We start from the raw sequence: 1153433 nt of genomic DNA on the forward strand, positions 1-1153433 counted from the left end.
AATAGTTTGTATGGTAGGTAAGAGCCCAAATATAAAGAATCTCCCAGACCTAGGGAGACTCTTAAAAAAGTCATTTAAACTTCGGTGAGAATGAAAGACTATTACTTTTTTGGAGATAAGCTCAGAGTGAACATGAAAGCCCTAGAAAAGCATTATTATGTGTCTTAGTTAGGGTTTCTAATGCTGTAAAAAGTCGCCATGACCACAGCAACTTTATACAAGAAAACATGGGCTGGCTTACAGTTTCAGAGGTTTAGTCCATTATTATTATGGCAGCGTGCAGGCAGACATGGTGCTGGACAAGGACCTGATAGTTCTACAAAGGCAGGTAAACAGAAGAGACAGTGACACACTGAGCCTATCTTGAGCATCTGAGACCTCAAGCCCCCCCCCCGTTCCCCCCCTGCCCCCTGTGACATGCTTCTCCAACAAGTGCACACCTATTCCAACAAGGCCACATTTCCTAATAGTGCCATTCCCTATAAGTCTATGGAGCCACTTTCTTTCAAACATACTATGTTTCCAACAGGTCTTGGTTGGCTTTGTTGCATAGACAGAGTTGCAAATTGGGTCTGCACTGTCCATATAAAACCCACTCGAAACTATCACGAGAAAATCAAGGCCGAGAAGTCTCTGTGCCTTAGCCGACCTCAGAGAACAGTTTACCAGAAAGATAAATACCTTCTTCCTTCTAAAATTAAGAAAACAAAGACTGGGAACCCAGTTCATCAACAGCAAAGATCTGAAGTCAGGCACACTTGCCTATTAAATTCTCACTCTGTTTTGTTTGAGGCAAGCTGGCTTCAGACTCCTGATTTTTTTGTCTGAACCTCCCATGTAATGGGAAATGTTCCACCATGGCTGACACGTTTCACTCTTTTCTGTGTACTTCCTAAATTGTGATTGACCCCCCCCCATGCCCTGCATGATGGGCAATATAATGATAGAACTGATGGGAAACAGACAGTTCAGAGTCTAAACTAAAATCAAACTAAAACTGATTTGAGTTTTCCAAGATGTAGACCACAATATATAAACAGACCTCTTAAACTAGCAATGCATGTGCTGTGCATGCTCTTTTAGTCTTATGGACACTGAAGTGAGATATGTGAGTTAGCCACATAGACACAATCAAAGCAGAAAAATTTTTAGCAGTATTGTCTTGGACACGTGGAGAAATTGCCTCCACATCCTCAGGTTCCTCACTCTAGTCCTGTTACCTTTAAGCACCTTCTGTGTCAGACTGTGGACCATTTCTATGAAATGATTCTGGCTTCTAAACTGTCTTGGAAGTATTTGTGGGATGCTAAAATGGCCTTCAAGCAATCATCACAGAAGGGCAGGGGGAAATGTTTCCATAATAGTGGCCGTGTATTTATGTCTCCTGAAGAAATAGCCTAGATGTATGTTGATGACATAGATTAGTCATCCTGCTTCAAAAGCAAGTGAGAGTTAAGAGAACCAAGACATTTAATGGGAAAGAATGTCCCAGCCACAGACTGTGATCCATTCTGACTTCTTTTACTAATATCTCTGCTAAGCCTTCCTCTGTCTTCTCCCAGCTACTCATGACCAGCACTTGACCTCTCTGACACCAACATTATCATTCCCTGATTCCATCCAGCTTCACACTGGCCAGAATAAGAGCTTTTTTGTGCCTTTGATTATGAATCCTGTCTAGCAACTAATTGAGATCTTCCTTGGTTATTGTGCTCACTTGGAGCAAGTGTTCTGCTTGCTCTCCCTTCCCTTATACACTCCCCAATTTCAGATTTCCAAATACTGTGTAACCTCTTCTGTAAAGACTAATCCATGGAATAAAACTGGCTTACTTCTGGTTTTCCACTGACTGGTATAGGGGTGTTTTGAGATCCATGAGAGGAAAAGTGTTTTCAGCTCATGCCAGGCAGACCCTCCTTAGCTTGAGTAGCTTTTGAGAGATGATGTCACTGAGAGTAAGAGGAAAAGCACATGCCTCCTGGGTTCAATTAAATAAAGTTTCTGGCATTGTTGGTAGAACTACTGGTTCAAATGAATTGCTTCCTAGCAGAAAAGATAGAGCTCTGAGGCCAGATAATGCTGAATTGGAAAGGTCAGAGCCATAGGGCACCCTCTGCAGAACAGGGCAGGCAGAGCTGGGAGGCTCCCAGGTGACTAGAGATGAAACTGGATGGAATCAGGTGAAACTCAGAGGGGTAGTGAAGGAATGTGTACATGTCAATTCCTGGAGTTACCTAAGTGTTACTAATACATCAGGATAGCTCAATTGAGAAACTGAATTTCGGAGATTAACTCTAGGATGAACTTTTGCTAAAATCTTTTTTAAAAATCAGAGAATGATAAATGTGTGTTATTTGGCACCATATGTAAATCTACATATACGTACATATGTGTCTATGTACTTTAATAGATAATAGATTAATAATTACATAAAGTCCAAGTAAGCTTTTAAAGTATACAACTTGGGAAAGTAAGTAAAAATGGAAACATTTGCAAATAAAGCTCAAAGTTTCAAGATTACTGGGAGCCAAGCACTCCAAGAATGAATTCCAGTTACCTAAAGTCATTGACTCTTTAAAGAGCCCAAAGAGAATTGAACCACAAAGGTAAAACAAAATCTAAAAATCCATTCATGTTAGTGTAATACTTGAAACTGGAACTGTAGATTCCAGGAACCAAACATTCTCCCCAAGAATTTCTGGAAAGAAAAGTGAAAAACAAAAATCATTTGGATTCTTAACTAAAGTAAGTTGCTCCCAAGAAGCACAAACATGACGAATGGCGTGCATTCATGACTGTCTGGAGCCGTTCAGCTGAGGTGTGTCGGAGGACTGGCTCTGGGCTCGCGCTGTTTGTTGCCTGTTGGGTGTGAGGCAGCAGCGTTCTGTCAGGAGAGCAGAAGGGAAAAGGTCTGGTTCTCAAGCTGTCTGGACAGATTTCTTAAGCCTCCCTGAGTCTTGTACTTGAGCATACCCATGTTACCACGTGCTCTGTGAGGAGGAAGCTGTCTCTACTGTGCATTGAGAGGGCCAGAGTTCAGGCTCTTGATCTATCTGCAAGTAGGAGGGGTGTTAAAGAGCCAGCTGTGGTAATCCTGCTATTGCTGTCAATGACAAAAATATATGAATGAATGAATGAATGAATGAATGAATGAATGAATAATGTAGAGATAAATAAAAACCATGGTTTAGCAGAAAGAAAATATAATGGCCAAAAGAAGAAAAGATGCACTCTCAGCGTTTTTTATAGGGGAGAAAACTAGTAAGTTTCTGTGAATGCCTCAGTGGGAAATGTGAGTAGAGCAACCAGTGAGACACTCCCCCTGTGCATCCATAGCCGCATACAACAGCAGAAGTGCCATCTTGAGTCTTCTTCCTCCCAAGGCTGACTACTTTGGAGCCTTCACTCTGGGTAGCCTTCGCCATACATACATTCATGGCATCAGAAGTCACTGACTTAAAGCGATTTAAAGTGCTAATGTTCCAGACAGTGTTGGCAACTGGCCAAGAGCAAAACCAAACAAAACCCATGCTTTTTAGTTCAAAGTGCAAGCCAAATCCACTTTGTGAGCCAGTTCTGATGTGAAGTACTATACAGCCAGTAGGGTAGGCAACTTGGAAGTGAGGAGGAAAAGATGAAAGAGGGGATAAAGCAAGCCACAATGGGCTGAGGGGCAGACTCAGAAAGAAGTCACAGTAAAGTTCAAGATCCAGGAGGCTAGAGAAAGCAAGATTAGGAAAGGAAATACCAGCAGAATGTTCTTCAGTCATGTTCATATTGGACAGTAAACTGCATGTCACAGAAGAAATAGAAAGGTCTGAAAATGGAGGTCCCATTTTTGACATGGTTAGCTATATGAAGAAAAGACACTTAGATTGTGGTGGGTGAGGGTGTACATAATTATTTTCTCATTTGTAGGATGAGGATAATAATAATAGTTAATGCTTCAGATAACTGTGAGTACTTAATTGAAAATGAACATAAAAGGTTTTACAAATTGATCTTCTTAAATTATGGAAACAAAATACAGACATGAGTACAAATTGATACCTTTTATCAGTGGTTCTCAACGTTCCTAATGCTGAGACCATTTAATATACTTCCTCATGTTGTGATGACCCCCAACCACAAAATTACCTCATTGTTACTTCCTAACTGTAATTTTGCTACTATTATGAATCATAATATAAATATTTTTGGAGATAGAGATTTGCCAAAGAAGTCACAACCCACAGATTGATAATCACTGACTTATATAGAAAATGTTATTTTCTTTTTATTTTTGATTTGTTCACTTACCTGCTTATTTTGTGGTACTAGGGATTGAACCTATGGCCTCATGTATGCAAGTGTCTCACACTGAGCTATATCCTCAGCCCCAGAAAACTTTAGTTGTTAGAATAATAACCACCATGTGATGAACCCCTAAAGCATGTCAGAATCATCAACAGAAGTTTTGAAATTTTGAACATTCTCACTCTTTAGGTTTTTGAAACATGGGTATCATCATCTCAATATATAACAGAGGTTCAAACAGGTTAAGTCAGTTGCCTCCAGTCTTTCCTTAGAAAGGACCTTGTCATTCTGATGAACTATGCAAACAGTCGTACATTGTCTGTACATAGTTTCCTTTGACTCCCAGGAATCACTGGAATAGAAATGAACAGTATATTTGATTTTCACAAATTAAAACCATTTTTTGAGGCCTTAGAAAAAACATGACTCTGGTATGTAAATTAAAACAACCTTGATTAGAATTAAAGGGAAATGAATAGGCTATGGTCTGTCCCACTGTTCCAGTACTATATCTTTAGAAATACCTCTAGAAAAAAAGGTTGAGGTAGACTCTCAAGAACTGTTTAGTAAATAAACCAACTTAATTTATTGCTTTTTTTTGCTGTACACCTTGAACCTCAGCATTTGGGAGTCGGAAGTAGGTGGATCTCTATGAATTCCAGGTGAGCCTACTATCCATACTGAGTTCCAAGCCAGCCAGGATTACATAGTGAGACACTGTCTCCAAAATAAATAAATAAATAAAATATATAAAAATAAGAAATACTTGCTTGCTTATCCAAAGGAGCTGTGTCAGCTCTTTGAAAGAAAAAGTGATATCACATGGCAAAATGTGACCTGGGTCCCTTAATCCTGCCTCTTTTGATCTCAAAAGGTGGTAACATTCAGTTCGGAGCTCACTCATCTGTAAATTGCATCACATTATCTCCGAGTTATTTAAGAAGCAAGCTCTGTTTGGTTTCAGACATTTTAACCTGCTAACGGCAAGAAGAAGTGTTCACCACATAGTTTCAAAGGTCTTCCTACCTGCCACTGTCACCAGGGAAAGCAAAATGATCGAAGCCATAGGGAATCAGTACATAGTGGCCAGACCAGTGTATTCCACAAACACTTTTGGAGAGGAGTTCAAGAAGACGCACAGACACCACAAGACATTCCTGGATCATCTCAAAGGGTGCTGTAGGTAAGAGACTCTTCAGGTACTGGAATGAGGAAGAAACAAGCAATTTATCCTACATTTTCTAGCTTTCATGCTTTTTTTCCCCCCTGGCTCTAGTCCATAGCTTTGGAAATCTGTCTCTCTTGGCTTTCTAAACTCCCTGCCTGAGGTGAAAAGGCAAAAGGAACACACCATCTCAGTTAGCGGCACAAACACAGTCCTTCCAAGTCAGAGGGAAACAGGCAAATTCTCAATTGAAATGCTGCACAGTTCAACTCAGGATGACACATAAATTCTGTTACAGCCAAAGAAAAGCTGGCATTTTCCTTTTTAAAAAGTTTCTTTGATAGTGACCAAAACTTTTGGCAGGGGCAAAGAGGAGATTGTTAGCGGGAGTGAATTCACCAGTTTCATCTTTAAAATGATGTCATCTTTGCTAATTTTCTACCTACTCTTAGGAACCAAACCTAAAATTTGATATTAATTCACTGATCTGTGGCCCTTAATGTTTTCAGCTGCTCCTCACAAAAGGCCAAGAAAATTGCCCTGTCTTTGTTCCCCGTAGCATCTTGGTTGCCAGCGTACAAGATCAAGGAATGGCTTCTGAGTGACATCGTTTCTGGCATCAGCACCGGGCTAGTGGCTGTACTACAAGGTAATTTTTTCCTTTTTTTTTTTCTCTTTTACCTTTTCTTTTATATTAAGGATGTAATTGACACAGCATAAAATTTACCCTTGTAATTCTTTTGCATGTGTACATATGTGTGTGTAGACCAAGGCTTCACAAATGCTAGGTTTGCATTCTACCAACATGTTACATGCCCAGCCACCATTTTGTTATGTATAATTCTATGGCTTTTAGTACATTCATCAGGTTGTGCACCTAACATCACTAATTCTAGCCTATTTTCACCACCCCCTCTTCTCCCTATCCCTTCACACACACACACCAAGTCCTTTATCCTTTGATAGACACTTCATACTCCTTCCTCCACTCAACCCCTTAACACTTTCCATGTCTATTGATTTTCCTGTTCTGAATATTTTGTGCAGATGGAATTGCATGTGGCACTTTGTGTCTGATTCTTATCTCTTAGTATGCTTTTCAGTTTATTCATGTTGTAACAAGAACAATATTCTGCTTTACAATTGTACTATATTTCATCGAACATTTGAGTGATTTCTATTCAGAGGTGATGATGAAGACAGCTTTTATGAGCATCTGTTTACGACTCTTTGTGTAAAAACACATTTAAATTGCCTGGATCTATCCCTAGGAGTCTAAGTGCTGGGCTGTGGTAGCTCAGTGTTTCCTCACTTGTAGAGATGCACAGCTGCATCATTTCCATCCCTCCTAGGAGTGCATGTGGCTTCAGATGCCTCCACACCTTACTGTTATCTGTTTTACCTTTGCCATTGTAGTGGGTGAGAACTGGCATCTCACTGTGGCTTTGATTTGTATTTCCCTAATAGCTAATGATGTTTGTTAAGTGTCTACTCTTTTCTTGTGCTTATTACCCATTTGTATGTCTTTGGAAAATTACGTTTTCAAATCCTTCACCTTTTGTTTTGTTTTGTTTGTTTGGGTGATGCTGGAGAGATCAAGCCCAGGGCCTGACACATACAAAGCAATAATATTATGACTTAACTAGACCCCTAGTTCTCCTTGCTGTTTTAAAAATGTGAGTTGCCAGGGCTGGAGATGTAGCTCAGTTGGTAGAGTGATTGCTCTTTTTGACCAAAGCCCTGGGTTCCATTGCCAGAACAGTATGAATCAGGTGTCATATGTGCTATCCCAGCACCCAGGAGGTGGAGGTAGGAGGGTCTATAAACTATATAGCATGTTTGAGGCCACAATGGGCTATGAGACCTGTCTTTTATTCTAGAGGTGCAAAGGTTACTTGTGTATTTCTGACACTAAACCTTTATCTATCTGATATATGTTTGCCAACAGCTGTTTTTCATTCTCTGTATTGTCAGCTCTCTTTTGGTTTTTAAAACTGGAGAGAGGAAGTGAAGTTGAGACAGGGTCTCATATAGCCTAGGCTGGCTTCAAACTCCTATTTATTCTCCACCTCCCAAATGCTAAGATTACAAGCATGTGCCACCATGCCCAGCCTAAAAGATGACCCATTATGGCCATTTCCTGTGTCTTTAATGTGATTAAAGGAGAGTAGATTAAGCCCAGGGCAAATATACTACCACTGAGCTACAGCCCAGTTCCCTAAACATTCCTATTTTGCAGTACTGGGGAGTCAAACTAAGGCATCCTGCATGCTACGCAAGTGCTCTATTTGATTAAAGCTCACTTTGCTGATAACATCTTTTGAGTATGCTTTTGCTTTTCCAGTGCTGTGATTAAGCCCAGGAGCATGTCACATGTTAGGCAGGTACTCTTTCACTGATCCATGTTCCCACTAAGGCATTTTTATTTTCAATTCTTTGATTGCTTGTACAATATAGATTGTTGCCTGACTCAAGATTGTAAAGATTCATACTCATGTGTTCTTCTAACAATGTTAGTTTTAGTTCTTGTATTTATATCTTCAACATATTTTGGATTAATGTGGTGACTTACTTTAAATGCTCAATCTAAACTACTAGGAGAACCTGTTGAAAATTAAAGACCTGGCTATTGTCTCTCTAGGTTTAGCATTTGCTCTGCTGGTCAACATCCCTCCAGCCTATGGGTTGTATGCTGCCTTTTTCCCAGTTCTAACCTACTTTTTCTTGGGCACGTCTAGACACATATCTGTGGGTAAGTCAATTACTGGACAGATTCATGCGGGTTTTTATTCACTAAAGAGTGAATTTATAAAGATAAATTCTATTAGAAACTCACTGTAAATTCCAAATTGTACATAATTCAGAAGACTCACGGTTTCCTGAAAGAATCAGGGATAAGGCTGGCACAGCAGCTTGTAATATGCAATTTTATGGCTGAACAGCCGGCCACTCAGGTATAGGGAGGCACATATTGACCATAATTTACCTTTGGTTAATTAGGTCCGTTTCCAGTTCTGAGTATGATGGTGGGAGTTGTAGTTACAAGAGTGGCCTCAGGAGGCAACACTGCTTCAGAACTGTCCTCAAGCTCAATGGAAAATGATTCAGTGGTAGAGGAGAGGATAATGGTGGCTGCATCAGTGACTGTTCTTTCTGGAATCATTCAGGTAAGTCTGATTCTAGTGTGATTTGTCTGCCAAAATGTTTATCTTGACTGGTCCCTGTCTTTCCACATCTTCTTTCCTGTGACTCCTCCTCATCTTTTGGTTTGCATGCCCCATTGGGTAGACCATAGAAAGTATTTTTAAATAACATTCGTATTTATTCTCTGGGAACTGTATATAATGTATCTTGATTTTATTCTTTCTCCTCTCCTAACTCATCTCAGATCCTCCCAGACTCCCCAAGTATTTATGAAGAGTCATTTACCACAACCAAAGGGTAAACATGGTCTAGACACAAACAGACAAACACAATCTAGATAGAAGTAAAAGTAGCAGGATGAAGGCTTACGTGGTAAGGAATGAAATGCTTAATTCAATAAAAAATATATTGGAATCAGTGTCATCATCAAACATAACTATATAATGACACTAGTAACTTTGGAAGTTTTTCTGTCTAATGCCTCAGTTACTTTAATTTAGTTGGGAGGGAATTGGTGCTCTGCTTTTTAAACTATCTATATAAAAAACTTGGGAAATAACATGAAAAAGATTATAGTGAGACCGCACTTTCCTTCCCAATCTCCAGGGCCAGTACCATCATGAAGAGCAAAACTGCCATGGGCTTCTCAAGATGTTACTTAAGATTACAGTGATATCTTTGCTTAAAACCATTTCTAAAAGAAAGGAAAAGTCAATTGTATAAGGACACAAGTGTGTATCCCATCGACAAGCCTTGTGGTCATTTGTTTCTCACACACTTCTGAATGTGAAAAAGTAGAACCCAATTGAATTTTGTGTACCTGAAGTTCTATCTGTATTTTGAAGACATGAGTGTAGAAGACAGTCAAGGGTCTGAGGGAAGCAGAGTCCACTTAATACACTCACTGTAAGCAATGATGCTTTGGAGATAGTAAACACCTTTGCTCCCTGGCTAAAACCTCATACTCCTAACAAGCAGTATGCAGTGATGTATTTATTTTCTACATTTATGTATTTATGTGGGGGCTAGGTTCATAGGACAACTTTTGGGAGTTGGTTATCTCCTTTCACCATGAGGGCCCCAGAGATTGAACCCAGGTCATCTGGCTTGGCAGCAAGAACTTTAACCCTCTGAACCATCTCACCAGCCCTAGTCACATGTTTCCTAAGCAAGTTGAGTAACTTGCTGCACTCACCATACATGCCTCAACAACAAATTTATGAGGACTAATGGGGGTAAGATTTTGCTATACAGGGCTTATGGTGTGTCTTCTAAAGATACTGCACTTAAAAATGAGGAGGCAAGAAAGGAGGTCCTTCATGGGTCTGATACTTCTGGAGGCATGGGACTTATGTACTATCTGAACATCACATAATGTTCAACCTGAGGGATGGAAGAGAAGGCCCAGAACAATCCTGAATGGTAGATGTGCCAAGGGGCAGGGGCATTGGCTTTTCAAGGAATGTTTCCATGGGCTGAACTTCATGTTTTGAAGCACTTTGGGGTGAGTCTTTGGTTAGCTAATATACACTCCTAACCTATACTAACAAATACTTTTGTCCTTCTCTTTCCAGTTGGTTTTGGGGGTTCTGCAGATAGGGTTTGTGGTGATATACCTATCTGAGTCCCTAATCAGTGGCTTCACCACAGCTGCTGCCATTCATGTTTTGGTTTCTCAACTGAAATTCATGCTGCAGCTGACCGTCCCAGCACACAGCGACCCATTCTCTATTTTCAAAGTAAGTATTCCTGTCATTTAAACAATACCAAGGTAGCTAGGCATCATGGTCTTTAATTTCAGCACTTGAGAGACAGAGGCAGGTAGATACCTGTAAGTTCAAGGCCAGTTGGCTCTCTTTCTCTCTCTGTCTCGGTCTCTGTCTCTGTCTCTGTCTCTCTCTCTCACACACACACACAGAGAGAGAGAGAGAGAGAGAGAGAGAGAGAGAGAGAGAGAGAGAGAGAGGAAATTTGTGTCTGCAATCCAGTACAGTTAAGCATCAAGTTAAGTTACTGTGTATGGAAAAAAAGTTTAAAATATATATGGAAACAGCTTTTGGAATACTTAATTTTCTCCCTTTTAATCAACTTTTTAATTTTGAGACATTAACCAGAACTTTGGACACTGACACCTCTCTGTTATCCTCAAAAATGGTCCTATTTAGTCACAACCCCCATTGAGAAATAGCTGAACAGTGAGCTTGATACAGTGGGGATCAAATACAAAAAATCCTGATAGTTCATGGCAAGACATTTCCAGCTACTCTCTCTTCCCAAACTCTACCCCACTATGGATTAAAGCAGAAACAAACAACTACCCAAATATGTTAGACTGGGTGCCCCTTTTGTTGAGATGAAAAACTATTGTGTTTGGAATCAATCTGCTCCCTTAAAATGTCAGCTTGGTTGTGGTGATATTTTATTTGTACTGAAATGTTCTGCCATAGCAGAAGCTGAGCAGTGGTGGTTGCATGCCTTTAATCCCAGCACTTGGGAGGCAGAGCTAGGCAAGATCTCTGTGTGTTCAAGGATACAGCCAGCATAGTGACACACGCCTTTAATCTCAATACCAACCATAGAAGACCTGGAGGTCTGTACAGATAGGCAGTGACAAGGAGGTCATGTGGCTGGGTTTACAACTAATGAGAAGGCAGAACAGAAAGTCTATATAAAAGACAGGACATAGGAAGTAGGTCTCTTGCGGAGAGGAAAGACAGAGCAGCAGTGAAGGGTAAGGTTTTCAGCTCTCAGCTATTGCTCTGACCTCTTGGCTTTTAATTCTGCAATTGGCTCTGTGTTTCTTATTTAACAAGATGGTTACATCTACACTTGGTTGTGTAGCAGTTAGCATGAATGACTCCATTTTGTTTTGGTCTAGTCTGTTTGGGCCTAGTGATGCAATGCAGTACAGAACAGTGGCATCATATCAGTTGATCAGCAGGTAATATCTTCAGTCCTTCTTGAAGGATAGTATTTGGGATTCTGAGACAGCACCTGCTCCGAACACTCTCACTCCCACATAGAAGTATTCCAGAATTGGGGTGTGCATGAAATCCAGTTTGGGTCTACTTGAGCTGTCTTGAGCCTGTGGATGTACAACCCAACTTCCTTTAAGAAGTATACTCTGCATAGTACAGGCATTTTCCATGTGACCCAGAGAAGGTCTGTATTGTGAAAGAATGTACTTAAAAAAACAAACAAAAATGCCTAGAAACTAGAAATGACTCCTTGGACAGAACAGTAGAAAATTCTATGGAATAAAAAGCACTGCTCTTGCCTGGTGTGGTGAGACCTTAAATGTGGATTCAACCTCCAGCACTGCAAACAGAAAAACCAACAAAAAGCCACTGAGACCTGGGGGGGAGGAGATCCACTGTAAAACTATGAAAAATATCCACCCAGTTTGATACTAGCTAAAGATCTTTTTAGACACATCCCCAAAGCAATGTTTTCTGCTGTGCTAACTTGCCCTCAGTGTATCTTCATGACAGCCCCCGCCATTTGAGGGCTTATGGTTGACAGCAACTGGACACAGGAAGGTTACAGATATGTGCTAATCTTTTGTCTTAATATCTGTTTTAATGTTTGGAGAGAAATGTATTCGAATTATGAATTCATACAGGACTTTGGTTCATCTGTGTTTCTTATGGTAGGTCCTGGAGTCAGTCTTCACACAGATTCAGAAGACTAACATTGCAGACCTCGTGACATCTGTGATTATTCTAGTGGTTGTATTTGTCGTTAAAGAAATCAATCAACGCTACAGAAGCAAGCTTCCAGTGCCTATCCCTATCGAACTCATCATGGTATTGACTGTCATTGGGAGAATTTCATTTATAATCTAGTTTTAAGGAAAGAAAGCCATCTGTATACCACGTTGCCACAAGGCAGGCACTGTCTCCCATTTCTGGGTTTAACATTTAGTATGGATTTCTATTCATCAGAATTTACCAGTTCCTTCCTGTTATCTGGCTTTATTCTGTCCAAGGTGGAAACAGCAAGACCTCCATAACCAGGCTATAAAAAGATCCTTCAAACATGAGCTGTAATGCCCATGCAAACTAGAATTGCCTTGAGGCCCCCTTAAAAGGTATCTAGGCTGGGTTGGGGATTTAGCTCAGTGGTAGAGAGCTTGCCTAGCAAGCACAAGGCCCTGGATTCAATCCTCAGCTCAAAAAAAAAAAAAAGTGTATCTAGGCCTAGGCAAGAGATTATTATTATTATTATTACCTTTTTCACATTTATTATTTATTTAGTGTCAGGCATATGAGGAGGTCAGAGACAAACTTGCAGGAGTTCTACTGAGTGGATCTCAGGGATAGTCAGGCTTGGCAGCAAGCAGGTTTGGATTTGGGGCAATGGTGGTGTTTTCAAAGTATGGCTTTTAGTTGAACCTCATATTCTAATTTGGACAATTTGGAACTTTTCAGACTGTGATTGCAACAGGTGTATCCTATGGCTGTAACTTTGAACAGAAGTTTGGCGTGGCTGTGGTTGGGAATATGAGTTTAGGGTAAGTGTATCTTCAATGCTGGCATTTTCTAGCACTCAGTGAAGAAAGCAATAGTAGTCACAAGAATCATACAACCCCCTTGAGAAGTCCTGGCACCCTCTCTCTTGAGCAAGCAGTCAAAAAATAAAAAACCCACCAGGGTTCACAACACTTAGAAGGGTCTCCTTGTAGAAAAAACTCACAAACCAGGCAGTCAAGGACTCAAAACAGTGAAAACTGGGGCTAGAGCAATGGCTCAGCAGTTAAGATCACTTACTGCTCTTTCAGAGAATCTGAGTTCAGTTCCCAGGACCCACATGGCAGCCCAAAACCACCTATTATGATTCTACTTCCAGGGAATGTGACTTCCTCTAATATATCCAGATATCTCCCTCTCTCTCTCTCTCTCTCTCTCTCTCTCTCTCTCTCTCTCTCTCTCTCTCACACACACACACACACACACACACACACACATTTATAAAATAAAAATGAAAATTAGGAAAAGTTCAAAAAATAAATCTCTTCTCCTTATAAAGAGGCATCAACTGAAACCAGGTTTCCTGATTTATAATGACTGTAAACAACATGCACTGCTTTGTTTGAGGTCAAGGAACTTGAGCCAAGTTCCAAACTTCCAAGAGACACACAAAAGTTCCAGCAGCTGAGTAATCCAGGCAGCACACTCTGCCCTTCTTTGATATCACACTCAGAGCAAAACCAGAGGGATAGCTCAGCAAGAGGAGGGGAAGCTGGGAGTACAAGGATCTGAGAGTCCAGATATATCTTCATATGTTCCACTAAATTAAAAAAAATCTTTATTTTTATTTTTATTTTAGTTTTAGTTTTTTAGTTTTAAGAAGTTGTGAGAATGAGGCTGGGAACATTTGTCTCTGGATTTCTTCCCACTCTGCAATTTTCAAGTGATTGCACTTCACTTAAATTTCTTAGAGATATAAACCGCATCAGAAAATAAACAAATGCAATAATCAAAGGGGAGCTTGTCAGAAGTAGAATGTTTTGAAAATAAATGGTAAACAAGATCATTGAGTGATAATCCTTATTTAGTAAATATATTAAATATACATGCACTTATCCCACCAGGTGTGTGGGGCAGGGAGGCACATAGCTTATGTTTATTAACCATGAATTCTCCAGGGAGGCTGTGTGACCAAGTATATATGCTCAGTGCTCCAGCTCCAGATCACCTGAAGTTAACTTCAGATATACCTCCTGTCCTTGGGCAAATTCACTAAACTGTTACCTTTATGCACTTGGTTATGAAAGGGTGCTAAAAATAGTAAAGATTCTAGAAGTGTTAAATGGGTTTATGCATGTGGCATGTTAAGTGCACAAGTTCTATTTCAAGTTCAAACATTGCTTCTTATTGGTTTAGCACCTAAATGAAATACAAGATCCAATTATTTTTCTAAATGACCAAGTGAGCATTTTAAATTTCTGTTGACTGCAAGTAGACTATTACTGAATATAATGATTATTAATTCTTACTAGCTTGCTACTAATAGATAGGCTACTTTATAAATTATTTTTGTGGAGTCACATATGCACATTAAATGTGTGCAAATAACATAATCCAAGGGAAGTGGCTTAAAAGGTTAAAGGAACAACACAGGGACTGTGTTAGATTCCAAAGGCATCTTACAGACATGGTCAGCAGTCATGTTGTATTTCATGATGTGCAGTGCTCACAATTACTATTTATCAGGCCTTCCCTGATAACTATGAAGATAAAAGAGCAATATTATTGTCTCATTTGACAAATGAAGATCCAGGCTCAGGGAAAGTAGAGGCAAGGAATGGAGTCTTTGGCCAGTAAACTCCATCATACCACACTTAATGCTCAGAAGTCAAAACAAAAGCAAACTTATAATGATAGGTTCTTAGTTATTTTCATATAAAATGAAATCTTTAATTGTATCTCTGCTATCAGGTTTGTTTTAAAAAACTGAATTCCAATCCACTTTTCTTTTTTTTTATTATATTTGTGTTTTAATTTTATACATTAGCCATGGGTTCCCCTGTCCTCCCCCTCCCCCCCTTCCCCCCACCTTCCTCCCACCTTCTCCCCTCTATTCCCATCTCCTCCAGGGCCAAGATTCCCCTGGGGATTCATTTAAACCTGGTGGATTCAGTACAGGCAGGTCCAGTCCCCTCCTTCCAGGCTGGGCAAAGTGTCCCTGTGTAAGCCCAAGGTTCCAAACAGCCAGCTCATGCACTAAGGACAGGTCCAGGTCCCACAGCCTGGATGCCTCCCAAACAGTTCAAGCTATTCAATTGTCTCACTTATCCAGAGGGCCTGATCTAGCTGGGGGCTCCTCAGCCTTTGGTTCATAATTCATGTGCTTCCATTTGTTTGGCTATTTGTCCCTGTGCTTTTTCCAATCTTGGGCTCAACAATTCACACTTTTACAGTCCCTCCTCTTTCTCAACAATTGGATTCCTGGAGCTCCACCTGGGGCCTGGCTGAGGATCTCTGCTTCCACTTCCATCAGTTATTGGATGAGAGTTCCAGCTCGACTGGTAGGGTGTTTGGCCATCTGATCACCAGACTAGGTCAGATCAGGCTTTCTCTCGACCATTGCCAGCAGTCTACAGAGGATGTATCATTGTGGATTTAAGGGGACCCCTCCAGCACTCTGCCTATTCCTGTTCTCATGTGGTCTTCATTTATCATGGTCTGTTATTCCTTGTTCTCCCTTTCTGTTCTTGATCCAGCTGGGATCTCCTGCTCCCCTAAGCTTTCTTTCCCTTGAACCTTGCCCTTCATTACTCCCACTGTCGTCCAGGTTGTTCATGTAGATCTCATCCATTTCTCTGTCATTGGGTGATCTGTGGGTCTTTCCTAGGGTCCCGTTTTCTAGGTAGCCTCCCTGGAGTTGTGTAGCAGTCTAGTCATCTTTGTTTTACATCTAGTATCCTCCTATGAGTGAGTACATACCAGGTTTGTCCTTCTGAGTCTGAGTTACCTCACTCAGGATGATTTTTTCTAGATACATCCATTTGCCTGCAAACCTCATGATGTCATTGCTTTTCTCTGCTGAGTAGTACTCCATTGTGTACATGTACCATATTTTCTTTATCCATTCTTCAGTTGAAGGGCATCTAGGTTGTTTCCAGGTTCTGGCTATTACAAACAATGCTGATACGAACATAGCTGAGCAAATGCCCTTGTGGTATGATTGAGCATTCCTTGGGTATATGCCCAAGAGTGGTATAGCTGGGTCTTGGGGGAGATGGATTCCCAATTTTCTAAGGAAGCACCATATTGATTTCCAAAGTGGCTGCACAAGCTTGCATTCCCACCAGCAGTGGAGGAGAGTTCCCCTTGCTCCACATCCTCTCCAGCATAAGCTGTCTTCTGTGTTTTTTATCTTAGCCACTCTGACAGGTGTAAGGTGGTATTTCAGAGTCGTTTTGATTTGCATTTCCTGGATAATTAGGGATGTTGAGCAATTCCTTAAATGTCTTTCAGCCATTTGAACTTCCTCTGTTGAGAATTCTCTGTTTAGTTCTATAGCCTATTTCTTAATTGGACTGTTGGGCATTTTGATGTCTAATTTCTTGAGTTCTTTATATATTCTGGATATGAGCCCTCTGTCAGATGTGGGGTTGGTGAAGACCTTTTCCCATTCTGTAGGCTGTCGCTTTGTCTTGTTGACCGTGTCCTATGTTCTACAAAAGCTTCTCAGTTTCAACAGGTCCCATTGATTGATTGTTTCTCTCAGTGTCTGTGCTACTGGTGTTATATTTAGAAAGTGATCTCTGGTGCCAATGCATTCAAGAGTACTTCCTACTTTCTCTTCTGTCAGGTTCAGAGTAATTGGATTTATGTTGAGGTCTTTGATCCACTTGGACTTAAGTTTTGTGCGCGGTGACAGATATGCCAATCCACTTTTCTATCTTGCATGGAATAGTAACGCTTTATCAAGACTACCACTCAGTATTTATTATCAAAGACATAAAATATGGAACAATAATTCAGACACAGTTGGCTGGATCCAGTTCTGCACTTCCAACAAGCCTCAGGTCTGAAGTAGATGCTGATGGGAGCTGAGCATTTTAGTACCTTGATGTTGTTTGAGACACACAGCTTTTGTAATACAACTTCTCGAGTTTGTGAGCACAAACATAGACATGTCCCCTGTGAGGCACACTTGTCTCTGAAACACTTACCACCTTGAGCTGAAACTTGCTCTCCTCCAGGTATGGTGGACCCTGTGTTCTCCAGAGCACAGGGCAAAGCCCAAGGCCCACCTCTCAGGGTTTTCTATGAAAAACTACTGTTACTAAAATGGGAAGAAGACTTTTATTTTCCTTGTCCCAGAATTGTATTTCTTCAAAGAGCCTTCAGCCATGCATAACTATTGAGGGCACTGAGATTAATGCTCTGAAACCCATAATGGCAATAGGTGGAATCTAAGACATTTGCCTGAAGGGGAATATGAGTACACATGATATTTTAAGTGCACTGGCAAGATTATATACATCTTATGATTATTGTCAGGCTATATTTATAACTTTTATCAATCCAAGCATCACTACTTCACAGTAACAAAAGGGAAATTCCAAAATTTTCAATGGGACCAAGTTCTTTAGACCATATTTCTAAGAAAGACACAATTCATCACAGATTGCTTCATCCATTCATTTGCCCAATAATCTTTTGAGTTTCTGAACAAGTCAGTTGCATATAGTTTTGCTTGTTTTCAATTTCAGATTTCAGCCCCCTATTACACCCAGTGTACAAGTTTTTCAAGATACCATAGGAGACAGCTTTGGAATTGCGATTGTTGGCTTTGCAGTGGCCTTTTCCGTTGCCAGTGTCTATTCTCTCAAATATGATTATCCAATTGATGGCAATCAGGTAAGCCTAACTGGGTCTAATTAGGTACATAATATTTTATGCACCTAATATTCTTCTGAAAGAGGACATTTTAGGAAAAGCTTCTTCCCTTGCCTTCTGCAGGAGTTGATTGCCTTGGGAATAAGCAACATATTCACTGGAGCATTCAAAGGATTTGCAGGGAGCACAGCCCTTTCCAGATCAGGGGTTCAGGAGAGCACAGGAGGCAAAACACAGGTATCTTAGCATCCCTACTGCAAGGCCAGCATAGCGCTGAGGACTGGGAAACCCAAGCCTGGTGGAAAGCAGCAGCTGTCGTGAGAACTATTCCATCTTCACAGGTCGCAGGACTCCTCTCGGCTGTCATTGTGCTGATTGTTATTGTTGCCATTGGATTTCTCCTGCAGCCACTACAAAAGGTAATTCTCTTCTCTTTTGGGGTTGTAACATCTCTCTCCTTGAGGCATTATATCTAACTCTCAAATTCCAAAAACACAAACTATGCTAGGGAAAATGAGTTCATGACAAACTCTCAGATATTCTCCTTATTCTACACTGTATGGACCAACCTTTCCTTTCTCCTGGCAGCCTTTTATGAATGTCAGGAATGCAGATGCCCAAAGTGCTTTATCTACTCTACTCTCTGCGGGTGCATAGAGCAGAACATAATTAATGTTTAAGCAGGGAGACACTCTGCCATTGCAGTTTCAACTAGACTGACTGAAGTTAAGACTTTCTTAAAGGGTTAGGTCATCAAGCCCTCTATCTAATGTAGAGAGTGGTGCTACCAGATCCACAACTGTTCTTGGGAACATGCCCTGCAGCTTCAAGGAGTTTGGTTTGACTCCAAAACCAACATGGTCAGCTTGTAAGATGGGAGTAAACAGCCAGACACAGAACTCACCTCTTGCCCTTGAGCTCCCTGTCTGTAACTGTTTGGGTTTTATTTAATACTCATAAATAGCCCCAGTGTCCTGGAAACCACAGAGCCTCTACAAAGATAGATTATGGTAAATACTAGTGCATTGTTCTCTGGGGTATCAATAGGATTTCAAAGGAGTACATAAGTGGATCAGTCCTGTGACCATCTTCTAATCTTAGCTCTGCCACTTACTAACTGTGTGATTTGAGGTCAATACCTTAACCTCTCTGAATCTCAAGAGCTCCACATGTAAAATAGGGATGAAATAGTACCTGCTATACAGAGTAGCTGTGACAATAATGATGTAACACACGTGGAATAGTTAATCCAGGTCACGGAGACCATTAACAAAAGTCATTAATATTATTATCCAAACATTCCATTATACTTCTGACTGCAAAGGAAATATGAGATTAAAAAAAGAGAGATATTATTTAGCCCACCAATATCTATTGTTTGCTATCTGGGTCTTTCTTCCATGTTGACTCATAGCTGGAATGTATATTCACCTCCATCTGTAAAAACTGTATTGGCTGAATCTGTCTCCAAGCAGTATAGAGCACTATTTGCCAAAACCATGTCTTCCACACACTAAAATCCTTAGCTTCAAAACAAATGTCATGAAAGAGGTCAAGACATTACCAGTAAAGAAATTTTTTTAAAATGTGTAGCTCCAGGAACCTGCATGGGACCGGACTAGGCCCACTGAATGTGGGTGACAGTTGTGTGGCTTGATCTGTTTGTGGGGTCCCTGGCAGTAGGACCAGGACTTATCCCAGGTGCATGAACTGGCTTTTTGCAGCCCATTCCCTGCAGTGGGATACCTTGCTCAGCCTTGACACAATGGGGAGGGGCTAGGCTCTCCTTCAACTTGGTATGCCAGACTTTGTTGACTACCATGGGAGGCCTTACCCACTCTGAGGAGTGGATGGGGATAGAGCGGGAGGGAGGTGAGGAGGCAGGAAAAGGGGAAGAAGGGGGAATTGGGGTTGGTATGTAAAATGGAAAAAAAATAAATATATTTTTAAAATTTTAGAAATGTATAGCTCAATAAAGACAATTCACACCCTCTCCTCTGTATAGAGAAGAGGCCCCATGGGCTTCTTCCATGTCTAAATGTGGGTTCTACTTGCCCACATTGAGGTGGAGACACTGAAGAAACAATCACTATTTAAAACCCTCTCTTTTAAATAACACATACTCAAGGACCTTGTCTAGAATGTTAATCAAAGCAACCTCTATAGAGAACCCAGGGTAAACTCTGTACAATTGTGTCTGGAGCAACTTCATGTTTCTTGAGTCATGACTCTGCTTCTTTTCATACTTCAAAGTCAGAACAGCCAATAGCAATAACTATGCTAAATATGTATTGAAAACTTCACGCTCCATCTTGCCTATGGTTTCTCTGTACTCTGAGTGTATTCCTGACAAAGTGTTTCATATGTGTTTCACTGTAAATTATTTCAATTGTTTTTCCAAAAAACAATACTGGAAAAAATTCCTAATGAAAAGTACAGTGCCTCTAGCCAGATATTTGAGTATTTTCTAAACTGCTACAAAACAAGGAAGCCTTCTGTACAGTTCACCAGCCACCTTGGAGATGACAACTCATATCTGTAGTACAATAAGAAAACCAGGACACTGACACTAGAAAAATACTGTTAAGTATATTACCAATTTTATTCTACTTTCTTATTTTTTAGATGGTGTTCATTTGTACATACTTTCTTTAAAAAAACAAAACAAAACTTTTATCTCCATTTTATGTGGATGGGTAGTTTTGCCTGCATGTATGTATGTGTATTACATGCATGAAACACCTGTGGAGGCCAGAAGAGGGCATCGGATCTCCCTGAAACTGGAACAGCTCCCACAAGACTAATTACAATATGTGAAACACCAGAAATGATGAGTAGTATGTGGCAGGCTGAGTTAACACCCAAGACCCTCTTAGTGAATCCACCACTCAACTATGTCAGTGTTGGGACTTTTTAAGAGGCTGTGTCACTCATAGATTGGGAAATATAAATTCATTGGCTCATCCACTCACTCAGTGACTAATTATTAAACTCTTCCTATTTACCATAGTATGCTCTGGGAACAGGGCAGCTATGTCTGGGTGGTCTCAGAGCCTGCCTCAGGCCTTTGTTAACCATTCTTTGATCATTAGCTTCCTTTTATAAAACAGCTTGACAGTTGTCATCACCAAAGGCAACCCCTATGTCTTTGTTTAAATGGACATATTCAACCAGCTTATCTTGGGAACAACTAATTCAAGGGTTCACATGTAGGTCTTAAGATCTACCTCTCTCTACCACAGGATATAGACTACTATAAGTGCCAGCAGCTCATCTATGGCACAGTCACAAAGATCTGCTCAGTCTTGTCACTGGGGTGGGACAACCTCACGTAGGGAAACAAGTCAGAGTCCCAACCCTGGTCCATTGGGCACCACACACCAGAAAAGGGTGTGTCCTTTGATATACTTTGAGGCCTGCTAAGGCACTTATCTGTGGCCTTCACCTTTGCCTCTATATGGTTTGTTTGATTAACTTAAAAGTGCATCTGTTGCTTATGTCTTTCACAGTCTGTCCTGGCAGCTTTAGCTCTTGGAAACTTAAAGGGAATGCTGATGCAGTTTGCTGAAATAGGCAGATTGTGGAAAAAGGATAAATATGATTGTGTAAGTAGATACAATGATATTTGAGAAAATGAAAAATCAAAATGGTAGTTTAATGCTGATGCAAAATGTATATATTATAAATGCTGTAAAATTTTGCTTCAACTTATCTGTTTGCAATAACCTTAGTTTATTTCCTACCTTGAAAGTGAATGCTCTTCTAATCATTATCTGGGACTTTTAACTTAAAATGATGACTGAGGCAGGAACAGCATAAATTTAAGGCCAGCCTGAGCTTAATAATAAGCTTCTATTTCAAAAATAGTAAGTAAACTGAAGAAATGAATGGCTCAGTGGTTAAGAACAATGAGTTTTGAGTTCTGAATATAGTTCTCAGCACCCATGTTGGGTGACTCACAACCACCTGTAACTTAGTTTTAGGGAATTAGGCTCTTCTGGTATACATGGGCAGTCAGACAGACAGGCACACATGAATGTGCACACACATGTGCGTATGCACATACACCCCAAAAAATCTAAAAATAAATGAAAAATAAATGGATGGGTTCTTGAAAGTATAAAGTGCTTCCCAAAACACTAGTGAAAGGCTTTCTTTTGATATGTCATTAAAGTTATTATAGGATATGCTGAACACTACAGAAGTGCTCTGAATTGTAGGGTACATGTTGTTTCTGTTCTTTGTTAAATGATGTGTTAGTTTCCAGAGAACCAGCAGAGGATGTAAATTCTGCACATTCCTTCTGGAAACACCCATTCTTCTGGGGAAGCTCCTACTTGCTCTCAACTTGCCTGAAAAGCAGACTTTATAATTTAATCAGGGTCAAAGTCTGAGTATAAAAAATCTTGTTGACATACCCTATGGTACTACAAGAGCATAAAGTAATAAGCTGCATTCAGTTAGCTCATGTTCCTAATTGATCATTGTGTGTGACTTTAACCCACTTTTAGCATGCTCAAGTTTTTGTAAAGATAATAGCAATTAATTAAATTAATAGGACAAGCCTAAGATTAGTATAGGCTGTCCCAGTCAGTCTGCTGGGTTTGCTTGTTTGTTTTCCTTGCAGTGCTGGGGATCGAACCAAAGGCCTAACACATGCTAGGCTGGTTTTCTACCATTGATGTATTCCAACCCTAATCTGCTGAGTTATAAGAGTGAACTGCATAGAATTTTTGCCATGGCAACTCACTCCCCTTTATTCAGTCTGTTCTGGGATGGGATAGAAATAGGCACACTATCTGTAAAGCTATGAGCCAGCAGAAATGAAATGACCTCTTGAGACGTGTCTTCCTAGGCACTTTGTTCTCTGGACCAAGATAACAACCTCCAACCACTTCCTTCGGCCCTAGACATTCACGCCTTCTCTAGCTCTGGACCTACAACACTGTACTTCCTTAAACTCCAGTGCATGTATTGTCCTCTCTTCTTACAGTTAATTTGGATCATGACCTTCATCTTTGCCATTGTCCTGGGACTCGGATTAGGCCTGGCAGCAAGTGTGGCATTTCAGCTCCTAACTATTGTGTTCAGGACCCAATTGTAAGTGTTCCCTGAGCTCTGCACAGTCTCACAGGCTTTGACCTGCCCTGTTAGAAAAGCAAAAACAATTGTCAGTGGCTAAGAGAAAAGTAGTGTGTTTGATAGGCATGTATACCTATCAAGACTGACCATGGGCTAGAGGGATGGCTCAGTGGTTAAGAACACTTGTTTGATTCCTGGCACCACAACAAGTGTAGTTCCAGAGGAACCAATGCTACCTTCTGACCTCCTTGAAGGGCAGGCATGCATGTAGTACATAAACATTCATGCAAGTGAAACATTCATACACATACATAAAAATAAGTAAATCTAAAAAATTATTTTCATAAGACTGGCCAATATAACCTCTCTCAAGTCACCCACCTGAAGGCTTAAAGGACAGTAGAATGGTCCAGAACTAAACTCCATTCAAAGGAGGACTGCTGGCCTTCTTTCTGCTTTGATACAGGTTCAAAGGACCTCTTTCTGTGTTGCTCACCTGTGAACAGGACGAAATTCTGTCCCAAGCAGGTTTAGTGTTTTTGTCTTAGACTTGTTAAGCAGGAAAACTAGTCACCTAGAAGACTGAGTTCCTAGATAGTTGGGGGAGAGGAGCTCCCTCTTTCTCTTCAGCTGAGAGTGCTGGAGGTGTGAACTTCTCAAAGATCCTCAGGCCCAAAATTCTACAAAACTTTGTAATTCTTGATCTTTAAAGCCATCCAGCTCAAGTGTCTTTGTGGTTTTTAAGTCTTTGTCAGGTAATTTCACCACCATGTATCACCCAGCCACATTTGGAATACATGGTATAATTGCAAGAGAAATGGTGATTGAGGGGTTCTAAAATAGAAGGTGTTACTAAAATTATTCCTTGAGCAGTGGAACATACGAGCATGGAAACTCAGCTTGTTGTTCTCTCCCTCTTTCATACCTTGTATTCTTATCAAATTGGATTTCATATCTGAGCTCCATCAACTATAGAGACAAACTGAATGGTCACATGGGCAAGTCATTGTTTTTTGTCCATATTTGTACAGTTGACTACATAGGACTCTACCTCACCAAACAACATTAACATACTTAACATTAAACTCCTGTGGTTTTATGGGGTTGCTTGTACATTGTGATGTAGTAGAGAGTCACTGTTTACAAAGCCCTGGGACACAAAGATAAGGGGTTTGCACTCCAGGGTCTCTAATAAGATGAAGACTGCCCCACCTTTCAACTCTGAAAAATAAGCCTGTATTAATAAGCTAGAAAAAACATTGATGTTGGGCTTTAACATAGGCAAGAATGATTTACTGGGGGATTTTTTTTTCTTACAGTCCGAAATGCAGCACACTGGCTAATGTTGGAAGGAGCAACATTTACAAGAATAAAAAAAAATATGCTGATGTAAGAAAGACCCATTGTTGTCTTTGATGTGCTAAAATATTGTCAAATGAGGCAGTGAGACTCACCTAACCATCTTACTTCTCTGTCTTGTAGGTGTATGAGCCAGAAGGAGTGAAAATTTTCAGATGTCCATCTCCAATCTACTTTGCAAACATTGGTTTCTTTAAGCAGAAACTTATTGATGCTGTAAGGTTCAAAAAACTCTTACTATGTGGGAGTGAAATGTTTCCTTTTAAGCAAGAAGGTCATTGACTTCCTGTATGTTGAAGCTGAGGTGTGTCAATGTTTAGTCTGCATGTCCCAGAGTAGGTAAAACTATCTTAAAGTGATCCATTAATATGTTGGGAAACAAGCCTCTTCCTATGAGGCTCAAGGTAGAGTCCTTGTTTTTAGATTTGCTGTGAAGTAAAAACATCACTCATGGCACTAGGGAGCAGGTACCCATTGTCTTTGGGTACCAATCCAGAAACAACAGTGAAACATTTAACATTTGACTGCATCACCAAGGAGATTCAGGATAGTGGCTGTACATGGATGATTGTACATGGATAATCAGTACTTAGCATTCTGGTAAAGAAGCCAAGGATCAGTCTTTTAAGATCAAGTGACAAAAGCTTGCCTTTAGGGCTGGAGAGATGGCTCAGAGGTTAAGAGCACTGACTGCTCTTCCAGAGGTCCTAAGTTCAATTCCCAGCAACCACATGGTGGCTCACAACCATTTATAATGAGATCTGGTGCCTCTGGTGCCCTCTTCTGGCCTGCAGTCATACATGCTGTATACATAATAAATAAATAACTTTAAAAAAAATAATAATTTTTTTAAAAGCTTGCCTTTAATCCCAGCACTCAGGCAGATTTCAGTGAGTTTGAAACTAGCCTGGTTAACAAAGTGAATTCCAGAATAGACAGGGTCACATAATGAGACTGTGTCTCAAAAGACAAAACAAACCAACCAAACAAACAAATGTTTGGTATTCATTCTTAAAACATACCTTCTGATCTACTTTGTGGCTAATTATACTGATTGATTTAAGTAGGCCCAAATTGAATATTAGAACTATAAAATTGTACTGGAATACATCTTTAAAAATATAATTACACAAGCTACATTTATGAATCATTTGTGGGTAAATTCTGGACTGTAGGAACGTTTTGGAAATTTGATAGTTGCATGCAGACTAAGTAAACCATAGCCCCAATTCAATATTGTTGCTAGCATTGTTTTTAAAACTGTTATCTCAATTTTATTTTAAAACATTTTATCTCAATTACTCCAATGTCCTGAGCCCTCAGCACCTCCTAGCTAGTCACCATCATCCTGTTCTGTAAGTAGCAGAATGCTCAGCTCCCCTGTAACTGGATTTTCAGGTTGGCTTTAACCCACTTCGAATTCTACGCAAGCGCAATAAAGCTTTGAAGAAAATCCGAAAACTGCAGAAACAAGGTCTGATACAAGTGACACCTGTAAGTTTTTGACCACATTTCCATGTATTTCAGGTAAAATGCTTTTAGTAGAGCATGATTCAAAGTCTTGGTTCCATTACTTTAAATGAAATGCTAGATAAACACATTCTGTGTGTTAATTCGTGTGATATTTATTATATTGATGTGTGTGTGTGTGTGTGTGTGTGTGTGTGTGTGTGTGTGTGTGTGTATACATACATGTGGAAGTCAAAGTACAACTTTTGGGAGTTGGTTCTCTCCTTCCTTGCACCATGTGAGCCCCAGAGATTGAATTCAATTCCCAGGCCTTGTGGCGAGCTCACTTACCTCTCAGCCTCTTGCTAGCCTAATGTCACTTTTTTGATAGCATCTTTGAGGATCTCCTTAAAAAATGTTTTGTTTGTTTTGTTTTTTTGTCCTGCAAAGAGTATCAAAAGCAAAAGGTAGGCTGGAGAGATGGCTCAGAGGTTAGAGCAGTCAGTCCTGAGTTCAATGCCCAGCACCCACATGATGGCTCACAACCATCTGAAATGAGATCTGGCGCCCTCTTCTGTGAACATAATAAATAAATCTAAAAAAAAAAAAAAAAAAAAAAGCAAAAGGTACAGAGCATCTATGCATCCTGTTGCTAACCCAAGTTGAATTCACGCTCCAGGCACTCCTGCTTATCCATGACATACACACATTTTCAGTCAGAGTCACTCCATCTGTTACCACCCCTCTCCTGCAGAAAGGGTTCATCTGCACCTCTGATGGCTTCAAAGACTCTGATGAAGAGTTGGACAACAACCAGATAGAAGAGCTGGATCAGCCGATCAACACCACAGACCTGCCCTTTGAGATTGACTGGAATGCCCGTCTCCCCCTCAATATTACCGTCCCTGCAGTCAGCCTCCACAGCCTCATCCTCGACTTTTCAGCTGTGTCTTTCCTTGATGTCTCCTCAATGAGGGGTCTCAAAACGGTAATTTGTGTTTTCTTGATGGCAAAAATCATCTGTATGAAAAAAACAACTTTACACACACATCACACAAATGAATGCACATATATGCACACACACACATACCATAGACGGGCCTATGAGCTCTGCAGAGACACCCATCTCTGTGTCACACACATCCCCAAACACACATCTGTCTGCCCCAGGACTAGAACTAGAGACCCATGCCACCACCCAGCATGACTTTTTGTGTGGGTTCTGGGGGTCCTGGCAAGCACTTTACCAACTGAGCTGTCTCCCCAGCCTAGGTAATACACACTTTTTTTAGAATTTTAGCCTTAGTTAAGCTTCTGAGAAGCAGACAGCAGTGGGGAGTATTGGATGGAACCACACATAATTTTGAAGGTAGCCAAATCCATACTTAAAATGTTTGCAGAAGCTTCAGGTAGGCAACTACACTCACATTTTTTTCAAACCTGGGCATCATGGGTGTTCTCAGACCCTTATGGGCATTGTATTTATATTATTCTTAAAACACAGGGGACTCAGAAAAGTCTAGGATAGGGTAGAACAGTGGGTATATTTGTTTTTATCCTGGTCTTTTCCCAACAGATGAAATTTAACTTGGCAATTTTAAAGTGTGTGTCATATTAAGTTATACTAAGTAGCCATATGAAAGAATAAAAATCACATGATTTAAAAATAGGTATAAAACAAGTAGTGTGGCTTGCTTCCTTTGCATTTTATTCTCAGCATTTCTACAATTAATACCCAACAGAACTGAAAGAACACCCAGGGAATAAATAAATTCTACACTGCTTTCTACTTCTCTTAGGTTTTCACAGGTGTCTGTTGAAGTGAGCTGGGCTGAGTTCCATTGAGTATGAATGAACTGAAGACAAAATTAAAAAACAAAACCAATTTAGTTTTCTAACTTAATTTTTTCCTTTTGTTGTTTTTGTCATTTAGTTTTGTTTGTTTTTTGAGATAGGGTCTCGTGAAGACAAGGTGTCCTGAATTTATATAGCCTAAGCTGGCCTTGAACTCATGATCTTCCTGCCTCTGCTTTCTAAGTGCTGAGATCACAGATGTGTTTCTCTGTGTAATCCTGGCTGTCCTGGAACTTACTCTGTAGATCAGACTGGTGTTAAATTTACAGAGATCTGCCTGCCTCTGCCTCCTGAGTGCTGAGATTAAAGGTGTGAGACAGGCTTCACTATTTTTTTTTCTAATAATAGCAGTACAACACAAACAGCAAAGAGTCTGGATAGTGTTTTTAATCCCCAGTTCTCAGATGTTGCCTGGAGAAGTTCTTAGAAGTGTTTTTGTTGTTGTTGCTGTTGTTTTGATAATGGTGATAGTATTCATGCCCTAACCTGATCAAGAATAAAAGCTACTTGTCCTCTCCCATCACCACTGGCATCTGTTTTTTGCCAGGACACCAGGACCCTGATCTTTGTTCCTTGGTACTAGACACATCCAGCTGCTATGCACAGGAACAACGAACAACACATGGACTAATTTGTGTGCTGTTTTTACATGAGTAGAAAGTTCCAGCCTGTCTGGGTTGGGCATGCCTTTAGTACCAACAGTCAGAAGGCAGAGGAAGGAGGATCTCTGTGAGTTCAAGGCCAGCGTAGTCTACCAAGTGAGTTCCAGCACAGGGCTACACAGAGAAACCCTGTCTTGAAAAGCCAAAGTGGGGGAGAAGAAAATGAGCAAGTTCTAGTCATTTCCACAAAACATCCTATGTTGAAATTGAATCAAAGACAATCTTGTGAGTTTGAGACAGAATATTTTTCTTATCTTTTTCTAAAAATGTTTAATGTCTTACTGAGGAGGGCTTTTCCCTTCAGGATTTTGTTTACTTTTATCGTGTAGCCTTGTTTTTAACTTTACTGTGTCCTTATTGTCTATTTCCCAAACATAAATGGTTCTGAAAATAATCACTAGTAGGGTACTATAATAGTTTGTGTTTGTGAAAAGTGGAAACTCTTCCCTAAAATAGATATACCTTCTGTTTTAACAGATTTTGCAAGAATTTATTAGGATCAAGGTAGATGTATATATTGTGGGAACAGATGGTAAGTTCATTTACTTATTTATTTGTTTGATTGTTTATTATTATTAGTTTTCAGAGCTTTATTAGGAGGGAAAAGGGGCGAGGGGAAAGAGGAGGGCCAGACCTGGAGAGAGAGAAAGATTGCGGGGGGGGGGGGGGGGCAGAGAGAGAGCAGAGAGCTTGTTTATTATTTTAAGACAATATCTTGCTATGTATTTCAGGTAGGCCTCAGTCTCCCAAGTTCTGGTATTACAGCATGTACCATTGTGCCTGGTTAAAGGTGTAGCAATATTTTCTTTTCTGTCAGTGCTGGAGATGGAACAAGAGCCTTATATGATAGCCCCAGCCCAGAGTCTTCTAACTGTATATAATGTTCAGAGAGTCACATCAGGCTCTCAGCTAATCTAGACAGGCCATCTAAAGAACAGTTATGTCATGTGATCACAAGGAAACTGAATTTCCAGTTGAGCCAATAAAAATCCCCATGGAAATCACAGCTTATATTTGCTGTTAATGTGTGATTAAATGAATTTTATGATTTGGGTCACAATTTCATAGGTATAACAAATAAGCGAGTGTGTGAACTACTTTTCACTCTGAACTTACTGGAAATATTGCTGTCTCCTCTCTCCCTTACATTCTTCAGCCTTAACAACCTGGCTTTGGATTGCCTTTGCTGGTAAGGCCATTCTTGCCAAAGGTATCCAATTTATCAAGACTAAAGACCTGTTCTGAGGCCTACTTGAGTAGGTGGCCTTAAAACTCTCCCTACTTGGCTTCTGAGCCTATTCTTTTAATGTCTCCCTCCCTTCTCATAGCAACACAGTTTCCTGTACAGCTACTATCCCAGGCCTCACATTCGGCTTTCCCCATGATACAATCTTAAAACCAAATGTATTCATGTGTTAATGGATCCCCAAACTGTATCTCCAGCCCAAATCATAGCTGAGACCCATGTACAGATTGGCTGGATGTCCCCCAACCACCTGATACACGTGTTTAGTATATATGACCTCTCTCTCTTCCTGCCCTTTCCAATCTTGATAGTAGGAAATGGCATTTAATCCGATGAAGACTCACTGAGTACCTACTACATGTCATGCACTGTTTTGGGTGAGGACATGGAGCTCAGTTTCATGGGAAATCCATATCATAATCAAATAAACCCAGGAATGTGACATATGAGTGAAGTGTGGGAGTTGATCTTGATAGCACCTCAGCAAATAGCATTTTAGGGAGAGGTGAAAAACAGTTCACAGAAACTGACACCTTCCTGGCTCCCACCTCCATAAACTACAGACATAATCTAATTTCAAGAGTTGGTTATAATTGAAAATACTCTATCGATCATAACCTGTGGGTTTACTGGAGGACTTTATCCCCTCTCTACCATTGTTTGTGGCCTGACATTCTTTTCAGTCTGACATCACCTCCCTCCTGTTCTCCCTGCTCTTTCTGGGTCCCTGTCTGTTGAAAGCTTCCTATGAACTTCCACACCATCATTCATCCATTTTCTTTCTGTTTCTCCACCTCTGTCTAAATCCTAAGCCCTGTGACATGCTGTGGCTTTGTACAGTTTTCCATGATGCTCACCTGGAGGAAACAGCTTTCACCTGCTGTCAGAAATTTCATAGTACACATCCCATACTTTCATTAATTTACCAAAACAATGTGAGGATCTACTGTGCACTGCTTGTTGTATTTAAAACTAAGAAAATAAAAAGGGGAGAAACTTAACTATTCCTTGCCCTACTGTTTCACTTTTCCTGTCAGTGGTGCAGTTACGTATAAATGTTCTTTGTGGGTGAGGATCAAGTCTAATTTACCTTTTTAGTGCTTAGATAGAGCTTTACACATAATAGATATAAGTTCATATTTGCTTGAGTGATCTGTGCAAAGAAATGTGGGCTAGTTCCTACCAGTGTGGGATTTCTCAGAGAAAATGGGGAAAGTAATGCAAGAAGTAAGGAAGATGTTTCATAAAGCCCAGCAACCTGAGAAAATGGGCTACAGTTCAGTCACTGGTGGATAATAAATCTGACAGTCAAAACCTCAGCACATCACAAACAGATTTTCTAATTAGAAAGAACCCAGTTTTTAAATAATAGTCACACTTATTGCAATTATTAAGTAAGAAAACTAACTCAGTAAGCCCCTGCCTAAATAAGAGTACAATCATTTCTTCCAGAAACCCCTTGAGGTTTTCTCGGTGAACCATTTCCTCGTCCCTTCCACACAATGGCATTGAACATGTGAAAGACACACAAGTTACACTGCTGTATCCCAGTCAACTCTGGGTCAATGAAATGCACACTTTTAAATGGAATTTTAAATTAGCAGTTTCATGGGGAAACAAGTCTCTTTCTAAGCAATATGGTGTCTTCTTTTCCTTCAGATGATTTCATTGACAAACTTGCTCGATGTGAATTTTTTGATGACGAAGTCACAGACTCAATATTTTTCTTAACAATCCATGATGCTGTTTTGCATATTTTGATGAAGAAGGAATACAGCACTTCAAAGTTTAATTCCAGCCAGGTACAGGTGATTTGATGACATTCACAGTTGTAGCCAATCACCTATACTCAAGTGTTTCCTCTAAATTCCAACATTGATCCATGACCCCTATTTCCACTCTTTTTCTCAGGAAAAAGAAATGAAATTTGACTTTACCATAAATACAAATGGAGGATTACGTAATCGAGAATGTCAGGTATGATTCTTCAACAGATTTATCTTCATCCAAACTTCACAGCAGATACATCAACACATATGCACACATATATACAGATGTATGTATATATGTTTATATGGGCCTATGAAAAAGCTCATCAGGTAAAGGTGCTTGGCCAAACCTAAAAGCTCCTATTGATGGAAGGAAAGAACCAACTTTCATTGACCAGACCTCACATGCACACAATGTTTTGCACGCGTGCGCGCGCGCACACACACACACACACACACACACACACACACTTTTAAGTATTAGGGTTTCTCCATCATCTGTAGAAAATCCAGTACCCACTCGAGCCTCTGTACCTCATTCTTGGAAACTGAAGCAATGCTGCCTAATTTCATGTGGAAGTCTGATGAAACATACACTCAAATGAGAAGAAAGAAAGGGAGGGAGGGAGGGGGAGGGAGGGAGGGAGGGAGAGATGGAGAGAGGGAGGGAGGAAAAGAAAAAAATGGAAGGAAGGAAGAGGGAAATGACAAGTTATTGTTACCTTGAGCACATCTCTTTCAGTTTCCAAAGCTGAAATAGAATTCTTAGACCTGGTCTTATTCTAACCTTCTGATAACCTGTAAGACAGGAGAGCCATTGCTCTTTCTGTCCACCAGACCTTGGAAACAGTAGACACCCTCAGACATACAGGTATATGGAAGTCCCTAGAACAGTGGTTAGCCAACATGTAAGCTCAGTTCCTTTCCTTTCTTACTAGAATGAGTTGCCAATTATTTAACTGAATAGTTCCAATTCATTCCAGAACATTCATTTCTAATATATTCAGTCCTTTAAGGCAATGTCTGTAGTAAAGAGAAAGTGATTTCTATTGTATGCCCAAGACAAGGTTATTACATTATTTTATCTTTAGGACAACATACAAAGAAGTTATCTTCCATTTCAAATGAGGGTGTTAGTAAACCGACTCAAAGAATTTTGTTTGTGTGAAGTTACACATTGAACGGCAGTAACAAAACTTAACCTGAGAGCTGATGACCAGCAAGCGCTGCGTTCAGCCTCGCTGTAGTAACTGATGACCAGCAAGCGCTGTGTTCAGCCTTACTGTAGTACACCACTTCTGTACTTCAGATGAAGACTGACTGAGGTCTCTAAAGAAGAATCTAATGGTGCTCATCAAGTACAGAAGGTGGCTAATGGTATTTCCTAAGAACAGCAAACAAGAATGCAGATTAGACACAAATCAAGGTGTAGGGTCAGATAACCTGGACCAAGGAGCGATAGAGCAAATAGCAAAGGTGAAGTGGAAGGGCGTTAGTTAGACCTGAAAGAGCAGAGCAAGCATGACCCTGCCTCCTAGCATGGATTCAGGGACACACCCAGTTTGGCTTCAGAACTGTCACCAAGTACTAAGGGACAAAGTCTAAGAATCGTACTTAAATCAGAATGGAGCCAGCACCATGATATATTCCTTGGCTCCCCATACTGGAAAAAAATAAAAGTTTAACACCAGCTCTTGGATTTGCTTAGAAGAGAATAAAACAACAGTTCTGGATAGTCCACCAGCTGTGGAGTAAATCAGAATGTGAGGCAGAGAGAGAGCTCAGTGTGTAAGGGCACTTGCTGTCAAGCCTGCTGACCTAAGTTCAATTCCCAGAACCCACAGGATGACTCTTTTAACTTGTCCTTTGACCTCCACAAGCACACTATGGCATGCACAATGCACAGAAACATACTAATCCAGCAGAAACGGAAGGCCATTAAAAATTCTTTTTTTGTTTGTTTGTTTGTTTAAGCTGAAGAGATGACTCAGTAAGAGCACTGGCAGCTCTTCTAGAGGAACGGGGTTCAATTCCCAACACTGACATGGCAGCTCACAACCATCTATAACTCAGGTCCCAGAGGATCTAATGTTCTCTTCTGGCTTCTGCAGGCATCAGGCATGCACATAATTCATATACATATGTTCAGGCAAAACACACATATACAAAAAATAAACAAACTATTTAAAAAGATTTAAAAAAAATACTGGTAACTGTTAAATTCCAAATCCTAAGAAAGAATTGCTGAAAAGGGAACTTAACAAATCATTTAAAACAAAAACTTTGTTTTCTTCCAGGTACCAGTTGAAACGAAATTCTAATCAAGATACAATTTGGAAGGATTCTCAGCTGTCATATTAACAACTTTATACCTAGAAAGTTATTGCTAAATTCATACATTGTATGAATGATATTTTTATTTGACAGAATTATGTTTCAAACTTTGGAACGAGATTGTTCTAGCATGGTATATTTTTCACATATCCACTATGAAATTATGTACATATTCCTAATTTTCTGCCTTGTAGACTTATCAAAGGTAGAAAATTACTTTGTTTATATGTTATTTTTGTAGCATTGACAGATTCCTATCCAAGTCATGCACAATGTTTTATGGTGTATTCACACCACTGCTTTGACGCTGATTTATTCAGGTCACGCTAATATATCTCTATTTAAACAATGAAGCTGTGCAGGTGTGTGCTCTTTTACTAAGTTGGTTGGCTTTCTGAAGCGTGCTTGCTGTGGGTCCTTCTTGAGTGCTGTGGCAACACTGCTAGGAGAATCTTTCAGCAGAACTTTGTCATAGGACTGTTTTGACCAGATTTTTATTATTACTCCAGTTTTTAAGGCTCTAACCTATCTAGATACAGACACAGCCCTCCTAATACTATATATAAAAGTATTATATAAGGGCTTTAAAGGCAATTCCTTACTTCCCTTCCTGGTATGAAATCCATAGAAGATAATGGGAGCTATAAAATGACAAAGCAAGAAGGGAAGAATAAAGAGATATGGGCAGATAGTCATTCTTCCTTGTTTCACTGGGAGAGAAGCCATTCGGATAAAGGCATGTTTTATTTGTAACTCACAGTGCAGGAGGAGTTGTTGAGCTTTTTGCTGGAAAGTGAGATTCAGTACCCTTGAGTTGCTCACTGGCCTTGTTCTTGTGGCAAATGTGTACGTACTCATGTGATACTTGGAAATTAGAACAGCAGCACCACCACACAACTAAGTAACCTCAATTAAAAACCAAACTACTCTGTGAACGGGGAAGCTGGTTCTACTGTTTTAGACTGACTTCTAAACACTTATTGTCAAAGTATGCTTTCATCCTTACCTGAGACTGCCCAGAAAAGCTTGATTATTAGAGTTTAATCAAAGTTCAGAAAGGCAGAATAAAGTTACTTAAATAGTGACCTTACCTAAAAACAAGAGAAATAACACTTTTCAGTGTCCTTTCAGCTTTTTGAGTCATGATCACCTAATAGAACTTGTGCAGTTTTAGAATAGACACACACACACACACACACACACACACACACACACACACACACACACACCTCTGTGACTCTCAGGATAAGAGCTTTTCCTTCCCAAGAAAAGTGGAGTTGGGGAAAAAAGATTCAAATTCATATTGTGGTTGTTTTATCCCAGGCAATGGCACTCCCTACATTCTTGCTAAGGAAATCACAGAGAGCAGACTCAACTCTCCAAGTCCATGGCTAACCTTAACATCTTAACAGGCTCACTAAATTCAATCTCAATTGTTTCTTTTCTCTTCCATGGCAGCGATGTTTTTGAGGAATGGAAATTTGTGGACCTCTGCCTCAACTTGTCTGCTTCATAGCCAATACTGAAACTAGTACAGAAATCCAACCCATGATCAGAGAGAGAGAGGATTAGATATTGTGTTGGTAGAGATAAAAGTAAAACTTTGAGAAAGCAGAGCAACATTGATAAGGAAACTAAAAAGCCAGCGACAGATACATCACTCAAAATAAGAAATTAGCTGGAGATAATACCTGCCAAAGTGACCTTATCATTTAGCCTTGGTAAGCCTTATCTAAGGAGTTGCACAGCACTTAGAAATGTTTCGAAGGGGAGCCTGACTCTACAAATTCCCGGGTTTTTTGTTGTTGTTTCTTTAGCATCTCAGTGTATTTCATTGTGTTGAAACTGCCCTGAAGATCCAATTTTTCATTTTTTCTCCTCTGTGAATAATGACTCTATTCTTCAAGCTCCAAAGAAAAAAACAAAACAAAATCTGTCAGGAATCCTGACTAGAACCTATACAACACACAATCTTTAATTCTCAAAGCAGCCCTTACATAGTAAAGATTCTTGAAGGGCTGAGTTCAGAGCCTTACACACACTGCTGCTGCGATACACGTCCAGTTTTTTGAGACGAGAACTCTTGCATCCTAGGCTAGCCTGGAACTATGTGGCTGAGGATGACCTCCATTTCCTGATTCTCTTAAATCTCCAAGTGCTGGGACTACAGGAATGAGTGTGCTACCTTCCCTCACCCCAGCTCAGCTTCACATTTTAGAAAGCAAACTAAAACAAGATTCAAAGAGGACAGGTGATATAGTTGTCAGACTGTTCTGTGCAGTCTACACTGTACAGTTTTTAGGAAATATTAACTCCCAAAAGAAATTAAAATGTCTAAAAACTGATTACAGGCAGGTCTTAACTCAGAAATAGTACATGCTATTTATTCCAGTTACTAATTTAACATTATACAATTAAACACAAACTACAAAGCTATTATGAATTCTATAATTTTTTTAATTTTGTTATTTATGATTTTTGTGTTTATAATCTAGTAATTCATTTTTTAAAATATTTTTTATGTATGGGTGTTTGGGCTGCATGTACATCTGAAGGCATCAGATCCTTTGGGACTGGAGATATGGATTCAAACCTGAGTCCTCTGCAACAGTAGCCAGTAATCTTTAACTGAGCAATCTCTCCAGCCCTGGTAATTCATTTTTGCAGGTGAAATTCTTTTTCTGACCACTATACCTTGAAAATAAAAACTTACAAAATCTTTTGAATTAAAATGTAAGCTGCTAAATAGCAGTGACCATATCTCTTTGTAAATTCTTTATGTATCAACATCTAACACTATAGGTGTTTGCTTTTTTGTGCATACACACACATAAAAAGTCCTCAGTTAATACCTGCAAAGCTACCACCATCATCCCTAGAATAATTAAAACATTGACTGGTTTCTACTTCCATCTTTGCCTCACTAGTCTTTCCTTAACATACAGCCAGAATAATCAATTCTTTTACTAAGAGCCAGGTCATCCTACTCCTTTTTTGGGATGTCATGAAGGCTTTTCTTGTCATCAGAATAAGATCCTTATTGCCATTAACTTTGTCTTGAATTCCTTTGTCAAGTCTTGGGGGCCAAACCTATGGGTTGGTGAATGCTAGCCAAGAGTTCTTTCTACCTGAGCCAATTCTGCCTTTAACCTCACCTTTCTAGTCATCTATTACTATTTAACTGCAGTTTGTAAAGCTCTGCTTCTATTCAACATGACTTTCACCTTAGCTCAAATGCTATCTTTTCAATGCCATTCCCACTAAAGCTACAAACTACCCAATTACACTAACTGGTTTCCCCACAGGATTCTGACAAACCTGCTAACATGGTAAATAATTTATACTTATGATTGGCAGTCTCTGAAGACTCTGCATCCCAAGTGCTTAATACTGTACATTGAGCAAATATTTCAATAAATGAACCTATATATCCCACAATAGCTCAGTATAAAATTAGTGAATACAGCTTATGAAGTACATTTATCAGGGCTTAAAATGTTTACTAGGTCATGGAGCCTACTAAGTTGTCAGATTTGTAACTAAAACTAGATGCAGGTCCAAGTTAACTACTTATAAGGGGAGCTGACCACCGTGTGTGGGGGTGGCAGGACCTTGACCTTACTTCTCCAAAAGGTTCTGCCCATATGTGAGAACTCAACCGTGACATGTTTGTTGCAATCCTGTCATTTTGGTGCCTGAAAATGAGACAGTGAAACTTGAGAATTACTATGTACGTTTAGCATTCTCCATCAAGGGCTCTCTTCAATGATGGAAAACTGAAGTAGTTTTAAAAACCAAGTCAGTTTTTATTAGGGGTGCTTCAGAATAGTCACCTAGCTTATGTAGCACTCCTCCCTAAGCTTACTATAGCCAGCATTGCTTTATTATATTGTACAACTGTTCTAATAAGCAAATTCTGCTTGGTTCCTAGGTCAGACTTTAACATCATAAACCAATGAATAAAAATAAATTCATTTCAATCAGAATAGAGTACATTTGAGGATCACTGTGTTAAACTTCTTTAATATCAGTCTGATAATTTGATGGCCAATCTGAGAAACGTTTCTGTTTTAGGTACTTATAATTATCACATAATTTGATGTTAAATTATATGAAACAGAAATGTAGGTCTTTTTCTAAAACCTGTATGACACTCTTTAAGCAGTTCTGTGTGCCACTACTTAAAAATTATAAAGACACTCCAATCTTTTCCATTTATATTTCTATTATATCTGACTAGTATTTACACAATTTTGAACAAGTAGCTCTTATAGGGAAAAAAAAGGAGAACAGCTCTTTACAGTCTCAGAAATAGATCTTTCTCCAAATATTGAAAGTACTCACAAACTCTGAACAAATATGCCGAAGAAATATACCAGCCAACTTTGGTTATAAGCATTTAAAAAAATGAATCTAATTTTACTGTGGAGCTGTGGAAAGTTCTGCAATCTCCCAAACATGTCATCATTAGGTTAAAAACTCACCTCAGCAAAACAGTATTTATGATTCCATTTTATTGTTTTTAAGAATTAAACTGCCACCTCAGTAGTCTTAAGAGCAATTAATGAAACATACATACATTTAGACTTATGTCCGTCATAGACAGCTTCAAAGGCTTCCCTGAAATGCGCTGGGATTCACAACTTTTTCCTTAAGAACAAAAACACTTAACAGTAATCCTGTAAACTGTCTACCCACCCACCCTCATTCAATCAGCTGATGAATTCAAGTCTAACATTTAAAATTCTGTCTATTACAAGACACTCATCTGACCTGACTCCCAGTATAACACTTACTAACATAACTAAAATTGTCATTTAAACCTACAAGAATTCTCATAATGTGGGATTTTTGTCATGATACTGATTTTTTGGTCCAAAATACAGGCTAGGTGGTTTCTTACCACATCCAATCCCAGTAAATCTCAATACAAGAGCTTCTCATAAACAGTTAAGAAGCTCTTACATGAATCTGGCCATTTTCTAATTACATGAAACAAAGAGTTATTTGGATTGTAACAGTTAATATTTAAATAGCTCCTAAACAGGGATATGAAAAGGAATCAAGTTTGCACCAATCCAAGTACCTACAGTAATATGGCAGAAACACTCACCACCATGTCACACTACTTCACTCCCATGCTTCTAATAACAACAATTTCTCACTAGAAATAGTGCATGAGCAAACCAGACTCTCATTGCTATACGTGGGGGGAAATCACTTGCTCAAGAAAAGCTGTATTACTTATTTTTGGCCAGCCAAGGCTGAAATGGCCATTTATATTACTTCTTACTCCTGTGCTAAGTTCAGAAATGATTTTGCATCTGATCGTCCAACATGAGAATGTTCCTGTACTTGACAGAATAAAATGGTGAATTACCAATCAGTACTTTGTCAAAAATCAATGTTCTAAATTTATATACTACACACTATCTAATAAATGGTATTTGCATACTACACACCATGTTTATATTATGCACCATTGTAAGGAGGGAAGAAAAGCTTCATAAGGGTTTAGTCAATTCAAAGGATATATAATAATATCCTAAGAATGCTGACTTATACATAGGAAAGCTGTATAAACTGAGTGGTTATCTTCAGTGGACTCTAACAAGCCCCTATAATGCAAACACTGACTCCAAAGGCACCTTACATGGCACTGAAATTCACAATCTAATTATTACTTTTCTTTTGTCCAATTCAAAATTATCTGGTTGTCCTCACTATTGATTCTGTGCTACAATTTTAGAATGCTTTACAAAAGAAGGAGGAAGAATAAGAAATAAGAAATAAAATTTCAACTTAGAGGAAAAACTCACCACAGCAATAAAACCTGAGTAAATGCTAAGTTGTGATTTTATAAGAAACACCCTTTGCTAATACATCAGTCAAATTCCTCCACAGCACTCAAGTTGCAGTTAATAACCCCATAAACAAGAACACATTAAAACACAGAATCAAACTATGAAGAAATGCAGATTTAAATAAAGCCTAGTCAGCCCTAAGTATGTAGGTTAAGACAGTGAACATAGAACACAGTTCATCCAAATAACACATTTCTAACAATCCTATAAAGTGATATAATTTAAGAGTAAGTGTGACGGATCATGTGATTCTAACCACTCAGGAAAAAAGCATCAATGAGGACAGTATCTTATCCACAGCTTAGAGCCTGTATAAAGCCAGTCATTTTCCAGATGATTAGATTACACCGTTACAGGAATTCTGATGTATTCTGGCACTCCTGAGGCAGTCCAAAGACAAAAAGGAATCCAAGTACATAATTACTACCCCTTGAAATTTCAGTGCCTGAAACGTGAACTAATTCCCTATCATGTAACAGTCTGCCTGGTAACAATCCTAGTAGATTTTTACTTTTAGGACTTTAACTTTGGAAAATTAGTGGTAAAACATATGGTTTTTCAAAAAAAATTATGTGGTTGTACTTAAATTCACATAAAAACAGCATTTTTACAACCATTTTGAAATTTAATCCTTTTATATAGGTTAACAAAATGCATCACAAGAAAAACTAACATTGGATTTAATAAAAGCATTATTTTTTAAAATGAAACAGTGAAAAATTTTTAAATTTTATACAAATGGTCATTTCTGGGTCAATTTACCACACCAAAGTAACAGCTGCTAAGATACATGGTGCTCAACCGAGCCACTTATCTGCACTACAGTATTTGAAAGCAATCCCAAGGTCAAGATTTAAAACCATACAAGATTGTTTTATAGCCACTTCAAAAGAGGTATTTTTCCTTCCCCCAACAGTCAAAGCTAAATTAAAAGATTGACTAATTTAATCTTTTTCCTTGTTGTATCTTCAGTTCAAAACACTATTATCACTGGTAATATGGTCTGTATCTTGTCTGATCTGGATGATGTGGTCCAGGTAGTGGGGTTTGAGAAGGCGGGCCCTGCATTCGTGGAGGTGGTGGCGGCCCTCTTGGTGCAGGCCATATACCAGGACTCATTCCTCCTGGTTGTGTAAATGGAGGGCTCAGAGTTCCTTGATCTTCAGTAAACTGGGGTAAAGAGTTAGGATTGTAATGGTGAGGAGGGGGTGCAGTTACAGGTGGACCACCATGCTGAGGTGGGGGGGGTCCTGGAGGAGGATGATTCATATAAGGTGGCATCTGGGCAATAATATGTCCAGGGGGAGGGGTTATTGGTGGTGGAGCAGAGGTCATTGGTGGAGGTGGAGCTTGGCTATACACCAAGTGAGGAGTGCCTGCAGCCTGGGGAGGATGTGGCATTGGATGGCTTATTGGTGGTGGAGGAGGTGGGGGTGGTGCATAATGTTGCTGTGGAGGCATAATATGATGAGGGTGCGATACCACTGGTTGGCCCTGATATTCAGGATGATGGTGAGCAGGTGCTGGGGCAGGTGGTGGTTCTCTAGCACCTGAACTTGAGTCATCCTGAATAGGGACAGTTATTAAATTGCTGTGTTTTCTTGTTGAAATACGAAAGGTTTCCTGACTGACTGAACGAGGTGGAGGTGGAGCCATAGACAATTCTGCTGGAGGAGCACGAATATCCTCATGTGACTGATTATAGTGCTCATGTGGCACATGCTGCAAAGGAGGTGGTGGCATCATGATGTGCTGCTTTGGAGGAATATGGCTCAGATGATGCTTGTCTGGTGGCATTATGAAACGATCGGGGATTTCAGTTGGTGGCGGGGCAATAGGAGGATGAACATTCTCAAGTGAAGCACGGGTAACTGGCTTTCCAGCTCTCATATGGCGATGGTTGATATGAGCTTGTAAGTCTCTCTGAGACAGATATGTTCTCTTGCAACCTTGAACAATGCTACACATGAAGAGAGAGCCTCGTGTACACTGCTCAATCCGCTGCACAGGATCACTACAGCTGAACAGGAAGGGAAAAAGTTGATTAACTAAAAACAGATACAAAAGAGCACATTTATTTTAAACATTTTGCTTACTTTAAAAATGTTACACATTTGCAAAAATTAAAAAAATATTTAATTACTGTTAGTGAACCTTTAATCTTCCCTATTTGTCTCAAACATTAATCATTAGCATTTCTAACAGCCTGAGAATATTTTTTACTTCAAAACTCTGAATTGTACCACCAAAGAGAATGACTTAAGAGATTTATTTCCTCAAACTTAGAACTTATTAATTTTCTCTAACTATATTATGATCTGTCATTCACAACTATGGAATTCAAAGTTCAGTTGTCCCTTTGCCCACCCTCACTGTAGGGCTAGTGCTTTTGATGCTATTGTGCTTCTCATTTGTGGCCATTTTGTGTATTCCTAGCTTTTCTGCTATCTAATTTACTATACACTCAGAAACATCTCCATGTTAAACAGGTTGAAGTCTTCTTGCCTTTTGGATGATGCTTAAAAGCAGTAGTATATACTTTTTATACTAATTCTGGTTGCTAACTTTACTTCCTGAACTGGGTCTGAACAGGTTTCTCTCTAAACAGCTAAGGATTACATAGGTGAGGTGCATACTAGAACACATTTAGTTCTTAAAAACTAAATTTTGCTTTTAAATATTAATATTAGAACATCTATGTAAAAGAGACTATCTCTTAATGTTCACTACATGTGATGTTTCATCACATTTTTAAGCATATTTGCTATGTAATTTTAAAATGAATGTACACTGGGTTGGGAAGTAGGCATTAGAGAAAACAACCAACAAAGGCTATATATACATACTTCCAATTAGAATTAGAATTCTATAGAACCATTCCTTTTAACACAGCATATATTTTATAACCTGTAACTTTAAAAATCCAATGAAATATACCAAGAAAATTAGTTGTCATTGGGTCATAACAAATCAACCCTTTATTTCCTAGTAATATCCATTTCCTACACCATAATGGGGAAATCTTTCCTTATAGCTGTTCATACCTTCATTAGCAGTTACTACTACTGCTTGAGGTACTTTCAAGCATGGGTTTAGAGAAAAACCTGCTGCAAGTTAACCCAAGGAAGTTTAACTCCATTTTTCTCAAGGTTTCCTTATCAGAGGTTCTAAATTAATACAAATTCCATTTAATTCTAGAGCCATTCCCAAATAGACATTGTGCTGCATAACTTCAAGTCTATCATAATGTCATATCACTCAAGACATATTTGTTTTGTATATAGTAAGAACTTATATAGGCATAGTGTTTATTATATGCCAGATTCTACTGTTCCATCTATCCATTCACCCTCTTTTAATCTTAAAAATAATCCACCCAGGGAGCTTATAGACATAAAACCCAGCTTACATCACATAGCTAATAAATAGCAACACAGGGACTTGAACTAAAGCCTTCTAATCCTGGGGCCAGTGTGACAGCTCAGCAGGTAACGTGCTTTCTAAGCAAGCCTGCTAATCCAAGTTCTATCCCCAGAACATATGTAAAGTTGGAAGCAGAGAACTGACTCCACAAAATTGCCTTCTGACCCTTACACATGCTTATACCTCCACACATTATTCACATACAATTAGTAATTTTAAAAAGTGTTAATTCTAATTTTGGAAAGAGACTGTTCTCAATCACCAACCATACTATATTTGCTTCTGTGTCCCATTCAAACAAACAAAAACAATGGTTCTAGTTTCCAACACCATCCCTATGGTGCAAAAGAGATTTCATCATTTTAGCTACTCTGAATGGACCTACTCTGATGGAGCTACTCTCCATCTTGCAGAGAAGGCTAAAACCAACTCAGCCCGCATATCTGCATCCTTGCCTATTTCCATCCCTCCATAACCTTTAAACCGCCACTATTAGATAATTTAAAGACAACCATATCTTACCCTGGGCACATCTTATCTCCTTTTTTTTCATGTAAAATAGCACAGTCATAGCAAAAGACATGCTTGCATGGAATCTGTAGACAAAAATACCATAGTTAGGCATCCTAGAACAACTTAGAATATTTCAATAATAGTACCATCATCTACAGACAGAATGCACCCAGGAAATATTTAAATGAGGACTTATGATTATATACCAGTAGCAGTTAACAATTACTTTATTTGATTTTGTTTGTTTGTTTGTTTGGGGTTTTTTTTGAGACACAGTTTCTCTGTGTAGCCATGGCTGTCCTGGAACTCACTCTGTAGACGAGGCTAACCTCAAACTCAAGATATCTGCCTGCCTTTGCCTCCTGAGTGCTAGGATTAAAGATGTACACCAATGTCTGGCTTAATCAGAAGTTTTTTGAAAATGTTTAAAAAACTTTGGCTCTTTTCCCAATAAGTAAATATGTGCACATCTGCTAATGCTTTAGTCTGTATTTTTGGAGACAGGATTTCACATGTACCTCAGGTTGGCCTTAAACTATGGTGTATCTGAGGCAACGCCTTGATCTGATGATCCTTCTGCCTCAACCTTCAGAGTGCTAGGATTACAGGATTAGTCCACCTTGCCTGGCACCTGCTTCTATTTTCCGATAGATATGTGAACCTATCGATGTTGACTAGAGTCCCTGAAAGTTAAAAGCTCCTGAGAAAGAACACTAAATGTGTTTTATCTTACAGTGTTTTTCCTGAAACTACCCAAAAAAAGTAAAGAATAACTACATTAAATTCATTGTGTTATAAAACAGAAGTTTTGTACATATGTTTTAAAATTAGTTAGAAAAAATAGTAAGCTATACTTTATTTGTACTTACCATTCTTCCATAGACTTTAATAGGCAATCCACATTTGTCACAGAAATGAACTGGTGTATCATCCTTTTCACCTAAGATGTTTATCTGTTGAAATAATTAAAATTTCCTCTTAAAGCAATTTTGAAAATTGTACTCATCAATTCACACAGTGAAATGGTTAGAATTTTTTAACAGTTGTTACTACAAACAGAAATAAAAGCTGCTTTGTGTAACTCTGCTTGTTTTCCTTCTTAAATAGTGGCTGCTGATTTTACTTGGTTTACTGAAAATTACCTTAAATTATTTTTGGAGATGTAGAAACAAGCAAGTTTCTACATGGACTTATGTGTGCTAAAAGTTACAGACACACTAAAAATTCATACTAGTACTTAATGCTTAATTTCTCATTTTTAGTTATACCTTAAAATCCCAAAACAGGTGTCCTGGAAATCTTCGCTGATTTCCAAAGAGTTCGCCTCCTTTACAGTCATACCGCTGTTCTTCATTGTAATCAAATCCTTCTGAAAGAAAAAAAATTATGTTACATTTTTCCAAATTCAAATTTCATTTTTAAAGTATATTTACATGACAAAATAGACCTATTTACTGAAAAATGTTTCTGATGATCTAAGAACATGAAAATCAAAACTAGTTTAAAATGCCAGCTGATCCTGGTGATCATCTAGTCCATGTCTAGTATTTTACAGAGGACAATATACACTGGATATGGAAACCACCATATAAGCTTAGTGGCAGGGCCAAGAACAGACTTGTAAGAGTCTCTTATTCAATGCTCTTATCAACTCCCTACACTGTCTCTATTATAACCTCACCAATTACCACCATCATGTTCACTGCACAAATTTTAAAGATACTATTCTAAACCACCTACAAAAGTGTTATCAGGCTACAAGAGACTGATTTGATTGCCAAAGGACATAATGAATTCTACAGTCTTTTTATGACTTCCCCCTCAAAGTAAGAATGGTTTCAGAAATAAAAGATGAATACACTTGATCCTTTTAGCTAAAGCCTCTCCCTAGTCAACAACCCAAACCAGTATCTGTTCCTTTGGAGCATATATATCATGTAACAGGACACTTGGAATATCAAATGGTCTGAATATCTCTAGTCTAATTAAAAAGTTGATGGCAAGCCTCTCAAGCAAAACAACATAAACCAACAAACAGTCTAATGGGAATTCCAGTAGCATCCAATTATCTAAGTAAAGCTAAGAAGACAAAAATACCACCGGGAGGTGGTGGCACACAGCTTTAATCCTAGCACTTTGGAGGCAGAGGCAGGTACATCTCTGAGTTCGAGGCTGGCCTAGTCTACAGAGCAAGTTCCAGGCCAGCCACAGTTACACAGAGAAATCCTGTCTCATATAACCAAAATAAATAAATAAATAAATAAATAAAAATATCACTCTAAGGCGCCAAGGTTCTCGAGACTCTAGAACTGGTAAACAGAGTGGCCAAAGCACACACATTTTGTGCATAGCTACTCGTGTGTACACATAGATCCACACAAAGTCAAGCCAGTTTTTAAAGCTGACATAGCACTATTTTTACTTCCAAGACAGGATTTCTCTGTGTAGCCCTGGCTGTCCTGGAACTCACAGAAATCCACCTGCCTCTGCCTCCTGAGTGCTGGGATTAAAGGCATGTACCACCATCACCCAGGTGCACTACACTTTTTAATTAATCCCAACAAAACTATATAGTTCAAAGTCATGAAGTTCTTATAAGTGACAACTGAGTGCCCCTAAGCTCTCATATGACACATTTAAACTTCATAAAAACTGGGGTCATTAAAATTCAAGCTAAAGAAAATCAACATGTCTAACCCAGAAATTATTGAGGTCAGTGGTCTAGGGAAACCAAACTACTTTTCAGAGTAGCACAAGCTGTTCTCTTATCATTAAGCATGTATTTACAGTTATCATACCTGTATCTGAAACTCCATTTTGATCAATTTTAGAAAAAGAGTATTTTTTAAATTCAAAATTCAAAAATATCTTTTCAGTTTGCTCTTTTATGAGAGCAATAGTAGTTCCCTATAAAAGGGGCTATCTGGCTTTGGGATGTGGGTGAAATGCCTAGAGGAAAATGCTGTGGGACAGCAGTAAATATGTATTGCTCTCATTGTTAATAAAAAGCTACTGGCTCATAGCTAGGCAGGATCTGGGAGCAGAGAGAATGATGAGAAGGGCAGAGTCAGAAGAGTTGCCAGCCAGGCAGAAAGGAAGCAGGACATGCAGGAGGTAAAAGCCATGAGCCTCAGAACAACACACAGATTAATAGAAATGGGTTAATTTAAGTTGTAAGAGTTAGTTAGTAATAAGCCTGAGCTATCGGCCAAGCTTTTATAATTAATAAGTCTCTGAGAGGTTATTTGGGAGCCAACAGTCCCAACGAAAATCTCCGCCTCCAGGAAGTAAGTGTAGAAAGGGGAATTTGGCTTTTTTTTTTTTTTTTTTTGCACTTTGATTATAAAAAAGTATATTATATGTAGTTAAAAAATAATTTACAAAAGGTCAACATGGGTGGGGAAGCCTAGATTACACTAGTACAGTAGCCACATCAACTGCTGTACTCGGCCTTTGCTCAGCTGAACATATCCCAACTCACTACTGTAATTTATAACATTTTAACTTCAACTCTACTACTTTAGTATACAGTAAAGATATGTTATAAAGGACAACGAAAGCAGTTTGGTTTTGAAAAGAACAGAATTTAGGAGTAAGACAGGTCCTCCTAGAACTTGAATGCATGCTAACAGCAAGATTTCCATTCTGGAAGGAAAAACAGATTACCCAATATTTGGGGAGCTAGTAAACTGTTTTGGATAAAAATTAAAAAAGCAAGACCTCATTTTAAAAAAATGTATTATCTATAAATGTTTTAAAACATGGGCCAATAAACTGTTGCTACAAATGGTTACATAGTACAAATTTTAGGCTTTTTAGGTCATATCAATCTACTCCATTTTGCCATGATAGTGGGAAAGCAGCCATAGGCAATACTCAACTGAATAGTAATTTACTTTTTTAAAAAAGGAATCAAATTTGACTCATAGGCCAGTTTGCTGACTTCTAATAAATGAGAAGACAGAAAAGTGAAAGAGCAAACTCTAGTCAACTGACTACTTAAAGTGTTCAAGTTCTTTACAGTAATATTTTATACATAAAATTCAAAAGATAAATGAACTACAGACATTTAACATTGCCACTTTTACAAAGAACTCAAAAGCTAAGAGAAAGGCACCAATCAAAACCATATGACGTGGGGTTGGGGATTTAGCTCAGTGGTAGAGTGCTTGCCTAGCAAGTGCAAGGCCTGGGGTTCAATCCTCAGCTCCACAAAAACAAACAAACAAACAAACAAACAAAAACAACAACAAAAAAAAAACCCATATGACGTAACTCAGACAAGAAATGGCTAATACTGCAAAAAGACATTCATACACTTATGGGTCTGTCATGGGCACAGTGGCTCTTGCCTGTGATAACAGCATTCAGAAGGCTGAAGCAGCAAAACTGCTCAAGTTCAAGGACAAAGGCCCTGCCTCAAAAAATGTTTATTAATAATCAGAAATATTGATGTGTGTGAGTATAAACCAACAAACCCTTTCTGAAGACTAATTTAGCAGGATCTGATAAATTCTAAAATGTTTAAGTCAAGTCTTTAATTTTTTTTTTTTTTTAATTTGTTGTGGACATGATATGGGGGCATAGGTTTGCAGTGTGCCAGGGAAGGTCAGAACTTCTGGGTGTCAGTTCTCACCTTCCTCTTTTATATTAGTTCTAGGGATGGACAGAAGTCACCAGGCTTATGTGGCAATTGTCCTCACTCACTAATCTTGCCATCCTCCAAATCAAATTTTTAATGTTCATATTACAATAGTTACAGTCAAACAAATAACTAGAAAAAAGTTGAAACACCTGAGACTATTCATTTGTTTGAGACAGGGTCTGGCATCAAACTACAATCCTCTTGCCTCAGCTTCCTACATGCTGGGATTGCTAGCATGAGTCACCACACCTGACTAAACTATGCACACACACACCCCCAAACCTTTTTGTTTATTCTAGACAAAGATTCTGTGTAGCCCTGGCTTTCCTGGAACTCACTATGTACCTCAAACTCAGAGATCTGCCTCCCTCTGCTTCCCAAGTGCTGGGATAGAGGCATGGGCCATCACCGATCTTACTTTAAAAAATCTTAACAGACATTAGCTTTGGAGAGGACTGTACAAACAAATTTTACTTTTAATGTAATGCTCTCTGCAATATTGATTAGATTCTTTGGAAAGGTCATAAGGGGGCTTATAAAGGGAGAAAAAAAGATTAGAAAATAAAGTGTGTAAGGTTAAAATTTTAAAATAGGTTTAAGTAAATAAAACCAAATAGATTAATTGGTGTACTCAGATAAAACAACACAACTGTTAAATGTCTTGTTTAAACAAGTTACCTTCATCACCTGGTGGGGCCTTTGCAGGCATCCTGCTAATATTCCTTTGAGTTCGAGGTGCAGGTTTAACTTTGTTGGCTTGTTTGGAGATAAGTTTTATGGGAATTCTTCTGCGAACATCAAGACCACCCAAGGATCCAGAACTATTAGTGCCTTGTAACTCATTGTCTATATGAATGGAAAAAAAGAAGTTGTAATTTCTTTTACTTTTCTTCTTGAAAAGTGTTCTACAAGTATAAAGATAAAATCAATATCAAACAATAAATTAAAGATCTTGGTTATGATTTTAAATACCAGACTGACCTAAGTGTAACTCTGCTAATGTTCTTTATTTGGGGTAAACCTTTAAAGCTATGATTTTGGTTACCCTTTTTTGAGACATGGAACCCTTTCAAAAGTTGATAAAAGTTAAAGAATCTTTATCACTTCCTAGAACTTTGAACAATAAAAATTCCCATATAATTCCATAGTAGTTTACAGAAACAAAATATGCATGAAGGAGCTGGAGATGGTTCAGCGGTTAAGAGCACTAGCTGTTCTTCTAGAGGACCCAGATTCAATTCCTAGCACCCACATAGCAGCTCATAACTGCCTGAAACTCCAGTTTCAGAGAAGCTGACACACTCATACATGTACATACAATAAATAAAATAAAAATGCAAGGAAAGAAACCTCTGACACAAATTTTAATAGATTTTTTTAATTATAAAGAAAAAACAAAACTGTCTCTATATATGTGTCTAATAATTAAACATGCAAAGTGTCCACTCAGTAAACTTAGTAATAAAGACAAATAATAAAATTAGAAATCCAATATTCAATCTGATATGTATTTGAAAATTGTTTTAATTTTGGTGTGTGCGCATGTGGGCACATGCCTGTGAGTGCAGTTGGAGCCACAGTGGATATGTGCAGGTCAGAAGACAACTGTGGGAGTTGGTTCTCCCTTCCTACCATGAGGCCCAGATGTTGAATTCCAGTCCTCCTAAGGTCTTTCTTTACCTGCTAAGTCATCTTGCTGGCCTATGCGTTGGTTTTAAACAGGTAATTTTTCCTTTAAGCGTTAACATTTTTTTTTTCTAAAAAGTATTCAAGGGATCTACAAAATTATACCATTTAATAGAACACATAGTGTGCATTACTTGTGTTATAACATTTCTAGAGACGGGTAACTGATATCTTTAGTGTCAACACTGCAATGGAAAACTGTATTTAGATTTAGGTCTCAACAATTGAAACTTTCTAATCTTTAAAAATCTTATCATCTATGGAATAAAAAAGAATTCTTGTCCATGATAATAGGTACATTATTTCACAGGATTGACTCATATAAAACTTTACTTTTTCAAGTACATAAAGATATGTAACACAAAAATATTTAATTTTACCTTAAGACAAAAAGGGAAATGCTTAAAAATAGGAAATGCAAATGTAACTTTTAAACTGTAATGTTTTAAACACAAATAAATTAACAGAATTCCTGCAAGAATTACAATTAAAACTTATAGCCAAACTGTCCACATTAAATTTGGTAAAGCCAAATGTAATTCAAAATGGGTTTCAATGATTAAACATCTGTCGACTTTCTACTCTTGTAACAGGGAACTCCTCTTAAAATTTTTCATGGAAAGAGGATTACATGAATAGCTACAATCTTGAATAAAATAAACCCAGTTTGATCAACCTTTAAGACTGCACTAAAATGGAATGTCTGTTCATGTATTTCAGCAGTCTTCACTGCACTTGCTCATTCATATAGAAGTACCTTCCAGCTGTAGAGATATGCCCTTTTTCCCTTGCATGAAAACTAAGTTGTTGCCCTTAGGATATCTTAGTGATGTTACCTTAGTGAATGAAAACAGAACACTTTATCTGCATCTTTCAACTACCTCACACAACTGAATCTCCATTATTTGAACAGCCAGCCTAGCCCTTTCAAGAGCCTGCTATTTGTGTGTGTGTGTGTATGTGTGTGTGTGTGTGTGTGTGTGTATGTGTGTGTGTATTTTTATTTCATGTGCATTTGTGTTTTGCCTGCATGTATGTCTGTGTGAAGGTGTCTGCTCCCCCTGAAACTAGAGGCAGTTATGAGCTGCTATGTGGGTGCTGGGAACTGAACCTGGGTCTTGTGGAAGAGCAGCCAGTGCTCTTAACTGCTGAGCCATCTCTCTAGCCCAGAGTCTGCTCTTTTTTTTTTGTTTGTTCTTTTGTTTTTTGAGACAAGGTTTTTCTGTGTAGTCCTGGCTGTCCTGAAACTCTGCTGTTTCTTTGTAAAGCTACTGTTTGCTTCACAGATTTCAAGTGACAACATTCTGGGGTTTGTTGGGGGCTTTTAAAAATTAAGAATAAAAATGTAACATACAAGTTGTTGCATATATATAGCATCAAAACAACAACACACAAAAAGAAATGTCTGGACATTACATAAGTGATAAAAAGAATAATTGGCCACTAAATGTGAATCTACCTTTAAATGTGGTAACACTTTATTATATAGTTTCAAAAACAATACACTGGCTGCTCTTCCAGAGGACTAGGTTCGATTCCCAGCATTCAGCATGGCAGCTTACAACTGTCTGTAACTCTAATTCCAGGGAATCTGATACTCTCACAAAGACATCCGTACAGGCAAAACACCAATGTACATAAGAAAAAAGAAAAATAAGGAAAAAGATTTTTAAAAAAGAGCCAAGGTATTGGTAGAAACTATCTGAGGTACTGAAGATCCTGGGTTCAGGTCGCCAGCATCCACCTCTCAAAAAAGAATGAAACAGCATTTTACAAAATTTGTGTTACTTTTACCTAAGTGCTAACTAACTCTTATAACAACCAAAGAATGAATCAAGTGTAGGTAGGGTCTTATTGACCTGAGCACTTCTGTGACCTGGAAGCATGTGGACAGGGCTACCCTAGCAGGAGTTCCAAGGGCATCACCTTTCTCTGCTTCCCTCCACCTCAGAGGGCCCTTGGGTTTGCCTGGCTTCCTCTGTGCTCTCAGCCCAGTGCTGACACTTCTGCAATCCAGAGAAACACTAAATAAAGCAATACTTGTTTGCAAAGAAAGAGAGAAAGAGGGAAGGAGGGAAGGAGATTGATTTCTGGAGTTGTTTTGGGTTTTTTTCCTGGCAAAATTTCAATACTTCTTTACAAGCCCTCTTGATCCTTTGACATTAAAAATATTATTCTGGGCTGGAGAGATGGCTCAGCAGTTAATTGGCCATTTAATGTGAATCTACCTTTAAATGTGGTAATAGTTTCAAAACAATACACTGGCTACTCTTCCAGAAGACCTGGGTTCGATTCCCAGCACCTACATGGCAGCTCACACGGGTCTGTAACTCAAGTTCCTCACAAAGACATGGGTCAAACACCAATGCATATACAAATTTTTAAAAATTTAAAAATTAGGGCTGGAGAGATGGCTTAGTGGTTAAGAGCATTGAATGCTCTTCCAGAGGTCCTGAGTTCAAGTCCCAGCAACCACATGGTGGCTCACAACCACCTGTAATGAGATCTGGTGTCCTCTTCTGACATGCAGGGACACATGCAGGCATAACACTATATATACAATAAATAAATAAATTTAAAAAAATTAAAAATTATTATTCTGAGAAGCCTATTCAGTCAGGAAATCATCAATTAAATAGCTAACTGGCATATCTAGATTTGCCAAGGGCTCTGTGATTCAAACAGTTTTCAAATTTGTATTTATGAGTCTTGTAAAAGTTTGAGTCTTTTGCTTAGTTTGAATTTTTCCCTCAAAATGTGCAGCAATCAACACTAGAACATTAAGATAACTGTCTCATAAGTAATTTAAAACTGCCGATTTAAGTAGAAATTTAAGTAGAAATCTAGCTAGCTTATTATTAGTGATTATTTTGTTAGAATGATTTCTATCTCCCCAGGCACCCTTATTAATAACTTAGAACTGGGGTATTTTATGCACGCAGTGCCAAGATGCTCTAGTGAGAAACGCCGTTTTTCTCAATTCTCTCACACACTTCCACAGACCAATCCATGAGCAGCTCTTAAGATTCTCCACCGAAATATTTGAAATTGCCCATTGTCTGTGCTCTGCCCCAAGTTTCCCCCATAGCCTTGCTGGGGATTGAACTCAGGACCTGTGTCAGCTAGGTAAGTGTTCTATCATTGAGCTACCCTTTCACTATACTGAGCCTTCCTCTGGGCCACTGCAACTATCGCCTAAATTATTTATTTACTCCTATTCTTCCTCTCTTACACCATTCTCCATAGAAGAGCTGGGATTATTTTTAAAATATTATGCTCCTAGTTTTATTCAACTGCTTCATAACCACTTAAAATTCAACCCTTTACCATGATTCTCAAATTCACAAACAAGGTAACTTGTGTTTTCCTTCCCTTCTCAACTGAGGGCTCTCCCTCTTGCTAACTAGACCACAGACATTTGGCATTCTCTATATCTTCTTACCATTCCAAAAACACCTTTCCCTGGCATTCTCTGAAATTTCTACTCCATAAGCACCTATTTTCTTAAAGTACTCACCACAATCTGTAAGCGGTTTTTAAAAAAGAAACCAATCTGCCTGCCCCTTTTGATAGAATGTAAACTGGAAGGCAAGGACGCAGCCGTATTGTTTACGTATTCCAAGCCTACGACTATCTGCAGGCAATTATATAATTAAGCAGTTATTTGAGGGCTGAGGACTTCTCTGTCAACTCTTAAAAGAAAAAGCCTTTTCCCCCTGCTTGTCGGAAGCACTCAAAGCCAAGTGCACTCATTCAATAACTAAGAACAAGAAAACGAAGCCCGCAGAAACAAACTTTGAAGCCACTACTACTTGAAATATGCGATGGAAATGTCTTGATCTTAAATTTTTTTGTATTTCCCCAAAATTTGCGAAAGGGCACGGCCGAAGGGCTTTGGGTTTAGAAAAGATGCTCCACCTAAAACTTCGAAAACTATATCCGACTCTTTTCTCTAGCCTCTAGTCCATGAAAACCCAAAGAGACCAATAACCACAGAGGGTGACCACTGCAGCCAGCTACCCGAAGCTGGGAGGCAGTAGGAAGTCTCCAACCTACTCTCTCCCAGCGTCCGGACGCTTCTCCAATTCCGAAAGTGGGGTCCACCCGCTTATTTCCCCAGCACAAAGTGCAGAGCAACCGGAATGAGCAGAGGGTGGGGTGGAGAAACGAACTGGCACCCTCCCGTTCCCAACAAGCCTGCGCGGAGCAGTGTCCGCAGAGCGAGGTCAGCAGCACCGCAGAAGCAGTGCTGCCGGTCTCGAGGATGGAGGTACCGCTCCGAAAGGTAGGCCGGGGAGCAGGAGGCCCAGCCCGGGACCGGGTCTGTAAGCTTGCTTCCTCTCCGCCACGTCCCGGCGCAATGGGGCAAGAGTAGCCCCTTGTGCCCGCTGGGAGACCAGTCCCACACGAACCAAGGGGGCACGAAACCAGGACCCCCGCTGCCTCCGCCTCCTTACCAGTGTGATCCATGATTCGGCTCGCAGGGCACAGTGGGAGCGGAAGTGAGTCGCTCCAGAGTCGCATAGAACGCGTGCGCTCTACCTTCCGGAGCCCAAAGGCGGAAGTGCGCTCGGATCGCTTGCATGGGGTTCCCTCCCTCGTCGCCGCTGCCGCCTGACTCCGGTGAGGGAGTCAGCCTTAGCCAGAACTGAGGCAGAAAGAGCGGGGACGCGAGGACTTCGGTGTCAAGACTGCTAATGCGCCCTGGAGGCGGCAGCCTTCAGCAGTATGAAGGACACCTATTACTGTTGGAAAGCAACAGGAACCAGAGGGAAGCGCGGCGGGCAGGTAAGCCGCTGCCCGCCCCCGAGGCGCGAGGCCTTCTGGGATTTGTAGTTCGCCGATGCCGGCCGGCCAGCCGGCCGGCCCAGAGCGCAGACTCAGCGGTTGGGCTGGTCCCACCCCAGCAGGCGCAGTAACGGTTTAGAATGCCCCGGAATCCGCCGCTGGGTGTAAGAAAGTGTTAACACGCGCGCTTCGTAGGTGCCCGAGGGAAGCTGGGACAGCGGCGGTTCTCCGCCCGGGAGGGAGGCAAGGTTCTCATTGTCTAATCATGCTTTGTCCTGACGATTCCCAACACCCACCCGGCAGGCGGGTTTTCCCTGACCCTTACCGAAGTTTCTCAGCTGAAACGCGTGTACGGTGCTGACTACCACGGGCGCCGCGAACCCCTGCTAAAACTAAAGGGAGTACCAGGAGGTCCCTGTCTGTCGGGGACGTGGAACAATGGTGTGCAGATGGGGTGAAGGAATGAAGATGGGACTGGAGAGTGGGGAGCGTTAAGGCTTGGCGGGAAGGGAGAAGTGAGAAAGGACAGGCCTGGACCGAGGAAGAGAGAGTTACCACAACAGTCAGTACCTAGTTCCAGTTCTTGGTCCCTGGGGTCTGTGGTTGCTGTTTTCATCTTGCTCAGCCAAAACAAAAGAAAATGTCAAAGGCAGTTGCTGTGGATCTTCAGAGCACCCACCTCGCAGATTTGGCTCATATAGATCTGCCTTCTCCAGCCCTTTACACTTGAAGCTCTCAGATGAATAGAAAGGAGCACAATTAGTGCACAACATCAGCCCAGGAGTCAAGGGATTTGGGCTCTATGGTCGTCCCTTGGTGACGACATCGATACCTTGGGTTGTTCACGCTTTCAGTGCCAGAGTTCCAAGTTCAATAAAATATTATATTGGCCTCTTCTTAAAATGTTTTCACGGTACTCGATTCCGAATAAAGTATGTGTAGCAATGTATCCTGTGTGTTGCACAGTAACGGCTATGACTAACTGTGGAGATCATAGTGTAAGTGGACCGTGTTATTTAGTGATTGTCTTAAATGTGGTCTTTTTAAAGACACCAACTCATTGCGGCTTTACACACAAAGTTGTAGATACACTCAAAATTAAGGACATTTCTGAAACAATGTCTATTTTTCATTAGACTACTGGGTGGTCTTCAGAATGCTTTTAGTTGCTGGTATTATTGGGGAGTGAAGAAATGTTAGGTACATGAAGCTTAACCTTTCTCTGATGTTTTTCTGTATTATTCAGGTCAGTCATCAGCTTGGCTGTGCAGCAGCAGGAAAGTCAACTTCTGATAAACTGACTGCCTCCTGGCTTCACAAAATCCTCTTTATTGTTACACAAAAGGCACCTTTAGCAAATCAGTTTCCCAATACCAAAACTTTTTATCTGGAATTGTTTGAAGAAATCATTTCCTAAGCAATTCTCAACCACATAAAACTTGCTGGTTTGCCAGGTAGTCAGGAGAGTTAAGTTATGCAAAAGGCTCTGAAATTCCTTTTATAGAGCAACTCAGATAACGGTCACTATTTACAAAAGGTTACTTTAGAGCCCAGGTGCTATATTACTCCAGAATTCTTGGCAGAAACAATGGGTCTGTCAATCATTCACTACACTCTGATAGTTCTCTAAATACAGTGCTGATGTGTTTTGTTTGTTTGTTTTTTAACAACTGTCTGGTCCAAAAGAAACTTGAGACCAATGGCTAATTGTAGTGCCTATTAGCATACCAACACTTGCTGGCCTTCAGACTTCCTCAATTTCACAACTACCTGTGCCTCTTCTCACCTCACTCCCTAAACTTCTTCAACTCATGGACCGCCCTGCCCTCCTCTGCCGTCCCCCACCCCACCCCAGCTTCTCTTTCCTATATAACCCAGCTATTTCAGCCTTGCCCCTTTCTCCTCTCCTGGCTAGGTCCAACCTGCTGGCTATATTTAGTCTACTATTTTCTCTCTATTCTCTGGACTCCTTCCGATGCCTCTGGCTGTACTCTCATATCTGAAAACAACAAACAAAAAACCTTCCCCTCAACTTTGGAGGGGGGTCTCTGGTGCCTAAACCCTCACTTTGTACAAGAACTTTTAGAGTTGCCTGAGAGATAAGTTTTTACCAAGGAAATGTTTTTACCTACCCCCAAAACTTCAGATTAATGAAAATATATAATAATAATAATGTCTAGTGCTGCTAGAGGATTAGATAGAATTAAACAGGGATTTGAAATTATATTAAGACTTTGATAGTTTTGTCAGTATTTTATGGTGTATCATTAGGAAAATTTATTGGGGTGTCCAAGCATGGTGGAGCATGCTTGTAATCCTAGACCTTGGGAGGCTGAGACAGGAGGATTTCAAGAAAAGGAGAAAATTTGCTAAAGGCTCCCTTTAGTAAAATCTGGACTGTTACTTGATTTGGCCTGTTACTCCCATGCACTGCTTCAGCGTCTGTACTTACTGTAGTTGCTATACCTTATGAATGCAGTAGCAGTGTGACAAAATGGTCTCTTAATTTGTGATTTCTTTTTCCAGTTCCCCCTTCCACCTCTGCAATAGTTCCTCTTTTATTTCCATGTCCCCCACATTCCTCATATGAGAGGAACTATGATACTTACCTTTATGAGACTGGTTTTCATTTAATATGATTTCCAGTTTCATCCATTTTCCTGTAAATTGCATAACTTTGTTTATAATTGAATAGTATTCCATGTGTAATTGTACTACATTTCTTTAATCACCCATTTGTTGTTGGACACCTAGGCTGTGTTGGACACCAGTGAATAGTGCCACAAGGAAAATGAATGTGTAAATATCTGTGTAGTAAGATGACTGATTCTTCTAGGCATTGTCCCAGAAGTGATATAGCTAGGTCATGTGGGAATTCTGTTTGTTTTTTTGAGGAACCTCCATACTGTTTATCATAGTGGCTCTATTTTACATTCCCCACATTTGTTGCTTCTTGTTTTTTTTGATACCCATTCTGACTGGGAAAATTTTCTCTTCTCTAGTAGCTAAAGATTTTCTACATTTTCCATATATATTTTGAACATTTTTTTTATATTTATGTGCATGAGTGTATTGCTTGCACCATGTACATGCAGTATCCATGGAGGCCAGAAGAGGGCATCAGATCTTCTGAGACTGGAGTTACAGACAATTATGAGCTACCACATGAATACTAGTAATCAAACCAAGGTCCTCTGTAAAAGGACTTAATGCTCTTACCTGCTGAACCAGCTCTTTAGCTCCCTATGCGTTTATTAACCATTTGAAAAGTTTGTGTTTAGTTCATTTGCCTACTTACTGTTTGTTGTTTTAATGTGTGTTTGTTTCACTTTATGTGTTCTGGATAACAGCCCCCTTGTCAGATTACTTACAGAGATTGGAGTCTTTTGACTCAGATGATTGTTTCCTTTGCTATGCAGCAGCTTTTTACTTTAAGCAATCCAATTTGTCTATTCTCACTATCATTTCATGATCTATTGGAATCCTATTCAGAAAGTTGTTGCCTGCTTCTGTATTTTCCTATAATCGTTTCAAGGATTCTGGTCTTAAGATTTAAGGCTTGTGGTTGATTATGAGCCGATTTTTATTTTTCTCCACATGTGTACCATGGCACACAGGCACAGATAAACATAAAAGAAAAAACTTAAAAAGAGTCAACATTTATATTTATATAGAACAGTGCTGACCCAAAGTTTATAAATGTGAGAAGTCATTTTAATGGACAACCTAAAGCAACTAGTGCATGTGCTTTGTTTGAGTGTGTGTACATACACACCCATACGTAATAGTTTTGATGTTTTGATTTGATTTGCTCTTTTGAGACAGTCTTTCCCTGTAGCCCACACTAGAAACAAACTTGACAATTACCCTGCCTTCTATCTCAAATGCTGAGATATAGTCATGTCCCAGTGGGCTTATCGTAAAGTGTGTATTTTCTTGTTACTGCTAGACCACTAGCCTCTGAATCATAAGCTAATGATTGTCAAGATACTTTGGTAGCTGTAAGTGGAGTTACCTGCATTCAGGGATGCTACTGAGGATTGAGGCAGAGAGTTGTTAAACTTTGTAGAGTGACTTAAGCTAAATCAGGTAAAATGTGTGGCTTACGTAACAGACAGTGATCAGCTTGACTTGTACTGGTGATCCATATTTGAGAGCTAAAAAATATAAATATAGGGAACCTTGAAAAAAGTTGTAAAATTAAATTTTTAGACTAACAAAAAAGACCTATAACAAATATAAATGACACAATCTAGCAAGATACATTAAAAAAAAATAACCATTCTTACATTGGGAAAAATGTTGTGCCTGATAGGACAGTGGACAAAGAGTCCAGAGATCCTGGTGATGGTCCCAGTCAAGGCAAGTATGAATTAACTGTAAGGAAAGAATTGATCTTAACCAGACCTGGAGCTACTTAGGAGGCTGAGGCAGAAGGGGACACAAATTCAATCTAATGAGACCTCAAAATAAGAAAATAAAGGTCTGATGATATAGCTCATATATATATACAAATGCTTGTTTAACACATACAAAGCTCTAGATTTGGTTCCCAGTATTAAAAAGGAAAACAATGCTCTTTTTTGTGGCACTTCCTAGGTGGTTGGCTGTGTCAAGATGAAGCTGAATATCTCCTTCCCAGTCACTGGTTGTCAGAAATTTGTTGAAGTGGATGAAGAACAAAAGATTAGTATGTTCTGTGAGAAGCACCTAGCCACAGAAGTAGCTGCTGATTCTCTGGGTAAAGAGTGGAAGGGTTATGTGGTCCGAATCAATGGTAGGAATGAAACAAGGTTTTCCCATAAAGGAAGATTTCCTGATCCACGGCAGAGCGCACCTGCTGTTAAATAAGAGCAAATTATAGACCAAAGAGAACTGGAGAGCAGTAAAATCTGTTTGCAGATATATCGTGGATGCCAATGGTTATTGTAAGAGAGAGAGAGAGAGAGAGAGAGAGAGAGAGAGAGAGAGAGAGAGAGAGAAAGATGTTCCTGGGTTGACAGATATACTGTGCCTTGTCAATTTACCCCTAAAAGGGCCAGCAGAATCTGAAAGCTTTCAGTCTCACTAAAGAAGCTGATGTCTGCCAATATGTTGTCAGAAAGCCCTTAAAGAAGCTAAAAGATTGTATTAGGGTTCTCTATAGTAACAGAATTTGCAGAATTAATCTTGGGGGATTTACTAGAATGACTTATAGGCTGTGGTCCAGCTAATCCAACAATGGCTGTCTGTAAATAAAAAGTTCATGTTCAGTCCATGAGCCTGGACATCTCAGCTGGTTGTCAGTATATGCTGCAATCCCAAAGAAGTAGACTTAAATGCCAGTCAAAGAATGCTTGTGAGGCAAGAGCAAACAGGCAAAGAACAAAAGCTTCCCTCTCCCATGTCCTTATATAGGCTTCCAGCAGAAGATGTGGCCCAAGTTAAGAGGTGGGTTTTCGCAGCCCTAAAGATCTAGACTAAAGGTATGTCTTTCTACCTCAAGGATCTGGATTAGAAGTGGATCTTCCCACTTCAAAGTAAGCAAAAATCTCTCACAGATATGCCATTCTATTTTTGGGCTTTAATAAATTCCAGATGTAGTCAAGTTGATAGTCAAGAATAGCCATCAAAGAAGCCCAGAACCAAAGCACCCACATGCCCTCCAATACAAACACCGAAACATTACTCTGAAGAGGGATTGTGGGCGGGTGGAATTTACTGTCTAAATATATGTCTTATCAGATCATGGTAGCCAATCACAGGAAAATTATAAAGGGGAAAAACAGCATGTATTAATTTTTCACTAATGATCTAATATTTCAAGTTGGAAGTAGTTTAAAATATAATGCTTGTAGAACAAACACTAGTCATATAAAGAAAAAATGTACTGAATATCATTTTATTGTAATAATTTGAATAAATTGATATTAGAAAAATTTTCATTGTCATTCTTATTTACATATATTCTTACACATTTATATGCATAACAATTACAGCCCGTTCTCACTCCCAACCTCACACATCTTTCTACCATTCCTGTCCATTCCCCTGCTCTCTACAAATCTCTAACATTCATGTCCATGTATTTTGTTTATAACCCATTGGGTTTAACCAGGGTCATCTTTGTGACCATGAACTTGGAGCTGTGGGCCTGATGGGTTCAGCAGTACACACACAACTGAAGACAATTAATTCCTCCTTTCCCAGAATCTATCTCTCTCCAGCAATTCAGTAGTAAAAGGTAAGACTTCATGAGTCCTTCCTCACTCCATGACTGTAGACAGGACTAGTCTTGTCTGAGCCCAGTGTAAGTAACCACTATAGTTATATCATCTAGAGAATTGTATTTCACAGCCCTCACCCCGTCTTCCAGCTCTTACATAATTCTCACCCCTTCTACAATTTTGCTGAGACTTAGAATGGGTGGTGTAAACATCTTGCTTAGGCCTAAGTCCACAACCATGACTTATTCTCAGCATTTTGGGTAGCCATGGGTCTCTGCATTCATTGTCATTCATTGTGAGGAGAGGGTTCTCTGATTAAGGCTGAGAGTAGCTTTTATCTATAGGTATAAACACATATTTAGAACGTAATTTAATGCTATATCAGTTTCCTTAAGTGACAATACTAAGTTCCTCCTCTGAGCCTGTGACCTCTACAGACCTGAGTCATTAGTGGGTTTTATAGTGCCAGGCATGGGTTGCTCCCTTCCCTTGTGAAGCAGGCCTCAAATACAATCAGAAGGCAGTTGGTTACCTAAACAACAGTCATTCCACCATTTCACAGGCAAGTAAAAGCCCTGCAGGTTGATTTTTTAGTTCATATAGTTCCCTGTGGTCCTCTCTCCACCCTGACCCCCCAGAGGCAAGCCCAGCTCTCACCTAGCACTTTGAAAGCTAGCTAGCAGGGAGGAGGTTTTCAATTCAGTTCCATATTGTGTTTTTCATATCTTGCAATCAAGATGTGTGATGTCTTCTGCAATATGATCTTGTGGGCAACCAAGAGGACTAACAGGAGCCTGTATTGTAACTCTCTTCAATATCTCTTTTGTGTTTTTTATTTGGGTTACAAGGTAGTGGTATTCCATATGGTTTCTTTATATTACCTTTGTCCCAGGTAATCCTTCCCACATCATCTCTGCAATCTGCTTCTCACCACCCTACCTGCTTAAACCTTAAACCACAATGTCCTCCTTTACTTTCCTTTTACCTTAGTTCAGATGCCTCTCTCCAGGTTTCCCTCCCAGCCAGAAGCCACTCAGCTCTTTATTTTAAGGAACAAGAGTAAAGAAACACAGGAAACCGAAGACAGCACAGCTGCCATAAAGAATTTTACTCTTAGCTTTTCTCTTCAGTCCTTCCAGTCTCCCACTGATCTCCAGCTGTGTAGCCTGTTTTAGTGGTCAGCTGACAGGAGCCAGGAGAGTGCAGCAGGGAGAGCCAGGCTCCTTGTATTGCTAGAATAGAGGTAGGGCAGAGACTGCTGTGGTTATAGTGCATCCTCTGCCATAGAAATGTTGCTGCTTATCTACCCAGGTGGTACTAATGATAATTATCTTATCCATTTGGTGTTGTCACAAAATACTATAGACTGGTTGGATTATAAACTTACATTTATTTCTTGAAGTTCTAAAGGCTAGAAATTTCAAGATTCAGTGTCTGGTTAGAGCATAGATTCATAGATGGGATCTGCTAATTGTCTTTACCATTGTAGAAGGGGGAAAGGCATCTTTTTGGGGTCACTGTAATATTGTCATAACTTAATATTGTCATAACCATATCCTGACCTCCTAATACTGGCATAGTGGCAATTAGGTTTTGACATAAGAATTTAGGAGAGACACGAGCATTCAGACCACAGCAAATGTTGTTTCTGGATAAAATGAGTTAAGGTACTTAACATATTTTGTTTTGGAGATAGGATCTCACATAGTCAGGCTGTCCTCCATCAAACTTGCTTTGTGGCCAAGGTTAACTTTGACCATCTGCCTCAACCTCTGGGTGCTGAGATTATAGGCATGCAACACCACACCCACCCACCACACTGGGATTCTTAGAATACTGTCCTTGTATTATTGTGCACTACTTGAACGTTGTAGGTTTTTCTTTAAGTTGGATTGTTTGTTTTTTGACTTGGAGTTTCTCTGTGTCATCCTGGCTGTCCTGAAACTCACTCTGTAGACCAGACTGGCCTTGAACTCAAGAGATCGGCCTGCCTCAGCTTCCCAAATTCTGGGATTAAAGGTGTGAACAGCTGGCTGTTAAATTGGGTTTTTAACCTTTTCATTCATATATTTTGGTGAGATGAACTCATCACACGGACTTAGGTAAATTTAAATTACACCTGAAAATAAGTAGTCCTGCCTTGTACTTTTGTCACATCCTTTCCTCTGTTTTTTTGGTAAATACTTCACTGTGGATCTCTAAAGGATAATCTAGTTGCAGTGCCATTATCATGATCACATCTTAGTTTTTCAAAAATCTGGTTTTATGGAGGAAAAGGGCTAGGAGACTTTTCTGGGTTAATGAAACTAAGAGATTTATAACTAAATGCAACACTTAAACTTGGTCTTCAGATGCAGAAGGAAATGGGCATGAATATATTGGAGAAGTTTTTAACACATATATGCTAAAAAAATAGCAGAGGCATTTTTCTGAGTAATAATGGTGCTTGAGTTAGGAGATGCATACTGATGTAGTTAGGATAGAATATAACAATGCAGCAGCTACCTTCAGATGTGTAGATATAGAGACAAGCACATAGGTAAGGCAGATATAACCTTTTGTTGGTGATTGTACTAGTGTACTATTTCAAGTTTTCTGGCATCTAAAATACTGTATAATAAAACATTGGAAAAAATTTTAGATTTATTTGAAATAAATACAAGTGCAAACAAAAAATTAAAACTCTTGTGTTAAAGACTGAATTTTTATGGTTTCTCCAATTCTATATGTTAATATCTTTGCCCCCAGCTTAAAAAATTATTCATTATTATATGTGTGTATGAAATCTACAGGTCATGTATGGAAGCCAGAGAACAACTTGTGGAGTAAATTGGTTCTCTTTGGACCTTAATGTGACTTGTAGGGATCAAACTCAGGTCTCCAGGGTTGAAGGGCAAATAAGAACCTTTACCCACTAAGCCATCTTGCCAGCCCCAATCTCCACTTTTTATGGTATTAGGAGCTGGCGCCTTCGGTAGTAATTAGAATTAGATGAGGGCATGTAAGTGGGGGTTAAATAATGTTCCAGGGGATAATCAAACTGCTTCCATGGAAAGCTGTTGGCATTTAAGTTGTATTATCTCCAGGGTACTAAGGCACACCGTCATCTTCTCACCTCTCAGTATACAAACGCATAACACTGATTTCTTTAATTATGCAGGGGACTTCATGTTTTAGAACGATAGTTACAGGGTAGGGCACTGAAAGTTTGGCACTGCAATTTTCTCTCTGACTGTCCTTGGAAACTTCCCAAACCTCTCCTTGTCTTAGTATCCTTTGTCTGTCAAATAGGGATGCTTGTCTCAGCCTGTAGTAGTAGTCTTTAGGAGATGAAATTGGCCAGTGAAATTAACTAGCCTCAAAGCTTGTAAAAACTTGTAACAACCATCCTCATTTCCTTTCTCAGGTAAATAAAAATCCTAGATTCAAACCTGTTTAAGGAAATGATGTCCACTAGGTGGCACCAGCCACATTAAATAAAATACCTTGGTGTCCTTGGGCAAAAAATTGGAAGTTATGAAGAAACAAAACTGCTGTAGTAATAATGTACAGCCAGGCGGTTGTGGCGCACACCTTTAATCCCAGCACTCGGGAGGCAGAGCCAGGCGGATCTCTGTGAGTTCAAGGCCAGCCTGGGGTACAGAGTGAGTTCCAGGAAAGGCGCAAAGCTACACAGAGAAACCCTGTCTCAGAAAACAAAACAACAATAATCAATGTACATATCTCAATGTAAGCATACCATGACCCCCAAACTAAGTGTGTAACACAAAGTACATAAAACATTGGACAGTCAAATGTGTTCCAAATTGTGATTCCAAGACTTTTTTTCTTATTGTTAATAGGATGTGATTTGGAGAAGTACCCTCTTGAAAACCAGTGGTTTTGTACAACCATTGTCTTCATAGACTATTGCTTTACACAGCCTGTCAATCACTCAATAACTATTGAGTATTTGCTGTGTGTTTGACACTGTTGTGGACACTGTGATAGAACTCTCGATAGATAAGGAGCTGCTCCAGATGAATAGACAGGTTGTAACCACAGAGTTGCCCAGCCTAGGACCAGGACTGGAGTGTGTGTGTCACAAAAGCACCCCCTATGCTGTTAACTAATATGTCAGCTAAGCTGTTTGTGTTTCAGTCTGAACTTTGCTAGCTCACTCAAATGTTATTTATTTATTTGTTTGTTTGTTTGTTTGTTTGTTTATTTGGGGGGGGGGGTTGAGACACATAATTAAAGAAATCAGTATTATATTTTTCTCTGTGTAAGCCCTGGCTGTCATGGAACTCACTCTGTAGACCAGGTTGGCCTCAAACCCAGAGATCTGCCTGCCTCTGAGATTAAAGGTGTGCACCACTGCTGCCATAGCTTCAAATGTTATTTTTATCATGGTGTCCACAACCCTTCTACCAACATACCATCTCAGAATTTCTGAAATGGTAACTCCACCCTGGGAGGAAGAGGACCACTCCTTATGCTCCCAACTTTCATCTTCTACCTACAATTAAGCTTTATAAGCTTCTTGGTACTGGCTTCCATTTTGGTTTGTTTTTGAGATAGTATCTCATCATGTAGCCCCCAGGCTAACCTTAAACTCATGATTCTCATGCCTTCACCTGCCTCATTTTGGGATTAAAGGTGTGTATCACACCCAGTTTGTAACTTGCTTTCTGGTGTGGTAAAATTGACAGAATACACACAACAATTAAACAATAACTTCAGATGGTTGCAAATTCTCTAAAGTGTTTAGAGCAAGGCATGTGCTTTAAAGCACCAGTGGGACAGGATGGAGAGAGCATCTATATGCTCTGGGCAAAGAATACCTTGTTGGGAAAATAAGACCTTGGAAATAAAGCCATGGTCTTTGCTAAACAGTTGGGAAAATTAGGTAAGAAAGAGTTAAATGCACAAGTGCTGAAGACTGTGGAATGGTGGAAGAACCAGTGATACCTGTATGCCCCAAATTTCATGACATGCTCATGGTTAGTTGGGAAAATGCCAGCCTTGTTTTAAAAGAGAAGAGATACTTCAGTACTAACAGGATTAATTCAGTTGAGACAGGAAAGGAGGACGACTTCTTACACAAATAGAGGGGTTTCTTTTGAGGGAGCTGAAACACATACCTTACAGTTCTTTCTCTTAGTTTCAATAGTTTTCTCTTGATTCCTTCAATCCATCTGAGTGTTTCTTCCATCTCCTTTCCAGACCACCCTTTAGGCTTGTCTGTGGGGCTTTGTCCATACTACCCTTCTAATCACCCACTGAATGTTTTCTCCTAACAATATTATTCCACATAGACCACTAGACTATACCCTCCTCTCCAACTCCAGATATTTTTTAATCTTTCAAATTCATATCTCTATTAGCATTTTTCTTTAGCTGCTTACTTGACACTTTGTATAAACACACCTTGAATAACACATCCAAAATTGTGACTTGGGGTTTTGAGCCTCCTGCCCCTTTATAACACAAAAACTGAAGCATGGGCCTCTATTGGGGTTAATCATAATCTCTACCTTGTTATTTGATACATAAAATATCATGGTTAACATTATTTATGCTCATTAAGATTCCTAGTTTCTCTTTTCCAGAACATTTGAACGAGTGCATTTATACATCCTTCACTTTAGCTCCATGTTGCACCTACCCCTTCATTCCCTCAATCAACTTCCCTTATTTCATACCAAAATGATCATGTGTTGAAATGTGGATATCTAAGATTAAAATAGCCTGGAATGCTGACGCATGACATGGAGGAAACTTGCCTCAACAGTCATTTGGACCTGTTTCAGCAAGGACAAAACACACACACACACACACACACACACACACACACACACACACACACACACACACCCGCCATGTGTGTGTGTGTTTACTGCTGTAACCTAAGCAAATCCATCCAGACTAATATAAATGCTATGTGATTTTATATATTTAGGAAAAATCTCTCTCAGCCCTTATTTCTGACTGTCTGGCCATCCATGTCTCCCTAAACAGAAATTCTGGAACTGCAGTGTCCCATGCCAACCATCTTCAATTTCAGTAATTATCATTGTGCTCAGTCAGAATCCCAAAACAAGGAGCAATTTATCTTAATTCCTCTTCTCCCTCAACATTAAGCCTGATCAGTAAGTTTTTCTAAATGTATCTCTCATACATCCTGAACCTCTGTAATAGCCTTCTTCCTTTTCCAACTTCCAGACTTGAGATAAATATGCCTTCCCATTCTACACAGTCAGAAGGTGATGAAGGATCTACCACAAGAATTCTATCCCCTGCTCTTACCCCTTGCCATCTTGTTTGTTCGTGTGAGAACTAAAATGATAAACCCTTTTGTAGCCTTTGAGGAAAATGCCTTGTACACAAAAATCTACATTTCTTAGAAGAACCTTGTAAAAATGTAAATCTGGGGTTGGGGATTTAGCTCAGTGGTAGAGTGCTTTCCTAGCAAGCATAAGGCCCTGGATTCGGTCCTCAGCTGGGGGGGGGGGGGTAGATTAAAAAAAAATGTAAATCTGGCTGGATGTGATCGCTCCAGCACTCCAGAGGCAGAGGCAATCAGATTGCTGAGTTCAAGGCCAGCCTGGTCTATAGAGTGAATTCCAGGACAGCCAAAGCTGCACAGAGAAACCCTGTCTCAGGGAAAACAACAACAAAAACCCTTGTATCTGTATTCAATCCATGTATATTTGTCAGTATTCCTTAAAATTGCAGTGTAACTAATCTCACAATATATACACTTTATTGGTTCCTGTAACTAATACAGAGATGATTTGAAGTGTATAGTACATCCATGTATAGTGGTGCACACCTGTAATTCCTGCGACCAGTCCTCTGTGATCTGCTTTTCTTGGTATGTTTGCCTCTCTCTCTTAGTCATTTCCCACATTAAACTGTTAATTTAATTAGAACAGAGAGTGTATCTGTTTTGTTTGCCATTCGCTGGATGCCTAGTCCCTAGTCTTGTGCCAATTATAAAATGAGTAGACAGTAAAGGTTTGATGAATAAGTGAATGAGGATCTGATGAAAAGTCTAGTGCCTGGGCTAAAGGCAGAAAAAGCTGATGAAACAAGAAGAAGGTAGCCTGGACTTCTTGAGCAAAATTGATCTCACATTTCTCCTTGGCCCAAGTTTCTTCACACCATGTGACTAGCTGTGTGGATACACCAGCCACCCAGTGTGCAGGAGAGCAGACATACCACACTCCCAGTGCTTTAATTCCTTGGGAGGAAGCAGAAACATAGAGCCCTCATTTACTAAAGCTTGTTATTTTGCCACAGACATTTAATAACTGGTTTAAACAAAAATATTAAGCAATCTCTTCTTTGTTTTAGAGACTAAATGTTCCCTTTTTATGAGCAAGTAAAACCACAAAAAGTCAGTAAAATGCAAGCTCTCACACATTAAAAGGAAAATGTAACTCTACAATCTCAAGTCAGTATCTATTCTCCCCTCCATGTTTTAAAATAGTACATTTTTCTTTTCTTGATGATAAAAATAAGACTTCATATTTTATATAATTTAATACTAAAATCTTGCAAGGATAAACTATGGAAACAATCCCATCAATAGAACTGGCTTTTATTTCTAAATCACAAAAGCTACTATGTCTCCTTTTATCTCTTACTCTCTTCTTGGGAACAGAAAAAAAAAAGGAAAACAAAAGCCTCATTCATCCCCACTTTAATTTCCTCTGAATCTATTTCTAGGTACCTAGGTCAGCTGATTGGATTAGCCAGGTAATATAACCCACCATTCTGCCTTTATCTCTTACCAGATGAGATTAAAATCTAAGCTCCTTAATTCAGTATGTGAATCCTTTCATTATCGGGTTCCTGTCCTGCTTCCAGCCTTTCTCACTGCTTCCTTCCCTGACTCAGTTGGGAGCTTACAGATAAAGGCCATGGACTCACAAATCTTGAATGGACAGACCTTTCCTACTCTAACAGAAACTTTGGAGTGCCACATGTTACCAGGGTGTTGAGATCCTCTCTCAGGTTTCCTAGTCTTGCTAGTAAAAGAATGTAAAAATTGACTAAGAAGAATGCTTGAGTATAATTTTATCAGTGTTTAAAATCCTCTGTAGATGGATTTTTCTTTGGATAACCAGCTTTAAAAAAAAAAAAAAGGCATGGAGACTTATTAATTATGAAAGCTTGGCCTATAGCTTAGGCTTGTTTCTAACTAGCTCTTATAACTTAAATAAACCTAGTTTTGTTAATCTACATTCTACCACATACATGGCTTTTTACCTTTCTTTCATTCTGTATGTCCAACCTCCTCCATGTCTTGTTGGCATCTCTTTTGTGCCTCAATTATTTCCTCCTACTTCCTCTGTCTAACCTAAAATCCTGTCTATACCTCCTGCCTAGCTATTGGCCATTCCGCTTTTTATTTTACCAATCACAGCAATATACCTTCACACGGTGTACAAATATCCCACAACAACCCATGGCCAGCAAGCTTAAATCTTAGCCTCTGTTCTGAGGAGGAAGATGAAGAAGAGTAAGAGAGAAAATCATGCAGTTTGAATTAAGCATATGTGTTCAGTAATGGAAGCCAAGCCATATGTTGGATGAGAAGCCACCTAATAAAAGAGTTTGGAGAGCTTCAGAGAAAGAGTAAGGAAGCCCACAGTATTAGAGAAAGCATGCTTAGGAAGAGGAAAAAGGAAAGGAAAAGTTACACTTTTCTGAGTAAGTACTTAGAAAAGCAGATATGCTTAACAGGGTTATATCTCCATAAGTGATTATACCAGGAAAAGTACATTATCTCAAAAAAAAAGTTCATTATGTAATTTAAAGGGTAATTATTCCTCCCAGGCTTTAGGTGAATCAATCTTTTCAAGGACTGGTCCCTTAATTCAGTGGTTGACTGGTCCAATTGGATTAACCTTTATGTTTGGGTTATCTTGGACTGTAGGAGCACTCTCCAACCCCCACACACAACTTCAGTTGACCTTTTGTGGTTTATATACACTAGCCTCAGAGCCATTTGCAATTAAGTGTGGCATTACATGCAAATAGCAGAGAGAGGGACAGGAGTAAGTGAACAAGACCTCAGATGATGATCCACCTCCTTCTATGTGGCAGCACCAACAATCAACACACCCAAATTTGGGGGTTGTTTCCAAGTGGTTAAGCTGTTCTGATGAGTATGAACAAAGGGAAAAGCTGAAGGCAGGGTAGAGGGAAGAAAACAGAAAGCAGAAAAGAATGCTGGCATAAAGTGATACCAGGAAAAGAAAACTCAAACTAGAAAACTGATCTCTCAGTCTACACACCATAGCATCTCCTGAGTTCTTAGCCTCCTTCCTTGGCCCTGTGTCTTCTTCCTGTAAGAGTCATATACCCTTTATTTTCTCCTTTTGCCTCTTTCCCATGCTAGAACATACGCCCCAGTACAGCAGGTTCTTTATTTTGTTCCTGTACAAATTTCAAGCACCAAGAAGAATGAGTGCCGACACACATTAGATTTTTCAGTAAGTATTTCTAGATGTCTGAGTTAAGTGACAATTAATGACATTTCCTAAGACTAACATGGATAGAGAATGGCAGTCTCCCAAGACAGCCAGTGTTTCCTGAACTTACAGGACTACAGTTAAGCTCTACTACAACTCAACTTCTTGCTTGCCTGGTTCTGCTTATTGGTTCTCCATCATTTCTCTGCATCAAGGCCATTTTCTCCATTTTGGTTATGTCAATTTTTTTTAACTATCTCTTTTGTTCCTCTGACTTTCTCCCCTAACTATATCTATTTCTGTTTCTTCCTTTCTTTCTAGACACATTGTCCATGTGGCTTGCTTGTGGGTAGAGTTTATATAATTAAACTACAAGGGCCCAGGGATTTCAATGTTTAAATGTTATTTGCATGATAAGTATGTCCTGTTCTTCCTGAAACCAGACACTTCATGTAGCTTGCTTGACACAGATGCAGAATAACTTTAATTTTATTGACTGTCATCTTGGAGACCTAAGTCTCCAATAGAGTACCTCAATATTTCTGAAACATGGACAAATACCTCACAGGAATGCCCATAACATAGCACTATTAGTAAAAACCAAAAATACAAACTGTACAAATAATCAAAACCAGTTGAATGGCTAAATACTTGAACAGTAGAACATTACATAACAGGAGAACCAGTAAATGGCTGCTGATGCAGAGACAGACGAATCCTCATAATTCTAACAATGAGGTAAGACAAATATGCAAATAAAGAAAAAAATGAAATAATAGTTATATTTATTGCAGTTCAAATAAAACAGGTTGTAGCAGGTATGGTGATACATATCCATAATCCTAGCACTCAAGAGAGTGAGATGGGAGAATTACAAGTTCAAGGACAGCCATGGCTACATAACCCAGGTCTCAAAACAACTACAAAACAGGTTTTAGAAATTAAGACAGCTGTCATTCTAGAGGCAATGGCTAAGAGTGAAAGTTTTCGGGGAGTGGGGTATGCATGTGTATTAATATAGATATGACTAACAGGAATGTGAAAATTCTCCAAGTAGTATTATAATTTATACAGTGTATCTGTGTATCTGTATATGTGTGTGTACACACACATACGGTACTAGGTTGAAAATTTTGCTTAGAATGATGAACGCTATTATACAAAATAATCTGGAAGTATTTGGGTGAGAAGAGGGAGAACTTACGGGACATTGTTTACCACACTGATGTTTACCACACCGACTACCACATGAAATCACATGCTTAAACATAGAAGTGGGATAAAGAGAACATCAAAATAACGATGGGAAGTGGCAAACCTGGAATGTTGGATTTAAAATATGTTTAATACCTCTTCTCAGAGAGGAAATAACTAAGTAGTATAAAAGGTAACATGGGGCCAGATTTGGTAACACACACCTGTTAAGCTCAGCACTGAGGAAGCTGAGGTTGGAATGTCACAAGCTTGAGACTGGCCAGGATAAAGCAAGACCCTGTCTTGGGGATGAAAACACCAAATCCAAAACAAAAGATAACTTTACATTTATTAAATAATACATTTCCAGATTTATATGTATTGGTTTTGTTTTTCATTTGCTATTGAATCTCATATATACTAGTGGAATCATCCTATAGGTTAGGAATATAACAGGACAACTTTAATTTCAAATTAAACACACTATACAGTATGCTTGTTATTCATAAAATGCATGAAAGAAAACAGTATTCCCAGAGTGTGCCGTGACATAATCTTTTATAGTCACCATGGACCCAAGTTTTTATAACACTAGCTTTATTATAACATGAACTTTGGTAGTTCCTTTAAAGAAAAAAAAAGCAGTATTTTACTCTTTTAAACAGAAGTATTCATCTATTTTCTGTAAGACTATTAATACATAGTCTTTAGAGATACTATTGTTCCCTTATAGGCAAGTGTCACAATGAGGATGAGATAGCAATATGATTCTGGTATGCCCTGGTTAGCTACAACCAGAATGCATGGTCAGCTGCCTTCATGGGGCAGCTATCATCTTCCTTCAGAAGTCGACACATGGCTTCTAACTGTATTTAAGAAGAAACCAGGAATAGAATAGAACATTATGCCTTTAGAATACCAAGGATATTTAGGAATTGCATACATCTGAGCCAGAGCACCCTATGGTTCTCAAGCAGAGCATCTCAGCTGAAGCTACATACTTATTTTTCTCTAGAAATGAAGTGCAGTTTTATTCCAGTATGAACTATGTAGTTAGTGCAGGAGACCAAAGACTATATATTACATGGATACCTAGAAATTGTTGGTACTTAGAAAACATCAAGTAAAAAAATTTAAAGAGTAAAAAATATTAGCGGGGCAGTGGTGGTGCACACCTGTAATCCCAGCACTCGGGAGGCAGAGGCAGGTGGATCTCTGTGAGTTTGAGGCTAGCCTAGTCTACAGAGCTAGTCCAGGACAGGCTTCAAAGCTACAGAGAAACCCTGTCTCGAAAAACAAACTATATATATATATATATATATATATATATATATATATATATATATATATTCTGGCTTAAAATGTGTATTTTTAATGCACATTTCCAATGTGTATATTCAAAACTATTTATTTTTATTTTTGTATTGACTCCATTTAGAATACTTTGTATTTAAAAGCTCAGTTTAAACATAGACTACTATAGATAATTTACTTTCTAGTTTTTTGGGGTTTGTTTGTTTTGTTTTGTTTTGTTTTTTGTTTTTTGTTTTTTGTTTTTTCAAGACAGGGTTCCTCTGTGTATCTTTGGAGCCTGTCCTGGAATTTGCTCTGTAGACCAGGCTGGCCTCAAGCTTAGAGATCTGCCTGCCAAGTGTTAGGACTAAAGGTGTGTGCCACCATCACTCTGCCTTAGATTGTTTATAAAGTAGTTAGAATTCAATTTATGACTGTTTTCTCTGAGTACTATTGAATAGTCAGATAAAAGCTTGTTCTCATCACTGCGGTCTTCTATTTAAAAAAAAAAAAAAAAAAAAGGTTTGGTCAAAATTGTCTTCCAGTTAAATTTTTTTAAAATGTGGTCTCACTATGCAGTGCAATAGACCATGAGCTCTTGCTCCTCTTGCCCCAGCCTCTCAAGGCCTAGGATTGTAGATTTGCACCATCATGCCTGGCTCTCATATCAGACCTTAAGTAGAAGAGAGCTTATCTGCCTTTATACAAGGAGCACTTATACACAAAAGATAAGCTAAAGCTGCATTTTAAAAATAGAGATTATAGGGAATAGAGAGATGGCTCAGTGGTTAAGAGCATTTGTTGCTCTTGGAGAGAACCTGGATTCAGTTCCCAGCACCTATATAGCAGCTCATAACCATCTATAACTCCACACCCAGGCTATCTGATACTCTTTTCTAACCTCTTGGGTACCAGGCACATACATGGTACACAGACACATGTATGAACAAGACACTCATACACAAAATAAATCTAAACAAAATTATGTCTCAGAGATTGGTTTTATTTTTTTAAGCTCATTAATGAGTGCGTTAGTAATTCTGTTTTACCTTTCTCATTATGATCAACACAACAAATGGATTTCAAGTTCAATCAGGGAATCATCTTTCTTTTTGATCAGTCCTTCCTGACTCACTTGCCCAGAAAGGCTGTGTTGGGTCAACACTTACTGCAACTTAACAGGGATAGAGCCTACCCTGTGGGCACAGACAGCAAACCTGTCTTGGTGTTAGCAGCACTGAGCACAGTCACCAGTTCCTGGACATTGCTGATTTTCAGGGATGATTCTCATGGTTTTGGATATTTTAAAGCTAAGCTGCTTATTTTCTACATTAAGACAGAAATGGCAAGTGTTTCTTGTGTAATACCTAAGAAGTTTAAAAATGTAAATTTTCTTTTTTTTTTTTTCCATCCAAGACAGGTTTTCTCTGTGTTAACAGTCCTGGCTGTCCTGGAACTCACTTTGTAGACCAGGCTGGCCTTGAACTCACTGAGATCCACCTGCTTCTGCCTCCCAAGTGCTGGGATTAAAGGTGTGCACCACCACGGCCCGGCTAAAAATGTAAATATTTCTAACATAGCAAAAATGTGAATATTTCTAACATAGCAGTAAAAGGATGGCTGTTTAAGTACAAAGAAATAATCAGTGCAGAGAATACTTGCAGAGAATGACCTAATGGCCAAGTCTGTCTAGGAGTCCTTGCTGACAGTGACCCCTGAACCCACTCTCAGGAAGCAAGTCTACGCATGGCCTGTGAAAGAAAAGGGGAAACAAAATATTGACCAACTTAGTTCTCTTTAGAGCTACGTTACCTTTTTTAAAAAATATGTTTTTCTAGCTTGCTTAATTTTTCCCAGATATGTATCATAAAAAAAAGAAGAGAAGACAATTTCAATTCTCATCATACTTGTAATTAGGTTTATGTAAAGCAGTGATTACTGTTCATTGGACACTAAGTACAAAACCCTACTCTTCATATGCCGCCTTCAATTTTCACCACTCCGTGTATTAACATGCAGATACTGAAATGAAAGAGGGTTGTGTTGGCTGAACAGCCAGTAAGAACCAGATTCAGGAGTCACTCAACAGGTCTGTCTGGTTTCAAATCCCAACTGCTACAATGCTTCATAACCTTAGAAGCCATGGCTGAACAATCATTTTATGTGGAAATTAGTAACAATCTATTCCACAGTGTGGTACTCACTCAAGTTCCTTTATTTATTTCTTTATTCATTCATTCATTTATTTCTTGGGGATAAGATTTCTACCGCAGGTCGGCATCAAGCCCCAGAGGTAGCTTCAGATACACTTCAACTTCTGATCTTCCTTGCCCTACCCCCAAAGTGTTGGGATTACAGGTGTCCATTTATTTTGTGCTGGGAATCAAACCCAGGACCTCAAAGAGTCATAAATTACCAAATCTGGAAAACTCTTGGTTTAATAATGACTTTCATAGGCTTATTAAGCTGGGGGGCCAAGACATTAGGCTTGTGATTTTCATTCTAACATTACTTTCTTCCATGAAATTCTCTGCCTAATTTTATTACAGGGGCTTGAATGTTACCTAGTGCTTTTCATCAGGACCTGGAAAGTCATCATAGTTTGCTTAGCATACTTGAAGTAAGTATGTGAGAATACAGTCAAAACCAAAACTGTTAATAAATTGGATCCAAAATGTAATCTAACAGAACTGAATGTGATCTTGCATTTGAGACAGAAACCAATTGCCTAAGTATGAATGGAGAACCCAGGTCTATCATAGTTTGTGTGAAAATGCACCTGTCTTTATTTGACTCCTGTTAAATAGAGCCCAAGATTGTAATGTAGCTATAATAAAAACAGACATATGTTCTTTAAATATCTTGATGAGCTCAAAATGGTTGTGGTTGCATGGTTCCCATGGCACCCTAACTACTTGTGGGCCCCCTTGTTGGCCAGCAAAATATTGATAGATGCTTATCTGTGATGACTGATGGAAGGAATTGGAAAAAGCTGCCCAGGAGGCTGGTGGAAACAGAGGTGCTATCAATGAGTGATGGCCTGGCCCAAGAGAAGGCCTGTGTTGCTAGGGAAAGCATTGCTGGTAGTTATTACAGAAAGGCCAAGCTCACTTTCATAGGCACAATTAACAGGGATTTCTATCCATGGAAACTTCCCTTGAGAAGTCACTGATTACCAGTGTCTGGAAATTTTCACAGAGAATCTAAATTAAGTGAATCAGCTTGGTGTAGGCAGGATTTCTGCATGGGTTTCTAAGAAAACTTTCAATTTAAAATTCTTTTAATTCTCAGCCTTTTGGCTAAGATCAAGTGTAAAGTTATCTTATTTTTATTTATATCCTTTGGTAATTTCATGATAAAAAATATTTGATCTTCCTTTGTTGCTCTTATTTTGCTTAGAAGTAAAACCCTAAAGTTTACTTGGATTCTTCAAGTTCAGTCAACTGTCCTAGAAATAGTCAAAGGAAATGTGTAAGCCATCATTAGTCAGGTGAAAACTGACTGTGGCTCTAAGTTAGAAATCCTTCGTCCCCTTTCCCTACCCCATAGCCTTAGGTCTCTAGGAAGAAGTGTGCTTTGAGTTCAATATAAAATCAGAACTCGCCTCTGGCGACTAGTTACTGGTCATCTCTCTGTGCCTGAAATTCAAGTTCCCCAAGTCTTTGTCATCCTTGAGGGAATTTCCTCTTTCCATTTCTCCTCCTATAAAGCTATACCTTTCAGGATGTTTTTGGATTTTCCCTGGATGGCTCTTAAATGATTCACTGCTTGTTCACTCCATTTATTCAATATTAAATCCAATTATTTTCTACATAAAATAATGACCATACCTCATCCTGAACATCAAGTTCTTCCTCATTCTTCTCTGCTTCCATCAGTTCAAGAGGATCTTTACAGTCTTGAATGAGGGTGATCTTGACAAAGAACATACACATAACATCAAATATAGCACATACCAATGAAATGATTTGAAGTTTCGCTGATACTGTCATCTGTAATATATGGATTTCAGAATCTTCTAATTTTGTGCTCCTTCATATTTCTCATCTTAGGAGTTTCCCTCTACCATTTTTTTTAAACATTCAAACTGGTCCAGTTTTCTCCTGTGTAAACTCCTTTAACAGCTTTCTTCTCTACCTCTTAACAAGACACCCCCAACCAGCAGTCAATAGTGTTTGTCTTTTGACAGCTAAGCTAAGAACACTTAATACAGCTTTGAGCACAGTTTGATTGTACCACAGTGGGCTGGTGACTCAGGACAATATAGGATCCCAACCTGAATTTAGTGGAATTTAATTTTATTGGAGGAGGAGTTGACTGTTTGGGACATTTCTGCTTTTCAGGGATAATGTATAATTTAATCCTTTCCATGGAGGATATCATGTAGCCAGAAGGTTTCTCCAGTTCCTTCCAGCCCTGAGGTCCTGAAGCCGCTTATAAAATAATCACTCAGATGTTTAATATTATTTACAAACTGTATGGTCTATTGGCTCAGGCTTCTCACTAGCTAGCTCTTATAACTGAACTCAACCCATAACTATTAATCTATGAACCACCATGTGTTCCGTGGCTTTACCTGTGTCCCATTACATGTTGCTCCTTGGGCAGCTGACTTGTGTTTCCTCTGCCTCTGCCTTTCTTCTTCCTGTTTCTCTCTTGGATTTCCTGCCTAGCTATAACCTGACTTGCTATAGGTCAGAGCAGCTTATTTATTAACCAGTGGAAACAACATATATTTACAGTTTACAGAAAGACATCCCCCAACACAATACAACTTGCATTTTTCTTGTTCATTGAAAAGGAAATTTCTCAAGTAATACCAAGTGTATACCAAAGCTAAAATGTCATCCTATAGTACTAGTTTTCTACTTTTTATCTCACAAATAGCCCAGTGCTCTTTATTGATGTGAACGTCAGTTAGAAGGCCAAGTTCCTGTACAAACGATCTTAATATGATGGAATGGTAGCTGCAGATTGTGGCTGTGCTAGGATAAATCTTGTAATAAATCTCTGCATCTAAATATCTGAGCAAGTGACTTTCTGAAGGAAAGGAAACCACTGGGTGAGGATGGATCAAGTTTCACGCTGGACCCTGTGGAGACAGGCAAGTTTCCCAATCTCACTGGAGCCAGAAATGCTCTGCCCACTTTGCAAGCAATCATTTATACTCTAGCTAACATAGACTGAAAGTGAAAATCTAGGCCAGCCACTCACAGCACCTCACTGACTGAATCAGTCTAGTCTGATATAGTGAGTGCACTCATTCAACTTTATCACATTTGTGGCCTAAGATTTTACATCAGAATGGGTGCTAACAAATCGCAGAACTACTTTCCTGTTGAGAAGGAACTTGGTGCCATGGTTTTGTTTTACTTTTGATGTGTGATCTCAAAAAACTATATGAGCCAGCTTTGTTTTTAATCTAGGGTTAGATTTTAAAAAAAAAAAAAAAAAAAAGATTTATTTATTGGTGTTCTGTTTGCTTATATCCCTGCAGGCCAGAAGAGGGCACCAGATCTCATAACAGATGGTTGTGAGCCACCATGTGGTTGCTGGGAATGGAACTCAGGACCTCTGGAAGAGTAGCTAGTGCTCCCAACCTCTGAACTACTCTGCAGTCTGGGTTATAAATTTTTAAGTTGGATAGGAACCAAAGGTGTTGCATTTTAGATTAGCATCTCACATGTAGCTTTCCTTTTTTAAGGAAAAAAGTTTTATTTATTTTATGTATATGAGTGTTTTGTCTACATGTACGTATGTGTGCCAAGTGTGTGCCTGGTACCCACAAAGGCCAGAAGAGGGTATCAGATCCCCTTTGACTGGAGTTACAGAGGGTTGTAAGCCACGATGGAGGTGCTAGAAACTGAATCTGGATCCTCTGGAGGAGTATCCAGTGCTCGCGCTCTCTCTCTCTCTCTCTCTCTCTCTCTCTCTCTCTCTCTCTCTCTTTAGGCCACAAATGTGATAAAGTTGAATGAGTGCACTAACTATATATATATCAGACTAGACTGATTCAGTCAGTGAGGTGCTGTGAGTGGCTGGCCTAGTTTTTCACTTTCAGTCTATGTTAGCTAGAGTATAAATAGTTGCTTGCAAAGGGTTTCTCTGTGTAGCTTTGCACTGGCATGTGCCACCACCGCCCGGCAAAGATTCATTTATCTATCTATCTATCTATCTATCTATCTATTTATTTATTTATTATGTCCACAGCATGTATGAATGCAAGCCATAACCTCTGAGCTATCTCTCCAGCCCTCTGTATCCAGTGCTCTTAACCACCGAGCCATCTCTCCAGCCCCTAGCTTTTCTTTTTAGTAGGTATGGACACCTGTGTCTTTGACATGGACACTTTCAATAGCTTGGGCTGCTCTTTTCACCAGGAACATTGGCAGAACATCCTCTGTACTGACAGCTTAAAAGAATAATGTAATAGTTTCTGAGTTAGTTTTACTCCAAACACCAACTTCTAATCTGTAATAAAAGATCTGCTTATCTTAGCCTTAGGAAACATTGTAAGTAATACAATATGATTATGTTAAAAGGATAATTGTTTTTCATGTGTTAATGGTAATTTTTTGACTGCATTGTTTGATCTCTTGGTATTTAGCTTTTTAGTTCTTTGTACATTCTGCATATTAATCCTCTGCCATGTGTATAGCTGGCAAAGATTTTTCTCCCTCTCCTTTGGGTGCCTCTTTACTCAGTTAACTCTTTGTTGTATAAAACCTTTTCAATTAAATGACTTTTAAAAAAAAAGATTTATTTATTTATTGTGTATACAGTATACAGTGTCCTGTCTGCACGTATCCCTGCAGGCCAGAAGAGGGCACCAGATCTCATTACAGATGGTTTTGAGCAACCATGTGGTTGCTGGGAATTGAACTCAGGACCTTTGAAGAGCAGCCAGTGTCCTTAACCTCTCAGCCATCGCTCCAGCCCTGTGTTAATGGTAATTTAAATGGAAGATTTCCCCATAGGCTCATGTATTTGGACATTTAGTCCCTAGTAGGAAGCACTGTTTGGGGAGGTTATGGAACATTTAGGTGGTGGAGTCTTGCTAGAGAAAGAATGTCACTTGGGGCAGGCTTTGGTATTTCATAGCCTTGCCCCACTTCCTGCCCTTTCTGTGTGTGGATAAAATGTGACCAGCCAGCTTCCAGCTCCTGCCTCTGTATCATGCCTTCCCTGCCATTGTGGGCCCTCTGGAACCATGAACTAAAGTAAACTCTTAATTGTGGTGTTTTTATCACAGCAACAGAAAAGAACTTGCTACAGTATCTAAAATTCACTGTGAAAGGGTCATAAGAAATGAAGTTCTCATTCACACCTACAGTAGACCCAGGCAAGAAGTCCAAGCAGGTTTGCCTCTTCTCACTTGAAAGGAGAATTGACAAAATAAGACTTCTAGGAAATGATAATGTTTCCCATTTTGTGAGAGAAAATTAACCTGGATTTGTTTATGGCTTTAATTTTTTGTGGTGGGGGGCTGTACTTGCCCATGAGGATACATGTGTAAGTCAGATGTTACTATCAGTGTATTTTCCTTTGTTGCTCTCTGTCTCATTTTTTTTTTTTTTTTTTTGAGATAAACTTGGAGCCATCATGGCTATATTGGCTGGCAGAGAGCCCTGGAATTCACCTATTTCCACACCCAAACAGTGGGGTCACAGGCACATATCACTGATGTTTGCTTTGTTTTTGTCTTATCTATGTGGGTGCTGTGGAGCTGTCTCAGATCCTTACAGTTGCACAGTGATCAAGCCTTCAGTCTTCCAAACTCATTTTTTTGTTCTTTGTTTGTTTTCCAAAGATCACTTATGAATTGAATCTTAACTTCATAAATTAAGGATTCCACATTAGTATAATATATACTACATTTATGCACATGCATCACAGAAAATCCAAGATTCAGTGCTGTCTTCTAAAAAAGCATTACAGCGAATGCCACATTTGTCAGTGAATGTGCACACTGCAGAACTCTTAAGTCTTGGGCACCAACCTTCCTAGAAACTACTTTAGTCTTCCATTCTTTCCAGCAGTAAGTGGTTTTATCCCTACTTCACCGAGGAGAAACTGGCTCTTAGAAGTTCAACAGATGGCCTAAAAGCCAGAGGTTAGCCTGGCTTTCAGACTAGAGTTGGGTGAAATGTTTACCGTCTCTAGAAGAGAATCCTGGCCCTCCCTGGATTTAACCTGGTTCTTCAGATAGAGTATAGCATCATGAACCGTCAGAAAGAATCTGTCCTTTCCAATGTTGTCATCAAAGAACCCACACTGCTCCATCTTTACTAGCACATCGTCTGCAAAGGAAAAAGAATGTTTAGTTGCTATAAAAAGGATTTTTGTAACATCAAATGATATCAGTGGTTTTTTTTTTTTAATTTGGTAGCACCTTTTCATTATTTCCTCATTTCTAAACTGTGACCCTGCTCTAACACAGCTGTCTTTCTTTACCAGCAGCACACAGCATGTGCAGCCCCAGTTGCTTGCAGTCTGTCTTGGTGACCCTTTTGCCAAGCCAACGTTCCCATCCCCCAGTTGCTGTGAACCTGGCTGCTGGTTCACAACTGTGCCCTTTTCAGATAATTTCTCTGGCCACTGGGGAGCTCTCACACACACACCTGGCCTGCATCCACTGCCTGACAGATGAAGGTATAAAGTGGGGCCTGCACAACCCCTGACTACAGCCACTGTGTAGTCAGACTTCTGACATCAGGGCTTGACCAGCCTCATCTCCTGCCCTGCCCCTCTTCCCTCATGCCCTCAACCAATTGCGCGTAAATCCCCATCTCAGGCTCCCTCAGAGAACTCATCCCAATTACCAATACCCTCCTCTACTTATAGACAAGTCACAGAGACTTATACCCTTGGCATTTCTCCTGATCCAAGAGATCTTCATTGTCTCACTTCTGCTCTCCCTAGAAACAATGTCCCCATAGTCACTAACACCACTGTCAGGAAACAAGATTCAATACTTTGCTGGCTCTATGGCACAAATGGGAAGAAATCTCTTTCAAAGCTCAAAAATGCACTAAGCTACTGTAATAGGTACAAAGTTATTTGTGGTGATGAAAAGTTTTGGAAATAACACATGATTATTTAATATTGTGGTTAACTGCATATTTAAAGGTTACCACGATGATATTTTCTTAGACATTCTGTACTACAATACAAAATTGTTTTCTTTAATTTTGTTTGATTTTTTTAGAAGGCCTTCAGACATCATATATTCACATTCCAAGGGAGATGTGTGGCAAGTTTGATATATGTGCACATAGGCATTTACCTTGAAGCAAAGCAAAGTACACATTCACATCAATTCTCTGAAATTCTTTGACAATCTAAAAATAGAAAAGAATTCAATCATATTTAAACATTTAATCAGGAGGAATGTCAACATTTTTATGGTTAATCAAGACTTTCAGGAGAGTTTATTACTGGAAAACCGTAGATATTTTCAGCCTGACATAATGCTGTAGATAAAGATGTATGTGATGGGCTGGGCGGTGGTGGCGCACGTGTTTAATCCCATCACTTCAATCCCAGCCAGGTGGAACTGTGTGAGTTTGAGACCAGCCTGGTCTACAGAGTGAGGTCCAGGACAGGCACCAAAACTATACAGAGAAACCCTGTCTCAAAAAAAAAACCAGAAAAAAAAATTAAGATCTTAAAATACAGCACACCAAGTAAGGTAGCTTGTGCTAGTAATGCTATCACTCAAAAGGCTGAAGCAAGGGGCTTTTAATTCAAGGGTTACATAGCAAGACCTGTTTTTAAGTGTGTGATAGCCAGCAATTCATAACACAGAAGTACTCAATAAATATTTGTAGAAGGAAAGAAACAATAAAGTAGTTAGGCTCCCAAATAGTTCTTGCTCATTGTAACAAAAAGTATAAGACTTACCAAAAAGTAAAATCTCACTAAACATCCTGGTCTTTGTTTTAAATGTACCAATGTCAATTATCTTGATTTCACTTTTGTACTATAGTTTTTTGTTTTTGTTTTTGTTTTTTTTTAGACCATATAACTATTGGGAGAAATTAGGAAGGATGCACATAGAATTTCTCTAATATCACTCAAAACTAAATGTGAATTTACAATGACCATTAAAAGTTTGATTTTTTTAAAAAAATCGAGACCCTAGGCCTGTGAGCAGTAGTAATTGTCACTAGCTATTCAATTGTGGAACATATTCTGGCATTAGGACTCTATAAAACCATTAAACCAAGGGGCCAGTATAATCTATACACCAGAGATATTACCACACAGAGAGAAATAAACAACAAAGAGCCAGCATGTATTCTCAGATGAGCTACAGACCTGCTGAGAGAACAGAGCCTCACAGCATTTTCTCATGGTCTTTCGCCAAGTTACTCACTTACCTAGCTAGCACCCAGACCCTGGCATTAGTTTCTGCTCCTGCAGTGGTAGCCCTCAGCTAAGCTAAAACTAGACAGAAGCCCGTTTCCTATAATTATATCTCTTATTGGTGCCTTACCCTGCTGACCTCTCTGTCTGACCCTCTTGATACCTACCTGAAGCTTCATCTAAATTTAACACTTGGGATAACACCTATTTAAAATACATTGAAGCACCTTCTGCAATTGTTTGTACAATGATTGAATGTTTACCTCCCTCTTTAGTAGAGAAACTGTGCCTGCCTCGTCACACCAGTCTTCTGCTAGGTGGAGCAACTAGCACACATAGAAGCATCGAATGAATGAGCTTGAGATTCTGCTGTTGCTCTTGGTTCTGTGAGTGCTTCTGTCTGGCATGTTGCTTACTCTTGCCCTGACTTCCTGGGTATGACCCAAAGCCTGCCCTTGCTTCTTAACAATGCCTGCCTCTTCTGGTTCAGTCCTATTGCTGTTCCATAACAAGTAGAATATAATACTTAACACAAGCTGTGCCACTTTTCCTTGTTTTCATGGTCCATTTACATTCTCAGGAAAATAAAACATACTAAGTATTAACATCTTCTAAGAGATGTCTGTGTGACAGATACTCTTCTGTATTACTTAAATGTGTTGCTCACTTGATCTTCATGATACCTGTGTAGTAAATACCATCATTCTGGTTATATTACAAAAGAAGAAGCCAAGACAAAGGCAGATTAAGAAACTTGTTGGGTTGGGGATTTAGCTCAGTGGTAGAGCGCTTGCCTAGCAAGGCCCTGGGTTCAATCCTCAGCTCCAAAAAAGAAAAAAAAAAAAAAAGAAAAGAAAGAAAGAAACTTGTTCTTGGTAGTGGAGGCAGGATTTGCTTCACAGAGCCCGACTCCAGAGCTTATGCTCTATTGCCAAAAAGGAGGAGGGAGAGGAGGAAGAAGAAGAGAGAAGAAAATTCACTTAGACAAATCACAGAGCCCCTTCACACAGCCGAGTGACCCATTCCTTCACTTTATCATTGCCAATGCCCCAGGTCTACAGTACAAAAACCAGAACCTCACCATTCGCAATGACCTCACTCCTACCACATCCAGAAAGGACACAGCTCCACAATCCAGCACCAGGCTGTGGATTGGCACTTTGGGGACATTCACTTTAACTGGGAGTTCAGAGTTCCAGTCCACTTGAATCTCGATTTCTTTGGTTGGAATATCTAGTTCCTCTAGCTCTTCAACATCTTCATCAGGTTCAAAAGCATTATTTGATGAACCAACGTCACTTATGATCCCATTCTAACAAACAAAACACCACCAACTTTATTGTCAATAATACAAAATACCTTTTATCAGTTTACCCCAAACTGTTCAAATGTCTTGCATGGACCACTTAGAAAACCAATATAGCAAGGGAATGCAGTCTTGAAGAATGAATTTTACTACCATCTATACTTTGATACTTTGAAAATGGAAGAACAAGGAGCCAAGAAATTGGATTTTGGGATGATTGTGGAACTTTTTCAAGAGATACAGAAAAGTCACAGCAAAAACTGTGAAAGTTCATGAAATTCTGGCACTGAATTTGTACCTTGTTCTTTTCAGTAAAAATAATGTTTAAAAATAGTACAGATGCTTAATGGGGGCTGCCTCTGTTTTGAGGGAGCTCTACTGGTTTCATTTACCCCCTACCCTTCCCCTGGAGCCTACAACAGATCGGTTGTTCTGTGATACACATTTGTCATCTGCTCTTATGCATCTGGATACCAAATGGGGTGGTTTTAATTTTAGACCATCTAACTGCTTTCATCAGAGAAAGGACCTAGAATGGGAGAAAGATGTTGTCTCACCTTTGTTGCCCTTAGTTTTCCTTTTTTGATGAGTTTCTGTATTCTCCTCAGTGCTTTCAGCCTTTTATTATATACTTTAATGGCATCAAATCCAACCTTTGGAAATAAATGTGAGTTACTTAAAATGTCTGGTTCTTAATGTTGATTAATGTTGATTAATGATTCACGTGGGAGGACACAGCCACCACAGGCCAGGAGGTCCTCAGTTGTCTAAGAAAAGCTGAGAAGGCCAGGAGGGGCAAGCTAGTAAGCAGCCATCCTCCATGGCTTCTGCATTAGCTTCTGCCCTGACTTCCCTCAGTGATGAAAGTGACCTGAGAGTTCTGAGTCAACCCTTCCCTCCCCAAGTTGCTTTTGGCCATGGTGTTTTATCCCAGCAACAGCACCTGAGAAACCCAGTGTCTGAAACTAAAACTTCTTCTATTGGCTTCTTTTTTAAATATTGTATTTATGTGTGTGTGGATGTGTACATGTGTGCAGGTGCCCACAGGGGCCAGAAGGGAAGCCAGATTCCTTCGAGCTGTATTTATGAGCCACTTGATGTGGGGTAGGATCCAAATGCCTTTCCTCTGCTAGGTTAGGAAATATTCTTAACAGCTGAGCTGTCTTTCAGCCCCTCTTCTATTTTTTAAACATTTAAAACTATTTCTTAAAGTAATAAACTTACTACATGTCAGCAAAAATGTATATTTTATGAATAAAACTTTTTAAAATAAAAGTCTTCAAGGCATAGTATTGTTTTGAATAGCTGTATCTATTTATGAAAGGTAGCTGGATTCTCTTACCTGTCTCTGCTGGAGCAACCAGTTCACACAGCCTCTGGAACTCAGCAAATCCCAGCCTCTGACTCTGTGCTTCCTACCTGCATGCCTCAGACCCAACTCCAAATCCCTGTCTGTCTCCCTCTCCTCTCCTCTCCTCTCCTCTCCTCTCCTCTCCTCTCCTCTCCTCTCCTCTCCCTCACCCTCCTCTCCCCTCCCCTTCCCTCCCATATTGTAGGTTATATGGAGAATAGATGTTATAATATAATTGTTTGTTCATTATGTATTTTGCTTTTGTGAGACTAGGTCTAAGTCTGTAGCCTGGGCTAGCCTACATAAATCAAGCTGGTCTCAAACTTACAGCAATCCTCCTGCCTCAGTCTCTTAAATTACAGGTGTGTATTACCACACCATGCCACAACATAGTTTTTAATGCCACACAGAGAGCCAAGCCTAAGGCCTTATTTCTAGTTGGTCCCAATAAATAAGGCAAATCAGAAAACAAGTTTAAAAAGTCAAACTTCTAGAAATAAAATACTTACTGTGGACTTGACACATTTTTTAAAGCCATCGACATTGCCATAAAAAATAGGACTAGAAAATCTCAGAATCTTCACTCCTTCAGGCTCTTCAAGCTGGTATTTTAAAAAAGGAGAGAGGGAGAAAGGAGAGAGAGAGAGAGAGAGAGAGAGAGAGAGAGAGAGAGAGAGAGAGAGAAGAGAGTTAAATAAATCTGCACCTCAGACCTCACCTGAAGTTCTGCCTGTTGTGATGACATGTTACTCACAGGGGCTGGATAGCAGTACTGCTGGCTCCTCTGAGATGGAGAGTTATGAGATAAGATGCCCAGAATCAGAGGCCATAGAACCAGTCAGAACCAGAATCAGGATCTCATAGGCTACTGCTACCCATGTGAATAAAGTGCCTCTAAGGGCAATGTGACTGGTCTCCAGCCTCCACAGTTTTAATTTTGCTGAACTTCTTTGGCATGGGGTGAGGTGGGGGTGACAAAAGGGATCTGGAGGTTGTGTTTCAGAAACTTTGCCCTACCGTGTTTTTTGTTTGTTTATACCCTAACACAGAGTGGCCGCTCCAAGAGTAAATCCCACACAACCAGAGTCTTCTAGTCTTACGCAGTCACAACCATATCAGTCTATCCCTTGCATATGAGAACACCTTGGCCCTGGGGTTGAGTGACTTGGGAAAAGTCTTTTCAAGACAGAGCTTAGAATCTGGAGCTCCCAAACTAGGAGCTAGGTTTCCCTATTAAGCAGCAAAGCTCAACAGTGGCACTGCGTGGTGCAGTTGCACCTCTTTACAGTCTGGTTTACAAACTAGATTCTTGCGTGTGCTTCTGAGGGCACACTGCTCTGCTACTGTGCCTCCTCATCGCCAATACCTGAACTAACTTTTCAGCTCTAGATGATAATTGGGTCAAAATTACAGAAAGGTTATGGAAATAAACTAAGTAACAGCTACTAGAATTCCAGGTTGAATATACAGTAATCTTTTTTTGTTTTGTTTTCTGGAGACAGGGTCTCTTTATGTAGTCCTAGCTATGCTGGAGCTCACTGTGTAGACTGTGCTGGCCCTGACTCAGAGATCCATCTGCCTCTGCTTCCAGAGTGCTGGGATTAAAGGCGTGCACCACACCCCCTTGTCCTTATAGCAATGTTTTTTAATATTAAGGCAAAAATCAGACTATGACTTCCTAGAGTACACATTAAATATATATATTATATCACATATATCCATTTTATTCTTTCTTTCTTTCTTTCTTTCTTTCTTTCTTTCTTCTGGGTTTTTTATTTGAGATAGGGTTTTTCTGTGTAGCCTTGGTTGCCCTGGAATTTGCTCTGTAGCTCTATATACCAGGCTGGCCTCTAACTCTGGGATTAAAGGTATGCACCACCACCACCTCCACCACCACCTCCACCACCACCACCTCCACCTCTACCTCCACCTCTATCACCACCACCACTACCACCACTACCACTTCCTCCACCACCACCACCACCTCCACCTCTTCCTCCTCCACCACCACCTCCACCTCTTCCTCCTCCACCACCACCTCCACCTCCATCACCACCACTACCACCACTTCCTCCTCCTCCTCCTCCTCCTCCTCCTCCTCCTCCTCCTCCTCCTCCACCACCACCACCACCACCACCACCACCACCAGCACCAGCACCATTTTATTCACTTTTTTAAAAGGTAAACTTGTGTTTTCTTAACTCCCTCTGCTTTTGCCTCTTTTTTTCTCCTAGTAGCCACTAACAGTTTTGTTTGTGAGCAGCATCTGACCATCATTGTGATGCATAGTTTCTTTCTTTTTCATTTCCTGGTTGATATATTATTTCTTCCAATTCCAAGAATTGATGATTAAAAAAAAATCAAATAAAGCTTTGATAATTGAGAGCTGTAAAGATCCCTTGTTAAAGCTGAATAAAGAAATCTTACAGAGACTTCAGGCCATTTCATAAAGGCTATGGATTACAGACAGAAATATGACTTTTATTAAATGCCTGTTATATTTAATCCCTCATGATTATCCCTCATTTTACACCAAAATAACATTCAACTAGTATGGTCAAAATTCCAGTAATCAATTTATAACAAAAGGCACACTGAATCTAAAGTTCTTCAGACACTCCCAGTGTGCTGATGAACTTTCCCAACAGACCCCTTCATGGCTTGCATGGACTTAGCAGGCTAAAAGAGGAATTTGTTGACTCCTTGAATTCCAGCAAGTGGCCTGTGACAAGTGTCTCACAAAAGGCACTTACATTTTTATAATGTGTGATACTTTTATAGATGTCTGTGCTGGGGACACTTCCAAGGCCGGTCCATGATGGGCTGCAAGAAGGAAAATGAACACCAGTTTTTTTTTGTTTTTTTGCAACAGTCACTTTTTCAACTTAAAAAAGTTAAAAAGAAATAATAGATAATAATAAATAATAATATAATATATAATATATAATATAATATAATAATATAATAAATAATAAATAATCATTCTGGTGTCTGGTGTTTTGGACTTTGTCTTTATTTTAGATGACATTTTCCTGTATTTAATTCTGAAATAAGCAGCTGGTGTTTGTATGGAACTGAAGAAAGAGGAAGCAACTGTGAGCCTCTTCTGACAGCTTTGACGTAATGAGCACTTGCGCCTGCAGAATGATTATACGGGAATCGGCAAGCTTTCTTACATGTAAATCGTCTGGAAGCCTGACCATAACTCTGAATGGCCAGTACCATTATCCTTATTTTTATTAGTTGGTAAAATGATGTTCAGAGGAGTTAGAGAAGCCACTGAGTATAGGGCACACAGCCTTCATCGTTAACATATGGGTCTGTGGCTCCTTCCGCTTCTTTATGACTGACAGCAACCTCTTGATTGAGTACGGTGTCTGCAAGAGATCAGATTAGTCTCTTGTTTTAGAAACAGCAGCCTGAGTGAAAGGAGTCCTGCTCACTAAGCAGACCACTGAGTTCCTGTTCCTGGTGTGATCAGATAAACTCCATGTTCCTAGAACTATGACTGGCAACATAAGCTAAATGCAGCCCCTGGAGGAGGACTATCTGTCTGAGCATGTGCTCTCTAGATCCACATTATAATTACTGAAAATTAAATAATGTGAAGGGTACTGCTTTTCGTTGGGTAGGATCCTGGTTATCAAACCAGCAACTAAATCGTACCACCAAGTTTTCCCTTGGCTCACAATACTGGGCTCATTTTTAAGTTAAACCTCATAAGTTAGTCTTTATCTCTTAAAAAACAAACAAATGTTGGGCGGTGGTGGCCCACACCTGTATTCCCAGCACTCGGGAGGCAGAGGCAGGTGGATCTCTGTGAGTCTACACAGCTAGTCCAGGACAGGCTCCAAAGCTACAGAGAAACCCTGTCTCGAAAAACCAACAAACAAACAACCAAACAACAACAAAACTAACTTCCTTCTCAAGCAGACTCAAAAAAACAAACAACAACAACAAAAACAAAAACACACACAAAAAACAAAAACAAAAACAAAAGGACACTGAGCACACTCAGCACAGAAGTCAATGTTGTCTACACTTTCTTCACTGTTCCCTAGTAGCAAACTGGGCCCTCTGGAAGCTAATGAACCTTTTCAGGATCCTGTGCTCCTAGGGTGCTGAGGGAATAGCCACAGGCCTTTCAGGAAGGAACCACCATACCAGAGGAGGGATGGAAGGCAGAGAGTTGGTGGGTGGGTTAGGAGAGGTGAGCTCATGCTAAACTGAAGATACCCATGTTGGTGTCTTCCCAGGTGTCTTCTTCTATCATTGCCCAAGCACAGGCAGAGAAGAAGCCAGATGTCTGGAAAGGCAAGGAAAAACTAAATGGGTGGGGGCTGTGCTCCCCCAAGTCCAGATGGACACATAACTAAAATCAAAGTCAGAACAAAACCGTCACCACCACAGATAATCTGCCTTCAGCTTGCCTCACCTGCCCTCATAGGCTGTTGCACCATATAATTCATAGCTCTGCTGCTCCCACTGAGCGTATGAACTAATCTTATTTACTTCACATAATTGGGTACGTGCCTCATTTGTCAGATTTGAATGAATCCTGGCTGTAATAACTATTTTAAAGCTCCCAGTTGCATAATGAGTTACTAGCTTCAAATAAGTAAAATGGGTGAGCTAATGGCCAAGCAGTTTAAATAATATAAATGTCTATGTATTTATTTTATGAGTGGGCTGTCTAACAGGGCTTGGCTGGGGCTGGAGAGAAGGTCTCCAACTACAGTATATTGAGGAGTTGACTTGTTCTATGCCTGGTGTCCAGTTCTGTGCCTGGTGCCCAGTTCTGTGCCTGGTGCTCAGTTCTCTGCTGGTGCTCAGTTCTCTACTGGTGCCCTGTTTTGTGCTGGTGTCCAGTTCTGTGCCTGGTGCCCAGTTCTGTGCCTGGTGCTCAGTTCTCTGCTGGTGCTCAGTTCTCTACTGGTGCCCTGTTTTGTGCTGGTGTCCAGTTCTGTGCCTGGTGCCCATTTCTGTGCCTGGTGCTGTTCTCTGCTGGTGCCCTGTTTTGTGCTGGTGCCCAGTTCTGTGCCTGGTTCCCAGTGCCTCTAATACTCACCTGATTTAAAAATGATTCAAACAAAGCAAGTTCAGTCTTTGGCTGAGCTGTCTATCCTTCACTTTAGCACAGCCAAAGGAGAGCAGAGTGGCACATGTGAGTAAGGGCATAGATTCAGGAGTGAGCTGCATTGGGATTTAAGTCTGCCAGTTAGTAACTGTAAGCATTAAGAAAGGTCTTTAAATTTTCTGAGCTTAAACTTTCTCACCTGTAGAGTAAGACTAATCAGAGCTATTCGACATTGTAAAGTGTTGTGTATATAAATAATACACTCATTCAATATATAATTTTATAAAAAGAAGTAATGTCTGTATGCTTATGAAAAAACCTAGGAAAATTCAGACTGTGCTGTACTTACAACTGAACTCTCAGGACCACAGTCAGTAGTCCAAATAAAAGGCCAGCTAGCAAACCCAGGTCCAGCCCCAGAATGATGGACATTATGCATGTAAACACCCAGATAACCTAGAGGGAAATGGAAATGAAAAGAATTACATTAGTTCACCAGATATCAATCAAGTGATTGGAAACAAATCGTCCCAGAGATCTAGGACTGTCACACAGAAGACATCAAGGCTCTGGCTTCCCGACACTACTCTAATTCTGCTCTGGAGTTCCAAAAGTTCAGGCTAGCCTTTGGAAACAGGGCATAATGATGTGACAGGAGCAGCCAGGACTGAGCTCTTTTAAAGACAAACGTGTGGTGGGTCACTTACGGCATCGGTCTTATTCTGCTTCCACAGACAAGGAACATCACACACCTGCATGAACATCCCTTTCAGATTGGCAATGACGACAGCTGCCAGGACTGACTGTACAGAGAGAGTGGAGGTAGAGGTTTCATGTGCTGGTCTCTAACTTTCCACTCTTTCCCTAATAACAGTCTAGTAAAGAGAAATTGGTGCACAGAAAAGCAGGGTTTTACCTTCTGCAAGGGTTCCAGAAGCTTCCCTAGGGCAACAATGGCGATCATTACAATCCCAGCTGAGATGATGCCAGCAACCTGAAAGACACTTTCCATGAGGTGGGCTCACCCTCTCCCCACAGGTGTGCTTAGGAACCTGTGCACAGACACATTTAGTATCCTCATCCCTCCCTTTCTGCTCAGTATTTAGAAATATGAGCATTATATGCTAAGCCCATGCAAAACTTAAAAAAAAAAAACAAAACAGAGCAATATACACCCACAATTGCTGAGAAATTAAAGAAAATATGAAAACTAACCCTGATAAAGTAAGGCTAGTTTGTCTTGAATTTCATTTGAGTGGCTGATGCCTATGAGTGATTTAGGAGGGCAACCTTCTGGTTATTTGCCATGCCACAAGACACAGACCCTCACTTTCTTGGGAATGAATCCTTAGGCATTTATTAGATTCTTCTGCATTGTGGAAGCAGCAGCCATAATGGTTACTCACATTGTACCTGTAGCTTATAATTGCCATGTACAACCCAGAGAAAATAAATTAAGCCATCTTGTTACAAATTCACAGTGTCACATTGGCACACCACAGCTCCTGTCTCCTCTAACAGTTGTAGCACAGGTTCCAAACATTGGCTGAGGCAGTGGAGCAATCACAGGGTAAAGGAAGCTCATAATCTTTACCTTCGCTGACAAAAAAAGCTCTGCTAAGATCCATGAATAGTTAGAGAGAAGCTGGGGGTAGACCCTATTCCTGGTTTGATCAGTTGGCTTGGCCAATGAATTCTCTGCTGAGACATCATGGGGCATAGCTGAGAAGACTATAGACTCTGAAACAGAGGAGAAAGAACAGGGAACCAGAAGCAGACAGAGAGAGTAAGGGAAGAGACAACTGAGCGCAAGCACTCTCCATGCACGGTGTCGTAGCTAAAGAAAGCAGGCACTGCACATGTAAGAGGAAAGCATTCATTCCATCCAGAGTACTGGTCATTTATGTTTATATATGGGTCAGCCCAGGCAATATCATGACTATATAGGTATAAAAATCTCACTTTGCAGAAGTCTAACTTATTTTTCTGTCATCTTCTGACTCCATAGTCCAGGATCTCAGCACCATGGTGAACAATTTCCTCTTTTGTCTAAGGAGCTAGCCTCCTCCTCCCTCCCTTCCTTCCCTCCACTCCTCCCTCCTCCCTTCATGTCCTCCTTCTGTTATTTGATCCATATTATTGAGCCACTTACATATAGGTCCTAGGGATTGGTAAAAGGTATATTTGGAGACAGGGATAACTATCTGCACAACTCTGAGTGGGAGATTGGCCACCATTCACCAAGGATAGTAAGTCTCTATAGAGCCAAGGCTAAGTTTGATCATAATATTAAAACCTATAAAGGATTAATTATTTGAATTTACTGTATAAGGCTGGTTTGTGGAAAAACAAAGATTTTCTATCTTTGAGAAGATTCAATTCTTGGCAAGTTAATTTTGTTAAGGGAAAAGGTAATTAGAGCTATGAAGTAATTTGTGTTAATTATTTTTCTATGAGCCAGCAGAGGTCAGGGTAAGGAGGGGTAAGAGAAAGGACAGGAAAGAATGTTTAGCTCTCTAGTCTGCAGATGCATAGAACACAGTTCCAAGTCCACCAACACGCATTCTTCTATTTGTTCTTCAACACAACTGTATGCTTGGTACTCCTAAGGTGCCAGGCCCAGCATATGTGTCACAGATGCTAAGAGGCCCTTCCTCCCTCAAGGTGTAGACTAATCAGCATTTTGTAATCAGTCTGTGCTAAGACTTTCCATTGTGGTACTTAATCCTCACAGCATCCCTTATACCCTTCGAGGTAGATATAATTAGTAGTCCCATTCATGATGAAGTTGAGGCTCTGGCATAAAGTATGAGAAACCACACAAGAGGGCTTGATCATTTGTTTAGTCACAGGTCCCTGGATTTCAGTCCACGATCTTAGACTTTTAACCCTAGAACTTAATATGCTTTTCAGTAATTAAATATCAAGCCATTTTTGCTTGTTTCCTTCTTCAATGCTGAACTCCTGGCACCCTTCCCTCCTAAATATAATACAGGCCAGTGTGTGGCAGAGTATATTAACTTACAAGAACACTATTATCCCCAAGCCCTTTGCCAAGGAGGTCACTTTACACATTATTACTGGGGCAGGCAGCCCATACCTTGTCTGGTCCTGGAGATAACCGCAGAAGAATGCCCTGAGTAGCTTGGATCCAGCTGCACCCACTTGGGACCATGTGTCCTGGGGAGCTTTTCAGTGCCCACACTACAGCAAGCAGCAGGGGTTCCAGCTGCTGACAGTTTCAGCTGCAACAGGCACAGCTTTTGAATTGAGCTCTGACACACTTCCCCTTGACAACAGAAACCTGCTTTTGCTTTTTAATGCATACTAGGTTCCTTTACCTGTTACCTCCAAGCTAGAAATAATTGCTTAAAATAAAAGCTTAAAAAAAACCCTCTAAGAATTAAAATTAAATTTTGCTTTAATGTAGCCAAAAAATTGGGAAAGGCCATTTTAATAGGAGAGGAACATCACATATATGTGGTGACATCGTCTGTATTGTGATGACATCATCATGTTGTGGGACATTAAATGTGCTGTGAGAACATTCACAGTTCTCCCTGGGCAAGTCATTGCTTTCTTGGCATTTGCTTTCATTCTTACGTCTCTGCCTTAACAAAGCCCTTGAAGACTTGTATTCTACAGCAGTTTGGGCTGACTCTCTTTTACAGTCTTGGAGTTTTCTTTCTTTCTTTTTCTTTTTCCCCTTAAACAATGTTCTTTCCTATGTCAGGAAGCTTAAGTCTGAGCCTCCACAGAAGTGCATTCCTGGTCTAAGGCTTTGGCTTTGCTCTGTGTGGAGCTGAGTCTATCTTCAAGCAAACTCTGAGAGTGTTTCCTGGGTTTTCTCACCAGACTTAGGAGGAATAGCTGGTTTTATGGTTACCTTGTGAAAGCAACAACCAAAAGCCATATTTAAGATGCAAAATTAAAGCCATATTCAGAACTTCAAGAACAGAAATATTACTCAGGAAGAAGTGCCAAAATGTTACAGTAAAAAAATTCTTGTCTAATAAATTGTTACTCTAAAAGCCTCTAGAGGAAGTTCCTGACTATTGAAATGGAAATATGAATAGAAAGTACAATAACTCGGGCTAGAGAGAGCTCAGTGGTTAAGAACTCTGGCTGCTCTTCCCAAGAACCTAGGTCCACTCTCAGCCCCGACAAGGTGGCTCACAGCCATCTGTAACTCCAGTCCTGGGGCATAAACCCCTCTTCCACTGCATATATGTGGTGCTCATATATATGTGCAGGTAAAACACCTACATACATAAATTTAAAAGAAAATATTATAGCTTGCAAAGCTGCAAAGAGCTTCATTTTTCCCACTGTGGTACTGGGGGTGAGACTCAGGACCTCAGACATGTAGAGCAAGCATTCAGATAACACTGAACTGTATCCTCAACCTTCTTCTCCTTTTTCCTTTTGAGACAAGGTTTCCACATCATTGTCCCAGCTGGCCTCAAATTCATTCTGTAACCCAAACAGAGATTTCTTGTACTTGGGATCAATTCTGCCTCAGACTTCCAAGTAGCTGGACTTACTGGCCTGTGCCATCAGGCTAAGCTTTGGGAAATGTTATTTTTAGCAGGCTCTTGCTCTCCCTAGATAACAAACTAATAAATAGCATCATTCTTCTTTACTTATGAGTGTGACTGTCCCTGGTTAAACAGGTGAGTGTAGTTATCAGCCAGGTGAACATTGACACATTAGGATTTGGCAATCACAGTTTCAGGAGACTATATATGTTGCTTTTAAAGAAGTTTTTGATAAGGGTTGGGCAAGTCAAAGAGATGAGGCCCAAATTGTACCAGATGAGGAGGCACAAGCCCCTCCTCTCTCTTATAGGCTAATTGTCCTGTTCAGTTCTTGTGGAAGCCTCTCTTGCCAACCGCTTTCTGTTCCCTGCTCCCAGTGTTACTCCGCTGTCACTGCATACCTGTGTCTTTCCCCCGGTGCTCTCCTGGACAGCCGTTCGAGACAGAGCAGTGGTAGCCACAAAACAGGAGAAGAATCCAGAGAAGACATTGCTGATCCCAAAGGCAATGAATTCCTAAGGGAGAGACTAGGTTACAGTGCTATTGCAAAGAGAATGCTTGCTGGACCCTCATCAAGTGCTCATCAGGTGGCTTAGTGGATACAGGTACCTGCCATGCAAACCTGGTGACATGAGATCAAGTTCCAGAACCATGCAAAGGTAAAGAGAGAGAGACCTGACTCCACAAAGTTGTCCTCTGACCTCCACACATGGTCTGTGGCACACATGTACACACACATCATGTGTAATCACATAGTAATCATTTAAAAGGGAAATACATTTCCAAGAGTTATTTGGCCACATGAAAAGCTCTTTGTCTAACGCAATAGTTAAGTTTTATATTGCCTTTGACCTGACTGAATTAGCATTTTTAAATTAGTGCTTGTGCTGGTTAGTTTTATGTCAACTTGACACAAGCTAGAGTCATTTTGGAAGAAGGAACCTCATTTGAGAAAATACCTACACCAGAGTGGCCTGTGGCCAAACATGTAAGGCATTTATTTTTTCTTCCTTTTTTCCTTCCTTCCTTCCTTCCTCCCTCCTTTCCTTCCTCCCTCCCTCCCTCCCTCCCTCCCTCCCTCCCTTCCTTCCTTCCTTTCTCTCTTTCTCTCTTTCTTCTAGACAAGGTTTCTCTGTGTAGCCTTTGCTGTCCTGGAACTAGCTCTGTAGACAGACAAGGGTGGCCTCAAACTCACAGATCTGCTTGCCTCTGCCTCCCAAGAGTTGTGATTAAAGGTGTATATCACTACTGCCCAGCTTGTAGGGCATTTTCTTGATTAATGATTAATTGGAGGGCTCAGCTTACTGTAACGGTAACATCCTTGGGCTGGTGGTCCTGGGTGCTATAAGAAAGGTGACTGAGCAAGTCATGGGGAGCAAACCAGTAAACCATACTCCTCTATGACCTCTGCATCAGTCTCCAGCTTCCTGCCTTTAGTTCCTGCCCTGACGTCCCTGGATGGTAGAATGCAAGCTGCAAACTGAAATAAAACCCTTTCCTCCTCAGGTTGCTTTTTGGTCATAATGTTTTATCAAAGCAATAGAAATCCTGACCAAAACAATGTCACTTTAGCTTATTTCTTAAGAAGCAGGATGACTTAGCTTGCATATGTGGTGATATATTGTGTACCCTAATAAACTTATCTGGAGATCAGAGGACAGAGCCAGCCACTAGATTAGACATAGAGGCCAGACAGTGGTGGCACACACCCTTAATTCTATCACTTGGGAGGCAGAGATCTGTCTGGATCTCTGTGAGTTCAAGGCCACACTAGAAACAGAGCCAGGCAGTGGTGGCACACACCTTTTATGCCAGTACTGGGAAGCAGACACGCCTTTAAACCCAGGAAGTGATATCAGGGCAGAGAAAGGTATATAAGGCGTAAGGAAACAGGAACTCACACCCTCTTTCAGCGGAGGATTTCAAAGGAGTAAGAACTAGTGGCTTGCTCTCTGCCTCTCTGATCTTTCAGTTTTACCCCAATATCTGGCTCTGGGTTTTTTATTAACAAGATCATTTAGCAATTCATGTTACATGTATATTTCAAAAAATTTAATTAGCAAGTACAGGAGAGAAATCAACTCAATAAAGGCCAGTGAAGGAAAACATCAATTTCCTTATGTGATACCAAAATCTCCCCCAGTTGTGTTTTCTTTAATTGTTTTTAGCCTTATAAACTCAGCTTAACAAATAGGTGACCATACCTGGTTCCCATCGATGAGATAATCATGCTTGGTAGCATAGACTTTTCCTACAGACACGGCAATAGCATAAGCCACCACAGCAATGGAAAAGGATGCAGCCAGCATGTCAGAAAACAGGCCCACGGACAGAAGTGCAGGAGGCAAGAACCTAGTAAGTGAAGAAATCTTGTGAAGATTTGACAGCTTTTTCCTAGCTTTACCAAATGCTGTGTCTACTCAGTCACGTGGTGCACACGCAAGGACATGGCCCAAGCAAACAAAAGCACATGGGATGCATAAACAAGAACATCTGCTTTCCTAGTTTTTAACCAGAAGTTAGTGTTAGCTCACTGGCTGTTGGAGAGGATTTTTTGTTTTGTTTTTATACTCTGACATGAATAAATCTGTCACTATGGATTCTTTAATACAACTCCATCCATGCCACTTCACATGTAACATTTTTCCTCACATAATTTCATCTTCAAGGTTCTTTGGCAATAAAAGAGATTCTAGGTATGTTGTAAAATTTAGTCTGTGTGAAAAGATGTCAGTTCTGTTGAAGAAACAAAGACTATATGACACTGAAAGAACTCAGCAGAAAATTCTAAAGAACCATGACATTTAAATCTTAATTTTAAGATGGAAAAAACCCTCATCCCACATTAAATGTATATAATTATAATCATCCCCCACAGTCAGTAAAATAACACAGATTGTGTTTTCACAGACTATTTAACAAAACCAAAGTTTTTCTATAAACTATTCAAAAATGAAACATAAACATGATTATGAAATTTGTCCCCAAATGTAAAAGATTGGAGGAAGAGCTTCATTTACCTATAGAATATCCATATTGTGCAATCCCCAAAGTCCCCAGTCATTAAAACAAATCCCTCCACCTGTGTATCTTGTAATTAAACAAAGTTGAAATGGAAGTTTTAGAGACAAACTGTAGAGAAGTTTTAAGCTTGTGAGCTCTCCAAAGTGCTGTTGAACCTGTCTCTCTCATTTTGATATGTGAACTGCAACCTGGAAGATAGAAATGAGTGGCTTGAAGATTTAGTGGGTCCATGTTGGAGATTGGATAATTGGGTAGTAAGACCTGCCAGGGCTCTGCTGTTGTGAGGCCTTTCCCCCAGCAGGGTTAATTTTAAGACTTCTCCCTCATCCCTTCTCCTGTCCTATGTGTAGACTCCAGAATGGACTCCAGCTATAGAGAGTCAACATGTTAGAAACAACCCACACTTGAGTGACTCAGTATCACACCACCTGCTAGTCTAGATCTGACCTTAAATCTCACTTAATAGGATGCTTCCAAGACCCAGTCAAGTCTTTTTAGTTTTGATTGTAGCATGATGCTCACTGCCTCCATGACTGTAGTGTTCCCCAAATATTACCCAATCCTTAATTACTAAGGTTAAAAATTGTGAGGTATAAAGTCAAAGGACTTCAGTTATTGAGTGACTTTATGACTTTGGGCATATTGTTTAAACCTACTAAATTGTTTCATTGGCTGTCGTAGGATGACTAGGCCTTCTTCTCATAAAATTTAATGAGATATTATTGTGTAACTAGTTAACTCCTTTTTACTAGTGGTACTCAGCCTAGGCTGGAAGAAGCTAAACCTGCCACATTCTCATCACTGCTTCTACTTTCTTGCTGGACTTCAAGGGTGTCAATAATTTGTCCAAAGTAAATTAGGGGAGGCTCTTCCTGCCCATCTTCTAACGACCCAATTAAGAATACATTCTATTACCTGGCTTAACACTTCTTAAACTACTTGATCACCCCATGGGCTTGTTAGCTGTAGCCAACCCAGTCTGGCCCAGTCATGAAGAGAAAGGAGCATATGAACATATCCTTATCCTGAAGACATGAGTATGGGGAATGATGCTCCCCAAAGGGCCAAATAATACACAGGGGGTGGGGGAGTCACATGTGGTAAACATGCTAATTGGATGTTTCACTTCAGGTTGGTTGTACATGTTTGGCAAATGTTCCCCAACCCAGCTAAACAAGGGCAGGAATCCATAGGAAACAGCCGCCTCCATCCTATCATGTGGTCTTTCCTGGGCCACACTTCCAAGTTCACTGCAAATGACACTAAGTGAAAACAGTGGCAATTAATATGACAAAGAGCACATCAGGTACTGACTGGTAAGAGAGGAACCAGTCACTGAGGGCAGAGACAAACTAGGGTAGTAAAGAGAATGGCATTCAAAGCACAAGTTCTCTCTCTCTCTCTCTCTCTCTCTCTCTCTCTCTCTCTCTCTCTCTCTCTCATACACACACACACACACACAATGGAGACAGGTAGGCTGGAAGAGAAGCACATGTTGAAATGAATGAAAAACTGGACACACCAAGAACTGCAGGATGAGGATCAGTAGCATCAGGAGAGAGGCAGGCTGTGACTGGTGGGACAGAGAAGGCTCCAGGTGTGAGTGAATCCCTGGAGACACTAAGAAACTGACTAGACAAAGATAGGTTGTGTTTTTTAACCAACAAGGAGTAGAGAGGTAGACAGAGCCACCCTGCTGAACACCAGTCCTCTCAACCTCACGCCCATCTGTTGATAAGGTTTGTTCACTCTCCTTCCTTCTCACCTCTCCAACCTCTACGCTCCATTCCATCACTGGGCCACTCTCCTTACCTCTTATATTACTGGAATGGATTCCTCATCTGGTCGCTTAGCTGCTTTAATTCACTGCCTACAGTGCTAACAAAAGTGGCCACTCTCATGCTTTCAAACCCTCCAACAGTTGCCTTTCATGGTGGTTTCTGTGCTGATGCTCACCTCTCACCTCCTCTATCTTATTTGATGCTCCAGTTGCAATGAACTCCTTGCTATACCTCCAAAGTGCCACTTTCTTTGTTACAGCTGCATGTTTTATTCAAGCATCCTCATGACCTTTACCCTTACTGCCCTGCCTTACTGTTTCCTATGTTATTTGGCTGATTAATATCATCCTTAAAATATCAAGAAGTTATCCTTCTTCTAATGCATAGCAAGCTCCACCACTGCACTTATTCCTGGAGGATGACTGTGTCCTCACTAGCCTGGGAACTACCCACTGAACATCCAGAACACTGCCTACCACTTGGTAGGTGCTTCCACACAGATAAGTGAGGAGTATAAATATCTGAGGTATTATTTTGTGTACAAATGAGAAATGTCAGGTAAATAATATAACAGGTTACTTTAGTCATCTGATGGGTATCTAGGTTTCAAAAAGATAAGCACAACTGTCCCTTAAATCACAAACCAAGACATTCAGAAGAGCTGTTGAACCACAAAGCAAACAGAAATATTTGAAATATTTTGATGGAAATGTACTGAAGCAAAACATTCTTAAGATTGTCTTTGAGTATCAGAGTACAGAAAGTAAGGAAAAGCTCTAAAAATCTAAACAAAACAAATAGGCTTCCATAGTGGAATACATACAGTGGGACATAGGAGCTAATCCAAAGAGTCTTACATGGCACTGAATAGACAACAAAAAAGTAGCATTAAAGTATACCTCAGAGTATGACATGACTACTCATGAGATCACACTGACATAATAGATAAATGGGGAGATGAAACAAGCTTAAGTAGAGAAGACAGTCACTGTTTAGGGCTATGCAATGGGAGGTTGTTCTTGTTCTTGGGACTGAATATCACCCCAACCTTCAGAGAGACAAAAGGAAGCTGCCAGTAGCAATCTGACTGGAGATGCAGGAAGGAGGTTCCTTTTCGTTCTCTGGTGATGTACTCAGCCACCAGAGCATTCTTATTCCCACTCTGGTTTCTTATCTTTCCATGTCACCCTTTCCTTTGCAGATGTGTTAATATCTTTAGAATTGTTTCTGGGCCACCAAATTAGACAGCCAGAACCTTTCTTGTGGCTTATTTGTACTGACATGGCTTAGGGGGTTTACTCCCTCAGTCAATGTTTCCAGAGAGCCCATTGAAAGGTAGATGTTGTACTAGGGAGACAGAGCTGAATGCCACAAATGGGGACACTACCATGAAGTGTCCCCTAAAGCTAAGTTAGCAATCAGAGGGCTAAGCATGACTAAACCAGCGGTCAGGAAGCTAAAGATCCTGCAAAGGGGAGCAGCTAGGAATTTCAGTGTGAGGAAAAGTGAGTCCCACTGCAAGCACTGGAGCAGGGATTCACAGGCCTGGGCTGCAGTCCATCCCTGGTCTGTGCATACGGGAAGTTAGGAAAGAGATCTGCATTTACACATTTCTACATAAGCATTTGTGACTACAAAACCACTTGGTCTTGGGGGGCAATTCCACAGCTCCAGCTTCATTGCAATTTCATCACTGTGTTTCCTCCAGTCTGTCACAACCTTTACAACCTAAATGTTGGCCGTCTAGTGTGAAATTTCCCAAATTTACCTGATCAGAAGAATCACTTGAGACACTTTTGAAAAAGAATTGTTTCCAGGCCTCCTCCAGACAGCCTGAATCCACAGGTTTGAGGTGGGAAGGAGGAAAGCAACACACAATTTAGGTGTTACCAAAGGGTACATTTGTAACACTGGAACGGGCAATATGTAATACAAATTTCATGTACCAGTTGTTTTTCAGATATCTTTAAATTGTTATTAGAAAAATTGTAAGATATTTACTCAAATGAGATCATTTGCTGTGGAAGCACTGAGGAGTTTATATTACAATCATAGATATGCTAGGACAATGGGGCCACCCACATTAAAAGGAAGAGAAACTATTGCTTATTGATTGACCCCAAGTCTACTTACAAATGCTGTAGTCAATATTATAGGTGTGGCAAACATGTGGGCTTCCTCTTAACTGTAGTGTGAGCTGCTTCATCTGCTCTGCATTTTTATGAGACCTATCAGTGACATTTCACAAGCTTGAGTTGAAGCTTCTGCTGTGTAATTAATTACCCTTGTCTTACAGAACTTTCCCGGGGCTATACAAGTTGACAGTGACATAGAGTGATTAAGGACCTTGGCCTTTTACTCAATGTCTAAATATATATATATATGTACATATATATATATATAATTTATATGAAAATAATGCAACTTATTTATAGGTGTGAAAGTTAGCATTTTTTCTGTGGTTGATTACATTGTAGAGAATTTAAGCTGGACATCTGAGATTCCTTAAACAAATTGTTCATAATGTAATCAATGCTAATTGTGATATGCTCATATTACACTGTAATTATACATACATGTTTTAATCAGGAGTCTGACTGAATGTACATGTCCTGCCACACTTTAAGAAAATGGAACATGTAAGGTCGCTTTTAACAACTGGCCTGAACTTGATCTCCACATGCACTGTTCATTTGATGTTTTGTGCACATGACATTTCTTCAAGATCACATGAAAGTAAGACTATCAATGGTGAAGTGAAACCAACAATAAAAAGTTTCATTTAACAAAGTACTGCCTTAGTTTATTAGTGCTATCTGAGAGGAACACCACACTCACCCACTTGGGATGGATTTAACAATGCCAGCATTGTAATTTTTTTCCAAGTTGGCCCCGTAGGAAATGGCAGTGGCAATTATTGTCTGAAACAAAAGAAAAGAAAAAAAATGGAAAAAAACCAACTCCATTGGCCTTAGCAATTCCTTGCTTGTCAACCTAATTAGTACTGAATTTTCTGACCATTTATTCTACTTACCACAATCACTTCTATAGGAATAGGGACTGGGATTTTGTGCTTAAATCGATCATTTAATCCCTTAACAGCCATACAGATGATGATGGTGAATAACCCAGCAATGAAATCTGCAATGTTAGTGTCACTGATATTTTGAAAAATCTCAATTAGTGTCTGTAAAAAGAAAATGGGTGTATATGACATATGCTATATAGACATATACATAAGAGCAATTCTCCCACATGAACAGCCATATCACATCAAACAGCACATGTGAGTCTTAAAAATGGGACTGGCAAAAAATCTTAAAAATGGGACTGGCAAGATGGCTCAGTGAGTTAAGGTGATCACTGACAAGACTGATGGTATGAGTTCCATTCTCACAATCCATATGATGGAGAAAACTGACTCCTGAAAATTGTTCTCTGACCCCCATACCTTTGCTGTAGCACACATGAAAGAAAACACACACACACACACACACACACACACACACACACGTACACATACACAAATAAATGAAGTTATTATTTAAAAGAGTATTGGCTAATACAAGGACCATTAAGCACATAAAATTTCTAAAATATACATATGCATAAATAAATAATATAAAGCAATTGTTAAAATTGTAAAAATGTATCAACTAATACTAGGAGCATTAATAACATGCAATTTATAACATATACACACATATACAAAGTTACTTTGGAGAGGTGATTTTTACATTCTTGTGTTTATTTATCTGTATTTTTTTAGGATAAAATGGAGAATTTTTCAAGGAAAATGATAGAATGCTATCTTTAACTTATAGAAAAATAAATCAAATGTTTGTTTTAAGGAGGCTGTGTCATGCTATTGGGGGTTCTTTGTGGGCAGGAGGGCAACTGGGCTGTCACCTGACAGGGCAATTTTCTTCGGTCTCAGCCGGCATCCTAAGTAATGTTCTTCTCCCAACCTGAATGATGTGGAAAATAACAACAAAAAAACCCCAAAAAGTGTTCCATATGGAAATCCAAGTGGTACTGATCAATTCTTTATGGTAAATTAAAACCACTGAATGGATACATAGGCCAAGTAAGTATATATTGTTTAGAAATTAGCTTAACACTAAAATCTACTTTCTCCAAGTGGGCAGAAGAGCCAGCTCAAGGAAACTCATTTTGTTTTGTAAACACAAGGTCCCTGGAAACCAGAGTCTCTTTCAAGGGAGTCAACAGGGAGACTCCCAGGCAGAACACTGGCATCTTTGTTCTATTGCATCTCTTAGGTAAGTTATGTCTCAAAGCGGCGTCTCCCAATTCTGAGACAAGTCATGCTAGTGGCTACTTTCCTTTGAATAATCTGTTTATAGCTAGGTTTTAGTTTGAAATGAAGGGATAATGCATCTTAGGAGTTAAAACATGTATCTTGGTTTGTTTTCACAGATAAGTGAAATACTGTAAATAATTATCATTATAATCTGGTGTCAGGCATATAAGGAATATCAATTTATTTTGCCAGCAGCCTTACCTGTCTGGAGTGCTTCAGGAATAAGGGGATGGAGGGTCTTTTACAAGCAAAACATATCTCAGCAAGTGTTTGGGCTAGGATTTAGGCATTTAAATTGGAGGAAGCCTTTTCCACTTTTACATTAAACCCAATATATCATGTTAACTCTGCTTTCCAAAGACACTTAAAATGGGTAGAGATGGATCCATTAGGCAACAAGATGAAACAGGGGGCTATAGAATGAAAGAAAAACTGGTAGAAATACCACAAAGTCCCAGGATATCTCACACAGGAGGCAGCAACCTGCCACCTACTCCAGAGGCTTGTGTCATTGTGGCCAGTTAGCTCTTTATAATGAATTTGCTTTTTTAAAAGTATCAATTATTTGAGAAATTCATACAATGCCTTTTGATCATACTCACCTTCCCCAATTCCTCCCAGATCCACTCCCATCTCACTACCACCCAATTTTGTATTCTTTCCCCCGTCCCAATTCTGTTGTACAAACACTCTTGGGTGCGGGGCCTGCCCTTATATAATCAAGTTTCTAATGAGAACTCCTATCAATTCATGAGCTAGGTATGTTTTGGCAGTTTATACAATGAAGGTTAATTTGGAAATCATTTGTCTGACTACTATTCTAGCACTCAGGAGGCAGAGGCAGGAGAATCTTGAGTTCAAAGCCTGCCTGGACTGACTCTTTACAATAGAGTACAACAGAGTTCAAGAGCAGCCTGTCTCAAATCTCTCTCTCTCTCTCTCTCTCTCTCTCTCTCTCTCTCTCTCTCTCTCTCTCAATCTCTCTCTCCCCTCCCCTCCCTCCCCCTCCTTTCCTCCCTCCCTCCCCTTCCCTCCACTTCTCTTTTTCCATTTGTACCAACTATTCTGATCACAAAAATATTTCACTTTACAAAAATAACTGGAGAGATAGCTTAGCAGTTAAGAGCACTGGCTGCTCTTCCAGAGGTCCTGAGTTCAATTCCTAGCAACTACACAGTGGTTCACAACCATCTATAATGAGATCTGGCATCCTCTTCTGGCATGCAGGCATACATGTAGACAGACACTGTCTACATAATAAATAAATAAATAAATAAATAAATAAATAAATAAATAAATAAATTTTTAAAAATCACTACAATGGCTGGGGAAATGGCTCAGTCAGTGAAGAGTCAGACACTCAAATATAAACACCTGAGTTCAGACACTCAGCACCCAGATAAAAACAGTGCTGTCTGCTCGTAACCCAGCACTAGGGAAGCTGAGCTAGGTGGATACCTATAGTGGATAAAACCAATAGATACCTGGAGCTCAAAGACCAGCCAGCCTAGACAAATCAATGAATTCAGCAAGAAACCCCATCTCAAAAAACAATGTGGACAGTGATCCAGGAAGACATCTGATGTCAGCCTTGGCCTCTACACATGTGCAAACGCGTATTTGTACACACACTCACATAAATATGTATACACACACACACACACACACACACACACACACACACACACATTTTTAAAAACACTCCATGATTCTTACTTAATTTTGGAAGCTGTCCTAGTTTGGTTTCTGCTACTGTGATAAAATATTCTGGGCAAAAGATACTTGGGAAGGAAAACGCTTATTTGGCTTACAGGTCCACCACTGGGGGAAGCCAAGGAAGGGACTGATGTAGAAACCACTGAGGAACACTACTTCCTGGCTTGCTCAGCTTGATTTCATATACAATCAGGACCACACACCAGCCCAGGAATGGTACCACCTATGGTGGGTTGTGCCCTCCCCATATTAATCATTAAGCAAGAAAATGGCCCACACATATGCTCACAGGCTAATTTGATGAAGGAAATTCCTCAGTTGAGGTTCCTTCTTCCTGGGTGACTCTAGTTTGTGCCAAATTGGCAAAAACCAGCACAGAATTAGTTAAATCTTTGAATAAGAAGAACGTCTGGGGGCTAGAAAGATGTCTCAGAGGTTAAAAGCACTGGCTGCTATAACAGAGACTTGGGTTTGATTTCCAGCACCCACATGGTGACTTAAAACCATCTGTAACCCAGTCCCAGAGGATCCAGTGCTGTCACTGGCCTCCATAGACATTGCCTCGACTTGGTGTACTGCCCACACATGTGGGCAAAACACTCATTCATAGATATAAATTAAATATAAAATAAAAGTGAAAATATTTTGAATAATCCCTTTTGTATTTTAAATGCTACAAAAAGCAAAATCACACACCTGCACTGAGCGAAGCATTTGACTTGTGTTGTCTGCATTGTGAGTTCAGCATTTCCTGTAGAAAGCTCGACAATAGAAAGTTTAATCTGTGTAGGAATAAATCTTGGCTATATAAATGAAAATGGTCTTATAGTTGTCAATAGAGACAATTTTCAAAAATGCACTGAACAGTAATTATAATTTAATTTTTTTGTCAGAGTTCTAAAATTATAGATAAATCTAACTCTGTAGTTTAGTCTAGTATTCTAAATACAGGTAAATGAAGATATCAGCTATGGATAATACTTTATTTATTATGATGTTTGAAGAATCTTAAGACCACTTTATGTGGATAATAGTTCTCACCAAGCAGGAAGCCATAAGGGGAAACATATGCTTAGAATGTATCTGGGAGAATGCACAGGGTAACTTTAGAGCTGACTTTTTTTCTAGTTCTTCTCAACCGTTTACAGTCACCTTCTCCATCCATCCAGCCTTCCCTGCTTCAGACACTTTGTGTATAAATAGATTGTCCCTCTCAGCATTACTTTCTTTATTATAATGGTGTAAATTTTGCACACAGAAATGAGTTAAAACTAACAATTTTATCATGCTAAGCTTTACTCTCAAAACTCACTTTTGCAGTAGATAGCTCCGAAAGAACAACACCTTAGGTTGTCTGCCCTTACATACACAATTAAAATCTCAACTTTGGGCAGAACTTTTTTCAGGGCAGTCTTACTTTTAGAGGAGGCAGTGGTATAGGTACCATCAATTAACAACCAAGCCAAAACAAAAACATACAAACAACAACAACAACAACCCACCCTTGTGGTGGTTTCAATAGGCATGGTCCCCATAGACTCATGTGTTTGAATGCCTAGCCCATGGGGAGTGTCACTATTAGGAAGAAGGCTTTAAGATCTCAGATACTCAAGCCAATCCCCCCCCCTCTCTCTTTCTCCTTTCTTCCTGCTGCCTACTGATGCAAATGTAGAACTCTTGGCTCCTCTATCATGATGTCTGCCTGCACACTGCTTTGCTTTCCCACCATGATGATAATGGACTAAACCTCTGAACTATAAGCCAGTGCCAATTAAATGTTTTTCTTTATAAAAGTTTATACAACTGGGTGGTGGTGGTGCACGCCTTTAATCCCAGCACACGGGAGGCAGAGCCAGGTGGATCTCTGTGAGTGCGAGGCCAGCCTGGGCTACCAAGTGAGTTTCAGGAAAAGGTGAAAAGCTACACAGAGAAACCCTGTCTCGAAAAACAAAAACAAACAAACATACAGAAAAGAGTTTCCACAGTCATGGTATCTCTTCACAACAATAGAAACCCTAACTAAGACACTTGTGTACAAAAACAACTTGTCATGGTTAGTTTCTGTCACCTTGACACAAACTTGGACATACCTGGGGAGAGGTAATCTCAGTTTGGGAATTGCCTCCATCAAATTGATCTGTGGGACATTTTGTTGATTGCTGACTGATGTGGGAAAGCACAGCCCACTGTGGGCTGTACCATTCTTCAGATGGTGGGCCTGCACTGTATAAGAGAACACGCCAAACAAGCCATGGAGAACAAGCTAGGAAGCAGCATTCCTCATGATCTCTACTTCAGTTACTGCCTTGGTGTCAGTATTTATTGAATAGGTGAAGTGAATGAATAAAAATGAAGGAATAAATCAAGAGTTGATAAAGTATAAAAACAAGATGTGTCAGGGATACAAAAAGTAACAGAATCAGTGTCAAAAATGGCAAGTCTGGCAGTATTGAGAAGAATTCCTGAGTGCCAGGAAGAAGTGCTGTGGGAAGTCTTTCTGTATACTGTGAATATGTGTGGTGCCCATTGGATAATAAATAAAGCTGCCTTGGCCTATGGTAGGGCAGGATGGAGCCATGCCAGAAAGTCTAAGAGAGACAGTGAGAGGAGAAAGGAGAGTGGGAGGAGATGCCAGGCCATCATTCAAGGAGCTACAAGATGCCAGCAGAGTGGTAATGTCATGGCCACATGGCAACATATAGATTAATAGAAATGAGTTGAGTTAAGTTATAAGAGCAAGAAGTCTGAGCCATAGGCCATACAGTTTGTAAATAATAAAAGCCTCTGTGTGTTTACTTAGGACTAAGTGGCTGCAGGATGGGAGAGATTCATCCTGACTGTGAGGCCAGGTGAGACCAGAGAAACTTCCAACTACAAAGAAGGCTCAGCAGGGAAAGATGCTAGCCATGCAAGCCTGTAAACCTGGGTCTGATCCCAAGAACTCATGTAAAAGTCTGGTTGTGTAGCCCATATCTGTAATCCCAGAGCTGTTACCCTGAGAAGAGAGACACAGACAGAACACTCACCCAAAAGCTCAGGAGCCAGCTAGCCTGGGGTGTGCAACTCATCCACAGAATCATCAAAAGAAACCCTGCCACAACAAGGTGGAAGATGAGAGCCAGTTTCTAAAAGTTGTTTTTTGAGGTCCCTGTGCACCCAGTGTCATGCATGCATACAAAGTAAATAGATAAGAACTGATGATCAGGGGGGAAAGCAAAAATAATCATAAATCATGCTGAATCGAAAACTAGCCTGTGTTAGGCCCCAAAGATAAGCCTATTGCTATCACTCTTCTAAGTGGACAGAATAGCAAACTGCCCTCAGGGTCATCTCTGAGGCACACCTCATCAGAGAAACTTCTGTGTGCAGCATACAGTGGTTAACTCAGAAATTCACCAGGGACCCAAGAGCAGAGAGTATCAGAGGAGCGCTCAACTGCAAATGGGATGTCTGCATCACCTCCTACAAGGCTCAGTGACTGTTACAGAAAAGGGGCAGAAATCAGGCAGTGAAACAGTGTCTTCTGTAAGTGACCAGACCATTTCACTCCTGAACTCACAGCAATTGTGGTTGCTTCAGTAAGACCTATACATTTAAGTCAGTCAAAATTCAGGCATGAAGTGAGGAGCTTAGGAGTCCTCACTCTTGACTGAAAGACTGCTGGCAGCAGAGGGATGCTGGAAGAGAGTTGATTTTCTTTAAGGGTATGGCCCCTGATAGGTCAGCCTTGCTCCAGCAGAGGCCTGTGCACCCAAGAGTGCATGGGCAGCACAAAGTGGACTCAGTCAGTTATGTAAAAGTAAAACAAACAAACAAACAAACAAACAAACAAACAAAAAACCACACACACACACACACACACACACACACACAAACTGGGCATGGTAGTTCACACTTTTCACTCCAGCACTTTGGCAAAGACCCATAGATCTCTGTGAGTTCAAAGTCAGCCTAATCTACATAGCAAGTTCCAGGCCAGACCAGGCTACATAGTGAGACCCTATCTCAAAAAGTTAAAAAGAGTAAATGAAGTTCACAGTGGTGAGGCTGTGAGGATGGATCTGGGAGGAGTTAGGTGGAAGAATGGAAGCTGAATATATGTAAGATACATTGCATGAAATTCTCAAAGAATTAATAAAAATACTATATCTAAAAAAGAAGAAAAATGTCCTGTGCTGACGTCTCTGATGGGCTGGGCCTCATCAAAGCAGACAGTAAGTTCAGTAAGGTCCATTCTATGACAATGAAACAACACTAATAAATTGAGCTCTGTGTAGCCAGATATTGTGCTTATTGCTTTTTATGGCTGGAGAGATGGTTCAGCAGTTAGGAGCACTGACTGCTCTTCCAGAGGAGCTGGGTTCAGTTCCCAGAACCCACACAGGGGCTCAGAACCATCTGTAATTCCAGTTCCAGGGGATCCAACACCTTCTAGCCTTAGCATCAAACACGCACATGGTACACAGATATATATACAGACAAAACACATAAGATTAACAAAATATGTTTAAAGTTTTCAAGACAGGGTCTCACTATTTAATAAACCTGGATAGCCTCAAATTTGAGATCCTCCTGCCTTAGCTTCCCATGTTCTGGGCATACAAGTATGTATCATGTGCCTGATATAAATTTTCTTAACATTGCTACTCTAAGAAGTGGCCATTAAACACTCTGTCGTGCTAGAACTCTCATCCAATGACTGAGGGAAGCAGATGCAAAGATCCATGGCCAGGCCCCAGGTGGAGCTCCAGGAGTCCAATTGGTGAGAAAGAGGAGGGATTGTATGAGCAAGAATTGTTGAGACCATGATTGGAAAAAGCACAGGGACAAATAGCCAAACTAGTGAAACACATGAACTATGAACCAATAGCTGAGGAGCCCCCAACTGGATCAGGCCCTCTGGATAAGTGAGACAGTTAAATAGCTTGAACTGTTTGGGAGACACCCAGGCAGTGGGACCAGGACCTGTCCTTAGCACATGAGCTGGCTGTTTGGAACCTGGGGCCTATGCAGGGACACTTTGCTCAGCCTGGGAGGAGGGGACTGGACCTGCCTGGACTGAATTCACCAGGTTTAAATGAATCCCCAGGTGGAAGGCATGGGGGGGGGGGCAGGGGGAGGACAGGGAATCCATGGCTGATATGTAAAATTAAATAAATTAATTAAATTTAAAAAAAGAAGTGGCCATTTTCATTACCCTGATTTTAAAACTTAGGACCTAGGGTATTAGTGAATTAATTTTTTAAAAGATTCATTAAGTTTATTCCATTTTTTATGTGTAAGTGTTTTGCCTGCATGTATGTTTGTGTATGCTTGGTACCTGTAGAGGTCAGAAGATGGTATCAGATGGTAGTTACAAATGGTTGGGAACCACCATGTCAGGGCTGGGATGTGAAACCAGATCTTCTGCAAGAACAAGTACTCATAAATGCTGATCCATTTCTCTAGCCCAAGGGCCATACAATATTTAACATATTCAAGGCCACAAAAGTAGACTCTAAATCCAGTATGTTGATGTTCACATGTTATGACCATTAGCTATGGTATTAGTCTTCCTCCATCTATTCTAACTGCTAGCCTAGTCTAGCACACAGTCTGCAGTGAGCACTTGGCAACATTTGCTAAAGAATGAAGTATACACTGAGTAATGAGGGATTATGGTACTGAAACTGAGAACCTTCTTGACAACCTTGCTCTTTTAAATGTGTGTATGGCCCACACCCATTTGCCCGAGACCCCAGCCACTTCCTGAGACTCAGAGACCAGCCCCCAGCTCCCATCCACCCCAGAACTCCCATCTGGACCAGAGGTGAGTGCCTGGGGTTATAATCAGAGAGGGAACCGCCCCTGGGTCCCACCCCTGGGCACCATCCTGGGAGGACCTGCCCAACTTGGCCCCAGTTTCTGGCCAATCGGCGGGCCCTGTGGGAAGGCTCCCCGTTTCCAAGACCACAGGCAGACCCTGCAGTCTCCACACCCTGCCCCCACACCCATTTGCCTGAGACCCCAGACACTTCCTGAGACTCAGAGACCAGCCCCCAGCTCCCATCTGCCCTGGTTCTCCCATCTGGACCAGAGACCAGAGAGACCATCCAGTGGACACTACAACCTCAACACCTTGCCCCCACACCCATCTGCTGGAGACCCCAGCCACTTCTGGAGACTTAGAGACCAGTGTCCAGCATTCCATCCTGCCCCGGAACTCACATCTGGACCAGAGAGCTCCCAGCTCCCATCTGCCCTGGAACTCCTATCTGGACAAAAGGAGCTCCCATCTGGAGGAGATAAGGAGATCCCAGGGACTTCCTGAGACTCAGAGTCCAGCCCCCCAGCTCCTATCTGGCCAGCACTCTTATCTGGACCAGAGCTCCCATCTGGCCAAGAGCTTCCATCTGGACCAGAGAGAGGCTCCCTAAATCTGTCAGCTCTGTCTGGACCAAGTACACTGATAAGACCAAGAACGAACCCACAAGGAGATGGGCAGATGCCAAGGCACAAGTACATACAACAAAATAAAGAGCAATACAGCATCACCAGAACCTAGCCCTTCTCCAACTGAACATCACAGAATGGAAGAAGAAGAAGAAGAAGAAGAAGAAGAAGAAGAAGAAGAAGAAGAAGAAGAAGAAGAAAACAACCTTATAAGTAACATCATGAAGAGGCTAGAGCCTTATATAGGAGAAATAAAAAATAAAGTGGAGGAACAGACAAACAAAAAATGGGAAGAATGTTATAAAAAAAAAAACTGGAGGAAAGGACAATTAAAGCAGAAGAAAACAATAAGTCCCTGAAAGAAAATCAGGAAAAAACAAGGGAAACAGTCCAAGACCTGAAGAGGGAAACAGAAAAAAATGAAGAAGACACTAGCAGAAGGAATGCTGGAAATAGAAAATCTGAGTAAACAAACAGGAACTTCAGATGCAAGTATAACCAACAGAATGCAAGAGATGGAAGAGAGGATCTCTGGTGTTGAAGATACGGTAGAAGAAATAGATTCATCAGTCAAAGAAAACAGTAAAACCAACAAAGTCATGACCCAAAATGTCCAAGAAATTTGGGACACCATGAAAAGACCAAACCTATGAATAACAGGGATAGAGGAAGGAGAAGAATACCAACTCAAAGGCACAGAAAATATGTTTAACAAGATCATAGAAGGAAACTTTCCCAACTTAAAGAAGGAAATGCCTATGAAGATACAAGAAGCCTATAGAACACCAAACAGACTAGACCCCCAGAAAAAGTCCCCTTGCCACATAATAATTAAACAACTAAATGTACAGAATAAAGAAAGAATATTAAGGGCAGCAAAAGAAAAAGACCAAGTGACTTACAAAGGCAAACCCATCAGAATAACACCCAACTTCTCAATGGAGACTTTGAAAGCCAGAAGGACCTGGACAGATATAATGCAGACGCTAAGAGACCATGGATGCCAGCCTAGACTAATATACCCAGCAAAACTCTTAATCATCATAGATGCAATGAACAAGACCTTCCAAGACAAAACCAGATTTAAACAATACTTATGCACAAACCCACCCTACAGAAAGCACTAGAAGGAAAATTCCAACCTAAGGAAGGCAGATACACCCATGAAAACACAGGCAATAGATAACACCACAGCAGTAAACCCCAAAGAAGAGAAGTACACACACACTACCACCAAATAATAAAAATAATAAGAGGAACAAACAATCACTGGTCATTAATATCCCTTAATATCAATGGGCTTAATTCACCTCTAAAAAGACACGGACTAACAGAATGGATATGAAAACAGGATCCATCTTTCTGCTGCATACAAGAAACACACCTCAAGTTCAAAGACAGACACCTCCTAAGAATAAAAGGCTGGGAAAAGACTTTCCAATCAAATGGAAATAAGAAATAAGCTGGTGTAGCCATCTTAATATCCAGCAAAACAGACTTCAAACTAAAATCAATCAAAAGAGATGATGAAGGACATTACATACTCATCTCAGGAAAGATCCACCAAGATGAAGTCTCAATTCTGAACATTTATGCCCCAAACACAAGGGTACCCACATATGTAAAAGAAACGTTACTAAAGCTTAAATCACATATAAAACCCCACATATTAATAGTGGGAGACTTCAACACCCCACTTTCACCTCTGGACAGATCGGCAAATTGAAACTTAACAAAGACATAATGGTCTTAACTGATGTTATGGCTCAAATGGATATCTACAGAACATTCCACCTAAACAAAAAAGAATATACCTTCTTTTCAGCACCCCATGGAACCTTCTCTAAAATCGACCACATACTTGGCCACAAAACAAATCTCAACAGATACAAAACAATTAGAATAACCTCCTGTGTTCTGTTGGACCACCATGGTTTAAAGTTAGATTTCAACAACAGAAAAAACTACAGAAATCCTACAATCTCATGGAAACTGAATAATGCTCAACTGAATCACCAATGGGTTAAGGAAGAAATAAAGAAAGAAATTAAAGACTTCCTAGAGATCAATGAAAATGAATACACCACATACCCAAACTTATGGGACACTATGAAAGCAGTGCTAAGAGGGAAATTCATAGCACTAAATGCCCACAAAAAGAAGCTGGAGAAATCTCACGCTAGTGACTTGACAGCACACCTGAAAGCCCTTGAACAGGAAGAAGCAAAGTCTCCCAGGAGGAACAGATGCCAGGAAATTATCAAATTGAGAGGTGAAATCAACAAAATAGAAATAAAGAGAACAATACAAAGGATTAATGAAAGAAAGAGTTGGTTCTTTCAGAAGATCAACAAGATAGACAAGCCCTTATCCAAACTAACCAAAAGACAGAGAGAGAGCATCCAAATTAACAAAATTAGAAATGAAAAGGAGGACATAAAAGCAGACAATGAGGAAATCCAGAGAATCATCAGGTCATACCTCAAAAACCTCTACTCCACAAAACTGGAAAATCTAAAAGAAATGGACAATTTTCTGGATAGGTATCACATACCTAAGTTAAATCAAGACCAGATAAACCATTTAAATAGTCCAATAACCCCTAAGGAAATAGAATCAGTCATTAAAAGCCTCCCAACCAAAAAAAGCCCAGGACCAGATGGTTTCACTGCAGAATTCTACCAGATCTTCAAAGAAGACTTAATACCAATACTCTTTAAATTGGTCCACACAATAGAAGCAGAAGGAATATTACCAAATTCCTTGTATGAGGCTACAATTACCCTGATTCCTAAACCAAAGATGCAACTAAGAAAGAGAACTACAGACCGATCTCCCTCATGAACATTGATGCAAAAATACTCAATAAAATACTGGCAAACAGACTCCAAAAACACATCAAAACAATTATCCACCATGATCAAGTAGGCTTCATCCCAGGATGCAAGGGTGGTTCAACATACAAAAGTCTGTCAATGTAATACACCATATAATCAAACTCAAAGAAAAAAACCACATGATCATCTCACTAGATGCAGAAAAGGCACTTGACAAAATCCAACACCCCTTCAAGATAAAGGTCTTGGAGCGATCAGGAATACAGGGAACATACCTAAACATAAGAAAGGCAATCTACAGCAAGCTAATAGCCAACATCAAATTAAATGGAGAGAAACTCAAAGCAATACCACTAAAATCAGGAACAAGGCAAGGCTGTACCCTCTCCCCATACTTACTCAATATAGTACTTGAAGTTCTAGCCAGAGATATAAGACAACATAAGGAGATTAAGGGGATACAAATTGGAAAGGAAGAAGTCAAGCTTTCCCTATTTGCAGATGACATGGTAGTATACATGAGTGACCCCAAAAATTCAACCAAGGAATTGATACAGCTCCTAAAAACCTTCAGCAACATTGCAGGACACAAGATCAACTCAAAAAAATCAGTAGCCCTCCTGTATACAATAGACAAACAGGATGAGAAGGAAATCAGAGATACATCACCCTTTACAATAGCGACAAATGATATAAAATACCTTGGGGTTACTCTAACTAAGCATGTGAAGGACCTATATGACAAGAACTTTAAGTCCCCAAAAAAAGAAATTGAAGAAGATGTCAGAAAATGGAAAGATCTCCCATGCTCATGGATAGGCAGGATTAACATAGTAAAAATGACGATCTTACCAAAAGCAATCTACAGATTCAATGCAATCCCCATCAAATTACCAACACAATTCTTCACAGATCTGGAAAGAACAATACTCAACTTCATATGGAAAAGCAAAAACCCAGGATAGCCAAAAGAATCCTGTACAATAAAACAACCTCTGGAGGCATCACGATCCCTGACCTCAAGCTCTACTATACAGCTACAGTAATAAAAACAGCTTGGTACTGGCATAAAAATCAACATGTGAACCAATGGAATCGAATTGAAGACCCTGACATTAACCCGCACCCCTATGAACATAAAATTTTTGACAAAGAAGCCAAAAATGTACAATGGAAAAAAGAAAGCATCTTCAACAAATGGTGCTGGCATAACTGGATGTCAATGTGTAGAAGGCTGCAAATAGATCCATATCTGTCACCGTGCACAAAACTTAAGTCCAAGTGGATCAAAGACCTCAACATAAATCCAGTTACTCTGAACCTGATAGAAGAGAAAGTAGGAAGTACTCTTGAACGCATTGGTACTGGAGATCACTTTCTAAACATAACACCAGTAGCACAGACACTGAGAGAAACAATCAATCAATGGGACCTGTTGAAACTGAGAAGCTTTTGTAGAACATAGGACACGGTCAACAAGACAAAGCGACAGCCTACAGAATGGGAAAAGGTCTTCACCAACCAACCCCACATCTGACAGAGGGCTGATATCCAGAATATATAAAGAACTCAAGAAATTAGACATTAAAATGCCCAAAAGTCCAATTAAGAAATGGGCTATAGAACTAAACAGAGAATTCTTAACAGAGGTAGTTCAAATGGCTGAAAGACATTTAAGGAATTGCTCAACATCCCTAATTATTCAGGAAATGCAAATCAAAACGACTCTGAGATACCACCTTATACCTGTCAGAATGGCTAAGATCAAAAGCACAGAAGACAGCTTATGCTGGAGAGGATGTGGAGCAAGGGGAACTCTCTTCCACTGCTGGTGGAAATACAAGCTTGTGCAGCCACTTTGGAAATCAATATGGCACTTCCTTAGAAAATTGGGAATCCATCTCCCCCAAGACCCAGATGTAGCACTCTTGGGCATATACCCAAGGAATGCTCAATCATACCACAAGGGCATTTGCTCAGCTATGTTCATATCAGCATTGTTTGTAATACCCAGAACCTGGAAACAACCTAGATGCCCTTCAACTGAAGAATGGATAAAGAAAATATGGTACATATACACAATGGAGTACTACTCAGCAGAGAAAAGCAATGACATCATGAGGTTTGCAGGCAAATGGATGGATCTAGAAAAAATCATCCTGAGTGAGGTAACCCAGACTCAGAAGGACAAACCTGGTATGTACTCACTCATAGGAGGATACTAGATGTAAAACAAAGATGACTAGACTGCTACACAACTCCAGGGAGGCTACCTAGAAAACAGGACCCTAGGAAAGACACAGGGATCACCCAATGACAGGGAAATGGATGAGGTCTACATGAACAACCTGGACGAGAGTGGGAGAAATGAAGGGCAAGGTTTGAGGGAAGGGAGGCTTGGGGGAGCAGGAGATCCCAGCTGGATCAGGAACAGAAAGGGAGAACAAGGAATGGTAGACATGATGGATGAGGACCACATGAGAACAGGAGTGGGCAGAGTGTTGGAGAGGTCCCCTGAGGTCCACAGTGATGCATCCTCTGTAGACTGCTGGCAGTGGTCGAGAGAAAGCCTGATCTGACCTAGTCTGGTGATCAGATGGCCAAACACTCTGACAGTCAGGCTGATGGAAGTGGATGCAGAGATCCTCAGCCAGGCCCCAGGTGGAGCTCCATGTGTCCAGTTGTCGAGAAGGAGGAGGGACTGTGGGAGCGTGAATTGTTGAGCTCAGGATTGGAAAAAGCACGGGGACAAAAGGCCAGATGAACGGAAGCACATGAATTGTGAACCAAAGGCTGTGGATCCCCCAGCTGGATCAGGCCCTCTGGATAAGTGAGACAGTTGTGTGGCTTGGACTGTTTTGGAGGCATCCAGGCTGTGGGACCTGGACCTGTCCTTAGTGCATGGGCTGGCTGTTTGGAACCTGGAGCTTACACAGGGACACTTTGCTCAGCCTGGAAGGAGGGGACTGAACCTGCCTGTACTGAATCCACCAAGTTTAAATGAATCCCCAGGGGAGTCTCGGCCCTGGAGGAGATGGGAATGGAGGGGAGGGGATGATGTGGGAAGGTGGGGGTGGGGGTGGGAGCGGGGAGGACAGGGGAACCCATGGCTGATATGTAAAATTAAAACACAAATATAATTTTAAAAGGGGGGAAAATGTGTGTATGGTCATATATTGTTTTCAGATGCTAATTTTTATCTTTTAGCTCAGGCTGGCTTCAAACCACTGTGTCTGTGAAGATAACTCAGCACTTTTGATCTTCCTGCCTTCAACACCCAAGTGTTAGAATTATAGACATGAATCCAGTGATGGGAATTGAACCTAGGGTCTCATGTATGCTTGGCAAGCAATCTACCAACTGAGCTACATCCCCAGTTCCTGTTTGTTTTTTAAATGCACTTTTGCTTGGCTTCATTTTCCCAAGCCAGAGTGACATCATGTTACTATTATCACCATTTCCCAAGCATCTGTAACATACTTTATATAGAACATATACTTAGATCTAAGAACTTCAAATCTACTTTGTATGATCTAGATTTTTCTTTTGCCTATCTTTTGCATGTTGAATCAGCTTTGAATCTAATGTTCCATTTTCATTTATAATTGCTGAAACATTTACATTATGCATTATGGATGTTCATAATTAGAAAGGGCTTGAGAGACATCTCCAATCATTTCATTTTAAAAACAAGAAAGAAAAAGAAAGGCTTGAAATAATAGCTCCATAATGACAACTTTTCTGGAACTTGCTATATGCCATTCTCTGAACCAATTATCCAACAACTCTCCTCTAACAATCCAGTAAGGTAGCTGCCATTCACAACTCCATTCTGCAATTTCTGCAGAAACTGAAGCAGGGTGGTTTGTTCATAAGACTAGTAATTAGTAAAGTCAAAGTTTGAATCCAGACCCACCCAGCTACAAACCTGAACTTTCAGCCACTACCCTATATGATCTGTCTAGGGGGTCACTTAGTTTATCAGAGGCAATGCCGGACCAGAATGAAAGTCTATAGTATCTCAGCCCTGTCATCTTTATTGCTACGCTACCTCAGATTCCTTGATGTTTCTGAGGGCCATAACATCGGGGAAAGATTTGGAGCAGTTGAAAAATGATGGTTTGCTGATTTCAAAAAGTATGTTTTCATGGTTCCAAGTGTACCCAGAAAATGAATTCTCCAGGTTCAATCTGGAGAGAGGGAACAGGATATCTCTGCAGTGATAATGCAGCACTTACATAGATAATGGAGAGGATGCCATTGTAGTTTTTGGTTGAAACATTGAGCATGATCTTTAGCTGTGAGACCAGCACTTGGAAGGCAGCAGCTGTTGTGAATCCACCAACCAAAGGGTCTGCCAAATACCTCACTATGAATCCAATCTGCAGACCTCCAAATATCAGCTAGGGTAAGAAGAAAGGAGAAAGTTAGATGTTTACCTGAGAGATGGAACAATTCTTTGGACTAAAGAAATAAACATTGTATCAGTGAAAACACTTGCTCCACTGCCCCAGTGCTCACCCTGGGTTGAATCACTTGCATTCTGTTTGCTTTCTTTTCTCAGACTTTGGTAACAAATGATTCTGGTTTTTATTTGTTTGTTTGGTTGGTTTTTGTTTTCAAAGTCATTTTAGTATCTGACAAAAACAGTGTTATTTAGAAAATAACATTAGAACTAAAAATAATTTTTAGTTCAAGGAGTTTGTCTTGCAGTTAGATACATCTTTAAATCTGCTCATCTTAAAATTAATTATTTCAAATAAGACTTACATTCATCTGTGTTTACATGTAAGCCTATTTATTACCTGTATGATTCCTACTAGAAGAGTGAGGGTGCTTGCAATTAGCACTCTGGCCGCATCTCTGGTTCCGGTATCTAACGTGGTCATGTTTGATGCACTTCCGTTACCACTGGGCACAAGAAAGTGGTCATCTGGAGCCATGCTCAGAACAACAGATCCCACCATTAAACTGACCACAGGGAAAGGTCCTGGGGAAAAAGGCTTTGTCAATTAGCCTATAATGAATCACAGACATTTAGATTCAACATGTCTATGTACAATTAGAAAGGTGTGTGATAGTTAGCTAAAACAACTAATCAATAATGAATCACAGACATTTAGAATCAACATGTCTATGTACTATTAGAAAGGTGTGTTGTAGTTGGCTGCAACTAAGAATTACTGTTCACAGAAGCTGAGAATCTCAAGGCATTCCTGACTCAGAGAAAACAAGATGTAGGTAGATGGTAATAAAGCAATGTTGAGCATACTTTGTGAGTGTATAGGAAGGATACCAGGCCCTCCTGTGTGGGATCCTCATGTCACAGGGTATGGGAGTTATCAGGAAAGATTTCCTGGCAGAGACACAAATAAACTGAATCTTTACTTATTCAATTTAATATTTTCCCCTATGATCTCATCTTTTAGAGTGTCCAAAATCCTGATCTCCAGACACAAGTACCTCTGTCAATATCAATGTCAAGTGTCCAAATTGACAAAGGATTGGAATATGATTTCTTTTTTACCATATGCAGTTAATAACGTCCTATTTTAAAAGTTTTCTCTATTGATTTCTTCTATTTACTACTTATATTTTTTCCATGTTTATGATGATCCTATCCTTTGATTATAAAAGGTGTTATGCTTGAGAGGCCTCAATACCCAAACTTGGTAACCAGGAAAATCTACATGTAGTGAATGCCAGAGGCAAATCCCCTTGTCTCTTATTGACTGGTTCTCCAAAGAAGTTGTTTCAATCAGTAGGCATCTCCTGACCTGCTTCTGCAGACAGATCAGAGGCTAGAGTCTGTGAGAGACACCGTCATGCACAAGGACATAGGATGCAGTTGAGGATAGGACTACATTTGTCTCAAGAGGGTCATCCAGAAAATATACCTGCACATGGATGTAGCAGCAAAATTATCTTCATTGCTGATGTCAAAGTCACATAAAATTATATCAAAACATTTATTTGCTAGAATATTCCAGAAAAAACTACCGTAAATGTTAGGAATGAAAGTAAAACCCATTGTGAGTCATGTCAAGAAGTAATACAAAGCTTCTTCTAAATTGTGTCGGCAGGATTTTGCCAGCCTTCCAATATTCCTTACTGAAATAAATATGTTCCTTAATAAAATAACAAATGTGTATTTGGTGACCATAATTCAGTAAATACAAATTTAACCTAGTGATGTAAGTGGATTTAGATCCTGTAAAGATTTTTTTCCTCTGTCATATGTTGCAAGAGTCACTTTTAAATATAGAGTCAATTTCATTACATTTAAAAATTTTAAGTTGTGATAAAGCTCAAAAGTAAGCTTTAATTTTCAGTCTTTCAATTGCATTTTTTAAAAGCACAGTTATGTATAAAGCTAAACATTTAATAAAGAAAGTGGCAAGGCCCTGAAGTTTGATTCCTCTAAAACTCATTGACAAAGGTCTGGAGGCATTGTATATGTAGCATAGCAGAAACATTTTACAGATGAACAAATATAGCTGTAAAATATGCTTGTAATTACCAACTGAGATGTGTCTTGATGTCCCAAAGACAAAGTATGTCAGGATCGGAAAAAAGGCAGAGTAGAGGCCATATTCAACAGGAACTGCAGCTAGCAGGGCATAAGCCATCCCTAAGGGACAACCAGCACAGTAAGAGTCACAAACAAAAATTACAGCATGTTTTCACCACACAAAGAAATGCTTTTCCATAGACATACTCAGTTTATGGATTCAAAACATCAGCTGGTCCTGTGTGGTTTTCTTGTTTTGCATACAGACTTTAGCTATGCTAAGATGTGGAATATGACTTGGCTGGGATAATGAGAGTTTCTACACCCATCCCCTGCTCACATGAACTGACTCCATTGCTCAGTAATTCAGTCACTGGCTGATGATATCAGTTGGAAAATAATTAAATCAGTTTCGGTATAATTTAGTTAATCCAGTCCCAAAACCCAGACCAGCTTATGTGAATAGTTCTCTATGAACTCATATTTCTCTATGTTCTGAAGGATGCAGGCATCATTGCACTTTATCTTTTTTTTGCTAAAGAGTAGAAGTTAGATTTAAAAAAAAAAAAAAAACACAACTATACCCTGATGAGGGAGGCCGACCCACCAGTGGACTGTGTCAGGCAACCTCTGGGCTATGAATCTCAGGCTATGGAGAAACCAACATATCAGTGGACATGGGAGTTGGAAAAGGATAATGACGTATTCTTTCCTAGTTAAATATTTCAGTAGTCAGCATGCCTTAACACATGGTATATCTCCATAATTCACACTTTAGGAGTGAAAATTCAACCCTTTGACTCCTGAGTCATTAATAGAGGACTGTTTATAATGATTTTTAAAACTTACTAACAACCTAAATAACCCAACACACTTGCACTTATATTTATCTACTGAATGAATATCTCCCAATAAGGAAACAGTTAGCTAAATTATACTTAAACATGATGATTCTATGTTGTAGAGGGTTTTTGGAGGGGAGTGGAATAGAATTGATGTAATATAAAGAAATATGTTTCCCTAATAGTAAAACTTTAAAAAGTTACATTTTAATTTATTTTGTGTATGTGTTGTGAAGGCAGTAAGGAGTAGATGTGTGCAGCACAGCATGTGTGTGAAGAAGAGAGCAGAGCTTCTGAGAGTTGGTTCTCGCTACAGTTTGTGTCCTGGGGGTCAAACCAGGTCCTCATACAAATGCATTGATTTTTTGAAAATTTTGTATGTGTGTGTGTGATTTGCACACACGTGTGTGTTCAGGAACTAGAGGCTAAGGAAGGCATCAGATGCTTGCTCTGCAGCTCTCACTGAACCTGGAACTATCCTAGGCTGTCAGCAAGCTGCAGCAGTCTTCCAGTCTCTGCCCCTTCATAGTGCTGGTGTTTAAGCACCCTGATTTTTACACAGGTTCTGGGGACTTACACACAGAGCTCTTCACTGCTGAGCTATCCTCCGACACCTGGGTGCACTTTTTTAATAGTCCAGTTACTGCTAGGAAGTGCAACAATCAGCTCTCCCAGGAACTCTCCCAGGAACAGAAGGAGCAGATTCGCCAAGACACAACAGGAAAAGGAACAGAGCATGAAGGCACAGCCTGCCTGTTTCCTTTGGACAGTTTTCAAGTCCTCAAACTGGGCGTTCCCTGAACAAGGGCTGGATCTCTTCATTTCCCTTCTCTGCACTTCTGCCTACACATCTTTTTTGTTTGTTTGTTTGTTTGTTTGTTTGTTTGTTTGGTTGGTTGGTTTTTGGAGACAGGGTTTCTCTGTGTAGCTTTGCGCCTTTCCTGGAACTCACTTGGTAGCCCAGGCTGGCCTCAAACTCACAGAAATCCGCCTGGCTCTGCCTCCAGAGTGCTGGGATTAAAGGCCTGCGCCACCACCGCAGCTCAACATTTTTGATATAATATGGTTTGTAAAGAAACCTAAACTGTGATTGACAGTGTGAACTCTGCTGATGCACAGACTGGGGAGGATGGTAGCACGTAAGCTAAAATGAAGCCATCTGAAAGGAAAAGCCTTCCACCATGTGAGGATACCACCCCAACAGGCGATGACTTTAGACTACTTAGATTTAAAAACTGAGAAATAAATACCTATTATGTATTAAGTAAATCAATTAATGTCCAAGATAAAAACCAGACAGGAAACTCCCTATAGCTAAGAGTAAAGATTCCAATAAAAGGGCTTGTAGGTCTTTTGTTGCTTAGTAGGAATTTACTTTTTAATATTAAGAATCAAAAGACCCCATACCCTGAGCAAACCCAGACTCTTCTCCCAGCACTTCAAGGGGCCAGCTAGCAAGCAAGTCATAGACTCTGTTACCACTGGAGTCCCTGCTTGAGCCTAGCTCTCGTTAACTGTGGCCTGGAGCCCTCCAGCCTACACACTCTGGAATCTTTACTGGGGCATCCATCACTTTATCATCATAAGACTTCTTCTCTGAACCAACCACTCTGTCCACACCACTGTGCAATCTTGCCCTCACTTCCATCCTGGATCAGCTCAGCCCATGGAATTTCACAAATGTTCCCTTGCCTTCCTTTCACCTGGAACCCCACCTCCAGACATTCATGTGCACCAGAGTAGATTTTAAGCAAGTACATAATCTAGATGGAAGCATTGCACCAAGACTAACCAGTGCTCAAAACATTCCTGATCCCAAGCCCCAGCAAGAACTGAGCTTGGCCTGGTGAGCCAGTTGCATTTCCTTGCAAGTGTGCCTTTCCACTGCCTGGCTGAGCTGCCCAATTTTTGGCTGCACTTATGAGAACATAATGATGGCTGCTGCAGAATGTATTTTATATCTTGCAGCACTCTCTAAGTCCTGTCTGATCCAGCTCAAGGTGGCAAACCTACCCTCAGGGCTGGGTTTAGGACGAAGCAATGAGCTGCCTTGGGGACATTATTTAATTAGGCCCCTGAGAGTATTTTCTTGCTTCACCCAAACCCTGGCCTTGTCCAGTCCTATCTCAGATCACATCAACAGTGACCCTCCCCAACACACTCATCACATCAGATTTCTCCTTTTCCTCCCTGTTTGTTCTCAGGTCCTTTGCATCTTTATGTGGCAGTCTTAGTTCAGCTATCACATGGGTGGCTCCCAGACATCCTGGCTCTGTCTAAATCTCTTCTCTTCAGTTAAGCCTTCCTTACCCACAGTCTATAAAATAGCCCTTCCTTCCCAAATGAGCACCTATCATGCCACATTCCTACCTCTACCATTGGCCTTGATCCACAAGGTCTGTGTCTGTTAGTGATGGCTGAATTCCTGAGGTACAGAATTAGCCACAGAAGTTTATTATGTGCATGAGTGATAAGCAAGTGTGTGTGAGCCATATTTACCTTCCAGAAACTTACCTAGCAAATATAAGTTTATAGCATTATTTCTGGAAAACAAGCTCTCTGTAAAATGAGGAACTACAGTGTACAAGTTAAGAATGTAGAGTCAGATGGGATTCAAGTCCCAGCACTAGCACTCACCCACGCCAAGGTCTAGGCAAGAATTAATAGATTTCTCATTGTTAAAGAGGCTATTCTAATAGTACCCCTCTCTCAGAGTTCATGTAAGAATGAAAGAAAATGTATCTGATACATATTAAGCAAAATTTATCTCCCCCCCACACTGGGGGTTAAATCTAAGACCCCATGCATCCCAGCCAAGCACTCTGCCACTGAACTCCATCTCCCAGTGGTAAAATTTATCTTCATAATACACTTGTCTATGACAACTGAGAATACCTGGGCCCTTTAAAAAACCCACATTTTTTCATGTATACAAATGGTTTATTGCCAGGAATGAAGTTCAGTCCTGTTCACTAAATATTGATTGAGCCACCTACTATAGCTGATCTCTGTGGTAGACAGAGCCTCAACAGCCATGGGATGGAGAAGCTCCTGTTCCCCAGGAGCCCTGGACGCTGCCACTTTATGGTATTTATTTAGTGGTTTTTTGAGAGAGGATTTCTCTGTGTAGACCAGGCTGACTTCAAACTTCAAGATCTACCTGCTTTTGCCTCCCAAGTGCTAGGATTGAAGGCATGCACCATCACAGCCAACTCACTTTACAGACTTTAGAGCCAAAGTATAGAACATGCCCCACCCCTCACTTTTGGGATATAGAGCACACTGGGTCCAACTGAGGCTCCACAGTGGGGCTGCAGATCCTTTTCTTTCTCTGTGGGTATGTCCCTGTGCCTGCTCTGAGTAAACCTGAGTAATCCTTAGCTTATCAAGTATTAGCAGCCTTTGTGCCATAAAAAAAGCACCAAATAAAGAATTCTGCAGCTGGGCAGTAGTGATGCACACTTTTTTATTTTTTGTTCTATTTTTTTTTTTTTGAGACAGGGGTCTCTCTGTGTTGCCCTGACTGTCCTGAAACTCTCTTTGTACACCAGTCTGGTGTGGAACTCAGAGATCTACCTGCCTCTGCCCTCTAAGTGCTGGGATTAAAAACATGTGTCACCACTGCCTGGCCACAGCCATATTTTAATGTACAACATTGCCTAACATTTATTACAAGCTTCTAAAATAGTCTATTTTCAAGCTGTTTCTCCACATGCCCACCCCCTACGCTACTTCCAATTTCTTGGAAGACTCATTTGTCACCTTCAGGAGAACTCTTTGATCACCCTTCTTCCAGGAGGCTATCCCCAATCCTCTAAAAGGGGGTAAAATGCACCTCACTGCCATTGTTCTAGTGGAGGACATCTCTGTTGCCACATCATGCCACAGTTCTTAGCACACTGAACTAGGAGCACTCACTTTTCCATGGGCTATGAGCTCCTTCATGCATCTGAGTCTTGATAATTTACCCAGTTCTGCAACCCACTAGGTAGTCTGTAAATTATACCAAATAAATGAGTTCTGTTGTCATGATGTGGAAGCTTTGGGGAACTGGGAGTACAACCCAAGCTAAGATACTTCTCTCTTTCCTTTAGAGTGCTTTCACACTGCAGGTCAAGATCTGTGCAGGGAATAGAAGTAAAGTAATTCAATGAGCTTAAAGAATTAGCTTTTAAAAACCATCAGAACATAATAGAGAATATCAGAACATATTATTTGTATTACTTTACAAAACTTTCACTATGTGAGTACATACCATGATGCAATGCACATTTCTTTCTGTGTACTGTGGTCAGTATCTTTGGGGATCTCTGGCTTGGGACATCTCTGTAACCTGGAGCCACACAACTAGAGAAACAACAATGTTTCCTAGGAAAATATCTTTATGAAAGAGGAGAATACAGGTGACTCTTTCTACTAAGCACATTAGAGAAAGGGTGAAGGCCTTGGGAGGAGAGTGAGCACTCGGTCCATGGTGGGAGGAGTGGGGAGAAGACAGTAGCTAGCCATAACTTGAGACCTACCCAATAGCATCTTACCTTGCAGGGTGCCCACTAGTCCAGTGCTAACTCCAGAGATGATGTCATTTAGCAACCATTCCTTGACTCTGTATTTGGGGAGCCAGTCCAATATGGGCAGGAGAGTCTTCAGTATACCAAAGGCTCTCTTTCTTGAGCAACTGTCAAAAAGCAGGAAAATAGGATGCCTGATCCAGTTTTGACCATAACCAGTTGCAAATCACAAAGTAATGAAGCAAATTCTGCAGATTTTTAAAAAATAACTAATCAGAAAAATAATTAGTGCCATGAGGAAAATACTGACACTGAAGTGCTTGCAATGGTTTTGCCAAGAACTGTATCTATCCATCCTTTCAAATGCACTATTCTAAGAAACAGAGGATTAAATGTTTCCCACTTCATCCACATTTTTAATCCTCTGAGAAAATATCCCTACACAAGAACCCATTTTCTGACCCAGCCAGAGAATGATCAGTGTGGAGTCTCTGTGTGAGATTAATTTTTATGCTCCTAACATGGGCATTGCCTTCTTTAAAGAAAAATAAACACAGAGCTATTTTGGCAATACAAGCTTAGAGCCACTTTTAACAAAACTTGTAGTGTGATGAATTTATACTTTGTACCATGTGTCACTTAGCAATTGTAATTTAACAACCTGTAGATAAGAAGAAAAATGCCAATAGATAAGACTTCCACTTTTTAAAGGTATTTTTAAATTATATTTATGAAATAATTGCAAAGTTTAATAGGCCATCCAAGTTTGATATTAAGGGATTATTTTAGGTGGATAATAAGACATAATTACATATTTTTAAATCCTTGGAGGTACACAGTAAAAAATGTATGGTGGTCCCTCCTTATCTGACACATGGTTTTGTGAGTTCAACCTATTACAAATAAAAGTAAGAAAAATGTGCTGAACATACGAAGGAGTTTCCCTTTATTTCCTAAACTTTACAGTGTGACAGTGGTTAACAGTGCAGTTACATGGTTTAGATATTATAAATAGTCTAGAGATAATTGAAACTACTGGAGGGTGTATGGATTATATGCAAACATTAAGCTATTATATATATGGAACTTGAAATTTAGGTGGTCTGCTATGGGGGTCCTAAAAACCAATCCCTTATAGATACCAAGGGAGAACGGTAACAGAACAAAAATCCAATACATGGGTTTTTTTAAAAATCATGCTGGAGCCCATGCCTTTAATCCCAGCACTTGGGAGGCAGAGGCAGGCCCGGATCTCTGAGTTCGAGGCCAGCCTGGTCTACAGAGTGAATTCCAGTACAGCCAGGACTGAACAGAGAAATCCTCTCTCACAAAACAAACCTCAAAGAATTAACAAAAATAGTATATTAAAATAATGCTAGAGGAAGCAAGTGAGTGGCGGAAAGTGAGATAAGATGAACTAATCTCATAATGATCATTACTGAAGGGAATGATAGTAAAATCATATATTCTCGGTCTATTTTGCATATACTTTATATATTAGGTAATTAAAGTGTTTTTTAAGAAGAAAATCCGGAGATTATTTGAGTGTCTGCCAAGTTTTTTAAGTTTATGGTGTCTGGTTCTGGGGCTCATTGGGGTTTAGGGACCCACTGCTTCCTGAAGCACTTGGAACTCGTGTCTCCTAGCTTTAATTCCAGGTCTCTGAAAGCGACCCTGACCCTGGTGTGGCCAGGCTTGTCACTTGTTGCTATGAGCTCCTTTCCTACCGCTTTCCCCTAGCCTGGCCTTCACAAGAAGGAAGCACGCAGTCACTGGACCCCAAGGTGCCTTTCAGATTTCATTGAAAAGGGAAAAAGAGAAAAAGTGAAACTGGAGTGGTGTCGTGACCGGACACCCCCTTCTCCAATGGGGTGTTTCTCCAGACAAAGTTGGAGTAATTCCACCTCTATCTTCGGACTGTGCGAGAAAAGCGAGGGCCGCAGGTACGCCGCACCCCACCGCTGGGCACGCGCTTCTTTCCCCTGAGGGTCGCCCCGCACCTGCCGGCTGCCCCTGTACCTGCAGCTCCGCGCCAGGCTGTCCCGCAGCGTCCTGCGCTCCTGCAGGCGCCGCTCGCGCTGATGCTGGAAGGCGAGCTCGCTGTACACTGGCCGCGACACCACGTAGCTGCAGCTGTACTCGGCGAGCTGCGGCGGCTCCGACCTGCTGCTCGGCGCTGCCATGGCCTGCGAATCCAAGGACCACGGGTCGGGAGGGGAGGCGATGAGAAAAGCACCGGGCAAGCAGTCGGAAGCTGACACCTGTGGTAGCCGCGATAGAGAGCTGGCCGACCCTTCAGTTCTTGGCGCTGGCGACAAACCGCCCCAAGGCCACCTGAAGGACAGAAACTGAGGACTCCAGTGTCTCCCGCACTAGATACCCGGGAATGTTCAGGGAGTGAGCCTCACTTTGAGGACTTGGGCTGTTGGACTGAGTGCTCTCCCTCGGCAGTCAGGGCGCTGTCCGAGTTCTGAAATTTCCCCTGGACGGGACCCGGGCGCTTGAGACAGGGAAAGGGTCCCGCATTTCCTGCACTCAGTAGGAGAGGCAGCTCCACGCTCACCCCGGGCTGCAGCAGTGCAGTCCCGCTTGCGGAAAGGTATGGCGACTTTCCCGGTCCTGTGCCTAGTTTCCTTTTGTTCCGCCTTTTCTCATGCCTCTCCTGCCTTGCCCGCCGTCGCCTGACCAGTCCCATCCCTAGAGAGTTACAACCGGGCGAGGTGTAGCTGACTTCATCTTCTGAGATGAACTCACCTGTTTGGGCTCCTGTGCTCTCTGCCTGCCCGGAATGCCCTGGGAACAGTCTTCCTGCTGCCTTTATAGTGCTCACCAAAGCAGTAGGACGCTTTATTTATGGAGCAACAGACACCTTGGTCGAACAGAAGGACCCAGAGAAAGCAATCTTTCCCCATAAATCTTAACCAGGAAAAAAAAATCCTACCTCTCCTGAGTTCTCTCCCTTTCCCAAACCCAGCGGGCTGTGACTCTTGGCCACCAGATCTTCATTCATACCACGACTACTAGGGGGCTGTGAAGCCAGGTACAGGCCAGAGCTTCCATATTGAGGGACCCTGGTTCCTAGGCTGTTAGAATCCACAGCCTGGTCCAGGCTCACTTACACCAAGTAAAGAAGTCAGTGGGTGTACTGAAGAGGCTATAATCTACTCACTGATTTTAGACGCAAATTCTTTTCACTTTTGTGCATGTGTCTAATTCACAAACTTGGATGTGTAGGCGGTCCGATTCTCACCTGACCCTTTGACTCTTTGATTTGTTCTTCTCCAACTAGATAATCAGGAGGTGATCCACTGGGACGAGCAAGAATCAAGACAAGGAAGAGTGGGGGATTTTGATCTATCCTGTTTTGTATTCTATTGGGAATCTGGCTGAAACTAATGAAAGGTTAAAATAAGGTCAGAAGGGTTTGGAACTTCAGATCATTTGTGCCTGGTTAGTATTCTGAAGCAAATGCAGAAGAGGCTCAAAAGCATGGACCCTCTGGACACCAAGTTCAGCCACTCACTTGGGAATCACAGACCATGACAATTTTATAAATTCCCAGAAATAAAATTTCTCTTAGGAGAACTCTGGTGTAAATACCCTAGTCAATATGTTGCAAGCATGTGTGGTTTCCCACCCCCCTCCAATGAGGGATGAATGAATCACCAGCTTTCAACAGATTTTCAAAGGATTACTTGACCCAAAGAGGTCAAGAACCAGGCAGGCATGGTGGCATGCACCTATAGTCTCAGGAGACTTGGGAGGCAAAGATGGGAGGGTCACTTGAGTCCATGAGTTTGAGACCAGGTTGTGCAACAGAGAGGGAGGAGAGAGAGAGAGAGAGAGAGAGAGAGAGAGAGAGAGAGAGAGAGAGAGAGAGAGAGAGAGAGAGAGAGATTTAAAAACTATTAAAAATGGAAGAAAACTTGTCCCACTTCCCATCTGCTCTCTACGGCCTGTACACAGTCAAAATGTGACTATCCATTCTTACCTAGTGTCATACCTTACCACTATTATGGACTTTGACCCTCTGGAACCATCAGCCAAAAATAAGTTTCCTCTCTAAATTGCTTTTGGTCATAGAAACAGAGAAGTAGCAGACACACTATAAGAATTTGGTTCAGTGATAATAATGATATGTGTGAAGATGTATTGATGAAATGTGATATTTTATATACTATTGTAGAAAATTAATAATACTGACAAAGAATTTGGGGAGTTGTGAGATGGTTCAGTAAATAAGGAACTTGCCACCAAGACTGTCTGCCGACCTGAGTTCAATTCTCAGGAGAGAACCTACTCCTATGAGTTATTCTGTGACTCCTACAGCATTCTGTGTTACTTCCATACTCACAAAAAAAGTAAATAAAATGTAATAAAACTTTTTTTAGAATTTGGTTTAATCATCTCTGTGTATTATGCCCTGTATCTGAACACCAATACTGCTTTCCCCATCCTATTAAAAGTATTTTCTATAGCAAAACTAAACATCCATGAACAGAATAGCATCTGCATTATAGGATTTGATAAGACCATAGATAGCTGAAAGACTTTATCTTTTAAATAGCTAAGTGGATCAGCTAGATGGTTCACTGGGTAAAAGGCACTTGCTGCCAAGCCTGATGACCTGAGTTTGGTCCTTGGGACCTACAAGAAAAAAAGAACTGCCTCCTACGAATTGTCATCTGACCTCCATATGCTGCCCCACAAAAATAAGTAAGTAAATTAAAAATAAATGAATACATAAAACATAAAATCAGGGGAGAGTGTGAGGTAAATACACGCCATCTCACTAGTTATATTAACCTCCTCAGATTACTCACATTGGCTTTATAAATCAAGTCTCGCCTGTTTCACATAGAAGTAGGTGGCTCTTATTTGCCAGAATTTAATCACATCCAAAGTTTTTTTCCAAAGAAGTGAGTGTGTCACTTCAAAATAGAGATCTGAGGGCAATATTGCTACCTTCTGATACATCTCAGTTATTGCTGATTTAAAGGCCGGATGAGGTAGCACACTGCTGTCACCCAGCACTCAGGAGGCAGAAGCAGGAACAGAGCCAGAATTTCAGGGTCAGCATGGTCTACATAGAAAGTTCCAGACCTGGAATGGAGAAATGGCTCAGAGGTTCAGAGCACTGGCTCCTCTTCCAGAGGACCTGGGTTCAATTCCCAACACCCACACAGCAGCTCACAACTGTCTGTAACCCTAATTTCAGGAGATCTTGCACCTTCACACAGACATACATGTAGGCAAACCATTAATGCACATAAAATAAAATAAAGAAGTTCCAGACCAACTAGGGCTATATGAGTTCCTGAATCCTGCTGTGGATATCGTTCTGTATAAATAAAATACTGATTGGCCAGTAGCTAGGCAAAAAGTATAGGTGGGACAAGCAAAAAAGAAATTTCTGGGAAGTGGAAGGTTGAGGCAGAGAGACACTGCCAGCCACCGCCATGAGAAGATGTTAAGATACTGGTAAGCCACAAGCCATGTGGCAACTTGTAGATTAATAAAAATGGGTTGATTTAAGGTATAAGAACAGTTAGCAAGAAGCCTGACATAGCCATACAGTTTATAAGTAATATAAGTCTCCATGTGTTTACTTGGTTGGATCTGAGTGGCTGTGGGACTGGCAGGTGAGAGAGCTTTGTCCTGACCTTGGGTCAGGCAGGACTGGAGAACTCTCCAGCTACAGAACCCTGTCTCAAAAACAAATAAACAACAACAATACTAAAAAACAAACAGCAAAAAAAAAAAAAAAGCATTGTCTCTCAGGCTTTTGGAGTTTAAGACCACCCTACTATTAGATCTATATATAATTTATTCAAGAGCTTATTAAGAATTCACCACCACCCCTACATAAACACACACACCACACACACACACACACACACACACAAAAAAAAAAAAAAAAAAAAAAAAAACAAAACTAGGTCTGTTGTTGCCCACTGCCTGAGATTTTTAAGCTGCAAGTCCACTTGAACTTTTGCAATTGGAGACAGGAGTAATGGCATCAAAATGGAGAGCTACTGTATCTCACAGAGTATGTGCAAGATACTGGTGACATTATCATCATGCAGTGGTTTGGATTCAAAATCACCAGAATGCCTACAGAAAGTTTAGGGATTCCTATTTCACCTTCCCATGGTTCTCCCCTTATAGAGTTCTTCCCTGGAGCTTTTTTGCTTATGAGGCGAGGCATCCTTGGAGCTGGGAAGAGCAGCACATGGCCTGGCAGCTTCTGCATGACAGCAGAACCCAGGCATCCACAAAAGAAAGTGAGCACTGCATGAAGAGAAAGATCTAGAGCTAGATTTAGATGACAAAGTAGAATGTGAGCTGAGAAGTATGGAAATTATCAAGGAGCTCTGCCAGTACTCAGTAGAAACTGAGGCACAGAGGAGGAAGGGCTACAGTGACAGCAGCAGCTGGATGCTGATGGCCTGGATGACTATGTGAATGCTGACCATGGCCTGTCCTACAACCACCTCTGGTCTGTGGAGCCCACATCTGAGAAGCCTGGAGAGCGATATGAAATGCTTGTATAGGGGCAATATTCACAAGGTCCTGGCTGCTATGCAGCTGAGGTTTGACAAGTACTATGACAAAAACAGCCTGAGTACTGACCTGTCATTCCCCTGAAGTTCTGAGTCCTGGGCACAGGAACCCTAGAGGATGCCTCCCGAACACAGTTCCTGGCCTTTCCCTCTTAATTTTGGGTATGTTCTCTTCATCTCTCCTGGACATTTTTCAGTGAAAGAGGCCTGTATAACAACATGGTTGATAAAATCTATCAGCCACCTAGAATTCTGTCAGCAGGAGGTATACTGTTGCCAACACAAGAAATGTTCCCTTGGCATAAGTGATACTTGTGTGTACTGCACTGGCTCTTGACTTTCTCTGTAACAGAGTCAGGTTCACTGAAATTATTGCCTAGAGATACTGCCTAGTGTTTTGCATTTTTAATTTCCTTCTTTACATCTTAAATGTCACAAAAGCCTTGAGGCACATGTCATTCATTCATTCATTCATTCACTCACTCACTCATTCATTCATTCATTCATTCATTCATTCTTTTATTTGACACCAGTTCTTATATAGCCCAAGCTAGCCTCAAACTATTAAATACTCCTGCTTCCACTTCCCAAATACTAGCTTACAGGTGTGCACCCCACACTGGGCTCTAATCCACATATTGTCTCCAACTATAACCCTTTGAATCCCTCTGAAAATTATGTAAATGTACAGTAGGGCAAATACCAATTGGCAGAATTTTTTGTTTGTATTTTGTTTTTCAAGACAGGGTTTCTCTGTATAGTTTTGGTGCCTTTCCTGGAACTCACTCTGTAGACCAGGCTGGCCTTGAACTCACAGAGATCCTCCTGCCTTTGCCTCCCAAGTGCTGGGATTAAAGGCGTGTGCCACCACCACCTGGCTGGCAGCATTTTCTGTATTAGTGATTCATAAAACAGTTGTTTTAGAATTGATGGCATCTTAGAATTAAAATGACACATGATATTTATGTAAATTCATAATTATATCTATGCTTTTAAGTGACTGTACAATAAGAAATCATTTGAGGGACTGAAGTGATGGCTCAATGGTTAAGAGCATTTGCTCCTCTTGGAGAAGAACTTGTTCAGTTCCTATAACCTATGTGGTAGCTCATAACCATCTGTAACTAGAGTTCTAGAGGATCCAATACCCTCTTCTAACTTCTGTGGGCATGGCACAAATGTGATGTACAGATATACATAAAGGCAAAACACTCACACACAAAATAAAATAAATACATCTTTAAAAGATGCTAGTCCTTTGATAACTTAGCAATCAATCTGGCTGCATTTTCTTTTTGTCTAAAAAGAAGCACTGTAGTGTGAATTATTTTATTTTATGCTTAAAATTTAAATCATTATCTAATTAATCAGAATAATTAAAAAATATAAATGCTAATGATTTCACAACCTCTGCCTAAGACAAGCTTCCTCTGTGTAGCCCTGGCTGCCCTGGAACTCATTTGTAGACCAGACTGGCCTCAAACTCAGAAATATTCCTGCCTCTGCCTCCCAAGTGCTGGGATGAAAGGCATGTACCACCATGTCCGCTAAGAATCCTGTTTTTAAAAGAAACCTTGATTCTGATTTTTATAACTGTTCATGTTTGAAGTGTATCATAGCTTATTTATTACTTTAAGATGGACTTCAGTTAAATCATTTCTGTCAAGTGACCACATTTGGAAATCATGGTGATTCCCACTGTCAGCCCTGCTCACACTTCAGACTGGCTCTGATGATCAACAGATACCCTGAAGAAACAATGACCAGGGAGTTCAACTATAATTCTAAATTTTTGTTTTTTAATTCCTGTTAATTTTCTCAATGGATGTTAAATTCTGCCATTTTTATACAAGAAGAGAACTTAAACTTCCAATGTTTCTGATCACCTTCTATGAGTAACTTCTTGCATTTATTTTGTAGCCAGACAGTTTCAGATTTGTTTCAGTCTCCTGTCCATTACTTTTTTCTCTTTCTGCTTACAAGCTATGTTCCTTAATGAAATATGTCTCTTGTAATATTAAAATGGGGACATGGTTAAGCTGGGAAGATGGCTCAGTTTGTAAGGTGCCTCTAAAGTGGAAAGAGGGTCCCCTGGGCTCAGTGGCCAGTCAGCCCACTTTGTGAGTTCCAGGCTAGTGAAAGATCTTGACTCAAAAATTAAAAAATAGCACCTAAAAGTGGCCTCTGGACTACACACACACACACACACACACACACACACACACACACACACACACACATTCACGCACAAATATGAGGGAGAGACAGATGCAGAAAGAGATACAGGAAGAAAATCAGAGACAGAGAGAGAATTTTTTAAATTCTTGGTAAATTTTATATAGTAGCCCATCAACTTAAAACATTTTTTAATGTCGATAACAATACAATTCACTACATTTCTCAGACCACATGTTTGGTAAGTGTTTGAATTAATTTGTATTTGTCTCTTGCTATCATGAAATAATGGCATAGTTTACCTAAGCAACAATTTGAGAACCCTTCCAAGTTTATTTTAATTGTATTTAATTTTCATAATTATTCCTGCCAATCTTATCCCATAAATCCTATAGCAAGTCGTGGAGGGAGACAAGGGAATGTTGCTTAAATACTGCACAGTGCTGATTGAATATTGAAGAATTCTGCTCATTAACTTAATTCTGTCCATTCATCCATCCACTCCATGAGTATTTATTGAGCCCCCCACTTATATGAGACACATTTATAAGTATTGGATATACAGCAATGAACAAGTCTGACAAAGTTGATGCCCTCAGAGGACTTGTAGTCTAATAGGCAGTGCTGTCAGTCATCAAAAAACAAAAAACAAATTCAGAACTGGGCATGGTGGTGCACATTTTTAGGCCCAACACTCGGGAGACAGAAGAAGGCAGATCTCTGAGATCAAGGACAGCCTGGCCTAAAAAAGAAAATTCCAGGATAGCCAGAGCAACAGAGAGAAACCCTGTCTTGACAAACAAAACAGAACAGGTGTCTGTGAACTTCCCAACATGGGTTCTAGGCTTCAAATCCAGGTTGTGCGGAAGAGCAGTGAGTGATTTTAACCACTGAGCATCTCCCCAGTCCCACATAGAATTCTTATTGAAGCAAGTATGTAATATGCAGAGAAGAAGGGCTGCTTTAGAATGAGTGGTCAGGGAAGACCTTTTCTTTTTGTGGAGGTGACATTTGAAGAAATATTGGAAGGACAAAGAGACAGTCCTCTTGGAAAAAGGAACAGAAAGGCTAAAAAACATTGAGTCAGGAAAGAGAAATAAACTGGGTGGCAGAGTGAGTGAAATTTACATATCTGAGACCTAGAGATGGCAGCCAGATGTCCTTTGAATGTATGTGGCCATGAGAACCAGGCATTTAAAGAAAGAGAGTAGAGAGGTAAGCATCCACTAAGTTCTCGAGTAGTCCAACACCTTCCAAAGCCTTATGTGTTAGGTTTGGTCTTTGGTAATGCTATTAGGAAATGCTTGACCGGGTAGGGCCCAGTAGTTTGTCTTCAGAAAGAAATTGGAGGTATATCCTTGAGGGGAGTTACACATGGTACACAAACATAAATGCAGGAAATCACTGATATACATAAAATTAAAACATAAATATTAAACTGTCTTTTAAAGCAAAAAAATCCACGGGAGTCTGCTTAAGGAGCATTAGGGAGTTTATTAGGATATAAATTGAGGAAATACACTTATGAATACAGAACCGAGTAAACAGCTGAAGTCATCCTCTGTTCTGACCAGGAGCAAATCCACTTGGCAGTCTGATCATACCAGGAAGCAAGAAGCAGGTCTCCTAACCCCTCTTCCCTTTCTTTTTAAGAAGCACTACCTCCTTTGGACTGTATAGCCTAAGGTCACAGGCGGAGCAAATAATACTACATTTCTCATTTTTGTCTAAATAATAAGGTTCTAAACCTAATGTAAACTATATACAATAATAATGATTATCAAGTATTATCCAGGAGAAACAAAGGGTAATAACATAAACAAAAATGGAATTACAACCAACAAGAACAACATCAAACAAGAAAGACATGCTTAATGTTCAGAAATGTCCAGATCATAGGTAAATGGCAAATTACCAAGATTGCTCCAATAGCTGTCCTATCCTGAAGAATCTGACTCTAGTACATAATATGTTCTTAGCTAAGATACAAGAAGATTGTAATTGTAACTATCTAGTCTTCAACTCCATCAAAGACCTGAAAAGGAAAATAATTTTGGGGGTTTGTTTGTTTGTTTGTTTGTTTGTTTGTTTTCAAGACAGGGTTTCTCTGTGTAGCTTTGCACCTTTCCCAGATCTTGCTATGTAGACCATGCTGGCCTCAAACTCACAAAGATTCGCCTGCCTTTGCCTCCCAAATTCTGGGATTAAAGGCGTATGCTGCCACCGCTGCCACCACCACCTGGCAAGGAAAATAATATTACCTGAGAAAACAGGAAGTACAAGCAAGCAGCTTCTAAAAAGTTGCAAGAATTGGCAGAGACAGCTGGCAGAAGTCACCTAATGTTTCTCAGCACTGTTGGGGCATTAGTTTTTAGCTAAATGCCTAGAATATCTGATAGACCATTTTCAGAAGCAGGAATCTTGAAAGCCTGTCTTACTCTGTCTTGGAAAGATTCAGCAGTCACTTTTCCTTGTGTCCTGCTCATCCAGAAAGTACAACATGCATACTGTTAGCAGTTGAGGCAAGGGCAGTTCTTTGCCCAGCAGGCTATTTTTTTGCCAAGAAGAAGACAAACTTCCAAATGGAATGTCTTTGAAGCCCAACATTCTCTCAGGAGTAGATCAGTGATGCCAGGAGCAATCATGTCTCACGTCAACAGAATTCTAAGTTATCAAAACACTTAAATGCCATATTCTTTAGGTCTCTGAAGTGTTTGAAGATTACCTATCCATCCATGTTTCTGTAAATTTGGAAAACCTAATTAACATAACTATAGATATGACAAGCATGAGTGACAATTAGTCTGTAAGTCTTATCTACCTAAATAACCTTCGGACTAAGGCTTCACATTAACAAGGTAAACAATCTGTAAACAGATGTACAGTATAAGGTCAATGACCTCAAAATTGTGAAGATATACAAAATATCTTAAATGGAGGTAGAAATGTATAGTGCAGTATGACAACAATATCCTTAATATGTATCAATATACAAAACATTCTAAACAGAGGTAGAACATACAGACAGTATGACAAATACAATTTTACGTTTGTATCAATATACAAAATATTTCAAAAGGAGTAGGAACTTGTGTACAATATGACAATTATAGATTTGAATTTGTATTAATATACAAATTATCTTAAATAAGAATAGAAAAATAGTTCACATTTGTATCACTATACAAGAATCCAAATCAGTGTGAATTATGAAAGGATGAGATTTTGCAAAATTAGTTTACTAATAGATATAATAATCTACCTTAATATCCTATACCTTAATATTATATTCTATCTATTCCCCCTTTTTTCTTTTCCAAAAGAGAATCCTGGGTCTAAATTTTTTTGTTCCACTCCCAACCCTATTACAACTTATCCATAACACTAAGAAAAATAACCTTTTGGGAGAGGGGTGCCATTTTCTTAAAACTGCTTCGTGCTGCCTAGGGAGTGATGGTATCTCTGTGGGATCCTGTAAGAAAGCTAAATGGTTAAGTCTCAAAAGGTTTAGCTGTAACGTTTGTAGCCAGTCTCAGAGTAAAGTTGTCTGAAGTTCTGGCTAGCTGTGTAATATGATGAACCAATCACATCTTGGAACTATCCTGAAGAGTTTGCAGTCCAAAGCTGATCATTAAGTGGTGATTTTTGGTTCAATGTCATCATTATGGACTGGGTACAGTTGTTGTTGTAAGGCTTTATCTTCCTTCTGGAGACTTCAGGGATTGGAAAGTTTTATTTTTCACTATGGAAGACTTGAACATTATTGCTATCAAAACATAAAGTTTGAATTTTAGGATGACATGACATGTAAGGAAGAGTTCCCAGGAATCAAGAATAAGTATGGAGAGAAATAGAATCTTGACAACAATGGTCCCTAGATTATTGGTTTTCTTCTGTCCCACACCAATTGGCTCTTCTAATATGAGACAGAATCTCCTAATACTTCTTTTGGCAATATGCTTGGGTTAGAGAAGAAGAGAGCCACATCCCAACTCCAAAGCCAGCTTGATTTATAATTGAATTGGGACCACAAGTATTCCAGAGTTAAAGAGATATTGATGTTAGGCAGTGAGGGATAACCCGGTAGGGTATATTGGTACCAATAGGTTCTTCCCTTCTGCTGTATATGTCTGGTTGTCCAAGACCTTTTGATTTCCTGAAGATGGGTGTCCCTATTATCCTGTAAAAACAAAAAAACAGAACCCTACCCTGATCCTTGTTTATTTTTTTCTCATAACTTGTAGAATTGTCACATGAACAATCACTTGTCCTCATCAAGGGGTTTCTCCTGTTCATCTTACTAATAAACAGTCTTATAATAAAAAAAACACAGAGCCAGATAATGGGGTAAAAATTGAGAGATCAGAGGAATAGGACAAGCCACAGCCAACCTCACCTTACCAAACCCTCAGCTTCCAAAGAGACCTACTTCCTGTATACCCATGCCTAAATGGTCTTACTAATAAAAGAAAAAACCCAGAGGCAGATATTGGAGTAAAAACTGAGTGATCAGAGGAATAGGACAAGCTACAGCCAAATTCATCTTACTGACTCCTCAGCTTCCACAGAGACCTACTTCTTGTGTACCCATGCCTACATGCCTTTTCTGTTCTGCCTCTCTCTGCCCCACTATACCACTTTGTGTCCGTCAGTACAAATCTCTAGGCCTCTATGGTTAGTGCTGGGGTTAAAGGCATGTGCCACCATGCCTGGCTCTGTTCCCAGTGTGGCCTTGAACTCACAGAGATCAGAATGGATCTCTGACCCTCAAAGGCTGGGATTAAAGGTATGTGCCACCATTGCTTGACTTCTATGTTTAATATAGTGGCTGGCTTTTTCTTCTGATCCTCAGATAAGCTTGATTAGGGTATACAATATATTTGGGGACACAATATATCACCACACATATATCTTTAACTTCATGCTCAGTTTACATGGTAGAAATATCCATTCCAAAATAATATCTTCCCTCTGCATCTAAATCCCTGTAGGAGAATGTCTGGAGGGGAGTATGACCAGAATGCAGATAAGCTCTGGATTCCCATGATCCACATGTGCTTCTTGTATTTTCTTTTCTACTAGGGCCAATTCCTTCTCAGCTTCAGCTGATAATTATCTTGGACTATTTAAGTCTTTGTCCCCTTTTAGGGTGTTGGCCAAATTTACTAGTCCATCTTTAGGTATTCCAATGATGGTCTGCAAGTTGGAAATGCTTCCTAACAATTTTTGAAAATCATTAAAAGTTTACAATCAATCTATCCTGAGTTGTACCTATTGGGGTTTAATTTTTTTGTAGATTTATCTTATATACTAAGTAATTAATAGAATCTCCTCTCTGTATTTTTGGGAGCAATTTGTAATCCCCAGCAAGGCAAAACATTACTTGTTCAAACATGCTTTCTAAAGTATCTAACTTCAGATCAGCTAGTAAGATATCATCCATATAATGGTAAATTATAGATTGTGGAAACTGTGCACAAATTATTTTTAACAAATTTTGCACAAAATATTGGCACAGGGTGGGGCTATTTAACATTCCCCATGGAGGACCTTCCATTGGTATCTCTTGACTGGCTGAGAATTATTAATAAGTAGGTACTATGAAGGCAAATTTTTCTCTATCCTTTTTTTGTAGAAGTCTGATTAAAAAAACAAGTGTTTTAAGTCCATAACTATAATAGACCATTCCTTAGGTAACAGAGAGGGCAAGGGCATCCCATTCTGTAGGGAACCCATAGGCTGAATTACTTTATTAAAGGCTCTCAGATCTGTCAGCATCCTCTATTTACCAGATTTCTTTTTAATATCAAAAGAATTCCAAGGGCTGGTAGATTCTTCAATACATTGAGTGTTTAACTGCTCCTGAACCAGTTGTTCTAAGGCTTGTAGTTTCTCTTGTGTCATAGGCCAACCAAGACAGGTTTAACAGCCATTTTTAAGGTAGGGCCGTTGTGCTCTCTTTATGTACAGCCTGAATGGTTGGTGGCTGTTTATAGTGTCATATAATATTATTCCCAGAAACATAAATTGATCTATGGTCTGCTTCTGAGATCGGAGGAATATTAATCTGGGTAATCCATTGCCGTAACAGATCATGGCCCCATAGATTCACTGCTATATTAGCCACATATAGCTTCAGCCTTCCTCTCTGTCCTTCTGGCCCTATGCGTTCAATCCATCTTGTATTTTGTTTTACCTGAGATAGGGTTCTGATCCCTAGAAACTGGATATCTACCTCTTGAAGAGGCCAATGTAGATGCCATGATTTTGACATAATTATAATCACTTCTGCACCTGTGTCCATTAAGTCTTCAAGTATAAGGTTATTAATTCATATCATAAGATTTGGTCTTTGCTCATTATGGAAATCTGGCAAAATATTCATTTTATGGGGTTTTGGGAATTTTTGATATGTCTACCAAAGCTGTTCTATCATCCAGTGTAGTATGGTTTTTTGTTGTTGTTGTTGTTGTTTTGTTTTGTTTTGTTTTGTTTTGTTTTGTTTTGTTTTTATGTTAGGCACTGGAATATTCAATTGTCCTGGGGAGTAGTTTCCTCCAGAGTGCCTGGAAATGACTGGACCACATTTGATTTGGGGGCCTGCAAGAGGCCCCCCAAGGCATTTCCTGATGGTAAAGCGTTGCCTCATATGTCTCTTGTTGATCTGCATTCATTGGTCCGTTGTTGGTCTTTGGTGAATCTTCTGCATAATTCAGAAGGTTGGGGTCTCCTGTTTGGATCATTTCTAGAAGAAGCATTGCTTTTAGGAGCACCTTGTGTAAAATTTCTTCTTATATGACCTGGCGTACCACAGTTGAAACATTTGGCACTTTGATGCCTCTTTATACCTTTGGAAATCACCTCTCCTATCCAAACATCATCACCATAGTTAAGAGACTCAACATTAATTGTGTGTTGAATCCATTCTTCTGTGGGTGCTGATCTGATCTTTAAAAGTGCAAGTATCTTTTTGCATTCTATATTAGTATTTTCAAAAGGTAATGATTTAATTAGTACTGCATAACTCCTTGATCTGATATTGCCTTGTATACAGCTTTGGTCAATCTTTGTTTAAAAAAAAAAAATCAGTAAATGGTTCTTTTGAGCCCTATATAGCCTTGGTACATAGCTCAGTTAGTTTCTCTGGTTCTGAAATCTTTTCCAAAGCATTTAAGGCTGTTGTATGGCATATGGATAACATATATTCATCAAAGATAGATTGTGCATCTATGTCGGCAAAGTAGCCCTCACTGAGATTTTGATCTTGGAGATCTGAAAACCTCTAATCTTACCTTGCTGCTCAAGGGCCTTAGTTTCTTTTTACAACCAGCTTTTCTGTTGTAATTGTTGGCTATATTCTAATACAGCTGATATTAACTGATTCTAGTCATTTGGTATGATCCTGTTTCTAGAAGACCATACATTTAACATCTGTTTCACATATGTTGAACGTACACCATAGGTAACAACAGCTTCCTTGATGCTCTTTAAATCTCTCATATGTATAAACTCCCATTTATATTATACATATCCTTCAGGATATTTATCAGTTGCTGGCTTGTCATAAACAGTAACAGAATATATAGCATGGCTTGTGACTTTTGGTAAATCATCTCTAACTCTGTAAGGCACTGGCTATGTTATAACCTCTCTAACCTCTTCCTTCTGCATGTTAACACTTTTATTATCAATTCTAACAGAGTCCTGTAAAGCTTGAAATTGATTAACCACAGCCGTTTTCTAAATTCTGTACCTCCTGTACCATAAATGATTCCAGTGACTTCATAGAATAAAAAAAATTTTATATTCATCATAAATATATGATTCTGCCTGGCAGTGGTGGTGCATACTTTTAATCCCAGCACTCGGGAAGCAGAGTTAGATGGATTTCTGTGAGTTCAAGGCCAGCCTGGACTACAGAGTGAGTTCCAGGAAAGGCACAAAGCTACACAGAGAAACCTTGTCTCAAAAAACCAATAAATAAACAAATAAGTAAATGATTCAAAAGATTTCATTCTATCAATTAATAATGACCATTCCTCCTTAGAAATTATCTGTATGGCATTAAGATTGCCTTGCAGACTTAATGTTTTACCCAATAATTTTTCACATTTATTTTCAATAGAGTTAAATCTTGTTTTCCATGTATTATTAGTGGACTGAAGTTCATGTGATAATTTAGCAGATCCCAAAGAATGACTTCTTTGATTTAAGTTCTCATTACCACTTTGCAAAGTCTGTATCAGTCCTATTAATGTCTCATTTTTGGTGCTATTATTAAACCAGTTTTTTAATGATATAATATGAATTACTATGCTAATCATCATTATGGCAAAAATTGTATACATCCCAGGAAGGTCATATATGTCTTGCAAAATTTCATCCATAGTATAAACAAAGAAGTTTTTAAAATCCTGAATGGTTATATTATCCACCATGGTGTAAAAAATACTTAAATTTTGTGAAGGAAAGAAAAAATATTATTTATTAATCAGTTTAAGGTGTAAAATTATCAAATAATTTACCTCAGATAAGATCCTTGAGAGATTGTTCTAAGAGTCCTACATGTTCCAGATGTCCCAGGCTCTTAATTAACCAGATAGAGTGAATGGCTGGTTTGTGCAATGATTTTTGTGTATAGTAGAGATGTTTGGTCAGCAGGTGTTGTAGGTGTGGTGCCAAGGCAAGTCCTGAAGCACTGTAATGCCCTCTGGCACAAGCTCTGAAGTTGTTTGACCTTTGAGTTTAAGCAACTACATTGGACAGGTTTAAAAGAAGGGAGGAGCCTGCTGGCATTCCCACATGCAGTGTGGTCACTGGCAGGCAAGCGGAATGTACCAGCAATTCCCACAGTGGTCTCTTGGCAGCCACTGGTACTCACTCCGAGCCAGGCAGGGCCAGTGGAAGGAACACTGTCTATGTGCTCAGACTGCAGAGCAGGCATGCTTTGCTGAAGTATCAGTGCCACTGGTATCAGGCTGAAGGCTGTAATCTGATCCAGCCACTACAGCCATAGAACTAGAAAGGAACCTATCATGGGCACCTTTCTCTCTGACACAGTGCTCTGTCCACTGCTGAATGTATATGCTTCTGGCAGTGGTTACAAGAACCACTGCAGCGTGAGCCGCCTTGCCTGGGAGTGCCTGGTTCACACGCTGCATGAGCAGACTGGCCCGCGGACTCCCCACATGGCTGCTGTATGCAGGAGTCATCTGAGCAGGGATAAGGCAGCTCCTGGGGGGGGTTGGGCTGCATGGGAGCTCTGCAGTGTGCAGACCACCCATAGGGTTAGAGTTTGGTCACTGAGTAACCCCAGTAGGGGTATGTGGGGCTCAGATCCACATGATTGGGTGCCAGATAAAGCAAGAACTCCATAGGAGTCTGCTTAAGGAGTATTAGGGAATTTATCAGAATATAAATTGAGGAAATACACTCATGAATACAGAACTGAGTAAACAGCTAAAGTCGTCCTCTGTTCTGACTGAGAGTGAATCCACCTGGCAGTCTGATTATGCCAGAAAGCAAGAAGCAAGCCTCATAACCCCTCTCCCTTTCTTTTTAAGATGTCACGTACAACAGCAAGAAGCATCACCTCCTTCGGACTGTATAGCCCAAGGTCATGGGTGGAGCAAATACCACTACATTATTTAATTATTTCTAATTATCTCATAGATGATTAATAGATTTCAGGGTAGAATAGCATCTTACACCAATTAGGTCTTCTCCAATGTTAAGTAAGGTAAGTCACATGCCACATTGTCCTGTATAGTTGGACTTGAAAGGTGACTTGGAAATTAAGACTCTAGTAAGCATAAATATTGCATTGAGATAGGTGTTATAATTCTCAATTTACATTTGAGGAAATGTGTAGAAATGCTAAGTAATAATTTGTCTATGGTTTGGGCAAGCTGGAACGTGAAGCCAAGCAGTTTGACTCCATAGCCAACTTAACTACTATGAAACCAGGGTATTATAGCATCAGCTCACCTCACCATTATCTCATCACTTCATCTGAGAATTAATGGTCCCTCATCTATTGTGGAATATTATTTTAAGATGTGTTACATTTGTTTATGCTGTAGAACATTTGTTTAATGATGCAAAGATGTGTTGCATTCCTTTTGTTGCATTTGTTTAACTCTGTGAAGCTGTGTTACTTTGCCTGTCTAAATGGGACACCTGATTGGTCTAATAAAGAGCTGAATGAGGAGCCCCCATGATACTAGACCAGTCCCTCTCGATACGCAAGACAGTTGTTTATCTTGAATTGTTTAGGGGGGCCCAGGCAGTGGGATTGGGACCTGTCCCTAGTGCATGAGCCAGCTTTTTGGAGCCCAGTGTCTATGGTGGGATATTTTGTGCAGCCTTGGTGCAGGTAGGAGGGTCTTAGACCTGCCTCAATTGAATGTACCAGGCTTTGTTAAAAATTAAGTATTTTTATTTGCTGGAAATGATAAAAGGCCATTTATTATTATTGTTATAGGATAACAGGATTAAAGGAGGCTTTAAAATAAAATTTAAAAAAAAGAGCTGAATGGCTAATAACAAGGTAGCAGAAAGGATAGGCAGGGCTGGTTGGTAGAGAGAATAAATTTGAGAAATCTTGGGGAAGGGATAAAGGAGTGAGAAAAGAAGGGACCAGCCACAAAGCCACACAGCCAGACACGGCATAAGAAGGAAAGAAAACATATACAGAAATAAAGAAAGGTAAAGGCCCAGAGGCAAAAGATAGATGGGCTAACTTAAGGTAAGAAAAGCTGGCAAGAAATAAGTCAAACTAAGGCTGGGCATTCATAAAAAAGAATAAGCCTCTGTGTGACTTACTTGGGAGCTGGGTGGTAGGCCCCAAAGAGCAAAGAGCCAAAGAGAAAAAAAACCAAAAAACAAAAAAACAACACAACAACTACATTTTTGGCATTCCAATGTGGGGTTAGAGTAAAAAAATAAACAGACAACACTCACCTGCTTTCATCTTTCCATTCACATTTTTATGCAAAGTTTATAAGTATATTATACACAGAAATGGGACACTCATAAGGTAACCTGTATATATAGACAGAAAGAAACTCAAACTGTGCTGAGATGGAATAAAAGAAGCCAGAAAAGTGTATAGTATATTAATGTTTATGTAGATGGAGGGATATATACTTGTATATTTCATAAAAGAGTTTAAAAAAAGATGGCACATTCAGATGGAGTTAATCAATGGCTTGCTTACAAAAGTCTAGGCAAGGTAAAGAAATATGAAGACAGGGCAAAGTCCTTCAGGAGTAACTTCAGGGAGCTGTCAACCCCTAAATTTCCCATTCTGAGAGGGCAGGAGGAGGGAGCTATTATCAGGACTCATGTTACTGCAGAAGATTGTTCATCAGATCACTCACTTTGGTAAAGAAGCAGAGCTATTAATAATTTCACATACAACAAGGAAGGAGTCTGGGGCACACTGAAAATTCTCTCCCTCCCTCTCCTTCATCTCCTGTTGCAGTTCCTCTTCCCTGAACTGCTCTCGTCCTCCTGGAAGGGGCCTATTGATATTGTCTGTAAGGTCAGCTTCCTGGGCAAGAGTTAAGTAGAGAAACTGGGCAGAAGGGAAGGAGGAATCCAGACATAGAAGCACAGAGTATTTTTCTGGGAATGTTCTCATAAAACTAGTTTTGGATGGACATAAGACTTTTAAAAATACACTTTATTTATTTTGGAACAGTGTTAGATTCATAGAGCAATCAAGAAAATTGCACTCAGGAAGCAGAGACAAGCTGATCTCTATCATTTTGAGGCCAGTTTGGTCTACATAGCCAGTTCCAGACCTGCCCCCCCCAAAAAAAACAAAAACAAAAACAAACAAACAAACAAACAAAAAAACAAAAAAAAAACCCACATAGCCTTTTTATGATATACTTTACACTGACATCCTAAATCCTTTACACTGCTACATTTGCCCCAACTCAGAAACAGTATGTATACATGGTTGTTTAGACTTCTTTAGCTCTTACCTAACATAATGTCCCAGCTCTATGAACCTACTCAAGATACCACATTACATTTGGTCCGTGAGATTTCTTAGGCTCCTCTAGACTGTAAGTTTCTCAGAATGTCACTATTTTCAGTGACATTAACAAATCTGAGAACTCACCAAGTATCTTGTAGGCTGCTAGTCTGTTGGGAGCTATCTGACACTTCATGTGGATAGATGGGGGTTCTGTTCTCTTGGATGAAAAATATCACAAAGGTAAGGTGCCATTTTCATCACAAAGCACAGGGATACAGTCAACAGGCTTATCATTGTTGAAACTGACCTTTGGGCCTTGTTTTTGGCAAGGTTTAGGAGAGTTCTCTACTGTAAAGTGGTTTTCCCTTCCCCACCCTGCTTTCCATTCTGCCATCTTTGAAGAAGTCATCATATGTAGCTCATGCTTAAGGAGCAGGGGGTTAAACTGCACATCCTTGAGGGCAGAAATTTTTGGAATTTTTCTCCATGGAAAATTTGTTTCTTCTTTCTCATTTCTTGATTTATTCAATCATTTACATCACTAGGGAATCATGAGCATTTTGTTTCATATTTTAAATGATGACTTAGTATAACTGAAAAACAAAACTGAACTCATATTGTTATATCTTTGCTCATTAGGAGCTTCTTGGCAGCTCCTTTGGGTACCACACCAGTGCAGGAAGTATTATGTTTGTTTCTGAGTCTGGGGGAGGGGGACACTTCCTTATGTTCTGGCACTATATGATATTCCAGACTTACCCTGCATATTTCTTGTACTAGTCCAAGAGTGAGCCCTTTCTCCACAAGCACTGACTGCTGGATACACTCATTACTACTCAAGAGTTGTTGCTTTAAGCCCTTTCCAATGATTAATCCAAAAATTGTGTGTGTGTGTGTGTGTGTGTGTGTGTGTGTGTGTTGGCCAATATTTATATATATATATTTATGGCTGTATTTTCTATATATGATCATGACTATTTGATTTTAAATTTTATTATAATTATATATGTATGTGCATCATGGTGATGATGATGATGCTTTGTATATATGCATGCATGCATGCTATGACATGCACATGGAAGTCAGAGAAACTGGTGCTCTCCTTATCCCTTTATATAGGTTCCAGGGAATCAAACTCAAACTTTCCCATTGAGTATCTTTTTCCACTGAGCCATCTTGCCACCCCAACTATCTATTAAACTAAATATAAACTTTTACTAATGAAAAGAGATCCTATTATACAGTATTTTATATTGTTTATCTGTACTTTCTCTGTATGTTATACTATAATTGAAAAAGAATGACCATGATGCTGTGGGATGTTCTGTATGTTAAATGTGTTGCTCTGATTGGTTAATAAATAAAACATTGATTGGCCAGTAGCCAGGCAGGAAGTATAGGTGGGACAAGGAGAGAGGAGAATTCTGGGAAGTGGAAGGCTGGGGCAGAGAGACACTGCCAGCTGCTGCCATGACAAGCGAGATGTAAGGTACAGGTAAGCCACGAGCCACTTAGCAACTTATAGACTAATAGAAATGGGTTAATTTAATACATAAGAACTAGATAACAAGAAGCCTGCTGTGGCCATACAGTTTGTAAGCAATATAAGTCTCTGTGTGTTTACTTGGTTGGGTCTGAGCAGCTATGGGACTGGCAGGTGAGAGAGATTTGTCCTGACCGTGGGCTAGGCAGGGCCAGGAAAACTCGAGCTACATCATGATGCTTTAAATGGCATACTTACATGAAAAATTGTATATATGTCTATCTTGATAGTAGTAGATTGCTAGATGCAATAGTAATAATGCTCTATTGAAAAGGTGCATACATTAGGACTGGAGAGATGGCTCTGCAGTCAAGTCCACTTTGTTCTTATAGTGTTGGGGATGAACTCAGGGTCATATGGGAATACTCGCTCTGTAAGTGCTCTACACTAACCCACTATCCCAATTGCAACCCCATCCCCAGTGCTTCCATCCCATCGACACTGCCAGGTTCAAGCAAGGACCACATGAAAGCTCTGCTCACCATTTATGCTCTGAAGTAGCTCCCAGAAGTTTTAGAATACAAATGCCTACAGTGTCAGTACTCAGAAGTCTGAGGCAGAAGGGCTGCTGAAGTCTGGGAGGAAGATCCTATCTCAAAAACAATAACAAACAAAAGAAATTGAGTGTCTTCCATTCTCTCTTTAGCTTTTCAATCTTTCAAAATGGCTCTCTATTTTCACTGGCACTATCTTTATCTGGACTTATGGGACTGCTTCTTTTGTTTGGAGAACTGATGACCCCATCTTATCTATCCCTACCCTTCCTGACTTGCTTTAAGTATTCCAGTGATAGTGGCTTCCCTTATAGTCAAACAGGGTAAATGTTCCTCCTACAGATGTATTCAACACTTGCCACACTGAAAGTTACTTTTCTGTATCCAGTATTAGACTAGAAAATGCTTAAAGATAAAGACTTTATTGAAGTGGTGTGGAATTAAAAAGGTAAAAATAGAACTACCGTTTGTCCTAGCTATACCATTACTCAAAGGACTTTATATCTATCTTAGTTTGGGTTTCTATGACTGTGATAAAACACCACGACCAAAAACAACTTAGAGAGTATGTTGGCTAATTTTATGTCACAGGCTAGAGTCATCTGAAAGGAGGGAATCCCAGTTGAAAAAATGCTTCCATGAGACTGGGCTGTAGGCAAGTCTGTAGGGCATTTCTTAATTAGTTATTGATGTGGGAGGACCCAACCCATTAAAGGTGGTGAAATCCCTGGGCTAGTGGTCCTGGGTTCTATAAAAAAGCAGGCTGAGCAAGTCATGCGTGGGAAGCAAGCCAGTAAGCTGTACTCCTTTACACTCTCTGCATCAGTTCCTGCCTCCAGGTGCCTCCCCTATTTGAGTGTCTGTCCTGACTTCCTTCAATGATGAACAGTGATATGGAAATATAAGCCCAAAAAATCCCTTTCCTCCCCAAGTTGCTTTGCATGGTATTTCATCACAGCAATAGTAACCCTAACTAAGACAGAGAAGAAAGGGTCTATTTCACCTTACACTTACAGGTAACAGTCTGTCACTAAAGGAAGTTAGGGCAGGAATTGAAGGCAAGTACCTGGAGTCAAAGCTGAATCAGAGGTCATGGAGGAATGCTGCTTCCTGGCTTGCTCCACATGGCTAGCTCTTCCTACTTTCCTATATAACTCAGGGCACTAGAAAGATAGCTCATACTTTGCTGTCATTCCTAGATATTGGTATCTCAAATAAGCTAGGTTATTCACCTCAGCTAGGCTGTACCTTTAACAGCAACTACTCTTTGATTCTCTTCAGGGACTCTGATCCTGCTACATGGTGCAAAACCTTAACTTCTCACTATGACTCCTTCAGTCCTGGGGCTTTTACTGCAATTTAGGTTGTATTGTTGTTGGTGGTATTTTTTTTACCCTTTTTTCTTTGATCTTTGGGGGGGGGGAATCTACCACCCAGCTGCCAAATAAATCACACACTAAGGCTTGTTTTTACTTATGAATGCCTGGCTTTAGCTTGGCTTGTTTCTTGACAGTTTTTCTTAACCAAAATTAGCCCATTTATCTCTTGCCTCTGGGATTTTACCATTTTCTATTTCTGTAATCTTTTTTTCTTTCTTACTCCATTGCTGGCTGTGTAGCTGGGTGGCTGGCCCCTTGCATCCTCCTCCTCCTCTCTCTCTCTCCTTGATCTATCTTGCTCTTTCTTCTTTCTTCTTTTCCTCCCAGATTTTTCCTTCTAGTAATTCTTTCTGCCTGCCAGACCTGCCTATACTTTCTCCTGCCTCACTATTGGCCATTCAGCTCTTTATTAGACCAATGGGTGTTTAAAATAAGCAAAGTTACACAGTTTCACAGAGTTAAATAATTGCAACAAAAAGAATGCAACGCATATTTAAACAAGTGTTCCACAGCATAAACAAATGTAACACATCTTAAAACAATATTCTACAATACTGTACCTTCACCAATGGCATCTCCTGGCTTCTTATAGTACCAAGCCTCAGCTGCTCTCCATAATCCCTTCATGCTTTCAAAACCAATGTCATAAGGGGAACTCATATATTACCAAATTCAACTGCTAGGTATAGCCTTTGGACCACAACTTCTGTGTGCTGACCCTGAGGAAATACTTCCTAGATATTTGGCCTCAGTGATTCTGATCATTTCTTAATCATAGCTAAGTCTTCATCCCCAGTTAATCAGTATTGATTGTCCCAGCAAAGCAAAGGTTTGACTTTAATGGTTCTAGTCTCTTCTTAATCATAGCTGATTCTTCTGTCCCAGCTGACCACAGAGTCTTAATTCAAAAATGTGAATGGTCCTGATAGAGTCTTTATGGGATTCTCAAATTTCCCCATGAAACTTCACAAGGCAGGCCTCCATCTTTGGCACTGCCCTCAGCATTATCTTTTAAGTTCCCACAATCACTCATTAAACTCTGAATACTCAATGGCTTTTCTAGTTCAAAGTTCTAAAGCCCAAAAAATGATCACATCAGTCACAGAAATATCACATGAACCTAGTAGCAACTTCTGCCTTAGTCAGGGTTTCTATTTCTGTGATAAAATTCCATGACCAAATACAACTTGGGAAGGATAGTCCATAATGGAAGGAAGTCAAGGCAGGAACTTGGAGGCAGGAACTGAAATAGAGACCATGGAGGAATGCTGTTTATGTGCTTATTCCCAATTGCTTGCTCAGCTTGATTTTTTTATACAACTAAGAACCACCTGCAGAGAGTGGCACCACCCAGAGTGAGCTGCCCCTGCCCCCATCAAAGAAATGCCCACACAGGATTGCCCACGGTCCAGTCTGGTGCAAGCAATTTTTCAATTGAGTTTCCTTCTTCCCAAATGACTCTAGTTTGTGTCAAGTTGACAAAAAGGTAACTAACACACTATCCTATTATAAAGATACTTGCAAATCCATGTTCATTGCACTCTGTTCACAATAGTTAGGAAATGGAATGCCCATCACATGATGCATAATGACGATGTGGTATATATACACGATGAAATTTAGTGTAAAGACAAATGAAATTATAAAATTTAGAAGAAAATAGATGAAACTGGCAGACATTACACTGAGTGAAGTAACCCAGACCATAAAAGACAGATGCCAGAAATTATCTCTCATATGTGGACATGAGCTTCAAATTTTTAGATTTGTTTGTTTGACTTGGGGTGCCTGTGAAGGGCAAGAAATGGAGTGGGCCACTGGGGTTAGGGAGAGTCCTTAGGAGGAAGTGGGATAGCAGAACATATGTGATGTAAGAATTTTAGGGCAGTATCCTGCATAAGTGGATGGCGATAATCCTAGAAGCTACAGGTTATTAAACAAAATCCCACTGCTAGGTATGATCCATACTTATGAGTTGTTGGACAGGGAGTTCAGCAGTTCCCAAAGCAATGTAGGGATTTGCTGTTATTTCTGACTGTCTCTCAGTACTTAGATAGATCTATTGCTCAGAACATCACATACTTTGGCTGCAGAGCATAGAGAATTGAGCAGGAACTGACCTGGAAACTTCCTGTCTGTTGGCTAGCTTTCACAGTGACTGAAGGTACTATTTGGGGAAAGTCATTGTGGTGGTTTGCTGACAATGGCCCTCATAGGCTCATATATTTAAATACTTGGTCCCTAGTTGATAGAATTGTTTGGGAGGGATTAGGAGGTGTGTCACTGGAGGTGGGATTTATGGTTTCAAAAGTTCACTCCATACCCAGTTAGCTAGTTATCTCTGTTTCATGTTTATAGATCAGAGGTAGGCTCTAGTCTACTGCTTCAGTGCCATGCCCTACTGCCTGCTCCCCATGGTGGACATGGACTCCAACTCTTTGAAACTGTGAGCTACAAAATTAAGTGCTTTATCATTTGCCTTGATCCTGGTATAGTTATCAATAATCTTACCTAGTCCTGCAAGCTATAATACTAGCCTTTCAGGCAACATGTGCTTGGTGGTGTCATAGTGGCATCACTGTTATTAGCACAACTAACTACTTTCTGATTAGATTTGATGTCTGTTCATGCCTGATACTGCAAAGCCTGTCAAAAATCCATGACTGGGTCATATTCCCTAATGGGGAGCCTACTACTATTGTTTTATTAAAATGGACATGATAGCCAGGAGTGGTGGTGCACACCTTTAATCCTAGCACTCAGGAGGCAGAGACAGGCAGATCTTTGTGAGTTTGAGGCAAGCTTGATCTACGTATTGAGACCTTGTCTTTAAAAAATGAGCATGGTGTCAAACTGCCTTCTAAATGCTTATATTTATATATGTAGATTATTACTGCTGTCAGCATTGGTCAGAAAAGTTTCTGTTTACAGTGGGTGACAATTAATGCACAGATGCATAACTGTTCAAAACACTGAGAATAAGCGACTGTTGGGAGCTTAGTCCTAAACAGAGCATCTGTATCCTCCCTCCTAAAGTTCAGGAAACATTATGAAAGAGGGGACAGAAAGAATGTAAGAGCTAAAAAAATGCCAATAGTTCTGAGAAAGACTGTCCTCTGGATATAGCTGTTGCACACATAAAACTGCCAGCAGCAGTGGTGATCCACCCAATAGCCTGGGTAAGACTAGGCCCATTAACATCCCATCATGGATGGGGAGGGGCCTCATAAGTAGTTCTCTGAGTAGTGATAGCTAGTTAATGGCTATTGGAGAAGTCATATTCCTCAGTGGTGTGGCCACTGGTAAATCACCCTTGCTCAAATACACATCTTTTATACACACACACACACACACACACACACACACACACAGAGAGAGAGAGAGAGAGAGAGAGAGAGACAGAGAGACAGAGAGACAGAGAGACAGAGAGAGACAGAGACAGAGAGACAGAAACAGACAGAGGAAGATGAATGTAGGAGGGAGAGAGAGAGAGAGAAAAGAAAGCAAGGGGGATTTGTTGGGCGGAACAGGGACTCGGGGGAGAGGGAGAGGATAAGATGATAATGGGGGAATATGACCAAACAACAACAGATACATGGATGTAAGTGTGATGAATAAAAGCTTCTAAACAGAAAAAGGAGAGAGAATGTGTTTCAGAGTCAGACTGACTGAGTTTGAGTCATGACTCTGTTATTTCCATATCTGTAACCTCAGAGAAGTTATTTAGCTTCCTTTGGCCTTAATTTCATCATCTTTAAAATAAGATTATGTCTCATAATGCTGGTATGAGAATTAAATGAAATGCCTGGCACATAGTGAGTGCTTGATAAATGTTAGCTACTAAAGTTGTGTTCTAGAGCCCCATGAGTTGTATAAGTTAGGTGTTGGTGTATTTTGAGCTTCATTCCAGAAAAAGGTACATAAGTGTATGTATATATGTTATTTGATATTGCCAGGAATAGCTGCTTTTATCTGTCAAAAATTTCTTTCCAGCACGCTCTTTTGAGTCACTGATTTGGCTTTTAAGTAAGCTAAAGGTTGATAATTGGGAGAACAGCCAAGAAAACTTACCACAGCTTCTGAGTCACATATTGAACAAATCTGGCAGCATAAACTTCAAGCTGCCTTCTGTTTCTAATCACTTTTCTTCCTAATTTAGTCTCTCCCACCCAAAAGGATTATAATTTATATTCTTTGCAGAAACCAAGAAGATGTCACAGGATGAAAATGACTTTCAAGTGGATGGAGCCCATGCCTGCTGGACTTCAGCCCATGGATGGAGCCCATGCTCTAACCAGTACAGACTCTTTTCCTTGGACTGCGATATGTCACTGATCTAAAGCTTCTGGCAAAGTTTCAAACAAGCTTCTTTTCTCAGAGATACCCCTGAAATTTTAAAAATTAAAGAAAAGAGCATGAAGCAGCATCTAGTGTTTTAAAGAAACCTTTTGTTTGGTTGATTTTAAAAGGTATTTATTTCATATTTAATTATGTATATGTGTCTGTGTGTGATATGTGCACATAAGTGCAGGTGCCGAGGAGGCCATAGGCATTTTATATCCATGAAGCTGAAGTTACAGGAGGTTATGAGCCACTTGATGACAGGACCAGAGTCAGTACAGGATACACGGAGACCAAGTTCTCAGCACAGAGGAGATTCATTTGCCCTGGAGGGACAAAGACAGGAGATAGGAAACAAGGGAAAAGGGAGAAAAAGAACAAGGGAGAGGAGGAAGAGATATTTGCCCTGGATGGACAAAGGCATGGCCCACAGACTAATGGCAGTTTATAAAGGGAAAAAGGGAAACCCCTTGTTAGGATGATTTGGTTTGTCTTGATTGGACATGTTAATTAGGGCTGTCAAAAGGGGACTTTTGATTGCTGGACTTCAGTACTTTCATAGCTGGACCTTGGTGGTCAGCCTCAGGAGAAGGAAGTGGCTAAATAAGAGAAAAAAACCTTGGTGGCTAGCCTTAGAATGTGATATAACCATTTAGCAAGGCAGAGAGAACAGGGAAGGGCAAGACCTGCCAGAGCCATGTTTGCCATGCTCAGGCCTGTTACAGCCTTTCATCTGACACGTGCTGGGAACAGAACTCAGATCTGTGAGAGCAGTACATGCTCTTAACCACTGAGCAATCTTGCTTGACACTTGAAAGGATCTTTCAGAGGTTACCAGGCTGATGACCTGCAGTGCCATGAAAACTCAGACAATGTTGAGTCAATTCTCTTCTGCTACCTTGAGAGATTCAAGGACTTAACACAGGTCACTGACCCTATAAGCAAGTGCCTCTACCCACTAAGAAATCTCTTTTTTTTTTCTTCCTTCCTTTCCTTTTTTTTTTCCCTTTCTTCCTCCTTTGTAGGAGACCAGCTCTAACTTGTCGAAGGATTCTTGGGGGGAGGAATGAGAAATGAGGAAGTATTAGATAGAAATATAGTCAAAGATGACAAGAAAAACAGAAACACAGGATAGCTTTGGGAGGGCCCTGGTGAGTTTATTCCTAATGGGATTTTTATACACTAGCAAAGGGAGAGGCAAAAGACTTCTCCGTTTCAAGATCAAAGCACAATGTACAACCAAATGTGGACCCTTTAAAATTCTTGGATTGGAAAAACTTTTAAAAAATAAAGAGTATCTCACAGCCAAGCTCATGAAGCTGTAGGACAAAGGATGGATGAGTGCCATGAAAGCAGTACTCATCCTTCCTGGAGATGAAGACTTCATAGTGAAGATCCTGTGAGCCATTAGGGACCATGTTTATCACAGCTTGACTTTCCCACCAGTATCAGACTTGAAGGCAACAGAGAAAAAACAGGATGTACTGAAAGAGCCAGGACTGTGAGAGGTAATGTTCCATACCCAGTTTACTGGCCCGACAGGTCTGTGTTCACAGGGGAGCTGAGAAGAAAATGAAAGAACTCAGCAGGGGCCTCAGACTAGTTTGAAGTCTCAGTAGTTTTCCTGAGCTCTATGGTAGTTCATAATCTTTGTAAGACCGGAGAAGCTAATGTAGAACTGAATTACTTAAACCAGTATGTAAATTATATTTACAAAATGCTAAAGCAATCAACAGGAGATAAGGAGCAACAAACAAATAAACAACAACAGCAAAACCCACAAAAAAAACCAAAAAACAAAAAAACCACAAGAGTCCTGTTCAGGTCACTCAAATGTAAATGTGGCAAAATTTGTGTTGAACTGGAGTTCCTATGGGAAAAAATTATAACCTGCCAAGTTCAGTGAACATGAACCTTGGTAATCCTTTAAACACAGTGGTTCTCAACCTTCCTAATGCTGTGGCCCGTTAATACAGTTCCTCACATTGTGTTTACCCCAACTGTAAAATTATTCATTGCTACTTTATAACTGTAATTTTGCTATTGTTATGAATCATAATATAAATATCTGAAATGTGACCCCTAAGGGGGTCATGATCTACAGGTTGAAAACCACTGCTTTAAAGCACAAACAGTGATTCATAGTATAGTTGAAAAAGAGTATGTTTGTCCCACAGGTAAACATTTATCTCTCAAGGGTATGCTGTATACATCTCTCCTTCAAGAAAGCAGACTGGTGGTAGAGCAGCCAAATGTGGTCAGTGCAGAAGCTGCAGCCACAGCACAGGCACAGAGCTTGTTGGACCCAATCAATCACCTCCATAGGGGGTACAGCAGGCCACAGCATGCACACTTTCTTCTGGCCTGAGTTCAGCCAACCAGTACAATCTAACTTCACTGCTCTCCATGGAGACAGGGAAACATGTAGCATTGCCCAAGAATGAGGAGGCAGAAAGACTGAACAGAGAATAACTGTGGTTTACAATGAGCCCAGTAAAATAGCTCTGCTGCTGTACCCAACTTTGCTCATTTGAGAGAACAAATAACCTAAGTCCCCCAGCCCCAGCATTCCCTTAGCTACTGAATCCCAAAAACAATTGGCATTTGCTTGTAACAAATGATGGTAAGCCTTCAAAGATCCTACACACCTTCTGTAAAACAGATTTCATTACATAATGCCAACCTATGTTTCACAGAGTTAGAAAAACATTTGTAATAGGTACAAGCACATCTAAAGGAACAAGGATGGAGAATCAGTCTATGAAGGGTGCAGGAGCCAGGCACAAGTGTGAAACTCTTGGGGAAATTATGGTTTGTAAGGTACATATGATAGCTGATAATGTAACTAAAAAAATAAAATAAAAATCCTACAACAGCCTGTCTTTGTAACTGTAAAAATATGTTAGAAATACAAATTCAGAAGGTACTCTGCATGGGTGGGGAAAAGGCACATTCACAAAGACAGGTTGTTCATACCACGGATGATTTACTTCTCTATGAGGTATTAGATAAGAAGGCGATGAAACAAGACCATTCATGCCAGGGCATTTTACCTCCCTATAAGTTATTGGTTAAGGAGGCCACACCCAACAAGGCCCCCTACCATAACACAAGTCACGGCCACTGCTGTTGGCAAAACTCTATTGTAGATGATACCACACACTTTGTAGGACAGGGAAATCAGGCTGGGACTGATCTAGTGCTCCCATTTTGCATAGATTCTATGAAGGTTGCCAAAGAATTATTGCTAATGATCTTTCTCGGCTGTGGACGTTGTGTGTTAATCAGGTAAAATGTACCCACTTGTATAATAGCAGACAAAGGTTGTGGGCACAATCAATTATTTTCCAACTGGGTTTAAAGCCTGTTCTGCAGGTGAGAATGTAGGTCTGGTACCACAAGCCAAAGCAAAGGCCTATGGCTGGGGAAATCAAAGGCCCCAGAAGGAGGCTAACTGCTATTGTTTTATTAAATAGATGTGATATGCCTGTCAAAGTGCCTTCTAAATATGTGTATTTACACTCATAGATTACTGCTCCTGTCAACATTAATGGAAAGAAACTTCTTTTACAGTGGGGGGTAGTTACTGTGGTGACTCACAATTAGTCAAACTATTGAGAATTAGTGTTGCTGTGGGTTGTAATATTGTTTGGCATGACAGCCTGATGCTCAGAGATAATCATGTGTCAATATCATCCCTATAAAAGCTCAAGGAACATGGAAAAAGGTGGGGAAGAAATACAGGAACTGGGGGGATGGGGTATCATGGAGCTACCCCCTGGGCACTCCTGGCCATTATTGTTCTGAAATTTGAGAAATTGCCATTGTCTGTAGGAGACAAAAAAAATCATATTCCTTCCTGAAAGGAGGAAGGGCTCCTAAGGCTCCTCAGACCCAGAGGGCCCTCCGTCTACAAAGATGTGTAACATTTCTGGGAGAAGGATCAGAAAATTTCCTGGTGGTGTAAGTTTTGATCATACTCTGGTAAATAGCTCCTCATCCCAGGAAGCTAGATATAGATGGAGTTACTTCTTTGGTCTGTTCTATCAGAAGAGACTAGAAAAATAATTTCCTGGAAAAGTAGCTCAACACAACTATATTTGTAATGGTTTTCTACATGTAAGCATTTGTTCTTGCTTTGAAATTCCTATAAAAAGGGGTGAATCTGGAATGCTTTTTATCAGCTCTAAAACCTATATCTTATAAAACTCTTAACAAAAAGAAGGAAAGTGCTGTTTACCTAAATTCTATGCATTGGGCCTAAGATCAGGAACCTTCTCTCCCAGTGGATCCCACAGCAATACATCCTTTGGACTGAACACTTTTCCTTGGAGATCTTTCTGTGTTTTATGCCTATTGCAGACTTCACATCATTGATTACTTCTCTGTCAGTTTCCAATACAAATATGTTTCTTGGGCTGGAGAAATAGTTGAGTGATTGAAAGCACCTACTACTCTTCCAGAGAACCTGAGGTCAGTTCCCAGGATCCACAACAGGTGGCTTATTGCCACTTGTAACTACAGCTCCATGGAATCCAACAACCTTTTTCTTCTAAGGTATGTAGGGATCAGGGATCAGTTGTTTGTTAATTTGACTCCAAATTCTAGAGTGTGATTCTTCAGCCACTGCTTCCCTCTGGCCAGCTGTGCCCTCCACATGGGTACCTATGTGCTTCTCTGGCTCCTGCAGCCTGCTGTACCATTGACCTACTGTACCCACTTGGACATTGCCCTTCTCTCCTAGCTTTCTCTTGCCTCCCCGATAGGTACTGCAGTTCTGTCAGCAGCAGCCTTGAACTCTTTATTTTTTTCCTTTCTTCCTCCCTCTCAGAACTACCTGCTCTCTCTCTTTGTGCCTCCGGGGCCTGTACTTCCAATTTCCTTGCCTTTCTCTCTGAGCTGCCAGCTGTGTTTCTCAGTTCCTGATTGTTTGTTCTTGTCCCTTAACCCTTCCTCTTCTTGAACAATGCCATCAGTGTCTCTCTGGCTCCTGGAGCCAGCTTCTACCCACTTGGGACTCCCACCACATGGACAATTTTCTTTCTTGGCTCTGGCCTTCTGTGTGCTTATGGGTCTCTCTACTAAAGACAGTTCCTGCTCCCTTTGCCCTGCAGTCTCTTGCTATTCTGGCTCCAGCCTGTAGTTTGACAGTTTTAGCTCCCTTTTGAAGCTTGTAGAGCACACCCACATGGTGTTCCATTTTGCAACCCTCTCCCTTTTCCTCCACAGACTCAGATTTTTATTACAACATCTTGGCCTCAGTACAGATCAATGGTCAAAAAACTGACAGACCTGACCTCCAAACCTCCAAATTCATAGTAACTGCTATTGCACAGACAAATGATCCCCAGATAACTTACATCTAAACTTTCTCTAATTTCCACTATTAAAAATCTTTCATATTTATGATTTCTCTGTGCCCTGCTCTCAAAAAAAAAAATCTCTTAAGATTATGCTGTAAATGCTTATCTTAGGATTTGTAAATTGCTAATTGGGTATAGTTTAAATATCTGTGAAATCTATAACAAAATTTGGCTTTAAACTTATAACTAAAAGGTTTATAATCAAAAATCTACACATGGGTATATATGTGATTTGACTTTTGTTTAGAGTGTGTGTGTGTGTGTGTGTGTGTGTGTGTGTGTGTGTGTGTGCAACTTGGCTGATAACCTCATCAGGATTTAAGCAGCCACATGGCTGGCAGCCATCTTTACTAAGGTTAAATAATACATACCTTGTGACTTCACCATCTTAAGACAACCACATGGCACAAAACAACAATTAATTAAAACTTAATCCTAATGAGCTCTCTGTTTATCATTGTATCTCCTTTTTAGACTTAAGGAAGCTACAATAAATCTTAAATATTTTGGGTTGGTATGGATTTTTGTATGATGATAGAAATTTAAACTTATACATTCTACAACATATTATATATATGATTCAACTGTGGTTTAGAATATACTCTGTATGATCCAGGTGGTGGTGGTGCACACCTTTAATCCCAGCACTCGGGAGGCAGAGGCAGGTTTGAGTTTGAGTTTGAGGCCAGCTTGATCTACAGAGTGAGTTCCAGGACAGCCAGGACTACTTCACAGAGAAACAAAACAAAACAAAAGAATATATTCTATATGGTAATAAAATTTTAAGGTTATAAAGGTCTATTCAGATTAACAAAAGCTGATTTAAGATGTTTGTCTAACTACTTATATCTTCACTAACTGTTTAACACCAAGCTTCTAAAAACTGTAGATAAGTAACAATATATGTTTGATAAACAAGGTATATTTCTGGCCAGGCGGTGGTGGCGCACACCTTTAATCCCAGCACACGGGAGGCAGGGGCAGATGAATCTCTGTGAGTTTGAGGCCAGCCAGGTCTACAGAGTAAGTTCCAGGATGGGCTCAAAAAGCTACACAGAGAAACCCTGTCTCAAAAAACAAACAAAACAAAAGAGAAAAAAGATTTATAAATTCCTAAGGTTTACTCAGGTTCACAGTAATATTTGTCTAGCTTTCTTAGTCTTTGCTTGCTTTACACTTTAGCCATTTATATAAACCAAGCCACACAAACCCTGCAGTGCTCTATTAAAAAAAAAAAAAAAGAGAGAGAGAGATACACACAAAACAGGTTCTAGCGTAACTTTTAAAAAAAAAGTATTTATTTATTTATTTATTATGTTCACAGAAGAGGGTGCCAGATCTCATTACAGATGGTTGTGAGCCACCATGTGGGTGCTGGGAATTGAACTCAGGACCTTTGGAAGAGCAGTCGGTACTCTTAACCTCTGAGCCATCCCTCCAGCCCCTCCCCCCCAGTGTAACTTTTACTATTCCTTTATTTAAAGGAACTCGCTCTTAGTAATCAACCATCTGTGTCTCAGTGAATGATTGGATAGAAAAAAGGTATAAAGGTTATGTAAGTTTTGAGGATAAGAATGCCGAAGTTATGAGAACTTGAGAAAATGTTATAAGGTGTGTAAACGTAAGTTCTAAGGACAAGAAAACTTAAGTTGTGATAAGAAAGTGACTTAAGGTATATGAAAAAACGTTTCAGAGTTATTTCCCTCTCTATGCTATTGTTAAATTAAGGCTTCAAAAATTCAGAAATTTAACAATCAATGGAGTTTTGATAAGTGTAAGATAAATTGCCAAACAGTCTTATTAATAAGAAACCCAGAGCCAAATATTGGGGTGAAAGCCAAGAGGTAAGAGGAACAGAACAAACCACAGCCACAAGTTCCTACCTTAGGAAATCCTCAGCCAAGAGAGAGCTATTTCCTGTATACCCACACCTATATGCCTTTTTGTCCCTGCCCTCTTACTTCCTCTCTCTGCCCAGCTACATCACTTCCCTCCTTCCACCCAGCTCTATCACATCCTGTCTGTACAGACCTCCAAACCTCTATGATTAACTTTTGTTGAGATTAAAGGCATGTGCCACCACACGTGCCACCACACATGCCACCACACCTAGCTCTGTTCCCAGTGTGGCTTTCAACTCACAGAGATCCAGATGGATCTCTGCCTCCCAAATGCTAGAATAAAAGGCAGGTGCTACCACTGCCTGATATCTATGTTTAATATAGTGGCTGGCATTTTCTTTTGATCCTTAGATAAGCTTTATTGAGATGCACAAATAAAATATCACCACAGATAAGCTCTTAATCTAGCTCTGGTAATTACTGACTACTATTATCATAGTCACAAGATCAAAAATTTAAATTTCCTTTGGTTGTCTTCTAAGTATAGACTTAAAAGTGTTTCTCATTGTGCTAAAAGCATCTGTTTAATCTGTATACACCCAATCTTCTGGATAGAGGAATGAATGTTCATGCTTTTAATGCAAAATCATTTTGGGTCTCCAAGCTTCTACTATGATTCAAAGGCAAGAGTCTACTGCCTTTTCTACAATGTGTATTTCAGTACAGATTACAAACAGTGGTAATGCTAACATTTAAAACCTATTTCTTTTTGTAACTTAAATTCCTGTAAGCATCAGGTCGACTTGAATCCACCTTTTATGGGTCAAATGGGCTCCAGATAACTACTGTCAATCAACAGCCTATTTCCCCACCTGCCTATTTCACTTATTCCTGAGGGTGGATCTCCACACCATTCCCTGACCTTGGAACTCCCCTCCCCCAACTACCAGGACCATGGGCCTAAAGGTATCAAATGTACTCCTAAGAAAAAAAATTTCCCCTACATTTCTTAACTTTATCTTCTGCCCTAATATGAACCCACCAGGTCCAGGTGTTTTCTCAAAATCTGCATCCTGGAGAGCTTTAAAGTGGCTAGCCCCAGGTGGTCCAGCCTCACAACCTGCTCCAGCTGCTGCCTGCATGTCCCTAGCCACAGAGAACGGACAATGAATGGTGAAAACAGCTTGCTGTTCCAGTACTTGGCCAGCATCCCAACTTTCTTAGGTCACTAAAGATGTCAAAGCCCCCAAACCACAGAAAGTAGTCTAAAGAGCACTGCTCCCCTATTCCTGCCTCACCACCATTCCTTCCTATTCTGTTTTAAGCTCTGCCTCAGCTCCCTTCCTCCCTCTCCAAACCCCACCTCACAGAAAGCCACCAAGTGACAGCTGCTCCTCTGGAGCTGCTCTCTGGAGTGTACCTACAGGGTATTTAAGCTCCGGTCCATAGACCTGCCATGTGATTTCTCCTCCTTCTTCTCCCCCCGCCCCCATCACCCAGGAATGCTTTGCTCAGATTAAACCTGGTCTTATTAATTCAGCTTGATTTTGCTTATCACATTGGCAGAGAAGCCCATTATTGAGGATTCAAAATACCCATCATCTGGTGCTGAGCCTGGATAGAGTTGGGTCTCTCCCCTGCTGGCTGGCAGCCATGTAGGCACATTCCCCACCATCTCCCACCCTCAACCCCCCCCACCCCCCGCAACATGGGAAGCCACTCTCCCTTCCACCCTGCATCTGCTACACTCGACCAACTTAACTTCCAAACCAAAAGCCACACCCGACCAACTTACTTCCAAACCAAAAACCTATAAGGGATCCAGGATACCTTCTGAGTCTTTTGACCCTCCTGAGTCAAAGGCTTTCTAGATACCCTGCCAGGATGCAGCTGCACCAGGGGCAAGCCGGGATTATTATCAGAACAAAGTCTGTCTTTGTTCTGTTTTGTTAGGAGATGCTCTACCCCCCACCACTTGATCCCAGGCTATCCTGAGGGACACCCAGCTCTAGTCTTCATCTCTGGCACAGCACGGAGTCTAACCCTGATCCCCAGTCACCGCACAATTTATCCATATTGGAACTGGCTTACATCATAGGCCCTTACCCAGGATTTTTGGGCTCTGCACTTCTGCCACATCCACTCCCCTATTCTTTTTATCTGCTTTTCCACCCTTCTGCCCCTCCCCGACTCTGCTTCTGCCTGCTCTCCCATATACCATGCTGGAATTCTACCGCCTGCTCCCACAAATCCGTTCTCCTTGAATAAACTCTGCTACACCTTCCTTTCTCCCAAAAACCTTTTTCCAAATCCTCCACTTGCTGTTCCAGCTCACTCATCTGGGCTTTCTTTCACTTTTGGATGCATGCACTGCTACTCTGTTTTTCACCTCCCTTGGAAGCTCCTTCTCCACCAGGTTCACGTGGGTGAGGCAGTGCCTTTTGTGAGCCTGCACCCCCCACCCACCTACCTCAGACCCTGCTACCTGTGAGCCAGGCACCATGAGTAGCAGCACCTGGCTGCCCATGCCAGGCTTCCCTGACCCAATAGGAGCTGGGTTATGGCTAGGAAGCGTCTTTAATGCCTATGCTTTCTTACATGCTACTCTACACTGTAAACTCAACTGACATGGTTTCCTGTGGAAAGTTTTGTTCCTCTTTCTGTTAAAAAAAAAAAAAAAAAGCGCCCCATCTATTTTGTATGTATGGATAGAAATGTGGCCACTGCATGCTTGTTTCTGACTGGTCTTGGTTGCCTGAGTGTACATATTCTGTGTGTCAGCCAAAAATTAAAGCCTGTCTTCCTTTTTTTTTTTTTTTTTTTTTTGAGCTGAGGATCGAACCCAGGGCATTGCGCTTGCTAGGCAAGCGCTCTACCACTGAGCTAAATCCCTAATGGCGCGCACCTTTAATCCCAGTGCTTGGGAGGCAGAGCCAGGTAGATCTCTGTGAGTTCGAGGCCACCCTGGGCTACCAAGTGAGTTCCAGGAAAAGGCACAAAGCTACACAGAGAAACCCTGTCTCAAAAAACCAAACCAAAACAAAACAAAACAAAACAAAACAACAAAAAAAAACCCTGTAATTTGGCCAGGTGGCGGTGATGCATCTTTAATCCCAGCATTTGGGAGGCAGAGCCAGGTGGATCTCTGAGTTCGAGGCCAGCCTGTTCTACAGAGTAAGATCCAGGACAGGCACCAAAACTACACAGAGAAACCCTGTTTCAAAAAAAACAAAGAACAAAACAACAACAACAACAAAAACCCAAAAAACTTGTAACTCCAAATTAAAACTGCTCTGGGAAACAATATGTGGTCTACCACATTCCTAATTAAAAGTACAATATGTGGGCAGCCACCATTTTGACTATGAATAGAGAAGAGGGAGGTCATATGACTTCATTGCCATCTTAAAGGTAACCACATGGAGTGGGTCCACCAAGAGACAACAGATCTCTAAGATATTTTAGATTAGGATAGATTTCTGTATGATAATTCCTGTCCTGTCCTAAAAACAAGATTTATGAAAGATAGGATTTAAAACAATGCTGGTTTACTGAAATATCAAAGCTGCATCTCCATACATCCATGTACAAAGATGTATCTTGCTAGCAGCCAGATTTTGTAATGTAAGAGTAATCCCCTCGACATTGATTTTAAATTGTTTACACTGTAAAAACTGGGTTTTGTCTTCTAGAGATACTAAACTGCTTATATCTAGCAGATAAAGATCCCTGATCCTCAAATGCTTCAGAAATCTGAAAATACAGCATTTTTTTTTTAAAGGCTTCTCATGATAGAGACATGCCAACTCCTGGCAGCACCCTATATCTCCTCCAAGGAAGATGGATGATGGCAGAAAAACTTCCACCTGGAGCTTGTTTTAAATGCAGTAAAGCCAGCCATGGAGTGTTAAACTGCTTTGCACCTTAACTTCTGCTTACCCCTGTCCAGACTGTGAACAAGTAGGACACTGGAGAATTGATTCCCCACTTTACCAAGACAAGGTAGGCTGGTCTCCCCTACTCCATAGAAAAGTCTGTCAAATCTTCTGGATCTGATAGCTGAAAACTGTTATTGCCTTGGGACTACTGTTCCCAATGACCACATTGAATCTTGGGATAGCTGCATAGGTAGCTGGAAAACTGTCTCACTTCGGCTTATTCAGGTGAAATCTCTCCTTCTCGGATCTGATGGTGTTTGATGACTAGGGTACTGACAGATTTACCAGTTTAACAGCTCTTCCCCCAACCCCTCAAAGTTACAACCACCTTAGTAGCTCATTAGTTAAGTTTCTTGTTAAAAATACAGACAGGTTTGAAATGCCAACTCCTCCCCCTCTGAAACAAGTTAGCATTAACGAGGTTATGGAAGACTGGAGGTGTGTTCAACATTGTTCTTCTTCCCTAACTCCTCAGCCTCCCTCCCTCTTCTTCCTTCACTCATTCAACCTCTTTCATTCAGTACATTTCCTCTGGTTTTCTTCTAAGTATAGACTCAAAGGTATGTTTCATCAGCTAAAACCAGGTCCTAGGAAAAATATTCATGGCCATTGCCTTTGCTATGACACCAAGGTATAGATCTGTTGCAGCTGTTTTACAGACACCTACATGTTCCTAGTGGAAACTAGTCTCAGTCTCTAGAGCCTGCTTTAACCCCATCCATATGTGAGCCCATATTTTACAGGTCCACTCCTGCCAGACATGTGCCAAGGCCAACCTGCAGGGGACCCTCCAGATAAGCCAGTCCCTATACCAGTTCCAAGGATACTAAATGGGCAGATTGACTTCACCCACATGCCCACTCATAAAAAGCTCCATTATCTCTTAACTCTTATTATTACAGAATGGATGGAGGCACTTCCTATCTCCAGAGAAACAGCAGACATGAGGGCTCAGGCACTCCTGGAACACATCATCCCTCAATTTGACGTGCCACCCCCCTCTCCAAGCTCCTAGGGCATCAGTACTGGCACCACCTCCCAGGCTCAAGTAGGCACCTATCCAAGACAGATGGTCTTTTCAGCAACCGGGACCTCTACCCTCCAGTTTTCCAAATTGTCCCAATGAAGGGCCCATCTGCTCTTCTGCCTTGCTCATTCATTTTTGTCAGTACAACCAGGGCACATCTTCTTTCCATCCTCACTAGCAATCTCCACTTTCCTCATGGTTAGTCTCATTCAAAGGGCTGGTGAAAACAACCTGTTTTTTCTCCTAGCAACTTGCCTTCTCTACTTCCTCAAGAAACAGATCCCTGAGGCCTCCAGGATAGCAGTTAACCAAATGCTTCTTCACCCCTACCTCCAGCTGACCATGGGCCCACTGATTCCAGGCTCCTCCCCACATTGTCCCATGCCAACAGGAAGTAGATTCAAAATACCCATCACCTATTTCCTCACCTTTTATAATAAACAAAATGGAGGAGTGTTAATAACTAGGTGCTCCCCCAGCCTGACTTCAGTGACTCAGCACCAGCAACCAGGTTATCACAAGCTGCTAAATGCAACACTCATTCCCTTTAAAAGGTCCCTGAAATCACTGACCTCTCTCCCTCTTTCTTGTCTCTGCTTTGAGAGAGTCTTTCAACCTCCACCCCCACCCCAGCCAATAAATCTCTCATATAAAGCCTGTTGCATGATGTTACTTTGTGTCATTCCTTGGCCCCAATCCACCAAGGAACCTTTTCTTCTGCAAAAACCTAACAAGTATACTGTGCCATCATATGAGAGTGGGCCTCAACCTTTTTCTGATCTCATGTTCCAAGTGGTTATGATATAGTTTCATTGCGAACATTGGTGCCAGGATCAGTAATTCTGGAAAATTCCTACCCATCACATGATGTTCATTTCAGCTATGAAAGATAAGCTATAAACTTTTGTAGACTATTTATTGATATAGAAAAGAGTCACAACACCAGCAACCACCAGAGTCATAAGCCCATTGTGCACCAATTGGGAACATATAAGGCCCCATCTCCAGACTAGACAAACCAGGTCTCTAACCCCTAAGCCCCAGGGGTACATTCCATGCCTCTCCCCCAAGTCATTGGAGCCCCCAGGGACTGGTCAGCTCCCTCTTTCCCCATTCCCTCACCAAAAAAACAAAACAAAACAAAAACAAAAACAAAACAAAACAGCCCCCTGTGACACCAGTGAAAACTGGAGTCATAAGCCCACCCTGCACTGATTGGGAACAGGTAAAGGTCCCATCTCTGGACTGGGCTGACCAGGTCTGTAGCCCCTAAGCCCCAGGGGCACATTCTGTGCCCCTCCCCCAAGTCATTGGAGCCCCAGGGACTGGACAGTTGCCTCTCCCCCACCCCTTCACCAAGAAAACCATCACCTGTGACACCAGTGACCACTGGAGTCATAAGCCCACCCTGCACCAATTGGGAATAGATGCTCCCTGAGATAGAGCCCACAAGTACCCTTTGGACTAAAAGCTGATCCCTGAGACACAGAATCCATCAGCACCAATTGAATAGACCAAGAGCTCCCATTAGACCAAGAATATTAATCAGACCAAGAGAGGCTCTCTCAGACACAGACACCATTTACATGGAGTGAAGGAAGAGATGGATAGATGCCAGTGCAAAAATACAGTCAACAACATAAAGACCAATATGGCACCATCAGAATGTAGTGGTTCTACATCAGCAAGACCTGCACATCACAACACAGAAGAAGCAGAAGAAATCAACCTTAAAAATGACTTTAAGTAGATGATAGAGGCCTTTAAAGAGGAAATGAAAATTACCCTTAAAGAAATATAAGAAAAGACAAACAAAAAATTAGAAGAAATCAATAAAGAAATTGAGGAAAAGCAAATAAAAAAATTGGAAGAAATCAATAAATCCCTTAAAGAAAGCCAAGAAAAAGCAATTAAACAGATGAATGAAACAGTCCAAGATTTGAAAACTGGGGGCCTGGAGAGATGGCTCAGAGGTTAAGAGCACCAACTGCATTTCCAGAGGTCTTGAGTTCAATTCCCAGCACCCACATGGTGGCTTACAACCATCTATAATGAGATCTGGCACCCTCTTCTGTATACATAATAAATAAATAAATCTAAAAAAAAATAGAAACTGCCTTTTAAAAAATTTTTTGAAAACTGAACTAGAGGCAATAAAGGAGACACAAATTGAGGGAATGCTGGAAATGGAAAATCTGAGTAAACAAGCAGGAGCTACAGATACAAGCATAACCAATAGAATGCAAGAGATGGAAGAGAGAATCTCTGGCATTGAAAATACGATAAAGGAAATAGATTCATCGGTCAAAGAAAAAACTAAAGCCAAAAAAGTCATAACACAAAACATCCAGGAAATTTGGGAGACCATTAAAAAACCAAACCTAAAAATAGTAGGGATAGAAGAAGGAGAATACCACCAACTCAAAGGCACAGAAAATATATTCAACAAGATCATAGAAGAAAACTTTCCCAACCTAAAGAAGGAAATGCCTATGAGGATACAAGAAGCTTACAGAACACTAAATAGACTGGATCAAAAAAAAAAAAAAAGTCCCCTTACCACATAATAATCAAACCACTAAACATGCAGAATAAAGAAAAAATACTAAGACCTGCAAAGGAAAAAGGCCAAGTAACATATAAAGGCAGGACCATCAGAATGACACCTGACTTCTCAATGGAGACACTGAAAGCCAGAAGGACCTGCACAGACATTATATAGACACTAGGAGACCATGGATGCCAACACAGACTATTATATCCAGCAAAACTTTCAATCACCATAGACAGAGTAAACAAAATGTGCCATGATAAAACCAGATTTAAACAATACCGATCCACAAATCCAGCCCTACAGAAATCACTAGAAGGAAAAATCCAACCTAAGAAAGTTAAATACACCCATGAAAACACAGGCAATAGATAACCCCACACCAACAAATACCAAAGAAGAGAAACACATAACAATACCACCAAAAAAAACAAAACAAAACAACAACAACAACAACACAAAAACCCAGGCATTAACAATCACTGTTCATTAATATCCATTAACATCAATGATCTAAATTGGCCTATAAAAAGACACAGGCTAGCAGAATGGATATGAAAACAGGATTCATCCTTCTACTGCATACAAGAAACACACCTCAACTTCAAAGACAGACACTACCTCAGAGTAAAAGGCTGGGGAAAGACTTTCCAATCAACTGGACTTAAAAAGCAAGCTGGTATAGATTTTATAATATCTAATAAAATAGGCTTCAAACTAAAAATCAATCAAAAGAAATAGGGAAGGACATTACATATTTATCACAGAGAAAATCCACCAAGATGAAGTCTCAATTCTGAACATTTAAGCCCCAATTACAAGGGCTCTCACATTTGTAAAAGAAACATTACTAAAGCCTAAATTGCACATCAAACCCCACATACTACTAGTGGGAGGTTTCAACATCCCTCTCTCACCAATGGACAGATCTGCCAGACTGAAACTTAAAAGAGAAATAAGGGACCAAACAGAAGTTATGACTCAAATGGACTTAATACATATCTACAGAACACACCACCCTAACAAAAAAGAATATACCTTTGTCTCAGCACCCCATGGAACCTTCTCTAAATTTGACCACATTTCAGTCACAAAGCAAATCTTAACAGATACAAGAAAATTGGAATAACCTCCTGTATTTTATTGAACTACTATGGCTTAAAGTTAGATTTTAACAACAAAAATTACAGAAAGCCTACAGTCTCATGAAAAGTGAATAATACCCAAATGAATCACCAATGGGTCAAGAAAGAAATAAAGAAAGAAATAAAAGATTTCCTAGAATTCAATGAAAATGAAAGTACAACATACCCAGACTTATGGGACACTATGAAAGGAGTGCTAAGAGGAAAATTCATAGCACTAAACGCCCACATAAAGAAGATGGGGAAATCTCACACTAGTGACTTAACAGCACACATGAAAATTCTAGAACAAAAAGACACAAACTCACCCAGGAGGAATAGACACCAGGATATAATCAAATTGAGGGCTGAAATCAATGAAATAGAAACAAAGGGAACAATACAAAAAAAATCAATGAAACAAAGAGTTGGTTCTTTGAAAAAAATCAACAAGATAGACAAGCCCTTATCCAAATTAACCAAAAGGCAGAGAGAGAGCATCCAAATTAACAAAATCAGAAATGAAAAGGGAGACATAAGAACAGACAATGAGGAAATCCAGAGAATCATCATACTTCAAAAACCTGTACTTCACAAAATTGGAAAATCTGAAACAAATGGACAATTTTCTGGATAGGTACCCCATACCAAAGTTAAATCAAAACCATATAAACTATTTAAATAGACCAATAACCCCTCAGAAAATAGAAAGTCATTGAAAGTCTCCCAACCAAAAAAGCCCAGGACCAGATGGTTTCATCACAGAATTCCACCAGATTTTCAAAGAAGAGCTAATTCCAATGCTATGCAAATTGTTCCACAAAATAGAAACAGAAGGAACATTACCAAACTTTATGAGGCTACAGTTACCCTGATACCCAAACCACACAAACATGCAACAAAGAAAGAGAATTACAGACTAATCTCCCTTATGAACATTCATGCAAAAATACTAAATAAAGTATTGGCAAACAAAATCCAAGAACACATCAAAAAAATTATCTGCCATGACCAAGTAGGCTTCATCCCTGGGATGCAAGGATGATTCAACATATGAAAATTTGTCAATGTAATATAGCATATAAACAAACTGAAGAAAACCCCACATGATCATCTCATTAGATGCCGAAAAAGCCTTTGGAAAAAATACAGCACCCTTCATAATAAAGGTCTTAGAGAGATCAGGAATACAAGGAACATACTTAATCATAATAAAGATAATTTACAGCAAGCCGACAGCCAACATCAAATTAAATGGAGGAAAATTCAAAGCGATTCCACTAAAATCAGGAACAAGACAAAGCTGTCCACTCTCACCATATTTATTCAATATAGTACTTAAAGTTCTAGCTAGAGCAATAAGACAACAAAACGAGATCAAGGAAAAAGAAATTGGAAAGGAAGAAGTTAAATTTTCACTATTTGCAGACAATATGATAGTGTGCCTAAGGGACCCCAAAAATTCTACCTAAAGCTGATAAACTTCTTCAGTAATGTGGCATGATACAAGATTAACTAAAAGAAAAAACAAAAACAAAAAAACAACCAGTAGCCCTCCTATATACAAATGATAAAAGGGCCGAGAAAGAAATCAGAGAAATATCACCCCTTTACAATAGCCACAAATAATAAAAAATACCTTGGGGTAACTCTAAGCAAGTGAAGGACCTGTATGATAAGAACCTTAAGTCTCTGAAGAAAGAAATTGAAGACGATATCAGAAAATGGAGAGATGTGGTGATATATTGTGTCTCCCAATATATTGTGCATCCTAATAAACTTAAGTGGGGTCAGAGGACAGTACAGCCACTATATAGACATAGAGACCAGAAAATGGTGGCACTCACGCCTTTAATCCTAGCCTTCTGGAGCGAGTTTAAAGCCACACTGGAAACAGCCAGGCATGGTGACTCACGACTTTAATCTTAGTAAGTGATGGCAGAAAGCAGAAAGGTATATAAGGCGTGACAACCAAGAACTAGAGCTGGTTAAGCTTTTAGGCTTTTGAGCAGCAGTTCAGCTGAGATTCATCTGGATGAAGACTCAGAGGCTTCCAGTCTGAGGAAACAGGATCAGCTGAGGAATTGGCAAGGTGAGGTGGCTGTGGCTTGTTCTGCTTCTCTGATCTTCCAGCATTCACCCCAATATCCAGCTCCAGGTTTGATTTTATTAATAAGACCTTTTAAGATTCGTGCTACAAGAGATCTCCCATGCTCATGGATAGGTAGATTAACAGTAAAAATGGCGATCTTACCAAAAGCAATCTACAGATTCAATGCATTCCCCATCAAAATCCCAACACAATTTTTTACAGACTTGGAAAGAACAATACTCAACTTCATATGGAAAAAAAAAACCAGGATAGCTAAATAAAGCAACCTCTGGATGCATCACAATTCCTGACTTCAAGCTCTACTATAGAGCTACAGTAATAAAAACAGCTTGGTACTGGCATAAAACCCAACATGGGGACAAATGGAATCAAATTGAAAATCCTGACATTAATCTGCACACATATGAACACTTAATTTTTGACAAAGAAGCCAAAACTGTACCATGGAAAAAAAGAAAGCATCTTCAACAAATGGTGCTGACATAACTGGATGTTAACATGTAGAAGATTGCAAATAGATCCATTTCTGTTGCCATGCACAAAACTCAAGTCCAAGTGGATCAAAGACCTCAACATAAATCCAGTTACACTGAACCTAATAGAAGAAAAAGTAAGAAGTAGTCTTGAACACATTGGCACAGAAGACCACTTCCTAAATATAACACCAGTAGCACAGACACTGAGAGAAACAATCAATCAATGGGACCTCTTGAAACTGAGAAGCATTTTTATGGTCAACAAGACAAAGCAACAGCCTACAGAATGGGAAAAGATCTTCACCAACCCCATATCTGACAGAGGGCTGATCTCCAAAATATATAAAGAACCCAAGAAACTAGATATCAAAATACCTAACAATCCAATTAAAAATGGTCTACAGAGCTAAACAGAGAATTCTCAACAGAAGAATCTCAAATGGCTGAAAGACATTTAAGGAATTGCTCAACATCCTTAGTCATCAGGGAAATGCAAATCAAAACAACTCTGAGATACCATCTTATACCTGTCAGAATGACTAAGTTTAAAAACACTGAAGACAGCTTATGTTGGAGAGGATGTGGAGCAAAAGGAACACTTCTCCACTGTTAGTGAGAGTGCAAACTTGTACAGCCACTTTGGAATCAGTATGGTGGTTTCTCAGAAAATTGGGAATCAATCTACCTCAAGACCCAGCTATACCATTCTTGAGTATATACCCAAGGAATGCTCAATCATACCACAAGGACACATGTTTAACTATGTTCATAGCAGCATTATTCATAATAGCCAGAATCTGGAAACAACCTAGATGCCCCTCAACTAAAGAATGGATTAAGAAAATGTGGTACATATACACAATGGAGTACTACTCAGCAGAGAAAAACAATGACAGCATGTAATTTGCAGGCAAATGGATGGAACTAGAAAATATCATCCTGAGTGAGATAACCCACATTCAGAAGGACAAATATGGTATGTACTCACTCATAAGTGGATACTAAATGTAAAGCAAAGGATAACCAGACTGCGAACCACAGCTCCAGGGAGGCTAGCTAGCAAGGAGGACCCTAGGAAGGATGCATGGATTGCCCAGCGAAGGAGAAATAGATGAGATCTACATGAGCAAATTGGGGGTGGGGGAGTAATGGAAGTCAAGGGATGGGGAATGAGAACACAGGGGAATGGGAGGTTTGAGCTGGAACAGGGACACAGTGGGAAAGCAAGGAAAGAGATATCATGATAAATGAAGACATCATGGGAATAAGGAGAAACAGATTGTTAGGGAAGATCCCAGGAATCCAGAATTATGACCCTACCTTAGACTACTGGCAATAGTTGAGAGGGTACCTGAAGTGGCCTACTCTAATAATCAGATGGCTGAATACCCTAACTGTCATCATAGAGCCCTCATCTAGTGACTGATGGAAGCAGATGCAGAGATCCATGCCAGATGACAGGCCAACCTCCAGGAGTCCAATTGATGAGAGAGAGGAGAGATTCTATGAGCAAAGGACATTGAGATCATGATGGGGAAATGTACAGAGGCTACCAGCCAAAGTAGTGGAAATGCATAAACTGTGGACCAATAGCTGAGGAGCCCCCATGGTACTAAATTAGGCCCTCTAGATAGGTGAGACAGTTGTTTAGCTTAAACTGTTTGGACAGCCCCCAGGTGGTGAGATGGGGACCCATCCTTGGTGCATGAGCCAGCTCTTTGGAGCCTAGTACCTATGGTGGGATACTTTGCACAGCCTTGGTGCAGGGAGGTAGGGCCTGGACCTGTTTCAACTGAATGTTCCAGGTTCTGTTGACTCCCCATGGGAGACCTTGCCTTGGAGGAGGTGGGGAATGTGGAGTGGGTTGAGTGGGGGGGAGGCTGAGGGGAGGCGGGAGGAGGGAGGAGAGGAGAATCTGTGGTTGGTATGTAAAATAAATAGAAAATCTCTTAATAATAAAAAATTTTAAAGGAAAGAGTCACAGACAATATAAAAAACAAGCATGATCTCATTTTTGTAAGTATTTATATATTTATGTATGTGAATTAACTAAACTGATACCTTTTCCCTGAAATGTCTGTATTTTCTTTATTCTGCTTTTGTTTCAAGAGGAAAAAATAATTTGAAAGAAGTTGTCCATTTTTCATCAAGTAGGCATCTGTGGAAGATTATCTCAGGAACCTGGTAGCTAAGAAGTGGTGCTCTAAGTGTCTTTCTGCTCTGGAAAGTTGGCAGCCCTTGGAAGAGCCAAATCCTTTGCCATAGGTGGTGCTTCAGGGAGAATGAAGCACCAAAGGAGCATTAGACTCTTAGAAAAACCTGGCTAAATCATACAAATACCTGGGTTGCCGGCAAAGTCTAAGCTTTCAACACATTCTTTGTTCAAATTCAGGAGGAATGCTGACCACCAAACATTACACCCCTGGTCTGTGGTATTTGCAGTGCCATTTTCCTTGAGGAGCACATGGCACTAGATACAACGGACAGACCATAACTTCGTTCCCTGTACACACACATGGTATAAAGCACAGATACTGGGTTGGACACACTGCATAATGCTACTGGACTAGTAATAAAGTAAAATAAAAAACATAGAAAATCAGAGACTTGAGGGTATATAATTTTCAACTGAGAGCCTCAAATAAAAGGCAAGATATAAAAGCTGATGGCTTGGTGTATAATACATACATACAGACAGACTACATACAGATAGATTGCTGATATGAGGATATTAGAGAAGATAAAGATATCTACTTTCATTCATTTATTCAACAACTCACTGAACAGACATTCAGGATAAGTGTGACACTGTTAGTGGATACAATTTCTTCAGTCTTGTTCCTCCATTCTGAATGAACTCAATGTCATAATCTAAGGTAGCAGTGTTTTAGGAAGCAAGACAGAGGAAGAAAGAAGAGTTTGCCAACATGTGACATTCTAACTTTTGCCTATATTCAAGGAAATGGATATTTTGACCTTGGTGGTATGGACATTTGGGGTTTGAAACTGCTATTATTGGCTGCCCTGTGCAAAGTTAAGTGGCTTACCAGCATTTCTGGCCTCTGTCCACCAGTAACACCAGTTTTGACAACCAAGAATATTTCTAGGTATTGCCAAATATTTGACAGCATTCTCCCTACTCCTCTTTAAGCATCACTCAGTTACTGTGTTCAGGAACTGTGTTAGTCACTGGGAAAGAGGCAAAACCATTAGACAGATCATCTCAGAGAGTATTATCACATTAAAAATAAGAGTAAGGATCTAGCCAGATAAGGCTGGAGTACAACATTTTGTACAGCAAGAGCTGCACTTGGCCTGCTTCAAGTAGCTGCAAGCAGCTGGACTCCTTGTGGGTTTACAGAGCCCCTAGCTCAGGCCCAGTATGGCTTAGGCCTGAGCACATGGCCAGACTTCCTTTAGCTTTTAGGTTTTTTTCTTTTCTTCTCCTGGTAGGAGGTAGTAGGTGCTTTCTCTCTCTCTCTCTCTCTCTCTCTCTCTCTCTCTGGATTCCCATCTCAGACTGCCACCACACTAGGTAGCTGCATTGCTTTGAAATTCTCTTGGACACAGACTTGGTAAGTCAACTAAGATATCTTAAGGGAGAAATTAGTTAAAAGAGAATTTTTTTCCACATTAAAAATGGGAAATATTTTTACAATGGAAGGCAATTGGTCTTTGTTTGATAACACATTAGGCAGTCTGAAAATGAACAAATTAAATGAGAGGATAATGAATGTTGATGGGACGTACATAACACCAATTATGAATATTATTTATTAATTATCCTTATTTTAGTATTAAAAGGGTTGGTCAATGTAAGTGCCAGGATAAAAGCTTTAGAAAATCCTGCTTAAGTGAATTATAGAGAAATTCAGACCCAGACAGAAGAATTTAAAGGTAAAATTATTTCAGAATTAAATGATACAGAGAGGCAGCCTGTTTTCAAACAATCAAATTTAATTTATCCAGTAGTCTTATAGGAACTACCTGCTCAAGGGCATATACAAGCTATTTGGACTCCAGTGGAAATGTTAGATTTAAGGAAGCTACACTATCATATGGCATGCATTCGTCATTTGTAAAGCAAATGTTAAACTCATGGTCAACTTGTAATAGGATTATTCCTCAGGACTAGAAAGACTTGGTAACAGCTGTCCTAGAATCCAGAGCACAATTATAGTGGTAAACATGGTTTTAAGGAGGAGCTAAGACAATAGAAAACCAATGCAGAACTAGAAGTGTAGAAATTTCCCAGGATCAGCTTCTTGGAGAAGGTGAATACTCTGATATATGATATACAAAGACAACATTTATATGATAACCAAACATTAATTCTATGCTGCATGGCAGCCATGAATGTATGGGACAGAATTAAGGAAGTAGGGGAAAAAATTGAATGGTTCATAAAAGTTATACAGGGCCCCAAAGAATCCTTCATGGATTTCTTACAAAGGCTGTCTTCAGCAGTAAATAGAATGATACCAAATTCAGAAGCTAGACAAATAATAATTAAATCTTTGGCTTTTGAGAACTCGAATGCAGCATGCAAAAGAATAATCAGGTCATAAAAGGCAAGATTGGCACCCTTGGAGGACTGGATCAAGGACACAATATTGAGTCTCATGACCATGATGATATGTGGATAGGAGAGGTTATATTAAAAGCTTTGAGGAAAAGTGTCAGACATTTGGGGTGTAGTAAACCAGGTCATTTGAAAAGGGAGTGTAAACAGGGAGCACCTAAAAAGAATGTTTATTCAAGGAACAACAGCATCATCTCCCAAATTCTGGAGGTTAAGACAAAAAGAAGCAGACACACCTAAGAGGAGTGGCAACAGGGAATAATCAAACCGAGGGCTGAAATCAATAAAACAGAAACAAAGAGAACAATACAAAGAATCAATGAAGCAAAGCAATGCCACTAAAATCAGGACCAAGACAATGTTGTTCATTCTATCCACACCTATTCAATATAGTTCTTGAAGTTCTAGCTAGAGCAATAAGACAACTTGAGATCAGTTGATACAAATTCAAAAGGAAGAAGTCAAAGTATCATTATTCACAGATGATATGATATTATACATAAGCAACCCCAAAAACTCTACTGAGAAATCCCTCTAGCTGATGAACTCCTTTAGGCAAATGGCTGGGTACAAGATTAACTCAAAAATATTGGTGGCCCTCTTATATACAAATAATAAACCAGAGAGTCAACACCCTTTACAATAGCCTCAAATAATATAAAATATTTTGAGGTAACTCTAGCCAAGCCAGTGAAAGACATGTATGATAAAAACTTCAAATCTTTGAAGAAAGAAATTGAAGAAGATATCAGACAATGGAAATATCTCCCATGCTCATCTATTGGTAGAATTAAGATAGTAAAATGCCAATCTTACCAAAAGCAATCTACAGACTCATTGCAATCCCCATTAAAATCCCTTCACAATTCTTTATAGAACTTGAAAGAACAATATCAATTTCATATGAAACAAACAAAACTCAGTATAGCTAAAAACAATCCTGTCAAATAAAAGAACCTCTGGAGGTATCACCATCCCTGACCTCAAGATCTACTATGGAGCTATAATAATACAAAACCCTGTGGTATTGATATAAAATCAGCCATGTGGATTAATGGAATCAAATAGACCCTGACGTAAATCCACATATCTATGGGCACTAATTTTCAACAAAGAAGCCAAAATTATAAAATGGAAAAAAGAAAAGATCTCAGGAAATGGTGCTGGCCCAACTGGATTGGCACACAGAAGAATACAAATAGATCCATATCTATTGCCATGCACAGAATTCAAGTCAAAGTGGATCAAAGACAAAACTAGCTACACTGAACCTGACAGAAGAGAAAGTGGTAAACAATCTTGAACACACTAGCAAGGAGACCACTTCCTGAACAGAACACCAATAGCATAGGCAGTAAGATCAACAATTAATAAATGGGGCCTCATGAAACTAAAAAGTTTCTGTAAGGCAAAGGACATGGTGGATAGAACAAAACAGCAGCCTACAGAATGGGAAAAGATCTTCACCAATCCCACTTCTGACAGAAGGGGTTGATTTCCAAAATATACAAGTAACTCAAGAAACTAGCTATCAACGAACCAAATAATGCAATTAAAAATGAGATACAGACCTAAAAAGGGAATTCTCAACAGAAGAATCTCACATGTTTGAGAGACACTTGAGGAGATGTTCAACACCCTTAGCCATTGGGGAAATGCAAATCAAGAGGACTCTGAGATTCCATCTTACACCTGTCAGAATGGCCAGATCAAAAACACAAGTGACAGCTCATGCTGAAGAGGATGTGGCACAAGGAGAACACTCTTCCATTGGTGGTGGGAGTGCAAACTTGTACTGCCACTTTGGAAGTAAGTGTGGCAGTTTCTCAGAAAACTTGGAATCCATCCACCACTATACCCAGGTATATCACTCTTGGGCATATACCCAAAGGATGCTCAATCATACCACAAGGACACTTGCTTGATTGTGTTCATAGCAGCTTTATTTGTAATAGCTAAAACATGGAAACAGCTTGTAAGACAAATTGCTAAACAGTCTTATTAACAAAAAAAAAAAAAAAAAAAAAAAGCCAGATATTGGGGTGAAAACAGAAAAGCAGAAAGAAGCCAGCCACATTCTCACCACTAGGAAATCTTCAGTCAGAGAGAGAGCTACTTCCTGCTTACTCATGCCTATATACCTTTGTGTACCCTGCCATCTTCCTCTCTCTGCCCAGCTACATTACTTTCCTCCTTCCACCCAGCTCTATCACATCCTGACTGTACAGACCTCCATACCTCTATGGTTAACTAGCACTGGGATTAAAGGCATGTGCCACCATGCCAGGCTCTGTCGCCAGTGTGGCCTTGAACTCATGGAGATCTGGATGCATCTCTGCCTCCTGAATGCTAGGATTAAGGGCATGTGCTACCACTGCCTGAACTCTGTTTAATATAGTGGCTGACTTTTTCCTCTGATCCTCAGATAAGCTTTACTGGGGTGCATCAATAAAATATCACGTTTCCTTTTTTTGTCTAAAATAAAAAGTTATAACTAATGTAAGAAAAACTATATACAATAAGTACAATAACAGGATATATGCAATAAATACATCAACAATGTCTAGTCCATTTGCATTTGACAAATTCAGAGAAAATATTTCATTATCTATCCTATCTTATGAATCCAAAGGATTCTATCTAATTTACCCCAATCCTAATTTGCAATACCAAAACTATATTTTGATGTCTTTCAAACTTATACACTTTACACCTCTTTAGTGAGTTTGTTTTTTGAAATAGTTAATAAAAAAAACTATAACTATCTAATTTCAATTCCCTCAGAGACCTGAGAGGAAATAATATTACTTAATTAAGTAGGAAGTACAAATAAGCAACTTCTAATAAAATGTGAGTTATGACAGAAACAGCTAGCTTCCTGGACAGTGACCTGAGATTCCTCTGCAATGTTGGGGCATCATCTTCAGCCCACAGGCTTAGTATATCTGATAGACTCATTTGTGAAGCAGAATTTTCTAAAGAGCCTTCCTATCTTGTCTTGGCAAGAATTGTCAGCCCTTTCTTTTATGTCCTGCTTGTCCATTTTAGACAGCATACTATTAGCAGTCAATGCAAGGGCATTTTCTTGCCCAGTGGCTGGCTAACTTTTGCCACAATGAAAGTAAACTCCATATGCAGTTTCTTCAATGCGCATTATCTTCTCTGAAGTAGATTGGTGCTGCTGGGAGCAGATATGTCTCATAGTCAGAAAAAAAAGAAAAAATTATATTATTAAAACATCTTGGGTTGGGGATTTAGCTCAGTGGTAGAGTGCTTGCTTAGCAAGCGCAAGGCCCTGGGTTCGATCCTCAGTTAAAAAAAAAAACATCTTTTTTAAAAAAGATTTATTTATTTATTTATCATGTATACAGTGTTTTGCCTGCATGTATACCTTCACACCAGAAGAGGGCACCAGATCTCATTACAGATGGTTGTGAGCCACAATGTGGGTGCTGGGAATTGAACTCAGGACCTCTTAAATGCCATAGTCTGCAGATCTCTGAAGTGTTTGAAGGTGTCCTGTCTATCTAAAATATATTTCTGCTTGACCTTGAAAATATACCTAATATGACTACAAGTTTGATTGTAATGACTACTAACTTATATTTCTTTATATTGTAATTAGTGGGTAATAATAACATTCAAGGACTAGAAAATTGCATTACATTGTTTAATGAACTGTATAGGTACAATACCTTCAACAAGATTAGAAATATATATAAAGTATTTTTTAACAAAATCAATTTCAAATTTGTATCAATATACATAATTTGTATACAATATACAAAAATCCAATCCAGTGTAAAATATTTAAAACTAGTAGCTGTGATCAGAGGGGACCTGGGAAGGAGCGTGAGGAGGGGTGAACTGCAGCCAAGATATAAAATACATAAATAAATAAATAAATAATATTTTTTTAAAAAAAGAGAAAAGATAGCATTCCTCGGGAACTTGTAAGGCTGGGTTCTCCTCTATCAAAGGAGCCAGTTCCCTTTATAAGGACTATGTCCTTAATTACATCATCAGCCTGCAACAGCGGCCTAGCCTAAAAAGTGGGCGTGCTCTCTGTGCATCCTTTTTCCCTTTTCTGCTCTCTCTCCTCCGTCTGTCCTCTCTCCTTTCTGCTCTATCTCCCCCTCCCTCTTTCCCAATAAAGCTCTAAAAGGTAACTATGGCTCGTGACTCCAGCACTCTCCTCCGTTGTCATGCCACCGAGCACCGCCACTTAACCAACATTTGGTGTGGTGCAGACTCGGATACACCAACCCAGGACCTGCTAACTGCTCCCTGGTGGTCTAGTGGTTAGGATTCAGCGCTCTCACCCAACGCCTTAACCAACACCCTTATCATAGGCAGAAGGCACAAATAGCTATCTGCAATGCCTGTTAGCATACAAAGCACAAGCTAGCCTCCAGGTTTCTTCAGTATCACAAATATTTAGCTCTTCTCACCCCCTCCCCTACCATAAACCTCCAGCTCAGGAGCTTCTCTCCCCCAACTACTCATTTCTCCTTATAACTTTGCTATTTTGGCTATACCATCTCTTCATCCTCTCTTGCTCTCTCTTGGTCCTCTGGTGTGAACTGCATGGTGACCATTGATGCTTGACAAAATTCCAGTATTTTGACATTGCAGACCACACTCCTCCAGCACCTTTTTACTTTCATTTTTTAATGATTCTTATTATTAATGCTATTCCCTTTGGGAAATTTTGTGTGGGCCTTGATAAAGGACGAAAATGTGTACAATGGTAGCTTCTCTAAACAAAAATAATTCTTTGGAAAAAAATCCCCAACACCTCTCAACCAGGAATTCCATTGTGCTCTTCTAATTACACTAAGATCAGGAAAGTTAGAGATTTACTAGACACACCTGATCCCAAGGATGAACTGCCTAGAATTCAGATACAGAACCTGAGGCCATTAAGGGCAATAGTTTAGTTAGTAAGTATAGAGAATAGTACAGGGAAAGAGTAAGACATCAGGGCCTTCCCTTTTGGGAGTATTATGAGGGGAATAGGCTCATATAGTAAGACTAAGACATTGTAGTATAGTGTCTGATCCCCAGAAGAAGTCCTTTTCCCAAGGTCAGGCATTGATTAAAGGTCTCCATTGGTGGTGGGGAGGGCTTGAGAAAGTTACTGTTTGCAAAAGCAGTTATCTTATCTCTGGCAAGAGGAACTTGTCGCCCTTCATTAACATATGATTGGTGCCTCTTGTCAAGGTCAATGCTAGATTTCTTAACCGCTGATCTTAAGTCACACCCCAGCTCAAACATTTCCCCTTTCTCCAGTTTAACCCAATATGCAATAAAAAGTGTAGTCTTTTTTCAATAAATGGGCTGGCAACCATTCTGATTCAACCTCAGATCATGTCCATCTCCCACCTCCTCACATCCTCTTTGGGACTTGAACCCCCACCGAAGGAGGTCTCTTGTGAGAGGATGTCAGGGTTGCAGCCATCTTAGAGAAGGGTCAGACAGGGGGCAGCAGGCCCTTGTACAAATTGTTCTTTAAAAAAAACAAAAAACAAAAAAACCCACCAGAGAATGCGCTGCCCTTAGACCCAGACAATTAGGAGCTATACAAAAACAAGTTCCAGGCATTTCCTGCCATAACCTAAAGGATATAATAGAACATAACTGGCATAATAAACAAAGCACCAGATGTGTCCTGTGCGATGTTTTCTGCTGTTGTAGATTGTGTACCATAGCTGTCAGAAGGAATGAGTTTCCTGCAGATAAAAATGGGAAGTCTGACTGTCAGAGGAAACAGGTCTCCTGGCACTATAGATACAATAACATAAATTGCTAGAGGATGTGACAATTTCCTTGCAACTGCAACCCTATGATTAGTTTAATCCAAGTGTCTCTAACCTGAAGCACCAGTCCTGAGTTTGTAACTGTTGGTTAAATCAGCACTGCTGATGGCTGGCTGCCACAGCAGCAGCCATGCTGAAGGAGGGGTGTGCTGGTTGGTGGAAGAATCACAAGCCATGGTTACCTTTCTAGAGCTTTATTGGGAGAGAAAGGGGGAGAGAAGGGGAGAGGGGGAGAGAGAAAGAGAGAGAAAGGGAGAGAAACAGAGAGACAGAGAGACCGCATGGAGGGAAGAGAACAGAAAGAGAAAAGGGACACGCAGAGGGCCCGCCCGCTTTTTAAGCTGGGACACTGTCGCAGGCTGATGACTCAATTAAGGACAGAACTCTTACACACCAGACTTTCACTTATTATAAAAAAAAGCAGGTAGATGGGAATAGGGGTGTCATTCCTCTCAAAAACTGCTTCCAGCTGAGTTTTGGACATTGGTTGGCTCTTGGGGGAATGGAGAAGCGGAGTCTTCTGAGGTAGACAGGCATTGTGGGATGTTGTCTGCCATCCGTATGCTCTGGAAACATGTATCCCTCTTGGCTGTGGCTGGGAACCTCTGTCTGACAAGATGCTGGTAACATAGAAAAAAGCTTAGAGAGAAAACAATCATTATTTTATGTTGGTAGATCTGGTCTGTCCAGATGAATTTTGAAACATGTTAAGCTTTATCAGAGACAGATTATTTTAAAGTAACTCTTATTTGACCATTTGATGTCAAAAGTTCCTGCAATGCTGTTATGCGGCTAGGTTTATACTGTTATGTGGCCAGGTTTACCAGTACCTGCCCCTATCCACTAATGTAGGTGGTAAATGTATCTGCCCCTTTGTCCCATAGCTGTAGCTGAGAGAAAAATAAAAAATTAAAATAACAAACCAGGATCAGACTCCAATCTCAGGCATCCCCAAAGAATGGAGAGAGATCTAAGAATCAGCTCAGGTTCGCCATCCTCTTTGTCAAGGGATGGGAAGGGCTGCCACTGTGCTGCAGTGGTCTACCCGGTAGACACGAGACGACATTTTTCTCCTCATCAGGAGCAAAAGTGTGCCTGCTGTTGCCAGCACAGCCCGAGGACAACCCCCGGGGTGTCCGTAGCAAAGAATACAGCTCAGGCTACAGCCGCAAGAATGGCAGACTCACTGTGAAGAATCATGGCGGTAGCTGTATAGGGGTCCAGCAGAGGCGAGGGATGCACACACATGCTCAGGGTCTCGTGGTCTCACTGGACAGGGGAGGAGGTGGGAAGCGGCAGCAGGTCCTCAGTTGGTGTATCTGAGTCTGAACGGCACCAAATGTTGGTTAAAGCGGCGCTGCTGGTGGTGGCTGGCCACGGCCCACGGCGGCCAGTCCGAGGTGGCCAGCCCTAGAAGCATGCTGGTGGAAGAATCACAAGCTGTGGTTACCTTTCTAGAGCTTTATTGGGAGAGAGGGGGAGAGAGGGAGAGAGACAGAGAGATAAAGAGACAGAGAGAGAGAGAGAGAGAGAGAGAGAGAGAGAGAGAGAGAGAAAGGGAGAGAAACAGAGAGACGGAGAGACTGTGTGGAGGGAAGAGAGCAGAAAGAGAAAAGGAACAGAGGGCCCGCCCGCTTTTTAAGCTGGGACACTGTCGCAGGCTGATGATGCAATTAAGGACGGAACTCTTATAGTAACTCCCCTAGAATTGGAATTCCCCTAAGTCTGTAACTCATGGCCTGTACCAGTAACTCATGGCCTGTACCTAAAAGGAGAAATCTTAGGCCTTAGTTTTAGGGTGAAAGCATTTTGGTCTTATTTTGGTTTCACATGCTCTCCTCTCTCTCTTCTCCTGGCCAGGAGCTGACCGTGTTCAGTTTACTACTTTCTCTCCCTACTCTGGACTCTTCCAGATGCCTCTGGCTGTTCTCTCCCTCATATCTACAATAAAAACTTTTCCATTTAACCAAACCTTAGAGCAATTATGTCATCAGTTTATACATATATAACATTGTTTAAGGTTTAGCAAATTAAACTAGTCTGTGAATTAAGATGACTAAAATCCAGGGAACTAGGATACCTGCATTTTCTATTCCTAAAGATTCACTCTTTTCCTTTTTTTCCTTAGGAAAATTTCTCAGATTTTTTGAGGTCTCCAATCACAGATCTGTAAAGCTGAGAGATGAGGTCTAAGATTCCCTAATTATAAACTTTAAAGTGCTTTTTTTTGGGGGGGGGGTGAAACTTTAAAATCCACAAATTTTTCTATGCTATACTATCAGATAACTTTGAGAAGCAGCATATTAGTTTATATAGTGACCCTTATCTAAATTTTAATAGTCTCAGTTTGGAAATTAGGTAAAAGAGACCTAAAATTTTAAATACTTTGTTCAAATCACATGACTAAACAACGGTGAAGCTGAGATTAACTCCTGGTTCTGCCAGTTCTAAAGCTGTGCACTTTCCTTTTAATTTGTTATTCTGACATTAGAGTTGATTTCTGTAGAGTAGTTCAATTTCTCAAACATTCAGTACCTATATTTACCATGTATTTCTTTCTATGTCTAAAGTTTAGGATGTCATGTGCTCAGTTCTATTTTAATTCAGCATCCCCTGACCTTGTTATTTATGGTGGTGTCATCCCAGATGGCACAATTCCCATATCTTGCCCCTGTTAAATATCTTCTTCATGTCTGTTTTCTAGCACTAACTAGGCATGCTCCTATGACTGCGCATGTGCTGGCGAGACAATCATTTCCACTTAGTCATTTCTGGGGCTGTACGTCCTACATCCTACGTAATCTGTGCTCTGTATGGTCACGTAATTTGTGCACAGCACGATCACATAATTTATGTGTGCATGCATGGTATAGCCATGTGGGCCTGTAGGCCCATGTGTGTGGGAGTCCATAAAAGGCAAATCCCATGTACCCTCCCTGATTTTCTGCACATGTCTCTCAAACAGGCCTGAGTACACCCTTTCCTGTCCATCCTTTCTCCTAATAAACTCTTATAGTGGGTTTTGTTGTACCTTGTGACTTTTCCTTGCTGGGTAAACAGTACCACATAAAATTAACATTGGTGCCAAGACCAAGCAGGCCCTCCTGGCACTCTGTGCACAGGAACCTGTACCGAGGTTTTGCTCCATCTATGACAGCCCACTTTCTACTTGCCTGGCTGCCAGACCTCTTCGCACAGCACTGGCTGCTTCATTGGTGAGTTCTCCCTTTCCAACCAGAGTAAACAGTCCCCTGGACCCGTGTGAATGGCTGTAGACCCTCCAGAACCCCTCTGGTGTCCCTGGGGCTGGTGGTATCCCCATTCATGGACATCACTGGCTACAGTCGGACCCCCTAGCAAGCTAAAATTTCTAACCATTTCCCACGTCTGAAGTTTAAGATATAATTCTTGCCGCTGCGTCCTCAGGCTGCATACAGCTGACTCAATTCTCTCGCTTGACAAAACATTGAATGCTGTTAGACTCCCACAGGGTCCCCCGTATGATACTCCTTGGCCCTCACCCTCCCCTTGACAAAGTGTTGAGGTGACTTGCGCTGATTCCCAGATCCTTGCTTGATCTCAGGGACACCTGGGATTTTGGTCTTGGATCACATTTGTTTTAATTTGTTTGTTTGTTTTTCAAGACAGGATTTCTCTGTGTAGCTTTGCGCCTTTCCTGGATCTCACTCTGTAGACCAGGCTGGACTCGAACTCACAAAGATCCACCTGCCTCTGCCTCCTGAGTGCTGGGATTAAAGGTGTGTGCCACCACCACCTGGCTACACTTTTTTTTTTCTCTCTCTGCTACAGATACGGAAAATAAGGCCTCCAATCCCTTCAGTCCTACCTCTGGGATGCCTTCTGGAAACTCTAAAACCTCTCAGCTTAATGCCTTACTTAAAGATCTCTAAACTTGTCTACCTCTGTACTAAGAAATGGCCCAAATATCCCTTAGATAACAATAAAAAAAATGGCTGCCTAACAACTCTTTAGACCTTGATATTTTACAGGAATTATCTAACTCAATTCCTTCTCTCCTGCCCATGAACCTATGCACCCTGAACCTGATGAATATCTGACTACTGCTCTGCACCCTGCAAATGAACCTCTGCCTTTCTGACCTTGCACTCCCACTCCCAGGGTGCCTGCTGCCCCTTCATCTCCCCCTCTAGCTTCATCCTTCATTTGGGTTGCTCCAAAATGCCTGACTCTGGCTCTAATCTTCATACCTCCCACCATCAGCTTTCAGACTGCTAAGGGATCTGACCTAGCATTGCCAACCCACCAACCACTCTCCCTTTGCAAGAGGTAGCTGGGGTGGATGGACTAGTTAAGGTTCATGTTCCATTCTCTCTCGCAGAATTCTCTCAGAAAAGAAACTGGGTTCCTATACCTCTAATTCTGCTTCCTTTATTAAACAATTTCAATTTATTACCCAATCTTATAGTCTCACCTTTCATAATGTATATATGATACTTACTAATAACCTACTTCCTGAGGAATGCAGGTGAGTCTGGGAACAGGCAAGAATACATGCAGATATGGTTCATCAAACCAACCCCACCCATCCATGTGTGGGGGCAGAGGCAGTTCCTGATCAGGGCCTACATTGGGATTGTAACACTCAGGGTGACTCTCTAGCAAGGGATAGGTTTATCATCTGGATCCAGGTGGGCTTTTGTAAGGCTGCCCTCAAAACAGTAAACTATGAAAAGCTAAAAATCATAATTCAAGATAAGGATGAAAATTTGTCTCATTTCTTAGAACAGCTTACAAAAGCTCTCCTTCAATATACTTAGCTTAGATCCCTAGAACCCAGAGGGTAGGCAGCCCCTTATGACCCACTTCGTCTCACGGAACTTTCCTAACATCAGGACTAAATTTAAGCCCCTAGAAAGGGGGCCCCTAATCACACAGACAGGAGTGTTAGTGGTAGCATTTAAGGTGTACCATGGGAGAGATGAGAAAGCCTGTAAACAGAACTGCCAAATGCTTGGTACACACTATCCGACTGGCTTCTTCTAGAAATCCTCTGGGTCCCTGTTTTAAATGTGATAGAGGTTACTGGGCTCAGGCATGCCCTGCCACATGTGGGCCACCAAATGGGTCTTTTCTGAAGTGCCACCAACAGGGACACTGGTCAGCTGACTGCCCTCGTGTACCCCGTGGCATGGGGACATCAAATCAAGACCACCCTCCGGCCAACCCCCTGGGCTTGGCCTTGAGCAATGACTGAAGCTGCCTGGTTCCCAGCCTGACCATACTCATCTCACACAGGGAGCCCAGGGTAATCATAATTATATTGGGAAGACCCATTTCCTTCCTTTTGGACACTGGAGCCACTTACTCAGTCCAGAGGGAATTTGGGGGTCCTACCCAAAGTCTGGGATACCCAGAAACCTACTATCACTAGGCACCATCCCCCTATTATCCAGTTGCAGGATCCTACCATTTATATTACCCAGGCTCAGTACCCTTTCTCACTCCAGAGCCTAAGAGGACTTAAACCTATCATTTCTGACGTTCTCAGGAAAAGGCTGCTCTGCCCAACCTCTTTGCCTTTTAACACCCCTGTAACTGCAGTTAAAAAAAAAAAGTCTAATGGAACCTACCGCCTGGTTCAAGACCTCCAACTCATTAATTCTGCAGTGGTCTCTTTTCATCCGGTAGTGCCTAACCCTTATATTCTCCTGTCCACTGTCCCTTCAGGAATCTCTCATTTCTCAGTTCTAGACCTCAAGGATACCTTCTTTTCTAGTCCTCTCAGTCCTCAGTCTCAAAATATCTTTGCTTTCACCTGGACTGACCCTGACACTCACCTCTCCACACAGCTGACCTGGACTAACTATCCTGCCTCAGGGATTCAAGGATAGTCCACATCTATTTGGTCAGGCTCTGGCCTCTGACCTGCTTTCTCTGTCTCTCCCTGGCTCTAAACTAATACAGTATGTAAATGATATTCTACTCTGCAGCGCATCCTTACAGGTTAGCCAAACTAACACCTCTGCTCTCTTAAATTTCTTATCCAGACAGGTATCCCCCTCCAAAGTTCAGCTGTCCACTCCCCAGGTCACCTATTTGGGTCTAACCATTACTCCAACCCACAAGGTTACTTATTACTGTAGACAGGAAGCATCTAATCTAGTCTCTTCTACTAAACAGGAGATTCTGTCCTTCCTAGGAATAGCTGGCTTCCTACAGTCTTGGGTTCCATCTTTTTCTCTCCTTGCTTGCTCCTTATACGAGGCAGCTCAGGGCTCTCCACATGAGCCCTTCCTGCATCCTGTCACTAAACATTTCTAGAAGCTCCAAAAGGCTTTTCTCCAGGCCCCAGTACTTCACCTCCCAGACCTAACCTGTCCCTTCTCCCTCTATGTAACAGAAAAAGAGGAATACATGCCCTTGGAACCCTAGGGCACCAGCTGGGACCCTCCTTTGCACCTGTAGCCTACCTGCCAAAGAAACAAGACCTTACCACTCAGGGACAGGCACCTTGCATCTTGCTCCTTATTTGGGAATTAAAGAAGTTAACCTTTGGGTCACCCACCACTGTCTTCTCTCACCATTACTGTCCCATCTCTTAACTTATAAAGGCTTACAAACTTTACCTCCCTCCTGGGTTCCAGGTGGCATTACTGGAAGCTGCCACACTTACTTTCCAGACTTGCCCACCCCTTAACATTTTAAGCCTCCTCCCTCAACCTAATGCTGACTGTTCTTTCTCTCATTCCTGCACTGAAACCTTGGAGGAACTGTTACCTCACCTTCACACATACAGGAGGGCGCATTGCCTCAGGCTACTTATACCTGGTATACAGATGGCAGCTCCTTTTTACATGAGGGGACCTGTAAAGCGGGCTATGCCATAGTGTCAGATACTGGGGTAGATGAAGCACAGGCATTACCTACACACACCACTAACCAACAGGCTGAGCTGATAGCCCTCACCTGTGCCTTCCATTTGCCACAGAGGCAATCCCTAAATGTTTACACAGACTCCAAATATGCTTTCCATATCCTCCTGTCCCGCTGCTATTTGAGGGAACGTGGGCTCCTCGCAGCAAAGGGAGGATTTATGTCTAACTCAGGCCAAATAATGGCCACGTTAAAGCTTCCCACCTCCCCACGGCTATAGGAGTTATCCACTGCTGCTCTCATCAGACTGACAGCTCCATCATCTCTTAGGGAACAAACCGGGCTAACCAGGCAGCTAGGACAGCAGCCGTCCAGGGCCCAGACTCACCCCACCCACCTCGGGGAATTCATACAGTGCAGCCCACACCCTCACAGGCAGCTCCTGACACTAGGCCAATTCTGTCCTATCTATACCAGCTCTTTCACCCTAATAGTCTTGCTCTGTCTCAATTCATAAAAGCCCACCTGCAGCCCACCTCTGAGGATTTACAGTTCTTCAGAACTATTACTGCTTCTTGTGAAATTCGCCAAAAGACAAATCCCAACACTAGATACAGGAGTCAGCCTTTTCCCACCCACCAGGCTAGAGGTTCCCTTCCAGGGACTGACTGGCAGCTCGATTTTACTCATATGCCCACTGTCAGGAGAATTAAATATCTCATGATGGTGGACTCATTTTCAAACTGGGTAGAGGTGTATCTGGTTTCTAATAAGCGGGCTCAGACAGTTCCAGATTTCCTTCTCTAGGAAATTATTCCTCGGTTTGGGGTTCCTGCCTCTCTTCAGTATGATAATGGTCTGGGAGTTCACCTCCCAGGTTTCCCAGACACTAGCTAAGGCTCTTAACATTCCTTGGCATTTTCATATCCCATACTTTTCTCAGTCCTCAGGAAAAGGTGGAGCATACCAACCGGTCCTTAAAATCCATTCTTATTAAGATGTCACAGGAACTTCACCTCTACTGGGTAAAATTATTGCCTCTAGCTCTTTTGAAGCTCTAGGCCTTTCTCAAGAGGCCTCTTTCAATTTCTCCATTTGAACTGATGTATGGGAGACCAGCCCTAACACTGGGCCTCATATCCAAACCTTCACCCCTCCCAGACAATCTGTTGACTCTCCTACTCTGTCGTCTCCTGTCTATCCTGTGGAATTTTGCAGACCATTCCTTACCTCAGCCATGTGGTAATTCATGCCCACCCTCAATCCACATTGGGATCAGGTTCTTCTTTCTCCTCCAGGCCAGCAACCCTCATCCCTTTCCCTTAAATGACAGGGACCCTTCAAGGTAACTCTTGTGACCCCCACAGCTGCTAAGCTCAAGGGCTTTCCTCACTGGATTTATCTGTCCCACCTGAAGCCTTTCATTTCAACCTCACCCCAGAAAATTTTCTCCTCACACAAAGTGACACAGACAGGGCCCTGTTCTCTCAAGTTCCAGAGGACACCAGGATCCACTGCCTTGTCACCAATTCCAGAAGAACGAGGTCTCACCCCACAAGCTCTTCCTTTCTCCTAATTAACTACTCCCTCTCCTAATTAACTACTCAGCTAATCATTACAGGATCACCATAGAGCTGGAGGCCAAGGAGCATCAAATATATCCAGGTGGGAAGGAACAGTAGCAGTCCAGGGGTATTTACACCACCAGACCCAAAATGATGTGGACTATGCAAAAAACAGACTTTAATATAACAATCCATTACTATTAAATGCTCTCAGCAATTGATCATCTGTGTCTCCTGGATGCTAAACTATTAAAGGAAATAGGTGCCTTAAAATCTGTCTCAGATAAGACTTATCTCAGGTAAAAATTAAAAGCATATTCCATATCTCTTTCCTTCACTCTTGCTAACACTGACCAATACAATTTTGATAACAGAGTACTAAATATTATAGTATCATGGCTACCAGGTCAAGATTTTGAATTCCCTGTGGCTGCTTCTTAATGTTTAAAAATTCTTCTGAGCTCCAGAACCAGTTTGAATCCACCTGGACGGGTTAGATCTACTTCAGATAAGTATAACCCAAACTTTCTGGGTCCTGGGACCTGCTCCCTCACCCTGGGAGCCCCCCAAGGTAAAATTGTTTTTCAAAGCTTCCTCTGTCTCACCAGTACCCTCTCAGACCCAAACAGCCACAGAGTCCCAAGCTGAGAAAGATGATGGACGACTTCAAAGCAGCAGACAACAATCCACTACCCCAGGACGTCTGGCTACCTCAGAAGTCCCCTTCCCTACTCCCCAAGAGTTAACCGGCACCCACCAAGTCAGCTGGAAGCAGTTTTGAAAAACACAATGCCCCTATCCCCACGCATCCACTATCTTTTTATAAGAACAGAGTCCCGATGGTAAGAATTCTAGCCATACCCCTGTGACCACATATGCGCTGGCCAGACAGCCAGTCATTTCTGGGGCTGTATGTCCTACATAATCTGTGTGCTGTGTGGTAGTGTAATTTGTGCCCAGCATGATCACATCATCTATGTTCATGAGTAGTGTAGTCACATGCGCATGTGCGGAGGGTGGGGGGTGGGTGGGGGGTGGTGGAGGGGATGGGGGTAGGGGGAAGCTCATAAAAGGCGGATCCCATGTATCCTTCCCTCTCTTCCACATGTCCCTCAAACAGGCCTGAGCACACCCTTTCCTGTCCGTTCCTTTTCCTAATAAACTCTTTTTTTGTTTGTTTGCTTTTTCGAGACAGGGTTTCTCTGTGTAGTTTTGGTACCTGTCCTGGAACTCACTCTGTAGACCAGGCTGGCCTTGAACTCACAGAGATCCTCCTGGCTCTGACTCTCAAGTGTTGGGATTAAAGGTGTGCGCCACCAACACCTGGCCTAATAAACTCTTATAGTGGATTTTGTTGTGCCTCGTGATTTTTCCTAGCAGGTAAACAGCACTGCGTAGAACTAACACTAACTCGTTACCTTTATCTGATATAGAATTAGGTATGAAATTGACATTAAAATTATAATGAACAACAAAAGATAAAACAAAAACTAGAGAAATAAAAACTCTAATTATTATTTTATTTTTTATATTTAAGTCATTTTAAGACAAGTGGCTTTTCACAGTTAAACACTGAAATAATCCAAATCACATTACTATAATTACTACCTCTACATGAATATTTGCAAGAAAACCAGCATTTAACTTTGAAAACATAGAACATTGTAGAGAGATCTGTATGATAGCAGTGCATGTATACTGAGGTAATACCTGTATAATCAATAACTATCACAAGTTCATTTCATAAAATACACAGCTTTTTGGATATTATAAATGAGCTTTGTAAGTGGAGAATTCCACAACGTAACGTAAGTTCAGTTCAATGTTATGACAGTTACACAAATGGACATAAATTCTATTAGTAGATGAACTTAAAAAGGTAGAATATTGATTATATGACTAAACATGTATCAATAAAAACAGTCTAATAGGTACAGAAGCACAGTGACAAAAACACAGCTCACAATAGTGCTGTCGTATGTACAGTAAATCATAGACTCACCAGGCTTAAGAAACCCTAAGGCCATTGTTTCCATTGTTCTGATTCTCTTCTATGAACACTGTGGCTATGTGGTTATTTATCCTTATTTCTCTGTGAACAAATTTCTGACTGAGTACGACTTTCAAACATCATTTTTACCACCACCACTAATTATTACTGACAAACCCATCAAGCTTTCAAGGCTAATAATGGTTTCATGCAACTTCAGATGTATTTTGGGAAATAAATGGCTAATGAATGTTTCTTTTTATGGGTAAAGAGCCACCATATACCAATGCTATTAGCAATATGTAAATATGGCATTTAACATGCTTATATTTTTTCAAAAGATTGGTAACATCAGTACCTATATAGTCTATGTGCACCTGTGGCTGCTAGCAGAGTTTTTTTTTTTTTTTTTTGGCTGAATTTTGAAAGTTTTATTGACTACCATGATAACAAATTTATTTTCTTGACAAGGTGTATCACAATCTTCTTTTATGAAGTTAATTCACAGGCCTTTCTTATTGTCTTTTTCTAAACGATTCTGTAACAACAACAACAAAAAGATTGATTAATAAACAAGTTCATAGACACAAGGACTTATAAAAATTTGTCTTTTGTCTATTTTTTAGAGAATTAAAAATTTAAAATATGGATTGAGTACGAAAAAATTAAAACACTATAAAATCTGAGTTTTGTTTGAAAAATATTCAGAGGTGGAGAAAGTAAAGTCTCCTGATAAGTTCATTTTTTTCATATATTAATCTGTTTTGCTCTCATTTCACAGTTACCCCAGGAAAACAAAATTTTTCAAATTTCCCTATGGCAGACCCAATTAAGATTTTTGGCAAGAAAAAGATGAAGGAAAGTAAAACAAAAAACAATGAGATATGAAATAGGAATTAACCCTAAAAATAGAGTTGGATTAAGAAAGTAAATGTTAGGGTTGGGGATTTAGCTCAGTGGTAGAGTGCTCGCCTAGCAAGCACAAGGCCCTGGGTTTGATCCTCAGCTCAAAAAAAAAAAAAAAAATTGAAAAAGAAAGTAAATGTTTATATCAAGGAAGAAACCTCAGAAAATGGAACTGTAGAATGTTACTGCTTTTACACAGAAAGCCCACTAGTTGTTAAGACTGAGTATTAATGCTTTTATAAGAACATTAAGCAATTAAATAGACAGTATGAGAGAAGGTATTTTGAGTGACATGTTACTTCTACACTTTTATACACACATGACCACTTTAGATATAAATCAAAGTTTTAATAAAAATGCTATTACACTTAGAGCAAATCTCCCATGTGAAGGGTGATTTTCCAAAATTAATTTAAAAATTAGTAAGTGTTGATGGTTTGTGCTGCATATAATACCTAGTCTTTTTTTTTTTCCCCTTTTCTAGAAGACAGCCAGGCCAAAGAAGAATAAACAAAGACTATGTATGTTTTGAAGGGACCATTTTCTAATATTCATTTAATGCTTTTAACTAGGAGGGGCCCCAGCTGTATTTAAAAGCTGCAAAAATGAGATTTGATTACGGAAAAGAAACCAATTTTTCTACCATTTTAATGTCTAAACAACTGTTCATACTTGTTTCATTCACACTATAACAATTTTATAAAATTGAGAAAAACTTAAGTTTTCCCAAGGAAGCTTAGGATACAATTAAATTACTAAGACTGATGTGACAATAGAAGTGAACTTCATGAGGACAAGCTGAATTCAGCATTTTTTTCCCCCCGAGACAGGGTTTCTCTGTGTAGCTTTGTGCCTTTCCTGGAACTCGCTTTGGAGACCAGGCTGGCCTCAAACTCACAGAGATCCGCCTGGCTCTGCCTCCCGAGTGCTGGGATTAAAGGCATGCGCCACCACTGCCCAGCGAATTCGTCTTTATACTACAGAATGGTTTTCCATTCTCTTTTGCTTGTTCAGACTATGAATATTAAAGAGCCACTTGCAAGAATATGGGTCCATGGAATGACATCTAAATTTCAGCATATTTCTTAGGTTTTCATAGTGGACAATGGGAACTAGGTGGGTGGATAGGGGAAAAAATGTACTAAATCAACGAAGCATCTTATAGCTATGGCTATACAGAGACTTTCCTATTTAAAAATATTTAAAAGTTCTGTTTTGAAACAGGATCTGGTTTGGTGCTCATTAAGGTACCCTATCTCTCATGTAAGTGATGGAAGTAGTCAAGGTACCTGGATGTCAAATGACTCAGAGGGTTACAACAACAGGAACAATGTAACCCTTTAAACAGATCCTTCAGGAAGTTAGAATTACAGGTGATAAGACAGCAGGCACACAAAACAGTGGAAAGGTTTAGCCCAAGCATTAGCAACAGCACAAAACCACAACCACTCTCGGTTGGAGAGTGTGAGTGGATGATGGGGAAAGGTCAGCAAATGGAAGCTGCCCATTGGAAATGTGACCAGGGAGAGAAGGGCTGGAGGTCAGAAAGGAAATGTCACCTACAGCAGAAAATAGAAATCAGTGGCTTTCTCTGTTTTCAGTGTTCTATTAATGCCTCACACTAGCTAAATTTGCTCAGGAGTCAGAAAGCAAGGTTCTGGAAATGTGCATTTCCACATAGGATAGGGCAGGGGCAGAAAGAGGATGGGTCCAAGAATACACAGACTGATGACCAGCACATGCTGAAGAACCCAGTTCATGATGGAGGCTATGGAGAAAGATTTCCTGACTCTGATGCCTAGCTTTAAATGTTCTTTCTAGTTCAGTAACTTGGGAGCTAATCACATAAAAAAAAAAAAAAAAAAAAAAATTTTTTTGAGTTTGACGGTGGTGGTGCAGCCTGTAATCCCAGCACTCGGGAGGCAGAGGCAGGTGGATGTCTGTGAGTTCGAGGCCAGCCTGGTCTGCAGAGTGAGATCCAGGACAGCCTCCAAAGCTACAGAGGAACCCTGTCTCGAAACCCCCCCCCAAAAAAAAAATTGTAATGCTTGACATCTTTGCCCACTAAACAGAGATACTAAAATATTTCAGCTTACTGAGTTGCCAAGGGAGTAAATCTGACACATATATAAGCCAGGTGCTTTGTCCAGAGCACACTGAATAAATGTCAGTATTCTATAAACAGAAAACAGACAGGTATTAAGGATTACATGCACTCCAATAAGGCTCCAATCTGCACTACATGGCACTTAGTCTATCTAGGATGGGATTCTTTCCCAAAGCAGGCACAATAACTATTTTTGCACATATTGCAGCGTATTTTCTTAGGCAGAGTATACCTACAAAAGCTTTCTATATCTTTTGCTAAGAACAAAGAATCTTCAAGCTTAAAGTGGTTTTTCTGGGGATAGTCAGGAGACTGGAGTAAATCTTAACTGTTAAATATTCTTCAGGGTTAAGGAGTTACCCTTATTGAACTGTTACCATTAACTGCCACCATAATGGAGACATTAAGCTATGGACACTGACCTGAAAGATTGAGGGTATATTCTTTGTTTTCCTTTTTCCATTTAAGGGTCTAAACAATTCTGGTATCTTGCAAACTCTTTCCTCTCGAAATGTGTGGAAAAAGATGATGGCTGAGAAGACCCTGGTCTCACAAATAGGAAGGAGTAAAGTCTACTCAGACAGACAAGAGGTCTTCCCATTATGAATGCTGAGTATGTCATGGAGTAGTTCTTGTCATGCCCTGAGGAGGTCAACAATTTCAGGATCTCTACCAATGGAAATAAACATCTACTCTAGACTACATAATTTAGCCTGTAGTGTCCCAAGACTAGATTACATATTGGGAACAAGATTATTTATGTTTTAGATTGCTTCTTGAAGACTGAATGACTGAAGGCTAAAGCAGCTATTTGAGACATCGTCAGTCTTTCAGTAAAACTACCAAGGAAGTAATACTGATGACAACAATTCTTATTTGTTCATTCATTCCTTCTTTCCTCTCCCCCTCTTTTTTTTTTTGAGACAGATCTAAATGCTGGAGTTAAAGGTGTGTGCCACCATGCTTAGCTAGCAGCTATCTATGTTTCTTAAGTATTTACATCAGCCAGGAACAGTACCAAGCACCCTGCATTTTACTTAGCTCTCTCAACACTCCAGTGAGCAAGGCATTATTATTGTTCCAGTGTTATAGTGAAGACAGTGAATTTCATTCAGATGGATGACATTATCTCTTAGGATCATAAAGCTACTATGAAGACTGATACGGGTATTTTAAGACTGATGCCAGAGTACATGGGGATGATGCCTACTTGTCACATGCCAAGGCTGGTTCTTCCTACACTTTACCCAAAAATGTACTGGGGTTTAAGCACAGGGCTACAACACTTGCCTATCATTCACTAGGCCTTGGATTTGATCTCTGGCACCCCTCAAAAAAGAGTGGCTGGGAAATAAGTTCAGGTTCGTGGTTGACAACTGAAGAGAAAAGAGACAAATCTATCTAATATGGATAAATGTTCAGAACTTACTCTTGCTAAATTAGAGACAGAGAAAGAGAACCCATGGCTTAGATTGGAGAGCTGCTTTAACCAAGATTTCTCCCCATCTTTAAATCAACTTTTGTAGTGCAATCTAACCAATTAGAATTTGTGATACAACTTTGGAAGTATAAATCAGGTATATGAATGCCATAGTTCTTTGCTCTAAGATACTGAGAACGAAGACTGGAGTAATGTGATATGAAACTTCAAAACTTGGCCTCACTTTGGGACAAATATGGCAAACATTCCAGATGGTGAAACACATTTTTCTCCAGAACCAGTTTTTTAACACTGTTATTTTATAGCTCAATTCTTTTCTTTAAAATTTTACCATATGTGGAATATTTTTAAATTAGCATGTTAGCAATTCTTTATATTATAGCTATTTTGCATTTGGCTATAATGGCCTAATCTTTACCCTTTAAATAAATCTGGCTTCTCTGGTTATTTAATAACGCCAGGATTAAGTACACTATTTGAGTTTGTGAAGGGCATGCAATCCAAATAGTTTATTTAAGGAATTATTATTTCAAAAATCTTTAAATCTATAAATACATGTCACCAACCTGAAGTTCTGAGTGTTCTTTCAGGAGTCGATCATATTCTTTTGAAAGTCTCTCTGACTGTATCTTCATAGTCATCACATCGTTTTGTGCCTTAAAAAGGGCTAAAAATATCAATTAGAAAAGCTGTAAGACTCAAGTAGAGAACTCCTATAGAGTATACACTTCAACCCCCAACTGTTAATGTCATGCTACATATTGTTACACTTTCTACACACACATTTGATAGTTTCAAAAACATGTCTCTTATTTCTTTGTTTCTTTCTATGTGCTTGTTGTTTTGACTGTATGTGAGGACATCAAATCCCCTGAAACTAGAGTTACAGACAGTTGTGAGCTGCCATGTAGGTGTTGGGAAGTGACCCTGAGTCCTCAGGAAGAGCAGCTAGTGATCTTACCCACTGAGCCATCTCTCCAGCCCTTCTCTTTATATCTTCATAATGTATTTTCTAACAAGAGAGCATTCTCTAACACTACCACAGTGTAATTACTAAATTTGAGAAATTTAATATTAATACATTTAATGTAGTCTACCACTCATATTTTAATAGTGACAACAGTCATTATTATGTTCTTTTATATGTTGTTCTTCATGTCTACTTTAAGATATAGTAGTGGATCACCCTTTCATTTTCATGCTTCTTTAGTTTTCTTTAGTCTAGACTAGTTCTTTTATCTTACTCTGATCTTCTCTTTTGTGACCTGACATTTTAAAGAATACAGGCCACTTTAAAATAGGATGATCTTCATTTGGGTTTGTCTAGTGTTTCCTTATGACAGAATTCAGGTCATCTATTCCACACACATATATATGAACATGACACAAATGACATTTATGATTTACCATTGCATGCATAGAACCACCACTTCCAAAGAATTTCCACCTTTTACTCATTCCATTTCTGTTATTGTTTGCCCCTGTAACCAGAGCAGTGATATGTGGAAAGATAAATTAGGCTATGAAAAAAATCCTGCTCTATCAAAATGCCAGCCTGTCTACCTCTATTGAGCATCTGCTTATATATGATTCTTGCCTAAAACAATCACTGTGATAGTTGCAAACTAGTAATTTTTACCACTTTATCATTTTATCTGTGTTAAAACTGTACTGGCTTTCTTTCCCATCCACCTATTGGCACATCTGTCATCTATGAATCAATATAAATCATAAATTCCTATTTTTTTCTTATTCTTTGTTTTGTTGTTGATTTTGGAGACAGAATCCCTCTGTGCAGCCCTCGCTGTCTTGGAATTCATTCTTTAGACCAGGTTGGCCTTAAACTCAGATCTGCCTGCTTCTGCCTCCCAAGTGATGGGAATAAAGGCATGTGCCACCACTACCTGGCTCCTATTTTTTCAATAACTTGTTTAATCGAGGTTCCAATTTCCCCACATTTGGTCAGTCAGAACTTCAGGCTGGCTCCTACTTCTAATGACTATGCTCCCATCTTCTTTTTCATTCTTTTTAAATAAAAGGCATTGTTTTACTTTCTGGCACATGTTCCAAGCTCACCCTACACTTCCCTAGCACAGGGTAGTGCTCAGGCATTATAACACAGTCATCAGAAAGTCTACTTCCAGAAACCTGGAGAGTTGGTAAAGTGTTTGCTGTAAAGGACCTCCAATACCCATATTAAAAGCTGGGTACAACTTTATATATAATTTCCTTTCATTGGATCCATCATTCTAAATTAGATATTAAAGACTGTTTTTGACAAATTTAATATGCTACTACTTGGTAAATGTATGAAAGAGATGATTATTATTATTTTTGGTAGTAGTTAGATTTCATTGGGATTACAATCACAAATAAAGATTAGTTTTAAACTTGAGCGCAACCAAAAAGACATTGAATATATGAAGCATGGTTAGTGTTATCTTCAGATCTTACTAAAAATGTTTAGGAACCTGTATTTATGTATATAAAAATCAAAACAGATTCTACAGACTAATAATATCTGACTAGCTTACAATGGTAGCTAAAAAAAAAAAAAAAAAAAAAAAAAGATACTACGGTCTGGATGATTTTTACTCCCTAAAATTTACATACTGAAACTTAATCACCAAAGTGGTAGCATAGAAGGTGAAGCTGGGAAATAAATCATGAAGGCAAAACCCTCATACATGAGATTGTGTCCTAACAAAAGAGATCCCTTCCTCTCCATCCTGTGAGGGCAGTGAGAAAGCATATCCATGAGCAAGGAAAGAGGCCACTGAATGACACTGAATCTCCTGGCACCTTCATTTCAGATTTCCCAACCTACAAAACTGTGAAAAATAAATTGATGTTGCTTATAAGCTAATGGATTTACAGTACCTTGTTGTGCCAGCCAAAATGGACTGGGATAGTTGGCCAGGAGTGTGTACTACACAGGGCTAGTTTTAATGTAAAAATGATTTATACTTAATGATTTGAATAGATTATTTAGAATATATACTACATCTGAGAGATCAACTCATCAGTTCCTTACCATTTTTAAAATTTTAATTAACTTTACCACAAAAAACCTTGGAAATAAAACATTAGACAATGAAATTAACCAGACTCAAACTCTATAGACTCAGTGAATTTCTGTACAGTTAGAATAGTTATTCTGAAGCTGTCTCACTCTGCGTTCTTCATTAAGACACCAGGTAACCACTCACACAGCCAATCCAGGAGTTTCTTCTGCTTATTACTGACATGAACTTCTATCAAAACAACAGCAGGAAAAGTTTTCACTACTACTGATAAGGCCAATGTGAACATGTTTCTTACTATGTTTTGTATCTCAGTGGACATCAATAGCCCTGATAATTACTTTTTTTTTTTTTTTAATGTGGAGCCGAGGATCGAACCCAGGGCCTTGTGCTTGCTAAGCAAGCACTCTACCACTGAGCTAAATCCCCAACCGAATAATTACTTTATAAAAATCAAATTCACTCTAATTGGGGATAGCTATTACTGTCTTGAGGCCTCTTAGATTGTTTCCAATTTTTTATCTTGTTTTATAAAAATAACAATACTGTGTTTCGGATGCTTTCCTCCTTCTTCTAGAATGTTCTTTAAACAAGGGATTATATAAACTGGCATGTGAATGTGCTTGTTTTAAGCTGTATCAGTTTTGAAATAGAATATATATGAAAGACATATGTATTATCAGCCACTGAGGTTTGAGGTAATATATCTAAGTTGCTGTTTCAATTTTCTTATCTACAAAATGGGCTATCATTTGTAACTTTAAAGAAATGCTGAGATATTTCCCAAGAATGGCCAGATTCAATTAGAAGCTGGAGTATATTCTAGTCACTAAAACCCCTTAAAGTACATTTACTTTTAACAGAGAAAGTAACTAGTGTTATAGTGACATTAATAAGTCAACATGTTTGTATAAACTGACATAAGAAAGCCAAAACATTTGTGATCTTTCCAAGTATTGAACTTACAGCTATTTGCACACTGGCAGGAGCGTAAGACTAATGAACTGTGCAAATGTATATCACTATGATTTCTACCAGAGATAACAGATACCACCAGCTAAACACTGCCAGGAAATGGGAAAAAATATTTTTGGAGGCACTGGCAAAACAGATAAAGTTGGGCTGTTGTACAATAATTATAAGATCTGAGCCAGAGGAGAACATATTTTATTTGGAAAAAAATTCTATATATTTAGTGCTGGTTTCTTTAGTTCTATTTTTGAGAACTTGAGCATATGATATCCTGGAGCTATTCACTATTTGACATTCACATGTACTACTTTTATCAACAAACAATTGCTGGATTTAATGCAGGTGGGTTTTTTTTTTTTGCAGTTATTTTTTAATGTAACTTATCTGTCAGGTCTGTATAGGTGAGGTCTGTTTTAGTCACTGTTTCACTGAACACCAGTCCTCTCAACCTCACGCCCATCTGTTGATAAGGTTTGTTCACTCTCCTTCCTTCTCACCTCTCCAACCTCTACGCTCCATTTCATCACTGGGCCACTCTCCTTACCTCTTATATTACTGGAATGGATTCCTCATCTGGTCGCTTAGCTGCTTTAATTCACTGCCTACAGTGCTAACAAAAGTGGCCACTCTCATACTTTCAAACCCTCCAACAGTTGCCTTTCATGGTGGTTTCTGTGCTGATGCTCACCTCTCACCTCCTCTATCTTATTTGATGCTCCAGTTGCAATGAACTCCTTGCTATACCTCCAAAGTGCCACTTTCTTTGTTACAGCTGCATGTTTTATTCAAGCATCCTCATGACCTTTACCCTTACTGCCCTGCCTTACTGTTTCCTATGTTATTTGGCTGATTAATATCATCCTTAAAATATCAAGAAGTTATCCTTCTTCTAATGCATAGCAAGCTCCACCACTGCACTTATTCCTGGAGGATGACTGTGTCCTCACTAGCCTGGGAACTACCCACTGAACATCCAGAACACTGCCTACCACTTGGTAGGTGCTTCCACACAGATAAGTGAGGAGTATAAATATCTGAGGTATTATTTTGTGTACAAATGAGAAATGTCAGGTAAATAATATAACAGGTTACTTTAGTCATCTGATGGGTATCTAGGTTTCAAAAAGATAAGCACAACTGTCCCTTAAATCACAAACCAAGACATTCAGAAGAGCTGTTGAACCACAAAGCAAACAGAAATATTTGAAATATTTTGATGGAAATGTACTGAAGCAAAACATTCTTAAGATTGTCTTTGAGTATCAGAGTACAGAAAGTAAGGAAAAGCTCTAAAAATCTAAACAAAACAAATAGGCTTCCATAGTGGAATACATACAGTGGGACATAGGAGCTAATCCAAAGAGTCTTACATGGCACTGAATAGACAACAAAAAAGTAGCATTAAAGTATACCTCAGAGTATGACATGACTACTCTCAAGATCACACTGACATAATAGATAAATGGGAGAGAAGAGACAGACCCTATAGAAGTAATTAAGACTAGACTATGTGGATTCTCTCAAGATGATACAATACTTACAATCCCTCAAATTTAAATGTGGTCTGTTAATGGTGGTTTCCTTTTGAAGATTACTCTATGGTGAGAGAACAGAAGTAGTACATTTAAAGCAGACAGACCCAAGACACTTTCTCAGCCAGGTGACCCAGTTTAGCATTATAAGTGATAAAACATTATAGCATATACTATTGAAATAATGTGATAAGGGCCAGCAAGATGGTTCATTGGGTAAAGCTGCTCTCTGTCGAGTTTCATGCCCGAGCGGAAGGAAAGAATTCTCTTTTCAAAATTGTCCTCTGATCTTCCCACATGTTGCATAGTATACAAAAGCACACATACACACGGAGAATAAACATATTAAAAAATTTAATTTATTTACTTTGTTTATGTGTGTAATGGGAGAAGGGGTCCTATGTGCCACTACTCACAACATGTGGAAGTCAGAAGATAATTTGTAGGAGTGTGTTCTCTCCTTCTACCATGTGGATCTTGGGGATTGAACTCAGATCATCAGGCTTGGCAGCAAGGGTCTTCATCCAATACATCATATATACAGGACTGTCTAGACGTCAGTAGGCTATAAGTACTAAGTAACTAAGAATTTATCTTTATTTTATTTGTTTTGTTTTTCTTTCTTTTTTTTTTTTAAACTGAGGATCGAACCCAGGGCCTTGAGCTTGCTAGGCAAGCACTCTACCACTGAGCTAAATCCCCAATCTTTTATTTGGTTTTTTGAGAGAAGGTCTATCTGTGTATTCCTGGCTATCCTGGAACTTGCTCTGTAGACCAGGATGAATTCAGAGATCTACCTCCCTAGTGCTGTGATTAAAGGCATATGCCCTCACCAGGGGCTAATAAAATGTATCAAAATGACCTGAATTTCTTTGTTAAAAAAAGAATTTTTAAATAAAATGTTGCATCAAGTTTTCTATAGTTTTGAATGATATTACAAATGAAAAAGAGAGTATTTTATTAGTTCAAGGCATAGACTATTCAAACAGTGGATCCCTAAGAAATACCCCTAGTAATGTCCTTAGAGAAAAAGGCTGAATAAAACCCTGGGTAGGAGGTGGGGTGGGCAGCCAGAGGAGGAACTTGCAGCTACAGACTGAACTTGTCTTCAGGAGAAACATTTATAATTTGCCAACTGCCTGGAAGATACGTTAGTATACAATTCAATCTTCAGTTGAGACACCTGGGATGGAGTGATAAAACACTTCCTCGGTGGATCAACTGGACTACCAGCTCATGCCCCATTCCTCAAGTCAGAAAGTCCTTACTGACTCCTGGACAACAACCCTCAGTGGCACACCTCTTTTGGGACTCACTCTTCCTATCCATGGGTTCTACTTGTTTCCAACCTCTTAAGCTCTTACTCCTAAGCCTATAATAAACTCTTTTATTAAAAAGTGAAGTAAAGGACTGAAGAGATGGGTTAGTGATTAAGAGCACTGCCTGCTCTTCCAGAGGACCTGGGTTCAATTTCTAGCACCCAAATTGCAGCTTACAACAATCTGTTACTCTAGGTTCCAGGGATCTGATACCCTCTCCTGGCTTCTGAGGCCACCAGGCATGCACGTGGTGCACAGACATACATGAAGACAAAATAGCTATACACATAAAATAAGTAAATAAATAAAATAAAATCAGTAATTTCTCCAGAGTGCACTATTGGTAACTGTGCAGGAATGGATGGCATGGAAGGAAGGCAGTCTACTGTACTTAAAGGGAGAGACTTCAGGGGACATTTCCTAGAAATGGCAACTTTGGGACAGAATGATGAGCATCAATTAATTTATGCTTGTGCTTAAGAGTTCTAGACAGGTAGATCTGCAAAACGGAGCAAAAATTAAAAACTAATGAGATGCAACTGTTCTAACTACAAGCTAAGATAACAATGAAGGAATGTAAAATTTAAATGATAAGACTGGAGATGTGCTGGTGGTCAGATCGCTGCACACCACATTGTACAACCTGAATTGCTGCATGGGTGACAAGGAGCCCACAGAGCGTGAAACAGTGCAGAGGCAAAACCATGGTTAAACAAACAAAACCACCTCTACCAGCAACAACAAAACGCCTGTTTTGTTTTGTTTTGTTTTTAGCCCAACTAATGGTAGAGAGATTAAAGTGGACATACTTTAGCAGACTGCTTCCTTGGCAAGAAGAGCCAGACATTACAAGAGACAAAGCTACACAAAAAAATTACACTACAGAGCAAACATTAATAAATAAAACAAAAAATATTTTTTTCTTATAAAGACTAAATTTACAAAGAACAAAATTTGTTTCTTTGCATGACTCTCAGTGTCCTTAAATTCTGGGGGGTGAAGTGGGGGTATGAGAAACACAGTGCTTTGGAATTTTGGAGACAATTATCCATGTGGACAAAATTATTGGTACTCTGGGCCAGGGAACTGATAAACAGGCTTTCAAATGGAGTAAATAAGCTTCACTGCAAGCTCCATATATGAAAGAAACATCAGTAAATAAGCTTAAGTTGCTAAGTAATAAAAGTAATTTTAGGCCAGGTGGTGGTGGCACGTACCTGTAATCCCAGCATTCAGGAGGCAGAAGAAGCAGGTGGATCTCTGAGTTTGAGGCCAGCCTGTTCTATAGAGTGAGTTCCAAGACAGTCAGTGCTACCCAGAAAAATCCTGTCTCTAAAAACCAATAATAATAATAATAATAATAATAATAATAATAGTGTTACTTTTGGCTCAGTTACTAAGCAAATAGTATCTATACTTTTCTTGCCATCCTCATATCCCTACTCAGATATAAACTATAAGCTTGGTCACAAGGGCTTTCAACTTTACTTCATGAAAGGTTTGGAAAGCAGGGGAAGCTATTCCTAGGCTATTTCTGCTTATCCGATCCTTCCCATCCTGATAACTCAGGTAAAATGGTAACTCTTTCCTTTAAATTTTCCCACAGTGGTGTCAATAAGAGTCAACTATACTCTCTATTGTGCTTCACTTGTCTTACTTTTCTATTGCTTTGGTGAAACACTAGGAGCAACATTTATGGTGATATTTTATTTGTACTGAAATGTGATTTTATTTGTATGTTAATAAATAAAGTTGCCTGGGGGTTAGAGCTAATAGCAAGCCACAGCAGAAGCCGGGTGGTGGTGGTGGCACACACCTTTAATCCCGATCACTTGACAGGCAGGATCTCTGTGTTCAAGGATACAGCCAGCATGGACACACACCTTTAAACCTCAATACCAACCATAGAAGACCTGGAGGTCTGTGCAGACAGGCAGTGACAAGGAGGTCATGTGTTGGGTTTACAACCAATGAGAAGGCAGAACAGAAAGTCAATAAAAGGACAGACACACAGGAAGTTGGTCTCTTTCTGAGGGGAAGGACAGCAGCAACAGGAAGGGTAAGAAAGGGTTTTAGTCTCAGCTCTTAGCTACTGTTCTGACCTCTTGGGCTTTTAACTCTGCATTTGTCTCTGTGTTTCTTATTTAGTAAGACTGTTACATACAATGGTTAGTTACAAAAGAAAGTATTTAAGTGATCTTAGTTTCTGAGGGTTAGAATCCATGATGGCAAAGCAAAGGTATAGTGGCAGGAATAGCTGAGCACTCACATTTCAATCCAAAAAGGAGAGCATAGTGAGGCCAGAGAAAGGCCATGCCTCCTAATCCTTCCCAAACAGTTCCACCAACTGGGGACCAAGTATTCAAACAGATGAGCCTATGGGGCCATTCTCATTCAACCACCACACATGACCTGACACTATACCTTTATTTTGGCTTAATAACTATTTCCTTACTTTTTAATTTTATTATTTGAGTTTGTTTGGCTTTCTCAAAGTACTCATCTTGGTACCCTTCACAGCATCCAGGGAACTGTCTTGTATGTGCACCAGTAAAAGCTTAACCAAGACCACATGTTGTTGATTGCTTTTGTTTTTTTCACTATGTAGTCTTCCAAGAGGCAGCCCTTTCATCTTCAACATCTCAAGAACTGTTTCTAGATATAAACTGTGGAGGAAATTATAGGGCACTCTACCAAGCATAAGAAGATGCTACTGATCTTTATACAGGGCAGCTGGGTCAATCTTTCCAAAGAAAATGATTTTATGAGAAGACTTAATAAAATTTAAATACAAGTCTTCAAATAAATTTTACCCTTGACAATAATCTCATCAATAATAAAGAGTATGAAACAAGATGGGAAAGGGGAAAGTGAAAGGAAACCACTGTCAACCTTGTTCTGAAGAAAATACCACATTGTGGAAGTAGTACAAGGTGGGGCAGTTGAGCAGTAATGTTTACTTCATAGGTTGTAGTTTCTTCATATACCTAACCTACTCCAGCTCCTATTGATCTTTTTTCATGAATGCTGTTCCTGTCAGCCATTTCAAAATGTCTTCTAAAAAGTAAGATCTCAAGTAAATTTTATTTTTATATTTACATATTATGTTCTGTCTTTAAGAATCTTCTAGAGCAACAGTAACACTTAATATTATTTATACATTCTGAACATAGTTATCTCTTGCAATTTAGGGGTCTCAAGCATTAAATAACCCCAAGTAGAACAGTCACTATGTAAAATCTCTCCTCTGTCTTCTCAAGTGTAGTCTTCAATTTATGTGTCAGAGTTCTACATTCAGACTTCTTCTGACCCAAAGCAATCTTGGCATTCCTATCAATTGCCCAATTTAGCTATTAGCTGTAAGGATGCATGATGGTCTAGATTCTAATATGAGATGGCCTTTCTTCTGAGCCTCAAACTCGTATTTTCAACCCTTTTGGAAACTTTCACTACAGTATGCAGATGGTCCTTCAATCCTTCAAACTCAGCATATTTATTACCAAACACATTATTTCTTCTCCCCTGCTTGGAAAAATAAAGGACTCTACTAATCCTGTGATCCTTAGCTTGGTTAAAAATAATCTTGGTCAATAAACTAAAAACCCAGTGTTGGTGATACAGTGTGTACCCTAATAAACTTTCCTGAGGATCAGAGAACAGAGCCAGCAACTAGATTAGACAGTGGTGGCACACACCTTTAATCCCAGCACTTGAAATCTCATGCCTTTGTCTGGGAAGCATACATGCCTTTAATCCCAGAAAGTGATGTCTGGGCAGAGAAATTTGATAAGGATTAGGTTTGGAAATTCCCCAAGGTTAGGGTTGGGGAAGGGGTTTGTTTATGTCTTTTCCGGAAAAGAAAAACAACCACCTTGAAGAATTTAAAGACCTTTGGACAAGCAAGCATCCAAAGAAGAAGAGAACTACCCAGAAAAAAATTACCAAGAACAGTAATAATCTGACCCAATGTGATCTTTGAAGTCTCCAAAGAGATGATAGGATCCCACAAGAATGATTTCATCAGGAAAATGAAAATGCCACTAAGATGACAAACACCACCCAAAGATTGGCTTTGTACTACAAACTGCTCAGGACATCTCGAGGTGGCTAGCTGAGATGATCCAGCCTCACAGACTACTCAAGCAAGGACTTGAGACAAGTCCTGTATTTTCCGACTATGCAGAGACTGGACAACAAATGATACAGCTACCTCTCCCAGGACTTGACAATTAACCCAAATTTTCTTTTTTTCAGTATTCCCTAAAGATGCCTTTGCCCCCAGACAGCAGGAAGTAATTTTAAGAACATAACATCCACATTCCCAAGAGGTGGGATGGGTGGTTTTTGGTCATTCAATGGGTTATGGATGATTGTCATTGGTTACAAGTTATTGTTAGTGGTCAGGAAAAAGTCTAAACAAAGGAGATTAGATTTAGAGTTCTTGTTTGAAAAAAAAAGAAAAAGAAAAAAGAGGATATAGATATAAGATAAAAGGTAGATTATTGAATCTACTCTGAAAAGAAAAAAAAGAGGATATAGAGATGATAAGATAAAAAGGTAATTATTGATCTACTTTTAGAAAGCAACTACTAGTTTTAAATATTTTTCATTGGATTGGATTTTTGTATGTTGTATACAAATTATGTATATTTATACAAATTTGAGATTGATTTTGTTAGAAAATACTGTAAATATACTTCTAATCTTGTTCAAGGTATTATACCTATGCAACTCATTTAACAATATAATGTAATTTTCTAGTCTTTGAAAGTTATTATTATCAACTTATTAGGATATAAAGAAATGCAAGTTATTAGTTAGTAATTATAGGGCTGGAGAGATGGCTCAGAGGTTAAGAGCACTGGCTGCTCTTCCAGAGGTCCTGAGTTAAATTCCCAGCAACCACATGGTGGCTCACAACCATCTATAATGAGATCCGGTGTCCTCTTCTGGCATGCAGGCAGAACACTGTGAACATAATAAATAAATCTTAAAAAAATAAAATAAAACAAGTCATTACAATAGAACTTGTAGTTTTTTAAATGTATGTTTTCAATGTCAAACAGAAATATATTTTAGTTAGAAGTCATCTTCAAACACTTCAGAGATCTACAGAATATGGCATTTAAGATGTCTTAATAACAGATTCTTATTTTTTTTTTTCCAACTATGAGACATGTCTGCTCCTGGCAGCATCAATCTACTTCAGAGAACATGATGGGCATTGAAGAAACTCCATATGGAATTTACTTTCTTTCTGGCAAAAATTAGCCAATGGACAAGAATGTACCCTTGCCTTGACTGCTGACAGTATGCTGTCCAAAATGAACAAGGAGGACACAAAAGAAAGGACTGATGAACCTTGCCAAGATGAGGTAGGAAGGCCCTTTAGAAAATCCTGCTTCACAGATGAGTGTGTCAGATATGCTAGGTCTGTAGGCTGAAGATGGATGCCCCAATGCTGGAGAGAAATCTTTGGTGACTGTCTAGGCAGCCAGCTGTTTATGTCATTTCTCACATTTTTTGCAAGTTGCTTGTTTGTACTTCATGCTTAATTAGGTAATATTATTTCCTTCTTAGGTCTCTGAGGGAGTTGACGATTAGATAGTTTTCTTTGTTAACAAATTCAGAAAAGAAACTCACGAAAGATGTATATAAAGTGTGTAAGTTTGACAGACATCAAAAGATAGTTTTTGGTTGGTAATAAAAGTTAGGATAGAAAGTGAATTAGGTACAATGTTGTTGACTCACCAAAATAGGATAAATAATGAGTATTTTCTCTGAATTTGTCAAATGTTAATGGACTGGATATTGTTAATGTAATTCTTGACTGTATATATTGTATGTAATTATTGTACATATTTTATATAGTTTTTCTTATATTAGTTATAACCTTCTTTTTTATTTTAGACAAAAAAGAGGAAATGTGGTGATATGTTGTGTACCCTAATAAACTTTCCCGAGGATCAGAGGACAGAGCTAGCCATTAGATTAGACACAGAGGTCAGTCAGTGGTTGCACAGACCCTTAATCCCAGCACTTGAGATCTCATGCCCTTGCTTGGGAAGCATACACGCCTTTAATCCCAGGAAGTAATATGGCAGGGCAGAGGAAGGTATATAAGGTGTGAGGAAACAGAAACTCACTCTCTTTAGGCTGAGGATTTTGTAGAGGTAAGAACTAATGGCTGGGTATTCTGCTTCTCTGATCTTTCAGCTTTCACCTTGATATCTGGCTTTGGGTTTTTTATTTAAAGACCACTTAAGATTTGAACAATAACCAGAGTCTTCCTAACCCTTTGCTCTTCCTTATACCCCAACTCTTGTTGATTCTGCCTCCTCTAGATCTCTCCAGATGGAATTCTGTATCTTTGGAGATATTGAAAAGATTTCACAAGTCTCCCAAAGGCAAAACAAAACAAGGTTTAGGATGTCGCTCAGTGGTAAGAGCAAGTGTCTAGTTGACTGCCAGCATCACAGAAAAAAACAAAACAGCTAAAGTTCTCACAAAACAAAAAGTCCAGGGAGTGGATGAAATCTAGCTATAATCAATAGAAACAATGGCTATCAGAACTAGAGACACAACCCCTTCAAAATTCTAAGATCAAACAGTTTATAACCAAAGGTGAGAGGCTAAATCAATATTTCATTCAATTTGACTCATTCATTAAATTATTTACCCCTTAACTATTTTTTTTCTTCAGAGAGCTTTTAGATGATATACTCCACCAAAAAGAAGGTAAACAAAAATAGAAAACATGGAATCTAAAAACGAGCTTAGGAGATTGCTCAGAATGATGATGAATAGTTATTAGTTATAATAATGCAATATAGTACAAATTATAAATTTTTTCATGAAAGTAGAAGTCAGAAACAGAGTTTTTTGAAATGAAAGACATAAGTCAGGCAGTGGCGGTGCATACCTTTAATCCTAGTGCTCAGGAAGCAGAGGCAGCTGCATCTCTTGAGTTCAAGGCCAGCCTGGTCTAGAGAGAGTTCCAGGATAGCCAGAGCAACACAGTAAAACCCCATTTCAAAAAACAAAGAAAGACATTTTTCTTTGTTTCATCTTTCATACGAAAGCAGAAAAAGATGATATTCTACATGGAAAGATAAAAAATAACCACCATAATCATTTAAGAACATGAAGCAAGTATCACAAGAAAGGGACCAATGAACAGAAAGGACTTGCTCCTTCTGTTTTTTTTTTTTTTTTTATGGTAATCTTCTAATTACCATTTAAATTGATGTACATGCAAAGCTTGGATAAATTAAAGTTAGAAAGAAAGGTTAAAAACAGGTATGCTAGGTGAATATTATTTTATATAGTACTAGAAATATGTAGATATGCTAGACAATATGTTCAGATACAGGTTTTATTTTTTTTTTTGTAAAAGCAAACACTCTTAAAAGCTGGAAATGGCTGAATAGATCTAGTCTCAATTTTATTTTCCTAATAGAATAATAATGAAAAGAACATGCTGATTATTTTTTCAAATCAATTCTCCTCTCATGAACTTGTATCATTCCAAGTCAGTGGGTTCAGCAGATGTTCTGCATAGGCAACCATACAGTAATAAGAAGTCATTTTGTTTTCTGGCACACATCCTCTTCCTTCTAACACTCCACCCAAGAGAGTTCAACATTGAAGATTTAATAGCTAACAGATGGATCAAACATGCCAGGTCCTGCCCTAATGACTGCTTGAAACATCTTTCTGAAGTCATAAATATTTAATTAACCACCTGCTGGATTTATGTTTTGGAGAAAGGGAAAGCTTTCTTTCATGAAAAAAAAAACAAAAAACAAAAAACTTAAAGGTCAAAAGAATACCAATGAAGATATTTCCCATATTCACTCTTATTTAATTACATTATTTGGACCCACATAACAGACATTTCAGATTAGTCTATTACCTAATTTTACAGAGGAAAATATTGTTCCCTAAAGAGATTTAACAACGTGACCAAGATTACCCTGTCCTTCCTCACACTTTTCTAAAGTTAAATAACTTCTAATAGTAAAGATCGACTTTCTAGGTGAAGTTAGGAATGGAGTCAATTGGTCAAATACTTCAAGCAAAGAATGGTTATCTTAGCAGGGTCTTTGAAAAAGAATTAAAACAAACAAGAAACAAAAAGCAAACAACAAAAAACCCACCCACAAAGCTTTCAACATTTCACTGCATAAATAAAAGTACTATAGAGAATAATTTAAACTAAAAGTCATTCATTGTCCATATATTTGCAATAAAAATAAGTCTTTTATAAGGTGATATATTCATGAAGATCATGAAGGTCTTTAGTAAACATGTATACCTAGGTAGGAAATACAACAAAACAAACACTAAGTTATTAAATCATTCTTTGTTTCTTAGGGGACTCAACATTTTCTCACCATCACTTACTGCTTCCTAGGATGATATATCAACTAACAAACCCATCAGTCATATGCTTTGCCCCACTCAAAACAGTAATACGATTTCATCCATTTTCTGCCAATTTAAGTTTATCAGCACACTTAGAGAACTGTGTTCATTGATTATATCCTTATCCCTTAGAACATTTCTTTATTTGGTATGCATTTAGCTCTCTTTACTCAAGCATTTTGGTGGTGGGGGGTGTAGACTAAGTCATGTATTGTTCAGAAGAAGTGAAACTATTGTTATATAGTTATATTGCTTAATGTTCTCTTGAGGAACCAGTCTACAACCTCATCAACAGTTAAGTCTTTTATAATACAACACAAGACTTTCAAGGTCCCCAGCAAAGCCATGAATGTCAGCTTCATTTGGAACCCAAAAGGGGTGTGAATAGAGGAGGTGGGGTCAGATAAGGCCTGGAATAAATTGGAAAAGGAATTTATGTGCTCAAAAGATATTCTTATAAAGTGGTTAGGTGAAACATTGCAAGTCTATCATAAATGTGTTCAAACTACAATCTTACAGGTAGTTAGGTAAAGAAGTCTCTAAATCACTAAAATAAAAATGCCTCTAATTTCCTATGCTGCCATTTTCTGACAGGGTAGGGGAGGAGTACTTGATAGCCAGTCAATTTGCATCACAGCTTGAAACAACTGGTATGAACCCTTTTGTTCTAAGAAGCTGCTCTAGGGCAGTGAGAGAAGGGAGATATGAGCTTGATTTGCACAAGAAGCAAAGCTGTACACCTAGGAGACAGGAGCTTGGTCTAGGAGACAGGCTGTGTCTCTGTAAGGGTGTTTACTTTAATTCAGGGGGTCAGGCACCTAGTGGGTGGTCTGACCAGCTGTTCCATCTGTTGCTTGTCCTAGTCTGGAGCTGGCCCTATCTTTGGATGCTTGCTAAAGGGGATATTTGAAGAAGGCAGATATCCAGTTCAAATGCTAAAAAGGGAGCTGGAAGCCTGCAGGCTGAAAGCCTTGTCTATGTGACCTTATCCAATTACTTTAAATGCATATGCCCAAGAAATGATCCATCCACACTGATAAAAGTTCTTGGGCAAATTATGAGTGATATGAAGTCACAACATGCCCCCACGGTTGGGCATGCCTGGCGGACCCAGTCACTTCCGCCTAGTTATTTCCGGTTCAAAATAGCCATTTCTGGGTCAAAACATCTCACGTGACTAGGACTCTGTGGCTTTGCATGGTTGCATAAAGCGCGCACAAGCAGCCATGTGATCTATGCGCATGCGTGGAGTAGCCACATAAGTTCCTGTACGCATGCCCACCCTTTATAAGCTGGCGCCACTTTTGCACCGGTCTCTCTCACCCTTTCTCTGGACCACGTGTGTTTCCCACAGGCCTGTTCACATCTGTCTCTTTCTCTCCTATCTTAATAAAAACTCTTCTGTGGATTTGTCGTGGATTTGTAACTAACATTGGTGCTGTGAGGGAACGGGTGCTTCCAGGCGCTCTGGGCCTGGAAACCCGAGAACCTGGACGGAAACTCTGCGCTACACAATCCGGGAACTCTGCTCCATTCACGACAGATCACTCTTCATTTGCCTGGTCGCACAAATCCGCATGCAACACCGCTACTGATTGGTGAGTTATCCCCTTTTTGGCTAGTGTGAACTGTTTCATGACTCCATGAGAATGACCGTTCAGCGTCTGGCGCCTCACTGGTTATTCTTGAAACCGGGGGAACCTCTGGCCACGGTCTCCACTGGCTATGGTTGGCCCCCATCGCAGGCCCAAATTTCCAGCCACCTCCCACGTCTGCAGCTTGAGATATTTTTCGTGATAGGACCACCACCGTCAGGTGCGTCCTGGGGCTGTGTGAAACCGGCACTTTCTTCGTGCCGACGACGGGGCAGCTGGGCGTTAAGGGCTCCTGGGGAGTCCATGTTTCACAACCCCCCCCCCCCCCCCCTGCTTATCAGCTGATGAGCTGATAAGGCAGCTTGTGCCCGAGATCCCTCAGGCCTCTGTGAGGTCTTAGCTCCGGATCACTTCTATTTTTTAAAATTTTTATTTTTCTGCCTCTCAGCTGCAGACATGGGAAATATGGCTTCCAACTCCATCAGTCCTAGCTCTCCCTTAGGCTGTCTTCTTGCTTAAAGATTCCTAAGCTTATCCGTCTCTGTAATGAGAGATGGCCCAAGTATGCTTTAAAAATAACAAAAAATCCCAATCTTTTACGGGAGTTATCTAATTCTGGCCAGCGAACAGGCAAGTGGAAAGAGTTGCTCTTTATCTGAGCTTTCTCTCTCTCAATAAAGCTCTAGAAAGGTAACCATGGCTTGTGATTCTTCCGCCAATCAGCACGCACCTCCAGCTGGCCGCCGCAGGTGGTGTGGCCAGCCATGAGAAGCACAGCTTTCCACTATTGATACAGCCATGATTTTTCACAGTGAGTCTGCTGTTCTAATGGCTGAAATCTGAGCTATAGGTTTGCTACGGACAATCCCAGGGGTTGTCCTCAGGTTGTGCTGGCAATGGCAGGCACATTTTTGCTCCCAACGAGAAGGAGCAAAAATGTCCTCTGGGGTCTACCAGGTGGACCAACAGCAGCGCAGTCGCAGCTCTTCCCATCCCTTGACAAGGGGTGGGGGGGACTTGAGCTGATCTTAGATCTTACTTCATTCTCGGGACGCCTGAGTTGAAGTCTGATCCTGGTTTGTTTTATTTCATTTTTTATTTTTCACTCAGCTACAGCCAAGGGACAAAGGGCAGATACCACCCACTTACATTGGCGGATGGGGCGGGTACCGGTAAACCTGACCGCATAACAGTGTGGCAGGTACTTCAGCCAGCGAACGGGAAAATAAGAGTTGCTTCATCTCCAAGCTTTCTGCTAAAGCTCTAAACCCTTTCTTTACTTTCCCACTAAGGCTTCTGCCACGTGTAACCTTATCTGTCTGACTTCCAAGCTGTTGGTGGGCGGGCTCAAATATGCAGGCTTGGGCGGTTTCTAAGACTCGCCCTAACTCACCTTAACTCCACCCACTCATTCTCAAACTGCCTTGGGAAGTACAGACGGGTCTAAAAGCAGCTGAGATCTAAACAATTAAGTTTACAATAATCAGGATGGCTCCTAAGCCAAAAAAAAAAAATCAGCTTATAGCCTCAGGCAAGTCTTCCAAAGGATCGGTTTACAGCCTGCCTACTGGCAGATCTTCCAAAAGCTGTCTTAAGTCACCAATTGTCAGGAAAAATTCAGGACATAGAGTAAAATCTGTCTCTTGTTCTTGGCTAAAAGTTAAGTATCTGGAGAACAAGGCTCCTGACCCCATGGGCAAAAGAGTCATCTGTGGTGTTTAAGGTGTGCCAGGGAAGAGATAGAAGCCTGAAAACAAAATTGCCAAATGCTGGCACTCCCTGACTCCCAAAAGCTGTTGGGTCCCTGTTTTAAGTGAAAAAGGCCACAGGCTAGCGAATACGCTGCCCATCAACAGTCTTGTCCTTGTGCTGCTAGAAAGACAACCAGTCAGCTGACTGCCCCCAGGCACCAAGATGCATGGGTACATCAAGCTAAGACCTCCAGTAAACCTAGGCTTGGCTACAAACACAGCAGGGAACCCAGAACTCAGCAGGGAAGCGATCAGTTTCTTTCCTTCTGGACACCAGAGCCATTGACTCAGTCCTGGGAGTTTTAGGATGTCACTCCTCCTTTCTATTGTCGGGAACAGAGGACAGCCTTACTTACCTCACCAGATTTAATTGTACTTTCAGAGTTACTTAATGAGAAAGATTTCCAACTAAGAGCTCATTGTCTCACTTTAAAGTTGCTGCCTGTGTTTTTCATGTGCATACAGACAGGGCCCTGATCTTTGCCTTGTCCCTAATTCCAAAAAGTAAGTTCTCTTCCACTCTCAAGCTCCAGAGGACACCAGGATCCACTGCCTGTCACCAATTCCAGAGGAATAAGGTATCACCCCTTTCCCAACTAGGGCCACACAGGGACGGAGGCAAAAGGGACCATCAAAATATCCAGGCGGTAAGGTTATAACAGTCTATCACTATTCAATACTCAGCAACTGATCACCTGTGTAAATGCTAAATTAACAAAACAAACAGGTGCCTTAAATAAACTACCTTAAATAATGCTTGTCTCAGGTAAAAATCAAGCAGAGTACTAAAACATCACAGCCACCTTTTTAATATGTGTCCATCCAGACAGGCCAGATCTACCTCAGATAAATGTCAACTCCAAAAATAAAATGAGTCTTTTCTCTAAGCTTTTTATGTCACCAGTGTCCTGTCAGACAGAAGGTTCCCAGCCACACCATGAAGGATGGACAGCTGCAGAAGAAGGCATGACAGAACTTCATCCCAGGACCAGCCACACCATGAAGGATGGACACAGCTGCAGGACTTCATCCCAGGACCTCAGGAGCCAGCCTCCCCATTTCCTTTCAAGGACCAATCGACGTCCACCATTCAGCCTGAAGCTGTCTTTGAGAGAAACAGTGCCCCATACCCATCCATCTACATTTTTTTTCTTTTTTTTTAAGAACAAATGAGTTGGGAATGATAGAAAATTACAACATTCCACACGGTTGGGCTTGCCCGGTGGACTGCGTAATTATTTCCGGTTCAAAATAGCCATTTCCAGGTCAGAACATCTCGCGTGTCTAGGACTCCGTGGCTTTACAGGGTTGCGTAAAGCCGGCGGCTATGTAATCTATACGCATGCGTCGAGTAGCCACATGCGGTCCTGTTCGCATGCGCGGCTCACTCTTTAAAAAGCCGGCGCCATTTTGCACAGGTCTCTCTCCTCTTCTTCTCTTCTCTCCTCTCCTCACTCACGTGTGTGCTTCACACAGGCCTGTCACCTCTATCCTCTATTAATAAACAGCTCTTCTGTGGATTTTCGTGTTTGGAACGTGTTCCTCGCGGGGTAAGAGCGCCGCTAAATAACTAACAACGTTTCCTTGCAGGGTATGAGCGCCAAATAACTAACAAAGAGAGTGCACAAGAAATTCATGACAGGAAACAGCTGATATATTAAAAGCCAAATAACTCTAAATACTTCTTGAGATTTGGCTTTTTCCTCGGTAAGAATTCCTTGATCCTTCTAGGTATAGTTTTACCATATACAGCTGAATCTTTATTTCATATTCCTGCAGCCTGTAGCATATTTCCTTGGTATAGATAATTTTACTTGCTAGTAGTGTCAATCACACAAATACACAAATACACACACACACACACACACACACACACACACACACACACATATATATATATATATATATATATATAAACATTCTTTTTAAGTTACTATCTTCTCCATAGTTACTTCTAGTAATCTGGAGACACTTAAAACAGTTATAGATGTTGGGAACAGGTAAAGAGTTCACAGAAAAGGAAAATGTAGTTGAGTTGGAATGTAAAATGGAAACAAACAGAATAAAAATGTTCTCATTATATATTTGTCCTAAGAATGTAATCTTATAGAAAGCAAGACTCATTTCGTAGTTTAACAATAACATCAACCATATGTGGAGATAATAATATAGAGATGAATTAATAAATGCATTGCTTACCTAACTAAAAGGATTTCAGTTATAGGGTATCACACTTTAAAAACTATTAATAAGGTAATATAGAGATGAATTAATAAATGCATTGCTTACCTAACTAAAAGGATTAGTTATAGGTTATCATCACTTTAAAAAACTATTATTAGGGCTGGAGAGATAGCACAGTGGAGTTGAGAATGCTTGCCTAGAATACATGAAACTCTGTGTTTGATTCCAAGCACCAAAAATGTGGGGTTGGTGGTACACATCTATAATACCAATACTGGGGAGGTAGAAGCAGAAGGTCAGAGGTTCAAGATCATGCTATATAGAGCCTGAGGCCTTAAAAAAGTTAATATACTATGAATTATATATTGTTTATTGCTATATTCAAATAAATGACTATATTTATAAACTACATATATTTTGATATTTATGTGTATACGTGTTAATATACAAATTAACAAAGATTCTCACACATACTAGGCAGAGGCTCTACCATTATACTGTTCTGAGTAGGAACTTCTTCCAGCTCATAAAAGAGTATGTCAAAGAAGCAAAAACTTCCAGACATGTGAATTTTTAGGAAAAAGGCACATCTTTCCTTATTCAGATAATAAAATCTCATTGAAAGGTAATAAAGAAAGACTAAAGCCAGTACCAACACACTGTTTACAACACTGACAATTTAAAAACAAGATGGTGGCTTTGGTACAAATGTAGGTGAAAGACTAAGTCTGTAAGGCATAGTGGCTCATAGCTGCATCCCCAGGACTTGGGAGGGTTGGGGCATGAGGATCAGGAATTATAGACCAGCTTTCGCTACATAGATGCTGTCTTAAAAAAAATTATCATAAGGCAGGGCAGTGCTGGCCCACACCTTTAATCTCAGTGCTTGGGAGGCAGAGGCAGGCGTGTCTCTGTGAGTTTGAGGACATCTGGGTCTATAGAGCGAGTTCCAGGATAGGCTCCAAAGCTATACAAATAAACCCTGTCTCAAAAAAACCAAAAGGAAAAAAAAGTTTGGCATTGGGGATTTAGCTCAGTGGTAGAGAGCTTGCCTAGCAAGTGCATAGCCCTGGGTAGATGTTAGAAAAGGGCACTGGGTCCCTTGGAACTGGAATTACACATAATTGTGAGCCACCATGTGGATGCTAGGAATCAAACTCTGGTCCTCTGTAAGAACAAGTGCTCTTAACTGCTGAGCCATATCTCCAGCCTCTGGCAGAGTGTTCTAAATAACTGCCTAAAGAATGCTTTTCAAATTTGGTGCTAATATTCACTTAAGCAAACCTTTGTCTGTAATACTTTATTTTCACTAATAAAATATGGAGAAAATCCTTAGGGTGGATCACAGAAGCACAAAATTAAAAAAAATTCCTTTGGAAAACATACTATAAAATAAAAATGACATTGCTTTTATTTGGGTTTCAAACCTAGAAGATCATTCTGAAAAGCTCTCAAGCAATGCCATCCTAATATCTTGAATTTCTAGAAATAAACGAGCATTTGATGAATTTGTATGTCAAACACTGTATTGTTAAAATCACAAAACTTTTTCTATCAACTGACACAATTTCTTAGTCTTGTCTGCATGATTTGTCTGGTATAAGTGAAGAAAAAAGCCAAAGAAACATCTCTGGAAACAGAACTTTTGAGTTTCTCAAGGTCATTAAGACTGTCACCTAAAAAGGACTTCAGGTTAATGGAATGTGTTCATAAAATATTACACCTCTTGAAGGAGCCAAACAGGACACACTCAGACAGGTAAAGTCCTCTCTGACTTCACCCCTGACCCCTCTATAAGTAGCCAGTCTAACATTTCAAACACAAGCAGGACTGCATATCAGATTATAAACACAATATCTATATTATTAGAGTTCATTTTCTCCAAACACCCAAGTTTTCTATTAAATTCTGAAGTAATGTTAAGCTTTGATTTATGTCATGATTAAGTAAAAGTTCAAAATATCTCTGAAATATAAATTTTAAAAGGCAAAGAAGAAGGAACTAAATTGACTGGAGAGGAATAAGAATACTCTCAATTCTCACCTTTGAAAAATATTATATTCATTTATTTTTATTTAATGTGGGAGAGGGAGAAGGGAAGGAGGGAAGGAGGGAAGGAGGGGGAGAGAGACAGAGAAAAAGAGAGTGGGAGAGAGAGAGAAGAGCACACACATAAGCATAGATGTGGAAGTCACAGGACAACCTGATGGAACTGGTCCTCATCTTTTACTCTGGGTCTTGGGGATCCATCTTAGTGGCAGCAGCAAATATTTTCACTGCTGAGCCATCTTGCCAGATCTCCTTGTCTTTTTTACATTTATTTACGTACTTACTTACTTACCTGTATGTGCATCAGTAGGTGTGTGCACATGGAAGCCAAGCGGTCAACACTAGGTATTTTCTCTTCACTGAACCTGGTGCTCACTGATGACTCTAGACTCGCTACCCAGCAGGCCCCGAGACCCTCCAGTCTTTGCTTTCCTAGAGCCGTGACAACTGATTGTTGCCTTGTGCCTTGCACATGGCTGCTGGGTACTGACTCAGGCCTCATCCTTTGTTTGTTTGTTTTCAAGATGTAATCTCACATGTAGCTCTGTTTATCCGGGAACTGTAGACCTTGTTGGCCTCAAACTCAGAGATCTGCCTGCCTTTGCCTCCCAAGTGCTGGGATTTAAGGCATGCAACACCACGCCCAGCTTCAAATTCTCTTCCTTGCTTGACAAGCATTTTACTGACTGAAATCCTTTAAAAAAATTTTTTTGAGACAGTTTTATGCTGTAAACACTGGTCTGAAACCTATTCTGTAGGTTAAGATGACCTTGAACTTCTGATCCCTTTTACATCAATGTCTTGTTATGGGTGAACCACGGCTGGTTTACAAAGTGTTAGTGAATGAATACAGGTTACTGTACATGTTACGCAAACACTATATGAACTGAGTTACATTCTCTGCTTTCATTTCTTTAAATTTTATATTATATACTCACAAAAGAGATCCTTGTCAGATATTAAAAAAAGATTTTGTAACTGTATTTTTACTAATTAAATACACTTTTGAAATCCTTACATTCTCTAAAAGGATTAACACCAACATTGTATAAATTAAACAAACAAAAAAGATAGAACCACCACTGCAGAGAATAGGTGACTACTAAATTAATTTCTATGTAAAATTTCTTGACAATGTTTAAATCTTTTGGAATTACAGTAAATGTAACAATACTAAATTATAACAAGACATTTGAGTTTGTGGCTATACCAAATAACCTTCTTTAGAGGGGTACTTTAAATTTTTAATTCACTAATTCTAAACTACCTTTGTCTGCTGTTTTTATTTTACCATTTAAATTTAAATAAGAAATTGTCGAGGTTAATGAGATGTCTATGTTTAAGAACACTGGCTGCTTTTCCAGAGGACTTGGGTTCAGTTCATAGTACCTACATGGCAGCTCACAATTGTCTGTAACTCCATTTCCAGGGGATCTGATGCCCTGAGTTCTGGCCTCTGAGGACACCAGGCACACATACATGGGCACAGACATATATGCAGGCAAGACACCCACACACATAAAAAAAGTAAGTAAAAGAAATACTAAAGTGACTAAAGAATTTTTATCACATGAAATGTCCTAATCTGAGTTTTTATTTATAGAATTAGCTTTTATCTTTGGAATTTCAATTTAAAATCCAAATATACTTTCATAAAATAAATCCTATCCAAATAATGTAAATAGATATTTAAAATAACAAGTTATATTTCAGAGAACTTCTAATATGCTGAGAGCAACTTAAACCTAAACGCAATGATTTCAAGTTGGTCTTTAGTCAATGAATCCATTTTACCTTCATGTAAAGTATTTGAAGATATCTAAAATTGGAGAAGACCTATGCACTGATCATCACCTTAATTTTAACCATGAATACTTAATAAATTTCCTTGTGTCTGGCCAACATCAAGCATTAACTGTCTCCTCATGCAACACATTGCCAGGGTCAAGCTACACATATTCAAAGAGGTTTTTAGAACGACCGTGGATCTGGGGTATATACTTTATTATATATGTAGCAAGTATGACTAAGAAGAATCAGAACTTTTTAAGTGCAGAAACAGTTCATGGACTTAGATTTAGGATGCACTTGGAACTTACAATGCAATGTACTTTGGCACAAAGCCTCAATTTCTCAGTTGATATTCCAGATTGATACTTACTTTCAGCCTGTTTCAAAAAATTCTTAAAAATTTAAATTTAGTGTGTTGGAAATACAAGGGCTTAAGATAAGATATGTATTACCAGACCCAAGGCTGTCTCTTTGTGATTATTTCTATAAAGAAATACATGATGACAAAAAAACATGACTCATTTTATAAAAATATGCTTACAAGAAAGTTTTCAAGCTCACAGCTCTTTCGCTGAGGTAAGGACATTTGTATTTACAACACAGATCTGAAACACCTACCTGTTTTTCTGCATAACAGAACATGTTTCTCTTGGCACAATGTTTTAATCTCATATTAGAACAGAAATTTATAAATAGGTCATTATTAGTGCTTGGCCTGAAGGCATTAGCCATTAGTTTTGTTTAAGGTAAAACAGTGAGGCATATGTGACAGCATACAATATCTGCTAGTCCTTCCCCTTTTCACATGCACACAAACTCACCATCTGAAGCCTTCTTCAGTTCAGTTTTCAATTTTTCCTGGTCTTCTACTAGTTTTTTATTTTCAGTTTCCAAAATGTTTTCTTCATCTTTGCCATGGTTTTTTAGTACCTGTCATAAAAGAGTTATAGGAAGAAATAAGCTTATATTGCAACAGTTAGATTTTTTTGGAATAAATTAAAATGATTGGTTTTTATTAATTTGACTTCTTAAGTATTTAATAATTTTTTTATAAAGTGCTTTTGCTAATAGAAACCTGATATAGCAAGCAAACACACATTGATATTGTGGAGCTGGAGAGACAGCTCAGCTGTTAAGAAGATATACTGCTTTTCCAGAGGACCTGAGTTTGGTTCAACCCCCTATAAATCTAGCTCCAATGCTTCTGACTTCTGTGGGCAACTACCCTCATATGCATAAAACCACACACACACACACACAAACACATAATTTAAAAATATTCTTAAAATGATTTGTTATTATTATGGATGATGTTTCTGAAATCAAAGTAAGAATTTCTGATTGGGCTAAAATTATAATTATGCTTTCAAAATTAAGTCAATGTGACTGCTTTCCTCAGTTAAAGATGTGATATACATTTAATGTTTGATATTAGTTGTACAAATCATCATGCTATAATTGCACTGTCTTGTCTACTCAAGACTACTTTTACACATAGAAATATATAAGAGTATAATGTTGCCAGGATGAAGATGGTTAAATGGAAAATGGCAAGGTGCTCTGTAAGGTAGGAAAATTCTGGTTTTCATTAAGCAGTAACAAATTAATCTTTAATATCATTGATCATTTAAATTGCTCTTTATATTTCAAAATCAATTCTGGATATAACAATGATTGTAGCTTGTCTTTTCTAGGTAAAACAATAAAAATCTAAACAGTAAAATAACTGACAGTAAACATAGAATAAAAATTTCCTAACTTGCATGCATACATAGAAATCATCACTGTTACTAGAAACTAGAAGTAAATTAAAAGAAACATAAAAACATAAAATATTTAAGTTACAAAGAAAGATAAATTATATTTTAAAAATAAAAATGAGCCAGGCGGTGGTGGCCCCAGGACTCGGGAGGCAGAGCCAGAAGGATCTCTTTGAGTTTGAGGCCAGCCTGGTCTACAGAGCGAGATCCAGGACAGTCACCAAATCTACACAGAGAAACCCTGTATTGAAAAAACAAAAAGTAAATAAATGAATAAATATATACATACATACAAAATAAAAATGAAATAGCTCAGTTAATAAAGTAGTTATCACACTGACTCTGATCCCCAGAATCCACAAAAAGAAACCAGGTAGGCCTGGTGAAGCCTGCCTACTACAATCCGAACACTGGGGAGACAGAGACAGGAGAAATCCTGAGGCTTCTTGGCCAATCAGCCTAGCTGAATCCAAGAGCTTAAGGGCCAACCAGAGATCTCATCTCAAAAAACAAAGTGAACAGTACCTGAAGAATGACACCTGAGGTTGACCTCTATGCTCATGTGTACACACATGCACATGGACTAGTATCCCTCTTCTCAACACACACAAGATAAATAGAAAATAAATTTATGTATTTGTACACATGGGCCAGTAGACTAAACATAGTGGCAGCAGCTTAATTCTGGTGGCTTCCATGGTAAGGAAAACATGATAGTTTAAGAATTTCTACATTAGAGGGATACATTTAACTGACAAAACTCAGAAAATCTAGTGAGCAATGAGTGGATGCCAACATTTTAGCATGAAAGATACTGTAAGAGATAAAATGTAAGAGAACCATGGTCTATACTCTTTCTTTGGTAACTTTCACTTGGTAGAAAGGAAAAGCAGGAGCACAAAGCTGGAATAAGCACAAACATGGCACCACCATGTTGGAGTAGGACAGGAGTAGGCAGCTCCAAGGAGGGATTAAAGCTCCAGTGAACATACTATCTCTCTTAAATAGCTTTTAAGAGAGCAGAGCCTCGGAGCATACTCTGAATCGGAGAGAGCATCAGACCTTTTAGAATCAAAAATCTTGTCTGAAAAAGCAGGATGAGAATTCCTTAAGCCTCTTTCAATTTGTTGCTTACTTCAAGTTCAAAACAATTTTACCCTAGAAAAGAAGAGCTACATTTGTAAAGTCAGAGCAGATTTAAAAACTTAAGCTCACTGAAGAGGATTACTGCACTGGGGTGATTATCAAAATTAGAAAAGAACCACTGAGCTGCAGGAATGTTTACAGTGACTGCTTGAATTATTTATGCCACCGACTTGGAAAAGCTGATTTGTGGCAGTCTTGTAAATAAGCTTTCATTACTGCACCTGTAAAACTGCTCAAATTTATTATCCCTAATTTCATGTTGGAGAAAGACCAAGAGCTCTGGAGTCTGCAACTCGACAGCTCCCAGCCACAGGAGGAACACATGTCTTTACTAGCCCCCAACTCTCATCCACCTCAGAAGCTGGTGGAAGTAAAGGTCAGTGAGAAGTAGAGCTCCATGCTGCTATTTTAAAGCAGTTCAGTTAAAATTAACTGATAGCAAGGCATGAAAGCACACATCTGAATTACCAGTATTTGGATAACAAGCTGAGGCAGGAGAATTTTGATTTCTTTATTTCTCTTTTTAAAGTTGTATTTATTTTTATGTGTATCTGTGTATCATCTGTGCCTGGTGCCCATGGAGGTCAGTAGTGGTCATCAGATGCCCTGGAACTAGAGTTACAGATAGCTGTAAGCCACTGTGTAGGTGCTGGGAACTAAATCCAGGGTACTGTGGAAAATCCAGTAGCAAGTGCTCTTAACCTCTGAGTCATCTCTCCAACCTGAATATTGTGATTTCAAGACCAGCTCTAGCTACTTAAAGAGAATCTGCCTTGAAACAAAAACAAAAGTTAACTTTGACTGAATTATCAGAAGAGAAATGGACCTTGGGCACCAAAGAGGCACCATTTTTATAGAACATTATAGTAGTTGAGGGGACATAATATGTGGTTGTAAATGTGGGTACTACAGTAAGACTGCATGCTTCAAACTTCCTGTAGCTATATCATTTATTTTTACTATTACCCTTTCTTTCCCAGTTTTCTCAGCTATAAAACGCAGACAATACAAACCTCATGGGATTGTTCAAGAATTAAGAGTTAATATCTTACTGTGAAGCACCTGAAGTAATATTTGGCATAGCATTAACTATTATTTAAAGCCACAGAACCTTGAAATTCAGAACCTATGAGGAGAGTTGCCCTAGGTCACACTGCCAGTTACTGAAGTGCTGAAATTAGCACCCAGTTGAAAGTTTCTGAATCTCAAGATTGTATGTTTTCTGCTAGATAATATTCTTCGTATACAGAATAAAGAAGTATTTTTAGCAATTTTTTCATTCTTTCACTAATATTTTAAAGCCCACATAAAAGCATTTTTTATATTTTCACCAATGGCTTTTATTGATCACTTTATCAGTCTATTAGTTATACTCTGAGTATTGACAGGATTTATCCAGTTCACAAATTTCCTTCTCACTACATACTAGCTTTGGTATAGCATATCTGATGATCTAGGACCGCTGACTGGGTTGGAGCTATACAGCAAGCAGAAAACCAGAAAAAAAGATGAAACTGTGGGAGGCCCAGGAACCAGCAAGCAGGTAATAAATTTCCTACCATGAGTGACTGGCTTTGAAATTAATTCCAAAAGAAGAGTTCCAAAGTTCTCTTGAGGAAGTGATGCTCTGACGGACAAGACTAAATTAATTCCACTGGTTATGTTGCATATGTGAAGAGTTATGTTTATCAAAAACTCTGTAAAAATACTGTCTGCACTAAAAGGGTGTGTGTGTGCCTCAACAATAGTTATAACTACTCTAAGATGATGTGCACAATTTCAAAGCAATAGAGATAGATGAAAGTCTTCTCATAGATACAAAGCTGGGCTTTTGAATTTAATCAACATATATAAGGTTTTGATTTTACCATTGTGAAATGAGATCAAAAGGTAGACAATCAAGCAAACATTAAAGTACAAAATGAAATTGTCCTACTGAAACAAACATCTCTCCTGTAAAAAAAGCAAAAAGTACTTACTACTAGCTTTTTGATATAGATCATACCTACATCTTGATTTCTAGAGAATATTACTTTAAGAGGAAGTATAGAAGACATCAATGGATCAATGCTTTTTCAAAACAGAACAAAGGTTGGTGAGATGGCTCAGTGGGTAAAAGCATTTGGCTGTGTGAGTCTGGTGACCTGTGTTCAACCCCTGTAACTCATGTGAAGATAGACAGGGAGAACCAATTCCCAAGCGTTGTACTGTGGCACACATACCCTCTCCACACATCATGCATACATGATAATAAATTTTTAAAAACAAGGACAAAAAAAAAGTAAACTGTTTTTAACATGCTGTTTCCATAAAAGATGCTAATAACCTATTCATAAAGATGCATTTTTAAAATTATCTTTCTATGAAAAGAGGTCTTTACCTTTTTTGTTACAATGTAAGTGAGGCAAATACCATAAAAAGCAAAACAGAAGTTTTGAGTAGGTGATAATGAGTTTTGCCTAATTTTGCCTAATTTACGAGGTCACAGAACTCTTCCTATTGTCCATATGATAGCTGCCTGGCTGGCTTACAACCATGGAAAGTAGGACTTGCAGTCCTTTTTTTTTTTTTTTTTTTTTAATAAAGGCTGAGCTTCAAGACTGAGCTCAGAATTTTCTCTTTCTACTGCTGAACATGACATTAACTTGGTATAATGTGAAGACTATATTTGAATCTTTTTGTTGTTGTTGTTGTTTTCAAGATGGAGTTACTCTATGTAGTTCTGGCTGTCTTGGAATTCACTCTGTTGACCAGGCTGGCCTCGAACTCACAGACATCCTCCTGCCTGTTTCCTGAGTGCTGGGAATAAAGGTGTGCACACCACACCTGGCTTTGAGAAATAATCTTAATGTATGATTCTAAAAACACTTTCCTCAAGAAAATGTGTTTCATTTATTAAAAGTTCCAGTGAATCTTTTTTCTAAGAATTGGATACACTAAAACTCAGGGAATTTGTATGAACTGAAAACACTGAATCTATGAGATCATCAGATTTTAAAAATCAAATTAATTTCGTGTTTCATTTTTCTATTTTTTGTCAATAGGGCAAACCTCAATATTTGACAGACATATATATTCCCTGGATATCAGAAGACATAAGCAGCATAAGATTTGTAAAAAGACTTTAAAAATTATGAGAAATCATCAATGTTGTCTCAATAATCTCTCACTACTTCATACACAACAAATCATACTTTAACTGAAAGAGAAATGTAAGCAGAGAATTATAAAGCTTTAATTCAAGTTATGAAATAAAATTAATGGTAATAGAGGACTTCAAATTTGTATTCTAAGAATGGCCATATTCTGGGTATGATACAGCCACTGTAATCTTAAACTCACAGCAGCTGTGGTTACTTTCATTGGGCCCTTATCAACAGTCAGTCATGGATGGTCATGGGGCCCATCCATCCCTGCTGAACTACTGACTACTGAGAGATTCTGGAAGAGAGGGAGTCACTAGCTGTATATGCACTGGGGAGCCCACCAAGCTACAATGGCTAGTTCTAAAACCATGGTCACAAAAGGCTTTAGTTAAACCCAGGGCACTACAAAGCAAAACAAAAGATAGGAATGTGGAAAGAGGACTTGGGGGGGCGGCTGTAGGGAGAGGAGAGTTGATAAGGGTGGAAAGGGATAAGGGGACAGGGAAGGAGAGTAAATAGAATGCACTACAGACATGTATGAATTTGTTAAAGAAAAAATTTAATTACCAAAAACTATTAAAAAATGTGTGCTCCAATAATGTTTCCTCCTGGAATCACAGAAACGGGGCCACTGGTATTAGTTTATATTGAGGGAAAGTGTGGGAGCAAGCAACCCTAAAGAATAGTAATCATCTGGGCAGTGGTGGCACACACTTTTAATCCCAGCACTCAGGGGACAGAGTCAGGCAGATCTCCCAGTTCAAGCCCAGCCTCATCTACAAAGTGTTTCTCAGAAATTCTAAGTAAGTAAGTAAGTAAGTAAGTAAGTAAATAAATAAATAAATGTAATCACAGAACAATGCTATGGTTTGTGCCACTTTCTGCTGATAAATTATGAAAATGCTACTTTTGATGCTAAAAATAGTACAATACTCCTTGTGAACATTAACAGCATTTAAATAATTTTCTATAAAGAAAAATACCAATTTTAGTTTTTCATTCTCTTCCATGAATTTCTTGGCAGCCTTATTGGTATTTTCTGCTTGAGTTTTAAGCACTCCTTTGTTTGATATTTCTTTTGCCAGCTGAGTAATAAGTGTGACCAGACGTCTCAACACTCTGAGGAAAAAACAGAGTAAAGTTCAGAGTAATGCATAAGTAGATGACTCATTGGGAACTCTGACTTTAACACAAATAGCCATTGTCCAATGACTCCTGCTATGTCTAGAGAAATGGTGGTGGAGAGGATGTTTAAACAGAACATTTCCAAGCCTGGCAGTACAAACACACTGTGCTTCCCTCCTTCACATCCTCTGCTGGACAACAAGCATTGCAACACACAGATGTGGCAGCACCCCAGGGCCTCACACACAGTGGTATTCACTTTTCCTCAACAGGCCTTTAGCCTAAAGGAATAAAATAGAATTTTAGATGGTACTGTAAGACTAGCAGGAAAATCAATCTCTCCCTCCTCTCTTTTGGTCTAGTTTGAAATTTACACTTTAAAGATCATTTTGTAAGGGTGGTTAAGTCTGAAAAATGAACACTGTCATGTTTATAGGTAACCCCCATTGATAGATATTATAATTAATCTCTTCAGTTATCTTTTTCAGCAGCTATTTACTAAGGCACTGGGGCCACAGCTGAAAATGAACTTAGTTCTTGCCTTCAAGTTTAAGTTCTAATGGAGATATTTTATGTAATTTTTTTTTTTTTTCCCCGAGACAGGGTTTCTCTATATAACAGCTCTAGCTGTCCTGGACCTTGCTCTGTAGACCAGGCTGGCCAGGAACTCCAAGAAATCTGTCTGCCTCTGCCATATGAATGCTGGGATTAAAGGTGTGTAACACTACCCTGGGCCTCTAGTTGGAGATATAAACAATATTTAATTATAATTGTGAAAGGCACCTGAAGTTGAAGTCTAGACAAAGTATAAGAACTTTAACAGAAGACCCATCTACTTTGGAGGAAATGACAGTCACAGAGCTTCTTGGAGAAAGGGGCTAAAGGATAAGTAAAAGTTAAAGAAAGAAGGCCAGGTATGGTCAGGTTAGCCTTTAATTCTGGCACTTGATAGGCAGAGGTGGGCAGATCTCTGAGTTCAAGGCCAACCTGCTTTACATAGCAAGCTCCAGGCCAGTCATGGTTACAAAGTGAGACTCTGTCTCAAAAAGAAACAAACAGGGCTTCAGCTTCCCAAGCCCCTCCCCGCCCCCTTGCTGTTTGGAGGGCCTTTATCTCTGTGTGCCTGCTATATTTATGTGTTTCTTCACCCCTAATAATAGCAGTTCTTCAACCACCAGAAAAACAAACAAAAAAAGGTGCAGGGAGGGAAGAGTAGTCCAGGAGAAGAACAGCTTATATGATGACTCAAAGGAGGGAGGAGAAAGATATCTGATAAACTCAGTAACTGTTTTTTAAAAGAACTACTAGTGAAGAAGAGTGGGAGTGGAACACACTCTGTGTATTGCAGAACAGTGTGAGAAGGTTCCAGAAAGTTGGCAACCAAATCATTCAAGGTAGATCTACGAGTTGTAACTTTTGTCCTTTTTATTTATAACATTTCTCCTTTCCCTTTTCTCTCTCCAAATCCTTCCATATACTTATTCTCCTTCAAATTTATGGCTTCTCTTTTTTTTCTTTTTTCTAATTGTTATTGCATGTATATACATATATATTCCTAAATATAACCTGTTCAGTCCGTATAATGCTACCTGTATGTATGTTTTCAGGGCTGAACGTTTGGCACTGGATAACCAATTGGTGTGCTCTTCCCTGGGTAAGGCCATGTCTTCCATTCCCAGCCTTCCTCAGTGCAACAATTATTTATTATTTGAGTATATCATCTGCATTCTTTCATGAAGATGTCAACAAAAAACTAAGGTGTAAGTGGGAAAAAAAAGCAGAAAGAGAATTGTTTGAGTGTTAAAGCTGTGCTTGTACAGATTTTTACTTACAGCCAAAAAAATAATGAGAATCCAGAAATATAAAGATTTCTTTGGGACCTAAAGAGCTTCATCTGTGTGTGCTCATAGGCACCAGGCCTGCTGGCTGAGTTCTTCTCAATGACTTGAGTGGAGGAGTACTTTCTTACTTCTCTCACAGCATCTATTACAGGAGAGAGAACGTTACTTTCGGTTTTCAAGTAAAAATATTTTAAACAACAAGTAGTTGTAGAATAACTTACCAACCTTTATAATAATCGACTTCAGATATGGCTTTCTTTCTGTATGTCCCTCTTTAGTACCTGAGAGGGTACTGTGCACAAAGATGGATAGTGGTGGCAATTTATGGATCACTACTACAGTATTTTAAAATCATTCCTCTACGGCTTACTTATCATCTCACTGCCAAATCTCGATTTAATGTTTTTAACAATTTTATACCCCTTCACAATAGATGCTCTCAATTTATAAAGAAGATCAACTTTATTTCAAAGGATGGTGTCTGGAACATAAAACATTTTTGCATAAAACGTCAAACACAGTGGTAAAGATTCCAAGTTGCTGCCAATGAACCCACTTAATCCATAAGGAGGGTTGTGAGGCGGTTCCTAGGGAAAATGTATTTTGCAATGTGTATTAAAAGCTAAAGTGACAAAGAGTGACTCTTCCAAATATAATCATGAAACTCATTCACATTTTATACATAGTTTATAGATGTGAACTTGGAGTTAATTTCAGATGTCTTTTACTGTTCTTGGGTTTGGCCTGTAATCTATCACACAGAGCAAGGGGCTAGCATGCTGGTACTAAAATGTTTTGGATTCTTTGAATTCAAATTTTTAGATTTAGAATTTTCAGTTAGGGATGTTCAATCTATGCAGTACACATCTTTACTTCCACCATATGGATTTAAACTGTGAAATTTGTCATATTTGCTCTATGTTTTTCAATCAAAAGTCTCAGTGATACTTTCCCCTAAATATTTCAGTATACATCTTCTCAGATTAAGGACGAATTCCTACATAAAAACTGTTAATAACTTTTTTTAAACAAAGGGGTAGATGTTTTAGACAAAGGGAAAGGCAATGGATGTTTTTAGGGCTTACCAGCTGCAATACTAGACTCTGGAGATGTCTGTGGAAGGAGGCAGAGAGCATATGCAGAAGCAAGAATGGTGATAACTTCAGTAAAACCATCCTTACAACAACAGGCCTCTGAGCCACAGACTTTAAGATGCTCTATAACATGCCATCAGGAGAGCAAAATCCCAACACTACCTAATAACCACTTAGTATTAAAAAAAAAATTTGCAGCAGCCCCCAAAGCTGTTTTTCAATCAGGGTTCAGTGAAAACTCATACTTTCCTAAGTATCTTGGAATTCCATTCCTTTGTTGCATACAGGCCAAGACCCTGGGTGCCCAGGGCACTACTATAACAAAGACTGCAACTGAAAAGAAGGCCACTCATTGCATTTATACTTTAGAGTGACTAAACTAAAAGAGGTGAAGAATCACTGCACCTGAAATTTGTGTATATAAAATAGTACCAAATACGTACCAAAATAACCTTAATATCAATATATAAAATGATTTGTCTTTCAATATATCAATATCATCAACTTAAACAATCAAAATCCAAATAATTTATTAAACTGGATTCAAAGGAAAAATCTAGTACTTACCTAAAAATAGGACAATTAATAGGATTATAATAGTAAGGAAAGCTTTGTTCCAAAAACTTGCAATTTTACCCCAGACACTAAATGAAAAAATCTTCTGCCATCTGTAAAGCAATACAATTAGATTAGGTAAAAAACAAACAAATAAACAAACAAAAAGTAACAACAGAAACAACAATCAAACCAAGAGCAGGATTTGAAATGTTTCGTAAATACTGAAATAATATTTTGCTAGTGTGGCAAAAATTAGAGAAATTTAATTTTAAAAGTTATTAGTCCTCTGACATGACATGAAATAGAAATAATTATTTTTAATTAAAGACATTTGATTATCTTTTGTATGATGGTTTATATATTCTAAAATGAAAATAACTTTTTTTTTTTTTTTTTTTGAGACACGGTTTCTCTGTAAAACATTCCTGGCTGTCTTGGAATTTGCTTTGTAGACCAGGCTGGCCTCAAACTCACTGAGATCCACCTGTCTCTGCCTCCCAAATGCTAGGATTAAAGGCGTATACCACCACCACATGGCGAAAATAACTTTTGAAGTAAATATACATGAGCAAAATCTCAAAAAGAAATGTGAGCATGGGTTTGTGTGCCCGGGTCATGCCTGTAGAGTAGGGTCAATCTGAGATGTTCCTAGCTTCCTTAAGACAGTCTCACCCTGGGATTCACTGGTTAGGAGAGGCTGACTGCACAATCTGCCTGCTTTTGCCTCTGGCACTGGGATTATAAACCTATGCAACCATCCCTGGCTTTTGCATAGGCTCCAGGATCAGACTCAGATGCTCAAGCTTGTATGCCAAGCACTTTATCAACTGAACTATCTCAACAGCTCAAAAAGAAATTCTTAAACTAAAATGTCATATTTTAAATGTACGCTATTTCTTTTTCCCTAGTTACAGCAATGTCTCAGAAAAGGCGTCTTTTGATTTAATTCTCTGCTTATTGAAACAGTCTCACTATGTAGCCCATGGTCGCATGGAAATCGCCACCCCTGCGTCAGACTGCAAAGTGCGCCAATTACAAGCAATTACTACTGTATTTGGCTTCTGCAGGTCTATTTTTATATGGTATGCTTCTATTGTCTACTCTAAGTAAAACAATATCTTTAACCAAGGGAATACAAAACAAAAAACAAAAAACTGAGATATGACATATATGTAAAGTGAGGGAAAATCCTTTTAAGTATATATATATATATATATATATATATATATATATATATATATATATATATATATATATATATATATATATATATATAGGTAAACTTTTACACATGTAAACTAGGTTTTATATATTTAACTGGCTCTCAAACTTTTCTTTTTCTTTCTTTATTTCACCTTCCTCCCGCCCCCCACATGATGTGTTGAGGTCAGACCACAACTTTGTAGAGTTGACTCCCTTTCCACCACGTGGTTTCCGGGTATCAAACTGAAATTCTCTTACTTGGCTGCAAGCGCCTTGGCCCACTGAGCCACCCTGCAGGCACTCTCAAAACTTCCTAACCCTACAAAAAGCGCCACTCGCAGTAGCCTGAAGAAGCCACTCCAACATTTGGTACTGCTAAAGATTTGAAGGTTTCCTACCTCTGAGGAGGAATAAAGGGCAGACAGAAGATTAAAATGAGTCCTATTTCAGCATAGAGAAAGCTGGCAACCGCCGCCCATTGGATTGTCATGGTTTTTTCTTCACACCTAAACAGAGAGACCCGGTTTTCACACAAGCCCGGGTGAACGGCCCCACGAGGCGCGGGGCCTGCTGGGAGTTCGCCCGTCCCCACGTGACGCGGCCGCGCAGGGGCGGGCCCCGCGGTCCTCCGGCCCTGAGCGCCCGCCGGGGCAGCCTGACGCCCCGGCCCAGCCGCCCGCAGCGCTCCACCGGGAGGCCCCCCGCCCCGTCCGGCTTACCGGCCGCCGACCGCCCCGCGCGCGCACGTCACACGCCGCAGGGAGCGCGCCGGCCCGGCTGAGGTCACACTGACGCGACCGCGTTTCCTGGTACGCGGCGTGCAGGACGCGAGGTGACGCAGGCTTCTCCACGAGGCCTGACGCCGGGTGGTGGGAGCCGTGGCCAGGGCTGGGTTCAAATTCAGCCAGCCGCCCCAAGGCGCAAACCCGCCTCCCGGCCCCTAGTTTAATTAAATTTAAGTGAAGGCCCAGGCCTGGGGGTTTGTGCAGCATCGTCAGGACTCGTTTTGCATCCTGTTTTCCTGCTCTTGTCCAGTGGTGGAACCAGGCAACTTCAAGGAGCTGCTTGGGGATTGCTAGGAAGATGGGCGTGGGCGTTACCTAACCATATTCTGTTAGCTAGCTAAATAGGTCCTGGAAAACAACGAGGGCGGACTACCTCATGGTTAACACTGCATTCTACCTCCTGTTTCCCTGGTGACGTAAAAAAGGAAAAGCTAACAACTACCGCCCTCCCCCCACCCCGCCAATACCACCTGGCCAAAACGTAATAACGCTGCTCTAGCTGGAGACTTGGCATTCTGATCTGCTCCAAAGATTATAACATTACATACTATTATCTTCTCCCTTAAGCTGGCCAAGAGTCCACTTCCAGAAATCTGATTTATTTGGAGACGTGTTAAAGAGGTGGGAGAGAAAATTATCCCTTTAATAAAATACTGTATTTACTGTACTTCCCAAGATGAGCTCCTTTAGAGCTTCCTTCTGTCCTGTAGCAGTGCTAAGTTTACTTGCTTTTCTGTGTTTTAATTAAGAAAAATATAACACCTGCCTTTTGTTTGTTTTGTTTTTCTTTAGTGGATAGCCAAAAGCCTAAGCATGCTTTCCCTGCCATTGTCCTGTCCTGCAACTGCTGGTGGGCTTCCATTTCTGAACAAGGCAGTTAACTTTTGAACCCTAACTCAAAAGGCATAACTTTGTTTCTTCCTCTTCCCTATTTCCTTGCCTACCCTGTTAGTTTTTTAATTCAAACTAATAAAATTGTCCTTGAAAAAAAGCTTTGTCATCCTTTTATTAACAAGTCTAAGAATTTAATAGGAAACTCTGAATATTTCCATGTTTTCAGCATATGTGAATACACTTAAAATACATATTTTTTTCGCCAGATAGTGGTGGCGCACGCCATTATTCCCAGCACTCGGGAGGCAGAGGCAGGCAGATCTTTGTGAGTTGGAGGCCAGCCTGGACTACAGAGTGAGATCCGGGAAAGGCACAAAACTACACAGAGAAACCCTGTCTTGAAAAACCAATAAGCAAGCAAGCAAGCAAACAAATAAATAAATAATACATATTTTCTCAGTATTTGTAACATCTCAGGAATGTAACACAAACTGGGGCAAGATACAAATAAAAAAAAATAATATGACCTAGGAAGGCAAAGGAGCCTCTTTGGAGTCTGGTAGAAGTCTCATATCACTGACAAGAATTCCAGCAAAGTTAACAAAATTTGCTGTGAGTAACAAAATTAATTAGAAAAATTTAAATGATTATGAAATGGCAGTGTACCACACTTGAAGCCTGACTATATCTGACCACGTATGGTCTTTTCCCTTTTCTAGCTGTAAACCTGCAATTTTCTGGAAGTCTCAGAAAGAATCCTCCCAATTTTGTAGTAAAAGACCTCACCTAAACTGTAAAACCTTTGTTTTCCTTGTACCTTATCACCCAATGAACTTTAGAATCACTCTGAGCTCATTTACCAAAAATAGCAATTTCAGAAGGCATCAAAGTCATCTATAAGGTTGTTAAGACAACTACTTGTCACTTTATTTGAGCAGCCCCATGCCTACAATTGGGTTTGCACTGCCCTTTTGTTAAGTGTCTATTATAAATGTCTGTGCTTAAATCTATGTTAAAAATTTTAAGACATTTCTTTGCATATATGAGAGGTGGATGTCAAATGTCTTCTATACTTGCCCACTTTTTCTTCCTTCCTTCCTTCCTTTCTTTTCCTTCCTTCCTTTCTTTCTTCCTTCCTTCCTTTCTTTCTTTCTTTCCTTCCTTCCTTCTTTCTTTCTTTTTTGAGAGGGTTTCTTACTGAATGCAGCCTTAACTAATTATCTAGACTGGTTGGCCATGGAGACCCTAAGATCCTCCTGACTCAATTTCCCTGGCATTGGGACTCCAAGGGCATACTACCACATTAGATTTTACATGGGTGCTGGGGATCTGAACTCTGGTCTTAAGGATTGCACCTCTAATACTTAAACAACAACAACAAAACCCAAAACCAAACCAAACCCAAATCTCTTCTTGATAAACTCTAGCTTTGGCTACTATGTGGTTCAGTTGGTAGAGTGTTCACCCTGGCTTTGATCTCCAGCGCCTCCATCTCTCTAAGTATGGCACATAGCTGTAATCCTATCACTCAGGAAGTGAAAACAGAAGGACAGAAGTTCAAGGCCATACACAACTCTATAGAGAGTCTGAAGCTTGCCTGTGACTACATGAGACCCCACGCAAAAATAACAAACTCTAAACTGCTTCCTACTAAGTCCCTGAGATGCTTTTTTTTTTTTTTTTTTTTTTTTGCACAGCCAAGAATATCCTGGTTTCAACCAAGTTGAGGTCCCTGAAAATAATTCTCATATATATATATGGTGTGTGTATTCACATGCCTTGTGTTGTGTATGCCAGAGGTCAACCTTGGGTGCTAATATTTAGGAGCTGTCCAGATTTTGTTTTGAGAGGAAGTCTATCATTGGCTGCAGATTAAGCTAGGCTGACTAGACAATGAGCTCCAAAGACCTGTCTCTGCCTCCCCAGCACTGGGATCACAAGTATGCCAAGGCAACTGGATTTTTTTTTTAAAGATTTATGTTTATATGTGAGTGCTTACATGAATGTATGCGTACCACATGCATGCCTGATGCCCACAGAGAAGAGGGTGTCAGGTCTTCTAGAACTGAAGTTACAGATGGCTGTAAGCCATGTGGGTGCTGAGAACTGAACCTAAGTCCTTTGTAAGAGCAAGTGCTCTTAACTACCGAGTCATCTCTCCAGCCCCCCACACCTGCATTTTTACACGGATGCTGGAGATCACATTAGGACCTCATCAACCTCTTGATTGTGCTATAAGCTCTTTACCAACATAGCTATCTCCTGAGCCCTTCTTGCCCTCTGTTGGTATCAACCAATGGTTGGATGGGTTGAACTAATAAGCGGCAGCTGTGGAGACAGTACAGTTGCAGAAGTGGTGCCTAGGAGCCACTGGTGGCTTGACATACTCAGGAAACACAGGCTACAAGGCCAGCAACAGAAGCACAGCATCAAAAGGAGTTGCTGTCCCAGTGGTGGTAGTCACAGCAACAAGAAATGGTTGACCAGATGGGCACATGGACTAGGGTCGTTACAAGAACCGTGGAAACATAACAGATGGTAGAGTCTTTGCGGCTGGACAGAAGCCTGTAAGATTCTGAAACTGCAGGCTCTGGCTGCTGGTAGAGTTCTAGAGAGTTGTCAAATGGCCATTAGTCAAGGATAGGAAAATCCTAACATCCTAGGCTTGAGAATCATGGTACTCAAAAGCTGTAATAGCTGTTGTCACAGGTTGGAGAACCCATGCTTCCTAGACTTACACTAACCATAGTTCTAACACTGGATTAAATTCAGTTATATACAACTTAAATACTTTGAGGTATATTTTCAATTAGAAATATACTAGTTGAGCCGGGTAGTGGTGGTACACGCTTTTAATCCCAGCACTTGGGAGGCAGAGCAAGGTGAATTGGTGCAAGTTTGAGGCCAACCTGGGCTACCAACTGAGTTCCAGGAAAGGCACAAAGCTACACAGAGAAACCCTGTCTTGGAAAAAAAAAAAAAAAAAAAAAAGAAATATACTAGCTGATTTTCTGATTTAAAATTTTAATATACAATCTGAATATAATTCTACCCAGAGTTCCTTGTTTTTTTATTTTATGTAGACATTTGTGATATGAATTCACAACATGTCCCCATGGTTGGGCATGCCTGGTGGACCTAGACACTTCTGCCCAGCTATTTCTGGTTCAAAATAGTCATTTCTGGGTCAAAGCGTCTTGTGTGACCAGGACCCTATGGCTTTGCATGGTTGTGTAAAGCACACAGTGCAACCATGTGATCTACGAGCATTCGTGGAGTAGCCACATGGGTCCGTCTATGCAGGCGCAGTCCAGCCTTTAGAAGCCGGCACCATATTTTCCGGCTCCACTTCCTCCCTTGACCACATGTGTTTCCCACAGGCCTGTTCACATCTGTCTCTTTCTTTCCTATCTTAACAAAACTCTTGTTAGTGGATTTTGTCATGTTTTGTGACATTTCCTCGCATGGTAGGAGCGTTGCCAAATAACTAACAATTTGTTCTACTTTGGTAACTTTCAAAAAATTAAAAACATACTTGTTAACTTACAGAAGAGTCATACTTCTTGATATTAAAAGTTTTCTTTAAAAATGTTAAAAACAGAATATCTTTAGGAAAACTTTCACACGCATGCACATGCATGCATGCATGCATGCGCGGCGTGCATGTGCGCGCACACACACAACACACACACACACACACAATTCATAAAGATTCAGAGCAAGGTTTTTCAGTATTTGATTTGAGACTGTGGGATGTTTGAACCTCCTGGATTCTTTAAAACTAAACTTCTGGGTCCATTCAAAATTTACTCAACTGGAATGCACGAGGAAAGGTATAGGAACTGATTTTTTCTTTTTTTAATTTTAGTGTAAAAGTTATGTGCTTTGGCTGAATGTTGTCTGTGCACCATAAGCTTGGCTGGTGCCTGAGGAGGCCTGAAGAAGGTTTTGGATCCATTGGAACTGGAGTTACAGACAGTAGTGAGCAGACACTTGAAAGCTGGGAATCTAATCTAGGTACTCTGAAAGAGCAACCAGTGCTTTTAACTGTGAGCAATCTCTCCAGCCCCCGGTCTGAATTTTTAAAATTCTGGGAAAATTTCCATTTGTTCTTTGAGACAAAAACTTGCTGGTGTAGAATTCCCAATCTTTTACCTTTAGCTTTCTGACTGCTTGGATTAGAGACATGTGCCACCATGTCTGGCACAGTGACCACTGTTGTACTAAAGTTGAAATCCATAGACTTAAAAGAAATACCAGGATGTGACCTCATATGGTTCCATGTAGGTATAACGTATATACTAAAATGATTTAGAAAGTTGAGTCAAACACTATAATTGTCTGTAAGGTAATCCAGGACTGCTGATGTGCTTGACAGAGCGTTAAATACTCTTTTTTCCTGCCTTGATGTTATCTTTTCCATCATGTACATTAAATGTTGATGGAAACACATAAAAGGAGTTCCAAGTTCAAGAGCGATGTCAACCCAGTCCCAGATACATTTTAGTGGGGTTTCTTCATATCCAGCAAACATAGCTGGGTTTGACAAAAGTCCCCTTGCAATCATCACACCTGCAAATTAAAGCACAACATATCTGTCCATAAACTAAGACTCCATGGTTATCAGTTCAAACAATGTAAGTATTTATCAAAAAGTATTATTTTGAGGTTTCAGAATACCCTTACTACAAACTAATGAAGTTCAACAAGAAATAAGTTGATTCTGGTGCCACTGATAAAACAATTGCATTTATACAACTAATTATAAAAAGACATCTATATTAATTGACTGCTTCTTTAGGAGACATCCGTGTTGTCATAAATTGGGCTGCTTAAAGTTGAATCTATTTGCTTTCATCTAGCAACAGTTACCATAGCACTGCTTGTTAATTATGTGAGGGGTAATGAAACTACATGGCAGTTCTGAGGCTTCTGTGGCCAACCACATTCATTAATTCTCAACTGTAGTCTGATATTCTAGATGCTTTTTAAAGATAAATGAAACAAAACAAAACAAAAAAATAAATAGGCCATCTTTGATGACTTTACTGGTCACTAGATATGATGGTGGCAGCAAAATGCTGCCATTGCCTCTTCTAAAATGATCTACTGTTTCTAAGGAAAAGAGCTGACAGCATTATAAAAAGATACTTAGCTTAAATTAGTACAATAGGAAAATATGGCTCAGTTTGAAACACAAAATCAAATTAACATCATTCCCCGATCCTCACTTTTCCATCCTTATTAAATGATTAAAAAAACCTCAGTATTTGTTTCTTACCATCTGTCCCAGTCATCTGCCATACATTTTCTGCTTCTTTCAAGTTTCTTATGTCTCCATTAGCAACTACAGGTATAGACACACTTTCCTTTATCATTTTAATGGCATCATAGTGGACTGGTTGGTGTCTTTCTTCAATGGTTCTTCCATGAACTGTAATCCAGGACACCCCTGTTGCTGCAGCCTTCTGGCAAAGATCTATGGTTCTTGTAAGGTCATCATGGATCCTATAATTTCAAAATTGCAGCTGTTCAGAGCACACAGATTTTAATGCTAAAATAACTAAGATACTTCATCTGCTACATTACTTAGTTTCACCATATTGTATTATCACTTCATGCCACTATCAATAAGGTTTTGTTGAGAGATGGTTCCCATTGAAGACCTTCGCTTTAGTTCTTTGACTACAGAAACAAAATGGTGACAAATGTCTTTCTCTTCCCCACTGCTTTTCCTTACTGGCTCCGAGAAATTAAGAGCCATCAGCACACTGCCACAGAGGAACACAAAGAGGTTATCCTAATACAGGATGGGCATGCTTCTCAATTGGAATCTTGGTTTCTTTTCTTTTAATTGTTAAATTTTAGTGAAAATATCTTTCCTATTTTCTAGCTGTTGCCAGGGATGTTTCTTAACATTAGCTAAACAGTATCTGGAGAAAGTTGAGAGATTGGCAAGGTCATTTAATTAAGAATATATTACTTTTTGTTAAGAAACAAGATTTTAGGATTATAATAAGGATTATAATTTAAGAATAGGGTTTATGAGTGGGGCAGTGGTGGCACACGCCTTTAATCCCAGCACTTGGGAGGCAGAGTCAGGCAGATCTCTGTGAGTTCGAGGCCAGCCTGGTCTACAGAGCAAGATCCAGGACAGGCACCAAAACTACACAGAAAAACCATCCTGTCTTGAAAAACAAAAACAAACAAACAAATAAAAAGAATGGGGTTTATGTTTACTTGCTAGACAAACATCTTTCAATATTTCCACATATCAGCTTCTAATTTATTTAGGATAGACACTACCACATCAATAGACAAAAGGAATATTTTAAAAATTTCCAAGTAATATATTAACTTGTCAGCAAATTGAAATATTGTGTTTACCTTATTTTAATTGAAACTGAAAATCTAGGATTTTCCACTTGATTTCTTACTTGTTTCACCATATCTTGAATGAGCTCTGGCTTGTTTATTAAGCAAGCTCCATAACCTTCTGCCACTGCCCACCTTGATAAAGCAAGCACAACAGACAGATTGTAAACAACTGGAAGGGAAGATAAAACCGTGTCAATCTTCCCTCTATCCAATGATCTGATCTGGAATGAAGCACACACTTACAGTTCATGGATCTACAGTATGCCAGTTAGCTTAGTTGGCTAGACTGTGGTCCTAAATAAAATTCATAGATCAACATTTCTAAATGGTTTCATGAGATCAGGAAAACACTTGCCTAGACCAAAAAGTACAAGGAAATGGTTTTTTCACTAGCTAAGTGAGAGTATTAAATTAGAATTCATTCAACCAAAACAGATTAGGTGTTCATATTAACTGCAATTACTTCAAATTTTTAAAATTCCAAATTTGATGTTTATTGTGCATAACAAGAGATTTTTTATCAGTCTCAATAATAGAAAGATATTTTTGGCTCTCAGCATTCCAAAACTACTTAAATAGTGTATCTAATTCTCCTAATGAGTGTACAAATGTCTAATCTGATTTGGCATATGCTACATTTATAACTGTGACTTACTCTTTGGGCACATTCTGACTACTAGCAGATAACTGCCAGGACAGTAGTTTATTAAGTACATCCCATTCAAACTCACTTACTTAAGCCCAATCAAGTAGCTGTGATACAGAAAGGAAAAGGTGACTACAGTAAGGTAATTAATTAGGAGAAAGTCAATGTTATGTTTTACATCACACAATCAGCTTTCAGAAAGTATTCCTGACATGGCATTAAAAACACATTTCTGGGATTGCTTGTTTGTTCTGAGTGTGCTTGTTCATCTCATCAGCTTGATAAACCAGTCATCTGGGAACACAGACCCTCCCTTGAGGAATTGTCTCCATCAGATTGATCTGTGGACATCTCTGTGGGGAATTTTCTTGTTTAATGATTGATGTGCAAAGGCCCATCCTACTGTGGGCTGTTACCCCTTGGAAGGTAGGTACCCTGGGTTGTATAAGAAAACATGTTGAATGTGATGGTTTGAATGAGAATGGCCCCCCCAAAAGCTCACATATTTGGATGCTTGGTCCCCAATCAGTGAAACTGTTTGGGAAGGATTAGGAGGTGTGGCCTTTCCGAAGGAGACACGTCATTGGAGGTGGGCTTTGAGGTTTCAAAAGCTTACTCCATTTCCAGTTACCCATTTCCGTTTTACGCTGCTGGATCAGATGACAGCTCTCAGCTACTGCTCTAGCACCACACCTTTCTGCCTGCTGCCATGCTCCCTGCCATGGTGGTCATTACTCACCCGCTGAAACTGTAAGACCCCCAACAAACTCTTATATGTTGCCTTGTCATGGTGTTTTGTCACAGAAACAGAAAAGTAACTAAAACAGGTGAAAGGCCTGATCATGCTGTTTTTTGGAGGAATGTGGAAGACTTTGGGACTTTGGCCTAGGAAAAGTGGTAGAATGCCAAAAGAGAAGCTTAACAGACCATCCTAGTAGTAGCTTGGAATACAATGAGAGCAAGTGGATTATAGAGTCCAAGAGGTTTCAGAGGGGTCTATTAGCAACTGGGCTAGAGACCATTCTTGTGATATTTAGGTAAAGAATGTGGCTGCTTTTCACCTTTGTCCTAGAATCTGCCTGAGGCTAAACTAAAGAGTCTTTGATTAATGTTGGCAGAGGAGATTTCAAGACAGTCAATACTGACACTCTTGCTTTAGTCATTAGTAATTTAATCAGTAGGAATAACTCTTATGCAGATCTACAGAGAAAAGAACAAGCAGGGCAAGAAGAAGTACAAAATTCACACTTTGAGGAGAAAAGGAGTGCCTGGAAATTTAATGTTGGGGCCAAGGCCTGTGCTGAAAAAGATGAGGAGGGCAGAGGTATTAAATGGAATAAAGGGAACAGTGTCCTTAGTGGGGGACTCCACCCAGCTAATCCTGTAATTTGTGAAAGGAAAAGGCCTAAGAAAGTTTTTGTACCCCCTAAAACAACTGAAGCTCAACAATTATGCAAATGTACTTCAAGAAGAGGGGCAGATTCCATACCAAGGTGGCCACTGGACTGGGCAGCTTTAGCCATGTAGCTCTGGCTTCAGCATCATGAAAAATATCAGAGAAAAGGCATCATGGAAACTCGATCTGTAGTTAAGGAGAGCCTCTGAGGCCAGGTGTGTGGCAGAGGAGTCCCCACATGGAGGCCCTGAAAGGCCATTCTGTGGAGTTTTGAAAATGAAGTCTGGATTGGGATGGAGACGCCAGAGCCAGAGGATGTCTGCCAGAGAGGTGCAGACATGGAGTGAAACCAGCCCAAAGGAGAGAAGAGCATTGCAGTCAGCAAATCGGAAAGGGGAGCCATTTAAGTCCTTTGATATTGGACATGGAGCTATAGAATTTGGAGTTTGCCCTGCTGGGTTTTGGTCTGCTTTGGTCCAGTATTTCCTCACTATGCTCCCTTTCCTCCCTTTTGAAATGATAATGTATATTCTGAGCCAATGTGTGTTGGAAGCATGTAATCTGCTTTAACTTTATAGGAGGTTGCAATTAGAAGTTGCCTTGTGTCTCAGAAGAGAATTTTAACTTTGCAATAGTTTTGAGACGGTGAAAGACTACAAGGTGTAGTAGAATATTACCTTTAAAGTGTGTTACTTTTGTTTCTATTGTATTTATTTAGCTTTGTGAAGCTGTGTTATTGTGCCTGTGTAAAGCACCTGATGATTAATAAAGAACTGGCCAATAGCAAGGCAGGAGAAAGGATAGGTAGGGCTGGCAGGCAGAGAGGATATATAGGAGAAAACTAGGAGGAGAGATCTAAGATCTATCAGCCAGGGGAAAGCCACCCAGCTACACAGCAAGCCATGGAGTAAGAGTAAAATTTACAGAAGTAAGAGACCAGGAAAAGTCGAGAGACAAAAGGTAGCTGGGATAAGTTAAGGAAAGCTGGCTAGAAACTAAGCCAAGCTAAAGCTGGGTGTTCAAAAGTAATAATAAGCTTCTATGTGTGAATTTATTTGGGAGCTGGGTGGTGGGCCTCCCAAAAAGAGTAAGAAACAACCACTAACAACAGTTTTGAAGTGCCACTAAATGCATTTTTGCATTCTGCTATGGATACAAGCCTATGGGTAGCAGGCAATGGAGTGTGGCGGATTGAATGAGAATGGTCCCCATAGGTTCATACATTTGAATGCTTGGTCCCCAATTGGTGGAAATATTTAGGAAGGACTAGGAGGTGCAGCTTTGTTTAAGGAGGTATGTCAAAAACTAGTCGCTGGGCGGTGGTGGCATACACCTGTAATCCCAGCACTCAGGAGGCAGAGGTAGGTAGATCACTGTGAGTTCGAGGCCAGCCTGGTCTACAGAGTGAGTTCCAGGACAGCCTCCAAAGCTACACAGAAACCCTGACTCAAAAAACAAAACAAAACAAAAAACAAACAAAACAAAACAAAACAAAACTAGTCAAGAGTCTATAAGTCATTTCAGCCATTGTAAAAGACCTTTGAAGTTATGTTTCTAAATAACTTTTTCTTTTTCAAAATTCTTGTTTAGAACCATAATCCTTTAATTTGATAGCCTTCCTCTTAAAATTTCATTAATTAATTAATTAATTATTATTAGTGGGGGGGTATAGTGTGCATGTGGGGTAGGAGGACAACTCTGTGGAGTCAGTTCTCTCCGTCCATCATATGGGCTCCAGGGAAGGAACTCAGGTTGTCCTTCTTAACTTTTGGAAAACTAGAAAGATATTTTACCATGTTCCCATAGTTTTTTTTTTGTTTTTTGTTTTTTTTCCCTAATTTCTTTGAAAACTCTTCTAATTTCTTTGACCATTACCTCTGAGGACAACCACAGTTAATATCTATTCCATTTGCATAGGGACAGACTATTTGAGCAGCATCAGATAAAAGTCTTGCATCATTAGCAGCAAATTGAACAATCAACGGCCAATCACCTGTTTAAAAAAAAAGGAAGTACAATATTAAACTTCATAGAAGAAACATTCATACACAAAAAAGGCAGTCCAACATTAAACTTCATAGAAGAAACATTCACACAGCCAAAAATCAAATGAAAAAGTGCAAAACTTATAAGGTGAAAACTCTTCCAAAATGATAGTATATACGTACCTGTTCCATGGAAGTGAATGTGAACATTCTATACACACTGCTATGCCTTCTGCTCTTCTTTATGTATCTGGGAAAAGCACTCAGATGTATTTTCTTCTATTTAGTGGCATATTCTCCTATATGGATGGCCTATATATTGTTGTCTAAACTGCATTCATGCTTTTATAAGTCTATTCCTAGATAATTACCTAGAAGTATAACTGTTGAATAAGCATGTAACACTGCCTAGGTATTTAATATAGATACTATTAAATTATCTTCTAAGAGTTTATAGATGTACATGCATATTAATATGAAAGGTCTTTATTTCCATTCAACTCATCCATCCATCAACATACACTCTTTTTGTATTTTCACATTTTATTATTTTTGTTTATTAATTTATTATTGTGTATTTTTCACATTTTTCTATTTTTGTTACTTGCTCCTTTTATTATTTATTCATTTGAGACAGGATCTCATTCTGTTGTCCTGGCTGGCCTGGAATTCAGTATGTAGACCAGGCTATCTTCAAACTCCAGAGTTTGAGATCTCCCTGGCTCTGTGTTCCAAGTGCTGAGATTAAAGGCATTTTCTACCATACGTAGCTGTTTGTGATTTGATAATTTTTTTTTTTTTGAAAAAGAAATTAGACTTGTCTCTCACATGTGCCACATATATATTTAGTTCTGTTTATCTTAAAGTACATTTCTACATTTACATGGAAGAGTTTAAAATTTAGGATAGTGAAATGTATCAGCTTTCCTAGGCCTTAACATATTTTTCACATCTTTGGATGGTGTTATAATTCTGAAAAGATGTATTTTAACATTTCAAAGGCTTTTATGAGGATTTCCTATGAAATTCACAGGATGTTTGTTATAAAAGGCACATTTCACGATATTACCTCCTTTACATTGATTACAGATTTCTATAGCAATTCATTGGTTTGGGAATTGATGAGAAAGAACATTCTTTTATTATTCAGTGGCATGTAGGGTGCATTCCTCAGTTGGGACCTTAGTTACAGAATTCTACTTTAACAACCATGTATTGCTCTCATATATTTTCAACACTGTTAGCAGTTGAACATACAAATCAAGCTATTTCTATAGTTTATGCCTTCTAGGAACCTATAATTTAGTGGGAGAAAGGAGCATGTAAGAAGAAAACAAAACGATAGGATTAAGTACAATAAAAGAGCCTGTGCTTATGAGCAAGGATATGGATGCACAATGATCAAGAAAGGTTCCTTGGTTACAAGCCCTGAATGATGGATTTGGAACCATTGTTGATATTCAGGCCTGCACCTTGGGGACTTGCCCAGCATCCTGATATCATCAACTTCCTTTAAAAGGAAAAATCGAGTTGGGGATTTGGACTCAGTGTTAGAGCGCTTGCCTGGCAAGCACAAGGCCCTGGGTTCGATCCTCAGCTCAAAAAAAAAAAAAAAAAAAAGGAAACCTCCCCCCCTTCTTCCTTTCTCTCTGTAGCCATGAGGTAGAGCACACCTCCCCTTTCCCTTTTTCCCACACTTTCTCTCCCCTCCCCCTTTAATAATAAATCTTTCCATGTAGATGCCATGTCTGTATAGTGTGAGTAACCTTCCACTACACCACTAGGCACCTGCTGTATCTGCATGGCGTATCTCTCTCACTCTCTCCCAACCTGCCAAGGCCTCTTGTGTACAAAATTGATGCTGTGAAAACTAGGCAGGTTCTCCTGGCCGTTCCTCAAACTGAGGAACGCTGGGACCCTGGACTAGACTGTCTACCGGCACCACTCTCCCCTTCCAGCTCACCAATTGCTCAACACCAGTGACAAACTTGTAAGTTTCAACTTTGTGGGTGCTGCCCACAATCCCACAGCTCCTTTAGGCCCTTCTGGCTTTTGGGACATGATTCTTGACCTTTTCTTATGAATAAAATCCCTCTCGGAACTCAGTTTTTGTTCTTGCCTCCTGGCCTCTTTGAAAAGCCCAATACTAGGTGCTGAGACTCCTCTGGCTTAGTTAGGCTATGCCTCACCTCCGTTGAGCGTGGCGACAGCCCTCTTTAATGGTTTGGTCCTCCTTAATCCTCCCTTTAGTCCTGGGGACACCCAGGACTACAGGCTGTAGTAACTCCTTTCCCCCATCTCATCCATGGGAACCATGCTATATTTTTCAGGACATCTGTAGTTAAGGTGAGAGATGAGAGCCTGCCCATCCCAAGCCCCCACTCTGATACGGTCTTTCACTCTTGCTTTCCGCCTCCCTCAATCCTCTTCCACTAACTCTGCTGTGTGTGGCATGTTTGATTGGCGGCATACCTTGGCAGGGACTGCCAAAGGTACCCACTTACTTGCCTCCACCCACTGCAGATCAGCTCCCTCCTACCTATAACAAGTCTGCTTTCCTGTTCACTGGTGGCTTTGCCTTCCATTCAATACCACCACTCTGGCAGAGCTACTTACCTCTGACTATCCCCCTGGATGGGAGACTGGCCTCAATATTTCTTGGGCCAGATACTAGGGGAACTGAGAAAAAATTCTGCACCTTCTTTCTTCATATTTACTCAACTCCTGTTTAATATATCTACGTGCATATGTATATGACTTGGATTTGCTTATTAAAAAAAAAACATGTTTTGAGCAGCAACTACATGGCTCTCCTCCATCTTGACTGGTGACCTCCTCATGATGAAGATGGCCACATGGCTGACAGCTATCTTTTACTAAAGTTTACTAAGGTTAAAAAACACATTTAGCCAGGTGGTAGTGGCACATGCCTTTAATCCCAGCACTTGGGAGGCAGAGCCAGGTGGATCTCTGTGAGTTCGAGGACAGCCCGGACTACAGAGTGAGTTCCAGCAAAGGTTTAAAGTCACACAGAGAAACCCTGTCTCGAAAAACCAAAAAAAAAAAAAAAAAAAAGAAAAAAAAAAAAAAGAAAAAAGAAAAAAATTTAGCCCCGATGACCTCTCTAGTCATTTTATCTCCTTCTACAGTAAGGAAGCAACAAGCCTCAAATACTTGGGATTGGTATGGAGTTTTTGTATGATGATAGAGATGTAAAGCGATTCAATACTGGTTTATAGTACACCCTATATAATAATAGAAATTTAAATTTATAAAGATCTATTCAGATTAACAAAAGCTAACTTAGAGATTTACACCTATATCTTTGTCAAATGTTCAACACCAAGCTTCTAGAGAATTTAAATAAATAATGTCATATGTTTGATAAATGGGATAAATAAGACATATATTCTATGATGGCGTTTCCCCCGAGATGATCCTTTTTTCAGAGTTGGGCCATACCCTGACTCACAAGACCCATTTCTCTTGTTCCCATTTGGCCCTAGGATCTTCCCCCTGTAACTCTTCTTTGCCTTCTCAGGAGACAGAAAGCTGCTAACATACTGGAGACTGTTAGAGAACATAAGCTGATAGTCAGCCATTCATACCTAATGGACAGACAGTCCTCAAATGCTCAGAGATCTGCAGAATATGGTATTTAAAATGTTTGATTAAAAAGCTTTTTGCCAGGTGTTGGTGGCGCACGCCTTTAATCCCAGCACTTGGGAGGCAGAGGCAGGTGGATCTCTGTGAGTTCGAAGCCAGCCTGGTCTCCAAAGCGAGCTCCAGGAAAGGCGCAAAGCTACACAGAGAAACCCTGTCTCGAAAAACCAATAAAAGAAAGAGCTTTTCATGATAGAGAGACATGCTGGCTCCTGGCAGCACCTTTATTTCCTCTAAAGAAGATGGCAGGGCACTGAACAGCCTCCACCCCGGACTTGCTCCAGAGTGGCAGCACCAGCCACTGAGATGGGCACAGAAGAACCTCACCTACTGCCAGGGCCTTCTTCAAGACCATGGACAAGAGGACTCTGGAAATCCACTGCCTCACTTTTGCCTAGACAAGGTAGACTGGTCTTCCCCACAAGTTCCTACCCCACAACTGTCTGATCTTCTGAGACCTGGCAGCTGAAGACTGCTCTTATTGCCTTGAGACCTCTGCCCTCAACAGAGGACCCTGGGGTGGCTGTCTAGGTAGCCAGCAGGTAAGTCTCTGTCACTTTCAATCTCTAACTCAGGTAAAATTTATCCTTCTCAGATCTCTGATGTGATCTGACAACCAGGCTTTGTCAGCTCAATAGCAGCAACCAAGGCTTCAGCTGCCTTTTCAATTCAGACTTCGTAGTACAGGATAAACCAGTTTCAGATGTAACGTGAGAGGTTCAACATTTTAACACCGATAAATGTAGTTTTGATAAACTGAGAGAACACTGACTACAGTCAGTCTTGGGAGTCCTTAAATTTCTGTGGACTCTACTGGTCTTAGCTTTTAGAGGCAGAATAGCATTAGAGAGGGTATGGAAGCCTCCCTCCTCCTCCTTCACTCACTCAACCACTTCCATTCAGTAAATTTCCTCTGGTTATAGATTTAAAGATATGTTTCATTGGGTTGAAACCAGGATCTAGAAAATGTTCACATCTTTTAACCCAAAGCCATAGCTTTTGCTATGACACCAAGAATTAGGTCTGTTCCAGTTGTTTTATAGACACAGGTTCCTGCACAGACCTCCTGCCTCGTGCCAAGGCCAGACCCTCAAAGGCCCTTCAGATATACCAGCAGCTCCTAGAACATCACTGCTACAACCTGCCTTCTCAGCTCCCTCAAGGGATGTCCAGAATGACAGCTAACTGAATGCTTCTTCACTCACACCTCCTGCTGTGCACGACTCCCAACTTCCCCCTCCCCACTTTGCTCCCAAATCAGCAAGAAGCAGCCTCAAGAATTTGGTGCCATCATTCCTGCCCCCTCTTGCTATCCATACCTCACCTTTTTATAAAAATAAAAAGAGAAATGTTGGCATTCAGGCCCGCCCCTTAGGAGCCTGCCCAGTGTCCTGACGCCATCTTCCATAAATCCCCCATTAAGAAGAAAAAACGCCTCCCTCTTCTTTCCTCTTTCTCACCATGAGGTAGTGCATACCTCTGCTTTCCCCTCTTTTTCTTTTTCTCTTTCTCCCTCTCCCTCTAATAATAAAACTCCATGTGGATGCCATGTCTACATGGTGTGTATAACTTTCTACTGTCCCATCCATGCATGGCATGTCTCTCTCACCTGCCAACCCACCAACTTGCCAAGGCCTCTCTTAAGCTGTTTTACAAAACCTATGAACTGTAGTTTGCCAGGTGTGTGTGTGTGTGTGTGTGTGTGTGTGTGTGTGTGTGTGAGTGAGAGAGAGAGAGAGAGAGAGAGAAAGATAGAGAGAGAGAGAGACAGAGACAGAGACAGAGAGACAGAGAGACAGAGAGAGACAGAGACAGACTGCATGACTGGGAAAGATATTCTAGGTAAGGAAGTTCAAGAACAAGGCCTGTTCAAACTCTAGCAATTTATGGAAAGAGAGGCTATAGCTGTATTCAGTGGTTGGGTCATGAAGGACTTTGCTCATTTGCCTCAGATGTTGGATTCTAGCCCCTAGACTGGCAATTCTCAACTGTTAGCAAGAGGAGAGTACTTGTATGGCTTTTCAAAACATAAGAGTTTCTAATTCAGAAGGCTTAAAGTGGAGCCTGGGAACATTCATTTCCAACAAGTTTCCTTTGATTAAGTCACCTCTAGCCTGGGAATCATATTGAAGCCATTATTTTTGGGAATGGGAGTTATAAGAAGGACTGAGAGCATGGAAGGAACATGATCAAGTTTGTAGCTTAGAGAAGTCATTTTGGGCTATTAGAGGATAGTCTGAATGAGAAAAGACCACAAACAACCATATAGGGACTTACTCTAATAAATGAGGACAGAAAGGCTGGTGGTCTTAAAAGCTGCTGACTTTACATTTTAATAGATTATTGACAGTGTAAGAAACAGTCCATATTGTGATTTATAAAATACTAAAGGCACTTAAAACACATTCCCCTCTCCCCCGTAAAGTCAGAAAACTACAAGTTTTACATACCTTGGTTTGTGGTAAATTCACTATCTCTGGCTTTTACAGATCTGACAAAATCAGCGGCAACTATCATTGGTGTATAGCACAGATCACAAGAGTATTTTCTTACTAGTGTTCTAAAAGCCAACCTGTGAAACATAAAACTTTAATCATGAATTTAGAAAATCCTTGATGGACATGTAATTGCAAGTTCAATTTAGTTAATAAATATTTATTAGAGAAACTTTTTCTTGGATTAAAGAGATGTACTTTTACCTAGTCTACCTGCTAAGTATGACCCAAATCCCCAGTACTTGTGCTTTTGAGACTGAGTCTCACTACATAGCTCAGGCCAGCCTGGAACTCACAGAGATCTTGACTCTGCCTCCTGGGGAATAAGGGTGTGCACAAAGCTAAAATTTCAAAACTATTTATAAAATAATTATAGAAAAATCATAAAAGAGAGATGAAGGAAAGCCAGGCTAGTGACCTTGCATGTCCCATGAATTTTCTTTTTGCTTTATGTACACAAGATTTGGGGCTGAAGTAGCTGGCCACCTGGAATCAGCAGTGATTAAAGAAAAAAAAGGCCCAACCTAAGTCTTCTACCATATAAAGTATCAGGAGAAGAGAATCTTTGAAAGACTGAAAACTTACAAAGTAACAACACAATACAAAAACAATAGGGACTTATCTCTGTTAGGAAATATTGGGTGGGAAGCCTAGATTTTCACTCTCCTAAGGTGCCCTAACATCTCATGGTGATAGTGTTCAATCAGGCCTGGTAGGTACATGAAGCCTTCATTCCTATTGGCTACCAAGACTACCGTTTCCACTGCTATCAGTAGAGATCACATGTGGAGCATACATTCCATGTGTATAGTACTTCATAGTAACAAGGTACCCGTTCCTCTCTTGCTGGATGTTGTGAAAGGAGACCTTGTGGAGAGCCAGCACTGCAATACTACCTAGTAGCTTATGAGGCAGAACTCTCACTTCTGTCCACATGACCAAGGGACTCATCTCCCAGATGTACACAGAAAGCAAGCTGAGAATCAAGATATAATGCTCATAGTAATGAGGTGATGTCTCTCCCTTCTCTCTGATGAAGCAGTGTCAGGATAACTGACTGTTTCAGAAGTATAATCCATTATATACTAAAGAACATACTGATGAATGTAAAAATGATGACTGCATCAACTGATATGAAAATAACATTAGACAAAATAATCCTTAACAATATTAAAAGGTCTCAAAAACATAACTGTAAGCCGCTTCCTTCATTTGATGAAGACCATTCATAAGATATCATATGAACATATCATATGAACATCTTCTCCAAGACAGGAGCAAGGGAAGGATGTCTGTCTGCACCCCTTGCTAACACAATGGGCACTTCTAGCCAGCGCAGAAAAGCATGAAAAAGAATCTTTTAAAAACTTTTAATTAAGTGATAGATATAAAATTAAAAATATAATACTAGGGGCTAGTGGGATAGCTCAGTGGGTAAAAGTGCTTGCTACAGCCAGGCGGTGGTGGTGTACGCCTTTAATCCCAGCACTCAGGAGGCAGAGGCAGGCGGATCTTTGTGAGTTCGAGTCCAGCCTGGTCTACAGAGCGAGATCAAGGAAAAGCAAAAAGCTACACAGAGAAACCCTGTCTCGAAAAACCAAAACCAAACCAAAACAAAACAAAAAAGTACTTGCTACAGAAGCCTGACAACTCAGATCCAATCCCCAGAACTGACATATAAGTTGACCTCTGATCTCATGAGAGAAAGTAGCACATATGCCACCCATGATCCTACCCTTTTCTTTTCTTTCTTTTTTTTTTCTCCTTGTTTTTTGAGATTAGGTTTCTCTATGTAGTTCTGGCTGTTCTGGAACTCACTCTGTAGACCAGGCTGGCCTTGAACTCACAGAGATCTGCTTGCCTCTGCCTTCCTAAGTGCTGGGATTAAAGGTGTGTGCCACCACTGGCAGGCTCCCACCCCTCTTTTATACACACTCTACAACAATTTTTTTAAGCTTTACATCCAAAACACTATTTACACAAATATAAATAATAAGGTGGGCTTCAAAAAATATCATTAAGATCAAAAGATGAGCTGGGAGGTGGTGGTGCATGCACTTGGGAGGAAGAGGCGGCAGATCTTTGTGAGTTCGAGGCCAGCCTAGTCTACAGAGCTAATTCTAGGACAGCCAAGGCCATACAAAGAAACCATGTGTGCTGAAAAACAAAAAACTAAACCAAAACAAAACAAAAGATGTAAAGACAAGTTACATACTGGGAGGAAACATTTGCAAACCACATAGGAGTAGCTTCTGGGATAATGTAAAGACAATAGTCCATCGAAAAAAATGAGACACCTCAAAACCTATTCAGAAAGGGCTGAGCATTTGAATATTTCTATAATGAAAACAACAACAACAAAAAATAGTCAAGAAGCAAAAAGATGTTCAATACCACTAGTCATTAGGGGATGCAAACCCAACCTCAAGGGGTTCTTCTTTACACCAAGTAGAATGGATATAATGATTAAAAAACAGAATAAAATGTCAAGTATTGTCAAAGGTGGGAGGAACTGGAACCCTCCTTATATGTTGCTGGGAAGTAGGCAAAGGTGCTTCATTGATGGAAACAGTGTATTTCCTCTGAAAAGCCAACGAAGGATTAACGTGTGACCCATTTGACTCTATAGCCCCAAAGAGCTGAAATGCTAAGAGATATTTAAACACCCATATTCATAGCAGCATTATCTGAAATTGCCCAAAAGTGGAAACAAATGTCTGTCTACCAACTGATGAAAAGAGAAATAAATGTAGTATGTATACCTAACAGACTACCTATTTAACCTTAACCAAGGAAGGAAAGGCTGGCATTTGGTATTTATATGAACGAATCTTGAAATAAGTATTCTTAAAATGCTAAGTGAACTAAACTTCTTAAAAAGACAAGTCTCAGCTATACGAGGCATCTAGAATAGGCAAATTCATAGAGAAAGGAAGCAAAATAATGGTTACTAGGATTTGGGGGTGTTAGGAATGAAGAATTATTGCTTAATAGGTCCAGAGATGTAAAGGTCAGGCACTCAACACTTAACTGTACATAGTCCTGTACAGTCAAGAATCACAACTAGGGAAATTTCACCTTTATTTATTGGTTTTTGTCTTTCTTTTTGAGATAAGGACTCAGTATGTAGCCCAGGATGGCCCTGAAACTCAACAGTTCTCCTGTCTTAGCTTCTTTGAGTGCTGTTCAGAAGTGGGTGTCATTGTGCCTATTATGTATATTTTACAACCATAAGAAACCTGTGAAAAACTCTCAATAGTTAAACAGCAATAATTAGAACATGGGCAAAGATATGAAGAAACATTTCTTAAAAAATATGTGGATGACAAACAGACAGATAACGATATTTAACATCTGTAGTAACACAGGAAATAAAAATTAAAACCATAATGACACAACTCTACTGATCTATAAAATGGTAAAAATAAAAAGTATCATTATTAAAAGTTGGTGAGGGTGAGACATTAGACTACTTATATGGTAAGCAAGTATTTTGTCAAAGTCTAAAAGTGTAATCTTCATTCTAGAAAAGTGTAGTAGTTAGAAACAAAACAAACTCACTCATGAAATCACCTCAGGTCTGGCAATTCTACTACTGTGCTTTGGTCCCAAGATGCATGTTCACAAAAACCCTGCAGATGTAATATTTATATCCATTTAATATCTATTGCATTCCACAGACGTGTGTGTGTGTGTGTGTGTGTGTGTGTGTGTGTGTGTATGTGTATGTGAATGTGTGTTTTGAGACAGGATTTCTCCATGTAGTTTTGGTGCCTGTCCTAGATCTCACTCTGTAGACCAGGCTGGCCTCGAACTCACAGAGATCTGCTTGGCTCTGCCTCATGAGTGTTGGGATTAAAGGCGTGTACCACCACCGCCCAGCTGCATTCCTAACACATTATCATTTTTATAGATATTAGGCTGAGGATGTACCTTGGTTGGTACAGTGCTTGCTTAGCATTCATGAGGCCCTGGGTTTGTCTCCAGCATTATTTAAGCTAGTCACAGTGGCATAGACCTGTAATCCCAGTATTTGGGATATGAAGGCAGAAGGATCAGGCCTTCAGCCACTACCAAGTTTTAGGTGGCCAGCAATACATGAGTCCCTGGAAAAAAAGCTTGGAGAAATTATCTACTTTGGGTCAGAAACATACCAGTTGAGTGTTTGCACCAGGACTCAATTCTAAATCATGATTCCAAAGTTTGAAGGCCTTTGCAGTTGAGTGACTATTACTTGGGGGAAAAAAAAATTCAAAAATACTAGTACATGTAAGGAAAATTAAATATTGGCTCATTAATGGTTTATCAATACTTACTTTGAATATCGAACCATTGGGGCACAGATTTTTACCAGCTGTCCAGAATGAAACATTTCTATTGGGTCTTTTTTTCTTTCTTGACATATTGTGATTGGTATGGAGTCACTTCTCATGTATACAAATTAGTTTGAAATCTGAAAAAGACGTTTGCAAAGAGAATATGTATTTCACTACATGAAATCCTGTCATTGGGCGGTCACATAGCTCTATTGTATGGTTGGGTGTTTGTTTAGCATGTGGCAGACTCTGGGTTTTATTCTCAGTATTAGAAAAACAAAAAGCTATTATTCTAGCAATTTCATTCACCAATATTTTTCATGGGGCTTGCAGAGTCAGAGAATCTCACCAAATTCTGCCTCTACTTATAGGATCAATAAATGCAAATGCTGAACACAGTAGTTTTGGAGAAATATGGAAGACCTCTATATTTTCCCTCCAATGTATTGTTATGATTTTGCTTATTATGTTTTTGCCTGCTGTTTGAGACAGGGTTTTGCTATGTAGCTAGGTTAGCTTTGAACTGGTAATTCTCTTGCCACAGACTCTGGGGTATTTGCAATTACACTGGTGTGCCTCCATGTCCAACCTCATATTACTTTTCATTTTACCCATTTTATTTTCTTGATAAACCAAAGAATCTGACTTGAATTACTTCCCATACAATACTGTGTATACGGATAATCTGAAATATTTCAGTCAGGAAAGTTAGGTGGCATTAACAGAAAATCTGTATTGCAAAATAAATTCTGGTATTTTGGCACACGTAGTATTCTCACGAAGGACCTGAGTTCAGTTCCTAGCACCCAGGTTGGGAGGACCACAGCCACTCATATTTCCAGCTTCTGGGATCAAACACCTCTGGCCTTTTTTTTTTTTTTTTTTTTTGCCAGAGCTGAGGACCGAACCCAGGGCCTTGAGCTTGCTAGGCAAGCGCTCTACTACTGGGCTAAATCCCCAACCCCCACCTCTGGCCTCTGAGGGCACTTGTACTCACATGCATATACACAACCTACAGATACACACAGACACACACTTAAAAAAAATAAAACTTGATACTTTTATTTCTAATTTTTGTTGAATCAGAAGGCAGACAAAATTTTATTATTTTAAAAATTTAAACGTTATTACCAGTGAAGTTTTGTTATCATCAAATAAATAACTTTCAAACCTAAAGTACAAGTGATAAAATTGTTTATATTCCATGTTGGTACTTAAAATTCTGATTTCATAGTGCTTGTTACTTTTTATATTTTTGCCTCTATAGCCAGATAAAAGCTATCCCTATAAAATGCTAATTATTCAACATTCAGTCTTTAACCTTTGGCAATAAGCTAAAGAAAACACGGCCAATAGTTAAGGATGTTGTAGCTGCAAGAAATCTTGGGAAGCATCAACATTCAAGTAACAGAGGAAAAGGAGTGAGTGTAAATAAGCTTCATCAGAGATGGTCTGTAGTGCTGAGAGAAATAAACTCTAAGAGAAGTTCATGACAAAGGAGAAAGGAGTCTTAAACATTACAAAATGATAAACACCCTGAGGTGTTGAGTGGCAAGAACTGACTTTCTCAATCATGATTTTGCTTTTGCTCATTCTTGTGGTCAGGCTAAATAGAAAAAAAAAAAAAAAAAGTCTTTCTCAACCTAGTTCAGAGAACATCAGTAGTTTTGATAAAATATATATCACAAAAGACAAGTAATTAAGGCAATATAAAATATTCAACCATCAGGGGAAACAGTATTTAAAACTTTATTTTGATCAATTAAATGGCTCTCTGGGCTTATGAAATGAAGGTATTAATATTTTACTTTAAAGTTCTCCAAAGCTTGCAGCCATGCTTCAAAGTACCAGAATAATTCTGCTTAAACGGAATAGCACCAGGCACAATATTGTGCTTAATATGCTTTTACACCTAGAATTTCTTTTAGCTGTGTTTGTAAATTCCTGTGTGTAAATTCATACTGGTATGTACAGTGGAGGTTTAAAACTTTATTGCATATTAATATGCAGTGACTAAAATCCTTTAGTGTAAATAAAAAATTACTGTAATTCAGATAATGCTGTTCGTCGTTTATGCTTATAAACAAACTAGTTTTTGTATAATATGAATACTGAAATCTAATGTTAACCTGGGCAAGCTGCCTCTGGGAACCGATATTTGTATCACAATTGAGGTCAAACACATAAGGGAAAATCTGAGACGCTGTTAAAGGAATGCAAAATGCAGTGTAGTTTGAGACCCGTTCACCTAAGTAACGAATAATTAAACGTTTGGACGTCTAAGGTACTTAGGGCAGCGTTTAGCAACTATTCTTCCTTCCCCAGCATATCCCGCCTGCTAACCGGGCTCGGCACAGGTAAGGCTGGGCAGCTTCTAGCTCCCACGTGCTGAGCGAGGAGGGCCGTGAAGCACCCAGGAGCCTGCCTTCTTCCCTACGCCGGAGGCCCGCGTTCTCAGGCCAATACTTGCGTTGAAGGTACGCGCGGTGGCCACGTCTCAAGCGGAATGGGAGAAAGCCAGTGCTGCAGTAGTTTTTTCCTCGCGTGCCGAACCTGCAGCTCAGGGTGCCCACAAACTCGCCCCTGGATGGCCAGGCGGGCGGCGCCTTGATTCTGCGTCATTAGGAGGGTGGGGCCATCGCAGACGTCATCAATCCGGCACTTGCCAACATGGAAGGTGGAGATACTGCTGTTTCCGTGGCAGGCCGTGGGGCTCCGGGTTCCGCAGCAGTGGTCGTGACCGTGCGGGAGCTCCTTCAGGACGGTAAGGTGTCGGGCGCGGGCCGGGCCCAGGTCGTTGTGCCCTGCGCGGAGGCTGAGGACTCCATCGGTCGCTTTGCACGAAGTTTTCCGGTCTGGACGTGGCCACTCCCCTCTGCCCGGCCCCCTGGTCCACTCTCTTCACCGGGGATGTGCTCCTCTCTTCAGTGGGTGTCTGCGGGACATCTGGTTTCTAATTGCTCGCGCTTGAACTCTGTTCTGACGCGTTCAGGGTTTCTCTTTAAGTTCCGGGATCCTGTACGCCATGGTCAGCCCCTGCCCAGTTCTTGACCAGAGTGTAGTGTCTTCATCCGGAAGTGTAAACTCACACTAGGTGACAAACTCAAGCTTAGGAAAGGGGTGGGGGGCATGAAAAGGGGAGTTGAAAACACCTGCGTTAATTTTTTGGGTTGTGCAAGTGCTCTTACAGTGTATCTTATCCATGTGTGTCTAAGTTAGATTTATTGGTGGTTTGGAGAGGAATTGTCCCAAGTAAGTTAGCTATATAACTTTATATGACTACTGTTGTAGTCTTGAAGAATTCAGTTGTATTAATGCTCAATGTGAAAGGTGGAACAAAATTCAGATCGCAAAAGGTATTAAGCCCCTTTCACCCCCTTCCCCCTCCCCTTTCTTTCATGTATTAAAAGCATTTGCATTAATCACTTAAATTGATATCGAGGTGTTGGAATACCCCACCATCACCTTTTTTTTTTTTTTCCCCCTGAGACTGGGTCTCTCTACCTAGCCCGGCTGTTCTGGAACTCACTTTGTAGATCAGTTTGGTCTTGAACTCACAGAGATATGCCTGCCTCTGCCTTCCTAGTGCAAGGGATCAAAGGTGTAGGCTTCCACAAAAACCAGCCAAAAAAACCCAAAAAACAAACAAACAAACAAACAAACAAACAAAAAACCAACCTCTTTTTATAGTCCACAGAGCTGCATACAATAGTTTTGGAATATTTTTATTTTAACTTGAACACCACTTTAAGTGTGGCTTACAAAGGATCAAACTAATAAAGTTTTAAATTACTGTGTTTTCCCTGATTGTTGAATATTTTATAGTGCCTTAATTATTTGTCTTTTTTTTTTAGATCTTTATTGACAGATAATTCACATAGTATACAATTTTCCTGTTTGCACAATTTGATAGACTTTAGTCCAGCATCCTCATAGGCCCATGACACCATCACCACTTCCTGTTTTAGAACATTGCTGTCTTCAATTTCTTTCTTTCCTTTTTTTTTTTTTTTTGTATGCTGAATACCGTTTATTGAAGGAGGGAGGAGGTCTTAAATACAGGCCTACAGCACAATGGGAGAACCCTCGGAGAGAAGTTCGCTTCCGATGTTTTACAATCGTTCATCTAAGCTGTTAATGCCCAATATGTAGGATACACAGACAGGGAACTTCCCTTAAGCATTCAGGAGGTTGGAATCTCACAGGGAATTAGCATAGGGAGGATATCAAGGTCAAGGTCAGCAAGCAAGGCAACAGTTACCAAAACGGGGAACAGGGCCCTGCCGGTCCCCCCTCCCCCCCCTTTTACTAAAAAATGAGCTTCTGACTTAGGTTGTGTGGGACGTCAGCAGGTCACCTTACCTGTCATGGAGACACCTGTCCAGGCCACACAGGCATTCTGTCTTAGGTTGGTGAGTGCCCCCCAGGAATTACCTGTCTCTGAATATTCATTATCATACAGGCTCAATCTTGTGAGAGCTGCATAGTTAACTGTTGCCAAAGATCTCTAAGTGGCGCTGGGCTTGCAATCTGTGTGTTCAACACAGAAAAGACCAACAGAAGTCTTAACCTGCCCATAGCTGGTAGGCTAAAGGCACTGAGCCATTCCCTTCCTTAACGAGCCTTACTGCAAATTGGAGTCCTTGTAGGTTGGTATCCCAAGAGCAAATGGAACTTGAGTTTGTAAATTTATAACTTTCAAAGCCAATCGAAATGTATATAACTATTTATTTAAATTTGTCATGCCCAATAGAATGAAAGATTAACTAACTGTGGTAGCTACTTTTGCTGCCAGGGTCTCCACTGTGCTAGCTGTGAATTATGAAATGGCAATCCCAGAAACAGTAGTAGCGGTGGTTGTCATTGTTATAGCAGCAACAATGGCATCAGTGATGTCAAATTCTCTTCTGGAGCATGTGGGCATTCACTGGCATGGACACAACTCCAGGGAACACTAACCGCCGAGGCCCATTATTCTTGATCCCAGCACAACTTAAGCTGGCAGCTCTGCAAAAGAACAACTAAGAACCATAAAAAACAAAAAAACAAAAAACAAACAAACAAACAAACAAAAACCAGGCAGCTCTCAAGGAGCAGAACTAATGGTCTCATAATGGCTACATTCAGGCTCACAAATTTTAAGGTACCTTCAGAGGGGGCTAAAGGAGTTTCAGGAGGCCAAAAAATGTTGCACAGAGCCACTCGTGAGAAGTAGGTACTACTCCAGCTTGAATAAGATTGTGAAAATGAAAATGCTTAGCTGGCTTGCTACTGTCGTTAATAAATGGAGGTCAGTGATCTTCAGTGTTATCCTTAATCTCCAAGGTGTCTGGGTGACACGTTCTCAAACATACTTGAAAAAGCAGTTACATTACCTTCTGGAGAATCCAACCGCATGGCTGCAGTTCCTAGGCTTATGTTAATGCTTGCCAAAGCCTGCCCTATTGGGCTTTCAATCTCCATTGGCATCAGGGGAGAGTTTTTCATGAAGGCCCAATAGGTTTCTGCCATGTTGGGCTTCAGCTGCAGCCACAGGATGCACACAGCGCTCAGAAACCCTATGAGGAATTTCATTGTCCTGAAGAAAGACATAAGCAGAACCCCGGCCCACACCAAAACCAGATCAGGTCCCCTCCAAGTGTCAGTAGAAAGATCCTTCCATCGCTCTAGAGGGTGGTTTGCGACAGGAGCCTCTCCGGTGTTTATCTGCAGTGGATACTCCAGCAGAATCCACTGATGAAAAATTTAAAATAAACTATTTGTCTTTTTGTGGTGTATATTTTGTCAAAACTAGTGATGTTTTCTGAACTAGGTTGGGGTGGATCCTTTAGAGTTTCTGCCTGTTTCACCTTTGTGTCTTAATTGAAATTCAAATTTAACAAAATTTCAAACTCCTGAAATATATATAGTTTCCACTCTCAAATACCTTACCATGTAGAGCTATAAAGGTAGCTCCTGTAATAGTGTTGGAAGAATATAGTACGATTGTGTGTACACAGCCAAACAGCAATACAGAGGATGATAGCAAGGGGTTAGAATTTGGTTAGGGAGTGTAAATAATGCTTCTAGGTGCTGTCAGTTTTGAAGTGGAACTAAGACTGCCCCAGTTTAATATCCCTTGATATCACATTCTAAACAATGAACATATATTTCATAGGATACATTCCAATAATTATAATTAGGTTTTGGGTAGTAAATAGTTAATGTACATCCTATATTTTCCTACTTACAAAAATTCTCTTTGTCATCCTCCACAGTGATTATTTAAATCTACATTTACTCTTTAAAAAAGCTTTTCTTTCAACCCCCTGAAATTTGTCAGATGTGAACTTTATTTTTTTTATTTTATTTTATGTTTTTACTTTTTTTTGGTTTTTGTTTTTGTTTTTTGTTTTTTTTGAGACAGGGTTTCTCTGTGTAGCTTTGCGCCTTTCCTGGGACTCACTTGGTAGCCCAGGCTGGCCTCGAACTCACAGAGATCCACCTGGCTCTGCCTCCCAAGTGCTGGGATTAAAGGCGTGCACCACCACCGCCTGGCGAACTTTAGTTTTTAATTGCTGTCCAGTCCTTGAGCTTATCCTAAACTTAAAATCATGCTTGCTTGCTTTTGCCCCCTTTTTCAGTTTCAAATATAACAACTTAATGGCTCTGTTTTCTCTTATGGACAGCCCCTCCTTTTTTGTGCTCTGGAGTCTATCCTTGTCTAGAACCCAAACACTCCCACTCTTTAACCTTAAAATCATGTTGCTAAGGTCCTTGGTGGTTCATGGGAGAGAAATCAGAACTTTTGGTTCTTATCTCATTTAAGTTTGTAAAGGGTTTGGCTCCTGTCTTCACATAACTCTCCTAATATGGTATAGGGCTGTTATTCTTTTTCCTAAATCTATAAGTACTCTTCTCCAGTTTTCCTAGATGTACCTGAAAAGTTGAGCATTTTGCTCAGTAACTGATTGACTGTGTTCACTGTGTTGATGATTTGCCTGAGGATAGGATAGATAAACTTGGTGAACACACAGAGGCATAGTTGGAAAATTTGTGCACAGTTTATTTGCCTCTGGTAAGAGGAAGATCATAAAAGAGAAAAATTATGTGATTTATTCCAGTATAGTAGTCATCAAATAGTCTAACAATCATGTTCATCTTTTGAAGATCATAGTTACAGTTGACTACTTCCTTTCAATTGTTATTTCTTTCGATTTAGTCATTCTTTCTGTCCCCCACACTCCCAGCAGTCTTCAGTATTTTCTTTATACAGTTTCCTAGGTCTTGTTGTCTTCCTGGGTTCTGAACCCTATATTATATATTTCTATTTATTTTTATTCTAAAATTTGTTTCTAAGTCATCTAGAGTAAGCTGGGAAGTGAGAACCTCAGTCGAGGAATTGCCTTCCATTTGATTGGCTTATGGACATATCTACCTGTGGGGCATTTTTTTTTCTCTCTCTCTCCCTAACATAATTTCTTTATTGATTCTTAGGGAATTTCACATTATGCACACCTCCTAGTCCCCCATATCCTCCCCTCACCCCTGTAGTGCCCCCCCCCCCCCACGCCAGGAAAATTAAAAAAAAAATCAAACCAAGGGTTGGGGATTTAGTTCAGTGGTAGAGCACTTGCCTAGCAAGCGTAAGGCCCTGGGTTCGATCCTCAGCTCCCCCCCCCAAAAAAAAAATCAAACCAAAGTAAAACAAAGCAAGCAAACAAATCAAATCAAATCAAAACAAAACCTCTTCACTTCTCCATCTTTCCTACCTTTCCAACACCTCTTCATTCATCCTGGTAGCATTGGGAGCTTGTGTGTCACACAGTATACCCTTTTGCCCTATCACCTTTACTAGCAAATGTTCATTGCAATAAATCATTGGTCTGATTCAAGGCCTTTGGTTTCTGGTACATCATTAGTGGATCCTCAACAAAATCCCTTTGGGATATTGGAGGCTGCCTTCAGTCATGGAAATCCTGTGAGTATTGTTCCACAGTACCAGTCCTTTCATGAGCTCTAGAAGGTCCTAAGTGGGTAGATGTTAGGGTGGGTCAACCCGAGGCCCAGCCGTGGACCTGGGTGATAGCAGAGCTGGTCAGTCTGGGCCACTGGGGTCACTCACCTCAGGCGAGAGGGTGGAGTCAGCTCCCTTATGCCTATACCATCTGCGTCAGTTCTCTCTTGCCTGTGGCAAGGTGTGGGGCCAGCTCTTCCAAGTGTGTGTGGGAGGGTGCAGGGGAAAGGGGCAGCTTCTTTCTGCAATGTCCAGGAAGAGGCAGGGCCAGCTTTTCCAGGGCCAGTAAAGGGTAGGGCCAGCTCATGGTCCTCTGATTTCATCATGCATGGTTCCTATGGCCCCTTGAGGTGACATGGGCCATAGACATCAACACAGGCTCTATCTGCAGCATGACCATGGACCCAGACATGATCCTTGGCAGCAGCCAGATCTGGATGTCATTGTTGCCCCAGGTGGCAGTGCAGGCTACTCAACTGGGCATGTGTCCAGTAGCAGCATGGCCCTTGGTCACTAACATGGCCCCAGACCTTTGCATGGCCTTTGATGGCAACAGGAGCCTCGGACATCTACATAGACCCTGGCCACAGTAGGACAGTGGACCCAGACATGGCCCTCAGCTGAAGTTCTGGCCTGGATGTCATCATCACATTGGATAGCAGTGCAGGCTACTCAGATATGTATGGCCCTTACTGCAGCATTGCCCTTGGATACCATCATGGACTCAAGTGGCTAACCTGACCCTGGGCATCTACATGGCTCTTGGTGGCAGCAGAAGCCATGGAGTCCATCCAGATCAACAAAAGAAACAGAGAGGTTCAGACCTCTGGATTCTGCATCTATACTTTCTGCATTGGAATCCCAGATAGTAACAATGGACAAGTTGCATGACTTATCTGCACCTGTGTGAAGTGGGGCAAATGATGTTTTCCCACATATCAGGACTGTGGGGATTGAAGGAGTCAGTACTTGGATTTAGAGCACCACCTAGTACATATTCTCTCATGAGTATTATCTTTTCTGTCTGCTGCTGCCTGCTTCAATTCCTCCACATTGTTCTAGGTAGCTTCTACAACAGTTCCTAGTACATAGTAGGTCTCAAAACATGCTAAGTATGATATGATTATAATTGATCTATTGTTTGATAACTGATATAATGCAGAGTTGATAAGTTTTCTGTTTCCCCCCCCCTAGACTGTTATAATGACTTTTTAAATGAAGACTTTGATGTAAAAGCTTATACTTCACAATCTATTCATCAAGCTGTAATTGCTGAGCAACTAGCAAAACTTGCCCAAGGGATCAGTCAGTTGGATAAAGAACTACACCTACAGGTAACATCAGTCTTCTGGGTCAGCAGAAAGTGACAGTTTATCCCTTTGTCATCTCATCATTGTTAAAACCAAATGTGTATTTCCATAAACAAATGCTTAACTTACCAGCATCACTTAATTACATTTTTGTAATGTCTTCTGTAAACTACTTTTTATTAGTTGAAAACATATTGACTTACCTTTCTGGAATAATTTGCTTTCTGTTTATTAACTGAATTATTTATTATTATTATTATTATTATTATTATTAGTTTACAGTGAATGTTTTGGGGAAAAAAGACACCTTTGATAATGATAACAGAAAATGGAATGGAATTTTGGAAGTAGAATAATTTGAATAAGTAATATTGGAATGTCGCACAGGAAGTGTTTCTACCTTGTTAAGTACAAAGTATAATATTTGCTGAAATTATAGAAACTCAATAAATGTTGTGATAAGTAGAGCACATATAAGCATTAGGAGATAAGTCCCCAAGCTTAGGTGTGCTGTTACAATTGACTTTCTTACAACTTCATTTCTTTGAGTCTTTAAAAAAAAATATATGTCCTTTAGTGACTAAGAATATACTGCTGTAGATAAACTTAAAGGTTCCTTCTATAATTGTTAACTTTTGTAGGCTTGTTCTATGATCTACTTCTTTGTTGGTTGGTTTGTTTTGTAGCACTGGAAATTGACACAGGGACTTACACATGCCAGGCAAGCACCTACCAGCTGAGCTATATCCTCAGGTCTCCAAATACTCACATTGCTTTTCATTTGAGTAGTTATTGAAGAAATACTTAGATGAGTAATAAGTGTGTAAATGGATGAACTGTTTACCTGGAAACCCACATCTATCATATCATGAGACATATTCATTGAACTTTTTGTATCTAAGTTTCTTTATCAATGAAAAGAACATCTTAGAAGGATTGAGATGACTTATAAGGTCATTTCAACTTTAAAATTCTGATTACATGTTTAAAATACAAATATTTAGAAGATACTTAATGTCAGTCTTTGTGTTAGGCTGTGGAGTAGAGAAATGCGAACATATGCCTTGATTCTCCAAGGATTCCAAGGATTAGTGACATACAGACAGAAATAACTGTCAAGTGAAGCATGTTTTACATAGAATGGTACAAGGTGTTTTTACAGGAGCAGAGGAGAATGTCTTTAAACTCTGCAGATTTTCAGGGGGATACATTTTTGCAAGAGACATGAAATTTTGTCTCACTTGTATACTTGGTGTATTTCTCCTTTCATACAGTACTTCTTTGGTAGGAATTGATGAGAATTTTAAATTAACACTCCTTAGGAGGACAAGTTATTTTTAAAGTTATTTTATGTGCACTGGTGTGAAGGTGTTGGATCCCCTGGAACTGAAGTTACAGACAGTTGTGAACTGCCATGTGGGTGCTGGGAATTTAACTCAGGACCTCTGGAAGAGCAGCCAGTGCTCTTAACTGCTGAGCCATCTCTTCAGCCCGTGGGCGAGTTATATCTATATCTATAGCTATAGCTATAGATATGTGAGGTCAAAGTTTCTGAGTTCTAGTATGAGGCTGAACCTACTACAATTTTTTTCAGAAGCAAAATTTAGATAATGTTAGCCAAATAAAAGAATGCAATTAAAATAATTGAAGCATCAGTGACATGATTAAAGTCCTAAGAGTTATTATCTGTTGTAGCCTAACACATGAGCAGATAGTTGTTTAGGAGTGGTTGGTGACCAGAAGGGGTTGAACTGAAGGAAGTGTAGTTGCAGGACAGAGTGTTGTCTGCTGGGTTACCATTACCATTTTGATTGTGACTGAATACTGGAATAGTCAATATGGTTTTCTCAGGTGTTTGTGAATCTTCAGGTTACTGTTTACTAGCTGAAACCACCAGGAAGGTAGCTTTCTGTGTTAAAGCTCTGAAGGGAAAGGTAGCCTGGCAGTTGGAAGCTGAGGAATAAGTACAGTTCTGAAGGGAAAGGTATTCTAATATAAGTATTATAGCTCTGTTCCAGCGAGGAAGGGTTTCTAAAATGCTACAGTCTTTGCTCCAGGAAAGGTTTCCCTAATCAAAGTGTGACCACTCTGCTCCAGCAGGGAGGGTTTCCTTAGCGAGGCTGTCACAGCTCTGTTGCGTTCTGCTCAGGAGAAGTATTACAGCTCTGCTCAGTTTCCCCAGAGTAACAACTCTGCTTCTCCTGCAAGGGAAAGTATCCCCAGCCAAAGTGTTACAATTCTTCTTTGCTAAGGAAAAGTTTCCCCACAGATGTCTAGCAGTTTTGTTCCACTCCAATGAAAGCCCTTATGGCTCTGCTCTGCTCCAGTGAAAGTTATTATAGCTCTGTCTGCTCTGTTGCACTACAGCAAATGGAAAGTCATTACAATAAACCTTACTTAAGAGAGTTATTGGGAGGGAGGAATCCAGGAGAATGACTGCCTCTCCCAGGGTGTGGAAAAAGGCAGCTCCAAACTGAACAGCCCCAAACTGATTTATATAGAGTTTCTTAGGGTTGGAGCTTTCTAGGGTGAAGATTTTCCAGGGTAGGAATTGGTAGGATCTCAAGTCCTGACCTTGGGAGAAGCTCATAGATTGGTTGGATTTTGTGTTCAGGGATTGGTTGGTTTTCACGCTCAGGGATTGGTTAGATTTCAAGTCCTGAATTAGTTAGTGGCAGTGTATATTTCCTTGGCTATGGTCTCAGGGCCAGGGTGTTCTTTCACTGGCCTTTTTGGCCCTACAGGGTTTGTATAGGATTTCTTTGTGGAGAAGGCACAGAGTTTTCCAGGGTGGAGATTTCCATGGGTGGTAGTTAAGTCCTGAACTTGGGCTTTTTACTTTGTAGGACAAAGGCTGGGTCTGTGCATTAGGACAGTTAGTGTTCTGTGTTTGGGAACTGATAGTTGGATGTCCTCAGGGAAGGGGCCTGGCCACTCAGCACCCAAGGGACTTACACTTTCACCTTTCTTTCGTCTTCTACATCTTTCAGAAAGTGATCTGATTAGCAGCAAGGAGTGTGTGAAAGAGTAATTTTTAGTTTTTCAGCCTTTTCAAAGTGTCATGAGAGATAAAGGAGAATAGAAAATTATTCTTTAAGACAGAGACATTGATGATCATATCAATAATCTGGAGAAAATGCAGTCTTCTGGTGGCAACACATCTTAGTTACTTTTCTATTGCCATGACAAAACACCATGACCAAGGCAATAGGGCATGGCATTGGAGCAGTAGCTGAGTGCTTACATCTGCTTCACAAGCATGAGGCAGAAAGCTAACTGGGAATTGTGTGGGCTTTTGAAACCTCAAAGCCCACCCCTAGTGACACACCTCCTCCAACAAGGCTATATCCCCTAATCCTTCCCAAACAGGTCCACTAATTAGGAACTATAGTTGGAAGGTTTCTTCATCTCCCTCCCCTCCCCCGACCCCACCACCGTGGTCCAGACAAATCTCTCACCTGTGGTCCTGCAACCACTCAGACCCAAATAAACACATTAACACACAGAGGCTTATATTATTTACAAAATATATGGCCTAATGGCTCAGGCTTCTTCACTAGCCAGCGCTTATATCTTAAATTAACTCATTTCTATTAACCTATGTTTTGCCACATTTTCTGTGGCTTACCGGTCTGCTGGCATGCTGTTCCTTGGGCAGCAGGCTGGTGTCTCTCCCTCCCCTCCTTTCTTCTTCCTGTCTCTCTGCTTGTATTTCCTGTCTGCCTCTAAGCTGCCTTGCCATAGGTCAAAACAGCTTTATTTATCAACCAATCAGAGCAACACATATTCACAGCATATAGAAAGACATCCCATAGCAGGAACTAAGCATTCAAATATCTGAACCTATAGGGGCCATTCTCATTCAAACTGTCATGCAACTTTAGTGATAAAAGGCAGAATAAATGTAATACTTATATGAGGTGGCGTGATAGGAAAAGACTTGATAGAACAAATTTTATATTTGAAATAGTACAAAATGAAGGATAAAGAAGGTGATAGAATGACAGCGATTTCTAGAAGAGGCCAAAGTGAAGGCACCCATGAATGATTCTTTGCTGATGAGGAACTTTAGTATGTAGGCTAGATGGAGAGCTTTCTTACACTGAGAAAGGATGCAAAATCATAAGGATTTCCACAGAATTGTTATTATTTGCATGATTTCTTTTTATTTTATTTACCTTTATTTTATGTGTATGCTTTTGCCTGCATATATTTATGTGCACCATGTGTGTGCCTGGTATCTGTGGAGGCCAGAAGGTGGTCTTAGCTTCCCTGGAACTGGAGTTACACACAGTTGTTAGCCTCTGTATGGGTGCTAGGAATTGAACACAGGTCTTCTATAAGAGCAACCAATGCTCTTATCCACTGAGCCATTTCTTCAAACCCATTGCATGATTTTTAATGTACCAAGGAATTTCTTACATGGGCTCTTTAACTCATACTCCCTGCCTCCTTTGCCCTAATTTCCACAAAAATATCTATGTTTCATGGGGAAAAGGATTTTCTGCAATACCGTGTGTAAGTATTACAACTTCAAGGGAAAAGATATCCCCAGTGTAAGTGTTACAGCTCTGAGGAGAAAGATATCCTGGTAGTTGTCAGCCAAGGAACACCACAAAGTCATACTGCACAACAAACCTCACAGAAGAGATTTATTGGGAAAACCACAGGAGAATGGCTACCTCTGCTCAGGTGAGAAGAGCAGGGAACTGAGTAGGAGACAGGCTTATAGGGTTTCTTGGGGTGGAGTTTTTGAGGGCAGGGGTTGATGGGTTGTAACATGAATCTTAAAAAGTCTTATTAATAAAAACAAACCCGGAGCCAGATATTGGAGTGAATGCTGAAAGATCAGAGAAACAGAACAAGCCACAGCTAACCTCACCTCCATAACTTCTCAGTTGATCCTGTTTTCATGAACCTTCAGACTGAAAGCTTCTGAGTCCTCATCCGAATGCTGCTAAAAGCTAAAAGCTTAAAAAGAGCTCTGGAGCTCTAGTTCTTGGTCCTCACGCCTTATATGCCTTCTTGCTTCCTGCCATCACTTCCCGGGATCAAAGGCATGTGTTACAACACCTGGCTGTTTCCAGTGTGGCTTTGAAATCACAGAGGTCTGGATGGATCTCTGCTCTGGAATGCTGGGATTAAAGGCATGTGCTACCAATGTCTAACCTCTATGTTTAATATTGTGGCTGTTCTGTTCTCTGACCCCCAGATAAGTTTATTAGGGTGCATAATATATCAACCACAGTGGGTTTTTAAGTCCTGAGTTTGGGCTTATTACTCTGTAAGGCAGATAGATCTTGGCTACTTGTGTCTCAAGAGGCTGAGTTAGGCTGTTATGACCTTTAGAGTGTTCTGTGGGCAGAGCCTGGCAGATCCTTAAGGAGGGGTTTGGACACTCGGGATTTACACAGGGGACTTGACACATGGAGCTGTTCAGGGTTAGATAAGTACTAAGTGGTTTAGTTTTCAGGATGTGCCCTTGATGGTGCTGAATTAAGTCTAAGAATAAAGAAAAACTTGATTTTGAAAGAATTCAAGTTAAAGGTAAAGCACAAGAAATCAACAGAGAGTATATCATTGTTTATACAATTCTATTTACATAGTTAGGAAAGTGGAGAGTTTGCCATGACCCAAGTTTTCATTTCCCCAAGATTCATATATTGGATTTTATTAACTGTTGGGAATTGAACCCAAGGCTTCATGCATAATAGACACACATTTTTCCTAATAAGCTGCAACTGCATGTGTATATTCATGTAAGCATTGCAGCTGCGATGCAAAGGTATCCTGGCAGTCGGGAGCAAGGAATACCACAAAGCCACTATAAGCATAACAACTTACACCCTGCTCCAGGGAAGGGATTCTATAGTAAAAGTGTACCAACTCTTTTCCTGCAAGGGAAGGAGGTTTTTCCCCAGAGACGTTGTTACTACTGCTCCTGAGAAGTGTTATGCTCTGCTCTACTAAGGGAAGTTTCCCCAGTGAAAGTGTTATGGCTCTGCTCCACTCCAGTGAAAGTTGTTACAGCTGGGCTCTGCTCTGGTGAAAATGTTACACCACACAACAAACCTCACTCAAGTGATTTATTGGGAAGGAAGAATCCAGGAGGGTGGCTGCCTTGGGTGGGAAACAGCAGCAAACTGAGAGGGTACAGACCTTATATAGGATTTCTTGGGGGCACTTTCTAGGGTGGCTTGGGATTGGTGGATTTTTGTAGCCTGACTCTGGGGACAAGCTCAGGGATTGGTGGGATTTTAAGCGCTGGTCCTGGAGTCAATTCAGGGTCAGGGTGTTTTTCCTTGGCCCTGGTCTCAGGTCTAGTCAGAGGCAGGGTGTTTGTTCCCTTGGCCCTTTTCACTCTGCAGTTCATATATTGAAACAATCGCCAATGTGGTAATTTGTAGAGGTGGGTTTTGGGGAGGTGGTTAGTACCTTGCCAGACTTCCAGAGCTCCACAGGAAGTTGTTCATCTTTCCTCCATGTCAGGACAAAGAAGGCACCACTGATGATGAATAGATACTGGTTGCTTATACTTGATCTTGGACTTCAGCCTTCAGAACTATGATGGTGAATCTCTTGTGTGTTATCTAGGCTATGATATAGTACCCCAAATAGACTAAGACAGAGTTAGCACTATTTCCTTTTGCTCTATATTGAACTATAAATGATTTATGTGTTTGTTACAACCCATCTTAAGCACATCTCATAACTTGCATGTGTATATGCATATGTGTGTGTATGTATAGTATCTGTTTCCTTTATATGTGAAGTGAGACCTTGAATTGTACCCTGTGGTGATAAAGATAGTTAATCAGAGCAAATGCTAATTTTTCATTCTTGATTTTTCAGGTTGTTGCCAGACATGAAGATTTACTGGCACAAGCAACTGGGATTGAGTCTTTGGAAGGTATATTTTCATTATCTACTACTGTTAGATGGAGCTAGGTTAGAGACCCACAAGGTTTTTTGAGCTTGAGGGCTGGCTAGAAGGTACTTTTAAATTTTGTTGTCCATACAGACTCTGTAGCTACTGAGCTTTACCAGAAAGTCTAAAGCAACCAACAGATAATGTGATAATAGACAAGGTGGCTGTGTACTAGGAAAACTTAAAACTTCACTAACTGATCCTTGAGTTAAACCATCTGGGTTCAGATCACTTCTTGAGCAACTTAACTTTGCTCCACTGTAGTTATTTGTAACAGATATACTAATGTATACCTAAATATTATCTCAAGGATTAAATGATTGAGGAAAATGCTCAAAACGGGCTTGCATATATGAATATTCCTAAAAATTTTACTTAATTAAAACAATAAAAAATTAGTATTGTTAGAATAGGTAGTAGTGGAAATAGGGATGAAATTTTATGTTTTTTTTTTTCCCTTTCTTTGACATTCTTATCAGTGAAAGTATAGTAGAATAATAACAGATTAGAATTTTATTTGTGTGATTCATGTTTGACTAATTCTGGTCTTTCCTCTCCCCCCCCACCCCCAGCTGAGGACCGAACCCAGGGCCTTGCCCTTGCTAGGCAAGTGCTGTACCACTAAGCTAAATTCCCAACCCCTTGACTAATTCTTTTATGAATTTTTTATTTTTTCTTGATTATATTTCATTAGTATGAAATGTTACTGTTATTTTTTTTGTTATTACTTGCTGTCTCAGAGTTTCTAGTGCTGTGATAAATGACCATGACCAAAAGTACTTTGGGGAGGAAGGGTTCATTTCACTTATAACTTCCATTTTACAGTCTGTCCCTAAGGACAGTCAGGACAGGAACTCGAGGCAGGTTCTGAAGCAGAGGTCATGGAGGAGTGCTGTTCAATTCTTAAAGTATTTCAGTTGTTCAGCTTGTTCTTCATGGCTCACTCAGTGTGCTTTCCTCAGGACCACCTGCCCCAGCATGGAACCACCCACTGTGGGCTGAGCTCTCCTACATGATGTCTTAATTAAGAAGATGCCCTTCAGAGTTTCTGTAGGTAATCTGGATGGAGGCATTTTTTCACCTGAGGTTATTCTTCCCAGATAACTCTAGCTTATGTCAAATTATGACCCTTGTGTTTTGATTACTGTTATTAACTACATCCACAGAAAGTTAAATGATTTTATTTTCTATGTTGATCAAATTCTTTTTGGTTTTGTTTTCTGTGAAGCAATATTTTTGGTTTTGTCTAACTATTTCTCATGGTGTCAAAGGAATGAGCTTTTACCTCAAAATCCCTGTTTCTGAAACACCCTGGGAAAGAGCTTAGAATTCTGGGAAATGATATTTTGATTGTTAACTTGAAAATCTGAAGAAGTTAGGATTCTCTAAGTATTGATAGCCCTAATTATTTTATAATCTCTTAACTTTTTTTAAATGAGTCTCTAAGAACAGTAATATTTTAATGATAACTTTGAAAGTAAATAATATAATTTTCACCATGAAGTGATGTACACTGATTAGGTGTAGTTAGATTTTCCTGCCTGGCCCAGTCAGGACAAATCTCTCTTACCCGCCAGTCCCACAGTCGCTCAGACCCAACCAAGAAAGCACACAGAGACTTACATTGTTTAGAAACTGTATGGCCGTGGCAGGCTGCTTGTTATCTACTTCTTCTCTCTTAAATTAACCCATTTCTGTTAATCTATACTTTGCCACATGGCGTGTGGCTTACCAGTGTCTTTACATGTTGCTTTTCATGGCGGCGGCTGGCGGTGTCTCTCCAGCCTTCTACTTCCCAGAATTCTCTTCTCTCTTGTCCCGCCTATACTTCCTGCCTGGCCACTGGCCAATCAGAACTTTATTTACACAGAGCGATATCCACAGCAATTAGGTGACTTATCATTATAGTAGAAATACTTCTCATTATGTCTTCATTCATTTATAAAACTTTCATCTCTTATTTATTTGTTTGTTATTTATTGATTTTGGTTTTCTGAGACAGGTTTCCCTGTGTATCCCTGGCTGTCCTGGAACTCACTCTGTACCATGCTGGCTTCTAACTCCGAGATTCCCCTGCTTCTGCCTACCAAGTGCTGGGATTAAAGGTATACATCATATGCCCAGCTCTTCTTAATATTTTTTTGAGATGGTTTCACAGTTAGCCCTGGCCTGAAACTAACTGTGCAGACCCTGGTTCACCTCAGACTCCCAGAAATCCACCTGCCTCTTCCTCCAGAGTGCTGGGATTAAAGGAGTGGGTTACCACACTCAGCCTCATTATGTTTTTTTCCTATCTGCATATTCTTACAATGTGCTTGTTTTTCCCAGGGTACTTTTTGTCCTTCCAGTTGTGAGTCTTAGCCTTTAAAGGCTGAGCCCTCTCTCCAGTCCCTTTCCCAGAATACTGTTTAAGGGTTATAACGTTTAAAATGCCAACCTCAGGACCACCTGCCCCAGCATGGTACTACCCATTATGGTGGTACCATGCTGGGGCAGGTGGTCCTGAGTTTGTAAGTCAGTGTTAAACAGCTTGCTTAACATGTATGAGGCCCTGGGTTTAATTCCTGACATTATGAAGCCCTTATATCCATATCTATATATTCATATATCTACATATATATGTATGTATTTGTATATTATCATAGGGTGTTTTTCAAAACACTTAATAGCATGTTGTATTGAGATGCCAAAAAGTGTACTATACTTAGAAAATTTAATTCTTAATCCTAGCTTTTTCATCTTTCCCCCTTGTATTTGAAAAAATCTTGTAAGTAGTTTGGAGGTATTTTCATTCAGCCTGAGACAGGGTTTCTCTGTGTAGTTTTGGTGCCTGTCCTGGATCTCTCTCTGTAGACCAGGCTGGCCTCGAATTCATAGAGATCTGCCTGCCTCTGCCTCCCAAGTGCTGGGATTAAATGTATGCTCACTACCACCCAGGCATTCAGCCTATTTTTAAAGAGAATTTATTCCCTTTTTTTCACTGTTCATTTAGTCAGTTAAAGAGCAGTTGAGAGCTTGTTTGATAACCAGGTATTTGAGGAATAGACAAAACCACTGTTTTCCTTATAAAACAATCTTTCTTTCAGATGGTAAAGTCAATTAAAAAATGTACATGTAGCTGGGTGGTGATGGCACATGCCTTTAATCCCAGCATTGGAAGGCAGAGGCAGGCAGATCTTTGTGAGTTCAAGGTCAGCCTGGTCTACAGAGTGAGTTCCAGGACAGTCAAGGCTACACAGAGAAACTTTGTCTGGAAAAACAAACCAAAAAAAAGGAACATTTTAAAATTTATTTTTAATTAATTAATTAATTTTCTATTATCAGCTTGATAAAGTATAAATTCTTATCCTAATAGTGAAATGTTTCATTGAGGCTTGCCCAGTAATTGAGTAAAACCAAAACTTATTATAAGCCTATCATCTTAGGGTCCTCCTGCTATATAGCTTCCCTGGTTCTGTGGGTTGCAGTCTGATTGTTCTTTGCTTTATATCTAGAATCCACTTATGAGAGAGTACATACCATGTTTGTCCTTCTGGGTTTGGGTTACCTCACTCAGGAAGAAATGGTTCCATTCATTTGCCTGCAAACCTTATGCTGTCATTGTTTTTCTCTGCTGAGTAGTACTCCATTGTGTATATGAACCACATTTTCTTAATCCATTCTTCAGTTGATGGGCATCTAGGTTGCCAGCTATGAACATAGTTAAGCATGTATCTTTGTGGTATAATTGAGCATCCTTGCCCAAGAGTGGTATAGCTGGGTCTTGAGGTAGATCAATTCTTAGTTCTCTGAGAAACCGCCATACTGATTTCCACAGTGGTTGTACAAGTTTGCATTCCCACCAACAGTGGAGGAGTGTTCCCTTTGCTCTGCATCCTCTCCAACATTGACTGTCATTAGTGGTTTTTTTTTTGGGGGGGGGTGTTTTGAGACAGGGTTTCTCTGTGTAGCTTTGTGCCTTTCCTGGAACTCGCTTTGTAGATCAGGCTGGCCTTGAACTCACAGAGATCCGCCTGCCTCTGCCTCCCAAGTGCTGGGATTAAAGGTGTGCGCCACCACTGCCCCGGCTAGTGTTTTTGATCATAGTAATTCTGATAGGTGTAAGGTTTTTTTTTTGATTTGCATTCCTCTGATGATTAAGGATGTTGAGCATTTCTTTAAATGTCTTTCAGCCATTTGTGATTCTTCTGTTTTGAATTCTCTGTTTAGCTCTTTAGCCCATTTTTTAATTGGATTGTTCAGTATTTTGATGTCTAGTTTCTTGAGTTCTTTTATATACTTTGGAGATAAGTCCTCTGTCAGATGTGGGGTTGGTGAGGTCTTTTCCCATTCTGTAGGCTGTCTTTTTGTCTTATTGACTGTGTCTTTTGCCCTGCAAAAGCTTCTCAGTTTCAACAGGTCCCATTTATTAATTGTTGTGCTCAGTGTCTGGTGTTATATTTAGGAAGTGATTGCCGGTGCCAATGCATTCAAGAGTACTTACTACTTTCTCTTCTATTAAGTTTAGTGTAACTGGATTTATGTTGAGGTCTTTGATACACTTGGATTGAGTTTTGTGCCTGGTGACAGATATGGATCTATTTGTAATCTTTTACATGTCGACATCCAGTTATGCCAGCCCCATTTGTTGAAGATACTTTCTTTTTTCCACTGTATACTTTTGGCTTCTTTGTCAAAAATCAGGTGTTCATATGTGCGTGGATTAATGTCAGGGTCTTCAGTTTGATACCATTGGTCCGTATATTGGTTTTTATGCCAGTACCAAGCTGTTATTACTATAGCTCTATAATAGAATTTGAGGTCAGGGATGGTGATGCCTCCAGAGGCTGCTTTATTATACAGGATTCTTTTAGCTATCCTGGGTCTTTTGTTTTTCCATATGAAGTTGAGTATTTTTCTTTCCAAATCTGTAAAGAATTGTGTTGGAATTTTGATGGGGATTGCATTGAATCTGTAGATTGCTTTTGATAAGATTGCCATTTTTACTATGTTCATCCTACCCATCCATGAGTATGGGATATCCTTCCATTTTCTGATATCTTCTTCAATTTCTTCCTTTAGAGATTTAAAGTTCTTATATAAAAGGCCCTTCACTTGTTTAGTTAGTGTTATCCCAACATATATTATTTGTGGCCATTGTAGAGGGTGATGTTTCTCTGACTTCTTTCTCAGCCCTTTTATCATTTGTGTATAGGAGGGCTGCTGATTTTTTTGAGTTGATCTTGTATCCTGTTCCTTTACTGAAGGAGTTACCTGGTAGAATTTTGGGGTCACTTATGTACACTATCATATCATCTGCAGATAGTAAAAGTTTGACTTCTTCCTTTCCGATTTGTATCCCTTTGATCTCCTTTTGTTGTCTTATAGCTCTAGCTAGAACTTCAAATACTATATTGAATAAATATGGGGAGAGTGGACAGCCTTGTCTTGTTCCTGATTTTAGTGGAATCGCTTTGAGTTTCTCTCTGTTGAATTTGATGTTGGCTGTGGCTTTCTGTAAATTGCCTTTATTATGTTTAGGTATGTTCCTTGTATTCCTGATCTCTCTAAGACCTTTATCATGAAGGGGTGTTAGATTTTTTCAAAGGCTTTTTCAGCATCTAATGAGATGATCATGTGGGTTTTTTCTTTCAGATTGTTTATATGGTGTTTACATTGACAGATTTTCGTATGTTGAACCATCCTTGCATCCCTGGGATGAAACCTACTTGGTCATGGTGGATAATTTTTTTGATGTGTTCTTGGAAAATCAGACATTTTTAAGTCCTACAAAGAAAACCCATTAAGTAGAGGAAGGGGAGACCCTCCTATTTTTGATAGCCAAAGAAGGCCTTTCTGAAAAGTTAACATTTTGAGCTGACATCTGAAGGAGAAGAAGGAACTGTCCTGTGGAGATCTGGAGAGGAATTGTTGAAAGCTTAGGGAATAGTCAGTGGGAGCAGGAGTTAACTTGATGCGTGCTTCAGGGTAAAAAGGAAGGCCAGAATCACTTTTGTGAATGAGTATGTGAACAGGGGAGAGAATCACAGATGAATTTGCTGGAAGGGAATTTTGATTTAATTCTGAATGCAGGTGTTAACCATTAGAGAGTTTGATAATTAGTGTTGTAAGACAAGGAGTGTATTGTAAGTAATTTTTCCTGCTGTCTCTACAGGGTGACAACATTGGTTGAGTAGTTGAGGTTGGTGGGGCTTTGGATTAGTGTGGTAAATCGAGAGCAGTTGATGGGAGTCAAATTGAAACAGAACTGAAAGAATTCCTTGAGGGGCTTGAAAATGGTGGAGAAGTCACCAGTGATTCCGTAGATTTGTGGTCTGCTCGGCTAGATGAGACTTATGGAAGTGGGATAAATCGTAGGATTATGGCTTGCAGAAGTCACCTTCGACATATTAAATTTGACAGGCTAGAATTTAGGGATGGAGTTGAAGATGTCTGTATACAGGAAGATATAAAGAGGATATTATTCACCCCTTTCTATATACATGTGTATAAGTACATTCCGTTTTTGGGTAAAAGGTAGCATTTAAACGTTGGATGTAGGTGAAAAGAAGGTGAGTGAAGCTGAAGTCTTAAGAGAGACTTGAGCTCAGGAGCAACTAGAAACCAGTGGAAAGCCTAGGGAGTGTGCTGACTCTGGCTTCAAGGCACTTTGGACTTTAGCTTTACTACAGGAGTGGAGATGACACCAGAGAAGGATACTAAATAGAGAATTCAGCTGGAACTTTAAATACCACTCAAAGGTTTAAAAAATAATTATAGCGGGCTAGAGAGATGGCTCAGAGGTTAAGAGTACTGACTGGTCCTGAGTTCAATGCCCAGCCACCACATGGTGGCTCACAACCGTCTATAATGAGATCTGGTGCCCTCTTCTGGCCTACAGGCATATATGCAGGCAGAACACTATACATGCTAAATAAATAAAAAAATCTTTAAAAAAAAAAAGGTGGGGGGAGGGGTTGGGGATTTAGCTCAGTGGTAGAGTGCTTGCCTAGCAAGTGCAAGGCCCTGGGTTCGATCCTCAGCTCCCCCCCCCAAAGAAAACAAAACAAAACAAATTATAGCAAATATGTACAATTTTACCATTACAGTTTAAATTTTAAACAAGTTTCAAGTGTCTGATTGAGTAGTGCCGTGTATGTTTTCCATGTTACACAGCCCTCAGCACTGTATAGTTTTAAAATTTCTACGCTATGCCAGGTGGAAACCTGTTAGCAGTAAGTAGCCATACCTAGTTTCCTGTTAGGCTTCTGTCATGGACCAGGTATTGGAGGGGGAGGCTAGTTGCAGGCTTTTATAGGTTGCCTGCATTAGGATGATGGCAGAAAAGCATTAAGATTGTATTTATGTATATTTTTGTGTTTGATTATTTTGGTCAAGTGTGAGTCTTATAAATTTATAAAGCCTACATTAGTTGCTATCTTTTCTAGGTGTTCTTCAGATGATGCAGACAAGAATCGGAGCTTTACAAGGAGCTGTTGATAGGTACTGTTGTTCACTTTATAAATATATGAGATGGAACTATTTCTAGCCATTAATATGTGTACACATGTAACTGTTTTTGGATTTACTTATTTGTGTATGCTTGTGTTTGAATGTGATGCATGTGTGTATGTGGCATATGGCATATATGTGTTTATGTGTGTGTGCATAGAGGTCAAAGGTAGATGTTGGGTATCTCCTATCACTCTCTACCTATGAGAGAGAGAGAGAGAGACAGACAGACAGACAGACAGACAGACACTCTCATTGAACTTGGAGTGAGGCTGGTGACCTAGCCATGCCTACCTTTTTACATAGGTGCTGGGGTCTGAACTCAGATTGTTGGGCTTGTGCAGCAAGCATTCTTACCCACTGAGCCATCTCTCTAGTCTCCGTTGGATACTTTGAAATGATTTTCACTCTTTCCCCCCTTTTTTTTGGCCTTAGGATGAAATCAAAAATTGTTGAGCCATATAATAAAATAGTAGCCCGTACTGCACAACTAGCAAGACTTCAGGTAGGTAATCACATCTGGTTCTTTATCTTTATTTTTCACACTGTTTTATAAGTGGGGAAAATTTGTTGTACCTATGGTATGTATGGATGGCTATACTTGTGCATGAAGGAGTAGACCAGAGTTTGGTGCTAAGTGTCTCTCTATGGAAGTTATTCTTTGATGATTTAACACATGTATACAATGTGTCTTGATTATTTCATTCCCACTTTCTCTTCTCTTCCTTAGACTTGCCTAACAGATACCCTTTACCCTCCTTTGTAAAATAACTCACTGAGTCCAATTTATACAGCCTACATGCAGAGGAGGCTGGAGCCATCCATTGGACTCTTTGTGTTTTCAGGGACATGCTGAAGTTCTGTGCCAGAGTTATTGAGGAAAGCAGCTAGATGATACTGTGCTATTGTTCCATAGAAACATGCCTCTGTTCTTCCTTCAGGGTGATAGAGATACCTAGTATATTAAGGAGATCTCCACCAGCAGGGGTACTGGAAGGAATGGGTAATGGTGGTTGAACCTGTGTCACAACGTAGGGGAAAAGTGAGTCTTTTTCCCTAGGCTTGCCCATCTGTTTCTGGTATTGGGCAGTTGGCATTGGACAAATGGCCAACAAGTTGGGTCAGGATAGATAAAGCAGCTTCTGTATCTAGTAAGTATTCTTTCCTCCTGCTTACTGATCACCTGTTACTGAGGCTTCACTAATATGATACTGTACTTACAGTGGAGCCAGAGAGTGTTTGTGTCTTTACAGTTCAAACGTGAATTGTCCTTCTTGAAAGACAGTGTCCAGAATCTTGCTCTAAGTGAATCATTTCTAGTTGGTCCTTTCTGGGCCACTCAGAACAGTTCCTTTTCAATGTCCTACCTTTCAGCTATGTATATGTATACATTGGTTGTGGTTCAGGTGGCATAATTCTCACTAGGTATATTCTCTGGAGTTTTGTGGGTTACCGTGAGATGTTGCTTGAATTAAAGCAGTCCATAGTTGCTTTTTCTTCTCTAATCACCCCCTCTTCTTTTTGCCTCCCCTACTGTTATTTTCTCAGCTGGTGTAACCTCAAGCCTCCTGTACTGTACTATATTTCAAAATGGCATTAGATGCCTTAGTTTAGTTTTGTAACATTCTCTAAATATCTGGGACAGTTTGTTTCATAAAATTTATAGCTATTAAGGATTATGTTTCCATTGATTCTGATTTGGTATTATTTGGTATTTTCAGAAGAACTTAATAGGTGGTTGGAGAAATTCAAAATATTCTTTTTCTTTTCTTTGACCTTGTCAGAGCTGACAGCTTTAAGTAGGCATTTCTTTTTGTATTTCGAGGCAAGTTAAGAGGTTTCTGTACTACCTGTGAATAAGGTTCTCAGGGTTCCAACTGGGGTCTGTGTGTGGGCCATTTTTCCCCAGGTGTTTGGATGTCATGGATTAGGATGTTGGCTGCTAGCCTACCAGCTACTTCAGTAACCTGAAGAATCCACTCCTTTCACAGAAGTGTCAATAAATCAATACTGAGATAACCTTCTGTTAAGACAGGAACAGACATGAAGCTCATATGAAGGAATTCATCCTGGAATTCATTATGGTTTTATGAGAAGTCACCAAAACTGTCCTTAAACTGGACCATGCCTGTTACTATAAAGGGGGCATTCTGATATTGTCTCTATGTCCATTGAATGTGTCCTGTGATGAGAACAGATTTCCTTGATTGGGTTTGGCTGACTGTTTCCTAACCTCATTCTCTTGGACTGAGGATGGTCTTATGAGATTGGCTAGATGGTTGGTCTGGAGGGCAGAGAGGAAAAGATGTTTTCCTCATGTGAGAATGGTCAGGAGAGAGGAGAGGAGGGAAAGAGTTTTAAGAGGGCAACTGAGAGTTGTCTGTTGGTCAGAAGACAGTGGATGGCCTCCTTGGGTTCCCCGTTTTTGTAGTAGGAAGAGGTATAGAAAAATTGCTGATAATATTAATTGGAGATGGGAATCATTCAGTATATCTGAATCCAGTTCTATAGGTCTAGACTGGGCCATACATACTATAGCCATACAGACCTAGAAACAGCTTCTTAGTTTGAAATCTAGATATAAAAGCCTGGACATTGATGATTTTCCACTACTGTCCCTCCATTTAGAGAACAGATTGAGCTGGAGAATTAACAGTTTAAAGACCCATTCTTCAGTGTCTTAATTTATATTGAGGCTGGGCAATAGTACAAAACAAAGTCAACTTTCTTCTTAAAGCTCTGTAACTGAAATTGTCCCCAGTTATCAATTGGGCACCCAAGTAGAAGGTCTTTTGTAAAGCTGCGAGTATTTCCCTTAAATGAGAAATAGTAAAGGAAGTATCTGATGGGCCAGAAAGAGGAGAAGAGACAGATACACTTCAGAGGGTGGACACGCACACAGAGACAATACTGGGATGCTCAGTGAAATGAATGATAAATGGTGCTGGCGGTGGCGGTGCTGGTTACTGGCAGAAAGGTCACGGTCATGACAGAACCTGGTTACTTAGCAGCAGAGAGCTTTATTAGGAGGAAGGGGGCAGGAACAAAAAGATTAGGCCTGGGAAAGAGCACATGCAGAGGGCAGAGAGAAAGATGGGGGGGGGGGGGGGAGCAGAGAGAGAGTGGGATCTGCATCCAGTTTTTTAAGGGGCTCCCAGTATGGAGCTACACCACGCATGTGCTGATTGTATGACCATGACGCATGCATGTAGTCACTAGCACACACTGATGATGTAAGATGCAAGACCCTGAACTGCTCATGTGTAGCTGAAGTAAGGGCAGAATACTAACATCTAGGAGAGAGTGATGATAGACACTGATACAGATAACTTTCAGACCATTATGAATAAGGAAAGAAAGTACTTATAGATGCTTGAAAAGCTTGACATCAGGGCTAGAGAGAGATGGCTCAGAGGTTAAGAGCAATGACTGCTCTTCCAGAGGTCCTGAGTTCAATTCCCAGCAATCACAAGATGGCTCATGAAATCTGGTGCCCTCTTCTGGCATGCAGGCATATATGCAGACAGAACACTATATACATAATAAATAAATCTTTTTTTTTTTTTTGGTTACCAAAACTAACTAACTAACTAACTAACTAACTAACTAACTTCCTTCCTTCCTTCCTTCCTTCCTCCCTTCCTTTCTTTCTTTTTTCTATTATCAGCTTGATATTGTATAAATTCTTATCCTAATAGTGAAATATTTCATTGAGGCTTGCCCAGTAATTGAGTAAAAACCAAAACTTATAGGCCACAGTCATCCTAGGGTCCCCCCTGCTGTATAGCCTCCCTGGTTCTGTGGGTTGCAGTCTGATTGTTCTTTGCTTTATATCTAGAATCCAGTTATGAGTGAGTACATACAATGTTTGTCCTTCTGGGTTTGGGTTACCTCACTCAGGATGATCTTTTCTAGTTCCATCCATTTGCCTGCAAACCTCATGCTGTCATTATTTTTCTCTGATAAGTAGTACTCTTGTGTATATGAACCACATTTTCTTAATCCATTCTTCAGTTGACGGGCATCTAGGTTGTTTCCAGGTTCTGGCTATTACAAATAGTGCTGCTATGAACATAGTTAAGCATGTATCTTTGTGGTATGATTGAGCATTCCTTAGGTATATGCCCAAGAGTGGTATGGCTGGGTCTTGAGGTAGATCGATTCCCAGTTTTCTGAGAAACTGCCATACTGATTTCCACAGTGGTTGTACAAGTTTGCATTAAAAAAAAAAAAAAAAAAAAAAAAAAAAAGCTTCACATCAAACCAAGCCTCAGTGACCAGTTCCATAATGCCTATGCTAAGTCTTGTCTTAGAAATGTGTTGCCATTTAAATTGCTCTGTGTTCTTGGGTGCTCTTCATGAGCTTACTTAGGTTTGTTTGTTTGTGTTTTTGTGGGTTTTTTTTGAGCTGAGGATCGAACCCAGAGCCTTGTGCTTGCTAGGCAAGCGCTCTACCGCTGAGCTAAATCCCCAACCTCTCTTACTTAGGTTTTTAATCATTATTATTCTGTTTACTTTCTTTACATTTTAAACATTGGGAAAACTTATGTTCCTATTAACCTGTTCTTCATTGAGCTCCAAGGTAGTTTAAGTGTATGTGGGATAGGAAAATACGGTGGTTTGAAAGAAAACGGCCCCTATGGACCCATATGGAGGGGCACTACTAGGAAGAGTAGTCTTGTTAGATGGAATAGGTATGGTCTTGTTGGAGGAACTGGTCACTGAGGATGGGCTTTGAGGTCACAGATGCTCAAGCCATGCCCTGTGTGGCAGTCACTTTCTGTTGCCCATGGACTCAGATGTGGAACTCTCAGCTCCTTCTCTAGCACCATGCCTCCATGCTTCCAGTCATGATAATAATGGATAAACATCTGAAATGTAAGCCAGCCTCAATTAAATATTTTCCTTTAAAAGAGTTGCAGTGGTCATGGTGTCTCTTCACAGCAATAAAATCCTAACTAAGGCAGAAATTGGTACCAGGGACTGGGCATTGTGATAGGCCCAACCATGCGTTTCTTTGGAGGAATGTGAACTTTGGGACTTGGGATTAGAAAAGCAGTTGAATACTTTAAGTGGGGCTTACTGGGCCATCCTAGTAGGAGCATGGAAGACTGGTGCTAGGGTGATTTGAGCTGAGGGAGCCTATCTCAAGAGGTTTCAGAGAAGAAGAATTTTAGTATGTGGCCTAGAGATGGTTCTTGTGATACTTTGGCAAATAATGTGACTGGTTTTGCCCTTGTTTTAAAAGTCTGCTTGAGGCTAAATTGAAGAGTTGGATTAATTGGGTTGGCAGAGGAAATCTCAAAACAACCTAATATTGACTCTGTTGTGTGGTATTAGATTTATAATGAAAAAAAGCAAACTGAGCAAGAAAAAATACAAATTGTACAATTTGAGAAAAAAGGGACACCAAGAAGTAAAATGGAGCTAAATGCTGTGTTCAAGGAGATAAACAGATTAAAGGAAATTCTGATGTTAAATAGAACAAAGGGAGTGGTGACCTCAGGACAAGATATTACCCATATAAGCTCCCAACTTGTGAAAAGGAACTAAAGAGAAGCTTAGAGCTGGGTGTGGTGGTGCATACCTTTAAACCTCTAAGTTTAAGGCCAGCCTGTTCTACAGAGTGAGTTCCAGGACAGCCAAGCTTAGTCAATGAAGGAAACTGAAACTATTGAAAACAGGAAGCTGGTAAAGACATAATTGAGTGAAGGGCCATGTTCCAGCCCTAGCAAGCAGCAGAACCTGGCAGCTTTGGCCATGTAGTTCTGGCTTTAAAGTCAAGGGTAGAAGGAAGGGGTTATAGAATCTCCTCCATGACTAAGGAGAGCTGCTGAGGCCAGGCATATGTCAGGGTGTCCATGGATGGAGGCCCAGAGGGGCCCTTGTATGAAGTTGTAAAGGTGAAGCCTAGATTGCCTTGGGTACTCCACTATATGGGAGAAAACAGAGCCATGGATACCTGTGGAGGAAAGCTCCTAATGGAGTGGAACCAGCCCAAGAGAAAGAAGTTGCAGTCAACAAAACTGAATGGAGTTGGAGAGCTGACATGGATATGCAGAGTTTGGAATTTGCTCAGCTGGTTTTTGGTCTTGCTTTGGTTGAGTATTTCCTTACTGTGCTCCCCTTTGGAATGGTAATATATATCCTGTGTTGTATCAGATCTTTTCTTTTGGGCTACCAGCCAGCTCCAAAATCACGACACAGAGACTTCTTATTCGTTTTGAATGTTCAGCTTAGCTCTTTACACTTAAATTTACCTGTTTCTCCTTATCTACCTTTTGCCTCAGGGCTTATCACCTTTCTTACTTCTGTAGATCTTACTTTCACTGCTTCTCTATGTCTGTCTATCTGGCATCTGCCTGGCTTCTTGCCCCAGGAGTGTCCCTCATTCTTTCCTCCTCCTTCTCTGGTGTTTCTTTTCTCTCCTTCTGAGCCTAGATTTCTCCTCCTAGGTATTCTCTCTGCCTGGTAGCCCTGCCAATCCTTTCTCTGCCTAGGCCACTCAGCTCTTTATTAGACCAATCAGGTGCCTTAGGCAGACAAGGTGAAACAAATGCAACCCATCTTTACATAATTATACATACATCCTTATATCGTTTAACAAATGCAGCATAAATGAATGTAATATACCTTTACAGAGTTAAAATAATGTTCTGCAGCATAAACAAATGTAACACATCTTTGCCTAGTGAAAATAATCCACAACACTGTGTGTGTTGGAAGTATGTGATCTGCTTTTTTATTTTGATTTTATAGGGAATTATAGTTAAGAGACTGCATGGGTCTCAGAAGAGACTTTGAACTTTGGACTTTTAAACAGTGCTGAGACTGTTAATGACTGGGGACTTTTAAAGTTGGATTTAATGCATTTCTGCATTATGGTATGGCTACAGGCCTCTCGGGGCCAGGGAGTGAAATGTGGTGGTTTGAATGAAATAGCCTCCATAAGCCCATAGACAGTAGCACTCATAGGAAGTGTGGCCTTGTTGCAGTAGGTGTGGCCTTGTTGGAGGAAGTGGTCACTGGGGGTGGGCTTTGAGGTCTCATATGCTCAAACCATGCCCAGTGTGGCAGTCACTTTTGGCAGCCTGTGGATCTAGATGTAGAACTCTCAGTTCCTTCTCTAGTACCATGTCTGACTGCATGCTACCATGTTTCCCACCGTGATAATGATGGACTGGATCTCTGAACTGTAAGCCAGCCCCAATGAATGTTTTCCTTTAAAAGAGTTGCCATGATCATACTGTGTCTTCACAGCAATAGAAATCCTAACTAAAACAGAAAGTAAGAAGGAAATAGCTATGAAGGATGCTTTTTGCTTTAAACATAAAATTCTATGATTATGTCTTCAATTAGAAGAAAAGTACATTTTATATCTTTCTCTGTAGCATGAATCTTAAAATGTCTTATTAATAAAATCAAACCTGAGTCAGGTATTGAGGTGAATGCTGGAAGATCAGAGAAGCAGAACAAGCCACAGCCACTTCACCTTGCCAGTTCTTCAGCTGATCCTGTTTTCTCAGACTGGAAGCCTCTGAGTCCTCATCCAAATGGATCTCAGCTGAACTGTGCTGCTTGAAAACCTAAAAGCTTAACCAGCCAAATGCTTCTAGTTTCTGGTCTTCACGCCTTATATATCTTTCTGTTTTTGCCATCACTCCCTGGGATTAAAGGCTTACTTCTTGGTATTAAAGGCATGTGTCACCATGCCTGGCTGTTTCCTTGAACAGATGATGGATTTCTGCCTCTGGAATGCTAGGATTAAAGGCATGTGCTACCACTGCCTATCCTCTATGTTTAATATTGTGGCTGTCCTGTTCTCTGACCCCAGATAAGTTTATTATTGTGCACAATATTTCGGGGAACACAATACCACCACAGTTTCTCCCCTGCCCCTACTTCCATTTCAGTCTTTTCCCAGAAAACTTTTTCTTTCCTAAAGTAGAAGTTTCTGGCTTCATTATATACATTAATACATCGGTTGAATTTAATTATCACCCCAAAGACTATATCTTAATTCATTTTAGTAATATTGTTTGCTTATGAATTGCTTCAGTTTTTTCAGAAAAGGTTTGAAGAGCTTATAATCTTTTACATAGAACATTTAAATTTTAAAGTTAGTGGAAATTTAAGTTTTATAACTTTCAACACTTAAACATTTTAAAAACTATGCTTTAAAATGTAATAGGGTTTACTGAGATAATTCATAAATTCTTCATAAATTTTAAAAATAATTTTGAGCTATTTATCATTTCAGTTTTAAACTTAAAATCATAAATTTTAGCTTTTAAGTCTATTTTTTAATGTTAAAAGTATATAAGAAAAATTGAAAAAGTCTTTTGACGTCTAGTTTCTTGAGTTCTTTATATATTCTGGATATCAGCCCTCTGTCAGATGTGGGGTTGGTGAAGACCTTTTCCCATTCTGTAGGCTATCGCTTTGTCTTGTTGACTGTGTCCTATGCTCTACAAAAGCTTCTCAGTTTCAGGAGGTCCCATTTATTAATTGTTGCTGTCAGTGTCTGTGCCACTGGTGTTATATTTAGGAAGTGATCTCCAGTGCCAATGCGTTCAAGACTATTTTCCACTTTCTCTTCTATCATGTTTAGAGTAACTGGATTTATGTTGAGGTCTTTGATCCACTTGGACTTAACATTTGTGCACGGTGACAGATATGGATCTATTTGCAGCCTTCTATATGTCGACATCCAGTTATGCCAGCACCATATGTTGAAGATGCTTTCTTTTTTTCCGTTGTACAATTTTGGCTTCTTTGTCAAAAATTAGGTGTTCATATATGTGCTGATTAATGTCAGGGTCTTCAATTCTATTCCATTGGTCCACATGTCAGTTTTTAGGCCAGTAAGCTTTTTTTTTTTTTTTTTTAACTGTAGCTCTATAGTAGATCTTGAAGTCAGGGATAGTGATGCCTGCAGAGGTTGCTTTATGTACAAGATTCTTTTAGCTATCCTGTTTTTTTTTTTTTTTTTTTTTCCATATGAAGTTGAGTATTGTTCTTTCCAGTTCTGTGAAGAATTGTGTTGGTATTTTGATGGGGATTGCATTGAATCTGTTGATTGCTTTTGGTAAGATTGGCATTTTTACTATGTTAATCCTATCTATCCATGAGCATGGGAGATCTTTCCATTTTCTGATGTCTTCTTCATTTTCTTTCTTCAGAGATTTAAAGTTCTTATCAAAAAGGTCCTTCACTTGCTTAGTTAAAGTTACCCCAAGGTATCTTATATTATTTGTGGCCATTGTAAAGGGTGATGTTTCTCTGATTTCTTTCTCAGCCCATTTGTCATTTGTACATAGGAGGGCTACTGATTTTTTGAGTTAATCTTGTATTCTGCCACATTACTGAAGGAGTTTGTCAGCTGTAGGATGTAAATGTAACTGTCTTGTTAAATAAGAAACACAGAGCCAATTGCAGAGTTAAAAGCCAAGAGGTCAGAGCAGTAGCTGAGGGCTGACAACGCCCTTTACTGCTGCTCTGTCTTTCCTCTCCGCAAGAGACCTACTTCCTGTGTCCTGTCTTTTATATAGACTTTCTGTTCTGCCTTCTCATTGGTTGTAAACCCAGCCACATGACCTCCTCGTCACTGCCTGTCTGTATATACCTCCAGGTCTTCAATGGTTGGTATTGAGATTAAAGGCGTGTGTCTGCCATGCTGGCTGTGTCCTTGAACATACAGAGATCTGCCTAGCTCTGCATCCCAAGTGCTGGGATTAAAGGCGTGCACCACCACTGCCCAGCTTCTGCTATGGCTTGCTCTGACCCCAAGGCAATTTTATTAATATACAAATAAAATCACATTTCAGTACAAATAAAATATCACTAGAGTAGGAGTTTTGGGTCACTTAGTGTATATCATATTGTTTGCAAATAGTGAAAGTTTTACTTTTTCCTTTCCAATTTCTATCCCTTTGTTCTCTTTTTGTTGTCTTAATGCTCTAGCTAGAACTTCAAGTACTATATTGAATAAATATGGGGAGAGTGGACAGCCTTGTCTTGTTCCTGATTTTAGTGGAATCGCTTTGAGTTTCTCTCCGTTGAATTTGATGTTGGCTGTTGGCTTGCTGTAAATTGCCTTTATTTGTTTAGGTGTGTTCCTTGTATTCGTGATCTCTCTAAGACCTTTATCAGGAAAGGGTGTTGGATTTTTTCAAAGGCTTTTTCAGCATCTAATGAGATGATTGTGTGTTTAATTTTTTCTTTCAGTTTGTTTATATGGTGTATTACATTGACAGATTTTCATATGTTGAACCATCCTTGCATCTCTGGGATGAAAAAGTCTAGAACAAAGATGGATATCATCCCTGAAACCATTTGTTTTTATCAAAATGCTTTGTATATATTTTTTGTATCAATACTTAACTGAATTCTTTTTCCTCTTAGTTGATATTACAAAATTATTTTATTTACCTTTTTTTTTTTGACTGAGAATGACCTTGAACTCCTCCAGTTTGCACTTACCATTTTGTGCCATTCATGTTGGGGATTAAACCCTGGGTCTTGTGTATCCTAGGCAAGTGATTTACCAATGGCATTATTTCATGAGCCTAATTCTATCTTCATGTTCTATAGAGTATATATCTACTTTCCTGGCTTTATAATTAGTCTCTGAGCAAGGAAATATATCAAGAAGGAAATGAAGTAATAGCATAGAAATGCCAAGCTCTGTAAACATTCTAATAAATTATAGAGCGATTAGTGTAGGAAAACCATGAAAAACCGATGCTGATGTAAGAGATTTGGTGCTAGTTTGATGCTTACTTTTTATTGTTGTTTTTTTATTTTTGAGATTATAATTTAAGTATATTTCTACTTTCCCTTTCTTCCCTCCATACCTTCCATATACCCCTCACTGCTCTCCTTCAAATTGATGGCCTCTTTTTTCATTAATTGTTATTGCATGCATATATGTATTTTCATATAACTACATATTCCTAAATATAACCTGTTGCACCCATATAATGTTACTTATATGTATGATTTGAGGGCTGACCATTTGGCACTGGACAACCAATTATGCTCTTCTCCAAGGAAGACCACATCTCCTGTTCCAGCCTTTCTTAATTGCCTGTAGTTCTTTGTGTAGTGTTGAAGCCTTGTGCACTTTTCCATGTACAGTTTGGCACGTTCATTTATGTTTCACTCTTATTTAGCTCATGTTTGGACAGTCATGTTGGTAAGACTTTATGGGCATAGCTTCTCATGCTACAAGACACAATCCCACAGCAAATTCTCTGACCCACTGGCTCTTGCAGTCTTTTTACCCCCTCTTCTGCAATGTTCTCTGAGCCTTAGATACCATAGTGTTTTGTAAATGTGTCCATTTGGGACTGGGTTTACTTTGCATTTTTATTGGTTGTCATTTTCTGTAGTAATTTCCATCTGTTGAAAGGAGACTTTTCCTTGACGATGGGTGAAAATTACACTTATGTGTGTTTATAAGGTGTGATAGCTTGAATGTCATTGTCCCCCAGAGGCTCATAAGAAATGCCACTATTAGGAGGTGTGGCTTTGTTGAAGTAGGTATGGCCTTGTTGGAGGAAATGTGTCACTGTGGGAGAAGGCTTTGAGGTTTCCTATACATGCCCAGTATTTCAGTCGACTTCTGTTGCCTGCAAGATGTAGGATTCTCAGCTGTCTCCAGCACCATGTCTGCCTGCATGCAGCCATGTCCCACCATGATAATAGACTGCACCTCTGAACTCTTAAGTCAGCCACCACAATTAAATGTTGTCCTTTATAATAGTTGTGTAATCATGATGTCTCTTCATACAAATAGAAACCCTAAGACATAAGGATAATTGTTTATAGATTATTGTTAGGGATTATGCAGGTTTAATAAGTGGGTAGTTGTAGATTCTTTAATAATCATGATTTCATTAGCACTGAATAGTTAGCTAGGTTTCCAATACCAGGCATGGATATCCCTCTTGTTTAGTGGGTCTTAAGTACAATTAGAGAGCTGTTGGTTACCACCAAGATTTGTGTGGCACTGCTGCACCTGTAGGTGTATTGTGCCATGGTGTTTGTTGTTTTGCTCCAAATATATCATTGCTGGATAGGATCACTTGGTTGTCTTTTTCATCTGGAAGCTTGCAGACACACCTTCTGGTACTAGGAAAGTTAATTTGAGGCTTACATTTTTAGGGAGCATAGCAGCTTTGATTTCTACTCTACAAAAGCTATACCTGTCATGCTCCAAGGAAGCTCAAATTAGCTGTAAAAGCAGGGAAGCATTGTTGCACCTGATGTATCAGTGATGCTTTCTTCTGCTGTTGAGACCAGCCTAGTTGTTGGTTACCTCAGTACAGCAGAGTGAGTGGTGGTCCCACATGACACATTGTTAATTCTTCCTTAATTCTCAAACCACAGAGTGTGAAATAATTTTCAGCCACTTAGTTTTGTGCTGGTTTCTTAAAGACTAATAGATAATTGATATATCAATTGAACCGTTTTTCAAGTAGGGACTCACATCAGCATAAAAGAAAGCAGAGATTATTGTTCTCATGACATTTCCTTATGAATCTTAGTAGACAAACTACTTCAGTCAACCAAAATGATTAGAGAAATACTAATGTAAAGACTTGTAATGAGCATAGAATTTAGTTTAAACAAGGGCTGTAAAGTATAGGATATAACAATTCTATGGTTTGGCCAAAAAAAAAAAAAAAAAAATAGAATGTAACTGTGAAAAATGTGATGAAATCATATGCAGTATTTAGGCACGTTCAGTAGTTCAGTATTGCTTTTGTTAACTAGATACTACTTTTTTAAAAAAAAAAAACCATATATTTATTTATTATATATACAATGTTTTGCCTGCATGTGTCCCTCCATGCCAGAAGATGGCACCAGATCTCATTACAGATGGTTGTGAGCCACATGTAGTTGCTGGGAATTGAACTCAGGACCTCTGAAAGAACAGTCAGTATTCTTAACCATTGAGCCATCTCTCCAGCCCTAGATACTACTTTTTGTGTGTTGTGCAATCAAACAAGTGAATTATCTTATTTTACTCTAATTGTATTATCTGATGTGTCCTTTATAGCCACAATTCTTAATATCTAAGATATAAGATGGAAAATAGAGTTTAAACACCCTGTACTTTTGATCCTGAATTAGAAGTATCAGTATGAAGTTGAGATGTTTTAATTTTAAAATATTATAAGCCTCATAAATGTACATTTTTATATGTATGTGTATGCATAATTTTAATCAGAATGCTTTATTTCTAGTCTCAAATAAGTCAAGTGAGTATTTATACCATATTTTAGTTCTGACATTTGCTACCCATGTCTATGGAGAAAATTCAGCAATGAGCAAGCCTAGTTTCCAAAATGATCTTGAAATACTGTTTCCTCTTCAAAGAAACTAAGGCTTCTTTGAGAAATCTTTGATTCAGGTTGGAGAAAGAAAATATATAAAGTGATCTTGAAATATTTTATACCAGACACCATAACTACCAGGTCCGTGACAAAGGAGCTTCGGGGCCAATTCAGAAATGTTTTTTGGTGACCAATTATTTCATTCTAGTGCCAAAGTTATAGATTATGAAAGTGATAAATCTCTTAGTTTTAGGCAGAATGATATAGTTGCTTGCTCTTAGGTGTTTCAACTAGGTCAAATTGTTCCATTTGGGCATCAGTAAGGATTAACGTTATAGTGAATTGACAACCTCTCTTGATGCTTAATACCTATTTTCATAATGGAAAAAATAACTTCACAAAATTAACAACTCTCACCCCGCATCTCGCACTGGCTGTCATTAGTGGATGTTAATCCTGCCTTTGGATTGGAAGAAGAGAATGTACTGCTTTTCCAGAGGAGCTGAGTTAGCTGTCCCTACACTACACATACACTCTAGCTCCAGCTCCAGGTTGATCCAGTGACTCTGGCCTCTTCAGGCCCCTGTACTTATGTGTACATACTTACAGGCAGGCACACACTCACTAAAAATAATAAAATCTTAAAAAAGAAACACTGCCTTTTGAAACTGATAACCCAGAGCAAGATGAAATATTCTTATTTCTAGGCACCTGACCCTAACAAATAATAGAGGAGATAGAAATTTTATGTGCCAACAAATAAAGACAAAACAGTAGAATTGGAGGATTTTGTAATCTCTTAGATTTTAATGGATTTTGATACTTAATATCAGAAAGAGAAAATCATACCTGCTATATGAATATACTACCACCTAATGATCTTGCCTAAGTACTTTAAAGAGATTTATTTGTGCATGTGCGTGCGCATGTATGTGCACACACATGGAGGTCAGAGGAGAACATCAGATGTCGCCCTGTTAATTTCTGCCTTGTTATGTGGGTGCTGGAATCTGAACACTGTCCTCATGATTGTGCAGCAGGTGCTCTTAACTGCTAAGCCATCTTCAGACCTTTGCCAACAATACAGAATCTGGATCTGATGAAGTCGCCTACATCCACCTTTTTTATAGGAAAAATAGAAGACAGAAGAACTTGTTAAAGTGCACTATGATGATGTTGTCATCACACTGCAGTTGTGGGATGCTTTGTTGATAGTTTATCCAATGTGTTTCACAGATTTTCAGAGACCAGCTGAGGAAATCTGTAGACTAAAAAGGGCATAAAATCTGTAACTTGCATATGTATATGTGTAAGTACACACACACACACACACACACACACACACACACACACACAGAGAGAGAGAGAGAGAGAGAGAGAGAGAGAGAGAGAGAGAGAAAATATTTGTTATTTCTGTAACAAATCCATAGATAAAGGTAGGGACATTATTACCATAAAAGAGAATTGTGGTAGCAGGTGTGGTGGTGCACCCCTTTAATCCCAGCACTCAGGAGGCAGAGGCAGGTGGATCTCTGTGAGTCTGAGGACAGCCTGTCTACAGAGTGGGTTCCTACAGGGTTGCTACACAAAGAAAGCCTGTTTCAAAAAACAAGCAAGAACAACCAAGAGTAGTGGTTTCTTTCAGATGGAGCAAGAGATGAATGTGGCAGTGTGTGTGATGGCTGACGTTCTTTCTTCTGTGTGGTGGTTCTAAGTACAGTTAGTTATAAATCTGTGGATGTGGCTTAAAACGCTTTATGAGTAGTGAAATAAAAGGAAAGGAAATTGATTATAGGAGAGAGCTGTGTGTTGAGAAATGGTGAGAATTGATGACTTTTAGATTAGCTAAGACTTGTTGAATGAGGATTTTATTAAAGCTATTCTTAGAAAATTTAACTAGTCTTTAAGTGGAGAGGCACCAAAGTTTATTTAAAAAGGGGGCTTGAGTGTTGAAAACTATAAGAAGATAAATCTCTGAAGGTGGATTTCATTGAGAGACCATTGTGTGAAACTGGAACTGATGAGGATTGACTTGTGGCAATGCTTTCAGGAATGGAGTTAAGATTGTTTTGTAGCAGCTTGTTATGTAGTAGGCAGTGAATAAGATAGTTAAGAGTAAATAAAGCACTAGAAATGAACTTGAAATTATTGTTTGAAGGCATACCTTATATTGGGTAAGACTGAATAATTTTGGATGGTCAGGTTTAGATGATCAAGAGTAAGGCCTAATAATTCTCCCCATGATGTATGTAGAGTCTCAGAATGGTTTCAAAAGATTCTAAATTCCACATTGTTCATGGAAACCAACAGCTCTGCCAGGCTTGGTGCTGCAGTCCTAGGTGGTAGGAATTACTTCCTGGAATCCTAGCTCTTGAAAGGTAGAGAGAGGCAGGGCTGGAAGAGTTGCATCCAATCTGTTGTATGTAGTGAGTTCCAGGCCAGATGGGCACTGCCACTGTCTCCAAAAATAATAAACAAGTTCAAACAAACAATAACAAAAACCACTTCTGTTCATCAAGAAACTAGTAATACTGGTTTTAATTCAGAGCATAGTTTGGAGCATAGAGATATGAGGATGATTTTTCAGCATTGCTTCTTTATGTTTTGAATTTTAAATTGTGCTTATGTTATATACTTACAAAATAACAATTAAAAGGTGGAGAATTTAGCTGGCCGTCATGATGCATCCCTTAATCCCAGCACTCAGAAAGCAGAGATTTGAGTTTGAAGCCAACCTGGTCAGCCAGAGCTACAAAGTGAGATCCTGTCTCCAATAAAATAAACAAATAAATATGCTTATAATTTGTTTTTTTGATGGAAATTCTTATTTCTTATTCATCGTATGGTTACTATGAAAACCAGTTAAACAAACACGTTTTCTACTTAAGTGTCTGGCTATGTATGTTTGTAAACAGTGTCTATTTGTGTGTATGTGCTATAAGAGTGTTTGAGTGTGACTGGGATGCTGTAGTATGTACCATGTTTGCCTATAAATGTTTATACCTGGTCATTTAGTGATGTTTTTCTTGGATGTGTATATGTATGTATGTGAACATGAGGCCAGAGGTGTCTGGTGTTTTCCTTGATCCCTGCCCCCTTATTTTTTTTGAGACAGGGTCTTACTGAACCTGGAGTTCACTCCTTTAGCAGGAGCCAGCAATTCCTAGGAATTCTGTCTCCACTTGCACAGTGCAAGGGGTGGTGGTAGTGGTGGTTACAGATGTATGCTGAACCTGGGTTTTTATGAGTTGATGGTGATAGGGAATCCAAATTCAGGCCTTCAGGCTTGTGTAGCAAGCACCTAACTACTGTGTAATCTTTCCTATCCTTTGGAGTTTTTAATTAAAAAAAATTTTTTTTTTGTGTATTTCACATCATCTGTCTCGATCTAACTCATCTCCCGTCCCTTCTCACCCACCCTCTGCCCTTGCAACCTCCCCCACAAGATAAAACAAAATAAAATTTAAAAGAAAAGGAAAAGAAAAGAAAAATCTGCATGCACATTCTTTGGGCTGGCTCACTTGGATCCTTGTCAACAGGGTGCCCAGGTGAGTGCAGGGCCTGCTCTCCCTAGTGCTGCAGTTGATGAGGGACGGGGTCAGCTCTCCCTCCTGCTGCAGGTGGTGGGGGGGGGGGGCAGAAGCAGTTCTCCCATTCTCATGACCAGCTTGCCTACACCCCCACCAACAGGGTCAGCTCTGTTGTGCTGCCCAGGCGAGGTGCAGGACTCCCTCTCTTGAATGCTGCAGCTGGTCAGGGGCAAGGCCAATTTTCCCTCTTCTTGCAGCCAGTGAGGGGGTGGGGCCAACTCTGTGCAGCCCTATCCTCTTGGTTTTAGGTAGTAGTAACAGGAGCCACAGACATGAACACAGACCATGGGTGTGGCCGGGTCATGGGCATACATGGCCCTTGCAGCAGATCAGGCCTGGACATCACCGTGGCCCTTGGTAGTAAGCAGACCACCACCTCAGTCCGCTCCTCACCACCTTCACCTCTTCAGATCTGCCTCTCTCTACAAGGACATGAGCCATCTGTCTTTCTCTTCCATACCCCTATTTGCTTGTCATAACAGAGCCTGAGTGAGTGGACTTGTGAATCTTTGTCTCCTGTTCAGTCTTCATGGCACTGGGCAGGCTCCTGTTGTCTCCTCCTGACCTGGGGCAGAGAGCCCCTGGCTGGTATTGAGTTTTTAATTGTTACTGCTACCTTTTAGGGTTTTCCTCAGTAAAAAGTTCTTGCTTTTCAAGTTGCCTGGGCCTATTCAATAGTAGTGATGAGCAGCATACCTCACCTGGGTTTGGTAGTCTCTGTGGAGGCTGGGAATGAGATGAGCTCAGTCTGCTCTTTCACCTCACCCTAAAGGCAGTGGTTCTGCACCCAGTTTCTGCCTCAGAGCATGCACACCTGTGAATCTTTTCTTTTGAACCTCGGGTTGCATTTGGGAAAGAAAAAGAGCTAGGAAGTGACATAAAAGTAAGTAATAGTTTTTTGAGTTTTGTTTAACTAATTTTCTCTTCTGAAATTTGTTAATAAGATCTGTTAGGAAATTCAAGCAAATAAGCATAATTTATCCTTTCAGGACTAGTGAAGTTGAGAGCTTTAAAACTGTCCCCAGACACTGAGAAAAGAGAACTAGAGTGGAGGCCACAGTGGGCAGCCAAGCACAGCAGTTGACTGGCTGCACATTCCCATTACCTGGGCATTTCAGCAAGCAGAACTGATGTGCAATCATCACTCCTACAGATTCCGATTTAATTGCATAGAAATACAGTTTTAGCATTGGAGCTTTTTGAACCTTTCCATTTGAATTAAAGTCACAAAGTAATCAGCCTTGAACAGGGTGGAAAAGAATCTTTGACTCTCTAGTATCTCAATTTCAAATTTACTCTATTTGGGATTAGTTGAAGTTTTTTGTAAACGTTAAATATGGGATTGTGGATGTTCTTGTTAAAGATATGTGGTTATTTAGGGTATCCACTGGGAAACAAAAAGGATAAACAATTTTTTTTCACATCTGAAGAATTGGAAAGCTTCACAGATGAACTGACTGTAATCACAATGAAACTTCATGGAGCTACTGTACTTTCTTAATACTGTGTCACTTTAACAGGTTGCCTGTGATTTGCTTCGGAGAATAATTCGCATCTTATATCTCAGTAAGAGACTCCAGGGACAACTGCAAGGAGGAAGTAGAGAGATAACCAAAGCTGCTCAGAGTCTCAATGAACTTGGTAAGTCCTTTCATGATTAAAAATTGGTAGAAGTTTGACAGTTTTAACTCAGTTGATTTGTTGACATTTGTTATCACTATTAACAAATATTACTAAAAATTTTTTAAATGGCTGTTTATAGCAGTGTTTCTCTCCAGAAAGGGTGAATAAAATTAGATTTCTTGAAAATGTTGTTTACTTTAAAAATGATCATATAATAAAACTGGCTTTTTTTCATGATCTGCTGAGTAATTGCAATCACAGTCATGATACAAAGCACTTTTATCACTCTTGAAAATATGCCCATCATTGTTTGATGATCAGAACTATCCTTGTCCTCTAACCTGACAGCCATCGTAATTTTTCTATCATTATAGTTTTTGTCTATTAATAATGGCACATAAATGGAATAATAAGTCCATACCTTTTTGAGGCTGGCTTCTCGTACCTAGCTTTTAATATCTTTGAGATTTATTCAAATTGGTGTGAATACTAGCAGTTTGTTAGAATATGTTCTGTGCTGTCATGGGGCTTGTCCTTTGAGTCACTAGTTGAAGGAGAATTTGAGTTTTTTCTAGCTTTTGGTTATTATGAATAGAGTAGGTGTAAAGACTTGTGTGTAGGTTTTGTTGTAGTTTCTATGGAGTAAATATCCGGGAGAAATGCTGTTTATTTAGGTGATAAATCCCGTGTTGATGTGGTGTCTAGATGTCTTTATTCATTCTTTTCTTAGATACTTGAAATAGGCCCTTGACATTCAAGGTTTAGAGTTGATGGTTTAGTTGGCTAAAAAGCTTCAAGTTCCGTAATTTTTCAGGAGAATGTTTGAATAACATGTGAGTACATATAGAAAATGCCAACACCTGGGTTTTGATGAGACTTTGTGGGTTTCTTGTTTTCATTGGGTACCCAGTAATTTTTTTAGAAGTGAAAATATTTGGTGATATCTATTCTTTTATAGATTCAGAAAGCCTTTGATTATATGTCTTTGTTTTTTGTTTTGTTTTTGAGACAGGATTTCTCTGTGAAACAGTCTTGGCTGTCCTGGAACTTCCTTGGCTGGCCTCAAACTCATAGAGATATACCTGCCTCTGCCTCCTAAGTGCTGGGATTAAAGGTGTACAACAGCACCACCTGGCTGATTATATATGTCTTCAACATTGCTGGTTTGCTTACTCTTGAAGGCATGATTATGCCAGAGTAACACTAGAAAAATGTATTTGACATATTCTTTTGAGTTTTTCTATTTTTGATATTTCCGTTGTAAAGTCTTGCTCTGTTGCAGTAGTTCTCAGCTTGTGGGTCATGAGCCTGGTGGGGTCACATGTCAGATATGCTGCGTATTAGATGTTTACATTACAATTCGTAACTGAAAAATTACAGTTATTAAGTAACAACGAAATAATTTTATGGTTAAGGGTTACCACAACATGAAGTATTACATAGCATTAGGAAGGCTGAGAACCACTGCTCTGGTTTTATATTTTTACTAGTCAAAGAAATACAGTAATTTTCACAAATCATGCTTCAACATTTCAATTGTGTGAGGCTTAAGTATAGACATTGGTTACGCTTATCTTGGCAATATTCTATTTAGTATGCTGGAATATATTAAAAGTTATTAAGCAGTGAGTAATATTTGAGTGTTTCTTTTTTAAAGGTATATATTTTTTATTTTAAAATTTATTCTCATGTATGTTACTCTCTTGATATTTTTATTTGGAAGGTTATAATATACATCTGTGCATATACATATACATATACCTGTGTGTAACTAATAATCAAAGAACTAAGTGGCTGTCAACTTCAGAGTGGGGGAAGCATGACAGGAGTTGGAGGGAGGGCATGTGGCGGGTATGGGGGGAGGAAAGAAAGGGAAAGTGATGCAATTCTATTTTAATTAAAAATTTTAAAATAGTACATTGTATATATGTGTAATGCTTTTAAATTTGTTAATTTATCATTTGTGCTGTTTTTCTTTTAATTTTTTCAACTTTTGATTATATTCTTTACCCTCGTTCTTAGTCCTTCCCACTTTCCTACTCACCCAAGTTCATATTCTTTCTCTCAAAGAGTGAAAATTAAAACAACAACAACAAAATCCAGTAAGAAAAAAAAAGACCAAAATGAAATAAGGAGAACAAAAAATAAGCATGGAGTCTTTTGTGTTTACCAGCTACTCCTGGGCATGGGGTCTACCCTGTAGTGTGGTTGATATACCAAGTGACAGGCCATTGGCAAAACTACTTTTTCTTTTTCCAGTAGTTATCAATTGCAAGTCTCTTTTTGTTTAGGGGGAGAACTTTATGTTCTCTTCTATGTCTCAGTTCTGGGATTTTGTCTGGTTTGGACATGTATAGGTCTTATTACATTCTCTATGAGTTCTGTGTGTATCAATCCTTTCCTTGGAATCTTCTACCACCTCTGGCTTTCACTAAAGAAATGACACAATAAGTATATATTATGTCAGATAATGCTGTATGGTGTAGCAGGGTAAGAGGCTAGAGACTACAGTGGGATTAGTGATGATTTAGACAAATGTCAGGGGACAGAGCAGATCTCAGGCACTGTGCAGACCTAACCGCAGAGTAGAAGCTTCGTGTGATGTAACAAGGCTTCCTTCAAGAGCCCAGCTATGAGACCATGGTGGCACTATATCAACAGCTTTCACACTATGCTTTTAAATTATTCAGTGGAAGTTACTCTTTCCTGGGAAACACTGGTTTTTAATTTGTTTTTGTTTACTCATGTTTTCCTTTTCCCAAATTATTATTACTTGCTTTTTTCCTTTTATTGAAAATAGATTTTTTTTCTCATATAATATGTCTTTATTATGTAAGATTTCTCATTCCTTTGCTCCCCTTAGTTCCTTACCACCTCCCATCTTATCTGGATACCTCCCTCCACCTTGCTTCTGTCTCTCATTAGAAAATAAAGAGGATTTTAAGGGATAATGATAAAATAAAATGAGATAAAAATAAACTAACATCAGAATAGGACAAAACAAACAGAGGGAAAGGAATCCTATAAAAAGACTAAACTGTAAGCTATAATGTCTACACAAAGGACCTGTGCTTAGTTAGGGTTTCCATTGCTGTGAAGAGATACCATGACTTCAGCAACTCTTTTCTCTCTCATTCTTTCTTTCTTTCTTTCTTTTTTTAAAGATTTATTTATTTATTATGTATACAGCATGTATGACTGCAGGCCAGAAGAGGGCACCAGGTGTCATTATAAATGGTTGTGAGCCACCATGTGGTTGCTGGGAATTGAACTCAGGACCTCTGGAAGAGAAGTCAGTGCTCTTAACCTCTGAGCCATCTCTCCAGCACCAACCTTAGCAACTCTTATAAAGGAAAATATTTAATTGGGCTGGCTGACAGTTACAGAGGTATAGTCCATTATCATCATAGTGAAAAGCATGGTGGCATGTAGACAGACATGGTGCTGGAGTTCTATATCTTGATCCATAGACAGTAGGAAGTGGATAGTCTCACTGGGTGTGGATTGAGTTTATCTGAGACATCAAAGCCAACCTCCACAGTGAGACACTTCCTCCAACAAGGCCACACCTACTCCAGCAAGGCCATACATACCTCCTAATACTGCTACTCCCTATGGGCCAAGCATTCAAACACATGAATCTGTGGGGGCCATAACTATTCAAACCACTACAGGACCTATAAGGTAAAAAGAGAGAGAAAAATATATAAATTAAATAAAAAAGATAAAAATTAACAATAATAATAAAGCTGACAAGACATTATAAGACAAGGAACTTCCAAAGATGCCACTAAGTTCATTTTCTTTTTTCTTTTCTTTCTTTTTTTTTAAGATTTATTTATTTATTATGTATACAGTGTAATGTCTGCATGTATCCTGCAGGCCAGAAGAGGGCACCAGATCTCATTACAGATGGTTGTGAGCTACCATGTGGTTGCTGGGTATTGAACTCAGGACCTCTGGAAGAATAGCCAGCGCTCTTAACTGCTGAGCCATCTCTCCAGCCCTTGTGTTCATTTTCTATTAGCCATATACTGCTAGGCATGCAGCCTACCCTTAAGAGTAGTTTGTTTCCCCTTGGAGAAAACTAAATTTTCATTTTCCTTTTTCCCCACTTTTCCCCCAGGATACTCTTGAGGAGAGAGGAATAAGAGATATTAGGTAGAAAGATAGAGGGGAGAGAAACAGATAGAAACACAGGATAGCCTGGGGAGGGCCTGGATCAATATCCGGTGGCTCCTTCTGTCTCTTCTAAAGGGCTATTTATAGAAATGCCAAGGGGTGGAGCAAAAGACCTCCCCCTAGCTCAGCCAAGTGTAGACCTTTCCAATCACCTAGGTAACCATGCACATGGTCAAGCAATCTTCTAAATGCAGCCCTGCTGGGTAAAGCAAGCTCATATCTCACTAGAAAACCTTTGTAGGCCTCCACAAAATGGTTATCAATTGGACACAGCTTCTGGGTGAGGGATGGGGGCATGTGTCTTTTCCTCCTTTCAGCTCTAGGACTCCATCTGGTGCAGAACTGTGCAGGTCTTGTACGTACTGCTTCAATTTCTGTGAGTTCATAGGTGCTTTCATCCTTGTTTTCTTGGTGTCCTCCTTCCCTTTTGTTTCTTACACCCTTTCCTCTTCTGCACGGTTTTTTGAGCCCCAAGGGGAGGTATTTGATGGAAATATTATGTCTAGGACTATGATCCAGTGCCTGTCACTCTCTTCATTATGTCTGCCTGTGGGTCTCTGTGTTTATTCCCAATGTGTAGCAGAAGGAAGTGTCTCTGGTAATGGCTGAGGAAGGCACTGAGTATTGTTTTCATAGTGTATTCTTACACTATATAAAACATAGTGTTAAAGTTCTAGTATCAGCTATGAGCTTCATTTAATAATTCTCATTCTTTAAGCAGCAAAATTTATCTGTAGTCATAATCACAGATAAAAATTATTTCAAGGCTTAGTGTATGCATTTATCCTCAGTGACAGTTCATTATATGTAAAAATAGCAAATATTTTATTATGATTATTATGTTCTAGAACCAATAGATGTAGTAATACACATAGAGTTGTGTTCTTCCTTCCTTCCTTCCTTTCTTTTCTTTTCTTTCTTTCTTTTTTTTTTTTTTGTTTTGTTTTTGTTTTTTCAAGACAGGGTTTCTCTGTGTAGTTTTGGTACCTGTCCTGGATCTCGCTCTGTAGACCAGGCTGGCCTCGAACTCACAGAGACCCGCCTGCCTCTGCCTTCCGAGTGCTGGGATTAAAAAGGCGTGCGCCACCACTGCCTGGCTTAATTTTATTTTTATTTACTCTATTGTTGAGTTTTCCTACAAGTAGAATTTAAAGGAAGAAAATTTTTCCATTAAATAAAGTCAGACAATACTTTCATGCTTACTCTGGTCTGTTTATGAAAATCATGATTTAGAATTCATATACTTATCAAATTATTATTTCAGCATAAATTATCTTGTTAGGAACCCAATATAAATTTAGTGAATATATACAGGTTTTGTGTTTGAGAAGTTCAAGTCTGTCACTGTCTCTGTATTGGAATCATAAATGTGATGCTAACAATGCTGCTGATGTGGTTTCCAGGAGACAAACTTTTCTCCTGCTTTTCAAAACTTTTGGACTCATCTTTACTTTCCATGAAGCAGTAAGAAAAAACTTGCCATTTTATTTTTACAAAACTTAGGCAAATTTAGTAATCCCTTCTATAAATATTTATTGAATGCCTGCCTACTGCCCATGCCTTGTGCTATTTTAGACATTAACGATATGTCCCAAAACAAAACACAAAGTCCCCTTTCTTTTTATAGCTATATTCTAATGGGTTCTGAAGTTGCACATACAGTGTTCCTAGAAAATTCTGACACCAAAGTCTGTGCTCTTAAGCCACCAGTGATTTCCTTAAAGTCTTTGGCAGCATTTATTGATTTGCCAAAAAGATTGCTGTCATTGTTAGGTCTCTAAATGTCTCCTTTTTTTAAAACCATGAAAAAATTTTCACAATTTTATCCCACATTCTAAGATTACCTTGAATATAAACTAAATCTAAATGAAGACCTATTAGGTGAAAATGAGAGAATGGCATTTGATTGAAATATGATTACTTCATATTTCAAATCAGGTATAAAATATTAATATGCATTATTTATGATATACAGCAAATGCATTTTGTGATTGTGGCAGTTAATGACTTAATAGTATATATTAAAGCTTTGGTGAGTTATTTTAAGATCATTTTAAAAAGTATAATTAGCTGGGCATGGTGGTGCACACCTTTAATCTCAGCACTTGGGAGGCAGCCAGAGGGTCTCTGTGAGTTCAACACCAGCCTGGTCTAGTTAGTTCCAGGCCAGGACTACATAGAACCTGTCTCAAAAATATATTTCTATAAACAAATACGCACACATATATAAAATTAGCAGTAAATTCTAAGGAAGCAGTTAGGTAAGTGGAACTCCATGAATTTGTAACATTGACTATCTGTTTTCCAAGTTTGGCATTTTCATTCCCGTCTATTGTGTCCTAATCCCATATATGATGAGGGAATGTTCTTTAAGCCAAAAATGTTTTTGTAAGCCGTTTGTTACATATTTATTTTGGAAGAAGGGATAATTATAACAGTTTCATCTAATAATGTTCTTGTTATATCTGTGATACTTTCTTAAGGTGTTAAAAATACTTTTATGATCAAGTGAAACACTCATGCACAGATGAAAACATGCTTTTTATAATTTTTTTTTTATATGATGGTCAGTCAGTGAGCACTAACTAATGAGTGGTACTTTTTTAATGTCTGTAAGATTTAGTTGCTGCAAATTTAGTAAGTTTTATTTCAAGCTCACTGCAGTTATATATTGAAGCAAAGGAGGTAGATACACAGTGAGACTGTTTATAGTATTACCTTTATTGGTCTGAGGTGGTACATTTTTTAAAATGTCACAAAAACTTCGGTATGGGTAAGTCATTCTGCAGTTTTACATTGGTGTTTTGACATAGATAAATTTAACAAAGGACAAATATGCTTGATTTAGATTTCTGTTTCTAAATTGCTTTTGGAACTAGGGTTCAGCTACCATCAAGTGGAGGTGATGCTATTCTCAAATCCAAATGATCTGAAAGTCTTACTATGGGTTTTCTGTGGTGTAGGCAGCATAGTAAAGTAGCGCACACTCAAATAAAACTCTTATTTAAGTAACACCACTTAAAATCCTATTGAATTTGTTTTATCTTTTATTGTGGTGTCAGAATTCAGAATGCCATACAGAAAATAACAAGCAGCTCACTTACTGTGCACATTAGTGTACTGTTTTCCTTCCATTTCACATTTACCACAGCCCTTTTATGTTTTATTAATATGACTGATTAATAATGCTATGGAAGCTGTATACTTTTACCTATTATCATCCCTTGCTGGAACACTTATAGTTGAAAGGAAGTTATTTAGTAAATGGTTCTTCAAAGTAATTAGGGAAGGTTTTCATTTCTTGCTTTTTTGTGTGCATGTTTTCTTGTTTAGATGCTGAAGCCACTACTCATTTCCATTGTAGCATGTATAATTCATAATGTTAAACAAATATTGTTATTAAAAACTTGTTAAGCTATGCCTTGAGTGTGTAGAAGCACATTATGGGTTATTTGCTGTTTATTCCTTTTATTTATTTATTTATTTATTTATTTATTTATTTATTTATTTAAGATTTATTTACTTTATTATGTATACAGCATGTATGACCAGAAGAGGGCACCAGATCTCATTACAGATGGTTGTGAGCCACCATGTGGTTGCTGGGAATTGAACTCAGGACCTTTGGAAGAGCAGTCAGTGCTCTTAACCTCTGAGCCATCTCTCCAGCCCTGTTTATTCCTTTTAAATGACATCAGCTTGTTAATGAAATGCAGCCTTGAGTCTATAATATTGTACAGGTGTGTAGGTGCAGCCTTGAGTCTATAATATTGTGCAGGTGTGTAGGTGCAGCCTTGAGTCTATAATATTGTGCAGGTGTGTAGGTGCAGCCTTGAGTCTATAATATTGTACAGGTGTGTAGGTGCAGCCTTGAGTCTATAATATTGTACAGGTGAGTAGGTGCACCCTTGAGTCTATAATATTGTACAGGTGAGTAGGTGCAGCCTTGAGTCTATAATATTGTACAGGTGAGTAGGTGCAGCCTTGAGTCTATAATATTGTACAGGTGAGTAGGTGCAGCCTTGAGTCTATAATATTGTACAGGTGAGTAGGTGCAGCCTTGAGTCTATAATATTGTACAGGTGTGTAGGTGCAGCCTTGAGTCTATAATATTGTACAGGTGAGTAGGTGCAGCCTTGAGTCTATAATATTGTACAGGTGAGTAGGTGCAGCCTTGAGTCTATAATATTGTACAGGTGAGTAGGTGCAGCCTTGAGTCTATAATATTGTACAGGTGAGTAGGTGCAGCCTTGAGTCTATAATATTGTACAGGTGAGTAGGTGCTCTGCTTCTCATCACTCTTATGCTTCATTACTTTGTGAGTCGAACATACAGTATGAAATAGTTTTTTTTTTTTTAAATCACTCTTGGGGTTTATTGAAATGAAAATAGCTTAGGATTAAGTTAGAAGGCTTTAATATCAATTTATGATTATCATTATAGATACAGAAATTGGCAAGTTAGTGTGTCATGTGAACAATAAATATGACTTTCTGTGAGAGATGTTTAGTAAAATAGGATCTGGATTTATTCATTTGTTTAAATTTGTGTGATAGGAACTTCAAATCCTTTTTGATGAATGAAAGGTGTTATTTGTGTGGGTTTTTTTTTTTTTTTTTTTTTTTTTTTTTAATGATCACAGCTAGCATCCTATTCAGAGTTCAGGAGTGGCAATCCAGATTTTTTTCTATATTGATTATGGTAAAATAAATACAAGTTCTCTTTGGAAAATAAGTCCTGAAAATTGTGCGTGGCAAAACCAGTCACTGGAACCTCTTTTTTAAAGGATTGAACTAAAAAAAGAAAAGGAAAAAAAACAAAACAAAACAAAAAATAAAACAAAAAAACCTCATTAGTTATCCACAGATACATTTTTTCCTTTTTTAAAAATTTATTATATTTGTGTTTTAATTTTACACATCAGCCATGGGTTCCCCTGTCCTCCCCCTCCCACCCCACCCCCACCTTTCTCCCAGGCCCTCCCCTCCATTCATTTCTCCTCAAGGGCCAAGACTCCACTGGGGATTCATTTAAACCTGGTGGATTCAGTACAGGCAGGTCCAGTCCCCTCCTTCCAGGCTGAGCAAAGTGTCCCTGTGTAAACCCAAGATTCCAATCAGCCAGTTTATGAACTAAGGACAGGTCCGGGTCCCATAGCCTGGGTGTCTCCCAAACAGTTCAAGCTATTCAATTGTCTCACTTATCCAGAGGGCCTGATCCAGCTGGGGGCTCCACAGCCTTTGGTTCATAATTCATGTGCTTCCATTTGTTTGGCTATTTGTCCCTGTGCTTTTCCAATCTTGGGCTCAACAATTCACACTTTTACAGTCCCTCCTCTTTCTCGACAATTGGACTCCTGGAGCTCCACCTGGGGCCTGGCCTAGGATCTCTGCATCCACTTCCATCAGTTATTGGATGAGAGTTCCAGCAAGACCGTTAGGGTGTTTGGCCATCTGATCACCAGACTAGGTCAGATCAGGCTTCCCTCGACCATTGCCAGTAGTCTACAGAGGATGTATCATTGTGGATTTAAGGGGACCTCTACAGCACTCTGCCTATTCCTGTTCTCATGTGGTCATCATTTATCATGGTCTGTTATTCCTTGTTCTCCCTTTCTGTTCTTGATCCAGCTGGGATCTCCTGCTCCCCTAAGCTTTCTTTCCCTCAAATCTTGCCCTTCATCACTCCCACTGTCGTCCAGGTTGTTCATATAGATCTCATCCATTTCTCTGTGTCTTTCCTAGGGTCCTGTTTTCTAGGTAGCCTCCCTGGAGTTGTGTAGCAGTCTAGTCATCTTTGTTTTACATCTAGTATCCTACTATGAGTGAGTACATACCATGTTTGTCCTTCTGAGTCTGGGTTACCTCACTCAGGATGATTTTTTCCAGATCCATCCATTTGCCTGCAAACCTCATGATGTCATTGTTTTTCTCTGCTGAGTAGTACTCCATTGTGTATATGTACCATATTTTCTTTATCCATTCTTCAGTTGAAGGGCATCTAAGTTGTTTCCAGGTTCTGGCTATTACAAACAATGCTGATATGAACATAGCTGAGCAAATGCCCTTGTGGTATGATTGAGCATTCCTTGGGTATATGCCCAAGAGTGGTATAGCTGGGTCTTGGGGGAGATGGATTCCCAATTTTCTAAGGAAGTGCCATATTGATTTCCAAAGTGGCTGTACAAGCTTGCATTCCCACCAGCAGTGAAGGAGAGTTCCCCTTGCTCCATATCCTCTCCAGCATAAGCTGTCTTCTGTGTTTTTGATCTTAGCCATTCTGACAGGTGTAAGGTGGTATCTCAGAGTCATTTTGATTTGCATTTCCCGGATAATTAGGGATGTTGAGCAATTCCTTAAATGTCTTCCAGCCATTTGAACTTCCTCTGTTAAGAATTCTCTGTTTAGTTCTATAGCCCATTTCTTAATTGGACTGTTGGGCATTTTGATGTCTAATTTCTTGAGTTCTTTATATATTCTGGATATCAGCCTTCTGTCAGATGTGGGGTTGGTAAAGACCTTTTCCCATTCTGTAGGCTGTTGCTTTGTCTTGTTGACCGTGTCCTATGCTCTACAAAAGCTTCTCAGTTTCAACAGGTCCCATTGATTGATTGTTTCTCTCAGTGTCTGTGCTACTGGTGTTATATTTAGAAAGTGATCTCTGGTACCATTGCGTTCAAGAGTACTTCTTACTTTCTCTTCTATCAGGTTCAGAGTAACTGGATTTATGTTGAGGTCTTTGATCCACTTGGACTTAAGTTTTGTGCACGGTGACAGATATGGATCTATTTGCAGCCTTCTACACATTGACATCCAGTTATGCCAGCACCATTTGTTGAAGATGTTTTCTTTTTTCCATTGTACATTTTTGGCTTCTTTGCCAAAAATTTTATGTTCATAGGTGTGCGGGTTAATGTCAGGGTCTTCAATTCGATTCCATTGGTTCACATGTTGATTTTTATGGCAGTACCAAGCTGTTTTTATTACTGTAGCTGTATAGTAGAGCTTGAGGTCAGGGATCGTGATGCCTCCAGAGGTTGTTTTATTGTACAGGATTCTTTTGGCTATCCTGGGTTTTTGCTTTTCCATATGAAGTTGAGTATTATCCTTTCCAGGTCTGTGAAGAATTGTGTTGGTAAGTTGATGGGGATTGTGTTGAATCTGTAGATTGCTTTTGGTCAGATCGTCATTTTTACTATGTTAATCCTGCCTATCCATGAGCATGGGAGATCTTTCCATTTTCTGACATCTTCTTCAATTTCTTTTTTCAGGGACTTAAAGTTCTTGTCATATAGGTCTTTCACATGCTTAGTTAGAGTAACCCCAAGGTATTTTATATCATTTGTGGCTATTGTAAAGGGTGATGTATCTCTGATTTCCTTCTCAGCCTGTTTATCTATTGTATATAGGAAGGCTACTGACTTTTTTGAGTTGATCTTGTATCCTGCTATTTTGCTGAAGGTTTTTATAAGCTGTATCAGTTCTGTGGTTGAATTTTTGGGGTCACTCATATATACTATCATGTCATCTGCAAATAGGGAAAGCTTGACTTCTTCCTTTCCAATTTGTATCCCCTTAATCTCCTTATGTTGTTTTATAGCTCTGGCTAGAACTTCAAGTACTATATTGAATAAGTAGGGGGAGAGGGGACAACCTTGCCTTGTTCCTGATTTTAGTGGTATTGCTTTGAGTTTCTCTCCATTTAATTTGATGTTGGCTGTTGGCTTGCTGTAGATTGCCTTTCTTATGTTTAGGTATGTTTCCTGTATTCCTGATCGCTCCAAGACCTTTATCATGAAGGGGTGTTGGATTTTGTCAAATGCCTTTTCTGCGTCTAGTGAGATGATCATGTGATTTCTTTTCTTTGAGTTTGTTTATATGTTGTATTACATTGACAGACTTTCATATGTTGAACCTCCTTTGCATCCCTGGGATGAAGCCTACTTGATCATGGTGGATAATTGTTTTGATGTGTTCTTCGAGTCTGTTTGCCAGTATTTTATTGAGTTTTTTTGCATCAATGTTCATGAGGAAGATTGGTCTGTAGTTCTCTTTCTTTGTTGCATCTTTGTTTGGTTTAGGAATCAGGGTAATTGTAGCCTCATAGAAGGAGTTTGGTAATATGCCTTCTGCTTCTATTGTGTGGACCAATTTAAAGAGTATTGGTATTAAGTCTTCTTTGAAGATCTGGTAGAATTCTGCAGTGAAACCATCTGGTCCTGGGCTTTTTTTGTTTGTGAGACTTTTAATGACTGATTCTATTTCCTTAGGGGTTATTGGACTATTTAAATGGTTTATCTGGTCTTGATTTAACTTAGGTATGTGATACCTATCCAGAAAATTATCCATTTCTTTCAGATTTTCCAGTTTTGTGGAGTAGAGGTTTTTGAAGTATGACCTGATGATTCTCTGGATTTCGTCATTGTCTGTTGTTATGTCCCCCTTTTCATTTCTGATTTTGTTAATTTGGATGCTCTCTCTCTGTCTTTTGGTTAGTTTGGATAAGGGCTTGTCTATCTTGTTGATCTTCTCAAAGAACCAACTCTTTGTTTCATTAATACTTTGTATTGTTTTCTTTATTTCTATTTTATTGATTTCAGTTCTCAATTTGATAATTTCCTGGCATCTGTTCCTCCTGCGAGATTTTGCTTCTTTCTGTTTAAGGGCTTTCAGGTGTGCTGTCAAGTCACTAGCATGAGATTTCTCCAGCTTCTTTTTGTGGGCATTTAGTGCTATGAATGTCCCTCTTAGCACTGCTTTCATAGTGTCCCATAAGTTTGGGTATGTGGTGTATTCATTTTCATTGATCTCTAGGAAGCCTTTAATTTCTTTCTTTATTTCTTCCTTAACCCATTGGTGATTCAGTTGAGCATTATTTTGTTTCTATGAGATTGTAGGATTTCTGTAGTTTTTTCTGTTGTTGAAATCTAACTTTAAACCATGGTGGTCCAACAGAACACAGGAAGTTATTCTAATTGTTTTGTGTCTGTTGAGATTTGCTTTGTGGCCAAGTATGTGGTCGATTTTAGAGAAGGTTCCATGGAGTGCTGAGAAGAAGGTATATTCTTTTTTGTTCGGGTGGAATGTTCTGTAGTCATCAATTAAGTCCATTTGAGCCATAACATCAGTTAAGACCATTATGTCTTTGTTAAGTTTCAATTTGCCTATCTGTCCAGAGGTGAAAGTGGGGTGTTGGAGTCTCCCACTATTAATATGTGGGGTTTTATATGTGATTTAAGCTTTAGTAACGTTTCTTTTACATATGTGGGTACCTTTGTGTTTGGCGCATAAATGTTCAGAATTGAGACTTCATCTTGGTGGATCTTTCCTGCGATGTGTATGTAATGTCCTTCATCATCTCTTTTGATTGATTTTAGTTTGAAGTCTGTTTTGCTGGATATTAAGATGGCTACATCGGCTTGTTTCTTAAGACCATTTGATTGGAAAGTCTTTTCCCAGCCTTTTATTCTTAGTGGGTGTCTGTCTTTGAATTTGAGGTGTGTTTCTTGTATGCAGCAGAAAGATGGATCCTGTTTTTGTATCCATTCTGTTAGTCTGTGTCTTTTTATAGGTGAATTAAGTCCATTGATATTAAGGGATATTAATGACCAGTGATTGTTTGTTCCTCTTATTATTTTTATTATTTGGTGGTAGTGTGTGTGTACTTCTCTTCTTTGTGGTTTACTGCTGTGGTGTTATCTATTGCCTGTGTTTTCATGGGAGTATCTGCCTTCCTTAGGTTGGAATTTTCCTTCTAGTGCTTTCTGTAGGGCTGGGTTTGTGGATAAGTATTGTTTAAATCTGGTTTTGTCTTGGAAGGTCTTGTTCACTGCATCTATAATGATTGAGAGTTTTGCTGGGTATATTAGTCTAGGCTGGCATCCATGGTCTCTTAGTGTCTGCATTATATCTGTCCAGGTCCTTCTGGCTTTCAAAGTCTCCATTGAGAAGTTGGGTGTTATTCTGATGGGTTTGCCTTTATAAGTCACTTGGCCTTTTTTTGTTGCTGCCCTTAATATTCTTTCTTTATTCTGTACATTTAGTTGTTTAATTATTATGTGGCAAGGGGACTTTTTTGGGAGGTCCTGTCTGTTTGGTGTTCTATAGGCTTCTTGTATCTTCATAGGCATTTCATTCTTTAAGTTAGGAAAGTTTTCTTCTATGATCTTGTTAAATATATTTTCTGTGCGTCTGAGTTGGTATTCTTCTCCTTCCTCTATCCCTATTATTCGTAGGTTTGGTTTTTTCGTGGTGTCCCAAATTTCTTGGACATTTTGTGTCATGACTTTGTTGGTTTTAGTGTTTTCTTTGACTGATGAATCTATTTCTTCTACCGTATCTTCAACACCAGAGATCCTCTCTTCCATCTCTTGCATTCTGTTGGTTTTCTTGCATCTGAAGTTCCTGTTCATTTACTCAGATTTTCTATTTCCAGCATTCCTTCTGCTAGTGTCTTCTTCATTTTTTCTATTTCCCTCTTCAAGTCTTGGACTGTTTCCCTTGTCTGTTTTGTTGCTTTTTCATGATTTTCTTTCAGGGACTTATTGTTTTCTTCTGCTTTATTTGTCCTTTCCTCTAGTTTTTTTTATAGCATTCTTCCCATTTTTTGTTTGTGTGTTCCTCCACTTTATTTTTGATTTCTCCTATATAAGGCTCTAGCCTCTTCATGATGTTACTTATAAGGTTATTTTCTTTTGCTTCTTCCATTCTGTGATGTTCAGGTCTGGCTGTTGGAGAAGGGCTAGGTTCTGGTGATGCTGTATTGCTCTTTATTTTGTTGTATGTACTTCTGCTTTGCCATCTGCCCATCTCCTTGTGGATTCGTTGTTGGTCTTATCAGTGCACTTGGTCCAGAGAGAGCTGACAGATTTAGGGAGCCTCTCTCTGGTCCAGATGGAAGCTCTGGGCCGGATGGGTGCTCTGGTCCAGATGAGAATGCTGGCCAGATGGGAGCTGGGGGCTGGACTCTGAGTCTCAGGAAGTCCCTGGGGTTCCTTACCTTGTCCAGATGGGAGCTCCTCTTGTCCAGATGGGAGTTCCGGGACAGGATGGAAGCTCTGGTCCAGATGGGAGTTTCAGGGCGGATGGGAGCTGGGGGCTGGTCTCTGAGTCTCAGGAAGTGGCTGGGTCTATGGCAGATGGGTTTGGCGGCTGGGTGTGGAGATTGCAGTGTGTGTCTGCAGTCTTGGAAAAGGGGAGCCTTCCCGTAGGGCCTGTGGAATGGCTGGAAACTGGGGCCAAGTTGGTCAGGTCTTCTGGGGATGGCTGTTGCCCAGGGCTGGGACCTAGAGACAGGTCCCTCTCTGACTTTATAACCCCAGGCACTCACCATTGGTCCAGATGGGAGTTCAGGGTCAGGATGGAAGATGGGGGCTGGTTTCTAAGTGTCCGGAAGTGGTTAGGTCTCGGGCAGATGGGTGTGGTGGCAGGGCGTAGAGGTTGTAGGGTTCACTGGAGGGTCTTGGAGAGCGGGAACCTTCCTGGTGGGGATGGGGAGCCCTGCCCTATGGCCAGAACCTGGGCCCCAGTTTAGCAAGTCTTCCCCAGAATGGCTGGTGCCCAGGGGTGTGCCTAGAGGCAGGTGCTTCTCTGTCTATAACCCGAGGAACTCACCTCTAGTCCAGATGGGAGTTCCAGGACAGGATGGAAGCTGGAGGCTGGTTTCTGAGTCTCTGGAAGTGGCTAGGGTCTCTGGCAGATGGTGTGGGGGCAGTGTAGGGTTCACTGGAGGGTCTTGGAGAGGGGGAACCTTCCCGGTGGGGATGGGGGGTCCTGCCCCATGGCCAGAACCTGGGGCCCAGTTGGGCAGGTCTTCCCGGAGTGGCTGGTGCCCAGTGCTGGGACCTAGGTGTGGGCCTCTCTGCGTGTGACCCCAGGCCCACAGATATGTCTTATGGCTAATTCATTTTAGGAAATGCATCAAGAAGGTATGATGCTCAGAATGAAATGGTCCAGAGTTCTGTCACTTACTTTACACCAGTTAAGTTATTCTAAAAGGTAATTGTTCCAGGTTATTTTATTTAGGCCACCAAATCATGACACAGAGACTTTGTAATTAGTTATGAATGCTCCACCTAGCTTAGGCTTGTTTCTTTCTAGCTCTTTTAACTTAAACTAACTAGTTTCTCCTAATCTACTTTCTGCCTTGGGGCTTTTTACTGTATCTTATTTTATAGATCTTACTTTCACTGCTTGCCATGTTTGGCAGGCTGGCCTAGCTTCTGGCCCTGGGTATGTCCCTTGTTCTCTCTTTTCTTATTCCTCTGTGATCCTAGATTTCTCCCATTTATTCTTTCTATCTGCCAGCACTGCCTATCCTTTCTCTGCCTAGCTATTGGCTTTTTATTAGACCAATCAGGTGCCTTAGGCAGGCAAGGTGAAAGAAATGCAACACACTGTTACATATTTAAGCACACATACTTATATTGTTAAACAAATGCAGTATAAACAAAAGTAACAGACCTTACACAGTTAAAGTAATATTCTGCAGTATAAACAAATGCAACACATCTTTGCCCAGTTAAAATAATATTTTGCAATAGGTAATAATTGAAAATCTGTGTCTAAATTTTATATACCCAAAGGCCTTGCCTACCAACATGTTGCATTGGGAATTAATGTAATTTCATGTTATGGCAGTTGTCATACTATGTAGTTTGATTTCTGACTTCAGATGAGCAAAGTTCAATAATAATAGTACCCTAGGTATCATAATGACCATCTCAAAGATGTCCATGCCCAAATTCATGGAAATACGTTACTTTGAATGGCAAAAAGGACTTTGCAGTTACAGGTATGGGCTTTGAGACAAGGTTACTATAGGTTATTCTTGTGGTTTCACTGTCAGTCACTAACTTCTTTAAAAATATGGAAGAGAAAAGCAAAAGACTGTATTAAATGCTGGATGCTGAATGAAGGCAGGAAATTGTAGCATGAAGAATATGTGATCTGCTGCTGGTGGTGTGGAAGGTAAAAGAAAGGGACTGAGAATCAAGTCAGGTAGATGTGATTAGAAGCTGGCAACTGCTCTCGACGGATAGCCAGGAAGGAGATGGGACTTGCTAGTTGTCTCATAACCACAAGGAACTAAACTCTGTCACTATCTAAATGAGCAAGAAAATGGTTCTACTCTAGAACCTTTTAAAAGTAAACTTCAGTTTGTTAACTTTTAGGTTATAGCTCATTTTGTTTGCTAGGGATTAAGCCAGCGCCTAATGGAAATAAGAATATATTTAGTCAAGATTTCTTTGCAGCAAGAAGTAAATTTTCCATTGAGTTTCCTGTCGAGGCTAGTAGTTCAACAATTGTATTTGTTTAGTACATACTCTGAAGAAATCTTGTGATTTGGATGAAGAAATCTTGTGATTTGGATGAAGAAAATGTTAGCTGTCTAACTCTGGTCTTCTTAATTTGCATAATTGAAATTAGTTTGTTTTGCCTTGTTTATAAATTGAGGATTTGTTTGAGAAACTATTCTAATTTTTATGCATTTTGCTTTTTGGAGACAGGGTTTCTCTGTATAGTTTTGGTGCCTGTCCTGGATCTCGCTCTGTATACTAGACTGGCCTCGAACTTATGTGTATAGGTGTTTTGTATATATGTCTATGTACCACCTGTGTACAGTGCTCATGGAGGTCAGAAGAGGGTGTTGGACCTCCTGAAACTGTAGTTGCATATGGCTGTTATCATTTGTGTGCTGGGAATTGAACCTACATCTTCTGGAAGAGCAGCCAGTGCTTTTAACCACTGAGCCATCTTTCCAGCTCCTCCTTCCCCATTCTATTGTAAAAGAAGTTTGAAGATATGTAAGTCTTGAGGGTTGGGGAGAAGGCCCAGTCAGTAAAGTGTTTGTCACATAAATGTGAGTGTCTGAGTTTAGATCTCCAGCTCCCATGTCAAAAAGTGTGCATGGCAGCATGTGCCTCTGATCCCAGTGCTGTGGGGGCAGAGATAGGAGCATCCCTGGAGCATTGCTGGTCAGCTAGTCTAGTAATTAGTAAGTTCCAGGTTCATCAAGAGGTCTTGCCACAAAAACTAAGGTGAATGGAGAGTGCTTGTGGAATGTACTCACTGTTCATTTCCAACTTCCACTGGCTCATGTATATGCTCCTGCACACATAGAAAAAGAGATGGGATTGGATATTGTTTCTTAGTAGGTATATTAACTCATTGAGGTAGTCATAGGCTCTAAAGCTTTATTTGGGAAGAGATTTGTAAAACCAGTTTGAATTGAGTAGGAGAGTTAGTGTTTATTTGGGATTCTCCATATGGTAACCTAGATTCTCCAGCTTGATCAGGGCTGAAAGTATACCCAGGGTGACCTCTTCTTTGAAAAGTAAAACAAGAAACATCCCAGTCTTTCATGTATATACTATATGTGGTAATTATGGGGTAGGGCATAGATAAAAGTCACTTTGCTGACATACTGTCTACTGACAAAGTTTGAGAATCATTAAGAATAGCCACTTAATTGATGTACCAAAATTACTGCTTAACGCTAAGTAGTAAAATTAAAGTGAGTTAAACTGTAGTAATGAAAAATAAAAGCCAAAAAGGATTGGTTAGGGAGATTTTCACTGAGAGTAATTAAGTGAATAAATCTTGTTGAATGTGTACTTGTAACCTAGTTATTTTAACATAATGGTCAGAACAACAGAGTGTTCAGAAATTCTTTTTTCATCAAAGTGCTACATTGCTAATACTTTAGAGACTTGAGACTATCATAAAATTATACCAAAAATGATTACAAACATTTCTGCTGTGAAATTTAGATTGAGATAGGAAGAGATTAGCTTTGGAACCATTTAGATTATAGTTTAAATTCCATTTTCTTCTGTCTTGATGGCTGGATTTGAAGAACTTCTTTCCCATTTCTAAAGAGTGTTGAGATATACTGAGACAGTTTATAGACAGCTTTTGCCTTTGTCTGGTATGTAAAAGGGCCCCCAAAGATTGCTTTTTCTCTCATCCTTTTTTCTCTAGGACTGAAATAAAAAAAAAAAATTTGTTACATTTTAACAGTCACTTTAGGCACATGTCATACTCTGTGGTGGTGTTCTACCTCTCTGCATTCAAATGTGCATTTACCCAGTCACCTAGAGGTTTATTCCAAAGGGCATTTTATACAATGCCAATGGGTGAGACAAAAGACGTCTCCCTTTCAAGATCAAAGCACAATGTACAGTCAAGTGTAGATCCTTCAAAATACCTGGTAACCACACCTATGGCCAAATCATCCTATTATGCATCCCTGCTGGGTAAAGCAAGCTCAGATTCTCTGACCTTGAGTAAGGTCTTACTAGGGAGCCCCAGTGGGCCCCCACAAGTCTTACTCCACAGATTTTCTAGTTAGAGATGGGTACCAAAGGATAATAACAAATACTTAAGAGGGTTGGGGAAATGACTCAGTGGTTGACAGCACTGGCTTTAACAGCACTGCCTGGTCTTCCAGAGGACCTAGGTTCAATTCCCAGCAACAACATGGCAGCTCACAACTGTCTGTAACTCCAAGATCTGAAGCCCTCACACAGACATACATGCAGGCAAAACACTAATGCACACAAAATTAAAAACAACAACAACAACAACAAGCTTAAGAAAATCGAAAACCAAGTTCCCAATGTACCTATTGAGGGAAGAAGTCACAGAGAATTCCTTTTTATAATTTATTCCTTTGAAAAATGACTATGTCACATAATTGTATTGAAATGTCATTGTTAACTGTTTTTAAACAAATTCCACAATAATATAAGTGTTGTATTGATCCCAGGTGCCAAGTCCTGAGCCTTACATCATGAGCTAGTTCTCATGAAACATTCCGGCAGCCTTTTGAAGTAGTGTCACTTAAGAGATGGACAGAGTCTCTTGAGATGAGGCAGCAGTCTCATGATCACACAACTAGAACAGGAGAGGTTGGATTCTGAGGGCTGTGGAGATCGCTGAGTCAGTAAGTGCTTGCCACACAAGTGTGAAGACCTGACATAGATTTCCCCACAAAAGCCAGAACTGATGGCTTGCGCATGTAATTCCAGTGCTAGAGAGGCTGAGACAGGATGGTCCCTAGGCTTGCTGTTAATAGGTGTGTTCCAGGTCCCAGCAAGAGGCTTTATCTCAAAGAACATAGTAGATGTTTTCTGAGGGACAGTACCCACGTTTGACCTCTGGTCTTCATTCCATAAAACTTGCTCCCCAACCTGAAATATGTCTGGTAACTTATGTGTCATGTTGCAAATTTACTATAGAATCCACAGGCTTTTAAGTTATGTGTATGACTGAAATACTCTTTTCCTTTATGTTCATTCTTCTTCTAAAATAAATAATCGAAAGCATAGAATTGAAGTCTATAGTTATTCTCAAATATATATTTAAGGTGACAGTTTGAGCACCTGTATTCATTAAATATAGATGTTCTCCCCTTTACCAAAACTAAAACTGTTTTCCTAGAGTTTTACAACTTGTGCTGAGACCAAAAAGTATATGAATTTGTGAATTTTATAAATTTAAGTGCAGTAGGTTTTCCAGTGAAAATTATGTTCTTTACCACTTAAAAATCTTTAATGTTAAGATTGATTACCCTTTTTCGTGGATGTTATCTGCATTTTCTTCTTTATTTTTTCCCTATAGAGCATTGCACTTTAAAAGGTATTTATTTGTGTGTGTGTGTGTGTGTGCGCGCGCGCGCGTGCGTGCACGATATGCTGGTGGCATGGTACAGATATGGAGTTCAGAGGACAATTTGTGGAAGTCCTGGGTAATCAAACTCAGATTGAGAGGTTTGGTGGCAAATGTCTTTACCTAGTGATTCATCTTGCTAGCCCTACTGATATTTCATAAAACCCTTAAAAGTATCAAATAATGATATGCTGTGAAAACTAGCAAATTGAGATATACGTTGATTTCTAAATGGATTCGTTATTGGTATTTTGGAGAGTTGTAGCCTCCTGTCTGTCTGCATGCAGACTGTGGTGTTTGTCATACACACCATCTCGGGCTTTGCATTGTGGACACACTTCCATGTTAGTTCACGAGTGTGTGTCCTCATTTTAACTGCTAGTGCAGTGACTTAAACTTGGTTTCTCTTTCCCAATTCAGATTGAAATTTGATTGCTTTTGTGGCAGTGCTGGGCATCAGGACTTTTAAGAGGATTATCTACTTTAGAAGAATTAATGCATGGGCACACTCACTTACTTCGAACATGGTTTTTCACATAGGGGATAACTCCTTTCCTTGTACTTTTTATCATGTTGTGATGAAGTGTGAGACCGTTTGCTGTTGGACTCCCAGGCTCTATCTATAGTCACGAGAAACCAAGTTCTTTCCTTTATAAATTACCCAGTATTAAATATTCTGTTATAGCAACAGACTATGGACTAACTTAGCTAAGTGATATTTACTTGTAAACTATCCAGTAATTTTATAAATAGTCTACTATTGTTACCTATTTTGATTATTTATATTTTCTGTTATTACCTTTATTTTGATGACCATCCTTGAAGACCTGTTACATTGTTTCCTTAGGGTAAATTTTAGAAGATAAATTTCCTGGTTAGAGGTCATGTTTAAGGTTTGTTTTAACATTTTAAAACGACATATGTTACTAATAGCAATTTGAAGAAGCATACATATATATATATATATATATATATATATATATATATATATATAACTTTGTCAAAATTAATCGTCATTGGCATTTAAAATTATTTTCTAGGCTGGTGGATAACTCCGTGGATAGCAGCTGTTGTCCAGCCTGACAACCTGAGTTTGATTTCTCCAATGTGAATAGGATGGGATTGATTTCTGAAAGTTGTAGTCTGCTTTCCACCAAACATGCACACCCTACCCTTGCCCTTGCCCCTGTCTTCCTTCCTCTCTCTCATATGGAAATAAAATGCATCTTAAAAGTTTCTTTTTAAATAACATGAAATACACACACACACACACACACACACACACACACACACACACCCCTTTAATTCTGATTTGAATGTGTTCTTAATGTCTGTGGTTGCATACCTTTGTATTTGTCATTGTTTTGTTCTGGTAAGTTAACTGTGTTCTTTTCCATGTTGATTGTAAATACTCTTGCTAATAGAGGTTTATTTGCTATATTATATAGAGTAGACATTTATTCATTTTGTTATTTTTTAAATGTCTTATTTAACTTTTTTCTAATTAACATGGTAATCTTTTACCTACTGTGTTACTTTTGCTTCTTATTATAGTATTTAAAATTTATTCTTGGCCAGGCAGTTGGTGGCACATGACTTTAAGGGGAGGCAGAGGCAGGCAGATCTCTGAGTTTGTGGCCAACTTGTTCTACAAAGTGAGTTCTAGGACAGCCAGGGCTACACAGAGAAATCCTGCCTTGAAAAACTTAAAATAAATTTCTTCTTGGTATTCTTCTAATATTTTTATGGCTTCTTTTTATCCATCTGTAAGTTATTTGGGCCTAGCTTGCTCACATAGCAACCACAGTGCACTCCAAGCAGTACCATTTACTGTCGCCTGGAAAATAATGAGGTTTTGCTTCCTGGAGCTGTGAACTTACTGACTCTGGGAACTAATAAGCCTTCGCTTCAGTGTTTCACACCTTAGTTATTTTAGCATATCCCTTCCTTCTAGGTTTGAAATGCCCTGTATTTGATAACACTTTTCTTAATGGCTGGAGTTTTGAATATGGCTTCTCTTGCTTTAGCTGTCTTTTTCTTTTTCAAATCTTAGGACTGAATTTGTTATTTCATTTTTGTAATTTTTTTTTTTTTTACTTACAACTATTTGTTAGTTAGATTTCTGAGTGTTTTATATTTTTTATGTTGAAAAACAATTATATATAAATATTTTTTCTATAGATGTATTTTTGAAATGTTATGTAACTTGTAAAATATCTCTGATTCTACATTAGAAAAATGCAAAGCCTTTGCTGAAACATTTCTATTATCGCCTTTTACTTCTTTGTTTTCTTTTTTGCTTGTTTGTTTTGTTTTTGAGACAGATGTCTTATAAATTTGACTGGCTTTGGACTCCTTATTTTATCTCTACCTCTCTAGTTGTGGGACTATAGACGTGTACCATGATATATGGCAGTCTATGATTTTCTGTTGAATATTACTTTGATTTTAGGTTTCAGTAAAATGTAGCTATAAGGAGTATAACTAGGGGATGAAAATAAGTGGAATTGTACTTTAAGAGGAGAAAAATGAAATTTATGAGAGATTGCTAACTTCTAATTTGGTTTCTTACATCAAAGTGATCTAGTTACTGAGGGCCTAAACTTGGTAATAGAAATAGAATGAAAATACTTTTTTTTTTTTTTTAGGTGCCCTCACATGTGTTTAAACTTAGAAAGATATTTACTGGGCTTAGGGATTGATTTGGTCTTAAAGGATTTAAAAAGAAAAGAAGTACACAAAGCTAGATGGATAGGGAAGTGGAGATGGATCTGAGAAGAGTTAGGGGTATGTGAATATGATCAAAACAGATTGTATGAAACTTAAAACTCTCACAGAACTAAAACAAAAATAAAAGAATTTTATTTATACCATGAATAAAACTTTACTACCTGGATCTGTTTTCTGCACATATTACATTTACTATAAATCTATTAAGAATGAAGAAAAACAAAGTGCATTAAACTCCCAATGTTAAGGATGCTATTAAAACACTCTTATTGCTACTAATTCTTTAGTAACTAAAGTAAATATTTCATGATGATTCAAATAATGCTTCAATAACTTGGGTTGGCAGCTGGGGAGAGACACTAGGAAAGAAATAGCTGAACAATATCCTGAGTAGCAGATGTGACTGGATCAGAAAAATCACCACCAGGTGGAGAAACTCATGATTAAAACCAAAATGCCGTCATTAGAAATGTTTATGAAGTTGGACAGTGGTGGTGCACACCTTTAATCCTAGCTCTGGGGAGGCAGCAGCAGGCTGATCTTTGAGTTTGAGGCCAATGGTTTACAGAGTGAGTTCGAGGACACCCAGGAATACACAGAGAAACTCTGTTGTGGGGAAAAGAAAAAGAAATGTTTATGAAAAATAATTGTATGCATCAATACCTGAAGGTTGAAAATACAAAGACAGTAAAATGTTTAAGAAAATTAAAAAATTAATTTTCTTTTTTTTGTGTGTGATAAAATGAGATTATTATGTAGTTTCCTCAATTCTCTCTGTCTTTATATTTAGTTTAGGTGTCACTCAGATTTCTGAGCTAAAAGCTTTGCTTCCTGCTTCATGTACTTGTTGATATTGTTGCCTTGTGTAATCCTTGTCATCTTAAAGTTCCAATGCCAGTTCTTTGTACAGCTTCTTTGGAACATGTGATCCTTTTCCTTTAAGCCCCATTGCTCTGTTTTTTGTTTTTTTGTTTTGTTTTGTTTTGTTTTGTTTTGTTTTTGTTGTTGTTGTTTTTCTTTTTCTTTTTTAAACTTGTATTTTGCCTTGTGATACTGCGGTTGACATATTTGTTTTATCTCTGCCTCCTTTGTAAGCACATAGGAGTCAAATGTTTTATATAATGTTCAAATTTGGTTTGAAGGCTGAATGCTATCATAATGGATTATTTAAAAGAATTTCCAATTTTTGGTGCTTGTGAGATAATAGATTTGTATATGCTGCTATCTAGGATCTATGATTTATGGAATGATTTTATGAGCACTTACAAGCTAGCAGACCTGGATACAGCAGTAACTAGGATTGATGGTTGCTGCTATTTGACACTGTTTGGTGGTTGTGATTCTACCTGCTGGATCTAGTGGCATATGTTAGCATTAAGCTCTTAGAATCATTTATACAGCTTGATAAATTATATTGTGAAACCAATAAACGTTTTTGTTAATATAAATGGTTACTGATAGGTCATTATATTTAAAAGAAACAGTATTTCAGAGGCTACAAAATTATTTCTATGATATATTACCAGGTAGATGAGAACAGTTTTTTCTGTCTTTGCTCTGATTGCATGTACTCCATCATTCAATCTCAGGGTAAGATAAATGAGAATCTTAAGTTTTAGGCACTTAGATTTTTCAAGTTAGTTAATAATGACAGTTGAATTCTTTTGCTTGTCATTTCACAATTTCTTCTTCTTCTTCTTTTTTTTTTTTTTTAGCTGAGGACTGAACCCGGGGCCTTGTGCTTGCTAGACAAGCGCTCTACCACTAAGCTAAATCCCCTACCCCTATTTCACAGTTTCCTTGCAGCCAACTCTGTGTGAGGGTAGAGTGGCATTCTAGAATGTTAGTTCTCTAAACTTAGGTGTTTTTGCACAACTTGATTCATATTTAACAGTATCTTTGCCAGTAAACTGCTTCTGAATTTTGAGAGGTAAGATGTCTGGGTAATATTTGTTAAGGCCAGTCAGTCCATGTATTCCTCATAAATAATAAATATTTGAAGGTTGAGAGGTAAGGGAAGAAGTGGTAGGATATGGCTTTGGGACCCCTTTCATTCTTAGAACATATCTCTTTATTCAGTTGAAAGTATCATTCTCCTTACCTGAGTGACCCTTACGTGTTATAAGTCAGTCAAGATCTTCTGTTGTAATACTTTACAATTTATTCTTGAATTAAGCTAGTTTTACCCATGATTTTAAGAACAGGAGACTGCTTTTTGTTTTGTTGTTGCTTTTGAGTAATTCTTTTTTTAAACTCTATCTCTATGTTGTGTATTGCTGTTTGTACAACATATGTATTTGCATCTAGTAGCCATAGAGGCCAGAAGAGGGTGTTGGATTTTCTGAACTGGAGTTATAGATGCTTGCGAGCTGCCATGTGGGTGCTGGGAACCAAACCTGCATCCACTGCAACAGCAGCCAGTGCTCTTTCTGAAGAGCCGTCACTCCAGCCCCCCACAACCCCGAATCTCCCTTTTTGCAGAGATAATTATTTTATTTTCCAGAGGTAATTCTTATTCTCGATGTTTAATATATTTTAATTATTTTGTTGAAAAGATTAAAGATATTCAAGAATAGCATTTTATTGTCAGAATAACATAATTTAATGACAAACAGTGGTCATGAGATTTTTATAATTAACTATTTTGTCTGAATGGTATATATTACTGAATAGCATAGTGGCTTATGTCATGTTTTATAGTGGTACCATTTTATATTCTCAATACACATGTGCACACACTCCCACTCCCACACAGCCACACACTGTTTGATAGGCAACAACTGAGCCACATCACCCAGCCCTTGTATTTATTTTGAGACAGGATTTCACTAACCAGTCCAAGCTTTGAATGCCTTGACTTGTGATCTTTCTTCGGCTCAGCCTTCCAACTGGGATGACAGACCTGTGCTACTATGTCTAATGAGTATTTGGTTTTTAATGGAAATGTTTTATCAGTGGCTTATTTATAAAAACAAAATTTATGTCCCTAGGAAGCTAATGTGTTGGTGGATTGATACAGTATGTATAGTTAAGTATTGAAGGTCAATAAGTTTATTTTTTTTCTTCAAGAAGGTAGTTGGATATCAATTCAATTCAGTGTCAGCTGCATCTGTAACTTTTAATTTATTAGAAACCTGAATACCCAGAACCTTTAGTCTTCTGATAATCAAATTAGTGGTTCTCTTCTCCTTTTTCTGAGAAGGCTTTTTGTTGTGTTGCTTAGGGTGACACTGCAGCCCTGAGTCAGTGATCATTCTGCCCAGCCTCTGCAGTGCCCAGACTTTCACTGTGAGCTGCTGTGGGTGATTGTAAGTCTGCTGATCTGAAACTTGAGAGTTATTATTTAAAATGGGCCTTTCAGGCTAAAACCCTAGAGGCTTTGATTGAGAAAATCAGAAGGACCCCAAAGTTGGCATTTTATTTACTTATTTGTGTGTGTGTGTGTGTGTGTGTGTGTGTGTGTGTGTGTGTATTTATGCATGTGTCATGCACACCTGTAGAAAGGTCAGAGGACAACTTGGGAAGGTTGGTCTTTTCCTTCTATTATGTGGGTCCTGAGTATTGAACTTGGTCTTCAGGCTTGGTGTCAAGTACCCTTACCCACAGAGCCACCTTGCTGGCCAGGAGGAAAAGACATTTTAAACCAGCATTGTAGAGGATTCTTATATAGGCTGGCTGCATTTTGAGTAACACTGTTTGAATTAGGATACAGGAGTAAGATCAGAAACTAAAAACTTGTTTACTTTCAATTCCTCTACTATTTTCTGATGAGTTAGTGTGTGTCAAACACTTTTTTGGGGGAGACATTATTAAAGTTTTCGTTTTTACAATTGACTTATTGTAGTATATATAGTTTTGGTAGCTTTATACAGTAAGGTAGCTATAGTTATGGGAAGAAAACCTTTAGAGTAAGTAATGGGTAAATTTAATTTTGTTTGTTTGTTTGGTTTTGGTTTTGGCTTTTGGAGACAGGGTTTCTTTGTGTAGCCTTGGCTGTTCTGGAGTTCACTCTGTAACCAGGCTGGCCTTGAACTCACAGATCTCTGCCTCCTGAGTGCTGGGATTAAAAGTATGTGCCACCAGTGCCTGGCTTCTTTCTTTCTTTTTTTGGAGTCATGATCTCGCTATATAATATTGGCTGATGTGGAACTATGTGTAGACCAGGATGGCCTAAACTCAAAGTAATCTGCCTGCCTCTGTTGTCTGACTACTTAGATTGAAGATGTGTGCCATCATGCTTAGCTAATTTTTCCATTTTAGCTGGCCCTATGGGATGAATAGTATAATAACCTTCTCTATCCAGTCAACATATACTATTGTATACCAATAAAAATAGCCCATATATAGGATATGGCATGGAATCATGAGTAATATATGGGCTGATGTATTTGTCTTTTTCTCTGTATTTCCAGTCTATTTTTTTGTGTGCCCAGAGTCCTTATTTTGTTAGCACTAACATGAAAATTTTTATATTAAATTAAAAATTTCCACCTACTTTGGGTATTAGATGTCTTTAATTCTCTAAAGGGAAAGTAATTTCTTTATGATGTTATTATTCTATCTTATGCCACTTTTCGTTTCATCTTGAAAACATGATAGATGTTTTATAGTCTGCCTTGCTAACATCTTTCAGGAAAATATGAAACAATGCTTTCATGGAAGCAGGGTGAGGAAAATGACCTTGCTCCCAGCAGACTCAGCTTTTATCTTGGTGATGCTGTAGGGTTTGATAGTGGAAGAGTTGAGATTGGTGGCAGTGACGTGAATGACAGCTCCTTTCACCACCTGCTGGTGGAAGCACAAAGCTGTCATGCTTATTAGGGCCTGTGACAAGAGTGGTAGAGACACTCAGGATTATCTTCACTTTTTTTTTTTTTTATGAGAAAGGGAAGAAATATTTTCATTGAATTTCCTCAGCTTTCCTCAGGTATAAAAATGAATTTTTCTTAAGAGATGATAACTTTTGTATTAGTAATGAGCCCACTGCTTCATTTCTAATCATGATACCACTCTTTCCAAATATGTGCAAATTATTTTAATATTCTAATAGTTATTGTACTTTAATAGTACAATGTCTAATTATATTTCAAATATATCCAACCCATCAGCTGGTGTATCTTTCATTGTTTGAATGGTTTCTAGAGAAAGGTCAGTTTTCAAATTAGTTTTCTTTTGTTAAATCTAACCCACAATTCTATTTGTATTTCCCTAGAAGCTGAGTATCCTTTAGTATTTTAAGTCTTTAAAAAAAATTGATTTTTATTACGTGTGTGTGTGTGTGTGTGTGTGTGTGAATGCCACATGTATACAAGAGCTTGCACACGCCAGAAGAATGTATTGGATTCCTTGGAACTGGAGTTACAGAAGGTTATGAGTCTCTGGATGTGGGTGCTTGGAATGGAACTTAAATCCTCTGCATGAGCAGCAAGTCCTATTAACCACTTAGCTGCCTGCCTGCAGCCCCTTAATTTAGGTCTTTGACTAGCCGTATCTCCTTATTTTCCTCTCTTATGATAGTACCTAGATGCCATTTTTTCCATGTAACAATTATTACAAGTTAACTCACATAGATGGTTTCAGTTCAAATGCAGGCACATTAAAAATATGGCATAAAATTTCCTTAGGTTATGTGTATATGAAATAGACGAAACTCTTAATAAGAGTTGGATCTATCTATGAGTTGTGTCATTAAGTATATACAGGTATTCCAAAATACCTACAGCGATCTGAAACACTCAATTCCAAGCATTTCTAATAAGCAGTGCTTGATTTATACCTTGATTATGGGGTTTCACACTCCTGTGGGTCATGACCCTTTTTCTATAATTCAGCATGTCTGCCATAATACTTGTGTATTGTAAGAACTCCCAGTCCAATTGAATTACAAAACTTAATTATGTAACCACAAAACATAATAAAATTAAAAATATTGTTGACCTTGAAATTTAGCCTCAAAATTACTGCATGTAATAAAATCCTCGTAACTTCTTAAATTTTAGATTATTTTACTCTTGAGTCTGATTTAAAAAGTATATTTTGAGTGTGTGTATACACATGCTCAAGGACCAAGCTGTATGTTTAGAGGTCAAAAGACAGCTTTGTGGAATCTCCTCCTACATTTATGTGGGTTCCAGGGATCAAACTAGGCTTGCCAGATTTGTGTAGCAAGTGATTTTTCATGGAAGCACCTGACTGGCTGGAAAAGTCAGAGTTTAAACCTGGAGAACTAATGTTTTCTGTTTTTTGTTTTGTTTGTTTTGTTTTGTTTTGTTTTTTTTTTTGAGCTGAGGATCGAACCCAGGGCCTTGCGCTTGCTAAGCAAGCACTCTACCACTGAGCTAAATCCCCAACTGTTTTGCTGTTTTTGAGATAAAAATTTGATTGCTTATATGAATATGGCTGCCATTGTTGTATAGAATAGTCTTTTAAAAAGAATATTTGTAAAGAATTCAATCGTCATTATAAGTTTGAATATCTCTTTGATAGAGTACTAAATTTCCTAAATTTAAATTGACTAAATTGTCAAGCAAAACAAGAAAGATAATACAAATTTCTGAACTTTATGGACTTTATGCTTGGAATAGTTGACTCAAAAAAGCACATGGATATAATAGTCAAATTATAAGAAGTTGTCCATACCAAATTCACTCCTGTCTCTATTGCATTTGCAAAACAAGTTTTCATTATAAAAGGGAAAGTTAGCAAAAATGCTTTTTTGGGGTAAAATTACTAGTGAAAAGGTAAAAGAAAAATTGCACACTGAAGCAAAAAGACATTCTGAGGAAAACAATGTTTTTGTTTGTCCATAGAGTGAATGAAAGTCAAGGAAAACTTGTCTAAGCTCTCATTTACCAAGGGATCAACAGTTACAGATGCTTGTGCTTTGTTTTTAACACAGTTTTTCAGACACTATGTATTTAACACATTAAAAGCTACTTTAGGTTTCTGGTGAGGTATGGGAAGTGTACATTTTGTTTGTGGTAAATCATTAGATAGACTTTTATATCCTGAAAGAATTCGTTACTGTAGGGCAGAATGCTTAATTGTTTACTCTGATGTCCAATGCACAAATAGCAGCTTATAGGGCAAAGTTATAATGTTTACTATTTATTTTTTTCCTAGTACAGAAGATCAGAATGCATGAAAACTATTAGGCCAATGTGGTAGAAACTTACTTTTTATACTAAATTCATTGGAGTGCTTATTAAACCTCATGATGAAAGTAGTGAAAACACAGTGGAGGTATTTCTTAACATGAACTGTAATAAAAGTAGTCTAGTTTTTCAAATTAAGATTATAAATCTAAGTGCTAATATTTTAACTTATGCTTAGATGTCCAAGTACAAAATGCATTAAAAGTTTTAGTTAAGGTATTAGGAGATATTGTAGGCCAAATGCATTTATTGAGTGAAAATTTTTTTAACACCATTAAGTCTTAATTTTAGGGTTTTAAAAAATTAATTTTACTTGATTATGCTATATTTTTTTAAACTGAAGCATTTCTTTAATTTCATAAAGCAGGAGGAAAGTGGGCCTTTGCTAAGTTTTGACACACTAGCATTATTATCAGATATTATAAATCAGTTTAGTTTGCCAGAAACCTTAGTGACTTCAAGCTCCTGTATCAAGCTGGTTTCCCCAGGGATTAGGCTAGTCAGTAAAGTTGATTAAATGAATCTCATTTATTTATATAAAAGTGATAGATACTGAATTGTTTAACATGAGATTTTAAATTTAAAAATACTTCTTTTATTGAATATAGTATTTAAAATATGGAATAATTATTCTTAAGCTAACCAGTTGTAATATATATACATAGCAGGTACTTACCTATTTTAAATAAGTTGTTACTAAGTTTTTGTTTTTACTACACAGTGCCAGATTATTATAGCAAGTGAGAAATTCTTGTTTGCTATGCAAGTATTCATAATCCTTACAATCTGTAATTACAATTTTCTAACATGAATTGAGGATTTGAGAGAAAAATGCTTAAGTTACATGGTGGTGGAATAGAAATGTGACACAATTTATTGTTGCTTTAACCACTTGGAGAGTGGAAACAGAGCTGCTGTATTTTGAAGGCTGGGTAGGAACATTGTGTAAATTCTAGCACATGTAAGTTGCTATGGATCTAAAAGTAGAAACAGCTGCCTTTGTTAGGCTTTTCTTTTCTTTTCTTTTCTTTTTTTTAAACTGAGGATCGAACCCAGGGCCTTGAGCTTGCTAGGCAAGAGCTCTACTACTGAGCTAAATCCCCAACCCTAGGCCTTTCTACAAGGACAGAAGAGATCCCCTTTCTTCTGCCCAGCCTTCTGATTTATGTGGTTAACTTCTCTTATATGAAATGGTAGAGTTGTTATTAAATTAAAAATTAAACATTATTTTATTGCAGTTTTTTTAAAACCAGTATTTTCTTTGAACCTAGAATATTTGGCATAGACTCAGGCAACATGAGGGAGAAGGAACAGGGCTGGTGTTATGTGGCTTTCTTCCCTCCCTTTATTGCTGGTTCATTTGTATTTCAGGCATGTTATCCTTGTAATAGAGTTCAATCTTTTTATATAATAAGCTTGAATTTGAAGTTTCCCTAATTTTGTGTCTATGTACAGAGTTTATTTATTCTTGGTTCATGGCTTTAAAATACTAATATAGTCTGTGGTTTCCCACATAAGGGCTATATATAACAAAGAATAAGGTTTCTATATAGTTCATTATTTTGTTGTTAAAATATTGTAACAAGTTCATCACCAGAAATATAGCATAGTGGTACAGAAAATCTTGCTATGATTGTTTTGAGACTATAATTTTTCTGTTAAATATTATGCAATTTCTCATATAAATATATCTAGTTCGTGGTTTAGAAATAATAGGCTTCATACATTGTCTTAAAAAACATAGATACCTGTGTCAGTTACATTTTAAAGTTATACACTGTTTTAAGGCTATGTATTTATTCTTTAGAAAATATGACGACTTACATGAGTGTCTTTTGATGGACATAATATTGACAGAATATACACATGGATTACTTTTAACAAACTGCCATGCAACAAATACATTAATAATGAGGAAATTGAGTATATATGACCTAATCTAATTGACATTCATATTAAAAATTTACAACATAACCAATACTGAGAATGTTTTTCTCTTACATTTGGCAGTAATCAGTTTTTACAATTTAAATTTAAAACTCTTCTGAATGTAGATTTGGTGAAACTTAGACTTCTCCCTAGTCTGTAACAACCTGAGGTACTAAACATTTCTCTCTTATTTCACTGTCTTCATAGGTAACCTTTTTGTTTCTTTTAGGATCTATCCATGAGTTGTGTATTACAGCATTATTAGGCATGGGATCAGCTTCAACTATGGAAACAACTCGTTTTTTCATTTTGCTTTTTAAGACCTTTTGAAATTTTTGTCTGGTGAATGCATACAAGAGAGGGTGGAATATAGTTGTTCCATAAGCCATGACTAGAAAACACAATCTTAATTTTACTAAAAGGTCACTTGGGCCTAAACACAAAATGGTGGTATTTAAAACAGAAATTGGTGTCCAACAGAGAAGAAATGTAGAAATAATCAATAACGACATTCTGAAGACTCTTTTCTGCCTTTCTCGTCGTTCCCGGTGGCGTTTCACAGCACGCCGGAGGGCTATTATTACAGAAACTGAAGTTCTCACACCAAAGACGACGTTTCTCCCTCCACTGCTGTGTGGCATATCTCTAGTCTCATGTGTGGTTAGAGAGATTGTCTTTTTCTTCCGAGCTTTCTTCTTCTGCCCTGTTGTGAATCTGGTGCCTATCCGGATGTTAAGAGCCTGAAGTATCTTGGTGTATGTGATCAACATCACTATGACTGTGAAGAAGAAAATGGGGATCTGAACTAGAAGGTGGTAATACATCCCCAGTTCAGTGTAGTACTCACTTGTACTGACACACAACAATGTCTTGTTTTCCCATGGATTTCCACTTTGAAGACTGAAGAAATTTACTTCAATGAAGGGAATCAGGAATGAGAAGAAAGAAAAAATCCAAATGGATGTCATTAGCATTACAGCTCTGCCCATTGTCAGAATTCTGTTTGCAGGTTTCACAGAGATGTCGTATCTGTCCAGAGTGATAGCAAAAACGTTGATTGCTGTTGAAACACTTGCAAAGGAAACACAAGCTTCATGGAAACAGCAGATGAGTGCAGTGTTACTCTCCAGTGAGAGCAGAAGGATCACTATAGTTAGAGGAATACATCCCACGCAAATTATTACATCAAGTACATGGAGATTCATTGTGATAATGTTACTGACCGAGTTGATTAAGTTGGATTTCATGCAGTAAAGTACCAATACAGTAAGGTTGCTGCCAAGTCCCAACACAATTTCTAACATGAGAAATCCAGTGAGAGATACTTGAAAGCTTAATGGGTATGATAGTGGTTGGTACATATTGGTGTCGATGTCATCCATGTCATCTCGAACTGTAATGTTTGATTCAGACTGCATGTTGATTTCCAGAACAGGAGAAAAACACATTCTTTTGGAGCAGTTTGTGTTTCCCCTAGAAAATGAAATAGAATATTTGATATTTGGCAATTTAAGTGACATATAAGACATGGTATTCTTTGTAAACAACAAAATATCTTTTTATCATGTCCTTAGTTTAATTTTTTATTTTGTAAACTATTGATTCAAAATATAGAATTGGGAAATAATCAAGGTTGCATTGTTTTTGGTGTAAAGAGAAATTGTTTTCCCTTTTTGAAGAAATAACCATATGAGGATTGTTCCTCTGTAATGCAGAATTACTATCTATACTACAAGGGTTTACTTCATTGGAAATAACTGAGGTGTTTATTTTTAGAGAAAGTATGCTTCTGAAAAAGAAGACTACTTAGTGTGTAAAACTAATTTGGTCTAGTGGTTTAAGATTTCATTTAAACAGTATTGTGAGTGGATGAAAGGTAAATGCTATTTTAATATGCTCTAGCATGATTAGTGTAGTCATAATTATTCCTGTGAGATTTCAAATGAAGGGGACAAGTGTTCATTTGAAAGGTAACAGCACACAGTGCTAATTCATCTCTATCACTCCACTACCATACCAACTCTAGTTGAGTTTCTGAGAAGTCAACAATGTGGACAATGAGGTTATTTCCCAAAGAAAGAGACAAATGATGGGAATTTTGTATATCATGTAAATATGCCCACTACATTTTTACAATAGACTTACAAAAATTTGGAGAAAAAAAGACAGTATGCAAAAGTAAAAAAACCACAAGCATAATAAAAAGTATTCCTAAGACTGATATATTTTGTAACCACATCCTCTTGTGCTGTAGAAAGAGGAAATTGAAATTTGATATGTATTAAGAAGTAGATGTTTTTGAAATGATTTTATTAATGTATCCAGTTACTTTGATTAATTTGTGAGGTAAAAATGAAATTCAAAAGAATATTCTCACATCCATTTTTGAGGAAACTTTTAACTTTCACTTTACCTGCAAGATGTTTTGTTCACAATCAGCCAGTGAATAATTTTGAAGAAAAAGTCTGAAATGAACATTTTGGCTAATTCATGTGAATAAATATTTTAAGAGTTTAGAGTCATTTATAAAAATTATAATCTGATTTTTCTGGCCTAGAATGTCTACAGTGAGCAGCTTAAAATTAAAATTCAGCTTAAAAGATGAATTTATATATCCAAGTATATTTCACATTTCAGGTATTGCATTTGAACTTCAAAATATTCCAACCTGAAGTATAAAAAGTAATAACTTTAAAATTCTTAATGACATTTCAATTCACGTTACCTTTGACAACTTTATGCATGTTATTTTAGGGTACTATTTTGGAAACATATGACAACATTATTTGAGTCAGGATGGGTATTACTAGACACATATTTACTCATATAAAATGGCTTAGCTTACTGAAATCCTATAAAAATAGCAAATTTTAGGAGTGCCAAATTTTCTGAACTGAACATCAGGTCTTTGTTTTGGCACATCACATTTATAATTAGTAAAGCAGACATGTCAAGTAAGGCAGCAAAGAAAGAAAACCCATTTATTTTCTCCCATGGGGGTGCATGCATCTTCTGGCCTACCTGTTTGCGGTGGCCTTATGGGCCTTTTGGCTCACCATGGTAGTTTTCCACAAATTGATACATGATGTCATTGACAGTTTTGACACGATTTTTTTTCCTGACAACAGTGCAGTAGTTGTGTTTTATTTCATGTCTTGTAGGAATTTATTCTTTTGCTATTTGAGTACGTTAGCTGTACAAATTGTGGGATTTAGTTGGCTGATGGGTTTCTGAAGAACAGCACATAATTTTCATGGTTTTTTTTTTTTCTTCTTCTTTCAGAAAGACATGGGCAAATGAAACTTCATCAGATGATAGAAATTGCACTTCCTTTTTGAAGGAATGTAAGATTGTGTCTCTTTGTTTTCCAGAATATGTGAAAACAGAAAAAAAGAAACATGTCTCTAGCTTCTAAGATGCATTTAGATATCCATTTGTTTGCAGTCTGTTTCTGCAGCAGTTCTCATTATTTTGAAATGATTTCTTGATCACATAATTTGCTTTATATTGTAAATCCAGTACATGCTCTTTTGATAAAAACCATCTGCTATTTAATTTGGTTATTTCTCATTAGAAGAGGATACATAATTGGTTATAAAGCTCAGATGGAAAACTTAGTCATATCAATTGATCTGAATAGTACAGAAAATGTCTGCTAATGCTTCATTTTGCTTGCTGGTCTATCATGCCATTTTCCTTTTTGAAGTTTTTGCTTCACTGTTTCTTATAGAATCAATGGTGTCCTTAACTCTGCTGTGTTAAAGTGTTAGATCTTCCTTTAAAAACACTCACCCGATGATCTGCAGGCTTTTTACAGCTCTATTTTTTCTTTTTGTGGTTATTCTATGTAGCATCTTCTTGGGATGCTGTCAGCTTGTTACATTCCAGCAGAGCTAATCAGAGGCTTTAACTCCTTAGTTTCTTAAAGTCATGCATTGCAAGAATATCTAGCAGTTTGTGATTCAGAGAGCTAGGGAGCTTCTCAGGCAGTTGCGTTCTTCATATCATCAGTTGTCTATACTGAGTTAGTTGTAGGCCCTTGTGAAAAAGGTGAAAATAATTAAAGAATAGGATTCCTAATAATTTTGAACTAATAACATAATACTTTAGTTAAAGAATTAAAACCATGTAGCATTTGCTCTAAAAATAAGCAAAGTGTATTGCTATAGGCATAGCTATAGTCATAAAATGAAGTTTCTTCATATTAATCCCTTTTCATAAAATGGCATATATCACCTTATTTAGCAGCAGAGTTAGCATTGAAATATAACCATGAGAAAGACTGAAATTTTAAACTAATTTCGTTTCTCTTTTAGAAGCTAACTTGAATGTTTAGAGATTATGAACAGTTATTATTTACTAAACATATTGCCATTACCCCTGGTAATAAATTTAACATTGCCTGCGTGCTGGGAAATATTGTACCTTGATTAATTATTAACACATGGCTTGAACTTTAACTCACTAAAACAGATTCTGTGATAAGACACTATCAATTTCTTTTGATGATATGCTCATGTGGGTGAAATGTAAACGGTAGTAAAAAAGTCTTAAGTGCAAATTAATAATTTTCAGTGAGCATGCCTGGTCACAATCTTAACATAAAACAGCTAAATAGTAAACTGGTTTTTTATAAGAAATATAAACATTTTTTTAGCACTTGAAAAATGTTTATACTAGTAACATTAAAAATATTTGGTATACCAGAAATGACTTAAGAGCTGATGTCTTTGGAGTAAATTATAGAGACCAGAGTAGTTTTTGATTTAACAGTGCACTCAGAAAATTACATTTGAAATAGAAGTAAAATTTAAAAAGAAGTAAATTCAAAAATTCCATATTTACCAATAAGTAGAGGAAAACAAGCAAACTTAAAATATTAGGCTAAAAATTCCAAAGTAATTTCACCCCACTCTGCTGTTTCAAAAGCAGCTGTCTACTACAATAAGGAACACATCTTACCTCTGTTAAAGATTTGACCAGTTCTTGATGTAGCTGAAGCATTTCCAATTTTGATTGTTTCGTTTTGTTCGTTTGTTAGTAGAGGGCTCAGGGAAGAGGGTCATAAAAATCTCTTCAGAATGACCTTAATGAAAATGTGTCTGTATTGTGCCATTGTTTGAGCAGTCCTGCTAATGTATGGACCGTGCGCAGCCTCTCACTCTTCCTACAGTGGAGTCAATAAGCATTTGAAAATACGTAATGAAAGTAATTTAGCATACTGAAGGCTTCTTGTCTCCAGAGGCAGCGGGTTAGATCCAGTCTTTCTGAAAAGGAACGGCTCTGCCTTTTCAGAGGGAAGCCTGCTCTGAGCAGCTTTTGCAGAGTGACAGCCTACCTTGTCGCCTCTCTCCACTGCAGAGGGATGCAGTGTATTCACTAATTTTGATTGGCCAGTTGTATTGGCTGAAACTGCTTCATATGTATGGACGCCCCCCCCCCCCCCACTGCTTTATATAAGGATGCTGTTTTAAAAGGCTAAGTTTTTAAGTGGTTGTTTGTTGCTCTTAAGTGGAATATGAGTAAATTAGTCTTTTAAAGATGTGTATTTTGTTCTGGCTCATTGATTCCCCAATGCTAAACACTAAGAAAATTGTGTGTGTGTGTGTGTGTGTGTGTGTGTGTGTGTGTGCGCGCGCACACACACACGCGCGTGCGGGGAGGGGGAGGGTTTACATAGTAAAAGTAATACATTTTTAAGTCTGGATAACTGGATTTGACTATTTCAATAGCTGTGTGTGCTTTGGGTTGAGGTTCTTTGTTCTACAGATAGAAAGCCCAGGTTTGATTTCAGTTAATTTATTTGTATTCAAATAATCTTTGTATTCCAAATTATGGCCATCTCATGGTATTAAATGTCATCTTATCTTAAATATTCATTCACTCAGATATTCCTTAATTTTATTCATTTGTTCATATTATTAGCCACATTGACATAAGGTGTTTATACCATAAAACATTTGTAAATATTCCATTGCTTGCATGGTGGTAGAGCATAAATATGAGTAATTTTGTTTTAGTTTTGGGAATAGTTAATCTCAGTCCTCACCTGTGCTGATATTTTTATGTGTACTGACTATTTGCTGTTAATATTTGATCTCACTGGGCTATTTCTATTTTTGAAATGGGCATCTTTCTTAAATATTGTATATGGTGAATGCTAATACTGCTGGTAAATATATGCGGTAAAGGAAAAGGTGTGTGCTCTCATAGGCTATAAAGCTAAACTATTTAAAGATGTAAAAACAAACAAAAGAATGTATAAAAACAAAATACATTAACTTAAAATTAAATTTCTATGATTTGTGGGTACTTTTAAATACATTACTATTCATGTTAATGAGGATACTTACCTTTTTAGGTTGAAATATATCTAGTGATTAGATTCTTTTTAAAATTATATGTGTGTGTGTGGGTGTGTGTGTGTTTTTTTTTTTTTTTTTTTTTTTTTGTGTGTGTGTGTGTGTGTGTGTGTGTACATGTTCCATGGTGCACATGTCATGGTCAGAGGACACCTCTCAGGAATTGGTTCTTTCCTTCCATCACATGGGTTCTGGGGATGGAACTCAGGTTGTCAGGCTTGGCAGTGAGTGACATTACCCACTGATCCAAAGAGGAATACATTGCTGATGGCTGCACTATTAGAATATTAATCATAACCTATTTTCAATATTTTAGAAATAGTCTTGAGTTTTCAAAATTTTGTGTCCTAATTTTTTTTAAAAAATTTGTTGTTAAAGTCTTTAGCTGGGTATGGTGGCACTCAGGGAGGCAGAGACTGCAGATCTCTGTGAGTTCAAGGCCAACTGGTCTTCAAAGAGAATTCCAGGGCAGATATATGGAGAAACCCTGTCTTGAAAAACAAAAAACAAAACAAAAAAAAAAGAGTGGGGGTGGGGGCGGGGGTGGGTTTGGGATTTAGCTCAGTGGTAGAGTGTTTAAGGTCTGTCCTCAGCTCTAAGGGGTGAGAATAGGGGTGAAAAATTTGTCGTATTTATATTTGTCTTTTACAATTTTGAAAAGGAAAATGCATTTTTATGATCTTTTATGGGCAGTGTTCAAGTTTTATTGGGGAGTAGCTGAAAAGTACATAAGGTTTGAATGGCATTTCTTTAGAAATTGAAAGTAACATGTACGTTTTATTGTGAATTTTGAAAAATTTCTGCATAGCTTTGTGTCGAAGGTTTTGGTGATGCTAAAAATGAAAATGTTGTGCTATTTATTATTCATGCATTTTCAAAGTTATGGAAAAGATCTTGCTAGAGTGCCAGATATGTTAAAGACAGATGATAAAAAAAAATGTTATTTTAAACTAAAAACTGAAGTCAGAGGGAACATGTTAGCATCAGCTGAGAATTACGATTGGAATATGAAAATTATTAACATAATAAAAAATCTATATAGTGTTTTCCTGTCAGAGAGTTAATTGTTTGCTTAGGTTTATTATCAAAATGTCCTGATTAAGTAGAAGAAACAAAGGGGAAGAGAAAGTGTGGACTTGCCAATGTGTGGCTGGCTATGTTGTTCCAGTCAGATAGGGAGCCTTGTGAGCCTGCTGCTCAAGCTATGGGCCTGACTCGTTGGAATTAGAAAAGTATGTCCACTTAACACTGGCTGACCTAAGTTCACTCTCCAGTTCAAATGACAGTATAGCTTTGGTTTTTGTTGTTGTTGAAGGATATTTCTGTGATTCTCTACTCTCTTAATGCTAAAACTTTTCTAAATTATAGTCAGATTATTTTGAGAAACAAAATCTGAATTTTCTGTAAGTAGTAATGGTAGCAAAAAAAAAAAAAAAAAAAAGCTCAACCTTGGACATTTCAGTACCTTCCTTGTACAACTGAATTTTGATTAAAGATACATGAGAATCCACAAATAACAGTTTTTAAAATATAATACTTAATCTAATTTTTTTTTGCATTATTAAAGCCACAAATTGACTTGGTACTTGAATGTTACTAAAATTTTTCACAAGGTAATTTAAAATCCTCTAGTTTTAACAAAGAAACTAATAATAGTAATAATACACATTAGATTAAGAATCGGATTAAAAGGCTGGATGTGATGGAATATACCTTTAATCCCAGAACTCAGAGGCAAAGGCAGGTTGGGTATCGGAGTTTGAGGCCAGCCTGGTCTACAGAGTGAGTTCCAGGGCAGCCAGGAATACACAGAGAAACCCTGTCTGAAGAAATAAAAATTCAGATTATTTTTATGAAAAGTTGCATATCAAATTACATATTTTAGAATTTGTGAAGATTCTTGTTTCCATGGGAACAGGCTTTTTTTCCCCTCACACTTGTGCACTTAATACAAGTATTCATATAAGATACTAATTTTGAAAAATGCTACAGCTGGTGATTTGTTGTTGTTTTTTAATAGGTAAAAGTTTCTTTTTCCTTTTTTTTAAAAAAAAAAAAATCTTTTATTGTTTCTTTGTGTGGTTTTCACATGATGCCACCTGCCCTCTGGAATCCTCCCCCCCACCCCCCCTCCCCGCCAAGACAAAACCAAATTTAAAAGAAAACCCCAAAACCAAACAAAACAAAGAAGCAAAACAAAACAACAAAAAGAATCTTGCCATGGAAGCTGCAGTGTGGCCCATTGAATCACACAGTTTACCCTTTAGTCCATTCATCTTTACTGGCAACTGTTCATTGCCACATGGCATTCTTTGGTCTGGCTGGAGGCCTCTGGCCACTGCTACACCAGGGATAATGGGCTCTCACTGGGGCACCTCTTGGACATCCTGTTGCTGTCCTGTGTCATGGAAATCCTGCTGTTTTGAATGTGAAGGTTCATCCCCTTCACATGCTCCAACAGTTCATAGATTCAGTGAGTGTTGCTGTGGGCTAACTCTTAGCCCTGGTTCTAGGTTGTAGCTGAGTTGGTCAGCCCTCCAGCTTTCCCTCATTATTACTATCTGGGCCAGCTCCCCTGCACTGCCTCAGCTAGCTCACCCAGTGCAACCTGCAACAGCTGGTAATTTAAATAAAATTTTATGTTATCAAGTAATTTCACAGTTTATTTTTTTTAACCTTATAAACTGGGAATACAATTTGGCTGTCCTAATAATTGAGCAGCATATGTGAATCTAACCTCCAAATACAGCTCAAAATTGTCTTTCAGAAGTTATATTTTTCCCTTTTAGTTATAAATATTTTTATTGTATAGCTCTTAATTCCTAAAAGTTTGTCGTTAGCCCTGATACTATACTTCTGATGAGTCTGTAAGTAAAAAAATTAGTGAAATATTTTAATTAGCCATATCTGAAAGTATTTGGGAAAAATATCTGTATATATGTATTTTCTAACCACAGAAAATCACTCCTGAAGCTGTATTGTTTCAGAAAGAGTGCTTTTTCACAGAATACTTAACATTGTTAATTCTGTTTCTGATACTGGAGCTCAGGGAAGAGTGGAGTTTTCTATGTAAAGCCAGTTTGGCTTGTCAGCTTTAATTCCTACACAACAAATACTTTGTCAACAAAATAGAAACAGACCATTCTCTGAGACCTCAATCTAGGAAGAAATAGCCAGGGCAGTAAGAATATTATGATTTATTATCTGTAAGAATAATTAAAAACTACCATACATACCTCTTTGTATCTTTTAAATATGGGGTTTAGGTCCTGCATGCCAGTAATTCCTGACCTGGGAGGTAGCTAGCTCCCGGATAATCAAGACTAGCCTCCATTACTTAGTGACGTGATAAATTTGAGACCAGCCTGGGCTACATCAGAACCCATCTACATAGGTTTTGTTGGCGACTATTATATTTTTAAAAATTTATTAGTTTCTGTGTGTATGGAAGTTTTGTCTGCCTGTGTTTCTATATGCAATATGTGTGCAGCCCACAGAAGCCAGAGGATGTTGAATTTCCTGGGACAGGAGTTATAGACAGTTGTTAGCTGCCATGGAGATGGCCAGGAATGAGCCTGGGTTCTCTGTACAGCAACACCTATGCTTAATGCTGTGCCATCTCTCCAGCCCTACTGATGATTTTAACCAGTTATACAGACAGGTGCTTGTTGTTCCCCATTGGTTTTTCTTTTCTGTTGCTTTCTTTTCTTTGCATAATTTGTCTACTTTAAGATACAGTATCAAATTCATTCCTATCTTGAGGCTAAGTCAGTTTGATCAGCTGGATTATATATTTAACAAAACTATGTCAGCTTTTGTTTTCTGTGCTGTTTGAATTCTTACGTTCTGTTGAGTGACAAAGCTGAATGGTTGCTTATGATCCAGATGTTATATGATTGAGGCTGTCAGAAAGCTCCTATTCTTTGTGTCTAAAGTTGGAGGGTGGGAAATTCTCTTGTAGGCTATCATTCTGCTCCAGGTTCAGGAACATGCATTGTCCTCCTTGGGTCATTGAATAAAGGGATTCATTATAAACATTTCCCAGTAACCTTGTGTTAGTTGCATTTATGGATATATGTCCAGTTGATGCTGTTTTCTTGTATCTGATTAGGGATATTACCTTAATAAAGTCACTAGTATTTGGATTTTTGCTACAGAGAATTTGTTTTTTAAACTTAGAAAAAATTGAATTGATAGGAGTATTGAATCATTAATGTTATGAGTATAGTGTCTGTGTTTTTTTTTTTATGTGTTCATTTGTGGTTTATTTTTTATCATTTTCTAAGTTCTTATATATCCTGTACATATTTTGTTAGATTTGTACATTATTATAATATTTTTAATGTTATCAAAGCAATACTTAGTTTAAAAAGTTCCCATTTCTTGTTGCTAGGGTATATGATAGCAGTCATTTTTTGTTTATTGATCTTTGTGGTGGTGTGAATGAAAATGGCCCCTTATAGGTTCATAAGGAGAGACACTATTAGGAGGTGTGGCCTTGTTGGAGGAAGTGTGTCACTGGGAGAGGTTTCAAATGATCAAGCCAGGCCCAGTATCTCTCTGTGTGTTCCTGTTGCTTGCCAATCCAGATGTAGGCACTTTCTCCAGCACCATGTCTGCCTGCTGCCGCCGCCATACTTCCCACCATGATGATAATGGTCTGAACCTCTGAACTCCAAGCCAGCCCCAAGTAAATGTTTTCCTTTTATAAGAGTTGCCATGGTCATGGTGTCTCTTCATAGCAATAGAAACCCTAACTAAGACAATCTTGTATCCTACAACTTTACTAAATTCATATGTTAATCTTAGAGCTTTTGAAATAAATTACATAGACTTTTCTCTATATAGACAATAATGTCTATACACAGAGATATTAAGTTTGCTTCTCCCAGAAACCTACATGTCATATTTATTTATTTTCTCAGCATCTCTGATTTTAGATTGGATAGGAGTATATTTGGCAGCAGTCTGTCATGATTCCCAAGCATCCCTGAAATCTTATTGCTGAATTTGACAAGAATGCAGGCTCTGACTGTTCTTTATCTGGTCTCTTTCCCAGGGTTGTTCTCCCTTGAGGGATGAAGTAATGACTCCCTAGACAAAGAACAGATGGATAGATTTGCTCTGCTTGTTCTGAAAATGATCCATTTCCAATTGGTGTTTTGCTGTGATAGACTCCTACATGACATAGAGCATCACCTCAGAGCCCTCTGATAGAGGGCCATGTAGGACAAGGTGAATTGTCAGCAACATGGTGCTTGAACTAGTTTTTGTATCATATACCTTCTGTTTGTATCTATGAAACAGTAGCAGACTAGCATCGTGGCTTATAAGCAGAATGAATAATATCCCAGACCTTAACAATTTTTGATATATTTGGTTCAAGGACATGAATATTGACAAAGGTAAAGCACAAAGCTTTACCTTTACAAGAAAGGACAGGGCTTTTTTGGATTCCTTTAGTGGCCTAAATTTCATGAGGTACAGAGCAAATCTAACTGTTTAAGGTAGGGGGGGTTGAAGAGAATAAGTCTTCAAAGCTACTGCCCTACTTGCTAACAAATTGTTTTTCAGCAGTGAAAGATGAACAAAGCTGCCAGAATGGTGCTTTGGTTGTTGCTCATTCTCTAGTCTGGAAAGGAAAGGAAAATGTTAGTTCCTGAGTGAGACAGCAAGCTGCGGGGACAAAGGGCAGTGTGGTGTAACCAGTGAATCAAGAGCTACAGTAAAAGGGGCATCAGTGAAGATACAGAGCTGAGTAGACTTGGATATTTTACATTCATTTGTTGAGCAGTCACCATGGAATTTGGATGTAGATAGAAAAGTTTTGTACTGGTACAGCTGTTCTTTGCGCCTTCACTCTGAGGTTCCCTTCTCTCCTTTTACTCCGTGCTCAGCTGCCTACGTAAAATCCAGGTGAGAGGAGCCTCCTGAAGAGCAAAGAATGAACTCTTGTAGCTGAGAACAGAGATGGCTGTTGAGTCCTACAGGTTTTATGGGGGAAAGCTCAGTAGGTAGCAAAGAAGAGGCACTGAGGTAGGCTAGAGATGTAGGTGGAGGCACAGGGGCAAAGCAGAGACATTTGACTCTTGTAGGAGGTTGGGGTAGAGGAGGGGGTATGTACCACATGGTGTGAGGAGCCATAAGGAAAGAAAAACCTTCCCACATCACAGCTTTCCCTGAAAGTCTCCCACTCCTCAGACCCCTGGCCAGAGAATAATGTAGCTTCCTAGAGGCTCTGGCTATAGTTACTCTGTTTGTCTGTTCAATTTTTTGTTCTATGATTTGCAGGCAGGGAGCAACTGCTCACATTCTAAGAAGCTGAAGTGAGGGTGGGGCCTCTGGACCTACCCATTGCTGTTATTCTGATATTCTGATAGCTATGCTAGATGAAAATTTAATGCTGTGGTTTTGGTGGTCTTCTATAGTATGGATACTTTCGGATTTTAAAGGTGACTCTCACAGTCGTGGTTTGCTACTTGTCAAGAGGAATTTACAAAAACCCAATAAAAAGACAAGAAATCACAGCTAGTTAAAAGCTGTCATTGCTGGAGAACTCAGTCTATTTCCCAGTGCAGCAGTGCCATCTGCCTGACCCAGCTACCAAGTGCACCTCCCCCACTCTCCTTCCTCCTCCCCTTCCCTTCTCCTCTCACATTTTTAATGCTGTACTAGGGATTGAACATCGAATCTCACACATACTAAGCAAGTATCATTGAGCTATGAATTGTAAAGCTCTCTCCCTTTATTTGAGATAACTTCATTATGCTGGTCACACTGGCTTGTAACTCTTAGCACTAAAGCACTAAACTTGAACTATTTTCCAATAGTTCTGTTTGTTCCAGTGCTAAAAATGGAAGTAGGCTTTCCCGCCACAATAGGCAGGTGCTCTGCCATTGAATAACACCCCTTCAAGTGCATGGCTTTTGAAATGTGCCAGTTGCCTACTGATAGATAGCTTTTGTTAAGATGAACTACCTGACCCACAGATATACCTTATGGCTCTATGGCATGATGCCCCTGTTTGGCAGTAGGCTGACTTGGGCTTCATGATTCTCAGGTAGAAGTGACCAGTTGGACCTCATACATAAATGAAAATAATTTGTCCACTGACGTAGCTGATCTGGCCTAAATGTCAGTTCTGGTTTTATATGAAGGGCAGGTGGAACAAAAGCATTTCTCAGTTTACCACCTAAAACAGCCCCTGGCTCATGTGAAGGAACCCTCTATTCATGTAAGTTCCCATGAACAGCTGGGCTTGATTGACCTCTTTCTTGGCTAAGCTGAAGCTGATGTCATTGTTTAGTGTCATTGTGTCTCCCAACTGTGAAGTGGATATTATCGTCCAGCTTTCATGACTCCAACCAATACTTGCTTAGACTAGCCTTTTTAGGGTTTAAAATGTCTGGATTTTTTTTTTTTTTTTCTTTAAATCCTGGCCTCTTGCCAGCCTAATCTTCAGGCCTGCCCTTTAAAAGGCTGGCAGATTAAATCATTTCCTTGGACTTTAAGCCATGAAAACGAGTTGCAGCTGCCAATAAGACAGTTTGGCATATAAAGCCTGCAGTTTGCAAATTTCTAGTTCTACCTGGGTCAATGATTACACTTGATACAGCAACAAAACCACATGGTAGACTGGCAGTTGCTATGTGGTGATTTTTGGAAATGGGAGTTTTCAGTATTCCTACTAGCTTTCACTTGTGAACATGGATTCTGTTTTTCAGCCTTCAGACTCTAGGATCATCCCTCATCTTACACACCCGCCTCCCCCCATCTCCTGTTCCTTTTCTTAGATCTATGAGTTTTTCAGTTCTGTTCAGAGAGTGGCAGAGTTGTTACCCTTTTCAAGTGGTTTAAACATCCCTACACTCACTTCAAAGTTGCTGGAAGGGTTCAAGATGTGCTTCATATTGTACCCTCAGTGCCTGATGTTTTCCTTCCCTAAGCTTAGACATTGGTGTTTCCTGTGCTATTTGCGACCATGTAGTGAAGTCTGTGAAGAAGGACCTGCAGATGGGTTTGATTGCTTTTGCATATGTGTTCTCCACAGATTCTTATCTTCCTGTTAGCACACACTCACTTAGCCTTTAGTAAATCAATAAAAATGTTACCTAGGGCTGGAGAGATGGCTCAGATGTTAAGAACACGGGCTGTTCTTCCAGAAGTCCTGAGTTCAATTCCCAGCACCCATATGGTGGCTCACAACCATCTGTAATGAGATCTGGCGCCCTCTTCTGGCTTGCAGGGATGCATGCAAACAGAACACTGTATATATAATAAATAAATAAATCTTTTTTAAAAATTTACCTAAATAGTCTTCCTGGGGTTTGCTTTTGATTTTTCTGGGTACTCAGTTGTTCCTGTCCAATGTGTCCCACAAGCCAGCTGACTTTTCTGAGAGTCTGGGCTGACAGGTACTCTAGCCTTTGCTGTCTGACAATTCTGAGAAAGGTTGTATCTGTAGAGAGCTTTTCTTTCTGTTTTAAATGTGAGCTGTGTTTTTTCTAGTTCTTTTCATCTGTCTGGAAGCTGGAATAAAACCTGCTGGGATTTCATTTGGGTTTGTATGGAATCCATAGATCCTTATGCGGAGTCTTCTGACCTACCAACACTTTGTCTCTAACTTTACAAAGATTGTCTTTAATCTTTCACAGCATGTATTTTACAGTCTCATGGATGTCAGGTTGGATCATTCTGAATTTCTGTTTTTTTGATATTACTCTAAAGAGTATTTGGCTTGTATCAGAAATGTATATTACATGTTTTGAATGACCTTTTCCATTTGTTGAAAACTCTGACTTTCCTCATTTAATCTATAAACATGGAAAACTTGACAAATTGAGTTTTATTTATTATTATTATTATTATTATTATTATCATTATTATTAGTTTTAATTTTATACATCAGCCATGGGTTCCCCTGTCCTCCCCCCTCCCGCCCCCACCTTCCCCCCCAGCCCCTCCCCTCCATTCCCATGTCCTCTAGGAACAAGACACCCCTGGGGATTCATTTAAACCTGGTGGATTCAGTACAGGCAGGTCCAGTCCTCTCCTTCCAGGCTGAGCATGTGTCCCTGTGTAAGCCCAAGGTTTCAAACAGCCAGCTTATACACTAAGGTCGGGTCCTGGTCCCACAGACTGGGTGCCTCCCAAACAGATCAAGCTATTCAATTGTCTCACTTATCCAGAGGGCCTGATCTAGCTGGGGGCTCCACAGCTGTTGGTTCATAATTCATGTGCTTCCATTTGTTTGGCTATTTGTCCCTGTGCTTTGTGCAATCTTGGATTCAGCAATTCACGCTCTTCCAGTCCCTCCTCTTTCACGACAGTTGGACACCTGGAGCTACACCTGGGGCCTGGCCTAGGATCTCTGCATCCACTTCCATCAGTTATTGGACGAGAGTTCCAAGACGACTGTTAGGGTGTTTGGCTATCTGATCACCAGACTAGGTCAGATCAGGCTTTCTCTCAACCATTGCCAGCAGTCTACAGAGGATATATCATTGTGGATTTCTGGGGACCTCTCAAGCACTCTGCCTATTCCTGTTATCATGTGGTCTTCATTTATCTTCCTCGTTCTCCCTTTCTGTTCTTGATCCAGCTGGGATCTCCTGCTCTCCTGAGCTTTCTTTCCTTCAAATCTTGCCCTTCATTACTCCCACTGTTGTCTAGGTTATTTATGTAGATCTTATCCATTTCTCTGTCATTGGGCAATCCAGTGATCTCTGGTACCATTGCGTTCAAGAGTACTTCTTACTTTCTCTTCTATCAGGTTCAGAGTAACTGGGTTTATGTTGAGGTCTTTGATCCACTTGTACTTAAGTTTTGTGCATAGTGACAGATATAGATCTATTTGCAGCCTTCTACACATTGACATCCAGTTATGCCAGCACCATTTGTTGAAGATGCTTTCTTTTTTCCATTGTACATTTTTGGCTTCTTTGTCAAAAATTTTATGTTCATAGGTGTGCGGGTTAATGTCAGGGTCTTCAATTCGATTCCATTGGTTCACATGTTGATTTTTATGCCAGTACCAAGCTGTTTTTATTACAGTAGCTCTATAGTAGAGCTTGAGGTCAGGGATCGTGATGCCTTCAGAGGTTGTTTTATTGTACAGGATTCTTTTGGCTATCCTGGGTTTTTGCTTTTCCATATGAAGTTGAGTATTATTCTTTCCAGGTCTGTGAAGAATTGTGTTGGTAATTTGATGAGAATTGCGTTGAATCTGTAGATTGCTTTTGGTCAGATCGCCATTTTTACTATGTTAATCCTGCCTATCCATGAGCATGGGAGTTCTTTCCATTTTCTGACATCTTCAATTTCTTTTTTCAGGGACTTAAAGTTCTTGTCATATAGGTTTTTCACATGCTTAGTTAGAGTAACCCCAAGGTATTTTATATCATTTGTGGCTATTGTAAAGGGTGATGTATCTCTGATTTCCTTCTCAGCCTGTTTGTCTATTGTATATAGGAGGGCTACTGACTTTTTTGAGTTGATCTTGTATCCTGCTATGTTGCTGAAGGTGTTTATAAGCTGTATTAGTTCCTTGGTTGAATTTTTGGGGTCACTCATATATACTACCATGTCATCTGCAAATAGGGAGAGCTTGACTTCTTCCTTTCCAATAATTCAGTCATGTTATTTGAGTTGCTAATATTATCAATATCCCTTTTAAGTATTTCCTCATTATATTTTAATGTTTTTAATATCTGTACTGCTATTAATACTTTCATTCTGAATATGGGCAGTTTATATTTTATTAATTTCTGCACCATTCATGTTTCCTCTGTTAGTGAAAACTTCTTTCATTACCTTAATTCTTTTTCCCTTAGTATGTGCTTAATACTACATTAGCTCTTTCTCACAAATTAGTCTGTTTTATTTTATATCACTTATTTCAGTGTGTTTTCTCATAGAACTCACTCTATAGACCAGGCTGACCTTGAACTCATAAAAAATCCACCTGCCTCTGCCTACTGAATGCTGGGATTAAAGACATGACCACCACTTCTGGCAAATATATGTTTGTGTTTGAAAATGGGTATTGCCCAAAATATTCTCTTTGATTATAATGGAATTAAATTAGAAAACAATAATAAAATTGAAAAATCATCTATTACTTGGAAATTGAAAAACATCTTCAAAATAGCCAACACTAGACAATGATAGCAAAGAAATCAGAAAACAAACTGAAACAGGTGATATAAAAAACAACAACAAAACATCCGGGCTGGAGAGATGGCTCAGAGATTAAGAGCACCTACTGCTCTTCCAGAGGTCCTGAGTTCAATTCCTAGCAACCACATGGTGGCTCACAACCATCTGTAATGAGATCTGGTGCCCTCCTCTGTATACATAATAAAGAAATAAATCTTTAAAAAAAAATCCAAATTTGTGAGAAGTAGGCAATGTAGCATTAAGCACATATTAAGGGAAAAAAGAATTAAAGCTAATGAAGAAGCTAGAGTGCTGGGATTAAACACATGCTCCATCATGCTCTGCTGTGATTAATTTTAAGCATAGTGTGTTTTCTGTATTGGCCTGTAGATGAAATTCTAAATGGTCTTAATAAATAAGAAACACAGAGCCAAATGCAGAGTTAAAAGCCCAAAAGATCAGAGCACTAGCGAAGCCTTTAGCTTTCTAATTGCTGCTGTCCTTCCCCTGAGAGAGACTTTCTCCTGTGTGTCTGTCTTTTTATTTGCCTTTCTGTTCTACCTTCTCATTGGCTTTAAACTCAACCACATGATTTCCTCATCACTGCCTGTCTATACAGACATCCAGGTCTCTGTGGTTCATACTGAGATTAAAGGTTTGGGTCACCACTTGTCTGTGTCCTTGACCACACAGAGACTCTGCCTGCCATGTGGTCGGATTAAGGGCATGTGCTACCACCCCCAGACTTCTGCTAAATGGCTTGCTTTTAGCTCTGACCCCCAGGCAACTTTATTAACTTACAAATAAAATCACATTTCAGCACAAATAAAATATCACCATATTGGCCTGTAAAAGGCCAGTTGATGACAGTGCCTTAAGGTCTAGCTATACTGAGTCTCTGTTTATACTTCTGAAGTATAAACTGTGTACCTTTAAGGTATTTTTTCCTACACATGAATGGCTTTTTCCTTTTTAAAATATGTTCAGATTTTGGAATGAATTAGAATGTAAAGCAGTTACATTTAATGTAATTTTTACATGATTAGACTAGTATTCTTTTTATTCTGTTAACAACACTATGTATCTTTATTTTTTTCCACTTTCCTTCCATTTTTGGGGAGTAAGTAATTCTTTCAGCTTTTCATTTTATATTCTCTATTAGCACTAACTATATCCTTTAGTTTTCTTTGGTAATTGTTTCAAAATTTAATGATATAGATGTTTAACTTATCATCATCTAATTGCACTGTATCATATATAATATTAGACCCTTACTGCAATATAGTATCTATTGACTCATACCATCTTTTATGCAGGTTATTTTACTTTTGTTTTATGAACTTCAAAATGTTGCTATTTTTGCTCAACCAGTCATCTTTTAAACAAATATTAACTTTTTGTTTGTTTGGTTGTTTGGTTGGTTTGTCAAGGCAGAGTTTCTCTGTGTAACCCTAGCTGTCCTATAGAACTCACTCTGTACACCATGCTGTCCTCAAACTCATATATCTTCCTGTCTTTGCCCCCCAAGTGCTAGAATTAAAGTTGTCTGCCACCACTGTCTGGCTTAACTTTTAAAATAATTAAATAGATATTTATAATTTCTGGCTCTTTTCATGTCTTTTTTTTTATAGCAGACACTACTTTGGGTATTACTTTCATTCTAAAAGATTTACTGTAACTCTTTTATAGCAAAGGATTGTTGGCAATAAATTCTACTTTATCTGAAATGTATTCCTTGGGTTTTCATTATCTTTTGCTTGATATAAAGGTCTATACTGACTCTTTTACTTTAATGTTGTTTAGTTTCCAATATTTGTGGTATCATTGTTCTTTGTTCCTTTTTATTGCACTTTGTCTTTTCCTTCTAGATCCGTCCAAGTGCTCGTTTTGCTTCATTGTTTTTTAGTTTGGTATGATGTGTTTTGCTGTTTATCATCATTACTGGCTTTGGATCATTGATATTCTTAGATATTTGCTTTTGATGTGGTTATTATTGCTGATGTTAGATTTTGTTTTTGTTTTTGTTTTTGTTTTTGTTTTTTCGAGACAGGGTTTCCCTGTGTAGCTTTGTGCCTTTCCTAGAACTGACTTGGTAGCCCAGGCTGTCCTCAAACTCAGAGATACACCTGCCTCTGCCTCCCGACTGCTGGGATTAAAGACATGCGCCACCACCGTTCTGCTGATGTTAGATTTTTTAAAAAATAAAATTAAAAATATTTTGTGTCTTCAAATACTTTTCAAACCCTTGGTATTGTCTTGCATAGCACAGATCCTTTCTTTTCCGAGGAAGGGAAGATTAGTTTAGGTGCTTTTACTTCTGGGTCTGGACTTACGAATTTTCTGTGTTACAGAGTTTAATGTATGCTAAAAGTCTTGTATTAATTACTCAGTTCAAATATTTACTTTTCAGCCCAAGAAATTTATCCACTCTCTCTCTCCCTCTCCCTCCCCCCCCCCTCTCTCTCTTTCTGTGTGTGTGTGTGTGTGTGTGTGTGTGTGTAATTCTTCAGTCTCCTCTGCCTTTTCAAGATTTTTTTTATGTCTATACATGTTTTGCCTGCTTGTATATATGTGTACTGTATGTGTAGTACCCATAGAGGCCAGACAAGGACATCAGCTCTCCTAGAATGAGTTGCAGGCAGTTGTGAGTTGCCAAGGGAGTGCTGGGAACTGAACCTGAGTCCTCAGCAAAAACAGCAAGTGCTCTTCACTTTTGAGCGTCTCTCCAGCCCCTCTCTCTACCTAACTTTTTGAGGGAGGATCTCCTTGAACCTAGAACTCACTGATTTGGCTAGGCTGGATGGCCACTGAGCTCCAGGGATCCAACTGTCTCTGCCTCCCTAGTGCTGGAATTACAGATAATTGCCACCATGCCTGGTTTTTATGTGAGTCTGGGATTCCAAACTTGGTTCCTCATGCTTTAATGGAAAGCACTTTACTCACTGAGCCTTTTCCTTAATCCTTGATAAGGATTTTATAGTTCATGTATAGTTTTCTTTATGAACTAATTGTAATATATGATTTAATTTCTTTCTCCTAATTATTTCATCTTTTTGCATGTTGGTATTTCTGATAATGTTTAGATTAATATTGTTTTTTGTATTTGAATACTATGAGTAGAATTTTGTCTTCTTGTATTGAATGTTATACTTTTTTTTTGGAATGTTATACTTTGTCAGTCCTAATATTGTGGACCAAGCTCGCTCTTTTCATGATTGTGTTTAAGTAACATGAGAGTCAGCTCTAGAGGGACCTTTACCAAAATTAGTTTTGCTTTACTATTTTTTATTTTTATTATTATTTCCTTATTTATTTTAACCTTATTATTAAAGTGTAGTTCTCCCCGCCTCCTCCCCAGAGAGGTTTCTCTGTGTAGCTTTGCGCCTTTCCTGGATCTCGCTCTGTAGACCAGGCTGGCCTCGAACTCACAAAGATCCACCTGCCTCTGCCTCAGGAGTTCTGGGATTAGAGGCGTGCACCGCCACCGCCACCACCACCACCACCACCACCACCACCACCACCACCTGACTTCTTTCCCTGTATTTTTAATTTTCCTTCATTGAACATCTCCTGGTCTTCCCTCCACATCCCCAAACTTCATGCTATTTTTACAAAATAACCCATGTTTTAGAGTTCCTATTGCTGTGATGAAATACCATGACCAAAGCAACTTGGGGAGGAAGTGTTTAGTTGGTTTACAATTCCATATCCCTGTTCATCACTGAAGGAAATCAGGACAGGAACTCAAACAGGGCAGAAACCTGGAGGTTTCTCTTACTTACCTCCAAAGTGCTTGCATCCCCGGTATGCACCACGACACCCGACAATGAACTGAGCTTTATGACATAATTATCCAGCTTGCTGCCAAACATACAGAGGCCATGGAGGAGGTCTGCTTGCTGGCTTGTTCATCGTGGTTTTCTCAACCTGCTTTCTCATAGAACCCAGGACCACTAGCCAAGGGATGATGTCACCCACAATGGGCTGGGCCCTTCCCCATCAATCACTTTGGAAATAGCCTCTCGCCAGGTCTTATGGAGGCATTTTCTCAATTGAGTCTCCCTCCTTTCAGATGACTCTAGCCTGTGTCAGTCAAGTTGGCATAAAACTAGTCAGCACACCACCAAGTCCAAATTGGTGCTTCCTATATGCAAATGGATATGGGACCACGCACTGGAGCATGGTCAACCTACCAGGGTTCACATCTCTAAAGAGAACTGTTTCTTCCCTAGCAGCCATCAACTGTTAATAGTTCCTTAGTTAGAGGTTTGTGTTTGTGTTGTGTGATAGACATTTCCTGGGGAGATAAAACATATCTGTGTCTACTCACCCCAGAAAGGGAGCCTATGACAGACCACAATATGGAGGCCACCGAAGTCCAACTTGGTGAACCAATGAATTTTATTGGAGTTTCTTATAGGACTGGGGTTACATACAGAAGTGAAATAATTCAAAAATAGCTGCATCATGAAAGCCCACCCCAATATGAGTGACAGTTCACAAAAGCTGGAAATCTGGAGCATACTTCACAGCCAGGTGTCTCAATTGATGTGAGCTTCTTCTAGGAGCTCAGCTAATCTTTGTTTCTTCTAGGCAGCTGGGCTTGTCTGAGTCTTTACATCTTGGCTCATCTGAGATCATCTAAGCAGTCTTCATTGCTTATACACTCTTTGGGAAGGAAGGTTTTAGTGAATCTGTTTCAGGAACTTCCTGAAGCAATTTTGCGTTGTTTGCTTCCTGTCCTAATGGAGTTTCCTGCAGCATGAAATTTTGCCTCCCCCTAGAAGAGTGGTTCACACCTTGTGGGTCACGTATTAGGTATCCTGCATTTCAAATATTTACCTTACAATTCATAACAGTAGCAAAATTACAGTTATGAAGTAGCAATGAAATAATTTCATTGTTAGGGGTCTTCACAACATGGAGAACTGTATTAAAGGGTCACAGTGTTAGGAGGGTTGAGAACTACTGCCCTATGACATTCTGTTGTTTTACCTCCTTATAAACATTCTTTCCTAAAATAACCTCTTTTTTCCACTTTCTGTTTACAACCTGGCTTAAGTTTCCGTCCAAGGTGGAAAGTTTTATCCTGGGCAGAAACTGCTGTATAACTGCTTGTGTGTCTCTCCTTCACCCATGCTGGAAGGTTGACTGGCTCAATTTTGTGCAGGTAACCACAGCTGCTATGAGTTCCTGAGCAATTTTTGACTATGAATATTCTTATTCCTCTACTACCCCATTGTTAGAAGAAAAGATCTCCTGACTGGAGAAAAGGTAGCACACACATATCTGTGTAGGTCCATGTCTTTTCAAGTTTGTTCCTTTTAACTGGAGTAATTTATTCTTCCTAATAGGTAATGTATTACGTACATGAGCTTAGCAAACTTCTTCTCTAAAAGGCCAATATAAATCATTTTGATCTGGGTGGTGGTGGTGCACACCTTTAATCCCAGTATTCCAGAGGCAGAGGCAGGCCAATCTTTGTGAGTTTGAGGCCAGCCTGGTCTACAAAGCAAGTTCCAGTACAGCCAGGGTGGTTACACAGAGAAATCCTGTCTCAAAGAAAACAAAACAAACAGACATAACCCCCCAAATTGTTTTGATTTAGTGGGTCCTATATAGATGTATCATATTGTCTTTTTTTGAGGTCATTTAAAAATAAAAGAATACAGAGTAGTAGTATTTGCTGGACACAACAGGGCCATTGCACAGCATTTGCGACTACATCTACAGAACTGTGTAAGATCAGATCAGTTAGAGTCCCTGTGTGGGAGGGAAGAGGCTCATGAAGTCCCACTCTTAACTGAGGAGCTGTTGGCCGCTGTCTGGGGAGGGACAGTTTCTTCAGGGAAGCAGCATCATGCTCTGTTAAATGATCCTACACACACGCATCTATAGAGTGCATTAAGTGGTCTCGGTGGACTTAAAAACAAAGCACATTAAATTAGGAGGGGAAAGTGGTAGGGGGATAGGGAAGGAATTAGAGGAGCCCTCATGGGTGGTACATTGGATCAAATACATTACAAATAGCTAGGTAAATGTTAACAACAAAAACATTCTTAGATCTAAGAGTTTAGCTTTGCTCACAGGCTTTAATGTGGTGACCCTTAGTATAGATCAGCACCATATTGTTTTTTTAATGGAATAAATTCTGCATCCCAAATTCTTAGGCATTTTTATTGTTGTTTATTTGTTCTGTTTTGACACACCAGGTAGCTCTGGCTGTCTTATAATGTAGATCAAGCTGGCTTTGAACCTGTGCCAGTACTTCGCGAGTGCTGTGAGTACAAACAAGTATATGCCAGCGTATTGGTACTTTCTATATCTTTACCTAGCAACATATGTATTTCCTCAGTCATTTATCCATCCTTTACTTCTGTGTTAATCAAAGATAAATGCTTTTTTTTTTTTTTTTATTTAAGCCAGCCTTGCTCTGGATTCCCACCTGCTTTTGTTCTCTGCAACTTCATTTGTACTTTTTTGATTGTACTCTTGCATGCATTATCTTTACCACATACTATTGTACTCTGTCAAAGGTATACAGAGATCTCACTTCCTGGTGATTCAAATTCTGTGCTTATGCTATTCAAAATTGGTGATTATCATAAAAAAATGCAAAACCACAACTCTTTGTCTAAAATGCTTTTTAATTGGGTTTAATTGCAAAGCTTTAAACTGTAATAAAGACCATGGTTGTCAAGTGTTTCTATGATGAATACTCATTTTTATGTGTACTTTGGCTGTTTTTCCTCTTCATAATGTTTTCCTCACTAACAATGTATAAAAACTAATGAATTAGAACATTTTAAATATAAATAGTCTATATTAGGGAGGTATTGGTGAAATTATTAAGGCCACTCTATGTAGTTAAAAGGGAGGTTTATTTTGTGGGGTAACTTACAAATGAAGGGATAGGTTGCAGGGTCTGGCAAAGGTACGTCGCAGTCTGGCGGTGTTCTCTGGAGAACTCTGCTCGGTCTACCTCCAGCATCCAGGGTCCTGGAACCAAGAGAAGCCTCTCCTCTCGATCCTGGGTCTTCAGCTTCCTCCCTCCGCCACACCTTGTAGGCGTGACCATTACCGAAGCCTCAATGGGGGTTGGAACTTCTAGGCCAAGGCTGGGATGGCTATCCACTACAGGGAGGAAGACTGCTTTCTAAAAGGCAAAATGTCAAGTATTTTCTATATTTTTAACTTTGGAATCCGGTAAGGTTTAGGCACAGTGGTGCAGCCTCACCTCACATCTGCCGATGTGAGGCTCTTCAAGTACAGTGCAGCGATCGCCCCGACCAAGCTCTCCCTTCTCTCCTTGGTGTTGTATCGATGATTTGGTTTGTCTTGGCGAATAAAAGAAAAAAACTGAAAGACTTTTATTATTTTCTTGTTATTATAGAATTTAAAAAAGCTATCAATTGAACTAAGTAGCAGTGGCTTCTTAAGGACAATTTTTATACTAAGAACAATGAAAGACAATAGGTCTTTTAAATATAGACAAACTATTTACATATTAATACATATAAAAATCTTAAAAAATAAGATTACTTATGAAGACTAAAGATACTTGAGAAAAACTACATGTTCTTACAACAGTCTGTTCCATTCTTTTTTCCTGTAGCACAGTTACTTCTCCCCCGCTCCCCACACAACAGATTTGTACTGTAAGAATAGCATCATGGTGCAGGCTGTAACTCCAAGAGGTAAAACACACAGTACTAAATTTCCATCTGTAGATTTTAGTTTTCATATTTCATGTCATTTTCTGAGTTAAAGTCAAATTCAAAATGATTTTAAGCTTTCAAGGACTGAATCTCTGTTGGCTTATTTTCTTAAGTAGTTCCATAGTATACTCGTTAGTTACTCTGTAGTTAGGTTAGTTATTTTGTTACATACAATTAATCCTTGATCATTTCTATTTAACTATATACACTATAACTTGGGAGTTACTTTGTGCCTTAAATTTAAATTGCTTACTTTTATCTTATTTGATTAGCTTTAAAATGATTGCTTACTCTTTTTTTGGAGACAAGATCTTACTGTGTATGCATTCCTGGCAAGCCTGGAACTTCTTTGTAGATCTCAAAGTCCTGCCTCCGCCTCTAGAGTGCTGGGATTATGTGATGCCACTACCGTCATGGACGTTCACACTGCTAATACTTTCATCAATGTCAGTATTTTCATTGCTGTAATGAAATGTATGAGGCTGGACCATTTATAAAGAATATCTATAAAGTTTATTTGGGTCCAGTTCTGGAGGCTAGCAAGTCCAAGAATAAGGCACTGACATCTGCTGGGTATCATATGAGGGCCCTCTTACTGCATCATGGTATAGCAAGGCTTGTACTAACTCACTTCTCCCTCCTCCTCCTCCTCCTCCTCCTCCTCCTCCTCCTCCTCCTCCTCCTCATGCACCTCCTTTGACTTGGGTCAGAGGCTCATGTTAAACTGTTTTCAAACTTACTGTGTAGCCTAAGTTTGACTTGAATTCATGATCTTCCTGCCTCCATGTCCCAACTGCTAAGATTACAGGTGTGTGTCCTTACACCTGACAGATCCCTTCCTCTTCTTATTAAGCTACAGCACCACCATGTGACTTTATTCTCTAGATATCATCTAATCCTTATTACCTCCCAAAGGCCCCGCCTCCAAATTCACTGACATGATTTGAGGATTAAAGCCCTGATCAACTTAGGGAGGGGTTGCATATCTAAGACATAGATGTCACAAACTAAGACAAGTAGGTGTCACCACCATCACTTCTGCAAAGACAAAGTGTCATTAAAATCATTTGTATTTACAACATCTCTACCATCCTCTCCTTAACTCCACCATCCCAGCACTGTTATTTTGCTACCCTAGATGTGGCCACCATTTAAACACTAGCTCACCATTGCATTTACTCTTGAGCTTCCTTCTTTCTTTTTTTGACAAACTTAAAATTGTATTGTTAGTGAATACTACATCTGTTTGAGTAAAGTCTTAAAATTAGGTTAGAATTGGCAGATTGAGATCTATGTATAATTCAGAACATTCACAGTTTAATAATGGTGTTATGCATAACCTTGAAGAATTAGTAGGTTAATACTTTGAAATACTTTCTTGATATTGCAAGTGAATTTAAGAATTGTTAACTTCATTCAACCAATAAATTTTATTGGTATATAATAACAGTGTCAATTACTTTAGCCCGTTGAGTCAAAAAACTCATTCTATTAGAATAATTTTTTGATATATTGTAATCTTTTTGAACATGTGATATAGCAGGGATATTTCAGATAAACTTATAAAATATAATTGATGCACTAACTTTAGCCAACCAAACAGAGCAGTGTTACCTGAGGAAATTACTCCTTGAAAACATTAGGTAACTTAATGTTGGAAGTTTTGACTAATTTTCACTTGACTTAGAAGATCCTTAATTTGTAGTGATTTATTTGCTATGACAAGAACATGGAACACATTTTGGTGTTACTAATGTTTAGGAAGGGAGTCATTTAGGTAATGGGTTACTATAACCCTGCCTCTTAGTCTCTTTTAAGTTTCTCTAGTCCTCAGGTTCTTGCTATTGATACTATATGTAACTCTCAAGACTCATATAAAAGTTGGAGTATTCTTACACTTCCTGTCATTTTAGTTTTTATGAATAGTATATCACTATAAGCTTTAATTTTTACTTCCACGTTGTGAGACTGTGATGTTGTCCCAGACATTATTTTAAGTGATAGAAAAATTACTCTAGGGATGTCTGTCTGTGTGGCTAGACCTTTAACCATTATTTAGTACATTCTTTGTCTCCTTTTTTTATAAAGTACTAGGGAAACAAGGAAAATAATGAGTTTGTAGTTTAGTTAGACAAACTTGCCATAATAGCTGTAGTGTGGACGCCCAAATTACTCAAGGTCAGAGAATCTGAGCTTGCTTTACCCAGCAGGGCTGCATAAGGGGATGATTCGACCACGGCCATGGTTACCAGGTATTTGGGAGGGTTTACACTTGGCTGTGTCTAGCAAAGGGGAGGTCTTTTGCCTCACCCCATAGCATTGTTATAAAAAGCCCTATTGAATAAAGTTCTGGGCCATTGGATATTGACCCAGGTTCCCCCAAAGCTATCCTGTGTTTTTTGTCTCTCTCCTCTCCACTATCTTTCTATCTACAAATTTCTTATCCCTCTCTCCTCAAGAATACCCTAGGAAAAGTGGGGGCTCATCCCCCACACTGTAGCAGTCTTTCTTTGGGCCACCAACCAGCTCCCAAATCAAGACACAGAGACATCATTAATTATGACTGTTCAGCTTTATCTTATGCTTGTCCCACTGGGTCTTATACTTACTTTAACTTGTTTCTATTCGTCTATGTTATGCCTCAGCTTTTTACCTTTTTTTCTTTCTACATGTTCTACTCAATGTCTCTATGACTAGTGACTGCCTGCCTGACTGGCCCCAGGCATCTCTCTCTCTCTCTTTCTCCCTTGTTCTCCTCATTCTCTTCTCTCTCTCCTGTTGACACATTTTTCTTTGGGCCACCAAATCACAAAAAAATGTTCTCTAGACTGCTTCCTGTTGTCTGGGGGCGCTGGCATCTTTGGGAGATCCTGAGAAAATTAGGATAATGGTGAAGTCCTGGCTAAAATAGTCTGTGAGGATGGATCATCTCAGCCAGCAACCAGCAACTGTTCTGGATGCAGAACTCAGGAAACTGAGAGGCTGGGTCACTTGGGTCACCCGTTTTCATTAGTATCTGGTTTCCTTGCTCTGAAAACACACAAACTTTTAAAGGTAACATGCTTATGCATTAACACAAGTATGGACTGTACGTTGTACACATGCCAGCCAAAGATGATTTTTTGTTTCATATTTGACAGGTAAAATATACGTTTCTTGTCTTGTAGTTCTTTTTAGTTTTATTTCTTTATGTCTATAGCCAGGATTTTCAGGGGGTCTTCTTTGATCAAATCAACCTTGAATGAATGAACAAATCAACCTTGAATGAATCCACAGCCTTTTGCTTTCTGTGGAAATGAAAGCACAACCTCTTCCCCAATACAATAAAAATATTTGACTTCCATTATGAAGTTAAGACATTTTTAAAAATATATAGGTTGGTTTAATTTATCAGTTTCCATCATCCAGTATCTCTCAGCAGCTATCAAAAAATTTGAAGTCAGTACAACACCCTGTGTATTTTCCATCTCTACATAGCTTATCCTTTATTTTACTTTCTCTCTAAAGACTTTATCTGTTTATTTATAAACTATTCTATGACTGTCTATATCCATTTTTTTCTTTTATTTTTTAAGCCTACACACATTTTTAAACACAGTATAACCTGTTTAGAGGTTTATTTCATCTGGATCTGTCTTTATTGAGCATCTATGGTGTTCTCTGATTGCATAAATGGACCTTAAAATGTTATGTTAGTCTTGGGCATGGCTCAGCTTAGCACATGGCACTGGTACATGGTGCTGGCAGATGGCTCCAGCCCACAGATGGTCTCTGTTGCTGAGCCTGAGAGACCAGGGTCACCACGAAGCCGCATTTGACTCCTGTGTGCTAAACTTTTTTTAAAAGCTTTCTCAGCCCTTATGTGGATGTATATACCACATGTTGGGTGCCATATGCAGATGGATTGTCCTTTGGGTCGCCAGTTCACAAAATGTGACTTAGAGACTTAATTATGAAAACTAAGCTGATAGTTTAGGCTCGTTTCTAACTAGTCCTTATAACTTAATTTGACCCATTTTTATTAATCTAAGTATTACCATGTGACTCGTGCTTAAGTTCTCGTGCACGTCTGTTCCCTCTTGGTCTGTGCATCTCCACCCTTCTTTCCAGCAGAAGCAGTTGGGTTTTCTGAGAAAAGTATGGCTTACTTGGCAGAACAAGTGGTTTACCACTGATCTCTGAGTTCTAGCTCTTAAGAGAAGTGGTTTTGTGAAGGATGATTGAGTGTCCCTTGGTACATAATGGATTTCAGGTGCGTATTGGACACTTAAGCTCTAGTAATGACCCATGTCTGAGGATTTGGAGTCCAGTAAAAAGAAGAGGAGAGACAGATTTTAAAGCTGTCTCATGGATGGGGATTGAATATGCATCAGTGTGACATTCATCCCTCTAAGGAGGTAAAAATGGTCATCTTTTTGAGAAGCTGTAGTTCTCAGTGGATGAATACAGAGAGAGACTGTAGAGACCTACTGAAGGTAACAGCTAGGAAGGTTGGAAAGTCATGATGTGATAGAAGCCACGAAAAAATGGTTAGTCTTGCCATAGATTATGAGATACCAAAGAAAATAAGAATTTTAAAGTGGACTTAGGATTTAGTCAATGAGTTTTTTCTTTTTTGCATCTCAGCAAAACAGCACCAGAAATAATCACACGACTACCTCTTTATATATGACCCTTTCAATGAGGAAATGATTCCAGTTTCTGAACTTTGAAATATTACCTTTATGTGTAGGAGTGGGGTAGGGACTAAGAGGAGGCAATGTAATTATTAAAGTTAATTGAAGGGCAGTTAGTTTTGACTGTGAAATTATTCTCAAATGTGATAACTGCAAATTTAGATTATAAGATAAAAGGAAGTAGGTGCTATATAGTGTGAATGTGAAATAACTGAGATTCAGTGCAAGCTCTTACCAGTGTCTGGAGGGTTCATCTTGTGGGTAATAACAGATTGTGACTGAGATACTACTTAAATATACTTATTAGCATTTTGTCTTGTATGTGTGTTAAATGTGTAAATCTCCAATGTTTTGTATACCTTGTATATAACTGCATATACTAGAAATGATTTTAGCAGTTTCACCCTATGTGTGTACGTTATTTATTGTATAACAAATTAAAAGTTTAAAACAAACATTTATTCAATTACACTGATCTTTTTTGTTAAGAAATTTTTTATTTATTTTACATACCAATCACAGATCCCCCTCTTTTCCCTCCTCCCGCCCCCCTCAGCCTCTCCCCCCTCTCCCAACCCACTCTCCATTCCCTCCTCCAAAAAAGTAAGGCCTCCCATGAGGAGTCAGCAGAGCCTGGTGCATTCAGTTGAGGAAGGTCCAACTCCCTCCCTCGGCATCAGGGCTGTGCAAGGTGTCCCACCATAGGTAATGGGCTCCAAAAAGCCAGCTCATGCACCAGGGATGGATCCTGATCCTACTGCCAGGCGGCCCCTTAAGCAGATCAAGCTACACAACTGTCTCACTTATGCAGAGGGCCCAATCCAGTCCCATGGCAACTCCACAGCTGTTGGTCTAAACTTCATGAGTTCCCACTAGCTTGATTGTCATCTCTGTAGGTTTTCCCATCATGATCTTGATGCTCCTTGCTCATAGAATCCCTCTTCCCTCTCTTTGACTGGACTCCTGGAGCTTGGCCTGGTGCTTGGCTGTGGATCTCTGCGTCTGCTTCCATCAGTTACTGGATGAAGGCTCTGTGATGACAATTAGGGTATTCACCAATCTGATTACTGGGGTAAGCCAGTTCAGGCACCCTCTCCACTATTGCTAGTAGTCTAATTTGGGGTCATCCTTGTGGATTCCTGGGAACTTCCCTACCACCCAGTTTCTCCCTATCCCTATGATGTCTCCCTCTATCAAGGTATCTCTTTCATTGCTCTTCCACTCCATCCCTGTTCAGCTCGGCCATCCCATTCCCTTATGTTCTCATCCCCCATCCAATACTCGCTATTGTCCCCCTTCATCCCCAGTTTACTAATAGAGATCTCATCTATTTCTCCTTCCTAGGGTGATCCATGCTACTTTGTTGTTGTTTTTTAAACTAGTACTCTGAGAGTTTCATGCAAGGTGTTTTGGTCATTTGTACCCTTCCTCTTCCAGTTCATTCCTGGTTCATATCCCCTTCCCTATCCACCCAACTTTAAAAAATTCTTTAGACGAGTTTATGCTATTCACGTATCCTTGGATGTGTGGTCTTACAATGGAGAGTGGTTGATTTACCAGGGGTTACACTTTTTGAGAAAATGATCTCTTTCTCTCCCAGCAGCTACTAGTTGCCACTAGTTTCTCAGTTGTGGGTAGGAATGTGTGCTTACCTTCCCTCTTCATGCTGGAATTTGGTCTGGCTCGGCCTTCCACAGGTCTTGTGTACACTGTCACAACAGTTGTGAGTTTCTGTGCACAGCTGTTCTTCTGTGGCCCCAGGAACCTGTTCCCTTCTTTTTGCCAGTGTAGTAGGGATAATACTGGTCCCAAGAGCATCCTTGCCTTATTTCCTAAAACCTGTGAGCATGATATGTTGAAAGTAAGATTACAAATACAGATAAGGGCTGTCTATGTGGCTTACCCTAATATAGGAGCTCATAAAAATGGGAATCATTTTCAGCAGAAATCAGAATAAATGAGTCAGAGAGATGAGGCAGAAGAATGTTTAGAGGGATTCAAAGTGTGAGATAGAGTAGGGGCTATGAGCCAAGGAATGTGGGTGGCCTTCAGAAACTGATGATCATAGCTCAGGATTAGGGAAGGCAGACCTACAGCTTAATTCTGTCAGAAACCTGAAGGCACATATTCTAGGAGGAACTTTAGTAAGTAATGGATATAGCCAATACCTTTCCTGTCTTTGATGCCTAGCACAAATAAAGAGGTTGAGTCCACTGGGCTATGACCTATGAAGTTGTAAGATGGTAAGTTGTATTTTATGTATTTATTTTGTTATATTTAGTACTGATAGTTAATAATATACAGGTAGGAAACTCAGAAATGATATTTCAATGGGTCTAGCGCAGGGTCTCATGATGTCACGGTGAAGCTGTCAGTCAGAATCTTGTCCAGGGCTGGAGAAAATACTGCTTCATCGGTGTTGTGGTTAGGCCTCAGATTTTTACCCTGAGTTCTCTATAAGGCTGCTTAATAGCATGGCAGCTTTCCTGGGATGAGTTAACTAGGGTCAAGGGAGAAGAGAACATGTTGATATACAAAGTAGAATCCAGTGTTTTTATATCTCAACTATGATTTATCATCATGTATAACTTACACAGAATGTTACCAGAAGGCAGAGTTCATTGGGAGGACATGATAGATGATAGGGATGTGTGTGCTTCAGATGTCAACTACCAGCTTATACATGATCTCATTAGATATAGCTGGTCTCAGCCTGCAGTGCCATTTTAAGCTAATTATTGAGTCTCTTTATACTGAGGTTACTCATTCAAAACTGAAGTTCTACATTTTCTTACTTGAAATCAACTTTAGCTAGTTTAAGGAAATAAAGGATTTCTTTCTTTTTTTTTGTTTTTGTTCCCATAGTAGACATAGATCCAGGGTCTTGTGCACACTCCATAAGTACTCACCTACCTAGGTACATCCCAGACCAATGAAGGGTTTTTAAAATATATATATATTATAGCCAGCACTTGACACTTTTGATTACAATTTTAAGATATTTTAAGGACAGTTTTAAGGAGTACTTGAAAATAGACTATCACTGCCATATCTTCACATAGATGATCATTCTTAAAGCTGTCAGGTCTGGTCCTATCTTATGGATATGTCTTCTCAATTTGCAATTATATAAATTTAGGGGAGGGGTCTCCTGAAGGCTGCTCAGTTGTGCTGCTGGAAAGGATACCCTTCTCATAGTCTATTTGAATCACAATGCATTGGGCAGCCTGTAATTGTTCACAGAAGTGCTGTTCTATGCACTCATGACAGTTTGAAAATTTGTACCCATGCAGTGTGTGTAGTGGGTAGCTGTTCCAGCTTTGATCTGTAAGTTCTACCCCTAGTGAGGCTTCTGGTATATGCCACGCCTAGCTATGACCCACCCCTGGGGCAGGAACAAGACAGGAGCCCTTAAGACCTGAGATCTGGATGCGCCGGCCCTCTTAGTTCCTCGTGATCCTGGATACTGGATGGTAGACCGAGTAGAGTTGTCCAGAGAACGCTGCTGGACTGCACTTCACCTCTCCCAGATCCTGTAACCAACCCCTTTACTGGGTGTAAATTACTGCAAAATAAACCTCCTTTTTAACTATGTGGAGTTGCCTTGTTAATCCCCACAATAAGTGTGTTTCTTCATTGCTGTGTCTAACACATGGTTGCTCACCAGATACTGTTAAGTGAGTAGCTGACATAGCTGTGTTACCACTGGTTCCACTTAAAAATATTTTTCCACACACACTAGTCAGTCATCATAACTAATAGTTTGAACTACAAGCTGTATTACAAAACCAAAGTTTCTGTTTGCTCTAAAACTTTGTTAGAGAATAAGAGAATATTATTTACAACCACACATCTGGTGAAGGATTGTCTTGTGGAATGAAATTGAATTCAACTCAGCAAAAATTCAAACAATATGATTAATAAATGTACAATAGATTCACATAGAAATTTTTTAAAATAAGATATAAGTAGTCAGCAGGTGTATGGGACAATGCTCTCCAAGTTACTAATTATCAGACAGACAGTTACTGCCTTTCTCCACTTAGAATACCTGAAAAAGACCAAGGACAGCAAGTGCTCACTGACATGCAGAGGAGGAACTTTGTGGACACTGCTGGTGGGAATGTGAATTAGTATAGACATTGTGGGCGACGGTCTGGAAGTTCCCAGAAAACTAAAAATAGAACTGCCTTATGATCCAGCAATACCATGATTACAAAGAAAATAAAGTCAATATGTTGAGACATCTGCACTCCCATGCTTTTTGCAGCACTATTTTCGGAAGCTAAGAAATGTAACCAGCCCATGTCTATCAGGTCATGAATGGATTTTTAAAAATGTGTTACATATATGTAATGGGATATTCTTTCTTTGTTTTGAGACAGAGTTTCTCTGTGTAGTCCTGGCTGTCCTGGAACCTGAAAGGTTATCTGTATCTGTCGCTATATCTATCTAGTTATGTGTGTTGGAGATTGAATCCAGGGCCTTACACACATGAAGTATATGTTCTCAACTGAACTACAGCTGTAGCCCCACAAACCTTATTGTTATCACAGATCCAAAATTTTAGGAATTTGTATTTATTGTTTTTATTGTTGCTGTGATCAAATACCTGCCAAGAAGCAAATTAAGTTAAGAGGATTTGACTTTGAGTTTTAGGACACAGCCCAATTGTTGTGGTAATGCTGAGGAAGCTAAGCTACTCTGGAGCAGAAACATAGCCCCATCTGCAGGGCCCCTGTTCATGACTTCTTTCCTCACTGTCATGGACCTCTGAAGACCTGTGTGTTGTAGACCTCATCCACAGCAGATGGATCCAGTCACAGAGAATGGAGTGAACCTTGGGGGCTTCACCTTCAGCAGTGGACTAATTTATTGGTGGTTTTCTAATTTGATGGCATTACTGGGAAAAGAATGGAAATTCTTGAAAGCTGGGCCTAGTTGTAGGAAGTAGGTCACTGGAGAGATGTTCCTTTTAAAGGGATCTTGTCCCTTCCCTAGCTCTCTTTGCCTCTTTGTGATCATGAGAGGAACAGCTTTCTTTTACTACGCACTTCCTTTGTTTCTGCCTTGTCTTGGTCCCGAAAGTAATGGCTATCACTGACAGTGTTCTGAAACCAGGAGCCAGAACAAACCTCTCCTCCCTTACATTGTTTGCTCTCACATTATTTGTCAAGTCTGTTTTCACTATTCAGGGTCTCATGAGCTGAATTTCAGGATGGCTTTCCCAATGTTTACAAAAATTCTGTTATTTGGTAGGGTGGTTGAATTAAACATCAACTCTGTAGACCACTTTGAGTAGCATGGCATACAGCAATAGTCTTTAAATCTGAACAGTGAATCTCTTTCTGTTTATAAACATCATCTTTAATTTATTTAAGCCATGTTTTATAGCATTTAGACTATAAGTCTTTCCCCTCATTGGTTAAGTTTATTCCTAAGTGTATGATTACTAATACTAGCACTTGTATTTTGGTGTCTTTGAGAAAGGGGCTTGTTATGTGGGCAAGGCTGGTTCAAACCCACAACCCTCCTACTGGGATTAGAGGCGTGTGCCACTATATGGGATTCTTACTATTTTTATTGCTGTTATTTTTAGAATTCTTTCCTTAATTTAATTTTTGTACAATTCATTGCTAGTTTATAGGATTATAAAAAACTTTTTGTGTTTTACAATTTATTCATTACTTTTTTTTTTTTTTTACAGTTTTCATGTGTGTAGAATCCATAAATGTTTTATATATTTATATAAGATCATAGATAGTTTTACGTCTTTTCAAGTTGGGTGCTTTTTTTTCTTAAGATTTATTTATTTATTATGTATACAGTGTTCTGCCTACATGCATGCTTGCAGGCCAGAAGAGGGCACCAGATCTCATTAGGGATGGTTGTGAGCCACCATGTGGTTGCTGGGAATTGAAATCAGGACCTCTGGAAGAACAGCCAGTGTTCTTAATTACTGAGCCATCTCTCCAGCCCTCAAGTTGGATGCTTTTTATTTGTTGTTTTTGCCTGATACTTGGAGCTAGGTTTGTAGGTTTAGCCCAAATTAAAAAATATAGTTAAAAATACTTTTACTGCAAAAAATATTTTATATGTGTGTATGTGTACACACACACACACACACACACACACACACACACAATTTGTTTTCAGTGCTGGGGATCAAACCTGGGACATTGCATAGTCTAGGTATCTGCTCTACCACTGAACCACATCATTAATCACTAGTGAGTTTGAAAGTAGCCTGGGTAACATAGTGAAAGCCTGTTCTAAACACAGATTAAATGTACCATTTTAATTTATCAATGCTTTGACTAGCCTGTGTTTAACTTTTCAACTTAAATAACTAGAAGGCAGTTTTTTGTAGCACATTGTGAATTATTTCACTGAATATGTTTTATTACCTTGTTATATTTAAGATTTAGGGGGTTGGGTGGTAACTCAGATGGTTACATGCTTGTTTTACAACTATGAGGCTTGAGTTCCATTCTCCCGAACCTATATTAAAACAAGACAAAACAAAAAGCTGTGTGTGTTAGTATGTGCTTGTAACACTAGCATTAGGGAAGGAGAGAGAGGCAGACCTCATGGGCTCCATGGCCAGAAATCCTAGACTACTTGGCCATTTCCATGCCAGTGAGAGAACCCCAAAACCAAAGTAATTAGTACATGTGGAATGACAGCTCAGATTATACCTTTGCTTCTTCATGCATGCGCACATGGGTCTTCTACACATAGACTTACACATACTGATACTTGCATGCACATGAACACATAAACACACAGACACTAGATTTAATGAGGGTGCCGAAGTATATATGAGAAAAATAACCTTATGTCTGAGGTTTGATTTAATGCTCCAGTAGAGCCAGGAAATGAGACTGGGTATACATTTTTTAAAAACTGGAAAAACAATATAATTGTTAAAATTCAGTGGTAGGTACAATAGATTACCATTTCACTTTTTTATGACCCTTTTATAATAAAATAGTTCTTTATTTTCTTTATATGAGCATATATTGCAAATGATAAGATTTTTATAGTAAAAACATATTGATGGTAAGATGATCAAATTCATTCAAGTTCCAAGTAAAAAATTATAATCCAGGATGCCTTTCAAAAGCTATAATTTAATCAGATCTGTATGACTTTTAACTTTATTATAATAACTCAGAAATTCTGATGGTTAAGATACTGAGGTTCTATATTCTGCCTACCACAGATGGCAACATACCCCAATTTGATATACAAATTTAATGCAGTCCCTTTCAGAATCCAAACAAGTATAGGGTATAGAATTGGTAAGGTGATCCTAAAATTCATATACTGCAATAAAAGCAAGGTAATTATATTTAGTCATTTTACCTAGGACAGAACTATTATAATTAAGACTGGTATTGGCATAAGGATAGATGTATGTAGATCAGTGGACTAGAATTGACAATCTAGAAATAAGTCCTCATATTTACATCCCACATCTGCCTCCCAAGTGCTAGGATTAAAGTCGAGTGTAGGTGCACTCCTCACTCAGGGAAAGGATGGCCACTAAGCACAGGACCCTGGGAAGACTGCACAGGAACTGGAAGTGAGGGAGCGGTGCCCACGCAGTTAGAACTCAGGAATCTGTGCTGAGCTGGTATGCAGCCTATGAGTGGGATTGGTGGAAGCTATCTGGGTGGGTACAAGGCTGAGGATGGCCTACCCACGCTTCCATGTGGGGACACCAGATAATGTGAGAAATCTACAGAGTCTAGTTAATGAGCAAAGAACTTACTACCATGGGAGACTTATCATAGGGTCCAGGAAAGGTGAGCTATATCCCAATCTGACTTGCCTGGTCCAAGGTCTCAGCATCCAATACCACAAGGAGGCAAAGAGAGAACCACAAACTTGTCTCCCAGGGCCTAAGGGTCCCAGTGGCCATGCCTCAGGGGCATATACTTCAAGGTCATAGGCAGGTGTAACAGTTACCTGTTAACCTCACTAGGGGCAGTGCTTCAAGGTCATAGATAAAACAGCTATCCACTACGGTGAGCTACTATGCCTGCCATGACAGTTTACTGAGTCGTTAATAGTATTTTTATTTTGAGTTTTTGAGACAGAGTCTCTTATACCCCAGGCTGGCCTGGAACTCAACAGTGTTGCTGAGGATGACCTTGAACTTCTGATCTTGTCTCTACTTTCCAAGTGGGATTATAGGTATACACCACCATGCCAAGTTTTTGTGGTACTAGGATTGAATCCAGGTTTTTATGCATGCAGGGCAAGCACTCTATCAACTGAGTGGCATCTTCAACCAGGAAATTTAGACTTTTGAACAAATGGTGCTAGGACAAATAATGCCTACAAATAAAAGAAGTGTGTATCACACAATCACAGCATAAAAAAAAAAAAAGATTCTGTACTAAGTGTAATGCCTAATTCTGTGCTCACAAAAGAAAACATAAAAGCAGATTTTTGTAGTCTAGTTCTTAAATAACACCAAAAGAATAGATTCCAAAAGGAAAGAATAACATGTACTTCATCACAGCTAAATAAACTGTACATCATAGGACCTCATTGGCAACCCACCAAATAGAAGAAGATTTGCTCTAGTCTTACGGCAGTCACAAGGTACTTACAATAATCCAACTGACATGGAAAGAATTTGAATAGACACCCTTTCAAAGAGAGAAAAAGGTAGCCAATAATTTCATGGAAAATTGTCAGCCTTATTAGTCACTAGGGAAATGCAAATTAATCCAGTGACAGTGTACCAATTTATATCCAGAAGAGCTGAAATAAAAAGGCCCTACAATAACATTCTACTTACTCTTTGCTAATATGTGATATCAAAGAGCTTTTTGCAAGGTCACAGTTTATTTAATTCCTTTGAAAGATTAAAATATTCCATAAAGCTCTTCTATAGTAAGGGACAGCCAGGGTTTTTAAGGTAAAAATTTGAATGACACTCTTAGTAATGTTCTACTTTAGTATCATTTATTGTGCAGTTGGTCTGTCATGCATGAACTTTTGAATTTTTTTAGAAACAAGGAGAGGGTGTAAGAGAAATACTAATGTTTGAGTTGACATATTGACCTCTATTTTATTTAGCAAATTATCTGATGCCTGAATTTCAAGTCCAAATAGTTCTTTTTTTGTTGTTGTTCCATTTCCCTGACTCCTCTTTACAAACATTCATTAGTTGCAAAAGTCCTATTCAGTAGCTCAAGAACTATTCAGCTAAGAGAATCTGGGAATATGCCAGGGAGCATTCATTGTGTAAAAAATTAAATGGATTCTGCTGTGGCTGCTGTGTATGTGGAACTTCCATGGGCTTTAATTCTCATTTGTCTCCTTTGGTCAATAGCTTTAGGCTTACATAGGAGATTGACTGAAGATGGAAAGTAGTGAACATAGTAGAGAGAAGATGTTTTAGTTTTTTACAAACTGAGTTCCCTAAAGCAAGATATTGTTTCACAGAGCTGATATTTTCCAAAAATGTGCTGGCTAGGGATGCAGCTACTCTTGGAGACTTCTTCCTTCCTTCCTGGTCTCTTTTAGCTTTGTATGACTCTGACAACCTTTGGTGTTCCTTGACTTATGGATGGATCATTCCATTTCTGTCTCTTGTCTTTACATGGAATTTTCTCTGTTTGTGTCCACATGTCTCTTATTCTATGATTCTCTTCATCAGATTAAACTACCTATTAATAGAATCTCGTTTTACCTGAGTTCTATCTGAAAGACCTTAAGATCACATTATACAAGCTAAGAGTTAAGATTTCAACACATCATTTTTGGGAGGTGTAAGTAAATTTGTTGCAACTCTGGGGAAAGGATACCTGGCCATTTGGGAGTCAGATGACAGCTGAAGCACCAATCTATGAGTATAGCAGAATGTTATTAGGAATCATTTTATTGACCTTTTTTTTCTCTTTGCCTGTCCTGTTTGGTTCTATCCTAGGTCTCTGGACTATCCACCCTTTGGGTCCTGGCCCTCCAGGCAGTGTCAAGGGTGGGCTCCCTCGTGGAGTAGATCTCAAGCCAGACCAGTCATTGGTTGGCCACTCTCACAATTTCTATGTCATCTATACCCCAGCACATCTTGTAGGCCTGGAAAATTGTAGGTTGAAGATTATGGTGTCCCAATTTCTCCACTGGAAGTTTTGGCTGGTTACAGGAGATGGCCAGTTCAGGGTCTGTATCCCAAATTGGTCGGAGTCTTAAGTAGGATCACTTTTGTAGATTCCTGGGAATTTCCCTTGCACTAGGTTCTAGCTCATCCCTGAGATGCTCCCCAATCCCATTACTCTCTCCATCTATCCTCCCCCCAACCTGATTCTTCTTGTTTCTGCCACCCCCCTCTACCCACATTGTCTATTCTATTTCCCATTCCCAGGGAGATTCATATTTCCCCACCCCCAAGTTCTTGTTACTTCGCTTCTCTGGGTCTGTGGTGTAGGCAGATATTACGTCTTTCTGTATACTATGAATATGTGTTGCTCTGATTGGTTGATAAATAAAGCTGTTTGTCTAATGACAAGGCAGAATAAGGTTAGGTGGGACATTTGAACTGAAGAGATGGGAGAAGAAAGGAGAGTGAGAGAAGACACCAGCCTGCTTCCAAACAAGCAACAAGATGCTAGCACACCAGTAACACCACAGCCACGTGGCAATATATAGATTATAGAAATGGGTTAATTTAAGATTAAAGAATTAGCTAGCCAGAAGCTGAAGCCATAGGCAATACGGTTCATAATCAATATAAGCCTCAGAGTGATTATTTTATAAGTGTCTGCAGGACTGCAGGGCCAGGCAGTACTGAGAAACATTCCAGGTACACTGTAGATTGTAGCATGGTTATCCTTTTTATCTAATATCCACTTTTTAGTGAGTACATACTATGTTTGTCTTTCTGGGTCTGGGTTGCCTCACTCAGGATATTTTTGTAGTTTCATCCATTTGCCTGCAAATTTCATGGTGCCCTTTTTTTTTAAATAACTGAGTAATATTTAAGTTCAAACTGTGTAAATGTACCACAATTTCTTTATCCATTCTTAGGTTGAGGGACATCTTGATTGTTTCCAGTTTCTGGCTTTATGAAGGCAGAGAGAGAATATCCATATTAACAAAATCAGAAATGAAAAGAGGGACATAACAACAGACAAGAAATTCCAAAAAATCTTTAGGTTATACTTTGAAAAGTTGTACTCCACAAAATTGGAAAATCTAAAAGAAATGGTCAAATTTCTTGATAGATACCAATTACCAAAGTTAAATTTAAATCAGATAAATAATTTAAATAGACTTATAGTACCTATGGAAATAGAAGCAGCCATTAAAAGTCTCCCAACCAATAAAAGCCCAGTGTCAAGTGGTTTTAGTGTAGAATTCTACCAGACCTTCAAAGAAGTGCTAATACCATTACTCCTCAAATTATTTTACAAAATAGAAACAGAAGAAACATTGTCAAATTCATTTTATGAGGTCACAGTCACCCTGATACCCAAACCTTACAAAGACTCAGAAAGAAAATTGCGGAACAATTTCCCTCATAAACATTGATATAAAAAGAATCAATAAAATACTTGCAAACTGAATCTAAGAACACATCAAAAAGATCATCCACCATGATCAAGTAGGCTTAATCCTACTTGATTCAGGAATGGTTCAACATATGAAAAAATCAGTCAGTGTAATCCACCATATAAGCAAACTGAAAGAAAAAAAAAACACATCATGATCATCTCATTAGATGCTTGAAAAAGCTTTTGACAAAAATCCAACATCCCTTCATGGTAACAGTCTTGGAGAGATCAGGGACAAAAAGGGACATACTAAACATAATAAAGGCATTATACAGCAAGCTGATAGCCATTCTGAGAGGTGTAAGATGGAATTGCAGAATCATTTTGCTTTGCATTTCTCATACAGTTAAGGATGTTGAATGCTTCTTGAAGTGTTTCTCAACCATTTGAGATTCCACTGTTGAGAGTTTTCTGTTTAGATCTGTACCCCATTTTTAATTGGATTATTTGGTTTGTTGATAATTAGTTTCTTGAGTTACTCACATATTTTCGATATCAGTCCTATGTCAGATGTGGGATTGGTGAAGACCTTTTCCTATTCTGTAGGCTGCCATTTTGTCCTATTGATGGTGTCCTTTGCCTTACAGAAACTTTTCAGTTTCATGCGGTGTCATTTGTAGTCAAAAATACAAGTGACAGCTCATGCTGGAGAGGATGTAGAGCAAGGGGAACATTCTTCCATTGCTGGTGGGAGTGCAAACTTTTATAGTCAATTTCAAAAGCAATGTGACAGTTTATTGAAAAATTGGGAATTGATGTACCTCAAGACCCAGCAATACCATTCCTGTACACCTACCCTAGGATGCTCCATCCTACCAGAAGGACACTTGTTGAACTATGTTCATAGCAACTTTATTTGTAATAGCCATTGTCAGTTTGGCGTATGGTCTCAGGTCACTGCTCTTGAAAACCACAATTGTTTGACATCCCCCATAATTTTCTTTACATCACACTGCCATGTCTTAACTGTTTCTGTAGTATGGTTTATGCATACAACTGCCTTTGGAAAGAGGACATACATGTTTATAGTCAGGAGATGAATGACCTTTAATTTCTGAGAAATTATGTCCTTAAAGTTTATTAATGTATTTTAATTGTATGAAACGATGAGTTTCATAATAATATTTTCATTTAAGTATATCATGTACTTTGACCCTATTCATTCCTCATTATATGAGAGAAGATGTGGCTTTTGTGTCTCTGATTCTTGATTACTTTTCTTTATCTGATCATCTCCAGTTCCATTCATTTTCCTGGAAACTGGACATAATTTTGTACTTTTTATAGATGAGTAAAACTTATTGTATATGTTGTGTTTTCTTTACCTACCCATGTTTTTAGTACCTCCACTAATTCCATGCTGTACATGTTGTGAACAGTGCTGCAGTAAACATGGAAGTGCTAGATGCAGGCAAATCTGCAGTATGCTAAGATTTCCTGAAAATGGTATAGCTAGGTCATGTGGCAGTTCTAGCTTTAGGGTGTTGTTACTGTTTTGGAACAGGGTTTCTCTTTGTAGCACTGGCTGATCTGGAACTTGTTCTGTAGATCAGACTGGCCTCAAACTCAGAGATCACCTGCCTCCTGAGTGCTGGGATTAAAGGCATGTGCCACCACTATTTTTTGATTCTTGGTGTTGTTATTTTCAGGACTGTGGGAGCACTTTTCAAAAAATCCTTGTTTAGTCTGTACCTGAAGTGTTTTCCTTCAGCAGTTTCAGAGTCTTATGTGAGGTTTGTTGGTCCACTTTGAGTTTCTGTACATTGTAAGAAATGAGACTCTTAGTTTCAGTTTTCTATTTATGGATATCCAGTTTTCCCAGCACCATTGTTGGAGAGGCCATCTTTTTTGGAGTCTTGGTAAAACAATAACAAACAACAACAAAAACCATGTGGCTGTAGTTGGACGGTTTTATTTCTGTGTCTCATTCTTTTCCATTGGTGTACATGTCTGTTTTGTGGGTATGTCCTCACACCAGCACCTTGCTTTTGTTTGTTGCTATGGTGCTATAGTACAGAAATATGATACTGTTGGTGTTGTTCTTTTTCCTCAGGATTGCTTTGACTGTCCGGGAGAATTTTTGTTTTTTGTTTTCTATTTTTGTGAAAGATGGCAGTGAAATTTTGATGGGTATTACATTAAGATTGTTTGTCTCTTTTGGTAATACAGCCATTTTCACGATATGAATTCTTCCTACCCATGAGGAGGGAAGTTTTCCATTTTCAGTGTTGTCTTCAGTTTCTTCCTTCAGTGCTTTAAATTTTCAATATAGTGGTCTTTCTCCTCTTTGGTTAAATTTATTACTAGGTTTAAAAAGTTTCATTTATTCATTTGATGATATTGGAGATGCATTTTTTTTCTGTTTTCTTCCTCAGCATGTTCATTATTGATTAATAGAAAAACTACTGACTTTTGTACATTGATTTTGTTGTGTCCTTTGTGTTCATCAGATCTGAGAGTCAGAGGAATTAATTTTTGTGGACAGCAATGTCAGACTGTCTCCTTATTACCACAGAACAGAACTGAAAATACATGTAGCAAGTAGAAGTTAGACACATCTTAGGCAATCTTCTGTGACTGTAGTTACTTTCTGTAGGTATTGACTTTTCCTTAAGCCACCATTTCATGTGTAACCAATTTCCTTATTTGTCAGCCAGGGCTCCTACTTCAGACCAAGTGAATTTGACATAGCTGCTTTCAGTAGAGAAAATTCACTAAAATATTTGAAAAGACTGTGATGAGAATGAAGTTTTAGATGGCCAGAATCAGTGCTAGAATTGGTGCTAGGAATGACCTAGATTTTCCAAACAGAGAGTTATAGCAGGGCCGTTCTAGTAGCTGCAATGGAGTCAGCATTTGTGTTGCTTCTGACTCAGATCTATGGGTTGAAATCACAATTTCCAATGTGATTTTAAGAAGTGAGGCTTTTGGCAAGTAATCTCATAAATGACATTAGTGTTCTTTAATAGGAATTTGGGATAGCTTTCTTATCCTCTAGTAATGGTACAAGTCTGAAAACACACAGAAGGGACCTTATCAAAGCCCAGCCGTATTGGTAATCTGGTCTGGAGTCCAGCCTGCCTCCAGAGCTAGGAGAAATCTTTGATGTTTTTGTTTGTTTTTAATATATCCGGGTTACATTCTTTTATGATAGCAACCTGGAATAACACAAATAGTATTTCTTGACTTTACCACTTAATAATGGGAAATTGTTTTCTCACTCACTTTTATCTGTAAAGTAGAATGAGTAGATAAAACTAACTCTTTGTAGTCAATCTATTATATAGAAAACACAGAGGTTCTTATAATGCTTTCGTTATATGTCAGTTTGCTAGAATTGCTGTAATAAATTATACTGATGGTGTGAAAAAGAGAAATTAAGTTTTCCTCCACCCTGAATATGACAGAGAAAAAAAGAACAAGCTTTTGATACTAAGTTTCCCCAAAGCTTTGAAGAATAGGATGATCAAACTTGCCCGGAGTAGTATTTTAGACTTGGAATATAATGATTCAGATAGGGTTTACTTATCTGACTTGGGCTATTCTGTGTATAGTTTATGTGGTCATATTAATTAAGAATTAACTGGAAGGGCTGGAAGATGGCTCAGTGGTCCAGAGGACCTGGGTTCAATTCCTAGCACCCACACAGCAGCTCATAACTGCCTGTAACTCCAGTTTTAGAGGAGCTGACACCCACACAGGCATACATGTAGACAAAACTCCAATGCACATAAAATAAATAAAGATTTTAAAAAAGAAAATCTTTAAGGGGTTCAAGAGCTGGCTCAGTGGTTAAGAGCACTCACTGCTCTTCCAGAAGACCTGGGTTCAATTCCCAGCACCCACATGGCAGCTCACAGTAACTCCAGTTCCAGGGGATCTGACACCTTCACACCAATGCACATTAAATAAAGTTAAATAAATTATTAAAAAATAATTGACTGGAAAAGTACAAAATTTAGCCTATATTTATCTCCAGGATCCCATTTCTTGTAAATTTTGTCAGAAGAGTTAGCAACTAATACCCTGTTTTGAAAATAATAGTTCATTTGGGTGTATTTTTAAATCTTTGTTTGTGTATGATGTATATATGGAAGGTCACAGATGACCTTGGTTTTTGGCCCTTGCTTTCTACCTTGTTGGAAGCAGGATCTCTTGTTTTTGTTTACTTCCTTTACCAGGCTAGTTAGCCTCTGAGCTGGGGACTCTGCTGTCTCCATTTCCTATTTCCCTGTCTTAGAGTGTTGGGATTACAGATGTGTGCTACTGCCTAAGCTTTATTTATATGGGTCTTAGGGATTTGAGTTCAGGCCATCATCCTTGCGCAGGTACGTTACCACTAAGTCAGCCCCCTAGCAGTGCTGTATTTTCATAGTTAGGAAACGCATTTCCTTCATCTCTTCAGTAGTTGTATAACCATCTTGTGAAAATAGGTATTTTATTCTTCATTTTTAGAGCCTCAGAAAACGCAGTCATTTTACTACAGTCATACAATCAAATAGCATTAAAGCCCAGATGTTGTAATTCCTAGTTTAGCATTCCTTTATTCATATTCTAGCTCTTAAAGGATGTACATGTTTTTTGTAGAAGTAAGAATTAACTCCTAGTTAAAGTTATCTTAGTTTAGTGACTGCCATGATTGTAGCTCAATGATAGTTTAAGTAGCATGTATAAGGCTCTGGGTTTTGTTCTAAGTACCAGAAAGAATTTAAAGGGGTTTTGAAGATTTCAAATGTTTTAGTGGATATTTACTATTTCATTTTACATAAAGGTCAATTTCAAAATAATATTTCAATATGTTTTCATGCACTGGCTTGTCAATGTCCTCTTAATAAACTTATTTAATCTTTTGCTATTTACCTATTAGATCCTACAACTTATTTATGTTTTGATGATAATACCCTCTTTTGAAAACCCGTGGACAGCTGCATACTTGTACATAATGTCTTCTATCTCTGTTGCCCTTGTGATCTTCCTTCCATTTCCGTTTAACCCCTTCTCCTAAAAACATCCTGCTCCCATTTTCATGTCTTTTTTGTTGGTGTGGTTTTTTTTTTTTTTTTTTTTGTGATCCCTGGTTTAATTAAGGTTGCTTGCATGAGCATGAGCCAGAGAGATTTTTTTACTGGAACATGGAAACTTACTGGTGGCTGTGCTGTTGACGAAAATGAGGCCCCCTTTACACAGTAACTATTCTCTGTCAGTAGCTACTCAGGACAGTGGACTTTCTGAGCCTACCCCCTTCTCTGCCGGAATGTGAAAGGACAGAATCTTTTGTAGGTCATGTTCAGAAAACCTTAGATAGAGTGATGGTAATACTATAATCTTCCATTGATTACAATATTCTCTTTATGCTTTCTTCTAATGTGAAATTTGCCATTTTTGATTGGTAACAATTAGAAATTTAGCTATGATGTATTTCCTATGCACTTTGAAGGGTATGAAATTATCTTTCTTTAATAGTTTGAATACATATTCTGTATTAAAGATTTTTTCTGATTTGTTTTTATTGAAAGAACTTATTTATAATTATTTCTATTTATCTAGTTATACATAGGTTCTCATGTATTAAAATCTTATTTACTTTAGTGCTATATGTTCTGTGTTCTCTTTGTCATTATTTATTTGTGCAAATACCTCACAACCTTAAAAACATTAGCTCTATAATTTTATTATACTTTCAGTAATATTATATGTTACTAGAAATTTCCTGTAATTACATATAATATTAAAATATTTTCTTCTGTAGACAGTCTATTATTATATTCAAGAAAACTATTTAAGATTAAAAATATACTGAACATAAAAGTAAAAATCTGTTTATACCTAGAATAAGGAAATTAAAATAAAAATGTGTATTTAATTAACTTTGATGGAGTTTTGGGTGACATAATTTTTCTTTAGGTTTTGGTTTTCTCAAGATTTCTGTAGTGAGATAACATTTTTCTTTTTAAAGAAATTTCTATATTTTGAGATTATAATATAAATATATCATTTCCCCCTTCTTTTTCCTTCCTCTAAGCCCTCCCATATAGTCCTTTTTGCTCTTTTTCAAATTCATGGCCTCTGTTTCCATTAATTGTTGTTACACACACACACACACACACACACACACACACACACACCCTGCTCAGTCTGTATAATATTACTTGAATGTATATGTTTTCAGGGGTGATCATTTGGTTTTGGATAAGGTATACCCTTCTTTGGGAAGGACTGTTTCTTCTTCTCTCGGCATCCTTTGTCTGTAGTTCTTTGTGTAGGGTTGAGCACTCATGGGCTTTGTCCCTGTCTACTTTAGCACGTCTGTTGTTGCCCCTGCTCACTCATGTTTAGGCAGTCATGTTGGTGAGACTTTAGGAGTTTAGCTTCTGACATTACTAGGAGACGGCACACTCCCTGTTCCTGTGGCTGTTTACCATCTTTTTGCCTCCTCTTCCACAGCGATCCCTGAGCCCCCCCCCAAAAAAAAGAACCATGACATTTAGACATTCATCCATTTCTATTCTTTCTTTGTCTTTCTGTCTGTCTTTAAAACAATTTTAAATTTTAAATAGTTGAAGTACTTCATTTAGGCATATAGGGAAGGTAAGGGCTTTTTGAGTATAATTCTAGTAGCACAGGAAATAAGGTCAAAATCGACAAATGCCAGTAAGTACAAACTTCTGTATAGTGAAGGGAACTCTCACATGAGTCAAGAGGCAGCCTCAGAGTAGGGACAATCTTTTCAGTTGTAGATCTAATAGAGTATTAGTTTCTAGGATATGCAATGGATAACAACAAAAATAAACATCAAGAAAAAACACCCTACCCAATTAAAAATGGGCTATGAACTGAATACAGAGTTCTCAAAAGAAGAAACAAAATGACCAGTAAACTCTTGAAAAATGTTCAGCAACTTGAGCCATGAGGGAAATGCAGATTAAAACTAAGATTCCATCTCACCCCACTCAGAGTGGCCATTATTAAGAATGCAAATGATTAAATACAATGTGTGGGAAGGGGAAACTTCATACACTGGTGGTAGGAATACAGCCAGTTTGGAAATCAGGTTTCTAAAAACACTAAAAAATGAATGACCATATAACTGAGCTATACTATTCCTTGATGTATACCCAAGAGATGTAGTTGCACATCTGTGTTTGCTGATGCTCCAGTCTTAGTAGTTAGGAAATGGAATCAGTCTAGGTGTCCATCGATTGATGATCATATAATAGAAATGTGGTACAAAGACACAGTGGAATTGTATTTAGCTGTAAAAAAAAAAAAACCCAAAAAACCTGAAATGAAATTTGTAGAAAATAGAATTGAAGAATATTGGATGAAAGTCAAGTGCCCCATGTTCTCTCATATGTGTGGATCCTAGTTTGGAATTTTTAGATATGTTTAATTTGGAATGTCTGTAGAGACCTGAAGTGACAAGGGGGCCATGTTGGAAGGTAGAGAGTGGGATGGTAGGCATAACTGTGCTTTGGGAAACAAAGTTCAAGCAGATACTGGGTTGGGGAATAGGAGGGAATTTGGGATAAAGAGAGAGGCTGGTTCACCAAAACCCAGTTATGAAGAAGTCACAGGGAAATATACTATTTTAGATGCTAATTAAAATATAATTTAAGGGGCTGGAGAGATACCTCCATGGTTAAGAGCACTGACTGCTCTTCCAGAGGACCCAGGTTCAATTCCTAGCACCCACATGGCAGCTCACAACTGTCTCTAATTCCAGTTCCAGGGGATCCGACACCCATAACAAAAACACCAATGCACATAAAATAAAAAAAATTAAATTAAAAAAAAATATGTAATTTAAAAAGACTTTGAGAACTATATATATATTGATATGTGCCTTTAATCATAGTACTTGGGAAGCTAAAACAGGCAGATCTCTGTGAGTTTGAGGCCAGCCTAATTTCACTGTGAGTTGCCAGGTCAGTCAGGGCTCCATAATGAGACCCTGTCCCAAACAAAAAGGACTTTGAAAAGAGACACCATGCATGAATGGATAATGCCAAAGCTGTAGGTTTTAAGTGGAAACCTTAGTGCCCGATTTTGAACACTTCCCTAGGAGCTATTGGCCAGAAAAGCCCCAGAGATCCCCTAGACCATACAAGTTTATGGCCATTGCTTTTAGTTCCTACCAGAACTGGATTTTAAGAACTTATTGTTGAAGGCATCATATGCCTTTGTAGCAGAATATAGACAAAGCATGTTATAACTGAGCTTGAAGCTTCTGCTCTGCTCTAGTCTTCATTTTGGAAGTTGCTATGCAGTATGCTAGGGGAAAAGTCACCCGTGTTCCCTCCCAGCTTTGGTTGGACCTTTCATGCTACAACACAAACTCCAGAAAAGCAGGTCTTACTGGTGCAGTAGTGTCACAACTGTTAAGTGGTAACCAACTGATTTCTGATCGGCTCTGAGGCCTTCTCCAGAAGTTCTACAGCCCTGGTCAGAGACCCATGACTAAGGAGCTCATAGGCATTAAGGATGAACCTACTACTTCTGTTTTGTTAAAATGGATACCTTATAAAATTGCCTCCTAAATATTTGTGAGTAGATCCATAGATTAGTGCTGACTTTGGCCTTTATCAAAGAAGCTTCTCTTTGTAGTAAATGATTATTAATAGGAAGCCTCATGGCAAGTCACGTTGCTGAGAACAAGTGATTCTTCAGTGCTCATTCATAAATAGGTCACCTTTATCACCTCCTGCAAGGCTCAGAGAACATTATACAAGAAGGAGATGGGAAGAATATAAAAACAGCATGAGGAGGAGGGCATCACATGGCCATGGAATTTATCATCTCAGAAGTAGAGTGGAAAGAGTATAAGAGGCAGAGGGGTTGGAAGACACCAGAATAATAAGGGCCTCTAAATGAACTAAGGAAAACTCATATGAACTCAGAGAATGAAGCAGCATGTACAGGGCCTGGACCACACCAAGTCCTCTTTCAGTTTAGTGTTTTTATGGGACTCCTGAGTGTGTGAACAAGTGGGTCTCTGATTCTTATGCTTCTCCTAAGCTCTTTTCCTTCTATTGGTTTGCCTCAACCAACTTTAATATAATGATTTTTGTTTTATCTTATTATATCTTATTTTATTGTTGTTATTGTTATCTCTTAGAAGCCTGTTTTTTTCTAATGAGAGATAGTCTGGATGGGAAGGGAGGTGGGAAGGAACTGGGAGGAGTACAGGGAGAGGAAACTGTAGTCAGGATATACTGTAGGAGAAAAAATATCTGTTTTCAATAAAAGGGAGAAAAGAGAAGGAAAAAAGTTGGCTCTCTCTTTCTGTCCTATCTAGGAGTAAATAAATACTGCAATAGGAAGAGAGTGCCTGAGCACTGTACTGGGGGTGTCAGTTGTGGCAGTTTTGGGGTACCCTCCAGAGGGCTATCAGACTAGGGAGTAAAGGAAGTACTTGGGTAGTGTCTGGAAAGAGATGTGAGGGAAAAGTAAATGCAAATGTTAACATTACCAGTCATAAGGAGAGAACTAGGAGAAGGAAGAACAAGGATGTTTTAAGATGTCCAAATGAAATTTTCTTACAGTCTTTTTCTGGGCTCACAGGATCTATTGGGCTCTTCCTTGTTTTTCTCTAGCCTCTAAAGCTGATCTCCAGAGTGATGTAATCTGCTTTCCTGATTTTTAATAGCTGTTGGATTGGCTAAAAGTTAGCATGATGACCTTTCCATGTTCCTTTTAGATAGAGAAAGAAGAGAAAACTAACCATACTTTAACTGGCAGGTTTAAATAACAGTGGGCCTGCCTCTTTTGGCTGTAGGTACTGCAGTGAGCCAAGGTCTGTAGTGTTATATCTGGGTGATATTTATCAAGAAGAAAATATATAGTTGTCTAATATATATATATATATAAAATAAAGTGTATAGTTGTCTAATGTTTGTGAAATGTGATGATTCCTTGGACCATTCCTTGGACAAAACATACCAGTCACCTTAGTCTTTGTTAAACTTTATTGTTGGGTGTTTAAGACTATGCAGGTGGCAAAATTTAACTGTTTTCTGACTGTCAAGGCCAGTTGAGGATCTTATCCTCAGGTGTCACATGGTCTAACGAGAAATCTTTGGTTCCTCTAATTGTGTATAGTGGCACACATCTTTATTCTCAGCATTTGGGAGGCAGAGGCAGGCAGATCTCTGTGAGTTTGAGGCCAACCTGGTCTACACAGTGAGTTTCAGAACAGTAAGAGATACATAGAGAGACCCTTTCTCAAAAGGCAGGGGGGAAAAAAAGACATCCTGAAAGAAGAGCATGGTAGTACATACCTGTAATCTCAGCACACAAGAGACAGAGGCAGGAGGATTGGTCCAGTATTAAAACCAGCTGAAACAATATAGCAAGACTTCATCTTTGGAAAAAAAAAAAAAAGAAGACACAGAGAAACCCTGTCTTGATACCTTAGCTTTAATTAGTCTCTTGATTTGGCTTAAATCATATCAACTCGATACTATATTGTAGTTATATCAGTCTCATAATCTGATATCTATGATGTTTGGTATTGTTTTGTGGTTATTGGTTGTTTTGTTATTTGAAAATTCTCAAATAACTTGTTTATGCAATAACTCAGGTAGTAGTATCTTCTCTCTCTAGATTATTATCAATCTTCAAGATAATCTTGTATAAATCAGTTTTATATGTTACCTATTTTTGTACAAAATAAGCTTTAGGCTGAATTCCTTTTAAATTACATTTTTTTTTATTTTTATGGGTATTTGTGGGAGCATGTGTATGCCAAGGTATGTTTGTAGAGTTTAGAGAACAATTTATGAGACTCAGTTCTCTTCTCTCTTTATGAGGGTCCTGGGGATTGAACTTCAAGTCATCAGGTAGCAAGCACTTTTTCCTGCTGAGACATCATACTGACCAAAGCCTGAGTTTCTTTCTTTCTTTTTAATTTTAAGACTTAGTTTATTATTTTGTGTGTATGAGTGTTTTGGTTGCATGTATGTCTGTGAACCACATACCTGCCTGGTGCCTGAGAAGTTCAGAAAAGTGAGCTGCATCCCCTTGGACTAGAGCTATGTATAGTTGTGAGCTGCCATGTAGGTATAGGGAATTGAACTTGGGTCCTCTGCAAGAGCAACAACTGCTGAGCCAACTCTCTAGCCCCCCATGACTGAGCTTCTTAATCAGGTGTTTAAAGAATCTAATGTAGAACTACTTAGATAATTTTACCATTATGTTCCTAGAATGGGTTTAGGAAATAATATAGAAGGTATAACTAAATTAAAAAATAGATTGGAAAATAATCAATGCAAATGTAATAATCAGTTATAATTGAGACAAAGTGATATAAGCAAAGGAAATAAAATTTATGTGCTATACTCAAGACAAAATGTAATTAATAATATCTAGCTCATCACTTAAAGTTTGTATCATATTAGTATAAACATATTTCCTTAGACCAGCATATGCAATTTTTTTTTTCAAGACAGGGTTTCTCTGTGTAGCTATGGAGCCTGTCCTGTAACTGTCTCTGAGGACCAGACTGGCCTTGAACTCACAGAGATTCACCTGCCTCTGCTTCCTGAGTGCTGGGATTAAAGGCGTATACCACCACCTCCCAGCTATCATATGTGATTTTTAAACACTGGTAATTTTGTATTGTGTGTGGTTAGATGTGACACGTCTATTAGAATGAACAAAAATATAATCTGATAGCTGCTTTGAAGGCTACTTATGTAACTTGTAAAAATGTAAGTAGTTTGATAATTTATATAAAACTTAAAAATACTTCTTTGACTGGGTATTGCTTTGATTCTTCCTTTGTGAAACAAGCATTTCCCTCTTTGTAACTTTCTCACAGAAATAATTCTAGATTACATTTTATGCTTGAAAATGTTTAGAGTAATTACTTATGATAGCCAATATTCTATCTTATGCAGAAGGCTAAGTAAGTTTTTGTTTCATTCACTTGATAAAATATTGGTATTTGTATGAACAGTAGTTGTGTGGCTAAGTGCTTATATACTGAAGTATAAAGGTCCTGTTGTTCTGGAGTTAGTTCAGTGGAGTGCACATACATGTATAGGTTCCATCTCCAGCACCAATACCACTGTCAAAAGTAATTATGTGTAACTTCAACTAAAACAAGAACAATATAATGCACAGGTAGGTTAAAAAAGAGGCTAAACTTTAGAAGAGAATGCTCAGTCTATATCTTATGTATTTTGGAGCACATGAAGTTTATGTGTGCATTTTCTGAGGCATGCATTTGAATGGTGCTCTTTGAAAAGTAAATGTGTAGGAGGAAGTAACTTTTGTTGATTGGTGACTATAGCCAGCTGCCCAGTCACTATGTCAGTTTTTGATTCCTCTGCTTCTTCTCACATAAACATCTAGGGGGAGGCTCTGTGCTATTTTGGTGCTGGTTGAGAATATTGGGATTCAATCATACCCATGCAAATCCACTTATCTGCTCCACTGTGGTTGCCTCTGTATTATGGTATTATGTAATTTGTTTTTATTCTTTTTTTATATAGTTCTATGACTTTAGAAAATTTCTTGATGAGCATGGTATTCCTAAAGGTTTTATCTACTTGGCAGTTAATGTCTTTGCATTGAGCCTTCCCTTGTAAGGTGATAATTTCCCTCTTAACAATGAGAGAATCTGCTGATGCCAGCCAGACCTTGTCCCAGACCTCTGGGTGTGCTGCTCCTGTCTCTCTTATCTAGGACTTGGCCTAATGGATTCAGCCTTTGGCTTTTGAACAAATGAAATACAGTTCTAATAACTTGAATGTACTTATCCAATAATGCTATAATACTTAAAGAAATAATGCCAGAACACTTTTTAAATATGTAAGTAACAAATACTGCCTACCAAATTTGTGGACTTATTACTAAAAACACATTATGTCACCCATCTTGTATGTCAGATAATATATTATTAACTCTTACTTTTGTTAAAACACCCTAAATCAATCCTTGACGTATTTATTCTTCAAAATCTTTATCATTATGTTGAACCATTGATACTGATAAGCATATGCCTGTTATTTGCTTATTTTTAAGCTGCTATAAGGTATGTTTTAGCTCAGTGGTGGTGCACACCTTTCATCCCAGCACTCGGGAGGCAAGTGGATCTCTGTGAGTTTGAGGCCAGCCTGGTCTACAGAGCAAGATCCAGGACAGCCAGTGTTGCTACACAGAGAAACCCTGTCTCGAAAAGCCAAACCAAACCAACAATAAAAAACCCCAAAACCACACAAATAAAATTTTATTTATTTATTTTATTTTAATATTTATTTATTTATTTATTTATTTATTTGGTTTTTTGAGGCAGGGTTTCTCTGTGTAGCTTTGCGCCTTTCCTGGAACTCACTTGGTAGCCTAGGTTGGCATTGAACTCACAGAGATCCTCCTGGCTCTGCCTCCCAAGTGCTGGGATTAAAGGCGTGTGCCACCACCACCCGGCTACAAATAAAATTAGAAAAAATATATATTTTATTTTTAAGCGAATACTTCATCTATAGTACTATTTTAAATTATGCTTTTATTTATTGGGTTGATGGTGTCAGTTTTCAGTTTTGTTCTCAATAATGCTTCACACACACACACACACACATGCACAAGCATATGTGACTCCAAATGGAATATTTTGGTCATAGAGATACTTATTTGGAACATTATTATGATAATCTCAAATTTTTTTTAAAAGTATTTTTTGCTGATTTTTATTGTTCACATATATTGCAAATATGCATGCACATTCACCAGCATATGTGTACATATGCATATAGACATACATATGTGTGTAAATTTTATAATTAGCACTGTGATACTTTATGCACAAAGGTATTCATTCACCTTTTTCTTTTTAATATTTTTTTTATCAATAGTTGCAGAATAACATTTAAAATACAGATTTTTTTTTTTTTTTTAAATCTAGTTACTTTTAATAGGTTTTGTGCCAGGAATCTCCCTTAATTCCTGGCCTCAAAGGTCAAGTACCTCCTGCAAGGGCATTATGTCAGTCAACTGCTTGTATCATTCTCAAAGACCCAACCCTGATGTCATATAAAATCTGCTTGATTTTCAACCATTTTAAACCCCTATCCCCAGATTGCCTTGGCTATTTGACCCCCAAAACATGACTTCTTCTACTCCTGGAGTAGTCCAGTTTTATGGTTTCACTGCACCCTTACTTACAATTACAAAATTTGGCATTTCATATGTTTTTAGTAGTTACTTTTCTTATTAAATTTATAATATTAGTATTTAGTACTACCATTATCCCAACTTGGCTAAATTCAGTTCCATGCTTATATTTTCAGTCAGAAAATTTCAGGTGTAATATTATCTGTCTTTTGAATCTAAAGCTATCCTTCAAAATCTTCTTCAAAATTTTAAATGAAAACTTTTAGGACTATGGATAGATGCTTATGTAAGTAAGTGAAAAACCCTGCATTACATATTTCGTGTGCTACTAATGAGTGAATAAAGAATAGATTCTGGTTTTATTTGTTAAGTATCAAAATTTATATTGTATTTATTGAATAGAATTGTATATATCATTGTTTGACATTCATTAATATGTATGGACTCTCACAGTAATCTACAGAGTATTTAGGGCGTGTGTTTTGTGTTGTTACCTTTTTGCATCTAAAACTCCCTGAAGCTCACTTGTCTGTAATTACCTAGTAAATTCTAGGCAAAATTAAGCTCAAATGATTTGAAGGTATTTCTAGTAATCTTTTATTGTGGTAAGCCTAATTATGACCTTTTGGATCTACACATTGCAAAGGAACACACTGTGGTCGAAGTATAATGAGCAATAGCACATTATAACTGTGCTATATATTTCTTGTGGGCTTTTCCCCCCCTGGTGTGAACCTAGATATATAGTGTTTGATGATCAGATTGTATTGGTTTGCATGCTTTAATGTAGTTTGACCTGGTTGGTTTATTATAACCTAACTGAAGTACTCTGTGATTGTATTTAATGCTGGGATATGTTTTAATAAGACTGAAGCTAAAATTTTAATTAAGTGAAAATGTACTTGATATTCTGTTAACTGGCAAAATGAAGTCATTTATCTAATTAGATATAACATTTTAGAAATAATTTGCCTTGAGGAACTAGGTATGGTGGCACACATCTTTATTTAATCAGCACTTGGGAAGCAGAGGCAGGTGGATTTCTGTGAGTTCAAGGCTATTCTGGACTATATGTTGCAACACTCTCAAACAAAAGGGGCAGGGAGAAATAATTTGCCTTGATAAAATATTAAAGGTATGAATTGTAGAGTTGGATCTTAACTGATTAAACATCAGTCTTCATCCATAAGCATTTTTATTACTTTAGAAATAAAGGAAAATGAACAGAATAACAGTTTTTTAAATTATCCAAATTCTGAACACATAGACGCAACTATATAACCATGTCTACCACCACTACCTCCCCTTCCCCTAGCTTGCTTGTTTGGTTATTTGAGACAGGCTCTTGTTCTGTAGCCTAAGCTATCCTGGAAAATGCAATGTCCTTACCTCAGCCTTCTGAGTATGGAGTTAACAGTCTTGCACCATACTCATCCTACCAAAATCTTTCCATGTATTAGCATGCATTCCTGTCTAAGGTACACACATATATTTGAGTGTGCAGGTCAACCTTATATGTCATTTATTAGGAGCCATGCTCCTTGACTTTGAAGATGAGATCTCACTGAGACCTGGGACTTGGGCTTTCTGCTAGTCTTTTCTAGGTAGGGAAGGAGCTCCAGGATCTTCCTGCCTTGCCTCTGCACTGAGATTGCATGTGCCGCCATACCCAGTTTTATATGTGAATGCAGGGATGTGACAGTAAGCACGCTACTGACCAAGCTCTCTTACCTGCCTCGGAATCTTACAACAATTCTTACTGTGAACATTTGGTAAAATAATGTTCTTCAAGTCAGTACAATCACATAAATGGCAAAATGCTAAGGTTTACTTGTGCATTATTAACCTTTGTTCTAAAAACATTTGTTTCTAATGCTTTGTTATTACAGAATAATTTTTGAAGCTGTAGGTAGAGCTTGAGAAATTTCTGTGACTATTAGTATATTTATCTAAATTAAAATAGAATCTGGGCCTGTTGCCCAGACATGCAATCCCAGCATTTGGGAGGCAGAGGAAGGAGGCTTGTGAGTTTCAGGCCCACCTGGGCTACATAGTGAGTTCTAAGAAATACTGATCTGCACAGCAAACGACTTTTTTGTGGAAAAAGACACTCTTTAATATGTTGACATTGCTTTGAACTTATAGTATTATTTTGTTGTTGTTTTTCAATTCAGGGTTTCTCTGTTGCCCTGGCTGTCCTGAACTCTGTAGCTCAGACTGGCTCCAAACTCAGAGATCTGCTTGCCTCTGCTTTCAGAGGGCTGGGATTAAAGATGTGGGCCACCATTACCTGGCTGAACTTACATTTTTGTCATTTCCTTATTTTACTTGGGACATTCAACTCCCGAGGTACATTATTAAATAGGAGATATTTGGAAGTTGTTATGTTTTAGAATATAGGTTTGAAGAAGGAACTATGTTCTTCAACAAATCCATAGTAGTTTTGAAGAAGTTATACATGTTGTTTTGATTCTGTCATTTTTAATTGATAATGACTATTGTATTTTTTAATAGATTATCTTTCGCAAGGAATAGATCTTTCTGGAATAGAAGTAATAGAAAATGATCTACTCTTTATTGCAAGAGCACGACTTGAAGTGGAAAATCAAGCTAAGCGTCTGCTGGAGCAAGGTGTGGAGACCCAGGTAAGAAATGTGAAGAATATGTTGGGATATAAATGCACATTTGATTTTGAATTAAAGAAGTAATGATCTAAATTTTATTATGGAAGAACTGTGTTATAGAGTTCGCATGTTTAAGCACAGGGAAGGTTAACCATATCTTTATGTATTTAATTCTGAAGTACACTTGAGGTTTCTACTATATGACATGTATAAAATACATTTTTATGTGCTGCTCTTCCAGAGGACCTGAGTTTGACTCTTAGCACACACATGGTTTCTCAGAACCATCTGTTATTCCAGTTCTAGAGGATCTGATGCTTTCTTCTGACTTCTGTTGGTACCAGTCACTTGTGTGGGGCACAGACTTACATATGCAGACAAAGCACCCAAACATGTAAAATAAAAGTAAAATTTAAAAGGAAAATCTATTAATATCAGTTCTATTACTTTGAGTTTCTTCTACACAATATGGGCATATCTACATTCACAAATGCATACATGCATATACATATCTAAATTTAATCAGATTCTGTATATGAGAGAAAACCTGGTTATTTGGTTTTTGTGTCTGATTTATTTCACTACATATTATGATCTCCAGTTCCATTCATTTTTCTGCAAATGTCATATTTTATTTCTTCAGATAAATAAAATTGAATTGTGTATATGTATCATATTTTCTTTATCTCTTTACCTGTTGATTGACATCTTGACTGATTCTAAATTATGACAATTGTTAGCAGCAAATGTAATATACATGGATGTGCAAGTATCTCTGTGGTACACCAAATTAGTATTCTCCAGGTATGTAGTAATCACAGTGACATAGATTAATCAGATTGTAGTTATGTTTTTGTTTTTTTGTGGACCTCCACACTGATTTCCACAGTGGCTGTGCTATTTTACTTTCTGATCTACAGAAAATGGATACTTTTGAAATCTGAGTCGTCCCAAGAAAACTGCTATGAGCAGTTCAGAAGTTCACCATCATCAGCCTTCTGTTTTGTAGCTCAGTGCTTCTTGGCACCTAGTGTTTCAAAATTCTATTGACTCCATTAAGTCATCTCTCTCTTTCTCTCTCTCTCTCTCTCTCCCTCTCTCTCTCTCTCTCTCCCTCTCTCTCCCTCTCTCTCTCTCTCTCTCTCTCTCTCTCTCTCTCTCACACACACACACACACACACACACACACACACACACACACGACAGAGGGAAAGAGACAGAGACAAACAGGGAAGAGTGCTAAGTTTCTTATCTGTAGGTTCTATGGTTGCAGATTCAAATAACTGTTGATGAAACATTGAGAAAAAAATTGAGGAAGTTTCAAAATTCAAAATTTAACTTTGTCACATCTTGGCCACTATGCTATATCCATGTGTTTTAGTTTGGGTTTTTATTGCTGTGAAGAGACACTATGACCTTTTATAAAGAAAACATTTAATTGAGGGTGGCTCATTTACAGTTTTAGAGGTTCAGTCCATTATGATCATAAAGGCAGCATGGCAATGTGCAGACAGCTAAGAGTGCTACATCTTGCAGGCAACAGGAAGGCAACTGGGTGTCACACTGAGGGAAACTTGAGAAAAGAGACCTCAAAACCTGTCCCCATACTTCCTCCAACAAAGCGACACCTCCTAATAGTGTCACTCCCTTTGGGGGCCATTTTCTTTTAAACCACCATATTATGCAAATGAAGTAATACATTGACATTTACTATTGTAGCCTTATACCATTTCATAGACCCTTAACCTTGCCAGCACTCAGTGTTTCAGCATGGTTTGCTTTTGTCTTTTCTGAGTGATATAAAGCCATGAATGTGATGGTTGTATCTGTATTTCAGCATATATAGATCCTCCCATGATTGTTTGCACAGTGTAATATATCACCTATTTACTTTGTATTAGGCATAATAAGTTATATGAAGATAATGAGTATAGTGGAGGTTTGTGCATGTTAGCAAGTCCTACCTCACTTTATATACAAGGCATGGGCATCTTTGAATTTTTGTTGGGAACTTGTAGAGAAGGAAGAAGTATCCAGTGGATGCTGAGATATATCTGTATGTCTGTGTATGTAATGAGTCTTTCTCTGTCCCTCCAGCCAGCTCCCAAATAATGACACGGAGACTTATATTAATTGTGAAAGCTTGGCCTTTAGCTTAGGCTTATCTCAACTAGCTCTTATAACTTAACCCATTTATATTAATCTACTTTCTGCCACTTGGTTTTACCTCTCTCTGATTCTGTGTGTCCCACTCATTCTGCATCTCCTTGGTGTCCTCTGAATCTTGGTTCATCTCCTACTTCCTCACTTTCTGCTCGTAAGTCCTGCCTATAACTCCTGTTTAGCTATTGGGCATTTAGCTCTTTTTTAAACCAAACAGAAGGCACTTGGCAAAGATATATCTTCACAGTGTACAAAAAGATTATCCCACATGTGTATATCTGTAGTTTTTGTAGCTCTTAATATTTTACTATAGAAGAATTGAGAGATAAACTAAATAATTTTAGAATAATAATAAATGTCAAGGATTGTAAAATTGAAGTACTATTTTCAGTAGGCATAGATGTTTTAACATTTTGTAAAGGAATGTTTATTTAAGAAATTCTATGCTTAACAGTATTTTTCTAGGGTAATAAACTATTTTTATATTGCTCAAATGTATATATATATATACATTTTAATAGTTATATAATTTTATTTTGCTTCAGTTTTTGTTAATTAATTAATTTATTTTCTTTAAGACAGGGCTTCTCTGTGTATACTTGGCTGTCCTGGAACTTTGTAGACCAGGCTGGCTTCAGACATTAAAGATGTGTACCACCACTGCCCAGCCCGCTTCAGTTTTTGAATTCATATAAAATTAAAGGGGAACTAACAACATTAAGAAACTTCTCTTCTTTAAATATTGATAGTTTTTATTATGTCCATAATGTGTAAAGTTAATCGAAAGAGCTTGAACTAGATAGTTCTTGTTTTGCAGCCAAAGCCTGTGTTTAGTCAATGAAATTTAGTTTAAAAAAAGCTAGAGAAAAAATGTGCATAGAGCTCAGTGGTGATTGCTTGGCTAACATATTTGATTCCTAGGTTTGATCCTCAGCAACACACATACTCATTCAAATGTGGACACCTGTGTGTGTTCATGTGAAATTATCTGCACGAATCTCAGGAATTCAGAAGTCAGGGAACTTTGGTTTTGTTCAGCGTGGTTCCACAGAGGGTGGGCACTGCTCACTGCAGTGCTGTCTCTGCAGGACTATGTGGATCATGGTGTCACAGTTGATTAACATTGGCTAGTCATATCGAATTTACTTGTATTGTGTAGATTTATATTAAGTATCTTTCTGACTATAACTTGGTTGCTGTCTCTGTGTTTGAGCTGTGATAAGAAAACTATAAACTGCATGACTTGCAAGCCACATAATTTCAGGAGGTTGAGAAATAGAAAATGGGAATGCTAGCAACTAGATGTTTGATAAGGTCCAACTACCTGTTCTTTGGATAGTGTCTTCTGTATGTGGTGGAAGGAGCAAATGTGTGCCTAGGATTCTGTATGAAGGACCTGGGTGTCCTGTACTGAGTGTTCCAACTTTGCCACTTCTCAGATACTCTGTTCCTAATACTGTCACCTCAAATGCCAGGATTTCAACGTGGATTTGGAGAGACATAATATTTAGACCAACTCAGCTTTCTAGATAATTTTTCTATAGAGATAGCTAATGTTGGCATTCTGCTTCAGTTCACAGAATTTACCGTAAACTGATGCTTGTGTTTATAAAATCGTGTATTTCTGGATTTAGTTACATGTCTGTCCTCCTCAGACCTGGCTCTCTGTGTTAATCTCACAAAGTCTGCTTTCAGGCTTGGCAGAATGGATGGAATTAAGGCCTTGATCAATAAGGTCATTGTTAGGAAGTAGGGTGTCTTAGTGCAGCTACTTCCTATTGTTGGAGAGAAGCAGACAGAGTTGTCATCCACTGTACGGTATATGGTTTAGGAGTTAGAAATGAAACTAACCCTTATTGGATGGGATGGCTCTGCTAGGCTCTGTTTTAGTCATCTCAGTCACAGTAATAAAGCTGTGAGGAGATGATGTATAGTGCAGGAGACGGACATGGTAAAGTGAGCAAACTAAGGTTCCCACAGCTAGTAAGGCACAGCAAAGTTGCTGTCTGGAGCTTACTTCATGTTTCTTTAGTAAGATCACCATGTTCATTCTGATTTTGTTATGTAAGCATACTAAAATTGACTTTTTACTTTGCTGACTAGTTCCTATGGGAAAGGAAACTTATATAGCACAAATATTTCTTTAGGAAGTCCCCAGTCTGTGACTAACTCCTAATGTAACCCTAATTCCCTCAGTATTTCTTCAAAAATTTTACTCACTGACCAACTTAGTTTTCCAAGTTCTGAATTACTACTTCAAATTTTCCATTCTCACTAACTTTTCCCTCTGTCTCAGTTACTGTTCTATTGCTGTGAAGAGACACCATAACACAGCAACTCTTATCAGAGAAAACATTTAGTTTAGGGCTTGCTTATAGTTTCAGAGGTTAATCTATTCTCATCATGGCAGGAAACATGACATCAGTCAGACTGTAACACTTGAACAGTAGCTGAGAACTACATCCTGATCTGTAGACAGGTAGGGAAAGAGGCCCAGTCCCCCTCCTCCCAGCTCCCTGCCTCTCTCTTCTTATTTCATTCTTTCCACTCTTGTGCCATCGTTGCCTCTTTTACTAAATCCTCCTCCTCAGCACTCAGACATGCATCCTTTGTGCCACTCTCCCATTTTCTCTGCTTTTCAGTCTTTCTTCTAGTTTTCCATGCCCTATCTTCTTCTCTTCACCAAGGCCTTTATACTGTCTCTCTGCCTGGGTGCTCTCTCCCTTTTTTATTAGAACACAATATGCAGTTTTCATCTATTGCATCCTCAAATCACCAAAATAGTTACCTGTATAACTAAGATTTGTTTTCAATATTGACTAAAAGAGTAGTAGTACTTCAGTACTGAAGTGCTGCTGCATTCATAAATTAGTGTATTAGGACTTTAGAGATTTAAAACCTGAATAGATATTCAGTAAACAAGTAACTTTTGAAAACTTGTAATACATTTTAGCTTCTTTTCTCTTGCTATGCCAAATACCTGGCAAAAAGCAAATGAAGGATACAAGGCTCATTCTGCTTCATGCTTTGTATATGTGGTTCCTCGTGGCAATGGGAGCATGAGGGGCTGGCATCCAGTCACAGAGAGATCAGATAATGCAGGAGTGACCCTAGATCATTGCATAATGCTGTCCACATTCAGGGTATCTCTTTGCTCCCCATTTACAACTCTTTGTATGTCCTGTAATTACACCTCTACTGTCCTCACAGATGGTCTTAGGCAATTCTAAATCTAATAAAGTTTTCTGAAAATTAACTGTCACATTTACCATTAGTTGTATTTGGTAGTCAATTGAAATTACTTTCAAGAAAGTGCTTACCTTTTTATTTAATATGTAGTTGAGAACCACAATTTCAGTATCAGTGCAGTCTTTATCAGTTGTGACCTCTGTCATAGTTTAAGATTACCAGAAAATTTCTACCTTTGTTGTTTGCAAGGATTTAGATTATTTAGCTATGGAGAGATAAGTCAAATCATATTCTCTCTCTCTCTCTCTCTTTCTGTGTATGTGTGTCTGTTATTGCATAATACAATCAACTTAAACAGTTACTGTATCACCACTTCGTTGTATCCAACCTTAAATAATACTAGTCACCTTGACTCAGCTATAACATTCAGATATGTTGTGGTCATTTTGTTTTTTTTTTTTGGAATGGTTGTTATGCTATAGAGGAGGTGAGACCTTGAGGAAATAGTTAAGTGTTGTGGCTAGAGTCCTTATCAATGGGATTAGTGCTCCCCTGTCCCTTATCCCATCCCTCACTTCATGGAGAATGCTTTTGCATCCTCTCTAACTTCATGAAGAGCAATCTGTTATCATATCTCCCCCAACATACACTTCCTGGAGAACTCTCTCTTACCTTGCCCTTTACTGCACAGAGATTGCTCTCTTATCTCAGCCCTGACTTCTTGGAGAGCAGTTTCTTATTTCAACCTTCACTGCATGGAGAGTGCTCTCTTTCTTACCTGTTCTGACCTCATGGAGAGTTTGCGCTTATGCCTTTTGTCACATAGGATTACAGTAAAAAGACATACTTGTATGAATAGAAGGTGTGCCCTCACCACATGTCCTATCTGCAGCTCCTTCATTTAGATCAGCAGTTCTCAACCTATGGATTCTCAACCCCTTTGGGAGTTGAATGCTCCTTTCACAGGGGTCACCCAAGAGCATCAGAAAATACAGATATTTATATTATGATTCATAACAGAAAAATTACAGTTATGGAGTAGCAACAAAAATAATTTTATGTTTGAAGGATGGTCACCATAACATGAGGAACTATATTAAAAGGTCAAAGCATTAGGAAGGTTGAAAACCACTGATTTAGACCTTCCAGCCAATAGAACTGTTGTCCATAAGCTGCCCAGTTTCTCTCTCCCTTCCTTTATCTATCTGTGTATCAAAACATCCATCCATCTGTCTGTCTGTCTATCTAATAGCAATAGGAAGAAACTAAGACAATAACCATTCCTTTATTTTCTGAAATAACTGTTTAACAAAAAGTAAATATAGGTGACCAATTTGATCTTTTTGTCTTTCCTAGTCAGTTGTTCATGTGTAGGTTAGTATAGTTTGGTAGCATTACTACATCCCTACTACTGTATTACACCATTTCTATTTTCAAAGTCATAAATCATGTAGGTACAAATAAATATGTTATTTCTCTCTAAATAAAAACAGAAACATATATAAATAAGCTTATAATGTCAACTGTTTTATTTAATATGAATAAGCTTTATTCTAAGTAAAGGCTTGTCATTTCTATGTATAAGCAATTTATAGTGCTTTCATTGACACTTGACAAATTTTTTGGAAGGACTGGCCCATTTTCTGGGGATGTATAATAGATCCCAATATTAGGGCAAAACTATATATGTCTCTGTTTCAAAAGTCATGGAGCAAGATCTGCCAGCCATTTTTAGTAATTTACTCTTTGCTGTTGACCCTCAAAATCTTTCAGTGATGGGGGATAGGGAGAGAAAATAGCATTTCAGCAGGCTCCATTACTTCAAGCTTTAACTAGCTTTCAAAAATAGGTGATGGAGATTTTGATTTGGATGAGTTCCTGCATCACCATAGATACCAGGCCCCCACAGGAAAATGATGACATTTTAATTAGCAAGAAGGGTTTAACTTGTGAATTCTACACTTTTCCAGTAAACAAGCACAGAGCTTATGGAGACTCTGGGCAGAGGAAGCAGATGTTCTTGTCTTCAGAGGTCATCAGGAAGGACTCATCATCTGCATTCAGTTCTTTCAGAAATTAGTACCTGGCCATGATCCCTAGTGACCACCCCGAACAGCTACATACTTGCCTTATCTCCAAGGCAGGCACCTCCTTGGTTAAGTCTGGGGTCCTGGTGTTCATCAGTTGCCAAACAGAAGTGCTCCGAGAATGTCTTCCAGACAGGTTTCTGAAAACGACAGTGTAGGACTGCAGGCCATCAGAAACTGCACAGTGTGTAGTTAGTCGGTTTACTCTTGTGACTGAAAATTTTGATTTTTGAGTTGAATGGAGTCTATGTTAACCACTTTCTTTAGCTTTTAAAATAAATTCCTGGAAATGTTAAACATAGTAATGATATACCTCATTAAGCAATTTTTGTTGTTGTTGTTAATTTTTTTCTTCTCTCAAATGGGGCCTAATAAACATCAATAGTAGCCACTATCAGTTGCTTGTCAAGATCAATGGCATTTCAGAGAAGCTTTCCTGTATTTCCTGACTAGAATTCATTCTGTTTGGGCTCGCCCTATAAAAAGCCGCAGAACAGACCTCACCATTTGAGTCTATAGAAATGCGCTTTGCATATTTGATGCAGTGTTGCTTTTGGCACTTAACCAAGTTCTGGTGTCTTTTCCTTTTCTTCCCATCTTTAAAGAGACATCGGTTCCAAATGTTTGTGGGCTACATAGTTAGATCATGACAGTACACATTTAGATCTCTTTTAAATAATCTTTCAAGACAGGGACTCACTAAGTAACTTTGGCTGACTTGATATTTGCTGTATAGATCAGGCTGGTCTGGAACTTGGAGATCTGGCTGCCTCAGCATCCCAAGGACTAAAATAATCATTCTTAATATGTGCTGAGAATTTCTTACTCTTCTAGTAATTTTTGAAGTCAGAGTGTTTTAACTAATAGTTTCCCTACTATACTATGAATATTCTTTGTGTTTCTTCATGTTCCTTTATTCTTTGCTACCATCTTCCTCTTCCCATTCCTAGTCTTGGTGACCAGTATTCTATTCTGTTCTGAGAGTTGACTTTTCAGTTTATGCAAATGAATGAGCCCATGTACGTAGAAACTGGTTTTCTCTGTTTGGCTTGTTGAACATTACGACTTGCATTTTGAGTCACATTGCTGCCAATGGCATTCCATTCTTTTTTAGTGCTAAGTAGTATTTTACACTGTAATATTTGCCATGTTTTATTCATTCATTACTGATTGGCACCTAAATTGTTTTCAACATTTTTGATATTGTAAATAGTATTGCAATAAATGGAATTGCACATACTCTTTTGTGTAGTGATTTTATTGTCTCTCTCTGTCTCTGTCTCTCTCTCGTGTGTGTGTGTGTGTGTGTGTGTGTGTGTGTGTGTGTATTTACATGTCCTACATAATTTCTTTCGTCACTGTTTTATTGTGGTAATGCAATATTATGAAAATATCTCTTACATTTTAAGAGACTGCAACTTTTTGCTGTACCTCATAGTTAGAGTTAATAATGATCATGAATTCACTTAAGAATCACTATTTCTAGTCTGCTGTATACCCATCCTGTTTATTTAACCTGCGTTTGAGAGAACTATGTAACAACTTGCAACAAATCTACTTGCATTAGATTTTCCATGTAGTCAACCTAAGGTAACGCATAGCTGCAAGCTTAAGTCATATAGTCTTCCATGCCTCTGAATCAGAACTATGCTGGCATATCATTTGTTGGAAATAGTGAATACAGAAATTTAAAGTAATTTCTCAAAATCTACCATTAAGATTGAAAGCATATTGGTTGATAAGCAATGATATTTGTTATCTGGGTCAGTTAGGATCAATTGGTGTCAGTGACTCAATCTCTGTTAAAGGCTTTGTCAAGTACCCTATTCCTTCCCCATGTGATGCTTTTTGTGCTGCTCAATAAATAATGAAGCCCTTGGTTAGGGGCAGACATACACAGCTACTCCCTCTCTCTCTCTCTCTATCCTTCCCTCCCTCCCTTCATCCCTGTCTCCCTCTCTCTCTGTTTCTCTCTCTGATGATTCATACACAGGGACAGATACTGCCATTACACAGACACAGATTCAGACTCATGTGACACAGACAGGAGACAGAAGACAAAAGGAGCCTGGGGTAGAAAATGTATGTCTGTTCTCTCTCTTGGTTAAATGACCCCAAATGGAAGTACTTTTATTTCTTTCCTTAATGCAACACTGATTCATTATTGTTGACTTGGGCTTAATCACTAATGCATATAAAATGTACAATTTATAATATCTACTGTGAGATTTTTCATTTCTGTGGTTAAATTATCCCCAGATAATTTCATTTTGGTAGTTTTTATGAGATTATTTTCTTATTTCATTCCAAGTTCCTTATTAATGCATAAAAATTTTGTATCAGAGTTTTATTTTTTGCACACTTAATGATTGACTTACTAGTTATAACATTGCTGGATTCATAAGATGTATTTGGCAGAATTCATCCCATTTCCATTCTTTAATGGGATGTTTATGGTTTTTAGGAATTTTCAAAAACATGCTATTTGTCAACAGAAAATTTAGTTTCCCATTACCTATTTGGATACCCTTTATTTCTTTCTCTTGACTAGTTTTGGCCAGTTATGTCAAATGAGAATGATGAAAGTTGTTACCTTTCTCCTTCTGACTTCAGAGGGAATGTTTTTAGTCTCTCAAGTTAGCATAATTCTGGCTGGTATTTATGTATACAGCCCTTAGAATTTCAAGATATCATCCTTCTATGTTTAACTTCGTGAGAGTTTGCATGCTTAAGGGATGTTCAAACTTATCACCTCTTTTTGTTCTTTTTGTTGACTGAGATGATCATGTGCCTTTTATTCTTCATCTTATGAAGATGTTTTATCTTATTTTCATATGTTGGACTATGAAGTAAATTGGTACTGACAGGAGCAGACGTGTATCACTGTCATGAACAGCCTTATGCTATATAGATCCTGGACATTCACCAAAACCTACACAGAGAAACCTTGTCTCGAAAAAAAAAAAAATTCTAAATGTCATATCTGTAGGGCTTTGAAATGTTTGAAGATCATCTATCTATTTAAAATATATCTTTATATGACTTTGAAAACATGTAATATGAATATAAGTTTGATATCTATAAATGACTACTAACCAGTATTTATTATCCTAAATAGCCTCCAAAAACTAAAACTTTTCATAACCTTTTTAAATGAGCTGCATAGATACAATACCTTAAACAAGAATAGAAACATATATAGTATAACAAAACCTTAAATTTGTATCAATTTATAAAAATGTAAAGTATTTGAGACTAATGGTTGTTCAAAAGTAGACTTAACAGTCCACTCTTTTATTCCATCATTTCTATACTATATTCCCCCTTTTTCCTTTCAAAAAGAGATCCCTGACCATGACCAGTAACAGTTTGTAACCAACCCTCCTAAATGATGACAAACATCCATAACCTATTGAACAGTCAAAAACCATCCATCCCACCTCTTGGGAATGTAGGTGTCATGTTCTCTAGAGTGCTTCCTCCTCTCTGGGGGCATTGGCATCTTTGCGGGGTCCTGAGAAAATTAGGATAAAGGTCAAGTCCTGGGAGAGTTAGCTGTATTATTTGTTGTCAGTCTCTGTGCAATGGCAAAGTGCAAGGCTTATTGACATCCTGGCTAGAGTATTGTCTGTGAGGCTAGACTATCTCAGCCAGCAGCCTTGAAGCTGTTCTGGATGCCGAATTCTTAGGAAACTGTAACAGAGGCACTCTGAGAGGTTGGATCACCTGGGCTACCTGTTTTCACTGGTGTCTGGTTCCCTTCGTCTGAAAACACATAAACTTTCAAAGGTAACATACATATCTGTATTAACACAAGCATGAAATGTGCTTTTAAAACGTGTGTGTGTGTGTGTGTGTGTGTGTGTGTGTGTGTGTGTGTGTAAGTAAAAGGCATCTGTCAACTTTATAAGTCCATTTGGACTGTATAATCAAACTGTAATATGTTTCTATCCATGCCATATGGAAAGATGGCATGTAATAAGTCATGAGGACTCTGTAGCCAACAGGACTCATCATGGCTCATCCAGTCTCAGAGCTGTTCTTATGTCAAGTGTTTAGCCTACATGTCACCTGTCCTATAATCTTTTTTTGTTTCCTCCCCCATGTCTGTAGACAAGATACTCAGGAGTCTCTGCTGGTCAAATCTGATCTCTGTTAACCTAGAAGGAATCCACAGCCTTTCATTTCCTATGGAAACAGAAGCATAACCTCTCCCCCAACACAACATGTTGTCTGACTTCCATTTTGAAGTTAAGACATTTTAAAAATATACAGGTTGGTTTAATCTAGCAGGTTCTGTAATCCAATGTCTCCCGGCAGCTGTTGTTTTTGTATATTGGCATTTAACAAATTCAAAGTTAATAAGACACCATATAGGATTCAGACTTCCTGTGTATTTTCCATCCTTATGTGGCTTATTTTTCCTTCCTTTACTCTCTAAAGATTTTATTATTTTTAAGCTATTTATTTTTTTTTCTGTGACTGTCTATACCTTTTTTTCTTAAGCCTATACACCTTGTTAAACACACTGTAACCTGTTTACAGGGTTTTCTCCATCTGAACCTGCTTTACTGCATATCTGTAACCTTTTCTTTTTGCACAAACAAAACTTGCCATTTAGCTTATTAGCTCATGGCACACAGGCAGCTGCTGGGAGACATGTCTCTGTACCACAGCCCACATAAGAGACAGGAGGCTAGGAATCTGTGTTTGGCTCCACTTTTGTGTTTTAGAAATTTTTCTTAAAGCTTTCTCAGGTCTCACATGTATATGCTTGGCCTCACGTTGGGCACCTTTTGTAAGTGGATTATTCTGTCCTCCCAGCCAGCTCCCAAATCATGAAATGAAGACTTATTAATTATGGAAGCTTGGCCCATAGCATAGGCTAGTTTCTAACTAGCTCTAATAACTTAAATTAACCCATTTCTATTAATTTAGTTTCTGCCTCCTGACTTTATTACCTCATCTCCATAGTGCCCTTACTGCTCTATCTGCTGCTGGCTAGCGACTCCCCCTTCTTCCCAGCATCCTGTGTGCCTGCCTAGCTATTGGCCATTAAGCTTCATATTAAACCAATCGGAGTGAGACATCTTCATAGTGTACACAAAGATTATTCAACAAGTGTGTGGGTATGCTCACCTGTGTAGTTATTCATGGCAGCCCGAAGGTAACTTCATGATATCTTTACTTCTCTGCGTTTTTTTTTTTTTAAAGATTAATGTTTTTAGTTTATTTAAATTTTGAAATACAGCAAAAATTTTCCCATTACTCATCTAACTGAAAAAAGAAATTGCAGTTACTAGAATCAGTAAGCACGTTTTCTGTGTAAACTGTAGTGAGCAGTATTCACTTAAGTAATTTAAGCTTAAAATTTCCATTTCTTCAGTTCATTGGGATACTTAATTATCCAGTGTCAAGAGTCTAGAAAGAGAAACATTAGACCAGGTTTTACAGTCTCTACCTTATTTTTTGAAACAGGTTCAGTCAGTAACCTGGAACTCACTGTTTTGCCTAGAGTGATTAGCCAGTGAATCCCAAGGAATTTGCCTGTCTTCCCCCTAGTGCTAGAATTGTAAACCATGGCCATGTCTGGGTTTCTGGTGGTCAGACACTTTTCCCACTGAGCTATCTGCCCTTCCTGTTTCTGGTTTTCTTATTCCTTGAAATGCATAATTAACACTGCTTACTTGAGTCCTGTCTCTGTGTTACAACAGATTCCTTCTCTTATATATACCTTTGGTATAATTTTTTTGGTTTTCCTGCATAGTTTTTTTTCTTTGCACACAGTAAACAACTAGTTATAGTTCTTCAAGTTAAACATAGCTAAGGATTTCAAAATAAATTTTGCAAACCTTAAACTGGTAAGTCTTCCATTGTTCTCAAACAACTTTCTTTAGATTACGTACAGACTTTGCATATGGTGTACTTCCTTTCTGTTAAACTGTTTGACATGTGGAAATAATAGTTTTAAGAGTAATTCTTGGCCAGGTGGTAGTGGCGCATGCCTTTAATCCCAGCACTCGGGAGGCAGAGGCAGGCAGATCTCTGTGAGTTTGAGGCCAGCCTGGGCTACCCAGTGAGTTCCAGGAAAGGCGCAAAGCTACACAGAGAAACCCTGTCTCGAAAAACTAAAAAAAAGAGTAATTCTTCCACAGTTTTTAAAGAGTTGTTAGATTTATTGCTGCTAATAACATATTTGAAATTTGTATTTATTTAGCACTTCATAATTTTAAATTAATTAATTTAAATTTCTTAAAGCTTAACCTTAACTACTTTTATACCTTTACTGTCTTATCCTTAAATTTGGTGGAAAATTAAATTTGACCTCTTATCATTCATAATTACAAGCTGGAAGATTATGGCTTGGCTGCCTTTGAGTTTTATTTTACTGGTTAGCTGCCACTTTGTTTTATATGTACAGTTAAATATCTATTTAAATGATAAAATATAAAAATTGTATAGATGTATTGGATTACACATGATGTTTTGTTACATTGAGTAGTAAGTTAGAGTAGACATACAGATCTCCTCAAACATTTACCATTTCTTTAATGGTTTGAGCTCTTAATCCTTTCTATAACTTTTTGAGATGTATTGTATCTGTACGACTATTCACCCTTCCATGAAACATCATGCTAGAAAGTCTTGCTTCTGTGTTTTGCAATTAAGTGTTCATTAATTACTGCCCCTTCCAACCTTCATTCTGCTAGCTACCATTCTAGACTCACTTTTGAATGACTGCAGGGGAAAAAACAAAACAAAAAACAAGGACATGAAACAGAGACCATGTAGAGCATGAAAACTGAAAATATTTATTATCTTGCTGTTTAAAGCATGTTGGTCCCTGCTTTAAATCCTTCTGTCTGTTCATTCTTCAGATTCTTCCTCTTACTCCATTCTTTCTCTCTGCTCCTTTCTCTTTTATAGTAGTACTTCAATTATCTAATGATACATACCTTTGCTGTTGTTTTATACCAAATGTGCAGTACCCTGTTATTCCAAGTGTTACATTATACACACATATGTTTTTCTTAGTTTTGGTAAAATTCTCTTTCATGAATAATCCAAGAAGTGTTCATCATTCTTATTTTATTGCCATCTTGAAGTATGCATTCCTATGTAACTAGCTACTATTAGCCCCAAGCTCTTCTAACATTATTGCTTTTCATAGTTTTCCAGTTCAGTGAGTAATACTTCATTTACACCTGGCTCTTTGAAATTTTTAATGACTTAGTAATTTTATTTAATTTAAATGTAGAATTTTCTCGCTTCCCTTTTATTAAAATTTGATTCTTACTCTTCAATCTGTGTATATTTCTTTTATGTTTCTTAAAAATTTGTTTGTATGTGGATAACTGTATATTATTTTATTTAATTTATGCACTATTAGACTTTTATAAGAGTAGGAAAATACCAATATTTTTTATTTTGTGATTCAAAAACAGTGTCATAGAATCAGGCAAATATTTAGAATCATTGTTTTGTGTTTTCCATAGGTTTGTAGAATGGGAGTTATACAGTATATTCTTTTATATGCTTGGCTTCATCAATTCTGCATGGTTGAAATCAATCTATGTTGTATGTTTTGGTAGTTTGTTCCTCTTTTGTTTCTTTCATTTTATAAAAATAACATTTACCCATTCATGTGTTGCTATAAGTTATGTTAGGCCTATGTTAAGTAAAGCTTACAATTTCACAGCTTCACATCTGTGGACCTTTCTGCCTTTGTAAGGTGAATGTGTATGGCAAAAGTTGTTAGGTTTTAAAAATATATTAATTATAGCTATCCATGCCCCTAGTGTTCTAAAGTGAACCTAAGATCTCACAGATGCTGATCAAACACAGCCCTGACGTGATTGCTTTTTGAAGAGGATATCCATTTACTCAAGTGGTTCTGTCACTTTCTGTACCACATCAGTAGTTTAGAATGGCTCCTCCAAATGGACAGTCTTTTTGAATGTAAACATTTTAGTGGGTGTTTGTAAGATTCTTTTAGGTATAATTTCCTTTTTAGAATTACTATTGTAACTAACTTTTCAAATGATAAAAGTGAAGTTGTTTTTGTTTTTTGTTTTTTTACAGTTTTAAAGAACTTACTGTTTGCTCAAGTTGGAATAATTCTTAATATATTCTAGTACAGATCTTTTGTCATATATATGTATGTGCTATATATAAGTGTTTTCTCCCATTGTATGGCTTTCTTCATTTCCCCATTAGATGTAACTTACATAAATCATAACATTCATGTACTTTTAGTTAGTTTATATAGTTTTTGTTTGTGTTGGTTTGTATAATATTTAAGGGTTCAGCCCTAATAGTGTACAATTCCAGGGGCTCCTGAGAGGAGCTGCTCTTGGTGTGGGAAAGAGTCCAGCTGCTCAGAGCTCTTCGGTTCAATTTGTTTGTCAGTCACCATCATTCAGGCACCAGTTCAACTCTGTCACATCTCTTCATTTCCTTGGTTCCTTTCATTCTAACCCCCTTCTCCCAGGACGGGCCTATATCCTATTTCGAGCAGCAACACCTCATATTCTGTATACAGCACAAAATTGTAGGGGTCCCTGCTAGAGGTTTCCTGGCAATTTTATTTGCAACTCTAAAGGGGAGAGATAAGAGTGGAGTCAGTTAGCCGTTGAAATAAATCAGAAAAGGAATTTATGTGCTAGAAATGTATCCTTACTGTGGTTAGGTGAAAGCATTTTGAGTCTATCATAAATGTGTTCAACAATAAACTTATGGTGATAGGGTAGAGAAGGACTGTAGGTCACTAAAAGTTGAAACTGTCACTTTTTTCCTCTGCTGCCAGTTTTCTGACAGAACGGGGGAAGAATACTGATAGCTAGTCAATCTGCATCACAGCTTTAACATCTGCTGAGAGGAAATCCTTTTTTTTTTTTTTTTTGTTTTGTTTTGTTTTGTTTTGTTTTTGGAGACAATGTTTCTCTGTGTAGTTTTGCTCCTTTCTGGAACTTACTCTGTAGCCCAGGCTGGCCTCAAACTCACAGAGATCTGCCTGCCTCTGCCTCCCAAGTGCTGGGATTAAAGGTGTGTGCCACCACTGCCAGCCAAGAAACCCTTTTGATCTAAGAGGTTACCTTAGTTCAGGGCAGGGGGTGGGGTGGGGGTGGGCGGTGGCGGTGTGGGAGGTGGAGTGGGTGAGGGTGGAGGGATGGAGGGTGTTCAGGTGTCTAACAGAAGGCCTGATAGCTATCTGTTCCTTGCTTGTCTTTTAAGGCTTTTTTGGGGTTGACTATATCTTAGGAAGTAGCTTAAGGAGAGTATTTGCAAAAGGCAGATACCTAAAACAAATTCTAAAGAGGGGACCTGCAGCTCAGAGACAGAAGGTTCTGTCTGTCTGTCCAGGTGCTTTGAACTGGTGCTTTACACACACATACACATTTTAGGAGAATTATGAGCACAAGGAATATAAATCAAGGCCCAACTGAATATTAAGCTGCATAACACCAATAGACCCTGCTGATTGGCTTCCCACTCTCTGACCCTTGGTCTGGTCAAGGTATAGCTTATTATATACAGTTGGACTTCTATTTCATATTCCTGTGGCTCGCCACATTTTGGGTGTTTGTTTGTTTGGTTGGTTATTTTTCAGATTTTAGTTTTTTCCCAGATGGGGTTTCTCTGTGTAGTCCTGACTGTCCTGGAGCTCACCCTGTAGAACAGGTTGGCCTTGCACTAAGTGAACCATCTGCTTCTGCCTTCTGCTCGGATTGAAGGTGTATGCTACCAGCACCCCAGCAGAGTGTATGTAGTTTTACAACCTAGTTTTAGAATATTACACAAACCACAGGAAATCTGCTCATGCCTGTTTATAGTCAGTACCTCCTTTGTCACCAGCACAGGCAATAAAAATATCAGTAGACTTGCATTTTACTAAAAATTTATCATAATAAAATAAAGGGAAAGGTAATATTGTGTATCTCAATACTTTCACAGTGTGTTGTGTCATTGGGTTTCATACTACTTTAGGAATGAACCTATTTTTTGAATAGCCATAGTCTGTGGATTATTAATCGTGTGTGCTGATAGGTTGATGGACGTGGGCTTATGGTTCTTTGCCTGTTAATAGTAGTGTTATCTACCACCATGCCTTGTCATTGTTTTTTTGAAAAGTAAACTTCAGTTTTGATAAAGTCCAGATTCTCCGTGTTTTCTTTTATATGAGAAAAGAACATTCTCTGTATCCCAAGATTAAAGACTTAAATTTTTTCAGACTCTTTATAATTTTTATTGTTGTGTTTTCTTAAGTTATATAATTTTATCTTGCTGTCTTCCTCTTTTTTGGTGAAGTACAAAATTCATTATTTTTCTATAAAGAGATATAAGTGTTCAGATACCTTTTTATTAAAAAAGATTGTTTTTCCACTGAATCACATCATTGTTACCTTTTTTATATTTTTGTCATCTTGAGAATATTTAATTTCTTGTCAGTCCTTCTGCTAATTGTTTGAACACCTACTACTGATTTTTGCCTAAAACCATCTTCCCTGCCTTCCTCAATTCTATCCTCGATTAAATAGCTGGAGCTGTAATAGTGAGCTAGCTTAGTAGGGGTTTAAAAACGTTGTGTGTGTGGGGGTGGGTGGGTGCTGGCATTGCTTCATCTCTCCGACAGTTTTTCTCACTGTTTCATTATCTGTATTGTCCTTTTGCTAGTGTCTCATTGTGATTACAGGATAACTGTTACCTCTAGGCTGTAAGTCTGTGTTGAGGATGTCAGAGTGGGACATTGCTAGCTGCCAGTCAAGATGACAGTGCTACAAAAGCCTTTTCCCAGAACTGTTTTAGCAGACATGTTCTTATATCTCTCTGACCATGTTTCTGCTAAATGGTAACTCCAGCTGTCAGGAGGATGACAAGGAAGATTTGAACAATACAAACAGATACTTCTAGAGCTTTTTATTAGTGAGACTGGAGAAACAGAAGGAAGGAGGGATAAATGCATCTAGGACCATAGCTAATGACATTTGTAATAGATATCTTCAGAAAAGCAGAGTAGCTAGAATTGTGATTTCATATAGTCATTTGTTGGTGTTCTTCAAGGACTGTTAGAGGACTTAGGGAAAATACTGAAACTCCGAGTACTTGGCTCCTTAAAGACAATGCAACAGCACTGACATTTAACTTTCTCCTCTATGCTTTAACAAGTCTGGATTACTGATGTATGACTCAATATCAATGCTGTGTAAATAATTGTACTTTATGTTGTTTAGAGAATAATGACATGAAAAACATCTGTCCATGTTCATTTATAGACACACATCTTTTTATAGTATTATCAATGTGTAGTTGATTGAATCTGAGTATGTTAAACGCACAAATTAGAGGTCTAACTGTATTACTTTATTTCTAAAGTAACCTCTGCTTATGTATTTAACTTAAAAGTTTATAAGACAGTAAAAGCCATGTGTGGATTTGCTACCTTAATTTGTCATGATTATTTTTCTCTATGAAATTCATTTTATTGGGCTGGAGAGATGGCTCAGGGGTTAAGAGTGCTGACTCTTCTTCCAGAGGACCCGAGTTCAGTTCTAGCATCCACATGGCAGCTCACACTTGTCAGAAACTCCAGTTTCAGGGGACCCTGACACCCATGGCAAAACCACAAATGCACATAAAAATTATATATATATATACATATATACATATATATAAGAAATTAATTTTATTATTGACTAAAAAATATTGTTATTGAAAATATGAAAATTAGATAAAAAATTCTCATCTGATAATGGTCTAATATCAAAAATATACATATTGAACACAAGAAATCAGATTAATAAAAAAAAATTCTCACCTGATACAGGTATAATACAAAAAAAACCAGAATAATATTTCAAATTATCCTAAAAACTTATTTGAACTGGGTGTACACACTCTTAGCTCTTGAGAAGCTATGCAGGATAATTTTTAGTTCAAGGCCAGCCTGGGCTACATAGCAAGACCCTGACTCAAAACAAACCAAAATCTTTTATTTAATGACTGATTATAGATTCTTATAGATATATTCTTCAGACTTACTAGGTAAAAAATATAGAAGTTAAAATGGCCATTTTTTTCTGTTCTATCTTCTCTTTCTCATTTTCTTAGACTGCCTGGGTGTTATTGCATCTCTTCCTGTAGAATTTTCTTTTTTAAATTCATGTTCATCTTTGGTTTTTCCATCTTTCTCTTGTTTTCTTTATTTGTTTTATATATTCTCCACCCATTTTTTTTCCTCTCTTTAAAATAAATGCTGAAATAAGGTTGATTTCTGGTAGATAGATCATTAAATGTCTTTCTTAGTATCTCAGTGATATTTGGGCTATACTCTGCTGACTGCTGGCTGTTGACAGGCTGTGAGGTAGCCCTGTTAGGTTGGCTGAGAAATATGTGTCAAGGGTTAATGGGCTGCATGCTCCTGAGTCAGAAAAATCTACTATGAACTCTGAATCACAACCAAAGTAGCTAATGTGATTCTTGGTTTTAAACTTCTTTATTTAATGAGACTCCCTTTCCTTCAGTGCTTATAATCTTGCAAGATGCTCCATTAAGTTTTCAGTGTTGTGCAGATTAGCAGTGCCAGAGAAAGTGTCAGGTGTATATGTCCTTTTAGAGCATATGCACACAGATACTATAAGCTTCCCTAAATATTTTGACTTAATATGCACTTAGGTATAGTGTGCTGTAAATTTATTAGCTGTTTTTCATACATAGAATATGGAATTTTGATTCCTTAAATATTATGTATGAATAAATTGCTTTATTTATTAGCTTTACTTGAATATCAGCCTAAATTTATTAAATAGTCTTCCCTCAGGAGTGGTTGAAACTTTACCTGTAATCTTTTAGATGTACATCCTTTTGGAGGTGGGGGGTAGGGAAGGGTTCTCTGTATATCCTTGGCTGTCCTGGAACTCACTCTGTAGACCAGGCTGGCCTCAAACTCACAGAGATCCAACTACCTCTGCCTGTCGAGTGCTGGGATCAAAGGCGTGCGCCACCACCACCCCCCCGGCTAAAAGAATAGAACAGAAAAAAAAAAAAAAAAGAAAACTTGGAAACATCATGAATTCTTTTTTTATAAACCAGAACAGTTAAGTACTGCAGGGTTTTTTGTTTGTTTGTTTGTTTGTTTTTGTTTATGTTTTCCAGCAGTAAGGCTGTCTTATGTGAAAGGAGGCCACTGTCAAGCTTAGCTTGAGTTAACACAGCATTTTTCTGACTATAATCTCTATGTGAGGGGGAACTCAGGGAACTGAGGCCATGTTAACCATCTGTCTGTTTCCCACTCCTCATCACCTCCCTGTCTTGTCTTCCTGCCTTATCTTCCTCCCTCCTCTGCTCTTTACAGAGTTTCCAGTTCCTGACTTTTGTCTCATGTGAAATGCAGTGTTAAACTTTAAGGAAATGCTTTAGTTCTGCAGCTTTCCTCCTAATAAATTACTTTGCAAGTATAATTTCTTAATCTCTGCCTGCTTTTCTACTTAAAATCAGTTGAGATCAGCTGCAGTGTCTGAATTTCCTGAACCAAGTCACGTGGTAGAGTGGTCTTTCAAACAGTAATCTGGATTCCTCCTCATCTTCCCTTCAGTGCCACTCTTGTCCTACATGTAAAGTACTAGAAAGAACACAACTTCTAAAGAATTACTATTAAAGGAAAATCTAAGATGTGTTTGATATGCTCTAATAGTATAAAGATTACTTAATACATAAATAAAACTTCAACAGTTTTTAAATTATTTATCTGTGTGTGTACACGTGTACATGTACATGCATACCACATGGATGTCTGGTGGGTGTCAAAGAGGACTTCAGATCCCTTGGAACTGAAATCACAGTTGGTTTTGAGCCACCATGTGGGTGCTGGGAGCTGCACCCAGGTCCTCTGCAAGAGCAGCAAGTGTCCTTAACTACTGAGCCGTCTCTCCAGTCTTCATGTTTTAGAGATTTAATGTAAATAAGGATATCATCCATCATGTACTTCTAGACTTGTACGGTTATGGTATTTTTGTTTTAATTCCAATGAAATCAAATTCTTTAATTATTTTCAGTTCTAAATTCTATTATAGAAAGCTTTTGAAGCCCTGCCAACCTTGATTCAGGGCTGTTTATGTGTAGAACAGTCTTCCATATCACTCTATAGCTTGGTAAACAGTGGAATGTTGCTCCTGTGTCATGGGACAGCCTTTGCTGTGTTTTGCTGTCTCTGTTGCATTACTGTGCTCCCTGTCACATTAATTATAGTGTTTCTGATTTGGTAAGTTTTGTAGAGATCTTAAACAAGGGTTCTTCTGTGTTTTTCTGAGACTTTGTTTTTCTCCCATGTCAACTGTGGAGAGGTTGAAAAAGAAGAAATTGCATCATAGTTATTTCCAGAGTAAGAGAAATAGTTTCAGCTTAATAAAGAAAATGATTGACCACATTTGGAAATGTTTCTGAGGAGATTATAGTCCAGTTTTCATATTTATATATTCTCTTTTCTAGTTTATTACATGGTCTTTTATTCATCTTGACATACTATTTTATAAAGTTGGGAAATTTCCTATAAGATCACTTGATTCATTGAAAGTCACAGTGACAATTATAGAAAAATTCAGAATATTATATATCTCATTTAAAGAGACTTGTCTAGAAGATATTGTTACTTTTAGGTAGGAATTTATTTCCTTTGAGCATAGCATTTTTTTAAACTGTCAATACCCTCTGCTAGAGGTATAGGTACTACAATATAGTATTTTAAAGTAGTTTATGTCTGTTTTGAGAGTTCTTACACTTGCCACAATCTGTTTATCCCCTGCAGAATTGTCGCCTGTGGAGCTGCTGAGTCAATTGGTGAATCTAGTGTGTAGAAAGGGAATGGCCTAAGAGTCTGACCTGCCTCCTTGTAATACCTACTTTCCCTGTTGGTGATGACAAAATCAGTGGATGGGAAAGCTCCTTTAAAGACCATGAACGCTATTCAGACTGAAGAGACTGTGTGCTATTGAAGTCTACTGTTCGCATAGGTCAGGTTGACTTACTGCAGTGAGGACAGCCCACCTGCCTTGGTAAAGAGAGTGCGGGAGTTGGGAAGGGCTGTGAGGTAACAAAGAAATCTTAACTGTTCTTAGACCGCCAGAAAATGGATACACAAAACAGGCGGTTCAAAAGGAGCAGCAATGTAAGGGTTTTGTCAATTCCCATCCAATTATAAATAAGAACATGGTAGTGACCTTTTATCAATAATTGTGACATTTAAGGAACATCTCTAATCCTGAGGATTTCTCCCCTAATTTAGTATTTATCTCTTTAGTTCTTTGTTTATTTTGTTTTAGTTCTTTGTTAAAATAATAGGAAGTCCTGATAACATGGCGATTTGACTTATAGTCTTTAGAACTATGCAAGAACATGTCCTGTTGTTTTATGTCACCCAATTTATGATACTTTATAGCAACAACCATAAAATGACACTACATAGGGAAAGATCAGGAGGAACAATTAATTTGTATGTTTGTATCTCAAGCATCCACTGGTGGATAACCTGATCAATAAAATGATACTGTTTAGCCATAGAAATACTAAAAATTCTATTGTTGATGAACCTTGAGAATTATATAAATATCATAAAGTTTGATGAATGATGGAATAGTTTGTTCAAAGACACATAGTTTATCTGCTGCAGAGCTATGATTCTATCTCAAGGCCATCTAACTTTAAAAGCCCACACTCTATCCAACATAGCATGTTGCTACTAGATCAAAGTAAAGGTAAATGATGTTATTTCAGGTGTTCTGCTAGCATATACATGTAATCCCAGCTACTCGAGGGGTGGGGGTAGGGTTGACTGAGTTCAAGAGCTGAGATTAGCCCTGGCAGCACAAGGATACTGCCTCTACCTCTGTCTCTCCTCTTCTTCCCCCTCTTCGTGTGTGTGTGTGTGTGTGTGTGTGTGTGTGTGTGTGTGTGTGTGTGTTTAGCCTCTTTTAGCAATCTCATAAGGAGTATAATAACAAACCAAATTGTATATAATTTGCCCATTAACTTGGTATTGTTATTTCTGCATTATGCAGACAAAGAAACTCTTAAAAAGGTCATGTAATTTGTCTTTGGTTTCGGCTATTTAATGTCAGAGCTTGACTTATGATGTCTGCCTTACTCCAGAGCCTGCGAAACAGAATTAGAGAAAGCTAATAATAGAATCAACAAAGTGTACAATTAGTTATTTGATAAGATTAATCATTATATTGATAAACATCCCAAGAGCTGTTGAGGGACAGAGAAAGATGCAAGAACCATTGGCCTGACAGCACATCCAACAATCTAAAAAGATATTGAAAAACATTAGGTTTAACTTTTTCACCAATAGATTTAAAAATTTAGATAAAGTTGTCAAGTTCTAGGAAGGCAACCTACAAAAATAAGGCCAGGAAGGTTGGGTCTAAGTGCTTGTTCTTCTGTTACCAAGACTGGATACATCAGAACCTTCCGGCTGAGAAAACTACAAGGGCGGATAACTTCAGTGTCAAGACTTCCAGAATCTATGGAGCAGATAGCCAGCATTGTATAAACCCTGTCCAGGAGCTGAGGAGTATGGAGTGTAAAACGAATTGCTAAATAGTCTTACAAGCAAAAAAAAAAACCCAGAGCCAGATACTGGAATAAAAACCAAGAGATCAGAGGAATAGGACAAGCTACAGCCAACATCACCAACTCCTCAGCTTCCAAAGAGACCTATTTCCTGTATGTATACCCACACCTATATGCCTTTCTGTCCCTGCCCTCTTACTTCCTCTCTCTGCCCAGCTACATCAATTCCTGTCTATCTGTACATACATCCAGACCCCTGGGATTAAAGGCATGTGCCACCATGCCTGGCTCTGTTCCCAGTGTAGCCTTGAACTCACAGAGACCTGGATGGATCTCTACCTCCCAAATGCTAGGATAAAAGGTATGTGCTACCACTGCCTGACCTCTGTGTTTAATATAGTGGCTGACTTTTTCCCCGGGCCTCAGATAAGCTTTATTGGGGTGTACAAATAAAGTATCACCGCAATGGATTAAGACTACTTCTTTCACAAGGCAGGATAATGCAGATAACAAAGTCAGGACAGGACGTTACAAGGAAGAAAAGCTACTAGCTATGTCTCTCTTCATCATTGCTGTACAACACCCAAGCCTCACAGTGCTAGCAAATGTGAACAAGGAGATCAGAAACTGACAGTTGACACTGACTAAGATGTCTTTCCTCCAAAGGTGCAGTGTGGTCTCTTAAATAAAAGGAAGACTATAATCTTAGTGAGCTCAAAATAAAATTAGTCTGTGATCTAGAATACTACCAGTGGACCAGAAATAATAATTCTTTCTGATCAGTGCTATCGCCAAAAACTCTGTGATAAAAAATGTTTTTCACCTAAGATTAAGAATGACAGAAAGATTCTGCTGTAATATATTTTACTTATAATCAACTGAAGATCTGTATTAAGAAAAACCAGTAAAACAAAGGAAGATTAAGAAATAAAATTATTCAGAGATATCATGACTGTGCATATAGAAAAACTAAAACAGTAACAGATAAGCTGCTAAAATTAATTACAGAGTTCAAGGCCAGCTCTATAGAGTGAGATCCAGAACAGCCAGGGCTACATGGAGAAACCCTGTCTCAAAAAACAAAAGAACAAAACAAACAAACAAAATTAATTGGAGAAAACTTGTTAGGTTGCAATTTTAATATATAAAAATCACTTTTAATATGCTAACAGCACGCAAAAAATGTAAAGTTACAATGTTAAAACCATTTAATTCTTAGTTTTATAATGAGAAAACATATATGTGTTCTTCATAGAAAACTTCCAAACATTATTGAAAGAACTTAATGAAGACCTAAATAAATAAATAGAAATACTATCTTCATGAGTTGGAGAGTCCATCATGACACAGATGTCAATTCTAATTTCACTGATGTAATCCCAGGCTTTTTAAAAACAGAAATTGCTAGGCCAATTCTGAGATGTATATAAATATCATGAACAAGGTTTAACTTATAACAAATTAAAGAGTTGAACAGTAAAAGCATTTTGAAGCTAGGCTAATAATTCAGATTGCTAAATTTTATGGAGAGAATTGAGGATCCAGAACAAATCACACACGGACACTTGGCTTAACTGCATAGGTGGCTTTTAAGAGGGAGGAGGTGGGGTAGTGTTCACATGCTGTGTGCTTTTGTGAGTAAATACTATTGGAACAATTAATATTCATGTAGAAATATGCTGAAATAGACTATCTCACATTGTATAGAAATTAATTTCATGATATTTTCTATCTAATCATGAAAAAACAGTCGAATTTCTGTTAGATAATCTATGAATGACACAAATGTATGTGCTGAAAACCTTTACTTATAAACCAAATATATACTTTATTAACTTTTCTTTATTTGTCTGAAGTTCACTGTGGTGAGTTGAATAGGTGTGTCCCTGTAGACTCATGTGTTTGAATGTTTGGCCAAAGAGAATGACACTCTTAGGAAGTGTGGCCTTATTGTAATAGGTATGACCTTGTTGTGTGTCTTTGTGGTGGTAGGCTTGAGGTCTTATAAGCTCCAGTTTTGCCTGTATGGCACAGAGACTCCTTCTGCTGCCTGTGGATCAAGATGTAGAACTCTCAGCTCCTTCTCTCCACCATGTCTGCCTGTATCCCGTCCGTCATGATGATAATGACCTCTGAAACTATACTATAAGCCAGCCTCAATTAAATGTTTTCCTTTATAAGAGTTTCCTTGGTCAATGGTGTCTCTTCACAGCAATAGAAACCCTAAATAAGACATTCACAATAATTTTATTCTAAATCAACATATCCAGCCCCCTCTCCTTTGATTTCCCCCCAGAAAAATTTGACTCCCACAAACCAAAATGTACACTAAATTTTTAATTGCAGTAAATAAATATAATAAAAGCTATCAGTTTAGTTGTTTTTAGGTTTATAATTCATTATTACTAGTACAATTCATACTTTCTACACTGTCCCACTCTTCCAAGTAGTTTTACAATGCCCTTTGTTGAGACTTTCTTATCATTTCTGTTAATTTAATGCTATCAGAGGAGCTATTAGCACTTGATTCGATGATGTGGCTGCTTGTAGGATGCTCATGCCCTGGACAGATGGCCACATACCCATGTGCATGTTGGTAGTACTATGTGGACTCAGAGTTATTAATAACAAAAAGGTAAAAAGAGGACATGGGGGGTTGGGGATTTAGTTCAGTGGTAAGGCCCTGGGTTCGGTCCTCAGCTCTGGCAAAAAAAAAAAAAAAAAAAAAAGGACATGGAGCTGGGAGGGACAGAAGATGGGGAGCACTGGAGGGAGCTGGAGGAAGGCAGCAGTGGGTGACTAATCAGTATAAATGTATGGAACTTTTTAAATTTATTTGGTTTTTTGAGACAGGGTTTCTCTGTGTAGCTTTGCGCCTTTCCTGGAACTTGCTTTGGAGACTAGGCTGGCCTCGAACTCATAGTAATCCACCTGTCTCTGCCTCCCGAATGCTGAGATTAAAGGCATGTGCCACTACCACCGCCCGGCTAAATGTATGGAAATGCATTCAGATTAGGATTTTCTTTTCATTTAATTTAAGAGTTCTTCAGACTAAGAATTTATTGTCCTTAAAAGATTTCATAAGAGAGAATATTTCACAATAGAAACAATTATCAGAGTGATTATACCTAAAATATACAGTGTGTACAAATATATAAGTGAAAATAAACAACCAGTTAAACAGTGGGCAATAAGGAATATATATTTTATATGCTCACCAAGAAAAAAAAACAAAAACAAAAACAAATGCCTTCCATGCATGGCAAAAGCAGCTTCCCTAGCTATTACAGAACAGACAATGACAACCATAGTGCTTACAGAAAGCAGTAACTACATTAGCGGCATGGCTATGTGGTTGTGGATAAGCTGATGGGGTATTTGCAGCTTCTGCAGTGTCTTTGGGAAGTATACCTTGTCTCTTAACACAAACCTTGCAGTGCCTTGTGACTCTACTCTGCTTTCACATAGCAGAAACACCTCTATGTATTTATTAACCAAGTGTTGAGTGTCCAAATGTTTATCCTAGTATTAATTATAATGCCTGCAATTGAAACAATTCAGATGATGTCCACAATAAAATAGGCAGACATTGCTAAACAGCAATAAACATCAATCAACTTCTGTTACATGAAACAACACAAAAGTATTACACACATAAGACAGTGAGCAAAGAGAGCCAGATTAAAAAATCATGTGATGTCAAGGTGACAAACAGAATTAATCTTGTGTCAGAAGTTATGATTGTGATAATATTTGGAGGGGTACAATTTGGGTAACCATAGACAGTTCAGAGGTGCTAACAATATTTAGGGTTAGGATGTATGCTTCATGTGACTGTGTGTACACACATGTATTGAGGGTGTACCTGTGTATGGATATACTAGTATGTAGTGATGTGTATGATGTAGGAGCCCAAAGGCTGATGTCAGGACATTATTATTCATGTTCTTTCACCTTATTCATTCAGGCTGGTCACACTTAGTAAGTTCTTAGTCACACTCAGAACTTACTGCTATATCTAGTCTTGCTGTCTCTCTACGCTTGCTCTAGGGATCCCCCATTTCCTTCCTGGGAAGCTGAAATTACAGGCGAGCTGCCATGCTCACTCAGATATCTGGGAATCTAGACTCCAGTCATTACATACAGGCAGTTGATACTTTAAATGTTGTGCCATATCATCTTGATAGAACACTTAATTTGAAATAATATTCATTTGCTTCTTTTTCTTGTACAATGAAAAAAATAAATCTCAAACATATTTCTTGTTTTTTTAAAGGCTTACTGTGATTTACTTCTGCTTCTACACCACCCCATCCTGTGTGTGTGTGAGCTCAGGAGCTATAATGCTTCATCAATTACTTTATCATTCAACATGAGTCAGTATCTATAAATTAAATTATCTCAGTTTTTATTCCAAACTAAGTTAAATAATTTCAGAAATTACTTCTGAAATCTACTGGCATTACTATAAAATAATACTACACCCTGCATGAGTATACACACACACATACACACACAGACACACACAGACACACAGACACACAGACACAGACACACAGACACACACACACACACACACACGTGTGTGTGTGTGTGTGTGTGTGTGTGTGTGTGTGTGTGTCTGTGTGTGTGTGTGCAAGATGGGGTTGGGGTAGACAAAGAGGTAAATCACAGTAAGCCTTAAAAAATAACAGGAAATGGTGTTTAAGATTTGTTTTCATTGAGTAACAAGAAAAGCAAATGAATATCATTTCAGACTAAATGTTCTATCAAGAAGTTATGACACAACAGTATATGTATATAAATAAAACTTGCCCCAAACTGCCTTTACCCTTACTTTGTTAACCTGGAAATACAGTAGTAACTGCTAAAGTGCCAGTTAAAGTTTTTGATTTTTTTTTTCCTTAAGATTTATATTGGTTTTTCTTATTTCCTATTCATATCTGTTTTCACCCCCATTTCAACTGTGTTTCAGAATCCAACTCAGGTTGGAACAGCTCTTCAGGTTTTCCATAATCTGGGGACTTTGAAGGACACTGTTACCAATGTTGTGGATGGTTATTGCGCTGCTTTGGAAGACAGTATCAACAATGCATTGGATGTCAAAGTTTTGACTCAGCCTTCCCAGTCAGCTGTGAGAGGTATGGGAATGGTTTATATTTAGCTCCTTTATTTATTTATAACTGAGAAGTTCTTTGAATAGTATGTCAGGCACTCATGTTTCAAAGCAATCTAATGACTCATTTTTTAGTAGACAAAAAAATAAGAGGAGAAATTATGTTTCAGAACTTATTTATAAGTTTTGTGTATAATCAGTGAATTGAACTGGCCACTTGGTATATTCAGAACCTCTAGATAAAGATGTCTAAGATGTGGCATCATTTAGTTGGAAGGAAACAGATATAAAAAAGAACAGATCATATTTTTCTTCCTAAAATCCCTATCCTGACATGTGCTTTTTATTGGGAAGGAAAACATCTTTAAGGAATGCCTTTTCTATGTTAGCTTTCTGGACTTTACCTTATAATTTTCCTACAGAAAAACAACAGTGGTTGAAGTAGTCAAAGTGGAGAAAACCCTTGGGAGCATGACAGCAATGACAGGGTGTAAAGAAAACAGCTGTGGAAGGTAGACTTTAGGAGGTCCACGGCCCTAACTTAATACTCTGACCTTCTTCCTGCTGCGATGTGTAGTGTCACTCATAGGTACAGCACACTTCTTCATAGAAGGTCAAAGAGCACTCATTGTATGTGTTTTTTCCTTCCTGTACTTCCGTCTTCCACTTCTTACCATGTAGTCTAGAAGAAAAGAGTGCTCAGCTTGTCGTTAAATTTCCACACTTCTCGATTTTGCTCAGTTCTAACTGCCTGTCAATTTTTCCTTCTCTGACTTTCATTTTCGTCGCACACTTGTCCTATTGTGTCATCTTTAGTAGACAGTCAAATATATCTTGACATTCCTTTTTTTTTAATTAAGGAAATTCCCCTCTCTTCCCTCGCCCCACCCTTCCAGCCTCCCTTCCTCAACCCACCCCACCAATCCCTCCTCCAAAAAGGTAAGGGAGTCAGCAGAGCCTGGTACATTCAGTAAGTACAAGTCAAAGCCCCTTCCCATGCATCAGGGCTGTGCAAGGTGTCCCACCATACATAATGGGCTCCAGAAAGCCAGCTCATGGGCCAGGGATAGATCCTGATCCTACTACTGTCTCACTTATGCAAAGGGCCTAGTCCAGTCCTATGGAGGCTCCACAGCTGGTAGTCTAAAGTTCATGAGTTCCCACTAGCTTGATTGTCATCTCTGTAGGTTTCCCCATCATGATCTCTATGCTCCTTGCTCATAGAATCCCTCTTCCCTCTCTTTGACTGGACTCCTGGAGCTCTGCCTGGTGCTTGGCTGTGGATCTCTGCATCTGCTTCCATCAGTTACTGGATGAAGGCTCTGTGATGACAATTAGGGTATTCACCAATCTGATTACTGGGGTAAGCCAGTTCAGGCACCCTCTCCACTATTGCTAGTAGTCTAATCTGGGGTCATCCTTGTGGGTTCCTGGGAACTTCCCTAGCACGTTGTTCCTCCCTATCTCCATGATGGATTCCTCTATAATGATATCTCTCATTGCTCTCTCACTCCATCCCTGTTTCAGCTCAACTATCCCATTTCCTTATGTTCTCATCCCCCATCCCCTACCCTCCATTGCCACCCCTCATCACCAGTTTACTCATTGGGATCTCATCTTTTTCTCCTTCCCAGGGTGATCTATGTGTACCTCTTAGGGTCCTGCTTGTTACCTAGCTTCTCTGGAGCTGTGGGTTGTAGTCTGGTTATCCTTTGTTTTACATCTGTTATACACTTATGAGTGAGTACATACCATGTTTGTCCTTCTGAGTCTGAGTTACCTCATTCAGGATGATATTTTCAAGTTTCATCCATTTGCCTGCAAATTTCATGCTGTCATTGTTTTTCTCTGCTGAGTATTACTCCATTGTGTATATGTACCACATTTTCTTTGTCCATTCTTTGGTTGAGGGGCATCTAGGTTATTTTCAGGTTCTGGCTTTTATAAATAATGCTGCTATGAACATACTTGAGAATGAGTCCTTGTGATATGATTGAGCATTCCTTGGGTATACGCCCAAGAGTAGTATAGCTGGATCTTGAGGAAGATTGATTCCCAATTTTCTGAGAAACCACCATACTGATTTCCTAAGTGGCTGTACAAATTCGCACTCTCACCAAGAGTGGAGGAATGTTCCCCTTGCTCTGCATCCTCTCCAACATAAGCTGTCTTCAGTGTTTTTTATCTTAGCCATTCTGACAGGTATAAGATGGTATCTCAGAGTCATTTTGATTTCCCTGATAGCTAAGGATTTTAAGCAATTATTTAAATGTCTTTCAGCCATTTGAGATTCTTCTGTTAAGAATTCTGTTTAGTCTGTAGCCAATTTTTTACTTGGATTGTTTGGTATTTTGATGTTTAGTTTCTTGAATTCTTTATATATTTTGGAGATCAGCCTTCTGTCAGATGTGGTGAAGATCTTTTCCCATTCTGTAGGCTTTCATTTTGTCTTGTTGACAGTGTCCTTAGCCTTCCAGAAGCTTTTCAGTTTCAGGAGGTCCCATTTATTAATTGTGGCTCTCAGTGTCTGTGCTGCTGGTGTTATATTTAAGAAGTGGACTCCATTCCCAATGTGTTCAAGGTGTGAATTAATGTCAGGGTCTTTAGTTATATTCCATTAGTCCACATGTCGGTTATTATGCCAGTACCAACCTGTTTTTATTACTCTATAGTAGAGCTTGAGGTCAGAGATGTTAATGCCTCTAGAGGTTGCTTTATTGTACAGTGTTGTTTCAGCTATCCTGGGTTTTTGTTTTTCCATATGAAGTTAAGTATTGTTCTTTCCAAGTCTGTGAAGAATTGTATTGGGATTGCACTGAGTCTGTAGATTGCTTTTGATAAGATTGCCATTTTTACTATGTTAATCCTACCTGTCCATGATCATGGGAGATCTTTCCATTTTCTGATATCTTCTTCAATTTCTTTCTTCAGAGACTTGAAGTTCTTGTCATATACATCCTCCACATGCTTAGATAGAGTTACCCCCAAGGTATTTTATGTTATTTGTGGCTATTGTGAAGGGTGTTGTTTCTCTGATTTCTTTTTTTTTTTTATTATGTGTTTTAATTTTATACATCAGCCATGGGTTCCCCTGTCCTCCCCCCTCCTGCCCCCACCCCCACCTTCTCCCAGGCCCTCCCCTCCATTCCCATGTCCTCTAGGACCAAGACACCCCTGGGGACTCATTTAAACCTGGTGGATTCAGTACAGGCAGGTCCAGTCCCCTCCTTCCAGGCTGAGCATGTGTCCCTGTGTAAGCCCAAGGTTCCAAACAGCCAGCTCATGCACCAAGGACAGGTCCCAGTCCCACAGCCTGGGAGCCTCCAAAGCAGATCAAGCTATTCAATTGTCTCACTTATCCAGAGGGCCTGATCCAGCTGGGGGCTCCACAGCTGTTGGTTCATAATTCATGTGCTTCCATTTGATTGGCTATTTGTCCTTGTGCTTTTTGCAATCTTGGATTCAACAATTCACACTCTTGCAGTCCCTCCTCTTTCTTGACAGTTGGACACCTGGAGCTCCACCTGGGGCCTGGCTGAGGATCTCTGCATCCACTTCCATCAGTTATTGGATGAGAGTTCCAAGACAACTGCTAGGGTGTTTAGTCATCTGATCACCAGACTAGGTCAGATCAGGCCCTCCCTCGACCATTGCCAGCAGTCTACAGAGGATATATCATTGTGGATTTCTGGGGACCTCTAGAATACTCTGCCTATTCCTGTTCTCATGTGGTCTTCATTTATCATGATCTGTTATTCCTTGTTCTCCCTTTCTGTTCTTGATCCAGCTGGGATCTCCTGCTCCCCTAAGCTTTCTTTCCTTCAAATCTTGCCCTTCATTACTCCCACTGTTGTCTAGGTTATTTATGTAGATCTTATCCATTTCTCTGTCATTGGGCAATCCCTGGGTCTTTCCTAGGGTCCCGTTTTCTAGGTAGCCTCGCTGGAGTTGTGTAGCAGTCTAGTCATCTTTGTTTTACATCTGGTATCCTCCTATGAGTGAATACATACCATGTTTGTCCTTCTGAGTCTGGGTTACCTCACTCAGGATGATTTTTTCCAGATCCATCCATTTGCCTGCAAACCTCATGATGTCATTGTTTTTCTCTGCTGAGTAGTACTCCATTGTGTATATGTACCATATTTTCTTTATCCATTCTTCAGTTGAAGGCTATCTAGGTTGTTTCAGGTTCTGGCTATTACAAACAATGCTGATATGAACATAGCTGAGCAAATGCCCTTGTGGTATGATTGAGCATTCTTTGGGTATATGCCCAAGAGTGGTATAGCTGGGTCTTGGGGGAGATGGATTCCCAATTTCCTAAGGAAGTGCCATATTGATTTCCAAAGTGGCTGTACAAGCTTGCATTCCCACCAGCAGTGGAGGAGAGTTCCCCTTGCTCCACATCCTCTCCAACATAAGCTGTCTTCAGTGTTTTTGATCGTAGCCACTCTGACAGGTATAAGGTGGTATCTCAGAGTCGTTTTGATTTGCATTTCCCGGATAATTAGGGATGTTGAGCAGTTCCTTAAATGTCTTTCAGCCATTTGAACTTCCTCTGTGGAGAATTCTCTGTTTAGTTTTATAGCTCATTTCTTAATTGGACTGTTGGGCATTTTGATGTCTAATTTCTTGAGTTCTTTATATATTCTGGATATCAGCCCTTTGTCAGATGTGGGGTTTGTGAAGACCTTTTCCCATTCTGTAGGCTGTCGCGTTGTCTTGTTGACTTTGTCCTTTGCTCTACAAAAGCTTCTCAGTTTCAACAGGTCCCATTGATTGATTGTTTCTCTCAGTGTCTGTGCTACTTCTGTTATATTTAGAAAGTGATCTCCGGTGCCAATGCGTTCAAGAGTACTTCCTACTTTCTCTTCTATCAGGTTCAGAGTAACTGGATTTATGTTGAGGTCTTTGATCCACTTGGACTTAAGTTTTGTGCACGGTGACAGATATAGATCTATTTGCAGCCTTCTACACATTGACATCCAGTTATACCAGCAACATTTGTTGAAGATGCTTTCTTTTTTCCATTGTACATTTTTGGCTTCTTTGTAAAAAATTTTATGTTCATAGGTGTGCGGGTTAATGTCAAGGTCTTCAATTCGATTCCATTAGTCCACATGTCAGTGTTTATGCCAGTACCAAGCTGTTTTTATTACAGTAGCTCTATAGTAGAGCTTGAGGTCAGGGATTGTGATGTTTCCAGAGGGTGTTTTATTGTACAGGATTCTTTTGGCTATCCTGGGTTTTTGCTTTTCCATATGAAGTTGAGTATTATCCTTTCCAGATCTGTGAAGAATTGTGTTGGTAATTTGATGGTGATTGTGTTAAATCTGTAGATTGCTTTTGGTCAGATCGCCATTTTTACTATGTTAATCCTGCCTATCCATGAGCATGGGAGATCTTTCCATTTTCTGACATCTTCTTCAATTTCTTTTTTCGGAGACTTAAAGTTCTTGTCATATAGGCCCTTCACATGCTTAGTTAGAGTAACCCCAAGGTATTTTATATCATTTGTGGCTATTGTAAAGGGTGATGTATCTCTGATTTCCTTCTCAGCCTGTTTGTCTATTGTACATAGGAGGGCTGCCGATTTTTTTGAGTTGATCTTGTATCCTGCAATGTTGCTGAAGGTTTTTATTACCTGTATCAGTTCCTTGATTGAATTTTTGGGGTCACTCATGTATACTATCATGTCATCTGCAAATAGGGAGAGCTTGACTTCTTCCTTTCCAATTTGTATCCCCTTAATCTCCTTATGTTGTCTTACAGCCCTGGCTAGAACTTCAAGTACTATATTGAATAAGTAGGGGGAGAGGGGACAACCTTGCCTTGTTCCTGATTTTAGTGGTATTGCTTTGAGTTTCTCTCCATTTATTTTGATATTGGCTGTTGGCTTGCTGTAGATTGCCTTTATTATGTTTAGATATGTTCCCTGTATTCCTGATCACTCCAAGACCTTTATCATGAAGGGGTGTTGGATTTTGTCAAATGCCTTTTCTGCATCTAGTGAGATGATCATGTGGTTTTTTTCTTTGAGTTTGTTTATGTGGTGTATTACATTGACGGACTTTCGTATGTTGAACCACCCTTGCATCCCTGGGATGAAGCCTACTTGATCATGGTGGATAATTGTTTTGACGTGTTCTTGGAGTCTGTTCACCAGAATTTTATTGAGTATTTTTGCAACAATGTTCATGAGGGAGATCGGTCTGTAGTTCTCTTTCTTTGTTACATCTTTGTTTGGTTTAGGAATCCGGGTAATTGTAGCCTCATAGAAGGAGTTTGGTAATATGCCTTCTGCTTCTATTGTGTGGACCAATTTAAAGAGTATTGGTATTAAGTCTTCTTTGAAGATCTGGTAGAATTCTGCAGTCAAACCATCTGGTCCAGGGCTTTTTTTGGTTGGGAGACTTTTAATGACTGATTCTATTTCCTTAGGGATTATTGGACTATTTAAATGGTTTATCTGGTCTTGATTTAACTTAGGTATGTGATACCTATCCAGAAAATTATCCATTTCTTTTAGATTTTCCATTTTTGTGGAGTAGAGGTTTTTGAAGTATGACCTGATAATTCTCTGGATTTCGTCATTGTCTGTTGTTATGTCCCCCTTTTCATTTCTGATTTTGTTAATTTGAATAGTATTGGTATTACCTCATCCTTGAAATTCTGGTAGATTTCTGCACTGAAACCATCTGATTCTGGGATTTTTTTTGTTGGGAGACTTTTAATGACTGTTTCTATTTCCTTGGTGGTTATTGGTCTATTTAAATAGTTTATTTGGTATTGATTTAACTTTGGTATGGGGTACCTATCCAGAAAATTGTCCTTTTATGTGATCTCAATTTAATTTGGATATGTTGTACCTGTCTAGAAAATTGTCCATTTTTTTTAGATTTTCCAGTTTTGTGGAGTACGTTTTTGAAGTATGACCTTATGTTTGGATTTCTCATTATTTGTTGTTATGTCTCCCTTTTCCCTTTTGATTCTGTTAATTTGTATGTTTTCTCTCTGCCTTTGGGTTAGTTTGGATAGGGGTTTGTCTATATTTTTTTATTTTCTCAAAGAACCAACTCTTTGTTTCATTGATTCTTTGTATTGTTCTCTTTGTTTCTATTTTATTCATTCTAGCTCTCAATCTGATCATTTCCTGGCATCTATTCCCTGGGTAAGTTTGCTTTTTTTTTTTTTTTTTTCCTAAAACTTTTAAGGTATGGTGTTAACTCACTATTGTGAGATTTCTCTAACTTCTTTATGTGGGCATTTAGTGCTATGAATTTTTCCCTTAACTCTGCTTTCACAGTGTCCCTTAAGTTTGGCTATGTTGTACCTTCATTTTCATTGAATTCTAGGAAATCTTTATTCTCTTTCTTTATTTCTTCCTTGACCCATTGGTGATTCAGTTGAGCATTGGTCAGTTTCCATGAGTTTTTAGGCTTTCTGTAATTTTTGTTGTTGTTGAAATCTAACTTTAAGCCATGGTGATTTGATAAAATACAGGAGGTTATTCCAATTTTTTTGAATCTGTTGAGATTTGCTTTGTGACCGAAGATATGGTCAGTTTTAGAGAAGGTTCCATGAGATGTTGAGAAGATATTATTATCTTGTGTATGGGTAGAATGTTCTACAGAACTTGTCTGTTAAGTCTATTTGAGTCATTTGAGTAATAACATCTGTTAGATCCCTTATTTCTCTGTTAAGTTTCATTCTGGCAGATCTGTCCATTGGTCAGAATGGGGTGTTGAAGTCTCCTACTACTAGTATGTGGTGTTTGATGTGTGGTTTAAGCTTTAGTAATGTTTCTTTTACATACATGGTTGTCCTTGTATTTGGGGCTTAAATTTTCAGAATTTAGACTTCATCTTGATGGATTTTTCCTGTGATGAATATGTAATGCCCTTCCTGCTCTCTTTTGATTGTTTTTAATTTGAAATCTATTTTGTTAGGTATTAGGGTAGCTACACCAGCTTTTTTCTTGATTGGAAAGTCCTTTCCCATCCTTTTTTTCTGAGGTAGTGTCTGTCTTTGAAGTTGAAGCATGTTTCTTTTATGCAGCAGAAGTATGGATCCTGTTTTCATACCCATTCTGTTAACCTGTTTCTTTTTATAGGCGAATTGAGTCCATTGATATTAAGGGATATTAATGGCCAGTGTTTGTTGATTTCTGTTATCTTTTAGTGGTAGTGTGTGTGTATTTCCCTTCTTTGGGATTTACTGCTGTGGTGTTATCTATTGCCTATGTTTTCATGAGTGCATCTAACTTCCTTAGCTTCGAGTTTTCCTTCTAGTGCTTTCTGTAGGGCTGAATTTGTAGATAGGTATTGTTTAAATCTGGTTTTCTCTTGGAATGTCTTGTTCACTCCATCTATGGTGACTGAAAGTTTTGCTGGGTATAGTAGTCTAGGCTGGCATTTGTGGTCCCTTGGTGTCTACATCATGTCTATACAGGACCTCCTGGCTTTCAGAGTTGCATGTTATTCTGATGGATCTGCCTTTATAAATCACTTGGCCTTTTTCCTTTGCTGCTCTTCATATTCTTTCTTTATTCTGTATGCTTAGTGGTTTAATTATTATGTGGACTTTGGGGTGGGGGGCGTCTAGTCTATTTGGTGTTCTATAAGCTCCTTGCATCTTTATGGGTATTTCCTCCTTTAAATTGGGAAACTTTTCTTGTATGATTTTGTTGAATATATTTTCTGTGCCTTTGAGTTGGTATTCTTCTCTTTATTCTATTCCTATCATTGTTAGGTTTGGTTTTTTCATGGTGTCCCAGATTTCCTGGATGTTTTGTGTTATAACTTTTTGCCTTTAGTGTATTTTTTGACTGACAAATCTATTTCCTCTATTGTAGCCTCCATGCCAGAGATTCTCTCTTCCATCTCTTTTATTCTGTTGGTTATGCTTGCATATGTGCTTCCTGTTTGTTTACTTAGATTTTCTATTTCCAGCATTCCCTTGATTTGTGTTATCTTCATTTCTTCTGTTTCAAATTTTAAGGTATTGAATTGTTGTCTTCACCTTTTTTATTGCTTTTTCTTGATTTTATTGGCTTTCTTTAAATTATTTATTGCTTTCTTCCCATTTTTTGTTTGTCTTTTCCTCAATTTCATTAAGGGAATTTTTCATTTCCTTTAATGGCCTCTATAATCTTCATAAAGTTATTTTTAAGGTCACTTTCTTTTGCTTCTTCTATGTTGTGATGTTTAGGTCTTACAACTGTAAACTGCTAGGTTCTGGTGATGCCATATTGCTCTTTATACTGTTGTATGTATTTTTACACTGGAGTCTAACCCATCTCTTCCTTCAATAGGTGGAAGAGGTGCCTGTGTCTGAGCAAGCTGCTCTTGGTCCAATCTGTGCTTGCTGTATCTGTATCTCAGGTTGCCTCTCTTGGTCCAGTCTTAGCTGTTGGTCTAATTGGTGCTGGCAGATTCTGTGTCTCAGGGAACTGCTCTTCGTCCAAATCAGAGCTGGTGGATTCTATGTTTCAGGAAGCCGCTGAGGTCACAGGGGGATGGGTGAATTTGGGGTGGGGCATGGGTATTGTAGATTGCAGGGTCCAATGGGGGCTCTTGGTGGGGAAGCCAACCCACAAAAGTCTTCCCTGCTGGACAGCCACTGGGACAGTGATGATTGAGGGTTCCCGGGCACAGGTTGTATCCCACGGCCTAGGTCCTACCTAGAGGCAGGAGTTGGGTGGGAGAAGAGTTAATCACCTCTTTGACTTCTCTTTCTTTGACTCTGCTATCTCATTTTACTACTCTACCAAAAAATTCCCACATTATTATCTGTAGTAACTGCATCATTTTCCTCCATGTTTTTATTGAAGGCACTCTAACAATTTCAGAGTAGTCCTGAACTTAAACAAAAATGACCATGTAGATTAATGATACTTCTACTGCATAAATAATATAAAAGGATTTCATCTTTGCTGGGCGGTGGTGAAGCACACCTTAGCTACACCTTAGCTACAGAATGAGTCCCTGGACAGCCAGAGCTACACAGAGAAACGTACTTGAGAAACACACACATACACACACACACAAAATCCACTTTTGTACATGACCTTAAGCAAAACTGAATTCATAGCTCCTGAATGAATCACACCAAGAAAAAAGGAACTCAAGAATCTTAAATCTAAACTTGATTTTTAAAGGTATGCTTCAGCCTCTGAATAGGTCCATATTCATACAGTTACCAAAGGAGTTGGTTGAAAAGAAATCACCAAAGGAGATTTTCATCTCAAGTTTTGCTAGCAATTATTTTCAGAAAGTTTGATATAATGTTTAAATTTCCAAGAGCTGTTTAACCTCATTCCCTCTTTTGTTGTTAAGAACAGGGGAAAAAAATGAAAGCAATTATTCATATATTGTCAATCATAATGTAAGCCTGTTTTATAGAAAGAATAAAGGGTTTTAAAGCTGCCTTTTTATCATCAATTGAGAAGTGGATATCATGACATAATGTAAAAACTTTAAGCACTTGTTCTTCATCTTCTTAAAGAATAAGTATCTTTATTTTTAATATGAAATGGTTTTCTTGTTAATATTCTCTTATGTTTAGGTTACATAGAGTTATTTTAAATACTTATTAAAGTCATCGAGTATGGTGGAGCATTACAGCTCTTGTACATAGTTTAGGGCAAAGATTTTTATAGTATAAATTTTCTATAGATTTAATATCAAATAATATTTTTTGAAATATTACTTTGAATATATAAATAACACAGAAATGCATAAAGGTAGAATAGTGTTGGATGCATTTAGATCTAGGATCCATGAGTGTAAACAGAGGCTTTTTTCTATCCTGCCCTGTCCCAAGGCCACTTCTAAAAAAATCACTCAGAGGCTTGATATTAGTTATAAATGCTTGGCCTATTGTTCAGGCTTATTACAAACTAACTCTTACAACTTACATTAGCCCATTTCTATTAATCTATGTATTGCCACGTGGCTGTGGCGTTACCGGTCTGCTGGTATCTTGCTCCTTGGGCAGCTGCATGGCGTCTGCCTTGACTGCACCCTTCTTTTTCATGCATTCAGTTTGGTTTTCCCATCTAGCTATATTCTGCCTTGCCATAGACCAAAGCAGCTTTATTCATCATCCAATCAAAGCAACATATATTCACAGCACACAGAAGGACATCCCACATCATTTTCACTTTTCTGTCTAATTAAAAAGGAAGGTTTTAACTTTAACATTATAAAATTATATATAACAAACAAGTATCAAGCAAGAATAATAATAGTCTATTTGTATTTGGCAAAATTAAAGAAAATATTCTATCATCTATTCTATCATCGTCTAAAGTTTCATCTCTAGTTAACCTTTTATCATAACGAAGGAAAACTATAATAATAACTATGTAGTCTTCAACTCCATCAAAGACCTCAGAAGGATATAATATTGCCAGAGTAAACAGGAAGTGCATTGTAGCCAGCTTCAAAAATCTAGAAATGATAGAGACATTTGGCTGCCTGCACAGGCACCCAAAATTCTTCTGTAACATTGAGGCATCTGTCTTCAGCCTACAGACCTAGAATGTCTGGCAGGTTTCTGAGTGAAGCAGGGAATTTGAAGAACTGCCCCACATATTTTGGCAAAATTCATCAGTCGCTTTCTTCTGTGTCCTGCAAAATATCTGGCAGTTTCTTCTGTGAAGCAGGAATCCGAAGGACTGTCCCACCTTGTTTTGCCAATGTTCAGGAGTCACTTTCCTGTGGGTCAGGCATGTCCCATTTATATAGCATATTGTCAAGCAGTCCAGGCAAGACCAGTTTCTTGCCCAAATGGCTAGGCTTGCCACATTGAAAGCAAACTCCATAAGGAGCTTCTTTGATACCCATCATTCTCTTGAAGTAATTGATGCTGTCAGGAGCAGACGTGTCTCACAGTCAAGAAAAGTTTTAAGTTCTTAAAACATTTTTAAATGCCATATTCTGTAGGTCTTTGAAGTGTTTGAAGATTATCTATCCATCTGAAATATATCTCTGCATGTCTGGAAAACCTAACTAACATGTATTTCTTAACTATACTTTACATATTTAATTGATCTGCATAAACATAATACCTTAAACAAGAGTAGAAATATACAGAGTATAACAAAATTGACCTTAAATTTGTATCAATAAACCAAAATCTATATCAATGTAAAGTATTTCGAGATTAATAGTTGTTTTTGGATTAAAGTCGATTCAATAATCTACCTCTTTTTTATTATCATAATAATCTACCCCTTCCCCCATCATTTGTATATCATATCCCTGTAGCTAGAGTTTTCCTGCCTGGCCCAGTCAGGACAAATCTCTCTCACCCACCAGTCCCACAGTCTCTCAGACCCAACCAAGAAAGCACACAGAAACTTACATTGTTTAGAAACTATGGCCGTGGCAGGCTTCTTGCTATCTGCTTCTTCTATTTTAAATTAACCCATTTCTGTTAGTCTATACTTTGTCACATGGCTTGTGGCTTACCGGTGTCTTTACATGTTGCTTTTCATGGCGGCGGCTGGCAGTGTCTCTCTCCAGTCTTCTACTTCCCAGAATTCTCTTCTCTCTTGTCCCACCTATACTTCCTGCCTGGCCACTGGCCAATCAGAACTTTATTTACACAGAGCAATATCCACAGCATATTCCCCTTTCTTCTTTAGAAAGAGATCCACTAAGACCATTAACCACTTATAACTAGCCCCCTTTAAATGAAAACAAACATTCATAAACAGTATTTTGAGATCTTGGGTGTAGTTTTCTATACTACTTCCTGCTGACTGGGTGATCCTAATAAAATTTAGAATTATAGTCAAGTCCTGACTGTGGTATTTTGTGTGGTTTGTCATCTCAGCCAGAATCCTTGAAGCTGCTGTGGATGTTGGATCACCTGGGCCATCGTTTCCTTTGGAGACCTTTCAGGAGGTCTTGCTCAATCAAACCTGATTTTCTGTAGCTTGGAATGAAACCATAGCCTCTCATTTCCTGTGTAAACAAAAGCAAAACCTCCTTTCCAAAGTAACCTATCTTTGACTTAAACCTTGGAATCAAGATATGCAGGTTGATTTAATCTAGCAGCCTCTGCAATCAAATGTCTTATAGCAGTTAAAAAAAAAAAACCTCAAAGACAACATAATAATATACATAATCCAGACTTTCTGTGCATTTTCTATCCTCACTTGGCTCATTTTCTTTATACTTGTATATGTATTTTCTCTTTTTTCTGTCAAGCCTAAGCACATCTCTCTTTTTTTTTTTTTTTTTTTTTTTTTTGAGCTGAGGATCGAACCCAGGGCCTTGCTCTTGCTAGGCGAGCGCTCTACCACTGAGCTAAATCCCCAACCCTAAGCACACTGTGACCCATGCTGAATCTGTTTTTACTTTGTTTCTTAACACTTTGTCTATATGAGCATAAACCTTAACCCGCCCCACAGCAGCTGCCAGAGCTTGTGCTGATAGCTTAAGCCTGCAGGGATCAGCCAGGAGAAACCTCTCTGTACTGCGGAAGCCTGCTGTGTGGCTTGGCTCATGGTGGATCCTATTTCATGGGAACCACAGCTGGCATGAGAGACTAGGAAGCCTAGTGTGGCTCCATTTCTGTGTAATAGAACCTTTTTAAAGCTTTCTTAGGTTTTATGTGGCATGTTGGGCACCATTTGTAAATGGAGGCTTTTTTCTGTCCTGGCCTCTCCTGAGGCCACTTGTAAATAATCACTCAGATGCTTGAATAATAGTTATAAATGCTTGGCCTATTGCTTAGGCTTATTACTAACTAACTCTTACAACTTAAATTAACCCATTTCTATTAATCTATGTATTGCTATATGGCTGTGCCATTACTGGCTGGCTGGCATTTTGCTCTTTGGGCAGCTGGTCACATCTTTCTCAATTCCACCCTTCTTTCTCCATATATTCAGTTTGGTTTTCCCGCCTAGCTATATTCTGCCCTGCTGTAGGCCAAAGCAGCTTTATTTATCAATTAATAAAAGCAACATATATTTGCAGAATACAGAAGAACATCTCAAATCATATGAGGCTGAGGCAGGAAGATAGTTCATGTTTGAGACTTCCTAGGCTACATGGTGAGATCCTGTCTCAGAAAAATACAAAACTACAACAAAACTCAAGTTTGCTTGCAAACTTGGAAGATAGCTATGTAGCTATGAATAAGACACATTATAGGACCACATATTCAGTAAACATATGAAAGACATTCAACATCTTTTTAGGGGATAAACTAGTGACTAGAAACATGCAAATTAAGCAAGATACTATTTTCTCTTATTTAGTTAGCCAAAGTCTAAGAAATAGCTATTAGAGGAGAGCAAAAACCCAGTATTCATACTGTGGATAAGTACAATGGTTCTGTCTCCCAACCTTAGCAGTTTGATTTCTTAGGTTAAAATTGTGTGTTCCTTATTTTCCTAACTCCTCTATAAGGATATGTCCTAGAGGAATCTGCTACATATGTATAAGTTTAAAAATAAGATTGTTTTGTGTAAGTGTATGATGTGTGAGGTGTTAGTGCACGTGTCTGGTAGCATGTGGAAATCAGGAAGACTCATGAAGTACTCTCCTTCCTCCTTTATCTCTGTGCTGGGGATTGAAATCAGGGCATCAGGTTTGTGTAGCAACGCTTTTACCCACCTGCCCACTTCACTGGTCCAAGAATTTCTGTTGCATTACTGTGTGTAGCAGTGAAAATAATCTGTGTTCAAATGGAAAAGTGGGTAAGCTTTTAAAGAATATAGCACTGTAAATAAGTCTCAAAAACAGATCCCAAGAAAGGAAGTTGCAGAAAGGTACATGTCTAAAGCCCCAGAATGTGACAGTTTATGCTATGTGTTGTTTTGGATATGTACATGTACACTAAAAACTTAAAATTGTGGTATGATAATTCTAAATTAATGAGTTCTTTTGCTCTGGAGAAAGAGTAAAGGAAACAGGACTAGGGAAGAACAAATGGAATATTATTTTATTTTCAGTTGTGTTTCTTAAACTTGTGGCTAGTATTCACGGGATTTTTCTCTGTGTGCTATTTTTTTACATCTGTTTATTTTGTGTATGTGTATGTACATGGGCACACACATACTGCAGTATGTGTTGATGTCAGAAAAAAACTTATAGAAGTAGATTGGCTCTCTCCTTCTACCAAGTGGGACCTAGGGATCAAACTCGGCTCATCAGGCTTGGTGACAAGTGCATTAACCCACTGAGCCATCTTGTCAGTCCTCATATGATTTTTCATATGTTGAAGTATTTTATTATTCTTGAATCTGGTTTTTACATTTTTTTTCACTGTATTTTAAATGGTTTGATTCTCATCTACAGTCTTTTAAACATGAATTCTCTATTTCTACATTCATCTCTTCCTTCTGTGGATTTCACCATATAATTGATTTTTTAAAAAATGCTTTATAGACACTGTTTTTGGAGTTATCACATGGTTGGTAGTAGTTTTTGTCCTTGTATTTAAATAGTTTGAGCAGATATAAATTTTCACTTATACTTTCTTTCCCTTAGAAGTTTGCAACTTTTTGTGGCTCAATTTGTAATGTTTGTCTTCCTTACTGAACTAAGAAAATAATTGAAGTAGAAATTTAGGAGATAAACCTGATCTAAGGAAATAACATCACTGTAATCACCTCAGAATGACTTTGTGGTCAATGTTAGCCTGCCCTGCTTCACTGACACTGATAGTGTGAGTCAGAATTCACCCTTGTGCACACAAGGGTTTAAAAGCAGATAAGAAGAGGCTTGGTTTTTTGCTCTGAGTCACTCCTCTTCACATGTGAAGGTCAAGTGATTGGTAGGGAAAGAAGCAAAATATGTTGTGTCTGTTTCTTCCCCAGGTAAGAGATGAGGCCTTGGAAATAGAGTCCCCCTACATAGACAATTTGTGTGTGTGTGTGTGTGTGTGTGTGTGTATGCACATATGTGGGTGGGTATGCTCTAGTGCATGTATGTGTAAAGGCCAGAGGTTGATGTTGAAAAGTCTTTTTGTAACTTCTCCACCTTACTGTTTGTGACAGTGCTCCCTACTGAACCTGAAACTCCCGGTGCTAGAGTTATTGGCACATGGTGCCATGCCTGGCTTTTAAGTAGGTTCTGGGGAACTAAGTCTAGTGCTCATGCTGGTTGTGACCATGTTCCCCTCTGTGTCATCTCAGTAGCCTGGTAATATGTTTCCTGTGCATGTCCTGATGGCTTTTCCTTATTCTTAAGTTGAGTAACTTTTAGGCCTTACTTTGGAGTTGGATGCTGTGTGCCAATTGTTTTTTGTTAGTTTTCAGTTAGATTTCAGTTTTGGTTATTTTTGTGCTCTAGAACTTTATACATATCTGGTACATCATATGTTTGTTTTCTATGCTTAGTATCTTTTCTATAGTTATTTTAATATTATTGTATTTTACTTCATCTTGTATGATTTCTTCTTGCCTATTTCTTAGGTTTGTGTTCTTACCTCTGTTCTTTAGGATTTTGGGTTGTTTTTACTGTCATCTTTATTTCTGGTGTTTATGAGAGGATGTTTTCTGTAAGTGCTCTGAGATATCAGACAGCTCTCTACTACTGTGACAAAATATCTGAGTAAAGCAACTGAAAGGAGAAAGGGCTTATTTTGGGCCAGTTTCAGAAGTTCAGGGCATGGTCATTTGGCTCTGTTGTTTCTGGACCATGGTAAGGTTAAGGGCATCGTAGTGGGGAGCGTTAACTCAGCCAATAGAGTGATCTTTATGACCCAGTCATTTCCTCAGAATAATGCTGCATTGGGGACCAAGCCATTGGAAGAGACATTTCAGATTCAAATTGCAGAATTGAGTGATCCTTCTTGTTTCTTTTGAAATTATGTTTATTTGCTATGTTTATCATTGTCTTACTCTCCTCTCCCTCTAGTATCTATGTTCAGTTGAGGGTTGCCTTTGTTTCTGATTATCTTTGAAGCATATCTTCCCATTTGGGTCCATTTGAGAACGTTGTGTCACCCCAGTAAAGCTGCTGAGGTCTTTTTTTCTGTTTTTGAAATTTAGTATTCTCAACTTCCCCCAACACTTTCTTCTCAAGAACTTCACTCCCAGTATCTCCCACGATTGAGGGTCAGTTCTTGTGTAAGTATCACTTTATTGTGGTTTATGTTTTACTTTTCTTCTGTATCATGCTGCAATGTTGAACAATTCTTCTTTCTTGACCCATCCATGCCTGTAGATTTTAGCTCTAACAAAAAGTCAGTAGGCAGTTTATATAGATTCTTATTGGTGATTTGTTTTCAGGAGACTATTAGCCGTAAGCCTATTTATTTTACTGTAATAGGAGATAACTAATAAATGAAAGTTATAGTTAACTCATATTTGCCATTATGAGCCTGTAGCCACCCCTTTTCTCTCTTGCACAAACCCATGTTTTGTTTGAGCTCCTTTATTCACTACACATAGGTCCTTATATTCAATTCTGTCATCTGTAAAATAGAATTAAATTCAGTTGCAAACCATGTGAACATCAGGCAGGTGAATTAGGTCAGTGGCTAAAGTGTGTGTCTTGCAAGCCTGATGGTCTAATTTTTCTCTGGAACCTTTGTGAAGGTGGAACCACAAAGATTTCCTTTTACTTTATATGCATACCATAACATGCGTGTAATTTTTCTTACACATCATAGACACAATAAAAACTGTAAAAAAATTAAACAATACTTTGAAATTTGAGAAAATGCCTTTGTTGGTTGTTGATTAGGTTTCTGTTGACTTGAAACAGAGTCACCTGGGAAGAGGGAATCTCAGTTGAGGAATTGCCTCCATCAGACTGGCCTGTGGGCATGTCTGTAGTACATTTTCTTACCTAGTCAATGATTGATGTAGGAGAGTTCAGCTCATTAAGGGTGGTGCCACACCTGGCAAATAGTCCTGGGTTGTATAAGAAAGCAGGCTGAGCAAGCTATGGGGAGCAAACCAGTAAGCAGCACTCCTCCATGGTCTTCTCTTCCATTCTTTTCTTGAGTTTCCCTCCAGGATGGTCTATAACTTGTGAGCTAAAATAAACCATTTCTTCTCCAAGTTGTTTTTGGTCATGGTTTTATCACATCAATAGAGGGGCAGACTAGGACAGTCAGCCAGAATAATGGCTTAGAGATTCACTTTACTCTGCTTCTAGACTTTGCCAAAGTTCACATATTCCTGGCATCTTTCCCATGAATTCCTAGTGTCAATAACGAGCACCATCATCCCATGACCTAACTATTTTCATAGAAAGTCTGTCTCAAGTTCTGTTTCACTAAGGAAATGTGGATTATGTAACTTCATACAGACTTCCTAAGTCAAAATTCAGACAAGAGTCCAGCATTCTATAATTTACCTTCTATGTTAGAGTTTTGTCACTTGAATAATGTCTGAGAAAGAGAGAGAGAGACAGAGACACACAGAGAGAGAGACAGAGACAGAGACAGAGATTGATTTTAAAAGCTCTTATGTTGAGTCATATTTTCAGAGGTTTCATTCCATGCTCATTGCTTCACCTTAGGTGAGGCTGAACATCATAGTAGCGAGTGTGTGGTAGAGGAAAGCACCTCAACTCCTGACTGCCAGGAAGTAGGGAAGAATAACAAGAAGGAGCCAGAGTCAAGGTAACCCATTCAAACTCATGCTCCCAGTGACCCACTTCCTCTGGCTCCCAGTTGTATGCTTAGAGTTTTTAAACCATTAATGGATAAGATCATTGAATAGGTTAGATTCCCTCATGAGCTAATCATCTCTAGAAGCACCATTACAGGTATGTTCAGAGATGTGCTTTACTAATCTCTGCCTATTTTCTAATTAAGTTGACAGTAGAGGCTACTCCTCAAAACTGCCTTTCAGATCATTTTGGGGATCCTAAGTTTGAGGATCATTGTCCTTCTTAGATCATTCTATCTTTCCATCATCTCTCCCTTATCTCTAAAATTTTCCACTTCCTTTGCACCTCCCATTAACTCACCTCTTCCAGTATCCCTTATGTGTTTTCTGTAGTCATTGGAAATACTCTGATTTGGAACCAAATCCTAACAGTCATTAAAAGAGGAAGCACACCTCTCAGGTGATTAAGTAACTATGTGCACTCTCAAGATTCACTAAGTAGGAAATCTCTTGTCCATTTCATAGTTGTGCTTACAAATGATTTTTAAAGCAGTTTCCCACTAAAGGCTCATTTGTCAGTTATCTGGTCTCTTCTTCCTTTTAATTTATCAATGGCATTTGGCTTGAGTGCTTCACAATGAAGTTGAAGGGTTTATCTGATTCTTTATTTCTTCTAAGTAAATTATTTTCCTACTTTTTGTTTGTTCTGAATCTTGCTAGCTTTCAAAAGAAGAGAATATCATTAACTAGAAATCATCCATAAGTGGTTTTTTTTTTTATTTCAGGAACTCTTAGCTTCTTTTATTACTTTAATAAACCCAAATTTATGACATAGCTTATTGTGTGTCTTGAGTCTGTTGAATCTTACCAATGAAGGCGTACATTTATTTCAAATATTCTTTTCCTTCCTTTAGGTTGGCATTCTCTTTACTCAGTTGGTTATTTCAATCATGATTATATTATCATCAATGCAACATACGTATCTTGTGACCATAAAAATCTTTATGTGCTGGTTTCCTCAACAATGTATCATGAGAAAAATAATTGAAAAAGAAGAAGAAATATTAGTTTTGTCTCAATAAGAGAGCAGCAGACTCAGAGCAAGCATTCAGTTCAGGAGAGCCTGCTTACTATCTGGGGTTTCCTTTTGTAGGTCCAGCAGAAAGACTAGTCATTTGCTAAGGGTGGGTATAGGTGCTATTTGATTAATAGACTTGGGTTACATACTACTTTATTTATTGTGCATGCACTTTCCCAGGATGTATCTGGTTTTAATCGTATGTATGTCCAATCATGAATATGTATAAATAGGAGATGGTAAATAGAAGATTTTTGCTAAAAGTTCACTCAGAGGAAACAGTTTGCCTTATTGTGTATGTGCCCAAAACCAGTCCAGGCTGCACCAACCCATTGCTCCGAGTTTCCAGATATTCCAGAATGTGATTGACCACAGAAGGGGAGCCACTAAGAGGTTCCTAGGAAGAAGCCACTTATTCCATTGTTTGTAGCAGGGTGTCCATACAGCTCAATGAAGGTCACAGGTTGGGAAGAAAAGAGGTGTGTACATAGCTCAAGCTAGGCAGAGTCACTGGATACTAAGCTTCCTCTGTCCTTGCCTACCTCAATTATGCAAAAAATGTCATGGTAGCAGGAGTTTGTGGTAGAAAAGGTTATTCCCCTCATGGCAACCAGAAATCAAAAGGAGAGAGAACAGGGAGCCAGGGATAAAATATGTCCTGCAAAGGCATGTCCCACAGTGATGTTCTTTTAATCAGGCCTACCTTTTTAAGTTTCTGCTGATTCCCAGAGTGCTGGGGGCTTAAACTTTGAGGACATGACCCTTTAAGGGGCAATCTAATTATTACATCCCATCTCTGGCTCCAGAATGGGCCACACCCATTCCACATAGCAAAGTGCTCAGTCTTGTCTATGTGTTCTCATAGTTGTAACAGTTCAGTGTTGCTTTTGAGTCTAATTCCAAAGTCTCTACTGAGACTCAAGACAAACTCTTACCTGTGAATGTCAGAAAAGGTTAAAGTTTCCAACATGTAATAGTGCAGAATAAAGCAAGAAATGGGGTTAATATATTAGCTGCTGTATTACTTACTACAGGAGAGATGAGATTACCCCAAGACTAGAATCCAGCAGGACAACCAACAGCTGGAGCACGTATTCCTAGGATGTACTCCACCCGTGGTCTTAGGGCTGCAGCCTGCATGGCTTCTCTCTGTCTTGCGGTGGCTCAGTTTGTTGCTTACAGCATTCCTCTGCAGATGTCCCATGTTCCTAGAATCTCTAGCTTCCTAAGGTTACAGCTTTGGCTCTACTCTCATAACATAATGCAGTATGTTCTTGGGGACTATCCATAGGCATTTTGACCTGGCCATACACTGACTTCCCAAGTGTTCTTTTGAAATCTAAGTCAAGTCTGTGTACAAACTCAGCATTAAATGGTCAATACTGAGGTCTACCTCCTACTCAAACAGTAACCAGGACCATGGCTGCCGTGGACTCTTGAGTTCTTTGGTGGACATGATCAGTAACACCAATCCTGGGGAAATTAGCTTCACAAAGCAGAGTCATCTGGCCTTTGTCTGGCCAATTCTTGAGACACCTTCAAGGCATCTTTCCAGTTGTCTTATTTTTGGTGGTTCTAATATTTTCAGCAAACTTACCTTTCATTCCCTTAAATTTAAATGTGTGATTTGTTTGTTTTCTGCCAAGACTCATGAGTCTATTGTGATTTTTCACTCTGGCTTTTGTCCCTATTTTCACTTTAAACTGGGTATGACATAGCAGCAGTGATCAACCTATAGTCTGAATACTTGACATTTCTAAGATAATTTGTCTTTTACCTTTAAATTCAGCATTTCCTCGATGCCTTAAAGCATGGACAAATTTTTTGATAGCCTGTAACACAAATAGCCTCTAGTCCACTTCCCAGGAAAAATACCCATTTCCTTCTGTGACCTTGTAAACCCTGTCTTGACTGTGAATTCTTGCCAGGATTTTGGTGTTCCAAACTCTCACTGAATTGCTTCAAAAGCAGATTCTATACTTTTGGTTTTATTTATTTTATTTTTAATATTTTATTATATTTTAATTTATTTCTGTTTGTATGCATGTATGCCATGGCACATGTATGGAGGTTATAAACAGCTTATTGGAATATTTCTCTTCTTCCAATATGTGAAGCCTGGGAATTAAGCTCAGTCTACCATGCTGGGCAGCAAGCTCCTTGACCTGCTGAGTCATTTTGTCAGCCCCTTTATCCTTTTAAAGTGCTTATTTCTCTCTATTTATTCATGACATTTTATTTTATTTTATTTTATTCTTTTTTTTTACCAGTCTCTTGTTACCAGTATCCTTTCAGATGGCCTGATTTATCCCAACTTGTTTTGAGGAAACTGTTACAACAAAGAAATGGAGAATGACTGGTTTGAGAAAGGAGGGGGGCAAAGACCACTGCCCTTCAGAAATGAGCCTCAAGACTGAATGAAAAGAAATAAAAGGAGAAAGCAGGCAGAGGGGAAGAGTCCAGGCTGAACATGGCCTGCTGACTGAAGCACTCTCTGAGACAAGAGAAGGGGAGGGAGGGCAAGAGAGGAGATGCTGAGAGGTGGCTCTGGCTGGGAGGCTAAGAGACCAGTGTAGCTAAAATGGCCAAGTTATAAAGGGATCAGGCTAGGGATAGGAAGCAGAAGGCCAGCCCCTGGAAGGAAGAGGTTGAGGATGGGGGCGTGGTGAGAAGTGCTGGGAGGAGCCAGAGGTCCTGAGCAAAGGTCGGAGAGCTGGCTAGAGTCCACTTTGATATGTTAATAGTCACCTCAGCCATTTGTCTGGGCTTCTGAGACCTAACAAGGACCATGTGAGCTGGAATCAAATCTTGAAGTGGGAGAGCAATTAGGAACATTATGAGAACACTAAGAAAGTTAGCTTAAAGCAAAAAGAGTAGGAGAGATAGTTGTCCTGGACAGCATGGCAGGGGACCAGGCTTCAGAGGAATCCTCTGAACAAAGTAGGCTATTCTGACTTTGTGCTGTTTCAGAGAGGTGTAGGAAGTGCCACACTACATTAGTCTGTGTGGTGTATATGACAAGAGCCAGGTACTGGGTAGGACCATAAACTCTTTCAGCTTCAAGTAGGAGGAGCTCCAAAAGCACAGCTCACCATAGCTTTTTGTCTGACCCAGAGAGCAGGAGAGCTGCCGAAGTGTGTAGCCTGACGCCTGCAGTCTGCCAGGATCTTTCAGAGTGACCAACATCTTCAAGTGGCAAGCCTGTGATCTAATAGCTGTCCCTTCCAGTCAAGTTCATAGTTTTTTTATTGTTGTTTTGATAAATGTCCATTTTCTCTGAACCTTTTGTACAATTGATAATTGGTTTTGCATTGTATTTTCATATTCTAGTAGTGAAACCTGTTTTTTTTTTATCAAGGAGCTCTGGTTTGATTGGTAGGGTTGGGGAAGGATGGTTGTAGAAATAAAAACTTAGATGTTAGATATGCTTATCATTTTTGAGGGGTCATTATCACTCTGCTCTTCCGGTAGACAGGTTTGGGGATATACCATTACTTTGTAATGAGAACATTGGTTGCAGCTTTTGAAAATACACCTGAATTAGCAGGTCTGTTACATCCAAGCTGCACACTCAGCAAACCTGTTACATTCGTAATTTCCTTGAAGTTATTTTTGCCCATAGCATATATCCTACTAAAGTAAGTGTTCTTTGATTTTAAATTATTTGAATTAACTGGTTCCCCCATGGTTGTGTTGCTAATTTGATACATAGATAATCCCATTGATTCTATATTTACTTGAATTCAGTTTGGGGGCTTGTCTTTGTCATTCTTGTAAACTTAATTTGAGTATGTAAAACATTTCACTTTGTTCCATGACTCTTCACCCTCTTTCTTTTTTGTGGTTTTTGGAGACAGGGTTTCTCTGTGTAACAGACCTGGCTGTCCTGGAACTCACTCTGTAGACCAGGCTGGCCTTGAACTCACAGAGATCTGCCTGGCTCTGCCTCCAGAATGCTTGGATTAAAGGTGTGCACCACCACCGCCCAGCCCTCTTTCCCTTTTAAGAAAACTTTTATTTTGTTTTTATAGCTACACTCATGTGATTGTGTGATATTTGCTTTTCTTACTACACACAAAGATTCTTTTTACATTGTGCATAAGAAGCTATTTGTGAGAGAGGAGACCTCTTGGTTTTTGTCTTCTCTGTACTTTTGTTGTATCTGAGAACTTTCATTTTCCCCATTTCTCTGTTACTCTTAACCAGGAGGCCCTGGGCGAGCTACCATGCCAACTCCAGGAAACACAGCTGCTTTTCGTGCTTCCCTCTGGACTAACATGGAAAAACTTATGGATTATATCTGTGCTGCTTGTGGACAGGTAAATATTTCAAAAGATCGGAAGAGCTTTATAATCAACTCCTGTGACTTTATGTCTTGTCATCCCTGATACTCCAGCACCTCTGCTGACTGACTGTAGTGTGAGCAAAGGCTAAAACATGTGGCACTTTCCTCTCCTTGTCTGCTTGTCTCCTGTGCTAGTAGTAATGCTAGTCTTAAGGAGTTTTTGAGATATACCTTGATTTTTCCAGTTCATAAGTGTTGCATTGGTTTCCCTGGGTTATACCCAGATAAATATACTTTCCTCTCTCTCCTTCCCCACTTTTAGGTACAGCATCTACAAAAAGTATTAACCAAGAAGAGAGATCCTGTTTCTCACATTTGTTTTATTGAAGAAATAGTTAAGGTATGTCTAAAGAGGAATATTTTGTATCTTGCTCATGCAGAAAGTAGGAAGATACCAGCAAGCACTATCTGGGTCACTGCCATACAGGGTAACTGTATATCAAAGGCAATGTATTTATTGACAACTGTTAATTTCTCCTGCAAGGTAAGTGTCAGCAGGGGTTTGGTCCAATTTCTGATGTTCTGTCATGTAAGTGATGGCTTGTAACATTTTCAAACTTTCCATTAGAAAGTAATGTGAAATATTTTGGTGTATAAAAAAATTTAATCAATAGTTATGATAACATAATCACTTAAGGCCACAGAACCCATTCTATTATTAGTTTGTCCATAATTCTCTATGCTGTGTTCACTTTTCATGTTGTAAAATCTCCCTTTTGTCCTTTACTAACCTGCCAGCTTCATGGGCCATTAGGACTCCTTCCCAGGCAGGGAATATCTGATTCTATGTCTTAGTCATTAATTGTGAAGTGCTTTTATAAATGTTAATAGAAAAAAGGAATTATAATCCTATTTATTATTAAAGCCTAACCCTGAATGTGCTAAAGAAAAAGATTAATGTGTTTTCATTATCATGGCTTAAGTAGTTTTACTTGTAACTTCATACATTATAGTATTTATATACTATGATGAGCACCTCCAAGATTGCCTTCATTTGGGTGATTGAATTAGAGTCTCAGGACCCACCCTGTAGTTCGACTGATGCCAGTGTTGTACTACACTCATATGAAGCAAAGTCAGTAAAAGGATTTGGTATGGGGACATCAATTGCTGTCTCCAACAAAGCCCTCTATGATGCTGCTGGTCCAGGGTTTTTATTTATTGATAAAGGGTCAGTGTATTAAAAGTCTAGGACTTCAGAGCACCAAATGAGAGCTCTGTAAATAACAACATTGTATAGTTTAGCTAAAGGAACAACTTTTATCAGCTAAAGAATCATAATTTTCCTTTCAAGATCCAAGTCTCCAGACTCCATCCATGGATCAACCTTCCAAGGATCTTTGTCTGATCTGCTAGTGCTTTTTCATCCAGCATTAAGAGGCGTACCGGCCTCTGACGTTACCCTGCTTTCTACTTGCTTTCACATGTGGAAGATGCAGCTTTGTCAGTTTGCGCACCACTAGTTATTTTTTGCATTTACTAGGCTATGAGGTCAAAGTATTGGACTTTACATTTTACAAGCAACTTTACATACAGTATGCTCATTTACTCAGGTCTTTCCATTCACGTTGATTTACCTCATCTTTATGAGAAGTGGCCTGTTATGTTTTTACTCTCTGATACCCTATGTTTAAAATTCTGTTTTGTATTTTAATATTATGTATGCAACGTTAGTTAAAGTGAAGCAATTCTGGTGTTTTTAAAAAATATTTTAAGTGTATCGGTTTGTGTTCATGCAGAGGTCAGAAGAAAGCATCAGATCCTCTGCAGTTACAGCAATTCTAAGTTGCCATGTGGTGTGGGGAGTTGGACCTGGGTCCTCTGGGTGTCTTAGCTGGGGTCATCCTTGTGGATTCCTGGGAGTTTCCCTGGCACCAGGTTTCTCCTTAACCCCAAAATGGGCCCCCAATCAATATATCTCTTTCATTGCTCTCCCCTAACCTGATCCCTCATGTTCCCATCTCTCCCCTCCCTCTCCTCTCACCTAGTTTACCCAGGAGATCTCATCTATTTCCCCTTCCCAGGGAAATCCATGTGTCCCTCTTTGGGTCCTCCTTGTTACCACAGGCAAGCACTGGGCCAAGCTCAGGGAGTCCAATTGAAAAGAGGGAGGAGGGACTATACAAGCCAGAGAGGTCAAGATCATTACAGGGGAACCCACAGAGACAGCCTACCTGAGCTAGTGGGACCTCACTGCCTCTGGACCAACAGCTAGGGAGCCTACATGGGACCAGTCTAGGCTCTTTGCATGGGTGTGACAGTTGTGTAGATTGACCTATTTGTGGGGCAATTAATAGTGGGACCAGGACCTGTCCCTGGCTCATGATCTGGCTTTTGGGAACCCATTCCCCATGCTGGGATGCCTCTCCAAGCCTTGATGCAGGGGAGGAGTTTGGTCCTGCCTCCACTTGATATGCCATGCTTTGTTGACCACCCTTAGGAGCCCTGCCCCTTTCCAAAAGGAGGAGTATATTTGGAGTGGGTATAGATAGGAGGAGGGGACAGGAGGAGAGGAGGGAGGTGAAACTGGTTAGTATGTAAAATAAATGAAGAAATTTAATTAAAAAAATTAAAAATAGTCCTATTAAAGAGATATGTGTTTGTAATTGAATTACATTTAGGAAAACTTTTACATAAAAATAAATCATTCTTATCAGCAATAAATTGTAGTAAATGAACCCTGGCAGTCTGTACAGGCCATATTTTTAATGTTTTTATGTCATTAACTGTGAAAAGATTCCCTTTTATATGCTTTAAAATATGCTTCATTTTACTCTTGCATTTTATTTATATTCAGACTTTTTTTTTTTTGCTTTTTTAAAATGTTTTGTTGTTGTTATTGTTGTTTTGTTTTGTTTTTTTGCCAAGACAGAGTTTCTTTGTGTAGCCCTGGCTGTCCTGCAATTCACTTTGTAGACCAGGCTGGACTTGAACTACAGAGATCCCCCTGGCTCTGCCTCCCAAGTGCTGTGCTTAAAGGCATGTGCCACCACTGCCTCCCAAAATAAAAATCTTAAATGCAAAATATTCACCATTTGTATAAAAGACAGCACCCATGTTTCCCTATATTTAATGTAGTTTTTAAAAATGTCTTCTTTGAGGTATATCTGTGTTATAATTGTGAACACATATTTTCTGCTGGATGCAGTGGTTAGTTCTAGCTACTCAGGGGGCTGTAATAGAAGGATTGAGACCAACATGCTTCCATTCCATCTTAAAACATAAACAAAATAGTAATCACACATCTACTTAGGAAGAGCATTGATTTTGTAGTTAAGAGGGGACAGAAGAACCTTTGTAAAAAACTCGGGCTTCTTAGGATGATTTGGAGGCCTATATAATAATCTTTGCATGCTCTGGCAAATTAAATCTTTTTCTGGTGTCTTTCATGTGTTGTTTTACCAGTAGTTTTGTGGTTTTTAAGGTGAAATGAATGATAAACAGCACTGGTGGCAGCACTGGTTACTGGCGGAAAGGTCATGGTCACGACAGAACCCGGTTGCTTTAGTAGTGGAGAGCTTTATTAGGAGGAAGTGGGGAGGGACAAAAGGACCAGGCCTGGGAGGAAAGAGAGAGAAAGATGGTGGGGTGGGGACAGAGCAGAGCAGAGTAGAGGGAGAGGGTGGGGTCTGCATCTTGCTTTTAAGGGCTCCTGGTACAGAGCTACACCATGCATGCTCTGATTGTGTGACCACGCCTCAGGCACATAGTCGCCAGTGCACACTGATGACGTAAAACGCAAGACCTTTTGCTTAACTCCTGAACTGCACATGTGTGGTCATGCAGCTGGAATGAGGGCAGAATTCTAACATAAGGTTTTTGAAGAAGGGCTTATACCAAATATGTAGAAAAATTTTAAGTACATAAATTTATAAAACGTTTAGCTATGTCTAGAATAATGTCTGTCTTCCTAATTTAAAAGTTCAGCCTTTTGTGTTTGATTCTCTGTGTGAGTGTGCATGTATATGTGTGTGAGTGGTATATGCACATGTGTTTATTCGGGCACATGCAGACCAGAGGAAGACATCAGGTGTCCTCCTCTATCACTCTCTACCTTATTTCTTTGAGGCAGTCTCTCTCATTGAACCTGGAGCTAGGCTGGTGGCCTCCTCTCTTTACCGCAGTGCTGGGGTTACCCACAATGATGCCACGCCCACTCTCTTACCGGAGTACAGGGGACTTGAACTCAGGTCCTCATGCTTCTCTAGCAAGCATCTTTCTTACCCATTGAGCCATCTCTCTAGCTCCTGGTTTGTGTGTGTGTGTGTGTGTGTGTGTGTGTGTGTGTGTGTGTGTGTGTGAGAGAGAGAGAGAAGGGTTTTTTTTGTTTGTTTTTTTGTTTTCCCAAGACACAGTTTCTCTGTGTAGTTCTGATGCCTGTCCTGGATCTCGCTTTGTAGACCAGGCTGGCCTCAAACTCTCAGTGATCCATCTGGCTCTGCCTCCCAAGTGCTGGGATTAAAGGTATGCACCACCGCTGCCAGGCAGGAAAGTATATTTTAAAAATAAAAGTATATAATGTAAATAATTCTTAGTGAACAATGCTTCTTAAATCACAGGGTTTTTATGATAGCTATTTAGCATAATTAAGCCTTTTTTTCCCCCTAAGGGGATCAATAGTAATAAACATTTTTCTTTTTACCTTAGAATCAAATAGAATTTAAAAGTTTCATATTTATTATTTTTATAAAGAGTCTATCTATATCAGAAACTCAGTAAAAGATCAATTAAATGATACCTGAGGTTGTTTTTGCCTATGGTATGACTAGCACCACAGGAATAATGGCTTATGAATAGGAAACTGAGAATCTCTTCCAGATTTCCTGGTTTGGAACCAAGTAGTTCCAGTACTTTTGCAATTCACTGGAGACTAAAATGAAATTTCTGTGTTTGATAGTTTTTTTTTGACAGCTCCTTTCCCTTTTCAAAAACGTTTCATTATTTCCTATGTCAAATAATTGTTATAATTATTGTCTTTTTGTTACTGTTTAATTTTTAAATATTGATACTTGAATTTTAAAATTTTATCTTAAAATATTTATGATATTTAATTTTTAGAGCAGCTTTAGGTTATAACAATGTTAAATAGAAAAAGTGAATTATGAGAGCCCAGGGAACTGAGAAATGATAAGGCCAGAATTAAATCCCTATGTACACTGTGACTTCAATAATATACTGATATGTTTTTTACTACATTAATAATCTATCCATACTTGTTCATTAGTTGTGACATATACTTATATCCATAGATTCCATTAGAGTACCATACAGATTAGTCATACTTGTTTTCTATTCCTAAAACCCCCTACTTTATACTTAACATTTTCATAATAGTATTAGCTTTTTAGGTTTTGGAAAGCTGTATTGTTAAGGTCTGCTTTTTTTGTTTTGTTTTCTTTTCTTTTGTTTTGTTTTGTTTTAAGGCAGGGTTTCTCTGTGTAGCACTGGCAATCCTGGAACTCACTTTGTAGACAGGCTGGCCTCAAACTCACAGAGATCCACCTGCCTCTGCCTCCTGAGTACTAAGATTAAAGACATGTGTCACCACCTCCTAGCATAAGGTCTGTTTTCTTAATACCAATTCAAACAATGTCAAAAGAAGGCTAATTTTAATTTATTTGTTGTCTTAAGTCTTGGCATCCCAGCACTAAACTCTTGTCTAAACCGATCCTATGCTTTTCAGAGCCTTAGCTATCAAATGGAAACAGTTATCCTGCCACTGAAATGAGAAGTAAAATGTAGATTTGATTCAGGTAGGGCAGGTTGTTGTACCAGGCTCAACAATGATAAGGCAATGGACTTAATAAGACTCAATGGTATGATATGATGATTGCTGTTTCAGTCTTTTAAAATCTTAAAGTGCACTGTTTTTAAGGCTCATAAGCTTATCAAAAGCTAGGTAATAAAGAACCCTGACCCATGAGGAAGTCAGTTTTATTTAATACTTACAATAAAACAATATGTGTTAGTATTAATTCATGCATAATATCAGGAGTTTAAAGAATTAATTATACTTCCTTAAATAAGGTATTATTACAGTATTCTGAATGTGTCAAGATTGTATATCTTATTTCAATAAAGTAATCCTATATGTGGTAACTTTATAGCTATAAAAATAGTCAACCATAGTTTTTGTATTTTTTTCTTGCAAATCTTATGAGACTTAGAATTCATTTTAAATAATTCATTTGTACTCTTTTACCAGGCAAAAAGAAACAGTAGAGTTTACTTCAAAACTTTTAGTTTTTGCCAGGCAGTGGTGGCGCACACCTTTAATCCCAGCACTCCTGAGTCAGAGGCAGGTGGATCTCTGTGAGTTCAAGGCCAGCCTAATCTTCAGAGTGAGTTCCTAAACAGTCAGGGCTACACACAGAGAAACCATGTTTTGAAAAACCAAAGTAAAATTAGCAAATAAATAATTAAATAAATAAACTTTTAGTTTTCAACTTGGTACTTACTAAGATAAGATACTTGATTCTGGGTGCTGAAAAGGACAGTGTGTATCAATATCCATAGTCTAATAGTTAGAGTGTCCTGAAGAGGTAGTTTCTGTTATGCTTTCTTACTTGGGAGGTTGTTTAGCAGACAGCCATCCTGCTGTCAAGAACACTTGTGTATGAAGCAGCAAGTTGGGTTGAGTATAAAGTGACCCTAGACCATTTATATCTAATGTATCCAATAAAGCCTGTGGATATTTTAGTAGGAATTTTGAGCCATTTCAAAGCTCTTACTTAACAGAAGTGGCTAATCCTGCTTTTGGTAATTTCATAAATGCCCCATAAAATTATCTTGTATTGCCTTGGTATGATCATTTGAAAAAAAATGCATTCACACTTATCAATTCATATTGCCGTATAATTCTGGATATTTTTCTTTTTCTGTAGTGTGTTTTCTATAGCTTCCATGAATAAATCAATAATTTATTTATAAATGAAAATTCGAGGTTAATTATTAGAAATTAGATTTTCAAGTTTAGGGGTGGAAGAACGGCTCAGTAGTAAGAGCACTGACTCTTAACCACTTTTTGAGAGGACCCAGGTTCGAGTATCACCCCCTGGCATCTCACAGTTTTCTGTAACTTCCAGGGGATCTGACACCCGCTTCTGGACACCCTCTTCTGAGCACCAGGCACACATATGATGCACAGACATACATGAAGGCAAAACATTCATTACCCATAAAATAAAATAATCTAAAATTGAAAAAGAAAAAAAAAAGCTTAAGAAACAAAACAGAAGTTCAGTCAGCTTTGTTATTTTTTAGCCACTCGAGAGTTGTAGTGTCCCTGTAGAATCATCACTACTATGTAATATCACTGGCTGTCAAGTGAGTCAGCAAATTATTGACAGAGTGTTTAGGAACCACATAGTGAAAAACAGGCTGTAGATTTTCATGGACAGAATTAAGCCAGTTTAGCTGTGTGGGGGTGTAGCTATACTTTCATTTTCTAAGCCAGCAATTTTTATCTTCAGAGTTTTGTAATCATGTGTGTAGGATGCATTAAGCTAAATTTGGAAGATGTTCAGAATTTTAAGCGGCTATAGTACTAATGAGAATTTTAACTATGCCAAAAATGTGTTTTCTTTTGCCCTTTTAAACATAGCATATGATTCAATAATAGCATTGGAGACTCGAATTAGAAAAGTTTAAGGCAACCAAATTTGAAATCTTAACATTGTAGGTAAAATATTCAACCTGACTGTGACTTCTTAATGTTTTGAAACAACTCAATCAGGATAAGCCAGTTAGACAAGCAATCTAATATTATTGGTAAGTGCTCTATCTGTACAGGTTGGATGATTTCTATTACTGCTAGTCTTGAGATGAGATATTCTTAAGGACCTTATCACTTCAGTACAAGCAAACAAGCAGCAGAGAATCCTTGCATTAGGCTGATAGCTATGCCACAGTAGCAAACAAAGTCATCTGATGCTAACAATACCTTTTTCCCTACCAGAAACAGCTATAGGCCCTTGGTAGAGGAAGACATTCTTAGCTGTAGTCGCCAGACTACTCCATGTATTATAGTCCCAGGCAATATCAGTTCACAGTGAAAAATGTCCACTCCTCTGTGCTTTTACTTCCTCTCTAACAGAGGAAAAGAATGAAGATGATAAAGTCACTGTGGCTGATTTGAGCAAACAAATAGTGAATGGATGTTTTTCTTATTTTAGTATATTATCTCCAAATTTAAATTTTATCAAAATTAAAGACTATAAAAATATATGAGTATACTATGAAGAACTCATTTCAAGATGCAAGTAGAAGTGGACACATTTCTAGATAGATACAACCTTTCAAGAGTCCACTTAGAATTAGAAAGCATGATCCATGTTCCTGTAGTTTTTAAGGAAATTGATAAAACTCATATTATCAAGAAAACAGTCAGCCCAGGTACTTCTTTACGTGTATTTTACGAAGAATTTAAGGAAGAGATTATTCTAATATCCTTAAAAAGAAGAATATTCCCCACCCACCCAGCCCATTTAGTGAGTCTATTACACCTTAATACTAAGCACAGACAAAGATGATAAGGAAAATTATAATCTAGTCCTACTGAGAAGTATACATCAAAAAAATTTTATGAAATTAATTGCCACAACAGAGCTTAGCAGTGTCACTATCTAGACATAGAAGATGCATTTGACAGTTGGTTATATGGATATCTAACACAAAAGCATTAAAGATGAGAGATTAGAACTTTTCAGTTAGGTATCTGGAATGCCAGCTCCTCATTTGATTCTTTTTTTGGTGGGAGGTTCGAGACAGAGTTTCACTGTAGCCCTGGCTGTGTTGGAACTCACTCTGTAGGCCAGGCTGGCCTGGAACTCACATAGATCCTCCTGCCTCTGATTTCTGAGTGCCGGGATTAAAGGTATGTGCTACCATGCCTGGCTCCTCATTTGATTCTTGGTTAGCAAATATTTTCTTGCACTGTACCTGCCCTTTTGCTTTATTAACTATTGTCTGTATGTGTGTATATGCGTATTACATATATGTGTGTGTATATTTGTGTTTTGCATATGTGTTGACATGTGTATGTGTGTACCTGTGAATGGAGCTGCCCAAATTACTGTCTTAAGCTTCATCTTGTCTGATATGGAGTGCTGACTAGGACCAGCAATATTTTAGGAGCCTGAGTAGGAGGATGACAAAAGACAGAATTTGAGTTTGGAGAAATCTCTTTATTTTATTATTTTATTTAATTTTAATTTAATTTTATTTTATTTTATTTTTGGAGACAATGAAACTTTATTTAGAAACCAGACTACTTGGAAAATATATCACAGGCTTGACAGCAAACAGACAAGTATATCACTGTTTCAAGTAATTAATTGGTATAAATACAACATAGTACTTATCCAAAAGATAAGGTGCCATGTTGGGGCAGCAACACTGCACTGCAGAGCCCCAGACAAAAATGGCATTTCTTAAGGTGTGTGCCTGTCTTGCTCTATATCAGTCCTAGCTTTCCTTGGCCCAGATTGCTTACTTTTAGGCCTTCTTGTTGCTAGGGATTACCTCTATAAGGCTCTGTGAATTCAGGGGCTGAGTGAGTAATAATCGGTTGGGACATTTATTCTGTGAAATCTAGGTTTTCCCCAAACTAGTACTTCTCAGCAGTTCCTATTTCACTGTTTACATTCAGCTACTGGTCTGTGAATGAGGTCAAACCCCTTTGCTCTTCATGGGCATATGTCACCTTGCTGCAGAAGTTAGTGAAGGAAGCTGTTTCCCATGCACAGTGTGACACTGCTCTGCTTCTTCAGGAGCTTCCAGAATAACAGAATTTGAAGAAAATGAATTCCCATCTTGATGGCCAGAAAATACTAGGAACCTTTAGAAACTATTCAAATTTCTTTTCCTCCTGTGTCTTAAATCCACTTTGTGCCCTTGCATGTAAGACAAAACCAAACAGAAAAGATCTGGAAAGGAAACCTTTTCCTCCATCTAAATTACTAGGGTGTTGTTTCAGAGCATATGCTGGTTGTATGGTGATTCTGTGGTAAGCAGAAGCTTGGCAACAGACACCCCTCTCCTCAAAATAACCAGCAGGTTGAAGAAACCTGCCAGCTTGGATGTGGTAAGAATTTGAACCCTTGGTACAAAGGCAATCTCTACTGCCAGAATAAGCACTTGCATGAGAAATTCGAGGATCTAGAATTCAACCCTCTACTATCTACAGATTTTAGCACCAGTTTCTTTCCACTTCACCTTCTAAGATCCAGATGCAAAAGAACTGGTGTCCAGAGGTGAGTGACATTTGTCTCCATTGAGTCTTTGGTTTTGTCATTGCAATGCATGGTGCATCAGGCCAGGCAGTCCGGAACCTTTCCAGCTGACTGGTCACCAAGACCTGGGCTTGAGCCAGAGGCACATGGCGGTGCTTGATGAGGCCCTGCATCTTCTGATATTCTCTCTCCTCCAAACTTCCCCCACAGTGTCCACAGCCTCCTGTACCATAGTGACCCTGTGCTGCATCATGCCAGCACCCTGTTTATTTATTTTTTAACACTGCTTTTGTCAGAGGAGATGATGCTTAACCCCTGAAGGTTATTTTTCAGCACAGAGAACTTTTTTCTTTGTCTTACATTTGCAAAGCCAGGATTTCTCTGCTTTGAATTCAGAAGATGATTACGAACTAATTTAAAATTCATATCCATTTGGTGTCTTTGATCAAGTCTGCAGGGCTCCTCATTCCCAACACATTCTCTCCACAGAGATCTCTGGCAGACTTTTTCCCTAAGTCATTTGCATTCTCATTTCTTTTGATCTTAGCCTAGCTCCACTGCTTCTCTCTCACCTTTTCTCAGTCAGCTCTTTGTCAAAGTCAAAAAAATGGTGGCCTTTATCATCCTTACTTCATACCTTTGTCTGGAAGACAGAAGGAGGTTGCATTATGCACCCCCACACCCTGGTTCCTCCTCTGTTTGCTCTGTTGACAGAAGTTTCTCTCCCTCCAGCAGCTTCCAAATAAACACACCAAGGCTTGTATTAATTACAAATGCTCAGCCAATAGCTCAGGCTTGTTACTAGATAACTCTTATATTTTCAATTTCTTATCTAGGCTTTGCCGTGTGACTTGGTACTTTTTCTCAGTATGGCATTCCCATCTCGCTTCTCTCTGCATCTGCTCACTACTCCCTAGCTCTGCCCTTTTTGCTTCCAGCATTCTCAGTTTGGCTCTTCCTAACCTTATCCTGTTCAGCTATTGGCCAGTCGGCTTCTTTTTTTTTTTAAATTTCTTTTAAATATTTTTATTTTATTTTATTTATTTTTTATAGTAGATCTTATTTCTTTTTAAATTATATTTCTGTTTTAATTTTACAAATCAGCCATGGGTTCCCCTGTCCTCCCCCTCCCACCCCCTCCTTCCCCTTAGTCCCTCCCCTACATTCCCATCTCCTCCAGATCTTATTTCTTTTTATTTTTCTTTATTACTATGTGTTTTAAATTTTATACATCAGCCATGGGTTCCCCTGTCCTCCCCCCTCCCACCCCCATCCCTACCTTCCCCCAGCCCCTCCCCTCCATTCCCCTGTCCTCCAGGATCAAGGCACCCCTGGGGATTCATTTAAACCTGGTGGATTCAGTACAGGCAGGTCCTGTTACCTTCTTCCAGACTGAGTAAAGTGTCCCTGTGTAAGCCCAAGGTTTCAAACAGCCAGCTTATGCACTGGTCCCACAGACTGGGTGCCTCCTAAGCAGATCAAGCTATTCAATTGTCTCACTTATCCAGAGGACCTGATCCAGCTGGGGGCTCCACAGCCTTTGGTTCATAATTCATGTGCTTCCATTCGTTTGGCTATTTGTCCCTGTGCTTTTTGCAATCTTGGATTCAACAATTCACACTCTTGCAGACACTCCTCTTTCTCGACAGTTGGACACCTGGAGCTCCACCTGGGGCCTGGCTAAGGATCTCTGCATCCACTTCCATCAGTTATTGGATGAGAGTTCCAGCACGACAGTTAGGGTATTTAGCCATCTGATCACCAGACTAGGTCAGATCAGGCTTTCTCTCGACCATTGCCAGCAGTCTACAGAGGATATATCATTGTGGATTTTTGGGGACCTCTCCAGCACTCTGCCTATTCCTGTTTTCATGTGGTCTTCATTTATCATGGTCTGTTATTCCTCGTTCTCCCTTTCTGTTCTTGATCCAGCTGGGATCTCCTGCTCTCCTGAGCTTTCTTTCCCTCAAATCTTGCCTTTCATCACTCCCACTGTCGTCCAAGTTGTTCATGTAGATCTCATCCATTTCTCAGTCATTGGGTGATCCTTGGGTCTTTCCTAGGGTCCTGTTTTCTAGTTAGCCTCCCTGGAGTTGTGTAGCAGTCTAGTCATCTTTGTTTTACATCTGGTATCCTCCTATGAGTGAGTACATACCATGTTTGTCCTTCTGAGTCTGGGTTACTTCACTCAGGATGATTTTTTCTAGATCCATCCATTTGCCTGCAAACCTCATGATGTCATTGTTTTTCTCTGCTGAGTAGTACTCCATTGTGTATATGTACCATATTTTCTTTATCCATTCTTCAGTTAAAGGGCATCTAAGTTGTTTCCAGGTTCTGGCTATTACAAACAATGCTGATATGAACATAGCTGAGCAAATGCCCTTGTGGTATGGTTGAGCATTCCTTGGGTATATGCCCAAGAGTGGTATAGCTGGGTCTTGGGGGAGATGGATTCCCAATTTTCTAAGGAAGTGCCATATTGATTTCCAAAGTGGCTGTACAAGCTTGCATTCCCACCAGCAGTGGAGGAGAGTTCCCCTTGCTCCACATCCTCTCCAGCATGAGCTGTCTTCTGTGCTTTTGGTCTTAGCCATTCTGACAGGTGTAAGGTGGTATCTCAGAGTCATTTTGATTTGCATTTCCCGGATAATGAGGGATGTTGAGCAATTCCTTAAATGTCTTCCAGCCATTTGAACTTCCTCTGTGGAGAATTCTCTGTTTAATTCTATAGCCCATTTCTTAATTGGACTGTTGGGCATTTTGATGTCTAATTTCTGGAGTTCTTATTACCAAACTCCTTCTATGAGGCTACAATTACCCTGATTCCTAAACCAAACAAAGATGCAACAAAGAAATAGAACTACAGACCGATCTCCCTCATGAACATTGATGCAAAAATACTCAATAAAATTCTGGTGAACAGACTCCAAGAACACGTCAAAACAATTATCCACCATGATCAAGTAGGCTTCATCCCAGGGATGCAAGGGTGGTTCAACATACGAAAGTCCGTCAATGTAATACACCATATAAACAAACTCAAAGAAAAAAAACCACATGATCATCTCACTAGATGCAGAAAAGGCATTTAACAAAATCCAACACCCCTTCATGATAAAGGTCTTGGAGTGATCAGGTATACAGGGAACATACCTAAACATAATAAAGGCAATCTACAGCAAGCCAACAGCCAACATCAAATTAAATGGAGAGAAACTCAAAGCAATACCACTAAAATCAGGAACAAGGCAAGGTTGTACCCTCTCCCCCTACTTATTCAATATAGTACTTGAAGTTCTAGCCAGGGCTGTAAGACAACATAAGGAGATTAAGGGGATACAAATTGGAAAGGAAGAAGTCAAGCTCTCCCTATTTGCAGATGACATGATAGTATACATGAGTGACCCCAAAAATTCAACCAAGGAACTGATACAGGTAATAGAAACCTTCAGCAACATTGCAGGATACAAGATCAACTCAAAAAATCAGTAGCCTTCCTATATACAGTGGACAAACAGGCTGAGAAGGAAATCAGAGATACATCACCCTTTACAATAGCCACAAATGATATAAAATACCTTGGGGTTACGCTAACTAAGCATGTGAAGGACCTATATGACAAGAACTTTAAGTCCCCGAAAAAAGAAATTGAAGATGTCAGAAAATGGAAAGATCTCCCATGCTCATGGATAGGCAGGATTAACATAGTAAAAATGGCGATCTTACCAAAAGCAATCTACAGATTCAACGCAATCCCCATCAAATTACCAACACAATTCTTCACAGACCTGGAAAGAATAATACTCAACTTTATATGGAAAAACAAAAAACCCAGGATAGCCAAAAGAATCCTGTACAATAAAACAACCTCTGGAGGCATCACAATCCCCGACCTCAAGCTCTACTATAGAGCTACTATAATAAAAACAGCTTGGTACTGGCGTAAAAACCAACATGTGAACCAATGGAATCGAATTGAAGACCCTAACATTAACCTGCACACCTATGAAAATATTTTTATTTTATAATTAACTTAATTTCACATATCAGCCATGGGTTCCCCCATTCCCCTTCCCCCCCGCCCCCCCAATCCATCCCCCATTCCCACCTCTTCCAAGGCAAGGTCTCCCCTGGGGAGTCAGCCCAGCCTGGTAGATTCAGCTGAGGCAGATCCAGTCCCCTCCTCCCTACAACAAGGCTGAGCAGAGTGTCCCAGCATAGGCCCCAGGCTCCAAAAACCATCCCATGCACTAAGGACAGGTCCTGGCTGTAGCTAGAGTTTTCCTGCCTGGCCCAGAGTCAGGACAAATCTCTCTCACCCACCAGGCCCATAGATGCTCAGACACAACCAAGTAAACACACAGAAACTTACATTGTTTACAAACTGTATGGCCGTGGCAGGCTTCTTGTTATCTACTTTTTCTATCTTAAATTAACCCATTTCTATTAATCTATACTTTGCCACATGACTTGTGGATTACTGGTGTCTTTACATGTTGCTTGTCATGGCGGCGGCTGGCAGTGTCTTTCTCCACCCAGCCTTCCACCTCCCAGCATTCTCTTCTCTCTTGTCCTGCCTATACTTCCTGCCTGGCCACTGTCCAATGAGAACTTTATTTATACAGAGCGATATCCACAGCACCTGGCTCCACTGCCTGGGGGCCTTCCATATAGTTCAAGCTAATCAACTGTCTCAATTATCCAGAGGCCCAGTTCCATGGGGGCTCCTCAGCTATTGGTTCACAGTTCATGCATTTCCACTAGTTTGGCTATTTGTCCCTGTGCTTTTTCCAATCATGGTCTCAATATCTCTCACTGATACAATCCCTCCTCTCTCTTGCCGATTGGACTTCTGTAGCTCCACCTGGGGGCTCTGGGAGTCAGCTTCTTTTTTAAGCCAATCACAGCAACATATTCACATAGCGTAAAGGAACATTCCACAATTCTGATAGGCACTTACTTTCTCTTCATTCTCTTCTAATAATAGCTTTTCCTTCCCCCACTGTAGTTAGAGATTTTCTGCCTGGCCCATGTCAGAAGATGGCTCTTTCTTCTGGTATGATACAGGGAGTTTGCATTTTCCTTTTAACAACATGCTTGAGTTTAAAGGAGGAGAGAGCCATTCTCCAACTCCAAAATCAGCTTGAAGCTTTAATTGAACTGGGACTACAAGAAGACCAAGTGTATTATTTTTTTAAAGAGCAGAAACAAACATTTAGAAAGATTTATGAAATTTTGTAGATGACATACCTATAGGCCATTTTACTCTTTTTCCTGGGACAGATGATTTGTCCTTTTTCTTCAGTTGTCTCATTTGTCCAGTGTTCTTCAGATTTCTTAGCCTTCATTCTCCTAAAAGACAAAAACAAAAACCCTTCCCCAAGACTAATTTTGGGGAGGTTCCCTTTTGGCAAGTTACATCTGATTAAATGAAAAGGCATGTATTAATGGTATAAGTGAGTTTAAACTGGATGGTCATGTTGGTTGATGAACTATCACCTCTTCTAAGTAAGAGGTCTCTCTTGTTCAAATCGAACCTTTATCACTTTTGATGGTACCCACAGCTTATCTTCTCCTGCAGAAACAAAAGCAAAACCTCGTCCCCAACGTAACACATACCCTGGTTTCCATTCTGAGGTCAGCACATCCTTGAAGTATATAGGCTGATTTAATTCTGTAGTTTTTTTTCTATTAACCAATGTCTCTCTGCAGCTGTTGTTCCTTTCTCATTAGCATTGAGAAAATTCAAAGTTAATAGAGCATTGTGCAGTCTACTGCTGGGGGTTTTTGTTACCCCTTTCTGTTTATTTGTCATGTCCTTTAGAGTTCTGTTGGATCTTTCTATAACTGCTTGGCCTGTAGGATTATGTGGTATACCTATAATGTGGTTTATATCATAATAAGCAAAAAACTGTTTTATTTTAATAGAGACATATGCTGGAGCATTGTCAGTTTTAATTTGTGCAGGTATACCCATGATGGCCATAACTTCTAGCAAATGAGTGATTACAGAATCAGCTTTTTCAGAACTCAAAGCAGTTGCCCATTGAAATCCTGAATAAGTATCGATAGTATGGTGTACATATTTCAATTTTCCAAATTCTGCAAAGTGAAACACATCCATCTGCCAGATTTCATTCCTCTGAGTACCCTTTGGGTTACATCCTGCTGGTAATGGTGTCTGATTGTAGAAGGAACAAGTAGGACATTTCTTTACAATTTCCTTGGCTTGTTGCCAGGTTATGGAAAAATCCTTTTTTAAACCTTTACTATTGACATGATGTTTCTTATGAAATTCTGAGGCCTCCAGCACATTTCCTATCAATAATTTATCAATCTCATCATTACCTTGTGCTAGAGGGCCTGGCAGACCAGTATGGGATCGGATGTGAGTTATATATAAAGGATGACTCCTTTCCCTGATTGTATCTTGTAATTGAATAAATAGTGAAGCTAATTCTGAAGCATCAGGGAATAAATTCTGCAGTCTCAGTATGTAATACCACTCTTTCAGCATACTGAGAGTCAGTAACTATGTTGAGAGGTTCTGAAAAATCCATTAATACCAACAGAATAGCATACAATTCTGATTTTTGAACTAAATTATAAGGACTTTGAACCACTTTACTTAAATTTTCTGATTTGTAACCTGCCTTTCCTTGTTTGTTGGCATCTGTATAAAATGTCCGAACTCCAGATATGGGTTTTTCGCGTACAATTTGAGGCAAGATCCAATCAGCTCTCTTTATAAGATCAATTCTATTGCTTTTAGGATATTTGCTGTTAATTTCTCCCAAAAAATTACTGCAAGCTCTTTGCCAAGGTTCACTTTCTGTCTATAATTTTTCAATGTCCTCTTTAGTTAAAGGTACAACAATTTCTGCTGGGTCTATTCCTGCTAATTGACGAAGTCTCAATTTTCCTTTCAAAATTAAGTCAGAGATTTTTTCCACATAAGTTTTTAATTTTTTATTTGGTTTATTTGGTAAAAATATCCATTCCAATATAATATCTTCTCTCTGCATTAATATTCCTGTAGAAGAATGCCTAGAAGGTAAAATAACCAAAATGCAACCCAGCTTTGGATTGATACGAGGCCAATTCTACCAAGGCCAATTCATTCTCAGTTTCAGGTGATAATTCTCTTGGACTATTTAAGTCCTTGTCACCTTCTAAGGTTTTGAACAAATTATTCAGTTCATCATTTTTTACCCCAACAATAGTTCGTAGATGAGAAATGTCTCCAAATTATCTTTGAAAGTCATTAAGAGTCTGTAGTTGATCTCTCCTAATTTGCACCTTTTGAGGTCTAATTTTTTGTAGCTCTATTTTATATCCTAAATAATTAATAGAATCTCCTCTTTGTATCTTTTCAGGAGCAATTTGTAATCCCCAGCAAGGCAATATTTTCTTTACTTCTTCAAACATTCTTTCTAAAGTATCTGCATTTGAGTCAGCTAGTAAAATATCATCCATATAATGATAAATTATAGATTTAGGTAATTTTTTACATATCACTTCCAAGGGCTGTTGTACAAAATATTGGCACAGGGTTGGACTATTCAACATTCCCTGTGGGAGGACTCTCCATTGAAATCTTTTAACCGGTTGAGAATTATTGTTAAGTAGGCACCATGAAAGCAAATCTTTCTCTGTTTATTTACTTACTATGTATACAATATTCCTCCTGCATGTTGCCTGCAGGCCAGAGGAAGGCACCAGATCTCATTATTGATGGTTGCGAGCCACCATGTGGTTGCTGGAAATTGAACCTCTGGAATAGCAGCCACCGCTCTTAACCTCTGAGCCACCTCACCAGCCCCAGGCCAGAATTCTTCCTAGCATGATATAACGATCTTATATGCAACCACAAATGGATTATTTATTTTAGAATAGGTGTCAATGTCCCTTGAGGATGCTTGGTCTTTTAATGTCTCCTAATTTAAATATGATAACCACAATCAATGGTTTATGATAAAGGAAACATATCTGCTTAATATATGTTTATATATACACAAACACATTCTTAACATAATAGGGCAAAAGTATTCTTGTCACATACAGTCCTTATTTCTGCAACTGGCCTTAACTGGTATTTTTAACTGTCTTCCTCTACTACCTGTTCTATATTTCTTCTACCTTCAACTAACACCTTAGCGGGCCTTGGTTGTTTGTCTGAAGGAGTGACCCATATTTTTATTCCTGAAGGGTCTGTGCCCTTTGTCATTCTGTTTGGATTGGTTTATAGTAGTTTCCAATTGATTTTAATCACACCCTAAAAGTTCTCCTGCACCGTGCTGAAGCAATCCAAATTCTCCCTGGCAGTCTCAATCAATCTTCCTAACACTGTTAATCCTTTCTTTGCCTGTTGGATTAAGGGCATCAGAAGGCTAAAGTTGCAAGTCTCAAGCTTCCAGTTCAATGGAATGTTTGTTTTGCCTGTGGCAGGAGTGCTCCACTGCCCAAACTCCTAGGCCAGTAGAACTTAAAGTTGTAGGTACAGGGAGCAAAAACTGTCCTAGTTTGTCACTATGGATGACAGTGAGTGAAAGAAACCATTTTTTTCCCCTCTTTGATTCATGAGCTGGTGAATCACAGCTGTTGAGAGAAAGTGTTCTTTATATTAGATGCTGTTTCAAAGCATATACCACCTTCTGGAACACCCTGCCCCAGCCCTTTAGGCTACTGACATGTAATTAGTGCTATTATTGTGTCTTCAAAAGGCCATTCCGCCTGGTGGCAGTGGCACACTTTTAATCCCAGCACTTGGGAGGCAGAGCCAGATGGATCTCTGTGAGTTTGAGGCCAGCCTGGTCTACAGAGTGAGATCCAGGATAGGCACCAAAATTACACAGAGAAACCCTGTCTCAAAAAACCAAACCAAACCAAACTAACAAACAAAAAAGCAAAAGGCCATTCCATCATTCTATCAGGCCAGCTTCTTCAGGATTGGGGGGAGCACGGTAAGATCAGTAGAGTCAATGAGTATGAGCCCACAGTTGTACTTCTCTGTCTATGAAGTGAGCTCCTTGGTCAGAATCAATGCTGTGTGGCATACAGTGATAGTGGATAAGTCCATCAGTGATAGTTGGAGCTGAAAAGTTTTGTGCAGGATAGGCAAATCTACTTCTGTCTTAGTTCTTCTGAACCTATCTGTTGTAGTTCCTATATCAAATGTTCCCTGAGTATCTCTTTTCTCACGCCACATTTGGTATATGGGGAATACCTCATATATGCTAACAGTTCTGCCGTTTCCACATGGAAGTATCATACAAATGAGTTTAATTGGATCTTGCTCTTAAGCAAAAGGCTTTTATTTATTTATATAAGTCAATATCTATTATCTGTTGATGTAGATGATCTTCACTTGAGTTTCCCCCCAGGTTCTAGAAACATTTTCTCCATGAGCTTATCTTTCTCTGCCTACCAGCTGCTCTTTCTGGAGTTCCATTTTGTTTGCACAGGCTCCATCTTTCTGGTTATTCTCAAGTATATCTTGCCTCAATGTGTCATAAATACATTACCTTTTCATACAGTCATGCCATACTTACATATGTTCTTGCTACTCTACTACTATTGTAGGGAGTCACCATTCTAAGATGGCACCGACTTCCTGACAGCTTTGCTGTAAACAACTCCATATTTGGCTATGCTTGCTGGGCTGTGAGCCTCGAGGTTTGCGCATGTGCGTATATGGTAATTTGGCCTTATGTCCTCAGCCTATCCCGTGGCTCCCCGTGCTTGCATTCTGGTGGGATCCAATCACAGACTGACCCGTTCGCTTGGTTCCCTATATAAGCAGCTGCCTTTTGGTTCTTGGGGCCCCTCACCTCCCGCTCTCCCTCAATCAAGAGGCGCTCCAATAAAGTGTGATCTGAGAAGAATACTCGAATGGTGGTCGTTCTTCCTCGCTGGTCGAGGAGCTCGCCGCATACTATGGCCTTAGAAAACTCTTCTTGTACCTGGAGTTTGGTTGTTTGTTTTTTTTATTCACTTCCTAATTTATGTTCTCATCTGTAGGCTCTACACACCCATATTATTTGAACTTCCATATTATTGTCAAGCTATTTTTCCTAAACTAAAATCTAAATCATGATGATATTTTCTTGTGAAGCCTCTGGAGTGGCTGACGTCCTTTCCTTCCTCTCCCAAATATATTCACTGGTGTTTTTTATCTGTCTCTCTCTAATGTTGTTTACTCTTCTTTTCCATATCAATGTGTTTGATTCAATCTTGTCTTTAGGTCAAAACCAAGAGATTCTGACTTTATAAGAAAAGGAACCCATTATTATACCTCTAGCTCACATGTGGAACACAAATGTCAAAATGATGAACCCATGCACTCAAAATGGAGCAACTTTTCCTTACTCTATAGTCAAGGTTTTCTCACTTAAGAGTCTATAATTCAGTATACTGTATGGAAGAATTCTTCATTCTATTAAGACACAAATGGATGGTGGTTGCTTGAGATGACCTAAAAGCTTTCCCTGCATTAGCACTTTGAGGAAATAACTATAGTGTGCTAAAATCTTTATGTTGATTTTTATTTAATTTATCAATTCCTGAAGTTTAGAATTATAAATTGGTTGATGTATCTACATTTTTGCTTCAGAAAAGTGAGATTATGAGATCATATAAGATTAAAACTCTTTTGTGGGAAACAAAAGCCCAAATGGAGTCTTTGGTGGACTTTAGATCTGTAGTGCTCAATGCATGAAGGAGATGAAAGCAGACAAAAAGATCCCATGTAACAATTGCAGCAAACAAGGTCATGGAAGGAAGCATAAAAGGCCATGATGAATGTCATAACCGCCTGCTGCCCCCACACACTCCTGCAATGGTTTCTTAGCAAAAGACAAAGCTTTAAAAATAGAATTTCAGTATTGTATTTTAAGATCACATCTAGCCGGGTAGTGGTGGCACAAGCCTTTAATCCCAGCACTCAGGAGTCAGAGCCAGGCGTATCTCTGTGAGTTCAAGGTCAGCCTGGTCTACAAATTGAGTTCCAGGAAAGGTGCAAAACTACACAGAGAAACCCTGTCTCGAAAAACAAACAAACAAAAAAGATCACACTAAAAGCAAACAATGTAGAAGTGAAATTAAATAATCTGTGGAAGAGAGACTATTTCAAAAATCTGAGATGTAAAATGAAATGGACTTTTCCCAGTAAATATAATTAACTTATTAGTTAAAATACTAATTTTACTTACATGTTTCAGTTACCAAATGTTGAATATTTTATTATTCACTTTAACATGTAAAATTTCTTCAGATTATCTACAGAGAGAAAATTTCTCAGTCTGTGAAAAGTTTCCCCTCAAAATATGTTTTGAACTATTTCTGTTTTTCACCTAACAAGAAAAGTAGCTCTCATTGGGAAACATGTATCTGTACTTTGAAAATAGACATCTGTATCCAGCCATACACACACACACACACACACACACACACACACACACACACACACACACATATATATCTCAAAAAGGCAAAGTTGGATTAGTCTTAAGAATGTAAATATAAATTTTCAGCTTTCAAAGCAAGTTGATTTTTATAGTATGTTCAGACCTGACCTGGTGACCTGTTGACACATGCCTGCAATGACAGCACTCTGGAGCCTGAGGTAGATGAGCTGTGGTGAACTCAAGGACAGTATAGTTTGCATCATGAATCCCTATCTCAAAAGAACCAAAAAGAGAAAATGTATTCTAGCCTTTCTTGATTGGTCAGAAATTTGAAACCTCTGTATTTGGGCTGAAGTCATGGTGTACACAGGGGCCATACTATCCTCTGAGGTTCAATAACATGTGAAAATAGCAATATATATTTTATTCTAGAATAGGCAGTAGGATCCTGTTATCAATGTGAGGACCATTTACTATTCAGAAACCTATTAATGCTTCAATGTCTTCAAAAAGGGAATATACTTATATCTACGTTTGACTTACTGAATAAAAAAGAAACAAAGCTCAATATATAGGGTTATTATTTTAAAATTTATAGAAACACATCATAAAATATTTTCTTGTTTTTATTTGTTTGGTTTGTATTTTGATCTTACTTTGTAGCCCAGACTGGCTTCAAATACATGATCCTCTTGCCTCACCCTCCTGGGTACTGGAGTTGCAGGCATGCACCACCATTCCCTGTAAATACTTGATGTGTGTACATGTGTGCTTGCAGATGTGGAGGCCAGAGGTCAATCTCGGGTGTTTATTTATCACTTCCCACCTTTTTTGGGAGACAGTCTTTCACTGAACTCAGAGGTAGGTATTTTGGCCAGACTTGCTTGCCTCCAATACCCAGGATCTGAGTTTCTCTGCCTCCTGTGCTGAGGCTACACATGCATGCCACTGGGCCCAGAATCCACACCCAGGTCCTCATGCTTGTAAGTAAGTACATGTCCATTGATACTGCCATTATTCCAGTCTTGTTTACATAAATACATGAAATCTTAGGAATTTGAAAAGATTTGTCATTGTATAGTGTATGAGAAATCAACTCTGATTTTCCTTTTTCTTATGTGTAATTTTAGTATGCATAAATGCAAAGCCATTAGTATTAAAGCAAGAAGCAAATAATAACAAAAATGCAAATGTGCATAAGTATGAAACTACAAATGAGAATTTTTCATTGGTCATTTTTTTCAACTCATAGCATTTAAATTAGGATTTAATTTTTATGGCACTGATAGTATTCCATTGTTTATGGAGCCATTTCTAGGGGAGACTGTCTCACAGCAGACTTCCCGGTATTCTAACTCTTAAAGTCTTTGAAGATAAGATGGTCCTTGATCTATAGATACAGGAGTTGTGATATAGTTGTATCTGTTGGAGGTAGATTCTCCATGATCTGTTGGTCTCTGCATTGTTGTTTCATTGTGGTTTTCTATGATGGTCTCCATTTTCTATGGAGAGGCTTGTTTGTTTGTTTGTTTGTTCATTTGTTTTTTGAAACAAGGTTTCTCTGTGTAGCACTAGTTGTTCTGGAACTCACTCTGTAAACCAGGCTGGCCCCAAACTCATGGGGATTTGCCTGCCTCTGTCTCCCAAGTGCAAGTGCTGGGATTAAAGGCATACGCCATCACCTACAACAAAGAGAGAGATTTTTTGATGAGGGTTGGCACTACACCTACCTGTGGGTATAAAGGTAAGATGTAGAGCATATTAAGGAATTATGCTGGTCTAGAAATGTGGTGGAGGTAGATTCTTTTCTAAGGTCCATGATCTCATTAGCTCTGGGAAGCTGGCTAGGTTTCTAGTACCAGGTAGATTTTCCTATTTTTGAGTGGACCTTAAGTCTAGTAAGATCACTGTTGGCTGTCACTGACGGGAATACCCACTTACCACACCTTTATGTATATCTTACCACGCTGGTGATTACTGTGGTTCATAGGTGCTGCAGCTGTGTAGTGCTGTTTGATTGCTTACCTCCATTGGCAGCTTACACAGTATTTTCTGGAACCATGGAAGCTAGACTACAAGAAGGAGGCTTTCAGGTCATATTCAGCCTGTATAATCTGAATCCTGTGTCCTAAGTGTCAATGTTTTCAGTGATAGGGGGCTCATCCTCAACTTCTGAGAGACAACTGAGGGCTACATTGATAATCTATATCATTTGGGATTTACTTGGTTACTCTGACCAACTATTTGAAGGGATATTTCTTGTGCCTGGTACTGGAATTTTGTGATTCTTGTGGGGAACATTGTCAGTCCAAGTGACTTAACTTCCTTTAAAGTGTGCGTGTATGTACACTTATGTGTATTTTATATAATTTTAGGTGAATAAGGCTTTATCAAACAACATTGGTATGACTTGTCTTTCAGCCCTCCCCATCCTTCTGCACTGAGCACTTATCCCCTTATGATCGGGATTTTGTAGGTTGCTTTCACTGGGCTTCTGTGAGTAATGGTGTAGTTAGTCCTGTTGGTATGTAAAATCTCTTTCATAGAAGTAGTCAGAAGGAGGATTAGTAAGTCATGTGGCAATTCTATTTTAACGTCTTGGTGGGAGTGGGGCAAGAACATAACACAAGGATCTGGGAATTCTACCCACACCTGCCTCCCTTTTTACCATAAGAAGCACTGCATTACCAGTGTGCACTGCCACACCCTGCTTTTATGTGGTTTTTGCAATCTCAGGTCCTCATGTTTATGTGAAAAGAACTTTACCCACAGAGCCATCTCCACAGCACTCTTAACTTGAGAAGGTCTAATGTTATATGTAATGTCTACATTTTACTTTCCTTTCAACAGTGCACATGAGCTCTATTTTCTGAAAATCCTTGTTAAAACTTGTTATATTTGGCTTTGCTGTTTTTGCTTTTGATTTCTGTTTGTCACATGTAGCCATGTGGGCCTAGAACATCCAAGGTGTGTGAGGATGACTCCTGAACTCCCGATCATCCTGGCTCCAAGAAGGTGTTGAAATTACAGACTTCTGTACCTTGTTTGGATAGTGGCCATACTAATTAATGAGTGTAAGGTGTCTCTGTGACTTTGATTTACATTTCCCTGTTCCTGATGTTAACCCTGTGTTTATTTTCTTTGGAGAAATGTTATTTAATCCATTACTGTATCTTTTTTGGTTTTGGTTTTTTGAGACAGAGTTTCTCTGTATAACAATCCTGGCTGTCCTAGAACTCGCTTTGTAGACCAGGCTGGCTTCAAACTCACAGAGATCTGCCTGCCTCTGCCTCCCAGGTGCTGGGATTAAATGTGTGTGCCACCACCGCCCTTTCTCTATTTTTATTGGCAATGGAGGCTGTAGCTGCTGCAGCTGCTGCTTCTTTGTCTTCCACTGTCGTTGTTATAGAACAGTGTGTTCCATGCAGGAACCCTCATGGTGTCTGTGGTTGACAAATGTTCTCCCCACCCAGTTGATTTCATTCTGCACTAACATTTTCCAGTTTGATGCCAGAACTATGTCCAGTAACTAGTGTGACATATATTGTCTTGGGGCTGCTTCATGTTTTCCTTGAAGGATTTTGCTGTTTTAAGTCTTGTTAAAGTCTTCATTTTGAGTTAATTTTTATTATAGGTAAGCTATAGATTCTGTTTCATTATTTAGCACAGCTATATCTAGTTTTCTCAGCACATTTTTTACTAAGACTATATTTTCCTTGTGTAGCCATGGTGCCTTCTGGGTCATATAACCCTATTCTGTAAAGCTTTGGTTCTGGGCTATGTATGTTGTTCTGCTGCTGGCTTTGTATCTACTATGCCAGTAGTTTTGATGACTGTAGGTTTATATTATGTTCTGAAGTCAGGAAGTGTGAAACTTCAAAAAAGATACTTAGATATTTGGCATCTGTGAGATTCCATATTATTTTCAGGATTTTTTTTTTTTCTTCTGCTTCTGGAAAAAGAAAAAGGCACTGGGATTGTCTTAAATCTGTAAATCACTTTCAATACTGTGGGCATTTAAATAATGTTTGAGCTTCCAGTCTACTGACAGAGGATGTCTTTCTATTTACTCTTTCATTTTTTTCACCAATGTTCTTTGACTTTCATTAGTCAAGTTCTGCCTTTTTGGCCAAGTTTATTTTTTTAAGTATTTTTTGTTTGACATCGTTTTGTTCATTTTCCTTTCAGGTTGTTTGCTGTCTGTGTAAATACAGCAGATATGTGTTGACACTTTATCCTACAGATTAAATAATTATACAGTTTACACTAGAATGATAGAAATTCATTTATTCTAACCAGATTTTTATGGACTATTTAGAGGTTTTGCATCCTAGATAAGTAGAAGACTTTTACAAATGGAGGTCTTCTATTTCTTTTCTTGCCTGATTATTCCATCAGAACTTGTAGTATTGCTGTGATTGATGTGAGGTGGAACATTGCATGTTATATACCACTGAGCATCATTTGTTGTGTTCATATATGGGCTATATTATGTTGATGTAATTTCCTTCCATTCCTAGAGTTTTACATTTCTTTAAATTATGAAAAAATATTGAGTTCTGTTGAATACTTTCTGTGCACCAAGGGTAAAGATCCTGCAACTTTTGTCTTTTTACTCTTAATTAGTAAATCATGCTTCTTTAGTATAGAAAAACATCTTTAAGATACATAAGAGCTGAGCATGGTGAGTCACTCTTGTAATCACAGCTCCAGGGGCTGGAGGCAGAAGGATCTCCAAATTTGATGCTACCCTGATCTGCACAGTGAGTTACAGATTAGGTTTATCTATGAAGAGAACCTGCTTCAAAAAAAGAAAATACATGATATGTGAGTCAGCAGAATATGTAAATATATGAATCTTAGGAGTTTGAATAGATTTGTCATTGTCTATTATATACGAAATCAACTCTGATTTTCCTTTTTCTTATATATAATTTTTCATATGCATATATGCAAAGCCATTAGTATTAAAGCAAGAAGCAAATAATAACAAAAATGCAAGTGTGCATAAGTATGAATCTACAAATGAATTTTTCCACTGATCATTTTTTTTCATCTTAGCATTTAAATTAGCATTTAATTTTTATTTCACTGATAGTAGTTCATTGTTAGAACATATTTTCTATATTTACTTTGAACCATATGAATTTAGTATTTGTGGACTTCGAAACTGGTCAAATACTAATAATTTGATATATGACAGACATACATAGGTACATACATACTTTAACATAGTTGTTAAATTTTTGTAGAATGTAACTTTATTCTAAAATTAAAATATTTTTCTTTTTTAATTGAAGTTATTTTCTGATTTTTTTAAATTCATGTGAATGGATATTTTGCTTGCGTATTCTGTGTGCACCATGTGCATGCCGTGTCTGTTGAGGCCAGAAGAAGGTGTTGAATACCAACCATGCGAGTGTAAGGTCCTCTGGAAGAGCAGTCAGTGGTCTTAACTGCTGAACCATCTTTCCAGCCCCTCCTTTTTCTTTTTTGACAAATTCTATGTATATCAATACTTTCCCTTCCTTTCCAGTGTCTATTTATAAAACATCCTCAAAGTTGAATACAAGTACCCTGATGATTTTAATTAGTAGTAATGCTGTCATTTTTGTTTTCCTTTTAATAAATATGAAAACTTTGAACATTGCCTTTTATAATGCTAGCTATCCTTGATCTGAGTGTGTGTGCTTTGTAATGCTTTGTCTTGTTATAGCCCCCAAAATTGCTTGTGTATATCAAAGGATGAAGGTGATAATAGCCAACATTCATTGAGGGTTTATTATATGTTGCACTGGCCCAAGCCTTTTATTAACTTCTGTAATCCTCATAATAGTGCTGCAGTGATGGTTCTGCTACCAGCCCTTCTTACACATGAGGAGATGAGGGCCGAGAATGTCCATACTCCATGCCCAAGGACATGGGGCTAATGAGTAGCAGAGCAGGATAAGATAGCAACTAATTTCTTGAATGTAAAACAAAACTTGAATCTTCTCTCTCTATTTGGTTACTTTATTATTATATACGTGTGTGACTAAGTGTCAATGAGTGAATGTCATATGTGTGTGGGTACAGAGCAGGAGTTACCTGTAGTTGTGAACCACCTGATATGAGTGTTGGGAACATCATGGGTCCTCTCAAAGAGCAGCCAGTGCTCTTAACTTTGAGTATCTCTCCTGCCTTTGTTATACATCTTAAAGTTAACTAATGCTCTCCTGTTCTGTGTTTGGCTCATAGGATGGACAGCCTGAAATTTTGTACATGTTTTGGAGTGCAGTTACCCAGGCACTTTCTTCTCACTTTCATGCAGCAACAAACTGTAAGTTTACCATCCATTTGGATTCATTTCAAATGTTTAGTTGCTTCATATCAAAAGTTTTGCTGTATTGTTTTATAAAACGATTTTATTATTATTATTATAAAACTCCTGGCTGGGTGGTGGTGCTTGTCTTTAATCTCAGCATGCAGAAGGCAGAGGCAGGTGGATCTCTATGAGTTATAGGCCAGCTTGATCTACAAAGCGCATTCCATGACAGCACACAGAGAACTACACAGAGGAACTATTTCGAAAAACCATCCAACCAACCAACCAAGCAAACAAACAAATAAACAAAAAACTCTCCTGTTGTTTCTCTTTGACTTCTTTGATTTTTCTGAGACAGGATTTTACTATGTTGTGTAACCCTGGGACATGCAGAGATCCACCTGTGTCTGCCTCCAGTTCTGGGATTAAAGGCATGTGCCATGTAGCAGGAATCTTAAAGGTACTTGTTAATAAAAACAAGTTATTGGGGTGAATGCTGGAAGATCAGAGAAGCAGAACAAGCCATGGCTATCTCACCTTGCTAGTTCCTCAGGTGATCCTGTTTCCTCAGACTGGAAGCTTCTGAGTCCTCCTCCACATGAATCTCAGCTGAACTGTGTTGCTCCAAAGCCTGAACGCTTAACCAACCAAATACTTAACTAACTACATGCTTTACTCCTTTAGTTCCTGGTCCTCACGCCTTATATACCTTTCTCTTTCTGCCCCCACTCCCTGGGATTAAAGGTTGGGTTTCTGGGATTAAAGGTGTGGGTCACCATGCTAAACTGTTTCTAACGTGGCCTTGAACTCAGAGATCTGGCTAGCTCTGCCTCCCAAGTGCTGGGATTAAAGGTGTGCACCACCACCGCCCAACTTCTGTTATGGCTTACTCTTCCCATTTTCTAGCCACCATTTTTGACTTTGTTCTAGTGGCTGTCTGTTCTCTGACCCCAGATATGTTTATTTCGGGGAACACACAATATTTCAGAGAACACAATACCAACCACAGTGCCACTACCACCCAGTTTAGAATAATGTTCTTAATTGAGTTGATTATTTCCTGTGTGGATAATATAAAGCAATTGATGATAAAAATTTAGTTAATTCTTTATTAGAGTGAATTATTTTTTAAATGAAGCTATAAAAATGAAGATTTGATATAAATAAAAAGATCTGAATTGTGAGCTACAAGTTGATCATTAGAATCTGATTCATTCAGGCCTGTCAGATGGCTCAGCAGGTAAAGGCACTTGCCACTCTAGTATGGTCACCTAAGTTTTATTACAGGATCCATATAAAGGTAGAGAAGTCTTACATGATTTTGTGTGAAGTGCTGTTTTTGATTTGCTGAGCTAAATAAAGTGAATTGCTTAAAGAAAAAACAGGTAACAAGACCTGACTCCATAGAGTTGTCCTCTGACATCTACATGCACATTGTGGTATACACGCCCCAGCCCCACTATATGTACATACAATAATAAATTTAAAGAAAAAAATAGGATTCACAAAACATCTCTTGTTGTTTTTATTTCTTTGAGACAGGACCTCAATGTAGAGCTCAGGATGGTTTTGAACTGTGGTAGAGTAGCTAGAAGGAATGAAATATGTGAATTAACTAAGTATGTGCTTAATTACCAAATTCCAGAACAATAAATGTAAGTTGTTGTAAGGGCTTTAAGAGTGTGTGTGTAATCCAGGAGGTGTAATCCAGTACCTGGGAGGCAGAGGCAGACAGATCTCTGTGAGTTCAAGGCCAGCCTGGTCTACAAAAGTGAGTTCCAGGACAGCTAGGACTGTTACACTTTTCCTGAAATGGCCAATGGCCTACTATGTAGTGAACACTGTTGAGTCACCAGAAGCTGCAGTCTGTTGAATTGCTTCCTGCCTCCTCTTCAGTCTCTCATAAATTATGCTGCACAGTTAAACAGCCACTTCATTGAGGACTGTGTAACTGCTGTTAAATCACTCCAATCAAGTTGTGAGAGTCCTGTTTGTCTCTCTACCTTTGTTTTTTCATTTTGGTGAGCTTTGTTGAACTGTAATTTGTATAGAGTAGAAGATCCCAATTTTAACATAAATTCTATGTATGTTGGGAAATGTAGTGGTACATTTTTCATGTCCTGCCCGGTCCCACCCGGCCCCGTGGTACTGCAGCCACTTATAAAATAAATCACTCAGAGGCTTAATATTATTTACAAACTGTATGACCTATGGCAGGCTTCTTGCTAGCTAGCTCTTTCATCTTAACTTAATCCATTTCTATTAATCTACATTTTGCTATGTGGCCATGGCATTACTGGTATGCTGTCATCTTGCTGTTCTTTGGGCAGCAGTTAGGTATCTCTCCCTACTCTCCTTTCTTCTCTCCATATCTCTGCTTGCATTTCCCGCTTGCCTCTAAACTTCCTTGACATAGGCCATAACAGCTTTAATTATTAGCCAATGGGAGCAACACATATTTACAGCATACAGAAAGACATCCCACAACACTTCCCCTTTTCTATCTAATCAAAAAGGAAGGTTTTAACTTTAACATAGTAAAATTACATCTAATAGAACAGTCAAGCAAGAATTATAATTACAATATCTAGTCTATTTGTATTTGGAAAAAATAAAGAAAATATTCTATCTTATATTTGTGAGTCTAAGGTTTCACATCTAATTTATCTTTTTCCTTAACCAAGGAAAATTATAACTATTTAGTCTTCAACTACATCAAAGATCCCAGAAGGAGCATTGTAAGCAACTTCCAAAAATCTAGACTAACAGAGACAGTTGGTTACCTGGACAGTCATTCAAAGTTACTCTGCAAAGTTGGGGCATCCATCTTCAGCCTATAGACCCAGAGTTTTTCAGTCATTTCTCCCTGATGTCTGGCAGTGTCTTCTACAAAGCAGGAAACTGAAGGACCATTTCACCTTGTTTGGCAAAATTTAGTAGTCACTTTCTCAGAGGTCCTGCATGTCCAGTTTTTACAACATACTGTCAAGCAGTCCAGGCAAGAGCAGTTTCTTGCCCAAATGGACAGTTCTGCAAAGAAGAAGATAAACTCCATATGGAGTGTCTTCAATGCCCATCTTCCTCTTTGAAGTAAATCAGTGCTGCCAGGAGCAGACGTGTCTCACTGTCCAGAAAGTGTGAGCTTTTAAATATTTTAAATTGAAGTAGTTGAAGATCACCTACCTGTTGGAGCCTGCCAACTAGTCAACTGGGTAGCTGGGTAGAGGCGTACAGATTTGTGGAGACAGTGAAGAAGACAGAAAAGAGTCAAGAGGACTGCCAGTCAGTGCTGGACAGCCCTGAGTTGATTTCACAGCCAGCTTATATGCAGTTTTGAAGGACAGATGCAGAACAATGCACAGCTCAGGCATTCAACCACTGTCTATCCTGTCCTTGCATCAAGCAGCAGGCAGTTTCATTTTCTATCTCAGTGTACCTCTGACTGGCATCAGCAGCCTTTGTCTAGCTAGATAGTATGTTGCTTCCAGTGGGCTAATCAGCACTTTCTCACAGCGCTGGAGCAAGCAAGCCTGAACTCTATTGACTCAGAATAGACTTCAGATTCAAACTGAGAAACTGAGTCAGTTGTGGGCTCCCACACCTACCTAATTGAAATATACCTTTATATACCTAAAAAACTTAACTAACATGACTATAAGCTTGATTATCCTAGATGAATACTAATCTATATTTCTTAATTATATATTACAGTTTTAAATAAGCTGCATAAACATAATACCTTACAAGAGTAGAAATATACATACAGTATAACAAAATTAACTTTAAATTTGTAATCAACTAAAATCTATAGCAGTATAAAACATTTTAAACAAGTTGTTCTTTAAAAGTAGATTCATTAATCTACCCTTTCATCCTATCGTTATCTATACTATCTCCTTTTCTTCTTTAGAAAGAGATTACATTTATAATCAATCCCCTTTAAATAAAAATAAGCAATTGTAAACAATATTTTGGGAATTTGGGCATAGCTTCTCCTATTTCCTGCTGATTGCGAGCACTGGTAATCTTATGGGGATCCTGAGAAAATAAAGAATTATAGTTAAATTTTATAATTAAATATTGGCTGTAGTAGTTTGTGAGGATGGATCGTCTCAAGCAGTTGCTTTGAAGCTGATTTGGGATGTTGGATCATCTGGGCCATAGTGTTATCAGAGACCTTTCAGGGGATCTTGGCTGATCAAACCATATCAGCCTGGAAACAATCCATAGGTTCTCATCTTACGTGGAAACAAAAGCAGAACATCTTTTCCAAAGCAACATATCCTTAGACACAAATTTTGAGGTAAATACCATACATATGTAACTTAGCAGCCTTTACAATCAAATGTCTTTCTGCAGTTAAAAATCCCAAAAACAACACAATCCAGATTCTCTGTGTGATTTCCATCTTTACATGGCTTATTATATTACTTTTACTGTCTCTTTAAAAACTTTATTTTTTTAAACTATCTACTTCCTTATATAACTGTCTATCCTCCTTTTCCTCTCTCTTCCAAGCCTATGCACATTTTTATACACAATGTAAACCATTTAGGGGTTTATTCCATCTGAATCTCTCTTTTGTGTATCTGTAATCCTTTTCTGATCATTGCAAACTGCAGCCTGGCTAAAATTGAAGTGGCAGCCCTGGCTGCTGACTCCGCCCACTTCAGCTTCCCAACATGGTGGAGGTAACACAGGAGAGTCATGCTTATCCCAACAACTTGGTAGCATGCAGCTGGCTCATAAACCCTTTATGTCTATATGATTAAAAGCTAAATCCACCATGCATTGTGCTGTGCAGCTTGGGGACAACCCTGTGTAGTGATGTGGGAATCCCCCATGCTGTGCTCAAGCTTGAATGCTGTGGCATCTCTGTTCCGTGGCCTCCATGAGAGACACAAGTAGGAAGCTGTTTTGGGCTCCATTAATGTGTGTTTAGAAGCCCTTTTTAAACTCTGTTAGGCCTTATGGAAATTTGAGAGCCCCATATTGGGATGCCAAATTTTTCTCCCATCCCGCCAGCCCTATGATCTTGGCATTCAACATGGGTTTGTATGCTCTGAGTATGTGTTGCTCCCATTGCCTGATAAATAAAGCTGTTTTGGCCTATGGCGGGGCAGCTTAGAGGTAGGTGCTTCATATCCAAGCAGAGATATGAAGAGAAGAACAGAGTGTAGGGAGAGACACCTAGCCACCATCTAAGAAACAACAAAATACTAGCAGAATGGTAATGCCACAGCCATGTGGCAAAATGTAGATTAATAGAAATGGGTTAATATAAGGTGAAAGAGCTAGCTAGCAAGAAGCCTGCCATAGGCCATACAGTTTGTAAATATTAAGGCCCTGAGTGATTTATTTTATAAGTGACTACAGGACCTTGGGGGCAGGTGGGACCAGAGAAACGTACCACTACAGGGGAATGCTTACATTCATGTTCTCATCATTACTGTTAAGATGTAGAAAATTTCCGTCACTCCCCAAATTTTCCTTATTCACTGTTCCAGTTAATGTACTACTTTGATAAAACAAAACAAAAACATTATTCTCTTTCCTACCAACTCCAGTGAAAGGGGACTGACAGTTGTCCCAGTTCTTCATGGTTGTTTTAATGGCCTTGGCATAAAAGACATCAAAAAGTTAGACTGTGTTTTGGAAACCTTTTTGAAAACACAGATTAAAAAGCTCAATTGTTGATATTAGTCTATGTCTTAGTTAAGTTTTGTCTTAGTTAGGGTTTTTTGTTTTTTTGATTTTGTTTTTTTTTTTTTTTAATTGCTGTGAAGAGACACCATGACCATGGCAACTCTTACAAAGAAAACATTTAATTGAGGTGGTGGTTTACAGTCCAGAGGTTCAGTCCATTATCCTCATGATGGAGAACTTGGCAGCATGCAGGTAGATGTGGTGCTGGCTACATCTTGACCAGAAGGCAGCAGGTAGTTGACTGACTGTCACACTGTGTGAAGCTTGAGAAAAAGACCTCAGAGCTCACCCACATAGTGACATACTTGCTCAAACAAAACCACACCTACTGCAACAAAGCCACATCTCCTAATAGTGCCACTCCCTCTGGGGGTCATTTTCTTTCAAACTACCACATTCCACTCCCTGGCCCCCAAAGGCTTATAGCCATATTGCAATTTAAGATGTATTTATTTCAACCTCAAAAGCCCCTCAGGCAGGCCCCCACAGTGAATCCAGTTCAGACCTTTCCTATAGTCGTAGAGGAAACCCCTGCTCAGAGCAGTTAAATAACCAAATGCCTATTGGAATAAACCAGGCTGCTCGGGATGATGAAACAGAGAGAACAGAAAATTCAGGAGAAAACATAAAGAAAAAATTTTGGCAAACTTCTATAAATGAACGAAAACCAAAATTAACAATAAGAATAAATGGTGTTTTGTTGTCTGGTATGATAGACACAGGTGCTGATGTGACTATAATTGCACCAGAATTTTGGCATCCAACTTGCCCTCTTCAGGAGGTAAATGTTCAAGTGTTAGGAATTGGAACATTATCTCAAATGAAACAGAGTGCAAGATGGCTCGAATGTATAGGTCCAGAAGGACAGAGAGGAAAATTAAAACCATATGTGGCTAACATAGCTATATCAAATTCTCAACAATGTTTCAAAGTCCAAAGTTCAAAGCTCTTCTGAGATTTATGCATTCTCTTAACTATAATCCCCATAAAATAAAAATCATAACACAGATCATATATTTCCAACACATAATGGCACAGCATATACATTACCATTCCAAAATATAGGGAAGGGGGCATAGTGAGGAAATACTGGACCAACCTAAGACTGAAAACCAGTTGGGCAAACTCCAAACTTTGCATCTTCATGTCTGATGTCAAAATGCTCTCCACATCTCCAACTCTGTTCAGCTTTGTTGACTGCAACATACTTCTTTCTCTTGGCCTGGTTCCACTCCCTGATAGCAGCTCTCCTCTGCAGGTATCCTACAACTCTAGCATCTCTAACATCTTGGGTTCTCCAAGGCAATTCACAGCTTCATGCAATAGCTTCTCTAGTCTGCCTCCATTCAAGGACAACCCTGACACCTGCCTAGCCTGACACAGTGGTTTTCCTTAGACTTTCAGGTAAATGCCATAACCTGTTTCTTCTGTCCTTAACTCTAAAGCCAGAACCACGTGGCTGAAGCTGCCAAATTCTGCTGCATGCTGGGGCTAGACCATGGTCCCCTTGTTCAATTACTTCTTCACCAGCTTCCTCTCTTTTACTGCCTAAGCTTGGCTGTCCTGAAACTCGCTCTGTAGACAAGGCTGGCCTCAAATTCAGAGAACTGCCAGCCTCTGCCTTCCCAGTGCTGGGATTAAAGGTGTGCCCCACCATACCAAGTTCTAAACTTTTCTTCAGATTCTTTTCACAAAGTAAAGACTTAGCTGGATAGGATCTTGCCCCAAGGTCACCACTCCCAATAATCCATTTCTGTTTCTTTTTTAATTTATTTAATTTTATTAATTTTAGTCTTATATGCATTAGTGTAAGGGTGTCAGATCCCCTGGAACTGGAGTTACAGACAGTTGTGAACTGTCATATGGGTGCTAGGAATTGAATCTGGGTCCTCTGAAAGAGCAGCCAGTGCTCTTAACCACTGAACCATCTCTCCATTTCTTAATCTATTTCTCTCATTGGACAGAGGATTTAGCTCTCTTCTACTTCCTGGTGCTCTTTTTCTCCTCAAACTTTGCTTTTTGCAATTTACCCTGCTCAGCTTGCTCCTTTTCATTATATAGCTTCATTAGAGTTACTACAAATATCCACATGACAGAGTCTATGTTAGGCTGTTTTGAGATTTCTTCTGTGGACGGAATAAGTTCAAAACTCTTCACTTTAGCTTCAGGCAGACTCTTCTGACAAGAGCAAAAGGCAGCCACTTCCTTCACCAAAATATCACAAGAATGATTTTTTTTTTTTAAGATTTATTTATTTACTGTGTATACAGTGTTCTGCCTGCATATATGGCTGCAGGCCAGAAGAGGGCACCAGATCTCATTACAGATGGTTGTGAGGCACCATGTGGTTGCTGGGTATTGAACTCAGGACCTTTGGAAGAGCAGTCAGTGTTCTTAACCACTGAGCTATCTCTCCAGCCCCACAAGAATGATTTCTAGATAACATAATAATATTCTTCTCTGAAACCTCTTAAGCCAGCTCCTAACCTTTCAAGTCATTATCAGCACCACTGTCTTCTGTGCTCCTACTAGTAAGCCTCATTGAGCAGTGCTTAAAGCATTCCACTGTTTTCCTAACCCAAAGTACCAAAGTCCAAACAAAGCATGGTCAGGCCTATCACAGCAATACTCCACTCCTGGTACCACCTTCTGTATTAGTGGTTTTTTTCTTGCTGTTGAAAGACACCATCACCATGGCAACTCTTACGAAGAAAACATTTAATTGAGGTGGTGGCTTATAGTTTCAGAGGTTCAGTCCATTATCAACATGCAGGCAGATATGGTTCTTGCTACATCTTGACCAAAAGTTGACTGATTATCACTCTGAGTGAAGCTTGAGAAAAGACCTCAAAGCCTGCCCTCACAGTGACATACTTCCTCAAACAAAACCACATTTACTCCAGTAAGGCAACACCTAATAGTGCCACTCCTTCAGGGGGCCATTTTCTTTAAACCACCAGAGATTTCTACTGCTGTGATAAAAGACCATGACCAAAAGCAACTTGAGGAGGAAAGGTTTATTTCATCTTACACTTATGTCCAGGTAAGGAACTTGTTGAAGGCAGGAACTCAAGCAGAAGCCATGGAGTAATGCTGTTTAGTGGCCTGTTCACTCATGCTTGTTCAACCTGCTTTCTTAAATTATCTAGACCATCTGCCCAGGGGTGACACCACCTACAATGACCTGGACCTTCCCACATTATTCACCAGTCAAGAAAATGCCCTGTAGACTTACCCACAGGCCAGCCCTGTGGATGAATTTTCTCAGTCAGAATTCTTCCCCATTGACTCTAGTTTGTGGCAACTTAACATAAAACAGTCTGGCCTTTTGTCACATATTTTTAAATAGTGTACTCAGTCCAGGGTAACTTTATTTAAATTAATAACTCTCTTGAACTGTTTTCAACACAAATTTTCCTGGAAAAATCAATTTTGAATGTGAGTAATGCCTCGCTCTCACCTGTGCTGTCTGTCCACTGTGCTGTCCCTGCTTAGCTCTCCCTGTCTACCTCAGACCTGTCCTCAGCAGGACAAATCCTGCAACACCCATGAGCTTTGTCTCCTCCACTGGCTGATACTTTGTGAAACTGGTGGAAAAGTCCAACTTCCATTACACATAACATACTAAGGAGCAGGTGTGTTAACTCAGAGTCACATACAACTGGAAAACAAGGACATGTTGACACAGACTGACTCTCATCAATCACAGCAACTGCTACAACACAGTTGTCTCCAACTTTTAACTGAAATACCGAATGAAGTGTGTGAGAGCATTTCCAGACCCTGGACATTGTTCAGTGATCCATGAAGACAGGAAAGATCTGCACTCTGAAGTCATTCAGCTTTCTATCTCAGTATGCCCAAACAGCTGTACAAAACACAAGAATCAAGGATTTGCTGCTTGTATTAGTCAGGGTTCTCTTGAGTACCAGAACTTAAAGAGTGTGTGTGTGTGTGTGTGTGTGTGTGTGTGTGTGTGTGTGTGTGTATACATACACACACATATACAGAGACAGAGAGAGAGATTTGTTGGAATGATTTATAGGTTGCTGTCTAGCTAATCCAACTTTGGCTGGCTGTAAACAGCAAGTCCAATAATTCAATAGTTACTTAGTCCAGGAGACTGAATGTCTCTAATGCCAGTGAAGGAATGGGTGCGATAGGAATGTGAGGGCAAGCAGGTAAGGAGCAAAAGCTTCTTTCTTCTGTGTCCTTATACAGACTTCCATCAGAAGGAATGGCCCAGAATAAAGGGGTGTCTTCCACCTCAAGATCTGGATCAAAGGCATGTGTCTTCTCACCTCAAAGGTCCAGACTAGAAGTGAATTCACCTACTTCAAACCAAGCAAAAAAAAAACTTCTCATAGGTGTACCCTCTGTTTCTGGATTATAGTTCATTCTAGGTATACTCAAGTTGACAACCAAGAAGAGCCATCACATTACTTTTGCTCAGTTGAGTCTAAAACTAAGCAAGTACAATAAAATATATCATTCAGCAATACAACAGTCACATAGCCCACATGTAATTACAGTGTGTACACCTGGAAGAAAGGGACACGTAGCAAGGAAGAGCGGAGACATTAAAGAATGAATGGAATGATCAAGCCAGAATTTAAAGCCTGTCTACAAGCATTTCAGTATGTAAGGGGCAAGTAGGTAAACCGGCAATATAAAGAAAAATACAATGTCTGAAGTTATTTCAATAAGTGCGAAAAATGGCAGATTTTGCCTTAAAGGAGGGGGGTGTTTAAGGATGTTTAAAGACATAAACATCAATATTATCCCAAATAAAGATCCAAGGAAATAAAACAAAAAATGCTTTGACTCTTGGCACTCATAGGACTTCTACATCTAACATACATGCAATTCAAGTCTTAAAGCTGAGAGAGAAAAGGAACAAAGAATTGCTATGGGATGTCTTTCTGTACTCTGTGAATGTATGTGTTGCTCCCATTGGCTAATAATAAAGCAGCTTAGAGGCAGGCTGGTAATTCAAGCAGAGATACAGAGAGAAGGGCAGAGTCGAGGGAGATGTCAGCCTGACATCCAAGGAGCAACATTTTAATGGGTCATAGGTAAAGCCATGGAACACGTGGCAATGCATAGATTAATAAAAGTGGGTTGAGTTAAGTTGTAAGAGCTAGCAAGAAGCTTGAGCTATAGGCCATACAGTTTGTAATTAATATTAAGCCTCTGAGTGATTATAAGTGGCTATGGGACTGCAGGGCTGGCTGGGACTAGGGAAAATTTCCCCTACAAAGAATTGTTGAAAATATCTGTGTTATGCTCTAAAATGTTTGCATGTGTGTCCCTACCCACACATAATTAATACATTGAAACCCAAATCCCCGAAGTGACTCTTAGGTCAAAGAGCTTGTTATTTGACTTTTTCTGGGGACATGTGAAGAAATAAATACCTTTTCACTGTAGATACAACACAGACAGCAATGAGAATTTCATTCAAGTCCAGCTTGGTGGACCCGCAAATTTATTAAGGCTATACTTATGCAACATGAACGACTCACAGCTACACAACCCAGCAGTCCCTGTGAGAACTCTTGGCAGCTGCACCATCAAAAATCTCATGCCATCCGGGTGGTGGTGGTACATGCCTTTAATTCCAGCACTCGTGAGGCAGAGCCAGGCGGATCTCTGTGAGTTTGAGGTCAGCCTGGGCTACCGAGTGACTTCCAGTAAAGGTGCAAAGCTACACAGAGAAACCCTGTCTCAAAGAAATTAAAAATAAATAAAAAATAAAAATAAATTTTAAATAGTTGAAAAAAAAAAAAAAGAATCTCTTGCCAGTCAGTTTTACTGTTATAGGGGTGATTGGATTCTCCATGAGGAAAGGGAGCTGAGAAATTTCTAATATTCATCCTTTCCCCCTACCCCCCACCCCCATCACACATACAAGTGGAAGTTAAGGAGGTAAAAGTCCTCACAACTCCTCCATTGTTGAGGAAAGGGATGTTCTGGAAGAAACTAAGTTAAATGAAATCATAAGGTGGGGGCCTTGATCTCATGGAATTTATATCCTCATAAAAAGAGATGTGTAGGAGGGAGTGAGAAACATACCCAGCCACATAACCTTTGACCTACAGTCGATCCTGCCAATGTCCAATTATCATCAGAGAGGCTTCATCCGGCAACTGGTAGAAACAAATGCAGACCCACAGCCAAACATTAGGCTGAGCTCAGGGAGACCTGCAGAAAAGGGGGAGAAAGGATTATAAGTGCCAGAGGGATCAAAGACAGCACAAGAAAACTCATAGAATCAACTACCCTTGGCTCATTAGGGCTCATGGAGACTGAACCAACAACCAGGGAGCCTGCATAGGATTGACCTAGGCACTCTTCATATATATTACAGTTGTGTAGCTTGGTCCTCTTGTGGGGCTTCTAACAGTGAGAATAGGGGCTGTTTCTGACTCTTTTACTGTCTTTTGTAACCCTACTTCGCATAATGGCTCTCCTTGCTCAGCCTTAGTACATGGGGAGGTGCTTATTCTTACTGCAGCTTGATATGCCAAATGCTCTTGGCATCCATAGGAGACTTGTCCTTTCCTGAACAGAAATAGGAGAGTAGATTGGGTGGTTGGAATAGAGATGGGGAGCGGGGGCTAGAAGGAGAGGAAACTGCAGCTGGGATGTAAAATTAATTAATAAAAAAGTGAGTTTGTAAGAATTTGCCACCTCTGAGGCTCCTTAGCAAGGTGGTAGCCATCATCATCATGCCAGGAAGAGAAAATGAACAGTCTGTATTTTTATCTTGACTGAATTTTTATCTTGACTGCTGTAATCTGTCATTGTCAAATATTAAAAATGTACTCTGTTACTTTTTACAAATTCTTTAAAATACAGGATTGTTAGACATGGTTCTTTTCCTTCTTTGATCAGTCTCTTTAATTTTTTTAACTTTTTATTTTATATGCATAAACATTCTAATATAAGCATTGCATGGCACACATCTGGAACTCCAAGAACAACTTTTGGAGTTTGATTTTCTCCATCTTCTATGTGGGTTCCTGAGATTAAATATGGGTTATCAGTCTTGTGGGGCAAGCACTTTTACTCATGGAGCCTTCACCCGGCCATCATTTATCTTTTAATATTTTTTTCAGTATGATAATATTTACTCCCAAGAACTTTTAGCCCACAGAAAAATCTTAAACTTTTTAAATACAATATTTTTGTTCTTTGAAAAACGTCTTAAACTTACACATTGTAGACTTGTTTATTATTGATTGGCTGAGCACATTTTTCTCATGGGAACTGTATAACAGTTCTGTCAGGTAAACTTACCTCAGCCCTCCCATCATAAGCCATCGGTGCTCTAGGTGGCAGAGCTGGCAGGGCCCTGCTTGGCACTGCAGTGTTGTGTTTACTCCCAGTCTTTGGCCAGAGTCTCTTCTCTTTGTGATTAGTTTTCCTGAGTGGACTTCTCGTGTGTATCAGACACTGCATCCCACCTTGCTTGGTTCTGGTTCTCTTTCTGTCTGTAAACACTCCTGTCATCTGTTACAGCTACTCAGATACAGAATGAACCTTTACGTCTTGTTTCAAGATTTTTTTTTTTTTTTAGCAAAATTGGAGCAGTGATTAATCTAAGACTGATTGTTTCCTGCTGCTGAGGCAGAATTTCTAGCTCCTTTCTACACACCTAATGTTCACTATGAGACTCCCAGCCAGGATTTCTACAACAGGAGTTATTTATTCCCAACTTTGTGTGACTGACAGATATTCCCTCTCTGTTGTTTGCGGTGGCTATTTATCCCTCTGGGGGGTTTCATAACACGATGCTGGTAACAGTTTTGCCCCATACTCTCGGTGAACCCTTTGTGGCTCCCTTGAGTTTCTGTAGCTCTCCTCTCTGGTACATCCTTCCATGATCTTATGTGCCAGTCTGTTACTCCTTCCCTGTGCTGTGGCCTGGAAATTCCTTCCCAAAAAATAGTCAGGGAGCCTATGTTTCCTGTCTCCCAGAAATCATGCCATTTTTTTCTGTGATATGAAAGATTTTGGAAACCATTGTTTCTTCATAGGTTGCATCCATTTGTATATTTCATATAATATGATCAATCTGGCCCTTTTGTACCATCTTGACTAATCAGAAGCACAAGTCCCTAATCTAGTTTTATTACTACCACTACTATTATTATTAATTGTTATTACATTTGTGTGTGTGTGTGTGTGTGTGTGTGTGTGTGTGTGTGTGTGTGTGTACATGCCAGCGTACATATGTGAAGGTCAAAGTATGCCTTGTGGGAGCTAGTTCTCTCCTACCATGTCTTGGGCACCAAGCTTAGATCTCCAAGCTTGGCGACAAGTACCTTTTCCTGTTGAACCATCTCATAGGACTCCTAATCTTGTTTCAAAATGAATGATAATGATGCTGTTGGTGTGCGGTGTGTGTGCGCGCGCGCGTGAGGTGGGGGGAGACAGACAGACAGTGGAGTGTGAGTGATTTGTCCGCCTATCTTACTTTCTTTAGCCCTTGCAGATCTTGGTACTTGCCATCTATCCCACTCTCCCTCATTGTGTTCACTGAGTCATCAGTCCTCTGGAGACAAGGCAGTTCTCATTAAGAAACTCAGCTTCAGCGTTGGGGATTTAGCTCAGTGGTAGAGCACTTGCCTAGCAAGCGCAAGGCCCTGGGTTCGATCCTCAGCTCAAAAAAAAAAAAGAAACAAAGAAACTCAGCTTCTGAGTACCTTTTTTTCAGACTAGAGCCCTGATTCCTCTCCTCATCTTCATCTACATGGAGTTTCCCCCTCTTCTACCTGTACATTTATTCTTGCTCAGTTTAGTTTTGAGAAAGCTCTTATCAACATATTGGTACTTTCCTTTCTGCCTTGGAAATCTCTCGATTTCTTCTCCTTGGATGCAAACTTACATTTTCTAATCTAATCAAAATTAAAGTATGAGTACTCATTGGTTACTGTTTGTTCTCCTTTTGCCTCTTACCTGTATTTCTCATGAGAGTGGTACCTTCTTTTGTCTTCATTTCATTTGGTTGATTTCTCAGCTAGGTGAAACTAATAGGTCTGACTATTTGCACCAGTCTATGAAATTGTTCTCATTAAGTTAACCAGTGACCGACCTCTTAATTGCCAAATTCAGTGTATGTTTTTTAGTACTTACCTCTTGGGGCCATCTGTTTGTGAGTCAAAGAAGCTACTGAGAGGAAATATAATTATTTTAGGCAGAGATTCTTGTTAATATTTCACATTTCGTAGTCTGTATCTTCTGATATCATTATTACTTTAATAACTTCCTTGGGGAGAACTCCAAAGTACGTTGGTTGTGAAGCATCTTCCATTTTTATAGCATGCGCAGTCCCTGTAGTGTGTCGTGGTGCTGCTTCAAATTCCAGGCAGGCAGTGTTAAGGAACACAACCATCTGCAGAGTTGAAGATTACAGACAAAGTAACAGATTGTCCTAGTAATATTTTGGCAGAATGTATCTAAGGGGAAGTTTTCCTAGTTAGGAACATGTTCTTTCTGATTATGCATGTTCATGCTTAACAAAAATATTCTACTAGGAAGTTTAATTCATGGATTAGACAGATAATAAATTTAAATTTACTTTATTCAAAAAGTAAAAGGCTAAACCTATAACCATTAAGATAAAGTTAATTTATATAGTAAGTCCTGTTAATTATATGTGGGTCATGAATATTTTCAAAATATGGTTTCTAAGCCTTTTGTCTATTCTTTTCTCTTGTAGTTTCCAGATAATATTGATTCAGCAACCCATTGGGTTATGATCCATATTTTTAAGTTTCAACAGAAACAAGCAAAGTGAACACTATCATTATTAACTATTTGAAAGGAAAACAGAATTTCTCTTTCTCATTTGAGACTTCTCCCAGAATATCTCATCATAAATAAATATGCTTCAGTACCCTCCATAGTCCATATTAATAATTTACCTGCCATATCTAACTCCCATCGCCACCTAAATGTAAGCCTCATAGACAAGGAGTGTCCTTCATGGAGGTGGCATCCTCAGTGGCCCACAGCAGGGATTCAGTAAGTACCAACAGACAGAAAGAAGAGGGAGGGAATGGGGAAAGATGCTGTGTGCTGTGCTCTTTCACGAAAACTTAGTATTTACAAATGGGTGAGGGGATGGTGGTTAGAGAGATTGCTAGGTAGTTAACAGCATTGGCTACTCTTCCAAGATTTGACTCTTAATCATCATTATTGCCAGGCGTAATAATGTACACCTTTAATCCTAGCACTCAGGAGGCAGAGGCAGGTGGATTTCTGTGAGGCAAGCCTGGTCTACACAGTGAGTTCCAGTCTAGCCAGGACCACATAGTGAGACCCTGTTTAAAAAAAAAAAAATCAAATCTTACAAGAAATAAAACAAATAAAGTATATATTTATGAGTGCTTTTTTAACTTTGCTTTGGTTGGGAGGAGTCAGTAAGATGATGAGGAGTTTATTGCCAGCCTAGACCACACTACACCTTATCTTAACAACAACAGCAGCACAAACATATTATAGTAGCTAGGAAACTAAATGGTGCATTTTTGTATTTTCTTTTGTTATATCTTGAGGATTTTTTTTGGGGGGGCGGGTAATATGTTCATTGTATATGTTCCTGTGTTGTATCTGGATGTTTATATAAGTATATAATATATTTTGATAACATTCTCCATACCCTCCTTTTTCTTCTTCCCCCACCTGCCTCTTATTAGTCTCCTTTATTCCCTTAGACAGTTTCATTTCACTTCTACTCTGATATCTCGTGTGTGTGTGTGTGTGTGTGTGTGTGTGTGTGTGTGTGTGTTGCTAGGGGATCAAACTCGGGAACAGCCTTGAGTTTTATATGGTGGTTTGAATAAAAATGGCCTCCATGGCAATTAAATGTTTGCCTTTTTAAGAGTTGCTGTTATCACAGTGTCTCTTCACATCCATAGAAACCCTAAGATACCTTGTTTGTTGGTTGGTTGGTTTTTTAAATAGGTTCCCACTATATAGCACAGGCTGGCCTGAAACTCATTGTGCATGCTGACTGAGCTAGTGATCCCCTTGCACCAGTTTCTGGAGTGCTGGGTGTTATAGTGTATGCTATTGTGCTTGGCTTCTCTGAATAGTCCTAATGAGCAAATAAGTCACCATTTACCAAACATGGAGCTATACACCTATGATCCTGGCATTCAGGAGGAAGATTAGGAGTTAGAGGCCAGCATGGGCAGTTTAGGGAGTTCCAGGCCCATGTGAAAACCATAACAGTAGCAAGTGACATCCTTTCTCAAGATCTTAACAGTGACAATGACAACCAAAGCACCTATGTAAACATTAAAGAGGAAATTTGTAGTCTTTTCAAAATGAGGCCTAATTGCTGTGAGGGCGTGAGAAACGTTTATGTGACTGGAAAAGAGTAAGTCAAGTAAGTGCTTAGGTTTACTAGGATATTTTAATAGATCTGATAGGGTACTTTTGGTAGCTCTGATAGGGTAATTTTAATAATTTTATTTTTTTCATTACAATTTTTCACTAATTTCCTGTGTTCTTTAAAAATTTTTTATCTAAAAATGTATAATTTTGACAGGCAGTGGCAGTGCACTCCTTTAATCCCAGCACTCGGGAGGCAGAGTTAGGCGGATCTCTTGAGTTTGAGGCCAGCCTGGTTTATAGCATGAGTTCCAGGATAACCAGGGATACACAGAGAAACCCTGTCTCAATGACCCTGCAAACGTATAATTTTATATACATTTTATATATGATATTTTATGTCTAGAAGAAGTTTTCGAACCTCAAACCTTCTTTGTAGCCAAGATCACGGAAGAGCATTGCCTGTGTCCTAGATGCTCCCCTCCTCCTCCCTTCTAATTTTTGCCTGGCCCATTTAACAGTTTCTAATTTCTAATGTAATATCTTTAAAAAAAAACATTGCTACTTCATTTTACTCAGATAAAATCATGTCCTTTGTACTCCTGTGTCTGCTGTTCGGCTTATCTTCCTCAGCATATTTCTTAGCCCTCCATATTACATGGACTTATAAATCATTTCCCTTTTAATAAAACATCTCACTTGTGAATGTACTTTAGGGTATTTATGATAAGACATTTGGGTAGTTTCTTATTGAGCTAGTTCAGATAGTGCTAATTAATATGACAGTTCTATACAGTTACTGGGAATAAATTCAGAAGTAAAGAATTGGTAGACAGAATAATAACTCTCAGAGTGACATGTCCTCATCTCCAGAAATTGTCTGGTGCCACTTACAGCAGAATGGACTTTGCAAATGTGACTTTAGGATCTTGAGATGTGATTATCGTGAATACTGTGAGTGGACACACTGTAATCATGCAGTCCTGAGAAAAGTAAGATTCAGATAGAGGAGTCAGAGGAGCAGCCATAATAGAGAATCAGAGGCCAGAGGGATCTACTGCTGAGAGGCAGCATAAACCAAGGAACGTAGGTAGATGAAAAAGACAAGAGTTCTTAGTTCCCTAGAGCCTCCAGAGGGAAACGGCCCAACAGATATTTTAGTTTTGACTTAGTCTTTTGCCAGATTATTCATGTAAACATCCAGATTTGTAATAATTTATAGTAGCTTCAGGGGATTACTATAGTTGGTCATATAGCTGTGGATGATGGCTTTAGCAGACACTGTCCAAGAGGTGTTCAATGTAATGTGTCAATTTGAACTCCAATTGGTTGTATATATGAGTTTCATATTTCTGTCAACCCTTGACATTTTTAGTGTTTTTAAAGCCATTCTTGTGGTGTTTTCATTCAAACACATTTTTATTTAATTTGAATATATTTTATAGCTGTTATTTTTACAGCTTTTCCATGTGAACATTCACCATCTGTATTCTCTTTTATGGCGTACATGATAGTTCTCTGTGGAATTGTCAGGCTTATTGATTCATAAGATTTATTTGTAGGGGGCTGGAGAGGTGGCTCAGAGGTTAAGAGCACTGACTGCTCTTCTAGAGGTCCTTCAATTCCCAGCAACCACATGGTGGCTCACAACCATCTGTAATGAGATCTGCTCTCTTCTGGCCTGCAGTCATACATGCTGTATACATAATTAATAAATAATTTTTTAAAAAGATTTATTTATATATTCTGGTATATTTGGATACACTCTTTATCTCTAGAGTCTATTTGTGTATGTGCAGGCTGACAGGACTGTGGAATTGTCTGGATTTATTTGTATACTTCCTTTTTCTTCCGTGTTGCCTGCTGAGTTTGTACTGGCTAATGAGGTTGACTTGGGGGTGGTGTGGTTTTAATATGTCTCAGTGTAGCTTTCACTTTTCCCTGTTACTTAGACATTCTTCTCCTGGGATTTCAATTGAGAAGTTGGATGATTTTTGTTTCGTTAGCTGCAAAATACTGAGGTAAATCTAAATTGACTCTTCAGTGGTTCTAGGAATTTCCACCTTGTGAGATCTTATCTAGTTATAAAGCAAGATTTAAGAAAAAACACTAGAAACCAAACAACATTGAAATAACTCAATGTGTTAGGCATAACATCTAGGAAGAAGTCTTTTATATTCCTTTCTACTTCCCCATTCACCTACTTTACTTATAAATATAGTTCATCTCTGTTGAGCCTTGTGAAATATGCTTAAATGACAGGAAGAGCTGCTCTTATACCCTGTAAACTCTTCAATAAGTAGGTAGTTATATTATTATTGTTGTTAACTTAGACTATTGTATGTGCTGTGGGTTAAACTCCAGTGACTAGTTCTAATAATATTGTAGAGAATTGTAATTTCTCTTTCATAAAATATGTATTTATGTGTTATTTTTGTGTGTATGTGTGTGTGCCTTTGTGAGTTTATGTGCACCAAGTGTAAGCAGGAGCTCCTGGAAGCCAGAAAAGGGCCCTCTCACATCAATCTTCAATCAAGAAAATGCCCTACAGACTTGCCTACAGGCCAGTCATATGGAAGCATTTTATCATTTAATATTTTTTCTTCTCATATGTCCCTACCTATGTCAAGTTCACATAAAAACTACTTTTATATTTATTATTTTATTTATTAAATATTGATTGATATTTATAATATTACCTATATTATTCTATATTTATCAAATACTAGGTTAAAATCAAGTTATATGAACATATAAACACTTTAAAGAAAACTTAGTTTAAAGATTTAAGCATATAGTACTTATTGTAAGTTTTAAATATACTTGGTGTAATCACATGTACTGAGACGACCTATGAAGAGTTTAGTTGTGTGAAAGCCACAGCAGATGTTTGTTCTATAAAGGTAAGATATGGGTATGAAAAAAAAAGTAAATTTGCTGTTCATTAAACAACAAAATTTAAGTTATATAATTCAAAATTGCTTAATCTCTAGTGCTTTGATATTGTGGTATATAACCTTAGCAGCGGTTTGAGGAAAATGGGCATTTATTTACCTGCATGGGATATATATAGTCAAGTACAGGAAATGCTCTTATAGAAGATAGGATTACAAAGCCCAGTAAGTGCAAAGGTAGCATAAAGCATTGTTAGAGCATAACTGTGAGAATATCATTAGGTTGAGGGCGCTCAAGAGTTGTGAAAGGCTTGAAAAATCTTCTCTTAGAAAGTCTCATCTGCCACAGGTTTTGGTTTTTTTTTTTTTTTTATGTGGAGCTGAGGATCGAATCCAGGGCCTTGCTAGGCAAGCACTCTACCACTGAGCTAAATCCCCAACCCCTGCCACAGTTTTATGAGTTGCCTGAAGACAACGCAGCACAGCCAGCAGTATCGAGCTGCTTTGTTGGTTCCTAGTACATCCAGAGGTTGTATATGTATATGGGGAGGCTTATATGCATGGTGCTTATACAGCTAGAGGCTGCATCACAGGATGAACCTACTTGGATTTGGTGAACCTACTGTCAATAGTAGTGAGCTGTGCAAAAACCTGCCTTCTCTCAGCAGAAGGGAGACACTTTTCTCAAGGCTGCTTTTTACAAGTACACAATCAGCCAGACACTTGTTCTATTGGCACACTCTGAAAGAAAATATGATAGGAATACATCATGCAAGGGCCCATGATGGATTGCTTCTTCATCAGGGAGAGGGGAGGAGCCTAAGAAGTTCTTTCTCAGGTAATTTCCTTTGGAAAATTATAAGACACTGTAAAGTATATTTAAAGTATAGAAGTTGGTAAAATTGGACTTTCTTCTTCTTCTTCTTCTTCTTCTTCTTCTTCTTCTTCTTCTTCTTCTTCTTCTTCTTCTTCTTCTTCTTCCTCTTCTTCCTCCTCCTCCTCCTCCTCCTTCCTTCGTCCTTCTTCCTTCCTCCTTCCTTCTCCTTCTCCTTCTCCTTCTCCTTCTTTTTTGGTTTCTTGAGATAAGATTTCTTCTCTGTGAAACAGCCCTGGCTGTCTCTGTAGACCAGGCTGGCTTCAAAGTCACAGAGATCTGCCTTCCTCTGCCTCTTAAGTCCTGGGATTAAAAGCATGCACCACCACCATGCAGCTAAGTTTTGATTCTTACACAACTTCGTTAGACTATCACAGCAATAAAAATTAAGCCAAACCTAGAATCCTGGTACTTTGGAGGCTAAGGTAGGAGGATTACTGCAAGTTTGATGCCAGACTAGACTACACAGTAAGTTACAGGCCAGCCTGAACTACCTTTTATGATCCCTTCCCACCTAAGTTTATTTCCCTCCCCCAGCAAACACTGATCTGCTTTCCGCATTTGTATGTTCTGTGTCATTCTGTACAGATTAAACGATGTAGAGTAGTGTTTTCCCTTGTCTTTCTTCTTTCTGGTGTGTACTTTCATTAAGGGTTATCCATACTTCAGCCCGTGTGTGTGTGTGTGTGTGTGTGTGTGTGTGTGTGTGTGTGTGTGTGTGCGCGCGCGCGCGCGCGCGCGTTAGTTAATCTGGTTCATGTATGTAACTGTTGATAGCATTAGGTTGTTTCCAGTTTTTAGCTTCTCTTGGGTACCTCCTATCTGGAAATATAAAAGGACAGAACTCATACACACACACACACACACCTTTTTTCTTTAGCAATGTGTTTGAGAGTTTCATTTTTGTATTTTCAACATTTTATATAGACATTCATTTTGTTTCTTTTTAAAGACATTTACAATTAAAACAGTTGTGTTCATTGTAGTTCTAATTTACATTTGGCAATTTACTGAACATGTTTTCTAGTCCTTATTTGCCATACATAGACCTTCTTTCATGATGGTCCCTATAAAAATTATTCGATTTTGTATACTCCAGCTATAAATACTTTGTCAGATCTGTGGGGACACATTTTTCCACTCTGGGCTTGCCTTGTCATAATCTCAGCAGTGCTTCTTGAGGAAAAGACACTTTTGATTTAAACTGTCTGTGATTCCTTTTGGTGCTATGATTGGGGTTTCAGATCGTGTCTTACCCATGGAAAGGAAAGTTTCCTCTGGAAAGTTAAATCCTTTGGGAATTAGTTTCTATATAAGATGCAAAGATATTAAATTGCAAATGGTATGCATATACATATCCAGTTGTTACATTTTTTGACATGGACCCTCCCCAACTTACCTTTGTACTTTTGTCAAAATCAGTTTTTCATGTATTTGTCTATGCATGAGCTTTTGCACTCTCTGTATTGCTGATAACATGTATTCTGATCTTTATCCAGTACCAGTTGTTTTTATTATCATAGTTTTACAAATCTTGAAATTACACAGAGTACTCTAACTCATTTTCTCAAAGCTGATTTTTCTATTCTAGGTTTTTTTGTTTTGTTTTGTTTTGCTTTTTTGGTTTTTTGAGACAGGGTTTCTCTGTGTAGCTTTGTGCCTTTTTCCTGGAACTCACTTGGTAGCCCAGGCAGGCCTTGAATTCACAGAGATCTGCCTGGCTCTGCCTCCCAAGTTCTAGGTCTTTTTCATTTCCATGGGAATTTTTAGTCATTTTCTTAATTTCTGCCAAAGGTCTGCATTGATTTTTGTATGAGATTGCATTTAATGTGTAGATAAATCTGGGCATAATCCACATGTTGCAATTAATCTACTGAACTATTTAGGTCTTCTTCAGCTCAGCATTGTTTCCACATTGTCTTCATATTGTGTTAGATATACAGCTACTAAGTTCATATATTAATGCAATTGCTAATACATTATTTGAAACTTCAGTTCTGTTTGGTTATTGCCAGTAATAGACATGGATTGTCTGTTTGTTGAACTGACATGCAGCGACTTACACTCACGTAGGTGAGAAAACACTATCTCTTACCTAGTACTGCCCACTCTCTAATCTGAAGAAAGCCTGTTCGCCACTTACTGTGCCGACAGTGCTGATTCCACTGGAGGTTTTCTAGACTCTTCTCTTCCATTGTAGGCATCCATTGCAGATTCTACTTCCCCTTACACTTGTTATAGGAGTAAATGTTAGCCTTTTGTTATTTTCAAATATTTTTCTTCCATTAAAAGACAATGTGATTTTTCTTAGAAGTTTGTTAATATGATGAATAATACTAACTGATCCTTAAATGTTAAAACTAGTGATTAATTCCTGGAATAATTCTCCTCAATCATGCTGCATCCTCTTTAAATGTTGCTAGATTAGATTTGGAAAAGTTTTGTTTTTAATGTTTGCACCTACATTCATGAGAAATGTTACTCTTTTTTTAAATACATAATTTATTTTTATTTTGTGCTCATTGGTGTTTTGCCTACATGTATGTCTGTGTGAGGGTTTCTGACACCCTGAACTGGAGTTATAGCAGTTGTGAGCTGCCATGTGGGTACTGGGGATTTAACCCAGGTCTTCTGGAAGAATGGTCAGTGCTCTTAACTGCTGAGCCATCTCTCCAGCCCCAAGAAATGTTATTCTTTTTATTTGTTTCTCCCTTACTGTCTTTTGTTTTGGTATCAAAACATTCCAACAGAATTACATGGACACTGTTTAAGAAAGAAATAGTAGGCCTGGGGAGATGGCTCAGCAGTCAAGAGGACTGACTGTTCTTCAGAAGACCTGGGTTGGCGGCTCACAACTGTCTGTAACTCCAGTTCCAGGGGATCTGACACCCTCACAAAGAAACACATGTGGGCAAAATACCAATGTACATAAATACAAATACATAAACTATTTTAAAAAGAAAGTTATATCTAATACTTCTATATACATTTTAAAAAATCATTTATCAAGAGAAGGATATATTCAACTAAAATTGTGAATTTTGTCATTTTTTTTTTCTTTTTGGTTTTTCGAAATAGGGTTTCTCTGCATGGGTCTGGCTGTCCTAGAACTTGTTTTGCAGACCAGACTACCTCAAACTCAGAGATCCTCCTGCATCTGCCACTCAAGTGCCATGATTCAAGGCATGTACCACCACCACCTGGCCAAATTTTGTCTGTTTTTAATGTATATAACATTTTAGAATATATGGTCTTTGTACCAAATGCAATGAATAATTATTGATATCATTTTCAAAGGTGTTGTTGGAACATGTCTTTATTCTTTAATAGTGGTCTATGTGTTCTAATATTGATTTGCTACCTCTTATTGCCTTACAATTTATCTAATCCATATTTTGCTTGGCAGCTTCTATGTTTTTGAAACAGGCATTTGAAGGTGAATACCCTAAACTGTTACGTCTTTATAATGATTTATGGAAGCGTCTTCTGCAGTACAGTCAAAATATCCAAGGAAATTTCAGTACAAGTGGAACTGCTGACCTTTATGTTGACCTCCCACACATGGAAGATGATACACAAGACTTGTTCATACTGAAAAAGCCAGATTATGAGTATGTTTTATTTAATGGGAATAGATGGGTTATTGGCATTTTAGGAATTTTGTTTTCTATTTTCCTTATAAACTAGAAATTGAGAATAGACTAAGCTTCTAAGTCTTTGGAATGACTGGTGTATTTTTCAAAATTTGTACTGCAAACATTAAATTGACTCGTGGCTGAGCATTGTATCTGCTGCCAGAATGGGTTTTGAAGTTTAAGACTATGCTGGGTAATGAGAAGCTGGGTGATAAGCAGATGCAATCTTTGTCTTTGAGTTGATCTGGTGTATGCTGAAACTGCCAGGGAAATAAATCTTATGCTGGGACAGTTCCTCAGTTAATGTTTTAGAAAATACCAAGTACAGTCAGATTTATCCAAGGAAATCCCATCAATCACCACAAAGCATGTATTTTATAACCATCTTGAAGAACTACATTAGAAACCAGTATGTTATGTCAATGAATTCTACCCTGCCAGCTTTCTACAAAAACTGATAAGGATTTCACATTTCTGTGTGAGTGCCAGATTAAGTGATTAACTTTCCTCCAATTCTAAAATCCTATTTATTTTCACAACACTGACTAAAGTAGCAATGGATTCTTGTCACCTACATAGTAAGAAAAAAACACTGGAAGGGTTCTGGGTAATGTTAGCTGCTTGTTTCTCTTTTAGTGTTTTTCCTAAAACAGCTAGTTATGTCTGCTAGTATGGACTAATGAAGCACCTAGCCAGGTTAGGCTGGAAGAGTAGCTGGAGACCAGATTATCTAAACTATTGTCTCCAAGAGGAAACAAAGCTACAGAATTTAATAATACATTAATAAGCAATTGATATAAAATGTCATATTCATTATCAGTGTATTTCTTGCTTAGTTTTATTTTCAGTCCATGCACATGCATTAGGAAAGAACTGGAAGTAGCCCAGACCAATGGGAGTAATACTTTAGAAGATAGAATTCTAATTTTGTACTTTGTGCTTTTTGCTAGTCAGGATGTCTGTAGAGTCAATGTTTTCATCATTGTGGCACCTGAGAGAAACAACCTAAAGCACAAAAGGTTGTTTCCAGGTTTCTGTCCATGGTTAGATGGCTCCAGTGCTTTTAGGATCCTGGCAAGTTAAAAAAAAAAAAAAAAAGACATCCTGAGGAAAGCATGGTGGAGGGAAGCAGTCCACCTCATAGTGGTCAGGGCCAAAGAGGAGGGAAGGGGCAAGGGCACGGTACAACTCTCAAGGGCTTACTCCCAGGGACCTACTTCTTCCACAGGGCACCAACAACAGCTTTCTACCTTTCTCCCCAGTAATCCATCCATATGATGAAGCCATCTAGGATTTCATCTATTTGTTAGGTCAGAGCCCAAAAAAAGTTTATGCAACTTTCCAAAACAGGCAGTTAGGCTCTTGATGTATGAGTCTGTGAGGGACATCTCATATTCTAATCATAACACATGGTACTGGCACAAGGATAGATTAGAATTCAAAGTGTACAAAGAGGTGCATTGTTGGGCAGTGGTGGCACACACCTTTAATCCCTGGACATAGGAGGCAGAGACAGGTGGGTCTCTGTGAGTTCTACAGAACAAGAGCAAGTTCTAGAACAGCCAGAGATACATAGAGAAGCCCTGTTTCAGAAAAAAAGAAGAAAAGAAAGAAAGAAAAAGAAAAAGGTGCATTGTTTGTTAATTTGATTTTTAAAAAGAGTAAAATGACAAATGATGCTCAAACAATTAATAGTCATATGCAAAAATTTGAAGTTGAACTCTTTTTCTGACTGTATATAAAAATGAACTAAAAGTGGATCAAAGACCTAAATGTGCAGCATAAGAGTTAAACACATGGCTTAGCAGTTGAAAGCAGTTGTTGCTCACAGAGGACCTAAGTTCAGTTCACAGTACCCACATGGTGATGACTCATAACCATTCATAACTCCAGTTCCAGGGGATCTAATGCCTTCTTCTGAAGTCTGTGGGTACCAGCCATACACATGGAATATACATATATACACATATGTGTGTGTTTATATATACATACACAATATACATTTATACATATACCTATATATACACACAGAGATACATGCAAACAAAACACTCATACACAAAATAAATCCTTAAAATTTTTTAACATATAGTATAAATATGCTATTACAGGAGAACGTAAGGGCATATCTTCATTATTTAAGATATGGTAAAAGATTCTTAGATATGATACTGAAAGTCCAAGTGTGAAAGAATGTGTGTGTGTGTGTGTGTGAGTGTGTATACATATATATGACTGCCTCAAAAGTAAAACTCTGAATGCATCAAGATCACCAACAGTAGAAAATATTTGTACATATATCTGACAGCTGGCTTGTATCTAGACTATATAAAGAATATTTTCAATTCAATAATGAAAATACACTATCTAATTTAAAATGGACAAAGGATCAAAATTGACATATCTCCAAAGAACATAGATGGCCTATACATACATAAAAAGAAATTAAACATCAAGTAAGAAAAGGCAAATAAGCCAAACCTAAAAGACAGTTATTTCATGCCCACTGCGATGCTTATAATCAGAGAGGTAGCAGAACATATTAGCAAGCATGTAGAGAAACCAGCCATTTATGCTTCTGGTGGAAATCTGAAATGACATAGGACTTTGAAAAGTAATTTGGGGAGCTGGAGACATGGCTCAGAGATTAAAAACACTGGCTGTTTTTTCCAGAGGTCTGGAGTTCAGTTCCCAGCAACCACATAGTGGCTCAGAACTATTTATAATGGGATCTGATGCCCTCTTCTGACATGCAGGTATAAATGCAGAAAGAGCACCACATACATTAAATAAATAAGTCTTCAAAAGTTAAAAAGAAGAAGAAAAATTGTTTGGCACTTCCTCAAACTATTAAACATACCATATTTTCACTCCTAGGTCTGTAGCCAGGAGAAATATAAATATGTTCACATAAAAATTTGTATCCAAATGCTAGAAGATGGAAGTAGCCTCAATATTCATTGTTTACTCATAAAAGGAAATGAAGTGCTAATAAATGTGCCAGTGAAAAATTGAGAACACGGGTAAACTTTGAAAACTTTACATCATGCTAAATGAAAGAAACCAGTGGTAGAGCATATTCCCCATTCATATGAAAATCTAGAATGATGGTATCTGAGGAACAAAATGTAGCTTAGTGGTCATACAAAACTGGGCATGAAGTATGTATGCATGTATGTTGGTTGAGGGAGGTGATAGACAAGGTTTTTGGGTATGGTTTAGAGACAGGGTCTCTTTGTGGCCCTGCCTGTCCTGGAACTCTGTAGACCAGACTGGATTAAAACTCAGATCCTCTGCCTTCAAGTTCTGGGATTAAAAGTGTGTGCCACCATGCCAGCTTCTTTTTCTATCTCTTTAAGTTTATTTGTTTTATGTGTATGAATACTTGCATGTATGTGTGTGTACCACATGGCTACGGAAATCAGAAGATGTTGACTAACTTGAAACTGGAGTTACAGATGTTTGTGAGCCAACATGTAGGTGCTGGGAAATCAACTCAGGTCCTCTCCAAGAACAACCAATGCTCCACAGAGCCATCAATTGATTGTGCTGACTAAATGATTGCAGGGATCTTAAATATAAAACTATTGAACCATAGACTTTAAGAAATTAAATTGCATAATGTATGAATTTATTTTAATAAAGTTCTTTAGTGGAAAACAAAGAGGTACATTATATTTTTCTGAAAACCTTTGTTATTTTAAAATAAATAAGCTAAATCTTTTTAGATCAAAATAATAGGGAAATCATGGAAGACAGATTGCAAATGAACCAAACTAGAACATGCCCTGTTGAGGAAAGTTCTAGTTCAGTGGTTTTAGTCAGTGAGGCTGAACAGCTAAGTGATGGAACTGTGGACTTCAGACCTGTTCATATGAAGCAGTGTAGAAATGGTTAACGACATTGGCTTGTGTGTGTATGTGTGCCATTTGTATGCCTAGTACTCATGGAGGCCAGCAGAGGGTGCTGAATCCCTTGAAACTGGAGCTACAGAAGATTGTGAGCTGCCATGTGGGTGCTGAGAGTTGAACCCAGGTCCTGTGGAAGAGCAGCCAGTGCTCTTGACCAATTCATGCTACCTGTCCAGCCTGTTGTTTGACTTTTTATGTATCTTCTGTTAGCTCATGAACTTTACACAGCTAGTGTACTAATTTTTCACCAAGCAAGATTATAAAGACTTAGTGATACTTGTGGGAAGAGAAGAGATAGGAAAGGGTGGAACGTATAGAAAGCCCCCTTTATACTTTAACTTCACCTGCCCCCTTTTCACTGGTTTGTAAAGTACTATTTATTTTCTTATCTTCTCACCACTTATCAACGTGCCTGGTGCATGTTGAGTAAACTACTTACTGAATGAGAAAGCAGCAAGAGATAACTCTGGAATTTGCTTCAGGAGCCAAGAGCAGTCTACCTGTAGGCTTGTGGGTTAGACAAGAAGGGTGAGAAAGAGAGAGACTGTTGTCTGTACACAGAGAGAAGGTCAGATGTTGTCAAGATTGACTGTAGGACAAAGGGAAGTTTGCTCTCTAAGGAATAAGAGAGTGGAAAGGTTGGTGAAGGGGTGGTAAGCAGAGGATGTGAAAAAACAGGCAATTAATCATAGGAGTAAAGCAGTTCAATAATGGTAAAAGGCATTTGCTCATAATTAAAAGAACTCTGTAAGACGCAGTCTTTGATTGTTAAATGGGATCCTGCAGGAATTGCTGGGGCCAGTGAAGAATAAAGGAGAGTTTGGGAAGCAGAAGTTTTGTTTTGTGAAGAATACTATAAAACAAATGAGAACTCCACTCAAGAACCTTTATGCATTTATAGGACTTTCACTAGTATTTCTTCATTTTGCCTTCATTCTTGCTAGTATACCAGGAATGGACATCTGTAGAAGGCCAACCTCTGCATCCTTTCCCTAAGTTTGCAGTCTTTGTGAAAGATAGCAGCTGTGAATAAAAAGGGTTGAGCTAACATGAGAGGAGCCTGATGGCTGCCTCTCTTGGATATGCTTGATAGTCTATAAATAGCATAGAATTAATAGGCTCCTGCAGTAGTCTTTTAGTTTTAGGGGACAGCCAATCCAGTAAATACATGCTATACTATATAGCTAAGATTCACACTTAAAATGGCTATATAATCCTTAGTAGATGTTCAGTTATGAAACATGTTTCTAAAAGTGCATTTGAAACAAATTCTTGTTAATAGTTACATTCATTGGAGATATATTTTGAAATGTATTTATAACTACAGTTTATAACTATTACTTACCTTTTTAACTATTATATTTTCACAGTCCAGAAAAAGCTTTGAAAGATTCACTACAACCCTATGAGGCTGCTTATCTCTCAAAATCCCTATCAAGACTCTTTGATCCCATCAACTTGGTTTTTCCCCCTGGTGGGCGTAATCCTCCTTCCTCTGATGAGCTTGACGGCATCATTAAAACTATAGCAAGGTATGTATGTCTTGTGAAGTATCATGCCAGGCTCCCTGCCATGTGTGCCAGTGGCAGTACACTTTAATTTACCTCAAGTTGTTCACGTAGTTAGGCTTTCAATTAAGTTGAGTTTTATAGTGAATGAGCATTCACATAGTGCTTGAGAATCCAATTAATAAAGCCATTTAAATATAGATACAGTGTGTAGAATGCAGAAATCACCTATTATGGCCAGGCAGTGGTGGTGGATGCCTTTAATCCCAGCACTCAGGAGGCAGAGGCAGGTGGATCACTGTGAGTTCTAGGCCAGACTGGTCTACAAGGAAAGTTGCAAGACAAGCTCCAAAGCTACACAGAGAAACTCTGTCTTGAAAAACCACCACCAAAATAAATAAAGAAAGAAGAAAGAAAAAAGAAAAAAAAAATGATCTGTTATAATTGCTTTGCATCTTAGCAAGATGAAATTAAATCTAGCTCTTCATACTCTACTAACTTCCTAGTATTACATGGGAAAACAAATATGAAATAATCGTACAAACTGAAAAACTCAGACATATATAGAGATTTTAACCCAGAAATGTAGAAGGCACTTCATGAAAGAAACAGTATTAATAATTCTGATTAGCCTACTTGTGTAACAGGCCGTCTTTGGGGCCACTAACCAGCTCCCACATCATGACATGGAGGCTCATTATTAATTATAAATGCTCAGCCTTATGTTATGCTTGTTCAATTAGCTCTTATATCTTAATTTAACCTGTTTCTTTTCATCTACATTTTGCCTTAGGGCTTTGTACCTTTCTTTCATTCTATATGTTCTACTCATTGTCTGGCTGGCTTTTACCTGCTTGGCTAGCTAGCCCAGCCTGTGTCTCTACTGGCTAGCTATTGTTCATTCACCAATCAGGTGCCTTAGGCAGGCAAGATAAATGCAACACATCTTTACATAGTTAAACTAATATTCCACAACATACTTAAGTTCACTACTTAAGCTTTCCAAGTGAATGTGAATAGCTTTTAAACTAAAAAGCTAACATATATGCAGTGTTATGTGTCTCCAGTCCCACCTACCCCTGTGGTCCTTATATTTTTTATTATTATAAAATAATCACTCAGAGGCTTAATATTATTTATAAACTATATGGCGTACGGCAGGCTTCTTGCTAGCTAGCTGTTTCATCTTAAATTAACCCATTTCTATTAATCTATGTTTTGCCATGTGGCCATGGCATTACTGATCTGCTGGCATCTTGCTGCTCTTTGGGTGGCAGCTAGGTGTTTCCCACTCTCCTTTCTCCTCCCACTGTCTCCTTTGGATTTTCCCACCTGGCTCCATCCTGCCCTGCCATAGGCCAATGCAGCTTTATTTATTAGCCAATGGGAGCAATACATATTCACAGCATACAAAAAGACATCCCACAGCAGGTATCCAACAGAGGTATTTCTTGAGTACTTGCAGACAAATGCAGTTACACTGTGGCTTCAGAGAATTCCAGCCCCTGACATGGCTGGAAAGTTGTCTTAACAGTCTGTCTGTACTTTCATGATTGACATTTTGAAGAATAAAAATAGTGAGTGGCTGGGCAATATAGAACCATGAGGTAGAATTGTTCAAGTTCTTTCAGTCTATGAATTTGAAGATGGCACTTTACAGATGTAATACGTATATGCATATCTGCAGCTGTGAATGTACATGTACAATGCTTCAACTTCCCTATACCTCTTAATGATGTACTTTGACTTGATGAAGTCTTGACTATGCTTTTCACCTTAGCAGCTTTTACCTTCTTAGTGTGCTTGTGGTGGGCAAGGTGCTGTATTCAACTTAGTCTCTGTTACCTAGTTCCGTAATGCTAGGGAGATTGATCATCAGGGATAACAGTGCTATAGTCAAACATCATCTGGGGTTTGAAGAAGGGTGCTTATGCTAGTGTTTAATAGAATGCAAAATGGGAACAGTTTCAGTACTACATGAAAGAGCCTTTTTTTTTTTTTTTTAGCTTTATTGGGAGAGAGGGAGAGAGGGAGAGGGACAGAGACAGACAGACAGACCGAGTGGTGGGAAGAGAGCAGAAAGAGAGAAGCGCCCTTTGTTTTATGTATCAAATACTAGTGTTGTTTCAAACTCTTTCAGTTTCTTTTTTGGTTTTTGGGTTTTTTATTTGTTTGTTTGTTTGTTTTTGGGGGTTTTTTTTTGTTTGTTTTTTGAGACAGGTTCTCTTTGTAGCCTTGACTGTCCTAGAATTCTTTATATAGACCAAACAGACCTCCAACTCATAGGGATTCTCTTGCCTCTGCCTCCCAAGTACTTAAAGCCAGCCAGGGCCTTGTGGTTTCTTTAGTTTCTTTAAAAAGTTAATCTGGCAAGTGCCAAAATTTCATCCACTTCAGAGATAATGCATTTCTGTCATGGTTTTCATGAGATTTTTAACTCTTGGTATTCTTTCCGTGGTTTTTGTAAAAATGTCCTCTTTCCTTCTACAATCAAATCAAATGCCTATCAGTTCACTGTTAAAGTTGACAATGAACATGACAGAGAAATACTTAAGAATTTTAAATTTTAAATATTAAAATTATAGTCTTATGTAGTCCATATATTTAAAGTTATTCTTTACAAGGCAGAATTAACTGGATAGTTTATGCGGAACACAAGTGTCTATATATGTCATATGTAATTTATGTTTAGTCCACGCCCTCCAAGGTCATCATTTCCATTCAGGAGCCTTCACTTCCTTGCAGTGCTGCTAATTGCATGTCTCAGTGTTAACAAGAGTGCTCCTTTAAATCTCTGCACAGTCTACTCCCTAGCCACAGCCTACCCACACATGGCTTGCATTTATTAATGTGAAACTGATCATTCACAAAGCCATCTCAAAGCCCTTTTTCCTAATTCTGAATTTAGGGAGAAAAATGAAACATTGTAACCAATTCCTGGAAGTAATCAGCAAAATCTGTATGAAGATTTAGCATGTTCCTTATTGGGCTTCACATTGTATGATACTCATTGCTTTGTTGATGAATTATGTTGCTAATAATTGAAATGTGCTTTTGTTTTCTCTAGTGAACTCAATGTAGCTGCTGTTGATGCAAACCTCACATTAGCTGTATCAAAAAATGTGGCAAAGACCATCCAGTTATATGGTGTGAAATCAGAGCAGCTTGTAAGTGGTATTCCTTTATTGATACATTTTAATGACTTGGTTAAAAATTCCTAATTATACACTCCTTGAGTGACTATAATTAACATTATAACAATTAAATATTCCATTTATACTTATATCTGAATTGTTTTCATTGGTTTTGTAATAATATTAGAGTAGCATGCTAATTTACCTGGACTGATCCACAATGGTAATTTTATTATGAAGCTTCCTACTTTTTTTCAGTTCCAAATAATGTTTGCTAATATGGTGCAATTTTCCATTCACCTTATAATTTCAACATAATTTAGAGGCATCTTTTTTTTTTTCAAACTTTGTTTATTGAAAAGGAGCCATACAGAGACATGGGAGCTATTGGTAGGCAAAGATGAATAATTTTTCTTATTTGTAGATGTTCATAGCTTAAAGCACACACACAAACATGGTTTATTACCATAAATAAAATTTGATGTTGTTTTCAGTAGAATTTAGTTTAGCTACTTAAATGGCAGTAAAGAAATCTCTATGAGATGACCCTAGCAGAGGCTAAATGTGAAAGACAGAGCAGGCCTGCCTAGAAAATACTTTATTTTGGTGACAGCAGGTTGAGGGGTGGGTTTTGAAAATGGAAACTGTGTTAACTAATGTTAGATTACGTGCTATTGCTGACAATCTATGGTCTGAAATCTCTTGGTCCTCCCTAACCAATGGTGAAAACTAATAAAAAGTCAGCCTTTCTGTCTGAAATAATTTTCTTTTTCTCTGTCTGAAATAATTTTATGTAACACAAATCTTAGAAGGTCTTATAATAAAAAACCCAGAGCCAGATATTGGGATGAAAGCTGAAAGACCAGAGAAGCAGAACAGTCAGCCACTAGCTTACCTCTCTATGAAATCCTCAGCCTCAAGAGAGAGAGTCCCAGTGTGGCCTTGAACTCACAGAGATCTAGATGGATCTCTGCCTTCGGAGTCATAGGATTAATGGTGTGTGCCACCACTGTCTGACCTCTATGTCTAATTTAGTGGCTGGCTTTGTCCTCTCATCCCCAGCTAAGTTTTATTGAGGTATACAATGTATCACCGCATTTCCCCTCTTTTGTCTAAAATAATAAAAGAAGGTAATACCTAATATAAGAAAAACTATGTGCAATAAGTATATACTATATATACAGGCAATAAATGCATCAACAGTGTCTAGTCCATTTGTACTTGACAAATCCAGAAAAAAATACTCCATTATCTATCCTATCTTTGTGAATCCAAAGGATTGTATCTAATTCACCTTCTATTCTAGTTTTTACTATCAACTCAAAACTATCTTTTGATTTCTTTCAAACTTATATAATTTATACCTCTTTAGTGAGTTTCTTTTATGAATTTGTTAACAAGGAAAACTATAACTAATCTTCAACTCTCTCAGAGACCTGAGAAGAAAATAATATTAACTGAGTAAGCAGGAAGTACAAACAAGCAACTTCTAAAAGATGTGAGAAATGACAGAAACAGCTGGCTGCCTGGACATGAGGTTCCTCTGCCACATTGGGACATCTGTCTTCACCCTACAGGCCTAGCATATCTGACAGATTCATCTGTGAAGCAGGATTTTCTAAAGGGCCTTCCTACCTTGTCTTGGTAAGGATCAGCAGTCCTTTGTTTTGTGTCCTCCTTGTTCATTTTGGACAGCATACTGTCAGCAGTTGATGTAAGGGCACTTTATTGCCCAGTGGCTAATTTTTGCCACAAAGAAAGTAAAGTCCATATGGTGTTTCTTCAATGTCCATCATCTTCTCTGAAGTAGATTGGTGCTGCCAGGAGTAGACATGTCTCATAGTCAGAAAAAAATAAGAGTCTATGTTATTAAAACATCTTAGGGCTTGAGAAATGGCTCAGAGGTTAAAAGCACTGATTGTTCTTCCAGAGGTCCTGAGTTCAATTCCCAACAACCATATGGTGGCTCACAACCATCTGTAATGAGATCTGACACAGTCTTCTGTGTACACAATAAATAAATAAATCTTTTAAAAAAAAATCTTAAATGCCCTCTTTTATGGATCTCTGAAATGTTTGAAGATGATCTATCTAAAAGAAATTTCTGTTTAACCTTGAAAACATACCTAATATGAGTATAAGTTTGATTTTAATAATTATTAATTTGCATTTCTTCTATCCTAATTAGTATTAATAACTTTCAAGGACTAGCAATTTGTATTACATTGTTAAATGAACTTTATAAGTACAATTACCTTGAACAAATTTTAAAATATATGTACAGTATTTTCTAACAAAATCAATCTCAAATTTCTATCAGTATACATAATTTATATACAATATACAAAATTCCAATCCAGCGTAAAATATTTAAAACTAGTAGTTGCCTTTTTATATTATGTCCATGTCCTCCCTTTTCTCTTTTCAGAGTAGATTCAATAATCTAACTCTTATCTATGTCCTCTTTCTGCTTTTTCTTTTTATTTCCTTTTTAAACAAGAACCCTGAATCTAATCTTGTTTAGCTTTTTTTGCTGACCATTATCAATTAACAACTTGTAACCAACCACCATAAACAATAACAATTATCCATAACCATTTAACAACTAAAAACCACCCATCTTGGGAATATGAATGTCATTTTCTTAAAATTACTTTCTGCTATCTGGGGGTGATGGCATCTTTAGAGGCTGCTGAAAAGAAAAATTTTGAGTTAATTGTCAAGTCCTGGGAGAGGTAGATGTATCATTTGTTGTCCATTCACTGCATAATGGGAAAATGCAAGGCTTGTCTCAAGTTATTGCTCAAATAGTCTGTGAGCCTGGATCATCTCAGCTGCCATCTCAAAATTGTCCTGAGCAGTTTGTAGTCCAAAACTAGTCTTTGAGTGGTGTTTGTCATCTTAGTGATATTATTATCATCTTGATGGAATCATCGTTGTAGGGCCCCATCATCCTTTTGGAGACTTCAACATCGCTGTTAGGCTCAGTCATAGTTCCCAATAGAGACCCAAACCCAAAGTCCTGTACAGAATCTAGATGAAGCCTTTTTTTTTTTTTTCTAAAATTAGTTAGTACTCTGTATGACCATTAATATCATTACAAAAGTTTAATATATATCTATAAATCTTATAAATTTTGATATAAAATTCATACCTTAAGAAAAGTTGCTGGGCGGTGGTGCCACATGCCTGTAATCTCAGCACTTGGGAGGGTGGATCTCTGTGAGTTCAAGGCCAGCCTGGTCTACAAATCATGTTCCAGTACAGCCTCCAAAGCTATAGAGAAACCCTGTCTTGAAAAACCAAAAAAAAAAAAAAAAAAAAAAAAAGTTTTAAAGTGTCAAAATAAAACCAAAGAATTATAGGATTAGTTACAATAGAATAGTCTCTTAATTTTGGTTTTTCTTTTGTCCCATATCAGGTGGCTATTCTGACATGATACAAAGATTTTGCATTTTCTTTTAACAAGTGTGCTTGGGTTTAGAGAAGGAGAGAGCCACACTCCAACTCCAAAGCCAGCTTTAATTTTTAATTGAACTGTGACTACATAAAGACCATTTGCATTATATGTCTGTAGAGAACAGCAGAAACAAACATTTAGGAAGACTTATCAGATTTTATCCTCTTGGATATGTGATATACCAATAGGCCAGTTTACTATTTTTCTTGGGATATTTTTGGGGGATGATTTGTCCTTTTTCTTCAGATGCCTCATTTGTCCAGTGTTCTTCAGATTCCTTAGCCTTCACTCTCCTCAAAGACAGAAACAAAAGCCTTACCCAACCCTAACTTTGGGGAAGTTCCAAATCTTTTATCTAATTTTTATCAATTTTGATTTATGGTTTCCCCTTATATTTTTGTTTTATTTCCTAAAGTTCTTCTATCATCCAGAGCAGTATGGATTTTTACAATAGGAATTAGGTTCTTTAATTGTTCTGAGAAGTTTCTTCCACAATGACAGGAAAGGACTGAACTGAATTTGACATAGGGGCCTGCGAGAGGTCCCTCAGGGGTTTTTCCAATGGCAAAGGCAAAGGATTGCCTTATCTGTCCCTTGTTGATCTACATTCATTAGGCCAATGTTTGCCTTTACCACACCTTCTGCATAATCCAGAAGGGAGGGGTGTTCTATTGCCATTGTTTCTAGGAACACTTTGTTTACAGTCCCTTTTTAGGTGACCTTGTGTACCACAATTGAAACACCTGACATTACTAATTTTCTTCAGACTTCTAGAAATCACCTCTCTTGTCCAAGTGTCATTATGTTCATGAGATTCAATATTAATTGTGTCTTTGATCCATTCCTCCAAGGGTGCTGATCATGCCTTTAATGGCCCGATTGCCCTTTTGCATGCTGCTTTGGCATTTTCAAATTATTTCAATTTTAATCTGTCCAGCTTCTGAATTTGGTATCATTCTATTTACTCTTGAACACAACCTTTGTAAGAAATCCGTGAAGTTTTCTTTTGGGGCCTGTATAACTTTTGTAAATGTTTTCTTTCCTACTTCTTCAGTTCTGTCCCAAGCATTCCAGGCTGCCATGCTATTATGTGGTCATCGTATAAAGACTATCTTTGTGTATCAGTATAATCGCCTTCTCAAAGAACTTGATATTGGGAAATTTCCATACCTCTAGTCCTACTTCATTGTTCAATGGTTTTAGCCTCTTTTTTCCACCAGGTCCTCCATTGTAACTATGGACCAGCTTCTAAGACCACTGTAACCAAATCTTTCCAATCTTGAGGCATAATTCTATTACAAGTTGACCACAAGTTTAACATCTGTTTCATGAAAGAAGAATGCATACCATGTGACACTATAGCTTCTTTGAATCTCCTCAAATCTAACATTTGCGTAGGAGTCCAGTCAGCTGGTGCACAACCTTGAGCATTTGGCAGTTCCTGTAAGGTTACTAGATAGATTAAGGTTGACTGTTTGAAAGCCTTAGGATGTTTCTCTATAACCTTATAATGCAATGCTGGTTGGTCTTTAAATTTTTCTGTCTGGGTCTCAATATCTTTATGATCTGTTTTAACAAATTTTTCTAAAATTTTTATCTTGGCACTCATGTTAACCAACTTTTAAATGATAAAACAGAAATGATCAAACATAATATTTAAAATTGACATTACATCTATCCCATCAACATTAATTATTCTCTCACTTAGTTCTTCCATTTTCCAGCCGTCAATTATATTATCAAATAGAGACCTAACAACCTCCCATTGTAAACATATTTCCCATTTTTTAATGTGGGAAAAAATTCCCTTTTAACTAATTTCTCCTTTTAAGAAATCTTAATTGACTCACCACCTCTGCCAACTGTGTAGAACAGTTGACACTTAAGCAGGTTTCAAGACAGCTACCTAGTATGGTAGCAGCCCTAAATGGGAATCCTGGGAGATCTCACAACCCACCAGGAGAGAAGTGTAATTGGAAATTTTCCTATGTCCTGCCTGGTCCACAGCTGCTCAGACTCAAATTAACACACAGAGGCTTATATTAATTATAACTGCTCGCCCATTAGCTCCGGCTTATTACTGACTTTATTACACTTAAGTTAACCCATAATTATTTATGTTTAGCCAGGTGGCTTGGTTTTTCTTTTTTGTTGTTGTTGTTTGTTTGTTTTTGTTTTTGTTTTTTCGAGACAGGGTTTCTCTGTGTAGCTTTGCGCCTTTCCTGGAACTCGCTTTGTAGACCAGGCTGGCCTCGAACTCACAGAGATTCGCCAGGCTCTGCCTCCCGAGTGCTAAGATTAAAGGCGTGAGCCACCACAGCCCAGCCACCATGTGGCTTGGTACCTTTTCTCAGTTCTGCCTTGTCATCTTGCTTCTTCTGTGTCTGTCTGGCAACTCCTAACTCAGCCTTCCTCTTCCCAGAAATCTTGTCTGCTTATCACACCTATACTTCCTGCCTGGCTACTGGACAATCAGCATTTTATTTATCAACCAATCAGAGCAACACATATTCACAACATACAGAACAACATCCCACAGTGCTTCCCCTTTTCTGTTTACTCATAAAGGAAGGTTTTATCTTTAACATAGTAAAATTACCTATAATAGAACAGTTATCAAGCAAGAATTACAGTTACAATATCTAGTCTATTGTATTTGGCAAAATAAAATAAAATATTCTATCCTATGTTTGTGAGTCTAAGGTTTCATATTTAATTTATCTTTTATCATAACCAAACAAAATTGTAACTATCTAGTCTTCAACTACATCAAAGACCCCAGAAGGATGTAATATTACCTAAGGAAACAGGAAGAACATTGTAAGCAACTTCAAAAAATATGACTTGACAGAGACAGCTGGCTGCCTAGACAGTTACCCAAAATTCCTCTGTAATGTTGGGGCATCCATCTTCAGCCTGTAGGTCTAGAGTATCTCAGTCACCTTGTCCCGTGTCCTGTAGAATGTCTGGCAGTTTCTTCTGTGAATCAGGAACCTGAAGGATCATCTCACCTTGCAAAGTTCAGAGGTCACCTTCCTATGGGTCCTACATGTCCAGTTTATATAATATCCTGTCAAGCATTCTAGGCAAGAGCAGTTTCTTGCCCAAATGACCATTTTGTACCAAGAGGAACATAAACTCCGTGTGGAGTGTCTTCAATGCTCATCTTCCTCTTTGAAGTAAATCAGTGCTGCCAGGAGCAGATGTGTCTCACTGTCCAGAAAGTCTAAGTTTTTTATAATATTTTAAATGCCGTATTCTGTAGGTCTTTGAAGTGTTTGAAGATTACCTACCTAATTGAAATATATCTATGTATACCTAGAAAACTTAGCTAACATGACTATAAGTTTGATTATCAAAGAAGACTAATTATTAATCTGTATTTCTTAATTATCCATTGCAATTTCAAATGAACTACACAAACTTACCTTGAAGAAAAGTAGAAATATACATACAGTATAACAAAATTAACTGTAAAATTGTATCAATAAACTAAAATCTATAGTAATGTAAAACATTTCAAACAAGTTGTTGCTCTTTAAAAGTAGGTTCAACAATCTACCCTTTCATCCTATTATATCTATATCCTATCCTTCTTTTTTCTTTAGAAGGATATTTACTATGACCAGTAACAATTTGTAACCAACAACCTAAACAAAGACAAACATCCATAATCCATTTTTGGGGAATGTGGGCGCAGTGTTCTAGGCTACTGCCTGCTGATAGGGGGTGCTGGTAGTCTTATGGGGATCCTGAGAAAATTCAAGATAATGGTCAAGTCCTGGGAAGACTGGCTATACCCTTTGTTGATTGGTGTCATCTGTTAAGGTTCAGGAGGTCTGGCTTGATCCAGTCTGATCCATCTTAACCTGGAACAAATCCATAGCCTCTTGCTTTCTGTGGAAACAAAATCAGAGCCTCCTTTCCAAAGCAACATGTCCTTAGATCCAAATTTTGAAGTCAAGATACATTTAAAATATACATATTGGTTTAACTCTTCAGCCTTTATAATTAAATACCTCTCTGCAGTTAAAAATCCCAAAGACAATATATTAAAACTTTCTATTTCTTTATATGACTGTCTATATTCCTCTTCCTCTCTCTTCCAAGCCTATGTATATTTTTATATGCATTGTAAACTGTTTAGAGGTTTATCTCATCTGAATCTGTTTTATTGTGAATCTATTGTTTTAAACTGCATAGTGGTTAGAACAAAAGCGGCAGCCTTGGCTGTCAACTCTGCTGTCCTCAGCTTTTCACCATGTCAGTGGTACATTTGCCTCCAGCTCTGGGAAACATGCATACAACCAACTCTCAGAAGCAGTGGGTCTATGCCTCCATTAAAGTAGTGTGTAGCCCAGAAACCCTTTTTTTTTTTTTTGTCTGTATTAGCAAAAACTATATCCACCATGCACCATGCTGCATGGCTTGGAGGTGCCACTGTGTACAGTAGCAGGAATCTGCCATACTGCTCTGAAGCCCCTATGCCATGAACCCGACATACTGTAGCTCAAGTCTGCACACCATAGCGTCTCTGTACCTTGGTGTCTCTATATCTCGGCCTACATGAGACATGAAGTAGAAGGCTGTATTTGACTCCATTATTGTGTGTTTAGAAGACCTTTTTGAACTCTTAGGTCTTATGGAAATTCGAGAGTCTCATGTTGGTATGCCAAATGTAGTTGGAAGTTTTCCTGTGTCCCAATTATCAAAATAGGATAGATAATGGAATATTTTCTCTGAATTTGTCCAATGGAAATGTACTAGACATTGTTGATGTATTTATTGCTTATATAAATTGTATATAGTTATTGTACTTATTGTATATAGTTTTTCTTATATTAGTTAAAACTTTTTATTTTTTATTAAACAGAAAAGGTGAAGTGTGATATTTTATTTGTGCTTTAGTAAATAAAGCTTGCCTGGAAATCAAAGGAAAAAGTCCAGCTGTTATAAGTAAACAATCAAGTCAGGCAGTGGTAGTACATGCCCTTAATCTTGTCACTTAGCGAGCAGGATCTCTTTGTGTTCAAGGCCACACTGGAAACAGAGCCAGGTGTGGTGGCACACGCCTTAATTCCAACACCAGTTAACCATGAAGGTCTGGAGGTCTGTACAGACAGACAGAAAGTGACAGAGCTGGGTAGGAAGAGGAAGTGATGTAGCTGCACAGAGAGCAAATCAGATGGCAGAACAGCAAGGCATATTGACGTGGGTAGACAGGAAGTAACTCGCATTTGGAAGCTGCAGAGTTGGGTGAGGTAAGGTTGGCTGGTGGCTTTCCCTATTTCCTGATCTCTGTAAGGCTTTTATCCCTATATTTGACTCTGTGCTTTTTATTTAATAAGACCATTTAGAAATTCATCTACAAAAAAGTGAAAGATCCAGCCGTCTGGGTCCAGCTGGTTAGAGACTCAGCCCATGTGGGATGGAGACTCCAGCCCTATGCAGCTCAGGACTACCTGCAAGGCCACAGGCAAGTGGCTTATTTGTGAATTTGTGCCACAAACATTGGGCACCAGATGTAACACGAACCTTAAAAGGTCTTATAAAAAAAAAAAAAACAAAAACAAACCCAGAGCCAGATATTGGGGTGAAAGTTCAAAGATCAGAGAAGCAGAACAGCCAACCACTAGCTTACCTCTACAAAATCCTCAGCCTCAAGAGAGCGAGTTCCTGTTTCCTCACACCTTATATAACTTTCCGTGTCCTGCTATATTACTTCCTGAGATTAAAGGCATGTGTTACCACTGCCTGGTTCTGTTTCTCTCATGTAGTGCAGTATGGCCTTGAACTCACAAAGATCAGATGGGTATCTGTCTCCGAGTGATACGATTAAAGGTGTGTGCCACCAGTGCCTGACCTCTATGTCTAATTCAGAAGCTGGCTCTGTTCTCTGACCCCCAGGTAAGCTTTTTTGGGGTACACAATATATCACCACAGGTTTACTTTTCACTCTTCATTTTATTGGCTAAAGGAAGCCTAATCATTAAATAAAATTACAAAGAACATTTATTTTAAAACATATCACTAAAACCTGAAGTAACATTTTGCATTAGTTACTATTTCTTCCCAGTAAATAACACTCTTTCTGCTATCTTATTTTTAAATTTTGACACATTTCCTATTTTACTTTGAAATTATACTTATGGATTTATTTGTGTATGTGTACATACCCTCAGGGGCACGTATACATGCATTGCCACAGTATGTGTGTGAAAGTTACAGGTGTGTTCCTGTTGGTTGAGTGTGACAGTCAGCACCATACCTATTGTGTCATTTCACATGCACACTTCAGTTCTCTCATACTCTTCTAGAATAGTTAGTTTCACTGATTTTTAGAGGAAAAGAGCCAAATACATGAATTTGAATGAAAGTTGGAAACATTTTTTAAGTAGAATAATCCACTCTGAGTATAAATGGAATGTGGATTTGAGATAAAAGCAAAATTATTAAATGATGGATTCCTTTTATAGTTGAAAATGTAAAGCTCTAATCTACAAGGTTGAGAAGTGATAGTAATGAATTCATTGATGAAATGTTGAAACAGTGAAATAAAAACAAACTAGAAATTCAAATTTAAAGAGCATACATTCAGACAGTATGGTTTCAGAACACACCCTGAAATGACAGCAAGTAGCTTTCCAGAATCTAAGTGTAATTCTCTAAGTACTGCAACGTTCTTGGCTACCAAAACACTTTAATGCATGCAATTACTGCTTCAGTCCATATCAGGAAAATTCTAATAGAAAGGGTTTACAAGCTGGTTGTTACTGTTCTGTGGTACTGCAGAGTATAACGGATAGCTGCAAGAGCATGGGCGTGGCTTAATAGGTAAAGCACTTGCTTCTGTCTCCAGCACCCACCTAAGTGTCACGTGGACATGGTGGCCTGCAGGAGGAAGAGACAAGGGATCCCAGAGCACGTTGGCTAAGTAGACTAGTTGAGTTGGTGAGCTCTAGATTCAACTATTCAAGTGAGAGATGCTGCCATGGGGGCAGGGGGGGGGGGGTGGGGAGGGGAGTGGGGTGCAGAATGATTAAGGAAGAAATTTGCTGTCAACATCTGGCCTCCATATTTGCACACATATACATTCACTCACACACATGCAAGCCCAAATACAAGTATATACACAACACACACTGATATATATACACAATAAATTACATTTTATAATCATAAATTATCATACATACATGTTTACCCCTAAGACTTTGCTGTTATTATCAAAGGTATGTATAATAGAAGCCTATATCTCTATAAGGATGTCTTTAAATCCATTTTTACCAGAGAATCCACCTTTTTTTTTTTTGTCTTGACTTGTTATGTAATCTAGTCTGACCTCTGTTCCTTAACTTAGCACACTTACCATCTGTCTTAGTCACTGCTCTAGTGCTGTGAAGAGGCACCATTGGCAGAGTCCAACTCTAACGGGGTCCAGGTCCCAAAGAGCAGGTGTGGAGTCTGCTAAGGAGGGAGACTGGCAGGATCTAAGGGAAAGTCAGGATGGCTGCCTATTTATTGAAAATAGACTGTATCTTATACTCTCTAATTGCATTATAATTTAAGCACAAGCAATATTGAAAGCAGACTTAATGATCTGGGGTGAAATTGACCATCAACTCAATTAAAGCACTTTTCTATAAGCAGAAAACAATACGTTTACCAAGACTCTAAATGCCACCGGGCAGTGGTGGTGCATGCCTTTAATCCCAGCACTCAGGAGGCAGAGGCAGAGGCAGGTGGATCTCTGTAAGTTTGAGGTCAGCCTAGGCTACAAACTGAGTTCCAGGATAGGCTCCAAAACAACACATAGAAACCCTGTCTCAAAAAACAAAAAAGAATCTAAATGCCTGTTGGCCTCTAAGGTTCAATAACCCTGCCAGGTGCCCTCTTATACTTCTCAGTGCACACTCTCAGCCTCTGTGGTCAGAAGAGGTCAGACACTGAGTCATGAAAAAGAAACCCATAAGAGAGATTTTCATTCCTCAAGGGGCATGATGCAGTGTTTGTACCATGTCGCACAACAAACATTGCACTGTTTCCTAATTACATTCCTTTGTGCCTTAGTCTATAATATGGGCTTGTTTCCCTCATAAGTGCCAAAGGGGATGGTCTTGGCATCTTACCCTTTTTCTATTATACCATACCATCTGAATCCTTCAGTGTAGGCTTTTGTATATGGCAGAGGGGAAGCAAGCCAGTCTAACTTCTTAACAGAATCTATTCCTCATGGGACATACCAAAATTTGCAAACCCACTAATCCTGGGCATTGTTCTATACTTATTAAGTGAACTTTTGCCCTTAATGGCCTCCGGCTCTGGGTCTGGGTCCATTGTTTCTCTTGGTTGTGTGCTTTTCATCCTTAGAGCCAGGTATACCCAGTTAGTAAATCTTTAACTTCTCTATTATTGGTGTATTCAGGGGGAGCACAATGGGAGTCTTGTGTGGGAGTAGACAGACTTATCATGCCATGTGGTTCCATAGTAGCAGGGATTTTTTTTTTCCAAAGAATTATTGGGTTTAAAGAAACTGCTATTGTGTACATCCATCAAAGCCTGCATGAATTTTCCCAAAAGAAAAGGTATAAGGAAATTCCCATCACACGTAATGAACGTCACTAAAAGTGAAAGTAAAAAGAGGTTGGAGAATTGTGATCCGCAGTATGTAAATGCTGGAACTTTGTCAAGCAGTAGTAGTTGACATGTGGTCCATGCCACATCATGACCAAGGCAACTATTATAAGAAAAAACATTTAATTGGGGCTTGCTTACAGTTTCAGAGGTTTAGTCTGTTAACCTCAGTGAAGGAAGCATGGTGATGTGAAGGCAGATGCTGGAGCAGTAGCTGAGAACAACATCATGATCTGTAGGCAGAGAGTGAAACTGGGCTTGACACACTTACTCAAACAAGGCCACATGTCCTAATCCTTTTAATCCTTTCAAATATTGTCACTCCCTGATGACTAGGCATCCAAATATTTGAATCTATGGAGCCATTCTTATTCAAACTACCACACCATTCCAAGTGTAGGGTTTACAGGTATGTGTCACCATGTCTGGCAACTCAGAAAATCTATTTTGTAATTACTCTTATTATTGTGTGTGCACATGTATGTGTGTATAGGCACAAATGTGCCATGATGTGTGTATGGGGTAGTCAGAGGTCAACTTTGCAGTCAGTTCTCTCCTTTCACCTATACATGTATCCTAGGGCTGAAGTGTGGATTATTATGCTTATGTAACAAGCTCTTTTATCTACTGAGCCATCTTACCTGTCCTTAGAATCCACTTTAAAGAGTAAGTTGGGATCACAAAAATAACCATTATCAATATGCACTTGTGGTGATGTCTTGGCTGTGCCAAGCCATTTGTAAGTTTTACCTTATTTATTTCACAACAATCCCAATATGAAATGGAAATATTAATGTCTAACACTGCAGTCTAGAAATCCAGCCTGAGAAAGTTAGTGCCATTGCCATTTAATATTGCTGAAAGTGGAATGTCAGCAAGTGTTTTAGCCAGCGTCTGCACCTTGGCTAGACCTGGCTTTAACAGTATCCATTTCTGACATGCATCTTGTGTAAAAGCTTTAGGTTGTACCACCGTCCTGTTCTGTGGCTTACTTACTCACTTTACAGTGCAATAGAGATCTGTATTTTAAAACACTCATAATGACTTTACTTATCTGTATCATAGTGTTTTTACTTCTTTGCTTCAATATATAGTCAGATATTACTAGTTTCATTTTATAGTAAGTGATCTGCACATGTGTGTGGTAACCATGTTTGTATATGTGTTCACACATGTGGATACAGGTGCCCATTGTATGTGTAAGCAGTATGAGACCCAAGATTGACATTGGGCTTCTTCTTTACTCAATCTCCCCTTATATCTCAAGGCAAAGTCACCATGAACCTAGAGCTTGCCATTTTTGCTAGTCTGGTTAGACACCATGGTCCAGAGATGTCCTGTCTCAGCCTCCTAAGTTTTGGGGTTACAGGTGAACCAACACATACCCTGGATTTTATATAGTTCTGAGTATCTGAGTTGTGGTCTTTGTGCTTGCTCAACACTGAGCCATTGCCCCAGGCCCAGTAACATTGGGTTTTCACATGAGAGTTCTAAGCAATGAGAAACACACCCTTTATCTTTTATGTTTAGTGTGTTGTGTGTGTGTGTGTGTTGGGGGTGGTGGAATACATGCATACATGTATACTCTTGTTCATGTGTGTGTGCAGGTACACAATGTAGTTGGCAGTTTCTCTGGTCCTTCCCAGGCCCTGCAGTTGGGACAGATCTCTCCCACTCACGTCACCCAAGTAAACACACAGAGGCTTATATTAATTATAACTGCTCAGCCATTAGCTCAAGCTTATTACTAACTAGCTTTTACACTTAAATTAACCCATACTTATTTTTTCTGTTTAGTCACATGGCTTGGTACCTTTTCTCAGTTCTGCCTTGTCATCTTGCTTCCTCTGGCTGGCTGGCGACTCCTGACTCAGCCTTCCTCTTCCCTGAATTCTACTTGTCTGCTTAGCCCACCTATACTTCCTGCCTGATTACTGGCCAATCAGCATTTTATTTATCAACCAATCAAAGCAACACATATTCACAGCATACAGAACAGCATTCCACAGCAACACACAGTCTGGTTTCATGCAGGTTGAGGCCAGAGGTTGATGTCAGGTTCTTTCTTTCTTTCTTTCTTTCTTTCTTTTTTTTTTTTTTTTTTGCTATTTTTGAGACTGGGTTCCTCTGTAGCTTTGAAGCCAGTCCTATCTCTGTAGGTCAGGCTGGCCTTGAACTCACAGAGATCCACCTGTCTCTGCCTCCCTAGTGCTGGGATTACAGGCGTGCACCACCACTGCCCGGCATCAGATTTGTTCTTAATCACTCCATCTTATTTGTGAGACAGGTTTTCTCACTGAACCTGAGTTTACTGTTTTGGCAAGATTAGCTGGCCAGCAAACCCTGAGGATCCTCCTGTTTCTACTTCTCCAGTGCTGGGTATGTGTCTTAGGATTTTTATTGCTGTAAAAAGACACTGACTAATGCAACTCATATAAAGAAACCATTTAATTGAGGGGGGCTTGCTTATAGATTCAGAGGTTCAAAGTATTATGATGGGGAGCATGGCAGCATGCAGGCAGACATGGTGCTGGAGTAGCTCAGAGTTCTATATCTTGCAGGCAACAGGAAGTCAATTAAGACACTTGGCACAATATCCTGAGCACAAGAATCCTCTAAGCCTACCTCCACAGTGACATACTTCCTCGAACAAGGCCATACCCACTTCAACAAAGCCACATCTCCTAATAGTGCCACTCCCATGAGATTATGGAGACCAATTACATTAAACTGCCACAGAATGTAAGCCTGTGGTTCTGTGTCTGACTGTGTATGTTGATATCTGGTATCTGAACTCAGGTCCTCATGCTGGTTCAGCAAGCACTTTGTGAGCCAAACCGTCTCCCTCACCTTCTTTATTATGTACTTTCCAGAGTTCATCATATGATTATCATCTTCCTGGGTATTCTTTAGTTTAAAATGAGAGTAATACTTTTTAGGAGGTTGTCTTCATTTAAAACTTTTTATTCTTTTACACTGGCAAAATTTGTAAAAATATGATTAATTCACTTAGTGGAATTTTGAGTTTAAAACCCATATGTACGCACAGATTAAGAATATAGCTCAATAATAAAAGAAATATCTTGACAGAAATGTACCATTAAGGGGATGGGGAGAAATCTGCAGCTAGGGAAAACCCCAGGAACTCATAAGATTGTCCCCAGCTAAGATTCCTAGTAATTGTGGAGAGGGTGCCTGAACTAGCCTTCCCCTGCACTCAGATTGGTGTCTACCCTAGTTGTCATCTAGAATCTACATCCAGTGACTGATCAAAGGAGATGCAGAGAGCCACAGCCAAGCACTTGGCCGAGCTCCTGGAGTTCAGTTGAAGAGAGGGAGGAGGGATTATAAGAGCAAGGGAGGTCAGGATCATGATGAGAAAAACCACAGAGATAATTGACACAAGCTAGTGGGAGCTCACGGACTCCAGACTGACAGCTGGGAGTCTGCATGCGACTGCACTAGGCACTTTGAGTGTGGGTGACAGTTGTGTGGCTTGATGTGTTTGTGGGTCCCCTGGCAATGGGACCAGGACTTATCCTGGGTACACAAACTGGCTTTTTAGAGCCCATTCCCTGTGGTGTGATGCCTTACTCAGCCTTGATGCAGGGGAGAGGGTCCAGCACCAACTTGGTATGCCATGGGTCCTCATTTCCAAAGCACTTTGCCATAGTGCAAGCGCACAGTCACTTCGGACTGATGATCCTCTTGATCATCAGACAGCCTTCATCTTTGCTGCCCTTGTTTTTAGCCTAAACTATTTTAAGACCATTGTTTCTAACTTTCTGACTGGCTTTCCAGATTTATAAGTGCTTGATTTTCTGGAGGCTATGACAGGTCAGTAGTAGATGGATTGATTATTCTTTAAAAGGGCTATCCTGCTGACAGACAATGATGACAAAAATGGTTATTTTCATTATTAGATTGTGGACTGTTCTTGATTGTCAACTTGACTATATCTGGAATGAACTGCAATCCAAAAGTGAAGGGCACACCTGTGATCTAGGTGAGGCTGGATGACACACATTTCCATTCCAGAGCTTCAGGCTGGAAAAGCCACACTTTCTTCTGGAAGTCTATATAAGGACAGTAAAAGAAGGAAGGGATTGTTCACTCTTCTGCTTGCCCTTGCCTTGCCAATACATCCTTGGCTGGCATTGGAGCCTCCCTATTTGGGATTCCAGCATATAAAGAAGACCAGCTGAGACACCCAGCCTCATGGAAGTGACCAACTGCTAGGTTCTTGGACTTTCCATTCGTGTGTGTGTGTGTGTGTGTGTGTGTGTGTGTATGGAGAGAGAGAGAGAGAGAGATTGATTCATTCCACAAATTCTCTGACTCTAGAGAACCCTGACTAATACAAATAGTTTCAGAAAGAAATAAACAATCCAAAAAGTTTCCTGGATACTATTGTGCTCATAGTTGTAGCTGCTCAGGAGGCTGAGGCAAGAATATACTTTGATCTCATAGCTTAGGCAACAAAGTATGACCCCTTCTCAAAACAAAAATTTTTTTTTTTGTTTTAAATTTCAGTGCAAGTGTGCCAAAGCTTTCATTAGTCACCACTGTAACAGACAAGCCCGGCTGTTAGCAGTGAGCTATGGCAAGGCTGTGTCAGCACCTTCCTCACAGCATCCATACAGAGATACACACAAGAGTACTGGTTTTAGTATCCTTACAAGGAAACTTGTAAAGGAAATCTACCCTTGCTGCCCAGGGCTGCGAAGGATGCAGGCATGGTGTAGCCGGAGGCAAGATGACTTTGCCATGTCAGTGGTATCTTGGTTTGTTTGTGTCTCACAGTTACAAGATCAGATTCTGAATTAAGAATTGCAGGAGTAATGGTAGGAAGGCAAGTAGAAAGAGAATACTTCATATTCACATGCCAAGGACAGACAAGAGAGAGAAAGGAGAAATGAGCATTTTCTTGAAAGAAAAAAATAAATGCAATCAAATTTGCTGCATTTGAGTATAAGTGAACACATTTGCATTTTCAACACTACTATGCCTCTCTTGTTATCCATTAGTATAGAAGATTTGTTATATATACCAAGGCAGTGAATCCTGTTCACATCATTACTATGAGGTGTGCCAATTGAGAGCACTTGCTAAGACATCTAAGCAATACAAAGTGGTGGCATGTGGAAAAATCTCTGGTGACAACCAAGAACACCCTGTATTCATCATATAATCTTAGCATTTTTATAAGATACAAATAGTTAGTCTGATAAATCAGTGGTTAAGTTTCAGAAGATCTGTAAAAGAAGTTATAAAATGTTCTGTTATATAAATTTGCTTCTGGGAAAATGCTCCAGCACATTTCAGAGGTATGCAACTCTCCTTCCCAAATAAGAAATAGGAAGCTATCTGTAAAGACCTCAAATGTTTGGAAATTAAACAACACACTTTTAAATTGCCCATGGATCAAAGGAAAATTTTTTTTCAAATAACTAAATTGTAATACAACTTGCATATCATAAAAATGACCCATCTTTAAGTCTTTTGTTTTGTTTTGTTTTGTTTTGTTTTGAGACAGGGTCTCACTATATAGTCCTGGATGTCCTGGAACTTAGTCTGTAGACCAGGCTGGCTTTGAACTCATAGAGAGCTGCCTGCCTCTACTTCCTAACTGCTAGATATAAAGGCATGGGCCACCACTCTTGGCCTCCATTTTAAGAACTTTTAATCATAATAAAATCAACATTAACCTAGAACTTACTGTTCTGAGTACACTGGAACACTCCTAAAAGCCCCAGCTACTTGGAAGGCTGAGATGAGTGGATTGTTGGAGACAGGAGTTTGAGACCAGCTTGGGCAGTGAAATCCATCTGCTAAATAGAGTCTTAATTACATGCATCCCACATACACTGAAAATGAACCATTCTGAAAGGGTTATATACCTCATTGTCCATTGAAAAGACAGACATCTAAATATATGTATATTTGGAAATCGAACCAGTCAGCATTCTAGCTCATGGAGGGAAGGGGCTCATGAGCACTAGTCCCAAAATGAGAAGCTATGGACAGCTGATATTTTCTGGAGGAGTGAGAGTCATTTTTCTTTAAGGGTGGTCCACACCTTTTCTGTTAGAAAACAGACATCTAAGGAGTAATAATAATAATAATAATAATAATAATAATAATAATAATATAAAATAAACAACCAAACTGGAACATGACAAAATAACTGATTAAGAAAAAGAGCAAAAGAAAAAACAGGAAGCACATATAGATGCAGAGATACACATGTTTGCACACTTTCCAAACCAGAAGCCACAATATATATGCAAAAGGCCTGTAAGGTAGAGGGGGAAAGCCTGACTTAACATTATAAGACAAAAAACTTCCAAAGATGCTATTGAGTTCCTTTTGTGTTGGCCATCTACCACTGGGCATACAGCCTATCCCTAGGAGCCCTTTGTTTCCCCATTGAGACTCCCTTGGAAAAAACTAATTTTTCATTTGTAAATGTGTGTCAATCAGAGATAGCTTCTGGGTTAGGGATGGGGCTTGTGTCTATTTCTCCTCTTAGTTCTAAGACCCTATCCAGTTCAGACCCGTGCAGGCCCAATGCATATTGCAGCAGTGTCTGAGTTCATATTGGCACTGGCCTTGCTGTGTATAGAAGAACTTGTTTTCTTTGTGTCCTCCATCCACTCTGGCAATTATCCTCTTTCTATCTCCTATTCAGTGAAGCTCCCTGAGACTTGTGGGTATTTGATGGAGACATCTGATTTAGCACTGAGTGTTCCAAAGTTTTTCACTCTTTGCTCATTGTCCAGTTGTGTTTCTCTGTATTTACTCCCTTGCCCTGAAGGAGGAAGCTTCTTTGATGATGGCTGAACAAGGCATGGGTCTGTAAGGATAGCAAAATGTTGTTTGGAATCATTTTATTGCTACATTCCTTTAGCAGAACAGTAAGTAGTATTTGGTTTTCCCCTAGGTCCATGACCTATCTAGTCTCAGATTCTTGCCTCCTCCCACCCTCCCAAGCAATATTGGGTATAGATTAACTCAGGTCAGATATTGTTTACTCCCACAAGGTTTCTGCCACTATTGCACTAACATATCTTGCAGACAGATCACTCTTAAAGATTAAAGAGTTTAGGGTTAGGGATTTAGCTCAGTGGTAGAGTGCTTGCCTAGCAAGTGCAAGGCCCTGGGTTCAATCCTCAGCTCAAAAAAAAAAAAAAAGATTTAAGGCTTTATAGCTGGGTTCGTGTCTATCTTTCTCCTTTGGTAGCATGTAGAGTTCCTTCTGGTATCATGGATAGCAGCTCATAGAGTGGGAGCTGTAAGTAGGCACCAGCTTGCCTTCTCCATGTTCAGTGAGTTATATCAGTGTTGCCTTCAGTAATGGGGCCTTACTGTTGGTGTGTGGAGAGCCACCACTAGCCTTGACAATAGCCTGGGCTGTTTGCAGGTTCTCTTGGGACCCCTTTGACCAACACATAACCCAGTACCTATACTTATACTGGAAGCTTCATTTGATGGCAAGATACGTCTAGTTGTGGGCTTTATTTTCCCACTATTTAGTGGTTTAATTTAGATCACTTTAATTTATATATATATATATATATATATATATATATATATATATATATATATATATACATATATATATATTATATGAAGCTTCTACTGTATTATGTTTCCATACAACTCTTCAAATGGCCCTTAGTTTAACTACACCTTCCTATATTCCCTCCCTTGCCTTGCTAGTCCCTCTCCCTCCTTGTTTGGTTCTCCCATTCCAGCACCCTGTTTAATCCATAACTATCTTACTTTCTTTTCCTAACAAGATCAGTGCCTCCCCCAGCTGTCCCTGACTTTCTACCTAACTGAAGCTGGAAGTTTCTTCAGCCCTGCAGTATGGATGAATTTCTCCCCCCCCACAGTCCCACAGCCACTTATAAAATAAGCCTCATTCAGAGGCTTAATATTAATTATAAACTGTATGGCCTATGGCATAAGCTTCTTGCTAGCTAGCTCTTTTAACTTAACCCATTTCTATTAATATATGTATCATCACGTGTTCCATGGCTTTACCTGTGTACCATTGCATTTGCTCCTTAGATGATGGGCTGGTGTCTCCCCCAACTCCCTCCTTCTCTCTATATCTCTGCTTGAATTTTCTGCCTGCTTCTTAAGCTTCCTTGCCATAGGCCAAAGCTGCTTCATTTATTTGCCATTGGGAGCAACACATACATTCACAGCGTACAAAAAGATACCTCACAGCACCTAACCTCTGTGATTATACATATTGTAACTTGTTTATCAATAACTTAACAGCTAAAATCCACATATACGTGAATACATACCATCTTTGTCTTTCTGGGTCTGAGTTACCTCACTCGGGATGATTTTTTTCTAGTCCCAGCCAATTACCTAGGGATTTCATGATCTCATGGAGTGAACCATAAGTCAATTCAGACATTAGTTGGTTAAAAGCTTTGTGCCATCATTGCCTGAGTATATTTTGCAGGCAGGACAGATTGTAGTTCAAAGGTTTTGTGTCTGGGTTGATATTTGAATTTCTCTTTTGATAGACGGCAATATCCTCTTCCTGTTCCAAAGATACTACAGTGTAGGGGTATGTAGGCACCAGCTCAACTCCCATGTCCAGCAAATTGTGTGGGTATTATCTTCAGTAATGGGGCCTTGCTATCAGTTTGTGGAGAGCAACCTTTTGTATTGGCAACATCCTGGGTTGTTTGGGGATTTCATTGGGATGCCTTTGGCCAACAAATCAATTGGATGAAGCCCAGTCTTGATACTGGAAGCTTCATTTGAAGATAAGGCCAACTGGGACTCTTTCTCCCTCATTGTTTGTGTACTTCCTTAGGATCACCTTCAGATTTTTAGGAAGCTTCTACTGTACTAAGTTTTCATACAACCCCCCAAATGACCCCAATTCTGTCTTTTCCCCACATCCCTTCCCTCACCCCCATCTCCCCTTCCTACCTGATCCTCCCAGTCCTGCCCATCCACCCTCAGGCCACACATAAAATCTATTTTCCCCCTGCCAGAGAAATTCATGTGTCCCCTTCTCAGTCCCTTCTTCTATACCTATCTTCTCTGTAAAGATTGTAGCTTTGTTATCATTTATTTAATGGCTAATATCCACATATAAGTGAATATAAGTGAACCTTATTTATCTTTCTGGGTCTAGATTACTTTAGGAGGATATTTTTATAGTTCCATCCATTTGCCTGAAAATTTCATGATGTTATTTATCTATTTTACAGTTGAGTAATACTCCATTGTGTAAATGTACTACATTTTATTTGTCCAGGCTTCTGTTGAGGAACATCCAGGTTTTTTCCAATTTCTGGCTATTATGTATAGCCAGCAGCAATGGACACAATAGATGAAATGACCTTTGTATGTATGTCCAAGAGTGGTATATTTGGATCATGAGTTAGATAAATTCCCAACTTTCTGGGTAATTGCCAAATGGATTTCCCTAGTAACTGTGCAAGTTTGCACTCTAACCAGCAATGGATAAGCATTCCACTTATTCCACATCATCACCAGCATGAGCTGTCTTTTGTTTTATTGATCTTAGCTATTCTGACAAGTGTTAAGATGGAATCTCAAAGTAGTGTTGATTTGTATTTCCCTGATAACTAATGATGTTGAACATTTGTCAAGTGTTTCTCAGCCATTTGAGTTTCCTCTTTTGAGAATTCTGTTTAGCTCTGTACCCCCATTTTTATATGGGATTCTTTGTTTTCTTGTTGCCCAGGATTTTTTAGTTCTTTATATATTTTGCATATTAGCCATCTATTGAGTGTGCAGTTGGTAAAAATATTTTCCTATTCTGTAGACTGTTGCTTTGTTCAAATGACAGTGTCCTTTGCTGTGCAGAAGATTTTCAGTTTCATGAGATCCCATTTAGTGTTTGTGCTATCATTGTTCTATGCAGAAAGTTTTTTTTTCCTGTGACAACTGGTTAAAGAGTGTTCCCCAATTTGTCTTCTACCAAAATCGGTGCGCCTAGCCTTATGTTAAGGTCTTTGATCCATATGGAGTTGAGTTTTGGGCAGGGTGATAAGAATGTATCTATGTATCTATTTCAAGTCTTCTATATGTAGCTCTAGTTTGTCCAGTGATGCAGGGGTCCCTGCAAGCATCATGGCCAGCAGCAAAAATGATCCTGGTGCAGTGAGAATGAAATTCAAGTCAGCTTGATTGGGCTAAACTTCTGGAGTTTGTGTTGTATTTCAAAAATGGTGATGCAGTGGGCTTGGCAAGGAGTATGATGGAAAGTCACTCACACCATGCAGACAGCACTCATGTGGAGAGTTTAATAGTAGTGAAGGAAGAGGGGAGAGGGAAAGAGAGCATAGAGCTGCCTCGTGGGAAGAGAGAGAGGGAGAAAGATGGAGAGGGAGGGAGAAAAAGAGTGGGCCGGAGGCTGAGGAGAGAACAGAGATGGTGGGCGGGGCCCCACCTTTTATGAGAGGACTTTGAGCATGCAAGAAGAGACCACATAGCAATGAGCACATGACATTGCCAGGACACTGAGCTGGCCAAGGTCCCTAAGGGGCATGTCTTGAATGCTAACATTCCTCCCTTTTCATCATTATAAAAAGGGTGAGTTATGGATAGCAAGTGGGACGGGAATGAGGGGTGCTGAATTCTCCAGACTGCTTCCTGCTGATTTGGGATTATAGTGGGATGGGGGAAATTGGAAGTCAGGGTCATGCATAGCGGGGGGGGTACGTGAAGGAGCATTCAGTTAGCTGTCATCATGGAAACCTCAGATCTGTTCCTTGAGGGAATTGAGGAGGCAGGTTGCTAGAAGAAAAAATGGATAGTTGTCATCAGCCCCATGAGTGGGGCTAGCCATGGAAAGAGTGATAACTGCCTAAAGAATGGAACAGAGAAGTGCCTTGGTTGTACAGAAGCAAGTGAGACATGAGAGCAGATATGCCCTTCATTGGGACATCTTGGAAAACCAGGTTCTAGTTGCTGGGTAGGTGCCCGCTTGAGCCTGGAGAAGTGGCACCAGCAGTGAAGTCCCAGGAGCTTGGTGAGATGGCATGCCAAACTGAGGGATGATGTGTTCTTCAGGAGTACCTGAGCCATCACATCTGCTGTTTCTCTGGAGGTGGGAAATGCCTCTATCTATCCTGTAAAAGTATCAACCAGCTAGGAATGTGGGTGAAGTTAACCTGCCAGTATTTGCCCAGTTGGCATCCTCGTAACTGGTACAGGGGCAGGTGTATCTGGAGGACCCTCTGCAGGTTTGTCTTGGCATGAGTCTGGCAGGAGGGGTGGATCTGTGCAGGAACCTGCAAGTGTCTATAAAACAACTGTAACAGATTTACATCTTGGTGCCATAGCAAAAGGCTGGGAGGCTTCCATACCCTCTCTAATGTGGAAGCAGGGAGAGAGCTGTTACCTGGCAAATCTAAAGGTCCCTGGTCATCAAACATCATCAGATCTGAGAAGGATAAATTTTACCTGAGTTAGTGATTGAAAGTGACCGAGACATACCTACTAACTACCTAGACAGCCATCCCAGGGTCCTCCATGGTCATTGAGGTCAGAGGTCTCAGGGTAACAACATCAGTCTTCAACTCAGAAGGTCCAACATGTCGCGTTAAGGTAGAAACTTATGAGGAGAGCCAGCCTATATTTTCTAGGCAAAAGTGAGGCAATGGATTCCCCGAGTCCTGTTGTCCACAGTCTGAAGAAGGCAGCACTTGAGGCAAAAGACAATTTTGCTCAGTGGCTGCCGTTGCCATTCTGAAGCAAGTGGAGGATCTTCAGTGCCCAGCCATCTTCTTTGGAGGAAATAAATGTGCTGCCAGGAGCCAGCATGTCTCTCTATCACAAAACGCTTTTTAGTTAAATATTTTGAATGCCATATTCTCTAGATCGCTGAGCATTTGAGGACTGTCTGTCCATCAGGTATGAATGACTGATGAACTTGTATTCCCTAACAGGCTTTAGTATGTTAGCAGCTTTCATAAGACTAAGAAAAGGGTCTTGTGAGTTGGGGTGTGGCCCAATTCTGAGAAAAAGACCCTCTCAGGGGACTAGAAACTCCATTATAGAATACATATCTTGTTTATCACGTACCTTATTTATCAACCTTTGCTATTCTTTATTTAAATTCTCTAGAAGCTTGGTATTGAACATTTGGCAGAGACATAGGTGTAAATCTCTAAGTTAGCTTTTGTTAATCTGAATAGTCTTTATAACATTAAATTTCTATTATCATATAGAGTATATTATAAACCAGAGATGAATCAAATATAGCTTTACATTTCTATCAGCATACAAAAAGTCCATACGAATCTAAAATATTTGAGGCTTGTTGCTTCCTTTCTCTAGAAGGAGATAAAATGAACAAAGAGGTCATTAGGACTGAATGTATTTTTAACATTGTATGCTTTAGTAAAAGATGGTTGCCAGCCACATGGCTGTCTACATCATGATTGAGTCACCAGCCAAGGTGGAGCAGAGTCATATGGTTGTTGTTGTTTCAAACATGTTTAATAATAGTTATATAAACATGTACACAGAGTTGAATCCAAGTTATATACACATACATGCAAAATTAAAGCTAGCTTACATTTATGCATGCAGGTTAAATTCAAGTCACATGTATATACACACACAGATATATGAAACGGGAGTGGAGTAAATACGAAAAGGAGAACCGTGTGTGCTGAGTGAGATGAAGCTGGCTTCTCCTTTTCTGCCTTGCACATTATAGTAAACAGGCAGGACATTTAAAGAGAAAGAAACAGACATAAACAGGTCTTTGGAGCAGTGAAAAAGAAAGTGGAGAATTCTTTCTCATTTCCCTGACTGTCTGGTCTAAAGAATACTGAAGGCAAAGCTGTTGGTGAGCAAAAAAGCAGATTTTTTAACAGGTGGAAGAGAGTAGATCTGCCACGGGTGGAGCAGCCTGTAATCCTGGATGTTCCCCGGACTAAGGGAGGACGGAACAGGGACCAATCCATTCAGAGAATCCTCATCAAACCCAATGGGGGTGGGGCTTAGCTTGGCTAAGCCAGAGGAGACTTGGTGCCTGGTACCAGGTCTTTCAATAGAGGCCAGAAGGCAAGGACAAAAACCAAGCTCTAAGAGGGGTCTTATCCATAGGAAAAGGTCAGGAATGATGTCACAAAATCCACAAGGGCCTAAAGGAGTTGTGGGATTATGGGCAGCTCCAGAGAGGGTGTGATAACCAGGTGAAACTTATGGAATTGCTACTAGTGGATGGGATGGTGTGTTAGTTATTTGGCACTCTTACCCTGCGAGGAAACGTCCCAAAACATGACAAATCCACAGAAGAGTTTTTATTAAGATAGGAGAGAAAGAGACAGACATGAACAGGCCTGTGGGAAACACACATGGTCATGAATCCCGAATTCTGGCCGTGGCCCTGGCTCTGGCTGGCTAGAAGTTTTTTACCTCAGAGTCTGCTTGACTCTGAGAGAAAGTTTCAAGCCTCTTCTTATAGTAAAAACCAAGCAGCAGGGGATGTGTCAATGTGGTTTACAGTGTTGAGGTTAGGCCTTGAGTCACATCATTCCAAGATTCACAGCTTTTGATTACAGGGTGTTAGTTCAAAATATTTGTGAAAGCCTGTGGCTATTTTGACACAGCTGTCTTCCCATGTAGCTGAAAGGCGTGTAGGACAGAGGGTCACATAGAGGCAACTGTGAAAAGTTAACCTTTGTCCACAGTAGCTGTCAGTCCAACTTTCCCAGAACATGTATATAGGCTATATGATTTCTCATATTCCTGGGATCTTCATTCCCCGCTTGCGTTTATACCAGAATCAAACCCTTGATTCCTCTGAACTTGTATATGAGCCTGATTCTGAGTCTGAATCTCAATCTGAGTCTGCAATGGTTCTATGTTGAAAACAGAGAATCAAGAGTTCTGCTGAAAAAATGCAGTTTTTCACAAATCTAATCAGCACATCAATTTACACATAGACCAGCCATTAAGAGTATCAAAAAAACAAGTAATGGACCAGCAATGGAGGACAATATGGTTGTTAGACAAGGGGACCAATCAAAAGCTTATGGAACCAGGAAAATGATTGTTGTCTTGATAGGAATTCTAGCCCAGCCCCCATGACCATGCATGCGCTGGCAAGACACTTGGTCATTTCTGGGTCCATACATTCTATGTAATTCATGCGCTGCATGGTCACGTCATTTGTACTTTAACACGTAATCTATGTGCATGCATGGTGTAGCCACGTGGGCCCATATGCACATGCGCAGGGAAGTCCATAAAAGGTCGATTCCATGTACTCTTGCTCTCTTCCATACATATCTCTCAAACAGGTCTGAGCCCACCCTTTCCTGTCCCTCCCTTCCCCTAATAAACTCTTATAGTGGGTTTTGTTGTGCCTTGTGACTTTTCCTCGCAGGGTAAATAGCACCGCATAAAACTAACAGTCTCTCTTTTTGTCTTTTGAGGAGACTTACTTCGACCTCTTGAAGGATGCTTCTAAGGATGCCTGAGTGGTTAGCATAGAAACAACAGGATTCACCCAAGGCAGAACATAGAGTTCCTTGCTTTAGGAATAGTAAATCTAGTCCCCTTCTGTTTTGTAGAACCATTTGTGCTAAAGAGTCTACCTGTTGTTCAAGGTATGAGGTTGCTGCCTGGAGGTTAGTAATCAGTGATGTTGCTCCCAGGGCAGCAGAACCTGCAATATCCACCATTGTGTGGACGAGGATTGGGGCTCATCTCTTATGTCGTACTCCTAGGAAGGAGTCTAAATGTTCCCTGCCAGCTGAGTCATTATAATAATATATTTGTGGGGCAATTTGTACTAAGAAACAGAGTTCCAGTTGTTTTCTGGCATCTCGGGCAATACAGGATCTGGTATTGTTATCAGTAAATTGGTGGTGACCAGGGCAGCCTCCTTGGCTGCATGGTCTGCTGTGCTATCGCCCTGGGCTTCCTAAGAGTTTCCTTTCAGATGCCCGGGGCAATGGATGATGGCCAGTCTTTTGGGGATCCAGAAGGCAGACAATAAGTCTAGGATCTCTTGTTTATTTTTAATAGTTTTTCCTTCAGCAGTTAGCAAGCCTCTTTCCCTGGAGATGGCCCTGTTGACATGTGCTATGTCAAAAGCTTAGTGGGTCTCTGTATAAACATTGATAGTTTTTTGTCTTTTTCTAGTTGTAAGTCCTTGGTTAGGGCAATCAGCACAGCCTTTTGTTCTAAGGTGCCAGAGAGCAAGGATGTGACCCAGATAGTCTCTGAGGGTGTTGCTGTTGCCACCCCTGCATGCCTGGTTCCTTTCCAATTCTGTTGCTACCAGATGGCTCTTCAAACATCCTGACTTTGTCCTGGGACCTACATCAGGAGCTATGAGACTTTTGAAACTCGGGCCTGTTATAAGCTGGGGTGAGGGGCTTGCTTGAAATGGGGGGGGGTGTTTTGGTTCTTCAGTTTCCTTGATTTCTTTCTAAGTCCATTTGTCATTTGTATATCGGAGGACTACTGATTTTTTTAAGTTAATATTGTACCCAGCTACTTTGCTGAAAGTGTTTATTACCTATAGGAGTTTCCTGGTGGAACTTTTAGGGTCACTTATGTATATTACCATATAATTTGCAAGTAGTGATATTTTGACTTCCTTCTTTCCAAATTGTCTCCCCTTGATGTCCTTCAGTTTCATTATTGGTCTAGCTAAGACTTTAAATACTATATTGAATAGGTATAGATAGAGTGGGCAACCTTGTCTTGTTCCTGATGTTAATGGAATCGCTTTGAGTTTCTTTCCATTTAAGTTGATGGGCTTTCTGTAAACTGCCTTTATTATATTGAGGTATGTCTATTGTGTCCCTTATCTCTCCAAGACTTTTATTATGAAGAGGTATTGAATTTTGTCACAGGCCTTTTCTACATCTAATAAGATGAGCATTTTTTTTTTCTTTCCATTTGTTTATATGGTGGGTTACATTTATAAATTTGTGTATGTTGTACCATCCCTACATCTCTAGGATAAAGCCCACTTGATCATGGTGGATGATTCTTTTTATATGTTCTTAGATTTGGTTTGTAAGTATTTTATTGAGAATTTTTGTATCTGTTCATAAAGGAAACTGGTCTGTAAATCTCTTTCTTTGTTGAGTCTTTATGTGGCTTGGGCAACCTGGTAACTGTGGCCTCAGAAAATGAATTGCTCATGTGCCTTCTGTTTCTACTTTGTGGAATAATTTGAGGAATATTTATGTGCATTAACTCTTCTTTGAAAATCTGGTATAATTCTGCACTAAAACAATCTGGCCCTGGGACTTTTTTGGTTGGGATACTTTTAATGACTGCTTCTAGTTCACTGGTGGTTATAAGTCTGTTTAATTGCCTATCTGATCTTTATTTAACTTTGGTAAGTGAAATGTATAGAGAAAATTATCCATTTCTTTTATATTTTCAAATTTGGTAGAGTACAGGGTTTTAAAGTATGTCCTTATGATTCTCTGAATTTCCTCCATGTCTGTTGTAATGTCCCCCTTTTCATCTCTAACTGTTAATTTGGATCGTCTCTCTCTTTTTAGTTAGTTTCCATGAAGATTTGTCAATCTTACTGATTTTCTCAAATAACCAACTTTTTGTCTCATTGGCTCTTTATACTATTTTGTTGTTTCTATTTTGTTGACTTCAGCCTCAGTTTATTTCTTACTATCTAACTCAGTTTATTTCTACTATCTAACTCCTTCTTTTGTATGATTTCTTCTTTTTGTTTTAGAGCTTTCAGGTGTGTTGTTAAGTTACTAATAAGGTTAAGGTGGATGTGTGGACTCTTCTAAGTGCTGATTGATTTTTGATATATTTAGTATAGGAAAAGAGGATTTTTTTCCCACTTCACATACTTCACATGACTGTTTTAGAACATAACTTGATTTCAGGTTAGAAATCTGCCCTTGCTGTAAGTCAAAATAAGTGAGTTCTTTAATCTGGTATCAAGAAGTCTTTGGTTGACTTCATAACTTGTATGATGGGTTACAACTTTAACAAAGTAGGATTGCCTTTTATAAATAAAATTAAAGTTGCTAAATTTTTTTAATTCTGTTTTATTACAAATAGAAATTGAAAAAGTAGAGGTTGAAGTTAATTTTGAGTGTGTGTGTGTGTGTGTGTGTGTGAATATTTGTCAAAAGAAAGGAGAAAGAAAAAGCAGCAATTGCTTTTTTCATGGTTCATTTGGATTATAGAGATGCAGGAAGAGGCATTTAGCTCTGTCTCCTAAAAAGCCAGTCAGTGTTCCATGTACTTGAGATCTGTGCCAGCTCTGCAGTGAGCTACGTTATGTTCTGGTCAGGTTTGCCTTTGGATAATAATGTTATAGAGAATTAGATTATAATGGGATCATCATGAGAATGGGTGATGTATGTTTGTTTTTTTCCCCTTAATCCTACACTGTAACAGATAGAGATTAATTTACTAAGGTAGTCCATATTCCTTCCCTTAAAACTATATATTTAGAAGTAAAGATCAAGAAAGGGAAATTAATATTACTTCTTATTGCTTGCTCACACATAATGTAATCATGGGCTTTTTTTTTTTTTTTTTTGAGACAGGGTTTCTTTGTGTAGTTTTGGAGCCTGTCCTGGATCTCACTCTATAGACCAGGTTGGCCTTGAACTCACAGAGATCTGCCTGGCTCTTCCTCCCAAGTGCTGGGATTAAAGGCGTGCGCCGCCACCGCCACCGCCACCCGACCAGCAATTTTTTTTAAAAAGACTATGAAAAATAAGATGATGACTGCCTCTTTCCATCTCTCATTTCCAGGAATATTAAGATGGCTATGGAATACAAACAAGGTTTTCTCCTGTCTTGACTTGCTTTCAAAATTATTATTTATTTGAGTGTTTGAATTCAGAAAAGCCAGTTGCCAGTGTTATTGAGGTTACTATGATATGTCAGATGACAGGGCACATGGGGCACTTGGGGCATGCATGCCTCAAGGGCCCATCAGCCATGAATCTTAAAAGAGATGGTCTTCAGAAGACTATTGGAGTTAACATTGAGGTGTTATCTCTGTGGAGATTTCCTGTGCCTGAAATCCAAAGTTTTATCTCTAACGTGACCTGAATACTTCCATTTAACATTTTCTTTGTCAGCAGGATATGCACTTCCTCCTGGTTAAAAAAATAAATAATAAAAGATACAATCTGTCATCTTGGTATGTCTTTTTATGTTGAATTTTTACAGCTCTCTACTCAAGGAGATGCAAGCCAGGTGATTGGGCCTCTCACTGAAGGACAGAAGAGAAATGTAGGAGTGGTGAATTCACTGTTTAAGTTGCACCAAGCAGTAACAAAGGTAACCTTTATCTGTATTTTATAAAGATAAATATTTAGAAGACCCAAAGGATGGTGAACCTCCAAACCATAATCACAGCACTTGGGAGGCTAAGACAGAAGAAGCATAGGGAGGTAGGCCAGCGTGAGCTACAAAGCAAGACCCTTTCAACAAACAAAACGAGAGAAAAGGAGCAGCCACAACGACAAAGATCAATACATAATCTTTAGCATTAATTTTTAGACGCTATCTCATATTTTGGGGTAATTTTTAAACGTTCTTTTATCAGTTTGTACTTCTGAAAAATGTATTTCATACATTAAATGAAAGATATTCTAAAGAATTAGCAGCCAGGCAGTAGTGGTGCACAACTTTAATCCCAGCACTCAGGAGATAGAGCCAGGTGAGTTCAAGGCCAGCCTGGTCTACAGAGTGAGATCTAGGACAGGCTCCAAAGCTACACAGAGAAACCCTGTCTAGAAAAAACAACAACAACAAAAAGGAATTAGCAGGTAGGTTCCAAAAACATAAAATAACAAGATCCGTTTAAAGGTACACATTCCACTTCCTTTAATCATTTCTCTATTGCATCAGAGGCCATTAGTGTGAGTCTAGTTAGCCTGATTTAAATGTCTTTATTGAAATTTATATTGATTTATAAAAATGTAAACATCTGATTTGCATATTTTAAATGTTTGTGAAAACAATAGTCAACCTAAAGAAAAGTAAATGTTTTTAAAGAAATAAGTAATATTTGTTCTGACCTTTATCTTAACAGTAAAATTGAATTCCTAATGATTCCACTGTGAAATGTTTACTTTGTGTACAAATTTTTCAATGAATTCATTTTTAAAGCAAGTATGAGGTATTATAAAGTAATGATAATATTTTAATGTATCTTCTGGGAAGTTTTGTCATATTATGGTCAAAATTAGTGTTTATAAACATAAATGACTTAAACAGAATTGTAACTGCATCAAAACTGTGTCCTAGGTGGTTGCTAGTCAGAGCTCCTTCTCATCAGCAGCTGAGCAAACTATAATGTCAGCCTTAAAGGTAAGTAGATTTATTCTTTGACTTTATAGTTATCAAAGTAGTTTTAAAGTTGTTTGGCTGAGTAGAGGATAGTTTCAAAGTAATTCAGTATGATCTGTATATACCCCAAGTAGGACATTGTTAATTCTTCTGAGGAAGAGATACATATGTGTTTGTATTTTCCAGAATTTAAAAATGTACGCTTTTGCTCTCTATAGATTGTGTTTGACCTAAGACAGTCACGTATACAGAGGAGTTTTTGTAGTATCTCCTGTCTTATAGCAGTTCCCAATAACATCCCAAAGCAGTGGTTCTTCACCAATTGACTTGTGATGTTTGACAAATATTGGAGACATTTGGGGTTGTCATAACGCAAGGTTGGATGCTACAGGAATCTAGTGATTGGAGGCCAGGTTCTACACATTTTGTAATGTAAAGAATAGTCTCCACAACCCACATGCAGTCCCAAATGTCAGGAATACCAAGGTTTAGAAATCCTATTTTTCTAGGAAAAGATAAAGTTATAGTATATTCTCATTTTAACATATACCAAGAGAAAATACCTCAGGATGTTGAGGTAGGTTTGTTTGTTTTTGTTTTGAAATAGTGTCTCATTATGTAGCCCTGACTGGCCTGGAAATCACTATGTAGATCAGGCTACCTTTGAACTCACTGAGCTCTGCCTGCTTTTTCCTCCCATTGCTAAGACAAAAGCCATGTGCCACTATACCTATCTTTGAAGAAGTTTTATAAACATTCATTTTTGTGTGAGATTCAAGGGCTTAAGTACTTACGATAGAAAACTCTTTAAATATCAGCCAAATTCAACAGTCTTAAGACAGTAATAGATACCCTTCATTTAGCACCACTGCCTGCCAGATACATGCACAGGCATGTATATATTTAAATATTTATATATTTAAATAGTATAGTAACCTTCCAGTTATGTAGTATTGTGCCCATTTTGTATTAGAAAAAAAAAACTTCTTACAGTCTTAAGCCTGATAAACACAGATCTTAGTGGCCTAGTAGATATGTACCATTGTACTTTGCCACCTTGACTCATTCATTACTTCATAATTACTAATTAATGCCCTATTAACAGACGCTGAGACTGGACAACCTGTACATCCCATCTCAGCTATCTAACCAGCTATAATCTTGGTCAGATCAATCTGCTTTCCTTGCCTTAGTCACCAGATTTATAAAATGCTACAATATAACTATGTGTGATAACAAATTAAACTGTTAGATTGTATTTAGATCATGAAGAAAGAGTTAAAAAATGATAGAGAGCCAGGTGGCAGTGGTGCAGACTTTTATCCCAGTACTTGGGGAGGCAGAACCAGGCAGATCTCTGTGAGTTGGAGGACAGGCACCAAACTACACAGAGAAACCCTGTCTCGAAAAACCAAAAAAGAATTTAAAAAAAAAAAAAGATAGAGAGATGAAGGTCTACAAATAAACACTTTGACAAATGCATTCAAAGAGGAATTTAAGAACATTGGGAGAATATGTCACAAATCTTACAGGAAAGGCAGAATTTGGAAAACAAATATAGTCCATAGGTTGGTTCTATGGCTAGATCCAAACAGGTAACAGTGTAATGGCATGAGTTCGTGTGAGAGATCTGATGTGTTGAGAATGAGAGTAGGCTGGGCTGGTATTGTGTTCCCCAAAATAGTGTGCACCCTATACACTTATCTGGGGTCAGAGAACAGAACAGCCACTAGATACAGAGACCAGAAAATGTTGGCACTCTCGCCTTTAATCCTATCACTTGGGAGGCAGAGATCCATACGGATCTCTGTGAGTTTAAAACCACACTGGAAACAGCCAGGCATGATGACTCACACCTTTAATCCCAAGAAGTGAGCCTTTAATCCCAGGAATTGAGGGTAGAAAGCAGAAAGGTATATAAGGCATGAAAACTTTGGTTAAGCTTTTAGGCTTCTAGCAGCAGTTCAGCTGAGACCCATTTGGATGAGGACACAGAGGCTTTCCAGTCTGAGGAAACAGAATGAGCTGAGAAACTGGCAAGGTGAGGTGGTTGTGGCTTGTTCTGCTTCTCTGATCTTCCAGCATTCACCCCAATACCTGGCTCCAGGTTTTGTTTTGTTTTGTTTTTAATAAGACCTGTTAAGATTCCGTGTGCTTATCTCATTACTAAACCTTATGAACGCTGCCATAGTAAAATAATTGCTTTTAGTAAAAGTTTTTAAAACATTAATTATTGCCAGGCGGTGATGGCACACACCTTTAATCCCAGCACTTGGGAGGAAGAGGCAGGAGGATCTCTGTGAGTTCAAGGCCAGCCTGCCAAGTGAGATCCAGGAAAGGCGCATACACACACACACACACACACACACACACACACACACAAAAAAAAAAAAAAAAAAAAAAAAAAAAAAAAAAACCTCTCTCCAGAAAAAAGAAAAAAAAAAAAAAGATTGATTATTATACTGTAAGATTGGACCAGAATGACCAAACTGAAGGTTCTGCAATTCTCGGATGCCAGTAGGGAACAGAGGACATCATTTCTGTGCTCCACATTGTCCTGTCTTCTCATGAGAGCCCGCTGACATTTTTTTAATAAACATGGAGTCATTGCATTCTAACAAGCATGGGGATTAGTGGCATTTAATCACTTTGGCACAGTTATTCTGATCCATTTTTAGTGAGTTTGTCTCATTGCAGATAGTGACTGTGTTGCTGGATTTATATATGGCAATACTTCACTTCTCTTTTATTGTGTGGGTTTGATGTTCTCTAAGAGAGTATTCCAGATTGTTGAGGCTCTGATATTTTTATAATCATAGCTATTTTAGGAAATCCTTTTAAAATATATAACAGACTTCCTTAGTTTGTACAGAGCTTATGGAATGTAGCATGATCTCCTTTTGTTTCCTTTGGTAATTATTTATCCATGCCTGTCTTTGATATGCTGGCAGTCCCCCAGATGCTTTCTGTTGCCCCTCTTTCTTATTGTCCTAAGTGGAAGCCTCACCAGCTATGAAGGTTTTTATTTGTTTGTTTGTTTGTTTGTTTTGTTTTTTGTTTTTTGAGACAGAGTTCCTCTGTAGCTTTGGAGCCTGTCCTGTACTAGCTCTGTAGACCAGACTGGCCTCGAACTCACAGAGATCCACCTGCCTCTGCCTCCCAAGTGCTGGGATTACAGGCATGCGCCACCACCGCCCGGCTCTATTAGTTATTTAAACTGAGAGTTTTATTTATTCTGTTTTGATAATAATTCTGTTTTTCCACACCTTATTTCTCTTGTTATTACTACTAGTCATGTACTGAATAGAACTGGGCTCCACTAATTGGTTCCTAACCTAAAAGAAATAATTTTATTAACTTTATTAGTAGTAGTAGTATAGTAATAGCTATAAGGTCTGGTGCTGCATTTTCATAGATAACCTTTGCCAAATTAAACAAATTCTCATCTATTCCTAATTTACTGGTACTTTAAAATAATCAACTGTATTGTTGCATTAGGTAGTTCTTTTCTTAAACAATTGAATTAATAGTATATTATTCTATTAATAAAGTATGTTACAGTAATTTACTCTAAATCTCATACAAAACACCTATCTTGATGTATTACCCTTGTTACATATTCCTGGGTATGGTTTTCTTGAATTTTGTTAAGAGTGCTTATATCTCTATCCATAAAGGATATTGGGATATAATTTTCTTCATCACTACCTTATTATTTTATCAACTTAATACTGGTCTCAATAAATGTTTAAAAGAAGGCTTTTATATTGCATGCCCTTTTCCTCCAATGATAGGTTTCATTACTGAAGCCATCTGAGCTTTACTTTTCTTTGTAGGAAGGTTTATAACTGCAGATTTATCTGTTTAATAGGTAAATAACTATTCAGGTTATTTATTTACCTTTTAATGAGTTTTGAACTATGACTTGCCATGTATTTGTCTGTTCATCTAAGTCATCTAGCTTGTCAGCATACTGTCCCTAAGTGACACTTGTTATCCTTTAATATTGTAGGACTCTTAGTAATAGCCTCTCTTTCATCTTTATATTGTTGCTATGCTTTCTTTTTCTATTATTAATCTATTTAGGATTTTATCAACTTTTTGATCTGTTAAATTACAAAAAAATAAAATCAAGCAAGAAACAAAAAACATGGAGCTCAGAAGAGGTTGGGAGGTCCCCTAGATCTAAAGTTCCAGACAGTTGTGAGCTGCCATGTGGGTGCTGGGAATCAAACCGAGGTGCTTTAGAAGAGGAGCCCATGTGCTTCACCAGTGAGCTGTCCCTCCAGGCCCTCTACCTTATCTTTACAGGCAGAATCTCTCACTGAATCTGGAACTCATCCATTGAGTAGACTGGCTTGCTAGTGAAGCCCGAGTTCCTGCTTCCCTGGTCCAGTTGCCTACCCTACAGTGAGTAGAGTTAAGGGCACATGCCACCATATGAGCTTTTACATGGATACTAGAGATCCGAACGCAGGTCCATCCCCTGTGTGGCAGGCGTTTTAACAACAGACCCATCTTCCCAGCCCTCAACTTTCTGTCTTTGACTTCTTATGTTTTGCAGAGTTTTGGTTTGGTTTGGTTTTTATTTTGTTTTGTTTTTATTTGTTTTAAGACCTTGTATTAATGGCTTTTAGATGCTGTAACAGCCAAAATAAACATTTAAACTTGTACAACTTCCTTTGAGGCACCACAATTTTGATCATTTATACTTTTATCTTCATTCTGCTTCAAGTACTTTGAAATTTCATTTAGTGATATTTTTTTTCCTTCAATCATGAATTAGTTAGAAGCTTTTTCTTTTCCTATTTCCAGGGTTTTGTTGTCATGTGTATTTTACTGATTCCTAATTTAACTGATGCCAGCAAACGGGTCTTCCAGGCTGCTTGTTCTTTGAAATTTAATTAGTCTTGTTTTCTGACTTGTAGTTTACATGTCCATGTGTGTTGTATTTTGAATGGGTAGAGGGATGGACTTAAATGTAGTCCACATTCTAACTTGGAATGTGGTTTATTTATAAATGAACTATGTGTGCATGATAGTAATTTATAGTCTCTTGTTGTTGATTGTAGTGTCATGTCATTTGTCAGGTTAACAACAAAGTGTTAGAATATTCCATGTCTGGCATACGCCTTTTAATCCCAGCATTTGGGAGGTAGAAGCAGGTGGATCTCTCTGAGTTCCAGGACAGCCAAGGCTACATAAAGAATGTTAGAATTCCTAGCCATTCATCCAGCTACATGAACTCACATGCACTGTCTATTACCCAGGCAAGATGCTTGTCATCCTAGGGCCTTACGTCCTACATAATCCATGCACTGCATGATCATCTAATCTGTGTGCAGCATGGTCACGTAATCTATGCACATGGCCTAGGTAAGTAAACCCATATGCACATGTGCAGGGGGTGAGGGGGCTAAAAAAGCAGATTCCACCTATTCCTTCCCCCTATTCCTGCACTTCCATAGGCCTATGCACCCCCTTCTGTTCTCTTCCCTTAATAAACTCTTATAATGGGTTTTGTACCTCGTGGCTTTTCTCCCATGTTAAACAGTGCCACTTAATGAATAACATTGTGCCACTTAATAAATAACAGAGAAACCATGTCTCTGAAAAACAACAACAAAAGCCACACATTCAAAAAATAAAATAAATAAATAAATAAAAGAAAGAAAGAAGTAAAGTATATTCTTAGAAAATTTTGACTCTACCTCAGCAATTGATAGAACAAACAAATAAAATGTCAGTAGACTTGGAATTTTGTTGTTTTTGTTTGTTTTTAAGACAGGCTTTTTCTCTGTAGCTCTGGCTGTCCTAAAACTCACTCTGTAGACCAGGCTGTTCTTGAGATCCACCTGCTTCTACCTCCCAAGTACTGGGATTAAAAGTAGGAGCTGTTGGTTCTAAATGTGGGGCTTGTTACCATGTGAGAAAGACACAACAAAACCCAGTATCAAAGCTTTATTGGTAGGGGTGGGGGTGGGGGTGGGGACTATGGAAGAGAGTAACCAGGCCTGTGAAAGACACATGGAGGGAGAGAGAGTGGAGGGGAGAGAGAGGAGAGAGCAGAAGAGAAAGGAGGAGTCTGTGATCAGCTTTTTTTTTTTTTTTTTTTTTTTTTTTTTTGGTTTTTTGAGACAGGGCTTCTCTGTGTAGCTTTGTGCCTTTCCTGGTAGCCTAGGCTGGCCTCAAATTCACAGAGATCCACCTGGCTCTGCCTCCAAGTGCTGGGATTAAAGGCGTGCGCCACCACCGCCCGGCTCTGTGATGGGCTTTTTAAGGACTCCCCTGCATATGTGCAGGTGGGCTTATGGAGCTATGCCTAACATGTGCCACCACCGCCTGGCTAAAAATGTTTTTAATGAGCAGTATTTTTACATTTACCTATACTGTGCATTTGTTCTTGAAAACTTCAATTTCCTTTTATATAAGTTACGTTCTACTTTATCCTTTTTTTATGGTGGAGGAGAATGCTTATTGTACATATGAGGGAGAAACAGCCAGAGGCAGCTGGAAGAGTCATGACCAGCAGACTGAGCTGGGCCATGGAAGGAGAAGGAGAAGGGGAGGCCAGGAGGCCAAGAGGCCAAGAGACCAAAAAGGACTGTGTAAACAAAATGGATGGATGGATGGGTTATATAGAGATCAGAGAAGCTGGGGAAGGGAAGGCCCAGACTAGTGCCTGGGCTGGAGTAGAGGCTTGGGGTAGAGGCTGGGATGTCAGCCAGGAGGACCCTCAACAGGTAGATACTGAGGGATACTGAGAGAACCTGGCAGCTAGTTTTAGCATTGGTATTGTTAGTAGGCACCTCAGTTAGCCCTTGGTCCTGGGTTGGAGACCTGACATTCAGCCTTTTTTGTTGGTGGTTAGGGGATGATGTAATCTCTTGCTCTCTCTCTCTCTCTCTCTCTCTCTCTCTCTTTTTTTTTTAGTTTTTCGAGACAGGGTTTCTCTGTGTAGCTTTGCGCCTTTCCTGGATCTTGCTCAGTAGACCAGGCTGGCCTCGAACTCACAGAGATCTGCCTGGCTCTGCCTCCTGAGTGCTGGGATTAAAGGCGTGTGCCACCACCACCCAGCATAATCTCTTCTATAGCTACTTCTGGTTTAAATTGGGGCATCTTTGTCAAGCTGGAATGATCCCTCTGGAATGATGATCAAAGGACAGGTCAGGGGACATCTTCACTACTGAACCTGCTACACGGGTTCTGCAGGACCACCTGGGGGCTACATGCTTTGGAGCCCTCCAAGAAGCAGATTTGAAAGGAACACCTGGGATACCCTGTTGTAGGCATCCCTGAAGCATCTGCTGGGATGGATGTGTGACTCTTAGAGCAGCAAACTTCCTGTGTTTGACCCAGGATACTTTCTTTGTAGTTTCAGTCTTGAAGAATGTTTTACAAAAACTAGGGTTTTGTTTTCTTTTAGCTCTTTACATATACTTTTCCATTATTTTCCCATCCTCCAATGCTTTCCAGAGAGATGTCGTCAGTCTTTACCATGGATTTCCATATTTGTGATTTTCCTCCTTCCTCCGTACCATTTGCAAGTTTTTCTCTGTGTCTCTGATTTTTCTGTGGTTTTATTTTGATATAGCTAGGTAGATTTCTTTTCAAAATTATTCTGTTTGGGATGACTGAATTTCCCAAATATATAAATGTATGCTTTTTATGATTTGGGGGACTGTGGGATTCTTTTCTCCTCTAAATAAATTTTATGCCTCATCCTCTCTCTTCTTAAGGGACTCTGTTTAGCAATACAGTTCTTCTACACCTGCTTCAGAAGTCTAGCTATTGTTAGTTGTCTTTTTCTCTTCTCCAGATGAGTTTCTGTTGAATGCATCATCAATTCATTGATGTTTTTCCTCTCTTACAGATATTTTCTATTAAAGCTGTGCAGTCAATTTTAAACTTCACCTAATACAATTTTTTATTAAAATTTCCATTTACTTAGTTTTTATAGCTTTACTACCTACTAGAAACTCCATTTTTATTATTATTTTATTATTATTATTTTGCTTTATCTCCCAGAGGATATTTCCTCATAATTTTGGAGTCTGGGTCATTTCAGGTCATCTGTTTCCTTGAGGCATCATAAAATTTCCTAGGTTTTTATATTTGCATTCATTTTGAATATATCCTGGGCCTGGTGAATACTGTATTGTGTAAACACATAGTTTTAAAATTTTTCTTCTAGAAGTATTGTTATTTTACCTTAATATGAAATTAATTTGGTCATACTCAAATTGTACAATGTCATACCTGTCATTATTCACTACCATGCCCACATTCGCTCACTTATTTTCCCACTAACACATGATTTCATGTAGCCCAGGTTGGCTTTAAATTTTCTGTGTATCTGAGATAGCCTGCAGCTGCTAGTCCTCTTGCTGTCATCTCCCAAGTTCTGAGATTGTACTTAATAGTTCACTTCTTAAAGTAGTATTGGCAAGACATGTTTAGTTGATTCTGCCTGAATGGGGGCTCATGAGTCGAATGGAAGCGAGTGCTGAATGTAAGTGTGCGATTAGACATTCGCCACCTCTCAGGTCTCTTCTTCCCATGATACCCTCTCATGCCCTAGGCGTCTAGATTGATTCAAATTTTATTACTCTTCTCTTTTGTAATAGTGTCTAGCCCTTATCACTTAGCACTTGGGAGGTGTAGACAGGAATCTGAGGTCATCTACAGTTACAAAGGGAGTTCAAGGCCAGTCTACACGAGACTGTCTCAAAACAGTTATAGTTTATCTCCAAAAAGCACTCTTCCCTGTCAGAAATATAGACAAACTGAAAAATAAAAGCATGATAATCACTATGTCAAGTAAGCTGACATGGTGGTTCTCTCTATAATAGACTTCAAGTCAAAATTAGAAAAGGTAAAGAAGGCCATAACACATTAATAAACGGACACTCTATTTGAAAAGATATATCGCAGGGTGGTGGTGGTGCATGCCTGTAATTCCAGCACTCGGGAGGCAGAGCCAGGTGGATCTCTACGAGTTCAAGGCCAGCCTGGGCTACCAAGTGAGTTCCAGGAAGGGTGCAAAGCTACACAGAGAAACCCTGTCTCGAAAAACCAAAAAAAAAAAAAAAAAAAAAAAAAGAAAAGATATATCAATTGTAAATACATATGCACCAAAGCTTGGGATTTTCAGCTTCATAACAAATACTTAGGGACATAAAAGTCAAATAATTGATCCTGAAACAATAATCTTTCATCAATAGATAGGGCATCAAGAAAAAAAAAATCAACAAAGAAACAATAGTATTACTGAAATGCAAAGTATCATTAGAGAACTCTAAAAATCCAAAATGAAGAATAATCTAGAAGAAATTAATAAATTTGTAAATACATATAACTTACTAAAATTTAGTAAAAAGAATATAAACAACTTAAACAGGTCCCAACAAGATTGAAACAGTAATAGTCTACCAACAAAGAAACTCTAAGACATACAGATTCACACCTGAATTCCCTCAGACCTGTAAGGATTTGGCATCAGTGCCCCTCAAGCTTTCCATAAAATAGGAACTGAAAGAACACTACCAAATTCATTCTGAGAGGAAATGAACTGAATAGAAAGTTCTCAAAAGAAGAACTAACATGCAGTCAGATGTTGTACCTCTAAGGAATGAGTAAGGGTAAGAAGGAAAGTGGGAAAATGAAAATTCAGTATATGTATGAGTGAAATTATAAAAGAATTAAAAGAATATAAATAGCCAATGAATATATGAAAATGTTCAACATCCTTAGCCATCAGGAAAATACAAGTTAAATCTGCATGATATTCCATCCTACCCCAATCAAAATAGTCACCGTGAAGAAGAGAGATGACAGCTAGTGCTAATGAGGGTTTGGGAAAAGATGGATGTCATACACTTACAGGTATGAATAGAAACTGTCATAGCCATATATGGAAACCAATATGCAGGTTCCTAAGAAAATTGCACCTGGAACTACCATACAACTCAGCTGTACCACTCCCGTATCTACTCAGAAGAATGTGAGGTAGTGAGTCTCAGAGTGACGTGCATATCTACATTCCTATCTGCACTATTACCATCACCAAGATGTGGAATGGTCTCAATGCCATCTACAGATGAGAGGAGAAATAAAATGCTGCCTAATTCAGCCATAAAGAAAAATGATTTGGCTGGGCACACCTTTAATCCCAGCACTCGGGAGGCAAAGGCAGGCGGATCTCTGTGAGTTTGAGGCCAGCCTGGTCTACAGAACGAGATCCAGGAAAGGCGCAAAGCTACACAGAGAAACCCTGTCTCGAAAAAAACAAACAAAAAAAAAAAAGAAAAGAAAAGAAAGAAAGAAAAGGAAAATGATTTGTCATTTTCAGGAAAATAGGTGAAACTGGATAACATCAAGTCAAGCAAAATAAGCCAGAATTGAGCAAATACTCCATGTTTTCTTTTGTGTATGTAATTAGAGTCAAATATGCATACATATGAAAGTAGACATGGGCTCCTAAAGTGAGAAGAGACTCTAGATGGATGAGTGAGAGGAAAAAGACAGTGTAAATAAAGTTCTGATTGGCCAGTGGCAGGCAGGAAGTATAGGAGGGACAAGAGAGTAGAGAATGCTGGGAAGTAGAAGACTGGAGGGAGACACTGCCAGGCGCTGCCATGAGAAGCAACATGTAAAGACACTGGTAAGCCACAAGCCATGTGGCAAAGTGTAGACTAACAGAAATGGGTTAATTTAAGATAGAAGAAGTAGATAACAAGAAGCCTGCCATGGCCATACAGTTTGTAAGCAATATAAGTTTCTGTGTGTTTACTTGGTTGGTTCTGAGTGTCTATGGGCCTGGCAGGTGAGAGAGATTTGTCCTTACTGTGGACCAGGCAGGAAAACTCTACTACAAATGGTGATGTAAGAAAGACAAAATATAGCATTTTTTTTTCATATGGAGAATCTAGATTTAAGTTATATATGTAAATATTAGTGTTTTCTCATATTAAAAGGAAAAAAAATCAAATAACTTCCTCTTGGAGTCATTCAATCAAAAGGGAGTTCATCTTTGAATTTTCTACTTCATGCTCCCTATGTCTTCTGTCTTCTGTCTGTTTGTCACATGTGTACTTGCCTGAAGGCTGTCTTGTGAATCTGTGTATGTCTGTCCCTGTGTGTGAGTGGTGTCTGTTTGTATATGTGTTTGACACTGTGTATCTGTTTTTGTCTGTCTTTCTGTCTGTCTGTGTGTCTCCTGCCTGTGTGTTAGTGGTGTCTGTATCTCCTTATGACAGAGGGCTTCGATCTGTATTTATTGAACAGTATAGAAAGCATCACATGGGGAAAGGAATGGGGTCCTTTATAAAAATCTTTCTTTTCTTTTCTTTTCTTTTTTTTTTTTTTTTTTTTGCGGGGGTAGTGGTGGTTTCAAGACAGGCTTTCTCTGTGTATAGCCCTTCCTATTCTGGAACTTGCTCTGTAGACCAAGTTAGCCTCAAATTTACAGAGATACACATGCCTCTACCTCAAGAGTGCTAGGATAAAAAGTGTGAACCACCACCACCTGGACTTTATGGAAATCTTTTTTTGCATGGGATTAAGTCACTGGCTCCAGTTGACCCAGACAACAAACATTGTTTAGCAACCAATGATCATAAATGGTTGATTTTGACCTTTACATTAGATTTTAAGAAGTTGCTTTCAGCTTCTGTATTTGCTGCTTTTAGCAAATGATGCACGTGCATCATCTGGGTCAAGGGTGTGGAAGATTACATAATTTAAGATTGCAGCCATGCATTAGCTTAGGTTGTAAAAGCTAATGATTACATGGGGAATCCAAAGCAAGTAAGATTGGTTGTCACATTGTTCTCTTAAAGACAGGTTAAGTAAACAAACTGAGTACACAATAGGAGAACAGTCTTATGTGACTTCAAGGTGTATTATTAACCTGGCTGTGAGGACCAGCAAAAACTTCAGTCTCTTAGAATGTAAAAGAGATTTTCAGAATATTGCATTGCCTTAGAGGACCATTTGGGAGCAGGGAAGGGACCGGTGAGAATGAGGAGTGAGAAAGAGGGATAGGGATCAGAAAGTAAAACCTAGTTTTAGTTTTCTTCTGGGAATTAACCACTTACTCTTATACTGTAGTCCTCTGAGAGCAAGGCTATAAAACCTAGGAGCCTGCCTGTTTACCCCAAAATTCCACAGCTCTCCAAACTGCCTGCAGTGTACCTCCTGAGTCCTCCAGTAGGTGCTCTTGTTTTGTATGAGATGCTCCTTCAGACCACGAGCAAGAAACACAGACTTTCAAAGATTGTCTTTACTTTTCTAAGGTCACTTTGCTTTCTTTTCCCAGTCTACAGCCCAAGCTCATAGGGCAGACATATGTAGAGTCTTAGCCATTCTACTTGTTCACCCAAAGACAGTCTTCTGAACTTGCCTGAGTTTCTCTGTGTATAAATTATTTTGCATAGAATATAAATTGGAGGGAATAAAAACTCTTTGGAGAAGTAATAACTTACTTATAAGTAAAATCACCTCTTCCTCCAAAGGCACATATTCTTTTTGTCCTCTGATTGGCACTTGGCATCAATCTGTGCAGTAATCTCTGGGGTCACTGACTCTCTTGGTTTTTCTCTTGTCTCAAAAGCTGGTGACTGCCAAATCTAACCAAAACATCTCAGGAAGTACAAATTTAAATATCTCTGTATCTACCTAATAGCCCTGCTGGTTTTTGCATGGGCATTTCTAATTCTTATCCCTAACTGAACTTGTCTTTTTCTTTATATCCCCAAGTCAAATTCTGCTGCTTTAATATGTAATGTTTAATAAACAATGTTACTAAATATTAAAAAAGAAAACACATGTACTCTTAAATCTCTTCATACTTTGTAAATCTGACTACCAAGCCCTACTGACTTTTCATCTCCTTTTTTGCTGTGTCTAATTTGTTCATTTGGTATCAGTATTTCCTGCAGCCTCACTATTGTTTTCCTGCCTGTAGTCTAACTCCTTAGGCTACTACCCAGTATGACTGTTTTCTGAATTGAAGTCTTCTCTGTGTTCTGTCACTGGGCTGCACCCCTCCCAATCCACCCAGAGCACGCTTCAGCTGCATCCCTCTCACAGCCATGCCCTTGTAGTTTGTGTCCTGTGTGCTTTGGCTCCTAGGTAGATTGGTGTTTGACATGTGTTCCCAGTCCCATCTTTCTCTATGTTTCTTTTCTATTTGTCAGATTGAATCCCAAAGAAACACCTTTTATTTTTCATTTTTTTTTTCAGCATGACATGGTAGTCCCCATGGGATGCCGCTGTGCTCTGTTGGAATGTTTAAGTTACTGTCATGTTTCATCACTAGACTGCAGTCTGGGTCACACACACCTGTGTGTATAGTATGCTTATTATTTTGACAGATTAAGGCCTGCAGGTGACATGTAGAAATTTAATGAATAGGTGTCCCCTTATTCTTTTACTATTGGCTTCAATTATTATGAGGCATAACCATCTATCATGTGATTTTAATTACCACTGAAGCATGTGTAGTATACCTACATTTATTATTTGGGGTGTTTACCTCATGCTAGTCAGTATTGCACACCCAAACCAAAACCCCTCAACTAAGCCCTAAGCTCCTCCACAGATTAATCAGCGGTTGGGCAGTACTTTTCCGCCTGAGCAGCGCAGATGCTCTGGCTTACAGATCTCTGGTGTGTGGCCCACCCTGTAGGATGCTCAGCAGCATCACTGTCATCTGCTTCTAGATACTGGTGACACATTCCTCCCCACTTCTTGGTCTCCAAACCTTGCCAGATTTTCCCAGTACAACTACCTTCAGTAGAGAATCACTGCCATGGGCTTCTCCACAGAAACCTACCTTGTGAATTACCTAGTTGTTCTGCCCTGTAGGAATCACCTGTGTTCTTGCTCTATTCCCTCTGGTGAGGAGAAAAAATCTGATGATATTCTGATTTTTAAGGAATTGCTTGTTTCACTATTTTGAGAAAAAAAAATTGTGTTGGCTTGCTCTTAACTTTGTAAATGAACTATTCTGCTCCCTGATGTGGCTAACCTTCTCTGAGGGCTCACTTAAACACTCACCCTTTTGACATAGTGAGATGCTTGAGGGGGTTGGAAGTTTTCAGTGCTGTATTCCACATATTTTAAGCTTTACAAGTCATAGCTGAAAGTGGTTGGGGGAGAATCGTACTTCTATTATGTGTAGTCTGACTCTGAGAGAACATGAAAACTGTTAGTCAAAAATGTATCTCACTTCATTTCCTCACATGTCTTTGTATCAGTTTCTCTAATTTTGCTTCTCTTTCCTTTTTTCTCTTCATCAGACAGTTCACGCTCTCATGGGGAATGCCATACAGCCCTTACTGACTTCAGTGGCAGATGCAATCGAGGCCATAATCATCACCATGCATCAGGAAGATTTCTCCGGGTAAAACATTTCCTCAGAACTGTTACTAGTCCTCATTGCCTTTATTTTTATTCCCTACCCTCCTACTCTCCATGGTCCCTGGCAGCCAGGCTTTATTCTTGTGACAGCATAAGTTCCTCACCTCCTTTTTCAGTGTACATGTTATTACCACCTTCTCTCTGTTCTTGTTTCCATCATCTCTCCTCTTGTTGAGACAGGTTTGTGGACTCTGTTCAGGGCTTCAGGATAGTGTAGCATGTGCCAACTTCCTCTTCCTGTTTTCCTTCCTTCTCACAAATGTCCTCTTCTGTACCTCGGTGGTCCCCTGGCACAGTCATGACATTCCTCTTGAGTACTCATCTGAATCCTGCCCTGGCTTTGGAAGCAAGCCCTCTAAAACCCCTGTTCCTCTCAGAGTCCTAGTCATGCTTTATGTAGGGAGAGCCTGGCTAATGAGAGATTATGTAGGGAAAGGAGGCAGTGAGAGAAGGGCCCTGGATCTTTGCAGGAATGGCTGATTCCCTCTAAAGCAGTGGTTCTCAGCCTGTGGGTCATGACCACATGAGACTCAGCTTTAGGAACATACATAAACTGAAAACAAAGGGATGGAAAGATACTCTATGCAATGAAAACCAAAAGAGAACTGGAACAGGTGTAGTTAGTTAAAGTAAGGCTTAAGTCAAAAATTGTAAAATGTGACTCAGTGATCATTATAAAATGATAAAAGTGGTCAATTCATTAACTGGATTATATATATTATATGTGTGTGTGTGTATATATATATGTATGTATCTGGTATCAGCATACCTAAATATAAACAGATATTTAAAGAATCTGGTTGCCACAACATAGATGAACCTGGAAGACATATTATATAAAAATAAGCCAGACACAGAAACCAAACACTTCATGTTCTCATTTATATGTAGAACCTGAAATGATAAAAATCATAAAGTAGAATAGTGGTTACTAGGGCTTGGAAATTGGAATAATGCATTGATGTTGGCCAAGTGATATAAAGTTATAACTAGATAGGAGGAATAAATAATAATTTACCTGGGGCTGGAGAGATGGCTCAGAGGTTAAGAGCACTGCTTGCTCTTCCAAAGGTCCTGAGTTCAATTCCCAGCAACCACATGGTGGCTCACAACCATCTGTAATGAGATCTGGTGCCCTCTTCTGGCCTGCAGGGATATGTGCAGACAGAACACTGTATACATAATAAATAAATAAACCTTTAAAAATAATAATAATAATAATTTACTATAATTGATGTGTTCATTAGTTTTTTTTGTTTTTACATTTTTTTAAAATTATTATTTATTATGTATACAGAAGAGGGTGCCAGATCTCATTACAGATGGTTGTGATCCACCATGTGGGTGCTGGGAATTGAACTCAGGACCTTTGGAAGAGCAAGCAGTGCTCTTAACCTCTGAGCCATTTCTCCAGCCCCTTGTTTTTACATTTTATACATAATGTTACTGTATATCACTATATGGCACAATTATAGGTGTTTACTATTCACCCAGTAAATAAATAGATATGAAAATACTCTATTTTTTGCAACTTAGCCCTTTATACTGGTACCTGAATAAAAATAGGCCATGTAGTGATCTGAGCCTGGCAAAGTCAAATCCCATGTGGCACTTGCCATCACTGACCAAGGCTCCTCTGCTCAGGCAGCACACCACCCTTGCATCATTCAGAACCTGGGCACGCTGCACTGAATACCCGGTGCTGACCTTGCTGCTATTAGGCTAGTCTTTCTTACATCCTACACCCTTTCCTGGTAGAGCAGAGGCTCTCTCTCCCTATTCCTGTCTGCTTCCAGAAGTGGAAGACCTCTGTTTAGAACTACCATTGCTCTACTTGAATGTCATCATCTCACTTTGCTCTCTTCCTCAAGGAATTTCAGTCATGCTGTTGTTTGACTCTAGACCATCGCCATTTCCTCTGCATCATACTCAGAATTTGGAATCATTTCCCTTGCTTTTTGGAAAAGATTCAGCATTATGTAGTCAGTGATCTCATCTATTAGCTAGGATCAGGTGATTTCTAATTTTGGTCCAACTCCTTCCTATAAATATTTCATATTCTTTGAATATATTCTTTAAAGGGCAGTTGTAAACATTTATAAGTTATAAATAGTATATCATGGAGCACAGCTGGTATCATCTGCTGTTCCAAATTAAAGCCTTTCCAAACCCCTCATCTGGAGGGAATAAATTGCATGCTGTATATTGTTACACAACCGATCCCTCTGTCACAGCGCTGCCATTGGACTGATGTGATCAACTACAAGAGCAGAGATTGCCACCAAGTAGTTCCTGCCCTTGCAAAGTGTAAAATGTCATTTCAGACAAAAACATGGGAATGTATGGAGAGCTGGGAGCTGGGTCAAACCTTGAAAAGCCAGAGTGTGATTTATCTAAGACAGATAGCTATCTTTTATTCTTAATAAATTTTAAGTAAATGCATGCTGAAATTCCTTCAGTAACCCTCATAGGGCCTAAAACTAACTTAAAATAAAATTTAAGCATTGTTTTATGTTCTTTAGCACTTAGCAAAACAAAACAAAATAATGTTTTGATACCATTAATGGGAAAAATTGTACAAGATTGAAATAGTAATCAGGGGTGAAAATATACAAGATTGTAGCTTTATGAATTAGTGCTGAGAATTTTTTCTTTTATAGGTCATTATCCAGCTCAGGAAAGCCTGATATTCCTTGTTCTCTATACATGAAAGAGCTGCAAGGTTTCATTGCCAGAGTTATGAATGACTACTTTAAGCACTTTGAATGTTTGGATTTTGTCTTTGACAACACTGAAGCTATTGCCCAAAGAGCCATTGAACTTTTTATCCGAAATGCCAGTCTCGTAAGACCTCTTGGTGAAGGTGGGAAAATGCGACTTGCTACTGATTTTGCACAGGTAAATTGATGCATTGCTCCAAGGGATCTAATGTTTGAGCCTCACTGTCATCTATTATGTAAAGAATACCTAAAACGTCAGTATCTTACCTATTTATGCAGCGGAAAAAAAAAAAAAAAGAAAGAAAGAAAGAAAAAAGAAAACCCACTTAAAACTAATTTGCTAAACCAAAAGAAGAGTTTTAAAATATTTTACCAGATTTTATTTTTGTCCTTTCTTTTCAACAAAATTGTCATCCCTAATCTTTGATCTTTCAAGAATAAGGCAGAGTCTCTTATGCCACAGTAAATCAACAATTCACATTCTTGATATTTTATCATCCAATAAAGCTATAATAATAATAATTGATTGACTTTACTTAAAAATGTTGTAGCAATGAGATGACTTTTCAAACAGCCAGAAAGGGGCAGCTTGTTGTTCTGAGAAGAGGAAGAACCAGCCCATCAGTGGTCTTCTAGAGAGCATCTCTGTCTGCTCAGTGAGATAGGCAGGCTGCCTGGCAGATCCAGCCTGATTATTTGGACCCTCCACTAAGTACAGTGTCCTTTTCCTCTGTGGCTAGCCTTCAACTCATGCTACCTGATTTCCTACCTTTCAGTAATCAGAGGCCAAGAAAAACCCTTGAAGCGCCCGGTCTCCTTAAAAGATTTAGAAACAGTTGATTCTCTTTTAGATGTCAAGGGTGAATCCACTTCTTAAACCTTTCAAAACTGTTAGCTTTACTGGTTTAAATAGTTATTCAGATGGAGTCTTCATGTTAGTCTGCCAGATCCTCCTTGCTTATAAAGATAGATGCTAATGTCAGTGTGTGTCTGGGAGAGGGCCCAAACTGTCTGTTCAGGGTGATGGCTGCCAGATGCTCCCATGCCCTAGTACACTTACAACACAAACAGCTAACCCAAACCTGGCTTTCAAAAACCATTCTTTCTTAGTGACCCAGCAGTTAGTTAATTTCATCCCCAGAATGATGTCTGTGAAACTGCTAGGGCATCCAAAAAGAGCCTTCCTTTGGGAGAGGTACCTTTAGTAGCCACATGTGAGAACAGAAATAACTAAATGCCCCTGTTAATTTGACTTAACCTTGGCCATTTTTGTTGCCTTTATTCTGTGTATGAATAATGACTTATAGAAATAGTTGTGTCAGTGTGTCCGACAACCTATTACAATACAATAGTCCTTAAAAATATCATAAACTGTTCTCCAGTGGGCCTCTCTCTTGTGCCCCCTCCTCTAGGTTTTGTTTTTCTGTCTGTCTTCCTCCCTGGGCTGGGCTCCCTCCCTGACCAGCTTATTTACATTCTTCTCCAGCTGGCTCTTGAGTCACTTTCCTGGAGGCAGCACTTCCAGTCCAATTAGAGTGGCAGCTGAGCAGGAGACGGCCAAGGAGAGGGCCGTGGGAGAGATGCTTTTATTTTAATGATGTGTTCTCTGGAAAGATGGCAAGTATCGTCCTTTACTGTAGCTAGCATCCCAGAGTGCACAGCCTCCAGTGGCCGGTGAGCTTCCACCTCCCCAGAGCTGCAACATTCAGAGTTGTATTTGCGTTCCTTTTTCCTTAAGACACATTCCTTCTGAAACCATTTCCACTTAAGATAAATGGAACTCATTACTTTCTATTACTAACTTTGTTTAGAAAAGGCGCACATTGTGCTAACATACTCCAGCCCTGCGTTGGGCTTGGTTGCTGAGGCTCAGCACTTACGGCCTACCCTTGGTTTGCTACTGCATAGTGTGTTCCAGTTTTAGAAGATCCCACCTTTCCTCTTAGTCTGGCTCAGATCTTAGCCACAGGCGCCCTGTTTGTGACCAATAGTGTTAGCAAACATTTCCCAGGTACAACTCAGGATTGCAACTCTGTTTTTGTTTTCAGGTGTGTGTGTGTGTGTGTGTGTGTGTGTGTGTGTGTGTGTGTGTGTTTTAATTAAAATTTGAATTGGGGTTTTGATCTCACTGGGTTTTGTTTCTTGCCACAACTGCAATTATATGTTGAACTACAGCTTTCAGAGTCCTGTTTTGTTGGAAGTGTTTTGTCTGGGTTAGTCAAAATACTAAAATAACATTTCTCTGAAATTTCTATGCCTGACAGGCATCCGCTGAGGAGTATAGCCTTTTAACTGGCTCATTATTGAAAGGTCTATCAGTTTGTAATCAAAATTAAACAAGGCCACTGAGGTTACTGGAATCCAGAACACACAATTCTCTGTGGGTTTGAAAAGCGTTCTTGAGATGAAAGAACCTGCTGTTTAGCCAAAAGCAGAGCTTAAGAAAAGACCAGTAGAAAGAATCTGGGAAGATTTTGACATAACATTTAGACATAGAGACAAATAATGAAGCATTTTAAGTGTTCTTTAAAAAATTCTAACCTCCTCAGGAGCACCTGTGCATGGAAAAGCATTTGCAGGCTGCCATCTGGAAGGCTCATAGAGAGGGAAGTGCCAGCATACAGCCCAGTGGAGAATTAGGTCATGAGCATGAGGTGGCTTCCTGCAGGTAATTAATTTCCTGCTGTGACCACATGGCCTCTGTGTCTACACTAATCATACAGCAGTTCAAAAAGCCCTGAGCTTGTCCAAGGCCCACAGGCTTCTGCTGGTTCCCACTCATGTGAACATGCTCATGATGCTCACTATAGCACCATCTCCCCCTCCACCCCACTTGGCTCTTTTTTTTTTCTTTGAGGGAAAGGACAACTATTGAAGTTGGAATTAAATTATTTAGTGGTACTCATAGCAATTTCTATTTATAAATTTTCCAGTACCCTTTAAATACACACATTTTTATCTTTCCCACATTGCCCAAAGATGTAAAGTTAGAAAAGAAAGCAAATTTCTTGTTTTGGTTCTGATTCCTCTTGCCTTTTCTTATCTTGAGCATTGTCAGGGCAAGAATGCCTCTGAAACATCTCGATGAGCCCTTGGTTAGCTAATTTGGTGATTGAGGTGGGGGGAGGTACAGAGCAGCAGCAGGGCAGGCAGCAGCAGCCTAGGTGCCTGTTACTGAGTGTCCATCTGGAGCTCCACAGACTCCTCTAACAGAACACTCCCTCTTTAAACATGAACTTCATTGTTTAAAGGGAAATGTTTTTTTCCATCTCCTAGGGGTCCTTTTAGATTAAAAATTCATCTTAAACATTTAGCCTTTTGAAATCACCCTGTAGCATAGATATCTTATGTGTCATCATGGAGTTCTCAACCATTTGAGGTGATAATCACTCATCTAGGAACTTTGCCATTGCTATTTAATTATTTTAACATTTAGTCTTACTCCAGGGCTAGGTCAAAGGTTGCTTTATTTGAGATTTGAAGATAATGAACCACAAAGATAATTGGGAAAAAAAAAAACAAAATAGGTCATGAAACTACATCACTTAATACGTGCTTGGAAACCCTTATATGCATACAGCAGTTAGTGGTGTGGATGGAATTAGCAAATGCTGATTACATAGTTACTTGTGTTCAATGTGAAATCAATGTTCCACTCAGAAGAAAACAGAACTCCCTGGCAAGGGAATAAACCACCCAGGGCTCCAAGAACAGCCCATCATCCCTGTCTTTTGTTGAGTAGTTGGTTCCCAGCATCGTGTTTGGGTTGTGAGCAAGAAGACTGGTTTTTTCTTTTGTTTGTTTAGTCTTGTGTAATTTAGAGTCTTCTAACCATGTAAGATGTGTGTGTTATTCTGAGCCTCTGTACCAGAAGAGGCTGACACTGAAGCATCTCAAGGGAGCTGCCTTGCGGTTCTCAGCAGACACGGGCATCCTCAGTGGTACTTTCATTCTGCCTAATAATAATTGATATGCATATGTATTTATTTCAGTAACACAGTTAACATTCAACAAATTGTAAAAATATGTGGGCGTGTATACTTGTGTCTGCATGTACACATTTACACATGTTTTGTTATTATAAAGTTGCATTTTTTTTTTTAAATACCCTTCACTAAATTTGAGAATTCTTGAAGGGAAGACTTCTACTTCTCCACCTTATCCCTGTAGTTTGGTACCTGGCTGTGAGTAGGGAATAGGACTTGCTTTGCAAATGAGTGATTAATTAGGGCTTTGTGGTCCTCATTAGCAAGGAGCTGTGAACAGTTTTTCATAAGGGTGGTGAACCTTGTGACTGTTCCTTCCCACATGCTTGAGTAGAGATGCTGCACCATCAGGGATATCCTGCTCTCAGCCATTTTCTAAACTGGTCTTCACCATGCAGCACAATTATAGTCAGTGTGGAGGACCAGTTTTCTTCTGAGTACCACATATTACAAAGAATTTGCATGAGCATGTGGAAGATAAAGAACCAGGAGCCAGTTCTTGTCAAGTAGAATTTCCAGTCAAAATAGAAAAATAAAAAGAAGTAAAGAAACCTTTGCTAGTTTCTTGTATGGGAGCAGATTAATTTAATCGTTTAAGTGAGAAAAAATTAAATACTGATAATTTCAGAATTTTTAATTCTATGTATTTGAGCATTTGCCTTCATGTGTGTATACGCATCATATGTGTGCCTGGTACCTGCGGAGGCCAGAAGAAGGTACCAGATCCCTGAAACTGGAGTTCCAAGCAGTTGTGAGCTGTCGTGTAGATGCTGAGAACTGAACCCCAGTTTTCTTCTAAAGTTGTTAAGCCCTGAGCTATCTGTGCAGCACCAATTTTACAACTAAGTATTTGTATGCCATGGCTTGTACATTTAATTTCTGTTCTTATACTAAGTAGATATTACCATATCCATTTGACATATGAAAAAGGTAAAACTGAGAGTTAAGTTACTTGTTCAGGGTCACTTCATATTGATTAAAGTTTGAAATTCTGCCACTTATATGGCACAGAAATCCTCAGAGCTAAAACTATAATCACTTGAACCTTGCTGACTGGTAAAAATTCTCATCAGTTATATCAACTATAGAGAGGCTTGTGATGCCTGTGTAGAATGCAAGTACATAGTCTACAAAACCTTTTCCCAACTCAGACATGATTTGAACTCCTTCTCTTACTTAACAGCATAAAAATATCTCATCTTGGGCCTCTTTGGTGAAGAAGTGTAAATGTCATTGAAGTCTTTACCTTTTAGTAAATTTAAGTGACTTCCAAAACTTGTATCACAGCCAGTTAACATTAAGCTTACAAAGACTGCAACTTTGTTAGTTATATATAATGGTTAGACTGTTAACTGGATTATACTGAAAATGTACTAGGATTAATAAAGTGCAGCTCTAAGTATCCTAGAAGGGTGTTCCCAGAGAGGATTAACTGAGGGAGAAGTCCTGCCCTGAATGTCTTGCCATCTGCAACTGGAGACTAGATAAAAAGGGGTGCCATCAGCCCAAGCTTTCTCTCCCTGTTACTTGCCCCCATGGAAGGAGCTGCTCTGCCCCAGCAGACCTTCACCACGATGGACTGAAACCTCAGAAACCATGAGCCCAGATAAGTCATTTCCTCTTAATTGTTCACATCAGGTGTCCTGTCACAACAAGGAAGAACTGACAGAGAGTGTTTATCAAGTTCAGCCTTCAGAGTCTGCCATGTAAAGCTGTGGTCTGTCTCTTTATATTTCAGATGGAGCTGGCTGTGGGTCCACTTTGCAGAAGAGTGTCTGATTTGGGAAAGTCCTACCGAATGCTGAGGTCATTCAGGTAAGACCTAACTTTTTGTTAATATATGCCATCATACTAACAGGTGGTCCTTTCCTCCTATTCAAGTTAAGCTCTATAAAATTGTCAGCATTCATTTTTTACAATAACAGTGCCAATATGCGATGAATCATCCTAAAAGGTATTGTTTGGAGAACCATCTAGAATTATATGCAGTAACTAATAACATGGGGGTGGGTTCTTTTTGGATTATAACTCACAAGTTGAACTGATAGATACATTCTTACAGAAATTCATTATAATATAGGTATGTTTTTTCTGAAAATTTTATTTATTTATGTATATTTTTAATCCAACCTACTTCTAAAAGTATCATAGAATATAATGTAAACAAAAACAGCTATTGACTAAAACGGAGCTTGGTGATGACCTTAGGGAATGGAGTAGACAGCTGAGACTGATGCAGTTGAGCCTCCTACAAACCAGCTCTAAAAGAGTAACAGTGAGTTAATCCCAGCACTTGGGAGGAAGAAGCAGGTGGATCTCTGTGAGTTTGAGGCCAGCCTGGGCTACAGATTGACTTCCAGAACAGCCAGGGCTACACAGAAAAACTCTGTCTCAAAAAAAAAAAAAAAAAAAAGAGCAACAGTGAACTCATATTCACAATGTAATAATGTAGCAGTTTAATGAAGTAAGCTGTCCTTTCTATGACTGGACACTTTATTCTGAAAATAGCTAGTAACTTAATGACTTCAGTAGTAGATGCTAGGAGACAGGGTGATATTGTGCATATGGCTGTTTATTCAGTAAACTAGAATTTCCAAATTTTTCATGTAATAGCACATGAAAGAAAATACTCATACAAAAATGTAGTCAGCTCTATAGACTGGAAAGATCTACATAGTAAACATTTATAACAATTTTATGAGTATAGCATGCTGCATAGAAAGCTTTGACACGAACTAATCAAATGTCCAAAAGCATATTGATCCCTGAGTGTGTTTCTGTAAAATAAGGTGGTATGGGCTATCTGAAAACTAGAGTAGTCAATAAGTGTATGACCCTTCTAATGAAGGCTGTGTGCGCTCTCTTATATCATCAAACTATTGTAACAGCCACATAGGGAGCCAGTGTTGCTGACAGAGACCATGTGTTTTACCTTACTCATTTGCACTCAACAGAGTTTCTTTCTTGTTTTCATTGCCAATAACATGGCATGAATTCTGTGTTTTCTGCAGTGGATAATTACTGCACATACATCCATGATTGCAAGAAAACTTCAAGTGAGATCTTGTATATTTTTCAAATATCTTCTTTGGGTCTGCTGAGTTCTTTAAAATAAATAAATAAAGCTCTAAGTATTGTGTTAAATTTTAGTTCTGCACTAAGATCCCAAGGTTACCAGTCTATCTCTTACCTACTTGGACTTTAAAAATAGCCATATTGAAACAACTGTCCAATGGTGTTCTTTGAGCAAGATGGTGATAAGGTTTATTACTTTCCTCTTGCTGTGATAAAACATAATGACCAAGGAATTTACACAAGGAAGAGTTTACTTTGATTTATGACTCCAGACATGGTGGCAGGAGACAGAATCTTAGAGCCCACATCTTCCAACTCAAGCAGAAAGCTGGTTTTTTTTTTTTTATCTTCAGCACAGCAGCTGTACCTGAACCTATCACTGCCTGAGCTACTGACTGCTCCCCATAGCCACAACCTCTGCTGAGGCCTTCAAGTCTGCCCCTGCCACCTCAGCCACCTCCACGTGAGGAGGCAAATGTCCTTTTAACTAAGTTTCTCTCTTTTTGTTTTACCAATAAAGACTTGGGAGCCAGATGCTGGTGTGAAAACCTGATAGCTCAGAGAGGCAGAGAAAGCAACCACCTGACCTTCCTCCTCTGCCATCATCTCCTATCCCATCTGAAACAACAACTCCTCCAACTGGATGCCCCCTACTCTTCACCTGACTTCCCTCACTGTCTATAGTGCACTTCCAGTCAGCTGGTAGCTCTTGACCTATGGTTGATTTTATTTAAATAAACGAAATCTCATGGTCACAGTGTGATCAAATATCCCAAAACAGAATGCAGAGAGAGCTCACTGGGAGCAGTGTGAATCTGTAAACTCAAAGCCTGCCTCCAGCAAGGCCACACCTCCTAACCTTCCAAAACAGTACCATCAACTTGGGACCTTATGTTCAAATATCTCAACGTATATGGGAGGGTATTCTCATTTAACCAGTACAAATAGCAATCTGTACTATGTAATAGAATGATGTCATGGCTGAGTCAGTAAATGTTCTGAGGGCATTAGTAAAGTAGCTTTTGATAAAGGTCTGAGAAAGATATTTATCTGGCATTCACTTGCCATAGTAGGACTAGGCTCTTGTTTTTGATAATTCCAAATTCCATATTTAGGTTTATTGTATATATATAAAAATAGTGCTAATCTTAATATTTGCAAAGTAGGATGGCTTTCCCCTCGGTACTTTTAAATTTGTATGACAGTACAGAAAAATAAAATCTGAGGCTAAGTTTCACATAAGACTAATTAACCATTTAAGATAGGAAATTCCCGGGGCTGGAGAGATGGCTCAGTGGTTAAGAGTACTGGCTGTTCTTCCAGAGGACCCAGGTTCAATTCCCAGCACCCACATGGCAGCTAACAACTGTCTGTAATTCCAGTTCCCTGGGATCTGACATCTTCATACCAATGCACATTAAATAAAGTTAAATAAATTATTTTAAAAAAGAAAGATAGGAAATTCCCATTAACTCTCCCAGTTAATCTCATATGAGAAAAAGAACCCCAAAGGAACAATTTCAGGCTTGGGTAACATCTTTTTATAACTACTTGTAGAATAAAAAATGTATGTTGATAAATGCATACATTTTAAAAAATCATAATTTTTATATCTAGCTCTTTATAGAGTAATAGTCAATCAGACTTTTCAGACTTTTGGCTATCATGCATGGTAAGAAAATTTAGGGCTTCTTAATTTTTTTGTGTTTGTTTTTCCTGGCTTGGTTCCACTATTTAACCCAGGCTGACCTCCTCCCTCAGCCTCCTGTGTTGATGCATGCACCACAATGCTTGCCTGAAGTTGTTGTTGTTTGGGTTTTTGTTTATTTGGTGGTTTTGTTTTGTTTTGTTTTTGAGGCAGGGTTTCTCTGTGTAGCTCTGGCTGTCCTGGAACTCACTCTGTAGACCAGGTTGCCCTTGAACTCAGAGATCTACCTGCCTCTGCCTCCTTAGTGCTAGAATTAAAGGTGCTCACCACCACCGCCAGGCCCTAGGACCTGTGATTATTAACCTGTGTCTTTTCCATTGTTGCTGAACCCTCTGACAAGAGCTAGGCATCAACCATATGCATGCTGGATCTTGGCTATAATTCATAGGTCACTAAAAGTTACTGTCTCTCCATGTCCAGGTAATGGACATGCATTGGATTGCCTCTTAAAAATTTGTAAAACAAAAACAATATATACCCTAATGCACCAGCAAATGAAAAACAAACCAAAAAATAAAAAATAAGCCAGGCGGTGGTGGCACATGCCTTTAATCCCAGTACTTGGGAGGCAGAGGCAGGTGGATCTCTGAGTTCAAGGCCAGCCTGGTCTTCAAAGCGAGTTCCAGGAAAGGCGCAAAGCTACACAGAGGAAACCCTGTCTCGAAAAACCTAAATAAATGAATGAATGAATGAATGAATGAATAAATTAAATAAATAAATTAAATAAATAAATAAATAAATAAATAGGCTACTAAGGAGATTGCTATGACCTCTGCTGTAATGTAAACACTGGTGTGTGTGTGTGTGTGTGTGTGTGTGTGTGTGTGTGTGTGTGTGTGATATCTCTGCTGTGCTGTAAACACTGACACTGGTGTGTGTTTGTGTGGAGAAGAGGAAAAAGAAGAGCCATCGAAATCTGGTCAGTTTTTTTATTTTTCAATTTTCCTGCTTCAGCTTTATTTATTTTTTTAGGAAGAAAAGCCAATAAATTTTACTGTTAAATTCTTCACATTGTTTTCTCTTCTAGAAATAACAGAAGAGCTAAAGAATAATATAACACCCATGAGAACATTTTCTAACAAGATGGGGGGCAGGGAAGCCAAACAATAACTCAGGCATATTATGAAATCCACAGAAGGCCTCATTCTGAACCGCCTGCATTAGAAACAGTGGAGCAGGGGAGGGCAGCAGGGACCCTTTTGCAAGGGAGGAGGACCTTGCCAGCCAGAAGGTCTTTCTCCAGTTAAGATCCCACTCCCCTCCCACCCCTAAAGCCTTAGCAAGCTCTCCCTTTCCTCAGCATGCTGCCATCTGCCTCTGGGCACTCTGTCTGATAGTAATATCAGTGGACTAGTTAATTAAGCCAGCAAGCTTCTTACATACATTTGCATTTTGCTGTCTCCATTAGAGTTCTTCAGGCAGCAGGAACCTTTTCATCCTCGGACAGAATGCTGCCTCAGAAAAATGCTGACATTCCTGATCTCCCCCTATAGGCTTTGTATTTCTACACATGACACACATGTCAGAACTGTCAAGACCCTGTTCTTGTCTGCCTGTCTGCAGCATGACATTAACCCCTGAGCACCAGAAGTCGTGAGACTGCCTCCTGGCACTGTCAATGTAGATCCAGTGTGGATCTGTGAGCTGACACAGAAAGGCCAGAGATGCAGAACCTGCCTTCCAGCACACCTCACCTTGCCTCCTGAAAGGATGTCTACTGCCTGCTTTGCCAGAACCTTCCTATCTAGGTTTCATAGATGAGTAATAACAGCCAGGCTGTTTTATGCTGAAGCTTTTAGCAAGAGAGCAAGAAAGAAAAGAGCAAAAGAGAAGGAGCAGGTTCAAGAAAGGGGCATCATCAAATCAGTAACTAAAATAGAATGCTCCTATGTATTGATTTTCATTGCAGGAGTATTGAGGGTTACCAAGAAGTTGTTTGGTTATTTGTTTGTTTGGTTGGTTTGGTTGGTTTTTTTGAGACAGGGTTTCTCTATGTAACAACCTTTGCTGGCTGTTCTGGAATGCACTCTGTAAACCAGGCTGGGCTGAACCCACAGAGATCCGTCTGCCTCTACCTCCCAAATTCTGGGATTAAAGGTGTGTGCCGCCACCACCTGGCTATTGAGGGTTTTCTAAGGCCCTGATCTATTGATCATACAAATGCTGCTATATCTGATCAGGTAAAGGCCATGCACATGTTAATAAAGGGAATAATTTCTTTAAAAAAATGTAGACAATTGTAAATACATATTGTACCAAATGTAGGGATTCTGTCACGAGTACCTCATGCCAGAATCATAGAGGACACTTTGTGTGTTTCCACAGTGTGAGAATTTATTGAATAACAATATACTTACTACTTGCATCAGTTTTGGTGGCAGCAATTTGCCAGATAATTACCTACCTCAAAAATCTGGCTGAGGTGAATGCTGGTTCTTTTATTCCAATCTTACTTACTAATATAACTCATACCATACACAGGATACAATAAAGGTATCTATATAGACCTACATATATATATTTATATGAGTTACAGATAGAATACAAGGTAACAACAGTTGTAGTACAAGAACTTTCAGAAGTTGGTGGATTGAAATGCATATTGAATCTCATATCTCATTAAATGCATATATTGATAAGGTAACAAATCCAAACCAGCCTCCAAGGAAGAAGCCATTGCTGTAGAGATCAGGCATGAAAGAGTCTGAGTTGAGACTGAAGATGTGGCCAGCTATAGAGACTAAAAAGCAGAGCCCAGTCTGTAGCAGGAGCAGCAAGTCTAAGTCCAGAGGGACATGCATGTGGATGGCCATGTCAGCAGTGGAGGCCTGAGCTGACAGCCCAGGGACCATTGGGACTTCTCTGCCTGTCATTCCTTGGTGCACACTCTAGTTACCAATGACAGGTTGGTATGGGCCCCTGCAATGGCAATGCTAGGTATCTTCCATTTTATGGAGTAGAGGTAAAGGAATTAGTTATACCCTCTCCTTGATCTAGCATGTCTGATAAGTTCTTGGGCCTGGTTTTGCTGATGACTTTTAATGCACCCACATGCTCCTGCAGTCTCATTTCACCTTCATACATTTATAGGTTAGCACCATTTCTACTGCTAAGATAATGTCATTATCTGTCTGTGCTATGTGGGTGGTACTGGACAGATGGTGGTGTTTATGAGTCCACCCTGCATGTAATTATCTTCTATCCTCAAAGTGAGAGTCAAAATCTGTTTGTAAATTGGAGTCTGTCAGGGCAAGATACAATCTAGAAACTATTTTAGATGCTATGAAGTGACTTAGAATAGAACATACACACATATTATACAACATCCATTTATTTGTAGGTGTGATCATGTGTGTGCCATAGCATGCATGTGGACCTTAGAAGGCCACTTAGAGGAGTTGGTCCTCACCTACCACCATATGCATCCCAGAGATTAACCTGAGGCCATCAGGGTTGGCAGCAAGTAACACTGCCTACTGAGCCATCTTGCCAATCCCCTCCCTCTCAGAACATGCTTGAATGACCAGTGGCTAATTGAAGAAATTAGGGAGGACATTTAAAAGTTACTAGAATCAAATGAAAATGAAAGCACAGTTTACCAGAACCTTTGGCTATAGCTAAAGTAGCTATGTCAGGAAGTTTATAGCTCTAGTGTTTACATTAAAAATCAGAAAAATCTCAAATAAATAAGCCAGCAGTATCCTTCAGGGTCTTAGGAAAACAAGAGCTATCAAAGCCAAAAACAGATGAGGAACAGCAATCAAGAGCAGAGCAGAGCTGGGCAGTGGTGGTACACGACTTTAATCCCAGCACTTGGGAGGCAGAGGCCAGCCTGGTCTACAGAGTAAGTTCCAGGACAGCAGGGCAACACAGAGAAAATCTGCTTCAAAAAACCAAAGCCAAAACCAAAAAAAGAAAGATCAGAGCAAAAATGTATGAAATAGACACTAAGAGTAACAGAAAATCAATCAAACAAAAAGTTGGGTCTTTGAAAAAGTGAACCCCTGGCTAAAGTAACCAAAAGAAAGAAAAGACCCAAGGTTTATAAAATTGAAAGTGAAAAAGGCAGTTTACTCTAGACTCCAGGGAGATGCACAGGATCCTGGGGACAAATACTCTGAGGACTGACATCCCAAGGACTAGAGAGTCTAGACATGGATGAAGTCTAGAGACATGACCTGTTAAATGAAACAAAGTAGATATAATAACTCAAAAAGACCCATAGTTAGCAGTCAGTGAATTAACAAAGAAACGTGGGGCTGGAGAGATTAGCTCAGAGGTTCAGAGCACTGGCTATAGATCTATAAGTCACTAAAATAAAACTGCCTCTATTTTTCTGTGCTGCCATATATTGGCAGGGATCGGTAACTTTGCTCTGGAAACCTGTCTCAAAGCTACTTTGCACCTGGTATGCAAAAAAACTCTTTTTGTTCTGAGTCAATTGCTCTGGAATGCCATTTGGGCTGTGAGAGAAAGAAGAAGGGTCTGAGCTTCATTTGAACAAGAAACAAAGCTATGCCTAGGATGATAAGTATAGAAGTTCTTGGAAGCATACATAGCAGACAAGAAAATTATTGTAGGAACTAGCTAATATATATACAAAAGCTAAAATATCACCAAGACTTCTTAAGCCATGGCTTGACCTTCTAAAAAGTCCTTTCCAAGTGGTAGCTTTTGTGATAGTAGCTGGATTCCATACATTTTCCAGTGGCTTGCAGCAACATGGCGGCTCACAAGTATCTGCAACTCCATTTCCAGCAGGTCCCAACCTTCTGACCTCTATGATACCAGACATGGTGCTCAGACATACATACAGGCAAAACATCCATACACATAAAATGAAAGTCATAGAACCATGTTGGTTTCAACCTAGGCATTCAAATCAATAAATGTAATGCAGCACAGAGATAAACTTTTGGACATAAACCACATGATCAACTCAGATGCAAAAAGGCCTTCGATAAAGCTTAGAATCCCTTAATGAAGAAAGCAGGAATCAAAGGAATATATCTCAACATAATAAAGGCCATCCATGACAGATCTTTAGTCAGCATTATACTAAATGAAAAAAACTGAAAGCATTTCCTCTAAATGAGGAGTGAGACAAGGGTGCCCATTCTCTGGTCTTCCTCAGGATAGTGCTCAAAGTTTTAACTAGGACTGCAAGCTAAGAGAAAGAAGTAAGGACACAAGTAATAAAGGGAAAAGGGAAAGTGTGCCTGTGTTTAGATGGCATAATCCTATATTTAAAAGGTTCTAACGACTCAGTAAGAAAACCCTGAGACCTTAATATACACTTCAGCAAAATAGCAGAATACAAAACCAACATACAAAAATATTGTTTATTTCTCTGTATATAATAGCAAACTTCCTAAGAAAGAAATTAATGGGAAAAAACCTATTTATCATAAAACAGATCCATAAAGACTCACCCAAGGAAGTAAAGACCTCTGAATAGAAAACATTGAGTTATTGAGGACACTGAAGAAGACATACCAACTAGATGTGTAGAATCATAAAGATGAGCCAGTTACCAGGTGGTCACTATAGTCAACAGCCTAATCAAAATTCTAGTAGCATTATTCACAGAACTATTAAAAAATAATGAAAATTGACATAGAAGCATAAAAGTTCCAAATTGCCAAAGCAATCCTAAGCAGAAAGGCAGAATCTGAAGCCTGCCTATCAGATTATGAGATTATATTAGTGAGCTATTGGTTTTTTCGGGGCTCTTACCCTGCGAGGAAAAGTCACGAAACATGACAGAATCCACTAACAAGTTTTATTAAGATGAGGAGAGGGATAGATGTGCACAGGCCTCCGGAAAGAGACATGAGTGAAGGGGGACCAGGAATCATGGCACCGGCTTTTAAAGGCTGGGCTGTGCCTGCACACACAGCCCCATGTGGCTATTCCATGCATGAGCGTAGATCACATGGTTGCGCTGCCCACTTTACGCAACCACACAAAGCCACAGGTCCTAGTCAAGCAAGACGTTTTGACCTGGAAATGACTAGGTGGAAGTGACTATGTCCCACTGGGCATGTGGGACCATTCCCAACCGTGGGAGCGTATTGTAAATCCATATTATGAGCCATAGTAACAAACTATAAGGGAAAAAAGATACATAAACCAATGACAGTTACTATAGCCACCTAATCTTTGAAAAAGGTGTCAAAAACATGTATTAGAGAAAAAGACAGTGTCTCCAACAAATGGAAAGCTGGATTTCTACCTGAAGATAGAGAAACCAGATTCCTGTCTTTCATCCTACACAAAAATCAATTCAAACTGGATCAAGGACGTCAACATAAGACTACAAGTTTGAAATACTGGTAGAAACTAGTGGAGATATTTAAGCTAGGCACAGGGAAGGATATTCTGAAAAGGGCTCTAGTAGCACAGAAAATTCCAGAGTTGACATAGTTCTACATTAAATTAGAAAGCTTCTACACAGCAAGGGAAATACTCATCATTGTGAAGAGACGGCCTAAAATAGGAGCCCACAGGTTGGTAAGATGGCTAAGTAAAGGCATTGGCCACTGGCCTGCACCTGAGCTCAGTGCCTTGGATCTGCATGGTGGAGGGAGAGAGCCAGCTCCACAGGTTGTCCTCCAATTATAGCTGGAGCCTTTTCTCTGTTCCGCTTGGTCCCACAGCAGCTTGTAAAATAATCACTCAGAAGCTTAATTAATTACAAACTGTTTGGCCTATTGCTCAGGCTTATTACTAGCTAGCTCTTTTTTTTAAGCTCTTACATCTTAAATTAACCCATTTCTATTAATCTATGTATCGCCATGTAGCTGGTGGCTTACCAGTGCTTCTTGGGCAGCTCGCTGGTGTCTCCCCAACTCCTCTCTCTTCTCCCTGTATCTCTGCTTGGATTTCCCACCTGGCTATATCCCGCCTTGCTAGAGGCCAAAGCATCTTCTTTATTAACCAATGGTAATAAAGCATTCATAGTGTACAGAAAGATTTACCACAGCATTTCCCCTTTTCTGTCCAATCAAAAAGGAAGGTTTTAACTTTAACATAGTAAAATTGCATATAACAAAACTGTTATCAAGCAAGAATTATAGTTACAATAATTAGTTTGTTTTTGACAAAATTAGAGAATACATTTCTCTATCTTATCTTAGTGAATCTAAAGTTTTATGTCTCATTTACCTTTTATCATAACTAAGGAAAATTGTAACTATCTAGTCTTTAACTCCATCAAAGATCCCAGAAGTATGTAATATTACCTAAGTAGACAGGAAGTTAATTGCAAAACTCTAGAAATGACAAGAGACATCTGGCTGTCTGGAGAGTTACTCAAAGTTCTTTTGTAATGTTGGGGCATCCATCTTCAGCCTATAGGTCTAGAGTAATGTCTGGGAAGAAGACTTATTTTATTAAGGAATGAAATGGGGATCACACACTCATGAATACAAAATGAAGTGACGCCATTGTCTCTTCATTTCCCAGGGGGAAAGATGAGGAAAACTCCAGACCAGTTCTCTGAACTATGCATCAGGAAGCTTTCCACATTCAAGAGAGCTCATGATTCCCCTCCCCCTTCACTTTTAAAGGGTCATGTAGGTGGACGAGAAGCACAACCTCTATCAGGCCAGATAGCCTCAGGTCATGGGTAGAGCAAATACCCACTACACTAGAGTATCTGGCAGACTTTTCAGTGAAGCAGGAAATCTGATGTCCTGCCAATTTTGGCAAAGTTCATCAGTCACTCTCCTCTGTGCCCTACAGAATGTCTGGCAGTTTCTTCTGTGAAGCAGGTACCTGAAGGACCATCCCACCTTGTTTTGACAAAGTTCAGTGTCAATTTTCCTACGGGTCCTGCATATCCAGTTTACACATCATATTGTCAAGCAGTCTACGCAAGAGCAGTTTTCTTGGCCAAATAGCTAGCTTTTGCCATATTGAAAGCAAACTCCATAATGAGTTTCTTCAATGCCCATTATCCTCTTTGAAGTAATTGTTATTGCCAGAAGCAGACATGTCTCATTATCCAGAAAAACCTAAGTTCTGAAAACATATTCTATAGGTAAGTCTTTGAAGTATTTAAAGATTACCTACCTATTTGAAATATATCTTTGTATATCTAGAAAACTTAACTAACAAGATTATAAGTTTATCATAGATGACTAATAATCTGCATTTCTTAATTATACATTACAATTTCAAATGAGCTGCATAAACATAATATCCCAAACAAGAGCATTAATATACATACAACAAAATTGACCCTAAACCTGTATTAATAAACCATAATCTACCTTTTTTCATCATTTCTATATCATATCCCTTTTTTTCTATAGAAAGAGATTGACTATGACCATTAACCATTTATAACCAACCCCCTTTAAATGAAAACAAACATTTAAAAACAATATTTTAGGAATTTGACCATAGTTTTCTATACTGTTTCCTGCTGATTGGGGGGCACTGGTAATCTTATGGGGATCCTAAGAAAATTTAGAATTATGTTAAATCTTGGTTGTAGTAGTCTGTGAGGCTACATCGTCTCAGCAAGTTGCGTTGAAGCTGTTCTGGATGTTGGATCATCTGGGCCATTGCTGTCATTGGAGACCTTTCAGGGGGTCTTATCGCTCAAACCTTATTAGCCTAGAAGCAATCCATAGGTACTCATCTTCTGTGGAAACAGAAACAACCTCTTTTCCAAAGCAACATATCCTTAGGCCTAAATTTTGAAGTCAAGATATTTTTTAAATATATATATATATATATATATATATATATATATATATATATTATATATATATATATATATATATTGGTTTAACTTAGTAGCCCCCACCATCAAATGTTTCTCTGTAGTTATCATACATTAGTAGTCAAAAAATTCAAAGAAAATGTAATGATATACATAATCCAGACTCACTGTGTATTTTCCATCTTTATGTGGCTTATTTCTTTTATATATTATTTTATTTTTCTCTTTAAAGACTTTATTGATATTGTGTTCCTCAAAATATTGTTCACCCCAATAAACTTATCTGGGGTCAGAGAACAGAACAGCCATTAGATATAGACGCCAGAAAATGGTGGCACACACGCCTTTAATCCTAGCATTCCAGAGGCAGAAATCTGTCAGGATCTCTGTGAGTTCAAGGCCACATTGGGAACAGCCAGACATGGTTACTCACGCCTTCAATCCCAGGAAGTGATGGCAGAAAGCAGAAAGGTATTTAAGGCGTGAGGATAGGGAACTAAGTGTGAGGACATGGAACTAGAGCCTGGCTAAGCTTTTAGGCTTTTGAGCAACAGTTCAGCTGAGATCCATTCTGGATGAGATCACAGAGGCTTCCAGCCTGAGGAAACAGGACCAGCTGAGGACCTGGTGAGGTGAAGTGGCTGTGGCTTGTTCTGCTTCTCTGATCTTCCAGCATTTACCCTAATACTTGGCCCTGGATTTGATTTTAAGATTCGTGCTACACTTTATTTTATTTTTATGACTATCTAGATCCTTTATTGCCCAGCCAGCAGGATCTTCAACAGGGACCTAAAGGGAGGGCCGGCGAATGAGAGGGACAAGAGACACAAAGAACGAGAGCAAGACAGGACGTCTGATCAAGCTCCAAAATTTTATATTTCTCTCACGGCATATATAGGTAGGCAAAGGGGGTTGCCAGCAGGAAGGGACTTAATTATGGGCTATTTGGCCAGCAGGGAATGTTGCTCCGGGGCTTATCTATTTACTCTTGCCTAACTGCCTAACTGCAGCTGCTCTCTCATCTGCCAGGCCCATAGATGCTCAGACCCAACCAAGTAAACACACAGAAACTTACATTGTTTACAAACTGTATGGCCATGGCAGGCTTCTTGTTATCTACTTCTATCTTAAATTAACCCATTTCTATTCATCTATACTTTGCCACGTGGCTTGTGGCATCCTTACATCCTCCTTGTCATGGCAGTGGCTGGCAGTATCTCTCCGCCCCAGCCTTCCACCTCTCAGAATTCTCTTCTCTCTTGTCCCGCCTATACTTCCTGCCTGGCCACTGGCCAAACAGCATTTTATTTATACAGAGCGATATCCACAGCTTGCAGCTCATTCACCTAATATCTGAGAAGAGGTTCTGGTGCTATGGAGACTTAAGCAAGGCCTAGATCTAAAAAAAAAAAAAAAAAGAGTAGAGAAGCCTAAATATGGTGGCTTGTGTGTCGAGGGTCACTTAGGCTTATGGCTCCTGTCACTTTATCCTCTCTCTCCCAAGCCTGTGTACATTTTTTAAACATATTGTAACCCATAAAGAGGTTTTGTTTCAGTTTTTTTTTTTTTTCTGTCTGAATTTGTCTTTATTGTGTATCTATAATCCTTTTTTGACCATTGCTTTAAACAATTGTGTGGCTAGGACCAAAGCAGCAGCTTTTGCTGCTGGCTCCACCTTGTTAGGCTTTTCTGGGTTTTGTTTGTTTTGGTTTTTCAAGACAGGGTTTCTCTGTGTAACAGTCCTGGAACTCTCTTTGTAGACCAGGCTGGCCTCAAACTCACTGATATCCACCTGCTTCTGCCTCTGTCTCCCAAGTGCTGGGATTAAAGGTGTGCACCACAACTGCCTAGCCTGTTAGCCTTTTCAGCATGGCGGAGGTATGTTCACTGCCAACTCTTGAGAAGCAGAGGGTTCATGCTGCCACCAAGCAGCTTGCAGCACATTGCCCACAAATTTCATTTAAGTGCTCAGTAGCAGGACCCCTCTAAAGAGCCATGCATGCCGCTAACAGGAACCAGGAACAATAACTCTAACAAGAGCCCTTCTAACCTCTACTTTGAGCCCTTGTTTATTCCAAGTCATTAGCCTCCTGCATCATTCTCTTCTACAGCCCTCATGAGCCCTAAAATGTCTTCTATAGAGACTCACTTCCTGCAGGCTTCGGACATCTTCCTGTTCTCTCAATGGCAGTCCTGTGTGCTGCATCTTGTCCCACAATGGGGTCATGTTTCCTATCTCTGACTGAATTCTGTGGGAGTTTCTGAGCATTGTACTCAGTGATCTTACTGCCTTCTCAGGCCCTTCACTCAGAATTGGGGAGGGTAGACTTGGTGGCAGATGGCATGGAAGGGACCAGCATTGATACAGGATATGGCAATAGGAGCATCAGGATCTCTTGTCCTGCATCTCACGATCAGCCTTAACAGGCTGTCTGGAAACTGACAGCTGTGTAGCCATGAGTCATTTAAATGTGACTTTCCCTGACTAGAAATAGACATTTTTGTCTAAGGGATCTAATACTTGACTAATTAACTCTACCTTCTGGCTAGAATGTGTAACCTTGGAAGTGTTGCTATATTTAAAATAATCTAATAAATTAAAATACTTTAAAATGACAGTATGGAATTTCTGCTTTTCATAACATCTCAATTTTCTTTTGTTTTGTTAAGAACTTTAGGTGGTGATTATTTTTTTTAACTTGTTGGTGCTTCAGGTCCCACAAGGAATCAGGGACAGAGAGGGCTCAAGCTGAGTTGCCTGACAGGAAGTAATGTGTATGTGGTGCGCAGTGCAGATGCAGACCCAGAGCTACTTTCAGAGCTCTTTAGACAGGTGTTAGTGACCAGTGTGGAAGACTGGTCTTTTCAGAAAGACAGATTTTGTGGTTTAAAGCTCCAAAGGAAGGTGACTGACCCCCAAAACAACTGGTTTTTACCAGGCTTGGTTTATGAGCATCTCACATACCCTGCCTGTGGGACAGATGTCCTAGACACAGCTCGTCCTGTGCGCCTGTGCCTGGGTCCCTGCCTGCCTCCATCCCTCCGTTTCTCCTAATCTTCCATCCTTGCCTGCTTTCCCCCTTGTATCTTTTGTAGTTTTCATTGAAAATGTCCTGAAGGATAATTATGAAAAACACAAATATTCAAATCATAAAATTAACTTCCTTGCTAAGTTTCAGATTTGGCTTTAAATTTTCTGTAGCTGAAGGTAAAACAAAGCCTACTGCCTAGTTCTCCATATGAGAGTGAAATGAGGCAAATGTATGGAGGCTAAAGAGGAGTTTTGTTCTGAGCACCTCAGCCTGCCTGCTTCCTGACAGTGCTGAGACCCTCCTGAGTCTCATTCCCTGAACTCATATTTGGCTTTAGCTACCTTCCTGTGTGTCTTGGTGTGCTTCTCTTCAGGCTGGGTGACTAGAGAGCACTTTGCTTTCTGTACCTAGAGGTGGTATCTAATATGGTAAAGTTTGATCCATTGTTTTTGTAAACATTTTTCCAGCTCCCTTTCTTTTCTTCTTCCCTCTTCTATTAGATGAATCCTGGTGGCCTTGTTGGTCTTTACTGATTGCTGTCGGCTTTCTTTATTCCTTCTCATCCTGCTCCTGTAACTTCATGGGTTTTTTGTTTGGTTGGTTGGTTTTTGCTCTTTGTTTTATGTTTTGTTTTTCAAGACAGTGTTTCTCTGTGTAGCCCTGGCTATCCTACAACTCACTCTGTAGACCAGGCTGGCCTTGAACTCACAGAGATCTACCTGCCACAGCCTCCCAAGTGCTGGGATTAAAGGTGTGTGCCACCATTGTCCGGCATAACTTCATGTTTTAAATATTGTCTTTAAAGTCACTGGTTTCTTATGCTTACTCATAACCATTGCTGGTTATATTTGATAGTGTTATTTAGTCCTTGTGTTCTTCATCTGTAGGATTTTTAAAACTCACTTTCAAAGAGAGTAAGAGAGCCAAATATAACTGGTCATGGTCCAAGAACACAGCTTCAGGTTGCCATGAGCACCATCTTCTAACATGCTATTGATTTCACAAAGTTTCTGTAAAGTTATAAATCAAGGCATGATTAAATGCATTGTTCAACACAGGTGTGTGGGTTGATGTTTAACACATCTGGTGGGTTTGTTTGATGTTATGCCCAGATCTCGGGGACCCCCAAAAGACCACCACAGAGACCGAATCCCGCATGTAAAAGCAAAGTACCTTTTATTTCAAGCTCTGAGTTTGGTCTCTCTGTCTGACGCAGCGGTGAAAGCAGAGAGCCCTGAGCTCAGGTGGGGCAGAGCTTTTATCATAGCAGAGGTTGGGGTGAGGAGATTTCCAAGGTCCAGGACCCTGATTGGCTGACAATTTTCTAGGGGTATCTGTAAAACAAAAATAGGTGTGTGCTAGACTCATGCCATCTTATCTAATGGTTGGAATGTCAGGTACTTCCTCACCCTTGGGTGGATCCCTGGGTGGTATCAGGTTAAGGCTTTTCCTTGATCTGGGTGTTGCCTGCCAGTAAGCCTGTCACAGAAGCTGTATCTAGGCCCCTAAGCCTGTCATGGCTGCCATGTGGTCAGGTTGTTTTGGGACCCACCACATTTGGTTTGTTTGTTTTCTAAAATCATCAGTTCACAGTTCCTTTTTTTTTTTTTTTTTTTTTTTTTTTTTTTTGGTCAAGCAATCACATTCTGTGCACTTAAAAAACAACATTACTTTGTGTATTGGTGTGCTAGAAAGTTTCAGTCACCTCTGGGATGAGAGGCTGAGTAGGCAGGAGCACAGTCACCAGGAGCAGGAGCAGGAAATGCTAAACAATTCACATCACCAACTCTTCCAGCTGTCATGACCCAGGTCTCAGTTTTTTCAACCTCTGTATCTGGCATATATGTGACATGTAAAAATAGGAATATTACACCTAATTTCAGCATAATCAAAATACGGTATGGCCTGAGGAGTTAAAGGCAGCTGATAAGAGAAGAGGGTATTTTAACCAACCAGAAATGGTATATTTAAACTGCGTAGATGACATTGCCCTGTCTGTAGTTATTTGTATTTGATAAGATGGTTTAATTGATGTTTGGGATATTAAAAATGACTTACTACCTTTTGATTATAGATTTCCTTTTTAATCAGTTTGTAACCTCATGAAGGGTGGATAGTTCTAAAAGGAAATGTTGAGTTCTAAAGTGTAAATTATAACTCTTTTTTTTTTGTTTGTTTTGTTTTTGTTTTTTGAGACAGGGTTTCTCTGTGTAGCTCTGCGCCTTTCCTGAAACTCACTCTGTAGCCCAGGTTGGCCTTGAACTCACAGAGATCTGCCTGCCTCTGCCTCCGAGTGCTGGGATTAAAGGTGTGCGCCACCACCGCCAGGCAAATTATAACTCTTGTTTTGAGTAATAATTTGATATGTTCCATTATCTCAGTATTGTACCAAATTCAGTTTGAGAGATTTCTATTCCAGATGAAATCAGATAATAATATAGCATTCCTTTAATTTCTCTTTTGTACAAATTGTCTTTTCCCATGTACAAGTATTTTTGGTGACAGGGCTAAAAAAGAGCTCAGACTTACAAGAGGTTAGAATTTCATCCATCTTCTAGGAATAACCAAATCTCAGAGCATTATCAGAATGAAAAATAGGACTCTAATAGGAGTCACTGTATAATAATCTATTTACTTTTTATTGGTAAAATAGAAGTATTTGGGCTGCAGAGATGGCTCAGAGGTTAAGACTGCTCTTCCAGAGGTCCTGAGTTCAATTCCCAGCAACCACATAGTGGCTCACAACCATCTGTAATGAGATCTGGCGCCCTCTTCTGTATACATAATAAATAAATCTTTTAAAAAAATATTTTAAATTTTGAATGATTTAATCAAGAAACATGGACTTTTTTGCATGTGCATACAAATGTGTGTGGTGGTTTGAATGACAATGGCCCACATAGGTTCATGTATTTTTAGACCCTAGTTGGTGGATCTGTTTGGAAGAACTAGAGGGTGTGGCTGTAATGGTGGAGATGTGTCACTGGGAATGGTCTCTGAGGTTTCAAAAGGTCCTGCCATTTCAGTTAGCTCTCTCTATCCCACCATGTATCTCGAGATGTGAGTTCTCAGACACTGCTGCAGTGCCGTATCTGCCTGCCTGCCGCAGTGCTTCCTGACATGCTGGACTCCAACCCTCTGAATTGTGAGCCCCCATAAAATCTGTGAGTAGCAATGGTTATGGTATCTTATCACAGCAATAAAAAGGTAGCTAAAACAATGTGTATATTGTGTGTGTGTGTGTGTGTGTGTGTGTGTGTGTGTGTGTGTTATGCACATGTGTGTGGAGTTCACTGGTTGATGTCTGTCCTCTTCATCTTCAGTTTCTCTCCACATTATCATTTGAGATAAGTAAGGTCTTACCCAACCCAGGCCTCACAGATTTGACTAGTCCAGCTTGCCCCAGGGATGCACCACCAGCCTCTCCCTTCCAAGAGTTGGGATAATAGGCATGTACCACCATGCCAGGCGTTTACATGTATTTGGGGGTATGGACTGAAACCATCCCACTTGCATGGTAAGCATTTTACTGAATAAATTAGTATCCTAGCCCAGGAAACAGAGAATTCTTTTGTTGTTGTTTTTGTTTGTTTGTTTTTTGTTGTTGTTGTTTTTGGTTTTTCTAAACATGGTTTCTCTGTGTAGCTTTGCGCCTTTCCTAGAACTCGCTTTGGAGACCAGGCTGGCCTCGAACTCACAGAGATCTGCCTGACTCTGCCTCCCGAGTGCTGGGATTAAAGGCGTGCGCCGCCGCCGCCTGTCGAGAATTCTTAAGTACAAAATACCTTGGGGGTTGTTATTAGGGACTAGGTTTGTTTTGTTTATAATTTAGATTGAAATAATTAACCCAAAGTTTTGGGTGTCCTGACAAGAGTAAATGAGGTCAGAGTTACTTTATTCAGAGGCTGAAGTCTGTCCCGGAACTTTCAGAGCCTTTAATCTGTGTCGTGTAACATTGTAACTATTAGTACAAACAGTAATCAAATTGATTGGACCAAGTTAAAATTCTTTTCCATTTCCTTAGTAAGGGACAGTTTATTGGCTTTTGTTGTTGATGTTGTTTGTTTTTCAAGACAAGGTTTCTCTGTATATAGCTCTGGCTGTCCTGGAACTTGATCAGTAGACAAGGCTGGACTCAAACTCACAGAGCACCCCCTGTTTCTGCCGCCCAAGTACTGGGATTAAAGGCAAGTGCCACGACCTCCCAGCTTGTTTATTGAAGTTTTTAAGAGCTTGACTTTAAAATAGAGTTATCCCTAAGTAGAATGCCTTTTGGATTTTTTAAAAAAAGATTTATTTTATTTATTATGTACACAGCATGTATGAATGCATGCCAGAAGAGGGCACCAGAACTCATTATAGATGGTTGTGAGCCACCATGTGGTTGCTGGGAGTTGAACTCAGGACCTCTGGAAGAGCAGTCAGTGCTCTTAACCTCTGAGCCATCTCTCCAGCCCGCCTTTTGGAATATTTAACATGCCTTTGCTGATTTAAAAATGAAAGTTTTAAAAATCCAAATTATATTTAATAATGAGATAATATTATTATAAAAGTAGTGAACAAAAGCCTTGGATCCTGGGCTGGAGACTCAACAATTAAGAATGTTTATAAATCATCCAAAGGACCTAAATTCAATTTCCAGCCCCAACTTTACATGCGTCACCACTGCCTGTAACTCCAGCTCCAAGAACTCTGATGCCCTCTTCTGGATTTCACAGGCACCTGCATATGTGTGGCAGAAACCAGAAGCCATCTTCTAGTCGTATAGCATTGGCTGTGTGCTATAGCAATTTATATGATGGAGATATATATCCTTATCTTTTCCTAATATTTTGTTTCCAACAAGAATCAAGTGTGTGTTGAGCACACGCTCCTGGCTCTTGAAATAAATGTTCATTAGTGAGAGGAAGGGGAGGGATTGGGCTGTCTCACATAGGCCTGTCTGCCTTCATACATTGGCATAGTTTAGATGGCTGAAGAAAAAGAATAGGATACAGGGCTGTGTTCCATGGTTCCTGTCAGTCATCTGAACTGCTAAGAGTATGACTGCCGCTGGCTCTCCTAGGAGAATCTCTACAGCCAGCCATCAAGTCACTAGCTGTGTCCATCAGAGCTCAGAGCCAAGGCAACTGCACATCATTCTTGCCCTGATTTTGTCACAGAGTGGCCAAGCATTGGTTGTGGATTAGATTTCCCTTCACAGTGCTCCTATGAAACTGTGACAGTGAGACTCAGGACTGAAGGGAGCTGGCATAAATTACTGGAATAATCAGCAAAGTAATGCCTTTGCATTAAAGACTCAAGTTCCATTTAGAAAGAATGCATAGAGAACCATTGAGTTCATCCGTGTTAGATGATAGCCTAGAGAAGGTTTCACATAGGATGAAAGCTACAAGCATCGATGGAGGTAAGTACCTACTACTTCACCAACTTGGCTTCGCTTTGTGCTTTGGGTGATTTTGGCTTGTTCAGTAAACAATCCTAGAAGGAATTTTGCTGCCTTAGTGAAGTAGTGTCAGACCCACTGATAAGCGGTGACTGCCAAAGAAAGAGCATGAAGTGAATCAGCCTGTAAGGTTATGAGCACGTGTGTCCTGGGGCTGGATGGAGGTTTTAAAATGGGGCTTCAGAAGCTAACCTAGGGCTGGGTGTGGTGGTACACAACTTTAATCCCAGCACTCAGGAGGATGAGGCAGGCCAGTCTCTGAGGTCCAGCCTGGTTTACTGGCTCTGTGACAGCCAGGTCTACACAGAGAAACCCTGTCTTGAAACCCTCTCCCCACAAAAACATGGAGGAAGAATATTCAAGCAGAATGATTCCCCTTTCAATGCTGAACCACATGAATTAACTTCCTCTTTTCCTTCTAGACCCCTGCTCTTCCAGACAAGTGAACATGTGGCCGATAGTCCAGCAGTGGGGGATGTTATTCCATCCAGCATCATTATTCAGTTTCTGTTCACCAGAGCACCAGCTGAGCTGAAATCCCCCTTCCAGGTAATGACGTGGCGGGAAACCGTCATGGAATCCTCCCAAGTCAGTCTGTAGACAAGTCTCCTCACTGAGTGGGTTCCTGGCTTACCTCCTGCTTTCCTTAGTCTTGCATGGCTTTCTGAAAGTGCACAGAGGTGGAAGAAAACTCCAGCACCCTGCAGTCTTTTGCTTAGCAGGCAGTCAAATTTACCTCAGGGGTCCAGAGTTAGCCCTTAGACAAAAAGGTCTTAGCTGACTCAGGTGCTCACGCCTGCAAGTTTATCATTTGGGAAGCTGAAGTGGAGGACTAGCATGCATTCCTTGCCATCCTGAACTACAGAGAACCTGTCTCAACAATCATCACCATCATCAGACAAAACAAAGATACAAGTAATTTCTATTCATAAAGCTCTGGTGATGCAGGCGGTTGTTTTGTTTTTTGTTGTTTTTTGTTTTTTTTTCCGGCCCATGTCAGTTGGCAGATCTTAAGGTGTCCTGGTAATCAGGTGCATGCAGGCCTGTGCCACCTTCTCAGCTTCCTTCAAGCAGCGCAGGAAGTTCAGAAGGTGAGTTCACCTTGAGAGTCATGGAGTGCTTCTTATGCTAAAGAATGTCCTTTTTTCTCTGTGGTACAACCCTGAAGAGGGCAGAGTGGTCCCACGCACGCTTCTCCCAGTGGCTGGACGATCACCCATCGGAAAAGGACAGGCTCCTCCTTCTCAGGTAAAGCTGAGTTTTCCAGGAGTACCATCTGGGCTGGAGCAGTGATTGTGTGGGCGCAGACATGCAGTTGCATATCTTCAAGTGGCCTTCATTGGCTAGGTACTCAAAAGAGTGGTACCAGGAGGCATAGGGCTGTCTAGTTCTTCCAGATCTTCACACCCTCCTTTGTGCTTTGCCTGATACAACCCTAGAGCATGAGCTCCAGCTTTAAAACAGCTTCAACTATTAAAGAGTTCACTTTGGCTGTGTATTTTATGTGTCACTTTCATGTGCTGCAGTCACTGAAATGGTAGCACTCGGATGTGAGTGAAATTTGAACAGTAACGGATCTCAGCAGGAAAGGACCATTCAGAACGTACGTTCTCTGGTTGTGCTCTGTGAATACATTTCTGTGTGCGTCTGTGCCCAGTGTGTGCATGCATCTCCAGCCATGAGCGTGGTGAGGTGCATTTGTCCGTGCAGCTTGAGCATGTTTCTACCATCAGTACTCCCTTCTCAACCCCTCATTAGAAGACATCACCGGAGACCTCCCCAACCCCATAGCTTTGCCAGAATCGGCCAGCATTTCCTTTAGTTCAGCTGACTCAGCATACTTTATTGACATGGGAGGCTGAGCTCTTAAGTGGCCCCATCTTCTCTCAGCCTCACTTGTTTCTGCTTTTCTGGTCTCTTCCCCACCCATTCCATCTGCTGAATTGCTTCCTTTTATCTGTTTCTTAAATGTCATTGTCCACGTTTTGTTTCTAGCTTTTTGTCTCAGTCTATATAGACTTTTTGTCCACAGTTGAACTGGTGTAAACACATACTTCTTGTAGCCTCTCCCCTGCCTCCCATAAATCCCAGGTATAGGACTCACTTGCATGGGGCCTTAGGCCAGTAAACTTGTTCTCAGACATCTGCACTCATACACCACAGGAATCTCGGCCCCCAAATGTTTGAATTTAATCATTCCCTCACACACCTTTCTTTCCTATATGCCCTGTCATAAGAGGTTGCCCTCACCTAACCAGCCATGCTAGGAAACAACATCATTAGTCAACTCCTTTCCAGCTTATTCTCTGATTCCAGCTAGCATTGCTCTCTAGTCCCTGAAGTCATTCTCTTCCCTGCCCATGTAGGTCTGTGGATATATGGCAGGCCAGCTAGCCCATCTGATCCTCAGTGCAGGTATGAAGCACATATGGGAAGGTGTTACCCACTGCCACAGTTGGAACATGGTGCACTTTTCAGAGAAAGCATGTCACTGAAGAAGCTAGGAGCCTATCAGCTTCTGAGACTGGCATCAGAGCCTCAGGAAGCCTGTGTGGGACAAGGAACTAGGCTCTTTTCCTCACTAGGAAACTGACCCTGAAATGGGAAAGGCTGCTGGGTAAGCTTTCTGTCAGTACCCAGGCCTCATTAAACATGCTTTTGGAAAAAGCTTCAGATGTTAGGGAGTTTGGGTCTCCTCTAACTCATTGATTTACAACATCTCTTTTTTTGTCTGAGTCCCGGTCACTCAGCTTCAACATACTTGGTATTGGAGAGGAGTCAACAGGATTTTGTCATGTTAAGGTCTTGTAGTGAGCTCATCCACATGGCTGTCCTGCTATAGGTGATCACAGTTCTGCTGCAGTGCTGTTACTAAGTCCATACTTAGCAAGTGAAAGCCATGCTCATAAGAGCCACCTCTCATCAGCCCTCATGTGCAGATCCCAAAACCTTCCTGCCTCAAGCAGGAAGTGCAGCCTGCCTTGGGGATCCACAGAAACTGTACTGCCACAGCAGCCTGGCTCTTGGCAAGGAAGGGCCTTTGCCTTAGAGGTTATACTGTCTTATCTGTTACCTCAAAATGGAATTTTGATCCCACCTACCTATCATCACTGGAGGATTCTCTCCCTATAGATAGACCCAGAGCAAGTGTTGGTCTAATGCCAGCATTTCCTTCAGCCTTGGCGGAGCCTCACTTTGCTCCCTCCCAGTCATCTGTTAGGCTGTTAGAAGTATGGCAGAGTGCTCAACAGTAAAGCACAGCCACAGAATAGATGGTGAGTTCTCTTCTGCCCTGTTCTGTTGCCTTGTGACCTCAGGTGTTCTTCTGGAACTTGAATAGATAACAGTGGAGTTGACTTTAAAGTCAGAGCCATCACTGATCCAGGCCATGTGGAGATGCGGGTGTGTGTGTGTGTGTGTGTGTGTGTGTGTGTGTGTGTGTGTGTACCAGCTCAGCCACCAGGAAGGTGCTCCAGACATTTGGATCAAAAATTCCCCAGGGTCTGCAGAAATGGTTGGATCTGCCACAAACCTATGTGTCTTAGTAGGAGAGAAGCAATGCATCTTATTGTAGCCCTTTGAGGACACTGAGGTCGAAACCATTTAGACTTTATCAACCTTATGGCATTTATCTATTGTTACAGAAAACATTGGCTATCATATGAATCTGTGGACCCTTAGGCCTCTTGCCATTGTCCAGAACCCATAGGCTGGAACCTTATTTTTCCCAGATTGTCTTTTTCTAAAAATCTTAAAATGTTGGGTGCCTCCTTGTGCCTATGTCTTCCAGTAGATGCCAGTTCCAGGAACTAAGTGCCTGAGATACATGTGTAATGAACTGTGAAACGAGGAAAAAGCTGGGTCCTAAATGCTTTTGGGGGTACAGGTACAAGAGATCACTTAGGATTTCAGTACTAATCACAATGAATTTTAATGCCTGAAAAATAAATTGCTGTTTATAAAACATCTACTTGGTGGGTGTATCATGTAACAGTGTACTCTCCTAACACAAGCCAGTCAGTCCTTCAGTTCTTACATCATTGCCTTTCCTCACTGACGGGAACTTCGGCAGTCATGTTCACAAACCTCTTACATAATGCTTGGCCTGACTTCCAAGAAAGCTAATGTTTTGCTGAAGCAAATGAAGTAATGTAGTAAGTGCTTAAAAACCTTGCCCTGATTTTATGTGGGAGAGCAGCTTAATCTGTTTTCTTACTGTAGTTCTGATGGTGTTTGTGATGGCTATCAAGAGAAAAGAAAGCTAACCAAATTTATGAGTCTCGTCTGTGTGCTGTATGATTTACATAGCTTCTCCCTTCAAATGCAGAAGACTCCGGTTGCTTCTAAAGTGCGTTTTGTGAATAGAGCACAGGCAATGAGTCCACTCTGTGCATGGATGAGATTTCCCACACTTATTTCGTAGACTGGCAAATATGTATGTGTGTACACATGTGAATGCACACACCCCAAGCCCTTGGAGTTACTCTCTACTGTCTCTCTCAGCTAGTCTCTAAGGACATTTGTGGGACACCTGCCCAAATGGGCATGGCAATTGGAAAGGAAACAATTTTCTTCATAGAGAAATAATTCACTAAGGGTTGGCTCTGATATGCACTGAAACATCTCACAAAATACTGCTAAGAACATTGACTTCTACTCTGATAGTTAAGAATTGCTTATTAAATGAGACTTGAGGCTGAGCCTAAGACCTAAATACCATCTTATTAGAGAAGCTAGCTTTTTTAAATTTAATTTATTTTTATTTATTATTATTATTATTATTATTATTATTATTATTACTATATTTATGTTTTAATTTTACACATCAGTCATGGGTTCCCCTGTCCTCCCTCCTCTCGCCTCCTCCCCCATCCCCACCTTACCCCCAGCCCCTCCCCTCCATTTCCATCTCCTCCTGGGCCAAGACTCCCCTGGGGATTCATTTAAAACTGGTGGATTCAGTACAGGCAGGTCCAGTCCCCACTTTCCAGGCTGACCGAAGTGTCCCTGTATAAGCCCAAGGTTCCAAACAGCCAGCTCATGCACTAAGGACAGGTCCCAGTCCCACAGCCTGGATGCCTCCCAAACAGTTCAAGCTATTCAACTGTCTCACTTATCCAGAGGGCCTGATCCAGCTGGGGGCTCCACAGCCTTTGGTTCATAATTCATGTGCTTCCATTCATTTGGCTATTTGTCCCTGTGCTTTTCTAATCTTGTCTCAACAATTCACACTCTTATAATCCCTCCACTTTCTCGACAGTTGGACACCTGGAGCTCCACCTAGGGCCTGGCTGAGGATCTCTGCATCCACTTCCATCAGTTATTGGATGAGAGTTCCAGCTTGACTGTCAGGGTGTTTGGCCATCTCTGATCACCAGTCTAGGTCAGATCAGGTTTTCTCTCGAACATTGCCAGTAGTCTACAGAGAATGTATCATTGTGGATTTCTGGGACCTCTCCAGCACTCTGCCTATTCCTGTTCTCATGTGTTCTTCATTTATCATGGTCGTTATTCCTTATTCTCCCTTTCTGTTCTTGATCCAACTGGGATCTCCTGCTCCCCTAAGCTTTATTTCCCTCAAATCTTGCCCTTCATTACTCCCACTGTCGTCCAGGTTGTTCATGTAGATCTCATCCATTTCTCTGTCATTGGGTGATCTGTGGGTCTTTCTTAGGGTACCGTTTTCTAGGTAGCCTCCCTGAAGTTGTGTAGCAGTCTAGTCATCTTTGTTTTACATCTGGTATCCTCCTATGAGTGAGTACATACCATGTCCTTCTGGGTCTGGGTTACCTCACTCAGGATGATTTTTCTAGATCCATCCATTTACCTGCAAACCTCATGATGTCATTGTTTTTCTCTGCTGAGTAGTACTCCATTGTGTATATGTACCATATTTTCTTTATCCATTCTTCAGTTGAAGGGCATCTAGGTTGTTTCTGGCTATTACAAACAATGCTGATATGAACATAGCCCTTGTGGTATGATTGAGCATTCCTTGGGTATATGCCCAAGAGTGCTATAGCTGGGTCTTGGGGGAGATGGATTCCCAATTTCCTAAGGAAGCGCCATATTGATTTCCAAAGTGGCTGCACAAGCTTGCATTCCCACCAGCAGTGGAGGAGAGTTCCCCAGCATAAGCTGTCTTCTGAGTTTTTTATCTTAGCCATTCTGGGGGTGTAAGGTGGTATCTCAGAGTCATTTTGATTTGCATTTCCTGGATAATTAGGGATGTTGAGCAATTCCTTAAATGTCTTTCAGCCATTTGAACTTCCTCTGTTAAGAATTCTCTGTTTAGTTCTATAGCCCATTTCTTAATTGGACTGTTGAGCATTTTGATGTCTAATTTCTTGAGTTCTTTATATATTCTGGATATCAGCCTTCTGTCAGATGTGGGGTTGGTGAAGACATTTCCCATTCTGTAGGCTGTCGCTTTGTCTTGTTGACCATGTCCTTTGCTCTACAAAAGCTTCTCAGTTTCAACAGGTCCCATTGATTGATTGTTTCTCTCAGTGTCTGTACTACTGGTTAGTTATATTTAGGAAGTGATTTCCAGTGCCAATGCGTTCAAGAGTACTTCCTACTTTCTCTTCTATCAGGTTCAGAGTAGCTAGATTTATGTTGAGGTCTTTGATCCACTTGGACTTAAGTTTTGTGCATGGTGACAGATATGGATCTATTTGCAGCCTTCTACACATTGACATCCAGTTATGCCAGCACCATTTGTTGAAGATGCTTTCTTTTTTCCACTGTACATTTTGGCTTCTTTGTCAAAAATTATATGTTCATAGGTGTGCGGGTTAATGTCAGGGACTTCAATTCAATTCCATTGGTCCACATGTCAGTTTTTATGCCAGTACCAAGCTATAGTAGAGTTTGAGGTCGGGGATTGTGATGCCTCCAGAGGTTATTTTATTGTAGAGGATTCTTTTGGCTATCCTGGGTTTTTTGTTTTTCCATATGAAGTTGAGTATTATCCTTTCCAGATCTGTGAAGAATTGTGTTGGTAATTTGATGGGGATTGCGTTCAATCTGTAGATTGCTTTTGGTAAGATCGCCATTTTTACTATGTTAATCCTGCCTATCCATGAGCATGGGAGATCTTTCCATTTTCTGACATCTTCAATTTCTTTTTTCAGGGACTTAAAGTTCTTGTCATATAGGTCCTTCACATGCTTAGTTAGAGTAACCCCAAGGTATTTTATATCATTTGTGGCTATTGTAAAGGGTGATGTATCTCTGATTTCCTTCTCAGCCTGTTTATCTATTGTACATAGGAGGGCTGCCGATTTTTTTGAGTTGATCTTGTATCCTGCTATGTTGCTGAAGGTTTTTATTACCTGTATCAGTTCCTTGGTTGAATTTTTGGGGTCACTCATGTATACTATCATGTCATCTGCAAATAGGGAGAGCTTGACTTCTTCCTTTCCAATTTGTATCCCCTTAATCTCCTTATGTTGCCTTATAGCTCTGGCTAGAACTTCAAGTACTATATTGAATAAGTATGGGGAGAGGGGACAACCTTGTCTTGTTCCTGATTTTAGTGGTATTGCTTTGAGTTTCTCTCCATTTAATTTGATGTTGGCTGTTGGCTTGCTGTAGATTGCCTTTATTATGGTTAGATATGTTCCCTGTATTCCTGATCTCTCCAAGACCTTTATCATGAAGTGGTGTTGGATTTTGTCAAATGCCTTTTCTGTATCTAGTGAGATGATCATGTGGTTTTTTTCTTTGAGTTTGTTTATATGGTATATTACATTGACGACTTTCGTATGTTGAACCACCCTTGCATCCCTGGGATGAAGCCTACTTGATGATGGTGGATAATTGTTTTGATGTGTTCTTGGAGTCTGTTTGCCAGTATTTTATTGAGTATTTTTGCATCAATGTTCATGAGGCAGATTGTTCCGTAGTTCTCTTTCTTTGTTGCATCTTAGTTTGGTTTAGGAATCAGGGTAATTGTAGCCTCATAGAAGGAGTTTGGTAATATACCTTCTGCTTCTATTGTGTGGACCAATTTAAAGAGTATTGGTATTAAGTCTTCTTTGAAGATCTGGTAGAATTCTGCAGTGAAACCATCTGGTCCTGGGCTTTTTTTGGTTGGGAGACTTTTAATGACTGATTCTATTTCCTTAGGGGTTATTGGACTATTTAAATGGTTTATCTGGTCTTGATTTAACTGAGGTATGTGGTACCTATCCAGAAAATTATCCATTTCTTTTAGATTTTCCAGTTTTGTGGAGTAGAGGTTTTTGAAGTATGACCTGATGATTCTCTGGATTTCGTCATTGTCTGTTGTTATGTCCCCCTTTTCATTTTTGATTTTGTTAATTTAGATGCTCTCTCTCTGTCTTTTGGTTAGTGTGGATAAAGGCTTCTCTTATCTTGTTGATCTTCTCAAAGAACTAACTCTTTGTTTTATTAATCCTTTGTATTGTTCTCTTTATTTCTATTTTATTGATTTCACCTCTCAATTTAATAATTTCCTGGCGTCTGTTCCTCCTGGTAGACTTTGCTTCTTCTTGTTCAAGGGCTTTCAGGTATGCTGTCAAGTCACTAGCATGAGATTTCTCCAGCTTCTTTATGTGGGCATTTAGTGCTATGAATTTCCCTCTTAGCACTGCTTTCATAGTATCCCATAAGTTTGGGTATGTGGTGTATTCATTTTCATTGACCTCTAGGAATTCTTTAATTTCTTTCTTTATTTCTTCCTTAACCCATTGGTGATTCAGTTGAGCATTATTCAGTTTCCATGAGATTGTAGGATTTCTGTAGTTTTTTCTGTTGTTGAAATCTAACTTTAAACCATGGTGGTCTGATAGAACACAGGAGGTTATTCCAATTGTTTTGTATCTGTTGAGATTTGCTTTGTGGCCAAGTATGTGGTTGATTTTAGAGAAGGTTCCATGGGGTGCTGAGAAGAAGGTATATTCTTTTTTGTTCGGGTGGAATGTTCTGTAGATATCAATTAAGTCCATTTGATCCATAACATCAGTTAAGACCATTATGTCTCTGTTAAGTTTCAATTTGGCCGATCTGTCCAGAGGTGAAAGTGGGGTGTTGAAGTTTCCCACTATGTGGGTTTTATATGTGATTTAAGCTTTAGTAATGTTTCTTTTACGTATGTGGGTGCCCTTGTGTTTGGGGCATAAATGTTCAGAATTGAGACTTCATCTTGGTGGATCTTTCCTACGATGAGTATGTAATGTCCTTCATCATCTCTTTTGATTGATTTTAGTTTGAAGTCTATTTTGCTGGATATTAAGATGGCTACACCAGCTTGCTTCTTAAGACCATTTGATTGGAAAGACTTTTCCCAGCCTTTTATTCTTAGGAGGTGTCTGTCTTTGAATTTGAGGTGTGTTCCTTGTATGCAGCAGAAAGATGGGTCCTGTTTTTGTATCCATTCTGTAAGTCTGTGTCTTTTTATAGGTGAATTAAGTCCATTGATATTAAGGGATATTAATGACCAGTGATTGTTCCTGTTATTATTTTTATTTTTTGGTGGTAGTGTATGTGTACTTCTCTTCTTTGGGGTTTACTGCTGTGGTGTTATCTATTGCCTGTGTTTTCATGGGTGTATCTGCCTTCCTTAGGTTGGAATTTTCCTTCTAGTGCTTTCTGTAGGGCTGGATTTGTGGATAACTATTGTTTAAATCTGGTCTTGTCTTGGAAAGTCTTGTCACTCCATCTATGATAATTGAAAGTTTAGCTGGGTACATTAGTCTAGGCTGGCATCCATGGTCTCTTAGTGTCTGCATTATATCTGTCCAGGTCCTTCTGGCTTTCAAAGTCTCCATTGAGAAGTTGGCTGTTATTCTGATGGGTTTGCCTTTATAAGTCACTTGGCCTTTTTCCTTTGCTGCCCTTAATATTCTTTCTTTATTCTGTACATTTAGTTGTTTAATTATTATGTGGCAAGGGGACTTTTTTGGGAGGTCTAGTCTGGTGTTCTATAGGCTTCTTGTATCTTCATAGGCATTTCATTCTTTAAGGTGGGAAAGTTTTCTTCTATGATCTTGTTAAATATATTTTCTGTGCCTTTGAGTTGGTATTCTTCTCCTTCCTCTATCCCTATTATTCGTAGGTTTGGTTTTTTCGTGGTGTCCCAAATTTCTTGGACATTTTGTGTCATGACTTTGTTGGTTTTAGTGTTTTCTTTGACTGATGAATCTATTTCTTCTACCGTATCTTCAACACCAGAGATCCTCTCTTCCATCTCTTGCATTCTGTTGGTTATACTTGCATCTGAAGTTCCTATTTGTTTACTCAGATTTTCTATTTCCAGCATTCCTTCTGCTAGTGTCTTCTTCATTTTTTCTATTTCCCTCTTCAGGTCTTGGACTATTTCCCTTGTCTGTTTTGTTGCTTTTTCATGATTTTCTTTCAGGGACTTATTGTTTTCTTCTGCTTTAATTGTCCTTTCCTCTAGTTTTTTTTATAGCGTTCTTCCCATTTTTTGTTTGTCTATTCCTCCACTTTATTTTTTATTTCTTCTATATAAGGCTCTAGCCTCTTCATGATGTTATTTATAAGGTTGTTTTCTTCTTCTTCCATTCCGTGATGTTCAGGTCTAGCTGTTGGAGAAGGGCTAGGTTCTGGTGATGCTGTATTGCTCTTTATTTTGTTGTATGTACTTCTGCCTTGGCATCTGCCCATCTCCTAGTGGGTTCATTCTTGATCTTATCAGTGTACTTGGTCCAGAGAGAGCTGACAGATTTAGGGAGCCTCTCTCTGGTCCAGATGGAAGCTCTGGGCGGGATAGGAGCTCTGGTCCATATGAGAGTGCTGGCCAGATAGGAGCTGGGGGGCTGGACTCCGAGTCTCAGGAAGTCCCTGGGGTCTCCTTTTGTCCAGATGGGAGCTCCTCTTGTCCAGATGGGAGTTCCAGGGTAGGATGGAATGCTGAACACTGGTCTCTAAGCCTCAGGAAGTGGCTGGGGTCTCCAGCAGATGGATGTCGGGGCAAGTCGTTGAGGTTGTAGTGTCCACCAGAGGGTATCTCTGGTCCAGATGGGAGTTCCGGGGTGGATGGGAGCTGGGTGCTGGTCTCTGAGTGTCAGGAAGTGGCTGGGGTCTGGGGCAAATGGGTGTGGGGGCAGGGTGTGGAGACTGCAGGGTCTGCCTGCAGTCTTGGGAAAGGGGAGCCTTCCCACAGGGCCAGCCGATTGGCCGGAAACTGGGGCCAAGTTGGGCAGGTCCTCCCAGGATGGTGCCCAGGGGTGGGACCCAGGGGCGGTTACCTCTCTGACTATAACCCCAGGCACTCAACTCTGGTCCAGATGGGAGTTCCGGGGCGGATGGGAGCTGGGGGCTGGTTTTTGAAACAGGTTTTGGCTGTCCTGGAACTCACTCTGATGACTAGGCAGCCTTCAAACTCGAGATTCACCTGCCTCTGCCTCCAGAGAATTGGGATTAAAAGGTATGCATCACCATCACCCAGCTGTTGAGAATTTGGCGTCTTCATGGCCTGACTATGCTTCTGTAGGGCTAAAGGACTCATTCATACCCTGAACACAACATGAAGCCAGGAATTTAAGAATGCTGGGCACTGTGTAGTCAGGCCTTTATATACGTCTATGTGACTCCAGGGTAGTTTTTTGCTACCTGACATTTTATGCCAAAGGAAAATTTTAAAGGTAAGTCCTAACTGGTAAAGAGCTGTCCAGAGAGAATACAAGAAAGGGCATTTATCCCAAGGATGCAAGAGGCGATGTGCAGGTGATAAAGAGAACCTGTCTCTTTAATTGTGGATATGTGGGAGAGACATCCTATTTCAGAGTGGAAAACTATCGATCTCTTCCCCGACTGGGCAACGGGCTCAGCCAGTAGTGAGTGAAGTCATAAAGGAGTGATTTGCAGGTCTTTTTAGACTACATCAAACTGTTGAGAGGCCAAGAAGCATGAATGCTGGGGCAGTGGTTATTACACAGATGGGTTGTTTGGGTGCTATCCTTTTGCAAACAAGGAACAGCTAGTGATGTTAGAGAGCCAGTACCAGGGTGTACCCCAGAAATGCCAGCAGCTATACGAACAAAAGATAGCAAGCATTCGAACTGAAACAAAGTTGGGGGGGGGGGGGCAGCACAACTGTGGTGGGATGAACTTGAGACCATGGTACTTGACTGCACATAGATGGGAATCAGAGTTTCAGAGCTGGTTCCCTGGGCTCAGAAAGGAAAGACCAAAGGAACAGTGCCAAGCATTTAGTAGATGCCAAGTGTTACTTCAGATGTCCAGAAGGCAGACAGAACCAGAGACAGCCCCCAACAGGTGAAGAGGCAAGAACACACATGACTATTTCCAGTGTTTGGGAACAAACAACAAAGATGTGAGCAGAACAATGGTAATTTATTCCTCTTTATAAAGAAGTACAAACCATTCTTTAAGCCTTAATGGCTGGAGATGCACAGGTTTTCCCAGAGACCAGTTATGGACTTGTGGCCACCCCTACTGCTCTGCTGGGGTTGTGAGAAAATGGCCCTGGGGTAAAGGAACTAGCCCAGGGTGCAATACCATTTGCCAACTACTGTTCCCAGTACAATTCAGAAGAACATCACCAAAGTAACCATCTGGCATCACATGTCCTTGTCACTTATCTGCCATGGGCACACACTAAGACTGGGAGCTCTAAAATGCTGTAGTTACTGTGTGCCCACGGGCCCTCCTGAGTATGTGTCCAAGGTGCTTCTCCCCTAGCTGAACTCTGTGAACAAGCACAAGCTACACCCACATACTCTTTCACAGGGAACAGCATATACTGAAATGTGGAAGAGTGACTTGTCCATAGCTGGATCACCCAACTGGCCTAACTACTGTAACTCCAATGCATGTTTGAAATACTGGTCTGTGGCTCTGGGCAGAGCAATTCCAGAAATGGGACAGACATGTCATTTTCACATTGGTGCTACTGAAACTTGGATTTATGTGACATTTTGACACTTTTCCTTTTGCATTTTCAGGGGAGCCTTGGAAGCTTATGTTCAATCAGTGAAAAGCAGAGAAGGCAAAGAATTTGCACCAGTTTATCCCATTATGGTCCAGCTGCTTCAAAAGGCTATGTCTACTCTTCAGTGACATGCAGACTCCACACACAAACCAATCTAAACATGGCAACTAGCAACTGAAGATAATTGATTTTCTGTATTTCCTATTGATATTTGTTACCTCTAGTACTTCTAACTTTACAATGTCAAAGTAGATCACAAACTTCAAATTGCATAACTTGATTTTTTTCCCCTAAAGATACCCGCTTTTTCCTTTTTTTTTTGATTTATGAATAAGGCAAAATTATTTAGGTGTATGTGTGTGCGCGCGCGTGCACCATCATGCTGTTGATTCCCTGCACTTGCATTGCTTCTCAAGGGACAAGCTCGCTCACCCTGCTTTCTCCAACCACAGTAATGGTTTTCAAATCTCACTCTAGAATCAACACTGGGGAGTCCCTGAATGCACACCTGACAGAGGACTATCCTGAAAGTGATACTGATGTGCAGTCAAGGCAAGTGATCAGCAGAACCGAGCTGAGACAGATGCACACTCAGTGTTCTTATGACATGTTGCTACATCTTTAAATGAAGCCAAGGTTTCCTTTATACTTTGTCATTTTATTCAAAACAGGCACTTGGGCTTTGGAACAAAGACAAGCTAAAAAATAAAAATTTCTACAAAGGCTCTCTATAAATATAAGTCCTTATTTTTCTATTGTCTTAAAGAATGTTAATAATGGAGTAGATTTTAAAAATCTACCAGGAACTTAGTTATAACACCAGAATTCATTTTATCATGAACATTTTCCATCTGCTGGTCAAATTGTTCTGATAGTTATACATAAATTCAGTCAGTCAATCAGAAACCAGAAAGAGTTTTTTTCTTTAATTTTATTTCAAATAATATACAAGAATATAGTGTGCAAAATTGAGGGGCAACATGTTGAAGAAGTGTAATGAACTGAAATCAATTTTACAGCTGTGATTCCTAACCAAAAATACCACTTGGTAAGTAACATGAGAAGCCATGATTGTAGCTCAGAGCAGCAGCAGTTGTCCTGCCACAGCCCTGGCTCTAGTTTAGAAGCTGAGGGAAGTAAAGTGCAAGGGTCGCACTTCAGTAAGTGCAAAGTCTGCCCCACCATAGAGAACAGTGACAAACAGATGTCAGATGTGTGGTTGAGGAAAGAGAATAGTTAAAATACAATGGTGTCGACTGTCAAAAGCACCATTACAGTGACTATCCCAAATGCTATTAACCAACTGCAGCTCCGTCAGGTTTGGCCCCCTCTGGAAATCATGGAGGAGTGCTGCCCCCTGGTGCATTCACTCAGCATATGTCTGTGGTATCTGAAGCAGGTGGCTCTTTTAGCTAGGACAATGACACCATCTACCTGCCATGTTATATTGTCTCTTGGCACTGGCCAGACTAGAAGCGACTGTGTTTGGCACAGATGCTGGGCCATGTGATGGCTACTCACAAAAAGGCCAGCTTCTGCTTCATTCCTGATATCGTGGGTACAATACAGATTAATAAGCAGTAAGGAGCTGATGTATAAACAGCAGTTACATATTTTTTTTAATTCCCCTTCATACAATTTAAAATAAAACATGTATACACATCTTTCTTTCTACTGTACTTTAGCACCACAGGATATCAATTTTCAAGCCTATATTACCTGATAGACATATATGAAGTTTGGAAGGAAAATAAGGCAATTTGGTTTACAATGTTGATAGTTGTAGCTTACTTAATGCTCTAATGGAGAAAGCAAATCCTCACTCATTAAATCATTTCAGGACTCAATGCTATCGGTATCTTATGGTCACTCAAATTCAGCACAAACAGTGAGACCAAGGTCTTCCAGGCTTTTCCATCCAGAGTCAGTACTTAGGCAGATACAGATTTAAAAATACAAGCATCAGGTTTAATGTTGTTGAGAGCCCTGTGAAAATAAAACAGTGAATGCTTACAAAACAACAAATGCTAACCCTGTAGGCTAAGCTCAAATAGTCATAAAATTTCTGTAAAGATTCAAGTTTCCTCATGGCTCATGTATCTGGAAAATTTAAACAAATTTGAGAGCAAGCATGCACAGGAAAGTGAAAACAGATCATGTCCCATCTGAAGTTCCAAAACAATAGAGAATTTGTGGGAAGTGGATATGTGACTCAGTTGGTAGAGGCCTTCCCTACCAAGCACAAAGCCTTGGGTTCAAAGCTCAGCATGACATAAACCTGTGCATCCAAAGCAGAAGACAGTAGGACCAACACTTGAGCTTGTCCTGTGACTTCACTGTGCATGGCTGCACTCACACAACCTGGGGGTGTGTTGTGTGCCTGTAATCCCTCAATAAGGGGTTAGAAACAGGGGGATTACAAGTTGCAGATCATTCTTGGGTACAAAAGCAAGTTTGAGGCCACCCCAGGCTACACAAAACCTCCCCTCCCTCCCTCCCTTTCTTTCTCTCTCTCTCACACACACACACACCAAAAAAAGCACAAAGCAAACTTCTACATTATAGTTCAACTACTTTTGGCAGCTGACTACTACTTCAGAATAAATCTTTGAGCCATTTACCCTTACAAATGAACAAGACTAGATTAGAACACCTTCACCAAGCCTCTTCTGTTAAATACTCACATCATCTCCTTATTCTATTCTATCATATGCACTTTTTTGGTAAATAACCTAAAAACTGAACATAAAGGATACCAATCAGCAGTTCTACTAATGGAGTCTATCAACCACGATAGCACTGTGAAACTTTCCACCATTCTTATTTCTTCAGATTCCTATTCTAGCAGTTTTTGCCAATGGCAGAAATCTGCATGGATGTTACTACTTACTGAATGAGTCTGAGGGAAGACACCAAGAACTAGAGAAATTTTGTACTGTAATGTTTATGATCGAGTTAATAGTCCTCAGTTTTTAATTGTTTATTTATTTTTTATTTTTGAGCCAGGGCTTCTCTGTGTATCTGTGGCTGTCCTGGAACTTCGCTCTGTAGACCAGGCTGGCCTGGAACTATTAGAGATCTACCTGCCTCTGCCTCCTTGAGTACTACAATTGAAGCAGTGTGCCACTGTCCATCTTTTTTTCTTTTTGGTTTTCTGAGACAGGGTTACTCTTCAGTTTTGGTGCCTGTCCTGGGTCTCACTCTGTAGACAGGCTGGCCACTCTGTAGTACCAGGAACTCACAGAGATCCACCTGCCTCTGCCTCCCGAGTACTGGGATTAAAGGCGTGTGCCACCACTGCCCAGCTTGGTGTCCATCTTTTAACCAAATTGGAAATACTATATTCCAAAACTATCTTCCACCTCAGCACTTAGGACATTCTTAAGCCAGCCTGAGAGATTTCTGCTTGCTGTAAGTGGTTCTTGATGATTAAAAAAAAGGGAAAAAGGCAGAATTTGCTGCTATGTTCTGCAAACATTACTAGGTTTGCAGTATAATAATGGTGAGGTATCTTTAAAGACTCTGATGTGCCAACACACACACAGGCATACAGGGCCACACAGCACCATGAAAAAGCACTATTGCTAACATACTGAATTGGTTCTTTTCCTTTTCCAACAGTCAGGATTTAAACGCTTCTGTTCTTCAGCCAAAGCCTTTGCTTCTAATGTGTACATCCTCCTTTCCTCATTCTTCATTTTTTTCCACCTGTCACCAAGGATCACACTAATGGCTCTGCAAAATAAATATTAACATAATGTAAACTTTTCATAGACGTGTACCAACTGCTGCTACTTCAGCCCAAAATGCAAAAAACCATAGAGAAGGACTATCACAGTCATTTCAGCAAAGCCTGTCACATTTATCAGAATCTCGGGTGTATAGTGCCAGTACTAATATTTGTTCTAAGACATTCAAAATGGCTAAAAACTGGGTATTTCCCAAGAAAAGTTCAGTATCGGCAGCATACAGCAGTCAACCTGTATTAAGAACTTCTTTTGTGCGTGTACTGTTATGATTATGATAAAAGCTTTTTCTCCACACAAATGCAAGCCAAATGAGAAAGGCTTCTTTCCCTTAGTTTATGTCTAAGGATAGAAATACACTAGATCAGATCTGTACTTAGCACATGAGACACTGAAGTAAATTCAAAAAGGAAGAGGGAGCCAAGCTGACATTTTCTTATTTTTCCTAATCATTCTGATACCAAAGCTATTAAAGTAATTTCATCCAGAATATGTAGCTATCAATCACTTCCTTCTATGAATAACTTTTAGCCGTTTCATGGCACTCATACAAGAGAATCCTGGGGTAACTGCAGTCCGTAAACAATCTCTGTACTGACTAAGATGCTACATTGATATTTCAGGAGGATGGTAAGCACAGGAGCCTACTCCTGAAATACAAAGCAAGTTTATTTGTCTTGTCAAATACAGTATGTGAAAGCACCTGAGTATGCTTTATTTTATTTAAAACCAACTTATATGAAATTGGCACATACCTGTCTCCCAAAGTTAGGGTGTTTTAGGGTGTTAGTTTCCTCTTAAGTTAAAACAGCATGGGTAGTGTGACACACACAGTGCTCAACACCAGAATCCCTCCTTTCATAATTTCACAATTTTTCAGCCCGATTAATGTTTATACCAACTGGCTAAGTATCTCCCTAACCTATGTATTTTAGTCTACATTCTGCCCCTAAGAAAGAACTTCTTTATTCACAGAATAAAGATCTACCTCTATAGCAGAAGAAAAAAAATGCAAAATATTTTTTTTCAGTTATCCTTTCGTGTTAGATGACTACTGATCTACCAAACACATGGTAACAATACTGAAATGCAAAGCAAAGCAAGACTTATGAGCCATATGGGAGATATTGTTAATAAGATCCTAAAATAGAAAAAAAATGAAAATAGACATCTACTCTTAGGCAAGTCCTTTCCTCCAGAATTAAATGGACTAACAGCACTCGGCTGTTAGGCTTGTTAATACAGTACAAGGCACAGGTACTATTTCTAATTAGCAAGTAGCAGCAGACACCCTGCACTTGTCAGGAAGTCTCCCACATGGCCATCACAGAAAAAGGGAGAAGAGAGGTGGGCGAAGTTATTTTGAAAATGCTTTTCAATTTAGAAGTATGTTTTCTGCTAAACTATTACATCCTCCTGACCAGAGACTATTTCCAACATGAATTTTTAGAAAAATTACAGAGTCACTATTTAGTTCTGGCTGCCCTCAATTCCAATTCTAAAGAGATAACCCATCACTAGGACAAAGCTATTTTGTACAAACACATCAACTCCGATGCAGCTGGGATCCAAAGCATCTTTCTAAAATGTAGGCAGTGTTTACAATTAAGTGCATTGAGACATTACAATGTGAATTAAAGTTATAATCTTTTGATTTATGATCCCAAAGACAAAGGAAGTAATAATTTTGACTCTCAGAGAAATACGAAGATGGCAAGAGGTACCTTTAGCATGTGAGTGCGAGACTGAGCTGGATGGATAGCATAATGCTGAGGCAGGTGAGGCAAGAGCAGACAGGACTCAAGTTCCACTGGCTGAGTTTTGACAAATCTCAGAGCTTGTTTATATATAAACTGTTAATGCTTCATGTCCCACAGTGAGACTCGGGTTATAGAAAACCTTCCAAATCTGACACAAGGAAGTACTATACTAGTCTTTTCTAAAAAAACCCATCAACCATCAGCTGTTAGAACTGTTCATATTCTAACAGGTACATTAAACGTACTGTTACTGTCAAGGGAGACCGTTCTCAGGAAGGTAGTCTGTATAACCTATGTATCATAAAAACAATGTACCTAAAGCCAACCTGAGAACATGGAAAGAAGTCAACAAGAGCCCTTGAGTTTATTTTCGCTGCCTCAATTACTGTGAACTGCACTGACACGTCAGTTATTGTACTTACATTATTATTATTATTTACCTGTTATCTTTCCCTGGATACATCTGAGTATATTCAACTCTGTATTTTTTGGCAAAAAGCATGAAGGCATTCATTGGTCTTTTGCACTTATTAGGAGAAGTGGCACTCACAGTCCCTGAGCTGTGGCTTTTGACAGCTTTAGCATACAGAGAATCCGAGGAGAGCTGTGATGGCCCAGGTGAACCACAGCTTTTACTGAATTCAGAGCCAGCAAACTCTTGAGTGCTACCAGGTCCTCCACAAGACAAAGATGCACGGCGCTGGCGAGCCATACTACTCAAAACATAAACTGCAGAAGAGTCCATAGGTGTGAAGTCATAGCTAGAAATTGGACAAAAACACAGTTCAAATTAGACAGAGCATACAGCACAAAATACTGATTTTAAAGACCAACCATGTGGAAATTTCACCACACTACTTTACTGGCCCAACTTCCACTACTGATGCTGACAAGGAGAGTCTCATGGATGCAACTGAAAACTTTTAGAAGCCAACCTCTAAAGCCCCAGCAAAGTTATAACCAGCATGTCCTTCACAGAAGGTAACTCCTCCAGATCCCATACCTGTCCTTCTTTATTCTTCTAGATTATTTTTAACAAATGAATTTGTTAATAATAAATTTGATAATCTTACTTCTTGCCAAGAAGATTCTGGACCTAGGAAACTAAACTGGAGTGGGCAGCATGCCAGGCCTGAGAGTAACTACTTTGAAAGACAAAAGCCAGCTTGAGAGGGGTAGCCATTCAGCCCAGAACTCACAGCATTTAGAAGGCTCAGGCAGGGGGCTGGAGAGATGGCTCAGAGGTTAAGAGCCCTGCTTGCTCTTCCAGAGGTCCTGAGTTCAATTCCCAGCAACCACATGGTGGCTCACAACCATCTGTAATGAGATCTGGTGCCCTCTTCTGGCCTGCAGTCATACATACTGTATACATAATAAATAAATAAATCTTAAAAAAAAAAGAAGGCTCAGGCAGAGCAACACCATGGGTTCAAGGCCAACCTGGGCTGAGACCTTGTCTCCAAAAACCTATTAAATATGGCTAGCTTAAAATACACTGCAATTTGAGATTTTGTATAGGTCCACCTATATTATATATTACTAGTTACATATTATATTATAATTACTAATTATATATTATTATATATTACCATCCTTATCAGTAAAGAACACAATATGTAAATTCAACCTGCATAATCACCCAAACAAACTATCCAGTCTCAGTCTTCAACAAGCCTGGGGGTATTGGAGTCCACTGTCCCCTTTCATATGAAAAAAGAGGCTAGCCAAAAGATACAAAGTGTCATTCACCCTAGGATAGTGCTAGGATGCAAAGCCCAGACTTCCTCACCCACATTCCCAGTACCTTCATACTTCTAATGGCCAAATTCAAGAGTAATCAAGCAATCACCATATTAATTAAAATATTAGATGAAAATCAGAGCTAATGTAGACCACAACCTAAAGATGCACCCCAAAAGGACCCTCAAACTCTGTGAACTCTGACTGTTTTCTTCTCAGCACAAAACCTTTTATTTGGCTTTTATTCTGAGCTTTCTCTAAAACAGAAACGCTGGGTACTACATCAAAGTAGAAATAATGTGAAACAGGAGGTCAGAATGCTGAATGAGCAAAGCTAGAACTGTCCTTAAGGCTTTGTAAAATATCTTAAGCCCCTTACCAAATAAAGTTTAGAAAAGTATCAAACATAGCCACTGTGTAAGAATGTAATGCATAACTGTTCATTTCTACTGAAGAAAGTAATTATCATCTAAAGTCCCAATAGAGTAAGCTAGTTACTAAAATTTGAAAACGCCACCATTTAGTGGCAGAAATCTGTCATCTACTTTCTTTGTGGATACAACTTAAGTGGGTTTCACTATTCAGTAACAGTAGCCAGGATTTTGACAGCTAAAGCAATGGCAGTATCTTCTTAGATAGCTTAGTTTTACTACCCCCTCTTTGTAAGTAAGCATCTGTTCCTACCATGAAAACATCTTTTATCTTGGTACACGTTATTCTTCAAACACCTTCATGTTTCACTATTCTCATCTTTTCAAGATTTATTGTATTACTTTCAACTGTGTGCAGATGCCTATGGAGGCCAGAGGCAATCTGGGGTTGAAGTTACAGACAGCTGTGAGCCACCTGATGTGGGTACTTGGAACAGAACTTGGGTTCTCTGGAAGTGCTCTTAACCACTGAGCCACCTCTCCACCCCCTCAAGTCATTACTCTTAAAAGCAAACACTACAATAATGTAGAGCCTATTAATCAAGCTCATTTAGTCTTTTCTAATTAATCAGTATTTAAATCACTTTTTATTTTATGGTTAAAAAAAAAAACTACAGAAAAGTTAATTAACTTTACCTAAGCTTCCACAACTAGCTTAGTGAACAATCAGGATGTGAAGGCAGGCAGTCCAGCTCTGGAGCCATGCTTCTACTAGACCGAAGGCTTGTCAGCACTAGACACTCCATACCTACAAACCCACTTCCTTCAGAAGATTGGAAGCAAAGAGGCAATATCAATAGTATTTAAAGTGCACTCTAAATTAATTATAGAGTATGTGATGATACACAATTTTAACAGGGTTCAAATCTCACCTCTGCCACTTACTAGTAATGAGACCTTGGAAAAGTTAACTATCTACTGCAGAGGAGGGACTGCTGCCACACGGACTCAACTGCCCCCTAAGGAACAGCAACACTAAGAGTGAGAGATGAAAACTTGCTATCTTAGAAAAACAAGACTTGAGCAGCCAAATTTCTCTTTTTGCTTTAAAAAAAAAAAAAAAAATGAAGTTTTACACTATGCAATGCCTGGTGTACTAAAAATGAACCGAAGTTATGAAGCAGAAAACTAAGCAGTGAACTCCTAATCTAAAGGGATTCTAACACCACTAACACAGCACATTTGTCACCCCAGAGAATCACTTTTAGGTTTTAATAACGTAACAGTGGGGGTTATTGTAAAAAGACACTATTGGCCCGTCTACTGTACTTTCAAAAATCTACCCACAGCACTGGTCCTTGACTGGCATCTAGAACTTGAATTTCATTCCAACAACTTGGAAGAGAACCTACCTGGCCCTGAACTATGAGCACTGACTGGTGTTTAGAAACTGGAATTTTGGTACATGTCAAAAAGAGAATCTTATTGGCCAGGCTTTCAATAAAAACCCTATGTCTTGAAAGTCTAACCAACTTCTCTGGCAGAAACATCTCTTACGTTTGTACTACTCATTCCTGGAAGCCGAGCCTGGCTTTTTACCTTTGCTGGGAGGTTCCCTCTCCTGACTGTGCTTTGGATCCTTTTGCATGAACACAAGGGCATTTGTGTCTCAGGAGTCTTCCTAGTAGATCACTGAATGCAGGACAGTCCCACAGAACACCTGATACTAGTATTTAATAAAACCTAAGTTTATTAGGGGCACTATATATATTTCTCAGATTAATTTCTACTTTAAAGCTATTCCTTTTTGTTTTTTGAGACAGGGTTTCCTGGAACTAAATCTGTAGACCAGGCTGGCCTGGAACTCACAGAGATCTGCCTACCTCTGCCTCACAAGTGCTGGGATTAAAGGTGTGTGCCACTACCACCCAGCTAAAAGTTATTTCCTAAATTGATCCAATTCATTAAAATGTGTAGTTAAGGTTCATTCATCTTGATAAGGATTCCACTGTTTGTTTATATCACAATACTGTCATAGACTTTTTGCTGCTGTGAACAATTCAGTTACAAAGTCACCAACATGACTTTATACTCATCTACAAGAATTGACTTCTTGAGTATGAAAGAGTCTTTCCCAATTGTTCTCTAGCCTATTCTGTAAGTTGGTATCCCTCACTTGAACCCAGGGCTCCCAGGCTGCCTAGCTGTCCCCAGTGCTAGAATTACAGGCAGGCCACTCTCCCCCAACAGTTAAAGGGCTCTAAGGATGGGCATGCCTGTACAGCAAGTAGTTTTAATTGTTGAGCCTTTCCCCCAGCCCTTTTTAAATTCTTAAAACCTTTAAAACTTAGCTTCAATTTTGACTCATCACTAGAGAATAAACTTTAACATGAAAAAAATGCACTATTACCTTTTAAATGTATCAAAAACACCTGAATCATCAAAATTAATGGCATCAGGGTGTCCAGGAGGTAGACATACGTCACCAATATGAATTTCACAACATGGAATGCCATGCTGTACCACAGTCAAGCTTGGATAAAATGATGACCAACCTAAAGTTAAACAATAGGTAAAGAGTGAGGAATGACAAAAGCACCCCAATTACAACAAGTTAGAAAGAACAGGTACTACTAAGTCTCACGAATCGAGTCTAATTTTAAAGTAAACAATCACTAGATTAAGTATTTTGTTTCAACTATGTAAAAAGCCCCAAACTAGTTTGATTCAGTGTTTTATTTATAAATCTCTATCAGTCAGCACTTCTATCCATCTGCAGAAAGAGTTAAGGGATAAATAATGAAACTGTGTAGTTGCCTATGAATTACTAAATTATGCTTCACATGACACTTCTGTAGTAAAGCTCTAAAGGACTGCTGGGCAGCGGTGGCGCACGCCTTTAATCCCAGCACTCGGGAGGCAGAGGCAGGCGGATCTCTGTGAGTTCAAGGCCAGCCTGGGCTACAAACCAAGTCCCAGGACATCTAGAACAGTTACACAGAGAAACCCTGTCTCAAAAAATCAAGAGGTGGAGGGGCCGGGAGAGATGGCTCAGCAGTTAAGAGCACAGGCTGCTCTTCCAGAGGACGCCGGTTCAATTCCCAGCACCCACAGCTCACAACTGTCTGTAACTCCAAGCCCAGAGGATCCAAAACCCTCACCCAGACATATATGCACATGCAACAGATAATAAATAATTAATTAATAAAAAAAATCAAGAGGCAAAAAGAAAAGCTATAAAGATTAACTTTTACTATAGCCTACTTGATAACTACAAACAAAAGCATGATTGCTGTGGACGCCACTCCCCACATTATACCGAACTAAGAGATTTCAGTATGAATGAAATTTCTCATATACACAGGGACATTTTATCTGATTATGACCAAGACGTTTAAACACTATTAAATATAATTAGAAACATTTCCTTTGTAATTTTATTTGGTTTGAAATCAAATTTCAATTTTTTTCTTAATTATCAAAGCCACAAAACAGATGTAAAATAAACTCGGCTAAAGATGGCTCAGCAGTTAAAAGAGTACTAGCTGCTCTTTCAGAGATCTGGGGTTCAACTGACAGCTCAGAGCCATCTGTAACCCTAGTCCGAGGGGATCTGATATCCATGGAGGCAAAATATGCACACGAATGAAAATAACTGTAAAGTGTGTGAATTAACTGGAACCCTACCTTTATTTTTAACATAGAATGGGTGGTCCAGCTTACACTCCACAGTAAGCAAGCCATCTTCTACTGTACCAGGATCAAATGTCAACTTCAGCACAGACTCACCAAATGACACACTCTCTTCATGGGATAACAACTTTAGACCATCAGAACCATAGCCCTGAAAGCATATAAGCATATGCATAGACTAAATGAATTTTAAATGTTCACTTAATACACAGTGAATTTCCCAATGTATGTCATGACTGGAGGTAAAACTTAGTATCTCTCAGCTTTCTAGTACTTTCAAACCTAGTAGCAAAGAAACACACAGGATATATGGCAGATTGGAATATGCATTTTAACCCAAATATGAATAATATGATGAAGTTTAATAAACAAAGACACTATTCTGAGACAGATTAAGGAAGACTTTCAATTTCATCTGAAGTGAGATGGAAAAGAGACCAAGAACAGTTTGCATTTAACTTCTTTGAGTATCTAAGTATTTGCTTAAAAAAAAAAAAAAAAACGGGTAAAGAAAAAAAAGGTAAGTTGAAACTTAGGCAAATAAGGCTAAAAACTAGCCAGTTACAGCATAAGATAGGCAAAGTCATTAAGTGTCCCTTATGAGGTGTTGGGGAATCAATGAAGCAGTTTGATTAACACGGTTGTCAATTTTAAGATGATGATGATGATGATGTAGCAGGAGAATCTGATAATTACTTTTTAAAGGTGTATTTGTGTATGTACATGTACTAGTCTCTTGCAAAAGCAGCAAGTAGTCTAAGCCACCCTCCAGCTTCTATATTTTAAATATTTGAGGTTATAAGAAACCCACTATACATCTTGAGTTAACAATTAATGATAGAACCAGATAAAATTTAAATTCAATGGGTATTTACTGAGTAGTACATGCCAGGCTTGTAAATGACATGAACAAAACATGGTGCTTATTACTCTTGCATTCATAGAAAAATAAACACGACCATGGCTAGCTACAGCATGCAATTTTATACTAGTGGATGAACAAAATAGCGAGTGAGAGAGAAGAATGTTGAAAATCCTTATGGAAATAGTAAACTGAACATGAAGGGATGAAAAGGAACATAATCAAAGACAATTTCTTGGTTTTGAATCTGGTCATCAAGAATAACTAATGGAACAGAAAATTTAAAAAAAAAAGGAATGAAATAAATGTAGCCCACCTAATACTAGGCTGAGTGTGAAGAACTGATCATTATACATTAGTGATGTCTAACAAGTCTTGGAAAGTGAAGGATATATGCTAACAGCAAAATCAGTCTTCTAGGTATTTTTGTTTATTTGGTGTTTTGAGACAGGGTTTCTCTGTATAACAGTCCTAACTGTCCTGGAACTTGCTTTGTAGACCAGGCTAACCTCTAACTTAAGAGATCTGCCTGCCTCTGCCTGGAGTGCTGGGATTAAAGGCGTGCGCCACCACAGCTCAGCATTTTCCAGTTCTTAAAGCTACATAAGATTTTTATCTGATCTTGCATTACAAATTAGGAAGCTAACAGCAATTACAGAAAGATTTTCTGGAGGACAGACTGAGTTTAGAGTGCTCTCTACAAACAAGATGCTTGGGTGCCACCGGTACTACCATCAGATGGGCTGAGGAGGAAGAACACTCACACTGCTGGCATTAGTCAGGATGTGGGAAACAGGGTACTGCTGCTGAACACACTAAGGGAAGATAATGTCAGGAAGTCAGGGATAACCCAATGTAGCAAATCTTGCAGATTTCAAACTACAAGACAATTTTTGTAAAGTAGGAGAAGGCAAAGTCAGACTGCGCCCCTTACTAAATGAAAGGTAACATTAAGATGAGGACACTATATTCAAGACAGACAAATTAGACTTTTTCTCAAAAAAGTTAACAGGAGACAACAGTAGGCTCCACGAAGGAATTTCAATCAGTCCATTTTATAGTCTCCCATAGTTATTTATTTTATCCAGCCTGCAGTACAGATGAAGAAATTCTAAGTTTTAAAAGTAAAATGTGTTACTGGGCAGTGGTGGCACATGCCTTTAATCCTAGCACTCAGGAGGCAGAAGCAGGCAAATCTCCTCTGTTCGAGGCCAACTTGGTCTACAGAGTGAGTTCCAAGACAGCCAGGGCTACAGAGAAACCCAGTCTCAAAAAACAGCAACAAAACAAATAAAGTAAAATGTATCTACAGATATTTATCCTAATGTTGTTCACTACTGTTTCTATTCATCAATAAAGAAAATGATAGTTTGTGGGGGTCACTTAAAAAGTAACAACAAACTCCCAATTAACTACAGAGGAAATTAACTGCATTATACACCTGAGAACTTAAAGTCTTAACTAGTTTACTATTTATGTTTAATGCCAGTTTAGTTTTCCAGAACATAAGCATCTAGAGCACAAAGCTGCTAAGCAGCAGAGAATACCCCATCTTAGAAGGTAACTGGGTCGTGCTTCATAGTCTCCTTTCTAGGCACTGAGCTCACAGAGCACAGGGTGCCATTTGCACAGGAATATAAGTGGAGGGTTTCCTGTGGATAACCCTCAAGTTTGACTGATTTTGAAATTCTTTAGAAGGGTTTGAAATGAATGAACCTTGTGAGTGCCCATTTGAATCTCTTCCTCATTATCACAGCCTTCGGCTCTAGCAAAGTCTTCAACATCTTGCCATTCCTCATTGTTTTCCTTATGGAAGCACAGTCGTGTGCCTAGAGTTGAATTAAGAAAGAAGGTATCAGACAATATGACTAGTATCTCACCCAAGGCAGATGCAGATCAGTCAAGTATTTCTTTACCTTTCAGAAAACAGTGCCAAACAGTTGCCGGCCAGGAATTGCACCAGCCTAGGTCATCGTCATCTGACAGGGAGGACATGCAGAAAATGCCAGACTCGGACTCACTGTTCGCCTGTATAGAGAAACAGAAACCTCTATTTTGTTATTTTTTAAAGCTCTTTTAATACCTATTTTTAACTCAAGCTTTCAAATAATTGGAAGCTTAAGGAAAATACATTTTCAATGCTGAAGAGTTTTTTTTTTAAGTTTTAGTTAAATCTTATCATTTGTTAACTATTTTTTTTAATAAATCTTCATTATGTATACATTGTTCTTCCTGCATGCATGCTTCGACACCAGAAGGGGGCACCAGATCTCATTATAGATGGTTGTGAGCCACCATGTGGGTGCTGGGAATTGAACTCAAGATCTCTAGGAAGAGTCTCTTAATCTCTGAGTCATCTCTTCAGACCTGTAACAAACTTTCTTAACATAAGAAGTAAACACAAAATCAAATGCACATAATTAATAAACAATGAAATATTTTTGTCCATCTGTATATTCTCCAAAAGAATTTCTTAGATGGGGGAAAGGTAATGTTTTTCAACTATTATATACACTTTGTAGAAATTTAATGTCATGAAGAAACTTACCCTTTCATGTCTTACTGGTGTTTCTTCCTTCCAGTGGTCATGAGGGAAGGCTGGCCTGCTCTTTGAAGAAGAGGACACTGGTGGTGGGCGTGCATAGGAATGTAAACTTTTGCTAGTAGCTATGATGTGTACAGGAGATGATCTAAAATAAAGCAGCAGTTTTTACTATACAGTGTAGGCCCTTAGAGAATATCGTTTCTCTTGAAAACAACACAGTGCCAACAATTATTCATGAGGAGTAAAGACAGCAAGATTGCATTGCAATAACGTGCTGTGCCTTGAACTTATCATAAGTCCTCTTCACATACAAATTTACTAAGAGACGCTAAAGTCCTGTTATCACATATTCATCCCATTCTTTTACAACTTTTTAAAATTTAGACAGCTTTATAGTCCAAACTGGCCAAAACTCAGGAGTTTCCTGCCTCAAGGACAGGAATTGCAGGCATGCACACCATACTGGATTCTCATCTCTTTTATCCCTATACAGAAAAATATGCATATTATCATGAAGGAAATATCCATTCATTTTTTTCCATTCAGCATGGAATTACAAGCTTAACTGAACAATGCTAAACTGTCCAGCAGGCATACATTACTGGGAAGACATTATTTGCATTAAGCAAAAACTCTGTTACTTCTTATAAGGCAACACTATTTCTTGCATTCTAAGATAGTCCAGTCCCTTTCCTACAAGGATCACCTTGACCCCTTCTCCTTCCTTTCCCATAGTAAAGTCTCTATTGAGCTGTACTCTTTGAACTACATAGGGCTCCCAAGAACACACTAAGATCCTTCCCTCATAACCAGTACTACAGTACTTCAGACATTCAACCTTCAATAGCTAAAATACTCAAGACCCGTAAGCTCTACACCAATAGCCACTAACAATGATGGAAAGCAGAGCACAACTGTGATGAGCAGCACAGAAAATGCCTCCAAGAATAAAATGACATCCCCAGGGAGACATTCTTCTGTCTTTCTTGACCTTCATTTTCTTCTGGAGGGTTTACTTACTCCCCATGAGCTTCCCCTACCCCGTTCCTTTGCAGTATCAGATACAACTCAAGTTTTAACCCTGCACATGCCCAGTAAGCACTGTTCTACAAAGCTGTGACTCCCCAGCCCTTCTATAAACTGCAACATCAATATGAAGATGAAACTGCCATCTTCTAACTCTAGTTAGAAGGAGGGACAACACTTAAATCAGGGTTTGTTTTTCTAAAAAAAAAAAAAAAACGCATGATTATAGTTAAGGGACTGGGATGCAGCTTATTAGTAAAGTTCTTTTCTAGCACACAAAATGTCCTAGGTTAAACAGATTACTGTGAAAAGTAGGGATACAAAGGAAATGATACGCTGAAAGAAAAGTCTTCTTCCCTATGGAAACTGATACGGAATTTAACTGAACCAAACTGCTCTATCAAAACCAATATCCTGCAAAATGAAAAGCAGAATACCTCAATAGGATGCAGGACAACTATGCTATGGCCAAGTAGTCTAAAACATGGGAACTATACCCAAGTTAGAGTTCCTCCTACTTACCTACTAAATTCTAGTCTAATTCTTACCAACAGAGTGAAGATGGGGCATTTCTCCAAGCTGTATTTAGTGAACTGATACCCAATAAGTTCTCCCCAGGATCGTTAACTAGCATTTTCCATAGGTTCACCACAGATTCACCCATTTTATTAAACTTTGGTTTTGATATATGAAGTGATTTTTATTATTGGAAGTCTACTTTAAGTTATTTATTTATTTATTTATTTATTTTATTTTTAGATTTATTTCCATTATGTGTATGAGTGTTTTGCTTGCATGCCCATCTGTATACCATGTGCATGCCTGGTGCCTGAGGAGGTCAGAAGAGGGCATCAGATCCCTTGGAACTGGAATTACAATGGGATGGTTGTAAACTACCATGTAGGTGCTGGAAATCAAACCTAGGTCCTCTAAAGAACAAGTGCTCTTAACCACTAAGCCACCTCTCCAGCTCCTACTTTAAGATTAACAAACCTCAGAACTGTGGCAAAGATAGCCGGGCAGTGGTGGCACACGCCTTTAATCCCAGCACTCGGGAGGCAGAGCCAGGCGGATCTCTGTGAGTTCGAGGCCAGCCTGGGCTACCAAGTGAGTTCCAGGAAAGGCACAAAGCTACACAGGGAAACCCCGTCTCAAAAAAACAAACAAACAAATAAAAACAGAACTGGCAAAGATAAGGTTATACACACTGTGGAAAAATACAGAACACAAGGAATCAAATATACAGTTGATAAAAGTTTAAAATACAGTACTTAACTATGGTTCTTCAAATAAATACAATTTTTATTTCTAGGAGTAAAACTTTATAAAAATGTATTCCTTAGACTAATTTTTGATTTGTAAGCACTTACAAATATTTTAGGCTATTTTTTCTGATAAATTGTTATTTAATTCTCAAAACAATGAAATCTTTGATCATTACATGGATGTTAATTCTGACTTTAAATGTTAAATTAACCATCCTCTAATGGCTAATTAGCTAGTTAATACCATTATTATAAAATTGGGAGAAATTAAAATAACTTTTTGAAATTAAGTTTAAATTTCTTCTTCATTCATGAGTGTGTATGCACATGCACTACAGCATATATGAAAACTGGCTTGGCAGTAAGCTCTTTTACCCACTAAGCCCACTTGCCAGCCCTAATGACACAAGTTCAAACTTCCCACCTGTTGTAGAAGGAGCACTGCATCAGTGGACTTTGTGGACTAGTGGCAATATTTGCTAATTCTGTCAGCCAGTCCACCTCATCTTCACGGTGAGCATTTTCTGATATGTCTGAGGTATTCTGGCTCCAAGATGGTCTTGGATAGTCTTGATGAGATACATCTGAACTTAGCTGGTATATGGCAGACTGGGCAGGATCACTCTGAACAGCCTGAAGTTCAGGAAGGTCATCTGGAAATAAGTACAAGATTATTTTTTCTTAAATATTAATATAAAGAATACTATAGTAACTTCAGTTAGGAATACACAAATTGAACTAATTTCCAAGGAAAAATAAATTCAAAATTAAATTCAATGATTTCTCAAAAGAAACAATTTCAAATTAAAAACAAACAAATAAAAACATGTGTACATGGGAGCCTGAGGGAAAATAATGGATATGAATGGATGTGAATATGGCAATGGTTTACTACTTCAACCATGCAATTTTCACAAGAGACCAGAACCTGAAAACACAAGGTTCAGTTTGTTTTCTATACCTCATCTAGGAATGATTTATATAAATGAAGAAAGGGGCATTTAATGTGTACATAAACTTTTTACTAACCTGTTAAAAACAAGTAACTGCAATACTAAAACCAACTTCAAAAGATGAGCCCAGAGATTGTACTATCAAGTTTTAGATAGTAACACAACACAAGTGTATGTTAATTTCTGTGAGTTGGGTATGGTGGTACATGCTTGAAATCCCAACATCTGGGAGGTTGAGACTGATGGACTCCAAGTTTGAGAACAACCTGAGCCACACAGCAAAACCCTGACTCAAAACAACAAAGAAGCAAATGGAATGGATTCCATAAGTCTTTCTTCAGTTTCTGGTTTAGCTGGAGCTGCTGGTGCAGGCTATAAACCAGCATCTGGGAAGCTGATACAGGAGGACTGTGGTTGAATTCAAGGCCAGCCTGAACAACACAGACCTTAGATCGAAACAGAACATAAAACAGGAATTTTCAATTCAAATATATTTAGTAGTAGTCTTTTCTTAATGCATTCCCCAAAGGTAAATCACAAAAGCTAGCTCTTTAAAGAAAAAACTAGGAAACAACCCAAAAAGAAATATGAAATTCTTTAAAAGATGGGGGATCTCATAGGCCTTTTTAAAAACAAAAAACATCCAAGCATGGTGTGGTACTCTTTTAATCCCAGCACTCAGGAGACAGAGTCAGTGGATCCCTGTGAGTTCAAGGCCAGCCTGGTCTACTCAGCAAATTCTAGGACAGCCAGAGCCACATAATAGACCCCTGTCTCAGAAAAACAAAATACAAAACAAAGCAAAAAAACAGAAACCCCCTCTGTAAAGCACTCACATACACACACCCTATAGACCTGCAGGGTCCCTTAAATATGCAAATCAAGAAAATCTTCTGAGGGATGGAATTCAGTAGTTCAGAGCACTTCCAGGGGACCTAGATTCAATTTCAAGCATCCACATAGAGGCTAAGAACTGTCTGTAATTCTAGTCCCAAAGAATCTAATACCCTCTTCTGGCTTCTGTAGGCACCAGGAACACATGTGGTTCACAGAGATACATTCTTTGTTGTTGTTTTTTTTCTTTTTTTTTTTTTTTTTTTTCTTTTGGTTTCTCAAGACAGGGTTTCTCTGTGTAGCCCTGACTGTCCTGGAACTCACTTTGTAGATCAGGCTGGCTTCAAATTCTGAGATTCACCAACACCAACGCCTGGCTCACAGAGATATATTTAGGCAAAACAGCCATACACAACACATAAAATAAGATAAAAATGAAAAATATTTAAAAATAAAAATAAAAATCTCTAAAATTACTCACAAATGTCATTAATGAAAGTAAATTGAGCTAAGAAAACGCATTTCTTTCTTTCCTTTTTTTTTTTTTTCTGTGCTTTTTTGAGACAGGGTCTTACTATGTAGCTCTGGCTGTCCTGGAACTCACTCTAGACCAGGCTGGCCTCGAACCAGAGATCCACCTGCCTCTGCCTCCAGAGTGCTGGAATTCAGGCATGTGCCACCACCGCCCTACCAAAAATGTGTTTCTTTATAGCTGTGTCATCGACTCTTTTAGATCCTCTACTGAAAACGTAGACTCTAATCTCAGTAACAAGTGTTCTGTGACATTCCTCTGTGGACACTAATTATCTTGCTTTATGCATGTTAAGTAGTGACCACACTTTACCATATGTTTTTAATGATGTTATGATGTTTTCTTTCCACATGACAATGGAGAATACAAAAAAGTATCCAATACCACACTAGAGGGAAAAAACCCTCAAACACACAAAACCTTTCCTACTCCACTAAGTATCTCCATAAAGGCCTATATTCAGGCAAATATTCCAAAGTAGACCTCTAAAACTAAAGTATCTTAGTTAAAAATAGTAACTCAGGTTATCCATTCATTCTTAATACTAACTACACAGTATTCATTTCATTGAATAAATGAGATATAAAGCACACCACATGCTAATTCCAACTGCCAATCTTTAGGCTGTTGTAACTATATCCCTTACCTCACTGTCAACATCCTGCCTTTAAATAAATTTCTGTTTTTCAGATTCAGAAAATTAATTCCTTTTAAAATGAAGCCAGGCCAGGCAGTGGTGGCGCACACCTTTAATCCCAGTACTAGGGAGGCAGAGCCAGGCGGATCTCTGTGAGTTCGAGGCCAGCCTGGGCTACAGAGTGAGTTCCAGGACAATTAAAAAACAAAAAAAAAATGAAGCCAGATAGGTGGGGCAAGCTTTCCTCTGGACATGTGAGGATGATGATGGACAATCAACCATTGCCAAAAGCACTGCTCCTTGATCAATAGTAATCACTACTTACAAAGTAGTAGGATCCAGAAAATATGTGGCACTTGAATTTATACATTATGTCCTGACCTTCAGGACTTAAAATTCCCAAACATCACCACAATATCATCATTTGTAAAGCCAAGGTGATCATGAGTCACGCCCTCTCAGTTTCTATAAACATATTACAGGAAGACAAAGGCATGGTGAAAAGCTAAAACTGCAAGGCAAAGGCGCTCATTAACTCTGCTCCAGAACAGCAGTCTACAAGCAGTAGATTTAAAATCATTACTCAATAAACCTCAACGTTCTACAAACATCTCTCTGGAGTGGCTCATCAGCAATGATCACTACAAATGTCTTATGGGTACTGTCACTTCTGTATCAGATCAACCATGACGAGCTCACAGGGAAGGTACCAAGTCACATGGCAGGGTTTCCAAAACCAAATTTTGTACTAGTCTGATCTTAATACACAAAGTAAAACTATTTACTTCAATAAGTTTTCGATCTCTTTGAGTACTTAAGTAGCTCACAGCTATACTACTTGTAAAACAAGCAATCTCCTCCATAAGGTTGGGGAAGGGTGGATCACTAGGCCTGCTGCACAGCATGAGGACCTGAGTTTGGATCTTTACCACCCACAAAAGCCAGATAGCAGACCAGGACCTGTCTGAGGCTGACTGTGTCTGGGGTGGTGGGATAAGAGGATTCTGGGGGCTCTTTCTGGATCACCAGTCTAGATGAACTATGAGCCTCAAAGTTCACTGAATAAACAAGAGTGAGGTGGAATTTGACAGAGGAAGCCACCTGACACAGACCCCTGGCCTCCACAGTACACACATGGGCCTGTGTACACACAAGCACATGCACCACATACACACTAAAAAGAAAAGCATTAAGAAGAGAAAGTTAAAAATTCCTATTACACAAGTACTTTACATACTTTTTAGGTAGACAAAACAGAGAAGGTGATTAAATATGGCAATTCATCTGAATCTTTGTTTACCAAGCTCCATGTGCTCATCACAGGAGTTGTATCCTGGAGAGGATGGCAAATTCTCATTACACTGCAGCAACTCCAAGGAGTCATTCATTCCTGACGCTCTCTTGTCCATCACCAGCAGGAGTTTCTGTACTGCATTAGGCATCTGATTTGTCTTTACTTCCCACACCATGTTATGGTGCTCCGACTGGAAATGAAAGGAGGACAGTGTCAAGTTACGTGTGTCAGTGAGAGAGAGCACCATGCCGCACTCCCACTTACTCATACATTGCCATTTGATTTTCCTCTACCCTCCAGAACAACTCCACAGCTGTGTGCTCAACACTAAATTATACATAAACCTCCAAGTACTAACACTGTTAATTTAGAATTTTCACACCACTAACAGCACAATTATAAATGCTTTCACTTTTCTGAACTAGTAACTTTCTTTTCAAATACAAATACTAACAATTCATTTTTCATCTGTGTTCAAAACCAAAAGAAAATCAAGCCCAACCAACTTTCCTTATGTAAAAAGACTAAAGGAGCTGGGTGGCTGGTGGCATACTCCTTTAATTCCACAACTCAGCAGGAGGATTTCTCTGAGTTCAAGGTCAGTCTGGTCTACATAGCAAATTCCAGGCCAACCGGGTATACCTAGTGAGACCCCAACAAAAACAAACAAACCCTAGAGGAATAATCCATTTCTTCTGTTTTTAAAGACTTTACATTTATTGCTCAATACTTTGCTTCTTCATATTCTGAAAGTGAACAATTTTAATATACTTAAAATTATATTCTCTATGAATATTTAATCATTTCTGAGACTTATGATGGCTATATTACATTATACTTCTCATGAAAATTAATACATTCATTCTTATGTTTTCTTTGGAACCTAGCATGAGAAAAAGGTGTGTCATTCTAAGCCAGGCATGGTGGCACACACCTTTTGCCTCAGCATTCAGGAGGCAGAGGCAGGTGGATCTGAGTTTAAGGCCAGCCTGGTCTACAGAGATTCCAGAATAGCCACAGATACAAAGAGGAGCCTTGTCTTGGGGGGGGGGGGGGGGAGTCATTCTATATTAACTATTATTCCCAGAAATATTAAAAAAAAAAAAAACCTGTAGTAAGTTTAGCTAACCAATTACTAAAACTACCTTCAAATCAATCAGTGCCACTCAGAATTCCTTTTCAGAGAAACTCAAATTTTTGAATCACATTGGAGATAAAGATTTCAGCTTTGATTCCCAGCTACCTTCCTTTATAGAGATTCTTTGTGAAAGCCTTGGTCAAGTTATCACACAGAAGAGGGCTACAAATTAACACAGCATTTCTCAGCAAAATCCTAATGTAATTTATCCCTGTCACACTCTCAGCCTTGACAAGTTACATTAGGATCTAACTAACATACTAACATAATGGCAACCAAGTCAGACTTCCTGACTCCTCAGGCTCTACTCCAATTTTTTTCTTTTTTTAAATTCTAAGAAACACACAACAAATTGTGATTTTTTAACAATCTGTCCCTCAAAATAGTTTGATTCCTGAAAGGCACAGTTGAGAGCACACCTTGGTATAAATGCATATGACAGAAATCAATGTGCTCTCTACAGCAGACCTTGGTATACGTGTATACAACAGAAATCAATGTTTTAAAAAAATGACCCTTGCCTAGGCACTACTTTAGAGGCTTATTCATGTCAACTGAAGACATGGTTTGTGTGGCAGAAGGACCCTCAGATTTAAGAAATATGGCTTTTGATTCCAGTTTGATTATTTTACTTTATGAACCAAGTGACTGAACTTGTGGCTCAGTTATCAAAATCATGTTTACAAAACCTGCCCTACTTTCTCTCTGTAAGTCCTTATGAATGAAAAAAAAAAAATTAAAATGTAAGGTAAGTTTTTAAGCCCCAGACTATGAGACAATAAAAACATGCTGTGGGGGTTGGGGATTTAGCTCAGGGGTAGAGTGCTTGCCTAGCAAGCGCAAGGCCCTGGGTTCGATCCTCAGCTCCACAAAAATACACATGCTGTGGGGGTTCTTAATGTCCTATAATACTCACTGAAAGCAAATAACCATACACCTATCCAGTTTGGGCAATTTCTTCCTGGAAGACCTGACAAGCTCTCCATACACACCTTGGAACAGTGATGTCTCATGCTATTACTTCGGGTACTTAACAGTTTATCTAAGTCTGAGGCATGCTGTGGAATAATCCTGTACACTATGAAAATACGTTGGTCTCATTGTTAATAAAAAGCTGATTGGTCAGTAGCCAGGCAGGAAGTATGGGTGGGACAACCAAACTAAGTGGGGGTAGACAGGGCAGAGTTAGGAAGGGACATTATGGAAAAAGCAAAATGGACGTGCTGTACTAAAAAAAAAGGTACCAATCCATGTGGCAAAACATACATTAAAAAATGAGTTAATTTAAATGTAAGATTTAGCTAGTAACAAACCTGAGCTATCAGTCAAGTATTTATAATTATCAAGACTCTGAACGGTTATTTGAAAAACAGCTGCCAAGACAAAAGAAACTCCACCTACGAATGGCACCTAACATGGGGCATGAAATATCCACGTAAGAGGGACTGCAGGGGCTTGGTGGCACCTGGAGAGAAGCTCTCCAACTACAAATGGTGTCCAACGTGTTGGAAAGAGTTTCCACCTAAAACCTGACAAAAAAGATTCTAAAACGGAGCTAAAAACAGCTTGCTTCCTAGTTGTCTCTCTCAAGTTAGCGGCAGCCTGCCTGTTTGAGCTACTATGGCGGGTTCCTGGCGTGTGCATCTGACCTGCAGTGTGGCGGGAATGAGGAGTCTACAAGCAGCACTTTACTCTGCTGCATGGTGGATTTAGCATTTGCTAGTTAAAAAAAAAAAAAAAAAAAGGTTTCTGGGCTATGTGCTGCTTTGATATAACTGCTTCTGATAGCTGATGGAACACATGGCTACAGACCCAGAGCTGGCAATAAACTGTACCACCGCCATGTTGGGGAGCTGAGGTGGACAAAGATGGATATTACACAGAGAATCTGGTTTATGTTGTCTTTGGGATTTTTAACTACAGAAAAAGATTTGATTGTAAAAGCTGTTGAGTTAAACAAATATGTAAATTTTAAAGGTACCTTGACTTCAAAATTTGGATATAAGGATATGTTGCTTTGAAAAAGAGTCTCTGCTTTTGTTTCCACAGAAAGCCAGAGGCTATGGATTTGTTCCAGATTAAGATACATCAGGTTTGATCAGCCAAGACCCCCTGAAATGACACCATGGCCCAGATGATCCAACATCCACAATGGTTTCAAGGCAATTGGCTCAGAGGTTCACCCTCACGGACTACTCCATAATCCTAAAATTTTCTTGGTGTCCCCATAAGATACAGCGCCCCCCTCCAGCAGGAAGTAGTAAGAGAAACTACACCCAAATTCCCAAAATTATCAAGCTGGCTTTAGAGATGGAATTGGCTCACTCCTTCTCTAAACCCAGGCATATTGCTAAAAGAAAAGGTTAAGAGATTCTTGTGTCCCAAATCAGAAGAGCCCTCTGGTGTGGGACAGAGAAAAACCAATATTTTTATCTAAATCAGGTAAATTATAAATATGATCTCTTTCTAAAGAAAAAAAAGGACATATAAATATAACAGGATAAAAGGGTAGATTAATGAACTTACTTTTAAAGAACAACAACTTGTTTAAAATGTCTTACATTGGTATAGATTTTAGTCTATTGATACAAAATTAAAGTTAATTTTGTTATACTGTATATATATTTCTACTCTTGTTTGAGGTATTATGTTTATGCAACTCATTTAGATTGTAATGGAAAAAGAAATACAGATCAATTAGTCTTCTATGATATTCAAACTTACAGTCATGTTAAGTTTTCTAGGTATACATAGATATATTTCAGATAGACAGGTAATCTTCAAACATTTCAAAGGTCTACAGAATATGGCATTTAAAATATTTTTAAAATTTAGACTTTCTGGATAGTGAGACATGCCTGCTCCTGGCAGCACCGATTTACTTCAGAGAGGAGGATGGGCACTGAAGACACTTCACATGGAGTTTATTTTCACCTTGGCAAAAATAGCCACTCGGGCAAGAAACTGTTCTTGCCTGGACTGTTTCATCAACAGGACCCATAGAAAGGTGACCACTGAACTTTGCTTGACAAAATGGTTCTTCAGGTTCCTGCTTCACAGAGGAAACTGCCAGACATTCTATAGGACACTAAAAAAAAGTGACCAAGAGACTCTAGCCCTGAGGGCTGAAGACAAATGCCCCAACTTTACAAAGGAACATTAGGTGACTGTCCAGGCTGCCAGCTGTCTCTGACTACCCTGCAAGACTCCCGAAAGTTGCTTGCATCCTTCTCCCAGTTCTCAGGTAATAATATATCCTTCTGAGGTCTTTGATGTGGTTGAAGACTAGATAGTTATTTTCTCAGTTATGATAAAAGATAAGTTAGATATAAAACCTTAGACTCACAAATATAAGATAGGATATTTTCTTTAATATTGTAACTGTAACTCTTCCTTGATAATTGCTTTTTGTTCCTTTATTTGCCCAACTTTCAATAATTGTTTTGTTATCTGAAATTTTATTATATAAAAGTTAAAACCTTGCTTTTGAAATTTTTTTCAAAAATGAAAAGGGGAAGTGCTGTGGGATGTTCTGTATATCAAATGTGTTGCTCTGATTGGTTAAAATAAATAAAGTGCTAATTGGCCAGTAGCCAGACAGGAAGGAGGAGGAGAATTGTGGGAAGTGGAAGGCTGGGTAGAGAGAGACTGCCAGCTGCCGCCATGACAAGGAAGATGTAAGGTACTGGTAAGCCACGAGCTACGTGGCAAAGTGTAGATTAATAGAAATGGGCTAAATATAAGACTAAGAGCTAGACAATGGTAGGCCAGAGCTAATGGCCAAGCAGTTTAAATAATATAAATGTCTGTGTGATTATTTTATACGTGGGTTGAGGGACCGCAGGGGCTTGGTGGCACCTGGAGAGAAGCTCTCCAACTACAGTGGTAAGTAGTAACGCAGATTCCTTATTTAGTAATTCCGAAGACACATAGGAACTTGGTCACTCTTTGGAAGTTCTCAAACAGCTAACACTAACAGTTTAGATCAGATTTTAATTCATCCTATAGTAATCTACTGAACAGCTTAAAGAACATAATCCAATTTTCATGTCAACTCTTGAACATCTACCCATACTCCATTCCACATACTGTGACCTAGATGTCAATTGTCAACTATAGCTGCACCTAAAGACACCCCCACTTTACCATCATTCTCAGTATAGCCTTTGTGTCCTAACAGTGCTGTTCTGAGCCCACAGAATCTACTGTGGCTGTCTTGTTTCTCTCCCTCTGCAGAGGGCTTTGGTTTTGTCATTCTGCACATCTAGACCTTCCCCTCTCCCTATCAGCAGTGCCTATCATTCACCATAGAATTTCTTCCACTTAGAATCTCATCACAATCTCATCACAACATACTGGTGGGGGACAAGCAATAATTTTAATGTCAAAGCAGAACTACCTACAATTGACAGACCAAGTAAATATTTACTGTTCTTGACATTTGGACTTCCCACTGATTATGGTGAAGTCTGGTTTTGGACTGATGGTTTGCTAAGGTAAAGGTTTTATTATACAGGTTTTGTTTTTTGTTTTCCTATGAAGTTTTGATTTTTAAGGTTTGTATTTCCTATACAGGGAAAGAATGCCTAAAGTTCAAGACAATAGACTCACATTTTACTCTTCTGGTTACATATCCTGGAACCAGCAATTCATCTGCAAACTCACGGAGTACTACTTATCTCATGGGGCTAGTGTAAGACTAAAGCACATGAAAACACACACATACAGAATGTTGGTCTGTGTCTTCTTACAATCCACACTGGGCAAAGCAAGACCTCTGAAAATGTAAAGGAACACCATTTCAACCGATCCTCAAAACAATCCCCACATACATGACAGCAATTAGATATTATTCTGATAAACAAGCTCAGTTTTCAAACACCTCCTGGTAGAGCTAGCCCTATTGTTCATTCACACTGTATACACTACTCTGCTTTTAGAATGTGCAACAGGACTTGCCTTGTATTTAAGCTAAATATGCACATCAATTTTTCATTAAATCAATGATTTTCAAAGCTTCAATTCTCTAATTGTACTTTAAATGCCATGTTCAAAACTTCAAAATTTAATGCTTTTGCTACAAAGTATGTGCAAACTCTAGGAAGAAGAGAACAGAAGACAACAAAGAAACTGGGTTTTCAAAACGCTTGCCTCGCGCCTTCCCACCATCCAGAGCACTGCCACACACTTCCTCTCATTTTAGCAAGCAGGCAAACAGCTCTGGGAACATAAGGCATGAGGAAGGCAGGACTCTGACCACTCAATGGGACCATTTTCTTTCTAAAAACTGAAGAGACAAAATCATAAACATTTAGCTCAAAATATGTTAGACTCCAGGTTCCAAGCCTTTGTTTCTAGATTCCTTTTTGTTCAGTGATCCTTACCAACTTTGTGTGAAAGACCCTCCTTCTACTCTTCCCTCGGTCTCCCAGGACTTCCAGACACCACCCAGGCTATTCAACTTGTTTCAAAGAGTAGGCGAAGAAAAGGCAATGTACCTCAACTAACAAATAATTAACTTCAACTTTAACATCAAAAGCAATTAGAAGGTCTTACCGAAGTCCTTTTAGAATAACATCACATATTCTAAATGTCACTTCTTTGACAAATGTTTCTGCCACTGAGCTAAAACATGAAAACAAGAAGCCTTATGGTGCTTGTTTGTTTTGGTAAGCTGCACAACTTTAGCTTACCACTTAGCACCTTTGTGCTCCTCAACAGTTAACCACTGATGCCTATTTCCTTATTTGTCAATAGAACTAAACCTACCCACTCCTCAAAATTGTTACAGGTATAAAAATATATCTCACATTCTTCCTTTGCTGAACATTGCAAATCAAACCAAAGTAAATTATTTTCATGCTCAATCAACATGAAATACTAATATAGATCACATAAAACTTTCTGTGAACAGTACTGTCAATTCAAAGAATATTTAAGGCAAGGTATTTTGGAGGCTGATGAGATGGTCCAGCGGCTAAAAGCACTGACTGCTCTTTCAAAGGCCCTGGGTTCAATTTTCATCACCTACATCAAGTCACTACTGTCTGTTAACTCCAACCACCTCTTCTGGCTAGCTTGGGTAGTGCACAGATATGGTACATATACATGCAGGCAAAACACCCACCACATACATAAAATTCAAAAAATCTTAAAGAAACATCTTTTTATGAGAAACATGAAATCATCTAAATTTTACATGAAAGAAACTATTTCCCTATACCTAATTATAATCCTAACCATTTTCATATTATTACAACAACTTTCTGGGCAGGCATGGTTGAAATCTAAAATTTATATGAAAGAAAGCTAGTTTCTAACTTGATTATACTCAAACATTTTCATATTTCTACAACAACCTGTGAAAAGAGGGTTTTTTGGTTTTGTTTTGTTGTTTTTGTCCCAACATGGCAGCAAACTTAAACCTCAGCACTCTGCTCAGCACTCTGGAGGCAGAGGCCGGAAGATCACTGTGGGTTCCATTCCAGCCTGGTCTATATAGTTACAGTATGAGACCCTGTCTAAAGAAGGGGGAAGGGGCTTTCTAGAGGAGCATTAATGGCTGAGGATGGAGGAACTGCCAAGAATCCAGGGCCAGCCTAGGCTATAACGACTTCAAAATCCTTAGGACAGGTAACTTTGTTCAATTAAGACCATGCCATTTATATAAAACCATATTAGAGGGAAATTTTCTTATTTTCTCTTTCCTGTTTTTTTTTTTTTTTTTTTAAAAGATATGGTTTTATGTGGTCCAGGCTGGTCTGGAACTCACTATGTAGCCGAGTCATGGCCCATTCTGCTTGTTCCTCCCAAGTGCTTGAGATTACAAACAGACATGGCTGAAAATAGACTTTTCTAATTTCCATAGAGAAAATGTAATAGAAATTGTGACTGGAAGTGCAAAGCAAATACAGATGAAAATATGAAAGTACATGATTAATTACTGACATCAGGAAGTTAAAATGTTTCAAATTTTCTTAATTGTTTGATATACAGGCATTTGTCAGTTTAATTTTTTAATTTTTGTGATTTCTTTTCTCCTTCTCAGTGCATACTGTGAAACTTAAAATACATAAAATATCTGTCCTAGTTAATACTGTTAGGAAGTAACTTCTGAAGATGACTAAGAGAGTACTGGTATCTTTATTTCCAACCGATACACAAACCAGTTTGTAATGCACACCAAAGAGCCTTCAGGCTCAGTATCTAAGTTCATACCACATGCCTGCTTCACTGCACAATGAGAGAGTCCGGAGATAAAATACAGTACAGACGATTTGGTGGTTCAGTGTTCAAGAGAGGAACACAACTGTTGTTTTAAGTACAACTGAGAAGGCATCCTTTTTAACAGTCGAGAAATGAACAAAGGGCTTTCCCAGGAAGAAATAGCAACTAGGTTTATAAAACTAAGCTAGAAGCTATAAATTTAAATGTTAAAAAGATGCTTAAGTTTACTAGTCCGTCTTGAAGTAACTTTTAACCATTTCTTCTTCAAAACCCTCAAATCTCTAATTCTCGAACCGTAACTCATCCTGAAACCCCACTCCCCTTAAGCCCTACTGGAGTCCCAGCATCAGGTACATTGTGCCAGTAAACGTATCCCGCCCAGCTGTCAGAGCATTCACACGACTCGCGGAAAAGTCCTGGGTGAACTGCAGGGTGCACAGCGCAGGGAGCACGGCCGAGCGAGACTCCGAAACCAGGCTTCGCTCGAACTCCTTTTTGTTTTGTTTAAATCCGCCTGCAGAGGGAGGAGCCTGGCCTCGCCCGCAGGCCTCTTCGCCGGGTCAGTCGGAGCAGCGCCGCCCAGAGCTGGCCAAGTCCACCCCCACCTCTTTCGCCATTCATCGCTTCCTCCCCTCCCCCCATCATGTGACCACAGCCTGGACTCCAGGCTTGTTTTTCCCCCTCAGCGCAGCCCCACCGCGCACGCGCCTCGCAGCCCATTCATTCGAACTGCGTAACAATGAGCCCCGGGACCGACGGCTCTGCGAGCTCCCCCGCCCGGCCCAGGTCCCGGTCCAGCTCCAGGTCCCAGGAGCCCCCGGCCCGCTTGGGCTCGCGGCCGGTATCCGCCCCTCGGCCCCGCAGCTGGGAGTGGCGAGTCAAACTTTCCGGAGCCCTCCGGAACGCCAGGCCCCTCCCCTGCCCCGGCCCCTTCCCCGCCAGCCCCCACCGCGAGCGCGGCCGAGCCCGGCCTCCGCCAGCGCTCCCTTCCACCCCCCGGGGATCCTGGGCGCCACGACCGCCCAGCCCCGGAGAGCTCGCGGGAGGCCCGGCCCGCAGGCTCGCCGCAGGGACTCCGGTGCCCAGCAGCCCGAGGGTCCCCGCTTGAGCCGCCAGCCCCTCCCTTACCCGCCCCCACCCCTCTGGAACCCAGCGACCACACACCGTCACGACGCCGGCCGCCTGTCGCGACAGCGTCGCCAGCAGCTTGCCTGCGCATTCCCTTACGGCCGCCCGCTTCCCTGATGCGCGCCGCGACTCCCGCCGCAGCGTTTACTTCTCGGCCGAAACTTTCCTACTTACCAAACCCGTCGCCATTACCAAGTCTTTCAAGCTTCGTCTTCCCCCTCCCCTAAAGCCCCCGGGGGGCTGAGCCTTCCTTCATCTTTTTCGCCTTTAATTGGTCTGAAGTACTGCCATTCTAAGGTTCCACTTTTCCATTGGGCAATGCCGTGGCCCGTCTCGGTGGGCGGGTATGTATTGACTTTTCTGTTGTGTTTACTGGAGAAGGTGGCTTGTCAATCACTACAGAAAGCGCTTTGGATTGGATTGCTGCCGAGACGCTGGGGACCGGAGCCAAACTTTGTTCTCGAAGTGGATTGTGGGTTGGTAGTCTCAGCCTTGCTCCTTAGCTCAGGAAATTGCCGGTGGGAGGAGCTGCTTGAACTACATATCCCAGAGGTGCGCGTACAGCACAGTCTTGATAGTAAACAAGAGTCATAGGGACACGTGTATCAGCTCGTTTGTTTTGGTGTCTCAGACAAAAGGGAGGGGGCGGAGGAAAGGAGTGTTTTAGAGCTGGGGCCTCTTCTCTTCCTCTGGGCCTCCGGGAGCACTCAGAGCAGCCTCAGTCTGTCGAGCACCCATCTATTCCAGGCCATAAACAGCCAGAGTCGCTTGCTGCTCAAAGTTTGGCAGGTGGCCAAGGTATTGTTTTAGTGCGAGGGGAAGAAGATGACTGCACAAGCGGAAGCAGTGTAGGCACGCCAGGGACTTGATCACTCACGAATCACCGCCCACGCACGAAGAGGATGACAAAGGTTGATTCAGGACTGCCTTCCCGCAGCCGATGGGCTAGATTCTTTGACTCAGCTCTTGCCTCATCACGCCCACAACAACTAGGGAAGATTTACCAATTATGTTCAATTTGACCAGGATGCGTTGAGACACAGCCAAGTGCCATGCACTGTAGGATTTAGGGATGAGACGATCTCAGTCTCGAGATTTACACAGCTGTTAAAAGGATGATTGCTTTGAAATTGAGGCGTTTGAAGCGGTTATTTCCGTATAGGCCTACATTCTTTTAAGTTCGCACAAAGGTAAATCCAGACTTACGTAGTTGTTGGATTACTTCTTTGGTGAATGTTTTAACCTCGTCTCCCGCCCAAAGGGTTCAGAAAGAAAACTGTCTTTCCACTCTGTTTCCACTAGAGGTTCTTCCCACGTTTCTAAGGCAGTCTGACCAGAAGCAGGGTATGTCTTCTCTGCCTTAGTTTCCCTTTAAAGGAGGTTGCTCATAGCAGCTGGGTGCAGCTAATCTGTAATTGCATTTTTACTATTCACATTATGAGCATCTCTATAGGCATTATTGAGCTTTTTTTTCCTTCTTCTTTTAACCTGAAGTGTTTCATCATTTAGGCTATGGGTTAGGTTTTATTTCTTTTGATTATTAGAGACGTGCTGAAAATCGAGAGGAAGGGAACGAGTAAGAATTCTGCTAAAGTAGATTTAGGGAAGAGTTCGAAATCATCTTTCTTTAAAGTTGTCACATTGCTTGAATTTTCAAATGTACCCAAAAGCTACATAAGAGAATCAGTAAATTAGACTACCTGTGTATGGTTGGAACAAAGTTTCAAATTCCTTTGAGTTCTACATTTGGACTCTTGAAATGGAAACTGTTTCTAAAATAGCCCTCTCAAGTAAGCAGAGATTTACATTCTGTGTTCATATATAGTAGTGATCAAGCACTGTTTTCCTCAAAATAATCCAGAGGAAACCCAACAAAATGCCTAATTTTCTCCCTAAATAAAAAGTAAAAGATTTTAATTTACATCTTTCAGATACTGTAGAGTGATTCCAAAAAGCCATTTCGAGTTTGTGTTTTCTTTTTCTTTTAATGGAAAGTGATCGCCAAAATGGATGGAACTAGAAAATATCATCCTGAGTGAGGTAACCCAGACTCAGAAGGACAAACATGGTATGTACTCATAAGTGGATACTAGCTATAAAGCAAACGACAATAAGATTGCAACCCACAGATCTAGGGAGGCTCCCTAGCAGAGAGGACCCTAGGATGACTGTGGCTTATAATAATTTTTGGTTTTGCCCAATCACTGGGCATGCTTTAGTGAAACATTTCACTATTAAGAATTTGTACTGCATCAAGCTGATGAAAGAGTATGCTGGCTGTATTTTCAGAAGGGGTGGCTAAAATCTTTTTAGATTATGGATAGGCCTATAGAAGAATGTCTGCTGTAAATCAGTGAAGGGGAAGATGAATAGGAATCTAACTTTACACAACTTAAGTAAAACATAGCTCTCTGAACAGATGAAGATAGGTTTCTTCTGTATCCCTAGAATCTAATCAATATTTATATGTATAATTCAGCTATTATTTGGCTTAAAGGGGCTTATTGGGAAATGTTATCATTTTTACTATCTTCTACAGAGAAAGTATTTTCCAGTTTCAAATAACTCTGGACTTTGGAATTATAACCTGTTTTTATGTTAAAAAAAAATTTAAGTGGAAAGTGCTGAAGGACCACTGAACTTGATGTTGTATTTACATATCTATATCTGTATAAAATAATGATTGTTTGTTTAAAAAGGTGAAGTGCAAATGTGAATTTAACAAGAAGTTGTATACTTTTGTAGATTTTCAACACTGTACACAAACTCCTTTGTTACAAATAAATTTTTGTTTTGTTTTTTGTTTTTCGAGACAGGATTTTTCTGTTTAGTTTTGGAGTCTGTCCTGGAACTCACTCTGTAGACCAGGCTGGCCTCGAACTCACAGAGATCCACATGCCTCTGTCTCCTGAGTGCTGGGATTAAAGGCTATGCGCCACCACTGCCCGGTGTTACAAATAAATATTTATGCTTAAAAAAAAAAAAAAATAGAAATGTCAATATTTATTTTCCATCCTTGGAGTATATTTAATCATTTAAACTTAATATCTGCAAGATTCGTATGTTCTTGAAACGAAAGAAATTGTAATTTCCAAAAGTTAAATCAACACAAGCTATGAGCCATGGATGTATCTGTCCGTCTGTAAACTATAACACCGACTTCCCTGAATGTTACTAAAAGAAAAGGAGGGAAAACAAACATAAGGCTTTGAAAGCCTTAGTGGTGGAAGTAACCAGGGTGGGAAGGATAAATTCAACTCCGATAAAGATACTGTGCATTAGTTATGAAGTCTTACCCCTTGCTGACTCCATAGATTTTTTCCATTCATTCATATATTTAGTATTATTTATTGACCTCCTGTACTAAAAACAATACAATTTAAATTTGTCATGTTTTATCTTATGTCCAAGTCTTCAAATATAAGTCAAATCTGGATAGTTTAATCATAGATAAATAAATATAATTATTAGAATTTCCCAACCTTTTAGCAGATATTTAATCCTGTCTTTTTACTTCCTTGGGAAACTGACTGAACACCTTAGCACCTAATGCATATTTACCATGGACATCATTAATTCTTGGTCAACCAAAAAAGTAGCCAGTGCAAAAACCAAAATGAAGACCAATAAGACCTTAGTAAAACCTTATATATGTTAGGCTCTGACTAAAACAGATACACAGCCAGTCATCTTCAGATGTTTTCATGACAAGATTAACATTAAAAAAATCACTTTAATACCTCCTCACTGTACACATGCATAAAATCTATAATAAAAAATATGGGGGGGGGGATCTCAAATCAAATTATCAGCAGCTTGAATATTTACTTGTTATAAACAAGGTTTAGTTGGTTAAAGATGGTTTAAAAATAGTTTAGAAATTAGACAAACTCTACTTAGAACTTATTTCATCTATTTAGAGGTGAAATTAAGTAATTTCCCTGGATTCCACCATGTCTTGAACAATTACTACTCTGCCAAACAAAAACTGAGAAAGCCCACATGACATCTACTTGAATATTCATTATATCACTGTTCTCATTATCAAATGGTTCAACAAATTCTACAACTAAGAAAAAGACCAAACCATATAGTTTAAATACTGTCCCCAAAGTTTCAGATAGCTTTTTGGTAGAATATTTAAACTCACACAAATTTATCTCCCCATATTATCTTACTGCTTGAAAACACGTTTATTTTATAATTAACTTAGTTCAAAGTATTCTAAATTTTTTGTTTATTTGTTTGTTTGTTTGAGACAGGGTTTCGAAACCCTGTCTCTGTGTAGCTTTGCGCCTTTCCTGGAACTCATTTTGGAGAACAGGCTGGCCCAGAACTCGCAGAGATCCTCCTGCCTCTGCCTCCTGAGTGCTGGTATTAAAAGCGTGCGCCACCACTGCCCAGATAGTTCAAAGTATTCTTATAACACATGCAATGAAACACCTAGAAGGTAATGAGCGTCATTTTGGAACTGAATCATTACGCACTGCATACAACTAGAAGTTTAGATTTTGTTCAGATGACCTTTGTGGCAAGACCTTTGGCAGCTGATATGTGAGGGTCTTATCTTTATACCCACCAGGAAGAAGAAACAACAGAAGTTGAAGCAAGAAAGATTGTTGGGTTTCTTGCTTACATAACTGAGATTATTCGTGTCTCCAATTGAAATAGGGGATGTGAGAGAGATGTAGGTCCTAGGAGTAGGGAAAAGTGGGATTCAAATGTAGATGCTAAGTTTGCTATGGTCATGAGAAATTTGATTACAGGGAGCCTATAACAGTTGTATGTATTCATTTTCATTTGTAATTCTCAACCTTTGAGTCGCGACCCCTTTGGGGGATCACATATCAGATATCCTGCATATCAGATGTTTACATTGTGATTCACAACAGTAGAAAAATTACAGGTAGATATTGGTGAAATTATTAAGGCCACTCCACGTAGTTAAAAGGGAGGTTTATTTTGTGGGGTAACTTACAAATGAAGGGATAGGTTGCAGGGTCTGGCAAAGGTATAGCGCAGTCCGGCGGTGTTCTCTGGAGAACTCTGCTCGGTCTACCTCCAGCATCCAGGATCCCGGAACTAAGAGAGAGACCTCCTCTTGATCCTCAGTCTTCTGCTTCCTCCTCCGCCCCGCCTTGTGGGTGTGACCATTACCAAAGCCTCAATGGCAGTTGGAACTTCCAGGCCAATGCTGGGATGGCTATCCACTACAGGTAGAAGTTGAAATAAAAATAATTTTATCTTTCCAAGTCTGTGAAGAATTGTGTTGGGATTTTGATGGGGGTTGCATTGAATCTATAGATTGCTTTTGGTAAGATTGGCTGAGGACCAAATCCAGGGCCTTGTGCTTGCTAGGCAAGCACTCTACCCCTGAGCTAAATCCCCAACCCCAAGATTGCCATTTACACTATGGTAATCCTAGCTATCCATGAGCATGGGAGATCCTTCCATTTCTGATATCTTCTTCAATTTCTGTCTTTAGAGATTTAAAGTTCTTATCAAATAGGTCCTTCATCCTTCACTTGTTTTAGTGTTATCCCAAGGTATTTTATATTATTAGTGGCTATTGTAAAGGGTGATGTTTCTCTGACTTCTTTCTTATCCCTTTTATCATTTATGTTTAGGAGGGCTACTGATTTTTTTTTAGTTGATCTTGTATCCTGCCACTTTTTTTTTTAAAAGATTTTTATTTATTTATTATGTATACAGCATGTATGACCAGAAGAGGGCACCAGACCTTATTACAGATGGTAGTGAGCCACCATGTGGTTGCTGGGAATTTAACTCAGGACCTCTGGAAAAGCAGTCAGTGCTCTTAACCTCTGAGCCATCTCTCCAGCCTGTATCCTGCCACTTTACTGAAGGAGTTTATCAGCTGTAGGAGTTCCCTGGTAGAATTTTTGGGGTCGCTTATGTATACTATCATCTACAAATAGTGGAAGTTTGATTTCTTCCTTTCCAATTTGTATCCCCTTGATCTTGTTTTGTTGTCCTATTGCTCTAGCTAGAACTTCAAGTAGTATATTCTTCACAGACTTGGAAAGAAAAATACTCAACTTCATATGGAAAAACAAAAGACCCAGGATAGCTAAAAGAATCCTGTATAATAAAGCAACCTCTGGAGGCATCACTATCCCTGACCTCAAGCTCTACTATAGAGCTATAGTAATAAAAAACAGCTTGGTACTGGCATAAAACCAACATACAGACCAATGGAATTGAATTGAAGACCCTGACATTAATCCATGCACATACGAACGATTTTTGACAAAGAAGCCAAAACTAAAAAAAGGAAAAAAGAAAGTATCTTCAACAAATGGTGCTGGCATAACTGGATATCAATATGTAAAAAATTACAAATAGACTATCTGTCACCATGCACAAAACTCAAGTCCAAGTGGATCAAAGACCTCAACATAAACCCAGTTACACTAAACTTAATAGAAGAGAAAGTAGGAAGTACTCTTGAACACATTGGCACAGGAGATCACTTTCTAAATATAACACCAGCACCACAGACACTGAGCACAATTAATAAATGGGACCTCTTAAAACTGAGAAGCTTTTGTAGGGCAAAAGACATGATCAATAAAACAAAAAGACAGCCTACAGAATGGGAAAAGACCTTCACCAAGCCCACATCTGACAGAGGACTGATCTCCAAAGTATATACAGAACTCAAGAAATTAGACATCAAAATACTCAACAATCCAATTTAAAAATTGGTTAAAGAGCTAAACAGAATTCTCAAAAGAAGACTCACAAATGGCTGAAAGACATTTAAAGAAATGCTCAACATCCTTAATCATCAGAGAAATGCAAATCAAAACGACTCTGAGATACCACCTTACTACCTGTCAGAATTACTATGATCAAAAACACTAGCTGGGCAGTGGTGGCGCACACCTTTAATCCCAGCACTTGGGAGGCAGAGGCAGGCGGATCTCTGTGAGTTCAAGGCCAGCCTGATCTACAAAGCGAGTTCCAGGAAAGGCACAAAGCCACACAGAGAAACCCTGTCTCGAACCCCCCCCCCAAAAAAAAACCACTAATGACAGTCAATGTTGGAGAGGATGCAGAGCAAAGGGAACACTCCTCCACTGTTGGTGGGAATGCAAACTTGTACAACATCTGTGGAAATCAGTATGGCGGTTTCTCAGAAAATTGGGAATCAATCTACCTCAAGACCCAGCCATACCACTCTTGGGCATATACCCAAGGAATGCTCAATCATACCACAAAGATACATGCTCAACTATGTTCACAGCAGCACTATTTGTAATAGTCAGAACCTGGAAACAACTTAGATGCCCATCAACTGAAGAATGGATTAAGAAAATGTGGTACATATACACAATGGAGTACTACTCAGCAGAGAAAAACAATGACAGCATGAAATTTGCAGGCAAATGGATGGAACTAGAAAATACCATCCTGAGTGAGGTAACCCAAACCCAGGGGGACAAACATGGTTATGTACTCACTCATAAGTGGATACTAGATATAAAGCAAAGAACAATCAGACTGCAACCCACAGAACCAGGGAGGCTAGGGGGGGACCCTAGGATGACTGTGGCTTATAATAAGTTTTGGTTTTACTCAATTACTGGGCAAGCCTCAATGAAGCATTTCACTATTAGGATAAGAATTTATACTTATCAATGATAGCTGATAAAAGAAAAATAAATAAATAAAAATGAAAAAAATTTTTAAAAAGAAAAAATAATAATTTTATCATTGGGGGTCACCACAATATGAGGAACTCTATCACAGGGTCTCTGCATTAGGAAGATTGAGAACCACTGGGCTAGAAGAATAAAGTTGAGTACCCTCAGAAAATAGAGGAGACTGCTACTTTTGGTATTAATTTGCTCTCAAAAGTTCTTGCAGATTTGCTCAATTTGGTATAAATGAAGTGAGTAGTGAAAAAATAAATGTTTCATCTCACATATGCTTTATAAACTCAAGCTGAAATAACAATTATTGTGTCTTTAGTGGAAAACTTTCTAGAATGGATAATTGTTTTCTGACCTACAATATTTTTGATGGTTCTGTTTGGAGGTTCTGTATACATTTTTATTTGCTAGCCAAAAATACTTCATTTTAATAATAAGTCACAAAGAACATTTAAAATCATAGGAATAGCTTATACAAACTCTTGTGTATATGTGTTCACAGCTTTCATAGTGTTATGCTAATAAACTAATACTTTTATTAACAGTGCATCCTCCTCCCACAGCCACCACATAGCTTCCTTTCCTGTCACTCTCCATCTCTGTAATCATCTTCTTGTCTGACAAATAAGCAACTAAGTAGCTATCTGATAAACAATGAATAGCAAGTTAAGGGGAAATAAGTAGTGTCGATTTCTGATATGTCATGTGCTGTTTTGAACATGGACTTTTGAAAATACTTTCTATGTGCTTTAAAGGCTGCTTCCTCTGTGTAGCCATTACATGTTAAACAGTGTTAACCAACTCCTAAGTGCTGAACCTCTGAGCATTATATCAGCTCTCAAACATTTTTCACAGCACTTTCTGGATCTCACATCTTCAAATTAGCTGCTTGGTGATTAAAGCATGTAAATACTCCAAATTCCAAAAAGACCATAAACTTTAAATAACTTAATTATATATATATATATAATATACTAATGCTAGTATATAATAATTAAATTATTCTAGTTCCAAGCATTTCTAATAAGACACTCAGCTTCCAGCTGTGTTAAATTCTGTTTTTGTCTCCTTCACCATGTCAATCACGCAAACAGAATATGTATCTCATTATCACACCTTACCACCATCATATAGATAGAGGATCATAATTCGCTAAAGTTTTGAAGTGTTGACAATATTCTAGTGGCACTTTAAAGAACACTTAAAGAACAATACTCTTATAATGGACACCTATCTTAAAATAATTACAATATGCCACTCCCAAACTGTTATTTGTGATGGAGAAGAGTGGTGCCTGTCTGTAGTCCCACCTGCTGGGAGGCTGAGGGGGAAAGATAGCTTGAATCCAAGAGTGCAAGAACAGCATAGTGTGACTGTCTCAAGATGGGGAAGAGATTATTTGTTCACATTTCAAGAATATAGTCATGTAAAGTACACTTGTACTGAATGCTAGCCTAGAAGAGGCAGGTAAACTTCCAGTGCAGTTAGTTATGCAGTTGATTCTCTTGTTAATCAGAAAGACACAAGTTGGTTTCCAGTTAGGACAGAACAGGAAGATGAACGATTAAAAGTAACTTCAGTATTTCGACTAAATTTCTCTTCTTTTAAAGCCTTTTCACACTAAATATAAAATGTTACAGGCTGGAAATGAAAGTGTTAGAGTGCTTGCCCTGGGGTTAGATCCCCAGCACTTCACAAAGAAGAGTCAGGCAAGGCAGGGCAGACAAAGCCCAAGCACTAAGGTGGCTGAGGTAGAAAGGTGGTTAAGTTCCGGGGCCACAGGAGGCTTCATAACAAGACCAAGTCTGTAGAAGCCAAAATTAGGTAATCGAGATAATTCAAGGTTTCGTATCAGGATGGTTGCAGCCAAGGCAAGGTTGAGAACTTAGCAGCTGGACACCCAAATGTTCTGTTGCCCAGAGTTTGCTCGATCTGTGCAGAATTTTTTGTGTGTGCACATTCATTTGCATGGCTTACTCCTAACACCTGTGGGTCCTAGGGATTAAACTCAGGCCATCTCATCAGCCCAAACATTTTAATTTTTTGGGCGCGCGCGGGGGGGGGGGGGGGGGGAGGTTAGGCTGGTTAAGACCCACTACACCTTCATCCCTACACCATTTAAGAGAGGACTTCCTTTATAAATAAATGGATGAAACTACATTTTGGGAGCTCATAGAGAAGATTGGAGTTCTAGAAAGGCATCTGTGTCCCATTCACCATGGGTTGTTCTATTTGCTGTATTCCTAGTTCATCTAAGGAGAGACAAATGGAGGGGACAGGAAATGACCAAGATGCATCTTGTTATTGGCTCTAACTTTTCCTTGTGCATAGGGGAAAAAAGGTCATTTTTGCTTTCAGTTAAAAGTAAAAAATGTACTAACATGCTACTATGACACAATTATAAATGGTGCTAACAATGTATGTGTAAATGTATGTACACTTATGTGTATATTCCCTAAGTACCTACATACCACTTTGTAGTGTCATGTTTAAGAGAATGGCAAGATTCAGGCTATGGTTAAATCAAAATCTGAAGAACCACATTAAAATGCACTTCATTTTAATATAAATGATAAATCCTGTGTCATAGATCACCACAGCTCACCATATTTAGATGCCAGATGCTTACTAAAATTTCTAGGGAATTTTTAGGTTTGTAAACTTAACATATGCAAAAAATAAAGACCCACGTTAGTAAAAAAATTTCCTCTTGAAATTGACTCTACATTATGTAAGAGTAGGCTTTTAACTGATATTAATTGGGTTATAGGCCAGTATTTTGATAAGAAAAGAAGAAATCTCAATTCTTCATGAGTTCTGCCATGGACATACAACACAGTCTTGGTGAAAATGGATTCTCCTTGGTATGCAAATTGAACAGAAATAATCTTGTCATTATTGCTGGGTACACAGGTCTTCTGAAAATAACTAGTATATTTGGCTGCTTACGTTTTCACAATTCATGAATTACAATGATAGGATTTATTTATTTAGTTTTTTTCCCTCTCCTGATACAGGGTTTCTCTGTGTATCTCTGGCTGTCCTGGAACTTGCTCTGTAGACCAGACTGGCCTATAACTCAGAGATCTGCCTGCCTCTGCCTTCCAAGTGCTGGGATTAAAGGCATGCACCACCACTGCCTGGTAATACATTTTTTAAAATATTTGTGAATACAACTATACTTTTGTTTAGCCAGTTTTACTGCCTGTAAAATTATTCTGGAACAGGTAAAACTGTCTCAATCCCTAGTACCATTTCCTTCCTTTAGTGTGTGCCTCACTCGCCTCACTATTAACTTTGGAAACCAGCATTCCTCTGGTCTCTCTCTGGAGTGTCAGCACTTTATTTAGCTGTGAAAAGCTCCTCATCAGCTGCCTAACAAAGGCCCAGAGCAATCCCTCCACACTTAGTGGTTTAAGACCACAGAAAGTTATCCTAACATTTGTCAAAGAAGTCACCTGTATTGTTAAACATACTTTGAAAATAAAGACAACTCCACACACTTCTGACTCTTACCACTTCTCAGTAAAACCCCAAGCCTTTCATTGAAACTCTCCACATAAAACATTTTACATGGCTTAGTAGCCAATGTTAACAGTAACCCAAATATAGTTATCCAATTCTATTGCAGGTAGAATTTTTGTTAAAATATAGGGGCTAAGCCCTAATTCATACTGATATGCAAGAAACACAATACCCTTCTAATCTTACTTAAAACAAAATGGAGAACCTTGTTCTCCAGGACAGATTCCCAACACTTTCCTAGCCACAGGTGTATTTAAGAGGTGCCATCTTTGAGTGGAAACTTCATCAAGGAATTCCCAAATAGTAAGATTCCTCATTGGTGATTTAATAATGACATCCACAAGCCAAATTTGAGCTGTTTTAATTAGGTTTTACACATAAATTCCCCAGTTATTTGGTTACTCTAAATGACCAAAATAAAGTGCAACATACCACAACAGTTAAAAATTTAACCAGTAGTTAAAAATCTTACAGAGACCTACAGTCATGCAAAAACCATACTTTCTTACTGCTATATGCCATGGGTTTATAATTTCCATAGGCCATATCTCATGATTTTTGTTACATTTATACACTAGACAAGCCACAATAAAGAAAACAATGCTTAAAACATTTATTATAAAAGTGTGCTTTATTATAAGGAAAATTTAAATATAACCAACAATACTGAAAATAATGTAACAGGCATTTATAGCCTTGGTTGGAGTTCTTTATTTGACAGGCATTTGTTTACTATTCCATAAACGTTAACAATTAGCTTATGCAATGCAACAGAAAAGAACTCAGAATAGTGAATAAAGAACACAGAATGATGAACCAGGAATTTGGGTAGCTTTTTTCTGGTTTTTCTGTTTTTGGAATTTTTCCTTGTTTAACACATGGCTTTTGAAAACATGTTACTTTCATGTAGAGAGAGCTCTTTTTCCTAAAGACAGATTTTGCAAAAATAATATTTTAAAACATGACTAGAGCTATAGTTTACATACTTTAACTTGTTTATGCATTATTCAATTAACATTCTAGCCATGTTTTCATGTACAAGTAGGACTATAAGCATTCTCTTATAAGATCACAGCAGCCATAGATGAACTGCACATATATAGATCTTCTTTTCCTTAGAACACATTTCCCAAAATGAAATTACCCATTTAAAGGTGAATAACTAGTGAGAATTAGTCTCTAGACATTTGGTCATGGGCCTGATAGTCATGTAAAAGTATAGTGCTTTGGTTGTACATAACAATTCAGCGTTATCTGGCATATAAATAAGCATATAAGTGACCAAAGAAAACCTAATAAAATTTTGTACTTTGTGTACTTTTAATTTTAACTCTGTGCTGACTTTAAAGCTGAGGACAAGTCCTAATGATATGTAGTATAGACAGAATTCCATTAATCATTATGTATGGCTTTGCTTATATACAAACTTATTTTCACCACTGTGGTAGTTTTTGAGGGTTGGAAAAGATAAAACACTTGATTGGCTGCTGATCAATAAGCTTGCTGGTTGGTGACAAGGGAGAACAGAAAAAAATAAAAATAAAAATAAGACATGGCCATGGGCACAGACGTGCACAGAGCTGCAATATTTGGACCATAAAGTGCAAAGCAATATCCCATGGGCATGTGGATAAGAATCCCAAATGATTTTTTAATAGGAAATTTTTCCTTTTTCTAAATATAAAATTCAGAACATTCAGAGGACAAAAAAATGTCAGATTAAGTTTAAATAGCTTTTAAAAAATCTTTGTCACATTAAATGTCAAGAAGCAATTTATAAAGAATACAGGGGTTGCAAAATACAAAAGGAAGCAGTGATACTATATATTTGATGATGAGAAGTGCATTTATGGGCTAGGTGGTGGTGGCACACACCTTTAATCCCATCACTCAAGAGGCAGATGCAGGGCGTGATTTCTCTGAGTTTGAGGCCAGCCTGGTCTACAGGGTGAGTTCCAGGAGAGCCAGGGTTACATAGCGAAACCTTGTCTTGAGGGGAAAAATAAGATGACAGAAAAATGCATTTATGCTTTCATCTCAAAAGACTCTCTGCCCAATTATAATGACCAAGTTGCCAAGCCTCAAAAGCCACTCAATTACATAGGCTACTTACTGACATTTGTCAAAGAAGTCGAAATGTACTTTATTGCAAAAATATAAAAAATTTTTAAATTGCATATGATGTTTCATACCATTTCACCAATAGGCCAAGACACAACTTATCAAGCCAGACAATGGAATGACTGACATTTTACTGTTTGATGAATTATAGAAAGAATGTGATGCCATGCTAGATTGCATGAGTCACTACCAACTTCCCCCTTAAATGGGACAGTCACTAACTTGGTATTTGAATAATTCAAACACATCGCTTGGTCTATGATTACATCTTTTAATTATCTTCTTAAACATGTATGCTTTCAATATATTATAACCATTTGAATAAATCTTTCAGTCAAATAATTTTATGGAATAGAAAGTAATTTTTATGAATATGTTGATTTTTTTTAATGAAGTACCCAGTAGAAAGTGATGTTAAAGCCTATTGACTATTAAATCACTACTGTTTACTGATACAATGTAAATGTTTTTTGTTTAAAAAAGGAAAAACCTGAAATCACAGAAAATGCTTGGCATCTACACAAACACATTCTCAGTGGACTAACCACTAGGGCATAACTGTTTCACTAATGCTCTTTCTGCTCTCTACTTTTGCTTCATGCAGTGGGCTCAACAATATCCATGTTTGTTCCAAACAGTGCAACTAATTGTTCTTCATAGGTGGCGATGTTCCTTTTCATTATTTCCATGCAAGGTCCCAAAAGCCTTTCAAATGCTTGCACATCCATGGCTAAGAGAAAAGAAAAAAATAAATTAAAAATACCATTCCTTGTATAACTCAGAAATTCCTAAGCTATTCCTTTCTACTATGATATTCTACTATGATATTGCAGTTTTGATACATTACCAATGCAAGAGAATTTTTAGACAGATATTATAAAAATATGAGAAAAAATAAAGGTGAAAATGTTCCACTTCAAAAAGGAAACAGGACCTTCTCTGGTTACAGTCTGGGATGCTTTGACAGATGACAGACCTGAGGTGAAGTTGGTGGGAGGTGCCTGACCCATGCTGAGGAAATGAAGACCTAACATGGCACAGCCTCAGAGCTTCCAAAAATAAACATAACCCCCCAAAAGTGGCACAAGAGCGTTTCTTACCTTATTCTCAGAGTGTACAATGTGCTGTGAAGATTTATACCATTTATACCACTGTCTATGCAATTCAAAATCATGATCAACAGAGTGCTTCCTTCTGCCTCTACTAATACATGCATCAACAGAGTGCTTCCTTCTGCCTCTACTAATACATGGTCCTTGCATCAACAGAGTGCTTCCTTCTGCCTCTACTAATACATGCATCACTTTGGTTGTCTGCCTTATGTATTTTCTATTTTGCCTTTTTTGGTTTTGAGACAGCCTGATTATGCAGTTCACACTGACTTTGAATAAACTGGCCTTGAATTTATGATCAACCCACTTCAGGTACTGGAATTACAGACAGGAGACACCAGATGGGGCTGTCTCAGGCATTTTAAAATTGAGGTTATAGTATACTGCTTAACATATTAAAATCTCTCTGTCAAATTTGCACAGGTTAAAAAAGATAGGGTTTATAAGGCTTTAATGGACATTCTTGCATGGTATAGTAGGCACATTAGAAAAAATAAAAGTGGCCTGCATGTATTGAGTCATTAAATAGGCAAATGAACTACTTCTCAAAACAAGTAGCCAATAAATACATAAAAACAGCCATCTGAGAAATGCAGATCACAACTACATTGAGATTTCCATCTCACCCCAGTCAAGCAGCCACATCAAGAAACAACAAAAGTTGGCAAAGCCTCTTGAAAAATGGAAGCCTTGTTCACAGGTGATGAGATTGCAGATTAGTGTAGGCACTAGCAAATTGGTATATAAATTCCTCATTAAATAGAACTAGACCCACCATTTTCTCCAGGTTCTACCCTCCTAAGCATAGGTCTGAAGGAGTCAAAGTCAGCAGCATATAATAGAGATATCCACCTGCCCATGGATATTGCAGCACTATTCACAATAGCCAAATTATGTGATCAGCCTAAGTGTCCATCAACAAATGGAAAAAGTAAATGTAAATACACAATGCAGTGTTACTCGGCCATAAAGAAAAAATATATTGTGACATTTGCAGAAAAACAAACAAAGCTTGGAAAAAATCACGTTAAGTGAAGCAGACACTGTATGTTTTTCTTCGGCTGAAGGAGTAAAATCTTAAAAAAAAAAAAAAAAAAGAAAAGAAAAAAAGAAAAAAAAAGGAACACCCATGAAAGCAGAAGGGGGCTATTTGAAAAGTAGAATGGGACCAACAGGGAGAAGAAGGAGGCAATTATGGTGACTATGCAAAGCACATGCTACTCATGAAAATGTTACAACTTTATACAAGTAATACATACTTAATTAAAGAAAAATCATTTTAAAAGACCTAGTCAGAAAACCATTTCTAAGGAAAAAGTAAGAATCACCTCTGCATATATATGTAAACAAACTGGACTCAAAGATCATAAAACATTCACCAGTGAGTGATAATTTATTGTGTATAAATTTACCTAAAGGAATGTCAAAATCTCATGTACTAATAAAGTTCCTATAGTGAAAATGCATGCAAAGCAGATGAAAAGGAACTATAACAGTGGAAACATGGGCAGATGGTGAGGACATGGGTGTGCCTTAGCTTTCCCTGGACTTCCTACACTTCTTGTATTTCTCCCACTGCCTTTAATAAGTGACCACAGAATAAAATAAGCAGCCTCTCTCACATCACCTTTATCTTACAGTCAACAGCTGTGAGGAGAATCTCTCAGTTTTGTCTTCTCATTCATCAAAGTATCATTTTACTAATACTGCACTTATTGAAAACCTTTTACAAAGTGACTCTGTGAAGAATTAATTCTGACAAGCCTTGCCAATTTAAAAATCACTGAAACTAACTTTTACTTTTTTGAATTGTGAGGAACATGCAGAGGATAATTATTGTTGGATCAATTTTCTAAATGTCATTTATGTTACTATTTTCTGAACTATGTTTTCACTATTTAAGTGAGTGATTTCTCAGACACAAAATTTCTGTATATACCAACTGAAAGCGGCATTTCTGCCGAGCTCCCTGGTCGAAGGAAGCCATACACGCTGAGTGACAGCAATTGATTGTGCTCCAGCAGACCTGAACTGCATCCGGCGGCGGCGGCGGGAGGTGGCTGCAGTTTCCACTCACATTCCAACGCCCAGCAGAGCTTAATGATGAACTTCACAGAAAGTGCCTCTTTAGCCTTCTCTTTTGAGGGACACAACACATGGCATTTTCTTGACAGACTAAATATAAAACTTGTTAACTGGATGTTGTTATTTCAATCATTAAAGTAAGTCCAAACCTTGGTCATATTCTGTGAGGACTTTAGCACTTGTGAATGCAGTAAAATGTCCCATATGGTTTGAGTGCCTGGAACGCAAACATAGCCAGACCCACTACTTGACCTACCTAAACATTTGACAGTCCCAATGGCGTGTGCAGACGCTGCTCTTGGTTTGTTAGTGACCAGGGCAAGCTCCCCAAAGTACTGTCCCCGAAAACACCGAGCAATTTCCACGGCACCATTCTCTTCCACTTCTGATTTACCCTGAGAAGGTAATTGAAATGAGTTACATTTAAGTCTAGCATCATTAAAAAATACATTTTTTTCCTTGCTAATATGAGGAATTTTAGGACTGATAAAAGTTTACCTTTCTTTTCATAGTAATTTTCACTTCTCCAGATTCTACAATGAAAAAAGAATCTGCCAAATCTCCCTATTAAAAGAAAACAAAAATGTAGAGTGAAAATGAAAATTCCAGAGCAACCCTGAAATTGTGCCCCAAAAGCCAGCTTACAGATTCCAGTCTGTAAGTAAAGTCACACTGAAGAGACTATTTCATCTTCCATGTTCAGGGGTTACAACTGATAATTATGTAACAACACTTTTATTTGTAAAAACATTTGAAATAATGTTTTTACAATCTCTACCAGAAAATATGGCAAATAACTTGGTTGTTTGTATTAGGAAGCTTGCCCTGAATTTTGTGCTGAACTGTACCCACAGGACAGCACAGCTGTCCATCCCGGCAGCACCCTTCCAGCAGCAGCTCTGTCAGTACACCCTGTGCTCCCTGGAAAGCAGAACATGCTCCCTGTGCCCCCTAAAGTAACCCACATTAGCACAGTGACCTGCCAGGAGCAGACAGTACCTGGGGGCATTCAGAGGCAACGCTTTGGGATGCCCACAGCCAGTGGACTTCCAGGCTCTGAAAAGACTGCTAGACTGAAAAGTTTAATGCCACGTCTAACTAAAAACCCAGTATTTCTAGACTTTGCACATACGCTGATTTCTAATGCTGCCCCTCAAACATACTATGGAAGATTTTTGTTCACTGTTTAAAGTCCTTCCAATGAATCCAGAGAAACACAAATATTTGAAAACTTCTTTGGTACAATTTATAAACTTAGCATGATATGGTAACACAACCAACATACTAAGGGCCTGACTTTTACCTTTATCTCTAGGACCTCAAACAAAACCACAGATTATATCACATAAATAAATGTTAGGCCTACATTTCAAAAATATAGGATAGGTATATATTTATAGATGCTGAAAACAGTATGCAATGGCATCTTTAATAAAATTCAACATTTATTTGCTAGGGAATGAAGCCAGGGTATGTGATGGTGTCTTTAATTAACTCAAAATATAGCTAATTATTTATTTAATGCTAGGGAATGAACCCAGAGCCCCATAAGCTGGGCAGTGGTGGCACATGTGAGCCACCACGTAGTTGCTGAGGCTTGAACTCAGGACCTCTGGAAGAACAGCCTTAACCTCTGAGCCATCTCTCCAGCCCTTTGTTTGTTTGTTTGTTATTTTTCACATCTTCATTCATTTATTGAAAAAAATTTTTAAAAATGGCAGTTAATAAAGGGCGTAAACAAATCAACAGGAACATACTAGTGGAAAACATAGAGAATATGAAACTAAAAATGCCACTGGCTTCTTTAATTGGTGAAGAACACAAAATGTAATAGGCAGGTCTATTTTAAACAAAAAGCTAGTTTGTATTTTTTTTAAATAATTCTCTCTAAGTCAAATATATATACACACCCACAAAAATGGTGTGTAAAGGAAAGCTCTCATACATAAGAAGTGTATCCTGGACTGAAGGAAATAGTTGCTGAGGCAGGGATTAACACAAAGTCAGCAAGAAGTTAACAAAACAATACAGTCTATCCTTAAGCTGTACCTCTGGGCCCCTCCTTTCATTTTCGTATCAAGTTTTTATAAGAGCTTCACACTAAAATCTTAAGTTCTATGACTCCTGATAGGTCTATCTGCTGCTGGGCAAATGTGCTGCAAATGTTGGGAACACTCCAGTGAACTGAGTCCAGTCTGAGGGCTGCGTCAATGTCCATACCTAGTTCTGATTCAGTACAACAGTGATAGGAGATGGGCTCAGAGAAACCGAGTGGAGAGTCCGTGCAAACTGCCAGTATGTTTAGTGCAACTTTCTGTCATCTTTTTTTTTTTAGAATAAAAAAGTTACAAAGAAGCATTTAAGAGCCTTGGGCTTAGCATGTATGATGAGATCCTCCATTCAACCAACAACCAACCCCCAAATCAACTTAAGCATCTGAAAAGCATGCCAGACTTTGCTACCTCCCATTTAACTTTTTCTGATATTTGACAACATGTCTTGTGTGTGTGCATGGGGTAGGGGTAGGGACAGAAAGATACTCATTTGCCTACTAAACAATGGTCTTTTCTTCAAACAGCACTTGAATCTTATTTCACATGTAAAGGAAAAGACAATAATTCAAACAGAATAGTACCTTAGATAGTGATTAAAAAAACAACAACAACAGAGACTATTAGAAATCCCCTCAAGTCGTGTGCATGTTTCAACTGTTTACAAAGCCTACTTTCTAGGCTCTCTGGCTGACAGGCACTCACTGTACACAAATGGTTTCCCACTGGGACATTAGAAAAGAAGGAAGGTTAGAAGATTTTTATTAACATATTCAATGCTTGGATATGGTGCGATGTGAGATCTTCTCAGTGAATGGTGTGTGGAAACGGCCTCAGAGAGTCTCGAGAACAGATCATGCAAAACTCTTTATCATATGGATTCTTAGTAATTTCATGGGAGAGCCACCAGTTTCCCCCTTTTACATATGTCATCTTATTCCTACTATACATGTGAATTTCATGTTACAAATTGTAAAACTACTCAGAAAGTCAGGTAACAGTTTAATGCATATTCATTAGGAGTAAATTATATAAACAACAACATTCAAATTACTTACTGGCTGTAAAAGGATTTTTAGTAAGTTGTTTGGTAGAAGTAATATTCATTTATTTCAACATTGCACACTAATTATGAAAACAAAGTTTAACAAGATTTCTAAGACATTCCTGAATGTACCCCTAAACTGACTGACATGGTGTTATACCTGAGCAATGATCTGTTCTCCATCATTGTAAACTTTGGTGCCGATCACATCTACCACCTTCAGGCGTTCAGAGACCTACAAAGAAAATATAATATTAGAAGGAAACAGACTGTAATGGCTGTTCTGGGTGTTCAACTAAACTACAATCTAGAATTAACTAAAACCCAAATGTCTGAGTACACTTGTGAGGGATTTTTTTTCCTTAATTAAATCAGTTGAAGTGGAAAGACCCTCTTTTAATCCTTTGAAGTGGAAAGATCCACCTTTAATCTGACTGCTGCTGTAGCCTATAGAAAAGACAGGGAAGAAGGCAGCTCCTTCCCTGGCACTAGATCCCACTTCTTCAGGATTCTGTCATAGACTGAAGACCAGCTAAAACATCCAGCCTCATGGACTGAACAACTACTGGATTCTTAGATTTTTCATTAGTAGGCAGCTATTATTGGACTAGTAGTACCAAAGACTGTAAGCCATTTTAATAAGTCCAAATAAGTACAAATATATGTACTATATATTACATATTCACCATGGGCACATATGTAATATGTTATATATCAGCATATATAATATATGTTTTATATAAATTCTCTCTTCCTCTAGAGAACCCTGAGTAATACACAGACCAATTAGGTAACCTTACCTATTTTACATGTTTAAAGGGGTAGCCTATACTGCTAAATAAACTGAACAGTGTTTGCTTGTGTGATTATTACATTAACTGCTAGAATTCTGAAATAGAAAAATTAGTATCTCTAGTTTTTCATAAAATACCAGAAGACTCAGAAACTCCCAGCCCAAATTTCCATATGGCAGCAATAAAGTTATGGAGGAATGGTACTTGTTCCCGTAGAGGGAGCACATGTCTCCCAATTTGCTTTTTGTCATGTCACATGCCTCAATCTGACTACACTGCCTCCCTGATGTGTTCTACTTGAGGACAGGAGCTGCTGGAGAAGACCAACTGCCTGTGCATTCCACAATACAGCCAAGGTTCTCCCAGGCATCAACCCGAAGTATGTACATCTATTTCTCTGTAACCACTTTTAAGAGTGTTCAAATATGAGGCTTTATAAAATGTCCAGAAAAAACACTTAACAATGGATTTATGGCAAAGCTGAATTCATAAGGTAACAATTCTTTCGTAAGTGTCTGCCCTTAAAGATAAGAAACAACTGGTCTCATTGAGAAGACATTGGGCTAAGAAATGAAGGAGATTCATGAAGAGCCATGGAGTTGTGCAGGAGGTTGTTCTAGGCAGACAGCAAGTACACAGGTCTGAGGTGAGGGCTAGCTTGTTTGAGTAACAGCAAGAGGCTAGTGTCCCTGGCAGGATAAATGTGGAGCAGTTAGAATGTTGTCAGAAGGACACAGACTAGGGGCAGGACACTGGGCAGGTCCTCAGTGGCCTTCAAGTTATCCTGTCCTGGGAGGGTTGATAACAAAAGACTGGAATGGGCTAGGATTCACAGGATCCTGTAGGTGGTTGATAAAAGCCATGCAGAGGTAATGATGATACAGACAGAAGGTGATACTGGTGAAGGTAATGGAAAATGACTGGGTGTTACAGATATTCTGAAGACAGGATAGAGAAGATTGTCAACACATTGACAGCTATTGGGGAGAGCTGAGTGGGTGCTAACTCCTAAGTTTCTGCCCTGAGACAACAGACTGACAAAGACAATGCCTTCTGAGATGAAGAGGAGTCTAGTGATTTTAATTAGAATGACACCCATAGGTTCCCAGTTGGTGGCACTGCTTGGATAGGATTAGGAAGTGTAACCTTGCTAGAGTGTAATTGGGGGAAGGCTTTGAGCTTTCAAAAGACTATGCTATCCTCTGTGTGCCTTCTGTCTTATTTGTGGATCCAAAAGTTCGTTCTCAGCTGTTCCTGCTGCCATGTCTTTGCTCCATTATCATGAACTCTGGAACTACAGGCCCAATTTATTAAATGCTTTGTTTTATAAATTGCCTGGTCAGGGTGTCTTATCACAGTGATACAAAAATAAGACAGAAAGCCAAGAGGAGTATTTCAGGTATCTGGTCCAGGTTAGGATGTGCACAGGTATCTGACAGATGTTAAATAAGTAGCTAACAGTGATGACAATTTTAGGAGGTATTGGCGTGTCAACAGTACTTATGGACCTGAGATTTGAAATGTCTGATTCATATTTCAAATGCTCACATACCACCAAGTAAGTGTGTATAGGTGGAGGAAGGCCGACTTTAAAAGAAGAGAGAAATGGGAACAAGCAGTAAAGACGACTTGGGGGCTGGGGGTGGGGCAATGAGGACCTTCTGTGTTTAGGCAGCTCCTCTCTGTAAAGGGATAACAGTAGTTCTTCATGACATTTTGATTTCTTAAGTCTGCTATCAGATAAATGGCACCTATAAATTTGCTATAGATTCTAGATAAGAGTCTTATTTTCAAATAACCAGAATAAAATGTACTTACTGTAGTTAAAAAAAAAATAGCAATAAGACCTAATATCACTATCTGTTCTTTTCATAGGAAAATATGAATAGACTTTAAAATTACCCTTATCGTCACTACTGAGGAGGTGCTATAGCACACAGTATGTGCGGAGATCAGGGGACCCTTTCCACCTTTATGTGTGAACTGGGGTTCCCTGCATGGTCGGCCTTCTTACCAGTCGGGCACCAGACTACTGTAGAGCACAACTCACCTCCAGAGACTTGAGGAACGGCAGTGACTCAATAAAGCTTTCATACATCTTTCTCTTTTTGGCATTGTTTTTTACAATTATTCTCCTGAAAGTTACCCTGTCCTAAAGAGGGAGTAGCAAATACAAAGGCAGTTAAAATCTGAACAAATAGTTTCATTCACTACAAGAAATACACAATAATTGAAGTAAAAGATTATAGCATGATTATACTCTCAATTAATTTCATATTTTTATTTCCTTGGGCACAAAATTTAGCATATAAAATTTTGTCTTTATTTTCTTAGAAAAAGAAGCATTTGGCCAGGCAGTGGTGGCACACATCTTTAATCAGGAAGATCTCTGAGTTCAAAGCCAGCCTGTGTGGTGATATACTGTGTCTCCCAAAATATTATGCACCCTAATAAAGCTTATCTGAGGTTCAGGAGAAAAAGCCAGTCACTCAAACACAGAAGTCAGGCAATGGTAGCACATGCCTTTTATCCTAGCATTTGGGAGGCAGAGATCCACCCAGATCTCTGTGAGTTCAAGGCCACACTGGGAACAGAGCCAGGTATGGTGGCACTAACCATAGAAGTCTGGAGGTCTGTACAGACAGACAGGAAGTGGTGTAGCTGGGCAGAGAGAGGAAGTGAGATGGCGGAACAGAAAGGCATACAGGCATGGGTATACAGGAAGTAGCTCTCTTTGGAGGCTGAGGAGTCGGTAAGGTGGGGTTGGCTGTGGCTTGTTCTATTCCCCTGATCTCTCAGTTTTCACCCCAATATCTGGTTGTGGGCTTTTTATTAATAAGACCATTTAGCAATTCATGTTACAAGCCTGGCTCTCAGAGCAAGTTCCAGGACAGCCAGAGCTACACAAGAGAAACCCTGTCTCAAAAAAAAAAAAAAAAAGGAAAGAGGGAGGGAAGGAGGGGAAGGGAGAGAGGGAGGGAGAGAGGGAGGGAGGGAGAGGGAGGGAGAGAGAGAGAGGGAGGGAGGGAGAGGGGGAGAGAGGAGGGAGGGAGGGAGAGGGAGAGAGAGGGGGAGGGAGGGAGGGAGAGGGGGAGAGAGGGGGAGGGAGGGAGAGGGGGAGGGAGGGAGGGGGGGAAAGAGGAGGGAGGGAGGGAGAGGGGGAGAGAGGAGGGAGGGGGAGAGGGAGGGAGAGAAGGAGAGGGGAGGAAGGGGGAGAGAGGAGGGAGGGAGGGGGAGGGGGAGAGGGAGGGAGAGAAGGAGAGGGGAGGAAGGGGGAGAGAGGAGGGAGGGAGGGAGAGGGGGAGAGAGGAGGGAGGGAGGGAGAGGGAGAGAGAGGGGGAGGGAGGGAGGGAGAGGGAGAGAGAGGGGGAGGGAGGGAGGGGGAGGGAGGGAGAGGGGGAGGGAGGGAGGGAGGGGGGAAAGAGGAGGGAGAGAGGGAGAGGGGGAGAGAGGAGGGAGGGGGAGAGGGAGGGAGAGAAGGAGAGGGGAGGAAGGGGGAGAGAGGAGGGAGGGAGGGAGAGGGGGAGAGAGGAGGGAGGGGGAGAGGGAGAGGGAGGGATGGAGGGAGGGAGGGAGAGAAAGGAGGGAGGGAGGGAGAGAGAGAGAGGGAGGGAGGGCGGGAGGGAGAGGGGGAGAGAGGAGGGAGGGAGAGAGGGAGAGAGAAGGAGAGGGGAGGGAGGGAGAGAGAGAGAGAGAGAGAGAGAGAGAGAGAGAGAGAGAGAGAGAGAGAGAGAGAGAGAGAAGCATTTACTTAGATCAGTGGCTCTTAGCCTGTGGGTAGTGCCCCTTTGGGGACTGAATGACCCTTTCACATGGGTTTCACATAGATTAGATGTCTTTCATATCAGATTTTACACTATGATTCATAATAGTAGAAAAATTAGTTAATAAGCAGCAACAAAAATGATTCTATCACTGGGGGGGTCACCACAACCCGAAGAACTGTATTAAGTGGTCGCAGCATCAGGAAGCTGAGAAGTCCTGCTTTAGACAAACATATTTGGACCAGCACATTGGGCTTTATGCCCACATGGGGGCGCTGTCATACTATAAAATATATGCAAGTACATTCTTTGTAGTATTGTTTTCTTAAGTATTTACTTCAGACACAGACTCAATTAAATGTGGTGTTCATGAAGTATATATACACCGAAGTAAAAACTGTAAGAACCACTAGTTGAGAAGTCATCCATAAAGAATTGATAATGTAAGCATTCTTAGAAATACATATTTATGTCGGGTGGTAGTGGCACACACCTTTAATTCCAGCACTCAGGAGGCAGAACTTAATTTAGGAATGACAGAAATGTTTATACATAGCAGCTCAAAAGCTATTTTTCCTCAAAAATTTTATGTTGCAAAAATTCTCAAAGTATTTTTATTCTTAAGCCTCATAATCACATAGTTTGGCATTCACCAATGAATAATTACACCTTAGAAAAATTAAAACTGGGTATTATTTAATTAATGTAACTCTAACAATGATGGACTAAATGTGTCCCTCCCTGAAGCCCCAATCCTAACCTCAGCATGATGGTATGAAGAGATGGGCCTTAGGTGATCAGGCCACAAGTGTGCAGTTGTCATGAACAGAATTAGGTAAGTCTCATGAAAGACCCTTGAAAGCTGTCTTGCCCCTTCCACCAAACAAGGACAGAGTAAGAACATGGCCATCTAAGAACTGGCCCTAGACACCAAAAGCTCTTGTGGGTCTCAGCCTTCAAAACAGTGAGATATGAATGCTTGCGCCACCTATGGTGATTTGTGGTAACAGTCAGACAGAATGAGGCACTAGGAAATTAAACATCCTGTTTCCAAGTTAGTTAATTACTATTTTGATGCCAGCTATACTCTGGATTTGTACTTCCTAATTTTTTTAACCTGGGCCAGCAAGATGACTCACCAGGTAAAGGCACCAGCTGCCCAGCCTAATGACCTAAGTTCAGTCACCAGGACACAAATGACCTCCACACATGCCCCTAAATACACACAAAATAAAAAGTAAATGTATGCTGGGCAGTGGTGGTGTGTGCTTTTAATTCCAGCACTCGGAAGGCAGTGGCAGGTGGATCTCTGTGAGTGTGAGCTCAGCCTTCCAAGACAGAAACCCTGTCTCAAAAAAAAAAAAAAGAAAAAAAAAAAGAAAGAAAAAGAAAAAGAAAAAAAGAAAGAAAGAAAGAAAGAAAGGAAAGAAAAATTCTATTTTAATTTTATGAGTTAATTCACAAAAATACTGAGCTCTTTTGAAGACTGGTTCTACATCAGAATTTGCTGAGGTAATTTCTAAAACCGAAGACCTGAGTAACTCAAAATCTCTACATCTGGCTACATAATTTGCATCTATAAAAGTGTCCCACATGATTGTCATATACAGTGAGGTTTGGAAGCAGGTACATTTTTTATGGACAGACATTTTTTGTTTTCATTAAAACAGAAAAGGCCCAAAATAGTTTAGCCATTTAGAAATAAATCATGAATTTTATCTCTCAGGAAGAACTGTCTATGAATGGCCTACCATTCCACACCCATTGTGACCTAAGTTCAGGAAGCCCAATTCCAAATGCTAAGGTCCAGGCTGACAGCAGCAGAGTGCTGTGGAGTGAGCACCCCTCTAGAATACGCTTCTCTTTCTATCTGTACTCACAACTACAGGGCTGCAGGCTGTGCATCTTAAAAGTTCCCTTTCCACCTAACTTTCCCCAGAAGGGACTGCTTATGCAAATTGCTCTTAAAAAGCAAGTTTGAATACAATGAAAGTATGTTCTTACACTTTTTAAGGATATTTCATTTATACATGAATCAGAAACTATCCCTTTTTATGAATGTTATTAACATGCACAAGCTACCAAAAAAAGAAAAATCTCAGAAAATGTTCCTTAAATGCTTAAGAACTGTGCACATGAAAACTCAGCCTCTGTATGTTAGTTACTGTTACCACTGGGGCTGAAACTGTTAGTGCTCAGGGCAAATTTGAAAATGTGTGATCTTGAACCAAGGATGTGTGAGGAGGCCTCCTTACTATTTGACACTCTGACCCTGATTGGCATCTCTAGTGAGATGGCTCCATTTTTAGTTACACCCTCTGTAATAGGTAGGTCATGGAGGACACAAGATTAGCTGTGAAAACTGGCGAACGCCTCCTGCACAGGTCTCTGCTCTAGTGTGGCTGCTCTCTGTTGGCTTTGGACACTCCGATCTGAACGCCCTTAACACACTCCAGTGATCACTTCTTTCCACATAAAAACAGCTCCATTTCTACCCCATAACTCATAAAACTGTTTAATAGGTATACAGGAACTTCTTGGCTCCAATAAAAAGGAATTCTAAGTATCCAGCATCTTTGAGTGAGATGTTTTTATGAGCTAAACCAAATTCTGAGTGAAATGCAGAAATAATGTGTACATTCTGTAACTCTTCCCCCTTTGAAATTGGACAGTTAAAACCCTACTTCCGGCCAGGCTATGGGATACACCTTTAACTCTAGCACTGAGGAGACAAAGGCAGGCGGATCTCTGAGTTCCAGGACAGCAGATGTCCCCAAAACAAACAAACATACAAACATACAAACAAACAAACAACCTCTTCTACAAAGGCCTGGGGAAATAACCTAAACTGCAGCTCAAGAACATGGGATGTGCTGCTTTTGTGTTTCAAACACTCCCATCAATCAGTGCTGCAGGAAGTGAAGTGTGACCCCAGGCAGTGTGGATACCTCCTGGGAGCTCTTGAATACAGCCAGCTCTGGCTCACCTTAGACCCACAGAAGTGTAATCTGTGCAACCTACAGGGTGGTAAGTGGATTCCCAGGGTAGTCTGCATACTTGCCAAAGTCTGAGAACCTGACCTTAATTAAACCCAGCCTTACGGAATCAGTTGTTATGTTCTGCACTATGTTACCATGTGAAAAGAGCTCCCAAGCCTCTTCTAGCTCCTCAGCCAAATGTGTCTATGAACCAATGCTTAACAGAATGTCTATCATTAAGACATTTATTTAACGATATAGACTGAGGATCTCTTGTCTTGAGACCAGAAGTGTTTTAGATTTTAGATATCAGTACTCCCACAACTCAACTACACCCAGATATTGAACTCTTAACAAAATAGCTTGGGAGCATGTCTCAAGTCTAAACACAAAATCCATAGTTCATGTATATCTCATATGCATGATCTGAAGGTAATTTATAAGTATTTACGGTATGCTTGCATTTTGACTGATCTGTAACGTGGAATTTTACAGTTGTGGAATCATGTTGGTACTGAAAAAGTTCTGAATTGGTGACATTTCAAAGTTTCTAGATTAGGATTACACCATTCAAATCAACATCCAGGTCCCACCCAAAGAGAATGATTAGATTTGTGTAGAATTGAAGCAAGATTTTTTTCTTTTTTAAATATCCCAAATGAAAAACACGGATATCAAATATTTTTACTCTACATAGCTGCTCTTGAGTGCAAACACATTACCAAGCAGCTGACACCCTCAGGAGAACTATTTTTAGTGCTTTCCAAATGTGGCAACATCAGAATCGCATGGAAGCTTTCAGGAGCACAGTTGTGCTGGACCCTTCTCCAGAGCTTTTGGTGCAGGGGTCAGAATCAATAGGAGGGGCCTAGTGTGTGTGCTTCTAACAAGTCCCCAGTTGCGACTTTCAGCTAATCACTCTGAAAACCACTAATTTATCTGACTATACCATTTTACCTCAGAGAGCTAGCTGAGAAAAATACAGAAGGGTGTGTGCACGTGTGTGTGAGTGTGTGCGAATTAATACTTGTTAGTGAGGCTTTGTGCATATGTGTGTCCAAATGCTTATGCACACCTACATACAGAGGCCAGAGACTGATTCCAGATGTTTTTCTGGGTTGCTCTCCACCTCTGAGACAAGGTCTCTTACTGAACCTGAACGTCATTGACCTGGCTAGACTGGCCAGTCAATGAGCTTTGAGGATGCTTGTCCCCATGCCCCTCCCTTACTCTGGAGTTACAGGCACAAGCTGCTGTGCCCTCACATCCTCCTTCTTGTACAGCAGGCACCTATGAATGGGTCATCTCTCCAGCTGTTGTGGCTCAAAGTTTAAGTATGGATACAAGAGGTGCATTTTGGATCTGATGTCATTCTAAGGTCCAGTATATTCAAGCTCCTAATTTGGGGAGAGACAGGACATAAATCTTTGATTCAGCACAGTCTTTGTGCCCAACAGTACAACATCTAATAAATGCCAATGACTCATGATTCCCAAATAAATTTACTGATTAAAATTAAAATATAGTTTCAGGTTATCTGCCTATCTACTGTCATAATAATTAAAAAAAATAACATTTAGATCAAGCACATATTTTACTTACCAAACCCCACAGAGCACCAGGAGAGGTAGCAGTGATTGTAGCTGCTCTGGGTGTATTGTACATTAAGGCCAGTTCTCCAAAACTCCCACGATTATCATAGTTACCAACGCATCTTCCAACACCATCACATTTTACATAAATATCAAATGTTCCTCTGTTGGACATAGACAAATCATATTAAATTAGAGACAAAGAGATTCAGGTAGCATTTAATTACAGTGAGGCATTACCGCAGAGAAGAGCCCCGTACACTCTTACTTCCTGTATACCCTATGAAAAAGACCACCAACTAGACTAGGGTAGGAACACTGCATGGGGAAGAACTAAACAATAAAAAGTTAAAACCAGTGGTAGAATATGTGAAGTAAGTCATCTGTGGGAACATATGTCAAAACACTTATCACAGACAGTAAGAACTGTGAGGGGCTCTAGGGCACTGACCATGTAACAATACTTATGTTTCTAAAGGAAATGCATATTGCTTTTGAGATCAAAAGAAAATGACTACTTTTTAAAAGCATATAGCTCTAATAATTTGCTGACAAGTCTTTTATAAACTATAGCAGGAATTGGTACTCCAGCTAGCTCCCAATTTTGACCCCCCACCAAAAAAAAGTCTCATTAGAAAACAAACAAACTTGTTCTTTACTTATTATAGACAGCTGGTTTGGATTACAAGCAGAATTGAATTCTTAGACCACACTGACCCACAGGCCTTAACATGCCCTCCTTGACCTTTACGTTAGGTCACCTCCAATTGCTGCCCTTCCTGTAGTGTTCCTGCCGGCTTCCCCTGAGGTGCTTTCTACTGGCAAGCAGACTCCCTGTGCAGCTCCTGTGCTCAGGGGCAGGCCTACGCTCATACAAGCTAGCCCTTTCTTCGCACAGGACCATCTTTCCATGCTCTGTACTTCAACAGAAAGCATGGTTTCCAGGCTGCCTGGCACACCTGTGAGGCAGACAGGAGAAGTTCTTTAGCTGTATCCTGTTGGTTAAATCCTAGAAAAAAAGATGTGGCAGTGGCAAAATGGGACAGCTTTTAAGGACTAGAAAAGGATTATTAAGCAGTAAAGAAACAGACAAAAATAAACTGTTAATTTAAACTTTGCAGTGTATTCCCTTGTATTTTGTCACTGACATTCTTTTCTAGATTTACCATTCTGGATAAAGTGAACAACAGAATGTACAGCTGAGAGTAAACATGCTCCCAGCCCAGCTGGGAGCCATCAGTGGGAAGTCTGTTAGACAGACAGACTGCTGTTCATTCTGATTCCCTCCCTGATGTTGTGAGGCTTCAGGCAGTGCAGGCCAGAGCAATGAGCATGAGCAGAAGTGGGTGACAGAGGACCTGGCTGTGTGTCAGATGCACTGACGACTATCTGGTGACCTCAATCAAGCCCTGTCATGTCTGTGAACCACAGTGTGTCATCTGTCAATGGATAATTAGGATATAACTGAAAGAGAATGTACTATGCTCAAATATAAAGCAGGTTTTGTAGTAAAAAATACCCACTGAAAGAAAGGTCAATGCTGGCCAGAACATGGTCTTCTCACCTATAATTCAATGAAAAAAACTTGAGTGTATTTATAAGCTGTTTTGTTGGTGAAAGCTGTAACATCGTAACTATGACTCTGCCTTACACAAGGGAACACATCATGCTTTGGCTTTATCTCTGCTCTGGTTAGAGCTGCAGTAGTTGGTCACTCAGGCATCAGGATGGGGTTAAAGAAGTCAGCAAACCTGCTGACTGAAAGTCACGCACAGCTCATGTATGAAAGCAAACAGAGCCAAGGTTAGGAAAGGGGCCCAAGGAGACAGAGGAGGTCTAATTATCAGCTGACCACAATCCTATCCAATGGAGCAAAACTGTATATCAGTAGATCAGGTGGGGAGATGTTCTGTGTTCCACACAAAACTGGACAGCTTAGGGACATGGACTGCCCCGTGAACCCTGCCTCACTCTACAAAGGTGAAGGAACACACTACCCAGTATGTGCAAAACTATGGTCTGAGGCTCATCTATTACACAGGCTATATTGTTCTCTGAGAAAGTAAAGCACAGTTTAAGATGTCTGAATTGTCAATTCAAATTGACAATTTGATTGTCAATACAAATAACTGAATATACTTTCTATTAGTAAAATATTTTCTATGAGTTCAAGGCCAGCCTGGTCTACACAGCAAGTACTAGGCTAGTACTTTCCACAAAACAACCCCCTCCCCCAAAAAACCCCCAAACCCTGAAACATTTTAAAAGACAAAGAAAATGCTACACAGTTTCTGTAAGGAGACATGAGCTGCTCCCTCTACTGACTAAAGAATGCTAAAAGAGCAGAAAAAAAGGTTCCTCCTCATCTCACACCTTCTAGGGTACCTGAGTTCTTTTATGGTTAATAGTAAGAACTTTTTAAAAATAGAGCAATGCTGAGGGAACTACACCACCACTTAGATTCTTCCACTTCATATCCTTTGTTGTGTTTGTTTGTTTGTTTGTTTGTGTTTTTCAAGACAGGGTTTCTCTGTGTAACAGCTCTGGCTGTCCTGGAACTCCCTCTGTAGACCAGGCTGGCCTTGAGCTCACAGAGATCCTCCTGCCTCTGCCTCCTGAGGGCTGGATTAAGGGCGTGCCGCCACCGCCAAGTATCCATACCCTATTTTCACTGTAACAGGCATCTACCACATGGAAATATTGTTAGTTTCTACCTACCAAATAGAAGTTAGCAAATCAAGGCACACTAATGACTAAGACTTATAGATCCACTTCTATAAACTAGGGCTCCTTACACAACTTAACATGGCTTTACTGTATATATTCACGAGACATTTACAGTGCCCATTGTCCAGTAAGAGTAAAGGGAAACCCCACACAGATTAATCTATCAGTTGTGACAGTGACTGCTGAGATTTTACAGAATAGGTTTTTAAAACTTCAGTAGTAAAGCTGGATAAAACTTACCTATCAATGACGTAAAAGTTGTCACCATCATCACCTTGATCAATTACATGCTCCCCTTCTTTGACCAATTTTTCAAACATGGCATCTAACACTTGAGACATCTGCTCCTATTTTTTAAAGAGATAAGATGTCTTTATGTGCATCTAGAACATAGTTCCTGAAGGAATCATATAATCTTAGCTTTTGTGAAAGATTTCAAAGAAATCAGAATATCATTACCATTGGATTTTATCAGAAAAGTCAGACTGCAGTACCCCTCACCACATACAAACTAGATGATTATTTATTTTCATATTCAACATCTGAATGAGAGTAATGATATCAGCCTACTTTAGAACATTTGTAACTATCACCACTTCACATGGAAAAAAAACTACCAAAATGAAAATAACCAGAGTGGTAAAGAACTGTTTCAAATTTCCTGAAGCTATCTGTTCTTAAAACTTCCTAGTACTCATTGATAGAATCAGTGTAGAGGTTCCCTAAATACCTGGTGAAATTACATCCTAACTTCAGCTTTACAGTTTATGTCAGTACCCCAAACAAGACAGAACAGAACGCAGTTCGGGCGGGGACAGTCAAACAGCCGCAATGAAAGACTGCAGCGAGCATTCTGTCACCATCTGTCTGTTGGTACATTTCTCCTCAAAAACCAATCATCGACATCTCCTTGGAAAGATCTTCACAAATCACTAAAACTGCATTTAATAGCGTTTGAGGGGCCAATGAGCACAGTACAGAAAACATCCAGACTAAAATTACGTGGTCCATCAAGGTGGAGCTAAAACACAAAGATAAAGATGCATACAGATCAAGTGCTTCCTGTAAAGTCCCTTTACCCTGGACACAAGCTTAGCAGGCAAGACGTGACTTAATTTCCTAGACAAGAGACCAGCGAGAGCATGAACAGACACACCAAATACCAGTGCCCAGAATGCAAGCCCTTCACTTGCTAGGAAGAGGGCCCCCAAGGTGTGACAGCTGAGCTCACTGGCTGCCCTGCTTCCTCAGGGCTCTTAATCAGCTTTTTGTTGCCAGTCCCAGGAGCAGAGGAGAGCTTTTAGACAGTACAGCTTGTGAACTCACAGAAGGCTCAGGATGATATTATACTCACAGGCATTAAAAAAAAAAAAGGATCCTGACAAAAAACTTAAAACATGACTGCTAATTTTTTCCCTTTAAAATCAACTTCTTGAGCAGTTTTAGGTTTATGGGTGCACTGAGACAATCTCACATGGCTTAACACTTCCTCATTAATAACATCCCCCAGCACAGTGTTACAACTGATAAGGCTCAGAGACTCACAGACTCAAAGTTAGTATTTACATTAAGGTTTGTTCTTGGTATAGGTATGGTAAATGGCAAATGCCACCCGAATGAATATTTGAATAAAATAAGAAAGAATAAAATTTAAACCACAAAGTCAACAAAGAAAGGAAAGAGTCCAGAGAAAACAGAAAATGAAGAAACATGGAACAAACTTTCCAGAATGGAAAGTTTTTTCAGCTGGAAGAGAGCATGAAGGCGCCCAGTTAAACCAATGAACAAAACCCCAAACCTGGGTCTAGGGTTCCAAAGTGCTTCTGGGGAGGGGTGTCTTAAAGTAATTCTGAAAAAGGATGCCCAGCTTCCCTCAAAATGAAGAGAAATGCAAAAATAAGATGGAAATAAGATCACTTCTCTCACACATTCATTTGTCAGATCTGAAAAAAAAAATCAGACTCTATATTGGAGTCACCACAAAGAAGAGACTCTTCTGCTGTCTTCTATGTAAACAGGATAAACGCCACAGAAAGTAACGGTGCCGCACACTAGTGGCACACGCCTTTAATCCCAGCAGCTCTCCAGAGGCAGAAGCAGGAGGATCTGTGAGTTCAAGGCTGGCCTGGTCTACAAAGTGAAGTCTAGGACAGCCAGGTCTAAACAGAGAAACCTTAGGGGGTGGGAGGGAGGGAGGGAGAAAGGAAGGGAGAGGGAGAGGGAGAGGGAGAGGGAGAGAGAGAACAACCTGGCAACATTTAGTAAGATTTCAAATGCACAACCTCCACCCTGACTACTCCTTCTCTGGGAAGTCACTCTTTAGACATCTTTGAGATGGCATATAATGCAGCATTTTCCATGGCATCATCCTAACAAAAGATTGGAAACAACATGGATGCTTCCCTAAAGGTGCTGGGTACATACATTATACTATGTTCCCATGTATTCAGCAACTATAAAAGCATATGTGGGGATTCTCCCTCATCCACCTTTCAAGGGAGTCACCGGCAGTGGCAGGACGCTCAGAAAAGGGGCACAAGAAATGTGAAAACCTGCCATTAGAGGACTAGGCTGAGAGAGGGGCACTCAGAGGAGAGAGAAGTCCCACACAGGAACACATCATCCATCTTCTTAACACTGGTCAGGTCCAGAGGCCGGCATGGGGACCACAGGGTTTCATGGAGGTTTTAACACAGGGTAAAGACCTGCCTATAAATGAGAGCTGAGCTAGGCAGTGGTGCACGCCTTTGATCCCAGCACTCAGGAGGCAGAGCCAGGCGGAGCTCTGTGAGTTCCTGGGCTACAGAGTGAGTTCCAGGACAGGCTCCAAAAGCTACACAGAGAAACCCTGTCTCGAAAACCAAGAAAAAAGAAAAAGAAAAAGAAAAAGAAAAGAAAAGAATGTGAGCTGTGAGGCAATCACAGAGCTGTTCTGCAAAGACTGAGCTCCGCAGCTGGAGGCAATGTGCAAATGTAGACTTCTTGAGCAGGGAACGCTTTTCAAATTGTCCTGAGCAGGGCTTCCTGAGCAGGGAACACATTTGGAAAACAGTTGATTTACATTTTCATATTAGTTTTTATTTATTTTTGAGCTGAGGATTAGTTTTTAAAGGTGAGTACAAGCAACTGGGTTTCATCATGGCTTCCCTATAGTGTCATTATCTACTCCAACTGTTCTCCTTCCCTAACGGTCCTACCTCTGCTCCGTGCCCCTCTGAGCGGCTGGTTCCTTTCCATCTCCCAGTCTTCCCTTTGCTTTCATGTCACTCACATTCTCTTACCCCTTTTACCCCTTCCCCTTTAAGATACATCCATCTCCCCCACTGATTCTCCTTTCAATGACCCCCCCCCCAATATATGGACTCTAGAAGTATCTGGACTAGCTTTTATCACCCAACATAATGATTTCCAGTTTTATTCTTTTTTCTTTTCTTTTCTTTCTTTTTTGTTTTTTGTTTTTTGTTTTTTTGAGACAGGGTTTCTCTGTGTAGCTTTGTGCCTTTCCTGGAACTCACTTGGTAGCTCAGGCTGGCCTCGAACTCACAGAGATCCACCTGGTTCTGCCTCGAGTGCTGGGATTAAAGGTGTGCACCACCACTGCCCAGCATGATTTAGTTCTTTACAACAGCTAGTAAATGATAAAACTAACGTAAATCAGCATGTTTGAACTAATACACAGATTTTATTATTTTTCAGAGGACTTATAGGTTCTTAGCAAACAGTGAGGGATGCACAGATTTCCCATATGCTCCCTGCCCCCATAAATGGACAAGCCTCTCCCAGAATAGATTTAAATCAGTTGTTTTAAACTTCATCCTCAAAGTTCTGGCCGCTACACCAGAGAGTTCCATTTGCTGCTCTGGACCTATGCAAGCACATCACTGCCACTCAGTGACAGCTATGGTTTCACCACCCCAATGATGCTCTGAACCCAGCTAGTATTCATCCTTCCTGTCCCTCAACTCCTGGTTACCACTGAGCTTGTGTTACTGACCCCATCATTTCCTGTTATGAATGTCTGATAGTTAGAATCAGGTAAGTCTAGACTTCTCACACTGGCTTCTTTTACTTACTAATACATATACTTGCTCAGTGTCTTTCCATGGCTTTTATGGAAAGCTCATTTCCTTTTACTACATACTATTCCAATGCCTGAATGTACCATAGTTTATCCATTCATCCACTGAAGGACATCTTGGAGGCTCCCAACACTAGGCAACTATAAATAAAGCTGCTTTGAACAACTGTACCCTGGTTTCTGGGTGAACATTAAGTTTTTAACCTCTCTGGAGCAGAAAGGTTGGAGTGTAGGAAAAGAAAATAGTGTGGCAGGTACTGCCAAACCACTTCTAAAGTGGCTAAACTACGCTGAATCCCCACAGCAATGAGCCAGAGTTCTTCTTGTCCCTGCCTTCACCAGCATTTGGGGTATCAGGGTTCTGGATTTGGGCCATTTTGATGGGTGTGCAGTATCTCACTGTTCTGATTTTGATTTGCTTTTCCCTGGAGACATAGGACACTGAGCATCAACCATCCCTATGTGCTTCCAAAATATTTTCATTAGCCCCAAAGGAAACCCTGTATCTATTAAGTAGTCATTTGCTATTTTCATGGTCTTCTAGCTCCTTAGAAACCATGGGTCTGTTCATTCGCTATGTAGATTCCTATTTTCTGAATATTTCAAAACAATAGAATGATAAAATATGTTTTCTTGTATCTAGCTTATTTCACTTAGCATAATGCCTTCACGGCTCATGCCCACTGTAACATAATAAATAATATACATTTTCCAGCCTGAATTATATTCCATTGTATGTGACATCCTTACCTGCTGACCTATCTCACAGTCTTGATCTAATTTTCAATCAGGTTTTTACTTACTACTATGTCTTCACAATTATTAGTGTACTTTGTGTAACTGTTTTTTTTATCAGGTGTATCTTTTGCAAATATTTTCTCTCTGCTTAAGGCTTGCTGACAGCATCTTCCACAGTCCAGAACCTTTAGTTTTGCTTTTTTTCTTATTGAAGCAGTATCTCACGATGTAGCCATACATGTCCTATACCTCACACCCTTCCTGCCTCAGATTCCGTAGTACTGAGGTTACAGTACTAAACACCACAACTGGTCTTAGAAATGTTTGATTTTAATGAGGTTCAGCTTATTGCTTCCTTCATATATTGGACTTTTGGCATCCTATCTAAATAGTCATCAAACTCTAGATCACCTAGATAGCTATAGTATTTATGACTTTTTAAACACTTTACACTGAGGTCTCTGACCCATTTGGGGTTAATTTTTGTGAGGGGTATAAAACCTGTCTAGATTCTTTTGTCCTTTGCCCCAGTGCCACTTCATGCCTTTTATCCTTTGTTCAGTTGATTCACGTGGTGCTTTTCCTGGGCTCTGTTCGGTTCTGCTGCTCAACTTCTTGCCAGTATTGGTGTCATATCTTATACTGTGTGTTGAAGTCATTGTCAACTCACTGACTGGCTTTCAACACTGTGTAGGTGTCTCTGGGAATTTGCCTCTCCAGATTTGTCTGTTTTGGATGTAAATTTTAGAATCCATTTCAGAGGCACTTGCACATAGGCCTGATGACCTGATCTCGACCCCCATATCTCACATGCTTTTTTTTTTTTTTTTCCTTTTTGGTTTTTTTTTTTTAAACAGGGTCCTTCTGTGTAACAGCCTTGGCTGTCCTGGATCTCACTTTGTAGACTAGGCTGGCCTTGAACTCACAGAGATCTGCCTGTCTCTGTCTCCCAAGTGGTGGGTTTAAAGTTATGTGCCACCAAGCTGGGCTCAGGTCCCACATTCTGATACTGGACATTTAGATTGTTTCCATCTCCTACTGTGGACAGTGCTGCTATGAGCATTTGTATACTCATACTTGTCTTAACCAATATTTCATCTCAATTCTTCTGAATGCCCATGAGAGGAATTACTGAACTGTAAAGTATCTCTATCTTTTGAGGGATTCCCAAGTGACAGACCACCGCAGCTGAACCACTTGCTTACCTTCCACTAGCAATTCTGAGCGTTCTAATGTTCTCATGTCCTCCACATTTGTTGTTCTCTTCTACTTAACTATAACCACCCTAGTGGAGATGAAGCAGTGCTTTACTTGGTCTTGATTTGCATTTTCTTAATGACTAACCATGCTAGGGATCTTTTTATCTGCTTGCTTGTCATTTATCTCCTCTAGAGAACGCTACTGAAGTACTGCGCTCACTGGATTGTTGTACTTCTTACATTATGTATATATCTTGAACACTAAGCTTTTCTCAAGTATATGATCAACAAATATTTTTCATTCTGTAGTTTGTCTTTTTACTTTTTTGTGGGGGTAATGTCCTGTGACTTATAAAATATTATGGTAATACAAAGTTCAATATATCTCTCTTTTCTCATTCTTGCTTTTGGTTTCCAAAAATCCACTGCTAAATCCAAGGTTGTGAATACTTAACCTTATGTGGTGGTTTGAACTATAAGTATGTGTGGGCAGCTTGAGTGCACATGTGTGCACACGTGTATACACACACAGACACACACACACACAGAGTAAAATACAGAAATGGAATTACCCTATAACAGGGCAACAATGCCCCTTCTAAATATATGCTAACAAAAAGCCCAGATCCAGAAGTGCTTTCTTCTTCTGGAGTTGCTGAGGGCCACATAGACCCTCAAACATTACAGGCTATCACCCTTCCTCTTGGTTACCCTCCAGAACCTGACAGTAAGAATGTACACTGAAGACATGACATAGAACAAGATCAAGATGCTAGGGACCTAGAAACTCCATTCCTCCCAGCTAATTTTCACAGTACAGGTGCTATGCAGGTACCAGACGTAAACAGTAATCCTCAATTATACCCTCTGTGAACTCCTCATAGCCCATCTAGCAAGACTACGCAAAGAAGTAACCAACCACTGTAACCCCTATCTGACACCATTGCTGGGGCCAAGAACTTTTAGCTACACGAGTCATATACCCTAGGAGAGAACCTACTACTGTTATGCTTCTAAATGGACAAGGTATTAAACTTACTCTAAGCTTATTCTAATGACTTATCATTATACCTATAGATCAATGCACCTACCAACTCTCCTCTCCGACGTTTCTAATCACAGTAGATGATGACAAAACACAGAGACCTATAATTAGCCAATGTGCAGACAGTAAGAGACTCTTGAATGCTCAGCACTAAAAGGACTATGTCCATCCCCACAAGGCTCAGAGATCACTGCAGAAGGAGGAGCAGGAAGAATATAAACGCCAGGTAACAACTTCTGGACACAGCGGGGCAGCCCCGCAGATGGACTTACAGCAGCTGTAACAGCACACTTAAAATCTGTGCAAGCCCAGGCCAGATCAAATCTGGGAAGTTGTGCACACAATCCTACCCTAGATGTGCAGTGATTGGCAGCTGTTAGATGTTGGAAAGACATGCTGTAGGAGAAAACCACACTCCAAGAATATTTTGGGCAGCACAAGCTAGTCTTGAAAGGTTGGTTTGTTTTGACACAAAGTTGGATGACTTAGGGTAAGGAGGGTAGGTCTGGGAAGAGTTGAAGGGTGATTAAACATGCTCTCAAAACTCTCAAAGAACTAATAAAAAAAGTTAAAAAGTAGAGGCTCTATGTTCATATATCTCTATGGTATCTAATATATTAAGTAAGATAAGAACAGAGCCAAGCACTGGATAAATATTGCTGCTACATATGCATTACACAGTCCTGGGAAATGAACAAGAGTGGAGAATATTACTTTACACTGTGTGAATATGTGTCTCTGTGACTGGGTTAAAAAAGAAGCTGACTGGCCAATAGCTGGACAGGTAGAGGTTAGGTGGGACTCAGAGACAAAAACAGAACACAAAGAAGAAAGAGAGGAGATGAGCTTGCCGTACTAAGAAAAGGTACCAAGCCACATGGCAGAGTGTAGATAAGAAATATAGGTTAATTTAAAATAAAGAGTTAGCTAGTAACAAGCCTGAGATACTGGCTGAGCATTTATAATTAATAAATAAGTTTTGGTATGGTTATTTGGGAATTGGCTGGCTGGAAAAAGAAGTGTGACTACACAAGATAGTGTAAAGGTCTTGTCTACCAAGAGATGGAGCTCCTAGGAGACAGAGTTGTAGGAAAGTTTCTTTTCACTGACTTTTGTTCATTGTGAATTCTAGTAAATATATGTGTAGTAATTAAAATTTCTTGATTGAAAAAAAAAAAACTTGCCAGGCAGTGGTGGTGCACACCTTTGATTCAGCACTCAAGGGCAAAGGCAGGCAGATCTCTGAGTTTGAGACCAGCCAGGGATACACAGAGAAACCCTGTCTTGAAAACAACAACAAAAACCTTGATATTCCCTTCTGATGCCAGAGGAAATCTGCATGTATGCACCCCATAGTCACATAAATAAAAAATAACTCTTAAAAAAAAAAACCCTCCATACAGAGAACAAAATTTTGAATCTGCTCATGGACTAAGAGAATCATGAGGAAATGATGGTGACAGACAGGTTTGCAAGTTGTTTTCATTCCTTCCTCATCTTGGGTGAGCTCTGGCTCCTGTTCATGGGCAGTAGCCAGGGCTGAAGGTAGAGCCAGGAGGGCTGGGAAGCAAGGATTTCCTGACATGAAGCTAATCAGCCCCGCAGGGGCCTTTTACCTAATGAGTTCATCTACCTCAGGCAACATATGGTCACCTATCAAAATTCTGAAGGTTAATTAAATGGCTTACTAATACTGTATTTTACTTGTCATTTATGATTTGTTTCTTTTACTGAAGACAGAGGGGAAATATCCGCTTTATTGATTAGTTCTGATTCTAAATATCAAATGGAGAAAATGAAATAAATTGCTACAATAAAATTTTTGGTTATGTTAGCGTTAGCTCCAGTTTAAGCAGACATATGAAATACTACTTTTAAATTATAAAACTAAAGAACTCGTGCCAGTATATGAGAATTTCCTAATAAAATAGAGATTTACCTATGTAGCAGGTGTCTGCTCTAGTCAACCAAAATCTAATTCCAACTATGCACAAAGTGAGCAGAACTTGGGAAATACAATAGGCAGAGGCTGATGGTGGTGCTGACAGGCACTGCAGGAAATCCACACCTCATTCTCTCACAGAGCACAGGAAGGCTCTGACTCATTCAAGGCAGTGGCAATCTACTCTGCATTAATGGAAGCACCTACCGAAGAGCAAAGGAAAAGTGTTCCTGTTAACCTCAAATTAGAACTATTTCAGGAGGAAAATGGCCTACTGAGTGGAACATTAAAATATTCATGAGAAGAATATCTTCAAAGACATTAATAATTAGAAAATCTGCGCCTATACAGTACTCCAAGGGAAAAAGTATGCTGAGGTCTGGGAAGTGTGAAACACTAACTTCAGGAAATTCAAATGAGACAGTAGTTACAAAGCCAACATTATTCTTTGTGCTAATTGGTAATTATTGTCTCCCCTTCTTCTCTGGAGTTCTCCCAGTTCTGAAAAGGTACTGCCTTCATGGTCACTGTAGTGGGGCACTGGCAGTCATCCTAGACTCTCCTCAGGCTCCAAACAGACCAACCATCAAGGACCAAGGTCTGTCAATCCTGCATGTCAGCAATCATCCTTCCGCAGTTCAGGCCCACTTCTCTCCCATGGAATCATGGGACGGTTTCTCTATGGGCTCCATCCTTTTGTTCTACCCCATGTCCCTCTCATTTCCCCCTTTATCTGCCACAGGGAACAAATAAGACTGTTAAATCCTCTGCTTCAAATATTTCAGTTGTTCCCACTATTCCCAGGATGTTATGGAAGAAGAGACAAAAGGGACAGAAGGATGGGAGGGGTGCTGTGAAACTCCTCTGCTCACAACGTAGTGTTCACATATAAACTCACAGTAGCTGTGATCATCTGCACAGGATGGGGCCCAGTGCTTAGCAGACAAGCTGCTGCAGTTGACAACCACTGTCTTTGGGTCACTGGAAGGTTCCACATGGATGACCCTGTACCTGGGAGCGAGCATATGGGCAGTACAAACTTGTCTCAGTGAATTGAAAGAGATGGAAGGAGAAGGAAGGCAGGCAGGCATACATAAACATTTAAGGTTTTTTGTTTTTGTTTTTTAGTCTATGTCATCTTGAAAAGGATTTGGGAGGGGAGAGAGAGAGAGAGAGAGAGAGAGAGAGAGAGAGAGAGAGAGAGAGAAATCAAGCTGGCATGAACTCAAAGACAAACATTGAGTGATGGTGACCACCACACCTGTGTTTCCAGCAGGCTGAGAAGGATGCCCCTGGGTTTGAGGTCAGTTATGGCTACATACAAAGAGCCTACCTAAAAACAACAGATTTTTTTTCTAAATAAAAAAATAAAATGTGTTCTTTCCCTATAAAATAATCAGTAATGTAAATCCATGATTTTAGTGCTGCTTCTCTCCGATCCGTGAACTGACTTTTACATCACACACTGAAGACTTTTAGCAGGACAGTGGAAGTCTTTCTAAAGTCATTTCATAAAAGTCCATTTAGCTAGGCCTAGTGGGTCAGGCCTTTCATCTCAGCTACTTGGGAAACTGAGTCTGGAAGATCAATTACAAGTTCAAGCCCTGCTTGAATGAGGTAAAACTCAGTCTGGATAACTTGGTACATGAGACACTGTCTCAAAATGAAAGTAAACGGTCTACTGAGTATGTAAGCACAGTGTCAGAGCACCTGCCTAGTATGCACCAGGCCAAATGAAAAAGAAAAAGAAGGGGAAAGGGGAGGGGGAGACAGGTTCCTGTGAGGAGTGCAGGCTCCACTCAGGCCTACTGGATCAGGTTCCCCACATTTACTAACACCCCTTAATGATACACAGTGCATTAAAAACTCAAGAGGCACTGTTCACAATGACTTCTGAAATTTTCCCATATAAAGACCTAATAAAAACTAGAGTCTACAGAGCAAGATCCAGGAAAGGCGCAAAGCTACATAGAGAAACCCTATCTTGAAAAACAAAACAAAAAAAAACAAAAACAAACAAACAAACAAACAAACAAAAACCCAAAAAACAAAACCCAAAAAAACATGGAGTTGATGGACTGAAGGTGTAGGCAGACTCACTCTGAACACATGAATCCATACCAGAAGAGCAGAATTGCAGCAAAAGACCCGCTGTAATATAAACGTCCATATTTTATGGCTATGAGACCGCTGGGGGCTTGTGGGACCCGAAGAAAAAACTACAGCTACAAGTCACTGTAACTGTTTTAGCTGCTTTGTTTGTTCCTGCCAACTTTCAAATGGTTAAGTGTTTTGTACTTGACGATTTTATGCATATGTATAATGAAAGTTGTCCATTGTTACCCCCATCACCCTCTTACCTCCCTCCTCTGAACATCATATTTCCAACAGGTCCCTCCATTTTATTTTCTTCTTTTATGTTACCAATGAGTTTAATTCACATTGTTAGCATGAGCATGGGGTGGCTACCCATCTGGAAAAAGACACACCTTTCTCAAAGCAATCAAAGATCACTCTAAGTTTCAATAAGATTTGAGCCTTATTTATTTAGTGTGTGTGTGTGTGTGTGTGTGTGTGTGTGTGTGTGTGTGTGTGTGTGGTGTGTGTGTGGTATGTGGTGTGTGTGGTGTGTGTGAGTGTGTGGTTTCTGTGTGTGGTGTGTATGTGTGGTGTGTGTGGAGTGTGTGTGATATGTATGTGGGATGTGTGTGTGTGGTGTGTGTATAGTGTGTGTGGTGTGTGTGAGTGTGTGGTGTGTGTGAGTGTGTGGTGTGTATGTGTGGTGTGTGTGAAGTGTGTGTGATATGTGTGTGTGGTATGTATGTGGGGTGTGTGTGGGGTGTGTGTAGGATATGTGTGGTGTGTGTGAGGTGTGAGTGTGTGGTGTGTGTGGTGTCTGTGTGTGGTGTGTGTGGTGTGGTATGTGTGGTGTGTGTGTGGTGTGTGGTGTGTGTATGGTGTGTGTGTGTTGTGTGGTGTGTGTGTGTGGTGTATGCATGTGGTGTGTTGTGTGTGTGGTATGTGTGTGTGTGATGTGTGCATGTGGTGTGTGTGTGGTGTGTGCATGTGTTGTGTGTGTGGTATGTGTGTGTGTGATGTGTGCATGTGGTGTATGTGTGGTGTGTGTGTGTGTTGTGTGTGTGTGTGTTTGTGTGTGTGGTATGTGCGTGTGGTGTGTGTGTGGTATGTGTGTGTGGTGTGTGTGTGGTGTGTGTGTGTGTGTGTGTGTGTGTTGTATACGTGTGTTTGTGGGGATGCACTTGCCCGTGCCATGCTCATGTGGAGGCCAAAGTCCATGTTGGTGCCTCTCACTCTCGACCTTATTTTTTGAGACAGGGTCTCTGAGTCTGGAGTGAATCCTTTGGTTAGACAAGCTTGTCAGCAAGCCTCTGCAGTCCACCCGCCTCCACCCATCACCTCCTTCCCTCCAGGGCTGGGTTACAGGCACATGTGCCACATCTGTGTTTTTACAGGGGTACTGGGGATCTGAACTGAGGTCCTTATACTTGCATGGTAGGCACTTTATTCACTGAGCCCCACCTCCCAACCCAGACAGTCTTTAAATATCACTACTTTATTAAAATTACCAAATCTATTCAAAATATTACTACCAAGTATGCATAGCTAGAAAAATGAGAAATAGTAATTCAGAATGTTCTGGTTTCAAGCCATCCTTTCTTTTAGACACATCGATGCACACAGAAGACAGTGGGGCCTGCACTACTCAAAGAGCTGAATGAAAAGGTGTATCCTACCCTCAAGAAGTGAATACATGAAACAATGCATAGATCTTTGTTTGGTTAATCAGAAATGTCAAAGACAAAGCCAGGCAGTGGAGGTACACACCTTTAATCCGAGATAGAGGCAGATGAATCTGTGTGAGTTCAAAGCCAGCCTGGTCTATAGAGCTAGTCATAGGACAGCCAAAGCTACTGAAAGAAATTCTATCTAAAAAAAAAAATGTCAAAATAATAATTTGAACTCAGGGATGACATACAAATTTTTACTGTGTGCTCCAAAGTCCTAGAAAACATGGGGCCTTTTTTTTTCTTAATATTTCAGGGTATAAACATGACCTAATATAAAATAGTATGATGTAGTGCCTTAATGTTTTAAAAAATGTCCAAACAAAAACAAAACAAAACCCTCATCTAAAAACCAGTTCTTGGACATCAATCTGAAAACTAGAAGAGGTGGTGTTTGAAAAATTTAAGGTTGAAGAAAGCTATAAAAGTTGGTCCTTCATGTTTGGAACAAAGCAGTTCTTTCCTAAATTACTAAATAGCAAAAACATCACATGTGACGACAAAGCAGAGATCACTTAGCCAACAGTGTGAATAAGTCTGAACACTCACATCATACCAAGTGATATGCTAGAAACTCCCTCTGTGGAGACTAGAGATGTCAAAATTCTTTCAAAGAATCAAACATTCACTTGCCTTAAGCCAAGTAATATGCTACATTTAAAATATGGACAATGCAGAGCTTAAATACATTCAAATATGATTCCTATTACTAGCTGTTAAGAGCAGCAGGAAAGACCTCCCTCAGGGGCCTCTGATGTACACAGAGAATTCAGGGGTCTAGCCTCTCCTCCCCTGCACCACCCCAGGGCTGGGTCTGAGAATATGACATTATGTTTCCTTGGAGCTCTAACACAGAATATCCAGTATCCACAGATCCAAAACCAGAAAGTGCATGCAACCATCTGCCTCCACATGATCCCAGAGTGATCTGAGCTTGGAAAGGAAGAAACGCAGGTCTTAGCCCAGGTCTTAACCCATTTCTATTACTATGATTTATCTTACTGGATCCAGGTTCTTAAACAGCAGGATATCTTTGCAAGCCTCTTGCAATCTGCTTCTCTGATCATCAGTTTTGGGATGTATTATCTGAAAAGACACCAAAATCAAGAAAACAAATACAACAGTTAATACAGGTAAACTTCAAACAATAAAAAGGAGTGCTAAAGAGAACATTGGTTAACATTCAAGTTCACTCACAGGTGGCATGACATTCACCCTGGGTGGCTAACAAAAGTGTTAGCCCATGAGCAGTCCATTGGTCTACAGAGCACACTCACCAACACTGTGTTCAGAAGCTCTTGGAAGGTGAGTTCTCCGCCAAGATCAGCAAGCACATTATGAGAAGATACATGAGCATCAAGAAAGACAACAAACATCCCAGGCTATGTGGACATGTACAAAAGGACAAAGTGTTACACAGTTACACTGGAAAGGTAGACACTGCCTTCATTCTGTTGCTATGATTCAAACTCTTCTGGATATAGCACTTTCCTTTAAAACCTGATAATGTCTGCAGAAGCAAGGAAGTTCTTCAGTGTATACTGCATCAAAATTAAATAAAATTTTAGGAAAATTTCAGGTAACTGCCCCAATAGCCTGCAAGGAATTTACAAAAGGGACAAGCAACCATGCACTGCCCCCAGAGAATACATGTTCAGGTGAAATGAACCCAGGAAATACTGACATGTTCATTTTAGGATAAAGTTAAAAGAAGCTGGTGTTCCATATACTCATTGCTCCAGGACAACAAAGCAGTCAGAAGGTCCTCTGAGAGTAGCCTGCTAACTTCTGAGACCCTTTTGACTAACATCAGACTCAATGGACCAGCGAGGCTGGCTTCTTTCTTTAAGACATGGGGATTGAAATCAAAGCCTTGCTCATATTAGTAAATGCTCTACCACCAAGCTAAATCCCTAACACCAAAAGGCTCTTTTTATTATGAACATTGGTAGTTTATAAATAAAAAATAAGCGGTAAAAGACACTTCTAAAGCAGCCATGGAGTGGATTCCTGGAAACCAACACACTACTTTCTCCTATTCCAACATTCATTCAAAGAATGACTGTAGCTGGGCAGTGGTAGTGCACACCTTTAAACTCAGTACTTGGGAGGCAGAGGCAGGTGAATCTCTGAGTTCAAGGCCAGCCTGGTCTACAGAGTGACTTCCAGGGCAGCCAGGGCTACAGAGAAACTGTCTCAAAAAGACCAAAACGACAATAAAAAAGGACTGTATGATCTTATAAGTGAATGCCTCCCCTCTCATCAAAGCAGCCAGAATGAAACAGCAGTAAACCTGTGCCCACAGAAACAACACCACCCACAGGTGTTGTAGAATTGTATTGTAAGGTGTGTTACTTTTGTTTATGTTGCATTTGTTTAACTCTGTGAAGCTGTGTTACTGTGCCTGTCTAAAACATCTGATGGGCTAATGAAGAGCTGAAAGGCCAATAGCGAGGCAGGAGAAAGGATGGGCGGGGCTGACAGGCAAAGAGGATAGATAGAAGGAGAAGTCTGGTAAGAAGTAGCTGAAGAAGCAGGCAGAGAAGGAGGAAGACTCCAGGGGCCAGCCACCCAGCAACACAGCAAGCCACAGGGTAAGAAACAAAAAAAAAGGGTATACAGGAATAGAAAAGGAAAAGGCCAGAGGCAAAAGGTAGATGGGATAATTTAAAATTAAGGAAAGCAGGCAAGAAAAAAGCCAAGCTAAGGCCAGGCATTTACAAGTAAGAAAAAGCCTCCATGTGTGATTTATTTGGGAGCTGGGTGGTGGGCCCCTGAAAAGAGCCAAAAAAAAAAAAAAAAAAAAACAAACCAAAACAAACAAACAAAAAACCCTCAAAAACATTTTGATGTACCAACATGGCACTCAAATTTCCATAGTGCCTGAGAAAACTTTTTTTTAAAAAAAGATGTAGCATGAATCTTGAAAGGTCTTATTAATAAAAAACAACCTTGAGCAAGGTATTAGGGTAAATGCTGGAAGATTAGAGGAGCAGAACAAGCTACAGCCACCTCACCTCACCAATTCCTCAGCTGATCCTGTTTCCTCAGACAGGAAGCCTCTGAATCCTCATCCAGAATGGATCTCAGCTGAACTGCTGCTCAAAAGCCTAAAAGCTTAACCAGCTATAGTTCTTCGTCCTCACGCCTTAAATACCTTTCTGCCTTCTGCCATTACTTCCTGAGATTAAAGGCATGAGTCACCATGCTTGGCTGTTTCCAGTGTGGCCTTGAACTCAGAGATCTGCCTCTGGAATGCTAGGATTAAAGGTGTGTGCTACCACTGCCCAACCTCTATGTTTAAATATTGTGGCTGTTCTGTTCTTTGACCCCAGATAAGTTTATTAGAGTACACAATATTTTGGGAAGCATAATACCACCACAAAAAGAGGATACGCCTCTTTTAAGAGTTTCTGCCTGCTAGTACGCCCTTGAGCAGCCAATATGTTAAATAGGAACACAAAACAAAACAAAACAAACAAACAAAAAACTAAGTAAAAATGTCTGCCACAATGCAAACATCAGCATTTTAGAGCTCTAGGAAGGTTGAATGCAGTTCTTGGTCACCTACCTCCGACCAGAAGTAAACTTTAGGACTGACTTGGACAACCCAAGAAGTGGGGCCAGCCACCAAAGCCACAGGCAGGGGTCCATGCTGCTTAGCAGTTTAAAGTTTGTTCATGGGTCAAAAAGGCTAAAAGATACACAATGAGGTCCAGACAGAAAACCTCTAAATAAGTTCCAGTGTGTTTAACAATGTGTATAGGCTTAAGAAAAGGAAAAGGGTCTAGTCATAGAGAGAAATGAATAATTTAAAAATAAAGTTTTAAAGAGAGAAATAAAGTAATATAAAAAAGAATAAGCCACATAGAGATGGGAAATAAACAGGAAGTCTAGATCCTGTATGTTATTGTGTTAATTTTGATTTTTTTTTTTTATTGTTGAGAAGCAAAACACAGCTGCTAGGAGACACGGGATTGTGGACTGGACTGCTGAACTGAACCAACCTAGACACTTCAGAAATCATGAGATTGTGGACTGGACTGCTGAACTGAACCAACCTAGACACTTCAGAAATCATGAGATTGTGGACTGGACTGCTGAACTGAACCAACCTAGACACTTCAGAAATCACGAGATTGTGGACTGGACTGCTAAACTGAACCAATCTAGACACTTTAGAAATCACGAGATTGTGGACTGGACTGCTAAACTGAACCAATCTAGACACTTTAGAAATCATGAGATTGTGGACTGGACTGCTAAACTGAACCAACCTAGACACTTTAGAAATCATGAGATTGTGGACTGGACTGCTAAATTGAACCAATCTAGACACTTTGGAAATCATGAGATTGTGGACTGGACTGCTAAACTGAACCAATCTAGACACTTCAGATATCATGAGATTGTGGACTGGACTGCTAAACTGAACCAACCTAGACACTTTGGAAATCATGAGATTGTGGACTGGACTGCTAAACTGAACCAATCTAGACACTTTAGAAATCATTTAAAGTCAAAACAGAAGTCAAAAAATATATTTGTCAAATGGAAATCAAAAATGCTTTCAAGTTTTGTTCCCATAGGAGATGAAGGCTGTGGATTCCTCCAGGGTTAATATGGATCAGGTTTGATCAGGTGAGACCTCCTGAGACTTGACAGGTGATTTCTATCAGCAAAGGTTACTGTTTGTCTTCCTAGGACTTGGTCATTATCTCAAATTTTCTCACAGACCATAAAGATACTTTGTCCACAGACAGCAGAAAGCAGTTGGAAGAAAACTACACCCATAATCCCAAGAGTTGGGGGAGTATGGGTGGATTTTGGTTACTTGGTGGGTTATGGATGTTTGTTATCATTTAGGGGAATATGGAATATTGATACAAATTTAAAGTTATTTTTTGTTATACTCTATATATGTTTCTTTCTTGTTTAAAGGATTTTTGTATATTGATAAAAATTTAAGGTTATTTTTGTTACAACATATTGTATGTATGTTTCTATTTTTGTTTGAAGTATTGTACCTATGTAGTTCAATGTATGGTGAAGTTCTAGTTTTTGAAAGCTATAATTTATAAGCTATATAGGATAATCAAGGAACACAGGTTAGTGGTTAGTCATTTATAACAAACAAAATTATAGATATGTTAGGTATGCTTTCCCGATAATATAGAGATATAATTAGATAGATTAATAAATGGTTTTCAAATATTTCAAAGACCTGTAGAATATGGCATTTAAAATGTTTTGTTAATCTAAGGTTTTTCATGACAATGAGACACATCTGCTCCTGGTAGCACCAATTTACTTCAGAGATGATACTTCAGAGATGATGAGCTTTGAAGAAACTCTTTATGGAGTTCATTTTCAATGTGGCAAGGCTAGCCATTTGGGCAAGAAACTGCTCTTGCCTGGGCTGCTTGACAGTATGTTGTATAAACTGGACATGCTGAGCTTTGCCAAAACAAATTGGGATAGTCATTCAGGGTTCCTGGTTCACAGAACAAGATACTTTGCAGGACACAGAGGAAAGCAACTGATGAACTTTGTCAAAACAGGGCAGGACAATCCTTCAAATTCCCTGCTTCACTGAGAAGTCTGCCTGATACTCTAGGCCAGTAGGCTCAAGATGGATGCCCTACTATTGCAGAGGAACTTTGGGTGAGTATCCAGGCAACCAAATGCCTCTGTTGTGAGATAATACTGCATCCTTCTGGTTCTTTGATGGAGTTGAAGACTAGATAGTTATAGTTGCAGTTTCCCTTAGTTATGATTGAAAGTAAGTTAGATTTAAAACTTTGGATTCACTAAGATAGAACAGACAATGCATTATTTTCTCTGAATATGTTAACTACAGATGGACAGAATATTGTGAATGTAATCCTTACTTGAAAATTGTTATTTTATATAGTCTTACTATGCTTAAATTAAAACCATTTATTTTTACTTAGACAAAAAGGGGGAAATGTTGGAGAATATTATTTTAAAGGGTATTATTTCTTTTTATGTTCCATTTGTTTAACTCTGTGAAGTTGTGTTACTGTGCCTGTCTAAAACATCTGATGGTCTAATAAAGAACTGCATAGTGAGGCATGAGAAAAGATAGGTAGGGCTGGCAGGCAGAGAGAATATATAGAAGAAGAAATCTGGTAAGTAGTAGCTGAAGAAGTAGGCAGAGAAAGAGGAAGACTCTAGGGGCCAGCCACCCAGCAACACAGCAAGGCACAGAGTAAGAAACAAAGAAAGGTATACAGGAATAGAAAAGGAAAAGGCCAGAGGCAAAAGGTAGATGGGATAATTTAAAATTAAGGAAAGCTGGCAAGAAAAAAGCCAAGCTAAGGCCAGGCATTTATAAGTAAGAAAAAGCCTCGATGTGTGATTTATTTGGGAGCTGGGTGGTGAGCCCTTCAAAGGAGTAAAAAATGACCAACAATACACAGGGACATTTAATTCAGCGGAAGAGACAGTTAACAAATCAATGAAATATAAGCCTGAAGGAGTTGGCAGTTACAGTATAAGGAGATCACTCTGATTGGTACCATGCCTTCCATGATTTACAGATAACACGAAAGACTATTAGCTAGTGAACAAGTCTCAGCCGTTTTTCAATAAAAGTGTGCAGCAGCAACAGGACTGAAGGGTAAGGTTTTCAGCTCTCAGCTACTGCTCTGACCTCTTGGCTATAAACTCTGTATTTGGCTCTGTGTTTCTTATTTAACAAGATGGTTACATCTACAATTGGCGCCCCACATGGCAAGAATTCATTAAAAAACCACTTGGATCGGCAGTGAGTCCGGCTTCCCACCTGGGCGTGCCTGGCTCCCTAGCTCAGGCCTACCTCAGGCCTAGCTCCAGCCTAGGACTCAGGCCCAACCTACCTTAGCTACAAGCGGCTACCGCCACAGCTGGAGTTAGTTGCTTAAAAAGCCGGTGCTATGAACAACTCAGGCCTGCGGGAGCTACTGCTAATTGCAGGAGCTACACACAACTGCAGATAGGCTACTTTTGGCTGAAATGCCAGCACACATGATTGGTCAGAGCTTAAGGAAGCCAGAGCCCAGGCTCAACACTGCTCAAGTGGGAACATGTGGTTGGATTCAAGCTTTTAGTCATAATGTGGCTATGCTTTCTCTCTCTCTCTCTCCCTTCCTCTCCCTCTCTTCCCACCTCTGATGCTAGATAGCTGTTTTGAAATTCCCTCAGATTTCTACTGTTCTATGCAGAATTGGTAAGTCAATTATATCAGATATTTTAAAGGAAACTATAAGAGATTTTTTTTCCACATTAAAAAAAAAGTGGGGGGGCTGGAGAGATGCCTCAGAAGTTAAGAACACCGACTGCTCTTCAGGAGGTCCTGAGTTCAATTCCCAGCACCCACATGGTGGCTCACAACCATCTGTAATAAAATTTGGCAACCTCTTCTGTGTACATAATAAATAAATAAATAAATATTAAAAAATGGGTTTTATGTGTACATTGGAAGAAAATTGGGCTTTGAAATTTTAGGCAGTCTGACAATGGAACAACTATATGAGAAGATTAATGTTGATCTAATTATGTACATTATTATTCTTTTTATCCTTATTTTACAATTTAAAAAGATAGTCTATTTAAGTGCCAGGATAAAAATTTTAGAAAAACCTGTTAAACCTGTTAAAATGAATTATAGAGAAATTCAGATTCGGACAGAAGAAATTAACAGTAAAGTTGTTTCAGGATTGGATTATAAGGTTACAGAAAGAAAGCCTGTTTTCACACAATCACCCTAAATTTATCCGGTAACCATACAACAGCAACCTGGTCAAGTGAATACACAAAATATTTGGAATCCAGTTGAAATGTTAGACTTACAAAGGTACAGCAAATGTTAAACTCCTGGTCAACTTATAATAGGATAATACCACAGGACTGGTGGGAGCTGGCGCAGGCTGTTCTGGAACCCAGACAGCAACTCCAGTGGCAAATGTGGTTCAAAGAGGAAGCTAAAAACATAGCAAAACAATGTAGGGATAAAGGTATATAAGTCTTCCAGGATCAGCTTGTTGGAGAAGGCCAATATGCTGCAGTAGAAACACAATGTTTATATGATATCCAAACTATAATTCTATGTCGAATGGCAGCCTTGAATGCATGGGACAGAGTTGAGGAACCAGGAAAGAAAACTGAGTCATTTACAAAGGTTATACAGGGCCCAAAAGAATCTTTCACAGATTTCTTACAAAGACTGACTTCAGCAGTAAATAGAATGGTCCCAAATTCAGAAGCTAGCCAGATAATAATTGAATCTTTGGCTTTTGAGAACACAAATGCAGCATGCAAGAGAATAATCAGGCCGTTAAAGACAAGATCTGCACCCTTGGAAGATTGGATTAGAGACACGGTTAATGTTGAGGCTCATGATCATGATAATATGTGGGTTGGAGAAGCAATTTCAAGAGGTTTGAGGAATGTCAGATGTTTTGGATGTGGAAAGCAAGGACATTTGAAAAGGAGCTGTAAACAGGGAACTTCTAGAAACAATGTTTCTTCAAGGAACAATGGCAACAGAATGCCCCTTCCTTCTGGAGTATATAGAAGGTGTGGTAAGGGAAGACACTGGACCAATGAATGTAGATCAACAAGGGACAGACAAGGAAACACTTTGCCACAGTCTTTGGGAAACTCCCAGAGGGGCCTCAGGCAGGCCCCTACAGTGAATCCAGTTCAGACCTTTCCTGCAATTGTAGAGGAGACCCCTACTCAGAGCAGTTAAATAACCAAATGCTTATTGGAATAAACCAGGCTACTCAGAGTAATGGAACAACTGAGACAGAGAGAACAGAAAATTCGGGAGAGACCATAAAGAAAATTTTTTGGCAAACTTCTATAAATTAACAAAGACCAAAATTAACAATAAAAATAAATGGTGTTATGTTGTCTGGTCTGGTAGACACAGGTGCTGATGTGACCATAATTGCACCAGAATTTTGGCATCCATCTTGGCCTCTTCAGGAGGCAAATGTTCAACTGTTAGGAACTGGAACATTATCTCAAGTGAAACAGAGTGCAAGACGGTTCGAATGTATAGGCCCAGAAGGACAGAGAGGCAGATTAAAACCACATGTGGCTAACATAGCTATGAACCTGTGGGGTCGAGACCTGTTACAACAATGGAATACTCAGATTAACATCCCTCCAACCTCAGAAATAAATCATAAACTAGCACATGTTTCTGAGAGAAATATTAGAAGGTAGTATTCTAATGAGTGGTTACCAGCCATCCATATTATACAAGAACAGGGCACAAAAACTGATAATCTTCCAAAGACACCAACAGCTCTACCTTTAAAATGGTTAACAGACAAGCCTGTATGGGTTCATCAATGACCTTTAACAAAAGAGAAACTCCAGGCTTTAGAAGAGCTGGTAGAAGAACAGTTAAATGCTCAGCATATTGAAGAATTCACCAGCGCTTGGAATTCTCCTGTATTTGTTATTAAAAAGAAATCTGGTAAATGGAGAATGGTAACAGACCTTAGAACAATTAACAAAGTAATTCAGCCAATGGGCTCTCTACAATCTGGAATTGCCTACTCTGTTACCTCAAGGATGGCCTCTCATAGTTATTGATTTAAAAGACTGTTTCTTTTCAATATCCTTACAAGAAAAAGACAGAGAAAGATTTGCTTTCATGATGCCTACTTAACAATAATTCTCAACCGGTTAAAAGATTTCAATGGAGAGTCCTCCCACCGGGAATGTTGAATAGTCCAACCCTGTGCCAATATTTTGTACAACAGCCCTTGGAAGTGATATGTAAAAAATTTCCTAAATCTGTAATTTATCATTATATGGATGAGATTTTACTAGCTGACTCAAATGCAGATACTTTAGAAAGAATGTTTGAAGAAGTAAAGAAAATATTGCCTTGCTGGGGATTACAAATTGCTCCTGAAAAGATACAAAGAGGAGATTCTATTAATTATTTAGGATATAAAATAGAGCTACAAAAAATTAGACCTCAAAAGGTGCAAATTAGGAGAGATCAACTACAGACTCTTAATGACTTTCAAAGATAATTTGGAGACATTTCTCATCTACGAACTATTGTTGGGGTAAAAAATGATGAACTGAATAATTTGTTCAAAACCTTAGAAGGTGACAAGGACTTAAATAGTCCAAGAGAATTATCACCTGAGGCTGAGAAAGAATTGGCCTTGGTAGAAAAAAAAGTACATGAAGGACATGTAGATCGTATTGATCCAAAGCTGGATTGCATTTTGGTTATTTTACCTTCTAGGCATTCTCCTACAGGAATATTAATGCAGAGAAAAGATATTATATTGGAATGGATATTTTTTACCAAATAAACCAAATAAAAAATTAAAAACTTATGTGGAAAAAAATCTCTGACTTAATTTTGAAAGGAAAATTGAGATTTCGTCAATTAGCAGGAATAGACCCAGCAGAAATTATTGTACCTTTAACTAAAGAGGACATTGAGAAATTATGGACAGAAAGTGAACCTTGGCAAAGAGCTTGCAGTAATTTTTTGGGAGAAATTAACAGCAAATATCCTAAAAGCAATAGAATTGATCTTATAAAGAGAGCTGATTGGATCTTGCCTCGAATTATACATGAAAAACCCATATCTGGAGTTTGCACATTTTATACAGATGCCAACAAACAAGGAAAGGCAGGTTACAAATCAGAAAATTTAAGTAAAGTGGTTCAAAGTCCTTATAATTTAGTTCAAAAATCAGAATTGTATTCTATTCTGTTGGTATTAATGGATTTTTCAGAACCTCTCAACATAGTTACTGACTCTCAGTATGCTGAAAGTGTGGTATTACATATTGAGACTGCAGAATTTATCCCTGATGCTTCAGAATTAACTTCACTATTTATTCAATTACAAGATACAATCAGGGAAAGGAGTCATCCTTTATATATAACTCACACCTGATCCCATACTGGTCTGCCAGGCCCTCTAGCATAAGGTAATGATGATAAATTATTGATAGGAAATGTGCTGGAGGCCTCAGAATTTCATTAAAAAAATCATGTCAATAGTAAAAGTTTAAAAAAGGATTTTTCCATAACCTGGCAACAAGCCAAGGAAACTGTAAAGAAATGTCCTACTTGTTCCTTCTACAATCAGACACCATTACCAGCAGGATGTAACCCAAAGGGTACTCAGAGGAATGAAATCTGGCAGACGGACGTGTTTCACTTTGTGGAATTTGGAAAATTGAAATATGTACACCATACTATCGATACTTATTCATGATTTCAATGGGCGACTACTTTGAGTTCTGAAAAAGCTGATTCTGTAATCACTCATTTGCTAGAAGTTATGACCATTATGAGTATACCAGCATAAATTAAAACTGACAATGCTCCAGCATATGTCTCTATTAAAATGAAACAGTTTTCTGCTTATTATAATATAAAGCATATTACAGGTATACCACATAATCCTACAGGCCAAGCAGTTATAGAAAGATCCAACAGAACTCTAAAGGGAATGCTAAATAAACAGAAAGGGGTAACAAAACCCCCAGAAATAGACTGCATAATGCTCTATTAACTTTTGAATTTTCTCAGTGCTAATGAGAAAGGAACAACAGCTGCAGAGAGACACTGAATAATAGAAAAAAAAAACTACAGAATTAAATCAGCCTATATACTTCAAGGATGTGCTGACTTCAGAATGAAAACCAGGATATGTGTTACATTGGGGATGAGGTTTTCCTATTGTTTCTGCAGGAGAAGATAAGCTGTGGGTACCATCAAAATTGATAAAGATTCGATTTGAACAAGAGAGACCTCTTAATTAGATGAGGCGATAGTTCATCAACCAATATGACCATCCAATTTAAACTAACTTATACCATTAATACATGCCTTTTCATTTAATCAGATGTAACTTGCCAAAAGGGAACCTCCCCAAAATTAGTCTTGGGGAAGGGTTTTTGTTTTTGTCTTTTAGGAGAATGATGGCTAAGGAATCTGAAGAACACTGGACAAATGAGACAACTGAAGAAAAAGGACAAATCATCTGTCCCAGGAAAAAGAGTAAAATGGCCTATTGGTATATCATCTACAAAATTTCATAAATCTTCCTAAATGTTTGTTTCTGTTCTTCTCTAAAAAAATTAACACTATTGGTCTTATTGTAGTCACAGTTCAATTAAAGTTTAAAGCTGACTTTGGAGTTGGAGAATGGCTCTCTCCTTCTTTAAACTCAAGCATGTTGTTAAAAGGAAAATGCAAACTCCCTGTATCATACCAGAAGAAAGAGCCATCTTCTGACATGGGTCAGGAGAAAAACCAAAGTAATTAAGGGACTATTCTATTACTAATCTCAATTCTTTGATTCTATTCTGATTCTTTAAACTTTTCTTAAAGTATGAATTTTATATCAAAATTTACAAGATATATATATATATATATATATATATATATATTAAACTTTGTTAAGATAATAATGGTCATATAGAGTACTAATTAATTCTAGAGAAAAGGCTTCCTTTAGCTGCCTATACATGTCTTTGTGTTCGAGTCTCTTATCAGTTTTCTGCAGGAAATCACAGCCAGGCCTAACTTCAACTGAAATCTCTAGGAAGAAGATGGGGCCCTACAATGACAATTCCACGTGGAAAATAATAATATCACTAAGCTGATAAACATCATCTACAGATCAGCTTTGGACTACAAAGTGCTTAGAGCAATTCTGAAATGGCTAGCTAAGATGATCCAGTTTCAACTTTTCTTTTTTGAGCTGAGGATCGAACCCAGGGCCTTGCGCTTGCTAGGCAAGTGCTCTACCACTGAGCTAAATCCCCAACCCAGATGATCCAGTTTCAAAGACTACTTGAATAAGGACTTGAGATAAACCCTGAACTTTGAAATTATGGGTAACAAAGAATATAGTTACCTTTCCTAGAATTTGTCAATTAACCCAAAATTTTTCTTTGCAGAATAAAGATACCTTCGCCCATACCCAGCAGGAAGCAATTTTAAGAATATGACGCCCACATTCCCAAAGGGGTGGTTTGGGGATGGGTGGTTTTTTGGTCTTTTAATGGGTTTTGGGTCTGGGACAGTTCATTTAGGAGGGCTGGTTACAAGATGTTGTTAAGGGTTAAGAAAAGACGTAGGCGGATTTCTGTGTGTTCAAGGATACAGCCAGCATGGCGACACAGGCCTTTAATCTCAATACCAACCATAGAAGACCTGGAGGTCTGTACAGACAGGCAGTGATGAGGAGGTCATGTGGCTGGGTTTGCAACCAATGAGAAAGCAGAACAGAAAGTCTATAAAAAAGAGAAGACACACAGAAGTAGCTCTCTTGCGGAGAGGAAAGACAGCAACAGCAGTGAAGGGTAACGTTTTCAGTTCTCAGCTATTGCTCTGACCTCATGGCTATAAACTCTGTATTATTTAACAAGATGGTTACATCTACAGTGTGCGGCTTGGGACTAAATGTTCCCACAGACTGAATCCCATGTTTGAAGTCTTTGAGTCTTTAATAGGTGAGGCCCGGCTAGCATAAGCAGATGGGTATGTGCAGGCATTTCTTATAGCTCCTTGTAGTTCCAGACCAGCATTCTCTTCCTGGATGGTGCCCTGTGACATTCCTGCCACCATCACAACCATCTCTCCCCCACATGATGGACTAAAACACCCCAGAAACTGGATCTAAAACAAATCTTATTCCCTTATATTATTGCTGCCATGCATTTTTTTCTCATGATATGAGACGTCACTATCTGACCCATGCTCATCTGAACCTAGACCCTAGGATGACAGGTGAACACAATGCTACTAACCAGTGCTACACAGAGACCTTCAAACCTCAGATCGCACTAACCAGAGTTCCCCACTTTCTACTTGAAATACAAGAGATGAAGCTGAGTGCTACTTCTCACTCTGAAAGCAACAGTGGGAGTGTGCCTGCGGGGCAGCCACCAGCCACACGGGTGTGTGTAAATGCCAGCCAGCAGGCTGGAGAGATGGCTCAGAGGGTAAGAACACTGGCTGTTCTTCCAGAGGTCCTGAGTTCAATTCCCAGCAACCACATGGTGGCTCACAACCATCTGTAATGAGATCTGGCGCCCTCTTCTGGCTTACAGAGATACATGCAAACAGAATACTGTATACATGATAAATAAATAAATAAATAAATAAATAAATAAATAAATAAATGCCAGCCATGGGGGGTTGGGGGCTGCCAGTTGGGGGTATGTGGGAGGTGCCAGCTGGGGGTGTGTGAGGGTGCCAGACAGGGGTGTGTGGAGGAGTGCCAGCCAGGGGCGTGTGGGGTGTGCCAGCCAGGGGTGTGTGAGGGTGCCAGCAGGGGTGTGTGTGGGGTGCCAGCCAGGGGTGTGTGGGGTGCCAGCCAGGGTGTGTGGGGTGCCATCCAGGGGTGTGTGTGGGTGCCAGCTGGGGATGTGTGGGTGCCAGCTGGGGATGTGTGAGGGTGCCAGCTGGGTGTGTGTGAGGGTGCCAGCTGGGGTGTGTATGGGGGTGCCAGCCAGGGGCATGTGGGGTGTGCCAGCCGGGGTGTGTGAGGTGCCAGCCGGGGTGTGTGAGGTGCCAGCCGGGAGTGTGGGGGGTACCAGCTGGGGGGGGGGGGGGGGTGCCAGCTGGGGTGTGGGGTTGCCAGCCAGGGTGTGTGTGCCTACAGTTTGCTCTCCACTCTGTGATGCTTCACCCTCTGTCAAATCAAGTCTTTCGCCTTTCTCCCCACATTTTCTCTTCCTATGAGGTCTCAACAGGGAAGCGCCCTTTGATTTTTTTTTTTCCTGACCCCCTTGTTCTAGCCAATTAACATTTCTAAACTGTGTTTTCCAGGCCCACCCCAGGGCTACAGTTGCCCATCACCCACACCTCCCTGACACAGTTCTTTCTGAAGACCCTCGGTCTATTACATTCTGTACTTTGGGAGCAGTCAGAAGGCAGATGTTCCCCTGATGTTCTCATGGCTCAGAAGATGCTACCTGCTTCCTCAGCCTCATCTTTCCATTAGGCCTGACATTATTCCACATACTAGGTTTATTTCTGGAACTCTTCAGCTTTAACAATGTACCAAAAATGTGAGCTTTTGCTAGCCCATAGGCTCTTTTGATTTTTATTAAAATTTCTCATTTCAGGATAAAAATCCTATTAAACAAGCATTTATGTGGCATTTGATGTATGCTAGGTAGTATTTTGTTGTTGTTGTTTTGTTTTTTGTTTTTCGAGACAGGGTTTCACTGTGTAGTCCTGGCTGTACTATAACTCACTCTGTAGACCAGGCTGGCCTCGAACTCACAGAGATGCACCTGCCTCTGCTTCTAAGTGCTGGAATTAAAGGCATATGCCACCATCACCCAGCGTCAGGTAGTATTTTAAGGGCTCCATAAATATAAGTTCTTTTTAACCTAGTAACAGACCCCTGGAAATAGGTGGTCATTTAAAGGTGAGAGAGTGGACTCACTCAGTTGACTTGTTCATCATCTCACAGTCCATGAGCTGCAGAGCTGGGATTCATCCCTGACAAGCTCATTATGAAAACACATTCACACCCCAGAACAGTAAACCACACCTGCAGGCACATCTGTAGAGAATAGTCTCTGAGCTGAGAATGGCTTTACCTTTATATTTTCTCTGTTTCCCTCTGTCTCTCTCTCCCTTATCCCTGCACACACACACACACACACACACACACACACACACACACACACACACCCTTTCTGACACATGGAAATGCAATGAAATTCAAGTGTCCTCAGAACCCAGACATGCTTTCATCTGTTCACTGTGCTGATTCTGCACCACAGCGGCGGCAGGGCTGAAAAGCTTTAAAAGAGCTTCCGACTCCTAAATACAAAACATTCATGTTCAGAAAGAGTGACCTTTCAGTTAAAAAAAAAAAATTCCCACATAAAGCGTTTGCCAACTCCTGCTCTGAACTTCTACTGCCTTTCAAGGAAAATAATCAGCAAAGCAACTAACACGGCTCTAATTGCTAAACTAATAGTTCATATTCTGTTGGAGAGGCAACCTTGCACACACTATCCACTCTGTTCTCCTGGACAACATAAAGGAGATCTACCAACCAACCATCCAATGAGAGCACTCCATTCTCCATCTACAAACCTCAGCAGACCCCACACTGAGCTGACATTCCACCTGCCTCCAACAGAACTTCACTCCCTGTTCCGGGGGCTGCTCAAGGTCAGATCAACAGTGAGCCCAGACTCTTGTACTGCCTCCTGTCTTAATTTGAGAGACCTTCACTCACTTCAGGCAAGCAGACAAGCTTTCAATTCCTATACAATGTCTCACTGCACTTTGACACTTCATGTTTGTAATTACTCATTAATTCACTAGTTTGCATCTGCCACTAGCCTCTAAGGAAGAGGGCAGGGGCCACTTCACTGTGGCATACCTAGCAGCTGGCCAGCTGTGCAGAGATGCTTCATAGTGAGTCTGTAGAACAGAATGAGGAAATACATGGCTTCCCTCTCAGGTCACATGCTAGAAGTATACAACGCTTAAATTCTCATTTATTATTGGTATTTCAATAATATTTCAAAACCCAGATTAATTTCCAAAATTAGTCTTAAGCATTCTGATTTTCTTTCAATTCATATGAAGATAAATACTCATTTCTATTAGGAGTTTTCAGATTTCATGATTATAAAGAATTCCAGAAATATTATGAAATGTTACTCTATCAAAATACAGTATGTATCTTCCTCACAGATGTTTTTCAATATCCATCTAGAGCTAACTAATTTTCACATCTGTAACAATCATTCCTAGAAACCATGGTACAATCTGCCTTATAGTTTCAAGGCCAAAGGCAAGGAAAATTTTTAGTATGCTACAGAAAAGCATTTCAACTTAATCAGAATCCTAAAGCACTTTATCATAATCATTACTATGTTATTAATATTAAAAGTACTAGAGAGGACAAGTCTTAGACTGAGTCCCCATCCCACAGACCCCAGTGCGTCTTAGGATTAATGCTGTTGCCATAAGACTTTGACCAAAACAACTTGGGGATAAAGAAAGGGTTTATTTATATTATAGCTGTAATCCACCATCCAGAGAGTTCAGGACAGGAACTCAAACAGGGTGGAAACCTGGAGGCAGGAGCTAATGCAGAAGCCATGGAGGGGTGCTGCTTGCTGGCTTGCTGCCCACAGCTTGCTCAGCCTGCTTTCTTATAGAACCCAGGACCATCAGCCCCCAGGCATGACACTGCCTACTGTGAGCTGGACCTTCCCATATAAATCTTCAATCAAGCAAATATACCACAGGCTTGCCCAAAGATCAATCTAGTGGGGGCATTTTCTCAGTTGAGGTCCACTCTTCCAAAACTGACTCTAGCTAATGTCAAACTGACATAAAACTAGCTAGCACACCCACCTTCCATAGAAAATGTCTGCCCTTATTTATACATTTGGGTCTGTGAATCTTGATTTCCTGGCCCTGCCCCAACTGGCCAGCATTGGGTTTATTAGAAGCTCCTGGGAAACCAGATCTTGAACTGAAAGCCAGCAATGAGGAGAGTGTGCACCTTTGCTGCTGAAGAACCCTAGAGCAGTGGTTCTCAACCTTCCTAATGCTGACATCCTTTAATACAGTTCTTCATGTTGTGGTGACCACCAACTCTAATTATTCTTTATAAAAAAAAAAATTCAGGAGTCAAATAATGGGGTAAGAGCCTGAAAGACCAGAGACGCAGAGAAGACACCAGTCCTCTCTACCTGCTCCATTCCTTCCTCCAAACAGAGAGCCAGATTACCCCCTCAGCCCTGCCTTACTTCTTTCTTCCTGTCCTATCTGTCCTCAATCTTCCAAAACCTCTGTGGTTAATTTGGTCAGTTAGTGGCTAACTCTGCCCTCTGACTCCAAGAAAGCTTGATTTGTTAGAACATGATCAAAATACCACACAATACCCTATGGTAACATTATTTTCATGGCTACTTCATAACAGTAAGTTTCATACTGTTGTATTAATCATAATGTAAATATCTGATATGCAGGATATCTGATATGCGACCCCCAAGGTAGTCTCGACCCACAGGTTGGGAACTGCTGCCCTAGAGGCAGGCAGCCCTTGTCTATGTGTAGCCGCTGAACTTTCTGGAATTGGTAATACATCCAAACATGTATCCAATAAAGTCTCACTGGTATTTTTTTATGATTAATTTCATTTGATTGTCTGCTAAGTGAATATTAACTAGAATGGGAATGAACTAGCCAAAACATTTTACCTAACTAATTCACAGGTTCAATGGTATCTAAAATCCCTCTCAAGGTCTGAGTAGAATCATGTTGCTTTCAAACCATGTTCCTTAGCTTTAGTTTTTATTTTTATTTACTTATTTTTTTTCGGTTGTTGTCAGTTTTTCAAGACAAGGTTTCTCCGTGTATCCCTGGCTGTTCTGGAGCTCACTCTGTAGATGAGCGTGGCCTTGAGCTCACAGAGATCCTCCTGCCTCTGCTTCCCAAATGCTGGGATTGAAGGTGTCCACAACTACCACCACCCAGTTTAGTTTTAGATTATTAAAACTACTTTAAACTACATTATCTTGATTGCTAAATTTTACCATATAACTAACCACAAACAAAGGAATGTGTGTACTCCTCAACTGCCATCCATTACTGTTTCTGCTAGATATACAGATGAAGCACATGATAGGCAAGGTAGTTCTGTAGAGCACACACAGAGCAGTTAACAGCATGTTCTAGAGTAGCAACAGAAGAACTTGGTTGCATATGAATATGAGTATACACTGAGGGTACAAATATACTTCAGGAGCTTAAAAGTCTAAAAACTCTGAACCTGCTGTCTGCTATTCTGTCTGCATTTTTCAGAGCTATAGACAGAGGTCTAAAAAACTCTTTTTAAGGCTGAAGATGCAAAAGAGACTTTCCTAAAGTGTATACAGAGAAAGGAAGGAAGAAGGGAGGGAGGGAAGTAGGAAGGGAGAGAGGGAAGGAAAGAGGGAGGGGGAGAAGTTATTACTTTAATTCATGTTCAAGCACAGTAATCTCTTATTAAGTTTACTTCTTACTGGATCACTAATGGGAGAAGTAAGCTAAGGATACAGCTTAAAAGCGTACAAGGCAAATTCCACAGAATCATCAGGGCCTCCAAGAACCAGTCTGCGCAAAGCATGGTGTGTGTTGTGTTGGCGCCTTCCCCATGATTCTACTGAGATTTGTCTGCTTCTGAGGAACCTTCTGTTACCAACTGACAGGAGCAGAAGGTCTTCACTAGTATCTCTCTATAGTAAAAACACTTCTTATAAATAACTATGGCTATAAGAAAAATAAATAGCTCAAAACATGTTTCACCATCAGGATGCCTTTAGTGAAAGAACTACACCATAACTTCAGTGAGCACTTACTTTCCTGTCTCATTTCATTCAAAAGAGACTTTGGGAGGGGGGAGATAAAAATAATTCTATAGAATTTGAATTAGAAATAGTCTATCAAGATAAGATGAGGAAAAAAATTAAATAATTTCAATGTCTGTCCTGAAAGTCTGTGTATCCATTATTATTTTCCTTATATAAATGCATTTGAACATATGTGGTTCAGTAAACTACATACCCTGGACTCTGCATCATCTTCTTCTTCATCAGGATTATAAGCTTCTGCACAAACTGTAAATATAAAAGGGGACATTTTAAACATCTGTTCATCAAATACATGCAATAAGTATCTTTAAAAATTAATCATCTGTGAACTTCAGACATAGGACCCAGAGGCCCCTGAGCTGGTACTGATTTGAAAGCCTTGTCCCCAAGGACTAGAATTCATGGTACCAGAAGATGCCATGCAAGCTTCCAAAGGAGAGAGGCAACCAACAGTCCTGCCCAGATATGACACTTCTGAACCACAACCACCACCAGCACAGCACGGTAACTCTGAGGGTGCAGTGGTGACGGGCACACCTTGGCAGGAACCAACAGCTCTCCAATTGTACTTCAGACCTGTCAACAAGAGGAATCCTGCCAGGTACTGGAAATCTAGCCAAAGGGATAGCAAAGCATGGATCTTGGAGGAGAGTCTACAACCACCACTTTCCTAAGCCACGTAAATCCTAATTACACTCTAAACATTTGTCCTTACCCACCGGTAAGTATAGTTAGTCTTCACCCTTCATTGAAGAAATTTGTTTGCAACAGAGACGATTACAGATAATCATAACCTATCAAAATGCAGAGTTGTGGAGCCCAGTCATAATGAATACATCTACAAAACACTCCCATACTTAAGGCTCAGGGAACATTGTGGAAAGATTGTAAAAGCCAGAGGATTAGGGAGTTTGCTGTGAGACTGTGTCTTCTTGCAATGTCAGAAGCTACACCCATAATTGTTGTTTGTTTCTTGGCTCTTCTGGGGGAGCCTGCCACCCAGCTCCCAAATAAATCATACATGGAGGCTTATTCTTAATTATAAATGCCGGGTCTTATTTTGGTTTGTTGCTTGCTTGCTTTCCTTAACTTAAATTACCCTTTTGACTCTGGGCTTTTCCCATTCTCTTACTTCTGTAAATCTTACTCCATGGGTTGCTGTGTAGCTGGGTGGCTGAACTCTGATACCCTCCTCCTCCTCTGGCTCCTAGATCTCTAGCTCCCTCCTCCCAGATTTTTCCCTCTATATATTCTCTCTGCCTGCCAGCTACACCTATTCTTTCTCCTGCCTCGCTATTGGCCATTCAGTTCTTTATTAGACCATCAAGTGTTTTAGACAGACACAGGAATACAGCTTCACAGAGTTAAACAAATACAGCATAAACAAAAGTAACGTACCTTAAAATAATATTCTACTACATATAGTCTTACCAACACAACTGCCTAAACATGAGGTGACCAAGGATGGCACCAGCAAACATGCTGATGTAGGTGGGGAGAGCCCAGGAGCCCTCAACTCTACACAAAGAACTACTGACTACCAAAGGATGCCAAGAGTGGGAAAAACAGTCTTCCCCAGCACACCAACTGGTTATCTACTTTCAAGTAGTTAAAAAAACATATACAAGTAACGTTATACAAACTGAGCAGGTTGTATTTGATTATTTAGGAATGTGTATGTGCATGCATGTACACATGTATGTTAATGACAATTAATGAAAAAAGAGGCTATGAATTTGAAAGGGAGCCGAGATGGAAATGTGGGACATTTAGAGGCAGGAAAAGGATGGGGAAATGGTATAACTATATTATAATCTCAACAACAACAACAAAAAAACCTAATTTTTTAAATTAATGATCATAAAGAGTACCATGATGGTTTAAAAAATCCATTAATTACAGAGCAAGAAACTGCTGTGGGATAATGCTCTTGTACACTGGTTTAATAAAATGCTGACTGGCCAGTAGCCTGGCAGGAAGTATAGGCGGGGCAAGCAGACAAGGAGAATGCTGGGAAGTGGAAGACAGAGTGAAGAGTCACCAGGCAGACACAGAGGAAGCAAGATGACAAGGCAGAAATGAGAAAAGGTCCCAAGCCACGTGGCTAAATATAGATAAGAATTATGGGTTAATTTAAGAGCTAATCAGTAATAAGCATGAGCTAATGGCTGAGCAGTTACAAATAATATTAAGCCTCTGTGTGTTTACTTGGGTCTAAACGGCTGCGGGAGGGGTGGGACACAGGAAAACTTCTGACTACATTGGAAACCTACCCCTAAAATTAACTACATTTAATTCATAGAAATTTTTATAAGATAAAGCCATACTTTATGACACTAGTGATTGTTTTTTGCTTATTCCTTTCAAAACTGTATTTCTAAGGCAAAGAAATGTTTATGACCCAAAACTTACCTAAAAAAACATGAACAACAAAAACATCTAAGTTTGCCATGAAATAATCAATTTAATCATACAGCTATGAGAAACTTTCATGAATTATTCATAAGCCACCTTCTCAGGAAAGTGTTGCTAATACTGGGAATATTTCCTCCTGGCTTTTGTCAGAGTTGAATTTATACTGCATACACAGCCTGAAAATCTACTTTCTGTTCCCTTAACACTAAGAATGTTTGTGTCACCAGAAACAGTAAATATTGTTAAGGACTACAAATTATGTTGTCTTGCTATAATTAACTCCATTCCTAATACTGAGCATATAACTGGCTTTTTATTACAATATTTTTGCAATACTGTACTTCTTTACCATAAATAATGTAGACATTTTAGACTATTCTAAATGTTATTCTTAGAGCCAAAAAATGCATGACAAATCTTAAGGCATATTTATTACAAAAGGCTGCACCCATCCATTGTTCTACAAAGAATACAAAAAGGCTCTCTGGGTAAAAAGAGCTGGGTGTCCACACTTAAAATCTTTTTTTTTTTTTAAGATTTATTTATTTATTGTTATATATACAGCATGAATGACTGCAGGCCAGAAGAGGGCACCAGATCTCATTACAGATGGTTGTGAGCCACCATGTGGTTGCTGGGAATTGAACTCAGGACCTTTGGAAGAGCAGTCAGTGCTCTTAACCTCTGAGCCATCTCTCCAGCCCCCACACTTAAAATCTTTACCAATGTAAAAGAAAGGATTTAAATATTTAAACTATTAAATACGAACAACTACCAAATACCTTTGACTATATATATCTCCTTTGTTGTCATTTATGGGAATGTTATTTCCTTTTTGACTAAAGCTAGATTCTTTCTCTCTTTTTCTTTTTCTTTTGGACTAGGTCTCTCTAAGCAGCCCTGACTGTCCTAGAACCCACTATGTAGACCAGGATGACCTCAAACACAGAGATCCACCTGCCTCTGCCTTCCACATGCTAGGATTAAAGGCATGCACCACCACACCTGGACATAGCCAGTTTTTAAACATCATTTTACACTTAGACTGCTCAAAATAATTTAAATCAACTTACTTGATAATCTTTATTACAAATTTTCACAGATTATGTATGTTTGTTTATGCTTAATGTAGTAATGTGTGTTAAGGAAGGAACTATCCCAATGTTTAACTTTAATGACTTAACTCAAACATTAAATATCACAGGAATACCCACTTTATGAACTTGGACACCATTTTCTTAGTTGCAAACCTAAAGATTTGCTACTTTTCTTTCATTTTTTAAAAATTTAAAATTTTTAAAAAATTTTTACTTGAGTCTATATAGAGAGTTTATTTTGGCTAAGATATAGAAACTGAAAGAGAATAATAATAATAATAGTAGTAATAATAATAAATAAGGATCGCAAATGCCTTCCCCAGGGTCTCAGGATGGCAGCAATAATACTATCTATCCCCTTTAGTACCTTTATCATCATTATTATAAAATACAACATAATCTTCCTTTCTGCAGGCCCTGATATACACAGCCATATCAGTAGATCATCCAAGTGTAAGGGGCTAGAGGAAGCCACAGATATATAGTGGGCTTGGGTCAAGGATGCTATTAAAGAGCCTGCAAGGCACAGTAAGCCCCCTCCCCTACAATTAACCATCTCCAAACACAGCATTATCTGGTATCAAATGCTAATAGTACTTAGGCTCAGAACCCCTGACCTAGAGTACTCTTTCTTATTCAATCTCACAATCCTACAAGTAGGTAACTACTTCACAGATGAAACATCAGGACATAGCAAGGTTAGGGTCAAACATTTTAGTAAATGACAGGGCCCATATCTGATCCTAGAACTGTCTATCCTAACTCTAGAAACCTTGTTGTCAACCACTGTTGTATACCGAAAGAATTTGGGAAAATTTACCAGCACAATACCTAGACTTCAGTTTGTCTCAGAAATTCCAGTAGAAACAGGGTTTCTTGGGAGCAAGCTCAGATTTAAAGACCTCCAATGATTCATAAAACCAGAATGTCAATTTGGTAAGTAACTTCCCGGATGAAGTATGAAGTCAGTATGACCAGTCAGTTCTCTCTCTGCAGAAAACCACAGAAGCAGCCAAACCATAATTAAGAAGTTGCTTGGTGATCAGGTAATGGGAAGTTAAGAATTTATCAAAGAAAAGTCTAATGATATCAGGCTGGATAACACACACACACACACACACACACACACACACACACACATACACACACACAATGAATCATCTGGGTAATTTGGCTTCCACACTTTATTTGGATTGGCTACAACTTTCTACCAGGCATGAAAATTTCTTCTAGATGAAGCTCTGTAACCTTCCCTCCCCGTGAATGACAGCCAGACATGGAACAGGATGCTCTATTGTTTGTACAATGAAGAAGGAAAGCACGGACCAATGTTAAAAGTTTTGACTTTTCAGAGGGTGACAAAGGGAGATTAATCCAAATGGAGGGTGCTTGTGAGGATGAGGACCACAAAGGTGACAAACTCATATGATCAACACATTCAACAGGAAATGAAACAGCGAACATGCTTGGTCCTCCAGTGACTTGTGGTCTATGGCCCTGCCTCATTAGTGCTGTCTTAAGTTTCGGTTCACAGAAAGCATCCTGGTCCTCTATTTCTAACTGCTGGTCACTATCCCCTACCTAAAACAACTTGGAATGAAGAATCTGTTATTTTCCAAGCAGCTTACCAATTGTCTCAATGTCGTGTATCACTTAACAACCCTCTAATCTGAGTATCTACTTTATCATACAAGGTGTGTTTGTGGTGGGCTATTAATTTCTTTAAAATACTTATTTTGTCAATATTGTAAGGACTGACTCTTGGCTGCTGCAGTTGTTTCTCTAGACTAGAATTTACCTCCTATACCCCAACGACACTTGCAACTCTGGAGAGTTACTGTGGTGGGCCTTACAGTCTGCTGAGCTATACCAACTGTTTCCTTTAATTAGAACCTAACTTATTTTCTTTCTTCTCCCCAGCCCTAAGGTTAAAGTCAGATCAAGAGTCATGGGTTGGGGATACGGGGCAGTGGTACAGTGCTTACACTGTACCCATGAAGCCCCAAGTTTACTCTCTACCACATACCTACGCACCCCCACACACAAATAGACATGGTACCCATGAAGCCCTGATTTTACTGTCTACCACCCCCCACACAAATAGACATGGTACCCATGAAGCTCTGAGTTTACTCTCTAGCACATCCTCCCCCTACACACCCAAATGGACATGGTACCCACAAAGCCCTGAGTTTACTCTCTACCTCAACCACCCCCAACACACACACACACACACACACACACACACACACACACACACACACACACACGAACATGGTACCCATGGAGAAGCTGTTTCTTTCTACCAGCCCCCAGTAGCACACCAGTGTTACAGACACTCAGGCTCATTTTGAATAGACAAAGAAAAGCTGCCCTAGGTTATTTGTTCAAGAAACAGGGACACAGAGAATGAGTGAAAATAAGGGCTTCTATTTTACTCACTAAAGGGCAGAGACTAAAGAACTCACTAAATACTTGTATAAAACAAATGTATGTCGGATTCTGTCTGGATGGCTTGTTGAGACAGTCTTCATGTAATTTGTGCTGCCTCTTATTCTACCAGAAACACAGTTGCCATTTATCTTCCAGATAATCTGAAACTCAAATCCTCAAACCTTATTCTTGACTCTTTGGAAACTAAACAGTAAAAAGAGTCTTAAGATCTATCTAAGTTTTTGTGTTCTACTGCAATCTGTGTATCTGGACCGTATACGGGTTGTCGAGAATAGTCTAGGAGTGTAAGCACATCTCCATACTGCAGACAGTGTGTGCACTGGTATAGCCAGACAACTGTCAGACTGCAGAAGCAGACCCAGGAGAAGATCTGCACCGACTTTCCATCCTGTCGCACTTGGCCTTCCATCTTCCTACACTCTATTTATAGTGTGGCAGACAAAGGGTTATGCCAACTACAAAGTTTGTTGTTTTTTAAAAGCAAGATACCTCTTCACTCCATTGGTTATGTTTGAGATACAATACAGTCAGACAACCTGATATTTGGCAAGAATAAAACCACACTGGCATCTTGGTTGACTAATAATGAACTCTGTGAGCCACTGGGTACTCAATGCTGATGCTGTATGCCCTTTATTAATATTCATTGGAAGAATGACAGGCAAATATGGCCTCCACACAAAGACTGTAGTTCAAAGACCTTCTCATCTAGGAAAAAACTGTCACAATATACAAAAGTTGATTTTGTGTTTTCAATGCACTCAAATTTTTGCATACTTATTTAAATAATAATTAACTTAAAATAAAGTGCATATAAAAGCGCAGGTGTATTAGACAACAGAGTTCTCACTCAAGATGTTTAAACTTAGCTTATTGGAGTGGAAATGCCCTCCTACATGAGAAAAAAACTTTAACTTTTATAATTATCAGTGGAGAAAACAGTTCCCAGGGGCCAAAAGAAGTGTTTCTTTAAAAAAAAAAAAAGTGAAAGTACAAAATATACACCAGATGCATAACAGATGCATAGTATATCTACAGTAAAATCTCACTGAGGCAATAGAGGGGATACTTGGGGAGTGTGATAGAGACTGAGCACAACAGTATGAAATGTACTCACTTTGCTAAGGGAAGCAGCGAGGTAATGCCAGGCTTCCCTTCACTTTGTTCTCATCTTAGGTCAGGCAGTCCGGTATGTTTCTGCTCTCAGTAGTCCTGTTTCTATGCTGTGTTAAGACACCAAGACCAAGTCTACTCGGGAAGGAAAGGTTTATGTATTACAGCCTGGAGTCCATCACCAGGACTTCAGGGCAGGAACTCAAGGCAGAAACCTGGAGTCAGGAACTGGTGTAGAGACCATGGAGGAGTACTGCTTATGGGCTTGCTACTGGTGGCTTGCTTGGCCAGCTCTCTTATACTATCCAAGACCATCCACCACTGCCACCATCATCAGGAAAATGCCCTACAGGGCTTCCCTACAGGCCAATCTTTTCTTAAGATTCCTTATCAGGCCGGACGGTGGTGGCACACGCCTGTAATCCCAGCACTCGGGAGGCAGAGGCAGATGGATCTTTGTGAGTTTGAGGCCAGCCTGGTCTACAGAGCGAAGCTACATAGAGAAACCCTGTCTCTCGAAAAGCCAAAAAAAAAAAAAAAAAAGAGCATAAGACTAGATATAGACCATGGACGTAGGGGAAAACCTAAATGTTATTTTTCTGCTAAAGGAACATGGCCATAAAATGACTTGTAATGGCCTTGTGCTATATTCACAGACGAATGTCGTCCTCAGTCATCATCAGAGAAGCTTCCTTCTGCAGTACGTGGGAACAGATACCCACAACTGGATGGCGTGCAGAGTTGGAGATCTTGGACTGCTCAGTCCTACATGACAGGTCTCCATCGGATCCCTCCCCTCAGGGCTCAAGGAGCTGTGAAGAAGAGAAGGGAAATGCAAGAGCTAGTGGGAAGGAAGATCCTAACATAAAACTCGCTCAGTGTTTTCTTTGAGGGCTGTTGTTTCATGTTGCTTTATCTGGGCTTTTCTTTAACCTTACGGGTCTTTTGTTGTTTCATATTGCTTTATCTGGGCTTTTTTTTTAACCTTACGGGTCTTTTGCTTATATATTATGATTTCTGGTTTTGCATTCTTATGAGATTCCAGTGTGTGCAAGCATGTGTGTCTCGGTCCCTATGTGTCTCTTGTGCTTTTTTTTTTTGCCCCTTTTGCCCTCTTCCTGTTTGTTCTGTTCTAGTCTGGCTTTTGTTTGTTTATCCAGTTGCCTGTTTTCTAATGAGAGAAAGGTGTGGGTTTGGGTGGGTGGGGAGATGGGGAGGATCTGGAAGGAATTAGGGGAGGGGAAACAGTGATCAGAATGTATTGTATGAGAAAATCGATTTTCAATAAAAATTATAAAAAAATCATAAACTTATAAACAAAATTAGAGTAGCTCATGCCCTCCACCCACTACACCAGGGACCACATCAGATTTAAAAATAAGATTCCTTACCCTTGGACATAGAGAACCTACATGTCAGGTTAGACTGGCTTGCATAGATGAAATGGTATCTCAAATCTCAGTGACAATACAGGTTCACTTCTTCCTCACAAGGTATATCCCCCTCAACAAAGTGAGCATTTTGTTTTGAAGAGTCTTTACTGAAGCCAGAGGCTAGTGGAATCCCCACAATCTGGAATGTCACCAGACCCTACAGCAGTGGCATACTGCTCAGTGGCTCTGGAAGCTTCACCCTAAAACCTCTTCTGCTAAGATGTATGTATAGAAGGAATGTAGAAGGTATTTTATTACATAAAATGCACAAGCATTCCTGACTTCAAGGAGACAGGGAAGTGCAATATTTCCAGGGTCTTGGTAAGAACACTAGTATATTGTGATTAAGCCCTGATGATGCCCATGATGCCTCCACCTCCTCACTGTTTTCTCTCTTTTTCACTCCCTTGCATAGGCTTACAGAGTAAGTGGAAGAAGGGTGAAGTCAACCTTTTACTTTAAAATGGAAGTCATGAAGATGGGCACAGAGCAGAATAGCAGTACACTATGAACACAAGGCCTCGGTTCAGTCTATAGTAGAAAAAAGGAAGAAAGAAGGGAAGAGATAAAAGAATGTAAAGGGATAAGTTCTTAACCTAAAACATCTACAGAATTCTATAAAGAATTACAACTTGTAAACTCTGAAACTGAATAATTAAATTTAAATAATGATTTAAATTATTATTAATATTTCCTTACATTTATCTCAGGCTTTAAATAATCATTTGCTTTTAATAGTTTACATTTCCTGCACCAAAATATTGAAAGTTCCCAGGTATGATGGTGCCTGCCTATAATTTCAGTGCAGAGGAGGCTGAGGCAGGAAGAAGTTGTGTCTGAAGCCAGCCTTGGCTACTCTGATGGTTTGAAAGAAAATGTCCCCCACAGGCTCATATATTTCCATTCTTAGTGTGGCATAATTAAAAAAAATCACACATTCAACATCTTTATAGCTCCTTTCAACAGGGAACATTTCTATTTATTTACATATTTATGTATTTATTTGTTTATTTATTTATGTTTTTTTTTTTTTTGAGACAGGGTTTCTCTGTGTAACTTTGTAGCCTGTCCTGGAACTCACTGTAGCTCAGTCTGGCCACGAACTCACAGAGATCATCCTGCCTCTGCCTCCAAGAGTGCTGGGATTAAAGGTGTGTGCCACCACCGCCTGGCAACAGGGAACATTTTCAAAGGAGATGATTCCAGTGTAGAATAAGCTCCAATATTCTACATAAGCCCACCTTCAGAATAAAAGCCCCCAGTCCTTTCCCCTGTACTTCCAATGGTGCTAATATAAAGACATAAAAAAATAAACACCATGTAGAAACCAAGTAAAGACAGATGCATGTGGCTAGAGGACCCATTTTCTGGGTATTTTATAAGCATTCTATTTATTAAAAGAATAACAGATATGGTGCAGCCAAGTGAGCCTGAGGAGCAATTCATCAGAGCACTTTTGGTAAAGAACTCTTGTGGCTTTTAGTGGTGCTAGAGATCAAACCCAAGTCATTGAGTACGCTAGACTACTGAACTACATCCCTTGTTCTGTAATATTAACCTTATAAAGTCCATTTACATGTTTGCTATTAATCACCAGAATTCATCAAGGATTCTCTCCAAAATATCACCAAGCAGTGAACAGTAAATGGATTAATTTATACCAGAAAACAGTACTAGAATAGTACTGGTCCAGTAAGTATGTCTGAGCATTTTATTTGATGGCTATTACGTGTTTAAATAAACTGATAGCCAAGGAGTCAGGTGTGGTGGTACATGCCTTTAATCCCAGAACTCAGAAAGCAGAAGCAGGTAGATCTCTGCTAGTATGAGGGCTACAAAGTGAGTTCCTGTCTCATAAAAGGGGAGTGAGGGGCTGTAGTGACGGCTTGTGAGGTAAAGGCAGCTTACTGTTCTTGTAGAAGACATGGATTTGGTTCCCAGTACTCACATGATGGTTCACAACCATCTGTAACTACAATTCAATGGGATCCAGTGCCATCTTCTGACCTCCAACCAGTCATACATGCAGTACACATACATAAATATAGGCAAAATACTAATATACAAAAAACAAAAGTAAATCTAAGATCAGGCTTTGAAAATTAAATTGATAGCCAAGGAGAAATTTTCAAAGAATTATGATCTTTTGGTTTAAAAACGAACTGACAGTTTCCCAAATCTGTCAAAAGGCTTCCATTGTTCAAGGAATATGACTATCTCTTGGCATTTATTTTGATATAAAATCTTTTCTAATAGAATAAATATAAACACTAGCCAATAGACTAATATAGTCACATTTATCACAATGTAAATCTGCCCTTCAAATAGTAGGTCTATCACCACTTAAGGCATCTAAATATTTTCTTTTATTACTCAGAAGAATATTCCTGGTTTTGAGGTAAATGGTGAACAACATATACATATGATAGAGAGGCCACCAGGACTCTTCTAGCCCACTAGTACATTTTCAGAACAAGTGTCATTTGACCAAATTGTCCTGGGATGGGAAACCAGAACTTAACCCAGCAGGGAAGACATATGGAGAGCTTGGTGGACCCTTAAAATGTCATAATGAAACTGTTCAACAGTAGCACTGGGGGAATTCTCCCAATCAAGACTCTCAATGCAATTATCAGAAGTCTAGCAAGACTGCTGCTGCTAACCAAGTGTGACAGCACGATGCTTATGAAGGTGTAAAGACTCAGAATACAGACCATGTTGAAAAGAAAACGGAACTCAAGAATCTGGCTTATTTGTTATTTAAAACAAAAAAATTAAAGTTGTCAAAATAAACTAGCTATTTTTTTCTTCTTGCTTCAGCCTTGCCAAGTACTAGGGTTATTAGCCTTGCACTACCACACCCAACTCCATTTTCATTTTGCCTTTTTAAAAAATACATATTTTCTGTGGGTTCAAATTACACCATTTCATGGAAATTGCTTTTAAAAAAATAAGATTTACTAGGCGGTGGTGGCACACGCCTTTAATCCCAGCAAGGGAGGCAAGTCTCTGTGAGTTCGAGGCCAGCCTGGGCTACGAAGTGAGTTCCAGGAAAGGCGCAAAACTACACAGAGAAACCCTGTCTCGAAAAACAAACAAACAAACAAAAAGATTATTTGTAGGTCATGGCATATTTCTATAAAGTCTAATTTGTAAATGGCTTCCAAGAAAGCAATAATATAAAATGGCATGTCTTAGGGTTTCTATTGCTGTGAAAAGACACCATGACCACAGCAACTTTTATAAAGGAAAATGTTTAATTGGGCTAGCTTACAGTTTCAAAGGTTTAGTCCATTATCATAATGGGAGGAAACATGGTGGCCTGGAGTTGAGAGTTCTACATCTTGATCCAAAAGCAACAGGAAGTGAACTGTGACACTGGGGATAGTTTGAGCATAGGAGACCACAATGCCCACCCACAAAGTGACGCATTTCCTCCAATAAGGTCACACCTCCTAATAGTGCCACTCCCTAGGGGCCATTTTCTCTCAAACCACCACAGATATGTATCTTCATTTCTCTTTTGTTGGGAATTCTTTTTATTAACTGTCATTTTTCTCCAATCAATTTGTAAGATGATATATTAAAAACAAGTTCCAATGAATTTTTTAATTAAGATAAATTAATATGAGTAAAAAAATTAAAATCCAGAGTAAAAAATTAAAATCTAGAAACAAACTACTAAACATTTAGGTCAAATAAATTAGCGAACTTGTTAGGGTCTTTTGTTTTTTTAAATAAAAAAGTATTACAAGGAATGTGTTATTTAAAATGGACTTTCTTAGCATTGCTGTTGAGAGGTGGGAACAGACTGGGAGAAGCCAGCTTCAAAGACTACTATGGACTTTGAAAGGTGGCTGAGGATGCAGCTCAGGTAAGGAGAGAGACTGCCTGGCATGCCTAAGGTCCTGGGATCCATACCCAGCATCACATATACTTGTTATAGGGGTGCCCCTTGCAATCTCTGCACCCCAGAGACGGAAGCAAGGAGGGTCAGAAGTTCAAAGTCATCCTTAGCTGAGTTGGACGTCAGTCTGGGTGACATGAGATCCTATCTATCTCAAAAAATAAAAGTTTTGAACATTCTCATGCTCAATTCATTAAGTACTCTTCAAGTCATTTCATCTACAGAATGATAGCTAAAAGAAGAGTCCCCAAAAATAGACAAACAAGAATTAAGATATGTATTCCTGTGTGCTATTAATATTTTAAATTAAATTTTAAGGGGCTGAGGCTGCAGTTCAGTTAGTAGGGTGTTTGTCTAGCATGCACAAGACCCTGGATTCAATTTCTAGAGCCATAACAACTGGGTGTGGTGGCATATGTCTGTAAATCCATCACTGAGGAGCTGGAAGTAGAAGGATGAGGAATTCAAGGCTACACAATGGATTTGAGGCCATAAGACATCATCTTAAAAAATAAGTAAATAAAAGAAAAATTCATATTTGATTAAGAATTATGTTTGATAGGAATATCTTATAATACAGGGAAATGGTCACCAAATCTTTATTTATAAAGTAGTTTGCAAGGCAGATGCATAGTATATTTATAAGAAGTATGCATGAAAGATGGCTTTCAGGGTGGACACCAATGTTCACATAGCAGTTACTACTCTACAGTAAGACTATGGTAATTCTTACTATCCTATCTGTACCCTTCTAGGTTTTTCTCACTTCATAAGCCGGAATTATGAATTTTAAAAGTAGCTGGCCTGTGGTGACTCATGCCTTTAACCCAAGAGGTAGAGGCAGGTGAATTCTGAGTTCGAGGCCAGCCTGGCTGTTACCTTCACTGAGGCAAAAGAAACTGTGTTTGATCAGATAAAGTATAATGACAGTGATCTGAGAATCAGCCTCATTCAAGAGAAAATTATAAGAAAGAATAAAAGGGAAATTGTGTTGAAATTTCCCGCAACTGGCAGATTGGAGGCAGGAGGATCTCAGGGACTCACTGGCCAGCCAGTCTAGCCAAAACGGTGAGTGTCAGGTGCAGTGTGAGACCCCATCTTACAAACAGAGGAAAATGATACAGGAAGACACCTGCCATCAGCCTCTGGCCTTGACATGCATCACAGGCAAGTACACCTGCATATGTATGTGTACATATGCATACAGACACACAGACACTAAATAAACTAACAAAACATAATCAGTGTTCAAAAGCAGAATCAAAGAACTTGAAAGACAGCAACAGAAAATCTTATTTGAAAAACTGAAAAATAGCCAGGTGGTAGAGCACACCTTTAATCCCAGCACTGGGGAGGCAGAGGCAGGTGGATCTCTGTGAACTGGAGGCCAGCCTGGACTACAGAGTGAGTTCCAGGATAGCCAGATCTGATCCACAGAGAAACCCTGTCTCAAAAAACCAAAAAAAGAAAACAACAACAAAAAACAAAACACACAACCATATCTAGTCATGGTTTAGCCAAACTGTTAAAAATCAAAACCAGAGGACAAGCTTCCAAGTGACGGTGTAACAAACGGAGGTCAAAGGGCAGGGAAATTATGTATTCTGTGTGTTTACTGAAAAACATCTGCCTCCACCAACTCTGTATCTAGAAAAACTGTGCTTTAAAAACACTAGTGAGAGCCGGGCGGTGGTGGCGCATGTCTTTAATCCCAACACTCAGGAGGCAGAGGCAGGTGGATCTCTGCGAGTTCAAGGCCAGCCTGGTCTACAGAGTTCCAGGACAGGTTCTAAAAGCACACAGAGAAACGCTGACTCAAAAGAGAGATAAAAGCTAGTGAGGAGAAGACTGTGAGCACTGTTAGCACATGTGCCTCACAGGGGTCAAGGGAAGTCTTTCAGGCCAAGGAGGTGACACCAGACAGAAACTGAAATCCAGAGGAAAAAAGTGAAGAGCACCAGAAAAGGTAAATATTTGGCCCACAAAGATGGTAGAAAACACTGGCAGTGGCGTGCATGCCTTTAATCCCAATACTTGGGAGGCAGAGGCAGGTGGATCTCTGTGAGTCTGGTCTACAGAGTAAGATCCAGGACAGCCAAGGATACACACAGAAAAGAAACCCTGTCTCAAAAAAAAAAAAAAAAAAAAAAAAGTAGAGAACTACAAACCATAGACTTCAGTAAGGAATTACTACCCAAAATATATAAAGAACTCACTGAGAGAAAATTAAACAGCCTAGTTTAAAGATGAGGACTGAACTTAAATAGACATTTCTTCAATAGTATGAAAATTATCAATTAAGCATATAAAAATGTTTCACACACCACAAATCACTAGAGAAGTCAAAACCACTACAAACACTACTTCATGGTTCTTAGATTGGCATTTACAAAAAAAAAAAAAAAAAAGAAAGGCAAGCACTGGTGAGGAGTGAGGCTATGGGGAATCGGGAAGCCTGCACACTGCTGTAGGAAAGATATCACGTGGCACCGTGGAAACCAACAGGACACTTGGCTGTGCTGTGGATGTGTAATTCCCCACATATACCAAGGCTTGAACATGTGGTCCCCTGTTGGTGGCACTGTTCAGAGGAGCTTTACCAGAGTCTGAAGGTTTTATAGTCTACCCACACTTCCTGTTTGCTCCTGGCTTCTGGACTTCTGATGCAATGAGGGACCAGCCACATGCAGCTACTGCCGTGCCTTTCCTGCTCTGGTGAACCATACTCCTTGGAATCACAAGACAAAGATAAACTCTTTCTCCCACAAGTTGCTTTCTTCAGAGTATTTTATCACAGCAACAGAAGAAAAATTAATAAACAATTCCTCCAAAAAAGTTTTTTTTTTAAAGAAATTACCATATGTTCTAGTAACTCCTCTATGGGGAATATACTCCAAAGAACTGAAAGTAAAGACAAAAAAATTGTGCAACCATTTTTATAACAGCGTAATGGTCAAAATGCAGAGGCAGCATCTATCAGAAAATCAATGTATAAACAAAGAGTGGGATATTAGTCACTTTTAACACAAAGAAAGATCTACTATGGGCTAGAGTATTGATGGCCCTTAAAGACATCTTGCTAAATGAAATAAATCAGCTACAGCAGGACTGAGTGTAGCTAGTAAGATACCTAGGACACTCAGAGAGACAGAAAGTGGCATGGTGGTTGTCAGCAGCAGTAGGAAAGGGATGACAGTTAGTGTTTGGTGCATCCAGTTAGTTAAGGTGTAAAGTTTTGTAGGTGGATGGTGCTAATTGGTGCACATCCATGTGAATACTTACTGCCATGCAACCCAATACTTGTTAATGGTTAAACACTAAATTTTGTGTTGTAAAAAATAATGAAAATGGAGTAGAGATGTAGATTAGATGGTGTAATGCTTGTCCAGCACACATAAGGCCCCAGGTTCAGTCCCCAGTACTACAAATCAGGGGTAGTGGTACACACCTACAATCACATCCCTTGGGAAGTGGAGACAGAGGATTAGAAGTCCAAGGTCATTCTCAGCCATCTAGCAAGTTCAAGACCAACCTGGCTTAAAAGAGCCCCTAACTCAGGGCTGGGGGTGCTAGGGACTAGTAAAGTGTGGACCATACAAGCTTGAGGACCTGAGTTCAATCCCCAGCAGCCACGTGAAAAGTTGGGCATGGTGATATGTGCTTATAATGCCAGATGCCAGTGCTTGTGGTAAGACCCCTGGCTAACCTCACTGATGAGGCTCAGGTCCCAGCAAGAGACCTTATCTCAAAAAAAAAAAAAAAAAAAAAAAAAAAAAAAAAAAAAGAAAGAAAGAAAAATTGCAGCTGACGTTGATCAATGGCCTCCACACATGCACACATGCTGTCTCAAAAGCCACACAAAAAGATCTTTTTAAATGAAAATTTTAAATGTCATTAAGTGACAAATATTTGAGCAAACATAAGATTCCATAAATGCATTTCCTTTTCTCTTAATTTCTTTAAAAGATTTCAAAAAGAACAATTAGAACACCACAGCTGTAGGTTTCTAACTCAGGCACAGCATGGACCATGTTTTCTTTGCTGCTTCAGGGCCCGCTCACCTGCTCCACTCCCACTTCTGAAGGACAGCTGGATTCCTGCACACGCACGAGAGGCCATCTCCTCAAAGCAGCTTCCTATACCACATCCAGATCAGTCACAGGAAGGACTAGAGGACCTGTTTTGAAACTTTAAGATTACAGCACCATCATCCTCACATACGGAATAAAATCCAAACTCTAGCACCTATGGTGACATATGCATATAGTTGCAGATCTCAGGAGGTTGAGGCAAGAAGAATGAATTACTGGCCAGCCTGGGCTACATGCATGGTAAGTTCAAGGCCAGTGTGGATGACAGGGCAAAACTGTCTTAAAAAGAAACCATTCAAGAAACAGAAACTAAGAACAAAACAAAGAACACACCCAAACTTGTGCCATGGCTCTCACAGGTCCCTCACCACTGGCCTGAATCCAGCTCTCATTTGGGGCTTTCTTCTTCTTAGTCTGCAACAGTCTATGGACTTGACATTACTGAGATCATTACTTCCTGAAGCCCATAGTTACCTTACGTGATTTACACATCTGGACACTTATTCTTCCACTATTTATTCATAACCTACTAAAATCCTGGTTTTCCATCAAAGTTGTACCCAAATGCCACATCAGCCCCTGACACTTTCCACTAAATGAACCATCAGTTTGGGTAACATTGGCCTTTTGCTGTAGAAACAGAATGTACTGTACCCATACCTCATTTTACACAGGGGATAAATCATAAACACATGCAAAGAAAAATGTTACTTGTCAGTGTTGTTTTCATAAATCCCACAGATACACAGTTCCACAAGAGTCTGAAACACTTCCTCTCCACCCAACATCAACCTGAGCACTGCTCTCCTGAGCATCAGCACTCCTGCTGCCTTCCTCTAAAGTCCTTTTCTACAGGATCTTAGACAATACAAGGTCCAGCTCCTCTGGCGGCCGCCACTGCTGTAGGACATGGACCTGTGGCCAGTTGTATCCCTACCACATGGAGAGAGGATCCGAGCAAGAGACAGGGAAATTCCCAAGCACTCAAAGTCAGTACCTGTAAAGCCTGGACAGGAGCACTCAAGAGTGGGCCAGCAAAGCTCCAGGGAGGGCAGATTCATGGCTCCCTCACCCACAGTACTGATTCCTGTTCACTCTATGTTAGGATACATACTTAGAGTGGGTGACACCCACCTCCATGAGACTTGTGTTAGCCACGACTCTGATGAGTTCTCACAGAGAGCACCAGCAGGCCTTAGGCCCAAGCTTTACCTTCCTCATCCTAACAGTTTAAAAAATGCAGATAACAGTGTCTTGCAAACAATAAATACTGTGATTGTTAATTTAACTAAAATGACAGCACCATAACCAAACAGATTATAAAGGCATCATTTCTGTAGTTGTGAAAATACAGTCATTGCACACAATTATAATTACCCTTTTCTTGCAGAAAACAACAGTTCTCTTACAACTTAAAAAAAATCAAGTTTGAAAATGTAATTATTTTATTTTGTGTAGTGTGATGGAACCAAGTGGTTGTTTGCTTAAGAAAGTAACATTACAAACAAAGTCTAAGGGGGCGGGAAAGGTGGCTCAGTAGTTAAGCGTGCTGCTGCTTTTCCAGAGGATCTCAGTTTGGTCCCATCACTCACTACCTATAACTGCAGCTCAAGAAGATCTGATTCCTCTTCTGGCCTCTGAGGGGACCTGCACACACATGATGCTTATAGGCATGAATACAGACACAAGTACAGATAACAAAACCTTTTTTTTCAAACTAAAAAAGATAGTTTCTAAGATGAAGACTGACCTTGAGTCCCCCACTGTATCTCTTTAAAGACACTGACATAAAAGTACAGTACTCTTTCTCTTCTGGGAATTCTTCCTTCAGTAGCTGGGTGAATTGATAGGCAAGATAATGGTCCCATTCTTCTAAAGAACAATGACATCTGTCTCATACTGTTATTTCTTGTCATTCTACGGGAAGTAATATTCTACTATAAACAACAGTGTTTCTCAACAGAAAAAGATACACATCCAAATGGGTCACCTGCAGTCACACTGGCAAGTGGTAAAACAGGTGGGGTGAGCATCCTTCATACTAGGACCTCTGGATTTGCCAGTTTCTTTAATTTGCAAGTATGGAGTTAATGAAACTGAAAAACATTCATCCCAGCCTTTCTCTAGAACCTGCACTTTCCTCTCCGATCCCTTTCCTAAAACCTAACAGGATCTATCTACCTACTGGCTGGGTAAAGAAACTTCTAAATTGCCCATAAAATTGATGCTTGTTTTCCTAAAGGCATCTCAAAAGGGATGTTAAAAGGGATGTATGCAGTTCACAACTGTGCAAACAGTATATCTGAATCTCAGTCTTGTCCCTCTCCTGGTTGCTAAGTAAGCAAGACAAAGATTTGGTCAGTGAGTCTGCTTATCTTTAACACTAGAATAGTACCTGTTATATAGAGTTACTTTAAAGAATAAGTCAAATCCAGCTGCCCTGAGCTCATGAGAGCTCACTGACTCTGGACCAACAGCTAGGGAGCCTGCATGGGACCTGGGCCCTCTGCATGTGTATGACAGTTGTATAGCTTGGTTTGTTTGTGGGGCTCCTAGCAGTGGGATCAGGACCTGTTCCTGGTTCTTGAGTTGGCTCTTTGGAACCTATTCCCCATGCTGGGGTGCCTCGCCCAGCCTTGAGCCCAGGGGGAGGAGCTTGGTCCTGTCTCAACTTGATATACCATGCTTTGTTGACTCCCATGGGAAGCCCTCCCCTTTCTGAATGGAGCCAGAGGAGGAGTAGATGGGGAGGATAGGGGCATAGAAGGGAAGTGGGTAGAGGTAATGGGAGGAGAGGAGGGAAGGGAAACTGGTTGGTATAAAAAATAAACGAAAAAAAATTTTTAAAAGAGGAAGGCCTATCACATCAGTTTCTGTATTACACAGATGGAAGTAGGTTGATTCATTTTTTATAGGATCCACATTACAAAGGAATACTTAATAATTGCAATGACGCAAACCAACCAAGCATAACACATTCAGTTTTTAATGTCATCCTTGGGTATTACCTACACCACTAATTTACTGCTTGGGTTTGCAGAATTTGAAGACTGCATGTCTTTAATTCTGTCACTCAGGAGGAGGAGCCAAGTGGAGCTCTGTGAGTTCAAAGCCAGCCAGACTCAGTGAAACCCTATCTTAAAGACAAACAAAAAGAGGATGTATATAAATTAAATTGAATTTTCCAGATAATAAAGCTTTATTTGCTTTCTTCAGGGAAAAATAAAGAGTAATAATAAATCTGAATAAAATGCAAACAAGTAATTTCTAGAAATATAGATAAGGCTATGTATGTAGAGATAATCAATATCATAATTTCAACATCATAATACATTTTCAATAATTTGAATGGTAATGTGGTATGTTCAGATTTCTAACTGTAAAGGAAAATGGGTAACAGTTAAATTTAGATTGAAATTAATCTGAATCACTTATTAAGAACTAAAAACATAAATATGTAAACTCTTATAATTCAGAGCACAGAAAATTTAGTGATGAATAGGATAAAATTCAAAGAATGTCTTTAAAATAGTAGAAATACCTATAGCCATGTTAATAATAACACTAATTTAACTGCCTCACCTAGAAGAACCTGTATAGAAAAGACAATGCTTGGCATTAGAAATTATTCAACAACTGCTTTTAACTTGTCGGAATTCAGCATACGAATAAAATTCAGGATGAAAAACCACAACAGAACAGTAGCTGGAAGGGCAGAACAAGGCTAGGCATCCAGCACTGCATAAACCTGGAGATGATAGTGAGACACCAGAGTTCACACTCAGAAGGCAAAGGCAGGAAGATCTGAAGTTGAAGGTCATCCTTGAGGCCTGTCTCAAAAAAGAAAAGCTAGAAGTGGTTTGACTTGCTTCTTGCAGAACATTCACAAATACCTGCATGATTTGACGATGAAGTATGCAACGTTTTTATAATTCTAACTTTCCTACTCCTGTTTAGTAAAATATCTGAAACTATTTTGATTCAATATTTCAATCATATTGAAAATAAAAAGAGTATGACCCTTAGGCATAACCTTGGGAACTGAATCACTCTTTGTGCTTCAATTTCTACGTCTATTAAATAAAGATGGTCTAAAAATCCTCCTGAAAGAACTGCCAATGACTCTCCTTAGCTACTGTTGAGGAAGGGATATTAAGAACAGCTGGTGGGCTGGGGGGTGGTGGCACACGCCTTTAATCCGAGCACTCGGGAGGCAGAGCCAGGCGGATCTCTGTGAGTTTGAGGCCAGCCTGGTCTCCAAAGCAAGTTCCAGGAAAGGTGCAAAGCTACACAGAGAAACCCTGTCTCAAAAAACCAAAAGGAAAAAAAAGAACAGCTGGTGGCACACACTCGGTCTGAACCATTTCATCACAGCAGCAGCATGGGCCTTTCTCACATTACCCACTAAAGTTCAAAACTGGCCTAACCGATCCTCCATCAAATAGTCCTTATCCTCACTAGAGAATTTTACTCTTTTACAAAATGACAGATGAAAAAAGACTGGGAACTGAAAATTGGTGAATACATTTGTGACTAATGAGCTATCTCAGAGTAGTCTCTACCCACATTCTGACACATACTTTGACCCCATCAGCTACATCCTCCAACTGCACAACAGAATATCAGGAACCCTCTCTGAAGCAACCACTTAACTAAAGGAAACATTTTTAATTTCATCTAATTCTGAATTGTAAGAGATAATATCCATGTTTTAATCAGTAATATGTAATTCTAGATTTTAAGTCTCTTCTTATTCTGGTTTGTTTTGTTTGAAAATACACTAAATAGATCCCCCTTGTATTAAATGTGCCATTTAAAAAACAAAAATGATGTAGTCAATAGATTCACAAAATCTAAAATACAAATACTAAATAGAAATGCAATTGAAGGCAACAGTTTACATTAGAAAGCCACAGAGCAGGCATGGTAGACAAAAGCTCCCCTTTGCTCAGCTGCTCTGACAACCTGCTTAGACCCCACACTGCACCTGGTCAGGGCTGTCAGAAAATAACCTCCTGGCTCGAAGCGCCCTGCAGCACTCAAGGTCCATGCCTCACTACCATGTAGGGTCATGCGAGGAATATGCTAAACTACCTATGTCTACTTAGAAAGAAAAGACATGACAAAATATTTAAGTCTTTAAATATTTTAAAAACATCTAAGGAGATCACTGTCATCTTTTCTGGTGATGGTTAGTAAGTCTCTTAAGTAAAGTGCTCTCTTTTCATCATTATGAAAACAATACACCATTCATTTCTGTCTTAAATTTTTAGCATTCTTGTTATGACGGCATCTGTAAGATAATAAAATCAACATTTTCTGTTTTGAAGAACTCCTAACTAAAGAAAAAAATACACGGAAAAGGAAGGAAAGTGGAAACAGGGATTTGGAGAGGGGTTGGGGATGTTTTGGGTTATGTCTTCTACTCTGAGGCAGAGTCACACTTTGTGGCCCTAGCTGGCCTGTATGTAGAGCAGGATGGCCTATAACTTGCAGTGATCTACATAACTCTGCTTCTCGAGTGCTGGAACTATAGGTGTGAACAACTGAACGCAGCAAAAATCTGATTCTTAACTAATAAAGGAAAGAAGCCTGAATACCTTTTGTTTTTTAACTGAAGCATTAATATTTTAAATATCAAAAAGCTTGATCAAATTGTAAACTAGAATGAAACAGCTCACTGAGCTCAGAGACTCAGAACCCAAGGACACTATCATGTCTTCTCTAGGTACTGGCTCAAAAGAAGCAGCTGGATAAATTGGATAGGGGAGGTAGTGTGGCAGCATTTATATACAAGTCAAAATAGCAGGCTGAAATTTAAAAGACAATCTCTGTTTTCAAAATAATAGTCTATATATCCAGCTGATAATTTAGGGGAGAGAAGTTGCTTTTCTGCTCTTAGCTAAAGAAATCCTCCAAACATGCTATCACAATGATAAGTCAATCCAAATTTGGGATAGTGCTAAGTGGTACCCAAAAATTATGTACGTATGTACTTCAACTAATTAAAATTAAGATCAGTAAGATACAGAAGGAAAAAAAAAACAGAATGAACATTAGGACATTCTGTTCTATTAAATTTTGATACATTAAACTAATAAATGTACACTTAGCCCTTGGTACAACGCAGGGATTATGCTGAGAGCTTTCTAAGCATTCTCTTCATGAATCATCACAATAAGCAAGCTTTACAGGAGACGGCTTAAGCAATTTGTCCAGATCACATAGAATAACTGATGCATCTAAGACCTTCATCAGTGTCTTCTTTGGGCTGAGCCTACAGCTACACACTGTAAGTTCTCACTGAATGATCAGTAAGTGGAAAAAATTGCCCACTTAGGACCTCTTCACTTCCTACTGCCCTCTGCAGTTAAATATCGGGAGGTTAAACCTAGCCTTAAGTTCAGTTTAAACAAGCATTTACAGACATACAGACATTCAGTTCTATCCCACACCCCATCAGTCGAACCATGCCCTCAATTCTGTTACCCTTGGTCATCCAAACAATGAGGCTTCTTCAAACCTTTTCTTTTTTTTTTTTTTTTAAGATAGGGTTTCTCTGTATAGCTCTGGCTGTCCTAGAACTCATGCTGTAGACCAGGCTGGCCTCAAACTCACAGAGATCTGCCTGCCTCTGCCTCCCGAGTGCTGGGATTGAAGGCGTGCGCCACCACCACCACCCGACCACAACTATCTTTTTTCTTTTTCTTTTTTAACCAAACTCATCTCCCCACTCCTTGGGCTTCCCCTTTGCCTGCAACTTCTTCAAGAATGCAGAGTACTTACTGCTTAGTCACCAACAATGTTGAGTGCTCCGTAGCACTGCTGGCCTGTGGGCTCTTCCTGTCCACTCCTACCCTCCTTTCTAACCCTTTCCCACAGTGAACTGGAGTCTATATTTTATAAAACATTTCTGACCAAGAACATTACTTTTCTTAGAAAGTGCCACTCCTTATATGCTGCAGTGGGGCTCTCAGAATTCCCTACACTGCCATCCTCCTCCAAGATTCACATCATTCAGGAACACCTCCTGAGCAACTCCATCTTTATCATCATCACTAAAGACTGTTTAAGAAGCAACTCTCAGCTGGGTGGTGGTGACACACGCCTTTAATCACAGCACTTCGGAGGCAGAGGCAGGCAGATCTCTGTGATTTCAAGGCCAGACAGGTCTACAAAGGGAGTTCCAGGACAGCCAGGATTGTTACACAGAGAAACTCTGTCTCAAAAAACCAAAAAAGAGTCAATCCTCAATCTGTGTTGGGCTTCCTTAATTCCAATAAACCTTCATGTAACTCTACATGGACTCCTTGACCCTTAACTATATGACATGCTCATTCTTTCCCAGCACACTCTGCCTCCGAAATCTCAGGCCTCACTTTCACTCACACCCTCCACACCCTCATTCCCTTACAGTTCACACTCTCTGCGGAGCTGGGGGAGACTGAATCCAGTGTATCACACAAGCTAGCCAATCATGGACCCTCAGAGACAAATCTGACAGTTTCTTTATTTCGACCTCATCCAGAAGTACATTTTTTCTCTGTTCACTAATGAGGGAGGAACCTCATGTATTAGAAAGTGGTGATTGGCCAAAAATAATTAAATTACAGTACCAATGACATGTGACAGTGACAGCATCACAGCGTCCACATGCTAGGGCTAGGAAATGTGTGCACGGGTACACTGTAGCAAAGCTAACCAAGAGAAGCCTGTGATATACCTCCAACAAGAAAAGGCACATGTTCCATGCACAAGTGACAGCATGTGTATCACAACCTACATGTGCCATGTGCCACCTACAACAAAGGGCTCCACTCATTCCTGGGGTAAGACATGTTGACAAAATGCCACTCTGGTAAAATAATATGTTTGGTTTCTGAATATGAATTCTTTGATTAAATTTGTAATTTTCCTTTATGAAAGCTTTCTATGAGAACTTTCACATCTCCTGTAGGTCATACCAAGGCCATGCCACCTAATCCATGGCAATTTATAATAAGATAAAGACCAAAAAAAAAAAAATGAGAGTATTTAGAAACTACTATAGCAATTGGTATTTCTATAGAAATTCCATATTTTACAGAAGCACTGGTCTACAATGCATTAGGAAAACAAAACAAAGAAACGGGAAAAAAAGGTTCTGTTTGTGCAGCAGAATCTAAACCCTGATAATATTAGGAATAGCTGTGCTGAGTCTATGGGTATGTTTTCTCTACTCACGTTTTGGAGAGCCACTGTCTCCTGGAGTTGTTCTGGTCAGCTCCAGGGCCACGTCCTAGTCACCAGGATGTGCTGGGGTTCCATGGGCTACATACTTGCCAGGCCACCTCCAAGGCTCTTAGCATCTCCTGGCACAAGCATTGACATAAAGGGTCTGAGGACATGGGAAGAACCCTCTTCATCCTGCTCCCCTCCACAGGACTAACGATCCTGCCGTATTACCGTCACCGTCCTTGCTTCCTGCTCCAGAGGTTCAAACAACTCTGGAAGAAATGCAACTAAGTCCCTCAATATCCTTGAGAAAGTCTGTCAGTGTTCCTAGAATTACTAAAAAGGAACTAGATGCCACTGGGGTCCAAGTCCCATTTCACAGAAAGATGTGCAGGGAACATTCTTAAGGAACTCTTAGTCAATCAGGGCTGCCAGGGTCTGGTAAACAGGCAAGCCAGAGATGAGACAGGCAGCACCCACTCTACCCACATGGCTTTATTTGTGCGCAAACACAGGGAAGAACATATTTAATACTATTCTCTGGGCCTAGCACAGTAACCAGAGGATGAGATTGTTCTAGGATCCCCAGTGACTTCTCTCACCTAAGGAACGGCCTGGACACCTGCTCATCAAACCTCTCTGGGCTCCACTCCACCTCCCTTGCCCAGTGTGAGAGTTCGGGTTTCATTTTGTTGCCCTGCTGGAACTGTCTGCTTCTGGATTTCAACCCCACCTTTTGTGTCAGGTTCCCATCCACCTCTTCACTGAGCAGCTTTGACTCATCTGGACATCCAGCCCAGGCTCCTGAAAGCCTTGTCTCAGGACACATGTAGACAGCAGGCTGGTACTATAAAACCAAAGCAAAACTGGGAAAAATCCTGAGTCCCATGTTTTCATATATACTGCATAATTATTATAAAACTCTTCTAAGAGGAACATTATTAGTTTATGTGTGTGTTTGAATACTTGGCCCATGGGTGTGGCATTATTAGAGGTGTAGCCTTGTTGGAGTGGATGTGGTCTTGTTGGAGGATGTGCATTACTATGGAGATGTGCTTTGAGGTCTCATATGCTCAAGCTATGTTCAGTGTGGTACAGAGCCTCCTGCTGCCTGCAGATCAAAATGGAGAACTCTCAGCTTCTCTAACACTATGTCTACCTGCATGCCACTATGTCCTGCCATGATAATAATGGACAAAATCTACAAAAATGTAAGCCAACCCCAATTAAATATTTTTCTTTAAAACCATTGCTGGGGCCATGGTGTCTCGCCATAGTAATAAAATCTTAACTAAGACAGAAATTGGAACTGGGAACTGAGGTACTGTTGTGATAGGCCTGATTATGCATTTTTCTGGAGGAATGTGGACCTTGGGACCTTGGGTTAGAAAATGCTTAATGCAGTGGAATGCTTTAAGTACTACTTAATCAACCATAATAGTAGGAACATGGAAGACAGGGGTGCTAAGGGCGATTTGAACTGTGGGAGCCCAGCTCAAGAGGTTTCAGAGAATTTTAGTATGTGGCCTAGAGACCAGTCTTGTGATACTTTGGCTAAAAATGTGGCTGCTTTTTGCCCTTGTCCGAAACATTTGCCTGAGGCTAAAGTGAAGAGTTTTGGATAAATTGCATTTGTAAAGGAAATCTCAAAACAGCCTAGTATTGAGTCTGTCATGTGGTTATTAGAGTTCACTGTTAGAAAGATTCATAATGAAAAGGAGCAAGCTGAGCATGGAAAAATACAAAATGTACAGATTGAGAAAAGAAAAGGGGGCACCAGGAAGTAATATGTAGCTAAATCCTGTGTTCAAGGAGATAAATAAAGAAATTAAAGAAAAGCCTGATGTCAAATGGAATAAAGGGAGTAGTGACATCAGGGCAATACCCTACCCAGCTAAGGTTCCAACTGGTTAAAACAAACTAAAGAAAAGCTTAGTGCTGGGTGTGATGGCACATGCCTTTAATCCCAGCACTCAGAAGACAGAGGCAGGTGGATCTCTGAGTTCAAGGCCAGCTCTGCTCTATAGAGCAAGTTCCAGAACAGAAGGAAATCACCAAAAACAGACATAATTGAACAATGGGACCACATTTCAGCCCCAGCAAGCAGCAGAACTTGGCAGCTTTGGCCACATAATTCTGGCTTTAGAGTCAAGGATAGCAAAAAGGGGTTACAGAATCTCCCTCTGAGACTAAAGAAAGCTGCTAAGGCCACATGTGTGGCCAGAGTGTCCCTACACAGAGGCCCACAGAGGCCATTGTGTGAAGCTGGATTGCCTTGGAGAACCCAACATGTTAGAGATGCCGGAGCTGTGGGATACCTGCTGAGGAAAGCTGCTAACAGGGAGTGGAGCCAGCCCAAGAGAAAGAAGTGTGTTGCAGTCAACAACGCTGAAAGAAGTTGGAGACCTGAAGAACATTTGGACCTCAGACATGGAGATGCAGAGTTTGTCCAGCTGATTTTCAGTCTTGCTTTGGTCCAGTGTTTCCACACTATGCTTCCTTCCCTACATTTTGGAAAAACAATATATATCCTGTGCCATTATATGTTAGAAGTGTGTGATCTTTTTTTTTTATTTTGACTGTAGGTGGTAACAGTTAAGAGATTGCATGAAACTCACTGGGCAGCTGGTGAAGGTGGTGGTAGTGCATGCCTTTAATCCTAGCACTCAGGAGGCAGATGGATCTCTGTGAGTTTGAGGCTGGCCTTTTATACAAAGTGAGTTCCAGGATAACTAGAGCTGTTGAAACCCTTATTCAAAAACTAAGAGAGGGGGCGGAGGAGGAGGGAGAGAGGGGCAGAAGCAGAGGCAGAGACAGAGAAAGAGAGAGAGAGAGATTTTGCATGAATCTCAGAAGAGACTTTGAACTTCTAATAGACTATGGGGATTTTTGAAGTCGGGCTAAATGCATGCATTATGTTATACCTACAAGCCTATGGGAGCCAGGGAGTAGAATATGGTAGTTTGAATAGGTTATGGCCTCCATGTATTTGAATGCTTGGCCCATAGGGAGTGGCACTATTAGGAGGTGTGGCCTTGTTGAAGGATGTGTGTCACTATGGAGGTGGGCTTTGAGCTTTCATATGCTCAAGCAACTCCCAGTGTGCCACAGTCTGCTTCTGCTGCCTGTGGATCAAGATGTAGAACTCTCGGCTCCTGTAGCACCATGTCTGCCTGCATGCTGCCATGTTTCCTGCCTTGATGATAACAGACTAAATAAACCTCTGAATTTTAAGTCAGCTCCAATGTTTTCCTTCATAAGAGTTGCTGTGGTCATAGTGTCTCTTCACAGCAATAAAACTCTAACTATGACATACCTGGAGAAACTGAGTCTTAGAAAGGCTACTACTAAGGACTCTGAAGATGGACTTTTAAAATGATACTAAATAAAAAACAGCTATTACTGATAGAGCACAAATATCACTATTTTTTTTGTCAAATGCATATTATCACAAGCTTTATGACCAGCTCAAGTGGCAATCTTCCTATGAGCCATGTCCTAACAGCACAATGTTTTCTCCTTTCACTATGCAGATGCTATGATATCTGTCATAATATGAGACATGGCCAGTTTCCCTGCTGGACTGTGAATTTCATATGGACTGTATCTTATTCCTGCATCCTTAGCAGTATACCTAGGACACAGGAGACTCTTAGTAAATATTTGCAGAATAAATTAGTGAACTAATTAATGAAGCAGGGTTTTCTCAGCATGCACTGTGGAGTGCAGGTGATGATCAGCCTCAAAAAAGAAAAAAACATTTTTCTTTTTGTTTTGTTTTTCAAGACAGGGTTTCTCTGTGTAGTTTTGGTGCCTGTCCTGGAGCTCGCTCTGCAGATCAGGCTGGCCTTGAACTCCCAGAGATTTGCCTGCCTCTGCCTCCTAAGTGCTGGGATTAAAGGCGAGCAGCACCACCACTGCTCAGCTAGCATCAAATGTTTTAAGAACAGACTTTACTTCAAGGCCAAAAGATAAACCTTGCTGCCACCATCTCAGCAGAGTGTACTCACAATGTGAGAACAGTCTTTGGGGAAAATAATGACCAGGGGTTAAAAGCTCTCACCACTGAGACACAAATGAACACCAGGCTATAAAATAGTTCCAATAAAAAGCAAAATCTAAGTTCCCAATTCAAGATAAGTTCTGGGTTGGGGATTTAGCTCAGTGGTAGAGTGTTTGCCTAGCAAGCGCGAGGCTCAGGGTTCGATCCTCAGCTCAAAAAAAAAAAGATGAGAACTTCTGCTACTTCACTACTTTCTCAAGAATTTTGCTTTTCCCCCCAATTTTTCCCATTTGAGCTGACTTTACAGGAACTTTTAATGTCATTATTTTACACATGGACTATGTGAGACTTAAAAACTTTAATTTCAGCTCTGAATTTTTCTTAATTATAATTTTAAAAAAGTCATGAAATTTTATCTTTTTAAAAACTGTATTACACAATTCAACACTCATGGTAAAACATTAAAGAATGAATTATCATTATTTAGGTGTGTGTGTGTGTGTGTGTGTGTGTGTGTGTATGTGTGTGTGTTCACACATGCTCTCGCAATTCTCTTACAAGAAACAAGTGCTTTTTCACACAGACTGCTCTGTTGCAGACCTTGAAAGCAATGCCAAGTACCAGTGCAAAGACTCCCCGGGCATCAGTGGGGCATGCTGACCCACAGCTGCAGAGTCTGTGCCACTGAAGAGCCCTCAGCAGCTAATAATGGGTCAGGAACAACCTTCAAAACTTCATAAAAGCAAATTTTAAAAATTCCTGGAAGCTAGTTTATGAAAGAGAAGAAAAACAAAGACACAAAAGTGTTCAATGGGGTGGGAGGGAGCCCTCAGTAGGACAACAGAAAAAGTCTGACTCTAACAACTATAGTATATAGTATACCGAGTTTACACGCCATGAATCCCAGGAGTAATACACTATGTGAAGATCTTATGAGATAGACACTCAAGTATTTAGAATTCCTGAAAGAGTCAATAAAAAATAAAAAACGTGATTGGGTATGCTGGCACTCAGGAGCCTGAGAAAAGAAGGAAAATCATGAATTCAAAGCTAGCTTGGGCTACACAGAGACCTTCATCTCAAAAACTAAAAAAAACGTGTGCATATGTGTGGGGGTGTATAAAGAAGGGAGAGTGTGCAAATGTGTCAAAAATAATGAATTAACAATCAAGGAAGCTGGGTAAATGTGTTCAACCATTCTTTGAAATTTTCTATAAATACGATATTTTTCTAAATAAAATCTTGTGATTAGAAAAAAACAAGAAAGACCTGTCCTCACAATGCAAGGCACTATCTCAGCACTGGCTGGATTCCACTCTCCCACCTCAGAAATAAAACTACCCGGAAAACACTAGTACCTATTAGAAACCTGTAATGTGCAAACAATAAGAGATACTTTGATTAAAGACTGATGCCAGGGTTAGGACTCCAAGGCTAACACTCTTCTCTGATGGGCTAAGGCACAAAGCCTCTTGAGGGTTTTGTTGGTTCAATTTAAGCATTCTTTGCAAAAGACCGTTCAACATGAGTGTTGTGGGAATTCCGCCATTTGGCCCAATGACCAATTGGACGGAGCATTTTTTTTTTGTTTGTTTTGTTTTGTTTAGTGGTTTTTTTGTTTGTTTGTTTTGTGGTGTGTGTGTGTGTGTGTGTGTGTGTGTGTGTGTGTGTGTGTTTTGCTTTATGGGCATGGTCTTCTCTAGGATATGTGACACGTTATGTGGGCAGGGGTCACTTGCTGTCTTGTGTTCTTGGGTAGTTGGAGCAGGAGCAAGTTGCAGAGAGGCTTGCAGTTTGGTCCCCATTGCCCGTGGGCAGAACGGCAGGATGGTGACAGCTGGATAAACAACTTTGTTGTTCTGTGTTGTGAGTGTACCTTATAGATCCCATTCCTTAATAAATATTACCTGGCCCATGGCCTCAGTGTCTTGCATAACACAAGTATTTTGGAGAGAGTAGACATTCTGCTGTGGGTTTTATTGAAACCACTTAACCCTTAGGACAAACTTGAATATTACTGTTAGCCTCCCAGTGAGGAAGAGGGGTAGGGGAGAAGGAAAGAGGGAGGAAGGAAGAGGAAGAAAGGAAAGCAGAAGACAGAAAAACATTTCTCTGTATTATTAAAGAAGGGTTTACAAACGCAAAGAAAGAACCAAAAGCCAGCCTTATCTTTTAATAACAGGATTATAAAGTGCTGTTTTTAAAATAGGTTTAATGAGGCAATGCAAGAAGATATCAAACGTGTATTGTAGCTGCATGTCAGCAGACAAATGACAACCCCCTCCATGTCTGATAGAACTTACCCCACCAGCCTACAAGGCCAGCCTCTCTTTTCTAACAGTGTCTCCCTCATTCCATCAGTGACATTGCCACAGCCTTCACCCTGCATTAAGTAGTGAACTGGCTTCTGAAAACTAAGGACTTAAAACCACAGGAAATCTGTTTAGCAATATTGACTAAACCTGGCCCCTTTACTTATCCAACCAATAACTGCAGATTTGAGGGTGTGGTGGTTTGAAAGAAAATGGCCCCCAAAGGGGAGGTGTGGCTTGTTGGAGGAAGTGTGTCATTGTGGGAGCTCTGAGGTCTCTTTTTCTCAAGCTTCCCTCAGTGTGACAGCTAGGTGACTTCCTGTTGCCTGCAAGACGTAGCACTCTCAGCTCCAGCACCATGTCTGCCTGCCTGCCGCCATGCTTCCTGCCATGATGATAGCAGACTGGACCTCTGAGACTGTCAGCCAGCTCCACTTCAATGTTCCCTTTACAAGAGTTGCCGTGGTCATGGTGTCTCTTCACAGCAGTAGAAACCCAACTAAGACATCGGTAAGTACTAGAAATATATGAAGATGACCCAAGAACTTATCAGAAAGTGAGCTATTAAAAACACAAAATGGGGGCTAGAGGGATGGCTCAGCAGTTAACAGCACTGATCCTCTTCTAGAGGATCAGCATTCCGTTCCCAGCACCCACTTTGTGGTTTACAACCTTCTATAACTCCAGTTCCAAGGCTCGGAAGCCCGCTGAGGGCACGCCACACACGGCATACATTCAGACACACACACACACACACACACACACACACACACACACACACACACTAGTACACAAAGATGTTAATGTAAGAGAAAAGCATGAGCCTAAATAATGTGCCTGCTATAGATTATCATAAATATTCTTCTCATCCTCATGAACCCTAGCAATAAAGCACAAAAGGAAGAATATTTTATTTATATTATTCAAGTCTGAAAATTATTTTTAATAGATGCAGTATAAATACTAAAAGCTCCAAACTCAAGTGCTTAAGGAACTGAGACTATGAGAACTATTTATTACATCTCACTGTTTTCACGGAACCAGCAGTGACCAAGCACCCAGCCTCACCCACACTGTTAAACACACAGTGTTTCTATCCTGTTCTGTAACTAATACGGGTTTCTTTTTTTTTTTTTTTTCTTTTTTTGAGCTGAGAATCTTTATGAGAAACAAACTCAAAGACTTCTAGATGATTTTATCTGACTGACTGTCTTTCCCATGGACTCTAGTTCTTAGAGTTTTACAGTTTAATTCTAAAAGGAAAGTATGACTGAAATTAAATTCGACCAAAAAGACTCCTCAGGCAATCTCAGTAATTACACACAATTTTCTATATTTTTGACAAGCAATCTTTTTTTTCAAAAAATGTCACTTTATAAGGAGTTGAAGGATGGCTCCCCCACTAAACTGCCTTTAAACGAGCAGACCTGCAGATTTTCCCTCCAGAGTACCCAAGACTGATCCTATGGTTTTGGGCCAGAAACTATGTACACAAAACTTTCATAAGGATTATAAGAAGGCAAAATATAGAGGTGTAAATGATTAAATATATCCTTATTCTCCTATATACAACACTGTTGTTTTCCTAAGACATATAATTTTATTTCTCTCAGCCAAAAGACTGAAAATTTATATGAGATGCACAGTAACAGACTGGCCAGGGCACTCCATAGAGTATCTCTTGTTCTTGCAATCAACATTAAGAGTCATTCTTATAATGTTTTTCAGCATACATTATGATGGTTTTACACCTTTTAGGCTTGTTGATTTTTTTGTTGTTGTTGCTGTTATTGTTTTTGTTTTTTGTTTTTGTTTTGTTTTGTTTTGAGACAGGGTTTCTCTGTGTATGTGTGGCTGTCCAAGAAATTTCCCTGTAGATCAGGCTGGCCTCAAACTCCACCTGCTTCTGCCTCCTGAGTGCTGGGAATAGAGGCATGTGCCACCACTGCCCAGCTGGCTTACTGTTATTTTATAATGACTTTTTTTTTCTGATTGGAATCACTGGCATTTCCAACTGTCTGTCATCCTGGAAATGAATACATTTTAAATGTATTTCTTTGCTAGTATCCCATCAGCTCTACATTTCCAGCCAGGTCCTAATGAGATACAATGGATACACATTCAGGGGAGGAGAGGTAAAATAACGGTGTTTGAAAACTAATCTATATACTAAGCCATCAATTACTGATGAATAATCATATGAAAATACGAATGGAACTTACTCATAAATAAATGTATCACTCATACAGCATAGGGCAGAAAGGGTGATGATTCCAAGACCCATTTCTACTGAATAAACTTCACGTGTAAAGACAAGACACACCAACATTGATTCCAATTGTTTCTTCCTGGTTTCTACCATTTCTGAAAGTCATGTTTCACAGCTCTGCTCTGGATAAAGATCAATGCCTTGCAGACATAAACACAACCCTATTCCAAGAATGCATTAAAACCTGCAATTTGCATTCACTGTTTAAAATAAATATGCACTGAGATTACCAACAGCTGAGAATGGGAGCCATGGCCCAGTGCAGCACATTTCTCTAGGTTCTCTCGGTACAGACTCAGTCACTGTGTAAAGAGTAAATTATTTCACTAACTACTGGCAAATTTAAAAAAATCAGGCTTAAAGCTTTCTGAGTTTTACAACACAGCAGAAATTAGGCCATTTTATAAAATAAAGAACTAATTTCTAATATCTGATTCCAAAGATATTTATTTTTTATTTTTGAGTAAAATAATTCTACCTGTACTTATGAGGAAGAGTAACCTTCCCAAAGTAAATGTAGTATGCTCATTAGTCCTCTCTCAGAGAAGATACTCCACAGAGTGAATTCTCCAGAAAGTCCCTGATCCATTTCTATATTCCAACTCTTTTTACTGAAACTAGTGTAGATAGAAACACCTTTAACAGTATACCCTTCTTCCCACAGGTCACGGGGTCCACAGTGATCATCATTTAGATACTTGGTACACAACTCTCCTCTGGCCACGCATGAGGGTGCCAGGGAATATTTAAGACAGCAACTAAAGATGTTAACTAGCTTATCCCACTCTAAGGGCTCCATATAATAGTTTAAAATGTTCCCTCCTCACTGTTTCTAGGTCCCCTTTGCCACGTTTCTTATGTCACTGCTTCTCAGCTGTTTCTGGTGAGTGAGAAATCACCCAAGTAGCCATTTTGTCAAAGGCGAGAAGAAATGTGCTGAGTGAGATGAAGTCTACACCAGCCTGGGCAGCAGTGGGACTTAAACATAGCCACTTGTGGCTTAATTAATTTTCAATTAATTCCTAATATATGGTTATATCACACTGGGTTCTTCTTAGAGAAAAGATAAACAAATAGGTTATTGTTCCCCATTAATTATTCTTTGTATAGTTTTGTCCAATACGACTATCATCTTTAAAATGTCACCATTAGTGAATGAAGTCCACAGGACAGTCAGACTTACCTGAGGCACGCCTTGTGAACCGGTTTATAACTGGAGCTAAAAGAAAAGAGCAGAATAATAGGATTAGATTTTTTTAAAATCTTATTTATCCCAAAACCAAAAGACTCAAATCAGTTACATAATTCCATAATTTCAATGTAAATTAGAATGTATAAATAATATAAGAATAAATATAAACCATATAAAATTAAATGCTCAGAATAAAGCATTTACTACCAATAAAGGAGATAAAAGTCTCTAAAGAAACGTAAATCAGTGTTTCACCTGTCAAATCAGTTCCCTTAAAGACTTTAATAAAAACCCTCTGTTAAAGTATGTTGATGCCACATAGCTGGAACAGAATAAATCTATAAATGCCATTAGAAAACAATGCAGCAACTACATCAAGTGCCCGCTAAGTAAGCTCTGTGTCCTTTCACAGTCTGCTTTGGGAGGCGAGTCGCAAAGTGCTACTAGAGAGGGAAAAGTGACATATAAATAGATCTTTTAAGCAGCAGCTGTTCTGAAAGGAAACAAAACTGAAATGTTCATGGAAAAGCAACTCATGCTTAGGTGAAGGTAGTCTATCCTTGCCAGTCTTAGACTGAAGAATGTGTAAGATGTCCACGACCTATAGATGTGCACACAGAAAGCTGAGGCTACAGGCTGGTGCATGCCACACACCTCTATCTGCCCACACCCTGATTCCACTCAGTTCTGGGCTTCTTCTTGGATTTGCAGACATAAATATCTCAAAAAAAAATGGGAAAAGTTTGATGTTCTTTTTAAAATTTCCTTTCTTAAGAGAAGTGGGTAAATGAGTGTTTCATATTATGTAGAAAGGCCAGCATGTATATTCAAAGAATCATGGATCTGCTATGATATATGTTAACACTTTAAGACTTTTAAAGCAGCAATCATGAATGCCGTTTATGCTATGGAGACAGAGAAGACCCATTCTTCTCAGCACTGTGGTTTAATGAAAAATATGTTGGTATAGGAACAAGGATTTGGAGAAAGGCTATGTGGGGCAGATGCTCCAAGCTTTAGACAGCATTATCTCTATGTATTTTTGATACGGAAATGCTACTGTAAAGTTTTTAAAGAGATGAACTTGTGGTAGATCACACACACACCCAGCACCAAAGCTGGAGGCTAATAAACCTAGAGACACTACCAGAACGGAGGGGAGGGAACAGGGGAGGGGGAGAGCAGAAGGGGGGGGAGGGGAGGAGGCAGGTTTGGGAAGGGGAAGGGAGAGAAGGGAAGAGAGGGGACTGAGTTCTGAAACTGCACAGTAAGAGGTCAATACCTTTTCCCCCATACTAATCTTCACTAACACAGAGGGTTAACTTCGTGAAATAACTCAAAATTTCATGTATAATACATAACAATGTATAAGCTAGGAGTAGTGGTGCCTGTCTCAGTACTGAGGAAGCAGAGGCAGGCAGATCTCTGAGTCCAAGGACAATCCTGTCTATAGGGAGTTTCAGGTCAACCAGGGCCACACAGTGAAACCTTGTCTCAATCAATTAATTAGTATATGGCAGCAACATTATATCCTCCAAATTATCCAAGAATCAAAATTTTTATTTATATTGTATATACCACAGCAATTCAGCAGATACAAATTACTTACGCAAACAACTTTAACTAGGTAAACTGTACACACACACACACACACACACACACACACACACACACACACACACAAAATGCCCATGGTTTTTATGAATACTTTAAACCCCTTTTTATATCCTTAAGAAGGGAGTCATAGCAGAGTCTCCCTCCAAGGCTTACAAAGACAATGACCTAAAACAGCACAAATTAATCCAACCACAGGAATGCAGGCGAGGAACATGTGCAGGTGAAGGCAAAAGGCCCTGCAACAGAATACAGCCTCCTTGCTCAGTGCCCCACCCCACTAGCCTGTTCAGAAGATGAAGCCACTGCGGCCTCTGGTGTGGTATGCTCTCCAGAGGCCTTATGTTTCTGTAATTTTCTTCAAGGAAGATTTCCCACAATGGTCCTATCATCTAGAACATCTTTTCCTTTTGGGAGGGATCAAAGCCTCGGATCTTGACCATGCTATTCATATGCCACACTCCTATACACTGGATTATGTTTTCTGAATTTGTGGGAACTATTTCAATTGTCATATTAATTCAGAGCACAACCCTGACAGTCAACCTCCAGAAGACTCCCAGAGCTGTGTTCTGTATGACTTTGTGTGTGTTCATGCATGCTATACAGCAGAAGAAAACCTTCAGTTTCCATGTTCACTTTCCACCTTCTCTGAGACAGTCTCTTGGAATTGGTGGTTGTGGTTTTTTCCTTCTACATAGGCCAAGCTAGCTGGCCCACAAGCTTCGGAGAATTCTTCTGCCTCTGCCTCCCATTTCCACATAGGAGTACTGGGATTCCAGACCCATCTCACATGACTCAATGTGGTTCTCAGAGATTCAAACTCAGGTCCGCACATTTGCATGGTAAGCTCTTTCACAAATAAGCCATCTTGCTAGCCCCTGTTCGGCTTTCCAATAACCTGCTAGACATTCACATCTACAAAAGTCTATTTGTAACCACCTGAGCCTAAATTCTAACAGTGTTTATATATACACATGACTACTACATGCAGTTTTAATATATGTCAATAGTAATGGGCTGTCAAGATGACTTGGTAGGTAAAGAAACTTGCTACACAGGCCTGGAGATCTGAGTTCCATCTCTAAAACCATGTAAAGGTAGAGGAAAGAATAAACTTCATAATGTCCCCTGACTTTCACGTGTACACTCACACACACACACACACACACACACACACACACACACACACACAAACACATCCCCACACACATCATGAACACATATGCACAGTAATAATAGTTTTTTTAACTTCCCCAACAGAACAACAGTATGGATCAAAGGATTAAATTTTCTTTCTTTCTTATATTTTGTTTTGTCTGGAATTTTACTCTTACATAGTTTTAGAAAACTATCCCATTGCTGCCCTGCCATTTGTGGTACCTGAGTGACCAGAACAAAATGACCAGACTCCACCCACAACATTCATGTTCTTTGGAGTCCCACACAGTGGGGAGAATCTAACCACGCTGTCTTCTTCCTCACATGCTAAGTTATATACTTACTTAAATGCCACAAATTACATTCCTTTGTATGTCCTTGACAGGCTTTCTAGATACTGATTCTACTTTTGAATTGCAAGCATTTAAGCTACATGATGATGATTCTCACTGCTTAACAATAAATGGGGCCTAGGAACAGACAGTTAAAAAGATGAATTGTGACAGGGCAGGTGGTTTTCAATACTCAAGATACAAGCAGTGTTTGACAATCAGCAAAATTCCAATCCCTCTTATCTATACCTCCACACTCTCTTTAAAGAGACAAAAGCGGCTGGGTGGTTGTGTTGCATGCCTTTAATCCCAGCACTTGGGAGGCAGAGGCAGACGGGTCTCCGTGGAGAGAGAGAGAGAGAGAGAGAGAGAGAGAGAGAGAGAGAGAGAGAAAGAGAAAGAGAGAGAGAGAAGCAACAAGTCTTTCCTACATACACTTGTAGGAAGTTAAGACATCATACATTTTCTGGAGTTTTAATCTAGTTAGCAACATAGGGAAGAAGACTGGAAGCGAGTGTACATCGGGCCCAGCAACGACCTTCGCTCGCTTTCTCAGGAGCCACCAGGGAAGGAGCAGGAGGAAGGCAGGGGTGGTAAGGCATCTCTCTGCAGTGAAAGGTGGGAAACCCACACAAAGGAACCCTGGGCTGTGCTGCGGGCTCACTAAGCCACAACCACAGAACCAATGAATTGTCTAACTTAGATTTACAATGAGATCCTCTTGCTGACACACTATGTTCACTAGACTCACTATGCTCCCAGACAACTGACTCAAGTCCTCCTCCACCCTGGAGCATCCTTAAGAGAAAAAGTTCCCACACCTGGGGTAAACTGAAGGCCCGTCTCCATCCACAGCAGGGAGAGCAGCTCCTACAGCTGCCTAGGCTCTTCCTTTGTCCACAGAAACTGCTGTTTACTCTTTGAACCCAAGGCTGCCCTGGCATGGAAGACACGTTGAGTTAATATCCACCAAATGGATCAACAACCTGAAAAGTACACAGAGCAAGCCTCTTTGCTTCTGCCTAATTCCTGGGTCATATTTCCACATACAACTGCTTCCAGGGCTTACCTCACTTAGGAGAAAAGAGGTGGAAGAGGAGTTCAGGGAAGGCTGAAAAGCAAGATAGTTCACAAAACGGAAGCAGTCAGTTAAAAGCACAAAGCAATGACACCTGTCTCCAAAATGCATGGACACAGTTTTCAACTCTGAACATGCTGCTGTAGGAGACACTCTGAATCATGGTTTGTACTTTCTCTCTCTGTCTCTGTCTCTCTGTCTCTGACACTGACACACACACACACACACACACACACACACACACACACACACACACATACACACCTGCCCCATCTGTACTAGAGGCACACTGGATGAATGGGTTTTTTTGCTGAAAAGCATTCATATGCCCTGGAGTAAAACACATTCAACCCTCTTAGATTCCACAAAATAATATAGCATCCCTGTCCTCATAATAGTTGCCTTTTCTTTTTTTTAAAGAAATAAAACACTTTTATATCTGTTAGCTGCCTCAATAAAAGATTGGGAAAATTGTAAATGGAAATTCATAAGCTAATTATTTTTGACAGAATACCCAATTCAGAATAAATTAACTTATGTCTATGTTTGAAAAATTAAATAAAGTTCACCCTTGAACCAAGAAAAATTAAATTTTTAAAAGATCAACAGCACAAAACAAGTATTTTGCCAAGCAGAACACAGTATGTATTGAAGGGCTCTAGTGGCCAGAACATGGCAAACATGGCTCTGGAGGGCTTTGTCCTTCCCTGTTCCCTCTGCCTGTCTAAACAGTTAGATCACATTCTAAGGCTAGCCTCCAAGGTCTCTTCCCTTATTTGGCCACTTCCTCCTCCTGAGGCTGACCACCAAGGTCCAGCTATGGAAGTATTGAAGTCCAGCAATCAAAAGTCCCCTTTTGGCTGCCCTAATTAACATGTCCAATCAAGACAAACCAAATCATCCTAACAAGGGGTTTCCCTTTTTCCCTTTATGAACTGCCATTTGCCTATGGGCCGTGCTGGTCTCCTCTCTATCTGGATGCAGTCCCATGTCCCCTCCTCCTCATTCCTCTCCCCTTCTCCTTTGTCCTCTATCTCCTGTCTTTGTCTCTTATTTCCTGCCCTTATTCCCTCTGGGGCAAATTCATCTCCGTGCTGAGAACTGGTCTTGGGTGTCTTGTGCTGATTCTGGTCCTTTCATGTATACTCTGTACGTGTTCAATTCCTGGTCTTTTCATGTATACTCTGTACGTGTTCAATGTGCTGATTCTGGTCCTTTCATGTATACTCTGTACGTGTTCAATTCCTGGTCCCCAAAATAGCATTTATTTTCTATGATTCTACTGAAAGCTGGTGGGTCTCTGTCAGTCCTAAAAATACTTGAAGATACTCATTACAGTCCCATAAGCCCTGGCCCTGTACTTCAGAAACACCGTGTACTGGCCTCTAGAGAGGACACCAGGACAAAAATGACAAGTGCAGGGGCTTCTCCAAACCCTAACTGCTGAGATGTAGATTATAAACCGCATACCTCCAAGTATGCCTTAGCCTTAGGTGGCTGTGTGAGGTGTGGGCATTTGAGGAACACTGTTTTCTGTTGCTGACACAGCAGGAAGATTCAGACCAGTGTCCGTCCAACCTACTCACATGGACTGTGGCTGGAAGTAGGACTGGGTGACATGAAATACAGTGTGTCAGCTTTCAGAATGGTCCAACGTGAGTGATCACTAAAAAGACCTACAAATTTGTTCTATTTGCTAAACCAAATGCCTCCAAATACAACTGATATTTTAAAATATCACAAACTAACTAGGAAAACACATTTTTATTTATGATTGAACATGATTCTTTTCTTTGTAATTCACGAGGACCTTGCCAACCATGCTCTCTTATACAGAGAAAAGAAAATAGTTTCAGCTAGGGAGTCTCAACAAGACTAACCACACAGATGCAAGGCAGGGACAAAGGCCAAGGGAAAAAGTTTCCAAACTCTCTCCAGATTTTAAATACTCTCTTCTTGGGGAAAAAAAACTACTGTCTAACGACAGAAATTCAACCTCTGCATCTCCATGCACTAAGCTCTCCTCTGAAGTTTGTATACAGCAGGGATGGCAAGATAAAGTCAACATTGATTGCACAGGGTTGTTTCCATCTGGAAGGGTGAATAACCCATACTAGACTGGAAATTCCAGAAGTTCAGAGTTCAAATTGCCCCACATACATAAAGTCACTACAAAGGCCATTTTGAAAAATAGAAAAGCTTTGAAATTAATGACTACACAAACAAGGAGGGGTGTGACAATGACCTCCTCCTAGAAGTAGTGCTAGAACATACCCATAGTTGATGTCCCTGTCACTATAGCCATAACACAGGGAAGCCTCTGGAATAGACCATGTATAGCAGCACCTTTAACTGCTCTGTTGTGCCATCCCATCTCACCTCCTCCAGAGCAAACAGCTGTCTAAAGATATCTGGTATTTGTATTGCTCATTTCTCCCTACATTAGCTCCAGGGTGCTGGGGTCTTCCCTGGTCTGCTTGGCCACTCATCCCCAGCACTTACATGTGCACATTAGGACCAACAAGTCTGAATGAACTATGCTGACAGGAAGTTACCAACAAAGGAAGTACTCCCTGCCTCCTAAAGATCATTCAGACAAATGAAGGAGATAGTTACCAAGTGTTAAGTTAGTGAAACTCACACATTACAGTACTGATAAGAAAGATTCAATAGATTTAAAAAATAGCAAAAACTGACAATCCTTTGGCTTTGTTTCTCTCATTTATGCTCTATTACTATGAAAAGGGAACCTGGATTTTGGTCTACAACATAAAAAAATGAAACATTTCACAAGAGAACCATCACAGCAATGGCGTTTCTCAGTTAAAGACCAGAAAACAGGATTCCAATACCACCCATGTTTCTGCTTTTCTTAGTTGTGGCAAAATTACCATTCAACGACATGTACTATTTGATGAGCTTTGACAAATGTCCTAAGCCATGTACACAACATCCCAATGCAGATTTAAGCATTTCAACACTGGACAGTTTCTATGCCTGTTAATCAGTTCCCACCATCCCATGGGAACCTCTATTATAATTTCCACACAACCATTGCATTTTGCCTGTCTGGGAACTTCATTTGAATGTTCTTGCTTTTGGCAGCATCTGCAACTCATTTGTTTCTATTGCTTAGTGGTATCCCTTTGAATGAAAATGTCATAGTTTATTTCTCTGTTTTCCTGTTGATGCACATTGAGTTGTTTCCAGTTCAAATAAGGCTTCAGTAAATATTCTCACAAAAATATTTATAGGTCTATAATTTTTTACCTCTTGAAGAAATGCTGAGACATGGGGCTGCTGGGTCGCCATAGGTGAGTATGTGTAATAGGCATACAGTCTTCCTGCCTACTTTGTTGTCCTCTTACAGCCCCACATCATAGGCAACACAAGAGACTGTCTATTTAGCCCTCTGGTACGTATGTCATGGTGTCTCCTTTACAACTCTAATCTTCACAGAGCTCTAATCCATGTGCTGGTCAGCTACATTTTTGTTTTGTTTTGTTTTTGTTTTTCAAGACAGAGTATCTCTGTGTAACTGCCCTAGTTGTCCTGGAACTAACTCTGTAGACCAGGCTAACCTCCAACTCAGAGATCCATCTGCCTCTGCCTCTGCCTCTGCCTCTGCCTCTGCTGTGATTAAAGGTGAGTGAGCGCCACCACTGCCCAGCTAGGTCAGCTACTCTTAGGACTGCTTTGTTGATATGCCCCAAATTTCTATCTTTGGTTAGAATGTACAATAGAAAAAATTCCAGATGTCACAACAAAAGTGACAAGATATTTAAGAATAAAACCAATTAAAAGACAGAAAACTCCTCTATGAAAAAAGTGACAAAATAAAATCAAAGAATATGAGCAGATGACAGAATAAAAAGAGACATAGTATGTTCATGGATAGAGATACAATATAACTAAAACATCAGTTCTCTACAAATTTATATAATTCAATGCAACTCCAATAAAACACTCACTGAAAATTTTATACAAAATGGGAGTTTGTTCTTAAAATTCTATAGAATAAAAGCCTTCAATTAAGCAATTTTTAAAGAAAAGAGGTGGCATTATTTACCATATCATGCAACAGACCATTTTAAGTCCTACTAATCATGAAAGAGAAGTGCTGAGGAAAGACAGCTAGACCAGTCAAATGGGACGGACACTTTAGTCCTAACCGTGCATCACGGAGACCTGAACTTAGAAATGAATGGGAAATCAGGTGTAATGATGCCGCATCATGCTTGTAGTCTTGTATATTTTGGAGGCTGAGGCAGGAGGATGGCTTAAGCTCAGGGATTCCAAGACTAGCCTAGGCAACATAGGGAAGTGCTATCTCAAAACAGGAGCAATAAAAAACAATGGGAAAAATGAATCAATCAATCATGCATGTTGAAAATTATGTTCAGTGTGACAAAGCACTTGTTACCAAGCCTGGTGACTTGAGCTGGATCCCTGGAACTCAAGTGGTGGGAGAAGAGAAGGGACCTCACCCTTCCTCTCTCATGCAGAGACCGGGGGCAATACTTGTCAAAACTATTTTATTTCAAAGGTTCTTTAGACTCTTAAAAATTCTGCTTATCTAGATTATGTCCATCAATATTTATTGTACTGGAAGTTAAAACTATTTTATATATTAAAGCTAATGATAAATACATACTATAGATAACATACTTTAATTTAAAAATTGCATTTTCCAAAAGAAGCAAATGTTAATGTTTTTTGTGAGCCTAGTCTTGAAAGGCTGAGCCACTTCTCCAGCCAAGAAGCAAATTTTAATAAATATTAGAGTGATTTTACTTTACATTTTTCCAAATTTGGCATGATAGATTCTGCATTCAATCTACTGCAGAATCAGTTATATTACATGTCCTTGGGAGAACTTCACTGTGTATTTTTAAGAGTATGAAATAAAAAATAAAAATATATTATTTTTAGTATGGTAGTTTTTATCCTGTGATTCCTGAAAGGATCTGGGAGTAGGAGAAAAGAGTCCTGTAGAGGTCTCCTGATCACATTGGAAGCTATCTTTATAAGCTGATGCACAGGTGCATACACGTATATACACACACACACACACACACACACACACACACACACACACACACACCACACTATCCACTACAGTATTCTAGCAAGAAATAGCCAACATTTACTAGGAACTGTTGTGTGATATTGTTTGTGTTCTGACAAAGCTTGCCTGGAGACCAGAGGGCAGAGCTAGCCACCAGTTAACCACAGAAGCAGGGTGGTGGTGGCTCATGCCTTTAATCCCAGAACTTGGGAGGCAGAGACAGGAAGTGATAAGGCGGGCAGAGACAGGATCTTGGTCCTTTTGGTCAGAGGATCCGTAGAGGTAAGAAGTCACTGGTGGCTGTTCCTCTGCTTCTCTGATCTTTCAAGTTATTACCCCATCTTTGACTCTTGGTTTTTATTGATAAGATTTAGATTTACACTTCAGAATGTATAGTGTTTATTTACACAGAATACACTACATAGTAGTTTAAAGACATTATGTGAATCAATCTAACCTCTCAAACACTTCTCTAGAAACAAGCTGAAGTATGATAAATTATGTAAAAAAAAATTTTCTAAGTGTATAATTCAAATAAACTTGGAATAAGTTATAATAGCACTATTTCTAACTAAGATATATGCCTAGGTGGTGCTAAAAGCAAACAGTGCACAGGAAATACCAAATGTTATACATGTGGTATTCTTTTAAAACAACAAAAACCTAAAGAAACCAAAATGATAAGAACTGTTAGAGTGAGGGGATGGATTTTGTGAATGCTACTTAATACACTTATTTCTCTGAGTATATTGGACAACAACAAAAGCATTATTTTTCTGTTCTACTTTCCTTGCAGGTAAAGTATCTCACTATGCTCTGACCTGAGCTCTGCCAGATTAGTTCACACTGTCTTTTCATAAAATGCTTTTTTGTTTGTTTGTTTTGTTTTTCAATACAGAGTTTCTCTGTGTAACAGCCCTGGGTGCCCTGGAACTTGCTCTGTAGACCAGTCTGAACTCAAACTCACAGATATCCACCTGCCTCTGCCTCCCGAATGCTGGGATTAAAGACGTGTGCCACAGTCACCCAGCCATAAAATACTTTTGTTGGAAATGAATTTTTGCTAAATTCAAAATACCTTTGGAAGCATTTTTAAAGAATTATAAAGCAACTACTATAAAACTAGTAAAAACTGAAAGCCCTAATATTTCCTAGTGTAACCTTTTGTTAATATAGTTAATTTAGCAGTCAAAGATCTGGGGCTGGAGAGATGGCTCAACCATTAAAGGGTAGGCTCACTACCAAAATATAAAAATCAAACATCTGTGAACAACTGGGTCTGTAAGTTAAGACCCAGAAGGACCTTTCACCTCCTTCTAAACCATACCAAGACATTAGTGATTTACTTGGAGAGGTAGTAGTCTGTCCCTTAATGAGCTTTCTTTTTATAAATACCACAACAGGAAGAAATGGAGGCAAGCTGTCAGTGTGGCACAAAGATTTTCCCAATTACTTTATATTTCTGGCATGCATTCCTGTCATTTAAATAAAGTATCATTTTAGGTCTTCATCTTCCATCCACCCTGTCCAAATTGTTTCAAAATGACTTGTTAAAGCTTAGGTAAATATATAAGCTTGGGGATTTATAAACACAAACTCATTAAGCCTGTTTCTCAAAGGAGAGGGTGGTATAAAAACGATGCTTTAACTTGTGGCTGTCTTACCATTCTTTTGCTTTGGAGGGTTGAGGTATGAACAAAAACGTTACCTCAACTGTGACCCTGAATGTGAACCCTTTACAGGCAAGTCATGACTGTGTGCCTGTGTTCTCTGCAGTTTGTAGAGCAATCAAAGGTCAGGTTCAGAGATAAAATAGCCTTGTTTTTAATAAAATGAAACCTAAATCTATGAAACTGAACTGGAAATAGACTAAAGCTTTTCTATTTTGTGAAATTATCTTTAAATGCTTTGATGTAAATAAGTATTTGCAGACTAGCATCAGGCACATTTACAGGCATCAAAACGTTTCATTCCTTTTACATTTACACGTATTTCATATTGGGCATTTAATATTCAGCTGAGTTTTAATTAAAAAAATTGACCACCTACAACTGGCAAAGTACAGTGTTTCCCTGCTCTTCCTGCTGTTTGCAATCTGCAAAGCTCCCATGACTAAGAACAGGCGGTACCATAAGTATCAGCAAGGAAACCTGAAGTAACATCTGATTTTGCTGAAAGACAGAGTGGGAGGCAGGCCGGCGTGTGGAGAAAGAAGCAGGCTCAGGACATGGAGAGGAAACAGGCTCGGGATAGGGTATTATTTCTGAAATCTTCTAGGAAACTGCATTCAAAGTTTTGTCTTTATTCTATCCCCTACTGACAGGCATTCTTACAACTTAGTGATCCCTAATTAAGCATCTATGACATGATTCTCTTTTCTTGCCAACAAAAGTAGTGCTCTATAAGTTAGCAGAAAGTACAAGGTACACACAGGAATACAGACTTACAACAGAGGCTTTTTATGTAAAGTGATTTATGTCTTTATTATAAGACAAAATTTCCCTCTACATTCCACCAAACATCTGTGCTAGAGTATACAACTAGCACCATGGCTCTCTATGGGTCCTTTGTGGTCTAGACGCTTAAATATGGACACCAGAGCAGATCACAGTTACCAGCTAACAGAGTCCCCAGCTGTGACACTTACAGCAGTAATCCTCAAAGCGTAGTTTCTGCACTGTGAAGCAATATAGAAAGCAACCCTCTGAGGCAAAGGGGAAAATGAGAACATGTCTACAGAGACTTCCTCTTCTCTGAATCACATATCGTGGGACACTTCCTCATACACAAATTAAGTTAATGTATTGGTATACTTATAAAATTTATAAATATATATTGGGAGTATACACTCAAATACATTTTTCTAGTTAAGGCATAATACAGTGAATTTTGCAAAACAGAACATTTCCATATATTTCTAAATATCGTTGTTTCAAAATATGTTCCTGAAGTATGGGGGAATAATTGAAGTAATTCGATTGTAAAAGTGCAGAGATCAGTGCAAGGCTGGGCTGCATGCTTTCCAGGGCCTAAGCAGGTAGCTCATTTCTTGAGCCATTCTCTAAACCCTACTACTTCAGTGAGGGCTGAAAATGGATCACAGGCACCACCTAGCACGACCTAGGTGGGTTAGGGCTGCCATGGCTGCCATCTCCAAATCCTGACTCCATCACTTACTTTGGGGAAGATGAGCAACATGTCTCTAACAGTCCTAGTTTAGCAAGAGGATGTAAGAAGCCCCAGATGTTCAGAATAATTATTGATAAATTATTATAAAAAAAATTATAAAAAGAGACCATTTAACATTAGCCCTTTACAATAGTGGGAATGATATGACTGAGTCATGTTTTAAATAAACTTGACCTTTTGAAATGATGCTTTCGGGGTCTACTAGTACTTAACTAAATGGAAGCTTTTTTCCCTGAAAGAAAAATCCCTCCATATCATTACCATGAACTCTTCTTTCTTAGAACAGCTGATGTTAACTAAACAATGTCAGGCCCAAACCAAACAGACACAGGAATAACCATACACAGCATATCTTCTTGGCTTCACTTTTCATGTGGAATGTGTGTTTATGTTTTGATCTTTTGTCTTTTTTAAATTGAGAAATATTTTTAAACAGCAGCAACTGGAACGACTTTTTTAAAATTTCCAAACATATTAAGCCACACATGGTAGAACCTACTGCCAGAACATTCATAAATGCAGCACCAACTGTGTTTATAGCTGACTTTTCACATGCTATTTTTTGTTACGATTTTAAAATTTATTTATTTATTTATTTATTTTTAAAGATTTATGTATTTGTTATGTATACAGTGTTCTATCTGCATGCAGGCCTGCACGCCAGAAGAGGGCACCAGATCTCATTATAGATGGTTGGGAGCCACCACGTGGTCGCTGGGAATTGAATCAGGACCTCTGGAAGAACAGGCAGTGCTCTTAACCTCTGAGCCATCTCTCCAGCCCCTTAAAATTTATTTTAATTAATTTACTTTACTTATTATTATTAATTTAATTTACTTATTTGAGACAGGGTTTCTCTGTGCAGCCCTGGCTGTCCTGAAACTCCCTCTGTAGGGCTGACCTCAGATTCATAGCTGATTTTTTACAATTGTTTTGCTTTCATTTAAACCTTGACCTCAAATTCTTAGCTTTAGTTATTTCCAAAAATTACATAATGAAAAGTCTAAGTCATTTGGAATTTTTGAGACAAAAAATTTGGTCTCATGAAATAATTATACTAATGATCACATCACATTCAGGGTTTACTGTGGGGGTTTGTCACAACAGCTAGACAGTATGGACAGGGCTGCAAAAGGCTAGAACATGAGCAGAACCAGCACTCTGGTTTTTCCCATTGTCTCTTAGGTTTATTTTATTTATTTATCATTATTGTTTACTTATTATTGGTTTATTATTATTTATTTATTATTTTATTATAAAGTTTTGTTGCAATGAAAAGCAGTCAGAGCAAACAAAACCCTAGACATTCTAAAACAACATATATTCCCTTTCTTTGGTCCAAGCTTTTAAAATGTAACTAAATGAGAGGAAAAAGAATTCATAATATAGGAGTTAATACAAACAGCACAAACTGACATATGAACAAGGCTAAACTTACAAGCCTAGACCAACTGTACTCAGATAGGGACTTCTGCCTCTCAACTGCTTCATCTCAACAAAGGCACCACACACACACTTTAGGAACACTCTCTCACGAAAGAATTAATTCATTGATCCAGAGTAAACTTAAGAGAATTATCATGTCTCTTTTTAAAAGGGAGAAATTAACAAAGAGAGAGAAGGAGACTGGGAGGGAGGAAGCAGGGAGAGAGGGACGGAGGGAGGGGAGGGGAGGGAGGAAGGGAGGGAGGGGGATCTGGAGGTCTTAGCTCTCTGCTTTCCACACCCACTTGTTCCTTCTAACAGATGGTTCCTTCTGGTGCTCTGGACACCTGATAGAGACTCTGTAGCCAATTACTTCAATCTCCTGTGCTCAGTTCCCCCCCTCCTCACTCTGAGATGTCTGTCCACTGGGGGCCTTCTCTAATGCTACTACTGCTGATAAATGGCTTGCTTAAGGCATCATAAATAAACTCCTAATAGACTGATTCAGTGTTTTTCTGATGGTATTTGAGAGGCTGAAAAGAAAACACCCTTTTTTTTTTTTTTAACACAGCTATAAAAAAAAAAATCTTGACAGCTGGAAATGTACTGGGATCCATGGAGTGTGGTTTATAACAATAAAGACGTGCAACATTTACTCCTCTCCCCACACCTGAACAGTGCAGCCTCAATGGAAAGCTTGCAACTGTCTTACAGAAAGAGGCTTGATTTTAATTCAGACAGGGCAGCAAGCACCTCAAGCCGCCACTGTCCCTTAGGGCCCTGCCTCAGTTTCTCACATGCCCCACTGATGTTTCTTTTAAATTTCTCCCTCTCACCCTCCCCCTAGCTTCTTGCTCTCCCTGAGTCCTTCTGCAAAGCAGTTATTGGTGGATAACAGGAGAAAGGAGGCTACTTCAAGGCCATTGATGTTCCAATGTCAACCCCTAACACTTATAACTGAAAAGAATCCTGAGTTTTAACTGTTCTACTCTGAACATCACAAATCTGTGATACTACTACTGGATTATACTCATAACTAAAATAATGCCTTCAATATTTTACTGATTGGCATGAATGATTATAATCCATTTCAGGATTAGAGCTATCACAGCCCATGACACATAGTCTCCTTAACTACAAAAACCGCTTACCTACAATTGTAAGCTGAAAGGATACATTTACAACTATGCAATGTAGCTTCACACTGAATCACCCCAAATGTTCTACCTCAGCTTTCTAAAAAGTGAGACCTGACTGGCTTCCAAATAAAATAATGATAATGCTACTCTGTAATAAAAGTTTGTAACTCTGCAAGAGTTCCTATCAGCTAGGTCTTTTAACATGTAATCAGTGCTTGCTGTATATACACTGCCCTAAGGACCCCACAAATACTAACTCACTTGTCCTTGTAACAACTATTCTAGACTAACACAGTGATGGCACATCAAGTGCTATCAGCATGGTACTTCTCCATGAATGCCTGAATTTAAAGTTACTACCAAAATATAACCTTTACACATGTTTTCAAACTGACTAAACACATTTGAAAAATCCAAAACATATTAAGAGGCACTTTTAAGGGGCTAGACAGATGGCTCAGTGGTTAAGTGCACTTGCTCCTTTCACAGAGGACCTGGGTTCAGCACCCACAAGGTAGCTCTAAACAACCTGTAACTCCAGTTCTATAAATTCTAAACCTTCTGACCTCTGATGGCACCACACACACACATGGTATGCACATATGTAGATGTGAGAAGAACATTCGTACACTTAAGATAAAAATAAATCTAATATAATTTTTTAAAAGTCTCTGGTAATTTTTGTCTGTTGTACAAAAGAACTAGGAAGTCAAAAATACATGTCTTTTGTCATTTGTTGTTGAAACACATTAGGAGGCAAGAACTGATGACTGGCTTTGTCTCCTATCTTCTGACGGCCACATGGTACCAGAGAAAGCAGTTGTTAGTGAAGTGTACAGGGAAGCAGACATGGTGTGCTGGCTTGTAATCCCATCACTTGGGATGCAGAGACAAGTGGAGCTCAAGGCCAGCCCAACAGTTAGCCCACACAGGGACTCCTTAAACTGACTGTGAACTCAACAGGTTGCACTTTCTTGTGAAGCTAGCAGCCCATCTCCCCTGCCTTTGACATCTAGCTTAAGGGAAATCACAGGAGCCATTCAGACAGGCTTCCACTTTTAAGCAAGTTACAAAGTCCTTACGTGTGTCAGAAGTAAAGAACATTTGCTCAAAATTACGAGGGAATTTCTTCAGATACACTGATACTTTCCCCTCCCCTTAGTCATTTCTTCTCATGATAAAGATCCTTATTCTCTGAATCCACACCATGACCACAATGCCTCTTTTCAATTTCACTTGATCTTAAAGACATAAAGAGCTCAACCATTCGCCATTAAACTAATTGATATTGAGAGTCTGGGAGAGGGTGTGCTTGTCTTCAGCTGTTACTCCTGGTGACCTCATCAGCCTCCAATGGACAGTTCTACCCAAGGTTCCTATGGCCCTGGTTAAATGCAATGGGTTATAAACAAAACTACAAAGCACACACATGGGAAAGAGACTGAGGGGTACAATGGCTGTGGGAGAAAGATGAGAACAGTGGGCAGAGTCACTAGAATGCAGTATACATACCTATGAAACTCGTTTACAAAGACCTAACTGTATCTTATATAGTTCATATTACTTTAAGTTGTAAAAATCAATGTGAGAGCTGAAAGGTGGTGGCGCATGCCTTTGATCCCAGCACTCAGGAGGCAGAGGCAGGAGGATCTCTGTGAGTTCAAGGCCAACAAGGTCTACAGAGTGAGTTCCAGGACAGGCTTTCCAAAGCTACACAGAGAAACCCTGTCTTGAACCATGCATCACCACCATCACCACCACCACCCCCGCCCAAAAATCTTAAAGTGAGATAAGGTTTTTAGACAAAGACTTCACATGTTTAAAATAATGGTTCTACATTTTTGGCTGTGTTTTTATTTTTAATTTTAGTTCTTTCCCCCTGTAACACAGAAAACTAGTTCTACACATTGCTTAGGTTTCATCCCACACTGTCTGCTCCACCAGTGACCCTTTGTAATTTGTTCTTTACCATTTGTCAATCCATCAGGGTAATTCGAACTACATTTATTTTATTTTTAACCACCCGAGAAATTCAGAGCTACACAAGATCCAATCATGATGACTGTCTAATTACCACTCATTTTACCCCAATTTAAATAGTGATTCAACAATCTGGCCTACTGTAAACCCATTAGTAAGTGCCAGCTTTAGGGATACTACCCTTGCACAGAAGACAGACATATCAGGATGAGGCAGGCAGAATAGATTACAAGCAGTCTCCATTCCAGCTTCTTTCTAGCTTCTAGAAATTTCCCTAGAGAGTCACCATAAACTACTAACATTCTACCACCTATGGTTGCCTGAAAGCCAGGATCAGGGGATAACCTCCCCTCCCCCGAAAAAAGTCATTATGTGAATAAGAAAGAATAGATAGGAACTCTACCAGCAAATCAAAGAATCCATGGGAAAGTCAAGTAGGAGTAAGGGCCACCTTTACACATCTGGCACCATGGATGGCCACATCAACACAGTAATGGATCAGACCACTTTTCCAATAACTAGGTACCGGGCTTTCTAATTGAACCACCACAATACAGGAGGAGGTCAAGATCATAGGCTTGATCTTTATCAGTCTAACAGTTTCATGGTCAAAAGCTTGCCTCTTACCCTCAAGCTATCATAATATCATCACTTAGATGAAATGATTCATGAGAGAAGTCAAGAGCCAACAATGCAAACCCATTACCAGTACTGGAAAAAAACCTGGGACATGACCTGTGAGTCGATCCACGGAACAAATTTCATTTAAGAACTTCCTGATGATCTGGGCCTCAAGGTCAAACACGTGTAAAAAACCCAGTTCTGCTACTATGAGTTCTGCATATGACCTTGAACAAGCTAATTTTACAAAGTCGTAAAGAAAATACATTAAGTATCAAGAAGAGTTTGATATAACAGGACTAGCACAGGTCAAGTTGGCCCTGGATAAACCTAGCAGACAAGAAAGAGTATAGGAATGAAGTAAGGTTCATCTGTAAGAGCTCTGGTTTTGCAGCACGCTAACTATAAAACACAGACTAAGTGACAGCCTCATTAGTATCATGGAGCTGGGAGGATGGACTAAGGCATTTACAGAGGACCTAAAACACCAAAACTGTCAACAAATGGCAGCCCTTTCTCTAACCATTAGTAAGAAGAGAGGCTACCTTATGGTCCTGATCAGCATGATCCACCAACCAGTGTTTTCAAAGTGTGGTCAAAAACCCTGAGATGTTTGTTGATCAAAAAGAAAAAAAAAAAAAAAAAGAAGAAAGAAAAGAATAAAACTATGTCCTACCTACTCATAAAAGCTCTCTAAGATAGGTACTAGATATTATTTTCTCAATCAAACTCCAAGCTGCATGTGAAGTATAAGCATCATTGATCCTGTAACCCTGTGCTGTACCCAAGGACTGCTGTCATCCAATGCTTATTCTCTGCCGTGTCAAGAGAATGTCTAGGGGATTTTCTTCAGCATTCTCCTGGATAGAGATATAACCTTAATAATAGGTTTGTAGGTTTTTGGTCAATTCCCCCATGTGTTTTTTTCCGCAAATGGTTCTATCTTAAAGTGTGTGTGTGTGTGTGTGTGTGTGTGTGTGTGTGTGTGTGTGTACGTGTGTACACATTCCCTCCTTTGACCAGGTTTGGTTAAATTATGGCCTTGTATAAATTCAAGCTCTAGAGAGTGCACTTGGTTAAAGGGCTATTTGAAAAAATGTGATCCAGATGATAAGATGTCCATAGTCTGAAAGGGCCATTCACAAAAAAAGTCTGCCAAGCATTCTGTAGCATCATACAATTGTTTTTAAACTGTTTTTCACACAATTTACTTACACAAGAATGAGAGTGTTGGTTAGAAAAATAAAAAAGAACTGTCCCCAATAGAGGTTATGCTAAAGCCAAACACACACCTGCTGGACACTGATCAAACTGTGTTAGGGCAGAGTCAAAACTTCTAAAACACCTGGAGGTAGAGGTGGGAATAAATGGTGCAACCGGTTAAGTATTTATTACAACTGACCTTGAGTCATTTTTGTAGGAAAGATGACTCAAATATAAAGCTTCATAAGAAATACTCCTACTGCTTACAAATGCATTCTTTGTCCCAATGTAAAGGACACACTCTTGCAAGGAGAAATTGAATCAATGCAACATGCTCCAAGAGAATTAAACAAAAAGGTTTCAGCCGTATTAACATCATATTCTAAAGTGCAGAGGTTCTTTACCAAGCCCCCATCTCCTTGTTGCCTGCCATCTAGGCCACTAGTCCCTTTTTCCTTTGTGTATCACTGGCCTGCATGTGCATCCCATGTCACAGATACATAGTATGTGCAAAGTCCATGTGCATGCAAGTCATAGATGCCACTGTCCTTTCTATGCCATCTACATTGGTTTTCCCTTCTCATTTACATAAAATGTTGTCTAGTTCTCCTTCCTACCAGGACAGGCATTTGATTTGGTGTGGGAACAATTAAAACCATGATTACCCTACCTCAAAAGCACCCAAATGTCCCAAATTAAGATTTTAAATAGCAATCCTCTCTTTTACATTCACAGAGCACTGATGTCCAGGGTTTCTGTGTTTTAGACAAGCTAAGAACGCACTAATTTTACAACCCATCCAACATGTAATTAATTCTACAAAGAAATGAAACTCTTCCTAGGAAGGGACACAAGGAAATGAACAGCATGTAAGTGTTTTCATTGTATGAAATGCACTGTGGACACACAAATCACTATCAGTATAAACAGACAAAAGCAGCATGCGTGCTTGCCTTACACCACAAAGAAAACAGTTGTACATTTGCACAGCTTGGCATTTTAGCCTGGGTTCATGAAAAGCCTGAGACTTGGTGCATTGTGTAAACACAGGTCACTGTAAACAGGTGTGTGTATCTGGTGTGTCAGGGAGAGGCTGGTAAGCATAAGGGGTGGGACTCGCCAAAAGCAGCTATTTAAGAAAATTCCTTTCTCTCTCATTCATTCTTTCTAGCCTCAGTGTCTGGCGCGGTCCTTACAGCTACTCACTGGCTTTTCATTCTAAAGACAGCTGACATGTTCTTAGAGCTTCCTATGGTGTTATTTTTTTTCCCATACACTTAAAAAAAATCAAAACCATTCAGTATATATTTCAATTTTTTTTAAGGGAAGAAAATCATTGGTCTATTTCCTCACTCCAAAGACCCTGTAGATATCTGGCTAAATATGATCCTTTGTTATGCGTCCAAAAATATCTCTACCACACGGTATTGGAAAATAATAAATTACTCGTATTCCAACGATGTCACAGCTATTATCATTAATTTGTTTTACTTCAGTAAGTCCGATTTCACACTCCTCTGTGTGAGTCCTACACGCTTCGCCTCCCCACCCCACACCCAACACTCCATTAATAAATTTAAGGGCTGAAAAGAGGGAGTCAAGCGCCCTTCCTGCACAATGGTACTCTCCGAGACTGAGACATCTCCAAGCACAGGAAAGTTAACCTTCCAGCAAGATGCCCACCCCAAATCGGCCTAAGAAGAGAGGCGACAGAGAGGCTAAGGAAGCTCAACCTCTCATTTCTCCACCTCCAGAGAGAGGGAGGGCATGACAAGAGAGCCGAGTAGGAAGGTGGGCGAGTGGGAGAGACCGAAATGGGTGCTGAGGGGGTGGACGGGATAGGAAGGTAGAGAAGGTGGGGAAGGTGGGGAGCTCAGCGCAGGGTACAAGAGCAAGGCGGGGTTCGAGAGCCAGGCGGGCGCGGCAGTCAGGGCTCAAGGCGCGAGGGGGCCGGTCCTCACCGTTGAACGCCCCTGCTTCCGCGGCCTCCTCCTCCTCCTCGCCGTTCTCGGAGTCAGAGCGCATGGGCTCCTCGGCGAAGTTGACACCCTTACTGGGGGTGCCGCCCCCGACGGCGGCGCCCGCGTCCCCCCAGGTCCTGCCCTCATGACCGAAGCGTGCGGCGCCCTTGCGTTCGTTCTCCTGCTGCAGCCGCGTGAAGTGCTGCAGCGCGAACTCCAGCAGGTCGGCGGGCTGGTGCCTCAGCACCTCCACCGTGAAGCCCTGCAGCAGCTCCGTGAGCCCCGCGGGAATCTCGATGCTCATGCTGCCTGTGCACGCTGGGGCGCCGCCCTCGCCCCCTTTCCGCGGTCCGGTCTCGGGCTGCGCGGCCCCGGAGCGAGCGCCCCCGGCGCTACCGGCTGCGAGCGCGGCGCTCTGGGCCCCCGGCGCGGCTGCTCCGTGCAGCGGCAGCGGCAAAGCGAGCGCAGCCCGGGAGGGTTGGCAGCATCTCCAGCTCCTCCCGCTCCTTCTCCTGCAGCTGCTGCCCCGCCCCACGCCCGGCGCCCCGCCCCCGCCCGCGCGCCCACGTGGTCCCCGGAAACCATGGCAACCCGGAGGGCGGGTGCAGTGCCGCCTTGCAAGTGGCCTCCGAGGGGAGGCAGCGGGAACCTAGGGTGTAGGGCCGAGGCCTCGCGCTCCACCAGAGCTCCCTGCGCAAATCCTACACATCATTCTGCCCAAGCCCACTCAGAGTAGGTGTTGCGCCATTTGTTCTGAAACTTCAGCCTCCACCTTGATGGTGCTTTTTCTTTTCCTAGAATCCAACCGCAAGAGAAACGTGCATGATATCTTTTGTTAAAGTCATACAGCTGCACTGGTTCTCTTTTGGATAAAAGAAATACTGCCCCTTGTTACAACATACTTCTTTCACTGGGTTTTATTCTGCCTTTTAGCCACCTGGCTGTGATGGCCTGCCTTACAGATGTTCTGCATGGCGTGCTGGGTACATTTCCTATTGGTTGCTGAGACAAAGGCAACTTTTATTGTGAAGCACTTATCAAAGTTAGTTGATATCCTCCAGACAGGACACGGGGTCGTCAGGACAGGTGGTCAGACAACAAAAGGTGTGTGGCATGGTTAGCCTCATTGCTTATTTTTAAAACCTTTCCTGACCCTTTGACTCATTTCAATTCGAATATAGCAAAATAAAGAAAACAGAACTACACATTTGTGCTTTTCAAAGTAAGCCCTTGTCTTTAAAACGAGCCTATTCTAGGAATTCTGAAGCACAAAAAATTGTCTTCTGACAAATTAAACGCCGTTTAAATACACATACTTCATTTTCTGCGATGCTTGCTCCATCGTGAAGCGCTCCAAGCGCACGCTCACCCAGCTGTTTTTCCTTTAGTTTTATTTTTTCCCTTAGTTATTCTCACTTACCTTTCTGCCCACACAAAAGACAAATTACGTGACTCAAGAAACCCAAAAACTGGAAATCAGAAATACCACTTTTTTAAAAAAATACATCTCTACAAGGGGCATCTTGTATTTTTCCCATAAGGGAATTCATTTCTCAAGTTCAGTTTCTTAACCTCATAATAATAATGCTGGTTTTGTTTTGAAAAATGCTTCTGGATTGTATTTGGGGAGTGTGCAACAAATAAACTCTTAGAAAATGTGATCTTCACATGGAATACAATATTAGTCAAGTTCTCTACCATATAAGCATTATTATATTTTACAGATCCAATAATCTAAGATGTATTTCTATCATCTTTCTTCATGTGTGATGTTTACATTAATTATGAATATCATTGTTCATATGCAGCAGAAAACTCAAGCTATATAAGTTAAAACAAGATGGAATTGTTTCTGATTTTTTTCTCTTTTTCTTTTTCTTTTTTGGAGCTGAGAATTGAACCCTGGGCCTTGTGCTTGCTAGGCCAAGTGCTCTACCACTGAGCTAAATCCCCAACCCTGCTTCAATTCTTAAGTCAATAACCATAACCAGAAAAAGAAAGGTTTCGTCCCCCTGTTCTTGTTATGTTATGCTGGAACTATTCTCAGAACAAATTTTCACTTTTCAAACCATCTTCTAACCTTTCATCACCACCACATAACCTTTGAGATAGTATCATCTGCTTTCATTGTAAAGTTCTTTCTTTTGAGCCTTTGAGTGAATGACAGTGTCGTATAGGGACCATTCATCTTGAATTTGTTAAAAGAACATCAGTGCTATACATTCTTCAGTTCTTGGTTTACAAAGCAATTTGCACTAGTTTCTCAGATAATCAATCAGACTAGAAGCAGTTGAACTTTAAGTGATCATCAATGAATGTAATAAGAATGCTACCAAATTTATTTCCACATGTGAAAATTGGACAGAGATATCAAATTGCTTTAATACAACTGCTAAGACAAGACAGTATCAAGAATAAGCCAATGGTTTGAGCAAGCTTTACAATGCAGAATAATAACTATGGTCAATCAATCACTTAGCATTTCCTATCAATAGTTAGGGTGTATCTTGATGAAATCATTCTAGTACAAGAAACAAATATGCACTCATAGAAAAAGGAAAAAAGAAGAAACGAAAAATAAGCAGTTGAAAGCATATAGAAACTGTGCTCGCCTCAGGCCTTGGCTTTATACACCTTCAGAATTTCATCAATGACTATGGTTTTGTTTTATCTATTAATGTTCTCAAGAAATCAAATCCAGCTACATAGTCTTGACCATCCTGGAGATTACCTGACGTTGACCAAGATGGTCTAGTAAGGGCAGCCACTGGCATGTAGGATGAGGATGTGACAGTATACATACTTGACAAGGCCTGGGTCATCTGCAAAGAAAAGTCTTAAGTGTTTTGATTAGAAATGATATAGGCAACTCACAACATGTCTGCCAAAGATAGTGACCTTGGACCCTGTAAATCTTAGAGTTTGGACTAACCTAAGCAATGTTGAATTTCTAGATGAAGTTTTGTAGGGTAATGTCTAGAAGACTAGAGGTCCTCAAATCCTAAAAGAATCTGATTCCCTAGTTAGCCTAGCCAAAGCACCAAGCTAAAATACTGGTGCTTCGGGCCACTACTAGACTTTGAGATTCAAGAGGTGGGCATTGCTCACATTCCTAGATGCTTCCTATGATGGGACTGGGAACACCAACATGTGAAACACTAGATTCCCTGTGCAAGTGCTCATGCTGAAAGGTATCTCCCAGAAGTGAGTTCTGTGCTTAACATCAAAGCATAAGATGCTCTTAGATTCAAGGCAGACTAGATGCAAACTCATTCTGCTATTCTATTCTAGGTCCTGAAAAGTTAAAAAGCATCAGAGTATGTTCTTAAACAGCACATTTCACAAATAGAATATTATTTTCCCTCTGAAGAACAGATTGGGCACACATTTATCTCTGCCTTTTAAAAATCCCACAAAATAATAAATAATTAAAGGGACTGGGGGGATCTCATAAGCAGAAAAATAAGAGAACCCCAATAAAATTAAAATAATTGCTTTTAATTTACTCAGTCTTAAAAGGAAAAAAATCTGGCACATGTTTGAAGAGATTATACTAATTTTAATAAGCTAATTCTAATAAAATAATACAGTTTGGCTCTACAAATACGAGGTAAGTTAAATCATCAAAACTCAGAAATAGAAGAATGGCAGTTGCCAGGGGCTGGGGTAGACTTCTTGTTTTAGCAGGGAAAGAGTTTTGGTTTTCTAAGAAGGAAAAGGTTTTGAATTGGTTGTATAACAATGTGAATATATTTAACATTGTTGGATTGTATTCTTAAAATGGATAAAGTAACAATTTTGTATTATATTTATTTTGTCACAATTAATTTTTAAAAGATTTACTTACTTATTATAGACAGTGTTCTATCTGCATGTTTGCCATGCATGCCAGAAAAGGCCATCAGGTCTCATTATGGATGATTGTGAGCCACCATGTGGTTGTTGAGAATTGAACTCAGGACCTTGGGAAGGGCAGTCATCGCTTTTAACCTCTGAGCCATCTCTTCAGCCCCTCTCATAGTTAATTTTTAAATTATTAATTCTTAAAGAATGTCATACAATGGTTTTTTTTTTTTTTGATCCTGTTCCTCTCAGTTCCTCTTTTTAACCCACCTCAGCTTATCCTGATCTGGCTACACCTTCTCTTTCCCTATAGTTAATTTTTAACAGAAAATTTAATAAGAAAAAGAAACAGGAAAAGAGACAAGAACAAATGAAAAATTGCATGAATTTTGAGCACACTTAACAAAACTAGAGAGTGCAGAAAGCTGGGCCTGGGTAGAGGGGTCAGCAAGCAGAAGCCAACCAGGAAGAGCATATGTGTCTCATAGAGCACAGAGGCACTGGGTGCCTCTGAAGGGGACAGAGGTGACAGAATGCGCTAAATGGGCAAGGTGCTCACACCACTGTTCCCCTCTAGTCTGTGTGTGTGTGTGTGTGTGTGTGTGTGTGTGTGTGTGTGTGTGTGTGTGTCCTAGGTCAGTTACTGCTCCCATTTCCTCTGACCTGCCAGGGGACATTGCTCCTGCAATTGTTACCTCTTCTGTGGCCTCACAGTTTCTTCTCCAACTGAACCTCTCTGAGGCAAGCTGACTGGGATATCCTCCTGTTAGTCTGGCCCCGAATAATCCCTTCTCCTTTGTGGGAGTGCTATGCCTTGCTTTGTGACAAGGGGAAAGGTTTTTGCAGATGACTTAAAGTCTCAGAGTAGTTGGTTTTCAATTAATCAAAAGGGGGATTATCTTGGGCCTGACTTAGTCAGAGGAAAGCAATTCTGTCTGTTAGCTTGATGGAGGAGGCTGCCTTGCTGAGGAATTCAGGGAAACACTTTTTCCTCTTAGCTCACAGGGCTTGTTTCCTCTGTTCTTTTCCTGTCTCCAAAGCCAGTCTTTCCAGTATCCTTTAGTGAACATGCCTTTACCCTCTTGACTTCTAATGTCAAAGCCCCCCTGACATCTTTCTCTACACTCCGAGCCATCTCATAAAACCCAGTAGCTTTTACCATTTCTATACAGATGATTCTTGGAAGGTCTATATATCATCTGGGTTCAATGGAGCAGGAAATGGAAGACACATCTAAAGAAGTCCTTAAAGAAAGAGAAAAGAAGCAGTAAATTATCTTACGTCTTTGGTCGTGTTTACCTCTGAAAAACTGTCTAGAAAGCAAATAAATAATGGATTCAGAGAAAACTAGACACTGAAAACACTACAGTCCACTCTGGAGAAGTCCAAGTTCTCACAGAATACTGCATGGCTTAGATATAAATAATATTTATGTCATCATAATGTACAATATGAGTGTGGAAACCACCAAAAAGTGTAGTATGTCTCTCTCTCTCTCTCTCTCTCTCTCTCTCTCTCTCTCTTTCTCTCTCTCTCTCTCTGTGTGTGTGTGTGTGTGTGTGTGTGTGTGTGTGTGATACCATAGAATTTTGAACTATAAACAGCAAATCCTGGTATTCTGTAATATATAGTCAATGAGAATTCTAAATTGGAGAATCAAGAAATAACAATATACAGTCTACAAAAATATGTCATTTAAACAGTAGGAAAAATAGCTTGTAGAGGGAGCTTGCAAGGCCCTTTGAGAAGTGGGTTTGATTGAATCAATTTCTACAGTAGTTATTAGGTTACAAGGACTGCATGTCCAAGTTACAAAATCATAAAACAGAGATTACAGTTCCTATATTGAGAAGGCTGCACTGTTTGTTGAGTAGGAAACCCCAATTGCTTCTTCAAGTTTAAACTATCAGAGACTCATACAGGCACTCTCACAGGCCAGGGTCCTTAAGGCTTTCTCTAACACCCTACTTCTTTCCTCACTTAGTTGAACATTTATGAAGCGCTCCTTTGTTTCATAATATCATGTTCTATTTCAGTAGTTCCTTCAGTCTTCAGCTCAACTTCTCTAACAGGTATTTCCATTGCACTAGTGAAATTCAAGATTCCCAGATGTAGAATTCTCTTCTGTGTTCCTGCGGGGTAGAATGTGCCTTTTTGTGTGTTCTGAGCCCTTTCAGAGTAAATGTGTACTTTGTTTGGAAAACAGTTTGCCATTTACCCTGCTTTAAGGTCATAGTATCTTTTGTTTGCTGAACTGTTGTGGTCCACTAAACTCTGTTTAGTCTTTCTCATTCACAGAAACAAATTAAACATGTATCAGAACACAAAGGCGTCTTTGGGGGTGTCTAAATCATGTTTGTTCTCTTTATCATTTTGAAGAGAGACTTAACTTTTACAGTTCTTCAGTGAGGAAGTTCTAGAGTCATAAAAACATATGTAAATCAGGCCTACCCAGCACACAGAAATAACCACCTTCTCTTACTGGACATAAAACTTCTTCCATCTGGTTACATTGTACCATAGTGATTGTGTCCATATGATAAGTCTGTGGTGGCACTCCTTGGCAGATGAGTACAGAGGAAGTAAGATTTGTGTTCAGCTTTTTAACTCTGTCTGCTGTAAGGACCTCCACCTCGAATTGAACAATCCATTTGTTTGAAATAAAAATCAAGTTTTGTTCCTCAGAATGATTCTTCCCCCTCTTTTATTCTCTGGCTCTGTAATGGCCTCATGACATTATGACACTGGCCTAGACTCTCAAAATCACTAACTTTCATGGCCCACATTCCTGAGTAAATTAACTGTCAAGTCCTGCTGAGTCTGCTCCCTGTGCCCCTAATGTCACTGTCCATCTTAATGAGCTCAGACTGGTACAGCAAACACCACACATGGGGTTTCTCATCACTTGGGAAGATGGAAGTTCAGCAGCAGGGAGCCTGCCTGCCAGGTTCTGGTGGGTTCTCCTCTACCTTGCAGGTGACCTTACAATGTGCTCACCTGGCTTTTTCATGTAAAATGCACATGGAAGGAGAGTGCTCTGGTGTCTCCTCTTCTTCTCAGGCTGCCACTGCTATTGACTGGACCTGTCCTTACAGCTTTGTTTAATCCACCTCTGCACTAAGAGCTCATCTCCAGATAAGACCACACTGAAGGATAAGGTTTCAATGGCTGAATTTGGGGAGTGTGGAAATTGACATGATTTGGTCCAAGACATGCCCTTGAATGGGTCTTTCTCACTTTTCTCCAAGGCTGTGGTCTCCTAATTAGCCCTCTGTCTCTAGTCTCTTTTACATTACTTGAGAAATCTTTTCTAAGTTAGTTATTTTGGTTTACATCATTTTTTGCTTAAACAACAACAAAAAAACAAAACAAACAAAACAAAAAAAAGAAGAGGAAGGAAAGGCAGACAGAGGGAGGGAAAGAAAGGAAGGGAGAAAGGAAGGGAGAAAGGAGAAAACTTGCAGCAGTAAAGCCTCCAGTGGCCAGCTGGGGCTACACAGAGAAACCCCATTGGGGGGGAAACAAGTAAAATTTAAGATGGGCAGTGGTGGCTCATACCTTTAATCCCCGCACTTGGGAGGCAGTGGCAGGTGGATCTCTGTAAGTGTGAGCTCAGCCTGATCTACAGAGTGAGTTTCAGGACAGCCAGGGCCACACAGAGAAACCCTGTCTCAAACAACAACAACAAAAACCAAACAAACAAAAATCCTTCGGTAGCTTTCTAGTTACCTGGAGAATAAAAGCAATGTCATAATTATGAACTATAAACTGATTATGTCTAATTTCCCAGCTTTAGCTCAAATTCTCCATACTTCATTTATTCCATCACCACACAGAAACACTTGTCTTCTCTGAGCAGTGCTCTTCAGTTTCCTGTTTCTGCTGTCACTTGCCATGTCTATCCACTTGGAAATCTTCACCTGCCTTGCCCATTTATAAATCTGACCTTTGGATGAGTGCTGTAACATAGATACCTTCATGATTACTTCTGATGCTCCGACCAGAAGTAATCATTCACTCCTACTTTATATATATTTCTACTTGTGCGATTACTTAGTCTGTTTCTGGAAACTAATCTGGGAAAAAACTCATCAGCCGGCTTGCTAGGGGTTGCAGGAGGGTTCCTACAGGTACAGACATCCAGGGAACCTACCTTCCACATGGGAATTAGTATATTTAATACCCAGATGGACACAGAATAATTTTTAAATTTTCAGTGTAAGGTAATTAAAATTATAATCTATTTCAAGCTTTTGGTCATATATTTCTCAAGCATTGACAAAACATCTTATTGAAGTAGGGGTTTTGTTGCTAAGTATTTTAAATCATTGGTTTTATTCAATGTCTTCATTTTGTACATGAAGACAAATAGAAATTTAAAATGGCCTCCCTAAGTGTTCCCAACTACTGAGTGGTAGAAACAAGATCAGTAGAATATATGCAAACTCAATCAAGTAGAAATCTACTTAGTGGTCACATCCTTTTCAAAGATGTTGCCCTGCTACATGGAAAATGAAGACCACTTCAAGGAATCCTAACAACTCACAGAGGGACACGTGGGCTCCAACCCTTTCCCGAAGACACTGATGGTATGAAGCACAGCTGTTAGGAAGATTTTGTTTTCACAGTAGATTGTGATAGAATAAGGCTGTCTCAGAAAGACAGATGCTTTAAGAAAACCACATGAAGTCTATAAAATATAGACAAGCACTGAGAGAGGTTGTGATCAAGTACTATTGTTTGGTATTCCTTAGTGACCACATAAAGGTGAGATCATCAATATTAGAATACCAATAGCTTTATTTTCTGCTTGTATGCGCTTGCACGTGTGATTAAGTTAAAAAGTTTTGAGGTGTTAAAAACTGAATCTAGAGCTTCACATGTGCTAGCCAGGCATTCCTTCATTGGGCACTGTCCTCCCCCACCCTATCCTCTTTTTACATTTTGAGATAAGATCTCTTTGAACTACCTAAAATGGCCTTGAACTCACTCAGTAGCCCAGACAGGGCTTGAACTTGAGATTCTTGTGTCTTGACTCAGAGTAGCTATGATTACAGGCCTTGCCACCAGGCCTGGCTGTAAAGTTAGTATTTCTAACTGTTGCTACTCTTTAGCTTGTTTTTCTTGGAAATTTCTCTTGAACCATGCCTTGTATTCACAAGGTCTCCAAAAAATGAAGGGTTGAAGGAGTGTAGAGTGAGGGCAAAAATATTGTTTGTACTACAGTGTTTACTCCACAGTAGCAGTTCAGTCTTGATAGCAGCACAGCCTGACCTGGCTTCTCAAGGTGTTTAAATTGAACCTGCCACTTTAAAGAGCTCCGTGAAACTTGCCTTTGGGGGCATGCAACAACCAGAGAGGTTGGGAAGCTTTTAGGTAGGTAGTCAAGGCCTGAGTTTGTCATCAATGAAATAACAATATGTCCAGGATACTACCTTGTGGACCAAGTTATGTGTCAGAAATACTAATGCTGAAAGTTGCACCAAGAAAATGAATCAGAGAAGCCTTGGAAAATATTTGAAGTGCAACTGTAGTATGAATCTTAAAGAGTCTTATTAATAAAACTCAAACCCGAGGCCAGTTATTGGGGTGAATGCTGGAAGATCAGAGAAGCAGAACAAGCCACAGCTATCTCACCTTGCTGGTTCCTCAGGTGATCCTGTTTCCTCAGGCTGGAAGCGTCTGAGTCCTCCTCCACATGAATCTCAGCTGAACTGTGTTGCTCCAAAGCCTGAACGCTTAACCAACCAAATGCTTAACTAACTACATGCTTTTTCCTCTTTAGTTCCTGGTCCTCATGCCTTATATACCTTTTTCTTTCTGCCCCCACTCCCTGGGATTAAAGGCGTGGGTCACCATGCTTAGCTGTTTCTAAAGTGGCCTTGAACTCAGAGATCTGGCTAGCTCTGCCTCCCAAGTGCTAGGATTAAAGGTGTGTACCACCACCGCCCAACTTCTGTTATGGCTTACTCTTCCCATTTTCTAGCCACCAATTCTGGCTCTGTTCTAGTGGCTGTCTGTTCTCTGACCCCAGATATGTTTATTTCAGGGAACACACAATATTTCAGGGAACACAATACCCACCACATGCAACCACTTCCCAGGATTAAAAAATGTGGAGACTTACCTATTTGGCACAGATTAAGGAGTGTTTCTTTTAATAGATGCAGGGGCTCACTGAAAGAGAATATATCCATGAACTCAACATTATGTATATTACATACTCAGCTCTAGGCACCACATTAGGAGTTGTCATTGCACAGGAAGACCATTGGGATAAAGCAAAAATTCTCCTGTCTTTGTAGTCAGTTTGGAGAAAAAGCATGAAGCAAATAAATAAGGAACAAATTATGAAATTATGAGGAAAAATAGGACGATAAAAGAATATACTGGAAGACTTCACTGGGAAAGGCAATTAGCCACACTTCCTCTGTTGGTTGCTGGGGTAAGGCTTGGGCACTCCATTATTCCTCATTAAGTAGAACAGGAGGAACTCTGCAGCTGATACCATTATGCAGAGCTGGCTCAGATTCACCATCCTCACCTGCCAAAGCAGTGAGCAAAACAGCCATTTTCCATAGGGCTGTGTCTTCTAAAGCACCTCCATCCCCCCACAGCTTACAGGGTCGGTTGGTCATCCCAGATGGCTTAATTGCATAATGGCAAGAGCCTCTAATGCTAACAGGAAATGGGACACAGGTCAGCATTGCTCATAAAAAATAGTTGACACATTTTTTTACTCTCAAGCTAGCAATGCTTTACTCCCAAGACTTACGTTTCCTTTTAAAACATTCAGAAGTTTGATATAAAAAAGAGAGAGGATGTGAAACATTCACAATTGTATTTATCAAATGCCAATCTTTTCATTATTGACATATACTAATACATATCTTCTCTTCATGTTTATAATCCACACTTGTCAACATAACATAACCTAAATATTAATATCCTTACTTACTCATTTTATACATTTTTGTTATGAACTTTCACTTTCACTCATTAGAGAAAGGTTTTCTCCCCAAAGCTGGTTTTATTATTTTGGGTCAAACAATTCCTCAATATTCTAAATGATTTCTGTGTTCCTGTGTAATGTTGCTGTCACACCTGCAAACTGTTTGCATCAATCCATTTTCATCTCCTACTTTTTATATAAGTAACCTTAATTTGACCAGAAGCCCACTCTTCATTCAAAACAGAAAACTTGCTGGGCGGTGGTGGCACATGCCTTTGATGCCCACACTTGGGAGGCAGAGGCAGGTGGAACTCTGAGTTTGAGGTCATCCTAGTCTACAGAGTGAGTTCTAGGACACACACAGAGAAACCCTGTTTCAAAAAACATAAAACAGAAAACTCTGGTGTTTAGCTTCCATTAAGGGAAAAAAAAAAAAAAAAAAGCTGTTTCTAAGCCTACCCATCTTTCTACAAATGGACCATAAACACCTGGTTTTGAGTTTCTTCTTATTGGGACATAAACAGAATTATTGCTTTCTATTGCTATGATAAGCACCATGACCAAAAGCAACCTGGGGAAGAAAGGAGTTTATTTCATCTTACAACTGTTAGGTCACACTTGATCACTGAGAGAAATCAGGGCAGGAGCTCAAGGCAGGAGCTGATGCAGAGGCCACAGAGGCGTGCTGCTTACTAGCTTGCTCCCCACAGCTTGGTCAACCTGCTTGCTTGTTTGCTTGCTCCCTTCCGTCCTCCGTCCCTCCCTCCTTCGCTCCCTTCCTTCCTTCCTTTTTTATTTATTTGCTCATTTTATGTCGGGACCACAGTTTCCCCTCCCTCCTCTCCTTCTGTTCCTTCCCTCATTGCTCTTCTGCCCTCTTCCCCACTCCATCCACTCCTCCTCAGAAAGGGGCAGGCCTTCCATGGGTATCAACAAAGCATGGCATATCAAGTTGTAGCAAGACTAAACCTTTGTATTTAGGCTGGGCAAGGTAACCTACTATGGAGAATAGGTTCCCAAGAGCCAGCTATCAGCCTGCTTTCTTACAGTATCTAGGACCACACACCCAGAGTGGGTACCACCATCAGTGGGCTGGGTCCTCCCACATCAATCATTAATCAAGAGAATGCCTAACAGACTTGCCTACAGGCCAGTCTGCCAGAGGCATTTTCTTCACTGATATTCCATCTTCCAGATGACTCTAACTTGTCTCAAGCACACAAAAACCTAAGCAGCACAAGAATCATAGAACAATAGACTTTTATCTCTTGGGAAAAGCTAGGGCTCAGAGAAACAAAGTATCAGTTTTTTAAAAACAATATCAACAAAAATAAATCTGTTTCTATCTTTCTACAAACTTGAACTCTAAACACCCGAAGTGACAATTTCTCTAACCACTTGGGAAAGCTGTCATGCTCCAACTGTTCAATCCCTCCAGTAAAATGGTCCTCAGTTGGCCCTTATTCTGTTAACAGGAATTCACCCATGTTGTCCCCACAATTGCCCATTTTCTCTAAATTAACTTATCCTCTTCAGCTTTAGAAAGCTTAATCATGTCCCTTCATCTGTCACAACAGGCACAGCTAATCCTAATAACTGTTCCTTTTCTTCTTGGAGGCGCCAGTGGATGCCCATGAAGCTCAATAGCAGGAGCTGCGCAAAAGCCAGAGAATAACAGATTAAGTTCACATTTCAAACTTACTCTGGGATCACTCTACCTCTCTGAGTAGAATTGGATACTAGATAATTTCTAAGATTCCTGTAGATGTGTTTTGCTTGTGTCTCGGTAGACACACCTCACAACCATTGCAGTTAAGTTAGAATTCTATACAAGTAAACTGCTGTTCCAATAGTCTATTCAGTGGGTTTTCCAATCACTTTTTTTGTTTTTGATTTTTTCAAGACAGGGTTCCTCTGTGTAGCTTTGGTGCCTTCCTTGGAACTCACTCTGTATGTAGCCCAGAGTGGCCTCGAACTCACAGAGATCTGCCTGGCTCTGCTTCCTGAGTGCTGGCATTAAAGGCTAGCACCACCACTGCCTGGCTTTTTTTTTTTTTTTTTTTTAAGAGAGCATGCCAATGCAGTCTTCCACTACCACAAATTGTGCAGCTGTTGAGTTTCCCATGTCTGGAAAAACCGCAGGGCTCAGAACACCTGGAATACAATGGATGAGCTTTACCCTGGGGAAACCACCTTTCTGATCATGATGTCTCCTCTGCCAGGGAAGTACGACCAGGCTAGTTTTTGCTTTACCTTTTGAAAAACCATACTCTTGTGATTCTAATGAATTTTTTCTTTTCTTTTCTCATTCTTTTTATATTTTCTTCTTCCCTTCCTGATTCTCTCTATAGTTATTTATACTGAACCGAGACCTACATATTTGTCACCAAAATGAAAACAAAATCTGTCTGTTCCTGTCATCCTTATAATAATATTATTTTTGTAGGCTACAACTTACATATGCTCTTTTCCTTATTTATACACAATACTGGTCTTAAACCTAAAATACAATTTATAAAAATGGTATTTTTACCAATGATATGGTTGATTGTAGATAATTCAAAAACAAAAAAGCATAAAGGAAAACTAGAATTTTGCAGATTTATAATACTGAGAGATAGCAAACTGCTATTTTTTTTTTCTCCTGGTGTTTTTATAAAATAAAACAGACTACCTTGAGCACTTCTAATTCTGCCTCTTTACATTTTTAAACCTTTGCTTCTCTATAAACATTAGATTCCTCATCCTGATAGCCCTCTTCCTTCACTGACTCTGCATAGAAATTTTTTGCTTATTAATGTTTCATTAGCATTTTCCCAGGCAGTATATTTTCAGCATTTCTATTGTTATGCATATTGTTTCGGGTTACATGAATATTCGTGCCTTATTTCAAGTATTCTAGTCACATTTGCCTCAAGGTTTTATATATTTCACACTGTTAAAAGGCAACTCGTAGACTGGATTTATTTTTAAGAGATTTATGCCCCATTGTATTGATGATTATCTTCAAATACACAAGCACTCATTCCAGCTCTTTTTAGGAGTTCTGTTATTGGCTTTATAATCCTCAAAGTCAAGTTTCTTCCTCATATGATTTTAGGCCTATGGTATCTCCTGACACTGGCTATAACTAATATTTGCATTAAAATTATGAGAAGGAAGTGGGTCTAAATTCAAAGCCCCTGAGTGCCTCCTCTGATTGCAATGCTGTGTTAGTTAGCTTCCTGAGATGGGGAAATCACTAGTGCCATGAATTTCATTTCCATTTTCCCCAGAATTAAACCAAATTGGTCTGCTGAAGCCTTATTCAACAGGAAGGGCATATTGCAAATGGAGTGGCGGCAGGTCAGCCTTCCAGGAACTGTTTGCAACTTTATTACATTCTCTAATGCTCAGACATTTGCCATTGCCACTTAAACTACAGCGTCCCCTTAAGAAAAGAAACAGCACAGCTCAAGCCCTGGAGTATCAGAAGGAGCTGGATTTGATCTCAGTTGCTTACATAATCAAGAGGATCATTTTAGAGGTGAATTATGTGGCCTGGTGTGCTCAGTTTGTTCTTGCAGACTTCTCTTTCCCCTGTAAACTCTCCTACTATTCCCACATTTTCTTTTTGCTCATTCTATGAGTCATTTTGCGTCACTGACAAAATTCTTGAGGAGGGGAAGCCTTGAGGAAGGAAGGTGTATGTAGACCCATGCGGGAGGCAGAGTATCCTGGTGACAAGAGCTTGTAAGAGAAGAGGCTGCTGGTTTGGGAACAAAGAGAAACAAGAGAGGGGAAAGGCCAAGGATAAGAAGGGTATCATAGCTCTTTCTTAGTGATCTACTTCCTCCAATCAGCTCCTACCTTCCAGGATTTCTACCACTTCCTAGTGGTCCATTCAGTGTGAAAACATCAGTAGATTAATCTGTTGATCAGGTGACTGTATTCATGAATCTGCTCACATCTCCCAGAACACCATCCCTGAACACTACACTGGGTACCAATGCTTTCCATAGATGAGCCTTTGATGAAGAGGCCATGTCCTCTCCAAACAATAACACTGACATTTCTGTCTATCCGAAATGCCTCTGAGTGAGGTCTTGCTTGAGTTGGTGCCATTTTTTTTTTTCAGCTTTCACAAACCTGCCTGCCTTTCTTCTTTAGTTTCAATGATTTCTTCTCTCTGTTGAATCCTGGTTCTCTGACTGCCTATGGGTGTCACAAGGAATCTCCCTCCCAGCCTGCCCTTCCCCTCCTTGCCTTCCCTGTTTTATCTGAACTCTCACCAAATTTACTCATGGATTTCTACACACCGTAGTTTATCCAGAGTGTCATTTGGAAACTTTTTCCACTGTAAAACATTTTTTTCTTATGTTCTTCCAGAAACCACGACATTCTGGGCTCCAAATCTGTTGCTTTGGCAATTTATCAGGTGTCTGTGCTCCTCTTTGAGGGAATTTTACTGGTGCTATGTAAGAATGTTTTACAGGAAGCATGTTTTTTTCTGAAGACTCTTCCCTTGCTTTGCCTTGTCTCCTTTCCTTTCCCTGTTCTATCAGTTAGCTATTGTGCTCTAACTAGTTACCCTCGAATGCAACACTCTAAACCACTGGCTAACAGTTTCTGGGGCTTAGGAACTTAAAAGCAGTTTGGAGCATGGTTCTGGCTCAGCAGGGTCAAGCTGTCCCAGGATTCATTTACTTGCAGGCTGGAGGCCTAGTTGGAAGACAGTACCCACCAAGAGCTGTTGATAGTTGACATTTGATAGTTGATAGCTCCTGTTTCCTTACAGCAGGGCAGCTTCCTTCCCTGCATGTGTCTGAAAGCAAGCAAGCAGGAAGTCACATGTTTCATTTCATCGTTTGGGAGCTACATTCCATTACTTCCTTTGTGCAATTCAGAGAACTGAACCTGTCCCTAAGGGAAGAACATAGCTTTTCCTCTTACAGAAACAAATGGAAAAAAGAAAAGAAAGAAATCACCATTTCAACCTCCATCTTCCTCCTTTTATGGCAATTCTGTTTTGTTGTTGTTTGCTGTTTTATTTCTTTTTATTTATTGTGCTAGAGTCTCCTGTAGCTCAGGCTAGCTTTCAACTTCTGATCCTCGTACCTCCTCCTCTCCTGAGCTGGGGTTACAGGTTTGGGCTGTCACACCTAGCTCTCTCATATCAATTCTTGTTTGATGAAATAAAACTATAAGGTAATTCCACTATTGCTTTCTACTACCTAAGGCCTCACAATAACACCTCCAATGGGAACATTGTAGCAGAAGCCTAAAAACCAGGTAACTGGCTGTCCTAGTCAGCGTTTCTATTGCTGCAACGAAACATCACGACCAAAGCAAGTTAGGGAGGAAAGAATTTATTTGGCTTATACTTCCACATCACTGTTCATCATCAATGGAAGTACAGACAGGAACTCAAGCAAGGCAGGAACCTGGGGGACATGGAGGGGTGCTGCTTATAGGCTTGCTCCCCATGGCTTGCTCAGCCTATTTTCTTATAGGACCCAGGACCATCTACCCAGGGTGGTGCTACCACAATGGGCTAGATCCTCACACATCAATCACTAACTAAGAAAATGCCCCACAGGCTTGCCTACAGCCCAATCTTTTCTTTTCTTTCTTTCATTCTTTCTTTTTTTTTTTTTTTTTGTTATTATTAAAAGATTTTTCGCCAGGCAGTGGTGGTGTACGCCTTTGATCCCAGCACTTGGGAGGCAGAGGCAGGCAGATCTCTGTGAGTTCGAGGCCAGCCTGGTCTCCAAAGCAAGTTCCAGGAAAGGCTCAAAGCCACACAGAGAAACCCTGTCTCAACCCCCACCCCCCGACACACACACACACACACACACACACACACACACACAGAGAGAGAGAGAGAGAGAGAGAGAGAGAGAGAGAGAGAGAGAGAGATTTTTCTATTCATTTTTACATATCAACCACAGATTCCCCTCTCCTCCCTCCTCCAGCCCCTCAGGTTCCCTCCTCACTCCTCCCCATTCCCACCTCCTCCAAGGCAAGGTGTCCCATGGGGAGTCGGCAGAGCCTGGTATATTCAGTTGAGGCAGGTCCAAGGCACTCCTCCCTGCACCAAGGCTTCACAAAGTGTCCCATCATAGGCACTGGGCTCCAAAACCCCGGCTCATGCACCAGGGACAGGAACCATCACAGCCCAATCTTGTGGAGGAGAGTCCCTCCTCTCTGATGACTCTAGCTTGTGTCAACTTGACATAAAGCTATTCAGCACACTGACTCCAGTCCCACAGTGGATAGCTTCTATAAGGCCAATCAATCACAAGCCTTACTTGCTCAGACTTAGGTACTCTTTAACATGTTTTTCAATTTAAAATTTGATTTTAATTTCTACGTTAATATTATTGGAAATTATTACCTAACTTTATCCTTTTTGACGTAAAAAAATAGAAATTTCTAGACTTTTGGGATCTCAATCACTGTAAAATATAGTTAGCCACATATGAAGATGAGAATGATGATGCTAAACTAATGCTTAAAAAGTCAACATGCTGCCATGTTAGTGATTAACTGAGGGGTGCTTAATGATGCTTAGACAGGCTTTAAGGAGACCTACAGTAATTTAAAAATCCAGAGTCTTTTTAATGAGCAAAGGAATTTATTTGGGGGTTAACTTACTACCATGGGCTATTTATCACAGGGTCTGAGAATGCTGAGCTATGTCCCATACTGATTTGCCTGGTCCAAGGTCTCAGCATCCAATACCAAGAGGAGGTGAAGAGAAAAAGCCTCCTACCTGGAACCCAGGTCTTAAGGATCCTGAGAGGCCATGCCCCCAAGGTCATAGGCAGGTGTAACAGTTATCTGTTACCTCACTAGGGGCGATGATTCAAGGTCATAGCTAGAACAGCTACCCACTACACTACAGTATCTTGATTTAATTCCCTTCCTTCCTTCCTTCCTTCCTTCCTTCCTTCCTTCCTTCCTTCTTCCTTCCTTCCTTCCTTCCTTCCTTTTCTTCTTCTTCTTCTTCTTCTTCTTCTTCTTCTTCTTCTTCTTCTTCTTCTTCTCCTCCTCCTCCTCCTCCTCCTCCTCCTCCTCCTCCTCCTCCTCCTGTAGATGTAACCATCTTGTTAAATAAGAAACACAGAACCAATTGCAGAGTTAAAAACCACGAGGTCAGAGCAAGAGCGGAAAACCTTACCCTTCACTGCTCCTGCTGTTCTTCCTCTCCGCAAGAGAGCTACCTCTGTGTGTCCTATCTTTTTTATAGATTTTCTGTTCTGTTTTCTCATTGGTTGTAAACCCAGCCACATGACCTCCTCGTCACTGCCTGTTTGTACAGACCTCCAGGTCCTCTATGGTTGGTATTGAGATTAAAGGCGTGTGTCTGCCATGCTGGCTGTGTCCTTGAACACACAGAGATCTACCTAGCTCTGCCTCCCAAGTGCTGGGATGAAAGGTGTGCACCACTACCGCTCAGCTTCTGCTCTGGCTTGCTCTGACCTGAAGGCAACTTTATTAACATACAAATAAAATCACATTTCAATACAAATAAAATATCACTATATCCTCCTCCTCCTCTTCCTTCTCCTCCTTTTTGTTCTTCTTCTTCTGTAGACCAGGCTGGCCTTGAACTCAGTTTCACCAGCCTTTGCCTCCCCAGTGCCAGCATTAAAAGTGTTCAACACATACACACACATCTCCATGTATGTATGTATGTATGTATGTATGTATGTATGTATGTGTGTATGTATGTACATATGTTCAAGCATGACCTGAACTAGTAATTTTCCAAGTGAGCAATTATAGGAGAGTGCTACCCTGCCTGGCTTTCTTGGTACAAGTCTTGAGGGAAGTGCATACCTATGAGCTGTTACCATTCTGATGACAGAAAAGAACACAAGGGAGACAACTGTCAGCCAAACTCTACCACAGGAGGCTCTTGCCAACAACAACCAACTACTGATCCCTCAAAGAGGGTCTATGTACCCAACCTCAGTTTCTTCCTCCTCTTTTCTCTGTGGCTGCCTATTGGTCAAAGTCAACTATACTTACAGTAGATCTGATGAATGAAAATAAGCTGTACACTCCCAAAATGAGTTTAATACTATATCTCACACATGAACCTAAAATATATATATGTGTGTGTATATATATATGTTTTTCGAGACAGGGTTTCTCTGTGTAGCTTTGCGCCTTTCCTGGAACTTGCTTTGGAGACCAGGCTGGCATCGAACTCACAGAGATCCGCCTGCCTCTGTATCCCAAGTGCTGGGATCAAAGGCATGTGCCACCACCGCCCAGCAACATATATTTTATATATTAGATAAAATCTGACCCTAAAAGGTTTTGAGTGCCAAATATAACCTGACAATCCTCATGTCACCTTAGGAGGACAAGACTGCCTAAGAAAAATTCTACCCAGTGAGTTATACTGAAGTGGGAGAGGGCACAGGGAAACTAAGAGAGACTTCACAACAGCTCCATTCATGGTACCCAGGGTGGATGCCCTGGCCGCGAACACAGGCATTTCATTTGAGGTATATAATGGTGCAGGCACATAGAGGAACACAAGGGGCTCTCTGCACTGTTTGATCTGAGCCTTCAGTTCACCTGCATTATTCTCTAGTGAGCCTGTCTCTGAACAGTCCTCTGAGAACAATCTACCCCCATTCAGATTTGTCTATCAGGAAGAACTATACCAATCACAGCGTACAAATCTTTCATACTCATTTTTCTTACTATAAACTAACAAGTTTGTGTTCTGGGGGCTTTGTTAGCTTGGCTAAAATGTGTACAACCCTAAATTGGTGGATATGAACCTGGGTACAGACTCAGGAGCAACTTCTGGGCTTAGGGGGACAATGGTAGACTTTACCGGATGAACAATTGCCTCCCAGCTGTCCTGGTACACCACAGTCTGTACTGATTGCTTGCTCAGCTGTCTGACTCGCTGTGAGGACAGGGACTTTCTGACTTTGTAACTGTTAAAATGAATGCATGGAAGGACTTATCAATATATCTGTAGACTTTTCTAAGTCATGTCACCACCACCCTGCAGCTCTCTGTAGACTGGTGACCTACTGAAGGGCTCACCTGGAACTCTTGTTCTCAGTCCTCAACCTTCTGTTTCTTTTTATTGTTCTGGGGTTTGGAGCTCAGTTAAACTCCCTGTCTGCTCCTAATTCCCGCTTGTCCTTTCTGATCTTGCTCTTATCTAGCCTTCTCTGATCAGATGTTCTTTCCCTTCCTTCCAATTCTTTTTCTGTTGTTTTGTTTGTTTTGTAAGTGCATGTGCCAAATCTCTGGTTTGTATTACCTTCCTCCTTTTGACCATATTTCTGTTCCCCAAGGCTGCCCCATCACCACGTGCCCACCCACTCAGATTCACTTCTTTTCTCCCTGCCTTTCTAAGCCACCCCCCCAGTCTAAAAGCCTGGTTATGGCTGCTGCTGACTGTCTGTTTTCTGTGCTGATTTTTCCCCATCTGAGAAATTAGATGAGATACACCATCAAAAATATAAAAAATGAAAAGCTTTGCAGTGTAACCTTCAGAAGCTATGTGAAGGTCAGGAGAGTGGCAGGGACGCTCCCACCTGTATCACCTGGCTTTTCATTTGCCAGTTTTCTTTCTCAAAGGGACCTTCTGTGGTTATAGATCCGGAACCCCTACTTAACTCTAACCAGGAAGATGAAGCTGACCACACCCATGAGCCTGAGCCTTGCAATGTTGGGCTGGACGGGCTGCAGACTGCTCTGCCCCATCGCTCCAGCAAACCTCTCACTGCAGTACTTAGCTTGATGCTGAAGCCTTGCAATTTTTTCTGGTTTGTGGGCCCTTTAAGGGCAGAGGCTTTATCTTCTTTATCTTTGTATCTGAAACTCCTAGCACATGCTTCCTAGCATGTAATGGTCCTTCACAAATGTTCTTGAATGAATGAATTAAAAAAATGCTATAACAACTTCTATTTCAGGTTCTAGTTTGCTGGGTGGTAGGGGCACATACATGCCTTTAATCCTGGGGCAGATCTCTGAGTTTGAGGCCAGCCTGGTCTACATAGTAAGTTCCAGGACAGTTAGAGCTATATAGTGAGACCCTGTCTTAGAAGAACAAACAAAACAAATGTACAACACCCAGCTCCCAGCAGAGCTATTCATTCAGTTGATTTATGTTACATGCTCTGGTGTTTTTTTTATGCAATACTGATTTGTATAGAGCAATAATTTTGTTTCTAAGTAATGTTGTCACTTCTATAGTGTGAGATATTTGTCGTGTGTTACAAGGTTGATACCCAGTGTGGTAGTTCCACAACGGAGGGCTTTTCAGATCTCATGAAAGATGATTAGACAATGAGGATACTGATCATGAAGGAAAGAATAATGGTCTTCTCTTACAAGGAATCCCCACTTTGGCAGGTTACCATAAGAGCAGCACTTGTTATGAACAAGAGTGACATCTCTCCTCGTCTGCATGACAAAAGCCCACTTCCTTGTCTTTCCTGTCACATTATGAGGCAGATAGACACAGGCACCATGCTGTTTGTTTGGATATTACAGCCACCAGAATTGTGAGCCAAACAAATCTCTCTCTCTCTTAGATAAAATATTCAGCCTCAGGTATTTTGTTATAACAACACAAAACAGATTGAGACAATAACCAATGTTGAGTTGGCATTTGTGTGCTAGTCTTTGCACAAAGACCTTTTGCTAATGTTTTCTCTGTTGACTATAAACCACAAAACACCTTGAACTTGACAATCCTCACTTTCCAAGGAAAGAAGCCAAGGTACGGAATAAATAACTTGCCAAGATCTTATCACCAATGTATAAAGAAGTCAGTATATAAATGGATTTTTTTGATTCTAAAACATTGAACCACTATAGTTACTAGCTTGATACGATGATGGAAATGGCCTTTCTCTTGGATTAGCTCCGTGCTATTTGTAGCCAATCAACAACTGTTAAGTCTTTTCCTTTAGATGCTTTGTCCAAAATAAATAAGAAATTGCTATACTCATAAAGCTTAAGTCCTGCTGTGCTCTTTCACCCCTGGCCACTGAACCACAGCAAAAACGTCTCTTGTAGTCTTCCCTAGTGACTCTGTAATCTGGGTTCCCACACAGCATCCTATGCAGGTACACATTGACTACTGTTCTTCTTATCCTGATGATAAATAATCCTTTGGATGGCTTTGCAATCTAGCCCCACTTCCCTTGAGGACTGTTGTCTAAACACAAGTCCACACCACAGATCACATCTTCCATCTCCTCCCTTCCTCTCTCATTCCTGAAGTATTCTGACTTCTGTATGCTGTCACCTCAGCCAATCTGCTCTTCAGTTTTCCATTTCGGTTGCTTCCTTCTTCATATCTGTAACCTCAGGGTGGATGTAAACTTTTGTGTGCTCAGAATTACTTCAGTATAGCATTCTCCATCCACATGTTGGGTTGAAACTTGCCTGGCTCTGAGACACAGTCTTGAAAGATACAGTATCAAATGCTCCAACCCTAAATGTTGAAATACCAAAACATCAAAATTCAGTAAGTAAAACTCCAGAAAAATAATTTACTAATTTTGAAAAATATATTTAATTATATTTTAAATATTGAATTTATTTAAGAGACATGAAAATGTGATAGAGGAACTCCATTGGTAAAGTGCTTGTTATACAAGCATGGATAAGAATGACCCCCATAGGCTCATCTATTTGAATGCTTATCCATCAAGGAGAGGCGATATTTGAGAAGGATTAGGAGGTGTGGCTTTTTGGAGTAGGTGTGGCCTAGTTAGAGGAAGTGTATCACAGGGGGAGGGGTGGGGTTTTGAGGCTTCAAAAGTCCAAGCCAGGCCCAGTGTTACTCTCTTCCCGTTGCCTGATGATTTGGTGTAGAGCTCTTTGCTACCTCTCCAGCACCATGTCTGCCTGCATGCCATCATGCTTTCCACCATGATGATAATGGACTAAACCTCTGAAACTACAAGCAGCCCCAATTAAATATTTTCCTTTTTAAGAATTGCTATGGTGTCTCTTCACAGCAATAGAACACTGACCAAGACAAAGTGTGAGGACCTGAGTTTGCATCCCCAGCATCCATATAAAAAGACAGGTATGATAACATGTATGTGTCATCTCTGAGCTGGTGGCTCAGCATCCTCATTAGGTAGCCCACAAACACCTGAAACTCCAGCTGCAGGGAATCCAGCACCCTTTTCTGATCTCTGTAAGCACCTGCTCTTATGAGCACATGCACCATTTTGTGGTTTGAAGGAGAATGGACCCCACAGGCTCCTATATTTGAATACTTGGTCACCAGTTGGTAGAACTGTTAGGGAAGAATTTTAGGAGGTGTGGCCTTGTTGGAGGAAGTGTGTCACTGTGTGGAGAGGAGGGGGCAGCTTCTGGAGTTTCAAAAGACTTGTGCCATTTCCTAGTGTTCTCTCCCTTTCTCTGTGCATCCTAACTGAGGGTCAGAATGTGAGCTCTTAGCTATTCCTTTGCTCTGCCACCATGGACTCTAGCTCTCTGAAACCCTAAGCCAAATTAAACACTTCCTTTTATAAGATGCCTTGGTCATGGTCTTAGAACAGTAATAGAACAGTAACTAAAGCATCCCGCATGGAGACACAGAAATAAAATGAGGACTGTTGAGTGTAATAGTGCACATCTTCAATCCCAAACTCAAGAGGTAGAGCCTGGCCAATCTCTGTGAAAAATAATACTTTATTAGATACCTTATATAATAGAGTAAGCAACACTAACATACATAGTTGTCAAGTAGAAGCACCCAAGTGCATTGAAGATAGTTGCAAATGACATAACACATACAGAAGCAGGTCAGATAATGAAATGTGTAGGCACAGATCAGTGTGGTTGATTGCTGTATGCACCAGCCTTTGTAACTGTGGTCATTCAAAATACCACAACTGACAGTACAAGTCTTCCTGCTAGATCCATCACCAAGCTCCATGGGTCAAGCCTTATATGCAGTTGCCCAGGAGCCTGGATTTTGGAAAATTTGCTTTTCACAGATACAGATGTACAAAAAGGGAATCTCTTCATTTCTTGAAAAAAATTTCAATTTTTAAAAATAAATTTTAGACTTGTTTTATTTTGTTGTATGAGTGTTTTGCCTATATGTCATCTGTGTAGTAGATAGGTCCACACTGTCAGAGGTCAGAAGAGGGCTCCCCTGGAACTGGAGTAATGAGTGGTGGTGAGCTACCTAAAATGTGGGTGCTGGGAACTAAACCTGAGTCATCTACAAGAGCAACCAGGCCTGTTAACCACTAAGTCGTATTTCCAGCCAAGTTTCAATGATATTTAGAAATATGCATTGTAATCACATTGAAAAATTAACATTATGATTTTCACTAATTTTAATGTGTAAAACAAACCCACACAAAGCAAGAGGGCTCTCTAGAAGTCTTTCCACATTTCATGCCTCCAGTATTGACTGTGATGGAAAGATGAAATGAGAGATTGTAGCAAATTATAAAAAAACAAAGATGGCAATTTAAAATGATAGAAAACATAAAACTGAAAAAGGGAGGGAGGGAGGGTGGCCCTTCCACATAAAGGCTAATCTAACATACAAAAAGACAGGCTCTGTACGGGTGAGCGCTGTCCCATGCTCCTGATCTAAGGCTTGCTGCACAGTGGACAGCTGCTGTGCTGCCTAGTTTTATGTCAACATGCCATAAGCTAGAGTCATCAGGAGGGAGCCTCAGATGAAGAAAATGCCTCCATAAGATCCAGCTATAGGCAGATCTGTAGGGCATCCCTGCCTCCCACCCTAACTAATCCCCTCAGCTGAGGACTGAGCCCAGGGCTTTAAGCTCGAAAGGCAGAAGCTCCACCACTGAGCTAAATTCCCATCCCCTGGGCATTTTATTAATTATTGATCAATACAGGAGGGGCCAGCCCATGGTGGGTGGTGCTATCCCTGGGATTGTGGCCCTGGGTTCTATAAGAAAGCAGGTTGAGCAAAGCATGAGCAGCAAGCCAGTAAGCAGCACCTCAACTTGGCCTCTGCATCAGCTCCTGCTTCTAGGCTCCTGCCCTGTTTGAGTTTCCTGTCCTGACTTTCCTTTCCAACATGCTTTTCAGCCATGATACTTCACATAACAATAGCAACCTAACTACGTCCTGCCTTAGTGCCACAGCCTCACACAATGACAACAAAACTCTGATTTCCTTTTTCCTGACGGGCATGTGTTTCCTTAGAAAATTTATTCATAACTGCTTTCTTCTTGGTTTGACATTCTTCTAAGGCGCTGACACAAGCATCCTCTAGCCTGCACGCTGTCAGTCTTCGGTGCTGTGTTGTGCAGGTATTTTGTTTGCAGACTCTGCCCAGCATGCACTCTCACACAGACCCCAGGTTTACAGAAGTGCTCTGGGGACTGAACAGCAGCGTGGCAGTGTGCTCTTTAATGCTCCCGTGCATGTAACTACTTTTGAACCAGCCAGGAACTTCACTGGATTCTTCAGGCAAAAGCAGCTTTAATTCATTAAAATCTGCAGTGTCATCAAGCTGGAGGGAATGTAAGCACAAATGGTGAAGTTAGAGCAGAGGCCTTCATCACTCCTGGGTTGTTTGGCTAAGCACAGACCTGTTGGCCTTGCAGCCCTCCCGTGTAGTTTTTATGGGTATTGTGGGTGGAGGGAGGGCTGCAGGATTTTAATACTCAGGATTTTGATCCTCTGTGATTGTAATTTTCAGGATTTTAAACCTCAGAGCTTTTATCTTTGGGAATTGCAGGAATGAAGTTTAGATTGTGTCTGGGAACAGTACTGGCCCCAGTGGTTCACTAATGAAGCAGGACAGGCCTCATAACTTCAAATTACTCCAGTCATTGCCACAAGATCAAGGTGGCACACAGCTGATGACAATCCATGGCCTTGAAAGGACTTGTGCCACAAGGCAACTTCCTTTTCCTGAAATTGCAGGTACCCAGGATGAATCAAACTGAACTTCAGGTGGTGGTTCCACAGCACATGGAGAGAGCCTGCATGAGAGCAGGACCTTCTCAGTGAACACTGGATCCAAAAATGGAGAGATGCATTCTCCTGATTGTGTAAGTTAATGCCTGAAGTTCTCTCCACTGCTGCACAGGAGAACCTTCAGCTGGTAAGTACTTGACAGCGGAAGAGGAAGAGCAAACAGTGTCTCCTGTGTGTCTGTGCAAGAGGGAGATAAAAGAGTAAGGCATTCCAAACCCAGCACTAAGCAAGGGGATCCACAGGAGCTATGCTAAGAATAGTTTTGTATTTGTTGTGTATGGGATTTCAAACTAAAGTTCTGTTCCTAACAAAAGTGAAACCAACAATCTTTGGATCTTACTGATCAAATGATAATGTTCTTCCAGATGCCGGATCCTTCTCATCGAACCTCTGTTCTCTCTTGGTTGTATTTACACCCCACCAATACAATCATTGAACTGTGCTTCACCCTCTTCTTTGTACTCTCGAGTGGACACTCAAGGGGTGATAAATTGGGCATTTCTTCTACACACTTCCTTCTTGCTCGAGAGTGTCAATTCATGTGGTCAACAAAAGTCAGATTCAGTAAATATTTATTGAACACCAAGAAGTGCTGTGATCTGTCTTATAACACTTAGGAAGTTTTCTGGCCCCAGAGGAGGAAGCTACTTATATTTTTATTGGATATGATCATACAAAGGTCACAGGGAAAGTTGTAGGCAGAACCAGAAATTCAACCTCTAGCAAACACAGGTTTTTTCCTAAAGAGCTCAAGTTAAGACAGAGAGACTTGGTTTGAAACTTACTTATTGTGGGAACTTGAGCAAATTAGTCAACTTTCCCACAATTCTGTTTTTTAACCGTAAGATGTTAATGCTCTATCTTCCAGTGCCATATGTGGGTTATAAATAATGAGTGGTTAGACACACTAGCACCAAGTCAACCCTGGATGTTTCCTTCTTCGAAAGGAGAAAACCAGGTCCCCTTAGCCACAACACTTTCCCGTAACAGAAGCCTCTGTGCCGCATCAACCCTCCCGGTGCAGTTTTGTATGTGTGTCCATAAACAAACACTCTTTTTTCATTGTTGGAGATAGAACCCAGATTCTCAGGCATGCTAAACCTGAGCTAAATTTCTAAACCCAAACACTGGTAATATATACATAGACACTATACTATAAAACACATGGTCTTCAAATCATAATATTTAGTCATTTCATTATTGATCAGGAAGAAGAAAGCAAAGGCCAGTTACTGTGAATTCTAGGATATAGAGAAGAGTCAATTCAAACCATTGTGTAGTTTCACCTTGTGAAGATGAGGGGGAAGAGAGGTAGAGCCAAATTGTAACATTTCCCCAGCCTTCCAAATACAGTTCGCATTCACCGAGTCAACAAGTATACATGCCAGGCACTGTTCCAGGGGCTAGAGAACCAGTGTGAGCAACATAGCCCAAGTGTGAGAGAGGGCTGAAGAGATGATGGCTCCTCTCTCTCCCTCCTGCCCTGCTGCCCTTTGTGGCACTTAGCCTTGGTGTAATAGTTCAGAGCAGGGCACAGAAAATTATGTTTCTGAGCAGCTAAGCTGTGGGTGACTTAACATTTTGGAAGAGGCCCTTTGTAGCCTGTAAAACCTGGAATGGTTCTCATTTGACCCTTTGTAGAACATAGGCAGACTTCTGGTCCAGAGGTCTATACCATTCTGCAGAGCCAGAACAAACAGTTGAAACCTCTAGCTGTTAGAGTCTTTTCTCCTATTAATCCTTTGGTATTTGTATGAAGCAAAATTAAGTATTATTTCCTACAATGTGAGCAAGGCTGGGCAGATACACTGTTTATATTAATTTCATGGAATAATAATTCACCCTTTTTTTTTTAGTCTTTGATTATTTGCTACTTTGTTTTCCTAGCCTACAACCTCTACATAAAATGCTACTATTCTCCAATCACATCTTTTGCCATTTCTCTTTTTTTCTTAAACCTAAGTGGGCATCAGTAGGTGATATGTGTAAATGACCCACCAGAGGAGAAGAAAAGCAAGTTGGCTGTTACTGCCTTTGGTGGTTACTACTTCAAAACCTCTTAACCGTCTCATCTTGTTAGACTAAGAGTTCTAGATGTTTCCAGTCCTTCTCCCTGGAGGGTGCACTTTGCCTCCTTCCCTTCCTGCTGGCCCAAACTTCTGCTTGCCCAGTGAGAATCTCTGGTCAGGGCAATCATTTTGGTGGTTTGGTGACTTCCACTCCTAAGAGTAATTTTGATCTGTGGAGCTGAATCAGGAGCTGCTCCAGGTAACAATGTTACCAATGTCCACTTTGAACTTGTATAGGTTGTCCTCGTGTGATCCTAGTGGAGAGTCCTGACCAGCCACACTCACACTCAAAACATCTGCAAATGTGGAGTGGCATGGGCTGGGCATCCGCTGACTCATCCCAGCTCTTCCTCAGATTCGTTGTGGGGCCTGGGCCAGCTGCTTGGATCCCCAATGCCTACATTACCACATCTGTAATATAAAGATAGTCCAAACTTTCATTTCAGCTTCTGGAATAGAATTAAACTGTGTATGAACATTGATGTTCCCATAGCAACAATCATGTCAGTTATCTAGTATGCTACAGAGCAATACATTATTTATGATAAGCACTTGCAGTCTCCTGTCACAGAAGAAAAGACTCTTAGGGAAACCTGGAGGGCATACTTCCTCATTCATTTACACTCATTATCTCAGGAGGCTTCATCATGCTACTCCAAACTATCTGGTTCTCAATTTGCAGAATAAAATGACTTAGCACATCCTGGAGGCATTGAATCAACAAGCAATATGAATGCAGCTATAGTCTGAATAAAGAGGAAGAGACTAGCTTCCTACTGAAACCACAGAGGAGTCCCTGGGAGTGGCTGATGAGGGTGGAAAGGATCCCAACTCTGGACCATCTCAAAGGAACAGGAATGTCAGTTCTACAAAGCAACTTTATTGTAATGTTATTATCATTATTATTATTTGTGGAAAATATAAATCTACAAAAGGACAAAATATAATAATAACCACATCATTTACACATAAACAATGTTAGCATCATTTCATTGCTATCACACCTTCCCATCTTTTTCTAGACTTCCAAATATTCTATTCTAAGACTACTTTCTCATTTGTGATCATTTTTACAAGTCACTATATATTATAGAAAGTAACTGGCAGAATGCATCATCACAACACAGCAATTTATGTAACTAATTCAAAGTTACACAAAGTTTACATTGTTCCTTGAATTGTCTGTTAATTAAAATCAACTCATTTGTTGTTGACTTAGGGTCTTAAATTAATTTCACTGAAACTTTGTCAAATCTACAAATATTTTAGTCCACCCATGTCATCACTTGTACTACAACATTATCTCCCATAGAAAGTTCTCTGTGGGTGAACTAGAGTGAGTACCCTCAAAGCTCCTCAACAAATTCCCATGATACTCTCTATAGGAAAGCCACTTGTGTGGATTGTATTTTCCCATATTCTTTGGTCTCTTATATAAGACTTTTGCCTAAAATGTCATGTCCCCTTTCCAAATTTGTTGAAAAATATGTTTTTTTCTTTCTGATTCTTCCTTCCTTCAACTGAGACACTTATAGTGGGTAGCCATTCCAGCCTTGGCCTGGAAGTTCCAACCCCCATTGAGGCTTCGGTAATGGTCACGCCTACAAGACGGGGTAGAGAGAGGAAGCTAAAGACCCAGGATCCAAATGAGAGGAATCTCTTGGTTTCAGGACCCTGGACACTGGAGGTAAACTGAGTAGAGTTCTCCAGAGAAGACTGCTGGACTGCGCCATACCTTTCCCAGACCCTAAACCTACCTATCCCTTCATTTGTAAATTACCCCACAAAATAAACCTCCCTTTTGACTACGTGGGGTGGACTTAATAATTTCACCAATAGACACTGATTTCTTTATTTTAATACCAAACCTATTTCTATTATTTGTTTTTTTATGCTATGTTTTAATTTTGATTGAAGTCTCATAATTTTTAGTACCAAAATTCCTTTAGAAATTCTGAGGATGCCAGAGTCTCTGTTGGAGTTGTATCTGTTGCTATTTAATGTATTAGGATGAAAATTGAGCAAAGTTAATATTTTTAGCATTCCATTTGAAGGTTGTAATATGACACCTATTACATGTTAACAAAAACATCAAATTTATGTTTGCAAAGTAAAAGCTAGTTTAGTGAGGAGAATGACATTGTTTTACATTTTAGCAACTCCTTTTGATGTCAGGTCTAAGGAAAAGCAGCTGGATTCATGCCCTGACAACGCCCTGGGGAGACCAGCTTCACACAGCTGTGTGGTAGGAGAAGGGAGGCCCAGGCAGCTGTCTTGAGTAATTTCAGGGATACCCAGAGAGCCTCTGCCCACGATTGAGAACTGCAGCCCAAAACCTACCCCTCTTGCTTAGCATCTTTTCCTGTGACAGTTTTGCTTTGTTTTGTTTTTAATAAGAAATGAGAAGACAATGGTATTTCAACATTACATGGAAATGCTTCAGTATCAGGCAGACATTTAGACTTGTGCTAACAATGGGAAAACATTTCCTTTGGGATATTTGGGAGCTAAGATGCTGTCTGAAGTAACACCATCCTTGAAGAGTATTCTTTTCAGTAGCTTCTTTCAATAAATACTTAGGTTTCATATTTAAACACTGCGACTCAAAACTAGCAATTTTCTAAATGAAACAAAATTTTTCTTTGTGTAATTTTTGGCAAAACTCCATTTTAAATTCTGGCTCATTTTCAAAACAGGGCTCTGTTCTTCTGAAATCCACTCCCTGATCAGGTAACTTGGCATTCTTTGGTTTGTAAAATGGACATTTTCATGATTTGTTCTGTAAAATCGTTGAATGTGTCTTGTTTTTCACTTAATGAGCCCAGAAGTAGAACCAACTTCCACAGAACATCTTAAAGGAAGACTCACGTTTGCTGTGGTAGGGCTCAGTGGACTCTCTATTCAGTGTCTGATACAACATGAGCTCCAAGGATTGTTGTGTCCTCTGTTCTGTTTCAGTTTGATTTCATGCACTATGGGGAATGAAGGAACCCCTGAGTGAATTCGGATTATTTGACATGGGCACAGCATGTCAAGGACCCCAGTACCTCAGACCTAGGGGAACAGCAAAGCATCTTCCCTGATCTTTGTGTGGATGCTAATGTGTTCAGAAAAACGTCCACGGAAGTTTTCTCCTCCTCCAGGACAGCTACAGTCTTAGACTGCTCCCCTTATGGACCCCTACTGAGATGAGCTAAACCTGCTTCCTGTTCAGCCAAATCTAACAACCCCACCTTTCCTGTTGTAGCAGCCCTGCTCTCTGCCCTGAGGGCTCCTAGCGTGGTGGGACACACTTGTTTTTCTCTGACTGTCCTCAAGTTCCCAGTTGTACCTCAACATGGCATCTCATGGTGTCAGTGAGATTTTCAGCCTGAATGTCAGAGACTGGGTTGTTATTGAACATAGCTGTCTGTAGGGTTGAGAGGAGAAAACAAAAATGAATATAAAAATGCATTGGCAACACTTTAAGTGGAATAGAATAAAAGAAATTTTTATTGTTTTTAAATAATAACTGAGGCATTTCATTTAAACATTGACACATCCTACCTGAAGACAGTCTTTCATTTGCTTCTGGAAGATCAAGGGAAAGAACATGTTAGACTTTTCCCAGATTCTCATATGATGAGTCTTTTGGTGTAGATCTGGACATTGCTAGAAAGCTGGTGCTGATGCTCATTCCTCTTTCCTGTCACATTGAAAGGTTCAGTCTGCTACTGAACATTGTGATCGCCTGCATACAGGGTCACTGGTTCTGTCATGCAAAGTTGATTTTGGCTGCATTATTGGTAGCTTTACTTTTCAAGTCCTTTATACTTTGATATCTCAAAATAGATAATGAAAATCATAAAAGAATGCTTTGATGGGTACAGCTGATACTTAAACATTGTTTATCAATTTCTTTTCAATTGAAAGTAAGCAGGACCTTGGCACTAAAATAATTGTTGAACTTAGAAATTGATTCTTGAGTGAAACCTCACCATCTAAGTGTTTAATTAGACTTCAGTTGCTCTAGTTAAAAAGGTCATCTAATTTTGGAAAAGTCAACTGATTCTAATTGTGACAAGCTAATCATTGGTGAATTTTATTAGAAAGATTCAAGTGCTTTTTCCCCATGTGCTTGGTAACATTTATCCATACTTCATAACCATAACACTGACATGGGAGTACACACACACACACACACACACACACACACACACACACACCCAGGTCATCAAGAAATAAGACAATCATCACTTATGAGTTAGGCTTTGCTTCCCACCTCAGCTTTATCACTGTGCATACAAACATTTTAGGCTCTGTGCTTATGGTTTTCTTGGCTCCAGGAGTGAGGCTATGTTCCCCCAGGTCTATAAGAGATCTTACATCTTACAGGTTGAACAAGAAACCATTTCTATAGCACACAGTGTCTCCAGAGATATTGAGGTTATACATTAAAGTGACGTCATTTCTAGAGAACTGCATGATTGATGGGAGTGACAGGAATTAAGGTGGTACAACTGGAAAGAACTCTGACCACCCCAGGCTGCAGGTGTGTAGCTTGTTTCCCATAGCTACAGGGCTGGGAAATAACAGGGCTTTCATGTTCTTCTGTGGTTCTCATGGAGAATGAAGGCTGGTTCTGGATTAAGTAAGCTAAGAATTAGAGACAGGCTACAGACATCCTGTGAAACATGCCAACTTCACTTATATACAATATTGGGAAAGTGACAAAAAGATTTCTCCTAAGGATCATAATCCAGAGCATCCCACATAGATTGCTCTTCAAACAGAAATTGGGTTATTATTTTTTCACTCCTGATGAAGTAGAAAGGCCAGTGATCTTTTAAAGAGTAATTATCACCTTTAGTTTTGTGGCTTTTCTCATACATCTTCATGGGTATTTCAGACATAGATTATTACCAGTTTCTTTCCAGTTGCTCAAAATATGATTGAACAAGCTTTGCAGTAAAATAACTGCCTAAGTTGTCATGTTCCCTTGGGCACCTCTGAAAGAAAAGGGGAGACTACGTCCAAATTTAGAATCAGGGAAAGAGGGACAAAGACAGAGGGATGCTATCAAAGCTTCTGGTATTGTAACTGCAGCTGCAATTGCCCTGATAAAGCCAGGCAGATGGAAGCTAGCCTGAGCTCCAGTCTTGATGGACAAGTGGGAGAGAAGGCAGCAGCTGCATGGGACTTATCATCCTGTCTTAAGAATAGTTGAGTGTGGCCATAGACAATGAGTTGGATCTGTTCCTCAGTGTTTCCAGATCCCCCCCCCCCAAAAAAAAAAGTTTGTGCTCTTATTTTTAAATAGATTGGCCACAGTGAGCATTTGAGAGATTTTAGTGCCTTCCCAAAGCCTCTAGGATATGACTCATGACAACAGAATTCTAAGAGAAAGCCAAGTCACTTATGGGGACTTGCAGAAAATGACATTCTATTTCTACAGCCAAGGCCACACTGGTTCCTCTAAAGCACTAGTTGGGGGGCTCTTTGCTGTTCTGTTAAAGATGAGAACATTCCCAGGACTGACCAAGATGGTCATTCCGCAAGGCTGGAGGCCTAAAGTGGCTAGCCAGCAACTTTTCTCTTCCTCTTTGTCCATATTCTTGAGCCCTGAAGGGTGGATTTGATCAACTTCTTTCCCCAAAATGAGAGTAAAGGGTGGATGCTTTCCTCATCCTCCTTCTTTCCCTTCTCCTTCTTCTTTTTGACAGGGTCTAGCTATGTACCTCTGTCTGGCTACACATGTATGTTCTCCCTGCCTCAGAATTCCATGTTCTGAGACTCCAGGTATGTACCACCATACTGGCCCAGGAGTGTTTTTATGAGGATACTAAGGAGCAAACTTGTAGTCATAGAATGGTAAATATCAGTGAGCCTGGTGGGGAGGTATTTGGAGCAGTAAGGAAAACGTTATTGATTTCTCTGGCTGGCTCCTCCTCTGAGGAAAGCTGGTCCCTGTTTGTTCCCAATAATCTGGTAGATGCCTCCCTCATAACCTCCTTGGAAGTCATACTTGCATGTCTGATATGTGTCACAATGAATGGCTGAGAGGAGAAGACATTACCCAATTTCCAGTCTGACTCTGTCTCAAAGATTGGATGTATTAGACTTTCCAGGGCATAGAATGGTGTTTCCTAGTAGATGTCCATCCTGGATTGGGGTGGGGCATTCTATCTGCAAGGGGGATTGGTTTCTGAGAAGGGTCTCTGTCTTTTCTTAGGAAGATGTTATCAAGAAAGCAAAACAACATTTTGTTATGTAAGTTGCAGCAGAAATAGCAAAGTACATTGAGTAGGGAACTGCTTTTAGTCCATGTGTCTAGGAAATGTTTAACTCTTGTAGTAACAGTGCCTCTTATATACTATTGACTTTCTTGTCTTAGCTTTGAATAAATTAACAGGAAGCATCCCTCCCTGTAATCCTTATCTCCCTGAAAAAAATCATCAATTAGGGACACCTGATCTAACAATAGCATCCTACTTTGTAGATGACAGTCTGTGTATTTTAGGTTGAAAATTAAAAGGTACATTGTTTCAGAAGGAATATGGCTTACAATCAGCCATATTTTAACATCTGAACAAAAATGTTTTGAAATGGAAAAAAGGAAATAATCAGTTACAACTGGGGAAGGAAACTATATTCACAGTAACAATAATAATAATAGTAGTTCTGTTTATGCAGCTACTCACTTAGGCCCCAAATATACACCTCACTGTGAGGTGGAAATGTCCTGGTTTAAATGGGAGAGAATTATGGGAGAGAAAGATTCTATGACAGCATCATTGTTGATAGAATAACACTTGTTGTAAATAATTTACTAGGGGTCATTTGCATAATGAGTGTATATCTCATAGTTCAAGAAAATTTCAAAATGGAACCCTTACATAGAAGTATAACCCATTTCCTGATTAAACAGCAATAAGCCGAAATAAAGGGCAGCTATGGGGATTGACATCGTCAGCATGTTCTTAGTGTTGGGTATGTGTGTTGAAATACATTTCACAAGCATTTTTGGAGGCGAATTTAAGCTTTTTGAAATACTGCACATTTTTAGTGATTTCTGATGGGGAAAGTTCAAGGAAGCTTTATTACACTCTAATATATTCATCTGAGTTCAGCATAGAAAATCTTTTCAGCTAGGAATGCCATGGTAGAGGAGAGAAACAAAGATGAGGTTAAACAGACCTCTGCTCTCAAAGGCCCTTCCAACCTGGAGAGGGGGAAGAGACAAGGAGAGGAGGGGAGAGGGGGAGAAAGGGAGGAACGGAAGGAGACAGGGGAGAGGGAGAGAGGGAGACAGGGGAGAGGAGAGGAGAGAGAGACAGGGGAGAGGGGAGGAGAGATAGAGACAGGGGAGAGGGGAGGAGAGAGAGAGGGAGACAGGGGAGAGGGGAGGAGAGAGAGAGGGAGACAGGGGAGAGGGGAGGAGAGAGAGAGGGAGACAGGGGAGAGGGGAGGAGAGAGAGAGGGAGACAGGGGAGAGGGGAGGAGAGAGAGAGGGAGACAGGGAGAGGGGAGGAGAGAGAGGGAGAGACAGGGGAGAGGGGAGGAGAGAGAGGGAGACAGGGGAGAGGGAGGAGAGAGAGAGGGAGACAGGGGAGAGGGCAGGAGAGAGAGAGGGAGACAGGGGAGAGGGAGGAGAGAGAGAGAGACAGGGGAGAGGGGAGGAGAGAGAGAGGGAGACAGGGGAGAGGGGAGGAGAGACAGAGGGAGACAGGGGAGAGGGGAGGAGAGAGAGAGAGACAGAGGGAGACAGGGAAGAGGGGAGGAGAGAAAGAGGGGGACAGGGGAGAGGGGAGAGAGAGAGAGAGAGTGGGGGACAGGGACAGGGAGAGAGAAAGTTGGGTGAGCAGGGGGCATAGACTCTTTTTTGTTTGGTTTTTGTTTTGAAACAGGATCTCACTGTGTAGCTTTGGCTGTCCTGGAACTCACAGAAATCCACCTGCCTCTGTCTCCTGAGTGTTGGGACTAAGGGCCACACACATGACTAGAAGACATGGATTCTGAACCAAAATGCCAGTGTTGTGATGGACTTACAGCTCTAGATTGGCAAGGAGAGACGACAAATTCTAAGTGTGAAGATAGGGACGTGATTATACTGATAGTAGCAATAGTGCTAGGGACAGCTGAGATTTTTAAGATTCTATTATAATCTAGATACTTTTTAAAATGTCACTTTGTCTACTCCTTGCTATGGCCTGAATGTTTGTGTTGCCTCAAATATATAAATTGAAGTCTTTCTTTCCAATATGTTGATGTTGGGTGAATTTTTGGAAGGTGAGGAACTTGTGAGGATGGGGACATCTAGAATGTGATTAGTGGGACATGGGAGCTGACCTGTCTCCAAGTGCGATAAAACAAGAAGGCAGATTCGGATAACCAGACCTAAAGTCTCCCAGTACCTTGAATTTGGACTTTCAAGCCTCCAGAATTATGAGAAATAACTATTCATTACTTAAACTATATAGTCTATGGTATTTGTTATGGGAACATAGCCTACTCCCCACATACAAATCTAAGAACAAACTATTATCCTAAGATATAACATGGCTTACAAAAGTTAACAAAGGGAGAAAAAACCCAAGAGTTTGAGTTTGGTCTGTCTATATCAGAATCCATGTTCTTTCTACTCTGCCACACAGAGTGCCATTCTGAAAACAAAATGGTGGTTGGTGCACAAGCAACCTTGACTTTTTTTTCATTTTTTTTATTATTAAATATGTTTATTTATGAAAATTTTTTTCCAATTTACATACCAACCCCAGTTCCCCCTCCCTCCCATTCTCCCACCTCCTCACCTCCCTCCCACTCTACCCCCATCCACTCCTCAGAGTGGGTAAGGCCTCCCATTGTAGTCAACAAAGTCTGGCATACCAAGCTGAAGGAGAGCCTAGCCCCTCTCCATTGTATCAAGGCTGAGCAAGGTATCCCACCACAGGGAATGGGCTCCAAAAAGCCAGTTCATGCATCTGGGATAAGTCCTGGTCCTGCTGCCAGGGACCCCACAAACAGATCGAGCCACATAGTTGTCACCCACATTCAGTGGGCCTCGTTCAGTCCCATGCAGGTTCCTGAGCTGTCAGTCCAGAGTCAGTGAGCTCCAACTCGTACCTGTCAGCTGTCTCTGTGGGTTTCCCCATCATGTTCTTGACCCCCCTCTTCTTCTTCTTCTTTTTTTTTTTTTTTTTTTGGAATGTCGAACGTCATTTATTGAAGGAGGGAGGAGGTCTTAAATACAGACTTACAGCACAATGGGGGAACCCGGTTGGCAGAAGTTTGCTTCTGATTTTTTTTTTTTTTTTTTTTTTGAGCTGAGGATCGAACCCCGGGTCTTGCACTTCCTAGGCAAGCGCTCTACCATTGAGCAACGCCCCCCTACTCCTGATGTTTTACAATCTTGCAGCTAAGCAGTTAATGCCCAATATGGATTCACAGACCAGGAGCTTCCCTTAAGCATTCAGGAGAGTGGAATCTCTCAGGGAATTAGCATATGGAGGATATCAAGGTCAAAGTCAGCAAGCAAAGCAACAGTTACCCAAAATGGGGGCCAGGGACCTATAGGTCCCCCCCTTTTACTAAAAAATGAGCTTCTGACGTAGGTTGCATGGGGCGTCAGCAGGTCACTTTGCCCATCATGGAGACACCTGTCCAGGCCACACAGGTGTTCTGTCTTAGGTTGGTGAGCACCCCCCAGGAATTACCCATCTCTGAATACTCATTATCATACAGGCTCAATTGTGTGTGAGCTGCAGATTTGACTGTTGCCAAAGATCTCTAAGTGGTGCTGGGTTTGCAATCTGTGTGTTTGACACAGAAAAGACCAACAGAAGTCTTAATCCACCCATAGCAGGAAGGTTAAAGGCAACTGAGCCATTCCCTTCCTTAATGAGTTTTACTGCGAAATGGAGACCTTGTAAGATGGTGTCCTGAGAGCAAGTGGAACTTGAGTTTGTGAATTTATAGCTTTCAAGGCCAATTGAAATGTATATAACTATTGATTTCAATTTGTCATGCCCAATAGAATGAAAGATTAATTAACTGTGGTAGCTACTTTTGCTGCCAGGGTCTCCACTGTGCTAGCTGTAGTAACCAATTATGAAATGGCAATCCCTGAAACAGTAGTAGCAGTGGTCGCCATTGTTATATCAGCAACAATGGTAGCAGCAATGTCAAATTCTCTTCTGGAGCATGTGGGTATCCATTGGCATGGACGCAACTCCAGGAACCTGAACTGCTAAGGCCCATTATTCTTGATCCCAGCATGACCCAAGCTGGCAGCTCTTAATATTGTGATGTTTCATTGAGGGTTGCTCAGTAATTGGATAAAACCAGATCTTATTATAAGCAACAGTCATCCTAAGGTCCTCCATGTCATATAGATATAGCCTTATGGTTCTGTGGGTTGCAGTCTGATTGTTCTTTGCTTTCTATCTAGAATCCACTTATGAGTGAGTCTATACCATGTTTGTCCTTCTGGGTTTGGGTTACCTCACTCAGGATGATCTTTCCTAGTTCCATCCATTTGCCTGCAAATTTCATGCTGTCATTGTTTTTCTCTGCTGAGTAGTACTCCATTGTGTATATGTACCACATCTTCTTAATCCATTCTTCAGTTGATGGGCATCTAGGTTGTTTCAAGGTTCTGGCTATTACGAATAATGCTGCTATGAACATAGCTGAGCATGTATCTTTGTGGTATGATTGGGCATTCCTTGGGTATATGCCCAAGAGTGGTATGGCTGGGTCTTGAGGTAGATTGATTCCCAATTTTCTGAGAAATTACCATACTGACTTCCACAGTGGTTGTACAAGTTTGCATTCCCACCAACAGTGGAGTAGTGTTCCCAATGCTCCGCATCCTCTCAACATTGACTGTCATTAGTGTTTTTGATCATAGCCATTCTGACAGGTATAAGGTGGTATCTCAGAATCATTCTGATTTGCATTTCTCTGATGATTAAGGATGTTGAACATTTCTTTAAATGTCTTTCAGCCATTTGTGATTCTTGTTTTATGAATTCTCTGTTTAGCTCTTTAGCCCATTTTGTAATTGAATTGTTCAGTATTTTGATGTCTAATTTCTTGAGTTCTTTATATACTGTGGAGATCAATCCTCTGTCAGATATGGGGCTGGTGAAGACCTTTTCCCATTCTGTAGGCTGTCTTTTTGTCATATTGACCATATCTTTTGCCTTACAAAAGCTTCTCAGTTTCAAGAGTTCCCATTTATTAATTGTTGTGCTCAGTGTCTGTGCTGCTGGTGTTATATTTAGGAAGTGATCTCTGGTGCCAATGTGTTCAAGAGTACTTCCTACTTTCTTTTCTATTAAGTTTAGTGTAACTGGATTTATATTGAGGTCTTTGATCCACTTGGGCTTGAGTTTTATGCATGGTGACAGATATGGATCTATTTGTAATCTTTTACATACTGACCTCCAGTTATGCCAGCACCATTTGTTGAAGATACTTCCTTTTTTCCATTGTATAGTTTTGGCTTCTTTGTCAAAAATCAGGTGTTCATATGTGTGTGAATTAATGTCAGGGTCTTCAATTCGATTCCATTGGTCCGTATGTTGGTTTTATACCAGTACCAGGCTGTTTTTATTACTACAGCTCTATAATAGAGCTTGAGGTCAGGGATAGTGATGCCTCCAGAGCAACCTTGACATTTTTTAGAGATAGCACCTTCCCAGTACTGGCTATTAATCTGTGACATCTATGCAATTTTTATTGCTTTTATAGAATTTTCATATAATAACATCAGAAAAAGTCCTTTTTACAGAATAATTGTCTTTGATAACATAGTCACTTTAAATATAGTAATGATTCCAAAATTAATAAGGAAATTGGATGTTTTCCAAGTAAAATATCATCATGTGACAGTTTTTTATGGTCATTCAAAAGCCATAGGATGGGAAGATGAGTACCCTGAGCCCAGCAGGTGTGAGATCCATGTGGAGACTCACTGCCAAGTCTCCTGGGGCCTGGACACTCCGACCTGACTTAGTGATCCCAGTCAGCTGGGCCTTTTACCATTGAACTGGGAATAGACTGGAATTCCATCTAACCATTTTCAGGGGCAAAGCAGCTCACACACACTTGCAGATCACATAAAAGTTTTGTGTTTCATGACCTCTTTTCTAGAACCATGTACTTTAAGGAGAATTCGTCTCTTAGGAAAAATATGCAAATTTGGGGGAGTTTTTTGTTTGTTTTTTTATTTTTGTTTTTGCTGTTTCAAATGGCTACATTTTCTATGACACAATTCTGTGTTAATTCAATTACAAAAGCTGTTATATTAAAAACTCTTATGAAGATAGAAAGACTGCAGAACTATTTATCTATGGGTTTCAAATCAACTACTTTTATTGAAAAGAATAAAAATTGTATGAAATTGGAAGTCATTTGGGAATATATTGTGTTTATAGTACACAAAGGCAATTAAAAATCTCACAACATGGTCGTTTTCATCCTTATGTGAAGAAGTTTAAATAACTATTATATTCTGATCATATTCTTACTTTAGGATCTGATAACAAGAAATAATTTGCAATCAATGAAATAATGTTCTAGACATGTAGTACACATACAAAACAAAACACCAAACCCACAGGATATAACTTAAAGATAATTTTGTGTGATCCTAATAATGCCTACTTGTTGTATTGGGCCAGGCTACTTTCAGTGTTTCAAAGTGTCAAAATATAAAAAAAAACAAAAACAAACAAAAACCAATTTTGTTTTTTGTTGTTACTTGTTGGCTACAGAATTGATGGTTCAAGTTCCCACTGAAGCCATAGGCACCAGGATATTTCCAAGATGGCTGCCATAGTTCAAAGGATGATTAATGCCTCTACTCTGTGACTGGGTTTTAAAAATTTAGTCTTTCCAATGGAGTTCAAGTAGTGCCAGCCATCTTATATTAGTCAGACCCTGGGGAATTTTACTGTTATTTTGAACCAGATCTATTTTTATTTAATTCTATGAGAACCACACATACTTTGTACCTTCGCCAGAAAATTATTTTCCAATGACTATTACTCAATTCTAAGTACATTCTACATTTTGCACTGAGGGGTGTGTTAGGGATGAGTTTAGTTAAAATTTTATTTTATGTTGATATAATATAACCTGGATGTGTGTGTGTGTGTGTGTGTGTGTGTGTGTGTGTGTGTGTGGTGTGTAGGTCATAGGACAGCTGGCAAGAGTCAGGTCTTGACTTCTGCTGTGTAGCTTTCAGGATGGAACTCAGGTTGCTATGGCGTGGCAGAAAGAGCACTGACCTGTTTAGTCATCCTGCCATCTTTATGTTCAAATGTCGTTAAGACCTGGGATTGTACACACCTGCAATCTCAGCAGTTTGAGGCAAAGACCACAAGTTTGAGTACACCCTGGGCTATATAGAGAGATCTTGTTTTAGGACATACTCCCCCATCAACCAAAACAATGCTTTTCTCCCAAAGTCAGTTATGTCTGTGCACAGAGAAAATCTGTTGACAGCATTTGTTCCTATACTCAACATATAATCAATCAGACAAACAACAACAAAACCCCAGATGTTTTGAGTCTGTTCTCAGAGGTGATGAGACCTCTTACTCTGTTCTGCTGTGTGACTCTTGACCTTGAGAAAAGTTGATCATTCTCAAGGGCAACATAACTTTACTTAGGGAACTGGGAGGAAAATATCTTGTTATAAGAAAGAGCCTCTGAGTGTCTTAGGCACTCAGGGGTCATGGATGCTATATTCCACTCTGTAAACTGCAGTCCAAGACAATCTTTCAAAAAATGATGAATGGGGAGGGGAGTGTGGAGGACCACAAAGCTTTTACAACGATAAACTTCAAAGCACTAAGAAACAAAACAAGACAAAAAAAAAGTCATTTAAAATAAGCCTTTCTTGCCAAAAACCAATAAAACAACACTAAAAAAAAGCATCTTGTTTTTGTAAACTATAAGAAAAAAGATAATCAAGTCTTAGTGGCTCAGGACACTGTTCATGAGAATAATGTTCAGCCTTTTTGCAGCATGGTGTTGTCATCTATAAAGTTTGGGGACAAAACAGCAGTTACAAAACAAACAAACAAGCAAACAAACCCTGAAAAAACAACCCACATACAAAGTCTCAAAATGTTTTAAGTTTATGATTTTATGTTCGATCTTGTGCAGTCTGAAGGCCATGAACTGCAGAGACCCTCAATAATCGTGCTTACATTTAAAAAAATCTCAAAGTAAGAAAATTACATATTTTTTTAAAATAATAAAAACTCAAATAATATGGAGACATGTAAAACTGGATGAATTCCTCCCTTCCTTCCTTCCTTCCTTTCTTTTCTTTTTTTTTTTTTTTTTGGTTTTTTGAGACAGGGTTTCTCTGTGTAGCTTTGTGCCTTCCCTGGATCTCGCTCTGTAGACCAGGCTGGCCTCGAACTCACAGAGATCCGCCTGCCTCTGTCTCCCGAGTGCTGGGATCAAAGGCGTGCGTGGCCTTCGCCACCACCGCCCAGCTCCTCCCCTTTCTTTATCCCTAATCACCAGTCCATTTCTCCAAGAGGAGAAACTGTTAGCAATTGCTTGTTTGACCTGCCATAAAATGGACTGCCTTCCCGGATAGCGGCATATGTGTGTGTTTATTTGTGTGTGTGAATTTAGGTATATGCTTACATTTCTTCCAATTGTATCCAATTTTTAAATGTATCATTAGAAATATAGTTTCTTATACCAACACACAGGAGGCTACCACTCTTTTGTAAAATTTTTTATAACTTACTTTGTTAAGATTAATTTTATCTTTAACTATGTATATATGTTTATGTTTCTCTGTGTGTGTGTTTGTGTACACGCATGTGAAATACCTACAGAGGTGAGAAGAGAGTGTTGGATCCCCTGGAGCTGGAGTTACATGAGTGCTAAGAACAGAAGAGTCCTCTTTAAGAGTAACGTGTGCCGGGTGGTGGTAGCACACACCTTTAATCACAGCACTCAGGAGGCAAAGCCAGGCAGATCTTTGTGAGTTCAAGGCAGAGTGAGTGCTCTTAATGGCTGGGCTATCTTTCTAGCCCCTAGCTTACTATTTTTAGTAGCTACAAAATACTTCATTGCATATATAAGATCAAACCTCTATATTAATGAATTTTCAAATTGTTTCTAATTTTTTGAGTGAAGCCATAAAGACTTCAACATTGAATAGTTGTAAAAAAAATCCATGTTTTAAATTTTGATAGGCTATTCTCTAATTTGCTTCATGAATTTAATTCTCACCAATGCTGAGAGTTACTATGTCTCTAGAAGAGTAGAACTTTGTAAACCATTGTTTTTTGTTTGTTTGTTTTGTTTTTGAAATCTTTTTATGCTAGGAATTTAACTAGGGTGTCACAGAAGCTAGACAAGCCCTCTACCACTGAGACATAGCACCAGACCTTATAAAATTATTATTACTATTAAATTTTTTAGTGTGTGTATTTTTGATTTTTGAGACAGGGTTTCTTTGTGTAGCCTTTGCTGTCCTTGACTGTCTTGGAATTTGCTCTGTAGGCCAGGCTGGCCTTGAACTCAGAGATCTGCCTGCTTTTGCCTCCCCAGTGCTGGGATTAAAGGCATACACCACCACTACCCAGTTTTTTTTACTTTTTATTTTGAAGAGCTCCTTCAGTTGCCAAGATTGCATTGAACTTGCAATCCTCTGGCTTCTGCTTTCCAAAGTAACTGGTATGATAGGTTTGTACTGCTGGGGTAAGACATCTTTTCAAGGAGTACATTAAAATAATAATGTTTATATTTAAAAACAATCTGCAGGTGAGGATGGGGAGGATTTAGTGGGTATGGAGTCTCAGTTTTGCAAGCTGAGAAGAGTTATGGTGTCTGCTGGTACAATGATGCTGATGTACACACCACCACTGCACAGTACTCTTAAAATGATTGGTTTGCCATGCAGTTGAGTGGCAGGCCACTTGACTAGTAAGCATGAGGCCCTAGGCTTAGACACATAGCACTGTCAAAAACCAAAAGCAAAAAAGAGAAGGTTAAGATGTATACTTTACTCATACCCTAATATAAAGATAATATACACAATTATGGATCTATAGAGAAATCGAGAAAACATCTACTTAGATTTCAAAATAAAAAAGAACCTCTGCCAGAAACTTAGCTGAATACTGCAGGGCCACTCACTGACACTACATGTACAATCATTTAACCTCAGAATTTAGAGATCCTGATCCTAGGCTTAAGCTTAAACTAAAGTGCAAGTGACTAATATCAGCCCCAGTAATCCTTCATTCTGCTGTGGAACAGTTACCCACTGTTTGAACAGCTGCCAGGACACAAACACTACTTCCCTATTCTCTGGGGCCAGGAGTCTCTGGAGACAAAGCCACGGCTTTAAAGCTCCAGGCCCATGTTTGTGCCTTGAATGCATATGGCAAAAATGAAGACCACAGTGAGAGCCAAACAGCCTACATCAACCTCTGACACTGATTTTATTTTTCATCCCTTACAGCTACTGGGGGCAAGAGGGAGAAGGAGTGAACAGTCACAGAACCCTGGGAAAAGCAGTGGCACTTTATCCGCAGTGACTTTGATGTGCAGATGTGGATTACCAGGGCAGAGAGTCACTGTTACAAAAGTCATGTTTGTCTTGGGAAGGTAACTGTCAATGAGTGCTGGAGAAATCAGTTAGTGTTTCCCAAGACAGTTGTTCTCGGTTATGTGGTAGACATCAGACAGCTGCTTGCTGGCATGTTTTACGTTTTACGTTAGCACAGAGCCGTCTCTAGGTGGTCGGTCTGTCAGGGTGACTTGGGGAGGGGGAGGATATTTTGGAAGTCATAAAAAGAGAAGAGAGGATTTTTCTTTCTTTCTTTCTTTCTTTCTTTCTTTCTTTCTTTCTTTCTTTCTTTCTTTCTTTCTTTCTTTTTTCTGAAGCATGAGGCCCTGGAGTCATGTCAGAGGGCTCAGACTCTACCAGGTGGCTTTTTTCAGGTGGCTCCCATACTCAGCTAAGGCTGAAAACCCACACTCCAGTTTCTGTGTGCACAATCTTTGGCAAGGCTTGCCTTCACCAGCTCTAAAGGAATTTGTTTTAGCAGGGATGATACTGCTTCCCCCACTGCTCAGACCCATACTGTAGATCAAATTCAGGGCTTAATCCATGCTAGGCAAATACTCCACCACTGAGCTAAATCCCCAGCCAGGCTGGTCCTGACTTTGTGTCCTCTTATCTCACCATTCCAGATTCTAGTGTTACAGGTGTGTGCCTCCAGGCCGAGCTCCAACTCTCCCTGTCTTCTATGACTCTCAGGGGAAGCTGACACACACACATTTCTGCACATGTGACTACTATATAGTATCTACATCTCCAATTTTTTTTATTTGTGTTTTAATTTTACACAACAGCCATGGGTTCCCCTGTCCTTCCCCCTCCCACCCCCATCCCCACTTTCCCCCCATCCCCTCCCCTCCATTCCCATGTCCTCCAGGGCCAAGACTCCCCTGGGGATTCATTTAAACCTGGTGGATTCAGTACAGGCAGGTCCAGTCCCCTCCTTCCAGGCTGAGCAAAGTGTCCCTGTGTGAGCCCGAGGTTCCAAACAGCCAGCTCATGCACTAAGGACAGGTCCAGATCTCACTGCCTGGATGCCTCCCAAACAGTTCAAGCTATTTAATTGTCTCACTTATCCAGAGGGCCTGATCCAGTTGGGGGCTCCACAGCTTTTGGTTCATAATTCATGTGTTTCCATTAGTTTGGCTATTTGTCCCTGTGCTTTTCCAATCTTGGTCTCAACAATTCACACTCTTACAGTCCCTCTTCTTTCTTGACAATTGGACTCCTGGAGCTCCACCCCCAAGACCCAGCTGTAGCACTCTTGTGCATATACCCAAGGAATGCTCAATCATACCACAAGGGCATTTGCTCAGCTATGTTCATATCAGCATTGTTTATAATAGCCAGAACCTGGAAACAACCTAGATGCCCTTCAACTGAAGAATGGATAAAGAAAATATGGTACATATACACAATGGAGTACTACTCAGCAGAGAAAAGCAATGACATCATGAGGTTTGCAGGCAAATGGATGGATCTAGAAAAAATCATCCTGAGTGAGGTAACCCAGACTCAGAAGGACAAACCTGGTATGTACTCACTCATAGTAGGATACTAGATGTAAAACAAAGATGACTAGACTGATACACATCTCCAATGTTTTATCTTTAGCACTTCTGATTCTCAATAAACCTGGTCCTCTAGGCCCCGTTCCTGAGGCTCTTTACCCTAGAGTAGTAACTGTACTTCTGAAACATACCCAAGATCCTCACTTGTCACCTATGATGAATGGTTTCAGAATGACCAATGAAGTCCTGACTGTAGCTGGACAGCACAGAGGCTGGGTCATGGCTTCTCCACCACTTGCCTTCAGTCACAAAGCCTGGAGTCATACTTCAGAAAGCAAGAGCATCACATTTAGCCCTGTCACCAACATCACAATGTGTTGTCAGGATTGCTTTGCAGTTCACGGTTAACTCTTTGCCTGCTGTGAATTTGAAAGTATTTTTTTAACTAAAAGATAGTCCTTCTAGGTTCAATTCTCAACACCCACATGGCAGCTCACACCTGTCTGTAAGTGCAGTTCCAGGGCTTCTGACACCCTCACACAGACAGACATGCAGGCAAAACACCCATGAACATAAAATAAAAATAAATTATTAAAAAAAGAATAATGACTGAGATCAAGATGCATGATGTAAAAGACACAAAGAATAAATAAAAAGTTAAAAAAAGAATTAAAAATAATTAACCTTTGACAGGCATGGTAGCACACAACTCTAATAAGAGCAACTGAGCAGCAGAGGCAGGTGGATCTCTGAGTTCGATGCCAGCCTAGTCTATAGAGTGAGTTCCAGGACAAGTCCTCTGAACTTTGCATTTGTACTTTTCCATTTAAAGGTGTGTCCTTATTATTTTATCAATGTTGTTTTTTTAAACCACGCTCAAGTTAATGTCACTGACAGATGGCAGGCATGTGTGCCTTCCATGATTTGAGCTGTCAAGAGAAGTGTTAAGTGTGCTCACATCTGAATCAGATCCCTCCCACTCATGCTTGGCGGTTTCCCCTGGCTCACCTGCAATTCCGGAGGCCACTGTGAATGATCATAGCTCTATGGAGGTGGTAAAAAGTAAACCTAGTTCAGACTCCAGCCCTGCTTCTTAGCGTTGGGTGATCTTAGGCAGTAACTCAATCCTGTAGAATCTTAGTTTTGTTTGTTTTCCTTCAGAAAGTGAAATTATGATACCTCCCTCCAAGAATTGCTTTGACAATGATGAAGTAAAATTCAGAAGCATTTAGCCCCTTAGCAAAGTGCTCAGTAAATACTGCTTTCCTTTTTTCATTTAATAGATGATTTGAAAATTGGGAGTGTGAACATTTTTCTAACAGCTCCAAAAAAATATGAGAAAGAAAACCAAATCTAATGAGTGTTTTTCTAACTCTGAGAAGGTCATTCACCTAAGGGTGACTGGGTTACATGGAAGCTTCAGGAGGTGTTGGGCAGGGGGCCATCTGGGAGTTTGTTGGGTAGGAGCCAGGTAGAGGTAGGGCCAAGGCCAAGGAAGAGGCCCAAGGTGAAACCAAGGAGATGAGCCAGCGCCAAGGAAAGATGCATGCCAGTGCTCCAATGTCAGTACTGAGCAATAGCCGGAGTCCTCGGACAACCTGGATATGATAAGAGGAGGCCAAGGGTGAATGTGGGGGTGGAGGGAATATAAGGAGAATAAGGCTGCATTGGGAAGGTGATGGAGCTTGGCCAGAGAGCCCAGTAGTCAGACCCAGGCCGAGGTGGTCATGAGACAATTACTACCCGCCACCTTTCAGAATTGTTCTGGTCTTCCTGTATGAACATGGCTAAGCTTTTGTCCCTATATTCTCTCCTGTCACAAAACAAAACAAAAACCAAGTGTAAATGTATTCTTTTACTTAGATACTATTCTAGGAAGAGTTGGATAAATTAACTCTGAAATCTCAATGGTTCAACACAATGAAAATGTATTGTAAGCTCATATCATGGTCCTCTGTGAGTCTGGGGAGATGCTTAGGGGCATCAGGGACTAGGGTTTTCTGCTCAGATAGTTTTACCACCCCCAAGCAGGGGTTCTTAATTTGATCTGTTTCCTTGAGATTGGGGTCTCATTCTGCCACTCACTGTGTAGTCCAGGATAGCTTCAAACTCATGGCAATTCTCCTGCCTCAGTCTCCCAAGTGCTGAGATTACAGGTGTAGACCACCATGCCTCGATCTTCTCTGTTTTTCTTCTTCTCTTTATTGCCATGCATTCTTTTAGGCAATTCAGTGAAGTTTTAGCAGAATGTCTTCAGCTGTGTACAATAAAATACAGGGCATTACAAAGGCCGGTTAGATTTTGTAGTCTAGCTCCTAATGTTTGCAAAATTCTTCTTCTTCTTCTTCTTCTCCTTCTCCTTCTTCTCCTTCTCCTCCTCCTCCTTCCTCCTCCTTCCTTCCTTCCTTTCTCCTTCTCCTTCTCCTTCTTCTTCTTCTTCTTCTTCTTCTTCTCCTTCTCCTTCTCCTTCTCCTTCTTCTCCTTCTTCTTCTTCTTCTTCTTCTTCTTCTTGACAGGTTTTTTAATCTCTCTGGAGTACAGGTATTACTCAAATGCCAGCCAGGTGATAGTGGCCAGCAGAATGGTGGTGGCTCATATCTTTAATCCCAGCACTAAGGAGGCAGAGGCAGGCTGATCTGTGAGTTTGAAGCCAGTCTGATCTACAGATTGAGTTCCAGGACAGCCAGGGTTACACAGAGAAACCTCAAAAACCAAAAACTAAAATCAAACAAAACAAAAGCATGTAGAATATTTTGGTGGGTGTTTTTCTATGGCACAAAGCCTGATAATACTTGACAAACTAAGGATTCCAATGTTCCTTTCCACTAGTCACTGCAGCTATGTCTGAGTGTGTGATATAAGGGCCAAAGCCAAGTGTGTCTGCCCTAGACCTTAGAATGAGAGCTGGGGACACAAGAGAAGAGCCTGGCTGTCTACCAGGCAAGCAGTAGAGGCACTGGCTATAGTGGCAGCTGCAGGGGCTGGAGCCAGTGGTGTTAGCAGCACAGGTGTCCAGGGCTGGAGGCTGACCAAGAGGTGTCATCTACAAACTGGTCTTGCAGTGTGTTGTCGAGTGGGTTTCTTCTAGATAGCCATGATCTTAGTGCTTTGTCATCCTCCTGAGTCTGTGATACCCAAAGCTGTTTCAGTATCTATTTCCTCCCAAATAAACCACAGTAGGTTCAGTTGGTGGTACTGATAGACACTTTTGTGTCACCTCTCTGTGTTGCCTGATAGCCAGGGAAACATAGTAACTATTGGTTTTGGAAAGACAGGTAGACAAGAAAAAAGAAAGGAGGGAAAGAAGGAAGAAGGAAAGAAGAAAGGAAGGAAAGGGGATAGAGCATGAAATGTAGAAGCTAGTCTTTTAAATATGATTTGTAATTTTTATGAGTTCTATCTAGGATCACTCAAAAAGAAAAAAAAAAACATATAGGCTACCCAAAGAAAGTCATAAGGGAAGGGGAAAGGAGGGATTGATTTTGAGACCTAAAGAATGATGTGACTTGTCCTTAAGAAATGACCCAGTAGGGCTGAAGAGATAGCTGGTTGGCTAGGATCAAATTTGGTTCCTGTAACTCCAGCTTAGGGGATCTGATGCCCTTTTTTGGCCTCTCTGGGTACCTGAATCTACACACACACACACACACACACACACACACACACACACACACACACACAGAGTTAAAAATAAAACATGGGCTGGAGATGGTTCAGTGGCTAAAAGCAATTCCTGCTTTCCAGAGGACCTGAGTTCAGTAACTGGCACCCATATTGGACAGTTTACAATGCTTATAAGTCCAGCTCCAGGGAACCTGACACCTTCTTCTGGCCTCCTTGTGTACCCACGCCAATAAATGCACAATTAAAAATAAAATAAAAGAGAAGATCCAAAGACAGAACAGCAGATGCACTTATTGTCATATAGGCTCTGTTACATTTATGTTACATGTATATAAATGGCACTCAAAATAATGCTTTAAGTAAAGAACACTTGTTACAGTCAAGAAGTAGAAATACCAGATATGGTTAAGGAGTGTTCATTCCACAGGGTCATTCAGAAATCCAAGTATCTCTATCTATCATCTATAATACAACATTGCCCTGACCTCCATGGTCCAGCATGGCATACAGTAACACCCACATCCACATGCCAGGCAGGGGGGTAGAAAATGAAGACCTGTTGGGTATCTATATATGTCAAGATTTATGCCAGAGGTGAACATTTCAATTTCTCTCACATGCAATTGGCCAATTGTTAGTGACATGGCCATAGATAGCTCTAAGGAAGGTCAGAGGATGCGATATTCATACTGAGCCTTCATGGTATTATTTTACCAATTAGAGGTTCTATTATTATAGAAAAGGGGGATAAAACTTTGGAGGACAACTCATCCATTGTCCTTGCTTCACCAGATAGCAGACTGAAACCTGAGTGTACAAGCTTAGATGTGAGCATGATACATTTTCTCTGAGGGCTCAGTCTTGGTTAGTATGTGGACAGAAGAACTTCCTCTTAGAGTTGCTGGGAACTGTACTGTTGATGGGGAGAACTGACTTAAAGCTGGAACTGCTCTTTATTTAGAACGACATTGTTTGAGAAGAGGGACAACTTGTATTTAATTCCACTGTTAACATCTATATTCACAAATAAGCAGGGAAAAGGACAGGACTGAGTGAGAATTTAAAGGTCTTTCTCAGGGCAGGTTGCTACAGTCAGAACTGTATGGCTAGCAGAATGCAGCATGCCCGCCCGATTGTTCCTCTGGGCTTTTGTAGAAAATGCAATGGCCTGTAAGGAGGTCAGAGAGGCCTTGAGGCTAAAGAAGATAGGGAAAAGAGCAAGGGAATTTTACCGATGACAAGTTCAAGGGCAAACTGGGTACAAGTTCAAAGCTGAAGAAATAGCTGGTGAGACGGAGGGCTCCTGTGTGTGTGCTCTCTTGCAACATGCTACTAGGAGCACAGAGTAACAGGGCTCTGAGGCACTGGTGGCAAAGGCAGAGGCTAAATTCCAGAGACTGGCAGATGGGTTAGAGCCTCCTGGGACCATCACTGCCCAGCTTGCTAGGCTGACTTCTCCAAAATGCACTTTCTAAAGCAAATAGTCCTCAGGCAGCAGATTTCCTAGAACAGCTGTGCTTGGCCGAGCCTCACAGCTGCACATCTGTAAGAGATGTCACGGGCATTCTCTTGTCCTCTCAGATGTATTCTAATGATAGACATGCCACCCAAGTCACCTGCCTACATCACAGGCTACTCTGGTTTAAAATATATGTGTATTTGTTTTCATTCTAGAGCTATTGTGATTAATGTCAGGCGAGGCAAGCCAGGGAGACATCTTTCAGACAGCTCCAGGCCTGTTTACTGCTGTGCCCACTACAGTAACTTTTCCTCCGTTCTTGCCTGGACAACTGCAAATCAATGTTTTCACTTAAGATCCCCGGGGACACAGTGCGTCTTCTTAAGTTCTCCCTGTTTCTTTATTTCCCAGAACTCTCCTTCTGTCTTGACCAAGCAGTGTTTCCAGCCATCTACAGCCTGAGTGCCTTAGTCTATCCTTAGGCCTGTTGGTGCCTGCTCCTGCATTGTGATCATTTTATACAGAGTTTTTAGGGTGTCTGTCTCGTTTTTGAGGTGCTGGGGAGTGAACCCACAGTTTTTCACATGATTGACAAGCACTCTACCCCTCCATGTGTTGATCCCATTGTGCAAGAATATGACCATAATTTTGAGCCAGATTTGAATTAAACTTTAAATACTGACCAGGATGATGGACTCTGGCCAAGTCCAGTCCAGATTCTCCAGAAAATGGCAACAAGTCATACTTTGCCAAGGTTTATAAAGACAAACCCATAAGGCTATGCATTTCCCACCAGGTTCAATCAGGGGCAAACGTATATCCTGATGTGCTTCCTGACTGCCTACCTCCATCTCCATGTGATCAAACATTTCTGGTTCATTTGAGTCAAACAAACTTTTTAGGGGAGCAAGAACACAAGGCTTGTTATCTCACATAAACAACAGCCTCCAGCATTTCAGGAACTATCTGTCCTTGGGCAAGGGGCTTGCAGGTTAGGGGCATTTTGGTTTCATAGCACAGTAATTAAAACTTAAAATGTAACTTTGGCTCTCACACATGCCAAGCCCTCTTTTTACTTTTCTGGGGAGGGGATGGGTAGGAAGGAAGAGTCCATTCCAGCTTAGAATTTGGGGTATAACCATCAGGGCAGGGCAGTGAAAATGGTGGGACACCAGCCGTCTGGTTACACTGTGCATGCACAGTCCGTGATCCTGGCTCTGGAAAGAATGCTTTTTTTTTTTTTTTTTTTTTTTTTTAAATTTGAGACAGGGCTCACTAAATTGTTTAGAAGAGGGCTTGACTTGACTTTACTTTGTAGCTCAGGCAGGTCTTGAACTTGGAATCATGCCTCAACCTCCTGAGAGGCTGAGATTACAGGTGTGTACCATCAGGCCAGTTCTTTGTCAACATTTAACACTCCCTGCCCCCAACATTTTTATCTCTCTCAGGTCTCCCTCTCTGAGATCTGTGTCAGCTGCTAAGGGCGCTGCTTGCTTTCTCTCCATTCAGAGGGCCTAAACTTAAGTTCTCCCTCATTTTCCTCATTTACAGCATGCCGTTGGACAAAGGACCTCACCTCCTGTGCCTGTTGCTTCCTGTCTATTGTAGTGACAATAAGTGTAATAATCCTGTGAACTTTAAATGACTCAGTATTTGTAAAAGACTTTGGACAGTACCCGTCATGTAGAAAGCTCCAAGCACTGTGTGAATGTGGGCTGTTGTTACCAGAAGTCACTGTCACTCTCTCTAGAAGTGCTGTGTTGGAATGTCCTGCAAATTGAGATGTAGTGAGAATCTACTGGGACCTAGGACCTGCTCTCTCTTGGTCTGATAATGAAATGTCTCTTTATTTGGGGGAACTTCTATTAAAAGTAGCTTTATTGAGCTTGGTCATACACAGATACCAGGGCAGGGGAAGAGCATTTGACTCTGGCCAATCATGATTCTTCATCTCTGCAGTTGCTGACTGGTTCAAAGTTTGGGGCTGGGATCCAAACAGGGCCAGTTGGAGTACCTCTCAGTGTGGTGGGCAGAGGCTAGCATAAGACTGTCACTCTGTAGCAGCTGCTGCACGGAGATAATGAAAGCTTTGCAGTAGAGCAGCCATCCTGCCTGTCTGCACAGAGCAAGCTCATCAGAAACGGAACTACTGAGGCTGATAGCCAAAGAGAAGAGGTCTGCGAGGCAATGTTGTGGTATGAGGGAAAAGAAAGAAAGAAAGAGAATGAGGCCTCATAACAGTTTGGGGGCTGGCATTCCTAAAGCCCCTCTTACTCAGACCTTCCCTGTCTGGATGCTGAGACTTCCTTCTTGGCTTACAGTAGTTTGAGTGTAGGAAGAATCACAACTATCATGTCCTTCATGTTGAATTTGTCCTTGCCCTCCCCCTCCCTTCCTTCAATGCCCTTCTTTCTAGAATAAAGGAGTGAGGAGGGCTGCTGGACCCTGCCTCTCTTCTCTTCTGGGCTCAGTTTTTCCTCCAGGCTGTTTCCTTTGTCTTTGCTTTCACCAATGATAACCTCTTCATTTCTTCCTCATTTCTTCCCAAGCCTCTGCTCACTTCCCCCTGTGCCCTCCCCTTACTCCCCTACTTTCCTTTATGCAGAAACATCTGCCTCAGCTCCCTGCTTGACTCTTGTTGTATATCTTTGCAGCTGATACCCTTGGTCTTTCTTCTCAAACTCAGGTCATTTGCAAAATATGTTCCTGTTTTACATGGCTGTTACATGCCAACACTCTTACACTTGCTAAATGTATTTTTTAAAGTACAAAAGACATCACTCTGTTGTTTTATATCCTAAACATTTCCTGGTGTCATGTTTTGCTCTGGTGGTTTATTGATCTTTCAGCACTTGCTGTCCCATGTATCAAGTCAAACAATCAGTTCAAAGATGAAAAACACAGCAAGTATTTAACTAATCTTTTTTGTGCCAGCAATTCTGTTTCTCTCCAAGAGTGAGCCAAGTTCCTTTATCTGGGCCTGTTAAATTTTCATAGCCATTTAAAGGGAAGTTATAGCATTCTTTCTTATATTATAATTCCAGGTTAATAAATGTAGGAGTGAAGAATATAGAAAAGTTAGTGTTGGGTAAATATTATAATAATAATTATTGTAGTTGAGAACCATTGATGAATGCTAAAATTGTTGGATAAAATATAACAAGTATGTATGTATGTATGTACGCATGCATGTATGTAGTGGATAGCCATCCCAGCATTTAAGATATTCTGTATACTGATATATGTTTAGGATTATTATCATATTGCATATTGCACTATACATTCCTACCTCTGTTAAAGATATTTTGTGTATTGTCACAATTTAAAATCATTGTCCTTTTATTGTACATTGGCTTACAGACTGTTTGCCTTATTTATTGGAAGCCTTAGTCCTTAGGTTGTTTAGGTAGATAAGACTTATAGAGTTATTGTCACCTATGCTTGTCATCTCTATAATTATGTTAGTTAGGTTATCCAGATTTATAAATACATAGGTCAGATGGACAGATAATCTTCAAACACTTCATGGCCCTAGAGAATATGGCATTTAAATAACTTAGAATTCTGTTGACGTGAGACACAATTGCTCCTGGCAGCACCAATTTGATCCTGAGAGAATGTTGGGCTTCTAAGACATTTCCATTTGGAAGTTTGTCTTCTTGGCACAAAATGGCCTACTGGGCAAAGAACTGCCCTTGCCTCAACTGCTGACAGTACAAATGCTGTCCTTTCTGGACAAGCGGGACACAAGGAAAGCAACTACTATACTTTGCCAAGACAGGGTAAGATGGTCTTTCAGAATTCCTGCTTCTGAAAATGGTCTGTCAGATACCCTAGGCCTGTAGCCAATTTGAATGCACCAACGATGCTGAGAAACATTAGGTGACTGTCCAGGCTGCCAGCTGTCTCTGTCTACTCTTGCAAGACTCCCGAAAGTTGCTTGTGTCCTTCTCCCATTTCTCAGGTATTCCTTCTCAGGTCTTTGATGAGGTTGAATATTAGCAGGTATAGTTACAACTTAGTATATATACAAATATAATATCTTAGATAGAACATATTAAGTATTAGACTCAGGTTCTTTAGGATAGGACACGTTTTAGAATGATCTTTGTAACATGCCACCTACCCACGCTCTAGACTTTCCTGGATTTTACTATGTGTTTTTTGCTTGATATTGTTTGCATTGATTGTAGTTCCAACTTATTTAGGTCATTATCCCTCATTACTCCTAGACAATATTTGATAACCATCTCTTTGTTTATAGTCTTGTATTAGGTTAGAACTTCCTTATTTAGACAAAAGGGGGAGATGTAGTTGATAGCCATCCCAGCATTGGCCTGGAAGTTCCAACCCCCACTGAGGTTTCGGTAATGGTCACGCCCACAAGGCGGGGCAGAGGAGGAAGCGGAAGACCTAGGAGCTAGAGGAGGTCTCTTGCGCTTGGTTTTGGGACGCTGGATGCAGGAGGTAGACCGAGCAGAGTTCCCCAGAGAACACCGCCGGACTGCACCATACCTTTGCCAGACCCTACAACCTACCTATCCCTTCATTTGTAAGTTACCCCACAAAATAAACCTCCCTTTTAACTATGTTGAGTGGCCTTAATAATTACACCAATACATGTATGTATGTATGTTTGTGGTTTCAAAGAATTTCCCCCAAGATATATGGGTAACTTTGCACTGTAGAAACCCAGACAACATCTCCTTAACATAGCAATCAAGATCAGCAGCACCACTATTAATAATAATAGCATTAGGCAATCATAATATGATTCACACAGGAATGTACAGTTTCCTTCTGTGATGTTCTTGGCAAAAGGTACGGCTTCCATCTAGTTATGAAAAATCATCATGTAAAGTCAGATAGAAGGACCTCCTGTGATAACATTGACCTTGACCAGTACCAAGGACCAGGTCCTTCACACCTGCCAAACTCATGAAGAACAAGGAAAGACAGGAAATGTTGCATACTGGATGACATTAAAGAGACAGGATGTCCAAATGAGTGTGACCCTGGACTGGATCCTGGACAAGAAAGACAATGGAAGACAACTGGTGAAATCTGGGGATAGAACTTTATTGACATTTGTTTTCTAACTTGGATCATTACACTGATTTTCTGTCTAGGTTACAGCCGAAGCCTCTGGGTTTTTAAAAGCTTGCTTCCTAATGTGTGAGATTTAAGAGTAGTTCTAAGTACACAGTAGGGAGGGAAGAGTCACCTATCAATGAAGGTCGTGGGAACAGCTTCAGCTTGTCTCACTAATCTTCTGTGTTGTCTTACAAGGGCTGCAACCACTGCGAGGCATCTGTATTGGCCTGCGCTTCCTCCATAGAAGATAAGCAGATCAGAGAAGGGCCAGGTGTGGACTGTGCTGTGTCCACCCCCTCAGCCCCATCTCTCCTGTGCTGACCTAGTTCCTTCAGGCTTTGATGGGTTCTGTACCCATGCACTTGAACATGTGTTATGAACTTCATTAGCTCTGCTGCTGTGGAGACAAGAGACGCCTGTGAGAGCTCCCTGTGTGATTGTACATAGCCTAGATGTATAGGGGAGTTGACCACAGTTCCTCATGTTTGTCCCTCGGCAAGCAGTGCAAAGAGGCTTTCATTAGCTCCTCAGACATCCTGGCAGGATGGGGCACTAGTTGTCCTTGACAAGGCCTGCTGAATTATACATCCTTGAGCAGTTTTCTCTTCCTTCTGTCTTTCATTTGCCCTATCCCACCACTCTTGGAATCACGTTCATAAAGAAATTACTTGCTCACCATTCACTCATTTTTAAACAGAACTCAAGCTAAGATGCCTTCAAGTGAGAGCAATAAAACCACATAGAGTTAGGACGAGCAAGGAAAATCCAGGGAATTTCATTTGGCGATGGGACCCTCTGCTGGACTTTGTTCTCTGTTTGTTATCACCTTTCTATAATAATAACCAAGTACCTCATGTAGTCAACTTGCACAGAGAAAAGGCTCACTGTATCTCATAGTTTATAGGTTCTGACACATGATCAATTATCCCTTTCCCTTTAGGTCTGTGGAGAAGCAGCACATTATAATGGGAACTCAGAGTTGAGCAAACAGTCACTTCATGGTTAGGGGGTAAAGCAGGAAAAAGAAGGACCCACAGGTTTCTCTAGCCCCTTAAGGGATGACCCTAGCCTTCCAAAGACCTCCCATGAGGCTAATACCCAAGGGTTTCAGATGCAGACTCCAGCAGTGCTCCTCATTCCTTCTATTTTATTTTATTAACTTAATTTTATTTCTTTTAAAAATCTGGGATAAATAGAGTTTCATTATGAGGTCTAGGCTGATCTCAAGTGCTCATTCCTCCTATCCCTATATCACTAATGCTCGAAGTACAAGTGTGTTCCACCACACTCCATTGTTTTCTCTTCATTTCAGTGGAAGGTATAATAACTACTCCAGTATCAGCTTCCTCCTCCTTTTCCTCTTCTTTTTTGACCTGGCTTCCTGCTGGAGGTGGAGACCAAATCCTTTATCAATATTTATTCTGATTTTCAGCCACCCTGAAGTTCACATCATCAACCCCCTTCCATTTTCTTTCTCTGTCAGTGTTCCATTTATAGCAAATGGTTCATCCTCACTAGCCCCTCAGCAGAAGACAGAAGAAAACAGAGCTGCTCAGTTTTCCTGCTCTGTTTAAACCAACTTCCTCTGGGCAGTGGCTACTGTTGCTCTTATAACTCTCTTGCAGATTCAGCCTTTCTTGACCTTCTGACTTAGCTCCATTGGCTGCTGAGTTTCCTGTCTGTGTTCCCTGCCTGGCAACTCTCAACACACACTTGACCTCCTGTCACACCAGTCACTTGTACAAACTCTTTAGACTGAAGCAGCAATGCCATGAAACACGAGGGCAGCAGATCAGTGGAGCAGTCCTAGGCTGCCTGGCTTGTTCAAGATTACAAGAATTCAGCTGTTCATTTGGTAAACATTTACTGTGTGCCCAACATGTGCTACTATTTCTTTTAGGTGCTGGGTAAATACCACTGAATGAAATAGAGAAGAACTTCCTGCCCACATATAGCTTAGAGTCCAGGGAATGGCAATTTAGTCACAGAGGTTGGACACAAATACTGCATCTCTTCTAAAATACAGGTTAAGGAGCTGAAGAGATAGCTTAGCAGTTATGAGCACTGGCTACTCTTTCGAAGGACCTGAGTTCAATTTCCAGCACTCACATAGTAGCTAACAACAGTTTGTAACCCCAGTCCGAGGGGTTCTGATGTCTTCTTCTGGCCTCTATGGGTACCTCATGTAGGTGGTATACAAACATACATTCAGGTGAACACTAAAATACAAATTAAACATCCTCAGTGGGAAATATGAAATCCAAACACTGCAAAATCTGTAAGTCTTTGACCACTGATCTGGTACTATAAATAAAAGTTTCTTATCTGATTTCGTGTGGTGCTTCACAGTGAAAATGCAGGTGCACAAACACTTTAGAAAATTACCTTTAGGCTATGTGTGTACATGTATATGAATTAGAAATGAATTGCATGTTTAGACTTGGGCTGTATTATGCATATGCAAGTCCAAAACAACTTTACATTCAAAATGCTTCTCCTTTAGCATTTTGGCTAATGGCTACTCATTGCAGTCTTCCCCTGTACCTCATTCTCTTGACAAGGTGGGCAGAGCACCCAGTCTTCTCTTTATCACTTAATTTCTGACTCATGATTAAAATGGATTTTTGAGATTCACATGTACACATGTAATCCTAGCATTGAGGAGGCTGAGGAAGGGGAATCACTCAAGCTCAAGGCCAGTGTGGGCTGCATAGCAAGACCCTGTCTTAAAAAAAAAATCAAATATGGCTGAGAGATGGCTCAGTGGTAGTTAAGAGTACATACTGCTCTTCCAGGGGACCTGCTTCCAGCACTTCCTCCCACATCAGGCAGGTCCAGGGAATCAAATGCTCTTTCTCATCTCTGTGGGCACCTACACACACACACACACACACACACACACACACACACACACACAGGTATAAAAATAAATTGTGTCTTTGGCCTTCTTCCCTCTACCACCCCACACTCTTCTCTCTTGAGGCATTTCTGGATACTCTGATGATTTATCCATGACAGAATTTAGAATCACCTAGGAGATACACCTGTGGATTTAATTGAGAAGGATAACTACCCCCTTTCTGTCTTTCCTGGAACTGTGCCATTCAAAGGGCAGGAGGTGGCTACTGGAACATGTTTTCATTCTAAGCTACAGTTCTTAACCATTGACAACAGAGTATGATAGAGTCATCCTTACTTCCCTTCACTCCTTGAAAAGGCAGTGAAAAATTACTTCTTTTCAGGTCAGCACACACTCTCTTTGAGAATTTATCACTTTAAAAAACTAAGGTATTTATATTAAGGGTTTGGGTAGAATGCTGTCCAACTCAACTCTTAGCTAACAGAAGTGTAAGAAAGGGCATCTCCTTTTCTTTTGTTATTTGCACAGGGCCTTGCTATGTAGTTGTGGTAGTTTGAATGCAATTGGTCCCCATAAGCTCATAGAGAATGGCACTATTAGGAGGTATGGCCTTGTTGAAGTAGGTGTAGCCTTGTTGGAGAAAGTGTGTCAATGTGTGGGTGGTCTTTGAGGTCTCTTTTGCTCAAGCTTCACTCAGTGTGATGCTCAGACCATTTTCCTATTGTCTATAAGATGTAGGATTCTCAGCTGCTTCTCCAGCATCATGTCTGCCTGCACATTGCCATGTCTTACCATGATGATAATGGTCTGAATCTCTGAACTGTAAGCCAACCTCAATTAAATGTGTCCCTTTACAAGAGTTGCCATGGCCATGGTATCTCTTCACAGCAATAGAAACCCTAACTAAGACAGTAGTGCTTGCTGACTTCAAACTTACCATGTAGACCAGCCTGTCCTAGAACTTGTGGCATTTCTCCTGCCTCTCTATGTCCCAAATGCTGGGATTACTTACAGGTACAAACTATTATGTCCAGCTTCCATTTGTTGTATTTGAATAGTAGAGTTGACTTACATTTTACCAATGTTCCTTATAACCATTGTTTTCTTTCTTTCCATGGTACATGTTCCAGCTACCAAAGCCAATCTGAGGGTTGTAAGATCTGTTCCATTTGGAAGATGGGGTCCTCAAAAAGTTGCCTTTAGGGATCATTTGCTTGGGATTAAATATTAACCTTGTTTTCTTTGTTTCCTTTTGGGTGTTAGGGATGATTCCAAGGCCCATGTGTAGTAGGAATCTTAAAGGTACTTGCTAGTTCCTCAGGTGATCCTGTTTCCTCAGGCTGGAAGCTTCTGAGTCCTCCTCCACATGAATCTCAGCTGAACTGTGCTGCTCCAAAGCTTAACTAACTACGTGCTTTTTCCTCTTTAGTTCCTGGTCCTCACGCCTTTTATACCTTTTTCTTTCTGCCCCCACTTCCTGGGATTAAAGGCGTGGGTCACCATGCTTAGCTGTTTCTAAAGTGGCCTTGAACTCAGAGATCTGGCTAGCTCTGCCTCCCAAGTGCTGGGATTAAAGGTGTGTACCACCACTGCCCAACTTCTGTTATGGCTTACTCTTCCCATTATCTAGCCACCATTTCTGGCTCTGTTCTAGTGGCTGTCTGTTCTCTGACCCCAGATATGTTTATTTCGGGGAACACACAATATTTCAGGGAATACAATACCCACCGCACCCATGAGTGCTGACTAAGCATATGTTCTGCCACTGGGCTGAACATCTAACATCTACCTTTCAACAACTTTTTAAAATGTAAATGCTTTCTGGAGGAGATGATATTTAACTTTAAACATTAGTGGCTTTTATTACGTCAGTCTTGTCTATCAGAAATGAGTGGGCAGAATGAACTTAAACTTCTCCCTTGTAAAAGGGGAGGCAGAAAACCTTGAAAGATAAGAGGGACCTCCAGTAGAAGTCAGTGTGATAATCTCAAGGACCAGCCAAGGCTGGCTGACTGTGCTCCTGAGGATGTCATGAAGGGTAACATTGGTAGGGCAAAGGGAGACTTTAAAGGTTGTGTTTTCTGTCCGAGGGGCTTTGTTCTTACTTACTGTGATGACGGGGTTGCAGTGTTGTTTCTGGGCATCCCTTCGACTGCTTTGTCCTCGGGTTAAGCAGTGTGCCTCAGAGTTACCCCTTTTGAGCTAGACACATACAGATGTTCATTTGGCTACAATGAGAAGGAGTGACAGGATGGCTTAGATAGAATTAATTTCATTTAGGCTTTCTCCTAAATCAGAGAAGAAAAGCCAAACAATGAAAATGTGATCCATTTGATGAAGTGTGGAAAGGGTCCCCAGTGCCTCCCTTAGGTGACCTATGATGGCCTTTTCAGAGCTCAGTACTGTCACTAGGCTGCAAAGTCAGAAAAATAAGAAAACCAAACCAATTAACCAAATGAGCAAACAAACAAAGCTGACTTTACTACTCAGGAAGGGTCTCAGGCCTTTTGTCTGGTTTTACAGCCTTGAAATTTGTATTGCATCAGCCCTGGGATACAGCTCTCCTTATCTACACTTAAGTTTCTGTGCTGTTTTCTATTGTGATGACTGCCAAGGACTATGGCCCCAGTATATGCTTTAGGTGGTGGGATGCACTTCTGTCAGTAGTAGTGTGTGGGGGGGTGGGGGGTATGGGGATGGGGATGGGATGGGAGGGAGGGGAGATGGGGGGGACAGACTGGACTTGACAGGACATCTGTTGGCCTTTGGGGGCAGGAAGCATTTCATACACTCTCCAAGGGAGACAGGGCTCCAGGCAGTGCCTCTTTTAAAATATTTTTCAGTGTTAAAAGAAAATAAGAAATGTACAGCACAGGTTACTTGATGTAGCTTTAAACCAGTTTCCAATTTCAATGAGACAAAGGTGCCAGTGAGTAGACCTGTGATTTATTCTCTATAATTTCATGTATCATTGTTTGGAATACCTGGATGTGATCCTGAGGAACGTATAGTACCTTTAAAATTAGAATTCTCATGGTTGTTTTTCCCGTTGATAAGCTTTAAAAAGTGCCGGCAGAAATCTAAGTCGTCTCCTCTTGTGCTGAGGGGCCAAGACTTGGCAACAGATTTCTTCTTTCTGTAACAGGTGTCTTCCAATACCATTGCTTGGCCTGTGCAGCACTTTTTAAAAGTGGATTTTTTTTTTTGTTTTTTGTTTTTTGTTTTTGTTTTTATTGTTGAACGTGCAGTTTTGCTAAATCCACAATGGGAGTTCTCGAGGTAGAAATGAACTCAATTTTGCCATTTCTGGTCCAGTGGCACCCAGATTTTGGCATGCATTCCCATCACCTGGGAAGCTTTCTAATACACATTCATCAAGTATTACGTAGCAGATGACTTCGTTGACAGAGTTGAGTATGGAAGATTTGCAGAATTTATAAGCTTTGTCCTGGGTCCACACTTTGAGGAACCCTTTTATCTAGGAACAGGGCTTGTCGACCTCTGTACAATTACCATTTTGGTCAGTACTTCAGGCTATTCAAATTTATTGGGGTGGGGGAGGGAAGAGATGCAGAGTATGCCTTTGGAGATATGCTGAGGAGAGAGGAGGAAGAAGAGAGGAAGAGAAAGGAAGAGAAGAGATGGGAAAAACCGGGCCTAATGGGCAGAGAGAAAGAGATGGGGAGAGATTTGCCTTTAATAAGGGGACTTAGCACATGTGCATAGAGACTACATAGTCGACAGTGTATGCACAAAGAGTGTGTAATGATGTATGTCCTCCTCGGCTGACTAAGCATTTGCCTGAATACTGACAGCGCATGTGACTGTAGGACCCTGGGGCTGGCTAGGCGATGCCGGAAATGCTAACACCCAGACTCTGGCGGATGTCTCCATCCATGGTAGATTTGAAAATCTACTGCATTAGAATGCTCTCAATGCAAGCATCCTGGACACCTGAGCATTCCTATGGTGATGGATTTTGTGTGCAACCTTCTCATCTCAAATGCAATTTTGTATCATGAAATCAGGTGGTGTGTGTGTGTGTGTGTGTGTGTGTGTGTGTGAGAGAGAGAGAGAGAGAGAGAGAGAGAGAGAGAGAGAGAGAGAGAGAGAGAGAGAGAGAGAGAGAGAGATAGATACAGGGCTCAAACTAAGGTCCTATGATTATTTCCAAAGTCAGACCATGTTTTATCTAACCAGAACAGTTTAAAAAGATTTTTTAAAAACTATGTGTATGTGTGTCTTTGTATGTGTTCCATGTGTATAAGTGCCTTAGGAGGTCATAAGAGAGTGTTGGGCACTAGAGTTGGTGGTGTGAGCTGCCCAGTGTCGGTTCTGGGAACAGAACTCCAAGTCCTCTGAGAAAGCAGCAAGTACTGCTGATGAGCATTTATCCAGCCCGCAGAACAGTTTATGTTTGTTTGTTTTTAATTTATTAAAATCATTTTTGGGTATTTACAATTTGTGATACTGCTAGGTTTGCTCACACCTGCCCACATCTGTCCACATCCCTGTGGGGTAAGAATCACCTGGATCTAGAGGGAACCACACTGAAGGTGCCCACCACCCCTTCGCCATTGCATGAATGCCCAGTGGACAGACTCCTTCCCTCACAGAGCCTGATCTTTGGGCCCTAGGTTCCCTACTTTGTTTTAGAGCTGTACAATTAGTAGGTGAAGCAGAAAGGCTACATGGAATAATTCTGTAAAGGGTGGGAGTTTTGATGCTAGTTCTTAGATTTGTGCAAAGATTAAGTTAGTTGTAAGGTAAAGAGCCAAATGTCTTGATTTTCTGTGATCATGCTGGCCTTCTCATTTTGCAATATAAATATATTGTGTTTTTACCTTTTTTTCTGTTTTTTTTTTTCTGTGTTTTTTCTGTTCTGGTAAAGCCTTCATGGAAAAACTTAGCTCCCTTTGCCAATTTACTATGGTGATATTTTATTTGTGCTTTAATAAATAAAGCTTGCCTGGAGATCAGAGGAATAGGAACAGCCATTATAAGTAAACAAATAAGTCAGGCAACTGTAGCACACACCTTTAATCCTATCACTTGACAGGCAGAGATCTGTCTGGATCTCTGTGAGTTCAACCACACTGGAAACAGCCAGGTGTGGTGGCACACACTGTAAATTCCAACACCAGTTAACCATGGAGGTCTAGAGGTCTATACAGACAGACAGGAAGTGACAGAGCTGGGCAGGAAGAGGAAGTGATATAACTGGACAGAGAGAGCAAATCAGATGGCAGAACAGCAAGGCATATAGGCATGGGTAGACAGGTAACTCGTATTTGGAAGCTGCTGAGTTGGTGAGGTGAGGTTAGCTGTGGCTTTCCATATTTCCCTGATCTCTCCCAGGCTTTCACCCCTATATCTGGTTCCATGATTTTTATTTAATAAGACCATTTAGAAATTTATCTACAATTTACCACACCCCACAAATGCTTTTTGTCTTGTTATAATGTCTTTCTGTGGTAAGAACTCTCTCAAGTGCCGGTTCTTAATCTGGTTAACGACCATTTTTAGGGACCAGAGAAAGGAAAGGACATTGAATGTGGTGTAGTATGCTATCAGAGGAATGGAAATTCCACATGTGATGGCAACAGTGGACTTGGATGGACTGTACAGAGTGGAGGAAAAAGCCACTGGATGAGGTTCATGTCAGGTGTATAGCCTGTTCTTCATCTAACTCGTCCTACTTCTTTCCCTCCCTCCCTCCCTCTCTCCCTCCCTTTCTTCCTTTCTTTCTTCCTTCATTCCTTCCTTCTATTTTGGTCTAATTTTTTTTTGAGCTGAGGATTGAACCCTGGGCCTTGAGCTTGCTAGGCAAGTGCTCTACCACTGAGCTAAATCCCCAACCCTCGTCTAATTATTTTTATTCTGCTCCATTCCATGGCAAATTGCCATCAGTGCAATGTCCTATTCACTATACATTTCAAAAATGATTCATACACTGTTTAAAGCTCTAAAGGTGGTAGAACCCAGGAGAATGGAGCCTAAAAACAAAGAGGGCCAAAGTCTCATGCAATAGCCAACTTTATTCAGAGCATCAGACAGTTTATACTCTGAGAGCTAAGAAGAATCACAAGGACAAGCTGCACATGGCAAAACCATGTTTTTCCATAGAGGCATATAAACAATATCAATAGCCAGTGGTAGTGAATACTCTGAAGTGAACTCACTCCTATCAGCTACACTGGGGAGGAGCATGAAGTGCAGAGTTCTCCTCACGTGACTCCACTCTTTGACTGTGTTCCAACAACGCACTAAACAAAGTATTGGTTGATGAATGGAAATGAGTGATTGACAGTCTCCCTAAGTTCATACATGCATGCAGCATGTGGGTAGCTGAAACTGTCTGTTACGTAGCATTTAGATATAAAGTGCTTCATGCTAATTTATTAAATGCAAGATCAGTTAGCTGGAGGAATAGGAAGGCTGTGGACCCAGAATGGGAACAGTGCTGGCCCGCGCTGGGAGACAACAGAGGACTGACACACAGAACTGACTTCCACACTGTTTGGTAAAGTATATTTCCTCTTTACATCTGATGTGAATTCCACAGCAGCAATAGCTTAACAATAGCAATTTAGACCTTGTGCCTGGTCACAACAGAAAGTAATGAATTCATTCAATTACATGAAAAATTATCTACTCATTTTACATTATTAACATTGTGTTTCCAACTCAGAGAATTAATATTCTTTGCTTTGAGAAGTTACTGACACATATTTATCATACCAAAATAATCTGGAAAATTCTGTATTACTGGGCCAAAAGTTAAGAAAGCTAAATTGGCTTAAACACAGTCCCAAGAAATTTAAATTTCTTTATTATGTGTGTGTGTGTGTATGTGTGTGTGTGTGTTTGTGTGTGTGTGTGTGTGTGTGTGTGTGTGTGTGAGAGAGAGAGAGAGAGAGAGAGAGAGAGAGAGAGAGAGATAAGACTGTTAAAAAACAACAACCCTATAATGTTCTATTTTCCATTTGCACAAACTCCCAGCATCATGGGTTAGTAGCTGTCCAGCCACCCCTATTTCTTATGCCGCAAATTTCAGCAGTCCTGAAGACCCTTGGGTCTATGAAAAGACACTGGTACTTACAATCTTCTGTCTTGAGTTCTCCCCTTCCTCTGACCCTCCTTTTCCCGACTCCCCCTTACCCTATTCAGACTGCCAATTCAAACCCTGCTCCCACTCTCAAACCTCCCTTGTGAGCCACAAAAGCAACCTTCGTCTCCCTATGATGATGCAAATACTGACTGCAGTTATACATGAGGGATGTTTTTACCTCTTCTTTATTTCTTTCCATTACATGTTTGTATTTTATTGATGCTAGATTAAAATAGGAATTATTGTATGATATTATAAGTGTACTTGTTTATTAATTCATTCATTTTCCATTACTTTTTAATTATAGCGTAGACTGTACATAATAATAGGTTTCATTATGACATTTTCATATAGGCATATATGGACTTTAATCACATTCAACACCTCTTTTACCTTTTCTGGTCTTCCTTCTCCCCTGATTGTGGTGGGTATTGTGTTCCCTGAAATATTGTGTGTTCCCCAAAATAAACATATCTGGGGTCAGAGAACAGACAGCCACTAGAACAAAGCCAAAAATGGTGGCTAGAAAATGGGAAGAGTAAGCCATAACAGAAGTTGGGCGGTGGTGGTGCACGCCTTTAATCCCAGCACTTGGGAGGCAGAGCTAGCCAGATCTCTGAGTTCAAGGCCACGTTAGAAACAGTTTAGCATGGTGACCACGCCTTTAATCCCAGAAACCCAACCTTTAATCCCAGGGAGTGGGGGCAGAAAGAGAAAGGTATATAAGGCGTGAGGACCAGGAACTAAAGGAGTAAAGCATGTAGTTAGTTAAGTATTTGGTTGGTTAAGCGTTCAGGCTTTGGAGCAACACAGTTCAGCTGAGATTCATGTGGAGGAGGACTCAGAAGCTTCCAGTCTGAGGAAACAGGATCACCTGAGGAACTAGCAAGGTAAGATAGCCATGGCTTGTTCTGCTTCTCTGATCTTCCAGCATTCACCCCAATAACCTGCCTCGGGCTTGTTTTTATTAATAAGAACTTTTAAGTTTCCTACTACACCTGATTCCTTCCTCCCAAATAATAACCTTTTATGTCTTTTTAAAATCTAGATTTTGCATATAATAGTCCATCTTATTTCACTGGTTACAGTGCTATCCGTATGTTTTCCTGAAAATGACACAATTTTGTTCTTTATGAATAATACTCTGTTGTATATGCATCACACATCTTCCTTTTCCATTCATTTATTTAGGTCTTAAAATCATTGTGCTTTTGAGCTTGCTACATCTCGGTAGCCTTTTCTTATACAGTTTAATTATTAACTTTCTGAATGACTCCCTCTCCTTGTTTTGTTTTGTTTTTTTTCCTGAAAGTCCTGACTTCAGCAAATCCTTTCTATCACATTGACCCTCAGATTATACCCTCTTCACCATTAAGTGTCGACAGCGGGCATTCTCACTTCATTTTCGGCTTCTTCTGGAGACCTTCATCTTCTGTCCTGACAGGAACAGTATATTTTTTAGGCCTGTGCTATGGCTGTCATTCTGGGAATATACGGCTTCCTTTCACTGTTTTTTTTTTTTTCTCCCTGCATCTGCTGTTTGCTGAATTCTGCATCTTCCTCTTTTCCTGATTGCCTATTTGATGTGCTTAGAGAGATCCACAAGCATATAAGTGATAAAATGCTAAGATTTGAATGCCTCAAAGTACCTTAGTATTTCCAACATATTTGATAGTCTGTCAGGGAAAAGAATTGCTCACAGGGTAATATTCATCTGGTTCTACCCAGCCTTGTCTAGATCAGAAGGAAATGCTTTGTGTTCATGTCACTAACATCCCACAAAATGTCTCAGATGTCCACCATCAGGCAGTAGATTACCCTGTCAAACTAATGGTTCCTTTAAAACAGACACTCTGTGGATGGTGATCCACCACTAGGCAGAGAGGTTCTCGTGGGAGACTGGGACCAGTGTGGCGGGATGAGCAGACAGTTCCCAGGTGATCATGAGTGCCTGTGATGAAAGGCCTTCCCTAACCCACCCTTCTCTCTATTACATTTTGCGTTTTCTTCATTTCTTGCCTTTCTTCCTCTTCCCCAGCATCAGTTTATGAGGCTTTTGTCCTGGTGGGACGGGCTCTGCAAGCACGGCCGGCTATCTTCCCACCTGTCTGTGCACTGGTGAGACTGGCCCCGCCGGCTATCTTCCCATCGGTTTGCTTAGCTGAAGCTTCATCCATTTGATTTATTTTATAGTCTTTGTTGATGCCTCTAAGTGGGTGACCCACATCCATCTGAGGAGAATGGAGGGAAGAAAACAGGGCCCAGGGTTCACTGAGGGAAGCAGGGAGGGAACACAGGAAACAGACAGTTCTTCAGACCCAATCCCACTGCAGTGGGCTCGACAGTCTTCCCTTTGACGCCTGAAAGCACTGTTCAGCTTGTTCAGCATTTATGGTTTCTATGAAGCAATCAGATGTTGCTCTGACTAGTTATTTTGTATTTGAGTTGGCTTTGTGTCCTGGAGGATCTCAAACTGTTGTATTTATGCTTGGTGTACCTAGGAATAGGTGTTTTAAAATTCTTGAGTTGTCCAGTTAGGACGTACTTCAGTGTAAAGACTTGATGATTCCATGACGTCTGTGCTAATTATAGCTTCTTCCTTGCTTTTGTCTCAGATGTACTTGCCTTTGTTCACTAACAGACTTGACAGACCAGTCTTGCCAGGGTGGCCTCAAACTCATGATCCTCTGCCTCAGTCTCCCTTGTACTGGGATTATAAGTACATACCACTATTCCAGTTTATTTCTTAATTTTTAAAAAAAGTATGATAAACCATACAAAGCATTAAATTGTCTTAATTTTTATTTTGTTCCATGGTCTCTTTGTATTTTTAACTTTTTTTTTAATATGGGTAACTATCAGTTTCTTATATTTTTGGTTGTGAGCCTAGCCTTTAACGGCTGAGCCATCTCTCCAGCCCAACTATCAGTTTCTAATGATCCTGTCTTCTGTTTTCTCCTGCAGCACCTTGCCCTTGGGTTAGGGACAGCTCATGTCTTTGGGGATAATCATAATAGTTTTGTTTCTAGAACTGTTTTGTTTTTCTAATAATCTAGCTTGGCCCCAATGTTGATAGTTATTTTTTTTTTAAATTAGTGACCCCCTCAAACTATTATTTTTTTCTAGAAATGAAGATACTCTCTAAATTTTGGATATGAATTGAAGTAGGGAACGTTTCCTAGCTAGAGCATATAGATGCAGGGTTGATGCTATGGCTGACTGTGTAACTCTTTACAGTTGATTATCTCCTCAGGAATCTACACTGTCATTGTGGACCACATTGTGGCAATCTTTCCTTTCTATCCAATCTCCAGCTCCTTTTCTGCTGGCACCAGGGTTAATCTTTCCAGTTCTCCCTCTGTTCTTGGGTTTCTTTCAACTGCCTTCTTGAGGTCTTTGTCTTCTCACATGAAGCATGCTTTCTAAGTCTGTGTGTAGCTTATTTCTCTTTACAAAGTCCCAGGAGTCACCCATCATGTACAAACCAGTGGTCTCACTACCACCCAAATGGCTTCTGAATCTAAATATAAAGATGACTCTGGTGTACTACACTTTGACTAGATTTTACCATTCCCTACATTTCCTAGCTTGTGTTCCTTCCTGATGTGACAGGCACTGATAGCATTTGTTTACTCTGACATAGCTGGTTGGTGATAAACTTTCTGGTCCAAATAGGTATTGAGCCATGTGTACTGATCTGAAGAAGAAAGAAGCTAGGTGACTTCTTTAAAGGATGATGTTCTACTGTCATTCTCATAGACCTTTTGTAAGAAGTTACACACCACCTTTATCTTTATTGGGTATTGTTTCATGGTATATAGTGATAGCTAGACCTTTTATGCCCCCAAATTTACATACATATATAAATTTATACATGCATATGAATTAGTGGGAGCCTAATAACTCCAATGATTCCTTGATTCTGTTCTAAAAAGGGATAACATTTGGGTGTGTTCCAATGACATATTTCTTTTTCTTTTTTTCTTTTTTTTTTTTGATCTTAAAAGAATAGACTTTTATTTTGTATCTGTGTATCTTTTTTCTTTTCAGAGGATACCCTCCAAGGTCACTTGCCATTTATTGTTTTGAGATAAAACTTTTTGATGATTCAGTAAGAACATTTTGACAAGGATGCAATGGTAGAGCAAAGATACTCACTAAGAGGGTGCATAGGCCCCGTGGTTCATTAGAGAAATGCTCTTAACTGCATAACAGCCTATCACCATGGTATACTTTTTAGGAGATCTACTATCAATTTTGTAGCCAAAGACATTAATCCCACAATTTGGGAGATTGAAGCAGGAGGATCAGAGAAGTTCAAGGCCAGCCACAGGTACAGAGCAAAATTGAAACAAACCTGGACTGCATAAAAACCTGGTACTAAAAACTTGAAACATAAAAATTACCAAAATGTTAGGCAAATAAACAAAGAATAAGGAATAATAACTTATATCTTACAGAACTTTTATTTTGCAATTTCAAAAACAATGTTTAGTGTTGAAAAGATGATTCAATGGACAAGCCATTAGTCACCAATCACTAAGCATGATGACTTAAGTTCAGTACAAGTGTACACACAAAGGAGAGAATCAACTCATGTAATTTGTCCTTTGATCTTCGTGTGTGTGTGTGTGTGTGTGTGTGTGTGTGTGTGTGTGTGTGTGTTTGTTAAGCATGTATACAAACTATGCGCCTCTTATCTATCTATCTATCTATCTATCTGTCATCTATCTACTATCTACCTACTGTTTATCTACACACACATATACACACATGTATAAATAAAATTTAATAGACTCCAAGGTACATTTTCTTTTTGATCTGCTCCCAATTTTTTGAAAGTAAGCAAACAGTGAAAACATTGTGATATCTATTTTCTTTACTTATCTCAGTTTTAAAGATATTGAGACAAATCATTTTTTTTCTGCAAAGGGAGTGTGGATTTCTCCTTCATATTTCTTAGCAAGCTAGTAACCATCTATCCTTTTCTACTAAACTTTTACACCTTTTTTTTCCTCCTTTTTTATTTATTATATTTGTGTTTTAATTTTACACATTAGCCATGGGTTCCCCTGTCCTCCCCCCCCACCTTCCCCCAGCCTCTCCCCTCCATTCCTATCTCCTCCAGGGCCAAGACTCCTCTGGGGATTCATTTAAACCTGGTGGATTCAGTACAGGCAGGTCCAGTCCCCTCCTTCCAGGTTGAGCAAAGAGTCCCTGTGTAAGCTCAAGGTTCCAAATAGCCAGCTCATGCACTAAGGACAGGTCCAGGTCCCACTGCCTGGATGCCTCCCAAACAGTTCAAGCTATTCAATTGTCTCACTTATCCAGAGGGCCTGATCCAGCTAGGGGCTCCACAGCTTTTGGTTCATAATTCATGTGTTTCCATTCATTTGGCTATTTGTCCCTGTGCTTTTCCAATCTTGGTCTCAACAATTCACACTCTTACAGTCCCTCCTCTTTCTCGACAATTGGACTCCTGGGGCCTGGGGCCTGGCCGAGGATCTCTGCATCCACTTCCATCAGTTATTGGATGAGAGTTCCAGCACGACCATTAGGGTATTTGGCCATCTGATCACCAGACTAGGTCAGATCAGGCTTTCTCTCGACCATTGCCAGCAGTCTACAGAGGATGTATCATTGTGGATTTCTGGGGACCTCTCCAGCACATTCCTGTTCTCATGTGGTCTTCATTTATCATGGTCTGTTATTCCTTGTTCTCCCTTTCTGTTCTTTATACAGTTGGAATCTCCTGCTCCCCTTAGCTTTCTTTCCCTCAAACCTTGCCCTTCATTACTCCCACTGTCATCCAGGTTGTACATGTAGATCTCATCCATTTCTCTGTCATTGGGTGATCCCTGTGTCTTTCTTAGGGTCCCATTTTCTAGGTAGCCTCCCTGGAGTTGTGTAGTAGTCTAGTCATCTTTGTTTTACATCTAGTATCCTACCAATGACATATTTATAAGTTACCATTTTTTTCTTTTTGCTACCTTTAGAAGCTTAACAGTGCTGATGAGGTCCAGGCTGATGAGGTCCCTGGAGTTGGTTCTTTTTGCTCAGCCTTGATCAAAGTGTTTTTTTTTTTTGTTTTTTTTTTTTTTTTTTTTTTTTTGAGACAGGGTTTCTCTATGCAGCTTTGTGCCTGTCCTGGATCTCAGGCTGGCCCCAAACTCACAGAGATCCACCTGCTTCAGCCTCCCGAGTGCTGGGATTAAAGGTGTGCGCCACCACCGCCCGGCCAAAGTAGTTCTTACACAGACAGTGACTTGGGCAAAAAAAAAAAAAGAGTCCCAAACTTTTCAAGAAGCATCTTGGGCTCTTGATTTTCTGGAGATGGTTGAAACTCTGACCAGAAATTTCTGTGACTTAGTGTGCTGCAAGGCCCACAAATTCCTCACTGGGAGAGCTGTGACCATTCTGGGTGTCCATTGTCTCTCCAGTGTGAAAGCTGAAGGCACAAAAACTCAGCTAATACTTTCTTGCAGAAGCCCCTGCAGCCAAGAACTACAGGCTCTAGTTCCCCTGTGAGAATCCTGTTCTTAAGCAGAAAGTGTCAAAGAGCAGGAGAGCATGGAGCCACCCCGCTTTGTGTCCCCCCCCCCCCATCGCTTTTGGAATCTAAAAGGCAGATAGTTCTGTTTTGCTTTGTTTTTCTGGGTGGTAGCTTCATTACAGGCTAAAGCCATCAAAAGAACTAAAAGAGCTAAAAGGCCATTGGGATTACATAAAGTGTATTGGGGATTACTTAAAGTGTTTACTCTCCCTTTTCTTTGCTTTGCTAGAATTTTATTCAAAATGAATAAATTATGTACAAAATTACATTCATGAAATAGATGTTCAGTCTAACAAATAAAAATGTAACAGAACAAGTTGAGAATCAAATTTCTAGTTCAGGACACAAGCATTCACTCAATGTCTAACTGATGTCGGTTGAATGGTAACTAGAGAAGGCAAGCACAATTAGTAAAAGGCATCCCTGAAGCACCAATGACGTCCTAGCAATGGCATCTGAAGGGGCTCAGCCTTGCTTCTGGTCCAATTGATCCCAAACCCATGCTAAGAAAGATATGGAATAGGAGTGTTGCTGTCTTCCCAAGTACAAGTGAATCCCTTGCAATCTGAGGAAATAGAACACTGCACTCAGCAATATTGCTTACCCATGGGGAGCTTTAGAAAAGATGTTCTGAAGAAATGAACATAACTGGCACAGAGTGAAACTGTCACATCAACACAACATTACATAGAATACAGAAGATACAAAGCCATTTAAAGGACAATTGTCATCACACTGCAAAGATCAAGTGTGGAAATCAGAGTCATAGTGACCAGCATGGAAGCACAGAGAGGTGAGGCACACAGCCTTGACATGGTCCTCCAAAACATTATCAAGGGAGAGGGAACAATTGCCGCCTGGCAGCTAAACCAACCCTAGGCTAATCCTGAGCCTCTCAGCATTGACTCTCTTGGTCCTGATTTGGTTCCCTCTACTCATCTCTGTTTATTACCAGATTTCCTCCGCAGTGCAGCCCATGGGCATGGATCTGTCACAGGGGCTTTTAGTTCTCTTCTTTTTTTTTAATCAGAGAGTTTTCCCCATCATAAATGAATGAAATAGCACTTTGACCACTATATTATTTAGCTTCCTCTTTTGGTTCATCTTTCTCTCAGAGAGGGAAAGGACTGGTGCATGAGTGGTGCTCCTGTGAGAACAGATATTGCAGATATAAAAAAAAATCTGGTGTTTAGTTCAAGAGATTAGTGGGTGTGTGCTGCCCCACTCTGGGGAGGGAGGTGATAGATACACTCAGGAAGCACTGGGTTTCAGAGCTCAGAAAGGCAAGGCCTGGTCAGGAGTGTGGGAAGCTCTCCTGCAAAGGACATGACCCACTGGGCCTTGTTCCCTATGGGATAAACACATGTGCATCTAATTGCTGTTGTTTGACCATTTGGGGGCAAGGATGAAACGCTCTGTTTATTCCATAAGGCACAGAGTCACTGGGTGTGGCACACTCAACATGAGTGTATGAAGGTTTCTGGGACAGAAACATGATACCAAAATTTTCTCTCCTAACAGCACAAAACAATATGTTACAAAAATTAACTTAATTAAAATCCTGATGCAGGTGCATTTTTACTGGGCTTGCTAATTAAGAAGGGGAAGAAGGGACAAATGGGTTGTTTCAACTGCAAACTCATCCCATCTCCTCATTCCTCTGTACACCACACATGAGATTTTTGCCAAAATGAGAAAAATTTCCACCCTGTTTGGATTATACCAGAATGCTTTTGAAAGACACACTAAGGAAGAAACCAGACTGGTAGAAAACTATCATTCCCTATTTATAAGCCGTTAGAGTCATGCACCAAGAAAGCAGGGTGCCTAATCTGAAGTAACGAAACGGGAGTTTCAGAAATGGAATGGCAGGATTGCTCATGAGGGGATTCTCTCTGGAGACAGGCCTGCTGTTTCCATGGCAACGGCAGATTCACCTGCACTCCTCATTTCTCTGCTCCTTTTGTTCAAAGCAAACACCCATTAAGCAGCAGCCATCATTATTAGCAAGGCTGAGACATTTAAAAAGTGAGCCTGTTCACCATTCTGCTTGGAGACCTTTTGTTCTGTAATGGATCGCGTCTCCCTGGGGCCTGATTGTTAACACTATTGCAGGAAAGCACTTGGAAAAATCTGTCTGAAACCATTTTCATCCCTCTTGGGTCACACTTTCCTAAGAAGGAATTAAAAATCGTTAATTATCAAATCCAGTGACTGCCAAACCCCAATCTGCCTCAGAATCCCCTAATCTACCAAGTTCAGTTTCCCAGATCCTACTTCCAGAGTCTGACTTAGTTGGCATCTCAGTTCATTTTGTGTTACTATCATTATCTACATATTTGGTAATTTGTAATGAATAAGGTTTATTCAACTCATGGTTCCAGACACTGGGAGGGTCCATGGTCAAAGGGCAGTATCAACAGAGGACTTTCTCAATGTGGTGTTCTCTGCTTAATCTTGAGGAAGTTTAGGGCAATGCATGGCAGCATGGGTGTGAGGGAGCCAGAGAGCTCACAAATGGGTTCTTAAGATAGATAAACCTTTCATACATTGATAATGCAAATGCATTAGTTTGCAAAGGCAAAGTGTTCATGGCCCAGTTACCTCCCAAAGGTCTCACTTCTGAAGTACCACTAACACACAATAGTAGTGATTATTTCCAATGTGAAAGAAATATTCAAATCATAGCAATAGATTTGAGATGGGCTTAGATATCCTTAGATGATTCAGGTACATATAGGGACAAGACTACACACTTCTGAGAATCCCTATTTTACGTATTGTGTTAGCTAGTTTTATGTCAATGCAAGACAAGCTAGAGTCATTTTGGAAGAGGAAGCTTCAATTGATAAAATGCCCCCACCAGACTGGCCAGTGTACAATATTAGTTTTATGTAGCACTGTCTACCCTACAAGAAAAAGTCACGAGGCACAACAAGACCCACTATAAGATTTTATTAGAAGGGTCAGAAAAGAACATGCTTAGGTCTGTTTGGAAGACATATGTGGAAAGAGGGGGGAGGGTATATGGGATCCACCCTTTATGGACCCCCTCTTCCTCCCTCTCCCCCCACATGTGCATATGGGTTTATGTAGCTATGCCACGCACGTGCACAGATTACGTGACCACACAGTGCTCGCACAGAGTACGTAGGACATAAGGCCCTGGAAATGACTAAGCGTCTTGCCAGGGCATGCGGTCATGGGGCATGGCTAGAGATCCTATCACACATGGTTAATGATTGATGTAAGAAGAGTCAACTCTCTGTGAGTGGGGCCACCCCTGGACTGATGGGGTTCTATGAGAAAGCAGACTGAGCAAGCTGTGTGGAGCAAGTCAACTCTTTCCTTCCACAGTTGCTTTTGATTGTGTTTTATCATGTTTAGAAACCCTGAGACACCTACTGTCCAAATATCTAGAGGACAGTGTCCCCTTCATAGAAGGCCACAGATTAAAGGAATATGGTTGAATCTCAAGGAGTATCATGCAGTGAACCTGCTTTGAAGCCATTGGGGAGGAAGCAACCCTGCCTCGTGCCCTCAGCCTTCATCTGAGAGGAACTTCAGTGTGCCTGTACCTCAGAGCTGCAGGTAACACCTCAGCTTTTATTCAAATGCAGTTTCTTTTTGAAGGAGAATGAGTTGAACTGAACAAAAGTTCTATTTTTGGATAGGAGAAGTAAATGGTGTGCTGGTATTTACAACATAGAAACTTCTTCTGTAGCAGGTGGTTCTAGAAGAGCCCCACTCAGTGGGAACACCTGGTGACCACCTGGGCTACTGAGCTTTGGGGTTTTTTCTCACCTTCACAAGATCAGAAGAAGGAAGGAGGCTGGTTCTCAAGACAGCAGATGTTAATTTTTTTTTTTTCCCCCCGAGACAGGGTTTCTCTGTGTAGTTTTGGTGCTTGTCCTGGATCTTGCTCTGTAGACCAGGCTGGCCTTGAACTCACAGAGATCTGCCTGGCTCTGCCTCCCAAATGCTGGGATTAAAGGCATGCGCTACCACTGCCTGGCAGTTTTTATTTTTTTAATATTTACTAACTTGTGAAGTAGGACCTCACTGTCACTGACAGTTGCAGGGCCTGCTCTGTATACAGGGTAGAGTTTGGGTCTGAATGCAGAGGTTCTGGGCTATTTGTAAATGAACACAGTGTTAGGAAAATAGCTGTGCAGGCATGGTAGTACATGCCTTTAATCCCAGCACTCGGGAGGCTGGTGGATCTCTGAGTTCAAGACTAGCCTGGTCTACAGAGTGAATTTCAGGACAACCAGGGATACACAGAGAAACCTGTTAAAAAAAATTACTCTTCTCAGAAAAATAGCTGTGCAGAGAAGAGGCCCAATGTGGTGATGAAGCCTGCAAGCCTTGGAACTAAGTTGCAAGACCACCAGTCCAAACTCCTCCACACACTTCAAAAGCTCCTTCATCTACAGCAGTGGTTCAGCCCTTTAATATAGTTCCTCATGTTGTGGTAACCCCCAACTATAACATTATTTCATTGCTATTCCATAAACTAATTTTGCTACTGTTATGAATCATAATGTAAATATTCAATATGGAGGATATCTGCAATGTGACCCTGATGAAGGTTCATTGACCTATCATAAAAGGGTCATGAACCACAGGTTGAGAATCACTATCTACAATGTAGGAGTGCTTTAGCACATTAGGCCCTTCGGGGGAGATCCGGCACTTAGCATGTGCCCAGAGCAAGTTTGCTATTCAGATTGTAGAAAAAGGCTGTTGCATTTGCCTTTGCCCAAAGGTCATACTCCTGCTCTGTTTGAAAGGCCAGGGAGACAGTGTGGCACTATTTGTACTGGGACAGCTAGCTATTTGGTTGCCATCTATGTCCACAGCATGAATGTTGGAATTAGCCACTGCAAATCACTAAGCCAAGTGGGTGAAGGCACACCAGTGAGGCTGGACATGGCACTAATTTCCTGTTCCTATTGACCAGGACCCCATTCTTCTACAGCCAGTTTCCACCTGCTCCTAGTGGATCTTGTGCCGTGTTCTCTTTATAACCTGCAATTCCCACTTATCTCAAACGTGACTAATTTCCTAAAATAGAGTAGACACTAGGTCCCAGTGGAGTCATTTTCTCCTGTGCATTGAATGAAGTAGGAGGGTTTGGAATAAAGAAGGAGAAATCTCGGTGTAGTTCACTCCCTCGCTCTTCATCTCTACCTCCCCTCCTCAGGCAGTCTCTAAGTGTCTGTGTCCGAAGAAAAGAAATAGGAAGATCTGAAAGAGGAAAACAGTGGACAGGGACCTAGCTGTACAATGGACAATATGGTTGGGAAGGAGCCGCTATGGAAAGACCTCAGGTGAGTATGAGCCACCTCTCTGAGAAGGGTCTACAGGCTGAATGACATTCTTAACAAGGAGCCAAGCTTGAGTTGAAGCCAGGAGTCAGGAAACTTCAACAGGTAGATTATGGTGGCAAGAGGTCAGAGCAGGGGGCTCAAGGAGTACATGTTTTCAGGGGGAGATCCTGGGTGACTGGCAGACTAGGACATCCAGAATGTAAAGCAAATTTTCAGTTCATTCTCCCACACACCAAGAGTTCTGGAACATGGAGAGCTGTCAGCCTACATCAAGCCATACTCGGTGGAGCTTATGGACAGAGAGAAAAGAAGCCATGAAAGCAGGCACAGGCGGAATATGTTTATGTTAAAAAGTGTTAGGGTGCTCATGCTTTAGGAAAAGGCTGAAGTAGAGCAGGGTAAGGGGGATGGGAGTGGCAAGGGCAGGTGTGTGTGTGTGTGTGTGTGTGTGTGTGTGTGTGTGTGTGTGTGTGGTTTAAAATAGATTTCCTAGCAGAGGCCACATCAGAAGTTCAGATTGGAGGAGGTAGGGATTTCAGCCTTCTGGGACACTGAGCAGGGTAGACTGGCCTCTAGGAGTGAGTGTAGGCTCAGCAACCATCTCCAATCAGTAGGGTAGTTGATGGGCAAGTTAGCTGACATCTGTGGATTCTGAATTTCTAGTCTGAACAACTTGCTTAACATAATAATAAACTATGTAGTAATTATATATTATATTATATACATAATAAGATGTAATAATAATAAAATAATGTATTCACTAAAAGGGTGAAGTAAAAAAGATGGGGTGATCTTAAATCCCTTTTTTTCTTTTTAACTTTTTGTTTTTGAGAATTTCATACATGAATGCTGCATTTACAACCTCTTGTCAGTGCTCTATTGCTGTGAAGAGACACCGTGACCATGGCAACTCTTACAAAGGAAAGCATTTAGTTGGGGCTTGCTTACAGTTTCAGAGGTTTAGTCCATTTTTAGCCTGGCAGAAAGGAGCCAAGAGTTCCACATCTGGATCCTCAGGCAGCAGGAAGAGAGAGAGAGAGAGAGAGCGACACTTGGCCTGGTTTGGGCTTCTAAAACCTCAAAGCCCACCCCTAATGACACAGTTCCTTCAACAAAGCCACACCTACTCCAACATGGCCATCCGGGTTCCTATTTTTCCAGGTAGTACCACTCCCTGCTGACAAACCACATTCTTAACCACACCTCCCTTGTTTGCTTTCCATTCCTTCTCAAATTCATGGCCTCTTTTCTTCTGTATTATTGTTCTATACACACACACACACACACACACACACACACACACACACACGTGTGTATGTATATGTAAATACAACCAGTTAAGTCCATTTAGTATTGCTTATATGTGTGTGTTTAGGGCTGACCACTTGGGTAAGCCTATCAGGGGACTCATTCCTGGAAAAGATTGATTCTCCCTCTCCCAATGGCTGTTAATTGCCTGTAGCTCTTTATTTAGGAGTGGAGTCTTGTGACATCTCCCCATCTGCAATGGCAGGTAAACTGGTGTTGTCATTGCTCATGTCTTGTTTCAGAGGCAGAGGGTAGGAGAGCATTGCCCTGCTGGGACAGAGGACAAGTAGCTGCCAATGGCAACTACCTGAGTGGATGAAAGGGAACACAGACAGGGTGAGGCCTCCTCTGAGATGCCATCTAATGGCCCAGCTGCCTTTGTGCCTACCTCTGTGAGGCATAAAGAGCCCTGCAAAGTTTCACAAGGGCCTGGTCTAGCACAGACTCCTTGCCAACCATAGGAGCACATTTCCCCCTGGAAGGAGGTGCTTCGTTCCATTGCACCTGGGTGCAGCAAGGTGCCATGTTCCCAGGACACTGCACCAGGCCAGGTTTCCAAGGAGTGGTGTGATTTATAGGGAAGCAGGGAAGGCAGTTCAACTACGAGGAAGTGGGTTGGGCTCTCATAGCCTATAAGATTAGAATTTAGCTGTTGCTGGGCAGGACTCTGAGGAGAGAGGAAGAAAAGCATGAGTAGGGAGTTGCCATTATTAGGCCACAGAAAAGAAGGAAGAAAGCTGTGTGCTCTGGGGGTGAAGAAAACCAAGGCCAGCCCTAGTGCTCATCTAACTGCACACATGCCTCTGCAAAGGGGACACACTTGTAGAGCCCTTACCCTGAACATCAAATATTTCACCTTTCCCCCATTTGTGGCATCATTTGATTCTTACAACCTTGCAAGGTAAGAGAAATTGGTGTTATTAAGAACCATTTTATAAAGAGGAAAACTGAGGTCCAAGAAAGTCAGTTATCTGAGTGTCTGGACTTTGAGCCGAAGAAGTGAGTTGAATCATGGGTGATGACTTAGGGGTCATTTGGGGTTTGCTCACATTTCATTTTTGCTTCTGTATGGTGCATTGGAGTTGACATGAGGCTCCTGGACTGGCATCCCTTTACTGAGCGCCCAGGTCTATTCACTGTGCAAGCCTGGGTTCTGGCTCCTGCTTCTGCTCTGTTCCTTTGTTTATATTTAATCATGCTGACAGGATTTATTTTAGTCAAGTTCAGGCTCTTAGCCCTTTCTCCTCTCTCTGTTTCTTTCCTGTGTGTGCAGACTCAGTGGAAATGCTTTGTCCTCTCCATTTGCATTCACAGCCCCTCCTTGCAACCTCTACAGCCACAGGATTTGAAAACTCCGGCTTCCCTTGAGGAGTTCTCTGAGATTTTGGGTTCCTTTCACCTTTTAGGTTGCATATTTGCTTGAGCCACCCTTTCTCTGTTTCCATGTTTTCCAGGGTTCACTGCTAGTCTGACTGGATGGAGACTTCCCTGCTTATAGTCTGAAGGTTTCCTGCTGCTGAAAACTATTCTCCTTTAATTATTCCAGCCAGAAGTTAGGATAGCCAATTTTTTTTCCATTGTTTGTTTTATTTTTTTTTTCCTGGGTAAAAAAAGAAAACCAGGGGCCAGTACTCATAATGTTCAGACTCCTTTGGGGTAAAAGCTAGTCAGGGCTCAACACAACACTCACATTTCATGGCACTACCATGTTTGCAGAGAGACTTCTGGCAAGTGATTGTCTTAACAGTCATCCATTTTATAGAGGAAGAAATGCAAGATTATGGATGACACATTTGTCCTTGAGCTATGATCCTGAATTTTTTCATTAAAAAAAATTGTGTTAGAGTTTATGATAAAAGCTCAACTTAGAGCTGAAATTGATACTGGCTCCTAGCACAGTCTATATCTTAATGAATTCACTTTGGTCAAAGAGCTAGTGAGTCTTTGGATCTGAGGCTCACAAGTTAAGCCTTGTCTATGTTTCAGGGATAGTCAGGTGTTGATGGACAGACATGTCCTACTTAAATTCCTCAACCATGTATTTTAAAGATTTACTTTTATTTGTATTTATGTGTATGTGTGCTGTGTGAGTGTGGTTACTCAAGGAGGCCAGAAGAGGGCGCTGGATCCTTTGGAGCTGAAGTTATAGGTGGTTGTGAGCCTCTGGACCTGGGTATGGGGAACTGAACTAAGTCCTTTAGGAAAAGCAGCAAGTACTCAACAAGCACTTAGCCATAAAGCCCCTAAATTGTATATTTTGAAAGATTATCAGACTCCTGTCAAATTGTATAGGTCTAAGAGAGATCAGATTTCTGTGTCTTCAATTTCATGTCTTACATCTTGGCTTAAATTTACTCTCAGTGGGCAAACCTACTTTTGTTTCTTATGTCTCACTGTCATTTCCTTGAGCCACTGACAAGGCCAAAGGAGGCCTGTGCATTCTCAATGAAGCTTGATTTTTTTTTCCCTCCTTCTTTGTTCCAGTTATCCTTCTGTCTGGGGACTCTCCTGCATCTACTGAGCAGGCAAATGCCACACCTTACCTTCTGGCTTATATTAAACAGTGTTATCCCCTGTTTCTGTGAAAAGTCAGAGAAACTGTTGTTCCTATAACTGAATGAAGCTTGTTTTCTTGGGAGAGGAGATTCCTAATCAGACAGAGAGAACCTAGTACAGTGTTGGCTTTCTTCCCTCAGCAAACGTCTCTGGGGGCTGAAGAGATGGCTCAGTGGTTTAGAGAAGTGGCTGCTCTTAGAGAGGGCCTGCTGTCCCCAGCAGCCACATGGCAGCTCACAACCACTAGTAACTCCAGTTGGAGGGCGGCACCTAACAGCCACTTTTGACCTCCATGGGCTCCTGCATGTGATGCACAAACATATACTCAGGCGCATACATATAAAAATAAATTAAAATTTAAAAACATCTCCCCAATCCTACCTGAAATACTCTACTTCTCTTATGTTGCCTATGAACCTATTGACTTCAGAGTCTACCTAGAGACATGTAAAAGTAATTTAAAATCATTTAAAAAATCAATTCAGCAACCATCTGTTGAGTACCCTCTAGGCCAGATCCTATTGTGATGGTGAGGTAGGAAAAATCTCTGATTATGTAGAAGTCACACAAGTGAGCCAAATGCTAAACAGTATGGGAAATCTCATGATAGAACATTAGACAAAGACGAACGGAATTCTAGATACAGGCGGACAGCCTGGTCTTCTGGAGCAGCTGTGTCACATCCCGACAACAATGGCTAATGGCAGGTCTCCTTTCTAGGCAGATCTGGTGTCAGGATTTCTCCCTTTGTCTCTTCAGCTTGTGATAGCAATTGCTTCCATCACTGCTGGCCTGTGAGAACTGCGTCTTCCCTTGCTTGCTTTTTTTCTCATTCAATGCTTCTCATGCTTTTGAGTATAGTTCTTCATTTACACTATCTTGGTTGTATTTTACTGCCCTTATTGGTACAAGCACCAAATGTGGGGGAGGGTGCTTGTAAATTTGGAAACTGGATGCAGTTTCATAGGCCCCAGCTAATGTAAAGTATAAGGTAGAAGGATGGCAGATGTATGGGCAAGGATTGGGCCAATAGATGCCAGTTCCTGAATGTTGGAGATTTAGGGGTTTTATTTTGAAAGGCCTGATTAGCTACTGAAGAAGTTTAAGTAGGACAGAGATAAAACTAGATATCTATTTTATAAAAAGAGAATACTTTTGTATTTAGATTGAATTGCCAAGGTGACAAGGAGACATGGGAGGGACAGAGACAGAATAGTTATAAGGTACACAGTGTCATAAGCTACTTGGAGCTGAATCAGTTAATTGTGCACCTGAGGATTCCTACCTCTGTGAGCCACCATGTGCTTTTGAACACACACACACACACACACACACACACACACACACACACACACACAGACAGAGAGAGAGAGAGAGAGAGAGAGAGAGAGAGAGAGAGAGAGAGAGAGACCAAATTATTGAGAGCTATTTTCTGTTTACAATCAAGGAACTCTGATCACGGAAGACATTCATCAGGCTCATAAAATGGGTGCATTCCTCAGACAGCTGGGAATGAGGGCAACTGGCCAAACTGGGTATCTGAAAGAAAGTGTGCTGCTGAAGGAAAGAGACAGTGAAGGACTCTTGGTGTTCCTTAGAAACATCACGGAGGTGGTGTGCCATTCACTCACTTGAAGGATATTGGAGGAAGACCACATTTCCCATTCCCATTGCTGGGGAACTGATGAGTAACTCAGTTTTGACAAGCTGAGTTGGAAGTGCTTTCGAGAATGCCCAATAGTCTTGGTTACTGACTCTGGATTTACAGAGAAGCTGTGCTTGGGATACTCATTTAGATAGCATCAGCTTATCAGTAGCAGTTAGAGCTGTGGGAGTAGAAGCAGTCACTCAGGAAGACAATGTGATGGAAAGAGGTGGAAGAGTTGAGAGAAGGAGAAGGCATGAATAGGTGAGGAACTGGGTGAAGGAAGCAGGTGAGAGGAAAAGGTCTGAGTTGATTGAAAAGAACAGCAAAGGAACACAACCTAGCTGTGGGAAGCAGGTAGGATCCAGCTGGAGGGAGCAGTCAGATTAAATGATATCTGTATTGGCATCTGGAGAAATAGGATGTGGGGGTGAGTCTAAGATTTCAGAAGTAGAGTAATTCAGGTAAGTAATGGTGGATGATGCACAGAGGTTAAAGTCATGGGGGTGGGGGGAATGTAATGATTCAAGTGGCTGTGTTTACAGTGGCAGTGGATGTGTAGTGAGGTCAGAGGTGAGAATGACATGAGGGACTAACAGGAGGACGAGTTAATGACTTAGAAGTAGAAGCAGGAGAATTCTGCCTTCCACCACCAGTCCATCAAATACAGAACAGCTCTGTCCTAGAGGACTTCAGAAAAGCTGTGTCCTTGGAAGAACAAAGTCTCCTGTTGTGTAGGGAGAACAGAACTATGGTGGTTTCAATAGGAATGGCCCTCATAGACTCATATGTACCTAAATGCTTGGCACATAGGGAGTGGTACTATTGGGAGATGTGGCCTTGTTAGAGTAGGTGTGGCCTTGCTGGAGGAAGTGTGTCACTGTGGGGGTGGGCTTTGAGGTCTTAGAGACTCAAGTCAGTTCACTTCCTGTTGTCTGTAGATCAAGACATAGAATTCTCAGCTCCTTCTCTAGCACCATGCCTGCCTGTGCACCACTATGTCCCACCATAATGATAATGGACTGAATCTCTGAACCTGTAAGCCAGCTCCAGTTAAATGTCTTTATAAGAGTGGCTGTGGTCATGATGTCTCTTCACAGCAATAGAAATCCTAACTAAGACAAGAGTGCAGGGGGATTCTGTGACCACTATGGCCTCAGACCATCTGAGGGAGGCAAGAAGGCTGTTTGGTTTGGCCCAGCAGTACTCCGTAGCCACTGTTGGCTCAAACTTCTGGAGTCTGACCCAAGGCAGTTTATTTTAGGCATATTTAAGCACATCACAATTTGGTAAAAACTTTACTGGTGATATTTAACTTAATCCCATGTGTACAATAAGCATAAAGAAAGTTAAATAAAGATCAGATGTGACTATGTCAAAACTCTTTGTAAAGTTCATGTGATACCTCCATAGGGATGGATTCTATAGACTGACTCCATGTGACACCTCCATAGGGATGGGTTCTATAGACTGACTCCATGTGACACCTCCATAGGGATGGGTTCTATAGACTGACTCCATGTGACACCTCCATAGGGATGGGTTCTATAGACTGACAACATGTGACACCTCCATAGGGATGGGTTCTCTAGATTGACTGAGAAAAACAAGCTCATGTTAAAGGTCTTGGGGAGGATCCAGTGTGGGCTGGCCACATGGAGAGCACAAAGGTCACCAGGCTGTTTACTACATCTGCTCTCAGCCTTCCGGATGGATAACAGTTTATCCTTTTATTTGAAGGGACAACCCTGTGCGTTCAACATTCCAGGTTCCTCTAATGCTAACGGTGACCACAAAGACCTCTGTGCCTCCAACAATGGAGGGTAGAGACTTTCTTTGAAATGATTTCGCATATTGTTTGCTATCTCTAAGAATCCAATGGCAGTTAAGATTTAGGAAGGAGAAGAACAGGCTGTGGAAGGGGCTAGATGAAGGATCTACAAGGTGGTCAGTGTTCTAGGCTGACAGAGGGGTTGCTGGAATTTTGATAGGAGTTGGGATTTTGCTAGTCCTCATGTTGCCTCTTTCTATGATGGTGGCTGATGTTATTGTATGTCTTTTAGGGCAAAACTAAAGTCAAATGGGTCATAGAAAACTCTGAGGTATTTGTCCCTAAAAGAGCTAATTTTCACTCTAATCCAAGGAAATAACTCTTGCTAATAGGAATATTTTCTGAGAATGTTGGAGAAGATATTAATTTAATACCATAAGCGTGTGTGTGTGTGTGTGTGTGTGTGTGTGTGTGTGTGTGCTGTTCTATGTGCATGTGGAGGCTAGAGGTTAACCTCTATCACTCTCCACATTATTTTTTTCAAGACAGGATTTCTCTGTGTAGTCCTGTCTGTCCTGGAACTCACTCTGTAGCCCAGGCTGGCCTTGAACTCACAGAGATCCGCCTGCCTCTGCTCCCAAGTACTGGCATCAAAGGCATGTACTACCACTGTCTGGAGTGCCACCAGGAGCCACCTTACTTTTTGAGACAGGCTCTCACTGAGCCCGAAGTCAACTGTTTCAGCTAGACTGATTGGCCACCAATCCCCCAGGACCCATCTGTCTCTGCCTCCGCATGGTGGGATTGCAGGCATGTGCTACCACACCTTGCATTTCTTCATGGCTTGAACTCAGTTTTCATGTTTTCAGAGCAAGCACTTTACCCACTGAGCCACCCCATTCCATAAAACAATAATTATGTCTTATTATTTGCTATTTGGCCTTCAGTACAATCTAGGGCTGAGGTCAGATACAAATGTACTTCTGTTAAAATGGTTTTCTGAAGAGATTTTGGTCAATTGTTAACCAAAATATAACACAAACGAATGAATTAGTTCTGTAGAGATGCGCATTGGCATTGTGAATATAGGAAGTATTTAGTCTAAGCTGGAACATCAGCGAAGAGCTTCCTTGCTACAGGATTGAGAAGGCCTTTAAACAGGTGTCAGAACTGTCAAACCAGGGACACTTTCTGGCTGTGTACAAAAGCAGGCTCACAAAAAAGTTTGGCATTACCTTCACTTTTTGCCATCCAGAGCCACTCTTACATCACCAGGTAAGGAGGAAAAGCCAAATTCTATCCCTAATGGGAAGAGGTCACTATCCAGAGACAGAGCTGAGGGCTCCAGAGTGGAGCACTACCCTCTGGAGCCCTGTCTAGTTTGTTAACTCTGCCCCCTGGGGGTTGGTTTCTGCAAATGCACACAGGGACTAGCCTGGTCTGGCAAATGAAGCCAGCACTGCCCTTAAAGAGAACTTTCATTGAACTGACAAAGCAGAGAGGAAAGATGTCTGTCACTCACTAAAAAAGGGGAACTCATTAAAATAATAAATTCAAACAAAGAACTTTGTAATTTACTGGTAATCATCATGCCCCAGACAACTATGCATTATTGACAAAACCATGGGTTCCCTGGTCCTCCCCCTCCCGCTCCCACCCCCACCTTTCCTCCATCCCCTCTCCTCCATTCCCATCTCTTCCAGAGCCAAGACTCCCCTGGGGATTCATTTAAACCTAGTGGATTCAGTACAGGCAGGTCCAGTCCCCTCCTTCCAGGCTGAGCATGTGTCCCTGTGTAAGCCCAAGGTTCCAAACAGCCAGCTCATGCACTAAGGACAGGTCCAGGTCCCACAGCCTGGATGCCTCCCAAACAGTTCAAGCTATTCAATTGTCTCACTTATCCAGAGGGCCTGATCCAGCTGGGGGCTCCACAGCCTTTGGTTCATAATTCATGTGCTTCTATTCATTTGGCTATTTGTCCCTGTGCTTTTTCCAATCTTGGTCTCAACAATTCACGCTCATACAGTCCCTCCTCTTTCTTGACAATTGGACACCTGGAGCTCCACCTGGGGCCTGGCTGAGGATCTCTGCATCCACTCCCATCAGTTATTGGATGAGAGTTCCAGCACGACTGTTAGGGTGTTTAGCCATCTGATCACCAGAGTAGGTCATATCAGGTTTTCTCTCGACCATTGCCAGCAGACTACAGAGGATATATCATTGTGGATTTCTGGGAACCTCTCCAGCACTCTGCCTATTCCTGTTCCCATGTGGTCATCATTTATCATGGTCTGTTATTCCTTGTTCTCCCTTTCTGTTCTTGATCCAGCTGGGATCTCCTGCTCCCCTAAGCTTTCTTTCCCTCAAATCTTGCCCTTCATTACTCCCACTGTTGTCCAGGTTGTTCATGTAGATCTCATCCGTTTCTCTGTCATTGGGTGATCCCTGTGTCTTTCCTAGGGTCCTGTTTTCTTGGTAGCCTCCCTGGAGTTGTGTAGGAGTCTAGAAAATATGGTCCATATACACAATGGAGTACTACCCAGCAGAGAAAAGCAATGACATCATGAGGTTTGCAGGCAAATGGATGGATCTAGAAAAAAATCATCCTGAGTGAGGTAACCCAGACTCAGAAGGACAAACATGGTATGTGCTCACTCATAGGAGGATACTAGATGTAAAACAAAGTTTTAAAATACAAGAACAGGGTGGAGGGAATTCTGGTACAGGAGGATGTGTCCTTGAGAAGGAAACTCCTTCACTTTGTGAAAGTTGAAGTTGAATTGCTACAGATGCCCTGTCCTCACAAGGAATTGAATGGTTTGAGTTGAAATAACTGAAGTCATTCTCATTAGACTCAAGCACAGATCATGAGAAAGAGGGTCCTTAATTGACAGCATTTTTAAAAACCCTCAGAGAAAATTTCCCCTTTTAGTTCAGCTATTCAGCCATGGTTGACAGGACAAGCCTGGCTGCCCATAGAACTACCCCTGAGATAGGTGGATGGGGTCTTATTGTGGGGAAGGGAGGGTAGGAAAAATTCCAGTATGAATACAAACATGACAAGCAGAGCCCTGTGGCAGCTGCTAGGGAATTTTCCATTTAGTTTGACCCCAGAATTAAATAATGGAAATCAAACGGAATTTAATCAAAACTGCAAAGCCTTCCAGAACATTCTTTGAATCTTTAAAAAGTGTATATCTATTGTGTTAGGCATTGGTGCTAAGATACATGACCAACTCTGATGAAATCAATACTGTATCAAAGGAATGAAATAAAGGACTGTAAACATTAATGGACATTCTGCCTGAAACAAGGAGAGAGAGAAGAGTGGAATGTTGAGCAGACTGGCATAACAAAATGGAGGGTTGGGCATTTAGCTCAGTGGTAGAGCACTCGCCTAGCAAGCACAAGGCCCTGGGTTCGATCCTCAGCTGAAAAACAAACAAACAAACAAACAAAAAACAAACAAACAAAAAAACAAAATGGAGCTTGCACTGGGAAGGATTAGAGTGGGTTCAAGATCTAGTAACAAGGCTCCTTGAAGTTAGGAAAAAAGAAAGATTTGGTTAGAGGGAAGCATGACCCTACCTGCTGTGACTGGAGCACAGTGCGACCATTCACCCAAGGCTTTCTAGACTGCTCGCAGGGCTCACACATTCCAGAGCACTGTCAGTACCAGGACATTGGTCACTGCTGTCTGCAGTGCCTTATGTGGAAGCTGTGTGGGCAGATGAAGCACAGTTAGGCCGCAGCTGGGGGAAGAGGAACTATTGATTCAGGGTGGCTGGGGAAGCCTCTAGTGTGAACTTTTCCAAATAGGGGATGGAGGAGAGGTGGGGAGGTCATAAAGAGAGTTTGGGTCATCAGTTTCTGGCTCCTTTTTAAAATTTCCTCTTTGTTTTAGCTTTGCATTGTTCTCTCTGTCAGGGGCACCCCCTCCCCTGAAAACAAGATTTGAATACTGGAGCATTATCAGGTTTGGATGTTTTTCACTGAATCAGGAAACTGGAAGAAATGATCCTGACAGAGGGTGACCGCACATGTGATGGCTTTAATATTTGCATTTTATTCAAATTCTTAGGAGTTACAGGGACTACTAAACAGGGAAGACAAGCTTTGGGAAGTAAAGAATCAGCCAACTACAGAAACTAATGGACGCCATTCAAGCAGCCTTGTATCCAGGTTGTTTCTGTCCTTCATCTCACTAGTGTCTCGGGCCTGGGCCACATCTGACTCGCCATCCTGACTGCCACAGCACTTCCGGTGTCATTCAGTGACCCCTGTGCTGGAATGGAATTTCCTCACTCTCTTAGGGGAAGTAGGATCCTATCAGCCCAGAAATATGAAAGAAGCACAGCACAGTAAAACAGGCTAGATAAAGCCTCTTAATGTGACAAGCTTTCATTGGGTTAAAATAATGCACAATTACCCCCATTATCTCTTATTGACTCTTTCTCGATGGAGAGCTAGCTCAGCCCAGACTTTCTAGAGGAGCTTTCTGAGGCTCTACTATTTAAGTGTAACCTAGGGGCAGACCGGCATCTAAATAACGCTGGATGGAAGACAGAAAGAGGGGTAGAATTCCTTTATGGTTTGAATCTGAAGTATCTCACCCAGGTTTTGAAGGCTCAGGCCTGAACTTCTGGCTTGTTTTGAAGCTGTGGAGCTTTTAGAAGGCAGGACCTGGCTGGTGGAAGGAGCTTTTCATGGCCTGGCTTCAGAGGTTGATAGTGCTTCCTGGTGTAGTTGTCACATGAGGCCATGGCCCTATGTTCCTGCCATCTTGGATTGCACTGTCCTGTTGTCATGCCTTCTCTGTGATGAATGGAAACCCTTCAAAAAACCTGAGTCTAAAATGATCACATCTTCACTTAAACTGTCTGTCAGGTATTTGGTCACAGTGATACAAAAGTTACTAACACAAACCCCAACTAAAAAGTGATATACAATCCTTCTTATTTGTTTGTTTACAGCTTTTGAAAAGCGTATTTTTGAGATAAGGCCTCATGTAGCTCAGGCAAGCCACCAATTCACTATATAGATGAAGATGACATTGAACTTCTGAGCCTCCTGGCTTTACCAAATTCTGGGGTTATAACATGCACCACCATGCCCAGCTTGCTTTTTGGCTTTTTGCAACAGGGTATTACTATGTAGCCCAAGCTGGCCTCAAACTCATAACCCTACAGTCTTCACCCATTGGGGTTACAAGCATATACAATCATGCATAGCTCCTTCTGCAGCCTTCCATTCTTCTTTTCTTCTATGGATCCCTCCATCTACCCTGCAGTCCCTTCCCTCCACATTGCAGTCATTTACTTCAGATCTCCAAAAGGTTCTGGTATCTTAAAATCTGCTAGTAATAAAGTACCCGAGGAGTCAGACAAAGAGAAGTTAGTAACTTTAGTGTAAGGCATGGAGAGGAGAAGAGGAGCTTCAGGGTCTGGAAATATTGTAAAGTAGAAATGAGTGTATCATTTGTATGTATGTATGTTGAATGTGTGTGCATGCGTGCATGAAGGGGCATGTGCATGTGTGTGCATGTGTGTGTGTAGGTCAGAGGATGACATTAGTACATTTCTCAAGCACTTTCCACTTTATTTATTTATTTGGTTTTTTTGAGGCAGCTTTTTCATTTATTTTGGTTCTTTGTATAACAGCTCTGGCTGTCCTGGAACTCACACTGTAGCCCAGGCTGGTCTCAAATTCAGAGATCTGCCTGCCTCTGTCTCTTGAGTGCTGGGATTAAAGGTGTGTGCCACCACCACCCTGGTTCTACTTCATTTTTAAAAAGGGTTGTTTGTGTTTATTCTTATTTGTGTGGGTGCTTTTCCTGCCTGTATTCCTATGAACCATGTGTATGTAGTGCCTGCAGAGGCCAGCTGAGGGTGTTGAATCCCTTGGAACTGGACTTACAGATGGTTGCTTTAGCTGTATGGGTGCTGGGAAGCAAACCTGGGTCCTCCAAAAGAGCAACAAGTGCCATTAAACTGCTGAGCCATCTCCTCACCCCCTCCAGTGAATTTTTTTGAGACAGGGTCTCTGAACTTAGAGCTCACCAATTTCACTAAACTAGCTGGCCATCAAGCCCCAAGTGTCTTCCTGTCTCTATTTCCCAGCACTGGGACCACAGACATCCACTGCCTGGCTTTTATGTGGGTAAACTCCACACACTCAGTGTCTGAACTTAGATTTTTCATGCTGGTAGGCAAGCACTTCACCACCCAAGCCCTTTCCCCAGCCATATATCTTATCATTGTGAAACTAGCACGTTACTATTGATTAATACCTTCTTTAGAAAATTATCTCATTTATTATATGAAATCTTGTTAAATTGATAGGATCAGGCAATTTCATTTTAGAAATAATGGCAAAAATAAAAGCAGGGAGAGAGTAACTCATATTGTCACAATATCATTCTTGTCTTAAATTAAAATGTGAGACTTCTATTCGGTATCAGCTTAAAAACAAAACAAACAAACAAATAAAAGCCTGGAACGAAGCTAGTAGAGCCGAGATGCCATAAGTTAGTACTAGAGTTTGTCTGAGAATAGAAAAGAATACTTAGAAAATAACAAACACAATAATTACTTTATTAATCTTTGTTCTTCCAGGGCAGCTAGTCTTAGCCTAAAATTTAACAAGTGGCTGGTCCTAGAAAAGGACCACTCCTAGCAACATACCTGTGGTGATATTTTATTTGTGCACCCCAATAAAACTTATCTGGGCACCAGAGAACAGAGCCAGCTACCAAATTAGACATAGAGGTCAGGAGTGGTAGCACATGCCTTTAATCCTACCACTCTCTGGGGCAGAGATCCATCAAGATCTCTGTGAGTTCCAGGCCACACTGGAAAAGCCCGTCATGGTGGCACACACCTTTAATCCCAGCACTTGAGATCTCATGTCTTTGCTACCAAGTATTTGGGAAGCACACATGCCTTTAATCCCTGCACTAGGAAGGAAGGAAGACGGCAGGGCACAGAAAGGTATATAAGGCACGAGTAAACAGGAAGTCTTGCTCTGGAGGCTGAGGAGTTGGTAAGGTGAGGTTGGCTGTGGCTTGTTCTGTTTCTCTGATCTTCTAGCTTTCACTCCAATATCTGGCTCAGGTTTTTTATTTTAATTAATAAGACCATTTAGCAATTCATCTTACACACACCTCCAACAAAGTCACACATCCTAATCTTTCCCTACACTCCAGCAACTGGAAACCAAACATTCAAAGACATGAGCTTATGGGGGCCATTTTTAGTCATACCACTGCACCTTGCTAGGCCATAAGATAACTTAATATTTAACCTTTTAAGGACCAGCCAGGCTCTTTCAAAGTAGGTATGAGTTTTATTCTCCACCAGAAGTAGATAGGCTCTAGATCCATCATCTCCTCTCGAACACGCACTTCTCCTTTGGTCATACCATGGTAGGTGTGAAGTGGTATGTCATCAGGACTTGAGTGACATCTCCCTAATGTCCAATTATGTTTCAATTCTTCTATTTTACTTGTTGATATTTTAATAATTTTTGGAGAAACATATATTCAGATCCATTTTAATATTGAGTTTACTTTTTATTATTGTTATGAGAGATCCTTATATGTTCTAGATACAAATTCTTTATAAGATAAATGATTTGAACATACTTTCTGGCGCTGGAGAGAAATCATGGCTCAGTGATTAAGAGCACTTGTTGTTCTTCCAGAGGATATGGGCTTTGTTGTGAAAATTCAAAAATGATCTTACAATAAAAACCCATTGCCAGATATTGGGGTGAATGCTGAAAGATCAGAGAGACAAGCCACATCTTACCTCTAGGACTCCTCAGCCTAAAAATGCTTTCTAGCTAAAAGAGTTTCCTCAGCTGAAAAGCTTTAGTTCCTGTTTCCTCACGCCTTATATACCTTTCTCTGCTCAGCCATCACTTCCTGGGATTAAAGGCATGTGTGCTTCCCAAGCAAAGGCAAGAGGTATCAGGTGCTGGGATTAATGGCGAATGATTCCTAAGTACTGAGATTAAAGGTTTTTGCCACCACTGCCTGGCTCTGTTTCTCTCCTAGACTGAGTCAATCTTATGTAGTCCAGGGTGGCTATGAACCCACAGAGATCCAGATGGATCTCTGCCTCCCAAGTGCTGGGATAAAAGATGTGTGCTACCACTGTCTGGCCTTTATGTTTATTTAGTGGCTTGTTCTGTTCTCTGATCTTTAGGTGAATTTTATTAGAGTACACAATATATCACCACAGGGTTTGATTCCCAGCACCTATATGGTGGCTCACAACCATCAATAACTCCAGTTCCATGAGATCCAATGCCCTCTTCTGACCTCCACAGGTACCAAACATGCATGTGGTGCACACACATACATGCAGGTAAAATCTACATGAAGTAAAATTAATAAATATTAAAAATTAAAAAAAATTACTCTCCTCTGTGTTGTCTTTTAAGTTCTTGATAGTGTCATTAGAAGCAAACATTCTTAGTTTTGATACATTTGTCATTCTCTCTTTTTAACAGAGTTAAAAGCCTGTGCTGGGTGTAAGGTCATGAGGTTCTATAACCTCTTAACTATTTAAGTGTTATCCTCTGAGTTTTATGCTTTTATTTCTTAGATTTAGAGATTTGATACATTTGAGTTAATTTTTGAGGGACAGGTTCGGTAATTATTCTCATGTGGATATATAGTTTTTTGAGCACAATTTTGAGAGTACTATTCTTTCCCCAGTGGAATTATCTTACCACCTTTACTGGAAATCACTTGAATTCTTGGTCATAACCCCTTGGTTTATCTGCCCATTATTATTTCAGTACCACAGGGCTTTGGTTTGCCTTTGTAGTAGGTTTTAAAAGCAAGAAGTACAAGTCCTCAAAATTCACTTCTCACAAATTGTTGAAGATATTCTGGGTCCATGCTTCTCTGTGTTAGCATCAGATTGTAAATGCATAATTATTTGAGGACCACTGCCAACAAATCAAGAAGTCTCTGATCTACGAACATATATGGATTTTCATTTAGTTTTTTTCATTTCCTTTCAACACTGCTATGTAGCTTCAAGAGTTTCAAGAATTCACAGTTCCTACTTGAACTTATCCTTTGGGATGGTATTATAAATTGAATTATTTTCTTTATATCTTCAAATCCAAACTCAGAACTTGATTACTCAGAAGTTCTTTCCTCCTCATCTGTTCTCATTGTTCTATGTAGTTGCTAACATATCACTAGTTTATTTCCTTAAGCACACTTCTTAAAATTGGTATTTGTCTTATGATTTTATTGTTACCTCTCTTACAGTAAAAACAGAGGATGGAGGCCTTCTCTAGTCACTGCTTACCTAATGCCTGGTGCACAGTGGGTACTTACAGTAAATTTTTGTGTGCAAGGGAACACATAGATTTTCTAACTAGAAAAACACATCATAAAAAACTATTAAACCTTGATCCATCATGGGATCTCCTGCTCCCCTAAGCTTTTTTTCCCTCAAATCTTGCTCTTCATTACTCCCACTGTCGTCCATGTTGTTCATGTAGATCTCATCCATTTCTCTGTCATTGGGTGATCCCAGTGTCCTTCCTAGGGTCCCATTTTCTAGGTAGCCTCCCTGGAGTTGTGTAGCAGTCTAGTCATCTTTGTTTTACATCTAGTATCCTCCTATGAGTGAGTACATACCACGTTTGTCTTTCTGAGTCTGGGTTACCTCACTCAGGATGATTTTTTCTAGATCCATCCATTTGCCTGCAAACCTCATGATGTCATTGTTTTTCTCTGTGGAGTAGTACTCCATTGAGTACATGTACCATATTTTCTTCATCCATTCTTCTGTTGAAGGGCATCTAGGTTGTTTCCAGTTTCTGGCTATTACAAACAATGCTGATATGAACATAGCTGAGCAAATGCCCTTGTGGTATGATTGAGCATTCCTTGGGTATATGCCCAAGAGTGCTACAGCTGGGTCTTGGGGGAGATGGATTTCCAATTTTCTAAGGAAGCACCATATTGATTTCCAAAGTGGCTGTACAAGCTTGCATTCCTACCAGCAGTGGAGGAGAGTTCCCCTTGCTCCACATCCTCTCCAGCATAAGCTGTCTTCTGAGTTTTTGATCTTAGCCATTCTGACAGGTGTAAGGTGGTATCTCAGAGTCATTTTGATTTGCATTTCCCAGATAATTAGGGATGTTGAGCAATTCCTTAAATGTATTTCAGCCATTTGAACTTCCTCTGTTGAGAATTCTCTGTTTAGTTCTATAGCCCATTTCTTAATTGGACTGTTGGGCATTTTGATGTCTAATTTCTGGAGTTCTTTATATATTCTGGATGTCAGCCCTCTGTCAGATGTGGGTTTTGTGAAGACCTTTTCCCATTCTGTAGGCTGTTGCTTTATCTTGTTGACCATGTCCTTTGCTCTACAAAAGCTTCTCAGTTTCAACAGGTCCCATTGATTGATTGTTTCTCTCAGTGTCTGTGCTACTGGTGTTATATTTAGAAAGTGATCTCCAGTGCCAATGCATTCAAGAGTACTTCCTACTTTCTCTTCTATCAGGTTCAGAGTATCTGGATTTATGTTGAGGTCTTTGATCCACTTGGACTTAAGTTTTGTGCATGGTGACAGATATGGATCTATTTACAGCCTTCTACATATTGACATCTAGTTATGCCAGCACCATTTATTGAAGATGCTTTCTTTTTTCCATTGTACATTTTTGGCTTGTCAAAAATTATATGTTCATAGGTGTGTGGGTTAATGTCAGGGTCTTCAATTCGATTCCATTGGTCTACATGTTGGTTTTTATGCCAGTACCAAGCTGTTTGAACAGAAAGGGAGAACAAGGAATAACAGACCATGATAAATGATGACCACATGAGAACAGGAATAGGCAGAGTGCTGGAGAGGTCCCCTTAAATCCACAATGATACATCCTCTGTAGACTGCTGGCAATGGTTGAGAGAAAGCCTGATCTGACCTAGTCTGGTGACCAGACGGCCAAACACCCTAACGGTCGTGCTGGAACTCATCCAATAACTGATGGAAGTGGATGCAGAGATCCTCAGCCAGGCCCCAGGTGGAGCTCCAGGAGTCCAATTGTCAATAAAGAGGAGGGACTGTAAGAGTGTGAATTGTTGAGATCAAGATTGGAGAGGCACAGGGACAAATAGCCAAACGAATGGAAGCACATGAATTATGAACCAAAGGCTGTGGAGCCCCCAGCTGGATCAAGCTCTCTGGATAAGTGAGACAATTGAATAACTTGAACTGTTTGGGAGGCATCCAGGCTATGGGACCGGGACCTGTCCTTAGTGCATGAGCTGGCTGTTTGGAACCTTGGGCTTACACAGGGACACATGCTCAGCCTGGAAGGAGGGGACTGGACCTTCCTGTACTGAATCCACCAGGTTTAAATGAATCCCCAGGGGAGTCTTGGCTCTGGAGGAGATGGGAATGGAGGAGAGGGGCTGGGGGGAAGGTGGGTGTGGGGGTGGGAGGGGGGAGGACAGGGGAACCCATGGCTGATGTGTAAAATTAAAACACAAATATAATTTAAAAAATTTTAAAAAAGAAAAAAGTAATAAACTTGAAAAAACACCTATTAAACCTGATGATAAACAAATACAATGACATCATGCTTGTACATACTTTTGATGGACAGACCTCCATGAAGATTTACAGGTTGTGGGCCAGAAAGATGGTCCAATGGCTCAGTGGGTTAACATGCTTGCTACCAATCCTTACGATCTGGATTCAAGTCCGAGGACTCACATGATGGAAGAAAGGAAGCTATTCCCACTATTGTCCCTAGAATGCCACACACATGTGCCCTCCTTACTCATACACAGTCACTAATTATATATTATATATTATATAATATAATAAATGGAAAATTATTTACAGGTTGCCAAAAAAGTGTTTTACAACTATTTCTGGATAAGTCATTTTTAAAAAATGGCCAAATGTCATCTCAGCTTAGGTCCACATATTACTTGACTGCCTTTCTTATACAATATCACCTGTCAGTCTTCAGAAGAGCTACATCTATATGTCTCTAAGAGATATCACTTCACAAGAGACAGAGCAGCCCTTGGCATGTCTAGATGTGTATGTCTTTTTCTATTTAAATAATTTTTTCATGTATTTCACATACCAACTGAAATTTCCCCTCCCTCTTCTCCTCCCTTTCCCCTCTTTCTATCTACCCCCTCCCAACCCACTCCTTCTCTGTCTCCATTCAGAAAAGGGAAGACTTCCCATGGGCTTGAACAAACCATGGCACATAAAGTTGAGGCAGGACCAAGCTTGCATCAAGGCTGGGAGATGTAATCCAGCATGGGGGACAGGTTCCCAAAAGCTAGCTCATGGGCCTGGGACAAAAGCCAGCTAAGTACCAGGGACAGGTCCTGATCTCACTGCTATGAGCCTTATAAAGAGACCAACCTACACAATTGTCACACACATGCAGAGGGCCTAGATTGGCTCCATGCAGGCTCCACTACTGTTGGTCCATAGTTGGTGAGCTCCCAGGAGCTCAGGTCAACTGTCTCTGTGGGTTGCCTGTCATGATAACCCTGAATCATACAATCATCACTCCCTTTCTTCAGCAAGACTCTTGAAGCTCAACCCAGTGCTTGGCTGTGGATCTCTGCATCTGCTTCCATGAGTTACTGGATAGAGTATCTCTGATGACAATTAGGCTCATCACCAATCTGATTACAGTAGATGGCCAGTTCAAGCACCCCTCCACTATTGCTAGGAGTCTTAGCTGGGATCATCCTTGTGGATTCCTGGGGGTTTCTCTGGAGCCAGGTTTCTCCCTAACTGTGATGACCCACAGAGGCTCTCTAGTAAGATCTTACCCAAGGTCATAGACTCTAAGCTTGCTTTACCCAGCAGGGCATCAATGTTCATAAAAGGTTCTTATGAGGAGGAGAGAGGGATAAGAAAATATGAGATAGAAAGATAGGGAAGAGGAGAAAGACAGAAACACAGGATAGCTTTGGAAGGACCTGGGTCAATACCTGATGGCCTTTTTCATTTATTCAAAAGGACTTTTTATAACAATGCCAAGGGGTGGGGCAAAAGACCTCCCCATTGCTAGATCAAAGCTTACCACACAGCCAAGTGTAGACCCTTCCAAATACCTAGTAAACATGCCCATGATCAAATCATCCCCTTACGCAGCCCTGCTGGGTAAAGGACACTCAGATTCTCAGACCCTGAGTAAGTTCTCACTAGGAAACTGCTGTGGGTCTCTACAGCTCCCCCTTCTTGATATTTTAAAGGGCCTCCCAGACCCCTCAGATAGACTGTGTCTGTCTTAGGCTTTCTTCTTCACTAATCAGCCTTACCCATCATGGAAATATATTTTCTGTTAAGTGTACTCTGTCTTAGGTTGGCATCTAGCAAGAAGGACTTACCCATCTCTGACTACCAGCCTCTGGCAGTGGAAAGTATAGAGCTTAACTCTATGCATCTCTAAATCAGATCCCCACTAAGAGCTTGCAAGTAGCTGGAGCAATAACTGTAATCCTTATGGCTACCACACACCCCAGTAAAGGAGTAGAGGATGACCAAGATGGAATGCCCTTTTTTGAATGGGTCTAAGATGTCTATAGCAGCCTCAGCTGCACCAAGCCCTATTTTAAATCAATAAACTCTTGATGCAACTGCATCAAATAAATCAATAAGCTCCTGATGCAACCTCATCAAACCTGAAGACTCCCTTAGCTTCACCAAACCATGATTCATTAATATCAACAGATTAGCATAATTCTAGCATGAATCTTACTATACATATTTACAATTCTTACAAACTTACATCCAAAAGCACATTTTATAAACTTTAGCAAACATTAAAACATCTCTTAACAGAACTATTTGCATTTCTTTTAACAAAACATAGGGTACATCAATGCAAGTTAACATCAAACCACTCAAAGCACAAGAAAAATTTTTTAATTAAATAGACTGAGGAACATGAACTCTTCATTTTCTTTATAATTTTTTTTAGCTGCATCTTGAGCCTGGTTAGAAAAAACCCAAACTTTTCCATTTTTACTCAAACAGTTCCCTTTTTTTTCACTAAATAGTTAATGAATCACCACAGTTAACAAAGCATATATTCATACACAAAACAGTTCATAAGCCATCACAGTTGACAGAGTATATCGATGAAATAAAAATTGTCCCATTTCTGAGGTTTGCAAAAGTTAAAAAAAAAATCAGTTCTTCTTCTTCTTTTTTTTTTTTTCCAAGATAGGGTTTCTCTGTGTAGTTTTGGTACCTGTCCTACATCTTGCTCTGTAGACCAAGCTGGCCTCCAATTCACAGAGATCTGCCTTGCTCTGCTTCCCAAGTGCTGGGATTAAAGGCATGCATCACTGCTGCCCGGCTCAAAAAGTCAGTTCTAATACCAAAGTTCAATTGACAGCCAAAGATTAGGGCCTGGCTTGTCATCCACCCTGAAGTCTTTGTATAACAAACAGTCCAAGTCATAATAACTCTTAGGCTAACAGTCCCAAGTATGAGGAGTCCTAGTGCCAAAATATATTGCAGCTCCCCTGAATGCAACAACTCAACTCAGTTCAGGCAGGTGCCTTTGAAGCCTCGCTCTCAGCCACAGAGACACTTTCAGTTAGCTTACCCCTAGGCAAAAACTGCTCCAGGGCAAAAGCTGCTAGCTGGCTGGGGAAGACCTCGTTGTACAACCTGCATGAACTGCCAGCAAACAAACTGTGCAGCTTTTTTTTACCATCCCAGTCTGTCTGCACTTCCCATCTCCCAGCCTGCCTGCCTAGAGACCCTTGTGTTCTGAGGCCCTGAGGGCTCTCTCGAGCCTCATGCTGCATGGATGAATGCTGCTTAGCTGCTACAAGCTACCATTCTCAAACAGCACCTCTGGGTCTGGGAGGAAACTCAGCTGCAGCCAGTCACATTCTATACCCTGGCTCCATTACCTGAAGTGCTGAGGATCTCTCCTGAACTTGCTGCCCTGCTTGCACAGCCATATGGCTCTGCCTCATTCTGTCTCTGGGAGCTTTGGCTGCTCTAGGTTCCAGTGTCCCTGCCATTCAGCCTAGAGCATGGCTTTTCATCACCTCAGCATTTCTCACCACCATTCCACGCAGGCATGTCTCAGCTGCCCATCTGGCTGCTGCCTTTGCATGGCATCTCTTCTGGGCACTCATAACAAGAATCTACCCTCTCTGCTGCACTCTAAGCTGCCGCTGTCACTGCCTGCCATTTGCCTCTTTCTTGGCATGACATCTCTGTTTGGCTCCTCACTGTGGTTTCTTTTCAGCAGAAAGCTTGCAGACCTTTGTTGCTCTTGCTGTCTCTTGGTGTTTGCTGTCCAGTAAGCTATAACACCCCACAGGGCTCAGCGGCAGATACCTGGACTGGGCAGTCACTTACAATCTGCTGCTGCTGCTTTCTGCTTTCTGCTTGCCAAATCTCAGAAGTGGCTTTTTGCTCTTGGACTCTATTGTTTGTGGCTTCAGGAGCCTCTGAAGCCTCTCGGACTGCTAAATTCGCAGTGGGTGCTAGGTCCTGGATGCTGCTTTGTGCGCCCCAGGTCCTCCTTGGCAAAATCTGCTTTTACCCTAAGTGACTTTCTTATTAAACCTTCACCATATCCCTAGACCTAAAGCTTATTTTACTCCAGTATGCCTAAGTTTACACTTCTCAAACTAAACTTCACCAACCTTTTTTACTTTAGAGAGAAACAGAGAAATACACACAGAGACAGAGACAGAGAGATACTTGCTGCAGCCTAACTTTATTTTGCTGTATATTTATAATTTTACTCCCAAATAATAGAATACCACCACCTAACCTTTAATTTATAACTGAACATGTCCAACTCCTTCCACAGTGACCCATTTTCTCCCTTACTTATCTCCTCTGTACCCAAGTCCCAAGTTCTGGTGCCATCTGTGGGAGACCAGCTCCCACCTTTTCAAGGTTTCTTATGAGAAAGAGAGAGGGATAAGAAAATATTAGGTAGAAGGAGAGACCTAGTTGACAAGAAGAAAAACAGAAACACAGGATAACTTCCAGGGGATCTGGGTCATTACCCAACTGCTTTTTCTGTTTATTTAAAAGGGCTTATATAACATTGTCAAGGGGCAGGGCAAAAGACTTCACCCTTGCAAGATCAAAGCACAGCCAAATAAACTACTCTTATGGTCAAATCATCCCCTTATGCAGTCCCGCTGGGTAAAGCAAGCTCAGATTCTTGGACCCCGAGTAAGTTCTCACTAGGAAACCTCTGTGGGTCTCTACAGTTCATGAGGGAGATCAGTCTGTAATCCTCTTTCTTTGTTGCATCTTAATGTAGTTTGGGTATAGGGTAACTGTAGCCTCAAAATAAGAATTTGGCAATGCTCCTTTTGTTTCTATTGTGTGGACAATTTGAGTAGTATTGGTCATAGCTCTTTTTTGAAATTATGGTAGAATGCTGTGCTGAAACCATTCTGGCCTTTTTTTTTTTTTTTGGTTGGCCATCTACTCCTGCTGGGTGTGTGTGGAGGCCCACAAAGGTTTCCTAGTGAGATCTGAGCTTGCTTTACCCAGCAGAGCTGCATTAGAGGATTGCTTGGCATGGTTACTAGGTGAGCTAGGGGGAAGTCTTTTGTTCCATCCCTTGGCATTCTTATAAATAGCTCTTTAGAAGAGATAGGAGGGGGCTGGTAGACAATGATCCAGGCCCTTCCAAGGCTATCCTGAGTTTCTATCTGTTTCTCTCCCCTCTATCCTTCTATTTGACAACTCTTATTTCTCTCTCCTCAAGAGTACCCTGTAGTAAGATGTGGGAGCTCGTCACCCAGCTGGGCTCCCACAGGTGAGTTTGCTTCTTTTTGTTTTAGAGCTTTCAGATGTTTTGTGAAGTCACTAGTGTGAGATTTCTCCAAATTCTTTATGAAGGCACTTAGTGCTATGGACTTTCCTCTTAGCACTGCTTTCATAGTGTCCCATAAGTTTGGGTGTTGTGCATTCATTTTCATTGGATTCTAGGAAGTCTTCAATTTCTTTCATATTTCTTCATTGATCCAGTGGTGATTCAGTTGAGAGTTGTTCAGTTTCCACAGTTTATAGGCTTTCTGTAGTTTGTGTTGTTGTTGAATTCTAACTTTAACCCATGGCGATCTGATATGATACATGGGATTATTCCATTTTTTTGTATCTGTTGATATTTGATATTTGTGACCTAGTGTATATATGTGGTCAATTTTAGAAAAGGTTCCATGAGGTGCTGAGAAGAAGGTATATTTTTTTTATGTTTGGGTGAAATGTTCTATAGATGTCTGTTAAGTTCATTTGAGTCCTAACACCTGTTAGTTCCCTTATTTCTCTGTTAAGTTTCTGTCCATTGGTGAAAGTGGGGTATTGAAGTCTCCCACTATTAATGTGTGAGGTTTGATATGTGATTTATCCTTTAGTAAAGTTTCTTTCACAAATGTGGGTGCCCTTGTATTTGGGGCATAAATGTTCAGAATAGAGACTTCATTTTGATGGATTTTTTTCCTGTAATGAATATGAAATGGCCTTCTTCATTTCTTTTGATTAATTTTAGTTTGAAGTCTGTTAGATATTAGGATAACTACACCAGCTTGCTTCTTAGGTCAATTTGATTGGAAAATCTTTTCCCAACCCTTTACTCTGAGGTAATAATGTCTGTCTTTGAAGTCGAGGTGTGTTTGTTGTATGCAGTAGAAGGATAGATCCTGTTTTTGTATCCATTCTGTTAGCCTGTGTCTTTTTTTTTTTGAAACAGGGTTTCTCTGTGTAGCTTTGGAGTCTGTCCTGGAGCTTTCTTTATAGATCAGGTTAGCCTCAAACTCATAGAGATCTGCTTGCCTCTGCCTCCTAAGTGCTGGGATTAAAGGCATACACCACCACTGCCCGTCTAGTATGTGTCTTTTTATAGGCAAATTGAGTCCATTGATATTAAGAGGTATTAATGACCAATGGTTGTTAATTTTGGGGGTTTTGGGGGGAGTTGTTGTTGTTGGTGGTAGTGGTAGTGGTAGTGGTAGTAGTGTGTGTGTTTCCTTTCTTTGGGTTTTGCTGGTAGGAGACTATTTATTGCCTGTGTTTTTGTGGATGCAGCTAACTTCCTTGAGATGAAGTTTTCATTCTAGTACTTTCTGTAAGGCTGGATTTGTGCATAGGTATTGCTTAAATCTGGTTTTGTCATGGAATATCTTGTTTTCTCTATCTACAATGATTGAAAGTTTTGCTAGGTATAGTAGTCTGAGCTGGCTTCTGTGGTCTCTTAGTGTCTTCAAAAACGTCTCTTTCAGGACCGTCTGGCTTTTAGAGTCTCCATTGAGTATGTGGATGTCTCATTCATTCAACATTTGATTTAAAAAATCACTTATTGAGGAGTGATGCACACACAGAAGAATTGCGAGAATATAATTATGATTCTTGGTCAGGAAGACTCACTCACAACCCTCAAAGTCAAGACTCACAGTTATTTCCCTATAAAAATAGATCAGTTTATATTAGTCATGGACCTAAAGAGTTGCTGTTTAATAATGAACTCTTAAATATCAGAGCTGTATGTGTCCTTGTGTCTGTTTTTGAGTGGATTTTTAAAATGTATACATTTAGATTCTAGTATTTCTAGTTCAAAGTAATATGAATGATTTGATTGGATTTTTTTTTTTTTTGGTTTTTCGAGACAGGGTTTCTCTGTGTAGCTTTGCACCTTTCCTGAATCTCACTTGGTAGACCAGGCTGGCCTCGAACTCACAAAGATCCGCCTGCATCTGCCTCTCAAGTGCTGGGATTAAAGGCGTCCACCACCACCGCCCGGCTTGATTGGATTTTCAATTAATCAGACAGTCTGAAATCTTTGTCTACTCTGAACTTCATGGATGAATTTTTAAAAACTATTTATTTTTATGTGTGTGCCTTCTTATCAGTATGTGTATCACATGTATGCAGGTGCCATGGAGACTAAAAGAGGGCATCAGATCTCCTTGAAACTGGAGGTGTAGGCAGCTGCCAGCCACCTGGATGTGGGTACAGGGAACTGAACCCAGGTCTTCTCATCTCCTCATACTTTCTGCACTTAGATTCATGCAACTCCAAATTATCCTCAAGTCACTTGACAAATTTTGCTAAGAAAAATATTCTATGTACTCAGAATATACACCACTACTTCACTAAGCTAAAACATTTGAGCACATTCTGAGAATTTCAAGAAAGAGAAAATATAGGTTTTTTTTTTTTTAAATTATGAACACACTGCTGTTTTATTTGTGATTTACAGAAATAGGACTGAGGCTAGGTGGTAGGGCCAATGTGTAAAAAAGCAGCTCTGTACTGAACTTTGCAGAGAGGCTGGCGGGATTTCTTGTTCCCACAGATGAGATCAGTTTTAGTGCTGAGAGGAACACAGGTCAGGGAGGGCAAGTATAAACCAGTCACGAGCTATACACACTTGGGTGCCTTCAGATTTTATTATTAAAAAATTTAATAAGACCAGCTGATTTGAAAAAGTTAATACTAGCTGGACATGATGGCACATGCCTTTAATCCCAACACTTGGGTGTTAGAGTTAGGAGGACCTATGAATTTGAGGTCAGCTAGTCTACAGAACAAGTTCCAGGAAAACCAGGGATACACAGAGAAACTCTGTCTCAAAACAACAACAACAAAACAAATAAACAAACAAAACAAAAATGAGGAAAAAAGAAAAGAAACAATATCTTATCCAGGTTAATTAGGGAATATGACTGAATTTTCCCTAAAATGAGCCATGAAAGCATACAAGCAGGAGACCTAAACTCCTCTACATCTAGAGGGATTGTGTGCTTTTCTTTCTAAGTCACAAATATCTCACATGATACCTGGTACACAGAAGTCTTCTAGTCATAATGAAAGAGAAAAGTTGCTTTTCTGAAAACATTGGGGACCTTCAGCAGGAGCTATACATGATCCTAAGTGTTGGGGACAGTTTCAAGTGGAAATGAGCATGCTGTTCTGAAGGATTCAGCTAATAAAGGAGTCCTGGTGACACAGTGCTTGGGCTGATGCTGATTCCCATGCCATGTGTGAGATGTAGTGATGCTCTCGATGCATTGCCGGTACTGAGTTGTTTAGTGTTGGGCAGTCTCTTCCATACCTGAGAATGAAGTCCCTCTTTTCTTATGTGGTTTGCCTGATTTTCACCCACTCTGATGATGTCAGACATGAGGAGCTCAATGCCAAGACCTACAGCTGATGCCTGAAAATGCCAGAATTTCATGAAATAAAAATACAAACCTTCCAAGATGAGGCCCTTCCCAATTTAGAGTCACAGCTCACAGAGGCAGGCTGCTTTCTTCCTGATCAAAACATTAGCTGTTATGAAGAAGGGAATAGGACAGAGAGCCACCAGGGCTGCAGCATTTAGATGATTGGTTCCTAAAGTGTCACGGGAGTTAGGTTGAGAGAAGGAAATGGGGAAAGAATGATGAAGTGTGTTGGAAGAAGGAATTGCTTCCTGCTGTGGTCTCAGTGTTTGTGTCCTAACATTCAGATGATGAAACTAGACCTTAGAATGATAGCAGTCAGAGAAGAGGTATAGATGGTGATTAGGTCATCCAAGTGGAGCCCTCATGAGGAAGATTAATGACCTTAAAAAGGAGGGCCAAAGAGACCCTTTATCTCTTCAACCACGGGAGGATACTTTGAGAATTACCATTTACCAATGGCAGAATGAGTCCTCATCTGATTCTAAATCTACTGTTCTCTTGTTTGTGGACTTCTCAGACTAGAAGTGTGAGCATTCAGTTTCCGTTAACTGCCCTGTTTATGGCATTTTACTAGAGTATCCTAAACAGATTAATAGACATACTTACTTTTAACCCAGGTGAGTTACTTACTATGTAACTCTGCCTAGACTGTAACTCTCTATGTAGACCCAGCTGGTCTCATATTCACCTGCCTCTGCCTCCAAAATGCTAGGATTAAATGTGGGGGGATGGAAAAATGGCCTAGTTAAGAACACTGGCAGCTCTTATGGAGGATCTGGGTTCGATGCCCAGCACCCATATAGTGTCTCACAACTGTCTGTAACTCTTGTTCCAGTGATCCAATGCCCTCTTCTAGCCTCCATGGGCACCAGGCATACAAACATAAATACAAACACATGGTTCACAGATATACAAACAGACAAAAAGTTATACATATAAAAAAAATACTATGTTTTTTAAAAGAAGCAGATCTTGGGACTGATAACTATTTGTATGTCCCTATTCAATGTCATTTTTATTCTGATTTGTAATGCATTCTGAATATAACTGCAGTGAGAGTTTAAGTCAAAATATTTTTTCCAGGCATGATGGTGTACATCTTTAATGCCAGCACTCAGGAGGCAGAGGCAGGTGGATCTCTGTGAGTTTGAGGCCAGCCTGGTCTATGTAGGGAGTCCCACGACAGCCAGGGTTGTATAGAAAGACACTGTCTGAAAATAAAACAACAACAACAAAAAAGATTTTAATAATTACTGAGCTATCAAATTCTGTTCCCTGAGGAATCCCCTCTACTGACCAACAGAGAGGACTACCTCTGCTTCTCTTTTATGTGCCAGAGCTCACAAACACTTTGGAAGATGTTGAAAGGAAGCTGAGTACATTTTTCTCATTAAATCCACTGGTAAAAGACTTGATATTAAATAACCTTGAATAATATAAACCCAACTATTGCTCATGTAGAGACAGTGGAAGGGCCATGGTCCTCACCCTTTAATGAGGGACCCAGGGCCCAGGAGCATCTCTAGGCTGTCTCACCTGCTTCTTGAGAGAAGACATGTGCAAGCCCTGTAGAAAAGGTTTCCAGGGAAACCATGTAACTTCTATTATTTCCTCCCCCCTGAATATTATTAAGCACTAAACGTGCCTGTGTGTGCCTGGGGTTCTCATTTGAAATCAGAAGCTGCTGGGAAAAAGTGTTTGCCTGAAACACACCCACATACCCAGAGATCATTTTTCTCCTTCCCCCAGTAAATGTCAGCTGCAAACTCAGCAGGGAAGAACTAGATGACCTGGGTTCATTTGTGGAAGAAAGATGGGGATTAACTCCGGTTGGCTGATTGCTCTTCTTCCTTGCTCTTAAGATGGCTAGAATGAATGCCAGTCATGCTTAGACTTAGCAGTTGTGTCTTTCCAGTTAGGTGCTATATGGTAGAGAATGTGACTATCAGAATATCTTCATGTTCAATTTTTATTGTGGTCTGAGACATGGTCTCTCTGTGTGAGACATGGTTTCTGTGTGTAAAACTATTCTAAAACTCACTTTGTAGACCAGGCTTGCCTCAAACTCACAGGGATCCACTTGCCTCTGCTGGGATTAAAGGCATGTACCACCACTGCCTACATTCAACTTTTAACATGCAGAGAAACACTCATATCCCAATAGCATAGGGATGTAAGTATATATGAATAATATCAAAGAAAACTTGTCCAAAATATTTCTGTATGTATTCATTGATAGTAAAAGATTTTTGAAGTAAATGGTCTGTACATGTCTGTGTTTCCAGTGTAGTGGGTGGGTAGATCTTAGCAGCCATGTTTCTATCCAGTGAGCCCACCTCCAGATCATAATGGAATGAATAATCTTGAGGTGGATTCCTGACCAAGTAGAGCCAAGGTTATTTGAATTGGAATAAAATGGTGATGGAGGTAAAATCAAGAGTAACAAGCCAGAGAGGAACTGAGAGGCAGCCGTGCTAGACTGCCTGCTCAGCCCCAGAGGGGAAAGCGCCTGTGCAGGGAAAAATGGAAGGGACATGCAGAGAAAGATGAGGTGGTGTCAGGGAGGGGCAGTGAGCTGGAGACGAAGTTTGGAAAAGGTTTTATGGGATTCTGGTTTCTATTTCTCCACCTAGGATATTTTGGATTGAGGGTTTTGTGTGTTAGATTTATACCTAGTAAAAAGATTTTCTGGTACTTCCAGCCCTTTGGAAGGCCCCTCATTAAAACCCTCAGCTTTTTCAGAATCAGCTTTTAGTCTATTTATTTCCAACTATCCCTGGATTGTGAATTAATGCTGCCATTTCTGTTTTAAACTGGTGCTGTGGTCAATATCCATTTTATGGTTATAAAGACTTCCTTCTGCACTGGCTACTGGTTAGGCTCTTCACACTGGGCATGTGTAGGTGACCTGGTAGGTAGGTAACCTACACAGAAATGCTCTCTATACATGTGATGGCTTCTGATGGGGATGTTCATAGGCTTTTCATAGAACTGGCACAGGGCAGGCTGCCCAGGCCAGGCATGCAGTTGAGGAAATCCAAAGCCTGTCCACGGAGGGTCTTCTGCTAAGGTCCAGCCTTGGCTCTGGTTCAGATCCTAAGACAGGGAAGAGGTGACTAGCTGCACAGCTCCTAACTGTCTCCCACACTTAGGTGGTCTTTTGGGTCACTAGAGAGAGAACCTTTTGCAGATAATAACGCCATCTATTCTTATCCCAGGGAGGCAGACAAGTCTCCTATTCTCTGTGTTCTTTCACCAACCACATTCTGCTTTGAGTATTTTCTTAATGAAAAGAGTCTAGAGTTCCAGAGTCTTGTACTCTAGGCTATTGCTGCAATATGTAAAATATATGTAGGCTATGGCCTTAAATTTTGGGAATAATATGTCTTATGACACATATGAGGCTATAGATTTCACATAAGGAAATTGCATTTATTTTTTTTAAAGCAGCTGAGGGAAAATATGAGTCCACAGTGAAAGAGATATTTTTCTTTTAGTAATTCTGATGTAGGGCATTTAACTTCAATTCAGGGTACCATAAGCTGTGTCTATGCTGATGATATCCAGTAAACCCTGGTCAGACACTAAGGCCACCTAAATTGTGTTAGTGTGGGTAGGAACATGATTGCAACAGCAATCTGAGTTCTGGTCTTGTACCATGTCTCCTCCCAATATATTCAAGTAGATCACTGTTGGCCTTAAAAAAGTGATCATGATTTCCTTTCCTTCCTTCCTTCCTTCCTTCCTTCCTTCCTTCCTCCCTCCCTCCCTTCCTTCCTTCCTTCCTTCCTTCCTCCCTCCCCCCTCCCCCCTCCCTCCCCTCCCTCCCCCCTCCCTCCCTCCTCCCTCCCCTCCCTCCTCCCTCCCCTCCCTCCCCCTCCCTCCCTCCTCCTCCCTCCCTCCCTCCCCTCCCTTCCTTCCTTCCTTCCTTTTTCTTTCCTTCCTTCCTTCCTTCCTTCCTTCCTTCCTTCCTTCCTTCCTTCCTTCCTTCCTTCCTTCCTTTTCCTTTTTTTTTTTGATCTTAGGCAGGACCATGTTTATTCACAGTGAGGGGGCATCTTTGTCATCCACATGTGCAGATGGCCAACATGTCTGAAATTGCCCATGCTTTCCAATTACCTCTAAAATAAATCCAACTTCCTGTGCTCAGCCAAGAGGCCTAGATTTTCCCCTGTGCTTCACTCTCCTGTCCTCCAGTCGACACTCCTGACATGGCTCTCCACTGGTATTTATTGACTCAGTTTGCACCTCAGGCCTAATTACCTGTGTCTTGTCACCTCTGCCATTGCTCCAGGATGTTGAGCTCCTATTAGTATTTTAAGAGCTAATTCAAATGTCACCTGCCTTATAAAACCTTTCTTGGTCCCTGAGTCAGAGTGAATTTTTGCTGCAGTTGTATTTTCTTGACTTTTTATTTAAAGCTCTACTGCAATGCATCACGGTCTATCTTGTCTTCCTGGTCTAGAGACCTGTCTGTGTATCCCTGTCCCCTGCTACACCAGGGCAGACATCAGAACACACTGGTTTGTCACAGGTTCCCTCCTTTGGTCAGGGGTGCTACATCTGTTCCCTCTACTAGATGATGCCTGCCTTATGTTTATTTCCCAGTATCGTCTAGCATGGCTGACTTTCACGCACATAGCAGGCAATGAATTAAGGTCCTCTGAGAAGAGTGGTTTTGGTCTCAGGAACCACTTCCATACAGATTTTGGTGACACTGAACCTGCTTCAGCTATTGGTCTCAATATTCCTGTGACTTTTCACTCCATCCCTTCAATACTACCTCTAAAATTAGCTCATGGCCTGTTCTAGCTGCCTCTGAGGGATCTGTGGTAGTGTTGACCAAAATCAAAATGAAGACAAAAGCAAAAACATATTGAACAATTCAAGTGTGCAAGGTGTCTGCACGTCACTCAGGCTGTCATTGTCTCTTTCTAATTGAAAGTTAAGGGCTGACACTTGTCAAGCGTAGTGCTTCAAGCTGGGGACTGGGTGCCCTTACATGTTTCTTGCTAGCTTATATGTGGTTTCATGCATGCCAGAGGGCTTGTGTCTGACAAAGAGTGGATGATCACTTTCTAAAACAAAACCCTCTGTGTGCTATCATCACTTTTACCATTATCTGTGAGCTTGCTGGGTGCAGGATCCAGCTTTAAAGTAAAAGAAAAAGCAAACTCACAAAAGATGTATGAGATTTTATTGGCAAGGTGGCTTGTCAGCATAGGCACTGAGACACTTGAGGGCATTAGTTGTATCTATGTTTATTTGTACAAGGCAGGTTTTTTAGTCTGAGGGGTCCCTGACAATGTGAACCCAACACATCTTCCACATGTGGCTCTCTCTTAGGTTAGTGGCTGCAGCTGTTGTGTGATTCTGATATTTCCAGATCTGATTGACATTATGAGGTAATGACTCCGCTCTTAGTTCTATCCTATCCCTTGATTTTTTTGTCTTTTTTTTTTTTTTTTTTCAGTTTTTGGAGACAGGTTTCTCTGTGAAGCCCTGGCTGTCCTGGAATTCACTTTGTAGACCAGGCTGGCCTCGAACTCACAGAGACCTGCCTGCTTCTGCCTCCTGAGTACTGGGATTAAATGTGTGAGCCACCACTGCCTGGATTATTTTGTTTTGTTTTAATCTTCAAAACAATTCTTAAATATATTAGCTATTTATCAACACATAGTAAATTGTCTTCAAACTTAATGGTTTGAAAGCACAATATTATCTCACCATTTTCTTATATTATTATTATTATTTTACCTACTTGTGGGGCTGCAGAGAGAACCCAGGACCTCAGGCTGAGCCATTCTGCCAGCCCTATGCTTCCATGGGGTAGTACTCCACGCATGAGAGACCTCTTTGGATTCCTTGTCAAACCGAACTTCCCACAGAGCAACTGAAGATCCCTGTCAAGCTGAGCGTGTAGGAATGAGAGAGCTAGAGAATGCCCACGAGATGAAAGGCACAGGTTCTTAAAACCTCCTTTGGAAATGTCCCCATTTTGTCCCCATGTTACTTTTACCATTGTTTATTTGCCAGGAACGTGTTACAAAGCCTGGTTCAAATGTAAGGCAAGTGGATCACACAAGGCAGGAGTACCAAGAGGCAGATGTCACCAAGGACCATAGGACCTGTCACCAAGGCAAGGTAGATGTCATACTTACTGTCTAAGGCACCATGGAATTGACTGAGGTCTGTATTTTTCACTATTTTTAAACTATATCTCTGAGTAGTGTTTAAGCACAGATTAGACATCTCATCTCTTCAGCCTTTTTTGTTTGACTTTCTTTCTTCATAGAATCTGCTAGACATCTGTAGAGTCTTGCTGTGCTGAGTGTGTTGGAAAGCCGTAGTCTTGGCTTCTCCTAGGAACTTGTGGAAAATCAAACTCTTGGGATTCTTCAGGCCTCACCCCTGATGTCCTAGTTTGCTGTGATAAATACTGACTAAAATGAACCTGGGGGAGGAGAGTCTACTTGGCTGATGTTAAAGTTGTTCTAAACCAAAGATACTAAGAATCTGGTAGTTGCTTGGTCCTTGAAGTGGGTGCCTCGGCAGCCCCCCAGTGGTCATCTCACACCAGAGAGGTCAACAACCTTGTAGTTGCTCAGTCCACAATCCTGAGTACCTCAACACTCCCAATTTGGGACTGAAAACCTGGAAAGTTCCTAGAGAGCTGCTGGTCAAGGATGGAAGCCTGGAAGTGCTGGTTATGATGACAGAAGCAACTGGGCATCAGGAGGGAAGGCCAAGAGAGCAAGAGGGTAATAATGTTCCTTTCTTCATGTCCTTTGCAAAATCTGGGCTGTGCCAGGAGTGCTGGCACATGCCTTTTATCCCAGCACTCAGGAGGCAGAGGCAGGCAGATCTCTTGAGTTTAAGGCCAGTTCAATCTACAAATCAAGTTCCAGGACAGCCAGGGAAACACAGAGAAACCTTGTCTTGAGAAAAAAAAAATCTGAGCTGCTACCAGAGGTGCTGCTCACATGTCGGTTGGTCTTCCATGTTGATTTAGGTAATCAGGACAATTCTTCATATGGGGATCTCTATCCAGGTGGTTCTAATTTGTGGCAAGTTGACATGAAAACCAGCCATCACACTGGACCTGGGGACCCAAATGTGCAATGTGGGAGGTTCAATCTGTTGCTGTAAGTAGCAAAAAGTAAAAGTAATAATGGGATCCTCATTAATAATCTTAGACAGAGCACAAGCCATTGGCATGGATTATCTCACAGCAGGCAATTAAACCTGAAGGTGTATGGCTCTAGAGTAAAGCTGTGGGAAAGTGGGCTTTTCTAAATGATATTTTGTTTAGGCAACATAAACAACTCTGAAGCATTACACCATATGAAAGGAGCCAGGCACTAAAAACAATATGTTACAGGAGGATGTTGATAGGAAACACTGGACAAAGCAAAACTGTGTTGCCTTCAGTTGTTAATCTTAAATGATGAGAGATGTAGGAGGGATGGCTTAGTAGTTAAGAACACTGGCTGCTCTTCCAGAGGACTTGAGTTCTTTTCCCAGAACCTACATAGTGCCTTATAACTATCTGGAACTCCAGTTACAGGGATCTAATACTCATTTCTGGTGTTCACTGGCATTGTATGCACATGATGCACAGACATACATGTAGTTAAAATACACATACACATACACATAAAAGTAAATAAATCTTTAAAAAGAAAGAGAGATATGGAAGGGGACTAACTGCAAAGAGATATGAGAGACCCTTCCAGAATGATGAAATTGTCTTTTATCCTGACCATGGTAGTGAATACATGAGCATATAGATTTATTAACACTCATCAAATTATACATTTAAAAATTAGTGAATTTCACATAGATAAATCTTCCATAAAGATGATTAAAAAAGTGAATGAGAGTAACATTTAAAATTGATTGCAGCATCTCTCTTTAATCTATGTTAGCCCTAGAACCATGAGCTAATTTACATTGATTAAAATAGTTCCTATGAGAAGTTTGATGATATTTCAAGGATTTCTTATTATCTGATATTGAATGGAAATTATTTTTTTCTTTGAAGTCTTATTGGGAAGACATCAATTAGCATACTGGCACTTGTCAGGGTTCTCATCTGTCAAGAGCTCCTGGAGTCACATGCCAAGGAGGAAGCCATCAAATACTTTCCTTTCTGCCATTCTTCAGTCTTTCTTGAAAGAAAACAAGGAATCAACAGAAACAGTAAATAAACAACATTTACTTAGTGATAATTTAATGCTTCACATTTTTCTTTTATTTAATTGGTGCAGCAAATCTGTGAAGTTGGGACTGCTGTCTCTACGCCTTACTGTGGTGTATGTGGGAGAGTCAACACTGAATAGATTGGAAAACTTACTCAAGTGAAGATTGGCACTTGGTTTTGGACAATCTAAAGCCAAAGCCTATGCTCACTCTCTTTACTCTTCCATCTATTCTAAACTGCCACTGCCTCCCAGTCTTCAAAATGACTGTTCATACATTGCTGGATGGACATGGATCTCTTGGAGGACCTTATGAGTCTCAGTCTTTTAAGTTTCTGGAGATTTAGGTGTCAAGCCCATTTACTTCCTGAAAGCCCACAAATGTTTCCATTCACATTGAGCAATTAGTGCCTGAGGAAGGAGCTGCTTTAAAAATGAGAGACTGTTTTCTCCAGTTTCTAGAACTGAAACTGCGGATTGAGCAGAGCCGGGTGGGGGTGGAGGTGAAGGATTCAGCACCTGTGTGGCTATGAGACTTCCTCAGGGGAAGCCCTTAGTAGCCGCAGGACTGGTGGCTTTATAGAACAAGTGTGTGTTTGTGTGAGTGCATGTGAGTGTGTGCGAGTGTGTGCGAGTGCGTGCGTGCGTGCGTGCGTGTGTGTGTGTGTGTGTGTGTGTGTGTGTGTGTGTGTATACTGAGAATTAGTGTAGACTTGGCTACCAAACACATCTGGTTGCAGAAAGCACTGTTCAGCCATAAACTGGGCAAAGGCTGGAAATGGTGGATGGTTTTCTGCCAGACAATAGGAAGCTATTTTAATTTTAAAATATGACCAGAAGATTCTGGGTTTGATTGCTAGGATACTTCCTCTACTGTGAGGCACACGGAAGTGCTGCTCTGTACCACAAAGGGACCTTGCATTCCTTGGTGGGCTACTGTCTCCAGGACATTCGCTCCAAGTGCCTGACTCAGAACCACATTGAAGGAGTAATTCAAAGCAGCAGGCACAGAGATTTACTTACTTATGTTAATGAGCAAATGCTTAGAAAAGAATCTAAGAAGTGAAAATGAGGCTGTTTGCACCTCCTGGGGGACTTTAGATGTGAGCTAGAGAACTCTGCTGACCTGAGCAGCACAGGTTGCAGAGCTGAGGGGCTGCATTATTGACTGAAATAGAATCCTCTGGCTGGTCCACCTTCTCCAGTGCACTGCTATTGGAGACAAACCAAAGCTAGTCTCAGTGGTAAGAGGTCACCACCCAGATAGGGCCAGATAAGGAAGGAAACTTGAACGTGGCCATTTTTATGCCCCAAATTTCCAATAATAGCTTTGATGCCACTGCTTGATAATATGGACTTCAAATTTAGTTTTCTTTTGAGAAACAATTTTTTGAGCTTTTAGTGAGGTATGATCTAAGTTAAAAGATGATTGTCGTGCAGAATAATTTTTTAAATGAAAATATTAATGCTTCTTTCTGGTTAAGAAACTCAAATTCTCCAAAATCCAAATGTAAAAGTGAATGTACAGAAAACAAAAATCACTACTAATAGTATAAGCTATAGCTTCCAGCCATTCAGGATGTGGAGGCAGGAGGATCACAGTCTCAAGACCTGCCTGGGCTACAGTGAGCCCAAAGCAAGCCTGTATAACTTATGAGGTTATATCTTGAAGTACACACATTTAAAAATAACTGGAGATAGAGCTTACTGGTAGAGTGCTTGTCTTCCATGTGTAGGGACTTGTCTTCAGTTCCCTAGTACCCTCAAACAAACAGTATGGTGTGTGTATATCCTCCCAAACGTGTTATGTGTACACACAATTAGTGCCATTTACATTTTTTAATCAATTTGTTTTTGAGACAGCATGTGATAAGTGCCCTTTCTCACAAGTCAGCAACCAGTTCTGGGCAGTAACCAGTTTTTGCTGACAGAGAAGATGAATTTAAGTTATTTTGATTGTACATGTTTAGTAAATAATATATTGGATTTCTTGTCATGGTTACTGGGCACATGTATTTTATTATTCTGGAAATTCAATATTTTCAAAGTCTTTATTTTTTTTTTTACCCACTAAATGATTAGTGTTTCTCAACATTACTACCATTGTCACATTTTATATATGTTTAAATCTTTCTTATAACAGCAGAAAACATCAGTCAAGTTGCTATGTAAGTTCTGTTACCACTTAACATTCCCTGCCCCATACAATTCTACGGAATGTTGAGCTATCCACTTGGCATCAGTGCCCTAGGGATATCAGAACCAAGTATCACAGACTAGGTGGCTTAAAATAACAGCAATAGATCCTCCCACAAAATCAAAATGTTGGCAGGTCCATGCATCCTTGGAAGGGCCTAAGGGGGAATTCTGTCACTCCACATGTTCCTTGACTTGCAGAGGCTTCATCAGCCAAGACCCCCTGAAACATCTCCGATGACACCGTGATCCAGATGACCCAACATCCAGAACGGTTTCAAGGCAGCTGGCTCAGATGATACACCCTCACAGACTACTCCATAATCCTAAAATTTTCTTTGTGTCCCCATAAGATACAGAGCCCCCCTCAAACAGAAGGTAGTAAGAGAAGCTACGCCTAAATTCCCAAATATACCAAGCTGGCTTTGGAGATGGAATTGGCTCACTCCTTCTCTAAACCCAGGCATATTCATTAAAAAAATTTTTAAGAGATTCTTATGTCCCATATCAGAAGAGCCCTCTGGTGTGGGACAGAGAAAAACCAATATTTTTATTTAAAACAGGTTGATTATAAATGCAATTTCTTTCTAAAGAAGAAAAGGGGATATGATATAGATATGATAGGATGAAAGGGTATATTAATGAACCTACTTTTAAAGAACAACAACTTGTTTGAAATGTTTTACATTGGTATAGATTTTAGTTTATTGATACAATTTTAAACTTAATTTTGTTATACTGTATAAATATTTCTACTCTAGTTTGAGGTATTATGTTTATGTAACTCATTTAGATTGTAATAGATAATTAAGAAATACAGATCAATTAGTCTTCTATGATAGTCAAACTTATAGTCATGTTAAGTTTTCTAGGTATACATAGATATATTTCAGATAGACAGGTAATCTTCAAACACTTTAAAGACCTATAGAATATGACATTTAAAATGTTTTAAAAAATTTAGACTATAAGGACAATGAGAGATATCTGCTCCTGGCAGCACCAATTTACTTCAGAGAGGAGGATGGGCATCAAAGACATTCCGAGTTTATCTTCACTTTGGCAAAAATAGCCATTTGGGCAAGAAACTGTTCTTGCCTGGACTGCTTGATCGACTGGACATGCAGGACCCATAGAAAGGTGACCACTGAACTTTGCTTGGTGAAATGGTCCTTCAGGTTCCTGCTTTGCAGAGGAAACTGCCAGACATTCTACAGAATGCAGAAAAAAAATGACCAAGACACTTTAGACCTGTGGGCTAAAGACAGATGTCCCAACTTTACAAAAACAAAAAACAAAACAAAACAAAACATATTAGGTGACTGTCCAGTCTGCCAGCTGTCTTTGTCTAGCCTGCAAGATTCCCGAAAGTTGTTTGCATCCTTCTCCCATTTCTCAGGTATTATTATATCTGTCTGGGGTCTTTGATGTAGTTGAAGCTAGATACAATTTTCTTTAGTTATGATAAGTTAAATATAAAATCTTAGACTCACAAATATAGGATAGATAGGATATCCTTTTTAATTTTGCCAAATACAAATAGACTAGTTATTATAAATATCTGTATTATGTATACAAAATACAGATATTCTAACTGTAATTCTTTCTTGATATTGTTTTGTTATCTGTAATTTTACTATATGAAAGTTAAAACCTTCCTTTTTTTGTTTTGTTTTTTTTGAGACAGGGTTTCTCTGGGTAGCTTTGCGCCTTTCCTGGATCTCACTTGGTAGCCCAGGCTGGCCTATAACTCACAAAGATCCACCTGGCTCTGCCTCCTGAGTGCTGGGATTAAAGGTGTGTGCCACCACCGCCCGGCGTAAACCTTCCTTTTTAAAAAAAAAAAAGAAAAGGGGAAGTGCTGTGGGATGTTCTGTATGTCAAATGTGTTGCTCTGATTGGTTAATAAATAAAACACTGATTGGCCAGTAGCCAGGCAGGAAGTATAGGCAGGACAAGCAGAGAGGAGAATTCTGGGAAGTGGAAGGCTGAGGCAGAGACACTGCCAGCCGCCGCCATTTCAAGGGAGAGGTAAGGTACAGGTAAGCCACAAGCCACATGGCAAAGTATAGATTAATAGAAATGGGTTAATTTAAGATATAAGAACAGTTATCAAGAAGCCTGAGCCATTAGGCCAAACAGTTTAAATAATTTAAGTGTCTGAGTGATTATTTTGTAAGTGGGCTGTTGGTCTGCCAGGGCTTGGTGGGACCTGGAGAGAAAAACTCTCCAGCTACAAGACCTGCCCCTTGGGACCTGGCCAATAAGCAGGCAATACCTTGGCCCACTCTGGGTCCTGGTAATGTCATGTGCTCATTGTGGTCTCTCTGCACATGTGTGCCAAAGTCCCCTCATAAAAGGTGAGGCCCCGCCCACCTTCTCTCACTTCTCTCCTCAGCCATATACCTGCTCTTTTTCCTCTCCCTCTCCATCTCTCTCTCCCCATGAAGCAGCTCTGTGCTTTCTTCCCCTCTCCCTTTCCCCTCCTCCACCCAAGCTTGGTTTGCATGGCATGTCTCTGTCTCATGCCTGCTGTGGGGCACCTTGGCTCCAACCCACCAAGGTCTCTCTCGCCGTTTTACAAAACTCACTGTACATAATTCTCAAGGAACTAATATTAGCCCCCTTTGAAGATACCTTAAAATTAATGAGCCTGAATGTAGCCATTATGAGACCATTTGTTCAGCTCCTTGTGAGCTGCCTGTTTTTCCTTTATGGTTCTTAGTTGTTCTTTTGTAGAGCTGCCAGCTTAAGTCATGCTGGGATTAAGAAAAATGGGCCTTGGTGGTTTGTGTTCCTGGAGTTGTATCCATGCCAGTGGATGCCCACATGCTCCAGAAGGGAATTTGACATCACTGCTGCCATTGTTGCTGTTATAGCAGTGGCAGCCACCACTGCTACTGTTTCTGGGATTATCATTTCATAATTGGTTACTACAGCTAGCACAGTGGAGACCCTGGCAGCAAAAGTAGTTACCACAGTTAGTTAATCTTTCTTTCTACTGGGCATGATAAATTTAATTCAATAGTTATACACATTTGGTTTTGGAAATTATAAATTTATAAACTCAAGTTTCACTTGCTTTTGGGTTACCATCTTATAAGGACTCCAATTTGCAGTAAGGCTCATTAAGGAAGGGAATGGCTCAGTTGCCTTTAGCCTACTGGCTATGGGTGGGTTAGGACTTCTGTTGGTCTTTTCTGTTTTTGAACACACAGATTGTAAACCCAGCGCCACTTTGAGATTTTTGGCAGCAGTTAACTCTGCAGCTCACACACAATTGAGCCTGTATTATAATGAGTATTCAGAGATGGGTAATGCCTGGGGGGTGCTCATCAACCTAAGACAGAATGCCTGTGTGGCCTGGGCAGGCATCTCCATGATGGGTAAGGTGACCTGCTGACGTCCCATGCAACCTAAGTCAGAAGCTCATTTTTTTAGTAAAAGTGTGTGTGTGGGGGGGGACCTGCAGGGCCCTAGCCTCTGTTTTGGGTAACTGTTGCCTTGCTTGCTGACCTTGACCTTGATATCCTCCCTATGTTAATTCCCTGCTGGGTTCCACCCTCCTGAATGCTTAAGGGAGGTTCCTTGTCTGTGTATCCTGCATATTGGGCATGAACAGTTTAGATGCAAGATTGTAAAACATCAGAAGCAAATTTCTGCCCTCTGGGGTTCTCTCATAGTGCTGTAAGCCTGTATTTAAGACCTCCTCCCTCCTTCAATAAACGGCATTTGGCATTAAAAAAAAAAAAGAATTTTAATTTAAATTTGAAAAACAAAAACAAAAACAACAACAAAGGAACTAATAAAAATAAAACAACACATCTCCTGAAAATGATATACTTATTGTACTTAATTTGTTTGCAAATCATGAGGTTTTTTTCTAGTTGATATATTTTATCCATAATGTCTTTCTGGCTTTTTTTTTTTTTTTTTCAGAGCATCACCAAAGCTAGTGAAATAGAGTCATATTGGGCCAACTACAACAGCTGCTTTGTGTATTTTTTTCTTCTTTTGGCCACTCTTAGATACACATGTAAGTTGCTTTGATCTGACCCATCTGACCTGCGATCTGTGTTTTATTCACTCAGCACTGAAGATAGAGACATTGGTATTTACCCAGTGGCAGGAGGACCCCAGGTATAGAATATTTTCAAAGGTATGGAAATCACAGGAATTGATCATTTGCAAGAACTATGTGAAGAAAGCAAACATGTGAAGGTGAATTTTGCTTATCTGCAAGTCTAGAGTTGAAATTACATTCTTTAGAAAATGGAAGAATGAAACCCAGTATGTGGTGTCATGTATTTCAGCTTTATGAAAAAGCTGGCTCATTTGAAGAACTAATTTGTATGCATGTGTGTCAAAAGCTAAATATAGATACACTCTGTAATTGTTTTATCATCAAGATGATCATTTCAGCAGCTCAAATGAAAGGCAAAGTCTGTGCAAAGTCTGCATGGCCTTTCTTTGGAAGCACAGGAATGGCTTCTGGTTGGAATTGGTATGCACCATTCTTCCTGTTCTTAGATTAGCAAGAACCCTGGTCTGGAAATGCCATAAAACACCCAACCTCCATTCATAGAGAATATAATTTCAGCACAGGACATAGCCCTCTGTACAGGAGACAGCACAATTTTAAAGGGGTTAGTTGCCAGGAATGAGGAGTATTTTTTGTAGCTATCTATGAGCCACGGAAGGCCCAGTGAGCAAGGAGGGTTATGTGCACCTTTATGGGCCACATAAGGCTTCTTCTCCTGCTTGTATATTAGATTCAACTGAAGTACTTAGAAAACTATGCCCAGGCACATCCCACACTAATGAGATTATAATATACTGAAAGTAGGATGGTTTAAAAATGCAAGGACATTTTTAAAGTGTCCCTGATGATTCTTATTTGAAGAAGAATTAGGTGCTACTTGGCTTCTGCAAACACAAAAGAAAGGTTGGATTCCATCTATATGAAGCTGAAAATTTAAAAATCAGAAAAAGTTGTATCTGATTATATTTAAATTTGGACACCAATGACATAGTTCTTTAAATGGAATTAATGACAGGTAAAGATATTTGATTAAATAATTTACTGATCTCTTTCTAAGGTAGATCAACACTAATAACAAACAACATAATAGTTGAGAAATGAGAAAATACTTTAAAGGAAGATGGTTTAGTGGTCTCCAGGATGCCTCAATTTTTAAAAGTCCTTTAAGCTGGAAAATGAATATGCAGATAAGTGTATTATAAGCTTAGAATACATTAGATAGCAACTATATTTTTCCATTAAAAAATAAAAAAAACTGTTCAGATTCAGAATATAAAATTAAAACATTTAGAAACTAATTTTTCTGGAACCCATCTTTTAGTAATATACTTTTTAAAAATCCATGGAACAGCTCTACAAATAAGTGCCTATAATTTCCATAAGCCTAGAGCAGACTTTCTTTTTCAAGTCATTTGAGTTGTTGGGAAAAACTGTCCTTAAAGATTTCTCAAGTCCAGGACTAAGTGCAGGAGGTGGCAAGGCAGGAAGAAGGGAGGTGGGGTAAGGGGGAGATGAGTGTGCAGGCATCAAAGGGCTCTTTAGGCACTTCCTGTTTCTGTGCCAGAGGAGATGACACTGATTGTATTAGGTTATTCACTCTTGGGAAAAGGTCTTACCTCCATTTTTTATATCCATAACCATAGAGCTACCCCTGCAGGGGAGGCCACGGCTCAAGCTCAAAGTGTGCTTTCAGCATCTGCGTATCCCAGCTGCACACTGTGAGACTAATTGCTAATGGCACTCTGAAGGCTAACTGGCACTCCCTGCTTCTAGCATAGCCCAAGCATCTGTGGGCACAGAGGGGATACTTAGAAACATCTTTTAAAGAATGCTGCAGAGCTTAGCAGTGCTCACACCCTTTTCTATCAGGAGCTGAAAGAACACAAGAAAGCCAAAATGCATAGTAAAGACGTGTGGCAACAGGTATCACCAGTTATTCTACTAAAGAACCTGCAGAGATACTCAGTACAAGATCATCAGGCATAATAAGCAAGTCACCAGGCTATTTAAACTTAGAATGTTCGCCAACATTACGGAGTCTGAGAGGGAAAAAAGAAAAAAAACAGCAAAGAAGCTGCGTGCTGATATTTAACCAAACCATCATTAATGTCAATGTCTTTTCCTCTGGTGAAGAGTTCAGCTGGGGAAAAACTGTATTTCTGAAGTGCCAGTGTTCAGAGTGTCCTACTGCATTTTATATTTAAGTCTCATGACTGACACATGCTAATTTCAAAGCTTTTGAACACAAAATTGCTTTTGGCTCTAGCCTTGAATATTAAGCCGAGTGTTTCTCTCCTTGTTTGATGCCAAGAACGAGATGCAGGAACCAGTTAAACTGCACCGTCCATCCTTTGTCTCTGCAAACTTCAATCTGATCAAGGAAATACTTCTTAGCATCCTCCTCATTTTTCCCCACTGTGAGGGCATCCCGGATATATTCAATGTCTTCTTTGCTTGTTAACTGGGGCATTCCTGTCATCAGCATCATGGAGAACAGGATGATCAGCAGGTTTGTGTGATGGCGAAGAGCTAGATAAGCCCTGACACAGACGTCCTGGACAAAGGAGGAAAAGATGCTGTTATTAGTGTCCCAGCTGAAGCTGAAGTGCTCTGGGCCGATGGTGCCTTTGTCTGAGATCAAGGGGAGTTTCTGAAGAATATTAGGCTGGCTGTGCTGGAATGTACATGTTACTGTTCATGCAAAGAACTCTTTGTGAACAAGGCAGGTCTCCGCTTCAGGTGAAAAACACATCAGTGTTTATAGCTAGTGTGCTCAAGGAAAACTGGCAGGTTCAGACAAGTCTTATGCTATTTGTTAGTATATATTCAGATTCAAGATCTTTCTTAGAAAATTAAGGGTAGAAACAACTGTCCTATCTAAAGAGGTATAAGTTGCTGTGAAATAATCATTCTGTACACTGTGAATATGTATTACTCTCATTGGTTAATAAAAAGCTGAAAGGCTGGTAGCCAGGCAGGAAGTATAGGTAGGACAATGTGGGGCAAGAGTTTCCACCTAAAACCTGACAAAAAAAGATTCCAAAATGGAACTAAAAACAGCTTCCTAATTGTCTCAAGTTAGTGGCAGCCTGCCGGTTTGAGCTACTATGGCAGGTTCCTGGCGTGTGTGTCTGACCTGCAGTGCGACGGAAATGAGGAATCTACAAGCAGCACTTGACTCTGCTGCGTGGTGGATTTAGCCTTTGCTAGTTTTTTTTTTAATAAAAAAAAAAGTTTCTGGGCTATGCGCTGCTTTGATAGAACTGCTTCTGTTAGTTGATGGTGCACATGGCTCCAGACCCAGAGCTGGCAGTAAACTGTACCACCGCCATGTTGGGAAGCTGAGGTGGGTGGAGCCAGCAGCCACAGTGGCGTTTCAGTCTTACAAAGATGGATATTACACAGAGAATCTGGTTTGTCTTGTCTTTGGGATTTTTAACTACAGAAAAAGATTTGATCGTAAAAGCTGTTGAGTTAAACAAATATGTAAATTTTAAAGGTACCTTGACTTCAAAATTTGGATATAAGGATATGTTGTTTTGGAAAAGAGTCTCTGCTTTTGTTTCCACAGAAAGCCAGAGACTATGGATTTGTTCCACATTAACATACATCAGGTTTCATCAGCCAAGACCACCTGAAAGGTCTCCGATGACACCATGGCCCAGATGATCCAACATCCAGAATGGTTTCAAGGCAACTGGCTCAGAGGTTCACCCTAATGGACTACTCCATAATCCTAAAATTTTCTTTGTGTCCCCATAAGATACAGCGCACCCCTCCAGCAGGAAGTAGTAAGAGAAACTATGCCCACATTCCCAAAATTATCAAGCTGGCTTTGGAGATGGAATTGGCTCACTCCTTCTCTAAACCCAGACGTATTGTTAAAAGAAAAGGTTAAGAGATTCTTGTGTCCCAAATCAGAAGAGACTCCAGTGTGGGACAGAGAAAAACCAATATTTTCCTTTAAAGTAGATTGATTATAAACACGATCTCTTTCTAAAGAAGGAAAGGGGATACAATATAGATATAATAGGATGAAAGGGTAGATTAAGGACGGAACTTACTTCTAAAGAGCAACAACTTGTTTAAAATGTTTTACATTGGTATAGATTTTAGTCTATTGATACAAACTTAAAGTTAATTTTGTTATACTATGCATATATTTCTACTCATGTTTAAGGTATTATGTTTGTATAGCTCATTTAAATTGTAATGGATAATTAAAAATAGATTAATAATTAGTCATCTATGATAATCATACTTGTAGCCATGTTAGTTAAGTCCTCTAGGTATACATAGAGATATTTCAGATAGATAGGTAATCTTCAAATACTTCAAAGACCTACAGAATATGGCATTTAAAATACTTTTAAAATTTAGACTTTCTGGACAGTGAGACATGTCTGCTCCTGGCAACACCAATTTACTTCAGAGAGGAGGATGATCATTGAAGACACTTCATATGTAGTTTATCTTCATGTTGGCAAAAATAGCCATTTGGGCAAGAAACTGTTCTTGCCTGGACTGCTTGATCGACTGGACATGCAGGACCCATAGAAAGGTGACCACTAAACTTTGCTTGACTAAATGGTTCTTCAGGTACCTGTTTCGCAGAGGAAACTGCCAGAAATTCTACAGGACACTGAGAGAAGTGACCGAGAGACTCTAGCCCTGTGGGCTGAAGACAAATGCCCCAACTTTACAAAGGAACATTAGGTGACTGTCCAGGCTGCCAGCTGTCTCTGTCTACCCTGAAAGACTCCCAAAAGTTGCTTGCATCCTTCTCCTGGTTCTCAGATAATATTATATCCTTCTGAGTTCTTTGATGTGGTTGAAGACTAGATAGCTATAATTTCCTCAGTTATGATAAAAGATAAGTTAGATATAAAACCTTGGACTCACAAATATAAGATAGATAGGATATCTTCTTTAATATTGTAACTGTAATTCTTGCTTGATAATTTTTTGTTATATATAATTTTACTATGTAAAAGTTAAAACCTTCCTTAAAAAAAAAAAAGAAAAGGGAAAGTGCTATGGATATCACTCTGTATAAATAAAATGCTGTTTGGCCAGTGGCCAGGCAGGAAGTATAGGCGGGACAAGAGAGAAGAGAATTCTGGGAAGTAGAAGGCTGGGGAGAGACACCGCCAGCCGCCACCATGAAAAGCAACATGTAAAGACACTGGTAAGCCACAAGCCATGTGGCAAAGTATAGACTAACAGAAATGGGTTAATTTAAGATAGAAGAAGTAGATAACAAGGAGCCTGCCACGGCCATACAGTTTGTAAACAATGTAAGTTTCTGTGTGCTTTCTTGGTTGGGTCTGAGAGACTGTGGGACTGGCGGGTAAGAGAGATTTGTCCTGACTGGGACAGGCAGGAAAACTCTAACTACACACCCAGACACAGAGGACTCTGGGAGGAAGAAGGGCAGAGTCAGGGGGACACCAGCCAGCTGCTGAGGAAGCAGGACATATAGAAAAATGAAGTAATTAGCCATGAGCCATGTGGCAATGCATAGATAAGAAATATGGGTTAATTTAAGTATAAGACTAAGCTAGTAATAAACTTGAGCAATTGCCTGAGCATTTATAAGTAATATTAAGCCTCTGGGTCAGTTATTTGGGAGCAGGCAGTTGGGACAGGAAAACTCCAACTACAATTAGTCACTTTTGAACACCATATTGGAATCAATAGACTTTATGTAAGCGAAAGTAATGTTTGCCAAGAGTTAATGAAATCAATCCAAAGAAATGCAGGAAATATGTTGAATTTAGCCCTCATTTTTTTTTTTTTTTTTTTTACATTTTGTTTTACTTTAAGAAACAGATGAACTTTACTTTTCACTATCTGATTTTTTAAATTGTTGAATGAACTTAGAAATTTTAATATAAATTCCCAACACTGAGTGAAAGAAAGTGCTTTAAAACTGATGGTTAGCCAAACATGGCAATTTATGCCTGCTATCCCAGCACTCTGGAGGCTGAGGCAGAGAGATCACTGTGAGTTCAAGATAAGCCTAGGGTACAGAGTAAGTTCCATGTAAGCCTGGCCTAGAATGAGATTGTGCCTCAAGAAACCAAAAGAAAGGAAGAAAGGAAAGAAGGAAAAAAGGAAAAAGGAAGGAAAGAAGGAAAAAAGGAAAGGAAGGAGGGAGAGAAGGAGGGAGGGAGGAAGGAAGGAAGGAAGGAAGGAAAGAAAGAAAGAAAGAAAGAAAGAAAGAAAGAAAGAAAGAAAGAAAGAAAGAAAGAAAGAATCAAAGGCTGTTGCCTCCATAAACACCTTTGGAGCTGGAGACGAGTCATGCCTACCTATTAAGCAACAGGCTGGTCTATGTCATTAAATCATTCTAAAGCATATGAAAAGGTAGAAGATGCTTATTCTTATAAAATCAGAACTCAACCTTAACAGTATGACCTGTAAGACAACATATACAGAAAACTAATGCTAATAATTATAGATATAAATATATAAGATACTAAAAAAGTAAAAAACAAACGAACAAACAAACCCTTACACCGTACTAAATAGGATCACACCCTGTCTCAGAAAATGAAACAAAAAATAATAAAGACAGAAAGAAAGAAAAATAAAGCAAGACAGAAGCATTCACAAACACAGTGGAAATATTTTGTTCTCAATTTCTTACAGATAGTGTGGTGATATTTTATTTGTACTGAAATGTGATTTTATTTGTATATTAATAAAGTTGCCTTGGGGTCAGAGCAAGCCAGAGCAGAAACTGGGTGGTTGTGGTGCACGCCTTTAATCCCAGCACTTGGGAGGCAGAGCTAGGCAGGGTCTCTGTGTCTTCAAGGATACAGCCAGCATGGAGACACACGCCTTTAATCTCAATACCAACCATAGAAGACCTGGAGGTCTGTACAGACAGACAGTGACAAGGAGGTCATGTGGTTGGGTTTATAACCAATGAGAAGGCAGAATAGAAAGTCTATATAACAGACAGGACACAGGAAGTAGGTCTCTTGCAGAGAGGAAAGACAGAGCAGCAGTGAAGGGTAAGGTTTTCAGCTCTCAGCTAGATAGAACCTGTTCGTCTGTCCCAGATGCTCAAAGGGCACAGGTGTGGTTTTACAGTAGACCATATGATAACATGTAGCTGCTTTAGTGACAGAACTTAGCTGTGGTGTGTATCTCACATTTGTCAAAGCTCAGAATCGCACATATAAAATCAGTGATAATTTCTGTCTGAAATACGTTTCAAAACTTAACTTTTAAAAGAATCTATGTGTTTCCACCAGACACTTCTAGGAATTGCACTTTTAAAAAGTTGAATTCTTTTTCAATTGATTTACCTATAAGAGCAAGTTTTTGAGAACATTGTGCAAGGAGGTGGCAACCTCAGTGTCCAGTAATAGGAGATGGAGTAGAAGGCTGAAGAAAACTGTCACCTGTTCTGAGTCTCAGAGAATGGTGTTATAGGAGAATAAATAAACATGTAACAGCCTGTTATGAAGGAACAAAAGAATATATGTAGTAGTTTCCCATCTTTGTCAATCAATACAAGATGGCTTCGTCTGTATCTACTATTAACTGTCTCATCAGTACTGCATAGACTTAGCACTTGAGAGCAGGTGTTACTATCCTCTGTGAAGGTAGAGAAAGGACTTGTTTTAGCTCACATCTTCACAGGGTGATAGTCTATCATGGCAGGTAAGACAGCACAGCAGGAGCTTGAGGTGGCTGCTTGTTCATACTGCAGTAGACAGGAAGCAGAGAATTCAGGTTGGAATCAGAAGAAGGTATTATCTTCAGAGAGCCTGTGACATGTGTCCTCTAGCTGTACCTGTGTCCTAAGGTTCTACCACTTCCCTAACAGCACTGTTACCTGGGGCTAAGTGTTCAGACACATGCAGTTGGGGGACTTTTCAGTCTCAAACCACAACACTGTATCATTTACATGTGGCGCAGTAACCATAATGATAATAGAGGTCAGGCCTGTGTCACCCCAGACAGTGGAGGGTGGACGTGACCCAGCTCATTTTTATACAAGTAAGGCAATTTATATAAAATACAGGCACGGAAGGCTGCCCAGACTGAGGCTGCAGGGCATATCAGACCCTTCCTTTCCTACCGGAACTCTTAGCTTCTTTTCTGCTCACCATGAAAGAGGAGGTTCAAGTGGTCCCCAGAGCTTGTCTGGCTGTTTCAGCTGCAGTCCAGACCTCAACTGCCCCCTGGCAGCAGCTCCAGTACATTAGTGCTCCACTGATGTCCAGAAATCATTTTCTTTGCTCATCCAACCCACTGAGGCGTCTCGAGTTTCTTAGTAATTACAGAGGCTAAGTGCAGACTTCACCTCAGGCTATAGTCTCATTAATTTGCCAACTCTTACAATTTTCACCAGACTTAGGGAGACTTTTTTTTTTTTTAATTTGGAACCAGAGTACATTCTGATTTTTAATTATTTTCTATCCTTCTATATACTGGGGGCTCCAGGCAAAGCCCACTGTGGGGTCAATCTCTTTTAATGGCATATTTTCAAGGAGGGAAATTAACCCTAGGCAAAGTTATTGCCATGCCAATCCATAGGTGCTTAAATACTTTCAGGTTATAAATAGATTCAACTATGTGCCCAAAGAGATACATAAAGGGAAAGGAGCTGCTTCTCCTGAAGGCCACCCACCCTGATGAGTTAGCATCTTTTTGTGGATGCTGAAGAGGGAACTCAGAGCCTTATGTGTGCCTGGTGAGCACTGTACTTCACTGCATTCTGGCCTGCATGAATGATTTTTGTTGGTTCTAGCTTGTTTACTAGCTTTGACTTTCATATGCAGGCTCTTCTATAAGAAAGAAACACCTATCCTAAAATTAACTGCATGTTCCATACTTGGCAGGCTGGCTGCAGAGACTTAGAATGTGAGAGCAGATGTTACTGTTCTTTGTTGAAAGTAGTGTAGAATGGTGGCTAACAGCAGATTCACACCTAGCTGTATAAATTCAAATTTTGGCTTTCTTATTGATAATCAGAGAAGTCATTTAACTTCTCTGGACCTCAGTGTTTTCTTCATCTGTAGGATGAGAAAAATAGTAACAGCAATAGCCATTTCATATGGCTTTGGTGATATTTAAGTGCTATGTAACTGGTTGACTTTTACTACTAGATACTATGAAGAGTTGCATCATTGAACACACATCTCAATGCTAAAGGTATCATTTTCTTACACAGACCTTCTGTTCAAAATGATTTCTTAGACTGTTCAGAGTTAGTGCTGAAGAGTGTGAGAATGGGTGATTAGGATGTTTTACAATGTGTATGGGAAGGCTGTCTTCATACTGGCTCACTGAGGAAGGGTACATAGGATGTCACACTCTGGGCATCTACAGGTGGTTTCTTTGCTTTGGGGGTCATGGTTTGGTACTGCTCCACCCACCCAAGCCCCAGAAGTTTCATTTCTGTTATTTGTACTCAGTGACAATGCTTGTGTACGTGTCCTGGTCACACTACTTCAGCCCAAAGGACTGTGGCTAGAGTGGCTACAAGGATGTGGCTGGGGAGCTCAGGGGAAAACCCAGAACACAGAAGTTACTGGCTGTTGAAAGTGAGTTTTTTTCTTCCGGGACTCAAACACTGTTCTTCTTATCTGCCTGTGAGAGGCTGTGTGCTATTGAGTGAAGAAGGGAGAATCTGACTGGGGGACTTGGTTTCATAAACTACTTAATGTGGAAAACATTCCATTATCACTGAGGACATTAGCTGGAATACTCCTTTAGTAGCTAATAAACAGGTTGAGCCTACATAGAACATCTGTTCTTGTTTTCATTGTTGTTTAAAATGCCTTAATTATAGCATCTAAACCCTGAAGAAAGAAATGTTTTTACAGGCTACCACCTCCATACATCTTGGAAACAAAGAAATTCATTACCATTTCAGAACCCAAAACCTTGCATTGATTTATTAATCACTCCAGCTGTTGGTTCACTAACCAAACTAATTTCATGCATGCCATCAACTAATTCTTAACCACTGAAGAGTAGTTCTAGACGGTTCAAGGTCATACAGATACTTTTTCTAACAACCCAAACCCTCCATTCTCCCCCAGAGATGAACTATACATGTTCACTGAAGTAAAGAACTGACATCAGAACCATGAAACAGAAACTTCAGGGCAAGATTCTGAGGCTAGGGTGGGAGGGAAAAACTGTCAAATACTCATCACTGAATGAAAAAATGTTGTCTCTGCCTGCCAAAGGGACACAGTGGAGAAAAATAGTCCAGTCCAAGGCATACATTATATATATTTCAAAATAAAGGTCAATGCATTGGCCAGACAAGATTCTTAGGACTTATCTTGACAAACCAGAAAAGATTGTTGACTGGTAGACCTAACAATGCAGGAAGAAGCACTCTGTGGTGAGTCTGAACAGAGAGAGTGTCTGACCCTTGGCAGTTCGTTTATTGAGATAGAATTAGTAGCTTCATATTTACAGACCTGAACACGACTCTTAGACTAGCTGTTTGCCAGGTAAAGGGATATACCATCATCTCTCAAATATTTAGATAAAAATTCATTATGTGTACAAAGGCTGTAATTGTTTTCTTGTAGTCTGTATTAAGAATGGCCTCTCTGTCTCTTTATGTGTATCTCTCTCTCTGTCTCTGTCTCTGTCTCTCTGTGTATGTGTATGTGTGTGTGTGTGTGTGTGTGTGTGTGTGTGTGTGTGTGTTATGTATGTATCTTTCAGCCTTGTACCAAAAAGATTTGAGGTGATCTATTTGGATATATAAGAGCAAAAATAATGTAACAAAGGTAGATGGAAAAGGGGAAGAATTCTCAATAGGCCTCAGAAACAAACAAAACAAATGAAACAAAATCTCCCACAGATCCCATATCTTCAACTATACCTCTAGCCAAAGGGACTGTCTAATCCATTTCTCCACCCAACTTTGAGAAGTTAAAACAAAAACAAACCTCATTTATGAGAAGCAGTGCTTTTATAGAAACTGTGGCCAATGGAAATTCCCCAGAGGATTATTGTAGAGAGCACACTTGGGAGACAATGAAACACATACCTTTATTACCATAAAGACACAGCAATCCTTTAAAAGAAACTAGACATTCAGAAGATGACTTTGTTGACATGCTGAGCAGTGTTTAAAAATACTGGGGCTCTAATATCTTGGGTGTTGAATAACATTCAATTTATGGTGTTCCAATGCCAGGCCTTCACTCTTAGATTTGTATGTTTTCCAGATTAAGTTCAACAGATAAACCAAGTCCTAAGAATATGAAAACCTCCTTTGTCTGAGGGAGATACCATATTAACATATTCAAACTCTCACCCTTCTTTACATGCATCTTCCATGGAGAGAGGGGAAATACTGTCTTCATGCTGGGATGGGAGAGGCTGAGCAGTCCTAGCTAATTGGCCAGAGTGAAAATCCCAAGGGGAATCCATTGCCAGCTCTGTTCATCTAATGTAATAGGTACACTTGTCATCTCCTACTTGATCCATATTAAGCATTAATTAGGGTAATTCGTTCTTGACAAATTGTGTACCAAATGACATCTCTTTGCTCTGCTATTCCCCTCCCTATCCAGGGCCCTCTTTCTTTCTTTCTTTCTTTCTTTTTTATTTTATTTTTTTTTATTATTATGTGTTTTAATTTTATACATCAGCCATGGGTTCCCCTGTCCTCCCCCCTCCTGCCCCCACACCCACCTTTCTCCCAGCCCCTCCCCTCCATTCCCATGTCCTCCAGGACTAAGACTCCCGTGGGGATTCATTTAAACCTGGTGGATTCAGTACAGGCAGGTCCTGTCCCCTCCTTCCAGAATGAGCAAAGTGTCCCTGTGTAAGCCCAAGGTTCCAAACAGCCAGCTCATGCACTAAGGACAGATCCTGGTCCCACAGACTGGATGCCTCCAAAACAGATCAAGCCATTCAATTGTCTCACTTATCCAGAGGGCCTGATCCACCTGGGGGCTCCACAGCTGTTGGTTCATAATTCATGTGCTTCCATTTGATTGGCTATTTGTCCTTGTGCTTTTTGCAATCTTGGATTCAACAATTCACACTCTTGCAGTCCCTCCTCTTTCTTGACAGTTGGACACCTGGAGCTCCACCTGGGGCCTGGCTGAGGATCTCTGCATCCACTTCCATCAGTTATTGGATGAGAGTTCCAAGACAACTGTTAGGGTGTTTAGTCATCTGATCACCAGACTAGGTCAGATCAGGCTTTCTCTCAACCATTGCCAGCAGTCTACAGAGGATATATCATTGTGGATTTAAGGGGACCTCTCCAGTACTCTGCCTATTCCTGTTCTCATGTGGTCTTCATTTATCATGGTCTGTTATTCCTTGTTCTCCCTTTCTGTTCTTGATCCAGCTGGGATCTCCTGCTCCCCTAAGCTTTCTTTCCCTCAAATCTTGCCCTTCATTACTCCCACTGTCATTCAGGTTGTTCATGTAGATCTCATCCATTTCTCTGTCAATGGGTGATCCTAGGGTCCTGTTTTCTTGGTAGCCTCCCTGGAGTTGTGTAGCAGTCTAGTCATCTTTGTTTTACATCTAGTATCCTCCTATGAGTGAGTACATACTATGTTTGTCCTTCTGAGTCTGGGTTACCTCAGGATTTTTTCTAGATCCATCCATTTGCCTGCAAACCTCATGATGTCATTGTTTTTCTCTGTGGAGTAGTACTCCATTGAGTACATGTACCATATTTTCTTCATCCATTCTTCTGTTGAAGGGCATCTAGGTTGTTTCCAGTTTCTGGCTATTACAAACAATGCTGATATGAACATAGCTGAGCAAATGCCCTTGTGGTATGATTGAGCATTCCTTGGGTATATGCCCAAGAGTGCTACAGCTGGGTCTTGGGGGAGATGGATTTCCAATTTTCTAAGGAAGCACCATATTGATTTCCAAAGTGGCTGTACAAGCTTGCATTCCTACCAGCAGTGGAGGAGAGTTCCCCTTGCTCCACATCCTCTCCAACATAAACTGTCTTCTGTGTTTTTGATCTTAGCCACTCTGACAGGTGAAAGGTGGTATCTCAGAGTCGTTTTGATTTGCATTTCCTGGATAATTAGGGATGTTGAGCAATTCCTTAAATGTATTTCAGCCATTTGAACTTGCTCTGTGGAGAATTCTCTGTTTAGTTCTATAGCCCATTTCTTAATCGACTGTTGGGCATTTTGATGTCTAATTTCTTGAGTTCTTAGAAGATGCCAGAAAATGGAAAGATCTCCCATGCTCATGAATAGGCAGGATTAACATAGTAAAAATGGTGATCTTACCAAAAGCCATCTACAGATTTAACGTAATTCCCATCAAATTACCAACACAATTCTTCACAGATCTGGAAAGAATAATACTCAACTTCATATGGAAAAACAAAAAACTCAGGATAGCCCAAAGAATCCTGTACAATAAAACAACCTCTGGAGGCATCACAATCCCTGACCTCAAGCTCTACTATAGAGCTACTGTAATAAAAACAGCTTGGTACTGGCATAATGGACCAATGGAATCGAATTGAAGCCCCTGACATTAACCCACACACCTATGAACATATAATTTTTGACAAAGAAGCCAGAAATGTACAATGGAAAAAAGAAAGCATCTTCAACATATGGTGCTGGCATAACTGGATGTCATTGTGTAGAAGGCTGCAAATAGATCCATATCTGTTACCATGCACAAAACTTAAGTCCAAGTGGATCAAAGACCTCAACATAAATCCAGATACTCTGAACTTGATAGAAGAGAAAGTAGGAAGTACTCTTGAACGTATTGGCACTGGAGATCACTTTCTAAATATAACACCAGTAGCACAGACACTGAGAGAAACAATCAATCAATGGGACCTGTTGAAACTGAGAAGCTTTTGTAGAGCAAAGGACACAGTCAACAAGACAAAGCAAAAGCCTACAGATTGGGAAAAGGTCTTCACCAACCCCACATCTGACAGAGGGCTGATATCCAGAATATATAAAGAACTCAAGAAATCAGGGCCCTGTTTCAAATGACGCACATTTCCTTTCTTGGCTCGGATTCCAAGACTCACTCCACAGAGACCTGTGCTGCACCCTGACTGAGTAGTTGTACTTACTATTCCTAAATACTTACTGTGTGTACTTTTTCAAGTATGTACTTGCTCATGATGTTTTTTTCTGCATGAATGTTCCTTCCCTCCCTGCATCTACCAGATAAGATGAAATTGAATTCATCCCTAAAGGCTTCCTTCTAGGAATAGCCCTCTTCTGTCTTCCAGGCAGGATTGATTGTTCCCTCTGCAAACCACTCTCAGTGCATTCTTTACACAAAGTATTTCTTAGCATGGAGTGGTGCCAGCCTGTCTTCTGAGGCTCCTGTGCCTTTGCTTTGGACCACCTGTGCCCAGTACAATGTTCAACACACTACAGATAATCTGCCCTTGTGAGATGGCTGAAAGCTTTCTATGCAGAAGCCAAGTTAGATCTTGAGCAAGATTCACTGCTTTAAAATCATAAGCAATTGGAGAACAGAATATTTGAATGGGATTAAATTGGGCAGATCCCCTATAGCCTTTCAAGAACAATACTGGCCTGACTCAGTGCCCTGAAGCATGCACAGCAGGGGTTTAGGAAGTGCATATTGAGTCCATGTCCTGTCTTACACAGGGTGAACACAGCTCGATGACAACAGGATGGGGTAGGAGCTGGGGAAGTACAGTCAGCAGGTAACAGACACACACAAGTCAGATATCCCATGCAAAGGAAAGGAAGTCCAAGAAGTGTAAGAGATGACCACTCAGAAGACCATCAGAGGGTAAGGTCTCCATGATGCCTGTGGCTGGGCTTGGAGAGGACAGTTGTGTCTCCAGAGAAGCAAAGCAAGAAGTCAGCCTTCCACTCCTAGAGCAGGTGCCCCTGGTGGAGATGTTGAGGCAGAAATAGAACAATCTCAGAGCCAGTCAGCCTGACTCTCGCAGATAGGATTTCAGTCAAGAACCTTCAGGTTCTTAGCAACTCCCTGAGTGAGGCTCTGTCCTGAGACTGGCCATGTGCTTGCAGCTGTAGGCTGAAGGCCTGGTGCACTCTGATATTGGGGCAAGATGCAGGTATGCGGAAACAGGGAAGACTGGTAACACTGGCAAGAAAACTGCAATCAATGTCAATCCAAGTAACCAGCCCTGGGCTTCCTGGGAAATGCTTCTTAACAGTGACATCTGGGGGAAAGTGCCTTTAGGGGCACTCCTCAAACTGTCTTCTGTAGTGGGTAGCCATTCCAGCTTTGATCTGGAAGTTCCAACCCCCATTGAGGCTTCGGTAACTGTCACCCCTACAAGGCAGGGCTGAGAGAGGACCCTAAAGACCCAAGATCTGGTTGGGCCAGCTCTCTTGGTTACTGGACCCTGGACGCTGGAGGTAGACTGAGCAGAGTTCTCCAGAAAACACTGCTGGACTGTGCTACACCTTTCCCAGACCCTGTTACCTATCCCTTCACTTGTAAGTTACCCCACAAAATAAACCTCCCTTTTAACTACGTGGAGTGGCCTTAATAATTTCACCAATAGTCTTCTCTGCACAAATGAGTGCTGTTTGGCTCTCCAGATGACCAGCTTTATCTAACACATTTGCTCAGTGCCTGCAATGTGCAAAGACCATCTTCTTTTCTATAGGTCTGTCCATAGGAGATCAAGTTGCTCATTCTCCCAAATGAACTTGTATTGAACATGTCCTATAGGAATGCTTTCTGATATAGATGGATGCTTTGCTTCATATACACACACACACATGCACACACACACACACACACACACACACACACACACACAGAGAGAGAGAGAGAGAGAGAGAGAGAGAGAGAGAGAGAGAGAGAGAGAGAGAGGAGAGAGAGAAAGGCACACATATGTACAGGATCTTGGTAAATAGTCTAGATAGTTCAGGCTGACCTCAAACTTATTATTCTTCTGCCCCAACCACCCATGTCTATTTCTTATATTATGTTTTTGGGGTTTTGGGTTATGAGTAGCCCTGGCTCTTCTGGAACTCAGTTTGTAGACCAGGCTGGCCTCAAACTCACTGAGATCCACCTGCTTCTGCTTCTGAAATGCTGGGATTAAAGGTGTGTGCCGCCACCACCAGTCTCTTACATTAAGGTTTAAAGCAAATTCTAACTTACCCACAACCTTTGGAAAGATAAATATGAATGATGGGAAAACCTTGAAGTGCTGGCAGTATTGTCTCTGGATGATAGGATGAGGTTTAGATGTCTGATATTTAAAAGAAAATTGCTTTTAGGTGGCATGGTGGTGCATGCCTTTAGTCTAACACTTGGGAGACAGAGATAGACATCTCTGCGAATTCAAGGATGGCCTGGTCTACATAGTGAGACTTTGTCTCAAAAAAGCAAAAGAATAAACCTAAAGTTTTTTGCTTTTACTTTAATAAAAAATTACTGCTTAAAAAAAGCTAATGAAATTCTTATTAAAATAAAGTAGGAATCCAAATTTCATTTGCCCTTGATTTAAATAAATTTGTGTGTTCTATATGTTTATAGCTATTCACTGAAACTTAAAATCTAGTGATATTGAGGCAGGATTAGAAACAGAGAAAAAATTATGGGGACATGGGAACAAACAAAAACTTCTTAGCCTAGACTCTGATTAAATGACAAGCAAGAATTACAGCACAGCTAATATTTGCTGTGAATGGTACTGACTTTCAGGCAGTATTCTTTTCATACACAGACATTTTATGTTTAAAAAGCAAGGAGCCAGGCTGGAGACTCAGTGCACAGTGCTGGATTTAGCCTCATTGCTGTACCAACATTTTCTGGGAATCTTAAACAAGACTGTTGACTTTGTTTACAACAAAGATGCCCTACCTCCCTGCATCCCATGATCTAGAGTTTAGATTCTAGACTTGTACTTTATCCATTATCTCATACAATTCAGGAGCCATCCTGTGACCTGAGGTCCATTAACAACCTTAGAACACAACAACTTCAAGAATAACCTATCATATATACATATACATATATACATAATATATATGAAGACAATGAAGGTTGGCTCTTAGAGAGGCCCACACCTGTGCTCAGGGATGTATCTTTCTCTACAGCATCTTTCTTTTTCTTAATGGCCATGCTTAAACTTTATATTACAATATCTTTAATAAACTTCAACTCTGTCCCATACTTGCTTGTCCTCAAAGTCTTTTCTACAGTGAAGCCAAAGATCTGCCCTTGTCTGAGTTGCAGCCCCTGAGAGATGGAAGGAGTGCTGGAGAGGTGGCTAAGCGGTGAAGGTGCTGGCCCTGCCAGCCTGGTGACCTGAGTCTGACCCCCAAACCCACGAAATGGTGGGAGGATAGAGCTGACTCCCAGGAGTTGTCCTCTGAACTCCATACATGCTGTGGCGTGGACATACACAAATAACAGAATAAAACAACATTTAAGGATTAAGGCAACTCCTTAAGCTGCTCTTCAGCACAGCACTGCACTTCTGTTCTTACCACTGCTGTCAATATAAAACCCATTACCAATGTGCTAAAACTGTTACCTTGTTTAAAAAATATCTATTCAGTCAAAGAGAGATGGAAACTGTTGTCATTAAAATATATTTAACCCCTGCCTGTGGGAGGCTGCCCTGAAGATTGCAGATTTTCACAGATTCAAATGGTGAGTCTTAGTTTTGTGTCTCTGCCTAATCACAGCTTGTTCCTAATGCCCCACCCCCATTCCAGAAGTAACTGATGGATACAAGCTCAAGCTAGGCCAGCTAATTTGGACAGGGGAGAGTGGGACAGGGCATAGCCATCCTCTGTAAAGATTCCCCATTGCTATCCCCAGTCCCATGGCCTCACATATTTGTGTTGTATATAGAGAAGGCTTACCTCACTCTTAACAAAAAGTGGGTCAGCTTTTCTCTACCTGCCTAACAGGTTATTCATCATGTGGTCAAAACTAGCAAAGGGACTTTTAGTTCAAAATGCAAATGTGCACATTTCTTAGTTTGCTTAAACATAGTAGCTTTCTTACACCAGACTTCAAGACACTGCTGATAGAATTTATGGATGTAGTTCTTAGGTTCTAAGAGCTTTTCCAATAACAAGCATAAAATAAAGAAACACAAAACCTTGAATTATCAGTGTGAAAAAGGAAGGAAGGAAGGAAGGAAGGAAGGAAGGAAGGAAGGAAGGAAGGAAGGAAGGAAAGCAAAAGAAAATTTTCCCAAGTTCAGAGTTAAAGATAAAGCTTGGTTGCCCATCTTTGTCAAGTTTGGAAATTCTGCATGTGGATAATTTCCTGCTTAGTGGTCAGCTTTCTCTTGCTATGAGTGAAGAGGGTGAATGGGGGACGGGGTGGTGAGGATAGGTAGAGGTGGGATTCAACTATCCCTTTAACCATAGCAGGCTACTTTGTCAAGTTTTATATATTGTCTGAGACTTCATTTAAAAGACAGTTTCTTAGACATTTCCAAAGTGTGAAGATTTGCCTGATGTCTAAACCAATGTAATGGAGTCTCCGCTGTGGTCAGAACTAATCATTCTGCATATTTCACTGCATTAATGCTGAGCAGCTGACTCTGACATGTGCTCACACCATTGCTACATCCACAGTGCTCTAGAGCCATGCGGCTGATGGTCTTGGTCTGGAACTGTGAGCTAAATAAAAGCTTTCTCTTTATGACACTAACTAAATACATAGTACCTAGGAAAATCATACAAAGGCTGTGTTCCTTCTTTATAGATGAAGAAAGCAAGGCTCCGAAAGGATGAGTAACTGTCCTCCTGGGAAGCATTCTCAAGTCGGCCCGATACAAAGACAACCCTCTGATCCCTATGTTATGATAGTTATGTGGGTGACACTCACAGGTGTGTACATTGCTGGCTAGTCTTCTGTACACAGATGTGTAGAGTACAGCACAATTCACAGAGATGTGCTTTGGGTGATACACACTATATAGACACCATGTGACTGAGGGGTAGGAGTAAGTGGCTTAAGAAACATGCTTTGGTCACAAAGGATGAAGAAATGTTCTTAGACCAAAGAGCACAGACTTGAGAAACTTCCCACCAGGTAGTGCATTGAGTAAATTTTGCTAGGAGGGTCAGGGAGCCTCTCTTGGCTTCCTCATTATAAAACTCTTTTCATTGCAAATTTTTTAAACTGAAAAACAATGGCAGGGAGCAACAAAGAAAGCTAAAGGGGAAAGCTGCTGGGATGTGGTAGAGTGACATGAATTCTGTGTGGGTCCATAGACATTATCAGCAACTGGACAAAGGGAACAGACTCTAGGGAACATCACCCACTGGTAAAAGGAAGTGGCTGTGTGTCTATAAGAAGGAAGAGACCCCATAACTAAGGTGAAATTCCATGCAAATTAATGCTCTGAGCTACTATTTGCTGTTGGCATGTCCTGTCCAAGCTGGTCAGATCACACTCTCAAGAGAGTATAACTGAGTGCTTTCTCTTCTTTAAATAGTGAAATTCTTCCACCATGCCTCCTCAAATGTGTGGAGTTCCTGGAAATTGTTTGAAACCCAACTGACTATATGGAGAAAAGCACAAATCCATACTCCTAAAACCATCTGACCAGAGAGGGTGCATCCCATCATTATCAACCAGACAACCAGCCAGTATATCAAGACACCAGTTACAGATCAGCACATGTGAGCAGCTGTTCCTTTGCAGTTCAAGGCTCATGGCATCTTTTAAAAGTCATGCTGGACTCTAGGAAACCCCAGAAAAAGCCTTCTCCCTGAGATGTGGAGTGCAAATCAAACCACGTTGACGGTACGTTAAGGAAAGTGGCTATGGCAGACCACCCAAGGCAAAGGGACTTCTCAAGTAATCACTCTTGGGTTTCTGTTTTGTATGTGTATTGTTATAAGATAGGTGTACTCACAATTTTTCTGAATTGTGCTCATTCACAATTATTAAATGTGCATGTATAAAATGCTCTCATTGTGTATTTGAATCTGAACATTCTCAAGGAGACTCCTGTGGGGCTTCTTTGTAGACAAGTGGAACCAGAACTCACTGAAGAACCTGTGGTCAAGCTGATGAGACTTCCAATGAAAAAGGGACTATCCTTTATACAAACAAAACCAGTATGTGCAACAAGAATTCCCTGTTAGTAATGTGATAAATGCACACACAGTAGAAAAAACCAAGTGAAACTCACACTTGTTTGTGAGCCCTGAAACATACTTGAAGTTTGAGTCTTCTAGTCAAAGCCTTGAGTAGCTCAGTCTGCATGGCTGTACTTTCTTGAAGCTGTTCTCAGTACCAGCCCCACCCCAGTGCCATCCCTTGTGGCATTTTGCTTGCTGTTCAGTTTTAGTGAGCAGGTCCCTGAAAGCATAACTTTGCGTGTACTTGGGGGGGATGAACAGAGGTAAGGAGGAGGAAGTACAGTGGTCATGTCATAAGGGTAGGAAGAGATGAGTTCTACAGTGTGTTTGGTTGGTACTGATAGTAGATTAGGAAGACAGGTAACATACCTGAAATTTCTGGAAGTGTGGGCTTGTCTTCTTTCCGGAAGTTCCCATCACAAACAAGAAGTCTGGGGTTAGGACAAATGGCACTCTTTCTTTATTAATGCCCAGAAAACTTTTGTAATTCCCAAGAATGTGTCCAAAGTCTATGTGAAATAGGTTTCCTTGAGAGAAGAAAATGCCTGACATTATTACATGGCACAAGTGCTTATTAACCTTTTGGTTTCTTGAAATAATTTTGCAGTTGCCTGAAAATGAACTATTTTGAGTGAAAACATTTTTATGCTCTTTTATTAGCCTTTGATATTTTCAGTCTTATCAGGTATGTGAGAGCAGCATCCACAAGCATCCTTTGTAGGCTTGTTCTTTAGATGATACCAAATGTCATTAAAAATACTTTTCTCCAAGTATTCTTAGACAGGTAAATCAAGCTCTCACTAATATGTGAGTATCATGTTTAAGAGATGCCATGTCCTTCTTGTAACTGACAGACTGATACTGTATTTCATCCAGCAAGAGAGGTGTTAGCTTCTTACTCTTAAGTAGTGCTATAGAAATGTCATTTTGAATCTCTTTTGGGTCAGTTTCTACCATTATTACCATCATTATCAGTAGGTCCACAGTTTTTATTTATTTGGCCTTTTATAACTTCATTAACCCTGTTCTTGCAAAGAATAAATAATTCACTCGAACCTCTGATGCTTTTTCTAAACTCTACTCTTAAAAAATTTTCTGTGACAGAGTCTATGTAGTCCAGGCTAGCTTTGAACTTGCAATCCTCTCCTTCAGTCTCCAGAGTGTTGAACTTACAGGCATTGGCCACCATACCTGGAAGAGTATAAAAATGTGTTGAAATTCCATATATGAACATCTCATGGTATGGTGGCCATTAGTAGCCACTCTCAAAGTAGCATGAATAAGTAAGGCTCAGAGAGTTAGGGACTCAGGAGTTTTAGCTGGAAGATATTTCATATGTCTTATTATTTGTTCTAGTTGCTTTTTACATTTGACATTGTTGATCCCTCCTATCATCACCAGCTTCTAGGATACACTTCCCACACTCTTTTTTTTACCTCTCACTGGAACTTCCTCTGTCTCTTTCAGTCTCATTTCCTGCCCCTTCTTCCCTCCCCATTAACCCTCTGTCTAAAGTGACCACTGTCCCTATTTACAATGACTTCTAGACCTGGGCTCCAGCTTAGTCTCTTACTCTGTGCCAGGGGGGAGGTGGTGTGAGGTGGTGGGGAGGCAATATTTAATGAGGACAAGTGCTTCAGATGGACAGCAGTGATGGCTGCAAAATAATGTTCACTTAACTGAACACTTAGGAACGATTAAAACGGGATATTTTATGTTATATATATTTGACTACAATAGAGATTTCATTTTGCAGTGGGCAAACTCACCTGTCTCTGAGATCATAATGTTGTCATTGTGTCTGTCACCTATCCCAAGAACAAACGTCGCCACACAGTAGCCGGCACAGGAGTAAACAAACCTTTCCACTGCTGCCTGAAACTGATGAGAAGCACATCACAAATGCCTTCCAGAACCACTTTGGACAGTATGTAAGTTGAGTCCAGTCTCACTAGTTTCATATCAAAGAGTGTCACTGTCACATTGTTCTGCTTATATTATCAATGAAGAGTCACCCAAACACTATGACATGAGGGAGACCCAAGAAGCAAAAGGCCACAGTAATTTATTCAAAGTTCCCATCCTCTCCTTGCCTACAACTGGACAGAACTCATAGAAATTTCTGCAATTATGTTTTTCTTGTAACCACTTAAGTAGATGGTTTCACAAGTCTTCATGTATAACAGAGTAATAAGGCTACAAATTATATTCCCTCCACCAAAGGCTGCTGGCCATGCAAATGTGAAGAGCTATTCTTGTGCAGTAGAACTTTAAACAGTACCCAGACAGACCAACCAACCAGTTTGTGAAGGATCCAGCATATGCTCTTCAGCAAGATGGACATTTTCAACATCTGTAATTTACCATTTAGATAAATTACCACAGTAGTAAATTGCAAGTTATTTTGTTTGGTATGAAAGAATGTATAACTAAATCTTCGTGTTGAACAATAAAAATAGCCATAAAGTACTAACAGACTATTTCACAGAAATTCTATGCAAAGCCTGACTGGTAGTTAAAACTGAAGCAAATGTTTCCTGGGTCTAGAACTAGGCACTCTGTCTCTCAGATAAGTGTGTCATCAGGGGAAAACCCTTGAAACCACCACTGCTTCAGGAGTCAAAGACTTCACCAATATGCTGGAAACAGACTTCCTTTGGAAGAGCCTGCCCAGACCAGAAATCAAGACTGTCAGAGAGAAGGCAAGCTGGACAGAGGAGTGGGCTAGGGTGGGGAGAGGAGAGCAGGAACTCACCTTCTCTTCAATAGGGCATTTTTCTTTCAGCCAGTGATTCAGGACTTCATCTTTGAATGCCCCTGTGTTACCCACGGTGCTTTGCTGAATTTGGGCGATTGTTGTGGCATCCTTCACGATCTCAATCATTCCTATGTGAAGAGTCACAGAGTTCAATGGAGGCTGATGCTGCTAAGTCTTGGCTGAATGGAATAGAGGTTATTTCTTTTATTTGATACTTTTTTAGGCCCAAGGCCTATTTTCCAGGTCTGAACTATTTTGTTGTTGTTTGTTTGCTTGCTTTTAGGAAAGATAATAACAGGCAACAACTACAGAATTTGTCTGGAATACTCTCTCAATATTCCTGAATACCGAGAGAAAAGTGCTCCTTTTGAGGAGTAACAAACAAAGATATTTACTTATTAAGGCCAAGCTTAGCCTTCCTTGCTTGGTGGTTGGCACCTTTCCCTTTTTAGGTAACATGGCCAAATGTTTTGTGCAGTTCTCATATCAGAACCTTGAATAAAAATAAGTGTGATTGAGACTAAAATGTTAAATGTCTATAAAAGTACCTGAATGGAGTTTGTAGTAGCTTCAGTAAAGTGAATTCTATAATTTCAAAAGAAGTGACAGTTCTTTCTGTCTAATTTTGAATGTTATTTTTGAGAGAAAAGCTCTAATGTTGAATGAAATGAGCTGTGATGGAGAGGGAGCAAGTTCTCGGGACGATATTCCCAGGTGTGGTCACAGACCTGAGTCAGGTATCCACGTGTCTTCAACATGTTGCAGTACAGTGAGCTCCAAGAATAAAGGCAAGCTGGCCTCAGAGTGAGAGGACCAGGACAGCAACTTTGTGTGACTTTGACATGCTCATCTTTGCAAATTCAAAGACTCACCAGATTTATTTAAAATTAAGTTCACCTTCAAAAAGATTAAATAATTATTTCTTTCATTTTCTTTTTAAAAATCTTTCTTGGACAGAAAACAAAAACAAATGAACTGAGAGTCACTTTCAGCAGCCTGGGGGACATTTCCACTTTTTTATTTTAACTGTAACTTCCAAGCTATGGAATTCTTTCACTGAGAGTGGTGTGCTCATTGCCTGATGTAAGTACATACCTATTTTATCACCAGTTGAGATGCAACCATATGGCAGAAGGCACAAGTCCAGAGATTCAGTCTCCCAAATGGACTCCATGATGCGTAGAATCTGGGAACCAAAGCACAGACATTTTTACTATACATAGATGTTGCCCAGTGCATTTTTCTTCTCTCTTAAAAAGTCAGGAATCTTGTCTGGTTACACACAGTATATGAGCATATGTAAAATACATAGTAACAATTCAACTTTTATTGATGAGCCTGCCATTGCAAACCTATTCATTTCAGCCACTGGGTTATATGTTGAAGAAAGAGATAAAGCGTTTTTACTTGGGGGAGTTTTTTTTTTTTTTGGCCATGTTTCACTATCTATTTTATCAAACATTCCACTTTGTTATATATGTTTCCCCACAACAACTGTCATGTCCTTTTACATGTTGTCTATTCTGATATCAACAAGACCCATGCTACCACCTAGGCAGTTAACTCAGTAATGGTGATATTAATACCAAACATTAGCTGGCTGCTCTTTTATGTGTGATTCTTGTATTAACCTTATATTGGGAATATAACTATTGTTTCCATCCAGAGGGTAAAGGAACAAAAGCATAGAGAGTTGCAGTACAGTGAGCTCCAACAATAAAGGCAAGTCCAAGTGCAAGCTGGCCTCAGAGTGAGAGGACCAGGACAGCAACTTTCTGTGACTTTGACATGCTTGTCTTTGCAAATTCAAAGACTCTCCAGATTTATTTAAAACTAAGTTCACCTTCAAAAAGATTAAATAATTATTTCTTTCTAAAAATCTTCCTTGGACAGAAAACAAAAAAACAAAAACAAGACAGCAATAACAGTAAAACAACCTATTCTTGAAAAGAAAGTTGAGTTCTATATCAGAAAAAACCAAGAGAATCTTAAGGAAAACTGAAAATATTATTTTTAAATGGCCTGCCTTTAACTTAGTATGCTTTGTCTATCCTAAGAAAATCGTATTAGGGTTTAAAAGTTTTTACTTCTTCCCTGATGAGGCACTAGAAGCTGGAGAGCACAGCTTTATGGACTTGTGAAGCTGAAGTCTACCCAGAAATGTTGAAAACCAGCTCTAAAAATGACGGGTGTTGATACCTTCACTGTTCACCTTCTCTGCTTATCACTTATCTGTGTGATCATTCCATCACTATCTGCTCATCCTTTTCTCCTTTGTATAAGCCATTCTTGAGCTTGAGTACTGAAAGGGATGTATTTAAAGAGTATGTCTGTGAAGGGATAAACCAGGTACTGTAGACAAGTCATCGCATAACTTGTTCCACCATGCACAGAGTGGAGTGTTTAAAGAGCCTATGTGAGGCAAGTGTATCTGGCTACTAGGGAATGTTGAATACTCATCTTTGAAAGGATGGAGAGAACTATGATGCTCTCTCAATGGTATGTCTAATGATCCAAAGCTACATCCACCAAGTAAAACTTCTCTATTAAGTACCATTTGACTGCTGTTTATCATATGGGGTAAAAACAGAAAGGAAGGCATGTTTCAGACAAATACAGAATTCTTTCTTCAGATAATTGCAAAACACCCAGTTTCTTCACATCAGCCTACCTGTAAGATCAACATGTCTTGTCGAAGGTCATCGCCGTGTTTAAAGATGATTCCAATGGTTTCATTGGATAGTACTGTAGGATCAGCACATTTAAACTCAAGCCACAGAGGCTTTTTCTTAGAAGCCATCACTTTACATTTTTCAATCTGCGAGGAAGTGGTTATAATATCACATAAAATGAATACACACTGCGGAGGCACTGATTCTTTTGCAAAGCATTTCTGTACACAGGACAAAGTCCTGGTTGGAAAATGATTTTCAGTATTTGGATAAAAATTCAGAAGGTATCCTCATATCCTCATCTAAACAGAAACTGCTACTTATATGTGAGAAAATTCATAATCCTTAAAACAATTATCAGACTGTACCCAAGGAACTCTAAGGGTCTGTGGAAAGCCCATGGGTGCCCAGGTACCACCTTCCCCCTACCCCTACAGGACACTGGTACTCCCACACTATCGTTAGCTCAGAGCACTTATGCTAGTATCTGTTTCTGCATTCCCTTCCTGAGATTAATTTGAAAAAGGACTTCTAGAGCTACCACAGTATCTGAAATATTATTACTCAAGAATCAGACATAGGTTAAACTTAGCTTAGAGAGATTTAACAGGAATACATGGAAAATCTGGCACTTGGACACAGGACTTCTATCCCATTCCTTCCCATCCCCATATCTAAACAAACTACCGTGACAGCAGTCATAAAACTAAACCCAAATATTTTCTGGGTTTTAGCCAAAAGTGAATGCATCACGAGTCAAAAATACAATGTAGAGGGCTGGAGAAATGGCTCAGCAGTTAAGAACACTACTCTTGCAGAGGATCTGGGATCGGTTCCCAGCACCCACACAGGATAGCTCACAACAGCCTATAATTCCAATTCCAGGAATCCACTACTCTCTCCTGGTCTCCTCAGGCACTGCATTACATGGCAGCCAGGCAGGCAAAATACTCAAACACATAAAATAAAAAGAAAGAAATAAAAATATGATGTCTTTTTTTTAAAAAAAGCAAACAGTTGGAAAGGTGTATTAATACATCATAATTTCTAAATATATCTAAACAGTGACAGTGGACTGTATGTGCTTTTGCTATGAGGCCACTTTAGTAGTAACTGTTTATAAATTTAGAGATGTGAAAGAGGTGTTTCCCCTTCTTTTCATGAGGTTTAACTGCTACAAGCATTTCTGTCCTGTAAGCAACTAGAGCAGGAAAAACACAGGGACAACCCTTGTAAGACATTAGGTGACAGGCAATGGAACTCCATGGCCCCGAGCAAAGAAGACAGATGACAGTACCCTTGCAGATGCCCTGGCTTGCTGTTGGAGGCTGCTTCTTGGTTAAAGGATGGGGAAAAGGCACCGTGATGAGCTTATGGCCTCGCAGTCTAAAGTATAGTAACTGAAGTCTCAAAGAGAGGACAGAAGAGGGTGATGGAAAATATTAATAGTGGAACAATTTCCAAGTGTGATAGAACAAATGCCCACAAGTCCAAGAAACAACATAGCCTGGCACTTAATACAAAAACCTGTGCCAACACACATCATAATCAAACCACTGAAAACAGGGGGAAAGGATGTATTATAAACAGAACAACAAAGACAAAGTCAGAGTATTCTCATCAGGACATAGGCAAGCCAGAAGAAAATGGTATGGCAAGAGAAAAATGGTAAGTTAGGTTTCCCTGTTTAGTGAAAATATTGCTCAAAAACTAAAATGCTCAAAAAATAACATTTTTAGCTAGGTTGGTTCTGAAAGAATGTATTATCAATAGCTTGTAGGATAAATTGCTAAAGATCCAAGAAAAGTGGAATTGAGAGAGTATCTAACATAATAGTATGTGGGTAAATGTTTAAAATGGCTTAAACTATTTAGCTATACATATATTTTTGTTTAAAACGAAATAATATATTATGGGGTTTATAATACATTCAGAAGAGGTGGATTAGTGGAGATATACTGCTGTAAGATTCTTATATGCATGCAAAATGGTTTGTTACTACAGTGTGTGGTACTGACATGCACAGACACTTAGATCAATAGAAGAGATCAGAGAGTGAGGCATAGGCCCACCTACAATATGGTCAGCTAATACTGACTTGAAGAATTTTTGTAACAGTTTTAGAATGTTGAGTATCTTTATTTTGCTGGTGATTGTACAGAAGCACTATGTGTGAAAACTCACTGAATTCACACCACAGACAACTGTTTATGTGAAGAATAGACCAATAAGCTGATTTTTACAATTAAGGGGAATTACTAAATATTGAGGTATTGAGTGCTAGTGATTAGAGAAGGGCTTGCTAGAAGCTCATTCAGGGGTGCTCTAGCTTCCTGTGTCTTCAGAAGATCCATTGTGAAGGCCTTGACTCTAGAAAGCATGCTAGACACTGTAAGACATAAGTGACACACAGAGACATCCTGCTGATACCTACCACCAGGGTACCTGCTTTCAGTCCAGGGTCATAGGGAACTCTAAAGCTCTTGGGGAGACTGGAATTCTGCAGGGTTTCAAGCCTTTGCTTAAGCTGTGAAATAACTGCAATTGTCAAAAGCATACAGGAGTTAAGCAAGCACAAGACATCAGTCCCATCTACTATCTCAGTGTGACTTGAGGTCTCATTTCCTTGGTATTCTATGTCCTTGGTTTGGAAAGTGGTAGCAGGAAAAGGGCTAGAAGTAGAGTTCTGCCTTTGGGGACCAGGTAAGTCAGGATTACTGTGATCAGCTTAACTGGAAATGTCGCTTCACAGGCAGAGGACATATGTGAACACAAGTGGGCAAACCTCCATCACCACAGCAGAGGAGGATGTCCTGAGCATGAGTCTAAGGTGCTAACATTGCCCTTGTCTTTCCAGCCTGAGACTTTCAATGGCCATCTGGTTTTCAGAGTAGACATTTGAACACTATTAAATAGAGTTTGGTTAGAGTTATGTAAATGTACACAAGTTGTGGCAACCTCAAAATTCTCTAGGCAAAACACACAGAGTACATAACAGGAAGAGTCCAGTCCAAATGTAAGATTGTTATTACTTCCATTAGTAGTTTTAGATGATAGCATGATCAATGTACTAGGAAACAATCAAAAGGGAAGGTTAGAAATTTAAAATATTTCAAAAGTTTAAATCACTAGGCAGGGATGTTAGTGTCTATTTTAAGCTATAATACTAGGTCTAGGCTTATTAAGTGAGTAAATGATATTTTCTAGGTTCAAACTTCATACAGTTTATCATGCCAGAAAGATGTGTCAGGGCAATGATGGCAATTTAATGTGGTATCAATCAAAACCTTACAAGAGTGATAAATTTTTCTAGAGCAGAGACGACAGGATATTGAACATAGCTACATATGAATTTATGATCTTAAAACATCATGTCTTGTAGAAGGAGAGCTTTAAATCTGCTTACTTCATGCAGACAAGAGATCAAAAAAGTGTTTTCTTGGCCATTGCTAGCAAAATACAACTTGAATTCCAGAAAGAAGAATCATAGCAATCATGGGACTTAGAAAGAGAACTGAGAAAATGCAGCCACTGTACCTTGGGAACTGACGTCATACTTCTCAGCAGAGAGTGATTTGATGTCAATGGTGACTTTTTGTAAGCTCTCGATCACTTGGACCTGCTGTGTGAAGTCCTGCAGCATGGCCATGCCGCAGCCCCTCAGGTATGCTTCTAGGATCACAGCGAACCTCTGCTGATAATGTCTGGACTGGGCTATCTCACTTCTTAAGAACCAGAACAAGAAGTGACCGATTCTTTTGTTCTGAGATGGGTACAAGATAGTTGAGATCATGACTAATGCTGTAGACTTACCAGGTAATTCCTGGTTGCCTAAATTGTCATGCTGCTATCAAAGTGGAAATACTTACTCTCAAGCCACGCTTTAGCAGGAATCTGGCCAGAGCACTGTCATGGTATGGTTCAAACTTCACAGCCTAAAGGAAGAGCACATTGGCATTTGAAGGATTATACTCTATATTGGTCAGTCAGGAGAAAGGAGATGGAGAAAAAGCATGGTTCTGTGTGAATGGGTCTTTCCAGCTAAGGTGATGAGAATCTCCCCAGCCACTCATATCCAGTCCCCTGTTTAGTAGACACTTGAGATAGGGAGGGGGCACTTGCTTAGCATCCTAGAATAGAAGTAGACTGAAAGGGCTGTAGGACTCCTGATGCTCAGTACTGTGGTCAAGGTAATGGCAGAGCTGAAGTTGCAAAGGCTTTTGTTCTGAATCAGAATGAACTGAGTTATTGGAAGGGGAGAAGTAGACAGGGCTACAATAATTCTCTGGAGTGGAAGTAAGGGAGCTTGTTACAGAGCAAATGGACAGAGGCAATGCAATACACAAGAAAAGAACAGGAGCTATGAAGAAGTGCCAAGTGTAAAGGTCCTAGAGCCCTGGATGCTCCCTTTTGGGCAACTCCCCCTTCTTACTGTAGGTAAAGGCAGCCCACACCCTGCTGCACTGTGGTACAGAGCTTGTGCTAAGTATCCCTGACTGTGCTCCCTCAGGCTGAGCTTGATCTTCATTGTTTTCAGTGTTGGTTCTGGGTTGGATATTGACAAGGGAAATGACAGCTCTATTATTGAAGAAAGATAACAATAAAATGGGAAAAGTAAACTAAATCTTTGTGGGTACCTGCTTATTTTTCATGTTTTATTTTTCAATAAGCTTGAAATAGTTAATAGTTTTAAAAGAAAAAAACATTATTTAATTACCAATGCATATATTAAATTAGAAGGTAGGTAGTGTATATAAGTCTAAAATAACTGTCTTAGAATAGTTCCTTTATAAATAGGAACAGTCATTCTTTTCCCCCAAAGAACAGAAGACATTCCCACCTTAGCATGTATTTTGGAGCCTGAAGTCTTCTTGGTATGTTCACAGTTCTTATTCCTGGTTCCAAGTTTGATATGATCAATACTGATCTTATGTTTCAATCTTAGCCCCCTTTCAAAAGTGCTTCTCTTGGGTGTGGTCAAGTAGGTGCCATAGAAGCTACATTTAAGCCAAGTTCTGAGAATGTGATTTCTCAGTCAAAAGAACTCACTTTAAATGTGTTTTAAGTTTCTAACCCTGGAGTTGGTCTTTCTTCGTGTTTCACTTCTATAACAATGATGCAAATTGCAACCAAGAGACTATTTTAACCAACAATGAGTCATTTAGTTGGAGCTGAAATGTTTCAAATTGCTGCACAAATGAACACTACTCTTCAAATTTAAGCCCACACATCCAATATTAATAAGACTGACCTCTTTAACCCAAAATATTTCCAAGAAAAATGTTATTCATCTTTGGATCCTGCAAAGGATACTTTGGAAAATGACAATAAAAAATTATCAGATCAAGTATTCCCTATTCAGAACTTTCCCTAGATACATTAATCAAAATTCAGTGTCATCTGACCTTCTGTTTACTTATAGTACTCTATGGTTTTCCCAGAGCCCTTGTCATAATTTGTTATTAAACACATTGTGTGTGTGCGTGTGCGTGCGTGTGTGTGTGTGTGTGTGTGTGTGTGTGTGTGTGTGTGTGTATACTACAGCAAACCTGGAGGATTTGTCTTCTTACTGACAAATCCTTAGTTCTTTAACAACCCAGCTAATCCTTAGGTATATTGCTGACCCCACAGGACCATAGGGAGCATCATGGGAACTGAGTGAAACACAATCCAATGTCTGTTTAAAGAGGGCAGCTGTCAAGATTATGCCCAGCACAACCATTTAGCAAAATAACAATAGCAAGCTCTACCTTAGAAACTATGACTTCCCCATCCACAGACTTTTGACCAGGATTACAGTGCCAAGCATGACATTTCTTCCTGTGGAGCAGACCTCAAAGTCATCATGAACTCATAGTAACTGTGGTTAACTGCACACAACCTGCACATGATCAAATCAGCCAAAGTTCTGTCATGTATGGGGTAGAGAATCTCTAGGTCCACCTCTTACTGAGGAGCTATTGGTAATGGAGAGTTGCCAGGAGAGGAAAAGTCATGCTTTCTGGAAGATGTGGCTCCAGGAGATGGCCCCACACCCATGAATATATGGACACCGATAATTTGACTTATTAGTTATTAGAAAAAATTGGCATGAACTTAAGAGGGAGATATATTAATAAGGACAGGAAGATAATTTGAAGGGGAACATACTCATATTTCATTATATACCTGTATACAATTTTCAAGAATAAAGAAAATCTTTTAAGAGATTCTACCCAGATTTGACATGTTGTTCTATGAACTGTAATAAACATGGGCAGAGATTAAAAATTTTTCTAGCCTGGATTATCTTGCCACTAGATTCATGCAAGTTATTTGGTAAATGTGAAAATGATAAAGCCTGGGGCTAGTCAGACCTCCAATTCAGGTCCGTTTCTTTCTAAAATATGTGGTCTTGAATACATAACTTAGCTTCCTGGTATCTCAATTTATATATATATATATATATTTATATATATATAAAATGTAAATCCAAATTCTAATTTGACCACCATCATAGTTATTGGTAGAATCAAATGACAGTACACAAAGAAACATGTAAATCATTTGGAGCCTTGACACAGCGAAGCTTGCAACAAGTTAAGTTCATCCTTAAGATAATTGATTAGGACAATGTGGTTCCCCCTGGGAAAATTCTCCTAAAATGTGAAGGACAGCACTGATATCTTTCAAATGCTTGCTGGCAAACACTCAAAGACTCTAAAAAAAACTTCAATGGGAGCATTTACTGCTTTTGATGTGGCCTCATCAGCTCTAGTCTAACTGATCATGAAGCTGAACCAAGAATATGAGATGACTACCAAAGGGGGTTCCTGTACACATGCAAATAAGTTCTCTAAAACAGCAGTCCTGCTAAGACCACCAGTGCCTACCTGCACCAGCTGGAGAAGGTAATGTAAAACATCATCATCTTCCAAGCTCTCCAGTTTCTGAACTGCAATGGCTCTTACGTTTTCATCTGAAAAATTGCAGTCCAGGAGCTGCATGGTTAAGCCAACGTCCAAAGCACTTTGATCCCAGACCTCCCTTCTGGCTAACAGCTGGTACGTTTTGGCCACCATTTCTTGCTGTCCCCACTTCACCGAACTGAATAGCTTAGGGTATGCCTTCGGATGCTTCAAGCTTTCATATCTAAAATGCCAGAGCAATTCTTTGTCCTCTGCTGTGAGGGGGTTAAGTGGATCTGTGGCTATGATTGCCTCCAGTTGCTTGCGAAGCTGATTGGGCATTTCAGCTCGGACCCTATCTCCTTCTGGGTCAGGGGTGGGTTGATGCTTAGGCAGTGCTATGGGGTGACAGTAGTTGTCCAGCAGGATGGAGATGGACATTGAATTCTCCTTGTCAGGATTGGTTGCAGAAGTGAGCTTGTCAGCATTGAAACTGCCTTGTTCTTCCGCCTTCCCAGATATCTGCCACATGTGGAGCACATAGTCCCCATGGCGGAGCAGGAACCGGTGGTCTATTAACAGTAAGTTCACGTAATAGAGAAGCTGGGCTTTGCCCTTGGCCTCGGAGCCTGGCGTCTCGGCAGAAGCCTTGCTGGACAGTGCTGGTGTTTTGCAGCAGTAGATCTGCAGGTTCAACAGGGCCCCTTTGGGCAAGTCTTTGATTTTGATGCCAAATTCCAACCACACATTCCAGAGCACCTCTTCCATGAAGGGCTTAGGGCTGGTTCTCCTTTGGCAAAGGACCTGTTGTCCGTGCTGGATGTTTGCTTCCACAAAAACAGTGAGGTCGGTGTTCCGGGGCAGGACAGGGATGTCAATGCCTCTGATCTTGACCCTGAATTTTCGGTCACAGTCCCACAAAGACACTGTGAACACACTCTCATGGTCCTTGCCGTGGATGGTCAACTGCTCGTGGTAGCCGGTGACTCCAGTGCAGTCATCCACCAATGGCCATTCTTCCTTCCTCACCTTGTCTAAGGCTGGGTCTGGAGGCCTGTCGAGCACCAGGTGTATCTCATCTCTGTTCTTGAGGCACTGCCTCACCCACTGGAAGTTTTTGAGAGGCGTTTCACCCACCAGGTACTCATCGCGGCCACAGACCCGCAGCACAAAATCCTGCTCACTTAGACTTTCTGGGATGTTCATTAGGGACTTCTTCTTGGCCATCTTGGTGAAGAAGCTCTGGAGGATGGCGCCAGGAGTATCATCTGCAGAGACCTTGATTGTTTGACTGGTGGTGCTGCGGTGGATGATGATGAAGATGCAATTGTTGGCAATCTTTTTTGACAGGTAGTCTGGAAGAGGTTTGGACGTCACCCAAGGGTGCATAGCATAGAGTTTGGCATCACGGTCAGCCACCTCTGCCATGCGAGGCGTGACCAGACGGCGGCGAGTGAACTCTAGCTCATCATCATGCACGTTGCTAATGTCAGTGACATCATAGCCAATTAGGGAGGTGAGCTGCTTCTGGAAAGCTAGGGTCTCCTCAGAAGGTGCATGTCGCTGTACAACATGGATCTGACCCGGGCTCTTGTGTATCATCTTCCAGTAGCGCAGGCAGTCGAGGGTCTGCACCACCTGGTACCTGTCGTAGATCTCATACCACTGTCCCTTCTTCTGGTAGAGCAGGAGGAAGTGGTCTGGGCCCAACCGGTGGTAGAATTCTGCAGCTACACTGGTCTCCAGCGCGCGCAGCCACACCTGGGCTTTCATCTGCTCCACATTGCCGTGACCAGCCACGTGCAGCAGCGCTGTTTCTGGAGTCTTACTGATACGCTGGCTGGTGGGCAGTACGAACTCAATGGGGATGAGCTCCATGGAGGACAGGCTGCCTATTGCGCTTCGTGGCTTCATTCTCCGGCGCCGGCGGAGATTGTCCTCTCTTAGAATCACCGGCTGTTCATAGTTCTCCAGCTCCATGCCCTAAGCGACCTGGGAGTGGAGAAACAGCTTTGTCAGGAGACAGACTGTAGGTTGCTGTACAAAGGCCGAGAGGAGGTAGAGTGGGTTGATAGGAGCCCCAGGCCTAGAGGGACCAAGGGAGCTGCGGGCAGCGCTGTCTTTAACGGCGTGGTTCTCGGCCAGCCCTGTACTCTCTAGGAGATGTGGCCTACTTAACCTCCGAGCCTGTTCCTTGTCTGTTAGTTTGGGCGCTTACACCTAGGACGTGGAGGCAAATGTTAAATAAGGTAATGTACTTTTTTTGATTGGGTGAGGCATACATGCTGGCACATTTTCTCTAGGTTTTGTGCGTGCATGTGTGTGCGTGTGCGTGTGTGTGTGATGTTTTAATTAGAAATTCGAAAAGCGCCATGGGACTATGGAAATGGCTCAGTGGATAAAAGTGCTTGCTGTACAAACATGAGGTCCTCAGTTTACCCACTACCAACCACATAAGCCCCCATGGGCCAGTAACCCCAAGCACTCTCTGTCCGTCTGCCTGTCTGTTGTCTGTGTGTCTGTCTGTCTGTGTGTATGTGTGTGTGTTGAAAGGGAGGAAAGCAGAGATGGGGGAAATCACTGGGGCTTGTTGGTCATCAGCCTAGCTCGAGGTTCAGTGAGAGACCCTGTTTGAAAGGAAGAAGGTTCAGCATGTCTTCTCTGGCCTCTGCAGGTGTAGCTGCACACATGTATGGTTACATTATACACATATACCATATTCACACACATATGTACAAAAACATGCAAAACACTCATCTAGCACAGTATCTGACATTTACTAGCTCAAAATGGTAACTGTAAGTATCCTGAAACACATAAATACATAAAGCAAAAGAGTCAAGGATGAAGTCCTAGTTTCTAAGGTATAGAGTGAGGCCCTGAACATCACTTTGAAAACAAGCCTGTGGTGGTATTATGTTCCCCAAAATATTGTACACCCTAATAAACTTATCTGGGGTCAGAGAACAGACAGCCACTAGATACAGAGCCAAAAATGGTGGCTAGAAAATGGGTCAGAGCAAGCCATAGCAGAAGCTGGGCAGTGGTGGTGGTGCACGCCTTTAATCCCAGCACTTGGGAGGCAGAGCTAGCCGATCTCTGTGTGTTCAAGAATACAGCCAGCATGGAGACACACACCTTTAATCCCAGAAAGTGAGCCTTTAATTCCAGGGAGTGACGGCAGAAAAAGAAAAGATATATAAGGCGTGAAGACCAGAAACGAGAAGCATTTGGCTGGTTAAGCTTTTAGGCTTTGGAGCAACACAGTTCAGCTGAGACCCACTCAGATGAGGACCCAGAGGCTTCCAGCCTGAGGAAACAGGATCAGCTGAGGAACTGGTGAGGTGAGGTAGCTGTGGCTTGTTCTGTTTGTCTGATCTTCCAGCGTTCACCCCAACACCTAGCCTCAGGTTTGTTCTTATTGATACGACTTGTTGAGATCCTGCTAGCCAGCCGACGTAATAGTCTTTTTCAGTCTCACACTTCTCTGACTCAGACCCCAATCTTGCTTCATCTTCTCTCAAACTGTCTGAACCAAGAATCTTCTCTCTCGTCAACTTCCTCTCTTTTTCCTTTTCCTTTTTTCTTTCTATTTAAGAAAGTCAGTCATTTCATTCATAAAACTCAAAAATAGCAGAATTGGTAAAGGTTGTAATCAAAGTCATTTGGAGACACAGAACATAGAATGTGAGGCATTCTAGCTATCATTGCTAGATTAGAGTAGATGAGTCACCACACCTGGACTTTGCCAATAAGAATGTTTAGGTACTTTTAACTGAGCCAATTGACTTGACCTGCCTCTGCTTTAAGAAGAGCCACAGGTAGAGGACACAATTTCTGCCCTCCAATGACTTTCTGTTTTTAGACCCTAAACACTAATTCAGTTTCTTTTTGTTCTAATATTTTCATCTCTGTATTAAAACTTTACAAATGTATTCTCATCATGTTACCCACTCTTTCTGCAAATATTTAATAAGTATTTATCCTTATTTAATATTTAACAATTAACAAGTATTTACAAAGCAGTTACAAGTAAATATGACCTCCTCCACTAAGGAACTCACAATGACTAAAATGCTCAGAGTACTAAAATTGAAAAATGATTCATAAAACATTTTAATTTAATATTAAGCATTGCTATATTGGTACTACATTGCACTCTAAACCACATTCAAATATTGAAACAAAATATTTCAGAAAATAACATTTACTCTTTAACTGATGTTAATGAGATCCATAATTAGTTTTTTTTTCTGAAGAACAGTGGAATATTTGTTATATACTAAAAAGGAAAGTTTGATTAAAAGTTATAAAAGACAGTTTCATTGGACCTCAACTATGCTCAATTTCTTGAGTTGTTATTTTTAAAGTCAATATACTCTCTCCTCTTAAAATATATTGAGTTATACTTAGTAAATAAATGAAACCAACTGTCCCAAACAACTGTTTCTGTAGCTTAAAGAATTCTCTTAGTCTTTTGGTACATTTTAGAGTAACTAACCAAAAAAAAAAGAAAGAACCATAAGCTACATTGATACTGACATGAACTTAAAATAAAACATGTCCAAATTTAAGCGTACAAATATAATTCAGGATCTGCCACATGTAGAATTCATACTACATCATGATACAAGATGCAGAAAAAAAAGAGACTGACCAAATACTCACTGATTTTCCTCATAGCTGGGACTGAGCAGCTTTGTCCTCTTAAAACAACAGTCTGTACAGTAATTCTCAAGCACGTACTTGTAAGACTATGAACCCTGCCCACCATGGGCTCTGAAGCCACCCCCTTCCTCACAAACAAAAACAGAAAGAGCCGATGCACCTGCTAGCCCTTGCCGGAACCTTGTGGATATACACAGTCTAAACTGAGCGAGACAATGAGACCCAGACGTTCAGGGGTGGGCTCATCTTGAACTGAACGGTTCCAGATAAAAATATTCTAGCTGAGAAGGAAGTGTGACTGTTCTGAGTCAGACCGAACAAAGAGCAACAAAAGAAAGCAGTAGTACCTGAGACAGCCCTGGAGCTGGTGATGCTGAAGGTTCATTTGTTTACTTTATAAAAACAAAACAAATTCAAACCTACCCAGGGCACCTCTCGACTCTTCCGCTTTTCTGGGGCTCCCTTCATATCCAGATGCAAAGGAAGTGTTGCAGTTACCAGGAAGGAAGTTTTAACCAAGTTGATTATACATGTGATTGCTCATTTTCAAAGTGTCAGAAATGCATTTCCTGCTTCAGCACAGAGAGAGCAGAGCAGGACAGAGAGCAGTGTTTACCTCACTATTTTACTCATTCCTCTAATTAATTTTTCAAAAATTGTGAAAAGCTCTGACAAATGATGGAGATCCAAACCAAAAATATACCCAAGGCACAAACAAATGAAGCATGCATGTGTGTAGCTATAAGTAGAAGGGGCTACACAACCACACTATTACATAACTTGTTATGAAGAGTTAATAGCCAAGTAAAACCTGTTACACAAACCCTGGTGTGTGCTAACTGAGGCAGGCAGGGTGGGGAGGAGCCCCATGGACTGTTGGGCTCAATCTGGATGTTTGTAAGAGCAATGTCTATGAGCCCACCTCCTTACATTGGTAAGATCTCTCTCTCTCTCTCCCTCCCTCCCTCTCTCTTTTTCTCCTCCTCCTCCTCCTCCTCCTCCTCCTCCTCCTCCTCCTCCTCCTCCTCTCTCTGTTTACCACATGATTTAGGTCTCAAAATATCACAGGCTCAAACTGAAAGTCCTGCAGCTTGCATGTGCCTCTCACTGCTGTGTTGGGGTGTGTGTGCTGGTGTATGCTGAGGGTGGGGCACTGATCAATCAGACAAAATAGGAGGAGGCAGTTATCCTGGGGACATGGGGGAGCTGAAAACTGTCAACATCAGGTGGTAATCACTGAGTGATGGCTTCTAGTTCCTACAAGTTTAGAGAACATGGAAATCAGTTCTGAATTTGTTTTAAAGCAGTCCTGTATTTTCAAAGTAACCCCAATTCCTTCTAGAATCCTAAACATGGCCAACTCCCCCTCTGCCTCAGAGTCTCTATACCAGAGCTGCCTCTCCCCAATAGACTGCCATGTTGCGCCCCAAGAACAGCGAGAAGGATGGAGGCAGCCTCGCAAAGCCCCTTAGAAGCACAACATAGTAAGCTTCTCTGAACTACTCTGATAACAAGATAATGAGCCCCTGATCTGTTGTTTCCTCTCACATAGTCCTTGTGATGGCTGACACAGATTGTTAATTTGACAGGATCTAGAATCCAGGAGACAAACCTCTGGGCATGGCTATAAGCCAGTCTCTAGACTGGGTTAAGTGAGGTATGGGAAGACATACTCTAAACATGGGTGGAACCACCCATGGGCTGCAGTTCTGGATTGCAGCAAGCCAGTGGATTGCCAGCCAGCTATCACTCTCTGCTTCCTAATGACAGATGCAACATGCAGCAGCTCCATTGTCCTGCCACCATGGTGAACTGTACCTCAAACTGGAGCCCAAACTAACACTTTTCTCCTTAAGTTGCTTCTGTTGGGTATTTTGGCACAGAAACAAGCAAGACAATATAGGTCCTTTAGGCCTTAGCTTTTAAAATAGTGGTTTGAGAGTGTCATCAGGCAAGTCTAAATTCAAAGACTGCCTTCCAAATATGTAGAGGGTGCATCTCAGCTTCCCAAAGTGTTTTTCCTGTAAAAATACTTCCTTGGGAGGTTGGTGTCTTTAGAAGTCTCAAGGTAGCCTTATTTGTTCAGAAGGAAAGATTTGCCAAGCTATGCTTTACCTAGAGTATGTGTGAGGGCTCATGGTAGCAGGTGAGGTGAGCAGGAGTTCTTCAGTGGGAGTGTTGACCTGAGGTGACCATCAGCCACCCAGTTCTCAACTTCCTGGGCTTCACACACATATATACAAACACATGAGCAATTTCAGAAATGCTAGACTCTCTTGGGTCCCTTTCCTTTGACTATTCAGCTAAGTTTACTTGTGCAAATATTGTCAATTCTATGACTATCAAATACTTCAGGCTTATTGGTGGTTTGATATTAAAAGTACCCTGTTCTTCCTCAATTCCTCATATAGCCACTAACATTTTACTATCTATGGTGAATATTCGTAGGAAGAAGAATGAGACATGCCTCATACCTTCTTCCTTGTGGGTACTTCTCCACACACACAGCCTCATTTTCCTAATAAGGGTATTTTATCCTGAGAATTTTTAGGTCAGCAGATCCCCAGGCTTCCTCCTTATTCTACTAGCATTGCCCATTCTGTGAGTCATATGCATCCAGCACCATGTTCTAAATGTAGTAATCAAATAAAAAAATGCAGAGACCCTGTCCTACATAACATCCAGCTGTGGTAGGAATGACGAGATGGAATAGATTCAAAACCGAAAACACAGTAGGCAGGATTCATCAGGAAACAGATTAAGAATTAGTTGTTCAGTGTGAGGAGTGCTCATTGCACTTGACCTTCGGAGATTATTTATGGTATCGTTGGAGAGGCAGAACATCATGCAGATGCATTTTCTTTTTCATCATGCAGAAGAAAATAATGTATGCAATGTCATTGGTCCAGTGGTCTAGTCATCATCCTGGCACCACAGAAGCACTGACATTTGTGGTATATGGTGTTATTTTTGCTCATTCTTTGTAGAGAATATATATATATCAGTTCATCTATCTTAGCCTTCTAATCTGCTCAAAGTGCCACAGTCCCCCTATTTACATCTTAGAAAGTTGCTAGAAATCTTCAATATTCAACAGAACAAAACTAATCTAACTATACCTATGTAATATCTTACATATTTTGGATATACTAGAGGACATGTGATTCTCTCTCATAATATAGAGAGAAAAGATCATGACATCTTTGTCTTGTTTTGGTGAGGAACACTTATTTATTTATTAAAAATTTTTCCATTTTACATACCAACCCCAGTTCCCCCTCCCTCCCCTTCTCCCGCCTCCTCACCTCCCTCCCACTCTACCCCCATCCACTCCTCAGAGTGGGTAAGGCCTCCCATTGTAGTCAACAAAGTCTGGCATACCAAGTTGAAGGAGAGTCTAGCCCCTCCCCATCGTGTCAAGGCTGAGCCAGGTATCCCACCACAGGGAATGGGCTCCTAAAAGCCAGTTCATGCACCTGGGATAAGTTTTGGTCCCACTGCCAGGCACCCCACTAACAGATCAAGCCACACAACTGTCACCCACATTCAGCGGGCCTAGTTTGGTCCCATGCAGGTTCCTGAGCTGTCAGTCCAGAGTCAGTGAGCTCCAACTAGCACTGGTTAGCTGTCTCTGTGGGTTTCCCCATCATGACCTTGATCCCTCCTTCTTCTTCTCCGTCTTCTCCTTCTTCTCCTCCTTCTCCTCCTCCTCCTCCTCCTCCTCCTTCTGAATGCCAAATGCCATTTATTGAAGGAGGGAGAAGGTCTTAAATACAGGCTTACAGCACAATGGGAGAACCCTGGAGGGCAGAAGTTCACTTCTGATTTTTTTTTTTTTTTTTTTTTTTTTTTTTTTTTTTTTGAGTTGAGGATCAAACCTCTGGCCTTGCACTTGCTAGGCAAGTGCTCTACCATTGAGCTAAATCCCCACCCCCGCTTCTGATGTTTTACAATCTTGCATCTAAGCTATTAACGCCCAATATGCTGATACACAGACAAGGAACACCCCTTAAGCATTCAGGAGGGTGGAATCTCACAGGGAATTAGCATAGGGAGGATATCAAGGTCCAGGTCAGCAAGCAAGGCAACAGTTACCCAAAACAGGGGACAGGGCCCTTTAGGTTCCCCCCTTTTACTAAAAAATGAACATGGTTGTGCTTGAACTTGAGCTTGAAAATTTATAACTTTCAAAGCCAATCGAAATGTATATAACTATTGATTTAAATTGAGTTAATCAGGACCTAGCCCCTGAGTGATCAGCTACCCACAACATTAGTATACATGACAATGTCACTGGAGAAGCAGACTATCATCATGGTATGTGGGTTGAGGGAAGCCACTCAACAACAGCAACAACATCCACAGGAAAGCAATTATTGTCCAGAGATCTACAGTAGCCAAGGCCAGGTGCCTATGGGCATCAATCACACTTAATTTTCTGTTCTGAATGGCAGAAATTGACAACACAATGGCCTGTCCTTTGTATCCTTGTTCAGTTCAGTTTTGCTTTCATAGCTTAAGGAATACTTCAAAATATCCAGAAGTAATTTTTTTTTTTTTTTTTGTAAATGGATTTTTAAAAATCCAAGTTCCTTAGCATGATCCACTGGCCTCTTTATGATTTATCCTTACTTAACCCTTTACCTCATCTTCAAAATTACCTTTGTAACCAAAGGGAACTGCTCTCTGCTTCCCACTGGCTTGAGCTCCTCCGCATACCACCTGTGTGTGCAACCTCTGTCCCTTCCCTGCTTTTCTCTCAGTTCCCTTCTCCCAACCCCAGGCCCCCTAATCCCTCTAGCCATTTGCTGATGTTCATGTGGGGTAACTTCCTCTGGGAGGGCTTTCTTGTTTGGCAAAGCACATTGTTGAAGAACACAGTAACAGTAATGCCAAAATCACAAGGACCAGCTTTTCTATGACTGTACATGTCCTGCACAGTTCTGAGCACTTTACACATTCATTCATGTAACCCTTGCATCATCCCAAGGAGAGGATTCCTATTGATTTTCATTTACTGATGATGAAAACCTGGCACAGAGAGGTCAAGTGGCCACTCCAGGCCCTGTAGCTTGTCAATGGCAGTCACTGTGTCTCCCATGGGAAGGTGTCTCTTTATTTCACTACTACTATCCTTCCATCTCTACCAGACACTTGAACTCTTTAAGATGAATGAGTGCTGTGTTCATCACTGTTCCCAGGGTTTGATACAAAGCAATCAAGGACCTAGATAAATATTTACATAATAAATAGTTTGTATTTCTGAAAGGGTCATCAGACTCCTCTCTCTTATAAGAATGTTAAGTCCCAGAGGATATTCCTACATCTTTTCAGACCACTCAAAATCTCGATAGCTCCCTCTTTCTTTCCAGCCATCTTACCTAAGCCCCACTCTGCACCCACTTTCCAGTGTCAGAAAATGGAATCAGGAAGAGAGTGTGGAATTAGGAGGGAACCCAGTTGGACTAACACTATGAAGAGCTACAAGCCTCTCAGAGCCCTTTTGTTGATCCTGTCTGAGAGCCTTCAATGCCATTCTCTTGTTAGTGATGATGGAATTTAAAGAACCCAAACTGTTGCCCCCATATCCCTGTGAGCAAGAGCTACTTCTCCCTGTAAAGCTTCCCCATACACTCAAGATTATCTGCAGAGTACTAAGGATTTTATATGTCTGCTTACATGCCTCTCTAATCCACTTCCTACCTGTCTCTCTCCCACACATTCCCTGATAGACAAAACTGCAGGAAGGGCCTCTAGTTTCCAAATCAGCTATGGTTCCTTCATGTGTGGGGTTTATCCTACTCATGGTCATGGGCAGAAGGATGACAGAATGGAACCTGCTCCCAGAGCTTGGGTGGCATTGTAACAGCAGCTGCTGCTCAGACCTTTCTGAGTGTTGTTCTTTCCAAACCCCTGGGTTCTCTGTTTTGATTATAGCAGGATTCACATCCCACTGGAAGGAAGCCAGAAGGACACTCAGCCTCTCGGGGTTCAGAGAAAGGGCTCTATAGAGTGGATGAGGCTGGGGCTAGGGTATGCAGGACGGTGCTGGCCAGAGCTGCCATTTCCTGGCTTTGAGAAGGAGACAACTCCTTTCCTCCATGATTCCATAGCTATCTTGGCCTTCTGCAACACAGTTGATAACACAGAGAGATTCACCCCAAAGGATCTACTCATTGAGGGGTGGCTAAGGGCCAAGGCCTTGTCTGTACCTGATAATTTTTTGCTGTCCCTAGAAGGAGTCCTCTTCACATCCAAGCACAGCTTGGAAATAATCTTTGTCTATCTAATCACATGAGAAAGTTGTGCAGCTCAGGAAATACCGTGTGTGTGTGTGTGTGTGTGTGTGTGTGTGTGTGTGTGCGCATGTGCACATGTGAGTATAGTTCAGTTCTTGGAGCTGGCCTCCTGCAGCTACAATCCCTCTTCTCTCTTCATAGTGCTCACTCTCCTTTCTCTTCTCTTCTTGCTTTCTCTTCCTTTTATTTTAAAGAGGTGTGTTCTGACTTGAAGGGAAAGCCCTTTGGCTCACTTATCCTGTGGTTTCTTGATGGGACGCTGCCTTCACTGGTGTTGAGTGAGTAAGATTCATCTGACCACACTCACAGTGGTCACTTTTCTCTATGAGTATTAGATACAAAGTCATGTTACTTTCAGCTGCCTAATCAGTAAGCCACATTCAAACTTCCTTAAACATTCAAGTAACCATTGTTCTTGCAAATTCCTCTATGAGTCCTGTTTCAAGTGGGGGCAGTTCTTACCAACTCTGACCTCTACACAGCTGCTCCATTTTTGTATTAGCTGTAGACCCATGTGGCTAAGAAGGGTATCATAAAGGGAACAGGTTTACTCTGGGGGCTCATTGGAGGGAAAGGGGGTCTTCCATTCAAGCAGATGCTATAGAGCTGCACCCACTTATCCACTGACCCATTATTTCCACTTGTTCACTCATTCTTTTAACATTGACTGTTGAACACCTCTAATGTGTTGGCATATTTTTGCAAAGAACATATGACTCAGCAGGCCAGAGAAGATGCTCTGGTTTCATTGTCACCCAGTGTAGAGCATCAGATGTGTTAGTGGAGCAATACAGGGAAAGGGCTGTGTAATGCAGAGCAGGGTGATGTCTTTTTCAGACAATCCTTCCAGAGGGAAATCCTCAGTGGGGAGGCAAAGAAATCAGGTAGAATATGAGTAGGCAGAGGTCATGGGAAAAAATGTTCTGGCAGATTGAATTTTGAAAGAAGAAAATTCATATAAGAAATCCATAATCTAAGAGAAGTTAAAAGAAACTGGACTATAGCTAATTATTGTATTTTTAATTATTGTGTATATGTGGATATGTACATATGTGTGAAGTTGCCTGTGAAAGCCAGAAGATGTCAAACACCCTGGAGACATGTCAGACAGCCACCTGTAACTCCTGTATGTTCTGTAAGCTGCCTGACATGGGTTCTGTGAACTGATCTCAGGTTCTCTAGAAGAACAATATATGCTCTTAGCCACTGAGCCTTTGCTCCAGTCCAGGTCACCAATTCTTGACAAAGCCATGACAAGAACTGTGGCTTTCTCAGTTAGAAAACAGGGATCCACAGAATTCCTTGGCTGGCCCATGTTTAACATATCTATGAGAAAAAAAATGTATTTGAGTCGGTTGAGATACTGAAGTCTTGGGTTGTTTTGAAACCAATGGTCCAATTTAACATGACACAATAGGTTATTTCTTTTTGAAGAAAAATACTGGCATGTTTGGGATCAACTTTTAAAAAAATATTTATGTTTTAAATTTTTTTCCATTTTACATACCAACCCCAGTTCCCACTCCCTCCCCTTCTCCTGCCTCCTCACCTCCCTCCCACTCTACCCCCATCCACTCCTCAGAGTGGGTAAGGCCTCCCATTGTAGTCAACAAAGTCTGGCATACCAAGTTGAAGGAGAGCCTAGCCCCTCCCCATTGTGTCAAGGCTGAGCCAGGTATCCCACCACAGGGAATGGGCTCCAGAAAGCCAGTTCATGCGCCTGGGATAAGTTTTGGTTCCACTGCCAGGGACCCCACTAACAGTTCAAGCCACACAACTGTCACCCACATTCAGCGGGCCTAGTTTGGTCCCATGCAGGTTCCTGAGCTGTCAGTCCAGAGTCAGTGAGCTCCAACTAGCACCGGTCAGCTGTCTCTGTGGGTTTCCCCATCATGATCTTGACCCCGTTGTTGTTGTTGTTCTCCTCCTCCTCCTCCTCCTCCTCCTCCTCCTCCTTCTTCTTCTTCTTCTTCTTCTTCTTCTTCTTCTTCTTCATGCCTAATGCCATTTATTGAAGGAGGGAGAAGGTCTTAAATACAGGCTTACAACATAATGGGAGAACCCTGGAGGGCAGAAGTTCACTTCTGATGTTTTTTGTTTTTTGTTTTTTTGAGCGGAGGATCAAACCCCTGGCCTTGTGCTTGCTAGGCAAGTGCTCTACCATTGAGCTAAATCCCCACCCCCGCTTCTGATGTTTTACAATCTTGCATCTAAGCTATTAACACCCAATATGCTGATACACAGACAAGGAACACCCCTTAAGCATTCAGGAGGGTGGAATCTCACAGGGAATTAGCATAGGGAGGATATCAAGGTCCAGGTCAGCAAGCAAGGCAACAGTTACCCAAAACGGGGGGACAGGGACCTACAGGTCCCCCCCTTTACTAAAAAATGAGCTTCTGACTTAGGTTGTGTGGGATGTCAGCAGGCCACCTTACCCATCATGAAGACACCTGTCCAGGCCACACAGGCATTCTGTCTTAGGTTGGTGAGCGCCCCCAGGCATTACCTGTCTCTGAATGCTCATTATCATACAGGCTCAATTGTGTGAGAGATGCGGAGTTAACTGTTGCCAAAGATCTCTAAGTGGTGCTGGGCTTGCAATCTGTGTGTTTGACACAGAAAAGACCAACAGGAGTCTTAACCCACCCATAGCCGGTTGGCTAAAGGCAACTGAGCCATTCCCTTCCTTAATGAGCCTTAGTGCAAATTGGAGTCCTTGTAAGGCCTTGATCCCAGTACAACTTAAGCTGGCAGCTCTGCAAAAGAATAACTAAGAACCATAAAGGAAAAACAGGCAGCTCATAAGGAGCAGAACTAATGGTCTCATAATGGCTACATTCAGACTCTCAAAGGGGGCTAAATGAATTTCAGGAGGCCAGAAAATGTTGCACAGAGCCAGGTACTGCTCCATCTTGAATAGGGTTGTGAGAATGAAAATGCTTAGCTGGCATGCTACTGTTAATAAATGGAGCTCAGTGATCTTCAGGGTTATCCTTAATCTCCTAGGTGTCTGAATGACACGTTCTCAAACATACTTGAAAAAGCAGTTACCATACATTACCTTCTGGAAAATCCAACTGCATGGCTGCAGTTCCTAGGCTTATGTTAATGCTTGCCAAAGCTGGCCCTATTGGGCTTTCAATCCCCATTGGCATCAGAAGGGTAGAGTTTTTCATGAAGGCCCAATAGGTTTCTGCCATGTTGGGCTTCAGCTGCAGCTAGGGCACACTCAGTGCTCAGAAACCCAATGAGGAATTTCATTGTCCTGAGGAAAGACATAAGCAGAACTCTGGGCCCACACCAACACCAGATTGGTTCCCCTCCAAGTGTCAGTAGAAAGATCCTTCCATCCCTCCAGAGGGTGAGGGATCAACTTTTATATGGCTAATTTTTCCTTGGGGAAGTTTAAAGCCTTTTTGTTGGAGGTTTGTTGAAATTGGCATTAAGGGATATAAAATGTTTATTTATTCATTAAATTCAACACCTCATTTCCAATACATCAGAAAGTGCTACAAATGTCTTTATCATTTTTTTTTTATAGTGGAGAAACAGACATTTATGTGGTGTTTAAGGTAAATGCTTTTGTGAAAATAATTAGCAAATGCCTCTCAACAGTGGCTTTTTTTTTTTTTTTTTTTTTTTTTTGTGCTGAGGATCGAACCCAGGGCCTTGAGGTTGCTAGGCAAGCGCTCTACCACTGAGCTAAATCCCCAACTAACAGTGGCTTTTTAAAAAAAGATCAAACATTTTTAGTTTTTGACAGCTTTTAGCAAAATTAAGTTATAGCAAATTATTTTTTTTTCTTTTCTTGGTGATATCTGTTCCCCTCCCTTACAAGGATTTAGTGTGGCTTTTCTCAGAATGTCCTCCTCCAGTCCTTTCTCATTTTGTCTCCTTATTTCTGCTTGGAAAATCCTACCACTGCCTAAAGTTGCAGTATCAGAGGTGAGCAAGATGGCAGCTAAGGAAGATCCTCTTGCAGAAGCAATAAGTTCAACATCTGCTTATGCACCAAATTACCTCTGCTGAGGAAATCAGGGTCATAGTGCTCAATTCTAGTAAGAGAAAATGCAAGGACATATAGAACAAGGCAGAAAGAATTACCTGCATCATCCCTTCTTCAACCATAGGCAGTCCATCATGCCACTTAGGGAGAGGGAGAACTGAATTCAGGCCTTACACCTGAAATGCAGTTCCAGGCTGCCCAGTACTTGGAAGACGTCTAGAACTCTACTACCACCAGACTGATACCCATAAACTGGCCCACTAGAACTAGATTAGGCCTCCTCTAACTTGGTAGAAGAGCTGGGGAGCAGAGCATTAAAGCTAGCACATGCTTTGGTTTGGATGGAGCCCAGTGCTAGTCTCATAGTGAGACTCGGTTCTCGTAGAAACTGAGGACCTGTGTGCAGGGTAGACGTCACAGATGGAGTCTCTCAGCTCCCCTGCATAATGCAGAGACCTGTGCACCAGTAGGGCAGACTGGAATGCTGTTCTCATAAATTCTGACTTTAGAGTATGTCTGAGGCATACCCACTCTACATATGAGAGCATTGACCTCTGTGACAGCAAGAAGGATCCAGTGTAGTGTCAGCCTTGATGGCTAAGGAATTGTCTGCACCACCTGTCCTCCAAGCTGCACAGTTATTGCCAGGTTAGGATCCCCAGGTGAGACCATAGAACTGCATCAGCATTGGTCAGACGCCTGTGCTCAGTGCAATTGACTCTGATTTCATCCTATTTCACATCTAGCCACCATATGGGGACTCTCTGCACCCCAAGTGACTGGACAAGTCCTTGGAGCTATGAGGCTCAGATGTAACCCAGCAGGGGTCAGCCTAGCATGGCAAGGGACTGACTGCCTCCACTAACACTGCCCAAACCTCAGGAATCTCAGCATGATGCAAGACCCCACACTGTAGCTAAAGTTTTCCTGGTTCTGTTCAGCTCCTGTGGCTCTGTGGCCAGCCACTTGGACACAAGTAAACACACAGATGCTTATATTATTTAAACTGTTTGGCCTAATGGCTCAGGCTTCTTGCTATATAGTTCTTATATCTTAAATTAACCCATTTCTATTAATGTATAAGTTGTCACATGGCTTGTGGCTTACTGGTACCTTACATGTTGCTTTGCATGGCAGCGGCAGCTGGCCGCGCCTCCTGACTCAGTCTTCCACCTCCCAGAATTCTCCTCTCTCCTTATCCCACCTACATTATACTTCCTGCCTGGCTACTGGCCAATCAGTGTTTTATTTATCAATCAGTCAGAGCAACACATTCACAGCATCTCCAGCACTTCCTCTTTTCTTTTTCTTTTCCAAAGGGAAGGTTTTAACTTTAACATAGTAAAATTACATATAACAGAACAATTATCAAGTAAGAATTATAGTTACGATATCTAGTCTATTTATAATATCTAGTCTGTTTGGATTTGACAAAGTTAAAGAAGATATTCTATCTATCCTATATTTGTGAGTCTAAGGTTTCATCTCTAACTTATTATGACTAAGGAAATTATAGCTATCTAGTCTTCAACTACATGAAAGACCTCAGAAGGATATAATATTACCTGAGAAACAGGAGAAGGACACAAGCAACTTTCAGGAGTCTTGCGAGAGTAGACAGAGACAGCTGGCAGCCTGGACAGTCATCCAAATTTCCTTTGTAAAGTTGGGGTATCTGTCTTCAGCCCAAAGGTCTAGAGTCTCTCAGTCACTTCTCTGTGTCCTGTAGAATGTCTGGCAGTTTCCTCTGCAAAGCAGGAACCTGAAGGACCATTTTGCCACGCATCTATCCCCATCCATTCATAACCAGTGCTGTGGCTACAGTATGCTGTCCTCAGAGACCCATGAATGGACTCCATTAACTGCTGAGACCGTTATGCCTCTGTGCTCTTTGGGTATTTGGTGAAGACTCTGTTCACCTCTTACATCTCACTAGCCTCATGTCCTAATGGACTCTGTCTTTAGTGGTGTTTCAGGCTGCAAGATGCCTGTTTCCTTTCTTCTGGCACAAGTACTCTTTTCCTCTGCTTGTCCTCCCTGGCCACCACCAGTCCGGTCTTCACTCCCACCTAGCCTGTCTGTTTCACTTCTTCTTTTGACCTGAAGACTTGAGGGCTGACTTCCTGTCTTATGTAGCTTTTCTCTTTTTACCCAAAGATGACCCTGTACCACTGAGTCCTTCTGAATTTGATCAGGTCAAACTCCATATCTTATAGAGATCAGATGAAAACCTGGATGGACCCCTGGCAAGCTTGCAGGCCACCCATAGGGGGCAGCCTTAATATCCCCTTCCTGTTATATAACTGGGCATGAAGATCTTTGTCCTCATCCTTTGATGGCAAGGCTCTGGCACATGTCTTCTAGCTTTAGTCTGTGGCTAGGATTTTTCCAGTTTAAGCACAAATAACATGACCACTAAGCAGTATCTGGCTTTCATAAGACAGTAAATAGATATAAAATTGTGAAAATGCAGTAGCATTAATAGCCCACTCCATTGAATGGTAGGCCTGGGCTCACATTGACATTTTAGTGTACAAGGTAATAATGCACAGTCTTCTCAAACATTGCCATGTCTTGTAGATCTGATCCGGGTAATACAGTTTATGAGTGTAAGTTTCCTGAAATCCCTTTCCTCTCTCTTCCTTTGTAAGTTTTTATCCTCAAGAAGAAAATGCTTAGTAGGAGGAAGAGGAGGTCTCTCATTGTTCTTCATATGCTGACTATGCAGTGCTCCTGGTGATTCTAGAAAACCCTGTGCAGTTTCAATTTCTTCTCCTTCAGACTACAAAATTCCCAGATTATTCTGTGCCTGTGAGACTTAACTGGGCAAGAAGGGTATTTGCACATTTGCCACAGGCATGCCACCAGCTTCTGCTCAATGTCCACGTCATTCACCCTGAAGTGATCCAGCGAGACCCTAGGCCTCCATCTTGATCAGCAGCCCAGAGTGTGGTTGCAGCACCCATGATGTCATCAGCCTAAAGCACGTGGTCAGGTGTGGGGGCCAAGTAGTACCCTGACCTGTTCCAGCAGCTCTGGAGTGCTGTGTTTAGGCCATGCAGCTCCTCTTCTGAGTTTTCATGAATAAAACAGTTCAAAGTTGCTGCCTGGGATTTCCAACAGATCTTGACCCTTGAAGTACTCATCAAGGCAGCTCCCACAGTGGAGGAAGCATCTTACATGAGTTATTGTGTGAATATAACTACCCCTGTGTGCAGGTACACTGACACTGACTCCTTGGCCTGAAGATGGGAGCACTGTTTTGCAAAGTTCTGGGAACTTTAAGATATGAGACACACCTAGAGGGTGAAAGTGACTGAGGGCTCTAACAGTCCTCTGTGTCTCTCTGCTTCTTGTCCTCTGTGAAGCGAGTAGCCTTCACATCTACATGTTCCTCTTCTGTGACAGAGACACCAAGTACAGCCTGATACATTTGAAACTGAAAGCTGGTAAATTCTCTTTTATTTTGTTCATCTTAGGTATCTGGTCAAATGATGATAAAACTAACATATCAAAGCAAGATGCTTCCTCCCAGCAAAAGAAATCAGAAAGAGTGAATAAATGACCTGTGAATGGGTAAAAATATTTGTAAATTGTGTTTCTGATAAGAGTTTTGTATCCAGACTGTATAAAGAATTTACAAACTTCATCAGAAATCTAATAAAACTTGATTTTAAATGGGCATAGGTCTAAGCAAACATACAAGGAACCAATAGGTATATGAAAAATGCAAATAAAACCACAATGAAACATCATCTCACCCCAGTGAAAATGGTGGTTCTCAAAAAGACAAAAGACAGGTGTTGGCAAAGGCATGGAGAAAAGGGTGCCCTCCACCCCACTAGTGGGAATGTAAATTAGTACAGCTGCTATGGAAAGCAGTATGGAAGTTCCATAAAGATTAAAATATAACTATCTCATGACTGAGCAATGCTTCTGTACACACACACACACACACACACACACACACACACACACACACACTCACACGTGAGAAGTGAAATGAAACTATGTCAAAGAGACATCTGTGTGCCCATGTTCAGTGCAACACTATTCATAATAGCCAAGATACAGAATCAACCTAGCAGTTTATCAACAGGTAAACAAAGTCTGCACTGTGTGATATATTATACAATGTGTGGTATATGTATAAAATGGAATATTATCCAGCCATAGGAAGGATGAAATCCCATGCTGGGGAGATAGCTTTGTGGGTGAAGTGCTTGCAGACCAAGCATGAAGTCATGGATTTGATCATTAGAGCCAATGTAAAAAGCTGGGGCTTACTGGCCAGGCTATCTGCCTAATTGGTTAGTTCCACTGAAAAATATTGTCTCAAAAGCAAAGCTCCTAAGAACTGGCATCTGATGTTGACCTCTGGTTTACATAAATGTGCACACACACACACACACACACCTTAAAAATAAAAACAAGTATAAAGTCCTACAGTCTTCAACAACATGGATGGAACTAGAAATCATTATGTTGAGTGAAATAAGCCAGACACAAAGACACATGCTGCGTCACCTCACTTATATTGGACTCTCAAATCTCTGATCTCATAGAAGTGTAAACTAGGACCCACTGCTTAGGCAAGCAGAAAGATCTACCAATAGTCACGACACCATAGTTGGTTATCTGTTACATAGGAGGTTGCCTATAGATTACAGAAAAGGACTGTGCATTTCAAAAAGCAGAGGAAGCATTTTGATTCATTTTCATATTGAAAGATGACAGATATTTGAGGAGATAAATATGTGTAACCTGATTTAATGTATATATGTATAGTAACAACACACACTACCCCATTAGAATGGACAATTTTTATGTGTCAAGTCAAAAAACAGAGGAAAAGTCAGTTGCTGTATTACTGTTTGCCAATGGTGCAAAGGTTCATCATGGATGGATGCCTTCTTACATTGTGGGCTCAAATAGACCTCAGTCAATACAAGTGACAACAATACTAAGGTTTAGAATCTTTCTGTGTTCATAGTACAGCAAGAAGTTCTAGGCTTAATAGGAGACAGAATGGACTATGGTAGTGGTTCAGGTTATGTCTGGGTCTCAGGTTTCATTCCAGTCTCAAATCAAAACATCTGAAGAAATATATGGGGTATGATTTGTCTAGACAGGTCTGCTAGACACTGGGTCTTTCTCAGCAAAGGCTATTGTGTCTATTTGTCATTGCTAGGATGAAATACTTGAGGCTATATCATTGCACAAAGAGGTTTATTTATTTCAAGTTGCAGAAAGTCCAGAGGCCTTGTCTTCAGCTGTACAAATTACATACGGATAGTGAGTGTGAGAGTATTGTAGTGGGTAGCTGTTTCAGCTTTGACCTGAAAGTACTACCCCTGTGAGGCTTCCTGTAACTGTCACACCTACCTATGATCAGCCTCTGAGGCAGGGCCAAGATGGAAGCACTTAAGACCTGAGATATGGATATGCCGGCTCTCTTTGTTCCTGGTGATCCCGGATGCTGGATGGTAGACTGAGCAGAGTTCTCCAGAGAATCCAGCTGGACTGCATCTCACCTCTGCCAGATCCTGTAACCAACTCTTTTACTAGCTGTAAGTTATCCCCCCTCCTATCCTCAATAAGCCTCCTGTTTAACTATGTGGTGTTGCCTTAATAATTCCCCCAATATCTGGTGCTCACATGAGGAAAACTCCAAATGCCTGGGTGGCTTCTGCCCTCAGCCTCCTCTGTGGCTGCTGTAGCAGGTTTCCACACATACCACACTTCCCTGTCTCTTCTTCTCTGTCTTTTTAAAAATTCCTGCCCCTCCTGGGGACCAAGCATTTACCCATTCAACCCACAACCTCCCGGATTTGTTCCTTTCCTTCCTTCCTCCTTTGGACTCACTGGCACCTGCACCTGCCTGCCCAGTTCTGTATAACCAGGGAGTACTTCCGTGGTTCCATTCTCGAAGTAAGGGAGCAGCTAAATCCAGTCCCAGTTCCCCTGGAGAGCTTAGCCCCCAGACCAGTGAAAAGCCTCCAAGCCTCAGTGAGGGAGGTGTTCCCCCGTCCCTGTGTACCGGCTCCCGCCCGAGCCCATGGTGTCCACATCTCACCATCTCTCTTAGAAGCTGCTCAGAGGCTGCCTGGTTCACAGCTGAGAGAGGCTCAGAGCCACGGCTGCCGGCCATCATCCTTGTGGCCTCGAGCTATCCACACCCTGAGCTCAGGCCACTCAACCCCACATGCTGGGTGCTGCCTCCTGCACAGGGGACATTCCGCTCCTGCTTGCCCCCGCTGCCAGCGGGGGACCTGCCTTAGAGCTACACCAGCGACACCTGTGGTCAAAAAGCACTACTACACCCCAAAAATTATTGAAAGGACAGTAAGACAAGCAAGCCAGTGTCTTATTTCAGGTAAGAATACTTATTAATTTTACACCTTAACACTGCTAACAAATTTTGAGTAATTCTTATAGTATATCCAAAAACATTACTTCACAAGAATTTAAGAACTTTTTTGCCCATATGATGAACGTCAATTTTCTTGAAAATATATGACCTTCCTAAGGAGTATCTGGCCCATACCATTTTGACATTTACCATAATAATTCACACAGCATTCAAATACTGGTTTACTAATAATAACAAAGGTGAGTCATTATTGGGACTGATACAGGCTTTAAAAGATAGCAATGAAGGCTTACATTAAATGATTCTTTCTCTGGAATCTGCTAAGCAGGATTTACAAGATAGTAATAAAGATTTACAAAACAGGCTTCTTAGTTAGGAATCTGCTAACTTAATACAAGAACTTCAGGCCATTAATAATAAATGTATAGCTAAATTGATAATAAATATGAATATTTAATGGATAGAACAATAACTCTCCAGAGTGAAGTTGTAGCTACTCAGACACTTTATAAGGAAGAAAGATTATCATTAACTAATAAGATAAAGTCTAAGGAATCATGTGTTTCTGAAGAACATAAAAGTTGCATGAGAAATCACCTGCAAGAGAGGAGGTTTACTCCCTAGAACAGATCCTAGGTGCTCATTTGCAAGCCCTGGAAGAAACTCTCAGTAAATATGACAAGGGACCTAATAAGCAGAAGGGCAAGACCGTACAGGTTGTAACATCTCTAGATGGCTCTCATACAATGGCTTATTCTATCATCAGCCATGAGAGGCCAGCAGATGATAGACACCCTGAGCCATATGTAGAATTTATATTACAACCAATTTCAATAAGGGACTTAAAAAATATGAAGGAAGCAACAGTCATGTATGGAATACACCCAGCATATGTAAGACAGATGTTAAATTGGTGGTCTGCATCACATAGATGACTGGCATCAGATAATTTCAGCTGTTCTAGAATATAGCCAGCAGTTACAGTGGAAAAGCTGGTTGAGAGAAGAGGCAAGAAATTCAGAGCAACAAGGTAAACTCAGAGGTTTTGATATCTCCCAAGATCAAATTCTTGGTGAGGGACGTTTTGCTGATAGGAATGTACAAGCCACTTATGATGAGCACACAATATCCCTATGCCGTACAGCAGCTCTAAATGCTTGGGAAAAAATTCCAGAACCAGGAAAACCAACTGAAGTATACACAAAGATATTTTAAGGACTATGAGAACCTTTCACTGATTTTTTTTTTTTTTAACAAAGGCTGACCACAGCTATAACAAAAAGTGTGTCAGATAAATAATTAACTGAGTCCTTGGCATTTGACAATGCTAATACAGAATGCAAAAGAATACTTACACCATTAAAGGTCAGATCAGATCCTTTGGAAGAATGGATTCAGTATACTAATGGTGTTGAGTCTCTTAACTACAGTAATGAGGTTTGGATAGGAGAGACAAATCCCAGAGGTGAAAGAAGGCCCCGTGGTACCAAATGTTTTATATGTGGTACACCAGGTCATATAAGTAAAAACTGTACATGGGGTAATCCTAGAAGTAATACCCCTTCTAGGAATAACCCAAACAGGAGACCCCAATCTTCTGGATTATGTAGCAGATGTGGCAAAGGCCAACATTGGACCAATGAGTGAAGATCAATAATAGATATACAAGGCACCCTTTACCAATGGGAAATGCCTCAGGAGGCCTCCTGCAGGCTCCCAAATTGAACATGGTCCAAACATTTCCAGCCACTGTGGAGGAAATTCCTCTCCAGAACAATTAAATAAACCAGTGCCTAATGTAAAGAACAATACTGCACTGGACAATAGAACAGCTCTGATAGATGGATCAAAAATTCCAAAGAACACAATAAAATGAATATTTTGGCAGACTTCCATAAATGAACAAAGACCAAAACTTAGAATTTGAATTAATGGCATTGTTCTGGAGGGCCTGGTGGACATGGATGTGGATGTGACTATAATTACACCAAAATCATGGCATCCAAATTGACCTCTTCAAGAGGTAGATGTCCAATTTCTAGGGATTTGAATCCTACTTCAGATAAAGCAGAGTTTTATATGGGTTGAATGTATAGGGCCAGAAGGACAGAGAGGAAGGCTGAAGCCATATGTAGCAAATGTAGCAGTGAATCTTTGGGCTGAGATGTGTGTTACAACAGTGGAATACCCAGATTAAAATTCCTATACTCTCAGAAAAGGAATACAGATCAATGCACATTTCTAGGAATAATATCATAACATGCTATAAAAAACAATCACCAACCATTCAGGGCTATACATAAACAGAGCACAACTGCTGTTGAACTCTCAGAAGTACCAACAGCCTTACCTTTAAAATGGCTAACTAATAAACCTGTCTGGGTTGGACAATGGCCTTTGACAAAAGAGAAGCTACAAGCTTTAGAACAGCTGGTTCAAGAGCAGTTAAATGCTCAACACATTGAAGAATCTACCAGCCCTTGGAATTCTCCTGTATTTGTTATTAAAACTAAGTCTGCCTGAACTGAATCCACCAGGTTGAGCTGAATCCCCAGGGGAGTCTTTGCCCTGGAGGAGAAGGGAATGGGGGGAGGGGCTGGGGGGAGGGAGGGGCGGGGGCGGGAGGAGGAGGACAGGGGAACCCGTGGCTGATGTGTAAAATTAAAACACAAATATCTGTATGGAAAAATAAAATAAATATATTTAAAAAAACAAAACTCAATGCACTTTATAGGCAAACTGATTTTTCATGGCATATACTCAGAGAGCCAGTGAGAGAGTCAGAATGTATCAGACCATTGTTCTTAAACTTCTATCCTGGCAATCTATATTTTTTTTTAAAAACTATATTGCTCTAATGTTTTGAATGAGATAAATTGTGTTGATATTTGACTTAATTTTATAATATACCTTTTGGACCTATTTGAGCAAGACTTATAGGAGCGGTCATAGGATTGCAGACTGACAAACACATCAAGGAAACACAGACACACAGACAGACACACAGACACACAGACACACACACACACACACAGACACACAGACACACACAGACACAGACACACAGACACACACACACAGACACACACAGACACATACACAGACACACAGACACATACACAAACACATCAAGGAAACACACAGACACACAGACAGACACACAGACCATTGTACAACAGACACACAGACACATACACAAACACATCAAGGAAACACAGACACATACACAGACACACAGACACAGACACAGACACACACACACAGACACAAACACATCAAGGAACACAGACACACAGACAGACACACACACACACAGGACCACACAGACACACAGACAACACAGACACACAGACACACAGAACACACAGCACACACACAGACACATACCACAGAACACGACATACACACACACCGACACAACACCACAGACACACACACACACAACAGCACCAGACACACACCACACACACACAGACACACACACACACACACACAGACACACACACACACAGACACACACACAGACACACAGACACACACACACACACACACACAGACACACACACAGACACACAGACACACACAGACACACACACACACAGACACACAGACACACACACAGACACATACACAGACACACAGACACACACACACAGACACACACACAGACACACACACAGACACACACACACACAGACACACACACAGACACACAGACACACAGACACACACACACAGACACACACAGACACACACAGACACACAGACACACAGACACAGACACACACACACACACAGACACATACACAGACACACAGACACACACACAGACACACACACAGACACACACACACACACACACACAGACACACACACACACACACACACACACACACACACACACACACACACACACACACACACACACACACACACACACACAGACACACAGACACACACACACACAGACACACACACACACAGACACACACACACACACACACACACACACACACACACACACACACACACACACACACACACACACACACACACACAGACACACACAGACACATACACAGACACATACACAGACACACACACAGACACATACACAGACACAGACACAGACACACAGACACACACACACACACACACAGACACACACACAGACACACAGACACACAGACACACACACACACACACACAGACACACACACAGACACACACAGACACATACACAGACACACAGACACACAGACACAGACACACACACACACACACACACACACACACACAGACACATACACAGACACACAGACACACAGACACAGACACAGACACACACACACACACACACACACAGACACACACAGACACACACACAGACACACAGACACACAGACACACACACACACACACACACACACACACACACACACACACACCCCTTCCCTTACCCACACACCCACACAACCTGGAATGATTATAAGCAAATAAACAATTTCAAAAAAAAAAAAAAAAGTCTGCTAATTGGAGAATGCTGACAGATCTGAGAGCTATTAATAAAGTAATTCAGCCTATGGGGTGCCCTTGCCCTCTCTGCTACCCAAAGAATGGCCTATAATAGTTATTGACTTAAAAGACTATTTCTTTACCATACCCTTACAAGAAAATGATAGAGAAAAATTTGCCTTCTCAGTACCTAATTATAACAATTCTCAGTCAGTCAAGAGATATCAATGGAAGGTCCTCCCACAGGGAATGTTAAATAGCCCTACCCTGTGCCAATACCACATGCAAAAACCACTGGAGATAATTCATGTGAAGTTTCCACAATCCATAATTTATCATTATATGGATGATACCTTATTAGTTGATCCAAAGTTAGACACATTAGAAAGCATGTTTGAAGAAGTAAAAAAAAGTTTTGGTTCACTGGAAACTGCAAAATGCTCCTGAAAAAATACAAAGAGGAGATTCTATTAATTACTTAGGATATAAGATAGAGCTACAAACAATTAGACCCCAAAAGGTACAACTAAGGAGAGATCAAATGAAGACTCTTAGTGATTTTCAAAAGTTGCTAGGAAGCATTTCCAACTTACTGGGTATCATGGAAATACCCAAAGATGGACAACAAAATTTGGCTAATACCCTAGAAGGGGACAAAGAATTAAATAGTCCTAGAGAATTATCAGCCAAAGCTGAGAAGGAGTTGGCTCTAGTAGAAAAGACAATTCAAGAAGCACATGTGGATCGTGTGGATCCAGAACTTAAATGCATTCTTGTCATATTCCCCTCCAGACATTCCCCCACAGGTATTTTGATGCAGAGGGAAGATATTATATTGGAATGGATATTCCTACCATGCAAACCAAATAAGAAGTTAAAGACTTATATAGAAAAGATCTCTGATTTGATTCAAAAAGGTAAATTAAGACTTTGTCAGTTGACAGGAATGGACACAGCAGAAATTGTAGTACCTTTTACTAATGAGGAAATTTCCTTACTATGGAAAGATATGGATACTGGCAGAGAGTATGCAGTAACTTTTGGGGAGAGATTAATAACCATTATCCCAAAAGCAATAGAACAGAATTCATACAAATGACTGAATGAGTCTTTCCTCATATTGTATGACAAAAGCCAATTTCTAGAGTCCTCACATTTTATACTGATGCAAATAAATTAGGGAGAGCAGGATACAAATCAGGAGACTAAAGTAAAGTGGTACAAAGTCCATACAACTCTGTACAAAAGGCAGAACTGTACTGATATATACATATCAGAGCCCATACAGGTCTGCCAGGACCTCTAGCACAAGGTAATGATGAGATTGATCAGTTACTAATAGCTAATGTGCTAGAAGCCTCAGAATTTCATAAGAAACACCATGTAAATAGCAAAGGTTTAAAGAAGGATTTCTCCATCACTTGGCAACAAGCCAAGGATATTATAAAAAAAAAATGTCCTACTTGTTCCTTCTGTAACCAAACTCCATTACCTGCAGGGAGCAATCCAAAAGGGATACAAAGAAATGAAATTTGGCAGATGGGTGTGTTTCATTCTGCAGAATTTGGAAGATTAAAGTATATACACCATACCATTGACACCTATTCAGGATTTTAGTGGGCAACTCCTATGAATTCTGAAAAGGCTGATTCTGTGATTACACACCTATTAGAAGTTATGGCCATCATGGGAATACCTGTACAAAATTAAGACAGACAATGCCTCAGCATATGTCTCCAATAAAATGAAACTGTTTTTTTGCCTATTACAATATAAAGCATGTTACCAGTATACCACATAATCCCACAGGCCAAGTTGTTATAAAAAGAACCAATTGAACTTTAAAATATATGGGAAGCTGGGTGGTGGTGGTGCACACCTTTAATCCCAGCACTCAGGAAGCAGAGCAGGCAGATCTCTGTGAGTTTGAGGCCAGCCTGTGCTACTGAGGGAGAGCTCCAGGAAAGGCGCAAAGCTACACAGGGAAACCCTGTCTTGAAAAAAAACAAAACAAAACAAAAATATATGGGAAATAAACAGCAATAGGTAACAATGACTCCTAGAAACAGATTGCATAGTGCTTTATTAGCCCTGAATTTTTCAATGCTGATCAGGAAGGAACAACAGCTGCAGAGAGACATTGGACAACAGACAAAACTTCTGAGCCAAATAAACTAGTTTATTTCTTTTTTTTTAATTAAGAAATTTTCTACTCACTACAGATACCATCCACAGATCCCACCTCCTCCCTCCTCCCACCCCCAGTCCTCTTTCCCAAGCCACCTCGCATCCCCATATCCCCCAAATTGAGGTCTCCCATGGGGAATTAGCAGAGCCCAGCACACTGAGCCTAAGCAGGTCCAAGGCCCTTCCCACTGCACCAAGGCTATGGGAGGTGTCACACCACAGGCACCGGATTCCCAGAAAATTGCCCATAGACCAGGGACAGATCCCAATCCCTCTGCCTGGGTGCCCCCCAAACAGTTCGAGCCAAACAACTGTCTTCTGTATCCAGAGGGCCTAGTCCAGTCCCATGGGTGCTCCACAGCCACCAGTCCACAGTTCTTGGGCTACCACTAGTATGGCTGGTCATCTCTGCATGTCCTCCCATCATGATCTCGACACCCCTCACCTGCAGAATATCTCCTCTCTCTCATCAATTGGATTCCCTGAGCTCAGCCTGGTGCCTGGCCATGGATCTCTGCATCTGCCTCCATCAGTCACTGGACAAAGGCTCTGTGATGACAGCTAGGATATTTGCTAGGCCGGTCACCACAGTACCCTCTGGACCACTGCCAGCAGACCAAGATGGGGTCATCCTTGTGGATTCCTGAGAGCCTGCCTCTTCCTATTTCCATGATGTCCTCATCTATCATGGTATCTTCCTCCCTGCCCTCTCACTCTGTCCCTTGGCTTCTTGGAATCCTTTCTTACGTGTCATGTCATCTTTACATCCAAACTTTCTGTTTTGATATTAATAATGGTCAAGTTTTTCACAGTAAAAGGTAAGTTTTTCTAATAGCAATCTCTGAAGTCTCCAGAAGGAGATGGGGCCCCACAACAACTCTACCCAGTCCAGAATGATGCCGTGGTACTCTTTATCATACTATACTTCTAGCCAGGATCTCAGACAACCTTACCCATTACTCTAAGACTGGCTGCAGAATCTACAGTTTGTCCAACTGAGACTTAACTATCTGAGCTTTCATACAGGATCCCACAGAGATACCATTGCCTCCTTAACAGTAGGAAGCAATTATAAGAAAACAATGCCTTTTCCTCCAAAGGTTTCATCTTTCTGAGGGTTATAGATAATGGTTATAGGGTTGGGGGTGGAAGAAAACATTGGACTCCATATTCCCCTTAAGAAAAGATAAAATGGGGAATGGATAGGTATAGGATATTAAGGTAGATTATTATGTCTACTAGTAAACTTAGTAAAATATCAGCCTTAGGTAAATTGCACTGTTATAAATTATTGTATATTGATACAAATGTAAACTATTTTTATATTCTTATTCCAGATAATTTGTATATTGATACAAATACAGAACCATATTTGTTGTAATGTACATATATTTCTACTCTTATTTGAAATGTTTTATATATTGACACAAATGTAAAATTATATTTGCCATACTGTATGTATGTTCTACCTCTATTTAGGATATTTTGTATATTGATATATGTTTAGGATAATTGTCATATTGCATATTATACTATACATTCCTACCTCTGCTTTAGCTATTTTGTGTATTGTCATAATTTTGAAGTCATTGTCCTTTTACTGTGCATTTGATTATAGACTGTTTACCCTGTTTACATGAAGCCTTAGGTAGATAAGACTTACAGATTTATAGTCACCTATGCTTGTCATCTCTATAGTTATGTTAGTTAGGTTCTCCAGACTTACAGAACATATGTCAGATGGATAGGTAGTCTTCAAACACTTCATAGACCTGGAGAATACGGCATTTAAATGTTTTGATAATTTGGAATTCTGTTAACATGACACAACATTGCTCCTGGCAGCACCCATCTGATCCTGAGAGAATGTTGGGCTTCTGAGGCATTTCTGTTTGGAAGTTTGTCTTTACCCTGGTACAAAATGGCCTACTGGGAAAAGACTGCCCTTGCCTTGGCTGTTGACAGTAAAATGGTCTGACAGATACTCCAGGCCTGTAGCCAATTTAAATACACAAGTGATGCTGAGAAACTTTAGGTGACTGTCCAGGCTGCCAGCTGTCTCTGTCTACTCTCTCAAGACTCCCAAAAGCTGCTTGCATCCTTCTCCCATTTCTCAGGTATTATTATGTTCCTTCTTGGGTCTTTGATGGGATTGAAGACTAACAGTTATAGTTACAATCTTCTTGTATCTTAGCTAGAACATATTAAATATTAGATTTATGTTCTTTAGGATAGAACACCTTTAGGAATGATCTTTGTAACATAACATTTACCTATGCTCCAGACTTCTCTGGATTTTAGTGTGTGTCTTGTTTGATATTGTTCATGTTGGTTATAGTTCCATCTTGTCTAGGTCATTATCCCTTATTTCTCCTGGACAATATTTGATAACCACTCCTACTGTATATATAGTATTGTATTAGGTTAGAACTTCCTTATTTAGACAAAAGGGGGAGATGTAGTAGGTAGCAGTTCCAGCTTTGACCTGGAAGTATTACCCCCAGGCTTCCTGTAACTGTCACACCTACCTATGACTGACCCCTGAGGCAGGGCTGAGACAGGAGCCTTTAAGACCTGAGATCCAGATGTGTTGGCTCTCTTTGTTCATGGTGATTCTGGATGCTGGATAATAGACTAATCAGAGTTCTTCAGAGAACCCAGCTGGACTGCACCTCACCTCTGCTGGATCCTGTGTGGTAGTATTGTATTCCCCGAAATATTGTACACCTTAATAAACTTATTTGGGGTCAGAGACACAACAGCCACAATATTAAACATAGAGGATAGGCAGTGATAGCACACACCTTTAATCCTAGCATTCCCGAGGCAGAAATCCATTTATTTATGGATACAGCCAAGTATAGTGACTCACGCCTTTAATCCCAGGAAGTGATGGTAGAAAACAGAAAGGCATATAAGGTGTGAGAACAAGAAACTAGAAGCATTTGGCTGGTTAAGCTTTTAGGCTTTGAGCAGCACAGTTCAGCTGAGATCCATTTGGATGAGGACACAGAAGCTTCCAGTCTGAGGAAACAGGATCAGCTGAGGAACTGGCAAGGTGAGATAGTTGTGGCTTGTTCTGCTTCTCTGATCTTCCAGCATTCACCCCAACAACTGGCCTCAGGTTTGATTTTATTAATATGAACCTTTAAGATTCATGCTATAATCCTGTAACCAACCCCTTTACTAGCTGTAAGTTATCCCCCCCCCCCCCCCAATAAACCTCCTTTTAAACTATGTATGACATGACAAAAAGCCAGAGAATGCTTCAGAGTGGGGATTGTAGTGGATAGCCATCCCAGCATTGGCCTGGAAGTTCCAACCCCCATTGAGGCTTCGGTAATGGTCACGCCCACAAGGCAGGGTGGAGAAGGAGGAAGCGGAAGACCAAGGATCGGGAAGAGGTCACTCTCTTGGTTCCCGGACTCTGGACGCTGGAGGTAGACCGAGCAGAGTTCTTCAGAGAACACGGCCGGACTGCACTATACCCTTGCCAGACCCTGTAACCTACCCCTTCATTTGTAAGCTACCCCACAAAATAAACCTCCCTTTTAACTACATGGAGCGGCCTTAATAATTTCACCAATAGGGGATGAGGGGTTTTATAACAATGGCTTTTATGAAAGTGAAGTCCAGGTCCTATGAGGGCTACTCCAATCAATTCCGAGGCAGTCAGTGGCCTCAGTGACCCAAGAACCTCCCACTGGGCTCCTTCCTTTGAGGTCCTGTGCTCTATGTGAGGGCTGACCTGTAAAACATGAACTCTGTAACTATGGAGAACCCTGCAGAATCACACCAGCTGCAGAAGACCCCCCAGGAGTCAGAACGCATGACCCCAGTTCTTTGTCCCTTAGAATCCATACATTCACCTCTATCCAAAGCCACCAGGGGTCCTAGTGGTGGAGCTGTGAGATGAAAGGACAGCTCTGGTGGACATTTGAGCTTTGCATTAGTGAAATCGTGTTTCAAAAGAGATTCTTTCAAAGTTCCTAAGGCTGAGGTTCTCTAACTAGTGAATTTACTGCTTCCCTGTCAATAGGATCAAGAGCTAGATGAGGCCAGTGATAGATGTCATTTTGTCTCTAAACAAAGAATCATGGGACACATGGTTTAGTCTTTCACTCCTCAGGCAGCCTTACTTTTCCAACATTTATTTAGCATTAGGATAATACTTTAAGAGTGATTAAAATTCTGTGGGAATGACTTTCCTAAAATATATTTTGAAAAACATTGTTCCAGGTTATCTCCACCCACCACCCACTCCCCCGCCTCTGTGTGTGTGTGTGTGTGTGTGTGTGTGTGTGTGTGTGTGTGTGTGCATAAGCACACACACCCACTTAACTGTGGTTTTGCTTTTTGAGTTTTCAGCTATTCATGGCTAACCATGGTCTGAAAAAGACAGTGGAAAGTTCCAGAAGTAAACAATTCCTAAATTTTAAGTTGTATACTTTTCTGTCTGGGAATGAATCATCCCTTTGTCTGACATAACAAAGCCATATCTGTCACCTCCCTTGTAGAAATGGAGAGGAAAGACTGGAAATAAGACCATTCATATTTTCATGGTGGTATATTATTATAATTGTTTTGTTATTATTCATCTCTTACTGTGCCTGATTTATAAATTAAACTTTATCATAGGTATGTTTATGTGGAAAACAATATAGTAAATATAATATATAACAGGTTTGGTACTATTCCCAGTTTCAAGCATTCACAGGAAATGTATCCCTCTGAATAATGGAGACTTTGGTGATTTAGAATTGTACAAATTGCTGCCATACAACTGGTAGCTTCCCCAAAAGGCAAAGTCAGAGTCTTCACTATCTCATAGCTGCTCTGGAGGATATAAGGCCATGCTGATTTGGGTTGCAGCTCTGAAAATGGGTGTAGGAGTAACAAATAGAACGGAAGGCTTAGAGAACTAGTTTGGATTCCATCCAAACAGGGAAGACCAAAGCAGAGGAGAAGGATTTGAATGGAGGTGATTTATCTGGGCGATGATTTCAGGAAACATTGTAGACAACTAAGGGAGAAAACTGGGCAAAGTCCATCAAGAGTGTATTGAGGACCACTCTTGGCATGGGGCGCTCAGTACTTCTAGGATATTTCAAGATAATATGCAAAACATGTCTCAGAATCATATTGATTGAGAAGGAAGCTGGTGTTTATCCTTCACTGGCTGGGAGTGACTTGTGGGTACACCAATTATTTATTCCTGTTTGCCTGTGTTACTTGAAGCATTCCCTTGGGCAAAAAGACACAGGTCCTGGGGGCTACACATCAGATACAACCTGATGGTAGGTATGGATTAAATTTATTTTTGAAAACTTCTGACATAGGGCCAAAGCAAACGTGATGGTTATTGAAATCATCTCAGCTTAACACCTGCCGTGAATTACCAACTTGACAGGACTTAGAATTAGCTAAGTTTCAAGCTTCCAAGCATACTAGTGAGGGTTCTCTTTATTCAGGTGGGAAGATCAACCCCAACATGGACCATTCATCTAGCTTGGGTCTTAAGACTGCATACAAAGGACCAGCCTCCATCTCTGCTTCCTGACTGTAGATGGAGTGTGCCAGCCACCTTGAGCTCTTATCATCCTGACTTCTCCCTCATAATGGACTGCAAGCCCAGATAAAGCCTCTCTCCCTTAGGTTGCTTTTGTGAGGTGATTTCATTACAATAGCTGGAAAAGTAGCCAATCCAACTCTCATATTCCAAATTTCAGTTTCTGTTCCTACTGGCAACCCCCCAACTGCCCTGCCATCCTACCTCTTATTATTTAAGGTTACATTACCATGTGTAACTGGTTTTCCTTCTAACTATGTGGTCACTGTAAGCATTTCAGCTCAGGTGAAAAGGGATCCTGGCAGTCAGGAGCCAAGGGGTACCACAAAATCACTGTAAGCCTAGAAGCTTATAGCAATGCCCCAGGGAAAGGGTTTCCCAATGTAACAACTGCTCTGGCAGGGAAGGGTTTCCCCAGTGAAGTTGTTACAGTCCCTGCTCCACTCTGTTCCACCATTCTACAAAAGAAGATATCACCCAAACCTCATTCAAGAGATTTATTGGGAGGGAAGCATCCAGGAAGGTGGCTGCCTCTATCAGGGAGGAAGAAGGCAGCTCCCCACTGAACAGGTACAGGGCTTATATAGGGCCTTGCAGGGGTGGATTTTTCCAGGGTTAAGATTTTCAGGGTGGGAATTGGTAGGATCTCAATCCCTGAACTTGTCCAAGCTCAGAGATTGGCTGGATTTTGTGCTCAGGGATTGGTTGTTTTTTCTGCTTAGGGATTGGTTGGTTTTTGTGCTGAGTTTATCAGGGGGCAGAGTGTGTTTCTTTGGCTCTGGTTTTAGGACCAAAGTGTGTTTCTTTCACTGGCCCTTTTTAAGCTTTTGGCTCTGGTTTCAGGGTCAGGGTGTGTTTCTTTGGCTGGCCCTTTTACCCTACACCTTTGGGATGTACCCAACGAAACCATACCATCCATGTGGCAGTGCTCATGGCCTAGACCAGATGCTAGCTCTGAAGAGAGAGGAGGACAAGCACTAAGGAGAGGTAATCTGGACATCAGGAAGTATGGAGCAGACAGACGTGTTAAGTCTGTGACCAAGGAAATTATGGCATTTAGAGAGGAACTGAGAAAGCTGGAAAAGTCGTCTAAAGGCTACTGCATTTGGGCATAAGACTTTAAAATTTTCAAAATGTGGTTTTATTTTAGACATGGTTTCACTATGTATCTCTGGCTAGCCTGGAATTTGCTATGTAGACCAGATTGACTTTAGATTCTCAAAGATCTACCTGCCCCTGTCCCCCAGTACTGGGATCACCACACCCAGCTTGTTCATGTTTTTTAACTGCTTTCAACTGACTCTACCACCCTCTAACTGACTCCAACCACCATCCCACTAACTCCACCCATCATTCAACTGACTCCACCCACCCTCCCACTGACTCCACCCATCCTCCACTCCTTTAAACAAGTCAAAAGAAGCTTTCTTGCGCTTCTAAGGATTTGTTGACAGTGATACTAGGTATCAGGATAACATATAATAATATAAAATACCTTGGGATAACACTAAACAAGTGAAGGACCTTTTTGATAAAAACTTTAAATCTCTAAAGAAAGAAATTGAAGAAAATATCAGAAAATGGAAGGATATCCCATGCTCATAGATAGGTAGAATTAACATAGTAAAAATGGCAATCTTACCAAAAGCAATCTACAGATTCAATGCAATCCCCATCAAAATACCAACAGAATTCTTCACAGACTTGGAAAGAACAATACTATAACTACATATGGAAAAACAAAAGACCCAGGATAGCTAAAAGAATCCTGTATGATAAAGCAGCCTCTGGAGGCATCACTACTCAAGCTCTACTATAGAGCTATAGTAATAAAAACAGCCTGGTACTGGTATAAAAACTGACATATGGACCAATGGAATCGAATTGAAGACCCTGACATTAATCCACACGCATATGAACACCTGATTTTTGACCAAGAAGCCAAAACCATACAATGGAAAAAAGAAAGTATCTTCAACAAATGGTGCTGGCATAACTGGATATCAATATGTAAAAGATTACAAATAGATCCATATCTGTCACCAGGCTCAAAACTCAAGTCCAAGTGGATCAAAGACCTCATTATAAATCCTGTTACACTAAACTTAATAGAAAAGAAAGTAGGAAGTACTCTTGAACACATTGGCACCAGAGATCACTTCCTAAATATAACACCAGCAGCACAGACACTGAGCACAACAATTAATAAATGGGACCTCTTGAAACTGAGAAGCTTTTGCAAGGCAAAAGATATGGTCAATAAGACAAAAAGACAGCCTACAGAATGGGAAAAGATCTTCACCAACCCCATATCTGACAGAGGATTGATCTCCACAGTATATAAAGAACTCAAGAAATTAGACATCAAAATACCGAACAATCCTGTTACAAAATGGGCTAAAGAGCTAAACAGAGAATTCATAAAACAAGAATCACAAATGGCTGAAAGACATTTAAAGAAATGCTCAACATCCTTAATCATCAGAGAAATGCAAATCAAAACGACTCTGAGATACCACCTTATACCTGTCAGAATGGCTATGATAAAAAACACTAATGACAGTCAATGTTGAGAGGATGCGGAGCATTGGGAACACTACTCCACTGTTGGTGGGAATGCAAACTTGTACAACCACTGTGGAAGTCAGTATGGAGGTTTCTCAGAAAATTGGGAATTGAACTACCTCAAGACCCAGTCATACCACTCTTGGGCATATACCCAAGGAATGCTCAACCATACCACAAAGATACATGCTCAGCTATGTTCATAGCAGCATTATTTGTAATAGCCAGAACCTGGAAACAACCTAGATGCCCATCAACTGAAGAATGGATTAAGAAAATGTGGTACATATACACAATGGAGCACTACTCCACAGAGAAAAACAATGACATCATGAGGTTTGCAGGCAAATGGATGCAACTAGAAAAAATCATCCTGAGTGGGGTAACCCAAACATGGTATGTACTCACTCATAAGTGGATTCTAGATATAAAGCAAAGAACAATCAGACTGCAACCCACAGAATCATAAGTATATATATATGACATGAAGGACCTTAGGATGACTGTTGCTTATAATAAGATCTGGTTTTACTCAATTACTGAGCAACTCTCAATGAAACATCACAATATTAAGGTAAGAATTTATTCTGTATCAAGCTGATAATAGAAAATTAATTAATTAATCTAAAAAATAAAAAAGAAAAAAATGAACTATTAAAAACAAACAGACAAACATATTTTGCTACAACAAAAAGGGGAATCTAGGGGCTCATCATTCATCTCCACATTATATTCTTTCCCTTGTATTATATATTTTAAATTTTTTATCAGTGGATTCTGCTGGAGTATCCACTGCAGATAAGCACTGGAGGGCTCCTGTTGCAAATCATCCTCTGGAGCAATGGAAGGATCTTTCTACTGACACTTGGAAGGGAACCAATCTGGAGTTGATGTGGGCCCAGGGTTCTGCTTATTTCTTTCCTCAGGACAATAAAATTCCTGATTGGGTTTCTGAGCACTGAGGGCATCCTGTGGCTGCAGCTGAAGCTCAACATGGCAGAGATCTGTTGAGCCTTCGTGAAAAACTCTCCCCTTCCAATGCCAATGGGGATTGAAAGCCCAATAGGGCCAGCTTTGGGAAGCATTAACGTAAGCCTAGGAACTGCAGCCATGCGGTTGCATTCTCCAGAAGGTAATGTATGGTAACTGCTCTTTCAAGTATGTTTGAGATTGTGTCACCCAGACACCTTGGAGATTAAGGATAACACTGAAGATCACTGACCTCCATTCATTAACAGTAGCATGCCAGCTAAGCATTTTCATTCTCACAACCCTATTCAAGCTGGAGCAGTACCTACTTCTCAGAAGTGGCTCTGTGCAACATTTTTTGGCCTCCTGAAAATCATTTAGCCCCCTTTGAAGATACCTTAAAATTTGTGAGTCTGAATATAGTCATTATGAGACCATTAGTTCTGTTCCTTGTGAGCTGCCTGTTTTTTCTTTATGGTTCTTAGTTTTTTTTTTTTTTTTGCAGAGCTGCCAGATTGGGTCATGCTGGGATCAAGAATAATGGGCCTCAGCGGAAGAGAATTTGACATTGCTGCTGTCATTGTTGCTGTTATAACAGTGGTGACCACTGCTACTACTGTTTCGGGAATTGCCATTTCATAATTTGTTACTACAGCTAGCACAGTGGAGACCCCGGCAACAAAAGTAGCTACCACAGTTAATTAACCTTTCATTCTATTAGGCATGACATTTAAATCAATAGTTATAATATTGACCTTGAAAGCTATAAATTTACAAACTCAAGTTCCACTTGCTCTCAGGATACCATCTTACAAGGTCTCCAATTTTCAGTAAGACTCATTAAGGAAGGGAATTGCTCAGTTGCCTTTAACCTACTGGCTATGGGTGAATTAAGACTTCTGTTGGTCTTTTTTGTGTCAAACACACAGATTGCAAGCCCAGCACCACTTAGAGATCATTGGCAACAGTTAACTCTGCAGTTCACACACAATTGAGCCAGTATGATAATGAGTATTCAGAGACAAGTAATGCCTGGGGGTGCTCACCAACCTAAGACAGAATGCCTGTGTGGCCTGGGCAGGCGTCTTCATGATGGGTAAGGTGACCTGCTGATGTCCCATGCAACCTAAGTCAGAAGCTCATTTTTTAGTAAAAGGAGGGGACCTGTAGGGCCCTGGCCCCCGTTTTGGATAACTATTGTCTTGCTTGCTGACCTTGACCTTGATATCCTCCCTATGCTAATTCCCTGAGAGATTCCACCCTCCTGAATACTTAAGGGAAGCTCCTTGTCTGTGTATCCAGCATATTGGGCGTTAACTGCTTAGATGCAAGATTGTAAAACGTCAGGAGCAGGGGTGGGGATTTAGCTCAAAGGTAGAGCACTTGCCTAGCAAGCACAAGGCCCGGGGTTTGATCCTCAGCTCAAAAAAAAAAAAAAAAAAAATCACAAGCGAACTTCTGCCATCCGGAGTTCCCCAATTGTGCTGTAAGCCTGTATTTAAACCTCCTCCCTCCTTCAATAAATGGCATTCGACATTCAAAAAAAAAGAAGAGGGGGTCAAGAACATGATGGGGAAACCCACAGAGACAGCTGACAGGTGCTACTTGGAGCTCACTGACTCTGGACTGACAGCCTGGGAACCTGCATGGGACCGAACTAGGCCCTCTGAATGTGGGTGACAGCTATGTGGCTCAATCTGTTTGTGGGGTCTCTGGCAGCAGGACCAGGACTTATCCCAGATGCATGAACTGGCTTTTTGGAGTCCATTCCCTGCAGTGGGATACCTTGCTCAGCCTTGATACAATGGTGTGGGGCTAGGCTCTCCTTCAACTTGGTATGCCAGACTTTGTTGACTACCATTGGAGACCTTACCCACTCTGAGGAGTAGATGGCGGCAGAGTGGGAGGGAGGTGAGGAGGCTGGAAAAAGGGAGGGAGGGGGAACTGGGGTTGGTATGTAAAATGGAAAAAATTTTTAATAAAACATATTTAATAAACATATTTAATAAAAACAAAACAAAAACAAAAAAAATGTGGTTTTATTTTAGACATAGTTTCACTATGTATCCCTGGCTAGCCTGGAACTTGCTATGTAGACTAGACTGACTTCAGATTCTCAGAGATCTACCTGTCCCTGTTTCCCTAGTACTGGGATTAAAGGTGTGTATCACCACACCCAGCTTGTTCATATTTTTTAACTGCTTTCAACTGACTCCACCACCCTCCAACTGACTCCACCCACCATCCAACTAACTCCATCCATCCTTCAACTGACTCCACCCATCCTCCACTCCTTTAAACAAGTCAAAAGAAGCTTTCTTGCACTTCTAAGGATTTGTTGACAGTGATACTAGGTATCAGGATAAAACTGATATCTAGAAGGTATAACTGAAAATTCACTCAGCTTAGAAATTTTTACTTATACTCCAGAGTCTGAAATATTTACATAATCCCTTTAAAGTCTTAACATTCAAAGACATAAAGTTCAAGCATTAACAAAATAAGCCTGTATCATTCTCATTAAAGAAATTATATGAGCTAAATAATGAATTGTTTACCTTTTCTATCATTTCTCTGGAAAAAGTGTTAATTAGCTTAAGCATGACTGCCTTTTTAAATGTATGTACCTTCATACCCAGCATGGCATCAAAAAGTTGGCCATTTAATTTTAATATAACTTTACACGAGTTAATATTTTCTTAGTCAAATTAGCTCAAAAATGTCCTTAATCTGAATTAATTAGCCAATCATCAAGTATTTACCTCAAAATGCTTTGCTGATATGGATCCTGGGGCAGAATATCCTCTTTAGAACTAATATAAAAGAATCTTCTAACATGATGACTGACTCAATGGGCCAGATGCTTGACAATACATTGCATGTAAATTTTTGTACACAACAATGTGTATATTCTGTGTATAGTCAAAGGAGGTGGAAATTTTTTGAGAAACAGAGTGAACAAGGAACATTCAATAGAGAGATGTGAGAATGAACAGAAGATAATGTGAGAATGAACAGTTGAGTAGGAAAATCCAGCTGTTCAAAGAGATGATAAAGCTAATAGTCAGGAGAGCCCTATCTAATCCATTTGGGATACCACTCAACACAGCATCCTAAGCTTGGAACCTTCAGATATAAGTTTACTTCTCATGGTTATGGATGTTGTGGAGTCAAGATCAAGCCAGTGGCAGATGAGGTTGGTTCTAGGTAAGACCTTAAGGACTGCTGGCAGATTGACAAGTGCTTTGTCCTTATACAGTGAAAGGAACCACTCTGGGCTAGGGAGATGGCTCAGTTGGGCAAGTGCTCACTGCCTAAGGAAGAGAATGTTTGATCCCCTAGAACCTGTGTGGAAAGGTCAAAGCTGAGCAGAGCAGAATGCACATATAATGTAGTGCTGGGGATGCAGAGACAGAAGGAGCCCTGGGCTTTGCTGTTCAGCTATTCTAACAGAATTTGTGAATTCCTAGTTTAGGGAGAGACCTATCATAAAAATGCAGATGTGAACGAAGACACTATTCTTAAATATTTGACAAGAGTGTGCATTTGCGCAAATGCACACACGTGCACAATGACCAACCTTGTTGCGAGAAACAAGACCCTCACTTTGCAATGACAAATTTAAGAGACCAATGAAAGTGAAAGTGTTTTTAAATGCTCATTCTGCAGAAAGGGATGCCAGCATAGAGAATAGGCAGAGTGACGGGTGTGTGACATGTAATGTTCAACATTTTAAATCATTTGGGGTTTTTGTATGTGGGTGTTTTTCCCGCATGTATGTCTGTGCACCACATCCATGCAGCACCTGTGGAGACTAGAAGAAGGCACTGGATTATATTGAAACTGGAGTTACTGCGGATTGTGAGCTGCCATGTGGGTACTGGGAATTGAAACTGTGGCCTCTGGAAGAGCATTCAGTGCTCTTAACTACTGAGCCATCTTTCTAGCCCAGAGAAAGTAGTTTTTAGAGTCCTTTGTCTCAATAAATTTCTGCTCTTTTTTCCTACAGGCTGACACTCCAGATAGTTACAACTTCATGTTTGTTCTTCTAATAAGGCCCTCTGCCTTAAATTCCCCCACTCTACAGCTTCAGGATGTAAAGCTTTGTCTAATGAATATGTTGGGGCTTGGGATTGCCCCCTTTCAGACCACAGGCTCATTAACAAAGAATCAGCAACTCTCCCACTTTCAGAGTTCTGAGATGAGAAGGCACCAGTTGCTAGACAGGGGAGAGGGGGACTATCCTACCATCTGTGACTCTTTGATGAGCTCCATCCACACCTCATATTGAAACAGACCAGAGAAATCTATTTCTTTCACTGTTCAGAAGGATTCACTCTCACTCAGATCCCAGCACCCTCCGAAGGACCTATCTCCTAACATTCTCAGGGATAGGATTTCATTTGAAGAGGCTGGGGGTTGGGGCACAGCATTTACCATGATATTTGACTAAGAAAATAAGAAGAGAGAATACTGTGGGATAATGTTCTTGTACACTGTAAAGATTTGTAACTCAAATTGGTTTAATAAAAACACTGATAGGCCAGTAGCCAGGCAGGAAGTATGGGGGGTGGTGGTGACCAGACTTGGAGAATTCTGGGAAGAAGAAGGGCAGAGTCAGGAGTTAACAGCCAGCCGTAGAGGAAGCAACATGAGAATGTTGTACTGAGAAAAGGTACTGAGCCATGTGGCTAGACATAGATAAGAATTATAGGTTAATTGAAGTGTAAGAGCAAGTTAGTTATAAGCCTGAGCTACCTGCTGAGTATAAGTAAGATTAAGCCTCTGAGTCAATTATTTGGGAGCAGGCAGGTGAGTGCTGGGGATATCTTTCTATATGCTATGAATGTGTGTTGCTCTGATTTGGTTGATAAATAAAACATTGATTGGCCAATAGCCAGGCAGGAAGTATAGTATAGGCAAGATAAGCAGAGAGGAGAATTCTGGGAACAGGAAGGCAGTCAGGAGTCACCAGCCAGACACAGAGGAAGCAAGATGTAAAAGCAGAACTGAGAAAAGGTACCAAGCCATGTGGCTAAACATAAATAAGAATTATGAGTTAGTTTAAATGTAAGAGCTAGTCAGTGGTAGGCCTGAGCTAATGGCTGAGCAGATTTAATTAATATAAGCCTCTGTGTGTTTACTTGGGTACAAGTGGCTATTAGGACTGGTGGGGGAGAGAGATTTGTCCTGACCATGGGCCAGGTGGGACACAGGAAAACATCAGCTAAAAATGATGTCCAATGGCTTGAGTTTCTATCTAAGTTCCTGCTTCATGTCTCATGTGGGCAGCGAGACACCACAATATGCAGGCTTGAGCTACTCTATGGTGGGTTCATGGCATGTGGGCTTGACTTACACCATGTTACACAGAGGTGTCTCCAAGCTGTGTACTATGCTAGTTTAAAAAAAAAGGAAGTTTCTGGGCTACACACTGCTTTGATAAAGCCATAGACCCACTTCTTCCCAGAATCTAGCAATGAGCATGGTTCCTCCAAAGCTGGCAGTAAATGTAGTTCAGCCATGTTGAAAAGCTGAATTGGGCAGAGCCAACAGCAAGGCTTCTGCTTCAGTACTAACTACTGCAGTTTAAAGCAATAGTTACACAATAAGATAGATTCAGATAGAATAATTTACAATATGTGTAAAAATTATGTAGGCTTGGAAGAGAGACAAAAAGAAATATATGCAGTTATATAAAGAAATAGTTTTAAAAAATAAAGTCTTTAAAGAGACAGTAAAAGTAAAATAAAAATAAGCCACGTAAAGATGGATATTACATAGAGTCTGGATTATATTGTCTTTGGGATTTTTAACTGCAGAAAGACATTTGATTGTAAAAGCTGCTCAGTTAAACCTATATATATATATATATATATATATATATATATATATATATATATTTTTTTTTTTTAAAGGTACCTTGAGTTCAAAATTTGGATCTAAGGATATGTTGCTTTGGAAAGGAGGCTCTGCTTTTGTTTCCATGGGAAACAAGAGGCTATGGGTTTGTTCCAGATTAAGATACATCAGGTTTGACCAGCCAAGACCGCCCAAAAGGTCTCCAATGACACCATGGCCCAGATGATCCAACATCCAGAATGGTTTCAAGGCAACTGGCTCAGAAAATGCAGCCTCACAGACTATCCCATAATCCTACAATTTTCTTTGTGTCCATATAAGAATGTAGAACCCTCATCCAGCACGAAGTAGTATGAGAAGCTATGTCCAAGTTCCCAAATATACCAAGCTGGCTTTGGAGATGGAATTGGCTCATTCCTTCTCTAAACCCAAGTATATTCCTGAAAGAAAAGGTTGAGAGATTCTTCTGTCCCATATCAGAAGAGCCCTCTGGTGTGGGACAGAGGAAAACCAATATTTTTATTTAAAACAGGTTGATTATAAATACAATCTCATTCTAAAAAAAGGGAGGATAGTATAGATATGATAAGATGAAAGGGTAGATTAATGAACCTACTTTTAAAGATCAACTACTTGTTTAAAAATGTTTTGCATTGCTATGGATTTTAGTTTATTGATACAAGTTTAAACTTAATTTTGTTATACTGTATATATATTTCTACTCTAGTTTGAGGTATTATGTTTATGTCACTCATTTAGATTGTAATGGATAATTAAAAATACAGATTAATATTAGTCTTCTATGATAGTCAAACTTATAGTCATGTTAAGTTTTCTAGGTATACACAGATATAATTCAACTAAGTAGGTAATCTTCAAATACCCCAAAGATCTACAGAATATGGCATTTAAAATGTTTTAAAAATTTAGACTTCCTGGTCAGTGAGACATGTCTGCTCCTGGCAGCACTGATTTACTTCAGAGAGGAGGATGGGCATTAAAAAGAGTCTATATGGAGTTTATCTTCTTCTTGGCAAAAGTAGACATTTGGGCAAGAAACTGTTATTGGTGAAATTATTAAGGCCAATCCACATGGTTAAAAGGGAGGCTTATTTTGTGGGGCAACTTATACGTGAAGGGATAGGTAACAGGGTCTGGGAAAGGTGTGGTGCAGTCTGGTAGTGTTCTCTGGAGAACTCTGCTCTGTCTACCTCCAGTGTCCAGGGTCCAGGAACCAAGAGAGCTGGTGCATCCAGATCTTGGGTCTTCAGGGTCCTCTCTCAGGCCCACCTTGTAGGCATGACAGTTACAGAAATCTCAATAGGGGTTGGAACTTCTAGATCAAAGCTGGAATGGCTACCCACTACATCTCTAAATAAGAAGGTTCTAACCTAATACAAGACTATATACAAATGAGTGGTTATCAAATATTGTCCAGGAGTAATGAAGTATAATGACCTAGATAAGATGGAACTACAACCAATGTGAACAGTATCAAGCAAGAAACACATACTAAAATCCAGAGAAGTCTAGAGCGTAGGTAATTGGCATGTTACAAAGATCATTCCAAAAGGTGTCCTATCCTAAAGAACCTGAATCTAATACTTAATATGTTTTATCTAAGATATATATATATATACTAAGTTGTAACTATAACTGTTAGTCTTTAATCCCATCAAATACCTGAGAAGGAATATAATGGTACCTGAGAAATGGAAGATGGATGCAAGCAACTTTCAGGAATCTTGCAAGAGTAGATAGAGACAGCTGGCAGCCTGGATAGTCACCTAATGTTTCTCAGCATTGTTGGTACATTCAAATTGGCTACAGGCCTAGAGTATCTGACAGACCATTTTTAGAAGCAGGAATTCTGAAAAACCATCTTACCCTGTCTTGGTAGAGTTCAGAAGTCACTTTTTCTTATGTCCTGCTTGTCCAGAAGGACAGCACTCAATCAGCAGTTGAGGCAAGGGCAGTTCTTTGCCCAATAGGCCATTTTGTGCCAAGAAGACAAACTTCCAAATGGAAATGTCTTAGAAGCCCAACGTTCTCTCAGGATCAAATTGGTGTTGCCAGGAGCAATTGTGTCTCACATCAACAGAATTCTAAGTTATTTAAATTCTCTAGGTCTATGAAGTGTTTGAAAATTACCTGTCCATCCGACCTATGTATCTGTAAATCTGGATAACCTAACTAATATAACTATAGAGATGACAAGCATAGGTGACTACAAATCTATAAGTCTCATCTACCTAAATAACCTAGGACTAAGGCTTTATGTAAACAAGGTAAACAGTCTATAAGCAAATGTACAGTAAAGGATGATGACTTCAAAATTGTGACAATACACAAGATATTTATAACAGAGGTAGGAATGTATAGTGCAATATGCAATATGACAATAATCTTAAATATATAGCAGTATACGAAATATCTTAAACAGAAGTAGAACATACACACAGCATGACAATATAAATTTATATTTGTATCAATATACAAATATTTTAAATAAGAGTATGTACATTATAACAAATATAGTTCTGTATTTGTATCAATATACAAATTACCTTAAATAGGAATGTAAAAATAGTTTACATTTGTATAAACATATAAGAATTTATAACAGTGCAAATAAGGCTGCTATTTTACTAAATTTGTTTATTAGTATATACAATAATCTACCATAATATCTTATACCTATCCATTCCATGTCTTCTCCCCCCACCTTTTGAGACAATTTCCGTGGATCTTATCTTATCAATTACTGATAATCTTTCTTTCTTATATAGTTTCTGAGTAACTTTACTCTGGAGAGTTAGTGTTCTATCCATTTAATATTTACATTTATTATCAATAATTATAATCAATTTTATGTACAAGTTTGTTTTGTAAATCCTGGTTAGCAGATTCCAGAGAAAGAATCTTTTTATGTAACCCTTCATTGTTATCTTTTAAAGCCTGTATCAGTCCCAATAATGACTCATCTTTGTTTTCATTATTAAACCAGTATTTGAACATTGTGTGAATTATTATGATGAATGCCAAAATGGTACAGGCCAGATACGCCTTAGGAAGGTCATGTATTTCCAGGAAAATGTCATTCATCATACAGGCAAAAAGGATTTTAAATTCTTGTGAGGTATTACAAGAATTACTCGAAATTTGTTAGTCAGTTTTAAGGTGTAAAATTATCAAGTACGTTTACTTGAAATAAGATGTTGGTTTGCCTATCTTACTTTTCTGTGGTTTGGGGTGTGTAGTAGCACTTTTCAGCCAGCAGGAGGCAGTGGTATAGCTCCAAAGCAGGTCCTGTTGAATGCCTTGGCTGGGGGCAGAGTGAGCACAGGCAGTAGGCAGTTCTTCTGGTGACTCCCTGGAGCTTCAGGCCCTGGAGAGTTCCAGGCCGCTCTAAGCCCCTCTTTGCCTCAACAGACAATAGGTCTGCCAGCAGGCACAGCTCCAAGCCCTCTCTGTGCCTAAGTAGGGTGCCGCTGGGGACAGTGTTGTGTCTATTTTAACTAGGTGTAACTGTGGAAGTCTTGGGCTAGGGCGGAGAGCCGGCACTCAGGGAGGAGGGGGAACGCCTCACCCACAGTAGTCTCTGGATCTGAGACCAGATTAGCTCCTTTTCAGGAATGGGACATTATAGGTTTTTCCTGGTTCTATGGAGCTCTGCAGGTGGTACCCTGCAGCTTCAAGTGCCAGCCAACAAGGGAGGAAGCTGAGGGTGGGAACCACCCAGGCCTTTGGAATTTGCCCCATGTGAGCGCCAGATATTGGTGAAATTATTAAGGCCACTCCACGTAGTTAAAAGGGAGGTTTATTTTGTGGGGTAACTTACAAGTGAAGGGATAGATTACAGGGTCTGGGAAAGGTGTAGCACAGTCCAGGGGTGTTCTCTGGAGAACTCTGCTCTGTCTACCTCCAGTGTCCAGGGTCCAGGAACCAAGAAAGCTGGCACATGCAGATCTTGGGTCCTCAGGGTCCTCTCTCAGCCCTGCCTTGTAGGCATGACAGCTACCAAAGTCTCAATGGGGTTTGGAACTTCCAGATCAAAGCTGGAATGGCTACCCACTACAAACTGTTCTTGCCTGGACTGATTGCTTGACAAAATGATGTATGTACTGGACATGTAGGACCCATAGGAAGGTGATCACTGAACTTTGCTTGCAAAATGGTCCCTCAGGTTCCTGCTTCACAGAGGGAAACTGCCAGACATTCTACAGGACACAGAGAAGTGACTGAGGGACTCTAGACCTGTGGGCTGAAGACAGATGCCCCAACTTTAGAGAGGAACTTTGGATGACTGTCCAGGCAGCCAGCTGTCTGTCATTCTAGATTTTGAAAGTTGCTTATAATGCACTTCCTGTTTACTCAGGTAATATTATATTCTTCTGAGGTCTTTGGTGTAGTTGAAGACTAGGTAATTATAATTATGATTTTCATTGGTTATGATAAGAGATAAGTTAGATATGAAACCTAAGACTCACAAATGTAGGTAGATAGGACAACTTCTTTAATTTTTCTAACTATAAATAGACTAGATATTATAACTATAATTTCTTGCATGATAATTATTTTGTTATATGTAATTTTACTATGTTAAAGTTAAAACCTTCCATTTTGAAAAAAAAAATGTCTTTCTGTATGCTGTGAATGTGTGTTACTCTGATTTGGTTGATAAATAAAACATTGATTGGCCAATAGCCAGGCAGGAAGTATAGTATAGGCAAGATAAGCAGAGAGGAGAATTCTGGGAACAGGAAGGCAGTCAGGAGTCACCAGCCAGACACAGAGGAAGCAAGATGTAAAAGCAGAACTGAGAAAAGGTATCAAGCCATGTGGCTAAACATAAATAAGAATTATGAGTTAGTTTAAATGTAAGAGCTAGTCAGTGGTAGGCCTGAACTAATGGCTGAGCAGTCATAATTAATATAAGCTTCCGAGTGATTATTTTATAAGTGGCTGTGGGGTCTATGGGGCTGGGCAGGACCAGAGAAAACCAGCTATAGGTGGGAGAGAAACTTCTGCCTACAAGAGAAGGTAGAGCTGATGAGTGATCAGGAAAAAAAAAAAAAGCAGATTCAGAGTTTATTGAACTTAGGGAGGAAGTGTTTCATCCTGATGTGGATAGATAGCAGTTTCAGCAGGGTTGGGTGGCAGTAGATGTGAGTGAGAGGCTGTGAGAGCAGAGGAGAATATAAAGATGGCTGCAATTGTGCAAACAGTTTACCACCTTTAGACAGATTCAAGGGAATCATACCCAGAAATGCCTCATTTACTCCCGTCAGGCTAGTCATGTCTATAAATCATGCTCAAAACAATGACTTCATATACTGTTCCCATTAATTAGCCAAGACAGCAGCTCGTTAGATAATGATTACACACTAATGATCTGCACATAGAGTTGCTGGTGTGGTGTAATTAAAACAATTTGGTTATTAGCCCTTTGAACATGGTGCTATCTGTTCATGGAGACAGCAGAGGCTGACAACTTCCAAAATGGATCTTTTTATTTTTATTGTTTTGTCTCTTTATCTAAGTTCAGAAAGAAATTTCAATGGAAACAAGATATGGAGATTTTAGCAATTCTGTAAACTGTGTGCAATGCTAAATAAGAGTCCTCACTGGGTGCAGCAGTTCTGTAAACTGTGTGCAGTGATGATTAAGAGTCCTCACTGGGATATTGTAGGAATTACCTTTGGACTTCTTCATCTGTTCTCCCGTGACAGGCTTCTATTGCACCTGAAATTGTTGGTCATGTTCTCAATTGAATTTAAGCTCATTTTCTGATACATAGTGATTTCAAGGTCAGTCTGGGCTATGTGAAACCCCACCACCCCATGGCAAAACACTAAGCCAGCAACAGCAAAACTAAAACTAAACTAAACCAAACCCCAAACCCCGACCTATCTATTCCTAGATAACTGAGATAGAAACTGGAATGATCTTTTAGGCTCTCCCTTCCCATCACCCACATGTCTCCATTGAGTGAGACAATGATCCCTGTGAGCCTCTGTAACTTGGCTCCTGCATCTGGGTTGCTCCTGCCTAGGTCTAGTCTTACCTGTGCTAAGTAGATTTCAGGATGTATGCTTCACACTTGATAGTTCGCAGTGTCTCATGATCTCTCACTCCTTTTCTGCCTCAGAACATACACTGGGACATCGGTGTGCTGAACTCTAGGGTTTTCTGAATATGTCACCTTTTTGCATTTCCCATGTGTGTTATTTTTGCTTATAATGTTCCTTCATCAATGCCTCTGTCTAGATAAAACTTATATATCTTTTCTAAATCCTTGTAAATTGCCTTAAATCTTTTCTCAAAAAATTGCCAACAACAGCAGAGACATCTCTCAGAGTAAACAAGTTTTGCTTCTGATACTAGAATATTTGTACACAAGAAAAAATTGATCTGGTGCCAACACATCCACTTTGAAGTGGGTTTGTAGTGGTGACATTGTTGCTTACTTCTAATCTAATGGTTACAATAGATTACAATAATCTAATGGTTATTGATTGATCAAATTGTCCTATTCACGGATGCAACACCAAAATATTGATATCCTTCCTCACTACAACACTATCAGAAGTAATTCCCATTGGGAGAATATTTGCATACACAGTGACTATTGCTGTTGAGGATGTGACATGCAACATAATGCACATCATTTATTAATCAACATTGAGCTACATCTTTTCTTTGATTTGTACTGTAAGGTGACCCAGGCTCAGCCTAGCTCAGGGTTTAGCATCATAGCTTGAGAGAGGCAGATGGATTAATGTACACTGTCAAGGAGAAACCACTAAGACTCATGAATGGTAAGATGAGTCCATGAGTTCAGATATCACTTAGCTTGGAGTGCCATTTTGTTTTGCTTCTCATGCTACTGAAGGACAAGTTTTGATTTTCAGATTGTACTGGATGTGAACTTGACCTTCAGCTGTCCGCAGGTGCTCTTTGATGTGCTGCCGTGGTTGAGAGTCGACAGCCATGCCATGGGAGATGTGGCCTCTCAGTGGTCTAGAGCTGAATGCATTAAGCCCCACCCTTAGGTCCTCTCCTCTTCCTGTGTTTCTTGTGTAGTCCATGGCATCAGCATCTGCACAGATGGACATGGCAGAACCCAGAAGTTTTTCCTTTGCTCAAAAACTGCATCAAACTGGCCACAGGTTTGGTTGCTTATAACTCCAAGATAATTCTTGAACTGTATCCATTTTATTGTGTCCCAGAGTCAGTCCAGCCCAGATTGCCACTTTGTCATACTGACTTGATTGCCTTGCATCTTTTATTCCTTTATTGCCCTTTCTCCCTCCCCATTTAGTTATGCACAGCAACATTAATAGTAATATCTACACTGAAGAATGGGAGAAGCAATGTTGTAAGCTTCAAAATGGGATCTGTGGAGTTATTTTCTGGCACATGAAATGTTCAGAGTGAATATTCCAGCTGGTCAGCAATTCCCTTTTCAGACTGATGATGCTGGTGACAGTGGTTTACTACAATTCACTCCAGTAGGATTGTTTGTGTCCCACACTGGACTGAAATGTGCAGATCTACAATAGTGAATCTGGGAGCTCATGATGTACCATAGTTCATAGAGTGTCCACTTGTCGTGCATAAAGTCCCAGTTCCAGTCTCGAGCACACACAAAACTGGGTTTAGTGGTGTATGCCTGTGATCCCAATACTTAGGAAGTGGACACAGAAGAATCAGAAGTTCAAAGTAAACGTGGTGTATTTGAGGTCGGTCTAGGATATATAAGATCCTGTCTCAGAAACAAAGCAAAATGTAGTGATTGCAGGAACTTCCAGATATGTTGGTAGAAGTCTATCATGTTTCTGTCTGCCCTCTGCTTTAGGGTTATCTGTGACCTGCCCACTAGTTTGCTCTCCCTTCTGCAGTGTTACTCATCACCTCGGGAAGTTACTATGACCTTGCTTTTTTTGGGAACAGGGGTTTGTGGGAGACTCGCAGCTCATGGTCATCAGGTTATAGCTAAATGATAACATGACATGGAACAGTGCCTTGGATTTTCCTCTTCTGTTTGTGGGCCTGAAATGGGGTGGAAAAGGAGGGGTGGCTTCGATGAATTTCTAAATGGTTTTATTAAATAAAAACACGGAGCCTGTAACTGTGTGTCATGACATGGGTGTGTGGGTTCACACAGATCCATGGAATGAAGACTCAGAGGCATCTTAAGAACGAATCCAGCCTTTCATGGCTGCAGGGGTCCAGCCTGGAAGCACAGAAGCCCAGGGCGTTTTTATTTTCTCTCTATTACAGTTTAGCCGGTTAATTTCTGTACCTTCAAAGCACCCTAAAAGGAGATCCCAGAGACCAATTGCCAAGTGCAAATTCCTTGATTTCTCAGGTACCATGGTCTTGGTCTTCTAGGTTTCCTGAAACAAGTTTTGCATAGGCCTTTGATCCTTGGGGGACTCTCTGCTCCTTGACTCACAAACAAGAATCACATAGGGTGATAAGAGAAACAAAAGGTGTGGTAAACAAAGCAAGGATTAGGGCTAGGTGCTGCCCTCTGGAACCAGGCCAGGAGCTCAGCAGAAATGTACTACAGGAGCCAAATACAGGAGTGAAAGCCTTAGAGAGATCAGGGAAATAGGGAAAGCCATCAGACAACCTTACCTCACCAACTCTACAGCTTCCAAATGTGAGCTACTTCCTGTTTTACCCACGCCTTTATTGCCTTGCTGTTCTTCTCTCTCATTGGCTCTTAGCCCAGCTACCTCACTTCCTTGTCACTGTCTGTCTGTACAGACCTCCAGGTCTCCATGGTTGGTACTGGGATTAAAGGGGTGTGTTACCATGCTTGGCTCTGTTTCTTAGTCTGGCCTTGAACACACAGAGACCTGCCTGGTAAGTGATGGGATTAAGGGCATGTGCTGCCTGCCTTTTTGTTTACTTAAAATGGCTGGCCTTTCCCCCCTGATCTTCAGGCAATCTTTACTAAAGCACAAATAAAATATCACCACATTCAGCACAATAAAATATCGCCACAGGTGGCTTTTCTGGCTCTTCAGAGCCCTCCTCTTCTTTGCTGAGCTCAGCAGGCAGATAGGTTCCCTTTTCCTTTATCCCCAGTCATTCTAAAACCTGCTCCTCTGACTGACGTGTAACTCCCAGGGAGATGGGGTTCCTCAGGGGAAAAAAAAAATCATTGTAGACATGAGTCACTATTGCTGGAAGGAAGATGTGTGCTGAAATGAAAGACGTAAGCAGCTGTTATTTAAAAAGAAAACAATCTGATTAAAAACATTTATATGACACTAGGGCTTAATATTTTACTGTCCTTTCTGAGTCAACATGTTCATCACAAGCTTTAAGAGCTGTGGTGTACTTGGTTATGAGGGGCCTGGATGTTTTTAGTCAGTGTTTGTCAAATTACAAGGAGAATGAAAATAAATCTTGGTGACTTTCTGTATCTTATGACCTAGTTTTTCAAATATACCTCCAGCAAGTCTTAAATCTATGTATCTTGCTTATAGGCTCACTCAATTATGAGAGTCTTAAGGGTAGTAGTAAGATTGCCTATAAGTGTGGGATAGTGACTACCTACTTTTTGCCTTATTAATGGCTGTTTATACAGTATGCATATATGTAAAGGGAGGCATAGATTGCTGTATGTGACATATAGCAATCATCATTTCTAGATGTACTTTATAACTTTTAGTTCATTATTTGTGCGTGTGTGTGTGTGTGTGTGTGTGTGTATGTGTGTGTGCGCTCACGTGTGTTCATATGTGGGTGCTGCTCCTGCCATGGAGTGTATATGGTTGTCAAAGGAAGACTTTGTGGAGTTGGTTCTCCCCTTTACTGTACATGTGTTTCAGGGTTCAAAGGATCAAATTCAAGTTGTCAGGTGTAAGTAAGCAGGGATTGCCTATACTCACCCATCTGTCTGGCTGACCTGCTCATAACTTTTGCATTCATGAGAAAATTGTGTAGAAAAAAATAAGAAACAAAATATGTACATACTATTGTATATACAATTGTACATACTATATAAACATTTTCTTCCAAGCCATTTCCTTTAGTTCAGTATTCCAAACAGTACACAGTTACTAAGTCACTTCAGTTCTCAGTTTTAACCAGCTCTAGCACTGCATCACAAGGGAGTGCAGCCTGTCCTACCCGATGATGGGGAGTCCATGAGCCTCACTGGCTGTGAATCATGTCTTCCCATTAAGTGTCTTCATGGGCCAATAGATGGGGACAGTTCTTTCCAGAAGAAATGCAGTTTAACTGAGATTAAATAAAAGGCAAGGAAAGATATTTTGGATGATTTGAATTACCTGGAGAAGTCTGGAGCTATAGTGAGCATCTGGGAAACTCTTGACTAAAGTGCAAGCCATTGTGAACTGCTGGGACAATGCAAACCTAGAGATGACATTTGCAAAGCAAACATGGTATTCAGAGACAGTGCAACATGTAAATGTGTGTACAGCTTTGCCAGTGACACTCTGAAGAATGCAAACTGCACTTATTTTTACCTACATTTTGACTGAGAAATGAAGGCATAAGCGTTGTGAGAAGCAGACAAGTGCGTTTAAAGATGTCCTGTGTTGTAGTTGTGTTGGTAAAAGAGCAATGCTTTTCAAATTACAAGCACAATTCAAAGGAGCCTTAATCTCCCCACTGGTTTATAATTACTGTTTTCAAATTACTTATGAAGCTGAGCCCTTTCTAAAATGTTCTCTTGGTATTTAATCGTACCACAAATTCAGGTGGTAAATATCAATCTGTTACTGCTTTGAACAGTAATGGAAGAAATGAGATGGAAGTATTTGTTGTTGTTGAGACATTTTCAAGGGATAATTTGAGTTTGCATGAAATATGACCATGTCCTCATTCAGTCAGTTTCTCAGATAAGGCTCCTCAAAGAAGAGCAGAACTTGTGGGCAAGTGAGTGGAGTTCTTACACTTCTAAATCAGTCATTGGCTGCAGGTGGCCCAGTGGAGATGTCAGTGTCCTGGCACTCTGTGAGAGGTGTAGCATTCAGTTCCAGTACCCCCAGAGCTACGTTACTAAAATGAACTGGATGGGTGGACGCCTTGTAGCCAAATAACGAAGAAAGCAACGCAGTGACATTGCAAGCAGAACAAGACATGGGACAATCAGGAATGAGGACTTAAGGCATTTGTCGGAGTCAATAACCACATAGTTCTCAACAGTCATATATTCGTCACCCTTGCATTTAACCAGCCTGAGCCAAACATACTTACAAAAAAATGTCATTAGTACTGAACAGATGCAGACCTCTTTCTTGTCACCATTCCTCAAATCAAACAGCTATTTACATTGTATTAAGTACTAAAATAAAGCAGAGATGATGTGTTGTATGATATTTTGTTTGTGTTCTGACAAAGCTTGCCTGGAGATCAGAGGGCAGAGCTAGCCACTAGTTAACCATAGAGGTGGGGAGGTGGTGGAGCACACCATTAACCCCAGCATTTGGGAGGCTCATGCCTTTGATTCCAACACTTGGGAGGCTCATGCCTTTAATCTCAGCACAATCAGGAGGTGGAGACAGGAATATAAGGCAGTTGGAGACAGAATCTTGGGCCCTTTCCATCTGAGGATCTGGAGAGGTAAGAAGTCACTAGTGGTTATTACCTCAATATTTGACTCCTGGTTTTTATTGATAAGACCAATTAGGATCAAGTTTCAATGATGTGTGAATAAAGGAGGATGTGTGTAGGTAGTTTATAAGTAAATGTCATACCTTGTTATACAGGTACTTGAGCATCCTGGAACTTTTGATATCTGCCTGAGGTCACAGAACTAACCACTAAGGGAGCTAAGGCACGGCAGTGTCAGGCACCTTCTATATGTTGACTACTGCTCAAAACTCTGGGAATTCGGTGGAGTGTAAGACTGGAGCTCCCATGCCAGTGGGAATAGGCAGGTGATAATAATACAGGAATGACATACACCAGGACGGTCTGTGCTATGGAGATGAGCAATCAGGGGAGGGGAGAGAGAATGGCTAGAGGGGCTACATTACAGAGTAACTAGGGAAGGTCAAATAAAGAATTCTATAAAAAGTGCTTCAGGCTTCCATGGGGGAAGTACCAGTATTGTGTATTGTTCCTCCTCAGCCCTGGGAACTTCTCTCACTAGAGATGGTGGAAGGGAAATGGATCTTTCACTTGAATAAAGCCTTCACAATAGGTATTCTTGACATAGGACAAACACAAAATTTATAAAACCCACCTCCACACACACTTGTTTCTAAATGTTTAGATATCTGGAAAAGCAAGGGAAAAAGAAAACATGTTAAAAATTCTGAAAATGTACAGTGGCAGTCATCTCAGTCCTGTTTAGGAACACATAAAGAGTGTGTTATGTGAAAGGGAATAACAACAGACAGCAAAGAGGAAGGAACATAAAACCTGTCTTGGAACATAAAAATATCTTTTGTGGGTTTTTTTTGCATGCACTGGGGGGTGGGGGGATTGGACCCACGACAACGTGCACACTAGGCAAGCACTCTCCCACTGAACTAAATCCCAGCCCTCTCTTTGATGTTTTTAAACTGAAAATCCAAGAGTCTAATTGACAGACCAAACCTTAAGAAAGGTATATTGTTGCAGAAGTAACAGCCAGGTCCAATCTTGGATCTTATTTCAGAGGTGATTAGACTCACTAAAACTCATAAATGACTGCCAGTCTGTTAGCTTCTGGATATATTTGTGGGACATTTTACTGCAAAGTTCCATTTGAGATTTTTTTTCTCCCTCCAGATTATTTTTACAAGAAGTCACATCTGGTGACTTCAGGCAATGATTTCCTTATTACTTCCTAATTGCTGTTTGCCTTTGGATCAGGGAGATGAGCAAGTGGTGGACAGAACCAACAGGGCTTGTGAGTGGGGACAGGTACTGGCTCATCTCTCCCCTCTGCTCCATAAGAAATGCTTCAGGACCCTTCTAGCAGGAAAGGGAGAAGATGAAGCAAGGCAAAAACTGTCCCATTGTGTGATGTTTTTTAGGTAACTTTTTCCAGCTTTTCTTTTTAAACATACAGAGTGTGTTATAGAACACTCTCTGTTTCAACTCCTCCGCAACTGAAACAGGAAGATAGTTATGGACAACACATGAAATGAAGGCTCATGGCTGTATTCCAAATAATACTTTATAATATAAAACAAAAAGTAAAATCTTAGCCTGGGGAGATAGCTCAATATTTATAGTTAAGTGATTTTTAAACCTCAACAAAAATTCCTTATCACAATCAACATATTAATAACTCATAATTCTAAAATTAAATATCATCCAACAATCTAAATAATCAAGCCTCAGATTGAGAGGAATTTTCAGGCAATGCAACCATTCTAAAAGTCACAATAAAGCAGGCTGGCATGTACAGGAATACCCAGCTCTGATTATTGCTGCTATGACAGAGTAATTGAACCAAGTTGTTAGTGAAAGCCAAAACTAAAACTTACTTTCCCACAGATTGGGAGCCTGAGCAGCCAGGAACAAGGCACTGACAGATTTGGCTGTCTGGTGGGTTTCCTGCTTCCATGGAAAGCAGAAAGCATGCTAGCCAAATGCAGAGTGAATCTCTTGTACATGGGCCTGAATTGCCCTCTTGAGAGGGAAGCCTCATGATCTGACTACTACTTCGAGGCCTCATCTTTTTGTAAATGGGTAACGCCTGAACTCTGGACCTCCCATATTCACATCCTAACTGCAAAGGGGTCAGATATCTGCCCTCTTTGGTCTGTCTAACTTTTTGAAAATGGGAAATTGCTGGAGGTTTGTGAAGTCAGAATAAATTGAGGCAGCTATCCCTCAACAAGTATTTATCGATCACCTACAGATCAAGGCGCTATGCATCCAGTGGTGAAGACTGCAGACAAAACAGCTAAGAAAATGTGAATGTTGTCAGAATCAAGAGGGAGTCTCTGTGAACCCTAACTACAGCACCCAAAGTGGAGACAAAGCGGAGACATTGTAATGGACGGGCTCCTACATGGTTGCCAGACATAATGCTCGCAAGACACTGCTCTAGCCAAAACCTGTGAAGACTGCCACATCCTTCCACAAAAGGACCCCTGTCCAGCAACTGTTTGCTTAACCTTGGGCTGACACCACTCTTGTTACTAGTCACTGTACCCAAGGACTATTGTCTCTAACTCTCCGATGCAAGCTTCCCCTTGTCTCTGAAAAGCCTCAGTACCTTAGCCTCTTTGACACACTCACAGCTTCCGTGTCATAGCTTGTGAAGCCTTCTAGTCCTGTTGTGCTGCTGTTCCCAAGTGCATTGTTCTTTGGATATTCTCTCTCTCTCTCTCTCTAACCATCTCGTCAAAACCCTACCTTCATGGAGCTTACATTCCAGAGCTAAGATTTAGATACTCATGTAAATTATGGCAAGTATGGTGATGGAAATAAATGGAGCAATAGGGCAAGCTTGACAAACCTTCTATCAAGGGCCAGGTAACAAGTATCTAGGTTTCTGGTCCTGCACTCTCTGTTTCAATAACTCAGCAATTGAGACTTAACTATGGACAATACCTGAATCAATGCTGACAGCTATGTTTCAATAATACTTTAATAATATTAAAAAACACCCTGGGGAGATAGCTCAATAGGTTAAGTGATTGTCCTGTAAGCATAAGGACCTGTGTTTGATCTCCAAAATTGAAAACAAGCAATCAGATGTGGTAGTGCATGCTGGTATTCCTAGCACTGGGGATACAAAAATAGACATATCCCAGGGGCTTGTCAGCCAACTGGTCTAGCTTAACCAGCATGTTCCAGACAGTAAGGTGGACAGTATCTAAAGCTTGAGGTTTATCTCTGGCCTCTGTATGCATATGCACATGCACACATAGGCTCTAGTACCTGACCACATGACCACACATGAACACACACACACACACACACACACACACACACACACACACACACACACACATACACACCACATCACACATCTGTCTACGTCTTATCTGAGCAGCGCCCTTCTATCCATTCACCTCTGTCAAGGATTACACACTAGTCATGCTTTTCCCTCTTTGACATAATTTTTACAGATGCCTAGATCCACTCCCATCAGCTGTTTTTAAAATGCTACTCTGTATCCCATCTTAAAGGGAAATGAAACAGTTCCCTTAACTCCACACTTCCTCCTAGTGTCATTTCTCCTTCTTTGTAGCAAAACTCAGAGTGTTCGTACCCTCAGTCTTACCCATTTGCTAGGTCCATCCAGTGCAGGTGTCCGTTCCACACACACTGCTCTTCTCAAGGCCACCCAGCGGCCTCCATGTTGTTAAATCAATGGCAAAATTATCAGTCTTCAGTAGGATATGAGGCAACTGGTCCCTCTTCTTTCCACAAAATGCTATCATTTGGCCTTCATAATGTCCTTGGGTTAACTCATTGCTCAACTCTTGTCGTCCCTCCCCTCGCCTCCCCCCCCCCCCCCCCGCCCCGTTGTTCCTCAACTTTCTTAATTCTTTAATTCTTCATGTTGGTACTTCAGGTCTAGCTTTTGCTCTGCTACTTTTATCCATTCTTGATGATAACATCTGCCTCAAAGCTTTAAATAGCAACAATGCTTTTGCAAACATCTGTGTCTAGTCCAGATATTGTGTTACCAGTGGGTGAAGGCTGTGGAGTCTTAACAAGAGATAGGATGAGACTTCTATTTATCCAGTGTTTCCAGGTTCTTGTCTGTGTGAAAGAATTCAGAGATAGCACAAAGAAAGGCCTTGGTAGGCAGGCTATTATAAGGCAATGGCAAACTCTCCAGGGTGGTCTTAGGCTTCTCAAGAGTATTGCACTATAGGAATTTGGATACCTAGTTTTATGGTGGAAAAATTGGCTTAGAATTTTTCTGGATTAAGATTTTTTCTTTAAGTAGGTTTTTGGATTTGACATACTATCACATGCATGATGGGAAAAATGTTTCAAAGCTGGTAATATGCAGATAGCATTATAATGAATGAGAAGACAGAGCTGTGGATGGGACCAGACTAAAGGCATTGTTGTACTGCCAGGGTCTAACACACAGCTTAACTCTTGTTTGTTTCTATGCCTGCCTATCTAGCTGTTCAAGCTAGTGATCTTGTCTACTTGATACAAACTAGAGTCATCTGGAAAGAGACCTCAGTTGAGAAAACACTTTTATCAAATTGCCTTGTAAATAAACCCTTTCCTTGATTAATGGTTGGTGTGGAAGGGCCATGCCACTGTGCGTAGTGACACCCCTGGTCAGGTAGTCCTCAGTTGTATTTAAAAAAGCAAGCTGAGTGAGCCATGAAGAACAAGCCAGGAAGCAGTATTTCTCCATGGTCTTTCCTTCAGTTCCAGCTTCCAGGATCCTGCTTAGGCTCCTGCCCTGGTTTCCCTCAACAATGGACTGTAACTTGTAAGTGTCAGTCAGATAAACCTTCCTTCCCCCATCGCCTGTGGTGGTGTTTAGCAGAGTAGCAGAAAGTGCACTAGCCTGCTTCATATGACCCTAAGTCCACTAGGTAGTACTCAGTTCTTTCCCATGACACCTTAATTGGATAGTTGTAGATAGCTTGGTTGGATTATGTCCCAAACAATTCCTGGTCATCTGTTGTAAATTACTTGTATAATAGCTTTCTCATTGGTTTAATGGCAATGCCATCCTTGGGATTGCTCAGACTCAAGTCCTTAAATGCATGTATCTTTGTTACATTAACTTTCTAGAAGATACGCAATAGACATAGATATTTTAAAAACAAGTATAAAAGATCATGCTCAGGTTTCTAGCTAAACAGATATCCAGCAAGGGTCCAAAAAGAATAGACAGAATTGGATGAAGAGGGGGTTAATAGATCCTCTAGTCCTAGGGGCTTGTGGAGATGATGACTAAGGAATAGGGGGGAGAGGTACATTGGTCTGAAAACCTCTATTATTTGAAAAGATAAAAATAAAATCAGGACATCAGCTATAGTCTCAGCTGACCAACAAGTACCTGAACACCTGTGATATGCAAATTGCTGTTAGATGCTGGAAGCTTAGCTCTGACAAAGATGATGTACCCATCCTCAATCCACTTGCAAAGTACAGAGGAAGCTGGCCCTGACAGTAAGTGGGCTACTACTTACTACTACTACTACTACTACTACTACTACTACTACTACTATTACTATTATCTCTGGCTATCCTGAAACTCATGCTGTAGAGCAAGCAGGCTGGCCTCAAACTCACAGCTGCTCGCCTCTGCCTCCTGAGTACTGGGGTCAAAGGAGTGTACCACCACCACCTGGCAGTGGGTCATTTTTTAAGAATACATTTTTACTTCTTGAGATTATAATACAATTACAGAATTTCTGTCTTTCCTTTCCTCCCTCCAAACCCTCCCACATACCTTGCCTTGCTCTCTTTCAAATTCATGGCCTCTATTAAATATTTTACACACACACACACACACACACACACACACACACACACACTCACTCACATACCCCTAAATACATGAATACAACTTACTTAGTCTGAATATTACTTAAATATGTATGATTTCAGAGCTGACCATTGGTATTGGATTGGATAACCCAGTTTTTCCCTGGAGAAGACCGTTTCTCCTGCTCCCAGCATTCCTTAGTTACCTGTAGCTCTTTGTCTAGGGTTGAGGCACCATACAATGTCCCTCTTTCATGTTAGCATGTCTTGGTGTTTTCTTTGTTTAAATCTTGTTTAGGCAGCCATGTTGATGAGACTGTCTTTTCCAAAGAGAAGTTTCCATGTTGAAGGAAGGGTGAAGGGTTGAAGTTTCCTTGTTTCTAACTAGCTCTTATAACTTAAATTAACATATTTCTATTCATCTATGTGCTGTTATGTGGCTTGTGGCTTTTACCTCTCCTTCTGCATATCTTGTTCCCTCTCTGTCCTGTTGGCAACCCCTCCTTTCTTCTTCCCTAAGGCCTCAGAAGTCCCACCTAACCTCTTCATGCCCAGCTAATGACCATTCAGCTCTTTATTAAACCAATCGCAGTGACACATCTTCACACAGTGTGAAGGAATAAACAATGCTGGCTTTAAAAAGTGGCAGTTGTAGGTTCTCCTTCAAGATCCATGAATTCGCTATTCCTGAGTAGTTGGCTGGGCTTCCATACCAGGCACAGTTTTGTTCTTGTTGATTGGATCTTAGGTCCAATTAGAGAGCCATTGGTTACTTCCAGTTTATAAGCATGACTACTGCACCCTTAGGGTGATTGCTCCATGCTTGTCATTGTTGTGGTTCACAGGCATCTCAGCTGGATTGCTTTCCTCTTTGGAAGCTTGCATGCTACCTTCTGGTAGTCCTTAGGGAAGAGGCTTTCAGGTTAGATCCAGCTGGGGTTGGGGAGGGACTCTGGCCCTTATGTCTAAAGTGCATGGTATCTTCAGCAATAGGAACTTACTTTCTAGCTCTGGGGGAAAACAAAGAAATCACAATAGCCTGTAATGTTTGGGGAAGGGTCTCTTGGACAACCCTGATCAACAACTCAAATAGGACTTTTTATGCCTAGTGCTGGGGTTTTATTAGATAGTCTATGGCTCTTGAAGGGAGCATTGTCAGGCCAGACGGGAAATTTTCAACACACACACACACACACACACACACACACACACACACACACACTGACATAAGTGTATTATAAGCATTTGTAGATAGATAATTATGCTTCCTTGTGACTTTTTCAGACATATTTTTCCTCTTTCCTTCTTTTGTATTTATCTCTCTCCCCTCTTTCTAATTAGAGTTCTCTTGTTTTTCCTGCTTTCCCTTCAGATCATTTGTACTCTTTTATCCCCTTTCTGTGTCCCCAATATGGTTCCTTTTTACTTTCCTGGTTTCTGTACTCACATCTGAAAATGTGGAACTAGGAGCCTCAAATGATAGAAAATATGTGATGCTTGTATTTCTGAGTTACCTCACTCAATATTATCTTTTCTAGTTCCATCCATTTACCTGCAAATTTCAATTTTTCTCTAAAGCTAAATAGTATCCCATATGTATGTGTACCACTTTTTCATTATCCACTCATCAGCTGAAGGACATTTAGGTTGTTTCCATTTTCTAGATTTTGTGAATAGAGTAGTAATAAACATGGCTGAGCAAGTATCTATGAAGTAGGATGAGTCCTTTGTGTTGTGCCCTGGGCGCAAGACCCCTGAAGAGACCACCAGAGACTCAAACTCACCGAAATGCAAAAGCAAGGTTTATTGAAGCAGTTCAAGCTGAGGCAGGGACCTCGTCAAGCCATCCAACACAGTAGAGGCTGGAGGAGGTGCCGCCCCTCTGCAAGCTCAGTTGTTAAAGGCAAAAACCATAAGGTTACATCATTTAGGGGTGCTAGTGCAGGTACAATCCTGACTGGCTCAAGTTTTAGGGGCTTTCCAGAATTTCTGTGTTATCTTACTTTGTAGTTTTAACCAGTTGTTTGCCAAACTTAACAGACTACCTCCGGCATTGGGGCATTCTATGGTTAATCAGTTGCTACCAGATGGCTCTTCAAACATCCTGACTTTGTTCTGGGACCTACGTCAGCAGCTCTGAGAATTTTGTAACTCAGGCCTGTTTCAAGCTGGGGTGAGAGGCTTGCTTGAAATGGGGGTGCTTTGGTTCTTCACTTTGGGCATATGCCAAGAAGTGGCAGAGCTGGGTCATATGGTAGATGGATCAAAGATCTGAATGTGAAACTTGAGGTGCTGAAACTATTAGAAAACACGGAAGTACCTCACAGGACACTGGCATAGGAAAGAACTTCCTGAGTAGGGCTCCATTTGCCCAGGAATTAAGGCCAAAAACTGATAGATGGTACTTCACAAAACTAAAAAGCTTTTGCGTGGCCAAAGAAACAATACATTGAGTAAAAATGAAGCTCACAGAATGGGAGAGAATATTTGCCAGCTATACATCTGACATAATATTAATATCCAGAATATATAAAGAAACAAAAAAACAAACAAAGAACCAAAGAATCAAAAACTAAACAACCCTTTCAGAAAGTGGGCCTGGGATCTGAACGGAGTTAGGAGGAGGAGATTTAGATGAAGGTGAAGATAAAGAAGAAAAGCGGAGTAGGAAATATCTCAAAAAATGTTCATCATTCCTAGCAATTAGAGAAATGCAAGTCTAAACAACTTTGAGATTTCATTTTACCCTCATAAAGGCCAAGATTACAAGACACACAACAAATTCACTGTTGGTGGGATTGCAAACTGGGACAGCCACTCTGGAAGTCAGTCTGGAGAATCCTCAGAAGGCTGAAAGTATGCCACTTTTATCCTGTGTGTTCTTCCCAAAGACCCCTTTGCAGGTCAAATGCATTGGGGGTATTTTATGAACACTGTTGTAGTTTGCTTTCTGTCACTGGGAGAAAACACTGGCCAAAAGCAACCTGGGGAGAAGGAAAGGGCTCATTTAATTTACAGCCTGTCATCCAGGGAGACAAAGCAAGGACCGACCGGACAAGGCTGGGGCAGAGACCACCGTAGAAGAAGCCACTCACTGCTTGCTTTCTCTGGCTTGTTCAGCTATCTTTAATCAGCCCAGGCCCATCTACCTCAGGATGGCACCATCCACAGTGAGCTGGGCTCTCGTACATCAATTTGCAATTAAGAAAGTGCTTCAGAGACAGGGCCACAGGCTAATCAGATGGAGACAATCACTCAATTAAGACTGCCTCTTCCCAGGTGTGTCCAGTTGCCAACTAAGATGAGCCATCACAAACATGAAATGCAGACTGTGGGCCTGTCCATTTCTGGTGTCCAGAGTGGCTACAGTCTGAAGCCAAGGCTTCTTTTAACCAAGCATATTGAGTAATTCTTATGCACAGTTCACACTGGGAGAATCCCTGCTACTATGTGAGTACAATGTAATTAAAATTGGAATAACTTTTGGTCTCAGTGGTAATGGGGACAGATAGTTTCATGGGGGAGAATTTGAACTGAGGCTTCAGCTGGTTTTATTAAGCAGGGCAGCAACCAGGAAGTATTCAAGAGGAGTGGTTGGCCAGGTAAAGAAGCACAGAGGGGCAGTAGTTGTTGCATAGAGGGAGATCAGTTGTGAGTTTTAATCAGCTACCTACTTCGAGACTGCTAGGCCTGTGTCTTCCTTTCCTCACGGCCTCTTCTGCAGTCTCTCAGCTCACTGTCTCAGGCAATGCTGGAGAGGGGCTGAAGCACCCAAAGCTGCTTTTTATTTCTCTCTCCTGTCACAGAGTGAGCTAAACTTGCTGCCTTTCTGCCTTCTGTCAAGTTGGCTGTTCTCTGAATCCAAGCAGAAGTACGAACCATTTCTTGCTACTCTGGCTGGAATTCTGCTGTTCTCACTACTTTGAGAAAGCCACAAGCTGACTCAATTTCCAAATGAAAAGCAGCACTCTCCACAGTACCCAACAGGCCAGCATATAGCCTAAACAGCACCTTTTGTAGCTCTGCAGTCTGTAAGGTGAGAGTGTGTGGCTGCAGTGGTTAAGTTGTCACAAATAACTCAAATGCCTGAACCAACTGTTGCCCCTGGGAGTGGGTTCCTATCACCCTTTCTAGGCCATGTGGAGGCTGCCATTGAAGTAAAAGCAAGTGTTTAATATTTGGCTTGTCAGCCTTTTGCTATTTCTAGCCGATGCTATGTGAGACATTGAAGGAGGGTAGAGGCACTCATCAAGCCTAGGGACTGGCCTCACCATTAGTCAAACTTACCCTACCCTACTCTATAACTCCATTAAATACTGCTACTTCCCTGACAGCCTTCCCTCCACCAGTGGGCTGCAGCAGAGAGACCATGGTGGGCTTGAATGGACTAAGATGTGATAAGATGCAAACAGCAGTGGGATGGACATGGCAGTGTGCCACTGGTTGCTTTCCCAGGAAGTGTAGCTAGTTACCAGCTCCAGCTCGGTGAGGACTGCCAAGCACTCCCTTCCTGCAACCGCACACTTTGTGGTCCATAGCCAGTAACTGAATGAGGCTTTGGCCAATGCTGACCGCCTCTGGTTCTGCTTCCCACCTGTGCTTCACAGGTGCTAATCCCAGAGCACTAACCAATGACCATCAACAGCCTTGGCTTGCAGGGAGCCTGACTCCTGACAGTGGCTTCAACTGAAGCTAGTAGGTTTATGTGACCCAGGAAGTAGTATCTTAATTCCCTCATTTTCAAAGTGGGAATGCCAATTTCCAGATCAGCTCTCTATGAATGTGCATGGCTTGACATTTTGTACAGAATAATCGTTTGTGAGTATTAGACACCATGATTGTCGGTGAAGTTATCTAACTTTTTGACCCTCTTTTTCCCAAACTCGAAAGTATGCTGGTAGCTCAGTGGTCTTGCCTAGTATGCATGAGATTTTAGAGTCAATCCTTGTATCAAAAATAAAACTCAAAGCTGCAAACAGTGCTACTTATATCTGAGGACTTCAGTAAGGATCATATGGCATAAGTCATGGGTATGTCACACAAAGAACAGACATGCCCCTCCACCCTCATGTATGAACAGACATGCCCCTCCACCCTCCTGTATGAACAGACATGCCCTTCCACCCTCATGTATGAACAGACATGCCCTTCCACCCTCATGTATGAACAGACATGCCCCTCCACCTTCATACCTTTAAGACACCAGCAATAGCCCCATATTGTGAATTTTTGAAATTTTCTGATTATTTCTCACATTTGAATAGACACAGGACATTTATACTTGAAGGAGGAGCTCTGGATACAGAGAAGCAATATGGGGCCAGGGTGGAGCCCAGTTCTGTGTCTTTGTCCACTTTCTTTGTCAACTCTGTGGTCAGTTCCAAGAATCTCCCCCAAATTGCCTCAACACACTCCACAAACTGCTCTTACAACCATTGACCACCTTCTTACTTTCCTTAATTTGCTTTTGTAATCCTTAGAGTGGGATATTTAATGAGCCAAAGGTTTCTGTTTTCATATTGCAAGCTACCGAGACGCAAAGACAGTCTTTTCTTCTTTAAAAGAGAACAGCACCTTGTGTTGCTAAAATTCTTTCCCAGGACACACACACACACACACACACACACACACACACACACACCACACACCACACACACACACACACACACACACACACACACACACACACACACACACATCTGCCCTTCCTCCTAAGGTCCCACCAATGAACAGAGGCACATTTACTCCAAAGCTCACTGTGAGCTTCCTTACAGAGCACAGGTGAGGGGTTACTCACAAGGGTGTGGCAGTGCCCCCTCAACAGGCCTCACCTGGAAAGCCTTTGCCCAGCAGAATCTGGGCAACAGCCATCCTAGAGAGTCTGGCTGCACCCTCTTGCAAATGAATTGTCCCAGTAGGGGCAATGGGTGTCACAAACCCTCGCCACTCTACTGCCTGTTCTTTGCCGCCCTGCTTTAATTGCATGTGGCCCTGAAAGGGACCAGAGTATGCAGGTCAAGGAATCTAGGGGAGTGGACTCCATTTGTTGCTAGGCGCCAAAGAGACACACACACATACACACACACACACACACACACACACACACACACACACACACACTTGCTATCTCACTCCCTGGGGATGCTCACTGGTTATTATTTTGTCATTCCTTGCTGGACTTGGGCACTGGCCCTGTGATATCCAAAATCTGTGGATATTCAAGTCCCTTATGTAAAATGGAACAGCATTTGCTTGTAGCCTGCACACATTCTGTTGTATGTTTTTGACATCTCTGGCTTAAGTACAACCCTTCATACCAGTGAACGCTATGTAAACAACTCTAACACTGCAGTGTTTAAGCAGCCGCTCTGGCAGAAAAGAAGGTGTTCTAGGATGTCACCTGTGCCCCTCTTTTCAGCTCTCAGCCCCTTAAGAAATGTCAGCTTCCCCTGAAATCTCATGCTGTGGAAAGGGAAATCTGAAGCCTGATGCTAGCTAGAGGAAGAGATTCCACATGGTTCCGACAACTTGCATGGTGAATGGAGCCTAGACAACAATGGGCCGATGATGGGGCAGGACCACAGTTTGAGCAGAACTGCTTAGTTGGCCATCCCTTTGTTCTCTATTTAACCTAACCCTGATGCCAAGATCCCGAGGACGGACTTGGGAATCACTAGACCTCTTTATTTGTCTTCCCTTTCTGATTTCCAATAGTACTTGCAGCCTAGTGAGGACAGGCTGTTGAAACCTAGCTTGTCTGGCCTCCCAGGTCCTGATTCTAACATCTCCATAACATTCAGAGAAGGAACATGTGTGTGTTTCTAGTGTAGGTGCAACCTTCTCCCAGCACCTCTGACCCATGGTTCCTGGAGCCTGGGGGAACAGTGCCTACTGTATTGACAACTGAATTTTGGTCATGCTGAGTCCTTCTAGGTCACTGCAAAGCTCCAGGAACTCCTGGGAAGAAGATGAATATACGTAAAAGTCAGGTGGGTTTTTCAACCATCTTATTTTAACTTTTACCATCTCACTCAGAATTGAGCCTAGCTCCCTTTAAAAACCACCCCATTTATAGGCTCATGTGGAAATTCTGTCATCCCACCTTCATTTACTCATCTATTTTAAAATTTGAGACTTTTTAATATAAACTATTAGTCCTAGGAACATTGTCCTATGCTGACACCTGCTGGACAGGTGGGGAATAACAGGTACCTGTGGCTTACTAAAGGCAAGGAAACATACATACCTCTGTGTTTGTCATAGTTTTAGGCTTGCCTTTAGCACTTTCTCCTATTAAACCCAGAGATCCGCATTAGAGTTTAAGTTTATGGAGTGTGTAAATTCTATTGATACAGTCCATAGCACTTTAAAAAATGCCATGTACTAAATGCTTAGCGCTGAGCTACAGTTGTTACACATGACCGTAGATCCACATGTGTGCCCTTCAGAACCACTGTGTGCCCTTCAGAACCACTGCCCAATCAAGTGGGCTCAGGGAACCGTCCAGAACCAGGCTTCATATTAGAGTCACCTAGGTGGTGGACACTTAGAGAAGCTGTAAGATCTGGACAGAGCCTCGGGGGAAAAAAAAACAAAAACAAAACAAAAACAAAACAAAACAAAAAACAGAAGTAGCCACGGTTACTTTCTGCAGGTTCTTCCAGGGAGCCACCAAATAAGACCTTGTTTCAAATCATCCAACTGCTTCTATCTAAACACATCATCTTTCAGTTTCTCTTTAAAGTCAGTGTTCTACTCAATCAATACTCAAAAAAGCCATACCATGTGCCAATTGGCTATATTTTGATGAACTTCATTTCATGGTACTTTTTGCTTATTTCATAAATGTAATCAGGAAGTGTACTTTCTAGATGTTTCTGGGAAAAAGAAAGGTTGATTGGGGAGGAAAACAGTACTCAGCATGTGAGCCTCTGGCGTGAGTTTGTTGGGTTCTTGAGGATCCTGTGGTTATTTAGGGCTTTGAGAAACAGGCTCTAAGGTGAAAAGAAAACATGTAGTGTGAGTGCCTCAGGTGAATAGGACAGGTCAGCTCAGGGAGAAGGAAGGACATGGAGTTTGGATCTATATGGGTCTTCACATAAAAAAGCCCCTTGAATAAAGTTTTGGCCTGGTGGGTTTTGATCCAGGCCCTCCCAAGGCTATCCTGTATTTCTATCTGTCTCTCTCCCTCTATATTTCTATCTAAATATTTCCCACTTCTCCCTGCTTAAGAGCACCCTGGTTGTAAAAGTGAGGGGCTGGTCCCCCACAGATGGTGCCAGAAACAGGAACAAGCCAGGAACTTGGCAAAGACTGGGGAGTTCCCTGCGAGAAGCAGTTGGACTGGTCCAGTTTTGTAGGGAAAAAAAAGCCAGGAGTTTTTATTCTTGGGAATGAAGATGAGGGGTTGAAATATGCCCAACTGAGGGTGCAGCAAGTGTCTGTCTTTGTCTATGTTTCTCTGTCTGTGTTTCTTTCTCTTTCTAGTAAACTAAGTTATACGTTTAGTTTGAGAAATGTAGGTTTAGGTATATTAGGATAGAATAAGCTTTATGCATAAAGATATTGGGTAGGCTTAGGTATATAAGGTAGAATAAGACTTAGGTCTAATAGAAATTTCGAGTAATTTTTTACCCTCTCGAGTACAAGCAGAACCTGGGAAGCAGAAAGTAGCATCCATAGCAGAATGCCAGCTTGGCAGTCTGAGTGGCTTCAGAAGCTCTGGAAGCCACCAACAATGGTGGATGCTAGAGCTAGCATAAGCCACAGCAGCCAGGCATCAGCAGCTGAGATCCTTGGGGCATCAGCACAGCACAGGTGGCACACTCCTGAGATAGTTGGAGCAGTGATGATCTGCAAGCTTTCTACCTAGAGGAAGCTGCAGTGAGGGGTGGAGTAGAGATGCTACACCACAGGTAGGTGAACAGCATGCAGTGGTGAGCAGCAGAGAATGCAGAGGTGAGATCTGTGCTCCAGGCTAAACAGCCAGACCAGGGCTCTGTGGGAACTTCTGAGACTGATGCAGCTTGAGCTCCTAACAGCAGGGTGTGGCTGGAGCCATGGAGTTGCCCTGGGGCTACATTCGGTCCTGCAAGCAGGACAGCATATGGAGGTTTCATTGACCCAAGGTGCTGAGCGTGGGGCCACTGGTGAAGCAAGGTAATGGGACCCAAGGAAACCACAGTTTGTAGCAGCTGGGTTTCTGTAGGAAAGCCATGGCTCAGCTCATAGCAGCTGGAGGAACCTTAAGCCCAGTGGTGTGAGATGATTGCCTCAGGACGCCGGCTCCTGGGAACTGCCTGGTTACAGGAGCACAGACAGACTGGGGCTGTGAAAGCCTAAAGCCTCACAGCTTCTCTTTACTCGCTATGCAGAGAGCTTTTTGGAAGAGCTTGTAGCAGCTCAGTTACTATGGCAGTATTCCTCAGTCTAATTTAAAAAATATTTTTTGTTACTTGAGTGGATTAATGTTATGTTTTGTATAGTTCTATTAAGAGATTGCTTTAAAAATTTTTAAGTGTTAGTTAATGTTCTATTAAGAGTTTGTTTTTGGATGTAAGTTTGAGAGAATTATAATTATGTATAGCAATATTTATGTTAGAATTGTGTTAACTTGCTAATGTTAATGACGAAACTAAGGAGTTTATTGATTTATTTGATGTGGTTGAATCAAGAGTTTTTTGATTTTTTTTTTAAGAAGGGCTTGGTGTGGCTAAGACTGTTGTAATTATCTTAGGCAACTTTCACAAAGGATATTCCATCTTTATCATCCTTTACTCCTATACTGGGAGGTGTGACAGCTATGGAGATTGCTGTGAGCTCTTAATGGGAAACCCTTTAAAATATTAAGAAGGGGGACCTGTTGGAGCCTACCAAGGTTTCCTAGTGGCTTTACCCAGCAGGACTGCATAAGAGGATGACTGGGCTACGGGCCTGAGTACTGGGTATTTGGAAGGGTCTACACTTGGTTGTATCTAGCAGGGCAAGGTATTTTTGCCTCACCCCTTGGCATTATTATAAAAAGTCCTTTTGAATAAAGTTCTGGACTGGTGGGTTTATTCCCAGGCCCTCCCGAGGCTATCCTGTGTTTCTGTCTCTCTCCCTTTATATTTCTATCTAATATTTCCTATTTCTCCCTGCTCAAGAGCACCCTGGTTATAAAAGTGGGGGCTGGTTCCCAACATGTGCCTGGGCCCACTCTTCTGCCCATGCTCACATTGGTGGATGCGGTTTCTGGGACATCCTGAAAGGCCTGAGCTTCTGTCTCTTCCAGCTTTCTGGCTATTACGATGCCTTGCCACAGACAGTGCTTTGCTCTTGCCTTCTCAGACACTCTTTGATCTTTATATGTCTGTTTCCATACTTTAAAACTGGTCCTGGGATTTGTTGATTCAGCTCTTGTACAGTACTAGAACTGCAAACAGAGCAGTGAACACAATAGGTCTAAACTCCTGCTTTTATAGATGAGAAATACAGAAATATAGGAAAATAAAACACATGGTTTATCAAATGCTCATTAAGTGTTAAGTGAAAAAGAAGGTAGAAAGGGTCATGGGGAGCGGGAGGGAGGGAGGGAGGGTGAGTGAGAGAGAGAGAGAGAGAGAGAGAGAGAGAGAGAGAGAGAGAGAGAGGAGTGCATGTGTGTTTTGGAAGGTGGCTTACTCGCTGCTCATGGAGAGCTTTGGGCTCAGCTGGGAGTCCTGCATTTCCTGTGGTACCATGCATAGGTTTAAAAGTCTGAGTTGTTGGTGTCAGGAGGGTAGTGGTATGGAGAGTGATGTTGGAGAACTGGTAGATTGTGCCCTAGCCAGGAGCATACACATTGCCCCCTTCACTCCTGTCAAAGATGATGTGGATGAGCATGTGGGAAGGGAGTCTCGGATCTTAGAGGACCCTAAAGAAATGGGGGCTTTCCTCATCCTTCCTCCCTGTATTTCTTATGATGGAAGAGGGAGTGGAGACTGTCAAGAAGATTCAGGCTTGACTAAAATGGAAAGGGCAAAAGAGGAATAGAGGTGAGAACAGGAGGAGCAGGGGTGGGCTTCTGAAAGACACTCCTAAGAGAGACACTTGTGCCCGCCCTTTGGCTACTATTAAACAATGAACTCTAATTTCCCCAAGAATCTTCTGCTAGGGAAAGGAAAAGGTTGAAACCTGATGTCAGTCAGAGGAGGAACCTATCTCTCAGGAAGACATTTCCCATGCTTTGGGCAACTTGTCAGATCACCTTGCAGGGTAGACCAGAGCCTGGACAACGATAGGCCAATGATAGGTGAGACCATACCTCTTGGGCAGGACTGCTTACTTATGTGTACCTCCTGCCCTCAATTTAATCCTAAACTCTAGAGCACTGGATGGGATAGGGGTCACTGGACTGCTTTACTTGTTCCCTCTTTCAGTGTAGCCATCACTGTCTCTCCAATTGGTGTAATGAGATGGGTGACCGTCTAGATTGATAGTATTGCCTGGGTGCAGGCTTGTGTTCTAAAAACCATAGTGACAGAAGACGGTCCTGCTCTTTGGAGCACAAGGGAGTACCCAGGACACTGTTAGAGCCCAGCAGGTTATAAGCCTTCTCCCTTGAGCAACTAAGATGTGATATCAAGAAATATCACAAGAAAAGAGTTAGAAGATGGCATATTAGAAGTTGCTGAGGCAAGACGGGTCAGGATAATAAAGAATAGACTGTATTCCTCTGGGTGGTGGTCTTTTGAGACAGGTTTTATAATCCTTCCCGAGTGCAGGGTTTAAAGTTATAGGCCAGCCAGATGATGGTGGCCAGGCAGGCATGGTGGTGCATGCCTTTAACCCCAGCACTTGGGAGGCAGAGGCAGGTGGATATCTATGAGTTTGATGCCAGTGAGTTCTAGGACAGCTGAGGCTACCCAGAAAAACCCTGTCTCAAAAAAAAAAAAAGTATTCCAAAGAGAAGCACATCAGAAAGCACAAGTGATAACACATAGCTCACCAATGGAGAGAGAAGGGTGACCCAGTGAGGGGTGAGCCTCACACAGCTTCAGGTGCAGGACTCCTGGGTGAGAGAGGAAGGGTTCCATCCAGGAAGCCCTGGAAAAGAAGTGGGTATTCCCATTGACAGGACAAGGTCATAGTAATCACAGGCCTTAAGTCCAATTGTGAGTTTTGGTGAGACAGTTACTGTGTCACATGATGAGTCAAAAGTTAATTTTGTCACTATCCATGTCTTGGAGGGCTTTGGCTAGTTACCATCTGTGAAGGAAATCTTTGGATTAAAACAGATATCCTGGGGGCCTGGATTTGAGGAACAATTACAAGTCAGAGAACTCAAGTCAATGACCCAGGCCAGACTTAGGGTGAGAAACAGCTGTGAAGAGATGGCCAAGGACAAGCCAAAGAAGCCAGGAAGCAGGAGGCTGGGCTTAGGCAGTGAAGTGTATGGCAGAGGCAACCCATCATCAGAGGCTAAGAGCTGATGTCATCACCTTGGAATCTGATTGGCTGCAGTATGTGGTCAGTGCATGAATCAACCTCTGGAGCCACCTACTTGCCAAGAGTTTCACTGTGGTAGAGAGGGAGAACTCACTCTCCAGCAATGAACACGAGACCTGCAGCTGTAGACACCCCTCCAGCAGTGGAGGGTCAATGCTTAGTAAGCTAATAGGAGAGTAAGGTCTGTGCACAAGGATATCAGTGCTTTTTGCTCCCTCACCCCAGCTTAGAATTTAAGTCACTCAAGTCCCACAAACTGCAAAGCTAAGTGAGGCCAGCAGAGAAGGGATGCTACTAGATGAAGAGGACTCTGGAGGACCTCTGAAGCCCTCCAAGACAGGCTTTGCAGATGCATAGAATACCAGCAGAGACAAAGGCTACTCAGCAGACCCTGCTGTGACCTGGAGCCACAGTAGATGCACCCTTTTTAAACAAAGTTACATTCTTTTAATAGTATTTTGGATATCTACTAGTTTTAAAATGTTTTTATTTTTTATTCCACTTCTGATATGCAGTTAATTTTATTTATGCATTTAAAAAATTTTCAGGTAATCATTTTAAAATTTTTTATTTGATTTTTTTCTCTTTCCTCAGCCTAACATCCTTCTCCACTAACCCTCTTTTCTTTTAATTACACTTGAATCTCTCTACCTTTCCCTTCCTTTATTTCATTCATTTATTGCATCTACATTTATCTTAAATAATTTTTAACATCATATCACACTGTATATTGCTTTTTCACTTTCCATTATTCCATGGTTATTGGATAAAGGCACATGCTGCCAAGCCTGATGACCTGAGTTTTATTCCAAGACCCAATTGGTGGGAGGAAAGAACTAACTCTCTAAGGTTGTCCTGGACTTGCACACATTTAACAAGGCACTTGCTGTCTGAATCACACAAACACATTCAATCACAATAAATAAATGTTAAAAAGATAAGATGGAAGAAAGAAAATGAAGATGAGTACAACTTCCAAGAACTCTAGTGTATCAGGAGATAAAACCCAAGATTCCATAGAGTATGAGGAGCTGATATAAAAAAATAAAGTCATAGAAAATGTATTCAATAAAATCATAACAAAATTTTCTAAATCTAGAGTAATAATCAGGATCCTGAGCACAACAGGCATTACAACTCTACATAGGTATAACAAGAGAAGAAGCTCTTCATGACACATTGTGGTACTGGAATATTAGAAGCCACAGTAAAAAGAAAAACAGTCTACTCATTTACAAAGCCAGATACATCAGAATAACTCCAGACCTTTCAAAAGGTAGCCCATGAAAACATATAAAGCTATATTTCAGGCCTTGAAAACATAGCCAACATTATATGAAATTGCTATTAAAATCAGGAGAATGTCTATTCTCTTGACTCTTAGCCAGTATAGTATAGTCTTAACTAAAGCAATAAGGGTTTCTACTGATGTGAAAAGTCACCACGACCACAGCAATCCTTATAAAAAAAATCAGTTTCAGCTCATGAGCTTGTTTCTGACTCTTCTCTTCTGTGTCTGTTTCTATGCTGGTACCTTGTTGATTTTGTCACTATGGATCTGTAGTATAATTTAAAATCAGGTATTGTTATACCATTAGCATTGTTCTTTCCACTCAGGATTTCTTTAGATAATCAGGCTGTTTTGTGATTGCTTTCATTTTATATACTTTTTCTATTTCTATGAAGAATGCCATTGAGCTTCTAGAGGAGATTACATTGAATCTGTAGGTTGCTTTCAGTAGCATAGCTATTTCACAATACTAGTTCTGATAATATGTGAATGAAGGAAATCTTTCCATCTTTTGGTGTGTTTTTCCACTTCTTCATTGTAGAGGGCTTTCACCTACTAGGTTAGGTTTATTCCTAGATTTTTTTTTTGTTATTATGAATGGCATTGTTTTTCCTGATTTTGCTCTTAGCATGATCATTATTGGTGTATAGAGAAGTAACTGATTTTTGCATGCAGATTTTGTATCTTGCCTTGGTGGTTTAAATAGAAATGGCCCTTATAGACCATGTATTTGAATGCTTGGCCTGTGGGGAGTGGCACTATTAGGAGATGTGGCCTTGTTGGAGTAGGCATGGCCTTGTTGGAGGAAGTGCGTCACTGTGGAGTTGGGGGTTGAGGTCTTACATGTTCAAGCTATGAGCAGTGTGGCACACATTCTCCTTCTGCTGCCTGCAGATCAAGATGTAGAACTCTCAGCTACCTTTTCAGCATAATGTCTGCCTGCATGCTGCCTTTATCCTGCCATGATGATAATGGACTGAAACTCTGAACTGTTCCCTTTACAAGAGTTGCTGTGGTCGCAATGTCTCTTCAGAGCAATAGAACCCTAACTGAGACACATGCTATATCACTGATTGTGTTTATCAGCTCTAGGGTTTCCTAGTGGAGCCGTGTTTTTAAATGTAGGATCACATTGGTTACATATAGGGATAATTTGACTTCTTCCTTTCCTATTTATACCAATTATATTTTTTTTCACTTTCATTATTGCTTTGGCTATTAGTTCAAGAAGTATATTTAAAGAGTTGTAGGGTGGGGCCTGTGAGAAAGCTCATTGAGTAAAGACCTTACTGCCAAAGCCAGGTGTGGTGGCACACATCTTTTATTCCAGCAGAGGCAGGTCTGAACTCTAAGAGTTCAAGGCCAGTCTGGTCTACAAAACCAGGACAGCCAGGGCAGTTACATAGAGAAACCCTATCTCCAACAAAAACAAAACAAAACAAAACAAAAAAAAAAAGAAAGAAAGAAAAGAAATGAAAAGAAAAAAGACCTCACACTGCCAAGCCTGACATCCTAAGTTTGGTCAATGTGTGTGTATGTGCACACATGCAGATACACATGCACACGTGCATGCACACACACACACACACACACACACACACACACACACACACACACGCATGCACATTGAGTAATAAGTAAATGTAAAAAGAAAAATTTTAAATAAAAAAGTGCTGAAAATGGGCATGTGTCTTTTTTTGCATGTCACCTGTTCTTTTTTTATTTAAGAAAAAATATAATTCATTTTATATACCAACAATAGATACCCCTCTCATCCTTCCTTCTGCTCATTGCCAGCCTTCCCTCCTACCCCTCATCCCCTTTTCCAAAAGAGTAAGGGCTCCAATGGGGAGTCAGCAGAGCCTGGTACATTCAGCTGAGGCAGGTCCAAGCCCTTCCCCCTGCACCTGTGCAAGGTGTTCTACCATAGGCAACGGGCTCCAGAAAGTCAGCTTATTCACCAGGGATAGATCTTGATCCTACTGCCAGGAGCCCCACAAACCCACCAAGTTATACAACTGTCTCCCATATGAAAAGGGTCTAGTCCGGTCCCATGCAGGTTCCACAGCTGTTGGTCTAAAGTTCATGAATTCCTATGAGCTTGGTTTACTTGTCTCTGTAGATTTCCCCATCATGATCTTGACTCCCATTGCTCATATAATCCCTCTTCCCTCTCTTCCTGGCAGTTTCCTTAGCACTAAGTTTCTCTTTAACCCTATAATGTCTCTATTAAGATACGTTTCATTGCTCTCCCACTCTGTCCCTTCCCCAACTTGACCATCCCATTCCCTTACGTTTTCATCCCCCATCCCCTCATCTCCATTGCTACCCATCACCCAGCTTACTCATGGAGATCTCATCTATTTCCCCTTCCCAAGGTGATCTATGCATCCCTCTTAGGGTCCTCCTTGTTTTTTAGCTTCTCTGGAGCTATGGGTTGTAGTCTGGTTATCCTTTGCTTTAAATCTAGTATCCACTTATGAGTGAGTACATACCATGTTTGTCTGAGACTGGGTTACCTCACTCAGGATGATATTTTCTGGTTCCATCTATTTGCCTGCAAATTTCATGATGTCATTGTTTTTTACAGCTGAGTAATACTCCATTGTGTATATATACCACATTTTCTATATCTGTTCTTTGGTTGAGGGGCATCTAGGTTGTTTCCAAGTTTTGGATATTACAAATAATGCTTTTATGAGCATAGTTGAGCAAGTGTCTTTGTGGTGTGATTGAACACTCCTAGGGTATATAGCAAAGAGTAGTATCATTGGGTCTTGAGGTAGATTGATTCTCAAATTTTTGAGAAGTTGCCATACTGACTTTCAAGGTGACTGTACAAGTTTGCACTCCCACCAACAGTGGAGGAGTGTTCCCCTTGCTCTTTATCCTCTCCAACATTAGCTGTCTTCAGTGTTTTTGATCTTAGCCATTCTCACAGGTATAAGATTGTATCTCAGAGTCATTTTGATTTGCATTTCCCTGAATGTTGAGCAATTACTTAAATTTCATCCATTTGAGATTCTTCTGTTGAGAATTCTGTTTAGATCTGTAGCCCATTTTTAAAATTGGATTGTTTTGTATTTTGGTGTCTAGTTTCTTGAGTTCTTTATATATTTTGGATATCAGCCCTCTGTCAGATGTGGGGTTGGTGAAGATCTTTTCCCATTCTGTATGCTGTTGTTTTATCTTATTTACTGTGTCCTTTGCCTTACAGAAGCTTCTCAGTTTTAGGAGGACCCATTTATTAATTGTTGCTCTCAAGCTCTCAGTGTCTGTGCTACTGGTGCTATATTTAGGAAGTGATCTCCTATGCCAATGAATTCAAGGCTACTTCCTACTTTCTCTTCAATCAGGTTCAGTGTAGCTGGATTTAAGTTGAGGTCTTTGATCCACTTGGTCTTGAGTTTTGTGCATGGTGATAGATATGGATCTATTTGCAATCTTCTACATGTTGATATCCAGTTATGCCAGCACCATTTGTTGAAGATGCTTTCTTTTTTCCATTGTACAGTTTTGGCTTCTTTGTCAAAAATCAGGTGTTCATAGGTGTGCAGATTAATGTCAGGGTCTTCAATTCGATTCCATTGGTCCACATATCACTTTTTATGCCAGTACCAAGCTGTTTTTTTATTACTATAGCTCTATAGTAGGTATTGAAGTCAGGGATGGTGATGCCTCCAGAGGTTGCTTTATTGGTAAAGGATTGTTTTAGATTTCCTGGGTTTTTGTTTTTCCATATGAAGTTGAGTATTATTCTTTCCAGGTCTGGGATTTTGATGGGGATTGTATTGAACCTGTAAATTGCTTTTGGTAAGGTTGCCATGTTTATTATGTTGGTTCTGTCTATCCATAAGCATGGGAGCTCTCTCCATTTTCTGATATATTTTTCAATTTCTTTCCTCAAGGACTTAAAGTTCTTGTCATATAGGTCTTTCACTTGTTTGATTAGAGTTACCCCAAGGTATTTTACAATATTTGTGGCTATTGTAAAGGGTGAGGTTTCTTTTATTTCTTTCTTGATCTATTTATTATTTATATATAGGAGGGTTACTAATTTTTCTGAGTTAATCTTGTATCCTGCCACGTTACTGAATGTGCTGATCAGTTGTAGGAGTTCCCTGGTAGAATTTTTGGGGTCACTTATGTATATTATCATATCATCTGCAAATAGTGAAAGTTTGACTTCTTCCTTTCCAATTTGTATCCCCTTGATCTCCTTTTGTTGTCTTATTACTCTAAATTGAACTACAAGTACTATATTGAACAGAAATGGGGAGGGTGGACAGCCTTGTTTTGTGCCTGATTTTAGTGGAATCCCTTTGAGTTTCTCTCCATTTAATTTAATGTTGGCTGTTGGCTTGCTGTAAATTGCCTTTATTATGTTTAGGTATGTTCCTTGTATACCTGATCTTTCCAAGACCTTTATCATGAAGGGGTGTTAGATTTTGTCAAAAGCTTTTTCAGCATCTAATGAAATGATCATGTGGCTTTTTTCTTTCAGTTTGTTTATATGGTGTATTACATTGACAGATTTTTTTCATATGTTGAACCATCCCTGCATCTCTGGAATAAGGACTACTTGATCATGGTAGATGATTTTTTTTTTATGTGTTCTTGGATTTGGTTTACCAGTATTTTATTGAGTGTTTTTGCATCAATGTTCATGAGGGAGATTAGTCTGTAATTCTCTTTCTTCATTACATCTTTGTGTGGTTTGGGTATCAGGGTAACAGTAGCCTCGTAGAAAGATGTTGGCAATGTTCCTTCTGTTTCTATTGTGTGGGAAAATTTGTGGAGTATTGGTATTAGCTCTTCTTTGAAATTATGGTATAATTCTGTTCTGAAACCATCTGGCCCTGAACTTTTTTTCGTTGGGATACTTTTAATAACTGTTTCTGTTCCCTTAGGAGTTACAGTTCTATTTAAATTGTTTATATTGTCTTGACTTAATTTGGGTATGTGGACCTGTCCAAAAATTGTCCATTTCTTTTAGATTTTCTAATTTTGTGGAGTACAGGTTTTTGAAGTATGACCTGATGATTTTCTGGATTTCCTAATGTGTCTCCCTTTTCATTTCTGATTTTGTTAATTTGGACACACACACACTCTCTCTCTGCCTTTAAGTTAGTTTGGATATGAGTTTGTCTATCTTGTTGATTTTCTCAAAGAACCAACTCTTTGTTTCATTGATTCTTTGTATTGTCCTCTTTGTTTCTATTTTATTGATTTCAGACCTCAATTTGATTATTTTCTGGCATTTGTTCCTCCTGGGTGAGTTTGCTTCTTTTTGTTATAGAACTTTCAGTTGTGCTGATAAATCACTAGTGTGAGATTTCTCCAATTTCCTTATGTAGGCATTTAGTGCTATGAACTTTCTTCTTAGTACTGCTTTCATAGTGCCCATAAGTTTGGGTATATTGTACATTCATTTTCATTGAATTTTAGGAATTCTTTGATTTCTTTATTGCTTCCTTGATTCAATTGAGCATTATTCAGTTTCCATGAGTTTGTACACTTTCTGTAATTTGTATTGTTGTTGAACTCTAACTTTAAGCCTTGGTGGTCAGATAAAAAACAGGAGATTATTCCATTTTTTTTTTTTTTATCTGTTGACATTTGCTTTGTGAATGAGTATGTTGTTGATTTTAGAGAAGGTTCCACAGGGTGCTGAGAAGGTATATTCTTTTGTATTTGGGTGGAATATTCTGTACATGTCTATTAAGTCCATTTGAGTCATAAAATCTATTAGTTTCCTTATTTCTCTGTTAAGTTTCTGTCTGGCAGACTTACCCATTGGTGAGAGTGGTGTATTGAAATCTCCCACTAGTAGTGTGTGGGGTTTGATGTGATTTAAGCTTTAGAATTGTTTCTTTTACATATGTGGGTGCCCTTATATTTGGGGCACAAATGTTCAGAATTGAGACCTAATCCTGATGGATTCTTCCGGTGATGAATATAAAATTCCCTTCTCAATCTCTTTTGATTAATTGTAGTTTGAAGTCTATTTTGTTAGATAGTAGGATAGCTACACCAGCTTGTTTCTTAGGTCCATTTGACTGAAAAATCTTTTCCCAACCATTTACTCTGAGGTGATGTCTGTCTTTGAGGTGGAGATATGTTTTTTGTATGCAACAGAAGGATGAATTCTGTTTTTGTACCCATTCTGTTACCCATTTGTCTTTTTATAGGTAAATTGAGTCCATTGATGTTAAGGGATATTAATGACCAGAGAATGTTAATCCCTATTATTTTTCATGGTAGTGTGTGTGTGTGTGTGTGTGTGTGTGTGTGTGTGTGTGTGTGTGTGTTTCCCTTCTTTGGGATTTCTTGGTGTGGGATTATCTATTTGCCTGTGTTTTCATGGGTGCATCTAACTTCCTTAGGTTGGATTTTTCCTTCTAGTGCTTTCTGTAAGGCTGGATTTGTGGATAGGTATTGTTTAAATCTGGTTTTTGTCATGGAATATCTTGTTCACGCCATCTATGGTGACTGATAGTTTTGCTGGGTATAGTAGTCTGGCTGGCTTCCTTGATCTCTTACTGTAGCTGGAGTTTCTCTGGTCCCACCAGCCCTGTGGTCCTGCAGCCCACTTATAAAATAATCACTCAGAAGCTTATACTAAATTGTAATGTTTTTTCTTTTTTTATTATTATTATATTTGTGTTTTAATTTTACACATCAGCCATGGGTTCCCCTGTCCTCCCCCCTCCCACCCCACCTCCACCTTTTTCCCAGGCCCTCCCCTCCATTCCTATCTCCTCAAGGGCCAAGACTCCCCTGGTGATTCATTTAAACCTGGTGGATTCAGTACAGGCAGGTCTAGTTCCCTCCTTCCAGGCTGAGCAAAGTGTCCCTGTGTAAGCCCAAGATTCCAAGCAGCCAGCTCATGCACTAAGGACAGGTCCAGGTCCCACTGCCTGGGTGCCTCCCAAACAGTTCAAGCTATTCAATTGTCTCACTTATCCAGAGTGCCTGATCCAGCTGGGGGCTCCACAGCCTTTGGTTCATAATTCATGTGCTTCCATTTGTTTGGCTATTTGTTCCTGTGGTTTTTCCAATTTTGGTCTCAACAATTCACAATCTTACAGTCCCTCCTCTTTCTCAACAATTGGATACCTGGAGCTCCACCTGGGGCCTGGCTGAGGATCTCTGCATCCACTTCCATCAGTTATTGGATGAGAGTTCCAGCACAACTGTTAGGGAGTTTGGCCATCTGAACACCAGACTAGGTCAGATCAGGCTTTCTCTCAACCATTGCCAGCAGTCTACAGAGAATGTATCATTGTGGATTTCTGGGGACCTCTCAGCTTATACTAATTTTAATTGTATGGCCATTAGCTTAGGCTTATTACTGATAGCTCTTATACTTAAATTAACCCACAATTATTATTTTTGTTTAGCCACATGGCTTGGTACCTTTTCTCAATTCTGCCTTGTCATCTTGCTTCCTCTGTATCTGGCTGGCAACTCCTGATTTAGCTCTTTCTCTTCCCAGAATTCTCCTTGTCTGTTCTTCCTGCCTGGTTACTGGCCAATCAGCATTTTATTTATCAACCAATCAGAGCAACATGCTGGGGACCAGCCTTAGCAGTTTTGAGGGTCTTGAAGAGCAGGGATGTCTAGGAGGCTCAAGAAAAGACTTGGACACACAAGTTGGTGCAAGCTGATGAGCCTTGTCAGATCCGGAGATGTGCATCTTCTCCACCTTCTCTCAATCTGACTCAACTTCAGTCTTTTATTGTAGTAATACAAGGAAATAGGAGATGAGAAAATTCAACATGTGATTGGGTTCTTCACAATAGTTTCAAAATTTCTTTTTGTAAATCAGCAAAGTATACCCCATGTCCCTTGATTGAACATAGAAGTTCCCAGGAAGAAAGCTAAACCATATCAGCTTATTCTTTTGCAGTTCAATAATTATCAAAACATTTGAGGTAATCACCCTGGAGGCCATCTACTTGCAGGTTCTCAGAAAGCAGAGAAATACAAGCAATGGTTAAGGTACTAGACTGCCAGCTTCCGCTCAGCCTAAGTCCTTCTTCATCTCTCTGTAATTCATCAACTAGTTCTGGGCAACTCTTGTATTCTATCCTATCTATATGTCACTCCATCTGCAGTTTTCTGCCACACGCCTTTTGGGTTTTTCCCATGACCTGCATAACATCTTTAACTCCTGCCATTGTCACAATCTCAATATCATTTCTAATTTCATGGAAACCACTGCAGGAGAGAGAAAGAAAATCATAAAGAGAAAATGGAGTAGGAGGATTACCAGAACTAGTAACAGTTGGATGGGTGAGAACATGCCATGCATACACTATAAATTCTGCCCTCAGGACACAAGGGTTGCTTTCTTCCTGGCCCACAGAAGGCAGGCTTAGTAGAATATCTGGTGGGGCAGGTGTGGAGGGATTGATGTCCTCATTCTCAGGCACCTCCAGCACAGATTCCACTGGCAACATGTCAGGATTTTCATATGCTATCTCTAGCAGCAACACACATTCACAGCATACAGAATGACATTCCATAGCATCTTACTGTCTACATAATATCTGTCCAGGACCTTCTGGCTTTCAGAGTCTCACTGCAAAGTCAGGTGATATTCTGGTGGGTCTGTTCTTATATATTAGTTGGCCTTTTTCCTTTGTAGCTCTTAATATTCCTTCTCTATTTTGTATGTTTAGTGGTTTGATTATTATGTGGTGAGGGGACTTTTTTGGGGGGTCTAGTCTATTTGGTGCTCTGTAAGCTTCTTGTATCTTCATAGGCATTTCCTTCTTTAGGTTGAGAAAATTTTCTTCTGTGATTTTGCTGAGTATATTTTCTGTGCCTTTGATCTGGTATTCTTATCCTTCTTAAATTCTTATTGTTCTTAGATTTGGTCTTTTCATGATGTCCCAAATTTTCTGGATGTTTTGTGTTATGACTTTGTTTGCTTTAATGTTTTCTTTGACTGATGAATCTATTTCCTCTGTCATATCTTTAACACCAGAGATTCTCTCTTCCATCTCTTGCATTCTGCTGGTTATATTGCTTGCAGTTCCTGTTCATTTACTCAGATTTTCCATTTCCAGAATTCCCTTGGTTGTGTCTTCTTTATTGTCTCTATTTTAATTTTCAAGTCATGGGTTGTATCCCTTACCTGTTTGATTGCTTTTTCTTGGCTTCCCCCACCCCCAGGATTTATTGATTTCTTCCAATTTTAACTTTTCCTTGAGGGAAATTTTCATTTCCTCTTTAAAGACATCTCTCATCTTCATAAAGTCATTTTCAGGTCATTTTCTTCTGCTTCTTCTATGTTAGGGTGTTCAGGTTTTGTTGTAGAACTGCTAGGTTCTGGTGAAACCATATTGCTCTTTATATTGTTGAATGTATTTTTGTGCTGTCATCTACCCATCTCTTCTACAATCAGCACTAATGGTGTTTGTGTCTCAGGGAGCTGCTGGGGTCTTGGGGGATGGCTGGCTTTGAGGGATGAAGTAGGACTTTTAGATTGCATGGTCCAATGGGGGTGGTGGTGGGAAGGCCTACCCACAGAAGTCTTGCCTGCTGGCCTGCAACTGGGGTTGCAATGGGTGGGGGCTGGGGGTGCCCTGGGGCCTAGGGCCTAGAGGCTCAGCTGACCAGATGGGAGAGCAGTCACTCACCTCTTGGTCTAATTGGAGCTGGTGGAGTCTGTGTCTTGGAGAACAGTTGCAGTCTTGGTCAATGGGTGGGTTTGGGGAATGGAATGGTAGATTACAGGGTCCAATGGGGGTAGTGGTGGGCAGGTCTGCCTTCAGGGGTCTTATCTGCTGGCCTGCAGCTAGGGCTAACTGGACATGTGTCTTAGTCAATGCTCTATTGCTGTGAGGAGACACATGACCATGGTAACTCTTATAAAAGAAATAATTTAATTAGGGTTGGCTTGCAGTTTCAGAGTTTTAGTCCATAATCAACATGGCAAGGATCATGTGGCATGCAGGCAGCCATGGTGCTAGAGAAGGAGCTGAGAGTTCTACACCTGGATTTTCAGGCAGCAAGAAGAGAGAGTCTTGGGCTTGCTTGGGCTTCTGAAACCTCAAAGTCCACCCTTAGTGACATACTTCCTCCAACAAGGCCATGCCTGCTAATCCTTTCAAAAAGTGCCACTCCCTAAGCATTCAAATATATGAGCCTATGGGGTGCCATTCTTATTCAATCAACTACAGCATGGTTGCCTAGTTCCTTAGTTAAGAGGAAATACTCTCAGTTTTTCCACATTTAGATTATTGTTGGCCACAGTTTTGTCACATATAGCCTTTACTATGCTATGAGTGTTAAATTTTTTCAAGAAACTTTTCTGAATCTATTGAAATGATCATGAGACTTTGTCTGTGATTCTGTTTAGGTCCTATGTTACATTTCACTTTTGTTTGACGTTTCCTGAATGACCCACTCAATTATCCCAAAATTGAATTCTTCATTCCCCACTTCAATGTGTTTTTCTTACAAGTCTTAGGGGTCAAGTTCTTTCTCTTCTTGACAATTTACATAGAATATTTAAATTATACTGTTAAAAGCAGAACATTTATTTATGTTAAAAAACAAATAAAAATTTCCCCAAATACAAATCTAGTATTCTGTGACCATGTTAGACAACTGGCATGATTCAATCAAGCTTAATCTTTCCATTTCAGGTGTTGATATGCTGGTTCCAATTTTTTCAAGTATACAATTACATACATCTAATTGTCTCTTATTATCTTTTGGAAGAAGTTTCCAACATATGCAGGCATGTCCTCAACTGTCATTGCTTGCTTGCTTGTCCCATAAAGATGGTGTATTTTGAAATATCCTTTAAGGATGAAATTTGGCATTGTGCCCAATTTACAAGTCCATCCTTTTGTTTTTATTTCCAGGTTCATCTATTTTAGACCTGTAAGCAAGATGCTAATAAGTAAAAGAGGAGCAGCCACGTCAACACTCACATACTAAGGCTTAAGCCTTTTTTCCCTTTTCTTATGTTGGGGATGGAATCTAGGGCACTGGGCATGCTAGCAAGTGTAGAAAGAACTACATTCTGAGACTGATTAAGCATTTTGGAGTTTGAGCTTATACTTCCTAGAAACTGAAACAGTGACAAAACTCTAATGGCCAGTAAATATTTATTTGTCTCATCATCTGTCTGTCTGTCTGTCTATCTTGATCATCTATCATCTATCATCTACTTATCTTGGAAATTACATGATTTTCAATTCTGTATTTTTAATAAAATTCAAAGGAGACCTAACCAACTTGTCAATGAATATATAATTTAAAATGTTTTTGGTAATAATGTACTATGCACTTTTTGATTTATAACTAAGAAGTAATAAAAGAGTAAACAAAGATTAATGCTTGCATGAGAAAATACCTGACATCCCCAGTACTTATTTAGTTGATCAGGCTTTCTCAATACAGTACAAAAGGAAAAACAGAAGGAGAGCTGATGCTATCTTCTATCAATTTTTATTATTAATAGATATAAATATACAAACTGATTTAAAAAAGATACATCTGCTCATTCAGCTTAATTTTCTAATAAAACTATTAGGTCTAAAAAGTAATTATTTATCATAATTCCCTATATATTTATGTTGATTTGACCAGTTGGGTATTAAATTGTAAAAATAATCTATAAAACTTTAAAATTCCAAACAGGCATGGCATACATATTCCAGTTTTCAAGAAAGTACTTGGTTATGACTTTCTGAGTAAGTAAAGGATGGCATGTAAAGCCCAGGGGAAACAATGTGTTTAAATATGTCCCCCAAAACTGGCATTCACAATAGGATGGAAAGGTTTTTTTCAGACCAAACTTGTGATGAAAATTTTGAGTATCTACTGACAATGTGCAAATGGGGGTTAGAGGTTCAGTGAGTAAAGGTGACTTCTGCCAAGCTTTCAACCTGAATTAGGTTCCTGGGATCCACAGGGTGGAAGGAGAGAATCAACTCCCACAAGTTGTCCTCCGACCTGTACACATGCACTATGGCATGTGTGCACCCCCCCACAAATAAATAAGTAAAATGAAACAAAAATACCTACATAAAAAGAAAATATGCAAGAGGTGTATGTAATACACAGTTTTCCAAAGTTCCTTTAGGAAATATAAGAGGAAAAAATTTGAAGACCAGAGATTTAGTTCATCAGATCTTTAAAGTTTTCACAGTTGAAAACTGTTCCTGGAAAGGAAGAAGTACAATGGAAAAAGTGCTGCATAAAAGAGCAGATATAAATATGATGATATTGATAATAATTCTTATGAAAGAAAAGTAGACCTGAAAATTTTTTTATTTTCAAAATAGCACATCATTTCTATTTTAGTTCTGGCTAGCAGCTGTGAACTTTTTTTCTTTTCTAATGAGTTTAATTATATTGGAAACTAAAAACCTGTTATTAAAATCATGATTGCTATCATATGTGCTCATTGCTAGAGATACAAGAATGATTGAGAAACTCCAAACACTTTAAGAGCCAGAAGAAAAGTAGATGTTACTGTAAACTGGAAGGCAACGACAAGGTGAAGGCACACAGAAGCCAGAGGCTACGTCAGGTGTAATCCTCTTATTTCTTGAACTAAGTTATCTCTTTGAAGCTGGAACTTGCAATGTGTCTAGATTGACTGGCCAGTACACCCCAGAGATCCTCCTGCCTCTGCCTCCAGTGCTGGGATGACAGATGTGTCCTGCCTGCCTGCCTAGCTTTTTTATGTGGGTGCCATTGATTGAACTTATCTCCTCATGCCTGTGTGACAAGTACAGCTGAAACACTCTCCAGTACTGACAAGGAGTTTTGAATGAAGCATTTTTAAAAATTTCTTCCCCATATTTGTGTTATAAGGAATTTGAAACAGTAAAGAAAATCATCCTCACCCATATGTGTGGATATTATACATCTGTTGAGGACTAGATAGACCAAAGTGGTGGAGGAAGGTCGAGTTTGCTCTTTTGGAGGTAGGACACTTACTTTTCCTGATCCCTTAGAACTTCTAGTTCTTAGCTCTTTGGACTTGATCTGAATTGTTCTCCAGGCTCTCTTGAATCTCCAAATTTTAAACTATAGATGAAGGGGCTTATTTTCCTTATTTGTTTAAGTTGACTCCATAGATTATCTGTCTACTTACCTATTTGTCCAACCAACCATCCATTCATCCATCCATCCATCCATCCATCCATCCATCCATCCATCCATCCATCCATCATCTCTCATGGTTTTATTTCTCTGGAGAATCCCCATAGAAGGATTACGGTTCTCTGAATCCCTGGTGTTAAGATTCTGATATTTAAAGTTATTCTCTTGATATTTAAAGTTAGCCTCTGAAGTTTAAAAAAATAAAGAAAAGAAAAGAAGCAACCGTCTTCTGTCCCCTCAAAGCCAGCCTTTTAGGCTGTTGTCCATGGATTTTGTTCTGTCTGGTGATCTTATCCTGAGGGTGGTGTATTCAGAAGTGCTTGTAACTGCTGAGAGGAAAAGAAAAGAAAGGATGATAGATGAAAAAGCAACTCCTTGAACTTTACAGGAGTAAGTAAAAAAAATTAAAAAGCTGTCCCACTTGAGTTGAGAAGCCATGGTTTCTGAAAGAGATCTCCCAACAGGAGCCTGCAGCATTTCCAGGAAACTGGATGGAGAAGTGACTGGGGAAACAGCATATTGAGTTGTCTGACAGCTTGCCAGGAATTTTGTCATAGGTCTCCTGAAACTGCAGAGTAGGAGTCACTAGTGTTTCCGTGACATTGTGAGGAGTTCAGGCCAAGAGAATCAATGGGTTGTCTGGATGATCACACCTTAGACTAGGGACCAGCTCATCCAGGGGTCAGTCCTGTGGACACAGAGTGAGAAGACTCCATGTGAGAGGAAAACACTTACTACCTACTTCTAGTTTAGTATAGTTCTCAAATTTTAATGTGAGTCATTTAGAATGATTGTTTAATGATGTAGATTCTTGGAAACTCCATCCAGAGAATCATACTAATGGGCCTTTCTAAACTGTGATTTTTAAAGATTAGATTTCTATTTAAAATGGCAAGAATAAAATAATTAATAATTAGGGGCATTACCACCCTTAATCCAAGCCAGACTGTTCTTACCCTCTGCTCTGGGCCTCTTCTGATCATGTCATACTCCACATATGAGGAAGATAGGACTCAAGGACCTCAGCATGGTGCAGACTGTGACTAGCATCCTAAGTCAGGAAATGGAAGAGGAGAGGGGATTTTTCATTTATTTTAAGATATTGGCTCATATGATTACAGAGGCTGAGAAGTCCCACTTCCTGCTGACTGCTGGGGCCCAGGAAAGCTGGTGATATAACTCAGTGTGAGTCAAAATGCCTCAGACCCAGGAGCACTAATGGCATAACTGCTAGTCAGGAGCCCAGAGAAGAAACCAGGGAGAAGTGTCTTGGCATAAACAGGCAGGCAGGAAGCAAGTAGGAGCAATTCTTACTTTCTCTGACTTTTGTTCTTCTCTGGCCCTCATGGATTAGGTGACATACACCCGCATATGGGTGGGCAGTGTGTTGTTGGTTATACCCATTCAAAGCTAATTTAGAAACACCCTCACGGGCACACCCAGAAATCATGCTTTCTCTGGCCATTCCACGGCTAGTCAAGAAGCCACATACAGTCACCACCATGGTCTCTGAGCTGGTTCCTATGAGTGTATGGACTTCCCTGGTCTGATTGTCAGAGAGCTCATCCTGCTAGGCATGCCTTTAGGTTGACCAGTGGCTAAGAGGAGGGTATTTTTTGGGTTATGTCTCCTAATGACCAGAGGAAACTCTTTAAAAAGGCTAGCCATAGGAAAAAGGGCTCAGAGGCCAGGAGTTGGGAGTGGGTTTTCACTTGTGCTAGCTTTCTAGGTTGTTTGATACCAACTCAGCTCCGCTATTGTCTTTAATCTCTCTCCACAAGTTTCTGCTCCTACCATTTCTCAGAAAGTTCCTGTGTTGGTGTTACTGGAGGCCTTTAAATTGTGATATCTAATGGTTAGTTTCTGTCTTCATTGCATATAGCCTGAAACTAATGTTTGCCACAGTTGATCATGTTTTCCTTCTAAATAACTTTCCTCTTTCAGTGTCCAGGATGCTACTCTGATGTTCTGGAACTATTCCCATGTTCATTTACAGGGTGAGTCCCCCTGCTGGTACCTCCTGTTCTTCCAGACTCTAAGTACCCAGGGCTATGTACTATGAATATCTTGTTTTCTCTATCTATATTCACTCTGCTGGTTAACTAAGTCAGTCTTATGTGGGTTTCCTTCTTTCTTTCTTTCTTTCTTTCTTTCTTTCTTTCTTTCTTTCTCTCTCTCTCTCTCTCTCTCTCTCTCTCTCTCTCTCTCTCTCTCCCTCCCTCCCTTCCTCCCTCCCGCCCTCCCTCTCTTCCTTCCTTTCTTTCTTTCTTTCTTTTTTGGTTTTTCGAGACAGGGTTTCTCTGTAGCGTTGGAGCCTGTCCTGGACTAGTTCTGTAGATCAGGCTGGCCTCGAACTCATAGAGATCCACCTGCCTCTGCCTCCCGAGTGCTGGGATTATAGGCGTGCACCACCACCACCCAACCTTATGTGTTTAAATACTACCCACCCCTCAGTTTTATATCTCTGGTGTTGCTCTTTCTGAACACTAGGCTGATATCTTACATCCTATTCCTTAACTTTCTATTTGAAAGTCTAAAATCTCAAATCACTATATGCATGGTCTGAGAAGATTAGACTCCTACTTAAAGAGGCTAGCATAGAAAATTTAATTATCAGGGACACTACCACCCTTAGAGTCATGCTTTTCCTGCTGGCTTGACCAACTACCATTTCCTCTCTGGATAAACTGCTAGTTTTGCCTGCCACATCTTCAGCTCTACCTTTCCTTTAGCTTGTGTCAGACACCTCAGAGCCATTGTCTTTTACTTTCATACCCCACAAGGATTTCTGCTCCATGCCCTTTAGATGAGTGTGTCTGAGGTTTGGACCCACTCCTGTTTCATCACCACCCTTATTGTGATCACCCAGTCCACCTGCCATCACCCTGATGAGGCCATGGTCTCTATCTACTCTCTCCAGTTTCAGAGGTGGCAGCCATTGTGACCTGCAGGCTGTTGCCATAAGTTCAGATGCCTCCTCTTCTATAACCCTCCAGTGGCTTTTTGTTTCTCATTGAATGAGGGTTAACACCAGGAGGCCACATGGGATCTTGGAAATGCTTTGACCTCCTAGCTCTTCCTTCCTGCTTCACTCCCCTCCTAATCTCTCCTACACCACGTTGGTCTCTTCTTTCCCCTACCACACCAGGGCAGACTGCCCTCTCCTTAAGCTCCTGCTGTGATGCATGTCCATGTCATGTCCATTGGTTAATCAGTGCCCCTCTAGTTGAATGCAAGTTCCAAGATTTAAGTGGTAAGACCTGTAAGTCCTCAACATGTATTTGGGAGTTGAGTGAATGAAAAATTAGTTGGAACTAGGCAATAAAAGAAAACCAACTCACAAAAGGAGCAGAACACACTTGGCTCTGAGTTTGATGTTAAAAAAAATTGCCAAGAAACAGAAAAGCCATCCTGGAATTTTCTCTGGATATTGTTCAAGACTTTTTAGATAAAGGGTGATATGTAATTTGATTGTTAGGGGAACTGCACGTTGTTTACTCTTTTAAAATTTAAAGTTGGGTATGATGTTACTTTTAATCCCAGCAATCAGGAGGCAGAGTCACGAAGATCTCTGAGTCTATGTCCAGCCTGCTGTACAAAGCAAGGTCCAGGACATCTGGGACTACATAGTCAAACCCTGTCTCAAAAAACCAAAACAAAAAAAAGTTAAATGAAAACTTAATTATATTTATGTGTGTGGGTGTTTTGCCTGCATTTATGTCTGTGTACATAAAACTATGCTTGCACATGCCAAATATGAAACTGGAGTCACAGGCAGCTGTCAGTGCTGGGAATTGAACCCAGGTCCTCTGAAAGAACAATTAGTGCTCTTATGCACTGAGCCATCTTTCCAGCTCTACAAGTATTCTTAAACATAAGTCAGTGACTAAATCTCTGTTGTTTTCACAGACTACTGAATGGCACCGGTTACCCCCTCCCATAAAAGCCCCCATATCTGCAGGAGAGGAACAGAGAAGAATTGGGGGTTGTTAAAGAAAAGCCACTTCTTTAAGTCTTTAAACCCCCAAAGAGCCAACCACTTGCTCTCACATAGGGATTTGTTTAAGTGAAATATTACAAACAGATAAGGAACGGAAAAAAAAAAAAAAAAAACATTGTTGGGTTTCTTGGTAACCCAAAGAGAACAAACATATGAACAGACCCTGAACCTGCCACTGATATCTAAATACCTAGTTTCTCTGTATACTTAGAAAACCTTTCATAATGTATAAAATATGCGAAGAAATTAAACAAGTCATAAAGACCACTGAAAATTGGGGAAGCACTGAGGCCAGTGTAGTCCAAGCTCTTCCTGGATCAGGAACATTTATTGGTGCTATGCCAGCACCAAGAACCTAGGTCTGCCTTTGCCAATGTTCTATGTAGACATGACTCAGCTAGTGGCTGCTGAATTTGCACAGGTTTGAGTGAGTGGGTATCACAGTTGTGTAATGAATTGTTTGATACAGTGTTATTGACTGACATCACCTTGGATAAATATTGAAGTCCAGCCATTCTTTTGGAGTTGAAACTTTCTACCAGTTCTTAGAAGTATTTTGCTGACAAATGTCATGCACCTATAAATATATGCATGTCATGGCTTGTGTGGTTGACCCATATGCTTCTGGAAATGTTCAAGAGTGTGTCTTAGGTCAGGTCTCCAGAGGCAGAGCTTGGAATGGAAATTCTAGTGCAATTGCTTCCCTGAGAGAATGGCTCAGGTGGAATTATGGGAGGGAGGAGTCAGGGAAGACAAACAGGGAGAGGAAGAAGCTGGTAAAGTTGAACTTCAACCTGATCTTGTAGGGTTTTCTGGAGCAGTTGGCATTGAGGAGTTGTCCTGCCTAGTGACAAGGAGGCGGGTCCCTTGTGCCCTTTACCAGTCACTTCCCGTGGGTTGCCCAGAGTTGGTGGGGGAAGGTACAGCTCTTACAAGCATCATCAGGCAAGGAGGATCAGCTGAAGGCTGAGGGGCACAGCTGAAAAGCACCAGCACTCTGGAGATGCAGGTGGAGGCCTAGAATGAAGGCCTGAGGTGGAGATGGGAACCTGAGATGCTACAGCTGATAGTGCCTGCCATAACGAGAATAAACAGGCTGCACTGCAGACCAGAAGCAGTGAGTGGGGATCAGAACAAGTTTCCTAGTGTTAGTTTTGCTTTTCTGATGCATCACAGATGCCCTGGCCAGCAGGGTTTCAATGGGGGTGACCCACCTGTGGGAGTGAATGAAAGAGACAGGGGACATGAAAGACGACAGCAAGACAAGATTCTGATCAAGCTGCAGATTTTATTTTTCTTTGCAAGGCTTATACAGCATAGGAGGGGAAGGAGCAGGAAGGAGGGAAGGAGAAAAGAGGCGTGTAGAACATGGAAGGGGTGCAAGACGTGTGAGGCAGATCATGCAACTGCGAGATGTCGGCTAAGGTCACTGGTCAGAGGCTGTTTATTCTGTTGCTAGGCTACCTGACCATGGAATGCTCTTTACGTTCGGTTGTCATGGCACCTGACTGTGGGATGTTCTCTTATCTTTGGGGGCCTCTGGTTGCTGCTCTGGGAAGGGGCAGTGGGCTTATGACTTGTTCTCTGGCCTAGCTGTACTTTCCATGGTTCGTGTTTGGTTCCTGACATCTTGGTCCCTAACACATCACTACTAATATTCTGTAAAATAATTATATAGAAAGCTGTGTTCAGAAAAGTCTGCTTTTCTCCCCTGATTTCTATTATTCTTGGGCAGCATGCTATTAAGAGGCTTGTTCTTGGCAGGTAAGATAAAGACTCATTTGTGAGGCTGCTGAGGGGATGAGGAAGATGGCTGCTGCTCCTACACAGCTCTGTGATAGCACATACCACACAGATGCTCTATTCATAGGCAATAAGTGAATTATTATGTTTACCCATATTTATTATTTTTATGCATATATAAAATAGATTATTTTTACTTTAAATGTAATATCACATTTATACTGGTTGTTTTGTATTATGTTCTCTCCATCTTAGAGCCTAGGAAGATAACCTTCATTCTTAAGTGTGGAAAGCCCCGAATGGGAATATGAACTAGGGAAAGTCTAAGAATTCACAAGAACCCAATTATACTATGATTTTCTTCGTGGTAATTCTACAGGCACACAGTCATCCACGTCTGTGAGTATTCAGCAAGTGACAGTAAAGACAATTGTAAAGTGGCTCTCCTCCTCTGAAAGGTAGACTGGCGTTTTAGAAGCCAAAGACTTGCTGGTGGTGGCTGACCTCTCCTTGTCCTGGGAGACTAAAGACACAAAGCCATACAGGGAAGGAATGCAGTAATATCACCAGATTCCCAGTTCAATTATTTCCACTGCACCATAAAAGCAAATAATTCAAATTGTGAAAAATTAACAGGTATTTGGTCCAGAGCATATGTACTCAGTTAAAAGTACCATTAGCTGGTCTCTCTCTCTCTCTCTCTCTCTCTCTGTCTCTCTCTCTCTCTCTGTCTCTCTCTCTCTCTTTCTCCCTCGGTCTCTCTGTCTCTCTCTCTCTCTGTCTCTCTCCTCTTCTTTCCCACTAATAGTCAATTCTTTCCTTTTTTCCATTTGTTTCAACAAACTCCCTTCCCATTATTTTCTATCAAGGATATAGAACAGGCATAGATAGCACTTTCATCTTTAACCATTCACAAACAAGTACAATCCTTTTCTATGGTGTTACAACATTCAATAATCAAGGAAATGAAGTATGCAAATGCTAACTGTTTCTATCAGGGCCATGTGATTAGTGCCATGGAAATCATGCCAATGTTTTTTATTTTGACGTCTCCACCCTGTGCTTACACCTGCTTAGCAGTTCTAGTGTCCAAGGCTTTGAGAGAGAGAAAGGAGCACAGTGAGGGCCATGCTGCCAGGACCATCTGTTAGTTAACTGGTGCTCTTACCCTGTGAGGAAACATCCTGAACACGACAAATCCACAGAAGAGTTTTTATTGAGAGAGGATAGGAAGAGACAGACGTGACAGGTCTGTGGGAAACACACGTGGTCAAGAGAGAAGGGGGCCCATGCATGATGGCGCTGGCTTTATAAAGGTTGGGCTGCACATGCGTACAGGAACTCGTGTGGCTACTCCATGCATGTGCATAGAATACATGGCCGCGCGCACTTTACACAACCATGCAAAGCCACGGAGTCCTAATCACTTGAGATGTTTTGACCCAGAAATGGCTATTTTGAACCGGAAATAACTAGGCGGTCTGCCAGGCAAGTCCAACTGTGTGGGCATGTTGTGACTTCATATCATTCCTGACTTGTTTTTCTCTAAAAAAAGAAAAAAATGTGGATGAGTGGGTATGGGGCTTTGTTTCTCTCAAAGACTGCTTCAGGCTGAATGGTGGGTGTCGATTTGTTCTTGGGGGGAAATGGGGAGGCTGGCTCCTGAAGTCCTGGGATGAAGTCCTGCAGCTGTGTCCATCCTTCATGGTGTGGCTGGTCCTGGGATGAAGTTCTGTCATGCCTTGTCTTGCAGCTGTCCATCCTTCATGGTGTGGCTGGGAACCTTCTGTCTGACAAGACACTGGTGACATAAAAGCTTAGAGAAAAGACTCATTATTATTTTATTTTGGAGTTGACACTTATTTGAGGTAGATCTGGCTTATCTGGATGGAGACATGTTAAAAAGGTGGCTGTGATGTTTTAGTACTCTGCTTAATTTTTACCTGAGACAAGCCTTATTCAAGGTAGTTTCTTTAAGGCACCTGTTTGTTTTGTTAATTTAGCATTTAGGAAACACAGGTGATCAATTGCTAAGTATTGAACAGTGATAGACTGTTATATCCTTACTGCCTGGATATTTTGATGGTCCCTTTTGCCTCCGGCTCTGTGTGGCCCTAGTTGGGAAAGGAAGGGGTGATACCTTATTCCTCTGGAATTGGTGACAAGGCAGTGGATCCTGGTGTCCTCTGGAGCTTGAGAGTGCAAGGCCCTGTTTGTTTTACTGTATATGAGGAGAGATTTTTCTGGGATGGAGGTGAGATAAAAGGTTTTAGATGAGACAAGTGGACCCAGTGAGTTTAGCGGCTGTTGGAGTCACAAGAATTACCTTGAAGGGTCCTTGCCATTTAGGGGAAAGGGGTGAAGGGTGCTGGCCTGGAGGAAAGAGAAGAACCTGGTCCCTGATATGGATTGGAGGTGGACAATGATTGTCACACAGCTGGGGTAATGACCATTCTGTGTAGCTCCATAGGATAGACCTTAGGTGACATAAGAGAGGAGTTAACAGGCTATCTGGAACAGCTGGAGGGTTGGATAAAAGACCTGGTGTTAGAACTGGCCTTCCATACATTAGTTCAAACAGAGAAATTGAAAGAGGCTTTTTAGGAAGAGCCCTGAGCCTGAGAAGAGCTAGAGGCAATAATCTTACCCAGTTGAGATGAAGTTCCTGTGACATCTTAGTAAGAATGGTTTTTAAAGACCGGTTGGTACACTCCACCTTTCCTGAGGATTGAGGACGGTATGGGATATGAAAATGCCAAGGGATGTTAAGAGCCTTAGCTAGTGTCTGAGAAGTCTGAGAAATCTGAGAGGTGAACTCCGGGCCATTGTCAGACTGAAGAGAAGCAGGAACCCCAAACTGAGGAATAATTTCTCAGAGAAGGACGTCTGCAACTGTCTAAGCCTGCTTATTAGAAACCGGATATGCCTCCACCCAATTTGAAAATGAGTCTACCATCATGAGGAGATATTTAACTTTCCTAACAGTGGGCATATGAGTAAAATTGAGCTGCCAGTCAGTACCTGGAAAGGAACCTCTAGGTGGGTGGGAAAAGGCTGACACCTGTACTTGGTATTGGGATCTGTTTTTTGGCAGATCTCACAAGAGGCAGTAATAGTTTTTAAAAACTGTAAATCCTCAGAAGTGGGCTGCTGGTGAGCCTTTATGAATTGGTACAGAGTAAGATTATTAGGATGAAAGAGCTGGTGTAGGTAGGAGAGAATTTGCTTAGTGTCAGGAGTTTCCTGTGAGGGTGTAGGCTGTACTGTATGGATTCCCTGTGGTGGGTGAGGTGAGACTTGACCCTGGAGGGCCGCTGTCCTGGCTGCCTGGTCAGCTCAGTTGTTTCCCCTAGAGATGATAGAGCTATCGGTCCAATGAGACCAGCAGTGGATAATTCCTATAGCCTTGGGGAGGTGGGAAGCCTCCAGCATACCCCTTTTGCTGTGAGAAGGCCACACCCCCTCCAAATAGCAGCGTGGGACAGGAGAATATGAAAAGCATATTTGGAGTCTGTGTAAACATTTAGAGATTGTCCCTGTGCCAATTGGAAGGCACGGGTGAGAGCTATCAGCTCAGCCTGTTGGTTGTGTGGGTAATGCCTCTGCCTCTATTATCTCAGTTTCTGACACTATGGCATAACCCGCTTTACGGGTCCCTTCATATAAAAAGGAGCTGCCATCTGTGTACCAGGTATAAGGCCGGAAGCCTGTATGTGTGAAGGGTGAGGTAACATTTCCTCCAAGGTTTCAGTGCAGGAATGAGAAGGAGAATAGTCAGCATTAGGTTGAGGGAGGAGGTTTGAAATATTAAGAGGTGGACAAGTCTGGAAAGTAAGTCTGGCATCCTCTAGTAATGCCACCTGGAGAGAAAGAACCCGGGAAGGAGGTAAAGTTTGTAAGCCTTTATAGGTCAAAAGATGGGACAGGTTATGGTGAGACAAGACAGTAATAGGTGACCCAAAGGTTAGTTTCTCTGATTCCTGAATAAGGAGCTCTGCAGCTGCTAGGGCACGGATGCACGGCGCCCAGCCCTGACTGGTGAGGTCTAACTTCTTTGACAGATAGGCTACAGGTGCAAAGGAGGGTCCCAGCGGATGGTGTCTAGAAATAGAAGGGTTCTGGGTATCCCAGACTTTTGTGTCTACTTGAGAGGCTGGCAAGGGAAAAGAATTGTTAGAGTCAGTAGAGTGAGTGGCTAGGAGAAGAAGAAGATGAGCTGCTGACGCGTCTGGGACAAGGCGAATGTGTGGGGCAAAAGAAATGGATGCTCCTACCTTAGGTACAGGGCAGCTTGGCACCACTAAGATGTGTGTGTGAGAGGGATACCTCTGAAAATGCAGTTGAGTGGTGGGGTCTGATGAGGTAGATAAGGCTGTCCCCCAAACCCGACAATAGGGAGACAAGGAGAGGTAGGCCCCCCAAACTCTCTTAGGACAGAGTAGGTAGCTCCAGTGTCCAAAAGGAACAAGATGGGGTGCCCATTTACTTTTATCACTACCCTAGGTTCCCTGTGTGAGATGGGAGTGGCCGGGGCGGAAACCGGGCAGCGTCAGTCGTCGGTGTAGGTCAGGCCTACAAAGTCAGCCGGAGGGTGGTCTTCGTCTGGCGTTCCTATGTCGCTTGGGACATTAGGACAGTCAGCTGACCAGTGACCCCTTTGGCAACATTTTGGACAAGGCCTTGTCGGTGCCCTCCGTTGGGCAATGGTGCAAACCCGGGCCCAATGGCCTTCTTTCCCGCATTTGAAACAGGGACCAGACGGCTTTTGGGGAGCCGGTCGGGCAGTGTTTGCCAGCATCTGGTAATGTTTTTTCTGCGCTTTTTCATCCCTCCCATGGTACACCTTAAATGCTATCACCAGCATATCTGCCTGTGGGGTCAGAGGGCCATTCTCTAAACATTTAAGTTTATCCCTAATGTGGGGAAGCTCTGTGAGACAAAGTGGGTCATTAGGAGCTGCCTGCCCTCAGGGCTCTCCGGGTCTAAGCTAGTGAACTGACTAGAGCCTTGGTGAGCTGCTCTAAGAAGTGAGATGGACTTTCGTCCTTATCCTGAATTACCATTTTTAGTTTTTCATAGTTTACTGGTTTTAGGGCAGCCTTACAGAGGCCTGTCAGGAGACAGGTAATAAATCTATCTCTGGCTAGAGTTCCACGCTGAGTATTAAAATCTCAGTGTGGTTCCTGGTCAGCAACCGCCTCAGCTCCTGGAGGATGTGAGGGGTTACTCTGGTGAACTTCATCTGCATGAGTTCTAGCCTGTTCCCATACTGGCCTGCGCTCCTCAGGGAGTAGATTATTAGCAAGTATCATGACTATGTCATGAAAGGTGAGACTATAGGATTGAGTTATATATTGAAACTGTTTAATAAAGGAAGCAGAATTAGAAGTATAAGAACCCAGCTTAGCTTCTATCTGAGAGAGTTCTGCGAGAGAAAATGGAACATGAACCTTAATCAGTCCATCCACACTAGCCACCTCTCGCAAAGGGAGGAACAGTGGACAGGTTTGGATGGCTGGAATCAGGCGCTTTAGCAGTTCGAGAGCGTGTAGTAGGCGGAGTGAAAGTTGGAGCCAGAGCAGGGCCTCTGGAAACGGCCGCTGCCAAGGAAGAAGAATCTGGAATAGGAGCTGAAGGAACAGACGCCCTAGGAGTAGGGGTAGAAGCCGGAGGTCGGATAGGAGGAGGTTTGTTAGCAGGATCTAGAGTCAGAGATTCCGGAGTCAGAGAATCATCATGTTTAGGCATAGCTAGGAGCACATGAGCAGGAGAGAAGGAATCCAGAAGAGAAGGCTTAGCACTGAGAAAGAGGAAACCAATGACATAGGGCAGCTTTTTCCATTTGCCTGTTTGCTGGCAGAAATTAGATAAGTCCCATAAAATATCGGGATCTAAGGAGCTGCTCGGCGGCCATTTTTTATTATTTTCTAAAGCATACCTGGGCCATTTCTTAGTACAGAGACGGATAAGCTTAGGAATCTTTAAGGAAGACATTAAGGTAAGAGGTTCTAAAGCCTCAAAAAGACAGCCTAAGGGAGAGGAAGGACTGATCGGGTTGGAAGCCTTATTTCCCATTTCTGCAGCGGAGAGTCAGAAAAATAACAACAACAACAACAACAACAACAACAACAACAAAATAAAATAAAAAAAACATACGTGATCCGGAGCCAAGACCCCCAGGTGTCCCTGAGGTCAAGGACAGATCCCAGGCACAGGCTGCTTCATCGCTTGTCAGATGAGAAGCAGGGGGCCTGCTGTGTGAAGCAAGGATTCCCCAGGAATCCTTAACATCTAACCGCTCTGTTGAGTGCAAAACGTGCTGGCTTCACACAGCCCCAGGACGCACCCATTGGTGGTCCAATTGTGAGAAATATCTCAAGCTGCAGACATGGGAGGTGGCTGGAAAGTTAGGCCTGCGATAGGGGCCAACCATAGCCAGTGAAGACTGTGGCCGGGGGTTCCCTGGTTTCAAGAATAACCAGTGAGGCGCCGGATGCTCAACAGTCATTCTCATGGATTCAGGGAACCCTTTATGCTAGCAGAAAAGAGGAAAACTCACCAATCAGAGGAGCAGTGTTAGGTGCGCCTGTGCGGCCAGGCGAATGGACAGTGGTCTGTCGCATACAGGAACTCATATGCCTACTCCATGCATGCACGTAGATTACATGGCTGCACATGCGCTTTATGCAACCATGCAAAGCCATGGAGTCCTAGTCACTCAAGATGTTTTGACCCGGAAATAGCTATTTTGAACTGGAAATAACTAGGTAGTCCACCGGGCAAGCTCAACCGTATGGGCATGTTGTGACTTCATATCACCATCATCCTCCTTACCTCCCTCCCAAGGAAAATATGTTTTACACTTATGTTTCTTTTTTTTTGTGTGTGTGTACATCAATTGTCTTAATGGGTTCATCACAACAGTTCCATATATATTTAGGTGGTTTGCACAGATTCATCCTCCTTGTTTCTTACACTTGCTCTCCCTCCTGCAGGTATCTCTTGTCTTCCCTCTCCTACTTTTGTATCTCTCCCTCAGGTTGTATGTCTATGAGAAAATGCCATACTTCTCTTTCTGACTCTGACTAATTTTGCTTAATATAATTAAAAAAGAAAAGAGAAAATGAGAATTGTAGTTGCTCCTGTTATAAACCCAACTGTGTATTGTTAGGCTTCTGGAACATGCTACCCCTATATTTTATCTATGGATTTATGTATTTATTTGTTTACTTATTTTTGGATTTTCAAGACAGGGTTTCTCTGTGTAGCTCTGGCTGTCCTGGAACTTGCCTCATAGACCAGGTTGGCCCGAACTCAGAGATCCTCCTGCTTCTGCCTCTCAAGTGCTGGGATTAAAGGTGTGCGCCACCACACTCAGCTCTGAACATCATACCCAGCTCCAAACTCCCATTTTTACTGTACTAATGAAAGCAAAGAAATGGAGACACTGAAGTGTCTACTAACTGCTGAATAGACAAAGACAAAGAAGATGTAGCTCATATAAACAATGAAGTATAGTTGGACACAAAATGGATGGAATTTTGTCATTTCCATCAGTGTGGGTGAAGCTGGAGGTGATTACCTTAAGTGCAATAAGCCAGGGGCAAGTGGACAGATGCCACTTCACATCATCTGTTGAATCTAAAATTATTGATTTCATAGTCCTTCAGAAAAAGTGGATACCAGCCAGAGGCTGAGAAGAGTAAAGGGGAGGGAGGTATCGGAATTATCCCAGGGGCCTGCCATGTGAAAATTTCTCTCAGGGTCCTGGGGAAGATGCTCCAGCCAGTGGGGGGGGGTATTCTGAGGGAAAAGAATTTATGTACACTGTGCTGTATCATCATTTACTTTATTTCTATAAGACAAAAATTCTATCTGCATAGCTTCAGTTCCATCCTCACATTCAGTTCCTCTCTGTTCTTTCCTTTCTTGTCCTCTCATAGCCCTAACTAAGCTCTTCTGCTATCAACCTCATCTTCATCCTCTGTTTCTTTGTCTCCCATCTTTCCTTCTTCTCCTCCTCTCCTGACCTGCTTAAAATTTACCTACAATCTGTAAAAACTTTTCCTTTCTGCTTTTCCTCAGAGGGGCACACTATTCTCACCCTCCCCCTGAGTCAGGAATTCTGCCCCAGTCTTCACTCATACCTTGCTATGCAAAAATCCCTTTTGTCCTGAGTCAATAGCTCTGGGGTGCCACTAGGCCTAAAGGAAATGGATGGTCTGAGCTTCATTTGCACAAGAAACAAAGCTGTGCATCTACATACCTGCCTATCTCTTAGGTATAAGAAGCAGGCATTGTCTCTGTTGGGTTGTTATCTAGTCCAGGTCAGCAGTAGGTCTGAGAAGCTTATACAGTTTGCTGTTATAGCCTAGGAGTTATGGGCACACAAGAAATTGATAGTAGGATAAGGCTGATATATTAAAAGCTAAATAACATCAAATATTCCTTGATATTTGACTCCCTCTAGAAGGATTCCTTGATCTTTCTAGGTGTAGTTTTATCATATACAGCTGAATCTCTATTCTTGAGGTCTGCAGGCAGGGAGGATGACGAGAAGCTGGTTAAGGGGCACTGAGAGGTGCTATAGTTAGATAAGGAGAAGTTTTGGAGTTCTACTTAACATCAGGATGACTATAGGTGTGGATTGAATAACATAGATATATGTCATCTACACATATATCAGCTAATCTGTAAATGTAACAGCTGGGTGACTATAGGTGTGGATAGTGTAATATATATGTAATATAGTTATATATGTGTATATATGTACACATATATATAATCTACACATATATCAGATGTCTTACTTAGGGTTTCTGTTGCTGTGAAGAGATATCTTCACCACAGTAACTTTTATAAAAGAAAACATTTAATTGGGGCTCACTTACAGTTCAGAAGTTTAGTCTATTATTGTCATGATGAGAAGGGCAGCGTGCAGGCAGACATGGTGCTGGAGAAGAAGCTGAAGGTTTTTACGTTTTTATCCACAGGCAACAGGAAGTGTTCTGAGACACTGGGTGGTATCTTGAGCATAAATCAGATCTTAAAGACTACCTCGACATTGACACACTTCCTCTATAAAAGCCACACCTACTAATAATGCCACCACTCCCTTTGGGGGCCATTTTCTTTCAAACCAGTACATTCCATTCCCTAGCCCCCAAAGACCTGTAGCCATATCATAATGCAAAACTGCATTCCATCCAACTTCAAAACTCCCCATAGTCTCAAACTTATTCAAGACAGTCTCAAATTTATTTAAAAGTCTAAGGTTCCAAGTCTCTTCTAAATACCATTAGGAGATGAATCCTTATGCAAAAGCCAAGAGCCTTTATTTCACGCTTGAGCTTGGACCCTCTTTATGTCTAACACAGAGGTATGATTGGAGAGTCCTGAGCCTGGGCAGGGTAGGGGGTTTTACCATAGTAGATGCACGGTGAGGGGATTTCCAGGGTTCAACCCTGATTAGCTGACATTTGTCTAGGGTGTATGCTGGGCTCAGGGATATCTGTTGCTCTTATCTAATCTTATCTAACAGTTGGAATGTTAGGTACTTCTCCTTAGATGTGGGCTCATCCCTGGGTGGGTCAATTTATTACTTTTCCTGGATCTGGGTGCTGCCTGCCAGTAAACCAAAACTCAGGCCTATTTTTTGGCTGGTTTTTATTAAGCCTGTCAGGGCAGTTGTGCGGCTAAGCTGCCCTGGGCCCATAGATCATAGTGAGGAAATACTAGACCAAAGCAAGACTGAAAACCAGCTGGGCAAACTTCAAACTCCATCATGTCTGATGTTGAAATGCTCTTCAAATCTCCAACTTCTTTCAGCTCTGTTGGCTGCAACATTCTTCTTTCTTGTGGGCTGGTTTTACTCCCCGTTAGATGTTCTCTTCAGTAGATATCCCACAACTCTGGCATCACCAACATCTTGGGTTCTCCAAAGCAATCCAGCCTTCAACTTCACAGCTTCACGAAATGTACTCTCTAGGTCTCTATTCAGGGACACCCCTAACACATGCCTGGCCTCAGCAGCTTTCCATAGTCATGGAGGGAGAGTCCATAACCCCTTTCTTCTATCCTTGACTCTAAAGTCAGACCCACATGGCTGAAGCTGCTAAGTTCTGCTGCTTGCTGGAGTTGGAAAATGACCCCTCACTCAATTACATCTTTACCAACTTTCTCTTTTTAATGGTTTTCTTCACTCCCTAAGCTTTGCTGTTCTGGAATTTGCTCTATAGACCAGGCAAGAGATCTGCCAGCCCCTGCCTCTGGAGTTCTGGGATTGACACTGTGCACCACCACACCCAGCTCTGAGATTTTCTTTAATTTCTTTCACAGGTTGGAAACTTAGCTGGGTGTGACCTTGCCCTGAGGTCAGTATTCCTTTTATTCCATTTCTTAGTTTTTTACCTCCTTGAACATAGAACTTAGCTCCATTTCACTTCCTGGTATTCCCTTTCTCCTCAAAGTGTACTTTTTGTAATTTACCCTGCTCATCTCGCTTCTTTTTCTTATAAATCTTCATTAGGATTACCATTAATAACCATACAACAGAGTCTATACTAGACTGTTTTGAGATTTCCTTTGCCAATGGAATTAATCCAAGTTTTCACTTTAGCCTCAGGCAGACTCTTTCCAACATGGGCAAAAAGCAGCCACTTTCTTCACCAACATATCACAAGAATGCTCTCTAGGCAAAATACTAATATTCTTCTCCTCTGAAACCTGTTGAGCAAGCTCCCCACAGATCAAATCATTCTCAGCACCATTGTCTTCTAATATGGCCTATTAAGTGGTGCTTAAAACATTCCACTGCTTTCCTAACGCAAAGTACCAAAGTCTAAATTCCTCAAAACAAAAATATGGTCAGGCCTCTCACAGCAATACCCAGTCCCTGGTACTAACTTCTGTATTAGTTGGGTTTCTATTGCTGTGAAGAGACACCATGACCATGGCAACTCTTGTAAAGGAAACCTATTTAATTGGGGGGGGGAGGCTTCATTTTCAGAGGTTTAGTCCATTATCATCATGGTGGGACATGGTGACATGTAGGCAGGAGAAGGAGCTGAGAGTTATGTATCTTGACTCACAGGCAACAGGAAGTGGTCTGAGACACTGGGCGTGGCTTGGGCATACATGAGACATCAAAGCCTGCCTACACAGTGACACATTTCCTCCAACAAGGCCACACCTACTCCAATAAAGCCACACCTCCTAATAGTGCCACTCCCTATGAGCTTACAGGGGCCAATAATACTATATCAGCTAATATGTAAATATAATAGCAAGGTAACTATAGGTGTAGATAGTGTAATAAAGAAATATATATATATATACACACACATACATACACACATATATAGTTTACCCATATATCAATTAATTTGTGACTATGACAATAGGGTGACTATAAGTGTGGAGAGTGTAATATATATGTAGATAGATCTGTCATCTATCATCTATCTGTCTATCTGTCTGTCTATCTATCTATCTATCTCAATTATCTTTTAATATAACAGGCTAAGAAAGGAGTAACTATAAAAGAAGATTTCAAAAAGTCAACATTCATTTATAATAATCACACTTATAACAAAAAATAACTATGTATCAGCCAGAAATGATGGAAATCCACCTGTGCAGTGAACACTGTGGACAATCCTGAGCACTGAAATCCTAGATCTCTGCTAGACACAAGCTTACTATCACTGCCCCCACTGATGTTTCGTTGGACTTCATAAAACACAAATAAAAAAGGAATAATGTTGGAAAGGAAGAGTCAAAGAGTCAGCACTTGGGGGTGGGGGATTTAGCTCAGTGATAGAGCGCTTACCTAGAAAGCGCAAGACCCTGGGTTCAATCCTCAGCTTGAGAGAGAGAGAGAGAGAGAGAGAGAGAGAGAGAGAGAGAGAGAGAGAGAGTCACCACTTGTATGTGATATTTTCTTACCCAGAAAATCCTAGAGGCTTAATAGCAAAGCTATTCAAATTCTTATAAAAGTTTAAAGTATGTAAACAATTACAAATCAAGGAACACACACACACACACACACACACACACACACACACACACACACAAGAAAGAAAAGAAAATCAAGAAACAAAACGCAATTAGCAATAATAGTTATAAAATTGTAATGGGAAAAAATCACAATGGCATCAAAACCCTGAAATCTCAGCATAGAATTAACATGCAATATGAAGACAACACTGAAACTTACTGGGACTATATGAAAAAACCCTGAGTAAGTGGAGGGATACAGTATAACATCAGGAAGAATAAGATGTCAGTGCCAATCTGGATGGTGGTAATCCTAGCACTTGGGAGCAGAAGCTGAGGTATGCTGCAAGTTTGAGGCAAGCTCAGTCTACAAAGGGAGTCCTAGGCCAGCCAGACTTACAGTATCCTCAGTAAGTTGGTAAGTTTCCCATATTCCTGCCCTCCTCCCCTCCTTCCCTCCCTCCCACTTTTCCACTCTTGTAATAGCAATCCTAATTTAACTCATTGAGTTATAAACACACAGTCCTGAAGACAGAGGAGGGACTAGTTGGAAAGAGGGAAGGGGCTGAAAGGAGTGTGTGTGTGTGTGTGTGTGTGTGTGTGTGTGTGTGTGTGTGGTGTGTGTGGTGTGTGTGTATATGTGTGTGGTGTGTGTGGTGTGTGTGTATGTGTGTGGTGTGTGTGTATGTGTGTGTGTGATGTAGGTGTGGTGTGTGTATGTGTGTGTGTTGTGTGTGTGTTGTATGTGTGTTGTGTGTGTGTGTTGTATGTGTGTGTGTTGTGTGTGTGTTGTATGTGTGTTGTGTGTGTGTGTTGTATGTGTGTGTGTGGTGTGTGTGGTGTATGTGTGTGTGTTGTATGTGTGTTGTGTGTGTGTGTTGTATGTGTGTGTGTGGTGTGTGTGGTGTATGTGTGTGTGGTGTATGTGTGTGTGTATGTGTGTTTGTGTATGTGTGAGGTGTGTGTGTGTGTGGTGTGTGTTGTGTGTGTGTGATGTGTGTGGTGTGTGTGTGGTGTGTGTGTGGAGTATGTGTGTGTGTGGTGTATGTGTGTGTATGTGTGTGTGTGTGTGGTGTGTGTGGTGTGTGTGTGTGTGTGGTGTGTGTGTATGTGTGGTGTGTGTTGTGTGTGTGTGGTGTATGTGTGTGTGGTGTATGTGTGTGTATGTGTGTGTGTTGTGTGTGTGTGTTGTGTGTGTGTATGTGTGTGTAGTGTGTGTGTATATGTGTGCGTGTGATGTAGGTGTGTGTGTTGTGTGTGTGTATGTGTGTGTTGTGTGTGTGTGTTGTGTGTGTATGTGTGTGTGTTGTGTGTGTGTTGTGTGTGGTGTGTGTGTGGTGTGTGTGTATGTGTGTGTGGTGTGTGTGTGGTGTATGTGTGTTGTGTGTGTGTGGTGTATGTGTGTGTGTATGTGTGTTTGTGTATGTGTGTTGTGCATGTGTATGTATGTGTGTGTGTGGTGTGTGTGTGTGTGGTGTGTGTGTGTGGTGTGTGTGGTGTATGTGTGTGTGTATGTGTGGTGTGTGTGTGGTATATGTGTGTGTGGTGTATGTGTGTGTGTATGTGTGTGTCTGTGGTGTGTGTGTGGTGTATGTGTGTGTGTATGTGTGGTGTGTATGTGTATGTGTGTGTGTGATGTGTGTGATGTGTGTGTATATGTGTGTGGTGTGTGTGTATGTGTGTGTGGTATGTGTATGTGTGTGTATGTGTGTGGTGTGTGTGTATGTGTGTGTGGTGTGTGTGGGGGGATTACAAGAAGGTAATGGAAGTGAATATGATAAAAAAACAGATGAATGCATGAAAATATCAGTGAAATTCATCTTGTGTATAATTAATACATACTAATAATACTTTTAAAAGGAGAAACAAGGAAGTAGCCACTTACTGTTTAATAAAATCTAGGAAGTTTGTGTTATGAAGTGCCATGTAGCCATTTAAAATGAGATAAATTTCTATCCACTAAAGATAATACCTTTAGCAAGTATTGTATGTGAAAAGCTATGTAAAAATAGCATTTACAGTGGGATCCCATTTGCCTCAAGCCAGTGGGTGAATTGTATTCATAGACAGAATCTGGACTACTGCTCATGGAACTTTACCTATTTAAATTAATTTTCGTTATGGTATGCAGAATGTTAACCTGCAAACATGTCTGTATACCATGTGTTTGCTGTGTCCAAGAAGGCCAGAGAAAGAATTAGGTCCCAGGACTGGAGTTACAGATGGTTATGAGCTGCCATGTGGGTGCTGTCAATCAAACCTGGCTCCATTAGAAGAGTAGCCTGAGTTCTTTTTTTTTTTTTTTTTTTAAACTTTCTTTCTTTGTTTATTTTGTAGCCTGAGTTCTTAATGGCTGAGCTGTCATTCCAGCCTGACTGCTCATGGGCCTTGAAAAGCAGCAATGCTCATGATATGTTTAAAAGTGAGGATTGGCAGACAAGAAGGCATGTGTGAAGTTTAGTCTGCATACATAAAGAAAAATTTACAAGGAGATTCACATATTGCTTAAATATTTAGGTGAATTCTTATTTTTGAAATCAGAAGTTAGTAATCTACCAGATTCAAGATGGCAAACTGAGACTTTTTAGAAGCTACTCTTTCTTCTCTCTAGACCCTATTGAAAGTTTAGAAAAATTCACTTTAAATAAACAAAATCAATAAGCACGTACTGATTATACACATCTGTGGGGTGCAGTGTGAAGCATGTAAATGGTATATGATATGTAATTATCAGATCATGATAACCAGTGTTTCTATCCCCTGGACATTTGTCATTATGTGTGTGTGGAACATTTAAAAGTCTCTCCTCCAGTTATTTTGAAATATATAATAAATAAACTGTATTCTTTCACTACTCTGTGGAACATGAGAACATTCCCCCTTTTCTAACTCTGTATTCTCTCCTTCCAATCCATTTGGCCTCTAGTGACCATTTTTACTCTCTCCTCCTGTGAGATCAGTTGTTTTAACTTCCATTTGTGGAAAGATACATAAAAGAATAATGTTGCAATAGAGGAAGAGACAACATTGGCTAGACCAGATAGTCTATAAAGTCCAGAAGCTAGAAATCAGACAGGATCACTACATAAATTGACAGAGAAAGCAGAATAAGAAAAACCAAGCAAAACTCAAAGACAATGGAGAGCCTCCCCAAAGACACCAGGGAGGGAGTAAAGTCAGAATTTATGACTAGTGGGTGATTTATAAAGTCATCGTGGGGCCATAAGCTAGTATTAATGGGCATTCAAGAGAGAGGATCAGCTTGATTTCAGACCCCCCCCCCAAAAAAAAAGAAAAGACCCATGGATGTGCCCCTGTGTTCAAACATCCAAGGCTCCCCTCTGAAGAATGTAGGGGATCAGGCTGAGGAGGAAAGGGGCATGATGGATGGAAGCTATAGTTTGATGAATACAGAGAACTAACCTGGAGATAATTAATACCAGGTGTCCATGACAATGGTGAAGGAAAAGAAAACTCCCCTAAAAGTGTTTTTTGCTCAAAATTCTCTCACTTTGGTATTCTTGACCATGACCTTGCAGGGGAGTTAACCTAATGAAATCCAAAGACAAGGAGCCTGAACTTAGTTCTCATACAGGGAGAAATAAGATTGCCTTCTGTGGGGAAATCCAAACCACCAGCCCCTGCCAATCTATCTGGCCCTCCATGCCCATGGCCCCAGACAGATGTAAGCTCCCCAGAAGGTGCTTGGAATATGGGAATGGGATGGCCATGGTATCCAGTGTGTATGTAACATGATGAACAAATGAAGGTGCAACCAAATCTGCAGTGGTACAGGAATGCTTGGGTGAGATACAGGGAGCTCATGTTAGGAAACTCCGGTGCTAAAGACCAAAACAATCCTGTGTGTGTTGAAGTGGAGAAACATCTGCACTGTTTCATTATGAAGTGGAAATCAGGTTGTGAGATAGCATACATGTTCTGTGACACTTTAAAAATTATCATTTATTTAGAATGTGCATGAGGGTGCAAATACCACAGGAGAGTCATGGAAGTCACAGAACCAGTCTTCAGGAGCTGGTTTTGGGGCAGGATCTCGTCTGTTTCTGTGGCTGTGCTGTGTATGGGAGCTTCTGGCTGATTCTCCTTGCCTCGGTCATCATCTTGTAGAAGGGCTGAGATCACAGATGCACTCTGCTGCCTCTGGCTTTTTTGTGGGTTCCTGGGATCAATCTGAAGTTGTTGGACTTGTGAAACAAGGAGTTCCAGTGACTGAGCCATCTCCCTGGCTGATACTGCTATGTTTTAGAGAATAAAAGAAACTATCTGGAAAGTCAGAGAGAATATACCACAGACCTGCACACTGCTGGGGAGTTTGGAAACAGGGTAGAAAAAGGGCAAGGTGAGTCCAGCATTTTGCCTAGACACAGAAATTTCTTGAAATATTTCCATTAGTAAGTGTGGTTTTTTTTGTAAAAACATTAGAATAATAATTGTGCTAGAATATAGATCTCTCCCACTTATCTGCAAATAGACATTAATATCAGAGGATTTATCCTTAAGCCAGTAAGTTTACACTACTGCTCTACATTCTCCACACTTTTTTGTATTGTGGGATTTTTGGAACTCTGCATTTAGAAATAGTGATTGGGGATACTTGAGGCCTTTGGTCAAGCATTGTATGAGACCAGTGAAGTTCTGGTACTTGGAGATGGGAAGAACCAGCTCAAGAATCCTAGGAGGTACAGGGGATGAGCAACACTTCTAGCCTCAGCACCCTAATTGGTAATCAGTATAAATACACTCACACTGTGGCACCACACTAGAACTTGAGCAGCCTGGCTGGCAACAGTGTCCTCTCACACTGCTCTGATGCACTGATGATGAAGTTCTGGGGGATTTCTTTCTGCAGTGTACCAGACTCCATTTCAGTCTTGCCTATGTAGAGCATAGTCCTGAAGTAGAGGTGGAACTGGGAGATGATTGTGGAAGAGGCAGGAGGCGACTGTCAGTCTGGCCTCATTGAGTAGACAAAAAGACTGCTCCTGATTGTCTTGAAGGTAGGAGTGCCTTTTATCTTATTTTACTTTGTCTATTTGTGTTTGCCAGAAAGTGTCTGTGCACCATGTGCATGAAGTTCCTTCAGAGGTCAAAAGAGGGCATCAGAATCCTTGGTATTGGATTTATAGACTATGACCTGCCCTGTGTACTGGGAACTGAACCCAGGTCCTCTGGGAGAGCAGCCAGCACTCTTAACCAGGAAGCCATCTTTCCAGCCTCCACCTTGTTTTTACTAAGAATTAATTAGTAATTGACCTTTCACCTCACAACCCTGCTTCTAGATTTCAGCACCATGAGGCTCTGCTGTAGATGAGGCTGTCTGAAGGAAGTTGTACTCAGTACTTGTTTTGTTGCTTGGCTTGAACAGCTTAACAGAAGAAGGGTTTGTTTTTGTTCATAGTGTAAGAGTAGTCCTTCATGAGAGACTTCAAGGGAGCCATGTTGGCATGAACTTAAGACAGCTGGCCACATTGCATCCAGTCAGAAAAGAGAGGCAAAGGGAGGTGTAGGTGGAAGTTTCTGTCCCTCCGGCAATTTCCAAATACCCAGCAGCCCTTTCCCAAATTATAGCATAGAAGCTTATATTAATTATAAATGCTTAGCCAGTAGCTCAGGCTTACTACTAACTAGCTCTTACACTTAAATTAACCCACAATTATTATCTGTGTTTAGCCACATGGCTTGTTACCTTTCCTCAGTACAACATTCCCATCTTGCTTCCTCTGTGTCTGGCTGGTAGTTCCTGACTCCACTCTTCCTCTTCCCAGTCCTCAGTTTGATTGAACCACCCATTATTTTGCTTTGCCGTAGGCCAAAACAGCTTTAGTATCAATCAATGAGAGCAACACACATTCACGGTGTACAGAAGGACATCCCACAGCACTTCCCCTATTATGTCTAATCAAAAAGGAAGGTTTTAATTTAAACATAGTAAAATTATATACAACAAAAGCAGCTAGCTATCAAGTAAGAATTACAGTTACAATATTAGTCTATTAGTATTTGGCACAATTAGAGAAAATATTCTATTATCTATCTTATCTTGGTGAATCTAAAGTTTTATACCTAATTTGTTTTTTATCATGACTAAGGAAAATTACAACTATCTAGTCTTCAACTCCATCAAAGACCTCAGAAGGGTAAAATGTTACCCAGTGACAGGGACATCAGGCTGCCTGGGCTGTAGTTAGAGTTTTCCTGCCTGGCCCACAGTCAGGACAAATCTCTCTCACTGGCCAGGCCCATAGACGCTCAGACCCAACTAAGTAAACACACAGAAACTTACATTGTTTACAAACTGTATGGGCATGGCAGGCTTCTTGTTATCTACTTCTTCTATCTTAAATTAACCCATTTCTATTAATCTATACTTTGCCATGTGGCTCGTGGCTTACCAGTACCTTACATCCTCCTTGTCATGGTGGCTGGCTGGCAGTCTCTCTCCACCCAGCCTTTCACCTCCCAGAATTCTCTTCTCTCTTGTCCTGCCTATACTTCCTGCCTGGCCACTGGCCAATCAGAATTTTATTTACACAGAGAAATATCCACAGCACTGGGCAGTCACTCTAAGTTCCTCTGCAACATTGGGGCATCCAACTCTGGCATATGGGCCTAGAATGTCTGACAGACTTTCCTGTGAAGCAGAGAATTTTAAGGACTGTCCTATGTTGTCTTGGCAAAGTTCAGTAGTTGTCTTTATTGCATCCTGCTGGACCAGTTTGGACAAGATACTGTCAGCAATTGAGACAAGGACAATTTCCAGTGGCTAACTTTTGGCACAAAGTAAGTAAACTCCATATGGCGTTTCTTTGATGACTATCATCTTCTCTGAAGTAGATTGGTGTTGCCAGGAACAGACGTGTCTCACTGTCATAAAAAGCTCAAGTCATCAAAACATTTTAAGTGCCATATTCTGTAGATCTTTGAAGTGTTTGAAAATTGCCTATCTATCTGAAATATATCTCTATATACCTAGAAAATCTAATAATATGACCATAAGTTTGAAGATACAGGTGACTATTATATATGACTAATTATTATTCTGTATTTCTTTTTTGTTTTTTCAAGACAGGGTTTCTCTGTGTAGTTTTGGTGCCTATCCTGGATCTCACTCTGTAGAACAGGCTGGCCTCAAACTCACAGATAGCTGCCTGGCTCTGCCTCCTGAGTGCTGGGATTAAAGGTGTGCATTTCTTAACTATACATTATATTTTTAATTGAGTTGCATAAGCACAATACCTTAAACAAGAGTAAAACATACATACAGTCTAACAAAATTAACTTTAAATTTGTATCAATAAACCAAAATTCATACTAATGTAAAATATGTAAGATTAATAGTTGTTTTCTGGAATAAAATAGATTCAATAATCTATGCTTTTATCCTATCATTTCTATATCCCTCCTTTTTATTTTTAGAACAAGATCCCTGAATCTAATCTCCTTTGTTCAGCTTTTTTCCTAACCACTACCAGTAACAATTTGTAACCAATCCTCCCCTTAAATGATAGCAAACATCCATAACCCATTTTTGGGGTGTGTGTGTGAGCATAGTTCTCTAGACTACTTTCTGTTGATTGGGTGGGCTGGTAATCTTTGGGAGACCATGAGGAAATTTAGGATTATGGTCAAATCCTGACTGGAATAGTCTATGAAGCTGGATCTTCTCAGCCAGCAGCTTTAAAGCCTTTCTAGATGCAGAACTCAGAGGAAACTGCAACAGAGGTGCTCTGAAACTTGGAGCATTTGGGCCATCTGTTCCCGCTGGAGATTTTTCAGGGGGTCTTCCTCAATCAAACTTGATTTTTCTTAACCTGAAATGAATCCACAGCCTCTCATTTCCTGTGGAAACAAAAGCATAACATCTTCTCCAAAGTAACATACCTTTTGACTTAAATTTTGAAGTCAAGATATTTTCAGAATGTATAGGTTGGATGAATCCAGCAGTATTTGTCATCAAATGTCTCTTGCAGCTATTGCACCTCAGCATCCAAACAGTTCAAAGACAACACAATGACAAACAGGATCCAGACTCTGTGTATTTTCCATCACTATTGGCTTTTTTTATACTACTTTACTCCTATTTTAAGGACTTGACTTTATCATTTTAAAACTATATATTTGTTTTTTATGACTGTCTATACCTTTTCTTTACTCTTCCAAGCCTATGTATATTTTTAAACATACTGTAAACTGTGTAGAGGTTTTCTTTTTTTTTTTTTTTCATCTGAAATCTGTCTTTGCTGCATATCTCTATTATTTTCTAACAACATGAGTCTTTAATCTGCTAAGCAGCAAATCTAGGAACTAGAGCTGGCTCCACCCCATTCCTTGGTTTTGAGTGCCTACCTTCATGGTGGAGGCACTGGCGGGAGCCACATTTAATGCATCAAATCTGGGAAGTTTTTGTGTCCATACTGCCACTGAGTAGTATGCCATCTGCTGCTCAGAAACCCCACTTAAGTGTTCAGTAGCAAGGCTTCTTAAAAGAGCTACATGTTTTTTGTCACTAAGGCTGAGTCAGGAAGCCATCTCTTAAAGGAGCTGTATCTCTGCTTGCTGCCAGCAAACAGAGCCTACCCAAGAAAAAGCTGCTACCCAAAAGCCATGCTTTGACTCTGTTCTTTTGTGTGTTTAGAACCTTTTTTTTAAAAATAGCTTTCTCGGGTTTTATGTGGAAATTCTTGCTAAACATTTGGGCACCCGGAAAGTAACCACTAAACTTTGCTAAAACAAAGAAGGAAAGTCCTTCAAAAATCCTGTTTCACAGAAAAATCTGTCAGATATTCTCAGCCTGTAGGCTGAAGATGGATGCCCCAACATTGCAGAGGAACCTTGGGTGACTGTCCAGGCAGCTTGAGGCCCTTGTCCTTTAGATAACATTACATCCTTCTGGGGTCTTTGATGGAGTTGAAGACTAAATAGATATAGTTTTCTTAGTTACAATAGAAAGTATTAGATGCAAAACTTTAGATTCACCAAGATAAGATAGATAATTAAGTATTTTCTCTAATTTTGCCAAATGCAAATGGATTAGATAGTGTTACTGTAATTCTTACTGTTTTTGTTGTATATAATCTTAGTATGTTAAAGTTAAAACCTTTTTTTTTTAAATTAGACAAAAGGGGGAAATGCTGTGGAATAATTCTCTAGTACACTGTAAAGATTTGTCAGTTGAATTGGTGTAATAAAATGTCCATTGGCCAGTAGTCAGGCAGGAAGTATAGGCAGGGTGACCAAACTAAGATTGCTGGGAAGAGAGAGCAGAGTCAGGAGTCGCCAGCCAGATGCAGAGGAAGCAAGATGAGAATGCCGGACTGAGAAAAGGTACCAAGCCATGTGGCCAAACATAGATAAGAATTATGGGTTAATTTAAGTGTAAGAGCTAGTTAGCAATCAGCCTAAGCTGCTGGCCGAGCATTTATAAGTAATATTAAGCCTCAGAGTCAATTATTTGGGAAGCAGCTACTGGGTCTTTTGGGGTTGCTGGTGGCACAGAAACTTCCACCTCCGCTTACAGGAGGGAGAGAGAGTGAGGTCTAGGGTCTTAGATGATGGAATGGCACTGTCTACAATTAGGTGGGTCTTCCTAACTCAGTCAACCTAAATCTAGATAATCCTTCACAGGTGTGCCAAGAGGCTTGCTTTAGATCTTGTCATGTTGACAGCATTGACTACCACAGAAGTAGAGGTGAGAAGTTTAGGAGCAGACAGATGAGAACTGGAGTAGAAGATAGCACAAGGTCTGCTCTTTCCATCCCAGTAAAGTCAGTCTCTCCAGAACATGTTCCTGTCACTCTTCTTTCATTGTGTGTCTGGTTCCTAGCCACGTTATGGTCATGTTTATTTTGAAGTTGCCTTTTGTTTGGATGGACTAAGCTAGAAAGTTAGGCCAACTGTGCTCTTCAAAACTAAACACCCCAGAGAAGAAGAGTTAGACACAATTATCTTTGTGTACCAGTCTCTGGGTGGAAACCTTAAAGCTTCCCTGGGCCCTGCACCTCACATGACAAGAAAGTCAGTGTCCTGGCTCTTGTGTTTTCTTTGGTGTAGCCAAAAGATGAGAGAGCTCATGACTGTGGATGCAAGCTGTTGTGAGAGAAGATAGTGAGGATGTGATCATCTACATAGATGGGAACCACTGGAGGAGATGAGTAGCTGACTTCTGTGGTTTTGTAGCTCAGGTCTAGAATGACTGTAACTTTTAAAAATAAAAGCCTTGGGGACTGGGCAGATGGCACTGGCTTTCTCTTCCAAATTCAGGTTTAGGTCCCAGCATCCACATAACCATTTTTAATGGTCAATGAGTTCTGTTCCAGGAGATCTGGCACTCTCTTCTACCTCCTCCCTGGGCACAAGACATACAGGTGATGTACTTATGTACATGCATATAAAAAACTCCATAAACTTAACATTTAAATAAATAAATATTAAAAAAATAATTTTTAAATTCTGTGCATTTTCAGCACCTAGGTCACATTAAAAGGAGGAAGACGAACTCCTAGATCCTAAACTGGAGCAGGAGGAGGAGGAGAAGGAGTGGTTGAAAATGATGAGGAATTGGCTTTCTTAGGCAAGGACAAACCAGCTTCAGAGAATAGTGAGGAGAAGCTAGTCAGTAAGTTTGACAAGCTTCCGGTAAAGATTGTGCAGAAAAACGACCCATTTGTGGTGGACTGCTCAGATAAGCTTGGGCACGTGCAGGAGTTTGACAGTGGCCTGCTGCACTGGCGGATTGGTGGTAAGGATACCACTGAGCATACCCAGACCCACTTTGAGAGCAAGGTAGAGCTGCTGCCTTCCCAGCCTTATATGCATTGCCCGACACCCCCTCGGAAACACCTCACAGTGGTTGAGGGTACACAAGGGACAACAGAGCAGGAGGGCCCCCCTCCTGACGGCCTTTCAGATAAAAGGATCACAGCCACTATGGATGACATGTTGTCCACCCGGTCGAGCACGCTGACTGGTGAGGGAACAGAGTGCAGAGGCCACCAAGGAAAGCAGCAAGTTTCCATTCGGCATTAGCCCAGCATAGAGCCACTGGAACATCAAGATTTTAGAGGATGAACCCCACTATGTGCCCTTCTGGACTGACAGGATTCCCTTTCTAAGCACTGTGTCTGTGTCTCCAATACTATCCACAGCCTGTCCTTTGTGCCAGGCAACGACTTTCAGATGTCCAAACACCCGGGCCTGCTGCTTATCCTAGGCAAGCTGATCTTACTGCACCATAAGCATCCAGAGCAGAAGCAGGCACCACTAACTTATGAGAAGGAGGAGGAACAGGACCAAGGGGTGAGCTGTGACAAGGTGGAGTAATGGTGGGACTGCTTGGAGATGCTCCGAGAGAACACACTGGTGACCCTCGCCAACATCTCAGGGCAGTTGGACCTATCCCCATACCCTGAAAGCATCTGCCTGACTGTGCTGGACAGACTCCTACACTGGGCAGTTTGCCCTTCAGCTGAAGCCCAGGACCCTTTCTCCACCCTAGGCCCCAATGCTGTCCTCTCTCCCCAGAGACTGGTCTTGGAAACCCTCAGCAAACTCAGCATCCAGGACAACAATATGGACCTGATCCTGGTCACGCCCCCCTTTAGCTGCCTGGAGAAGTTGTATAGTACCATGGTGCACTTCCTCAGTGACCGAAAGAACCCAGTATGCTGGGAGATGGCCGTGGTATTGCTGGCCAATCTGGCACAGGGGGACAGCCTGGCAGCCCGGGCCATTGCAGTGCAGAAGGGCAGCATCGGCAACTTCCTGGGCTTCCTAGAGGACAGCCTAGCTGCCACACAGTTCCAGCAGAGCCAGGCCAGCCTTCTCCATATGCAGAACCCACCCTTTGAACCAACTAGTGTGGACATGATGCGGTGGGCTGCCCGTGCAGTGCTTGCCCTGGCCAAGGTGGACGAGAACCACTCAGAGTTCACTCTGTATGAGTCACGGCTGTTGGACATCTCGGTATCACCGTTGATGAATGCATTGGTTTCACAAGTCCTCCCCCAACCCCTCCAAAATCCTCCCCCACATTTCTACCCACCAAACTTCACGTTTCTCCCCCAATGCCTCATTGAGTCTAGATTGTGTTAGTAGTTGACTACTCCTGGGTTTGGGGCCTGCCCTGGAGTGTGGTCAATATTCCAGGTGTCACAACATTACAGAAAGCTCACACCCCCTCTCCAGGAGCAATTAAATGCCAATAGCTCCTTCGCTAAGGGTGAGACCTCACTCCGACCTCTTCTTCTCCATGTTGGGCTGTTGTCTGGCTTGCGCTTGTGCCAGTCTTGTGTGTGCTGCCACCACCACTGTTGCTTCCTGTGTGCATTGCCCATGTGTCTGGAGAACCCTGTTTCCTTGAAGTCATCGACCACCTTTTAGCGCTTACTCTCTTCACCCACTGTATTGGCTGGTTTTGTGTGTCAACTTGACACAAGTTAGAATCATCAGAAAGGAAGAAGCCTCAGTTGAGGAAATGCTCATTTTCTCAACTAGTGATAACTGGGGAGGATCCAGACTACTGTGGATGGTGCCATCTCTGGGCTAGTGGTCCTGGGTTCTTTAAGAAAGCATACTGAGCAAGCCTTGTGAAACAAGCCTGGAATCAACATCCCTCCAGGGCTTCTGCATCAGCTCCTGCCTCCAGGTTCCTGCCATGTTTGAGTTCCTCTCCTGACTTCCTTTGGTGATGAACAGCAATATGAACATGTAAGCTGAATAAACCCTTTCCTCTCCAACTTCCATTTTGGTCATGGTGTTTTCATTACAGCAATAGAAATCCTTACAAAGACACTCCCTCTTCCACTTACATCCCTAAGCCTTGAGTGGGATGAGTACTCCTAAGTCTCTATTCTATGAACAAATGACCAGCTGTGCATCACTGTTAGTTGCCATCACTACAAGAAGAAGCTTCTCTGATAAGAGCTGAGAGATGCACTGATCTATGAGCACAGTAATAAATCATTAGGAATCATTTTATTGCTATATCCATTTAGCAGAAAAATAATACTAGGTTTACCTTTATCTACTTACAGGCTCATGGCCTCCTTAATAAGGTCAGGTATGAATTCCATCTGGTGGAGCTGACTTTAAATTAAATTAAAAGTGGTAGGTTACCCCTGTAACATTCATGACACTATTGTACCATATCTTTCCAAGCCATTATCAGAGCTTACAGTGTTCACAGCTGGGAAAGATTGATTTTTACTTTTTTTCTCCAGTAGTGTGCATAACACCTAAGTATTCTCGATAGCTTTGTCATTTTTAAGAAGAGCAGAGCATGGATGGATTTGTAAACATATGTATGTACTTATATAAATCAGAATCACTTTTATTTAGATACATTATATGTCAAGTATAAATATTTTTACATATAAATGAGAATTTACACCCTAATTTTTAATTTGGATTTTAGTAAGTTCATTATCACTGAATGATGGGAGAGGCCAAGGTGATTCTGCAGTTTAAAAATAGAGTGCTGGGCTGGAGGGATGGCTCAGTGGTTAAGATGGTTTACTGGCTGCTTTTCTAGAGGACCTGGGTTCAATTCCCAGCATCCACATGGCAGCTCACAGCTACCTGTAACTCCTGTTCCAGGGAATCTTATTCCCACACACAGACATACGTGCAGGCAAAAGATCAATGTATATAAAATACAAATAAGTAAATTTTAAAAAGAAACAGAGTTCTATAGAACACCTGTGTTTCCTTGGAAGGAGCAGTAGAGCGTTTGAGAGCTGGGAGGGCAAATCCAAGAGTTCTGAGTCAGTAGAGCATACATCCCTCCTGCTGAGCAGACAGGAAGCACACTACACTGGTGCTTAAGAGCAGAGGCCCACCACCACAAGGGGTTCTTAGGAGCTGGGGCTCAAGGGATGTGGAGTGGCCCTGTTTAAGGAAGCTTAACAGGATAAAGTGGTAGAGAGGGCTAAGAAGGACATATTTTAGAACTGAAATACTTCCTGTGCACTAACCCACACCCCAAAAGACAAATGTTGCATATCCTCTTATTTGTAGATCCTAGCTCCAAATATTCAGATGTGAGTATACAACATGACGTCACATAGAAACCTGGAAAGTAAAAAGGGACCATACATTTGAGGAGAAAGAGCTCTAAAGAGACTAGTGGAAGGACACAAGGACTACTAAAGGGACTGGAGAAAACTGGAGGCATTTTTAACTGGGCAGGGAAAGGGGTGAATGACTCTAAGGATATTTTCAAGCCATAGAGAAACACATTAACTGATGCTGACTTAAATAAAACACATATTTTATATTATCATATAATTATATTATATTATATTAATATATGCAATGTTTATTATATCAATAAACCATATAATTATGTATATATTAAATAAACTTATGCCACTTGGGGGTAAGAATACTTTCCGTAAGACTATCTAATATAATCCTCAGTGCCAAGAGTGGGAAATCTTCCAAGTTGTTGGTCAAGGGAGTCCAAGAGACTCCCAAAACAATATAGGCTACTGCTGCTGCCTTTGGTTGTCTGCTGGAGTTTGCAGGTAAGACCCTATTGCTGAAGACACCATCCTCTTTAGACACAGGACTTGGAGAATTTGAGCTGGAACTGATCTAGAAGTGTCCCTGAGGACTTGCTATCATAGTATCTGAAGGCGCTATGCAAGCTGCTAAGAGAGAAAAGCAACCTACAGTCCTATTCAGCTGTGAAGCCTAAACAGCAAAGATATGTTCAGCATAGCAAGGTATCTCCAAGGGTGCAATAGTGGCACTTATATCTTGGGAATAACCAATAGTATCTAATTGGACTTAAGGTCCACATAATAGGAAGGAATCCATGCCTAATACTATAAACCTTTTCAACTGCCCAGACTAGTAGTGGGTCATGGTCCCAGAGGAGAGTCTATTGCTGCCACTTCCCTAAACAGTATGGTTTCTGACTGCATCTAAATATTTGTTCTTACACCTACAGGTAAGTGTAGCTCTCATCCTCAATCAAAGCAGCATCTTTTTTCAGCAGACAGAGATTACAGAAACACACCTCAGTGGTAAAAGGCACTCAAAGACTGAGAGTCAAAGATGAATGACTTGAGAGTCAAGCTGAAGACACAGTGATGTGGTTATCCTGATATCTGACAAAATACAGACTTTAAACTAAAATTGTAAGAGATAAAGATTAATAAAGGAAACAGTTTGTCATGGAGTTATAATTGCCTTGGGGTCATGATAGTGGGAGAGTCGATACTGCACCTCATCTGGGCAGTACAGTAGAGCTGACCCTTTCAGCAAGGGGGGGGGGGGTAGGGGGGAAGGGGAGTGCAGGAGATCTGACCCACCCTACACCCATCAGCCATGTGGTGGCATGATGAGGGAAAGATGCCCTCTTTCCCTCACTCCTTGGCACCTATGGTAGGAAGGAAAGCTGGTCCTTCTCCTTGCTGCCTGCTTCATTCAGTGAGCTAGCTGGGGCAGTGCTGGAGAGTAGGAGAGCTGGTCCTGCCTCTCACTGGCTGCAGCACACTAGAACTGACCCTGTTGGCAAGGGCACAGGTGAGCTGGACCTGTAGACATGAAAGCAGGAGAGTGGCACCTGCCCCCTCCCTTGTATGCCATGGGTGTGGCAGCATGGGTGGCAGAAATATGCCCTCCACCCCCCAACACTTGCCAACTGTGGAAGGTAGGAGAACTGGCTTTGGGGTAAGAGAACAGAAGAGCTGTCCCTGTCCCTCACCAACTGGAGCAATTGGGAGAACCAGCTATATACCTTACCTGGGCAAAACAGGAAAGCTGGCCTTAGTGGTGTGATTGCAAGAGAGTTGGATCTGAGGACTTGAGAGCAGGAGAACTGGCCCTCCTCCTTGCTGCCTACTGCATTGAGTGAGCTAGCCAAGGCAGTTTGTGGGGGAAGGTCACAAGGGCAGAAGTTGGAGGCAAGGAGACAGGGAGATGGAAAAACCACAAAGAATCAATACAACGTTTAAGACAAAAGAAGAACATAACTGTAGATGTATACACACTAATAAAAGAAACAGTTTGTCAAGAAGATATAATTGTAGATGTATACATACTAGTAAAGGAAGCAGTGTGTCAAGAAGATTTAACTGTAGATGTACACACACCAATCATTGGGCTCGCAATTTCACAAAACATGCACTAATGTACATAAAGGCCATACAAAGTACTGATAGGTCATTAAACTACAAATCAGAAAAAAACTCAGTTAAACTCTACCATAGATCAAATGTGCTTGGCAGAAAAAGAAGAATAAACTAAACTCCAAGGAGTACACAGCAAGGAAAAATACCAGAGTAGAAATTAATAAAATTGAGATCAAGAGAACAGTGTGTAGAACCCAATCAAAAACAATTGGTTCTTTGAAAAATAAATTAGATTGACAACTCTCTAAGCCAACAAAAAGGGGATTAATAAAATTAATAAAAATTAATAGAGGTGACCAAGAGAAGGAGAAGGGTATTGAAAATTCCAATGAAATCCAGACAGCCATTAAAGAATAGTCCAAAATCTTATATCCCAAAAGACTAAAAACTGTGAAAGAAATTGATAGATTCCTACATGCATATAACCTACCATAGATATTTAAATATATATATATATATATATATATATATATATATATATATATATATATGTATATATGAGTGTATATAGATATATATGCAGTCATATATGCACTCATATAAAAACAAAGACTATATAAACAAAAATTAAAGCAGTAATGAAGTGTCTTCATACAAAGGAAAGCCCAGGACTAGAAAGATCCAGTGCCTGTAATTGGAAGTTTTCCTGTGTCTTGCCTGGCTGGCAGTTGGGACAAATCTCTCCCATTTGTGTCCCCCAAGTAAACACACAGAGGCTTATATTAATTATAACTTGCTCAGCCATTAGCTCAGGCTTATTACTGACTAGCCCTGACACTTAAATTAACCTATAATTCTTATTCATGTTTAGCCACGTGGCTTAGTACCTTTTCTCAGTTCTTGCCTTGCCTCCTCTGTGGCTGGCGACTCCTGACTCAACCCTTCCTCTTCCCAGAATTCTCCTTGTCTGCTCACCCTGCCTATACTTCCTGCCTGGCTACTGGCCAATCAATCAATGTTTTATCGAACCAGTGTACAAAAGCATTATTCCACAGCAAGTGCCAGATCTTATCAAAGGTTAAAAGAGTTAATGTGAATGTTCTGAGCTGTTCTACAAAATAAGGGAAGGAATGCTGGATAATAAACATTTTTTAAAAAAGAAATCTATACACCAATTTCCCTGATGAATACTGATGCAAATATTCTCAAATTATTGAAAACTGAATTCAAGAATGCATTAAGAAGATCACATACTGGGCCTGAATTGGTGAAGGACACAGATGGTGCTATCCCAGACTTTTTGGTCTGAGGGCTCACAATCAACCAGGAGCAGGAGCCAAGTGATCAGGTACCATCATACCAAGTACTGTTCAAGGTCTCTGGGCCTGGCATAGGAGAGAGGAAAGGCAACAAAGCTCCACCTGTGACTCAACCAAAAGCCTGGTGCTGGGCAGTTGGGCACCACTGTGGTGAGAGAGCACAGGGTGGGGAGGTAGAAGAGAGGGAGAGGTATAATGATATGTGGACAGGGGGGTGGAGAAGCAGATCTGGAAAGGTGAGGGTGGAGAGGAATGGGCTGACATTAATGGTCAGCTGGCCACTGAGTCCAGGGAGGTATATGGGCCTGGGCCATGACCAAGGGCCAGGTCTTGATCTGGGGCCCTGAAGCAACTGAGGGGGCCTGTGTGGATGTCTGTGGCTCCTGTTGCTGCTGGTTCCATGTAGGGGCCTGTGGTCTGAACCACCATCTGGGGCCAAGTTGGTGTCTGAGGGCTGCACTGCCACTGTGGCCATGCCAATCTGAGTGACCTGCACCAGCACCTGAGGCCATGGTGACACCTGGCCTGGGCTGCTGCCAAGGGCCATGTCTGGGTCCATGATTCTGCGTCGGCCAAGGTCTGTGTTGATGTCCCTGGTCCATTTTGTTACTAGAGGCCAGTTGGATGCCCAGGGTCTGGGCCACAACCCATGGTCATGAGAGCATCCAAAGGTCATATTGCCACCTGATCTGAGTGGCCTACACTGTCGCCTGGGTCAGAGCTGCTGCTAAGGGCCATGTCTGGATTTGTGGCCCTACAACAGCCAGGAGTTGATTTCCAGGACTCCTGTTGCCACCAAGGGCCATGCAGATGTCTGGCATCTATTTCGCCACCTCAGACCATGTTTGTGTCTGAGGACGTTGGTGTGCCCAGGACCATGCTGATCTGGGTAGCATGTCCTGCCACTGGAGCCATGGTGGCTTCTGGGCCTGAGCTACTGCTGAGGGCCATGTCTGGATCTGAGGTCTTGCTGCTGCTGGGGTCTGTGGTGATGTCCATGTTCCCTGTTAGCATGGGGGTCAATGGAAGCATGGTGTGCTGAGCCGGCCCCATCCCTCTCCTTCACTGGCTTTGGGGTGGCTGGCCTTGCCCCTCACTGGATACTGCAGCAGATGAGATGGCCCCATGCTCAGGGTCCCGCCCCTCACTACAGGCATGCATGTTACCTGGGCAGCACACCCTGTGATCAGAGATGCAGGTGAGCCGACCCTGAGGGCATGAGAGCAGGAGAGCTGACCCTGTCCCCCATCAATAAAGGTTTAAAAAGAAAAAAGAAGTTCATATACTGTGACCAAATTGTTTTCATCCTGAGATGCAAGAATGGTTCATCATATACAAACCAAGTATAACACAGCATGTATATAGACTTGAGACTAAAAATAAAAAAAAAAAATCACATGATCATCTCAATCAATGCAAGTAAGACCTTTGGCAAAGTTCAATATCACTTCATAATAAAATCCCAGAAAAGCTGGGAGGTGGTGGCACATGCCTGTAATTCCAGCACTCAGGAGGCAGAGGCAGGTGGATCTCTGTGAGTTAGAGACCAGCCTGGTCTACAGAGCTAGTCCAGGACAGGCTCCAAAGCTATAGAGAAACCCTGTCTTGAAAAACAAAAAACAAAAAACAAAAACAAAAAACAAAATCCCAGAATAAACTAGGAATAGAAAGAACAGACGAACAGACTTAAACATAACGGAGGCTATATGTACAAACCTGCAGTCAATAGTTACTAAAAGAAGAAAAGCTCAGAGCATTGTCCTGTAATCCGGAAGGCATGAAGGATACTCACTCATGTTTTTATTCCATACAGTATACAAAGGCTTAGCCAGAGCAATAAGACAAGAGAGTCACGTTTGCTATAACTACTTGTCTGCAAGATTCTGGATGAACAGAAGTCTCTATTCTAAGGCATACAGCCGGATGGAAATTGCTGGGCCATTCCATGTGTCTCATTGAATTTTGAATATGAGAAGGGAACTGGTTGTCGGGAAAATAAAGAACTCTGTGATAAAATACAGTGAACAAAACACTGTGACTAAATTTCACAGTGCATTCTGCTGAGTAAGGAATCTAGTTGAAATATTTCCACCACCCAGCAACACCGGTTTATCAGGTTCACATTCCTAGCACATGGGGTAATGTAGACTGGGCTAGAGATGAAGTAATGTTTGAATTTCAGCAAGAAAGGGGAAAAATGATGGAAATTCCCTAGTAAAAACAAAGGAGGGTCAGTGAGGCAGCTCCCTTGGTAAAGGCACTTCCCTCCAAGCCCAACGACCTGAGTTTGACCTCTAGGAACCCCAAGGTGGAAGGAGAGAATCACCTTGGGCAGTTGACCTCTGAGCACACAACACACAATACATAAACAGTTAAATGGAAGGCAAAACAAAGTGAATCAAAAGCAACTGGTCAGCAGGGATATTTTGAGGCTCATTGCCAGAAGAGCTGTGAATTCTTTACTAACTCAAGACTTCTACAGCTCAAAGCAAAAAGAGCACAGGTTAAGAGCCCACTAGGTGCCCACAGGAGCCAAAGCAGTGATGGGTGAATTAACGAGCCAGTGTCCTGCTTCAGAGAATGGTGGAGAATATGCTGGTCTACACGCTTCTGCCATTCAAACCCAGACTTCCTTAAAACACAACCAAGGAGAATGTGCTGGCATGTGAACCTGGCCCGGGGGGACAATTTGTAAGTGATGGGAGCCATAAGCCTAAGTGGTCCTTGATACACATGCCACCATATTTGGGCATCTCTCCTCTTTTCTTAGATCTAGGCCTTGCTTAAGTGTCCATAGCACCAGAACCTCTTCTCACAAATACCAGAACCTCTTCTCAGAAATCAGGTGACCGAGCTGCAGTTAGGCAATTAGGCAGTTAGGCAAGAGTAGCTAGATAACCCCCAGAGCAACATTCCCTGCTGTCTGAACAACCCATGATTAAAGTCCCCTCCCTGCTTTCATGCCCCTTTGCCTGCCTATATCTGCCTTAAGAGGAAAATAAAATTTTGGAGCTTGATCAGACATCCTGTCTTGCTCTCATTCTTTGTGTCTCTTGTCCCTCTCATTCGCTGGCCCTCCCTTTGGTCCCCGTTGAAGACCCTGCTGGCTGGGGCATGTAAGCCCCTGCAATAACGAAAAGAAGAGGAAAGAGAGCTGGAAAGAAAGGGTGAGAGAAAGTGGCCACAGGAAAATGGGAGCCATGCAAGGTGATAAACTTATGCAGAGGAATAGCAGATTAACAGGAGAGGTGAGAGAGAACAGTTCTAGGGCATCTCCCTTTCTTGTACCCCATTATCACCATAAGGTGGCGCTCTCGAGAAATTGACTCACTAGACAACCCTGCTTCCTTGAAGTCTTGTTTGCTAGCAAGCGGGCTGAAAAAGGTGAGCCCGCAATGTTGTGTGTCTTCAAGGCTGGGGGTAGCTTTCTGGCTTCCAAGCCACTACTCCTTGTGTGAGATTCATTAGAAACAGATCTTGATGGGGGAAGACTCCAATTGCTTTCATTTTTAGAAAGTTAGAAGTAAGAACATGACAGAGATGTTTCCCCTTTCTAGTGCAGGACATTCTCTGAGATATTTCAAGAGGCAGGAATCAGTCAAAAAGGGCTCGCCATTCCTAGCAACCAGGGAGGGGCCACTTGACTGTTCTGGCCAATGAGATGAGACCAGTAATGAGGTGTAACTTTTTGGTTATGACTTCAAAATATACAGGCTTCCTCTACATCTTTCTCGATAGAATCTTGACACAAGGATTAGTTCTCTTGGGCCACAGAAATGAGGACATTAACCTAAGAATGGCTAAGCAAAACCATACAGACAGCCCAAGCTTTGTACAATAAGACAGGCAACTTCTCCTCCCTCCCTCCCCCCATCCTTCCTAGCAAAGTCTCACTAGTTTGAGCAGCCTGCCTGGCCCTCTTGAGCACTTGTACTGAGGCACAAGTTCTTATGTCCAGCTCAGTTGTTTGTTTATGGAGAAATCTAAAGCTGTAAATTTTGAATAGCAGCTGTTTTTAGAATTCAGGGCCTGGCACATGTAAGCAGCCCTCCTTCACCATAAGCCATGCTGCTAATTTATTAAGTTAGTTACTGGGAACAGAATTCACTTAAGATGTCACTGCAGGAAGCTGAAAGGCTTGCAGAAATGTTGAGAGTGTGCTGAGGACCAGACACTAGATGGTACTTTCAGAAATGACTCTGGAAACCATACTGCAAAATGGCAGCTGCTGTGTCTGCCCCAATGAGTCCTGTTGAGGATGTTGCTGTAATCAGGAAGTTGTCAATACTGCTTCCTGCTCCGCTCCTCCGGCCCTGCACCAGGAAAACAATGCCCTGTAGACTCATGACATCCACAACAGAAGTGACTGGCCCTGAGACCACTGTCTATTCAATGGCAGAGAGAAACAGTTCCAGAGGCGCCTGCCAGCTGAAGCTTGCATGGATGCATCCAACAATCTAAGACTCACTTAAAACCAAATCTAGACCCAGGCAAGGGGATGAGGATCCAATGTCATACTTGGCTATAGGGCAAGTTTGAGGCCAGCCTGGGCTACATGAGACCCTATTTAAAAAACAAAACAAAACAAAACAAAACAAAACAAAACAAAACAAAACAAAACCCAAATAACCTATCTACTGTGGAATATGAGAAATGTAGTTTTCAGCTTCCTGGACTCTGAGGTTCAGGAAGACACTGCCAATCTGAGGGATGTCTGGAATACTAGAGCTTCAACCTTCCGATCAATTAGAACCCAGGAAAAGGTAGAGAAGAGCAATAATGAACCGTACTGTACTGGTAAAAGAATAAATAAACAAATGGATGCTATGGCTCCATAAATGTAGTAAGAGATTTAACTATTGTGGTGGTTTGAATAAGAATGGTCTCCATAGACTCATGTTTGGATGCTTGGGGAACGGCAGTAGGCAGTGTGGCCTTGTGGAAGTAGATGTGTCCTTGTTGGAGGAAGTGTGTTACTCGTGGTGAGGGGTAGGGGTCTTGGGGTTTCAAATGCCCAAGCAAGGCCCAGTGTCTCTCTCTCTTTCTGCTGCCTGCTTATCTGGATGTAGAGCTCCCAGCTACTTCTCCAGCACCATGTCTTCCTGCCATGACTATAATGGACTAAACCTCTGAACATAAGCCAGCCTCAGTTAAATGTTTTCCTTTATAAGAGTTGCTGTGTTCCTGGTGTCTCTTCTGAGCAAGAGAAATTCTAACTAAAACAACTATCTATAAGAATTCAGCATGCGCAAAACAGTACTTTAAAACAATGAGTTAAGAAAGGCCTTTCAGTAAATAACTATGACAACGGGTTTATCATGTACGAAATTTTCTGAGAACACACAAGGCAAATTCCATATAAATTAACAATTTTTTTGTTTTTCCAGACAGGATTTTTTCTGTGTAGTTTTGGTGCCTATCCTGGAACTTGCTCTATATACCAGGCTGCCCTAGAACTCACAAAGATCTGCCTGGCTCTGCCTCTCAAGTGCTGGGATTAAAGGCCATGGCCACCTGGCCTAGATTAACAACAATGTTAATCTACAACAACTGCACAAGTATGAAAATATGTAATTTGTGTGGTAAAGGTATTGCTAAATTTAATAGAGTTTTTTTGGGAAATTTTTGAGTGATTTTGTGATTATTTATTTGTCTATTAAGATAGTTTCATGCTGAGCTCAGGCTGGCCTGGAACTCACTATGGAGACCAGGATGGCCTCTAGCTTCTAACTTCAATACCTCATTTTCTTTTTCTTCTTCTTCTTTTCTTCTTCTTCTTCTTCTTCTTCTTCTTCTTCTTCTTCTTCTTATTATTATTATTAATATTATTATTATTATTATTATTATCATTATTATATTTGTGTTTTAATTTTACACATCAGCCATGGGTTCCCCTGTCCTCCCCCTCCCACCCCCATCCCCACCTTCCCCCCAGGCCCTCTCCTCCATTCCCATCTCCTCCAGGGCCAAGACTCCCCTGGGGATTCATTTAAACCTGGTGGATTCAGGCAGGTCCAGTCCCCTCCTTCCAGGCTGAGCAAAGTGTCTCTGTGTAAGCCCAAGATTCCAAGCAGCCAGCTCATGCACTAAGGACAGGTCCGGGTCCCACAGCCTGGGTGTCTCCCAAACAGTTCAAGCTATTCAATTGTCTCACTTATCCAGAGTGCCTAATCCAGCTGGGGGCTCCACAGTCTTAGGTTCATAATTCATGTGCTTCCATTCATTTGGCTATTTGTCCCTGTGCCTCTCCAATCTTGATCTCAACAATTCCCGCTCTTACAGTCTCTCCTCTTTCTCAACAATTGGACTCCTGGAGCTCCACCTGGGGCCTTGCTGAGGATCTCTGCATCCACTTCCATCAGTTATTGGATGAGAGTTCCAGCATGACTGTTAGGGTATTTGGCCATCTGATCACCAGACTAGGTCAGATCAGGCTTTCTCTCAACCATTGCCAGCAGTCTACAGAGGATGTATCATTGTGGATTTCTGGGGACCTCTCCAGCACTCTGCCTATTCCTGTTCTCATGTGGTCTTCATTTATTATGGTCTGTTATTCCTCATTCTCCCTTTCAATTCTTGATCCAGCTGGGATCTCCTGCTCCCCTAAGCTTTCTTTCCCTCAAATCTCGCCCTTCATTACTCCCACTGTCGTCCAGGTTGTTCACGTACATCTCATCCATTTCTCTGTCATTGGTCAATACCTCATTTTCAATAATGGCTAGAATGTATAGACAGAAAATTCAGTAAGGAAACAGTGGACTTAAACACACATATAGATAAAAAGACATAATTGACACACAGAAGACATTGCCCCCAAAGCGAATAGAATGCACATGCTTGTAGCAGGAATCTTAAAGGTACTTGTTAATAAGAACAAACCTGAGGCCAGTTATTGGGGTGAATGCTGGAAGATCAGAGACACACAACAAGCCACAGCTTCCTCACCTCACCAGTTCCTCAGCTGGTTTTGTTTCCTCAGACTACAAGCTTCTGAGTCCTCATCCCAATGGCTCTCAGCTGAACTGTGCTGCTCCAAAGCCTGAATGCTAAACCAGCCAAATGCTTAACTCTAAATGCTTCTAGTTTCTGGTTTTCACGCCTTATATATCTTTCTCTTTCTGCTGTCACTGCCTGGGATTAAAGGCTGGGTTTCTGGGATGAAAGGTTGTGTCACCTTGCTTAGCTGTTTCTAAAGTGGCCTTGAACTCAGAGATCCGGCTAGCTCTGCCTCCCAATTGCTGGGATTAAAGGCGTGCACCACCACTGCCCAACTTCTGCTATGGTTTGCTCTGACCCATTTTCTAGCCACCATTTTTGGCTTTGTTCTAGTGGCTGTCTGTTCTCTGACCCCAGATAAGTTTATTTCAGGGAACACACAATATTTCGGGGAACACCATACCACCACATATACTCTAAGCACAGAGGCCATTTTCTAGGACAGATCATAGGGGAGGTCACAAAATAAGTCTTAAAAATGTAAGATCAGAATCATACCAGGAATCTTCCCTGACCACAGTGGACAAAACAAAAACTCATTAACAGAAGCAGCACTAGAAAATCCTTACACAGAAATGCATTTGGGAGACACTGCATGGGTTGTCTGTCTTCTTCCCTGTACAACCCTTAATCTTAATACTCTTTGAGCTCCAATATAAATCAACTTACTTAGGATGTAAGACATTTGAAGGCAAGATCAGTAATTTTACATTCTTGGTGTCTCACAAGCAGCAGCTGGTAGGATTCAAATAAGTGTCTGGAGAACAAAGGAATCATTCTTATTGTTAAATACTACTATCCTATGTAAGAATTCTAAGTTCATCTTGTTCATTTGAAAAGTTCTACCATCGTCCTAAACTCAGCACTATTGTCTATGGGGCCTGGTAGCCCATTCCAACTCTAAATAAGCTTAAGGGTGTTGATCCTTTTGTGATTTGGAGAATTCCTCTCAGTGCATTCAGAGCTTTAGACTTTTGATTTTTAAATTTTTAGTTACATTTTAAAAACCCACAGGACACAATAGTTACCCTCTTAACTTTGGAATGGTTTATTGGTGTTGAATATCTTCATATTCTTGTGTGATAGATTTCTAGAGCCATTTGTTTTACAAAACAGGACCTTTATGCTTGATATAGAAGTTTCCAAATTTCTTCTCTCTATGAGGTCCTGACTATCGTTATTTTACTCCCTGTAAGTCTGACTACCTAAAAGACTTGAAGAGAGTAGAATCAGATGGTGTTTATCTTACCCTGACTGGCTCAAATCTCTACTGCAGTATCTTCAAGCTTATCCATTTTGTCCGGTGTTAAGGATTTCTTTCCTTTTAAAAATTATATAATATTCTCTTACCTATATGTTACACTTTTGCTCATTTGTCTATTGATAGACATGTGTACAGGCATCATATTCCCAAAGGGGAACACAGGAAAGGATAGGTATAAATGGTAGAAGTAAGAGGGCATGGGCAGAATGGTCAGATAAGGAAGGCTGTCATGGGCAGAAGGTAACTCTCTGCATCTGGTTAAGGTTAAGGTGGTCCCTGGGGCCATGTGCTCTGAAAGGAACCCTCTTGGACAAAGCAGAGTCCTAGTCAAATGAACCCTCCCAGTCTTGTCTTGCAGAGAAGCCAACTTTCCTATGGTGTAAAAAGTCATCACTACACCTTGATGGTGTCTATAGGTGGGGAACAGGGGTTATGGGGGAGGAAACATGGAGTCATCAGAGAGTGGCATGTGAAAAGTGATGGCAGGTACTGGAGTAGAGGACCTTGTGCATGTACTCAAGATAAGATGGACTTCCAACACAAGATGCAGTTCAGATGTTGAAACCACACCTATGTGAGATTGTATGGAAGAGTTGTCACTCATTGATGAAGCTCTCTTGGGAGATCAGGGAAGGTTTCCTCAGGTGTGGAAATGCCTCGAGAGTTCAGGAAGAGGAGACTGAGTCATGTGATTTGGGTGAGAGTTTCCTCAAGCTGGCCAAGGCTTACATAATTTGAACTTTGAACTTTGAAGAGTGTGTCCACACTTTCTTATCCACTTGCTCTGATGTAAGACATGAGGGGAAGTGGGAGTGGTAGGGAGTGTGTTAATCCCATTGATCAAGATAAGACCACACCACAGTTTAAAGTCAAGTCTGAAGCAAGTTTATTTAAATCCTGGCCACATGGATGGGCTCTGGCCAGGTCCATATCCAGGTTCCCGGAAATGGCCCAGAATCACAGTTTTCAGTGGCTTAAAAAGGAAATTAATTGCATTTCCCATCAGGTTCAATCATGGGCAAGCATACATCTTGATGTACCTCCAGCCTACATCCAATCAGGGGCAAGTGTACAACCTGACATATCTCCAGCCTGTGAACCTCCCGCCCACATGTGATCAAGCACATCAGTGCAGCTGGGTCAAACAAACTTGTTTAGGGGAGTGAAAACATGTGACTTATTATCTCCTGTAAACAATAGTCTCCAGCATTTCAGAAACTATCTGTCCTTGGGCAAGGGACTTGCAGATCAGAGGTCTTTTTGTTTCATGGATCTCTATGGTATAGTAATTAAAACTTAAAATGTAACTTTGGCTCTCATATGTGAATGTTCCCTGGGTCAGTTGGCTATCAGAAAATGGAGTCTTCTTTACAGGGCGGCGCTTCAGTGGACCAGTCTAACAGGAGAACTGAGGTCTAGGGCCACATGGAAAACAATTGCTTGCTTACTTTCTGAGATGAAATCAGCAGCCAGGGACTTTTGAGGCCGGGTCTCCACAGTGTTGTGAAATTTTGTAGAATTTTTCATTTCCATGTTTGGCATTTATATTGTGCCCTGTTAGAATTGCCAAAACAATTTCGTATAATAAAAAGGCTGATAATTTCATCAGCTAGGGTAGTGATCACATTTGTGTTGGATATGGCTGCTTGGTATATATTAGGTATTATAAAATTATTTTTTATTGAGGTGTATATGTATTTTTTTATTAAGAGTTTTTTCATTCATTTTACATACCAATCAAAGATCACCCTCTTCCCTCCTCCTGCGGCTCCAGCCTCCCACTCCCAAACTACTCCCCTCCCCCATTTTTCCCACAAGAAGGCAAGGTTTCATCTCTGCAGGTTTCCCTATCATGATCTTGATGCCCTTGCTCATAGAATCCTTCTTCACTCTTTGACTGGACTCTTGGGGCTCTGCCTGGTGTTTGGCTATGGATCTCTGCATCTGCTTCCATCAGTTACTGGAAAAGAGCTCTATGACGGACAGTTAGGGTATTCACTGATCTGATCACTGGGGTAAGCCAGTTCAGTTCAGGTACCCTCTCCACTATTTCTAGTAGTCTAAGCTGGGGTCATCCTTGGGGATTCCTGGGAACTTCACTAGCACCTGGTTTCTCCCTATCCCCATGATGTCTCCCTTTATTATGATAACTATTTCATTGCTTTCCACTCCATTGCAGTTCCAGCTCAACCATCCTACTCCCTTATGTTCTCATTCTCCATCCCCTACCCTCCATTGCTCATTCCTCATCCCCAGTTTACTCATGGAGATCTCATCTATTTCCCCTTCCCAATGTGATTCCATGTGTCCCTCTTGTTAGCTACCTTCTCTGGAGTTGAGGGTTGTAGTTTCATTATCTTTTGCTTTACATCTGGTATCCACTTATTATTGAGTACATACCATGTTTGTCCTTTTGAGTCTGGGTTGTAGCTGGAAGTTTTCTTGTGTCCTACCCAGTCTGCAGCCGCTCAGACCAAAGTAAACACACAGAGGCTTATGTTAATTAAAACTTACAACTGACTAGCTCTTACACTTAAACTCAGCTCATTTCTGTTAATCTATATGTTGTCACATTTTCTGTGGCTTTACCTGTGTGCCATTACATGCTGCTCCCTGGACAGCAGGCTGGCATCTTCTGACTCAGCCTTCCTCTTCCCAGAATTCTTGTCTACTTAGCCCACCTATACTTCCTGCCTGGCTACTGGCCAATCAGCATTTTATTAAACCAGTGTACAAAAGCATTATTCTACAGCACTGGGTTACCTCACTCAGGATGATATTTTCTAGTTCAATCCATTTGCCTGCAAACCTCATGATGTCATTGTTTTTCTCTGCTGAGCAGTACTCCATTGTATATATGCACCACATTTTCTTAATCCATTTTTCAGTTGAGGGGCATCTAGGTTGTTTCCAGGTTCTGGCTATTATGATAATGCTGCTATGAACTAGTTGAACATGTGTTTTTGTGGTATGATTGAGCATTCCTTGGGTATATGCCCAAGAGTTCTATAGCTGGGTCTTGAGGTAAATTAATTCCCAATTTTCTGAGAAACTGCCATACAGAATTCCAAAGTGGCTGTACCAGTTTGCATTCCCACCAGCAGTGGAGGAGAGTTCCCCTTGCGCCACATCCTCTCCAACATAAGCTGTCTGCAGTGCTTTTGATCTTAGTCATTCTGATAGGTGTAAGATGGTATCTCAGAGTTGTTTTGATTTGCATCTCCCTGATAACTATGGATGCTGAGCAATTCAAAATGCCTTTTGGCCATTTGAGATTCTTCTGTTGAGAATTCTCTGTTTAGATCTGTAGCCCATTTTTAATTGGATTGTCCATTATTTTGATGTCTAGTTTCTTGAGTTCTTTGTATATTTTGGAGATTAGCCCTATACTTGTATTTGGCAAAATTAAAGAAAATATTCTATCACCTATCCTATCTTTGTGAGTCTAAAGTTCTATATCTAATCCACCTTTTATCATAACTAAGGAAAACTATAATTATAATTATCTAGTCTTCAACTCCATCAAAGATCCCAGAAGGATATAATATTATCTAAGTAAACAGAAAGTGCATTGTAAGCAACTTTTAAAATTCTAGAAATGACAGAAACATCTGGCTGCCTGGACAGTCACCCAAAGTTCCTCTAACACTGGAGCATTCATCTTTAGCCAAAAGGCCTAAAGTCTCTGGCATGTTTTTCAGTAAAACAGGAAATTTGGAGACTTGTTTTGCCTGTTTTGGCAAAGTTTATCAGTCACTTTTCTCTGTCTTGCAGAATGTCTGGCAGTATCTTCTGTAAAGCAGGAACCCTGAAGGCCCATCTAGTCTTGTGTTGGCAAAGTTCAGCAGTAACTTTCCTATGGGTCCTGCTGTCCAGTTTATACAACATGTTGCCAAGCAGTCCAGGCAAGAGCAGTTTCTTGAACCTTTCATTGACTTCTTTAAAAATTTTTGTTGGTGTGTGTGTGTGTGTGTGTGTGTGTGTGTGTGACTTTTTCTGGGTAGATGCTACACGTTTCCACTGACATGTTTCCACTGTTACAGGGAGCCTGTAACAGATCAGAGCAGTGACCGCACCACTGTCTGGTCTGGTGAACACCGAGTTGAACTAGGCTGCGGAGACTAACTGGAGTGTGGGTGAGGGGCTACTAACAAGGAGCAGGGCTAACTCAAAGCAGCTGTTTCAGCAGAAAGCCTACCCAACCAGCATGAGGACCAACCAACGAGAGGACCAACTAGCGTGAGGACCCCTGAACTGCAACCCTGGACTCTCCAAGCAGCTTGCAGGCTGCTGGGTCATTTGACCAGCTGGCTCTTCCTTCCCGCCATCTGAGGGTCAGTCTCCACTCCCATCAATGGTGTACTCCCTTCCACACTGTGGGTAGCAACCTTCATGACTCTCCCAAGCTGTATTCCCTGACCTCTGGTTTACCACCTGAGGCTGCAGGAGGCAATGTTTCAGTTTGGAGAGAATGTTGCACTTCTGAGGAACATGAGTGCTAGTGTGCTTGCTCTCATACACATGTGGAGGCCAAAGGCTGACATCCGGTGTCCTCTGTCACATACCATCTTATTGTTGTTGTTGTTATTATTGTTGTTATTACTTTGAGGGAGAGTCTGATCCTGGTCTGAAGCTCTCTGTTTCAGCAAGATTGGCTGATGAATGAGCTTATCTTTGTCCCCCAGCCCTGGGGTTACAGATACACACTGCTACATCCAGCTTTTTTGGTGGGTTCTGAGGGTCAAAACTGAAGTCTTCCTAAAGCAGCAAACACTTTAATCACTGATATATCTCCCCAGGCCCTCATTTACTTTTAACCAATTTCAAAGATGTTTTGCAATAATACATGACTGAAACCACTCTAGTCCAGGTCACTGGAGGAGATGTTTGTGTTGTGCAACAGATGTTCTTTTAAACCCGGTTTAGAAGTTCAGAATCTTCCCTTCTTAGCAGCTGCTGATTCCGCAGCCCATTCTTTCTTCTTCAGTGTTCCCTTCTTGTGGCTTCCTTGCCATGGGCTCGCTGAAGTGCTGGCAAGAGTGTCTTAGTGTGAACTTGCCTGATTTTGTTTTTGATTTCAACCCAATGGGTTGTCGGTGAGAAATATTATCCAGAACCATAGACAGAGGTCTTCTAATTCCACATCCTCAGAAAAAGAAACTCCTTCAGGTTTAGACTTCTTGTCAACATTGGTGCTTTACATCTCTATCTGTATATCAAATGTAACCTCAAATTCTGTTTATTTCAAACTACACAATGTTTTTCTTTTAATAACGTGTTTCCTGTTCAGATCTATGAACCAGGAACTTTGGTGCTATCTTCTGCTCCTTTGTTGTCCCTATTCCCAAATTCCCATCATGACTGGAACTTGCTGACACTAACTTCCAAATATGTTGTGAATGAATACAGCCCTGTTACCCTGTTACCCAACTGCTGGTGTCTTAGTTCTTGTCTGGATTGCTAGATTGCCTTTTTCTGTTCCTTTTCCAGATCTTTCTTCCTTTTTTCACTTGGATTTAAAAATGCATGTTGAAATAAAAAAAATTGTATTTTATTATGTTTGAGCTAGGAATACACTTTTCAGATGATATGATAGCACTTGTTAGCAGCCAGGAAGCTATCCTTACATTCCAACTGTTATCTACTTGCACAAACTTGGGTGTAAATTTAAGGTGACATGAATGGATGTTTACAATACCTTGATGTTTCATTAAACAATCATTGAAGGTCCATTTGGAGAAGAAATCTGAGTCCTATTAACACCTTCTGACACAGTATCAAAGTAGAGAGGAGATGTGGGAGAAAATTCCAAAGACAATACAGGAGAATTCTTTTAATAGATATTACACATTGGTGATTCTCCTGATGAAATAGACAACAAGGTGAGGTACTGTTTTAGGTTGTGGAGTGGGTGAGATGGGGAGAAATAGAAGCCCTCCCTTTTATTGACTTTTGGAATTTTTACTAGTCTATAGCAATTATATATAATAGTGAGTTCTGTCATGATTTATATGTATATATAATTATACTTATAATTATACTTATATATAATTTTGACCATATTCATCCCACTTACACTTCCTCCCCAGTTCTCTTCCCCTGATCTCCTTACTCTTTTTCCTTTAATCATTTTTCTTCTTCCTCATCTTCATCTTCACAGAAGACTTTCTCTCAGAATACTGAGTCAATCCATATCCCTAGAGACTCTTAGACCTAAATTTTTGTATGTTTGAATTTTGCTTGTATTTTTTTTAAAATTAGTAATGACCTAAAATGTTCCAAAAGGTGTGGTACTCCAGATAGGTAAACGTTTCCTGGATGGAATTGTGTTCTTCATCTCTCATGGGCAGATGTGTGAAGTGTGGACCCCAACTGCCAACAGCTGCACAGTAATTCTTTCCCTGCACCTGCTCTGTTCAGATGTTATTGGCAGAGCACTGTGTTAGTCCCACAGATCAAGAATAAGACCACTATCACAGTTTAAAGCCAAATTTGAAGCAAGCTTTAGTTAGGTATTGGCCTGGTGGATGGACTCTGGCCAGGTCCATACCCAGGTTACTGGGAAATGGCTCAGAATCACAGTTTGTAGTCAGTAGAGAAGGAAAACCCATAATTCATTGCATTTCCCATCAGGTCCATTCAGGGGAAGCATACATCCTAACACACCTCCAGCCTGTGAACCTCCCATCCATATGTGATCAAGAACATTGGTGCAGATGGGTCAAATGAACTTGTTCAGGGGAGTGAAGAACATGTGGCTTGTTATCTCCCATAAACAGTAGCCTCCAGATATCTGTCCTTGGGCAAGAAGTCTTTTTGTTTCATGGATCTCTTAGGTGTAGTAATCAAAACTTGAAATGTAACTTTGGCTCTCACAACTATCCACCCCATAACTCATCACATAGCATAAGAAACGTAAATGCTATTTTCCTAACCATGGGAAGAGGTGTATTTTAAAAAATGCAATTATTTTAAATATTTCCTCATTTTTTACCTCTACCCAGTCTATACCCTTCCCTCACAGTGACTATTGACTAAGTCAGAGTGAATCCTATCATTTCCTGTTCAGCTGAATCAACACTTCTGGAGGCTGTGACTAATAAATGCCATAGCCTGTGGTTATACCTGACTTTCAAAAATCCTGGTTAGCTTTGAGTACATAATTATAAGTACTTATGCTTACACAATGAGTAAGATGATTTGAGCTATGTCTATAAGTTGGAGAGAGAGAGAGAGAGAGAGAGAGAGAGAGAGAGAGGATTTAGATGATTAATGATTTTTAACTTTCTTAAAAAGCATATACTGGCTGACTACTTAATACTCTGAGGTCATGACAGTGTGAGGAATTTAGTTTGTAAGTCTAGGGATATAGCTCAGTGGTAGAGTATGTAGCATGTGTTAAGCCCTGGGTTCAATTAATTGTTAATCCTGTTAATGAGGAAGAAGTGGTGGGTAGAGCGGAAGGAGGGGGGAGGGGAAAGAGAAGAGAGGGAAGGAGAGGAGGAAGGGTAGAAGGAGGAGAGTCGTTGTGCTCTTTGCTTCCCTAATCTATCCATGACTCACAATAATAATGATGTGGTTCTTAGTTTCCTTTTCTGCTGTCATGATAATTATTTCACAAAAACAAGTTGAGAGAGAAAGGATTTATTTTAGCTTACAGTGCAAGGGACAGTCCATTATGGTGGGGAAGTCAAGGCAGCCGACAGCTGGTTACGTTATGTCCAGTCAGAAATAAGCAATGAGTGCATGTGGCCCAGCTCTATCTTGTAAAGTCCAGAATCCCATTCTGTGGATGTCCCACACACAGTGGCTGGGTCTTTTCATCTCAATTAATGTAATCAAGATAATCCCCCACACATGCCCAGAAGCCTGTCTCCCAGGAGATGCTAGGTTCTGTTTATCTGCCAATGAACACTAAGTACCACAAATGGGAAAGATATAATCTGTGAAAGGCAATCTAATAGATACAATATCACTGAACATTATTTTGTTATCCAGTTACCATGGAGAACAACATTTCATCTCCAAGAGAAATCCTTAACAGCTGTAAATTCAAGTGAGGACCTCCTCCAGTCACGTCACTCTATATGTCATAGGTACTTTGCATTTTTTTTTTTTTTTTCTGGGAAGAGTTTCCATCAAGGAAAAGCAAATTGCTGGGCATTGTGGTGCAAGCCTTTAATCTCAGCACTCAGGAGGCAGAAGCAGGTAGATCTCTGAGTTCAAGGCTAGTTTTGTATCCATAGTAAACTCTAAGCTAGCCAGGGTTACATAGTAAGGCCCAGTCTTAAGCAACAACAACAAAAGCCAGAAAAACAAACAAACAAAAATGAAATTGTATATTACTTTAGCTGTTCTAACCTTATTGACAGTAGTGTCTATAAAACTCACTTCTCTTGGCTTGGTGCCCACCCATTCCAAGGCGGAGGACACAGCTTACCACAGACCTGCTTAAAAGAGGAGAGCATGGCTTACCACAGACCTGCTCAAAAGAACCTGCTATCTTCTTAAGGTCTCAGCCACATGTTAGGAAAATGTGGTCTCAGACTTTGGCTTTCAGTTCCCCATAAGCCTTTGGTTCTTGGTCCCTAGGTTATGGCTTAAGTCCCCAAAAGTCAATTGAATTTTTCTTACAAAAACAAAAACAAACCAATTAGCCAAATAAACAAACAAAAACTTACCAATGGTTTAATTGCCAAAACACAACAGACCATTTTCTGTCCTTTTGTTTTTGGGGGGATTTTTTTTTTTTTTTTGGCACTCAGCAGAGCCAACAGTCTGCCTGAGATGTCTCTGGTGGTTTTACTGATGTGCCTGTGTTTCTGTCTTAGTTTCTTCTCACTCCTGTGTCCTCTATTAGATTGTATTATTTTCAGCAGCATACCTCACGCTCTGTCTTCTATCAAGTTAAAGAACACTCTGACTATGATGTGTGCAGTCACCCTTACAGACCCTGGCTACCTTACTTCGTTCTCAGATCCTAGGAAGGACATAAGCACTTTGCACCTCTTTGTTGCTCATTTACTGGAAAGGCTTGGACCCCATAAGTCTAGTGAAGGGACCCTCCAGTGCTGTGAAATCCTTATGGCATTTAATTTTTACTTCCTTCATGACATTTCTTCTTTGGTTTTTACTGACATGGCTCCTTCCTGGTCTCCTCTTGCTGTTTGGACATTCGTTGGGGGTCTTCTCTGGTTCCATGTTAACTAATGAAGCACAAGGGGCTCCCATCATCTTGGTCCTTTCCCCTCTCACCCATGAGTAATGATAGATTAAATTCACCCTGTCATGCTCTAACTGTGGGGGACCAGTGTGTGACCAACAGAAGTCAGAATATTTCTTGGCTATATTTCCTGCACAGTGTTGCATTTGTTTAACAATTTTGTGCCAACTTTGGGGAATTTGCCTGGGATAGATATAGAGAAGCCTTTCATGGAAACTCCTTTCTTAGATGCAAAATTTGACTGCAAGAACCCTTTTCCATTCAATGGCCATGTCATTTATTTCCCCTCTCAATTCCCAGGGCTTGTTTTCTCTCTGGGGTTCCTAGGGATTGACTTGAAAATAAAAATCTTCCTTTTTTTTAAGAATATATATATATATATATATATATATATATATATATATATATATATATATATATATCCTCTAAGTCATGCCATTTGATCTCTTGGGTAGGTGCATAAGGCATAAGAAGAAACATATCTGTCCACCTGGAGAGCCAGTTACCATTCCTGTTATGATGTCATGATTCCTGTTACCAACCACCAATCAAGTGGTAACTAACCAGAGCCTCACTGAACCAGTAACAGGTCAGAATCCTGGACGCACTCTTATGCTCCTCAATGCTTTTGCTTAGCCAATATTGTTGACTCTGTTGTCAAAATATTCTAAAAGGACCTTTGCTCTTCATGTTTTCACTGTCATCATCTCTACTTGGGTCTTATTCTTCATCTCTGTCATTTCTGCTAGTATGCTTCCTTCCATTTGTCTTCCACACTATTTTCAGAAGTATCATTTAACCAGTGGTCTTGTTATATTTATTTTGTACTTAAAAGGCTGTTTGATGGTTGGATTTTTGTTTTTTGATTTTGCTTACTTATTATTTTTAACCCACTGATTCCAATTAGTGCTTCCCATATGCACTTGTGCACTAGGAACCTACCAATGGGCACACCCCCATAGGAAAGTGATTTTTCCTTCCCTAGCAACCATTAATTGCCAATAACTCAAAAGCTAGGTGTGGGGCCTCAGGAACCTCTCCTCCCTTCATGGTAGAATTATTAACTGGCTTGATCTTGTGCAGGTCTTATATAGGTAACCATATAAAAATTCCCGATAGTAGTTTCAAGTCAAATTCATTAGTTTTTAAACTGGTTTGATTTTTTTCTTTTTGAGGTTACAATATAATCACATAATTTCTCCCGTCTCTTTCCTGCTTTGAAACCTCCCAAATGCCCATCCTTGTTCTCTTCATGGCCTCCTTTTTTCACTGATTGCTGTTATGTGTATATATGTATATACTGCCAAATATAACTTGCTCAGTCTTTATAATGTTATACATATGTATGTTTCCAGGGCTGACTATTTGGTACTGGTGTGTTCTTCTCTGAGGAAGACTTATTTCTCCCATTCTCAGCTGTGGTGGTTTGAAAGAAAATGGCCCCCAAAGGGAGTGGCACTAATGGGAGGTGTGGCTTTGTTGGAGTAGGTGTGGTCTTGTTGGAGGAAGTATGTCACTGTGGAGGCAGGCTTTGAGGTCTCATGCATGCTCAAGCCATGCCCAGTGAGATCACTTCCTCTTGCCTGTGAGTCAAGATGTAAGAACTCTCAGCACCATGCCTGCCTGCCTGCTGCTTTGCTTCCCACCATGACAATAATGGACTAAACCTCTGAACTTTAAATGAGCCACTCCAATAAAATGTGTTTCTTTATAAGAGTTGCCATGGTCATGGTGTCTCTTCACAGCAATAAAAACCCTAACTAAGACATCAGCATTCTTAGATTGACTGTAGTGCTTTGTCTAGGGTTAGGGCCCTGTGAGATCTCGTCCTTCCATGTTAGCTTGTCTATTGGTGTCATTCTTGGTTCAGGTCATGTTTGGGCAGCCATGTTAATGAGACTTCACAGGTGTAGATTCTGACATTTATGGGAGACACAGTCTAGAAGCAAACTTCCTGACCCTCTGGTTCTTCACTAGCCCTCGGTATTTGGCTAGGTTTTCAGTCACAGACATAACTTCTTTTTTGTTGAGGACATTTGAAGCCTAACTAGAGAGCTGCTGGTTAGTGCCGATCTATGCATACCACTACTGCACCCTTAAGGTTATGGTACCATGCTGGTCATTGTTGTAGTTCATAAGCATCATAGCTGGGTCTGAATCTTCATTGGTTCCCTCATTTGGAAGCTTTTGGTCCCATGGAAGCTAGTCCCCTTTCATGGGGAGGAGACATTGAGGTCAGTTTCAGCTTAGAGGCCTCCGAGTCCCATGTTTGAAGTGTATGGTGTCTTCAGCAATAGGGAATTACATTATATCTCTTGGGGGCAACTAAGGGCAACAACAATAGCCTATAATGTTTGGGGGGTCTCTTGGACAACCCAGACCCACAACTCAGACAAGGCTTCTCATGACTGGTATTGGGGCTTTTGTTATATGGTCTTTGGCTCTTGGAGAGAGCATTGTCATCCCAGATAAAAATTTTCATTTAAACTATATATGATATTTATATGTAGACATGTGTAATAGAGTTGTTTTGGTAAATAGTTAATAGTATGATTCTTCATGGCTTTCCAGATATCCTTACTGCTATTTCGCCCTGCTCTCTCCTCTGCATTTACCAACCTCACCCTCTCTAATTAGAGCTTCCTCTTCCCACTTCCTTGATCGGATCATTTACACCCTGCTATCTCCCCTCCCACTGCTTCCCCACTTCTTACCCCAGGAACGGTCCCTTTGTACTTTGCTGGTTTCTGCAGTTATTCCAGAATATATGCTCACATCTAAAGATTTGGAGCCTATGATGAGCAAGAACATCCAATGTTTGTCTTTATGGGCCTGGATTACCTCACTCAATATGATCTACCCCAGTTTTATCCATTCACCAGGCTAGACCCTAGATTAGGAGATGGCAGCTGGTTTCTTTTTCTTTTTATTTATTTTTTTTGGGGGGGGTTTCAAGACAGTATTTCTCTGTGTAGCTTTGCGCCTTTCCTAGAACTCGCTCTGTAGCCCAGGCTGGCCTCAAACTCACAGAGATCTGCCTGCCTCTGCCTCCCGAGTGCTGGGATTAAAGGTGTGTGCCACCAATGCCCGGCTAATTTCTTTTGAATTGAGAACTTATGGAGCATTTTCTGTTTCTGCTTTTACAATAATTGTCAAAAAGCTATACTTCAAAACACAGCAGTCAGGATACCATGTAGAAAGAAGAAATAAAAGCAAATGGAATCAACAGCCTATCACAAAACTTACCTAGCAAAGCTGTCAGAGTCAGGAAACCAGGTCAAGTATGATACACAAACAAGGCAGCCTCAGTCAGCAAAAAGAATGTCCAGGCTCAAAACTGAGGTACAAAATGAGCCACTAGTAATGTAACACTGTGAACACTTGTGTAAGAAAACAAAGAACAAAGCTCTTCTTGGTGACCTCAGATGATATTGGACACATGCAGCAAAATGCTGCATCAGCTCCATGTTTTGTAAAGGCAGAAAAAGGAAGCAATTGAGTTGCACAGTGTTCAGTTTCTGCTGCATTGCACCTGGTTCCACACTCTTGAGCCAGTGCATAAATGACAAGAATTTCTCTGCCTGGAGGGCTGGTAGTCTTCACAGTGGGACCTCATTCACCAGTGAATGTCCAATGATCTGGAGAGCAAGGTGGCCTCCTGGCATGGCCTCACCAACTGCACAAATTTTAGACTTCACTCAGTGATAGGAATTTATTAGAAGAAAGTTAAGGGAGCCTCATGGATGAAATATGATGCCTATGCACCTTCTCCCATAATGTTTGGTGAAAGACTAACCGAGAACTGTGTATCTAGTTTAGCTTTCTATCAGTTATAACTGTTTGATGAGTAGGACAGCTCTCAAAGAAGTAATTTACAAACACCATGTTTTCATGAAACTCCTAGCAGGCCAGTGAGATGTCTCAGTGGGTAAGTTCTAATTGTCAAACCTGAATTCAACCCTGAGACCTACAAGGTAGAAAGACTCCTGGGACTTGTTCTTAGTGTCTACCTGTAAGACATGGAATACCTCCCCTGGATGCATGCATGCATGCATGAATGAATGAATGAATGTATTTTAAAAAGAACACTGGAAGTATCTACTAAGTAATAGAATAAACCAAAACATGTGATGCCACAGGATCCAGACATCAAAGGACCCAGCAGAGGAGAGCCATGAATGCCATGCAGGCTGGGGTAAAGGGACAACCCAGGGTGACAGCAGGGAACATATTAGCTTGAGAGGCTTTATGACAAGGTAAAGCAGGAAATCCCTAATAAGTAGCAAAACTGACATTTTACCAAATGCATTGGCATTTTGAAGACATATTGTTCTGTTTGAACTTATAGATATGAGTAAGAAATATGTAGAGAGTAGGGACAAAAAAAACAAGCAAAGACTACATTACATTGTCCTATAGGTTAATCTGGAAATGACAGCCATAAAGTCACATGACAGTAATGGAAATATATATATATATGCTATACTTATATTAGTGGGATTAGATACTGGATTAATGAGTGCAGGGGTATACAGAGAGTTACATTCTTATTTTTTTATTAGAAAAATCAATAGATAACTATTTAGAGTAACCACTAGAATAACATTTATAAAACAGAAAACTAGTCTGTCTCACCTCACAATTAACAGAAATCTTTACCAATTTCCATATAGGGTAGAAATTTGAATGGGAAATCAGGTATTTTGATTTTTGAAACTATTTAGTTCAATTATGGGGATTTAAATGTTATTTTTAGCATTCACTTTCTAGCTTCCATCTCTCATGGAAGTGTTTGGGTCCTAGAGAAGTCCCACAAAAAAACCTATCCACGTGTACAATCAGCAAAAGTGTTGATTATCTCGAGAAAGATTCCAGTGTGCTAGGGCCAGCCATCCTACACAAAGGCAAAGTGGAGATAACCCCAAAAGGAGCTCACAGGCTCCTTTTAAGCACAGCTGAAGGGGAGTTCCTAGGGCAGTTAGGTCATTTTAGATTGGCTTAAACAAGTAGCAATCATATTAGTATGTTCTAATTGGCCAGGACTAGTCAGGGGCTGATTAGGGCTATAGCTGTTCTGTTTTAGGTCAAGCCTAGACAAGTCCCAGGCTTTGTTCCCATTTTTTTTTATCACCCTGAGCTTTCTGACTATGGCTTAGGCCTGGCCTGATATTGCACATACCAGGCCTCCTTGTCCTTGCTGTCAGAGGTGTTGGAGATTGATTGTCCTTTGTGGCTCTTTCAGAAACTGTTTGTTTGGTCTCAGGAAACTGGAATTGAGGCCTGATTTCTGAGAGAAGACTGAGCAGCCTATTATGGTGTCTGCTTGGTCCTCTCAGAAGAAGCTTGGAAGTTGCCCTAACAAGTTAGCAAACTGAAAACTCAATGGCTGTCCTCAATGCTATGAGATATGTGAGGTCATAGCTCTATCCTTAATGCTATAAGAGATGGAGGTCATAGCTCTGTCCTCAGAGCTCTAAGATATGAGCTCATAGTTCTATCCTCAGAGCTCTAAGAGATGAGCTCATAGTTCTATCCTCAGAGCTCTAAGAGATGAGGTCATAGTTCTGTCCTCAGAGCTCTGAGAGATGGAGGTCATAGTTCTATCCTCAGAGCTCTAAGATATCAGGCATAGTTCAATCCTCAGAGCTCTAAGAGATGAGGTCATAGTTCTATCCTCAGAGTTCTGAGAGATGGAGGTCATAGTTCTATCCTCAGAGCTCTAAGATATCAGGCATAGTTCTATCCTCAGAGCTCTAAGATATGAGGTCATAGTTCTATCCTCAGAGTTCTGAGAGATGGAGGTCATAGCTCTGTCCTCAGAGCTCTAAGAGATATGAGGTCATAGCTCTGTCCTCAGAGCTCTAAGATATGAGCTCATAGTTCTATCCTCAGAGCTCTAAGAGATGAGGTCATAGTTCAATCCTCAGAGCTCTAAGAGAGATGAGGTCATAGCTCTGTCCTCAGAGCTCTAAGATATGAGGTCATAGCTCTGTCCTTAGAGCTCTGAGAGATGGAGGTCATAGTTCTATCCTTAGAGCTCTAAGATATCAGGCATAGTTCAATCCTCAGAGCTCTAAGAGATGAGGTCATAGTTCTATCCTCAGAGTTCTGAGAGATGGAGGTCATAGTTCTGTCCTCAGAGCTCTAAGAGATATGAGGTCATAGCTCTGTCCTCAGAGCTCTAAGATATGAGGTCATAGCTCTGTCCTTAGAGCTCTGAGAGATGGAGGTCATAGTTGGGGAGACTGGCAGATACAGAAACTCACAACCTCCTTGGGCAGGAATTTCTACAAGAACTGAGGAACTTGCCTGATTCTATTTTGAAGGTAGGAGACATTATGCTCTATTGTTAAAAATAAGTTTCTATTTACTCTAAGAGTTCAGTTGCTCTCTGTTTCCTGAAATCTGACTTCTTTCAACCCATGGCCTTGACTTGTTTTTGAGAATACCCTTACCCTCCCTGAATTCTCCTTAATCACATGGTGACCACATGATGTTTTCTTTTTGAGATTTTTTTTTGTATTTCCTTATTGCCCATTATCTCTCTTCTATAAAATTACTTGCGATTTTACTACTTAAAAGGGGCTCAAGATATGGATTCAGGGCTGTTCTCTTTAACCTGACTTAGGAAGCAGTTACTGGCCAGCTCTTGGGTGAACCCCAATTAAAAAAATTAAGCTTGCTTCAAATTTGGCTCAAATTGTGGTAGTGGTGTTATTCTTGCCATTGGAATTAACATTTTCTGGAGAGCCCCAGAGACATTCAGACCAACCACCCAAATTCTAAACCCTTTTACTCTGGAACTCAGGGGGACTGGGGGGGTGCCTCAGGAGGCATGTGCCTTGAGACATCCAAGGCTCCAAGGATGCCTTCAGTTCACAGATTATCGGGCAAATTTTTGTGCTGAGAAAAGCGGCAAGCATCTATGGAGGAGGTATCCTGGTGAGTCATAGTATGGTTCTGTTTTGAGGAATCCCTATCTGGAATGGGGGGGCAGTCAACAAGACCCCAATATTCTCCTGTGCTGTGGAACAGTCTTTCCACACTGTAAATATGTACTATCCTAATTGGTTAATAAACAGCTGACTGGTCAATAGCTGGGAAGTGGAGATTGGGTGGGAGAGTCATACTAAAAGAATTCTGGGAAGAAGGATGGAGTCAGAAGAGTCACCAGGAGACACAGAGGGAGTAAGACATGCTAGAAAGCAGGTAAAACCATGAGCCATGTGGTAGCACATAGATTAATAAAAATGGATTAATTTCAGTTATAAAAGCTAGTTAGTAAAAAAGTCTGAGCTATTGGACTAGCATTTATGCTATGGGATGTCTTTCTGTATGCTATGAATATATGTTTCTCTGATTGGTTGTTGAAAAAAGTTGTATTGGCCTATGACAAGGCAGCTTAGAGGCAGGTAGGAAATATAAGCAGATAGACAGGAAGAAGAAAGGCATAAGGGAAGAGATGCGAGCCAGCCACCCAAGGAACAACATGTAATGGGACACAAGTAAAGCTACAGAACATATGGTGATACATAGATTAATAGTTATGGGTTAATTTAAGATATAAGAGCTAGCTAGCAAGAGGCCCTCCATAGAACATATAGTTTGCAAATAATATAAACCTCTGTGTTTTTACTTGGATCTGAGCAGCTGTGGGACCAGGCAGGACACAGGAAAACTTATGACTACACATGTATATTTAGTATTCAGTATCTGTGTTGGTTACTTGGGAATTGGCGGGTAGGAAATAAAAGTCTGCTTACACTCCCATCCAGGTAAAAAGTGAGATGTTGCATGGCCCACTGAGATTCTTGGTCAGGTTTCATGTCCTGTCTGTCTTGCCTCTGGGACATTTTTACTTCATTTCTACTGTCCTCTTTCTGCCTCTTATACTTTCAGTGTTAATTGGTTTATTTGGGACTTGGAGTGACTGAACTGATGGACAGTATAGGCAATAAGACTAGCAAGCCTAACATCCCTCTAAACTGTGTTCTAAAGAATTTTGATAAACTTTAACCCCCCATAGTTAAGGAGTATTATGATTATCCTATCATCAAGTGTCACTTCCAAACATTCTGTGAAACTGAATGGCCCACATTTGGGGTTGGCTGGCCCTCCCATGTTACTTCTGATTCTCAGATAGCCTGGGCAGAGGTTAATGTCACCCTCAGTAAGCCTAAACATACAGATCAGATTGAATACATCTTTTCTTGGGCTGAAGCACCTTCTAACTCACACCCCTGGATGAAGGTTTATATGGTTCACAACAGGCAAGAAGGCCAAGCCCCAGTTGTTGGCAGATGGACCCTTGGAGGATCTGTAGCAGAGACCAACAAGCCCCCTCTAAAGACTGTTCTCAGGACTCTCAGGACTCACAGGAGCAAGACTCCTTCCTCCCTCTGTATAACCATCTTTACCTTCTTCTCCCTCACTTCAACCTCCAACTTTGCCACCCCACTCTCCACCACCAAGGCCTCACTCTGTTCCCGAGTCTGCACCTAAACATACCCCACCATCTAGTTCTTCCCTGCCTCTGCCTATCCCATGTTACACTGCACTCCTCCCCCATCTTCTCTTCCACTCTTCCCTACCTCTCTGTCTTTCCTCTCCCCACACCTGCCAGAGAGTTCCAAATAGCCCTCCAGACTCCTCCTCCAATTCTGATTCTGGAGTGGCACTTCCTTCAGTCCTTGCTCCCCAACAGCCATTTCCTGACAACTGTTACCTATATGTCCCCTGCAGATCCACTGCAGATCTCTACAACTGGAAGAACCAGAATCCATCTTTCAGCACTAACACTGATTTCTTAATTTATCTAATTGATTCTATCTTTTTCAGTTATCCCCTAATGTGGGACAACTGTCAGAACTACCAAAGAAAGGGAATAGATTCTCATAAAAGCACCTGAAGCACTCCCCAGGATAGCTTCAGTGCTGATGACCAGAGGGCAGAGGCAACTGACCTTGCTGTGACAAGGAGACAACCAATGGGAAGGCACTCAGGGAATAACACCAGGTTCTGCTAGAAGGGATAGAACAGGCAGTCTGAAAGCCCACTAACCTCTCTAAGGTAACAGATGTGAAACATTTTGAGGACAGGAACCATTAGGCTATTAATTATTCTGTTGGGATTAATAGAACCAGCATTGCAGTGAAGAAAAATGATTTAGCTAACGAACTGCTTGAGGCTGTGTGTGTACAAACCTGGAAGCTAAAATCTCCAGACATCAGTAGCCTCCATGCTCTCTGCATTGCACCTCCTTGCTTTCTACCAGTTTCCAACAATGACTATTAGAAAAACACCCCCATCATCTTCCCACCTAAGAGTGAAAACTGACAAATGCTTATGAAGTCTGGAGTCTGCAGGCACATGCACACCAAAGGTCTGAGGACTATTAATCGGAGGACTAAGGAGCATTCCCTCCTCTGTCCCACCCAACTCTTTCATTCTAATGGCCTATCTGAAGAAGTTTCATTTACCTTGTACTTTATGTATACAATCAAAGTAATTTATAAGACACCAAGGGTAGGGGGACTGAAGAGATAGAGAAAGCACAAGACTGAGACTCAATATGTTGTTGAAATTATGATAGGGGGATTTATAACAATTAAGATTAAAATACTAAGGACTCTAATACTAAAAAGTTCCTTTGAGAAATGTTATTGAAGTGAATTAAGTAGACAGCATGCAGGAGCAAATGAGCAGTGTAACCAGAATGGGGCTTCTAAGAACAAGGAACTGTATCTATAGATCAGAAGCATTGGGTAGACAGGAAGGAAGCCCTGGGTGGGCTTATCTTTAGACTCTGTGTAGCAGAGGAAAGGACTTTGAGTTTGATTATGAATCAATCCAAATGTAAAAAGCTGAAAACAAAAGAGAAAATATTCAAGAACAGTGAGTCAGCCAATGTCAGTCACCAAATAACTACTCTAGAAAACTCAAGGGACATCAAGCAGGACAAAGGCCAGACAAACAGAGCCTAGGCATGTCATACTAAGCAACAGGAAATCCAAGATAAAGTCCAGAAGAAAGTCAAAGGTGTGTGTGTTGGAGTGCCTCCAGATTTCCCATAAACCATGCTCACTTTAGGGAAATGTTAAATTTTGAAGAAGAAAAACCCAACAACACTACCAAAACAAAAACAAACAAACAAACAAAAAAGAACCGACCTAACCAAAAACCTAATCCTCTATCAACCTGAGAGTATGTGTTCTCTGAAATTATCCATATAAAAATGGAGATCTTAGGCAAACATAAAATTGAGGGGAACTGCTGTTAGCAAACCTGCTTACCAAGAGATATTGAAAGAAGTTTTTAAGGAAAGATCATGGAGAATGAATGAGTGAAGCAAATGCAATCTTTTCTTTCTTAATGGATGAGCAGATAGTTTAAGCATCATCATCAAGGCACTGTATATGTGAAGATACATGTATGCATAGTTTCCTTTTGTATGAGGACACTAATGACAGTGATGATGTGAATGATGGAGAAATCAGGATGCATTTGTTACTGTAAGGTTGTGGCACTGCCTCTGAAACTGTACTTGTTATGTTGTTATTAGAAAGTAGGCTTAGATTCATTGTAAAAGTATGTTGACTGCTCTGTAGAAACCACTATCATTAAAAAGTAACTAATGCTAACAATGATAGAAAATAGATTATATAAAGTGCTTAGTTAAAATCATAAAAGGCAGAAAAAAGAGCAAAAGACAAAAACAGAAAAAACACGAGCAACAGGTATAAAACACTAATAATTTGCAGTTGATTCAGTTGTCTCAATAAATGCCTTGAATAGCAGTGATCTAAATGTATCAATTAAAAGGCATGTAGATTTGAAAAAAAAAACAAGCCTCCAATTTGGTATGGTGGTACAACATGACTATGATCTCAGCTCTTGGGAGGCCAAAGAAGGAGACTCATGGATTTGGAGACAGCCTGTGTCCCATATCAAATTCAAGGCCACCCTAAACTATATATAACAAGATCTTATCTACAACAAACAAATACAGCAACAACAAAGACAAGACCCAACCACAAATTGTCTACCAGAAACCCACTTTGGTTATAATAAAGCATATGCCTGAAAGAAAAGGGATAAAGAAGAATACCTATTATAACACTAATTGGAAAGCATGAGAAAAGGTGTCAGGCATTATGGAATGACATGAAGACCCTCAATGTGTATTTGCCCAACAGCAGAGCACCAAAAAGTGTGAGATAAAGTTGACAGTGGCAAGGAGAAATAGACTAATTCTCTGCTGTACTGAGTCACAGATGCAAATGTCAATAGGACCATATCAGAGGTGAGTACATACAGTAAGTAGGAAACCAGGAAGGATATAATTGAACAAAATTAATGGCAGCATCCATTGTCTGGGTGTAATGGGCGTTGATAGACTGCATTGTCCAGCAGCAGAAGGCAGGCTCTTCTTCAGCTCATATGGGGCATTGTGACAAAGCACATTATGATCCATAAATCATGTATCAAGAAGTTACACCACAATGGATTTAAATTAGAAATCAACAGCAGAAAGATAGAAATAGGTAGGTAGAATAAAAAATTCTCAATTACTTGGAAATTAACATATTCATAAAGATATTTTGACAGAAATTTACAGCATTGAGTGCATATAAATAAGTTATTCTAATGGCCTATCTGAAGAAGCTGCATCTACCTCGTACTTCATGTATACAATCATAGGAACTTGAAAATAAGAGCAAACTAAAATCCAAATTAGGATTTTAGACTTCAGGGATTTTCTTGTCTTTCAAGATTGCAGCATTCAGAATTATAGAATTATTTGAACTTAACCCTCCAAAATTTTACAGCTAATATCATAATCAATGGTAAGAAATGTGGTGGTATTGTGTTCCCCGAAATATTGTGCACCCAAATAAACTGATCTGGGGTCAGAGACAGAATAGCCACAATATTAAACATACAGGATAGGCAGTGGTAGCACACGCCTTTAATCCTAGCATTCTAGAAGCAGAAATCCATGAATCTCTGATTCATGCTACATCTGGCACCCAACATTTGTGGTATGAGTTCGAGACAAAGCTACTTGCCTGTGGCCTTACAGGCCCCAGCTCAGGCCCAAGCTACACATTGCCATTTGTGGTGGCACACTGGTTGGATTTACTGAAGGAGACAGAGGCAGGAGTATCCTGAGTTTGAGGCCAGCCTAGGAGGCCTGCTAAGGAGAAGCATTGGCCAGGGACAAACTACAAACAGTGGCACTGAGACCATGGAGGCAGCAGCTGCTGCTCCACATTGCTGGCATCTTCTCATCGTGTTGGCGACTGTGGTGATGCTTCTACCTGGAACAAAGGGCTTACTGCTGCTGGTTCAGAGAATTGCCAGGACCATCGTGTTACAAGAAAGCATCGGCAAAGGTTAGTTTGGAAAAGTTTGGCAAAACAAATGTTGGGGAGAAATTTTTGTGAAGATTTTCTCTTCTAGGGAAGAACGTTCATGGTTCTGAAAGACAGATATTTAAGAGACTGTGATTACTCCAAACCACAGAGGAGGCACACACACACACACACACACACACACACACACACACACACACATCTAAAGGGAACCATGACCATGCCTAACAGAAACTTTGAAATCTTCAAAAGGATGATGGGACCCCATATTGACAATTTCACATGGACTATGATAAAACCATTAAGCTGATTAACACCATGGAAAGATCGGCTTTGGACCACAAACTGCTCGGGACGATTCTGAGATGGCTAGCTGAGATGATCCAGATTCATAGACTACTGGAGCAAAGACTTGAGACAAGCCCTACATTTTCCCATTATGCAGAGTTGGACAAATAATACAGGACTTGACAATTAACCCCAAAATTTTCTTTTCAGGATCCCCTAAAGATGTCTCCACCCCCAGAAAGCAGGAAGTAATTTTAAGAAAATGATGCCCACATTCCCAAGAGGTGGGATGTGAGGTTTTTGGTTGTTTAATGAGTTATGGATATTGTCATTGTTTATGATGGTTGGTTACAAATTGTTAATTGTTAATGGTTAGGAAAAAAGTTGAACAAGGAGATTAGATTCAGAGTTTTTGTTTAAAAGTAAAAGCAAAAAGAGAATATAGATATGAGGTAGATATGAATCTCTTCTGAAAAAAAAAGAATAATAGGATAAATGGGTAGATCATTGAATCTACACTAAAAAGAAAAGGGGAAGATATAAAAATGACAAAAGGTAGATTACTGAATCTACTGTGAAAAGAAAAAAGAGAGAATATGGATAAAAGGTAAAAAAGGAGACTATTGAATCTACTTTTAAAAAGGAACTACTTGTTTTACATAGGATAAGTAATGACAATTTTTTTGTCTGAGCTTATCAAATGTTACTGGACTGGACATTGTTAATATATATAATGGAGTTTTTATCTGAATCTGTCAAATGTTAATGGACTAGACATTGTTAAAATAATTCTTGACTGTATATATTATATATACTTATTGGATAGTTTTTCTTGTATTAGTTATAAGCTTTTTAAAATTTTAGACAAAAAAGGTGAAATGTGGTGGTATTGTGTTCCCCGAAATATTGTGCACCCAAATAAACTTATTTGGGGTGAGAGACAGAACAGCCACAATATTAAACATAGAGGATAGGCAGTGGTAGCACACACCTTTAATCCTAGCATTCCAGAGGCAGAAATCCATCTGTTCAAGGATAGAGCCAAGCATGGTGACTCACGCCTTTAATCACAGAAAGAGAGCCTTTAGTCCCAGGGAGTGACGGCAGAAAGTAGAAAGGTATATTAGGCATGAAGGCCAGACACTAGAAGCATTTGGCTGGTTAAGCTTTTAGGCTTTGGAGCAGCACAGTTCAGCTGAGACCCATTTGGATGAGGACTCAGAGGTTTCCAGTCTGAGGAAACAGGATAAGCTGAGAAACAGTCAAGGTGAGATAGCTGTGGTTTGTTCTGCTTCTCTGACCTTCCAGCATTCACCCCAATAACAGGCTCCAGGTTTGACTTTATTAATAATACCCTCTAAGATTCACGCTACAAAGAAACTTGGGAAAGTTTTCCTACTAAGAGCAGGAACAAGGAAAGGTATTTTCTTATACCATTACCTTTCAGCATTGTACCAGAAATACCAGGCAACACAGCAAGAAAAGGAAACAAAAGGTGTACAAATGGGAAGGATAAAAGTGTCTTGTTCATCAGTGACATAATAGCTATGTAGAAAATCTGAAAGAAATAAATATTTTCTGGAATTAATAAGAAATTATGGTGAGATTGTCGGATGTAATATCCAAAGTCCAACCATTTCACTTTGGAGAAAGAATGAACAAGTGGTATTTAAGATTAAAAATATATTACCACTTATATTAGCAATATTAGAAATATTTTGCTGGAAATACATTTTCCAAGTACATAAAATACATAATACTGAGTGAGCCCTAATGCACACCATAGACTTGGAGTGGTGGTGGAATGTCAGTATAACAGAGATGCCACCCTGAAGAAAGATGCTGAACAGGAGAGGCTGTGCATGTGTGGAGGCAGTCAGTATGCAGGAAAATCCCTGGACTTCCCTCTCAATTTTGGGAACCTAAATCCTGTGATTACAAGTCTGTTAAAACATGAATGCATAACCAGTACAAATTAACTTAAAATTCATGCAGAAATTGGAAAATCTGAGAACTATAGAATCTCTGAAAAATGTTAGACTACTCATTCTTTGGTAGTCACTAATAAACACAATATTCTATATAAGACCATTGACTTATTTCCCTCCCCCTCTTTATCTCACTCCCTTACTACTTCTCAACCTTGACTGTCATAATATACATTTCATAAAACAACCTTTAGGTTTACTGATATGACCTTTTGAAAAACCTACACATTCCTTTTCTATTCATCATTTTAAGAAACTATGTGGGTTGTGTCTTACTAATTGATTTAGTGACCTACCATTTGAAAATACTAATCTAGTCCAAATAGTTGATATTATGGACATCAAGAACACTTCCTGACTCCCACTCAGGACTGATGTTAAGACAGCTGTGCTGGAAGAGGTTTAAGGATAGTGCAGGCAAGCCCAACTTATACTGGACCAGGCAACCTACTTCAAGGCATCTTGGGCCTACCCTAGAAGCTAAATATATCTCAGTGAACAAAATAGCTTTTTTGGGCCTGCTGTGAGATAAATATTTGCACCAATACTTTTCCTCTCTGAGGATGCCTAGTAAATACTCACTGACTTGATTCTTCTTTTTCTTTTGTCTTTTTTAAAAATTTTTTTTGATTCTTCTTTTTCTTAAGGGTGCACTGTAATCCTATCACAGGCATGTACCTTTTGGCTGTTTAAGTAGATCCCATTGGTCTGTACATGTGTTTGCATTGGAGGAGGCAGAATTTGCTCTACTGCATGCTGAAATGTTCAGCGTTCACAATGGGGCTGAAGCTCTGCCACAGGTGCTGGTCCCCACACACCATTGCTGATTCAAGTATATTCTCCTTCACTCACAGAGGCAGTGTCTGGCAGGACAGCCATGCAGAGCTGTCTAAGCATACCTAAGGGACACACAGTTCAGATATCTTAATGGACCACATCTTCACAAAAGAATGATTAAAAAACATTGGAAACAAGAAAACATGGAAGATTTTGGTTTAATGAAGCCACTATACTTTCTTTGAATCCCTTTAATTCCTATATTGCAGATATAAAACAGGATAAACTTCCAACACTATAAGTATTAGGCATTACTTCTGGTGGGGAGAAGGTACAGTCATAAAACCAATGGAGACTCCTGAGAGGCTTGCCTGACACATGGCATACCTAAGGTAAAATCTTACCTGATTTTGTTTTCCTTGTAGCTGCTCACACATACTTATGTGACAAGTATAAGAAGGTCAGAGGACAACCTCAGAGCCAGTCCTTGCCTTGGAGGACAACTGGGAGCCAGTCCTTGCCTTGGAGGACAACCTCAGACAGTCCTTGCCTTGGAGGACAACCTCAGAGACAGTCCTTGCCTTGGAGGACAACCTCAGAGACAGTCCTTGCCTTCCACTTTGTTTGAGATCAGAATCTTTTTTGTTGATGATCTCTGTACACAGCAGGCTACCTGGCAAATGAGCTTCCAAGGAAGCTCTGTACTCTGTACTTCCCCCCTCTGCTACAGTAGCATTGAGAATATGCTACCACATCTAGCTTTTGCTTAGGTCCTGCCAGTCCAAACTCAGGTCCTCAGGCTTGCATGGCCATCTTCCTACTCTCCAAAGCTGGTTTTGGCTTTGGTTTTGTTTTAAGAGGGAAATGATCAAACTGTCCTTAAGGTTTTTCTGGTTTGTTTTGTTCTTAAACTGAGAAGGTATTCATAAACATATATTCTAAATTTGTTACCCACTTTAGTAGTTTTGTGCTTTTTAATATTCTCATAATTTTTGAATTTGTACCTTCAATTCAAGCATATGGGAAAGGAAAAATTCTTATCATATGAACAGTTTAAAGTCCTTATGAGAAAACTTATATAACTCTAAATCCCCATCAAAAACATCATAAAAATGGCTTCTTAAGAGAAAACCATGCAGGAAACTATCCTAGGGTTTAATAACTCACTCAGGTTGCAGTATCTCATTTCAGGGAAGTCAAGGCTGCAAGAACCTGAAGAGGCCACAGTGGAGAGACCAGCGAGCATGAAGGAATACATGCTTACTTACTTGTAGCTTGGGCATTTGAGCCCATATTGACTGGGCAGGCTTCTATGGGCCTACAGACTGACAGTGGTGCAGGCTGTGAGGGTGGTCAGACATCTGGCACCATGGGAGAGTAGCCACTCCCTGGGGCAGGCTGGCATTGGGGTTGATCGCCCCAAGAACACTGTGGTGGAGGGGTAGCTGCTAGCAGAGGAGGGAGCACCACATGACTTAATGACAGATGCCTTCTCAGATTTGATGGGACCCAAACTGACAGCTACCTTCTCCTTGACAGATTTTGTGGGGCCCAAATTGACAGCTACATTCTCCTTGAGAGATTTCAGGGGGCCAAATTGATGGCTATCTCAGGACCCAAACTGACACATTTCACAGGGCCCAAACTGATAGCTACCTTCTCCTTGACGGATTTTGCTGGGCCTAAACTGACAGATTTCCCAGAGCCCAAACTGACAGCTACATTCTCCTTGACAGATTTCTTGGGGTCCAAACTGTCTGTCTCCTCCTCATCAGATATTGTCCAGATATCTGACAGGGAAGTGGTGGGGGTGATGAAAAGATTACCTATCTTTTCAATGGGTTGAAAATTTATATTGAACCCTTATGTTCTGTGCTTAGATGGGGACTTTTGTAGTTTTTTAAAGGCCATTATGGTATGCCCACATGGTTTCTCTGGACAAGGGATGGTGATTGGGAGCCAAGACTTGGTTCCACCTCCTGTGGGGGGAGGGTCAATCCTTATGTGGAGGTGCTGGGTGAACCCAAACAAAAAAATGTGCCTTCCTAATGGGATGGGCAGACAAACATGACAGACAACATGAAAGAAGGAAAGAAATGGGGTCCCAATGCTTCCCTGCCAGAGGGACCAAAAGAACATAACACTGAGGGTCCTTCTCATCAAACACACCATCTTGGGAGCGCTGTCAAGAAACCAAGAGTTGAGAGGGAAATGATCAGAACTTGCACTGGGAGAAACAAAGTAACAGAACCCCAAGTTGGGTGCCAGATGTAGCTTGGATCATAACTGCTCCCTCAGGGGAGGGAGTGAGAAGGCACGGTGTCAGTGGTACAGACATCAGGAATCCATTGAAGGCAAATAACAAACTCCTTTAGTCAACAACAGGGAAGGCCTTATTTACCCCCCTCCCAGCACCCAGTCTGTGTGGTCATTCCTCATTGGCTGGGCATGATCAGGAGCTCTGATGGCTCCTGTTGGTAGGCCTCAGGCAGACTCCATGTTGGCTCTTAAGGAGTACATGCTTTGGATACTGGTCTGAGCCAACTTCCCTGACCCTATGGACCTGTCCTACTACACTTACTAATTCCCAGTACACTGTCTGCATTCTCAGGTAGCTCAGGGAGTGGCAGCACTTACACAAGGCCTTCTCATCTCAGTTTAAAGGAGAGTAAGGACATAGGAGGAAGGGAAAGTGAAAGCAGGCTCCCAGAAGACAATCTGAGGAGAAACAGCCAGAACACAGGGGAGGGGGCATGGATTTAAACAGGAACAGTAAGAAAAAGGGAGCATAATAAAATACCCAAGCCAGTAATTTGCTTAGAGGAATACAGTCTTAGGCCTCCCCAACCCCACCCAGAAGGGATGGAGTTATTTTCCCTTCCTCTGCAACATGTCTTTCCTAATTCAATCCTTTGACTATACCAGGGAACAAACTTGGCTAGATGGCCAGCACCCAGGCATATTTCTAATGGCAGAGAGTTATAGGGATACAGGTGGACAGGGTTGAAATGGCAGTATCTTATTCCTAGAAGGCATTTCCATGAGAAAACTGTGCAAAGGCATGGAGGGGGTTTGTGTGGTGGAGGCAGAGCAGTTACATAAAGAGGACTGATAGGGAAAAGGGAAGGACCTAAGGGCCCTGTAAAATGCCCAAACCAGCTTCTGCTCTGCTCCAGCTTCTGGACTTTCAGCCTTAGACCTCTCCATTCCTAAGGGAAAAGCTGCTCCTCCATCCCTAAGGATAAAGCTGCTACTCCATCCCTAAGCTGTTTTCCCCTAGGATTCAGTTCTTTGTCCATGTCAGGGAATGACAATCCTCTAGAAAACCACCAGCACCTCTATTCCAAATAAAACAATTCCCCACATACATACCTAAAGGCTTTAATCTATCTAGACAATTCTCTAGTGAAACTCCCTTTTCAGATGACTCTACATTGTCTCAAGACAACACTCAAAACCAGGCATCACAGAAACATGTAAACCCAAAGGCAAGAGCTCATCCTTTCCTGCCTTATACTGGAGACTGAGCTACAACCAGAGGAAAATGCCTGAAGTCTGTGTAGAGAAACCTATAATGTGGCTGAAGAGTCCTCAATGGACTGATACCATTGAACGCTGCATGATGAATCATAATTCAGTCACTTCTGAAGCTTTACTCCATTGTTGTCTGGAAACAAATTTTATCGGGAACCATCCAGGTTCTTGTCTACTTGCATCTGAGGTAACTGGATCCATCCAAGTAGAATCAAAATATCATGAAGTACAATCCAGAAATGTATGTTTTATAGGTTCCCTCAAGTGTTTCTGATGAACTTGGTAAAAATCAATGCTTCAATAATGGGTGTATACACCTGGGAAGTAGGCATTTCAGAGAGAGAGGGAGGTTGTGTTTGGGTTCTCTAGAGCAGTGGTTCTCAACTTTTGTAACACTGTAACCTTTTAACATAGTTCCTCAGGTTGTGATGACCCCCAATCATGAAATTATTTTCACTGCTACTTCATAACTGTAATTTTGCTACTGTTATGAATTGTAATGTAAATATCTGTGTTTTACCATGGTCTTAGGCTACCCCTGTGAAAGATTCAACCCCAAGGGGTCACAACTGTCAGACTGAGAACCACCACACTAAATGGAGACTTCATAGGGATCCTTAGAGAGCATCAGTCTTCAGGGGCAAGCATCACTGGAGCTGAAGAACCAACTTCTCTTCACAGGGGCAGGGAGGACATCATAACTTACCACAGTTTTCCTCTTCATAAGAAGGGCAAAATCCTGCTGTTATTTTTCCAGGACCCAGGGTTCCCACAGCTGTGACTGGTACTGTCTTGATTCCTTTTCAGCTCAGGCTTTCTCTAAGTTTCTTTGTGTGGAAGATGTGTTGTTTTCAGGGATAAGGTTATTATTTGGGCTTATTCTTATGTCTGTAGTCACTTTCCTGGGAATTTTGGATTGTTTACACTTTATCTCTGTTGTTGAATACCCCAAACACAAATTTAAAAATAAACTTGGAGTGCCTGGAGTCCTGCTGCCTACTTTTGTACTTTTCTTCTTAGGTCTAAAGCAGATTGACTGATGAAATGAACATCTAGCAAATATCCTACTTTAGAAAATAATTTATTAATCTTTAACTATAGTAAACTTTATTATATACACACATTCTTAAGTTTTATCTTTAATAATTTTGTGTGGGTGTGTATAGATGTGTGCGTGAGTGCATGCATGCACATGTGTGTGTGTGTGTGTGTGTGTGTGTGTGTGTGTGTGTGTTACTCTGGCCTTCTGTAACATCCTTAGCTTTCTGGTTTCGTTCTTAGTTCTTTCTAATTTCATTTTGGAATAATACTTTATTTTTATACAAATCTACCACATACAGTCCTTTCTAATCTAAAAGCATTACTCTTTCTCTTTAAACTTTTTTAAAACCAAAAATGTATTTTATACCAAAACATTTTTTATCTTCTTATGTGATGGTACCTTTGTCTTATTTATCTTTAGAGTATTCCAATGAAACACAGTCCTCCAGACATCCCTGTTTATGTTCTATGAAGGCCGAGTGAATGTGTAGGGGCTATTCCTTCATCTTACTTCTGTTCTTTCCTTGGGTTTCTGCTCTCCTCTACAAAGGCATGTTAGAGTGCAAAGATAAATCCTTTCCCAATCTTTGAATTCCAGGAATAACAGAAACTAGTGAGACTACCCCCAGCTGAGGGCAATTATCCCTGAGATGAGACAGAACAAGAGCAATGATCTCCTGCAGTGTTTCAGTATCCTGAAGACAGACCAGAGCCATCAGATCTCTCTTTGGCTCTGGCAGTGTGGCAACAATGATTAAACACTCCTCTTTGTCCATCACCATCACTGTGTCTCTTTAACTGGCTTATTGGAACTGGTGGCCAAACTTAACCTGTGGGAGCTGTCACAGCCAGGACTTCTGCCCTAAAACTCTAGTTACATGATGGACTAAAATGAATTTGGGCTAATTTAACAATTTTGTTCCATGAGAGTATTCACTCATAAATCAGTTTGGTACCATGGAAAAATATAAAAACATAAGTATATGTAGATAATAAATATTTGCATAGACATATTAAAGATAGATTTAGAAACCATGCAGGTTTTGTAACTTCTGTTTAGTTCTGTTATTGTCAGTTTTTGAAGTTAGATTATTGATGTGATTGTTTCCTTCATAACATGAAGCAATTCCTAATCCAAATCCTGTACTTCCAAAGACAAGGCTTTCAATAGAAAAAGGTTAGAAAAATTGAGTCTTGAAGACACAGTGCCTAACCTAATCACTAAAAAAAAAACTCAAGGAGGTGCCTAGTAAAAGCAAAACCAGTAAAAAACATGGAGCTTGTTGAACAGACTTAATGTAATATCATTCCCAGTTTAAGAGGTAAACAGCAGGAAGCCCGGCTGAGGACCTGAATTTTCTAAAGTCCTGGATTAGCCTGTTGAGAAAAGGGCAGGATTTATTCCCTTGAGTAACCTCTCTGACCTTAGCATAGTGAGCAGATTTCTTTATAGATCTTCATTTCTGTAAGGAGGCTTGCTATGATCACACTATGTCAATAGAGCCCTGATGGAGTCATGTGACTCTAAGCAGTAGATTCCTGATCATGGGAGAGCTGCACTCTGGATGGAAAGTAAATGTTATTTTGAGCAAATAATCCCTGTCCAAGTCACATAGTTTCTTTTCAGATACTGCCTCCCCTACCAGCACAGTGAGTTCCTCTCAGATACTGCCTCTAGTACAGTGAGTTCCTCTCAGGTACTGATCCCACTCCAGTCCCCAACAGCACAGTGATTTGCTCTCAGTTACCACCCCTAGCACAGTGAATTTCTTTCAGGTACTGCCCCCCCAGCACCATGACTTCCTCTCAGGTACTGCCCCCCCCCCCCAGCTGTGGGAGCCCAGCTGGGAGACCAGCTCCCACATTTTATGACAGGGTACTCTTGAGGAGAGAGGGGTAAGAGATATTATAGGAATGCCAACTGGGTGGAGCAAAAGACCTCCACCTAACTCAGCCAAGTGTAGACTCTTCCAACCACCTAGTAACCATGCATATGGTCAAGCAATCCTTTAATGTAGCCTTGCTGGGTAAGGTAAGCTCAGATCTCACTAGGAAACCTTTATGAGCCTCTACAACTACCTTCTTGATATAATAAAGCCCCCTGTGAGGCCCCCACATAGACTGTGCCTGTATTAGGTCATCTTGATTAATTTTATATACATACATTCAGGAAGATACCAAAAAGAAAGTTGCCCATCTTTGGCTACCAGCCTCTGGCAAGAGAAGGTACAGAGCTTCACTTAGCTCTGGCCCAGGTGTCTACTAAGAGCTTGCAAACATCCACAGTGACCTCCATAGCTGCCAAACCTCCCAGTAAAGGAGTAAAGGATAATAAAGATGGAATATTATTTTTGGAATGGGTCTAAGATGACTACAGCAGTCTTAGCTGCACCAAGCCCTTTTCCTGGATCAAAACTCTCTCATATCTTGATTCCAGGAGAAAACAGTCATTTCATATCACTTCAAAATATCCACTCAAGTAAACAAAAACCCATGCTAATTATAAAGACACCTTTACAAACTAACTCCATTGTGGGAGGCTTATTCCTTTGTGGGAGGCCTACCCTTTCTAAACAGAAACAGAAGGAGTGGAAACTTCTAGAAGAAGACAGAAAAACTCCCCTAATTATAACACTTTTCCTTAAGTTTCATGAAATTATATTTTAAGCTATCATAAAAAGTATTCAAATATGTCTGAAGGTAAAGAAGTAATAAAAACTTCAAGATGCTTCTAATTTGATTTGGCTTATCTTTTAAAAATTAATGTTATCTAACTTGTCCAGACTAGACAGATACTTTTTACATTCAACATTTACACCTTTTAAGTCAATATTTACACTTTTTACATATTTATAAGCATGAATATCACTGTACATATTTACACTTTTTACAAACTTATATTCAAAAGGACACTATAGAATTATTTTACAAACTTATCTAGAAAACTCTCTTAAGAGAGCTAACTTATTTTCAAAAACAAACTCTATAGGACCACTTTACAAACTTTAGCAAACATCTAGAAGGTATTTCTTAACAGAACTGTTGTATTTTCTTTCAATAAGATAGAGAGTATGCAAATCATGAGTAATTACTGTACTGAGCTGCTGTAAAGCTCTTAGAAAAACCTTCCTTCACAGCTATTAGGACCATTTTTCTTAAAAGAGCCTGTATTGAAACAGAAGCAGTGTGGCTCCAGGTTCCATTTCATTCTGGCTTTTCTAGAGAAAAGTCAGCAGCTATGGTATTATCAGAGCTCACATTTCTTTGTTCTACACCTTATCAAACTTAGGCAGCCATCAAGCTTCTGAGGGTACAATTTCCTGCTTCTTAATTTTTAAAACCTGCATCTTAAGATTCCCTAAGCTCTTTCTACTATGCCTTGTCCTTGGAAGCTGCATTTTAAGACTGTCATGATGCCAATGTTTCTCTCTTGCATTTCAAGCACAACCCAAGTTTGTTTGTTTGTTTGTTTCTTTCTTTTTACTTGCCAGTAATTTTTTTCTTTTTCTTTTTTCACAGCCAAAGCAATTTCCCAGTGTGTGACCTCTTTCCCTAGTTTTCTAAAGGGTTTCAAAGTGACTTGTTGACAAACAGTATTAGCATTTTAATTGCTTTCTGACAGGCAAGCTGTTCACTTGCTTCTAGTTCTTAAGAGGCAAGCTAACAAAGCTTGTGGAAAAAATAGCATTTTGAGCTGAAGAAGTGGAGTTTTGGGGCTGTGTAGTACTGGCATCTCTGTTACAGACTTCATTTCCCAAACTGCCTTTCTCTACATTGTCACACTGTTATGAACAAACTATATTTCCCATGCTGCCTTTCTGGATCCAGGAGAAAAATTCCATTCACATGGTCTGTATTCAAGCTTTTGCTTTTACCACAGGAGGGTTTTGAGTCAAGATTTTGCTCTTTTACCACAGGAAATTTCTGTTCTCCCTGAGCTGGCATTAATAGGTGTATTTCCTTCACCTGACATTTTCCTTGAGTGGGCTGCATCTGGCCACCCACATGCATTCAGTCTGGCACTTTGGTGCCAGAAGCAAAAAACCCTCAGGGCTTGCTCCCTGCCATACAGGATCAGTGAAAGAAGATGAAAGTACTTGAAATAAAAGCTTTTTCAGCCTTTTCAGAGAGAGTCCCTCCTGGATAGTCTTGTCCTGGCTTGTCTCCTCCCCCTGCTGCAGCCACACCTCTCAGGCCCTGCTAATTCCTTTTTTCCAAGCCAGCATTCCCTCCCCAGGTCCCACACTGCCTCTGCTGCAGTTATGCTCAGCTTTCTAACTGCACTTTCTTGGGTCTAGGCTCTGGCCACAGGGGATTCTGGCTGCCATTTTTTCTACTCCTGGTTTGAAGGGGAGCTAGGACTAGCAGAGAGGAATTGCCATATTCCAAGAGGTTTTTTGGTTTTCTCTAGTGCAATTACAGGTGATTTTCTCATTCTGATTTTCTAGGTAAGTTTAATTTTGCTCTTGCAGGAAGAAAAAAAAATCTGAGAAGGAAAGACCTGAAAAGCTTTCAGTTTTTTAGAGAGAGATTACTAAGTTTTTTTCCCAAGAAAGCTATCCGTTTTTGAGAGAAAGATTACTAAAATTTCCCCAAGATTTCTGTTCCCTATTCTTGGCTTCATGGATAAGGAAGCTAATTCTGATGGTACGATGTTATCATACAGTAACATTGTCAGTGGGGTGAAGAGTTTTATTTCACCTGTATCTGCCTGAGGAAAAATTCTTTCCTCTACTGCTCAGAACTTAGATCTAAGATGTTCACAGGCCAAAAGCTTCCATAGGAATCTTTTTCTGCCCGTTTTTCTTATCTTTGATAGATTTTTCTGATTCTTCCCTAGGAGTTTGTGTTCATAGTCCCATATTTGGAAAATCAAGGACATAGTTCCTCTGTCTTCTTGCTTTTCTCACCCTAAGTTTTTTTCTTACACTGTATTCCTGTATTCTACCTTATATTTTTCTTTAATTATTATAGATAGAAATTAAGAGAGAGAAAAAGAAAGAAACCTAGCTAGAGAGAAATATATGTTGCAGCCTCACTTTTCAACTTATTTCAACAATTCACCCACCTTACTTTCATTCCAAAGAATAAAATACCATCACCTATATATTTTAATTCCTTATCAGACATGCCCCCTTACAACTGTGATGCCCCCTTTCTCCTTTCACCAAGACCCCATCCCTGTTCCTGGTACCATTTGTGGGAGACCAGCTCCCACATTTTATGACAGGGTACTCTTGAGGAGAGAGGGTTAAGAGATATTAGATAGAAGGACAGAGGGGAGAGAAACAGACAGAAACACAGGATAGCCTCGGGAGGGCCTGGATCATTATCCACTGGCTTCTCCTGTCTCTTCTAAAGGGCTATTTATAGAAATGTCAAGGGGTGGAGCAAAAGAACTCCTCCAGTTCAGCCTAATGTAGACTCTTTCAATCACCTAGTAATCATGCACATGATCAAGCAATCCTCTAATGCAGCTCTTTTAGGTAAAGCAAGCTTAGATCTCACTAGGAAACCTTCATGGGCCTCCACACCCAGCACAGTGAATTCCTCTCAGATACTGCCCCCCTCCCAGTACAGTGAGTTCCTCTCAGACACTGCCCCCCAGCACAGTGAGTTACTCTCAAGTATTGCCCCCCAGCACAGTGAGTTACTCTCAAGTACTGACCACCCCCTAGTACAGTGAGTGGTCAGGACCAAAGCTGGTTGTGTTTGTTTTCTTCTTATCCTTTGGCTATTTGCCCATTACCCAGACTATATTGGAGCCAGCCGGTATTGCCATAAACTATTAGCTTCTAAAAAAGAAGTATTGAACTTATTCCAGTTTCAGAGGAGGTACTGTATGTAGTAAGGAAGCCCAGGGAACCAAGTTTCTCAGGAGGAGAGACAAGAAATAAATGGTCTCTGGAGTGGGATGAGGCAACCCTCTCATTTGCCCTCACTCCTGTCTCCTGGTGTGCCCTTTGGGGGCTGTGACCTGGTTCTTAGAATAAGCACCCAGGTAGCTCCTTTTCAGCCCCAATTGTGCCATTCCCATAAGCCCCAGGGAAGGAAAAAGGGGATGGAGAGGAAGAAACAAGGGTGAGAGAGAAGAAAGGACAAAGAAAAGGATGGAAGGGAGGGAGGGAGGCAGAGAGGGTGTTGCTGCTGAGAAAGAAATGAATGCTCTTTAGGCAAAAGGAAGCAAAAGAAAGCATTCTGGACTTCCATGAGGTTATTAATACTTACCTTGGTATATGATTTTAGAGTGTGCCTTGATGTATGAGCATTTGCTTCTGGCAGGAGCTAATGGCTAATGACAAATGTATCTCATCATTGGAGTCTTCAAGAGGTAAGTCTCCTTTTACATGTGACTGGCTGACACATGCTTGCAATTCAAAGTGGCTCCTATCAGGCATCCTTGATTAGAAAAATAAATCTCACCTCCAGGCTGGGTCATTCACCTGATATTGAGATATCAGAGTTCATCGGGCACCTCTGGGTTTTTGTGTCCTAGAACAAAGATGTGGACAGAAATGTAAACAACAGCAAAATCAGGTATAGCCTATTAAAGGCAGAACACTTTTAAAGGGGGAGGCTGTAGTTGTTTGTTTTTGCTTTTTGGGGGGCCTGCCACCCAGCTCCAAAAGAAATCAGACATGGAGGATTATTATTACTTATAAATGCCCGGCCTTAACTTGGCTTGTTTCTTGCCAGCTTTTCTTAAATTAACCCATCTACCTTTTGCCTCTGGGCTTTTACTTTTCTCTTACTTCTGTATATCTTACTTTCACTCTTACTCTGTGGCTGGCTGTGTGTCTGTGTGTCTGGCCTCTAGCATCCTCTTCTCCTTGTTATCTTGCTTTTTCTTCTTCCCAGATTTCTCCTCCTATTTATTCTCTTTGCCTGCCAGCCCTGCCTATCCTTTCTCTTGCCTTGCTATTGTCCATTCAGCTCTTTATTAGACCATCAGGTGTTTTAGACAGGCAAAATAACACAGAGTCACAGAGATAAACAAATGCAACATAAAAAAATGCAACACACCTTTGCATCATTAAAGCAAATGTTTCACAGTATAAATAAAAGTAACACATCTTAAAATAATATTCCACAACAGGAGGCAGGCCAGAACAGAGAGTTTGTCAGCTCCAAAGGGCATCTACTGCACAAAAGGTGGAGCTTTTATGGCCCATAGTATAGATTTCTGGGTCATTTGCATGGTTCCAGCTTTCTCCCATATACAAGTTAATGCATTATATGTCTCATTAGCATTGTGATTCTCCACCCAGGCATCTATGTTTTGGTGTTGTAACAAGCCACACATCACCCCCACACCCTCTTGAGTGCCTCTGTGCTTTTGCCTGTAACTCCAGCCACTTTCAGTTGGCCTCCATTAGCAGTTCCGAGCCTTTGAGATATTTTTCTAGAGTGATAATTCTGAAGCCTTTGTGTAAGGTCCTCTGGAACTCACTGTCCACTACTTTCCTGCCTCAATATTATATAACATTAGACAATGACTATGTATCAGAAAGCAGATAAAATTTTTTGTAGTTATAAATTATCCAAAATTACTTGCATTGCAGAAATACCATCTTTTTAGAGAACAGAGCAAGGGGATTTACAGTGAAATGTTACTCCAAATACTCCTCTTTGTGACCCAAGGCATGGTGTGCAGACTGACAAAATTAAGGTAACTTGGGACAACATCAGGGATTCAGACTCCCCAGACCCTATCCTCTGGTCTGACTGCACTTTAGAGAACCCCTAAGTGATTTGTGTGTTCCCTCAGTTCAGGAAGCACCACTTAATATGTGCCTCATTTGGAGATGACGTCCTATTTGTGTACAGTGACTCACCAAAGAGAAGGCACAGTCTGTGGACTGCATGTGTCTGAGACTTTGGATCTGGAAAGGACAATATAATTGCAAATGTGCAAATAGATGAACCTGGGTCAACATCAAATGAGCAATTTGTCCAATTACCACTTTCCTGGATCCTTTGAAAACCATCCACACAGTTTAGAGCAATTCTCTCTCATAGGTCAGTAAGCAGTCTAACTTGTCCAGACCTGAGACCCTTAGTTTCTCTCTCTAGCTGTTAGGATGTTGCTTTCTTTTTGTATCTCTGATTCCCCCTCTCTTTATGTATTCTTGCAAACCCCCTTCTCTATAATGGCAGGAATTTGGAAAAAAACCAAACAATTTCACCATAATTAAAAATGCTATTACTAATACAAAGTGAAAATTGGTTAGCTGAAACATTGCAGAAGTCTTCACACATTATTGGAACCATGGGAAGTCTGATTCTTGTTAAAAATAGTATTTATTTGTGTGTATGTGTGTGTGCCTGTGTGACTTTTGGTGCACATTTGTGCTGGTGCCTGTGGAGGCCAGAAGAAGGTACCCTGGAACTGAAAGTACAAGTGATTGTGAACTTCCCTGAGAGTATAGTAACTAATTCTGGGTGCTCAGCAAAAGCAGTTAGTCTTCTTACCCACTGAGCCATCTCACCAGCCCAGGAAATATAATTTGTCCAACACAGTCACTGCTTTTATTCCAGAGCAACATGCTTCTGGAATTCTAGTGAATAGATTTCTCATCTTCTATAACATTATACCCTAGGACAAGGCACATGCAACTTGAGGCTTGTAGGAATCTATGTATTCACTTACAAGTTATTATGATTTCACTGACATGTGTCATGCTTAGTCACTTATTATTCAACAGGTGAACAGGATAGGAAGGCTAGTAAGAAACAATGTCAGCCACCTGATGGGAGAGCCAGATGACCTGGCTTGTGACAAGTACCCTTTTATTCTCCCAAGCTCTTTCAGGCAATTATCCTGGAATTTCAGAGTGATGTGTTTCTCAGGGTGTAGGAGGCCGTCTAGTTTGCAATGTTCTCCACACCTGGTGGAGCTTCACCTGGGCAGATTGTCTTGGCTATTTTGAAATCTCATTGTAAGGAGAAACTAACCCAAAATCTTGGTGTTGTGAACTAACAGTCTACCTTCTATGCTTTTGCACCCATAGTAACTTATGTAAGGGTCATATAATCTTGCCAGGTCTAAGATGTAGTCTTGCAAGGGATGACTTCAGCCATATAAATACCTTTACTTAATTACAAAGAAAAGAAAGAACTTTATTTATTCTCTGAAGATATGGAACACACACACACACACACACACACACACACACACACACACACACACAACCCAAACCAAAAAAAGAAGCCAATCACTTAGATGTGTTAGGATCAAAGCTTTATTTTTTATTTTCTTTTTCCTCCCTTTCTACCAAAAGAATAGTTTTACATTCAGTCTATTCTCATTTTTAAAAGAATAGATGGCTTGTAGGGACTTTTGTCTCATAACTAATCACCAAAATTATTTGCAAACAAATAATTAAAAACAGAAGGCCAGTTTACAGGTATTAGGGTAAACTGTGAGTGTACTATGATCACCACCAAAAAGGTGCATCTACTGGGAACAGAGGCCAGCCCCCTGTTAGTTCTAATATATGACTTGTTCTCAAAGATCCCAAATGTTTTTAAGTTCCCAGAGTTACCCAAAGCCAGATAAATAGTAAAGGGGTGGGGAGGTCCAAACAGCATCATCAGGACTAAGACCCTAAGCTTTGATTAGCTGAGTCCTGGAGTCTCAGGTTCTAAATTTTGCTGTATTACAGAGGACACACAGGATACAAAGCACTATTCAGCTATGAACCAGTAATTATGTTGTAATGGGGACCCAACTGGGAGAGAAGTAGCATCTTTTAAAGAACATCTGGGTATCCACAATGTCTTATAAACTGTGTAGATTATTAAAATGCAGGGAACATTCAAAGCATTTCTGTGGATTTACACCCCCTTAACTAAGTAAGACCTGTCCTCTATGAAAGTGGATGTCTCTGTTATTAAAAAAAATGGAAGGGCTAGAGAGTGGCTTAAGAGCCACTTCCAGGGGACTCAGTTCTGTTCTCGGCATCCATAGCTCTTGGTTCACTTCTGCCTGTAACTCCATCTGTGGGAATCTTACAGTCTCTTCTGGCCTCTACAGGCACTTGTATCCAAAAGGCAAACACCCCCCCACCACACACACACACACACACACACACACACACACACACACACACACACGTACAATTTTAAAAATGGGAAAATCTACATTGTTTTACTGATGGTCATTCCTAACTGTTTAAAATCTACAAAGTTTTGGTTATTTTTCTTGTTTTTCATATTTTCCTTAAAGTGGTAAAACACCCTACTTATCAATTGGTACCATGCTAAGTAACAAATAGCATCCTTTCCTCCTCCTCCTTCTATACCATAACAGAAACAAGTAGGCTAACTAAAAAGAATTTTAAATGAATGAAGGCCTCATCATTGCATACAAAATAAAGAGAAATAAAAATTAGAATAACAAATCTCAATGATAAGTATCTAAAGACAATAGTACTATAGGTCCAGATGAAATCTCAACTCTGGTACATCTCTTAATTACATAAAGTGTCACATTCTACAAAGAATTCCATTACCCACTTCTCTGGTAGACTTGTTTGAACATTAAGCATCCTCTCCTATGACAAGAGATCAGGAATTTGTGTGGACACATGTGGCTTCTTAACAGTGATCAGGAAAAATATCCTGAATTAAAATTAGACCTTATCATGACTTCAGTATAAAGCAGATACACTGAATCTAATAGAAGAGAAAGTGAGGAACAGCCTTGAACACATTGTCACAGGAGACAACATTCTGAACAGAACACTATTAGTACAGGACTAAGATCAACAAATAATAATGGGACCTTGTGAATATGAGAGCCTCTGTGAGACAAAGGACACTGTCATTTGGACAAAGCAGCAGGCTACAGAACAGAAAATGATTTTACCAACAACATATCTGATAGAAGACTAATATTACAATATATAAAGAATGAAAAAAAAGTTGGACATCAAGAAAACAAATGCTCCAATTAAAATAATGGGATACAGCTCTAAACAGAGTTCTCAGAAGATGAAACACAAATGGCTGAGAAGCACTAATGGAATGTTCAACATCCTCAGTCACATGGGAAATGCAAACCAAAGCTACTTTGAGCTTTCATCTCATACCCATTAGAATGGCTATGATCAATAAAGCAAGTAACAGCTCATGCTGGCTAGTGTGTTAACTAAGGGCAACCTTCACCCATTGCTGGTGGAAGTGAAAATTTGTACAGCCACTGTGGAAATCAGTGTAGACAAATTTCTAAACAGTCGTATCAAATAAGAAACACAGAGCCAAATACAGAGGTAATAGTTAAAGAGATCAGAGAAATAACAAAGAGCCACTGACTAGCCTTAGCTTACCACCACACTGTAGCTTTCCCAGAGAGAGCTTCTTCCTGTCTAACCTGTTTTTATTGCCTTCTTGTTCTGCCTTCTCATTAGCTCTAAGCCCAGCCACATCACTTCCTCATCATTGCCTGTCTATATAGACCTCCAGGTCTCTATGGTTGGTACTGGGATTAAAGGCTCATGTCACCATGCTTGGCTGTTTCCTTGACCACACACACAGACTCTCCCTGCCATGTGATTGGATTAAGGGCGTGTGCTACCACCGCCTGACTTCTGTTTTATGGCTCACTATGATCTCTAATCTCCAGGCAAACTACACAGGGACACTTTGCTCAGCCTGGAAGGAGGGGACTGGACCTGCCTGTACTAAATCCACCAGGTTTAAATGAATCCCCAGGAGAGTCTTGGCCCTGGAGGAGATGGGAATGGAGGGGAGGAGATGGGGGGAAGGTAGGAGTGGGGGCAGGAGGGGGGAGGACAGGGGAACCCATGGCTGATGTGTAAAATTAAAACACAAATATAATAATAAAACAAAAACAAAAACCAAAAAAAACATACAAATAAAATATCACATTTCAGCACAAATAAAATACCACCACACTTTAGTTTTTTCTCTTCTCCTGGTAGGCAGCTCGCTCGCTCTCTCTCTCTCTCTCTCTCTCTCTCTCTTGATTCCCATCTAGATATGCAACCATGCTAGGTAGCTGTTTTGAAATCCCCTCAGATTTCTACTGCTCTACAAAGACTTGGTAAGTCAATTAAGATATCAGATATCTTAAAGGAGAAACTAGTTAAAGGAGAATAATTTTTCCCACATTAAAAATTGGGAAATATCTGTATAATTGAAGAAATTGGTCTTTGTTTCATAGCATGTTAGGTAGTCTGAAAATGGAACAATTACATGAGAAGATTAATGTTGATGGGATGTATATAACATCAATTATGCATATTATTTGTTTAATTATCCGTATTTTACTAATAAAAAGATGGTCAATTTAAGTGCCAAGATAAAAGCTTTAGAAAAACCTGTTAAAATGAATTATAGAGAAATTCAGACTCAGACAGAAGAATGTAAGGTGGAATTATTTCAGGATTGAATTATAAGGATACAGAGACAACCTGTTCTCAAACAATCAAACTTAATTTATCTGGTAGCCATATAGCAACTACCTGATCAAGGGCATGTACAAACTAATTGGACTCCAGTTGAAATGTTAGATTTGAGGAGATTTAAGGAAGTTTTAATATCCTACAGCATGCATTCTCCATTTGTAAAGCAAATGTTAAACTCTCAGTCAACTTGTAATAGGATTATTCCTCAGGACTAGAAAGAATTAATAATGACTGTCCTGGCACCTGGAGCACAATTGTAGTGGCACACATGGTATAGAGATGAGGACTCAGAGGCTTCCAGTTTGAGGAAACAGAATCGGCTGAGAAGTTGTTGAGGTGAAGTCAGCCATGGCTTGTGTCTGTCTCTCTGATCTTCCAATATTCACCCCAATACCTGGCCTTGGATTTGTTTTTATTAATAAGACCTTTTAAGATTCATGCTATAAATCAGTGTAGTCAGGAAGCTGAGAATAGATATATGTCAAGATCTTGGGTATATACCCAAAGGACTCTAATTCCTTCTACAGAGACACTTGCTCAACCATGTTCATTGCTGTTCTATTGATAATACCCTGAAATTGGAAACACCCTAGATGTTGGTAAATGAATTGACATAGAAAATAATGAACATTTACACAATTGGATATTTCTCAGCTGTTAAAACAAAACACACTGAAATCATTGGATATGGAGCTAAAAAAAAAAAAATCATCCTGAGTAAGATAACATAGACCCAAAAAGACAGCTATGGTATGTATTTGCTTATGTGTAGATAGTAGCTGTTAAGTCTTCCATAAGCAGGCTATAATTTGTATAACCACAGAGGTTAGACATAGAGTAGGGGACTGGCAAGAGGGGAAGAACCTCCTCAGGAAGGGGAAATAGATTAGATAGTTATGGATAGATGGGGTGAGGGATTGGAATGGGAGAAGCAAATGAGGGGGGGAGGGAAGAGTGACATAAGGGAGGGAATATGGAAGGGACAGATAAAATTAAGAGCCATTTGAGGGGTCATATGAAAATCTAATACAGTAGAAGTTCCTTAAAATATATACATGTATGATAAAAAATTAAATGAACTACCAAATAATGGGGAAGAGAAAGCCCCAATTAGACATACCTCACCACCAAATAAAACCTTTAGTGCCTAGAATGTGCTACATCTAATTAAGCTGTTGGCCAAAGGGGCCCCATGAAGCCCCCAAGCAACCCAGGCTATTGTCAAGACAATTTTGGTTGCTGTCCAAAAATTGATGGTAAGGCCCTATTGCTGAAGACAACATCTACATAATTCATTGAACATGGAGAAGTCAAGCTGGTGCATACCTTGCCTTCACTCCTATTGACTAGCATCCACAATACTGGAAGGTGCTCTGTGCACTTCCAGAGAAAAATGGTAAACACAAAACTAGCTATAAAATCTTAGATCTACAGTGGTGACCTGCCTGCAAGGTATGCCAGTGCAACAGTGGCACAAACGTTGTGGGAGTAACCAACACAACATCTGATTGGATTTAAGGCCCACTCCATAAGATGGAACACACACCTGATACTGCTCATGTGGATAAGAACCTGAGACTAGATAGACCAGGGACCTAAGGGGAAACTAAATACTACTATTCTGTCTCCTAATGGTATTATGCTATACTCACAGATCATTGCCTTGATCAGCCATCACCAGAGAAGCTTCCTCCTGCAGCTGATGGAAACAAATATGCGACATACATACAGCTGGACAGTATGCAAAGAGTGAGAGACCGTGGAACATTCAGTCCTAAATAGGATGTCTCCATCAAGTCCCTCTCATCAGGGCTCAGGGAGCCTGTGGAAGATGAGGTGGAAAGAGTGTAAGAGCCAATTAAAAAAACAGTGCCTTTTAGACATAACAGTACTGATGCACGTGTGAACTCACAGTGACCATGAGAGCATGCACAGGGGTTGCACAGGTCTGGGTCAGATATGTCAAGATGCTGAGAAGCGAAGTGGACGCACCCCCATCTCTAACCCAGAAGCCATCTCCAAATGATCCACTCACAAAGAAAAAGTTAGTTTTCTCAAAGAGAGTCCCACTGGGTACACAATCATACTTGAGGGAAGGCCAACACAAAATGAACTCAATGGTATTTTTGGAGGGATTTTGTCTCATAATACTTTATCTGGGATTTTTTTTTAACCTTATAGGCCATTTCCTTATATATTATGGTCTCTGGTTTTATGTTTTTATGACATTTCTGTGTGGGAATGTATGTATCTTTGTGTCTATACATCTTTCTTGGGCTTTTTCTTTGACTCTTTTTAAGTCTGTCCATTTGTTTGTTTTGTCTTATTCTGGTTTATTTCTTTTTATTTTATCGTATTTAGTTGTTGTTGTTGTAAGCCTGGTTGTTTTCTAATGAGAGAGCACAAGAAAGGGTGGGTGGGAAGAATATGGGAGGAGTTGGGACAGGAAAAACCATAATCAAAATATATTGTATAAAAAATATATTTTCAATAAAAGAAATGAAGTAAGGAAAGAAGGAAGGAAGAAAGAGAGAGAGAAAAAGAAAGAAAGAAAGAAAGAAAGAAAGAAAGAAAGAAAGAAAGGAGTTAGACCATATATCAATCTTTGTTACTTTGGAAAAGATTGAGCCACCATATTCTTATGTGAAAAACATATTTGCAAAATCTCCACATTCAGGAGTGCTTTGGAAAACTTTTGGATGAGGTAGGGTGATGTACAGCAGCACAATCATATATAAGTAATGCTTTGGCAAGGCTCTCTGATCACTGCTGCAACTCATATTGGCCAAGATATTACCCTAGAGTCAGGGAATCTGTATTTTACTTCTTTCCTTGGTTCCACACAAATGGGGTCTTGAAGCACAATGTCTGCCAGTGCTCACAGCTGCCTTTCCTCCTTGGTGAACATCCCAGTGCCCGCCTTGTCCTTTTTTCTTTTCCTTTTTTCTTTTTTCTTTTCTTTTTTGTTTTTTTAGAGACAGTGTTTCTCTGTGTAGCTATGGAGCCTTTTCTGGGACTCACTCTGTAGCCCAGGCTGGCCTTGAACTCACAGATCTGCCTGCCTCTGCCTCCCGAGTGCAGGGATTAAACGCGTGTGCCACTATCGCCCGGTTGTCTTTTGTCATTTAAAGATCCATTTCATAAGACAGATGTTATTTGTATTTCTCATGATTATGAAGCAAAACCTATTCACAAATAAACCAACCAAAAGAAAATATTGATTGGATTCCCAGGCCATTAATAATGCTCATGGGGAAATACAGATCAAGAGTAATCAAGGAGCACAAATGCTGGGTGTGAGTATTAGTGTTAACTGTCAACCTGACGAATCTAGAGTCACCTGGGAAATAGTTCCTGAGTATGCCTGATCATGTCGATTACCTTAATTATGGTGGGAAGACTCACCTATTGAGGGAGGCCCATAGACTTCCCTGTCATCATGACTGTACCCTTGAACTGTAAACCAGAATAAACCCATTCTCCCTTAAAAAAAAAAAAAATCTCCATTTTCAGAACCTGCATATGTCCTTGGAGGCTAGAAGTGTGGAAAAGGGCAAAGTGCCCCTATTTGCTGTTATCTATAATCTAAAAATAACAGCAATGCTAAATTACTAAAGACAGAACCTAGAAATGGAATAGAATTCTGCTTGTAACTCATGAGGACTGCTGGATGCTTTCCTCCCTCCCTCCCTCCCTCCTCCCTCCCTCCCTCCCTCCCTCCCTCCCTCCCTCCCTCCCTTTAGAGCTGTCAGTTACCATGCACTTTCACAATGCACAGTCCCATTGCTTCTCTGCCCTGTTCTGCATTGCTGAAGTAGATGCTCAGTTCATCTGTCTTACTTTATACCTGAAGTTTTTAATCTCTATGTTCCTAGAAATTGTGGCTAAACTGAAATATGAATTGTTTAGGATATTTAAATCTCATGGAAAGTTATTTTCTCAAAAAATTAGTTTTAGAACATGAAATTTCCTAATTATCAGAGTTTTTTAAAATTATTGTTTAGGCCTTATATAACTGTATGAACTAAACAAACAAACAAACAAACAAATCTACTATATGAACATTCAAGTGTGGTGGTTCACACCTGTAACCTCAGCATCCAGGAGGCAAATCCAGCTTCACTTATGTAGCAAGTTCCAGTTCAACCAGTGCTCTATCGTAAGACTCATCTCAAAAAAAACAAACAAAAGAAAATAAAAATTTTATTATTATAATCTTTCGATTAAAAATTAACAAAAAGGTGAAACAAATTAGATATTATGTTAATCAGTTTTTCATTACTATAATGAAATACCTGAGACAGGCTCTTTTACTAGGAAAAGTGGTTCACTCAGGCTTATAGTTCTAGAGGTGCAAAGTTCAGCTCTCAAGTTCAACACAGGTCTTACAAGTTGTCTCCCAGGCCTCAGCTTCATACCATTATGCCAGAAGCATGCATATATCTGTTTCTGTTCCTTGACTTTAAAAAACAAAACAATAACAACAACAAAAAACCCCACCAGGATTCAATCATAGGCTGTACTTTAATGACTTTATCTATTCTAATAAAACACTTCCCCAAATCAATACAAACCATAGGATGTCAACCATGGGATTAACTTTCATCTTCTCATTCCTGTCAGAGTAAAGGCATGGGGACTGAACACTTGCACAAATTCTTGTAGGAAAACATGTTCAAGCCTTGCAGGAGCAGAGAGGCAGGGCCAGTCTGAAAATGGCGGCCCAAGTACTTGGTGGTGTGTGGTGCTCAGTTCTTGCTTGGAGTCCTTTTCTGAGGCTAACCTGAATGCTCTGCTTTGGGCTCTCAGAGACACTGAGCTACTCTTCTAAGATAAAACAGCTGTTCAGCAGCAAACATGTTTTAGCATGTGCACGTGTAAAGTGGTGACGCAGGAGTAAAGGATGTAACACCTTAAAAGGTAAAAATCTCTCTCCCCAAATCTGCTTTTTTTTTTAAACGATTAGTCACTACCTTTTAAATCCTTAATGTTACCATGCTAGATCTTGGTTTCAAAAAATGGATTATTCAAACCATTGTAGATCAGTGTTTGACAAACTTTTTCCGTGAAAGTTCAGGCACTTAGCATTTTGGCTTTGCATGTCTTACAGCCCCCTTCTTGGGTTTGCTACTGTTGTAGAAAGGAGGCTATATATATAGACAAGTGTGCCTTTATCCCAACAAAAATGTACTCTCAAAAATCTTCAGGGCCTACTTGCTGTGTGGTGATAGGCTACTTGTCAGCTACAGCCAATTCATACTGTTGAACTAACTGTGTGCAACAGTGAGGACCAAAATGACAAAGACCGAAACCAAATGCCACTGCCCTTGACATGCTGTACTCCAAAATGTGACAACTTCTTTATCCCCAAAGGGAGACATTTCTCTACTTCATCTGCTTAGGGTGGTACATTATTCTAATCCTAAAATGGCTATGGACAGTACCTGCTCTATTTAGAACTTCAGAGAACACTCTAGATGAAAACATTTGCAGGTCATTGATAACATCCCACACAGGCCTGTTCTCCAGGCAGAACATCCTAAGCCATCTATCCATTTCTCCCTTGACTTGGTAGTGTTGAGTCACCCCATCGTTTTAATCAACCCCCAGGATAGACTCCAGTGTGCTGAGGCCTCAGAATCATAACACTGTCCCAGAAATGGTCTGAGGAGTGTAGAGCACAGCAATTATCAATACAGCTGAAAATTCACATTGTATTTAGGAAAGCAAATGCCTAGTGACTTGTTAAAAATCTGCTCCTAAGTGAAGTCTCCTTGGTCTTTCAAGCATAAGCATCCACTACTATTATGATATAGTTCTTTCACGGTGCTCTTCTACAATTGTTTCTTTGAGATTACGTTTTAGAAAGAGTTTGCTGTTTATGGTATTCAGAAGGGTATTAGCTCTCTTACTGCTTCATGGCACTGTGAACTTGATAAGCTTGCCTAAGTTTAATCAGTTATCTGTCATTTTGTGCAAATCACAGGTGAAAACCATGAACAGGGCAAAAATCAGAGGACAGTGAGAGACCATGAAGGGACAGCTTTGATAACAATGCCAAGAAATAGAAAATAAAGGGATCACTCTCACTAGTAATGAAGTGAATAAGAGAAAAGAAATAGTGACAGACAACATGCTTATAAAACACCAGTGTTGGAAAGGTTAAGGTGAAATTATATATACTTGTATATTGCTTGAAATATTGGAACTTGGATGCTTAGGAATCTACATAGCAATACATACCTAGAACTTATATATGCATTTCTTGACTTTTTGGGCCAGGGAACTTATAAAATGGAAGTATGAAAAATATGCCAAAATATGCATTTGAACATAATCTGTAAAAGCCACAAATAATGCCCTAGCTGTCCCCTGGTTATTATATTAGAACATTAAGGTCAAAACAATTATCCCATAGTGAAGAATTAGAATTAAATGTACCAAAATCATATAAAATAGAGAAATACTTATGTAGTAGTGAAAACTATATAACATAAAACTGATTAGAACTAAGAAAATATGAAAACACACATTGAATATTGACATTTCTGAGTGAATGTTTTGTTTAAAGTTTTACTGCCATCACTATAATGTTATCTACACAGCAATTATGTTCTACATTAGCACTTCCTACCACAGAAATATTCTGTGCTGATTATTTTGAAAAATCTTTGTTAGGGAGAAAAACACAAACCATCTAAAAGAAACAATATGGAGGGGGCCCTGACCGTTTCCACTTGAGATGGCAGTACTGGAAATTTGAGACCAGACCACATAATGACACTCTTCATCTAGAAAAGAAGGGTCATCAAGCTACCATCGTCTAGTCATCAGACACAGAGTGAAGGAGTGTGGATGAGACAGTTCTGGCCATAATTTGGGGAAGATGATGATAGCAGATCCAGCTACAAAGCTCCTGAAAGAAGAGTTAAGAAATTTAAATTAAAATTGTTTGCAAACAATATAATCCTATGGTTTCTTTGGTATTTTCTTCCCCAACATTCCTTTTTCTAGATGAATCATGTATTTGTTATTTGAAGAAGCAATGACTTATTAAGAATGCCTACCTGAATATCTAGAAATTTCTCAAATGAGTAATTTCTCCATATTTAGAAATCTAAAATGATCTTGGCAAAATCTGTAACATATCAGTCAGTGGGTTTTTGTGGTAAAGTCAGGGACATCTTTGGAAGAATGAAGGTCTTTTAGTCACTGTTCCTTTGCTGGAAAGAGACACCATGACCAAGGCAACTCATAAAATGAAGCATTTAATTGGGGTTTGCTTACAGTTTCAGAGACTTAGTCTATTATCATAATGGCAGAGATTATGGCAGCATGCAGGCAGTAGCTGGAACAGCAGAGAGAGAAAGACTAGGCTTGGAATGGGCTTTTGAAACCTCAGAGCCCACCCACAGTGACATACTCTCTCCAATAAGGCCACACCCACTAATTCTTCTAATCCTTTCAAACAGTGCCACCCTGGTGACTATGGGGCCATTCCTACTCAAACCATCACAGGAGTGCATGTAACAATTACATGGGTGTGGTTTCAGATGTGTTTAGCTGCAATTACCCTGTAATTTAAGTCGTGAGGACCTTATTGACTCTTTAACTAGATGGCCAAAGGTGGACAACATAAGGTTGAAGTCCTCACAGTGTCGCTGAGGGTCTGACTGCCCTCTGGCTTTCCCCATTGCCCCATCTTGGATTTCACTCTTAGAGTTTTGCTTTATAGATACAAGAGGATTTTATACAGGATACAGCATCATGGCATATTATTCTCACATCCAAAGTTAAAATTACAAGTGATGTGTAGTAACTCTCAGACATTTGGAACTCTAGCCAATGAAATGGTGCTGTCCACATTTAGGGTGGGTATTACTACCTCAAGTAACCTAATCTAGAAAATCCCTCACACACATGCTCAGAAAGCTAGTCTCATTTGTGATTCTTAATGCTTTTAAGTTGACAATCCATGTTCACCATCATGACCTTTACTGAAGCACATTGTAGGCTTCCCTCCACATATATAAACTTTAGAAAGCTCTTCCACAAGAGAAACTATGTTTAGATAACTGGAAACAAGTTCTTGTGTGAGATGGCTTTGAAGAAAAGAAACTAAGGAGCAAGTGATCAGTAGAGTTCCCCTTGGATTAGTGCCTGAGACAGCATATCCTAAGGCTGAGCAGATATCCTAAGGCTGCTGGTGTTTCCAGAGGACCACCAGCCAAGATTTAAACCAATTTCTTCTTTCTTTCTTTCCCATAGCAGATGTTTTTTCTGAGCATTCTCTTCTGATTGTGTGCACAGACCAGGAGACAATGGCTATTGCCTGAGGGAAGCCAGTCCTGAGGAACCGCTGGGTCAGTCAGAGCATGTGAAACATTTTCTTGGTTTGACCCTACCAGGATGGACCCGACTATGAGGGGCCTTTGGGCCCAACTAGGGCAGTGCATAAGCTGTTTTTATGTCATTTCCCAAATAGTTGAGAAGCACTGATTTATAAATGTTTCTTCTCTGTAGGAATCCTTCTTTTAAGAATTTTTCTTCTATATCTGTTTGCACAATCTAAAAGTAGTGTGGTATCATAATAAAGCACCTCATTTCTTCACACCAGGGCTAAAGTCAGAAAAAAAAAATTAAAACAGAAAGAAAGAAATATAAAGGTAGTCAAAGAAGGTTCCATCACTTTGAACATGAAAAGATTATTTAGAAGTGATTGTTAATTGTTTTTCCTATGATCAAAATGAGACAGGATTGAAGGGGACAGAGGCGTGACCTTTAGGAAAACTAGCTTAGTGTCCAGCCTTTGACTAACTCAGCAGCTCACCTTACCTTACTCTGCATCACCTTACAGATGCTTCATCATCTGCAAATGAGAACAATAGCTTTTCTGTCCGTTTGTTTCTCTCATTTGACTCTTTGGGGTTCAAACCAGATAAAAGGGAAGGTACTCTATGTATAGGAAACATGAAAGCATTTCTATATATGACAAAAAGATGAAAGACACACCATTGACATGAATGAGATATTTTGCAACTTGTCTTTTGCCTCAACACAACTTAGAGATGCAGCAACTTCCTGTTAGTAATAGTGTTTCTGGAAAATGAGGGTAAGAAGCCAGGGGTAAAAGCAGAAAGGTATGATGCAGAGGACTTAAAAGCCAACCCTACCCACCAGAACTAAAAGAGCGGGTATAAATCAAAGGCTTTAGTCAGGTGCCTCAGTGGGGGAAAGAATGCCCATGTGCAGAGCAAGCAATACAGGGTAGTCTCTGCTCCTGGTGATGCCGTGAACAGGAATGAAGAAATCCATGCCAATATGGCCAGGGTTGCAAACAGAATGAGTCTCTGGCATGGCAAACCTATGACTAATGCTGGATTTTTCTCTCTCTCTCTCTTTTATCCTATGTTCAATTTGTTGGCTGTTCTCCATTAGTTTATTTTCATTTTCTCTTTTTCTGATTGTGCAAATGAAAGTCTATTTTTACTTATGTTTTCCAGTTTATCTCTGTATACAGAATTCTCAGTGGTTGCTTCATGCATAGTTCATTTTAGCCTGTGAATGTTTAGAAGACACAAACATTCCATTGATAATAGCCATCAGTCATAATTTAGAAAACTCAGGGAGTCTTAGTATTTACACATATTTTTGCTGGCAGAATTATTTCATCCCAATGTGCCTTGGTATTTTTTCTGTTTGGAAAATGGCCTTTAGCTATTTTTTGGGGGGGAGGGGTGGTTTTGAGGTTTTGGTTTGTTTGTTTTTGCTGTTCTTTAGAGTCTGTTTACCAACAACAAACTGTCCTTTGTGTGAGAATGTCAACTCCCTTTCATTTTTTAAATGATGTTTTCATTGGATGAAAGAAATGCATGGAAAAGGGAGATCAAGCTACTTGTTGTGGCCTTCTACCCCTGGTTTCTAGGGGAAAAATGCTGATTTTGGCTTTCCACTGAAGTCATCACTCTGTGTGCACAGGTGTGTTTTGCTGGAGGTTGAGCAAGGTCTCTCTCCTCTCTCTCTCTCTCTCTCTCTCTCTCTCTCTCTCTCTCTCTCTCTCTCATTTTTCAAGACAGGGTTTCTCTTTGTATCCTTGGTTGTCCTAGAACTTGCTCTGCAGACCAGGCTGGACTCGAACCCATAGATGTGCCTGCTTCTGCCTCCTGAGTGCTGGGATTAAAGGCATATGCCACCACCACCTGGCTAAGGTATCATTTTTAATCAAGCCAATTTCATTTTTTTTCTCATTTTTGATTTTTAGAAGTTCAACTCTGAAGTGATTCACTATGGAACTTTGATTCTTTACTTGGCTTGTTCTCCAGTGTCTATGGCTGCATCTTTGCAAATTTGATTCATGTTCAGTTAATATTCCACCAGTCCTCCTCTCTGTCCAGTCTCCTCCTTCCAGATGTGAGACAGATATCAGACCTCACAGTTCTCTAGACCGAGGCTTTGCTCAGTCTTATGTTCTGCCTTCTTTTTCCCTGTGGTTGTTGGATTACACCTGCTGTGTATCTCCATGTTATCTCCAGGTTCACCAGTTCTTTCCTGTCGCCTCCATCCTAATGTGTCAACTGTTATGTCTGTTGGATTTTCTATTCTAAAATTTCCATTTATATCTTTGTATCTCTTTATATTTTCTATTTCCTTGCTATAGTTTGTTTACTCACTTTTTTGAAGATGTTCATATTTACTCATTTGATATACTTTTATGACAGCGACTCTAACATCTTAGTTGTGTGGTTCTAATATCTTGTTGACACCTCCAGACTTTATTTTTTAATTTAGCTAGTATTGTCTGGTAAATGATTACCAATTGAAACTTGTACATTTTAATATATTGCATTATTGACTCAGGTCTTGTTTAAAATTATTTCAGCCAGCTTTCTCTGATGTTTTTCCAACATGGGGACAAAGCTCTCTCAGTACTGGCAGGAAACATTGTAGGTTTCTCATTCTTCTTCCAGTGACACTGAGGTGGTAGGAACATGAAAGGTGGAAGGTGGTGGGAATTCTGGCTTCCCACTAGGGTAATGAGGGCTGGGGTACTAGTGTCTTGGTTTTGCTTTCTTTAAATTTTTATTTTATTGGTGTTTGGCCTATATGCATGTCTGTGTGAGGGTGTTGGATCCTGGAGTTATGGTTGTGATCTGCCATGTGGGTGCTGGGATTTGAACCCGGGTCCTCTACAAGAGTCGTCAGTTCTCTTAACCACTGAGCCACCTCTCCAGCCTCATGTCTTGGTTTTGGTCTCCACCTCTCTTCATTGACAGTGAGTGGGGATTCCTTTTCAACGGCCTAGTGAAAATGAAAGTTCTGCTTCCCATTGAGGCTTCTGTAATGCTGCCCCAGAAAAGGTGCATCACAAGGGGGTACAGAAAATGGATACTGAAAGGTGGGATTCTTTTTTTTTTTAGCCTGTTAAAGGTATAAGTCATACTTTTTTTTTTTCCTAGTTGAAAACTTTCGACTTTTCCAGGCTCTGGTTCCATGGCTAGAGTGACAAAGCTTTTGTTGAGGGTTTTTATATTTGATCTGTGGGCATTTCTCAGCTGCTGCTCTCTGGTACCCTTTTTCAGATGTGGATAAAACCCCAGAAAGCCACACCCTTCTTTGGTTTCTGACAGGCTGCACTTTGCACCTTTCAGTCTTCTTGTGTTTATTTGATATGTTTTTAGTTGGAGTTTTCAGGAGCAATCAGGAAAATACATAATTCCCATCTTCCTAGAAGAGGGAGTTCTATCTTCTTGGATAATATGATCTTTATATATTATACATTAAGCAGTTTTGGAACACATTGGATCTTTGAGATCGCCTTTGTAGAAAAATCTTGATTACTTTAAAATGAAAAGGTATTTTTTCTTGATGTATCAATATCATTTATATTAATTCAATATCATTTAAATTAAAAAAATAGTTCATTCAATTAAATATGTGTTTAGAATGTTAGAAACGACTTTGGGCCAGCAGTTCAGATGAAGACTTCAGTCCAGTCTCTTGCTGGATTGTTCTGTGGCCTAGGGCAGATCTCTTGGTGTCTCAGTATGCCCAGCTGAATAATGAAGATTGCTCAATTTGTTAGGTAATCCCTTAAATTTCCTCATAGAGAACCCCTTCCCATCCCTATGTCACCAAATTTCTAGATTTTCTATAATATAATGCTTGAAATATGTTGGTTATGCCAAATAAAATCTTCAAAATTAAGTAAGACAAAAGGATGGCTATTGTTTATGAAATGCTTAACTATGTTTCAGGTATTACAGCGTATGTCATATGAATATTATCTAATAAACATCCTATTGAAGTGTAGGTTACATCTCATTTTGTAGGTGAGAAAAATGGATGCAAAGAGCAGCATCCAAGAATTCTTAATTGTAAAGATTTTTTTGATGCCAAGTCTATTTTATTCCAGAGGTGATATTTGTAATTGCTTACATATGTATTTATTACTATTTTTGGCCACCACTCAAGAAGAGATTTTAAAGAAGTGAGATGTCAAAGATAAGGGTAGCTAGAAAATACCTTTTTCTCCAGTAACCTTATTTTGTTTAGATTCATTTTTAACAACATAAATTGTGAATGGAAAATAGAAGCACACACTTAGCTTACTCTTATCTGTCATTTGTTTGTCAGATAAAGAAAGCACCATTCCTGAGAGGCAAAGAAATAAACTAAGGATTATAAATGATTCATCAGTTATAAAAACTTAACGTGCCATCTTTCCATAGGGTCTTGGGAACTAGAATTAGAATTACCAGTATGTGTCAATTTTACTCACTTAAGAAGAATGGATAAGGAGATATTTGTACAAAGACTATTTGAGTTAACCAAAAAGTAAAGACAAGGGTATAAGAAGGAAAATTAGAGAACAGAGACAATTTAAAAAATGTAAAATAATTTAAGCCATTTAACACAAAATTGGTTAAATTCTCTAACAAATAGTTTTAGCTAATTTCCATGTATTGCCTCACAACATAAACTCTTGGTTCATCAATAACTTATTAAAATCTTTCATCTCCTTACATTCTTTTACAGTTTTGCTGAAAAAATATTTTTTAGTTGAATAAACTGCACGTGTTTGTAGATGGATAGTACATATTATATGGCAAGCCCTGTAGGGTTTATAATTAACATAGAGTGAGCATAGCAACATGTGACTCTTGTACTGTACCCTAGTTTATCCTATTCTCTCATTAGGAAGCTCTCTTCCTCCAGTCTTCTCACTTACTGTGAGATTGTCTGTGTCCATTTACACAGAAATTGGTATTCTATTGGTATTCCAATAGAAATTATTCAAATTTCACATTATTATGTGTTCTCAGAATTACTAAGAGAACTAGCTATAAATACAGTGGTTGCAACATAATTCCTTTATGAGGAGCAAGGAAGCTGGTAATTGTCTATACTCTTGTTTCTAAGAGCAAAGTTAAGCTTTTCCAGGAAAATGATTTTCTCTTTATAAAGTTATCATTTTGGCACATGGTCATAGTTTTTACTTTGATCATAGCCTACTGTGTGGAGTATATGCTTTGTTATATATAGAAAAGCAGGTTTCTTCTTCTTTTTATATTTTTTAGTTTTTATTTAAGCTAAACAAAATGCTAAGTGGTTCAAACATATTACCCATGTCCACCACAAGGCAGATTAAAACTGCCCAGTTGTGGGTGAGAAGTATGAACAGGGGTACAGCTATGCCCCTTGGTCACCTCACAGAAAATGCATAATGCATTTCTATTGCATTAGAACAGCACAGTGTGAAAAACCACCAGTGAAATATAAATATTTCTGGATTAGGAACACAAAGACCTACAGCACCTGTCCTGCTATTAGCAAGCTATATTAATGAACCCCTGTGCTCTAAACTTCCTCATCTGTGACACATGGAGACTGAACTAGATGTCTCTTAGCTCAAATATTTAAATGAACTGTCAAGTGTAAGGAAATCACAAAATTTCTGCACTGTATTCACTGAGTGCTGCAAAATAAAATACTGACTGGAGAAAGTTCTAAAACCAGGACATATTTTTAAAGAAATCTTGTGGGCTGGAGTATAGCTCAGGAGCATTGTGCTGTCTGAGGATGTGTGAGGCTCTGGGTTTGATCCCCAGCATAGGAAATAATGAAGTTTAAAGGACTTCAAAGAAAATTGCAATATACTTGTAAAATTATAATTATCTTGTTCTAAGCAATTTCAGTACTTCACTCCATTTTAAATAGAGCTATTTTACACATTCATTTGGCATGTATTCAGTGCCTATTATGTGAATAGGCAGTTCAGCGTGGATAGATAAACTGACAAAATGAATGTCTACCACTGTCCTCCCAAACACAAAAGGTAATTCGTTCTTAAGGATGTATTCTTCCCAACAGACTCTCATTGATGATATGGAATACCACATTAAGGACAGCAATGGTGCTGCAAATGGGCAACTTAAAACCAAGTGAAATATGAAATAGCACTCTGATAAAAGAATGTATTTAAAACAAGAATATTTTCTTTAAGCAGAACAATCTTTGTTGTCATTGTTCTTTGTCCAACTTGAGCAGACGGTTTAGTTTCATACAGTAGTCTTTGCTTTCCCAATGACCAGTATCTCCTAAATATGGCAAGATGGCTCCACTGCCCAGAAGGAAGCTGTCATAAATGCCTAAATGCTTACTGTTTTCTTGAGGAGGATGGGGTCAAGAGAGGCAAAGAGTACGAGGATGCCAAAGGACTTAGAAGACTCGCGAAAAGCTCAACCCCTCGAGTTTTAGACCCAAATCTCCTGGCTGTGATACTATCAAGTCTTTGTTATTCAGACTGGTAGATTTCTCCAGCTCAATCCACAGCTGCACACCCACCCACTTCACCCCCAAACATGGAGCTCACACCCACTTCCTACTCTCCGCAGGGCAACCCTAACAGACCCACCCAATGGTTGACTGGCCATCACCATCACCCACCACAGGCACCATTTTCCAGGAACTGGCCTCTCCCCCACAAGTCCCCGCCCCTCTTCCTGAGAGCACCCAATGGGTGGAGCCGGGGCCGCGGTGGGCGGGGACTAGGGCGGGCCATTTAAAGAAAGGCGGAGGGCGAAAGGAGGCTGGAGAGGAGAAGAAAGAGAAGCCAGGGGAGGGGGCGGGCGCCGTCCAATGACAAAGCCCCGGGGTGGGCGCCCGCCGCCGCCATTTTGAGCCGGGCGGCAGGACATCCAGCGCGTCCTCCGCCCCGAGGGGGAGGGGCGGCAAGGCGAGAAAAGTAGCGAGCGGCGCCGGGCGGGAGGCGCCAGCAGCGGCCAGCGCCGGGGAGCGGGGCGCGGGCGGGGACGGCGGGCGGCCCCGAGCGGCCTCCGATGAGACGCGGCGGGAAGAGGCGGCGGCGCCGGCCGCGGGCCGCCTGGGGCGGCGGCGACGGAGCGGAAGGAGGGGCCGGGCTGGAGGCGCTGGAGGAGAAGGTGGTGTACTCGCGGTCGCAACTGTCGCTGGCCGGCAGCACCGAGGCGCTGGGCGACGCCTTCAAGCTCTTCATGCCCAGCAGCACGGAGTTCATGAGCTCGGAAGCGGAGCTCTGGAGCTTCCTCTGCAGCCTCAAGCACCAGTTCTCCCCGCACATCCTGCGCAGCAAGGACGTCTATGGCTACTCCTCGTGCCGGGCGCTGGTGCCCGACCCCCCGGCGCCCGCCAGCCGGCCCGCCCGGCGCCCGCGCCCGCGCCCGCGCGCCGCGCCCAGGAGGAGGCGCCGTGGAGCTCCGGCCGCCGCGGACACCCTCAGGCCGCGCCCCGCCGCTGTCGAGCCGGAGCCGCCCGTGTCCTGCTTTGGGGGCCGCACCCTGGAGGAGATCTGGAGGGCCGCCACCCCGACGCTGACCAGCTTCCCGACCATCCGCGTCGGAGACGACGTGTGGGGCGAGCGCAGCCTGGCGGTGGCGCGGCGCAGGGCGCGCCAAGTGCTCCGAGTGGACCTGGACCCGGTGGTGAGGCTGCGCCGCTTCCCGGTGCCCCGGGCGTGACGCGCGCCGCGGCGCCTCCTGCCGGCCGCCGCCCGAGCTAGCGTCTGCGCTGGAACGGACTAATGTCAGTCGAATGTTTACAGAACCGGCCCCCTTTGGTGCACTTTATGCGCGAACAAGGCCCCCGACGCGCTCCGGCGCCGCGGTCCGCCAGCGGGACAGGTGCGGCCCCAGACGGTTGCTTCCCAACCCGGATGGAGACGTCTCCAGAACTGGAGGGACACCTGCGTTTTCTCCCTCTCGGACTCTACCTCACCGGTCTGGAAGTCCTCTGAAGACTTAAAAAATTTTTTTTTCTCCAAAGGAATTTGTTTTCGTGCTTACGTAATAAAGCCAGAATTTTACTTGCTCTTTATCCCCTTTCCTGTTTTTCTTTTTGACTGTCAGCCCCACTTTCTGGACGGAAGATTGACTGTGTTCGTGGTGTAGTGCTGGTGTAAGCTCAGGGTATTCTGAAGCCCACTCGTTTCCTAATTTTTACTGGATTCCAAAGCTTTGATCAAGGTTGTCTTTCAAGAGGTTCAAGTTTATGACTGTTAATGTGAGGATTTGTATGGCTTTGAATTTCACGAGCTCAGTGATTACCAAGAGATGCAAAGTACAACTGTTTAAAAAAATGTTAAGGTGTTTATATATAAAGTTTTATATTGAAGTTTCGTATTTATATTTACTGAGCTCCTAAAGAAAATGGTATTCTTTAAAAGTTTTGTTTAGGAAAAGTTGTTCTTTTTAATTGAATAAAATTGAAGTGTTTTGGAACCAAGTGGCTTGTGATTAAAAAGTGAATCAATTTTGAAGAATATGTTGGCTACAAGAATAACTGGGATCCAGTTGGAGGTGATTTGGCCTCATGTCCTGGTCTAACCTAAAATCCAGGACTGTTAATGGGAAAAGAATTAAGATGGAAGTTGCTTAGGAGAGATCAGTGCATGTAGACATTGTGAATAAACAGATAAACAGAATACTCATTAGAATTCCCGCAACTGTGAATGATCTATAGGGGCAGGGGCATTTCTTGGTACCACATAACTGGTTGAAGTTGTTTTGGGGGAAAAATAGATCTCTTTATTTTTTTGTTGTTGGATAACAAGAAATGCCTAAACTAATACTATTGTCTTTTTGAAAATCATGACAATTGGTTGACTTTTTGTCTATGAAATTTCTTTTTCTATTCTTTCTATTCATAATTGTGTTTGCAATTTTTGATAGCTAAAGGTCACAGGAATCAAAAAATTGAGCCACACTGTACTGACCCTTCTTGTACACTTTTATAATAATAGCATGTACACCACATGGCCCAGTGTGGAGTTCTGGATTATCCAAGTGCCTTTGGTCATTGGTGGCAGCAAGACTTGGTGGTTTTTTAGCCAGTGGTGCCACAGCCAGCTTTTTCTGCAATACCTAAAGGGTCAAATAGTGTTTTTCTACCACTTTTATTTACAATTTAAGTGTTCTGCCATGGGACATCCACACTGGGCTGGGGCTTGTTAAGCCATCAATGCTAAAGTTTATCTCTGCTTGGCAAGTTTCTTAGAATAATGAGAGCTGCAGTTTGACTCTTGTGTTCCTAGAATTCAATGGCATAGCTTTCTGAATTATCTATTAAGTTTAATAGTTCATGAAAGGAGTATTTTGACTTTAATTTTAGTGTTTGTTTTGTAAAATATATATATACACATATACATACACATATGACTTTATGCCAGGTTCCCCACAAGCCTCAATCTTTTATTCACTGCTCAATGACAATACATTGTTATAAACACTGAGTACATAAAAAGTGAATAATTACCAGAGGGAGAGTGTTGTGTTGTGTCATGGGAAGCTGAGACAGTCTTCGTTATTAGCTTCCATTGCCAAATGTATTTCAGATACATAGGATTTTCTTCCCCAAAGTATATTGTTAACTTTTATAGCTAACTAGCACCTGAAGAAAATGCATTTGTACCACTTCACTTGTATATAGTTTTATAACAAGAAATAAGTCCAATGGCCATATTAGAATGTAATTTCAACATGGAATTTATCTAGATGCTTCCCAGAGGATTTTGAAACTAGATGTGGTTGAGAGGAGATTTTTTTCTCAGCAAACAATGGACATGTAACCAGTGACACCATGCATTTATTTTTACTGAAGTTTTTGACATTCGTTTCTCTTACGCTTTGGTTCTTTAGTGCGGTTGACCTATGCATAAATGTTTATTTGGCTTATTCATCTGACTGATTAAAGTTTAGATCCGGTTGCCCATCCTGAGTTTGATATAGTTAAAAAATACAACCTTTATTTTGCCAAATTTTCTGCAGCAAAACCTGTGTTGCAATACGAAGACACATCTGATGTAACTGGGGAGTCTGTTGTAAGGAAATGAGGGTATTTTCTGGGTACCTTTAGGGGGCTGTGGAAGAAACTTGGCCCTGTGGCCTTTAAGGTGGAGCCTGGATTTTGACCTCGAAAGACTCTAGCTTGGCTTTTAAAGACATCCCATTTGTTCTGCTCTCCCTCATATCTCACGTGGCCCAAGACAAGAGGTCAGCTGGGAGGAAATGTATCTCTCCTTGCTATGAGTTCCTACTTGTAGGACTGGCACCTCAAGGTCACTTTGTCATTTACATCCTCCTCCCTGTAACCCAGCAACTTCCACTTTGCCAAGGGCAAGCTTCATTGTTGGTAGTGCAGAGTGCTGCTGTGGTGGTGCCTATTTATTTTGTCTGTCCCAGTACTCTGTGATCAAGTGTAACTGAAGCTGGTAGCTCATACCTGTTGATTTGCCATGTGTACATAATACTATTTTAAAAAAATTTTAAAAAATATTTGAATAGAAAAAAATCACAATTTTGGACTTAGAGGTTTTTTGTTGTTTAAGGGTTGCTATGGCATTCTTTAAATCAGTGATTTTTAATGAACATACATACATAACATTTCCTTTATTGGTGTGTTCAGATTTTTTTTGATAAACTGTTATGTCTTAAGTGCATTAGGAAGCAATTGTTTGTATTGGAACTGAAGTGTTTCCTTAACAGTTTAATGTGCATATGAATGAGATTTACAATTTGGTTGTGTGTTGCTTTTTAACTTATTAACTGTAAATAAATTTTAGAGCATATAGTGTCTGGCTTTTCTAATACTGAAAGTTTTTCAAAATGAGATTTTATGTTTACATATGAATTAGAAAAGGTTTAATTTAAAATTTGATAAATCTTGACATTTTTGTGAACTTGAGCTAGAAATATCAAGGTTTGTATTGTATTTTGTCCTAGAACCTGTCAGTTCTTTAGTTAGCCTCTGAAATGGTGCTTCAAACCAAAGTCATAGCCCAGTTTGCCTGCAATAAACTTTAAAAGATGCACTTAAATTCAGGCTTCTGAATCCTGGCCCCTAAATACCACTGGGGTGATGGTAGAAGGGCTAAGTTCTTTCCCCTCATACGGTGGAAGAAAATGCCCGTGAATGGCAGCAGTACAGACTGTTCACAGAACAAAGATGACCAGAATTTTTATTGCATCTACAGGGCTAGAGTGGATCAGCAACCACAGCAAGGGCAGATTCAAAACTATGTGGACTGCATTACCTCATACCCCAGTGCCTTTTGGTAGGTGGAGGTGGCAAAGGTGATGGCCTGTAAGAGAATTACCATACTGGACTGGACGTCATGTCCTTCAAGTGCTGGGACTCTAGGTGACTAGGTAAATAAATGTGCCTTAGCATCTCCAGTATCAAATGTGCTTTGTAAACTAGTGGGGTGCTGTAAGGGTTGAAGGGATTTAAATGCTATTAATTGGAAGTGTGAAGGCTGAGTATAAGAATAGTATAATGAGAATTTAGGTGTCCAGTTTGTTTAGCATCCCCACCAAGAACAGATTGTGGTCTAGAATTTAAGGGAACTAATTTATGGGGGAAATAAAGAGACATAAAAAAGTATGCTTTTAAGCTTCCTAAAAATATTAGGGCAAGAGTTGGGGCTTGTTACAGATTTCACTATTAGAAGTTAGGTTTTGAAGTTGGGTCTTTGACAATATCTTTGAAAGATTTAAAATGTGCCATTATGTATCTGGGAATTTACAAATAGTAAATTGAAGTTATTGATCCAAAACCCATAAAAGTTTTGCATTAAATCTTCACTTGGAGTAATTTCAACAGATTGCTCTAGAGTTCTCAACCTTCCTAATGCTGTGACCCTAATACAGTTCCTCATGGTGTGGTGACCCCCAACCATAAAATTTTTTCCATTGAATCATAATGTAAATATCTGATATGCAGGATATCTGATATGTGACCCCCGTGAAAGGGCCAGTCAACCCCAGTGGTCGCGGCCCACACATTGAAAAATATTGCTCTGGAGCTTGCACACTCATGGCCACAGAGCCAAGATGAAGTTAGTTTGTATGAAAATCTGTGTTTTAGGTACTAAGAGGAAAAAAGAAAAGGGAATATGGCCATATTTGAAACAAAATGTTAGAAACAATAATACCTTCATATTTGTAGCATTGGCACACTTAGATGTTAGATCTGATCCCTCTCAACGCAATACAGAGTTGATAAACAAATCAACTATAGTGGCTAAAGCTGATAGAAAAGCATTTCTTAGAAGACATATGGAAGCTTGCTAGTGCAAGAACCTGGGAAGAGAGGCTGCAGACACTGGCTACCCACCATCAGTGCTCCTGCATGTGCTGGTAATTGCTCTGAGCCTTGATCATAATAATATGGCAGCCATGCGGTTTAGTTTGAAGGTGGGAATACAATGACATCAACCTATGATTAGCCCAGAAAACGTTAATAAATGTGTTACTAGATCAATAGATTTCTTTCCGAAAGTATTCAAAGAGAAGGTAAATTCAACTAAGTAATGGAGTTAGCTATGTCAATATATTTTAAAACAGGTTTCATATAGCCCAGACTGGCCTCAAACTTGCTATGTAGCCAGAGCTAGCTTTGAATATCTGATCTTCCTTCTGGCTCCCAAGAGCTTGTTTACAGGCATGTGCCACCATGCCCAGTTCAAGTATACATCCTTTATATGTTTCAGTATTTTAAGAAAAGTCAAAACCAGGGTGGATAATTTTTGATCCTAAGTCACATAGGTTCAAATAAGCATAGAAGAAAAACACAGGTATACGAGAATGTACTTTTCTGGGATTAAAGGTGTATTAATCCTAGCACTTGGGAGGCAGAGGCAGGCCTGATCTACAGGGTGAGTTCCAAGACAGCCAGGGCTGTTACTCAGAGAGATCCTCTCTCAAAAAACAAACAAAACAAAAACAAAGAACATACTTTTCCTAAGCGTGGTTTGATGGAGTTCACTAAGTTCAGTGTGCTTGTGAAGCTCAACTTCAGAAAAGCATTACTAGTGCCCCAAAGTGTGTCCTAATGCACTTCAAGTCACTGTCTTGGTCCCGCCTGGTCCCATTCTGATATTTCATAGCATAGATAACTTTTTATTTTGTATGGACGAAGTTATGCGTGGCGTGCCTAGCTCCTTTGCTGATGGTTTGTGACTTCCATTCATATTGTCATGCACTTGTAGAGCAAGCACCATTGGCACACAGACTATTCCAAAAAAAATCAATGATGGGCACCTGGGTAGACTCCAGTCGGGGCAAGTATGAAGAAATGTTCAATGAATTAATGTTAAGAGCTGTCTTTAGTTAGAATAATTCTACATCCTTTAAGGAAAGGAAGGGTGAATGTGCTGGTCACAGGACCACGTTGAAGGAGCCTCTTTGATAGGTGCAATCATGACACTTCAAAACACCTGTGCTAAGCTCTGTTAGGGCCATCATTTTAAATGGCTGCGTATCTTTCTACTGCTTTTGCTTTGTTCTTCAAAGATAAAGAGATTTTGATTCTTTCTACTTTTAACTGGAAATTTTTCCTTTATATTTTCTTCTAATTTTAAAACTAATCTTAAAAATTCTTTCATATACCGGTTCCTTTCCTCTCTATCTTTTCAAACAAAACCTGCTCAACTTGAGAATAATGCTGGTTTATATTAACCCTAGCCTAGGAAGCTTAAATAGTCATAAAGCCACATTAATGTGGGACTATGTTCAACAGGGTCTGTGATGGCATTGTGTTCCCCAAAATGTTGTGCACCCTAATAAACTTATCTGGGATCAGAGACAGAACAGCCACAATATTTAACATAGAGAATAGAAAGTGGTACACATGCCTTTAATCCTAGCATTCTGGAGGCAGAAATCCATCCGTTCAAGGATACAGCCAAGCATGGTGAATCACACCTTTAATCCCAGGGAGTGATGGCAGAAGGAGAAAGATATATAAGGTGTGAAGACCAGAAACTTAACTGGCATTTGGCTGGTTAAGCATTTTGGCTGGTTAAGCATTTTGGCTGGTTAAGCTTTCAGGCTTTCGAGCAGCAGTTCAGCTGAGAGCCATTGGGATGAGAACACAGAAGCTTCCAGTCTGAGGAAACAGGATCAGCTGAGGAACTGGCAAGGTGAGGAAGCTGTGGCTTGTTCTGTTTCTCTGATCATCCAGCTTTCACCCCAATAACTGGCCTCAGGTTTGTTTTTATTAATAAGAACTTTTAAGATTCCTGCTACAAGGGTCCCTAGATGCCCCTTGGGTAGGAACTTATTGAAGACATCTATAACATAGTGGAGACAGTTTCTGGAAGAGCTGAGGGACTCAACCTCATGTGTGGATTATTCTAGAAAGCAAGCATTGCAGGGTAAGATGGCAGGAGATGGAGGTTTTGAGTAAGTCTAACATGTAAGTCTGGGCAAAGCCAGCTGAGAAATGGAAAGCTCTGCCTTGGACAGAGTTGTCTGAATGGGAGTGGGGTATTAACATGTTCTCAGGAATCCATAAGAATAGGACTTACAGAACTCTAATGAGGATTTGTTCCTTTTAAGTAGGAGGTATTGGGGGTGGTATTCATCTTTTTCTGTCTGCAAGACTTTTCCATGTCAAGGACTGTTAAGTTGCTTCCAAGATATATATATATATATATATATATATATATATATATATATATATATATATATATATATATATAAACATTTTTAGCTGGTGAGTTTCTTAGAGGCACACTCATCTCTAATATCTGTATCACAGTGTTGCTGCATGTATTTGGTATTCAGTAGCACTGAGCAAATGAATCAATTTTATAAAGTACATAGGAACTTGGAGCACCATCTAACTTAAAGTTCTGTGTGTTTCAATTTGTAACAACAATGGCAGCAGAGTTACACACACACACACACACACACACACACACACACACACACACACACAGTAAGCCATTGATGGACTCAGCACCCTGTAATGGAATAGAGTATCTAAAGGTTTTGCTGTCTCCTGAGTGAACTTGAAACCCAGTTCAATTTTATTATTATTACCTCTGAATCTCAGCAAGAGACAGTATAGCACAGTGATTAGAATGGTATAGCCAAGCCACCTAGCTTCCAAATCCTTCCTTCCTCTCCTAGCAGCTGATCTTCCAACAATTTACCCACCCTCTCCATTCCTCAGTTTACTCAGCTGTAAAAGTAGTCATACCATAACATTGACTTCAAAGAATCCTTGTGAGAATTAAATGAAGCAACACATATCAAATAGAGTAGTACCTGGGACCTGGTCAACTTCAGTCAGTACCTATCAGTTTTTATTAGTAGTAAATGTGAAAAAAAAAAAGTTCTACAGTCTTTTTATATCTTGAAATATTTGCTTACTTGAAATTTTCATATTGGCAGGTGTTGAAAGCAAAAACCATCTGTAGTCCATAAAATGTCAAGGAGAGTCTGCTGGTATTGGAGAAAGAGGTCAAAGTCACTGAAATTGCTGTCACTAGATTTGTGAGGAATTATGATGGCCAAAACTCAGCAGAAAGTGATAATAACATGATCAGAAATCTATAAGATAACAAAAGCAAACTAACAATTATTTAAATCACACCATGTACCAGCACTACTGTAGTTATCTATGCCTGCTCCTGTCCCCTTTTGAGTCAGTCTTTTGTGGCGCAGGCTGGCCTTGGCCTTGTAGCCATGATGACCCAGAACTTCTGATTTTCCCTCTTCCTGCTGAGAAGAGGGATTGTAAGCATGCACCAACATGCCCAGGTTGCTTCTATTTCTTTTAAGTAAAACTTTAGCATGTGTCAGGCATAGGAGATAAAATAATAAAGTTTCTGGATGACTATAAAGCTCCCTGAAATAAATTCTGAAACATAGATATGTTATGTGGACCACTTACTTTGAACAAGCTGCCATTTGGCCTATGAAAAGTAGTATACTGATACAGCCACTTGACTATATGCCACATGTTAAGCAAAAATCTTGTAAGCTGGTGTGCCGACTAATTTTTATGTGAACTTGATAAAGCTAGAATTATCTGAGAGGAGAGAGGGAATCTCAACTAAGAAAATATCTCCATAGGACCTGGCTGTAGACAGGCCTATAGGGCATTCTCTAAATTAGTGATTTAAGGGGGAGGCCCTAGCCCATTGCGGGTGGTGCCTAGTTATCCTGGGTTCTATAAGAAAGGATGCTGAGCAAGTCATGGGGAGTGTCCTAAATAGGGTGACTACTGCTGTGATGAAACACTATGACCAAAGCAACTTGGGAAGGAAAGGCTTTCTTTGGCTTATTCTTCCACATCACTGTTCACCATTGAAGAAGTCAGGACAGGAACTCAGACAGGGCAAGAACTTGGAGGCAGAAGCTGGTGCAGAGGCCATGGATGGGTGCTGCTTATTGGCTTGCTTCTCTTGGCATGCTCAGCCTGCTTTCTTATAGAACCCAGGGCCAACAGCACAGGGATGGATCCACCCACAATGGGCTGGGCCCTCCTTTGTCAATCACCAATTAAGAAAAGGCCTTAAGGGCCTGTTTACAGCTGGGGCTTATGGAGGCATTTTCTCAATTGAGGCTCCCTCCTCTCCAATGACTCTAGCTTTTGTGGAGTTGACAAAAAACTTGCCAGCAACCTCCATGGCCTCTGAATCAGCTCTTGCTTCCAGGTGCCTGACCTGATTGAGTGCCTGCCCTGGATTTTCTCAGTGATGGACTGTTACCTGGAGGTGTAAGCAAAATAAAACCTTTCCTCCCTCACTTGCTTTTGGAGATAGTGTTTCATCACAGTATTAAAAAATCCTAACTAAGATAGAAATTTTTACCAGAATTGTGGGTTATTGGTGTGACAGACCTGCCCATGTGTTTTGGGGAGGATTGTGGTGGCATTTGAACTTTATGCTGGAAAGGCATTGACTGCTCAGAGCTCAGAGGGCTCTTCTGTATGAGCTTGGAGGATAAGAATGTTGAGAACAGTGCAAATGATGAAGGCCTGGATTGTGAAGTTTCAGAAGCAATCAAAAGTTCTATGAGGGCATTTGTGTGAGAACTCTGGTGTCTGGCCAGCTGGAGTGAAGAATTGGCTGTGCTTAAGAGAGACCAGTGTCATTGAGGCAGAGTCTTCTACAAAGTGTTTCCTCAGAGTCCTGACACAGAAGCTGTTCCAGAAGTGGCAAATTGTACCTTGTGCTGATGGCTCAATTTGGTAGTGTAAGATTCACCTAGGTAGTACTGATTTTGAAGACATGGAGGGGTCAGAGAGAGCAGCTGAGGCTTGGCACCATGTGGTAGGGCTGGAGTCCACAAAGAAAGCTCAGCAGGGGCTACTAGTGAAAGTGAAACCCAGTTGCAATAGAAGACCCTGGCATTTTGGAGGTACCAGTATCATGGGACAAGGGCTAAGAATAGCAACAACCCCAGAGCTATGCCAGCCTGAGCCTAGGAGACAAGCTGTGTGGGCTGTAGAGGGTAAAGGCAGAGAAGTGACCCAGGCCCTGTGGAGGATCCCAGAAGACCATGAGTGAATCTTAGACATTGGACATTGAGTTGTCACACTGTTGGAGGACAGAGGACCACGAGTAAATCTTAGACATTGGGCACTGAGTTGGACCTTGGCTTGGTTTTGTTCAGATTGTGATTGTGCCCTGGTTCATCTCTTTTGAAGTAAGATAGTAACTTATTTTTTATTTTATAGGACCAGTTGATAAATTGTTGACTATTTTAAAGAGATTTTGAACTTTGAAGTGTTTGAATTTTTAAAGATTGTGGGACTTTTAAAATTTGGAATGTATTACATTGTAATTAATGTGTGATCTTGGGGATGAACAAAAAACAAAAGGTTATGGCTTACCAATGATGTATATGTGTCAATTGACAAGGGATCAATTGTGGTGGGTAGTTTTTATGTCAGCTTGTCACAAGCTACAGTCATCTGAGAGGAGGGAACCTCAATTCTGAAAATGACTCTATAAGATCTGGCTGTAGACAAACCTGTAGGGTATTTTATTAATTAGTGATTGATGTGGGAGGGCCCAGCCCATTGTGGGTGGGGTCAGTCTGGGATGGTGGCCCTAGGTTCTACAAGAAAGCAGGCTGAACAATCCAGTAAGCAGTACTCCTCTATGGCCCCTGTATCAGCTCCTGCCTCCAGGTTTCTGACCTATTCCAGTTCCTGCCCCTGCTTCTCTTAGTGATGGAACTGTTAGGTGGAAGTATAAGCAAAATGAACACTTCCCTTCCCAACTTGCTTTTGGCCATTTTGTTTCATCACGTCAGGAAACCCTCCCCCAAACACCCCAAAACAACCTTAAGATAACAGCTGGTGTTATTCCTATTCAATAGACGAGGTTAGGAAGCATGCTAGCAATCACGTAGGTAAACGGCAGAACCGGGATCTGAAGCCATGGTCCACTTACCCAAGATTCCCCGCTTTTCTCTATAATAGTAAACTCCAAAGTGGAATCAATGAAGCACTCTGTGGAGGACCTTGGCACTTCTTTCTTGTGGTATGTAGTGCAGGTGTTCCTCCAGCAGCTGGGATTAAGTCCATGCATGAATGAACAAAAGCAAACATGCCTTTGTTCCTGTAACTTGCTCATTTAGTTGAGAGGGTCTTAGAGCACTTGGGCTTATGATCTAAAGCCCTTACACATGTCACCTCTTCACAGGGACTTAGGCACTGCCACACATTGCTTGGGCTCAGTGGCTTTAGCAGCTTTTCTATAGTGGAGCAATTGCTCTCTAGGAACAAGCAATTCTTTAACCTTCTCCTTTTACAGGTTAGAAGCTTAGCAGGGTGGGGTCTTATGCTGAGGATAGGTACCCTTCCAATTTTTTCAGTACAGAGTAGGCCTCTCTTTGCCAATGCTGGTGTCCTAAACAATTACAGCATGTTTTTCTGCATTCCTTTACTGTAATTCTACACTCCCTAATACTTATTTTCTCTCCAAACTACATTTTCTAATTCTATTTGCTCATTTGCTCTTTTTCATTATAAACTTGCATAAGAGTTATTAGTAATAACTATTCCACAGACCCAATGTTATGATGTTTTGAAATTTTCTCTGACAGAGAAATTAGTCTATTGCATTTTAGTTAGCTTCAGGCAAGTTCATGAGCAGGTGGCCACTGGATTCTTTGCCAAAATATCACAGGAATGGCCTCTAGCCCAGGTGCTGTTAATGTTCTCGCTTCCATATGAAGACTCACGGGCAGGGCCTTCACCTTCCACATCACTCTCTAGTTGGAGTCTTCAGACTTCTCCTAGAGTATCCCAGCAAACTCTGCTTACAGCATTCAACTGCATTTCTAGTCCACTCATCCAAAAACAAACCTCAGCATAGCCAGGTTCTTGACAGAAATACTTCCTATATTTCATTCCAGTTTCTGTGTCCATTACTTTGCTGTTGTTGTGATAAAATGCCATGACTAACAGCAGCTTAGATACAAAGCAGTTATTGATTTATATCCAAAAGGATAGGAGTCCATCCTGGAGTAGGTCTTGTGGCAGAAGGCTGAGGGATCACATCTTTATCCCACTTAGGAAGCAATGAGAATGAACAGTAAGTATAACAAGGCTATAAACTCTCAAAGCTCACCCCTAATGGTGTACTTCCTCAGTAAACTTTCACTAACAATGGCTGTTCCACCAGGGAGAGGCCAACAAATCTGGTGTCTTGGCAGCTCCCATCTGGTGCTGAAGGCCTGGGGGAGTTCCTGGGGAGTTGCTAGTCTTCAGTCTGCATTGATAGACCAAAGATGCTATGTTTGATAGTAATGAAGGAATATGCTGCTGCAACAAGGTAGGTGAGCTTGCCAGCAAGAGTGAAAGTGAGCAGGAAAAGGGAAAACTCCCTTCTTGTGTGTCCTTTGTGGGGGGGCCTTTCTCTTTCAAACCACCATCGAGGATGATTGCCAGGTTCTCTTCCTCTGCCTTTTATGTGGGGTCTGGGGATTTAACTCAGATTAGGGTTTTTATATGGGAAGAGTTTATGTGCCAAGCCATCTCACTGGCCTCTTTTTCCTAACTGAGGATAAGGTGGAATCTAAGGCCCAAGGATGAGGGTGGTTGTGGAAGGGAATCCTAGATGTGTCTCATCTCTTAGTAAACCATGCTTGTGTTTTTACCCCAAATCTAGTTTACTTCTGAGCTGTGCATTTAAAACAAAACCCAATAAATAAGCATCCCATCACACATCCTGAGGATTTGATAGTACTGAGTGGCTTTTCACTGAAATGTGTGGTCAAAGGGCAAATGAGTTGGGTACCTGCCTAAACCTTGGGCAACAGACTGTCTGTAGGTCTCTGAGTGTAGTGTGGCACTTGGTGGTCATTTGAGAGTTCAGCTTGGTGCTTTCAGTATCTGTGGCAGAAGAAGCTGCTGCCAGGCGTCCCTGCCACAATTGCACATGGGCTCTGATGCTTTATGACTCTTTATTCCATTTAAAGAGTAGCCTTCTAGGACCCTGAATGGTTTGGCTCCCAGCAACCTCTATAAGCAAGTTAACCTAGCCACTCCCTCTCACTGTCACATTCCAGAGAGAGTCCATCATTTCCAGTGTTTTCTGCTGATCCAATTTCCTGGTGGTGGCTTAGCATTTCTTGTATTTCTATCATTGGTGGCAATCAAATGTGAGGTAGGGTTCCCAAACAGTTGTTGTAGGGGAAGAAAGGTAAGAAGTAAGAGGCTAGGAGAGTGCAAGGATGGGGCTACTGGATGCTGGCACTGCAAAGTGGGCTGAAAGGGCACTCTGGCTATGGCTTTGTTTGAGACTACCCTTATTAAACATGCCTGGGCAGCCTAGTCTCGAGAGAAGATGCTCATCTCAATTATGGCAGAGCTACCATGCATCCGAGGGCATTACAGGCTTGAGAAGATGGTCTTGGTTTTGTTCTAAACCTGGCTGTTGGCTGGCAAGGACTTGAACATCGTCAGGTTGTTGGTGACATCTTAGATAAGTCCTTTGATGGATAGTCTACCAATAGTCTATGAGAAATATAGGTTTAGGAAATGGAAAGGGAGGGGACATGGGGTGGAATCAAAGTGGAGGGATGTGTTTATTATTTTGACTACCTATTCCAAATGTGGAATTTCCCTTTAAAGGCACTTCTTAAATAAAATAATAGTAATATAGAAAATTAGAAACGGGCACAATACATTTTGTTTTAAAGTCCTGAGTATATTTCTTTTCTGTCAAAAGTTGGCTTTATTGTCCTGGAACATGTACTGGAATATTCAGGATCATTTGGAATAGAATTTTTATTGGTATGATTTTGATTCATTTCACAGATTGAACATTCTGGGGGAGGAACCAGACAGGTTCAGTTGAATGTGTTACATCTGCCAAGATATAGCAGACAGTAAGACAGAATAGGGAGTCTAGGAAGTGTGGGGTTGAAACCTGAGCTCACTGTAGGCTCAGCTGCCAACCAGCTCAGTTAGAATTTGGGTAGAGCAGGCACATCTCCATTCTGAAGTGAAGGTGGAAGTTAATGTTCTGTAAGAATCGATACAATCACAGTCCTAGCCTACTTGAACAACTCAAGAAAGGGCTTCAGACAGAGCTGTTCATACAGATGCCACTCATCTTCCAAGTCAGTGGTAGAGTGAGAACTCCAGAGTCACATGACCCAGGGTTAGCAATTTATGTCTTTTCTGTGCTGCTGTTTTGAAGCTGGTGTTTTAACAGTGTTCAGATTTAGGTGTTTTTGTTTTTTTCTCTTTTGGCCACTTTCTAATTAAAATAGTAGGTAAGAAAAGTGTTCACTTTAGTTATAACAGGGCTAATTTGTGAACATTAGTAGAAAATTAGTGAAGAGAGTTGTTCTGTTTCAGTTGTTAAGAGAGTCTTTATGTAGCACAGAGTATGTCCTTGATCTAATGACCAATGTGTGGAAGACCACATGAAGCTGTGGTTTACTGTTGCTAAAGCATTTATAACACTGAGTGGATCTTTTGGTGAAAATCCCAATCTTCTTTTTTGATGATAGAAAATACAGAGGGGGCATCTCACCCAAAGTAAAATGGTGGATCCTGAAACTAGGATCATAAATGGGTTTGGGTCATTATTTTGCTAATTTGTCCTGAGGCAAAGCAGTGAAAATGCTGTTCAAGAAAGCTCTCCCTATGGATGTGTGGCAGCCCTGGGAACTCACAGGAGACGCTTCCTGCCTTGCATATGGTGATATTTTAAGATGAAGCCACACTTGCTATTTTCTCACTAACTCAAACCTTTCCTCATGCCCAGTTCTGAGTTATGGTATCTTCTATTTCAAATTCTTTGAATACTTTCCACTATTAAGGACATGAACACTATTCATGTTCAAAGAAGGCAAATTAAGCTTTCTGCTACAGATTCACACTTCTGATGACAGCTGTTTTCATACTTTCTGAGATGGAAATTAATAGTAAATATCTATAACCATAATCAACTGCTCACACACTTGACTCAGAATTTTCACATCTAGATTTTGTTTTAATGCAATAAAGGAGATGAAGACTGAATTAGTATACACAGGTGTTAATCTAAGAGAAGAGGAAATAGTGTTCAACAGTAAGACAAGGTTCAAATAAGTTACAGTAGATTCATACACAGAAATGCTACCCCATCATGAAAATATGAGTCTATGGCTTATTTAGTGCTTTGGTATTAAACAAAAAAAGATAAGTAATATAAATATAATATAGAAGACATTCCAGTTTTACTGTTTTTTATTTTTCCTACACAGGGTTTCTTTGTATAGCCCTGGCTGTCCTGGAACTCGCTCTGTAGACCAGGCTGGCTTCAAACTCACAGAGATCCACCTGCCTCTGCCTCCCAAGTACTGGGACTAAAGGCATGTGTCACCACTGCCTGGCCCAGTTTTACTTTTTTTTTTCCAAAGCTGAGGACTGAACCCAGGGCCTTGCATTTGCTAGGCAAGTGCTCTACCATTGAGCTAAATACCCAACTCCCCAGTTTTACTTTTTAAAGTATAGTTTAATCAGGATAATTTATATACAGTATGAGTCTTACGTTTTGGTCACTTGCTTGGTTAGTTTTTGCAAACATGGGAGGAAGTGAAGGATGCAAATTGATGAAAAGCAAAAGGTAACAACACATAATCAAGATGGAGATGGTCCACACCATAGTGTAACAGCGCATATGTGTGCTCATCCCCATAATCAAGATGGAGATGGTCCACCCACCTCCCGGGATCCCCATAATTAAGATGGAATTTTCTTCTTATTCCTCTGTAGTTGGGTGGTTACTGTCCCTCTAATCCCAGTCACTGGTTACTTCTATTTGTGCTGCTGATATGAAATGCATTAAACCACAGAAATCCCTCTGCTGCAGTCCTGGAGTCTGGTAAGGTAAAGATCAAGGTGGCTGCAGTTTCGGTGTATAGAGAAGACTGTTCTCCACAGTCTGCTCACTGTGCCCTTATAAGGTAGGGTGCTAAGCCAGCTCTTTGGATCCCTAATAAGGATTCCAATCCTATCTGTTGAAGTGGAGCACTCACAATTTAATCACTTTCCAAAGACTCCACTTTCTAATAATATCACAGTAGGGATTAGATTTCAACATATGCCCTGGGAGAGGTACAGATCTTCAGACTGTAGCATTTTCCAGAATGTCAGATAAATGGAATCATATAGAATTTGCCTTCTTCATCTGGTTTCTTCTACTGTGAGGTCCTCCATGCTCTCTGTGTTGCCAGGTCATTGCTTTCCCTGAAGATCTTTTCTGAGCATTGTTGTACTGCATGGATGTACCACAGTCTGTCCATTCACCATTTGATAGATGGTCCTATTACTTATAGTTTCTGATAATCATAAACAACTGGGTTGCATAAACACTTCAGGATAGAGACTTTTAGGTGTATAGAAAGTGTATGTTCAAGAAACCTTCAAAATCTTCCTCAAGGCTTCTGTCTCACCAGCATTTGCATTCCTGTTAGCAATATGTGAGAACCCAATTTCTCTACATCTTGTCAGCTTGTGGTATTGCCTGTGTTAAAGTGTTAGGAATAATGGGTATGTGGTAGTAACTCATTTCCCTAACAATGAATGCCAAGTACTTTGTTTTTCATGAGCATATGACTCATCCAAATACCTTCTCTAGTGAAATATGTATTTGCAATATTTTTGAAGTTGAGCTTGCATTCTTTGAGAGTGATTTATACATGCTTCAAAGAATTCCTTTGACAGATATGTGATCTGAAAATATTTTTCTTTTTTTAAAAATAACTTTGGTTTTATTTACTTCTCTCACATAACTATTCTTTTGTGCCCCCAGAGCCAGTTACTTTCCTTTCTTTCTTCTATTGGTCTGCTCTCCTACTTTTTTGTGGTGATATTTTACTATACCCTAATAAAATTTGCCTGAAGATAAGAGAACAGAACAAGCCACTAGATTTAACATAGAGGCCAGGCAGTGGTGGCACATACCTTTAATCCTAGCACTTGGGAGGCAGAGATCCATCTGGATCTCTGTGAGTTCAAAGCCACCCTGGACTACATGAGATTGACTCAGTCTAGGAGAAAAACAGAGCCAGACAGTGGTGGCACACACCTTTAATCTCAATACTTGAGATCTCATGCCTTTGCTTGGGAAGCACACATGTTTTTAATCCCAGTGGGTGGTGAAAGGTATATAAGGCTTGAGGAGACAGGAACTAGAAGCTTTTCAGGCTGATGAGTCCTAGAGGTAAGAGGTGTCTTGCTCCTTTGTCTCTCTGATCGTTCAGCATTTACCCCAATATCAGGTTCTGAGTTTTTTATTAAAAAACCATTTTAAGATCCAAGCAACACTTTCTTATTGTGTCTAACAGTATCTCTGTCTCCCATGGGATCTCTTATCCCTCTAATGATCTCCTTTATAGGCCCCCCATCCTCCCTCTTTATCCCCCTCCCTCCCCCTCCTCTCTCTTACACACACACACACACACACACACACACACACACACACACACAATTTAATTTTAAGCTCTGCATATCAAATATGTAATATGTGTCTTTTGAGTCTGGCTTATTTTGATTAACTTGATGCTTTCCAGCTGCATCCATTTTCTTGCAAATGCCATGGCTTCATTTTTCTTCATGGTTATGTTGCATTTCATATATGAATTACATTTTCTTTATCCATTCATCTGTTGATGAACATCTAGGCTAGTTACATTTCCTGGTTGTTGTAACATAATAATAAACAAGACTATACAAATATTATTGTGGTGTGTTGACTCAGAGTCCTCTGAAATTTGCTTAAGAGATGGAACACATAGCAATTCTAGTCTCAGTATTTTAAGGAACTCCAAGCTGGTTTCCATAGTGGTTATGTGAGTTTATATTCTGATCACCAGTGAGCAAATGATCCTATCTCCACCAGCATTTGTCTCCATAATGCCCAGCAATTCAGCTGGGGTGAAATGGAATCCCAAAGTTTTAGTTTGCATTTATCTGATTGATAAAGTTGTTGAGCATTTTTCCAAGTACTAATTTTGCTCTTTGTATATTTTCTTTTGAGGAATATCCAGTTTGTTAGCCCATTTGCTGATTGGATGAGTTGTACATTTTTTTTGGTGGAGGGGGGATGTTGAATTTTTACAGTTCTTTATTATACCCTAGATATTAATTCCTTTCCTGGCATGTAGTTGGTGCACATTATTTTATAATTCAAATTCTGTAGCTTGTATGTTTCCTTTGCTGTACAGAAGTTTTTGAATTTCATGTGACTCCATTTGTTAATCTCTGACATTATTTCCTATGCTATTGGTGTCCTGTTCAGAAAAATGCCTAGGGGTCTGTATCACAAAATGTTTTCCTATATCATTTTCCATGTTTCAGATTTTAAATTAAGATCTTTGATCTCTTTTGAATAGATTTTTGTGCAGGGTAAGAGATATGGATCTAATTTCACTCTTCTGCATTCTAAGCACCGTTTGTTATAGAGGCTGTCTTTTCTCCAGGGCATATTTTGACATCTTCAAAAGTAGATGGCTGTAACTGTGTGGGTTAATTTGTGGGTCTTCTATTCTGTTCATTGGTCTACATGCCCATTTCTATGTTAGTACAATGCCACCTACTGCTAAGAGTCTGCAGTATAATTTGTATTCTATGACATTATTAGTGTGCTGGAGCATTGCTCCCTTTGGTAAGACTTGTTTTGTTTGTTGAGGATCTCATGGTTCCATATGATTTTTAGGATTTTTTCTAGGTTTATAAAGAATGAAAGAATAAGATTTTACTTTTCAGTGTATCCATTTTTAATTTAATGGCTGATATGTTGAAATATACTTTTTAGTTTAGAGGATTTTTAGAATTATAGAAAACATAAACACAGCATGAAAGTTCTTATATACTCAACATCCAGCATTCCCTATTATTAACATTAGCATGGTACATTGGTCACCACCAGTGAAAATGTCCTATGTAGAGCTATTTGACTACACCAAAGTCAAACTGATATTCTGGGATGCACATTTTGTTTTTTGGTTTATGACACATTTTAATTTGATTTTTATCCATGATCTGAAGTTAGAGATCTCTGTCTTTCTGTGCAGTGTTCTAACCCCATCTGATAGACAGGAAAATACCAAGGAGGATCCTTACATAGTGACTTTACTTTTTTGCCTTCTACATTTTCTATGCCATTTCAATTAGCATGAGCAAATAGAACCTTTGAGGGAGCAGATAAAATATGGTGGAGAATATTAATGAACATAAGTACAGTAAAGGCTGAGGCTGAGAGAAAGTGGCTTCTGGAGTGCAATCCCCAGGACACACTGCTAGCAATAACTCAGTCATCCTTTGTTCCTTCATGTGCTGCCTCAAAGTGTCTGAGGCAGCTGACTTTGATGCTGTTCCTCTTTCTATGAGGGTCAGATCTAGGAGTTGAGAACCCTGTATATATTTTTTCACATCCTCCCATTATTGAAAGCAACTCCAATGGGTCTCTGTTTCTTGTGTACTGAGGAAAACTAACAACTATGCACAGACAAAGCAGGCCATCCTTCAAGTGGTAAAGATGAGTGAAAACAATAAAGAGAAATGTATGCTGGCTCCAAACTTCTACAATCTGTCCTTTTCATGTGAAATTAAAGCCGAGACTGCCAGTCACAGCATTATAGTCCCTATGACTGTGAATAAACTGCTAAGATCATGATATGTTTACTCAACTATTTAGTTTCAGTTTTACCATTAAGATTACTTTAACTCTTAGAATTATAAAAACACAAAAGTCTGAATTGAGGCTATCAGAAGATAATTTCTGAACACAGGTTAGAACCTGCCTATCAAACTTGATAGCAAATTTGGCAAAAGGAATCTAAAGCTTGATTTTCCATATCTGAATGCTCTAATTGAACCTGAATAGTCTCCCAAAGGTTCACCAGCCCTTAGCATTGAGAAGCAATAGAACTTCAAACAAGTGTTACCTAGTGGAATCATTTGGAGAATGCCCTTGAAAAGGATTTTGGGATGCCCTGACCCCTTCCTTGTCTCCCTTTACTTCTGGGCTGCCATGAAAATTCCTCTGTCGTGCTCCTATCATGATGTGCTGCCTCATTCTAGGCCCCAAAGCAATGGGGCCATGACAGAGGAATGATCAAAGCAATGAGGCACACTATGCCATGGTTAAAGCTGTATGTTGCGGATTTACAAAACCTGGGTTTATAGGTTATTTCAGTGAGATAAACTGTTTATCTTGGCAGATTACAAAGCCTCCTTACATTTCAGTCCCTTCTTAAACTGGGAAGGCTTCTACTAAATAATATAAGCTCCCTATAACTTAGCTCTTCTCTTTGCTCCTCCATACTCCCCAGCACTAATGTGGGGACCTGGAGGCTTGTGACTGGGTCTCAATTTTTAGGCTAATTCTTCACTTTGCAGGAAAGGCTTGTTGTTTCATGTAACCCTGAGTTGCCCCATCTGTTTAAACATCTCTGTCTACTTGTGTTGCTTACCACCTCCCTTTTTAATACCCTTAGTTGGTTTTGGTGATAGACTACCAGTATAACTTGAGTATCAGCTATTAGCAATAAATGAGGCTCCTCTGGGTAGCTAGGGCATGCTAATGATCTTGAAATAAAGGAAGTGTTCTGCCATAGCCCTGTTTGCTGCATTACACCAGTGCATATTTTAATATTGTTTTTATTTTATTTTGAAATCACCCACCTCACAGCCAGCCCAGAAGCACTTGCAATAACACTGGGAAGACATTCATTTGTTTTTCTTTCAACTTTTTACACTAGTGTATTATTTTAGCATCCTATTGGGAAGTTCCTTTTTATTTTTTTTTCTATTTTCTGGGTATTGTTTTCTAAGTAGCTATTTTTTTTTTAGTGGATCTCCAGGATGTTGTTGCTCTTTGCCAGTATTAGTTAGGATTGTTATGCCAATATTACATGTTGATTCTAGTGACAGAGGCAACAGGAGCCACAGAACTGAAACAGCTAGAAACTCAGTTCAACTAAGATTAGGTGATCACCTGCTGGAGGTAGCAGGTAGGGATATAGAGAGAAGCAAAAATGAGGCAAAAAATGAGCCTGGTATAATTATTTAAAAACAAACAACAAAACATTTCCATTTCAAGTAATGCAATAAAGCATGCTTTAGTTTTTTTTTATATAATTTAATTTATTCCATATCATCCATGGATTCCCCTGTCCTCTCCCCTCCTGTGTGCTGCCCCCCAACCCCTGCCTTCCCTCCAGCCCTCCCCCCATTCCCATCTCTTCCAGGGCAAAGACTCCCCTGGGGATTCAGCTCAACCTGTAGATTCAGTCCAGGCAGGTCCAGTCCCCTCTTCCCAGGCTGAGCGAAGTGTCCCTGCATAAGCCCCAGGTTCCAAACAGCCAGCTCATGCACTAAGGACAGGTCCCAGTCCCACTGCCTGTGTGTCTCCCAAACAGTTCAAGCTAATCAACTGTCTCACTCATCCAGAGGGCCTGATCCAGTTGGGGGCTCCTCAGCTATTGGTTCATAGTTCATGTGTTTCCATTAGTTTGGCTATTTGTCCCTGTGCTTTTTCCAAACTTGGTCTCAACAATTCTCACTCATAGAATCCCTCCTCTTTCTCACCAACTGGAGTCCAGGAGCTCCACCTGGGGCCTGGCCATGGCTCTTTGCATCTGATTCCCTCAGTCATTGGATGAGATTTCTAGCGTGACAGGGTGTTTGGCCATCCAATCACCAGACTAGGTCAGTTTGGGCTTTCTCTCAACCATTGCCAGTAGTCTACAGTAGAGCTATCTTTGTGGATTTTTGGGGACCTCTCTAGCACTTTGCTTCTTCCTCTTCACATGTGGTCTTCATTTATCATGGTCTTTTATTCCTTGTCCTTGGCCTGTGGCCTGTGGGCTGTGGTTTGACATGGAGTGACACAGTAATGAACACATATACATAACAGAAAAGAAGAAAGCTCAGTAGCCTAAACCTCCACCTTAGCAAGGTCATAAGCTTACTTAAAACACTATGAGATTTCATTTTCCTGAGTTTTTTTTTTTTTACAACTTTAGTTTTGTAACTTGATTATGTGTCTTTTGAGTGTGAGCTTTAGTATATGACAATCTTGTGCTACATGTCCAAAGTCTGACCACTGCTGTAGGCTCTCATACATTTTAATTTTAGAAATTACCAAATCTCTCTTGGGACTTCTTCTTTGACCTGTTTGTCACTGAGAGTTAGGTTATTTAATGCCTAACAGTTTTGGAAAATTTCCAGCCATCTTTCTTTAATTGCTTTCTAGTGAGATTTCACTGTGGTCTAAAGTGTACTTTGTATGATTCTTGTTCCCTTACATTCTTTAAGATGTGTTTGATGGCCCCAAATGTGGTTTTTGGTGACTACTGTATAAATTTAAAAGAAAATGTTAATTCTTCTATCATTGAAATTGCCATAAATGTCAATTAGATGCAGTTGATTGGTGTCGTCTTGTTCAGTTAAATCTTCACTGATTTTCTTTATTTGTCAATTACTGAGAAAATTCTGAATTCTCAAACTATAACAGTGATTGCTTCCCTTTCTCTTGAATCTCTATCACTGTTTTGTCCCAGGTACATAAATGATCCTTTGTGATTCTATGTGGCTTTATTAAGTGCTATGTTTTCAGAGAATTCAATGTACTTTCACTCAGGAAGTTTCTTAGTCTGAAGATGTCTTTTCTAGAAGTTAATTAAAATTATATACCTTTCTTTTGATAAGTATTGTCAAAGCAAAACTTTATTCATCTCTTTACTTTTACTCTGTTTTTCTATTTAAAGTGACTTTCTTAGAGACAACCTGTACTGGGCTTGGATTTTTTAGGTCCTCTGACATTCTTGACTTTTAACTATTATATTTTGACTGCCTGCATTTGAAGCAGTTACATAGTTATATTAATATCTTCCCTGTCTCTAATTTTTTTAAAAATTTCCCTTCTCCCTCTACTATCTCTGGCTCTAATTTAGCAGTTTACAAAATTCCATTTTCTTTCTTCTCCCAACCTATCAGTTATAATTATTTTCTACAATTAGTGGCATGCCTGGTATTTGCAGTGCATATTTACAACTAGTCCATGTCTCCTTTCAAACATGCCAACTTGCTTCACAGGTAATCCAAGAAACAGAAGTAAGCATTCCCAATTCTTTCCCAGATATGTGAAATGTATGTCTACATTACAACTACATAATGTGTTGCTATCAATATATTCAGGCTTTGTTGTTGCTAATATTACTGTTATCACTTTGACACATGAGCTCTGCATTGAGTTTAGAAGACATTAAATTGCAACTCTGTGTTAGAGAAGGCTGGTGTTAAATCAGAATGGTGTAAACACTAGAGCTAGAGGTAGCAGTATAGAATTTTTCCACTCATTGCTGACAAGTGCTTGGGGATTAGTTATTCTCTCTAGGTTCAGATTTCAGCTTCTAACCTTTCCTTCAATTTGTGGACTTTGGTAACTCTCAAGCCACAGTAGCTATAAAAATTAATTAGCTTATCATTAGGGGGACTTAATTTTATCTGTAACTGTTATTTGTCTTTTCTAAAGAGATGATGTGAACAAGACAAAATATTATCAGGAATTGAAAACTAGCATTTATTAACATCACTCTTGAACTTTATTATTTTTTCAAAATGAAAAATTAGTTTTCTTTAGGGATGCCTACTACACTTAAGGGTAGGTCCCATAACCAGCAGTAGATGGCCAACACAGAATGAACTTAATGGTATCTTTTCTTTTCTCTTTTCTCCCCTTATCTGTTTTGAACGTAGATTCTTTTCTCATGCAATATAATCTGAATACAGTTTCTCCTCCCTCTACTCCTCCCAGGTCCTTCCTACCACCTCTCCCATCTGGATCCACCCCTTTCTGTCTTTCATTAGAAAAGAACAGGTTTCTAGGAGATAACAACAAAATAAAACAGAATCAGACAGAATAAAAACCATCATATCAATGTTGGACAGGACAAGCCAAGTGAATAGAAAAATAAAAAAAGCACCAAGAGGAGACACAAGAATCATTCATTTACACATTCAGGAACAGTACTAAACTGAAACCTACAGCAAATGTGCAGAAGACCAGGTGCAGACCCAGGTAGGTTCTATTGCTGCTGCAGTCTCTGTGAGTTCATGTGAGCTTTGTGCAGTTGTTTTAGACCCATCTTCTCCTGATGTCCTCTATCCCTTCTGTCTCCCCAACTCCTCTGATTCCTCCTCTGTGGAGTTCCCTGATCTCCAAGGGCAAGAATTTGATGGAAACATCTCTTTTAGAGCTATGTGTTCCAAAGTCTTTCTCTGCATAATGTCTTGCTGTGGGTCTCTGTGTTTATTCTCATCTGCTAAAGGAGGAAGCCCCTCTGATGATGGCTGAATAATGTCTCCAGCTCTGATATAGCAGAATATTATTGAGTTATTTTATTGTTACTTTTTTTCTTTAAGACTAGTAGTATTTGATTTTAAATCTCTGAGCTATCTAGACTTTGGTTCTTGGTCACCCAAATAGTTTCAGGTATGATTTCCATATTATGCATCAATCTTAAGTCAAATCAGACATCAGTTGGTTACTCCCACAATGTTTGTTCCACCATTGCCCCAGCTGTTTTTCAGGCATGGCAGAGTGTATATAAAAGGTTATGGATTGGTTTAGTGTTTACTTTTATCTTTCAGTAGCCTGCAAAGTACTTTTCTGTGTCATGGACATTAGAACATTGGGTGAAGGTTCTATGTAGGCACCAGCTCGACCTCTCCATGTTCAAGGAGTTGTGTAGGTGTTGTCTTTAGCAATGGAGATCAATCTATTGTCTTGGCAACAGCCTGGGTTGTTTGGGAGATTTCCAGGGGACCTCTGGTCAACAACTCAATTGGATGAAACCTAGTCCCAGCTCCTAAAGCTTCATTTGGTGATAAGAGATGGTCAATGGGATTTCATCCCCCTCATTGTTTGGAGACTTCATTAGATCATCTTTGCATATTATAGTCAGTTTCCACTGCACTAGGATTCCATACCATCTCTCAATGTTCCTCAGCTTTATGTTACTGCCCTCATTCCCTCCTCAATCCTATTTCCCTTTCTGCTTCCCATTTTCCTTCCCACCCAATCCTCCTGTCCTCACCCCTCCCCCAATTCCAGTTCACCCATAAATCCATCCTATTTCTCCTACCAGGAAGTTCTATGTGTCCCCCCCACTCCCCGCCCACTCAATCTCTTCTTTTATGCCTAACCTCTCTGGGTCTATGAATTGTAGCTTGGTTATCATTTATTTAATGGCTAATATCCAGATATAAGTGAATACATGTATCATATTTATCTTTCTGCGTCTAGGTTTCTTCACTCAAGATGATTATTTCTAATTCCATCCATTTTCCTACAAATTTCACAATGTCTTTTTTTTTTTTTAAGAGCTGAGTAATTCTTCATTGTGAAACTGTACCACATTTCCTTTTTCCAGTCTTCTGTTAAGGGATACCTAGGTTGTTTCCAATTTCTGGCTATTATGAATAGAGCGGCAATGAACATGGTTGAGTGTCCCAGTGGTAGGATGAAGTGTCCTTTGAGTATTTGGGCATTTTTTTTGTCTTTCTGATCTTTGGCTTGTACATTATGGTTTCCAATTTTGTGTTTGTAATGGTGTGTGTGTGTGTATATCTTGTGCTTTTTAAAAAACTATGTATTTTTAAATTACTATTCCTGTTTGTGTCCTAAAGAGAGAGAAAAAGGTGTAGAGTTGGATGGCAGGAAAGGTAGGAAGGATCTAGGAGAAAATGGGAGAGGGGAACCTGTGATCAGAATATTATATGAATTTTCAATAAAAATAACAACTATTATCAGATTGGAATTGAGCATTCTTAATTTGCCATTTAGAAGAATTTTAGGTAATTCTTGAATATAGAATTCTAGCTTGGTACTTCTCCCTCTGTTAACCATGAAGAGTCACTTTGCTGCCCTTTTGATGTCATGGTTCTGAGGAGTACCATTAAATAATTCTTAATGTTTTTTCTATAGGTACTATCTTAGCTTCTTTTCTATTGCTATGATAAAACATCATGGCCAAGGCAACTTACAAAAGAAAGCATTTAATTTGGGTTTATAATTTCAGAGGGTTAGTGTAGGTAGTGTTTTTCATCAGGGCTGCCAGCTCCCCAGTAAATGCACAGAGACTAAATATTAATTTCAAATACTTGGCCAACAGCTCAGGCTTGTTACTAGCTAACTCTTACATTTTAAATTATCCCATATTTCTTATCTACCCTCTGCCACGTGGTGGTGCCTTCTTTCAGCACAGCATGTTTATCTCCTGCTTCCTCTGTGTCTTGCTCTAGACTCCTCATAATCCATCCTTCTTCTTCCCAGCAGGTTAGAGTTCATGATGTTGGAATAAAGACTTGGTGGCAGAAATAGCTGAGTGCTTACACCTTGATTTGAAAGTAGGAGGCAGAGAGGCATACTGGGAATGATGTGAGCTTTCAGTGACTGCTGTGGTATGTCCTGTATGCTGTAAATATATGTTGCTATGATGGATTTAATAAATAAAATGCTGATTGGCCAGTAGCCAGGCAGGAAGTATAGTGTAGGTGGGACAAGGAGAGAGGAGAATTCTGGGTGGAAGAAGGCTGAGGAGAGAGAGGCTGCCAGATGCCAGGAAGAAAAGTGTAATGTAAGATACCAGTAAGCCACAAGCCATGTGGCAAGGTATAGATTTATAGAAATAGGTTAATTTAAGATATAAGAACAGATAGCAAGCAGCCTGCCATGGCCATACAGTTTATAAATAATATAAGTCTCTGTGTGTTTACTTGGGGGATGCAAGTGGGAGAGATTTGTCCCGACTGTCAGCAGGCTGGGACACAGGAAAACTTCAGCTACAAGTGACACCTTTCCCCCAACAAGGCCACCATTGTATTTTAAACACCACCAGCCAAGGTGGTGGCCTTGGTGGATGGAGCCAAGGGGCATGTTGGAAAATCACTCACACTATGCAGACAGAGCTCATGTAGAGGATTTTATTAAGGGAAGGGAAGAAGGGATACAGAATTTGACTCTGGAGATAAGAGAGGAAGAAAGAAGAAAAGGAGAGGGGGAAAGTGAGATGAGAGGAGGTGCAGAAACGACCTTGTGGGAAGAGAAAGAAAGAGAGAGAAAGGTGGGCAGAACCCACCTCTTAAAGGGGGCTTAGTGCAGGCACAAATGAGGCTACATAGGATGATATTGTCAGGACTCTGAGTGGGCCAAAGTATTGCCTGCAAGGTTCCCAGGGCACCGGCCAGGTAATGTCTAAATGCTAACAGCCACATATCTTAATTCTTCTGTAACAGTCCCGTCTGTTGAGAAACAAGCATTTTAAATATATGAGCCTATGGGGGCCATTCTCATCAAACTATCAGATATGGTAATTTCAAAATCTGTGTCAATTTAAAATTTATTTGAGATAGTGTTTCATGTAGCCCAGGTTGGTCTTCAACTTGCTATATAGCTGAGGATGACTTTGAACTTTTCATTCTTCTGCATCCTCAAGCTGAGTCCTGGGATTACAAGAATAAGCCACTATACCCAGTTTATATGGTGCTCAGGTTTGAACCCAGGGTTTCAACAAAGCTACTACCTAGCCCCTTGTGCCAATCACCAATGAAGAAAAATGGAAATAAACCTCTCTTCATTGTCTTAGTTATCTCAAAAATCACAATTTTGGAGGTCACACATGTCTTAGTGTTATTATTGTTGTAATGAAATACCATGACCAAAACATCTTGGGTGTGGTGGAGGGTAAAGAGGTTATTTGATATATGCCTCCACAGTGCTGCTCATCACTGACACAAGTCAGGACAGGAACCTGGAGGCAGGAGATGCAGATGCCATGGAGAAGGATTACTTTCTGGCTTGTTCTTCATGGCTTGCTCAGTTCTCTTTCTTATAAAACCCAGGACCACTAGCCCAGGGATGGAACCACTCACAAAAGGCTGGACTCTCCCACAACAATTAATAATTAAGAAAATGCCTTAAAGGCCTGCCTATAACCCAGTCTTATGAGGCATTTTCTCAATTGAGGTTTCCTTCTCTCAGATGCCAAGTTGATTCAAAACTAGCCAGGATAACACAAATACACAATGCATTGTTAGTATCCCATTACCTTTCTGTTTCATCTGTTTCTTGTTGTCTTTAGACTTCCCTGAGAATCTCTTCAACAGGACTTGAGTCTTACATCATTCTTAGCTGTAAACTACTGTTATATTGGAACTTGTTATTGTGCTGTTGGCGTATGGAGGACAGGAGAGGGTCTGGGCTCTGCAGATATGGTGATATAGGGGAGAAGTCTGAATCCCTGGGCCATATGTACACACATACACACACACACACACACACACACACACACACACACACACTCTTACACAAGTTGATTTCAACTGGTCTTCTCTCTATTTTGTATTTGTAGTTTTGCAGCTGGCTGTTTACCACATGACCTTGAGTTTTCTGATTCATCCATGAAAAACTCTTGATTTTTAGTTTGTTTTTTTATCTTATCTGTAAGAACAGGACAAAAAGTGCTGTGGCCTTCTTTTTTTTCTACTCACTTTTGAAATTGAAATATGTTTGCTTTTGTGTATGTAATTTAAATATATAAAGCCATTGTATATGTTGGACAATGCATAGGCTTTATCACTAAACACAAGTAATTTGCATCTGAGTGGGTACACAGCCAAAATCCAACATAGTCTAGAAATAAAGGTAGAGAAGTATTTATGATGTGTAGCAGGCAAGGAAAACATGGGATTATTTACAAATCAATGTCTTTCATGAACACAGCATGGGGATTTTAGTCAGAGGGCCTATACATATTCAGTTAGCAAAGCACTTTAAGGGTGGGCACATACCTTAGCATGTTCAGCGAAGAAAAAATTTCTGAATATGCTCATGTTAAGAAAAAGGTAGACATGTTTTTGGCTTAGTTCAGGGTCACAGAATGCTTGTTTTAAAAGTTTAAAAAGTGGATGTTGGGCTGGAGAGATGGCTCAGTAGGTAAAGCTGAGTCTGGACTCCCAACTCTTGTGCAGAAAGTGAAGCAGGTGGGTGAATGCCCTGATTCCATCACAGGGAGCTAGTGACTGGAGGAACCAGAGGCTCTCTTGCTAGCTAGCATAACTAATTGGTGAGTTCTGGGTCTAAAGAGAGCCCTGTCTGAAAAAATAAGGTGGAGAGTAGTGGAGAAAGACCTCCAATGTCAGCTGCTAGCCTTAACACATGTATGCAGACACATGCATATATATGAACATGCATCACACACATATATAAGAAAAAAATAGTGGCCAGGAACACTTGGGAACATACTTATGTTTCTCTAAAATGTTTCAACTGAGAAATAAGAATGGCATTTTGAAGGTGTATTTTTTTGCCCCTAAAGGCATGCTTGTCACTTAGTGGCTACGTACTTGTCTTCAAATACTTCACTCTTTCTTCCTGGAGGGTACAAGGGAGGGACCATTCTTCTGAAAGTGCTATGGCTCCTCCTTTGATGAGAAAGCAGTAGAATCTAATCATACCTTTGACGCCTTTCATGATTGTTTCTTTTCTTTTCTTTTCTTTCTTTTTTTTTTTATTTTTGTTTTTGTTTTTTCAAGACAGAGTCTCTCTGTGTAGCTTTGGTGCCTGTCCTAGAACTCACTCTGTAACCCTGGATGGCCTTGAACTCACAGAGATCCACCTTTCTCTGCCTCCTGCGTGCTGGGATTAAAGGCATGTGCCACCACTGCCCGGCTATGATTGTTTCATTTTAAGGCACATGCAATTATGACATAAATCATGACTCAAATCAGTAGAACTGACATCACTAATTACTGTAGCCCAAGAAATATAGACTTAATGTCATGGGGAATCCAGGCCAAAGCTAGCATTGCTGTGTCAACAGGGCAACTGAAAGAATAAGGCAGTTGTCAAAGTTTATTATAAGGATTAAGATATCCTTTCTGTATATAATCTCTTTGTTGGTAGCTCTAAGAAGATCTCTTTCCAGACTGTGCCATGACCATGGGACACTGAAGGCATGCTTGGAATCCAGACATTCAGTTAATGGCCTCCCTATTCATAATTCCTGTGCAAAGTCTGGGATATTATCTCAGCATTTGGAGTTGAAATTCTTATGGGAGACATGGAATGGGCCTTAAGTCAAATCAGATATTGGTTGGTTACTCCCACAAGCTTTGTGTCACCATTGCCCAAGCATATTTTACATGTAGAGCAGCACCATTGTAGATCAGAGAGTTTATGGATGGGTGGGTGTTTACATTTCTCTTTTGGTACTCTCTTGTACCAAAGATGATAGAATGATAGAATGTAGGAATGAAGGCTTTATGTAGGCACCAGCTCAACTTCTCCATATTCAATGAGTTGTGTTGGCCTTTGGCCAACAACTCAATTGGATGTAACCCAATCCCAGTACCGAAAGCTTCATTTGGTGACAAGAGATGGGACTGTCTCCCCATTATTTGGTGATTTCATTTAGATTGACTTTATATATGAATAAATTTTAGGAAGCTTCTTCTATATTATGTTTCTACCTTATCCCTCAACACACACTTAATTTTAGCTGTATCTCCTATATTCCTTCCATGATCCCCCTTTCTTCTCCCTCTCCCTACTTTATCCACCTGTTCCAGCTCTTTCCCATCCATTCACAGCTTTCTATTCTATTTCCCTTTCATAATGAGATCACTCTTTACCCTCTAGCCCTTTACTCTACACCTAACCTCTGGTTCTATAGATTGCTTGGCTATCATCAGCTTAAAACTAATATGTACACAGGGACACATGCTCAGCCTGGAAAGGAGGGGACTGGACCAGCCTGTACTGAATCCACCAGGTTTAAATGAGTCCCCAGGGGTGTCTTGCTCCTGGAAGAGATGGGAATGGGGGGGAGGGGCTAGGGGGAAGGTGGGGATGGGGGTGAGAGGGGGGGAGGACAGGGGAACCCATGTCTGATGTATAAAATTAAAACACATAATAATAATAATAAAAACTAATATGTACATATAAGCAAATACATTTCATATTTGTCTTTCTAAGTCTGGGATACCTCACTCAGGATACTTTTTCTAGTTCCATCTATTTACCTGAGAATTCCATGATTCCACTTTTAAAAAATGGCCAAGTAATATTCCATTGTGTAAGTATACCATATTTGCTTTATTCTTCTCTTGAGGAACCTCTAGATTGTTTCCAATTTCTGGCTGTTGTGAATAAATCCACAATGAACATGACTGAGCAAGTGTCCTTGCAATAGGACGAAGCATCCTCTGGATATACGCCCAAGAGTAGTATAACTGGGTCTTGAGGTAAATCAATTTCCATATTTCTGAGGAACTGCCACATTGATTTCCATAGTGGCTTTACAAGTTTGCACTCTCACCATCAATGAATGAGTGTTCTCCTTACATCACATCTTTGCAAGCATGAGCTGTCACTTGTTTCATTGATCTTAAATTCTGAAGGATGTGTGATGAAATCTCAAAGTAATTTTGATTTCATTTCCTTGATGACTAAGGATGTTAACATTTAAATGTTTCTAACCCACTTGAGTTTCCTTCTTTGAGAATTTTCTGTTTAGCTCTGTACCCCATTTTAATTGGGTTATTTGTTTTCTTGATTTCTGTTTTTAGTTCTTTATTTATGTTGGATACTAGTCCTCTATTGGTTGCATAGCTAGTAAAATCCTATTCTGTAAGCTGATGCTTTATCTAAATGACAATGTCCTTGGCTTTGCTCCCAGTTTCATGAGACCCTATTTATTAATTGTTAAGCTTAGTTCCTATGCTAACAGTGCTAACAGTTAGTTCCTGTGCTAACAGTTCAGAAAGTTTTTCCTCTGTCAATGAGCTCAAGAATATTCCCCACTTTGTCTTCTATTTGGTTCAGTGTATCCAGTTTTATGTTGAGGTCTTTGATCTATTTATAGTTGCCTTTTGTGCAAGGCGTTAAGTATGGGTCTATTTGCATTTGCTGGGGGATGTCTTTCTGTGTGCTGTGAATATATGTTGTTCCCCTTGGTTAATAAATAAACTGCTTTGGCCTATGGCAAGGCAGCTTAGAGGCAGGCAGAAATCCAGGAGAGAGACAGGAGGAAGAAAGGCAGAGGAGACACCATCCTGCCATTCAGAGAGAAGCATGTAATAGTACATAAGTAAAGCCATGAAACAAGTGGTGACATACAGATTAATAGAAATGGGTTGAATTTAAGATATAAGAGCTAGCTAGCAAGAAGCCTGACCCATAAGCCATACAGTTTGCAAATAACATAAGCCTCTGTGTGTTTACTTGGGATCTAGTGGCTGCAGGATGTGGGAGGGAGAGATTTGTCCCAACTGCAGGAAGGGCAGGACCAGAGAAAACTTACTGCTATATGCATTCTTCTAAATACAGCAGTCCAGTTTGACCAGCACATTTGTTTAATATTCTGTCTTTTTTCCAGTGTGAGTTTCTGGGTTCTTTATTAAAAATCAGGTATCCATAGGTATATGAATGCCTAATTCTTCAATTTGATTCCATTGACCAACATGTCTATTTTTGTGCCAATACCATGTTATTTTTATTACTATAGCTCTGTAGTATGACTTGAAATCAGGGATAGTAATAACTCCAACAGTTTTTATTATTCAGGACTGTTTTAGGCATCCTGAGTTTTTTGTGTTTTCATATAATGCTGAAAATTGTCCTTTCAAGATCCATGAAGAATTGTATCAGAATTTTGATGGCGATTGCATTGAAAAATGAAGATTGCTTTTGGTAGGATGGCCATTTTTACTATATTAATCCTAACAATCTATGAGCATGGGAGATCTTTCCATTGTAGACAAATTTCTAAATGGTATTATTAAATAAAAAACACAGAGCTAGATATAGGGGTTAAAGTCTGAAGGAGACAGAGGAATAGAAACAGCCACAGCTAACCTCACCTCACCAACTTGGCACCTTCCAAATGTGAGTGACTTCCTGTCTACCCATGCACATATGCCTTGCTGTTCTGCCATTTGATTTGCTCTCTCTGTCCAGCTACATCATTTCTTCTTCTGCCTAGATCTGTCATTTCCTGTCTGTCTGTACAGACCTCCAGACCTCCATGGTTAACTAGTATTGGAATTTAAGGCATGTACCACCACATCTGGCTCTGTTTCCAGTGTGGCCTTGAACTCACAGAGATCCAGACAGATCTCTGCCTGCCAAGTGATAGTATTAAAGGTGTGTGCTATCATTGCCTGACTTCTTTGTTTACTTATAATGGCTGCTTTTCATTCTAATCTCCAGACAAGCTTTATTTATTAAAGCACAAACAAAATATCACCAGATTTCAGCACGAATAAAATATCACCACATTCCATCTTCTGTATGTCCTTTCATTTCTTTCATCAATGTTTTGAAGATTTTATCATGTAAGTCTTTCACATGCTTGGCTATAGAGTTACCCCATGATATTTTGTATTACTTGAGGCTACTGTGAAAGGTGTTGTTTCCTTGATTTCTTTCTCAGTTTGTTTGTCATTTGTATATAGGAGAGCTACTGATTTTGTGAGCTGTCTTTTTTTTTTTTTTTTTTAAATCCAGCTACTTTGCTGAAAGTATTTATCAGCTAAAGGAGTTTCTTGGTGGAATTTTAAAGGTCACTTATGTATATTATACTATCTGCAAATATAGATACTTTAACTTCTCTTCCAATTTGTATCCTTTGACCTCCTTTAATTTTCTTATTCTAGCTAGAACTTCAAGTACTATATTGAATAGGTATGTAGAGAGTGGATAGCCTTGTCTTGCTCCTAATTTTATTGGAGTTGCTTTGAATTTCTCTCCAATTTAAGTTGACATTGCCTGTTGGTTTGTGGTAAACTGAGTGTCAAATGATATATATATATATATACTAGAGATGAAGACACCATACAAATGATACTTCTTTCATAATGAGTTTCAAAATGATCAATGTTATTATCAGGCTCATACTTTGGAGACAAAGGAGATTAGTCTTAGGACATGAGAAGGCATTCTTCAGCCCTAAAGATACTCTTTCAATGCTAGTTCCCCCACTCCATCTCTCTCTCTCTCTCTCTCTCTCTCTCTCTCTCTCTCTCTCTGTCTGTGTGTGTGTGTGTGTGTGTGTGTGTGTGTGTGTGTGTGTGTGTGTGTATCTTTTGGTGAAGAGTTCACAACCTAGTAATAACATAGGAAATGACTCTCCTCCAGTATGGACATCATATTTCCTTATTAGTCATCTAAGTGCTAAAAAAAAAATGCCCAGTTAAAATGAGATTTCACTATCAACACAAGCAAAGATTTTGGCCCTGGCATTTTTTTTTTATAGCATTGAAACTGTCACACTACCCACCTGTGGGCTCCAGGATATTAAAGCTGACCTGAGGGACCCCAGCCTCCTGCTAGAGCTGTTTATCTTTATTCATATCACCAGAGTAGATGTTTCCCAAACCCCACACTTGAAACTACTGCTAACCAGGACTTTGATTTCTTTTAATTATCAAATCTCCTCTGAAGCCTTTTATGATCATTTCTCTTTTCCCAATGTCCCCTTTAAGATGGAGGCCACAGTTTTTACAAAGAGGTTGTCTTTCATTGTCATTGTGTAGTGATTTCCTCCCAATGGAAACATTCCCTCCCTCTGAAAGGAGGAGGCTCATGAAATTCAGGAGGAAACAAACTTCACAAGTCTGGTAAAGTTGATTTAAGATCCACTCCCAAGTTGTAGACATTATAAACATTTTCTTGGAGAGGAGATTCTTGTCAGCTGAGCTGCTGAGGAGAGACTCATATCCCTGTTGAGTTGCCTGTAAGTCATACAGAGAGCTGAGAGTTGCCAGGTTTTGAGTCACCAACCTATTAGGGTAGGCTTTGGTGATGCAGCTACACCATTGAGTCATCCTTGTTCTTTTAAGAAACTCTTCACCCACACTCCTGTGAGCAATCTCAATACAAACTCATCGGTTTACCAAGGACTTTGGTCTGTTGTAGGTTCTCTATCCCATGTGAGTAGAGGTGTGTGTGTGTGTGTGTGTGTGTGTGTGTGTGTGTGTGTGTGTGTGTTGTGTCTCCCCAGTAAAAGTCCCCACCCCTAGACCTGAGTGCTTTTCTATCCTATTCACTGAGTTATCATGACTATTGGCTGACTCAAGAGTTCAGCACTATTCATCAGTTCTGGGAAACTTCTGAACAAAAGATTCAGCATATCTGCCAAGTTCCTGTAGAAGCATGATGACATGGCAGGACCAGTGAGTCAGTCCCCATGAAGATATTCCTTCCCTGGCTCAGGCCTCATTTCCAGTAGTACAGAGTTAGCTTGGGACATGCTTCCCTTCTTCATTGCCTGTGTTGCTAGGAGTTGTGTAACAAATCCCCAGTGCCTTTGAGCAGCATGTCTCAACCTAAGTTGTCAATTTGTAGCTAAGTGATTGGGCTCACATCTTGGTGAATATAAAACCCAAATGAACCCAGCCAAAAATTAAAAGTGCTGAGAAAGATTATTGTGTTATCTATTGCAGGTAAGAAGAGTGAAACAATTATTTCTAAGACAATAACCATTTTGAACAAAGGAAGCCTGAGGATTTTGTTTCAGAAACTTGTACATATTAAATAGAAAAGTACTTTAGGGGTGGGCACATTTCTAAGCATGGCCAGTTAAGAATTGCATGCTTAGTTTAAGGTCATAATTCAAAAAGGAAAGATGGCCGGCATAGTTTTGAGCATATTTAGCTGAAGATTATGGAACACCTGTTTGAAAGATTAAAATGGTAGGCAGAAACACTTCGGGGCCTTCCTTTTGGGCTTATCTCATGTCATAAAATTGATGGACAAGGAACACCTCTGGGCATGCTCAGTGTTCTCCAGATGTTTTAGCTGAGAACAAATAGAGGGGATTTGCCTCTAGAGGTACCTGCCCTCCTTAGTGTTACCAGTTTCTTGTGGCTGTCACCATCATTAGAAGACATATGATTCTGTTGCTTCCAAATGTCCCTGTTGTGACCCCTGTTAGTCAACCTCTCTTCCAGTTCCCAAATCCTGACAACTAATGTATCTTAGAGCTTATTTTGTGTTGGGGAAAGGGATGGAGATGGAGACAGGGTCTTGCTATATAGCTAGATGGCCTAGGAGACCAGGCCTATGTAGAACAGGCTTTCCTTGGACTTGCAGTAATTCTCCAGTCTCTGTCTCTTGAGTGCCAGGATTTTAGGTGTGTGCCACCATGTCTAGTGGTCTACATATTTTAAAAGAACCATCAGTGGGATAAGGAGCATTAGGGAATTAGGAGCATTGTTAGCATATGAGTAGGTAAAAAAATCATCTGTGTACAACTGTCTCTGTGTTTTCAAACCGAAGAGGCAGAGTCACACAGCTGAGGCACAGCCATGTGGTACTTTCGTTGGTGCACTGTGGCTTGGAATGAGGCTATCACTCAAGATGCGGCTAGTCAAATGATGTATGGTGATATCTCTTCTGCCTCCCACACTTCCTCTTCCCTCTTTTCTGTTGTGAAATAATCTTTTTGTACAGCGTGAAGATGTGTCTTTGCCAAGGTGCTTCTCATTGGTTTAATAAAGAGCCAAATGGCCAATAACAAGGCAGGAAGAGGTTAGGTGAGACTTCTGGGCAGAGAGAGAGGGAAAGGAGATGAATCAAGGCATGGGAGAGGACATAGAGAGGAAACAGGAAGTGCAAGATGGAAGAAGGTAAAAAGCCTCAAGGTAAAATGTAGATTAATATAAATGGGTTAATTTAAGTTATAAGAGCTAGTGGGATAAGCTAGTTTCATACTTAATAATAAGTCTCCATGTCATTTTTTTGTGAGCTGGCAGCCCAAAGAAAATCTGTCTAAACTTTTTCTATCCCTTCCATCCATTGTCCCCTATTTTCCAATGTCTTGTTCCTTTCCATTTTTTCTTTTGGTTTCTTATTAATTAAATCAATAAAATCAATTAAGACATCAATGAAAGAAAAAAAAGGAGAAATGTGCAGTTAATATCACATTTTCCGGTACAAGGGAGTATAGACTGTTTCTTGATTGTTAGTGATAGTGGCATTGTGTAAAACCCCATAGTATCCAATCAACATGACCAGACTAATATTATGCCAAAATTCCCTGCTTATGGGAAAGCAATGATTAGGAGAATTTAAAACAATTTCTCCTTATGGGCAGTTTTCTTCACAGAAATAAATACAAATGAGTTTGCCACCAAAAAATTTGTTAGTAGCTCTTCTATAGCCAACCAAGGAAAGCTAACTAAGCTGACTGCTGCAACTATGGAGCTGTTCTGAGAAAATAAGCTGAGTGAGGCTTCTGCTCCTGTGGAGAATGGGTGCTTGGAGTTGAGGACACTGAGTGCAACATTAGCAGTAATTAAGTGACAAGGCAAGTAACTGTCTTCTCTTGACCAGCTCACAGAATCTGCTGAAATTGCCCAGTTTGTATTTATCTGGGGACTTAGAGTTAATTTAGAAGTGGTTGGAGAACTGACCTTTATAAACGGCCTGCATGGAGCAAGTAGAGGTGAGAGTATTTTCAAAGAAAACCACCAATTTACTACAGTCTGAGGTGGAATATGCTGTGCCAAACTCAGTGGCAGAGGGAGCATGTATGGAATAGTAAAAACCTGTGGTGGATTTGTAAACCTGGAAACAGGTGGAGATGTTTAGAGTCTGCTCTTTATATGATGTTGTCAGAAGACATTCTGTCACAGGCCATTGACCCAACAGGTCCAGTACAGAAATGCTTAATGCTTCACTCTCATGGACACATCCACAGTCAGGTGTAGAAGTTTTCATCATTAAGCATCATGAAGCTGGGTTATGAGGTTTTGGTCTCAGGGTTAAGACAACTATTTTTGTTTTTGAGAACTGTCATCAGCCATGACTATTTAATTAGTCTTAATGTAGGCTTGTTGGTGTTTCCTTATGAATCTAAACTACATGTCCACATAGTATTCCTATGTAAAACCCCAGGCTACAGTAAAGTCATTTCAATGACAGAGGCATTTGATTGTTAGGATACCTTACTCATTTCCAGTGTTGTCCAAGGAAAAATACAACAAAAGGTGAATTCTGCACACAGTTTTCATGCAAGTTTGTAATCTGGTATGTAGAGATCATGTGCTGTTCTTTGTTTTTGTGTAGTTGTCTGTCTGTTGGATCTCACTATAGAGGCAAAGGAGAGTTCCCTAGTTCAAAAATCCTTTTAATTGAAAAATTGAGGAGCTTTTACCTAAACTTGAATTTGAAGCCATTTATCTACAATATGATGATATGCTAAATTTCTGAATTTAACAGAGCTCTATATATGCCTTTCACAAATCAATATGCTCAATTAAAACATGCTCATGAATTTATATCAGCACTTAATATTATCTATAGGAGGAGTTATTGTCAAAGATGAACTTCTTACTCACCTTTGAATCAAAATTCTCAGTGAAGTCTCATTACTGACAGCATTAACAGATGTAAATCAACAGTTAATATTAGTGATAATAAAATCTGAGCCCCACTTGAGTGGCATGCTATCTGTTTCCCAAAGAAATCCAACCTCTCATTACTGTGCCTCTCTGTTTAAAAAGCAGTACTCAGTTATTATATATTAAAGTTTGTAAAAAAACAAAAAACAAAAAACTAGTGTGTGCCTTTTGGTCTGGAAAACCTAAAATACTGACTATTGAGGTGGTATTGTGTTCCCTAAAATATTGTGCACTCTAATAAACTTATCTGGGGTCAGAGACAGAACAACCACAATATTTAACATAGAAGATAGGCAGTGGTAGCACATGCCTTTAATCCTAGCTTTCTAGATGCAGAAATCCAACTGTTCAAGGATACAGCCAAGCATGGTGACTCACGCCATTAATCCCAGAAATCGAACCTTTAATCCCAGGGAGTGATGGCAGAAAGAGAAAGATATATAAGGTGTGAAGACCAGAAACTAGCAGCATTTGGCTGGCTAAGCTTTCAGGGTTTTGAGCAGCAGTTCACCTGAGATTCATTTGGATGAGGACTCAGAAGCTTGCAGTCTGAGGAAACAAGACCAGCTGAGGAACTGGCGAGGTGAGATAGCTGTGGCTTGTTCTGCTTCTCTGATCTTCCAGTGGTCACCCCAATAACTGGCCTCAGGTTTGATTTTATTAATAAGACTCTTTAAGATTCCTGCTACAGACCTTTCCTACAGTATTTTCTAATTCCTGATTAATTCATCCCTCAGTTGCCAATTGCCTATGTGTTATAAGACAGCCCAAACTTCTCAACCAATGAAGCCCCAAGTACAGAGTCAATAATCTGCAAAGACCTTGTATATGGTATAAATAAAACAAAAAAAGTTCTTAGGGATAGACCAGCTGGTCAAACTGTTCTGTACAAAATCTAGGACATGAACAAAATAGTCTCATTACCTGTACACCTGATCAGTGTCTGGGACTGCCAACATGAAACACCACAACTGACCACTGTAGACAACAGAAATTGGTCTTTCCACAATTCTGGAAACTGAAGGTCTGAAATCAAGTTGACAGGGCAATGGTTCCTCCCAAACTTCTAGCAAAGCCTCTTTCCTACTTGTTCTGGCTTCTGGTTGTCAGCAGCACCTTCACCTTCCTTGCCTTCCAGCTGTGTCATTGCATGCTCTGCCTCTGTTGTCACAGGGCCTTCTTCCTGTGTGTCACTGGGTCAGCATCTCTGTCTGGTAAAGTCACAAGTCATAGTGGATTGAGGGCCCACCTTCATTCAAAATGACTTCATCTCAATTTACCTGACATACCTGCAATGGTCCTCTTTCCAAAGCCAGGAATATGTTGAGGATGTAGGTGAACAAAGACTATGAAAGAGGAACACTATCTAGCTCATCATAAGTCAGCAGTGAAAGGAGGAAATGCATAGAATGTTGCTCTGCTGGGAAACTTCAGGACACATAGTTGGTAGGGTTTGAAGATCACCAGGCTCAGCCCAGTACAATCACAAGAGCCTTATCCAAGGGAGGCAGAAGATCCAGAGGTAGAGGATGAGATGGAACCACAGACACACAAGCTAGAGTCATCTGTTTTGAAGCTGGAAGAAACAACAACCAACAGAATTCTGGTAGCCTAGAAACTGAAACAGGCAAGGAAATAGATTGTCCCTTGGAGCTTCCAAAAGGACATCGGCCTGCTGACACTATGATTTTTGCCCCAATGTAAGTCATGTCAGACTTATGATACCCAAAACCACATGTTGTTTCAAATCATTAAGTTGATAGCAATTTGTCAGGGCAGTTATAGGAAGTTAATGCCCCTTGATACTTGATACAAATGTTTTTAGATGCCCATGGGTACCCAGATCCTTGAACACTAAAGTCTCTGATCTCCTCTGGTAGTGTTTATATATAACTTAAGTAATCCTCCTGTGTACTTTGATCCATCTCTAGATTACTTACACTGCTATGTACACAGTTTTGTACTATATTATTTAGGGAATAATGATATAAAAAGTGTGTCTGTATTCTGTACAGATAAAGTACTTTTTATGAATGTTTTTGGTCCTTGATTGAGTCTGTGGATGTGAAACCCATACAGGAAGGCGTAGTGGGTAGCTGTTCCAGCTTTGACCTGGAAGTACTACCCACATTGAGGCTTCAGTAACTGTCACACCTATAAGGCAGGGCTGAGACAGGAGCCCTTAAGACCCGAAATCCGGATGTGCTGGCTCTCTTGGTTCCTGCATCCTGATGCTGGAGGTAGACCGTGCAGAGTTTTCCAGAGAACACTGCTGGACTGCACTTCACCTTTCCCAGACCGGGTAACCTATCCCATTACTTGTAAGTTACCCCACAAAATAAACCTCCCTTTGAACTACATGGAGTTGCCTTAATACCACAACCAATAGGAAGGGAAGCTGATTAGGCTAGTTCTACAGTTAGTGGGTAATCATGAAGATGGTGCAAAGACAAGCATGTGCTTCTGCTTCAGTGAAATATCAGGCAGAGAAATTGTATGTTTCTGCCCTGTTACTGGAATATTTTGTATAGTAGATGATTATAAAGCAATGTGAATTCTCACTGGGACATGAGATTTTAAATTAATATGATTTAGGTTTGTAGAGGAAGAGTTGTATTTTCTTAATTATAGACGTGCATTTATGAGCAATTGTTCAGATTCAAAGCATGCTCAAGTAATCTTTGTTCTTTCTGAGTGCCTCTTCCTCTCCTCCACCAAAGATATTTCCTTTACTTTCCAAAACACAAGAACACAGTATAAGTCAACCCTGGTGGTGCAGGCCTGAAACCCCAGCTGCTCAGTAGGCCCAAGCAGGAGGATGGAATTCCAAAGCTTGCCTGAACTACAGAGTGAGTCTAAGGCCAGCCTGGACCACTTAGTAAGATCCTGTCTCCAAATGGGTGTGGGTATAGCTGAGTTCTGGAGTACTTGCCTAGTTTATGCAAGTTCTTGGGTTCAGTCCCCACCACTGAGAAAATAAAAGCAAAATAAAGCAACATAAATTTCTTAAAATTTTTCATATGGGTGCAGTTAAAGGGTCCACTTTGGTCTGAGGAGCTAAAAAGAAAAATGTTTGGTAGGTGGGGATCCTCCCTGGAAACAAAATTTTAGCCTAAGATTATAGAAACACAATGCCAAAGCAAGACAAAGAAGCTGGATGTACTTTTACTATCAGCTTGGTTCAGATTGTCTAGGCCAAAAATAGATTATTTGTTAGCTAGTGCATTCTATCATTATTCCAGACTTCTTAGGAAACAGTAATGCTAGAGACATTTTTAAGTAAGACTGTACCTTCAAAGAGGGCAAAAAAGGATCAGACTGTCAGAAAAGACTTCAAAACAATCTAAACATTCTAATCTTTAATTTAAAATCATGAGAGTTATAAGTATTCTTAACACGATTTTAGAAAACTACTTTAGAAGGCAGAGGAGATTCTGGAATTATGCTCTCAGAGGTACAGATGGAGGGAGTGTGAATACAGCCCTAGTTGATGAATGAAAGATAGAAGGATAGGGAGGCTAAAATGACTTCTGCCCCACCACAAGCTGGGTGGCTTAGAACACCTGCCGTTTATTGAACATTACATTGCAATTAATAGTATCAGTTGTAATGGAGCTGATATCTTGAGGCTTAATTTAGCAGTATATGTAATGATCCATGCTTCTTCAGGTTACTCCAGGATTTGCATATGTGGTTGGGATTTGGAGTATAGGGATGTAGATGCTCAGGGTAAAATTTGATGTTGAAGCAATAGTCTGGTATGAGTTACTTTTCTCTCCACAGTGATCAAATACCCAGCAAGATGCAACTTAGGAGAAGGATTTATTTTGGTTCACAGTGTGAGAAGACCAAAGTCCTTTGTGGTGGGGAAGGCATAGCAGATGAGACCGCAGAAGCACAAAGCTGTGTGCAAATATTGTAGCTGACCAGCAAGTAGAGAAGCAGGATGCCAGTACTTCCCTTTCCCTTTTGATTCAGTCTTGCACCAAACCTCTGGGATGGTATTGCCCATATTCAGATTCGTTCTTCACTAGAAATGCCTACAAAGGCACAGCAGAAGTTGCGCCTCACCAGTACCCTAAGCGTTTCTTAATCCAACAAAGTTGACAAGCATATTTACTCATCATGGGGTTCTGGGCTTAGATTTCATTAGCTAAAGTCACTGCCAACCTCAAATCATTCCATGTAATAAAGGGATACAGATGACTTTCTTGGGATAGCACTTGTAACAGTGTTCCTGCCTTTGCTTTTCCTGGTTAGTGTTGGGATATCCCTGTCAGACATGGCTGTTACTTTATTACTGAACCAGTGTCCAACATGGCTGCTGTTGCCCAGAATTATGACTAATTCTTGCACTGCTTCAACAACCATCAAGCAAAAGTGGGTCAACAATCCTCTTTCCATCCGCTAATCAGTTCTCCACAGAGCTTTGCCCTAACAGTGTCTTCTCCGTTGGTGGCCCCAGTTAACCTTCTGACTTATATTTTAGTTTGTCAACTGCCTGACACCAAGAGGAGGACTGGAAAGTAAGATAGATGATACCAAACCAGGCTGTGTTCCAACACTGACCTGAACTCTTCTGAATAAAGCTCCTCTCCTGGCTAAGTCCCTCTTCTACCCTGAATGCTATTCTGTGGAGGAACAGCATCCTTTACATTCTCCCATATAGAGATTGGACCCTGAGGATGACTACTGACTGCCCAAGTTAGGCTTTTCAGAAGTTGCCTGTAAACAAAACCCTGGCTCTCCTTACTCAGGGATCCTATGTTACCTAAGGATATGAGTGAAGATCTTCCCTCTGGACCAGCACTTTCATTTCATGGAGATTTCAGACAAGAATCCTAGAACATAAACATATTGCTTGGTCATTCTTTCAATTCACTTAGTTCCTAGCAAGACAGGTTCTATAGCCTATTGAAAGTGCTACTTTCTGCATGTCATTTTCAATTGACTTTTATGCTCACAACCAAAGGGATGTTGATTTCTTAAGTTTACTGCAGTAAATAACTATAAACAGGGTGGCTTAAAAGAGCAAACAATTGTTCTTACACTTCTGGGGAGGCGGAGTGGTCAGAGTCTGAGGGTCAGCAGTGCCAGTTCTTCCCGAAGTCTCTAGGGAAGGTTCTCTTGAGTCTGCCTTCTGGGCTGTGGTGGCTGCTGGCAGTCCTTGGTATTCACTCATGTTTAGCTGAATGTCAATGGCTGCTTCTAATGTGCCATGATCTCCCTTATAGAATCTCTCTATTAAACTCTCTGCTCCTTTTCCTTGAAAGTATACTAACAACTGGACTTAAGGCCTGTCTTAAATCTAAAAGAATCTTATTTTATGACCCCTGACTATACTGACAATGTCTTATTTCCGAATAAGCCACTGTTCTAGGGACAGGACACTGGGACTTTGATGTATGTTTTGGAACGGCTCTTCAACCCACCCAACATCCTTTCTACAGTGGTTTTCCACTAAGCTCACCTACCAAAACTTTTAGCTGAAAATTGGTGCTAGAGTTAACTGGAAGATCCCTCCTTCTGCCTGCAAGGTTAGGGAAACCATGCTTATAAAGACTCTTTATTGTTACTATGCTGTGGGATGTCTTTCTGTATGCTGTGAATATGTGTTGTTCCGATAGGCTGATAAATAAAGCTGCATTGGCCTATGGTAAGGCATCTTAGAGGCAGGCAGGATATCTAATCAGATATACAGAGAGAAGAAAGGAGAGGAGAGAGAGATACCAGATGTTGCTGAAGGAGAAATAAGATGCCAGCAGACTGCTAACTCTACAGCCACATGGTAACTTATAAATTAATAGAAATGGGTTAAGTTATAAGAACTAGCTAGCAAGAAGTTTGAGTCATAGGCCATACAGTTTGGTAATTAATGTAAGCCTCTGAGTGATTCTTTTATAAGCTACAGGACCATGGGGCTGGGCAGGACTGGAGAAACTTTCTGGCTACATTACTATCACACACACTACAAATGAATAAAATTTTTATTTTCTGCTTGAAATACCCTCCCCTTTCCTGAGGTGACTCCCACTCTTAATTTTCTACCCTTTTATTAGCTTTGCCTTTTTTTATTACATTAATTTAGTGTGTATGTATTTGTTCAAATGCTTGAGTGTCAATCCACTCTGTGGCCAGCGAGGCTAAGCCTTGAGGATTGAAGCATTTATTCTAAAGATCTTGTGTGGGGAAAACCAGGAGACTACAGGCTTTTGAACTCAAGAGTAGCGCAAACAAAGTGCTTCTCGTTTTTTATTATTAAAGCAAGCAAGACATGAAGTGATGTTTATAGTGAGCTTAAGTAAACACAAGTACAGTAAGGGAATATGCTTGCTGTTATGTCTTATCATCTTTGGTCATGTGAAAAAAGCCAAGAATACTCCTTTCCCACAGAAATAATTTGGACATGCCAGGACATTCTTGTTCTTGCTTTCAAGTGTATTCACTTATCACAGATTCTATTTTGAAGGCCACCTTGTGGGAAGAACATTCTGTACTCTGGCCTATCCATCCTATCATAGAGTTCATAGCTTTGTTACACAGGCTCCTACATCGTGTGTGTGTGTGTGTGTGTGTGTGTGTGTGTGTGTGTGTGTGTGTGTGTGTGTTATCCTCCTGTGTGTGTGTGTGTGTGTGTGTGTGTGCGTGTGTGTGTGTGAGTGTGTGTGCGTGTGTGCGTGTGTGTGTGTGTGTGAGTGTGTGTGTGTGTTATCCTCCTGTGTGTGTGTGTGTGTGTTATCCTCCTGTGTGTGTGTGTGTGTGTGTGTGTTATCCTCCTGTGTGTGTGTGTGTGTGTGTGTGTGTGTGTGTGTGTGTGTGTGTGTGTGTGTGTGTGTGTGTGTGTGTGTGTGTGTGTGTGTGTGTGTGTGTGTGTTATCCTCCTGTGTGTGTGTGTGTGTGTGTGTGTGTGTGTGTTATCCTCCTGTGTGTGTGTGTGTGTGTGTGTGTGTGTGTGTGTACACATACATACAGCATGGTGCTGAGGAACAACTTGTAGGACTTGTTTCTCTCGTAGGATTTGGCTTTTAGGAACCAAAATTGGGTCATTAAGTTTGGTGGCAAGCACTTTGGCCCACTGAGCCATCTTCCTTGCCTTTTACTTTATTTTTGTGCCTTCCCCAAAACTTAGTAAGTGATTTGCCTTTTCAAAGAATGTTTCTGACTTGAGGTCCTTAGGCCACAGCAGCCTGACACAGGGCACGCTCCTTTGGAGCACATTTCCCCCCCTTGGATTTGATGGCAAAATATCCTTGACCAACCCCAGGCTCTTGCTTGCCCTGGCAATGACCACAGATATGTACTTCTTTTACCTTGATGGAAATGGCAGTTGGGATGCTGCAATATTTAGAGTAACTTGCTTAGTTTTCTTGTTACTGGCCCGTGGATTCTGCCATTTTTGATAAGTTGCTCACATTATATGAAAAGGCCAGTGTGCACTTGGTGTCTAAAAAGAATTACTCCTACACCATCTCTGGACCTCCTTCGAAGAAGGCACAGGGATGATAATGACTGTTGTTCTCAAATACTTCCAGGGCAGAACCTAAACACTTCAGGAAGTGAATACAAACTAAGATCTGGAAGAAAGAGGGTGATGAGGACACATGTCAGTTAGACAGACAATGGCAACAGTGCCAAGATCACCTGCCCCATTACCCCAAGGGAACAAAGGCCAGAGTGAAAGTACTGTCCTCAGTCTCTCCTTCTTCACAGTACTCCTCCAAGACTTATGTTCATATTCCCTTGAAGGGTTCCATGGCCACCACACTTTCATGAATTCTGTTTCAACAACTTTAAAATTTGTTTGATAGCTTGGGATTTAGTTGGAATATAATTAAGCCTGTGAGACGAAGTTAAAGAGAAATTGAAACTAGCCTCTCAGGACTAATGCATAATATGGGATGTAATCAAACAGGGTGAGACCAGAAACATATGTAGATGCCTTGACATGGAGAGGTGTGCTCCTCCCAGCATGCACTAGATGGAAGCAGCTAGAGTAAAGGAACATCTTGCTGCCTTTACTGAAGCTGGTGAACTAGAGCCAAGGTGGCGCTTATCTTTTTGAGAACAAAACACCCCCAAATACCTAGACATGTATTTAACTTGCCAGAAAAATAGCTAAGAAATCAGTGGCACATTGCTAAAGAATGCTTTTCCTATTTTACTGGCCTGCATTCCCAGCATTGAGGAAGGACACTATCACATTGCTCTCTTCTGCCTACTGTCAATCTGGGGAAATCAGTCAACTTCACCAGTCCATTCAAGCACCTAACTGCCCACTCATCTGTCCATCAGTCTACCCATCCATCATTCTACAAGCAAGCAGAGCACAACACTGTACTGAAATCATGTGTCTTTCAACCTTAGGATCCCATGATTCTGTAGTTTTTCCCTTAGCTACAAGAGAGGGAAGACCTGATATGGAAACACTGAAATTTAGAACTACCCCATCACAAGCTACATGACTGTGAGTAAGTCCATTACATTTTTGGGCCATGGTTTCCTTATTTGAGATAAATAAACCCAATTTGGGAAAGTTGCTATAAAGAATAAAGAAAATGTACACAACTCTTGGATATAGTTTCTGTTTCTCTTAGTCCCCACCCTACTCCCAGCCCCTGTCGTTTTAATTTGTTTAGTTTTTGCTTTTTTTTTAGACAGGGTCTCATGTGTCTCAGGCTGGCCTCTATCTTGCTAACTGGGGGAGGATGACCTTGAACTTCTGACCCTCCTGCTTCTATGTCCTAAATACTGGGATTACAGGCAAGCCCCACCATGCCCAGCTTTCTCTTAATTATGGGGATGATCTGTAACAGGAATGGGACAATTGTCTCTACAATAGTTCAGTGTGTGGTGTTTAGAACTTTAAGGTCTATAAAGAAAGCAATTTAACTATTTAACTAATTCCAAGCCAGATTTCCCTGAATGCCTAGTGATTTTCCTAGTAGCTGTTTTTCAGGATTCTTTTTTTTTTTGGATTTTTTAAATTAAATTTTATTTGTACAATGTATGTTGATCATGTTTCCCGGCATCTCCTCCCAGGCCCTCCCTACATACTGTTTCTCTCTCTCTTTCTTTCTCATTTGTTTTGATTTTCATTTTTTTCAGGATTCTTAAAATGCCTGTATTGGAAGAGGTTCTGAGCCTCCCACTGCCACAACACAGAGCTAGCCCATCTTGGAGGTCCCTCCCTCACAGGACTACATCTCCTTGGCTACTTGTGGTTTAGTGCATTGAGAATGACAGAAGAACCATTATCTCTCTTACTCATGCTTAAACATCTGCTCACTCAGCCTGCAAACTCAGTGACAAACGCCAGGCAGCCACACATCTCCCAAATATGAGGGTCAAAGTCTATTGCTTATTGTATGAGTCAGACACATGTTGTTTATAAGCACATTTGAATTTGATTTTAGTATTTAAAATAAATCTTAATGTCTAACTAAAACCTGAAAGAGAGAAAGTAGTTACTTCTGAATAGTCTTTATTATTCCTTTACCTTTATTATGCATTAATTCTTATAAAAAATAAAACAAGCATTGATAAATGTCATTTCAAAATGTTGGAAAAAGCAATAGATTGGGGAATTGAACAATAAGTGGACACACAATTTCCCAGAGGCTATACTGGGAAATTCATAGTGAAGATCTTGCTTATCCATACATCCTAGCTCTGTCATTGCAGGCAGACAATCCCTCAAAGATTATTATTATTAGTAGTAGTAGTAGTACCATTATTGGTAGTAGTACTATCTGAAACACAGGACAATAGTCCTACTCTGAAGCATGCTGGTTTAGTAAATGGTGTAGTAGGTAGCTTGGTGCATTACACTCCACACAGTGTTTATACTCAATGCATTCTTTTCCAAACAGATTTTTCACTATTTCTGCTTGTCACTGTCTCTAAAGGTAGGGATTTTTGTAGGTTACAGTGTCATCTAGGTGACATATGAACTATCTAAAAATGCAATACTTTCCAATTTCCTTTGTGGTAACTAACCCTTTTAAAAAATATATGAATAAGGACTACCTGTCAGTAACTGACCAAGTGATTTACTAAATTTGGTGCTAGGGATGACTGAGAACTGGAATCCATAGCACAAGATTGCACATGGAAAAGACACTAAAATTTCTTAGGCCCCACCCATTGTCTATTTCTTATAGAGTATTTACTAGACATAAAGTACTGCTAGGCTTACATACAGTGAGCCATACTTGTTCTAGATTTTCATGACTCTTGCAGGCTCAAAGAAAATCACAAAAGCTACATATACAATTATAATACTGGTAAGGGTCATAATATAAAAGACCAAGAGTCTGCAGGGCCTTATCATGTCATACATTCTGTGTTTGATCCATGATAAAGCAGAGATCAGAGATTTGTTTTCAACTGAATTATCCAATGAATATCAAGAATATTGGAAGATCTCCCAGCTGCTGTATAAGGAATAGATTGATACTAGGGTTGTGGACAGGTGGTTCCAAAGTCTGGGAAACTCAAGGTTAGGGATGCTGGCATCTGATGTGAGTCTTCTTGCTGCCTCACAACATGTTGATGGACATCACTTAGGGAAACAGAGCAACAACTACCTTGGCCTTCTCTTCCTCTTCTTATATAGTCACTAATGCCATCATAAATGTCCCACTATCATGATCTCATCCAGTCCTAACTATTCCATAAGGTTCTACATCCTAAATACCATTAGCATATGAACTTGGTATTGTGTTTCCAACATGTGAACTTTTTGGGGACAAATTCAAACTATATAGCAGGTAGAAGAGGGAGGCATGCAGGTTAAGAAAGGAAATGGGAGACCAGATGGACAGTAGAAGAGATTCTCTTGCTGGCCTATGGTGATAATGGGCAGAGAAAAGTAGAGGGAGAGTAGAGAGCCCTTGATACTGGACATGTCAAAGGAGGCAGGTGATGAGGAAGGGAGAAAAGATGTTCTCCATGTCTCTTCACCAAGCAACGGGAAGGAATGTCTTTCAATGGTCTGGTGACCGTGGTTTGAAATCTGTATAGGTTTAAATTGTTGTTATGTTTGTTACTAATGCATATATTTAGTGAATGTTGCTTGAGATTGTCTTGAATGTTTTATTTCTGTTCAATTGCTTAGTTCCCAGCACCTTAACTGAGTAAAGAACACTGTTAACATTTGGCTGTCTCTAAGGCCTTTTCACTCTAGAGTATAGACCTGGTGAATTATTGCATCATCTTTAACTCTACCTCTAGTTATAGTCACAGACATTTAATAACCATGGTTAGAAGAATGTCTGACTCCAGCGGACTTGGTCCTTCTTGTTCTCTGAACACTAGTATGGGCCCAGTTCTCTGTACCTTTACTCTACTTTTATCTGAGAAGCTCTTGATTCCTGCTTCCCTAAAAGAACTCTGAACACCCTTGTTTCTGCTCTTGCCCATATCACTTTTGCATATCACTCTTGCCTTATGAGAACACCAAACCACTGTAAGCTCTTTGAAAGCAAGTGGGGAGGTTTCCTCATAGGGTCTACAGAACCTTGCAAGAAGCCTGTTACATGGCCAAAGTTCCAATTATTTTCTTTGTCACAAGGCTGAATTCATATGAAGTTAGGTAGTAGAGGAACAGAGTGGAAGAGTTATTCTGGTCAGGTAGGCCCTTACAACTGTCTTCATCACACTCAAATTGGAGACATTTGACCACATTTACCTATGTAATAAAAATTGTAACATATCCATACCTTCGATGAAATGATCTTATTTATGACTTCTGTTCCCCCTATCTACCAATACATTTGTGAGTAAACTGAAAGAAAACCCATTTTTGTGATATTTCAATGCTATTTGGTGCTGTAATTTCTAGAGTCACATTGTCCATTTTTGTTTTTTATTCTCTGAAATACATTTATCAAGATAGCTCCTGGGCATTGATCCAAAAGCAGTCTCAGGAAGCCAGGGAATTAAACAATACTAACAAACTTCTCAGTTACAACAACTGAATGGGTCTCATCTAGTTCCAGGCTGTGAACTAGACCATGGGTCATTAACTCTTGCCTTTCTGAAGTACTAATATTCATGAAACTACCAAATAATATGTCTGAATTTTTACTAACCTAATCTTGCACCCAAAGCCAACTAAATCACAACACATGTCTACAGCTATTTTCCTTTGTGAGTTTGGAAAACCTTTAGAGTCACTTACAGTATCATACATCTGGTAAATATAATCCTTTTCTTCAGGATCCTGAAGTTAAAAAAATGAAAAATAGTTCAATATAGATGTAACTCAAGTTTTACACTTCATTTAAAATGTTCTCTTTCTGGAGAGTGGCTTACTGATAACCCTCTGGACTAGATACCCTTTTCATATTCTATCTACTAAGCAAGATGGGCACCCTAACTCTTGGTTTTGTCTGAAGGCTTTACCACTGAAGACAGATGAACAATGGTTCCTTTTGTTTTCTTTTGTTTTGATTTGGTTTATGAGACAAAGCCTTGTTATGTAGCCCAGACTGGCTTTGAACATATGATTTATTCTGCCTCAGCCTCCCAAATGCTGGGGTTAGAGGCATATACCACCACACATGATTAGCTTGCTCAGATTGGAATACCATGTAGAACTGGTTTCTAGACATCATCATGATTCAATAGCACAGCTGGTGTTTAAAAATCAAGATTTAACCCACCAATTAATATGCTGTAATTGGCATGCTTCCATCTAATCACAGTGGTAGGAATGTTCCTAATAACCATCATTATGTAGCTGCTGCCTAGAAACCACCCAGATGTCTAGCCCATAAAAGAGATAATTAAATGGTGGCATACTCATATGAGACAACAGGATAGAGCAACAAAGTAACTGAGTCACTGCTGCACCAAACAGCACAAATGAACTCATCGCGTTAAACGAAAAAAGTCAGATGTAAAAGAATACATAGTATTGTTTTACAAACTACAAACACAAATAGTTTTAATTTATAGTTTGTTTGTTTGTTTGTTTGTTTATTTATTTATTTATTTATTTATTTATTTATTTATTTATTTATTTACAGACAGGGTGTTACTATGTGGTTCTGTTTGGCCTTGAACTCACTGCATAGTCTAGACTGGCCTTAATCATGGCCTCTTACTTTAGCCTCTCCAACATAATCTGTAGTTTATTAAGTCAGTATATTGATTGGTTTGGGGAAGGAGGCAAGGACTGTGACTGGGACTGAGCAAAAGAGAAAAAACCTTCCCGAGACTAGCAATGCTTTTTAAAATTTTAATCTAAGAGCTCAAAAGTTATACAAAATTTTTAAAAATTGCTTTATCATTTCAATATGTTCTATATACTGCAATAGTTGATGGGGTTACCTATAATATCAAACAATATAATCCTCTAAAGGAAGATATTTGTTGAAAAAATAATTAGGGTTTATAGTAACATTTATCATTGTGAGTCTTAAATCTTTACGAGTCCTTGCTCTTTGCTGTGTGTACCTTTTTGAGGCAGACCTCTTTTGAGGTTAATATAATAATTCCAGTAAGTGAGGCCTAATATGATTATTTCCTTTAATTCATCTCTAAAGCAACTGGAATGTGGCATGGTGCCATAGATGCAATTTAAAAATAACTTAATGCCTTATAGGCTTATGTTTAAATATGGAGCTTAATAGTATTAAGTTATCTTAAACCCTCTAATATTCACGGAGGTCTCTAATATGTGAGTTGAAAATGTTGTTGAAGGTGACGAGACTATTTTCTGATTTTAACAATAGCAACTTTATTATAGAAAAGTAAGGAAGCAACACAAGACCTGAAAATGGTCATAACTCAGCCACTTTCTGAATTATTGTGTGATTCTCCAAGAAGGTGAATGATCTACACACAGATGCTTTAAAAGAAAATTTGCTGGACTGCTTTTACTTCTGCCTTTTCATTTAATGATATAAGTACTTTCTTAAGCCCTGATTTTCTGCAGAGTTATGCATTTTAAAGGTCAATGTCTATGTTGATTATATCTTCTTATTCTCCTATAAGATGATTAGAATAAGATTTCTCTACCTTGCTTAGTGGAGAAAACAGGCTAAGAATGAAGGGTTGGGCAGAGGGGGTGGGGTGTGCATGGCCAAGTCGTAAGGCTACTTTCTTCCTGGTGATATGGTAATCTAGTCTCTCTTCCTCCCCTTCTTCTTGCCCTTGTCCCCATTTCCCTTCTCCTTACTCTCGAGTCTCCATTCTACCACACCAACTCCAGAGTCTATCAATACACCAAGTCTTCTCTGGGTTCCTTTTCTCTTCTGCCACTGGTTACCCCTTTACTTCCTGAAGCCTTTACTCAAATGTCACCTTTTCAGTGAGATCTCCTCTCATCACCCTATAAAGCATTTTACACACAAAATACTAATTCCACTCTCATTTACTAAGATTTAATTTATCCCTCTAGTATTTATCAGTATTGTCGACCTAGGATACAGTAGTACCAAAGAAATGGGTTTATTTGGGAGTACTTCAGGGTGTTACAATCTAGGGTAAATGTCTTATGATGAATCATGGACCTGTCAAGGAGGCCAAGACAAGGAGAAATTTCAAAGAAAACAAATGTGAAGTTGTAAGCTGTGGGAAAGGGTACTTGTTCTTGCAGAAGACTCGAATTTAGCACATAGCCCATTAACTTAAGTTCTATGGGATCCAGTGCCCTCTTCTGCCTCTGTGGGCAGGTTCATGCATATGTATATGTACACACACATGTATAAACACATACATATAAATAAAAGATGAATATTAAAAAGGTATTTTTTTTAAATTCTGGAATTGAGGGCCAATCACTTTAACTGCAGTCTCATTGATACCTGAAATTGGCTTTTTCTTTGATTTTCTCTACTGGCTCTGACAATTTCTAAACACAGACTGGTCTGTCCTCTGACCAATCCCTGAAATGAAAAATCCATGCTTATTATGGATTGTGCATCCCTGAGAGGCTCAACAATGTCTAGCTTCAGCAGTGCCCAAACCTCATCTCAGTGACAACCAGATTCTCCTGTCTTCATTTTTAATAAGTAGTATTTGCTTTACTACAAGAAGTAAGTCAACTATCTAGCACATAGTAGATGCTCAATGTGTTGAGTTAGTGAATAGATGGATGGTCACTCTACCTTCTCCTGCTCTTCATTACTATCAGATTAGAATCTACATCCTCCCAGCACCTTCTTCCTGCCATTTAGTACCCCTTTGCCCTTGCTAGCCTCCTTGCCACCTTCCTTAACTTTTTACCACTTTCAATAGCAGCCCAAACTCCTCAGCAGGCTTTCACTTGGTCCCTTTCACAGGGACAGCTGGACATTCATTCTCCTACCCTGTCTTGGCAAGCTCACACTCACTCTTCAGTACATACATCCGTGCTCCCAATCTTCCCAGGATTTCTGGTGACTTCACTTTTAGATCTGATAACACCCGGAAGTTATTGCCAATTTCTGGGGAGATTCAGTGGGCATGCCAACTGAAGCAGAACCAAGAGAAAGTGTAGATAACACTGTGGCATTGTTTACCTCTCCTTTGTGGGCAGATGATGGGGTGTTATGCAGATCGCATGCTGGATTGAATGAAGAAAATGTGTAAAGCCACTGCATTCTATGAAGGCTTCATCAAGGATATGGCAAAAAAAATATGAACCAAGAGACAATGTTCCACTTCTCCTTTTGAAATTACGCCCCTGCTCCAAACCCATGTTATTCATGTTAATATGAAACAGCTTTCTATGGTTATTTTAAAAGCAATTTAAATTTTTTCATTTTATGATTTTAAATTTATTTCTTTTGTTTTCTTTGTTTTGGTTTTTCAAGACAAGATTTCTTTGTGTAGCTTTGGAATCTGACCTGGATCTCTCTGTGTAGCCCAGGCTGGCCTCAAACTTACAGAGATCTGCCTGTCTCTGCCTCCTGAATGCTGGAATTAAAGACATGCGCCACCACACCCAGCTTGATTTTAAATTTCTAAGTTTAATTTCAAATTCAGTAAATATCTGCAGATGGATGCACATTAACAAATGCTCTTTGCAGCCCTCCATAATTACAGAAGGTGATCCTGAGCCCAACTGTGAGTTGTTGCCTTAGAGGGTTGATGAACAGAGAAGAGTGGCTGCTAGGAAGATCATCTATCATGCTTCCATAATGTTACTGCCTCTGAGTTTTCCAGAGAAAGAACAAAGGGGTGTATTGCTCAGCTGACCTGAGACTAACTCAGAGGAGTTGCTAAGGCTGGAACAGGCCAGCCTTCTTGCTCTCCTAGGTGCTTGGGATAAACCTGTTTTGTAAGAATTGGGAAGATTATGAGGTTTCTTAACCCCAAACTTCCTTTTCCTTTACAAATCCTCCTTGGACTACTATATACTAATTATATACTTCAAATGTTTTTCAAAGTTCTTATTGTCTAGCTGCTATGTTCAATGACACAGAGAGACTATTTGCCTTGAAGAGATGGTTTGACCAGTCAGACATTTCTGGGTCTCCTTAAATAACAGAGTATGCCAAGAAGTATACATCTGAGAATCACTGAGTTGTTCAAAGTGATTGAAAGTGGTGGAGCCTGAGAACACTTGCTGTGCAGACGTGAAAGAATTACAGTGCACTAAAAATGAACTTGGCCCTAATCCCAGTCACACCATTTAGCTTGTTTGCTGTCTTAGACAACCTATTTCACTTCCTGAGTGTTGGCTGCCTCTTCTATAAAATATATATGTGGAGATTAAATGACACTGTATGCAAAGTGGTTAGTGAGTGATTGACAATACAAACAAATGCTCAACAAATCATAGCTATCTAAATAATATGAAATTCTAAATGATGAATCTCATGTCCTCTGACTCTGTTTAATTGGGAGGGAGCCAGGGCTGAGGTGGTATGATGAGCAGAAATAAATGAGTCAACAAATTGTTCCTTTTTTTGTTTGTTTGTATTTGATAGTCCACAGCTGCTGGTTTATCTCCTGTATTTAAGACACTCTTTGGGTAAAAAAAAAAAAAAAAAGTGAATAAGTGCCCCCAAGAAGAGCTATTGTATTACACAAAAACTTTCATGTTAAGCATTGGGCACTCTAAAATTTTTCATGTATCATCTTGCTTAATACATAGAGCGATGCCACCCATAGGAGTTCTTATCCCTGTTTTTAGTTGAGAAAATGTGGTTACAGAGAAGTAAAGGGCCTCTTGAAGATCACAGATGACATACAGCTGGAGCTATAGGTACAACTCCTAATTAATGTCCAATGTATCTACTTTTGTTCCATGTCTCTCTCTGAACAATATTTAGATAATTATTTGGACAGAGCAATGCAATATATGTACTTAATCTCCCATCCTACACTCAGGTGCTATTAGAATGCCTGAGTTTGTCACTTAACCAACAATTTTGTTGTTTTTCTTTCTGAGAAAGAAATATGACTAATGACTAGGTCTTGTCTTTCTTAGTCTTCTGGGAGGACCAGTAAAAATCAGTAAAAGCTCCTGGACAGATTAAAGCCATTGAAGGGACTGACCTGAAGTCTGTGGCCACACTGGGGGTCTCTTAGAAGTGAGCAGTGGGCATGGAATGGCTTTGATGCCTGTCAACACCCTCCCTCGGGATCTCATTCTTGTTCTGATTTCATTTCTGATTCTTTCCATTTTTTTCCTTTTTTAAAATCACTTTCTCCATCTGTCAGTTCATTCTGTTTAATTTCTCCCCATGTCTAGTGATTGTCATTCCCCATATGTCCATATAAAATCTACCACCTAGAAGAAAAACCACCAGAAAATAAGACCCAACACTAAAATGTAATTTGGAGTTAACACTTCTACTTCCAACCAAAATTTATTAATAGGGATCAAATTCACATACTTATTGGAAATAGCTAAGAAGGTAGACATACTATAACAAGCAACTTTTATCACAACATGTGACATCAGCTATCAGAAGACAGTGATGTTATAAATACAAGTAATGAATGAAGCAACTCCCATGGCCAGACCCAACTAAAGGGCCTCTTTCCAGGCCATGGTGCCAGGAGGAAGAAACCAGCCACAGACCAGGAGTTTCCTGAATGTGAACACAGAGTCAGCTGTTTAGTGAGACTTTTGAATCTTACATTTCATATTATAAAATGAAACTTTTGAGATCAGAGGAATTAACACCTGAAAAGATTAGGGGTAATAATTCTGAGGGCTACACCAAACCTGTTCTCAGCAATCTGTGAAGAACACTTCATGACACAAAACTTATTTGTTAGATTTTAAAAGATCATTTTATTTCAATACTAGAGAAAATGTCTCTATTAAATGCTGTACTTGTCCTGAGTAAAATATGACCCCAAAGGGTCAAGGATTTCCAAATAACTATATCCCTGAAAAAGGATCAAAAACTCAAAAATAGGAATACCAAAATATCCAGCACACTACAGTGAGAATTCATATTTGGCACCAGAGAAAAATCACTAGGCATTCAAAAGGCAGGAAAGTACAACTTTGAACAATGACAAAAGACTCAACTGTAACTACATAGAAAATATGCAGATGATAGAATCGGTAGGTAAGAATGTTAAAATGATTATTCTACCTGTATCACATATGTTCATGAAGTAAGATTGCAGTCTGCACATGTTACAGAAATTCGTGCAAATAATAAAATCTAAAGCTGAAAGCTACAATGAGTGATAAGAAAAAATTCCAGTTTCTGATGACTGAGGTGAGTGACAGGGGACAGGCATTCAGAAGAAAAGATTAGTCAGCTTGAAGACATGACAAGTGGAAACATCTAAAGTGAGACACACAAGGCCAGACTTTAAGTGGCTTAATATATGTGTAATTGGATCCCCAGATGGGTGGTACAGGGATGATAAACAAGTGAAGAAATAATAGACAAGAATTTTTAAAGTTGATGAAAATTATGGGCCCATACATTAGAAAAAAAGAGAAAACTCACTGAACTCCAACATAGGAACCCATGAGGTAGGCCATACCAAGGCATATCATACTCACAGTGTTTAAATACTGTTTCAAGTTGTGATAAAAGTTGCTTGATATAGTATGTCTACCTTCTTAGCTATTTCCCATAAGTATGTGAATCTGATCCCTATTAATAAATTTTGGTTGGAAGTAGAAGTGTTAACTCCAAAAGAGTAAGAGAAAAATCTTTTTTATATTTTTGGTTGTGAGCCTAGCCTTTAATCGCTGAGCCATCTCTCCAGCCCGAAAAATCTTTTTTAAAGCTAAACAAAACACATACAAATGAAAGATTTCTCATCAGAGCTGTTGTAACCTGGGGCACAGTGGAACAATGTCGTCTATGTACCCAGAGGCATCTCTGTCTATGGATTAGGTAAAGACTTCTTGACTGCAGCACACAGAGCATGAATTATTACAAGGATGAAAACTGGAGCTTCACTGGTGTTAAACTTCACATAACATTAGATAAATACAAACCATAAGACAACTAAATGCTCCTGTGCATCTAACATGTAAAATGTCCTATCAAGTGCTGATAAGGATGTGACACCTGGAAATCTCTTACCCTGCTGATGACAGTTGGAATGGCACAGTGACTTTGGAAATCAGCTTGGCAGTTTTTAAATGTTAAGCAGATAGCATATGACCCAAGCTACTTCTATGTATTTGCACATAAGAGTTTAAAGCAGGTGTTCATACAGGAATGCTTATAGAGGTTTTATTTAAGATAAAGCAAATGTGGAAACAGCACTAAAATCTATTTATTTGTTAATGAAAAACAGTAATGAGCTATTGCCATGAAAGAAAGAATATCTTGTGTAATTTAATTTATATAATATTCTAAGAAATGTAAGAAATTCTGTAGAGACAAACAGATGAGTGATTGCATAGTGGTGGCAGTTGGGTAAGTATGGATCAAAGAGCAACAAGGGCTAAGTTTCTGAGGTGCTCTATGTGTTCTTCACCTTAACACAATGATTTTTACATGGTGCAGACATGTCAGAACTTATCAGACTATGTGTTTTAAACAAGCACAGATTCCCAGGTGTCAATTATACCTCAATACATCTGTTTTTAATATTTTATAGAGCTATCTACACAGCCATGTTTATTGCAGTCCTATTCACAGTATATAAGTTATAGAATCAGTTAGCTGTCAGTCAACAGATGAATCAATAAAGAAATTGCAGTGTGTGTGTGTGTGTGTGTGTGTGTGTGTGTGTGTGTGTGTACATGATTTATTTACCATGAAACAGAATGGAATTATGTTGTTTGCAGAAAACTGGAGCTTATTATGTTAAGTGAAATAAGCCAGGCTCAGAAAAACAAATATTCCATGCTTTCCCTCACATGTAGATCTTAGATTTTTGTATAGATATACAAAGTGTGTTGACATAAAACTAAATTCATCTGAGAGGAGAGAACCTCAATTAAGAAAATGCCTCCATAAGATCTGGCTGTAGGCAAGCCAGTAGGGCAAATGGTTCTGGGTTCTATAAGAAAGTAGGCTGAGAAAGGGAGCAAGCAAGAAAGCAGCATTCCTTCATGGCCTCTGCATCAGCTCCTGTTTCCAGGTTCCTGCCCTGCTTGAGTTCCTGTCCTGACTTCTTTCAATAATGAATAGTGCTGTGGAAGCCAAATAAACCCTTCCTATTGGTGAAATTATTTTTTTCGTTGATTTTATATTATTATATTTGTGTTTTAATTTTACACATCAGCCATGGGTTCCCCCATCCTCCCCCCTCCCGCCCCTGCCTCCCCCCTCCCCCTATCCCCTTCACTCCCATCTCCTCCAGGGCAAAGACTCCCCTGGGGATTCATTCAAAGCTGGTAGATTCAGTACAGGCGGGTCCAGTCCCCTCCTTCCAGGCTAAGCAAAGTGTCCCTGTGTAAGCCCAAGGTTCCAAACAGCCAGCTCATGCACAAAGGACAGGTCCAGATCCTATAGCCTGGATGCCTCCCAAACAGTTCAAGCTATTCAATTGTCTCACTTATCCAGAGGGCCTGATCCAGCTGGGGGCTCCACAGCCTTTGGTTCATAATTCATGTGCTTCCATTCGTTTGGCTATTTGTCCCTGTGCTTTTTCCAATCTTGGGCTCAACAATTCACGCTCTTACAGTCCCCTCATCTTTATCGACAATTGGACACCTGGAGCTCCACCTGGGGCCTGGCCAAGGATCTCTGCATCCACTTGCATCAGTCATTGGATGAGAGTTCCAGCTCGACTGGTAGGGAGTCTGGCCATCTGATCACCAGACTAGGTCAGATCAGGCTTTCTCTCGACCATAGGCAGCAGTCTACAGAAGAATCATCATTGTGGATTTCTGGGGACCTCTCCAGCACTCTGCCCACTCCCATTCCCATGTGGTCCTCATTCATCATGGTCTGTCACTCCTTGTTCTCCCCCTCTGTTCCTGATCCAGCTGGGATCTCCTGCTCCCCTTAGCTTTCTTTCCCTCAAACCTTGCCCTTCACCACTCCCACTGTCGTTCAGGTTGTCCATGTAGATCCCATCCATTTCTCTGTCATTGGGTAATCCCTCTGTCTTTCCTAGGGTCCCGTTTTCTAGGTAGCCTCCCTGGAGTTGTGAGTAGCAGACTAGTCATCTTTGTTTTACATCTAGTATCCTCCTATAAGTGAGTACATACAATGTTTGTCCTTCTGAGTCTGGGTTACCTCACTCAGGATGATTTTTTCTAGATCCATCCATTTGCCTGCAAACCTCATGATGTCATTGTTTTTCTCTGCTGAGTAGTACTCCATTGTGTATATGTACCATATTTTCTTTATCCATTCTTCAGTTGAAGGGCATCTAGGTTGTTTCCAGGTTCTGGCTATTACAAACAATGCTGATAAGAACATAGTTGAGCAAATGCCCTTGTGGTATGATTGCGCATTCCTTGGGTATATGCGCAAGAGTGCTACAGCTGGGTCTTGGGGGAGATGGATTCCCAATTTTCTAAGGAAGCACCATATTGATTTCCAAAGTGGCTGTACAAGCTTGCATTTCCACCAGAAGTGGAGGAGAGTTTCCCTTGCTCCACATCCTCTCCAGCATAAGCTGTCTTCTGTGTTTTTGATCTTAGCCACTCTGACAGGTGTAAGGTGGTATCTCAGAGTCACTTTGATTTGCATTTCCCAGATAATTAGGGATGTTGAGCAATTCTTTAAATACCTTTCAGCCATTTGAACTTCCTGTGTGGAGAATTCTGTTTAGTTCTATAGCCCATTTCTTAATTGGACTGTTGGGCATTTTGATGTCTAATTTCTTGAGTTCTTTATATATTCTGGATATCAGCCCTCTATCAGATGTGGGGTTGGTGAAGACCTTTTTCCATTCTGTAGGCTGTCACTTTGTCTTGTTGACTGTGTCCTTTGCTCTACAAAAGCTTCTCAGTTTCAACAGGTCCCATTGATTGATTGTTTCTCTCAGTGTCTGTGCTACTGGTGTTATATTTAGAAAGTGATCTCCAGTGCCAATGCGTTCAAGAGTACTTCCTACTTTTCTTCTATCAGGTTCAGAGTAATTGGATTTATGTTGAGGTCTTTGATCCACTTGGATTTAAGTTTTGTGCATGGTGACAGATATGGATCTATTTGCAGCCTTCTACACATTGACATCCAGTTATGCCAGCACCATTTGTTGAAGATGCTTTCTTTTTTCCATTGTACACTTTTGGCTTCTTTGTCAAAAATTATATGTTCATAGGTGTGCAGATTAATGTCAGGGTCTTCAATTTGTTTCCATTGGTCCACATGTTGGTTTTTATGCCATTACCAAGCTGTTTTTATTACTGTAGCTCTATAGTAGAACTTGAGGTCAGGGATTGTGATGCCTCCAGAGGTTGTGTTATTGTACAGGATTCTTTTGGTTATCCTGGGTTTTCTGTTTTTCCATATAAAGTTGAGTATGATTCTTTCCAGATCTGTGAAGAATTGTGTTGGTAATTTGATGGGCATTGTGTTGAATCTGTAGATTGCTTTTGGTAAGATCGCCATTTTTACTATGTTAATCCTGCCTATCCATGAGCATGGGAGGTCTTTCCATTTTCTGACATCTTCAATTTCTTTTTTCAGGGACTTAAAGTTCTTGTCATATAGGTCCTTCACATGCTTAGTTAGAGTAACCCCAAGGTATTTTATATCATTTGTGGCCATTGTAAAGGGTGATGTATCTCTGATTTCCTTCTCAGACTGTTTGTCTATTGTATATAGGAGGGCTACTGATTTTTTGTTTTGATCTTGTGTCCTGCTATGTTGCTGAAGGTTTTTATTAGCTGTATCAGTTCCTTGGTTGAATTTTTGGGGTCACTCATGTATACTATCATGTCATCTGCAAACAGGCAAAGCTTGACTTCTTCCTTTCCAATTTGTATCCCCTTAATCTCTTTATGTTGTCTTATAGCTCTGGCTAGAACTTCAAGTACTATATTGAATAAGTATGGGGAGAGGGGACAGCCTTGACTTGTTCCTGATTTTAGTGGTATTGCTTTGAGTTTCTCTCCATTTAATTTGATGTTGGCTGTTGGCTTGCTGTAGATTGCCTTTATTATGTTTAGGTATGTTCCCTGTATACCTGATCACTCCAAGACCTTTATCATGAAGGGGTGTTGGATTTTGTCAAATGCCTTTTCTGTATCTAGTGAGATGATCATGTGGTTTTTTTTAATTTGAGTTTGTTTATATGGTGTATTACATTGACGGACTTTCGTATGTTGAACCACCCTTGCATCCCTGGGATGAAGCCTACTTGATCATGGTGGATAATTGTTTTGACATGTTCTTGGAGTCTGTTCACCAGAATTTTATTGAGTATTTTTGCATCAATGTTCATGAGGGAGATCGGTCTGTAGTTCTCTTTCTTTGTTTCATCTTTGTTTGGTTTAGGAATCGGCAATTGTAGTCTCATAGAAGGAGTTTGGTAATATACCTTCTGCTTCTATTGTGTGGAACAATTTAAAGAGTATTGGTATTAAGTCTTCTTTGAAGATCTGGTAGAATTCTGCAGTGAAACCATCTGGTCCTGGGCTTTTTTTTGTTGGGAGACTTTTAATGACTGATTCTATTTCCTTAGGGGTTATTGGACTATTTAAATGGTTTCTCTGGTCTTGATTTAACTTAGGTATGTGGTACCTATCCAGAAAATTATCCACTTCTTTTAGATTTTCCAGTTTTGTGGAGTAGAGGTTTTTGAAGTATGACCTGATGAATCTCTGGATTTCCTCATTGTCTGTTGTTATGTCCTCCTTTTCATTTCTGATTTTGTTAATTTGGATGCTCTCTCTTTGTCTTTTGGTTAGTTTGGATAAGGGCTTGTCTATCTTGTTGATCTTCTCAAAGAACCAACTCTTTGTTTCATTAATCCTTTGTATTGTTCCCTTTATTTCTATTTTGTTGATTTCAGCTCTCAATTTGATAATTTCCTGGCATCTGTTCCTCCTGGGAGACTTTGCTTCTTCCTGTTCAAGGGCTTTCAGGTGTGCTGTCAAGTCACTAGCGTGAGATTTCTCCAACTTCTTTATGTGGGCATTTAGTGCTATAAATTTCCCTCTTAGCACTGCTTTCATAGTGTCCCATAGGTTTGGGTATGTGGTGTATTCATTGTCATTGATCTCTAGGAAGTCTTTAATTTCTTTCTTTATTTCTTCCTTAACCCATTGGTGATTCAGTTGAGCATTATTCAGTTTCCATGAGATTGTAGGATTTCTGTAGTTTTTTCTGTTGTTGAAATCTAACTTTAAACCATGGTGCTCTGATAGAACACACAGGAGGTTATTCCAATTGTTTTGTATCTGGTGAGATTTGCTTTGTGGCCAAGTATGTGGTTGATTTTAGAGAAGGTTCCATGGTGTGCTGAGAAGAAATTATATTCTCTTTTGTTCGGGTGGAATGTTCTGTAGATATCAATTAAGTCCATCTAATCCATAACATCAGTTAAGACCATTATGTCTCTGTTAAGTTTCAATTTGGCCGATCTGTCCAGAGGTGAAAGTGGGGTGTTGAAATCTCCCACTATTAATATGTGGGGTTTTATATGTGATTTAATCTTTAGTAATGTTTCTTTTACATATGTGGGTGCCCTTGTGTTTGGGGCATAAATGTTCAGAATTGAGACTTCATGTTGGTGGTTCTTTCCTGCGATGAGTATGTAATGTCCTTCATCATCTCTTTTGATTGATTTTAGCTTGAAGTCTATTTTGCTGGATATTAAGATGGCTACACCAGCTTGCTTCTTAAGACCATTTGATTGGAAAATCTTTTCCCAGCCTTTTATTCTTAGGAGGTATCTGTCTTTGAATTTGAGGTTCTGTTTCTTGTGTGCAACAAAAAGACGGGTCCTGTTTTTGTATCCATTCTGTTAGTCTGTGTCTTTTTAGAGGTGAATTAAGTCCATTGATATTAAGGGATATTAATGACCAGTGATTGTTCGTTCCTGTTATTATTTTTATTTTTTGGTGGTAGTGTGTGTGTACTTCTCTTCTTTGGGGTTTACTGCTGTGGTGTTATCTATTGCCTGTGTTTTCATGGGTGTTTCTGCCTTCCCTAGGTTGGAATTTTCCTTCTAGTTCTTTCTGTGAGGCTGGGTTTGTGAATAAGTATTGTTTAAATCTGGTTTTGTCTTGGAAGGTCTTGTTTACTCCATCTATGAAGATTGAAAGTTTTGCTGGGTATATTAGTCTAGGCTGGCATCCATGGTCTCTTAGTGTCTGCATTATATCTGTCCAGGTCCTTCTGGCTTTCAAAGTCTCCGTTGAGAAATCGGGTGTTATTCTGATGGGTTTGCCTTTATAAGTCACTTGGCCTTTTTCCTTTGCTGCCCTTAATATTCTTTCTTTATTCTGTACGTTTAGTTGTTTAATTATTATGTGGCGAGGGGACTTTTTGGGGGGGTCTAGTCTGTTTGGTGTTCTATAGGCTTCTTGTATCTTCATAGGCATTTCCTTCTTTAAGTTGGGAAAGTTTCCTTCTATGATCTTGTTAAATATATTTTCTGTGCCTTTGAGTTGGTATTCTTCTCCTTCCTCTATCCCTATTATTCATAGGTTTGGTCTTTTTGTGGTGTCCCAAATTTCTTGGACATTTTGGGTCATGACTTTATTCGTTTTAGTGTTTTCTTTGACTGATGAATCTACTTCTTCTAACATATCTTCAACACCAGAGATCCTCTCTTCCATCTCTTGCATTCTGTTGGTTGTATTTGCATCTGAAGTTCCTGTTCGTTTACTCAGATTTTCTATTTCCAGCATTCCTTCTGCTAGTGTCTTCAATTTTTTCTTTTTCCCTCTTCAGGTCTTGGACTGTTTCCCTTGCTTTTTCATGATTTTCTTTCAGGAATTTATTGTTTTCTTCTGCTTTATTTGTCCTTTCTTCTAGTTTTTTATAGCGTTCTTCCCATTTTTTGTTTGTCTGTTCCTCCACTTTATTTTTGATTTCTTCTATATAAGGTTCTACCTTCTTTATGATGTTACTTATAAAGTTGTTTTCTTCTTCTTCTTCCATTCTGTGATGTTCTGGTCTAGCTGTTGGAGAAGGGCTAGGTTCTGGTGATGCTGTATTGCTCTTTATTTTGTTGTATGTACTTCTGCCTTGACGTCTGCCCATCTCCTTGTGGGTTTGTTCTTGGTCTTATCAGTGTACTTGGTCCAGACAGAGCTGACAGATTTAGGGAGCCTCTCTCTAGTCCAGATGGAAGCTCTGGGCCGGATTGGAGCTCTGCTCCAGATGAGAGTGCTGGCCGGATAGGAGCTGGGGGTTCTCTGGTCCTGGACTCTGAGTCTCAGGAATTCCCTGGAGTCTCCTTATCTTGTCCAGATGGGAGCTCCTCTTGTCCAGATGGGAGTTCTGGGAGAGAATGGAAGCTCTGGTCCAGATGGGAGTTCTGGTGCAGATGGGAGCTGGGGGTTCTCTGGTCCAGATGGGAGTTCTGGGGCAGATGGGAGCTGGGGGCTGGTCTCTGAGTCTCAGGAAGTGGCTGGGGTCTTGGGCAAATGGGTGTGGGGGCAGGGTGTAGAGACTGCAGGGTCTGCATGCAGTCTTGGAAAAGGGGAGCCTTCCCACAGGGCGGGCCAATTGGCCAGAAACTGGGGCCAAGTTGGGCAGGTCCTCCCAGGATGGTGCACAGGGGTGGGACCCAGGGATGGTTGCCTCTCTGAATATAACCCCAGGCACTTACCTCTGGTCCTTATGGGAGTTCCAGGGTGGATGGGAGCTGGGGGCTGGTCTCTGAGTCTCAGGAAGTGGCTGGGGTCTTGGGCAAATGGGTGTGGGGGCAGGGTGTCTGGTGAAATTATTAAGGCCACTCCATGTAGTTAAAAGGGAGGTTTATTTTGTGGGGTAGCTTACAAATGAAGGGATAGGTTTCAGGGTCTTGGAAAGGTATGGCACACTCTTGCGGTGTTCTCTGGAGAACTCTGCTTGGTCTACCTCCAGCGTCCAGGGTCTTGTAACCAAGAGAGGCCTCTCCTCTCGATCCTGGTTCTTCAGTGTCCTCCCTCAGCCCCGCCTTGTAGGCATGACGATTACCGAAGCCACAATGGGGGTTGGAACTTCCAGGCCAAGGCTGGAATGGCTACCCACTACATCTCCCCCTTTTGTCTAAATAAGAAGGTTCTAACCTAATACAAGACTATATACAAATAATTGGTTATTAAATATTGTCCAGGAGTAATGAGGGATAATGACCTAGATAAGTTGGAAATACAATCAATGCAAACAATATCAAGCAAAAAACACATCCAGGAAAGTCTAGAGCATGGGTAGGTGGCATGTTACAAAGATCATTCCAAAAGGTGTCCTATCCTAAAGAACCTGAGTCTAATATTTAATATATTCTATCTAAGATATTATATATATATGTACTAATTTGTAACTATAACTGCTAGTCTTCAATCCCATAAAATAGCTGAGAAGGAATATAATGGTACCTGAGAAATGGGAGAAGGATGTAAGCAACTTTAGGGAGTCTTGCAAGAGTAGACAGAGACAGCTGGCATCCTGGACAGTCACCTAATGTTTTTCAGCATTATTGGTGCATTCAAATTGGCTACAGGCCTAGAGTATCTGACAGACAATTTTCAGAAGCAGGAATTCTGAAAGAATAAAATCTGACTTGCAAAGCTCCACAGTGATGATGTGCTCAAGACAATGATAATGTATGCAAATTGAACATGGGTTGATTGTCACAGTTAGATGGAAATGTGTCACTCATGACTGTGCCTGTTGCCTATTCAGATAATGCCATCCAGCATTTAAACAAATTCTTTCATTTGTCAGCAGTTTTGTAAGAAAGATTTAATGGTGGAACTTTGATGACTTCACTGATGTCTATCTTTCCCTAGGGACTCAGCTCCACATCTGGAGAATCACAGGAGAAGATGGAGAGGGCAGTAGATGTGTTAGTGGAGACACTGAAGCAGGGCTTGGGGAATTGTTGAAAGGGTGGTTTTGTGCTGATAGCAGCATTTCCTAAGTTGTATCTAAGCATGTGATAATCAAAATCAGTCATTATGCCTTTGCTATAAGTGTCTCTACAGCTGACAATTTTTATGTTCTTTAATATTTATTTATAACATTTGATAATGCTGCATTTTTTCACACAGATACCCACACGCACATGCATGTAAAAGGAGAGCATTGATGTCCATTTATTATTTTATAGACAGTTAGAGACCAAGCCTAGAAAATTCTGCAGATTTTTCTCTCAGTGTCTTGAGTTTCAACTGAAACTCTATTGTTGCATTTTGAATTCAACTGAACAAACATGTCATTTTCCAATCATTAAAAAAATAGATACTGAAAAAAATTTGTTTCCCAAAGTGGTTTTTTTTATTTCAAATTTTATTTTTTATACGGATATTTGTGTTTTAATTTTACACATCAGCCATGGGTTCCCCTGTCCTCCCCCTCCCATCCCCACCTCACCTTTCTCCCCATCTGTTCCCTCCTATTCCCATCTCCTCCAGGGCAAAGACTCCCCCGTGTATTCAGCTCAACCTGGTAGATTCAGTACAGGCAAGTCCAGACCCCTCCTTCCAGGCTGAGCAAAGCCCCAGGTTCCAAACAGCCAGCTCAAGCACTAAGGACAGGTCCCAGTCCCACTGCCTGGGTGCCTCCCAAACAGTTCAAGCTATTCAATTGTCTCACTTATCCAGAGGGCCTCATCTAGCTGGGGGCTCCACAGCTTTTGGTTCATAATTCATGTGTTTCCATTAGTTTGGCTATTTGTCCCTGTGCTTTTCCAATCTTGGTCTCAACAATTCACACTCATACAATCACTTCTCTTTCTCGCCAATTGGACTCCTGGAGCTCCATCTGGGGCCTGGCCGAGGATCTCTGTATCTACTTCCATCAGTTATTTGATGAGAGTTCTAGCACAAGAGTTAGGGTGTTTGGCCATCTGATCACCAGACTAGGTCACTTTGGGCTTTCTCTTGACCATTGCCAGTAGTCTACAGTGGAGGTATCATTGTGGATTTCTGGGGGCCTCTCTAGCATTTTGTTTCTTCCTGTTCTCATGTGGTCTGAAAGACATTTAAGGAATTGCTCAACATCCTTAATCATCAGGAAAATGCAAATCAAAACAACTCTGAGATACCATCTTACACCCATCAGAATGGCTAAGATCAAAATCACTGAAGACAGCTTATGCTGGAGAGGATGTGGAGCAAGGGAAACTCTCCTCCACTTCTGGTGGAAATGCAAGCTTGTACAGCCACTTTGGAAATAAATATGGTGCTTCCTTAGAAAATTGGGAATCCATCTCCCTCAAGACCCAGCTGTAGCACTCTTGCGCATATACCCAAGGAATGCTCAATCATACCACAAGGGCATTTGCTCAGCTACGTTCATATCAGCATTGTTTGTAATAGCCAGAACCTGGAAACAACCTAGATGCCCTTCAACTGAAGAATGGATAAAGAAAATATGGTACATATACACAATGGAGTACTACTCAGCAGAGAAAAGCAATGACATCATGAGGTTTGCAGGCAAATGGATGGATCTAGAAAAAATCATCCTGAGTGAGGTAACCCAGACTCAGAAAGACAAACATTGTATGTACTCACTCATAGGAGGATACTAGATGTAAAACAAAGATGACTAGTCTGCTACTCACAACTCCAGGGAGGCTACCTAGAAAACAGGACCCTAAGAAAGACACAAGGATTGCCCAATGATAGAGAAATGGATGAGATCTACATGAACAACCTGGACGTGAGTGGGGGTAATGAAGTGCAAGGTTTGAGGGAAAGAGAGCTTAGGGGAGCAGGAGATCCCAGCTGGATCAGGAACAGAGAGGGAGAACAAGGAGTGACAGACCATGATAAATTTTTTTATTGTAGTGGGAACAACAGAATTGCCCTCAAAATCTGTCCACCTTCCTAATGATGCCTGTGGAAGTTTATTAAATCACTTAGTGGATCACAATAGTCATGGTTTAAAATGCTGTTTCATAATGTCTACATAAATCAAAACATTAAAATGCATACTGTAAATATGTTTCTGTTGAACAATTTGTAACTTGATATAGCTGAGAAAATTAAAAAGAAAATAAATATAAAACACCAGGGTACATTACAGTTACTAAAGACAGGAAATGTTCTCTGCAATGTGTTTTATACAGTCACATATGTAATGAGGTATGTGTTTAGTAGTATGGACAGGACCAAATGTTCGAAAGACCTTCCTCAATTGCCTGAATTTCTTGTTCCTCAGTCTGTAGGTGGAACACAGGTTTTGTCTGCCACATGCACTTGTTAAGGATAAGGAAGGGGTGTCCAGGTTATTTGGTTATGCATTTTTAGTGAGGGCAGTTTGGGATGTTAATATTTCAGTCAGAGACAGTGCAGCAGATTGCCTTACCTAACATCAGTATTCCTCATCCAAGAAGTGAGAAGTCTGATTAGAGCAATGTGGACAAAAGAATCCTTGCTACCTAGTTACCTTACAGCTAGAACATGGTTTTTCTAACTTTGAAAAAATATGATTTCTTGGACTTCAGTTTGAGCTATGCTTTATAGAGTCAGAGACCATCTTGGAACTTATCAGTGCCATAACTGTTGGAGCCAGTTCCTTATAAGAAATCTCTGCCTATTGCTTCAGTTTTTCTGATGTGTTGATGGAAGTCTTGGTTTTGCTGTTTTGTTTTTCTGGCATATGAGAATCTATATCCTGATCCCAGAACATATGACTATGATTATGTGGTCACAGTAGCTTAAATCACAGATGATCTGGGTAGACCTAACCTCATCTGTGAGCCCATGTAAAAGAGAGACTTGCCTCTGGTTGAAGATACTGAAGGAGTCAGTAGTTAGTGTTGGGGTGCAGTGGATTCCCCATGGGAACTCTTCTGCCAACTGAGATGTGGGAAGCTGTGAGATGCCCATAAAGGGAACTGTGACTAGTTTCACTTTGAGAGAATGCCAGCTCACTGCCAAGAAACAGACATCTCATCCCCTC

General features: G+C 40.1%; 12 protein-coding genes, 1 non-coding gene and 2 pseudogenes across 21 annotated transcripts; 6 read left to right on the forward strand and 9 right to left on the reverse strand.

The window, feature by feature from the left end:
- Positions 1-5348: 5348 nt before the first annotated feature.
- On the forward strand, positions 5349-33700 carry Slc26a3 (solute carrier family 26 member 3). The gene is made up of 20 exons (XM_036205384.1): positions 5349-5479; positions 5971-6110; positions 8103-8213; positions 8462-8628; positions 10180-10344; positions 12259-12411; positions 13036-13118; positions 17832-17979; positions 18082-18195; positions 18300-18377; positions 21468-21563; positions 22952-23058; positions 24360-24429; positions 24523-24615; positions 25798-25893; positions 26603-26836; positions 28842-28896; positions 31270-31412; positions 31522-31587; positions 33677-33700. Exons 1-20 carry the CDS (start codon positions 5349-5351, stop codon positions 33698-33700), a joined length of 2274 nt encoding a protein of 757 aa, XP_036061277.1.
- A 3981-nt stretch (positions 33701-37681) lies between these two features.
- Positions 37682-55235, reverse strand: Cbll1 (Cbl proto-oncogene like 1). Of its 4 annotated transcripts, none has more exons than XM_036206125.1 (6): positions 54302-54370; positions 48846-49004; positions 44782-44882; positions 44383-44466; positions 43523-43596; positions 37682-41597 (listed from the first exon to the last, which is right to left on the reverse strand). In XM_036206125.1, exons 1-6 carry the CDS (start codon positions 54366-54368, stop codon positions 40565-40567), a joined length of 1518 nt encoding a protein of 505 aa, XP_036062018.1. In that variant the 5' UTR covers positions 54369-54370; the 3' UTR covers positions 37682-40564. The 4 variants fall into 4 exon arrangements, with proteins under 4 accessions (XP_036062018.1, XP_036062020.1, XP_036062017.1 ...); XM_036206127.1 differs by lacking the exon at positions 54302-54370 and adding an exon at positions 55203-55235 and having other exon boundaries at positions 37683-41597; positions 48837-49004; XM_036206124.1 differs by having other exon boundaries at positions 37683-41597; positions 44782-44879; positions 48837-49004; positions 54302-54389.
- LOC118595502 (40S ribosomal protein S6-like) lies at positions 54237-156002 on the forward strand. 2 transcript variants are annotated; one of them, XR_004946529.1, is made up of 2 exons: positions 54237-54632; positions 155748-156002. XR_004946529.1 is itself a non-coding variant. In XM_036206128.1 (2 exons), the coding sequence occupies exons 1-2, from the start codon at positions 54573-54575 to the stop codon at positions 59481-59483; spliced, it is 312 nt and encodes a 103-aa protein (XP_036062021.1). In that variant the 5' UTR covers positions 54237-54572; the 3' UTR covers positions 59484-60485. The 2 variants fall into 2 exon arrangements, 1 of the variants encoding a protein (XP_036062021.1); XM_036206128.1 differs by lacking the exon at positions 155748-156002 and adding an exon at positions 59232-60485.
- Slc26a4 (solute carrier family 26 member 4) lies at positions 74345-129709 on the reverse strand. The gene is made up of 20 exons (XM_036206122.1): positions 129424-129709; positions 127432-127571; positions 122061-122171; positions 120346-120530; positions 119779-119943; positions 103269-103421; positions 103073-103155; positions 97634-97781; positions 95831-95944; positions 91808-91885; positions 91599-91694; positions 91241-91347; positions 88568-88637; positions 86324-86416; positions 85021-85116; positions 84239-84469; positions 82076-82130; positions 80944-81089; positions 76620-76703; positions 74345-74540 (listed from the first exon to the last, which is right to left on the reverse strand). Exons 1-20 carry the CDS (start codon positions 129585-129587, stop codon positions 74517-74519), a joined length of 2343 nt encoding a protein of 780 aa, XP_036062015.1. The 5' UTR covers positions 129588-129709; the 3' UTR covers positions 74345-74516.
- LOC118595501 lies at positions 133418-134060 on the forward strand (annotated as a pseudogene).
- Positions 156003-194641: 38639 nt separating the features above from the next.
- Positions 194642-237016, reverse strand: LOC118595154 (B-cell receptor-associated protein 29). The gene is made up of 8 exons (XM_036205403.1): positions 236822-237016; positions 236501-236608; positions 234909-235009; positions 233239-233389; positions 231265-231400; positions 225051-225159; positions 200153-200253; positions 194642-195670 (listed from the first exon to the last, which is right to left on the reverse strand). Exons 2-8 carry the CDS (start codon positions 236590-236592, stop codon positions 195635-195637), a joined length of 726 nt encoding a protein of 241 aa, XP_036061296.1. The 5' UTR covers positions 236593-236608; positions 236822-237016; the 3' UTR covers positions 194642-195634.
- Positions 237017-242040: 5024 nt separating this feature from the next.
- Dus4l (dihydrouridine synthase 4 like) lies at positions 242041-261435 on the reverse strand. Of its 3 annotated transcripts, none has more exons than XM_036205400.1 (7): positions 261071-261435; positions 258601-258737; positions 254240-254376; positions 248017-248134; positions 244109-244231; positions 243003-243229; positions 242041-242293 (listed from the first exon to the last, which is right to left on the reverse strand). In XM_036205400.1, the coding sequence occupies exons 2-7, from the start codon at positions 258714-258716 to the stop codon at positions 242046-242048; spliced, it is 969 nt and encodes a 322-aa protein (XP_036061293.1). In that variant the 5' UTR covers positions 258717-258737; positions 261071-261435; the 3' UTR covers positions 242041-242045. The 3 variants fall into 3 exon arrangements, with proteins under 3 accessions (XP_036061293.1, XP_036061295.1, XP_036061292.1); XM_036205402.1 differs by having other exon boundaries at positions 254240-254361; positions 260944-261435; XM_036205399.1 differs by having other exon boundaries at positions 260944-261435.
- Positions 261228-593681, forward strand: Cog5 (component of oligomeric golgi complex 5). Its single transcript, XM_036205395.1, has 22 exons — positions 261228-261364; positions 267791-267930; positions 274759-274816; positions 282262-282316; positions 282761-282830; positions 300782-300902; positions 391662-391792; positions 420752-420917; positions 444766-444878; positions 445167-445244; positions 472782-472863; positions 497075-497279; positions 502585-502746; positions 505790-505889; positions 536161-536271; positions 537244-537306; positions 551589-551692; positions 554370-554607; positions 560154-560230; positions 580833-580959; positions 581579-581658; positions 593370-593681. Exons 1-22 carry the CDS (start codon positions 261271-261273, stop codon positions 593482-593484), a joined length of 2490 nt encoding a protein of 829 aa, XP_036061288.1. The 5' UTR covers positions 261228-261270; the 3' UTR covers positions 593485-593681.
- Gpr22 (G protein-coupled receptor 22) lies at positions 333055-338943 on the reverse strand. Its single transcript, XM_036205398.1, has 3 exons — positions 338512-338943; positions 336571-337587; positions 333055-335022 (listed from the first exon to the last, which is right to left on the reverse strand). Exons 2-3 carry the CDS (start codon positions 336639-336641, stop codon positions 333699-333701), a joined length of 1395 nt encoding a protein of 464 aa, XP_036061291.1. The 5' UTR covers positions 336642-337587; positions 338512-338943; the 3' UTR covers positions 333055-333698.
- Positions 593682-593700: 19 nt separating the features above from the next.
- Positions 593701-624358, reverse strand: Hbp1 (HMG-box transcription factor 1). 2 transcript variants are annotated; one of them, XM_036205396.1, is made up of 11 exons: positions 624282-624358; positions 614621-614804; positions 610789-611017; positions 608077-608218; positions 607445-607556; positions 607245-607357; positions 604661-604817; positions 603384-603528; positions 599303-599623; positions 596950-597091; positions 593701-595342 (listed from the first exon to the last, which is right to left on the reverse strand). In XM_036205396.1, the coding sequence occupies exons 1-11, from the start codon at positions 624294-624296 to the stop codon at positions 595325-595327; spliced, it is 1578 nt and encodes a 525-aa protein (XP_036061289.1). In that variant the 5' UTR covers positions 624297-624358; the 3' UTR covers positions 593701-595324. The 2 variants fall into 2 exon arrangements, with proteins under 2 accessions (XP_036061289.1, XP_036061290.1); XM_036205397.1 differs by lacking the exon at positions 624282-624358 and adding an exon at positions 624144-624250.
- A 12898-nt stretch (positions 624359-637256) lies between these two features.
- Positions 637257-743595, reverse strand: Prkar2b (protein kinase cAMP-dependent type II regulatory subunit beta). Its single transcript, XM_036206599.1, has 11 exons — positions 743069-743595; positions 722289-722324; positions 687991-688043; positions 669391-669474; positions 655821-655927; positions 652864-653017; positions 646570-646671; positions 643886-643960; positions 641128-641193; positions 640886-641024; positions 637257-638162 (listed from the first exon to the last, which is right to left on the reverse strand). The coding sequence occupies exons 1-11, from the start codon at positions 743370-743372 to the stop codon at positions 638029-638031; spliced, it is 1254 nt and encodes a 417-aa protein (XP_036062492.1). The 5' UTR covers positions 743373-743595; the 3' UTR covers positions 637257-638028.
- Positions 743596-755928: 12333 nt separating this feature from the next.
- Positions 755929-756093, reverse strand: LOC118595958. Its single transcript, XR_004946637.1, has one exon. It is a non-coding gene; the product is annotated as a U1 spliceosomal RNA (small nuclear RNA).
- A 107803-nt stretch (positions 756094-863896) lies between these two features.
- On the reverse strand, positions 863897-900554 carry Pik3cg (phosphatidylinositol-4,5-bisphosphate 3-kinase catalytic subunit gamma). 2 transcript variants are annotated; one of them, XM_036206144.1, is made up of 11 exons: positions 900410-900554; positions 895380-897386; positions 892377-892442; positions 892045-892270; positions 890942-891045; positions 888507-888653; positions 886931-887021; positions 885833-885963; positions 884847-884958; positions 883447-883604; positions 863897-865535 (listed from the first exon to the last, which is right to left on the reverse strand). In XM_036206144.1, the coding sequence occupies exons 2-11, from the start codon at positions 897372-897374 to the stop codon at positions 865257-865259; spliced, it is 3309 nt and encodes a 1102-aa protein (XP_036062037.1). In that variant the 5' UTR covers positions 897375-897386; positions 900410-900554; the 3' UTR covers positions 863897-865256. The 2 variants fall into 2 exon arrangements, with proteins under 2 accessions (XP_036062037.1, XP_036062039.1); XM_036206146.1 differs by lacking the exon at positions 900410-900554 and adding an exon at positions 900052-900278.
- Positions 900555-1010131: 109577 nt separating this feature from the next.
- On the forward strand, positions 1010132-1012566 carry LOC118595618 (annotated as a pseudogene).
- Positions 1012567-1083055: 70489 nt separating this feature from the next.
- Positions 1083056-1086891, forward strand: Ccdc71l (coiled-coil domain containing 71 like). The gene has a single exon (XM_036206522.1). The coding sequence runs from the start codon at positions 1083126-1083128 to the stop codon at positions 1083780-1083782; it is 657 nt and encodes a 218-aa protein (XP_036062415.1). The 5' UTR covers positions 1083056-1083125; the 3' UTR covers positions 1083783-1086891.
- Positions 1086892-1153433: the final 66542 nt, after the last annotated feature.

The sequence above is a fragment of the Onychomys torridus genome, chromosome 14 (genome assembly GCF_903995425.1).
Source record: "Onychomys torridus chromosome 14, mOncTor1.1, whole genome shotgun sequence".
In the NCBI taxonomy this organism is placed as follows: Eukaryota; Metazoa; Chordata; class Mammalia; order Rodentia; family Cricetidae; genus Onychomys; species Onychomys torridus.

Bases quoted from the DNA above. Each gene is read 5' to 3' on its own strand.
- Slc26a4 (XM_036206122.1), bottom strand. From the start codon at position 129,587: ATGGCAGCGCCGAGCAGCAGGTCGGAGCCGCCGCAGCTCGCCGAGTAC. The intron at 127,572-129,423 runs GTACAGGGGCAG...GCTTTTTGACAG, and splicing joins AGCCTGGCGCGGAGCTGCAG to TTGCTCAAGAAAGAGAGCCT. The intron at 103,422-119,778 runs GTAAGTGCTGCA...TTCTTTTTACAG, and splicing joins GCATCCTCTCCATTATCTAT to ACACTAATTGAGATTTTTCA.
- Prkar2b (XM_036206599.1), bottom strand. From the start codon at position 743,372: ATGAGCATCGAGATTCCCGCGGGGCTCACGGAGCTGCTGCAGGGCTTC. The intron at 641,194-643,885 runs GTATAACACCAT...TTCTTTTAATAG, and splicing joins GAGAACAGATCATTGCTCAG to GGAGATTTGGCAGATTCTTT. The intron at 641,025-641,127 runs GTAAACTTTTAT...TTACCTTCTCAG, and splicing joins AAATTACTATGAAAAGAAAG to GGTAAATCAGAAGTGGAAGA.
- Pik3cg (XM_036206144.1), bottom strand. From the start codon at position 897,374: ATGGAGCTGGAGAACTATGAACAGCCGGTGATTCTAAGAGAGGACAAT. The intron at 885,964-886,930 runs GTATGTACTTAC...CTCTTCACATAG, and splicing joins CTCAACTGGTGATAAAATAG to GAATGATTGAGATCGTGAAG. The intron at 884,959-885,832 runs GTGAGTTCCTGC...GCTTCTCATCAG, and splicing joins AATGCCCTATTGAAGAGAAG to TTTCAGGCAGCAGTGGAAAG.
- LOC118595502 (XM_036206128.1), top strand. From the start codon at position 54,573: ATGAAGGACACCTATTACTGTTGGAAAGCAACAGGAACCAGAGGGAAG. The intron at 54,633-59,231 runs GTAAGCCGCTGC...GGCACTTCCTAG, and splicing joins GAGGGAAGCGCGGCGGGCAG to GTGGTTGGCTGTGTCAAGAT.
- Slc26a3 (XM_036205384.1), top strand. From the start codon at position 5,349: ATGATCGAAGCCATAGGGAATCAGTACATAGTGGCCAGACCAGTGTAT. The intron at 10,345-12,258 runs GTAAGTATTCCT...TTCTTATGGTAG, and splicing joins ACCCATTCTCTATTTTCAAA to GTCCTGGAGTCAGTCTTCAC. The intron at 18,196-18,299 runs GTATCTTAGCAT...CCATCTTCACAG, and splicing joins GCACAGGAGGCAAAACACAG to GTCGCAGGACTCCTCTCGGC.
- Cbll1 (XM_036206123.1), bottom strand. From the start codon at position 54,368: ATGCGACTCTGGAGCGACTCACTTCCGCTCCCACTGTGCCCTGCGAGC. The intron at 44,883-48,836 runs GTAACTTGTTTA...TTTTTCTTTCAG, and splicing joins GGCCCCACCAGGTGATGAAG to AAGGATTTGATTACAATGAA. The intron at 44,467-44,781 runs GTATAACTAAAA...TTATTTCAACAG, and splicing joins ACCTGTTTTGGGATTTTAAG to ATAAACATCTTAGGTGAAAA.
- Cog5 (XM_036205395.1), top strand. From the start codon at position 261,271: ATGGAAGGTGGAGATACTGCTGTTTCCGTGGCAGGCCGTGGGGCTCCG. The intron at 505,890-536,160 runs GTAAGTGGTATT...GAATTTTTACAG, and splicing joins GTGTGAAATCAGAGCAGCTT to CTCTCTACTCAAGGAGATGC. The intron at 554,608-560,153 runs GTAAATTGATGC...TTTATATTTCAG, and splicing joins TTGCTACTGATTTTGCACAG to ATGGAGCTGGCTGTGGGTCC.
- Dus4l (XM_036205400.1), bottom strand. From the start codon at position 258,716: ATGAGAAGTGACTCCATACCAATCACAATATGTCAAGAAAGAAAAAAA. The intron at 248,135-254,239 runs GTATGTAAAACT...TTTTTTAAACAG, and splicing joins TGAATTTACCACAAACCAAG to GTGATTGGCCGTTGATTGTT. The intron at 244,232-248,016 runs GTAATGGTCAAA...TGCTTTATCAAG, and splicing joins AACTGTGGTTGTCCTCAGAG to GTGGGCAGTGGCAGAAGGTT.
- LOC118595154 (XM_036205403.1), bottom strand. From the start codon at position 236,592: ATGACAATCCAATGGGCGGCGGTTGCCAGCTTTCTCTATGCTGAAATA. The intron at 233,390-234,908 runs GTAAGTACTAGA...CTCCTGTAATAG, and splicing joins ATTAATTGTCCTATTTTTAG to ATGCTGTGAGAGAAGTAAGA. The intron at 195,671-200,152 runs GTTGGTGACATG...TTGTTGTTACAG, and splicing joins AAGAACACTCAGAACTTCAG to AATCGTTTAGAAAAAGACAA.
- Hbp1 (XM_036205396.1), bottom strand. The intron at 607,557-608,076 runs GTAAGTTTCTTC...TTCTCTATACAG, and splicing joins CACCAGTAAGACATGAAAGG to GCGAACAGTGAGTCCGAGTC. The intron at 603,529-604,660 runs GTAGGGTTCCAG...GTTTAACTTTAG, and splicing joins ATTCTATGTTAAAAATAAAG to GTTGGTCATCATTTTATCCA.
- Ccdc71l (XM_036206522.1), top strand. From the start codon at position 1,083,126: ATGAGACGCGGCGGGAAGAGGCGGCGGCGCCGGCCGCGGGCCGCCTGG.
- Gpr22 (XM_036205398.1), bottom strand. From the start codon at position 336,641: ATGACATCATGTATCAATTTGTGGAAAACTACCATGGTGAGCCAAAAG. The intron at 335,023-336,570 runs GTAGGCCAGAAG...TTCATTTTCTAG, and splicing joins CATAAGGCCACCGCAAACAG to GGGAAACACAAACTGCTCCA.